The sequence below is a fragment of the Diabrotica virgifera genome, chromosome 3, assembly GCF_917563875.1.
Source record: "Diabrotica virgifera virgifera chromosome 3, PGI_DIABVI_V3a".
Taxonomy (NCBI): Eukaryota; Metazoa; Arthropoda; class Insecta; order Coleoptera; family Chrysomelidae; genus Diabrotica; species Diabrotica virgifera.
Window position 1 is genome coordinate 190,298,873 of NC_065445.1, and position 983,731 is coordinate 191,282,603.

At 33.1% G+C, this 983,731-nt stretch overlaps 4 protein-coding genes across 7 annotated transcripts; 1 reads left to right on the plus strand and 3 right to left on the minus strand.

The window, feature by feature from the left end:
• Positions 1-42,500: 42,500 nt before the first annotated feature.
• Positions 42,501-336,725, minus strand: LOC126882269 (myotubularin-related protein 4). Of its 4 annotated transcripts, none has more exons than XM_050647103.1 (16): positions 336,382-336,725; positions 210,253-210,537; positions 182,864-183,062; positions 169,282-169,457; positions 159,209-159,443; positions 145,919-146,106; positions 133,675-133,870; positions 128,471-128,656; positions 122,423-122,599; positions 119,431-119,663; positions 112,101-112,312; positions 102,441-102,825; positions 76,229-76,460; positions 65,537-65,644; positions 60,553-60,761; positions 42,501-56,251 (listed from the first exon to the last, which is right to left on the minus strand). In XM_050647103.1, exons 2-16 carry the CDS (start codon positions 210,534-210,536, stop codon positions 56,035-56,037), a joined length of 3,237 nt encoding a protein of 1,078 aa, XP_050503060.1. In that variant the 5' UTR covers position 210,537; positions 336,382-336,725; the 3' UTR covers positions 42,501-56,034. The 4 variants fall into 4 exon arrangements, with proteins under 4 accessions (XP_050503060.1, XP_050503063.1, XP_050503061.1 ...); XM_050647106.1 differs by having other exon boundaries at positions 42,501-56,236; positions 336,382-336,724; XM_050647104.1 differs by lacking the exon at positions 336,382-336,725 and adding an exon at positions 232,412-232,501.
• A 44,820-nt stretch (positions 336,726-381,545) lies between these two features.
• Positions 381,546-960,832, plus strand: LOC114333765 (GAS2-like protein pickled eggs). The gene is made up of 12 exons (XM_050647107.1): positions 381,546-381,674; positions 391,765-392,286; positions 488,355-488,618; positions 733,522-733,688; positions 752,122-752,268; positions 827,733-827,955; positions 918,735-918,842; positions 933,576-933,751; positions 939,566-939,896; positions 941,239-941,404; positions 947,348-947,764; positions 955,570-960,832. Exons 3-12 carry the CDS (start codon positions 488,451-488,453, stop codon positions 955,884-955,886), a joined length of 2,220 nt encoding a protein of 739 aa, XP_050503064.1. The 5' UTR covers positions 381,546-381,674; positions 391,765-392,286; positions 488,355-488,450; the 3' UTR covers positions 955,887-960,832.
• Positions 514,814-516,411, minus strand: LOC114333761 (L-threonine ammonia-lyase-like). Its single transcript, XM_028283755.2, has one exon. It carries the CDS (start codon positions 516,320-516,322, stop codon positions 514,883-514,885), a length of 1,440 nt encoding a protein of 479 aa, XP_028139556.1. The 5' UTR covers positions 516,323-516,411; the 3' UTR covers positions 514,814-514,882.
• On the minus strand, positions 531,962-533,580 carry LOC114333763 (L-threonine ammonia-lyase-like). Its single transcript, XM_028283756.1, has one exon. The coding sequence runs from the start codon at positions 533,508-533,510 to the stop codon at positions 532,092-532,094; it is 1,419 nt and encodes a 472-aa protein (XP_028139557.1). The 5' UTR covers positions 533,511-533,580; the 3' UTR covers positions 531,962-532,091.
• Positions 960,833-983,731: the final 22,899 nt, after the last annotated feature.

A 983,731-nucleotide genomic window follows, 5' to 3' on the forward strand; every position in this document is an offset into this window, starting at 1 on the left:
TTAAGGTCCGAAGGGACGTACATTGGACCTTAATCGGACGTCCTAGGGGACGTAAATTGGACCTTAACAGGACGTCCTATTTTGGTCCAAATGCCACGTTGCCAAACGTCCAATGGACGTCCACCTAACGTCCGAGGGGACGTTCAGTGAATGTCAATTGGACCTTCATAGGATGTCCCAGTTTGGTCCAATGTCTTGCTGCCGAACGTCCATCTAACGTCCTGAGAGGACCTCCGGTGGACGTCTAGCATCGATATTTAGACCTGTGAAGAATGTATGGTGGGAAATAAAAAATATATTTTTAAGGAACTTATATTACATCTTATATTAAATTACAATTATTGGATATTACATTATTTACATTAAATTACAATACACTTCTCCAAGAAATTAACGCACCACCTTAAAAATAGGGCATTTTTGATGTCTCGAATTTTCTAAACCTGTTGTCTCATCTGAGTGATTTTTTTATAATATAGCCTAGGCTATAGGTTACATCCTTAAGCTTGTCATGCACTGGTAGCTATACTGTAATATATGTATATTATATCATATCGCTCTCTATAGTAATGAGTGAGCCTGCAGACAGGGAACTAATGGTTCCGTATGTGCAGGCTCACTCATTACTATAGAGAGCGACGTGATATAATATATATTACAGTATAGCTCCCCGTGCATGACAAGCATAAGGCAGTAACCTATAGCCTCAGGCTATATTATTATAAAAAAATCACTTAGATGGGACAACAGGTTTAGGAAATTCGAGACATCAAAAATGCCCAATTTTTAAGGTGGTGCGTAATGCACTGTATATATAGGTAAACTTATATACAGGCTGTAAGAAAAATAAAATTTTTGTGTTTATTTAGTTGGCTATCTATTATAGTGTACAATCATCTAGAATATTTTGAGCAAACTAAAAACATGAATATATCATCGAAAAAATAATAAAAAGGTCTTAAAATGCTTGGTTAGATATTAAGATCTAGTTAAAAAGAAACCAAAAACTGTATATTTTCTACAGAACGTAGATTATGAATTTTTAAGCCAGCTAATCCCATTTATTATACAGGGTGTCCCGAAAAGATTGGTCGTAAATTAAATCACATATTCTGGGACCAAAAATAATTTGAATGAACCTAACTTACCTTAGTACAAATATGCACACAAAAAAAGTTACAGCCCTTTGAAGATACAAAATGAAAATTCGATTTTTTCGAATATATCGAAAACTATTAAAGATTGTTTATTGAAAATGGACATGAAGCAATATTATTGCAGTAACATCTTAAAGAAAAATTATAGTGAAATTTGTGCACCCCATAAAAATTTTATGGGGGTTTTGTTCCCTCCCACATAACAATTTCATGTTCTTAGTAGATTCATAGAACATACTTTTCAGAAAAAGTATATACTTAGAATATGCGTAATTACCATTGCGAATGTGCAGAGCATATACTGAGTATATACTACATTACAGTACTTAAACGTTCTATGTATATACTTAGAATGTACTACCGCACTTCTTTTCAGTATATACCAAGAACATACTTTTTAGAAGATTCTAAGGAGGTGCTATAAACCTTCTATTTATATACTTAGAATGTACTATCGCACATATTTTAGTATATGGGAAGAATATTCCAAGGAAGTGCTATATACCTTCTAGTTATATACTTAGAATGTACTATCGCACATATTTTTAGTATATGGGAAGAATATTCCAAGGAAGTGCTATATACCTTCTATGTATATACTTAGAATGTACTATCGCACATATTTTTAGTATATGGGAAGAATATTCCAAGGATGTGCTGTATTTCTCAGAAGTATGTTTTCAACATCACCCAATCTCATCCTATAGGTTCTACCAAAGAATACTAACACACCCACAGGGTGTGTTAGTATTCTTTGGTTCTACTAATATATTATATTTACATATTCTAATTGCATATGAGAATGTAGTTATTACATTCTACAATATTACGTAAAAAGTAAGTATAAAATATATAAACTTTAGTTAGTTATATAGGTACCTATGTATAATAAATATTATATGGGTAAGTAGCCTATATATAAAATATAAGTAATATATTTAGTTATTATGTGCACATCAAAATAAAAATGCTGCTTATATAATTATATAATAGCCAAATATATTATAATATGTATGTAAATTACTAAAATTTATAGGTATCTATATACATTATACATACTTTTACTTACTAGGTATTTAGGAAATATTGAAGTACCAATATGAATTTATTATTTTCAAACTGCTTTTTATGTTCTTAAAAATGTTTTAGTCCTTGTAGCTAGAAATACTTGGTCCTACCTAAAACAGCGTAGACATAAATGCATAACTGTACTGGTACTGGAAACTATTTTCATATTTTGCTCTTTTGTTACCTACCCCCTTCCCTTGTGCAGGTATAAAATGCAATGCAAGGGTCAGAATGACAATGAATGGCCGTTTCCGGATTCCCGAAAATTATTTTACTTATGGTATAAACTCAAATCAAAATGGTATATTCATTTCAACTGAAAACGAAACGAGAATTTCTCATTTTTCTTCACAATAGAATTAAGTTTTAAACTTTTTACCATACAATTAAAACGGTTTAAAAAAAATGAATTAGATAGTTCAGTAGTACCTACTAAAATACATAAATTTTATTAATTATTCTTAACGCGAAGTTGATAATCTATAGGCTCACATTATTCTTCTTCCTGTAGGTACGTACGTACATACAGTATATTATTTTTTAGATATTTTAAAAGTATATACAAGTAGGTATGTGTTAAGTATATACTTTTGCATATACTTACGCATATACTAAGAATATTCGATTAAGGTATATTCTAAGAATAAACTTTTACGAACATTCCGAGATGCTACGTACCCGAATGTGCTCAGTATATTCGGTGCAAGAATATTCTTTGAGGCACATGCAAAGAACATGAAATTTAGAATGTTTTTTATGGTACATGCTATGCTTGTACTACGCATATACTAAAAAGGATATACTTCGACGAATGTTGGTAGGATATGCTTAGAACATGATGCGAACATCATTGTTATGTGGGCTTTAACCCCCCCAAACTTTTGGGTACGTTCCAATTAAATTATTTCTGCGGTACCATTAGTTAAACACTGTGTTTTTAAAACTTTTTTACCTCTTTCTATTTTTTCGATAAAGCTCTTTTTATCAAGATATGGCTTCTTTTTAAAATGGTTCAAAATATACCTAAAAATGTAAATCATAAATAAATTTTCATATTATTAGTCTCTACAATCGTACTTAACCATATACAAATATGTGGTGGATTTGACAAATATTCAAAATATCACGATAAAAACTGACTTCAAAAAAGTACTAAGAGGCAAAAAATTTTAAAAACATTGTGTTTAATAGTACCACAATAATAATTCAATTGTAACTTACACAAAAGTTGGGGGGGGGGGGGGGTTTAAACGAACAAAACCCCTATAAAATTTGTATGGGGTGTCGGGTGTCCAAATTTCACTATACAGTGGAACCTCGATTATCTGTCTCTCTATTAACTGTTAACCATTTTGTAAGAGAGACTAAAAACTTTTTTTACAGTCACCTCCTGTTTTCATATGATATTTTTTGACATGTTTTGTAGTAAATTCAATTATCTATTTACTACAAAACATGTCAAAATTTACATGTGAAAACAGATGACCCTAAAAATGGTTTTTCGTCTCCTACAAAATTCATGAAAAAGCAGATAGGAGGTATTGTCACATCACCGACGATATACCAGAAGTATATGTGGCCATACCAAATAATACATCCTTGATAAATATAAACATTTTTATTGCACAAAATATATATATTTCTATATATATATATATATATTTTTTTCCATAATCATCACTACGATGATGATTCATTTGTATTGAATTGTACATTGCAATTCTCTGATGTTTGGGAAAAAGGGCTTGAGTCAGAATTGCACATCGATAATGTTTTGATGATTTCTGGACCAGAAAAATCGGCTCTTTTTATTGGTACATACAGTTTAAGTCTGCAACACTTTTTTTATGGTCCAGAAATCATCAAAACATTATTGATGTGCAATTCTGACTTCAGCCCTTTTTGCCAAACATCAGAGAATTACAATCTGGTCATAACTGACCAATGAGCAATTTTAATTTAACCTAAATTACTACTGTTCCTTAAAATGAAGAGCTTACCCTATAGCGTCTCTTATCTAATCTAACAAGATCGTGCACTATTCTAACATACACAGGCACACAAGCACTACGCTCTGCTTTTCACTATCACCTATCACTCAAACTAGTTCAAAAGGCTTTGTCCTCTTCAATCTTCTAGTTTGTCCAGTAGTAGATATCGAGGAGCTGGATTTCCTCAATATTCTCATACTTATGAAGTTGTTGTTGCTCATGACCTCCTGCTATCTTCTTGATGACTATATTATCCAGGTTCCATTCCTAGGTCTTGATATTTGTTTATAAAGTAATATCTTATTATGCATCGACAATGTGGAGTTTCTTCCAACTAGTCAATACACTTTTTATAGGTATCTTTCTTTTGCCTTTCATAGCCACAACAAGGCTATAATACGTTTCCTTCCTGGTTTTTTTGTAGACCACTTTCAGCTGATTCTAAAAAATTAAAATGAATGGTAATTTTTCTATTCTTTACAATTAAAAATCAAAAGAAATAGGAAATAGGTACTACTATTTACAGGTAATAATATGCATAAATAATTCGTTTCCTAAAGAATACAGAAAATTGAAAACGTTTTTATAATACTTACATAATTGTTTAAACAAAAGAGACCCAGCCAGAGCAAAACTAACAGACAGAACTGCAAAAAAGCCACTAATTTCCATTTTCCCACCCCCTTATCTTATATGCATTTTCCAATCAAAATTTTTAGGTTGTCATGAACATGAAAGACCCAACCTCAACAAATAATAATAAACAAAAAGCTCTACAGCTCTACTTCCACTTCCCGCCAAATGGACACAGGTTGGTGACACTGAATTCACGCCAAATAAATGAAAAAATAGAACAATTTTCTTTTTCGTCAATTTCTTCACGTGAAGTTTATAACGAACAAACTTAGATGTCAAAGTGTGCTTTTACACGTCAAATTTGGCCTTGAATAACTTGGTCAATTTCTTGTCCAATTTATTGTTGATGTAAAGTGGACTTAACATAATTGCAGCTTATTTGCGGATAATTGTACCATTCAAAATTTCATTTGCGGATTTTCCGTTTTCGAGATAAAAGCAAATGAAAAGTGGAGATTTCGGCGCAGCGCTAAAAATAAATTTCGATTTTCAGGGTATAAAATGCCGTAAAATCACTAATGTCCACTTTACATTAACAATGGGTGCATTCAGCAGACACAATCGCTAACTAATCGATTAGTGATTTTCTGCTGAATGCCACATAAATTGTGACATTCAGCATGTAAATCACAAATCGATTACTAATCGATTAGTTAGCGATTGCGTCTGCTGAATGCACCCACTAAATTGAATAAGAAATTGACAAAGTTATTCAAGGCCAAATTTGACGTGTACAAAATGTATGGATTTTAAAGGAAAATGAAGGAATTTGATGAAATACAACAATTGGATATGTTTTATTTTGTCAAATTTCTTTATTTTCTTTTTATTCACGGCAAAATTGGATGTAGAATTGTGTTTTGTATAATTCAAATTTGACCTTGAACATAGCCACCTTTACTTTACAAGCCATGAAGTTGAAACTTGGCAACATCTAAGCGTAGACCGGTTAATTCTGACAGTTCTCATTTATTTTTAAATGTTTTTAAATAATATTTACTGTATTTACAGAAAAACTCAAACATTTTACAATATTTCGTGCTCCAAATTATAAAGAATATTAAAAGGTATGTATTAAGATGATTTTAGTTCAATATAATATATTTTTATATAATATATTTTATAGTATAATATATTTTTATATAAACTTACGTGCATATAGAAATGCGTCCACTTAAAATTTTTGTCATTTTTGATGTCTTATATTTACTAAACCTGTTGGCCGATTCAAGTGATTTTTTTAATATGTTATAGCCTGATTCTTTAACAATACCGCTGGAATAATATTGTTGCTAAGCAGTTAATTTTTTATTGTATAACGGGCATTTATAAAATAGTGAAATTAAAACTCAACTATAGCCTCAGGTTTTCTTAACATTCTGTTTTTTATTCATTCGCTTATGTTGGATAATAAAAAAAAGTTAGCTACTTTAACAACTAGATAATATATCTTTTATCAATACAGGGTGTTTCTAAATAAGTGCGACAAACTTTAAAGGGAAACTAACAAAATTCAAAATTTTGACCCCTGTCAAAATTTTCAATGTATTTTAAATGTAATCATTTTTTTCGAATCTTGAAAAATCTAATAAGTATTTTTGAAAAATTTAAACGCAGAATGAAAGATTACTTTATCACCGAGGGCCGAAAGTCCCTTAGAATGAATATTCCATAGGGTGATGCGAACTTTGAAAAAAAAAGACAGTTTAATTCGTACACCCGGTATATATACAATGAAAATTTACTTATTTAGCAACAATATTATTACAGGGGTATTGTTAAAGAATCAGGCTATAACATATTAAAAAATCAATTTAAATCGGCCAACAGGTTCGGGAAATACGAGACATCAAAAATGACCAAATTTTTGAATGGGCTGATTTCTATGCACGCAAGTTTATATAAATTTCTTTAAGTTTGGTATTTTACATACGGCATACCTACTTATAATTTTTGTTTTTGTAGATGCCAAGCCGTTGCTGTGTGCCAGAGTGCAAAAGCAATTACGATAGCAGTCTTAAAAAGAATGAACAACCAGAAAGCACTTTTTTATTTCCAAAGGATCCAAAGCTGCGAGAACTTTGGTTACAGTGTATCCACAGGAAAAATTTTGTTATTGGAACATCAGCGGTAGTATGTGCCAAACATTTTTATTCTGATGACATCGAGAGAGTTAGAGAATGGGTAGATAAGGAAGGCAACAAACATGTAGAGAAATTAACGAATCCTAAGTTAAAACCTTCTGCAGTTCCTCGCATTTTTCCAATTCAGGATGTTTCTAAATAAGTGCGAAAAACTTTAAAGGGAAAGGAACAAAATGCAAAATTTTGACGCCTGTCAAAATTTTCAGTGTATTTTAAATGCAATCATTTTTTCGAATTCTGAGAAAACTAATAAGTATTTTTGAAAAATTTAAACGCTGAATGAAATATTACTTTATTACCGAGGGCCGAAAGTCCCTTAGAATGAATGAAAGGTTGTTTTTGAATGACATATTTGAAACTAAAAATCACACTAAATTTTCTTAATTTTTCGCCCCTGTAACTTATTAAAATAAACATAGAAGTTTTCAGGGACTTTCGGCCCTCGGTCCTAACGTAATCTTTCATTCTGCGTTTAAATTTTTGAAAAATACTCATTAGTTTTCTTAGGATTCGAAAAAAATTAATCCCATGTATATTCTTGTTATTGGTTTTTTTTTGTATAATAAACGTTACTTACAAGGAAGTACTTTTAATTTTATTTTGTATAAACTTCTAATTAATAATATTTTCTTGTTCGACTCAAAAAATACTATAAATTTTACTAGAATTTCTACTTTAAAATTGTGTTTTCAAAAGCGGTAGTCCGAAAGTCGGACTACGCACGTCATCAATTGCGATGTTGCCTTTTTCTCTTCATGGCTTGTAAAGTAAAGGTGGCTATGCCTTGAATAACTTGTTGTCAATTTCTTGTCCAATTATTGTTGATGTAAAGTGGACTTTAATAACCATATCACCTAATTGCACCTCGTTTGCGGAATATGAATAAACTGGTATTAATTGAAAATAATTTAAAAAATGAAAATTATATAAAGAAAAAACGATATTAATGTTGGTTGCCTACACTGTAGGGGAAAATTTGGTAAATATTAACTGCAAAGCTACTGTAAAGTAGTATCATTGTTTAACTAGATATAGTCTAGTTATACAATGATTATGTACCAGAGTCAAAATAACTCCTCCTGGCTTAAAGATAATCCCTCCTTTCGAAATTTCAATTGCGGATATTCCATTTTTAAGTTATATCAAAATGAAATTTCTCGGGACAGCGCCGCAAAGTATATATTTCCATTTTCGGGATATTTATTAAAAGCTGTAAAAATAACAATAATAGTCCTGTCGCCAGGGGGGGTACAACGGCCTCGTTAATTCAGATGGACTTACCCAAGTTTTTTTTATGTATTTTGACCCGTAGAACAAGAATTTTTTGGGTAACAGTTGATCCGGATGTCGATAAGATTGTTATAGACCAAGAACTTGAGGAATCAAATAACAGCGATTTTTGGCAAAACAAAACCATATTTTGTATTTTTTGGGTCATTTTAAGCAAAAAATATTTCTACAAGTTTTTTAGTAGGATGCACAGTTTTCGAGATAAACGCGGTTGAACTTTCAAAAAATCGAAAAACTGCAATTTTTAAACCCGAATAACTTTTGATTAAAAAATAAAATAGCAATTCTGCTTAGCGCCTTTGAAAGTTCAAGTCAAATTATGTCGGTTTTGATTATTTGCATTGCTAAAAATTTATTGTGTTATTGTTAAACAAAGCTACAAACAACTAGTGCGTGAGTGATGTTTCTATGATTTCTCATTTAAAATCGAACGAGTAGGTAGAATAGGTACTAGTGCAATCAAGACTATTTCTACGTTACATGCGTTAAAACGCATGTAAAAGCACGGGAAACCCTACGTGTTTATAGCTTTGTTAAACAATAAAAAAATAAATTTTTACCAATGCAAATAATCAAAACCGATATAATTTGACTTAAACTTTCAAATGCGGTAAGCAGACTTGCTATTTTATTTTTTAATCAAAAGTTATTCGGGTTCAAAAATTGCAATTTTTCGATTTTTTTAAAGTTCAACCGCGTTTATCTCGAAAACTGTGCATCCTACGAAAAAACTTGTAGAAATATTTTTTACTTAAAATGGCCCAAAAAATACAAAATATTGTTGTGTTTTGCCAAAAATCGCTGTTATTTGATTCCTCAAGTTCTTGGTCTATAACAATCTTATCGACATCCGGATCAACTGTTACCCAAAAAATTCGTGTTCTACGGGTCAAAATACATAAAAAAAACTTGAGTAAGTCCATCTGAATTAACGAGGCCGTTGTACCCCCCCTGGCGACAGGACTATAACTATATCATTTAATTTCGCCTGGTTTCAGGATTACGAATAGATCTGGTTTAAACTAAAACTCATAAAACTTAAAAATTTTCGAAGAAAAATTTTTTTCAGTTTGGTGGTGCTAACTGTATTTACAAAAGTATTATCTGTATTGTAATTTATATCTAAAATGATTGCTCCTGACGTAAGGAAAATCTCTCCATTCGAAATTTCATTTGCGGATTTTCCGTTTTCGAGTTATAAAAAAATAAAAATTTTCGGCGCCGCACCAATGTGTTTATTTCCATTTTCTAGATATCAAGAGCTGTAAAACCACTAAATAATCATATCTTTTAATTCCTCCTCGTTTAAGGGTTATGAATATACCTGGTTTTAACTAACAATTAACCGTATAGATAAATAAACCGTATAGAATAAATAAAACGTATTAGCAAAAGTATTATCCACCATATCTAAAATAATTCCTCCTGATTTGAGAATAATCCCTCCATTCGAAATTTCATTTGTGGATTTTCCGTTTTCGATATATATAACCAAATAAAAAGTTGAGATTTCGGCGCAGTGCTAAAAATAAATTTTCATTTTCTGGGTATAAAAAGCCGTGAAATCGCTAAATAACCATATCACCTAATTGCTCCTTGTTTGCGGATTATGAATAAACTGGCTTTAATTGAAAATAATGAAAATTGAAAATTTTATAAAGAAAAAATGTTGGTTGCCTGCACTGTAGGGGCAAAGGAATGTCCTCCTAGAATGTTGATTATAGCATTGATGTACTATGTACCCACTATGTAGTTATTAATCAATGCCTCGGTCAAGAAACGATCGGCTACAGACAACAGCTGTATACCGAATTTTGCAGGGAGTACCCAGATATTCAAGTATCGGAGCAAAGAGTATCAGATCAATACCGGGTAATCATAAGAAACAACCTTACAGTGGCGGCTCGTCAGAGGAGGCAAGGGAGGCTCAGCCTCCCCATAAATTTTTTACACACTCTATACTGTTTTGTTTATCATGAATCGCGAAAACAACAATTAAGTTGGATTTATAGTTTGACGTAGCGTAGACGTAGACGCAACGGAGACGCACTGGAAAAGATCAACACCGAATTTTGTGTACTCGTGTTTATAGATGAACGCAAGCGCCTGACGGAACGTAAGAGAAACGTAACGTAACATAAGAGATGACCAACTTTCATCTTTTACAGTGCGTTTCTTCCGTCTGGCCAATCATAAGGCAGAATTTTGTTCTGTCACTCAAAGTGGACCCGCCCCGCCCCCTCATTCCTTGTGTTGTGTAAAAAGTTGATTGTCAACATATTCGAATTTTGTTAATTATTTGTTAATACAATGGATGTTAAGTTATTAATTTAATAAAAATATATCATAGAGTCATTTCAATATTTCAGATAAATATGAGTATAGGTAAATCCAATAAACATTTAAAGACCAGGAAATGAAATAAAATAGTTGGAAATCCCACGGCATGCGGCACCAAAGAGCATACTTTCGTTTATTTCCTAATCCATGTAACACACAAAACAGATAAATATTATAATAAATAATAGTATAAGTATAAATAAATAAACACAAAGTTTGTTTACTGTTCGTATAATTTATAGGCTATGTTGTTGAATTAGAATTAAGTCATTGTTTACTCTTTCTACTCATGCGCAAAAATTCCGCTACGTCGATCTATAAATTGACATAATATTTTCTTCCGTCTCCAGTCCGTTTCTTACGTCTACGTTGCGTCTACGTCTACGCTACGTCAAACTATAAATCCAACTTTACTCTCACTATAATACAACTTGTAAATTCCATATTATCACTAATTATCCATACGTACGGAGCATTAGCATTAGAACGCATGATCGCGTCTCAGTTTTATTACATATTATTGTAGGCAGGACCCTGGGTTATCCCGAGATGCACGAACGGAGCCGAGAAGCCCAGCTTTCTCCGTTGCTAATGCTCCGTGCAGCGCAGCAGGCGTTTAAGGAGGCCCGGTCTCCTAACAGTGGCATCTACGGCGCCATCACACGCTGCCCGGAGATATACCAAGGGAGGCAGTGTAGCTTCTCAGCTCCGTTGGGTGGTTGGGTGCGTCTCGGGACAACGAATTTTAGGATCCTGACTAAAAATAATGAAAAATCTAAAAGTGCGAATTTTGTTATGAAATTTGGTATGTGGGGTTATAATAATATTTGGAACAACTTGCTCAAATAACTTTTTCCGATATCTCTAACTCAAAGCAAAATATCGGTAATTTATCGTGTTTTTGAATTCGCAGTAGGCCGCGTTTAGAATTAAAAAAATTAAGTTGAGTATCTTAAAAAATTTGAAGCTTCATTATGTATGGACTGCAAAACTTCAAATCTGTATTTATTTTGATATGCATAGGTATCTATTTACAAATAGATGGAATTGTTAACAAATAAACGACACAAACTTTGGTATTAAACTTTTACTATTAGACTAACTATTTTTAAAATGATGATATCATGAAATTATGAATTAGGATGATATTATGAAATGTAAATAAAAAATGGTCAAAAGATGGGGCCTTAAATTACATTTTTTGGCGCATTTTTTTGCTAGTGCAAATTTGTCTAGATATTTTACAGTTAGGTATAGCCTCCCCTATTGTAAAAATCACGAGCCGCCACTGCAACCTTATCCCAGAGACTAGACGCAATACGATCAAAAGCGAAGTAGAACGGGAGATTAATAACCAAGAGCTAGTTTTAGATCAAGTCCCTAATGAAATCCTTGATGAGCAGATTCCTGAGATTCCCATACCAGAAACTCAACCTGACAATACACAGCAGGAAAACAACGAGTTGCGCGATAGTCTAGAAAACGAAATGGCTCGTGCCGTACAAGAGTTTAATGGAACAAATCCACTTAGCAGACCACCGCTACCACGAATAAACTCTTGTAAGAAACTAGGTGCCCTGTTACAAATTGTGAACACTGAAGTCCTACCCAATTATGTCGTAGAAGCCCACACATTGGAATATCTGCATATGCTAATCTACTGTGCAACAACAGCAATTGCCAATGTAATGGGCGTTAAGATCAGAACACGACGGGGTACTAATAACGGAAGGACTGGTAACAGAATTGCACCCTGGGAAAAAAGACTTCTCGGAAAAATTGAATTACTGCGTAGGGATATTGGTCAAGTCACAGAATATATAAGAGGTGTAACAAGTAGAAAAGTCATTAAGAGAGCTGAAGAAATAATGTGGAGCACTGCAAGACACTCGAGATACGATCCAGAAAATAACACAGCCCAACAGTGTCTGGATACATTAAAACAAAAACTCTCCGTCTATTCAGGACGATTAAGAAGGTATAAAGTTAGTAACAACCGAAAATGTGACAATGCACTTTTTGAGAACTCTGAGAAGGCGTTCTACCGAAAACTCAATTCCACCGTAGAAAGTGTCGACAAGTCTTACCCAAGCCAAGAAGAAATTCATGAGTTTTGGAGAAATCAACTTTCCACACCAGCTGCTTTTAACAACAATGCTGGCTGGATAGAAGATACGACGCACAACTGTCACCACTACGTCACTGCTAACTACGAACCATTCACGACTGAATCAAATGTGATCAAAGAGCTTCATAACTGGAAATCTCCTGGACCAGATGGAGTTCAGAACTTCTGGCTTAAAAAGTTTTGGAGTATTCATGAGTGCTTATCAACATTAATTAACCATGTTATTTCTAATCCGCAGGAATTACCATCATTTCTAACTCAGGGAACTACTTATTTAATACCCAAGGATCAAAATAACACCCAAGATCCATCCAAGTACCACCCAATTACTTGTCTTCCAACTTTGTATAAATTGGTCACATCCTGTATAACCCGACGTATCTACCAACACTGTGCTCTAAACAATATCATAGAGCCTCAACAGAAAGGATGCGCTAAGGGTTCCATGGGTTGCAAAGAATAGCTTATCATCTACTCAGTCATTTCTAACCAGGCATTAACTAAAAAAAGGAACCTTTTTACTGCTTTTATTGACTATAAAAAGGCCTTTGATTCAGTACCGTATGAATGGCTAATAGATATATTGAAAATATACAAAGTCGATGATAACATAGTGACCTTTTTAAGGCATATAATGAGAGATTGGAAGACTAAAATTCACCTCCAAATACCTGGTAAAAACAATATCGAAACCGAAAATATCGCAATCAACCGGGGCCTATTTCAAGGAGACTCGTTGAGTCCATTGTGGTTCTGTTTAGCTTTGAACCCCCTTTCCCAGGTATTAAACTCCACTGACTCAGGTTTTAGCATTAAAAGCAATAATACTGTGGTAGCGAAGCTCAATCATCTGTTGTATATAGATGATTTGAAATTAATGGCTTCCACTCGAGAACACCTAGAAGAGATGCTAAAAACTGTAGAAACATGCTCTAATGATATTAGTATGCAGTTCGGTCTAGACAAGTGCCGTGTTTTGAATATAGTCAGAGGAAAGGTACAGCCCGGTGGATTCGATATGCAAAATGGCCAGAACATCGAGGCCATGGGCGACAACGATATGTACAAATATCTTGGTGTAAAGCAGGCGCGGAAAATTGGCAAATGAAAACTGAGATAACTACTGAGTTTATAAGAAGGGTAAAACAGCTGCTTCGTTCACAGCTTAACAGTAAAAATTTGTTTAAGGCACTAAACACCTACGCTTGTTCCGCGCTTAGCTATTCATTTGGTATTGTTAAGTGGACAAAAACGGATATAGAAAATATTCAGCGAAAAGTACGAACACACCTCACCAAGGCACAAAAACACCACCCTAAAAGTGCAGTAGAACGAACGACATTACCCCGGTATTTAGGAGGAAGAGGACTTATGGATATAAATGAGCAATTAGATAAACAAATTGCTAATTTAAGAACTTATTTTCAGATGCAGGCTGAGACATCTACTCTACACCGCGCAATTTGCGCAGTAGATGGCACAACACCGATCAAACTGAGGGAACCAGAAATGCGCATAAACCACCTTACTAAGGACGAAAAACTGCGCACCTGGATGGGTAAACCTCTGCACGGGCGACATCCCAATGAGGTCAGCCAAGACTATGTCGACAATGCAGCGTCGAACTATTGGTTGACATCAGGAAAGATGTTCCCTGAAACGGAGGGTTCATTACTGGCCATTCAGGATCAGGTTACCCCAACCAGAAATTACCTGAAATATATCGTCACAGACCCTCAGGTTCAAAACTACAGATGCCGATATGGATGTCAAGCCCAAGAAACCATCCAACATATTACAGGGGGCTGCCAGGCATTTGCTGCAACTGAATACAAGGAACGGCATGACGCAGTGGGAAAAATCCTTCATCAAGAGATAGCTAACAAGCTGGGACTTCTCCAAACGCACCATCTCCCATATTATCAATACGTTCCTGAGAGTATGCTTGAGGATGGCAACTACAAGCTATACTGGGACCGCACTGTGCTCACAGACCAAACAGTGGCACATAATAGACCAGATCTCGTACTAGTTAATAAATTAACAAGACAAACAACACTAATTGATGTGGCGATACCTAACAACAATAATCTACGTAGTAAATTTACTGAAAAGATCGCCAAGTATAGAGATCTGGAAATTCAAATACGGAGACAATGGAGAATGCAAAGTACCCAGACGATACCTATTGTTATGTCTACTACTGGAGTCATTCCGAAGACCCTCCTCGAAAGCATAAAAAAGCTGGGTCTCAATGAACATCTTTATAAGACCATGCAGAAAACTGTACTACTTGCGACGGCCAGAAGTGTACGAAAATTTTTGGGAGATACACCTGCATTCCAAGTCACCTAGGGCTCGATAACACGGAAAGAGTCTCACCAGAGCTCAATCTTTTTGATACCGTAGGTATCTGGGATGAGTCAATTTTCCCCTTAGAGGGAGTGTGAGCCGTATGGCTAAATCTGGGATGAAGTTAAACAGAAATAATCAATTGCAAAATTTAAATAAATTGCAAATGGCTAGTCTACCCAGGCAGTCTAATAAAATACTACTTGTGCAAAGGGTACTGTAATTTCTTAGTTATTGATTAAGAAAATCTTCTACTGAATAATATGGTCTTTCAGATAGGTAGGCTTTTGTCAGTTTACGGAATTTGGGGAAAGATGCTGCAGATTTAAGTTGTAGAGGGAGATGGTTGTAAAGTTTTTTTGCGGAATATAATATAGATTTCTTAACTAACTCAGAGGACGAGGTCGGCAAATAGACGTCAAACGTAGAATTACTCGTGAAGTAGTCATGATTAGATCTTGGTGGAAAGACATGTAGATGTTTACGAATTAAGCAAACAGTTTCTAAAATATACAAAGATGGAAGGGTTAAAATTCCGTGATCTTTGAAGTAACTTCTGCAATGTGTTGTTCTTCTGAGGCCAAACAGATATCTTATTGCTCTTTTTTGTAATTTGAAAATAACATCGAATTGGGCAGCTGTACCAGAACCCCAAAAAGGAAGACCATAACGAAGATCTGACTCGAACAAAGAAAAATATGTTATTTTGGAAGATGCTAAATTGAGTTCATTCGAAACAGATCTTATAGCATAGCAAGCTGAGGATAGTTTCTTCCTTAACAAATCGACATGGTGGGACCATTTAAGGTTGCTGTCTAAAAAAATACCAAGAAATTTTACAGAATCAACGGTACTGATCTGGCTGTTATTAAGAGGTAAGGGTTGGAGAGCTCCTTTATAAGGCAATGCTACTGTTTTATCTACGTTAAACGAGAGTAAATTAAAGTCAGACCAGGTTTTTATTGTAAGTAGATCAGAAGTTATAGTAGCATGAAGAGTTGCTCCAAGTGATACTGGTATCATCAGCAAAAAGAAAGATTTTTCCATCGATTTTTAAACTAGTGATGTCATTAATAAAGATAAGGAAAAGTAGAGGACCCAATACTGAAACTTGAGGTACCCCACATACAATGTTTTTGAGACTAGAGTCTGGATCATTTGCTCTAACCAGTTGTTTCCTATCATTCAAGTAAGATTGGAACCAATCTAAAGAAATACCTCGAATTCCGTAGAAATTTAGTTTTTTTATCAAAATGTTGTGATTTACACAATCAAAAGCTTTGGCGTAGTCACAAAAAACGGTGGCAGTGTGAAGATTATTGTTCAGTGCTTGATAAACCTCATGTAGTACAGAAAACATGGCATCAGTGGTGCATTTATTATTTAAAAAGCCGTACTGATTTTGTGATAAAATGTTGTTATCAACTAGATAGGACATAAGTCGGGCTTTTATGAGTCTCTCAATAATTTTGGAGAGTACCGGTAGTAGTGCAATAGGCCTATAATTGCAGGTATTAGATATTTCACCACCCTTATGAAGAGGAATAATGATGGCTGTCTTCACTTCAGGCACTCTGGAAATTTACCTTTCTCAAAGGTATCATTAATTAGTGAGATGAAGACTTCTAACACATTTTCTGGGAGATTAGAAACAATTTTTATCGATAGACCATCAGTATTTCAGGAAGATTTGCTTTTGATACTATTGATTGTTTGGATCAGTTCAGATTTATCGACTGGTTTTATAAAGAATGAATTCGAGACCTTTCTTGAATTAGGGAGATAGGCAATGGCATTTTGTTGTGGCAAAATAGTTGATGTAATATTTTTACTCACATTAACAAAGTATTCATTTAGATTTTCAGGGTCTGGAAGGGAATTTGTTTGAGCAGTGTGGGTTTTATTTCGATAATCGTTTATTATGGACCAAGTTTCTTTTGCAACACTTTTTGAGCTTCCCAGATGGTTATGGTAGTAGTCTTTTTTATCTGATTTTATAAGTTTAAGATAGGTTGCCCTGTACTTGGTGATATATTCAGTGATAGAGACGTTGGTAGTAAATTTCTTGATATAGAGAAGAGAACGCATATTCTTGGAAGATATTCGGATACCTTTAGTAGTCCAGGGTTTGCGATGTTTTGGCTTAATTGCAATTAAAGGGAATGCTTTATTGAAGACACAAGATTATCTAAATAAGCACTAAAATTATTATCCACGTCCATAGCAGGAAAGCGCCACTCAGAGGTTAAGCATAAATTTTGGAAATTACGAAAGTTACGAGTGGAAAAATCCTGCCAAAACGTCGGGTTTTCGAGGAGGGTTTGTTTAAGATATTAAACTTCGTATAAACTTCTTCATGATCAGATAGTCCAGCATTAATAATTGTAGAGTGGACATCAAGGGGTGAGAAATCTGAGACAGTATAATCAATTATGGTAGATGAAGTTTTTGTAATCCTTGTAGGAGAATCAATGTGCATTGTTAGACCATACGATTCAAATATGTTGAACAAGGATATTTGTGTAGCACTAGCAGCAGCATAATCAATGTTAAAGTCCCCGCATAAAATTTTTCTACTTTTATGGGGCAGGTCATCTAACAAATTTAGTAGGTTCTGAAAAAATAGTTCCACGGAAGAGTTAGGTGATCTATAAATGCAAATAATATAAAGATTAAGATTCTTATTGTAAACTAAGGAAAACTCAAAGAAGGCTTCGCTTAACAGAAAGTCATATTTTGTTACGAAAGAAAAATCATTGCTCGTAGATAGAATTAGGGTGCCTCCATAAGCTGAGCTTGGACGATCATACCTCGCAATTGTGGTGTATTTTTCTACAAAAAAAGGCTCGTTGACTTCAATCCAGTGCTCTGTAACCGCAACTACCGGGGGAAATCCTAATTCCTCTAGGAACAAAAACAATTCATCAGTTTTGTATCTTATAGAACGAATTTTAATCAGAACCATGCTAAAGTTGTTATCACTAAAACAATGTGAGGATTCTAGTCCCTCAGAATACGTCGTGATGTTTAAAAATTTCGTTTTGGAGAGGCAGCGGAATAGTAATTTCGGTGACATTACCTTGATTTTTGCAGGTGTATAATTCTTTCAGAAGTGAGAAAAGACCTATAAGCATCAAGATCAGCTTCCACCTCATCTGGACCAATTCCATAGGCACTGTTAAATTCCAGCAGAATTCGTCGTAGATCTTCAGTCTTAGTGGGAAGTCCCTCGGAAGCCAAAAAGAGTTTAACGCTTGTGTTGGTAAATCCATCGTAAAACACTGAAGCTGGTTGGTCGTGTAGATAAGCAAGATGGAGTTTAATGGCTTTTAAGATATCCGGTTCCCTTAATCTGGCTAGAAGATATCGACTATTCGAGTTATTGGTTAATATAACTCTTGATGGGGTCAAAGGATCCAGCTTTTAAGAAGGTTCTAAAGCATCCTTCTTAATGAAATTTATAGGCGAATGGAACGGATTGTTTGTGTTTTCTACTTCATCTTTGTTCTTGTGAGAATTGGTAATTGGATTTTTTAAGGTGACAGGACTTCTGAGATTCTTCGGATTCTTATGTGACTCAGATGAAAGCGTTGTTTCAGAATAGGTAGATTCTATATTTTTTCCTTATTAAATAATAAGTTAATCGATGTTTTAGATTGTATACCTATTTTGAACGAAGAGCCAGTTGTGTCGGCATCTTTAAGGAGTGCGTAACATCTAATAAGTATTACGTTAATGTCCGACTGGTCTATTATTTGACAAATAATGACATTATTTCGAAGTCTATTAAGTACGATATAACGCCCAAGGGCGTGTTATCGAAAAATAACGCCCTAGGGCCTATTAAATTTAAATAACGAGTTTAAATACTGCCAAGTTGACAAATAAAACTCAATAAAACCATTAACCTCAAGCGTAATTATCCTTATAATACCCTTGGTACCTTAAAAACTATAATACATAATGGGATTTTAACGTTTTCTACCTTATAAATAACTTCATTATAAATGAGAATATATACTCTTATTTAAACTCCTACAATAGGTAAGTACGATGTACAAACTTTCATGAATAATTCAAAATAAGTTTTTACGTTAAACAACACCAAAATTACAAATACAAAAATATAAAGTAAACTAGGATATACGGGTGGTGAATTGGAAAACGGGCCATTGGAAACTCAATGTAATATCTAAACTTTTGAATTCCTGCTTCCCTAATTATTTTACATAAAAAAACGTTAGAAACTATTTGTATAGGATTGAAATCTGTATTGAAAACAACTGTTAAAATTGTACTACGAATTAAACATATTCCAAAATTTTGTAAAAATGCGTAAAAATACATTTTTCAGCCAAAAATTAGGCCACACACTGCAATATTGTGTCACAATGAAGTTATTATTTTCACGTTTTTGAACTGTCAATATTTTTATTTTATCATTAAAAGCAATACAGTTGATAAGATATTACGCTCAGCTGCGGAGAAAGTATTAATAATAAAGATTTTTTTATTCAGTCAATGGTGTGAGCTTTTTTCTTTTGTTTAATATGTATACTGCGGATTTGCATAAAGTCCCTACTGACATCTTTAAATTTCAAATAATACAATATGCTGATGATTTTCTTCTGTATTCACAGGCCAAAACTTATGATACCTCGGTTCAAACCTTAGGACGAATTCAATGTTGTGTTAATTCATGGTTCAATCAAAACGGATTCGAAATAGCTCAAACAAATCTACTGTATGTATTTTCACTCGACATAATATTCCAAAAATAGAGAATTTAAAACTTAATGCAGTTTTGACATTAATAAACGTCAAATACGGTTGCATCTAAAATAGCTCCAGAAAAAATTAATTTTTTAGTAGTTTAACTTAAATTAATTTTATAGTGGTTTTAATTATCACTGATAAGAAGTCTCGGTCCTATGGGTTAAACAGCCTAGGCTTATTTTCACGGTGTTTAACTTTTGTGTGAACAGTTTAAAATTTGGCCACGGTTAAACGTACCTAAATATTGACATTCAGCTCCCAGTTTTTGTGACAATTAAAACATTTAAATTTCATCGTGGGTAAAAACATTTACATATTGTAGAATAGTGATACAAAAGTGAAAATATTCTCCCCAGATGGGGGAGAATATAAAAAAGACGCCAGTGTGCGAACTAAATACTGCTGAAGTTATTAGTGTTAGTAATCAAGACATGGATACAGGAACTATCACCACAAATTCTTCTGCTACAAGGGAGGTAAAACTTTTTAATATTAATTGTAATAGTTACGACTTTCAAAATTGTTGTGTTTATGTTGAGAAGACCAATGATCAGAATATTTCCCGTTTGCATCCAATGGTTGTTGCAGATATTTTACATCAAAAATTAAAGATTAATAATATTAAGCAAATTAAAAGTATAGGAAGAAACCGTGTTATAGTAATCCTCAAATCTATTTTGGATGGAAATAATTTAGTCAATAATAGTCACTTAAAGGACGATAATTTAAAAGCGTACATTCCAAATCACCTCTTGGAAATCAAAGGACTGATACGCGATGTTGATACCAAATATAATATTGACTATTTGAAAAAATATATGAGCTCTAGTTCACCAATTATTGATATTAAAAGAATGCACAGGAAAGTAGAAAAGGATGGAAATACAGAATACGTCCCTAGACGTAATGTTATAATTACTTTTGAAGGCAATTGTTTGCCAAACTATGTTGTGATAAATTATGTATTTTTCCAAGTGGAAAACTTGTTGGGTAAAGTGACGCAATGTTATAAATGCCTCAAATATGGACATATTTCTAGACAGTGTAAAGGTACACAGGAATACTGTATACAATGTGGACAAATTAAAAATGACATACATACATGTGATGAAACAAAAAAGTATTGCATACACTGTAAAACTGATAAGCATATATCGATCTCTAAAAACTGTCCTTTTTTCGAACATAAAAAAAAATAAAAAATGTCATGATTGAACATAAAATCTCATATTTGGAGGCAAAAAATTTGAGCGACTCATCATTTTCTGGTCTTATTTCGAATAACAGATTTGAAATATTGTCAAATTCAGACAAAGAATTTCCAAAATTAACTAACTCCTCTGAAGTTAGTACATCTCCTTATTTCAAGCCATTGAGGCCTCATCTACAGAAACCCAAAAATTTTAGCCAACCAAGCTGTAGTACATCAAGCACTGAGTATAGTGCAAATAAAAAAAGAAAAGTATCATCTCCAACTTCCGAAGATCCTACACCATATCTCATCCCTTTCAGATTTGGACCGTCTCAACCTTTACCTCCCTTAAACAAGGAAAGTTTTTCTAATACAGACAATGATAAAAATAAGTTAGTAGATTCCTTAGTACTTCTTTTCTCAAGTTTTATTCAAAATATTAATTGTTTAGAAGAGGCAAAATCACTTGACATGAATTTGTTAGCCAAAGGTATTAATAATGTTCTAGATAATATTTTAAAAAATAACTCATCTAATGACAAACAAATCTAAACTCAAAATAATACAATGGAATGCTCGATCAGCTGTTGCTAACAAAAACAGCCTTATTAACTTTTTAATAACCGAAGATATTGACATAGCTTTAATAAGTGAAACTTGGTTTAAACAGGATGTTGTATATATTTATAGAGGTTATAATGTGATACGCGAAGATCGCGATGACGGCTATTCTGGAGTTGCTATTTTAATTAAAACTGGTATTCCTTTTGAGCGCATAACAATTAAAAAAATTATATTCAAGACTTGCTTGCTTGTGGTATTAAAATCAACTATAAACAAAGTTATTTAAGTTTACTCTGTGTATATAGGTGCCCAAAAACTAAAACCAAAACCGAAGATTGGGATAAGTTATTTTCTCAACTAAAACACCCTTGTATCATTGGAGGAGATATGAATGCACATAATTCTCTGTGGGGCTCATATAAAAATGATAATATAGGCCATCAAATTGTGGAGACAATTCAGAATTTAGATTATGTAGTAATGAATAATGGACAACCAACTTGCCAAACGAGTCCAGGAAACTCAGATTCCATGATTGATGTCACGTTTTGCTCACCATCCCTTTTTGATAAAACTTCGTGGTCTGTAGATCTTGATACCTTGGGATCAAATCATTTCGTTATAAAGGTTGTGATCGATGTCTTGGGAACTAATGCTAATACCATTTATCCCAGTAGTAAGTGGAACATTAAAAAAGCAAATTGGTCATTATACTCTCAGCTTGTTGATACCTTATTAAACGAAAAACCTCACACATTCTTAAATACCCAAGAAAAATATAATTTCCTTATTGATTGTATTAATGTAGCTTCTAAACAATCTATTTCTGAATATAAACCATTTAAATGCAAACGGACTCCCCCTCCGTGGTGGGATTCGGAATGTGATCAATCCGTTGCAGAAAGAAAGAAGGCATTAATAAACTATAAAAACAATTCTTCTCCTGAAAATTTTTGTAAATGCAAAGAAGTAAATGCTCGTGTCAAAACATACCTGAAATTAAAGGCCAAACAAAGTTGGGTTGAATAGTGTTCAAAATTAAATAAACAAACTCCATCTAGTCTTATTTGGAATCAAGCAAGAAAAATGAATAGAAAAAAAGTTAATTTTTCATTACCTCTAAGTAACTCATGGGTAGACGATTTTTTTGATAAAATAGCTCCACCTTACGTAAATAACCAGTTAGATGTTATTAATTCTAAAACGCTTCCATCTGATCAGAATCATTTTCTCCTTACACCTTTTTCGAGAGCTGAATTAGAATTTGCCCTTGATAATCGCGTTAGTACCTCACCAGGATACGATGCAATCAAATATCCTATGATACAACATTTACCAGATAACGCAAAACAATTACTTTTAAATATATTTGACCAGATAATTATTGAAGGCAACAGCATAATAGATTTTAAGCGTATTATAGTCGTTCCTATTCCCAAACCGGGGAAAGACCCTAAATTAGCTGAAGCTTACCGACCGGTATCATTATTATCATGTATATTGAAGACTTTCGAACGGATGGTTAAAATTAGGTTGGATTGGTGGCTAAGGGATCAAAATCCTTTACCCGCTAACCAACATGGTTTTAAAAAAGGTTATGGAACTTTAGATTACTTAACAACTCTTGTTGTAGACATTCAGAACAGTTTTTCCAGGAACAGTTATGTGCCCGCTTTATTTTTAGACATCGAAGGTGCTTATGACTCTGCCTCTCTTTCAATTCTCCAAGAAAAAATGATTACATTTTTTAATATTCCATCACAGTTTGCTTCTAACATTGTAAACCTGTATAAAAATAGAATAATTTATTTAAAAAATAATCATACTCTTATAGGCCCTAGACTTAATAATAAAGGATTACCTCAGGGCTCCGTTTTGAGCCCTATTTTATTTAACATTTACACAGCAGATCTACACAACATCACTATTAACAATATTGCATTTAATATTGTACAATATGCTGACGATTTCTGTTTATACACAGAACACAAGAAATATCAGCAATCCATTGAAAACTTGAATAGTGTCTATGGTCTCCATAAAAAATGGTTTATTGAAAATGGCTTTGAATTATCATGCAGTAAATCACAAGTTTGTTTATTTACCAGACATAACTTTCCTAATATTAGCACAATCACCTTAGGTGGGCATAAATTTTCTTTTAAAAATAAAATTAAATATCTTGGAATGATACTCGACCAAAAATTGACCTGGAAGTTACATATTGACGACATGTTGAACATGTGTAATAAGGGAATAAACTTTCTTAAATCAATTAATAGAACTTGGTGGGGATCGGATGTTGAAGTAAGTTTATTATTTTATAAAGCTTACATACGATCTATTTTCGATTACGGCAGTGTTTTGTATGGATCAGCAAGTAATGCAGTACTAAACAAAATCAACGTTTTACAGAATTCAGCCTTACCTTACCAATATGTCTAGGAGCTATGAGATCCACTCCAGTACAAGCTTTATATTTGGAAGCCTTGGAACCTCCTTTAAATCTAAGACGAAGTTTTTTGTCCAAAAAATATTTAATGAAAGTATACTTACTTAACCCACTTCTATACCAAAAAATAGTGACTTTGAGTTGCCATGATCTAACCAATAAATATTGGCAAAAAAAGAAATCTCCCTTACTGTGTGAAGCTTATAATCAAAATACTCTTAAAGTACTCTTAAAAATACAAAGTACTCTTAAAAAGTATAGATAAAATGAACGACTTATTCAAAAACTACGCGTACTCTTCTTTCTTTTCTCCTACAGATATTATTGTACCAAATTATAGTGAAAACATATATTTAAATAAAAATATTCTTTTATTCATAACGAACAATTACAATGAGTCAATAGCTCTATATACAGATGCGTCTAAATCTGCAGATGGAACTGGATGCGCCTTTTTTATACCATCGGGACATATAGAAAAGAAATTCAAACTGAAACCGGAGACTTCGATTTATACAGCAGAGGCTATTGCAATATATGAAGCTTTACTATATGTAGCTGAATTTGATTTCGCCCATATTATAATTTTATCTGACTCCTTAGCAGTATTGAAATCTCTTGGTAAATATGGACCCCCAAACATCCAAGACTGCCCATACATTTATAAAATTAAACATATTAAACAAAATCTTTTAACCAAAGGAATCAATGTACATTTTATCTGGATTAAAGCACACGCAGGATTTGAACATAATGAGTATGTCGACTTATTAGCCAAAGAAAGCGTTTCATCCGATACCAGTATTCTACATAAAATAACACTGACTGATAGTATAATCTCTTTCAAGTCAACACTGCATCGGGAGTGGAGCTACCAGTGGAAGGAATACTCTTTTGTGAATCAAAATAGATACTCTTAGTTCAGCCCGATATTCCCAAATTTCCTTGGTACAAGTCTTGTAGAGCTTCTAGAAAGTACATAACTTCTATTATTTGAGTACGATTCGGGCACCCATGTTATCCAAAGCATTTATTTAAAATACAGGTTTTGGATAATGATAAATGTGAGCATTGTGAAGAGGAAAGTGATTTAGATCATATATTTTTTGGTTGTTCTAAAAATACAATTTACTCATCTAAATTAATAAATGATTTATTAAAATGTAAAGTAGCAACTCCTTGGAATATACTATATTTATTATCACTTGGTTCTGTAGATGTATACAACTCTTTAATTACCTTTTTAAAAGACAGCAAATTATCATTATAATTCCCTTAAACATTTTTAATTAATACCTTTGGTAGTCAGTTGTTTTAGCTGTTAAGCTTAGTGTTACTTAATACCTTTTAGTTGTTATCTTTGTTTTAAACCTGTTTTGTATAACTTGATAACTTGTATTCCTTATGTGTCTGGCAGTATGACGGAAGTCTAAGCCAAAAAAAAACTTAATGGCTACGACTACGTATTTTCTTCTTCCATTAAATATTTAGGAATGATTTTGGATCGTAAATTGACTTGGAAATTACATATTGACTTTATGATAAATCGATGTAATAAGAGTCTAAATTTTCTTAAAGCAATTTCAAGGACATGGCGGGGAGCTGATGTTGAAACTTCCTTACTTTTCTATCGATTATATATTAGATCTATAATTGATTATGGATGTATTATATGGCTCAGATTCTAAACATATTTTAAACAAAGTAGACGTTGTACAGAACTTAGCACTCCGTATCTGTTTAGGAGCTATGAAATCAACTCCAAATAAAGCTTTACATGTAGAAGCTTTAGAAATTCCACTCAATTATAGAAGGAAATATCTCAGCCAGAAATTTTTAATGAAAATTCGTTACCTAAATATTGGTCTTTACCAAAATATTAACAAGCTAAATGTAGCAGATTTAACTAATAAATACTGGAAGCTAAAGAACTCGCCTCCGCTTTGCGAGGCTTTTCGAGTTCTGTCAAATTTTTACTGTGATTATAACGTGATTGATAGCTTTGGACTTGAAGATTTTCATTCTTTTTTACATACAGTTAAATTAGTAAAACCAAGTTACCATGAAAACAGTAATATTAGCTCTAACATCTTAAGAACATTCTTAGAGAATTGGCCAGACTCTGTAAATATATATACAGATGCATCTAAGACCTTAGTTGGCACTGGATGTGCCTTTTACATACCTGCTACTAAAACAGAAAAAATGTTTAAGTTAGGCCATGATTTTTTTATCTTCAGTGCTGAAGCCATAGCAATTTATGAAGCCCTGCAATATTTTAAAGAATCAGAAGATATATCTACAACAATTATTTCCGATTCACTCTCTGTTCTTCTTGCTATTCAAACTATAGATTTTCCCAATAACAATTCAAATATTTATATCCTACTAATTAAGAAAATCCTTTTTGAAATTCATAAAAATAAAAGAAGAGTGAACTTTTTATGGGTTAAGGCTCATATAGGACTAACGCATAATGAATATGTTGATAGATTGGCTAAAAAAGCTATTGAGTATGGTACTTCAAATAATCGTAAGTTTTGCATATCTGATTTAGTTAACACTATTAAGCATCGAGTTAAAAATCAGTGTAGTCAATCATGGCGAGATCTTTGTAAACAATCCAAATCTCAGTATTCACTGATTCAACCTTTTGTTCCAAATATATATTGGTTTAAAAATTATGTAGTACCTCGAAGATATATAACAACATTAATTAGAATGAAGTTTGGACATGCTTGTTTCCCTCTACATCTATCAAGAATTAAAGTTTTTGATTCAAATCTTTGTACTGAATGTCAGAAGGTGGGTGATTTGAATCACACTTTCTTTGAGTGCATAAAATACATTCCATACACCTATAATTTAATCGAAGATTTAATAAAATGTAATGTTTTTCCACCTTTCAATGTATCCCATCTATTGTCTCTGAATAGCAAAAATATATATGATTGTTTAATGAAATTTATCTGTGGAACTAAAATTAACCTCTAAACTTTTAATCCTGATTTTTTGATATATTATGTTGATATGAAAAAAGAAGAAGATGTATAATGGAAAATGTGGTGAGCAACTTGGACAGTCCATAGCGGCCAGCTGCAGCTTTTGAACTGAGTAGAGAGCTGTGGAAGAGTTTGCTATGGAACTCTAAGGACCTCATTGCCTTCTTTATGTATGAATAGAAAACAAAAAGTTGTGACTGGCTAATTGACACCCACGTCTACGCCATAAAAGAAAAAAAAATGGTGTGAGCACTGTCAGTTAAATAGTAACGTGTGGCCTAACTTTTACACACATACCTACTCTGTGGCAAATGTATTATATTTTTCAAAATTTTGGAATATGTTTAAATCGTAGAACAATTTTAACTTTTGATTTTAATACAGATTTGAATTCTCTACAAAAATATTCTCTCGTGACTTTTGATGTAAAATAATTAGGGAAGCAGGAATTCAACAGTTTAGAATTTTACATTGAGTTTCCTATGGCCCTTTTTACGATTCACCACTCGGTATAAGATAAAATGTGTATTATTTGTCTTATTATTTAATAATAACATAAATACTACACATACATACACAATATAACACGCACTCAATGATCGAAAATCATTTAAAAATATGGGATTCGGTATTCTTGTGACGTAAAGTCAAAAATTGAAGTCTCCCCACCACCGTCGATCTGGGTAACCGTAGCATGTCTAAGAACCGTGATCTTGGTTAATTTACTACTTTATTTTCATATTAATAATATATCATACATAAGGAGTGGGGTAGAAAGGTAACTCTATAGGCAAAACTGGTCCCGTATTTCAACACCGTCGATATTTTTGGAAGCCAACTAAGCTTATTAATTTGGAAGATTTCTGGAACGATTTGGAAGATCTCTGTAATGTTTTGGAAGATATCTGTACCGTTTTGGAAACTTTGCTAGGCATACCATATTCTATAATGTGCATGTTATTAATTTTTAGTTTTTGCAATAAAAATATTGTTATTACAGAAATCATAAAAATAAAACTAATTTTATTGCAAAAAGAAGAAATTAATAACATGCACATATAGAATTTAGCATAAGCAGCGATGATATTAAAAAAAAATGTGAAGTATGTATGGACAATGTAAGAACAATAATGAAACCAACAAATGACAGTAATAATAAATGTCCTATATGCTAACTACTTGTTAATGTCCTATCTGCCTCAAAATTGTGAAAATACGACTTTTTGGCTAAGTAAATCATATTGAAATCCTCCAACTGGTGAAATTAATGTTGACCTAGCGCTTATACGAAATATAATATGACAAGGGAAATTACTGTAAGTCATAATGAATACCCGATCGTTTCCAAAGATCTTATACACATAGATTTGGTCAACTCCGAAAAATAGCGTAACGCGGAGCAGTTCGGGTCGGTGGTCTATCTATCTCTCTCTACTGGCGCTTAGCTTTCTCTCTCTAGCATATGATCACTGCCGCCTCTGAACTGTCGTTCCATTACTCCCACCTCTTGGTAGATACGCTCACACTCGCACGACAGACAAAGATAGCTAGACCAACGTACTTGATATCGACGTTACACCCCGACGCATTGTTTAGCATATCCCTAGCCAGATCTATTCTTGACACATCTCTGATCGTTTCTCATACAGATATTTGAAAAATAATTGGATGTGATAATTATTGTTATTGATTTATTGAAATATAAAATACGTACCTAATAGTTTTGCAGCTTAAATAAACTTATATAGTAAGAAAACGTAGTTAGGAAAATTTATGCTACTGTATTATGCGGTCTACCGAGGGATGCGGTAGATAAGCTGTATTATATTACAATGCCGACAAAAAAATCTTTTTCAAAGTGAATGGAACGCATAAATCATAAGAATTATTATTTTAATTTTGCAAATTATTGCCTAATAATAATAATAATGTAATGTGTCATATCAATTTGCTATTTTAGTTGGGAATTAGCCAATTGTGTGTCTTATTCCCAACTAAAATAGTAAATTGATATGGCAAAGTATTAAGTTGTAAAATTAAAACAAGAATTAAAAACCGCTAAACGCCGTAAAAATGAGTGGCGCATACAATATTCCAGCTACAAAAGATCTGATATGAAAATTACGTGGCGCGAAAATGTATTTTCATTTTGATGCAAAACAAAATTCTAGTTTTATTTTAAAAGATTTTTCCATAATATTGGCAAAATTTGAAGTAAACGCGCCACAAAAGAGTAAATTTAATACAGTTTGAATTTTGAAACTCTTTTGTGGCGCGTTTACTTCAAATTTAGCAAATTTTATGGAAAAATCTTTTAAAATAAAACTAGAATTTTGTTTTGCATCAAAATGAAAATACATTTTCGCAAAACGTAATTTTCATATCAGATCTTTTGTAGCTGGAATATTGTATGCGCCACTCATTTTTACGGCGTTTAGCGGTTTTTAATTCTTGTATCAGGAGTTTTTCAAGTTATATACAAATTAACTGTATGAAGTTGAATGCAATTTTTCTCGATTACACGTTAAGATTTATAAATGGTCACCTTTGTAGCATTATCTCCTAAATGATCTAGTGTCCATCGAATGTACACTAGATTTTTTTTCTAGTCGAAATAGATTGAATAAAAATATTGGGATGGCCGGTAAATGAACTCGGATTGCCCGTTGCAGATCAAATTTAGCGTCGTAACCATTACAACTACCATTTCGGGAATAATTGTTAATTGGATTATACTTTTGTAGCTTAATAACTTCTAAACGGCTTAACCGATTTTGATCATTAAACATGAGTTTGAAACGTATTGACAAGTAGTAGCTGATGCATCTAAGGCCAAGTATGAAAAATAAAGCTATTACAGAAATTATTGAGCTTGAAAAACCGTTTTTCCCCCATAGGAAATAGATTTGATCATATTTATGAAGCGTATAACTTAAAATTTCTAACTTTTCCGAATATGAGGTAAACAACGTTAGATTCGTCTAGAGTCCTTCTACAAACGCTCAGTTATTGGCGCAATTCGTAGGTTGAAATTTTGAGTAATTGTCGAAAAACCAAAATTTTCAAGTTTAGTTTTTTAATTTTTCGGCTATACTGAGCCGTGTGTATGTCTGAGCTTGCTCGCTTAGGCACCATTTGAAAGCTTAACTCAACCCTATTGATTTGGTGTATTTGCGGTTTCCCTGTCTCTCCTTGAACCTAAGATATATACGCCCAAAAAATATGCTATTTTGTATCTACTTAGTCCTCTAGCTGGCTTACGGGTAGTCAGAAGTCAAAAATTACACCGGTTCTGAATCGGCCCTCACACCCTCTTGAAACACGGAAAAAAATTCAGATCGGTGTAATTTTTCCACATACATACATACATACATACATATCCACAAACATTTTCCCCTTTGTAAAATCCACAGCCTTGGACCAAAATGGAGAAGTAATATATGGATGGACGAGTCTTTTCCTAAACTTTAAGATTGAATGTGGCTCAATTTTCAATTCAGTGAGGTTTAGAAATTCGAAAATTTCGTGTATATATAGTGTCACATGTAGGGGTGTTGTGCGCCACTGGCGAGAACTGCCGTTCTCTGGTAATTTTCAAAATTAGATGTGCGTTGGAAAGGTAATGATCAGTACTATCAGAAGCCGCAAAGGTCGAACTTATATTTTTGAAATTTTTGGTAGTTTTGAGAACGAGAAAGAAAAACAGACCCTAAATAGGAATAGACGTAAAATCCACACCCTATCACCAAAATGAAATGTTCACATATGGATGGGCGAGTCTTTTCCTAAACTTTAATTTTTTAATTCAGTCAGATTTAGAAAATCGAAAATTTCGTGTATATATAGTGTCGCATGTAGAGGGGTTGTGCGCCACTAGCGAGAATTGCCGTTTTCTGGGGTCGCCTTGGTCGCATTCTCTCCCAAATCATCTAGTACTTACGACACCAGTGATAAGACAATCCGAGTTCATGTCGCAGCCATCCTAATAATAATGTAATTATGGCCGACAAATGAACTCGGATTGCCCAATCAAACTTAACATCGTAACCACTACAAGTAGATAAACCATGATTGATTAACAACATTGATTTTTTCGATATAAACTAAGTTTCGATAACCAATAAATCGAAAACTATTAATTTTATCAAAAAAATATAAAACATTTTTTGCTTACAATTAATGTTTTTACCAACATTTGCGGTCAAAATATAATAAAAAATTTCCACCCTCGAGATGGGATGGCAACCACCCCATGGTAAAGGCATCTTTCGGCATCATATAGATTTTGATCCTTGGACTATCCACTACTTATTGTCAAATTTTCAAGCAAATCGATCGATTCTGTAAAAATTGCGAAGTGAAAATTTCAGTTCCTGGACTAATTATACTTTTGGAGCTCTATAACTTCTGTACGGCTGAACTGATGTTGATCACTAAACATGAGTTTAAAACGTATTGACAAGTAGTATCTGATGCATCCAAGATCAAGTATGGTAACTGAACGTATTACAGAAATTATTGAGCTTGAAAAACGGTTTTTCCCATAAGAAATAGATTTGATCATACTTATGAAGCCTATAACTAAAAAATTCGAATTTTCCCAAATATGAGATATACACCGTTAGACGCGTCCTGAGTCATCCTACAAACACTCAGTTATTGGCGCAATTCGTAGGTTGAAATTTTGAGTAATTGTCGAAAAACCAAAATTTTCGAAGTTAAATTTTTCAGTTTTTCGGCTATGGTGAGCAGTGTGTATGTCTCAGGTTGATCGTTTAAGCACCATTTGCAAGCTTAACTCAACCCTATTGATTTGGTGTATTTGCGGTTTTCCTGTTTCCCCTTAAACCTAAGATATATACGCCCAAAAAATATGCTATTTTGTATCTACCTAGTCCTCTAGCTGGCTTACGGGTAGTCAGAAGTCAAAAATTAGACCGGTTCTGAATCGGTCCTCACACCCTCTTGAAACACAGAAAAAAAATTCAGATCGGTGTAACTTTTCCACACACATACATACATACATACATACATATCCACAAACATTTTCCCTTTTTTAAATAAAAATTGAGTCATACTTCTGAGCTCGATAACTTTTGAATGGTATAACCGATTTTCAAAATTAAACATGCGTTGGAAATGTAATGATCTGTGCTATCAGAAGCCGCAAAGGTCGGGCTTAAGTTTCTGAAATTTTTGGGAGTTTTGGGGACGAGAACGAAAAACAGACTCTAAATGAGAAGGGCCGTAAAATCCACACCCTTTGACCAAAATGGAGATGTAACATATGGATGGACAAGTCTTTTCCTATACTTTAAGATGGGATTTGGCCCAATTTTCAATTCAGTCAGGTTTAGAGAATCGAAAATTTCGTGTATATATAGTGTCGCTTGTAGGGGTGTTGTGCGCCACTGGTGAGAACTGCCGTTCTCTGTGGATAATATAATTCTTCTGCCTTAGACGTTTTATTCATTTTATAAAGATTTTCTCAGAAGGGTTTGCACACAATAATATATGCATCTTTGTGGGCGAAATAGTTATTACTGAGTACTAATAAACATTTATACCTACTACTACTATTTAGGAATATACAATACATATTAACTTTATCCAAATTTATTTTCTTTCCTATTATGCAAATAACACCGTAATCTTTTATTTATTTATTTACGGCATCCATTTACAGAAGTTTTACACAAAAAAGGTTTTAACAACAATAAATGATTAAAATAATAAACACATCAGAATAATACAAACATAACAGAATAGTACAGAACTACATACCACAAACTTATTGTAAGATATTTTCCCAGAGTATGCGCAAATATCAAGCCCCCTTTTCATATAAAATGGCCTTAGTGATTTACTTTCATTTCGTTTTACATTTTGCTTGTTTCATTATTTTGAGCCAATCCTTCAGGTATATTTCACCCTCGAGGTAGACCGCATACTATTAGTAGCCACGTAAAATTTTAATTATCCTTAATATTTGTTTTGCACCAAATGTTTATTACTTGCAAATAAACATTTTTTTCTACAAGAATGTTCTTGAATTTCAGTATTTTGTGCAAATCCTTCAGGTAGATCACATCCCCGAGGTAGACCGCATACTATTAGTAGCACTGTAAAATTTTAAGTGTCATTCACATTTAAACTAAAAGAGAAATTCCTCAATGCCACAGGTGTCAACATTTTGGACACACTCATAAATATTGCAACAGAATGCCTCGATGCGTGAAATGTGCAGCCAACCACTTGCCATCCGAATGTCCAAAACAAAAACGAATTACAGATGTCAAGTGCACAAATTGTCAAGAGAATCATTCTGCCATTTATAGAGGCTGTTTAGTTTATAAAGAGCTCCAAATAAAACAATTTCCAAACCTGAGGGAGAAAACACAACCTAATCATCCAACTTCGTCGTTTCTCAAATACTCGTCGCCCATCTGTTACATATGCAAACGCTGTGGAGGGATGAAACCAAACCACCACCGCATTTGTCCCAAACACGAGCACTACACAGGAAAAACTGAACAGAACAGAAACAAGTAACAATTTAGAACTAATGGTCCAAAAACTTAAGGAGAGAATGGATTAAATGTTCGACCTTCTCATAACTATGCTCTCAAAACTTAATGTTTAACCCTAAAATTAAAATTGGATACTGGAATGCAAACAGTCTCACAAACCATAGTGAGGAGATTAAGGCATTTATAAAATTAAATAATCTTGATATCATGATGGTCTCTGAAGCTCATATGACAAACAGGAGCTATTTTAGTATGCCAGACTTCTGCACCTATATCACACCACATCCAATGGGAAACGGTCATGGTGGAACTGCGTTAATTATTAGAAGTAATATAAAACATCACGAAATAAATAAAGTATGTGAAATAAACATTCAGGCAACCTCGATATCCGTAGAACTTAGCAAGGGACATATAACGATGTCAGTTGCGTATTGTCCCCCTGGTAAAATAATTAAAGAGGAACATTTCTCTAGTTATTTCAATGGGCTTGGTCATCATTTCATTGTAGCCGGTGATTTTAATGCAAAACATACAAGATGGGGTTCAAGATTGATAACCACACGCGGAAGAGAACTTATTAAAAGCTTAAACGATAATAATTTGACTCCAATTTCTACTGGACAACCAACCTACTGGCCTACGGATACAAATAAAATTACTGATCTCATCGACTTTGCTATCGTAAAAGGAATTAGTAGTGACTTTTTAAATATTAAACCATCTTTTGACCTTTCCTCGGACCATTCTCCCATATTTATTGATGTGATGGAACATGTATACAATACAAATAAATACCCCTCCCTTTCAAATCATAAAACAAATTGGGGTCTGTTCAGAGTTAATATTCAAAATGCAATTAATTTAAATCTTCCTCTTAAAACAAATGAAAATATCGAGGAAGCAGTCCATCACCTTACAACAATCATTCAACAGGCAGCTTGGAGAGCAACTCCAGATCTAAATCAAAGGAATAACTATTCACCATATCCACATCATATAAAAATCCTAATCAACGAAAAGAGAAAACTAAGAAAACAGTGCCAAACTTCCAGATCTCCTGGGAACAAAACTCAACTGAATAGGGCTACTCGCATGCTTAAAAGGGAACTACACAAATACAAAGATCAAGACATAAATGAATTTCTTGAAGGTCTCACTGCGACGGATAACACAAATTACTCTATTTGGAAACTTTTAAAAAAACTTAAACATCAGATCAAGCATGATGGTTCCATTAGAAAGGAAGATGGTGATTGGGCCAAAGGAGATGACGATAAAGCCCAAGCTTTCGCTAATCATCTCATGCAAGTTTTTCAACCTCATCCCAGAATTGTTTCTACGGAAGAAGAATTCATTCACAAGAGCTTAGATGTATTCTACCAGATGTCACCTCCTATTGAAAATATCAAAATAAATGAAATTATAGGTTTAGTTAAAAATCTTAATATTAAAAAAGCTCCAGGGTATGATTTAATATCGGGAAAAATCTGCAAAAACTTACCTGAAGAAGGACTTCGGTTGGTTATGTACATATTCAATGCTATAATAAAGTTAGGCTATTTTCCGTTTCAATGAAAAATGGCACAAATTATTCTAATACCGAAATCAAATTAGGATCCACACGAACGATCATCTTATCGTCCAATTAGTTTGCTTCCCATTATCTCTAAGATATTTGAAAGATTACTCCTTCAAAGAATGAATCCTATAATTGAAAGACAAAAGTTGATACCGGAGTACCAGTTTGGATTCAGGCAACAACATCGAACAATTGAGCAGGTACACAGGGTTGCCAAAGTAGCAAGAGATGCAATTGAAAAGAAAGAATATTGCACTGCAGCCTTTTTGGATGTCTCACAAGCATTTGATAAGGTATGGCATGAATGGCTACTATCTATTGTAAAAACTCATTTTCCCCATCCTCTCTATACACTTCTGAGATCCTATCTTACCAATCGATACTTCCAGGTTAGACATAATGAAGCAGTATCAAACATAACTTCAATTCTATCAGGAGTACCCCAGGGCAGTATATTGGGACCAACTTTATACTTACTCTACACAGAAGATATTCCCACAACAGCAAACAGCACAATTGCTACCTAGGCAGACGATACTGTTATAATGGCCTCTAGCTCGATTCCAGTTACAGCGTGCCAAAATTTACATCATTTAAATGGTTTAGAGAAATGGTTAAAACTGTGGCGAGTTAAAGTAAATGGCAGCAAATCTGCACATATAACATTCACTTTATACAGGGAAAGTGTACCATCTGTGCATATAAACAATACCATCATACCCACAAGAAATGATGTTAAATACTTAAGAATACATTTTGACAGCCGACTAAATTAGGGAAAGCACATCTGGAAAAAACGACTACAACTACAACTCGGATTAATATACAGGAAAATGTATTGGTTCATGAACAAAAAATCCAAATTAAGTCTATCTAATAAATTATTATTGTATAAATCTATCCTAATAGACAAGGCGAAAACGGCGGGTTCGAAGGGAAAAATATTCCCATGAAATTTTTTTGCATAATCACATTCGTGAAACATCCCAGAATAAGGTTCAAGAAGTCGCCCACGTGAAAAGTGGGCCAATTTTTTTTCAAATTTTTTTTTAATCAAATTGCAAGAATCAATATTTTTGGCCCGAACATTTTTTTTTAATTTTTTGGACCATTCTGGACAAAAAAGGTCTCTTATAATTTTTCTCTAAAGTTGATCGTTTTCGACTTATAAGCAATTTAAAATTGAAAAAAACGAAAAATGGCGATTTTCAAGGCTTAATAACTCGGTTAAAAGCTATTATTATGAAAGTCAGTATATGACTAAATTAAAGTTTAAAGCCCCCCCTACAAGATCCTGAAGAAATTTTTGTCATTATTTTATTACTAAGCTGTTATTTTTAAGTAATAATAATACGCGCCATGCACGTCTGCGGGGCTGTAAATGCTGAGTGCGAGAGAGAAGCCATTCCAGCAGTCCAATTGTGCATCTTACTCGCACTCACATTTACAGCAGCGTCAATGCGATGTAACCACTTATTGTTATTAATTAAAAATAACAGCTTAGTAGTAAATTAATGACACAGATTTCTTCAGGACCATGTAACGGCGACTTTAAACTTTGATTTAGTCACTTTCTGACTTTCATAATAATAATTTATGACCGAGTTATTAAGTCAAATAGCCACTTTACACCATGCAACTAATTGCGCAATTAATTGCACAATTTCTTGCAGCAATAGAAATTACATCGTGTCATACGCGAATTGCACAGAAAAGCTGCAACTCCTTGCTGCAAGAATAAGTTGCAGCTAAATAGAACATGTCCTATTTTTCATGCAATTTTTTCTGCAATTTGGTTATATTTTTAGTAACTTTTAAGGCTACAGTGTTTGTTTTTACTTTTCTGCTGTCAACAAATAAAAGATTTTGATGACATTGAACTTCTGTCATCTTAAATTTCAAACCAAACAATTTATTAACAAAACTAGAGGAACTTTTTACCAATTTCACGCTTCACAGATAATATTATTCAGGTGAATAACTTTAATTATGCAACATAGGGATTAAAAAAAACTATTTTATTTCTTACAACTTGTTTCCTTTTGTAAATGAATAATATGTATTACATACTTGGATTAGGTATTAATTGATTTTGTTATACTTAATACATAATATTATAATTTTCTCAAATTATAATCTAACATCTTTAATCTAATATCTGATAATTCTACTCAAAAAATTACATTTAATTTGTAAAAACAAACATAACCTAAAATTTATGCTATTTTGTCAAAGTTTCTGTCTATTTCATGTCAGTTTATGCAATTGTTTGCACCGTGTAATCACTTTATTGCAGAAAGTTAGTTGCAACTTATTGCACAAGTTCTTGCGCAAGAAATTGTGCAATTAATTGCGCAATTACTTGCATCGTGTAAAGTGGCTATTAAAAATGGCCATTTTCGCGTTTTTCAAATTTTAACTTGCTTATAACTCGACAAAGATAAACTTTAGGGAAAAATTATAAGAGACCTTTTTTGTCCAGAATGGTCCAAAAAACCTTAAACAAATTAGTACGGGCCAAAGATATTGATTTTTGCAATTTGATTAAAAAAAAATTGGCCCACTTTTCTTGTGGGCGACTTCTTGAACCTTATTCTGGGATGTCTCACGAATGTGATTATGCAAAAATATCTCATGGGAATATTTTTCCCAACGAACCCGCCGTTTCCGCCTTGTCTATAAAGCCAGTTTGGACTTACGGTATTCAGATATGGGGTACAGCATTTAATTCCCATCTACTGAAACTTCAGCGTTTCCAATCAAGTCTTTAGACATATTACCAATGCACCGTGGTATGTGCCTAATTATGTTATACATCGAGACCTTCAGATCCAAAACATTCAAGACACCGTTGTCTCACTCAGTGGAACCTACAAAAATAGAGTACTGAAGCATCCAAATATGCTTGCGCAAGACCTGCTTAAGCGACCGAGGAGAGGAAGACTAAAACGCCGTGACCCATTAGACCTTTCTGTACCTGTAATTACTGAAACGTAGATTATATAGTTTAATGTGTGTGTATTTTAACTATTGATGTTTTTTTTATATGTTCGTAAAATATGTCTTTGTAAATTGTTATTTATCAGAAATGTATCGCAAAGGATTTTCATCACTGGATGGATTTCCACTATGTTAATGTGATAAACCTATTGATTGTTTTTTTAATTGTAGAAACAGATTTCAATAAATAAAGGATGTTTAAAAAAAAGTATTTTGTGCAAATCCTTCAGGTAGATCACATCCCCGAGGTAGACCGCATACTATTAGTAGCACTGTAAACTTTTAAGTGTCATTCACATTTAAACTAAAAAAGTCCTACCTGAAAAATTGAGAATTCTAAATAACCTATATATTATTAATACTTAGTTAAAAAGTCCAATGTATCAAATACATTAGACTATATTACATCCAACTCCCACTGAAAACTGGAAGCACGTTGCCACTAGTGCCTCTGTCGGCTTGAGTTGAACTACGTTTTCTCAACGTAAACATACAAAGGACCCCGCAGAACCCTTATGGGAAATGGGTCTCTGTCAAATGCTCTGAAACTTTGGGTTCTGGTAGTCCTTGATGTGTAGAACAAAAGACTCAATGGGCGCATAGCTCCAAAAAATCATTTTTTTAAGATCTAAGCCTCTGAAGTTATAGGTACAGTGAGTTTGAGTTGGAATAAATTCATTTTCTCGAGAATAGGCGACTCTGGAGATAAATTACAAATCAGGTCGATTTTTATTTTTAAATTATAATTTTTTGGCATATATATCATACTAGTGACGTCATCCATCTGGGCGTGATGGCGCAATCGATGATTTTTTTAAATAAGAATAGGGGTCGAGTGATAGCTCATTTGAAAGGTTATTCAATTCTCTAACCAATAATATAAACATTAACATAATTATTTATACAGGGTGCCAATTTTTTTTTAATTAAATTAATTGAGACAAAAAGGAAAATGTATATAATTTATTTAATTCGAAATACATTTTACTGTTGTCCAAAAACAAAAAAAAATGTTTATTTGATAACTAAATGTTGTTTTTCGCTTAAATTCAATATTAAAGATGCCACCCACCCGCCTCTTAGCAGTTTGAACATTTAATTTAAGCGAAAAGCAATGTTTATTTTTCAAATTAATATTTTTTTGTTTTCTGACAGCAGTAAAATGTATTTCGAATTAAATAAATTATATATGTACATTATTCTTTTGTTCTCAATGAATTTAATTCAAAAAAAATTTTGGGCACCCTGTATAAATAATTATGTTACTGTCTATATTAGTGAATTAAATAACCTTTTAAATGAGCGATCACACGACCCCTTTCGCTTAAATTAAATGTTCAAACTGCTAAGAGACAGGTGGATGGCAGCTTTAATATTGAATTTAAGCGAAAAACAATATTTATTTATCAAATAAATATTATTTTCTGGTTTCGGACAACAGTAAAATGTATTTAGATTTAAATAAATTATATACATTCTTCTTTTTGTCTCAATTAATTTAATTAAAAAAATTTTTTTGGACACCCTGTATAAATAATATTGTTAATGTTTATATTATTGAATGGAGAATTTAATAACCTTTCAAACGAGCTATCACACGACCCCTATTCTTATTAAAAAAAATCATTGATTGCGTCATCACGCCCAGATGGATGACGTCACTAGTATGATATATATGCCAAAAAATTATAATTTAAAAATAAAAATCGACCTGATTTGTAATTTATCTCCAGAGTTGCCCGTTCTCGAGAAAATGAATTTATTCCAACTCAAACGTCCTCACTGTACCTATAACTTCAGAGGCTTATATCTTAAAACCATGATTTTTTGGAGCTACACGCCCATTGAGTCTTGCCTTTTGTTCTACACATCAAGGACTACCAAAACCCTAAGTTTCAAAACATTTGACAGAGAGCCATTTTCCATAAGGTTTCTGCGGGGTCCTTTAATTTTGTTAATTTTTGGATAATTAATTAGCTAATTTTGGTAAATTGTGTTTGTATTTTTATACAAAATGTCTTATAAAATAGGTTCGGTAAAATGGATTTTCAGCAAATACCTAGGATGGCAACAAAATTAAGTAAAAGTGTATTACTTTGCCTCCATTCACCCCGATGAGAGGGCGTTTAGCTGCAATTTCTTTTTACAAGAAGGCTAACCCCAGACTGCATAGGAAATTTAGTTTCTATTATTAGGGCTAAGGATACACCTGATAGTGTGAAATCTAGGTGTAACTTATAAAGGGAGCTTCAGATAAAATTAATGGTATACCTATTTAAAAGGTATTTTTAAAATTATATGCAAGAGAGTGTTGAAAATGTTAAATATAATTTAAAATTAAAATGTTACTTACAAGAAACTCTCCAAAATGTATGTACGTACGTACAAATTGTCACAAAACTTTTATAGATAAATATTTTGATCTTTTAATAAAAGCGTAGGTATGTAAATAAAATTAACGATAGTAAAGGGGAAAAATTATGTAAATTAAAAACTAAGAATATAAAATTAAAGAAAATAGCTCACAACTAAATTTGTATTTTGATTTAATCCTATAAAAATACCTTTCTTTTAAATGCATAGTTTTGGTTACAACCCATACCACTAGATGGCGCTATTTTGTTTGCTTCCACAAAATTAATGGGAAATGTCAAGAGTTGTATGTATTATCGTCTAATGTATTTGGTCCTATCTATCAAATGTCAAACTTGGGGTTGTTTTAGTGATTGTCTGTGTAAATGAAAAAATTTTTTAATCCTAATTAACTACTAATGTGCAAAAAAGCAAAGGTCTGCTTTTTAAAATGAGGATGGCCCAGTATTAACTACAAACATTGCTCAAAGTCCAATATTATCAGTTAGGACGTTTTTACTTAGCAGGGCAGAATACTAAAGCATTTACAGGTATGGTCCTTTTCATGGGCATTTTTCAGTGCGTCACAAATGATAGAAAAAAAGGTACGTCCGTGATAATACACATTTATAACATTTATTCTAACATGACATTTTAGTTAAATCCGACAGTTGTCACATTTTATTTGCAATTTGGCATAAAAAAAATCAATTGTGTTTATTGCATTTATAAAATGGTATTTTCTTTGATTTGTATAGTCTTATAAATTGTACAGATTACATTCGTAGATATATTATATAATTTGCAAATAATTTTTTTTTCGATTATAGCGCCATCTATCGACAACTAGAATAAATGTTATAAATGTCTGTAATCACGGAAGTGCCTCTTTTTCTGTCACATACAATTTAATGCGTTAGAAAGAAATCGAAAAACTGTGACACACTGAAAGATGCCTATGAGAAAAAGATTAAGTACCTGTTGCTTTTAGAAACTATTTAAAGTCACTACAACTATAAACTTTCTTTTATCTCTGTTCTCACAACAATAAAAACGAAAACAAAATATTTGTTTAGCCATAGCCGCCATATTGAATAATTTTTGACAGGACATTGCAATGCCCAATCAAAGCAAACGTAGTAAACTAGTAACGTTCATTTGTGCGTAGGGCTAAAAATTTTTGATGAATTCGCGCACATTTGCATTTACTCCCTATCCCAACATTTTTCTCAAACCGCCTAAAGAAGTGTAACTTCAAAAAATCACCGATTACGTCTTAACGTCATCATGTCTATATTTAGATAACATCACTAGTATGACATACAGGGTGTTAGTAAATAAGGGCGACCAACTACAGGAGTTGATTCTGCTTGAAAAAATAATGAAAGTTTGCTATAAGTATAAATGTTTCACAAATGCTTCGGTTTCGAGATATGGTGTGTTGAATTTTTTTGTAAAAACTGACAATTTATTTATTGCTTTCAAACCGGTTGATATATATGCAAATAAAATTTGGTGGGTTTTAAGAGATAATTATTGCGCGTTTTTTTTTGCTATGCCATACGGTGACGCCAAACGCCATACGGTGACAGTGGCACCTAACAAATAGGACAATACGTCTTTTAAACAGCGACGCACAAGGCCTTTTAGGAGTCCGTGTATGGAGAAGAGCAACCACAGACAAGCAAGGGTGGAGGCAAAAAATAATGGAGGCCAAGGCTCAATTTGGGCTGTAGTGCCGTAGAAGAAGAAGCCTTTTGACGGCATCTGAGAGAAGTAAGCAAAATGCTTTTTGGCGACAGAAACAATTAAACCAATATGTAGCTTGAAAATTGTATATAAGTAAAAAAAATCTACCAACCTTGTAAAACAAATTTAGGCTTATTTTTGACTTACTTACCTTCAAAAACGTTGAAAACATCCTTATAAAGTAAAAAAACAAACTAAATTTAAAATAAGTTTTATTCACTAAATATCTTCAATATACCTAATGACAAATTTATATTTATATACTCTTGGACATTATAACAGCAATTTTGTAGTGTCAAATTGAAAAACACTTGCGTAATGATTTCATATTATTTTTTACAAATCGTTCAAAGTATCCAAATCTTTACAAAACTTATTGTACAACGTCGTGCCAGAGATGGTGTAAATGGAATTTCTGCCATTAACAAGTTTATATAAAACTTTTTGTCTTTCATGTCGTGACGCTAAAGCGAAGATAAACAATACGTTGTAAAGATTGTTTCATTTGGCAATTATCATAAAGTACATTCACAAGTATAAAATAGTAAACGAAATAAATAAATACTATATACAGGTTGATCTTAAAGCAATAGGACGCAACGTACTTAACTATTCCAGCATGAAAATATTTATTGATGTCAAATTCTGCAAGTCTAATTACATATTTACAAATCCACAAGGAAAAAGGTTTTCCTGTAGCTGGCTGTATACCATATATCACAAAAAATTTAAGTAAAACCCCTTATAAAAGATATATTTATTAAAATTCCCTAAAAAGGGCTCCATCACAAAAGCAGAACTAGTTTTCGATCTGATTACAGATCATTATCAGTGCTGAACCTAAAATAAGTATAACCTAATAAGTTAAAGCAAAATTTAAAATGTTGACCAAGGTTGAAAAAAGATATAGGTTATACACACAGGATGCTGAGCTAAGCCATCAAAATTGAAAATATTTGGGTAAAATTAATCTTTAAAATTAAACAGTCATGGAAACATTGACTAGAATTGTTATAATTAACATGGATGTATTAAATATCACATGATTAGGCCCAGGGTACCATTTGACCCTCACTGAGTTGAATTCGTTCAAAAGTTCTACTACCTTACAATTTGGACGGTCGTTGGCAACTAATTATAGTAACGGATCTCTTGAAATATATCAAGACTAAACACACAACAGGAAGTGCAACTTCCTGTTGCACTGACAGTTTAGTCTTGATATATTTCAAGAGATCCGTTACTATAATTAGTTGCCAACGACCGTCCAAATTGTAAGGTAGTAGAACTTTGTGTACCAATAGGTACATTTTGTTACTTCCTGTTGCACTGACAGTTTAGTCTTGATATATTTCAAGAGATCCGTTACTATAATTAGTTGCCAACGACCGTCCAAATTGTAAGGTATAGTATTTTTACTACAAAAACGTTATTACGTAGGTCAAAATTTTTGACGTAAGAGAACTGTCAAAACATTAGAATGTGACTTTTTATTATTGCTATGTTTATTATAAACACGGCAATAATGAAAAGTCACATTCTAATGTTTTGACAGTTCTCTTACGAAAAAAATTTTGACCTACGTAATAACGTTTTTGTAGTAAAAATACTATAGTAGAACTTTTGAACGAATTCAACTCAGTGAGGGTCAAATGGTACCCTGGGCCTAATTATGTTATATTTAATACATCCATGTTAATTATAACAATTCTAGTCAATGTTATATTATAGCCAACAGTATAACACTTGTTGAAATTAAAACAACAGTAACGAATATCACTCTACTGTGATTAAAAAATTAATTAAAGTAAAAATAACCTCGAATGTTAAAGATGAGAACATAGAACATTCAATAGCTAAGAAATTTACATCAACACAAAATACTTTCCCGTTCCTAGGTGTGACCAAACACAAAAGGTTTTATTATTAATTTTTTTAGTTGATTGATTCTATAATTCAACATAACTCATTCACGAGTATTGTTGCTTGCCTACCATCATCGTTGGACAACTTAATTATACTATCTTCTTTCAGTTCTCACCTTTAACATTCGAGGTTATTTTTACTTTAATCTTTTAATCACAATAGAGTGATGTTCTTTTAATTTTAACAAGTCTTATACTTTGGGCTATATAACCAATATAACATTGTTACTTCCTTTTGCATTGACAGTTTAGTCTTGACGGCTTTTAAGATTTCCGTTACTATAATTAGTTGCCAACGACATGACAGTTCAAAATGTAAGGTAGCAGAACCTTTGAACGAAATCAACTCAAGTGAGGGTCAAATGGTACCCGGGGCCTAATTATGTGATATTTAATACATCCATGTTAATTATAATAAATCTAGTCAAACTTTCCATGACTGTTTAATTTTAAAGGGTTTTTACCCAAATATTTTCAATTTTGGTGACTTAGCATGTCAGCATCCTGCGAGTATAATCTATATCTTTTTTCAACCGTAGTCAACATTTGAAATTTTGTCTTATTTGGTTGTACTTCTGGAAAACTAGTTCTGCTTTTGTGATGTAGCCCTTTTTAGGGAATTTTAATAAAGACACCTTTTATAGAGGATTTTACTTAAATTTTGTCTAATTATTTACTTTTGGGACAGATAAAGAGGATTAAAATCAATTTGAATCCGATACTACACAGAAAAATCTGAGTTGAACCACGGAGGTCAAATAAACAGTCAGCAATAAATAACGAAGGGGGATGATTATCGAGGATTTTGAACTATTCATTTTATGGCATTAATATCGAAGAATTTTAAAAACAGTACCGGTTTGGAGATCTGGCGAGTATACTATAAGCATAAAGATCCGAATATTCCAGTCAAACGTCATGTATGTTCTACTCTACGGATGTAAAACCTGGAAAGTGACAAAAACCTTTACAGGCAAACTACAGGTCCTTGTTAACAAATGTCTATGAAGAATTGTTCGATTTTCTGACCAAACATCATCAAAAACGAAGATCTATTACACCTGACCCAACAAAAGAGGGTAGAAAATGAAACAGTCCAGAAAGTGGTGTTGAATCGGTTACACACTTCGAAAAAATAGTTCCAGTCTTACAAAGACTGCCCTAGAGTGGAATCTCGAAGGAAAAAGAAACAGAGGTCGCCGAGCACAAACTTGGAGAACATCCATCATGGACGAGATAAGAGGTCAGGGAAAGTCTTGGAATGAGGTGAAGGCCTTAGCGCAAAATAGAACCAGACAGCGCGTCTTCACTGAAACTCTATGCTCTACTTAGGAATTCAAGAATATTATATTATATTTGTATACGTATAGAAAGAAAGAAATATATAAAAACCGGTAATTCGTTCAACCGTTGTTGGATGAAGCGAACTGTTGAACGGAGACCAAGAACAAATAAAGGCGAATTTACACATAGTGAAAGTGTAGATTGAAAGGCCAGCAATTTACATTTTCACTGACGGAATTCGTTTCACAGTCTTTTCAAAATGGCGAATACGATTGCAAGTGTCGGCGTGGAGTTAATAAGTAAAGCATTACTAGAAAAATGTCTAAAATTAGAAAAAATCAGGAGTTTGCCTCTTTAAACCAAAATAAACGAAGAGAATAGACATCAGCGCTTCCTGATCCACTCTTTTCTCACTTCCTAATTTTTGCTAACTCTGGACAATAGCGAGTGTGGATAGTTTTGATTTTTGATTTTATGTCGCCTATATTTAATCCCGATAAACGGAATGTTTAAATCACGGATGTTTATTTTATGGTAGTCCTCAGATTGAATATTCCACAGGCACTCATGATTACGATATATTTCTAGAAATATATTATGCATATGTTCGTCTTTCCATTGAAAAGCCATTTTATGTATCAAAAAAAAATTATTTAACTGCGTTTTGATGGCATGGAATGTTCAATGATCCGAAAAAAACAAGTTTACACTTTACACTAGGAGTTCACGGTGGATGAAGCATCCAGCCAGTTCATCGAAAGTAGGAAGACGTTCTACTTTGTTCACTGTTTACTTTGGATGTGCATCTTGGATGAAATATAGATGAAGAGTATGTTTATACCTTTCATTGCGGATGAAACATCCGCAATATACATCTAAAGTGAATAAGTGTAAATCCGCCTTAAGGGAAGTGGAGGCAAACCTCAAACTGTTGAAGACATAGAATGACTGATGACATCAAGTGACTGGCTGGTCACGAATGGATATAAAAAACAACGATCAGAAATGAATTAACACACCTAAGGGAGGCTTGCATTCGACGATGGATGGAATAGCTGTGGATGATGATGATGACGGGTAATTACATAGGGAGATTTCGTTGCTAGATATATGCCCTAAAAATTGGTAAAGTAAAATTCGTGTAAGCTTTTAGTTAAGGTCCAGTGTTTTTTTTAAGATAAATTAGACATTTTGAAGTGTCCGAAGGGAATCGAACCGAGTTCTCCAGTTTGTTAAGCCAGTAATCTAGGCACTGAAAAAACTAGTGGAAGGCAGAACACTAGATTGACAGCAACAGCAGATTGTTTTTTCGGTTTGACGATTTTGTCAACATGAAAACAATTAATTATTTATATGGGAAATAAGCCACAATTAAAATGAAAAAAATAATTTTATTAACGTTTCGACGCCCAAATCGGGTGCGTTATTATTATATATTATATCGTTATTCCCATATAAATAATTAATCAAAAAAATGCCACAAGGAAATAGCTTCAGAACAACATGAAAACAATTCAAATACAATATTTATAAATTAAAAAAAAAAAGGGAAAGAACGTGTTCCAGCAAAGTAATAGCAATTGAGAACGATTTTAACGTAATACGTTTTGATAACACTATTAAAGAAACAACTGTACATTTAAATGCCGACAACCTTTCACTATCTGAAGAATCAGATTCCAATGACCAAGAGGATATGAGAGTTGACGTGTACATAATATGAAGATAAAATCGATAAATAAAGATTCCATTCCAGTAAGGAAAAAAGTTTCAACATAAACTCTTTTAGATTTTATTTTCGGACGACATAATTAGTCCTGTAGCCAGGGGGGTACAACGGCCTCCTTAATTCAGATGGACTTACCCAAGTTTTTTTATGTATTTTGACCCGTAGAACACGAATTTTTTGTGTAACAGGTGATCCGGATATCGATAAGATTGTTATAAACAAAGAACTTGAGGAATTATATAACAGCGATTTCTCGCAAAACAAAACATTTTTTTTTTGTATTTTTTGGGTCATTCTAAGCAAAAAATGTTCCTATAAGTTTTTTCGTAGGATGCATAGTTTTCGAGATAACCGCGGTTGAACTTCCAAAAAATCGAAAAATTTCAATTTTTGAACCCGACAAACTTTTGGTTAAAAAATAAAGTAGCAATTCTGCTTACCGCATTTGAAAGTTAAGTCAAATTATATCGGTTTTGGTTATTTGCATTGCTATAAATTTATTTTTTTATTGTTAAACAAAGCTATAAACACATAGTGTTTCCCGTGCCTAATATATGCGTTTTAACGCATGCTACGTAGAAATTGCCTCGCTTGCACTTGTAGCTATTCTACATACTCGTTTGATTTTAAATGAGAAATCATTGAAAACATCACTCACGCACTAGGTGTTTATAGATTTGTTTAACAGTAAAATAATAAATTTTTAGCAATGCAAATAATCAAAACCGATATAATTTGACTTGAACTTTCAAATGCGGTAAGCAGAATTGCTATTTTATTTTTTAATCAAAAGTTATTCGGGTTCAAAAATTGCAATTTTTCGATTTTTTGAAAATTCAACCGCGTTTATCTCGAAAACTATGCATCCTACGAAAAAACTTGTCAGAACATTTTTTGCTTAGAATGGCACAAAAAGATGTTTTGTTTTGCGAGAAAACGCTGTTATGTAATTCCTCGAGTTCTTTGTCTATAACAATCTTATCGACATCCGGATCCACTGTTACCCAAAAAATTCTTATTCTACGGGTCAAAATGTATAAAAAAACTTGGGTAAGTCCATCTGAATAAAGGAGGCCATTGTACCCCCCCTGGCGACAGCACTAAATCTACATAGAGACGTTTTTAAAGGAACAGAAAATTTTTAAATTTTTTTCATAGTTAAATGTTAGTTATAATTACAAAAAGTTGGCAACTCTGCTCAACATAGCGTACTGTAAGTTAAATGAATTTTTTAGTAAACTAGGGGTAATATATTTAATAGTTGTGTACTTAATAAATAGATAATCAACAGTTGTGGTAAAATTGAATATTTTATGAAATATTTTCCTAAAAAACATACAAATTCGCTATTTTATGTAAAAATAATTGAAAATAATTTGTTAGTATTTGACTTTTTAAAACCTTTAAAAGCGATTAAGGAAAAAATAATCTAAAGTTACAAAAAATATAGATGAACGTTAAAAAAATATTTCAACGCCCCCTACATTCCTCAATATAAACATTCAAAATATTTTCATGTATAGAATACAAATCTTGCGCTGTATTCCATTGCTAAGTAACACTGTATATGACGAAACAACAAAAATGGTATAAAACACAGTCACCATTTCAATAAAACCATATACAATACACAACTAAATAACAATAAAAAGATGCTACTTAAACAATAAAAGACGAAACAAACAATAAAAGTATATCAAAATATAAGCGTCTATTTCAGGTACGACTTAGTACCAAAAGGTTGTGAAGATTAACGTCTCTAGAGAAAAATAAAAATTGCCAAAAGACACATGTGTGACCAAAATTAGTGTTTCCATGTCACAGTGAATAAAACATTTCCAGATATTGAGGTTGTGAGAAAATAATAATCTAAGACGTTACTAACATCAATAATATGATAGAAATTGACATAAAATTGAACATCAATACAACTCTATGTGTAAATCAATACTATTCAGAACGCCATCTAATGAAATATCGAGATAATATCAAATGATGGTAAGAATCATTTGCCAACGAAAATTTGTTAAGAATATTAATTTTTCATGTCATACTAACAGGAATATCCAAAAACTACCAAATATGTGTGCGAGCAATCTGATAAGTTACTAAAGAAAATACCAAAGAAAAAAATGCCATTTGGTATGTAAAGCATGACTGTTTTTAGCGCTCCTTCTTGAATTATATGAAAGATGTTATCAACTGTGGTGATACTTATTTCCCAAAGATAAATTTATGTAGTAATTATTACTTTCCTCGATGTGATATCTAACAGAAAATCCCACCAACCATTGATGAGTTGTGATAAAACCTCATAAGTTATTAAAATCAACAACAGCAAAGAAAGAAATGTCTTCTTCATGATTTATATAAAATATGAAGAAGACATTTATCTAGTAATAAGAAACAGTTGCCAAAGACAAATTTTTGCTAAAACGACTGCTCTCTATGTCACCCAAACATGTATAAGTAATCAAGAAAATTTTTAAATATCCCTCTTGTTTTATAAGATTAACATCTCAAAAATAAACACAAAATTGGACATTGATGTACTGGATGTAAAGCACAGCTACTTTTAGCGCCGTCTGGTGGTGTAACACCAGGTAGTTCAGATGGTTAAAGTATGTCAAACAATCAAATTTAATTGTTCGCCGGGATGTACAGACAATCATAGCATATAAATGGCTTAAAAATGAACATAGCAAGATCCGTTGAATAAAGAGAACCACTCAAAATTTGTGAAAACATTGAAAACAACAATTAAGGAAAATAATTTACAACCAATATAATCAGGAAACTTAACAGTCGCAATAAAACAAGAATAAAAAGGGACATGTACTTTACAGATTCAATATGACAGCACACAAGTTAAACATGTTAATATCCCACGAAAATGGTAAAAACCGAGAGCTCCATCAAAAGTAAACTAATAATTAACGAATACATAATAGAGTCATGAATTTCAACTACTTCGGAATAGATGTACCGTATGATAAATATACTACAGAGGAAGTGAAAAAGCAAGTCAACAAGGCAGCTACAATATCGGGATACATAGTTTAAAGCATATGGAAGACCAGTACTAGTATACGCAGCGAAAACAAGAGCTAACACGTCTCTTAAAAAATATTGATGAGAACTAGAACTACAGGAATGAATGTATTAAAAAACATAAGAGGAACTTCTCTGAGAGATAGAATAAGGATTTAGGATACGTTAAGAAACACCAGAGTCCAGGATGTGGTAAGATACACCAGCACGGCGCGGCGTCGTAGATATAAAGATCATTTCGACAGAATGGACTCTGGAAGAATCGAAAAATGGGTAAAACACATACACTCAATACAAAAAGACTGCTTGGATGCCCCCAAAGGAGGTGGTATGATAGCTGGACATCAACATAACAAGACCTTGGATGCTGGAATAAACAGGATAATGTCCTACAAGAAGAGGAGGAAGAAGAATTTACTACTGTTGTTTACTGGTTGTACTTTTATTTGGGATAAATGAAATAAACTACTTTTATAATGTACGAAATGTGGCTATTAAATATCGAGGCTGCTAGAACAGAAATGCGCATGCGCAGCAAATGCGCAAAGTCTCCTCTTTCAAATTTAGTACTCTTGCTTCTGTAAATAAATGCGTATAGTCGTAGAGTTGCTGATTATAGTTGTTGATATATAGATTAAAGGTGTTTTTTGTAAAATGATATATGTGGCAACAGAGCAACGAATTGTTAAATTTCACATACAATTTAGAAACAGACCTACTGAAACTTTATTATTTATTAGAGAGTTCTGTGCCAATGACTGTTTAAGTGTGCAAATATACTTGAGCAGTTTAAGCGTTTTCAAGATAGTTGAGAAAACTTTGATATCCGTATCGACTTTTCACGTCAAAACGGGTGAAAATAACGAAAAAATCAGTAATGTACACTAAAATCACAATAAAAATTTACTAGAAATAAACAAATCAAGACACGTTAAATGTTACCAGGAGCACTCCCAAATCATGACAACGTATATACAGTGCACAGATTGTAAAGGTTCCGGTGGGGGGTGGCGTATATGTGCAGTATTATAGTCGGTTATGAGAGAGAAGGTATTCGAAATAATGAAATAACAAATAATATAAAATATGTTAATTCATTATTTCGAATTCTTTCTCTCTCATACACCGACTATAATATTGAGCATAGACGCCAACCCCCACCGTCACTTTTAGAATATGTGCACTGTACATTGTAAATCCCAAATATTGATTTATAAAGTTTATACATTGTAAATCATGATTCGAGAGTGCTCCTCGTAACATTCAACGTGTCTTGGTTTGTTTATTTATTGTGCATCTTTATTGTGATTTTAGTATAGTTCAATCTGACCGTCGGTTAAGTATTTATGTAAAACTGAAACTATAGGAATTGAAAAATACTGCCTGCGCACAGCACGTTTTACAAAATAATCTCAACATGAAAAAAGTAAATGAAAATTCCACATTGTATGTCAAGAGGTTTCTAGTGCAACATTCAAGTGTTAGCATCCGACTAATTCTCTCGATCTTATGCTGTGTGACCTCCACATGTTTCCTATAGTGAAATTTGCATTAAAAGGAACAATATTTAAGTTTGTTAAAGCTATGAAAGAGTCTATGTCTATGGCATGCGTCTTGAAGGAGCTGATAGATATTTCCAGCACTGTTGAAGATTCACACGGAGAGTTGTAGCAATATTACGGACTCGCTGTCTGTAGGGTCATTAGAAAAGAAAATTATTGTAGAGCTAGATCTCAGTGATAAACCGATTCTGGCGTCTGCTCGACTAAGTTGGCACGAACTATTCCTAGTAAAATATATAAGCATAGAAACTACTTTGATTAGAATGGAAAGGCCAAAATGTTGCAAAAATGACGGATAAGAGAAAAGAGATTGACGAAGTTTTCTATGAAGAACCAGATAATATGAATATGATAGAAAGATAGCTAATACAACGTGGAAATTATTGACAACGTTTGTGCTACATTGTCTGTTGTTTGTGACATATTACACGTTCCTAATACTTCAAGGTCTTTAGAGTGGAGACTTTAAACTGTTAATGTACGTTATCCTTAACCCTTTCAGCTCCGGTAACGCGCGCGCGCGTCCAAATATGACTATAGATCAATGACATGGACGCGTAAACGCGTCCATGGCACGTAAATGTTCAAACGATATTATTTCTTCCGGCACAGGAGCTGAGATGGAAAAATTAAAGCGGAGCTAAACTATTAAGCTTTAAAGGCAAGTTATATCGACACAAAGTCGTTTGCCAACATCAGTTGAACATATCACATACGTACAAAAGAAAAATTAACCACGAGAAGTTACAAAATGTATGGACTAATATTCATTTTTGGAAATGAATTAATAATAACAGCAAAGCAACACGTGAAACTGACTGACAGACACCTGCATGTGTAGACCCTATTTATATCAAATATACAGGGTGCGCCAAACCTCTGGTTTCCTTTGATTACGGCTAAACTATGAGATATACAAAAAAATGTTTATAACAAAACTAATGTGTATCAAAGAGGTCTATAATTTAAAATTATTTTCGATTATACAGGGTGAGTCACAACGACGGTATGAACCAAAGTTGTATTTTTTTTAAATGGAACACCCTGTATATTGAATTATTTTTGAATCTATTATTTAAAAATATGAAAAATTTGTCTAAGGTCTTATAGGCCTAAAGTTAATAATTTTCGAAATATTTACATTTTTATTGAGAAAAATGGTAATATTTATAGGGTTGTGGATTATGTTTCCAAGGTAATACAAATTTAAGTGGTATCTCAAAATTTTTATAATATAGTGTTATTTTTAAATAATTTAATATTTTTTACTTTTAGCCATAAAATATACAGTGTGATCACTATTCGCAAATACAAAATTTTCTCATTTTTTTTAAATGGGACACCCTGTATATTAGTTTTGTATTTTGTAGTAAATATTACAACCTTTCTTTTGGTATAAGGTTGTATGTACCTAGCATGTTTCGTTTTGTAGATATTTTAAAAAAACTATAGATTTTATGTTTTTGCGGATTGTTTATTTAAAAAATGTTTGCAAAAAAAAAATTATAATCTGGTTTTAGTAACATATCTATAATTATAATATCAAATATGAAAATAAAAACGTAATTAAAGATTAAAATAAATCGTATGCTAGTATTTTTTGTAAAATTGAATTGAATTTAATAACTTTAAATTATTTTACAAAAACTATTTTACCATCCTAATGAATGCACAAATTAGTTACTAAATTAAATAAATAACCAAATTTTAAATCTACCTTAGTAATTTTTCTACCACCGCTACTTTCCTGTACCAAATTAATTGTTAGTTATATCGTATTTACGAGTAAGATCAATTAAACTTTTAATTTACCTTTTAAATTTACTTACATCTTGAGAACATAATAATTATATATAAAGTATGCTTTGAAACAAATGAATGTTAAATGTATCAGCCAAATTATTTTTTATTAAATAGTATTTACTGGTGCCACAAAAGCTGGTAATACTTTTCTAGTTGAAATTTTTGTAACAATTTTTTATATTTTAAATTTTAATTTTTCAACCGAACAATTGGTGGATATGACATTTGTTTTTGGCGGAACCATTAGAAATTATTACCAGCTTTTGTGACACGAGTAGGTACATAGATACTATTTACTTCTTAATATACTTCTATAACGTTCATTTGTTTCAAAGCATACTTTATACGTTCTCAAGATGTAGGTAAATTAAAAAGTTATTAACTGATCTTACTCGTAAATACAATAAAACTAACATTTAATTTGGTACAGGAAAGTTGCTGCGGTAGAAAAATTACTAGTGTAGATTTAAAATTTGGTTGTTTATTTAAGTTAGCAACTAATTTATAAGTAATCGAAGCCTAGACTCACTCGTCCAATTCCACATTATTTGTCATGTGGAAAAATAGGGTAACTGAACGTTTTACTGTTTGACAGTTGTTTTGAATATAATTAAATTATGTAGTTTAAATTTTGTGGAAGAAAATATTAAAATATAACAAAACAGTAAGAAAACAATATATTAGATGAAGATTGGTAGAACTTTTGTTGGTAATCAAATTAAGTATGTAAATCAAAGCATTACATACCTACTAGATAAATAAATCTACGCCAAAAAATCATAATTTAAAAATAAAAATCGGACCTAATTTGGGATTTCTCTCTAAAATCCCCATTCTTGAGAAAATAAATGTATGTATTCCAACCTAATCCAAATGTATAATTACAATATGATTATAATAAAAACTACTTACCAAATTAGAATGAGTTTTCCTTGTCCAAAATAGTCCAAAAGTCCAAAAATATAGGTATATGAAAACTATTTAAAAAGGCAGTATAACTATTAACTAACTTTGTTTCTTTTCCCACAAATTTCAAAGCGGAACAACCATAAATAATCAAACTACGTACAGCTGTGCCACAGCCGCCATATTGAATAATTTTTGACATGTCATTTGAACATCCAATCAGAACAAAGTTATAATGCGCATGCGCCGGGATCATAGGTTTTAACATATAAAAATTCACCCTCATATCGCCGGTAAAGAAGTATAACTTCAAATATAAGAAAATTTTGTATTTGCAAATAGTGATCACACTGTATATTTTATGGATAAAAGTAAGAGATATTAAATTATTTAATAATAACACTATATTATAAAAACTTTGACTTATCACTTAAATTTTTATTACCTTGGAAACATAATCCACAACCCTATAAATATTACCATTTTTCTCAATAAAAATGTAAATATTTCGAAAATTATTAACTTTAGGCCTATAAGACCTTATACAAATTTTTCATATTTTTAAATAATATATTCAAAAATGATTTAATATACAGGGTGTTCCATTTAAAAAAATACAACTTTGGTTCATACCGTCGTTCTGACTCACCCTGTATAATCGAAAATAATTTTAAATTATAGACGTCTTTGATACACATTAGTTTTTTTATAAACATTTTTTTGTATATCTCACAGTTTAGCCGTAATTAAATAAAACCAGAGGTTTGGCGCACCATGTATGTATATAAAAGTTAATGTCTAGACTTGGCTAGACCAATAATTAGGTATTCTGTACCTCCCATAACGAAATATTATTGTGTTAAAACAGAAATTGGGAATTATCAGCACAAATCTCGGGAGCTCATGTTTAAATTATTTGTGATGATATCGTTAATTGGTAATCATATCAACATTGTTACATTTTGTTGTCACTGACTGCATACAGGTCTTCCAGTCACTCACTGCATACAGAAATGTTTAAAAGGAGTAATAAAGAACAGCCTTTAGAGTAGTTTATAACATTCACACTTTTGTCGAGGCACCTTCCTTTCCAAGGAAGCACAAGATAGGAGATGCATCTTGTAGAAAGAAATGCAAGGAGACTTTAAAAGAATTAATTGAAAAATAAAGTTAACTTTGTGAAAAGATCAGGAATACAATGAGCTTGAAATATAAAAAGGTATAGAATATGTCGAGAGTGCACAAATTATAACGCAGGCGCAATGTCTTCAATATTTTATTTGTTATTTAAATTGGATAGAGACTTTTGAAAATTGTACAATACTGTAGTCTGGTCCAATTTTATACTACCAAAAAACCTAAAACACAAAATTAGAGCATCGACACCATCCCTGTCACTTCACTGCTAACAACCGTTATTTTATTTAATTTTTTTAAATAATAAATAAGAAACATCATTTTTTTTTTGTTTAATTACTCGAAGCAGCAATTTGGGTATTTGCATTTGTAGGTTGGGGGTTAGTATTCTTACATTGGTTAGGAATTTCTGTACAGTCCCTTTGCAATTCAGTGTAACAATTTGTACAAACTCGTACAGGGTTGTAGAGGTGCTCGGCTGGCAACGGAGTGCTGTTCTCCGAACAGTCTGCGCAGAAGATCTTGCCGCATTTTCTGCAATCAAAATATCTGAGTAAATGATAAAATCTGCGTCGTCAACATGCAAAAACAACAAACATATTAGTATACCGCGTTCAACAGATTTTCAAATAAAATAAAGAATTTATTATATTTTTTTCTTTCTAAACAATGTATCTATCATTCAAGAAGCCATAGAGATCGAAAAACGTCCTGAGTGTTTTAACAAAAAACATGAAGACACTCGACCAGCTTTAGCACAGGGACTACTTCTATTAATTGTGCAGTGAGTGAGGATATTTGGCTCCGAATTCCATCCTACTGCATCAAGTTATGTACTTGATATTTTCATTGCAAGTAGGGAAGAGCTCAAGAAACAAAGTCTACTCAATATGCTATGGCGCTTTTATCTTGGGTGTGGTTCTCACCTCTTCTCAGGAGTGGAAAATTTTTTGGTCAAAATAATCACGGAAGGGGATATAGAACCTAATTCTACGCAAAAACTGTTCTAGCATTTTTTTTAACTCAATACTTAATGCATACTCAAAAACCATGCATTTTAAACCCGTCCAATTTTTTGTAACGTCCAACACTATAATAAAAGGTATTGTAGAAGTAAAACGATGCATTTAAATCTGATAGATGAGGGGTCAAATATACTTCGCATTTTATCTTAAGACAAATTAGTCATCAATTTTTTTGCACCATATCTCGCTTAATCGAGTAGTTAGGTCTTTTCAAGCATTTCTCTTATTTTAAGTTGAAGTTAGCATGCACAAAAAGTCTCTTTTCGCCTACCATATCTCCTTCTGTATTATAACTAGAAGATTTATTAGGAAACGAATCTCTTTGATTTTCTCATAAGCTAGAGAAATGTTTTATTTAGTTTTTTTCGTTAGATGCATAATTTTTATTCACAAAAAAACGTCCGAAAAGGTGTCATTTTTCAATGAAAATGGCAAATTTTCAACCACGAGTAACTCAAAAAGTATTGAGTTTTCAAAGAAAAAATTATAGAAGTTATTGCAGAGACTTACGGTTCTCTAGCCACTTCCGTGGTTATTTTGACCAAAAAATTTTGCACCCCCGAAAAGGGGTTGGAACCACGCTCAAGATAAAAGCGCCATAAGATATAGGAAATACTTTGTTTCTTGATCTATTCTCTACTTACAGTGAGAGTATCAATGTAGAGGTATATCTCGTAGATATATAATATATTTCTACTACATTTCCTAGCTTTTTAAAATCTAGCTTAGAATGAAGATCTGGTGTATAATATGTAGTCTCAATTTCTCATGTCTAACGTTGAAAAATAATTTGTACAGTATATTTAGCACTGTAACTACCTGATAGTTTTTGCATTCGAATTGGACCTTATTCTGTGTATTGAGACTATCATTCCAGAATTCTATTCCCGCAGCTCATTGTCTCAGATGTGAAGTATTATTTTATGTATGACTTTTAATAGAGGGTCTTCACATTCATTTATTCGTTCTGCAACAAAGTTAGTTGCTTAAGCCCGTAGTTTTTAGTCTATTAGTTACTGCTTTCATCTCGTCTATTGAGGTAGATTCCTTTCTAAGTCTGTTTGTTGCAGTATTGTCATACCCATTTGCTTCTCGTCAAAACTTTTCTTCAAATAATTTGGTCCATCTTTTGAATATATTTTTTTGTCTAAGAGTATATACTTACCCTTTTTTATTCTTGTTCTAAGTTTAAATCGGTTTCTTATTTTTATTTAGTTTTTAGTAGAATTTTTTAGTTTCTACTGGCTTATTTATTTCTTTTATCTCTTGAAGCAATTTGTCCGTAAATTCTCTGTTTCTTCTCTCTCTTCTCTGCTTTGTGTTATTTGGTGCTAGTTTCTCCCCAATTTTGCTTTGATGTCATCTAGCCATCGTTTTTGTGGTATTTCTCTACTACGACTGCGTTCGCGTGGTCTCCAATTATAATGTTTCTCGTCCACCTGTCGTTGTTTTACCGTACCACGTATTCTACCATGTACCATTTCATTTGCGCAATTCTTCCAATTACATCTTTGTCCTGCTAGGCACGTCCTCGTTTCGTATATATTCTATCAGAGATACTCCAACATAGCTCGTTGGGCGGCCCTCTGTGTTGTTCTTAATCTATTGGCTGACAACTCTATAAATGTCACGGTCTCCATTCCATAAGTCATAACTGGTAGAATACAATTGTTGAATACCCTTTTCTTTAGAAATGATGAAATTGTTGCTGGTGTGAGCACATGATTAATATGTTAGGGTATAAGGAGTCTAATACTCACAATCTTATTAAGGGAGTTTATTTAAAATAGTTTATGGGCGACCGTTTTCGGCATTCACAGTTTATATGCCATAGGTTACAGTTGCCCTAGGTTACATTTTAAGTTTAAGGGGATGGGTACGTATTTTCGGCTGCAATGGTATTCAAATGGGGATTCAATTTTTTTCGAATCCTGAAAAAACTAATAAGTATTTTTAAAAAATTTAAACGCAGAATGAAAGATTGCGTTATTAGCGAGGGCCGAAAGTCTCTGAGAACTTCTATAATGTTTATTTTAATAAGTTACAGGGGTGAAAAACTAAGAGAAAATTTAGTGTGATTTTTAATTTCAAATATCTCATTCAAAATAAACTTTTTATTTATTCTTTATTCTAAGGGACTTTCGGCACTCGGTAATAATAGTCTTTCATTCTGCGTTTAAATTTTTCAAAAATATTTATTGGTTTTTTTCAGGATTCGAAAAAAATGAACACAATGTCCGTGGTAATATTTTCCAAATCTATCTTGTGATAGACAAGATAGACTATCGTGACTATGTCACTAATTGTCAGACAGTGACAATCAGTGACAATTTTAAATATTTGACATGGCATCGGGAATATTTTGAGTTGTTGATTAAATAATATTGATATACTGATATACATATAGTATATTTGATAAATAATTTATTTAAGACGTGAACTTAATAAAAAGTTATTTATTGTGTATTATTTGTGGAAGATCCAAGCAGAAAATACATCAGGATAATATATTCTGTGATCCAAGTATTTTGTTGTTAAAGATGTTCAAAATTGTAAGCGTTCCATAGTAACAATATATTATTAAAAAATCACTTTAACACTTCTCCTCTTTTCTCGATTGAGTATTAGTTTTTGTTGTACATATAAATTATTACAGTCACTGAATACATAGTTAGTGAAAAAATTATCACATTTATTAACTGAATTAATAATTTGCAATTATACAAATAACAGTTATCCAAGAACATTCAAAAGCCATATCTTTAAAGTTAATCATGACATTGTCAAGTAGAATGACATTCTAGTAATTTTTACATATCCATACCAGTGTGAATTTTACTACACGTCATTTGCCGTGTAAAGACAGAAAAAGTAGGGATAGCCGTAAAATATTTGCGAATTATGTACCGATGGCCTTAACAATAGTTAATAAGTCAAAGGTGTTCAAATCGACCAGTTAACATCAGATTAGCACTGGTCGATGTGAACACCTTTGGTAACTTATTAACTATTGTTAAACATAAAATGTAACCTAGGACAACTGTATTGAAACTTATATTATTTTTTTAGCTTGTTTAGTTTTTTTAAGGTCCTGACGATGGCATATAAACTGTGAATGCCGAAACCGGTCACCTACAAACTGTTTTAAATAAACACCTTCAATAAGATTGTGAGTATTATATTTAATTAGACTCCTTATACCCTAACATAATAACCTTTTCTTTAGATTGATTGGTATCTTTTTTTTTCAACACATCACTGAGGGCCGGTTGTTCGAACGCTAATCAAAAATGATCATTATCAAATATTTAATTACTGTCACAACTGTCAATGTCAACTTTGATTGGGTTGCTGAAAACATAATTATTGATTACAATTATGAAATTAGTTAATCAATTATGTTAATAATTGTTATGTTAATTGATTAACTAATCTCATAATTATAATAAATTATGTTTTCAGCAACTCAACCAAAGTTGACATTGACAGTTGTGACAGTAATTAAATATTTGATAGTGATCATTGTTGATTAGCGTTCGAACAGTCTTCCTACTGATGCCCAAATCATTCGGATTCTTCTAGTTATCTCTGCCGTTTGATTCTGTTTGCCTAGTTTGACCATGTGACCTAGGTATATATATTCTTCGACACTTTCGATCTCACTTCCATCTAAGCCGATTGTGATATTTTAATTTGTCATCACTTTTGTTTTATTTTATGGCTAACTCACCCCAAACTGGAAACATACCTTCCCTTAAAAAACTGTTGAAATAACCCAATACCTAACGAAATTTCACCACTTCTTCGTGTTTAATTGATACATACCTACAATGATGCCTCCTTCTTCCTAGCCAGAATTCCGTACTACATCCTGTACATCTGCTAACAGCATGATCAGGTACCCATAACGTTCGAGGGCATTCGGTGGTTGAACCTTCTTCCACTGCTACCCAGGACAGATCAGACTTCAAAGATTCGCCGGCAGCTGAAGCTTGACCTTCGCCAGTACTGCCGACAGATTCAACCAAGGAATTCTAAAACATTATGTTATTTTAAGATATAATTTTTAACGACTTAAAAAAGAAGATATGACTATTATTATGGGTGACTACTGCGAAAATTGGTGAAGGAATTCATTGGTAATTTTGGTCTAGGGCAGAAAAATGAAAGGAGAGAAAGACTAAAACTGTTTGTAGAGGAAGAAATTTGCAATATGTACTAAGTACATTCTTGACACCACCGCCAAGATGCTTATATACCTGGTTCTCTACGCAAGATCAACCAGGAAACGTAATACTGAATCAAATTGATTACATAATGGTGAACAAGAGATTCCGTAATGAATGCCTATCAGTTAAGAGTTACCGCGGTGCTGACGTATCATCAGACCATGTTCCTGTTGTTGGTACATTTAGGTTTCAATTCAAAAAGGATGTAAAAAAGAATAGTAACAAAAAGTGCAATAAGAGAACACTAATAGATAAGGAAACAAAAGACAGTCGCACAGATCCTTCAGAGAAGATAAGTAACATGGAGAAAACGTATAATGCCAAAGAATCACTCCAAAATATACGTGAATCCTTTAACAAGATCAGAGAAGAACATCTAATAGAAAAAAAGAGCAGAGAAAAAGTTGGATGGATGACAATAATATACTGTAACTTAACGAAGAAAGAAGAAAATCAAAAAACAACAAAATAATGTACAACAATATTCAGGGACAAATAAGAACCGACATACGAAAGGCCAAAGAAAATTATTTAAAATCACAGAGTGATGAGATAGAGTTCTTCTTCCTATTCCTACCCTATAAATAGGCTCAATGCCTGTTTTACTTCGGTTTTTAGCCTCAATTGACATTGTTTGACCATCTTTTCCTCGGTCGTCCCAAGGATCTTCCATTTGGCGACTTGTCTCTTGCTATTCGTACTATTCTATGTTCTGTCATTCTTTCTATGTGTTGATTCCATTCTATTTTTCTTTTTCTGGTCCACATTTTTATTTCTTCTATACCACATCTCGCTCGTATTTCCTCAACTTCTTACTCTGTCTTTTAGAGTATAGTTTGTTATTTTTCGTAAGACTTTCATTTCTGCTGTTTCCAGTAGTCTTTGTGTTTTCGCCGTATCTGCTCTTGTTTCCGATGTGTACGTCATTATCGGTCTTATTGTTGATTTATATATCCTGGTTTTCGTTCCCGTTGTGAGGTATTTGTTTCTACAGATTGTGTTGTTGAGACATCCTGCTGCGCTGTTCGCCCAGATAGATACAGTATATATGTATGTTTACGTATATGTTTATACGTTTTATACGTAACATGCCTAAAAAGGTGAAACAAGCAGTTGCTCTTCAGAAACCCAACACAGCTATTAGCAACGGAGGAATGCGAGACCAACAGAGGAATATCATCAGAGACAAAAATCAAGAAATCTGCATATGGGCACAATATACTGGGTTGGGATAAAGTATGGAACCAAGCAAATATCTTTGAAATGAAAAGAACAATATTTATAGAACTTTGCATGCAAGTACAGTGACGCAGAAGGCACCTGTTGCCATATTTTTTGTTACTACTCCACTTCCGGTTTCACCGGAAATACCCTTAACTTATTTAATTTAAATGGGACATCCTGTATATTTTTGCGGATTTTAAAAGAACTTGTTATTTTTAATTCATACATACCAAATTTGGTAGAAAAATTTGTTAAAAAGTGTCTGTAGATAATTTTTTGTATTAATACAACGTAGTAGGAAATAAACGAGTACCATCTATACTGTAGACTAAAATTGTTGTTTACATGCACTGCATGACTTATTTGAATTTAGTATAGTAGGTAAAACGGTTACTGAACTAATTGACAGAAATAAGTTGTATTAAAAATGGTTCATTTAAGTGAAAAAAATCGTATTGAAATATTAATGATAGTCGGTTATGGTGAATTTTCATTTTTGGAAGTGAATTTTCCAAATCGATGGATTGGACGTAGAGGATTCATAGAACGGCCCGCTCGTTCTCCGGACCTCAACCCGTCAGATTTTTTTTCTTTGGGGTTATCTAAAATCACATCTTTACGTTAGGCGACCAACATGCTTGCAGGATTTGAGACAAAGAATAAATTGATGAATGTGAATACGTGGAGAAATCTTGCAAAAAGTGACTCACGAATTTATTTATAGACTTGCACGTAGTCAGGAGGTAAACAGCAGACATTTTCAACATTTGAAATTTTTTTTTATTTTTAATATCATTGGTCTCACGTAAATAAATTAACCTATTTTTTAACTGTAAAGAGATTTATTTCTTGTTTTAATAGTTTTTTCTTTAAAACTTGGTATGTATGAATTAAAAATAACAAGTTCTTTTAAAATCTGCAAAAATATACAGGGTGTCCCATTTAAAGTAAATAAGTTAAGGGTATTTCCGGTGAAACCAGAAGTGGAATAATAACAAAAAATATGGCATCAGATGCCTTTTGCGTCACTGTACTTGCATGCAAAGTTTCATAAATATTGTTCTTTTCGTTTCAAAGATATTTGCTTGGTTCCATACTTTATCCCAACTCTGTATAAAACTTTGAACTTTGATGATACTAAATCCGAACAACCTCCATCCTAAATATAGTCGAAAAAATGAAAGATTTACCCATGAGCGATCATATCGATAACTTATTTTGTATTTGCTGCCTTTTTCTATAAATGACAAACGTTTCTTATAGAAAAAGACAGCAAATACAAAATAAGTGATTGATATCATCTTTCATTTTTCCGACTGTATGTAATGACCACTTGCCAATCACATCAGATAAAATGGAAAAAGCAATATCACAACTACAAGATGGAAAAGCTCCTGAACTTGACAATGCATATTATGCTGAACTCATAGAACTATTTAACACCGAGGTACTCAACGCTTAACAAGATAAGTATTTAATATTGTTCTGAAGCTATTTTTTGTGGCATTTATATAATTTATTATTTTAATAATATAATTGTTCTGAATTATAATTGTTCTGAAGCTATTTTTTGTGGCATTTATATAATTTATTATTTTAATTGGGAAATAAGCCACAATTTAACTTGAAAAATGATTTATTGGCGTTTCGGTTTTCACATTTTCGATAACGGCCTCCGAAGTGAAAGTCGACACATCAATAAAATAATTTATCAAGTTAAATTGTGGCTTATTTCCCAATTAGAATAGTAAAGAATATTTAATGACATATATTTAAGCGGAGTAATATCAAAAACATGGCTGGACTCGACATTTATTGCTTTACCAAATAAAACAAAATCCGTATCTTTGAGAAAAATAAGCTTAATGAGCCATATTTTAAAATTATGTCTAAAAACTATACGTCAAAGGACTTACAGACTTTGCGAAGAAAAAATCAGCCGTACACAGTTTCGTTTATGGAATGTAGTGGGTACGAGAGAGGCTCTCTTTAGTATACAAATGCTATGGTTCTTTTCATGAGGATTTTTCAGTGCGTCACAAATGATAGAAAAAAAGTCCGTGATAATATACATTTATAACATTTATTCTAACATGACATTTTAGTTAAATCTGACAACTGTCAAATTTTATTTGCAATTGGGCATAAAAACAAATCAATTTTCTTTATTGCATTTATAAAAAGGTATTTTCTTTGATTTATATAGTCTTATAAATTGTACAGATTATATTCGTAGATATATTATATAAATTAGTAAATCAATTTTTTTCTATTATAGCGCCATCTATCGACAACTAGAATAATCACCGAACTAGAATAATTACCAAAGTAATCACCGACGTGCCTTTTTTTCTGTCATATACAATTTAATTAGCAGGTCGACTCAGCCTGAATTAAATGAGTACCTTGGGTAAAACCAGGGGTAATAATAGGCGGTTGAAGCGTAGCACTGGCCCTGTTACCTTGTATACCGTAGGCCCTAGATATAGCAGACTACTATGCTATACTCCCAAAGCCACAGTGATATAAAACGGGAGACTATTATTATACAATTTAATGCGTTAGAAAGAAATCTAAAATCTGTGACTCACTGAAAAATGCTTATGAGAAAAAGCATATCTCAACGATGTAGAGACGTAAATTAAGATATTTATGCATGTTTCATTGATTTCCATAAAGCGTTCGATACAGAAAAGCACGACAAGCTGACGGAGATATCAACCAATATTAGAATAAACACGATTTAAGAATTATTAGCAATCTGTACTGGAATCAAACATCGTCTATCCGGACAGAGCCAGGAGAATCCCACGATATCAAATGAAACGTGGTGTCGGTCAGGGATGTATACTATCACCACTGCTGTTTAACATATACTCTGAGAAAATCTTTCAAGAAGCAGAGGATGATGTTAAAGCCGGAATTCGAATTAACGGAGAATGTATCAATAACATAAGATACGCAGACGACACGGTGGTATTCACTGACAGTTCTGAAGCCCTCCAGGAGTTAATGAATAGAATCACAGAAGTAAGTCGGAGATACGGACTTTTACTAAAAACACTAAGAAAACAAAATTTATGATGATCTCTAAGAAGGAACAGCAATTTGGATGAATCAGTGTGAACGGTCAACAAATAGAAAGAGTAAAAACATACACCTACCTTGGTACGAACATCAAAGAAAATAGGGACCAAAATACTGTTGGTAAATGCATACTTCATTTTTACGAAAAACAACAATAATTTTCTGATGTAACGGATTATAAGAGGGATGTTAACAAGGATTTCTCGATATATGCTTTCTCCTCGGTGAAATAAGAGACACATTTTGATATTCTAAAAGTCTATACTTACATTATCGTCTTGTCGATCACAGTCAGAATGGATGCATCTAGAACGAGACTGCTTGATCAGATTTTGCCTGGTTATGTGCAATTCCTTCTCAAGCATCTCAACTTTTCTCTAAAAAATAGCAAAAAAAATAAACAATTAATCCATACAAGTTTTGTTGATATGGTGTATTCCACGAATATACGACTGTCTTGCATAATCGCGACAACGAATATTTTAGTGTGCAACATAAGAAGTACGAAAGTAAATGGCTCTAATAATTATTCCAATAAGCAACAATGCAATTTGCAATATAATAGTTCTTCATATTTTGCACAGTAAAATATTCGTTGTCGAGATAATCCAAACAGTCATGGAACAGGGTATACTTCAAATTCTAAAAGAATTTGAATTATCAGTAGTAATTGCACAAGAGCTCTAAAATTCTATATTAATTTTAGAGATCGAGTGCAATTTGTTGCGATTATTTCATGAATAAAACTGTTCAAAACCAAAATTTTATTGTAATTTATTTATGTAAGTACAAATTAGTACAATTAAACACAAAGTTGTTATAAATATTTTACGGTTGAAAGTCATCACTTTTATAATTTTTAAAACATTAATTGTCATTAATGTCACTGCATGTATTTTTTCATAGCAACGAAGGGCATCTGACGTAATATACTTGACGACGGGAAATTATCAAAAATTATCAATTTAATTTAGATTTCTGTAGCTTTCTATTGGTCAGAATCTCCTATGAATGAAATAATCAGTAGTAATTGCACAAGAGCTCTAAAATTATCAAATTTTTCCCGAGTGACACTTTGACAGTTTTAATTTCACGACCCGAAGGGGAGTGAAATTATGTCAAAGTGTCACGAGGGCAAAAATTCGACAATAATTTTAGTGATCGAGTGCCATTTGTTGCGATTATTTCATGAATAAAACTGTTCAAAACCAAAATTTTATTGTAATATATTTATGTAAATACCAATTAGTACAATTAAACATACAGTTTTTATAAATATATGACGATTGAAAGTCATCACTTTTATAATTTTTAAAACATTAATTGTCATTAATGTCACCGAATGTATTTTTTCGTAGCAACGAAGGGCATCTGACGTAATATACTTGACGACGGGATATTATCAAAAATTATCAGTTTCATTTTTATTTCTGTAGCTTTCTATTGGTCAGAATCTCCTATGAATGAAATAATCAAGAAAACTAGTAATATTGATCAAAATGGCAATTAAAAAAGTGAAGTGCAACGGTACAATCGCAGATACATTTCAAAAAAAGAAAGGTGTGAACAGGGAGACCTGTTGTCTACAATGCTATAAAAAATAAGGGACATTGGCACTTAAACCTAAAGATGTAAAATGGATCAGATATACAATTTAAAAAGGTAGAGCATAAAAGGTATTATGTACCTACTTGGGTACACTTATTGATGAGACATGAAGGTGGAAAACAGAAGTTAGCTTAATGGGGGTGTGGTTTGAAATTAATATTTCCAGCACATTTATGTGATTTTTTTTGAAACTATTATACATAAATTATTTTATTTTTAAATAAAATAAGCTTATAAAGTAGAAATCACAGAGTATTCAAAAAAATCTGAAAAATAAAGCCAACGGTGGCAAATTTTTACAGACACTTCTAAAAAAAAAGATTTTGTGTTGGACCTCAGAACTCGTCATTTGATCATGTGAAATAAAAAATTCAAAAAGATTTTATTAGCTTATGAGTTTCTCGAGGTAACGTTGTCGAGTTTTTTTACTTTTAACGATTTTTGAGTTCTTGGTATCACTCGGTATCACAAGTAAACAAAAAACGAAAGTCTTTGCAACAAAAAGTAAAATCAACATATTTATATTATTATTGTTAAGGAAAAAATAAGCACAAAACAAATATATCTCGGCAGCGTTACCTCAAGAGAGGTCTAAAGAAAATATACCGGGTGGTGAATCGGAAAACGGGCCATAGGAAACTCAATGTAAAATTTTAAACTGTTGAATTCCTGCTTCCCTAATTATGCTACATCAAAAGTCGTGAGAAGTTATTTGTAGAGGATTGAAATGTGTATTAAAAACAGAAGTTACAATTGTTCTACGATTTAAACACATTCCAAAATTTTGAAAAATATAATGTATTTACCGCAGTAGGTATGTGTGGGCATGTTAAGCCACACGTTACTATTTAACTGACAGTGAGCACACTATTGACTGAAGAAAATATCTTTATTATTCATACTTTCTCCTTAACTGAGGATATCTGATCAACTTTATTGTGTTTTAAACAATAAATGATAAAATAAATAAAGAAATTGACAGTTCAAATTGTTAATATAATAAATTCATTGTCACCGAATGCAATCTTATACACATTATTGCACTGTGTGTGGCGTAACTTTGGCGTATTTCTCTGAAAATTGTATTATATTTTTACAAAATTTTGAATAATTATTGTTCATAGAACAATATTAACAGTTGTTTTCAATACAGATTTCAATTCTCTACAAATAGTTTCTTATGACTTTTGATGTCAAATAATTAGGGAAGCAGGAATTCAACAGTTTAGAATTTTACATTGAGTTTCCTATGGCCCGTGTTCCAATTCACCACCCGGTATACAAAATTCTAGGTGGGTCGGTCAAGTAGTTTTTGAGTTACAATGTACACCGCCTTTGAAAAAGCCTTTTAAGGAGAACGGAGCAAAATGCAAAATTTTGACGCATGTCAAAATTTTCAATCTGTTTTAAGTGTATTTATTTTTTCGAATCCTGAGAAAACTGATTAATATTTTTGAAAAATTTAAACGCAGAATGAAAGATTGCATTTTTACCAAGGGCCGAAAGTCCCTGAAAACTTTTATAATGTTTATTTTAATAAGTTACAGGGGTGAAAATAAAAGAGAAAATTTAGTGTGATTTTTAGTTGTAAATATTTCATTCAAAAGAAACTTTTTATTTATTCTAAGGGACTTTCGGCCCTCGGTAATAAAGTCGTATTTCATTCTGCGTTTAAATTTTTCAAAAATACTCATTAGTTATCTCAGGATTTGAAAGATTGAATACATTTAAAACACATTGAAAATTTTGACATGCATCAAAATTTTGCATTTTGCTCCGTTCCCCTGAAGGTACTAGTACACTTTAGAAAACCAAAAATAAGCATTTTTCAAGATTTTGATTCTCAGAATTTTTCTTAAAAATGAACATAAAACTTTTTACATATTAATATCTAACTCTAAGACAGGCATGAAATATCTGACACATCAAAGAAACATGAAACGTAAATCACGTTTCATGGAAATAAAACACTGCTAAATAAATAAACGTCCGGCCATTTATGAAACTCTCCGAAAATAAAAATGTTTTATGAGCATGAATCACACTCGTTTCATTGGTAGGCGGACTTCAAGATTTGTTTAGCAGTGTTTTATTTTCATGAAACGTGTTTTAATACGTTTCATGTTTTACGTTTCATGTTTCGTTGGTGTGCGGCTTGCCTAAGGGTGCGTTCACTACGGAGACCAAAGGATGGTATCCTAGCCTAGAGCATGATATCGTACTCTTCATATTCGTGAATTCTCGCATTTAAAATAATGCATTTATTTTACATAGCATACATACAAAAATAAATACATTATTTTAAATGAGAGAATTCACGAATATGAAGAGTACGATACCATGCTCTAGGCTAGGATACCATCCTTTGTTCTTCATAGTGAACGCACCCTTAGAAAAGACAAAAATATATCTTTTTTCATTTCATAGAGGGCGCCAAAGTCGAGGTTTCTTACGTGACAATTTACCACCTTTAGTGAAAAATTCCGCAAAAAAATTTTTAACGGAATTTGAAAAAATTTTGTGAAAAAATCGCCAGTTTTTACTCAGTTTTTCATGGTTAAAAAATATTTATTTTTTATTTTTTGGTCAAATTGTGGTAAATTGTTACGTAAGAAACCTTACTCTTTCAAATTCAGTACGATTTTTTTGTTTCAGATATCCCAACCCTGAGATTAACTGCCCGCCATCATTTTTCGAGGCCTCGACTTTTTCGGGCCCTCTAGAATATTAGCCTACGTGCGTAAAGGAAAAAAGATATATTTTTTGTACTCTCTAAGAGTTAGATATTAATATGGAAAAAGTTTTATTTTCATTTTTAATAAAGGTTCTGAGAAAAAAATTCTTGAAAAAAATGATTATTTTTGGTCTTTTAAAGTGTACTAGTACTAATAGTTTTGACAACTTCGTCAAAATTGTTTTGACAACTTTGTCAAAATCAAAATCAATCACAAACAAGTTTGGCTAATTGGCTCTGCCAAAGCCATTTTTGAAATACGCCAGAAAACACAAAAATAAAGATAGATAAAAAATCGATTATTAGACCTACAATACGGTGGCTAGACATACACTACGAAAAAAACCATTTAAGCTAGTTTAAAATTCTAGGAAAGAAGAATGATTCATAGAATATTTGGCAGTAGGAGAGTGGAGAGTGAATACAAGCGAAAACCCTTGTATTTAACCTTTCCGTGACCGTGCGGGTGAATAATCGTGAAGAAGGATGATTTTTTTTTAATTAGAAAAATATGTATTTGTGTTTATATAATATGTGTATGTATGTGTTTATATATGTATACGTATGTGTGTGCATATATGTATATCTATTTAGGAGTAATATATTTTTATTATGTTAGTTAAATATATGTAAATGTTTTATACTTGTATCATATACCTATTCTAGATATGTAATATTATACTTAGATGTAAAAATTGTCTGGCTAATTGGTCTTTACCAAAGCCATCAAATTAAAATAAAAAAAAAGTGACCGTGCGGGGTATTTTAGGTACCCTAGATACAGTTTTGTTTATATAACTTTTCAAAATATTTTTTTTCTCTCTAGGTAATCTTAAAAAATAAATTACCAAATCGTTTTTTTTTATAAAAGTTATTAGATATAATTTAAATTTTCTACTAGAATTAAAATTAATTACTTGGGGTACCTCCGTTACCCCGCACGGCCTGCTGCGTATTGAAATCAAAGTTTCAGTTGGCACCGAAAATAAAATCACCAGAGAATATACTTGTGTTCGATCAAGTAGGAGATGGCAATTCTGGCATGGTCAGAAACCGGTATAATATGGATTCAACATTATAAAAATCCAAAATGCAGCTGTTGTGCGAGATCACAGGATAGAAAGGCTAAAATATTATGTAGTACATTCAGATAACCCATTTGCAGCATGCGTCGAGAAGATAGTAAAAAAATTTGTAAATAGAAACTTTTTAATTCCTGGGTTTTTTGGTCTTATAAATAAAGCACTTTGTTATGGCTTAAACGTTTCGGCTAGTTGCCATTTTCAATAAGCGCTTTAATTAATGATAATAAACATTACATAAATAGAGCACTAAAATTTACAATGCACTTGTTGGCTTGGCGTTTTGTTGTGGAATGCGAGAATTACGGTCAGGAAATAACAAAACTAAAAAATTTGTATGCACCGACTATAAAAATAATGAATAAGAGCAATAATTCTAATAAAAGGTCAAAATAAAAGAAAATGTACATATTTTAATAATAAAATCAAACTATACAGGGTGTAACGAAAATACAGGTCATAAATTTAATCACATATTCTGGGACCAAAAATAGTTTGATTGAACCTAACTTACCTTAGTACAAAATGTGCATATAAAAAAAGTTACAACCCTTTGAAGTTACAAAATGAAAATCGATTTTTTCCAATATATCGAAAACTATTAAAGATTTTTTATTGAAAATGGACATATGGTATTCTTATGACAGTAGAATCTTAAGAAAAAATTATAGTGAAATTTGGACACCCTATAAAAATTTTATGGGGGTTTAGTTCCTTTAAACCCCCCCCCAAACTTTTGTGTACGTTCCAAATAAATTGTTATTGTAGTACCATTACTTAAACACAATATTTTTAAAACTTTTTTGGCTCTTAGTACTTTTTCGAAAATTCAGTTTTTATCGAGATATTTTAAATATTTTTCAAATCCACCACATATTTGTATATGGTTAAGTACGATTATGGAGACTTGTAAAAATATGAAAATTTATGTATGATTTACATTTTTAGGTATATTTTGAACCGTATTAAAAAAGAAGCCATATCTCGATAAAAGTTGCCTTCTTGAAAAAATACAAAGAGGCAAAAAAGTTTTAAAAACATTTTGTTTAACTAATGGTATCGCAGTAATAGTTTAATTGGAGCGTACACAAACATTTGGGGGGTTTAAAGGAACAAAACCCCCATAAAATTTTTATGTAAACATATTAAAAAAGAAGCCGCAACTCGATAAAAACTGCCTTATCGAAAAAATACTAAGAGGCAAAAAAGTTTTAGAAATATTAAATTTAACTAATGGTACCACAATAATAATTTAATTGGAACGTACACAAAAGTTTGGGGAGGGGGGGGTTTAAGGGAACAAAACCCCCATAAAATTTTTATGGGGAGCACAAATTTGACTATAATTTTTTTTTAAGATGCACCTGCCGTAAGAATGCCACATATCTATTTTCAATAAAAAATCTCTAATAGTTTTCGATATATTCGAAAAAATCGATTTTCATTTTGTAACTTCAAAGGGCTATAACTTTTTTTATGTGCATATTTGTACTAAGGTAAGTTAGGTTCATTCGAACTATTTTTGGTCCCAGAATATGTGATTTAATTTATGACCTTTATTTTTGTTACACCCTGTATTTCAGTTACTTTGTGCTTTATAACTTTATTAGGTATATAATTTTCCAAACAATAATGTATAATTTAAATGAATTATTAAAGTATTTTAATGGGGTACCATAGTTTACCCCGCACGGCTTGAAGCGTAAGTTTTTGTAGCACGGTTCCGGAAAGGTTAAACCGTAATTAGAAAGTGTAGACTAGAATGGCTCGGCTACCTAAAAAGAATGGTGAATTGCAGTAAGGACAAGAATGTTAAATTGAGGTTACCAAAATGCAAAAATGAGGTAGACCAGGAAGGAAGTGAAATTGGAAATACATACATATCTTTAAACTATCGTCAAATACCCTTCATACAACTGTATCTTTGGATTACAAGTGGCAATGGGAGGAGAACATTTTGATAATGATTGTCAAGTGTAACAATTTCTGTGCAAATGAATAAGAATACTCCCTAGTTTTTTTTTATGAAAATAAGATACAAAACGTGTCTATACGTTAAATTCAGAAGAATGTAATTACATTTCAGAAGAATGTAATTACATTTCAGAAGAAAGGATTAAGAAAGGACACTCACCGGCAAAATTAACCTCCCATCTTGTATTTCTTTCAATTTGCAGAAATTATGAACATTGGACCATATTTTATGAAAGATATGGTGAAAACCATCTTTGAAGAAAGTAAAATAGTAATATTTAAGAAAAAAGTCATTTATCAAGGGATGCTTAGCAAAAATCCAAACATAATTTTGAAAATCATAGTCGAATTTAAAAAAAAAATGAGTATTAAAAATGGGTGATGCCGCCTCTGGCCCTTAAGACTTCTTTTAGACGGTTTGACAATCCATTCATGATATTCAGACATGGACACCTATTATTAACACTCATATTTTTTAACTATTATAGACTATGATTTTCAAAATTATGTTTATTTGAATTTTCTTGGAAGATTTTCTAAATTGGATTTTTGCTAAGCATATCTTGATAAACGATTTTTTTTTTCAAAAATTTTACTGTTTTGTTTTCCTCAAAGGTGGTTTTTACCATATCTTTCATAAAATGTGGTTCAAGATTGATAATTTTTGCAAATTGAAAGAAATACAAGGTGGGTAGTTAATTTTGTCGGTGAGTTAACAAAAAAAAAAATATTAACAATTATCGGTTTATATTTGAAGAGTACAGGGGGAAAACAAGGAATGTCACATTTTGTAACCAATAAAGGTTTAATTCTTATGATATCTAAAAACTACTTAGGGTCAATCCAAGCCAAGTGGTCCAAAGGTGGTTGCTTGACTATTTTTAATATTTTTTATTTTTCTACCTTTTAAACTTCAGTCTATAGAGAGTGCAAAATTGCATTCATTTTATTTTAAAAAAATTTAAGTTTGCCGATGACGGCCATTTTTGTTAAAGCGTGTCGATCATGTTCACGGAAAACATGGCTTCGCTCTTTAGCCAATATTTTTTCTGAGGTTTGTCCTAGAACAATAAATCACAAACCAAACTTTTTAGAAAAATATGCTCTAAAAAACAGCCTATAGCATTATTTAATTTCAAACTACCCTTAAGGCCTTAAATGAACCTCAAAGTTTGAATAGGTAAACTGATAAAATTCCATTTTCAGCATTTTTTTAACAGCATAAGGCAAGCCGATATAGGTTTGTAATTTTTTTCTGGAAAAGACATACGTACATGTTTGAGCTTTGAGACTTGAGTAAATTTTTTCAAAAAAAATCTCAAAAACGTAATTTTTTGAAAAATCTCTAAGTTTGACCCCTTATATCTCTGATGGGCACGGATGAAAAAATTTTAAATTTGGCTGAATGTTAGCCCCTAGCAAGTAAAATAAGGAGTAAAAATTTAAAGTTGCAGACTTACGTCATATATGAGTTACAGGCCTGAAAAAATGGTCAAAAATCAAAATGGTCAAAATTTGAGCGTTTGCAGGCAGGGTAATTAAAATTCAAATAAAGTGTCTAATGAAATAAAAATTAATCTATTTTCACCAGATTTCACAATGAATATAAATTTATACAGGGTGGGCCAAAGAAAAGAGTCCACCTCGACATTTGGCAATGGATTTTAAGGAAATGCCGAGATAGGTCCATTTTTTATTTTTATTATATTGCAACTTTTTATGGTATATTTCATACTACGTGACGTCATCCATCAAATCGTGATGACGTAATCGATGCTTTTTTTAAATGGGAATAGGGGTCTTGTGGCAACTAAAAATACATTGTACTGCTGTCGGAAAATAGAAAAAATGTTTATTTCACAAATAAACATTTCTTTTCGCTTAAATTAAATCACAAACAGCCTCCCACTTACCTCTTGACAGTTTGAACATTTAATTTAAGCGAAAAGCAATGTTTATTTGCCAAATATTTTTTTTTCTATTTTATGACAGCAATAAAATGTATTTTGAGTTAAATAAATTACATACATTCTACTTTTTGTGTTAATTAATTTAATTCAAAAATTATTTTTTGGCCACCCTGTATAAATAAATATATTATTGTTTACACTACTGAACAGAGAATTGAACACTCTTTCAAGTGAGATAACATACGACCCCCTATTACCATTAAAACAATAATCGATTACGTCATCACGCCCAGGTGGATGACATCACTGACGATGACACGTCATGGAGACGTATGAAATATATATAAAAAATTGTAATTTAAAAATAAAAATCGACCTGTTTGTGCATTCCCTTAAAATCTAATAACTGCCAAATATCAAGGTGAACTCTTTTCTTTGGCCCACCCTGTATAAATTTGTATTCATTGTGAAATCTTTTGAAAATAGATTAATTTTTATTTCATTAAACAGTTTATTTGAATTTTAATTAGCCTGCCCGCAAACGCTCAAATTTTGACCATTTTGATTTTTGACCATTTTTTCAGGCCTGTAACTCCTATATGACGTAAGTCTGCAACTCCAAATTTTTACTTCTTATTCTACTTGCTAGGGGCTAACATTCAGCCAAATTTCAAATTTTTTCATCCGTGCCCATCAGAGATATAAGGGGTCAAACTTTGAGATTTATCAAAAAATTACGTTTTTGAATTTTTTTTTTTTTAAATTTACTCAAGTCTCAAAGCTCAAACTTTTTTTATTTAAAGTATGTACGTATGTCTTTTGCAGAAAAAAATTACAAACCATTATCGGCTTGCCTTATGCTGTTAAAAAAATGCTGAAAATGGAATTTGATCAGTTTAACTCTTCAAACTTTGAGGTTTATTTAAGGCCTTAAGGGTAGTTTGAAATTAAATAATGCTATAGGCCATTTTTTTAGAGGATACTTTTCTAAAAAGTTTGGTTTTTGATTTATTGTTCTAGGACAAACCTTAGTGAAAATATTGGCTAAAGAACGAAGCCATGTTTTCCGTGAAAATGATCGATACGCTTTAACAAAAATGGCAGTCATCGGCAAACTAAATTTTTTAAAAATAAAATATCTGGAATTCTGTACTCTCTATGGACTGAAGTTTAAGAGATAGAAAAATAAAAAATATTAAAAATAGTCAAGCAACCAACTTAATTTATATTGGACCACTTGGCATGGATTGACCCCTTAGGAAATTCTTAGCAGAATTCTAGCAATTCTTATTCTATAATTTTAATACAATATGAATCTATATTAACTTGTAATTTATTAATGCACCAAAAATCTGTTAACTTTCCTTTTTTTTGTTCAATGGCGTGCGGACAATCCTGGTCTTTCGCCTGGATACAAATTCTTAGAAAATTTATACAGACTGATATTTCTGTTTATTGTCCTGAATCGATAGCCTAGTCCTAGTCGATAGTACTCAGTTTTTGCTACCACATAGCGAGAAAAGCCAAAATAAATGAAAAAGTGACATTCCTTGTTTTTCCCCTGTACTCTTCATTTGATAAATTTCGTATATTAAATATAAATTTAGCAGGAGAAAAACATGGTTTTACATAAAAATAATTAAAGAAACTTACATTGTTCTCTTCGATAATCTGATTCAGCCTTTCTTGTACCACAGACCTGAGTATAACTAGCCCGTCGTCTCCCAACGGGTTTTGATAGGAATAAATGTTCTTTTGCTGCGTTAAATTGTGCAATGAATTGTCCCAACCGTTGCTAACGGTCGTTAGTTGTGGAGAATTTGAATTTTTTGATCTTTCTCTTTCATCCTGCTGATTGCCATTACAATTGCTTCCGTTTACACTACTAAAAATTAAAGAATAAGGATATTACAATACTCCACAAGACTACAAGAAATTAACGCACCACCCTAAAAATTTATCATTTTTGATGGCTCGAATTTCCTAAACCTGTCATGTAAGTGATTTTTTTAGTATGTTATAGCCTTATTCTTTAACAATATCACTGCAATAATATTGTTGCTAGACTGGTAAATTGTCATTGTATACCAGGTGTACCAATCAAACTGTTTTGTTCCCAAAGTTCACGACACCCTGTGGAATATTCTAGCATTTATAAAATATTGAAATTAAAACCCAACTATAGGATATAATATAATATTATATCCTTATATTGGATAATAAAATAGTTAGGTACTTTAACAACTAGGCATGTTCTTCATCAATACAGGGTGTTTCTAAATAAGTGCAGCAAACTTTAAGGGGTAATTCTGCATAAAAAAATAATGACAGTTTGCTTTATAAACATATGTTCGCAAATGCTTCGTTTCCGAGATACGGGATGTTGAAATTTTTCTTACAAACTGATGATTTATTTATTGCTCTAAAACCGGTTGAAATATGCAAATGAAATTTGGTAGGTTTTAGAAGGTAGTTATTGCGCCATTTTTGACATACAAGTATTAAGAATTTTATATTTCCTCCAATAATTTCCTCCAATTTTGATCGAAAAAATTGTAACAATACCTATCCCCAGCTTTGATAGAGCCAAAGGAGATGCTCAAAATATTTTGGGTATCATAAAAGGTAAAACAATTGACGGTTTATATAGAGTTGGTATAAAATACGAAACAATAAACACACTTTTTTCTAGAAATCAAATAAGAGAATGCAAAGAGAATTTTCTTAATTTCGAAGATGTTCCAGACGTTAAGCTGGCTCTAAGAGAAATTAGAACAAAAGATTCTAAACTTGGAAGACAAGGCTTTATAAAATGCTACTGTAATAAGAAAAATGCTCTTCAAAATTGTGTAAGTGTAAAAGGTCTAACGTATTGTGCAACTCTAAATGCCATACCTACTGCCTCAACATGTGAGAATAAGTACTATTTTTTTTTTAATTGCGACAATATAAAAATAATAAACATTAAAATTAAAAAATAACGTTTTTTTAAACCTAGTCCAACAAATAACGACATTTTAATAGTTTTTCGGGGTTTGACTAGTCAAACCCCGATTTCATAAAATTAAATTTCGACCTTTGCCTGATCTACTTGGTCTCTCCTAGGTTTGACTAGTCAAAGGCCGAAACTGTTATTTATTTCGGGCTTTGACTAAGACCGTCAGTCAGACCTGAGGATTGCCTAGTCAAACCTAGGAGTGCCTGAAATTCGGGCTTTGACTATAACATATACACCAATGGTGAATATAAAATTCTTAATTGTAAGTCAAAAAATGCGTAATAACTACCTCTTAAAACCCACCAAATTTCATTTGCATATCTCAACCGGTTTTAGAGCAATAAATAAATCGTCAGTTTGTAAGAAAAATTTCAACATCCCGTATCTCGGAAACGAAGCATTTGCGAACATATGTTTATAAAGCAAACTGTCATTATTTTTTCATGCCGAATTATCCTTTAAACTTTGCCGTTCACCCTGTATTGATGAAAAAACATTGCTGGTTGTTTAAGTACCTAACTTTTTTATTATCCAGCATAAGCGATTGAATCAAAACTGCTAGAATATTCCACAGGGTGTGGTGAACTTTGAGAAAAAAACAGTTTGATTGATACACCTGGTATACAATGACAATTTACCAGTCTAGCAACAATATTATTACAGTGATATTGTTAAAGAATAAGGCTATAACATACTAAAAAAAATCACTTACATGACAGGTTTAGGAAATTCGAGACATCAAAAATGACCCATTTTCAAGTTTAAGGTGGTACGTTATTTTCTTGGAGTAGTGTATTTTTATTTAATTAAACAATAAGGTGAGTGGATGTGATTAATACATAAACAGGAGATAACCTAGGCTGAAATTGAATTGTCAATCTTATATACCATGCAATTTGTTAACATAATTTTTAAAATAGACTGTAATTAATTTAATAAAAACCTATAAATTCTCATTTTGTTGATAGTTTCCCACCTTTAGACGTATCGGAGGAGTTTGTCAACTGCCACTATGACAGGAGAATTTCTTCTTCTTCTTACTCTCTTTCTTGGCTTGCATACTTGTGCATCTGCCAGTACATTTGATTGTATTGCAGCTCGTCTTGCTTTAAGCAATGCTGTAACACTGAAAACCTAAATGTTGCCTTAATTTACCAAGTAACCAGGGGAGTATTGGGGGATGTAAGTGCGGGTCGAAGTATTTTAAATTTATAAATTCTCATGTGACAGTTTGACTCCGATACGTCTAAAGGTGGGAAACTATCAGTATAATGTAAATTTATAAGTTTCTATTGATAATTTCCCACCTCTACTAGTTTCATCTCTTTTTATTTCACAACGTATTATGTTTTCCATCTTTTCCGTTATTTTGCCGGTTATTAGCACACCCATCGCTGTATAATAAAAATATGTAGAAGGCCTCTTTCGCAATACAAGACTCCGGCCAACAATATCAGAAGAACCAGATAGCGGACCAATGATAATAAACGAAGACGTACTATATACGCTCAAAAATATGAAAAACAGAAGGGCTCGTGGTCCGGATGAGATGTCTGTTGAACTATTAGTTGTTAAATGAAGATTATATACATGTGCTTACAAAATTCTTTTATAAAGACAGTTTATGAAATATGAATCGTAAGAAACACTATTGGCTAACTTCTATTTTCATATCGTCGGTCTAATAAGCAAATTGCCTAAGTCCATTTTTTCCGAAAATTGTTTTTTGGTGTCCTCTAGTAGTAGACGGTAAAAGCTACCGCCTGACAATTTCCACAAGCCCCATTATTATTTTATTTCGAGCCAATTTCGCTAAACAAATTTCTGTGTCAGTGTTTCTGAAGTTGTTTTGATTGAAAACGTTAGAAAATTTAAGTAAATAAATATATTTTGATTATTATTATTAGAAAGTTTGTGTAAATATTTTGTTTAATTAATTTTGGTCAATAATGTATTGCATGGAGTTAGACAATTTTCTCTTTTTTTTTTACTTTTGTTCAAAAGTTTTTTGTCCCTCCTGTAAAATTTTCAATTTGTGACTTAGGCAATTTGCTTATTAGACCGACGATATGTGAATATAAATTTCTTTTTCTAAAAAAAAACAATGCTAAAGAATGCAACCAGCCTTCGACAAAATACAACGCAAAAGGCTTGCAAACATAATAGAACACATAAATAGATGATCAGGATGTGAGAATGTGCAGAACAGAAGAATTTGCTTAAGGCAGTAGCAGTAGACTTTTAATATTAAATTGCTTGAAAAGAAAAGCGCTTGTGCAATGATCAGTCCAGGATATCCAGAACATTCGTCCTCAACACTACATTTTATATGCATTGATATTTTGCCACTCTTGTGACCCAAGAGTTCAAGTTAAGATAGCATACCGAAATATTAAAAAGACTACTTAGTGTTTTTATAAATAGAATCTTTGTTGCGATCATGAATGGTCTACCTTTTCATATCTTTATTACATGATTCATCGCCTTTTGGCCACAGCAATTCGCCTTTGAACCTCTTGTACGCATTCCATTGTAAGTCATCATAGAACCTAAATAATTAAAGCTTTTCAAACTACTAAACTCATAACTATGCTTTTTCTCATGAGGATCTTTCAGTGCGTCAGTTTTTTAAATTGTATGTGACAGAATAAAACGCACGTCGTTGATTACACTTCGTCGGTGACATTTATAACATTTACTCTAGTTGTCAATAGATGGCGCTATAATCGAAAAAAAATTATTTACTAATTATATAATATCGATGGTTAAGAGCGCAGATATAGTATGTCCAAATATCTTAATTGTTGAGGAGAACGTTTTGAAGTTTTCGCGTTACTTTTTTTTTTATACTAGTCCTGTCGCCAGGGGGGGTACAACGGCCTCCTTAATTCAGATGGACTTACCCAAGTTTTTTTTATGTATTTTGACTCGTAGAACACGAATTTTTTGGGTAACAGTTGATCCGGATGTCGATAAGATTGTTATAAACAAAGAACTTGAGGAATTACATAGCAGCGATTTTTCGCAAAACAAAATATTTTTTTGTATTTTTTGGATGATTCTCAGCAAAAAATGGTCTTACAAGTTTTTTCGTAGGACGCGTAGTTTTCGAGATATACGCGGTTAAACTTTCAAAAAATCGAAAAAGTGCAATTTTTGAACCGGAATAACTTTTGATTAAAAAATAAAATAGCAATTCTGATTACTGCTTTTGAAAGTTCAAGTCAAATTATATCGGTTTTGATTGTTTGCATTGCTAAAAAATAAGTTTTTATTTGTTAAATAAAGGTATAAACACATAGTGTTTCCCGGGCCCAATGCATGCGTTTTAATGGACGTAATGTACGTAGAAATTCTGTATGCGCGCCTACTCGTTCGATTTCAAATTAGAAATGCATTGAAAACATACTTCAATCACTATGTGTTGATAGCTTTGTTTAATAATAAAAAAATTAATTTCTAGCAATGAAAATAATCAAAACCGATAGAATTTTACTTGAACTTTCAAATGCGGTAAGCAGAATTGCTATTTTATTTTTCAATCAAAAGTTATTCGGGTTCAAAAATTGCAATTTTTCGATTTTTTGAAAGTTCAACCCCGTTTATGCCGAAAACTATGCATCCTACCAAAAAATTTGTAAAATAATTTTTTGCTTAGAATGGCCCAAAGAATAAAAAACATGTTTTGTTTTGCGAAAAATCGCTGTTATGTGATTCCTCAAGTTCTTTGTTTATAACAATCTTATCGACATCCGGATCGACTGTTACCCAAAAAATTCGTGTTCTACGGGTCAAAATACATAAAGAAAACTTGGGTAAGTCCATCTGAATTAAGGAGGCCGTTGTACCCCTACTGGCGACAGGACTATACTGCTGACATACCGATATATCATAATGTTTGGGTAATAAGTTCGGGTATCATTATTAGCTTAATGTAGATATTTTTTAAAATATTATGTACTATTGGGTTAAAAAATATTTTTTTTGAAAATGTGTATGGACATACAACATAAGGCGCATGTTACTGCATGTCCGGTCAAATATTATTTACAGCCATAATAAGTTAGATCGCGTGAGCACTAACATTGTATGTCCCAAAACATACTATGTTTGTGCACTTCCAAACGGACATAAAATATCTGTGCAAGTCGGTTTTTAGTACAAATGGGAAATACTATATTTTGGCAAGGCCGTTTAACCCATTTACAATCATTCTGGACTTACAATTATTATGCAGAACATTCATATGACCCTACTGAATATTTTTATAATGTTATCTTAAAATCAGCAAAAAGTGGACATACTATATCTGTGCTCTTAACCATCGATATATCTACGAATATAATCTGTACAATTTATAAGACTATACAAATCAAAGAAAATACCATTTTATAAATGCAATAAACACAATTGATTTGTGTTTATGCCAAATTGCAAATAAAATGTGACAACTGTCAGATTTAACTAAAATGTCATGTTACAATAAATGTCATAAATGTGTATATCACGGACTTACCTTTTTTTCTATCATTTGTGACGCATTGAAAAATGCTCATGAAAAGAAGCATACTAAAGTTAGAACGTTTGCACAACTACTTATTAGGTTCCTGATTGATATTATTTGAAGATCTACTTACGAATTACAGATATTACAAACTAGCATGAGCTATACCTGATATAATGCGATATTTCCAAATCTATTGGGCACATTCCCGTTTGTCATTTAAAGCATCGCATCCAACTCCGTGCTTTTAATGAGGTTCCACAGCCTGAATAATGGTATTTTCATTGAACACTAAATTACTGCTGCTATCATAATAATATAAATCAAAACGAGGTAGGAACTAAAATACGAATTATTTATCCTCTGTACTTTTTAAGATGGAAAAATAAAGCAGAACAGAGTGGAGAATTACTCGACAAGGGAATATATAATTGCATTCACGACCTGTCGTTCACTGTGATAATAATCTTTAGCGAAGTAGCTCCTTTCATACCCACAAAAGTGAATAAAAATATAAACTAAAAAGTAAAGATGATTCAGATTTGATTACAGAATAGGGCGTCTATGTGCTTTTACGTATTTCGAATTCAACTTATTCTCATCAGAGCACCTGTGTAGAAGCACTGAACTGGAATCACACACGTTATGCTTTTATTAAATGGTAATTAACATAACTAAAAAGTTCAAAATATTTTCTAAACAATATTTTTACGCTCTTTTCAATGGCGGTATTAATGTTTTGAAAATTTAATATATACAAGGTGAAAGACTTAAAGAAAAAACAACATATTTTTACATAAAAACCAGGAAAAACACAACTTTGGGAAAACCGATTCTTCCGGTTCAAAACCTCGATCTTATACATCAAAAAAGAACCTATGTACCAAATTTGGTTGAAATCGGACGTCTCGTTCAAAAGTTATCGTGCTATTAGTCACATATGTATAGTCGCCATTTTGAATGCCCGCCATTTTTGTAAAAGGCAAAATCTGAGATGGCCTCGTATCTAAATTTGAACCTTTATATGTGTAGTACATGTGGTCCAAATTAAATGCTTCTATCATTAAATACACAATTGTTTCACATATCGCCTGCACTATAATCGAAAATTTGTTTGTCTGATTGCAGAGAAGAGTTGGTTTGTGTTTACACTTAATGAACAATACTTTCAACATATTCTGTGGAGTTAAATCAATAATTGTGACTATTAGGTCAATCTTCTTCTTCTTGACTGGCTTCACAACTCGGGGCGAGTCTTCGCCTCATCCACTATAGTCCTCCATCTTCTACGATCTTGCGCTTCCATTTCCCATTGTTGTACCCAATCCTAGATAAATTAGCTTGAACATCATCCTTCCATCTTTTTCTGGGACGGCCTACTGAACTTCTACCCTATAATCTCTCAAAAAATGCTGTCTTTAACACTCTGTCTTCCTCTGACCTTACCACATGACCTGCCCATCTTATTCGGTTAGCTTTTATATGTCAGACGATGTTTTCAGTACCATACAGAGTCACCAATTCAACATTACGGCGCCTTCTGCACTCTCCTGTCACTTCATCTCTTTGAGGGCCAAATATCATTTTGAGAACCTTCCTTTCAAATACCAGCAGCTTATTTATTTCCCGCTTATGTAAAGTCCATGTTTCGCTTCCATATGTAACAACTAGGCGAATCATTTACATGTACCGGGTGTCCCAATAAGAATGGCTCACGGCCATACCTCAGGAACCGTTTATAGTACAGCTTTGAGAAAAAAATATTTATAACAAAAGTTGCCTTGGGAAAAGCCTGGAAATTATTTTCATAATTGTAAGTCCACCGCTAGAGAACGTAATTGAATATCAAAAATTAAAAAATCAAAATGTTACAAAATTTACCTAATGAAAGGGCACTGTAAATCCAATCATCGTATTCTTCATAAAATTCTACGCATACATATTTGATTTCACAAGTTTAAGTCTACCTTTGCAAATAACAGGTAGGGGTGAGTGGGAACCTTCTTATGAAAAAATGGCTCTAAGTCCGGTTCTGCTAAATCGAATTTTGCATACTTAGTCTTGTTGAAATCAGCTCTTTTTCGTCAATGTACATGTCTTATTTTCGAAAAAGCCTAATAAGTAATATGCAAGCTAGAAGGCGTTATTTAATTATTTTCAGAAATCTAGTTTTCTGTGGAAAATATTAAATACAAATATGCATTTTTAATCCTGTATTACAAAATAAGACCAAATTAGCAACAGAATACCGAAAACCGCATGTCTTTACCTTTTTTCTATCTCGAGATATCTTAAGAAATGTGTAAATTCTAAACATAACTGTTACTGTCACCGGTAAACAAGGTTAAGGAAAAGTAGTGTGCTATGGAAAAAACAAATAAACATTTTCCAGATGTAAACGTATTTAATTAATTAAGGGGGGGGGTATGGTTTGAAATATTAAATTTTTTTATTATTTCAAATAAAAGTGCATAGGTACTTTCAAGAATACTCTCTGAAAATTTCAAAATAATCGGAGTACAATTACCAGAGATACAGCGTGTTGAATATCCCTACCTTCGACTCGCTTTGCCGCGACTTCGCGCCAGCACGCTTGAGCGTAGTGAGAAACGTTAAACAACTACGACGATTTGGCATACAAATAAGAAGATGAAGATGCAGTTGTCAAAACTTTAAACGCATTTTTCTCAAAACTGCTTTTTCAAATGCGGTGGACATTGTAACTGAAAAACTACTCGGCCGATCTACCTGATATTTTGCACAGAATTTCTTTAGACATTTCATGAGGTAACAACGTCCAGATATTTTTCTTTTTTTGCTTATTTTTTGTTCAACAATAATAAATCTGTTGATTTCCACAAAATTTTTACCAAAAATTTAATTTTTTTGATTTCTGAGTGATACCAAAAATTCAAAAATTATTAAAAATAAAAAACTCGACGTTGTGATCTCGTGAACTTCATAAGCTAATTAAATCTTTTTGAATTTTTTGTTTCGTATGATCTAGTGACGAGTTCTGATGTCCACCGCAAAATCAATTTTTTGTGAGCTGCCTGTCAAAATTTGTCACCAATGGCTTATTTTTCAATATTTTGGACTGATTTTTTTTTCTAAATATTCTTTGAATTGTACTTAATATGTTTATTTAATTTAAAAATAAAATAATTGTACCATAGCTTCGAAAACAATTCACAAAACTGTACTTGATATGTTGATTTCAAACCATACCCCCCCCCCCCTTAAAACAACAATAAGACAAACAATACTATAAAATATAACAAATAAATAAAAGCAACAACTTACTTAGTCTTAGTGACTGCCTAAATGTTCAAATTATTGCCCATCATTTTCGCTGCAAGCATTTACTCTTTCAAGAGTAGATTGAATAGCAACCGATTTAACTGTTTTAGACTTTTATTTATGGGGACGGATTAAAGACCTTGTTTTTGCCGCTATGCCCACTACTCGAGAAAACATGATCTACAATCTAGAGAATACGAAACGCCCTTCAAAGCATTGCGAAAGCAGAAATTGAGACTGCTGTTTAATCTACTCTTGAAAGAGTAAATCGAAAATGATGGGCAACAATTTGAACATTTAGGTCGTCACTAAGTAATCGATTTAGCAGAACCGGACTTACAGCCATTTTTTCATAAGAAGATTCCCACTCACTCCTACCTGTTATTTACAAAGGTGTAGACTTAAACTTGTGAAATCAAATATGCGCAGAATATTATGAAGAATACGATGATTGGATTTCCAGTGACCTTTCATTAGGTAAATTTTGTAAAATTTTGATTTTTTAATTTTTGAATTCAATTACGCCCTCTAGCGGTGGACCTACAATTATGAAAATACTTTCCAGGCTTTTCTCGAGGCAACTTTTGTTGTAAATATTTTTTTCTCAAAGCTGTACTTTAAACGGTTCCTGAGATATGGCCACCCGGACAGGGTATGTTATTCGGACACCCGGTACAGTCTTAATATAGATTTTCTTTTCAGATACTTAGATCTTAACAATGATGATATGGAGTATAATGCTCTATTCCCCGCAGCTATCCTTGCTGAGACCTCTTCTTTTATGTGGTTATCGTCCAAATATTTGAACTCTTTTACCACTTAGAAGTTGTGATCATTAATAGTTATGTTCTGCCTAACTATTGGTTTGGATTTTTGGTTACGGGCATGTATTTCGTCTTCTCTTCATTTACTCGAAAGCCCACATTACCTCGAGTTCCGAAAACATCTCTCCTACGTCTTTTGTAGAATGAGCGACTGGATCTACATCATCAGCAAAGGCCAACATTAGTTGTGATCCTCGATCCGCAAATCCCCCTGTCAGATGATTTTTTACATATTGCATATTCTAAGGCCAAATTGAATAGCAACGGTGATAAGGGGTCTCCTTCATCATCCAGCCTTCTGCATCCAAAGTTGAACATAGGCCTCCCCTAATGTCTTCCAGTTTTGTGGATCTTGGGCTTTCTGCAACCAATTCCCAGCAATCCTTTTGACGTCGTCTGTCCATCGTGTAGGTGGTCTCCTTATATTATACTAAATGGTCCTGATGTTATACTAAATGGTGTCGATGTTCTGTTCACATTTGCGTTAGTTCCACTAATTTTCTTGGTATTCCCATTTCTAGCATTGTTAGCCAAAGTCTGCTTGATTTGATCGAATTATATGCTTGCTAAAAATCTACGAAAATTTGGTGTAAATCTCGGTTGAATTCCCAGATTTTTTCTGTTTGTCTGATCGGAAATATTTGATCTACTGTTGACCTTCCAACACGAAAGCCACACCTAGAATATCTTTAGAATACGGAGTGAGCCTCTTTAGCAAGATAATTGATAGGACTTTATATGCTGTACTTTACAGTGTACTAATAAGCAATATGCCTCTATAGTTTCGAAATTGTTCTTTATTATGTCAATTACAAATGGTTTTCTTGGATAATCATTACGAGATCATAAATTGAAGATAGTTGAAACGTAAGTGACAAATGTCGTGTTGTGAAAGTGGCTAAAATCCATAACATTTAAACTTTACAGCTAATAATGATTTCTCTCGATGGATTGATACATTGCCACTAGTCTAACCAAAAATAAACCCCAACAAAAAATATACTGCACCTGAACATCGTTTTATGGAAATATTAGTAACTACAGACCAAAACCATTCGCGCGCACACAGATATTTTTATCCTTAACATGAAATAAAACTAACCCTTATTTTTAGAGTCCTATTAACACTAGCTTTACATTATCATGATGCATTTAAAAGTCTTTTATAACTCGCCCGTTCGGGAAATTCCTGAAAAAAATCAAGAAAAGGTGGTTATAATAAAAAGCATTGTGATATGGTTGGTCTGTAGGCACGAAAATGTTGTTGCGGCATAGGTGGTAATACCGAACTTAAATTTCCTGCTCAAAGTACAAATAAAATATTGAGGGTTGAGGGGTAACATAAAATATTTACTACTATATGTCGGTTTATAACGTTTTCCGACTTCCAATCGCCGCTTCGTCCGGTTGTTCCATAGGTCCTCTTTCTCTATGTATCTTTCTCTCAGACCTTTGTTTATTCCTGCGCTCCACTTTTCTCGGTCTACCTCGTTTTCTATTTCCTTCTGGTTGCCATTTTAGTATTTCCTTTGATAGTGTTGTTCATCCATTGTTTGTATAATATGTCCGCACCAGATACGTTGTTTTGTTGATGTCATCCGTGATTGTTCGTTTGATTCCCATTATTTCTCTAACGCATTCGTTGGTAATCCTTTCGCTTTTAGATCTTCCTGCTGCTCTTCTCCAAAAATCCATTTCCGTTGCTCTCAGCGTTGCCAGTGTTCTTTCGTTCAGTTGCCATACCTCATAGCTGTATCAAGTGATACTTTTCACTATACAGGGTGATTGATTAGTAGGGTAAAGCTCAATAGCTCCGCTATAGTAATAGATAGCAATAAAAGTTAATAACAAAAATTTTAGTCACCTTTGAGCTTCACATTACAAAATTAGTTAGAATGTTACAGGGTGTTCGATAACACAGTGGCAGACCTAACTTATGTTTTTTTTTTAAATGGAACACCCTATATTTTATTTTAAATTCGAAATCCTGTTAACTTCTCCATCACAAAAATATAAAGGTTTGTTATGTTATACAGGGTATTTACAAAGTTATAACCAATTTTATATGAAAATCGTAACAAGTTCAATCCCTGTGAAAACAGCAATGTTTTCATAAATAACAGTAAAATAAGCAAAACAACAATCGTTTATTAATGCCATATTTTTTAACGGATTGTCAAAATTTTCAAGAATGGTCGATATTGCTAATTTTCTTTATATCAAATACAGGGTGAGTCAAAACGCAAGTACATTATTTTCTCAGTAATTTTAAATGGAACACCCTGTATTTTATATCACTATTGAAAAGTACCATTACCGTACTTTAATTTTTAGATAACATTCCCTATGTCTAAATTTATTAGTTTTCGAGATATTTTCATTTTTCAATGGACCAGTAGCGTGGCCACCCAAATCACCAGAATTTAATAAACTGGACTGATTTTTTTGGGGTTACGTTAATAATGAAGTTTATAAAATACCTCCAACAACAAGGGATGAGATGAAAAATAGAATACAAAGTGTATTTCGATATGTTAATTTACAGCTGGTTCCAAAAAAAAAACTCTTAAAGCGTATTTTGTAGAAAATTGAGCAGTGTACTTTGTTCTTCTTCTTCTTTTTGTTTTTGGTCTCGCTGCAAGGCAATTACCAGCACGATTTATAGGCGATCTTGATGTAGTCTGGCTCTAAGCCATATCAAAATCGCTGACTATGTTCTTGTAAAAAGCTTTTGATGAGGTGTGATGTAATGAATATGACTTTAATTATATTTAATTTATAATATTTTGAAGGATAAATACTTATTATTTACATACTGTCACTGTCACTGCCAAATCTTAAAATTTATCAGATACATAACTTCAACCTCAAAAAATGGCTGTTTGTTTGTTTATTTTATTATTTGTCTGTTATAATAAATATAATATAATGTCAGACCAATCATACACTCCTCAAAATGATCAAATCTTACTAATAGGGGAGTGCAATTAGAACGAAAAGATACAATGTTTCGGAAAAAATCAAACAAGGTTATATTTTTCTAAAACTTTTTTTGTTAGTTTATAAATATGTTAAAGTAAAAAGTTCTACTCACAAATTTCGCCGCTAATTGTTTATTAATTGTTTAAACAATAACAATTGTTTTGTATAAATAGTGTTAAGAATATGGGTGAATTCAACATTTTATTTTGATAAAAAATGTTTTTATTTTAGCTTTGATTATGCTGAACCCAAATCTGACGTTACAATTTGCAAATTCAAAATGGCGGATTCAAAATGGCGGATTTTTTCCTAAAAATCCTTAAAAAGTAGTTGTAAAATCCGAATTTTTTTTATAAAACGTGTTTGTTTGCATATATGTGGATATTTTAGAGAGGTTGCTGAACCTGAATCAAATTTTGATAATTTAAATTATAAAATGGCAGATCCAAAATGGCGAATAACTTAAAAAGTAGTTGTAAAATCATAATTTCTTTACAAAATGTATTTATTTCTACATATATTTATTTTTGAGTGCTTTGATAAACCTTTAAATGTTAACATTATAAACTATAAAATGGCGGATCCAAAATGCGGATTTTCTAAAAAGAACATAAAAAATAACATTTTTCTAAAACATTTATTGTCTTTATCTTTAACAGGTTGTTGAATCTGAATTAAAGATTAAAAATTTAAATTTCAAAATGCCGGATTCAAAATGGCGGATATTTAAATGAAAAACAAGTAGAATACAATCATACAAATATGGAATGTCAATCTTAAAAAAAGATAAAAAAAATTTCACAATAATATTAAAAATTAAAATGTATTAGAAAGAATAAAAACAAATTTTCGATTAGAAGGATATAATTACATATTGGGACATAGTTTTTAATTCCAAACAACTTTTCTTTATAAAAATTTTCGATATTGTGAAATATAAAGGTACTTTACTCTTGAGTGAAAGTCATATTTTTTGACATACCTCGTACAAAACTAACAAAATTTGATATTTGATGGTTGCATATTATGTTATATACGATGCAGAGTATTTTATAAAGAATAACTTTTTTTCGTAAAACTGATATTAAAAAAGTTATCAATAGGTTCCAAGTTACGCAGACATACTGTATAAGAGCCAAAAAAGTTTTTTTTGTTGAACATTTATTATTGTTGAAGCTTATTGTTAAATGTATTTTAGGTAAGTTTTACAGAAAAAAGTTTTGATCACTCTGTATATACATTTTTTCAGCTGGTAATTTTCGGTTTTTGTATTACATTTTTGTTATCTTTCTTAGTTTTCTCAAAAATAAATTGTTTATTTCATTTTTAAACTAAAATAATTCAGTGTTTTTTCAAGATTACATCCCAGGCTTTAGAAAAATAGCAAAAAAATTGTATTAGATTTATTCATTACTTGAGTAATACCGTCTTAAATTGGTGGGAATTCTGTAGAACTACGAAGTTTTCAAAAATTACATTTTTTGAGACATGGTATTATTTGAATTAAATTTTTGAGATTTTTTTTTGAATAAAACATCGTTTAGTAAGATGATTGAGAGTTAAGTTTTGCAAATTTGAGAGTTTTATAAGTAAAATTGTATTAGTTACACATTTTTAAATCATTTTTAAACAAAATTCATGTAAGGCTCATTTTCCGCCCACACCGTAGTTATGTCCATATATTTTATTTCTTTCTATTACAACCATAAGATAGCTTATTTCATCTTCTTTCATGTCCAATTTGTAAAATTTCTTATGATCCATTAGTTAAAGAATTACATTAAAAAAAACTCAACCGTGCACTTCTTCCAACGCTAGTTTACAGTGCGCCAATGTGTGTGAGAAGGGTGACTTTAGCGTTATAAATAAAAAATTACAGAAGCTAGAGATTTAATTTTAGAAAAATCTTCATATAAGGTTTTTTTTGTAAAATTTTCTGAATTTTTCAATGGTCAAGTCAGTTTTTTTCTAAAAATTATATTTTCGGAGTTATTTAAAAAAACATCTAACTTCGCTGTTCATTTGTTTAATAAAAAATGAAGCACCCACTTCTCAAGTAGAAATTTTTGATATGTTGTTTATTAAACATTTCTCAATGAAATTACAAAAAGTTTTATCTTGTTTGATTTTTTCCGAAGTGAAAATCTAAATGCACTCCCCTATAAGAGTCGTATCAGTTTTTTTAGGAACCAGCTGTACAAATGCTCCGTATAGTTAAGTAGCTCATTCAATGATCGTTTTTAGGCGTACATAAATGTGTTAGGAGATAATTTTGAACACCTTATGTAATTAAATATTAAAAATATTTTATTAAAAGTAGCTTCTAATTTTTTCAAACATGTTTTTTTGCAAAATGTATTACTGATAAATTATGTTTCGTTCTTTATTTGTTACATTGTTACATTTACATACAAAAGTAGTGTTTAACTGTCTTCACAAAATATTGTATTTTGTGTTTGTGTGTTTTTTTTTGTAAAATTTATTACTAATTTTCTTTGTTTATTTGTTGCATTTACATAAAAAGATAGTTTTAAATTGTTTCAAAAGTGTTGCATGTAGTGGTTGTGTTTTTGTTTGTAAAATGTATTACTAATAAATTATTTTTATTTCTTTATTTGCTACAGTGTTACATTTATTACCGGATTGATAATCGGTAATCTTCAATTGTCAATTCAGTCATGGCTTACTTAAAATTTAGATAAATTTAAACACCTAAAATAATTTGCTCTGAAAAATGAAAATATCTCGAAAACTAATAAATTTGGGCATAGGGAATGTTATATAAAAATTAAAGTACGTTAATGTTACTTTTCAATAATGATATAAAATACAGGGTGTTCCATTTAACATTACTGAGAAAATAATGTACTTGCGTTTTGACTCACCCTGTATTTGATATAAAGAAAATTAGCAATATCAATAATTCTTAAAAATTTTGACAATAAATAAAAAAATATGGCATTAATAAACCATTGCTGTTGTGCTTATTTTTATTTATACAGGGAGTTGAACTTGTTACGATTTTCATACAAAATTGGTTATAACTTTGTAAATACCCTGTATAACATTACAAACCTTTATATTTCTGTGATGGAGAAGTTAACAGGATTTCGAATATAAAATAAAATATGGGTGTTCCATTTAAAAAAACATAAGTTAGGTCTGCACTGTGTTATCGAACACCCTGTAACATTGTAACTAATTTTGTAATGTGAAGCTCAAAGGTGGCTAAAATTTTTGTTATTAACTTTTATTGCTATCTATTACTATAGCGGAGCTATTGAGCTTTACCCTACTAATCAATCACCCTGTAGTCTCGTATATCCTCTTTTTATTTTCTTTGCTGATGGATTGATCCCATAAACTGCTGTTTAACATTATAATAATTATAAAAATTTATAGTACAAAGTAATGAATGACGTCTGTCATGGTGACAACTGTAACTGTCGTTTGCAGTCGTTTGCAGTCGTTGTCGGAATCGTACCTTTATGGCTTTGTCTAATGTCCCATCGTACGAAATACTGACACCTAGATACTTGTAGTCACAGCAGTGCTTTATCCTGGTGTTGTCGTCTAATATGAGATCTTTTTGTTCTCCTCCAATGCACAATCCTCTTCAATTAATTTTCGTGCCATATAGTTTAAATCGTCATAACCTTGAGCCATTATTACTTGATCATCTGCAAAGTTGAGCGTATATACCATAGTGTTGGTGAGTGGCATCCCCATTGTTCTACATTTTTGTTTCCATCTTTTTAAAGCACTTTCGAGGTATATTTTAAATACAATGGGGGACAGACAACATCCTTACTTTAATCCCTTTGATGTTATAAATCCTGTTATTTGTGCCCCTGTTTTTATTTTTTTTTATTGGTTGATTGTATAGCACTATGACGGCTTTTATTAATTCTATATTAATATTCGTACTATCTATGAATTGTCACAGCTTCTTCAGTGGAACGTTGTCGTAGGCTTTCCATAGGTAGACGAACAACATGAATTTCTTGATTCCATGCCATCTTTTTTCTATTATCTGGGTTAAGGAAAAAATGTGGTCAATAGTGGATCGACCCGAACGAAATCCTGTTTGTTCTTCTGCTTCATCAGTTCCCTGCTTCAGAATCTAAGTATTCTCTCTCGATTCGATTCTTTAAAACCTTTCCATATATTCGACTCATAGATCCGGTTACAGTCTACCTCGGTAATTTTCACAATTACTTTTATCACCCTTTTTATGTGTAGTACTGAGGCATGATATTTTCCATTCCATAGGGAATTCGCTTGTGTTTATGCATTCTTGAAGTAGTTGATGTATTCGATGATGTAACGTTGAAGTAGTCGAAGATGTTCGTACAATTTGTTTGTTCCATACTTAAACAATAGGGAACTTGCACATTTTTTTTATTACGTAATAATGTTCAGTTTTGTTTAAAAATAAGATTTCCAAAATTTCACGCTTCAAAAACTCGTAATAACTTAGAAATACATATTTAAAGTCTTCTGCGGTATAAGATAGTTCAAACGACCCGTGACGTCACATAGTTTTACATTAGTTATTATGGTTATATTTCGCTGTGTCTAGGTACACGCTAACGTGTACGCAAATAAAAAAGTTAGGTACACGCGAATTAAACTTCATCAAGCTGGTGACGTCATTATTTAGCGTGCGCAGTGACTGTATATTTTGGTACATGCTATTTTGATATGTTTAGTGTTTGTTTGATAGAAAAATATTTGTTAAGGGAAGGGAAGCAGAACTATTCAGATGTTTCAAACTTAATTGTAATAAATCAATGTGTATATAAAAGTATATATTTAGGTTAGCAAAATAAATATATATGTATTTAGCTGACATGACACGTACAAAATATTGTTAAAATAATTTTTATACGTAATAAAGTTAATTATTATAATCAACTATTCTAAATGGGAAATAAGCCACAATTTAACCAAAAAAATGATTTTATTAACGTTTCGACGTCCAAATCGGATGTCATTGTCAAAATACAAAAATTAGTCAGATTAAATAAATTATTAGAAAGAATTTTTTACTAAGCAACAACATTTTTGTTTAATTTAATAATATTTTGTATTTTGACAACGACGTCCGATTTAGACGTCGAAACGTTAATAAAACCATTTTCTAGTTAAATTGTGGCTTAGTTCCACAAAAATGCCACAAGGAAACAGTTTCAGAACAAGTTAATTATTATTCTGAAAGCTTTGGGTCTTCCTTTTATTTTAATTTTGGACGGTAATACTATTTCACTTATAACTAAAAATATATATATTAATTTATAGTCTCTTAACTTTTTCATACTGTTTTAAAATGTTATTAAACTCATTAAAACAACTAAATAATTGTCCACACTGCATAGTTAATTTAAAAACAAACACTAAACAAATAAAAAATAAGAAATCTACTAATCAATATTAAAATTAAAGTGTGAACACAACGCGATTAAACAAATTCCAACACTCTGACACTCTAACTTTTTTATTTGCGTACACGTTAGCGTGTACCTAGACACAGTGTTATATTTAGGTATATTCTTCTTCTCCTTCTTTAGTTTATTGGCCTCCACCTACTTAAGTATTTGGCCAGCTCGTCGTCGGGGAATAAAGGAAAAATATTTATATTCTAATGACATTTATCGTATGTCGTTGTAATAGTATATACCAGTTTGTTGAGATTGGAGTTTGATACAGTTTTTGAAGGAAAGGAAAGAAGGTTTACTATTGAAAATAAAACCATTTTGTAAAAGTACAAATTTTCTATGAATAGTTCAAACGATCAAAAACACTTTTAACGTCACATAACTGTATTTTTTACTGACGTTTATAATGTCTAATTTAAAATTATATATACAATTGGTGTAGAATGTAAACATACAACGGCGTGACGTCACGACGCGTTTTGGGGTGGCTGGTATAAGTTAAATTTTTAGGGGCCAAACGAAAGACAAGCAAAACTTTTTTATCTTTGATACAGGTTCTAAATTATGTTCTGTTGTGATTTATAACCTTTTTTCGAATTTAAAATTTTATGCAAGTTCCCTATTCTCCGGGTTTATCCCCTGATCCAGGTGCTTTGTTCCTCTTCAGCTGTTTACATACATTTTTAATTTCTTCTGTTATTAATCTTATTGGCGAGCCGACTATTGAAATTCTTTCTTAGTTTTTATTCTTTTCTTTTCTCAAATATGTTTTATCAATTTCCAGCTTTCTGTGCTTCTGGTTCCTCCTAGATACGTATTTATTCAATGGCAGTTTCTTTTCCAAGACTCATTCTTCTTAGAAATTTTTCTTGGTACTTCTGCTTGTTTTCTTTATATTTTATTTTGTCTTGTAATGATTTGGAGCTTAAATATTGTTGGTCTTTTACATTTTATTTTACATTTTTATTTCTTCCTCAACTTCGTTATCCCACCAGTATGATTTGTTTACCATCCTTTTTATGTAGTATCCCATTGCTTCAAATGCTGCTTCGTGTAAACAGTTTTTTATATGTCCGTATAACTGATCGACATTTTTGGAATATTTTCAACCAATCTATTTTTGAACAAGTCTTGGGTACTTTCTTCATCTAGGCTTTTGATGTTTTATCTTCATTTAGCTTTTCTTTCTTGCTTATGTCTATATGTGTTTCTCTCTGTTGTCTTCGGATTAGGAAGTGTATTTTTGAACGTAATAAATAGTGATCGCTACCGCATGTCGCGCTTCTCTGAACTCTTATATCTTGTACTCTCAGTCGGGTTTTTTATTTTGTTACAATATAATCGATTATTGATTTTATGTTCTGTGTTTCCTGAATACACGTATAGCTGTGTATCAATTATTTATGTGGAAAATATCCATTTAAGATTCTGAGACAAAATCCTGACATAAAATATGTTATTTATTTAAATGAATTTGACAATATTTACATTGGAATTGTGGGGCACTAAAATTAAAAACAAAGTATTTCTTCGTTTTCTCGATTTGCTATAAAAATCTCCTGTTGAGAATTCTTTTCACCTTTATTCGGCAATCTATCTACAACAAGATAATGCGTTTACTATGATAATGATATGAATTGTAGAGTGTGCTTCTCTGGCTATTTCACTTTTATATTAGCTGTTACTAATGGATTAACCGTACTCGTACTACATATTTGTATGTTTTAAATAAGTTAACATATACAGTGCTAACCAAAATTCCCCTCCCTTTTCGCACTTATATACATAGTGAAACTTGGTGGGAGGAAAATGGACGCAGGCCTCTCAATTAGACAAATTAAATAAATACCAAAATTATAATTTCTAAACGTATTTAATTAATAAAGATTCTAACGCCCGCATCTGGTAATTTGTCAAAAAAGTTAACGTTTTTCAATTCTCAAGTTCTCAAAGTTCTTTCAGTTGTTTTCAATTTGCCAAGTTTTTGCAAAAGTATTTTTATCTTGAAATATTTAGTTTAATTATTAGACCTGGATCCCGCGTACCAAAAAAAGTTGATTAATAGCAAGCTGAAAATTTGTTATTAGCTTAACGGTGTCTAGTCGGACAAATTTTGATGTGCGGGAACACTGGAATAGGGGAAATTTTAATTGTGGATCAGGTCAAAAATTTGGAACGCCAGACTACGAAAACGTCCCATGTATTTTGTCGGACGGAACTTCCAATTGATTTGTTACCCTTTCATTAAACTCTCATACAAAAATCAGACTGTTATTTATCACCAACATAATTCCTGTCATTTAACATGTTCCACGTGTCGGACTTATTAAAATGCCCAGTTAATGATAAATACCAGTCTGATTTTTGCATGAGAGTTTAATGAAAGGGTAACAAATCAATTGGAAGTTCTTACCGACAAAATACATAGGACGTTTTCGCAGTCTGACGTTCCAAATTTTTAATCAGTTCCACAAATAAAACTTCACCTGTTCCAGTGTTCATATTCATCAAAGTGTGTCTAACTAGACATCCGACTATTAACAAATTTTCAGCTTGCTATTAAAGTCTGTTTTAGACTATAACATAAAATGATATAAGAAAATGGTATAACAAAAACTTACATGAAATGATTGTGTACAATATTAATACAAGAAGTTTTGTGTATTACATTGACACATTTTGGTATCAAAATATGTTATGTGATTCTGCGCATTACATCCTAAAAAAGTACTTTTTTATATTTTTGTGATGGTACATGTACTGTTAACCTCAATTTTCTTCTTCTTATTTTCTTTTAACAATATTTTAACCTCATTTTTCTCAACGTTTAACTAGTTAGTTTTATCTTTGATATTTTATATTACAAAGATATATTTTATAAGATGGATAAGAAAACTCTATTATTATCAGCTGCTTCCATTGCAACATTTCTTAAAAGAAAAGTTAACCTTAAAAAAACCAGCAGCAAGAAGAGCCAGTGCTGGAGCAGCTATAATCATTAGAAAGGGTATAAAACACCATATTTTACACAAGATTGAACAACCAGATCTACAAGCAGTCTCCATTGAAATAGAAGATTGGATCGGACCAATCTCGATAGCTGCTGTATACTGCCCACCAAATTATAGAGCTAACAAAAATTCTTTAAGTAATGTCTTTAACCAACTTGGTAACCGTTTCCTGGCAGGTGGAGACTATAACGCCAAACATACTAGTTGGGGTTCAAGACTGTGCGCTCCTGGAAGAGGCAGGGTACTACATCAAATCATATCAGAACAACACATGGACCATTTGTCTACGTATCAGCCTACATACTGGCCATCAGACCCGCAGAAAGTTCCCAACTGTTTAGATTTCTTTGTTACAAAAGGGTTCTCAAGGGGATATCTAAGTATCGAATCAAATTTTGATATAGAGTCTGATCACACTCCTGTAGTAGCAACTGTACATTCAGGAATTAAAGAAAAAGAGCCTCTGCCCAAGTTGCACAATTACAAAACCAACTGGAAAGCTTTCAGAGAAAGGGTCGAAGCAAATATTGAACTAAACGTATCACTAAAGTCACCAGAAGAACTAGAAAAAGAAATCCAAAATTACATAACAACGATTCAGGAAGCTGCACGGAAATCAACACCTCCACCAACAAAAGCAAAACAAAAAATTAATTGTCCAATAAATGTCACGAGAAAAAATAATTGAAAAAAGGTATCTGAGTAGAACTTGGAAGCAAACTAGACATCCAGATGATAAGTTAAGGCTCAATAGAGCAGCACGACAATTGAAGGAACTACTAAAACAACTAAAAAATAACAGCGTTCAAGAATACCTAGAAAATTTAACGCCGTCAGATGCCAGCGATTATGCGCTATGGAAGGCTACAAAAAAATTAAAACAGCAACATCGTCATATCCCACCAATTAGAAAATCCAACGGAACATGGGCCAGAACAAACAATGAAAAGGCAGAAATTTTCGGCGAATACCTAGAAGAAGTTTTCAAACCTATACCAGCTGCTGCAACAAATAACGATCAAGAAATCTACAATTTCCTACAGAACCAAACCCCGACAGGAGAAAACACACTACACGCTTCACCCAAAGAAGTTCAAAACATAATCAACAATAATCTAATAAAAAAGAAAGCACCTGGCTATAACTTAATCACAGGTGAGGTAATTAAAAATCTACCTACCAAAGCAATTAAAATGCTAACTCAATTGTGTGTAATGCGGTACTAAGGCTAAAACACTTCCCAATGCAATGGAAAATTGCGGAAATTATGCTTATACAAAAATCAGGAAAACCTCCAAATGAGCCCACTTCATATCGACCAATTAGTTTAATGCCAGTAATGTCTAAGATCATGGAAAAAATAATAGAAAAAAGACTTCTACAAATACTAACAGACAGAAATATGGTACCCGATCACCAATTTGGCTTTAGGAAAGAGCATGGCACCGTTGAACAAGTTCACAGAGTGGTCAACGTTATAAATAAAACATTTGAAGAAAAAAGTTACTGTTCAGCAGCATTCCTCGATGTTATCCAGGCTTTTGATAAAGTTTGGCATCAAGGACTGTTGTATAAACTGAAAAAGAACTTACCAGAAGAACTATATACACTCCTTAAGTCGTATTTATCAGAAAGATACTTTCGAGTGAAGTTTGAGTCAGCCTATACAAAACTATATCCCATCACATCAGGGGTACCGCAAGGAAGTGTTCTGGGACCACAACTGTATCTGATTTACCCAGCCGACTTACCCACAAATCGTGATATAACGACCACCACCTTTGCAGACGATACTGCAATCCTAGCAGTACACAAAAATCCCGTCGAAGCTGCTGCAAAACTCCAGAGAGTATTAAATCAAATAAATACATGGGCACAAAATTGGAGAATTAAATTGAATGAACAAAAATCAAACCATATTGTTTTTACAAAATGTCACGGCGAATCACCTACAGTAACAATAAATAATAAGGTAATTCCCTCAGTTACCTCTGTAAAATATCTAGGCATGCACTTGGACAGGGGATTAACCTGGAGAACCCATATATGGAACAAACGGAAACAACTGGGCATAAAATTTAGTAAGCATTATTGGCTTCTAGGGCGTAAGTCTAAGCTCACGACAAGAAATAAACTGCTAGTCTACAACACAATATTCAAATCAGTCTGGGCATATGGTCTGCAGCTCTGGGGAACAGCATCTAAGTCGAATGTGTCCATAAATGAGAGATTCCAGTCCAAGGTATTACGTTCAATAATCGATGCTCCGTGGTTTGTTACTAACTGGGATATTTACAATTATCTGGAAACCAAAACCGTCAGTGAATTGATAGTGGAGTTAAGTGCAAAATACATCGTACGTCTTGAAAGCCACGCGAATGTGCTTGCAATTAATTTGTTAGACAACAGTCAGGAAACAAAACGGTTAAAGAGACAGACACCATTAGATTTACCGCACAGACATTAATATTGTTACAGTAGCTAAGTTAATATATGTAATAGAGTAATTTAATATTATCTCTATAGAGATGTGTGGCGTTGGTCACAATCTCTTCATGTCATTATTTCTCAGATAAAATGTGCCTATTGTTATATGTTATAACAGATTGCCTAAAAAACATTAAAATAAAATAAAAAAAAACCAATGTGACAGTATTGACCATTCCAGGTCACGTGACTTTCGACACCGTTGTTGAGGGGCAAACATTGTGTTTTTGATGTTATTTTTGCTATTTTCTTGCTTTATTATAAAAAATCTGTGGTTTTACAGTACAAAAATTTCAAATATTGGATATAGGACACCCTCGTAGGGGATGCAAAAACCCGGTATAATCAGAAAACCAGTTTTTTTTACCCATATCGTCGTTCTGTTTACAATGTATTGTGATTATAGTGATTTAAAACATTTCGGTCTTTAAATGGGGCTGGTATTATAAAAAAACTTACTTTATCTCTTTTACCTTTACTGGAACACTTTCAAACTGAACAAAACGCTGCTATTTTAATCATATTCTTAAATTAAACAATGGTTTTCTACACTTAACCTAGTTTGTTTACAATATTTTGCCCATCAGTCGCTGTCAAATGACGTCACCCTGGAATGGTCTATAACGAAAATAACCTAACTGCGCATGCCTGTGTACTAAAAATTGTTATCAAATAGGACATGTTCTAATTTGTATAACATTTTCTGTTAACAGATTTTGTTTCCTGTTTTACATTGTGACAAAACTTAGTATACCATTTTCTTATATCATTTTATGTTATAGTTTAAAACACACTTAATCAACTTTTTTTGGTACGAGGAATCAAGGCCTATATTGTTTAACGAGCCGTTTAAATGTTTACATATACAAACACATAAAAAACTTGTCCTGTCATTCCTGGCCTAACCTGCCAGTCATCTATCTCTCCTATGCCAAAATGGTTGGGTGATACACCCACACCATGCAACAGTTTCCAAAACCATGTGTTTCTAACGTTTATGTGGCTGTTTTTCTGTTTGGGTGTTGTACGGACGACAAAACAACTCAATAGCATACGTGATTTGTAATGCAGATTAATATTGTCAAGATGCTCACGCATATGCCTCAAGTAGTGGTACTTTTTTCTAATTGACCATTAGCTCGGATGATGACGTTTATGTCGAAAGCGCTCAGCTAAAGAAATAAATTACTTCTTACACACTTTGATAAACTAGTTTTTCACTCCTTTTTTATTAAATCTTTATTATTAAACGCGAAAATACAATTTTAGTATTTATTTAACTTAATCATCAAAATCTAAACAAAATTATGCTTCTTTTCATGAGCATTTTTCAGTGCGTCACAAATGACAGAAAAAAAGGTAAGTCTAACATGACATTTTAGTTAAATCTGACACTTGTCACATTTTATTTGCAATTTGGCTTAAAAACAAATCAAGTGTTTATTGCATATTTATAAAATGGTATTTTCTTTGATTTGTATAGTCTTATAAATTGTACAGATTATATTCGTAGATATATATTATATAATTAGTAAATAATTTTTTTCGATTATAGCGCCATCTATTGACAACTAAAATAAATGTTATAAATGTCACCGACGAAATGTAATCACCGACGTGCGTTTTTTTCTGTCACATACAATTTAATGCGTTAGAAAGAAATCGAAAAACTGTGACGCACTGAAAGATCCTCATGAGAAAAAGCATAGTATGATTGAATAGGTATTTTCAATACCTTTCAAACCAGGTATCACTTGTCATAAGGTCCCATTTAAAATTATCGGTCACAGTGGTTCTGTAACATCATCTATGACTATTATGTCACCTGTTATGACTAGTTGAGAAGCCTACGTCCGTTTAGTTCCTCCCTCAAAATTTAACTGTTATAAGTATAACAGTTCAAAAGATGCGAGGTGGGAGGGGTCATTTGGCTTGCACTGTAATACATATATTTCGAAGGCCTTTATATTCTTTTTTCTGTTTGCATGTCGCATTGTCCAACGTTCGAATTCGAAGAGTAAAATAGAAAAACGTAGCATCTGATCAATGAGATCTGAGTTTTAGACTAAGGCATGCCCTTGTAAAAAAGCCTTCATTTTGCTTGCTTGTTCAATTCTTGATATGCTTTTTTTGGGTTTCACTCACTGTTGACATTAGCTACCATATATCCCATTTGTTATATTTGTAAGTAAAAGTAATTAAAATATAACAGCATAAATGACTTGTCGCAAATGTTATTGTTTATGAATAAAGTTATGTACCCTATTTATGTTTCCGTCAGAATGATAATAAATGTCTATTAAAAATGTAAAGCAACTTACGGAGTGTCCTCCCCAACAAGCGTTTCCGTACTGGTCTCATTGGACCTCTCCATGTCTAAAAAAGTCCCCACAACGTCTCCGGACATAACACAATCACTCTCCGACCTGTCATTATCGTCTTTAACTGTACAAGAAGTCTCGCTATTCCCGTTACTATTATGATTTATATCACCGTTTTCGCCAGTCTTTTCATCTTTTAACAACACTCCCGCCTTAAGCGCGTCCCTGGAGACTTCGTCAGTCTCGCGTTTTACTTTTATCACACCGTTACAAACTTTCGCTTCTCCGTTGGACACTGAAGGCTTGTCGATTTCCTTCAACAGATCCAATGAGTTCCGATGCAGCTCTTGTACCAAAGGAGGAGGTTCGCCAAAATCTGGTTGATCTGAAATAAAAAAAAATAATCAAGGATTTTAAGTTGGTGTGTGTCTCCACAAAAAGACATTAATTTGCTCTGATGGCAATAATTTACTTTGTTTATTGTATTCTCTTGTGCTAATAACAAAGAAAGAGTATAAAAGTTATAGATGAAAAATTTATGTAAACAGCGAAGAAATGGTGACACGCAAATAGGGAAATTGCGTTTTTTTTTTCGTATAGCTTTCTAGTATTGATCTTCTGTGTAGTATGTGTAGCAGTTCCATCTATCAATTAGATAAAGTAACTTTTCATTCTAACAACATACTAATCGAAACAGAATATTTAAAGGAATGAGATATTTCAAGAGAACCGTTTTCTACTCCAAGAATTTACCAAATTATCTTTATAGTAAAGGAGCCTGAGATGCTAAATTTGCAGTTACTAAAGCATCAGGGGACCTGTCGGTTGTGAAGATTAGATCCTAAAACCAAAAAGGAATCCAAATCTGCAATAAAGAAATGGAGGTTCCTGTTTAACATTTTAAAGTTACCCCCACCCCACCTCCAGGGGCGTCGTGTTTGGTGTCATTCGATAGATTTTTGAAAAATATTGAACACATATTTTTCAGTTCTTGGATCTGATCATTTCGTGAAATATTCGACTGTCTTACTACTTTTGGCACACCCTGTATATTATGGTTTTAGATACATCGCCAATAAAATCGACAGATTATATTCTTTCCGTAATCCTTAAAGGATTTACCTCAAATTAGAAAAAAAAAATCAATCGCGCTAGAGCATTTTTACATGGCTTTCTTTTTACAAATTTGTGACACGCCCATTTCCCCACGCCCCACTCAAATCATCAGGTTTTCGAAATATACACTTTTGTTCATGTACTTAACTTACCTTGTCTTAATTTGACGCGCTCGAGTTTTTTTAGAGTAGATTTTTTTAAGGACTGCCCTCAACACACGTCCATGTATTAAGAATCCATATCGCACTATGAGTGCAATACTATCGTAAGTCAAAAAAAATTTTTTTTTTGAGATAATCGGAAAATGTTTCATTAATAGCACTTTATATGAGGGCAAAACTATTTTAACAAAAAAATTAATTTTCATGGTATAATTCCCAAGTTAAGATACTATTATAGTATTCGCGTATAAGGCTTATCCCTTTTGTGCAAGACTATCACATTGGAAATATGATAGTCTTACATCTAATTGCCGAACGCGGTAATAAATTGGGTATCTTATATCAAAATGTGATAGTATTACACCCACTTACGAATAACGACATTAGGTCCTAAAACCAAAAAAACTTAAGTAAACTTTTCCATTTTTTTGGGGACTTTCCATTTTTTTAATTTAATTTTCCATTTCGCACTGTCGTTTTTTCCGATTATAGCGAGATCTATCCATAATTCGAAAAAAATGTTTCGAATCTGCAATAAAAATGTGGGGCTCCTATTTAAAATTTTAAAGTAACCCCCCACCCCACCGCCGCGGGGGTCCTGTCCTTTTTCGATCTGATGTTTATTTTGCGAAATATCGGGAGATTTGTATACAAAATTACCCCCACCCCTCTCCGTGGGAGGTCATATTTTGTATCATTCGATAGATTTTTGAAAAATATTGAACACGTATTTTTTAGTTTTTCGATATGACGTTCATTTCGCGAAATATTCGCTTTTTTTGTGAAACTTTTTGGCCCTCCCATTTCCTTACACCCAGATCAATTCGTCAGATTTTTGAAATATACACTATTTTGCATGTACTTACTTAATCTGACAATTTCGAGTATTTTTAAGGATATAATTTTTTTTCGGGCCCCCTTAACGAACGCCCCTGTGTTAAGAGCCAATATATGGTAGAGGTACATCTGCAGGGTACCAGGTTTCTCCCCATATACAATCTGACGCGCTTGAGTAACTGCAAAAATCCCCGCTTGGGTTCCCCTACCATTAGGATCGTATATGCCAAAATTTGTATTACTACTCCGGTGCAAGAGTATCTTAACTTAATAAATTAGTATCGTATATGGCAAAATGTGTATTATTACTCCGGTGCAAGACTATCTTAACTTCAAATATATATCATTATCAGTATATTATGTTATTATTTTAAAAACACTAACTAAAATGAGTCTCTCTAAATGTGTTGTTTTAATTCACAATACCATTCTAACATTAATACGGTTGATGTAAAAAAAAGATAAAAATTTGAGCCAAACTAAAACATTCATTATTTCCACATTTAGTTTTTTTGAGTTGCGATACTCTTGCACTTATAGTGCGATATATTATATGGTAAGGGTACAAGGTTTCTCTCCTTTAGCATGATCGAGAACAATCAAACCACCTCCCCAATATCCTGCAGCTTTTCAGTGGGCAAGACTAAAGACACCAAATAGACATTTTGGTTATAATGGTCATAAGAGTAGAAGAACAAGATAATTAATATTCGGTTAATGATGACACGCGACACTGGAAAGGTGTAAGGTTCCTGCCTGCTACATGAAAAAAGATAAAATTTCATACCCAGAAGTAGTGATGCTGATTATAGTTACTTTCAAGTATTCGGTACAAATCGTTACTTTTGTATAAAGTAATCATTTACAGTATTCGTTACTTTGATTACTATGATTACTTTTGTTACTTTTGTATTTGAGTACTGGTAATCATATCTAGAACCGTATTTCTCAGTAGGTAGCTATTTTGTATAGGTATTCCGATATAACAACGACTTTCACCGATCTGTTTAAGGGATAAAAATGATTTGATTACTATTATTACTTTTGTTACTTTTGTATTTGAGTACCGGTAATCATATCGAGAATCGTATTTCTCAGTAGGTATGTATTTTGTATAGGTATTTCGATATAACAACGACCTTCACCGATCTGCTTAAGGGATAAAAATGATTTGATTACTATGATTACTTTTGTTACTTTTGTATTTGAGTGCCGGTAATCATATCGAGAATCGTATTTCTTAGTAGGAAGGTTTGTATAGGTATTCCGATATAACAACAACCTTCACCAATCTGTAGGGATAAAAATTATTTGATTACTATGATTACTTTTGTTACTTTTGCATATGAGTACCGGTAATCATATCGAGAATCGTATTTCTCAGTAGGTAGGTAGTTTGTAAGGTATTCCGATATAATAACGACCTTCACGAAGTACGAAATAATCAGAGTAATCAAAGTAGATACAATAGTCGTTACTCGCTCTGTTACGATTGGTACGAACGAAGTAATCATAGTGCGGCAGATTCGTGCAAATATTATAAGAATTGTGCATTTAATGATAGAAGCATATAATTTGGACCACATATACTACACATATAAACGTTCAAATTTAGATGGGAGGCCATCTCAGATTTTGCCTTTTACAAAAATGGCGGCGATTCAAAATGGCGACTATACATATGTGACTAATAGCACGATAACTTTTCAGATTTCAACCAAATTTGGTATATAGGTTCTTTTTTTGATGTATAAGATCGAGGTCTTGAACCGGAAGACTAGGTTTACCAGAAGTTGTGTTTTTCCTGGTTTTTATGTAAAAAGATGTTGTTTTTTTTTTCAAGTCTTTCACCCTGTGTGTATTAATTTTTCAAAAAGTTAATACGGCCATTAAAAAGAACGTAAATATATTTTTTAGGAAATATTTTAAACTTTTTAGTTATGTTCATTACCATTTAATAAATGCAAAACGTATCTTCACATGTACCTATATGCGGCAGATTCGTGCAAATATTATAAGAGTTATTGTGCATTTAATGGTAGAAGCATATAATTTGGACCACATGTACTACACATATAGAGGTTCAACTTTAGATAAGAGGCCATATCAGTTTTTGTTCCTTTTACAAAAATGGCGGGCATTCAAAATGGCGACTATACATATGTGACTAATAGCACGATAACTTTTGAACGAGATAACAGATTTCAACCAAATTTGGTATATAGGTTCTTTTTTTGATGAATAATATCGAGGTGTTGAACCGGAAGAATCGATATACCATAATGTGTATTTTTACTGTTTTTTATGTAAAAATATGTTGTTTCTCTTTCAATTCTTTCACCCTGTATATGCTAATTTTTCAAAAAGGTAATACAGGCATTGAAAAGAGCGTAAACATATTTTTTAGGAAATATTTTGAACTCTTTAGTTATATTAATTACCATTTAATAAATGCATAACGTTTCTTCACATGTAGGTACCTAGATAGGTGCGGCAGATTCGTGCAAATAATAATATAAGAATTATTGTGCATTTAATGGTAGAAACATATAATTTGGACCACACATACAAAGATTCAAATTTAGATATGACGCCATCTCAGATTTAGTCTTTTACAAAAATGGCGGGCATTCAAAATGAATCTGCCGCCCATAGGTACATGTGAACATACGTTATGCATTTATTAAATGGTAATTAACACAACTGAAAAGTTAAAAATATATTTACTCTTTTCAATGGCGGTATTACCTTTTTGAAAAATTTATATATACAGGGTGAAAGAATTGAAAAAAAACAACATATTTTTACATAAAAAAAACAGTAAAAACACAAATTCTTTTAAACCGATTCTTCCGGGTCAACACCTCGATATTATTCATCATAAAAACAACCTATATACCAAATTTGGTTCAAATCTGACGTCTCGTTCAAAAGCTATCGTGCTATTAGTCACATATGTATAGTCGCCATTTTGAATGCCCGCCATTTCTGTAAAAGGAACAAAAACTGAGATGGCCTCGTATCTAAATTTGAACCTTTATATGTGTAGCATATGCGGTCCAAATTATATGCTTCTACCATTAAATGCACAATAATTCTTATAATATTTGCACGAATCTGCCGCATATAGGTACATGTGAAGATACGTTTTGTGTTTATTAAATAGTAATTAACATAATGGTAGAGGAGCAAAGTATGCTAAATGTGCAGTCACTCGAGCGCTTTGGAGACCTATTGGGTTGTGAAGAGTAGGTCCTAAAACCAAAAAAAGTTAAGTAACATTTTCCATTTTAGTGGGCGCTTGCCATTTTTTAATTTAATTTTCCATTTCCAACAATCGTTTTTTCCGATTATAACGCCATCTAAGCATAATTCGAAAAAATGTTTCGAATAAAAGTTACTTATTTTTTCGTAAGGAATCCAAATCTGCAATAAAAAATGGGGGCTCCTATTTAAGATTTTAAAGTAACCCCCCACCCAACCTCCGTGGAGGGTCGTGTTTGGTGCCATTCGATAGATTTTTAAAAAATATTAAATAAGTGTATTTCACAGTTTTTCGATCTGATGTTCATTTTGCGAAATATCGCGGGATTCCTATTTAAAATATTAAATTTACCCCCCACCCCTCTCCGTGGGAAGTCGTGTTTGATATCATTCGATAGATTTTTAAAAAATATCTATCGTGCTATTAGTCACATATGTATAGTCGCCATTTTGAATGCCCGCCATTTCTGTAAAAGGAACAAAAACTGAGATGGCCTCGTATCTAAATTTGAACCTTTATATGTGTAGCATATGCGGTCCAAATTATATGCTTCTACCATTAAATGCACAATAATTCTTATAATATTTGCACGAATCTGCCGCATATAGGTACATGTGAAGATACGTTTTGTGTTTATTAAATAGTAATTAACATAATGGTAGAGGAGCAAAGTATGCTAAATGTGCAGTCACTCGAGCGCTTTGGAGACCTATTGGGTTGTGAAGAGTAGGTCCTAAAACCAAAAAAAGTTAAGTAACATTTTCCATTTTAGTGGGCGCTTGCCATTTTTTAATTTAATTTTCCATTTCCAACAATCGTTTTTTCCGATTATAACCCCATCTATGCATAATTCGAAAAAATGTTTCGAATAAAAGTTACTTATTTTTTCGTAAGGAATCCAAATCTGCAATAAAAAATGGGGGCTCCTATTTAAGATTTTAAAGTAACCCCCCACCCAACCTCCGTGGGGGGTCGTGTTTGGTGCCATTCGATAGATTTTTTAAAAATATTAAATAAGTGTATTTCACAGTTTTTCGATCTGATGTTCATTTTGCGAAATATCGCGGGATTCCTATTTAAAATATTAAATTTACCCCCCACCCCTCTCCGTGGGAAGTCGTGTTTGATATCATTCGATAGATTTTTAAAAAATATTGAGCACATATTTTTTAGTTTTTCGATCTGTCATTCATTTCGCGAAATATTCGCTTTTTTCTTGTGAAACTTTGGGACTCACCCATTTCCTTACGCCCGGCTCAAATCGTCAGATTTTTGAAATATACACTTTTTTACATATACTTAACTTACCTGATCTTAATCTGACAATTTCGAGTTTTTTTAAGGATAGATTTTTTTTTCGGGCCCCCCTTAACGAACTCCCCTGTGTTAAGAGCCAATATATGGTAGAGGTACATATGCAGGGTACCAGGTTTCTACCCATATGATAATCTGACGCGCTCGAGTAACTGCAAAAATCCCCGCTTGGGCTCCCCTACCATAACTAAAAAGTTAAAAATATTTCCTAAAACATATTTTGACGCTCTTTTCAATGGCGGTATTAACTTTTTGAAAAAGTAATACATACAGGGTGAAAGAATTGAAAAAAAAAAACAGCATATTTTACATAAAAACCAGGAAAAACACAACTTCTGGTAAACCGATTCTTCCGGTTCAAGACCTCGATCTTATACATCAAAAAAAGAACCTATATACCAAATTTGGTTGAAATCTGAAGTCTCGTTCAAAAGTTATCGTGGTATTAGTCACATATGTATAGTCGCCATTTTGAATCCCCGCCATTTTTGTAAAAGGCAAAATCTGATATGGCCTTCCATCTAAATTTGAACCTTTATATGTGTAGTATATGTGGTCCAAATTATATGCTTTTATCATTAAATGCACAATTGTTTCACATATCGGCTGCACTATCTGAGTAATCAAAGTAATCAAAGTAGATATAATAGTCGTTACTCGCTCTGATACGATTGGTACGAAGTAACGAAGTAATCAGAGTAATCAAAGTAGATACAATAGTCGTGACTCGCTCTAATACGATTGGTATGAAGTAACGAAGTAATCAGAGTAATCAAAGTAATCAAAGTAGATACAGTAGTCGTTACTCGCTGATACGATTGGTACGAAGTAATCAGAGTAATTAAAGTAACGATTTACCTATCTGTATAGTAATCATTACTTTCGGTATTCGTAAGTAACGAGTACTTTCTAACGAATAGTTACTTTTTCAACATCACTACCCAGAAGCAGAGATTCGAGAGAAGATTTTGTGGAAAATTGTGATTTAGTTACACCAAACGATAGCTACACACTACAAAGGTACAAGGCCGAAGCCCAAGAGCAAGATCTCCAACAAGATGGGCAGACCAAATCAAGACTCTGATGGGAAAATCCCTACATGACATTCCTACATCTGGCACAGGATCGCAATTAATCGCAACAAGCTAACAATATTTAAAATATCACCACGCTCTGGCAAGAACTCAATGAACAAGGAGGAGGAGAAATGAGAAATAGTATTGAGGATGATGGCTTACAATATCATTTTTTTTATATTTGATACAATATCTATGTAGGGATTCATTAAAGACAATCGTAATAAAAGTCCGTGTGATGTTTAACAGTTTTAATTAATAAAATAGATAACTAAATTATTGATACTATTAAATTGACGAAATGTAAAAGTGTTTGTGTAATTGTGACTAAAATTTTACGTGTTTTTATTCTTACAAAAAGAAATGTATTTATAGATAATTTGCGTCTAATCAATATTATAACCGTCTTGTCATAATACCCGTCTTAACTCGCCTTTTTCTATTATCCCAATGAACACGTCCGTCGCGTTTGTGATGTTAAAATCGACTGACCACACTAACCAAAACAGTCTTCCCCTCTTCATGCTTAAAATCCGAAACTATTAAAATTCTACTGCAGTAAATTTCGATCCCTATTAGTAATAAAATTTGGTTCACAGTGGCGAATGTTATTCTTACTTATAAAGTTAAAAGTAGTTCGCTACCGTCGTAATCCCCAATCCGTTCCACCCATCTGGACCAACGTAGGTCCATATGCGCGAGACTCTGATTTCGTTTTCGTAATAATAATTAAGAAAAATTATATACAGGGGAATTTACAATATAAGGTAAAATATTTACAATTCTACATATACAGCGTGTGTACTTAAGTTGGAAACATATGGGAAACTTTTTTGTTATTCATTTTACGAAAAAAAGTTATTCTTTATAAAAAGTTCTGCATGCTCTAAAACCTAAGATCCAATCATCAGATATCAAATTTTGTTAATATTATACGAGGTATGTCAAAAAATATGAACTTCAGTCAAGAGTAAAGTACCTTTATTTCTCTCAATATCGAAAATTCTTATTATAAAAAGTTGTTTGGAAATAAAAACTAAGATCAAATATGCAATTACATGCTTCTAATTGAAAAAAAATATTTTCCAAATTTTTATCAAATTTATTGATACTAACTTCGTTTTTATTTATTACACATACGATAACTCTTTTATTATTAGTTTTACGAAAAAAAGGTATTCTTTATAAAAAACTCTGTATGTCCTAAGACCGAAGATGCAATCGAGGTACGTCAAAAAATGTGAATTTCACTCAAGAGTAAAGTACCTTTATTTTTCACAATATTGAAAACGGTTATTAAAAAAGTTGTTTAGAATTAAAAACTATGTTTCAATATGCAATTACATCCTTCTATTTGAAATATTGTGAAATATAAAGGTACTATAATCTTGCGAATTTCATATTTTTTGACACACCTCGTATAAAATTAATAAAAGTTGATATATCATGGTTGTGTCTTAGATTTTAGACCATGCAAAGCTTTTTATGAAGAATAACTTTTTTTCGTAAAATGAATAATAAACGAGTTATCATATTTGTAATAATTAAAAACGATGTTGGGTATCCATAAATTTGAGAAAAAAATTTTTTTTTCAATTAGAAGCATGTAATTGCATATTTGATCTTAGTTTTTAATTCCAAACAACTTTTTATCATAAGAATTTTCGATATTGAGAGAAATAAAGGTACTTTACCCTTGACCGAAATTCATATTTTTTGACATACCTCGTATAATATTGAGAAAATTTGATATCTGATGATTGAATCTTAGGTTTTGGGGCATGCAGAATTTTTTATAAAGAATAACTTTTTTTCGTAAAATTAATAATAAAAAAGTTTCCCATATGTTTCCAACTTAAGTAGACACGCTGTATATAAAAAACTAATTTACCTTTCTCATAAAGCACTTTTCTATCGGCTGCTTGTTCTAATTCGGCGATTTGGTCGTCCGTGGAAATGCTGTTGCCATTAAACATGCAATCCTGGTTGCAATCACCGTCGTCCAGCAAAAAGTTTGATAAAAAATTTTGCTGATCTCTGTCGTCTATGTGCATCGTGTCGTGGCCGTTCGTTTTCGTTTCCTTGGAAGTGAGAACCAGTTTGCTACAATATATCGATAAATTAATATACAGTATGTACAGAAAGTAACGTAAAAGTAAGCATAGTATTTTTTTCTTTTATACAACTTTTATTTACATAATTTAACATGTTTTATGCGATGGAGAATTTCCATATTAATCGAAAATATTAAAGAATTAAGGTTTATTGAAAAAATAAACATTTATAATTTATTAACTCCTTATAAAGTTCTTCTTCTTCTTTTTATGTAGACATGACTCTGTCTGTTTTTCAATGTGCCTCCAGTAAGTTGTCATTCCATCTTTTTCGTGGTCTTCCCACTGTTCGTCTTCCTATTGGGGAGCCGTCTCTCGCCGTCCTTACTACTCTATTTGTTGTCATTCGGCTTATGTGGTTGTTCCATTCTACTCTTCTGTTTCTCACCCAGTTATTAATGTTGTCCACCTTGCATCTCCGTCATATATCTGCACTTCTAGCTCTATCCCACAGTGTCTTACCATGTTACCATCGATTTTTCGCAGTGTTTTCATCTCTGCTGTTTCTAGCATTCTTTTTGTCTTTTCTGTATCAGGTCGTGTTTCTGCCGCATATGTTATTATTGGTCTGATGACTGTTATGTAAATTCTGCCTTTCACTTCTTTTCCGATGTTTATATTTCTCCATATTGTTTCATTCAGGCAACCTGCGGCTCTGTTTGCTTTATTCGCCTGATCTTCCACTTCTGTTTCGAGCTTTCCGTATCTAGATAATGTGATGCCTAGATATTTAAACTCCATGACTTCTATTATTTGACCCTCCAGCTCTAATTTACACCTTATTAGATCTGCCGTTACAACCATGCATTTATTTTTTGGGGAAATTAACATGTTAAAGTTTCTAGCGGTTATATTAAATTCGTGCAGCATACGTTGTAAATCATCTTCACTTTGAGAGATTAGTATTGCGTCGTCTGTATAGCAGATTATTTTAAGTTGTTTTTCTCCCATTTGGTATGCATCCCTTTATCGTACTACATACGTAGTATAGTATAATAGATAAAGTTATAGGATCGTGCAAAAATTTTTTTTCAGATTTCACTTTTTTTCGACTTTTAAGTCCCCCTGAGTCTAAAAAGCAAATAAAAAAAACATGTCGGAAGTATGTACGTACGTATGTCGCCACCGCCCAGCAAAAACTACCGGACCGATTTCGATAAAATTCGGTATGAGTAAGTTTAAGAGAATGTTGTCGAGAAACTAAGCTTTTAAAAAAACCTATCAAAGGGGGGGCCGAAATAGGGGGGTTATTTAGGGCCCATTTTTGCAAATTTTGACCGAAACGAATGAAATTTAACTCAAAGTTAGCTTATCGATAGGTAAATAGAAATACGGAATTTGACATTTCCAAATTCAAAATGGCGGCCAACATGGCCGACCGCCCACCCGACACATTTTCCTACCTATCTAAAAACTTGTTTAAGTATAATTTCAAAAAGTAGTTATATGGCCTAAAGATGGGGCTATAAGAAGAATATTATCGTTTTCAGAAAAAGTTATGAGTTGCCTATATTTAAGGGGTCAAAATTTGACATAACTTTGAACTAGAATTTCCCAAAAATGGCTCCAAGGAATTTGTTTATTTTTTGATATCCTATCGGTAAATTGAATGACATTATTCAGATTTCTTAACTCCCCATAGGAGGGGAGTTATGAATTTTCTATAAAAAATATTCGATTGCCCGTAACTTCATTTGTAATAGAAACTAAAATTTGAAATTTTGCAGACATATATGGTACTTTATTATCTATTATCACAATAAATTTTACCCAACATGTGGCTTCCGGTTGAACCTTAATGAAAAAAAATCTTAATTTTTTCAGATACGCCCTGTATATTTTTACATATTTTGAAAGAATGCAAAATTACCTTTCCAATGACATAAAACTCGTTGCTGTAGCTCAAAAACTCGAAAAGTTACAGTAAATAGAAATTTTGCTATAATCTTGTGTGTATTCTCTCTCACGCGATCATAGCAGAGCATTATTATAGGGCAGTCAATGAGGGTATTTGGCTCCTAATTCCATCCTACTACATCGATGTACTTGATATTTTCGCAGTAAGTAGGGAATAGCTCAAGAAACAAAATCTACCCTATATACTATGGCGTTTTTATCTTGGGGCAGTTCCCACCCCTTCAAAGGGGTGGAAAATTTGTTGGTCAAAATAAGCACGGAACTGGATAGAGAACCTATTTCTAAGCAAAAACTGGTCTATATTTTTTTTGAGAACTAAATACTTTTTGAGTTATGCGTAGTTGAAAATTGGCCATTTTCATTGAAAAATGACACCTTTTCGGACGGTTTTTTGTGAATACCTTAAAAACTATGCATCGAATTAAAAACACTGTAATATAAAACATTTTTTAGATTATAAATAACAAAGAGATTCGTTCCTTCGTAAATGTTCTATTTATAATACAAAAAGAGGTAGCTGAAAAGAGTTTGTTTTTTGGTGCATGCTCAAATTGGTGTATTCAACTAGAAATAACAGAGGAACGGTAAGTTTTAGGTGTATAATACTACTAACGCCTTTTGTAGTGTTTGAAAAGGCCTTTAAAACGAGCACCACTAAATGCCGGTTACATTCAACCTAAGCGAGATATGGTGCAAAAAAATATATGACTAATGTACCGGGTGTCCCAATAAGAATGGCTCTCGGCCATATCTCAGGAACCGTTTATAGTAGAGCTTTGAAATAAAAAATTTTATAACAAAAGTTGCCTCAGGAAAAGCCTGGAAATTATTTTCATAATTGTGGGTCCACCGCTAGAGGGCGTAATTGAACATCAAAAATAAAAAAATCTAAATTTTACAAAATTTTCCTAATGAAGGGGCACTGGAAATCCGATTATTGTATTCTTCATCAAATTCTGCGCATATTTGATTTAACAAGTTTAACTCTATCTTTGCAAATAAGAGGTGGGGGTGAGTGGGAACCTTGTTATGAAAAAATGGCTGTAAGTCCGGTTCTGCTTAACAAAATTTTGCAAACTTGGTCTTGTTGAAGACAGATCTTTTTCGTCAATGTAAAAGTTATGATTTCGAACCAACTTACTGAGTAATATGCGAGCTAGAAGGCGTTATTTAATTTTTTTCAGAAATCTAGTTTTCTTTGGAAAATATTAAATACAAGTATGCATTTTTAATCATACTTTATAAAATTAGATTAAATTAGCAATAGAATAGCGAAAACCGCATGTCGATACCTTTTTTCTATCTCAAGATATCTCGAGAAGCGTGTAAATTTTATACATAACTGTTACTATCACCGGTAAACTAAGTTAATGAAAAGTAGTGTGCTGTGGAAAAAAACAAAATAACATTTTCCAGATGTCAACGTATAAAAATATAATTAATTAAAACAACAATATAAAGAGAATCAATACTATTAAAATTAAATATAACACAGAACAAAAGAACTACTTAGTGACGACCTAAATATTCAAATTGTTGCCCATCATACACTACTCTAGAATATATTATCCAGAGAATACTAAACGCCATTCAAAGCATATCGAGAGCAGAAATTGAGACTGCTGTTCAATCTACCCTTGAAAGAGTAAATGTTTGCAACGAAAATGATGGGCAAAAATTTGAACGTTTATGTCATCACTAAATAGTTGTTTTTATTTCTTTGTAATAGGGCTTTTCAACGCTTCTCATTTGTTTCGAGCCTCTGTAATATGCCGTATAATCCGTGTATAATATTAATATACGAGATATGAACGAGGCTCGAAACAAATGAGAAGCGTTGAAAAGACCTAATATACGTTGACAGCTGAAAAATGTTTCTTTGTTGTTTCCATAGCACACTATTTTTAATGAATTTCGTTTACCGGTGACAGTAACAGTTATGTTTTTAAATTTACACGTTTTGTAAGATATCTCGAGATAGAAAAAAGGTATTAACATGCGGTTTTCGCTATTCTGTTGCTAATTTTGTCTAATTTTGTAATATGTATTAAAAATGCATGTTTGTATTTAATACTTTCCAAGGAACACTAGATTTCTGAAAAAAATTAAATAACGCCTTCTAGCTGGCATATTACTCAGTAAGTTGGTTCGAAATCATAACTTTTACATTGACGAAAAAGATCTGTCTTCAACAAGACCAAGTTTGCAAAATTTGATTAAGCAGAACCGGACTCACAGCCAGTTTTTCATAACAAGGTTCCCACTCACCCCCACCTCTTATTTCCAAAGGTAGACCTAAACTTGTCAAATCAAATATGCGTAGAATTTTATGAAGAATACGACGATCGGATTTCCAGTGCCCCTTCATTAGGAAAATTTTGTAAAATTTAGATTTTTTAATTTTTGATATTCAATTACGCCCTCTAGCGGTGGTTCCACAATTATGAAAATAATTTCCAGGTATTTCCTGAGGCAACTTTTGTTATAAAATTTTTTATTTCAAAGCTCTACTATAAACGGTTCCTGAGATATGGCCGAGAGCCATTCTTATTGGGACACCCGGTACTTTAAGGAAAAATGAAAAGTACATACATTTAACCCCTCATCCACCAGAATTTAAATGCATTGTTTTTCTTCTGCAATACCTTTTAATATAGTGTTATTTCTACTTTCAAAAAGTTGAACGGGTTTAAAATTAACGGTTTTTGTAAAAAATGTGATCAAATTATAGAAAACATTTTTAAATTTTCTTAAAAATCTTCCTTTTTCTCCATGTAATTCGAAAATAAAAATGTTCCACCCCCCGAGAAGTGGTGGGAACCGCCCCCATGATAAAAGCGCAATAGTATATATGATAGACTTTGAATCAGGAGATTGGGCTACTCCCAAAATTTCATTAAAATCCATGCAGTAGGATAGAATTCGGAGGTAATATCTTGTTCTTAATCTCACGCATTGGCTGGCGTAATACAAATAGAATGAAATGCAAATATTGTAAACTATTAATTTCTTAGAAAAATGAACTAATTTGAAATGAAAGTATGACTATAATATACAAGGTGTTTCTAAAATATCAGAATAACGAGTAACTTTGCTACTTTTATAGAATGCCAGTATCTAGTACGATAACGATAATAGATCGGTACGATAAAGGTCTCGGGCGGCCCTTCCGTCCAGCGTTTTTTTGTTCTTAATAATAAAGTTCGTTGATAATATTAATTTGTAAATCACATTCTAATATAATACTCGTATGTCGTAGATCTCCTATTTTGCCACAAGTACAGTTGGGAGTACTTGATAAACCTGTTCCATGCATGTAAGATTGCATAAGAGCATCTGTGTAAAACCATCTTCTTTAGAGTATCCTAGGGTTACAATGATAGCAGTTTAAGCCAGTCTTACTTTCTCCGTAATGTGATTACCAATAATTTTTTAAGTTTTTATCTACTAACAGTATCAACATCAGACGCTGGAATTAAATTTCTGTTTATTTTTTCTCCGAGCATATATGCCGATTTGGCAAAATAAACAAAGCGAAAACGGCGGGTTCGTTGGAAAAAATATTCCCAGGAATTTTTTTCCACAATCACATTCGTGAGACATCCCAGAATAAGGTTCAAGAAGTCGCCCACGTGAAAAGTGGTCCAAATTGTTTTTAACAATTTTTTTAATCAAATTGTAAAAATCAATATTTTTGGCCGGACAATTTTTTTTAGGTTTCTTGGACCATTCTGGATCAAAAAGGTCTCTTATAATTTTTCTCTAAAGTTGATCGTTTTCTAGTTATAAATAATTTAAAATTGAAAAAAAAAACCAAAAATTGCGAAAAAAATTTTTTAACGATTAACAACTAGGTTAAAAGTTATTATTCTGAAAGTCAAAAAGTGACTAAGGGAGCGTTCAAGTATTACGTAACGTGATTTTTGAAGATTTTTAACCCCCTCCCTACGTAGCGCACTCTTGGGAGTTTAACTATTGCGTAACGCAATTTTTGAAGATTTTTGACCCCCCCCCCCCCACCTGGGTTATTAAGTCCCAAAAATGTCAATTTTCGCGTTTTTCAAATTTTAAATTGCTTATACATAACTCGAAAAAGATCAACTTTAGAGAAAAATTATAAGAGACCTTTTTTGTCCGGAATGGTCCAAAAAACCTAAAAAAAATTGTCCGCGCCAAAAATACTGATTTTTTGTAATTTGATTAAAAAAATTGTTAAAAAAATTTTGACCACTTTTCACGTGGGCGACTTCTTAAACCTTATTCTGGGATGTCTCACGACTGTGATTATGCAAAAGAATCTCATGGGAATATTTTTCTCAACGAACCCGGCGTTTTAAGGCCCATTTATACATATCAGGGCCGAGTCCGTTCCGTGTTAAGACAGGGCCCGGTCCAAAAAAAAAACAATATGTACTCTTATGAGTATATTTATACATTGGCGTTTCCCGGACGGGGCTCGTCCGGGCCCGGTCTGAAATTAATTCCAGCCGATATTTTTGCTGTCGGCACTGGCGATGCACGAAAATGACACGGATCGCAGGGACTTGTATAAACACGATTTTATTGTTTTGTGAACGCGACTGCTGGAAAACAGACAAGCAATTGATATTGTGAGGTGAGATCTTCTATCCAAGCCGAAATATGTTCCAACTATCTTTTACACAGAGATATGTAATAACGTTTTCCTCTCTTATTCGGCCCGGTACGCACACTGCCGCAACCCGGTTGTATGTAAATATTGCATTAAAAATACCCGGACTCGGCACTGACCCGGAACGGACACGACCCGGGTATGTATAAATGGGCCTTTAGTCTTGTCTAAAACGATTTCATTGCCTTTTATTCCCGAATGGCCCTTGATCCATGCATTGTTACAATCCTAATTGTGTAGTTTCAAAGTTTCAATGTAGTCGACTGTGTTTGACTGTTTGAATGTTGCTAAATCTTTCGACCATGCTTTTACTATCAGCAAATATAACATAATTGCTAGTCGGATGCAGTAGCACATACTGAAGAGCAAACATTACTGCCATTATTTCTGCTGTGTTTATTAAGCATTCACTGGATACGCTATAGGTACCGATGAAGCATAGTTCTAAATTCATTTCAAACTATTGATGTATAACGATAAATTATAAAAAAATATGTATAGAAAAAAAATAAGGATAACACAGAAAAAGAAATACTTACGGATCACACTTGATACTGGGATCACTAGACCTACGATGGTGATATGCAGAGCTTTCTCCATCATTAATCAAATCGCCGTAAGACCTCGTCTTGGTCATATAGTTTGGAGATGAATCACATGTTTCCGGACAAAAATTTGAACTTTCTTCTGGATTAGAACTGTCCTCGATCGAACCCAAATACACTTCGGACCACAAATACAAGTCGCGAACGTTATATTGGGGCCATAATACCTAAAGAAAGAAATATGATTCGATTAGTATATAGAAAAAAGGTTTTCATATCATTTCAAGTTCATATTTATCATACGATTTTCAGTTCATATGACTATTCTGAGAAGAATAGACCACAAGAATTGGCAAAAGTAAAGCACACTCTCGGACAAAATGGCTACAAGTTAAACACCATATAGAAAGCAGAACAACAGCGACAACAAAAAAGATATCAAAAAGAAATGCTAAGGATATCTTTTCATTCAAAACTACAAAAGAGTACATTTCCTGTGGAACTTGTGTTCAAAAAATATATAGAACAAACTGACAAAAACTAAGGCTAATGAATAAATACCTTATTCCCACACCAACACACCACGGGACAAAATAGACAGCTTTAAAAAACCGTTAATAAACACAAACAATAATGGATGACTGATAACATCTTCAATCTAATGGAAAACAGACGACAACAGAAAAATAAAAACAGTGAAAAACATAAAAAAATCAATAAAGAAACCAGAAGAAATATCCGGGCTTCAAAAGAAAAATGGTTAAGCAGCAAAAATATACAAAACAGGGCATATACGATCCGAGTGGCTACAGTCAACAGTCACCTATTGAAAATTTTCTTAAGAATACTGCACCCGGGCATTTCAAATAAGATAGAAGTACAACTAAGCGAAACAAAGTTTGGTTTCAGAAACAACCTTGGAACCAGAGAAGCATTATTCAGTTTGCAAGTAATGGTTTACATATGCAGGGTATAGAACAGTGTTTCCCAACCTTTTTTGGGCCATGCGCCCCCCCTTAGCCTTTCTAAATATTTTATGCAATCCCCTTATGTAACATATAATTTTTAATATTAAAAAATTTGATTGTTCATAGATTTTTCTATATTAATTTATTAAGATACTTGTACTTGAAACCTGTTACACAGAGATTTCATATTAGGTTCCAATTTGGTTAGCTTCAGTCTCAAATCTGCACGTTGTGTTATATCCAGCCGATTTCCTTTTTTTTACCAGAAAATCATTTACAGCACTAAATTCACATTTAGCTAAATATGAAGATGGAAATGGTAGCAACAGTTTTCTTGCACATTTGGTTGAATTCGGCCATTTGATTTCTGTTCCCTCGCTTTTTTATTAAATACACTTTTACCTGACTCATTATTTTACAATTCTGTGAGTTCTTCTTGATACTGCACATTTGATATATCAGGAAAATTCTCTAACATTGGCTGCATCATCCATGTTCAAAATCAATTTGTTTTATATCAGAAAATCTTTCTCTTAAATCAGCTGGTAGAATATTCAGACGATTGGCAATAACAAGTAAAGAGGTATCAGTTACTTCACATTTTTGGAGCCACTGCAACTGTTTAAACTTTTTCAAAAAGTATCCAAACAGGCTCACAAATCTTTTCAAGCATCTTAGGTAGCCATTTAACTTCAGTATGTAAAAGTCTCATGGGCACGGGCGCCCATATAAAAATTTTCAGGAGGGGGGCAGACATGAAGATTTTGCATATTACATTTTGTACACTTTGAGTAACTATATACAGTTTAAAACAACCAAAAAGCACGGCCCCCTGCCCATGGCTATTTTGTAGGCACTTTTGTAAATGAAGACAACGATAGAAAAAGCCAGATCCATATTCACTAAAATGAAGAGAGTGTTCTGTGGAAGAGATTTGAGCCTTGAAATGAAACTTCGCCTGATGAGATGTTACGTACTTTCTGTGCTGTTCTACGGAATGGAGTCATGGACGCTGAAAAAGATTGATATCAAAAAATTGGAGGCATTTGAACTGTGGATGCATCGCAGAATCTTGAGAATATCTTGGACGGAGAGAGTCACAAACGTCGATGTCTTGAGAAGAATGAATAAAGAAAAGGAAGTCATATTTACGATCAAAAAACGAAAACTGCAATACTTGGGACACATTACAAGAGGCGAAAGATATGAACTGCTTCGAATAATTATGCAGGGGAAGATAGCAGGAAAAAGATCCATAGGAAGAAGACGAAACTCCTGGCTGAAGAATCTACGGGAATGGTATAGCTGTAGCAACAACGAATTGTTTCGGTCAGCAGTTTCGAAAATACGTATAGCCCTGATGATCGCCAACCTTCGGAACGAAGATGGTACTTGAAGAAGAAGAATGAAATTTTCGCATTTTTTGCACAACTTCCAACCATTAGCGTCTTTAACATTTTATAATGATTTGTATACAATTCTGTAACTATTTACTTAATTAAGAAAATACCATTAATTACAAAACAAAGTCTTTGCTTGACAGTTCAGTTTCCAAATCTTTATAGGTATAATATTAAAGATGTAGATTAAGGTTGATCTGCACCCTCCCCCCAAAAACTACACATTCAAAAAATTTGAAAAAAAATGAGAAGGTATACGTGATCAATAGAAGTATTTTGACAAATTTTGAGCAAACTTCATGTTTTCGTTTTCGAAAAAACACAAAAAAACTACTTTTTTCCAAGTATAAAGCGGGAAAACCAAACATACAATTTTGTTAATTTTCTTACAGCATAAAGATATACTTCTAAGAAATACTTATAAGTTTTTTGAAAATTTTTGAATGTACAGTTTTGCCACAATAGGAAAAAATAATATGTTAAGGCTTATAATAAAGCTACCGGTAAGAAATCAGACAAAATTTTAATAACATATATAAAACTGTAAGAGTGGAAAATATTTGCAATAAAATGTTGAATATTTTTCCTAAACATATGAAAAATCTACCAAACACTTACCCTTCTGTTATATGTGTTTGTACCCATGGTGGGATATAAGTGATTTCTAAAACACGGAGAATTGAGAAAGTCCCAAATGGAAAAGGTTTTACCGTAGACAATCTTCGATCTTTCTCTTTGAGTGTTGCACAAAAACGTTCCGAACAAGTTTGAGTAGACGTGCTGCACTAACTTTACCTAAAATAATAAGAAAAACGGATTAGTAAATATAGTCCATTCACTTACGGTAAAATATTTCAATTTCAATACCTGTAAATTTTAAAGAACCGCTTGGATTGATATGAGCGTACATAGAACTAACATGTCAAAGAAAAAAAGTGATATTGTGCCGATCAGTGCTTTTGCCCTGGGGGCGAGTTTCACTCCTTCTCGGGGGTGAAAAAATATACGTTCAAAATAAGTCTGGAAATGGATAAAACGACTAATTCTAAGCAACTTTTGTTCCATAGCGTTTTTTCACTAAGTTAATACTTTACGAGTTATTTGCGAGTGAATATGTTAATTTTTCAACAAAAAAAAAACACGTTTTTAGACGGTTTTTCGCAAATAGCTCAAAAAGTAAGTATTATATCGAAAAAAACATTCTTAGCCAAAATATAACATAAAAAAGTAAAAAAAATGGTGTATGCTTTGCATACAGTCTTTAGACCCAGTAGAAGCAGAGTTGTAGCTAATAAAAAAATAGGTTCATACTCGTCAAATTTCAAATCGAACATTTCAACGTGAAATAACCAAAAAATGAAACATTTTTTGGGGAAAAATAATTACAAGTTTTTTAACACTAGAATGTGCGATTTAAAGTTATTGTAGTTTTTTTTATTTGAGGCAATATTTTCATATTTTATGACTTTTAATATTTTGATACAAAGCCTTATTTAAAACAAAAAAATATTGTTTACTAAATTTATTTAATGGTTTTTTTTTAACAAATCTACCATAGAAGTCTAAAGGGGCCAAATTGGCCCCGTGTAAGTTATTATCGTTTTCTGGTAAATTCGGCGATCCTGTCTTTCAAATTCCTGTCGAATGGGTAAAATTATATTTATGTATGTTTATTGTAAATGGTTACCCTTATACTGGTACTGATCATCTACGTAATAAAGATACAATTGTTGGCGAACACAAGTGAACACAAAGATGCAATTGTTGGTGTAGAGGACCAAATGACGCGTATTTATACTACAAAAGCAACTTCAAGACGATGGCCTATGTACGTGTTTTATCATACTCTTGACTTGGAAGCAATAAATGCATGGATTATTTATAAAGAAATAACTGGAAGTAGACTCAGTTTCCGTAAGTTTATTCTTAGGCTGTGTGAAGAATTATGGGCCCCATACCTTGTCTCCCGAAATCTGGAACTACGTCTAGCAAAACCAGGTCTACCAACAACTATCACTGTTACTATCCAAAAACGAAAAAAATATCAGTTGAAAATATTTTGTAAAGGAAATCATACTTCAAATCATTGCCACGGTGTAACAAGGCAATGTGTGGCAAATATCAAAAACTGCAAATTGTATGGTGTTCCGAATGTTTTTCATGGGCAGCGAATGTGTTACAACAATAAAAGTAAAAAATAAAATTAGATTCTACCGTCTAGAGTTGATTTAATTTCTTTAAACTGAGTTTTAATTGATTAAAGAACGTGGGGCCAAAATGATCTCTTCCGGCTTTCTAGTTAGGTATGCTAAGCCAGACATTCTAGTGTTAAAGCGTTTAAAAAAGCTTTATTTTTATTATTTTTTTAAAGTTTCTAGTCTAAAAAAGTCAGTTTAAAAAAGTCAGTAAGTTACGCTCAAAATAAAGTTGATCTCTTTTTTGGTAAAAAAATCATGAAAATTACCACCCAATTATTAGCATCCCAAATGAAATTATTCGTTATCGCTTCACAAGTTGTTTTATACTATCATAATAAACAAGTATTGTTTATATGATTTATAAGTTTTATTGGTTCAAAGTATTTCTTTTTGCAAGGGCTGTAGTTGAAAAGGCTTGACTAGTGACTAATCAAGAGTGTATGCAAATTTTGAACAGCCATATCTTATTATATAACCAATAATTTTTGTCTTACCGAAAAACAAAAAAAACAAAATATTCAGGAAAGCAAAACCTAGATTTTTTTACTCTTTGAGATTTTTGGTATCACTAATAATTTTTTTAAGTTATTTTGAAAAAAAGGAATTTTTTCGAAATTAAAAAAAATTAAAAGTCAAATAAGTCAGGAAATAAAATTCTGTTATGCTTTATTTTTCCAACTTAAAAAGTTCAGAGGATAAATAATTTCGAATTTTATTTCCTGACTTATTTGACTTTCGATTCATAGATGGTGCTAGTAGCATATTTGGTAATTATTTTGATTATTTCATTCATAGGAGATTCTGACCAATAGAAAGCTACAGAAATCTAAATTAAATCGATAATTTTTGATAATTTCCCGTCGTCAAGTATATTACGTCAGATGCCCTTCGTTGCTACGAAAAAATACATTCAGTGACATTAATGACAATTAATGTTTTAAAAATTATAAAAGTGATGACTTTCAACCGTCAAATTAATATTTATAACAACTGTTTGTTTAATTGTACTAATTTGTACTTACATAAATAAATTACAATAAAATTTTGGTTTTGAACAGTTTTAAAGATATTCTTAGCAAAAATATAGCTTATAAAAAATGAAAAAAATTGTGTGTGCATAAGGTCTCTAGACCCAGTAGAAGCAGAGTTCTAGGTTCTAGCTAATGAAATATAATTTCATATTCGTCAAATTTCAAATCGAATATTTCAACGTGAAATAATCAAAAAATGAAGCACTTTTGGGGAAAACTCATTGCACTTTTTTCAAGTGTATAAAAAAAGCTTTATTTTTATTTTTTAAGTTTCTAGCATCAAAACTAAACAAGTTACGCTCAAAATAAAGTTGGTCCCTTTTTTCTTTGGTAAAAGAAAAGCTAGTTAGCATCTCAAATGAAATTAATCGTTACCGCTTGCACTCGATCTCTAAAATTAATATAGAATTTTAGAGTTCTTGTGCAATTACTACTGATAATTACCCCGAAAGGATGAAAGGATTTGATTGCAGTTCAGTGTCTCTACCCAGGTGCTCCGATGAGGAAACGGTTATTCCGAAATACTTATAAGCACATAGTAGAGGCTCTGTACTGTAATCAAATCTGAACCATCTTTTAAAACCAAATTTTATCAAAAATAAGCACTTTGAACCGAATAAACTTACAAAGCATATAAACAATACATAAATAAAGTAATTTGTGAAGCAGTAACGATTAATTTCATTTGAGATGCTAACTAGCTTTTCTTTTACCAAAGAAAAAAAGGGACCAACTTTATTTTGAGCGTAACTTGTTTAGTTTTGATGCTAGAAACTTAACAAATAAAAATAAAGCTTTTTTATACACTTGAAAAAAGTGCAATGAGTTTTCCCCAAAAGTGCTTCATTTTTTGGTTATTTCACGTTGAAATATTCGATTTGAAATTTGAAGAATATGAAATTATACTTCATTAGCTAGAACTCTGCTTCTTCTGGGTCTAGAGACCTTATGAACACACAATTTTTTTCATTTTTTATAAGCTATATTTTTGCTAAGAATATTTTTTTCGATAAGATACTTACTTTTTGAGTTATTTGCAAAAAACCGTCTAAAAACGTCTTTTTTTGTGTTGAAAAATGAACATATTCACTCGGAAATAACTCAAAAAGTATTGATTTGGCGAAAAAACACTATAGAACAAGTTGCTTAAAATTAATAAGTTTATCCATTTCCCAACTAATTTTGAACGTATATTTTTCACCTCCGAGAAAGGGTGACTTTTACTCCCAGGGCGAAAGCACACATTGGCATATTATTACTTTTTTTCTTTGACATTTTAGCTATGTATATGCCAAAATTTATCAATCCAAGCGGTTCTTTAATAGTCCTTGGGCCCACATATAAAATTATTATTTATTTATTATTTATTTATTAGTATCCGAAACTCTTTTTCTGGTTATTTGGGTGGAGTTTGACACATTTGGAGCTTGGCGCATTATGGTAGTGGGGCGTTTGCCTGTCAAGCTGTCACGAAGTTGTCAATTTTATGCAAGAAAAAAATTTATAACACATTGGTCATTTTATTTTAATCAATGGTTTTTATCATATAAACAGCGAAAACAATTTTTTCGGACAAAAATATTGGGCCATATGACGCGTCGGACACGCTAAATATGTCAAATTTATGAAAATAATAAATTTATTACCACATGGCTAATTTTAACAGAATCTACCATAAAACATTTTTACGATAATGTGGTAACCTTATCGGACAATTTTCACGGGGCATATGCGCAGTCGGATGCGCCGAAGATGACAATTTCCTGGAATATTTTTGTTTAGTACCACAGATGTCATTTTTATTTTGTACTGTTTTTTACATGTGTAATGCATATTGTTTCACTTGTCGGACAAAATTTTCAAAACATTTTCCGAAATTTTCTCTTTTTTCGAATTTTTTTTGAAAATTCTAGAAAAGAAACTACAGAACGATGTTTGTCATTGTTCAAGGAGTATGTACACACATTTTCAGATTAAAATTCGAGAAAAGAAACTACAGAACGATGTTTGTCATTGTTCAAAGAGTATTTACACAAATTTTCAGATCAAAAATTTTCCAAAATTTTCCCTCTTTTCGGAATTTTTTTTGGAAAATTTTGGGTACAACTCTACGTCACGCCCTTTTAAATGTTGTACTTAGTGTGTGTACCAATTTTCAGTTAAATCGATTCAAAAGTAACCGAGAAAAACTGTTCTAAAACATTTTTTGACAATGCCTCTTCTTAAGGGCGTCGATAACCTAAAATAATTAAGTTTTCTGTTCGTTTGCCCCAACATTTTTGTCAGAAAATTACATTTTTTGTTTACAATTACATTTTTTTTTACGAATATAATTACTTGTAACCTACTACTTTTGTCGGAAAAATGGTTGTGAAGATAAGGGATGCACGAACCCAGCATAGTTTAAAAGTATAGTTTACTAATAAAAATTAAATTTTTTGTCCGACTCTAGATTTGCCCCAATATTGTTGTCGGATACTTAGATTTTTTATTTAGAATATAATTACTTATAACCTCCTATTTTTGTCGGAAAAATGATTGTAAATAAAAAATTCCGGGAAATTGACATCTTCGGCGCATCCGACTGCGCATAAGCCCCGTGAAAATTGTTTGACAAGGTTACCACTTTATTGTAAAAATGTTTGATGGTGTTAAAATTAGCCATCTGGTAATAAATTTATTATTTTCATAAATTTGAGATATTTAGCATGTCCGACGCGTCATATGGCCCAATATTTTTGTCCGCCAAAATTGTTTTCGCTGTTTATATGATAAAAACCATTGATTAAAATAAAATGACCAATGTGTTTATACATTTTTTTCTTGCATAAAATTGACAACTTCGTGACAGCTTGACAGACAAACGCCCCACTAACATAATAAGCCAAGCTCCAAATTTGTCTTACTCCACCCAAATAACAAGTACAAAAAGTTTCGATGGTGTGGTCATAAATAATAATTTTATATGTGGGCCCAAGGACTATAACATTTGGATCAAAATCCATAAGTAAGTGGACTATTAATAGTACATTACATAATGAAGAAGATGAAGAACCTTTATATGTAATGAGAAAATTATATAGGTCCAACGTTTTACCCGTTGCTCTCGTATTTATTTGTACTTTTCTTCTTAATGTGCCTATCCGTAACGAATGTTGGTCATTCTTCCCTACAGAATGGCTTGTAGGTTGGCATATCTGGATTCACTTCGCATAATGTGTCCAAAGTACTGCAGCTTTCGAGATTTGATTTTCTTCATTCTCTTGAGCGCCTCTTGCCAATTGTTCATCCTAGAGCCTCTGTAACGGGGTAGGTTGATGTACCTACTACAAAAAAGAAGTTTTTGTCTTCTTTTTTGTAGTAGATATATGTACTTCCTTTTTGTTTTTAAAATTTTTAACTTACTTCTAATAAACTAATTAAGAACATCTACTTACCAAGAAAATCTGTGAAAATTCAAATGCACAAGGAAACTGTAGAAGCAATTGATGTACGCAGTCCAACCATTGCAAGAAAACGGGACATCGTTCGTTTTGATCATCACTCCCTGAGGAATGACCACATCTGTCGGCGAATTTGTGACCAAATGCTAACCATTCTCGTTCGATTAAAATGCGAAAACCCTAAAAATAATATTAAGAATAATTTACAAATAAAAGTTTAGGAGTAATAAGGATAATTATATACGATAAGAGGTCAAATGAAACAGGAATACGAAAATACCAGGTCCAAATGCAGTGGTCAGCAGTTACACGAAGTATTTGGTCGCGTAGACAATAGAGACAGCTATACAGTGACATTGCAATATTGTAATTTGAGATAAATATTTTATATTTGAAACCGCAAAATAATTGTATTACTAAATTAAAAAAAAAAGAATGTGTGTGTACTTTGTACGCACGTAAGAAGTTGGACCGCATTATGTAATAACGGATTAACCGCCAAAAGTCCAAAATCGAGATATTAGTGCCATCTTGCAGCTAGGGTGCAAATATATGTATAAAAATATGTTTTTTGTAAAAAAATTAAAAAAAAAGCTGTTTTTAAATGCCTGTATTAAGCGACATTTTGTATTTTATTAAAAAAAATCTCACACTAGGATTTGTAATATCGAACTAAACGCCAATAATGGTACATAATCCATTGTCATAAACAAAAATCGGCATCTTTGTAAGTGTAATAACGAATCAAGCGCCACGAATAGTCGGTTAATTCTTTATTACAAAACATAACATATTTACTAACGTTTAAGATATCGAATTAAAAGACATACATTGTCAGGTAACATCAGATTAAGCGCCAAATATGTCTCTTAATCCGGTATTCGGATCTTAACTCATGCATATCTTAAAAAATCATTAACGAATTAAGCGACATTTTATCGAATAACTTTTAAAATATAAATTATTTTTAAAAAATTTTAAACACATGTAAAAGTCTATTTACATTTGCATTAATGTATTAAATATGAAACATGTAAGTACTATATTTTAGAAATAGTACCAAAAACAAATTTAAAATCTTTAAACCGATTTATCTCAAAACTACATTTTGACGCTTAATCCGCTATTACATAACGCGGTCCAGTTATACTTCTATTATAATATGATTTCTTAAAAATAAATATACATACTTTAAACAGTTTGTTTTAATTTTTTTAAACACCAAAATAATTTTGTGCTTACCGCTTTCAAAAATTTTTAAAAAAGTATAGGATTGCACTGGATTCGAACTCAAGACCTTTCGATCTCTGGCCGAATTAGTCGAGGCATTGAAAAAAGGCCTTACTGTCGATTTTTGGCGCAGTTAGACGGATTTTAATGCAGTTTGGTGCGTTGGATTCGTGAGAATGTCAGGAAATTTTGTGAACTAATATAATGAATAAGAAATCTGAAATTGCATTTGTGCATAATAAAAATGTATTTCAAAAGTGCATTTTGAAATAGGCAATTATTATAAATTTGCAACTCGGTAAATAGTTGGGCAACATCCCGATTAATTATTTTAATTATTTTTAATCATTTTTAAGTCCATATAATAGTCTAAGATGTCAATAACCATTAATAATAAACAAAAAATTTTTCCTAATGGCCAATCGAACCAAGTACTAACACGTCCGTAACTAGATACACATACCGCTAGCCTACGCAGACACTTGCTAGACACGGGCGATATTAGGTATAAACAAAAACAAATAGATAAGTAAAAATTGTAAAGAAAATTACTACATACTTAAATGTATTATAAACTTGATATATTCCTAAATTTTAGAAGAAACATTTGTAAATAGGTACATTTATACAAAACATTCGAAAAATCGACACTTCAATCCTTCAATGCCTCGACTAAATGCTATACCAAATACGCTACGAGGACTGTGTCTGTATCGGTTCGGACGTACCTAATGACAATTCACGGTAACAAACAGACAAGGTGAATAAATATACAATAAAATGTTTTAATAATACTCATCTTACTCCTGACGAAGACAAATCCAAAGACACAAAAATTATAATAAATATATTTACTAAAAACACTAATATATTCTTTTCACACCTTTTCTTGCACTGATATATTTATACATAACTAGAAAGATTTTAGCAACTAAACGCCATACTATCTGTGTGCGCATGCGCGCAGAATTATGAAATTTCACTCTCAATCGCGCCTAAAGAAGTATAACTTCAAAAATAATAAATGAATTTTGATTTTACAAATATGTGTTTTATTTATATAACCGTAATCATATAGATATTAGGGACATACAAAGTTTTAAAAGTATGTAAAATAATTTTTATCAATTATTATTGGAATATGTGTTCTCTCAACTATAAAAAAATTTTGTCAAATACACACATCGGAGAAGTCTACGGATATTTTTATAACATAATAAAATTAATAAAGATAAATTCGTTTGGCCGTTGTATAGTTGCTCATGCTGTATATTTTGTGAGTAAAACAAAACTGCAAAATAGTCCATGTGGTGCGACCGCTCCCGTCTGAAAAATTTCTGATTCGGTTTCTTTGCGGATTCCTATTCAAAAATGTCCCCTTTAAACAAATCTGAAGGGTGCCGGGCGGAATTTTTGTGCAGAAATTCCTTAAACAATTTTTTTGAACAAATACAAAAGATCATCTTTTTTTGCTCTGGAACATATTTTTTTAGGTTTTTTGGACCATTCTAAACAAGAAAGTTAGCTTGTGATTTTTTTCACAAATTGACAGTATTCGAGTTATAGGCGATTAAAAATCTAAAAAATGCGAAAATACGCATTTTCTAGGCTTAAAAACTCATATTTAAAATAGTATTTTGGAGGTTGCCAAGTACTTATATTATAGTTTTAACATTTATTTTCAAGATCCTGAAGAGTGATCGGGTCTAACTTCAATTTACACCGTTGTTATTTAATTGTTAAATATGCGTCTCCATCCAATTTTTTTACCGGTGCAGCGCACTCTATTTCAACAATGTCTTATTTTTCTCTGAAAAAGATTTTTTAGATTATTTGGGCCATTCTAAATAAAATAGGTTTCTTGTCATTTTTCTGAAAAGTTTATAGTTTTAAATAAGCGATCTAAAATCCGAAAAAAAAACGAAAATACACATTTTTGGATTTTAAATCGCTTATAACTTTAAAACTATTAACTTTTGAGAAAAATGACAAGAAACTTATTTTATTTAGAATGTCCCAAATAATCTAAAAAAAAAACTTTCCGGAGGACAATAGGAGATTGTTGAAACAGAGCGCGCCGCAAAGGCAAAAAATTCGGATGGGCACGCATATTTAACAATTAAATAACAACGGTGTAAATTTAGACCCTATCACTCTTCGGAATCTTGAAAATGAATGTTTAAACGACAATTAAGTACTTGACAACCTCAAAAATACTATTCTAAATATGAGTTTTTAAGCCTCAAAAATGCGCATTTTCGCATTTTTTTAGATTTTAAATCGCCTATAACTCGAAAACTATCAATTTTTGAGAAAAATCACAAGATACCTTTCTTGTTTAGAATGACCCAAAAAACCCAAAAAAAATTAATCCAGAGCAAAAAAGGTGATCTTTTGTATTTGTTTAAAAAAATTGTTTAAATAATTTCTGCGCAAAAATTCCGCCCGGCACCCTTCAGATTGGGTGCCGGAATCAGAAATTTTTTCAGACGGGAGCGGCTTCACCACATGGACTAAAAGTGATAATGAATATTTGACAAAGCTTTTAACTGGAGAGGAAAAAACTATAGTTTGTATACTACAGTAAATATTCTGATAGTTTCGATTTTCTTCGTACTATATATTTCTTGTTTAGTTGGTGCATTGAAAATATTGTTTATCATGGAACGTCATTTTGGATGAGATGAATAGGGCCGTAAGCCTTTTCAAGGTGAACTAATGTAGCTGAGAGCTGGGAATCTCCCAAAGTATTATTGTGGCGGCGTTTTTGTGATACAGAAAATCCAGCCGAACGTCATCCAGGACGGGAACGAGCTACAACTGCAGCTAAAGATCAATTTTTAGTGTTAATCGCTATAAGACAAACAACAATTACAGCATCTGAAATGACTAGCGGTTTGCAGCAGACACACCAGCTAACCATAGCTGTGATACTGTAAAAAATCGTCTTCATGAGCCAATCCCATAGTCCACATCCATATTGAGATATCCACCTATCCCCAGAGGTAATCGCGCTGTAAGATTAAGGTGGTGTCAAGAATATCAAAACTGGGATGCAAATGATAGAGCTACAGTTTTATTTATAATATACATTTAATTGTACTTAAAGGCATTCTTGGTATTTTTGACATTTCAACAAATTTTGTTGTACATATATTAAATACTACTAATCACTACAATCTATTAGCCTTGCGACATCCAATATTGGACATAGGCCTCCCCTTCGCTTCTCCATCTTTCTCTATCCTGAGCCATGTGCATCCATTTTGAGCCTGCTTGGTGTTTTAGGTCATCTACCCATCTCATCTGTGGTCTTCCTCTCTTTCGTTTATATGTCCATGGTCTCCACTCTGTAATAATTTTATTCCATCTTTCGTCTTTTTGTCTAATCGTATGACCGGCGAATTTCCATTTTAGTTTAGCTGTTTGACGAGTAGCATCTTTAACTTTTGTGATATTTCTTACCCAGGAATTCCTTTTTCTATCTGACAGTCTTACGTTGATCATTTGTCTTTCCATTGCTCTTTGTGTTTTCGCAATTCTGTCCATATTCGCTTTTGTGAACGTCCATGTTTGACATCCATATGTAAGGACCGGAAGAATACATTGGTCGTAGATTTTCGTTTTTAGATATTGAGGGTATTTTTTATTCTTCAATATGAAGCTGAGCTTACCAAACGAGGCCCACGCTAACAAATCAGTTATTAATCACTACAAATCGGTTATTATTCATCCAAAGTAATTAAAGAAGAAATGACGTGTGTTTAATCTAATATTATTCTTTAATAATGTGTCTATTTTGTATTTATCTTCAACAATTTGACCTATTGTAAATCATAAGTATTTTTTGGAACCCCAATGCTTCGATAGGTTAGGCATTAGTCATTACTCTTTCGAGCAATTCTCGCCACTGCATTTGAAACTACAAATATCTATTGATACTTTTATATTAAAAATAATTTACTTACATCGATAGTACGATAGTACGGATCAAGCAGAAGCTCGGCCAAAGCCACAATTTGCGGCGTTCTATCCCAACCATCTGAGCAATGAACCAATACAGGCCTGGCATCTCTTTCTACTGCAGCTACTAGTGTTACTGCCGCCTTCATCAAGCCGGACATGTGGGACAGCCAACGTGTACCCTCCATCTGACTGTACCAACTAAAATTGAAAGAATTTTAGATACATAGAATTTTTACACAAAAAAAGTTTTTTAACAAAAGTTTATAGATGAATGTCAATAGCAACATTATCATATCATGGGTATTTTCGACCCAGAACCTTTTTTTCACATCAATTTTTTCATATGATTTTGGATATAATTAGATGCTTATTGTATTCCTTCATTATACATATACACACAAAATAAAACTGTTGCTAAAAGGTAAATGTCATGAACAAATTTGTGATTTTTGCGTCTTTTACATAAAGGCGGAGATACATATGCGCTCTGCTCGGTGTGCGAGCCGCTCGCGCGCAGCGTATTCGTCAGATTAGTACGTGTTTTCAAGTGACGCACAAACGGCACGCACACGGCGCACCACGATCTAAATTCTGTCGGTTTTTCAACAAACGCTTTGATGGTTCGCAATACGTATTTGGACGGGTTTGCGAGTGGTTTGTTGGTTTTGGCGCGCATGAGTTGAATATTTGTTAGTAATGGAATGGTCGGTACTGTCGGAAGGAAATTGATGTTTACCGTGGAAAATCATTATTGTGGGATCCTCAATAAAGAACCATTTAATTTAAAGAAACAACTTAAATCCGATCTGAACGGAAATAGAAGCTGAAATAAAAAAATGTACATGCGGACCTTTTTAAAAAATGTTAGTTCATTGTTGTACTAAAAATAACATGTATTAAAAATAAGATTTATTATTTTATTTGGGCATAAGCCACAATTCGAGTTTGAAATCAAGTTTACTTGACCTTTCGACTTTCACTTCGGAAATAGTTATCAATATCAAAAAAACATTCATAAGCAGATATATATTATGTGTCACCGGAAAGCGAAATAGGTAACGCACGACTTGGAGAACCTATAGTTTTCTAACTTCGTGTCTGGCGAAGCAACGCAGTTGAAACAAGCGGATATATTATAATTGTGTCACCGGAAAGCGAAAAAGGTAAGGCACAACTTGGAAGACCCAATAGTTTTCTAACTTCGCTTCTGGTGAAGCAACAGAGTTGGAACAAGCAGATATATTATAATTGGGTCACCGGAAAGCCAAAAAGGTAACGCACAACTTGGAAGACCCAATAGTTTTCTAACTTCGCTTCTGGTGAAGCAACGGAGTTGGAACAAGCAGATATATTATAATTGGGTCACCAGAAAACGAAAGAGGTAACGCACAACTTGGAAGACCCAATAGTTTTCTAACTTCGCTTCTGGTGAAGCAACGGAGTTGTAACAAGCAGATATATTATAATTGGGTCACCGGAAAGCCAAAAAGGTAACGCACAACTTGGAAGACCCAGTAGTTTTCTAACTTCGCTTCTGGTGAAGCAACGGAGTTGGAACAAGCAGATATATTATAATTGGGTCACCGGAAAGCCAAAAAGGTAACGCACAACTTGGAAGACCCAATAGTTTTCTAACTTCGCTTCTGGTGAAGCAATGGAGTTGGAACAAGCAGATATATTATAATTATGTCACCGGAAAACGAAAAAGGTAACGCACAACTTGGAAGAGCCTATAGTTTCCTAACTTCGCTTCTGGTGAAGCAGCGGAGTTGGAACAAGTAGATATGTTATAATTGTGTCGTCGGAAAGCGAAAAAGGTAACGCACATCTTGGAAGAACCAATAGTTTTCTAACTTCGCTTCTGGTGAAGCAACGGAGTTGGAACAAGCAGATATATTATAATTGGGTTACCGGAAAGCCAAAAAGGTAACGCACAACTTGGAAGACCCAATAGTTTTCTAACTTCGCTTCTGGTGAAGCAACGTAGTTGGAACAAGCATATATATTATAATTGGGTCACCGGAAAACGAAACAGGTAACGCACAACTTGGAAGAGCCTATAGTTTCCTAACTTCGCTTCTGGTGAAGCAACGGAGTTGGAACAAGTAGATATGTTATAATTGGGTCACCGGAAAGCGAAAAAGTTAACACAGGGCTTGGAAGAACCTATAGTTCTCTAGTTTCGTTTCTAGTGAAGCTACGCAGTTGAAACAAGCAGATACATTACAATTGTGTCACCGGAAAACGAAAAAGGTATCGCATGACTTGGAAGTACCTATAGTTCTCTAATTTTGTTTCTGGTTGTAGGAACAAGCAGATATATTATGGTAGGGAAGCAAAGTATGCTAAATGTGCAGTCACTCGAGCGCTTTGGGGACCTATTGGGTTGTGATTATTAGGTCCTAAAACCAAAAAAGTTAAGTAAAATTTTCCATTTTAGTGGGGACTTCCCATTTTTAATTTAATTTTCCATTTCCAACAATCTTTTTTCCGATTATAGCGCCATCTATCCATAATTCAAAAAAAATTTTCGAATAAAAGTTTTTTATTTTTATACAAACAATCCAAATCTGCAATAAGAAACGGGGTCTACCATTTAAGATTTTAAAGTAACCCCCCACCTCACCTCCGTGGGGGGTCGTGCTTGGAACCATTCGATAGATTTTTCAAAAACATTGATAAAGTGTATTTGCAGTTTTTCGATATGATGTTTATTTTGCGAAAGATCGCGGGATTTGTATTTAAAATTTTAAATTTACCCCCCACCCCTCTCCGTGAGGGGTCAAGTTTGGTATTTTTCGATAGATTTTTGAAAAATATTGAACACGTAGTTTTTAGTTTTTCAATCTGACGTTCATTTCGCGAAATATTCGCTTTTTTTTGTGAAACTTTTTGACTCACCCATTTCCGTACGCCCCGCTCAAATCGTCATATTTTTGAAATATAGACTCTTTTGCATGTACTTAACTTACCTTATCTTAATCTGACAATTTCGAATATTTTAAGGATAGATTTTTTTTCGGGCCCCCCTGAACGAACTCCCCTGTGTTAAGAGCCAATATATGGTGGAGGCACATTTGCAGGGTACCACGTTTCTCCCCATATGATAATCTGACGCGCTCGAGTAACTGCAAAAATCCCCGCTTGGGCTCCCCTACCATTATATTTGTGTTGCCAGGAAGCGAAAAAGGTAGTTCCCGAAATGTTCCCAAACTGTGGCTTATTCCACATAAAATAGTAAATTGCATAAGATGACACAACAAAATAGTTTCAGAACAATACCAAAATAAGATGTAGTAGAAGTACAGGACAGAGACATGATTATCTACAATTACTAAACGTTCGTAAGTTTCCTCTGGATCGTCAAAATGAAAAATTTTAACGAACAATAACCGCGCCACGAACGCGCGGCGCACACACGGCGCGGAGTTCGCGGCGCGGATATGTATTTCCGCCTTAAGATGGACACTTTGGATCCACTCGAGTTCTTTGCGTGCATAAACAATCCTCTGTGTTTGTTTGCAATTTATCGCATCTCTACCCCTCATATACTTCCAGAAAGTTGATATGCTATTGATGGAAAAATATATGTTGGAAGACAGTCAGGTGATGAAATTCAAAGAAATTTGGGCTCAACTATTGTGAATGAATTGATAAATTCAACACGCCATAGTTCTAGAAATCTAGTATGTAGTTAACTATTCTAAATGGGGAATAAGCCACAATTTAACTAAAAAAGATTTTATTAACGTTTCGACGTAATATTTTATTACCGTTTCATTAATATTTTGTATTCTGGCAACGGCGTCCGATTTGGACGTCGAACTTTAATAAAATTATCTTTTCAAGTTAAAATGTGGCTTATTTCCCAATTAGAATAGTTAATTACAAAAATGCCACAAGGAAATAGCTTCAGAACAACATTACGAAACTAGTATGTAGTTAACTTTTTTTATAAAAATGACAGTGCAATCTAGTACTTGTGCTACAAATCTAGTACAGTCCCTGCTCAATTTATTAGACTCACCCTAGAAATATTAGTTTTTTTAATTTCCAGCACCTTAAAAGTATCTTCAAAGTGATATGGAACTGCTAAATGGGGTAAATAACAATTACTTGATAATCGTGCTACATAATTAAGTTAAAAATAAATGGTAAAATTTTTTTATTGAACTGTGAAAATTTTACAGATGGCAATAGAATGTCTTAAAAGTGTGCAATGACTCGACTTTTTTCAACTTTAGTTTTTTAGTTAAATTGGTGATTGGTGTTAAATTTTCAGTGGCGAGTGTTAATATTGTTCTAAATTAATGTTAGTTTTTAATTTGTTTAAGGGGGGAGGGGTATGGTTTGAAATCAACATATCAAGCACATTTTTGTGAATTTTTTTTCGACGCTATGGTAGAATTATTTTATTTTTAAATTAAATAAACATATTAAGTACAATTCAAAGAATGTTTAAGAAAAAATTCAATCCAAAATATTGAAAAATAAGCCATTGGCGACAAATTTTGGCAGGCAGCTCAAAAAAAAATTGATTTTGTGGTGGACATCAGAACTCATCACTGGATCATACGAAACAAAAAATTCAAAAAGATTTAATTAGCTTATGAGTTTCACGAGGTAACAACGTCGAATTTTTATTTTTAATGATTTTTGAATTTTTGGTATCACTCAGAAGTTAAAATTACGAAATTTTTGATAACAATTTTGTGAAAACAAACAGATTTAATATTGTTGAACAAAAAATAAGCACAAAACGAAAAATATCTCGACGTTGTTACCTCACGAAATGTCTAAAGAAAATCTATGCAAAATTTCAGGTAGATCGGTCAAGTAGTTTTTCAGTTACAATGTCCACCGCATTTGAAAAAGCAGTTTTGAGAAAAATGCGTTTAAAGTTTTGACAACTGCATCTTCATCTTCTTATTTGTCTGCCAAATCGTAAAGTGATGAACATTGGAATGTTTTTTGAATTGCGGAGTAATCTACAAAAGAGAAGGCGAACAGTTGTTTAACGTTTCTCACTACGCTCAAGCGTACTGGCGCGAAGCCCCGGCAAAGCGAGTCGAAGGTAGGGATATTCAACACCCTGTATCTCTGGTAATTTTACTCCGATTATTTTGAAATTTTCAGAGAGTATTCTTAAAAGTATGCACTTTTATTTGAAATAATAAAAAAAAATTAAATATTTCAAACCATACCCCCCCCCCCTTAATTTATTTTAAGATATTAATACAAATATGGTAATTTCTAAAAGACGAGTATTTTCGATTGGAATTTTTTCATATGGATGATTGTAAAGATATTTCTGTTAAACAAATCTCTTCTGTTACTGCTCTATTAGAGAATATCGTATGTTCTCAAAGAGAAATAGCAAAAAAATGTTTTTCTTAATCTTCAGTTAGAAGGTCGAGTCAAAAACCTAAAGAGGAACATCCTGTTACATCAATTTGGCGGGGTTGGTATGGCAGAAAGATTTTAGTCACCCCCAGAGGGCAACGGATTTTAAAAAATTTGGCTGTAAACCACATATGAGTCACTCATAGCGATATAAGGAATAAATTGGAAGTAGCAGAGTGTTCACTATTGTAGTCCACGGTACGCCAAAATTTGTACAGTATGGGATTTAAATAGCATAGGCCAGTTAAGGAATCAAAACCATCAGCACAAATGCTCAAGAAACGCTTAGTTTCGGCCAATTAGCATAAATATTTTATGACTATAGTTTTTATGCAAATTGGCCCAAACTAAGCGTTTTTTGAGCATTTGTGACCATAGTTAGTTGTTTAGATGGTTCCATAACTGGCCTATGACATTTGAATCCCATACTCTACAAATTTCGGCGTACAGTGGACTCCGATACTGAACACTCCGATTCTTCCAATTTATTCCTGATGTCGCTATGGGTGACTCTTCTGCGTTTTACAGCCAAATTCTTTAAAATTCGTTGGCCTCTGGGGGTGACTGAAATCTTTCTGTCATACCAACCCCTCCAAATTGATGTAACACGATGTTCATCTTTAGGTTTTTGACCCAACCTTCGAACTAACGATTACAAAAACCACATTTTTTTGCTATTTCTCTTTGAAAACATGAGATATTTTCTAATAGAGCAGTAACAGAAGAAGTTTGCTCAACAGAAAGATCTTTACAATCACCCATATGAAAAAATTTCAATCGAAGATATTCGTCTTTTAGAAATTAACCTATTTCTATTAATATCTTAAAATAAATTAAACCAATTAAAAAATAACATTAATTTAGATCAGTATTAACACTCACCACTGCAAATTTTACGAAAATTGAACGCCAATCACTAATTTAACTAAAAAACTAAAGTTGAAAAAAGTCGAGTCATTGCGCCCTTTTAGCACATTGTATTGTCATCTGTCAAGTTTTCACAATTCAATCAAAAAGTTTCACCATTTTTAACTTAATTATGTACCACGATGATTAAGTAATTGTTATTTAACCCATTCAGCAGTTCCGTATGACTTTGAACACACTTTTAAGGTGTTTCAAATTTAAAAAACTGATATTTCTAGGGTGAGTCTAATAAATTGAGCAGGGACTGTATAATGATGCTAGATAAAAAGTATGTGTTTTATCTCGTCAGGTATTAATGACGCACGGGTAAAGAACCAAGGACTCAACTGTATGTATCTTCATGAACGCATTTGGAAGTCGCGGACGGGACGAGGACTTTATTCAATCTTTTAATGAGAGTCTCAAGTCTCAAGTCGTCTACTGTCTTGTACGCGACGATTCGTGTCCGCGACTCTTTAATGCATTTCTGCCTTAAATGTCCCAATCATTAACAACCAAAACAACAACAATCATTCATGACTAAACGTAATTTATATCTAAGGAGTATCATACATACCTAAATACTGTGATATACTAGAGATAATTTCGTGAGAGAATGTCTCATCAGACTTTAATTCTATAAACAAATCTCAACATGTAAACACAATACATTACGAATTTCCAATGAAATATTTATTTCACATACTGCACGTGAGTCAAACTGTTGTGTCATAAGGTAATAAAAAAAAATAATGAACCGAGCGATCAAAGGGGTGTTAAAAGAAAATAATGTAATGTTAACTGGACAAGAACCATGATACGGAAGTTAATAGAGTTGTATGAATCCTATTCTAATTGATGGGACTGAAGCTTGGAATAAGAAATTTGAATGCAAATTTTATTTTATTCAGCCAACATTGAAAATCAGCGGCGGATATTCGAAGAAAATTTTTATAACATTCTGGATGTGTTCGTTCTAGTTCTTTCGATAATGTTTCCAGTATACTCTTATTTGATCTTTTTTTAATCAATCCCGCACCCAATATCGATTAGTTTTTCTATTTCTAATAAGGAACTTAATGATACGGTATAACAATACTAACAATCATACTAATAATGACGGAGTGGAAGACTAGAATTCACCTTCAAATACCTGGTGAAAATAACGTCGAAACTGAAAATATCGCAATCAGCCGGGGCCTGTTTCAAGGAGATTCGTTGAGTCCTCTGTGGGTCTGTCTAGCTATGAACCCACTGTCTCAGCTATTGAACTCCAGTGACGCAGGTTTTAGCATCCAAAATAACAACAATGTGGTGGCGAAGCTAAATCATCTGTTGTATATGGCTTCCACTCGAAAACAAATAGATGAGATGCTAAAAACTGTAGAATCATTTTCTAATGATATTAGTATGCACTTCGGACTAGACAAGTAGTTCAGAGAAATAAGGAAAAAAAATAGCCTGTTGGTGACACAACCCCCTCCAGGCCGAAACCAAATTATTTGAGTAATATGGACATCTAAAATAATAACCTATATATTTCCTGCAGCCGATTTTGATGATATACATAGTTATAAACAAATGAAGATAAAAAAACGGTAAATTTTCGCTTTTTTCGTCTATTACTAAGAAAATAGGCATTTTAAACAAATTTGAGAGTAAGAAACTCATAAACGATATAAAAAACTTCAATATGGCGTTTGCTTAATATGTATATCCTTATTGGTTGCTTAGAAAATTGCAAAATAAATCATAAATTTTGAGTTTCTATAAATATTTATAACTTATGTAAAAATTAACTTAGAACCTTCTTATTACACGGAATGCTGAGACTTATGGTGCTTAATTTATACCCTAAATTTTGAAGAAATTGGTCACATAGTTTAAAAGTTATTTAATTTGTTTATCCCAAATTTATTTTTTTTGCAACACTGTAAGTCAGAAAATGATGAAGCTACAATAATACTTTGGATAGTTTATGGAAGAAGGAAATTTACAGTATTAATTTAATTAAAAAAATTACAAAAAATAATTATAAATATTTCAGAATTATTTTGCAAAAACATGTGAATTAAATAAATGGGGGGGCTAACTTTGTCCCTAATTGTCCTAGGACAGTTGTTTTTCTTTCTAAATGTGTATAAAAATTCAGTCTTTCTAAATATGAAAAAATAATTTTTCTACAGGTAACGGTTAAAAAGTTATTCTAAATGTTTATAAGTAAGCAAAAAATCGACATGTTTTTTCAAAATAATTTTACACTGTTTAAAATTATTTTTTGTCATTTATTTTTAATAATGGTAATAGTATAAATGTTCTTCTTTCATAAACTGTCCGAAGTATGATTATAATTTTCTGACTTGTAGTGTTGCAAAAAAAATGAATTTGGGATAAACAAATTAAATAACTTTTAAACTATTTGACCAATTGCTTTGAAATATAAAATATAATTTAAGTACAAGAAGTATCAGCATTCCGTGTAATAAGAAGGTTCTAAGTTAATTTTTACATAAGTTATAAATATTTTTAAAAACTCAAAATTTATGATTTATTTTGCAATTTTCTAAGCAACCAATAAGGATGGACATATTCAGCGAACGCCATATTGAAGTTTTTTATACGATTTATGAGTTTCTTACACTCAAATTTGTTTAAAGTGCTTAACTTTTTGGTAATAGACGAAAAAAGCGAAAATTTAGCGTTTTTTGATCTTCATTTGTTTATAACTATGTATATCATCAAAATCGGCTGCAGGAAACATATAGGTTAATAATATAGATGTCCATACTACTCAAAAAATTTGGTTTCGGCCTGGAGGGGGATGTGTCACGAGAAAAATCTTATTTCTCTGGACTAAAGTACCGTGTTTTAAATATAGTCAGAGGAAAAGTACAGCCCGGAGGATTCGATAAACAAAATGGCCAGAACATCGAGGCCATGGGTGAAAACGATATGTATAAATATCTTGGAGTAAAGCAAGCGCGGAAAATTGACCATAAACAAATGAAAACAACAGAGATAACTACGGAGTTTATACGAAGGGTAAAACAGCTGCTTCGCTCACACCTTAACAGTAGAAATTTGTTTAAGGCACTAAACACCTACGCAGGTTCCGCGCTTTACATCGTGCTATCTGCGCAGTAGATGACACAACACCGATCAAACTGAGGTAACCAGAAATGCGCATAAAGCACCTCACTAAGGACGAAAAAATGCGTACCTGGATGGGTAAACCTCTGCACGGACGACATCCCAATGAGGGCAGCCAAGATTATGTCGACAATATAGCGTCGAACTACTGGTTGACATCAGGAAAGATGTTTCCCAAAACGGAAGGTTCATTACTGGCCATTCAGGATCAGGTTATACCAACCAGAAATTATTTACCTGAAATATATCATCAAAGACCCTCAGGTTCAAAACGACAGATGCCGATATGGATGTCAAGCCCAAGAAACCATCCAACATATTATCGGGAGCTGCCAGGCATTTGCTCCATCTGAATACAAGGAACGGCATGACTCAGTAGGAAAGCTCCTTCATCAAGAGATAGCTATCCAACTGGGACTTCTCCAAGCGGACCATCTCCGATATTATCAATACGTATCTGAGAGTATGCTTGAGAATGACAACTATAAGCTATACTGGGACCGCACTGTGCTCACACACCAAACAGTGGCACATAATAGACTAGATCTCGTATTAGTCAATAAATTAACGAAACAAACAACACTCACTGATGTGGCGATTCCTAACAACAATAATCTACATACTAAATTTACTGAAAAGGTCGCCAAGTACAGAGATCTGGAAATCAAATACGGAGACAATGGAGAATGCAAAGTACCCAGACAATACCGATTATTATTTATGTCTACTGCTGGAGTCATTCCGAAGACCCTCCTCGAAAGCATAAAAAATCTGGGTCTGAATGAACATCTTTATAAGACCATGCAGAAAGCTGTACTATTCGTGACGGCCAGAAGTGTACGAAAATTTTTGGGAGATACATTTGCATACTAAGTCACCTAAAGCTCGATAACATGGAAAGAGTCCCACCAGAGCTCAATCCTTTCGATACCTGTGGTAGGTATCTGGGATGAGTCAATCCTCCCCTTAGAGGGAGTGTGAGCCGTATGGCTAAATCTGGATAGCTAATAATAGTAATATCTTAAAAATCACTTCACACCTCACAATAATTTAACTGAAATAAGATTCAGATTTGATTACAAAACAGGGCCTCTATGTGCTTATACGTATTTCGGCTTTAACTTAGCCTCATCGGAGCGCCTGTGTAGAGGCACTGCACTGGAATCAAATCTTTTCATCTCTTCGGTGTAATTATTAAAATAATTAACAAATATGCGACTAGCATCACCTATGAATAGTTAGTGAAAAGAGGCAGGAACTAAAATTCGAATTGTTATCCTCAGCACTTTTTAAGATGGAAAATACAAAGCAGAACAGAGTGGTGAACTAGTCGACAAGGGGATCTATAATTGCATCCACGACCTGTCGTTCAATTCACCACTCTGTTCTGCTTGTATTTTCCATCTTAAAAAGCGCAGAGGATAACAATTCGAATTTTTGTTCCTGTCTCTTTTGACTAACTATTCATAGATAGTGCTAGTTGCATTTTTGGTAATTATTTTAATAATTACACCGAAAGGATGAAAATATTTGATTCCAGTTCAGTGCCTCTACACAGGTACTCTGATGAGGCTAAGTTAAAGCCGAAATACGTATAAGCACATAGAGGCCCTTTTCTGTAATCAAATCTGAATCATCTTTACTTTTATTTTATTTGTAGTCACTTCTGTGAGTATAAAAGGCACTAGTTCGGCGAAGATTGTTATCACGGTGAACGACAGGTCGTGAATGCAATTAGAGATCCCTTGTCGACTAATTCACCACCCTGTTCTGATTTGTATTTTTCATCTTAAAAAGCGCAGAGGATAACAATTTTAGTTCCTGCCTCTTTTGACTAATTTTTTTCCTTATTTTACCAATAAATGGTAGTTTACTGACAACTTTAGTTATAGTTATATCGTAAACCAATTTTTGTTGCATGCTTTACACTACACCAATGTTTGCATCTTTCAAGTTACAGATTATTTGTGATACTGTGGAAACAGTGCTGTCAGAGACACATTATCTTATGTGAGAGTAAACTCTAGAGTCCCATAAACTCAGGTGTTTCAGAGAAATATCTCATATTCTGTGAAAACATATCTGAAATAAATTTCTCATGAGACAAAAATTCAAGAGATTTTAGTCTTCTTGTTGTTCTGAAGCTATTTTCTTGTGGCATTTTTACAATTTAACTATTTAATGGGAAATAAGCCACAATATTATTAAAAAAATGATTTTTATTAACGTTTCGACGCCCAAATCGGGTGCCGTTGTCAAAATACAAAATACTACTAACATAAACAAAAATGTTGTTGCTTAGTAAAAAAATTCTTCTAATAATATTGCCGATATAAATGAGTCAAATTAAATAAATTATTAGAAGAATTTTTTTACTAAGCAACAACATTTTTGTTTATGTTAGTAGTATTTTGTATTTTGACAACGGCACCCGATTTGGGCGTCGAAACGTTAATAAAAATCATTTTTTTAATAATATTGTGGCTTTAGTCTTCTTATAGACACCTACCTTTAGACGGGCCTGTAAGGCAGAAACTTAGATCTCGAAACTTCTACCGACTCACAACCTGTTGGGTCACTATGGGGGAATCCGCAAAAACTTGAGAAAACCCTTTTTGCGACTATATAAACTAAATTCGGCGCATTGTCTAAATTACTCGAATTTTAATACATAGGCCTCGAATTTTATTACATATAAAAAGGCCGTTTTTCGTTATGTTGAGACAGTCTAGTTAAAATATAAGAGCAATTAACTATTCTTAAAAGTGAACTAAATATACAACTTACTTGGGTTGATCTGCAGAATACAGGCAAAGTTGTCTCAAAGCGTGGAAGCTTTTCCGGATGGAATGTATGTTGGCCAAATTCATGAACTGAATTTCGCAATTTGGGTAGTATTCGGGGTACTCACAACCGCCACCTCGTGCTCTGTTAGCCACAGCTGTCGTGTATGATCTAGCGTCCATAATTAAGAACTGAAAAAGACATACTGTATTAAACTTTGATTTAAATTGCTTAAATGGATACAGTTAGCATGTTTTTCACTCTGTATGCCATATAAACTCCCCAACGTTTGATTTAACATCTCGAATGACATCTTAAAATTTTTAAACAAAGTATAAGCGTTGACTGATAAATTTCCGTATTTATCAATCAACGGTATAAGCATAATCCAATTGTTTATTTACATTTGCAAAAGTCGCTAAAGAAATCAAGTGCTGTTCTTCTTTTATTTACATCCAAACAACCATATGGACGTGGAGAATCGAGATATATTGAAGGCAGATCGTGCTTAAGATTCAACGTCGTAAAATATTGCGTTTGACTCAAATCATTCCATGAAAATAGGCGATAGGACAGGAAAAGCAGAGCCTTTGGACGCCAACATCGCTTCGAGAGACTTTCCTTTTTTTACATTCCATTTGTCAGTCAGGATGAGAGATCAGGTCGAATTCACACCTTTGTCAAGGCAGGTGTTTTTTGAGTTAAGAGGCTACAGTAGCGATCAACAGGTAGCAACAAACGCGGTCCAAGATTGCGGCTGTAATTTTGAATATTTTGTCGAGATATTTGGCACACATATTCGTAATATAATAACGAATGGCGGCACAGAGCCCAATTTGAGGAATATATTAGTATGTGGAAATTACTCTGTAATTAAATACCCTATTAAAAAAACGAGCCTGTACCGCCATTAAGAAGAACAAAAAAATACACTTTCTTCAAATTAATAAACTTTTTTATCCCATGTCTAGATTTTGTGTCATTTTGGACCTACTAAAATTTTTTATTTCTAACAAGAAATCGAACATATAACTAATAACTAATTAGGCAACATAGAGAAATTGTCACTGTCATTTTGATAAACCTGCTTCAGACTTTCTCTGATCTGTTCTGTTATCTTTATCGATATCTGTTCACAGTAGTGTATTATTTTAATAATTGGTTATTGTTGTTTCATAGGAAAGTAGTGTTTATTCATATGTAGTTAATGTATTACATTTTTGTGTAATAGAACTAAGTTGTTGGCCTATTTGAAAAAATAGATTATTGTTAATTGTGAGGTTTAGTTATATGTATGTAGGTAGGTAATTATATTTTTTCTGCAACCGTGTTAACAATGCAATTTTTAGCACTCCATACGAGCGTTAAAAATGCTTCTTTAAGGCACTAGTGCTTTAAAAATTTTATGGCACTGTAATTCGTATTGACCGTATAGGCAATTTTGATGTAATGTCAAAAAAATATAAAAATGGAATGTCAGTCAAGTTCAAGTAAAAGTTTTTGTAGATATTGTCCTGTAATTACGTTTGTAGAAAAAATATTGTATGATATGCGTGTTTTTTTAAATTACTGCATATGCGTGTTAAAAAGTACATTTTTAAGGCACTCATATGAATTGCAGAACTCGCTATCGCTCATTCTGCAAACTTTCACATGCGTGCCTTAAACGTGTACTTTTAACACTTATATCATAAATAACTATTATGTCAAAATATTTCGAATTCTAATGCAAGTATGTATATAAAGTTAGAGTGCCTTTGCCGCTCTGTGAACTAAATAAAGTACGACGGCTCTTGTTTCGCTTCACAACGAAATGATTATTTATTATTATTATTTCGTGCAAATACCTATGTTATAATTATTTATTATTATTATTTCGTGCAAATACCTATGTTATAGTCGGTTCGCTAAACTCAGACACAACTGGCTAGTGATTTTAGTAAGCAATTTTGCCAATTTGTTAAAATTGGCAAAAAAAAATAATTACTAAATAGTTAGTAATTGTGCCAATTTTGGCAAAATTGGCAAAAAAAAAAATACCGACTAAAATCACTAGCCAGTTGTGTCTCGAGTTTAGCGAACCGACTATAACATAAAATTTTCACCCATTTTGGTTTATTTTTATAAATATTTATTTACTAATAACAAAATTGTTTTCTATTACTTCCATTTAGCGCGCCTATGAGTTAATGTCACATGTCAAACACTCCCGAAACACTGTTGACAAAGTTTCGCAGACCTTACGAAAAAAGGTATAATACTATCTCCCGAAGTTATATTGATGACGCGCTACTGTATGCTCTTAAGAAGTTTTTATGTAAATTATTTTGGTTGTTATAGACTAAGAACCGGGATAGGTAAAATTTGCTAATCATTTTAGTCACCGTAAGCGTCTATAGCACACAATACATGGCAAACCTGGTACCAAGCGAAAATCCAAAAGTCAACTTCAACGAAATAGCATTGGTCCATAAATATAAATACTTAGGGCATGAAATCCAAATTGCCAGGGACAATCAAACTGCCGAATTACAAAGAAGGATCACCTTAGCATGGACCACATATGGAGCTCTATCAGACATGTTCAACAGCAACATGCCAAATTATTTGAAACAGAAGACGTTCCATCAATGTGTGCTTCCAGTCATGACTTACGGCGCCGAAACATTATCTTTAACCCAGGCCACAGCAACCAAACCAAAGAAGAATGGACTCTACGTGGACTGACTCTCAGAGACAGGGTTAGAAATGAGGAAATCATAAGAAGGACAGGCGCCACAGATGTCATAGAGCGAGTAGCATGGCTCAAGTGGAATTGGGCGGGCCCTGTAGCCAGAATAAAGGACGGGAGGTGGACCCAAAAAATTACAGTGTGGAGACCAAGAGAAGACAGAAGAAGTAGAGGTAGACCACCTACACGATGGACAGACGACGTCAAAAGGATTGCTGGGAATTAGTTGCAGGAAGCCCAAGAACGACAGAACTGGAAGAAATTAGGGGAGGCGTATGTTCAACTTTTGATGCAGAAGGATGAATGATGATAATGAAGCGTCTATAACTCAAATAGTAGAACGTAAAAGAAAAAATATCACAAGAAAAGATAAGGTTTTTATTTTTGTAAAAGAAAACGTATGAGCACTCTATGCCGTCACTTTTCACTGTTACATGCGTCGACAGTGGCGCATCAAATTTTTCATTTATGGACAGGATAAATAAATTAAAGGGTACCCCCGTCACTCCCAGAATTTATTTTTTTTATTTTTTTAAGTTCTATGTGATTAAAAAATAAGACGCAAAGACACGGAGAACACATTTATTTTTCGGTTTTGAGATATTTAATAATATGTCCTGACAGACCCCATCCATCCACTCGTGTTACTTTTGGAAGTTAAGATTCATACACTTGTAATGCAGTTTATTTCTGTTTTTGACGTAAAATATAATATTTATTTAGGATTTATTTAGAATTTAGGAATAAATATGATAAAAGAAAATATGGAAAGGAGAGCTTTGAAACTTCATTTAGCTCAAGTTGTATGACAATCGGCGTGGCGCCTATCAAATACTCCTATATCAGGCCCATTAGAAGTGACCACCAATAAAAGAGGAAATTGCAAATACTGTAAAAGACGGAAAACGCGTTAATTTTGCACATTTTGTCTATGGAGCATATTGTAGCATGTTGCTCTGAGTGCACAGAGAACAATTTAGGGTAAAATTTAAACTTTTGTATTCTGTGCAGGGAATTTGTTATTTTTTGTTTTTTGAAAAATAAAACAAAACGAAAATAAACTTACGTGCATAGAAATCGACCTACTTAAAAATTTGGTCATTTTTGATGTTTCGTATTTCCTAAACCTGTTGGCCGATTTAAGTGATTTTTTGATATGTTATAGCCTGATTCTATATCAATACCGATGTAATAATATTGTTGCTAAACAGGCAAATTTTCATTATATACCGGGTGTACGAATCAAACTGTGCTTTTTTTCTCAAAGTTCGCATCACCCTGTGGAATATTTTAGCATTTATAAAATACTGAAATTAAAACCCAACTATTGCCTCAAGTTTTCTTAACATTCTGTTTTTTGATTCATTCGTTTAAGTTGGATAATAAAGAAGTTAGGTACTTTATCAACTAGACATGTTCTTCATCAATACACGGTGTTTCTAAATAAGTGCGACAAACTTTAGGGGGTAATTCTGCATAAAAAAATAATGACAGTTTGTTTTGTAAACGTATGTTTGCAAATGTTTCATTTCCGAGATACGGGATGTTGAATTTTTTCTTACAAACTGACGATTTATTTATTGCTGTAAAACCGGTTGAGATATGCAAATACCATTTGGTAGGTTTTAAGACATAGTAGTTATTGCGGATTTTTTGACATAAAAATAAGAATTTTATATTCACCATTGGCGTGCATACGGATATAAACATTTTACATACATCACGTATGCACGCCAATGGTGAATATAAAATTCTTAATTTTATGTCAAAAAATCCGAAATAACTATCTCTCTTAAAACCTACCAAATTTCATTTGCCTATCTCAACTGGTTTTAGAGCAATAAATAAATCGTCAGTTTGTAAGAAAAAATTCAACATCCCTTATCTCGGAAATGAAGCATTTGCGGGCATATCTTTATAGAGCAAACGGTCATTATTTTTTCATGCAGAAAGTGTGTCGTACTTATTTAGAAACACCGTGTATTGATGAAGAACGTGTCTAGTTGTTAAAGTACCTAACTTTTTTATTATCCAACTTAAACGAATGAATAAAAAAACAGGATGTTAAGAAAACCTGAGGCTATAGTTTGGTTTTAATTTCAGTATTTTATAAATGCTAGAATATTCCACAGGGTAATGCGAAGTTTGAGAAAAAAAACACAGTTTGATTCGTACACCCGGTATACAATGAAAATTTACCTGTTTAGCAACAATATTATTACATCGGTATTGTTAAAGAATCAGGCTATAACATATTAAAAAAATCAATTAAATCGGCCAACAGGTTTAGGAAATACCGAGACGTCAAAAATGACGTGGGTGGGAAACTTTTAAGTGGGCCGATTTCTACGCACTTAAGTTTACAATGACACAAGGCCATTAAGTAATAGACAGGTAAACCGACAAAATACTTAAAAACATTATGTGAATGTTACCTGAAATTTGTAGGTCATTTAAATTTTGGTCCTGATAGATCCCACCCGTCCACTTGCGAGATTTTCTGACCACCCGTTCACTGCCGGGTTAAATTTAATACTGTATTTCTTCGCTAACTTTTAATCATGCCTATTCTGTAACTCATTTCGATGATAGAAGTCAGTAAAATCGAATAGAAGTGGCCAAAGCGAATAGAACTAGTCCAAATCCGTATTCCATAACTACTTCGGAATCTCTACAATCGTAGTAGTGAATAGAAATCACTTCGACAGCATTTACCCTGTCGAGATGAGATTTCGATTATCGGAATTATGGTTGACGCAAGCGCATTTTGTTTTGTTTTGACGTTTATATTTTATATATAAAAATAATTGTTAACTACTTATTTATAATTATTTGTAGTATTTGTACCTTTTTTTAGCTGCTTAATTTTTAGTCTGTGGTTTTATTTGTTTAGATAATTATATATTTAATTTAGACATGTTGTAGGAGTATTAATTGGACCTAACCTTATGTATTTGCTATGTGACATCTGAATGTTTGCCGCTCGCAGTGTTGCCATACTTTTTTTGCTTTTATTTCTTGTACAATTTCAATCAATGGTATAATGCATGTATAATGTACGAGAATAGCATACAATCAGTGGCGGCTCGTATCACTTTAAGTAGGTAGTGCCAGAATTCGGGCAGCTGCCTAAATTTTTAGTGACGGGTTCACGATAGTGATGTTGATTATAGTTACTTTCGAGTATTCGTTACAAATCGTTACTTTTGTATAAAGTAATCATTTACAGTATTCGTTACTTTGATTACTATGGTTACTTTTGTATTTGAGTACCGGTAATCATAATATGAGGTAATCATGATATTATCGAAAATCATATTTCTCAGTAGGTAGGTATTTTGTATAGGTATTCCGATATAACAAGTAATCATTTACAGTATTCGTTACTTTGATTACTATGATTACTTTTGTTACTTTTGTATTTGAGTACCTGTAATCATATCGAAAATCGTATTTTTCATTAGGTAGGTATTTTGTATAGGTATTCCGATATATACAAATAATTATTTACAGTATTCGTTACTTTGATTACTATGATTACTTTTGTTACTTTTGTATTTGAGTACCGGTAATCGTTTCCAAAATCGTATTTCTCAGTCGGTAGGTATTTTGTATGCCCCCTAAATGCTCTGGTCTAATTCTAATACAATTAATGCAATACATACAAAATTAAAGTTGTTGATCATACTGTAGAAACATTATCCTCTCTACATTTTTCCGGTCAGTCTAGAAAGTAATCAAGTCTACTGGTTGTAGATACAATAGTCGTTACTCGCTCTGATAGAAGTGGTACGATGTAACGAAGTAATCAGAGTAATCAAAGTAATCAACGTAATCAAAGTAGATATAATAGTCGTTTCTCGCTCTAATACGATTCGTACGAAGTAACGAAGTAATCAGAGTAATCAAAGTAATCAAAGTAATCAAAGTAATCAAAGTAATCAAAGTAACCAAAGTAGATACAATAGTCGTTACTCGCTCTGATACGATTGGTACGAAGTAACGAAGTAATCAGAGTAATCGAAGTAACGCTTTGCCTCTCTGCATAGTAATCGTTACTTTCGGTATTCGTAAGTAACGAGTACTTTGTAACGAATAGTTACTTTTTCAACATCACTAGTTCACGATATTGTCAAAAAGGTATAAAATAGAAATTAAAAAAAATAGGTACGGATACTTTTACATTATGTACATAGGTATATACCATTTCTGGGGTGTCAAGAAATTTAAACATTTAAAATGCATTCAGTGATTGATTTGACATCATGTCCGTCCAACAAGTAAAATCTCCAAAATCTCTCAACTTATCGCCCTTTACACAAATATCGGACAACTATAACTAACTGAAATTCACCAGCGACGCGACGTCTGTCGTTTCATCGGCAATCACTGCAACACAAAGATAATTTTTAATTTCTTTCCTTATTTCCTCGTTATAAACATCTAAGATGCACTGAAGAAGTTCATTTTGTGTTGTTTTGAGGTACATGCTTTTAAAGATTTGGAACTTTGAATATGAACCCAAGTCGTTGTCTAATTCGGCTAACATTGAACAGTTCCATAAAGATGCCTCTATTTTCTGAATTTTCCTTTTCGTCGTGATTTCTCAAAACTAACTCGAAAGCTCCACAAAACCATATAGATATAATTTTTAATTTGATTCAAAACATATCGATTCTTTATCCACTTCTTGTTCATTGTGTTTAATTAGACTATCACCATAAGCTGAATTTAACTCGGGTTTTATTAAAAATTAAAAAATTTTAAATTACTTAAAACTATAATAGTTTATAATTAAAAGTTTAATCATTAAAAATGTAATAATTATAAATACAAAAACGAGCGAGCGAGCGCGTAAAAAAACTCGAAAATATAATGTACTACCCTGTACGAGAATCTTTTTGGATCTACGCTACGATTCACTATTCACTATGATGAGCATAGTAAAAAATATTAGATCGAGCCAGGCACGAATAGTCGCATTTAAACGTGTATGAAAAGTGCAATATAGCTCTATCTCTGACACTTACATAGAATGCCCGTAAAATCTTTCTCTTTTCAGCTGAGCCATCTAAGCTTTCGGCACGGGGCACGATGCGATGATTCATTCCACTGTGAGTGGCGAGGGTTGTACTACACTGCACAGTTGCCAGATTTTATATAATTTATAAAGAGAAAAGAAATACGCACAAAAAATGAACGGACATCAAAACGGTTTAAAGATAAAAAAATATCAATACAGAAGTAAAAACTTCGAGATGTATTCTGGTATAAAATCGTTTATTTAAAACTATAAAATGTCATCGATTGCAGAACGTTTTCGTTCTAAACAGAACATCTTCAGTGCCTAGAATGAAGTATTTCCACGTTAGATTAAAGCAAAAGGTTAAAAATGTGACTGTTAAAATGAAAAATGTGGGAATACTTACATCCTGCCGAGTATTTTGAAACTAGCACACCGTAAATAGTGTTAACATCATCATATATGGTTTACATAATGTAATATGTTAAAATGTTATGACTACAAGTCGATGTTAATGGATAAAGTGGAACACATGCTAAAAGGGTGCCATGGTTCCCTGCTCGAAGATACTAGGTACTTGCCAATTCAATGGGCACAGACCAACTGAGAAATTATGAAGTGGATATACAATTTGACAAGGGTGACATGACATGACAAGATAAAGCCAATTTTTTGGTTAAAGTTTCATTTGATTTTGGATTTTTTAATAAAATGCGAAGGTTTGTCTGCAAAAATAATTTAAATTATTTGAATAATAAAATCTACTGTAAAGTTTAAATTAGCAACTCTCTATTCCAGAATAACTTATAGATTCATTAAATTTAATGCAGATATATTACGTGGTTTAAGTTGTGACGTCATCAGATGTGAAATGACGAGATGAAAGTTGAGTTTGTTGAAACAAGGAAATACACTACATAATAAGATAATTAGACTTGCGTGGAAAAACAAAGCTAAACAAGCCGAGAAAACCAGAATTTAAGAGTGGTTTTATGTGATGAAATGTTGGTTGCCTAACAAGGCAAGCAGGCAACAGGTTGAAGGTAAACGGTAGAATATTGCGAGAAAACAGTATATATACTAAAGGTGGCTATTTATTGTGTTAAATTTATTATTATACTATTGTAATGAATAATTATGTCTGTTAATAGTTGGAAAATAGTTGTTAACAAAATTAAATAACTAAAGATTACTGTTAGTGAGGTAGATATATGTGTGAAGGATATGATTGTATATAGTATTGTGAAATGAATGAAAGTATGTAATAATATAATAAAATTAAACTATGTGACATAAAGTCTAATTCATCTTTATGTAGTTTTGAAAGGACTGAATGAATTGGAAGTAATGTATCTTGATAGTCTACCAACGTAGAATAGTGAATAAAATAATTAGAATGAGAGCTACCAATATAGGTCAAATTGTGGGTTGGTGTCAGTATGTAAAGAAGAATCTAAATTGAATGAGTATATGAAATAGAAAAGTATGAGATTGATTTCTATTGGTGATAGTGGCGTGAACAGACTGAACTAAATGAAATATATTTAAGTGCAGAACTTTATGAACGTATGTGATTGTAAGTGAAATCAAACAAATGAAAAATGTGAAAAAAATTTTATTTTAAATTGGGATAAATGGATATTGGAAGTTGCCTGATATGAACGGAAATGAAAAGATAGATGAAAAAAGAAGAATAGTGAATGCAATAAAACTTAAATGTTATAATCTGAAAGAAGTTTGACTGAATGGGTCGTAATGGATATAGGTGTGCAGTATCCTATTGTTAAGTAAAGTCTAAGAATCTAAAAAGAAAGAAGTGACAGAATGTTACTAAGTAAGGGAAGTGATATATATGACAGACCAGAGTGATTGGATGTATGGTGTTTTTTATTATTGTAAGCGGAGATGAGAGAAAATGAGTAAGTAACATAACAGGCAACAGGATAAGTGAGTGTGAAGAACATTCCAAAGAGACAATAAACCAGACCGATTTAAGGATTAATAATAATAAGAGGCATTTAAATAAATTATGAAAGAAATGGTGAGATGAGATATAGAGGACCTGAAAAAGAGACAGAGACACAAGGTCAAACCAGAAATGACTAGGAGTGGAGAAAAATATGAAGGATAGGAAAATAGAAGAATCAAAACTGTGTTAGGGATGGGATAGTGGGGGAGGCAGTAATGAAGTTGAAAAGAAATGCAAGTTGAGATATGTGTTAATGGGTGATTAGTATGGAAAGAGAAGATTGTTATAAACTAGTGGGGTAGTGGAAAAAGAGGGGGAGGGGGAAATGGAGAATAGGAGTAAAGGGGAAGGGGGGTGAGGGGAATAATGAGAGAAAACTAGGGTTGGATTAAGGGAATAGTTGTCGATGGATAGGAGTAAAAGGACGATTTAAAGTTGTTTGACGATTAATGCTATTGGGGCTGGTCCTCATGTCTCTGGAAACTGAGGACCAGCCCCAATTGCGTTAATCGTCAAACAACTTTAAATCGTCCTTTTACTCCTATCCATCGACAACTATTCCCTTAATCCAACCCTAGTTTTCTCTCATTATTCCCCTCACCCCCCTTCCCCTTTACTCCTATTCTCCATTTCCCCCTCCCCTCTTTTTCCACTACCCCACTAGTTTATAACAATCTTCTCTTTCCATACTAATCACCCATTAACACATATCTCAACTTGCATTTCTTTTCAACTTCATTACTGCCTCCCCCACTATCCCATCCCTAACACAGTTTTGATTCTTATATTTTCCTATCCTTCATATTTTTCTCCACTCCTAGTCATTTCTGGTTTGACCTTGTGTCTCTGTCTCTTTTTCAGGTCCTCTATATCTCATCTCACCATTTCTTTCATAATTTATTTAAATGCCTCTTATTATTATTAATCCTTAAATCGGTCTGGTTTATTGTCTCTTTGGAATGTTCTTCACACTCACTTATCCTGTTGCCTGTTATGTTACTTACTCATTTTCTCTCATCTCCGCTTACAATAATAAAAAACACCATACATCCAATCACTCTGGTCTGTCATATATATCACTTCCCTTACTTAGTAACATTCTGTCACTTCTTTCTTTTTAGATTCTTAGACTTTACTTAACAATAGGATACTGCACACCTATATCCATTACGACCCATTCAGTCAAACTTCTTTCAGATTATAACATTTAAGTTTTATTGCATTCACTATTCTTCTTTTTTCATCTATCTTTTCATTTCCGTTCATATCAGGCAACTTCCAATATCCATTTATCCCAATTTAAAATAAAAATTTTTTCACATTTTTCATTTGTTTGATTTCAGTTACAATCACATACGTTCATAAAGTTCTGCACTTAAATATATTTCATTTAGTTCAGTCTGTTCACTCCACTATCACCAATAGAAATCAATCTCATACTTTTCTATTTCATATACTCATTCAATTTAGATTCTTCTTTACATACTGACACCAACCCACAATTTGACCTATATTGGTAGCTCTCATTCTAATTATTTTATTCACTATTCTACGTTGGTAGACTATCAAGATACATTACTTCCAATTCATTCAGTCCTTTCAAAACTACATAAAGATGAATTAGACTTTATGTCAAATAGTTTAATTTTATTATATTATTACATACTTTCATTCATTTCACAATACTATATACAATCATATCCTTCACACATATATCTACCTCACTAACAGTAATCTTTAGTTATTTAATTTTGTTAACAACTATTTTCCAACTATTAACAGACATAATTATTCATTACAATAGTATAATAATAAATTTAACACAATAAATAGCCACCTTTAGTATATACTGTTTTCTCGCAATATTCTACCGTTTACCTTCAACCTGTTGCCTGCTTGCCTTGTTAGGCAACCAACATTTCATCACATAAAACCACTCTTAAATTCTGGTTTTCTCGGCTTGTTTAGCTTTGTTTTTCCACGCAAGTCTAATTATCTTATTATGTAGTGTATTTCCTTGTTTCAACAAACTCAACTTTCATCTCGTCATTTCACATCTGATGACGTCACAACTTAAACCACGTAATATATCTGCATTAAATTTAATGAATCTATAAGTTATTCTGGAATAGAGAGTTGCTAATTTAAACTTTACAGTAGATTTTATTATTCAAATAATTTAAATTATTTTTGCAGACAAACCTTCGCATTTTATTAAAAAATCCAAAATCAAATGAAACTTTAACCAAAAAATTGGCTTTATCTTGTCATGTCATGTCACCCTTGTCAAATTGTATATCCACTTCATAATTTCTCAGTTGGTCTGTGCCCATTGAATTGGCAAGTACCTAGTATCTTCGAGCAGGGAACCATGGCACCCTTTTAGCATGTGTTCCACTTTATCCATTAACATCGACTTGTAGTCATAACATTTTAACATATTACATTATGTAAACCATATATGATGATGTTAACACTATTTACGGTGTGCTAGTTTCAAAATACTCGGCAGGATGTAAGTATTCCCACATTTTTCATTTTAACAGTCACATTTTTAACCTTTTGCTTTAATCTAACGTGGAAATACTTCATTCAAAACGTTCTGCAATCGATGACATTTTATAGTTTTAAATAAACGATTTTATACCAGAATACATCTCGAAGTTTTTACTTCTGTATTGGTTTTTTAAACTATGGTATACAGCCAACTATTGGGATTTTCCCATTGATTTTTTTTTTTTTTTTTATAAAAAAATATGTTTCTGTATAAAAATAAGGTAGTGCCAGGCTCCATGGCACTACCTCACCGGCCGCCACTGCATACAATATACAATAGACTTCTTATGCGTTGATTGATAAATATATATATTTGTATATTATACCAGTATACTTGTATACTTATCAGTCAACGCTCATAGTCTGAACAAATTATAGAAAAGATGCCATTTTTTGGAAAAGTTGTTTAGGAGTTATTTCAACTGGAATCGAATCTTAAAGATTGCATATTATTAGTAATATCAATTTTAAATAATTTATTAATAATAATGAATTAATAACATCAATTTAAATATCTTTGATTTAAAAGCATTTATACTTCTTATCTTCACTTATCTTTTTTATTTATCAGTTTATCTTCTTTTTATATCAATTTTAATTAACTCTAATTTAAAACCATTTATCCTCTTTTGAGCTTTTTGCATCCAGTATTTACACTAATATTTTATTTACTTTTCAAAACTTTGAGGATAGTATGAAGAAAGTATGAAAACATTGAGGATATGGCAACGGTGTCATATTTCAAGTAACAAACAGGTCACAGAACACTAATTTCGCTGGTTAATGCGCGGTTGCCACCTCCTCAGAACCGCGTGAAATAGAAGTCAGAGATTTCGATTACGATTACGATATGAGTTACAGAATACCAATCCAAACACAAAAATGACGCAATAGATATCAAACATTCCGATTTTGGGTAATTACGATTCGACTTGGTCATTTCTATTCGATTTGTTAAAAGTTACAGAATAGGGCTGAAGATCTGCCCAAACAATTGATTAAAACCTTATTTACCTTTTTCTCGGAGGCGTCGATATTGTTAGGAATGACGGACTCATCAGAATGTAGAGAACCGGGCGAACAGGACAGATTGGACTCTTTCGGTTCGTAATTTTTACTACAAGATCTATCGAAATTGCACGCTTCAGATATAGCCTTAATGAGGTCTTCGTCCTCTGCGGATCTCCAGCCCAACCAACCGACTTCTGGCTGACTGGAACGAACAATAACTGCTCCGTTTCTGAAGTGTCTAAAAACAAAAAAGGCGATTACAATACTTTTACAATATTAAACAATAAACATGAGCTCGTCAACTTGTATATCAGTATTTTCAATAATATATGTAAATATGAGGCAGGATGTAAACTTAGTTGGATACTTAAGAACCACAAAATACCTCAATACTTGGGGAGCAGAGTGTTCAACCAGTGCATACATCCCATCATGACATATGAATGTCAAACATGGTCCCCAACCAAGGCAGTGAATAAACTAGCCACAACAGAAACGGCAATGGAAAGGACAATGCTAGGTATATGACTTTCAGATAAAAAGAGGAACTACTGGGTAAGATTAAAAACAAAAGTCGAGGATATCACAACAAAAATTGCCAAAACTCAAATGGAGCTTCGCAGGCCACACGCAGGTAGACGACCAAGAGGAAGACCACACATGAGATGGGTAGATGACATAAAAACAATAGACGGAACAATTATTTTGCTCAGGATAGAAATCGATGGAAGGAGTTGGGTGAGGCCTATGTCCATAAATGGACGACAGAAGGCTTCTTCTTAAGGTGCCGAGATCGCTTGTCGACCGTTGGCGATAGAAGGCTAAGAAGATGTAAATATTACGAATAAAAAATAGATGATTGAACTATAATTATGGACCAAATTGTACCTCGAAAGAGGAATTGTGAATTTAATAAACCAGAGAGCGTTCATGAGTGTACTTATTCTTAAAGTTTAGGTTAATATGGATCAACAGTGCTCACATTCAAACGATTGATGTCCAACTAAATCACACCATGAGCATGATCGCTGGAGTAATCAAATGCACACAAACCTATTGGCTACTTCCAGCACCACACCTTCGCCGAGTCAATCTTCTGACCAAAGAATATAAAAAGATCCTTAACAATACGGCGCTGGCCATACATACCTATATAGAAGATGCAACTAAAAATCGACTGCGTCCCAGAAAAACTCCCATACAAACCATAGAAACGGTCACAGCCATGGGGTTCAACATGATCAGCAGATGGATAGATGAATGGTCGGAAGCTCAACCAAATACAATGATACCTTGCATCACAGTGACACCTCTTGGATTTGACCTACCCCGTAAGAACTGATGCACCCTTAACTGCTTTAGAACACAACATGATCGAGGTGAGTATATGTTTCACAGGTGGGGTAAACTACTATCCCCGTCATGCAGCTGCGGCTGGTTCAGATCATCAAGCTCATAACGGAGGAGTGCCACCAGCAGGACTACGGCAGCAGTCCCCAAAATTTCTTGTTTGTGATACCAGAGTCCATAAACTACATAACCAATCTCAATGTTTGGCTATAAATTAAATATGGTTGAGTTTTTTCCTGTGCCATGATCGATTATTATGCGTTGGCTATCAAATTGGCTATACTAACTTTGTTGGCGGCAGCTCGGAAAATACATCTAGAGGATCTGTTAAACCATTTACTCGGGTTTCCAAGACCCGACCCCATTTTTCCGTCTATCTTGCCTTTTATTAATAAATGAAGTATTATAATCTCTCTAGGTAACACATAACATGGCCAAAATATTGCAGTTTGCGATTTTTAACTGTTCTGACTTCTTCGGTAACTTTCCCCATCTTCTGCAAAACAACATCGTTACGAATTCTATCGATGTACCCAGATTTCAAAGGCTTCCAGTTTTCTGAGCAGTGTATTCGTTACAGTCCAGCCTTCGACACCATATAAAAAAAGAGAGAACACCCATAAGATTTTCTTCATTTAAAAAATGCAGCTCTGGTCTTCTCTATATGTATTGTAATTTCTTTGCTCGTATCCCAGTTCTCATTTAGATTACAACAAAGGTAAGTGATACTGTTGGTTCTCCATAAACTGTTACCACTGGTTTTATTGGCGTTTTACTACCAATAAAACCTTACCACATTACCACGTTCAACACTACACGAATTCCTAATAGATGATAAATATTAGTGGGGACGAAATGCAGCCCTGTCTTACTTCTTTTCGTATGTGAAGCTCTTCAGAATTATCACGGCGAATCCTGATGTTTGCACATTGATGCCACCAAATATTTTAATGATGCGTGGGTTTTTAATGATGGTTTTTAATGATGCGTTGGTAACAACACACTCGGATCTAATCTGTCCAAAACCAAATCTAACAACACGCACGAGAGGTCAAAGAACTGCATCTACAAAATATCCTGGGAATGCAACAATGTCTGTGTGGGAGAAACTGCAAGATCACTAAGCGTCAGGATAAATAAGCATTGAACATACATAAAAAACAGGGAATTTGACAAATCACAGATATGCAAACATGCCTGGGACAATGAACACAGAGTACAATGGAAAGATGCATCAATAATCATGAAGAAAACAGACATAAAAAAGAGGAAAATCAAAGAAACAGGCCTCATCCTATTACTAAATGAAGAAACATGTGTAGCAAGCCCATCAGCAGAATGCAGCAGGCGCTGGTTGCTGATACTTAACACATTAATCCCCTCATTAAATTTTTTTGCCTTTTAAACCACGTTCAGAATCTTAATGTTAATGTGAATTATATTTAACTCATAGAACGCCTGATCCAAAAAGGGAGTGTGTTAAATACAACTCACGTGGCTTTCAATGTGTTAAAGAAGAAGTGAACAACAAGAATATACCAACAATAGCGGATGAGAAAATGTGAAACGCATGTCTTCAATCATACACAATAAATATGCAACACACAATACACAACACAATACTGTTGTGCATTGCTTCTATGGGCATAAAGCACATAGAAATAATACAGAAACACACATAATAATCAGAGTTTGATGTACCATAGAGTATAGAGGGCATAAAACATCCACACTTAGATCTTTTCAGCCAAAGCTTGTCATTACAAACAACTGTAACTAATCCCATATAAACACAACACTAATATAAATTATAAATTCCTAGAATCAGATGTTTTAATAGTGATAACGGCAAGGGACGATCCGAAGTCAACAATTGAAAACATTACTTTTAGATAAAAAATGCGATTCACTAGCTAGATGATTAACAATTGAAAATTGAACGAAGATAACAAATGTTGACGTCTGCCGGGGTCAAAACAATGTAAATATCAACGTTTCAAAGAATTTTATCGTTGTTTACATTTACTTTAACCAGCCACAGGTATCAGTAGCATGCTCAGAGATTTTTGTATTGAGGTAACAACCGATCAACTGATAAGTAGTATAAATAAACACTGATAACTCGTTACATTATTAATTATTTAATCAAGGACCGTTGTTGTTTGTGGTTAATACATATTCAAAAGATAAAAGCATTATTCTACGGCACAACCAACAAATTGTAGTATTTTTGGAATTGATTTAAAAAGTACGGAACTAATTAAATGGTACGTTAAAAAAACAGAGGCAGACATGGACTAAATAATTTATTTATTGATAACAATAAAAACGTTACTTTCGTTTAATTAGATGTACGAGGACGGTACGATGAATATTCAGCCCACAAAAGAAAAATTAAACTGACCCAGCTCCGTGATGGCAATGGCCTCCTAATTCTACTCAAATTTCTGCACAGTGGATGTTTTTCAAGTTTGTACTGTAGATGGGACAGTAGGTCGCATCCCAATTCAACCAATTTGACCGTGGCGTTAGCGGAGGTGTGAACCGGTGCGTTGTCATGGTGGAAGAGCACTTGTTTCTTCGCCAAACTGAATCGGCCCAATAATTCGACACAGTAGAGCTCTTCTTCTTCATGTACCATGTCCTTCCAGAACGTTGGTTACTATCATAGCTATCTTAATTTTATTCACTGCCACCCTAAATAGCATGCTTGTATAAACACCATACCAATCTCGCAAGTTCTTCAACCATGAGGTTCTTCTTCGTTTGCCTGCTATTTTTCCTTGCATGATATTTTGTAGCAACCTATATTTGGGACCTCTCATTACATGTCCGAAATACTCCAGCTTTCTCTGCTTGATGCTATTTATGATCTCAGTAGTCTTGCTGAGACGTTCTAGTATTGTGGAGTTTCGAATCTTCTCCACCCAGGAAACTTTTAAAATTCTTCTATAGCACCACATTTCGAAAGCCTCAAGGCGATTTAGATCGATTTTATTCACAGTCTAGGACTCGACGCCATAAAGTAAGACCGAAAACACGTAGCAGCGAAGAAGGCGGATCATCAATGCCAATTTTAGGTCTCTGTTACATAACACCTTGGACATCCTTCTAAAAGCGGTTCTAACCTGCTCTATCCTAGATCTAATTTCGCCGTGACTTTCTGAGTTACAATTTAATTGCTGTCCAAAGTAAACGATTTTATTAACTTGCTCAAGTTTGGTATTATTTACATATATAGACGGTTTTATATGCTGTTGTTTACTTATTACGAGTATTTTGGTTTTCCGTATGTTCAGATCCAGACCTGCCTCCCTACAAATCTCAACGACACTATCAAGTAGTGTTTGCAGATCTTCTTGACTAGAAGCTAGGAGTACTGTATCGTCCGCATATCGCAAATTATTGATGACTTCACCGTTCACAAGTATTCCTTCTTGTTTTTCAGAAAGTGCTTTTCTGAAAATTCTTTCGGAGAAAACGTTGAAAAGCAAGGGTTACAAGAGGCATCCCTGCCGTACTCCTCTTTTAATATTAAGAGCCTGTGATTCCACACCATCTACTAAAACTGATGTTGTTTGATTCCAATATAAATTTGCAATTATTCGAACATCTCTGCCGTCCAAGCCAATGTCTTTTAGAGCTTCGATCAATATAGAGTGCTTAATACGATCAAATGCCTTTTGGAAGTCAATAAAACAACAGTATATGTCTACAGATATATCTCGACACTTTTGAGCAAGTGCGTTCATTCCTAACAGTGCCTCTCTCGTTCCAAACCCGTTACGGAAACCAAACTGTGTGTCATCCAGGTATTCCTCGCATTTATTGTAGATACGACCATGTATTATCTTCAGAAAAATTTTCAATAAGTGGTTTAACAAACTGATATTTCAATAATCAGCACAGGTTTTTGCTGTTGTCTTCTTAGGTAGAGCTATAAACAGTGAATTAGACCAACCATTAGGTAGTTGTCCGCTTTTAGCGGACAACTACGGAGTACAGCTCCGTTTTGCCCTTCTCCAGGAAGTCGATGTAGATTACACCTTGCGAATCACAGAAAACGGTATCCTATTCGCCGACAGAGTAGTCTTCGCTTTCTTCGGCGCACATTCACCGGATGAAGTTAACAGTTTCGACTGTTAGTTCCCTGATCTGTTGTGTACCGGTAATCCATGGTAATCTGTTGTGTACCGAATCCATGTTGCGTCGACGGTCGACGAAACAATATAGGAACTCCAAGGAATGCGTACAAACAGCGTCAAATACTGCTTCTGAAGTGATCTTACGTTTGCGCTCGTTGTCCGTAGTGAGAAAACTCGACATCCATCACACCAGCAGCTTTTTCATGACCAAAATTTCATGCAGGATATAACTCACGGGACTTCTGAGATGTCCACTGTCTGAGCTATCCCACGTAACTTCAGTCGGCGGTCTGCCAGTACGAAATCGTGGATTTTTGTCACGTTATCGTTCGAGGTAGCCGTTCTTGGGGCACCTAAGCGTGGCGCATCGAAAACCTACGTGCGACCAAGTTAAAACTGGTTAAACCGTAAACCAATTGTTGTCGGTTGCCATCGAAGAAAAAAAGCCATCGTACACAGCATCCAAGCGCTCTAAGGGTTTGCTCACTACGGAGAGCAATGGATTGTATCCTCGCCTAGTATCATATGATCGTATCCATCGCATCGTATCCTCGTGTGAAGCAGATTCATGTTCACAAATAGGTATCACGCCCTAGTATTATTGTTGTCGTCCCTCTGTATTTACTCAGTGTTTGTTGTACGTTTGCCGACAGTATTTAAAATATTGCATATATTTTACCTGGTATTGGATACCCGGGTACGATACATTGATCGGAGTAAGGCTTGGCGCCTCGTAGTGAGCACAACTTAAGCGTGTGCTCACTACGGAGACCAATGGATTGTATCCTCGCTCCCTGGTATTTATATTCGTGAATTCTCGCATTTAAAAAATAATGTATTTATTTTACATAGCGATCGATAATATACTGGGTTGGGATAAAGAATGGAACCACCAAATATCTTTGAAACGAAAAGAACAATATTTATGAAACTTTGCATGCAGGTACAGTGACGCAAAAGGCATCTGATGCCATATTTTTTGTTACTACTCTACTTCCTGTTTCACCGGAAATACCCATAACTTATTTAATTTAAATGGGACATCCTGTATATTTTTGCAGATTTTAAAAGAACTTATTATTTTTAATTCATACATACGATATTTGGAAGAAAAAAATTGTTAAAAAGTGTCTGTAGATAATTTTTTGTATTAATACAACGTAGTAGGAAATAAACGAGTACTATCTATACTGTACACTAAAATTGTTGTTTACGTGCACTGCATGACTTAATTGAATTTAGTATAGTAGGTAAAACCGTTACTAAACTGATTGACAGAAATAAGTTGTATTAAAAATAGTTCATTTAAGTGAAAAAGATCGTATTGAAATATTAATAATAAATCGGTTATGGTGAATTTTAATTTTTTGGAGGTGAATTTTCTAAATCATTTGATTGGGCGTAGAGGATTCATAGAGTGGCCCGCTCGTTCTCCGGACCTCAACTCGTTAGATTTTTTTCTTTGGGGTTATCTAAAATCACGTTAGGCGACCAACATGCTTGCAGGATTTGAGACAAAGAATAATTGATGAATGTAACTAATACGTGGAGAAATCTTGCAAAAAGATACTCACGAATTTATTTATAGGCTTGCACGTTGTCAGGAGGTGAACGGCAAGCATTTTCAACATTTGAAAGTACTTTTTTGAAGTTATACTTCTTTAGGCGCGATTGAGAGTAAAATTTTATAATACTGCGCGCATGCGCACACAGACAGTATGGTATAAACGTTATACGGTATCTTATTGGGTGTTAAAATCATCTGTCAATAATTGTTCAATATGGAGATTTTGAATAAACAAATTAATGTTGTGTATATTAGTTTTTATTGTTGTGATGGCAGAGAAAAAAGCAAGTTTATAATATTGTAGTGACTTTTTAAATAGTTTTTAAAAGCGACAGGTACGTAATAAATGTACATGTTTCAGTATCCTAATAAAAAAATTCATAGGTAGGTACCTACCTATTTGGAAAATTTAAAAAGAACCTACCAAAATAGTATGTAATGCTTTGATTTACATAATTTGATTACCATCAAAATTTCTATCAATATTCACCTATAAATAATATATTGTTTTCTTACTCTATGTTTTGTTGTATTTTAATATTTCTTTTAATTCTAAATAATTTCAGTTCAAAATCAAAATAATTTTGTTAAATTCAGAACCGTCAAAAGTTTAATCCGTTTAGTTAGTTGATCTTCGCACATGATGACACATGGTCTCCGTGGGTAAAAGTTTAAGGTGAATGAATTTCAATACTAACTGCGCTGATAAGCGGGTTCAAACCCCAATGGAAACTTTAATTTATTTTTTTATACATTTTATGATTGTAAGTTTAATTATTATATAATTTTTTTTTCAGAAAATACGTATTTAGTTAAAAATTTTTTCCTACATTGTTCAGAAATCATTTGTGGCATTTTTCAATGTGTTTGTTTGTGTGTGTTTTATTCTTTTATTATTTTAATTTTTGGCAATGTTTTAATAAATATTTTTGAGAAGTAGTAAGTATTAAAATTAGCTAAATATTTAAATAAAATATAAATAAACTGTTTAAAGTACATTAATTTCGTTGAAATCATATAATAAAAGTATAACTTCTTACGTGCGTACAAAGTACACACACATTCTTTTTTTTATTTATAATAACATTGGTCTGACGTAAATAAATTAACCTATTTTTTAACTGCAAAGAGATTTATTTCTTGTTTTAATAGTTTTTTCTTCCAAACTTGGTCTGTATGAATTAAAAATAACAAGTTCTTTTAAAATCTGCAAAAATATACAGGATGTCCCATTTAAAGTAAATAAGTTAAGGGTATTTCCGGTGAAACCGGAAGTGAAGTAGTAACAAAAAATATCGCATCAGATGCCTTTTGTGTCACTGTACTTGCATGCAAAGTTTCATAAATATTGTTCTTTTCGTTTCAAAGATATTTGCTTGGTTCCATACTTTATCCCAACTCTGTAGTTTCGATCGCTATGTAAAATAAATACATTATTTTATATGCGAGAATTCACGAATATAAATACCAGGGAGCGAAAATACAACCCATTGGTCTCCGTAGTGAACAAACCCTTAGATTTCGTTACGCGAATTCACTTCCAAAAATAAAAATTGAATCACCCATCGATTTGATCCTTTTCGCTTTTCAAACAAAACAAAACGACGAGTCCGATTCAGCTGACATTTTGTCGGCAGTATCCGACACGAAAGTAAATTTCTTTTGCGATAGTGGCGCTCTCGTAAATGAGTTATTTGTTCAAGTATGATTTTTATTTTGTTGTTATATTATCCTTTATATTGTTCTACCAACAAATACAATCTTCTACTTCTCATCCAATCTTCTAAGAATCTCGATTTAAGAACAAATAAGTTGTAGAAGAATTAAACCATTTGGGACAATGTGATAACCCTTTGAAGTAATGTGGGAAAATGTGCAGAACGTTGTTGAACGTTGGGATTATTTGCAAACAAAAAAGCCTGTACAACTGAGCCGTTACACGCTATTGAGGTGTACTGCAAACAAATTCGAATCTGTTAGAATTAGAATGTCTGCCCACTAAAATCTAGACAACTAGAACTTCAAAAGGATGAATGCCCTTACATGCAATGTAGATACCAAAAACAGTCCCAAAGGATACGGAAAACGAGAGTTTTCTTTCTCTATAGATGTCGAAGATACAACATAGCTCATTCCTGCCCTACAAATGTCAATGCGGCCTGTAATCCTTCTTTCGATAAGCTGAAGCTAATAAAGCTCCACTGTCTTCTTTTGTTTTAAGTTTAAGTTCCTCGAAGTAAGTTCTATATTTTTGTCAAATCAAATCAAAATCTACGATGCGCCCGTGTTTTCTGTACTGCCTGACTGTGAATAGATACAGAGAGGGCTCTGTGATACGAGTAACAGTTCTTAGCCGCTACTGCTAGCATAGTAATGGGAAATGTTTTTGAGTGTTTCACCTTCTCAACAAAATTTTCCTCCCAAACACGTCCACCATCCATAAAATTAACCCATACTCCTCTGAAGAAAAACACAATCCCACAAAGAAATTAGACATAGTAATCTCTATATTTATAATGTGTCTTCGACCACATATTCTAGGAACATCATTTCATCAAGCTGAAACCTTAAAATGCTTTGTGACCATTTCTGTGATCTGGATACGCAGTTCACCATATCATATTATGCTCATGTGCACACCTACTTAAGTGTAGCCGGGTTTTCCCACTACACGTCGTTAATTACCCAATACGAAGAATTGCTGATTTGCGGTTTCTTCTAAGGAGTAGGAGAGGAAGACCAAAGAAGATCTGGGTAGACGCTTAAGTAGATAAGTATGTCGGTAAAGGGAATTGAAATTGATAATAAAGGCAAAGAGAATGATGATGATGGAAGTGGAAAGTACATTGAATAGTGAAGTACTTTTGACTTTCAAATTTTGTTTGCTTCCATAGTAGGCTAATAATATTTCAATACATCATCGAAAGGCAACAGATACTCTCAAACTGCTTGTTAGTTAAGTTAACCATGTAATGTATTTAAAAATGGAAGAAACAAAAATTAATAATTCTTACCTCCATACTACAGCTGGTATTCTTCTTGAACTGCGGAACTTGGCGACGCTTTCCAACATGTCATCGTTAATACAAGACGGGACGAGAAGGTAAGGCGGATAAGTTGGACAAAATTTGTAATTTTCATTAACCTTCGAGATTCTCCAAGAGTGACCTTGGAATCCAAGGCGGCACATCTATAACACATAAGGACTAATTTATAAAATGCAGACCAAATATAAATACGGTATGCGGCAAAATAAACAGTACTGAACTGCGTATGGCTCAAATTTGTATGTGTCATGCCCCAAAACGTACTGAGGGCTTTCCGAACGTCGTTATAACGAATGTGAATCTCGTGTTAATGTTAGGTGCTTCAGAATGGTTCTGTTTTGCAGAAAAAAATTTGTTATGGAGTACTATTTTCGGTTATACGGAAAAGGTCGCGAAAACAGTCCAAGCTTAAAATCAACAATGGTTTCAGCAGGATGGGGAAATCTGTTACATGACCAGGGAGTCTCTTAGCATACGCACGATCACTTTGGGGATCGTCTTATATTGCGTGGCAGTAATTTTCCACACCCATCGCACTCATCAGACCTAACTCCACCTGATCCGTATATATGGTGAATGCTGAAGGATCCACAGTCTAGAATTCCAAAATTGCGGACTAGAATTAAAGATTTTTTCGTGCCAGAGGGCATGTTTGCAAGGCTATATGTATACAGCAGCATTTCAATATTAATTTCAGTACTGTTTATTTGCCGGATACTGTATAAATCAAATAAAATCTATTCGATCTATATACAGGGTGTTTCATTAAGAGTTGTCCATATCGTAACTGGACAAACCTTAGCACAAAATAAGAAGATTTAACCCAAAACACTTAAAAAATATTCTTCCTTACCGAGATACAGAGGGTTTTATTACAAATATTCTAAAATGATTTTAGCCATTGTTTTAACACCTTTCAATATTTTTTGTTCAAACTTGACAGTTTACACATGTTAGGATACTCTAACTAGAATTAAAAGATAATTTTCCGCTGTTACCAGAGGCGTGCTGTAGGATATATGCTTCATTTTCCCCCTTCCCCTCACAATCTACGCCACTATCGTAATAATCATTTCAGCATGTTTTTTTTTATTCCTTGTTACTTTTTACATAAATATCGTCCTTTTGTCTTATTGCGATAGAGTAAGTAGTTTTCAAGTTATTTGCGTTTAAAGATAATGGATTCCATAAGACTAATGCCCGTATTTATAGTCGAGTCTCAAGACCTCTTCGAGTCTTAAGACCGACCTTGAATAAAATTTGTGTGTAAACTAAACCCAAATTTTATTCAAGATCGGTCTCGAGACTCGACGAGGTCTTGAGACTCGACTATAAATACGGGCATATGTATTTTAAACTACATTCAATAAGATTATGTGTTTAAAATACATAATCTTATTGAATCCATTACATAATAACGCAAATAACTTGAAAAATACTTAGTCTATAGCATTGAGACAAAAGGATGATATTTACGTAAAAAGTAACGAATAATCAAAAAACATCCTGAAATGATTATTACGACAGTGGCGTAGATTGTAAGGGGGGAAAAGTGCGAAGATGAAGTATATATCCCTACAGCACGCTCCTGATAACAGCGGAAAACTATCTTTTAACTTAGTTAAAGTATCCGAACATGTGTAAACTGTGTGTCAAGTTTGAATAAAAAATATTAAAAGGTGCTTTAACACTGGACTAAAATCATTTTAGAACATTTTTGTAATAAAACACTCTGTATCTTGGTAAGGAAGAATATTCTATTTAAGTGTTTTGGGTCAAATCTTCGTATTTTGTGCTAAGGTTTCTCCAGTTACGATATGGACAATTATTAATGAAACACCCGTATATCATGACAAGTCAGCCACTAGCACTAAAATTCTGAAATATTTGAAAAAACCATCTAACAGTTTACAGATAACTTATTATTTTAGTCATTTCTGTTTCTTTAAGTTGTGTATGTAAATTGGAGGATAATAAGTTAAAAGTAACTTTGAAGACAACACCATAGTCAAGATCAAAGAACTTATGACGAATGAGAAATTCGCACATTATTTACATTCACCTTAGAACAAAAACGATAATCAAAAGTTAATTAGGACAAGGTATTTACCTAACTGTTCAATATTTAAACGCTACTATCTTAAAAAATACATTTACAACATGACTATAACCGGAAACTATTAAAATTGCAAAAACCTTAAAACTATTTTTAGTTTTCCTCGTATTAAGATTTTATATTATCTCGATTATATATGCCACTTAAAAGCACAATATATTACTTTAAGTATGTTGAATTTCAAACTCTCTCTCTAGTATTTCTATGAAATATATGGTATTTTTAAAATATATGTTTGATAATATATGGTAGTTCTTGTTCTTCTTGATGTATCTTCCGTGAGGAATCTTGGCCATCTAGACCAGGGCGCATCTGTAAAAATATTAGTACATTTGGACATTGAGAGGTGACTCAAACTTTTTTGCAGAAATTGCTTGAAAATAACTCAAATAATAATATTTGAATTATCCTCCCACTCAAAAAGGTCCGGAACATTGTTTAAATAATCAAAATGTCAAAAAATGAAGGAAAAATTCGATTCTTTCTTCGTTTTTTTGATTATAACTTTAAAAGTATTCATTTTCGAGAAAACTTGTACTAACATAAAAGTTGCGTAAATAAATTTTCTACAATATAGAATTGGTTAAAAATTTAAAAAATAGTCACTCTTGTTGTAAAATAGCAATAATTGCGATAAAACCATACAAAAACAAGTATTCGCATTTTACGTTTTTCAACCATTTATGCTACACTTAGGACCTTCCTATTTCACCTAGAAAAACTTTATGATATAGTAAAACAATACTGTAAATTTCATTAAGATCGGTTCAATAGATTTTGCAAAATAAATTTTGCAATCCAGCTTTCGCAAAAAAAATTTATTTTTTCAAAATGTTACAGGACTGAAAATAAAGCAGATAGCAAGTTGAAATTTTTTTTGCATATAGAAGTGTACTGTACCTTTCATTTGCAATTTGCAAAATTAAAATCGATTAACTACCAAGGCGTCAGGAATTTTTTTAAATAAACATTAATATTGGTGCTACGCGCAGGACAGCGGATAGTTTGCTCTGATTGGGCATTCCAATGACCTTTGATAATGATTGATACATTTTAATTTTTATTACATTTCGATATAAATAAATAAATTTGTTTATTGCAAAATAAAAACACATACTCTATCCTTTGAAATAACACCTTTTTTAGCAAAAATTTTTCTTTGTTCATATATTTGAACTAAGAGAATAAAATTTTATTATTTTTAAACATATGCAATTGTTTAAACAATATTTCAGAAACAATAATAAAATTAGTTTGATTTTTGTGGAATTAAAATATTAAAATACAACAAAATGTAGAGTAAGAAAATAATATATTAGATAAAGATTGGAAGAAATTTTGGTGGAAATCAATTTATGTGAATCGAACACCGCTGTCCTGCGCGTAGCACCAAAAATTAATGTTTATTTAAAAAAATTCCTGACGCCGTGGTAATTAATCGATTTTAATTTTGCAAATTGCAAATGAAAGGTGCAGTACACTTCTTTAAGTAAAAAAAAAAAATTAAACTTGCTATCTGCTTTATTTTCAGGCCTGCAACATTAAAAAAAAGGAATTTTTTGCGAAAGCTGGATTGCAAAATTTAGTTTGCCAAATCTATTAAAGCGATCTTAATGAAATTTACAGTGTTGTTTTAATATATCATAAAGTTTTTTTGGGTAAAATATGAAGGTCCTAAGTGTAGCATAAATGGTTGAAAAACGTAAAATGCGAATGCTTGTTTTTGTATGGTTTTTTTCGCAATTATTGCTATTTTGCAACAAGGGTGACTATTTTTTAAATTTGTAACCAATTCTATATTATAGTAAATTTAATTAAGCAATTTTTATGTCAGTACAACTTTTCTCAGAAATTAATAGTTTTAAAGTTATAATCAAAAAAACAATAAAAAAATCGAATTTTTCCTTCTTATTTTGACATTTTGATTATTTAAACAATGTTCCGGACCATTTTGAGTGGGAGGATAACTCAAATATTATTATTTGAGTTATTTTCAAGCAATTTCTGCAAAAAAACTTGAGTCACCTCTCAACGTCCATCTCAAAACAAATGCGCCCTGGACTAATCATCGTGACAATCCTTATCTTATGCAGTAGCTCGGAAAAGCTGCACTTATGTTGTGTTGAACCAGGTTCATAATGTGTGATTTCGATTCTCGAGTTTCGAGCTTTCGAGATTTGATGGAGGTCAGAAACTATCGGTCCTTCTTCATTCTTCTGAGAATTTCGTCATTTGTGACTCAGTCATGTTGTTAGTACGGTAAGCGTTTAGTAGAACAACTTTTCCAGTTTCGTGCAAAGCTTCAATAAATATTCTATCAGCAGTGGGAGCACGCAAAATAGAATTCTATTTTGCTGACGTCACAAAACGCATTTCACAATGCGAGAATCGACGGTTGCTAGGCAACGTGACGTCACTAAAATAGAATTCTATTTTGCGTGATCCCACTGCACAGTAGAGATTGAAGATTCGAGACCAAATACAGCCTTGCCTCACTCCAGGTATGATTTTCACATATTCGGTGTGTTCACCTTCAACTCTGAGATTTGCTGTCTGATTCCAGTAATCAGATCTTGGTTGTTAATTCCTTTTTCTTTTAGAATTTGAATCATATTGGCGTGCTATACTCGATATGGTATTCCAAAGGAACCAAACCTGGGCAATCAAATTTTTTCACTGTCAAGACATTTCTGTCGGCAGATGCGGTGTCCTGCCGATATCAAGATATCGACAGAAAAATTACTTTTTTTTTTAAATACAACATGTTAATGTTTTTTCTGATTCGCGATGAATACAAACAAGCTTATTCATGTTCAATTCCTGATACAAGATGTAATCAACACGGTCCTTTAATATCCGTAGAGCATATCAAATTCAGCACAATTTAATTATTCGATTTTCAAGTGCTGTTATGTGAATGTGTATGTGAATGTCGTGATAATGTTTGCTTCAGAATAATAGTTGTCAGTTTTGCAGAAAATTTTTTATGGTAGAGTACTATTTTCGGTCATACGGAAAAGGTCACGAAAACGGTCCAAGCTTAAAATCAACAATGGTTTCAGCAGGACGGGACAACCTGCCACACTGCCAGGGAGTCTCTTCGAATACTGTGCGATCATTTTGGGAGTTGCCCTCACCAGAACTAACGCCGCCAGATGCGTACATATGGCGAATGCTGAATCAAGAGCGGAATAAGAGAGTTCCACCGTCTGTCATTTGGGAATTGCGGACTAGAATTAAAGATTTTTTCATGCCAAAGGCAGTGGCGGATCTAGAAATTTGCCTTGGGAGGGAAAATTTGCCTTAGGGGGAACTTCCAATGCAAAACCAACCAAAAGACATAAAAAAGATAAACTCAGATCACATAAAAGACTAATAATAACTTATAGGCATTAAGTTCCCTTAATTTTCCTAACTAGCGTGTTTATTGGGTTGAATTTGTCTTTCTGCGGTTTCGGTTTCATGTCAGATAATATATTTTTATGTTTGAATAATTTTTTTTCTCTAATTTTGGACTTTGTTGGGGGGGGGGGGGTAACTTTTTTCATTTTCCCGTAGATCCGCCACTGGCCAGAGGGCATCTTAACATCTGTTTTATCGGGAACGTGCGTCGTCGTGAATAATGTTTTCAAGGCTATATCATATACAGGGTGAGGCAGATAACTGGCCTATTAGAAATATCTCGAGAACTAAAGGCAACAGAATCATGAAATTTGGAATACAGGGGTTTTGAAGGATGATCTATTAAATGAAAATATTTTCATCTCTTTGCAACTTCCGGTTATACCGGAAGTTGCTTATAACTTCGTTTTTTTAAATGGGACACCCTGTATATTTTTACATTTTTGGATTCTCTTCGATGTCTCCTTTCTTAAAATATGAGGTTTTGTAATGTTATACAGGGTATTTTAAAAGATAATTACGTTTTTTTTTATTAATTTCGTAGCAATATTCACACCCTATAGAATTGTAGTAGTTTGGCAACTAAAACTCTACTTACGTTCAAATCATTTTTAATGTAGTCTACTATTGTTAAGAATCATTAGCATAGCTATATTTTCAATTTTAGTATACAGGGTTGGTCGAAACTCGGAATGAGTATTTTCTGAGTTTTCTGAAATGGAACACCCTGTATTTTAGTATTATAATGAAATGATATTTTATGGTACTTTTTTATTTCTTAAGCATTCCCTATACCTAACTGCTTTAATTTGTGCTTAATTGTTAATCGCACCAACAATCTTAACTACGTAGGTATGTTGATAATAGCTAAACCATTATTGGTAATTTTAAGAATCAGTCTGGATTAATATATATTTATTTCTGAGAAATTATTTATAATTTAATATTTTCACGGCCAACCTAATAAAATTTTACGTATTTTTTGTTGAAATTAATGTTTAGCTTGAATTACCAATAACTCACAAATTAAAGCAGTTAGGTATAGGGAATACTTATAAAATAAAAAAGTACTATGAAATATCATTTCATTACAATACTAAAATACAGGGTGTTCTATTTAAGAAAACTCAGAAAATATTCATTCCGAGTTTCGACCAACCCTATATACTAAAATTTCAAAATTAGCTATACTAATGATTCTTAACAATAATAGACTATATTAAAAATCACTTGAACGTAAGCAGAGTTTTTAGTGTCAAACTATTACAATTCTACAGGGTGTGAATGTTGCTACGAAATTAATAAAAAAACGTAAATATCTTTTAAAATACCCTGTATAATATTAAAAAATCTCATATTTTAAGAAAGAAGATATTGAGGAGAATCCGAAAATGTAAAACTATACAGGGTGTCCTATTTAAAAAAACGAAGTTATAAGCAACTTCCGGTATAACCGGAAGTTGTAAAGAGATGAAAATATTTTCATTTAATAGATCATCCTTCAAAACCCCTTTATTCCAATTTTCATGATTCTGTTGCCTTTAGTTCTCGAGATATTTCTAATAGGCCAGTTATCTGCCTCACCCTATATACTAGATATATAAATAATCATAAACTTCAATATTTATTTCAGTACTGTCTATCTTGCCGCATCTGTATATAGTATTTAGTCTGAATTCGAAATCATCTTAACTTAAGTTACGTTAACACCAAAACAAATGGTAAAATATTTGTGAAAATTGGGATCATTAATTTATTCTTTCTCTGTATTTTAATACGAAACTTATAAAACCATTATGAACATTTATTAATCATTTCCTAATCTTGTGAAAATTTCTGCAAAAAAATGTATAGTTTTTATCGCGTTCTATTCGGTTAAGTATATTGTATAAATAAACAAGAATAAAAAACCGCTAAACGCCGTAAAAATGAGTGGCGCATAAAATATTCCAGCTACAAAAGATCTGATATGAATGTTACGTGGCGCGAAAATGGATTTTCATTTGATGCAAAACAAAATTCTAGTTTTATTTTAAAAGCTTTTTCCATAATATTTGCTAAATTTGAAGTAAACGCGCCACAAAAGAGTAACTTTGATACAGTTTGAATTTTGAAACTCTTTTGTGGCGCGTTTACTTCAAATTTAGCAAATATTATGGAAAAATATTTTAAAATAAAACTAGAATTTTGTTTTGCATCAAATGAAAATCCATTTTCGCGCCACGTAACATTCATATCAGATCTTTTGTAGCTGGAATATTTTATGCGCCACTCATTTTTACGGCGTTTAGCGGTTTTTTATTCTTGTATCAGGAGTTTTTCAAAGTTATTTATAAATTAAATGTATGAAGTTGAATGCAATGTTCCTCTATTACACGTCAAGCTTTATAAATGGTCACCTTTGTTGCATTATCTCCCAAATTATCTAGTGTCCATCGAATGTACACTAGATTTTTTCTCTATTCGAAATAGATTGAAAAAAAATATTGAGATGGCCGGTAAATGAAGTCGGATTGCCCGTTGCCAGATCAAATTTAGCGTCTTAACCACTACAACTACATAAACCATTTCGGGAATAATCGTTAATTGGATTATAATTTTGTAGCTTAATAACTTCTAAACGGCTTAACCAATTTTGATCAGTAAACATGAGTTTGAAACGTATTGACCAGTACTTAGTATCTGATGGATCTAAGGTCAAGTATGATAACTAAAGCTATTACAGGAATTATTGAGCTTGAGAAACCGTTTTTCCCACAGGAAATAGATTTTATCATATTTATGAAGCATATAACTTAAACATTCGAATTTTTCCGGATATGAGGTATACACCGTTAGATTCGTCTTGAGTCCTTCTACAACCGCTAAGTTATTGGCGCAATTCGTAGGTTGAAATGTTGAGTAATTGTCGAAAAACCAAAATTTTCAAAGTTTAGTTTTTCAGTTTTTCGGCTATACTGAGCCGTGTGTATGTCTGATCCTAACCGCTTAAACACCAAATGAAAGCTTAAGTCAACACTATTGATTTGATGTATTTGCGGTTCTCCTGCCTCTTCTTGATCCGAATATATATACTCCCAAAAAACATGCCGTTTTGTACCTACCAAGTCCTATAGCTGGCTTATGGTTGGTCAAAAATCACAAACTACACCGGTTCTAAATTTGCCCTGACCCCCTCTTTAAACACAGAGAAAAAATATCAAATCGGTTTAACTTTCAAACACACATACATACATATCCACAAACATTTTCCCTTTTTAAATAAAAATTGAGTCACATTTCTAATCTCTATAACTTTTGAATGGTATAACCGATTTTCAAAATTAGACATGCGTTGGAAAGGTACTGGTCAGTTCTATTAGAAGCCGCAAAGGTTGGACTTAAATTTTTAAACTTTTTGGGAGTTTTGGGGACGAGAACGGAAAACAGACCCTAAATAGGAAGGGCCGTAAAATATACACCCTTGGACCAAAATCGATGGTGGACATATAAATGGGTGAGCCTTTTTCTGAACTTTAAGATGGGAGTTGGCCCAATTTTCAATTCACTCAGATTTAGAAAATCGAAAATTTTGTGTATATATTTATAGTGTCGCGTGTAGGGGGGTGTGGGTGTGCGCCACTGGCAAGAACTGCCGTTCTCTGGTAATGTTCAAAACTAGACATGCGTTGAAAAGGTAATGATTAGTACTGTTAGAAGCCGCAAAGGTCGGACTTAAATTTTTCGAAGTTTCTGGGAGTTTTGGGGACCAGAACGAAAAACAGACCCTAAATAGGAAGGGCCGTAAAATAGACACCCTTGGACCAAAATGGATGGTTGACATATTAATGGGTGAGTCTTTTTCTGAACTTGAAGATGGGTGTTGGCACAATTTTCAATTCAGTCAGATTTAGAAAATTGAAAATTTCGTGTATATAATAGTGTCGCGTGTAGGGAGGTGTATTTCTGCGTCACTGGCGAGAACTGCCGTTATCTGGTAATCTTTTCGATATAAAACTAACAGCTTCGATAACTAATAAATCGAAAACTATTCATTTATCAAAAAATTGTATAATGAACATTTTTTGCTTATAATTAATATTTTTACCAGCATTTGCGGTCAAAATATAAAAAAAAAATTTCCACCCTCGAGATGAGGTGGCAACCACCCCATGGTAAAAGCGTCTTTCGGCATCATATAGATTTTGATCCTTGGACTATCCACTACTTATTGTTAAATTTTCAAGTAAATCTATCCATTCTGTAAAAATTGCGAAGTGAAAAATTTCAGTTCCTGGACTAATTATACTTTTGGAGCTCTATAACTTCTGAACGGCTTACCTGATGTTGATCACTAAACATGAATTTGAAACGTATTGATAAGTAGTATCTGATGTATCCAAGATCGAGTATGATAACTGAACGTATTACAGGAATTATTGAGTTTGAAAAACCGTTTTTCACATAATAAATAGATTTGATCATACTTATGAAGCCTATAACTTAAAAATTCGAATTTTCCCAGATATAAGGTATACACCGTTAGACGCGTCCTGAGTCATTCTACAAACGCTTAGTTATTGGCGCAATTCTTAGGTTGAAATTTTGAGTAATTGACGAAAAACCAAAATTTTCAAAGTTTAATTTTTCAGTTTTTTGGCTATGGTGAGCAACGTGTATGTCTCAGCTTGATCGCTTAAGCGCCATTTGAAAGCTTAACTCAACCCTATTGATTTGGTGTATTTGCGGTTTTCCTGTCTTTCCTTGAACCTAAGATATATACGCCCAAAAAATATGCTATTTTGTATCTACCTAGCCCTCTAGCTGACTTACGGGTAGTCAGAAGTCAAAAATTAGACCGGTTCTGAATCGGCCCTCACACCCTCTTGAAACACAGAAAAAAAAATTCAGATCGGTTTAACTTTTCCACACACATACATACATACATACATACATATCCACAAACATTTTCCATTTTTTAAATAAAAATTGAGTCATATTTCTGAGCTCGATAACTTTTGAATGGTATAACCGATTTTCAAAATTAAACATGCGTTGGAAAGGCAATGAACTGTGCTATCAGAAGCCGCAAAGGTCGGGCTTAAATTTTTGAAATTTTTGGGAGTTTTGGGGACGAGAACGAAAAACAGGCTTTAAATGGGAAGGGCCGTAAAATCCACACTCTTGGACCAAAATGGAGAAGTAGCATATGGATGGACGAGTCTTTTCCTAAACTTTCAGATGGGATTTGGCCTAATTTTCAATTCAGTCAGGTTTAGAAAATCGAAAATTTCGTGTATATATAGTGTCGCATGTAGAGGTGTTGTGCGCCACTGGTGAGAACTACCGTTCTCTGTGGATACTCTGGGCTAATTAGCAAAATTCATGGAAAAGTTATTTACCAGCAATTTTATTGCTGGAATCGAATTATAAGATCCTATATATTAATAATATAGGTATGCAAAGTCCGCAGATAGTGTGCTACTTTTTTTATAAACAAAATGGCGCCGACAAATCGTATTTTTTTCAATTATTGCTCTATAACTCAGAAGCTTTTAACTTTACAACAAAAACACCCAAATAAAAATTCACCGCAATTAAATTCTGCATAGAGATAAGTTTTTCACGATTTGCTCCGACGAAAATTTTCCTCGGAAAATGCGGGTTTTCCTAACAAAAACTCTAATTTTCAAATAAAGTTTTAGGTAAGTAATTATTAATCAATAATTAAATAACTTCGTGACATCAAAGCTTTCTTGGTATAGATTGTAATTCCAGAAGCCGGTGAAAATTAAACGAATATTTTAGCAACAATTCAATTGTTAATTAACAATTTATGATCGCAATAATAACCAAAATAATCATGATACATTGATCAAACTTATAAAGATTATAAAGATGAGATGCTTATTTAATATTTTATCGACAAAATATAAATTTTTCTTTTTTTTGCATAATCTTTAAATTTTGAAAAAAAAATAGTTATAATACGCTGGTCTAATGAGTAAAGTACAAAGAAAGGTTATTTACCAGCAATTTTATTGCTGGAATCGAATTATAAGATCCTATATATTATTAATATAGGTATGCAAAGTCCGCAGATAGTGTGCTACTTTTTTTATAAACAAAATGGCGCCGACAAATCGTATTTTTTTCAACTATTGCTCTATAACTCCGAAGATTTTAACTTTACACCAAAAACACTCAAATAAAAATTCACCCCAATTTAATTCTACATAGAGGCATGTTTTTCCCGATTTGCTCCGACGAAAATTTTCCCCGGAAAATGTGGGTTTTCCCAACAAAATCTCGAATTTTCAAATAATTTTTTTGGGCCAGTAATTGTTTATTAATAATTATATAGCTTGGTGAAATAAAAGCTTTCTTGGTATAGATTATAAATTCAGAAGCCGGTGAAAATGAAACGAATACTTTAGCAACAATTCAATTGTTAATTAACAATTTACAGTCGCAATAACAACCAAAATAATCATGAGACATTGATCAAACTTAGAAAGATTATAAAGGTGTGATGCCTATTTAATATTTTGTCGACAAAATATAAATTTTTCATATTTTTGCATAATCTTTAAATGTTTAAAAAAATTGTTATAAACAAATTAACATTTCTCAGAAACTGTTTATTATATTCTTATTTTAAAAATACTTAAAATGCGTATTTCATAGGTCTTGAAAATGAATGCTTTAAAAAAATTTTCCAACCATTTGCAAAAAAGTTATGAAACAGCAAAGTAAATATACGATTTCTTCGTTGTTTATAATTTGTTTTAATTGTTTCAAAGCTTAAAAGTGAGTCTATGGTACAATCTAATTACTCACAAAGAATGTCAAGAATTAGTGCAATGGTTATATTTTAATCAAAGATTAAAAATACTTTTTTTTGTAATTTTTAGCGCAAAAGTAGGCCTGATACAGAGTCGGAGCTAAAATGTTCACTCGAAGCGACTGACACGCAGCATACATTATTTATTAAAAGTGTACGTCGCGCGGCCGCCGGTCGTCGCTCCGAGTGAAAATTTTAGCTACAGTACTGTATTATTCTACTTTCGCGCGTGTAAATTACAAAAAAATATATTTATAATATTTAATTAAAATATAACCATTAAACTTATAATCGATATTTTTTTGTAAATAATTAGCTTGTACTTTAAACTCACTTCTACGCTTTGAAAGAATTAAAAAAAATTATAAACACCGTAGTAATCGTATGTTTACTTTGCTGTTTCATAACTTTTTTGCAAATGGTTGCAAAAAAGTTTTAAAGCATTCATTTTCAAGATATTTGAAATGCGCATTTTAGCTATTTTTAAAATTATAATATAATAAAAACTTTCTGAGAAACGTTAATTTGTTTATAACTATTTTTTTTAAAACATTTAAAGATTATGCAAAAAATAAAAAATTTATATTTTGTCGACAAAATGTTAAATAGGCACCTCATCTTTAAAAGATTTCAAAGTTTAATCAGTGTATCATAATTATTTTGGTTATTATTGCGACCATAAATTATTAATTAACAATTGAATTGTGGCTAAAATATTCGTTTAATTTTCACCAGCTTCTGGAACTATAATCTAAACCAAGAAGGCTTTTAGTCACCAAATTATTTAATTATTGGTAGATAATTACTTATCCAAAACTTTATTTGAAAATTAAAGATTTTGTTGGGAAAACCCGCATTTTCCGAGGAAAATTTTCGTCGGAGCAGATCAGAAAAAACATATCTCTATGCAGAATTGATTTGCGGTGAATTTTTATTTGAGTGCTTTTGTTGTAAAGTTAAAATCTTCGGAGTTATAGAGCAATAATTGAAAAAAACACGATTTTCGTGCGCCATTTTGTTTATAAAAAAAGTAGCACACTATCTGAGGACTTTGCATACCTATATTAATAATATATAGGATCTTATAATTCGATTCCAGCAATAAAATTGCTGGTAAATAACTTTTCTTAAAAATGGCCTATTCTCCGATAATCAGCCCAGACTAAAATTATTATTAGTGACGGTAATTTTACCTCTAAAAAACCTACCTCATTTTCAAAGAGCCTCCTATCGAACGTATACTGTCGCTGGTTTTCCAATCTCATGATGACTTCCTCGCCGCCCTTCTCCTTCGACCAGATGCAATGGTAGAACGCGAACAATTGCTCCACCTGCCTCGGGGGTTCAGCGGCTCTAACGATTTGATCACACCACATTTGACACTTCTCATTGTTTTCGAAAGTACATCTAAAAATAAAGACAAAACGCGCGTTTTAGATTTGTATGCAGATGAGCTCGTTGCTTGTTTTTGTTTTCGACTTGGTCGTTTAATATTTATGAGTATATAGAGATTCCGTCGAGGCAACGGTCATGTTTATGCCTTCTCGACGCGTAACAAACGGCACGTTGATTAGTCGGAGGCTATAAAATGGAATATACGAGGTTCGTTCGTTACCTTTAGAGACAGAGAAGGAAAAACGGATTTATTAATTTTAAAAATATCCGCAAAATCCATACACATTTGTATGCGCAGTTGGATGTAAGTCCAACACATGATTTCAAACGCATTAACCACCTATTTATATGTCTATAAATATTGTGTTCATATGGGATTAGCCACAATTGATTGTAATGGCAATTACATTTTTACCTAAAATTGGAAATTGTTTTCAAAATAGATCATTAAGAAAATTGTGTTTAATTATTACTACGACAAATTTATTGTTGAGGAGGATATTTATCATAAAAAAATTGTCGTTGGCATATTTGGCAATGATGTTGTAGATAACAGCCATGCTTTGGCTGAAAAGATCTTAGGCCTGGATCCCACGTATCAAAAAAAAGTTTATTAATAGCAAGCTGAAAATTTGTTAATAGCTTAACGGTGTCTAATCGTACAAATTTTGATGTACGGAAACACTGGAACAGGGGAAGTTTTAATTGTGGAACAGGTTACAGGATTCGAACGTTAGCCTACGAAAACGCCCCTGTATTTTGTTGGACAGAACTTTCAGTTGATTTGTTACCCTTTCATTAAACTCTCATGCAAAAATCAGACTGCTATTCAATATATAGGAGAGTGCATATATATTTTCACTTCGGAAAAAATCAAACAAGATAGAACTTTTTGTAATTTCATTAAGAAATGTTTAATAAACAACATATCAAAAAGTTCTACTCGAGAAGTGGGTGCTTCATTTTTTATTAAACAAATGAACTACGAAATTAGATGTTTTTTTTTTAATAACTCCGAAAATATAAATTTTAGAAAAAAGCTGACTTGACCATTGAAAAATTCAGAATATTTTACAAAAAAAACCTTATATAAAGAATTTTCTAAAATTAAATCTGTATCTTCTATAATTTTTTATTTATAACGCTAGAGTCACCCTTCTCACAAACATTGGCGCACTGTAAACTAGCGTACAGCGAAGTGCACGGTTGAGTTATTTTAAAGTAATTCTTTAACTAATGGATCAAATGAAATTTTAAAAATTGGACATGAAAGAAGAATAATTAAGCTATCTTATGGTTATAAAAAAAAATAAAATGTGTGGGCCTAAGTACGGTGGGTGCGGAAAATGAGCCATACAGGAATTTTGTTTAAAAATGATTTAAAAATGTGTAACTAATACAATTTTTCTTATAAAACCCTCAATTTTGCACAACTTACCTTTCAAGCATCTTACTAAATGGTGTTTCATTAAAAAAAAAATCTCAAAAATTTAATTCAAATGATATGACGTCTCCAAAAATGTAATTTTTGAAATCTTCGTAGTTTTATAGAATTACCACCACTTTAAGACGGTATTACTCAAGTTTGAACAGATCTATTACAGTTTTATAAGTGCTTTTTTTACACTTTACAGTTTTATAAAGCTTAGGATGCAGTCTTTAAAATGCCCTGAATTATTTTACTTTAGAAATAAAATAGACTATTTCTTTTTGAGAAAATTAAGAAAGATAACAAAAATGTAATACAAAAACCGAAAATTACCAGCTAAAAAAATGTTTATACAAAGTGATCAAAACTTTTTTCTGTTAAACTAACCTAAAATACAGTTAATAATAAGCTTTAACAATGATAAATGTTCAGCAAAAAACATTTTTATTTAGCTCTTATACAGTATGTCTGCGTAACTTGGAACCTATTGATAACTTTTTTACTATTATCAGTTTTACGAAAAAAAGTTATTATTTATAAAATACTCTGCATCGTATATAATTTAAGATGCAATCATCAAATATCAAATTTAATTAATTTTATACGAGGTATGTCAAAAAATATGAATTTCACTCAAGAGTAATGTACCGTTACATTTCAGAATATCAAAAATTGTTATTAAGAAAAGTTGTTTGGAATTAAAAAAATTGTTTTAGTGTTCAATTACATCCTTCTAATTAAAATATTGTGAATAATAAAGGCACTTAACTAAGAAAAATTCATATTTTTTACATACTTCGTATAGAATTAAAAAAGTTTGATATCTGATGGTTGCATCTTAGATTTTATACCAGGGAGAGCATTTTATGAATAATAACTTTTTTTCGTAAAAGTGATAATAAAATAGTTATCATAATTGTAATAAAATGTTGATGAGTATCCGTAATTTGAGAAAAACTTCAAATATTTTTTTTTTGATTAGAATGATGTAATTGTATAAATTTCAATACAGTTTTTAATTTCAAACAACTTTTCATAATAGCATTTTTTGATATTCTGGAATATTAAGGCACTTTACTCTTTAACGAAATTCATATTTTTGACATAACTCGTATAAAATTAATAAAATTTGATATCTGATGGTTGAGTTTTAGATTTTTAACTATCCAAAACATTTTATGAAGAATAACTTTTTTTCGTAAAATTGATAATAAAAAAGTTTTCCATGTAGTTCCTAGCTACGCAGACATACAGTATAAGAGCTTCTGTATAAGAATTTTCAAATTTCAATGCCATATTTGGATTCAGCATAATCAAAAACAAAATAGAAACATATTTGATCAAAGTGAAATGATCAATTCAACGATATTTTTAAAATATTTATACAAAACAATTGTTATTGTTTAAACAATTAATAAACAATTAGCGGCAAAATCGGTGAGTAGAACTTTTTACTTTAGCATGTATACAGGGTGTCCAGAAACTCTCCCGACAAACGAAGACCGGAGATTCTTCAGGTAATTTTAAGATAATTTAACCCAATTCACCTAGTCCGAAAATGCTTCCTGAGGGAGCTAGAGCTCTTTGAAGATGGCGTCTGGGAATTAGTTTTTCTTAAATATCTCCAGAACACTGTTATTCAGAAAAACGAAAACTGGTACGCTTATTTATCTTCCAGAGATAAATCGATTCCATCAATTACGAATTTCTAGTACCGGTCATAGGCACCCGTTTTGGGTAGGGCAACTGGTATTTTATCGCATAACTTTTTTTGTCTTTAACTTCTAAGCATTCTTGACAATGGATTATTAAATTGTGAGGTATTCTAGTACTAAAAGGTACTCTTGCTTTAATGCGATAGGATGCACCGTTTTCTAGAAAAATCGATTTGAAAATTTTTCGTTTATTAAATTTAAGAAAGTTGGAAAATTTTTGTCAAAAAAAGATTGTGTATTTTACTGATTTAAAGTAATAGTAACTTTTACTACTAGAATACCTTATAATTTAATCATCAAGTGTCAAAAATGCTTAAAAATTAAAGACAAAAAAGTTATGCGATAAAATAACCATTGACCTACCCAAAACGGACGCACATGACCGGTACTAGAATTTCGCAATTAAGGAAATCGATTTATCTCTGGAAGATAAATAAACGTACCACTTTTCGTTTTGCTACATAGTTTTTTTTTGAATTTTTTTTTCAAATTCAACAAACGAAAAATTTTCAAATTGATTTTTATTGAAAACGGCATCCTACCGAAAGCAAGAGTACTTTTAGTACTAGAATACCTTACAATTTACTAATCCAGTATAAAAAATGCTTAGAAGTTACAAGATAAAAAAGTTATATGATAAAATAACCGTTACCCTACCCAGAACGGGAGCCTATGACTGGTACTAGAAATCCGTAATTGATGTAATTGATTTATCTCTGCAAGATAAATAAGTGTACCTGTTTTCGTTTTTCTAAATAGAAGCGTTCTGGAGATATTTAAGCAAAACTAATTCCATGACGCCATCTTCAAAGGGCTCTATCTCCCTTAGGAAGCATTTTCGAACTAGGTGAATTGGGTTAAATTGTCTTAAAATTATCTAAAGAATCTCCAGTCTTCGTTTGTCGGGAGAGTTTCTGGACACCCTGTATAAACTAACAAAAATAGTTTTAGAAAAATATAAGCTTGTTTGAATTTTTCCGAAACAATGCATGTTTTCGTTCTAATTGCACTACCCTAATAGTATAATACCACCAATATAATTCCTGTCATTGGACATGTTCTACGTGTCGGATTTATTAAAATGCCCAACTTATTAGTCGGACAAACATTTTTTCATATATTACATAAAGTTTGCTATTGAACAAACCTAAAAACAACCTGTTAGTTTTCACAATCATAACCTTGTCAGGAAAACACGTTCCACAATTAAAATCACGTTCCACAATTAAAACTTTCACTGTTCCAGTGCTCCCATACATCAAAGTTTGTCCGACTAGACACCGTTGAGCTATTAACAAATTTTTCGCTTGCTATTAATCAACTTTTTTTGGTACGCGAGATCCAGGCCTATCTGTGGGTGGATGATTTATACTCTATCTTCTTCTTCATGTACCATGTCCTTTCAGAACGTTGGTTACCATCATAGCTATCTTAATTTTATTCACTGCCACCCTAAATAGCATGCTTGTATCAACACCATACAAATCTCGCAAGTTCTTCAGCCATGAGGTTCTTCTTCGTCCTGGACTGCGTTTGCCTGATATTTTTCCTTGCATGATATTTTGTAGCAACCTACATATATTTGGGACCTCTCATTACATGTCCGAAATACTCCAGCTTTCTCTGCTTGATGCTTTTTATGATCTTAGTAGTCTTGCTGAGACGTTCTAGTATTGTGGAGTTTCGAATTTTCTCCACCCAGGAAACTTTTAAAATTCTTCTATAGCACCACATTTCGAAAGCCTCAAGGCGATTTAGATCGATTTTATTCACAGTCCAGGACTCCTCGACACCATAAAGTAAGACCGAGAACACGTAGCAGCCAACCAAGTAGGCGGATCCTCAATGCCAATTTTAGGTCTCTGTTACATAACACCTTGGAGCGGCACCTCTGTTACATAACACCATCCTTCTAAAAGCGGCTCTAGCCTGCTCTATCCTAGATCTAATTTCGCCGTGACTTTCGGCGTTACAATTTATTGGCTGTCCAAGGTAAACGATTTTATCAAGGTAAACGATTTAATGCTCTATCTATGGTACATCAAATTCTGATTATTCTGTGTATTTCTGCATTATTTCTATTTGCTTTATACTATTCTGTGAATGGGAGTGTATTGTGTCGTGTATTGTGTGTTGCATATGTTAGAAGACGTGCATCTCACATTTTCTCACTCGCCATTGTTGGTATATTCCTGTTGTTCACTTCTTCTCAGAGGTGTAACCAGGATGATCCTAAGGGGGGTTACAACTACTTGATGGTCTCTGGGGGTATGGAATAGTAATGGTGTTAAACGTATAGAACTCAAAGTACCTCCAAATGGGGGGTTATAACCACCAAAACCGCCCCCTAGTTACGCCTATGTTTTTTCTTTTATTTTCTAATACTGAAAGTTACTTGAAAACGACAACGATGGTCACTCGAGCCCTGTGGGCTCTCCTGTCTATTGCCAGGCAACAAGTTTTAGAAAACTTGTGGCATTATTTTCAATTTATTTTCATTCTTTTCTGATCTTAATGTTGATAATATTTTTTGTTAATTGCCCATCGTCAAGTGGCACGTCATATGACTTTATATGTTCCGCAAATTTAAAATTAAATAAACATTCAGTGGCATTAATCACAGTGAATATTTTACAACTTATCAAAGTGAACGCCAAGAGCAGGTTTTGGCAAATATTCAGACAAAGATATCAATAAAATATTAGTTAAAATGAGTTTAAAAAAGTTTTATTCATCTAGAAAAAGAAATCTTACCGAATTACACTCAAGCTCTTAAAAATTACCGATTTGTATTGCCCTCGTGACAATTTGACATAAATTAAAACTGTCAAAGTGTCACTCGGGATACAAATCGGTAATTTTAGAGCTCTTGTGTAATTACAAATGAAAATTGTGTTTAGAGTGTGTATAACCGTTGATTGAGGTATCATATCAATATTTCAATCAACGGTATAACCGATACGATGTTAAGGAGGTTTATTATAACAATGTTTCTGCATTATTCATATCAGCTTTATTATGCGGTTCTGTGTATGGGAGTGTATTGTGTTGTGTATTACATTATGTGTTGTTTATATTACCTCACATTTTCTCATCCGCTATTATTGGTATATTCTTGTTGTTCACTTCTTCTTTTACTTCCTAATACTTAAAGTTACTTTTTGGGTAAAAATGTTATTGTCTTTATAATCAACTGTGGCGAATCCCATATCCTCTTTTTAATTACCTACATTCCCAGTCTCTTGATTTTTTTTCTAATTCCTATTGACATGTTTATTTTGATGTTTTTCATTAAGTTGCTGAGGTGTCATATTGGCACATTCATTGTTCATAAAATACAATGAAATGATATCCACCCTTACCAGAATGGAAAAAATGGTAGTAGATTTTAACAGACTACAAATACAAATTAATGCTTAGGATTTTGAATATGAATATTTCTAGTTACTATTTCACCTGAAATGTCAGCTTTGTTTACATCATAATACCGATTTTAGGTCAAGTTCTCGGTGTTTGTAAAAATATGTAAATGAGATATGAAGATAATGGTAAGTTGCCAGAAAAATAATATAAGTTTAGTATTTAGCAATAAGTTTATTGTAATTATGGCAATATTGCAATTATTTATAAAATATTTTGTGATAGAAACATTCCAAAATGTTAATATTTTTTTAAGCGTTTACTGGATGTTAATGAATTAAAATTTTCACCTGGTAAAAATCTTCGTTTGACTATCACTCATATTAACCCGGCACCTGCGACGTCGCTTTGCAAGACGTCAACTGCCACGTGGGGTGCTCACAGTACCCCTTAAAAATTTTCTGTGATCTACTTGTTTATAAACAAAATACAGTGTTGAGTTACACAAGAATATAATAGGTCTGGATCCCGCGTATGAAAAAAAAATTGATTAATAGCAAGCTGAAAATTTGTTAATAGCTTAAGGGTGTCTAGTCGGACAAACTTTGATATATGGGAACACTGGAACAGGGGAAGTTTTTTTTTGTGGAACAGGTTAAAAATTTGGAACGGTCAGACCACGAAAACGGCACATGTATTTTGTCAGACAGAACAGACTTAAACTCTCCGAACAGAGATTAAACTCTCATGAAAAAATCAGACTGCTATTTATCACCAAATGGGCGTTTTAATGAGTGGAACATGTAGGATATCTATCCGCAAATGCTCCGTTTACGAGATACGGGATGTTGAATTTTTTTTTTTACAAACTGACGCAAATGAAATTTGGTAGGTTTTAAGAGATAGTTATTGCGATTTTTTTGACTTGCAATTAAGAATTTTATATTCACTATTGGCGTGCACACGGGTAATATGACCGATCATATTACCTGTATGCACGCCAATGGTGAATATAAAATTCTTAATTGTATGTCAAAAATGTGCAATAACTAAGTCTTAAAACCTACCAAATTTCATTTGCGTCAGTTTGTAAAAAAAAAAATTCAACATCCCGTATCTCGGAAACGAAACATTTGCGGATATACGATTATAAAGCAAACTGTCATTATTTTTTAATGCAGAATTACCCCTTAAAGTTTGTCGCACTTGTTTAGAAATACCCTGTACTGAAAAAGAACATGGCTAGTTGTTAAAGTGCCTAACTTTTGTATCATCCAGCATAAGGGAATGAATCAAAAAACAGAATGTTGAGAAAACCTGAGGCTATAATAGTAGGGTTTTAATTAAGTATTTTATAAATGCTAGGATATTCCACAGGGAGTTGCGAACTTTGAGAAAAAAACACAGTTTGATTCGTACACCCGGTATACAATGAAAATTTACCTGTTTAGCAAAAATATTATTACAGGGATATTGACAAAGAATAAGGCTATAATATTTTCAAAAAATCACTTAAATCAGACAACAGGTTTAGGAGATACGCGACCTCAAAAATTACCCATTTTTTAGGGTGCCCGTTTTCTATGACGCGCAGTGTATTTTGTATTTTATAAGCTATGTGACCAATATTTTCAAAAACTCATTAAATTTCCTTCTTTTCATTTAAATTCCTATCATGCTGATCTATCACCTTTAACATAACTTCTACCAAGAAAGATTTCCTTTCTTATCCAATTTTTACGTCGCAACAAATAGTCCTGTCGCCAGGGGGGGTACAACGGCCTCGTTAATTCAGATGGACTTACTCAAGTTTTTTTTATGTATTTTGACCCGTAGAACACGAATTTTTTGGGTAACAGTTGATCCGGATGTCGATAAGATTGTTATAGACCAAGAACTTGAGGAATCAAATAACAGCGATTTTTGGCAAAACAAAACAATATTTTGTATTTTTTGGGCCATTTTAAGTAAAAAATATTTCTACAAGTTTTTTCGTAGGATGCACAGTTTTTGAGATAAACGCGGTTGAACTTTAAAAAAATCGAAAAATTGCAATTTTTGAACCCGAATAACTTTTGATTAAAAAATAAAATAGCAAGTCTGCTTACCGCATTTGAAAGTTTAAGTCAAATTATATCGGTTTTGATTATTTGCATTGGTAAAAATTTGTTTTTTTATTGTTTAACAAAGCTATAAACACGTAGGGTTTCCCGTGCTTTTACATGCGTTTTAACGCATGTAACGTAGAAATAGACTTGATTGCACTAGTACCTATTCTACCTACTCGTTCGATTTTAAATGAGAAATCATAGAAACATCACTCACGCACTAGTTGTTTGTAGCTTTGTTTAACAATAACACAATAAATTTTTAGCAATGCAAATAATCAAAACCGACATAATTTGACTTGAACTTTCAAAGGCGCTAAGCAGAATTGCTATTTTATTTTTTAATCAAAAGTTATTCGGGTTTAAAAATTGCAGTTTTTCGATTTTTTGAAAGTTCAACCGCGTTTATCTCGAAAACTGTGCATCCTACTAAAAAACTTGTAGAAATATTTTTTGCTTAAAATGACCCAAAAAATACAAAATATTGTTTTGTTTTGCCAAAAATCGCTGTTATTTGATTCCTCAAGTTCTTGGTCTATAACAATCTTATCGACATCCGGATCAACTGTTACCCAAAAAATTCGTGTTCTACGGGTCAAAATACATAAAAAAAACTTGGGTAAGTCCATCTGAATTAACGAGGCCGTTGTACCCCCCCTGGCGACAGGACTAAAAAACCATTCTTTAAAGATATTAGAAGCCATTACAACTTTTAGAACTTCTTACTACTTTTAAAATGAACGATCACTAAGTTGTAATAACAATAACGTCTCCAGCACCGCTGTAGAATGACAATATTACGTTTCGAGTGGAGGACAATAACAAAATAAGAAAAGTAATTCTCGGAAACTGTGTTTTTGCGTCTTTAAATTTAAACGGATTTGGCCTTTGTCGGAATGATTATTGCTAGAGAGAGTTTACTTAGTTGTAAAGTTATTAACTCATTAACTTTGAATAATTAGTTCTGAGCACCTTTGACAAAAACAAAGATTTGAAACGATTACAAAAAGATCAAAGACAGCGTAGCATACATTCCTTCCTTACGTCATGAGCCAAATCTTAGTGCCTTTTGGCTGACAAAAAAGAACATGATAAAAGATCCTTCTATTGGGTCTAGTTTCTATGACATACAATAGGTATAGCAGGTTACTTATCTTTTATAAAGTTATAAAACGTCTTTGTTAATTTATCTTCAAATAATTATTTTATTTTAATTTCTTTATTACTTCATTCTTTATTATTTCTTAACTTCTTGCATTGTTTCTATTGGTTTTCGTTAAATATTAGTTGGCGCATTCTCTATTTCTTTTCTGTATGCAAATCTCCGTTCATTCGTGATAACATCAAGACATTTTTATGTTCTACGCTTCGGTGTCATTTCGATGACAGTGACTCCACCTCGTCATTCGGCCACATCAACCTTATATGCAGATTAGAATGGGTACCGGGACATCAGCAGGGGATTAAAGACAACGAGGTGGCAGATAGTTTGGCCAATATTGGGAGAGAATTAAGAGTACCATATGATATGAAAAACATCAGCTCAGACATCTTTTGTGTTACAAAAAAGGACATCTTGACTAAATTTTACAATAACCGGTATTCCCAAATTAAAGATAAATATCCGGACTATTGTGGACTGCAGAGTAGTTTCCTTATAAAACCATGGTATAACAAATGTGGATATTTGGGTAGAAATAATATTACTAACATTAATCGTTTACGAAGTGGCCATTGCAAAACTCCTTGTTATCTCCACAAAATAGGCAAAACGGAAACACCGATATAGTCCTGTCGCCAGGGGGGTACAACGGCCTCCTGTATTCAGATGGACTTACCCAAGTTTTTTTTATGTATTTTGACCTGTAGAACACGAATTTTTTGGGTAACAGTTAATCTGGATGTCGATAAGATTGTTATAAACCAAGAAGTTGAGGAATCACATAACAGCGATTTCTTGCAAAAGAAAACATTGTTTTGTATTTTTTGGGCCATTCTAACCAAAAAATGTTCCTACAAATTTTTTCGTAGAATGCATAGTTTTCGAGATAAACGCGGTTGAACTTTCAAAAAATCGAAAAATTGCAATTTTTGAACCCGAATAACTTTTGATTAAAAAATAAAATAGCAATTCTGCTTACCGCATTTGAAAGTTCAAGTCAAATTATATCGGTTTTAATTATTTGTATTGCTAAAAATTTATTATTTTATTGTTAAAACAAAGCTGTAAACACCTAGTGCTTGAGTGATGTTTTCAATGATTTCTCATTTAAAATCGAATGAGTAGGTAGAAGAGGTAAAAGTGCAAGCGGGGCTATTTCTACGTAGCATGCGTTAAGGGGCGTTTAAACACAGCGATAAGTCCAGCAACTAGTTGTGATGACAAGTTGCTGTGATTTGTTGAGGTTGAAACGCTGTTTAGACGCTGCGATAAGTTGACCACAACAAGTTGAAGAGGGGACCATTGTGTACATTAGACCCTTTTAGACCCTTCAATGAATTATAACTAGTTTTCATCGTAAACAAATAGATCCTGTTAAGCGGGCCATTCATGATCTGATTTGTAGTACCTCTAGTGGTACGACAAGAGAGAGAGAGTGACACTACTTTGTGGTCCCTCTAGTCGTACTACCAGACCATTCACGCCCCAACATTTTATCTTTCTAGCCGCCAACAAAGGTCTTACCTTTCAGCCACCTGTTTTCACGTTGGTGTACACTAAAAAATGTATCGAGTAAAGTCTATGCAAAATATAATTCGGAGGATTTGTGTTTTTAAAAATTGGGTACATGAGTTGAGGTTTCATAATTAAGCATGCCATAAGTTTCGTTTCTCTAGCATTTGTCTAGGGATGATATGAACTAATTAATTTTTACGACTCTTGTAATTTTTACGACTTTTTAAGATGGAGGGTAGTTATATTCTATTTTAGTAAACTAAACTAGAGCTGGGATTTGCATTTAAAAATGAACAAAAGTCGTTTTTTCCTCCTAAAATATTTCATTGTTAAGCTCCAAATCAGGCAAATCTTGAAATTTGCGGTGATTTATACTTCGCCTCATTGTCCTCTGACATCTTTATAAACACATCACCAAATAAATAATTTAACGATGGTAAAGTATAAGCCCGGTTACAGATAAATGAGAAATTTAAAGAGATATACCAATTGGTGTACAAGTGGTATACAAGAGGGTGGTGTAAAATTTTCCATCCTAAGAGGGTATACCGAACAAAATATCCATGTGCTTAGATCAAATGACATCTGTTTTAATAGTTCCTTTTTAATATTTTGCCTTGTTACAGGATAGTATTCAGAAAAACGCAAAAATAAGTACTGTAAAATATAATTTCATTAGGTACAATTATAAATAATATATTATATTTAAATAATTATAACTGTTGTTAGGTCTATTTAATCAAAATAATGCTTTTATTTTAATCACAATAATGTTTTTATTTACGCTGCTGCTAAAAGTTGCCGATGTAAGCTCCTTTTTATACCTATCAATGACTCCTCTTACTCGATTGTCGGGTTCTTGTCACAGCTCTGCTGTGCTAAAGGTTTTTACATTTCCACGAAATTCTGAACGACCGTTAACAAGACTGATAACGCAACAATTGGCAAATGTTGGAGTAATGACAATGTAAAGTGCAAAGTTAATGTACCAGCTTCCAGGGGCAAACGAATATGCATTTTACATTGTGGAGGGGAAGATGGTTGGGTAACCGATGGCTTACTATTAAATGCAAAAGACATTAAAGACAGCTGTTTGGACTATCATCAAGATATTACGGGTGAACTTTTCGAATCGTGGCTTAAAAATAACTTATTACCAGATTTAGCAGACAACAGTGTTATTGTTTTAGATAATGCATCATATCATTCTAGACAACTTAAAAAAATTCCGAATAAATACTCTAGAAAGGATGAATTGCAAGATTTTTTATTATCACAAGATTTATATTTTGAAGATTGGTACACTAAAGACCAATTAGTAGAGGTACTTAATACAAAATTATTTGTAAAGGAATATATTATTGATGATGCAGCAAGTAAAAATGGACATACAACTTTAAGACTACCACCATATTACTGAGTTTTAAATCCAATAGAGTTGTTATGGTCTCAACTGAAATATAATGTGAGACAAAAAAAAAATGTAAGTCCAAAATGTTATAACAATGTCGTGAAACTGATAGATTCTGAATTTAAAAATATCACAGGATAACTGGAAGAAAGCAATAGAGCACGTAAAAAATATCGAAAAAATATATCTTAAAAAAATTCCTGTTCTAAATATAATTATTATCAATGTGGAGAACAGTGATTCAGAGGAAGAAAGTGACAAAGTGTAATACCAAAACAACTTTCTCTCAATACTGAGCTTACCCGGAATATTTTCTTACATAATCAGGATGTAGGGATTATCGACATATGTTCATCCCCAAACTACTGCTTCAATCTTTTAAGAAACACGTGGCCTTATTATGAACACCTCACTTATTGTTGAAATATCTATATCTTTGAAAATCAGTTCTTAAGAGAAAATAAAAATGTAAGTAAGTGTTGACTAGATAGTTTTAATTTTTGCTTCAAGGTTTTATAAATTATTTAAATATATATTTTTTATCTTTCACTACCTACCGTTCGCTCAATTATTAATTAGTTTTTGTATACAAACCAAATATTGTTTGAACATTTTATAGAAAATGCATTGCAGAAATATTATTAAAGTAGTTTAAACTTACACAAAATCATCAAGACACAAAATTAAGCTTAGTTTATAACAATTCAAATTTATAGAATCAAATTCTTATAAAATATACCATATTATGTTTCATGTAGGTCGGTACTATCCTGTTCTTTACCGGTCATAGTGCTGCTTATCCCTTTTTTCTCAAATAAAAAACAAAATGTTCACAAAACATAAGACTACAAACATAAGAAAACATTACTTTTCTTCCACCCGGTATAAGTACAAAAAAGAAGTTTAATTAAATATTTGCACAACTGTGTAAATACTAAAGAAATATCTAAGATAATAAAAAGAAAAATTAGCGAAATCCGTTAATCCGTTCACGAAAAAATCAACTATGAAAATGAGCATACATTTTCTACATCCTTAACTTATGACTCTCAGTGTAGTGGAAATTTTTAATCCAACATCCAACATCGGCATTCACGCTCTAACTTTCTTTGTAATACCGCTAGTAGTACCACTAGTGGTACTACTAGTAGTACTACAACCCATTCACGGTCTGATTTTAGATCCAACATATCACTCTCTCTCTCTTGTCGTACCACTAGAGGTACTACAAATCAGATCGTGAATGGCCCGCATTACTTTCAAAATATAAAGGTTGGGTATGTTATACAGGGTATTTACAAAGTTATAACCAATTTTATATGAAAATCGTAAAAAGTTCAACTCACTGTATAAATAAAAATAAGCACAACGGCAATGGTTTATTGATGCCATATTTTATTTATTGTCAAAATTTTTAAAAATGATTGATATTGCTAATTTACTTTATATCTAATAAAGGGTGAGTTAAAACTCAAGTAGGTAGGTACATTATTTTTTCAGTAAAATTTAAATGGGATACCCTGTATTTTATATCACTATTAAAAAGTACCATTACCGTACTTTAATTTGTATACAACATTCCCTATTCGTCTGTCTACGCAAAAGAAAAAGTAATTAAAAATGCGTGATCAAGGGATCAGGCACGTCAACTTCTGTCGGTTTTTCAACAAAAGCTTTGATGGTTCGCAATACGTATTTGGACGGGTTTGCGAGTGGTTTGTTGGTTTTGGAGCGCCCGAGTTGAAAATATCAACAAAAAACATTCATACATTAAAAATTTAACTTTGTTTCTGGTGAAGCAACACAGTTGGAAAAAGCAGCTGATATAATATTATAATTGTCACCGGAAAGCAAAAAAGGTAACGCACAACTTGGAAGAACCTATAGTTTTCTAACTTCGCTTCTGGTGAAGCAACAGGGTTGGAACAACCAGATATATTATAATTGTGTCACCGGAAAGTGAAAAAGGTAACTCACAACTTGGAAGAGCCTATAGTTTTCTAACTTCGCTTCTGGTGAAGCAACGGAGTTGGAACAAGCAGATATATTATAATTGTGTCACCGGGAAGCGAAAAAGGTAACGCACAACCTGGAAGAACCTATAGTTTTCTAACTTCACTTCTGGTGAAGCAACAGGGTTGGAACAACCAGATATATTATAACTGTGTCACCGGAAAGTGAAAAAGGTAACTCACAACTTGGAAGAGCCTATACTTTTCTAACTTCGCTTCTGGTGAAGCAACGGAGTTGGACCAAGCAGATATATTATAATTGTGTCTCCAGAAAGCGAAAAAGGTAACGCACAACTTGGAAGAATCTATAGTTTTCTAACTTCGCTTCTGGTGAAGCAACAGGGTTGGAACAACCAGATATATTATAATTGTGTCACCGGAAAGTGAAAAAGGTAATTCACAACTTGGAAGACCCTATAGTTTTCTAACTTCGCTTCTGGTGAAGCAACGAGTTGGAACAAGCAGATATATTATAATTGTGTCACCGGTAAGCGAAAAAGGTAACGCACAACTTGGAAAAACCTATAGTTTTCAGGGACTACCTTTTTTGCTTTCCGGTGACACAATTATAATATATCTGATTGTTCCAACTGCGTTGCTTCACCAGAAACGAAGTTAGAAAACTATAGGCTCTTCCAAGTTATTCGTTACCTTTTTCGCTTTCCGGTGACACAATTATAATATATCTGCTTGTTCCAACTGCGTTCCTTCACCAGAAACCAAGTTGGAAATCTATAGGTTCTCCCAAGTTGTGCGTTACCTTTTTCGCTTTCCGGTGACACAACTATAATATATCTGCTTGTTCCAACTGCGTTGCTTCACCAGAAACGAAGTTAGAAATATATAAGTTTTAGAAATATATAAGTTCTTTCAAGTTGTGCGTTACCTTTTTCGCTTTCCGGTGACAATAATTATAATATTCTGCTTGTTCCAACTGCGTTGCTTCACCAGAAACAAAAGTTAAATTTTTAATTTATGAATGTTTTTTTATATACTGATAACGATTTCCGAAGTGAAACTCGAAACGTCAAGTAAACTTGATTTCAAACTCGAATTGTGACTTATGTCCAAATAAAATAGTAAATCTTATTTTGTATTTCTCACGCGCCGGTAAGAAGACAACAATGAAATGACCTTTTTTACATTGGTCCGCATGTATATTTTTTATTTCAGCTTCGAGATGGATGACGTCACTAGTATGTAAATGCCAAAAAATCATAATTTAAAAATATGTCCGGATTTTTTAGTCGCCGGTTTACGAAATAATGAATTTATTCCATTTGGTTTGGCCACACTGTAGAACGTAGAACTAATAATAATTATTAAGTTACATAATATTTATTTAATTATAAAATTGCATAGTTATAAATTTAAAAAGCCATCGTCGTCATCTGAATAGGGAATCTTACTGATTCAAAAACAGCTTTCTTTGAAACACTTCAGATATCAGGACATCGAGATTCATTTTTCGGAAAAATAACAAAGAGTGCGAGCGGAGAAATCAAACTTGTTTGGTTTCGCTGTTTTGCTCTATGATTTCTGCCACTATGTTATCGAACACCCTATGTAACATTCTAATTAATTTTATAAATGTGAATCTAAAAGTTGGCTACAATTTTTGTTATTAACTTTTATTGCTATCTATTACTATAACGGATCTACGTAGCTTTACCCCACTAATCGATCACCCTGTACATTATTTAATTATATATGTAAATAAATTCTAATACGGTGAGATTCTCCTAAATTGATACGACCCAAGTCCAATGATAAATCGCTGTACCGTTTAGACACGACGATAAATTAAAACAACTCGATCCTTGTGATAAGTTGATACCAACCTCAACCCAACTCCAACTTTGATAAGTCGTGCGATGCACCGTTTACACACAATGATAAGTTGCAACAACTCGATTGACCTTGATAAGTTGTTTGATATATCGCTGTGTTTAAACGATCCTTTAAAACGCATGTATTAGGCACGGGAAACACTATGTGTTTATAGCTTTTTTTACCAATCAAAAAATAAATTTTTAGCAATGCAAATATTCAAAACAGATAAAATTTGACTTAAACTTTTAAAGGCGGTAAGCAGAATTGCTATTTTATTTTTTATTCAAAGGTTATTCGGGTTCAAAAATTGCAATTTTTCGATTTTTTGAAAGTTCAACCGCGTTTATCTCGAAAACTATGCATCCTACAAAAAAACTTGAAGGAACATTTTTTGAAAAATTGGAATAAATCCTTTGTAAAAGGTATAAAATTTATTAAAATCCCTAAAGGGCTACATCAGAACAAAACGTTTTCGATTTTATTACAAAATCATCATCAGTGTAAGACAGTCTGGATGCTAGCTGAGCCACCAAAGAAATATAGGGGTAATAACCCTTCAAATATAAAATGTATGCTTTACAGATGCATATTTACTTAAAATGCCTTGTGATGGGCAAAAGGCAACAGGAATAATGCCCTAAGGTAAGGTATTTAAATTCCCAACATGTGGGATGCAAAAAAATTTGAGTTTACATTTCGATGACTTTATGGCAACTGGTTGCCATAAGTCCAGTTGCCATAAAGTCATCGAAATGTAAACTCAAATTTTTTTGCATCCCACATGTTGGGAATTTAAATACCTTACCTTAGGGCATTATTCCTGTTGCCTTTTTCCCATCACAAGGCATTTTAAGTAAATATGCATCTGTAAAGCATACATTTTATATTTGAAGGGTTATTACCCCTATATTTCTTTGGTGGCTCAGCTAGCATCCAGACTGTCTTACACTGATGATGATTTTGTAATAAAATCGAAAACGTTTTTAGCCCTTTAGGGATTTTAATAAATTTTATACCTTTTACAAAGGATTTATTCCAATTTTTGTGATTGATGGTATACAGCCAACTACAGGAAAACTTTTCTTTCCTTGTGGATTTTGAACATTTTTTGGTTAGAATGACTCAAAAAATACAAAATATTGTTTTGTTTTGCGAGAAATCGCTGTTACGTAATTCCTCAACTTCTTTGTTTATAACAATCTTATCGACATCCGGATCAACTGTTACCCAAAAAATTCGTGTTCTACGGGCCAAAATACATAAAAAAAACTTGGGTAAGTCCATCTGAATTAAGAAGGCCGTTGTACCCCCCTGGCGACAGGACTAATATGTGAATGCGGTACTGTGGGAACATTGGTATTTGAGTGTCCCATAAATAAACATAAAGATTTGGATTTGTATCTAGAACTAATAAAAGCTGGAATAGACAGTCCAATATCTTTACAGAGTATTTTATATAAACCCTCGAATAAAGTTACTAAAATAATCAATTTTATCAAATTTTTTCAAATAGATTTATAGAATTAAAAAAAAAATAATAAATAAATACTTTCAGAAAATACAGGGAATCTCCCAACATGTCAAAATTTATATTTTTATCCTTAAAATCCTTAATCCTAACCGAAGGTAGCCAACCCTAAACCTATGTGAAAATGTTTGGAAGCTACCCCCAATCGAGAAAAGTCTTAAGTTAACCTTAAATGTATGTAACACTTTTCCCCCTCTATCTACAGGAACACAAGGACAAGAAAAGGACCAAAGAAAAAAAAAATAGATCTGAAGTTGACAGGACACCTGGTTGTGCATTGCCTTGAGCAAGACGCGCATAACCAGTAACATGTACTGGGTAAATGATTAAAAAATCGAAACCAAAAAAAAAGGAAGAAGAAGAAGAACCTTCTATGCAGGTGGCAGAATTATTTTTACCAATTTAAGAAAATATCTCCTTGTTAATTCATTTATTTTTGACCACGATCTCCTGGGGTGAGTACAATAATTCATATTACTGTTCGACCTATTTGTAGACGAGTTGGAAGTAAATATGTAGCAAGAATAATGGTAAACAAGGAAATAGATAAATCCGTACTTGGTTTCACCCCGCTTTCGAATCGCATTATAATGCTACAAATTAATGGTAGGGGAGCAAAGTATGCTAAATGTGCAGTCACTCGAGCGCTTTGGGGACCTATTGGGTTGTGATTATTAGGCCCTAAAACCAAAAAAAGTTAAGTAAAATTTTCCATTTTAGCGGGCGCTTGCCATTTTTTAATTAAATTTTCCATTTCCATTAATCGTTTTTTCCGAATATAGCGCCATCTATCTATAATTCGAAAAAATGTTTCGAATAAAAGTTGCTTATTTTTATGCAGAGAATTCAAATCTGCAATAAAAAATGGGGGCTCCCATTTAAGATTTTAAAGTAACCCCCCACCACACCTCCGTTGGGGGTCGCGTTTGGTACCATTTAATATATTTTTCAAAAATATTAAATAAGTGTATTTTGCAGTTTTTCGATCTGATGTTTATTTTGCTAAATATCGCGGGATTTGTATTTAAAATTTAAAATTTACCCCCCACCCCTCTCTGTGAGGGGTCGTGTTTAGTATCTATCGATAGATTTTTGAAAAATATTGAACGTGTAGTTTTTAGTTTTTCGATCTGACGTTCATTTCGCGAAATATTCGCCTTTTTCTTGTGAAACTTTGTGACTCACCAATTCCCTTACGCCCCGCTCAAATCGTCAGATTTTTTAAATATACACTGTTTTGCATGTACTTAACTTACCTTATCTTAATCTGACAATTTCGAGTATTTTTAAGGATAGATTTTTTTTTTCGGGCCCCCCTAAACGAACTCCCCTGTGTTAAGAGCCAATATATGGCAGAGGTACATCTGCAGGGTACCACGTTTCTCCCCATATGATAATCTGACGCGCTCGAGTAACTGCACAAATCCCCGCTTGGGCTCCCCTACCATAACACCAATATGAGGAAAATGAATGTTATTCAAGTATATGCACCAACAGCTGACAAGGAGGAACAAGAAATAGAAGACTTCTACGAGCAATTGGAAACAATAATGAAAACAACAAAAAAACGTGAAGTTCTGATAATAATGGGTGACTTCAATGCCAAAGTGGGCACAGGAAGTGTGGAGTGTTGTGTTGGAATGTATGGAATGGGAGAGCGAAATGAGCGTGGCGAAAGACTAATTCAGATGTGCCAAACAGAAGAACTGGTAGTTATGAATACAATGTTTAAATTACCAAATCGCCGGCTCTACACCAAATACATACCAAGAAACTCGAAATAAAATAAATCAGAGTATCCAAGAAAATAAAACAACAAAATAAGAACACTACAAATATTAAAACAAAATGGAAGAATATAATGAACACAATAGAGACTGTGGGACGGAAAACATTAACATTTACAAAAGCTGCCAAACAAGAATGGATGACACAAGAAATTCTCGAAAAGATGGACGAAAGAAGAATACATAAAAACAAAGATAAAATTAAATATCAAGAAATTAATAAACAAATAACACAGAAAATAAAACAAGCTAAGGAAACATGGATGTCCATTAAATGTCAAGAAACTGAGGAATGTGAGGCAAGGTATGACACTTTCAACACCCATAAGAAGGTTAAAGAAATGATTTCAGGAAATCGTAACAAACCAATCGGGATATTAACAAATGCAGATGGTACCACTATTAGTCTAAAGGATCGTTTAAACACAGCGATAAATCAAACAACTTATCAAGGTCAATCGAGTTGTTGCAACTTATCATTGTGTGTAAACGGTGCATCGCACAACTTATCAAAGTTGGAGTTGGGTTGAAGGTGGTATCGCATTGAATCGCAGCGTCTAAACAGCGTTTCAACTTGTCATCACAACTAGTTGCTGTGACTTGTCGTTGTGTTTAAACGACGCTTAAGAGCTAGTGAACCCTCCGACTAACGGTAGTCCTGTAAGGCTAGAAATTTGTATAATGATAATTCATAGCACACCAAGGCTAAAAACCATGACCTGGCAGGCATCAGCCGTGCACGTGTATCTACCAGGTGAATTGAAAAGTGCATAGTTTAGGGGAAAAATAAACTTTCTCCTGTAAAGTTTAAATTTAAGTATGTGTTTGAGTAAGTCATTTAGAAGAAATGTGTACAATGACAGGCGATTCTGAAGAGCACAAAACCTTGCCAGGCGAGGAGAAAGATTAGGGGTTTTTCCTAAAATTATTTTTTTTTGCATCGAAAAAAGTTGTTTTAGGTTTTTTGAATCATTCCAAACACAAAAGGTCTCTAGTGATTTTTCTCTTAGGTTAATAGTTTTTGTTATATAAGCGATTAAAAATTTTGAAAATTGCGAAATCGGTCATTTTTAACCCTAAATCGGACATTTAACTAAAAATTTCAATGTTACCAAGGTAGGTAGATATTCTTTAAACATTGATTGATGAAATCCCGAAGAGTTTTTTGCAATACAATATCGAAAACCCCTTTGTCTTTTAATTGCTAATCAAGCGGGCGATCACACTGTAGTATAAGTGAGGACGTTTGAGTTTGCATAAATTTATTGTCTCGAGAATGGGCAAATTTGAAGAGAAATCCTCAGACAGGTCGATTTTTATTTTTGAATTAGGCCTTTTTGGCATATATATAATACTAGTGACGTCATCCATCTGGGCGTGATTAACACCCTATATAAATAATTATGTTAATGTTTATATTGCTGAATAGAGAATTAAATAACCTTTCAGATGAGCTGTCACACAACCCCTATTCTCATTTAAAAAAATCATCGATTACGTCATCACGCCCAGATGGATGACATCGCTAGTATTATATATATATATATATGCCAAAAAGTCCTAATTTAAGAATAAAAATCGACCTGTCTGAGGATTTCTCTTCTTTGCCCTTTCTCGAGATAATGAATTTATGCAAACTCAAACGTCCTCACTTATACTACAGTGTCGCGCCCGCTTGATTAGCAATTAAAAAACAAACGGGTTTTCGATATTGTATGATGTCTCGTATTTCATAAACCAGTGGTCCGATTAGAGTAATTCTTTTAGTATGTTATAGCCTTATTGTTTAAGAATATCGGTGTAATAATATGGTTGCTAGACAGGTAAATGTCATTTTATACCGGGTGTAACAAGCATATTGTGTTTTTTTCTTAAAGTTCGGAACACCCTATGGAATATTCCAGCATATATAAAATATTAAAATTAAAACTCGATTGTAGAATTATGCTTTCTTAACATTTTCTTTTTTGATTCATTTGCTTATGTTGGAAAATAAAAAAGTTATGTGCTTTAACATCTAACCATGTTTTTTATCGATAAATCCTCATAGTAGGGGAGAAAAGTATGCTAAATTTGCAATTACTCGAGCGTTCTTAGGACCTGGAGTGGATTGTGAAGAGTGGGTGCTACAACCAAAAAAAGTTAAGTTAAGTTTTCCATAAAGTGTGGGACTCTCCATTTTTCAATTTAATTTTCCATTTCCACCAATCGTTTTTTCCGATTATAGCGCCATTTATCCATAATAGGAAAAAATGTTGCGAATAAAAGTTGCTTATTTTTACGTCAAGGATTCAAATCTGCAATAAAAATTGGGGGCTCCTATTTATTATTTTAATGTAACCCCCCACCCCACCTCCGTGGGAGGTCATGTTTGGTGCCATTCGGTAGATTTTTGAAAAATATTGAATTGGTGTATTTTGCAGTTTTACGATCTGATGTTCATTTCGCAAAATATCGCAGGGTTCGTATTTATAATTTTTAATTTACCCCCCACCCCTCTCCGTGGGGTATCACGAGCCCCCACGGAGGTGGGGTGGGGGATTTAATTTAAAATCTTAAATAGGAGCCCCCAATTTTTATTGCAGATTTGGATTTTTTACGTAAAAATAAGCAACTTTTATTCGACATAAATATATTTTCGAATTATGGATAGATAGCGCTATAATCGGAGAAAAATGATTGTTTCAAATAGAAAATTAAATTAAAAAATGAAAAGTCCCCCACTTTATGGAAAACTTAAATAAACCTTTTTATGATTTTAGCACATACTCTTCACAATCCAATAGGTCCCCATAACGCTCGAGTAACTGCAAATTTAGTATACTTTCCTCCCCTACTATGAGGATTTATTGATGAAAAACATGGATAGTTGTTAACGCACATAACTTTTTTATTATCTCACAGAAGTAAATGAATCGAAAAGGAAAATGTTAAGCAAGCCTAAGTCTACAATCGAGTATTAATTCTAATATTTTACATATGCTAGAATATTCCACAGGGTGTTCCAAACTTTAAGAAAAAAACACAGTATGATTGGTACACCCGGTATAAAATGGTATTTACCTGTCTAGCAACAATATTATTACAACGATATTCTTAAATAATAAGGCTATAACATACTAAAAGAATCACTCAAATCGGACCACTGGTTTATGAAATACGAGACATCAAACATGTCCCATTTTTAACGTGTTCGGCTAATTTTGCCGGTGTGTGTAGAAGCGTTCTGGAGGTATTTAAGAAAAACTAGTTACAATACGCCATTTTCAAAGAGCTCTAGCTCCCTTACGAAGCATTTTCCATTGCTCCAGCTCCATTACGAAGTGAATTGGGTTAAATTGTCTTAAAATTATCTGAGGAATCTCCTGTATTCGTTTGTCGTTAGAGTTTATGGACACCCTGTATATGCATGTAGGAATCATATAACATTTAACTAATAATAATTCTATAATATTTACTTTATCCTTGCCATCTGCCAGTTGTTTAATTATTCTTTGGAGAAATGGCAAGGAAGTTTTTATTGATTTTTTATGTCTCTAATATACAACTTGTATTCTAGTTTTTTGGATATATAACCAGTAACCTTTATCCTTTCGGGAGCCTGAAGCCTCCATCGCCGGCGATGCCACCCAGACGAGTAGAGTGAGCAACAGCATCCATCGTCGATAACTGCAGTGGACCTGGTGGCCAACATCGGAGCCCAGGTCGAAAAACAAACAGCTGTACCATCCAAAATCAAGAGGCCACATACAAAAAACAATGAAAACTTCCTTGTCATCTCTCCAAAGAATAATTAAACAACTATAAGATGACAAGGATACAGTTAATAGAATTATTTCCACACTGCCACTGTTTTTTGTGATTATGCCAAAGCTTTTGATTGTGTATATCACGACATTTTGATAAAAAAACTAGATTTCTATGGAATTCGAGGTATTTCTTTGAACTGGTTTCAATCTTACTTGGATAATAGGAAACAACTGGTTAGAGCAAATGATACAGACTCTAGTCTCAAAAATGTTGTATGTGGGGTACCACAAGGTTCAGTATTGGGTCCTCTACTTTTCCTTATCTTTATTAATGACATCACTAGTTTAAAAATCGATGGAAAAGTTTTTCTTTTTGGTGACGATACCAGTATCACTTGGAGCAACTCAAATATCGCAACTATAACTTCTGATCTACTCACAATAAAATCCTGGTCCGATTCTAATTTACTCTCTTTTAACGTAGATAAAACAGTAGCATTACCCCATAAAGGAACTCTTCAACCCTTACCTCTTCATAACAGCCAGATCAGTATCGTTGATTCTGTAAAGTTTCTTGGTATTTTTTTAGATAGCAACCTTAAATAGTCCCTTCATATCGATGTGTTAAGCAAGAAACTATCCTCAGCTTGCTTTGCAATAAGATCTGTTTCAAAGGAAATGGATTTAGCCTCTTCCAAAATAACATACTTTTCATTGTTCGAGTCCCATCTTCGATATGGTCTGCCTTTTTGGGGTTCTGGTACAGCTGCCCAATCCGATGTTATTTTTAAATTACAAAAAAGAGCAATAAGATATCTGTTTTGCCTCAGAAGAACAACACATTGGAGAAGCTACTTCAAAGATCACAGGATTCTAACATTACCTTCTTTATAAATTTAAGAAACTGTTTGTAGGGGTATATGGATTAAAAACAATCCATTTGAATTGCCTTTAAGATCCTTAATAGACTAAAGATAAGTAACTATGGACTCAGGACAAATCTATGGGCAGTCTGGAATAGCAAATCTTCAGACAGAGGTTTTATTGACCTTCTCAATGGGTTTTGAATCTGGTGAAAAGTTCAAGAAACTCCAAATGTCACCCTTTTCAGAATGGGAAAGTTAACATTTCGATACAAGGAAGGCAAGACAAAAACACTGAAGGAAAAGCCAGTCACACCTGGCTCCAGTGAAACAGGGGAAACTTCCCCTATGGAAACAATCGAAAGCCATAGTAGGTCTGTTGACAAGGCAGTTAAATCAGATTGCAGATGCGGAGCTATGCAGATTATGTCACCTATAAGAAGAAACAGCAGGGCACATTTTATGTCAGTGCGGCAGCCTGGCAAATGTGCGGTTCTTTCAAGGTTCAGTCTCGAAGTTATTAGGACCGTTTAAAAAGGGTCAGACTAGAGAACTTTAGACTAGAGTAATCTAGAGCTACAATATTACAATAGGGCCCGTATTCATAGTCGAGACTCAAGTCATAGTCGATGCTCAAGGTCGACCTTGAAAAAATTTGTATAAGAATTTGTTCAAGGTCGGACTTGAGCATCGACGCTGACTTGAGTCTCGACTATGAATTACGGGCATAGATCTGAAAAGAAATCTGCAGTGGAATAGGCCAAAAACCACCTCATTTAATCTATCTACCTATCCAGGCAGAAGTTTTATCAATAAGCTGTAACTATATCTGGAATATCTAATTTCTATCGGATAATACAGAACAATAATTATTGTAGTAGTAACAACATTAGCCCAGTAAATGAACGGGAAATTCGGCGATACCGTGTAATTTTCAGGGGCAACTCCGAATTGCATGGAAATTTGGATTTAGGTTCTACTTACCCTCCACTTCAAAGTTGAAATTGTGCCGTTGGTTGCTTTTACTTGGGGGGTGACAGTCACCCCTTATCGTGGGTGAAAATACATACGTTCAAGATAAGACCGGAAATGGATAAATTGACTGATTTTAAGCAACTTTTGTTTGATAGAGTTTTTACTTAAGTCAATACTTTTCGAATTATTTGCCATTGAAAATTTGATTTTTCGACAAAAAAACTACGTTTTCAGACGGTTTTTCGCAAATAACTCAAAAAGTAAATATTTTATCGAAAAAAATATCCTTAGCAAAAGTGTAGCTTATAAAAAACCCAAAAAAATGGTGTATTAGTAAAGTCTATCAATCAAATAAAAACAAAGTTGTAGCTCATGAAAAATACGTTCTTATTCGTCTAATTCCAAATCGAATATTTCAAGGTGAAATCACCGAAAAATTAAGCACTTTTCAGGAAAAACCTGTTTAAACTTTTTTAAAGTGTTTTTAAAAGCTTTGTTTTAATTGTTAACAAAAGTTTTAGCATTAAAAATAAGCGAGTTACGCTCAAAATAAAGATGGCCCTCTTTTTTTTGTAAAAAATCATGAAAATCTCGCCGTGTTTAGCTCCCCAAATGAAATTAATCGCTACCGCTTTACAAACAATTTACTTACCTATCTATTTTTTATATGATCTATCAGTCTCACCGGTTTAAAGTGTTAATTTTTTAAAGGGTTATAATTGAGAAAGCTTGAATGAGTCACTAATCACGAGTGTATGCAAATTTTGAACAGCCATATCTTAACCAATTTTTGTCTTACGGAGAAACAAAATGAAACTAGCATATTTATAATAGCAAAACCTACATTTTTTTACTCTTTAAGATTTTTCTTATCACTAATATTTTTTAAGATATTTTGAAAAAATTAAATTTTTCAAAAATTTTTAGAAATATTTTTTTTTACTGTAAAACCAAATGTTTTTAAAAATAAGCACTTCAAACCAATCAAACTTGCAGATCATATAAACAATACACATACAGTTAAAATAGATGGTAAAGCCAAACGATTAATTTCATTTAGGGTGCTAAATAGAGGGAGGTTTTCACGATTTTTTTTTCCAAAAAAAAGGGGTCAACTTTTTTTTTCAGTGTAACTAGTTTATTTTTGATGCTGTAAACTTTTGTAAAAAACAAATAAGATTTTTTTCCATACTAAATATTAATAAGGTTTTCCCGAAAAACGCTTCTTTCTTCGGCGATTTCATTCGATTTGGAATTAGACGAATAAGAACGTATTTTTCATGAGCTACAACTTTGCTTCTACTCAATTTGTAGATTTTACTGGTACACCATTTTTTTCGTTTTTTTATAGGCTACACTTTTACTAAATATATCTTTCTCGATAAAATATTTACTTCTTGAGTTATTTGGGAAAAACTGTCTGAAAACGTAGTTTTTTTGTCGAAAAATCAACATTTTAAATCGCGAATAACTCGGAAAAGTATTGACTTACGTAAAAAACTTTATAGAACAAAAGGTGCTTAAAATAAGTTAATTTATCCATTTCCGGCCTTATTTTAAACACGCGTTGTTCACCCACCGAGAAGGGGTAAATGTCGCCCCCCAAGTAAAAGCAACCAACGGCACAAATTCAACTTTGAAGTGGAGGGTAAGTAGAACCTAAATCCAAATTTTCATGCAATTCGGAGTTGCCCCTGGAAATTACACTCCAAAACGGTCATTTATTGGGCTACATACATTATATAGGTAGCTCACCTGTACGTTCTTGCATCCTTACATCCAATATGGAGATTGAACAATTCTCGAATTTCGACGGCTTCAATGAGCGACACAGGTATGTGAAAGGGTTTACTTCTGGACTGTAAATACAAGCGATACGTCGTGACGACGACTACTCCATCTACCGAGTGTCCGACATGAAGAACGGTTTCGCCGGCTAGTAAATTGAATGGAACGTTCTTCGTGTTAGACGGCTGCAGTGGATACATGTGAATAGACTGGACGTGACATATGGAGTTCGGTTGATCTGTGGTGTCCATACTGAAAAGAAAAAACAATAATTAAAAAAAGATGATAGGAAAGTCACATTATTCGGTTGACATTTTATTGTCAACTGCGTAATTCAGGTATGTAACCCAGTACCAAAATCAGCGTCTAAAATTTACAAGAAAGTTATAATCCCAAAATGTAGTAATGGCACAGTATTCGCTCCGTGCATAACTGACGCGACACCTAGCGTAGTCGCCTGACATTTTTGGCGACCTCAATTTGACGTTAATACAGTCCGTCTAATTTACTTACCGTTGCACGTCATTATTTACGTTAGAGATCTAAGTTGACATTGTTGCCCAATTACAAAAAATTCTTGAATTCATTTTAAATCAAATACATCACACAATTTTTGCAGAAGTGGATTATACAGCAAAACAAATTAATATTCAATGTAAATAAATAAAAACTTTAGAAATAGAAAACAAGAATTAAGTTATAATCTTACGTTAAAGTACATAATAAAAACAGTAAATATAATGAAACAAATACTTATAGTAAAGAATATTATAAACAAATATGAAGTGTCATCACCGCAACTGTCAAATAAATATTACCAATTAATGCCAAAATATCACCTTCGTTCGATTATTGTTACAGTGTATTCCGAACAAATGTGCTTCATAAAAACGCTTTATAATCCATTTATACAAATTAAATGAAACATATTATTGTATATTTCTTTAAGTTAACATTCATAGAAATCTTTAAATATTATTTTTACGCGTATATAATAAAATATGCCTAGTGGCTGTAACGCCAGTGTACTCGGCAAAGTGATTCTAAAAAAGAACACACCTACCGCCTAAATATTTCGTGTTGGTATCATGTGACGTCTCGGGATATGACGCGGTTGACGTGCAACGGTAAGTAAATTAGATGGAGTATATGTACTATTTATGTACTATTCTTGATCAAATTTTGTTATACAAACAATGACACTGACATTACAAAAATTCGCCAAAAATTGTCATATTTCGCCGCTACAAACGCTGGAATAGTTTTTTGTATCCCCACCATGGTCACGCACGGAGCGAATACCCAGTTGTAGCACTCAACACTATCCATCTGTTTTGTTAGACTAAGGATTAGTGCTTTGTGAAGTGATTTGGGCATTCCCAAGAATCAGTAACTTGTGAAGTTTCCTGAACCAACCACGGTATTTAAAATGTAAAACCTTTCCTTTTTTTTTGTAACGCCAAGACAAATCTTAAAATGTTTTATCTTTTGTTGATTGGTTCAGTATCAAATATATTAATTTATAACAATGTTGATTTTCATTCAATATAATCCAAATTCCTTTCCTTCTGGTCGGATAAGAGAAATAATATTATGTAGATGGATTCGACCGTTACTTGATGGAAGTTCATTTTATCTAACAATAAAACACTGAAAACTTTTGTTTTCTATACTTCCACAAAATTTATTATAACTATGTGACTACAGCTGTTTCAGCAGAGTGCCTTTCTCAAGTGATTTAGTTTACTATGGGTTTGCCTTTTTAAAGTCTTTAACTGAAGAGGTTGATGAGTGGGGAGCTGTTTGTCTCGAGTTGGTCATTCAGAATTATATCTGTATTTTTTAATTTATAAATTTCCATAGATTCTAATACAGATAGCTAAGGCCTTTATTTTGAATATGCAGAATTTGAAACTCTTGTTGAAAGCCCTGTTTGTGACCTGAAAGTGTCTGTTTTTCTATTGTTGAAAGCCCTTTTGTGTTCTGCTATCCGTTTGTCAAAGGTTCTGCCAGTTTGACCGATGTAAGTTTTCGGACAGTCACCACAAGTTAGTTTGTAGACACCACTCTGTAGTTGTTTTCTCTTTCGGCTCTTATTATTCTTAATATATTTGCTTAAGTTGTTGTTAGTTCTGAAAGCTGGTGTTATTCGTTTCTTTTTTATGTATGTATCTGGCTATTTTTGTTATCCTGCCAGTATATGTGATAGAGCAGAAGGTACTGGCTTCTTTCTATGGTAGTGGATAGATTAATTTCAGGGCTTTCTTATGGAGTTTTTGGTTTAAAATTTTATTAACTGTTTGTTCGTTATAGCCATTGTTTACTGCTATTTGTTTAATGATGTTCAGTTCTATTTCGGAGTTATTTTTTGACATGGGAATTTCTGTCAGTCTATGTATCATGCTATGGTAGGCTGCCAATTTGTGTTGTGTAGGATGGGATGATGAATTGTGTATAGTTGTGTCAGTATGGGTAGGTATGATATACGGAGAAGTCATGTTTGTTGTGTAGTTTGGTAATTGTTACATCTAGAAAGTTTACGGACTTATTCTGTTCTGTTTCTATATATTATTGAGTTTACAATAGAAACAGAGCAGAATAAGTCCATAAACTTTGTGTTTTATTGTTGGATATAGTATAGTATAGTTGATCCAAAAGATGGTATAACCCAGACATCCAAAGTGAAAGTTATCCTTCAGCACCAAATTATTCTATGTGGTCCACACAATGTCCAGAAAAAAGTCACACCATTTTGAGCGTCGGGTTTGGGGGGGGGGGGAGAGGGGGGGAGAAATCGGTAAATTCGTAGTTTTTTAAGTTTTTCGCCAATATTTCTAAAACTATGCGGTTTAGCATGAACAACCTTCTATACAAAATTGTTCTACATTAAATTTGAAATAAAAAAGGCCCTGTGCATAATCTTTCTAAAATGAATGGTTCCAAAGTTACGGAGGTAGTATAGTATAACTGGTCCAAAAAAAGGCCTAACCCAAACATCCAAAGTAAAAGTTTTCCTCCAACACCAAAATGTTATATATGGTCCACATATTGTTCAGTAAAAAGTTACACCATTTGGAGCGTCCGGTTTGGGAGGGAGATGGGAGAGAAGCCGGTAAACCAGTAGTTTTTTTACGTTTTTCGTCAATATTTCTAAAACTATGCTTTAGCGTAAACAATGTTATATACAAAAATGTTCTACATGAAATTTAAAACAAAAAATGTTCAGTACATAATTGTTACAAAATCAACGGTTCCAGAGTTACGGAGGGTGAAAGTCGAGGTTTTCTATACTTTTTATATTTTTTGGGCAATATTTATGATATAACTATACCAAAAATCCAGACATCCAAAGTGAAAGTTATCCTCCAACACCCAATTATTCTATACTGTCCACATAATGTTCAGAAAAAAGTCACACCATTTTAAGCGTCGGGTTTGGGGGAGAGGGGGGAGAAATCGGTAAATATAAAAAGTATCGAAAACCTCCACTTTTCACCCTCCGTAACTCTGGAACCGTTGATTTTATAACAATTATGTATAGAACCTTTTTTGTTTTAAGTTTTATGTAGAAAATTTTTCTATAGAACATTCCTTACGCTAAAGCATAGTTTTAGAAATATTGACGAAAAAACTTAAAAAAACTACTAATTTACCGATTTCTCCCCCATCTCCCCAAAATGGTGTAACTTTTTACTGAACAATATGTGGACCATATAGAACAATTTGGTGTTGAAGGAAAACTTTTACTTTGGATGTCTGGGTTAGGCCTTTTTTTGGACCAATTATACTATACTACCTCCGTAACTTTGGAACCGTTCATTTTAGAAGGGTTATGCATAGGGCCTTTTTTATTTCAAATTTAATGTAGAACAATTTTGTGTAGAGGGTTGTTCATGCTAAACCGCTTAGTTTTAGAAATATTGACGAAAAACGTAAAAAACTACGAATTTGCAGATTTCTTCCCCTTTCCCCCCAAAACCCGACGCTCAAAATGGTGTGACTTTTTTCTGAACATGATGTGGACCATTTAGAACAATTTGGTGTTGGAGGATAACTTTCACTTTGGATGTCTGGGTTTGGGTCTAACTATACCATACTAATAAGAGAAAGTTTAAACAAGGTAGATGAAATATAGATTTATCATAATATGGTAATTATTTATCCTTAGTTAATTTTTATTAAAGTTGTCTATTAAAAAATATGTATATCTTTGTCTTTCCTTTAAAAGACAAAGTGGCGCCCTTTTTGGCATAATATTGCCCATCTGTTTTCTTCTATTTCTCTATCCATTAATTTCTAATTTAGCTTTTGTAGCTATTTCCTTTTCTTTTTTTATCATCTATCGCTTATTTCAGAGCTAATAAAAAGATACTAAGATCCAACCCCATATCTCTTCCGATTCAGAGTTACAATATGTATCATAAATTCGAACAAATCCATTTTATAAAACGCATACAATCCTCCAGTAGACATTTGTAGTATTTTATGTATCGTGGATTGTTGTTTATTTTTACTCAGACTTCCTTTACTTCGCTATTGTTGGTATATTCCTGTTGTTGACTTCTTCTTTTAGTATCGGGAACTAAATTCGCCTCGGCCTACTTTCATTCTGTGGCGGTTTTTGGGACCGAGTCAAAGGAATCGAAGTCGGTATCGCCCCGTGTGAATGTGTTCTTCGTGAAGTTGAACGAGTGTGTAGTGAGGTGTACTGCGGACTTCGGTCAACTTTTCCGAGTAACTTCGCGAGAGTGTGGAGCTTGCTTAAAATAGTTTTAGTGAAATAATAATCAATCTTTAGCAACTATCGTGTATTAGCGATTTTGAATTCATTTAATCCTTTTTTGTCTCTTGATAAATGAGTTTATAAAAATCAAATTAAGAATACATATATAACATGATCTAAAAAATGTACAGTAACTGTTTTTCGTTGCGTAACCATACATTAAATAAATAATAATACACTATTTAGCAACAAACAATATGTAATAATAGCACCACATCAATTATTTATAGTTCCGAAGAAGTGAAAATCGTACATAGAGAAAGTTTTTATTCTATTTTGTAAAGAAACGTATTTCGTGTTTAAAAAAATATTTGTCGAGTTTAGATCAACAATATGGAAAAATATAGTAAAATACCAAATATAGTAGTTTGAGTTTTATAAACAAAGGATTGGACTTCTTAAGTCCTAGGTTTTCACCCACGTGAACGAATGTTCTATATTTCAGTCAAAGCAACTAATTTTTAAAGAAAGCTGGTTCTAAAAATTTGATCAGTAGTAAAATAAATCCTGAACTAAATATTTGAACTCGTCTTGTCAATACGCGTTCACTGATATATCATATACATAATATGTCTAGTTTTGAAATATTTTTGGAACACTTCCGGTCACAACTTTTTAACCGGAAGTACATATTCGGTTTTTTCTTATCAAGACTGATATAATGATTCTTGGTATAGCATGAACCAGACTATTACCAAGTTTACCAGGAGCCATGAATAACAACTCAAACATGTTAATATTCAGGACCATTCAACTCACTGTGACTACAGACCTAATAAGAAATTAATAGGATAAAACTTTATTGAGCGAAGTAAATAAGAGTTACGGAATACCAAAATGCGGACTATTATACACGGTGTCCAGAAAATCTCCTGACAAATGAACACCGGAGGTTTCTTAGATAAGTGTAAGACAATTTAACCCAATTCACCTAGTACGAAAATTCTTCCTAAGGGAGTTAGAACACTTTGAAGATGGCGCCTTGTAAATAGTTTTTTTTAAATACTTCAGAACGCTTCTATTTAGATAAACGAACACTAGTACGTCTATTAATTTATTCTCCAGAGATAAATCGATCCCAACAATTTTGCGAATTTCTAGTACCGGTCATAAGCGTACGTTTTGGGTTTTGGGTAGGGCAACGACTATTTTATAGTATAACTTTTTTGTATTTAACTTTTAAGCAACGTTGGCACTCGATTATTAAATTGTGAGGCATTCTAGTACTAAAAGGTACTTTGATCGCTTTAAGTCGGTAGGATACACCGTTTTGTAGACAAATCGATTTGAAAATTTTTTCGTTTCTTGAACTTGAAAAAAAAACTAGAATACCTTACAATTTAATAATCTAGTATCAAAAAAGAATGTGTGTGTACTTTGTACGCACGTAAGAAGTTATACTTCTATTATATGATTATATGATTATAAACGAAATTAATATACTTTTTATTTATATTTTATTTAAATATTAAATTAATTTATACTTAATACTTCTCAAACATTTTTATTAAAACAGTGCCAAAAATTAAAATAATAAAAAAATAAAACACACACAAACACATTAAAAATGCCACAAATGATTTCTGAACATTAATTGTCGGAAAATTTTTTAACTAAATACGTATTTTCTGAAAATAAAATTATATAATAAATATACTTACAATCATAAAATGTATAAAAAAAAATAAAAAAATAAAAGTTTCTATTGGGATTCGAACCAACTTACCACGCGGCTGGTATTTGCGTTGTATTGGGATTCACCCGCATTAAAACTGCACCACAGAGACAGCTTGTCATTATGTGCGAAGATCGTCTAACTAAACAGATTAACCTTTTGACATTTTTAACTTATGTAAATCAAATTATTTTGATTTTGAATTGAAATGATTTAGAATTGAAAAAATACAACAAAACATAGGGTAAGAAGACAATATATTAGGTGAATATTGATAGAAATTTTGATGGTAATCAAATTATGTAAAAAAAAGTATTACATACTACTTATGTATTTTGGTAGGTTCAAGGTAGGTATCGGAGCCCGTATAACGACTAATAAATTTCGCAATCACTTGCGTCGTGCAAAGTGGCTATGTTCAAATATCATAACAAAATTTGATCAACTATTTATAAAACACTTACCAGTGAAAGATTCTTTAGCTTTGAATAAGCGAGATCTGCGGCACTCATACTAGGCACAGTTTGATGAGCTTTCACATTGGCATGCAACAATCATCTCTTCTATGTAAATAAGTCCAAAAATATAATATGAAAACTATTTAAAAAGGCAGTATAACCATTAACTAACTTTTTGTTTGTTGTTTCTCTTCCTACAAATTTTAAAACGCAACAAGCATACATTATAACCAAACACAGTCCCACAGCTGTGCCACAGCTGCCATATTGGATAATTTTTGTCATGTCATTTGAACATCCAATCAGAACAAAGTTATAATGCGCATGCGCCCGGTCGCTAGGTTTTCCCATATAAAATTTCACCGTCATTACGCCCGTGAAGAAGTATAACTTCAAAAAGAATAGGAATGGTCCGGATTTGAACCCAAGACCTCTAGCCGAATGCTATACCAATAACGCTACGAGCTCTCTGTTATTATAGTCTCGGACATAATGACAATTCACGTTAACAAACAGACAAAGTGACGTATAATAAATATAAATGTTTTAATAATACTTATCTTACTCCCGAGGAAGACTAATCCAAAGACACAAAAATTATAATAAATATATTTACTAAAAACACTAATATATTCTTTCACACCTTTTTTTTCCACTGATATATTTATACGTAACTTATAAGATTTAGCAACTAACGCCATAACGTCTGTGTGCGCATGCGCGCAGAATGATGAAAATTCACTCCCAATCGCGCCTAAAGAAGTATAACTTCAAAATGCTTAAAAGCTTAAGACAAAAAAACTAAAATAACCGTTGCCCTACCCAAAACGGACGCATATGACCAGTACTAAAAAATCGCAATTGATGGAATCGATTTATCACTGTAAGATAAATTGGCCTACCAGTTTTCGTTTTTCTAAATAAACCTAATAGGTCTGGATCCCGCGTATGAAAAAAGTTGTTAATAGCAAGCTGAAAATTTGTTAATAGCTTAAGGGTGTCTAGTCGGATAAACTTTGATATATGGGAACACTGGAACAGGGGAAGTTTTAATTGTGGAACAGGTTAAAAATTTGGAACGGTCAGACCACGAAAACGGCACATGTATTTTGTCCGACAGAACAGACTTAACCCACCGAATAGACATTAAACTCTCATGCAAAAATCAGACTGCTATTTATCACCAAATGGGCTTTTTAATGAGTGGAACATGTAGAATATGTCAAATGACAGGAATTATGACAGGTGATAAATAGCAGTCTGATTTTTGCATGAGAGTTTAATCTCTGTTCGGAGAGTTTAAGTCTATTCTGTCGGACAAAATAAATGTGCCGTTTTCGTGGTCTGACCGTTCCAAATTTTTAACCTGTTTCACAATTAAAACTGCCCCTGTTCCAGTGTTCCCATATATCAAAGTTTATCCGACTAGACACCCTTAAGCTATTAACAAATTTTCAGCTTGCTATTAATCAACTTTTTTTTCATACGCGGGATCCAGACCTATAAGCGTTCTGGAGGTATTTAAAAATTACAAAAGGCCATTTTCAAAGAGCTCTAAATTTGTCAAAATCGGAATTTTAACCTAAAACTGAAAAAAAAATGAAATCACGGTTTAATTCGCTACAACCCTGTTCCATTTTAATATTTTTTTCTGAAATTTTTACAGCACATCTCTCTTACCATTGTGAAGACTATAAAAATTGTTGTAGACTTTCAGTCTTCTTCTCGTAAAAGTTATGAATTTTTAAAAATAAAAGGTACAGATTCGAGAATTGCAAAGTTAAATCGCAAAAATTAGGTGAAAAAATTTAAAATTTATCTATTTGATCACGTCTATGTTAAACTATAGAGTCCAAAGAGAAGTGTTATGGGGAGTTTTAGATCTAGACGTGTTATAGAAAAAAAAATGGTAAAACTTTTAAATTTAAGAAAAACGTTTAATTTTTTTTATTTTTATGGTAAAATTGCGATTTTGACAAATTTGATTTTTTAATAAAAAATTAAGTAATCGTGTGGGAAAAAAAATAAATATGCCATTTTAATTACCTATTTGTCTAATTTGTAAAATACATATTAGAGTTTTCAAAAAGCGTATACAGGGTGAAATTTTTTCTAAGACCCAAACGAACTAATTTTTTAAAGCCGGACCTGATTTTTTTCAAGTTTGAATAAATCAGTTGATTGGATGGTAACATAAATTAAATATTTGTTTAAAAAAAATTAATTTTTGTAATAAAAGTTAATTTTTTTAAATCTATGGTTCACTTTACCAAACTTTTAATTCATAGTCAAATTTGATTTTTTTATAAAAAATTAAGTAAGCGTGTGGGGAAAAAAATAAATATGCCATTTTAATTGCCTATTTGTCTAATTTGTAAAATTCATATTATAGTTTACAAAAAGCGTATACAGGGTGAAAATTTTTCTAAGACTCAAACGAACTAATTTTTTAAAGCCGGACCTGATTTTTTTCTGGTTTGAATAAATCAGTTGATTAGGTGGTAATAGTGTAACGATTGACCAAAATAAGAGACACATCGATCTGACCGTTCAAGAATTATGACGAATACAAATTTCTGTCAAAATACGAAACTCGCCCTGTATATTATTAAACAATGGGAGCAGACACTTTTTAATGGTCATTTGTTATTCCCCATAGGGGCCTCTATACGAGGTAGGAGTATGTACAGTTCCTCATGACTCACCCTGTATTAATTTTAGAGATCGAGTGCAATTTGTTGCGATTATTTCATGAATAAAACTGTTCAAAACCAAAATTTTATTGTAATTTATTTATGTAAGTACAAAGTGGTACAATTAAACACACAGTTGTTATAAATATTCTACGGTTGAAAGTCATCACTTTTATAATTTTTAAAACATTAATTGTCATTAATGTCACTGAATGTATTTTTTCGTAGCAACGAAGGGCATCTGACGTAATATACTTGACGAAGGGAAATTATCAAAAATTATCGATTTAATTTAGATTTATGTAGCTCTCTATTGGTCAGAATCTTCTATGAATGAAATAATCAGTAGTAATTGCACAAGAGCTCTAAAATTCTTTATTAATTTTAGAGCTCGAGTGCAATTTGTTGCGATTATTTCATGAATAAAACTGTTCAAAACCAAAATTTTATTGTAATTTATTTATGTAAGTACAAATTAGTACAATTAAACACAGTTGTTTTACATATTTGACGGTTGAAAGTCATCACTTTTATAATTTTTAAAACATTAATTGTCATTAATGTCACTGAATGTATTTTTTCATAGCAACGAAGGGCATCTGGCGTAATATATTTGACGACGGGAAATTATCAAAAATTATCGGGTATAATATCACAAGAGAGTGAGAATAAATTGAAAATAATGCGACAGTTTTTCAAAAATTTGTCGTCTGGCAATAGACACGAGAGCCCGCAGGGCTCGAGTGGCTATTGCCCAATGACAACAAATTTGAGTAAAAATGAAGCATTATTTTCTTATTTATTCTTACTGTCGTGTGATATTCGTAAGATTATTTTTTAATACGTATATTATGGATATTTTCTTAAATGCGGCAGTTGTCAAAACTAGGAAACTGGTTGCCATTAAACAGAAACAATCAATTAAAAAAAATTATATCGATAATTTTCTACAGTAGATAATTCTCAGTATAATTTTAATCTGATTGGACGGAATTAAACACGTGGTCAAATATCTTACTATACGATTGGAAGTTAAAATCATTAAAAAATAATCAGTTTAATTTTTATTTCTGTAGCTTTCTATTGGTCAGAATCTCCTATGAATGAAATAATCAGTAGTAATTGCACAAGAGCTCTAAAATTATCGAATTTTTCCCGAGTGACCCTTTGACAGTTTTAATTTCACGACCCGAAGGGGAGTGAAAGTATGTCAAAGTGTCACAAGGGCAAAAATTCGATAATAATTTTAGAGATCGAGTGCAATTTGTTGCGATTATTTCATGAATAAAACTGTTCAAAACCAAAATTTTATTGCAATTTATTTATGTAAGTACAAATTAGTAAATTTAAACACACAGTTGTTATAAATATTTGACGGTTGAAAGTCATCACTTTTATAATTTTTAAAACATTAATTGTCATTAATGTCACTTCTTGTATTTTTTCGTAGCAACGAAGGGCATCTGACGTAATATACTTGACGACGGGATATTATCAAAAATTATCACTTTAATTTTTATTTCTGTAGTTTTCTATTGGTCAGAATCTCCTATGAATGAAATAATCGCTGTAATTTTTATTCTTGTAGCTCTCTATTGGTCAGAATCTCTATGAATGAAATTATCTGAGGAATCTTCGTTTCCATTCTTCGTTTGCCAGAGTTTCTTGGCACCCTGTATACACGCCACTGCAGTGAAACTAATCTTGAGTTAATTAGTTTTTAAGGATACAGCGCAGAGTGAGACTTACTAATTTACATTTCGGGGTGAGAATAATAGCACCTGATATTAAAATACCCTGAACTCATGACCAGCCTGAAGGGAACAAAGTTTCAAAAATTTCAGATGAAAATGGAAAGTAGATACTACGTTGTTGTATGAATTATTACATGATTCATATAGAAAAAAATTAGAATTTTAAGTATACAAATTATATCATACTTAAATGTAAAATAAATTTAAAAAAAATATTTACAAAAAATTGTTTCACATAAATTATTATGTAATAGTAAATAATCTTGTCATAAATACTACTTATGCTTACCCGTTTTTTTTTAAGAACATGTAGATTGAAATATAATATTGGAATGTTAAATAAAAAAAATATGTTTTAAATCTTCTGATGGGTAATTAATTATTAAACAAAAAACACAAAAATTTAACACTTAAATTATAGTTATAGTTAATAATTAATCTTCTTGATATAGTAGTCATGTTGTGACTGGCTGATTGACATAAAGTCCATGCCATTAAAAAACAAAAAAAAAACGGTAAAATTTTGCAAAATCTCTAAATTTTAAAGAACCGCTTGGATTGACATGAAATTTGGCACTCGCATAGCTAACATGTCAAAGAAAAAAAGTGATATTGTGCCGATGTGTGCTTTTGCCCTGGGGGTGAGTTTCACCCCTTCTCGAGGCTGAAAAAATATATGTCCAAAATAAGTCCGGAATTCGATAAACTGACTAATTCTAAGCAACTTTTGTTTTATAAAGTTTTTTCACCAAGTCAATACTTTTCGAGTTATTTGCGGGTGAATATATTCATTTTTCAACAAAATAACCACGTTTTTAGACGGTTTTTTCGCAAATAACTCAAAAAGTAAGTATTTTGTCGAAAAAAATATTCTTAGCAAAAATATAGCCTCTAAAGAAGTGAAAAAAAGGGTTTATGTATTAGATATTTAGACCTACTAGAAGCAGACTTATAGCTAATGAAAAACAGGTTGATATTCGTCAAATTCCAAATCGAATATTGTAATTTGAAATAACCAAAAAATTAAGCACTTTTTGGGGAAAACTCATTACAACTTTTTTTAAAGTGTTGGAAAAAGTTTTATTTTTGTTTTATAAAAAAGTTTCTAGCATCAAAAGTAAACAAGTTACCCTCAAAATAAAGTTGGTCATTTTTTTGGTGGTAAAAAATCGGGAAAATCACCCCCTAATTAGCATTTTAAAGGAACTTATTCGTTACCATTTCACAAGTTGTTTTAGTGGTGTAAGTATTGTTTATAAGATCTGTAAGTTTCATCGGTTCAAAGTTTTTATTTTTGAAAGGGCTGTAGTTGAAAGGGCTTCAATGAGTCACTAATCACGAGTGTATGCAAATTTAGAAACACCAAATCTTAACCAATCTTTGCCTTACAGAAAAACAAAAAAGTACAATATATTCAGAAAAGCAAAGCCGACTTTTTTATTGTTTGAGATTTTAGGTACCTCTAATAATATTTAAGTTATTTAAAAAAAAAGCATTTTTTCAAAATTCAAATTTTTTAAAATTCTACTTTAAAATCAATTTTTTTTTTCAAAAATAAGCACGTTGAATCGATAAATCTTACGGATCATATAAACACAACATAAATAAAGCAACTTAAGAAGCGGTAACGATTAATTTCATTTAAGTTGCTAATTAGGGGGTGATTTTCCCGATTTCTTTTTTGCCAAAACAAAAGGGACCTACGGTATTTTGAGCGTAACTTGTTTTCATTTCATGCTAGAATCTTTTTGTAAAAAACAGAAATAAAGCTTTTTAAACTATTTAGAAAAGTTGCAATGGGTTTTCTCCAAAAAGTGCTTCATTTTTTGGTTATTTCACCTTAAAATATTCTATTTGGAATTTAGCGAATATGAACCTATTTTTCTTTAGCTATAACTCTTCTTCTACTGATTCTAGAGACTTCATGTATAAACCACTTTTTCACTTTTTTACATGCTATATCTTTGCTAAGAATGTTTTTTTCGATAATGTTTTGTTGAAAACGTGTTTGTTTTGTTGAAAAATGAACATATTCACTCGCAAATAACTCGAAAAGTATTGACTTGGTGAAAAAACTCTATAGAACAAAAGTTGCTTAAAATAAGTTAATTTATCGAATTCCGGACTTATTTTGGACATATATCTTTTCACCCCCGAGAAGGGATGAAACTCACCCCCAGAACAAAAACACACATCGGCACAATATCACTTTTTTCTTTGACATGTTAGCTATGCGAGTGCCAAATTTCATGTCAATCTAATCTAAGCGGTTGTTTAAAATTTACAACAAAAACCGTCAAAGAATGTACTAAATATCGAAATTATTAGACAAAAGAACCAAAATGACTATATATACAGAACATTGATTAGCCTTAGTAACTTTATGGTTGGGAAACCTGGGTAATGATGAAAAGGGGTGAAGCCCAACTCAGGACATTCGAGAGAAAAATGCTGAGAAAAGTATATGGCCCCGTGCAAGAGGAAGACGGCACATGAAGAATCAGGAGAAATAACGAGGTTAATGAATTAAACGAAGGTTACGATATTGTACGATTTGTAAAAAGTCAAAGACTGTGTGGCACATGTGCAGAGACATGTGCACAAGACGATGCAAAAACAATAATTATTCAATAAAATTTTGTTTTGACTAGGAAAGTTTTGGGGTAGTTCTCATTTCTTCCATTATATATGTATTTTCGGCTGCTGGATCCGAATATGAGGTTTGCGGACAAAATTTCGTGATGGAACATTGAAAAAATAGCGAAAAAAGCATAAAATTTCTGCTTTGTCTCGCTTTTTTGCTTAAATCTCGAAAACTATTAACTTTTAGTAAATGGTCTGTTAACAGAAATTAAAGTACTTAAAATTCTCTACAAATTTCACTATTTACCTTTTTTTTTCAGACGATCCGTTTGGTCTAAAATGCAAGTTGAAAATTGCCAATTTTTAATGGTCTCGGCAAAACCCACTTTTTACATTCCAAGACTTTATTTTTTTTAGAATGCTGTCATTTGATAAATTTCTTTTAGTTTTCTGCACAAATAATAAATGTTAGTTGATTTGGTATGTCTGTTGTGACAGCATCCATGAATCCATTCCATCCTAAGAGACCGGGAATGTCTCTGCTTTTCCCTTAGAGCCACAGAAGATCAGGCACAGATGGAGTCACAGTTTCAGTTGGTTTCACATTTCCTTCGGATCTGTAATCTTGATTTCTGATAAACCTTGAGGTTTTGTCCTTTTAAAATGAATTAGTTGAACAGCTCCCTGGCTTCCATAAGCCTCAGGCGCGGGTTTCGTTTTTAACCGAGGAATGGATTGGTTAGGAGCTACTGCATGTTTTGGTGCAACACAAGATGCCACCTATGACTTGAAAAGTGTGGTATCTGTCGATTGTATGTACGTTAAAATCAGCGTTATCGTACATCTGCTGTGTAAAGCACGGCAGGTCAATTTTCTGCGGATCGCCTGCGAATACTGACACTTCCAGGCGAACAGCTTCTGTATAGGATGAACAAAACCCCAAGGAGGAAACTATATCAACCTATTTTCTTGAGCCGTACTTTTTGTAGAGAAAACGGCCAACCCTGCAAGGAATAGTGAGACGAATTATCTGGGCCTTACTACCGCTACAGCTACAAGACTTTGAGCAAGCGCATTGCTTATTTGGAAGTGTCAGCAATCGCAGGCGATCCGCAGAAAATTGACCAGCCGTGCTTTACACAGCAGGTGTACGAAAACGCTGATTTTAACGTACATACAATCGACGGATACCACACCTTTCACGTCATGGGTGGCATTGTGGTAGCGGGTAGGTACCCCTCTATGATCCCGATAGAGAGCAGACTTACTTCAGGGATTTAGCGCCCCTGCCCACGCGAGCTCCTGGTTTTTTCCTCCATTTCCTATTTAGAGGTAACCAGGCCCCAACCTCCGTATTATCCTATCCAAACCCCAAATTCCTTCCCTAATATCCCCTCCAACCCACCAACCCGTCTGGCCAGCGTGGTGGGTTATGGCCAAAACCTCCACAAATCAAAAATGTCGGTTTCAACAGATATACGGAAGATACCCCAGGTGGGTACGAAGTTTATTCCACAGTCCCACACCGAAATAACGGTCTGCCTCGAGGATTCTGGGGGAGGCAAGTCGACATTGAAAAAGAAGAACAACAAACAACTCCATATAGCAACTTACAACATCCGTTCCATGGCAAAAGACGAAAAACTCTACGAACTAGAACAGGAATTAGGGAATATGAATTGGGATATAATGGGACTATCAGAAGTTAAAAGAAGAGGTGAAGGGTATGTGGACTTACATTCAGGCAACAGGCTCTATTATAAAGGCAATGAAGACTATACATACGGTGGAGTAGGTTTCTTAATCAACAAGAAGAGAAAATCACAAATTCAAATAATTGACAGCATCTCAGACAGGGTTACATACATGATTTTAAAACTAAATCCAAAAACCAAATTAAAGATTGTGCAAGTTTATGCTCCAACTGAAAAGGCAACTGATGAAGAAATAAATACTTTTTACGAAGATCTTAAAAAAGCTATAGACACCAACAGAGAATCCAAAATAATAATAATGGGAGATTTTAACGCCAAAATTGGAAGTAAAATTGAAGACTCTGAAAGCAAGATTGGAAATTTTGGATTCGGCACAAGAAACACAAGGGGAGAAAAACTTATGGAATTTCTGGAACAAGAAAACATGTATATTATGAATACCTTCTACAAAAAGAAACCTAACAGAAAGTGGACATGGGTTGCACCTAACGGAACCACCAAAAATGAAATAGACTATTTTCTCTCAAACAACAAAAGAATATTCGAAGACGTAACAACAATAAACGACGTAACAACGGGTAGTGACCATCGTATAGTTAGAGCAAAAATAAATATTAACATGAAAGAAGAGAGGAAAAGAATATTTAAAAAAACAACGCGAATAGATGCCTTTAAAGTAAAAACAAATGAAGAGCAATTCCGAGAGGTCTTAGCGGATAAGTTCAAATATGATCCTTCACATAATCAAGATGAAATTGACGAAATTAACAAAAACATCAATAAGAACCTTCTCGAAGCCGGACTACAGGTCGCAAAGAAAACAAGTACTAAAGGAGACAAAATAAGCAACGAAACTAAACAACTAATGACGGAAAGACGACAACTACTAACGCAAAACAAACGCCATACTCAAGAATACATAGAACTTAATAAAACAATTAGAAAAGAACTAAAAAGCGACTTACAAAAATGGAACGAGAACTTAATAGAGCGAGTCATTGAAAACAACAGAGGCTTAAAATGTCTAAGACCCGCACTGGGTGTTCAAAAAATCATTAAAATTAAAGACGCCAATAGTAAGGAAGAGAAGGACAAATATAAAATAACAAAAATAGTCGAAGACTTCTACAAAAGCTTGTACAGCTCGCAAAGCCAGCCTAATGAATCAACAAAGGAGAACGTCAAAAGAAAAATAAAAAACGTGGGATCAGAAGTACTACCAAATATAAACGGATTCGAAATAGAAAGAGCTTTAAAAGAACTAAAAAATAATAAAGCTCCAGGACAGGACGGTATAATTGCCGAGCTCTTGAAAACAAGCAAGACAGTAACAATCCCTATACTAACAGAGCTATTTAATAAATGTCTCCATAATAGCAATATCCCTAAAGACTGGAACGAAAGTCTAGTAATACTTTTACACAAAAAAGGGGACAAATGTGACCTACAGAATTATAGACCGATATCGTTGCTCAGTCAAGTGTACAAACTATTCATGAGAATTATTAACAACCGGTTGACCTACAAAATGGACAATTACCAACCAGTGGAACAGGCTGGCTTCCGCAAAGGATATAGTACATCAGACCATCTGCTGACAATGAGAACATTGACAGAGAAGGCAAATGAATACCAACTACCCGTATTTCTTGCCTTCGTAGACTATGAAAAGGCGTTTGATAGTATCGAGATGTGGGCCATAGAACAAGCTATTAATAATTGTAGAATAGATTCGAGATATAGACAACTAATACATAATATATATGAAAATGCAACTATGATAGTACAACTAGACGAAAATACAAATCCCATCCCTATTAAGAGAGGCGTGAGACAAGGAGACGTAATATCGCCAAAACTTTTCAACCTAGCATAGAAGACGTCTTCAAAACGACAAATTGGTCAACCTATGGCATTAACGTTAATGGCAAGAAGCTAAATCACCTCAGATTCGCTGACGACATTGTGATTATAGCGAGCTCATTCGAGGAACTGCAAATTATGATAGAGGAACTCGCAGGCAGCTCCCAATACGTCGGTCTAAAAATGTACATGAAGAACACAAAAATAATGACAAACACAGATGACCCCAGACGCATAACTATAAATGGCAGTGAGATAGAAAAAGTCCAGGAATATATCTACCTAGGCCAAATCCTGAAACTTGACAAAGAAAACCAAAGTGCGGAAATTAATAGGAGAGCAAGACTAGCATGGGCAGGATTTGGAAAACTTGGTTGGATACTTAAGAACCGCAAAATACCTCAATATTTGAGGACGAAAGTGTTCAACCAGTGCATCCTTCCTATCATGACATATGGGTGTCAAACCTGGACCCTAACCAAGGCAAATATGAATAAACTAGCTACAACAGAAAGAGCTATGGAAAGAGCAATGTTAGGTATACGACTGTCAGATAAAAAGAGGAGCGACTGGGTAAGATCAAAAACAAAAGTCGAGGACATAACAACAAAAGTTGCCAAACTTAAATGGAGCTTTGCAGGCCACACTGTTAGACAAAAAGACCAACGTTGGAATGCCACGATACAACATTGGAGACCTTACCAAAGTAAACGACCGAGAGGAAGACCACAGATGAGATGGGTTGATGATATTAAAAGAGTAGCCGGAACGAATTGGAAATATGTTGCTCAGGATAGAGACCGATGGAAGGAGTTGGGAGAGGCCTATGTCCAAACGTGGACGATAGAAGGCTAAGAAGAAGAAGAAGAAGGGTGGCATTTCTTGTATTGCATCAAAACATGCAGTAGCTCCTGACCACTTCATTGCTCGGTTAAAAACTAAACCCGCGCCTGAGGTTTATGGAAGTCAGGTAGCTGTTCAACTAATACATTTTGAAAGGACAAAACCTCAAGGTTTATCAGAAATCAAGATAACATATCCGAATGTTCACACCAACTGAAACTGTGCATGATCTTCTGTGGCTCTAAGGGAAAAGCAGTGATATTCCCGGCCTCTTAGGATGGAATGGATTCATGGAAGCTGTGAGAAGGGACATACCATATTCATATAATGCAGTCACACTCAATATCTAATACGGTGGTCGCCGTGAGTCACTAATTTCCTTATATGGATATAAGCTTGGGACAGAAGTCACACTCAATTCCTAATACGGTCGTTGGATTGTGGCACTAATTTCCTTATACGGCCAACAGCTTGGGACAGAGTCGATACGGGCAAACTAGTGGTGCGGTGATGATATAAACCCAGCGGAAGGCGATAGATATTTTTAATTGGTATCCGAAGTTCGTGGCGAAAAGTATTATAATTTGGTGTGTAATTACTGTTGCCCATTGTGAACGAGTTTAAGTATTAAAATAAATATATTTTCGTAAATACTTGTTTAAATATTTTAATAGATAATAATAATGATCTAACATTTATTATTCGTACAGAAAACTAGGAGAAATTTATCAAATGGCAGCATTCTAATAAAAAATAAAGTTTTGGAATGTAAAAAGTGGGTTTTGCCGAGACCGTTAAAAATTGGCAATTTTCAACTTGCACTTTAGACCGAACGGTTTGTCTGAAAAAAAAAGTAAATAGTGATATTTGTAGATAATTTTAAGTACTTTCATTTCTGTTAACAGACCATTTACTAAAAGTTGATAGTTTTCCAGATTTTAGCAAAAAAGCAGAAATTTTTCGTTTTCTTCGCGATTTTTTCAATGTTCCGTCAAGAAATTTTGTCCGCAAACCTCATATTCGGGTTCAGCAGCCCAAAATACATATGCATATAATGAAAAAAATCAGAACTACCCCAAAACTTTCCCACTAGGGAGCTCGTATAGTACAAATTGACTGAATTATAAAGATTATTTCATTCATAGGAGATTCTGACCAATAGAAAGCTACAGAAATGCAAATTAAGGTGATAGTTTTTGATAATATCCCGTCGTTAAGTATGTTACGTCAGATGCCCTTCGTTGCTACGAAAAAATACATTCAGTGACATTAATGACAATTAATGTTTTAAAAGTTATAAGAGTGATGACTTTCTACCGTAAAATATTTTATAACAACTGTGTGTTTAACAGTACTAATTTGTACTTACATAAATAAATTACAATAAAATTTTTAGTTTTGAACAGTTTTATTCATGAAATAATCGCAACAAATTGCACTCGAACTCTAAAATTAATATAGAATTTTTGCCCTCGTGACACTTTGACATAATTTCACTCGCCTTCGGCTCGTGAAATTAAAACTGTAAAACTGTCAAAGTGTCACTCGGGAAAAATTCAATAATTTTAGAGCTCTTGTGCAATTACTACTGATTATTTCATTCATAGGAGATTCTGACCAATAGAAAGCTACAGTAATCTGAATTAAATCGATAATTTTTGATAATCTCCCGTCGTTAAGTATATTACGTCAGATGCCCTTCGTTGCTACGAAAAAATACATTCAGTGACATTAATGACAATTAATGTTTTAAAAATTATAAAAGTGATGACTTTCAATCGTCAAATATTTATAAAAACTGTGTGTTTAATGGTACTTACATAAATAAATTACAATAAAATTTTGGTTTTGAACAGTTTTATTCATGAAATAATCGCAACAAATTGCACTCGACCTCTGAAATTAATATAGAATTTTTGCTCTCCGACACTTTCGACATAATTTCACTCGCCTTCGGCTCGTGAAATTACTACTGAAAATATTACAATGGAAGCCGATAGGAAGTCGACGGCCCAGAACGAGATGGTTGGACGACCTGAAAACCATGAATATAAGACAATGGAGAAGGACGCAAGAGAGATCTAAATGGAAGGACATAGCCAGACAGACAAAAACCCATCCAGGGTTACGATACTAAAAGAAGAAGAAGAATATCTAATAAGTAAAGACCGGATTATATGTTTTTTGCATATCGATAACCATCAAAGATACAATCAAACGCTTCAGGATGTGGACGAATTATGATAATTAAAGGCGTTTGACACTAATTTAATTTTACATATTTAGAATATTTTCGGTTTTTTAACATATTTTGTTGGTTTGAACATATTTTCGACCGTTTGACATATTTTGGCATATTTTTAACATATTTTGGCATATTTTAACATATTTTCGCATATTTTGACATATTTTTGGCTGTAAACAGCTTGACACAGTTAACCATATAACAATGGTTAGGTTTATAAATGATGCATTCATGAACTTTTTCCTTCCCGACATTGTTCCAGCTAACAAAATCTTGCTTATGGTTTCCGATGCTGCGTCATACATGGTCAAATCTGGCCAACAACTAAAAGTTTTATATCCCCATTTAATTCATGTGACGTGTTTGGCGCATGGTTTAGACAGAGTGGCGGAAGAAATTCGAAATTAATTTCCTACATTTAATAGTTTAATTAGCAACGTGAAGAAAATATTTTTAAAATCGCCTTTAAGGATTCAGATATATAAAGAAAAATTACCAAATACTCCTTTGCCACCGGAGCCTATAATAACAAGTTGGGAAACATATTTAAAAGCTGCCTGTTTTTATGCGGAACATTTTCTCCCTATAAAAGATCTAATTTTATGTTTTGAAGAAACAAATATTGGTGCGATTTCAAAATGCAAATCAATTTTAGAAAACAGATCACTGCACAATGAGCTTTGTTTTATTAAATCGAATTATGAATTTGTTTATAAAACCATCCTCAATCTTGAAACTGAATCCTTTCCACTACAAGAGTCCCTTAATTTAATTCAGAAATTTAAGGAAAACGCTGAAGAAATTTCTGGAAAAATTGGACAATCAATAAATAAAAAATGGATTGAAACTTTACAGAAAAATAGTGATTTAAAATTATTATTACAGGAAGCAAACCAAATTATTTGTGGCGATTTTGATGTCAATATCAATTTAAATGCGGAGATTGTTAATGTTATAAAATTTGCACCAATCACATCAGTTGATGTTGAACAAAGATTTTCAACATACAAATTACTACTAACGGATAGGCGACATAATTTTACTATTGAAAATATTTAAAAACAGTTGATTGTGAATTGTTTTTATAAGAAGGAATAAAATGTAGAAACATAAGTAATAGTAATAGGTAGTAGATAGGTATACATTCGTATATTTAGGTTAATTTTGTCAATATATGTATACTTACCGTTATTTAATAAAACTTTTATACATTTTTTAATGAATATTTTCTTGTTACTTTAAAATGTTTTTCACATATTCCACATATTTGGAACATATTTTAAACTTTTAGGGAATATTTTCAACATATTTCACTCATATTTCAGACATATATATGCACATATTTCAGTCAAAACAGGAGCATATAATCCGGTCTTTACTAATAAGAATTGAAATTATTATAGAAAAATTCAAAATATATGGGTTATTTTTTTTTGTATATTACTTAAACATCCTGTAAGTATATAAAATTCTTATCAATATTTATAAAATTATTTTTACTTATCTCAACGTACATTTAACAGCTGTTTGCCGAATTCAGTTGCACACAGTTTACATTGACACTACAAACTACATAGAGACAAAGACCACTTGAAAGTTTTTGCATGATTAAATGGCCAACAACTATCTTGGCTTTCTTTTAAAAATCTTTTAAAAAAGTTCATTATAAAAACAACAAACGAGTCCACTTATAATGACCACTATTTATAATAATAATGTACTATCTACTAAATTAATAAATTCTAGGATAAAAATTTATTGGTTCAAGAAATAATAAAGGTTTAACAATTTTGCAGGATTTAATTTAGAAATATATATACAGAAATATATACAGGGTGTCCACAAAGTTTTTCGCAAAAGAAAACCACTGATTCTGCAATTAATTTTATGTCTACTTGACGTAAATCACCTTATCGAAAAATGCTTCCTAAAGCTGGTCACTCACGGTACTGCGGTTCGACAAGCAGCGGCCTACAATACGATAAACCACAGAACCTTGTTAACTAAGATCTATAACACTGTGTTTGACTATGACCTGGTAAATATCATTAGATCACTGTTGTGTAATAGACGCTTCTACGTTGTGCTAAATGAAAAGAAGAGCAGATGGAGAACCCAAAAAATGGCCTACCTCAAGGAAGCGTTCTGGCGCCGTCCCTATTTAACATCTACACCAATGAACAACCAATGCACCCTCCGACTGAGAGTTTTGTGTACGCTGACGACCTTGGTATCGCCGTAAAGGGGAAAACACTCACACAAGTAGAGTCGACAATGGAAGAGGCTTTAAACATGACGTCAGCTTACTACAAACAAAACTCATTAAAGCCAAACCCTACTAAAACCCAAGTATGTGCATTCCACCTCAAACCATCTGGCGCATGTAAAACTGAATGTTTCTTGGGAGGGACAACGCTTGAAACATACTGATAGGCCCAAATATCTTGGAGTGATACTAGACCGGTCACTAACGTATAAATTCCACTGTCAGAGCACAAGACAAAAGGTTTCTACGAGAAACAACCTTCTCCGGAAACTTGTTGGGAGCAAGTGGGGTGCAAACCCTCAGGTCTTAAAGTCAACAGATGAGACCTTATGTTTCTCAACAGGGGAATATGCTTGTCCCGTCTGGGGTAGATCTAGACACGCCCAACAAGTCACCACGGCGTTAAATGAAACATGTAGAATAACTACCGGTTGTATGAAGCCTACCTCTCTACCATTACTGTACCGGGCAGCTGGATTCGCATCACCAGACGACCGTAGATGCGCCTCACAATATGGGAGAAGTTCAGGCAAACTTTCGATGAAAGGCACCAATTATACGGGATTGACGAACCGCCAGGAATCAGCCGACTTAAATCAAGGAAAAGGTTTATGAGAAATGTTAGCGTCGAACCACCCGAACTGTTCCCCCTACATCCAGAACGACTTAATGGAATGAACCTGGACTGGAGAACCTGGCGGACGCTCAACCGAATACGCACAGGTGTTGCTCCTGTAAAACAGAACCTTATTAAATGGGGCATCAAGACAGATAACGACGCACTTTGTGGATGTGGGGAAATACAGAGCGTGGAGCATCTTAGAGTATGCAGACTTTGCCCATCACAGTGCACCCTCGATGATTTATGGCTCGCAAATACAAAGGGTGTAGACGTAGCCCGATATTGGGCAGAAAAACTGTAGTCGGATCCAGACACGAAAAAGTAAAGTAAGGTTCGACAAGATGGTCGATGATGCATATATCAATTCTGCAGTACTGCAGCAGATGGGCCAGTCTCTCTGTGGTCAAATTATACGATTTTGTTGGATGCACGGTCACACACGGTCACAATTTTTGCCAATTAATAATCGAATTCGACAAAAGTGAACGACGCCACAATAACGTGAGTGGTCGGATTTAGGAAGTTACAGCTCTTTATAGATGGCGTCCTAAAGGCTGGTTTTCACGCTACGTCTTATTGTACTTTTTTGTGTGTCATGCAAAACGTACGTTTTGTGAATAAGCGCAGGACAAATCCTATCACACAAAACGTACAATAAGACGTAGCGTGAAAACAGCAAAACGTACGTCTTGTCGAATCGAAAAAATTAAATCCGCTTATTCACAAAACGTACGTTTTGTCGTACGTTTTGCATGACACACAAAACGTACAATAAGACGTAGCGTGAAAACGACCCTTAAGATCAATAACGACTGAGTTACTGCTCTTTAAAATATGGTTATTTTCGAAGAACCCCGAAATGGAGAACTTTCAATCTCAAATAACTCGAATGTGGTGCAATTTTTGGGGAAACTTAACAGACATATTTTAAAGTTAATTAAAAACCTTTTAAATGAGCTCTGGCATTTTTTTTGCAAAGTTGATACTTTACAAGTTATTAGCGATTGAAACTATGCATTTTTCATTGAAAAAACTCACGTTATATAACCGTTTTTCATGAATAACTTAAAAAATTTTAATGTTATGGAAAAAATCATTAAGAACAAAATTTTAGATAATAAAAAAAGAGATTCGCGTCGGAAAGACCTACAGGGTGTCAATTTAAAAAGTTGCCACCCTTATAATTTGGTCCCTATAGAAAATCTAAAAATATACAAAAACACGTCAAATTTATTTATGAGGGGGACATTTTGTAGATCAGTTTTCAACTATATTACACTAACCGTCTAGCGGGTGCGGACACAACCCCCAAAATTTTTAATGGAAAGGGGGGTTGAGTGATACCTCATTATAAAGGTCGTTCGATTACCTTTTCAAAAATACCACATACATTATATTTCTTTTCAGTAATTTTAATTTTTTTATAATTAATTTTAATAATTAACTATCGAGTTCAGAACTCCAAAATTTTTTTTTGGAGTATTGAACTCCAAATTGAATTTTTTTGGGGGTGTTAAAGTATTTAGAGTATTTTTTTGAAGTATTTTTGGAAAAATCAAGTAAAACCGTAAAGATATTAAGTATAGAGTTCAGAACTCCAAAATTTTTTAGAGTATTGAATCCAAGATTTTTCCAAAAGTACTGAAAAGAAATATAAGGTATGTGGTATTTTTGAAAAGGTAATTTAATGACCTTCAAAATGAGATATCACTCAACCCCCCTTTCCATTAAAGATTTTGGGGGTTGTGTCCGCCCCCGCTATAGGGTTGATGTAATTTAGTTGAAAACTGGTCTATAAAATGTCCCCCTCGCAAATAAATTTGACGTGTTTTCGTATATTTTTAGATTTTCTATAGGGACCAAATTATAGGGGGTGGCAACTTTTTAAATTGACACACTTAAACCGGGAGATATTAACAGAAGTTCAACCACGATTTTCTAAGTCCTGCCCTTTGCAATACTGGAAGGTTAGAGAAGGTACTTACAATTTGTGGAAAAATCCACGAGTTTCCTGTGACATTTTCCTGTGAAAATTAGATTTTCCATGAAAAAAAAATTGGGAGTTGCGATGACTTTTTAAGTCCTGCCATATCCATAGAATAACAGGACACTATCTATTTTATGAAGAAAATTTTTTGGGCAGGACGGTTGCAAAAGGACTAAGGGAGTATACAGATATACAAACATGTAATGAAAATAATGAAATTTTCATAATTTTTTAAGTCCTGTCAACTTAATAAATTAATCACATTTATTTCAAAATGACCAAAAAAAATGTTGGCATGACGTCACCTAATGTTTAACTGCACTTGTTTCTTGGAAAATTCTGTATAAAATTTTCACTCTGGTTCCGTGATTTTATAAGTCATAAAATAAATTTTGTTATAAAATAAATAATTTCAGTAGACATTATTCAAAATGGCAGGATGTTTAGTTAAACCTTTTTTACTATATATAGTTAAAAAATTTGTAAGAAAATTCGTGGAAAATTACACGATTTTTTAAGTCATGCCATTTCGCACATATCTCAAGAAGGTTAATATAAATCTATTTTCAAAGAGGCAGGATGGTTGTATAGTTATTTCGTATAAAAAAATTAAATTGTGTGTCTGTAAAATTATTTCAGGGTGTTATACAAACATATTCATATCACCACAATTTTCTAAGTCATACCATGTCGAGTATGCTTAAAAAACACTAATCTAAAACCGTTTACAAATTGGCAGGATAACCGCAAAGAGGAATAATACAAAAAATTAATTTGTATATCATTAAAACAATCGTATTCTATTAAATATTGTTTTCCTGAATAATGTCTCGGAATTTTTACACACTTTTCAAATCTAATAGCAAACTGTAACATCTTTATTTTAAGTGATTAGATCATATTTTTATCTAAGTAAACGCAATAAAAGTAAATAAACAATTTTTACAATTTATTGGTTATAGTAGGGAATTTACCTACCCATTATATTATACAGGGTGTCCAGAAGCTCTCATAATAAACGAAAACCGGAGATTCCTCAGATAATTTTAAGAAAATTTAACTTAATTCGTCTAGTTCAAAAATGCTTCCGTGGAAAGCTAAAACTCTTTAAAGATGGCGTCTTGTAATTCATCATCGTCATAATTCAACCCGGATCTATCCAATGCTGGATATAGGTCTCCCTCAGTCTTCTCCATGCATTTCTGTCCTGTGATGTCTGCATCAAGTTTCTGTCGATCTGTTTGATGTCATCAGACCATCTGGTTGGCGGACGACCTCTACTTCGATATGCTTCGTCTAGAAGAAGCATATCGAAGTCTTGTAATTAGTTTCTTTAAAATAGCTGCAGAACGCTTTTATTTGGAAAACGAAAACTGGTACACTTATTTATCTTCCAGAGGTCAATTGTCAAATGTCAATTATCAATTGTAAATTTTTAGTACCGGTCATAGGGGTCAGTTTTGGGTACGGAAACGGATATTTTATCGAATAACTTTTCTGTCTAACTTTTAAGCATTTCTGACACTGGATTATTAAATTCTGGGATAGTTTTGTACTAAACGGTACTTTTGCTTTAACTCAGAAGAATACTCAGTGTTCTAGAAAAAACGATTTGAAAATTTTTTCGTTTTTTGGTTTTTGAGTTTAAAAGAATTTAGAAAAATTCTATTTAGGAAAACGAAAACTGCTACGTTTATTTCTCTTCCAGAGATGAATCGATTTTATCAATTGTGAATTTCTAGTACTGGTCATAGGCATCCGTCTTGGGTAGATCAACGGATATTTTATCTCATAGCTTATTGGTCTTTAAATTTTTAGACATTTTTGAGAGTAGAGTATTAAATTATGAGGTATTCTAGTACTAAAAGTTACTCTTGCTTTAAGTCGGCAAATACACCGTTTTTTTTATTTTTTTAAATTTTTTTTTAAATTCAAATAAAAGGTGTACAATATAAAAATGGGTGGAAATTGCATTTTAGTGCATATCATGCATCCAAAAGTGCATAAACCTGTCAAAATCAGTGTATTAAGGGCAAAATTTTGTTATTTGGGAGGTTTTTGGAGTTACGAATACGCAAGCAGAATCGACCTCCGAATCACCTAGTGCCCAAAGTTGGTGCTAAGGCACGTCTTCTGGAGTTTCGTGGGATATCGGCAATAAATTAAAGAACACAGATTATTCGAGGGTTTTTGGGATGGCCAAACACGAATATGACATTACAACCGACCCTCGGAGCACCTGGTGCCCAGGGTGACTGATCTCGAATTTAGAGAGTTTTTGGAGGTCGATTCTGATGGCGTATTCATGTTCAGCAACCACAAAACTCCTCGAGTAATCTACTTGCATCACTTTAGTGTCTGAAAGCCTCGAAATTTAAGAATATGGCGTGTATATTAGTCACCCCGAGCACTAGGTAAAGATCTGTTCTAATGTGACATTCTTGTTCAGGAACCCCAAAAACCACCCGAGTAATCTGTCTGTATCAATTTACTGCCGAAATTAATATATAAATATGGTACAGAAAATGCTTAACAAATAAAAAGGTACCATAAAATACCATTTTATTATAATACTAAAATACAGGATGTCCCATTTAAGAAAACTCAGAAAATACTCATTCCGAGTTTCAACCAACCCCGTATACTAAAGTTCAACATTTTGGTATACTATTAATAACTGACAATAGTAGACTATATTAAAAATCGTTTAAACATAAATTAATAGAAGTTTGGATATCAAATCACTAACAATATGTATAGGGTGTGAATGTTCCTACAAAATTAACAAAAAACGTAATTATATTTTAAACTACCTCGTATAATATTTCAAAACACTATATTTTCTTAAAGAGAACATCGAGTAGAATCCAAAAATGTAAAAATATACAGGGTATTCCATTTAAAAAAACATAAATTTGTGTCACCCTGTGAAAACGGGTAGCCCTGTATATTAGAAAATACTGTTAAATCATAGTCCTATCTGTGGCCCATGTTTTACCTAAATAACTTTTTTCGTATATCTTACGACAAACGAGTAATTGGACTTTGTCACACTAATGCCCCACCCTGTATACAAAATAACCATAAAACCATCCTGCCTCTTTGTAAATAGACTTATATTAAGATTCTTGAAACATGTGCAAAATGGCATGACTCAGAGAATCGTTGACTTTTTCACGAATTTTCTTACAAATCTAGGACTCCTGCCGTCTTACAAGAACCGTTTAATCTTCCTGCCGAGTACTGAAAAAGTATTGATTGTATTTGAGTATTATAACTTTTTAAAGGCAGGAATCAGATAATCACGGAATCAGGGTGAAAATTTTCCGCAGAATTTTCCAAGGGACAAGTATACTTAAACATTAGGAGACGTCATGCCAATATTTTTTTTGAGCATTTTGAAATAAATATGTTTAGTTTATTTAGTTGGCAGGACCTAGAAAATCATGAAAATTTCATTATTTTCCTTACATGTTTGTATACATATATTATATACTCCGTTACCCCGTTTGCAACCATCCTGCCCAAAAAATTTTCTTCATAAAATCGATAGTATCCTGTCTATCTACGGATATGGCAGGACTTAGAAATTCATTGCAAAACCCTATTTTTATTTTTTGGGAAAATCTAATTTTTACAGGAAAATATCACAGGAAATTTGTGGATGTTTCCACAGATTGTAAGTACATCGTCTACCCGTCCAGTATTGCAAAAGGCAGGACTTAGAAAATCGTGGCTGAACTTCTGTATAATATCTCCCAGTCTAACTGTCTGTAAACCCAATAACGACTGAGTTACCGCTCTTTAAAACATGGTTATTTCCGAAGAACCCCGAAATGGAGAACTTTCAATCTCAAATAACTCGAATGTGGTGCAATTTTTTGGGGAAACTTAACAGACATATTTTAAAGTTCATTAAAAAAGCTTTTAAATGAGCTCTGGCAAAAGTTTTTTTCATAAGAACTGACCGAGTTATGACGAAAATAAAGTCGTTTCCTGCTTTTTTTTGAAATGTAACGATTAAACCCTGGTCATTACAATCATAATAGAAATGAGCCCATAAATATGTAGAAATGCAAACAAAAATAGTAATGTTTTTTTTTCATTTTTCACTAAGTATAGATATAGGTGAGCGGCACAAGACTAATTTGAGGCTTAGAAATCGAAAAAGCGACCATGATAGGCGAAAGACAAATTTTGGTCATTCTTTATATTTTCGAGGCCGCTGAATCCGAATATGAAGTTTGTTTTTATCTAGAATTGCTGGAACATGTTCAAAAATCAAATTTTATGTAAAAATGCGAAAAATAAATTTTGATAATTTTTCATATTTATTCGCTGTATCTTTGGTCGCTATAAACATTTCTTTTGAAAATGTTACTGTGTCATCCAAGAAGAATTAAGATAATGATGAGATTTGTCCGAGATGTTTAAACAAATTAAAAGAGAAGTTGTTAATTTTTAAACAATTTGTCGTCAGATTTCGTTAGTTTCACGTTTACATAAAAAAGTTGGGTGACGAACTTGTTAGTTTATAATTTTAATCAATACATTATTAAAACATAAGTTTGAAGTTTTCTAAAAAATTTCAAGTCAAATGCCATAGGAAAAAAGTTATGTGAAAAAATTATTATATTATTTGGCAATAATAAAACTTTGATATTAGACTACAATTTTTTTATGCGGTTTACGACATTGCTGAAACTTGTAGACTTTCTAATCTACTTTATTGAATGGAAATACACCAACATTTTAATTTAAAAGTTTCGATTTCGACCTGACATCAAAACGTAAAATATAACTTAAGGATCGTTTAAACACAGCGATTTATCAAACAACTTATCAAGGTCAATCGAGTTGTTGCAACTTATCACTGTGTGTAAACGGTGCATCGCACAACTTATCAAAGTTGGAGTTGGGTTGAAGGTGGTATCGCATTGAATCGCAGCGTCTAAACAGCGTTTCAACTTGTCATCACAACTAGTTGCTGTGACTTATCGTTGTGTTTAAACGACGCTTTAAGTACAACCATTCTGTATAATCTTTCCGATATTTTTTTCGACTGTTGCTAATTTTGTCAGTCACTATCTTCAATCGACGTACAACTTGCCTTTATGCGCATACTATTGTACCGTTGATAAAATCCATGTTGCGTTGCATATTGTTTTCCTGTTGATAAGGAAAGTGTTTATACCAATTTACCAAATTCGGCTGAATTTTTTTTTGCGATAAATCATCCAAAACGAAAACTTTAACGGTACAACGAATTAAAATGTATTAATTTTGTCAAAAACGTGCAACATGCTCACTTTAAACACTTGTACAAAAACAAACTATTTGTCTTTAAGCCAGTCGGGATCAAAAATAACTAACTTGGTTTTAGCGTTTATTGAATACCCGAATGTGTATTCGTGTATTCAATCAACGATTTTAGTTAATCAGGCTTTATAAAAATAAACAACGCGGAAGGTTGTTTAGAACCAGATTATGCACATTTCCCAGCTGAAAAAAAAAAGAGGAAAAGGCAGGAGAACTACTAGAAAAGTTTTTTCCAAATTTTCATTTTTACGTGCTTAATTTTTTACTAGTTCAACAAGTGCACAATGTTTGATAGGACAACACCCCTCGTTAAGATAAGCAAAATGCCCTCAGTTCCAGAATTCAGTTTTTTTTTCATTCTGTGATTAAAAAATAAGACACAGGTGAATAACTCACCCCATTCCTATAACTCACTCCCCTTCCCCCCATCAAAAATGTCATTTTTTTAAATTTCAAACAGTTAAGAGGAAACAGTAGCGATCAACAGGTAGCGAAAACGCGTTCCAAGATTGCGGCTGTAATTTTGAATATTTTTTCGAGATATTTGGCATACGTATTCGTAATATAATAAAGAATGGCGGTACAGAGCCCAATTTGAAAAATATATTAATATGTGGAAATTACTCTGTAATTAAATACAATATTAAAAAAACGAGCCTGTACCGCCATTAAGAAGAACAAAAAAATACACTTTCTTCAAATAAACTTTTTTATCCGATGCCTAGATTTTGTGTCATTTTGGAACTACAGTCAAAATCGTTTACAACGACACCGGCTACAATGTACAATCGGATATAACAAACAAAATAGTAGGCCCAGTGAAATGATATATAAAAAAAGCATTTACATTGCTTATAACGAACAAATCGGTTATAGCAAACATATTTCTTGGAACACTAGCAGTTGAAATATTGGTTACAGCATACATATCTGCACTTCGGAGAGATACAACATCCATTTTTTTTAATTATGACCTTTTTACACACTATATAATAAACAATTATAACAAATGCATAATTTAAATGACAATAGATTAGACAATGTCCTAAAATAATGTTGTTTCCATATCCCAATAAATAACTTTAGCAATAACACTTTCTGTTGAAAACAGTTTAAAATTGCTTTCCTGTAAAGTTACAAAAATGGGCATTGTATTGTACTTCTCGGAGGTACCGATATTACCACGAAATGAAAAGGAAGGTTTTATTAATTTATGGTTATTATGGTACATCCGGGCTGGGTTCACTTGTAATTCCTTTAGACACTAGACTTCCTAGTCCATTATCACAAGATTTTGTTTACATTATTACACCATTTGGCCCAAAAGCCCAATGGTGTAATTGACATTATTTGGTCTTTTTAAAAATAAATAGTGTAAGTATGCCCATACTTTTATAATACAACGATTTTGAGAACCCGTTATATTATGAGTATTGTTTATTGACTACCTGTACGAATACGTGTCCAATATCTTCATATTATTATATGTATGTATGTACATATTTAAATTTACAATAAACACATATGTTAGTAACATACTAACATATGTGTAATATGTTATAACATATTATAAGTACCTATAGATTAAGTTACACATTTTTGCATCATAAAGTTACAACGAACTGACTGTTGCTACCAGTGTAATATCGTTTATAGCAACCTGTTCGTTTTAACAGCTAAAACCGCTTACAGAGAACACTGGCTACAACGTACAAAAACCATCAGTCCCTTGAAGTTCGTTATAAACGGTTTTGACTGTACTAATGAAATAAAAAATTTTAGTAGTTCCAAAATGACACAGAATCTAGGCATTGGATAAAAAAGTTTATTTGGAGAAAGTGTATTTTTTTGTTCTTTTTAATGGCGGTACAGGCTCGTTTTTTAATATTGTATTTAATTACAGAGTAATTTCCACATATTAATATATTTTTCAAATTGGGCTCTGTAGCGCCATTCTTTATTATATTACGAATATGTGTGCCAAATATCTCGAAAAAATATTCAAAATTACAGCCGCAATCTTGGAACGCGTTTTTGCTACCTGTTGATCGCTACTGTATCACCTTAACACGCATAGTTAAGGCATTTTACAAAATACATCCTATTTTTATAGACTCCTAGATTGAGTGTACATAACCTCAAAATTTTCCGTAAGGTGCGCCACCTTCAAAAGTCCGAAAAACAGTTTTTTAGGTGATTTTCCCCATTTTATAGACATCAAAATAAATCAAATTCATTTTTTACATTCTATATGATTAAAAAAATAACCAGCGTAATCTTAAACCCATTTCTCTCCTACCACCAAAAAGTAATTTTTCGTTTTGATTTTTTTGTTGGGGTGCAACCTAAAAATTTCAAAAAATTCACACGCATATTTAAAGCTTTTACAAAACATGAGTTAAGTGGACATAACCTCAAAATGCACGTTTTTATTTTTTGGAGATGGCTGCAGGTCTAATTTTTCTTACTTTGTGTATTTAATCAAAAACTGTATTTCTCATTTTTTGCGGATTTTTCCTATTTAATAGACTTATCAAATTAAGGTTTTGTTATGGGTTATAAATAATTTGAAGTAACTCTACGACATTCAAATATGGGAGAAACACGTTAAAACCCCCCAAAAACGAGGTTTTTTTGGGAGGTTTAAACGTGTTTCTCCCAATTTTTAATGTGCTAAACAACTTGGTTACCTACTTCAATACCAAATAAAACTACTTTTATATAACTTATAAAAAACCTTGATTTAATCCATTTTAGAGTCTATAAAAAGGGAGAAATCCCCCAAACCCCCTAAAAAACCAGTTTTTTGGATTTTTGGCGCACTTTACGGGAAAATCTGAAAAAAGTCGATACACACTTCAGGATAAAATGCACAAAATAAAAAAAACCTGCAACCCCCTCCAAAAACAGTTATACGCATTTTTCAAAAAAAAAAAAAAAAAATGGTAATGCATTTTGAGGTTATGTATATTTAACCTGAGGGTCTATAAAAAATAGATATTTATGTTCAACTATGCGTGTGAATTTTTTGAAATTTTTAAATTGATTGCATCCCAACTAAAAAAAAATAAAACTGAAAAAACGACGTTTATGGTGGAGTGGGAGGAGGAAGAGGGGAGAGTTATAAAATTCACCCGTCTTATTTTTTAATTACAGGGAACGTAAAAAAATGAAAAAAAAAACTGAATTCTGAGAGTGAGAGCATTTTGTCTAACTCAAAGGTAGGTACCCTTTAATTGCGAACTTGGTCAACTGGAGCACACTCAATTCTATAAAGGCTTACCAATATCACTATTTACCGCACTTAAGAAAAAAAAATCTGAGCATATTCTTGTACAAAAGGAAATATCAGTATACAGGGGTCGGAATAAGTCCGGCAACAAAAATTTGCATTAAGAGAAAAAATGCAACGTCAAAATGAATTTATTCAAAAAATTTTGAATTTATTCAAAAGGGATTCGAAAAAACGTTACTGTAAGTGTTCAAATTGATGCCCATCTTGATCAATAGCTCTGTTCGCGCTGGACATCCTGAATGTAGTCGGAGGGAGAACGCATGTACATTACAAAATTGAGCGTTCGCGGAGGTCGAATCTTTCCCTCTGAACACCCTCCGGATTTTTAATTCGGTGTTCGCGCAATACACAAAAAAAGATCCTGAATGTGTCCGGGATACCCTCTCGACGTTCGAGGATTTTGTTACGGATTTTAAGTTCGCACAGGCGCACAAAATATTTGGGAAGAATTTCTTGACATTCTGTTCTTACTCCCTCCAATTCTTAACCTAAAGTATTGTTTTGTTAAACCACTTGTAGATATAGATTCTGTTTTTTTTTTAGTTTTGAAATTATGTAAAGTGTTGTATCATTTAAATATTCTTCAAACAAATTTTAATATTTTTTATATTAAAGCTTTTTTAGTTGTTTTTGTCAATGTTTTCCATTTAGTATGTTTATAAATAAGTAAATAGGTACCTTTCCTAGTATTATTATCTTATTACTTTTCATTCGATATTCTATAATTAATTATATATTACGGTAGTATTACAATAAATTGTACTCTGTTTTTACTTAATTTCTTCTATCTAGATGAACTTATAAGTACCTACATATTCTTGTGGTTGTGGTTTATTTTTCAGTTTAATTTATGAGTTAAATTAGTCTCTTATTGAATATAATGAAACATAAACAACACATCAAACTTATTCTGAAACTATTTCTTGTGTCTTGTTATATTTCATTATTTTTGTGGTGTAATAAACCACAACACAATGCCACAACCTATCAAATTCAATACATAGATCAAAATTGGAAATGATTGCTTTACTAAATTATTCCTTCCTTCAGATAATGTTCAACCCCCAGGAAGTTAAAAGTAATTTTTATATCTAATCTAAATAACAAGCTGCAATTTCCAAATAACTCAACAATCTTTTACTCTCTACAAAAATTTAAGCCGGATTTCGGCGTGAAAATAAAAAAATATATGTATTGTTGAAATAATAAAGACGCTAATCAAATTTCTAACTTCTAAGAAAGGCATTGAATAGAAAGTTAATCCTTTGCCTGTTGCTGTTAATCTCTTTCTCTTTGTTGACCTACAAATTTGTTGCATTTTTGACGGGTGAAGTCGAGTTCGCTCCGCTTCGTTCAGGTATATTTTAGAAGGGTACGAATTGGCTCCCGCATGAAAATCGCGGAAACATTAGACATTGTTGCCAAATCGTGTAATATTTATACTGCTTAGGAAATTTACATAGTGATATAGACTTTTTATAGGAAAATTATACTTTTAGACAAATACTTTTAGAGTTTGTTTTCAACATTGGCATATGTGGCAATTTTAACACAAATTATCGGTGTCGGCCGGTATGCGCTCGACCGTTTTGCGCTCTTACCTGAAATCGGCCGGTTTGCGCTCTACACTCTAATACCCGAAAGTTAAGTTAGGACCGAAGGGTTAGGTCTTCTTCCTTTCCCATAGATATTTCTAGGAAGGTACCTGTTTCTAACAAAAAGAGAAAATTTGAAAGAAGTGACAACGCTGGGTGATATTTTCGACATGTTTAGGTAAAACAAATTTTGTCTATGGGAGCCAATTCGGACTCTACCTTTTTTAGTTCAGGTAAAATTCTTACCATTGGGAGCGAACTCGACCCCGTCCTTTTTGACAATTTCGAGAAAGGGACAAGAAAAGGCTTCCTTCTCTACCTTTGTATGCAACCAGTCAATACATTACGAATCCGAAAATTGTTCGTGGAGCGAAAAATCCTGAACATGCCCAGGATAAGTTTACCTTGACGCCTGCGCCTTGGAAACTAATCCCGAACTTACTCTGAATACGTTCGGGTTATACAGCGCGAATACTACTAATGCATTTATTGCAACGTTTCGAAAAGGAGAGGCAGGTCCGGAGAAGCACGTCAAGCTGTCAGTGAAGATTTTCAAATTCCTGTTCAATTGCAGTTCAGCGGTCGGGAAGGGTGCGGAGTCTTCTTGCAAAAACGCGGTTCTTGAGAAGGCCCTACAGAAAGAAATCACAAGGTGTTAGGTCACATGACCGTGCGGGCCATTCAAGGATTCCTCGTCTGCCTATCAATTCTCTAAAATGAACATTAAGGTCCTCCCGCAGTCCGCACATATGCCACGTAGCTAGACCCACGTGCTATAATGGCACAGACACAACTGTCTGAAACAGTCTGAGAATGAACCCTATTACACGCTTATGGATATCGTTAAAGATGAAATAGGGTATTAAAAATCATTAAATTATATACAAAATTATGAGACGAAACAACAGTGTTCTTTATGTAATATAAGAAAATACAAAAACAACAGAAAACAAAATTTATTTGACAAAAAAAAAAATGAAATTTTCTTAACAGCTAATACTGGATGTGGTGAGCTAATCTGAAAAAGATGAGGCCTCAGATTCAGAATCTATTGCTATCATTAACTCATCCTGGTCATCTACATTCTGCATTTCAATTTACTTATGAGAAATTGTGGGATTTTGTTTTTCACTAGTCGCCAGCTCAGTCATGGATTGGTCTACGTCTAACAATTTTAAATTGTGAGCAATAAAAGTTAATACCTTATCAGCCCGTTCACCAGTAAGCCGGTTTCTTTAGAGGAGTGGATAAAACCATAAGTACTGAAACTTCTTTCAGTCGATGCACTGGATGAAGGCATGCTTACCGTCATTGGACGAACCTAACAACTGTGTTGGCTGAAAAGCAGTTGATGAATGTTTCTGTTGATCCTTTTCAAGTAATTGTCTCCCTCCCACTGGACATTTAACACATTTAACTAAATGTTTTGTCATTCTTGTTGCACTTTTCAAGTATTGACTATCACAAAATTTGCAAAAGTACTTGTTTTAAATCTTGAATGGGTTGCATGTGAGAGTTCATTTTAAATTAAGTAAAAGTCAGACTAAGGCTGATTCACATAATAGCTCAGGTCACGCTCCGCTCACGGTCAGCTCAAGCCACGATCAAAATATTCTCTCGGAGAAACCACGCGGTCAAAAAAAAGGGACGGAACTTGACCGTCGTGTTTAGTGCGGATAGCATGATTAAGATGCGTGTAAGAATAGTTGACCGAACCTTGAGCTGAGCGTGAGCGGACCGTGACCTGAGCTATAATGTGAATCAGCTTTTTACTCTCAACCTTTAAGGCTGATTCACATTATAGCTCAAGTCACGTTCCGCTCACGCTCAGCTCAAGGTTCGGTCAACTATTCTTACACGCATTTTAATCATGCTATCCGCACTAAACACGACGGTCAAGTTCCATCCCTTTTTTTGGACCGCGTGGTTTCTCCGAGAGAATATTTTGATCGTGGCTTGAGCTGACCGTGAGCGGAGCGTTGTTAAGATCTCAGGTTTATTATAACTTCCGACGACCGGTACTTGTTTTACTTTGTACACTTTTAATTTTACAGTAATTCCATACATATATATATATATATATATATATATATATATATATATATATATATATATATATATATATATATATATATATATATATATTCCTTTTAAAGCGAGCACCACATTCCCGCGAAGTTACTTCGGGAAAGTTCACCGAAGTCCGAAGTACCCGTCACACACGCATCTTAATCATGCTATCCGCACTAAACACGACGGTCAAGTTCCGTCCCTTTTTATTGACTGCGTGGTTTCTCCGAGAGAATATTTTGATCGTGGCTTGAGCTGACCGTGAGCGGAGCGTGACCTGAGCTATTATGTGAATCTGCCTTTATTCTACTTCGCGAGGAAGACATTCACGCCGGGCGATAAGGATTTCGGTTCCTTTGACTTGGTCTCAAAAACCGCCACAGGATGGAAGTAGGCTGAGGCGCAGCAAAGTCGCATGAACAACCTGTCTACACTCTCGTACTCGCTGAACTTCGATCGACTTCGCGAGTAGTATAGTGAGCGTTTTAGGATTTTTAGTAAATTATGCTTTACTTAGATCTATTCTAAGTATTTGCACGTTAATATAGCACCAAAACAATAAATACTGACACTGTAATACCCTAGTCAGTGGTTCATGGGATTCCCCAGCCCCGGCTACTCAGATTTTCGGGGATTTGATCTAAAATCGCGTGAAAGCGAAAAAGCATTTCATGAGCGGAGCGGCAAGCAGGTGTTTGAGCTGTTGCAAACATGTTGGGATGCAAAAAATATACTAGGTGAATTGGCAAAAACAATATAGAAAATGCTCGAAAATAATTTTCTGCTCGAGAATATTCTCGCTCAGAATTTTCTGGCAGAGAATATTCTCTTCTTACATCACTAGTCTGCTAGTCTGAAGCACGAACATGCTTCGTTTTAATCATTTTCGACAGTTTTGCCAGACTTATGAGCGTTGCCGGACTTATGCCGACCCCTGTATAAGAAACATATTGGGAAGATAACCAATAATACATATCTATTCTGAGTAACAACAACAATAGAAGCAGAAACAAGTGCAATTCTGTGTTTTGTTTAGGTACAAAGTCAATCTTCATCATTGAATGGTTCAACAATTTTTATCTAATCATTTTATTTGCGAATTCAGCTGTAACACGTTTACGTCATGTTTCACACTCACGAGATGAAAATAACAAAATGTTGATTGGTAAGTCAATAATTTTACTTGCACTACTACAGTTTTTTTTTGTTGATATCTTACTTCAAAAACAAAAATTTACTTACTGTAAACTCACTATCACCAACATTTTGCCTTAACGAGTGCCAATCCGTAAATAAATTGATAATCCCTCTCATAATTTGATTGAAACCTTCCAAGGAGATTCCACAGGCGTAGGAATGGGATAATTTCTTTAATTGTATTAAACAACGATTAAACTGAATGGAACAAAAGAAATTTTCAAGGTTTTTTGATTTAACGAGGCCAAGGAAAAACTAGTAACGGGAAAAACTAGGATCAACGTTAATTATTCTGAAGCTGTTTTCTTGTGGCCTATTAATGCAATTTACTGTTTTTGGTGGGAATAAGCCACAATTTTACTTTAAAATTAGGTTTATTTGACGTTTCGATTTCCACTTCGGATATCGTTATCAAAATACAAAACATTAACAAATTAAAAAATTTTGTTTTTGATGCTTGATAAAAAATTCTTCTAATAATTTAATTTTATCTGATTCATTCACATTGAAAATTTAGAGACATATTATACATTTTTAAGTAGAGTACTTTAAAATAAAATATTTTTGATAAATATTTTGTTAATATTTTTATTAGTTGCATTCGACTTTATTGGAAGATCGTTCATTCGATTACATGAAATCAACTTTAACTTATAGCCCGATCAAAGAACAATCTGACCCTAAAAAAATAAAGGAAGGATGAAAATTTGGGAATAGGTAGTTGAAATTGTCTATTATATATTATATAAGAAAAAGTTTATAATTCTACATCCCCTCCATTTTTCAAAAATGGAGCGGAATACCCCTTTTCGGGGGTGAAAAATATACATTCAAAATAAGTACGGAATTGGATAAAATGACTAATTCTAAGCAACTTTTGTTCTATAGAGTCTTTTCCTCAAGTCAATACTCTTCGAGTTATTTGTAAGTGAATATGTTCATTTTTAACAGAAAGAAACATGTTTTTGGACGGTTTTTCGGAGATAACTCAAAAAGTAAGTATTTCAGCGAAAAAAATATTCTTTGCAAAAATATAGCTTATAAAAAAACTTAAAAAAATGGTGTATGCCTGAGGTCTATAGACCCAGTAGAAGCAGAGTTGTAGCTAATGAGAAGTAGGTTCTTTTTCATCAAATTCCAAATCGAATATTTCAATGTGAAATAACCCAAAAACGGAGCACTTTTCGGGGAAAATTCATTTCAACTTTTTTAAAGTGTTTAAAAAAGGTTTCTTTTTGTTAAAAAAAACTTGTAACATTAAAAGTAAGTGAGTTACGTTCATAATATTGTTGGTCCCTTTTATTTTTTGGTAAAAAATCGCGAAAATCACCCCCTAATTAGCATCACAAATAAATTTTATAATTACCACTTCACAATCTGTATATGATCTGTAAGTTTCATCGGTTTAAAGTGCTTATTTTTGAAAAGCTGTAGTTAAAATGGCTTGAACGAGTAACTAATCACGAATTTAGGCAAATTTTGAACAGCCATAACATAACCAATTTTTGTCTAATAAGAAAACAAAAAACAAAAAAGCAAAAATATTCAGAAAAGCAAAACGTATGTTTTATTATTCTTTAAGATTTTTGGTATTACTAATAATTTTTAAATTAATTCCATGAACAATTCCATTTTTTTTTTCAAAATTAAAAAAAATGTTTTATTTTAAACCCAACTTTTTTCAAAAATGAGCACTTTGAACCAATGAAACTTATAGATAATATAAACAATAGTAAATAACTTGTTAATAGTTAATAGTAAAGTAACTTGTGAAGCGGTAACGATTAGTTTTATTTGGGAAGCTAATTAGGGGGTGATTTTCGTGATTTTTGTACCAAAAAATAAAAGGGACGAACAATATTTTGAGCGTAACTCACTTATTTTTAATGTTAGAAGTGTTTTTAAAAAACAAAAATAAACCTTTTTTTAAACACTTTAAAAAAGTTGTAATGAATTTTCCCAAAAAAGTGCTATGTTTTTTGGTTATTTCACATTGAAATATTCGATTTGGAATTTGACGAAGAAGAATCTACTTTTCATTAGCTATAACTTTGCTTCTACTGGGTCTGCAGACCTCACGCGTACACCTTTTTTTTCAATTTTTTATAAGCTATATCTTTACTAAGAATATTTTTTTCGCTAGAATACTTACTTTTTGAGTTATCTGCGAAAAACCGTCCTAAAACATGTTTTTTGTTTGTTAAAAATGAACATATTCACTCGCAAATAACTCGAAAAGTATTGATTTAGGGAAAAAACTCCATAGAACAAAAGTTGCTTAGAATTAATCATTTTATCGAATTCCGGGCCTATTTTTAACGTATATTTTTTCACTCCCGAGAAAATATTTTCACCCCGTATTTCCCAATTTTTGCAAAATGAAGGGGATGTAGAATTGTAAACTTTTTTTTATATAATAATAGACAATTTCAACTACCTATTCCCAAATTTTCATCCTTCCTTTATTTTTTTGAGGTTTTCGTAAAATTTTGTGTTCCCTGATCGGGCTATTAAGAATATTCTTCAGAAAAATCATAGCATGTGATTTATCTTTAAAAAGACAACCACACTTGTCTTTAAAAAATGTATAAGCACATGCAATGATGACAGTAAAATACTCCTGTTATTGATTCCATATTTACTGTACAGTGATGAGTGCGCTAATAACCGGCAAAATAGTGCATAAAGGATTTAAAGATTACATGTGAATGTATTTCATCCTTGCTCGAAAATTGCACAAGGTAAATACTTGTGTTCAGGTGAGAGGTTACGAACCAACTGAACCAACCAGTTGGTTCGTAACCTCTCACCTGAACACAAGTATTTACCTTGTGCAATTTTCGAGCAAGGATGAAATACATTCACATGTAATCTTTAAATCTTAAGACATCGACTTAATGTCGACCACTTTTCATTATAGAATGTAACAATAATGTATTTTTGAGGTTTTTATACCTACTGAAGTGGCTAGTTTCAATTACTTGTACACTGGACGTTTACACTGATTATGGTCAGTTTGACCGAAAACGTTTTGTACTTCCACTCCTTCGTGGATAAATTTTAAGGATTTTTTAATAAATTCATATATGCCTACATACAACAAAAGTGTTTACTTCATTCCACGTTGTAATTATATGTTTTTGTTCTCATTGACTGGCGTATCTACGTAAAATATTAAATCCCATCGGAGTTTGCATCCTTGTTTTGGCTCTTTATTCAGTATAATTTTGTATCTGATTAATTTTTCCTATTGTGTCTGAATACAATTGTTTTTTGACATTAATGTATTTTCCACTGATATGTAATCGTCTCCTTATCTATCTGTCTATTTTGTTTCTACGGACATTTTCACTGTCAAAAACTATGGACATCACATATAGGCCTGGATCCCGCGTACCAAAAAAAAGTTGATTAATAGCAAGCTGAAAAGAGCCTAGCCGGGTAAGATGATGAAAAGTGCCCCCAACTCGATTCGAATTCCATATAGGTCACCGTTTAGCATATAAAGTGAAACTAACTTTCTGAAATTTTTAGCCCCCTAGGTGATCATGTGACCCACCTAGAGCCTAATTAGGGTTTTTATGTTTTTTTTTTATCTCAGCCGTATCGAGAACTAGCGAAAAACTTGAAATAAAAAAGTTGTAAGCTTTAAAAAGTTCTGTCCGAAAAATTTTTTTTTTTTAAATATTGGTGGGAAATTTAAATTTTAGAACGATTTTAAAATTTTAAATGAGTATAAAAAAATAACTAAGACATTCGTTTTCACGAAAAAAATATATAACGTGTATTTTTGCATAATGTTTCACCCTGAATATTTTCAAATTTTTAAAATTGGTGAAACGCACCTTTAAAAATAAAAAACCGCATTTTTTCGGATTTTTTTTTCGTTTTTTGATATATTTTATACATATTTTTCAAAAAAGGTAACACCGTTACTGGAGTAGGTAAAAAACTGAAAAATAATTGGGGTTTGCTTTATAAAAATTTTTTGTAACGCCATCCATTTTCAAGATATCGGGCGTTGAAGAAAACAAAATTTTACACATCTTTTACGATTTTGCCGAAACTACTGGCAACATTGTAATAAAACTTGGCGGGCTTTAAGAGGTAGTTATTGTGCATGTTTTGACATACAATTAAGGATTTGATATTCATCATTGGCGCGCTTAGGGGTAATGGTCTGAACTTTTCAAAGAAAAAAAGATAGTACGCCACTGACATATTTTAAATTAACAATTATTTTTGAATTCCTCGTTCAATTTGCGATAAAAAAACTATCTTCTCATTTTTTCATACGAGGCGCCGTTTTGTTGCAAAAAATATAATATCTTAACGCTTCCAAAGTATTCGAATTAGTTTTTATAATGGATGTACGAGTTTATGTATAACCTCGTCCAATTTACTTACCGTTGCACGTCATCCGCGCCATAGGCTGTGACACGATACCAACACGAAATATTTAGGCGGTGGGTGTGTTCTTTTTTAGAATCAAAATGATTCTAAAGGGGAACACACCTACCGCCTAGATATTTCGTGTTGGTATCGTGTCACAGGCTATGGCGCGGATGACGTGCAACGGTAAGTAAATTGGACGAGGTATATGTACATAGATGTAGAAACTACTAATAGTAGTATTTTATTTCATAGAAGTTCGAATACTTTGTAAGGGTTAAGATGTTTTATGTTTTGAATAAAAATGGCACGTCGTATGAAAAAATAGGAAGATAGATTTTTGTCCCAAATTGAACGGGGAATTCAAAAACTATTGTTAATTTGAAATATGTCAGTGGCGTACTTCCTTTTTTCTTTAAAAAGTTCAGACTATTACCCCTATGCGCGCCAATGATAAATATAAAATTCTTAATTGTATGTCAAAAAATGCACAACAACTACCTCTTAAAACTCGCCAAATTTTATTACAATGTTGCCAGTAGTTTCGGCAAAATCGTAAAAAATGTGTAAAATTTTGTTTTCTTCAACGCCCTATATCTTGAAAATGGATGGCATTACAAAAAATTTTTATTAGGCAAACCCCAATTATTTTTCAGTTTTTCACCTATTCTAGTGACGGTGTTACCTTTTTTGAAAAACATATATAAAATTGTTTCAAAAAACGAAAAAAAAAACCGAAAAAATGCGGTTTTTTTATTTTTAAAGGTGCGTTTCACCAATTTTAAAAATTTGAAAAAATTCAGGGTGAAATATTATGCAAAAATACACGTTATATATTTTTTTCGTGAAAACGAATGTCTTAGTTATTTTTTTATGCTCATTTAAAATTTTAAAATCGTTCTAAAATTTAAATTTCCCGCCAAAAATAAAAAAATAAATTTTTTTCGGACAGAACTTTTTAAAGCTTACAACTTCTTTATTTAAAGTTTTTCGCTAGTTCTCGATGCGGCTGAGTTAAAAAATAAAAACATAAAAACCCTAATTAGGCTCTAGGTGGGTCACATGACCACCTAGGGGGCTAAAAATTTCAGAAAGTTAGTTTCACTATATATGCTAAACGGTGACCTATATGGAATTCGAATCGAGTTGGGGGCACTTTTCATCATCTTACCCGGCTAGGCCCTTTGTTAATAGCTTAACGGTGTCTAGTCGGACAAACTTTGATGTACGGGAACGCGTATTTTGTCGGACACAACTTCCAATTTATTTGTTACCCTGTCATTAAACTCTGATCCAAAAATCAGACTGGTACGCATCACCAACATAATTCCAAGATTCATTTGACATGTTCTACGTGTCGGACTTATTAAAATGCCCAGTTGATAATAAATGCCAGTCTGATTTTTGCATGAGAGTTTAATGAAAGGGTAACAAATCAATTGGATGTTCTGTCCGACAAAATACATGGGACGTTTTCGTAGTCTGACGTTCCAAATTTTTAACCTGTTCCCCAATTAAAGCTTCCCCTGTTCTAGTGTTCTCATACATCGAAAGTTTGTCCGACTAGACACCGTTAAGCTATTAACAAATTTTCAAATTTTTTTAGTACGCAGGGTCCAGGCCTAATACGTTTCAAGGTTCTTTTACTTTTTTTACCATTTTACCACTTTTCATAGTAGATTTATCTTACTTAATCCTAAATACCTTTTGTTATTAAAATGTTATCAGTATTATTGGTATTTTTTATTAAGCAACACTATAAAATAATCCACTAACGAGTAGAATTTCATATACAATAAATTTTTTTTAAATTATATTGTAATTCAAGGTAGGAGCCTTGGAATGTTTCAATCGGGTATTTAACTTTATAGGAAGTGAAAAAAATATACCTACTTTTTCGATTAAATTTGAACTATGCCCTCTATCATAATGATAATTTTTGTAGTAATTTATTATCAAATTTTTAATATGAAGTCCATCCACGGATCTATCTATTTGTTAAAAAATCACAGAACCGTCGTTGTATACTCGTATTAGTACGAGTATATTTATCATATACAGGGTGTAACAAAAAGGCAGGTCATAAATAATTAAATCACATATTCTGGGACCAAAAATAGATCAATTGAACCAACTTACTTTAGTACAAATGTGCACATAAAAAGTTACAGTTACAGTTACAGCCCTTTGAAGTTACAAAATGAAAATTGATTGTTTCCAATATATCGAAAAGTATTAGAGATTTTTTATTGAAAATGAATATATTACGGCATTCTTATGGCAGGAACATTAAAAAAAATTGCAGTGAAATTTGTGCATCCCATAAAAATTGTATGGGAGTTTTGTTCCCTTTGTTGGATATTGTAAATATAGTTTTAGTAGACCACTCTGTAAAACCTAACAACTGTTATCAGAGTAACACATTTCTTATTATTGTAAAAAGTACATTCGCCAAATGAGTATTAAATGAGCCTTCTTTGTAGAAAGATGTGTTTTATTTTAGTAATTTATAGTTTGTAATATTCACCCTCAAATTAGGGCTAAAATATATTACACCCTTAAACCCCCCAAACTTCTGTGTACGATCTAATTAAAATATTATTGGGGTACCATAAGTCAAACACAATGTTTTTAAAGCTTTTTTGGCTCTTAGTACTTTTTCGATAAGCCAGTTTTTTAATATTTGTAAAATTCATAAGATATAATATTTGTAAATGGTTCAGTAAGATTATAGAGACCTGGTAATAATAAATATGAAACTTAATTTATAATTTACATTTTTTATGTAGGTATATTTTGAAAGATTAAAAAAGTAGCCAGATCTTGATAAAAACTAGCTTATCGAAAAATTATTAAGAGGCAAAGAAGTTTTAAAAACATTCTGTTTAACTAATGGTACCACAATAATAAATTAATTGGAACATACACAAAAGTTTGGGTTGGTTTAAGGTTAAGGGAACAAAAGCCTCATAAAATTTGTATGGGTGTAGAAATTTCACTATTATTCTTTTTAAACGTCCCTGCCATAAGAATGTCAAATGTAATTTAATAAAAAATCACAAATAGTTTCCGATATATTGAAAAAAAATCGATTTTTAAGGGCTGTAATTTTTTTATGCGCACATTTGTACTATAAAGTAAGCTAGGTTCAATAGAATTCTTTTCGATTGGTAAACGTTGATCGGTTGTTGATCTTCCCTTACGAATTCTCTCTGGCATTCTCCTACACTCTTCTCCACATATTATTCTATCGTTTTTAAATTTAATGTAAATATTCAAGAATTTGTAGGTATTAATGTAGAAAGAAAGAAACTCATTGATATTTCTGATAAGATTACAGTGTTAAGCACTGCAATCTTGGGTAGTGTTTTACTAATATACAAAAATTTAAGTTCCACAAAAGTATTAATCTCGTTATTTGCTTGTTTGTCTCTTCTAAATTTTGTTGTCTTTCGAATATAAACATTAATTGAATCTCTTCGTTAGCTATATTTATCTTTTGTGGTGTTGTGCTATAGTAGACGTAACAAGTTTTTAGAACTTATGTCATAACAAACATTGAGACCAACAATGAATTGATACCAAATATTGACAAATTTTCTTTACTAATGTTTGCCCGCTTAACTAAAATTCTATAGTGTTTAATATAATATTATATAACTTGTTCAGTTTGTTGTATGTATATAAATAGCTAATTATAACTAAATATTGTATATGAAAATACTCTTATCGTATGCAGTATAATTTGAATATATCTTACATGATTAATGTATTAAATGTATTAATGTATTAAAAAAATTAGGTAAACATCATACATCTCTTATTATATTTGATTTGAATCTAAATACTTTGTTGATATTTCCGACGAAACTTTTTATTAATAGTAAGTATGTATTTGCCAATAATTATCAAATTTTTTATCAATATTATATAACTTTTAAATGTTTTGGTCAGGGTTGCAAAAAACATGTTTTTTAAATTTTATACAAAACACATGTTTTTTTGTTTTAAACATTTTTTTTTTTGTTTTAAACATGCGTTTTTTTTTTAATTTTTTGTTTTAAACAAATAAAATGTAGAAAAGACACTATTTAAATCATATTTTCTTAAACATAATATTAATAACTTTGATTTTAACTTTTCTTTAACCTAATAGATAAGAAAACCAATTGCAATTAGGAGCTCTTGCCTGGGGACTCCAGACTATTTAATATTTATAAATTATCATTGCAAGTTGGCTATTGTAATAACGCCTACTGTAAGTTATTTTGTGGTGTTGAATGTTTTTTTTAACATGCAAATGGCGAATTTTTATATATGATACGAAGGAACGTATGGAAATGGCTTTGACCCCGGTTCATTTTTTGGCAAATTTGCTTGATAAGCGCTTTAGTGGAAATAAACATAACATCCATCTATTATAAATTATCATCCAGGAGCATTGCCAATTATTATTAATTACCAGGCAAAGTGTGTACCGTTTAAATTATATACAATACGCTTTCTAAACATTTAATTTAGAATGTAATACCACAGACACGGTGGCGTTCTATGAAAAATATAAATACTACAGCAATGGAACTTCCTCAACAGCTCCACACAGCTAATGCATCGTCAGCCAACATAGAAAGACTCTTCTCCTCAACATTTACCATTCCAAACTACCTAATCGGTTAGGCAATGTCAAAGCTACTATAAGTTGGTTTTAATTTTTAAGAGGAAACAGTAGCGATCAACAGGTAGCAAAAACGCGTTCCAAGATTGCGGTTGTAATTTTGAATATTTTTTCGAGATATTTGGCACACGTATTCGTAATATAATAAAGAATGGCGGTACAGAGCCCAATTTGAAAAATATATTAATATGTGGAAATTACTCCGTAATTAAATACAATATTAAAAAAACGAGCCTGTACCGCCATTAAGAAGAACAAAAAAATACACTTTCTTCAAATAAACTTTTTATCCGCTGCCTAGATTTTGTGTCATTTTGGAACTACTAATGAAATAAAAAAAATTATAATTGAAAAAAAAATTATAATTGAAAAAAAGATAATGAAGCTAATGCTAACGAAGAGATGGACTTTGATTTTGAAAATTTTTTAAATGTCAACGTTTAAATAATTTTAACTAAAGTGATGTTTTCTAAGACTAATGTTTATGTAATTTTTGTAAAAGAAATAATTTTAAATAATACAGGTAAAAAAATATCAAAGAATCACTCGGTTTCTATTATTTAAATATAGATGATACACCATTTTAAAGAACAGAAAGTAAGCCCTCTTTATTGAGCAATATATAGCATATTCATGTACAAGAAAAAAATTATAATGAGAAATTTAAAAAATAATACTAAAAAATGTAAAAAATAATATTTTTTTTATATTAGGTATTATATAATATACAGGGTGAGCCACGCTCAACGGGACGGAGCCTACCGGGGAAACGGCTAAAGATATTAAAAATTCCTTCCGTAGGAATACGTAGGTCAGTACCGGCTACAAATTAAAATTTGTGAAATATATACAGGGTGTCCCAATTTAGCGTAATGATATAAAGTTATATATTTTTAAATGGAACAACCCATATTTCACATTAATTTTGAATTCTACTGAACAAAATAATGTTATTTTATTTAACATTCTCTATACCTATTCTTGACCGATTTTGATTTATTTGGGTTTTTCTGAAAATGTACTATTCGCGAAATTAATTAATTACACATTATTGCATGAATTTTAATTAACGTCTTTTTGTCACTTAATTGTCAACTGTCCATGCTTTACATCAGAATATTTACCATTTGAAACTAATCTAGAGAGTGTTCGCAATCTGAAGTGTTAATGCTGTACAATATTTTGTATAATTACTTCCTTAACTTAAATGGGACACCCTGTATTTTACTTTAATTTTGAATTCTAATCAAAAAAATAATATTACTTTATTAAACAATCCCTATCCCTATCTTCGATAATTATCGATTTATTTGCGTTTTTTTGAAAAAGCACTATTCTTGAAATTAATTAATTACACTTTATAGACCAGTAAGGATCTGTTTTTAGGTGGATGTGAGAGGTGGCATTCAGATTTTTGCTGATAAAGTTAGGTGATAACTTCGTTAATAATAATTGATTTATGCTCCTTCTCAACATTAATAAAAAAAATTAAAATATTTAAAAATTTCAAAAAATTTCGTTTTTTTTTCTACTTTTTTTGCTTATAACTTAAAAACTATTCATTTTAGAACAAAGTCCTATAGGAATAAAATCAAGATAATTAAATTTTCTATCAGATGCGATTAGTTAAAAATGTCTTAATTTATCACCCTTGCTTCAAAATAGCAATAAATATAAAATAAGGGGGCAAAACAAGCCTGTCTTTATTCAATGATTTTCCATCACTTAGGTTACACTTCGAACCTTCGTAATTCGCTTAGAAAATGTTTGTAATGTGCTAAAACCGTAGACCAAATTTCATTAAAATTTACTTACTAGATTTTGCATAATAATTTTGCAATCTAAACTTTTTTTAAAAAATTAAAATTTTTAAAATCTTGCACAACAAAAACTAGAACATACAAAGATTTGTCAATTTTTTTACATATAAAAAAGTACTCCACCTATCTAATGCACTTTACAGAATTGAAATAGGATTATTTAAGCAGCCTCAGCAATGTTTTAAAGTTAAAAACAATTTTTTGGCTTATAAACAAATTAGTGCTGTGGCCAAGAGGGCTGGGGGTGCTACGGGCTCCTTTATTTAGATGGACTTACCCAAGTTTTTTATGTATTTTGACCCGTAGAACATAAATTTTTTGGGTAACAGTTGATCCGGATGTCGATAAGTTTGTTATAAACAAAGAACTTGAGGAATTACATAAAATCGATTTTTCGCAAAATAAAACATTTTTTTGCATTTTCTTGGGTAATTCTAAGCAAAAAATGTTCTTATAAATTTTTTCGTAGGATGCAAAGTTTTCGAGATAAACGCGGTGGAACTTTCAAAAAATCGAGAAATTTCAATTTTTGAACGGGAATAACGTTTGATTAAAAAATAAAATAGCAACTCTGCTGACAGCATTTGAAAGTTTAAGTCAAATTATGCCGGTTTTAATTATTTGCATTGCTAAAAATTAATTTTTTTATTATTAAACAAAGCTAATTTTTTAATAGCCAAAATTTGTTTCTAAATTTAAAACATTGCTGGGGCCCCTTAAATAATCCGATTTAATTTTGTAAAGTGTATTAGATAGGTAGAGCACCTCTTTATATGTAAACAAATTAGCCAACTTCTAAATGGTCTTCTTTTTGTTCAGAAAGATTTTAAAAAATTTGAACTTTTTAAAAAAAAATTTAGATTGCAAATTTATTATGCAAAATTTATTAGGTCGATTTTAATGAAATTTGGTACACGATTTAAGTATGTTACAAAGAATTTTATAAGCGAATTACTAAGGTTCTAAGTGCCACCAATGTGGTTAAAAAATATTGAATAACAACAGACTTATTTTGCCCCCTTATTTTGTATTTATTGCTATATTGCAGAAAAGGTAATACCTTAACGACATTTTTTACCAGTCGTATGTCATACAAAATTCAATTATCTTTATTTTATTTCGCTACGACTTTGTTCCAAAACGAATCGTTTTAAAGTTATAAGCAAAGAAAGCAGAAAAAATCGATGTTTTTCGAAATTTTTAAATATTTTCATTTTTTTATTAATGTTCCGGGCATATTTGAGAAGGAGCATAAGTCAATTATTATTACTGAAGGTGTCACCTAACTTTATCTGCAAAAATCCGAATGCCACCTCTCACATCCAAAAATAGACGTTTTTTCGCAGATTCTTACTGGTCTATTATTACATAAAGGCATAAAGTTAAACAAAACACACTGGAAAAAATTATTTACATTAAATGTTCAAAATGGTGTCCATTTTCTTCAATACATAACCTCACTTTGTGTTCAAAATTTTGTTTTACTTTTCTTAACATTTCTGGAGTAACTGTTGCAAACGCATTACGAATACGCGTTTTCATGTCTTCCGCGGTTGTAGGTGGAGTTTGATAAACCAAACTTTTAACCTTCGGATGACCAACCTTTTTTTGTTACACGGATGACCAAGGGGGGAAAATGATCCCAGGTCAAAAATGTCAAAAATGACAAAATTAACAAAAAAATGAAGTTTTTTTTCTTTTTTTTTATTGCATGGACTTTATGTCATTCAACAAGTCACAACATGAGTATTAGTGTCATGTGTAGTGTGTATGTTGAGTAAGTGTCTTGTTACTTTGCAAAGTCGACGTCACTAGCGTAAAACTACTTGGAATTACACATAATAGACGGTATTTTACTAAACATCAACTTCAGAATATATTTTTTATTCGTAAAATATAGGGATTTTTTTTTATTTCAAAATATGAGGATATCTAGAATGATATTGAAGTCAAATAAAAAAATAATGAGTTTAAAATTGAAAATACTTTTGAATTTATTAAAGAAAAACATACGCTGGGGTCCAAATTTCCCCCGCTTGGTCATCCGAAGGTTAATATATCCCCAAAAAAAGTCCATTGATGTTAACCCAGGTGATCTAGGAGGCCAATTGACAGCACCACCCCTACCTATCCACTTTCCGGGAAATCTTCTGTCTAAATATTCTCTAACATTACGCGTGTAATGTGCTGGAGCACCGTCTAGCTGCAGAAACAATGTTATTCTAATATTTAAAGGGATATTTTGCAAAAGTATCCAAAAGTCTCTTCGAAGAAATCTTAAAAACTTTTGTCCATTTAAATGGCCATTAAAAAATACGGTCCTATCACATGTTCTCCTATTATTCCACCATAGACATTAAGGGACGATCGGTTTTGTCGATCAATACATCTATATTTATATTGATTTTCGGTATTATAATAGTGAAAGTTATGAAAATATTATTATAATAATTGTTACAGCATTCAAATATAAGGTATTTTGTTTAAGTTAGAACTTTATGTAATAAAGTATAATTAATTAATTTCAAGAATAGTGCATTTTCAAAAAAATGCAAATAAATCGAAAATTATCAAAGATAGGTATAGGGATTGTTTAATAAAGTAACATTATTTTTTTTATTAGAATTCAAAATTAAAGTAAAATACAGGGTGTCCCATTTAAGTTAAGAAAGTAATTATACAAAATATTGTACAGCACTGACACTTCAGATTGCGAACACTCTGTAGATTAGTTTCAAATGGTAATTATTCTGATGTAAAGCATGAACAGTTGACAATTAACTGACAAAAAGACGTTAATTAAAATTCATGCAATAATGTGTAATTAATTAATTTCGCGAATAGTACATTTTTAGAAAAACCCAAATAAATTGAAATTTGTCAAAAATAGATATAGGGAATGTTGAATAAAATAACATTATTTTGTTCAGTAGAATTCAAAATTAAAGTGAAATATAGGTTGTTCCATTTAAAAATATAAAACTTTATATCATTACGCTAAATTGGGACACCCTGTATATATTTCACAAATTTTAATTTGTAGCCGGTACTGACCTACGTATTCCTACGGAAGGAATTTTTAATATCTTTAGCCGTTTCCCCGGTAGGCTCCGTCCCGTTGAGCGTGGCTCACCCTGTATAATATATAATATATAATATACATATTGTATAATATATAATATATAAATATAATATAATATTATATAATATATAATATACATATTGTATAATAACATTATTTTATTTTTATATTATATTATAAAAAATCGTTAAAACTATAAAACCTTGAAAAACCATAATCTCTTTAACAAAAGTCGTACATTATTATACAGTAGACCATTTTAAAGGTAATTGATTTCTATTCCTATTACGTGTACCATTGCATATACCTAAAGTTACGTAGAAAAAAGTTACAGAACAATATTTGCGAAATAACAAGGAAAATTGCCCAAAATTGCTGTGAGTGGCGAACTTTGAAAAATCATATTTCGAAAACTGTACATTATAATTACCTCTACTAAACAACATTTTAAAGAAGAAATATGTAGGTTTTTTTCTGTAAAGCAATGTCTATATCTATATTCTCGTGGACAAAAGTTATGGGACAAATAACAAAATTTCTTTCTTTTGGGGTTCTTTGTGCTTTTTCTTATGAATATATTTTTGTAAAAAGAAGTATTATTGACTTTAAAAAGTGATATTTAGATAGGAAATTTAACCAGAAACAATTTTTATGTAGATATGTTTGTACCAAAAGTGCATAGAACTCACCCTAATGTAACCTGTGCCCAGGGACTAATTCACCCATTTCTCAAAAACGCACCCCTTTTAATGGTAGCACTTAGCGGTTTTTTCATATATAGATGTCCATTGACCATATGAAATAATAAAACCCCGTTAACGTTGTAGTTCCTTTTAGCGATCTTGTTTTGAATATAATCAATAGACTATTCTGAGATATAAAGGTATGTACTTTACTCTTTAACGAAATTCATATTTTTGACATAACTCGTATAAAATTGATAAAATTTTATATCTGATGGTTGAGTTTTAGATTTTTGACTATCCAGAGCATTTTATTAAGAATAACTTTTTTTCGTAAAATTGATAATAAAAAAGTTTTCCATGTGATTCCTAGCTACGCAGACACACTGTATAAGAGTTTCTGTATAAGAATTTTCAAATTATAATGCCATATTCGGATTCAGCATAATCAAAAACAAAATAGAAACATATTTGATTTTTGATATTTTTAAAATTATTTAAACAAAACAATTGTTATTATTTAAACAATTAACAAACAATTAGCGGCCAAATCTGCGAGTAGAACTTTTTACTTTAACATGTATGTAAACTAACAAAAAAAGTTTTAGAAAAATATAAGCTTGTTTGAATTTTTCCGAAACAATGCATGTTTTCGTTCTAATTGCACTCCCCTATATCTACTTTTTATTTATTATTTTATCTATATTAAGAACTTTTTTCCCATCTAAACTTTTTTCCTGGAAACTCTTAAAATGAATAATGCAAAATGTACTATATTAAGCAAGATAGCAACCTGAAACGATACCAATTTATTTGCAGCTGGCAAACTTCCTACTGCCGTAACAGAGAGTCACAATGGCGCAAAACTTTACTATTCCCGTAAAATTGGAAAAGATCCGCAACACAGAAATCCTTATTTTAAAGTTTAAATAAAGAAATATTCCAGAAATGTTACTGCATAATATCTGATCTCTTGAATTTTATGAATAATTGAAAGATTGACTATTGATATGGATGATGTCTGCCAAAACCCACAATAGTACATTATATACCGCGGGACTGAAGTAGTACATTTAATCCTGAAGGTAAAGTTTATGGCCCGACCGCAGGGAGGGCCATAATTTACCTGAAGGATTAAATGTACTTCAGTCGCAAGGTATATACGATACTTTTCGTACTTCCGGTATGATTTTATTAATTATTTCAATAATTTCAATCAGTTTTTTCTCTCTTCAACTCATTTAATAAACTGTCTTTAAAATAAGTTACCATAGTAACATTGCGTTGTGACAGTTATAATTTAGAAACATTGTCATTACTAGTGTCATTGTAAAGAAACATTGTTATTGATAATTATTGGTACTCTTTTTCTCATGATCATCTTTCAGTGCGTCACAGTTTTTCGATTTCTTTCTAACGCATTAAATTGTATATGACAGAAAAAAAGGCACGTCGAGTATTAGTTTGGTAATTATTCTAGTTCGGTGATTATTCTAGTTGTCGATAGATGGCGCCATAATAAAAAAAGTAATTTTTTTTAATGAGATAATAATATTACAATAATATAATCTGTATAATTTATAATACTATACAAATCAAAGAAAATACCATTTTATAAATGCAAGAAACACATTTGATTTGGTTTTATTCCAAATTGAAAATAAAATGTGACAACTGTCAGATTTAACTAAAATGTCATGTTAGAATAAATGTCATAAATGTGTATTATCACGGACCTACCCTTTTTCCTATCATTTGTTACGCACTGAAAAATGATCATGAAAAGGACAATATCATGAGTGAAGAAGGTGTATCTGATATTGATAAAAGAGCAGCCGAAGTAGGTGAAGAATTGTTACCACCGAAATCTAGAAAACTATACGAGCAGCAGTACGATGCTTTTAAAAAGTGGTGCCGCTTAAAAAATGTGAGACAACCTACTGAAAATGCGCTGTTAGTCTACTTCGATGATAAATCAAAAGCGGTTTGTGCCTCAACTCTCTGGGCACATTACTCAATGCTGAATTAATTTAAATATTCGTCAATATGACGAACTGTCACAATATTAATTTGAATATTAACGTTAATTACCATTCTAATTAATTATATTTTTCAATAAAATATCCCTTAAATTCGTTTGTTTGTGATTTAATCGTTCCGGGAGTTTCGTCAATATTTAATCCCGGAGGGATTAAATGTGACACTTTAGTACCTGTCACAAGGGAGTGAAGTTGTCACTTTAGGCCCGGAAGTACGAAAAATTAATATTATTGCTGACGATTTCAACGCAACAATACACCAAACTTATATGGAATCACTATGTATTTGAAACCTGCAGCTTTTGGAAGATATAAGTGTAAATATTTTAGTTGAAACGATAAGAGCCAATTTCTCATATCGAGTTCAACTTCAGTTTAACCTGAACTTTTAGTGAACGTCAGTTTAAAGTCAAAATCGTCTTTCTCAACTCACGTTCAACCGATGGCAATATAAACTTGAACGATGATTGAACGCTGGAATTCGGCCGTTCAAAGATATCAGAACCCAGTTCAGATGATTTCATGGATTACGCATGCGTTGTATTAACACGAAACGCTGTCATAATATAAATATAACCTATTTTATTATATTAAGCCTAATAGGTCTGGATCCCGCGTATGAAAAAAAAGTTGATTAATAGCAAGCTGAAAATTTGTTAATAGCTTAAGGGTGTCTAGTCGGATAAACTTTGATATATGGGAATACTGTAACAGGGGCAGTTTTAATTGTGGAACAGGTTAAAAATTTGGAACGGTCAGACCACGAAAACGGCACATTTATTTTGTCCGACAGAACAGACTTAAACTCTCCGAACAGAGATTAAACTCTGATGCAAAAATCAGACTGCTATTTATCACCTGACATAATTCCTGTCATTTGACATATTCTACATGTTCCACTCATTAAAACGCCCATTTGGTGATAAATAGCAGTCTGATTTTTGCATAAGGGTTTAATCTCTGATCGGAGAGTTTAAGTCTGTTCTGTCGGACAAAATGCATGTGCCGTTTTCGTGGTCTGACCGTTCCAAATTTTTAACCTGTTCCACAATTAAAACTTCCCCTGTTCCAGTGTTCCCATATATCAAAGTTTCTCCGACTAGACACCCTTAAGCTAATGTTGTTCTGAAGCTATTTTCTTGTGGCATTTTTATAATCAAGTATATTCAAATGGGAAATAAGCCACAATTTTACCTAAAAATGATTTTATTAACGTTTCGACGCCCAAGTCGGGTGTCGTTGTCAAAATACAAAATAATACTAAATAAACAAAAATGTTGTTGCTTAGTAAAAAATTTTTCTAATAATTTATTTAATCTGACTCATTTATATCGGCAATTCAGACACGTATTATACATTTTAAAGTAGACGACTTTAAAATGATATTGCCAATATTGATGAGTTGAGTTCCTGGGACGACTTTACTAAAAAATAGTTCATTCGATTACATGAAATCAATCCCAATCAATCAATGTAAACCCCAATACTTACGATGTCGGGATAGTATCACGAGGTTTTTCCTGGTTTTCCCTCGTGATTTACTATGGAATCTCTAACGCGAGAATTTCAGTGCCACCGTCGCATTTGGTTGTCTTTTTAAAGACAGATCACATGTTATGATTTTTTGTGGCGGATATTCTTGAGTTGGGATTGATTTCATGTAATCGAATGAACTATCTTTTAGTAAAGTCGTCCCAGGAACGCAACTCATCAATATTGGCAATATCATTTTAAAGTTGTCTACTTTAAAATGTATAATACGTGTCTGAATTGCCGATTTAAATGAGTCAGATTAAATAAATTATTAGGAGAATTTTTACTAAGCAACAACATTTTTGTTTATTTAGTATTATTTTGTATTTTGACAACGACACCCAACTTGGGCGTCGAAACGTTAATAAAATCATTTTTAGGTACCCTTAAGCTATTAACAAATTTTCAGCTTGCTATTAATCAACTTCTTTTTCATACGCGGGATCCAGACCTATAACGATAAACGATAACTTTATTTTTATTTTTATAACATTTATTTATAATTATTAAAATGACTATTTGACTATTATAAATACTTAAATTTAACTTTATTCAAAAGCAGCATAAAAAAAGGTCGTACAAAATGGCAATAACTTTTTACCTTTTGCCATCTATTGGCATTTCTCGAAAGCTGTAGAAAGTGCACTGACATGAACGTCACGTTCAGAACGTGCAATGAGAAATGCATTCCAAACAAAACCAAAGTTCATCGGTGAACCTGGTTAAACTGAACCATAGATTAAGGCAGGTATGAGAAAGCGACCCTAAGGGTCGATTTCTCATACCTGAGTTAATCTATGGTTCAGTTGAACGCGGTTCACCGGGGAACTTCGGTTTTGTTTGGAATGTGTTTCTCATTGTGAGTGCACGTTCTACAGCTTTCGAGAAATGCCAATAGATGGCAAAAGGTAAAAACCTATCGCCATTTTGTACGACCTTTTTTATGCTGTTTTTGAATAAAGTTAAATTTAAGTATTTACAGTCAAATAGTAATTTTAATAATTATAAATAAATATAATAAAAACAAAAATAATGTTATCGTTGATTGTTAGGCTTAATATAATAAAATGGGTTATATTTATATTATGACAGCGTTTCGTGTTAATACAACGCATGCGTAATCCATGAAATCATCTGAACTGGTTTCTGAAATCTTTGAACGGCCGAATTTCATCGTTCAAGCATCGTTCAAGTTTAAACTGCCATCGGCTGAACGTGAATAATTGAGAAAGACGATTTTGACTTTAAACTGACGTTCAGGTTAAACTGGTGTTGAACTCGATATGAGAAATTGGCCCTAAGAAGCACAGTTGCCGTGCCCAAGGACTATATATCAGGGGGAAGTTATAGGATCCCGAGTTAACCAGTCAGCACAAGATTGATCACGTAAACTGGTGTCTTCAACACCAAATCTGGCACATTGGAAATTGGAAGCGTGTGCTATTTTCAAACGAAAGTAGGATGTGTAAAATCGGATGATTAATGAATTCGTGTACTTAGAGGGCGCGGAAGACAAACAAAAACGGAAACTGTCAGATTTGTTCATAAATATAAAAGAGGAAGGGTCATGCTCTGGGGAGGAATTATGATAGGTAAAAAAATCCTTCAATTTTCATCCAACTAACTAATAGCTCGCAGGTATGTTGATTTGGTTCTATAACCTGTAGTTAGGCTCCTGAGAAATGCGATGGAAGAACATTATTTAATTTAGCATTAATTCGCTTAAAATAATAAAAACTATCAGATGATTCCATATAAGTTTGGTTGAGAGTACGTAATGAAAAAGGCTACCCCCGTGTCCCCCGTTAAGATAGGCAAACTCATGCCCTCATTTCCAGAATTCATTTTTTTTTAAGTTTTATGTGTTTAAAAAATAAGATTCAACGCAATTTTAACCCGCCACCTCCCTTGTTCCATCCCCCTACCTCCAGTAACGTAATTTTTTCGTTTTTATTTTTTTACAGCTGCTTTAAAAAGCTTTAACAAAACATCTCTATTTTTTATAGACCCGTAGGTTCAGTGTACATAACTTCAAAATGCTTTTTTTTTTTCGAAAAAAAGTATAATCTTTTTTTAAAAATCGCTGCAGTTCCAATTTTTTTTATTTTGTGCATTTTATCAAAAACTATACGTATTTCTAAATTTTTCTAGATTTTTCCTAATTTGTGCCACTTTCAAAACCCAGAAAATCTGTTTTTAGGGACTTTTGGGGATTTTTCCCGTTTGATATACATAGTTCAAAATGGATCAAATCAAGTTTTTTTATAGGTTATATATAATTTGACGTAACTGACTTCTTTAGGACATCCAAAAATTGGGTGAAACACGTTTAAACTCCCAAAAAACTCCCATGTTTTTCTAATTACAAATGTAAATTATACAGTAAAGGAACACAGCTTGAAAATTAAAACGATAAGACCATAACAAAATCATAATAGGAAGCAAACGACAACACGAGCAAACACCCCCTGTATACGACGAACAAACTGAATTGACATAATATTATAGGTGAGCAGCAAACCCCTAATTTGAGGCTTAGAAATCGAAAAAGCGACCATGATAGGTGAATGGCAAATTTTGGTCATTCTCCATTTTTTTTGGAGGTCGGTGAATCCGAATATGAAGTTTATTTTTATCTAGAATTGGTGGAACATGTTCAAAAATCAAATTTTATGCAAAAATGCGAAAAGTCAATTTTGATCATTTTTCATATGTACCTCGCTGTATCTTTAGACACTGTAAATATTTCCTTTTAAAAATTTTACTGTATCATCTTTCGAGTATTTAGATGACAACGAGATTTGTCCAAAATGTTTAAACATATTAAAAAATAAGTTGTTAATTTTTAAACATTTTGTCATTATATCTCGTTAGTTTTATGTTTACTTAAAAAAGTTGAGAGACAAAATCTTTAGTTTATAATTTTAACCAACACACCAAAAAAACATAATTCATGAGGAAGTTTTCTGGAAAATTTCATGTCAAAATATGCAATAAGAAAAAAGTTATGTGACTTTATAGACGAGTGCCACTCTTCCAAAAAACGCTTATTTCTCTGATATATCTCTGATGTATCTCTCTGAGATACTGACCACGGTGTGGTGAATGGCTAATTTTGGTCTTACTACATGTTTTTGGTGGTGCTGAAAACGAACATATTGTTTATTTTGAATTTTAGATGGAGGAACACTGTCAAAATTGCAATTTTACCCTAAAAATAAAAAAAAAGAAATCACGTTTTTCCTTAACCTTTAACTACACACGCTGGCGTATTTTGTACGCCAGATATAAGAATTCTACTGCAAATATATTTAAAAATTAAATTTTTGACCTTGTTTATCTCTCTAACCTATCACTGGAATGTGCTTTACAATTTGGTTTTAGTTTCGTTATAATCGGCGTTCTGGGAAGATCGTAATTTACAGTTTATTATTTGTTGTTTCCAGTGGTGGACAATATACGCCACGATTTTATTAATATAAGTAGTAATATAAGTATATATTCAATTGTTTTTTTAGTCATTATGGCACAAAATATATTTTTCTTTATAAACTGTAAAAAATCACATTTAAAAATTTTTTTTATTAGTAATTTTATTTATCATGGAATCCAGTTATTCCATGATTCCAGTTATGAATCCCAATTGGCTTACTGAGAAGGAACTCCAAGTATTCACTGATGCCGAATAAGGTTTATAACAAACAACTCAGTGTATTTTTTCTAAAAAAAATTAACAAATCCGCTGTTTTTAAGTGTATTTTCTTGTGGCGTATAAAGTACGCCACGCGTGTAGTTATGTCATAACTTGATGCGCGGGTAGTTAAAGGTTAAATTAAAAGTTGCATTATTTTTTTTTTCTATAAAACATCTTATTCTTTGTACCCTATATTTTAACATAAACTTGATTAAAAAGCTAAATTTCAAATTTCTTCACTCAACTTTTGCGATGAAACTTTGAAATTCAGGAATTTGCACCTTTCACTTTAAAGAATTCGTAACTTTTATTATAATGAGAAAGATTATAGAACAGGTACCATTGTCTTCAGAAGGGTAAAAAATATATACTGTAAAAATTTCAGAAACAAATATTAAAATGGGACAGAGTTATTAAACGCAAAATATGTGATTTCATTTTTTTATTTTACGGTAAAATTGTGATTTTGTCAATGTTCTCCCACGTAAAATTCAGAATAAACCTAATTTTCGTTTTCAGCACCATCAAAAACGTAAAGTGTGACCAAAATTAGCCATTCACCACACCATGGTGGGTCCGGATAAATAATCCCGGACAAAAAATCCCCGGACAAAAAATCCCGGACAAATAATCCCCACAAATTTTTTTGGACAAAATATTCCCACAAAAAATCGCGGACAAAAAATCCCCAAGAAATATTTGCTGCCGAATAGTTCTCTAAAAAATTTTCCCGAAATTTTAACAAATTTCGAATTCCAATTCCACACTGAAAACTTCAAATTTTACATGACAAAAGAGTCAAAAATCGTGGAAGATATGGGGAATCAGCTAAGACCCCGTTTTCATGACAATAATAGGCGCTTAACGCGAGTTTTGATAACACGCGATTACAACTACATACATTTTACTGAAGACAAAAAATCCCCAAGAAATATTTGCTGCCGAATAGTTCTCTAAAAAATTTTCCCGAAATTTTAACAAATTTCGAATTCCAATTCCATACTGAAAACTTCAAATTTTACATGACAAAAGAGTCAAAAATCGTGGAAGATATGGGGGAATCAGCTAAGACCCCGTTTTCATGACAATAATAGGCGCTTAACGCGAGTTTTGATAACACGCGATTACAACTACATACATTTTACTGAAGACCGTTCACATGCTAACGCGCGTTTTAGGTCATTAAGACGCGCGTTGGTATGTGAACGGTCTGAAGTAAAATGTATGTAGTTGTAATCGCGCGTTAAACACCTGTCATGAAAACGGGGCCTTAGCTCATTCTCCATAATGTTCCACGATTTTTGAAAAAACACACTTTTTTGTCATGTATAATTTAAAGTTGTCAGCATGGAATTGGGATTCAAAATTTGTTAAAATTTCAGGAAATCTTTTAGAGAACTATTCGACAGCAAATATTTCTTGGGGATTTTTTGTGGGGATATTTTGTCCAAAAAAATTTGTGGGGATTATTTGTCCAGGATTTTTTGTGGCGATTTTTTGTCCGGGAATTATTTGTCCGGGGATTTTTTGTCCAGGGACAATTTGTGGGGATTTTTTGTCCGGGATTATTTGTTCGGGGATTATTTGTCCTAGCTTCCACCATGGTCATCACACCACACAGTAGCGAGAAATAACCGTTTTTGTGGTGTGCCGCTCGTCTATAAAGTCACATAACTCTTTTCTTGTTGCATATTCTGACTTGAAATTTTCCAGGAAACTTTTTCATGAATTATGTTTTATTGCTGTGTTGGTTAAAGTTAGAAGCTAAAAAGTTTGTCACTTAACTTTTTTAAGTAAACATGAAACTAACGAAATCTGACGACAAAATGTTTGAAAATGAACAACTCCTCCTTTAATTTGTATAAACATTTTGTACAAAGCTCGTTGTTATCTAAATACTTCAAAGATGACACATTAAACTTTTCAACAGGAAATATTTACAGCGACCAAAGATACAGCGAGGTAAAGTTGAAAAATCATCAATATTGATTTTTCGCATTTTTTGCATAAAATTTAATTTTTGAACATGTTTCACCAATTCTCGACAACATAAAGAACCACCAAAATTGGTCATTCACCTTAAAGTTGATTTTCGTGATCGGTATAACGTAATTTTAGGGGTTGCTGCCGCTCGCCTATTATGACAATCATTGCAATGTAATTAATATCAGGTGGGTGTTGGTTACAATTGATAATATCTGGACTGCTAATGTCCATCGCACAGATAACGGATCGATTATACGATCATCATTCTCTTTGTCCGTATCCCTATGCGGGGTCGGTTTTTGTTAATTGCATTTCTCAATAAATTTCTATCTTGGGTAATGCCAATATCAAATAATATAAATTGTTTCTCAATGTGAGGAACTCGGCTCGTTTCATCAGGAGCAGAAAAAAACTGTGAAGACATACACTAAGCGGCAAAATTAACGGAACACCTTAAAAATGGGACAATTTAGATGTCTTGAATTTCCTAAACCTGTTGTTCGATTTAAGTGATTTTTTTACTATGTTATAGCTTTATTATTTAAGAAAATCGATGTATGGTCTTGGTGTATGGTGAGGCGTCGATTTCAAGAAGTGTTGCTGGCTAAATGGGCGCAGTTCCCAAGGCCATAAAAAAAATCGATGTATTTAATAATATTGTTGCTCCACAGGTAAATGTCATTTTATACCGGGTGTAACAATCATACTGTGTTTTTCCTTAAAGTTCGGGACACCCCGTGGAATATTCTAGCCCAGGGGTCATCAATTAGTTTCACCGAGGGTACGTTTCGAAAACCTATGACACTTCCGGGGTCCGGATTTATGCTGTCTGTGTCTGACTGTTCTGATTCGGTTTCTTTGTGGATTCTTGTTAAAAAATATCCCCTATAAACAAATCAGAAGGGTGCCGGGCGAAATTTTTGGGTAGAAATTGTTTAATTTTTTTTAACAAATTCAAAACATCACCTTTTTTGTCCGCAAAAATATGCATTATAGCATTATAGCATTTTTGGGTCATCTTAAATAAAAAAGATCTGTCGTTTTATTAAAACTTAAGAGTTTTCAAGTATCGCAAATGCATATTTTCGCATTTTTCAGATTTTAAATAGCTTATAACTCGAAAACTATCAACTTTTCAGAAATATGACAAGAGACCTTTATTGTTTATAATTACCCAAGAAACCTAAAAATACATTTTTTGAGGCAAAAAAGTAATTTTGAATTTGCTTAAAAAATTGTTTCACTCGGCACCCTTCTGATTTGTTTAAAGGGGGACATTTTTGAACAGGAATCCGCAAAGAAATCGAGTCAGAAACATTTTTCATACGAAAGTAGCCTCACACATGGACTAATATGGAAAGGAAAGCTAATAATATCGGATTAAATTACGACTTTTTGGCATACATATCATACTAGTGACGTCATCCATCTGTCAATCTAGTGACAATCGGAATAGGGGTCGTGTGATAGCTCATTTGAAAGGTAATTTAATTCTCTATTCAGTAATACATAAAAACATTTACATAATTATTTGTACAGGGTGTCCAAGAAAACATTTTTTAATTTAATTTATTGACATAAAAAGAAGAATGATGTAATTTGCTTAATCCAAAATACATTTTACTGCTCTCAGAAAACAAAAAAAAATGTTTATTTGAAAAATATTCATTGCTTTTTGCTTAAACTAAATGTTCAAACTGTCCAGAGGAAGGTGGGTGGCGGCTTTGATATTGAATTTAAGCAAAAACCAATATTTATTTGTCAAATAAACATTACTTCCTGTTTTCTGATAGCAGTAAAATGTATTGTGAGTTAAATAAATTACACACATTCTTCTTTTTATGTCAATAAATTTAATTCAAAAATTTTTTTTGGACACTCTGTATAAATAAATATGTTAATGTTTATATTATTGAATAGAGAATTAAATTACCTTTAAAATGAGCTATCACACGACCCCTATTCTCATTTAAAATTTTTTAAGATGACGTCATCACGCCCAGCTGGGTGACGTCACTAGTATGATACACATGCCAAAAAGTCGCAATTTAAAAATAAAAATGGACCTGTTTTGGAATTTTTTTCCAAAGTCGTCCATTCTCGAGAAAATGAATTTATTCCAACCTTTACGTGCTCACTGTATAGTAGAGAGGAAATGAATATAAAAAATGCACATGAAAATTTTATATTACAGCTTACTTTATTTCAAAATTAATGATTAGTAAGTATAACAATAAGGGGAAAACTCTTTACAAAATCAAATTATCAAAGAGAAAACCTTTTTTTATGTACAACCTGTCTGAAGTTTGGAATGAGTTTAGTGCAACTGCGAGTCTCATTAGGGAGTTGAGATATTCATCTGTTAAGTGAGATCTCTACCGATTTTTAATAAAGTTCATTCTTGATAAAGCGGCTTCGCACACATAAGTTGAGCCAAACATAGTACACAATTTCATGGCCAAACATTTTCAAAATTGCCAAACACTGGGTATATTCTGAATTTGTTGACGGTCCTCACAAAACTAGCTCACGGTCCGGATGCGGACCACGGTCCGCTAATTGGTGACCCCTGTTCTAGCATATATAAAATATTGAAATTAAAACGCAATTATTGTAGCCTTAGGCTTTATTAACATTTCCTTTTTTGACTCATTTACTTATGTTGGATAATAAAAAAGTTACGTTACCAACTTACCAACGTTAAAAGCTACGTTGACAACTAGCCATGTTTTTCATCAATAAATCCTCATTTTCTGCTTAGTTTAATAAACAAGCCTCAAGTATGAGAAATTAACAATCTAATAGATGTCAAATTGTTAACAGTGAAAAAGTGTCTGGTTTGTTGTGAAAATTAGTAGATTTATTATTTAAAGTTTCAATTAAGTCCGTATTTTTTAGTTGTTTGGTGGAAACGAAACGTGCTACAAGGAATTTGACCCGCGATAAGTGTGTTCAAGCAGTGATATTGGTTAACAATTATTATATTGGTAACAATTTTTTGCTAATGCACTATAATGCAAGAGCTCACGTTCACGAACTGAAACCGAATATTTACAACAGGTAAATCTTCGGACTTTGAATTGGCCATCGCGTAGTCCAGACCTTAACCAGATCAAAAAATAGGAACAGTAGCTGTCGAGATTTGGAATGCTATTGATTAAGACCAAATATCATACCTCATTTGTAATATAAAATTACATATTAGTCGGAGAGATAGAAGCGGATTTTGTGCGTGATAAGTAATATGGAAAAACTATACGGGGATATGTTGAATTAGTTGTGTACATGACTTTCACCAACGGCCGGAAACCAGAGTTGGGGCCGAGGGTAGTTATAAGGGGTCAAAGTCGCGGATTTTATTATTTTTTTTATGACGCTCATGATCGAGATAGTGCACCAAAATTTGGGAATAAGTAGGTCATGACGTAACTAAGTAAAATCTCTAGGGGCGGAACGCTGCGTGGCCGACAAAGGGGTGGGGGTAGGGGTGAATATAAAAATTATAAAGGGTTTTTTGCGACGTTCGTGATTGAGATAGTGGACCAAAATTTGGGAATAAGTAGATCACGACATTACTAAGTAAAATTCCCAGAGCCGGAAACCAGAGTTGGTGGTTAGGGTAGTTATAAGGGGTCAAAATCGCCGTTTTTATTATTTTTTTTGTGACGCTCATGATCGAGAGAGTGCACCAAAATTTGGGAATAAGTAGGTCATGACGTAACTAAGTAAAATCTCCAAAGGTAGCACGCTGCGTGGCCGACAAAGGGGTGGGGCAGGGGTGAATACAAAAAATATAAGGAGTTTTTTTGCGACGTTCGTGATTGAGAGAGTACACCTAACTTTAAGAATAAGTAGACCATGACATAACTAAGTAAAATCCTCAGAGCCGGAAACCAGAGTTGGGCATGAGGGTAGTTATAAGGGGTCAAAATCGCCGTTTTTATTATTTTTTTTTGTGACGCCCATGATCGAGATAGTGCACCAAAATTGGGGAATAAGTAGGTCATGAGGTAACTAAGTACAATCTCCAGGGGTGGAACGCTGCGTGGCCGGCAAAGGGGTGGGGGTAGGTGTGAATATAAAAAATATAAGGGGTTTTTTGCGACGTGCTAGATTGAGATAGTGCACCAAAATTTGGGAAAAAGTAGACCATGACTTAGCTAATTAAAATCCCCAGAGCCGGAAACCAGGGTTGGGGATGAGGGTAGTTTCGTAAGGGTCAAAGTCGCAGTGTGTATTATTTTTTTTGTGACCCGGCACAACATTTGTCCCCCACGCAGCGATCCGCCCCTGGAGATTTTACTTAGTAATGTCATGATCTACTTATTCCCAAATTTTGGTGCACTATCTCGATCACTAACGGCAAAAAACCCCCATATATTTTTATACTCACCCCTGCCTACCACCCCTTTGTACCCCAAGCAGCGTTCCGCCCCTGAATATTTTACTTAGTTACGTCATAACCTACTTACTCCCAAATTTTGGTGCACTAGCTCCATCATGAGCGCCACAAAAAAAAAATAATAAAAACCGCGACTTTTACCCCTTATAGCTACCCTCGTTCGCCACTCTGGTTTCCGCCTCTGGGGATATTACTTAGTTATGTCATGGTCTACTTATTCCCACATTTTGGTGCACTATCTCAATCACGAACGTCGCAAAAAACCCCTTACATTTTTTTATATTCACCCCTGCCCCACCCCTTTGTCGGCCACGCAGCGTTCCACTCCTAGAGATTTTACTTAGTTACGTCATGACCTACTTATTCCCAAATTTTGGCGCGCTATCTCGATCATGAGCGTCACAAAAAAAATAATAAAAAACGGAATTTTGACCCCTTAAAACTACCTTCCTTCCCCATTCTGGTTTCCGGCTCTGGGGATTTTAATTATTTATGTCATGGTCTACTTATACCCAAATTTTGGTGCACTATCTCAATCACGAACGTCGCAAAAATCGCCTTATATTTTTTATTTTCACCCCTACCCCCACCCCTTTGTCGGTCACGCAGCGTTGAGCCGCTAGAGATTTTACTTAGGTACGTCATGACCTACTTATTCACAAATTTTGGTGCACTATCTCGATCATGAACGTCATAAAAAAAATAATAAATTCCGGGACTTTGACCCCTTATAACTACCCTCGGCCCCAACTCTGGTTTCCGGCCGTTGGTGAAAGTCATGTACACAACTAATTCAACATATCCCCGTATAGTTTTTCCATATTACTTATCACGCACAAATCCGCTCCCAGCTCTTAGACTATATCTCCTTTATTATCAAACATAAGCGAATGAATCAAAACACAAAATGTTAAGAAAGCCTAAGGCTACAATTGAGTTTTAATTTTAATATTTTATATATGCTATAATCTAGAATATTCCACAGGGTGTTCCGAACTTTAAGGAAAAAACACAGTCTGATTGTTACATCCGGTATAAAATGACATTTATCTGTCTAGCAACAATATTATTACATCGATTTTCTTAAAGAATAAGGCTATAACATACTAAAAAATCCCTCAAATTGGACAAAAGGCTTAGGAAATGCGAGACATTTAACATGTCCTATTTTTACGGTGTTCCGTTAATTTTGCCGCTTAGTGTAGTTTCTTATTGTAAGCATTTGAATGTTCTCCATTCAGATTTGTTAACGTTCCGATGACCAACCTTTTTTTGTTACAAATATCATTCAAGATAAAACAATTGACGGTTTATACAGGGTGTTAGTAAATAAATATGAAAAATTTTAAGGGCTAATTCTACATGAAAAATTAATACCAGTTTACTCTATTAGCATATGTCCGCAAATGCTTAGTTTCGGAGATACGGGGTGTTGAAATTTTTATTTCAAACTGCCAATTTATTTATTGCTCTAAGACCAGTTGAGTTATGAAAATGAAATTTGGTGAGTTTTAGGAGGTAGTTATTACGAATTTTTTGACATACAATTTAGAATTTTGTATTCATCATTGGCGCGCGTACGGGCAATGGTCTGAATTTTTTTAAAGAAAAAAATAGTACGCCACTGAGATATTTCGAATTAAAAATTATTTTTAAATTCCACGTCTAATTTATGATGAAAAACCTTTCTTACATATGATGCACCGTTTTTATGCAGAAAAATAAAACATCTTGGCGCGTATTTTTCATTTCTTAATACATCATCAAGAGCTATCCAATATAATAATACTAAACTAGAACAATAACAGAAAATATTACTAATAAGATTTCAACTAGGTGCAGAGCTGCAAGAAATGTTTAAAATGATCTCCTTTACAGATAAAAGAAGAATTTTATATTCATCATTGGTGCGCGTACGGGTAATGGTCTTAATTTTTTTAAGAAAAAAATAGTACGCCACTGAGATATGTCAAACTAAAAATAATTTTTGAATTCCTCGTTCAATTTACGATAAAAAATCTTTCTTTCCTTTTTTTCATACGAGGCGCCGTTTTTATACAAAAAAATAAAACATCTTAACGCTTACCAAGCATTTGAGGTAGTTTCCTCAAACTTAGTTCAAATACTTAAACGTTAAGATGTTTAATTTTTTTGCATAAAAACGGCGCCGCATATGAAAAAAAGGCAAGGAAGATTTTTTGTCGTCAATTGAACGAGGAATTCAAAAATGATTTTTAGTTTGACATATCTCAGTGGCGTACTATTTTTTTCTTCAAAAAATTTAGACCATTACCCGTACGCGGGCCAATGATGAATATAAAATTCTTCTGTTACCTGTAAAGGAGATCATTTTAAACATTTTTTGCAGCTTTGCACCTAGTTGAAGTGGTATTAGTAATATTTTTTGTTATTGTTCTAGTTTAGTATTATTATATTGGATAGTTCTTGATGATGTATTAAGAAATGAAAAATATGCGCCAAGATGTTTTATTTTTCTGCATAAAAACGGTGCATCATATGAAAAAAAGGCAAGAAAGGTTTTTTATCATAACTTAGACGTGGAATTTAAAAATAATTTCTAATTCGAAATATCTCGGTGGCGTACTATTTTTTTCTTTAAAATAATTCAGACCATTGCCCGTAGGCGCGCCAATGATGAATACAAAATTCTTAATTGTATGTCATAAAATTCGTAATAACTACCTGTTAAAATTCACCAAATTTCATTTTCATAGCCCAACTGGTCTTAGAGCAATAAATAAATTGGCAGTTTGAAATAAAAATTTCAACACCCCGTATCTCCGAAACTAAGCATTTGCGGACATATGTTTATAGAGCAAACTGGCATTAATTTTCCATGTAGAATTAGCCCTTAAAATTTTTCATACTTATTTACTAACACCCTGTATAGAGTTGGTTTTCTGTTCTTTTGTATGGTGTGGAGATATGGACGTATCGAAGAATGCTGAAAATCTCCTGGACAGACAGAATAACCAATGAGGAAGTATTAAGGAGAATATAGAACAGCAGGGAGATACTGGATCCCATCAAAGTAAGAAAACTTCAATACTTGGGTCATATAACATGTGGCGACAGATATAAGCTCCTAAAATTAATTATGCAGGGAAAAATACAAGGAAGGCGCAGCATAGGTAGGAGAAACATGTCCTGGCTGAGAAATCTCAGAGAATGGTTTGGATGCAGCTCAACTGAACTCTTTCGGGCTGTAGTGTAAAAAGTGAGAATAGCAATAATGATTGCCAACCTTCGTCGCGGAGATAGCACGTAAAGAAGATAGAGTTGGTAGGAAATATGGAACAAGAACACACTTTCTTCAAGAAATCAAATAAGAGAATGCAAAGAGAATTTTCTTAATTTTGAAGATGTTCCAGACGTTAAGCCAGGGCTCCCAATCCCGGAATATCGAGATCTCGGTATTGCGGGATCCCGCGTCATTTTTCAATCTCCCATGATGCGGGATTACAGGCGCGGGATCCGCGGGATTTGCGGGACTGAAAAAAGCGTACATTCGACTTCTCGCCAACGCTATCGCCCGGTGATTTTTGTGAGTTTTGATGCTTTAGTAAATCTAAAAAATATCTTGAAACCGGTAAAACTTGCTGTCGGACTCCTTTGCCGTCAAGATGCCAATCTCAATACTGCTGAAGCTACGCTCAAATTTATTGTTAAGAAACTGGAAGATAATCATTCAACGATAGCTTCAGAATTAGCTTTGTCTTTGCGCCGACGTATTTTAGAACAACGTAGAAATGTGACTGCACTACTGATTTATCACGCATCGTGTGACGAAGAGGCTGAGAGCAATGATGACGAAGAGGCTGATCAAGTAAGAAATCCGGGGAAATCATGGGGTTCCGATCTTCATGTTACATTGCAAAAGGAGTTAGAGTTAACTTTATCGTCAGCATGTAATGTACTTTGCCAGTCACCATATCGAGCTAATACATTTGAATCCATTATAAAAAAAGAAATGACTCTATGAATCTGGGGGGTCAATAATATAGCAACTAAATAAGTAAAGTAAACTATGTCCATTTTAAGTTGAAAAAGTTGTTTTTTTGTTGATTTTTAAAACTGGTGGATTTTTGAAGAAATTGATTTTTTTGTTCTTTCAGTACATATTTGTTACTGTTTTTTGTGAAGAATAAAGGTGTAATTTGATTGATCTCATACTAATAGTAATACTGTGTAATACGGTATGCGGCGAAATAAATAGTACTGAAATGCGTATGCCTCCAGTTTGTATGTGTCATACTCCAAAACGTACTGAGTGGTTTTCGAACGTCGTTATAACCATAACCTATGTAAATGTCGTGTTACTGTTAGGTGCTTCTAATGGTTCTAAGTTTTGGAGAAAAATTTTTTATCGTGGAGTGCTATTTTCGGTAATACGGAAAAAGTCACGAAAACGATCCAAGCTTAAAATCAACAATGGTTTTAGCAGGACAGGGCAACCTGTTACACGGCCAGGGAGTCTCTTGGAATACTGCGTATCATTTTGGAAGATCGCCACTCACCAGTCCTAACGTGGCCTGATGCATACATATGGGACATGCTGAAGGATGCTTACCGATCTACCGTCTCACATTCCGGAATTGCGGACTAGAATTAAAGTTTTTTTCATGACAGAGGGCATTTTTAACACATGTTTTATGGAGAACGTGATCGTGAATAATGGTTGCAAGTCTATGTCATGTATACTAAACATTTAAATAATCACAAACATTTCAATATTCGTTTCAGTACTGTTTATTTTGCCACATACTGTATTTGAATAAATGTGGAGTTAGTTGATTAGTTCATTGTTTTATTTGCCTTATACAAATATGACTATTTTCAATATGCGGGATCTCGCAAATACCGAGATCCCGCGGGATTGAAAATTGGTAGTCCCGCAAATACCGAGATTGAACTCAGGCTGCGGGATTGGAAGCCCTAACTAAGCTATCTCTAAGAGAAATTAGTACAAAAGATTCTAAATTTCAAAGACAAGGCTTTATAAAATGCTACTGCAATAAGAAATGCTCTTCAAAATTATGTTAGTGTAAAAGGTCTAACGTTGTGCAACTCTAAATGCCATAATGCCTCAATATGTAAAAGTAAACACGATTTTTTTTATTTTAATTACGACAATATAAAAATATTAAACATTAAAATTAAAAAATGACATTTTATTAAACCTAATCTAATAAATTACAGATCAGATCAGATATTAAAATGTCTATGTTTGACTAGTCAAACCCCGATTTCATAAAATTAAATTTCGACCTTTGCCTGACCAACTTAGTCTCTCCTAGGTTTGACTAGTCAAAGGCCGAAACTGTAATTTATTTCGGGCTTTGACTAAGACCGTCAGTCAGTCCTGAGGATTGCCTAGTCAAACCTAGGAGTGTCTGAAATTCGGGCTTTGATTATAACAGATATATTAAAGGGAGTCGAAAAAAACATTTTTGTGGTACATTCTTAGGCTTTGGCCACACGGGCAGTTTTTTACGGCCGCCGTAAGAGCAGTAAAAATCAGCGCGAGAATGGGTCCCACGGTGAGAATAGTAGATGGCCACGCAATATTTTACAGCTCAGTCTGGCCATCTACTATTCTCACCGTGGAACCCATTTCGCGCTGATTTTTACTGCTCTTACGGCGGCCGTAAAAAACTGCCCGTGAGGCCAAAGCCTTAAAGTCTAGTAGGTACTTTGATATTAATATACAGTGATGAGCGCGCTAATAACCGGCAAAATAGCACAAAAGATTGAAAACGTATTAAGTTGTGAAATAAAAAGAAATGAGACTAATCGAGCTGGGAAATTTAGCGATACTAACCTACAAAGTTACATTATATTGATTGTTTCCCACCTTTAAACGTATCGGACGAGTTTGGCAACTACCACTGTCACAGTGACAGTGTTAGTTGACATACTCCTCTGATACGTGTAAAGGTGGGAAACAATCAATAGAATGTAAATTTATAGGTTAATATCGCTAAATTTCACAGCTCGATTAGTCTCATTTCTTTTTATCTCACAACTTAATACGTTTTCCATCTTTTGTGCTATTTTGCCGGTTATTAGGGCGCACATCACTATAATATTTTTCTGTTTTACATACTTGCTATTAAAATTTAAAAAACAATAATTTCCAGGCAACGCTAAGTAATATTTTTCTTGTTAAGTTTTCTGTAGGCCGAATAAGTTTGGGAGCCACTGTTTTAAACCAATCACAAAATTTTATTCCCACAAAAATAAAAATATTAATTTCTATCTACACATGACACAGTATTTTTTATTACTACATATTTGAAATAGCATTTTTATGACTGAAAAAAATGAATTGTCCTATATCGAATCAATCTAAATAAAAATGTTGGTTTAATGTTCGTATTTAATGTACTTTGGATGACTTGGTATTTTCTTATTAATTTAAATATATTTAAGAATGAAATTCCACTTATATACCGAGAGAACAAAGTTTCGGGGTATATTGTTGATATTGGAACATATTACAGGGTGCCCCGAAAAGATTGGTCATAAATTATACCACATATTCTGGGGTCAAAAATAGGTTGATTGAACCTCACTTACCTATATACAATAGTGCACACAAAAAAAGTTACAGCCCTTTGAAGTTACAAACTGAAAATCGATTTTTTTTCATATATCGAAAACTCTTAGAGATTTTTTATTTTAAATGTACATGTGGCATTCTTATAGTAGTAACATCTTAAAAAAAATGAAAGTGAAATTTGTGCACCCCATGAAAATTTTATGGGGGTTTTGTTCCCTTAAACCCCCCCAAACTTTTGTGTACGTTCCAATTAAATTATTACTATTGCACTATTAGGTAAACACAATATTTCTAAAACTTTTTTGCCTCTTAGTACTTTTTCGATAAGCCAGTGTTTATCGAGATATTTTGAATATTTGTCGAATCCACCACATATTTTTGTATATGGTTAAGTACGATTATAGAGATCTGTTAATATCTGAAAATTTATTTATAATTTACATTATTAGGTATATTTTGAAAAAGAAGCCACATCTCGATAAAAGGTGACATCAAAAAAGACTAAGAGACAAAAAAGTTTTAAAAACACTGTGTTTACCTAATGGTACCACAATAATAGTTTAATTGGAACGTACACACACATTTGGGGGGTTTAAAGGAACAAAACCCCCATAAATTTTTTATGTTAACATATTAAAAAAGAAGCCGCATCCCGATAAAAACTGGCTTATCTAAAAAATACCAAGGGACAAAAAAGTTTTAGAAACGTTGTGTTTAACTAATGGTACCGCAATAATGAATTAATTGGAACGTACACAAAAGTTTGGGGGGGTTTAAGGGAACAAAACCCCCATAAAATTTTTATGGGGTGCACAAATTTCACTATAATTTTAAGATGTTCCTGCCATAAAAATGCCCCATGTCCATTTTCAATAAAAAATCTCCAATAGTTTTCGATATATTGAAAAAAAAAATCGATTTTAATTTTGTAACTTCAAAGGGCTGTAACTTTTTTTATGAGCACATTAATTATACTAAGGTCAGTTAGGTTCAATCGAACTATTTTTGACCCCAGAATGTGTGGTATAATTTATGACCAATCTTTTCGGGACACCCTGTATAGTTTTTGATATGTGAGTAAATAATAACAATGAGCTTATCGAATAACAAAGATTTTCTTTTGGTCTCTCTAAGCCGGTGGTCTCCAATAGACGCTGTAGGCTGCATACAGCGTCACGCCGCGTAGGAAAATTGTTCATTTTTCGTTACTTTTTTTTTTCGTTACTTTTAATAAATTTTGAAGGATAAAAACTATCTTACAACCGAAAATAGTTAAAAAAGAGTAATTCTAAAACAAATTTAAATTACGGGGTGATTTGAATTGACCACTGACTTAGCCGGTTGGCTGTAATAGACACCGTAGGCTGCGTACAGCGTGTATTGGAGACCACAGCCTTAGAAAATTCTGATACTAGCAGACGGATATCCCGGATTTGGCCCGTTGAAGAGGGAAATCGCAGACACGAGGAAATATTTATATGCTGATTACGGTTAAGTAAATTGGCAATATACCATAGCATGTTACATAGAGTAACAAAAGTTCTGAATATCACTGAACGAACTGAATATCATTAAGCCAAAAATACTTACACAGTGGTGTATACAAACTTACATGTAGTGACTGTCCAAAAACTTATATCGGAAAAACTGCTAAAACGTTTAACAAACGTACAGCAGAACACAAAAGGGTTTTCAATAATAGAAAAACAGATTCTATATACGCACTTTACCTTCTAAATCTAAATCATAATAATTCCTTTAATGACCAATCTAAGAGCTAGCAACGTTGTCGAGAAACTATTTTAAGACAGCTGATTCTTTGACATATTGTTCCCTATGCTTCCTCGAACACAGTACCGGCCATCTGGCTGCTGATACAGGTTGCGATCATTACTGCACACCTGTACAGGTAAATACAAAATCAGGGTGATTGATTAGTGTGATAAAGCTTAGTAGATCCGCTATAGTAATAGATAGCAATAAAAGTTAATAACAAAACTTGTAGCCAACTTTGAGCTTCACATTACAAAATTAGTTAGAATGTTACAGGGTGTTCGATATCATAGTGGCAGACCAAACTTATGCTTTTTTAAATGGAACACCCTATATTTTATTTTATATTCGAAATCCTGTTAACTTCTCCATCACAAAAATATAAAGGTTTGTTATGTTATACAGGGTATTTACAAAGTTTTAACCAATGTTCTACAAAAATCGTAATAAGTTCAGCTCCCTGTATAAATAAAAATAAGCACAACAGCAATGGTTTATTGGTGCCATATTTTTTTGTTGATTGTCAAAATTTATAAAAATGGTTGATATTGCTCATTTTCTTTATATCAAATACAGGATGAGTCAAAACGCAAGTACATTATTTTCTCCGTAATTTTAAATAGAACACCTTAATTAAAAACTGAAAAATGAAAATATCTCGAAAACTAACAAATTTAGGCATAGGGAATATTATACAAAAATTAAAGTACGGTAATGATACTTTTCGATGGTGACATAAAATACAGGGTGTTCCATTTAAAATTTCTAAGAAAAGAATGTACTTGCGTTTTGACTCACCCTGTATTCGATATAAAGAAAATTAGCAATATCAACTATTTTTATAAATTTTGACAATCAACAAAAAAATATAGTACCAATAAACCATTGCTGTTGTGCTTATTTTTATTTATACAGGGAGCTGAACTTGTTACGTTTTTCATAAAAAATTGGTTATAACTTTGTAAAAGCCCTATATAACATAACAAACCTTTATATTTTTGTGATGGGAAAGTTAAGAGAATTTCGAATATAAAATAAAATATAGGGTGTTCCATTTAAAAAAAAAACATAAGTTTGGTTTGCCACTATGTTATCGAACACCCTGTAACATTCTAACTAATTTCGTAATGTACAGCTGAAAGTTGGCTACAATTTTTGTTATCAACTTTTATTGCTATCTATTACTATAGCGGATCTACTGAGCTTTATCACACTCATCAATCACCCTGTATATTGAATTTAAATTATTTTAGCACGAAACTTTTTTTGTCATTACTTTTTAAACCACAAAAATGTCTGGCAATTATAGTTCATATTTCTTATAATGTTTAAAAAGTAATGACAAAATAATTTTTCGTCTTAAAATAATTTTAAATTCGATATGTTTACCTGTACAAATGTGCTGCGCAGTAATGAACGCAACCTGTTTCAGCAGCCAGATGGCCGGTACGGTGTTCGAGGAAGCATAGGGAATAATATATTAAAGAACCAGTTGTCTTAAAATAATTTTTTTCCGAAAAAAAATAAAGACAATAATTTCAAATTCTCCATATTAATAATAAAGGCCTTAGCTATCTTTATTAGAATCTATGGAAATTAATAAATTAAAAAATACATATATAGCGGTACGCTTTAATTACTATTGTTGCTAATTTTATTTTCTTAATTTTTAATAACTTTTCCCAAAACGAAATAATATGGGTCAGATAAATTCACATGTATACAAACCAGATGCTAAGAAGGGCACGGTTTTACGAAACGAAATGTATCCTTAACCATATGTTTTTGGTGTGTTCAGTTTAACAAACTTAATTCCCCATAAATGAATTACCTTATCAGACCATAATATGTCAATAACTCACTTTGGACATGCAGTCGAAAACGTTTCCTAAAACTGCAGAAATGTTTCAACTTTTAAACGCCAGATCTAAATAATTTATTGCCCTTCTGGTCAGATGGTAGAAACACAAACAGATTAACGTCTGTGGTTTCTTTCAGCCACTCAGTCGGTTACAACACCCCAGCAGGCATCGGTCGCTCGCTGGGCCGAAACAATAACAAACCCTCTTACGAGATGTATAAGCAAAACATCTTTTTTTTACCAAAAATAAATGAGTATATTATTGACAATTGTTTGCGTTTTAATTAATATTATTTTATATAATTGTTTCCGTCAACACACACACACACACACACACACCTACCGGAACACAGATATAATTCTATATGACCAACTCGAGACAACAGTTGCCCCCTCTTCATCTTATTCAGTCAAAGGCTATAAAGTGTACATCCATAGTAAAATATATCACCTGAGAAAGGCACTCTGTGGAAACAGTGTAGTGACATTAAATGGTAGTGAATTTCCATAAAACTCCAGGAGACGACGTGAAATTGAAATCATTTCCATATTATTTTCCGAGTTGTGAATTTTTATTCTTTGAACACTTTGAGATGCACTTTGGAAAATGCATTTTCCGTCTACAACAATGCAATTTTCATTTGTCCATCGTGTTCAATAATTTTCTTGAGGCTCTCCCGAATCGAATGCAAAAGGTTTCATAACGATCCGTCTTACTTTAAAAAAGTTAGAGATTTAGGCGATTTTAGTGCTTTATTTCTTCCCCTAATCATTAACGCTTTATTTCCAAATCGTAAACATTTTGTAATATTAACAGGATACTTATTTGTTGGTATGTTTTATAAGTTTTTTTATCTTGAGTAATGTCCCAACATTCGGTAAATTAAGGGTAGTATGGTAAGACTATTGATTACCGATAAGGGTGTCACAACGTTGAGGACTGTGACCTGTTTAAAAAACATGTTTCGTGTCAGAAGTGAAAGTAACTACATTAATAAATTAGATGGGAAACCGGATTTTCGTTAAAAGAAAAACTTCGTTTTTACTTATAGGTATTTCATTATTCGTTACATAGCATGGGCTTTTTATGAAATAAAATCGTATATCCAATAAATCGTTTCGGTTTTTACTACTTTTTAGACTCTATAATTCTATGGAACCAAGGAAAAAGGTTAATAGTGAAGAAGAACCTGGAACAAAAATAAGTTTTTGCATAGAAAATGCATTTTCTTAATACAAAGTTGGGTAAACCAAATAATTATTTTAAAACGAAAAAGGATATATTCATGAAACTTTGCATGCAAGTACAGATAAACCGGAATAGACTAAGCCAAGCCGCACACCAAAGAAACATGAAACGAAAAACATGAAACATGAAACGAAAAACATGTTTCATGAAACTAAAACACTGCTAAACAAATCTCAAAGTCCGCCTACCAATGAAACGAGTGTGATTCATGCTCATGACACATTTTTATTTTCGGAGAGTTTCATAAATGGCCGGACGTATATTTATTTAGCAGTGGTTTATTTCCATGAAACGTAATTTACGTTTCATGTTTCTTTGATGTGCGGTCGGGCTAAGAGCCGCTATAGGTGAAATTTCTTAATCATTTTAGGCACAATGGGACCCTATAACTTAAATAGTAGAACCTAAAAGAAAACGTTTGAACACTGTGCCGTCACTTTTCAGTGGCACATGCGTCGACAGTGGCGCATCAAACTTTCCACTTATGGACGGGATAAATAAATTAAAAGTTAACAGAACTTACTAACAGAATTAAATTTTTTTTATTTTTTTAAGTTCTATGTGATTAACACATAGGATTCATCGTGATTTTAACCCACCACCCCTGCCCCCACCATCAAAAACTTCATTTTTCGTTTTTATTTTTTTTTGGTGGGTTGCAATCAATTTTAAAATTTCAAAAAATTCACACGCATAGTTGAGGCTTTTATAAAACATGCCTATTTTTTATAGACCCATAGGTAGAGTGTACATAACCTCAAAAAATTAAAAGAAATTTTTTTTTCAAAAAAGCGTATAACTTTTTTTGAGGAATAGCTGCCGGTCTAATTTTTTCTTAATCTTGTGTGTTTTATCAAACACTATATTTTAAATTTTTTTCAGATTTTTCCGTAAGTCTCCCCACCTTCAAAAATCCGAAAAACTGTTTTTTGGGGGGTTTTGGGGGATTTTCCCTATTTTATAGACTTCATAATATATCAAATCAATTTTGTTTTTATAGGTTATATGTAACTTGAAGTAACTGAGTTCTTTAGAATATTTAAAAATCAGAAAAACACATTCAAACCCCCCAAAACCCCCTTAAAAAACAGTTTTTTGGATTTTTGAAGGTGACCAACGTTACAGAAAAATCTGAAAAAAATTAGAAATATAGTGTTTGATAAAATACACAAGACTAAGAAAAAATTATATCTGCAGCTATCCCCAAAAAAAAGTTATATACTTTTTTCAAAAAAAAAAAATTTTAAATTTTTTTTGAGGTTATGTACACTCAACCTACAGGTCTCTAAAAAATAGACGTGTTTTATAAAACCCTTAACTATGCGTGTAAATTTTTTGAAATTTTAAAATTGATTGCATCCCACCAAAAAAAATAAAATCGAAAAATAAAGTTTTTGATGGTGGGGGCAGGGAGAAGGGGGTGGTGGGTTAAAATTACGATGAATCTTATGTCTTAATCACATAAAACTTAAAAAAAATGAAAAAAATTAAATTCTGGTAATTAGGGAGGGTATTTTTTAATTTATGTATCCCGTCCATAAGTGGAAAGTTTGATGCGCCACTGTAGACGCATGTGCCACTGAAAAGTGACGGCACAGTGTTCAAACGTTTTCTTTTAGGTTCTACTATTTAAGTTATAGGGTCCCGTCGTGCCTAAAATGATTAAGAATTTTCACCTATAGCGGCTCTTAGTCTAGAACAGCGGTTCTCAATCTTTTTGTGTCATGTACCACCAAATACTTTTTATTATTTTTGGTACCACCTAACAGAAATATATATCTAACTAGGTGATCTAATTAACTATAAGAGTGGTGCTCATTTTGGCTGTTTTGGTATTTTGTGTACCACCACAAAAAATGAAATGTACCACCAGTGGTACATGTACCACAGATTGAGAACCGCTGGTCTAGAATACAAATAGACATGAACATACTGTGGGCGCTAATTAGCTGGGGCTGTACCGTCGTCGCCCCCGTTAGCGACATTATTCCGATTCGAGTTTTTTGCACAAACTTACTTAAAAACAGGTCTTTATAACAAATCCACAGGGTGCCAGGCGGTGCCGTGGTCGAAAAATTGTTTAAACAATTTTTTTTAAACAAATTCACAAAAATAATTTTTTCATTTCGACAAATTTTGTTTAGATAACTTAGGTCATTCTGAGCAAAAAAGGTATCTTGTCATTTTTCTCTAAAATTGATTGTTGTCGAGTTATACGCGATTTAAAATTTGAAAAATGCGAAAATGGCCATTTTGAAGGCTTAAGATTAAAAATTATTATTGTGAAAGTCAAAAAGTGACCAAATCAAAGAGTAAAATCCCTCCTTCAGGATCCTGAAGAAATTTTTGTCATTATTTTATTACGAAGCTGTTATTTTTAATTATTAACCATTATCGCTATAGTCCAGGCTGTATAATTATTTCGATTAGATTTTTTTGCACAAACTTACTCAAAAAGAGGTCCTTATAACAAATCCGCAGAGTTCCAGGCGGTACCTTGGTCGAAAAATTGTTTAAATTTTTTTTTTACAAATTCACAAAAATAATTTTTTCACTACGAACAAATTTTTTTACATAATTTGGGTCATTCTGAGCAAAAAGGTCTATTGTAATTTTTCTCTAAAATTGATTGTTGTTGACGCGATTAACAATTTGAAAAATGCGAAAATGGCCATTTTTAAGGCTTAATAACTCGATTAAAAATTATTATTATATAGCGATAATTGTAATAATTAAAAATAACAGCTTTGTAATAAAATAATGACAAAAATTTCTTCAGGATCTTAAAGGAGGGGTTTTAAACTTTGATTTGGTCACTTTCTGACTTTCATAATAATAATTTTTAATCGAATTGTTAAGCCTTGAAATTTTCACACGGCTATTTTCAGATTTTTCAAATTTTAAATCGCGTATAATTCAACAACACCAATTTTAGAGAAAAATCACAAGAGGACTTTTTTACTCAGAATGACCCATATAATCTGAAAAAAATTGTACGAAGTGAAAAAATTGATTTTTTGAATTTGTTTAAACAATTTTTCGACCGCGGCACCGCCTGTCACCCTGTGGATTTGTTATAAGGACCTCTTTTTGAGTAAGTTTCTGCAAAAAAAAACGAATCGGAATAATTTACCTAACGAGGGCGACGATACAACTTGTTAGTAGCGCTAATTGTTAATAATTAAAAATAACAGCTTTGTAATAAAATACATAATGACAAACATTTCTTCAGGATCTTGAAGGAAGGATTTTAAACTTTGATTTGATCACTTTCTTACTTTAATAATATAATTTTTAATCGATTTATTAAGCCTTGAAAATGGCCATTTTTGCATTTTTTAAATTTTAAATCGCGTATAACTCGACTACAATAAATTTTAGAGAAAAATGACAAGAGACGTTTTTTGCCAGAATGGCCCAAATTATCTAAAAAAAATTTGATCGAAATAAAATTTTTTTTTTGTTAATTTGTTTAAAAAAAATTGTTTAAACAATTTGTCGACTATGGCACCGCCTGGCACCCTGTAGATTTGTTATAAGAAACTCTTTTTGAGTAAGTTTGTGCAAAAAAATCGATTCGGAATAATTTCGCCAACGGGGGCGACGGTACATCCGTCTAAATTAGCAGATTTCACATTACGACAGAGAGCGCTCAGTTTATCGAGAACCGCTTAGCTACTTATGTCATTTTGAAAAAAAAAAAGGATAGAGGTTTTTTCTGTGAAGCAATGCCTATACATGTATCTCCGTGGAAAAAATCTCCGTGGAGCAAAAAACAAAATCGCGTTCTTTCGTGTTTTTGCTTGGTTTTGTCAATATATTTTTGTAAAAAAAAAAAAATTATTTTTGACTTTAGAAAGTGAAATTTCGATAGGAAATTTAATATTGAACAATTTTTATGTATATGTGTATATACGAAAAGTGCAAAGGATTCATCCTAATGCATCCTAGTGCACAGAGACTAATTCACATCTTTCTCAAAAACGCACCCCTTTAAATGGTAGCACTCCACGGTTTTTTCATATTTGGGGATCCATTGAACATATGAAACAATAAAACTCATTAAACGTTGCAGTTCCATTTAGTCTCCTTTTTTTGGACATAATAGCTTACTGTATGTCATCCTAAAATTAAGTAAGGGGCAAACACTTGCCTTGGAATTACAGCAGCTCTGAGGAGCACACCAACAGCAGCTATGAAGGTCCAGCTAGACCACTATCCTCTGCACATTGGTATAAGGAGGAGGCGAGAATGGGATAGATGAGGACACAGTAACATAAATGAGATCAGATACTGTATGGATGATGACTTCTAACCATTTGGTTTCCAGATACAGGCTTATATGTACTTAGTACCTTTTTCAATGAACGTCTGCCCATGAGAGAAATGGGACAGAGGAAACTCACAACGGGTCCAAAGCCATCGAAGAATCGGTTGTACTCGTTGTAGCAATAAACAGTAGTGGCAGAAATGAGTATTCGATATTTTTAAGACATTCCAGAAGCCGCTACAGATAAAATGTTTTAACAACCCATTAATAATTCCGATGTAGTGGATGGATATTAGTACAGTTAAAATAATTAAGCCGATAATGATTTAATGAGTGAAATTTAAAGTTTTTTCTACTTTAATGACAAAAAAGCAAGCTCCTTGGCAGAACCCAATTAATAATAATTTTGCATATCATATTTGAAACATTATTTGGTTGAAAAATCTCATTTTTGTTGGCAAAAAAATATATTAATTTGTCTGGATTAAATTAAAGTTCTGTTTATCTTAAAACAGATATTTTACTATCAACATTAACACAGTATTGCCAAACTGAATTTTGTTATTTTGAATGTAAATTTTCCTAGCGATCTCCGAGGGTACAATACTAGAAGAATATACTTCTGTATTCCAGGCAGAAATATAATATGTAATCATGTATTGTGCAAGAGAAATTAACATGAGAGTTTTAGAATTACGCGAATCAATATGTGCAGATAGTCAAGCGAATAATGAGCCCTATGGTACAATCTAGGCTTTTGTTAGAATGCCAAGAACTTTATCAATCTGGTATATGTGCCAGGTCATTGAGGAATACATGGCAATAAAAGGGATGAACTCAGATATTAGCCTTCTTTTGGTATTTGCTCGGTGTATAGTAAATTTCATTGAATAATTCTACTAAATAGTATATCAATGTGGTTTTGTGTTAGTAGTCTTAAGATTTCTATAGGTATTTCATACGGCCCCATGGCTTTATTATGTTTCCATTATCTCTTTGGTTTTATTTTCTTTAATTTTCCTGTATAAAAGCTGTCATTTTATTTTTCTAATCTGTCTATTTCTGCACACTTTTCTGATAGCCACAATTCCTTCGCTTATTTTATTTTTTATTTGATTGTTTTATTTACGTTTTTGTACTATTGTTTGTTTTTATTCTTGTATTTCCTTCTTTCCTATACCAATGACTTTATTCCTTGTGTTACTCATTGTTTGCTTTTAGGGGATGTATCCAGTCATATGATGTTCCTCAGAAGCTAATAGGGACAAAATACTGCAGAAAAGAAGAAGGAATCAGCTGAGAATGCTAACGACTTTCTTAATGGACATACGCCAGTTAAGGAACAGTCAACCATTTTTTGGACGAATGGCGTCCATTACAGATTTTTCTTTTCAAACCCCTTGTTGACATTTTCCTACTATCTCTTTCTTCATCATCATCATAAGTGGCTCGACAATCCGTTGTGGATCTTGGTCTGCTCGCAAAGAAGTCGTCACTCCTGTCGATTCCTGGCAACTTCCCTCCATTTTTCTGACCCTTAGAATCTTTAGGTCTTCTTCTACATCCTCAATCCATCTTTTTCGGGGTCGTCCTCTACTTTTTGTGCCCTCTGGTTTTTTGAAAAAGTTAATTTCTTAGTGTATTCGTGATCTGGCATTCTAGCAATGTGTCCAGCCCATCTATTAGCCCGTCTAGCTAACGAATTTCACAATATCTGGAGCAGTGTATAACTGATACAGTTCAAAGTTGTATCTTCGACGCCATAGCCCATTTTCATTTACGGCCCCAAAAATCTTTCTAAGAATTTTTCTCTCAAAAATACCAAGAAGTCTTTCATCATTTTGAGATAAGGTCCACGTTTCAGCCCCATATATCAAAACCGGTCTTATTAAGGTCTTGTATATATTGAGCTTTATTGCACGTTTTATATTTTTATTTTTTAAATGTTTCTGGAGACTGTGAACAGTTCTGTTTGCTATTGCTATGCGTCTTTTTATTTCGTCGCTTGTCGTGTTTATTGAGTTTACTAGCGATCCAAGATATGTGAATTTGTTGACTGGCTCAAAGGTATGGTTGTTAATTTGAATTCTCTGTTCGATATTTCGGGAGTTTTTAGAAACCAACATATACTGTTATATTTCTATTTGATATGAAAATTAAATTTTGATAATTATAAACAAAATTCAATTTAATATAAAATATTTTCAATTTTCTCAACCACGGGCATATAAATTTAGAACAACCTGTATACAACAAATTGTTATATTTAATTTTAAGAAGTGATTAGAAAAAGCTTACGGAACTCGGGACAATGCGCTTAGAAAAAACAAAGTGAATGGCGCGTACCATTATCGTTGTTCGCGGAAGGTTCGATCATTAGCCTATGCTAAATAAAACTCAAGTGAAATCGATAATAGGTCATTATCGTTGTTCGCGGAAGGTTCGATCATTAGCCTATGCTAAATAAGACTTAGTGGAAATAGAGAATAGGTCATTAAATTTTGTAAATAGTAGAAAGTAATTTTAGAATGGGAATTAACTATTTTCTTTGAAATCCATTAAGCATATTTAGAAAGATTAAAAATTGGTTTTGAGGAAGACTGCGAATGAGAGTTGGTGGTGGAAGGTTGATTTGTGAATCTGGAAGGGATATTTAGAAAGTAGGGGAATGAATGACAAATAGAGATCAGAATGTTTTGAGCTGTCGAGAAGTGAAGTCCAGTAGTAGACGGTAGTGTACGGAGAGTGAGAAAGCCGGTGTAGTTCCGTGAGTGTGGAGATATATCGTGGAACGAGAGGTAGGCCAGGTTGAGAGTAAAGAACCTCCTTGAGCCAAGAGTGTCCCGGTAGCTGATTGCAGTTTCGAAAAAGGTAGAACACAGCATCACGACAGAAGCAGGAACGAGATCTATACGAGCTAATCTTCAAAGGAGAACATTACTGAAAGCCAGGACGAGGTTTTGATCGCAGCCAAGGATAGCAGGAAACGGGTCTTGTGTGAAGACATTCTCAGTTCACCAGAAAAAGGTCAGTCTCATTTGTTTGGACATGAATGTATGGGTTTTTCGTATTAAATACCACATTATAAATTGAAGAACATAATCAATAATATCAGAAAAGCTTCATCAAACTTAAATAGAATTGTTGCTAATAAATCCTAATAGTTAAATGTTAATAAAAACTTTCAATTGGAAACCAAAAGGAAATAAGATTCCCATTTGTAAATGTTATGTTTAAGAATAATAAGATCTAGCACATATTAAGCAGTGATTGACATTTAAATAAAATAAACAATATTTTGATTATAATTGTAACCCATATGTGTGTATTATTTTACTCTTTTCTTTCCTATCCCGATTAGGAACCATTGAGAAATACTGAGAAGCCACGTAAGTAAGTAATTAATTTTATAATTCGCCCTGAAATTGAAAACATATTGATATGTGATCTGGTTAATTAATTAAATTATTATTAATGCATTGATTAAATTAAATGACAAATAAGAATATTATCTCATATCAATAATCAAGATCACATCAATACATATTTGGTTTTTTCCTCGTTTACCAAAAGTCTCATCACTATCTCTCATACTTCTGCCCACTATAACTATATCGTCAGCGTATGCGAGAATTTGCGTCGATTTATTAAAAATAGTTCCATTCATTCTAATATTTAATTTTCTGCCTGCGTTTTCCAAGGCAATATTAAAGAGGAGACACGTCAGCGCGTCCCCCTGTCTTAGACCATTATTAATGTCAAAGAACGTCGAATTTTCTCCTTGAATTCTAACGCACGAGCTACATTTTGCAGCGTTAGTTGGGTCAACCTAACCAACTTAGGTGGGATCCCAAAGTATATCATTGCATTATGCTCGTATAATGCAGTTCTTTTAACACCGTTATAGGCTGCTTTTAAGTCGACGAAGTGGTAGTGGGTATCTATTTTATATGCACTACCTCTTTCTTACTCAAATGGAAAATTGAAAAAAGTGGTTCAAGAATACCCAAGACGCTTGACAGAAGAGTTTTACTGAAAGGATAGTTTTTTATGCTATAAAAAGTCACAGTGCTTCTTGAATAAAACGTATCTTTGAAACTTTTTAATCGAAATCAAGACTAGGATAAAGTATGCAATTTTCTAATAAAATAGACACATGAAAACAATTATTTTCGGTCCAATAAAATCAAACACTGAGAATTCCATAATGAAAAATTTCAATTAATTCTGAAGTAGACACAACTTTTGTCTGGTTTTTAAATATATGAATTCTCATCTATACTAAATTGCCAGTATAAAAAATTGGCAACTACTGACAAAAATATTTTTTTGCATTATGCAGTAAATATGTCAAGTATGCTTGATATCTATTTTCAGACAGAGTAGGATAATTATAATCTTTGTTAAAATCTTTAGATTTAGACATAGTAAAATATGATTAAACACAAAAAGTCTAGGTTTTAGTGAAATGAAAATAAAATTGCACAAAAAAAATCAATCTAATTACAATAAATACCTTAACTATTATACGGGGTGTCCAGAAACTCTCCTGCACGAAGCCGGGAGATTCCTCAGATAATTTTAAGACAATTTAACCCAATGCACCTTGCCCAAAAATGCTTGCTAAGGGAGCTAGAGATCTTTAAGATGGAGTCTTGTAATTAATTTTTTTCACAGGGTGACACCATTTCGCCAAAACTGTTCACAATATTATTGGAATACATGTGTAAGTGCTCAAACCAAGACGAAAAGGGCATAAACATAAATGTAGAGCAACTTAGTCACCTCAGGTTCACGGACGACATAGTCCTGATAACAGATCGCATTGATCATACCATCGAAATGTATGAAAGGTTCTACCATGACTCTACATAAGTGGGTTTAAATATCAACCACTCCAGAACACAAGTAATGACAAACCTCGTTATGAGTGAGAACATCAACAAAGCCGGTACAAGTATAGAACTGAGTAAGAAACAGAAGAATATAGTGGAATGACCACATAAGCCGAATGACAAGAAATAGAGTAGTAAGGACAGCGAGAGATGGTCCCCCAATAGGAAGACGATCAGTGGGAAGACCACGAAAACGATGGAACGGCAGCTTACTAGAGGCACATTGAAAAAACAGACAGAGTCATGTCTATACAAAAAGAAGAAGAAGAAAAGGTATAGAACAAACATCAGTATACAAATATCTGGGGCATGAAATTCCCTTAAGTAGAGACAAACACACAATGAACTAATATGTAGAATAGGGTTGACTCGGACGGCTTATGGAAAGCTAAGAGACGTTTTCAAATCAACTCTTCCCATTTGACTTTGATCAATGTGTGCTGCCGGTTCTAACTTATAGTGCGGAAACGCTAACGCTCACTAAGACGCCCGCAAACAAAATTCAAACAACACAAAGGGCAAAGGAACAGTCCATGGGATTATTCATAAAAGACTGAATAACCAACACAATAATATCGACCATAATATGGAACTGGGCAAGGTACGTAGTGCGAACGAAGGACGGCAGATGGACAAGACATATTCTCGAGCGGAGATCCAGACAGGACTCTATTCGAAGCATAGGACGACCATCAACAAGATGAACAGTTGACCTGAAGCGGATATGCCAAAATTTTATGCAAACCGGCTCCGGACAGGAATTTTTGGGGTGAATTACGGGAGGCCCACGTTCAGCAGCGGACAAATATGATGAATTAATTTTTTTTTAAATACCTCCAGAACACTTCTATTTACAAAATTCACAAGGAAAAGAAAATGTTTTTCCTGTAGTTGGCTGTATGCATCAATCACAAAAATTGGAAAAAATCCTTTGTAAAAGGTATAAAATTTTATTAAAATCCCTTTAAAGGGCTACATCACAACAAAACGTTTTCGATTTTATAAAAAAATCATCATCAGTGTTAGATAGACTGGATGCTAGTTGAGCCACCAAAGAAAAATATTCGGGTAAAAACCCTTTAAATATAACATGGATGCATTAAAGGTGCATACTTATGATGGATACATAACAACAAGGATAATGCCCTTAGGTATTGTATTGAAGTTCCCAACACGTGGGATGCAAATTGAGTTGTTTACATTTCAATGACTTAACCGGGGCATTCACGTTCCGATTTTTGGTCCAACTAGTGGTCCGACTAGAGAGAGAGTGATACAGCTTGTTTACATGGGGCGGTTTGCCAACGTTTGACGCCGCGGTTTACCTGAAAAACCCAACCGCCGCGTTTCAAGTTACATAGAAACACATGCAACCGCTCAACATCGTACATATGGAACCGATCCGTCGTCAAACCGCGGCGGTTGTAAATTTACTAGGGAAGGAATGAGACCGCCTGTCAATCGCTCTCATGTGTACGATGCAAATCGAACCGCGGCGGTTGGGTTTTTCAGGTAAACCGCGGCGTCAAACGTTGGCAAACCGCCCATGTAAACAAGCTGATACGTTGGATCTAAAATCAGACCGTGAGTGGGTGGTGGTAACACTAGTAAGACCACTAGTGGGACCACTAGTGGTCCAACTAAGAAAGTTGGAGCGTGAATGCCGATGTTGGATGTTGGATTAAAAATTTCCACTACACTGCTCATTTTCATTCGTGATTTTTTCGTGAACGGATTAACAGATTGCGCTATTTTTTTTTATTATCTTAGATATTTGCAGTTGTGCAAAGATTTAATTAAATTTCTTTTTTGTACTTATACCGGGTGGAAGAAAAGTAATGTTTCTCTTATGATAAGTTTGTAGTCTTATGTTTTGTGAACATTTTGTTTTTTGAATCTCCCTGATATCTTTAGCTTTCTAAAGATAAAGAAACTAACAAAGAAAATAGATGGTTTTACGCCTTAACATGTATTTTAACTGAAACAAAACTAAATTAACACTAAAAAATAACAGTTAACAAAACTTTAAAAACAGAAAGGCACATAACGTAAACGATTGTCGATCAGGTAAGCGGTATGCACAGCACAACATAAGAGAGACGAGATTGTTTAATGGAGGCTATATGATGTTTTGGGGTGGAATTTCCCTGAAAGTAATACGGGTTCGATGTCTACCTGGAGGCTCTTTAAATATCGAGAGGTACATTACACATATTATTTTTCTTTGAACACTGTTTTTCTTTAGCACATGACTTAGCAAGACATGACCTCCTCACGTATTGCAGTCATCAGTTAAAACACTTTAAAAAGTAAACGTTAAAAAGTAAAACCGTCTAGTTTATTTGTTATTAAAGATATCAGAGAAATTAAAAAAATAAATGGTTCACAAAAGATCAGACTACAACATAGTATCGATGCATAACCACCATTTTACCTTTTTCTCCCTAAAGGGTGTCTCAAACTTTTGTTTCGGTTAAATCACATGTTAAACTACAAAGCCGTCTATTTTCTTTGTTTCTAAAGATATCAGGCACATTCAAAAAACAAAATGTTCACAAAACATAAGACTATAATACGATTCTGATGCATACTCATTATTGTACCTCGTCCTCCCTACAGGGTGTTTCAAACTTAACATAAGAAAAACATTTATTTTCCTCCACCCGGTATAAGTATAAAAAAGAAGTTTAAGTAAATCTTTGCACAACTGTGTTAATACTATAGAAATATCTAAAATAGTAAAAAAATTAGCAAGACCCGTTAATCCGTTCACGAAAAAATCAATTATGAAAATGAGCATAAATTTTCTATATCCCTAACTTATGCCTCGCAGTATATTACGTATGGGATGTCTACAAGTTTCTTTACGCAAACATTCCTAGTTTGCAAATATTTTGCAAATATAACTTTTGCAAATATAACTACCCTACATAGGTCTGGATCCCGCGTATGAAAAAAAAGTTGATTAATAGCAAGCTGAAAATTTGTTAATAGCTTAAGGGTGTCTAGTCGAATAAACTTTGATATGTGTGAACACTGGAACAGGGGTAGTTTTAATTGTGGAACAGGTTAAAAATTTGGAACAGTCACAGCACGAAAACGGCACATTTATTTGGTCCGACAGAACAGACTTAAACTCTTCGAACAGAGATTAAACTCTCATGCAAAAATCAGACTGCTATTTATCACCAAATGGGCGTTTTAATGAGTGGAACATGTAGAATATGTCAAATGACAGGAATTATGACAGGTAATAAATAGCAGTCTGATTTTTTCATGAGAGTTTAATCTCTGTTCGGAGAGTTTACGTCTGTTCTGTCGGACAAAATAAATGTGCCGTTTTCGTGCTGTAACCGTTCCAAATTTTTAAACTGTTCCACAATTAAAACTACCCCTGTTTCAGTGTTCCCATATATCGAAGTTTATTCGACTAGACACCCTTAAGCTATTAACAAATTTTCAGCTTGCTATTAATCAACTTTTTTTTCATACGCGGGATCCAGACCTAACATCTTAAAAAGTAAAAATTACAAGAGTCGTAAAAATTAATTAGTTCATATTATCAGCTCTATAGACAAATGCTAGAGAAACGAAACTTATTGCATGCTTAATTATGAAACCTCAACTCATGTACCCAATTTTTAAAAACACAAATCGTCCGAATTATATTTTGCATAGACTTTACTCGATACATTTTTGGCTGAGCAGTGTACACCACCGTGAAAACAGGTGACTGAAAGGTAAAGACTGAAGTTGGAGGCTAGTAAGATAAAATGTTGGACCGTGAATGGTGCGGAACATCCAACTAGTAAGACCACTATATAGTGGTCCCACTAGAGGGACCACAAATCGGATCATGAATGGCCCGCTTTAGTTGCCATTAAGTCATTGGAATGTAAACAACTCAATTTGCATCCCAAGTGTTGGGAAATTCAATACATTACCTAAGGGCATTATCTTTGTTGCCATGTATCCATCACAAGGCATTTAATTTAAGTATGCACCTTTAATGCATCAATGTTATATTTAAAGGGTTTTTACCCGAACATTTTTCTTTGGTGGCTCAGCTAGCATCCAATCTATCTAACACTGATGATGATTTTTTTACAAAATCGAAAACGTTTTGTTGTGATGTAGTCCTTTAAAGGGATTTTAATAAAATTGTATACCTTTTAAAAAGGATTTTTTCCAATGTTTGCTTCTATTTAGAAAAATGAAAATTGGTATTTGGATAGGGCAACAGTTATTTTATCGCCTACATTTTTTGTCTTAAAGCATTTTTGATACTGGATTATTAAATTGTGAGGTATTCTAGTACTAAAAGGTACTCTTTTTTAGAAAAAAGACTATTTTTTAGAAAAACGAAAACTGGTACGTTTATTTATCTTCCAGAGATGAATCGATTACATCAATTGCAAATTTCTAGCCACTGATAATACAGGGTAAAATAGACAGCAAAAGCGGACCCAGAAAAAGAAGACACGCATGGCTTCAAAACTTACGCCATATGAAAGAAGAAGTACAAACAGAAATTTTATTTGTATATTTTGAACTAAACAATAATTTCCATTACTAGAAAAATGTTTCACAACAAATGAACACAAACCACGATAGTGAATCAGTTGAAACCATTTTATTCTATCCATATTAATCAAATTGCCTTCATGCAAAAACAACCTTCAATAGTCATTACAGTCACATGACCTTTAAACATTACATTTGCCAAAAGAGAAACATTTGCAAAATTATTTATCATATACAACACTTTTATAAAAACAATTTAATGACCAAATAAAGAAAAAGATATAATAATCATCTTTTGATGATTAGGTACTAAAAATTGTTGTAAAACAAACATTAAATTATAAATTAATATACTTCTTACATAATTAAATTGATAAATGATTAATAAACCTATTAAATGAATTTTATTAATGAGTTTGTAATAAATTGTTTGGAAGAAGGGGCAAAACTTGAATGAAGGTAGGTTAAGTTACAATGGACTTCGAAATAACAGCTGTGATACTGGTACCATAAAATATGCACTGATCTATTGGGACCTGCCACAAACAAATCTATTATAGCCAATATGATCACCAATTTTTGATGATCAGACACAATAGATACTAGAAGAAGACAAATGTTGTAATACTCTGGGCTAATTAGCAAAATTCATGGAAAAGTTATTTACCAGCAATTTTATTGCTGGAATCGAATTATAAGATCCTATATATTAATAATATAGGTATGCAAAGTCCGCAGATAGTGTGCTACTTTTTTTATAAACAAAATGGCGCCGACAAATCGTATTATTTCAATTATTGCTCTATAACTCCGAAGATTTTAACTTTACAACAAAAACACCCAAATAAAAATTCACCGCAATTAAATTCTGCATAGAGATATGTTTTTCCTGATTTGCTCCGATGAAAATTTTCCTCGGAAAATGCGGGTTTTCCCTACAAAAACTCTAATTTTCAAATAAAGTTTTAGATAAGTAATTATCTACCAATAATTAAATAATTTGGTGACTTAAAACCCTTCTTGGTTTAGATTATAGTTCCAGAAGCTGGTGAAAATTAAACGAATATTTTAGCAACAATTCAATTGTTAATTAACAATTTACGATCGCACTAATAACCAAAATAATCATGATACATTGATCAAGCTTATAAAGATTATAAAGATGAGATGCTTATTTAATATTTTATAGACAAAATATAAATTTTTCGTTTTTTTGCATAATCTTTAAATTTTGAAAAAAAAAATAGTTATAATACGCTGGTCTAATTAGTAAAGTACAAAGAAAGGTTATTTACCAGCAATTTTATTGCTGGAATCGAATATTATGATCCTATATATTAATAATATAGGTATGCAAAGTCCGCAGATAGTGTGCTACTTTTTTTATTAACAAAATGGCGCCCCCAAATCGTGTTTTTTTTAATTATTGGTCTATAACTCCGAAGATTTTAACTTTACACCAAAAACACTTAAATAAAAATTCACCCCAATTTAATTCTACATAGAGGAATGTTTTTCCCGATGTGCTTCGACGAAAATTTCCCTCGGAAAATGTTGGTTTTCCCAACAAAATCTCGAATTTTCAAATAAATTTTTTGGGCAAGTAGTTATTTATCAATAATTAAATAACTTGGTGAAATAAGAGCTTTCTTGGGATAGATTATAACTGCAGAAGCCGGTGAAAATTAAACGAATATTTTAGCAACAATTCAATTGTTAATTAACAATTTACAGTCGCAATAAAAACCAAAATAATCATGAGACATTGATCAAACTTAGAGAGATTATATAAAGATGTGATGCCTATTTAATATTTTGTTGACAAAATATAAATTTTTAATTTTTTTGCATAATCTTTAAATGTTTAAAAAAATAGTTATAAACAAATTAACATTTCTCAGAAATTCTTTATTATATTCTAATTTTAAAAAATACTTAAAATGCGTATTTCAAAGGTCTTGAAAATGAATGCTTCAAAAAAATTTTCCAACCATTTGCAAAAAAGTTATGAAACAGCAAAGTAAATATACGATTTCTCCGTTGTTTATAATTTGTTTTAATTTTTTCAAAGCTTAAAAGTGAGTCTGTGGTACAATCTAATTACTCACAAAAAATATCAAATATTAGTTCAATGGTTCTATTTTAATCAAAGATTAAACACTTTTTTTTTGTAATTTTTAGCGCGAAAGTAGGCTTGATACAGAGCCGGAGATGTTCACTCGAAGCGACTGACACGCTTTAAACTTGCGCGAGTTGTGTATGTGTACGGGTAAATACATAATACTTAGCTACGGTACTGTATCAGTCTACTTTCGCGCGTGTAAATTACAAAAAAAAGAATGTGTGTGTACTTTGTACGCACGTAAGAAGTTATACTTCTACTACATATTATGTGATTTTTAAGGCAATACCAAAAATTTAAAAAAATAAAAGAATAAAACGCACACAAACACATTGAAAAATGCCACAAAGAAAAAATGATTTCTGAACGATAATAATTGTTGGCAAAAATTTTAAATACGCATTTTCTGAAAAAAAAATTATATAACAAATATACTTACAATCCTAAAATGCATAAAAAAATAAAAACTTGCATCGGGAATCGAACCCGTGACTTTCGGGGCGCTTTGATTCGTAATCGAAGCCTATACTCACTCGTCCAATTCCACATTATTTGTCATGTGGAAAAATAGGGTAACTGAACGTTTTACTGTTTGACAGTTGTTTTGAATATAATTAAATTATGTAGTTTAAATTTTGTGGAAGAAAATATTAAAATATAACAAAACAGTAAGAAAACAATATATTAGATGAAGATTGGTAGAACTTTTGTTGGTAATCAAATTAAGTATGTAAATCAAAGCATTACATACCTACTAGATAAATAAATCTACGCCAAATCTACGTCGATTATCCGAACGTCCATCAACCGAACGACCGCTTATTCGAACTATCGACTCCCGCGTCACGCACTCGAATACCGAGCAAGCGTTAGTAATTGACGCTTAAAATATCTTCAATTTTCTTCAATATTGTATCCAAAAATAATTATGTTGTTGCAAAGACTGCACTTTTTTGTTTAGTTGCTAGTTGTCATTATCAAGATATAAATAAATATGTAGGTATATAAATATGGCTTTTATTCACTTGTGGATAAATATGTATGACTATAAATATGTATCAATATATTGTAGTTCGATTATCCGAACAAATCGGTTTTCCGAACACCTATGTCCCCCAATTAGTTCGGATAATCGACGCTCTACTGTATTTCAACCTAATCCAAATGTATAATTACAATATGATTATAATAAAAACTACTTACCAAATTAGAATGAGTTTTTCTTGTCCAAAATAGTCCAAAAGTCCAAAAATATAGGTATATGAAAACTATTTAAAAAGGCAGTATAACTTTTGTTTGTTGTTTCTTTTCACACAAATTTTAAAACGCAACAACCATAAATAATCAAACTACAGCTTTACCACAGCCGCCATATTGAATAATTTTTGACATGTCATTTGAACATCCAATCAGAACAAAGTTATAATGCGCATGCGCCGGGATCATAGGTTTTAACATATAAAAATTCACCCTCATATCGCCGGTAAAGAAGTATAACTTCAAAAAATATATATATAATCTTTAATTAAAATATAACCATTAAACTTATAATTGATATTTTTTGTAAGTAATTAGCTTGTACTTTAAACTCACTTTTACGCTTTTAAAGAATGAAAAAAAATTATAAACAACGCAGTAATCGTATGTTTACTTTGCTGTTTCATAACTTTTTTGCAAATGGTTGTAAAAAAGTTTTAAAATATTCATTTTCAAGATATTTGACATACGCATTTTAACTATTTTTTAAAATTAGAATAAAATAAAAACTTTCTGATAAACGTTAATTTGTTTATAACTATTTTTTTAAACATTTTAAGATTATGCAAAAAAATAAAAAAATTTATATTTTGTCGACAAAATGTTAAATAGGCATCTCATCTTTATAAGATTTCAAAGTTTGATCAGTGTATCATAATTATTTTGGTTATTATTGCGACCGAAAATTATTAATTAACAATTAAATTGTTGCTAAAATATTCGTTCAATTTTCACCAGCTTCTGGAACTCTAATCCAAAGCAAGAAGGCTTTTAAGTCACCAAATTATTTAATTATTGGTAGATAATTACTTATCTAAAACTTTATTTGAAAATTAAATATTTTGTTGGGAAAACCCGGATTTTCCGAGGAAAATTTTCGTCGGAGCAGATCGGAACAAACATATCTTTATGCAGAATTTAATTGCGGTGAATTTTTATTTGAGTGTTTTTGTTGTAAAGTTAAAATCTTCTGAGTTATAGAGCAATAATTGAAAAAAAATACGATTTGTCGGCGCCATTTTGTTTATAAAAAAAGTAGCGCACTATCTACGGACTTTGCATACCTATAATATTAATATATATAATCATAAGCTTCGATTCCAGCACTAAAATGGCTGGTAAATAACTATTCCCAATTCTCCGATATAATCAGCCCAGACTATAATAGAAGGTGGCATATTACACACTAGGAGGCATGACTATTCTTTCCCTCTAAAAACCTGTTTTTGGTTTACACTAGAACATGTTTCTTCTTCTTCTAGAAGCATGAACCTTATCAATTGTTGGATATCATGTTGGCTACTATATTCTCTATAGTGATTTGATTGACAGCAGCTCTAAATATTGATGTAGTTGAAGAGTCCATACCATTGACTTATGAGTTTTCTATCACAATGTTCTTCTTCTCTCAGGACCAGGTTTACTGATTTTTTACCTGAAAAATCAGTTGCAAAAGTTTATATTTTTCAGGATCTCATGGGACCCAAGTATTCCAGCTTGTGTTTCTCTATTTACTAGTTGTGTTGTTTGTCTCAGCCGTCTAATAACCTGCTCAATTCTAACTCTGTCGACCCAGCTTAGGGTACACCTATATTGGAATCATATTTCTCCGATCCGATTCCCGATGTAGACTGATTTTTTGATACGATGTGAATGCTAATATTCACCCAGAAGGCTCGGGTTCGTTTCTCGGTATTGGAAATCCTTTTTGTTTTTACAATTGACATTTTGATTTGAAAAATAATTGTTTTTATAACACTTTTTTATATTGTGTCCTAAGACAAAGTTAGTCTCTCCTAATCTTCAATCTGCTTGATTGTGTATAAATGTAGACCCAAATAATATACACAATCAAGCAGATTGAAGATTAGGACAGACTAACTGTGTCTTGTCTGTGTTGTTTCTAATGATTGGTAGTACCTCATTTAGGCATATTTTGCCTCTTTGGGGCTTTACTCTGGGCTAATTAGCAAAATACAAGGAAAAGTTATTTACCAGCAATTTTATTGCTGGAATCGAATCTTATTATTGTATGTATTAATAATATAGGTATGCAAAGTCCGCAGATAGTGTGCTACTTTTTTATAAACAAAATGGCGCCCGAAAATCGTGTTTTTTTTCAATTTTTGTTCTATAACTCCAAAGATTTTAACTCTACACCAAAAATACCCAAATAAAAATTCACCGCAACTAAATTCTGCATAGAGACGTGTTTTTCCCGATTCACTTCTGACGAAAACTTTCCCCGGAAAAAGCGGGTTTTTCCAACAAAATCTTTAACTTTCAACTAAAATTTTAGATAAGTAATTGTTAATCAATAATTAAATAACTTGGCAGTGTAAAAGACCTTTTCATATAGATTATAATTCCCGAAGCCGATGGAAATTAAATGAACAGTTTAGCAACAATTGAATTTTTAATTAAAAATTTACGGTCGCTATAATAACGACAATAATTATGATGCATAGGAATAACTATGATTTTTTCATAAAAAGACACTATACCTATCTAATGTACTTTACAAAATTGAAATAGGACTATTTAAGCGGCCTCAGGTATATTTTAAAATTATAAACAATTTTTTGGCTTATAAACAAATAGAATATCTCGGGAAATATTAAACTAAATTAAATTGTGAAAACGGTATTCGAAAAACAGCGGCAGGACGCTTCTTTTAAAAGGAAAAACGTTTAATTACGACGAGTGATTCCTGAGATACAACCGGTGAAAGTTGACCGGAATTTACGGCAAAGATATAAACAATAGGATCATAATTTTCAAACCATCACCTTTTTATTTTTGTCCTCTTTCTCCACACCAATTTTCATATCCTTAAAATACTCATAACATATATTATTATAATAAAAACTATCGATAATACGTGTGAAAATTGCCAAAAATAGCTAAATTCCAATCAAAAATTAGGTTGGAGAAAATGTAACCCTCAAAGTTCAAAATCGGTATACGTTAAAAAAATGCATTGTCTCGGCTTCCCATGGAGCAATTTCGTTCATTCTTTTTTTGTTCCCTAATAACTCGAGTAGAGCCATCGAACTAACTCATTATTAAATGTCAAACTTGCTTTTGTTTTGTTATAATAGATTAATTTATTTATAAGAACAGAAAACTACATATTTTTTCCAGTTGTAGGCTTTTTTTAGATAAACTTACTACAAGTGTACCTTTTAAAGTTAAAAACATAAATATTCTCATTTGAAAGCTGTATAATTATTTAAACAATTTTTATTTAAACAAATTAAAATTTTGTGTTATAATAAATAAATTAATTTATTATAACAAAACAAAAGCAAGTCTGACATTTAATAATGCATTAGTTCGATGGCTCTACTCGAGTTACTTGGGAACAAAAAAAGAATGAAGGAAATTGCTCCATGGGAAGCCGAGAAAATGCATTTTTTTAACGTATACCGATTTTGAACTTTGAGGGTTACATTTTCTCCAACCTAATTTTTGATTGGAATTTTGCTATTTTTGGCAATTTTCACACATTATCGATAGTTTTTATTATAATAATATATGTTATGAGTATTTTAAGGATATGAAAATTGGTGTGGAGAAAGAGGACAAAAATAAAAAGGTGATGGTTTGAAAATTATGATCCTATTGTTTATATCTTTCCCGTAAATTCCGGTCAACTTTCACCGGTTGTATCTCAGGAACCACTCGTCGTAATTAAACGTTTTTTCTTTTAAAAGAAGCGTCCTGCCGCTGTTTTTCGAATACCGTTTTCACAATTTAATTTAGTTTATTTAATATTTCCCGAGATATTCTATTTGTTTATAAGCCAAAAAATTGTTTATAATTTTAAAATATTCCTGAGGCCGCTTAAATAGTCCAATTTCAATTTTGTAAAGTACATTAGATAGGTATAGTATCTTTTTATGAAAAAATCATAATTATTCTTATGCATCATAATTATTGTCGTTATTATAGCGACCGTAAATTTTTAATTAACAATTCAATTGTTGCTAAACTGTTCATTCAATTTCCATCGGCTTCTGGAATTATAATCTATAGAAAAAGGGCTTTTACATTACCAAGTTATTTAATTATTTATTAACAATTACGTATCTAAAAGTCTACTTGAACATTAAAGATTTTGTTGAAAAAACCCGCTTTTTCCGGGGAAAGTTTTCGTCGAAGTAAATCGGAAAGAACACGTCTCTATGCAGAATTTAATTGCGGTGAATTTTTATTTGAGTGTTTTTGGTGTAAAGTTAAAATCTTTGGAGTTATAGAGCAAAAATTGAAAAAACACGATTTTCGGGCGCCATTTTGTTTATAAAAAAAGTAGCACACTATCTGCGGACTTTGCATACCTATATTATTAATATATACAATCATCAGATTCGATTCCAGCAATAAAATTGCTGGTAAATAACTTTTCCCAAAAATGGCCTATTCTCCGATAATCAGCCCAGACTACTTGTTTTTATTGAGTTGGGCACGTGTATGTTTCTAGTTGGTTGGTCTGCTTTCCTGTAACAGTGGAAGGAAGAAGACAGAAGAGAAGGCAGAAGGTATTGTTAATAAAGGTCTTTTTAAATTACTGTTACTTCTTTTTGGCATATATCCTTACAGAGTGAACCATATTTTGCATGACTGTGACGCAGCAACTGTCAGTACCTGATGATGCTCAAATATAGGCCAAAACATGTCAATAGTGTAAATCAAGAAAACTTTTAGTGAGAAAAGTCAGCCATTGGTCTCGTCAGCTGCATAATATTTTGTTCTTTAAAAAACAAATTACAAAAATTTGTTAGTGGAGAAGATAGATATTTTCCAATATTTTTCCAATTCAGAAACACACTCTAGTCTATATAAGTCTATATTTTCAATTATCCAAAGAAGATGTCATAACTTAGTGTGTCATAACTGTAAATACAAGCCAAAACATGTCGTGTGGAATATTATTTCGGAGAGAAAACATGGCATTTCATAAAACTGTTTCTGAAAAATAGAGGTATTTTCAACTATTTTAGCAGCTGCTACAAAGTTCCTATAATAGAGAGACTGTAGTGACTATTTTCTGTCATCTAAATGGCACTATGTTGTGTGTACACTCCACAAAGTGGAAAAATTTATATATAAATTTACCCTTTCTCTTTCTGAGTCTGTGATCTGTCACAGACTGATGAGGTCCGTAATGTGAATGAAAAAGTTTTTCATGTTTTGACAGAAAAATTATTACAGGCATGCAGACCTTCTATAATAATAATATCTTTGGCATTTTTGCAGGGGAGATCCTTTTGGATTGTTCCTGCGCCATAGCATCTTTAACCCTGTTTGAAGTAGCTAGGGTCGATGCACAATGGCAGCTATGTACGCATTTGATCCCGCTTGGCGGCGCTAGTGTAGTTGGACGTCAACGTTTTGACAATTTGTGAAGTTTGTATATGGTGTTCTTGATTACGATTTAACAAATAATAAATTATGACCAAAAAATACGGATCATGGGCTGTTTGTGCGTTGAAAAACGAATTGAGAAGGAATGCGAGAGCTACTGGAAAAAGGAAGCCCTTATCGAATGATAAACTATATTAATCATCGTCTCAGTGTTTTATTTCTATAGCTCAGAGGGTATAGATCTGAGGGTATTTATTTGGTATTGACTCACTCCCCCGACGAGTCTAGTGTGTATATGATATCTGCCTTACTTTTTTATCAATTTCCATAAACCACACCATAAACCATAAATAAACCACAACACAATGCCACAACCTATCAAATTCAATACATGTGGCCAAGCGCCTTGATAGTCAGAGCCACTTTTCATAAGTTAAAATTTTTCGCGAGCCGCAATTAAAGACGTATTCTATTAAGAAATATTAAAACTGTCTCTTGGTTCCGATTTCCTGGATTTGTTCCATCCGCCCCTTTCTAGATCTGCTCCTTCTTCTTTTCCCCTGTCTCTTGGCATCTGTCGCCTCCTTTGCTAGTCTGTTCTCGTTCATTCTAATTAAATGTCCAATCGAGGTTTCTTTTTTCAACTTTTTTCTCTATTGGTCTAATTCTTTAAAATCTGGTGAATAATTTGTGGTAGCACTTCTCAGTAATTCTTTCAGATGCTGGTTGGTTAATACTGTTATGTGTTAGGATTTCACGAATTTTAAAATGGAATTAAATGGTCCATAAAAGTACGATGTTTCTAATATGGAAATAATTCGACAAGCATCCTTTTTAAATACGAATACGAAGCAAGTTTTCAATCCTAATAGCAAATAATTAATATTGAAAAATATCAAAAATTACTAAAAGATTTTTAAATTGAAAACTTACTGGTACATCCCCATGTATACGCCTCCAAGACTTCTACAATTTGCAAGTCATATGGATGCTGCAGTAAAGACGATAGGGAAGGAATTCTAAACCTTGCAATTCAAATCACCCGTCTGCAGCTGGCTAGGAACTGAAAGATGCACCATAGTTACTCTACTGAGTAATAAGAAAATAAAATAAAAATGTGTGTACCATTTTTATATATTCGGCTGCAATACGAAGGAAAAACAATCTTACTTTTTAATTAGAATAAGGAGTGCAGCCAGTCCCTTTAACTGCAGTTTTCTGCTCTTATTGTAGCGTCATCAGAAGGAACGTAGGCACTGTTCTCCTTAATCCAATCAAATCGCATCGAAATGTTTTTGTTTTCCCAAATATTGCAGCCAAAATGATGGTAATGGGTGGCTAGCGCCATCTGGCCGTAAAAATACGAAGCAAGTTTTCAATCCTAATAGCAAATAATTAATATTGAAAAATATCAAAAATTACTAAAAGATTTTTAAATTGAAAACTTACTGGTACATCCCCATGTATACGCCTCCAAGACTTCTACAATTTGCAAGTCATATGGATGCTGCAGTAAAGACGATAGGGAAGGAATTCTAAACCTTGCAATTCAAATCCCCCGTCTGCAGCTGGCTAGGAACTGAAAGATGCACCATAGTTACTCTACTGAGTAATAAGAAAATAAAATAAAAATGTGTGTACCATTTTTATATATTCGGCTGCAATACGAAGGAAAAACAATCTTACTTTTTAATTAGAATAAGGAGTGCAGCCAGTCCCTTTAACTGCAGTTTTCTGCTCTTATTGGAGCGTCATCAGAAGGAACGTAGGCACTGTTCTCCTTAATCCAATCAAATCGCATCGAAATGTTTTCCCAAATATTGCAGCCAAAATGATGGTAATGGGTGGCTAGCGCCATCTGGCCGTAAAAATACGAAGCAAGTTTTCAATCCTAATAGCAAATAATTAATATTGAAAAATATCAAAAATTACTAAAAGGCGTATACATGGGGATGTACCAGTAAGTTTTCAATTTAAAAATCGTTTAGTAATTTTTGATATTTTTCAATATTAATTATTTGCTATTAGGATTGAAAACTTGCTTCGTATTTTTACGGCCAGATGGCGCTAGCCACCCATTACCATCATTTTGGCTGCAATATTTGGGAAAACATTTCGATGCGATTTGATTGGATTAAGGAGAACAGTGCCTACGTTCCTTCTGATGACGCTCCAATAAGAGCAGAAAACTGCAGTTAAAGGAACTGGCTGCACTCCTTATTCTAATTAAAAAGTAAGATTGTTTTTCCTTCGTATTGCAGCCGAATATATAAAAATGGTACACACATTTTTATTTTATTTTCTTATTACTCAGTAGAGTAACTATGGTGCATCTTTCAGTTCCTAGCCAGCTGCAGACGGGGGATTTGAATTGCAAGGTTTAGAATTCCTTCCCTATCGTCTTTACTGCAGCATCCATATGACTTGCAAAATGTAGAAGTCTTGGAGGCGTATACATGGGGATGTACCAGTAAGTTTTCAATTTAAAAATCTTTTAGTAATTTTTGATATTTTTCAATATTAATTATTTGCTATTAGGATTGAAAACTTGCTTCGTATTTTTACGGCCAGATGGCGCTAGCCACCCATTACCATCATTTTGGCTGCAATATTTGGGAAAACATTTCGATGCGATCTGATTGGATTAAGGAGAACAGTGCCTACGTTCCTTCTGATGACGCTCCAATAAGAGCAGAAAACTGCAGTTAAAGGGACTGGCTGCACTCCTTATTCTAATTAAAAAGTAAGATTGTTTTTCCTTCGTATTGCAGCCGAATATATAAAAATGGTACACACATTTTTATTTCATCCTTTTTAAATTTAGAGTATGTACATACTTCGATTTTGGTACAAATTTCAAAAATTCGATAATTCGGCGTCGACTTATAGTTTTATTTTCGAGCTTGATCTTCTTGCGTCTCTATTAATTTTAATTCTCCAGATGTTGTTTGGGTCATATATTGGTAATAAAAAATTAACCTTATGGACTATGTTTATTTCAAATAAATTTAAAAAATGAAGAGACGATTTAAACTATTTTAAGTCCTAAAATAAATTTTGGACTTCGGTCAATATTCCTTCTGACTTTTTTAGTTACTCGTTAAGTTTTTCTAGTTTAATATTGTAACAAATTTTTTTAATATAAAATGACTAAATATACAAATTGCTCTGGAGTGGGTCGATTACTGACTTTTATGTCGCGCCACTCTTAATATTCTTTCGCGCAGTTTTCGATTTGTCATATCTTTCTTAGCTTGGATGGAAATGGAATTTGTTACAAAGTTGCATTTGGTCTTTCATATTTGTTGTCAGTAATTTAAAAGACATTCTAAAACACATATGGAACGATAATAATTTTTTTAAATAATAACATGAAAATGATCTCGGGTACATTTATCGAGAGCCACAAGTAATTCTTCAAAGAGCCGCATGTGGCTCGCGAGCCGCAGTTTGGCCACCCCTGAATATCAAAATTGGAAATTATTGCTTTATTAAATTATTCCTTCCTTCAGATAATGTTAAACCCCCAGGAAGTTAAAGGTAATTTTTATATCTAAATATCAAGCTGCCATTTCCAAGTAATACATAACAATCTTTTACTCTCTACAAAAATGTGGAAATACCAAATTATCGAAATAATGTGGAAATAATAAAGAAAGACGCTAATCAAATTTCTAACCTCTAAGAAAGGCATTGATGGATACAAAATTAATCCTTTGCCTGTTGCTTTTATTTTGTTGACATACAAATTTGTTGCATTTGCATTTTTTTTGACATTGATTTCGAAATAAGAAAGGGACAACAAAAGGCTTCCTTCTCTAACCTTAATGTATACAACCCGTCATTACATAATGAATCCGAAAATTGTTCGCGGAGCGAAAAATCCTGAGCAGTCCAGGATAAGTTTACGTTGACGCCTGCGCATTGGAAACTAATCCCGAACTTACTCTGAATACGTTCGAAATGTACTGCGCGAACACTGCTATTTTTACTAAACTGTTAATTTTAAGTAATAATAGCTTCGTTCGCGGTAACAATCCTGTACAAGTCCAGGACTAGTTACGAATTCTCGTAGTACTCGGGTTGTACGCAAGCCCGCTTCAGAATCAGTTCAGGATTGATTTACACCGCGAACGAATTTAGAACTAGTCCATCACACTATTATAACCTAGTTCATATGTATCCATCTTATTTTGATGAATTTGTTATTTTAATTCAGATTTGCATGAACATTTTACTAGATCAGATCAACCAGATATATTTTTATAGTATGAATAGGCATGGTTTAATGAAATCTTTTGTTATAAGTTTTAGTGGTTCTAATAAGCTACGAGACCATAATATGGTCTCACTTCAATTTAATATTATTAAAACATTCTCCAAATATTTTTTCTAAGAAAAAAATTTGTTCTCTTTATACTGGTTACTGGTATTGTCTATAATAATTATTATTATTGTTACTTATTGTATTGTTATTAATTACATGGAGTATTTTAATATTAACGTCCATATTATGTATTGTTTATCAATATTATATTAGGGTATGTATCCTCGCCTAATAAAGATTTCATAGAGATTTCATTTTACCTATGATATTTTATTCATTTTTTCAAGTAGTAAATTTTACATTACATTGGTTATTTTTGTATCACAAATAAAATAAATATTTAACTTTAAAGAGACACACAGTATTTAGTATATATTCCTTCATATTCAAAAATGTTTTATTTGTTTATGATCATATTAAACTGTAAAAATTATACATCAAAGTATGTAAAAAAGATTTTATTGACAATCACAATCAATAAATTTCTAAACATTTGAGTTAAACCACAGTATTAAAAATAAATGAAATAAACACAGAATAAAAAGCAAACACCGCTACAAATCAGTTGTTTAAAGCACAAAACAATAGTAGTGTTCGCGCAGTACAAATCGAGCATACCCAGAGTAAGTTCGGGATTAGTTTCCAATGCGCAGGCGTCAACGTAAACTTATCCTGGACATGCTCAGGATTTTTCGCTCCGCGAACAATTTTCGGATTCGCAATGTAATGACGGGTTGCATACATTAAGGTTAGAGAAGGAAGCTTTTTGTTGTCTCTTTCTTATTTCGAAATAAATGTCAAAAAAAATGCAAATGCAACAAATTTGTATGTCAACAAAGAGAAAAAGAAAAGAGAATAAAGGCAACAGGCAAAGGATTAACTTTCTATTCAAATTCAATAATTAAATGCCTTTCTTAGAAGGTAGAAATTTGATTAGAGTCTTTCTTTATTATTTCCACAATATAATGTGGTTATTTCCACTCTGAAATCCAGCTTACATTTTTGTAGAGAGTAAAAGATTGTTGATATGTAGATATAAAAATTACCTTTAACTTCATGAGGGTTTAACATTATCTGAAGGAAGGAATAATTTAGTAAAACAATCATTTCCAATTTTGATATCTATGTATTGAATTTAATGGGTTGTGGCATTGTGTTGTGGTTTATTACACCACAAAAATAATGAAATATAACAAGACACAAGAAATAGTTTCAGAATAAGTTTGATGTATTGTTTATGTTTCATTATATTCAATAAGAGACTAATTTAACTCATAAATTAAACTGAAAAATAAACCACAAGAATATTTAGGTACTTATAAGCTCATTTAGATAGAAGAAATTAAGTAAAAACAGAGTACAATTTATTGTAATACATACTACAGTAATAGATAATTATCGAATATCGAATGAAAATAATACTTGAAAAGGTACCTACTTATTTATAAACATACGAAATGGAAAACATTGACAAAAACAACTAAAAAAGCTTTAATATAAAAAATATTAAAATTTGTTTGAAGAATATTTAAATGACACAACACTTTACATAATTTCAAAACTTTAACAACCAGAATCTACATCTACAAGTTGTTTAACAAAACAATATTTTAGGTTAAGAATTGGAAGGAGTAAGAACAGAATGTCAAGAAATTCTTCCCAAATATTTTGTGCGCCTGTGCGAACTTAAAATCCGAAACAAAATCCTCGAACGTCGAGAGCGTACCCCGGGCATGTTCAGGATCTTTTTTCTGTACTGCGCGAACACCGAATTAAAAATCCGGAGGGTGTTCAGAGGGAAAGATTTGGACTCCGCGAACGCCCAATTTTGTAATGCGCAGGCGTTCTCCCTCTGGGTACACCCAGGACGTACTGCGCGATCGTGTTCGCGCTGCATGCCCCGAGTATGCCCAGAGGGAGAACGCCTGCGCATTACAAAATTGGACGTTCAGTAAGGTCGAATATTGCCCCCCGAAAACGTAATGCGCAGGCGTTCTCCCTCTGGGTATACTCGGGGCATGCAGCACGAACACGGCTAGAGAAATGTTTGTAAGTATTTTGAAATTCCTACTGCGCATATTCGGACTCCGAGTTCGCTTCAGATCCCAAGGATCGGTTGTAGTCCGTTCTGACGGTAAAATATTGCAAAACCTCTAAATTTTAAAGAACCGCTTGGATTGACATGAAATTTGGCATACGCATAGCTTACAAGTCAAAGAATAAAGTGATATTGTGCCGATATGTGCTTTTGTCCTGGGGGTGGTTTTCACCCCCTCTTGAGGGTGAAAAATATTCGTCCAATAAAGTCAGGAAATGGATAAACTGGCTAATTTTAAGTAACTTTTGTTCTATAGAGTTTTGTCACTGTCAATACTTTTCGAGTTATTTGGCAGTGAATATGTTCATTTTTTCAACAAAATAACCACGCTTTTAGACGGTTTTTCACAAATAGCTCAAATAGTAAGTATTTTGTCAAAAAAACATTCTTAGCAAAAATATAGCCTGTAAAAAATTTAGAAAAATGGTGTATATAATATATCACGTCTCTACACCTAGTAGGAGTAGAGTTATAGCTAATGAAAAATAGGTTCATATTCGTCAAATTCCAAATGGAATACTTTAACGTGAAATAACCAAAAATGAAGCACATTTCGGGGAAAACTCATTACAACTTATTTAAATTTTTTAAAAAAGCTTCATTTTTGTTTTATAAAAAAAATTTCTAGCATCAAAATTAAACAAGTTACGCTCAAAATAAAGTTAGTCCCTTTTGGTTTTGGTAAAAAATCGAGAAAATCACCCCCTAATTAGTATCTTAAATGAACTTAATCGTTACGACTTCACAAGTTTCTTGACTCGTGTATATATTGTTTATATGATCTGTAAGTTTCATCGGTTCAAAGTCCTTATTACTGAAAGGGCTGTAGTTAAAAGTGGTTGAACGAGTCACTGATCACGAATGTATGCAAATTTAGAAACACCAAATCTTAATCAATTTTTGTCTAACAGAAAAACAAAAAAATACGTGATATTCAGAAAAGCAAATCTGACTTTTTTTGTTTTTTGAGATCTTTGGTATCTCTAACAATTTGTAAGTTATTTTGAAAAAAAGCATATTTTTCAAAATTTAAACTTTTAAAAATTTTACTTTGAAACCAAATTTTTTCAAAAATAGGCACTTTTAATCGATGAAACTTACAGATCATATAAACACAACATAAGTAAAATAATTTGTGGAGCGGTAACGATTACTTTCATTTAAGTTGCTAATTAGGGGGTGGTCTTCCCGATTTTTTTTTTGCAAAAACAAAAGGGACCAACTTTATTTTGAGCGTAACTTGCTTAAATTTAATGCTAGAAACTTTTTGGAAAAACAGAAATAAAGATTTTTTTAAACACTTTAAAAAAGTTATAATAGGTTTTCCCCAAAAAGTGCTTAATTTTTTGGATATTTCACGTCGAAATATTCTTTTTGAAATTTGGTGAATATGAATCTATTTTTCATTGGCTATAACTCTGGTTCTACGAGATCCAGAGACCTAACACGTACACCATTGTTTTTACTTTTTTATAGGCTATATTTTTGCTAAGAACGTTTTTTTCGACAAAATACTTACTTTTTGAGTTATTTGCGAAAAACTGTCTAAAAATGTGGTTATTTTGTTGAAAAATGAACATATTCACTCGCATATAACTCGAAAAGTGTTGACTTGGCGAAAAAGCTCTATAGAACAAAAGTTACTTAAAATTAGTCAGTTTACCCATTTCCGGACTTATTTTGGACATATATTTTTTCACCCCCAAGAGGGGGTGAAAGTCACCCCCAGGGCAAAAGCACACATCGGCACAATATCACTTTTTTCTTTGACATGTAAGCTATACGTATGCCAAATTTCATGTCAGTCCAAGCGGTTCTTTAAAATTTAGAGCAAAAACCGTGAAAGAATGGACTATTGGACTGGTTCCGAACTCGCAGTTCGGTGACCGCGAACGACAAATCTGACAAAATCCCGGACTTAGCAGTTCAGAACTCGATTACCGCGAACGCTCTTTTTTAAAGTGCGCATGCGAAGTAATCCTGGACTAGTACTATAATAGTATCGTTCGCGGTAACGATTCCGTACTTGTCCAGGACAACTTCGCATGCGCACTTTAAAAAAGAGCGTTCGCGGTAATCGAGTTCTGAACTGCTAGTCCGGGATTTTGTCAGATTTGTCGTTTGCGGTAACCGAACTGCGAGTTCGGAACCAGTCCAACCGATCCTTGGTATCTGAAGCGAACTCGGAGTCCGAATATGCGCAGTAGGAATTTCAAAATACTTACAAACATTTCTATATTGTTTTGTGCTAAACACCTGATTTGTAGCGGTGTTTGCTTTTCATTCTGTGTTTATTTCATTTTCATTTGTTTTTAATACTGTGGTTTAACTCAAATGTTTAGAAATTTATTGATTGTGATTGTCAATAAAATCTTTTTTACATACTTTGATGTATAATTTTTACAGTTTAATATGATCATAAACAAATAAAACATTTTTTAATATGAAGGTATATGTACTAAATACTGTGTGTCTCTTTAAAGTTCATTATTTATTTTATTTGTGATACAAAAATAACCAATGTAATGTAAAATGTACTACTTAAAAAATGAATAAAATAACATAGGTAGGTATATCGGGTATATCTATGAAATCTTTATTAGACGAGGATACCCTAATATAATATTAATAAACAATACCTAATATGGACTTTAATATTAAAATATGTAGGCATTAGAAATATTAAAAATACTCCATGTAATTAATAAAAATTATACAATAGGTACCAGTAACCAGTATAATAGAACAAATTTTTTTCTTAGAAAAAATATTTGGAGAATGTTTTAATATTATGGTCTCGTAGCTTATTAAAGCCACTAAAACTTATAACAATAAGATATTTCATTAAACCATGTCTATTCATATTATAAACATATTATATCTGGTTGATCTGATCTAGTAAAATGTTCACGCAAATCTGAATTAAAATAGCAAATTCATCAAAATAAGATGGATACATAAAAACTAGGTTATGATAGTGTTAAGGCTGTTCCTCACGATTCTGAGCATAGCTAAATTCCAATGTAAAAGTTGAAACAAAATAACGCAAAAACTATGGCAGATATTGAGATAGTTCTTTTTTTAAATGAAAGGTATTAAAAAGTTCTAGTGCACTATTTGCTTATCAATTATTAAATTGTTTAAACAATATGTTTTTTTTTAACTTTTTTGCTTAAAATTAACGTAAAAAAAATTAAATTTAAATACGGCACTAGAGAATTTTTCCGACTTTCCGAATCTGTTTTTGTTTTTAACATAAAGGGTAACACAAAGCAGCTATTTTGTTTAAACTTTTTAAAAATCTCAAAGTTTTGCTAAAAGGTATCTCTTTCGGCCGTCATTCTGTCCTTGTTGTCGATATCCAGCCCGCGGCCAGCCAGCAGGTAAAGGAACCCTGTCGGTAGGATTATCAATAATGTTATTACAGGTACAAAAACGAATTAGTGCTTATGAATGGACAAGTTTTAGACTTTTGACAAAATTTTTATTATAATTTTTATTTCAAAACACCCTCTAAAGAAACATTACACAATTCTATATTTATAAATGTAATTTCATTTTATCGATCTTGCTCATGATGCTACTCAAATTCTTATAATACGTGTTACTTGTATAAACTTTTTCATTATATATGTATTATCATGTATAATATGATATGCATAATCCGTTTAGAACGTCTTTCGACGTTATCCGATCCCGTTTTTCATTCAATTCGGCTGTTCCATTGATCTTCCCTAAGTTCTTTGGATTTGGAGCTCATTGAATTTCTTATTCTTCTCATCCATGTTCTCTTAGGTATTTCTCTCTACTGTATTCCTGTAGGTGACAATGCAATTACTTGTTTCGGGAGTCTACTGTTTTTCATTCGTTGGACATTTCCGAACCATTTGAGCTGCTTTCGTTGTCTGTCATCCATGACTGTACCTTGTATTCTCATGCGGGCTCTAATTTCTTCATTTCTTATCCTCTCCCGTTTCGAAATTACGGCACTACAGCCCAAATTGAGCCCTGGCCTCCTTTATTTTTTGCCTCTACCCTTGCCTGTCTGTGGCTGCTCTTCTCCATACACGGACTCCTAAAAGGACTTGTGCGTCGCTGTTTACTATGTCTTCCCAGCGCTTTCTTGGCTTTCCAACCGGTCTCTTTCCCTGCATTCTAGCATTCTGTGCTCTTTTTGGTCGCCTATCCTCTCCCATTCTTATCACATGTCCGGCCCATTGCAATCTTTGTATTCTAATGAAGTCTGACAGGGGTGTTTCCTTATAAAGTTGAGAAAGCTCGTTGTTGTATCTACTTCTGAAGATTCCATTTTCCCTCACAGGTCCTAGTGTCCTCCTCAGTACTTTCCTTTCGAATGTGTCGAGCTTGTTTTTGGATGTTTCTTTCAGGACCCAGGTTTCACTTCCACAGCATGTTATTGGTCGAATTAAGGTTTTATAGATTCTCATCCTTGTATTTCGGTGGACACTTTTATACCGAAATATATGGGAGAGGGCAAAATAAGCTCTGTTTGCCTGCGTTATTATCTTCCGTATTTCTCGATCTTCTGATCCGTCGGCATATATTCTATTTCTACTCCCAGGTATGTAAACTTTTCAACCATTTCAATGTCATCTTCATGTATAATGTTTTGTGGGATTATATTTCTTCTCCTCTGAGTCATTATTTTTTTTCTGTGTTAATTTCCAGACCTTAGCGAAGTACTAAGCGTTCGTCTTATTACATCCATTTCCGCGGCTTCTGTCTTTCTTATATTTCTCTCTGTTAATCGCCTCATTTCACAATCGTATAAAAGCATGCTTTTTACCAGTTTCATAGATATTAAATTATATCTTTTCTGTTATTTTCTTGTTCCAGAGAAAGGCATCCTATAGCTTTTTTTGCTTTTCTTTGTTTTGTACATTGAGGAAATTTATGCCGCTTTCCATTAGCTGGGGACGGGGTATCCATTTATACACATATTAACAATCTTTGTAATCAGTCGAATTAGTTTTTTGGTGCCACATATAAAGAGTTCAGTTCGTCGTCTACTGATTCAATGTAATCACCTTGCTTAGCAGTTTTCTGTTTCCGTGAGAACATATATTTCATATGTTTTCATTCTGGTGGGATGTAGAGTAACATTATGTTGTTTTATATGCCATTAGATTAGAGTGAAAATTTAGTCTTTAACATATATTTAATAGATTATATTCAATTTTATATTTTCCATATCTTTAACTATCAGTTAATTTTTGTTATTGATTTCATGTATATTTCATGTTCCTAAATTCATTATCCGTTTCAATTCGCCCAGCAGTTATGTAGGCAGGGATTTCAAATTAATTTTAATCATAATTATTATAGGCTATGCTTCATAGACATAATTTTGGGAGCATGTCAGCTGGAACCTGAAAGGAATGTGTGTATTCTACGGCAGAACCCATAGTAGAAGAATCTACAGTCGAAGAAGACTCTAGAGCTATCCATAAACATAAAAACCACAAAGCGCAGGAACCAACACTGTGTCTGCAGAATATTTGAAAAATAGAGGAGACACACATGCCTTTCGTAAGCTGATTTGCCAAACTGGAAAGAAGATCAATTACCAACCTCCTGGAAGGAGAGTGTTATCATTCCGATACACAAAAAGGGTGATAAATGATGAGATGGATTGCACAAACTATAGAGGTATAGTTTGTGCTATACCTCTAGGCAGTTAATGGATAAATACTGGGAATACATCAAGACACTAAACCAGCTTTTTATAGATTTTAAGCAAGCATATGATAGTAGTATACGAGTGGAACTGTGGAATGCCATGGTAGAACTAGGAATACCAAAGAAATTGATAAATATCACAAAAGCATATATATGTAGCCGGAGTTATGAGTGCTGTAAGAATTGAAGGAAAATAGTCGACATTCTTTACAATCAACGGTGGTCTCAAACAGGGAGATACCTTATCCTCACTTCCCTTCAGTATGGCTTTGGAGGGTATTGTGAGGAAAACGAGCACAGAAACACTCCTCGCAATATATTACGTTATCCTCCCATTATATACCTATAACAAAAGTGCTTCGCATTATACTAGCTTTCACCGATTTGGCGATTATATAGATATAGTAGTAGGAAATACAACGATCAGTGTCAAGGAAGACTTTATTAGACTGAGAAATTTCGCAAAACAATCCGAGGAATAAATGAGGATAAAACAAAATATATAGCTAAAACATGAACGGGGCAGCGAGATAGAATAGGACAAAACGTTACAATGCACCAGAACAACTTTTAAAGGAAAGGGTTCATCAGTTTAAACATTTAGGAGCTACGATCACATCTGATAATAACATTACTCATAAACAATTATTAACAACAAAACACAAAGTGTCAATCGTTGTTGGTTTGCGTTACAAAAAAATATTGAAATTAGATTATGTATCCAGTTGTACGATAATAAGCATCTACCATTCTGTAATAAGACCTAAATGACGAATGCCTGTGAAACATGGACAATAACAAAACTTAAAAATCGCAGAAAGAAGAATTCTTAGAGGAATATATGGAGCAGTTAAGGATGGCACCAGAGAACTTTAGACAGTGAGAACCAACCAAGAATTGAAAGAATTATATAACCAACCAGATCCTATATAGTTAAAATAATAAAGTCACAAAGACTTATATGTCTAGGATATGTCAAGAGGCAAGAGTATCGTGTCGCCACATTCTCAACATTTCACAAAAATGTATTACATTTCCAAGCCTTAATCAACGTTTAAATTAAGACAGAGAATTTGTCCTTAAAAAAATGACCTAAAAACAAAAGAAAATATAAGACATTTAAAAAAAAACCCAACTCAGCAATACCGTGACCTAAAAATATCATGCTGTAGGCTGTACCTATCTAATTTTGTTTTATTTAAAAATTTGAAATCTAAATTAACATTGTTCTCGAAAACATAACTTTGCACGTTTCTACAATAATTTACAATGTACATTCTAATTACCTACCCATAATCCCACTGAAGAAAAGAATGACCACAAGTTAATCGTTTTATTGTTTAGCTTCTTAACTGCCACCCAGGGGGTGTCCGGTTTGTCGATCGGCTCGATAACAAGTGAACAGAATTTTTGATCTGGGCTTTCTGCACGTAAACGTTTACGTGTAGAAAGAAATTTTTGAGAGAGAAGATATTCACCGTTATGTTTTAGAAGGAATGGCCTTAAGGACTAGTTCTAAATTCGTTCGCGGTGTAAATCGATCCTGAACCGCGCTTGCGTACAACCCGAGTACTAAGAGAATTCGTAACTAGTCCTGGACTTGTCCAGGATTGTTACCGCGAACGTGCCGTGCAGGTATTAGGCTGCATGCCGTTCATTCATAGTGAATGCGAGAGAGATGCCATTCAGGCACCGGCAGTCAATGGTGCATCTTACTCGCACTCACATTTACAGTCGGGTCAACACGATCTTACCACTCATTGTTAATAATTAAAAATAACAGCTTAGTAATAAATTTCTTCAGGATCATGTAGGAGGTGCTTTAAACTTTGATTTAGTCACTTTCTGATTTTCATAATAATAAATTTTAACCGAGGTATGAAGTCTTAAAAATGGTCATATTCGCGTTTTTCAAATTTTAAATTACTTATAACTTGAAAACGATCAACTTTAAAGACTCCCCACCAGAAATACCTGATGGTAGGAACACAAAAATGTCTATTTGTCCTACACAATTTCACTTTGGAAAAAACAAAATGGTCATCACTGTCCTTCTCAGAAGCTGAAAATATGGCTTGCCTCTCATAAATTTCCAAATACGTAATTTCTAAAGGGGATTATGAATACAATTGACAATTGTTACCTACCCAGAAATATGGGTAAGAATGAATGTATTTTAATCTTTTAAGAGATTTCTGGAAAATCATTTAAAAACTTTTACCCAAAGTTTTAAGAATGGTCAAATTTACAATAGTAGTGTTCGCGCAGTACAAATCGAAGGTATTCAGAGTAAGTTCGGGATTAGTTTCCAATGCGCAGGCGTCAACGTAAACTTATCCTGGACATGCTCAGGAATGACGGGTTGCATACATTAAGGTTAGAGAAGGAAGCCTTTTGTTGTCTCTTTCTTATTTCGAAATAAATGTCAAAAAAATGCAAATGCAACAAATTTGTATGTCAACAAAGAAAAAGAGAATAAAAGCAACAGGCAAAGGATTAACTTTCTATTCAATAATTCAATGACTTTCTTAGAAGGTAGAAATTTGATTAGTCTTTCTTTATTATTTCCACAATATAATGTGGTTATTTCCACTCGGAAATCCAGCTTACATTTTTGTAGAGAGTAAAAGATTGTTGATATTTAGATATAAAAATTACCTTTAACTTCCTGGGGGTTGAACATTATCTGAAGAAAGGAATAATTTAGTAAAACAATCATTTCCAATTTTGATATCTATGTATTGAATTTGATGGGTTGTGGCATTGTGTTGTGGTTTATTACACCACAAAAATAATGAAATATAACAAGACACAAGAAATAGTTTCAAAATAAATTTGATGTATTGTTTATGTTTCATTATTCAATAAGAGACTAATTTAACTCATAAATTAAACTGAAAAAATAAACCACAAGAATATGTAGGTACTTATAAGCTCATTTAGATAGAAGAAATTAAGTAAAAACAGAGTACAACTTATTGTAATACATACTACCGTAATAGATAATTATCGAATATCGAATGAAAATAATACTAGAAAAGGTACCTACTTATTTACAAACATACGAAATGGAAAACATTGACAAAAACAACTAAAAAAGCTTTAATATAAAAAATATTAAAAGGACATCGCACACATCTTATGGAAAATATAATGTCACTCAAATTCAATAAAATTTATACGATTAGATTCGTTTTAATATAACGATCAATTCTTATCATTGCGCCAACTCTTAATTATGATTAATTACGGCGCAAATTGCAATTAAAGTTTATGGAAATCACATTTTTGGAGTCCATAAAATGTTAGTTTACAATCATTATTATTGCTCTGAGTGCTATTCATAACAGCTTAAATCCTGCTGGGCCTAAGCGGATTAGTGAAACTAATCCGCTGATTTATGGAGTACCAAAAATCTGGGTATTTTGAAATATTTTTTCTCTCTCTAACTTATGTACCTACCCATTTGATTTCAGATGTATTTATATCAATTTCTGCTCTTATTTTTGAAAATAGAGAGTTGGCGCAATGATAAGATTTGATCGTTAATTTAAAACGAATCTATTGGTATAAATTTTATTGAATTTGAGTGACATTATATTTTCCATAAGATGTGTGAGATGTCCTTTGTTTGAAGAATATTTAAATGACACAACACTTTACATAATTTCAAAACTTTAAAAACCAGAATCTACATCTACAAGTTGTTTAAAAAACAATATTTTAGGTTAAGAATTGGAAGGAGTAAGAACAGAATGTCAAGAAATTCTTCCCAAATATGTTGTGCGCCTGTGCGAACTTACAATCCGAAACAAAATCCTCGAACGTCGAGAGCGTATCCCGGACATGTTCAGGATCTTTTTTCTGTACTGCCCGAACACTGAATTAAAAATCCGGAGGGTGTTCAGAGGGAAAGATTTGGACTCCGCGAACGCCCAATTTTGTAATGCGCAGGCATTCTCCCTCTGGGTATACCCAGGACGTACTGCGCGATCAAAGCTATTAAGTCGTTTCGCGGTGCACATCCTGAATGTACTCTGAACTTAACCCCGATACAAATATATGCGCAAGCGTGTCTCCGAATATATTCTGAATTTGTTTCTGCACAAACAATTTCCGGATGTTTTTTGGGTTGCCTATGCCAATTGCCTAATTCTTTATCTTTATCTACGACATAGCATCGACAATCGACACCTCCGAGACAGGAAAAGTAATTTTACATATTTAAAAAAAATTTGCATTTTTTGGAACATTTAAAAGTCCTACAATACCTTCCAAATCTTCATCACTTGAACTGATGTTCATCATCTAAAAAGGTTCTAAAAATAAGAAACTGAAATACATAATACAATTTAAAAACCTTACCTTTTACAAAATTTTTATGATAACACAATTTAAAATCTGTTAGGTTAGAAATAAAATCTCGAATCTCTAAGCAAAATAAATTCGTCAAATCAACTTCTGCACATGTGCGGACAGTAAATCCTCTCTTTAATTCCAGAACTTGTTGAACGCATTCCGAATACGTTGAGGACAAGTTGTTACGCTCCGCGAACAGAGAACTTTTTTTTCAGAGGAGGATTTTTCAACACTGCGAACAGCCAAAATTCTAATGTGTAAGCGTTCTTCCTCTGAACACGTTCAGGATGTGCACCACGAAAACACCTATTGTAAAATAAAATTGAAACAACTAAAATTAACTAAACTATAAGGAGAGGGAACACCAGGCTTTGTATTGATTTGTGAGACTGTGATTGAGAAAATAAATAGTACTTAATCCAAAGTTTGTATTCAATATTTTCACACAATTGATTGATATGGCATTAGAAAATTCATGGCTTCTCTACAAACTAGTCAATAAGTCAAATATTACTTTATTAGACTTTCGTAGAATAGTATCAGTTCCCTAACTAAAAATTGACTCAGTACGGGAAGCATAGTAAGAAGCTAGAGTACATCAGCATCAAAAGTTTTTACAGATGTAAGAAAGGAAAGGACACTTCATGGAAAAACGTGAAAAGCAGAGACGATGTCAAGGAGAAAATTGTAGCCAGACCACCAACATATTGTGTCAAAATTGTACTGTGTTTACAAAAATGTGTACTGTAACATTGTGTAAAAATTGTTTTTTATACAGTATCATAAAAAATAAACTCGTTTTTATTAGATGTAAATAAAAATTTTGATTCTCATAATTGTTTTGAACTCATTCGTACATTATTACAATAATTATGATAATGACCAGTCTCATTTATAGATTAGGTCATAATTCAATGATGCAAAGATGGTAATTAATTTCATGAATATTTCTTTATTAAGAATAGTGATGTTAGAAGAGAATATTCTGAAGAGAATATTCTCGGGAACGAGAATATTCTCTCTCGAGAATATTCTCGGCTAAAATTTTTCTATATTTTCAAAAACCGAAACAAAAATAAAAATTAGATACAGGTCAAATTACTGTAATTTAAAAAAATATGTAGTTATATTGCCATGAACCACTAGCAAGGGTGTTTACAGTGTGAATATTTATTGTTTTGGACTTTGGTGCAATATTAACGTGCAAATATTTAGAATGGTGTTCATTTAAGCAGAGAAGAACAAGTTGAGGAAACTGAGTTTGTAGATAATTTAGCAACTTTAAAGGTGATGAGTCGGCTGAAATAATGGCAGGTTTGGCACTTTATTGGTCTAAGGAGGGATTTTTTGGAAAACCATAAGTTGTAAAATCAATTGAAAAACTAGACTTAATCATATGGTGAAAAGGTACATATTTCGGAACAAAATTAACTAAAATAGTAGTTGATATATTTGTTTCGGAACAAAATGAACTAAAATAGTAGTTGATATATTAAGCATGCCTTCATCCAGTGCAGCGAATGAAAAAAGTTTCAGTACTTATGTTTTTTTTATCCACTCCTCTAAAAGAAACTGGCTCACTGCTGAACGGGCTTGTAAGGTAACTTTTATTGCTCACAATTGTTGGACATAGACCAATCCATGACTGAGCTGGCCACTCGTGAAAAACAAAATCCCATAACTCATCAGTACATTGAAATGGAGATTGTAGATGACTAGGATGAGCTAATGATAGAAATAGATTCTGAATCTGAGGTCTCATCTTTTATCATACCATATCGATTATTTGTTGTTAGGAAGAAAATTTAATTTTTTTATCAAAGAAATTTTGTGTTTTCTGTTGTTTGTATTTTTTTATATACAAAGAACACTGTTGTTTCGTCTCATAATTTTGTATATAAGGTCATGATTTTTAAAACCCTATTTTTCATCTTCAACAATATTCTTAAGTGTGTCATAGGGTTATTCTCAGAAAATTCTCCATATCCTCCGATTTTTCATTCTCGAGAATTTTCCAACACTAATTAAGAACAAGATTACTGATAAATATGTACAGTAGAACCTGCTAATCTGAACTAATTGGGGGGGCAGCCTGTTCGGATTTCAAAAAGTTCAGATTATCCGAAAGTTAACTTTTAATTCAAAGCTTTCGTTGTTGTTGATTTTGAGTCGCTGCACCTGTCTCACTCTTTCCCGCTCCCACCCATCTCAGATTGATGTCACTGTTAACAGTCATTAGCAAATCTATAAAACCACTAGCTTTGAATAACATGAACCCTTTGCCTGTTTATTATAGGGCCCGAAGGAAAGCATGGACAAATAGTGCACTTTGTAAGGAATGATTTAAAGTTAAAGGACTAGTTGAACCATCCATTTTTCTTAGACAACACTACTTTATACCCTGAAGTAGCTGAGCTTATAATATGATGAAATTAAAGTTGTTTTCCTACCACCATATGTGACCCCATTAGTGCAACCCATAGCCTGGGGTGGTCTGCCGTTTATAAAACTGTACTATACAAAAAATTTGGTACAGACTGTATTAGAAGGCTACGAAAGTTTCATTGCTGACAACTGGAAAAAAATCTAAAAGAATGTCATTTATTGGGTGGCTGAAGCCTGGGACAACTATTGCCCTGATAGTTTAAATAGAAAATTGTGGAAGAAGTTGTTGCCAGATTTACAAATTAAAGAAGGTCCATTTTTCCAAGCCCCATTACAAGATGACCTAGAAGTCGTACAACAACTTCCAGGATGTGAAAACAAAGAAAATAGTGCAATTACAGAATGGATTGAAGCTGACAACAATGGGCACCAAGAATTTACGGATGAAGACATTGGAGAGTTGGTTCAACCTCAAGGCAACCCTAATGAAGATGAAAAAAGCCAAGAAGAAGTTTCCCTGTCAGGTCAAGTGACACACGCAGATGCCACTAAAGCTCTGCATGTGGCTCTTCGTTACGTGGAGCAGTACTCTGCTGTGTTACCGGTCAATGTAATGTTTATGCATAAATGGTTCAGCATTGCAGCGTCAAGTCACTACACCTCCATGCATCAGAAGAAAGTGACTGACTTCTTTAAGAATGTGCCTTAGGGCTGCAAACATTCTCGTAAGAGCGTGGGCAATATTTTTGGACATAAGTTGACTACAAGAGAACCGACGTAAGTTTATGTTTAACCTGTATAATAGGGTGGAGTGAAAATAAAACAAAATTTTTTTTTTTCTCAAATTTTTTCGCCTGTATGCGGAAAAGTGGTCTCACGTGTAGTGTAAGTAGCTTGCAAAAAATGAATTTGATGGGATAATTTTTTCCGGTGCCCCAAGCCACCTAAAAATTAAGATAACGTGAAAATAAAACAAAAATTTTTTTTTCTCAAATTTTTTCGCCTGTATGTGGAAAAGTGGTCTCACGTGTAGTGTAAGTAGCTTGCAAAAAATGAATTTGATGCGATAATTTTTTCCGGTGCCCCGAGCCACCTAAAAATTAAAATAAAGTGATTTTTTTTGCAGCTCTTCGCTTGTTTTCCGTGAAAACAACCCAGAACTCACCACGAGGAGGTGGCTGCAATTCGAGTTCCACCCACCCACCCACCTTTAAAACGTTTATGATTTAATGCTTGAGATTAGCTAAAAACTCAACTTTTGTGTTAAATTTAGGTAATGCTTGTCGGGAAACTATTTGGGACCTTATGAAGCCATCTCTTGCTTCAGGCCCACATACTTTTAAGGATGCCTCTGTTACCAACTTAACGCAGCGTTCTATAGCTTGGGAGTGACAGGGAAAACGTAGTATCTCCATTTCTTCAGGAACATCTTTAATCATCTGTTTTAGATCTTCTGTTGAAATTTTTTTTGTCATTGGAGGTTCGCTTATCACTAATTGTTGCCAGTCAATCATTTCAATGTAGTCATTTGCGTTAAAGTTAATTTCTGGGACTTTAAATTTTCTTATTTCATGGGAGTTTCTGGATTTTAAGATTCGCCGCAAACCTAACTCTCTGATATGCTGCCGTTCATCACAAAGCATTGCTATCAACACATTTTCAGGATGTGCAAAATAACCATTAATTTGTATTATCCTGTCCACTATTTTTTGCAGTTCAGGTGACAAATACCTCGTCCTTTTTACTAAATTAAATAAATGTACTGGTCCATCAAAACAAAATGGTCTTGCTTTAATCTCGAACCACAGTGGGGCATATACGTTTTGTATATAGCATACCAAAGATTTTAGGTTTTCCGAAGGAGGATCTGTTGCTACGTAAAGACGAAGAATTCTGCTTGCAGTTGTTAGCCATCTAGCATGTGAAATTTTTCCCGGTTGTCTTCTTGCTAAGTCACTCGAGATTTTACCGTTAGATACTGAATTACTAATTTCAAATAAATATTTCTGATCCGTGCTAAGCTTCTCGATTTCCTTTGCATCATATTTGGGTAAAACTGATCGAATTTGCTCAAATTTAACTACAGGAAGATGCTCGCAGTTTTGTAGTCCTTTTCCAATTTGTCCTGAAAACTCACGTGGTCCGGTAGTTTCTCCATCCAAGTGCTTTATTAGATGGCGCAGAGGTAGTTCATTGGTATGTAATATGCAAATAAACCATTGCATTGATCGACCAATTGCAAGTTCTACTTTACGGATAACACCATTGTGAATACCTGTATTGACAGCAGTTCCGTCGCATCCAACAGCTACCAAATTATCAAGGTCTACATTTTTATTTAGAAAGTCCAACATTGTCTTGCTGATTTCTTCTGCACTACCCGACGATACACTAATATGTCCTATATATTTTGACTTGGGCTCAGAGACTAAGACAATATGTTCTTCAGATATGGTAGTTTTGTAGTATTTATTATCCTTCATTTCATTTTGTAGAGTTCTATCTTTTCTACCATCAAAATAGATTCCATGAAGAAATTTAAAAATTTTTGTATCATCAATTTTAATCTGGTTGCGCCTTTTTTTTCTCTCCCGCCTAATTTTACTCCGATCTATGATTTTGTCATGACTTTCTACCGAGATGAAACTTAGATCTTGCAACACCGAGTTTGTTATTATGGATGCTACTCTATCAGATACTCCTGTACGATCGCATGCTTGAGCTAAGTTTGGCAAACTAATTCGCATTTGTTTTGTTTTTTTTGTATTCGGTAAATCGTCTTTTGTTCCGGTTTTTGTATTTTTCTCGTAGACACTTGTGGCACTTTCATCTGAAGACTCACTTATAATTTGTTCTACTGGAAGATGTGTTTCGGATCTTGATGAAGAAGATGTAGCTATTGGAGATTGTGTTTCCACAATTTTCCGGTAAATAGAGCGTTCTAGTTTTTTGGTAATTACTTTATCCACCGAACCAATTACCATTTTTCTATCATGCCTCTGATCTTTAATGAAGTCATGCTCTCGAGCCGGTATTTTATTTTTGCATTTGCATAATAAATAGTCAGAACATTTGCATGATGCAATATCAAACAATTTCTTTTCCAATAAATCTCTAAAATCTTTAACCTTTCTTTGCATATTGGCTGAGTTTCTACTTTTCATAGGTTTTTTAATATTTCTGTATTTTTGATGTAATTCCTTTAATTTAGATTTAATTTGTTGATCGGATATTATCGGAATGGATGCTTTAACCCACAGCAATTTTAATTCAACAAGAAGAATTTCATTAATGTCACTAACAGTTGGTTCAGCATTATTTGCTGCAGCTTCTTTCATAAACTGGCGAATACACAAAAAGTTTCTGATAACATCAGCACAGGTCGGTAACATATTGTCTTTAAACTTCCTTGGTGCTCCAAAAACACAACAAGCGACGTCTGTTCGTGTTTTAGGCATGTTTTCTTTTTTTACGGATCTCACGGACACAGTTTAACAACACAGAATAAAACAACGGTTCACTGTATTGCATCTAAATTGATACTAATACAAGAAACGCAGTTTGCTCTCGAATCGAACTACTACCAAAATTAACCAAGTAAGTATTAACGAAGGCGGGCGCATCGGCGCATTACTTTAGTGGGAGGCCAATAGCCTCAAATTTCGAAGTAGTGGGGGCACCGCTAAACGAAGTCCGATCGATTTGAAATTTTGCAGGGTATTACAACAAATATGCAGACCACTTTTCCGCATACAGGCATTTTAAATTTTAAAAGTTGATTTTTTCGCTCCACCCTACTGTATAAGCACTGCATATAAAGAACGCATTTATTTTAAAAGTCAATCCTATTAATCCTACATTGTTCAATTATCTGGCTTTACTCTGTATAATAAACATGTTTTTACGTTTTTGTCAGATTTACACCTAAAGGTAGAAAGGCTTATAGCCACTTTACACGATGCAAGTAATTGCGAAATTTATTGCACAAGTTCTTGCAGCAAGAACTTCTGCAATAAGTTGCAACTAGCTTTCTGCAATAAAGTGATTACACAGTGCAAGTAATTGCATAAACTGACATGAAATGGACAGAAACTTTGACATACCATAAATTTTGGGTTATGTTGTTTTTATAAATTAAAAATGTAATTTTTTGAGTAGAGTTATCAGATATATTAGATTGAAAATGTTAGATTATAATTTGAGAAAAGTATAATATGTATTATGTATAACAAAATCAATTAATACCTAATGCAAGTATACCTATAATACATTATTCATTTACAAAAGGAAACAAGTTGTTAAATACAAAAGAAATAAAAATAGAATATAGTTTCTTTAATCCCTATGTTGCATAATTAAAGTTATCCCCCAGAATAATGTTATCTGTGAAGCGTGAAATTGGTAAAAAGTTCCTCTAGTTTTGTCAAAAATTGTTTAGTTTGAAATTTAGGAAAACAGAATGTTAAAACAAACAGTGTAGCCTTAAAAGTTACTAAAAATATACCCAAATTGCATGAAAAATAGGACATGTTCTATCTAGCTGCAACTTCTTGCAGCAAGAAATTGCTGCAAGAAGTTGCAGCTTTTATGTGCAATTCGCGTATGACACGATGCAATTTCTATTGCTGCAAGAAATTGTGCAATTAATTGCGCAATTAGTTGCATGGTGTAAAGTGGCTATTAGAACTAAGTAAGTAAGTTTTACGTTTTTGTCTTGAATTTTTTATGGTTTTTTTTTACTTTCTGTTGGTTTGTATTTGCAGAACGTTCAGATTAGCGCGATTCGGAGTTGCGGAATTCTACTTTATAAGCAAAATTTTAAAATTTGAAAAAATAATAATTTGGGCATTAATGGGTTAAGTGAATAACAAAAATGTGAATGCAATCTGAGCAATGTGCAATCCACCTTTGAATTGAAAAGGCTTTACAAATTATAAAATAAAAAAATCAAATGTTGAGAATTTCTTTTATGTTTTCCCAAAAAAATATTTAAAAACAATACCAGAGCAGACAAACAAACAAGAAAAACAAAATTCGTAACAATAATGATCTTTAAGCAACAACTGTTTTAAGATTATTTATTTTTATCACAAAATTACAAAATATTCAAAAGAATTTATCTATTTTACTAATATGCTTATTTCCTATTGATTTTGAACACTTGTATTATTTCAATAATTATATTTATTTAACCAGATAAAGGAACCATTACTACTAATATTGTAATATATCTCAAGTATGTATGGACTATAAATATTGCTAACAATAAATCTGAAAATATCTCATATTACCTACTTATTAGACACATGAAATTTTATCTATGTACTGGCTTTTTAAGTACCTATTTGCCTGTATAGTGTTTATAAGTAACATAAATACAAGCTTTATTAAAAAGAAATATCTTTCACATAAAAAAAATCAATGTTTTGTCCATCCTACAAGTAATAAATTATACAATAACATTTAAAGAATTGGGGCCATTAGAAAATTGAAACTTTAAGAAACTTTCTTCTTAAAAATTTTGATGGTACATACCAATTCCTTATGAATTAGCTAAATTTTCTTTTTATAAATGGTACCAGAGATACTCTTATAGGTTTTTAATTAAGTAATGTAGCATTATTTATGTAATTTTTAAGATACTAATTTGTAATTGAGAAGATATTTGTGAGTGGTTTACACCCATATCGACATTAGGAAGGTATAGGTAATGAATTTAGTAAAAGAAACCACTAACATAGCTTTAGTTTCACTTTTATTCATAGCCCCACTTTGACATCGTCTAGACTCTAGAAATTTGGGCGTCTCCAAAGGCTGCCCTTGTGATCATGAGCACATTGATAACTAATAGCTACTACGCTATTCAGAAACAGTTTTCCCATTACCGAAATTAATCAATCTCATATTTTTCTATGTCTTTGACATTGAAAAGCAATTTACTTCTGAAATGACAAGTTGTACAGAAAAAGTTGTGGATGTCTGGAATGCAAACGTCCTTAGAAAAACTGTGTCAGATGCAATATGGTAAAACTAACGATTAAAATTGTGTCCACTTACTTTGTTTTCGGAAATATGATGTACAATCACACACTTAAATCAGATAAAAACACCATTTTTATCACAAAAGATATTAAAAATAATTAATAAACAATCACGTCTCACGTCACTTAACGAAATGTCAGCCTCAATTGACAGCTGTCAAATTGAGCAGTGTGTCCTTCAAGAAAAAAAATAAATAAAACGACACAAAACAAACTTTTAATAAAACTTTTATATTAAAACCGGCGACTTTAATCACATCGTTTTAAAAAATTAATTTTGATTTTTTATTTGTTTATGAAAACGAACGTTGTATCCCGCTTACTACATATTGTTTCGTTCGGAAGAAATGTTAACGCAGGTCTATCTTTCAAGGTTAACTTGAAAGGTTTAAAGGTTGGTTTCACTTGCTGCTCTGTCGATTGTGCAGGTAACTGCTTCATCGACGACAGCGCAACCTCTTACTTTCGTAAATTCCCAAAGATGGCAGCAGCTACTGTGTTGGTCGTAGTATTACGAGGGTGAATAGTAAAGTACTCAACTATTTTATTATATTATTTTTTTATTCACTATTTATTACATATTTTATAATTTAGACATTTAATCAGGCCCGGACTGGGCCGCCGGCCCACCGGCCTGCGGGCCGGTGCGCCTTTTGCCTTGGTTAGTATCTATCCATTAAATAATTTAAACGCTGAAAAATTTTTTTTAACCTTTACACAAAAATGGTGCAGCTATCATTCCCCTAAAAAATGTTTTTACTTGCTTCTGATTTCGCCGTTTGGCACCGAAAGCGCACCAGAAACCTACATAATAAAGCCAGTGGGTACAACAAAATACCAGATATCAGATAATCAAATAGCTTAGATGCGATACGCGGCGCTTTCGAAGACAATTTTTACTATTCGGGCACTTTTCGTAGATTCAATATCCGCTGTTTCTATTGTAATAAATGGCTTAGATGCGACGCGCGGCGTCCTCGAAGAATATGTTTGTGATTCGGGCGCCTTTCGTGGGTATCAGTTTTCGCTGTTTCTATCATAAAAATAGCTTAGATGCAACGAGCGGCCCCCTCGAAGACCATTTTTACGATTGGTGCACCTTTCGTGGGTATCAATTTCCACTGTTTATCAAATAACGGATATTTACACCTATTGAAAACGCCCAAATCGAAAAATGATCTTCGAGGGCGCTGCGCGTGGCATCTAAGCTATTTGATTATCTGATACCTGATACAAAGAGTGTTACATCCCACAATTTTACTAAAATATACAGGTGTGGTTTTCAGTGTTCCAAAACTACATTATACATGCAAGATTGTTGTGTACCTCCTAAACTGTTGTGTAAAATCCTAAATAATGAAGCCAGTGGGTACAATAAAATACAACTTGTATCAGGTATCAGATAATCAAATAGCTTAGATGCAACGCGCAGCGCCCTCAAAGACCGTTTTACGATTCAGGCGTTTTTCGTAGGGTCAATATCCGCTGTTTCTATTATAATAAGTAGCTTAGATGCGACTCGCGACGTCCTCGAAGACTATTTTTATGATTCGGGCGGCTTTCGTAGGTATCAATTTCCGCTGTTTCTATTATAAAAAATAGCTTAGTTGCAACGAGCGGCGCCCTCGAAGACCATTTTTACGATTGGAGCACCATTCGTGGTTATCAATCTCCGCTGTTTACCAAATAACGGATATTTATACGCGAAAGCCCTACGCCTCGCATCTAAGCTATTTGGTTATATGATACCTGATCTCTCGATCAACTCCTTCACATCCTCGCATATCGGACCAATCAAGCCAAGAGCATCCACAAAAGCTTACTGATTTGAAAATCTTTTTAGATCGCTATCTTCATCTTTCCATTTCTTCCTTTTGCTCGTTAGTTCAAAACTCCACATACTTATGTAAGCTGAGCGATTGTTCTTCCAAACCAGTCCATCTTATGACACTCTTTAGAAGTGATGTTGAAACCAGCGAGAGGTCCTGAAAGGATTCACTATTACTTCTTACTAACTTAGGTGGCTTACCGTCATTTAGCACGGTAAGCCCCATGGCGTGGATCCATTCTGATAGGTATTCCCTCTCGAAGCGGGACGTTTGGTGAAACATAACAATTGTACGCCAGCCGGTCTACAACTTATGCCTTAACATATCTATTAACATTCTTAACAGAGTGTCTCGTGATTTCAATACCTCGGTTCACCACGTATACGGTCACGTCAGATCTCCTATCTTTAACGATTCTCTGTCGAAAGACCAAATGTCATAACTTCCCTTCGTGCGAGTGCCTCTGCAACGTCTTGAGCGACCCTCGCCCTTCCCAGATTTATTTAAAGGAACTGCGTATTAGATGGTTCTTATCTTTCTAACTTAGTTACCCATACGCTGTCTGATTCCTGATCCTAGGTGTTTTCACCCACTCTTTTCTCATCGCTTGTGGCAGGGTGTCTCTTGAGGCCCCGCTTTTCCAGGATCAGTTTTTTACACTCCGGGCACTGTAAGCTGTCGGCACTATGACCGGATTCTTTAAAAGTGAGCTCACTACTGCACTTTCGTGACTGATGCCCTCTCCATACCACATCTATAGTAGGAGTCCTCCCTGTTTTCTCTCTTGCAGTCCGTTTTACTATGCCTGAACTGCGGGCATCTAAAGCACACCTGGACACGCAGTCTCTCTCGTATCTTGCATGAGTTCCAGCCAATAGGTATCTGATCTCTTTCCAGTGCCTTCTTGGCTGCGATACGTGTCAGTCCAACCGTGACGTTTGTGTTCGATATTTTTCCTTACACAGAGATGAGTTTGACGTCGTCAGGATCCCTGCTGCCGGTATATTTCCGAACTTGTCTCAGGATTTATGCCTTGGGACTCCTCCGTCTATATCAAATAGGTACACCTGGACCTGATAGCCCCGGACAACCACTACTGCGTTTCCCTCCGTGCGGGCCACGATAGTCTGTTCTTTCCCTGTCACTTCAAAGATGAGGTCCCCTTTATGCATTCTTTAGTGCTTCTAACGCTAATTCCCTTCTTCCTCGTGTCTACGCTACCCTTGATTTGCTTGAGCAACTCGGCATAGGATTTTCTGCCTCCCTTCATGATCACCTTCTACGCCTCCACTCTCCTTTCCCCGAATTTATACTCCTCCAGCGCGAGGTGGAGGTCCACACCCATAAAGGTGAGTTAGAGGAGCTTCCTGAGGTTGCTACCTCTGTAGCCCCCACTACCCTTAGGTATGCTTCTCTGGTGCCCAGTGTCTCCATATCTTCCCTCAATTTATAAATAATTACCAGTAGTCTTTCCTCCCCATCCATTTCCGTCACCCTTGTCTCTACAGAGGACCATGAAAATAGTCGGACTGTTCCCTCAGTTTTCTTCCTTCTGACTCTTCCTTGTAATTGTAGTCATAGTACTAAGTTGGAGTTACTCCACCTCTCCTGGTGTGTTTGCACCACCTGCACATATTCCCAGTTCATGTTTTTCTCTTATCACTTCTTGGAACCTTTATTCCTAACCGAAAAGTCCATGTTCCATGACCACTACTAAGTCGCCTGCAAGTTTATTCCCTCTTCCCGGTTTAGCGACCGTATAGTGATCCTCTTCCAATGTGACTTTATAATGTCCTTTTTTTTAAGCCCCTTTCCCCTGACTTCAGGACCGTTGCGATCATTTTTATCTCCTTCACTAAGATTTTCGTGGAAGAACTCGTCGAAATCCATCTGTGTGGACACTCATACAGTCTCCCTAGTCGTTTTTTTCCTCACCGGTTTTCTACACTATTCTATTTCGTTTCTTAATGCTGCGACTTGTCTGAAAGTAACGTCCATGTCTTCGGTGAGTCTCTTAAGGTTTTGTACCTCATTCTTGATCTCGACCTTAATGTTTGTATAGTCGGACATTAGTTTCACTAAATTATTTGTAACACTGCGCTGGTAAGTTTCTCCATTGTTCTTACCATGGCCGTTATGTCCGAGCTCTCCTCCTTCTCTCTAAGTATCTAGGTGTTTTCTCCTTAAGTGAGGAGCTCCTTTGCAAAGTTGTCTTCTCTGGAAGATTCGTCTTGATCAGGTTGCTACCCCTGACTGGAGATCTTCCAACAGATCTTCTTACGAAGATCATAGTCTCCTACTTCCTCTTTTCCTCTTCGCTGAGTACTTTCCCTTTGTTCCCTTTACTACAATGAACACCTTATCATCTCATTCATAGCTTGTTCCAGCTGCACCATCACTGGTGACTCGCTCCATTAGACCTTCGTTTTGTTGTTTCCTTTTTTTATGCATAATTAAATACTTACCCATATAGTTCCCACGAGTAGGGGCGAATTATACTGTCTGGCGACAGTATAAAGCCAACGCTAAGGCTTGAATTACAAAGGAGTTTCACCAGTTCTCCGAGGGCTCCATTTGCGACCGTCTGACGTTAGGCCGTTCACCACTTAGGCACGGATCGCCTGACACCGTGTGTGGTTGCGGATTTTTTATGGAGGTTTACTCTTATGCTATATGGAATTTAGTAAAAAATTTGAAAAAATTCAAAAGATGACTTCTATTGAACACAAATCATCATGATTTTTGTTAAATGTTTTTGAACCAATAGGTTCTTTTGTAGTAGCAAGTGAAAATTACTCACACATTTCGAAAATTGCTTTGGAGTCTTCAGAGAGTATCAAAGAGTGTAGCAGATTAAAACGGATACTGGGAAACTGAAGCTATATTTTTGTGGAATCTTAATATAATTTACTATTCCCAATAAAAATAGTAAATTTTTTTATGGATTTAAATTAAAATTAGTAATATTGATTTACTTTACACGCATTAGGATTTCAAAAAAGTTTGATGTCAAAGCTGAAGAGGAAGATCTGGCGCCATTGTTTAGATATTAGGTTGGCGTTTTTTTAGAATTTGGGCTGGCGCCTTTTTTATAATTTGGGTTGGCGCCTTTTTTATGAGCCAGTCCGGCCCTGCATTTAATATTAAATATTTTTAGCTTTTTTCTCTTTATCTACTATTTGCTTTATCTATAGCATGTTTTCCAGGTCTTTAACTACATTTTATGTTTTTTTCCACAGAGTTTTCAAAAAAAAATTTATTTTTCTTCATAAACATTTCTCTAAAACTACCACATTGACATTGTAACGAACAGTCAGTAATAACAGCCGTTCGTTACAATGTGGTAGTCATATTGTCTAGTAGCACATCGATGTAATATTTAATACCTAATTTTAAGGGTTTTTACCCACGATCAGAGACCTAACCCTGCATCAATCTTATACAGTGTGTCCACGGATGGGGTGCCCAAGAGGAAAAACTTTTTTGTTTTCAATTTCAGCGAAAAATGTCATTCTTGATAAAAAGTTTTGTTTGTCCTAAAACCTCATAAAATGAAATAAAACTCAAGTTTTTCAAAACCTGCTTAATTTTTTAGCCAATTTTATGTAAATCCCTATATATATTTTTGAACTAAGTTTGAAATCGTAACAATAATCTAGTGTTGTTAAACTACAATGTAGCTTAGTAACTGTCAACTCCGATAAATAATTTGCGAATTGTAAATGTTAAGCATCCAACAATAGAGTATTGTACAACTACAAGTGAGAAAAAAGACATATTTCTCAGGAGCGCAGAAGTTTTTTGGCACGAGCCGAGGCACGAGGCGAGGGCCGCAAATGAAGCGAGGGGGAAATGTGTCATTTTCTCATGTGTTGTACACTGTACTTTTTCTATGGATGTGGTTTTGTCAAGAGTTCAAACTTCAAAATAAAATAATTAAGGTGCTTTTAGGTATATTATATGCATAAATTGAAATAAAATACATAATACATGTACAGTCGGAAAAATGAAAGAATACCCATGAACAAACATATAAAACACGCTGTATTTTCCTGTCACCGTGTCAGAAAGAAGATTGCCCAGCGCAAGTACATGTAATAATAATTATTACATGTACTTGCGCTGGCCAATTTTTTGTGTGACACGGTGACAGAAAAATACAGCGTGTTTTATATGTTCGTTCATGGGTATTCTTTCAATTTTCCTACTGTAGTTATTTAATATTCGTAAAATTTAAATACCTTAATTTTTAAAATTCTAATTAAGAGTTATTTTTGAACAGTTTTGAAAGGTAATTCCTGGTAAGTTTTGCTTTAACACATTTGTTTGACAACATTAATTGTGTTTGTATTGTGCATGTTACCATGGAAATGGCGATCATAGTATGGAAGACCGTAGGAGAACCCGTGAAAAAAAAATATTTCTCACTGCGTGAGGAATTGTTCGTTTTGAATGTATGTAAGTAGTGAGAGAAGTTGCATATTATTGTATAGCATCCATGGAAATAGAAAGAGGTACGCGTCGAGCGGTTATTACTCGAAAGTAATAATGTCACTTACTTTGCGCTTGTAATACATACAACATTTTTTCTACAATCACTTAATAAAATGAAACTATTTTTGAATCATTAACTTTATTGTAACTATTTTGTATCTGTCATTATAATGTCATAACATTAACTTTTATATCTTTCAGTTTGAATGTTCAATGTGTTTGTATAGGGCTTTTCATCGATTGTCATTTGTTTCGAGCTTCTGTCATGTGTCACATAATATTAATATATCTACGCCATACGTCTTTGGTTTGTATCATTGTTATATACCAATAACGTATGACGTAGATATATTAATATTATGTGACACATGACAGAAGCTCGAAACAAATGACTGTGAATGAAAAGCCCTATTGTATGGTTGTACGGTTGCTACGGACAACGCGCGTAAAATCAAAATTTACGCACTAGAGCGATAAAGTGACGGTACTCAGTAAACGTCAACTTTTCGTTGCCATTGACAAGCGAAAAGTCTTCTTTATCAAGTGATTGTAGAAAAAAATTTATCTTGTAATGTGTTATGGAATTGGAATGACAATTTGCAAATTATTTGTCGGAGTTGACAGTTGTTACTAAGCTATATTGTAGTTGTAATAACACTAGATTATTGTTACGATTTCGAACTTGTATTGGTGCAAAAATGTATAGGGATTTACATAAAATTGGCTACAAAATTAAGCAGGTTTTGAAAAACCTACATTTTATTTCGTTTTATGAGGTTTTAGAACAAGCAAAACTTTTTATCAATAATGACATTTTTCGCTAAAATTGAAAATAAAAAAGTGTTTCCTCTTGGGCACCCCATCCGTGGACACACTGTATTTATTATGTTGTTTGTCAACAATTGCTCTTCTATGTATGAGGTTTTTAGACCTATAAGACGAAGCTCTGATGATGGTATTTTGCTATGACAAAAGTACTTAGCTGATTTTAATAAATACTTTACACTTACACACTATCAGTTTTTGAAAACATACACCTGTTGCTGTTTTGACTTAAAGAGGCGTAGGTTTAGCATATAGGTAGGTATAGGTACTTGGCATCAAGTTATTTTAGAAAATCTTAATCTTAATCCTATTACAAAGTCATTTGTATTTGAATGGTGTGATTAAGTTTTCGGCACAGGTAGCAATTAATAAATTTTGATCTATTGTCCCTTTTTAATATTATACCTGCTATTCAATATGTTAAATCTGAAAACTGACGGACGTCGTTCAAATACAAATGATTTTGTAAAAGGATTAAGATTAAGGTTTTCTAAAATAATTTGATCAGTCTTTTAGTGTATTAGTTTTTAGTGGTTAAAACGTTTTCTAGATAATCATAAGACATTAAAAAGGATATGTTTTTGTGTGTAAACGCATGTAGGTACAAGCGTACCAATCGTATACCTAATTAAAAATCAAAAAGGAAAAGAAAACAACTAACAATTATGTATATACAGGGTGAGGCAGATAAAGTTCGTATTAGAAATATTTCGAGAACTAAAGGCAGCAGAATCGTGAAAATTAGAATGAAGGGGTTTTGAAGAGTGATATATTTAATGAAAATATTTTCATTTATTTTCTACTTCCGGTTACACCGGAAGTTGCTTATAACTTCGATTTTTTAAATGGGACACCCTGTATATTTTTACATTTTTGGAATCTCCTCGATGTCTTCTTTCTTAAAATATGAGGTTTTGTAATGTTATATGGGGTGGTTTAAAAGATAATTACGTTTTTTATTAATTTTGTAGCAACTCTCACACCCTGTAAAATTATAGTAGTTTGACATCAAAAACTCTATTTATGTTCAAATCACTTTTAATTTTTAATATAGTGTACTATTGTTAAAAATTATTAGTGTTGCTAAATCTTGAATTTTAGTATTCAGGGATAGTCGAAACTCGGAATAAGTGTTTTCTGAATTTTATTAAATGGAACACCCTATATATTAGAACTGTAATGAAATGATATTTTATGGTACTTTTTTATTTCTTAAGCATTCCCTATACCTAACTTCTTTAATTTGTGAGTTATTGGTGATTCAAGCCAAACATTAATTGCAACAAAAAATTCGTGAAATTTTATTATGTTGGCCGTGAAATTATTCAATCACAAATAATTTTTCGGAAATAAATATATATTATAAGAATTAATAATCTAGACTGATCCTTAAAATTACCAATAATGGTTGAGTTATCAGAATACCTCTGTAGTTAAGATTGTTTGTGCGATTAATAATTAAGCGCAAATTAAAGCAGTAAGGTATGGGGAATGCTTAAGAAATAAAAAAGTACCATAAAAGATCATTTCATCACAATACTAAAAGACAGGGTCCATTTAAGAAAATTCAGAAAATACTCATTTCGAGTTTCGACTAACCCTGTATACTAAAATTCAACATTTACCTACACTAGTAATTTTTAACAATAGTAGACTATATTAAAAATTATTTGAACGTAATAGTGCAGCCGATATGTGAAACAATTGTGCATTTAATGGTAGAAGTATATAATTTGGACCACATATACTGCACATATAAAGGTTCAAATTTAGATGGGAGGCCATCTCAGATTTTGCCTTTTACAAAAGTGGCGGGCATTCAAAATGGCGACCACACATATCGCACCCTCAGTGCAAGACTGCAGTAAGTCAAAATAAGAAAGTTTCGAGATAAAGACGATTTTGTTTATTTTCGTGCTAATATCGGTGAAATAAGACACAAGTTTTAAGAAAAATTAACATTTGATTACGATTTTGCATGCTTTTCAACCTATATTACATTAGCCAAAAATAGAAATTTAAATAAAATAATATTAATGCAAAAAAATTAGGAATTTCAAAGTTACAACACTTTTGCACGGAAAAAATTGTTAATCACTACACATTTAGTAATAGAATTTCAAAGTTACAACAGTTTTGCACGGAGAAAATTGTAAAAAGTGTAGAGACATTTACTTTTACAGTAAAACCTGTTTTACCGGCCACCTGCCAACAACGGCCAGTTTAAAAATTCTACTGGCACTACCGGCCACCTTTCTATATCGGCCAATAGTTCTTTCATTTTTAGTGGCCGTTGCTGACAGGTTTTACCGTAGTTGTTGTCCTCTTCTCGTACATCATCTTGTGCCAAAATAAAGAGTTCAAAATATTTCCTAAAAAATATTTTTACGCTCTTTTCAACGCCGGTATAACCTTTTTGAAAATTTAGCATATACAGGGTGAAAGAATTGAAAGAGAAACAACATATTTTTACACAAAAAAAAACAAATTCTGGTATACCGATTCTTCCGGTTCAACAGCTCGAGATTATTCATCAAAAAAGAACCTATATACCAAATTTGGTTGAAATCTGTTATCTCGTTCAAAAGTTATCGTGCTATTAGTCACATATGTATAGTCGCCATTTTGATTGCCCGCCATTTTTGTAAAAGGAACAAAAACTGAGATGGCCTCGTATCTAAATTTGAAGCTCTATATGTGTAGTATATGTGGTCCAAATTATATGCTTCTACCTTTAAATGCAGAATAATTCTTATAATATTTGCACGAATCTGCCGCATATAGGTACATGTGAAGATACGTTTTGCATTTATTAAATGGTAATTAACATAAATAAAAAGTTCAAAATATTTCCTAAAAAATATTTTTACGCTCTTTTTAATGGCGGTATTAACTTTTTGAAAAATAATACATACAGAGTGAAAGAATTGAAAAAAAAACAACATATTTTTACATAAAAACCAGGAAAAACACAACTTCTGGTAAACCTATTCTTCCGGTTTAAGACCTCGATCTTATACATCAAAAAAAGAACCTATATACCAAATTTGGTTGAAATCTGAACTCTCGTTCAAAAGTTATCGTGCTATTAGTCACATATGTATAGCCGCCATTTTCAATCCCCGCCATTTTTGTAAAAGGCAAAATCTGAGATGGCCTCCTATCTAAATTTGAACGTTTATATGTGTAGTATATGTGGTCCAAATTATATGCTTCTATCGTTAAATGCACAATTCTTATAATATTTGCACGAATCTGCCGCACTATAAATAGAGTTTTTGATGTCAAACTACTGCAATTCTAAAGAGTGTGAAAGTTGCTACGATATTAATAAAAAATCGTAATTATCTTTTAAACCACCCTATATAGCATTACAAAACCTCATATTTTAAGAAAGAAGACATCGAGGAGAATCCAGAAATGTCAAAATATACAGGGTATCCCATTAAAAAAAAAGTTATAAGCAACTTCCGGTATAACCGGAAGTTGGAAATAGATGAAAATATTTTCATTAAGTAGATCACTCTTAAAAACCCCTTCATTCCAATTTTCATGATTCTGCTGGCTTTAGTTCTCGAGATATTTCTAATAGGCCCTTTATCTGCCTCACCCTATATAGAGGTATCAGCTTGTTAAATATCATTCTGAAACTTACAACCAAAATTTTGCGCTAATGAATAAATCAAAAACTTTTTGGTGTTGGCTATCGCCCCAGTCAGTCACAACAAGTATATCATGAATCTAAAAAGAAAAAAAAAAACAAAACAGTAAGAAAGAAGAAGAAATGTATTATGTTACTATAACCGCCGGTTTCACAAAGTAAAGTTAACTTGTGGTTAAGAGATAACCAGAGGTTCCCCCATTATAATACAGGGTGAGTCATGAGGAACTGTACATACTCCTACCTCGTATAGAGGCTCCTATGGGGAATAACAAATGACCATTAAAAAGTGTCTGATCCCATTGTTTAATAATATACAGGGCGAGTTTCGCATTTTGACAGAAATTTGTATTCGTCATAATTTTTGAACGGTCAGATCGATGTGTCTCTTATTTTGGTCAATCGTTACACTATTACCACCTAATCAACTGATTTATTCAAACTATAAAAAAAGCAGGTCCAGCTTTAAAAAATTAGTTCGTTTGGGTCTTAGAAAAAATTTCACCCTGTATACGTTTTTTGAAAACTCTAATAATAATTTTACAAATTAGACAAATAGGCAATTAAAATGGCATATTTATTTTTTCCCCACACGATTACTTAATTTTTTATAAAAAAATCAAATTTGACTATGAATTAAAAGTTTGGTAAAGTGAACCATTTAAAAAAATTAACTTTTATTACAAAATTTAATTTTTTTTAAACAAATATTTAATTTACGTTACCACCCAATCAACTGATTTATTCAAACTATAAAAAAATCAGGTCCGGCTTCAAAAATTAGTTCGTTTGGGCCTTAGAAAAAATTTCACCCTGTATACGCTTTTTGAAAACTCTAATATGAATTTTACAAATTAGACAAATAGGCAATTAAAATGGCATATTTATTTTTTTCCCCATACGATTACTTAATTTTTTATTAAAAAATCAAATTTGTCAAAATCGGAATTTTAACCTAAAAATGAAAAAAAAAATGAAATTACGGTTTAACTCACTACAACTCCATTTTAATATCTTTTTTCTACAATTTTTACATCACATATCTCTTACCATTGTGAAGACCATGAAAATTGTTGTAGACTTTCAGTCTTCTTCCCGCAAAAGTTATGAATTTTTAAAAATAAAAGGTGATGAGAATTCACGAGAAGAAGACTGAAAGTCTACAACAATTTTCATAGTCTTCACAACGGTAAGAGATATGTGCTGTAAAAATTTCAGAAAAAAAAATATTAAAATGGAACAGAGTTGTAGCGAGTTAAACCGTGATTTCATTTTTTTCAATTTTAGGTTAAAATTCCGATTTTGACAAATTTGATTTTTTAATAAAAAATTAAGTATGTAATAGTGTGGGGAAAAAATAAATATGCCATTTTAATTGCCTATTTGTCTAATTTGTAAAATTCATATTAGAGTTTTCAAAAAGCGTAAAGAGGGTGAAATTTTTTCTAAGACCAAAACGAACTAATTTTTTAAATCCGGGCCTGATTTTTTTCTAGTTTGAATAAATCAGTTGATTGGGTGATAACATAAATCATTGTTTAAAAAAATTAATTTTTGTAATATAAGTTAATTTTTTTAAATCTATGGTTCACTTTACCAAACTTTTAAATATTCCTAATCAAATTTGATTTTTTTTATAAAAAATTAAGTAATCGTGTGGGGAAAAAATAAATATGCCATTTTAATGCCTATTTGTCTAATTTGTAAAATTCATTTTAGAGTTTTCAAAAAGCGTATACAGGGTGAAATGTTTTCTAATGCCCAAACGAACTAATTTTTTAAAGCCGGACCTAATTTTTTTATAGTTTGAATAAACCAGTTGATTGGGTGGTAACATGAATTAAATATTTGTTTAAAAAACAATTAATTTTTGTAATAAAAGTTAATTTTTTTAAATGGTTCACTTAACCAAACTTTTAATTCATAGTCAATTTTGATTTTTTTATTTTGAAAAAATTTCACCCTCTTTACGCTTTTTGAAAACTCTAATATGAATTTTACAAATTAGACAAATATGCAATTAAAATGGCATATTTATTTTTTCCCCACACTATTACATACTTAATTTTTTATTAAAAAATCAAATTTGTCAAAATCGGAATTTTAACCTAAAATTGAAAAAAATGAAATCACGGTTTAACTCGCCACAACTCTGTTCCATTTTAATATTTTTTTTTCTGAAATTTTTACAGCACATATCTCTTACCATTGTGAAGACTATGAAAATTGTTGTAGACTTTCAGTCTTCTTCTCGTGAATTCTCATCACCTTTTATTTTTAAAAATTCATAACTTTTACGGGAAGAAGACTGAAAGTCTACAACAATTTTCATGGTCTTCACAATGGTAAGAGATATGTGATGTAAAAATTGTAGAAAAAAGATATTAAAATGGAGTTGTAGTGAGTTAAACCGTAATTTCATTTTTTTTTTCATTTTTAGGTTAAAATTCCGATGCCTATTTGTCTAATTTGTAAAATTCATATTAGAGTTTTCAAAAAGCGTATAAAGGGTGAAATTTTTTTTAAGACAAAAACGAACTAATTTTTTAAAGCCGGACCTGATTTTTTTCTAGTTTGAATAAATCAGTTGATTAGGTGGTAATAGTGTAACGATTGGCCAAAATAAGAGACACATCGATCTGACCGTTCAAAAATTATGACGAATACAAATTTCTGTCGAAATGCGAAACTCGCCCTGTATATTAATAAACAATGGGAGCAGACACTTTTTAATGGTCATTTGTTATTCCCTATAGAAGCCTCTATACGAGGTAGGAGTATGTACAGTTCCTCATGACTCACCCTGTATATTGGGGTAGCCTCTGGTTATCTCTTAACTTTACTTTGTGAAACCGGCCGTTATAGTGATAAGATATGAGTTAAGTATTAAAGGTGACTATTAGGTAAGAAGACATGGACACTGATTTTCGTCTAGGGATCCTTCAAGACATTTCATTTAGACACAACTAGACTTGTTCGCAGATAGGAGGTAAATACAAATATGGTAAATCAAAGAGGAAGAATTATGAACAATGTTTGAAGGTTTACTTTTACTTTTACAAATAAATTGCATTAGGCAGTCTTATATTTTTTTCATATTTAGTGCAAATACTTCAAACGCTCAAAAAAGATATGGTATAAATCTCCAAAAGGCTAAACTTAACAACATGATTTTTGTACGGAAAAATCGTGTAGAGGTGCAATATTCGAGACTAGCAAATTACCGAGAAAGTATTAAAGTATATCATAGATCCGCATTTCTTTGTTTCAGCGTCTTGAGGAAAGCTTTCGACAGAGTAAGACATTAAGATATAATTTATGTTGTATATCACACACAAATTCAGGTGGACATCATAAAAACAATTGAAAACATCTACCGAAATAAGATGAAAATAGGAATATATCCACATCTTACGGAATCTACAGATTAGGCAACGGAATATAAGACTCTTTGAACAGTATTAAAAAAAGGAAGAGGTTAGATATAAAGGGCGTAACAAAAAGGTAGGTCATAAATTAAATAACATATTCTGGGACCAAAAATAGTTCGATCGAATCTAACTCACCTTAGTACAAAAAATGTGCACATAAAAAAGTTACAGCCCTTTGAAGTTAAAAAATGAAAATCGATTTTTTCCGATATATCGAAAACTGTTAGAAATTTTACATTGAAAATGGAAATGTGGCTTTTTTATGACAGGAACCTCTTAAATAACAGTGCAATTTGTGCACTCCACAAAAATTTTATGGCAGTTTTGTTCCCTTAAACTCCCCCAAATGTTTGTCCAAATAAATTATTATTGTGGTATTATTAATTAAACAAAATGTTTTAAAAACTTTTTGTCTTTTAGTATTTTTCGATAAGCCAGTTTTATCGAAATATTTTAAACATTTGTTAAACCCACCATTTATTCGTAAAAATGGTTAAGTAAGGTCATTTTAAGATTATAAAGACCTGGTAATAATATTATCAGTAGTAATTGCACAAGAGCTCTAAAATTCTATATTAATTTTAGAGATCGAGTGCAATTTGTTGCGATTATTTCATAAATAAAACTGTTCAAAACGAAAATTTTATTGTAATTTATTTATGTAAGTACAAATTAGTACAATTAAACACACAGTTGTTACAAATATTTGACGGTGGTTAAAAGTCATCACTTTTATAATTTTTAAAACATTAATTGTCATTAATGTCACTGAATGTATTTTTTCATAGCAACGAAGGGCATCTGACGTAATATACTTGACGACGGGAAATTATCAAAAATTATCAGTTTAATTTTGATTTCTGTAGCTTTCTATTGGTCAGAATCTCCTGTGAATGAAATAATCAAAATAATATTCTACAATCTTACTTACCATATATGTACTATGTACATACAAATGTGTGGTGGAATTTACAAATGTTATGATTATGAGAAAACATACAGAGAGTGTGTGATAAAAACTAGCTAAATGAAAAAGTACTAAGAGGCAAAAAAGTTTTAAAAACTTTGTGCTTAACTAATGGTATCACAAAAATAATTTAATTGGAACCTACACAAATATTTGGGGTGGTTTAAAGGACCAAAATCCCCATAAAATTTTTAGGGGGTGTACAATATAAAATCCTTAACAGTATTCGATATATTGGAAAAAAATCGATTTTCATTTTGTAACTACAAAGGTCTGTAACTTTTTTTATGTGCATATTTGTACTGAGTGCAAAGGTAGGTTCAATCAAACTTATTTTGGTCCCAGAATATGTGATTTAATTTATGACATAACTTTTTGTTACGACCTGTATAATGGAGAACAAGGAAATTAAAATACTGTGTGTTACGCAGATGGCCCAAAAATGATAACCCAAGTTGAAGATACAAACTACAACACAAAGACTACAAATGCTAGTCCACAGATATAACACGACAGCAAAGGAATTTAATATTGTTATCTTATTTCAAAAAATTCAAATAATCGTAATTACTAAAAAAACCAACTGGATGCAAACTAGAAGTTGATGGCGTCAGTGTTGATTAAGTAACGGAGAAAAAATACCAACTATAAACGGCCAATAGATTGACAGTATGCTTTAATAACATCATATGGCCAAATCGACTATAAAAGACACTATAAGAGCAATAACGACGTATGCAGGCACATATCCAGGAAGGTGTCGCGAAAAAAGGTCGCCAACAATTGGTCGAGCGAAAAAATGTCGCGCACATTTGAGCGCGTATCAAAAGGTCGCCGGCGAAAAAACAGCGCCGACGAAATAAGGTCGCGTGCAATTGATCGCGCGAAAAAAGATCGCGTCATGTTTTACATTATTAAAACCATTCAATTGGTTTTCAAAAAGGTTCTAAAGAAATTCTATTTGCATACTTTAACTTTATGCATTATGAGCCGATTAGTCTTGGAATTCCATCTAATTACTTTTTAATGTATTTTGGATGTATAAGAAGATGGGAAAAATAACGTATATCTAAATACTTTTTAATGTATTTTGGATGTGTAGGAAGATGGGAAATATAGGAGAATGGGAAATTATTTCATATGGTATTTTCAGGTTATTCAAGTGAATATACTTGAAAATTGAACAATTTTTAACATGAAGAAAGTATTTTTTTTTGTTCTACGTGAATAATTTTAATATATGGATCTAAATTCAGAAAGGTACTTTCCTTCACACTTTTTACAGGCTTAGGACTGTCAGCAAAAAACTGGCGTGTTTAAAAGTGTTTGCTCTTCCTAATCGGATATCGTTAAAAATGTACAGTAATAATAGTTCTATTTACAGTATATATTACATACAAACGAATACCAGGTACCAGTTTACCTATTTTTGGTATTTTCAGAGACCGGTAATTAGCATAATTGGTTCTTAGTAGAAAGTCGTTATGCAGATTAGTGAAGAATAAGTAGTTTAGATAAGGGCACCTTATTGTGTAGGTATTTATTAGGAATTCCATGAAGTCATTACGATAAGACATTATTGGAAATGCTAAAATAAATATTGTACAAAAGTTCTTTGTCTAATTGTGCGTTATTCACTAATGTGGTAATTATTATTCCATATTCGTGAAACGTACTTTTATTAATTTTTAATGTATTTTGGATGTATAAGAAGATGGGAAAAATATCGTATATCTCATTATTCATTAGCTTGTCGATTTGTCAAGATGGTCTTAACTTACGTAAAGAGTCAAAAAGGTGCCAATATGTTGGTGTATAATGGATATATCCATAGAAAGGAAAAAACGATTGATCAAAAGACAATTTGGAAGTGCGCTCAGTACAATAAGCATAAATGTACCGGGAGAGTTCACACAGTGGGAGATGAAGTAGTGAAAAGTACAGGTCACAACCACGTTGCCGATGCGTCAATATTAGAAGCAAAAAAGGCTTGTAACAGAATGAAAGAACTGGCTCATCAAGTTGAACTAACAACACAAGGAATCATAGCTACCGTTTCACAAGAAGTGTCTGTGGGTGCAACTGGGCAGCTACCTTCTATTTCATCCCTAAAGCGAACTATTCAGAACACACGCCAAAGAGTGGAAGCTATTCCGGCAAATCCAAGAAGCTTAACAGAGCTTATTATTCCGGAAGAATACACCAGAAACAATAACGGCGAACCGTTTCTTTTATTTGACAGTGGTCCAAACGAACAGAGAATTTTAATATTTTCCACTGAAAGAAATTTAACTTTGATGGCGAGCTGTGAACACTGGTATGCCGATGGAACATTCACATGTACTCCTCTATTGTTTGGTCAGCTGTATACAATACATGGCGTACAGTATAGCAACGTTATTCCAACTGTTTTTGCTCTACTTCCTAATAAAACTCAGGCAACATACACTCGACTCTTCCATGAATTAAAAACGTTACGACCAGGTTTACGTCCTACAACAATAATGGTGGATTATGAAAAAGCAGCAATTAATGCTTTACAACAAGAGTTTCCTGAAGTCAGAATCCGTGGATGTTTCTTTCATTTCACACAATGTTTGTGGAGAAACATGCAAGGTACAGGACTGCAACAAGTTTATACAGAAAACGCGAATTTTGCTCTACATCTGCGACAATTGGCAGCCCTAGCCTTCGTACCTGAAGTAGATGTTGTTGCAACATTCGGAGAGCTACTGGACAGCGAGTTTTACACTCAAAATGAAAATTTACTAACACCTTTAATAAACTACTTTGAGGATGTATGGATAGGCAGATTGGATCGACGACAACAAAGAAGACCGCCAATGTTTCCAAGGAATCTTTGGAATTGCTTCGAATTTATAGAGGAAGATCTACCGCGTACTAATAATGCTGTCGAAGGTTGGCACAACAGCTTCTCCTCGATATTAAATGCAGCACACCCAAATCTATGGAAGTTTATTACGGGGCTAAAGAAAGAAGAGAGTTTAAATCGATTAAAAGTGGAGCAATACATAGCTGGAAACCAACAACCTCAAAAAAAAATTTATAAAGATACAGCGCGGCGAATAAAAACGATTTGTTTGCAATACGGGAACCGGCCAAATCTAGAATATTTAAGAGGAATTGCCCAAAATTTTCAACTGCAAGTATAAAAAACTAAAAAACAATTAAAAAAAAAATTTAAAAAAAACAAAAAAAAATAAAAATTAAAAAAACACAAAAAAATAAAAATAAAAAAAAAATAATAAAAATTAGAAAAAAATAAAAAAATTAAAATTAAAAAAACTTTTAAACACGCCAGTTACTAACTGCCAGTCCTAAGCCTGGATAAAGTGTGAAGGAAAGTTAAAGTATGCAAATCTGTTATTAATATAAATGTATTCTTTAACTATGATATCTTCAATAAGTACTCACCAGTGACAATGTATTAATGAAATTGTGCCTGTTATATAATTTTTAACCACAATATCATTATTTTATTTGGGAAATTTTATTTTAATAAAGATGGTAGCCCTTAACCTACCCTATCTATATGTAGTATATACCCTGTAAAATATATTAAGCTTATATTAAAACTTACTCTTAAATAACCAAGGGTAAATTTTGCGACACTGCCAAGTCGTGAAATAATACCTCTAGGTACTTTCCCTACAACATTTACAGTTAAAATTACCTTAATTCGACCATTAAATTGGTCGAACATTTTACATGATCAATTTCAAATAGGATTATTTACTTCCAATTATTTTCCTATTATTTAAAGTGGAAAATAAAACTAAAGTCATTTAGAAGTCAATATTGGGTTGACGAAATATTTTTTACCAATAGGTTAAAATGACTAATAAGAAAATATTTAACTGTTTGGGTCATTATTTAACAGCAATCCTTTAGTTCTATTGCATCATCTAAATCTGACCTAAGCCTGGATTAAGTGTGAAGGAAAGTTAAAGTATGCAAATGAAAACATATTTTCTGACGCGATCTTTTTTCGCGCGATCAATTGCACGCGACCTTATTTCGTCGGCGCTGTTTTTTCGCCGGCGACCTTTTGATACGCGCTCAAATGTGCGCGACATTTTTTCGCTCGACCAATTGTTGGCGACCTTTTTTCGTAGATCCATCCAGGAAATGTTCTTGAGGGGGGTCCAAACACAACTCAATTTTTCTGCTAGGTTAGACGGTAAGGTAGTGAAAAAAATATTCAGAATAAATTTTAGATCCATATGCAAAATTAAAAAAAAACTATTTTAATATTTTAAAAATTGCAATAAGTGTTTACTACTCTATAATAACATCTATATGACGACAATCTCATTCTTGTAAAGTAAGTTGTTTTTAATAACTAATTTCAGCATTGTATCTTTAATATCATTTTAGCTTTCCTGATCTTAGTGACTACCTACTAACGAAATATAAAATTCCGTAGAAAAGAGTACACGCTGGTCTTCTATTCAGCTGTCTACTCAATAATTTTGGGTTATTTGATATATCATCATCATCCAGCCTTCTGCATTCAAAGTTGAACATAGGCCTCCCCTAATTTCTTTCAGTTCTGTCGATCTTGTGCTTCCAGCCACCAATTCCCAGCCCAGCAACCCTTTTTACGTTGTCTGTCCATCGTGTAGGTGGTCTACCTCTACTTCTTCCGTGCGTTCGTGGTCTCAACACTGTAATTTTTTGGGTCCACCACCGTTCTCCGTTCTGGCTACATGACCCGCCCAATTTCACCTTAGCTGTGCTATTCGCTCTATGACTTCTGTAATGATGATTTGATATCTATATATCTGGCTTTCGACGTTCCAATGAACGGAACAAAGAGCCAATAAACTGAGTCTTTCGTTTCCCATCTTGTTTCTGGGTAAAGTTTTTACTCGCTTCATTGTTGAACCAAGGTTCTATACTGGTCGTTGTGACAGGTATAGTTGCCAAAATTGTAAGGAATTTGTCAATGTTTAGAGAACAAATCTTTATTACAACGCTTCATTACGTGAAGAACTTCCGTATTCGGTTCCAAAGATGATATTGTATTTTTGTATTACAGTTATACCATAACATATACATATTCAGCTTTTATTGCTGCAAGAGAAGTGTCGCGGGAGTAATAGGCAGCCAAATTTTCTACCAATTTTGCTTATTCTGTAGAGCCAAATGCAGGTAAAAGAATTTGAAATGCTGATAGAATATTTTCTTTTTGCTAAATTCGATTTTTAAATTGGATGTAAGTTGATCCGTACACTGAATAAAAACAGAAATAATCCTAGCAAAAAATAATAATAATTACATTCACTTTTTCAAAAATGTTAATAATAACTTGGGCATAAACTTGCTGCCTTGGTACCAAAGCCGAGGTAGTTTTGGGAGGGGTCCGGACCCCATGGACCCCTCCCTTTGCTACGTGCCTGGACGTATGCATCAGAAACAAAACTTGACAGAGCCAAAACACAGAAGCGATTTGAAACAGCGGAATAATTAGAGACAATATGCAAGGAAATCGAATAAGGAGTGACGATACGGATACGAAAAGAAAATATAATACAGGAAATAAACAAGTAGAAACTGAACAGAAAAAGATGGAATAATCAAATAAGTACTGTGGAGAAGGCCGTAGTGATTAAAATAGCAAGATAAAAATCACCAAATGGTGCAAGCAGTATCAGTCGATATCGTAAAATATGAACACAACCTTCGATAGAGCCAATACTTCTACGCCAATGAAAAATAATAATTCCTTATAGAGAGAAATTGGAAAAAGAAGGAGAAAAAGAAGAAAATACGTGTAATAATAGCAATCAAACAAAAATAAGCTCATCAACATATTTTAACCACATAAGTCCTCTGACCTGCAAACAAGTGATTCTTAATATGCATATTCTCCCAGACTTGATCCGCTTTAAACTAAATATGAAAAAAAAATGCGAAAAAAAGAGACATATGCGCCAAGAAGGATATCATATAAAAAACTTAGTAATACTGTCTATTCGTTAGGGATACACCGGTCACGGATTAAAAAAGAAACAAACCAATTAGCAGGTCGATTGTAATATTTTAGGTATACCAGTAACATAAGCGTAGACCTCGGGTGCGTAGAGGGCCAATATCTATTTAATTATTGAATTTTTAGTAATTTTTTGATTAAAATTTAATAAGCAGGATAATTTAAGGAAAAATAATAAGATAAATAATAAACTACAATGCACTCTTGTTAGAAATACCTTTCTTAGCAAAAACTTAATACTAACTTAGGAGTAAGATTATGCAAAACACCTGACTAGAACATTTTCCCGAGCAGAGGCGAAGAGACTTCCTTGACTAAAAGAACAATTAGGATTTACCCGCAAGTAATATTTTAAATACGAAAAAATATATAGATTAGTGCCGATTCGATATGCGGTCTACCATCCAATATGCGGTCTACCGCAGAGTAACTAATTCGTTATGTGGTCTATCACAGAGTAGTTATTTCGATATGCGGCCACCACTAAATAATGTTAATGCATTCAGTAAATTTTGCATCTACTCGTATATACAGTATACGAGTTATACGAGTATATACAGTATACAGTTTATATTAGTAAATAGAATGATCTTTCAAATGAGCTAGCACACGACCCCTATTCTCATGTAAAAAATCATCGATTACTTCATCACGCCCATATGGATGAAGTTACTAGTATGACATTTATGGCAAAATATAATTTAAAAATAAAAATCGATCTGTTTCAGGATTTTTTCTTAAAATCGCCGGTTTACGAAATAACGAATTTAATCCTTTCATTTGCACCATACTGTATAGTATCATAAAGCTCATTTTTTGACCTATTTTAATTACGGTAACTGTGTTGGCATTGTACTTATTCAAGTGAAAGTACTTAATTACCCAAATAGGTGCAAAACCAAATTAGAGAAAGTATGACAAACTAATGCAATTTTAATAGGTAATTTAACTAAATGGGTCGACAAACAAAGCAGGAATACTATAAGAAATTATAAGGACATTTGTTATCTTCCAGTTGAATTTATTCTGTCAAATTGGTAACGTCATATATTGTTAATTTTGTGAGAATCTGTTCGTGCTGTTTAACCGAAAATGCCAAGACGTATTTTATATGTAAATACTCTAATTTATAACCTACATAAGTACTTTATTGCGGAAAAAAACAATGGTGGTCGTTTAAAATCGGTAACGTCTGTACAACAACGCGTGTGCAATGCTTTAGGAATTAGTGAATCAAAATTAAGATCTACAATTAAAAACGAGAATAGGGCTTTTCATTCACAGTCATTTATTTCGAGCTTCTGTCATGCGTAACATAATATTAATATATCTACATTATTGGTATTGCCAATTATACAAACCAAAGACGTATGACGTAGATATATTATTATTATGTGACACATGACAGAAGCTCGAAACAAACGACAATCGATGAAAAGCCCTATAGTGAAGTGCCGGAAAACTATCACCACCATACTCGCCTGTCATTAAAAACGAACGGTAAGTTCGAAGGACGAAAATTTCAAATTCGTAATATCATACATCAAATGCGTGCAAATATAAGGAACGTGTGACTTTAGATACAATTTTACTTAAGTTAAAAGAGAGGAAATTTGGTGACATCGGCAGAACAAGTTTATGGCAAGTCCTACATAACATAGGATTCAAATTTAAAAAAAAAAGAGGATAATAGAAAAGCGTTTGTGAAAGAAGTTCTGTTGTACACAAGAGAATTGAGTTTCTTAGAAAATATAACAAATTTAAAGAATAAGGGTCAACTTTTGTATATTTAGACGAAACATGGATATTTTCTAAGGGGAATATGGCAAGATGACAACATAAAATCGATCAAGCATACTAGTGGAGAAGGGAAGCGACATATAATTCTGCACGCGGGAGGGAAGACAGGCTTTATAGAAGGTGCTGATTTAATATTTTCGTCTACATAAAAAAACAGTGACTATCATGACAATATGAACACGAAAATGTTTGTGAAATGGTTGCATGAAAAACTTCTTCCCGGATTAAGTGAGCCCAGCGTAATTATTTTAGACAATGCGCCTTACCATTCATAAATACTAAACAAAAGTCCAACAAATTCGTGGAATGTAGATAAGATTAAAGAATGGCTAACAAATGAACGCATATCTATTCCACAGCATATATTAAAGTCTGAGTTGTTGCGTTTGGCAAAACAACATGCAAAACCAAAAATCTTTGTGATGGATCAGGTTATTGAAAGTTACGGGGATCAAGTTTTACGTCTTCCACCATACCACTGCCAGTTTAATCCTATCGAATATATATGGGGAACAGCAAAACAATATTACGACAACCATATTGGGCCAAATGGGTATACAGACGAAGCGGTTTGGGAAACTTGGCGAGAAGCACTTTCAATTGCAACTCCAGAAGTATGGCGGAACTGTATATACAAGTGCGAAAAATTAATTGGTAGATTGGTGGATTCGTGAAAATAAAATAAACGAAATAAGCCCAATCATAATAACAATTAACGGTGACGACAGCGATGGCGATGATAGTGTGAACAATAACGACTAAATCGTTTTAGTAAAAAAAATTGGTACGTGTATTGACTTAATAATATTTAGCATTTTACTTAAATATTTGATGTTAACATAATGCCCTGCTGTAGGATTTCCGGATCCTTTTCAAGGCGGGATCATTTTAGTAGGTGTGATTTGTTTAAAATCGAAACTATTTGTAGATATTGTAGGTACATACGTAATATTATAATATTGTTTTTAATAATTTTTATTTACGGGAAAAATACCACATTATACATATAAACTATAAAATATACATAACTAACATAGAAAACATGCGATATGATAAAAGAATAAAACAAGCTAAAATTAGTTTACAATGTCATATAAATGCTTTTTACACGCGTCAATTGACTTTAATTTAAAAACATCCAACGTCAATATATCAAACAAACTGGAACATGAAGTAAAAACCACTTCTATGTAAAAGGTATATTTACTAAAAATTTTAAAAATCCCAATGGATTCAATAAAATGTGTTCATCAGAACGTTTTTAAACCTATCGGTCCATCATCAGTGAATTTGGATACTTGCAAAATAGCCCCAGAACCAAACAATAGTTGTGATTATAAATAAATCTACATTATGTTAAATTAAAATTAAAAGGGCTAAACGCCGATGTTCAGCGATTAAACCTCTGGGAACATGGTGAAAGTCTACCCGAGGACCCAATCAACCATCTTAGGTCAACGATGACTACTAAGTCTTAGTAGTCCCAATCAACCATCTTAGGTCAACGATGACTACTAAGTCTTAGTAGTCATCGTTGACCTAGTAGTCGTCGTTGACCTAAGATGGTTGATTGGGTCCTCGGGTAGAGTTTCACCATGTTCCCAGAGATTTAATTCCTGAACATCGGCGTTTAGCCTTTTTAATTTTAATTTAAGATAATGTAGATTTATTTATAATCACAACAATTGTTTGGTTCTGGGGCTATTTTGCAAGTATCCAAATTCACTGATGATGGACCGATATGTTTGAAAACGTTCTGATGAACACATTTTATTGAATCCATTGGGATTTTTAAAATTTTTAGTAAATATACCTTTTACATAGAAGTGGTTTTTACTTCATGTTCCAGTTTGTTTAACTATAAGGTATACAGCCAACCCAGGGAACTACCCCTTTTTAGTCAATATATCACTTAAATTGATTGTGACTTTATATAAAACCATTTTAGAGATTAAATTAAAACATCAACAATACAGCAACGTTTAGCCTTCTACCTTTTAGAAGTTATAATTTGATTTATTTTTATTCTATCGATATTCATGCAACAATTATTATTAGGTATATTGATTTTTGGCTACGGATAATAAACTGTTATAAAGAATCATGAACTTATGTCGTTTAGGCTTCTGATGCTATACAAACATCTAAAATTTAAAATTATTTGATTTATATAAGAACCCCCTCAAATAAAAAATTACTGCGCCCTTGTGTAAATAGTCAAACTACAGCGGACCAGTAAATTCGTTCATTTCTTTCTTAATCCGTGACCGGTGTATCCCTACCGAATAGACAGTACTACATATTTCGAAACTAGGACAATTTGCAAAAAGCTTTATAAATATTCTCTAGCTAGGTGGCAATCAATAATTGCTCTCGACTCAATGTTTTCAAAATTTTAGGATCAACAAACTTTCAAAAGAATTAAAAATTAAACTTTTAAAATAATAAACGTATTGCATGTTAAATAAGTAACTATAAAGTAACATAAAGCTTTAAATTATTTTTCTTCATTAAATAACCAATATTGTTGTCAATTTTGCGAAACATTTAATTGCTGCTGAAGTAGTAAATATTTCGAGTAAGGATATTTGAATCGTCAACGTAAAACGACACATACTTAAAATAGATGGAAGAGTTATTTTACCCCCGTTAAAGGTGAGTCCGTTATACAAATGTAAACATTGCATTTGTAATAATTATAAAACAGCAATATATTTCTAGTAACCTTTTTAACGTTAGTTGTTAAAAAATTGTTTCAAACTATAGGCACTCAAATTTTATTTTTAAACATTTTATTTATTCTATATAATAATTAAATTTACGATAAAATGATATTTATATTTTACCAATAATTTAAAATAATTCAATAAATTATTGTTTGTCCTAGCGCCACCTGCTAACGTATCAACAAAACATACGTTTTTTACTTTTGACAGAACCGGCAAAGTCAAACTAAATATTAAAAACATAATTTGTTTAAAATCTAAATAATAAATAAATAATCAAATATTTTTATTCAATTTTAAAAATATTATTTTAATATAACGTACCTAATAATTTGTTTAAAATATAAATACTTAATAAATAAATAATAAAATTATCTGGGAGTTATTGTCCTGGACAAACAACGTTTCTGCTTGACGTGTCGTCCTATACTTTTATAAGATTATAGTCTGTTTTTAAACCAAGAGGAGTAATTCAAATTTGCCGCGCCGTAAATCTTGTTTGTAATTGGTCCAACCTCAGGCAAGTTTAGGTACTCCCATTGACATATTAAGCGTAGACACGGCATACTCACAAAAAAAGCGTAACGCGGAAACAGCATGGAAACAGTCGATAGGTGGTCTATCTATCTATCTCTTTTAACCAAGCGATCCCGCGCATGTGACAGACAAAGATGGTTAGACCACTCAATCCTATGTCGGCGTTACACCTCGATACATTGAGTGACATATGACTAGCCCGATATATCCTTAATATGTCTCTGTTTACTCCATAGAGGTATATATTAACATAGAGGGAGCCTACCTTCCGCGCTTCCTGACGACAAGATCTCATGGACTGGTTTGCTGCATCTCTTTCTAACACATTGTATCGAAAATCTATGATGATATTCAGTGTGAATATAGGCACGGAAGAGGAGGACAACTGTAGCAGCTTTACTATGCGTAAGAGTGAAACAGCACTAATCCAAATAAAAAAGATGGTGTCGTCACTTCGCTTTGAATGACACTCTCTCTATGCTAATATATAACTCTATGGTTTACTCCACTGTTATCAAATTTTGACACTAATGACATTTATAAAATTTTGACACTATTGGCATTTCATAGGTTAATGAAGTTATATTCATATCAGAGATTTTTTGCATTTTCTGCGTTATTCCTTTAATTTTTAGATTTTTAGTGTTTTTATACGTATGTCCCTGTAAGTTGTATCCATATGGAAACTTTTTTATTATTAATTTTACGAAAAAAAGTTATTCTCCATAAAAATCTCTGCATGGTCCAAAACCTAAGATTCAACCATCAGATATCAAATTTTATGAATATTATACGAGGAGTGTCAAAAAATATGAATTTCGCTCAAGAGTAAAGTAACTTTATTTTTCACAATATTGAAAATTGCTATTATGAAAAGTTGTTTGGAATTAAGAACTATATTCTAATATGCAATTACACCCTTCTAATCGAAACAATTTTTTTTTTGAAAAATTATGGAAAAACAACATTATTTTCAGTTATTTCAATTCTGATAACTCTTTTATTATTAATTTTACGAAAAAAAAGTGATTCTTATACAACCATCTTATATTATATCAAATTTTATCAATTTTATACGAGGTATGACAAAAAATATAAATTTAGATCAAAAGTAAAGTACCTTTATAGTTCAGAATATGTATTTCAATTAGAAGGATGTAATTGCATATTAAAACATAATTTTTAATTTTAAACAGCTTTTCATAATAACAATTTTCGATATTGTGAAAAATGAAGGTATTTTGAGGTACCTCCTATAAAATTGATAAACTTTGATATAAGGTGGTTATATTTTAGGTTTCAGACAATGAAGAAAGAACACTTTATAAAGACTAAATTTTTCGTAAAATTAGTAATAAAAGACTTATTTTAATTGAAATAACTGAATATAATGTTGGTTATCCATAATAATTTAAGAAAAATTTTCAAAAATTTTTTTAATTAGAAGAATGTAGTTACCTACTAGAATATAGTTCTTGATTCCAAACAATTTTTCTTAATAAATCTATCTTGAGCGAAATTAATATTTTTTAAAAAGTCCACAAGGAAAAGTTTTCCTGTAGTTGGCTGTATACCATGTAATACAAAAAACAGTAAAATCCTTTATAAAAGGTATATATTTAAAATCCCTAAAAAGGGCTACATCACAATCACATACTAGTCGAAGCCCTGTAATAGTAGTCCATCAAGGATTGTGATGTAGCCCCTTTTTAGGGATTTTAAATATTTTTATTTTATTTATTTGATTTTAAATATTTTAAATATTTTATAAAGGATTTTACTGTTTTTCTTAATATTTTTTGACACACCTCGTATAATATTCATAAAATTTGATATCTGATGGTTGAATCTTAGTTTTTGGACCATGCAGAGCTTTTTATGAAGAATAACTTTTTTTCGCAAAATTAATAATAAAAAAGTTTTCCATACGGATGGATACAACTTACACGGACATACTGTATAAAAACAGTTGATTTTAGAACTATTAGCGACGTATTCGTATAATATAATATTTATAGATTACCGTCAAAGGCCGACATGATCAACAAAAAAAGAAGATGTATTTAGTGATATTTCTACTAGTGACCTTCTTGGGTGTAAATCTGTCTTTTTAGTTTACTCCTCTTGGTTTAAAAACAAAGCTTAGATAGTATTACTACTCCCGTGAATTTAAAGCCACGTCTCATATTTTGACCAAAAATAAGTTTATAGGCGCCTTTGGATGCATATTTTAATCTGTTCAAACCCAATGTAAACTAGATTATAAAATGCAAATTTTCACCCCTTTGCAAAGTTTGCCTATAAACGCTGAGCTGTCATCATAACTTTAATAGTAATTATTTTTACACCACACTATCTGATTGCAGAGTTTGCGGAGGGGTCATAAGGATATGCAGAAATGCCCCAGACAGACACATAAATCACGTAATACAATTTCAACCGCAACCCCTGTACAAAGCAGCTGATCCGTTCGATAAAGTCCGGTAGTATAGTTCTATCTCTGTTCCTCCCTGTTAACGTAGAGATGGGACAATCAGGAGCTGTGATTTAGTCCATGATGTAAGGCCGCTCCGGTATGAAAAATTTTCTGATTCGGTTTCTTTGCGGATTCCAGTTCACAAATGTTTCATTGTTAATATCGCTCTACACTATACACTAGGAGACTCTTCTGTTATTGTCAACGATTGCTCTAGAACTGTCCTCAGACAGACGCATTATAAGCATATTTAGGACGACCTTAGAATATTTCTTGGCGATAAACGAATAGATCTAGACAAACTTCAATAATCTTAATATTCTTCTTCCCTTCTAGTTAGAAATCCAGAAACAAACTATCGACAGCTTCTTTCGTTCTTTATACATATAAAGCGTGTGGCCTTTTTTTAGTTGCAGTTAACGCTATAGTAAAAGTGACATCAGAAGCCTCGGCTGGTCAGAGGAGGCAAGGGAGGCTTAGCCTCCCCATAAATTTTTTACACATGCTACACTGTTTTGTTTACTTTGCTATTTCCCTTAGCGTTAGAGATATCGGAAAAAGTTATTTGAACAAGTTCTTCCAAGTAATAGTCTAACGCCACATACCAAATTTCATCACAAAATTCGCACTTTTAGTTTTTTCATTATTTGTAGTCAGGATCCTAAAATCGCAGAGGAGGCTGCTGGCCGGAAAATCTCACTTGCTAATGCTCCGCGCAGCCCAGCAGCGTTTAAGGATGGTTTAAGGAGACCCGGTCTCCTTAGAGCTGCATTATCGCTTAACGCACACGCTGCCCGGAGATTGGGCAAGGGCGGCTAATCGGCCAGCAGCCTCCTCTGCGGTTTTAGAATTCTGACTACAAATAATGAAAAAACTAAAAGTGCTAATTTTGTGATGAAATTTGGTATGTGGGATTAGAATAATATTTGGAACAACTTGTTCAAATAACTTTTTCCGATATCTGTAATGCAAAGCAAAATATCGGTAATTTACCGTGTACTTTGATTCGCAGTAGGCCGCTTTTAGAATTAAAAAATTCAGTTGAGTATCTTAAAAAATGTGAACCTTCAACCTGCATGGCCTGCAAAACTTCAAATCTGTATTTATTTTGATATGCATATCTACTTACAGAGATAGAATTGTTAACAAATAAATGACACAAACTTTGGTAATACACTTTGACAATTAGACTAACTATTTTTAAAATCATATGATATTAGGAAATTGTGAATTATGATGATATTATAAAATGTAAGTAATAATGGTCATAATGGATGGATTCGACCGTTACTTGATGGAAGTTCATTTTATATAACAATAAAACACTGAAAACGTTTGTTTTATATACTTCCACAAAATTTATTACAACTATGTGACTACAGCTGTTTCGGCAGAGTGCCTTTCTCAAGTGATTTAGATTACTATGGGTTTGCCTTTTTAAAAGTCTTTAACTGAACAGGTTGAGGAGTGGGGAGCTGTTTGTCTCGAGTTGGTCATTCAGAATTATATCTGTATTTTTCAATTTATTAATTTCCATAGATTCTAATAAAGATAGCTTAAGGCCTTTATTTTGAATATTCAGAATTTGAAACTGTTCATTAAAAGAATGATTATGATCTAGAAGGTGAATTGCGTATGTAGAAGTGTCTGTTTTTCTATTGTTGAAAGCCCGTTTGTGTTCTGCTATCCGTTTGTCAAAGGTTCTGCCAGTTTGACCGATGTAAGTTTTCGGACAGTCACCACAAGTTAGTTTGTAAACACCACTTTGTAGTTGTTTTCTCTTTCGGCTCTTATTGTTCTTAATATATTTGCTTAAGTTGTTGTTAGTTCTGAAAGCTGGTGTTATTCCCTTCTTTTTATGTATCTGGCTATTTTTGTTGTTATCTTGCCAGTATATGTGATAGAGCAGAAGGTACTGGGTTCTTTCTGTGGTGGTGGATAGACTAATTTCAGGGCTTTCTTATGGAGTTTTTGGTTTAAAATTTTGTTAATTGTTTGTTCGTTATAACCATTGTTTACTGCTATTTGTTTAATGATGTTCAGTTCTATCTCGAAGTTATTTTTTGACATGGGAATTTCTGTCAGTCTATGTATCATGTATGGTAGGCTGCTAATTTGTGTTGTGTAGGATGGGATGATGAATTGTGTATAGTTGTGTCAGTATGGGTAGGTTTATGATAGACGGAGAACTCATGTTTGTTGTGTAGTCTGATAATTGTTACGTCTAGAAAGTTTATGGACTTATTCTGTTCTTACATCGGTCAAACTGGCAGAACCTTTGACAAACGGATAGCAAAACTCAAACGGGCTTTCAACAATAGAAAAACAGACACTTCTACATAAGCACTTCACCTTCTAGATCATAATCATTCTTTTAATGAACAGTTTCAAATTCTGCATATTCAAAATAAAGGCCTTAAGCTATCTTTATTAGAATCTATGGAAAATAATAAATTGAAAAATACAGATATAATTCTGAATGACCAACTCGAGACAAACAGCCCCCCACTCCTCAACCTCTTCAGTTAAAGACTTATAAAAAGGCAAACCCATAGTAATCTAAATCACTTGAGAAAGGCACTCTGCCGAAACAGCTGTAGTCACATAGTTGTAATAAATTTTGTGGAAGTATAGAAAACAAACGTTTTCAGTGTTTTATTGTTATAAAAAATGGTCAAAAAATGGGGCCTTAAATTAGATTTTTTTGGCGAATTTTTTTTTGCTAGTGCAAATCTGTCTAGATATTTTACAGTTATGTATAGCCTCCCCTATTGTAAAAATCACGAGCCGCCACTGCTTGGTAATAGCCAAAGAACCTATAAGATGCAAATTGGAGTTAGACAATCAAATTTTACAACAAGTAACGACTTTCAAATAGGTACCTGTGAATTAATCTATCAGCCGACAACAATATCGAAGAAGAGGCAAAAGACCAAATAATTAAAGCCAGTAGAACGGCCGGATGCATAAACGACACAATTTGGAAAAACAAACACCTAAGAGTGGAAACAAAGGCACGAATATATGTCAGTTATTAGGGCAGTTATGATTTACACGACCAAAACAAGACTAGATACAAGCAAAACGCAAAGAGACCTGGAGACCAACGAAATGAAGATCTTAAGAAGGATTGCTGTAAAAGGACTACATGACAGGGTAAGAAGTGAGGAAATCAGACGCATATGCGGGGTAGACAATATAAATACCTGGGTAAAGAACAGAAAAGAAAAGTGGAATGAACACATAAGCAGGATGTCTTCAAGGATAGTAAGAATAGCCAGGGACAAGTCACCGTAAATGCCGCGTCTCACCATCAAATAATTTGATCAAACAGTTTGAGCAAACTCCGGAAGTACGTCAAAGTGACGTCACAATTGCAATTTTTTTTAAATTCTAAAAATCTGTGCTCTCACTATCAGTCTAGTTTGATAAAATTTTTTGTATTGAGTTGTCTAACTTGTTTGTACTTTATTTAAAATTAAAATTTTTCATTATTATCCAAAATGAACACTCAGGATGTGAGGTCACTAACTGTCACTTTCAGTTTGCTCAAACCAGTTTGATCAAATTATTTGATGGTGAGACGCGGCCTTAAGAAGTATAGGACCAGGCGCGGATCTAGAAATTCATAATATGGGGGAGGCAGACTTACCTCAAATATCAAATATTATATTTTCCAGATTTAGTCATACGACTCACACTTACTCTTAGGATAAAATACACTAATATAATCCCAGATACCTACGATATCAAAAGGATTGATAGAGAATTCACGACTATTAATCTTACTGGTCGTTATTTACCATAAAGATTAACCTTTCTATCATCAATGGGTAGGTACGCATGGATTATCTAGTAAAATACAAATTTGTATATCAAAAATTTTTATATCTTTATTGTATTGTAAATTTGAAACGTGACTTTTCATGAGATAAGGTTTACACCCAGTGTAATGTATGTATTTGCGTTTTAAAATATCATTTTTGTTATTCTTTGAATTGAGAAAAATATTTCCGTTGTTTATGGTTCCACCGGTACAAAAACAAATGCGCCTGCAGATTAATTTTCAGAGAAGGATGTTTTATTAGATTTTATGGCTTCTTTCAATTTTTTGGAAGCGGTTGTCGTGTAATTTAGTGTTGTACTGATGGCTTAAAGTTTAGAGTTAACAGAAAAAATAATAAATAATAAAAAATACTTATAGACTAAATACAATAGGGGGTCCATGGACCTGTTGACCCCCCTGTATCCACGTCTGTATAGGACGCCCAAGGAAAAGATGGAATGACAATTTAGGGACATAATGAAACGCACCGTTGAAGAAAAACAGGCAGCACTGCCTATATAAAAGAAAAAGAAGGAAGAAGAACCAATAATTGTGGCGTAATCCCATATAAACCAACGCTAATCCATAGATGACTTCAGAACATAAATAAAAAAAGTGGTACAGTAGGTGATACTATACCTTTAAAAAATAATAATCTGTATTTTTAAAATTTAAATATTTTCAAATTGAATAAAGTCAAAGTAAGTCATCAATCGAAGTAGCACAGAAAACGATAATAAATATCGTTCCCATACCACAAGAATGACAACAGGGGGAATACTTTCTTTGGTTACAACCTCCCGATATTTTCAAAAATTATAACATAATCATTACAGGATGCCGAGGAAATTAAGATGAGAGAATTTTAAATAATTCACAACCCATCTGCTCAGCGTGGTAAAAGTTCCAATAAGAAAGATTCCTTAGTACTCAACAAAAGAGTAAATGAATTAAAATGTATAAACATTTTAAATTTCTTTGCAACACCAAATTGCAGCAGCTGCATAATACTCTGGTTAAATCGGAGAGTGCAGGAAGAGTCCATACCGGTTTCGGAGGTTTTTTCCTCCTCATCAGTAGTCCCATATCCTCTTCTATCCGATTTCCCCAGGCATCACACTTTGCGCCTTTCCGAATTGCAAAGAACGAAATGTCAGGGATGTACTAGAGCCATCTACCGAAAAACAAAGTAAGTCATCAATCGAAGTAGCACAGAAAACGACAATAAATATCGTTCCCATACCACCAGATTGACAACAGGTGGAATTGTGGAATACTTTCTTTGGTTACAACCTCCCGAGATTTTCAAAAATTATAAATCATACAGGATGCCGTACTTTGTTTTTCGGTAGATGGCTCTAGTACATCAAATACATACATACAAAATGGAGAAAATTTGTTAGGAATATTGGAGGATATCACAATCCTCAGTAATGAAGTAACGGCTTGGAAGAGAAAGTAGAGAGAGAGAGAGAGGGAGAGAGAGAAATATATATATTTATATTGTATTGTCGAAGCGAAGATCGGTGGAATATGCGCATTTTATCAATGAAATTCGATATTTTTAAGATATTCCAGAAGCCGCTATAGATAAAATGTTTTAACGGCCTATTAATCATTCATAATTACTCAACGGATATTAGTACAGTTAAAATAATTAAGACGATAACCGGACAACATTGACTTAATGAGTAAAATTTAGTTTTTTTTTATTTTAATGACAAAAAAAGTAAGCCTATTAGCAGAACCCAATTAAAAATTATTTAACACATCATATTTGAAACATTATTTGGTTGAAAAATCTCATTTTTGTTGGCAAAAAAAATATATTAATTTGTTTGGACTAAATTAACGTTGTGCTTATCTTAAAAAGGATATGTTAGTATCAACATTCGCACAGTGTTGCCAAACTGAATTTTGTTATTTTGGGTGTAAATTTTTTCCACGGATCTCCGAGGGTACTATACAGTGCACACCACAACTATATAACCTTTTTTTAGTCGATTCGCTAATCTGAGACACAACTGAATGGGTTCGCCGAATAACGTTGTCAGCGCCACATCACTCGTTTTTAAGAAATCGAAAAGGATATTTTAAAATTATAACAATGGCACACTTAAACGTTTTAAGAGTGAGTAATAAAGTTTGTAAATACAAATTACAAACTGTATTACTCACCCCTAAAATGTATAAACTCAGCATTATCACAATTTACAACTGTTTCTTTGACTTCTAAAAAACGAACAATGTGACGCTTACAACGTTATTCGACGGACCCATTCAACTGTCCAGTGATGTTGGAAAGTTTTTTTGGGAAGTTAGGTTGCTAGACGTGACTGGAAATTACTACACAACCAAACATACCTGCTCATAACCAATATTATTAATAGTTAACAGCCATAAATAACATGAACCTTACGCCAATCAATAATTATTTATTTACACCATTATAATGTATTGATAACAAATGAGAAAATTATTTATTGAACAAAATAAAAATAGTTGATTACAAAAATGCCACAAGGAAATAGCTTCAGAACAACAAAATAAAAATATTTTAAACTTTTACTAAAACTAACTTATAACTTTAGTGTTTCACCCAAAGTTGGGTATTGGGGTACTTAACAAACCTTCAACATTTGAGACCGATCTATTAATTAGTTTAAAGTTATTCTATTCGTTTATCCCAGAGACCTTTATTTTGCAATAATATAAGTCAAAGTTATGAATATAGGGCAATTCTGCGTATTCCAAATGAAAGAAGAAAAGTGATACTATCAAAATTTATTAAAAAAAGTTAAAAAATTATCTAATATAGGCAAAAATCCTAATGCCAAATTTTTGAAATTTTGTAGTTTATAAACATTTACCTAGAATAACTTTAAAAATATTGTCCATAGACAAAATCTTTTTACACTCGAAAAGCTGGTACATATATTACACAAATTTTTAAAAATATAGTTCAAAGAGTGACTAGTCGTGGTAAGTGAAGGGGGAGCTGGGAGCCGACAAGTGCACGAGTTCAAAAACTAAAAGAGCAGCTTAAAACTATTATCTATGTTTATCTCGGGATCTACTCAATGGATTTTCATATTTATTCTTTTAATTTGTATGTACTTATTGTGTACATTACAAATACGCAATATGTCTAGACATTTATTAATTAATAAACAGTCTAATTTATTTAAACAAGTTTTAAAAAAATAATTTTTTCCAAAAATCCATTTTTTAAATCATACTATCATTATTAATAATAGAAAAAGTTAAGGTATACTTTAATAAATAAATTATCTTCAATAATTAATTATTTAAATTTTTTTTATTTATTAAAGTGTACTTTAACTTTTTCTACGATCATTAATGATTCTATGATTAAAAAATATATTTTTTATTAATTAATAAATTTATTAATTAAAAAATTTATAAACAAATTGCATATTTGTAATGTACGTAGAAATTACATACAAATTAGAAAAAGAAAGATCAAAATCCATTGAGTAGATCCGGATATACAGAAAATTATGTAGTAGTTTGAAATTACTTTTTCGGTATTTGAACTCGGTGGATTTCTAGGTTCCCCCTGGTAAGCATTTGTACTACATTTTTAAAAATTCGTAGAGGGTCCTGTGAAAGTTATTCTAAATGTTTATAAACTACAAAATTTCAAAAATTTGGCATTAGGATTTTTGACTATATTATATTTTTTTTTATCTTTTTTAATACATTTTGATAGTATCACTCTTCTAATTTTATTTAGATTCTGCGGCATATGCAGAATTGCCCTATCTTCATTATTTTCTGTCTTATGTTATTGCAAAACAAAGGTCTCTGGGATAAACAAATAGAATAACTTTTAAAATAATTAATGGATCAGTCTCAAATTTTGAGGGTTTGTTAAGAACCCCAATACCCAACTTTGGGTGAAACACTAAAGTTATAAGTTAAGTTTAGTGAAAGTTATTAACAAATAACAATTTTCACTTATTTTACAGTTTGCGAAGCAACAAATTAACTTTTTAACATTCAAAAATCAACATTTTGAAGCTATTTCAATGTTCTAAAAAATCAAATTTTGTAATTTTATGTCAACTATTTAACTCCGTAATGTGGTAAAAAACATCGAAAAAATCGCGTTTTTTGCACTAAATTGTTAATAATTAAAAACGGACTCGAAATCTAGGCAGGAAACAGGTAGGATTTCTTTGTATGGGTCTACAATAGCTAAGAAATAGTCAGCTACCTGGATATTTGTGTGTCCTGAGAAAATCCTTATTTCTCTGGACTATGTAGGTCGTAGGTATAACCATGGTATAACCAGTAATAGTAATAAATAACCAGTAATAACCTATTGTATAGTTTATGTGATATAGCTCAACAAAAAAAGAAAACTGCCGAGAATGTATACTGGGTTGGGATAAAGTATGGAACCAACCAAATATCTTTGAAACGAAAAGAACAATATTTATGAAACTTTGCATGTAAGTACAATGACGCAAAAGGCATCTGTTGCCATATGTTTTGTTACTATTTCACTTCCGGTATCACCGGAAATACCCTTAACTTATTTAATTTAAATGGGACACCCTGTATATTTTTGCGGATTTTAAAAGAACTTGTTATTTTTAATTCATAAATACCAAATTTGGTAGAAAAAATTTGTTAAAAAGTGTCTGTAGATAATTTTTTGTATGAATACAAGGTAGTAGGAAATAAACGAGTACCATCTATACTGTAGACTAAAATTGTTGTTTACATGCACTGCATGACTTATTTGAATTTAGTATAGTAGGTAAAACTGTTACTGAACTAATTGACAGCAAAAAGTTGTATTAAAAATGGTTCATTTAAGTGAAAAAGATCGTATTGAAATATTAATGATAATCGGTTGTGGTGAATTTTCATTTTTTGTAAGTGAATTTTCCAAATCGATGGATTGGACGTAGAGGATTCATAGAGTGGCCCGCTAGTTCTCTGGACCTCAACCCGTTAGATTTTTTCTTTGGGGTTATTTAAAATCACGTGTTTACGTTAGGCCTCCAACATGCTTGCAGGATTTGAGACAAAGAATAATTGATGAATGTGAATTAATAAGTGGAGAAATCTTGCAAAAACTGACTCACGAATTTATTTATAGGCTTGCACGTTGTCAGGAGGTGAACAGAACATTTTCAACATTTGAAATTATTTTTTTATTTTTAATATCATTGGTCTAACGTAAATAAATTAACCTATTTTTTTAACTTTAAAGAGATTTATTTCTTGTTTTAATAGTTTTTTCTTCCAAACTTGGTATGTATGAATTAAAAATAACAAGTTCTTTTAAAATTTGCAAAAATATACAGGGTGTCCCATTTAAAGTAAATCAGTGGTGGTCTCAGAGTCAGATTTTGGGAGGGGCGATGGTCTGTTGCAGGGGGGTCTGGGGGTGCAGCCAGAGCCTATTTTACTTCAAATCAGGCCCGAGGCACTACATAATTTTCGGGCCCTTAACAAAAATTTAATAGTAATAATAATAATAATTTTTTGGTAGGGGAGCCCAAGCAGGGATTTTTGCAGTTACTCGAGCGCGTCAGATTATCATATAAGGAGAAACCTGGTACCCTGCAGATGTACCTCTACCATATATTGGCTCTTAACACAGGGGAGTTCGTTAAGGGGGCCCGAAAAAAAAAATCTATGCTTAAAAGAACTCGAAATTGTCAGATTAAGATTAAGTACCTGCAAAAGAGTGTATATTTCAAAAATCTGACGATTTGGGCCGGGCGTAAGGAAATGGGTGAGTCCCAAAGTCCCGAAATGCATGACAGATCGAAAAACTAAAAAATATGTACTCAATATTTTTTAAAAATCTATCGAATGATACCAAACACGACTTCCCACGGAGGGGGGGGGGGTAAATGTAATATTTTAAATACGAATCCCCTGATATTTCGCGAAATGAACATCCGATCGAAAAACTGTAAAATACACTTATTTAATATTTTTGAAAAATCTATCGAATGGCACCAAACACGACCCCCACGGAGGTGGGGTGGGGGGTTACTTTAAAATCTTAAATAGGAGCCTCCATTTTTTATTGCAGATTTGGATTCCTTGCGTAAAAATAAGTAATTTTTATTCGAAACATTTTTTCGAATTATGGATAGATGGCGTTATAATCGGAAAAAACAATTGTTGGAAAATTAAATTAAAATATGGCAAGCGCCCACTAAAATGGAAAACTTTACTTAACTTTTTTTGGTTTTAGGACCTACTCTTCACAACCCAATAGGTCCCCATAACGCTCGAGTGACTGCACATTTAGCATACTTTGCTCCCCTACCATAATTATATAATAGAAATATAGTTGCAACCGAAATTTAAATTTTTATTAACAATAAATAAAATTTATATTTAAATAATTAAAAATTGTTTAATTGTTTAAAGTGCAAAAACTGCCGTGGAATTTCTCTACTATGTACAGTATATTACTATAAAGTCCTTACGTATATTTTAAACCAGCTTAAACTAGCAGAAAATATAATTGGACGGTATCAGACGGGCTGCAGACGGGGAAGCTCGACAATGGATCAAATATTTACAGTCAAGCAGGTCTGGAGCAAATCATCGGAATTCGGCATTGATGTTAACAATATGTTTGTAGACTTTAAACAGGCATACGATTCAGTCAAAAGGAACAGACTACAACAGACTATAACATATATAAACAGCTTATTTCAGAAAGGGACTCGAGTCATGGACTTTCGAGTCACTAACTTTCGAAATACAAAGATGAGAATCTATAAAATCTAACTCGACCAATAGCATGCTATGGCAGTGAAGTATGGGTCCTGAAAGAAACATCCAAAAACAAACTCGACACATTCGAAAGGAAAGTACTGAGGAGAATACTATAGGACCTGTGAGGGAAAACGGAATCTTCACAATTCGATACAACGAGCTTTATCAACTTTATAAGGAAACACTCCTGTCAGACTTCATTAGAATACAAAGATTGCAATGGGCGGACATGTGATAAGAATGGGAGAGGATAGGCTACCAAAAAGAGCAATGAACGCTAGGATGCTGTTCTCTTAATTTTTGCTGTTTTCGTGTTTCACTGCCACTTAAATGATTGTAACATTTGTAACTCATGATAATAACGAAACGATTACTTAGTTAAGAAAAATAAGTGTTTAAAGAAATTTAATAAAACGACTAATGATTAATGAATAGATTAGTTGAACTAACTAAAAAGCACAGCACTGAAAACTAATATTACATACAAGCAAGCAATACCTTATCTTTTCATAAAACATCAAACTAAAATATTAAATTTAAAAGTGCATTCTGAATTTCTGAATAAGTTTTATGACAATACGTGACGATACTTCTTGTTAATCCTACCTCTTATTTCGGAGTGGTGTAGGTATAAATTTTGCTTATTGTTATTAGTGCCGACAAGGCAATCTATACCTACTCTTATTGCAGTTTTATGATACGAATGGTTTATAGTTTTGCGAATAACTCTAACCTAATTTGTTATGATTTATCATTTCCTGTTGAAAATTTCCATAATTTTGAAAATTTATTTTGTTCTTTCAATAAAAATTTTCTTTTAGTGATCTTTCGGGCCCCATTATGATGCGGGCCCTAGGCAGGGGCCTCATGGGCCTAGTGGTAAAATAGGCCCTGGGTGCAGCCCCCCAGCCGGAAAGGGGGTCTGGAAAATTTTTAAAAATATGGCAAGATTTTGAGAGTTTTAAAGGCATTTTATTCATTTGAACAGTTGATGGACCGAATATGGACTGACTGTCACTTAGTGGTTGTGACGAACGGAGAAAAAGGAAAATCACTTATTATTATTACAATTAGTATGAGTGGAAACAGTTTTAAACTATAATAAAAAATAAAAAAGCTAGCCTCTAAAGCTTGTTGTAAATATTGTTCGGCTAACTTACAAATAAAATATTCAAAATATATTTTGTATTCTTGTGATTGTATCAAAAACCAATTTAGAACTATTGAAAACAACTCAAAGTCTAATAGAAAAGGTTTGTGGGTGATAGTATTTTTCAATGGCAAGCCTCTGAAGCAAGTCTCATCTTTCTAAACCTTTGGCGATTTAGGTGGTTTTACTTTATCACGAACAATCGTCAAACTTCAGAGGTTTGGTCTGACAATGTTAGTTTTACGCTTGAATTGAAAGAGCTCAAAACACATTTTACCTTTTAAAATGTTAAAATTTACAATAAATATACAATACAAATTAGTCTATTAGAATGGAAAAAAGGAGGTTCACATTATACATTGTAATAGTTTTATTAGGTTATAAGTAATAAAATAACAAGTTATAAGGTTTTAAAAAGAATGTAATTACAAATCGAATTCAAGTCTTCGATGGCCACTTTTGGCGAATCGTTCTAAAACTTTCGTTGGGTCTACAGGGATGTCTCGATGGGCATGGAGTAGAGCAAGTCCAGTCAACCTGTCTTGACGCATCCGTGTTCTTAGCCACGACTTTATTCTCTTTAGAGATTGAAAGCTACGCTCTGCAGAAGCATTGCTGATGGGAAGTGTAGCTAAGACTAGAAGTAGCTTGCTGACTGTAGGGAACAAATCTCTGTTACAACTGTCTAACGCGTCCAGCGCTGTTTTTGGAAATTCGTCCGTGTCTTTCCATTGCATTTCCCAAAGCTGTAGTTCACCTTTCAATAAGCATTTCATTTCAGCTTGAGACATATCAAAAAGTTCACTGTACCTCCTTACTAAACACTCAATTTTTTCAGACATGTCCTGAACAGAGTTGGTTATCAGGTATTCAGGCATGCATACGTGAAGATTGTACAACTCCAATGTTTCTTCAGGAAAACGAGACTTTGTGTCTTCTATTACAGAGTCTAGAATGGGAAGGAACACTGATACTCTAAAGTATGTCTCTGGGTCTTTAGTTGCGTGGTTGGCTCGATTCTTCTGCACTTGTGATATTCTTGGAATACTAATATCAAAATTTGTCTTCTCGGCGATGTCCTTTGCTTCTTGGAACAAATCTTTAAAGCAAACAATCGCTATGTTTCGTTGATTGGCAAGTGCTTTGGTCATGTCCGTAAAATGTTTCAATGCACATTTCAAGTCAATATCAGGTTTTTGAAGTAGCTTGCTAAAAGGCAGTGTAAGTGAAAATATGTTGCACATACACACTACAGTGATAATGAAAGTACTGTTCAGTAAGGCACAAATCAAGGTTCTCGCCTTGGATGCATGCAAAACAAACTTATCATGTCGATGTCGTCTTTTGCAGTTGCACATGGAAAAGGAAACGCTTGAGCAAACTGACACTTATTTATAGCCCTTTGACTTTGCCAGGCATTGATACACGGCCAATATGTAGCAACTAGCAAGGCTAGCAAGCAACGTCTGACTGAAGAATATTTGTTCTATTCTACGTGATTTATACAGTGTTGCCACTGCCACTGTGACTTCAACGACAACATTACAGAAACGTCACTGTACCGTAGGTATTTGATGTTGTTACGTTATATCAAAACTAACCGTAGGCTATTAAAATAATCTGTCTACGGACGTTTTCACACTGTTAGATTATTTTGTCCAATAATAGCAATGCATGAGTTCGATCTCACACTTCGGATTAATATGTATATTAACTTCTCAATTAGTACCCCTCTGTGGCGCAGTGGCAAGAGCGCCTACCTTTGACACGAAAGGTCGGGAGTTCGAATCCTACCAGGGGCAGAAATTTTTCAGTTATTATAAATTAATAAATGAAAAATAGTTTCTGTCCTTGTGGGATCGGTACTCACCGGAGGGACCGCAGACGTTCGGAAACAATTAGCGTCTCTTTGCAAAGACAATGACGTCGACTTTGCAAAGTAACAAGACACTTACTCAACACACACACTACACATTACTCCCCTGACTTAGTGATAAGGTATACAATTACGTGGCTAAAGGTTCTAGTTCTAAACCAAAGCCAGAATCAGAGAAAAAAAAAACTTCTCAATTTTTCAGAAAACTAAGGTTTCTGGGGGGGGGGCGATCGCCCCCGTCGCCCCCCCTTGAGACCGCCACTGAAGTAAATAAGTTAAGGGTATTTCCGGTGAAACCTGAAGTGGAGTAGTAACAAAAAATATGGCATTAGATGCCTTTTGCGTCACTGTACTTGCATGCAAAGTTTCATAAATATTGTTCTTTTCGTTTCAAAGATATTTGCTTGGTTCCATACTTTATCCCAACTCTGTAGGTAATATTTCAAATTATAGTCAAAAATTGCATTGATATTTTTTGTCTGTAATAAGTTCTTGTTTTATTATTTTTATTGATTTTGTTTTAACTAAACATTCCTGTGAGTACCAGCAACATTCTTAAGGTTGATCTGAACCCCCCCAAAAATAAACTACACATTCAAAAAATTTGAAAAAAATTGAGAAGGTATATGTGATCACCAGAAGTATTTTGACAAATTTTGAGCAAACTTCATGTTTTCGTTTTCGAAAAAACTCAAAAAAACTCCTTTTTTTCAAGTATAAAGCGGGAAAACTAAACATACAATTTTGTTAATTTTCTTACAGCATAAAGATATAATCCTAGGAAATACTTATGAATTTTTTTAAAATTTTTGAATGTACAGTTTTGCCACAGTAGGAAAAAATAATATGTTTCGGCTTATAATACAGCTACCGGTAAGAAATTGGATAAAATTTAAATAACAACATATATAAAACTGTAACAATGGAAAATATTTCCAATAAAATGTTGAATATTTTTTCCTAAACATATGAAAAATCTCGTTAAACAAGAATTATAACTTGAATTGCCGCTAAGAATTTGTGCCGCCATGACATAGCGCCATCTACACCATCGGTAATATTTATGTTCGATAGATAGCAGTGCCTTCTGCTTCAATCGCGTCACACAGAACTTTATCCTAACAGCGTTGCCATATCAATTACTTTGTACAACAAAATGTTTTAATGTTGGTAGGTAATATAAGCCTACTACTATAACGTCTATTTATAACGCATCAACGTGACCTTCTGAAATTAATTTAACTACTTTTGTTGAAATATTTTCAGTCCCCTTGGCCGTATTAGATTTTGATATATTTAGGGCCGGTACTTTCTGTTTCGATTAAACCCTACTTGGCAATTGGCATTTTAATGTTTTTAAGTACCATAAAGTTGTCTTTTTTTATTTGCATTTTTTCATGTATCTCTGAAGCTTTGTATTTGACTATATTTTGAATTGGAATTGGAGCATAGTCTTCATTTTTGTCAAATAGTGTTTCTAATAACTACCATCCATGGTATTCCTCTTTTGTCGCACTTTTATGTTTATTAAAGATTTTAATTGAAATTATTACTTTATCTTTAAAATTTTCATTGTCCATTACTTTTTGCATTTGTGGTGAGCTAAATTTAAGGGAAAACAATTAGACGATAATATGTAAACAGATATGGAGTAAGAGCAGTAAATAACCACTTCTAAAATTAATTGAGGAGAGGTTAAAAATATTTGCACCTTCATATTAAAAATAAAAAAGGATCAATATACAAGGAATAATAGGTAACAATCAATTTTAAAAATCTTACATCTATACAGTGGCGGATCCAGGGGGGGGCGATGGGGGCGATCGGCCCCCCCTCTCAACCCAAGTGATTTATTTTTTTTTTAATTATAATACAGTAAAACCTGTGTTACCGGCCACCTGCCAAACTCGGCCACCTGTACTAACGGCCAGTTTAAAAAATCCCCAAACCAAGTATAAGTTGACTACAAAAACTGGCAATACCGGCCACCTTTCCATATCGGCCAATGGTTCTTTCATTTTTAGTGGCCGTTACTGACAGTTTTTACTGTATAAAGATTACAAAAACATTCATTTATTTTTCAAATGGATAACTATACATGTTTTAAAATTACAATATTATATGAATTATATATAAATATATTTTTTTGAAATGAGTAATTTATAATTCTTAGGTATACATTAAGAATTAAAAATGATTACAATAAGCATATGTATTTAAACAAATATACTGTGAACGCATACCTAAGCATGTCCACTCTCGTATAATTATAAAATCGGTTGCAGATAACGGATTCTTCGAAAATCTCTCGAAAATAGCGCGCTCAGCAAAAGTATATTAATTTGCCGAAAATATAAATGTATTATGTTCAAACGCCGATTGCTGACCACGAAAAAAAATACCCTTTGCTTATTAATTATTAGTCTATTAGTCATATAGTCATTAGTGTATTTTGTGTATCGATGCAAGTAACGAAGTAACATCTCTAATACTGATTCGTACAGATCTTAGTTTGTAAATTGTTAGAGTGATTAATATTATTTTGAGTTTATTCTTCTTTTTTATATTAATATAGTTTGTGATTTACGAAGAGTTATAAAATGTCAAATAAACGAAAAGAAGCTTCTACCGAGAACTTGAAAAGAAAAAATTTAAATGTCGCAATATAGCTGATTATTTTGTTAAAAATCGACGTAATTTGGGTGATAGTGATAATATTAATAGTAATGAAGATAATAAATATGTACAAGGTATATCTTATCAGATAGATCATACTATGATACCTACTGATCTTGGAGCAAATTTAAGTTCTGAGAGCATTCAAAACAAGTGATGCGATTTTTCAGTGTGTCCGATACAAATCAACGATGATGCAGTAAATACCAATTCTACTTTCGAGAGTTTTATGGAAAAAGGTATGTCTTATATATGCATGAAATGTATGTCTTATATATTATATAAGTTTATTCTATATCACGTTTGACAGACGTGAGTATTTATGCACGAGTACGATAGATAGTCATTTATGTCGCGGGATGCAATCATCCACATATAAAATTATGGTAATGAATTAAATTTTAAACTTCATATGGGAAAGTACATCATGTGACCCCTCATTTAAAAGCTTTTGAGATAGTGATTACAAAAATGTATAGGTAATGCTTGTGCAAAATCTCGGTCCAGTGCTTTTTAAATGCATTCATTTTTTTATAATCTTGAGAAAACTAACAAGTAATTTTTAAAAATTTAAACACAAAATGCAAGATTACATTATTACCGAGGGACGAAAGTCCCTGAAAACTTCTATAATGTTTATTTTAATAAGTTACAGGGGTGAAAAGAAGAGAAAATTGAGTATGATTTTTAATTTCAAATACCTATATCATTCACAAGAAACCTTTTGTTTATTCTAATGGACTTTCGGCCCTCGGTAATAGTGTAATAGGTATTTTATTCTGCGTTTCAATTTTTCAAAAATTGTCGTATTAGCTTTCTCAGGATTCGAACAAAATGAATGTGTTTAAACAGCATTTGACCAAAATTTTGCGCATGTAGGTATTATACATTTTTGTAATCAGTATTTCAAACGCTTTTAAATGAGGTGTCACATTTTGTGAATTTGTTTGCATTGAAAAAAGTAAAGTAGTTATTTTGATTTTTTGAAAATTACATTCGTTTAATTCATTAGCACATTTCCGAAACTACTTTAAGTTGTTAACTTATAAAGTCTCATTTTGTAGGTTTTTTTTAATTTTAATGATAATTCACTACATATTATAATATTTATTTTTCTTTCATCAACTTTATGTATTATGTATATGGTGTCCCAACCCAAAAGTAGCGGAACCGTTGAATATTTCACGAAATGACCATCGAATCGAAAAAATGAAAAATATGTGTTCAATAATTTTTAAAAATCTATCAAATGATACCAAACACGACCCCCACTCGACCCCCTGAAAGTGGGATGGGGGTAACTTTAAAATATTAAATGGAGACCCTCAGTTTTAATTGCAGATTTGGATTCCTTACGTAAAAGTAAGTAACTTTTATTCGAGACTTTTTCGAATTCTGGATAGATGGCGCTATAATCGGAAAACCATTAATCGTGATACCATAGGTAATTTATAGAAATTATTTAATACCTCTAAAAACACTCTCAAATGAAAAATCAAAAAACACAAGTTTAATATTTTTCAAAATCCTATCGAATACCACCAAACACGACAGGATGTCATTCGGTAGGTTTTTGAAAAATATTAAACACGTGATGTTTAGTTTTTCATCTGGAAGTGTATTGCTCGAGAAAGTCTATTTCTATATTATTCTATTTCTATATTATTCTATTTCTATATTCTATATATTATAGCGCCATCTATCCAGAATTTGAAGAAATGTCACGAATAAAAGTTGCTTACTTTTACGTAAGAAGTTAAAATCTGCAATAAAAACTGGGGTTTTCCATTTACGATTTTAAATTGAGCCCCTACCCCACCTCCAGAGGGTGGAGTGGCCGTATTTGGTGTCATTCGACAGATTTTTAAAAATTACTGAAAAGGTATTTTTCAGTTCTTCGATCCGATGTTCATTTCGCCAAATTTTCGACCGTTCCGCTATTTTTTGACACCCTGTATATACATATAGTTTAGCTTTCCAGGGCTCCAGGCCTAGAAGGCCCATGGCTTGGTTTACTATTCTTTTCCATTCTTTCCTCCTTGCTGCTTTATTTTTCCAATTTGTAATTTTAAGTTCTTCTGTCTCTTTATCTCTTTAACACCTATGTCTTTAACACATAAAAAATATGAAAAAAAAAAATTTAAGAAACGGTTTTCTTTAGTTACGAGTGGCCAAAATTAAAAGTATTATAAAAAAATCAACTAAAAATCAAAAAAAAAAATGGAAAAAATCTAACACATTCGTTAAAGAAAAGCGTGGGGCGAAAACCGTTTATTCGATCAAGACGCGCCATACTTTTCTTTGACGAATGTGTAAGTTTTTTTCATTTTTTTTTATTTTTTGGTTTTTTTTAGTTGATTTTTTTATAATACTTTTAATTTTGGTCAATCGTAACTAAAGAAAAGTGTTGCTTAAAATTTTTTTTTCATATTTTTTTATTCAATTTTTTATTCATTATCAATATGTTATTACAAATTAAGTATTTAGATAAAATGAAATGATTTCATTTTTGTATGAAAAATGAAAAAATTTAAGTATACTTTTGTATTATCTACATTTTTACGCCTACATGATTATTTTTATTATAATTATTATTATCCAGATTTAGCCATACTGTTCACACTCCCTCTAAGAGGAAAATTTACTCATCCCGATACCTGCGGTAACAAAAAGATTGAGCTCTGGTGTGACTTTTTCCGTGTTATCGAGACCTAGGTGACGTGGTATGATGGCTGGAGTATCTCCCAACAATTTTCAAACACATCTGGCAGTCGAGTCGAGAGTAATATGTACAGCTTTCTGCATGGTCTTATAAAGATATTCATTTAGAGACTCATCTTTTTTATGTTTTCGAGGAGGTTCTTCGGAATGACTCCAGTAGTAGACATAATAATCGGTATTGTTAGGGTATTTTGCATTCTCCATTGTCTTCGTATTCTTAAAGCCAAATTATTATTATTGTTATTGTTATTACAGTAAAACCTGTCAGTAACGGCCACTACAGATGAAAGAACCATTGGCCGATATAGAAAGGTGACCGGTATTTCCAGTTTTTGTAGTCTACGTATAATTGGTTTGGGGAATTTTTAAACTGACCGCTTATAGGTGGCCGATTTTGGCAGGTGGCCGGTAACACAGGTTTTACTGTATATAGAAATTTAGGCAATCGGCCCCCCCTCTTAATGATGCTGGATCCGCCACTGCATCTATATTGATTTCTTCTCTGTACAAAAACAACAGAAATAAATAAGACAAAAAGAAAAAACGTGTTGTCACTTAATAATAGGTATGTTAAATAAACGTATTGATTAGTCTGATGGAAGTAGAACTTAAAACTGTTATATGGAGCTAATCTGGATCGGTATAAATTAAATGAGAAAGAAAAAAAATCTAATAAACAGTTTCTTTAAGAGCAGGAAGAGAAAGATTATGGAATATTAGAAAATGAAAACGGCGCGGCAGAATAATCATCGATAAAGAAGTAAAAAGAGGAAACGCGATAACGATATCTGGAACAATTGTTTTATCTGATAAGAAACGAAGAACAGCCAGAAATTGCTATCAAAATAAAAAATATAGTAAAGCAGTGTGGATTGTTTCTGTGTTTGAAAAAGGTTATGGGTTTTTACGAGCTTGTCCGGACGGGTCAGTAAGTGACAATAATATTGTGGAAGTTAAGTGACTGTATTCATCCCGAGAATATACATCTCTAGAGGCAGCCGAATCCATAAAAACAAGTAGCTTGTTAAGTGAATGTCCCTAAAGAAAACAATAACTTCTTCTTTAGCCTGGTTGCATCCACTCCTGGACAAAGGCCTCCCATGAGTTCGCCACTTTTCTCTGTTTTGTGCTATTTGGTACCAGTTTCTCCCCACTTTTGCTTTGAAGTCACCTAGCCATCGTCTTTGTGGTCTTCCTCTGCTACGACTATGCTCGCGTGGTCTCCAATGTAAAATGTTTCTCGTCCACCTTTCGTTGTTTTGCCGTGGCACGTGTCCTGTCCTATCCAGCTCCATTTCATTTGCGCAATTCTTCCAATAACATATTCCACCTTCGTCCTGTTTCGTACGTCCCATTTCGAATATGTTCTCTCAGAGATACTCCTAAGATAGCTCGTTCGATGACCCTCTGTGTTGTTCTTAATATATTGGCTGATAACCCTGTAAGTGTCACGGTCTCCACTCCATAAGTCATAACTGGTAGAATACAACTGTTGAGTACCCTTTTTTCTAGATTTATTGGTATCTTTTTGTTTTTCAACACATCACTGAGTCTTGCAACTGCTGCCCAATTAATTCAGATTCTTATAGCTATCTCGTCCGTTTGATTCTGATGGCCTAGTTTGATCATGTGACTCTTCGACACTTTCGATCTCACTTCCAACTAAGTCGATTCTGATATTTTGATTTGTCATCACTTTTGTTTTATTTAAATTCATTTTTAAACCGCCTTTCTCAGATTCATGTTTAAGCATCTTTAGTATGTAGATTGGGTCTTCTGTATTGTTGCTTATGAGCACTATGTCATCGGCAAATCTTAGATGACTTCCTTGCGTTATTCATTCCGTTTAATACGGTCCAGAGTTCTATGGAATCGAATGCCCCATTGTACAGAAAGAATAACAATACAAATGAAATATTAACGGTAGGCGGCCAGCAGTCAGAGAGAGTAAAAAATATATTTGCTGGGAACGATAATCACAGAAAATAACGATTATACTCCAGAAATAAGTGAGAGAATTGAAAAAGCACGTGCCAACTTCGTGAAAATGAAAAAGATTTTATGCAGCAAAGATCTGATATTGGCCCTCAGAATAATTAAATGTTATGTACACAGTGTGCTTTACTAAGGAGCTGAATCATGGACATTAAATCGAAATGCAATAAATCGACGAGCAAGACAGAGAAGAACTAGTTTTGGTGTTAGTGAAATAGTTTTGAGTATTTTTTTCTGTTAACAACCATTTTTAATATCTTTATTATAACCTTTTTGGACCTTATTCTGCGGTATCTCATGAAACTGATTACGCAAAAAGATCTCATGGGAATATTTTTCCTAAGAAACACGATGTTTTCGCCTTGCATATTTTGCCGAATTTAAAATCAAAATCCTGTTCTTTTCTTCTATTCTTTTTCTATCATACATTGAATTTATTCTCTCAGATATTTTTAGTTCTTAACACGTTGATGAACAGAACGTCTATAGACGACATTTTTAAAATAACGAGTTATGACAAAAAATCGGTAGATTTTTGTAGATTTTTTGTCACATTACATCTACAGATGCATATGAAATATAATACGACATCCATGGTCGTCGTCCACATGTTTACAAAAAACATATTGTTTCCATAAAACAAATTTAGCAATTTCGCTATTACACTGGCGGACAAAAAATTTAGGTCACTAGATGAATTATTTGATGCCTTGGATTTCCTAAACCTGTTGTCCGATTTGAATGATTTTTTTAGTATGGTATAGCTTTATTATTTAAGAATCTTAATGTGTTAATATTGTTGCTAGACAGGTAAATGTCATTTTATACCGGTTGTAACAATCATACTGTGTTTTTCCTTAAAGTTCGGAACACTCTGTGGAATATTATAGTATAGATAAAATATTAAGATTAGAACTCAATTGTAGCCTTAGGCTTTCTTAACATTTTCTTTGTTGATTCATTTGCTTATGTTGGATAATAAAAAAGTTAGGTACTTTAACAACTAGCCATGTTCTTCATCAATACAGGGTGTTTCTAAATAAGGGCGACAAACTTTAAGGGGTAATTCTACATGAAAAATAATGACAATTTGCTTTATAAACATATGTCCACAAATGCTGAATTTCCGTGATACGGGATGTTGAATTTTTTCTTACCAATTGACGGTTTATTTCTTGCTCTAAAACCGATTGAGATATGCAACTGAAATTTGGTAGGTTTTAAGAGGTAGTTATTGCGCATTGTTTGACATACCATTAAGAATTTTATATTCACCATTGGCGTGCATACGGGTATAAATATTTTAGATACATCCCGTATGCACGCCAATGGCGAATATAAAATTATTAATTGTATGCCAAACAATGCGCAATAACTACCTCTTAAAACCTACCAAATTTCAGTTGCACATCTCAATCGGTTTTAGAGCAACAAATAAACCGTCAGTTGGTAAGAAAAAATTCAACACCCCGTATCACGGAAATTAACCATTTGTGGACAATGTTTATAAAGCAAACGGTCATTATTTTTCATGTAGAATTACCCCTTAAAGTTTGTCGCCCTTATTTAGAAACACCCTGTATTGATGAAGAACATGGCTAGTTGTTAAAATACCTAACTTTTTTATTATCCAACATAAGCAAATGAATAAAAAAAGAAAGTGTTAAGAAAGCCTAAGGCTACAATTGAGTTCTAATTTCAATATTTGAGGCGTCCAGAGCAACAGTGGCCTAACCCACATCCCACAATTTTACCAAAATGCTTTTAATACAATAAAGTTATGCATTACTTCAGTGTTTTCAGATGCAGAGTGGCTTAAGCAACCATTGCTTGAACTAGTCTGCATCTGAAAACACTTAAATAAAGAATAACTTTAATGTAATAATATCGTTTTGGTAAAATTGTGGGATGTGGGTTAGGCCACTGTTGCTCTGAGCGCCTCATTTTATTTATGCTATAATATTCCACAGAGTCTTCCGAACTTTAAGGAAAAACACAGTATGATTGTTACACCCGGTATAAAATGACATTTACCTGTCTAGCAACAATATTAACACATTAAGATTCTTAAATAATAAAGCTATAACATACTAAAAAATCATTCAAATCGGACAACAGGTTTAGGAAATCCGAGGCATCAAATAATTCATCTAGTGACCTAAATTTTTTGCGCGCCAGTGTATATTTATTCTACTTTGCAAAATTCATATAGTGTCACAACACTTGCTTATACATTTGACGCACAGTCCGTCAACGTGTTAAAACGTTTATGTATAAACAAAATTTGTGCTAATACATTTTTTACAAGATTGCAAGTGGTCATAAAATTTTATTACCATTTTTCAGTGTGAGATAAGAGATGACTAACAACTGGAATATTTAGTTACCGAGAAACATAATATGCAATTAGTCTATGATGTGAGGCCGCTCTCGTCTGAAAAAAAATTCTGATTTGGTTTCTTTGCGGATTCCTATTCAAAAATGTCCCCTTTAAATAAATCAGAAGGGTGCCGGCGAAATTTTTGGGCAGAAATTGTCTAAACAATGTTTCTAAACAAATTACAAGATTGGTAATTGGTATTTAGTGTAACTCAATCTGAATCTTGCGGGTAACGCAATCTGAAGTTGGCTGCGGGGGGAAACTATGGAGTACGGTTCGGAAGCTTGGGAGTAGTTGCAACTGTGAGTTACTCGAAACCCAGCATAGATCGAGGTTGCGCCTTTGCGCCATATCCTATAAAAGAAAGTAGTTTTATCTTTTAGACTATGAATAAGGTGAATATTGATTTCTTCAGCCAACTCCAGGAGTTTCCCCCATTTACATATGGTGACTGCTTAAGTCCTGTAAACTGTAGGGTGGTTGTTGGTTTTCCATAATTTTGTCGTGCGATATGATTGGCGTATGTAATTGGTACATTGTAAATAATTAAATAAATAAATAAATTGTTTAAAAAACTATAGTAATAATAATATACAAAATTTAAAGAGAAGTAGTCCCGGTTGTGTGGTAGCTCCCGCATGAAAAATGCTTCCCATTCAGTTTCTCTGGAATTCCTGCTCAAAAATGTCTCCTTTAAACATTATGAGAAGGGTGCCGGACGGCATTTTTGGCCAGGAATTGTTTAAATAACTTTTTTCTACAACCGTGTTAAAAATGCAATTTTTAGCACTCCATACGAGCGTTAAAAATGCTACTTTAAGGCACTAGTGCTTTAAAAATTTTAAGGCACTGCAGTTAAAAGTGAAATGTCAAATTGTGAAACGTCAAAATATTTATATTTCATATTTCATTTATTAACATTAATATTAATAGTACAACTTGCTCAATTTGAAAAAGGTAGTTTAAAAGGTTTTTTAAAATTTAACTTAAACTGTATTATTGCATTTTTAACACGTTTGTAGAAAAAACTATTAAAATTTGTTAGAATATACGTAGATGTTATTATATATGCTCTGAGCTTCGCTGGTGTCGATCCTAGCGGATTACTATTCAACTTTCACCGGTAATTTTTAAATTTATTATTTAATTGTTATCGCTTAATATTTACAACGCTAAAAAGTAATTAAATTGTAATAGATTTTTTTAAGATTTTGCTAATCATTTTGACGTTCTGTTGATGAAATATTAATTTCTTACTTCGGATACTTTCACAATTATCGTGTAGATGGCGCTAAGATTAATAGAATAATTTATAATTAAATATTAAGGAACATTAAAAAACTTAAATTCAGTATTTAAAATATAAGTATATTTAAGGTAAAAATATATACCACAGCTTTGACCAACTAATATTTTTTATAATTAATGTTTTTAATTTTAATTTTAAATTAATCACTTTGACATTTTATGTCAAATTTCCGGTAAACGTTTACAGACTTGTCACTACTGGCGTTCGGGAATGTGTAAATATCCCCTCTACGTACGGGCTCACAGCGTATAGTTGTTATGTTATGATTTACGTATTGACAGTATAGACGGTTTTGATGTAATGTCAAGAAAAATATAAAAATGGAATGTCAGTCAAGTTCAAGTAAAAGTTTTTGTAGGTATTGTCATTGTCCTGTAAATGAGAATGAATAAATTATAATTGTTGATATATAAGACGTTTGTAGAAAAAATATTGTATGATATACGTGTTAAAAAGTACATTTTTAAGGCACTCATGTGAATTGCAGAATTCGCTTCGCTGATTCTGCAAACTTTCACATGCCTGCCTTAAACGTGTACTTTTAAACTTTTAACACTTATATCATAAATAACTATTAAATTTTATTTTTAACGCGCATAATTAACAAGTAAAAAACAACGATTTATTTTTGAAATAAGCCCCGGTTACCCAGCAAAATCTTAAAATTAAATGTTTAAGCTTCGATTTTAGGCACTTATCAACTACAAAAATAATAATAATTATCAGTTTTCAAGCCTCTAACTCGAATATGCGTATGTTCGCATTTTTCAGATTTTAAATCGCTTATAACTCAAAAACTGTAAACTTGTCAGAAAAATGAAAACAAACTTTTTTTATTTTCCCGTGCAAAATAGAAGATTGTTGAAATATAACCTGCCGCAGCATTAAAATTGGATGGACGCATAATAACATCAACGAATTGAACGAATATAATATAGCTCATAGAGGAAGCTTTTATATAAAACAGATGGTCACGTTTATAAGGAGGCTTGTTGACGAGGGATGTTACGGCCGCAGAGCGGGCGGTGGTGAGATGACGGTGACTACGGACGTTGTCAGATCTATGCACCTCCATAGCACCTACTCAGTTGGAACGCAAAATCCTATGCTAAAACGTTACAGGGCCGTAAACTTCTACTCACTATATATTCTTTGATACATTTTAAAAAGAACGGTCTAAATTTAAGATAGAACCGACTACTCTTCATAATTTTGAAAAAAAAAATGTTTAAACTTTAATTCAAGCACTTGGCTATTTCAGATATATTAATATACATAAAACTAAGTTTTTAAACTTCGAAAATACGTATTATCGCATTTTTCAGATTTTAAATCGCCCTTAACTCGAAATCTATCAACTTTTGAGAAAAATGACAACATACCTTTCTTGTTAGAATGGCCCAAAAAACCTAAAAAAATATTTTCCCGAGCAAAAAGGATGATCTTTTGAATTTCTTAAAAAAAATTTTTAAACAATTTCTGGCCAAAAATTTCGCCCTGCGCACTTCATATTTCCTTAAAGAGAACATTTCTGAATAGGAATCCGCAGAGAAACCGAACCATAATTTTTTTTAGACGAGAGCGGCATCACATCATGGACTAAATGTTTCTTGCTAACATTACATTGTTATTAGGCCTTGATAAAATTACTGTCTAAACAATTTGGCAACAAGGCCAATTGAGCCAATGGGTGTAAGGACAGAATATTGTTCAGGTTTCTACATTATTACAGAGTCATCATGTAGAAATCTACAATTAAGTTGAAAATGTTACCACAGTAACATGCTACAGTACAGCCATCTCTAGGATCAGAAACAAATTAATTAAGGGTTCATATCAACCTTAACTGTTGACAAGCGATTTATATTTTTATTCCACATCTTATTATCTTTTAAATAAAAAATTGCAAATAAATTTTTTGCAGTTCCAAAATAACAGTCGCTGTAACAGTGTCCCATTTCGATGCCACCCTCAAGCTACACCTAAGGGTAACTCCGACCGACGTGGAAGTGGAACAGTGACAGAAGAACGTCGCGGCGATCATGCTGCAGCGATCTGGAAAGAAAGTGAAACTGAAACAACAATAATTCCGAAACTGAAAAGAAAATGAAGATAACCTGAAGGTGATTCCATCGAGCACCGATCATCTAGTCGCCGGAGAATTATCTCTCGAACGAAAACAATAGGCAAATAAATGGCTAGCGTAGCCTACTACGGTTATTAAGCGAGGTTACTTGATGAATTAGGAAACATAAAGTAACAGACTGTCGCAACGCGAGGTTGTTTTGCTGTCAAACGCGCGACACGCGTGTATGTATCGAGACGGTTTTTTCTCTGACGAATCCGCGGCCTCAGAAGTGGTTTTTTAGTTATTTTGGTTCTGTGTATGTGGTTATTCTTTTGAAAAAGTGATTTTTCAATCCTATAAAACAGTGTCATTGAGTTGGTGAGTAGAATATTCTCGGGTTCATTCATGTTTTACTAACAAATAAAATATTAAATAATATTTACTATAAACATGATCTTTGATACATCATTTACTATAAACATGATCTTTGATATTATGCAGTTGCTGTTATGCAAATTTGGTCGTGTTTTAATTTAAAGAATTAATATAAAAATCTGCAAATACTACACTACAATAATGACAAAAATTAGAATATAAAAATATAATAAAATTAATAAATTTGCATATTTTTTTTATTTCTTTATGTGTATGTGGTTATTGTTTTAAGGAAGTGATTTTTCAATCCTATAAAACAGTGTCATGGAGTTAGTGAGTAATATTTTCGGGATTATTAAAAACAGTCAATATAAACATTTTATAAATAAAGTATTAAATAATAATAAAGTATTAAAAACATGAAGTGTGTTATAGTTCCTGTTTGGTAATATGCAAATCTAATCTTGTTTTAATTTAAAAAATAATATTTATAAGAATCCACAAATAGGTAATAACAACAATGACAAAAATAGAAAGTACAATAAATGCATATTTTTATTTCTGTATTTGTATGTGGTTATTATTTTCAAAAAGTGATTTTTCCAATCCAATAAAACAGTGTTATTGAGTTGGTGAATAGTATTTTCGAGCATATTCATGTTTTTACCAATAATCAATATCAACATTTTTTAAATAAAATAAAATTAATATTAAATAATAATATGAATGATGAACTTTGATATACCTGGTTGCTGTTATGCAAATTTGGTCTTGTTTTAATTTAAAGAATAATAAACAATCCGCAAACACTACAATGACAAAAATTATAATGGCATTAATATTATACAATGCCTATCTTATGCATACTTTTTCTATTTTTGTATTCTATACTAATAGTTTGCATTGATGTCTTTTGGATTTATCTATTGATATTTTTTTTTTGGCCCTGTTCTTAATACATACTTACGCGAGTATAAAAAAAAGAATGTGTGTACTTTGTACGCACGTAAGAAGTTATACTTCTATTATATGATTTCAACGAAATCAATATACTTTAAACAGTTTCTCTACTACTTTCCAAAAATTTTTATTAAAACAATACCAAAAATTAAAAAAATAAAAGAATAAAACACACACAAACACATTAAAAAATGCCACAAATGATTTGTGAACAATAATTGTTGCCAAAAATTTTAATTAAATACGTATTTTCTGAAAAAAATTATATAATATTATATAATAATGTACTTACAATCATAAAATCTATAAAAAAAAAAAATGATATAACTTGCATTGGGCTTGAACGTACTTCCCGTGTATCCCGCCGTACGAGAGTCGAAGCGATTTCAAACTGCACCACCTTCGCGTATACGTCATGTGGAAATATACACAAAACTGAACAACTTTTTGACATTTTGTTTAAGTATATGAATTTTTATTAGTTTGATTTTTGTCGAATTAAAATACAACAATATATACATAGAGTAAAAAAACGATACATTAGATGAAAATTTGTAGAAAGTTTGTTCGTAATCAGATTATATAAATTAAAGCATTGCCTACTAGGGGTATAGCATAGCAAGTACGGGCGGATGCAATTTCGGCCGGAAAAAGGGCAGGTACTCCGCACCAACAGTGTACAGTTTGGCTAAACATCTTCTCTACATCAGCGGCGTAGGATTAGGTATTTCCAAATAAATACACAATTAATATTTTACAGAAACTATTAAGCGTAATTACCAATATTTTAATCTCATCGTAAACATCAACCCCTCGGCCGAAATTACCCCTGTCATAAATGGTACCCCCTGATTTATGCAGGTAGGCCAAGGGATTACCGGCCGAAATTACGCCCGCCGGCAAGTACTAGGTAAGTACATTATTTTTCTACATTTTCCAAATAGGTATGAAGACAATGAAGATAATTTTTTATTGGAATACAACTGAAACATTTAGAATTACGTACCTGTGGCTTTTTAAAACTATTTAAAAAGTCACTATAATTATAAATTTGATATTATTTCTGTCCTCACAACAATAAAAACTAATATATTATACAACATTTTTGTTTACCGATAACCTCCATATTGAACAATTATTGACAAATCATTTCAACACCCAATCAGAGCCCGTATAAAGACTAATACCAAACTGTCGGTGTGCGCATGCGCGCAGATCAATATAAATTCACCTTCAATCTCAATCGCGCCTAAAGAAGTATAATTTCAAAAATAGTTTTGTTTGTTTTTTCGGAACATTTTTGTCAGTAATTTATTAGTGGTTGTTTTGATTTTGTTCATGTCATTATTGTTGTGATAGGTACAGTGAGTTTTTAAGATTAGAAAACAATAGCACTGAGTTGGTGAACTCTAATTTGGGTTTTGTTTATATTATTTTCTATTGCGAAAATATTTTAGGTACCTATGGTCCTTTTCATGGGCATTTTTCAGTGCGTCATAAATGATAGAAAAAAGATAAGTCCGTGATAATACACATTTATGACATTTATTCTAACATGACAATTTGGCATAAAAACAAATCAATTGTGTTGCAATCAATTGCATTTATAAAATGGTATTTTCTTTGATTTGTATAGTCGTATAAATTGTACAGATTATATTCGTAGATATAATTCGTAAATATTTTTTTTTCGATTATAGCGCTATCTATCGACAACTACAATAAATGTTATAAATGTCTGTAATCACGGACGCGCCTTTTTTCTGTCACATACAATTTAATGCATTAGAAAGAAATCGAAAAACTATGACGCACTGAAAGATGCCTATGAGAAAAAGAATACCTAGGTATAAATGAAAAAAATTTTGAAAAATATTTTTTTGTAAAAGTTAAAGAGTGGCCGCTTTTTAATTTTTTTACCCTTGTAAGCGAAGACTACTATAATCATGTATAAATATTATAAAAATACTTTCATTTCAGTTATACTCCGTCTGAAAATTATTGATAGCACAGTTATTTTGCATTTTATATTGTGCTGCATTGTGCAAACATTTATGTCTATGCTGGTCTTCTTTTTTTCTTTCTTATTTATTTGCTTTTCAGACTCTCTTTTAACTCTCAATTTACTTATTTTGAAATAATTTTCACGATTTCTTAAACCCTGAATATTTCCTTAGTAGTGTAAATAAAGAACAGTTAAATAGATCTCTCTTTCTTTATTCCATTTCTTAAACACTTCCCGTTTTAGATACACTTTGCATTATACTTTTTGAAATTATTCTTAGTATGAGCTCAAGCCAATACATAAGTACATGTAAACAATATTTTGTTTTCTTTTAGATTGAACTTAAAATTAAATAATGTAACACTGTGATCAACAATACTGCCGTCCTGAGGAAGAAGACAGTATCTCCAATTTTTACAATTTTCAAGTTTGCTTTTTTATATGGGTTCTTATACAATAATTATTAATATACATAAGAAAGTTAGAAAGCAGTAAGCCTTCATTCCTGGGTCTGGTAGACTATTAAAATTGCAGTAACTCAACTTGCTGTTAGGCATTACTTAGTTAAAAGGCAGTAAGTATCTTATACAAGCCTAAAAGGAAGTATCTCCTACAGAAAAAAATGGAGATACTGCTTTTTAATCTAGCAACTGCTTGACTGTTTTTAAGCAAGGTTGTAATAACATACCTTGCGTAAAAGCAGCAACCGCCATTTTCATTAAAATTTATAAAAATATCTTATACAAAAATAAACTTATTCAATGATATGAAAGATATGAAAAAGAACTACAACGCAGTTAAACAATTCCAGAATCCATAAATATTTTCATGGTGGCTCAGCCTTGTTTATTAAAATCTGCATTATCTCAAAACACATTTGCGGAGATACTGCCTTCTTTCTTAGGATGGCAGAATATGTGTTGAATAATTTTATTAAGAGTCTTAAAGATCTTTCTTGAAATTATGTCTTGGTCTGTTCGTCTGTCTGTCTGTGCGATAATTCTTGAACGAAAATTTTGAAAACCTTGGACCCTGATACTTGGTAGGCACATGGGTTCTTCTTAGTCCCAAGAAAATCTCTATGGAGTAGGATATAAAAAACACAGTCTGTCACCTAAGACTGGATGAAAAGACATAGAATTTCGAATCGTTAGATGGATGTTTGACAATAGCATTCAAATATTTTAACCAAGAAGAATTCCTTTAATAATCTCTTCTGCTCTTATTTTTTCAATATACTAATTATTTTTTGTTAAATATTTGTTTCTATTACTAGAGTATATATTATGTAGAGGATAATTGATTAATAAAAATACAATAAAAAGTATCTTCTACATAGGTTTTGGGCAAACCATTAAAAGAAATTTAAAACCTCTCTCACAAGACTTTTTTATTTAGTTATTCATGTCGAAACAGACAACTTTTCTAATACGGACAATTTTCGGAAGGGGTGTATTTCGTAAATTTCTAGTAAATGCGTAATAGAGATTTCTAAACTTTGGTACGTCCGACAACTGGAGTACCCTTAAAAATTTGTCGGGCAATATTACGAGTTAATTGTAAATATTTTTATCAAACAATCCTGCAAAAATCAGCTGCGAGGGTATAAATGACTTTATGAAGCGTACGGAGTCATAAAAAAATACTTACAATTTACTGGTAATATTGTACTACAAATTTTTAAGGATACTCGAGTTATCGGACGCACCAAAGTTTATATTTACGAATAGCCCGTCTACCGAAAATTTGCCAAAATAAAAAGTTGTCCAACTCGACATGATTAACTGAATAAAAAAGTCTAAATCTCTAAAGTCTTTTTTAATGGTGGGTCCAAGGACTAATATCTACTTTGTGGTGGTATATGTTTTATTTTATTTAAGGCTCTCATATACATATATTTATATGAACCCATAATAATCAATATATTTTAAGTAGATAAGTGGTGTACTTTACTGTCGCATATATTCTTATAATCATGTGATAGATAAAGAAATACGCAAAAAATTTATAAAATGATTACACATTGTAGTATTGATCGTTGAGGTAAAATCGTTGTTACTGTGCTAGAAAAATTGGGGAGTCATACTCATATTGATAATATCTAAGTATATCTAGTAATTCGATACCTTAGTACCAGTCTTCCATAATAATAATAAGCTAGATGTAGCAGATTTAACCAATAAAACTGGAAACGCAAAAACTTAGTTAACAATTTTATATTTGAAGATTTTTGCGCAGACTCTATAAATATTTCTACAGATGCATCTAAGACGTTGGTTGACACTGGATGTGCCATTTACATGCCTCTTAATAATAGAGAAAAATGTTTAAACTAAGCAATGCGTTTTCTATCTTCAGTGAGTAGCAATTTATGAAGCACTAAAATATTTTAAAGAATCTTACATTTACTCATTCATCCTTTTGTTACAAATATATTATTGGTTTAAAACGATATATTGCCTATTTAGAAGATATTTTTAATAACTTTAGATAAGAATGAAGTTTGGAAATGCATGTTTTTTCTTAACCTAGCAAGAATAAAATTTTTGGTTCAAATCTATATCGTGAATGTAAAAAATAAGGACATTCTAATTACATTTTTTTGCGTGTACAATGGTATATTGTACAACAAGAGAGAAACAAGACATATTTCTCACGAGCGCAGAAGTTTGTTGCGGCGAGTGCCGCAAATCAAGCTAGGGAGAAATATGTCGTTTTCTCACGTGTTGTACACTGCACTTTTTCTTTGGATGCGTTTTTGTCAAGAGTTCAAATTTCAGAATTAAATAATTTAGGTGCTTTTATGTAGATTACATGCCAAAATTGAAATAAAATACATATTATACACATTAGGTATTTAATATTCTTAATATTTACATACTTTTATTTACTTAAAATTATAGTTACCAGTTATATTTGAATAGTTTTGAAAGGTAATTCCTGGTAAGTTTTGATTTGACACATTTTATTTGACAAAAAATTTGTGTTTGTATTGTGCATGTTACCATGGAAACCGCGATCCTACGTTCGTAAGGAACCCGTAAATATTTCTCACTGCAATGGCCGACTTCTCTCACAGCCTGAGAAATTATTCGTTTTGAATGTATGTAAGTAGTGAGAGAAGTTGCACATTGTATAGCATCCATAGAAAAAATACATTTCACATACCTATAATTAAATCGAAGATGGAATGTTTTCATCAACGTCATAAGTGGCATCACAGCTGGTTGTGAGCCATAGTCTTCCCAGAACAATCCTCCAATTCACCCCCCGTCTTTGGCAACTCTTGTCCATGGTCTATCTCCAGTAGATTTTGAATCATAAGTTGTCTTGATATCTATATCTCTGTCTTCGTATGGCTCGTTGTCCAATCGGCTCTCTTCTGTCAAAAACTTTTCTGACTGCTGCTCCTTCCTCTCGTCTGATTACAGACTCTAACCATGTAAGGTATGCTTCCTTCATGCATTTTACAAAGTCAAGTTCCTCTAAACTTCTATACAACTCAAAAGTTGCAATGCTTGCGTCACAAACCTTGATCTTTTGTTGTGTGTAAGTGACCACGTTTATGCTCCATATGTTAGCACTGGTCTTATTAGTGTTTTATAGACGGACTTTAATTGTTCTGGTTAGTTTTGATCTCATCTGTCTTCTCAAACCATAGTAATACTTATTAGCAAGCACTATTCCTTTTTTAATTTCTTCGCTGACTTATAGTCCAGAGAAATAAGGATTTTCTCAGGACACTCAAAGATCCAGGTAGCTGACTACTTTTTTAGTTATTTTAGACCTATAGGAAGAAAACCTACCTGTTTCCTGCCTAGAGTTCGCTTTCGTTTTTTTATTATTGACAATTTAGTGCAAAAAACACGATTTTTTCGATTTTTAGCACCCCAGTGAAACCAATTAGTTGACATAAAATTACAAAATTTGATTTTTTAGATCATTAAAAAAGCTTGAAAATACCGATTTTTGAATGTTAGAAAGTCAATTTGTTGCCTCGCAAATTGCAAAATAAATGAAAATCGATTTTTGTTAATAACTTTTACTAAATTTAACCTAAAATTTTAGGGTTTCACCCAAAATTGGGTATTTTGGTACTTAACACGTTGACGGACAGAACGTCTATAGACGTCTAATTTCGATTGATGTGATGTGACACAAAATACATAATATAGTGTCACAACAGTTGCTTATATATTTGACGCACTGTCCGTCAACGTGTTAATAAACACTCAAAATTTGAGACCAATCCATTAATTATTTTAAAAGTTATTCTATTTGTTTATCCCAGAAACCTTTATTTTGCAATAACAAGACAGAGAATAATGAACATAAGGCAATTTTGAGTATGCCCTATGAAAGTAGAAAAGTGGTACTAGTATCAAAATGTATTAAACAAAGATAAAAAAATTAATTAATATAGCCAAAAATCCTAATGCTAAATTTTTGAAATTTTGTAGTTTATAAACATTTAGAATAACTTTAAAAATATTATCTGTAGAAACAATCTTTTTATATATTATTCGAAAAGCTAGTTTTTTAACACGAATTTTCAAATAAAGAAATTTAGCCTGGGTTCATTTGGGACAAAGTTAGTATGTGTTATTTTTTTAATTCACAGCTAATTTGTTTATAATAATTAAGGAATCTCATTAATGCCATTTTAAAGAATGGGATTTGTATTTTTTGTTAAAAAATTTGCAAAAACATTCTACATACTTTCACAGCACCGTCTACGATTTTTCAAAAATGTAGTTCAAACGGTTACTAGAGGGAACCTACAAATCCGCCGATTTAAAATACCGAAAAAGCAATTTCAAGCTAATACAATTTTCGGTATCTCCGGATCACCTCAATGGATGTTGATCTTTCTTTTTAATTTGCATGTAATTTCTACGTACACTACAAATATGCAATTTGTTTATACATTTATTAATTAATAAATAGTCTAATTTGTTTAAACAATTCCTGAAAAAAAATTTTCTTTGGAAAAATCTATTTTTTTAATCATATTATCTTTAATGGTCATAGAAAAAGTTAAAGTACACTTTAATAAACAAATTATTTTTATTAGATATAATTATTTATTGAAGATAATTTATTTATAAAAGTATACCTTAACTTTTTCTATGATTAATAATGATAGTATGATTAGAAACATGGATTTTTGGGAAAAAATTATTTTTAAAAAAATTGTTTAAACAAATTAGACTGTTTATTAATTAATAAATATCTGGACAAATTGTAACATTTGTAATATACAGAAAAATTACATACAAATTAAAAAAAGAAAGATCCAAATAAGTTCAGTAGATCCCGAGATATAGAAAATGATAGTAGTTTTAAGTTGCCTTTTTTAGTTTTTGAACTCGTGCATTTGTCGGTAGTGATGTTGAAAAAGTAAGTATTTGTTACAAAGTACTCGTTACTTACGAATTTCGAAAGTAACGATTACTATACAGGGAGGCAAATCGTTACTTTGATTACTCTGATTACTTCGTACCAATCGTATCAGAGAGTAACGACTATTGTATCTACTTTGATTACTCTGATTACTTCGTTATTTAATACCAATCGTATTAGAGCGAGTAGCGACTATTGTATCTAGTTTGATTACTCTGATTACTTCGTACCAATCGTATCAGAGCGAGTAACGACTATTATATCTACTTCGTAACAGAGCGAGTAAGGACTATTGTATCTTCTTTGATTACTTTAATTACTCTGATTACTTCGTACTTCGTGAAGGTGTTATTATATCAGAATACCTATACAAAATACCTACCTACTGAGAAATACGATTTTCGATATGATTACCGGTACTCAAATGCAAAAGTAACAAAAGTAATCATAGTAACCAAATCATTTTTATCCCTTAAACAGATCGGTGAAGGTCGTTGTTATATCGAAATACCTATACAAAATACCTACCTACTGAGAAATACGATTCTCTATATGATTACCGGTACTCAAATACAAAAGTACCAAAAGTAATCATAGTAATCAAACCATTTTTATCCCTTAAACAGATCGGTGAGGGTCGTTGTTATATCGGAATACCTATACAAAATAGCTACCTACTTAGAAATACGATTCTAGATATGATTACCGGTACTCAAATACAAAAGTAACAAAAGTAATCATAGTAATCAAAGTAACGAATACTGTAAATCAGTGGTTCTCAACCTTTTATGTCTGGCGACCCAACTTCTGATGTGTTTTCACATTCGCGACCCATCCCTCACCCATGATGGCTACTAGGAGCCGCTACTCAGCTCCTATAAGAGCCGCGCCGCGACCCACCTGAAATCTACCCGCGACCCACCGGTTGGGAAACGCTGCTGTAAATGATTACTTTATACAAATACCTACCAACTGAGAAATACGATTCACGATAAATATGATTACCGGTACTCAAATACAAAAGTAACAAAAGTAATAAAAGTAACGAAAGTAACGAATACTGTAAATAATTACTTTATACAAAATACCAACCTACTGAGAAATACGATTCTCGATATGATTACCGGTACTCAAATACCTACAATAGTAACAAAAGTAATCATAGTAATCAAAGTAACGAATACTGTAAATGATTACTTTATACAAAAGTAACGATTTGTAACGAATACTCGTAAGTAACTATAATCAACATCACTATTGTCGGTTCCCAGCTACCCCTTCACTTATCACGACTAGTCACCAATTGAAATACATTTTTAAAAATTTGTGTAAAATACCAGCATTTTGAATATGTAAAATGATTTTTTCTACGGACAATATTTTTAAAGTTATTCAAAATGTTTATAAACTACAATTTCAAAAATTTCGCATTAGGATTTCTGACTATATGTACATATTAGATATTTTTTTTATCTTTTTTAGTACATTTTGATAGTATCATTCTTCTACTTTCATTTGGCATACGCAGAATTGCCTATCTGTATTATTTTCTGTCTTATATTATTGCAAAATTAAGGTCTATGGGATAAACAAATAGAATAACTTTTAAACTAATTAATGGATAGGTCTCAAATTTTGAGTGTTTGTTAAGTAACCCAGTACCCAACTTTGGGTGAAACACTACAATCCTAAGGTAGTTTTAGTAAAAGTTATTAACAAATAACGATTTTCACTTATTTTTCAGTTTGCGTAGCAACAAATTAACTTGTTAACTTTCAAAAATCGGCATTTTGAACGTTTTTCAATGTTCTAAAAAATTTAATTGTGTAATTTTATATCAATTTTTTAGCTTTTGAATGGGGTGCAAAAAATTGAAAAAATCGCGATTTTTGCACTAAATTGTTAATAATTAAAAAACGGACTCTAGGCAGGAAACAGGTAGGTTTTCTTCATATAGGTCTACAATATCTGAAAAAGTAGTCAGCTACCTGGATCTTTGAGTGTCCCGAACATGGTCTATTTCTAGCTTATTACCCTGGAGTATTATTATCTTTAGTCAGGTATATTTAAATTATCATATTATGAAAAATTAAACAAAAATATAGGGTGTACGTATACTAAAAACGGTAATCTATTGAATGACAGTCTATCTATTCGTATTAGATGTTGGAACTAGCCACTGTATTTGCTTTGTACATACACAATTTACAAAATAATACGCTTAAAAAATGACACGGCCGAACCTTTATAATTGTCACTGCTTTCATTTCACACGGAATTAAACAGAAATTGGTGCTGCTATAATAATCACACATAATTTAAATATCTAATAATATGTTTTTGGTATAAATTATAGCAAAATATAATAATTACTACTGGCGAAATCATAACAAAACCAGAACTGTTCTCGAGGGAATATTCAAAATCTCTCACCGTTTATTGAATAACAAAATATGGGACAATTATCTATGAGGTAGATGACCGACATATTTTTTGAAAAAGAACAGAAACATTAAAACACTTTGTACTGCGCCGCTATTGTTTGAACGTGGTCTATTTCTTGGTACCCGATTAACCCTTGAATTGATACAATAGGTACCTATCAAATCAACCCTAGTTGTGTCATCATCATTCAATCTTCGCTTCACGAATCTTCGAATCAACGGTAGAGATCTGGCTGTTATTCACAAGCAGGGGTTGAAGAGCACCTTTATAGAATAATGCTACTGTCTTATCCACGTTAAAGGAGAGTAAATTAGAGTCAGACCAGGTTTTTATCGTAAGATCAGAAGTTATAGTTGCATGAAGAGTTGCAATAGTTGAGTTGCTCCAAGTGATACTGGTATCATCAGCAAAAAGAAAAATTTTTCCATCGATTTTTAAATTAGTGATGTAATTTATAAAGATAAGGAAAAAGTAGAGGACCCAATACTGAACCTTGTGGTACTCCACATACAATGTTTTTGAGACTGGAGTCAGTATCATTTGCTTTAACCAGTTGTTTCCTATTATCTAAGTAAGATTTGAACCAATTCAAAGAAATACCTCGAATTCCATAGAAATTTAGTTTTTTAATCAAAATGTTGTGATTTACGTAATCAAAAGCTTTGGCATAGTCACAGAAAACAGTGGCAGTATAAAGATGATTGTTTAGTGCTTGGTAAACCTCATGAAGTACGGAAAACATGGCTTCAGTAGTACATTTATTAGTTAGAAAGCCGAACTGATTTTGTTATAAAATGTTGTTATCAAAGAGAAAGGACATAAGTCGGGTTTTTATGGGCCTCTCAATAATTTTGGAGAGTACCAGTAGTAGGCCAATAGGTCTATAGTTGTAGGCATTGGATTTTTCACCAGTTGTAGGCATTGGATTTTTCACCACCTTTATGAAGAGGAATAATAATGGCTGTTTTTAGGCACTCTGGAAATTTACCTTTTTCAAAGGAATCATTAATTAGTGAGACGAGGAGTTCTAACACATTTTCTGTGAGATTTGAGAAGATTTTTATAGATAGTCCATCAGTACTACAGGATGATTTGCTTTTGATACTATTGATCGTTTGGATCAATTCAGATTTATATATTGGTCTTATAAAGAATGCATTTGAGACAATTTCTGAATTAGGGAGATAGGAAATGGGATCTTGTTGCGGCTGAATAGTGGATGTTATATTTTTACTTACATTAATGAAGTATTCGTTTAGATTTTCAGGGTTTGGAAGGGCAAATGTTTGAGCTGCGTGAGTTTTTTTTCGAATATCGTTTATTATGGACCAAGTTTCTTTTGCAACTCTTTTAGAGCTTCCCAAACGATTTTGATTTGGCTTTTTTAGCTGATTTGATGAGCTTTAGATAGGTGACCCTGTACTTGGTGATATATTGAGTGACAGAGACGTTGTTAGTAGATTTCTTGATATACAGTAGTGAACGCATATTTTTGGCTGATATGCGGATAACTTTGGTAGCCCAGGTTTTGCAATGTTTTGGCTTAATTGTAATTAAAGGAAATTCCTTGGAAATTGAAGATACAGACAAGCTTCTCTAAAAATCACTGACATTATAGTCCACGTCCTTAAAAGAAAAATTCCAGTCAGAAGTTAAATATAAATTTTGGAATTTATGAAAATTCTGAGCGGAAAAAATCCTACCTAAACGTCGGGTTTGCTGAAGATGTTAAATTTCGAATACACTGCTTCATGATCCGATAGTTCCGCATTAATAATTGTAGAAAATGTTAATAAGATATTGTAGACGTCTTAACTAATATTTGAAATAAAAAGCACTTGCTTTAATTTAAAGGAAAGGCTTTGAAACGTAAGCTGAAACAAATTAATTTTAATGAAAGAAAATACTTTTATAATAATTTGTACATCTTTATATTTATGATACATCAGGTTTCCAGTTTTAATTCCGATATCCATCATTAATTCTTCCTAAAGATCACATTACAATTTATTATCTTTTTGGGATATATTTTACACACCTTTTAATCATTTAAAAGTTTATTGTTTATGTAGTTCCGTGAAGTCAGCTAGTGGACATGCTGTATAAAAATTGAAACGCCGACAAGCGATTTGCATTCAGATAAATAATTTGTTAATAAAAGAAATGTCCCGGAGACGAAAATGGAGAGATTGTAAAAAAGTTTTGTAATTTTCATTAAATTTATATTTTGATGCAAATAAGGTAGTACCAAGCCTTATGGACTTTGAACGGAAATCATTACGACGCGACACTATATTGTTACTCGGACCTCCTAGGAAAAAATATTTAAATAATACTTATTTACTATTCAGAAACAAATATTTATAGTAAAACAGAAATATTTTCTCGGTCGTCGTTCTACAATCTTACTTTAAACATTATTTGGGATGTATTTGGTCTTCACACTCCATCAAAGGAAATTTAGATATTCTATTAATATTCCATACAATTCCATGAATAATCATTGATAATTAAGAAGTTTTATTTTCAAAACTTTCAATAACTATTCTTTTAATGGATATATTAACATTTCGTTCTTTGAAGTATAATAATTTCTTCATAGAAATTAATGGAGTGTCAATTACAAATTCCTCACCTTATTCCATCTTATTCCATTTTTGAGATGGAAAACAATAAACAATGTCAAAAATTCTTTTTTTAGTTTACTGTACAGTTTACGTTAGGAAGGAATTTATTTACTATGTAAGTATCTAGTGGAATGAACTAGAATGAACACAGATAGTCGAGTAGCTCAGGAGCTTTAAAGGTAACCTCTAGTGTGGGAATACAAGGAAACGAAAGTGCTGTTAAACCGAGCACCAGCTACAAAATAAATTCGGTTTACGACCCGTAAACTCGGTAATTATTACGATTTACGTAGAATACGACAGGAAAAACACCTTGACCCAAACGCAACATAACTTCCCCTGGAAAAGTAACATTACAAAATCTACATTGGACAGATATGTATTAATATGGCTGAAGTACTGCGAAAAACAAGCAGGAACCAGCTGAGAATAATAACACTTTTCCTTACTGGGCATGCTAAGTCTGAAGTCAATTAGCTACAATGCGATCGGTTTATAACAGACTACAGAAAAGTCAATTTAATATTCCGACCAGTGTAAAAATATCTCTATCTCATGTTTCAGATTTATATTTCAGATAAGCATTCTATTTTTCTTGGTATTTTACTTTTATTTCTTGAGAAAACCAAGGTTTACGTTTTTTTGTTCATTTTTCTGTTTATCTGTCTTTCTGGGAAAGCTCCTGGGGAAGATGGAATAGCTAATGAACTTTTAAAATACGGAGGAGATAGACTTTACAAAGAACTGAATATCTTTATAAGTAAAATAATAAATGCAGGAAGAATTCCAGAAGAATGGAGAACCACTCAGAGAAATCATTAGAATATAACAAACCAGCCTTTTTCTGTTTCATAGACCTAGAAAAAGCGTTTGATTGAATCCAATTAAAAGATGTGATACACCTATTATACGACAAAAATTTACCAGTGGATATCATAAAACTGATAGAAAATATATATGTAAGAAATAAAATAGAAATGAAAGTCAATGGAATAATAACAGAACCCATAGAAACAAACACAGGAATCAGCCAAGGAGATTCACTAAGCCCTCTACCGTTTAACATAATGTTGGATGCAATAATAAAACAAGTGAAGAAAAAAGAGGGTACAAAATGGGCGATAGAGAGATAAAAATACTCTGTTACGCCGATGACACCGTGTTAGTAGCAGAGTGCGAAGACGACTTACAAAAAACGCAAAAGAAATGAATATGAAAATATCAGCCCAAAAAACAAAAAGCTTAGTAATAGCCAAAGAACCTATAAGATGCAAATTGGAGTTAGACAATCAAATTATACCTTCTTCTTAAAGTTCATCTCCTAGCGGAGGTTGGATATCATAATGGCTATGGTCACTTTGTTGGCTGCTGCTCTGAACAGTTGTAATGAACTACAGTTAAACCATTCTCTAAGGTTCCTCAGCCAGGAGATGCGTCTTCTTCCTATGCTTCTTTTTCCTTGGATCCTTCCTTGCATAATAACTCTCAGCAGCTCATATTTCTCTCCTCTGGTAATGTGACCCAAATTTTCTAGTTTTCTTGTTTTTATACTGTTCATAATTTCTAACTCCTTATTTAAACGTCGTAGCACTTCAACATTGGTAATCCTTTGAACCCACTGAATTTTCAACATTTTTCTGTAACACCACATTTCGAACGCTACTATTTTTCTTATATGTTGCCTTTTCAATGTCCAAGCTTCCGTTCCGTATAGTAATATAGAAAATATGTAGCATCTTAGAGCCCTCAATCTGAGAGGCAACTGAAGGTCTTTGTTTGTAAGCAGTGTCTTCATTTTTATAAATGCTTGCCTTGCAGTTTCAATTCGGACTTTAATTTCTTTGCTTTGGTCATTTTTGTCATCAACCCAGGTTCCCAAATTATACCAGTAATGACTTTCAAACACCTGGTACTTAATCTATCAGCCGACAACAATATCGAAGAAGAGATAAAAGACCAAATAATTAAAGCCAGTAAAACGGCCGGATGCCTAAACGACACAAATTGGAAAAACAAACACCTAAGATTAAAAAAAGGCCCGAATATACAGGGTGTTAGTAAATAAGTATGAAAAACTTTAAGGGATAATTCTACATGAAAAAATAATGGCAGTTTGCTCCGTAAACGTATGTCCGCAAATGCTTTGTTTCCGAGATACAGGGTGTTGAAATTTTTATTTCAAACTGCCATTTTTTTACTACTCTAATACCGGTTGAGATATGAAAAATTACATTCGGTGGGTTTTAAGAGGTAGTTATTGCGCATTTTTGGCAAACAGATAACAATTTTTTATTCATCATTGGCGCGCCTACGGGTAATGGTCTGAATTTTTTTTATAGAAAAAAATGGTACGCCACTGAGCTATTTCAAATTAAAAATTATTTTTGAATTCTACGTTTAATTTACGAACAAGAACCTTTCTTGTATTTTTTTCCTATGGTGCACCGTTTTTATGCGAAAAAATAAAACATCTTCAAATATAAAAAACTCTCCAATATAATAATACCAAAGTAGAACAATAACAGAAAATATTACTAAAAAGATTTTAACTAGGTGCAAAGCTACAACCAATGTTCAAAATTACCTCCTTTAAAGGTGACAGAATAATTTTATTGGCGACCGTACAGGTAATGGTCTGAATTTTTTAAAGAACAATATAGAACGCCACAGAAACGTCAAATTAAAAACCATTTTCGAATTCCTCGTTCAATTTACGACAAAAAAATCATTTTTGTGGTAATTTCATATGCGGCGCCGTTTTTATACAAAACAATAAAACATCTTAACGCTTACAAATTATTCGAGGTAGATTCCATATGCATAGAAACTTATTTCAAATACTTTGTAAACGTTAAGATATTTTATTTTTTGCAAAAAAACGGCGCCTCATATGAAAAAATGACATAAACGATTTCTTGTCGTAAATTGAACGAGGAATTCAGAAATGATTTTTAATTTGACATATCTCAGTGGCGTACTATTTTTTCTTTAAAAAATTCGGGACATTACCCGTACGCGCGCCAATGGTGAGTATAAAATTACTCTGTCACCTTTAAAGGAGGTAATTTTGAACATTTGTTGTAGCCTTGCACATACATACATAGTTTGGCATTATTATATTGGAGAGTTCTTGATAATGTATTACGAAATGAAAAATACGCGAGATGTTTTATTTTTTTGCATAAAAACGGCGAACCATATGAAAAAAGACAAGAATGGTTCTTTATCATAAATTAAACGTAGAATACAAGAATAATTTTTAATTTGAAATATCTCAGTGGCGTACTATTTTTTTCTTTAAAGAAATTCAGACCATTACCCGTAGGCGCGCCAAGGATGAATATAAAATTGTTATTTGTTTGCGAAAAAATGCGCAATAACTACCTCTTGAAACCCACCAAATTTAATTTTCATAACTTAAAAGGTCTTAGAGAAATAAAAAAATTCGCAGTTTGAATAAAAAATTTCAACACCCCGTATCTTGGAAACGAAGCATTTGCGGACATACGTTTATAGAGTAAACTGTCATTATTTTTTCATGTAGATTTACCCCTTAAAGTTTTTCATACTTATTTACTAACACCCTGTATAAATCAGTTATTATGCCAGTTACGACTTACACGGCCGAAACAAGACCAGATACAAGTAAAACACGAAGACATCTGCAGACCAACGAAATGAAGATCTTAAGAAGGATTGCTGGAAAAGAACTACAGGATAGGGTAAGGAGTGAGGAAATCAGACGCATATGTGGGGTACACAATATAAATACCTGTATAAAGAACAGAAAAGAAGAGTGGCATGAACACATAAGCAGGATATCTGAATCAAGGGTAGTAAGAATAGCCAGGGACAAGTCACTGTTAGGCATAAAAAGTATAGAACGCCCAAGGAAAAGATGGAATGACAACTTAGGGGCAAAATGAAAGGCACCGTTGAAGAAAAACAAGCAGTACTTCCTATATAAAAGAAGAAGAAGAAGAAGAAGAAGAAGAAGAAGATCTGTCTTTCTACAGGACCCCCTTTTCCGCAATTTTTTTGTTGATTTTAAATTGATTCCAACTAATTTCGATATCTTCTTCCCAGGTAATTCTTTGTTGTTCCATTTATTTCCATTGTCAGAATTAAATACAATTTATCCAATACTCTTAAAGGCATTTTAAATTTCAAATAACACTATCCTTAACATACATTTCTTTTTAAAATAATTTGTGTGTGTGTTTGTGTTTATTGGCACTGGTTTAAGCAACCAACTGGCCAGTCAATGTGTTTTGAATTATCTCTTTTACAAAATATATCTTAGTATCTAAATTTAAAACTATTACTACTACTAAGTTTTTACTCTGTTTTTTTATTATTTTTTTTTATTATATTTTTTAACATTTTTTTCTATTATATTTTTTATTATATTTTTTATTATTTTATTTTTTATTTTTTTTTATTTAGTTTTTTTTTGTTTTTTTTGTGTGTTTTTTTTGTTTTTTTATTTTTATGTATATTTTTTTACTACGCTAAGACCTAAACCCGATTCAACACCTCGGAGGCTTAGATTAAAAGAATTTAATTTAACGAACAAAGAGTAATGAGCTATTACCGCTCCGCTAATTACCTCATTAGGTTAAAGCGGATTTTTGTAAAACAAAACAGGAGAATATAGCTACAGTACGATCAGAGTATGACAGAAGGCAATCAATAAAAAAAAGTGTGATAGAAAAGTAAAAATAATAATGGCCATTAAAAGGTAAAAATGTAATAAAAGTACAAAAAATGGATTAGGTATTACCATTTATTACGCAAGATAAGAACTTTCCAAAGGTGGAACGGTGAAGAAAATCCTAGCTTAAGAACTCGAGGGAACTTTACAGATTCAATAATGTAGAGATATTTGGAGTGGTAGTCAACAAGATATAAATCGTCATGAAAATTTATAATCTTGGATATGTGATTTGAGCTGCAGAATAAGAAGCCCATTAAAAGCATTCCTATTCTATCGCCTGTTTGATTTTTGTTCTAGCATAGATATGAAAATAGTACAAAGTAACAAACCTATAAAAACAATTACTCAAAACAAATACCGTACTATCTAGAAGTTAACATCATCTCGTAACAAGCAACAGTAAACTTCAGTATTTACCTATTACGAATAAGTTTTATTGCACACTTACATTAAGACATTTATCTTATCGTGTACTATTTGAACAGGATTATAAGTTAGTATACAATTCGAGTGTTGAGTTGGGAAATGATGACACCCTTCCGGTCTATTTTTCACTTAAATTAAGGAAAATGAAAGACAGTTTAAGATTTAATTTCGTTTCAGAGACCATCACCATCTGTTTATACGGCCGCATATGAAATGCCTCCCGAAAAAGGGTTTCTTACCTGTCGCTAAAATGGTCACATACGAATTGCCTCCCAAGCTTTAAATAAATTACATGCTTCTAATCTTTATGTGAAGGTGAGACGTTGCCACATCTTCGTCCTTTGTAAATTTTTGGCAAAATTGGTATTTTGTTAATTAATTTATTTTATTTTCAACCTTTATGTATTAAACATTATTGACACTAGACGGTATTTATAAATTTCAACTAACTTATACATATGTAATTAGTTTTATAATCATTATTTTTTGTTAATAATAATTTAACAAAAAATACAAAAACATAATAAGTATTTTATAGATTTATTAAAAATAACATCACAAAAAACTTATTTGGAAAATATTACAAAATGTGTATAGAAATATAAAATTACAAAATATTTTTCCTAAATTTATATGATACTAGTTTGACAAATTCTAATCTATAGGTCTAGATCCCGCGTATGAAAAAAAAGTTGATTAATAGCAAGCTGAAAATTTGTTAATAGCTTTAGGGTGTCTAGTCGGATAAACTTTGATATATGGGAACGCTGGAACAGGGGCAGTTTTAATTGTGGAACAGGTTAAAAATTTGGAACGGTCAGACCACGAAAACGGCACATTTATTTTGTCCGACAGAACAGACTTAAACTCTCCGAACAGAGATTAAACTCTTATGCAAAAATCAGACTGCTATTTATCACCAAATGGGCGTTTTAATGAGTGGAACATGTAGAATATGTCAAATGACAGGAATTATGACAGGTGATAAATAGCAGTCTGATTTTTGCATGAGAGTTTAATCTCTGTTCGGAGAGTTTAAGTCTGTTCTGTCGGACAAAATAAATGTGCCGTTTTCGTGGTCTGACCGTTCCAAATTTTTAACCTGTGCCACAATTAAAACTGCCCCTGTTCCAGTGTTCCCATATATCAAAGTTTATCTGACTAGACACCCTTAAGCTATTAACAAATTTTCAGCTTGCTATTAATCAACTTTTTTTTCATACGCGGGATCCAGACCTACTATGTATTTTACATTCTCTTAATTCTAAAATTTTTTCATTTAGAAAATTTATTTTTGCTGTACTTTCCGCAACAATTTTTTTTTTGGTGTCGAAACAGAATTCATTTTAATGTAGGTATTTATTTGAAATTGTAAAATTATGTATATCAATAAAATTATTAATGTAAGGATGAAGAGTGTTCAGCCCAAAGACGTGGAGGAAATGTCGAATTTTCAGATATACCTCGTCCAATTTACTTACCGTTGCACATCATCTGCGCCATAGCCTGTGACACGATACCAACACGAAATATCTAGGCGGTAGGTGTGTTCCCCTTTAGAATCATTTTGATTCTACAAAAGAACACACCCACGGCCTAAATATTTCGTGTTGGTATCGTGTCACAGGCTATGGCGCGGATGACGTGCAACGGTAAGTAAATTGGACGAGGTATATGTAATTATTATCAACAAGATAATCACAAAACTGGGTGACTCTTTCATCGACTGGTTTAATTTCTGCCAAATCTATAGCAAAAAAATCGCTAACATCTTCAGGATGTAAGAATGAAAGATCAAAAATATAAATAAGAAAATGCGTAATATCGGTTGAGTCAACACCTTTTTTCTGGTATTCTGGTGCTAATCCCAGTGCTTGAACCTTTCTATACCATGCCTGACCCAAATGAAAACGACATCCATGAAGATCTGCTTCAGGAAATGCCATACGAATACCATTATGAATGGAAATTTCAAAGTCTGAAGTTTAGGGGATACAGGACAATTAATTTTAAAACATTATTTTATGATATATTTAAAAGCGAGATAATATGAAGATGACTTTTTATCTTGAAGCAAACAAAAGACAAGAGGAACATAATGTCCATTTTTCAAGCAATGTATACTAAAAACAATTAAGTGAAAAAACGAGGACAGTATTCAAAAGTTCCGTCAACAACATACCAATTGGAAACAGTCGAAAGAAAACGAAGATTTGAAAAACATGTTAATATAACAATATGAATATCTTTGTCATTTTTAATTATAAAAATTTCATTTCTATTTGTAATAATAGAAGATGAATCAAGAGCTTTATGAAATTCAAATATATTTTTGGGAAGTTTAATTAAAGAATTTGTGGTTCTCAGGCACGTAGCCAGGATTTGGTTTTGGGGTGGGGGGGCTAATTTAATGGGTTGACCCATTATGTAAACTTAAATATAGCCTTTTTTTCCTTTCTCTGAAAATTTCGGGGGGGAGGCTGAAGCCCCTCAAGCACCCCCCTGGCTACGTGCCTGATGGTTCTAGCGCATAACATAAATTTTGTCACACCCTATTGATATCATTGATAGTAAAAGTCTCTATATTTGTCTTGTTAAGTTCTTTACAGATGAGCTTCATTGGTTTTTCGCTGAGATCTTCCACGGCTGCGCTTTTTATTGAATTTCTTACGGCTTTTCTATTGTAAACTTCGGCAGACAACTTCTCGTGGTTATGATGTAATATTGATTCAATTATCGTATTTTCACATCCCTGTGTTTTGACAAATGATTTGCACGTTTTTTTAATACATGTCCACCGTTTTACTGTATATTTGGCCAACATTTTTTGAAAACCGAATGTAAAACCATCAATTGATAGTAAAGGTTTGCCCTTTTGACTGACATTTATCGATGATTCCATTATTTCGGATGTTATGACTTAAACACAATTTGATCTTGAAATCGACGAACTGACAAGCTTGAAATAGACAAACTGACTGATGCAGGAACTAATCAACTTTCAAGTATTTATACAACATTTTGCCCATTAGCACAATTTACAAAAGAGAATATAAACAAACAAAAAGATTAAGGTAAAAGTACCTATTCATGGAATCGTTAAGAAAAGATTAGAATCGGAATTGGAATTACCCAGAGAATATAAACAAACACAAAGATTAAGGTAAAAGTACCTATTTATGGAATTATAAATATGGGAGAAATTAGAATCGGAATTGGAATTACCCAGAAAAGCTGGATATTAGATTGTCGGGTAACAACTTTCTTTTCTAAAAAGAAATATGTCGTACTGTGAAATATTTATGTGAAACAAATTTTATGTACATACACTGCATTAAGAATTAGAAAAATTAAAATAGATAGATACTATCTATTTAAATTATGATTTGGCAACATTGTGTCATTATAAAAAGATTAAATGGACAAAATATCAGCCTAAATGATTAACTAAACGGAGGCATTTCGATTGTACCTGGGAGGCATTTCATGTATGAAAATATTTACCTGAAAAAGTGGGAGGCATTTCGATAACGCTGGTTTATACACATTTCGATCTATTGATCTCTTCAGAAGAGCTCGTGGTGTGCTAGGACACACCGAAATATGCATAAACAGATGATGGTGGTCTCTGAAACGAAATTAAATCTTATACTGTCTTTATAACTAATAACTTTATACTAACAATCCTCGCATAAGCAAAAATCTCGACCACTACATTTTGAATATTTATTGTTTCCTTTTTAAATGCAAAACCAAATCATAGTATTCTTCTTCTTCTACGGCACTACAGCCCAAATTGAGCCTTGGCCTCCTTTATTTTTTGCCTCCACCCTTGCCTATCTGTGGCTGCTCTTCTCCATACACGGACTCCTAAGGGCTTGTGCGTCGCTGTTTACTGTGTCTTCCCAGCGCTTTCGTGGCTTCCCAACCGGTCTCTTTCCTTGCATTCTAGCATTCAGTGCTCGTTTTGATAGCCTATCCTCTCCCATTCTTATCACATGTCCGGCCCATTGCAATCTTTGTATTCTAAAATCATAGTATAGAGTATTGAAATTGAAAAATTATTACTTAGATACTAATAAGTACGGGTACTAATTATTATGTGTTTTAAAAAGTGTGTTTTAAAAGAAAAAAATTATTTAAACACTTTATTTTATAATATAAAAGCTATACTTATACCCCAGGCTGTGGGTGAAAAATAGGTCGATTTCAGGATATAATTCAGGAATTTTTGAAACCTATCAGGTGTTGTAACGGACGATGCCAGGAATAACTTCTACTAAAATGTAACCAAAAATATTGTGCGCTTTTTTTTTAATTGCGATTTTCATTTGTTAAATTTGCAATTTTTAAAGATTTTTAATTTTGCAGCTTAGGATATTGATTTTAGAGAAAAACTTTTTAATAGAAAGTTGTGGTAAATTAAAAAACCTACAATTTGAGCTATGGTAAGTTTAATTTCGTTTATTGGTTATTGCAAAACAGCCTGCGAAAGGTCCAAAATGGCCGTTTTTTACAATAGCATTATTTATTGTACAAATCATTTTTTTATATTTTTTAAAGCTTTTAAATGAAGATCTTTCAATTCCAAACCTAAAAAAGTTGTAAAGCCAGATTAACGAATTTGTTGCTTAGATATTATAAATTGTTTATCTCAAGAGGTCAAATGTCGAAGGCTATAACTTTTTGAAAAAAAATCGTAGAGAGTTGGTAAAACATCCAATCTCCTTCTAAAGAGTTATATTTTCATATTCTGATGTAAATAAATGCGTAAATCATTTTTAAACCTCTAATTTTTGTGATTGAAAATAAGGGGGCAAATTTCGTTATAAACATTTAGAGCTGAAGCGGCCCTGTACATCCTATGAGTTTTTAACTTACAGATTATTGTTGCTGAAGACGAAATGAAGATTTATAAAAAAATAAAAAAAATCTACGACCAACTGAAGCCGAGATAATTTTTGGGTTTGAAAATAAGGGGGCAAATTTCGTTATAAACATTTAGAGCTGAAGCGGCCCTGTACATCCTATGAGTTTCTAACTTACAGATTAAAGTTGCTGAAGACGAAACGAAGATTTATAAAAAAATTAAAATTTTCTACAACCAACTGAAGCCGAGATAATTGTTTATTTTTTCTTAAATCGTAGTTAATTTATTTATAACAATTAAGAAATTATTTTACAGTTATTGACTAAATAAAGACTTGATGTGCAAATCCGCGTGCTCGGAAAATTTTTACGTAACTTGTATTAAATTTTGACAGAAAACAATTTAATGATATTACCATTATAATATACAGTCTGTTTACCACTGTATTTGTTTTTCTTGATAAACTTTTATATGTGAAATCTCATTTCTGAAGAAATAATATTACAAAGATGATACATATAATAATATATGAAATATATAACTATATTTTTAATTTTTTCATTGTTATATAAATATAATAATAATAATGTTACTTCTTATTATACAATATAAAACTTTTTCTTCTTGTAGTGACTATCCGTTGGCGAACATCCAAAACGGATAGTCACTACAAGAAGAAAAAGTTTTATATTGTATAATAAGAAGTAACATTATTATTATTATTCTCCTTTTCATGAACATTTTTCAGTGCGTCACAAATTATAGAAAAAAAGGTAAGTCCGTGATAATACACATTTACGACATTTATTCTAACGTGACATTTTAGTTAAATCTGACACTTGTCAAATTTTATTTTCAATTTGGAATAAAACCAAATCAATTGTGTCTATTGCATTTATAAAATGGTATTTTCTTTCATTTGTATAGTCTTATAAATTGTACAGATTATATTGATAATATTATTATTTTATTCAATAAATAATTCTTTTTTGATTATGGCGCCATCTATCGACAACTAGAATAGTCACCGAACTAGAATAATTACCAAAGTATTCACAGACGTGCCTTTTTTCCTGTCACATACAATTTAATGCGTTAGAGAGAAATCGAAAAACTGTGACGCACTGAAAGATGATCATGAGAAAAAGAATATATTTATATACCAATGAGAAAATTAAAAATATAGTTATATATTTCATATATATGTATCATTTTTGTAATATTATTTCTTCAGAAATGAGATTTCACATATAAAAGTTTATCAAGAAAAACAAACACAGTGTAAACAGACTGTATATTATAATGGTACCTAATAATAATAAATTGTTTTCTGTCAAAATTGAATACAAGTTACGTAAAATTTTCCGAGCGCGCGGATTTGCAAATAGCGGCAAAATTCGGCCGTTCGCAAAAGCACCGATTTTAAAAATAATTTTTAATAATTAAATGTAATTATATTTTATAATAATTTTTATTTTAAGATAACATAAGTCCTTCTTTAGTCAATGACTGTACAATAATTTCTTAATTGTTATAAATAAAGGCACTACGATTTAAGAAAAAAAAAAACAATTATCTCGGCTTCAGTTGGTTGTAGAAAATTTTTATTTTTTTTTATAAATCTTCGTTTCGTCTTCAGCAGCTTTAATCTGTAAGTTAGAAACTCATAGGATGTATAGGGCCGCTTCAGCTCTAAATGTTTATAACGAAATTTGCCCCCTTATTTTCAAACCCAAAAATTATCTTGGCTTCAGTTGGTCGTAAATTTTTTTTATTTTCTTATAAATCTGCGTTTCGTCTTCAGTAACAATAATCTGTAAGTTAAAAACTCATAGGATGTACAGGGCCGCTTCAGCTCTAAATGTTTATAACGAAATTTGCCCCCTTATTTTCAAACCCAAAAATTAGAGATTTAAAAATGTTTTACGCGTTTATTTACATCAGAATATGAAAACATAACTCTTTAGAAGGAGATTGGATGTTTCACCAACTCTACGATTTTTTTTCAAAAAGTTACAGTCTTCCACATTTGACCTCTTGGGAAAAACAATTTATAATATCTAAGCAACAAATTCGTTAATCTGGTTTTACAACTTTTTGTTATGTTTGGAATGGAAAGATCTTCATTTTAAAGCTTTAAAGAATATAAAAAAATTATTTGTACAATAAATAATGCAATTGTAAAAAACGACCATTTTGGACCTTTCGCAGGCTGTTTTGCAATAACCAATAAACGGAATTAAACTTACCATAGCTCAAATTGTAGGTTTTTTAATTCACTACAACTTTCTATTAAAAAGTTTTTCTCTAAAATGAATATCCTAAGCTGCAAAATTAAAAATCTTTAAAAATTGCAAATTTAACAAATGAAAATCGCAATATAAAAAAAAGCGCACAATATTTTTGGTTACATTTTAGTAGAAGTTATTCCTGGCATCGTCCTTTACAACACCTGATAGGTTTCAAAAATTCCTGAATTATATCACGTTTTTTCACCCACAGCCTGGGGTATTACTGAAATGAAAGGTTGTAAGTGACATGATAACTATTATATGAAAGTAAACTTGAATTCAGAATTTGATTATACATGTATATTATTGGACTTTATATTGGCAAAAAATACTAATAAAAAACAGATTGCCATAAACCAAAAACAAGAAATAAATGTAATTATATGTTAAAAAGAAACTTATCAAACCTGTCGGGATTCTGACCTGCCGGGATTTTGGCTGTCGGAATTTTGGGGTAGACCCCTTTTATTTACTTTCGTTTTACTCACAAATTGAGTATTAGGAATGAAAAAAAATTCATTTGGTCTAAAGTTTTTCAAAGAACTTTCTAATAGCACTCGAAAGTTGCCTTTTCATGTCTACAATAAAACTACAAAATATTTTTGTTCTAGGTTTACATCTTGAGGTGCCGCAAGAGCATTGAAAAGATAGGTTTTAACAAAAAAATACAGAAATTTTCAAATACTTTATATATTTAACCTTATGCCATAGCTAACATTTCTTAGTCAAATATTGTTTATAATAACAGTTAACATTGCTATCATTGCTATATGTACACATTGCTATAAGATTTCTTTAGTTGCAATATTCCTCTTGATACTCAAAACATTGTTTTTTTGTCTCAAACTTAAGCATAATCTTTTGGGAAGCAATATTTGCCCTAGCAAAGCCATTTCTTGCTTCTAGACCACGAGAGATGACCCAGTCACGAGCTTTGTGACTCTCTCCACTGCCTGTGTATGACAGGGAAAACACTGAAAATCCACACACTGCACCTGACAACTAGGGTCTCTTGCTTCACTTATATACTTTAAGTCCTCGTCAGTTATATGCTTTGTCATAGGGTTCAGTAATTATTTCTTCCGTCCAGTTAATTACATCAATGTAGTCATTGGCATTAAAGTTAAGCTTCGGGACAACAAAGTTCCTTACACCATTTATGAGTTGTGGTTCTGTGGCTTTTTAACGATTTTTCAACCGTGCTCGACGTATTTTCATCCTGTCAATTACCTTACTTTTATTATCTTCCATAATAATGACAACATCTTGTACAGTACTGGTGATGGCTGCTGCTATTCTGTCTGAGACACCAGTCCTGTCACAGATAGAAGCTACTGTTGGCAGTTCTACTCGCATTTGTTTAGTTATACTTAAAGAACTTGAGGGCTTTTTGGAATCATTAATAAATTTTTGCTCGTAACTTTGATCATGATCATCAGCATATAACACATGTAATATTCACAGCTGTGTTACCATCAGCTACTGATTATTGTCTGTAATTCAAATGCTGCTGTACTAGTTTTTGCCCCCTTTCCTCCCTCGTTGACAGAATCTTTGAAACTATCTTGTCAACACTTGGCTTTCCTCTGCTACTAAGAATGTTAAATTATATTAAGGAATGAAATAAATATTTACTACTAAATATTTCTTTAAATGTGGAATTCCAGTTCAAACTTTGTCAGTTTTAGTAAAAATAAATATTGGATTGTTGGAAGTTAAAACTAAAATTATCTTTAAAGAGTAGTTTTAGGGTGTGTATTTATCATTTAAAATAGGAATTAAGACATTAAAATAGCTATTTTTGACCAAAATAAAATGATCAAAATTCGCAAAATTTAACTAAAAATTCTAATTTTCAACCCTTTTGTTTTTTCAACCTCTAAAAATATTTTGTTTTGAAAAATATTTTATTTGTGGCTTAACAATGGCTATAGGCAACTTTCTATCACTATTAAACTTTGAAATTATAAAAACATTTTTTTCGTTCCACCCTATTGTACATCTTCCATTCGTGTAACCTTCTGGCTCCGGTTTTACTGTTAACTTACGTAGCCTGGACCGAAGGCTTTACTGACCATTCGAAGCACGGTAGCGGCTCAGTTAAATTAAAAATTGAAAAGTTTCTGCTGTCTGTTCCAGGATCGAACCCGGGTTGTCTGGTTTAGTAGCCAGTACCTAATAGTCATTAAGCTACATATGACCGCAACAAAAAAATCTATATGATAAAGACGTTCCACATTATCGGAACGGTATACCAAAACGGGTTACAATTATTATAAAAATAAAGCTGCACAACAGAATTAAGTGAAAGAAAATCATGGAAAGATCTCGCCTTACAATAAATACATATCTGAAAGTTAGATTGATAGCTCGGGGAAACAAGATTTCTCTCGGGGCCATGACCAATCCAGGGATCTGATTTTTCTTTTTAGTTCTTTTAGGTCTATATAAAAAAACCTACTTCTCCAGAGATTTTAGCGTCTTTTTTGGCGATTTTTTGCTGGCCGTTAAAAAGTTTAATATTTGAGGTAAAATTACAAAACATCATTATCCTTTAAAACATATAACAACCGTTAAAATGGCGAATTTTAAAAGTTGTAAAATTAATTTGTTGCCTTTTTTATTTTTTTGGCTTAAACTTATCGTCATACTGCCAGACACATAAGGAATAAAAGTTATACAAAACAGGTTTAAAACAAAGGTAAAAACTAAAAGGTATTAAGTAACATTAAACATAACAGCTAAAGCAACTAACTACCAAAGGGATTAACTAAAAATGTTTAAGGGAATTATTATAATGATAATTTGCTGTCTTTTAAAAAGTTAATTAAAGAGTTGTATACATCTACAGAGCCAAGTGATAATAAATATAGTATATTACAAGTAGCTGCTACTTTCTTCTTCTTCTACGGCACTACAGCCCAAATTCAGCCTTGGCCTCCTTTATTTTTTGCCTCCACCCTTGCTTGTCCGTGGCTGCTCTTCTACATACACGGACTCCTAAAAGGGCTTGTGCGTCGCTGTTTACTGTGTCTTACCAGTGCTTTCTTGGCTTTACAACGGGTCTCTTTCCCTGCATTGTAGCATTCAGTGCTCTTTTTGGTAGCATATCCTCTCCCATTCTTATCACATGTCCGGCCCATTGCAATCTTTGTATTCTAATGAAGTCTGACAGGGGTGTTTCCTTATAAAGTTGATAAAGCTCGTTGTTGTATCGACTTCTGAAGATTCCGTTTGTCCTCACAGGTCCTAGTATTCTCCTCAGTACTTTCCTTTTGAATGTGTCGAGTTTGTTTTTGGATGTTTCTTTCAGGACTCAGGCTTTACTGCCATAGCATGTTATCGGTCGAATTAAAGTTTTATAGATTCTCATCTTTGTATTTCGGTGGACACTTTTAGACCGAAATATATGGGAGCGGGCAAAATAAGCTCTGTTTGCCTGCGATATTCTCTTCCGCATTTCTCCATCTTCTGATTCGTCGGCGTATATTTCTACTCCCAGGGTATGTAAACTTTCCAACCGTTTAAATTTTCAATTTAAACTTTATTTAAACGTTCAATGTCATCTTCATGTATAATGTTTTGTGGGAATATATTTCTTCTCGTCTGAGTCATTATTTTTGTTTTTTCTGTGTTAATTTCCAGACCTAGCATTTTTGTTTGTGCCTTTAACTCTACGTATGTTTCCTGTGCTTCTGTTGATGTTCTACTCATAATATTAATATCATCGGCATAAGCGGCCAGTTGCACCGTTCCTGCGAAAGTAGTCCCTGCGAAATTTTGAAAAAGTCTATCCGGTGGTTTTGTATTCGTACTCATGCCTGAGTTTCATCCATTGTGGTTTTAATGAGTCTTATTAGCTTGTGTGGTATTGCCAATTCAGCCAATATATAGTATAGTTTGTTCCTTTTGACTGAGTCGTATGCCTGTTTGAGGTCTAGAAATAGATTGTGAACATCAGTATCGTGTTCCCATGATTTGCTCAAGATCTGTTTGACTGTAAATATTTGATCCAGTGTCGATCTTTCCCGTCGGAAGCCCGTCTGATACTCTCCAATAATATTTTCTGCTAGTGGTTGGAGCCGCTGGTTTATAATTTACGTGAGGACTTTATATGCTGTACATCAGTGGTGCTCAGACTTATACTGCGTGGGATCTACCACATAAACTTCAAGCTTCCAACGATCGACTGATAGTAAAAAAAAAACAATTTTGAAAATGAAACTTTATTACACATTTCTATTTGATAAAAAGTTGTAACTACAGAGAGTCGTAATTAAAATCATATTTTTCATCTTAATTTTATTTGGATGTTGATTGCGTATCATCCACAAGTTTTTCATATTATGGGGAAATATTTATTTTTACTACCTTAATTTGGAAAAATGCAGACTGACACAAGTATGTTGATCCAAAAATGCTGTGAACTGCAGAGCTACTTGCCTCAAAGACGGATATTTGTCTGGCGATATATAGTCTGGGCTGATTATCGGAGAATAGGTCATTTTTGGGAAAAGTTATTTACCAGCAATTTTATTGCTGGAATCGAATCTTATGATTGTATATATTAATAATATAGGCATGCAAAGTCCGCAGATAGTGTGCTACTTTTTTTATAAACAAAATGGCGCCCGAAAATCGTGTTTTTTTTCAATTTTTGCTCTATCACTCCAAAGATTTTAACTTTACACCAAAAACACTCAAATAAAAATTCACCGCAATTAAATTCTGCATAGAGACGTGTTTTTTTCGATTTACTTCGACGAAAACTTTCCCCAGAAAAAGCGGGGTTTTCCAACAAAATCTTTAATTTTCAACTAAACTTTTAGATAAGTAATTGTTAATCAATAATTAAATAACTTGGTAATGAAAAAGCCCTTTTTGTATAGATTATAATTCCAGAAGCCGATGGAAATTACATAAACAGTTTAGCAACAATTGAATTGTTAATTAAAAATTTACGGTCGCTATAATAACGACAATAATTATCATGCATAAAAATAACTATGATTTTTTCATAAAAAGACACTATACCTATCTAATGTACTTTACAGAATTGAAATTGGACTATTTAAGTGGCCTCAGGAATATTTTAAAATTATAAAGAATTTTTTGGCTTACAAACAAATTGAATATCTCGGGAAATATTAAACTAAATTAAATTCTAAAAACGGTATTCGAACAACAGCGGTAGGACCCTTCTTTTAAAAGAAAAAACGTTTTATAATGAGTAGTTCCTGAGATACAACCGGTCAAAGTTGACCGGAATTTACGGCAAAGATATAAACAACAGGATCATAATTTTCAAACCATCACCTTTTTGTTTTTGTCCTCTTTCTCCACACCAATTTTCATATCATTGAAATACTCATAACATATATTATTATAATAAAAAAAAACTATCGATAATACGTGTGAAAATTGCCAAAAATAGCAAAATTCCAATCAAAAATTAGGTTGGAGAAAATGTAACCCTCAAAGTTCAAAATCGGTATACGTTAAAAAAATGCATTTTCTCGTCTTCATTCTTTTTTTGTTTCCAAGTAACTCAAGTAGAGCCATCGAACTAACGCATTATTAAATGTCAGACTTGCTTTTGTTTTGTTATAATAAATTAATTTATTTATTATATCACAAAATTTTAATGTTTAAATAAAAATTGTTTAAATAATTATACAGCTTTAAAATGAGAATATTTATGATTTTAACTTTAAAAGGTACACTTGTAGTAAGATTATCTAAAAAAAGCCTACAACTGGAAAAAATATGTAGTTTTCTGTTCTTATAAATAAATTAATCTATTATAACAAAACAAAAGCAAGTTTGGCATTTAATAATGCGTTAGTTCGATGGCTCTACTCGAGTTATTAGGGAACAAAAAAAGAATGAAGGAAATTGCTCCATGGGAAGCCGAGAAAATGCATTTTTTTTAACGTATACCGATTTTGAACTTTGAGGGTTACACTTTCTCCAACCTAATTTTTGATTGGAATTTTGCTATTTTTGGCAATTTTCACACGTATTATCGATAGTTTTTATTATAATAATATATGTTATGAGTATTTTAAAGATATGAAAATTGGTGTGGAGAAAGAGGACAAAAATAAAAAGGTGATGGTTTAAAAATTATGATCCTATTGTTTATATCTTTGCCGTAAATTCCGGTCAACTTTCACAGGTTGTATCTCAGGAACCACTCGTCGTAATTAAACGTCTTTTCTTTTAAAAGAAGCGTCCTGCTGCTGTTTTTCGAACACCGTTTTCACAATTTAATTTAGTTTAATATTTCCCGAGATATTCGATTTGTTTATAAGCCAAAAAATTGTTTATAATTTTAAAATATTCCTGAGGCCGCTTAAATAGTCCAATTTCAATTCTGTAAAGTACATTAGATAGATATAGTATCTTTTTATGAAAAAATCATAGTTATTCTTATACATCTTAATTATTGTCGTTATTATAGCGACCGTAAATTTTTAATTAACAATTCAATTGTTGCTAAACTGTCCATTCAATTTTCATCGGCTTGTGGAATTATAATCTATACGAAAAGGGCTTTTACATTACCAAGTTATTTAATTATTGATTAACAATTACTTATCTAAAATTTTAGTTGAAAATTAAAGATTTTGTTGGAAAAACCCGCTTTTTCCGGGGAAAGTTTTCGTCGAAGTGAATCGGGAAAAACATGTCTCTATGTAGAATTTAATTGCGGTGAATTTTTATTTGAGTGTTTTTGGTGTAAAGTTAAAATCTTTGGAGTTATAGAGCAAAAATTGAAAAAACACGATTTTCGGGCGCCATTTTGTTTATAAAAAAAGTAGCACACTACCTGCGGACTTTGCATACCTATAGTATTAATACATACAATAATAAGATTCGATTCCAGCAATAAAATTGCTGGTAAATAACTTTTCCTTGCATTTTGTTAATTAGCCCAGAGTAATAAAAGGCAAAAAAAATTTCGTATTGGTCGCTCTGGATTGAAGATAATATTATTTTCAGTACCTCATTTTGGACGGAAATTAGCTGACTGAATCTAATTGAAAGTAATGGAGATTTCAGTGGCAATTTTTTTCATCTGTTCACAAGAAAATTGATTAGACATAAATATTACAATATGTGTTTTTTTAAAATCAGCGAAGCGTCTATCAAACTCACTACGAACTGCTTGCAGCTCAGTCTCCTAATAATAAACATAATTCAAATGAGGGTTACCCTTTTTTCAACGATGGAAAGTTGTTTAAATCCTTTCTGTTCATTTGATTAATCAATAATTTCAATTTGTCCATAAAAGAATATAGGTACTGTGCTCATCACATCGATAATAATTGTTATATTTTTATCCTGTAGTTCCAAATTAAAGAGGTTCAAATGATTTGCTAAATCTGATACGACAGCCAGATCACTCAGCAATTTTTTGGTTTTGAAGTAGATGAGTGTCGTTCCCTCGTTCTTCTAGAAAACAAATTGTTTCGAAAAGTAACTCCTGGAACTCATCTAAAAATTTTCCACGGCTCAACCACCTCACATCTGTATACAAAAGTAAATCAGTGTGTTCCGCAGAATCGCTAGCTTTCAATTGCGCTTTAAAAAAACGTCGTTGCAAGCTTCGCGCCCTGATTGAATTCACAATTTTTGTTGTCATCTTCATGACGTCTTTCATATTTAAAATTTTGGAACACAAAACTGCTGGTGAATGAAGCAATGAAATGAAAAAACGATGGAAAGTCATCGTTAGCTCGACACAGTGCAACACATCCATTGTTAACGCCAGTCATGGATGGTGCACCATCTGTTGTAATACACACTAGTTTGTAAATCGGTAGCTCCTATTATTTTACAAAATTAAAAAACAAAACGTTGTATATATCTTCTCCGCCATTTTTTTCTTTCAGAGGCGTTGTTAACAATTCTTCTTTAGGAAACATATCAGAAAATACCATCCGAATAAAAATACACAACTGGGCGGTATCATTAATATCGGGTGAGTCGTCAAATTGCACAGAAAAGTTCACTTTATAGTATCACTTTTAACTTGGCTTTCCAAATCTTTCCCATGATTTAGATACGTCTATAGAGCGTTTCACGTTAAGTATTCAACATTGCTGAGATAGCCGCATGATAGTAACCGTTGGACGTTACAACTGGACTTCTTTGATAGCAGACATAACATCTTTTCCATTTGTATTTTTCCGTGAATCTCGATCGACTTCAAAAACTTTGGCGATCGACCAGTCGATCGCGATCGACTCTTTGAGCACCACTGCTGTACATAGTAGAGAGATTCCACGGTAGTTTTTGCACTGGAGTTTGTCTCCTTTTTTATAGATCGGGCATACTATACTTTTCTTCCAGTCGTCGGGTACTTTCTCTTCTTGCCATATGTCTTTGATGAGCGCTTGGATGTGACTTGCTAGGTGGTCGCCACCTACTTTATACAGTTCTGCTGGTATTTCGTCAACTCCCGGAGCTTTATTGTTTTTCTGGGCCTTAATAGCTTCGAGAACTTCCTCTATAGTTGGAGCTTCTACTCCATTATATACTTCATTCTCTTCTACGTAGTTCATACCCATTTCATCTTCCATGTCTACTGTATTCCAAGTAGGGTCTGAAAATAATGCTTCCAGGTTTCTGTGACTTTCTGTTGGTCACTGATTATTTGCACACTTTCATCTTTACATAGACTTGTTTGAGGTTTATACCCACTTCTTATATTTTTTAGGTATTCGTAAGCCCATCTAATTTTGTTGTTTTTGAAATTTTCTTCCATTTTTTCTATTTGTCTATTTTCATAGGCTCTCTTTTTCTTTCTACATATCTTGTCTGCTTTCCGTCTTGCGACTTCAAATAATGTTTGTCTTTCCCGTGTTCTTCTTGTTATGTACATTTTGTGTGCTTCTTTTCTTTCCTCTATTGCTTGTCTGCACTCGTCAACAAACCATGCTCCTCTTCTCTTCCTTTTTTCTTGTTTCCTAGGGTGGACGCTGCTGAAACAATTCTACAAGAATAAATAGAAATAAAATATTCTATTCTATTTAGTTAGTACATGGTATTTATACTTAATAAAAGAAATGGCATTGAAATCAAAACAAGATAAGTATCAAGATTTATATGATACAGTTAAGAAAGTATAGGAACTCCGATAAAAGTGTTGTCTTTTGTCCCAATAAAGCTAATTAGTTGTATAGTGAATTGAGAGAAAAAAGTACGAGGATATTAATGAGCTACATAGTAATACTGATTTGGATACATTCGTAAATAAACTTTGAGAGCTAACTTTAAAAAATCTAGAAATAATATGGACTTTTTGAAAAAATCACTAAAAAGGGGGGTCATGAGTTGCAATTGCGACGCCGGTATGGGGGGGGGGTCAACTGTAAACGACGCTTTACGACGGAATGGGGGAAGGGTATTAAAAACTCCAAAATTTTTACGACGTAGTTTATGGATGTTCCCAACGGGCCGATATGGAATACAACAACTGCTATCAACGGTGATAAAAGTTTTTAAAGTGTAGAGACTGGCTGTACCTAATGATTAATATTTAGATAGGAATGACATCTGTTTTAGCAGGATTATTTTATCAGACTGCATATTTTCAAGTTGGGATAGGTCTTCTATTTCTATATTGGCATTCTAACAAAACTTTAGTTTAATAACTTTATGTCCCAATTTTCCTTTCTCTTCCGAGATATTTATCTTTGGAAACACAAAAGAAACATCTAGTTCTACAAAGAAGTATTATCTCTTGAGGCTAAAATTAACTTGTAGGCAGTTCAAATAAAAATACGACATATTTATTTGTTTATCCACTAAGCCGACATGCACATTTAGATTAAAAAGAGCCATAAAACACATAACAGCACACAAACTAAATCACCATAATGCAGTGTTGATATAAATCACCTAAACAGTCGCCTCTGAAAATACGCGGAATAGAGATATTGTTTAAAAATAGGATTTTGGTTTTGTCTTCTGGTTATAGGATGGAAAGAATATTGGAAGAATATTTATGATACGAAAATATACAGAGCCGGCAAGAACAGGCCTGCAAGGGACGCACTGCATGTGGAAGCCTTTGTTTGGGGGGCGCCAAAATAAGGTTCTTTTCTGCTGATGTTATACAAAATACAAAGAGAAAAATTAATATACGCGAATTTTTCGATTCCGTCAAACTAACTGAATTTAAAAATAGGCTAAATTCCATCTTAAAGTCTGGGAAAGACCCGCAAATTTCACATGTCAACCATCCTTTGGAGTAAGGGTGTGGGTTTTACGACCTTCCCCACTTGGGGTCTGTTTTTCGGGCTCGTCCCCAAAACTCTCAAAAATTTCGAAAATTTAATTCCGACCTTTGCGGTTTCTGACAGTATTCGTATACCTTTCCAACGCAGGTTTAATTTTGAAAACCGGTTATATCATTCAAAATTATTATATTTTAAAATTTTTAAAATTTTTTTTAAATTTATTTAAATTCTTTTTAAATTGTTTTAAATTTCTTTAAATTCTTTTAAATTCTTTTAAATTTAATTTTTTTTTTAATTTTTAATTTTTTTTAAATTATTTTAAAATTTTTTTAAATATTGTAATATATTGTTACTGTTTTTTTATTTCACTTCATTATATTTTATTTATATTGAGAATTTATATAATTATTTTGGTAAATTGGTTTTTATTTATGATTCTTGTAAGCTTTGTCTATAAAATTGTTAAATTTTTCATGACAATAAAGCATATGTATTTCTATTCTATTCTAAAAGTCACCGAGCTCAGTTTGACTCAATTTCTATTTAAAAAGAAAATGTTTGTGGATGGGTGTGTGTATGGGTAGAAAAGTTACACCGTTCTGAATTTTTTTTCATTTTTCAAGAGGGGGTCTGTGATGATTCAGAACCGATGTAGTTTGTGACATTTGTCCACCCATACGCCAGCATAGGACTGGGTACGTAGAACATGGCATATATTTTGGGTGAATATATCTCAGGTTCAAAGAAAGATAAGAAAACCGCAATAACACCAAATCGGTAGCGGTTGAGTTCATCTTTCAAACGGTGCTTAAATAGTCAGGATCGGACATACATACGACCTGTACAGTATTACCGAAAAACTGAAAAATTGAACTTAAAAAACCTTGCCAGAAAGAGTCAAACGGGGACAAATCGCACTATCTCAGTGGTCAGTTCACGTCATGTATACATGAGCGGATCAATCCTCGAATCGCTGGTGTAGAATGTCCAATGTGGCATAAGGTGTGTGAAGCTCGCAGCTCCGTCATCTCATGTCGTTGGTATTTATATCATCCATTAATTTATATGATCCATTCAGGCCAAAAGAAATGGGTAATAATACCTAATGATCAATCTATAGCGCTCGCCGTTGATGGTGTTAGCCTCTCCAACGTGGTTCTCAAATATATATGGACTGATGACGCCGCCAGCCCAAAATCCACAACAAACAATGACTTTTTGGGCATGCATTGAACCTCTTGAATATAATCTGGATTGGTTTCGTTCCAAAGTAGACAATTCTGTTTATTGACGTACGTATTCGTCTGAAATTTAGGGTCAGCTTTCAACTGCTCAACGCTGTTTTCAATTATGTAGAGCCTATTCAGCTAACAGATGTCTTTGTCTATGGTCGTTTACCTTCAGCTTTTGGATCACCTGAATTTTGTACGGATGCAGGCCCAGTTCACAAGGAAAAATTAGCAAAATTGTGGTTTGTGAATGGTTGATTTTTTTCGAGCGACGTAATATGAACTGGCTCGGATTCTCCTGCACGCTTTCATGGACAGAGACGATTTTATCCACAGATCTTACCTTTCGTCGACGTACCTACGGGTATTAGTTGATTGTTACTCTCGTTTCACACGCTAAGAATTTGAATGTGCGATGGTTGGAACGCACGATGACATACTCCAATAGTGGCTCGAGCAATCGTATGGTACCTTTCTCATTACACGGTGGTTATAACGTTTGGTGAAGTCGCCGTGTAATGAGAAAGGTACCATAGGACTATAGGTACATAGGTACTCGAGCTACTATTTTAATGTTATCGTGCGTTCCAACCATCGCACGTTCAAATTCTTAGTATGGGAAACGAGGGTTACTCAAGTATATTACGAATGGTGACCGTAAATTGTTGTTGTACGCTATATCCATCCATGGTGATTTGGCGAAACAGATTGAAAAAATGACAGCGAATTTTTCAGATGTAGGTTGAACAATACATATAGGTAAGGTACATGTTATACGACTTTTATGTATATTTTTTAATTATTTTTTGGAGACGATTGCAGGGCCGTAACTACCATTGGGGCAACCGGGGCAGTGCCCCGGAGCTCCCGGCCAAGGGGGCCCCCAGGTGCCCCTTTTTTGACCGTGCATAGAGTTTAACGAGGAAAATAAAAATATGTATTTTAAAAGCCGATCCCAACGAAATATTTTCAACTGACACAATTTTAAAAAGACCTTACAGTGGTACCCTAAAACTGAACATAAAATTTTAATTTTTCACTGGAGAAATTAGTATTTTCGACTAAAATGCAATTGGAACAGAACCCTTAGAAGAGGCCCCTGAGGCCTGAGCTGAGCTGTGGCTCCCAAGACCTTAACGTAAAAATTTAAATTAATACTCAGGGAATTAGTTATTTCGGCGTAATAAAACCTAAAATGCCATTGGAAGAGGGGCCCATGTTAAGCTGGGGCCCCCGAGACCTTTCGTAAAGATATAAATTTTTACTGAGGGAATTAGTTATTTTGGTGAAATAAAAACTAAAATGCAACCGGAATAGCGGTCCCCGGTCCCAGCTACTTTGTCTTAACCAATTTACCCAGACCACATCTTGGTACGTGAACGGAACCACATGGTACCACATATTGAAAAGAAAGGTAAGGGTAAGATGGAATGAGCACATTGGAATCAGCCCTACCAGTACCACAGCATAATAAATCTAACAGCAGTGACGGTATTCGCCTGCGAGAGTGTCACTGCTGAAGGTACCGGATATCGTTTTCTAATATCCTCGTCAAATAGGATTCTGCTCTCATAGAGCTGTTTACAATTACTTCCCAACGGTCTCCTCCTTTTTTTACCGCATTCTTGAATTTTTCTTCCACCTTTTCAATTTTCTGTATCTCCTCAGCAATCTGATTTACCTCTTGCCTTACCTGCATTTTCTCTAAATAAATATCTTCATATTTTTTCATTCGGTTTTTAAGTTTCAAGATATTTTCTTTTTATTGTTTCATTATATTATCTGTTTTTGTTTTACTATCTGTTCATTTTGTTGTTTTTCTTTTAAATTTTTTAAAGCGAATAAAAAATAAGGTGTAAAAAAATTTTTTTTTGTGTTGGTCAACTGAAATAGCAGTATGTAGGTTCAAGAAACTTCAATCATAGAATCCATTAAAATGCGTTTTCAAGGGGTTAAATATCAAACATTTTTCCGGACCCCGCCTTCCGCTGGGGGTAAACCCCCCGGCAAGGGGGCTCCCAGATCACCTTTGCCCCGGGGCCCCTAAAATCGTAGTTACGGCCCTGGACGATTGCTGAACTAATTATATATAAAATACTGAAACAATAAATATAAAATATTCAGAATAAATATTATTTTTTTACATAGTACTTCAATAATTTTTATGTCCTTTTTTTGTATCTTTTGAACTTTTTTCGATTTAGTTTATATCGTAAATCAGTTAAACGTGAAGTGTTTTTAGACATTACGGTTCTGTATTTGTCACACTCATTCTTTTTAATTTAAAACCAACTTTTATCAAATAATTTAGAAACCACATGACGAGTCATCGGAAGATGTTATATTCAGACTATTCGAATTTCGAGTCATAATGTATCATGATATAAATAATATATGAATCTCAGTTTTATATTTACATCTCGCTCATTATAATCGTGAGCAATGCAGTCAGTTTTTAAATTACACAAATTCTAAGTAAGCGGGTATTTTAAATGATACTGACATTTGAAATAAATCTTAATTTTTGTGGTGATATAGAGGAAACGTTTTGGAAAATATTAGATAAGATAAACTTATAGAAAAAACTTATGCAATATTAAAATTACTACGAAAACGATGCCCATATTAAGAACCTCACAGGGAATGAACTGTATTGGTCCGAGCTGTACATGTACATTTTCTTATATTACTTTAGACGAGCGGCACACTCCCAAAACAAGGCTTAGGTATTTCTCGAGATACTGTCCTCGGCCTCGGGTGGTGAATTGCTAGTTTTGGTCTTACTTTATGTTCTTGATGGCGCTGAAAACGAAAATGAAGTTTATTTTGAATTTTAAGTGGGGAGCATTGTCAAAAACGCAAATTTACCCTAAAAATACAAAAAAAAGAAATCTCTTTTTTCTTGCTTTTAACTCGCTACAACTCTGTTCGGTTTTAATATTTTTCTCTGAAATTTTTACAGCATATATTTATATATCTTTCTGAAGACTATGGGATCTATTGCAAGCCTTTAGTCTTATTCTAAAAAAAGTTGAATTTTTTAAAGTAAAAGGTGCACTTTTTGTGATTTACAAAGTTTAAGTGCTAAAGTTGAGTGACAAAATTTGAAATTTAGATTTTTAATTACGTTTATGTTGAAATATAGGGTACAAAGAAGTTTTTTGGGGAGTCGTAGATGAAAATGTTTTGTAGAAAAAAAAATGGTGCAACTTTTCTTATCGAGTGTTTCATATACAATATACACCCTCAAAACAAGGCTTATTTCTCGAGATAAGTACTGCCTACGGGTGGTAAAAGGTTAGTTTTGGTCTTACTTTATGTTCTTATGGCGATGAAAAAAAAAGTTTATTTTGAATATTAAGTGGGGGATAATTGTCAAAAATGCAAATTTACCCTAAAAATAAAAAAGAAAAATATCGGGATTTTCTGCGTTTGACTCTCTACAGCTCTGTGCAGTCTTAATATTTATTTCTGCAATTTTTATAACATATATTTTTCACTTTTTTTGAAGACTTTGGTACCCTTTGCAAGCCTTCAGTCTTATTCTAATAAAGGTTATGAATTTTTTAAAGTAAAAGGTTTAGATCTGTGAATTGCAAATTTAAATCGCAAAAGTTGAGTGACAAAATTTGAAATTTAACTTTTTAATCACGTTTATGTTCAAATATAGAGTACAAAGAAGTTATCTGGGAAGTTTTAGAGCAAAGTGTTTTATAGAAAAAAAAAATGGAGCACTTTTAATTTTAAGATAAACGTGACTTACGCCCGGTTTCCGAAAGGATGATCATCTAAAAAATTATGTAATCGACGATTAACAATAGATTAAATGCGTCAGAAACGTCAACCAAACTAGTTTTAACAACAGTCGATCACCTGACAAAAGATTAATCGTTAGTTAACAGCCGATCATGAGTGTTTTGAGTCTCCGAAAGGTCGATTAACCAGTTTCGCTTGTCAAACGGCGGTAAAAATGGACTGTTACCTAATCTGCGACTATCCGTCAATTAACGGGCTGTTAAGAGTTTTTTTTTTAGTTTTTTAATTACTGTAATTAACAAATACCGGGAAAAAATTGTCAAATAACACATATATAAATGATATAAATCATATTATTCAATAAAAATAAGATTTTTTTATGGAAGAAATAATTTAAAATATTTATTTAACTTGCAGAACATGGATATCTCGGACATTTTTTATATTTGATTATATAATTTATATTTTTTTCTTTTAAAAAGGTAAGATAACAAGGATGCTAGACTCATAGAGCTATTTTTTGAGAGGCCAGAGCTCTAAAAAGCAGAACATAATGATTATAGCGATGTAAATAAGAGGGAAAACGTGTGAGAAATTATAGCAGCTAACTTTGAAGACAATAAAACAGCCGGTAAATAAATTAAAAATAAATATAAAAAGTAAATATATAGACCAAAAATAAAAATACGATTATAAAATATTATAGATCATAAATAAACTGTTTTATATCTCCAACTCTCGTCACATTACCTAGCCTCATTTTTAAAATGCTCTCGTTCAATTCTTGCTCCAAACAAAAGTGACAGTACGTAAGAGAGAATGCACCTTTAGAATCTAAAGATACAAGTTTGGATTTAGAGGTTAATAAAATTGAAATTTTGAAGGATAACAGCCAATTGTGACAGTATCGCTACCAAATCGTATGTCAGATCATCGATTACATGATCTATGATCATGCAATTTTACAATAATTGGCGTTTGAGAAACCCATCACAGGTTAACAGTTGATCAAATCTGACAGCCGATTAGATGATCGGAGATTTGAATAACGTTTCGGAAACCGGCTGTTAATGTTTTAATTTTTAGGTAAAATCACGATTTTGACAATTTTTCCCTACTTAAAATTCAATATAAACTTCATTTTCGTTTTCAACACCATCAAAAACATAAAATAAGACCAAACTAATATTCCATTCACCACCCGTGGACAGTATCTCGAGAAATAAGCGTTATTTTGTATTATTCCTCGCAAATTGCCTGGCTTGTTTATTTTTTTTTTATTTTTGAATATTTAAATTTACCTACTTAAAAAAATGACAAGTTGCCTCAAAACATATTTTATAATAAAAATGTTTGCATGTTTTTTAACTTAAGGGGTTAATTTTTGAGGCAAATGACAGCTACCCTCCACCCAGAACTGCACTTTTGTATGTATTTATGCCTATTATGTAAAAGTTACCTGTTACCTGAAAAATTTAACTTTTTAATCACGTTTATGTTAAAATATAGATTACAAAGAAGTTATCTGGAAAGTTTTAGATCAAAGCGTTTTATAGAAAAAAAAAATGGAGCACTTTTAATTTTAAGATAAACGTGACTTAATTTTTTTTTTAGGTAAAATTACGATTTTGGCAATTTTTCCCTATTTAAAATTCAAAATAAACTTCATTTTCGTTTTCAACACCATCAAAAACATAAAATAAGACCAAACTAATTTTCCATTCACCACTCGTGGACAGTATCTCGAGAAATAAGCGTTATTTTGTATTATTCCTCTCAAATTGCCTGGCTTGTTTAATTTTTTTTTATTTTTGAATATTTAAATTTACCTACTTAAAAAAATGACAAGTTGCCTCAAAAATATATTTTATAATAAAAATGTTTGCATGTTTTTTAACTTAAGGGGTTAATTTTTGAGGCAAATGACAGCTACTCTCCACCCAAAACTGCACTTTTGTATGTATTGTTGTAATCTTAATTTTGAAATATAATGATGTTCTCAGATGTAATTTATCTTAATTAATTAATCAATAATTATCTCATTAATCAAACAGATCAAATACCAATATAGTGTCAATCTCAGGGCTAAATTATAATATCAATTACTTACTTTCGTGGCTTCAAAGTATTTCTCAGTGGATTCCTAATCGGGATAGATAAAAGAGAGTAAAATAATACACACATACGGATTTCAATTAGAAATTATAAAAATCGTTTATTTTATCTAAATGGCAATAACTGCTTAATATTTCTTATATCTTATCTTTCTATCTTTATTTAATACAACAGTTACAAAAATGGGAATCTTATTTCTTTTTGTCTCCAAATTTATTTTATTTATAATGAACTATTATGATTTATCAGTAACAAATTGATTTAGGTTTGATGAAAAATTTTTAATAGTGATTGTGTGGCTCAATTTTCAATGTGGTATTTAATACACAAACCATACATTCATGTCATAACAAAATAGACTGACCTTTACTGATGATTTGACAATGTCTTCACACAAAACACGTTTCCTATTGTCTTGGATTGCGATCCAACGACTCGTCCCAGTCTTCCAATAATGCCTCTGCTCCTTTGAAAACTACGCCTCGTACAGCCCTCGTTCCTGCCTTCTCCTGATGCCGTGTTCTACCTTTTTCAAACACTTCAACAAAAACCGGGATACTCTAGACTCAAGGAGTTATATACTATCTCTACTCGGTCTATCACTCGCTCCACGATATCTTACTTTTTATTTTTTTTTTAAACAAAACTAACCAACCCGGCGTTTCACTTTTTTGTCACTCTTCTCGAAGACTGGACTTCGCCTCTCGATCCCTCAAAACATTCTGACTCTAATTGCTCATTCATTCTCCTCCTTCCACCTACCACTTCCAGCATTCAAAAATCAACCAATCCAAAGCAACTTTTAATTATCCGTATTTACCAACACAAACTTTCCTTTTTCTAAATATCTTAATGGATTTCAAGAAAAAATAATATTCCCCATTTCAATTTTACTTTCCACATTAACCCTCTTTACAAATTTAATAACCTATTATCTTATTTGCCAGAATATGAAATATCGGTGGTTATTCACACCTTTCCACGAACACTTTCTTTTTAAACATCACTCTAATTGTTTACTTGAGTCGTATTGTTCCTGGGGTTCGTAAACACTTCTCCGAAACACTTTCTTAAAAACTACCTATATATAATTTGTTTTATACAGGGTGTTCCAAATTTACATGCCTGCGGTCGAGAAAAACGAAAACCTTTATTTTTATTTGAATTTTAAATATAACTATAGACTTTTATTTCTTATGTCAAATAGGAGTATAACAGTATTTATGCCTATTATGTAAAAGTTACCTGTTACCTGAAAAAATTTCAGATGGCCTCAAATACCTACCAAGAAATGTCTACAGCTTTCGTGCTATACGCTTTAAAATAGGTAGACAGCAAACAACTGACATATTCGATGGAACGCAACCCACACTTCTATGTATGCCATGTTTATTTTTCTATGTAATTTTTTTTAACAAAGATCGCAAGTGTTAATGATAAAAATTGTTTTTTTGGTCAAATCACATTAATTAAAAATCGTGTTAATTTAATCTAGTCAATATTTAGTAAAAAAGCTATTTATTTTCTACATTATATTATACTTTCTAAAAGATTACATAAACCTATTTTCTCCTATAAAAGATCAAAGACATTAATTCAGGAACTTTTTAGCTGTTGTTATTATGTGCAAAGGTGTATATTGCTAGAATTGCAATATTAAGAATCGACACTATTAAGAATCTGTCGCAAATATCAATTAATAAAATAATTGGTAACTTAGAAATGGAAACCGACGAAAATTTGCAGATACCACAAATCTTAAAGAACAAGTTGAACAACTAAACATATAATTTACATCAAAACTACTCTCTATTTTAGTACAAACACTGATCACCACATCCATTGAACCAACCTTGAGCGAAATGGCTGAAGGAAAAATGCGTGTCTTAATTGTTCTGATTTTTGGGATATATAAGAGATGTAAAGGATACTATTATAATCCCTCGTTCCCTCGTTTAAAGCTCTATATATCTTAAGACTCTTCCACTCCCATCTCCATCAACATTTTTTTAAGATTCGTATCTCGCTGGCATAGAGGACTATTTATAGGGAAGAGAACTATCTTTATTTTGTTTAGTTATTAACCTTCTACGTTGTTCCTCTCCCCTCGTTACCACATATATTTTGTTTTTTTCAGGGGCGTCATTTGATATGGTCATGGGGGCATTTGCCCCCCACCCTGACCCTGAAAATGATTGAAATTTACAAAAAATACATCAATTATTATTACGCCAGTCAATGGGAGCAACTACTAGTACATTAACTAACTGTGTCATGCTCTTATCTAAATAATTTAATTATTGTCTTTAAAATATGTACATACATACATACTCTGTACATTATACTTATGTATATCCATTTCGTCGAAACTAACAAAATATAATTTTGAGATCATCAAAATGTCAAAATTGTTTATCACATTCATGTACCTAATCAGATTATTCATTTCGTCAGTTATCTGCCGTATTATAAAGGTACGTTATCTTAATGAGGGGCAAACAACAGATGTATCAATCCGATTGTAAACATTTTTAGGAAAGTCAGTCATTGTAGATTTTTGGAAAGCGTAAAATTTCCTTGTTTTTCTTGATGACTGTATCAAAAATACATACCCTATTTGGCAACCTTAAGTTGACTTATAGCCCAGTAAATGAATGTGAAATACGGCGATACCGTGTAATATTCAGTGTCGCCACCGAATTGCATGAAAATTTGGATTGAGGTTCTACTTACAAAAAAAAGTGTACCCTCCACTTCAAAGTTGAACATGTGCCGTTGGTTGTTTTTAATCGGGGGATGAAAGTCTCCCCTTCTCGGGGATGAAAAAACATACGTTTGAAATAATTTCGGAAGTAGATAAATTGATTAAATCTCAGTAGTCGAGGAAATGAAGTATTTTGGCTCGCAATTTTTTCATCCAGCATGGATTTACTTGAAATTTTCACAGAAGGTAGGGAATAGTCCAATAATCATTTTCTATATCATGCTGCTGTACGCTAAAACCTTGGGGGCCGTTTTCACCCCATCTCGGGGGGTGGGAATTTTTTATTACGTTTTAACCATGTAAATAGATGTAAAAAGTAATTCTAAGAAAAAAATGTTTTTTACATTTTCTTTGTAAAACTAATATTTTTCGAGTTATTCGCGGTTGAAAGTAACAGTTTCTCGACGAAAAAATCAACTTTTTTAGAGGGTTTTTTGAGAATACCTCGAAAAATATAGTCCTGTCGCCAGGGGGGTACAACGGCCTCCTTAATTCAGATGGACTTACCCAAGTTTTTTTTATTTATTTTGACCCGTAGAATACGAATTTTTTGGGTAACAGTTGATCCGGATGTCGGTAAGATTGTTATAGACAAAGAACTTGAGGAATTACATAACAGTGTTTTCTCGCAAAACAAAACATCTTTTTGTATTTTTTAGGTCATTCTAGGCAAAAAATGCTCTGACAATTTTTTTCGTAGGATGCATAGTTTTCGAGATAACCGAGGTTGAACTTTCAAAAAATCGAAAAATTTCAATTTTTGAACCCGAATAACTTTTGATTAAAAAATAAAGTAGCAATTCTGCTTACCGCATTTCAAAGTTTAAGTCAAATTATATCGGTTTTGATTATTTTCATTGCTAAAAATTTATTATTTTATTGGTAAACAAAGCTATAAACACCTAGTGTGTGAGTGATGTTTTCAATGATTTCTCATTTAAAATCTAACGAGTAGGTAGAGTAGCTACAAGTGCAAGCGAGACAATTTCTACGTAGCATGCGTTAAAACGCATGTATTAGGCACGGGAAACACTATGTGTTTGTAGCTTTGTTCAGCAGTAAAAAAATTAATTTTTAGCAATGCAAATAATCAAAACCGATATAATTTGACTTAAACTTTCAAATGCGGTAAGCAGAATTGCTACTTTATTTTTTAATCAAAAGTTATTCGGGTTCAAAAATTGCAATTTTTCGATTTTTTGAAAGTTCAACCGCGGTTATCTCGAAAACTATGCATTCTACGAAAAAACTTGTAGGAATGTTTTTTGCTTAAAATGACCCAAACAATACAAAAATATGTTTTGTTTTGCGAGATATCGCTGTTATGTAATTCCTCAAGTTCTTTGTCTATAACAATCTTATCGACATCCGGATCAACTGTTACCCAAAAAAGTCGTATTCTACGGGTCAAAATATATAAAAAAAACTTGGGTAAATCCATCTGAATTAAGGAGGCCGTTGTACCCCCCTTGGCGACAGGACTAATATGCATTTAATCAAAAAAACTGTAGATATCAAAATTGTGTCTTTCAGTAACACATACTAAATTCTTTTCCTGTAATATCTTTTAGACCAATACAAACCGAGATACGGCATGTTAAAAGTTAGCTTTTTTCGTCAAATGCATAATTTGAAATATTAAAAGCCAAATAACGGAAAAACTTTGCATTTTTCGAGGAAAACTTAAATAATATTTTTTCAAGTATACAGTTAGACCTTTCAAAAAATAGTAACAAAAAGTTTCTAGCATGAAACTTAAGCGACTTATGATCAAAAAAAGGTCGGTAACTGCTTTTCTCTATGAAAAAATCAGTGAAAACAACCCCCTAACTACCCTCCTAATTAAAAATTGGTCTTCACCTTTTTGTTATTCGTTTCATATTTGTATTATTAATACACCCAAGAAGATTGACCTATTTAGAAGGCCTAATTTTAGAAAAATTGGAGTTTAAAGAAAAAATTTATTTTTTGCAATTTTCTATTTTTCACCTTTTACTTCAAAATATCTCCGAAAACACTGGAGATGTTATAAGCGATTTAAAATTCGAAAAATGCGGAAATATGCATTTTCGGATTTTAAATCGCTTATAACTTGAAAACTATTAACTTTTGAGAATAATGACCAGAAACCGATTTTATTTAGAATGTCCCAAAAAAATCTAAAAAATATATTTTTCGGAGAAAAGTATGAGATTTTTGGAAAAAATGCGCGCAGCACCGGCAAAAAAATCGGATGGGCACGCCTAGTTAACAATTAAATAACAACGGTGTAAATGAAGTTAGACCCGATCAGTCTGCAGAATCTTGAAAATGAATGTTTAAACTACAATTTAAGTACATACTTGGTAAGCTCAAAAATACTAATTTAAATATGAGTTTTTAAGCTTGAAAATGCGTATTTTCGCATTTTTCAGATTTTAAATCGCCTAGGTATAACTCGAAAACTATAAATTTTTGAGAAAAATCACAGAATACCTTTCTTGTTTAGAATGAACCAAAAAATCTAAAACAATATTCTTTAGATCAAAAAAGGTGATCTTTTGTATTTGTTTAAACAAATTGTTTAAACAATTTCGGCCCAAAATTTCCGCCCGGCACCCTTCAGCCAAAATGTAGCCTTGTGAACAACACAGTGAAGTCCCTTCACTTATACACTGTAGTATAAGTGAGGACGTTTGAGTTTGCATAAATTCATTACCTCGAGAATGGACTTTGAAGAGAAATCCTCAGGCAGCTCGATTTTTATTTTTAAATTAGGACTTTTTGGCATATATATAATACAAGTGACGTCATCCATCTGGGTGTGATGACGTAATCGATGATTTTTTAAATGGGAGTAGGGGTCGTGTGATAACTCATTTGAAAGGTTATTTAACCTTCTTCTTTTTGTGTAAATTAATTTAATATATTTTTTTGTTTACCCTGTATAATAAATTATTTTAATATTTATATTGCTAAATAGAGAATTAAATACCCTTTCAAATGAGCTATCACACATCCCCTACTCTCATTTAAAAAAATCATCGATTACGTCATCACGCCCAGATGGATGACGTCACTAGTATTATCTATGTGCCAAAAAGTCCTAATTTAAAAATAAAAATCGACCTGTCTGAGCATTTCTCTTCAAATTCGCTCATTCTCGAGATAATGAATTTATGCAAACTCAAATGTCGTCACTCCTACTACTCTTACTCCTCACCTACTACTTACCATACTACAGTGTCGCGCCCGCTTGATTAGCAACTAAAAAACAAAGGGGTTTTCGATATTGTATTGCAAAAAACTCTTCGGGATTTCATCAATCGATGTTTAAAGAATATCTACCTACCTAAGCAGTATTGAAATTTTCAGTTAAATGTCCGAGTCAGGGTTAAAAATGGCCGATTTCGCAATTTTTTGAATTTTTAATCGCTTATAGGTATGCCAAAAACTATTAACCTAAGAGAAAAGTCAGTAAAGACCTTTTCTGTTTGGATTGATTCAAAAAACCTAAAAAAAGCTTTGTTCGATGCAAAAAAAAATAATTTTAGGAAAAAACCCTAATCTTTCCCCTTGCCCGGTAAGGTCTTATGCTGTTCAGAATCGCCTGTCATTGTTCACAATTCTTCTAAATGACTTACTCAAACACATACTTAAATTTAAACCTTACAGGAGAAAGTTTATTTTACCCCCTAAATTTGCACTTTTCGATTCACGTGGTAGATACACGTGCACCGCTGATGCCTGCCAGGTCATGGTTTTTAGCCTTGGTGTGCTATGAATTATCACTAGACAAATTTCTAGCCTTACAGGAAGACCGTTACTCGAGGGGTTCACTAGCTCTTAGACTATAAGCTTGGCCCTTCTCGATGAAAAACATTTCGTACACAATATACAATGTACAATGTATAACAGCTTCGTATGAACATTTTTGGAAAGTGTTGCATTATGAAGACAACTTCTTTTATTAGAATTAAGTCACTCAAAATAAATTTCGGTAAAAAGTTGTAATAGGTACTAATAAAATGCTATTTAATTTGTTTTATATATTTCTCTAAAACTTTTAAGTTTACTATTTTCTAAAACTACTTTTGAGACAAACGACTAGCGACGAATCTCAAATCCTCCAGCTAATTGCCCTGTAAGAGAAACAAGAAAAATCCAATTAAGTCTAGAAAATAGCTTTCCAGAAACGCCAGGAATGCCACTCGGAATGACAGGGTGCACGGTAGAGTGTTATTAGATTTTTCTGATTTGTTCGTGAGCCAAGTTCTCCAATTAGGCCCTATCTCATATCGACATTAATTATTGAGCTAATGCACGTAATTCTGCGTAGAACGTCAATTATATTAAACAGGAATTGATGTTTTTATATTAGAACATAATATAAAAATATATAATTAATTTTAAACTGAATTTACAAGTAGAGGATGTCTCACTTTGATATAATAAAATATTACAATGTATACAATGTCACTGTATATAGTATAAACACAAACTGTATACAGTGTATAGAATGTTACTGTATACCGAATAATCACTGGAACAATAAAATCAACCCCAGTGAGATAGCTGCCTACTTTGAGCAATATTTCTTCACCAGACCTACGCCGTACAGCAGCATTAGTGAGAGACTACCAGAAAATTATTGCCAACGTACAATTACCAATCCATCAAGACATACCAGACATCTCAAAAGAGCACCAGCGACTGAGATCTCGAAATCCACCAATCAGATCTGCCCGAAAAATTAATGATTCCTATGATATCCATTGACAATGGTCAACAAGATGGATGTCAACAATAGCAGCAGACTATATTCAGATATCCACCCCAACTCAGGGTTTCATCGGATCAAATCTGCCCCGGTCCACCTTGGCTAGGCTTAATCGCATACGTACCGGACATGGTAAATGTGCTGATTCTCTGTTCAAATGGAGTAGTGCGGAAAGTCCACACCAGGACTTTGTGGAATGCTCCCCAGAAGCAATTGAATGGCTATGTAAATTGGACATAATATTTAGGTTCATTCATTATATTTTAATGTTTGAATAATATATTATATTTGTGTATTTACCGCACTGTAAAAGTCCATACGCTAAATAAACTGTATATACCGAAGGAGTTGATGCAATTTATTTATATATTTTTTATATTTCTTTCGATCTTTAGAGATTTCGTATCTTATTAACGGCTTCTTTTCTATTCTCTTCTACCAACTGTGATGGTCTTCCATCATTTTTTGTCGATAGTTTTGGTTTGTCTTCAGATGATTACTTTTCCTTTACAATTTTTGCATGTTTTTCTTGGTCGGTCTGTTTTTCTTTACTCACTTCCGTTTGCTGTACTCATCATTCTATTTGCCTTATCCCTATGCGGGGTCGGCTTCCCTAATTGCATTTCTCCACACAATTCTATCTTGGGTCATATCAATGTTAATCCCCTTTACCAACATGTCCTGCCTTATCGTCTCCCCAGGTCTTCTTTGGTCTTCCTCTCCTACTCCTTCCAGGAATCTGCACTTCAGCTATTCCTCGTATTGGGTGATTAACGTCTCGACGTTGAACATGACCAAACCATCTTAACCTATCCTCTCATTTTGGCATCAATTGGTGCCACACCTAAACTTCCCCTAATATACTCATTTCTAATTTTATCCTTCTTTGTCACTCCACTCATCCATCTAAGCATTCTCATTTCCGCCACATGCATTCGTTGTTCCTCTTTCTTTTTCACTGCCCAACATTCAGTTCCGTACATCATAGCCGGTCTCATGGCTGTTTTATAGAAATATCCCTTCAGCTTCATTGGAATTTTTCTGTCACACAACACACCACTCGCTTCTTTCCACTTTATCTATCCAGCCCTAATTCTACTGCATACATCTCCATCTATTTCTCCATTACTATGTAATACCGATCCCAGGTACTTAAAACTATTGCTTTTTACAATCAGTTCACCATCCAAAGATACCATTTTATTTGTAGTAACTCCATCTTTAAATGACCATTCCAAATACTCTGTTTGATATACTCTCCAGAGCTTGCCTCCACTGTTCCAGTTTTTGTTCTAAGTCTCTTTCACCATGGAATGTTACCCTGTAGTTTCGCTGTTATCTGGTCCAAAACTAATGAGAATAAATACGGACTAAGCACAGAGCCTTGGTGCAATCCTACTTTCACATGAAATTTATCAGTCTTTCCCACACCTGTCCTAACACTAGTCGTTACTCCCTCATACATATCCCTCACCATCTTTACGTATTCACCAGGGACTCCTTTCTTATTGAGTGCCCACCACAGAATCTCTCGAGGAACTCTATCATATTTGCTTTCTCAAGATCAATATATGAGCGTTTATTTCTTTACTCCTGTATTTTTCCATCAACTGCTTTATAATGAAAATTGCATCTGTTGTTGATCTGCCCTGTATAAAGCCAAATTGATTCTCGGATATTTCGGTCTCTTCACGTATCCGTCTATCAATAATTACTCTTTTCCATATTTTTATGGTGTGGTTAAGCAGTTTTATAGCCCTGTAGTTTGTACATTGTTGTATATCTCCCTTGTTTTTGTAAACAGGTACCAGTATATTGTTTCTCCATTCGTCTGGCATTTGTACTTCCATACCTCCAAACTTCCGTTTGCTGTACTATCTTTGCATTTATATCTTCCTCAGACCTGTAATTTTATCCAATAATAGAACCTCATTTTTTTCTGTTTTATGGTATAGATTTAATAGAACATTTATAAACCAAGACTGAGAAGACAAAAAGGCACAGAGGGAGATTGGCGCAACACGATGGACCGACCAAATTACAGATATTATCTAAAATACATATTCATGAGTTTAAAGAAATGACCAGACAGAGATTTTTGATGACGGAAAGTACACGCTATCACGGTGACCACTATACTCCCTCCGGTGGGTCAGGACTGAAAAGAGAGTTCCATCTATCAACAATTGGAAATAAATGTTCCAAATACAAGTGACTTATACGAACCTATACGCCAGTCAATGGGAGCAAGAATAGGATATTACCTTCGAATTCTATCCTACTGCATGGATTTTAATGAAATTTTGGGAATAGCCTCTACTTATCTCCTAATTCAAAGTCTACCCTATGCAAATGTGCGCTTTTATCTTGGGGGTGGTTCCTACCCCTTCTCTGGAGTGGAAAATATGCTGGTTAAAATAACCATGGAAGTTGCTGGAAAACCTAATTCTAAGCAAAAACTGTTCTATAATTTTTTTTTGAAAACTCAATACTTTTTGAATTATTCGCGGTTGAAAATTGGCCATTTTCATTGAAACGTAACACCTTTTCGAACGGTTTTTTGCGAATACAGTACAACCTGCCATATCCGGACCTGTCATATCCGGACTTCCCCATATCCGGACGGTTCTGCGCCGTCCGGATCTACCGAAATCTACCGAGAAAGGCAGCCCTGCTGTTGAACAACGCACTAAAAAAAGAACTAAATGATGGCGAAATAATGTATTTATAATCTATAAAACGTGTCTATCGACGAAAATTATTGACGGCGTTGATTACTGGAATGTATGAAGGAGAAAACCTTTCAGAGACTGTAAAAGAAGTAGTGGTCTTGATATCCGGATCGGTCTGTCGCCACATTGATCCGGATATGGCAGGTTCAACTGTACCTTAAAAAATATACATCTAACTAAAAAGAAACTACATAAAACAATTTTGTAGCTTACAAAAAAACAAAGGGACTTGTTCCTTCATAAATCTTCTAGTTATGATACAAAAAGAGATATGGTAAGTGAAAAGAGTTTGTTTTTTTGCTGCATGCTCAAAGCGGTGTATTCAACTTGAAATAACAGAGAAACGGTCGATTTTAGGTGTATAATGCTACCAATACCTTTTGTAATGCTTGAAAAGTCCTTTAAAATGAGCAATATTAAATGTCGATTGCATTTAAACTAAGTGGGATATGCTACAAAAAAATTGATGACTAATGTATTTTAAGAAAAAATGAGAAGTATATTTAACTCCTCATCCACCATAATTTAAATGCATCGTTTTTCTTCTGCAGTACCTTTTGTGTTATTTCTATGTTCAAAAAGTTGGACGGGTTTAAAATGAATGGTTTTTAAAATGAACGGGTTTAAAATGAGTGTAACTTGAAAATAATAAGAGATACAGTAATGAAAAACTAAAACAAAATTTTTGCCTAAGAAAAGCCAACATTTTTGTTCGGTATCCTTTTTCGTATCTCTTTTTATTTTCGAGTTACATGGAGAAAAAGAAAAATTGTTAGAAAAATTTAAAAATGTGCTCTATAATTTGATCTTATTTTTTTTCAAAAACCATTAATTTTAAACCCGTTCAACTTTTTGAACATAGAAATAACACTTTAATAAAAAGTATTGCAGAAGGAAAACGCATTTTGCGTATTAATGCATAATGCATTTAAATTCTGATGGATGAGGGGTTAAATATACTTCTCATTTTTTCTTAAAATACATTAGTCATCAATTTTGTTTGCAGCATATCTGGCTTAGTTTGAACGTAATCGACATTTAATATTGCTAATTTTAAAGGTCTTTTCAAGCACTACAAAAGGTAGTGGTAGCATTATACACCTAAACCCGACCGTTTCTCTATTTGAAGTTATCTATAGTTATTTATAGTTATACCATATATCTCTTTGTGTATTATAAGTAGAAGATTTAGGAAGGAACTAATCTCTTTGTTTTTTTATAAACTATAAAAATATTTAATATAGTTTTTTTCGTTAGATGCATAGTTTTTAAGGTATTCGCAAAATACCGTCCGAAAAGGTGTCATTTTTCAATGAAAATGGCCAATTTTCAACCATGAATAACTAAAAAAGTAGTGAGTTTTCAAAAAAAAATTATAAAACAGTTTTTGCTTATAATTAGATTCTCTAGCCACTTCCGTAGTTATTTTAACCAAAAAAATTTCCACCCCGATAAGGGGTGGGAACCACCCCTAAGATAAAATCGCATATCGGTATAGGGTAGACTTTGTTTCTTGAGCTATTCCTTACTTACTGTGAAAATATCAAGTATATCGATGTAGTAGGATGGAATTCGGAGCCAAATACCCTCATTGACTGTCCTAATAGGGAGTAGGACCTATTACAAATGACAGAACTGAAGATATTTCATAGATTAATAAATAAAACATTAAGAAACAGTCCTCCTCTATCTTTTCTCCTTCGTAAGAATGTAATGGCGTTATGTAATTTTCTTGACTATTTCTGTCCAATTCTCTCTCTCCTGTGCGTGCTGTTTTACTTTGGAGAATGAGTAACCAGCCATGTTCTTTATTTGGTCCGACTATAATACTCGAGATTTTCCTCTGGATCTTTTGCCTGCTACGTTGCCAACAACACCATTCGTTCCATGCTTTTTCTTCTATAGTTATATGTCCAAAGTATCTCAGTATATTTTGGTTGATAGTTTTGCTGAGTCTAGTATTTATGTTAAGTTTTGCTAGTATTGAATTATGTGTGCGATGTGTGGTCTCCATGGTATGTGCAACATTCTACGGTAGACCCACATTTCAAATGCCATTATACGCTTTGAATCGGCTTTTTTGATAGTCCAATTTTCGGAAGCGTTGGTGGCGATAGTAAATATTACTGCTAAAACAAGGCGTAATTTTGTGTTTTTTGTAATGTCAGTGTTCTTCCATATTTTTTTGAGTTTGTAGTCCAGGGCGCATGTGTTTTGAGATGGACGTTGAGAGGTGACTCAAATTTTTTTGCAGAAATTGCTTGAAAATAAATCAGCTAATAATATTTGAGTTATCCTCCCTCTCAAAAAGGGCCGGAACATTGTTTAAATAATCAAAATGTCAAAAAATGAAGGAAAAATTCGATTTTTGTCTTCGTTTTTTGATTATAACTTTGAAATTATTCATTTCTGAGAAAAGTTGTACTAACATAAAAGTTGCCTAATTAAATTTCCTACAATATAGAATTGGTTAAAAATTTAAAAAATAGTCACACTAGTTGCAAAATAGCAATAATTGCGAAAAAACCATACAAAAACAAGTATTCGCATTTTACGTTTTTCAACCATTTATGGTACACTTAGGACCTTCACATTTCACCCAGAAAAACTTTATGATACAGTAAAACAATAATATAAATTTCATTAAGATCGATTTAATAGATTTTGCAAAATAAATTTTGCAGTCCAGCTTTCGCAAAAAAAATCCATTTTTTTAAAATGTTACAGGACTGAAAATAAAGCAGATAGCAAGTTGAAATCTTTTTTGCTTATAGAAGTGTACTGTACCTTTCATTTGCAATTTACAAAATTAAAACCGATTAATTACCACGGCGTCAGGAAATTTTTTAAATAAACATGAGTTTTTGGTGCTACGCGCAGGACAGCGGTGTTCGATTCACACAAGTTGATTTCCATCAAAATGTCTTTCAATCTTTATCTAATATATTATTTTCTTACTCTATATTTTGTTGTATTTTAATATTTTAATTCCACAAAAATCAATCTAATTTTATTATTGTTTGTGAAATATTGTTTAAACAATTGCATGTTATGTTTAAAAATAATAAACTTTTATTCTCTTAGTTAAAATATATGAACAAAGAAAGTTTGTGCTAATTAAAGTGTTATTTCAAAGGATAGAGTATGTGTTTTTATTTTGCAATAAACAAATGTATTTATTTATATCGAAATGTAATAAAAGTTAAAATGTATTAATCATTATTAAAGGTCATTGGAATGTCCAATCAGAGCAAACTATCCGCTGTCCTGCGCGTAGCACCAATATTTAATGTTTATTTAAAAAAATTCCTGACGCCGTGGTCTTAATCGATTAAAATTTTGCAAAATTGCAAATGAAAGGTACAGTACACTTCTATACCCAAAAAAAATTTCAACTTGCTATCTCCTTTATTTTCAGTCCTGTAACATTTTGAAAAAATGAATTTTTTTTGCGAAAGCTGGATTGCAAAATTTATTTTGCAAAATCTATGAAACCGATGTTAACGAAATTTACAATATTGTTTTATTGTATTATAAAGTTTTTCTGGGTGAAATATAAAGGTCCTAAGTTTAGCATAAATGGTTGAAAAATGTAAAATGCGAATACTTGTTTTTGTATGTTTTTTTCGCAATTAGTGCTATTTTGCAAAAAGGGTGACTATTTTTTAAATTGTTAACCAACTTTATATTGTAGGAAATTTAATTATACAACTTTTATGTCAGTACAACTTTTCTGGGAAATGAATACTTTTAAAGTTATAATCAAAAAACGAAGAAAAAAATCGAATTTTTCCTTTATTTTTTGACATTTTGTTTATTTAAATAATGTTCCGGACCTTTTTGAGAGGGAGGATAACTCAAATATCATTATTTGATTTATTTTCAAGCAATTTCTGCAAAAAAATTTGAGTCACCTCTCAACGTCCAAATGTACTAATATTTTTACAGATGCGCCCTGGTCTATTGGGTGTTGCCGAACAGAACGAATTGAAAATTTAAGTTCAAAATCTGTATCATGAAAAAGAAGACAGAATGGGCCCAACACAAATATGTAGAATGAAAAAGACTAGTAAAAAAAACGAAAGATCAAAGAAAAAAAAAAGATCAAGAAAACGATTGCCAAACAGTCCTTGAAATCGAGGAATAACCTGAAGGATGAATATGCATTTACGCCTACACAGAGGAAAGTAGGATGAAGAAGAAGAAGATTATTAGAATATTAATTCCCACTAGCGAATAAACTCTACTTGGATTATAGAAATTGATATTTTACAAATAGTTTCAAAAGTTATGCATCACCCCTCGTATTAAGGATTTTTACACTTTTATAAATCCGTATTAGGTCTGGATCCCGCATAAGAAAAAAAAGTTGATTAATAGCAAGCTGAAAATTTGTTAATAGTTTAACGGTGTCAGTCGGACAAACTTTGATATACGAGAACACTGGAACAGGGAAAGTTTTAATGGTGGACCAGGTTAAAAATTTGGAACGTCAGACTACGAAAACGTGAGATGTATTTTGTCGGACATAACCTCCAATTGATTTGTTGCCCTTTCATTAAACTCTCATGCAAAAATCAGACTGGTGTTTATCACCAACTGCGCATTCTAATGAGTGGAACACGAAGAACATGTCAAATGACAGGAATCATGTTGGTTAGTAATAGCAGTCTGATTTTTGCATGAGAGTTTAATGAAAGGGTAACAAATCAATTGGAAGTTCTGTCCGACAAAATACATCTGACGTTTTCGTAGTCTGACGTTCCAAATTTTTAACCTGTTCTACCATTAACACTTCCCCTGTTCCAGTGTTCCCGTATATCAAAGTTTGTCCGACTAGACACCGTTAAGCTATTAACAAATTTTCAGCTTGCTATTAATCAACTATTTTTTCTTATGCGGGATCCAGACCTATATTCTTATAACAAATTAATAGGGGTTTTTCATATAAAATACCTACACCTTTCTTGGTTTTTAAAACGTTTTTATATACTTGGCTTGGTTGGTATCACGGACTCCGCAAATTTTGTAATCCATTTTAAAATTAGTTCTAGGCTAACTAGGTACTTGAAATTTTCAGAATAGCTCAGAGCTGACTAACAATGCAATATTTAACTGCTATTGTATGGATAAATGGATTTTTTTTTAATTTCAAACTATTTTAAAAATGTGACTAATGCTATGACATTTGAATTCCATTTTAACGTAAGTTAAGACATCGAGAGATGATAGCTCAGTGGTAGAGCGTTAGATCGGAGATCGAGAGGTCCTGAGTTCGAAACCTGCCTGTCGCTTACTTTTTTAAATTTTTTTAATACATAATTAAAAGTTAATATACTTAACATTCATATTTTATAAGTTAATTATTATATATGCCATTTTAAACAAGCGTGGTATTATAAAAAGTACTTTTTTATACTAGTGTAATTTTTGGAATTATAATCTGGACCTCGGAGGTAAACTACACTATGTTATTTCGAGTAACTGTGTTTAGCGTGTGTTTGCAACAAAGTTAGGACTTAGGATGTTAATAAAAATCTGATATATCCCATAATTAATAATTTTATATTGAGTCTTATAAAAAATAATAAAAACGTTTTATTATAAAAAGTTCTTTTTTATAAAAGTGTAATTATTTTATTTTATTTAAATGCCCATTTAATTGACCTGGTGTTGCCAAGGTGTAGACATTTGAAAAATTTATTTCGGTAAAATTTGTGAAAATGTGATTTATAATGAATTGTAATTGAATTTCTGAGCTGGACAAGAATTATTGCTTTATTTGAAGAAGGCTATTTACAGTGATTCGTGGCGGAAAGAGTGGGTGTTTCCCAGAGTACTCTCAAGGATATGGAATAGGTTTCTAGAGACAAATTCGATACATAATAGAGCCTGCTCTAGTTGATCCCGAGTTACCCATGAGCAACAGAATAGATATCAGAATTTCCATTCAGAGAAATTCTTCTGTACCAGCCCTCCAAAGAGACTTCAGGCATACTACAGGAGTCAGAGTATCGTTGGCTACAATAAGAAGAAAAAAATGTTGTATTTATGGATAGGACTCAAGCGGTTAATGGCTATCTTGACGCAGAAGGTATTCGCCGTTTGGAGTGGCCTGCGACTTGCGATGTCTCCAGACATGAACCTTATTGAACATACATGGGATGTGCTCTCCAGAGCCGTTCATGCAAGAAGGAATCCTCCTAGACCCATCATGCACTTACAATTGCCTGTAGAGAGGAATGGGAGAACAATAATTGATCGATTTCCCAAGTAGCACAATAAAAACATTTTAGTTTTATTTAAGGTTTATAAAGGTTTTATTGTGTTAAATAAGAAGATAATGGTTTTAAAGTTACCTTGTAGATATACTGCCAGAACTTTAAAACTGTTAAGCAGTTGTCACTAGTTTTAAAGTATCTAATAAGAGTATCAAAAAAGACTAATTAATCTTACTAGATAATTTGTCTTATTGTAGTTTTAAAATGGTTTATTTGGTTTTATTAGATATTAGTTTGTTACCTTTTAGTTTTATTGCAGTTTTAAAGATTCTCCTAATATGGCTAATAAAACCTATTATTAAAACTACTTGATCTCAACACTATTATGTCAGTAAAACATATGCCTTAAAACTATTTTTTATTTATCTTTAAAGTTGCTTTCTTAAAAGCAATTAGTAGGCTATATTAAAACCAAACTCTCTTAACTGAATCAACTTAGTTATCGTAAAGACTAAACTATGCTTCTTGTTAGAAACAATAAAACTAAACTCATCTCCTCTTCTTTCATGTCCAAAATGATCGGCCATTTGTTTTAGAGCGAAACAGTGGTTTAGTGTGTTGTAAAAAGTGGAAGTACAGTTCTCTACTGTTGGGGAAAAATGGCATAAGTCAAATTTTTACTATATTGACTTAAGTACACTGGCGACATAAAATTTAATCAATTTAGTTGTGATCCAAAGGTCATAAGTCTATTGTATTTCTAACAGCTTTAATCTCTATTGATCTAATAGACGCAAGTCGTGTAAAACCGGTTCTGCTTGGACAAGCGGACTTACGTTGACTAAAGTCTTTTTTACCGCGGCAACATTACAACCGTATATTTACACTTGCCAAGGACAGGCTGACTTAATTCCGTATGACCCGTTACAATAACAAACACGTATTGCTTTTTAGTGATAAAAATTTGTATTTAATTGTGTTTTTGCGAACGTAAAAATGTCAAAAACGGATGTTTGTCACAAATGTGAAGTTTTGAAAATGGAATTGACTATCGCCAATGATGAGGAAAACAAAAATACACTTAAAGAACAACAAGCAAAGCATCATGAAGAAGCCGACTTTTAGCATATACTTGTAAAAGTAAAGACAAAAAATTAGCAATGGAAGACCAGTTCAGTATTGTGCTATGGATTTGACCTACAACAGTGTCTTCTTACACCGTTTTTAGAAACATCGGTATCATTTTACAAAAGAAAATATTGGACCTACAATCTGACACTACACAATTGTGGAAATAGTTTTGCTTCATGTTATTTATGGCATGAGCCGATGGCAAAAAGAAGAGCAAACGAAATTGCTTCGTGTCTTTTTAAGGAGCTTATGAATTTGCCACCCGAAGTGAAAAAAGTGATTTTGTACTCGGATACTTGCGGTGGACAAAATAAGAATTTCTACGTAGCAAGTATGTTCTTAACTGTTCTTCAAATGAAAAATTCGTTAGAGGAAATCGATCACAAATTTCTTGTGTCTCACACATGGAATGTGATGCGGATCATTCCATAATCGAAAAACAAAAAAAAAACAAGTGGTATGCAAATATCACATTCACATGATTGGGCGACATTAATACGATGCGCAAATAAAAAGAAACCTTTCCAAGTGCTTGAAATGTCACAAGATGATTTTTATGACTTTGCAGCCTTGTTGAAATGTATATTTGTAAAAAGAAAACAAGATAGTGAAAAACGAAAATTTCTATAGCACGACTGCAAATGGGTCAGAAACACAAAGGAACAGGGACTGATTTATTATAAAAAATCACTTCAAGAAACAGAAGACTACTCCATTCTGAATTTAAATCGCCGTGGCCGTCCGGTTGCACTCTCTTTATCAAAAAAATATACAGAGCCACTTGCAATCTCCAAGGCCAAGAAAGATGATCTCTTGGAATTATTACCCCTTATTCCAGATGTGTACAAAACTTTTATGAGCAACTTGTACATTCAAATGCAACAGCTGACGTTGACCCAGATTTAGAAGACCTAGATCCAGACGCCGAAAATCCAGACTTAGAAGAGGTACTTACGTAATAAACATTGCAGTGGTGTATTTTACTTGTATTGTTTATTTTTCAGCGAATAAAACTTCATCCATTATTTATTTATGTTTCTGTATTTACCTGTGTTTCTATTAGATGTTATTATAGTATACTATACTTAATGGCTAGCATGTTAGTTCATATATGTAGACTTAAGTCAGCAATCGCAATCAAAGTCAGATCCAGAAAGCTTAAGTCAATAAAAAATCATCAATTTGAAAAGATATAACCTACTAATAATTAATAATTGTCTATATTTATATTATTGTCTATAGGTTTGGTTAATATATCGTATTATAATATTAGTATAAATGCAAGTTTAATTTAAAAATAGATTTATACGACAAGAATGAAACCTTTAATAAATCCTCCTGAAAAACAACAGATTTCGACTTATGCCCTTTTTCCCTAACATTAGAGAGTTAGTATGAAAGAAATAAGTCGCAAGTACTTAAAATATAATTGAACGGGTCGTTTTAAAAGGAAAATACAACACACACAGCACTACGACGCCTCTATTTTAGGTTAGAGTCACATTAAAACCGAGTGGCATTGTTGACAGTAGCAATAAAACTAAACGGTTTTAATTCCAAGGCAACCTTGCTTTTATGTACGATATATGCTCTTGGAAACGTATAAAATAAAACCATTTGATCTTAACAATTCTCTGTCGATAGACCAAATATTTTTTTTTAATTGCTTCCTGGAGATGCTGAAAGCCATGATAGATTACAGTATAAGGCTTACATAAAAATTATAAATAAGCGTCTTAAAGAAATAAATTCGATTTATTTTAACATTGCATTAAAATTATAGATAAAATTATTTTTCTTTCAAATTAATATTTTTCGGATTTAAATTTTTTTATTGTTTTTATTTTTTAATCGCCAAAAGTCAGAAGTTTTAGGGCGCGTGAGTTATTTAGAGCTATTTTTGTTAACATGATCAATAAAGTTGGGTGCGCAAGTGTTTTTCTACATTGACAGACCGAAATAACCAAGTACTATTTATTATTTTATGTTACAAATATGTATCTACCTATCATAACACATGTAAAAATTTGTTGGCATATATGGAGTAAATATATGGGTTTAAAGAATCATTTAATATGGTAAATTGTCTTTAAAAGTCTCCATTTAAGAAACCTTTTTAAGTTTGCTATAAAACTGTCTGCACTTAAAGTGTCTTTTAACATGGTTTTAAAAGCACCTTTAAAACCAGTTGCTTAAGAAAACAAAGTTTTAAAAAGGTTTTTATTTTTGGTTTTATTGACCTCTTTCAGAGTGGGTCCTTTTATGCTGAAAGCGGTTTTATTGCAACCTTAACGTTTACTTAAAATCCAAATGGTTTTAATTTTAGTTTAATTCTACAGTTTTAAAGCATCCTTAAAAGACTTAATAAACCCGTTAGGTGCTACTTGGGTTGTTAGCAGTATAAAGGTACGTATCCATACAAAGGCGAACGCCGCTCCGTGTAGCAGCTCGAATGGATACGCTATGAGTTCCCCTACGCCCTACATGTAAACCGCAAACCTGTTGATCGAAGAGGGTGAGCGCCGTGAGGGGGGGGGGGGGTTCGTTTCGTATTCACTATGTGGAGCGGAGTTCGCCCTTGAATGGATATGTGAGTTTAGAGCTCGAACGAAGTTTGCATCGATGCTGGTGGTGGAAATACACGATTTAAAATTGTTAAGTAGATTTAAAAAATTCATCTTAGTTTTTAATTTTTTATTGATTAAGAGGATCGGTACGTATTTTCGGCTGCAATGCTATTCAAATGGGGATTCATTTTTTTCGAATCCTGAGAAAACTAATAAGTACTTTTGAAAAATTTAAACGCAGAATGAAAGATTACGTTATTAGCGAGGGCCGAAAGTCCCTGAGAACTTCTATAATGTTTATTTTAATAAGTTACAGGGGTGAAAAACTAAGAAAAAATTTAGTGTGATTTTTAATTTCAAATATCTCGTTGAAAATAAACTTTTTATTTATTCTAAGGGACTTTCGGCCCTCGGTAATAATGTAGTCTTTCATTCGGCGTTTAAATTTTTCACAAAATATTTATTGGTTTTTTCAGGATTCGAAAAAAATTAACACAATGCCGTGGTAATATTTTACAAATCTATCTCTGTCTTGCAACGCACTCAGCCGAATATAATATTGTCAGCGTATATATTATTGTCAGTCAGACACTGTGACAATCACGACAATTTTAAATATTTGACATTGCATCGGGAATATTTGAAGTTATTGATTAAATATTATTGATATATAGTGTATTTGATAAATAATTGATTTAATACGTGAACTTAATAAAAAGTTATTTATTGTGCATTATTTGTGAAAGATCCAAGCAGAGAATACATCAGGATAATAATATATTCTGTGATCCAAGTATTTTGTTGTTAAAGATGTTCAAAATTGTAAGCGTTCCATAACAATATATTATTAAAAAATCACTTTAACACTTTTCCTCTTTTCTCGATTGAGTATTAGTTTTTGTTGTACAAATAAATTATTACAATCACTGAATACATAGTTAGTGAAAAAATTATCACATTTTTTAACTGAATTAATAATTTGCAATTATAAAAATAACAGTTATCCAAAAACATTCAAAAGCCATCTCTTTAAATTAATGATAACATTTTCAAGTAGAATGACATTCTAGTAATGTTTACATATCCATACCAGTGTGAATTTTACTACACGTAATTTGCCGTGTAAAGACAGATAAAGTTGGGATACACGTAAAATATTTGCGAATTATGTACCCATAGCCTTAAAAAAATATATCTTAAAATAAAAAAAATATCTGTTAACGTTGTGATACTTTTTTTATAAACGATCTATTACAGTAATTCTTGAAAATAGTTTATAAATAATGAACATTTTGGGCGATGCATATCTTTTGAAATCATGTGTAATTTAATTAATTTACGGTAAACCAATAAATAAAACATTTCCACATCAGGTAGTTACAATGTTGAAATGTATATGTTTGTTACAGGTAATGATCTGTGTAATTGATTATATTATATGTGGTAAATTAACGATATGTGATCTCGAATGGGCAGCGGTAATTACATCTATGAGGCACATATTATCTTGATTAGGATGTGAAGTAGGAAAATACTACCAATTAGTGTTTTCGTAAAAAACTACCCACGTTGATCATTTTACACACAGCTGTAAGATTTATGACAGACTTTTTGCCATTTAGGTCGTATAAAATGAAATAATTTGATGCTGGTATAATTGGATCTTTTGTTTACATCACTAGATTCAATCGTCCAGGCCATCTATGTCTGTCCATTTTTGAGATTATTTGTGCTCACTAGTAAATAAGATTTTATCTCCTTCATCCCAAATCAGGTGATCGTCAAAATTATTTTGATTTTCTGGTACTGTGTGTAGGCTTAGTCGTACATTTGGTTCATACGGTCTTTACATTATTTGAGGGTATTCGAGAACATGTTCCAATTAAAAGTTGTTTATTAGCTAGCTCTTCTTCTTCTTCTTCTTCTTCTTCTTCTTCTTCTTCTTCTTCTTCTTCTTCTTCTTCTTCTTCTTCTTCTTCTTCTTCTTCTTCTTCTTCTTCTTCTTCTTCTTCTTCTTCTTCTTCTTCTTCTTCTTCTTCTTCTTCTTCTTCTTCTTCTTCTTCTTCTTCTTCTTCTTCTTCTTCTTCTTCTTCTTTTCTTCTTCTTCTTCTTCTTCTTCTTCTTCTTCTTCTTCTTCTTCTTCTTCTTCTTCTTCTTCTTCTTCTTCTTCTTCTTCTTCTTCTTCTTCTTCTTCTTCTTCTTCTTCTTCTTCTTCTTCCTCTTCTTTTTGTATAGATTCTGTTATTTTCAATATGCCTCCAGTAAATTGTCGTTCCATCATTTTCGTGGTCTTCCCACTGACCGTCTTCCTATTGAGGAACCGTCTCTCGCCGTCCTTACTACCATATTCGTTGCAGTTCGGCTTATGTGGTCATTCTATTCTACTCTTAAGTCTTACACAGTTATTAATGCTCTTCACCTTGCATTTCCGTCGTATATCTATATTTCTACCTCTAGCCCATAGTGTCTTATCATCGATTATTTGAAGGGTTGTCAGCTCTGCTGTTTCGAGTAATCTTTTTGTCCTCTCTGTACCAAGTCGTGTTTCTGTCGCGTATTCATTATTGATCTGATGGCTGTTTTGTACTTAAATTCTATCTTTCATTTCTTTTCCGATATTTTTATTTGTCCATACCGTTTCATACTTTACTAGAATGTTAGCATATCTATCCCATCCGGTACGGATTCTATTTAATGTCACCAATTTCTTACGATTCAAACAAAATCCTGGGACCAGATTTGGTTAGGGTGAAGTACTAGGTGAATGCTTGGTTCTGCGTTTTGTTGGAATCTATTTTCCACCATTTGTTTATCTCAAAGTCGTCTCATATTAGAACCTGAAAGTGACCAGTGGCAGCTTTCTGGATTTCAGCCTTCTTCTTTATAAATATTATATTTTCCCAATACTGACCTACGGATGTGAATCTTGGACCCTGAGGCAATCAGGAAAAAGAAAGCTAGACGCCACTGACATGTTCTGTTGGAGACGAATGCTACGAATGGACCGACCTTAGGACAAATAATTCAATTTTAAGAGAGCTAAAAGTTAGCCAACGACTCTCCAGTAAAGTCCATCTCCAACAATTAAAATACTTTGGACATGCTATGAGTGCAAATACAGAAAACATGGAAAGACTAATTATTAAACAAGGAAAGGTCGAAAATGACGAAAAAGATCCCCAACAAGATGGATCGATCAAATTACAGGAATATCCAAAAGACCTATGCATGAGTTATTGTTCAAGCAATCTATATAGTGTTATAGGTAAGATTTGTAGCTTTGGGTTGTTCTTCTTTGAGCTATATTAGGCCGGCAACTGGTGTTTTCTGGTAATGAAATATTTAGTTAAAAATATTTATTTATACTTAGGTAAATACCGTTAAAGCAGGACATAATATTGTATGCGTTAAAATTAATTTTATCAATTTTTTAATAACATTTAACCTCCCTCTTACCGCATGCTTGCATTAATAACTCATGTAGAATAGCTTTTATAATTAATCTTGTTATTGTTAGAATTACTGATACTAAAAGAACTTTATAAAAACACAGTTAGATCTAAAATTACTTTAGGTATACAGTTCAAAACTTTTAAAATTCAGCACAAAATGCAAGCATGTCCCCGTTCTTTTTTTAGTTATTAAAAATACAAAATCTAAAAATATTTTTTTAACAGAGTCTTTTCATTACTACAATTATGCTTGGAAAATGAATTGCACAACACAACAATTAAAATACTGATACACTTAACTCATTTTCTCCTTCTTCCGTATTTTCTTCGTCACTATCATCGCCCAATTCAATAATAAATTTATTTCCACCATTAATGCGGAAGTGCCCAATCTTCTTATAATATTCTTCCACTTTGATCACTTTGGCGATTCTTTTCTGCCAGTCTACTTTGGTAATATTGGCTACTCCTTTTTTAATTATCTCAATTACCTTTTTGTCAAATTTAGGAAATGTATTTGAACGCCTTATACGTTTGAATTGTTCCCAAATTAACTCAATAGGATTGAAAACACAAAAATAGGGGGAAGTCTTAATATATTGTGTCCATGCTTTTCGGCAATACTCTCTAGAGCGTATAATTTTTTAAATTGCTTCGTGTGTAGAACTTCAATAAGTTGTTTTTTTGTGTAAAAATCTTCGAAATACAAATCATTTTCCATTAAAAAATTTTGCAGGTCAGCTTTCTTTGAAGATGTATTTGGTATTTTGCTGAGCTGTCGGGAATGATAGGAAGCGTTGTCAAGCACTATTACGCTGTTTTTCTCTAAGTTTGGGATCAGCGGGTTTTCAAACCAATCTTCAAAAATGTCAGTTTCCATATTCTTGTGGTAGTCAACGTTACAATCTTCCATTTTCTTTCCACATAATTTTAAAGCATTCGGAACCCATCCCTCACTTCCTCCGCAATGTACAATAATTAGCCGCGAGCCTTTATTTGCAGGCATTTCTGGTATGCACATGCTTGAACTATCGGTCCATCCTTTCTTTACTGTATCGTGGGTATCATACCAAGTTTAATCTAAATAATAAATTCTCCTATTTTCTTGCCTATATTTAGTAATTTCTTCTAGGTACATATTACGTCTGTTGATTATTCTTTGGCTTTCCATAATTATTGCTTGACGTTTATTTATTTTTTTTTGAATTTAAAGCCCATTTTTTTTATCCAGTTTTGAAGAGTTTTCTCACAGCAGTTCATATTTCGACCGGTTGTTTCCAATTTCTTTCTTATTATTTCTATTGTAGGTATTTCATTGCTTTTGTAGCAGTCGTATATTGTGGTTTTCAATAGTCTTACAAGTGAAGGATTTAAAGGTCTTGAAAATTTGTAGTCACATCGTTTCTTGCGATGATAGGGTTCATTTTTAACTATTTTATATACAGTAGAAAGTGGAATTTCTGTCAAACCAGAGGTGGCTTGTGCCAATAGTGTTTCATCGAAGCCGAATTTCGTACGTAGATTTTCAAGAATAGAAGAAGGGCGTCTTTTTATTTCAAGAATATACTTACTTAGGTTTCATTTTTAGACAACTCTTTTCCTCTTTTTTCATAGGAATCAAAGTTGTCTCTCAGACTAAATGCATCCCTATAAAAAAGTTTTTTTACAAAACGCTGCGGCCCCCTTTTGCATTTTTTTTATCCAGTTTTGAAGAGTTTTCTCACAGCAGTTCATATTTCGACCGGTTGTTTCCAATTTCTTTCTTATTATTTCTATTGTAGGTATTTCATTGCTTTTGTAGCAGTCGTATATTGTGGTTTTCAATAGTCTTACAAGTGAAGGATTTAAAGGTCTTGAAAATTTGTAGTCACATCGTTTCTTGCGATGATAGGGTTCATTTTTAACTATTTTATATACAGTAGAAAGTGGAATTTCTGTTAAACCAGAGGTGGCTTGTGCCAATAGTGTTTCATCGAAGCCGAATTTCGTACGTAGATTTTTGTATACATTCAAACATACTTGCTGTGTTTCAGCATTTAAATGCATTCGAATCTTCTTTGCGGGCACTTTTTTTAGTAATTACATTCACACTAGCACTGGCCATTTCTACAATATCAGCGTTATCGTACGCGATATTTACATTATCCTACAGGCGCGCCATCACTATTCACATTAATTAAATTACAATAATCAACACTTTACACTCTCCAAACGAAATACTAAACCAATATTCAAAATAATTACAGCAAACAAAACACTCGAATCACTTAACACACGTACACTCCAGTACTAATACACTGCTAGCTACCGAACTAAAACTACTATCGTTTTGCACGAAACTTGTGAATAGATGGGCGGTCTGGGCGTAAAAACACAGATGCGTTCAAAGGGCCGCTTCTTAAACGTTTGACCTATAATATCTTTATTTGAAGAATATCATATTTCACCGGCTTAAAGCTATTCCACAATATGTTTTACTTGGACAATAAAAGAAATGGCCAGAGACAGAGAACTTTGAAGACGGACAATAGACGACATCATGTCGACCACTACACTCCCTCCGGGAGGTCAGGATTGAAGAGAGAGGAGAGAGATATACCTAAGATACACATTTTTTTTATTAAAGGGATCGGTACAAAGTTTCAGCTCCAATGCTATTTAAATGGGATTCATTTTTTTCGAATCCTTAGAAAACTAATAAGTATTTTAAAAAAATTTAAACTCAGAATGAAATATTACGTTCTTACAGAGGAAGGAAAGTCCCCGAAAACTTCTATAATGTTTATTATAATAAGTTACGGGGGTGAAAGCTAAGAGAAAATGTAGTGTGATTTTTAATTCCAAATATCTCATTCAAAAGAAACTTTTTATTTATTCTAAGGGACTTTCGACCCTCGATAATAATTCAGTTTTTCTTTCGGCTTTTAAATTTTAAAAAAATATTTATTAGTTTTTTCAGGATTCGAAACAAATAGACACCATGTCCGTGGTGATATTTTCCAAATCCAACATTCGCTATCTTTGTCATACAACGCACTGACTCGAATAGAATATGGTGACAAGACAGTGGCAATGTTAAATATTTGACATGGCATCGGTAATATTTTGAGTTGTTGCTTAAAAATAATATTGATAGTGTATTTTTTGATAAATAATTCATTTAAGACGTGAACTTAATAAAAAGTTATTTATTACTTATTATTTGTAGAAGATCCAAGCAGAGAATACACCAGGATATCGTCTGTGGTCCGAAGTATTTTGTTGTTAAAAATGTTTAAAATTGCAAGCGTTCCATAGTAACAATATATTATTAAAAAATTACATTATCACTTTTCCTCTTTTCTCGATTGATTATTAGTTTTTGTTGTACAGTATATAAATTATTACACTCACTGAATACATAGGTATAGTCGATTCGCTAATCTGAGACACAACTGTCTACACTACAATCACAATAAAAATGCACTATATAGAAATAAACAAACCAAGACACGTTGAATGTTCGAGTTCGAAATCATGATTTGGGAGTGCTCATCGTGCTTGTTTATGTCTAATGCATTTTTATTGTGATTGTAGTGTAGACAGTTGTGTTTCATATTAACGAATTGACATAGTAAAAAATTATTATATTTATTAACTGCATTAATAATTTAGGCAATTATACAGCTAACCGTTATCTAAGAACATTCAAAAGCCATCTCTTTAAAGTTAATGAAGACATTGTCAAGTAATGTTTACATATCCATACCAGTGAGAATTTTACTATACGTAATTTGCCGTGTAAAGACAGAAAAAGCAGGGATAGCCGTAAAATATTTGCGCCTACACTCTTAAGTAAAGCTAAAGTTAAAGAAAGTATTTTGTAGAGGTACAAATTTTTCAAATTATGAACGATATATCATTTAACACAGCTTTGGAGGGCAAAGAAAAGTTTTTCGTGCCTATTCAGATAACGATTCAGTAATAAGGAGATGATAAACATCCTAATTTAGTGAAAGTATTACCGGGCAAATTCAAACAACTGGGATGTAAGATGCATCTTCTAATCTAGTTTCTCCATTCCTACTTCGACTTCTTTCCTCCCTAGTTGTGGAGCTGTGAATGATGAGCATGGAGAAATATTTCCATCAGAATAATTCAGTAATCGAAAAAAGGTATGAACGTCGTTGGAACGAAGCTATGTTTGCAGATTACTGCAGGTTTGTATGTAGAGATGTCCCCAAACTCACAAGAAGCAAGATAAATAACGGCGATCAAACGGGGCCAATACATGATTCTCTTCATTCCTAGTAACCTTTAATAGTTATTTATGAAACAGTTCGTGAAGTATGCTTTCTGCGAACGCACGCGATTTTTAGAGCACGAGCGACAACGGAGCGAGTGCTATACATCGCGTAAGTTCGCAAAAAGTACTTCACGTACAGTTTCATACAATATTTTATCTACGATAAACAAATAAAAAAACTGTAACTCTTCGTCACTGGAATTCATTTCTATTCTACAATTTTTAGAACTTTGACATTTAAAAATCCTAACTATTTTCAAACCACAAAACTGTCAAAAATTTTGTTGTAAGTCATTGCTCATATTGTCATCACCATGACAACGCGACAGTTAAGTATATTTGATTATATGAAAGTGTGCCAAAAAACCCATTGAAAGTGTGCGAAAAAGTAAATCCCATTTAAAATACATTGTTACTTCACGCAGACTTTAAACCCTTCACGCACTGCTATCTATAATGACAGTTTTCACAAGCTAAAAACTTAAACATAATATGACATAGAGTAGATAAAATATTTTCTCATTAATTTAGAAGTCTTGGAATATAGCATTTACTAAAGACAATTCAAATAGACTCTTAGTAGTTTACCTTATAAAACATTTTTGTGTCCTTGTCGTTTCCGGTTTTCACAAAATTAGTAAAATTTTGCTCATGAAGTGAAGATAACGCCATATTTTTTGTCAGTGAATTGGTACGATATTAGAATAAGCATGATATTATCAACAAGAATAATATAAACAGAATTGATAGAAATATAAATAGAATTGATTTCTGAAACAGAACTAGAGAACACAATAAGTAGTATGTAGATTTGTCTTTATAGTTTACCACGATTTGTCCGATGTTATTGTTGTAGCTAGTTCTGATAAAAAAAAATCATATCTATGTCGCTCTTATTTCAAAGCTTATCTGCCACATCCTTCTCGAGATAAATATATCAAAGGTTCTGCTACAACAAAGAAATTAGAGATATACATTATATCATCCTAATAATTGTTATAATAATTATAATACACATAGTTTCAAAAGTTATGCATCGCCTAAAATTATGCTCATTGTCGTAGTTGATTTTTTTTTGTGAACATATTAACGGATTTCGCTTATTTTATTTATTATCACTTTATCATTTAGCTTTGGTATTTGCACAGTTGGGCAAAGGTTAATTCAAACTTCTTTTTTGAACTTATAACGGGTGGAAGAAAAGACATATTTTTCTGATGGTAAGTTTGAGACACCCAGTAGGGACGACAAAGTATAAGTGTGGGTATACATCGAAATCATATTATTGTAGTTTAATCAGTGCCGGATTTAGGGTACTTGCGGCCCTAGGCCAAATTACCCCGAGCGGCCCCCGAGAATTTCACGATTATGTAATTAAAGCATAAAGCACATTTCATATTAATATATGACGTTTATTTTAATTTTACTTTTTAAAACTGGTACAACATACAACGCATAACATAAATGAATAAGAATGCCACTGATGTTCTATCTGAATACGGTACATAAATAGGTTGAAATGTATTCACTAATTAAATAATCTTGGTTTGCAAATTTGGCTAACTAAAACGCCAAAGCAGCTTTAACAACAATTTCTATATTTATAGAAATTTCTAAAAAGAAAATGTATAGAAAGATTTATATATTTTATAGAAGCCTTTGAGATGTGGGTTTTTCGAAGGATGCTGAAGATCTCTTGGATAAAGCATGTGACCAACAACGAGGTCGAGGTGCTGAGAAGAATGGGGACTTAAGAGAGAACTCCTAAATATTGTAAAAAACAGAAAAACGAGTTATCTAGGACATATTTACAGATAAGAAAGATATAACTTTTTACGACTCATAATGAAAGGGAAAGTGGAAGGAAGAAGAGGTCCAGGAAGAAAAAAATGCTCCTGGCTGAAGAACTTAAGAGACTGGACATGCATGGACACACATTCGATACTAAGAACCGCTCAAGATAGAGAGCAATTTGCTGTAGTTATAGCCAACCTTCCGTAATGGAGAAGGTACTTTAAGAAGATAGAAAATATTATTATATTTTAAATTAGTATTGCAGTTAATTGTTAAAATTAAATATCATTTGTTTCATTCCGAGGGAAAAGTACAGATGACAACAAAAGACTAAAAAAAGCCGAGTTGAAAAGACATTATAAATAAGAGAACAAGCAAAATAATGTGAACTGTACTAGTAATAGACTACGGTACTGAAAATTAAAAATATTAAGAATACAACAAATAAACTTCTGGATCGTTCAATTTTGACATTATTCTCTCATACCGAAAAAGGTCAATGTCATGTTCTTAATTTGTATAAAGTTGGATTAGTGATTAACACTCACTCGACTTCATACTCATAATAAATCTCATATCTAAACTCTAAACACACACTTTTCTAGCTTTTTTGGCTGCAAAATCTTTAATCAAATCGTTAAGTCTAAAGCTCAACATTTGAAACAAAACTAGCCAAACTAGACAATCTAGAATCGAGTTCCGCAAGTACTTTTTGATTCTTTTCAACATGCTGAATGATCTTTCTCCAGATGCGTTATATGTCATCATGCATAGTAGAATGAGCAAAACCGTGTCCATATTCGGAAATAATGTTGTTAACTGTTTTTCATGAATGAGTTTCAGATATTCCAAAAGTGTATTCCTCGGAGGCTTGGTAATCTTGTTATCATGAGGTTCTTTTTCTTCATCAAATATACCTTCAACAAAGCCTTTGAACTGTACGCACTCTTCTATAAAGTCACCATCTATGTCGATTCGATACTTTTTAGCCGAAATAGAAACTTTTCCCCTGATTTCTTTATTGGAAATTGACGGTAAGTTGTTTAAAAATTCAAATTCTTCATTAAGACTGAAATAAACTTCGGACCTTTCATTCTGAATACCTCGCCTGTATCATTCATGAAGTGTTTCGTGAGAGAGAGTGAGAGAGTGAGAGAGAAAGAGAGATAGAGAGAGAGAGAGAGAGAGAGAGAGAGAGAGAGAAAGAGAGAGAAAGAGAGAGAAAGAGAGAGAGAGAGCGAGAGAGAGAGAGAAGCGATATGCTGAAGGAGTGTCTTTACGATGAGATATAGGTGCTAGATGGCTTGGATATAGGTAAAGGTTGTGGCCGGTAGGGGGGGCATGATAAGGTAATTTGTCTGTCGAGATGAAGAACTATAATAAACGAAATCCCATCCCCCTTAATTTGACACCTCACACGTCAAAATAGATTCAATAGCAACGAAGATACGATAGAGTGCTGTTTTGGCAATGATGTCGTTTGTTTTTTCTCTGTTAACCAATGTCCATTCATTCGATGTCTCTTATGCTAAAATCGGACCAATAACACCGGAAATATGCTGTAATGCCGTTTTGGCAATGTCTTTGTGTTTGTTTTTTATGTTAAAGTATTCGTTACCCCCTCCCTTTCCAACAATACCTCACACGTCACGATCCAACGAGCAGTCGCGCCTCCACCACAAAAAGCGTCAAAAATGACCAGAATGGACCTTAGCGATTTCTTATGGGATTTTACATGGCCAAATGGCCCGTTAGCCTGTTCCTCTTTACTATGAGACTACAACATAATTTCGATGTATACCCACCTTTGTACCTTTTTCTCCGTGCAGGGTGTCTCAAACTTTTGTTTCAATTAAAACACTTGTTAAAGAATATGTAAAACCAAATGAAAATGAAAAAATCAACCATGAAAATGAGCATAATTTTAGGTGATGCATAACTTTTGAAACTACGTATTATGTTTAAATTACAGAATAGTTTAGAAATTTTAAATACTTTAACCTGTTAAAAAAACCATTGATATAAGTAGATTCTCATGTAAGGAGTAATAAAGATAGCCACTTCGTGTTCTATACATGTTTTTAAAGCGCAGAGGTCGATTTGCGATAAAATTATATAAAATCGCGGTTTTTGTAACTATTAGGTATGCATCGGTTCAAGCAATAATTTATATTTTGATTTCCGTATTTTTCGAATGGCTTGAATAATTTCATAGACTTTGTATCACATCTACTTACCGATATCGCTAAGGTCATCTAGTTAAGTATTTGAAAACAAAATTATTGACTACTGTTGCAACAACTAATCATTTCTTCTTCTTTATAATTTTTTTTGAGGTATTATTATCATTAACAATACTATTTCAAATTTTGGGATTATGAAGAACATAGGTTTGGGGATACTATAAAAAATAGTCAAATAGTATACACAAAATTTCTTAGTTACGAGTGAGTAGTACTTATAAAAATAAAAATTCCTCGGAAGAATGAAGAAGAAACGAGAGGTACAGACCACCATCAAATCTCTAATGTTACAATACTTTAGACAAATTATGCGAAATGAATCCAGATTGTCCTACTACAAGCCATTCTGCAAGGAAAAATATTTGAAAAGCGACGTCTAGGAAGAAGAACATCCTGGTTAAAGAATCTCAGAACCTGGTCCAACACAATAACTGTGTAACTTTGCCGCGCTGCTGCAGATAAGATAAAGATTTCCATGACGATCGCCAATATTCGTCACGGATAGGCACATCAAGAAGAAGAAGACTCATAAAAAATACATAATTTGCTGGTGGATAAATAAAGTGCATAACATTATCAAATATAAAATTATTTCGTATAATTTTTACTCCAGGGAAATAAGCAAGAAATAGACCATGTTCGGAACCAGTGGCGTAGCGTGAGTATCGGCCGCCCGGGGCGGAAGACAATTTTGCCGCCCTCTTATTTAGGTATTTTAATTTATTGTATAACGTTACATACATTAATTAAAGAGAACTTTTCGGCGAGAACAGTCATCATTATTTTGCATTATACAGGTTGGATTTTAAATAAAAAAGTTTATCCAAGTTTTACTATCACGTTTATTAATACAAAAATTCTTTTACTTTAACCAATTAGATACATTGATATAACTTAGGTAGGTACCTATCACTTAAGATTAGGTACACCTTGACGATCGACAGAATTAAAAAACTAGAACTAGAACGATACTATAATGTTATATTTTTATTTTTATTGAAAAGTAATATGAGTATTTGTTAGAATTAAAAACAAAACTTCCGTTTTCAATTAAAAATTTATACGTCTACTTTTTTAAGAGCAAAGTCTTTTATTGCACCGTCAATGTCTATCGCATCACACTATCACACACCTCTTGATCAATAGGCAAAATAGCCAAATTAGTTAGTCTTAGAGATCTTAGATCTCAGATCGACTTATTGTCGATCCTAAATAATTTTTAATCAATTTCAATTTTGAAAAACTCCTCTCACAGCTGGCATTGCTTATAGCAACTGTGACAAATATTCGGAACATTATTAAAATATTGGGCAAAGTATCTTCCAGCTTGGATTTAACAAGAAATTTAAATAATTCAAGTGAGTCTGCATTAATCAATTTCGTTGCCTGTAGCACCAACCAAAGTCCGCAGTCGAAGTTTTTCCAGCTTAAAACCCTGCTCGTCAATTTCGTCAGATGCGTAGTCTAGGTCTAGATTACATTCAGTGTTGTCTGGATCTAATAATATAGCCGGCGTTAGATAAACAAACTTATCCTTTAAATTCTGTTGCTGTTGAAAAGCTCACGAATTCCTACATTAACGCTATCTAACGAAGAAAACCTTTCGTCTCAATTAATTTTTCCGTCATCAAAAATATGCTTTCTTGTTATACGCCTCCGAGGTGTTATGGAAATTCCAAGTTCTTCACACATATTTTTGCATAACCTACAGCGCCATTTGCCCATTCCTCTCTTTTTTCTGTCAATATCATCTGCAAAGCATTTACTTTCTGACCGCACAATCTTATGTCAAGGTGCATCATTCACTTCATGTAGCACCAGTTGCCACAGGCCCAAGAAACAAAGAAAGGAAAATGACTGCATCGAAACTAGTAAAGCACTTGCATCTGTCCTAGTGTACCTGCCTCTGTCAGTTTTTCCAAAATGACGAGAATCTCTTTGTAATGATGCCATGTCACATTCACGGCATCGCCTCTTGCACTCCACCGTGTGTCTTGAATTCTTCTTTTGCCTGTAGCTGCTATCAGAACTTCCCAACGATGAGTCGATGAGAAAAAAAAAAAAAAGAATAGCAACGTTCTAAAGTGCCGAAAAAAGTTGTGCTGATTGTTATTAGTCATAACCGGGGAATTCCCACAAGTCAGTATAGACATAGACGTTGTTGCCAGTCGCTACAAAATATCATTCAAAGAAAAGGAATTCCCCCGCATTCGTCACAAAATAAGTAATGAAAAATTCCAAATCGGTCCGAATTTGTAGTTGCGATAAAAATATAAAATTGTTCAAATATTTACAAAATATTTTTATTATTTATTGTTAAATTTTGCCGCCCCCTAAAAAGTGCCGCCCGGGGCGGGCCGCCCCTGCCGCCCCCACTACGCTACTCCACTGTTCGGAACACTGAAATATCCAGGTAGTTGACTACTTTTTTAGTTATTGTAGACCTATAGGAACCTATAGAAATATTGTATACCTGTTTCCTGCCAAAAGTTCGCGTCCGTTTTTTAATTATTAACAATTTAGTGCAAAAAACGCGATTTTTTCTATTTTTTGCACTCCATTAAAAAACTAAAAAGTTTTCATAAAATTGCAAAATTTTTTTGAACATTGAAAATCCTTCAAAATGCCGATTTTTGAAAGTTAAAATATCAATTTGTTGCTTCGCAAACTGCAAAATAAGTGAAAATAGTTATTTGTTACACAATTACACAATTACACAATTAAAATGAAAAAAATAATTTTATTAACGTTTCGACGCCCAAATCGGGTGCCGCTGTCAAAATACAAAATATTACTAAAATAAACAAAAGTGTTGTTGCTAAGCAAAAAAATTCTTCTAATAATTTATTTAATCTCACTCATTTATATTGCCAATTCAGACATATATTATACATTTTAAAGTAGAAGACTTAAAAATGATATTGCCAATTTTTATGAGTTGCGTTCCTGGGACGACTTACTGAAAGATAGTTCATTCGATTACATGAAATCAACCCCAACTCAAGAATATCCGTCATAAAAAATTATAGCATGTGATCTGTCTTTAAAAAGACAACCAAATGCAACGACAGTAAAATTCTCGCGTTAGAGACTTCCTAGTAAATCACAAGGGAAAACCAGGAAAAACCCTGTGATACTATCATTTACTAAAACTAAATTAGAACTTTAATGTTTTACCCAAAGTTGGATATTGGGGTAGATACTTAACAAACCCTCAAAATTTGAGACCGATCCATTAATTAGTCTAAAAGTTATTTTATTTGTTTATCCCAGATACCTTTGTTTTGCAATAACATCAGACAGAAAATAATGAAGATGAGGCAATTCTGCGTATATCAAATGAAAGTAGAAAAGTGATAGTATCAAAATGTATTAAAAAATATAAAAAAATATCTAATAATTGTCAAAAATCCTAATCCCAAATTTTTGAAATTTTATAGTTTAAAAACATTTAGAACAACTTTAAAAATATTGTCCGTAGAAAAACCTTTCTACATATCCGAAAAGCGCATTTACACGTATTTTTAAAAATGTAGTTCAAATAGTGACTAGTCGTGGTAAGTGAAGGGGGCAGCTGGGAGCCGACAAATGCACGAGTTCAAAAACTAAAAAAGCAACTTAAAACTACTATCATTTTCTATATCTCGGGATCTACTCAATGGATTTTCTTTTCTTAATTTGTATGTACTTTTTGTGTACATTACAAATATGCAATTTGTTTAGATATTTATTAATCAATATTATATACAATCTAATTTGTTTAAGGGCAGCCAAAAACCGAAAATTGAATTTTTTAAGTTTTTTTGGGTTACGACTGAAAATCATTCTCTGAAATCTTCGCTTTCCAACGAAAGAGTCTTCATAAGTTAGTTTTTGGTGTTTGGCTTATATTCGTTTATCTTAACAGTTGTAGGTTATAAGATTTATCCCTCACAAAAATAATTGTTACATTTTATTACAATTTCATTGGTCTTTCCTTTTGGTTGTTTGGACAGACTAGATCTAAGTAAGTGTATTGGTTGTTTTGAACGTTGAATTACTGCGTTGAATAGGGCTTTTCAGCGATTGTCATTTGTTTCGAGCTTCTGTCATATGTTGTATAATCTGTGTATTAGTACATTATATACCGCGGGACTGAAGTAGTACATTTAATCCTGAAGGTAAAGTTTATGGCCCGACCGCAGGGAGGGCCATAATTTACCTGAAGGATTAAATGTACTTCAGTCGCAAGGTATATACGATACTTTTCGTACTTCCGGTATGATTTTATTAATTATTTCAATAATTTCAATCAGTTTTTTCTCTCTTCAACTCATTTAATAAACTGTCTTTAAAATAAGTTACCATAGTAACATTGCGTTGTGACAGTTATAATTTAGAAACATTGTCATTACTAGTGTCATTGTAAAGAAACATTGTTATTGATAATTATTGGTATCATGAGTGAAGAAGGTGTATCTGATATTGATAAAAGAGCAGCCGAAGTAGGTGAAGAATTGTTACCACCGAAATCTAGAAAACTATACGAGCAGCAGTACGATGCTTTTAAAAAGTGGTGCCGCTTAAAAAATGTGAGACAACCTACTGAAAATGCGCTGTTAGTCTACTTCGATGATAAATCAAAAGCGGTTTGTGCCTCAACTCTCTGGGCACATTACTCAATGCTGAAATCGGTTATTAACATTAGAGAAGATATTGATATAAGTAAATTTCCAAATTCGTTTGTTTGTGATTTAATCGTTCCGGGAGTTTCGTCAATATTTAATCCCGGAGGGATTAAATGTGACACTTTAGTACCTGTCACAAGGGAGTGAAGTTGTCACTTTAGGCCCGGAAGTACGAAAATTAATATTATACACGGATTATACGACATGTGACAGAAGCTCGAAACAAATGACTGAATGAAAAGCCCTATACTGGATAATACTTTGTCGATAAAATAATAATGAAGGCAATAGGAAATTGACGTTTACAGGTCGGATTATAAATAGTATATTATTTTTTTTTCAATACTCAAATACTGTAAAGCGTCAACATTAAACAATGGGTAATAATAATTATTTCCCATTGTTTGATGTTGAAATAATTATTGTTTATAATGATTTTTAATTAAAATTTTATTTGTTTGCTATTTGTTTCTTATTTTCTACGCATGTATGTAAATATTAAAATATTCGTAATTGCCATTCATAATACGACAACAAACATGCGGAAACAACAAACCCGATCCTATAGCTCCGTAGGAGCTTTTCTTAATAATTCGGTTTTTTACCAGACATTATTGAATCTTGTTAGTTAAAGGAACCGGAGTCAGATTCTGTCGCTGGATCTTCATCGCTATTTCGGCGATAGATCTAGTGCTAGTAGTCCAGAAAGCCACTGCGCATCCGCTAGGAAAAATAATCCGATTCGGATTTTTTGCACAATCTTACTCAAAAGGACCCCTTTTAACAAATTTGCATGTTGCCAGGACCAAAAGTTGGTCAAAAATTTTTTAAACGTTTTTTTTTTGTTTTTTTCTAAAATTATTATTTTTTGCATGGAACAAAGTTTTTTTTAGGTTTTTTGGATCATTCCAAACAGAAAAGGTCTTTAGTGACTTCTCTAAAGTTGATAGTTTTAACCTTCAAAAACTATGTGAGAAACTTAAAATTTGAATGTTGCCAAGGTAGGTACATATTCTTTGAACATCGATTGATGAAATCCCGAAGAGTTTTTGCAATACAGTATTCAAAACTCCTTTGTTTTTTAATTTCTAATCACGCGTGCGCGACACTATTTTCCACCGTTGTATATGTATACAGTATGGTCCAAAAGAAAGGAATAAATTCGTTATTTCGTAAACCGGCGACTTTAAGGAAAAATCCCGAAACAGGTTGATTTTTATTTTTAAGTTATGATATTGTGGCATATATGGTATACTAGTGACGTCATCCATCTGGGCGTGATGATGTAATCGATAATATTTTTAAATGAGAATAGGGGTCGTGTGCTAGCTCATTTGAAAGGTTCTTCAATTCTCTATTCAGTAATATAAATATTTACATAATTATTTATACAGGGTGTCCAAAAAAGTTTTTAATTAAATTATTTGAAAAAAAGAAGAATGTATGTAATTTATTTAATTCAAAATACATTTTACTGTTACCCGAAAATTAAAAAATGTTTATTTCACAAATAAACATTGCTTTTCAATTAAATTCAATGTTCAAGCCAGCTCCCGCCAGCCACCTGCCTCTTGGAAGTTTGAATATTTCATTTAAGCGAAAAGCAATGTTTATTTGTGAAATAAACTTTGTGTTCTGATTTGTGAAAGCAGTAAAATGGATTTTGAATTAAATAAATTACATGCATTCTTCTTTTTTTGTCAAATAATTTAATTTAATAAAAATTTTTTGGACACCCTGTATAAATAATTATGTAAATTTTTATATTACTGAATAGAGAATTGAAGAATCTTTCAAATGAGCTAGCACACGACCCAGATGGATGACGTCACTAGTATACCATATATGACACAATATCATAACTTAAAAATAAAAATCGACCTGTTTCGGGATTTTTCCTTAAATCGCCGGTTTACGAAATAACGAATTTATTCCTTTCATTTGCACCATACTGTATACACATGCAACGGTGGAAAATAGTGTCGCGCACGCTTGATTAGCAATTAAAAAACAAAGGAGTTTTGGATATTGTATTGCAAAAAACTCTTCGGGATTTCATCAATCGATATTTAAAGAATATCCTACCTTGGCAACATTCAAATTTTCAGTTTTTCACATAGATTTTGAGGCTTAAAAATGGCCGATTTTGCAATTTTTCAATTTTTAATCGCTTATATGTCAAAAACTATCAACTTTAGAGAAAAGTCACTAAAGACCTTTTCTGTTTGGAATGATCCAAAAAACCTAAAAAAACTTTGTTTCATGCAAAAAAAATAATTTTAGCAAAAAAACAAAAAAAAAACGCTTAAAAAACTTTTTACCCACTTTTGGCCCTGGCAACATGCAAATTTGTTAAAAGGAGTCCTTTTGAGTAAGATTGTGCAAAAAATCCGAATCGGAATATTTTTCCTAGCGGATCCACAGTGTCTTTCTGGACTACCAGTGTGTTCCCACGCAGTGAACTATACGGACAATAGACTTTTGCAGCTGAGTCGGGTGTATCGACGCCGACGCACGGTTTGTTACTAGAGCTTCACGATATTCGATAAAAATATCGGTATTGTATTGATATCGTATCGAAAATCAATACGATACCGATACAATACATACCTTAGCAATATTAATGTCGATACGATACTCATTATCTGAAATCAATACAATACTCTTGTATTGTCGATACGCTTGCCCCGATATTATTGAGAATATCGATATCGTGGAAAAAAATTAAAACGCCACATGAGTGCTGCATAAGGCCTATTATCATAAAAAATATTATAAGAGTAGTGATAAGACGCACAAGCACGTATGCTCTCCATTAGTTCGAGAGAGAAGGACGATGAACCCAATAAGCCAATCAATTTCGTTATTTTATTTTTAAAATCATCAGATAATATCGACGTTTTTGAAAAGGAAATTGAAAACTATTGCAATCTCCAAGTCCTGGACCAGACACAAATATTTTATTATAGTGGAAATCATATAGTAGTGTTTTCCCCGTTTTATCTAGGGGTATTTTGTGTGTCCAAGCGACGTCCGTACCAATCGAGCGGCTTTTTTTCTGAAGCAGCTCTGGCACTAACGAATAAAATATGCTCTTTAATAGATAAAAGTATCAAATAACTCATTTGTGTGAACAGATAAATGAAGAGCTCTTTAAAGGATAATATTTGTGAGGTTACAATGTAATTGATCCTATTTCTTGTATATTTTAAGATATTTTTGAATAAAAATATTAAATATAGAAAATAAATATATTAAATAAAGAATCGTTTTTTTTTTATTAATTTAATCCTTTTTATGTCAATACTTTATCGAGTATTGTATCGATATCGTATCAAAATCAAGATCAATACGATATTTTTATAAGATAGTATTGCTGATATCGATACACGATACGATACTTCATTGGCATACCAATACAATACTCAATACTTAAAAATTATCGACATTGTATCGTATCGTGAAGCTCTATTTGTTACATAACATTAATGATCAAGAATGATTTTGAGCAGTTCTTGAATCGAATACATGAGCTGTGAATATATATTTTCTATTTTGCACAGCAGAATTTACAACCAGCTTGGCTAAAAGCAAGGTCGTTAAAAAAAGGCCTACAGTTGATGATTTTGATACAATTGTACAGAAATATTCGAAACCGCCAAGGTCACTCAGGTAGTAAATCAATGAGAGGGGAATTCATTTGAACGCGTTGGTGCAAATCAGTAGTTTTGCGTCACTGTCAGATAAAATCGTCGAATAGTTATTTATTTAGAATATTTTTAATTATTTTTTTTTTAATAAATATGAATATTCCAAGTGCCGTGAAAAATACGACACTAAGTGCACAAACGCGTGAAATTATAGACAATGTTTTAAATTTTACACAGGAGGTAGCAGAAAAAAAATTTACTGTGAAAGAGGAAACAAATAAAAAACCGAAAAATCTTTGAATCCCGATTGATCTGACAACGTCACGTAACCAAAGCTTTCGAGTGATCTGACCTTGGCGATTTCAGATAATTCTGTCGTCTTGTGTTTGATGCTAGACCAGTTGTGTGAATTCTATGTGAATTTCAAGAGAAATTTGCTATGACAAATATTTATTTTTAATTATTGCTGTGTATCATACCTAAGTAGCCAACGCTTATATTAATCCCTTTCAGATGATAAGACCGTATTGAAGTGGATTATCCTAATTCCTTTCATTGTTTAAGATATGCAAATATCGTTTATCGATGGAAATAAATGAAAAAAACTTCGGTAAATATTTTGAAAAAAAAAATATGTTGTTATGCTGTTAGATTGCAAAAAACTGAACACATACTATAGGCCTGGACCCCGCGTACCAAAAAAAGTTGATTAATAGCAAGCTGAAAATTTGTTAATAGCTTAATGGTGTCTAGTCGGACAAACTTTGATGTACGGGAACACTGGAACAGGGGAAGTTTTAATTGTGGAACATTTTAAAAATTTGTAATATCAGATTACGAAAACGTCCCATGTATTTTGTCGGACAGAACTTCCAATTGATTTGTTACCCTTTCATTAAACTCTCATGCAAAAATCAGACTGGTATTTATCACCAACTGGACATTTTAATAAGTCCGACACGTAGAGAATGTTAAATGACAGGAATTATGTTGGTATTAAATAGCAGTCTGATTTTTGCATGAGAGTTTAATGAAATGGCAACAAATCAATTGGAAGTTCTGTCCGACAAAATACATGGGACGTTTTCGTAGTCTGACGTTCCAAATTTTTAACCTGTTCTACAATTAAAACTTCCCCTGTTCCAGTGTTCCCATGCATCAAAATTTGTCCGAGTAGACACCGTTAAGCTATTAACAAATTTTCAGCTTGCTTTTATCAACTTTTTTTGGTACGCGGGATCCAGGCCTATATCATCTATTAGTACCATGACGTCCATAACACAAGAAATCTTGAAGAGGTAGACAGCACTATGTCCTATGTCGCAAACCCAATTATTGTATAAGCTATAAACCACAGTATAACTGTATAACCACTAATGACCTATTATGGTCTTAATGTAATGCCTATTTCTTAATAAAAAAAATCATAATGAAATGAAAACGAAAATATTTTACTGAAAACAAATCCCAAATAAAGTATATATTTACGACACTGTTGGTGTCCCTCGAATAAAAAAAAAATGAGACTCTTTCGGCGCCAACTGTGTATAACAATAAGTATTCAAAGTTTTAAAATATCCTAGACGATTTATATGATGGATCCTTTAGATTAAACCAGTGCTGAGAATATTACTGCAAGCTTTCAGTTTGTTTTGAATAAGAATAGATATTATTTGCTGTTATGAAGTTGTAGGAATGCCGAATCTGACGTTCCAAATTTTTAACCTGTTCCACAATTAAAACTTCCCCTGTTCCAGTGTTTCCATACATCAAAGTTTGTTCGACTAGACACCGTTAAGCTATTAACAAATTTTCAGCTTGCTTTTAATCAACTTTTTTTTGGTACGCGGGATCCAGGTCTACTACTCAATATAGTATTGAATGCTATTTTTTCAAATAGCACAGGCATATTCCTAGATCCCGTAACCGGCAGCCTCCTTTTTTATCAATAAAAATTATTTTCGATTGTATTTGTCTTTTCACATGTGATGTTCAATCACAAATTAAACCCTTAATTTCTAATCTTACATTAATCTTAACTTCCTAATTTACATTAGAATATAGGATATTTTTATAATATACTTTAATTACGAGGTTATGTTCCTTCCTGTAGAATTGAATCAATAGCTAAATTCTGTTGCAGAAACTCCTTGTTAGTAAAGACAATATTTTTGGTGAAATGTAGTTTGTTTATGAGCTTATAAATAAGGGGTTTAACTCTTGTGTTCAAGTGTTCGTACCCTAATAGAATATTTAGCTCAATAAAGAACGTTAAGCAGTGGCGTGCGGTGACTTTTTCGAAAGGGGAAGCGATTCAATAAGGATATAAAAATATTTTCTTAAGGGTCGAGGGTCGAGCAACTTTCCACCTGATAACACTCTGATGCGCAGGGGCTCTCTATCAGCAAAGTACTTAATTATGTGAGACGTCCTGCGTACAAGGACTCACACACTAAATCCGTGACGCGTGAGGCACTCTATTCCCGCTATTTCTAGTGACTAGTGACCTATCATTGATCTGTATTGCTAGCTCGGGCCTTGAGTCCTCGCGCCGGGCTTGGTTTTCTAAAGAAGAATCATATTTAAAAAAAAATATACTCCGAGGCATTTTCCACAACACACAACTTTCACTAAAATGACACTTATTTATATTCGAGGTCTATTCTCCTATCAACTTCTGATAATTGTTGAATGCAGTCTTTTTTAATGGATACCTAATAGGGCTAACTTTCAAAGTCTGTCTTCGCTTGTTGAATTTCTTTTAAACTCTTAATTTGAAACTTTTAATGCATCTTAATACTGCAAAACTTCGTTCAACTGATGCACTTGTGGCTGGGATAGTTAGTAGTACCAATTCACACAACTTGACCACTTCACACAGCGACTTGTTTAAACCAGTAGTTATAAAGAAATCCCAGATTTCTGGGTATTTCTTTATCATTCATGTCAGTTGTTTCATAAATGATACTTAACTGAGAATGCAAAGCTGGGATATCAAAAAATTTTCATTATTTAATCGTAATGACATAAATTCCTCTGTGGGAAATTTTGATGAATTATAATTAGAAATATTAAGATTATATATAATTCTACAAATTTTAAATCGTTAAAATTTTAAAAGCTAGAATTCATTTGTTGTAGAATATTATCAAAAGGTCTCTTTGTTTCCTCTGTCTCTCTGTCTCCGAAATTATCAATCTTCATTATTTTTCTTTCATGTTCAAACCCCATATGTTCAGTTTTATCCCAAATATTTTTAAACTGCTCTCGTTTTTTTAATTATCTTTTTAATAAAGTCATCAATTTGTCTTATACAAAATGCAATAAGTACCATTTGATTTCTGTAAAATGTCAAATAAAATCATAGAGATCAGTATATAAGATCAGTAAAAGGAAATATCTCTGCAAAAAATTTAAATCGAAATATTCTTTAAGCGAATGTATGTAATACCTAAGCACCCCTTAGCAGCAGTAACAGTCGGGCATCTCACTTTCGGGAAGGCGATACGACGAGCGCTTCCATGGCATACCAAAATTCGCGCGACTAGTGGCTGCGTTCATTGAGCCCCGACCAATTTTAAAAGGGACAACTGCATGACAAGCGGCGATTTTGAGATGCGCTTCTGCCAGGAGTGGACCAAATAGTTGAATGGTGTGCATATTGAGTTCGTTCGTACGCGATTAATTTTTAATATTTTTCAATGCCTATTGGCTAGGTAATATGTAGATTATTTGGGTTAGGGAAAAATTTTATTATTAAATATTAATTAATAATATATTTTCTTATATCGACGAATAAATAGGGAAGCGGCGCTTCCCCCGCTTCCATGGACCGCACGCCTCTGACGTTAAGTCAGTTTGAAGTTACGTCGAGTGAATTTATTTTGATGCTACCACTAAATAATTTACCCCACAACTTCGAAATATTTCACATCGTCCGCGTCGATCGAAAAGTTCGAATATTCGCGGTGTGCAAGTACTTGGAAGGGAAACGAGAAACGACCGTGCGCGAGTCGCGGAGAAATATTGCAACTATCTTAAATAATTCATATTGTCAATTGAAATTGTCAAATTGACGTATATTTCATACCTTCTGTCATTGAAGCAGAAAAATTATATATTGCTCCACAATATTGATATGATATGCAATTATTATATTAAGGTAAATTTAATTAATTGTATTTTGCTTGCAGTACTGCATTTTAATAACTAATTTTATTTACTACATACAATTGTTTACGTTTTAATAACATAACCTGAATCTTACTTTTTCTTCTTATTATTTTTTTGGACTATGGCCTTGACAATTATCCAGTAACCAGGACTAATATAATTGGCCAATATAATTAAAAGTGCGAATAAAAGTACAGAGCGTAGAAATAGAGGTCGCTTTGCCGAACTTGCACGGTCCCAATAGGGCAAGCAAATTTATTCGAAAATTGTATATTTAATTTTTTTATCATTTTATATTTTATATTTATTTAGACATTTTCTATTGGTTGGCTGGTTTCTTATATATAGTGGTCAATATGTTCAATCACAAATTAAACCCTTAATTTGTAATCTCTCATTTTTATCTTAACTTTCTAACTTCACTGTGCATAAAATCCTAACCTCAATTTGAATGCTGGCGTATTTTAAATTTAAGAAATATTTTCCAAAAATTTAATATTTCTAAACTAGACATTACGCTTGCGAGGTGTGAACAGTTTCTGTTTTGCAACAGTTAAAGTTTGCCACTAGTTTAGGGTCTTAACCTAGCTAACAACCGCCGGTGTTGTTGCTTAAGTGTTTGCATATAGGTAAGTTGAGCATTTTTGCTTATATTTTTTTTTCAAGCGGCTTTCTTTTATGCTATTTTGCTTGCTCTTTTTATTTCTTTTTGCTTTCTAGTTATTAATACTTCATTGACTGGTTTTTTCTTACAATGAGTGAGGAAAAGGGGGGCTCAGTCCCCCCTTATCCTGATACTTCTTCTCCGGCTAAAATTGCAATGACTAATAATTCCGAAAAATATCAAAATCAGACTTCCGACAATAATTCTCAGGAAGAAAAAAAGGTTAATACATACTCCGAAAAAGATCATGGACCTTTTGTAGTATATCTTGAATCTACAAATATACCGAATATAAAAATTGGCACATTCAATACAATTAAAATAGCTCGAGATATATTCAACCTCAAACTTAATGACGTTAAAAAAATAGATAGTAAAGGGCTCAATAGAGTTTCAGTTGAATTTGCCAATTTTCACTCGGCTAACATGCTACTTAAGAACACTCAACTTCTAAATCAGGGATACAAGATATATATACCTTTTAACTTCGTAACCTGCAAAGGTATCGTCAGACAGATTGATACAGATATTGATGAAAAAGAACTTCTTCGGTGTTGCGATACAGGAAATGACATTGAAATTTTACATATAAAAAGATTAAATAGAAGAGTAATTAAAGATGGAGTAACTTCTTATGAACCCACAGGTACGACACTATTTACATTTCGAGGCGTTCTTATGCCCAAAACTGTGTTTTTTTATGGCATACCAAGACTAGTGGACACATATATTGCCCCAGTGACACAGTGCTATAACTGTCTTAGATTTGGCCACACAAAAACAAACTGTAAAGGGAAAGAAAGATGTTTTAATTGCGGGGAAAACAAACATGAAGACGTATGCATGACAAAATGTTTTTACTGCAAGGACTCTCACAAATCTATTGACAAGAGCTGCCCAGAATATACAAGACAAAAGAATATTAAAGAACTGATGGCGTATGAAAATTTGACATTTTTTGAGGCAAGTGAAGCTATTCCAAAATCATACATCTCAAATAATAAATTTATTTATAACCCGAGAGATTTTCCAAATTTTAAAAATAACAGCAGGCCATTAGAAAATACTCCAAGTACCAGTACAAATAATTCTAACACCATAGAACCATCGCAACGAAGAACAAACAATTTTAGATCATCTACAGTAAAACGTTCCTTTCAACAGGTGGTTCTGAATTCCGACAACAAACGGAGAGTCGTGCAAAAACGTCAAGATAAGCAACCAAATGAAAAGAGTATATATACACAGCAATTAAGACCAGAAAAGCCAACCTCTTCCCCCACTAGCTCATTTTCTCGTTCAGAACCTTTCAAATCAAGAACCTCAGCTAATTTATCACAAAACTCCAATCAAGCCTGGCAATCCAGTGCATCGCAAAACTTTCAAAATATTGATACCTTTTCTTCAAATGACTTTTTAAACTCATGCCTAAATTTTATTAGTAATACATCATCAGAAAACTTAAATTTACTTAAAAACCATTTATTTTCCCGATTAAACGTAGAGTCCTATATGGACCAAGAGGATAAATCTGATTCTGATTTTAATTAATTAAACATATATCAAATCACATAATCATGAATTCAAAAAAGAAATTAAAAATTATTCAGTGGAATATTAGAAGTATTAAATCAAACAGGGAAAACATAACGAACTTAATTTTCAAAGAAGACCCTGACATAATTGCTATTAATGAAACTTGGCTTAAACAAGATTTTAATTTTTCTTTGAAGTATTATAATGTTGTCAGACAGGACAGAGATGACGGATATGGTGGAGTAGCTACTTGTATCAAGAAATCTATTATTTTTTCTACAATTCAGAAATACAACTCAGACCAAATCCAATACATAACAACAAAAATTGGTAACTTATACATAATAAACATTTACTCCAATACAAATAATGCCATAACTCTTCCTTTCTTGAGCTCAACAATAGAAAACATACCTACAGAAAACTTAATTATACTAGGTGATCTAAACTCTCACCATCCCCTATGGGATAAATGTCCTACCAATAAGGGAGGAAAAAATATTTATGATTTTATTTTTGATAAAGAATTAATTATCCTAAATGATGGGTCAGCAACATTGTTTCAACCTCCTAATAATAATCGTAGCGCTGTAGATCTAGCCATAGCAAGTAATAATATGGCTCTATGTTCTACTTGGGGTGTCATACAAGATTGTGGAAATAGCAACCATTTCCCCACCTTTGTCATAATAAACAACTGTGAGTTTAACAAAAATGATAGCATCTATACACAAACATACAAAATGAGAAATATTAAAAGAGCAGACTGGTATACATTCCACACTGGGATGATAACAGGAATGCTTGATTTACCGGTAAACTCTAATTACAATGAGTTTTTGGAGGTAGTTAATCAAGTAGCAGATAACTCAATTCCCTATAAAAACTGTAGAACACAGGGTAAACCTTCAAATCCGTGGTGGGATGAAGAATGTTCACTTTGGATTAAAAGCCGCAAACAGGCAATTCAAAACTTTAAACAATCTGTTTCCTTAGAGAACTATATAAACGCTAAACGTATAATCGCCCAAACTAAACGAAACCTCAGAATTAAAAAAAGAAATAAATTCATAAACTTCTGTGAATCATTAAATAAGGAATCTAACACTACCTATGTCTGGAATAAAGTTAAAAAATTCTCAAATAACAAAAATTACGGCCAGACATTTCATAACCCATCAGATAACATTAAAACAGAAATTCTACAGAACATGTCTACAGTTTTTATTGATCCAAATTTTGAGCTTGACGATATAAACGAGCAAGTTTCCCCTTTTACAATCTGGGAACTTAACAATGCTGTAAATAATAAAAAAAATTCGGCACCAGGTATGGACGACATTCCTTACCTTATGATAAAACATCTACCACTACAAGCTAAACATTTTCTGTTGAATATCTACAATAATTGTCTAAATGGTGACAACCTTCCTGAAGATTGGAAAAACCATAATGTTATAAATATCTTAAAGCCACACAAAAATCCACTCTTGGCCAGTAGTTTCAGACCAATAGTTTTATCCTCTTGTGTGCTTAAAACATTAGAAATATTAATCAAGAATCGCCTAGATTGGTCCTTAGAACATAACTGTTCATTCACCAACCATCAGACAGGTTTTAGAAAAGGAAGAGGCACTGCTGACAACTTGACCCTCCTTCATTCCACAATTGTGGAAGCCTTTGAATCCTCCCAATCGGTTTTGGCCATCTTTCTTGATATCAAAGCAGCATATGATAATGTCAATATATACAAACTTTATAGTAAACTAAAACTTCGAAATATTCCATCTGCAATAAATAATATTGTGTTCAAAATTTTACAGAACAGACTTTTATATTCAAGATCTAATGATGGTGACTTTTTGGGACCTTTCATGGCAACTAAGGGGCTACCTCAAGGTTCTCCCTTAAGTACCATTTTGTTTAATATTTATATAGCAGAATTGTTTTGTATTAGCAATAATGAAGTTAAAATATGTGGATATGCAGACGACTTGGTTTTGTATATTAAGGGATATGATATCCAAAGCATGGTAAGTAAAATAAACAAAGAATTGGAAAACACATTACACTGGCTTGCAGAACATGACTTGTCCTTATCCAAAGACAAATGTGAAGCTGTATGGTTCACAAAGGGTAGGCGAAGAGATAATCTAACAGAAATCAAAATCAACAACACAGCCATTCCTCTAAAAAATGAAGTGAAATTTCTAGGCATAATTTTTCATAAGCATCTATCATGGGACTTACATGTTGACAATATTATACTCAAGGCAAAGAAAAATATTAACATCCTACGTGCAATATGTAGAGTCTGGTGGGGAGCTGACCCACGAACACTCCTAATGGTTTTTAATGCCTTGATCAGATCTCATCTCGATTATGGTTCCTTCCTATTCAACCCAATATCACAAAAATGCAACAACAAACTCAATGCAGTATTTTTTGAGGGACTTAAGATATGTTTGGGGTGCATGAAGTCTACACCAAATTTGGCAATCTTGGCAGAGTCTGCCCAAATGGACCTAGAACATAGAAGATTATTGTTAGCCTCTAAATTTTTAAGTAAAATCATCATTATTGAGAATCATCCCATAATATTACTCCTAATTGAAATACGTAAAAGACTTATAAACAAACCTAATTTTTATACAAGGCATAATGTACCATACTTGGTTTCGGCATTAGAATATTTTTTTCCATATTTTAAAAAAATATACAAAAGCCCAAATTTTCCATGCTATGAATTAGACTATGATACACTAATGAATCCACTTCCAATTCTAAATTGTAATATCAAAAAATATGACCCGATGATTAAAGAAAAATTCCTTATGACTACTGAACAATATGGAAAAGACCATACCTTTATATATACTGATGCCTCAAAAAACAAAGAAAGGGTAGGTTTTGGGATATGCATCCCGAGTATTGAATATAATTTCTCCTCAAGACTTCCTGGAGCTCTAAGCATAAGCAAAGCAGAGAGTATAGCAATACATCAAGCGGTGGAAGTCGCAACTACAAAACATCTAAAGAAAGCTATAATATTTTCTGATTCGCTCAATGCAATAACCAATATTAAAACATGTAATATATCTGCTTCAGCAGATATAAGGGCCCTAAAAACAAAGAAACTTATATCTTCAGCCAATGAGAATGGTACCAAAATTCTCCTTTCCTGGATACCTGGACACTCTAATATATTTGGTAACACCCAGGCTGATATACTGGCAAAAATAGGAAGAGACCTGAATGTACCCATGGAAGTACAACTGAATTCCCAGGATGCCCTATCAGTCATCAGAGGAAAAATTACAAAAGAGTACCAAGAAAAATGGAAATCTTTAGTCCAGAAGAAGACTTCGCAATACAAAACAATTCAAGACTTCTTTCCTACAAAACCTTGGTATTCAAATTTTCCATATAGAAATAGAAGACACACTACCACCATCATTAGAATGCGCACAGCCATTGTTTAACAAAACAACATCTGTATAAAATGAATATAAAAGATAATCCTTTTTGTGAATGTGGTCGTCTCGAGGATCTAAACCACATCTTTTTTGAATGCCCGATTAATGTGATTCCTAATTTTGATATATACACAAAATTTATTTCCATGAACTTCAAAACACCGCTCTCTATATACAATATTCTAAGTTCCTTAACGGAAGAATCAGTCAATGTAATTATGCGTTTTCTTGCAATTAACCAAATAAGCTTATAAACTGCAATGCGTTTTCTAGCAATTAACAAAATAAGCTTACAAATTGCAAGGCTCAACTGTTTATATGTATCCGTGTTATATTATGTTGCTATTTGTCATTTAATTTATGTTTTAATTTTTAATCATACTTAACATGACCCAATTAATCTCATTTAATTATAATCATCACACCTCATCAAAAGCTTCCTTACAAGAACATAGTCAGCGATTTTGGTATGGCTTAGAACCAGACTACGTCAAGATCGCTAATAAATCGTGCTGGTAATCGCCTTGCAGCGAAACCAAAAACAAAAAAGAAGAAGAAGAACTTCACTGTGTACAATTGCAATATACAATATCTATAATATGTTTTAATTACGAGATTATTTACCTTGTAAGAATTGAATCAATTGCTAAATTCTGTTGCAGTAACTTCCTAGTTTAAATTATAAAGACAATAATCTTTTGAAATTGTAGTTTATTTGTGAGCTTAAAAATAAGGCATTTAATTTTTGTGAGTTCGTAGCCTAACAGGATATTTATACTCCAGTCAATGGGAGCAAGAATAGGATATTACCCCCGAATTCTATCCTACTGCATGGATTATAATGAAATTTTGGGCCTAGCCTCTAATTTTCTCCTAATTCAAAGTCTACCCTATGCCCTTTTATCTTGGGGGGTGGTTCCCACCCCTTTTAGGGGTGGAAAATTTTTTGGTTAAAATTACCACGGAATTCGCTAGATATCCTAATTCTAAGCAAAAACTATTCTATAATTTTTTTTTAAAACTCAATACTTTTTGAGTTATTTGTGGTTGAAAATTGGCCATTTTGATTGAAAGTTAACACCTTTTTGAACGGTTTCTTGGGAATACCTTAAAAACTATGCATTTAACTAAAAAAAACTATATCAAACATTTTTGTAGGTTATAAAAAAATAAAGAGACAGTTGCCTTCATAAATCTTCTAGTTATAATACAAAAAGAGATATGGTAGGTGAAAATAGTTTGTTTTTTTGTACATTCTCAAAATGGTGTATTCAACTTGAAATAACAGTGAAACGGTCGATTTTAGGTGTACAATGCTACTAACACCTATTGTAGTGCTTGAAAAGACCTTTAAAATGAGCTATATTAAAGGTCCATTACATTAAAAATAAGCGAGATATGCTGCAAACAAAATTGATAACTAATGTATTTTAAGAAAAAATGAGAAGTAATTTTAACCCCCATGCACCAAAATATAAATGCATCGTTTTCCTTCTACAGTACCTTTTATTATAGTGTTATTTCTATGTTCAAAAAGGTGGACGGGTTTAAAATGAATGGTTTTTAAAAAAAAAAAAGATAAAATTAAGAGCGCATTTTTAAATTTTCTTAAAAGTCTTCATTTTTCTCCTTGTAACTTGAAAATTATAAGAGATACAGTAATGAAAAATAAAAAGGAAATTTTTATCTGAAGAAACACTACATTTTTGTGTGGTATCTTTTTTCGCATCTTTTATCATTTTCGAGTTACATAGAGAAAAAGGAAGATTTTTAAGAAAATTTAAAAATGGGCTCTATAATTTCATCTTATTTTTTTCAAAAACCATTCATTTAAAACCAGTCCAACTTTTTAAACATAGAACTAACGCTATAATAAAAAGTATTGTAGAAGGAAAACGATGTATTTAAATTCTGATGGATGAGGGGTTAAATATACTTCTCATTTCTTCTTAAAATACATTAATCATCAACTTTTTTGCAGAATATCTCGCTTAGTTTGAATGTAATCGACATTTAGTATTGCTCATTTTAAAGGCCGTTTCAAGCACTACAAAAGTTATTAGTATCATTATACACCTAAAATTGACCGTTTCTGTTATTTCAAGTTGAATGCACCGATTTGAGCATGCAGCAAAAAAAACAAACTCTTCTTACCTACTCTTTGTATTTTAACAAGAAGATTTATGAAGGAACGAATCTCTTTGTTTTTTTATAACCTACAGAAATATTTTATATAGTTTTTTGTAAGATGCATAGTTTCTAAGGTATTCGCAAAAATCCGTCCTAAAAGGTGTCATTTTTCAATGAAGATGGCCAATTTTCAACCACAAATAACTCAAAAAGTATTGGGTTTTCAAAAAATAATTATATAACAGTTTTTGCTTAAAATTAGGTTCTCTAGCCTCTTCCGTGGCTATTTTAACTAAACATTTTTCACCCCCGAGAAGGGGTGGGAACCACCCTCAAGATAAAAGCGCACATCGGCAGAGGGTAGACTTGGTTTCTTGAGCTATTCCCTACTTACTGTGAAAATATCAAGTAAATCGATGTAGTACGATGGAATTCGGAGCCAAATACCCTCATTGACTGCCCTATTATCTCAATAAAGAACTTTAAGTCAATTTGAAGTTACGTCAAGTGTACCTATTAATTTATTTTTTACACGACTTCGAATTATTTCACATCGTTGATCGAGAAGTTTGGACCTAGGGCAAGCGAATTTATACATATTATATTCGAAATGGATACATCTGCCTTAGTCAGTTTAAATACATCCACAACTTCTTTTGTGTCCAATGAACTATCAAAATAAATAATTTAAGAAGTAACCAAAAAAAGTCTTAACATAAACCTTTTTTTACAGGTTGACGAAACACAACCACACCAAACAATGTCGTATTAAATAATCCCGTTCCGGCGTCGATCTTAGTTTCGGTTTTCGTAAGAGCTCATTATCAATATGGCGTTATTAGAGGCTAGGCCGTTCAGACCTTTCAAGTCAAGTGAGGAGTACCTCTATGCTATGAAAGAAGACTTGGCGGAATGGCTGCAGACCATGTATCCTCATTTGAATATCTCCGTGGAAAATTTTATGGAAAAGTTGGAAACAGGGGTGGCCCTATGCGAGGTGAGTAACATGTCTAGTATATTATATTATTTGATACAGAATGATAAAAGTAATACACATTTTTAAAAATACATACTTTTAAAAAATATTTTTTTGTGAATAGGGCTAACGTGTGATGTTACAAAATAATTTACAATAAATAATAAGTAATAATAATTACAAAAAAAATAAAAATTTGTGCACCCCATAAAAATTTTATAGGGGTTTTGTTCTTTAAACCCCCCAAACTTTTGTGTACGTTATAGGTAATTAAATTATTATTGTGATACCATTAGTTAAACACAGTGTTTTTAAAACTTTTTTGATAAGCCAGTTTTTATGGAGATATTTTGAACATTTGTAAAATCCAGCACATATCTGTAAATGGTCAAGTAAGATTATAGAGAGCTGGTAATAATATGAAAATTTATTTAGAATTTGCATTTTTTAGGTATATTTTGAAATATATTAAAAAAGAAGCCAAATCTCGATCAAAACTGGCTTATTGAAAAAATACTAAGGGCCAAATTTAAAAAACAATATTTTGTTTAACTGTCGCACTGTGGTTCCAAATGCCAAATGCCGAAAACGTGGTTATGAATCTTTAAAAGCTTATATTTTTTATACACTTCGGAATTACTTTTGTTCTTAAGGTTTTTGGCATCGCTGATTACGAATCTGACATTATTTTTTCTGAAAAACAAAATGGCGGATCCAACATGGTGGAAAGAAATTGAAAATATCAATCAAAACGAATTTTTTTTGTCAAGTTTGGTAGTTTAAGGTCGCTGATTACAAATCTAACATTACTTTTTTTAAAACAAAATGACGGATCCAATATGGCCGAAAGAAATTCGAAAATTTTATTTTAAAGGCATATTTGTTTAAAATTTTATATTATAGGTGACCTTTGAAATGGCTGATTACCAATACATTTTCTTTATGAAGTACAATATTCAGAACCTATTATGTACAGCCGCCCATACGTACTCAACAATCGCCAGAATCATGTAATATGCGTCATTTCCTATTTTTGTATTCAAACAACTGCCAGCAATGCATAGGCAGTTATAGGCAGCTAAACTAAAGTGATTCTGTACCTTCTTACTATATATTTTAAGATTAGTAAACATTAGTCGCAGAATTATGCAGAATTTTGTACTTTTTGAAAGTATCTTTACAAAATTGTGATTATTTCAAGAATATTTTCACTATTTATGCATTAACAGATTTAAGGCATTTATTGTTACTAAATCTTAAGTTAACTTACATCTTACATTACTACGTACTTAAAAAAGAAGAATCTGCTTTACAGAGATAAAATTGATAAACTACAACACGTTTTACAGCGTTTTCAATATATGCGTTTTTTTACTTTCTCTGCCGACCAAAATAACCTCGGATATGGCTCACTTGTTCCTGAGCTATGAACCAGAATACATACTGTCTGATCCTTATACCTGCGTATTACGCATCTACGATAGTATGAGAAAACAACTGTTAACATGAAAATTTTTTTTAACATGAAAAGTTTTCAGCATTTTATTGGAACCACTGTGTATCGTAATGGTACCACAATAATAATTTAATTGGAACATACACACACATTTGGTAGGTTTAAGGCCGGCGCCCACTATACGGAACAGCTCGCTACGGAACGGACCGCGACGAATGGCATTTTAATATTTGCGTGTATTCAAATGGCCCAGCGCGATGTGCTATGATTCCGTAAAGGAGACGCTGAGCCATTTGAATACACGAAAATATTAAAATGCCGATCGTCGCGGTCCGTTCCGTAGCGGGCTGTTCCGTATAAGTGGGCGCCGGCTTTTAAAGGTACTAGTACACTTTAGAAGATTAAAAATAATCATTTTTTTCAAGAATTTTTTTCTCAGAACCTTTATTAAAAATGGACATAAAACTTTTTACATATTAATATCTAACTCTTAGAGAGTACAAAAAAATATATTTTTTTCATTTATGCACGTACACTAATATTGTAGAGGGCGCAAAAGTCGAGGCCTCGAAAAATGATGGCGGGCGGTTAATCTCAGGATTGGGATATCTGAAACAAAAAATCGTACTGCATTTGAAAAAGGAAGGTTTCTTACGTGACAATTTACCACAATTTGACAAAAAATAAAAAATAAATATTTTCTAACCCTGAAAAACTAAAGAAAAACAGGCGATTTTTTCACAAAAATTGTTCAAATTTCCCTAAAATCTTTTTGTTTCGGAATTTTTCACTAACGGTGGTCAATTGTCACGTAAGAAACGAAGAAACCTTACTTTTTCAAATGCCGTACGATCTTTTTGTTTCAGAGATACCAATCCTGAGATTAACTGTCCGCCATCGGAACTACTTTTTTTCGAGGCCTCGACTTTGGCGCCCTCTACAATATTAGTGTACGTGCATAAATGAAAAAAGATATATATTTTGTATTCTCTAAGAGTTAGACATTAATATTATTTAAATAGTTTTATGTTCATTTTTAATAAAGATTCTGTGAAAAAAAATCTTCAAAAAATGCTTATTTTTGGTCTTCTAAAGTGTACTATTAGTACCTTGGTAATAAAACCTCCATAAAATTGATGTAAACATATTAAAAAAGAAGCGGCATCTCGATAAAAACTAAATTATCCAAAAAATACTAAGAGGCAACAAAGTTTTAAAAACATCGTGTTTAATTAATGGTACCACAATAATAATTTAATTGAAACGTACACAAAAGTTTGAGGGAGGGGCTTAAGGAAATAAAACCACCATAAAATTTTTATGGGGTGCACAAATTTCACTGTTATTTTTTTAAAGGTGTTCCTGCCATAAGAATGCCACATGTCCAGTTTCGATAAAAAATCTCTAATAATTTTTGATATATTGAAAAAAATCGATTTTCATTTTGTAACTTCAAAGGGCTGTAACTTTTTTATGTGCATATTTGTACTAAGGTAAATTAGGTTCAATCGAGCTATTTTTGGTTCAAGAATATGTGATTTAATTTATGACCTGCCTTTTTGTAACACCCTGTATAATCTCCTTGTTCTGTCTTTATTGAGCCGTGTATTCTTCTTTTGTTCTTTCAACTATTATTAATTTTTCTTCATCTTTTTTCGTAAAACACATTATTTCCGCCCCATACGCTATCCTATCACCGCACCGCTCTAATTGCTGCTTTATATATTTTTTCTTTTTTATTTTTTGATCAGGTTTTTGTCTTTAATTATTCGGTCAATTCGGTGATATTTTCAATAAATCTCTTCTCCGTTTTAATTCTTTCGCTTATTTATGCACTGTTTCTGTTTTTGCTGTTCACTATCAATCATAAGTATTTAATTTAAAGCAATCGATCCTCTGGAATTTATTTTCACCTAATTTTGAAGTTATATACCCCCACTGTCGCCAGTGGGGGTACAACGGCCTCCTTAATTCAGATGGACTTACCCAAGTTTTTTTTTATGTATTTTGACCCGTAGAACACGAATTTTTTGGGTAACAGTCGATCCGGATGTCGATAAGATTGTTATAAACAAAGAACTTGAGGAATCACATAACAGCGATTTTTCGCAAAACAGAACATTATTTTGTATTTTTTGGTTCATTCTAAGCAAAAAATGTTTTTGCAAGTTTTGTCGTAGGATGCATAGTTTTCGACATAAACGCGGTTGAACTTTCAAATAATCGAAAAATTGCAATTTTTGAACCCGAATATCTTTTGATTGAAAAATAAAATAGCAATTCTGCTTACCGCATTTGAAAGTTTCAGTCAAATTCTATCGGTTTTGATTACTTTCATTGCTAAAAATTAATTTCTTTATTGTTAAACAAAGTTATAAACACATAGTGATTGGATGATGTTTTCAATGCATTTCTCATTTGAAATCCAACGAGTAGGCGCGCATACACACAATTTCTACGTATAGTCTGGGCTGATTATCGGAGAATAGGCCATTTTTCGGAAAAGTTATTTACCAGCAATTTTATTGCTGGAATCGAATTATAAGATCCTATATATTAATAATATAGGTATGCAAAGTCCTCAGATAGTGTGCTACTTTTTTTATAAACAAAATGGCGCCTGAAAATCGTGTTTTTTTCAATTATTGCTCTAGAACTCCGAAGATTTTAACTTTACAACAAAAATACTCAAATAAAAATTCACCGTGATTAAATTCTGCATAGAGACGTGTTTTTCCCGATCTGCTCCGACGAAAATTTTCCTCGGAAAATGCGGGTTTTCCCAACAAAATCTTTAATTTTCAAATAAAGTTTTAGATAAGTAATTATTTACCAATAATTAAATAATTTGGTGACTTAAAAGCCTTCTTGGTTTAGATTATAGTTCCGGAAGCTGGTGAAAATTAAACGAATATTTTAGCAACAATTCAATTGTTAATTAATAATTTACTGTCGCAATAATAACCAAAATAATTATGATACACTGATCAAACTTTGAAATCTTATAAAGATGAGATGCCTATTTAACATTTTGTTGACAAAATATAAATTTTTTATTTTTTTGCATAATCTTTAAATGTTTAAAAAAAATAGTTATAAACAAATTAACGTTTCTCAGAAAGTTTTTATTATATTATAATTTTAAAAAATAGCTAAAATGCGCATTTCAAATATCTTGAAAATGAATGCTTTAAAACTTTTTTGCAACCATTTGCAAAAAAGTTATGAAACAGCAAAGTAAACATACGATTACTGCGGTGTTAATAATTTTTTTTAATTCTTTCAAAGCGTAGAAGTGAGTTTAAAGTACAAGCTAATTATTTATAAAACAATATCGATTATCAGCTTAATGGTTATATTTTAATTAAAAATTATAAATATATTTTTTTGTAATTTACACGCGCGAAAGTAGAATAATACAGTACCGTAGCTACCCGCCCACATACACAACTCGCGCGAGTTTAAGCGTGTCAGTCGCTTCGAGTGAACATTTTATCTCCGGCTCTGTATCAAGCCTACTTTCGCGCTAAAAATTACAAAAGAAAGTATTTTTAATCTTTGATTAAAATATAACCATTGCACTAATTTTTGACATTCATTGTGAGTAATTAGATTGTACCATAGACTCACTTTTAAGCTTTGAAACAATTAAAACAAATTATAAACAATGGAGATATCGTATATTTATTTTGCTGTTTCCTAACTTGTTTGCAAATGGTTGGAAAATTTTTTTAAAGCATTCATTTTCAAGACCTATGAAATACGCATTTTAAGTATTTTTCAAAATTAGAATATAATAAACAATTTCTAAGAAATGTTAATTTGTTTATAACAATTTTTTTTAAACATTTAAAGATTATGCAAAAAAAGGAAAAATTTATATTTTGTCGACAAAATATTAAATAGGCATCACACCTTTATAATCTTTCTAAGTTTGATCAATGTCTCATGATTATTTTGGTTGTTATTGCGACTGTAAATTGTTAATTAACAATGGAATTGTTGCTAAAATATTCGTTTCATTTTAACCGGCTTCTGAATTTATAATCTATACCAAGAAAGCTTTTATTTCACCAAGCTATATAATTATTGATAAATAATTACTGGCCCAAAAAATTTATTTGAAAATTCGAGATTTTGTTGGGAAAACCCACATTTTCCGAGGAAAATTTTCGTCGGAGCAAATCGGGAAAAACATGTCTCTCTGTAGAATTAAATTGGGGTGAATTTTTATTTGAGTATTTTTGGTGTAAAGTTAAAATCTTCGGAGTTATAGAGCAATAATTGAAAAAAATACGATTTGTCGGCGCCATTTTGTTTATAAAAAAAGTAGCACACTATCTGCGGACTTTGCATACCTATATTATTAATATATAGGATCTTATAATTCGATTCCAGCAATAAAATTGCTGGTAAATAACTTTTCCATGAATTTTGCTAATTAGCCCAGAGTAGTAGATTATGTACATTAAAACGCATGCATTGGGCACGGGAAACACTATGTGTTTATGGCTTTGTTTAACAAATAAAAATTTAATTTTTAGCAATGCAAATAATTAAAATCGATAGAATTTGACTTGAACTTTCAAGTGCAGTAAGCAGAATTGCTATTTTATTTTTTAATCAAAAGATTTTCGGGTTCAAAAGTTGCACTTTTTCGATTTTTTGAAAGTTCAACCGCGTTTATCTCGAAAACTATGCATCCTACGAAAAAACTTGTAAAAACATTTTTTGCTTAGAATGACCCAAAAAATATGAAAAAATGTTTTGTTTTGCGAAAAATCGCTGTTATATGATTCCTCAAGTTCTTTGTTTATAACAATCTTATCGACATCCGGATCGACTGTTACCCAAAAAATTCGTGTTCTACAGGTCAAAATACATAAAAAACTGGGTAAGTCCATCTGAATTAAGGAGGCCGTTGTAACCCCCCCTGGCGACAGCACTAATTGGGAAAAATGTTGAGAGTGAATTTTTATAAAAACGACAATGTGAACTACGCGCACACAGACAGTATGAAGTTAGTTGCTAAATCTTTCAAGTTACGTATTAAACAGTGCAAATACAGTGTGAAAAAATATATTGGTCTTTTTAGTATGTAAAAATATTTATTATAATTTTTGTGTTTTCGGATTTGTCTGCGTCGGGAATGGGATAATAAGTATTAACGTATGATGAAAAGAATATTAAAAAGCAATCTTAATATTATTTGTACAATCTGTCAAAATAATTCATTTTGATATCAATTTTACGGTCATATCACACTGACTTAAATGGTTGTCGCCCGATAGCCGTAGTCAAGCAATATTTTGCTTGCCTTACTTTTTTTCAAAATTTTTGGTATTGTTTTAGTAAGTATTAAAATTAATTTAATATTTAAATAAAATGTAAATAAACTGTTTAAAGTATATTTATTTCGTTGAAATCATATACCTTATAGAAGTAAAACTTCTTACTTGCGTACAGAGTACTTACACATTCTTTTTATTTCTGTTAATCTGTTAGACAGACAGATCATTATAAAAGACAAAAAACATAATATGTTGTGAAATAAAAAGAGGTGAAACTAGTAGAGGTAAGAAAATAACTATAGAAACCAATAAACTTACATTATATTGCTGGTTTCCTACCTTTAGACGAAGCGGAGTCAAACTGCCACAGGAGAAGTGTATAAAATTCTGTCACAATGGCAGTTGAAAAACTCCTCCGATACGTCTAAAGATGGGAAACTATAATGTATAATGGAATATAAATTTATAGGTTTCTATTGATAATTTCCCACCTCTACTATTTTCATCTCTTTTACCTCTCAACGTATTATGTTTTCCGTCTTTTGCGTTATTTTGCCGATTATTAGTGCACTTATCACTTATTTGGGTTACAAATATTTGTTTATTTTAGTATAAAATAAATGTAGAATAATATATTTTTTCTACAAACGTGTTAAAAATGCAATTTTTAGCACTCCATAGGAGCATTAAAAATGCTACATACTTTAAAACACTAGTGCTTTAAAATTTTTAAGGCACTGCAGTTAAAAGTGAATTGTCAAATTGTGAAACGTTAAAATATTTATATTTTATTTTATTTATTAATATCTAGCACAACTTGCGCAATTTGAAAAAGGTGGTTTAAAAGGTTTTTTAAAATTTAATTTAAACTGTATTATTGAATTTTTAACACGTTTGTAGAAAAAACAAGTTTATTTAACGGTGTAATATTTTCGCTCAGAATTTTTAGACATTCCCCTCGAGTGTAGACAACCAGTTCTACCTTATACGGGTCATAGATTTCATGGTTTCAGCAATTAACAAAAATATTGTATTTTATAAATTTATAACGTTTGTAGAAAAAATATTGTATGATATACGTGTTAAAAAGTACATTTTTAAGGCACTCATGTGAATTGCAGAATTCGCTTCGCTCATTCTGCAAACTTTCACATGCGTGCCTTAAAATTGGACTTTTAACACTTATATCATAAATAACTATTACAACTAGGTGCTTTCCTCGTTTTCAAAGCTTAAAGCTCTAGCAGCTTTTATTATCTGATTATATAATTTATTCCAGATCTTTCTAAATACATTCTCGTTAAAATAAATCTTAATCTTATATTACCCCATAATTGATTAATGCGTGTACCTCCAAATCATCGTGAGAGGAATGTACAAAAACATAATATCCTATGAACAATGTCCTTTGCGATTGTGAAGAGATTGACTTGACCGTGGAGTGTGAATACTTTCACTGATTGGTGCTTCCTTATATGGCGGCCTGGATCTTACACATACTCAGCCCACCTTGACATGAACTGTACAGCCTGCTGATCTTGCCTTTACTAATGCTGATGGTAAGATTATTAGTCTAGCGGAACTAAATTCGGTATATAAACTAAATCGTGAAGTATATTATCAATTTTAAGATGCTGCAACTTTAAATGTTCAGGAAGAGTACATATTGGTAATAAGTAATAATTAGAGCTCGGGAAATATGCACTTACAAATCCTTAAAATATCCATGCAAATATGCACAAAAAACAGTTGAAATATACACTAAAATATGCTTTTATGCAGTTAATGCATATAAATAAAAAAACGCAGTAATCCTTGTTTTGAAGGTATTTAATTATTTATTTTATGCCAATGGCCTCAGCTGTTGAAGCATTTAAGCTAAATAAAAAAAATATTTATTTTTTGTCAAAGTCACAAAAAATATTTATTGAAATTTCTATTACTTACATCATTATATTCATTTATTCTTTATATTTATCACCATCATTCTTTATTTTATTATTACCATTAAAATTATACATTATTAAACGTTTTTCTAAATTTTCTACAGAAAAACTGAGCCGTCTTTCTGACAATAATTGTTTATACACAGAAAAACTTCTTTCTACGTCACATGACGTTAAAGGAGCAAACTTAAAATATTGTATAATTGAGGGTTCTACCTATTTCACTTTTATCTTCGCATTTCCCCATCTTAACAATATTATTTATTTGAATTATTTTTTGATATCCCTCATTATTCTGTAACACTGTGCAGAATTTTTGATAGACTTTTGGTTTCCCCAAGGTGTTTAATTTTTTCATTTAATGAATTGATAATTTCAATACTTTGGTCTAATGAAATGTTAAGCTTTTCTAATTTAGTGATTGGTTTAGCAATATTTCCAAAATTGGTTTGGATATGTGTCGAATTACTTTTTAATAACGGTTTTTTAAAACATCCACACATTTTTTATATCACCTGAGTTATCTACATCGAAACTACAAATGACGTATCTAATTCCCTCATAATTATCGGTTATGAAATTTACAGAATTTATCCATGTTCCCCATTAGGTGGTAAAGGCACGTTAGGTAAACGATCTTTATACACCTCTACTCGCAGAAGGGCTTTTAAAAATATTTTTTATATTTGATACAAAGGTATTGACCATTGGAAATTCTGTTCTTCCAGTTTCTGCTACTCATCAAAAATTTTTCACTAACAAAATCTGACTGCATATTGTAGAGTCCCCTTTGTCTGCTTTATTCGTCCTCTCCTTGCCTTATGAATTGTAAAAGGCAGAGGTTAAGGATGTTACCAGAAAGTGGTTTCACGAGAATTTTTAGGTTTATTTTTTAGATCTGAGACTTCTCATTGCTCTTTAAAATATTTTCTGTTGGTATCGTTTGAGGCAAAAAAGTCTGAAAATATGCAATTTTAATAAATGCATATGCACTTATAAAATTTATCTAAAATATGCAAATATGCACTTAATATGCATTTTGCATATTTCCCGAGCTCTAGTAATAATCATTTTGATTTTTGGCAACTCTGAAGAAATTTTCGAATATAGAATATGGAATATAGAATATAGAAATATAATTCGGATGTCTTGTTAGACCAAAGTCGAAGGCTTCTGAGCTCACATGTTTTTGGATTTGGATCTTTCTTATCCCCTTTGAATCATCACACCACTGAAATATTCCAGCTTTCGACTGTTTATAGTTTTAATAATTTGGCTTGCTAAAGTCTATTCATTCAGTATAATATTTCAGTATAATATTTCAGTATAATAATTCAGTATAAAACTACTTACTGAATTTCTTAGTTGACTCACCCAACTTATTCGTAAAGGCGAATTTAGACTTATTCACTTTAGATGTACACTGCCGATGATAGATGAATAGTGAAAGTGTAGATTGAAAAGGTCAGCAATTTACATTTTCACTGACGGAATTCGTTTCACAGCCTTTTTAAAATGGCGAATAGTCCTGGCGTAGAGTTAATAAGTAAAGCATTACTAGAAGAATGTTAAAAATTAGAAAAAAAATAGGGTGTTTGCCTCTTTCAACCACAATAAACGAGGAGTGTAAACATCCTACTCCACTCTTTTCTGACTTACTAATTTTTGCTAACTTAACAATAATAGCGAGTGTGAATAGTTTTTCCCGGTATGCATTTTCACAAAAAATTATTTTATTTTAGTCCTCAGATTTATTATTCCACGATTACTCATAATTACGTTATATTTCTAGAAATATAATATATTATGTATATGTTCATCTTTCCACTGAAAAGTAATTTTACGTAGGTATCAAAATATAAATTTATGACAAAAATACTGAAAAAAACAAGTTTACATTTTACACTAGTGGTTCACTGTGGAAGAATCAGGCCTACGTCTCTCCGATGAGACTCCAATAAGAGTCGAAAATCGTGATTCAGAGTGCTGGACTGCGCTCCGTATTCTAAGTGAAAATTAAGATTGTTTTGCCTTTGCATTGCAACTGAATAAAAATGGTATACATTTTTATTTTTTATTAGTACCTATAGAGTAACTAGGTCCATTTTCCGTTGGAACTTTATCAAGCTGCAGACGGGGGTTGTGAATTGCATAGTGTAGAATTTCTTCCCTTTTGTCTTCACTGCAGCATCCATCTGGCTTGCATATTGTAGAAGCCTTGGAGGTGTCATCAGGGAAATGGACCAATAAGTGTTCAATTTAAAAATCTTTTAGTAACATTCTTAATATTTTTCAATATTATTAAGGCCACGGATACATAATTCGCAAATATTTTACGGGTATCCCTACTTTTTCTGTCTTTACACGGCAAATTACGTGTAGTAAAATTCACACTGGTATGGATATGTAAACATTCCTAGAATGTCATTCTACTTGAAAATGTCATTATTCATTTAAAGAGATGGCTTTTAAATGTTCCTGGATAACTGTTATTTTTGTAATTGCAAATTATTAATTCAGTGATAATTTTTTCACTAACTATGTATTCAGTGATTGTAATAATTTATATGTACAACAAAAACTAATACTCAATCGAGAAAAGAGGAAAAGTGTTAAAGTGATTTTTTAATAATATGTATTGTTACTATGGAACGCTTACAATTTTGAACATCTTTAACAACAAAATACTTGGATCAGAGAATATATTATCCTGATGTATTCTCTGCTTGGATCTTCCACAAATAATACACAATAAATAACTTTTTATTAGGTTCACGTCTTAAATCAACTATTTATCAAATACACCATATATCAATATTATTTAATCAACAACTCAAAATATTCCGGATGCCATGTCAAATATTTAAAATTGTCACTGATTGTCGCTGTCTGACTAACAGTATGCTGACAATATTCTATTCGACTGAAAAAACCAATAAATATTTTTGAAAAATTTAAACGCAGAATGAAAGACTATATTATTACCGAGGGCCGAAAGTCCCTTAGAATAAATAAAAAGTTTATTTTGAATAAGATATCGATACATTTTTGGCAAAGTAACGTAAGTGACATTTTTGAAGATCATGTTTTTCCATTAAACTAACGCTATTATTGTTCAGAAGGCACTACCAAAGTGTAGTGAGCCTATTATATACATATGTATATTATGTTTAAAGTAATTCTAGGCTTACTACACTTTGGCAGTCCCTTCTAAACAATAATACTGTTAGTTTAATGGCAAAACATGATTTTCGCCAAAAATGTCACTTACTTTACTTTGCCAAAAATGTATCGATATTTTAAATTAAATATCACACTAAATTTTCTCTTAGGTTTTCACCCCTGTAACTTATTAAAATAAACATTATAGAAGTTCTCAGGGACTTTGGGCCGTCGCCAATAACGTAATCTTTCATTCTGCGTTTAAATTTTTTAAAAATACTTATTAGTTTTCTCAGGATTTGAAAAAAATGAATCCCCATTTGAATAGCATTGCAGCCGAAAATACGTACCCATCCTCTTAATGTCGCTATTAGGATTGAAAAACTTTACTTTTCAATTGCCAGATGACGCTAGTAACCTAAGGGTAAGCACAGAACAAGTAAGTGGCGGTGGAGCTGTATGTGTCGGTCGCGGTCGATGTCGACATCCATGTAAAACAAACACATTGTAATGAATGGAAGCGAACAGAGCAGGTAAGTCGCGGTGGAGGTTTAGCGCGATGCCATCCAGGAGGTTTACATCGATGCTTTTGTAAATAAAATGAGTTTGTTTTACATGGATGTCTACTGCGCGGCCTACAAGGATGATATGAGTTGATACTTTTTATATAATCCCTTTTTTGTATTCAGTTTATTTTTGAATTTCTAAAGTAATTAAATTCAGTAAATTTTTGAAACATGAAGGAGGATCTTATTATTTACAGCCAATTGATAGTGGTTCTAGCTCGACTGACAGCGTAGGTGACCTCCTTGCTATGTGCTGTCGACATCGATCGCGACTTAACTAGTAGCATCTACCGCGACCTACACCTCCACCGCGACTTACTTGTTCTGTGCTTACCCTTATCCATTCACGTCAGTTGCGGGGGATAAACTCTATGTTGGTCACTTAGAGTATGGAACAGCAGCCCTACGTCTCTCCGATGAGACTCCAATAAGAGTCGAAAATCGTCGATTCAGAGTGCTGGACTGCGCTCCGTATTCTAAGTGAAAAATAAGATTGTTTTGCCTTCGCATTGCAACTGAATAATAATGGTATTCATTTTTAAAACTTAAACTTAAGTATGTGTATACAAAATTCTTAACTACTCTGAAGGACCTAGTGAACAATATCTCTCTACTCACTTCTATTTTGTGTGTTTCTTTTTCATTCCCTCACCTTGACGTGTTTAAGGTCTTCCTCCCCTTTATTAATCCACCTCGTTCTGGATCTACCTCTTCTTTTGGGACCGATTAATTTTCTGGTCATAACTAGTTTAGGCATTTTGTTCGCTGTCATTCTTTCTACTTGTCCCAACCATCTGATTCTTTGTTACTTGACGAACCTTGTGATGGTAGGTTTCTTGTACGAAGCCATTAATTCTTTGTTGTTTCTTCTCTCCCACCATTCTTCTGTCTTCCTTCCTCCGAATACGCGTTATATTTCCCTTTCCCATCTTTCCGGAGTATCCTCTCCCTTCTTATTTAATGTCCATGCCTCGCAATTATATGTTACTGTAGGTCTAATTACTGTTTTGTATATTCGCTCGTCTTGTCTAGAAACCTATTTTGAATTTATTAGGGCTCTGAAACAGTCTAATTTATTCCATTTATTTTGTCTTCATTCAGCTCCAATTCAAATTTGATCTTCTTCTTTTTCACGTGTCATCTCCGCGACGGAGGTTGGCAATCACCATGGCTATTCTAATCTTAGATGCTGCTGCTCTAAATAGTTCGGTTGATGTGCATCCGTACCATTCCCTCAAGTTACTCAACCATGAGATTCTTAACTTTCTTAAACTTCTCTTGCTCTGGATTTTCCCCTGTATAATCAATTGAAGTATGTTGTATCTCTCATTACGCATAACAACATGCCCCAGGTATTGCAGCTTTCGTGTCTTGATGGTTTTCAATATTTCCAGTCTTTTGTCGACTCTTCTCATGACTTCGTTGTTTGTTGCTTTCTATGCTTCTTCAATTATTTGCTTCACCATCCTTAATTATTTCACGGTTCTTGCTAAGATTGTTAGATCATCAGCAAATGCCATGCACTGGTGTTCATTTTTCATGATCGTTTCTTCAATCACCATTCATTTTCTGACTACAATTTCTAAGACTAAGGTGAATAATGTAGTAAATAAAGGATCTTCCTGTCTCAATCCTGTTGCAAACCTAAATGGACCTGAAATGTGACCGTGCCCAAGAAATTACACAGGTAGAGTTATTTAGTGTCATTTTTACTAGTCTGATCAATTTTTTTTGGTATACCTAAATGTTCCATTGCTCGATATATTTTGAGCTTATCGACTCTATCAAATTCTTGATTAAAATCCCAAAAAAAAACAGGCAGAGTAAGTTTACCTTTACAATAAGTTGTCTGTATCTCCGTTAAGGGGGTAGGCGCAAAATCTTGGTCCAATGCTATTTAAATGCAATCATTTTTTTCGAATCCTGAGAAAACTAATACTTTTGAAAACTTTAAACGTAGAATGAAAGATTACATTATTACCGAGGGCACTAAGTCCCCTAAAATAAAAAAAAAGTTTCTTTTGAACACACTAAATTTTCTTTTTTTTTTTCACCGCTGTAACTTAAACTTAACACCGCTAATTAAAATTAACATTATAGTTTTTAGGGACTTTCGGCCCTCGGCAACAATGTAGTCTTTCATTTTGCGTTTAAATTAAAAAAATACTTATTAGTTTTCTCAGGATTCTAAAAAAATGAATGCATTTAAATATAATTGGACCAAGATTTTGCGCCTACCCCGTTAAGAAGAATATTTGGTCTATAGTAGATCTGTCCTTTCTACTACCGGCTTGGTACTCGTGTAGAACTCTTTCCGTATAGCAGTTTAGACTATTTCTTAATATTCTTGCCAAGATTTTGTATACAGTATCTAGTAAGACTATACTTCTATAGTTGTCTCACTTCAGTTTGTCTCATTTCTTATGCAGCGGACATATGCGGGCCTCATACCAATCAGTTGGAATTATTTCATTTTTTTATACTTGTACTATTAGTTGATATATCCTTTTCTGCAGTTGATCTCCACTAAACTTGATCATTTCTATGCATATCGCTCATCCGGAAAAAATGTGACATAACTCAAAAAATGCATAAATCGAGTTATTTTGTTAAATTCACTCCAAATATTCTATACTTTTATCAGGAAAAATGTCACATAGATGTTTACTTCCAACTTCGAAAGATGGCGGTAGTGTCATTATTCTTTTGATGGTAAAATAAATAGTTTTATTCCGGAACAATGACACTTTTCAGTTATGCTCTGAAATTCGATGTGAACTTTTTGTTGTTTAACACAAAAACCGTTGTATTTCGAGAAGTGTCTTAGGTATTTTTCGTTAAGTTTAAGGCTAATATTTTAAAAGAAAAGTGGCATAACTCAAAATTCTTATTTTTTTTTCTTTGTTAAATCAGATATCATAGTTTTTTTGGTTTTTCCTCTTACACAATTAGAAACATTCACTTATCCACATTCTTCGTTTTTAATTTATAAATTTTAGCAGTTACCGTTTAAAACTTATAGTTAAATTAAGGTCTAAAAAATCTATTTTTGTCTCCCCTGAAAAACGTGTTTTTTTGAGTTGTTACACTGTTCTTCCGGATGAGCGATAAATATGTCATTTTTCCCAGGAGTTCTATTATTTTTCATTTCGTATATTGTTGTCACCACTTCCTCCTCTGTAGGCTGTCTTTCAACTATCTCATCTTCTCCAACTGCCAAGTTGTCTATTGCTTGGAAAGCCAAAACCTTACCATTTAATAACTCTTCAAAATGTTGTTTCCACTCCGTCATTATTTCTACAGGATCATTAGTTAAATTTCCATCTTTGTCTTTCATATATCTACAATGACTTTGATAACCTTTTCCCATCTTCCTAACTTCTTGATAGAACGACCTCACCTCTTTGTTTTTTAACTTTTCTTCTATTTCTTTTAATTTCAACTCAATATGGCATCGCTTTTTTCTTTATATTGTTTTTCCTTTTTTCTTAATATTTATACTTCTAATGCTATTTCATTCATTATAATTACACTAAATCAAATTCATATTTGAATAAATAAATGGCTGTTCTTTTAATATGGATAACCAAATTCTGCTATATTCTACTGTAAATTTTGCAATATTCTACTGCAAATTGTTTTATTTAGTAAAATGAGTATATTGTCCTTTTCATGAGCATTTTTCAGTGCGTAACAAATGATAGGAAAAAGGGTAAGTCCGTGATAATATACATTTTAGAGACATGACATTTTAGTTAAATCTGACAGTTGTCACATTTTATTTTCAATTTGGAATAAAAGCAAATCAAATGTGTTTCTTGCATTTGTAAAATGGAATTTTCTTTTGATTTGTATAGTCTTATAAATTATACAGATTATATTTGTAATATTATTATCTAATTAAAAAAAAATTATTTTGTTTATTATGGCGCCATCTATCGACAACTAGAATAACTAGAATAAATGTTGTAAATGTCTGCAATCGCGGACGTGCCTTTTTTTTCTGTCACATACAATTTAATGCGTTAGAAAGAAATCGAAAAATTGTGACGCACTGAAAGATGATCATGAGAAAAAGAATACCTATTCGCTCCGTGCGTGACCATGGTGGGGATACACGAAACTATGGCAGCGCCCGTAGCGGCGTAATATGACAATTTTGGTGAACAATTATTGAAATTTTTTTCAATAGATATTTCGCTTACCTTATTATTGTCGTTTTGATTTTTATTATTTATATTTTCATACTGACTTTCTTTCCTTCCCCGATCTGGTGGTATATTCCTATCGTCATCTATCCATTTTGTGTTACACACACACACACCACAAAATTAATAGTTCAATAGACCCAGCTAATGTTAAAATCTTAATTTAATAATTCACACTCCCTAATTGCTTACGATGTACACTTAATTAATGTTAACACCGACAACTAAACTATAACGAAAAGTGAAGAAAACCCCTTAACATTGATATTTTCTTCAGAGGACTTGCAAATATCCGCTTTTTAATTTGACGTTTATTTGACACTCGAACTTATTGTTTGTGTAATAAATTTTATCAAAAATGCTAAATAAATATTACATATTAACGTCAAATATGTCATATGGGTATCATATGTTTAACGTCAAATTGTGTTCGCCAAAAATTTCAGGCGACTACGCTAGGTGTCGCGTCAGTCATGCACTGAGCGAATATGAATAAAAATCTTAACTGTGCCTATGAAAGCTGTATTATTCCTTGCTGCTGGTAAATTCTATCGGTCTAAATCCTGATGGCGACAAATAATCGCGATCCGTTTCGGTATAAAACATTGGCCGGAATGATTCACCGGATTCTATTGTAGACAATGTTTTGCTTGAATGAACGTACTTGAGATTTCGTAACTCTTAATTCTTAGTAGCTCACCACGTTTTCTATTTAACTGTAACATTGTTCTGCAAGGTCTATTTTTAGCAAGCCTTTAATCAACATTTGGTAGATATCTTTATTTTTTATTTGCATACTTATATTAAAAATAGTATATCATGTACTTAGGGACTCAAGTGACTTTACCAGAAATGAGTTGTATGAAAAATAGTTTACAGTAGGTATGTTGTATGTTTCACAGGGGCTACAATCATCTATTCGTATCCATATTCCATGCTTTCCCATGATACGTTGTTGCTTCTTTCCTTACTACCATGACTTCATTCTTCATTGATATCGCCACACTGACTTTAGCCATGAAGAAAAGCACACAGAGAAATACTACTGAGAAGGACATAATAGGTAAACACATTAAAAAATTACTGATCCTACTGAAGCAGTGAAGTCGCACATTGAAAGTTTTCCTGCAGTGCCCTCCCATTATTATTGTGTATCAAATTCTAAATGCCAGTAATACCTCGACCCATCGTTAAACATAACTGTTATGTACAAACTGTATAGTGACAAATGAGATGAGAGATCAGCAACTAAAGTTGCATTAAACATGTACAGGAAAATCTTTAACGAAAATTATAATTATGGATTTCACCATCCCAAAAAGGACCATTGCCGTGTTTGCATACACTATCTGAATGCACCTGCCAGCAAAAAAAAGGAGTTAACAAACGATAATAATAGTTAACACCCATAATAATCCATGGTGCAGGGCTAATTTTCACCAAAAATACTGCTTAAAATATTACTCTTGTTAAAAAGTTCACTTAGATGCAACTAGGCACGACATGTGACATTTACAAAAACAAAAATGTTAACCTTATGGTAGTTATGGTAGTACTAAAAGTTGATAACTTTACTTTTCCATGTTTTTTTCCATATTGGAAAACAAATTTGCATCGTATTTCTAAATAAATCAGTAGCCAAAAAGTTACATAAAAACATAATATTAGAACTGCAGATTGAATTCCATAATTACCATCATCATGGTAGCAGCACAAATATCTTTAAAATCTTTAAACGAGTTATCAAGTTATAGTATTTAGGCGACGAATTAGTTCTCTAATTCGTTAATTTCTCACTTTGTCCATCTCCGTAATCTGATTTGACTACATTTATGTATGTGTTATCTACTCCGTGATTTTCCATTGTTTTCCACAGGTTGTTGACGGGGACACTATCATAGGACTTTCGGAGGTCTTTCTTACGAAACTATATACATAGATAAATCCTAAATAATATATACGATAAACAGCAATCTTGTTTTAGATTTTTGTTGGTCTAAACGAGACGGTAATATTATTGTTATATACAAAAATAATCAGTAAGTCTAACGTATGAAGTGGGTACTTTAGATAAATTTTTAGATCAATACGGTATTGTCCCGATTAAATCGTTTTAAACTTATTTTCGTACATATAAAAATATATGATTGATTTTTTATTTTATACTAATTTGTTTGATAAACTATCTGCTTTGTATACAATTAATGGTTATCTATCTACCTTAATAAAAGAAATTTCTTTGATATTACAAAATGAAACTTGTCAAATTGTATTACTAGCATACTGTTACTATTCCGAAAAGTCACTCACGAAGTTACATTACAGCTTGCAGTTTTTTCTTTGACAAGTTGATTGAACCGTAAACTATATCTGACTAATTAGAAAGAAACACTGGACTATTAGAAACTGGATGTTAACTGGAAACTTGGAAACTGGAAAGAAACATTGGAACAATATGGATGCGGTATGCTTAATAAACGATAAACAAAATTGAGCCCGATCTGTGAACATGGCTCTCGAATATTTTATAAAATATGTCATAAAATGGCATAACTAAAAAGAGAGGTTAAGGAGATTGGACTTGAAATAAACATATAAAAGACCCAAACGCTAACACGTACAAAAACAAGAAAATAAAAAGTAAATTACACGAATGGATGGTGTTGAAACAGTAAAAAGCCAAACACTTCCAGGGTTTAAATTCTATAGAAAGGAAACCTAAGACGCAGGAATTCAAAAATATATAATAGATTACGACAAAAGCCAGTGCTTATTGACTTGAATGTTTAAAGATAACAATCTATAAAAAATCAATAGACCAATATGTTATGAACGCAAGACATGGGCGATGACAAAAAACACAAAAATAATTAAATACAGAAAATATCCCCAAGAATGAAATATTTCTTCATAATATCATCGATTTCTTCTAGTTGCAGGATGCTGTTTTAACGTTCTGTTTGGCCATATATTGTGACCAATTCTTTCTACGTGTACATACCATGTAAGCTGTCGTGATGTTTATTATTCTATCGGTGATCTTTTCTGATACTCCCCCCTTAGACTATTGTCTAATATCTTAATTTATTCTATGTTTCAGCTTTGAGATTCTCCTTGCTTTTCTTAGCAATTATGTACATTCCACTATCTCAATGTTTCCTTATTTCTCTTGCTAAGATGCCAACACTCTGAGCCGCACGTTGTATGGCTCTATAATAGGTCTATGATGGACCTGTATATTAATAATTTGGTATGCCGTCCAATTTTTTTCCACCAAAGTATTGATTGTAGTTCTCTCTCTACATATATGCTACTCTGTACATATATCTCTATCAGACGTTACTTCATGGAATGTAGCGCTTCCTAGATATGTTCTTGACCTATTCTAATTTCATGGCCTTCTATTTCTGTATTAGGTGCTGATCCTCCAATGTATAGATATTCAGTTTTTTAAATTTATTTTCAAACTCCATGTTGAATATTCTTCCAGTAGTTTCCTCATCATAAATGAGATATCTTCCTTATCGTTGGCTATAACTACTTAATCATTTGCAAATACAGTGGAACCTCGATAAGTCGGATTAATCGGGACCGCGGCCGATACGGGTTATCCAAAAACCGGGTTAGCCGGAGAATATCATAAAAATTAATCAAACACGGTATACTTACAGATAAACTCCATTATAATTGCAAAAACATGAAAATATGCACAGTAGTACATTTAAATTATACGTACAGTTGTATACAGTATTGTTTATTTCTTGGCAAAAAACTTGGTCAAAGTGAAAAAATGTTTGTTTTGTCTGATGAAAATTGGTCCGCGTTAGCAGAACTTCCGGGTTATCGGAGGCCGACTTATCGGGGTTCCACTGTAGTAGGTGTTCACAGGACCGCGTTTGGGTTATTTGACGCCCTAGGCAAATGTTATTCGATTTTAATTTTTATATACAAATATTTTTGTACAGTATTTTTGCCGCCCTCTCATAATTTTACCGCACTAGGCAATTGTCTATATTGCCTAACGAATAAAGCTGCCCTGGGTGTTCATCTACTTGCTTTATCTCTATACTCAGTCTGTAACACTTCCTGCGGCACCATGTACTAGTGATAGGTATCTAGCATCATATCTTGTTTTTCTATTAAACTCTAATAAGTCCTGTGGACTCAACGAAGGCCAACAATTTTCTTATTGGTAGTTCCATTCTGATTTAATTCTCAGTTGACCAGTGAATTCCTTGCTCACATCACTTAGCAGATTACAATGATATAGGTTATGTGCATGGCAGTCTGATGTGTATGGCAGTATCTTCTTCCATATCTTGTTTTCTGCACCATAGTTCATTCACCTTACTTAGTTTCTAGATATATTATCTTAAACGGCAATTCCCAGTCACCATTTTGGTGACAGTTTTAGTCTCTCGTTTATTGAAGTTAATAAAATTATGTGAGAGTTTTTTATCAATACTCTTGATTATTTTCTTATTATGGATTTGCCTTTGAATGTATCTCCAGCTCTTTTTATGATCTCTTACCAGCCACTTCTAAGCCTCGTTTGTAACATCTTTAGTGCCTCCACGGAATGGTTCTGGGCCTACAAAGATTTATCTCGAGACTTGTTTTGCCAACAAATCTGCTCGTTCATTCCCTTACATCCCTTCATGACCCGGCATCCATATTTAGCATAATAATCTTGTAACCCATAGACCTGGATCCCGCGTACCAAAAAAAAAGTTGATTAATAGCAAGCTGAAAATTTGTTAATAGTTTAACGGTGTCTAGTCGGACAAACTTTGATGTATGAGAACACTGGAACAGGGGAAGTTTTAATTGTGGAACATGATTTTAATTGTGGAACGTGTCATCCTGACAAGGTTATGATTGTGAAAACCAGCAGGTCGTTTTTAAGTTTATTCAATAGCAAACTTTATATAATATATGAAAACATTTTTATCCGACAGGTATATTGAACGTTTTAATAAGTCCGACAGGTAGAACATTTTAAATGTCAGGAATTATGTTGGTGATAAATAGCAGTTTCATCTTTGCATGAGAGTTTAATGAAAGGGTAACAAATCAATTGGAAGTTATGTCTGACAAAATACAAGGGACGTTTTCGTAGTCTGACGTTCGAAACCTGCAATCTGTTCCACAATTAAAACTTCCCCTTTCCAATGTTCCCATACATCAAAGTTTGTCCGACTAGACACCGTTAAGCCATTAACAATTTTTTAGCTTGCTATTAATCAACTTTTTGAGAATCAAAAACAGTAAGATAAAATTTATAAATTCCTCCGCATTGAATTAATATTCTCTTGTGTCTTGGGTAGTTTATTATGTATTCATACTTTTGTTATTTATTTTACTACAAATTTGAGAGCCTTTATAATCTCACGGTATAACTCACGGACCCTGGTACCGTTTCTTGCAAAACACGTCCAAATTTAAATGGCAAATTCGTAGAATTTAACAACATTTTTAATTCTGCAAACGATTGCCCACGCATCAATCAAAAACAACAGTAAATGCAGAAAAACGAGCGACCAAATTTAAATGGAAACTGATCTAATTGGACATTAGGAGATAAATTTGCTAGTTTATGAGACTAATTTAGTGGGATTATGAGAAAATATGTACGTAGGAAAGGATTTAGCCTCTTTTTTTAATCGTTGGTATAAATTATTTATAAGCTTAATTTTTAAAACAGTCATCCATCACTACAGTTGTGTAAAATAAAAAACAGTTTTTAAATTATAAAAATAAAAGCAGTTTTTTCTAAATTTATGTAATCCTAGCATTTAACGGTTTATTTTTTTGGGTAGACAACTGGATCATGCTTTCACATATTACCTTTTACTCATTTATCACTTTTCTATTGTTCCCACATATAATATTCAAAACTAAAATAATTGCTAGATACGTTTTAGAAGCCATGCTCACGGAAAACATACACCTAAAAAATGTCGATGTCTTAATGTATTTATGGTGTGTTGATATTATATGCTACGTGTTCTTGACTTTGTTGTATGGAATGGAAAGCTGTACACTAAAAGTAGATAACATAAAGAAGTTGGAAGCATTTGAGAGGCGGTGCTATAGAAGGATTTTGAAAATGCCATGGATCCAACGAGTTACAAATGCAGAAATGTCAAGAAGGCTACAAAAGGATTGCGAGGTCATAAAGAACATCACCAAAAAAAAAACATCACAAAAACAAAAAAAAAAGAACAAAAAAAGAAGAACCTCAAATATATTGCTCGACAAAAATGGAAATATTATAATGGAGACAGAACGAAAACTACGACGATGGAAAGAGTACATCGAGGAACTATTTCATGATCAGAGAAAAGCTAGTACATCCGTAGAGAGCCAAACCGGAGATGTGGGCCCAGAGATAACCAAATCAGAGGTTAGTCAGGCAATAGACTCTATGAAAACCAATAAATCTGCTGGTCCAGATGAATTAACTAGCGATCTGATAAAGTTGGTCAACGAGAAAAACCTGGACATAATAGTAGAAATGTTCAACGCTATCTATCCTACGGGAATCATCCCTAGAGAAATGTTGACATCAGCATTTGTGTGTTTGCCAAAGAAAGTGAATGCCAAAGAATGCAGTGACTACCGAACCATAAGCTTAATGTCACATACCTTGAAAATTCTGCTGAAAATGATCCACGCCAGAATACACTCTAAATTGAAGCTGGATATTAGTGACACTCAATATGGGTTCCGCAATGGCATGGGTACCAGAGAGGCATTATTGGATGTTTGGATTTTGGATGTTAACCGTCCTCTTTACGTCAGTTTTATAGACTACAATAAAGTGTTTGATAAAGTAAAACATGATCGACTCATGGAAATTCTGAAAACTAAAAACCTAGATGAAAGAGATTTAAGACTAATAACACACCTCTATTACAATCAGCGAGAAATAGTAACAATTGAAAAAGAAACTAAAATAAAAATGTGTGTACCATTTTTATATATTCGGCTGCAATACGAAGGAAAAACAATCTTACTTTTTAATTAGAATAAGGAGTGCAGCCAGTCCCTTTAACTGCAGTTTTCTGCTCTTATTGGAGCGTCATCAGAAGGAACGTAGGCACTGTTCTCCTTCAAGGAGAACAGTGCCTACGTTCCTTCTGATGACGCTCCAATAAGAGCAGAAAACTGCAGTTAAAGGGACTGGCTGCACTCCTTATTCTAATTAAAAAGTAAGATTGTTTTTCCTTCGTATTGCAGCCGAATATATAAAAATGGTACACACATTTTTATTTTATTTTCTTATTACTCAGTAGAGTAACTATGGTGCATCGTTCAGTTCCTAGCCAGCTGCAGACGGGGGATTTGAATTGCAAGGTTTAGAATTCCTTCCCTATCGTCTTTACTGCAGCATCCATATGACTTGCAAATTGTAGAAGTCTTGGAGGCGTATACATGGGGATGTACCAGTAAGTTTTCAATTTAAAAATCTTTTAGTAATTTTTGATATTTTTCAATATTAATTATTTGCTATTAGGATTGAAAACTTGCTTCGTATTTTTGAAAAAGAAACATCTGAAGAAATGGAAATAAAGAGAGGAGTCAGGCAAGGCTGCATACTATCACCTCTATTATTTAACGCTTATTCTGAAGAGGTAATGCGAGAAACTCTGGAAGATGAAACAGTCGGCATAAGAGTAAATGGAGTCTTAGTTAAAACATCAGATATGCAGATGATACAGTAATAATAGCCGATAGTTTACAAGACTTGCAAAGACTCATGAGTAAAATAGTAAGGTGTAGTTGGGAGTACGGACTCTCTCTCAATATCAAAAAGAGGAAGTTTATGAAAATTAGTAAAAGCAACCATAATAATAACGAAATCTTGATAGTAGAGGGCCAGCAGATCGAAAGAGTAAAAAAGTACACTTACCTAGGAACACATAATATAACAGATAATAATGACTACACTACAGAAATCAAAGTCAGAATCGAAAAAGCACGTTCTAATTTTATAAAAATGAAAAAGGTCCTATGTAGCAAAGATTTAACATTAGCTCTTAAAGTACGCCTAACAAAATGTTATGTATACACTGTATATGTATACACTGTTATGTATATACTATGGGCCATTCCACGAACATACGCCTGTTTTGGATTACTTCGAGAACGAATATTTTACTGTACAACATAAGAAGTACGAAAGTAAATGGCGCTAATAATTATTCCAATAAACAACAATGTAATTTGCAATTTACTTTCGTTCTTCTTATTTTGCACAGTAAAATATTCGTTGTCGAAGTAATCCAAAACAGGCGTATGTTCGTGGAATAGGGTAGTGTACTATACTATGGAGTGGAATCATGGAAGTTAAATGTGGAGACAATGAGACGACTTAACGCCTTTGAAATGTGGACCTATAGAAGAATTATGAGGGTTTCCTGGGTAGATAGACTTAGGAACAACGAAGTGCTGAGAAGAATAGGTAAAGAGAAAGAAGTTGAACTTCCTTCTCTTAACTCTTCCTTCTCTGAACTCCAATTAAAGAAAGAAAACTACAGTATCTTGGACATGTGATGCGGGGCGAGAAGTATGGCATCCTGCGACTCATAATGCAAGGAAAGATAGATGGCAGAAAAAGCATCGGAAGAAGACGAATTTCATGGCTGAAGAACCTGAGAGAATGGTTTGGATGCAGCTCAAAACAGTTATTTACAGCGACTGCCTCAAAAATTAAAATAGCTATGATGATTACCAACCTCCTTAGCGGAGATGGCACCTGAAGAAGAAGAAGAAAGAACATCAAAGAAATGCTGGAATACAAGAAAGCTGAAATATTTAGGCAACATTACCAGAGGTGCGAAATGTGAGATCTTACGGCTCATAATTCAAGGTAAAATTAAGGGTAAAAGATCCATAGGAAGACGAATAATTTTCTGGCTGAGAAACCTAAGAGAGTGGTATAGTTGCAGCTCAGTAGATCTTTTCAGAGCAGCCGCCAATAAGGTACGGATAGCTGTGATGGTAGCCAACCTCCGATAGGAGAAGGAACTACAAAAAGTATAAAAATATTCTTTAAAAAGCGATCTTAAAAATTGTGTAAATTATAGAGATACGGTAGGACTTGTATTTTCTCTTAACAGTGATTCCCATTAAATTTTTCCTCACTGATTTTCTCTAGATGATGTTTTGGTACTATTTTCATTCGTATCTTTGCTTGGACTATTTTCACAATGGATTTCCACGTGGATTTATGTTGAGGCTTATTCGTTCATTAAAGTCTAAGGTCATAAGGACTAGCAATTCTCAGCTGAACTTACAACTTAGAATCAAGTTTCTAAAATGTTATGTGCATCCTGTATTACTAATATGAATGTGAAACATGGGTCATGAAGCTTAATATGTTAATGAAATGAATAGCCTTCGACATGTGGCCATATCGTAGAATGCTCAGAATATTAACTTATTTATTAACATTAACGTATAACAATAATAATCATTGTTAAAGACAATCCAAGAAGGAATACCACAGGGAAGTGTTCTAGATCTAGTTTTGAACTTTTTGTGTGAATGCAATATTTCGGTAAATTTAAAAAAAATATGGATTATTTTACGAAAATAGTTTATTTGGGGTGTATATAAATAACAATCAGACAATGGTATTGGTAAATAGTTTAGCAAGGAACAGTTCCAGGTGGCGCAGAAGGAAAGTCTACAAACTCCACCAAATCATATTTCTTGTGTAAAGCTTCCTTCAGGTCCAAACTATGCTGATAATCTCTTGTTTCAAGTATACATTTAACCAAAACACTGTACACATCTGAAGTAACCCATGCTCTTTCATGCATAACATGCTTAATGCCAACTCCATTATCACTAATATCAGTCAAAAGTTCAGATACTCCACCTGCTCTGTCTCTGACAGTTACTTTTACTTTTATGTATCTTCCGTCTGCTGCAAGGCCTCTTTCCAGAACTCTACCCAAAACTGATGTGTCGATATTTCCACCAGATAGTACTATAGCGATTTTTTTGCCTTTATATTCATTCAAATGTCCGCCTAATATGGCTGCTACTCCTGATGCTCCCGAACCTTCTACGACTACCTTTTCCATTTCTACGAGTCTTAAAATGCCAAGGGCGATACAGTTTTCTTTTAAGCTAATAACTTTTTCTATATGGGGTTGAGCTGTAGCGAACGCATTATATCCTACACAAGGCACTGAAAGTCCATCAGCCAGTGACGGTAGTATTGTTGTATCAGTAGGTCTTCCATGATCCATGGCGTTCTTGAAACCAGCTGCACGCTCAGCTTCTACTGCAATTATTTTAGATTGAGGATTCATCCCTTTAACAGCAACACATATTCCTGACAAGAGACCACCTCCACCTGTTGGTACTACAACTACATCAACATCTGGCAAGTCGCGACATATCTCCATACCCACGGAACCTTGTCCAGCAATGACATTTGGATGATCATAACCGTTTATAAAAACCATGTTATGCTTTTTTGCCAAGTATAAAGCAACTTTTCTGGCCTCTCCATAATGTTTCCCTTTTAGTATAACGTTAGATCCATAATCTCTGCATTTAGTGATCTTCATGATGGGGGAAGTGACAGGCATAACAACTGTAACGGGAACCCCCAAAGATGTTCCATGGTAGGACATGGCTTGAGCATGGTTTCCTGCAGAAGCTGTAATAACTCCAGCCCTTCTCTGTTCGTCTGTTAGATTAAGACAAGCATATCGTGCTCCTCTATCTTTGAAACTTCCCGTAATTTGCTTAAAATCATACTTTAAATATATCTCCATGCCAAACAATTTTGATAAATGATATGATCGTGCAAAGGGTGTATGTACTACTCCGTCCTTTATGGCTTCTTCAGCTTTTTTAACTTCGTCAAATGAAACTATTACCGGAGAATCAGGATTACAAAATTCATCTGGTACCTCTTCTATAGCATCTATATCGATGTCATCTGCATTTACTGTTGAACGCGACACTGGTTGATTGCTTGATGTAAAATTACTGGTAGTCACTTCAGGATTATTTTGTTTAGATAGAAGAGATTTTGGACAAAAACAATCATCTCTTTTATTCATATTCATATTGAAAAAATACGGTTTGTACTAATAATTTGAAGTTCTCTTGCACTAGGAATTTTTTATACTTATCAAAATTGACTGACGTATTAAGTTTCAATTTCAATTCATTTTCGCAACGTATGTGACAGATGATAATTTTTTTCCTGTCTATTTTTTTATTTCTTCTTTGCATTATAATCATAGAGGTATATATTAACATAGAGGGAGCCTACCTTCCGCGCTTCCTGACGACAAGATCTCATGGACTGGTTTGCTGCATCTCTTTCTAACACATTGTATCGAAAATCTATGATGACATTCAGTGTGAATATAGGCACGGAAGAGGAGGACAACTGTAGCAGCTTTACTATGCATAAGAGTGAAACAGCACCAATCCAAATAAAAAAGATGGTGTCGTCACTTCGCTCTGAATGACACTCTCTCTATGCTAATATATAACTCTATGATTATAATGCTGTTTGTATGTATACTTTGTTGTTCATTGTAATTATCTAAATTTTACCTAGCTCAGCTGGCCTCCATTTTTATTTTGCTTTCAAAGGAAAAATATTAGTGTCTCTTTATACCGCTGATGCGGCTTTGGGATTATAGCCTAATAAAATAAAAAAAGTCAATATGTAAATTCGTACAGGTTAAAACAAATTTTATATCTAAGTTTAGGTGGGTACAAAAGATATTTTCAAGAAATTATCCAAATCATACAAGGGGATCATTGTTAAATAATTAAAAAGGGGTCATTTTTACAAAAAAATTACTTTTTTAACTGCTGAGGTCATTCAATTACCAACGAAGGTCTATAGGATTTTTTTCTGCAAAGTTGAAGAGTAAATATTTCTCATAAGACTTACTAAATTAAATTTGACCCCCTATTTATTTAAATAATTATATATAAAACATTAAAAACAAATTTGCAAAAAATTATTTTTAGCGTTTTAAATAAGCACTATAAAATATCTTATTTTACAAACTAAGTTGCGCTATGTTACCAGTATCAAGCAAAAAAAAATTGGTTGAAAGATATTTAATAGTTTTTGAGATATTGAATTTGTTTATTAAATGTTACTATATTTTCAATTGCAAAAACGCCGTTGTTGCCAAAGAAATATTGACCTGCTTAAGATCTCAATATTTTTATTTTTATGTAAATTTTCGATAAATGTATTTATAAATTCAAATTTCAGTTAAACTCCCCCCTAAAATGGCATTTGAAAATTATTCAAATTTGTTTATAATTTGTTTTTTTAATAACGTCGCGGGGATTAAGTATTTTGAAATGCCGTTTCGATCATTGGATTCCTGGGATTTTTTTACTAATTAACAAAATTTTTTTGTCGTTTTTTCTTCTTCTTTTTCTTCTTGGAGTTATATTACTACGGGCCCTTTTAGGGTTAATTTTATTAAGAATGTCGAATCTCTGAATTGTAGATTCTAGACCTAAAAATATTAAGATTTAACTAAAATCTTTTAAATAAAATGTGGCTACTTACTGAGTTACTGACTTACTGAGTAAAAATTTAAAAATTATTGTTACCAAGTACTTTAAAACTATTTGACGTATCCTTATCATACTTGGCAGAAAGTGTGGCTATTATACACCCTATTAACTTGTGATTAATAAACGTTTCTAGCTAGTGCCAGAGACGTACGACAGGGGATAGTGAATGATTGACCCTTCCCAAATTCTACGCCACTGAGTGAATTACTATTGTAGCGAAATTTTTCGATTCTCCAATACTTTGTGTGTAAATAATTTATTGGTATTCATAAAGTCATCAGTTTGAGAGATATTGGAATCTTAAAATGAATGAATGAATGAATCAAAATAACTATGCCGTTTCATTTTTAACGTCCAATATCTCTAAAACTAATGACTTAATCATTACCAGTAAAGAGTATATTATTTACATAGAAAGTAATGGAGAATCGAAAAATTTCGCTAAAATAGTAATTCACTCAGTGGCGTAGAATTTGGGAAGGGTCAACCATTAACTGACCCCTGTCGTACGCCTCTGGTGGTAGCTAGAAACTTTTATTTATCACAATTTATGGGCCATTCCACGAACATACGCCCGTTTTGGATTACTTCAACAACGAATATTGTACTGTGCAACATAAGAAGTACGAAAGTAAATGGCGCTAATAATTATTCCAATAAACAACAATGTAATTTGCAATTTACTTTCGTTCTTCTTATTTTGCACAGTAAAATATTCGTTGTTAAAATAATCCAAAACAGGCGTATGTTCGTGGAATAGGGTGTAGTAGACTGTATAGAACCCACACTTTCTGTAAAGTATGATAAGGATACGTCAAATAGTTTGAAAGTACTTGGTGAAAATAATTTTTACATTTTTAAATAAAACACCCTGTAACTCAGTAAGTAGCCACATTTTATTTAAGTGATTTTAGACCAATCTTGATATTTTTAGGTCTAGAATCTACAACTTAGAGATTCGACATTCTTAATGAAACTTAACCCAAAAAGGGCCCGTAGTAATACAATGCCAAGAAAGAAAAAAAAAAGAAGAGGAAAAAAAAGACAAAAAAATTTGTTAATTAGTGAAAAATTCCCAGGAACCCAATTATCGAAACGGCATTTTAAAATAATTAATCACCGCGACGTTATTAAAACAGCAAATTATAAACAAATTTGAATTATTTTCAAATGCAATTTTAGGGGACAGTTTAATTGAAATTTAAATGTATCAATATACATTTGTCAAAAATATACATAAAAATAAAAATAATAAGATTTAATACAGGTGAATATTTCGTTGGCAACAACCGCGTTTTTGCAATTGAAAATTTAGTAACATTTAAAATTTAAATATTAAATATTTTTCGACCAATTTTTTTTTGCTTAATACTGACCAACATAGCACAACTTATCCTGTAAAATAAGATATCTTATAGTGCTTATTTAAAACGCTAAAAATAATTTTTTGCAAATTTGTTTTTAAAGTTTTATGTATAATTATTTAAATAAATAGGGGGTCAAATTTAATTTAGTAAGACTTATGTGAAAGATTTACCCTTCAACTTTACAGAAAATAATCCTATAGACCTTTATTAGTAATTGAATGACCTCAGCAGTTAAAAAAGTATTTTTTTTGCAAAAATGACCCCTTTTTAATTATTTAAACAATGATCCCCTTGTATGATTTGGATACTTTCTTGAAAATATCTTTTGTACCCACCTAAACTTTGATATAAAATTTGTTTCAACCTGTACGAATTTACATTTTGATTTACATGTAGTGTAATTTTATTTTACTAGACTATTATGAGATAAGTATGGTATCTTTTGGGTCTATGGTATACAAGGAAGGTAAAAGGGTCAGTATATACTACCATTGTTTATCTACACAAGTCTAGTCTTGGTCTAGTTATACAATGGTACTACGCTTTAACCGCCTATTGTTACATCTGGTTTATCGGAGGTACTCATTTTAATAATTGAAAACTTAGACTTATAGACAATTGAGAACTTATATTAATGAGGAGATAAGCCAGACAAGGAGACATGTCATCGCCTAAGTTTTTAACACTTGCTTTGGAGGATATTTTAAAAAAACTGGAATGGTAGCAAAAATATATTAACATTGATGGACACTACTTAAATCACTTGCGATTTAAGACCTTAAAATAACAAACTTAAAAAAACCATCGGAGAAGTAGGACTAAAAATGAATATTGAGAAAGCCAAGGTAATATTAACTGAAGAAAATATGTGAACTTGGGGCATAAAATAAAACAAGGCAAACAAAAACAAACTGAAGAAATACTCATAAGAATAAGAATGACTTGGATGTCAGTAGGTAAACTAAGCTTTATTATAAAAGATCCAAAAATCACATATATCCTTCCTGTTAGGACTTATGGAATGGAGACTATCACACTTATTGACCGATCTCTCAATAGACTTAAAACAACTCAAAGAGCTATTGAGAGACTTAGATAAATGTAAGCTTAAGAGATCACATGAGAAACGAAGATCTAAGAAGAAGAACTTAAGGAAAGATGTGTTATCGAGGCTATCGCAAAATCTAAATGGATATGGGCACGACATGTGGCAAAAGAAAGCGAAGAGAAGTGGGCAAAGAGAAGAGTACAATGGTGACCAAGAGCACATAAACGAGTCCTAGGAAGACCGCAAAAAAGATGGATCGACGGCATTAAAGAAAAGGCGGGAAGAAACGGTCACCAGACAACTCAAGACGAATATAGAAAACACAAGGGGAGGCCTATATCCAGGAATAAACCAGAAGAGGCTGCCAAAGAAGAGACTTATTTTATTTAGGCTGAGTCGATCTGGGGCCTACCGTTATTTTTTAAAATATCTAAATGTTCTCGCCAGCTCTGGGATCTATCTCCGGCCTTCTGCATAATAGGCATAAACTCTACTGCTTGAGCTATCCGACCTATTCGGCTTTCAGAGTTCTTTTGAGTATCTTCTATTGAACTTACCCATGGCTACAAGCACAAGGCCAAAAGCATTACATCACACAGGTCATTCTTTTGATTTTTCTGTTTATAAAAAAACACTAAGTTTTCAATCTAATAGCACATAAAACAACACCAAAAAATGTTGTTCCACATCCTACCAGACTGAAAACAATGGGAACCTTCTCTGGTAACACCTTCGAGGCTTCTACAATTTGCAAGCTATAACGGATGCTGAGACTAAGGAAGATGAGGGAATTTTACAATTTGTAATTCACATCCCATCTGCCCAGCGCGGTAAAGTTCCAACGAGAATGGTTCCCTTCGTACTCCAATCAGAGTAAACATGTAAATCAAAATTGAATAACCATTTTCAATTTCGTTGCAACACGAAACTACAGCCGCATCATTATTCCAGTCCAATCAGAGAGTGCAGCAAGCACCTCTACTGGTTTCGAAACTTATTAGTCTCTCATCAGGGGGCACATATACTACTCTTTCTGGCCCAACTAGGACAAACCCCGGCGTGCAGTCACGGATTGCAACGAACGAAATGAACACCGGGGTTTGTCCTAGTTGGGCCAGAGAGAGCAGTATATGTGCCTCCTGATGAGAGACTAATAAGTTTCGAAACCGATAGAGGTGCTCTCTGATTGAACTGGAATAATGATGCGGCTGTAGTTTCGTGTTGCAACGAAATTGAAAATGGTTATTCAATTTTGATTTACATGTTTACTCTGATTGGATTACGAAGGGAACCATTCTCGTTGGAACTTTACCGCGCTGAGCAGATGGGACGTGAATTATAAATTGTAAAATTCCCTCGTCTTCCTTAGTCTCAGCATCCGTTATGGCTTGAAAATTGTAGAAGCCTCGGAGGTGTTACCAGAGAAGGTTCCCATTGTTTTCAGTCTGGTAGGATTTGGAACAACATTTTTTGGTGTTGTTTTATGTGCTATTAGATTGAAAACTTAGTCTTTTGCTAGCAGTTGCCGCTAGGGCATCCATGTCATTTCGTTCGTTGTAATCGGTGACTGCACGCCGGGGTTTGTCCTAGTTGGGCCAGAGAGAGCAGTATATGTGCCTCCTAATGAGAGACTAATAAGTTTCGAAACCGTTAGACATGATTGCTGCACTCTCTGATTAAACTGGAATAATGATGCGGCTGTAGTTTCGTGTTGCAACTCTCGCTGCACTGAGAAAATTTAGCAATTCCAGATACCTAGGGTATCAAAAGAATTGAACTTTAGGAGAATCCTTTCGTTTATCGAACCTTGGTAATGCTGTTTGTAGTATGCCCATAAATTTTTTGACTCAGTCATCTGAACGATTCTATCAGTACTCCTTTCTGCATAGACGTGTAAAAATGTTGGTTAAGAGACAATGAATGCTTAACACCTTCATTGGGGATCAAGACTCATAACCTCTCGAGGTAGAGAATTATTAAAAAGTGTCAAAAACAATAATTTACTAACGGCATCTACGGGTCAACCGACTTACTGGCCAACTGACACACGAAAAGTTCCTGATCTCATCGACTTCTGTATTATCAAAGGTATCTCTCTAAACTACTTGAAAGTTCAACCTTTGTTCGATCTCTCATCTGATCACTCTCCCTTCATTATTACTCTAAGTACACAGGTGCTTCTTCTTCAAATGCAAATCCACTAATGGATGTTGGCGATCACATTTTCCATTAACTCTCTGTTTCTTGCAATGTGGATCAGTGATTGTATGTCGGTAATCCCTGTCCATTGCCTTATGTTTCGGAGCCAGGACATTTTCTTGCATCCTATTCCTCTCTTGCCTTCAATTTTACCCTGGATTATAAGTTGAAGGAACTGGTATTTTTCGTTTCGCATGATGTGACCCAAATACGCCGTTTTTCTTTTCTTGATGTTTTCGAAAAGCTGACGTTCTTGGTTGATTCTTTTAAGGACATCCACATTTGTGACTTTCGCCGTCCATGGTATCTTTAGGATACGGCGATAAAGCCACATTTCGAAGGCTTCTAATCTGTTTATATCCCTCGTTTTGAGTGTCCAGCCCTCTATGCCATATAGCAGCACCGACCACACGTAGCATTTAGTAAACCTTAGTCTCAGTGTAAGGTCGAACTCTGAGCAGCTCAGTACCTTCCTGAATTTTACGAAAGCTTGTCGAGCTTGCTCAATGCGACATTTTACTTCCCTGTCCGATGCCCAGTCTTCAAAAAGCCACGTTCCTAGGTATTTGAATTTGCTCACTCTCTCAATGGACTTAGTATTCAGTGTTATGGTGGAGTTTTCAAATGCATCCAAGTTTCTGGAGATGATCATGAATTTGGTCTTTTTGGTATTAATCTCTAATCCCATTCGCTTACTGTATTCTCCGATTATAGTGACAAGTTGTTGAAGATCTGCTATGTTGTCGCAAATTAAGACAGCATCATCAGCATATCGTATGTTGTTGATTAATACTCCATTCACTTTGATTCCCATCTCTGCATCTTCCAAAGACTCTTGAAATATGGCTTCCGAATAAATGTTAAATAAAAGAGGGGAAAGCACACATCCCTGCCGAACACCCCTTCTTATATGTATGGATTTGGATATAGAATTGTCTATTTTTAATTGTGCTGCCTGATACCAGTACAAGTTTTCAATGCATCTTATGTCTTTTTGGTCTATATCAAGCTTCTTGAGGATCTGCATTAACTTGTGATGTTGGACACAATCAAACGCTTTCTCGTAGTCTAGAAAGCACAGGAATACGTCCTTCCTCTGATCGTAACAATTTTGGACCAACACCTGTGTTGCTACTATTGCTTCTCTTGTTCCCAAACCTTGCCTAAACCCAAATTGAGAATCACTGATGTCCCATTCACATTTACATTTTTTGTATAATCTTTGATGTAGTAGCACACAGGTGCACCACATCACAAAACCACTAGTTTTATCCAATAGCCGGACAAACTCGAATACCTTCAGAGATATAATAAAAAATAGTATTACTTTAAACCTACCACTAAAATCTGAGCAAGATATAGAAGAAGCAGTCAAACATCTAACTGTAAAAATTCAACAAGCCGCATGGGAAGCTTCACCTGATATATCATATGCTTAAGAGACCGGGTTCATACCCGCTCTATATAAAAACCATGATATACGAGAAAAGACAATTAAGAAAAAGATGGCAGACCACCCGTGCTCCAGATGACAAAACCAAATACAACAGAGCAGCCCGTCAATTAAAAAAGGTCCTACAGGAACACAAAGAACAAGAAATAAACTATTTTCTAGAGAATCTGTCTAGCTCTGAAGAAAAGAACTACTCGTTATGGAAATTGTCTAAAAAACTCAAAACACAATCACAAACTAAAGCACCGATAAGAAAAAATGATGGCACCTGGTCTCGAAGTGACGAAGAGAGGGCTAACACCTTCGCTGAACATCTTCAGTCAGTTTTCCAATCGCACAAGAGAGAGGTTCCAGAGAACGAAGAGAAATTTATTACAGATATAGCAGATGAACCCTACCAGATGTGTCTTCCCGCCAGAAAAGTTAAAATTACCGAAATTCAAGAAGTAATCAAAAACCTAAATACAAAAAAAGCACCTGGATACGACCTGATAACAGGACTAATTCTCAAAGAACTACCTGAAGAAGCAATAAAGCTACTAATGTACATATATATAATGCTGTCCTAAGATTGTGCTACTTCCCCGCCCAATGGAAGGTAGCACAAATCATTCTAATTCATAAACCCAACAAAGACACAACCCAACCTTCATCCTATCGTCCTATTAGCCTTCTGCCTTTACCCTCCAAAGTGTTTGAGAGGCTTGTCCTGAAAAGAATAGTCACTGTCATTACAGAAAAAAACCTAATACCTCATTACCAATTCGGATTTCGACAACAACATGGCACAATCGAAGGGTAGTCAGAACCGCAAGAGATGCACTCGAGAACAAGAAATATTGTACAGCAGCCTTCCTGGATGTCTCCCAAGCCTTCGACAATGTATGGCATAAAGGTCTAATATCAAAACTTAACAGACAATTGCCTCATCCAATCTGCATACTCCTACAATCATACCTCAGCAGATCGTATCAGATAAAACTAGGGGAGGCCCTCACCACTCTACATCCCATCCACTCTGTCGTACCCCAAGGAAGTGTCCTTGGACCCACACTGTACCTCCTGTTCACAGCAGATATACCAACTTCAGATCGTACAACAATTGCAACATATGCTGATGACACTGTCCTAATGGCTTGCCACGAAAATCCGACCCTAGCTTCACAGATACTACAAAGTCACTTAAATAGACTTGAAATGTGGTTTAAACTGTGGAGAGTCAAAGTTAATAGCTCCAAGTCAACACACATTACGTTTACACTAAGGAAGGGATCAATCCAGCTGTAACCTTCAACAACACACCACTGCCAATAAGAAGTGACGTCAAATACTTGGGGATTTACCTAGACAGCCGCCTAACATGGCAAAAGCACATTTGGAACAAACGACTGCAACTGGGACTCGTTTATAGAAAGATGTACTGGTTCATCATTAATCAAAAATCACGCCTAAGTCTAGACAATAAACTTCTGATCTACAAAAGTGTACTGAAACCTATCTGGACGTATGGCATCCAAATCTGGGGAACTGCCAGTGAAACAAATTTACTCAAGATACAGCGCTTTCAATCAAAAGTTCTAAAGCTCCTTGGTACATTTCCAACGATAATATACATAGGGATCTCTAAGTCCAAACCGTCAAAGAAGAAATTGTTTCTCTGTGCTCCAAGTACCACAATAGACTACAGGTTCACTCAAACATATTGGTCACCAATCTCCTCACACCCCTACAGAATAGAAGACTAAAAAGAACAGACACTCTTGACCTCAACACTAACTAATCATTCACACGTATTACTATTGTATTACTATTCAAATTAATTCAATTAATTTATTAATAACTGTACTAATTCAATCTTTATTGTACTCTTTTAGGTATTCACCACTGGGTGAATACTGACTGTGTCACACTCTTAACACTCATATGTATTGTAACAAAATAATTATTGACCTACCCTCGTATACCAGCTCCCGTCTCCGGACAGACAGAACACTATCGATGTTTCGAGATACGCCGATGCAGCGACGATGACGTGCAAGCGGTCACATGGACATAGCTGGAGATATATAGATATTTCTGGAATATCTGTATCGCATATATAAATAGGACATATTTGTAAATAGAGTTGGTCTTAAGCTAAAGTTTGTAAAGTAAACTTGTATAAATATAAATAAAGTCGTATATAAATACGAACCGCTAGTTTTATTGTAATTAGAAGTAATTACAGTAAATAACCGCTACAGTTGGTGTTAACGGTGTGGAGTGTAAATAAATGAAAAGTGAAAAAAAAAGACTTTTGAACTTTATTCGTCGGAAATAATCGGAGTGCGTTAATTGTTCGGTATTCGGAAAGACTTTTGAACTTTATTCGTCGGGAATAATTGAAGTGCGTTGATTGTTCGGTATTCGGAAAGACTTAGACATTTTGAAAAGTACGTGTGTGCCGACCAAAGATGTTGCTACAAGAACTGACCATAAAACAGCTCCGTGAACAATTAGAAGAGTACGAATTAGACAGCAGTGGGTGCAAGATAGTCCTACAAGCACGACTCAAGGATGTCCTCACGAAGAACGGAGATAACCCAGAGACGTTCCACTTCCAGTCAGCAGAACAAGTAATCTTATCGAAATTAAAAACTGTTTCTGAAACGATCGATGAAACTTCTAGACAGAACAACGAGAAACTTGAGGAAGTTAGTAGACAGAACAACGAGAAACTTGAAGAAGTTAGTAGACAGAACAACGAGAAATTTGAAAGTGTTTCTCAAAAGATCGATGAAACTTCTAGAAAAAGCGACGATAAATTCGAAAATGTTGCTAAAAGATTTGACGAGACTTCTCAAGTAATTAAAGAAGTTTGTAGACAGAGCAACGAGAAATTTGAAAGTGTTTCTCAAGTAATTAAAGACGTTTGTAGACAGAACGACGAGAAATTTGAAGAGGTTTCTAGAACATTCGATAAGATACAGAAAAGCGTAGACGACAGTAAAGAAATGTTAGAAGATAAGATCAAACAACTAGAGACTATGGTAACCAATACGAAAGTGCTACCTTCAGTTAATGCAGTAGTTTTGGCCGTAGAAGAGAAGATCAAAGAATTAGAGAGCATGATAACCGATACAAAAGTGCAACCGTCAGTTCATGCAGTAGCTTTAGATCCTGTAGTGAAAGATGAACTACCGAGAGAAGAAATGTCGCATAATATGAGATTCAAATTACCACCATTTGATGGAAAGTCCTCTTGGTCCATATATCTTAGACAGTTTGAAGCTATTGCGACCGCCAATCATTGGACCGAACAAGAAAAGGCTGTTTCCTTGACTGCTGCTTTACGAGGTGATGCTGCAGATATATTAAGGTCAATTCCCAAGGGTCAAGAAAATTGTTACCAGACCTTGTTCACTCGTCTAGAAAAACGCTATGGAGATGCCCATCTACAACAAGTATACAAAGCACAACTGCGAAGTAGAAGTCAACGAGCAAGTGAGAATCTGCAAGAATTTGAAGCAGATGTGGCTCGTGTGGTGCGGTTGGCTTATCCAGAGGTGCCAGACAGCGTTTTAGAAGAAATTGCAGTAGATACCTTCGTCAATGGGCTGAAAGATAATGAACTACAGAAAGCTTTACGACTAGCAAGACCGAAAGTTTTAGATGAAGCACTTGCTATTGCCTTGGAACACGAAGCAGCTAGCCAAGCTTCACGAAACAATCGAGTAATAACCGTGGAAAAAGGCGATAAGAGAAAAGATGAACGTTTGGTGGAAATGGTACGGAGGGTGATTCGTGACACGATGCCGAAGAGACGCATGAAGAGGGCTGGAAGAGTTGGTTCAAATACAGATGCTTCCTCGATACGGCCATGCAGTGAAAGTTGTAATCACCGGCTTAAAGTAGATGAACAGCTTTGCCCTGTGAGACGAACTACCGTCGTTAATGAGCAATGGCAGCCACAACAGTTACAAGAAGCCCAAGAAGACGATCCATGTATAAAAAGAGTATTGGATTGGATGCGTCGAGGTGAGAGACCTAGTTGGCAAAACATTAGTGCATGTAGTCCGGAAGTCAAGGCCTACTGGAGCCAATGGAATTGCCTGATACTAAAAGATGATCTTCTGTACAGAACCTTTGAGAACGATGATGGTACAGAATCTAAGCTTCAGTTGATTGTACCTAAAAGTAAAGTGTCAGAAGTATTGCGTCAGTTGCATGACGGTACATCAGGTGGACACTTTGGTATTACGAAGACTCTGCAAAAGGTTCGAGAACGGTTCTATTGGGTGAACTGTAAAGATGATGTAAGAAGATGGTGCCAGAAATGTGAACTGTGTGCATCCGGTAATGGTCCAGTTGGTAAAAAGAGAGCACCCATGAGACAGTACAATGTTGGCAGTCCTATGGAAAGAGTAGCAATCGACATTGCAGGTCCATTTCTAGAAACTGATGCTGGAAATAAATACATCCTGGTAGCCATGGATTATTTTACAAAATGGACTGAGGCCTATGCATTACCAAATCAAGAAGCTGCTACCGTTGCAGAGGTACTTGTTAAAGAATTCTTTAGCCGATTTGGTGTTCCCTTGGAGATCCACTCCGACCAAGGGCGAAACTTTGAGTCAGCTCTTTTCCAAAACGTTTGTAAATTGATTGGTGCCAATAAGACCAGAACAACACCCCTGCATCCTCAATCAGATGGGATGGTCGAGAGGATGAACCGAACGATGGGTAAACACTTGTCCAAAGTTGTATCTGAACATCAGCGAGATTGGGACCAACACATTCATTTATTCCTGATGGCCTACCGCTCGGCCGTAAATGAAACTACAGGTCAAACACCAACCTGCCTGATGTTGGGTCGTGAAGTTCGGTTGCCCTGCGACCTAGAGTTTGGCTGCGGACCTTCCGAGGAACATGTTGCAGGCGAAGACTACGTTGACCGCCTGAAATTACGAATGAACAACATTCATGAACTTGCCCGACAACACATTCAGATAGCCAGTGACAGAATGAAAGATCAATATGATTCTCGATGCAAGAATGAAAGCTTCGAAGTAGGTGATCTTGTCTGGCTTTATAATCCGCAACGTCGTCGAGGCTTGTGTCCTAAACTGCAAAGACAATGGGAAGGTCCGTATGAAGTTAAGAAGAAAATAAATGACGTAATATATAGAATTAAGAAGTTGCCAAACGGTAAACCAAAAGTTATTCACATAAATCGTCTTGCACCATATGCTGGCTCAAATGAAACAGAAGAAGCACGAGTCCTCCAACAGGAGATGAAAGATGTCGCACAGCCAAGTTTTAATCAATTTATGTCAAATTACGCAGAAAGAAAGAGTGCTAGATTCGGCGTGACCACAGAAGTTCAGCAAGATCTGTTTGGTGTTCCAGAAAACGTCTCTCTAGCCCACTGTGTTGCACAAGACCTCGAGATGACTAAAGGAATCTCGTCCGTATTCAATAGAAAGTTCGGCCGCCTGGACGAGTTAAGGAATCAACAACCTAAAATTGGAAGAGTATTGCGATTGGAAGATGGTCCTCGATCTTTGCTGTATATAGTGACCAGGAAGTCTTATACGGACACGCCAAGCTACGAGAACATATGGCGTGCTCTAACTAATTTGAAGAAAATGGTCTGTAATTATGACATCAAAGATTTGGCTTTACCAAAAATTGGCCATGCAGTAGAAAATCTGGATTGGAAGATTGTGAGAAGCATGCTGGAAGTGATCTTCAGAGAAACTGGCGTACGGATTACTGTGTGTTGCATGAACCCGAAGATGTCATACCCTTCAAAGACAGTAGACTGTTACTTCTTTTCTAGGGGTGTATGCAGAGCCGGAGAATCCTGTAGATTCCGCCATCCTGGGCCATCTAGAGTTGCTGATCGGGACGCTCAGATCTTAAGAGGGGAGCAGTGTAACAAAATAATTATTGACCTACCCTCGTATACCAGCTCCCGTCTCCGGACAGACAGAACACTATCGATGTTTCGAGATACGCCGATGCAGCGACGATGACGTGCAAGCGGTCACATGGACATAGCTGGAGATATATAGATATTTCTGGAATATCTGTATCGCATATATAAATAGGACATATTTGTAAATAGAGTTGGTCTTAAGCTAAAGTTTGTAAAGTAAACTTGTATAAATATAAATAAAGTCGTATATAAATACGAACCGCTAGTTTTATTGTAATTAGAAGTAATTACAGTAAATAACCGCTACAGTATTGTTTATTATTTTTTTATAAAATAGATTGCAATAAAATGGATGTCAAAAAAAAGAGACAATGATTTTTTCTCGGGGTGTCTTCAGTACTTGAGAGGATTGGAGATATCGTCTTGAAACTTTCTATTCTTCTCTGCCGTCCTGTTTGTATTTTTCTAATATCTCTATATATACCTAACGGTCTTCTCGTTGTGTTACATACGTAGATTGTTATTGTTAGCCACATTAAGTTGTTTGTAAGCCTGTTTTTTGTAGTGTCAACATTGTTTCGAGCTTCTGTCATATGTTGTATAATCTGTGTGTAATATTAATATACACTATACACGGCACATTAATATACATTATACAATATATGACAGAAGCTTGATACAAACGAGAGTCGATGAAAAGCACTATAAGTCTTAGTTTGTTGGTTCTTGAATGAGTATCTTTCCTATAGGGCTTTTCAACGCTTTTCATTTGTATCGAGCTTCTGTCATGTCGTATATTAATATTATACACGGATTATGCGACATATGAGAGAAGCTCGAAACAAATAAGAAGCGTTGAAAAGTAGTATTGAATAAGGATGTTAGTTTATAATCAGCCCATAGCCAGTTGTGGCAAACGAATGGCAGCCCCCGGTAATGTAGGGGAGTAAAGTATGTATGCTAAATTTGAAGTTACTCGAGCGTTATGGAAACCTATTGGGTTGTGAGAAGTAGGTCCTAAAACCAAAAAAAGTTAAGTTAAGTTTTCCATGTCGTCGGTGATTCTGCAAAACCTCGTATGAGAATTTTTTTTCAGAATTTAGTTTTTTGCATTGTCAGAACTTCCGTTAAAAATACACATGTTAGCGTAATGAAAATGTCAAGAAACCTAATTACGTTAACATAGTTACGAAATGACATTTTCATTACGTTAACATGTGTACTTTTAACGGAGTTTCTGCCAGGGCAAAATACTAAATTCTGGAAAAACAAAAATTCTCATACGAGGTTTTGCAGAATCCCCAACGATATAGTGGGGGACTTTCCATTTTTTAATTTAATTTTCCATTTCCAACAATCGTTTTTTTCCGATTTATAGCGCCATCCGCCATACATCCATAATTCGAAAAAATGTCTCGAATAAAAATACGTATTTTTACGTAGAGAATTAAAATCTGCAATAAAAAATGGGGACTCTTATTTAAGATTTTAAAGTAACCTCCCACCCCACCTCCGTGGGGGGTCGTGTTTGGTGTTATTTGATAGACTTTTCAAAAATATTGAATACGTGTATTTTTCAGTTTTTCGATCTGATGTTCATTTTGCGAAATGTTGCGGGGGTCGTATTTAAAATTTAAAATTTACCCCCCACCCCTCTCAGTGGGGGGGGTCGTGTTTGATATCATTCTATAGATTTTTGAAAAATATTGAACACGTATTTTTTAGTTTTTCGATCTGACGTTCATTTCGCGAAATATTCGCTTTTTTTGTGAAACTTTGTGACTCGCCCATTTCCTTACGCTCCGCTCAAATCGTCAGATTTTTTAAATATACACTGTTAGGCATGTACTTAACTTACCTTATCTTAATCTGACGATTTCGAGTTTTTCTAAGTATAGATTTTTTTCGGACCCCCCTTAACGAGCTCCCCTGTATTAAGAGCCAATATATAGTAGAGGTAAATTTACAGGGTGCAAGGTTTCTCCCAATGTGATAATCTGACGTGCTTAAGTAACTGCAAAAATTCCTGCTTGGGCTCCTCTACCATAATATGTTGAATTATTTAGTAGACTTGAACATTCATGTCATTATTTCTCATTTGCAAATTAAACAGTAAAACATGTTTTTTAGATACATTTATACTCATAATAGAACTGAAAGTTATTTAAACACTGATATAATTTATTGTTTTCTATGAAAACTATAACAATAATATTTTAGTAAATTAAAAATATAGTGATAATTAAATATAAATAGAGATAACAGTCAAAAAATAGTGTCCATAAATAGTTTAATTACAGGGAACAGTTCCTGGTGGTGCAGAAGGAAAGTCCACAAACTCTACCGAAGCATACTTTTTCTCTAAAGCCTCCTTTAAATCCAAACTATGTTGATAATCCCTCGTTTCAAGTATACATTTAACCAAAACACTGTACACATCTGAAGTAACCCACGCCCTTTCATGCAAAACATGCTTAATGCTAACTCCATTATCACTAATATCAGTCAAAAGTTCAGATACTCCACCTGCTCTGTCTCTGACAATTACTTTTACTTTTATATATCTTCCGTCTGCCGCAAGACCTCTTTCCAGAACCCTACCTAACACTGAAGTATCGATGTTTCCTCCAGAGAGAATAATGGCGAGTTTTTTGCCCTTATATTCGTCCAAGTGTCCCCCTAATATGGCTGCTACTCCCGTGGATCCCGAACCTTCGACGACTACCTTCTCTAACTCTACAAGTCTCAAGATTCCAAGAGCTATACAGTTTTCTTTCAAGGTAACGACTTTTTCTACATGGGGTCGAGCTGTAGCGAACGCATTATATCCTACACAAGGCACTGATAGTCCATCAGCCAGTGACGGTAGTATTGGCGTATCCGTAGGTCTTCCATTATCCATGGCGTTCTTGAAGCTAGCTGCACGCTCTGCTTCTACTGAAATTATTTTTATGTTTGGATTTATCCCTTTAGCAGCTACACATACTCCTGACAAAAGGCCAGCTCCACCTGTTGGTGCTATAATAACGTCAACATCTGGCAAATCTTCTAATATCTCCAAACCACAAGAACCTTGCCCAGCAATGGCATTAGGATGATCGCAACCGCTTATGAAACACATGTTATGCTTTTTTGCCAAGTAAAGAGCAACTTTTTTCGATTCTCCATAATGTTTTCCTTTTAGTATAACATTGGCACCGAAATCTCTGCATTTTGTGATCTTCATGATGGGGGAAATAATAGGCATAACAACTGTGACAGGTATACCCAAAGAAGTTGCATGGTATGCCATGGATTGAGCATGGTTTCCCGCAGAAGCAGTAATAACTCCATTTTTTTTATGTTCGTCTGCTACATTCAGACAAGCATATCGTGCTCCTCTATCTTTGAAACTTCCTGTAATTTGCTTAAAATCATACTTTAAATATATTTCCATACCAAACATTTTCGATAAATGATATGATTTCGCAAAGGGTGTTCGTATTATTCCGTCTTTTATTGCTGCAGCAGCTTTTTTAACATCTTCAAATGAGACTATTACCGGTGAATCAGGATTACAAGCTTCATCTTTAACCTCTTCTATAGCATCTATATCTATACCGTCTGCATTTACAGTTGAACGAGGAATTGTTGTTGATGTAGGCACCGCAGGATTATTTTGTTTATGTCGAGTAGATTTTTCACAAAAACAATCTTCTCTTTTGTTCATATTTGTAATAAAAAATAAATTATTAAATTTAACTAATAATTTTTAACATTAAAATTGACATTTATATTTTTGATATATATGTTTCATTGATGTCAATTTTTTTTATCAATGTTTCTTCTTCTTCTTTTTCTTCCTCCACTTTTGGCGTGCATACTAGTGCATTTGCCAGATTTATCAATGTTTTGTTTTTCTTCTTTTTACAGTAATATGGATTATGTGAAAACTGTGATGTTCATTGCAATTATCCGTATTTTCTCTATTTCACTTACAAAAGTTACGCTAAGAGAATAAAACAAAAGAACTAGAAGCAAAAGTAAATAAAAGTTTAGAAAAAATGAAATCTTTGGTAAAGGATCATAAAGTACGTATAGTAATTAGGTCCTACAGTGGTCAAAGTAGGCAATTGTAAAGGGTAAAAGGATAACCAAAGGATAAGTAGGAGACTAATAGTCTTAGTGATATATTAGAGAGAGAGAGAGTTTCAATATATTTTAAAGTTCTCTTCTTCTTTTATTCCGCACATCCTAGAAAATACGTAGTGTTTATGGAAGTTGATCATGTTCCAACGTTCGCATTGCTGTTTTGATGCTGGATCAGTATGTTTCTCCTTTTTTGGTTGTTTGCACAGCATTTTCGACGTTTGTATTGAGTATTTTATGTTAAAAACGAAAGAAAGACAGGACAAAAAAAATATCCTAGACAAGCTAAACAAACAAAATTGTTCAACAAAGGAACAAATCAACCAAGGTTCAAATCAACCTAATTGAAAACCGATAAAAAAGCAAGTAATTCTCATACTAAAAGTGGAAAGGCGTGCGGATTTGACCAAATTTAGACAAACTTGATAAAATCATAAATCACACAAACATTGAGGAGTATAGAAAGATGGAGAGTATCATGGTTGAAAAATTTAAGGGACGGTTTAAATGTAGTTCAATAGAACTACCATTGTTTCAGTTTTCTGAGATTAAATTATCATATGTAATAAATTCTTTTTCTCTTAAGTTAAATTTGTGGACTAGTTTTTGCAGAGTATCTCCATGTTATCAATGTTGCACCGTCTGCGTAACAGAGCATTCTTACTTCTCTGTTTCCCATTCTGCATGCTGTTCCTTTGCCGATTTCTTCTTTTTCTTCTTCTTCTTCATGTGCCTCATCATTTAAGGACATTGGCGATCATCATTGCCCATTTCACTTTGTCTGAAACGGTTCTAAAGAATTATATTGTTGTTTTTCCACCCCACTGTTTTAAAATTGTCAACTAGGAGGTGCGTCGTCTCCACGGCCCTCTTTTTCCTTTCAATTTCCCTTGTATAACCAATCGAATCAACTCATATATTTCATTTCTTAGTATGTGACCAAAGTAGCTCATTTTTCTTTCCTTCATAGTGTTGAGTATTTCTTTTTCTTTTTAAATCTTTCTTAATGTTTTCGTGTTTGTTACGTGTTGTGCCCGCATTCTTCGATAACACCACATGTCAAAGTGGCAAGTCTTTTTCCAGTTGCGCCCATAATTCTCCAGGCTTCAACTCCATATGAAAGGACAGAAAATACGTAGTTCTAATCCCAACGGAGACATCTCTATACTCCAGTTATATTTACTATTTCCAGTTTTCCATTGCATAATACTGCTCTCATCTTATTGAAATCGCTTCTGGTCATCTTATTGCGTCGTTTTATTTCAAAGCTGCGATCCCATAGTTCATTTAGCTCACATCCCAAGTACTTGCATCTGGGTATTTTCTCGAAAGCTTTTCCTTTAACGTGGATTGGTTCGTCTTTAAACTTGTTCGTACTGACAATTATGATTTTTTTTTTCTTTAGAGCCATTTTTGTGTTCAGAGCGATCAACTAAAATTTGCAACTCTTCTCTGCTGTCCGCAAGGAACATTGTATCGTCTGAATATAGGAGATTGTTTACTAGTGTTCCTTTAATAGGGAACTTGCATATATTTTTAAATATTAAAATAAGGTAACATGATCTTAAAAAGCATGCACGCAAAAAACAAATAGTTTTAATTCATAGGCTTATTACGAGGCTTTGAAAATGCTATAAAATTCAAATTTCTTCAGAGGCGCGTAAACGGGGTCTGACGTCACGATCCACGGTTTACCTGCCATCGACAACAAAAGCGCTAGGATATTTCGAAAATTATTATTTATAAATTCATTCACATTCACTTCAAACTCTCATGTAGAAGTTGATTATATAAATAAAAGTTCAAAAGAAAAAAGGTTGTTTTGGGCATTGTATTAATTCTATTTTATTCGTATTTAATTTGAAATTCCATGGTATTATTTTTGTGTTCTTGTATACTACATAATCAGTTTATGTAGTTTCAAACTGAAATTGATCAGGTGTTAAGACGAATAAGTAAGTATTATTAATAAGCATGTTTAAATTTTTTTATAATAGGTTGTAGTTACTGTTACTTTTATTATTAAAAGTTTTGTTTATTTTGAAGGTTTTTTTATTTCTCCTTTGTTATGAATCTAAAATATTTATATATGATAGGTTTTAATTTTGTTTATTACAAAATATTACGACCATAAGTAGGTTGGGAACATTTCCCCATGAGCTAAAATCTAATTGTGTTGTCCATAATCAAGTAAGTAAAAATTTTGAAAATAATTCAAAATTTACTTATATTTGGATAGAATATGACGCAGGTCTTATTGATAGTTTGATTAATAGCACAAGACTTTTAGAGTGTAAATATTTTCCCCCATCTATTTGGCTGTGCTCATTATTAAAAATAAATGGAATAAAACTTTGATAAAATAAAGTTTTATCCATAAACTATTTTTAATTTCTTTATGTGAGAATGAAATTCAAATTTTAACTTAAATATTTATTTATATATTTTAATAAAACATCCTTTCTTTTTATAAGTAATTTTTTATAGTATCTATGTACACACTTATATATTTTTAAGAAATGTGATATAAGTATTTAATTTTGTTCAAACTTTATAATATAATTTGGGATTTGAGATAGGTTGTAAAATAAAAATGTATTTACGTAAACTAAAAACAATATAAATAAATGAAAATCTTTAAAATTGCAAAATGTTGTCTGCACAGTGCACCTCTCGCACTAGCCAAACGAGAACAGTGGTAAACATTATGGTTGGTGACGTCAGAGCCCAGTGCGCGCTTTTGAAGTTGTTTGAAATAGTGATGTTGATTATAGTTATTTTCGAGTATTCGTTACAAATCGTTACTTTTGTATAAAGTAATCATTTACAGTATTCGTTACTTTGATTACTATGATTACTTTTGTTACTTTTGTATTTGAGTACCGGTAATCATATCGAGAATCGTATTTCTCAGTAGGTAGGTCTGTATAGATATTCAGATATAACAACGACTAGATATTCAGATATAACAACGACCTTCACCGATCTGTTTAAGGGATAAAAATGATTTGATTACTATGATTACTTTGGTTACTTATGTATTTGAGTACCGGTAATCATATCGAGAATCGTATTTCTCAGTCCTCACCCTCACACCCTTAAAACGCTTCATACCGATAACGATATTCGATAACACTCGTAAAATACCGGTCCCGTCCGTTACTCACTCTGATACGATTGGTACGAAGTAATCAAAGTAGATACAATAGTCGTTACTCGCTCTGATACGATTAGTACGAAGTAACGAAGTAATCAGAGTAATCAAAGTAACGATTTGCTTCTCTGTATAGTAATCGTTACTTTCGGTATTCGTAAGTAACGAGTACTTTGTAACGAATACATACTTTTTCAACATCTCTAGTTTGAAACTGTCAATTATCGTGGGCAACTATTAGCAGTTGTTGTGCGTACATTATTAATTGTTAAGATTTTGAATATAATATTTTTAAACATAAATTAACAATTTTATTCAAAAATATTTTTATGTGCAAGTTCCCTAATAGGGATATGCCTTCATTGTTGTCTTCTAGTGCCTCTTTAAACGTACACTCACCGGCACAAAATTCTGCCACCCAAATTTTTTTTATTAAGTTTGACAATCTGTAACTTTATTATTTGTGCTCCGATTTTCAAGATTCTTGCATCAGTTTGTAGGTACATGTATTGATATCGTTTGTTATTATTCCGGTAATAATTTTTTTTTGCTTAGATGGCATTATACGGGGGTGAATGGAAGCGTTGCATTTTCTCATAAATTTAAAAAATTCTGTGGAAAAATTTAAGGGTTTATTTTGCTTCATACTTCTTCTTAATTATCTTGGAGGTATCACTAATAGTAGGGGAGCGAAGTATGCTAAATGTGCAGTCACTCGAGCACTTTGGGGACCTATTGGGTTGTGAAGAGTAGGTGCTAAACCAAAAAAAAGTTAAGTAAAGTTTTCCATTTTAGTGGGGACTTTCCATTTTTAATTTAATTTTCCATTTCCAACAATCGTTTTTCCGATTATAGCGCCATCTATCCATAATTTGAAAAAATGTTTCGAGTAAAAGTTGCTTATTTTTACGTAAAGAATCCAAATCTGGAATAAAAATTTGGGGCTCCTATTTAAGATTTTAAAGTAACCCCCCACCCCACCTCCGTGGGGGTCGTGTTTGGTACCATTCGATAGATTTTTCAAAAATATTGATTAAGTGTATTTTGCAGTTTCTTGATCTAATGTTTATTTTGCGAAATATCGCGGGATTTGTATTTAAAATTTTAAATTTACCTCCCACCCCTCTCAGTGGGGGTCGTGTTTGGTATCATTAGATAGATTTTTGAAAAATAGTAAACACGTATTTTTTAGTTTTTCGATCTAACGTTCATTTCGCGAATTATTCGCTTTTTTTTGTGAAACTTTTTAACTCGCCTATTTCCTTACACCCGCTCAAATCGTCAGATTTTTGAAATATACATTGTTTTGCATGTCCTTAACTTACATTATCTTAATCTGACAATTTCGAGTATTTTTAAGGATAGTTTTTTTTTCTGGCTCCCCTTAACGTACTCCCCTGTGTTAAGAGCTAATATATGGTAGAGGTACATCTTCAGGGCACCAGGTTTCTCCCCATATATGATAATCTGACGCGCTCGAGTAACTGCAAAAATCCCCGCTTGGGCTCCCCTACCATAAGGTTGTGTTTTTTGAATTATCCGAAATCTATTTTCTTGTAAGAGCTGTAAATAAAAAACTGCTTTGAAGCAGTTTGGTTTGAACAACAAAACCAAACAATTCAATAGCGAGTATGTCCACCTCTTGCAGCAACGACAGCTCACAATTTGTTTGGCATCGAATAAAGATGTGTTTTCCTGGTCTGGGAAATAGCCTGATATTCCTCTACCAGGGCCATAACTGTACCAAATTTTCTGGAGGCCTAGGATAACGGCGAATAGCTTTTTTTTTAGTTCATTTCATAAATGTTCAATAGGATTGAGATCTGGGCAGCATGCGGGCCATTCTAATCTTTCAATCCAACCTCTATTTTATGAGTCAATCAGTGTTTTTATTTACAAAAAATGGTAAAGTTCTTACAATAAAAGAGATATTCAGATAATTCAAAAAAACAAAATTTTAATGATGCCTCCGGGAGAGTATGGCAGGACTATGAACAAAAGCAGCTCTTCCATTTTTCCACAGAATTTTTTAAAGTTACTAGAAAATACATCGCTTCCATTCACCCCTGTATAATGCCATGCAAGCAAATTTTTTTTGTTACCGGAATAATACCAAACGATATTAATACATGTACCTACAAATTTAGTTCATTTCAGAAGAGCAGACCAAAATCGATGGATAAACCGAATAACAGAGTGGAGCCCTATAGGAAAAAGGAAGAGAGGCAGACCCCGAAGATCCTTCAGAGATGAAGTAGACGAAGTAATGGAGAAAAGAAATCTACAGGAAGGGGACTGGCAAGACAGATAGAGCTGGAGAGAACGGTTGAGTGAAGGAATACAGTGAAAACTGTGGAAATCCTTAGTATATATACCTACAAATTGGTGCAAGATTGAAAATAGGAGCACAAATAGTAAAGTTATAAATTGTCAAACTTAATCAAAAATTTTGGGCGGCGGTATTTTGTGCCGGTGATCTCTTCTGATCACATATTAAAAAGTAAAGGGGATAATACACATCCTTATCGTACTTCTCTTCGTATAGGTTCGTTTTAGATGTTTATTGGTCTACTCGAATTATGGCTTTCTGATATCGGTATAAATTTGTAATAATTTTCATATCCTGATCATCTATTTCTGTGTTCCGTAATATGTTTGCAAGACTTCTGTGTTGAATTTTGTCGAAGGCATTCTCAAAGTCAACCAAACATATGAATACGGCATAGTTGACATCTTGACACCGTCTGAGTGTTTGTATAAAGTAAGTTTAATTAATTGTATTTTGCTTGTAGTAGTGCATTTTAATCATTAATTTTATTTACTACATACAATTGTTTACCTTTTAATAACATAACCTTAATATTACTTTTTCTTCTTATAATTTTTTTGAGCTATGGCCTTGACAATTGTCCAGCAACCAGGACCAATATGATTGGCCAATATAATTAAAAGTGCGAAAAATGTTGCTGAGCTATGAAACCAGGTGTCGCTTTTCCGAACTTGCACGGTTCCAATAGGGCTTTTCATCGATTGTCATTTGTTTCGAGCTCCTGTCATATGTTGTATAATCCGTGTATAATAATGACTGTGAATGAAAAGCCCTATACGTACGAACTGTCAGAGTGTCAGTTCAGGGGTAATAATTGGGAAATGACTATTATCCCAATGGAGGTGTTTTATAAAGTTATTTTATTGAAGTGTTTAATCTTTTTGCACTATAGGGCTTTTCATTCACAGCCATTTGTTTCGAGCTTCTGTCATATATCGTATAATCTGTGTATATTAATATTATACACATATTATACAACATATGACAGAAGCTCGAAACAAATGACAATCGATGAAAAGCCCTATTGAGGAGATTAATCGATTCAACATTAAAGAACTTGAACATCATACCGAGTATTACTGGTATAGATATAAATATAGAATCGTAATAAATAAATTAAAAATAAGCAAAAGGTAAATGGTAATCAATCTCGAAAATAAACAAATAAGTTTCCATTCGACAGAACTATAGCCACACTCACAATATTACTTGTCACTTTTCCTTAAAGAATAAATAGGTACATACCGAAAGTAATCAAATTAAGATAGAATAGTAGTTAATCGTTCTAATAATTATGTTTGAAAATCAAAATTACAATTTTACTAAACTAAAAGTTAAATAATTTGAAAACCCAAAAACTAATAGGTCTTGATCCCGCGTATGAAAAAAAAGTTGATTAATAGCAAGCTAAAAATTTGTTAATAGCTTAAGGGTATCTAGTCGGACAAACTTTGATATATGGGAACACTGGAACAGGGGCAGTTTTAATTGTGGAACTGGTTAAAAATTTGGAACGGTCACACCACGAAAACGGCACATGTATTTTGTCCGACAGAACAGACTTAAACTCTTCGAACAGAGATTAAACTCTCATGCAAAAATCAGACTGCTATTTATCACCAACTGGGCGTTTTAATTAGTGGAACATGTAGAATATGTCAAATGACAGGAATTATGACAGGTGATAAATAGAAGTCTGATTTTTGCATGAGAGTTTAATCTCTGTTCGGAGAGTTTAGGTCTGTTCTGTCGGACAAAATAAATGTGCCGTTTTCGTGGTGTGGCCGTTCCAAATTTTTAACCTGTTCCACAATTAAAACTGCCCCTGTTCCAGTGTTCCCATATATCAAAGTTTATCCGACTAGACACCCTTAAGCTATTAACAAATTTTCAGCTTGCTATTAATCAACTTTTTTTTCATACGCGGGATCCAGACCTATAAACAATAAATTGAAATAATAACCAACAAATCCGCTATCACTGTCACTTAAAATCATAAACGTCAAAATTAATAGTAAACAAGATATCAGCGACATACCAATTTGTTTATCCTTGTTTAACTTATTGTGATTTCTATGGACAAGCGGAGCCTATTTTACTTCAAATCAGGCCTGAGGCACTACATAATTTTCGGGCCCCTAAAAAAAAATTAATAGTAATAATAATAAATGTTTTAAATGTATTAATTATTTAATAGAAATATAGTTGCACCAGAAATTTAAATTTTTATTAAAAATAAATAAAATTTATATTTAAACAATTAAACATTGTTTAACTGTTTACAGTGCAACAACTACCGTGGAATTTCTCTACTATATCGCCTAGTGAGAACAATAGTGGCGAAACTCGAAAATTAACGTTTTTGAGTTAAGTCCATCAATCGACATCTAAATATGCCGTCTTTTATGTGCAATATCGGCTAACAATTATTTAATTTCCTAATTACTAGAGGGCGCCTACAAGTCTTTATGGTATTGTGAATTTGTCAAATATTTTGATGCATTAACGACGAAAGCACACCAAACTTTATATCAATACTGGCGAATCTGCAATTACGCCGTGCCTACATGTATTTGAAATATTAGATATTTTATTAAAGATAGTAGTACAGTGTGCAATAATGGCGAATGAGCACTTTTGTCTGTGTGGTCGTTTTTGCTTTTGTGTTTTTTTTATAAAACTTCTTACAGAGAAACTCAGTTTCAATCGTTCTTAGGTACTTAGAAATAGCAAATCAAGAAAGCGTCTATCCACTTTGCATCAGTATTGTTTAATTCCACACTATCGAGAACCAACATTCATTTCTAAAAAGAAGTCTTACAAAATAAATCAATTCCTTCTACCCACAATCATTTCTTTAGTAGTTTGAAATACGAAACATACGTGAGTGAAATGATGAATTTAATTTTACTATTTATAGTTCTTTTGCTTACTTTTTATCTTTTATCATGTTTATCGTTTTCATAATTATTACTTAAGATCTTATTTTGTTATTTTTCTATTGTACTTTAGTTTCATTTTGCGCATAACTGGTGTGTACAATAAAATATTTTATTTGATGCGTTTAATTTATTTTTAGAATAAATTTTTTAATTATTTAAAACAGAAACTAAACTGTTGTAGTATAGTAGTATTAAAGTATAGTGGCGAAACATCAAATTAAACATCTTCGATAATGCAATAATGGCGTAACGCAGAAAAAAAAATCAAAAATAAATACAATATCCATCTTTTCTTCAAATAAAATTACTTCTACTAATTGGTTTACATATCTAGAAAGCACATTATTAGAAAAATTTTGCCAAATGATTACCTATAAGTCAGTTATACTGTTTAGCAGTTTCATCAAAACTTCAAATACGATTATCTCTAAATGTTCATTTTGAAGTTTCGTCACTATTGTTCTCAGCAGGCGATATACAGCATATAAAGTCCTCACGCGGCTCCAACCACCAGCAGAAAATATTATTGGAGAGTATCAGGCGGGCTTCAGATGGGAAAGACCGACAATGGATTAAATATTTACAGTCCAGCAGGTCTTGAGCAAATCATGGGAACACGACATTGATGTTCACAACGTGTTTGTAGACTTCAAGCAGGCATACGATTCAGTCAAAAAGAACAGACTATACTATATATTGAGAATAACACAGGGAAACAGAGCTTATATTGCCCTCGACCATATATTTCGGTCTAAAAGTGTCCACCGAAATACAAAGATGAGAATCTATAAAACTTTAATACGACCAACAGCATGCTATGGAAGTGAAGCATGGGTCCTGAAAGCAACATCCAAAAACAAACTTGATGCATTCGAAAGGAAACTACTGAGGAGAATACTAGAACCTGTGATGGAAATCGGAATCTTCAGAATTCGATACAACAACGAGCTTTATTAACTTTATAAGGAAACACCACTGCCAGACTTAACTAGAATGCAAAGATTGCAATGGGCCGGACATGTGATAAGAATGGGAGAGGATAGGCTACCAAAAAGAGCACTGGACTCTAGGATGCAGGGAAAGAGACCGGTTGGAAAGCCAAGAAAGTGCTGGGAAGACACAGTAAGCAGCGATGCACAAGCATTTTTAGGAGTCCGTGTATGGAGAAGAACAGCGACAGATAAACAAGGGTGAAGGCAAAAAATAAAGAAGGCCAAGGCTCAATTTGGACTGTAGTGTCGGAAAAGAAGAAGAAGAAGAACAGGATGGGAGGACGAACTTCCTTTTTGTGCACTGTTGTGGGGTGTAAAATATAATATTGCATCTTTTTGTGCCTGCCGTTTCCGTTCTCTTAATTTTTGCTTTTTTCGTTTTTTACTGCCACTTAAATATTTGTAACTCATGATAATAATGAAACGATTACTTAGTTAAGAAAAATAAGTGTTAAAAGAAATTTAATAAAATGACTAATGCAATACCTTATCTTTTCAGAAAACGGCATTAAACATCAAACTGAAGATTAAACTTAAAAGTGTATTTCGTATAAATATTATGACAATACGTGCCGATACTTTTTGTTATTTTTACCTCTTGTTAATCCTTTGGAGTGGTGTCTAAATTTTGCTTATTGTTATATATATATATACTAAGGCAATCTACCTACTCTTATTGCAGTTTTATGATAAGAACGGTTTATGGTTTATGAATATAACTCTAACCTAATTTGTTGCTATCTATCATTTCCTGTTCGTAAAATGAAATAATTTTGAATTTTGTTTTGTCAATAAAAATATTCTTTTAGTGATCTTTTCGGGCCCCATTGAAATGCGGGCCCGAGGCAGGGGCCTCACGGGCCTAGTGGTAAAATAGGCCCTGTGGACAAGCGGCTTAATTTTGCGATACTAGTTTCTGTGAGTAAAAAAGAGACCTAAGTATAAAAAGTAATTTGTGAATAATTTTTAATGCATGGGAAAAGTTAGAGTGAAAGTACTATATTAGCCATTCTTTCTAAGTTTCCCGGGATAGTAAATTTCGTTGAATAAATCTACTAGTATATCAATACGGCTTTTCATCGATTGTCATTTGTTTCGAGCTTCTGTAATTATGTTGTATAATCTTTGTATAATATTAATATACACGAATTATACGATATAATATGACAGAAGCTCGAAACAAATGACTGAATGAAAAGCCCTATGTGGTTCTGTGTTAGTATTAATCTTAAAATTTCTGTACGTATTTCATCCGGTTCCATGGCTTTATGACTTTTTTATACGTTTTAGTGCTAACATTTTTATGCTTTAATAAAATTACTCTCTCGATGAAACCAAAAACTAAACAAAAAATAGCAATAAATTTAATATTATTTATTGTTACCACACCGACATACTTACCTATGTATGTCATAAGTTTTAAAATACAGAAAATTTACAACTTTATTGGTGATACTTATATAATTTCACTAATCCAATAAAAAACGTAATAAAAATGATAATCACATATTTTGTGTTAAACCTGCTTTTGAAATACAAATAAATACCTCGTAAATCTTAAAAACCACAAATTTTTTTGTATCAATATGAGTATGGTGGTTTACTTTGAAAAAAAAACTGAAAATTTACATATTGAATTAGAAATGTGTATGATCGCCCAATACTGCTTGACTTCAGTGATCGGACGAAAACCGGTGTATTCAATGTGGTATGGCGTTACTGATTAAACGAAACAAAATTGATTTTTGTGTGAATGAAACAAAAGTCTTCTTAATTAAAAAAAAAATAATAAAATCAATGGGAAAGTCCCAGTAGCTCTACATACCATAATTAAAAATCATACAGAACAAGTAAAAACTTCGTTTGTATAATGGTATAAAAAGTTTATTGAAAAACTATTAAAAAGTCATCCAAAAGGATTTGCAAAACGTTTTCAATCTAGATCAGATCATCTTCAGTGCCTAGAACGAAGTATTTCCATGTTAGAATTAATGCAAAAGGTTAAAATTATGACTAGTTAAAGAAAAAATGTGGATAATACTTACGTTCTGCTTAGTACATGAAACTAGCAACCTTATAGAATAGGTGACATGAGAAATATGATTAACATTTTTAAAAACTGATGTTAGTAGCGACTCTAAGTTGATGTTAAACGATAAATTTAAGAGTGCTCAAAGGGCAACATGATTCACTGCTCGATGGTAACGTGTGGTACTTGCCAGTTCGATGGACACAGACCAACAAGAATGTAGGAGATGACAATCTATTTATTAGACTGAAGTGGCATGACAAGACAGGTAGTCAATTTTTGGTTATGAATTTAAATTTAAATTATCAGTTAAGCTGAATGGATATTAATAACTGTATTAAAGTGGAATTTAAATTATAATAAAATTAGATTCTATTAGTGGAGTCACTAAAGGTTTTCACTTCCGATTTCGTTGAACCTTCATCGATTTTCATGAAAATTGGTGAGTAGTTAAAAGATACTTCCAGGAACAAAGGTGACATGATGCCAACTTGCGCTTTTACCCTGGGGGTAGATGCCACCCCTTCTCGGGGGCGAAATTTTTTTTAATAAAAATAATAGCAGAAATCGATTGAGGGGCAACTTCTAAGCAACATTTTTTATATAAAGTTATTAACATAAATAAATACTTTTGAGTTATTAAATATTAAAGATTTTATTTTTTCTTAAAAAAATGCATGTTTTAAAGCTGTTTTTCACGTATTACTCAAAAACTATAACCTTTTGTAAAAAAGTTATAATTACCAAAATGAAAGATAATAAAAAATTTAATACACTCCGTACTTAAAGAACTAAACTAATATTATTTAAAAGTGACTTATGGGTATATATAAAAGTATCCAATGGAAAATAGCAATAAATCCAGATAAGACCCAAGCGGTTATCTTCAAAAAGAGAAGAGATAACCCAGAAGAACAGCTAACATTGCAAGACAGACCCATCGAATGGCAAAACGAAGTTAAATATTTAGGAGTCACAATGGACCAAGGTCTTACATTCACATCACATGTCAACGCAACAGTCCAGAAAACAGCAGCGGCCAGATCAGCAATAAGAGGACTCACAGGAAGAAGAAGCAAATTAGCTATGAAAACAAAATTAAGACTGATAAATAGCATTATACTGCCAATAATTACATACGCATCTCTTGCATGGGGTCACATAAGTCAAAGTAACAAAAAGAAGATACAAGCGGCACACAACAACTGCCTCAGAGAAGCTGCAAACGTGCCCAGATACGTCGCCGAACGGTTCTTATTTAGAGACCTAAAACAAATAAGAGTACTGGATATTATGGAGGAAAAAGCCAGAACAAAATTTGCTGAGCTAGAAGACCACCCAAACCGGATCTTGCAAGAGATATTAAGGTATGATGTGTACCATAGATGGAAACATAGGAGACCCAAACAACAAATATTAGTAAATATATAATAAAGGCTAGATAATCGTAGCTCTATCAAAAGAAGACAACTTGCTCACCTTTGGCATCTCATTATATTTATTAATGTTGATTTTTATAATTTTCAGACATCCCTCAAAAAAATATACAAAAAAACTTCAAATCGGCTTCAGCCACTAAAAAAATCAATAAAATATTAACAATAGGCGAAAGCCACAAAAAAAATATTAGTAACAAAACCCAAAAAAGGGCATGAGGGGCCCACATCCTCGAGCGCCGAGTCGCCGAACTGGACAGAGCCCAGAGCGGGGACTCGGCGCCCGAGCAAGCAAAACAGATCGAAGATAAGTCACTAGAGATAGCGGGAATAGAGCGCCTCACGCTGGCCTGCATTGATCGGGGTAGGATTTCATATGGGAGTCCGTGTACCCAAGACTCCCATATGATAAGCACTTTGCTGATTGAGAGCCTCTATAGCGCATCAGAGTGCTATCGGGGGGTAAGTGGATGGTCTGGAGCATTGAAGCGGGGTGGAGTGATTCCTGCTTACGGGAGTTAATCCTCCTCGCCCCAATGAATTGTATCACCCGAATGTCATTCTCTAGGGGTGAGCAAGTCTCTCAGGCTGGGTTAAATCACTATGCTTGCTTGCTTGGGGTAATTGAATGTATATTTTTTTCGACAAGTACTCAAATCTAAGTATTCAAGCTTACATAACGGGAAAACGATGCATTTTATAGAATATACTTGTTAAGCACTTGTCAAAGTACTTCGGAATACCTATCAAATGAGCTCCAGTATAAGTTAATAGCATCAAAATTAAGCAAGTTATGATGAAAATAAGAGAACCCTTTCGATTTTTTTAGGAAAAAGTGAATACGCCATTTCCACAAAAATTAAAATTTGTAGTAATCCTCACAATAATTTCTTTAGGTTAACATAGTTAATGATTTCAACAATGTTGACCGGTTTAAAATGCATATTTTTGAAAAAAAGGTATACTTTAAAAAAATCAGAATTTTTCATTTTCTTTTGATAATAACTCCAAAAATACTCAAGATACATAAAAAATGACATATAACTAAATTGTAGTTTTTTCTGCTACAAATTTATCCATTTTACTATTTCCGTAGAGTAAAAAATAACCGAGATAGAAGCATTTAAAATTTCAATTTTGCTGCGAGAACGATGTTACCGGGGCAATTTATCTTATTTTTTAAAAAATAAGAGGTTTAAAAGACAATTCGACGTTTTTTAATAGCTCTTGGAATCAACTTTTAATTAGTTTTTAGTTGAACCTGATAACTTAAAAATTAACGGAGTTATTTACAAAAAAAAAAACAATAACATTTTTTGGAAAAATTTTTAAAAGATAAATTTTGAAAAATTTTTGGCGCATAAATTTTAATGCTATCAACGTGTTCGAGGGCTTATTTGATAGATATTTCTAAGAACTTTGACAAATGTTTAATAAGTTTATGTTATAAAATACTTAATTTTCCCGGCATTTAAGCTTGAATACTTAGATTTGGGTACTCGACGAAAGAAATATACATTAAATTACCTATAACTCACTTTTAGTTAATATTGAAAGATTTTTCTAGTAACAAGTTTATTTGATTTTTTATTGGCCTCAATTTTGATAATAATAACTTTTTTATAAAAACTTATATTTTTTGAGTTATTTATGAGAAATCGGTTAAAGACATGCATTTTTCTCACGAAAAATTAAAATCTTTGATCTTTAATAACTCAAAAAGTTTTTTGATTTATTTTATTAAGTTTATATAACAAATTTTGCTTATAATTTGTCCCTCTATCGAATTGTGGGGTTATTTCTAATAAAATAATTTTCACCCCCGAGGAGGGGTGGCATCCACCCCCAGAGTAAAAGCGCAGGTTGGCACCTTGTCACCTTTGTTCCCTGAGATATCCTCTAACCACTCACCAATTTTCATGCAAATTGATTAAGGTTCAACGAAATCGGAGGTAATAGCTCATATCCACCTTCAGTGACTGCACTATATTGTAAAAGTCTAAAAGGCAACTCTGTTACAGAAAGAACTGTTGTTATTGTTATGTGTCTTCTTAATTATGTATTTTCTTACGTGAAAACAAGAAACTAAATTTCCGTAAATATTTACTAATAAATTATCAGTTAATATCTTGAATTAATAAAAACACCAACAATTTTTTTTGAAAGATTTAGCAACTAACTTTATACTGTCGGTTGTCGGTAGGTATGCGCGTACTTCATACTGTCGTTTTTATAAAAATTCGCTCTTAATTCATTTTTCTCAATCGCGCCTAAAGAAGTATAACTTCAACAGTCCTAAAATTTGCATTCTGACGACAAAAATTCTTAATTGCAGTGACTTTTGTAATATACGGCTTACAGGAAAACTAACATTAATTTTCTTAGCTAAAGAACTTATTTTCAAACCAAAACATTATTCTCTCATCGATTCATCCGCTTCCGTATCGAATACTCGCCTTTGCACAGACAAAATATATAAGAGAAAATCACTGGAGCCAATAATCGCATCTTCAAAGGAACCACAAAGTAGGAAATCTTAGCTCCAGCAGAGTCCTAAATCGATTTATTCACGCCTGTATTATTTTTGGTGCATTAAATCAGTAGCAGCAGCAGTACACTACAGTATGAAGTGTTGATAATGTGTTCAAGTAGCTTTTCAGGAGAGAAATGAGTAATTGTTTTCGGAGTAAACTCATAATACTGAATAATGTGCGTGCATCACATTGGGAGATTAACAGGATGTTCGTAAAGTGATATATACAGGGACGCATTGAGGTGAACTTCTTAAATATTTTAGCTTGTGTAAATCAATTAAAATCTATATTTTTCTGCTATTTATGTTCTGGGAGTAAGTCTTTATTGGCCCTGTACTGAGAAAGATATTTTCCCCGTATGAAGTTAATAAACGTTTTTGGTTTAACGTTTCTTCAAAAATTTGATATCATCCCTGATGTTCGTTTATAAGAGGCTTTCAAACTATCTTCATACCGCTGATATCAAGCATTTTTTTTTTCAAATTAAAGTGTTTTCTAACCACACGTTTCTTAATTTTTTCGAGGGAAACTTAATTAATCTCTATACGTATTAGGAACAATATTATAATAATTCAGTTCATAAAAATAGTACATTGTTTACCGGGTAGGAAAAGCTTAACATTCCTGGACGACTGTGAAGATTGCTAAGTCGAGGCGCAAGCCGAGACTTAGCAACACAGCGTCCAGGAATGTGGCTTTTCCTACGAGGTAAACATACTATTTTTCCGCAAATCGTTTAAAATTCGACAGATATTGATTGATTTAAAAAAAACGCGATAATTTTATTCCCAAATAAATGGTGCTTTGAAATTCCTAATAAAATTACTTGGGTTACTATGGAAACGTATTGAGGTTGAATTGTCAAACTTGACGCTTATAAATTTAATTGCTGGTGTTCTCGAAAGTAAAATGATAAGTGATGATGAAATTTCCATTCCTGGGACTCCTCCAGAGCTGGTTGAGGCAGTGAATACTGCTTCATTAGAATTATTGCCAAAGAAATCAAGAGAAAAGTACGAAAATGCATACAGACGTTTTATGGATTATTAATAATTTTCTATCATTTATGTAGAACACTAACAACTGTACGGAAATATCATTTCCTTACAGTAAGGAAATGACATTTCCTTACAGTAAGGAAGTCCTGACTTTTTCTTCAAGAAATTTTGACAGGAATGTCAAAATTTCCTGGCGATTTGCGGAAAACCCCTTTTTATACCATCTGAACCGTATTTGGGATACCGTGTCATTTTGTATCGATGAAATTTATGTGTTTTTAGAGCGCGTGAAACACCATAAGCTTCAAATACTTTTTTGATTGATTGAGTGGGATCTATTTGCGCATGATCCAAAAGTACAATTTCAATACCTTTATTTCTAACTGGCGACTTACTTCTCATTCGATGTTGTTGACCAATCCCGTACTATGAAACTAGTCATTGGTAAAATCATTATTACGAAAGTAAATGGTACTTATTTCAATTCTTTCTTCATGGCGTACATCATTTTGGTAAAAATCCGTCAAATATTATGTTTATATGGGATTGCGCTACAATTATTAGGTAATTAAAGTTATAATGAAAGAAAAATCTTTTTTGAGAGAAATTTCCGGGGTGGACATCGAAATTTGAAACATTAGTAATTTTCATTACACTAATAATTATTGCAGCTTAATCCCATACAAATATTTTCATTGGGACACCGTATATAAATAGATGTATATTATTTACAAACAATATTGAAACATATATTGTCTGAAAATTTTTATCTATTAATACATACAAATATCTGATATTAATGGATTAACAAAATTATTTAAGACAAGCTTATGATGTATTATTTTAAAAATATAAAAATGGAATTTTTAGAAATTGCCTCGCTTAATGCCATTGATATGATAAGTGAATTGTGTTCCGATTAAACATAACATCAAAACAAACTTAAGCAATCAATAATTTTTCTATTGTATTCTGCGTTCAAAAATACGATAAAAATAATACATACATCCTAGCATGTGTTAGTAGTAATGTCATCATTTAAAAATAAATAGAGAATTATTAACAAAGTACTGTTGTAGTACTTTAGTATTCATGGCAGCGTCGGGTTTTATATCCACTATTCGATTGTTCCCGGTCTTTATGTATGTGAAAGTTATCCTCAATAAGCAGCTAAAACAATTTTTCTTATATTAAATGTAGTGTGTGATACGCCGAGAATTTTGTTGATTATTTCATTCATAGGAGATTCTGACCAATAGAAAGCTACAGAAATCTGAATTAAATCGATAATTTTTGATAATCTCCCGTCGTTAAGTATATTACGTCAGATGCCCTTCGTTGCTACGAAAAAATACATTCAGTGACATTAATGACAATTAATGTTTTAAAAATTATAAAAGTGATGACTTTCAATCGTCAAATATTTATAAAAACTGTGTGTTTAATGGTACTTACATAAATAAATTACAATAAAATTTTGGTTTTGAACAGTTTTATTCATGAAATAATCGCAACAAATTGCACTCGACCTCTGAAATTAATATAGAATTTTTGCTCTCGTGACACTTTGACATAATTTCACTCGCCTTCGGCACGTGAAATCAAAACTGTCAAAGTGTCACTCGGGAAAAATTCAATAATTTCAGAGCTCTTGTGCAATTACTACTGAAAATACTCCCAAAACGAGCAGGTTAATGCACTGATTAAGGGAGAATTTAACTTCATTTATACAGTGCTAGTCAAAAGTCCGTACCCCCCCTCGTATCTTTTGAACGGTTATACCTACAATAGTGAAATTTGGAGGGAGGAAATAAACGGACGTAAGCTTCTTAACTAGTCATGACAGGTGACGTAATTATGACAGATGACTTTACAGCGCCACTGTGACAGATAATTTTAAATGGGACCTTATGGCAAATGATACCTCGTTTGAAAGGTATTGAAAATACCTATTCAGTGATACTAATTTTGTTTGAGTTTAAGCTAATTTTGATGAATAAATGAAATAGATATAAAATTGTATTTTCGCATGTAATTAATAAAAATTGAAAATTCCTCCTATGATTACTTGTCAAAAAGGTTGAAAATGACGTAAAAACTACTAGAGAATTGAAAAACGTCAACTTTTTAGGCAAAAAAACCATAGGCGGACATTTGAATTTTTATTAATTAAATGCGAAATTACAATATCATATTTATTTAATTTAATCACCAAAATCAAAATCAACTAAAACCCAAAAAAATTAGTATGACTGAATAGGTATTTTGAATACCTTTCAAAGGAGGTATCACTTGCCATAAGGTTCCATTTAAAATTATCGGCCACAGTGGCTCTGTAACGTCATCTGTCACTATTACGTCACCTGTCATGACTAGTTAAGAAGCTTACGTCCGTTTATTTCCTCCCTCCAAATTTCACTCTTAAAGGTATAACCGTTCAAAAGATACGAGGGGGGGTACGGACTTTTGACTAGCACTGTATAATCCTTAATAGTCTAAGAGCTAGTGAACCCTCCGAGTAACGGTCTTCCTGTAAGGCTAGAAATTTGTCTAGTGATAATTCATAGCACACCAAGGCTAAAAACCATGACCTGGCGGGCATCAGCCCTGCACGTGTATCTACCAGGTGAATCGAAAAGTGCATAGTTTAGGGGTAAAATAAACTTTCTGCTGTAAAGTTTAATTTTAAGTATGTGTTTAAGTAAGTCATTTAGAAGAAATGTGTACAATGACAGGCGATTCTGAACAGCATAAGACCTTGCCAGGAGAGAAGAAAGATTAGGGTTTTTTTCCTAAAATGATTCTTTTTGCATCGATCAAAGTTTTTTTTAGGTTTTTGAATCATTCCAAACAAAAAAGATCTGTAGTGACTTTTCTCGTAGGATAATAGTTTTTGACATATAAGCGATTAAAAATTTAAAAATTACGAAATCGGCCATTTTTAACCCTGAATCGGACATTTAACTGAAAATTTCAATGTTTCCAAGGTAGGTAGATATTCTTTAAACATCGATTGATGAATTTCCGAAGAGTTTTTTGCAATATAATATCGAAAACCCCTTTGTTTTTTAATTGCTAATCAAGCGGGCGCGACACTGTAGTATAAGTGAGGACGTTTGAGTTTGCATAAATTCATTATCTCGAGAATGGGCAAATTTGAAGAGAAATCCTCAGACAGGTTGATTTTTATTTTTAAATTAGGACTTTTTGGCATATATATAATCATAGTGACGTCATCCATCTGGGCGTGATGACGTAATCGATGATTTTTTTAAATAAGAGTAGGTGTTGTGTGATAGCTCATTTGAAAGGATATTTAATTCTCTATTTAGTAATATAAACATTAATATAATTATTTATACAGGGTGTACAAAATTTTTTTTATTAAATTAATTTAAACGCAGAATTATATAATGTTTATTTTAATTAATAAGTTACAAGGGTGAAAATAAAAGAGAAAATTCAGTGAGATTTTTAATTGCAAATATTTCATTTAAAAGAAACTTTTTATTTATTCTAATGGACCTTCGGCCCTCGGTAATAACGTAATCTTTCATTCTGTATTTAAATTTTTCAAAAATACTTATTATTTTTCTTCTCAGGATCCTAAAAAATGAATACTTTTAAAGCACATTGAAAATTTTGACAGGCGACATTTTGCGCCTTTTCCCTTAATACAATTTACATTACTAGATTATATTTATTTTAAGACGCGTCGGTGATGTGACAAAACCTCCTATCTGCTTTTTCGTGAGTTTTTTGGAGAGACGAAAAACCTTTTTTAGGGTCACCTCCTGTTTTCATATTATGTAAGTTTTGACTTATTATATAGTAAATACATAGTAGAATTTACTACAAAACCAGTCAAAAAATATCTTATAAAAACAGGAGGTGGCCCTAAAAAAACTTTTTCGTCTCTCCTAAAAAACTCACGAAAAAGCAGATACGAGGTATTGTCACATCACCGACGCATAGTTTTAAAAGTTTATCCTGATGCTGGTTCGTTAAATTTATAAACGTAATTTCAAATTGTAACTGTAATAAAAGTTAATTTCCACTTCAAAAAAATGAACAGAATAATTCAGTTTTGACGTTACGAATTGTATCGTTACGAATTTGTATAGTTATGAACTGTTTCCGTCACGAAGTGTCGCCGTTACGAGTTGTCCGCTACCATATGTGCGGTTACGAACTGTCGCGTTACGAAATGTCTGGTCACGGTTTGTGTCTTGGGTGATACCAACATTAATTATTCTTAACATTATTCTTTTACTATTAGATTATTATCAGTTCGAGTTTTAACATATTCTAATCATCTTAACCTAGCATTTTTGCATTAATTCCATAATATATTCATCCATATAAGTATTTCCATTCCATATGCATTTGTTGTTCTTTATTTTTAATTGTCCAACATTCCATGTACTTTGTTTTAATACTACAAAGCTTCAAACAATCTTTCTTCAAGTGCTTTTTCACTACTCTAGTATTTGCTCTAATTCCATTTCAGTATTTTATATAAACACCACATCACCAGCATACATTTAACACCATGAACGGTGACATTGAAACTTTGTATGATCCACCACTAATGATAATAAATATGGACGGGCTATTTCACGTGAGATAACATATTAGTCTCTATAATACAATATCTCTCCAAAGAATCAATATACACAAAAAAAAACCTCTCCGTATACTGAATCCCATGCTTTTTCACGATTGACGAATACCATAATATGAACGTGATCTTCTTTCTTATATTTTTTGATTAGATAATTGAAAATTTTCTTCACGTTTGGCCTGCCTTGAACATATTCAAATTGATTTTTATTTATTCTGTTCTTTCACATTTGAGTGTAACAATGATCTCTCATACTTTTTTTAGGTTCCTAAATATCGTATAACAATATAGCTTATCGCCATATTATATTTTAATTATCAAATATTGGATGTAGGTTATCGCTTTTCTCTTCTACAAGTTTCTAGTGCCTGATCCTTTGTTTTATATGCGCAGGGACTCCACTATGTCATTACGTTATTTAATTTATATCGTATTGGTCTCACAAGCTCTTTTAGATTCTAAAAATACGGTATTTTAAGGAAAAAATTACCATTTAAGGTAAATTGATTGGATATAATGATGTCAACTTCTTAGAAAGAGTGTTACATCAGACAAAAATCAGAAGACAATGTACCATTACATATCAGACAATATATTATTTTATCTCATATCGGGAAGAAATAGTGAGGTTAAAACGGACCAGAAAGGAGAAAGTACTCTTGATAACGAATCAAAGAGAACGGGTACGAATAAAAAATACACATTTTCTTACAATTTAAGGGGTCAGTTGAAAAATGAGCTAAGTCCTTATTTTTTTACAACTGAGTTAAGTCGTAATATAGTGAGTCTATAATCATATGTACTATAAGTTGACGAAGTTAGATTTTTAACAAAAGTGTCGTACTGGGTAAAATCCCCTAAGTTGAAATTTTATTCAACCATCATTACAGTGCAAGAAGTCGCTAAGTGTCAAACACGTCTAAGTTCATCGACTTAACAACTTGTTGCTATTGACAAAAAATGTCTGATTTTGGTAAGAATAAGTTCCATATTATTTATGATATAAGTAGTTTACACAAGTATTTGAGAACCACAATATTAAACAATAATAGTAGTGAAGATGTAATCTCGGGAATAAAGTATGATCCTTAAGAAAACACTCGGTCCAGTGGTATACTTGCGATTCATAATTCTTCATGTAGCAGCGAGAATGAAGGATACATTGACGCTATAGAACCAAAAAAATGTAGCTGCTAACTAAGTTGGAGGTTCGAAACCAACAAAAATGGAACAAAACTGTAAAACGGTAATACCCTTATCCAGAAAAAATAAAAATCGGGAAATTGTGAAATTGGCGTTTGTAGTTGTAAGTGTGCTACTAAACTAGCTGACTTAGGGCAGGTAAACATTTTTGGAATATGCTGTAATCTATCTATCTATGCAGAACCATAACAAACAATTTGTTTGCAAGGTTGCATAGGTACAGAAAGTTAAGAAAATCTGATCTTTTGGAAACTATCAATTGTTGAGAAAAGTGACAAGAAACCTTTTTTTATTTAACATGACCAAAAAATCTAATAAAATATTTTCCTAGGCAAAAAGAGATGATCTTTTGAATTTGTTTAAAAAAAAATTGTTTAAACAATTTCTGCCCAACATTTTGCCCGGCACCCTTCTGATTTGTTTAAAGGGGACATTTTTTAAAAGGAATCCGCAAAGAAACGGAATCAGAAATTGTTTCATAACTCACAAACATAAAAATGTGACCAACGAATATAGACGCTCTACATCTATAGACGTCTACGTCTAGAGTCTAGACGCTTGGCGTCTATATTCGTTGATGTGACTTAACCAGTTTTTGCAGTGATCTCTTCACTTAGTTGATTAGTTCATTCGATCTTTAACGTATGTAAACGAAAACTATCGCCACCTATCAAGTATGAAACTGGCATTAGACAAGGAGATTCGCTGAGCCCATTCGTATTTAATCTGTTAATGGATGAAATCATAAAGAAAGAAGTTAGAAAAGAAGAGGATATAGAATAGCAGAAAAGGAAATAAAGATAATATGCTACGCCGACGACACCATAATAACAGCCGAAAATGAAGATGACCTACAAAGATGAATTAAAGAATTCGAAGACAGGGAAAACTAAATCGATAGTGATATCAGCGGAACCAAGACGATGTAAACTGGTCGTAAATAACAAAATAATAGAACAAGTGAAGGAGACGAAATACTTGGGAATAAAACTGTCAAGTTACGGAAAAGTTGATGAAGAAGTACAAAAACAAGTGAACATGGCGAACAGAGCAGCAGGATGTCTCGACAACACAATCTGGAGAAACAAATACCTCACAACGGAAACGAAAACTATGATATATAAATCAACAATAAGACCGATAATGATGTACACAGCGGAAACAAGAGCAGATACGGCGAAATCATAAATACTGCTGGGAACAGCAGAAATGAAAGTCTTACGAAAAATAAACCATACGAACTAAGAAGTGAGGAAATACGAGCGAGATGTGGTATAGAAGAAATAAACATGTGGACCAAAAGAAGAAAAATAGAATGAAATCAGTACATTGGAAGAATGACAGTAGGAAGAAGAAGAAGATCTTTAACGTTTAATTAGATTATAATAAGAGTATAATAATGGACAAAGTCAAAAAGTTATTAAAATCCATAAGGCAAAATTTCCTGTAGCTGGCTGTATACCATTAATTAAAAAAATTTAAGAGAACTTTTCTGTGTAAAAGGTATATTAGACCAATCAAGTTAGTAAAAAATAAGCCGTTTTTCGACATAATTGAAAAGACGAGGTTTGACAGTTGAAATGTGTAGTATGAGATATTACAAAAAGGCTACCATCTTGGGATTCATCAATTTTTTAGTGGAACATTTTTTAAATAAACAATCAAAACGTCAAACTTAGTTTTTGCTCATAACTTAAAAACTTGTTTATTTAGAAATTTGACGTTCACAGGTAACTTTTTCAGAAAAAAAAGATACATCGAATTAAAATCGGTTAATAAACAAAAAAGTTATTGCAAAACGGACGACAAAATCACTGTTTTTGAATATTGTTAATAACAATTTTATTGTTTATTAAAATATGTTTAAATATACCTAAACTTTAGGGCGTTATGGTGTTTGAATGGTGTGCAAAAAATGGTCCAGATCTGTTAAATAGTTTTTGCAAAATTTAATTTGTTTATAAAATTTTTTGAAAAACGAGCTAAGTTCTGAGGCTGGTCCAGTTAATATGGCTGAATGTATCTCAATAATCAGGGACTCATTTCCTTCGATAAGATGTATACTAATACCCTATGAAAAAAAAAAGTAAAAAAATTACATGTACATACACAAAATTATTTGTTAATAAATAGCAGTTTTTAAGCTTATAAACAATTACAATAATTTCGTAGAAATTAGATCAAATTAAATGGCAATAAAAATACTGAAAGCTGGTTAAAATACACATCTTCTAAAAAAAATTTTAGGTCCTACGACCCTTGGGTCTGAGATAGCCCCTTTTTTTTTGAAAAAATCACTGTTACGTTAATTAACAACACTAAGATCTGAAATTAACCAATCTTTTATAAGAAAAGTAAAAGTTTTTAACAAAGTTCTTTGCAAGAAAAAATGTTAAAAATTGTTTAAACAGTATTGTTATAAAGAAAGAGTATTTTGCGTTCCGACTAAAGTAAAAAAAAATGATGGGCGCAGCCGAATGAGAATAAATTCGCGGACTAGCATTCGCTAGCGCTAGACCGTTGCAGCTAATTTTTAACATTGACAGTATACCGGATTTGAAGCTTAATATTATATTTATATATTTTGGTATAAACTTGAATTTTATGAATATTATTATGTTGCACATTTATTTAGTAAATTATATTTTAAATAAATAAATTTAAAAAATAACAATAAAAAGGCCACAAAGTCAAAATATGCAACAGAAAAAAGTTACGCGACCTTATAGACGAGTGGTACGTGGTACTCCCCAAAAAAAAACGCTCATTTCTCGAGATATCAACCACGGTGTGGTGAATGGCTAATTTTGGTCTTACTTTATACTTTTTATGGTGCTGAAAACGAAAATGAGTTTTATTTTGAATTTTAGATGGGGAAACATTGTCAAAATCACAATTTTACCCTAAAAATAAAAAAAAGATGAAATCACGTTATTCTTAAAATTAAAAGTTCCACCACTTTTTTTCCATAAAACATTTTGTTCTCTGTACTCTAGATTTTAACTTAAAATTAATTAAACAGCTAAATTTCAAATTTTGTTACTCAACTTTTGCGATTAAACTTTGCAATTCAAGAATCTGCACCTTTTACTTCAAACAATTTATAACTTTCTTTATGGCAAGCCAGAAATATTGAAGCAGGTCCCATTGTCTTCAGAAAGGTGAGAAATATATACTATAAAAATATCAGAAAAAAATATTACAATGGAACAGAGTTGTAGCAAATTAAACTCAAAAAAACGTGATTTTTTTTATTTTTAGGGTAAAGTTGCGATTTTGATAATGTTCCCCCACGTAAAATTCAAAACAACCCTAATTTTAGTTTTGAGCACCATCAAAAATATAAAGTATGACCAAAATTAGTATCAGTATCTCGAGAAATAAGCTTTTTTGGGGTGTGCCGCTCGTCTATAAAGTCACATAACATTTTTCCTATTGCATATTTTAAATTAAATTTTTTTGGAAAACTTCTTCATAAATTATATTTTATTTCTGTGTTAATTAAAATTATAAACTAAAAAGTTTGTCACTCAACTTTTTTAAGTAAACATGAAACTAACGAAATCTGACGACAAAATGTTTAAAAATTAACAACTTCTCTTTTAACGTGTTGAGTCATTTTGGACAAATCTCATTGTTATCTAAATGCTTCAAAGATAACACAGTAAAATTTTCAAAAGGAAATATTTACAGCGACCAAAAATACAGTGAGTTAAATTGAAAAATCATCAAAATTGATTTTTCGCATTTTTGCATAAAATTCGATTTTTGAACATGTTCCACTAATTCTAGAAAAAAATTAACTCCATATTCGGATTCAGAGACCTCGAAAACATAAGGAATGACGAAAATTTGTCATTCACCTTAAAGTGGATTTTTGTGGTCGGGATAACGTAATTTTATTAGTTGCTGCCGCATGCCGGTCGCCAACCGCGCCCACTATTCCGCGCCGGTCGCCAACCGCGTCAGTCGACTACGCCCGCCATTTTTTACTTTAGTCGGAACGCAAAATACTCTATGTTTATAACACTCCTATTTAATCAATTTTTAACATTTTTTCTTACTAAAAACTTTGTTAAAAACTTTGACTTTTCTTATAAAAGATTGGTTAATTTCAGCTCGTTAGTGTTGTTAATTAACGTAACAGGGATTTTTTAAAAAAAAAGGGGCTATCTCAGACCCTAAGGGTCGTAGGACCTAAAAATTTTTTTTGAAAGTTGTGTAGTTTAACCAGCTTTCCGTATTTTTTATTGCCATTTAATTTGATCTAATTTCTACGAAATCATTGTAATTGTTTATAAGCTTAAAAACTGCTATTTATTAACAAATAATTTTGTGTACGTATATGTAATTTTTTTTTAATTTTTTTTTCATAAGCTGTTAGTATACATCTTAACGAAGGAAATGAGCTCCGGATTATTGAGATACATTCAGCCATATTAACTGGACCAGACTCAGAAATTAGCTCGTTTTTCAAAAAATTTTATAAACAAATTCAATTTTACGAAAACTATTTAACAGATCTGGACCATTTTTTGCACACCATTCAAACACCATAGTGCCCTCAATTTTGGGTATATTAAAACGTATTTTAACAAACAATAAAATTGCTATTAACTATATTCAAAAACAGTGATTTTGTCATCCGTTTTGCAATAACTTTTTTGTTTATTAACCGATTTTTATTTAGCGTATCTCATTCGATGTATCTTTTTTTTTCTGAGAAAGTTACCTGTGGACGTCAAATTTCTAAATAAACAAGTTTTTAAGTTATGAGTAAAAAACTAAGTTTGACGTTTTGATTGTTTATTTAAAAAATGTTCCACTAAAAAATTGATGAATCCAAAGATGGTAGTCTTTTTGTAATATCTTATACTACACATTTCAACTGTCAAACCTCGTCTTTTCCGTTATGTCTAGTAAAAACCTAACTTGATTGGCCTATATTTATTTTAAAACCCCAATACCTCACATGCTTCGTGACTCAATCACCCACGTGCTTCGTGGAATAGTCATATAATGCCTTAGGGTATCTTTATATTTTTCAACCATCGCCAGTATCTAGCATACAACATTTCAATGTAAGAATACTGATGATGCTCTCTTTAGAGCGAAAACGTTCTGTTTTGTAATTGTAGCCCTTTATTTGGGTTTTAAAATAATATATAAATATACCTTTTACACAGAAGATTTTTCTTCAATTTTTTGAAAAGTTATTGTTGGAGACAGACATTTCTCCACAACCCGTCTCTGATCGATACAGACACAGATGTCACTCGTTAAAATACCTCATGACTCTTGATTTGACAGTGGCACCGTGGCACCGACACTGGGGGTGTCTATTTATGGATACCCGGACGGCCGTTTCACTACGGGATAATAGCATTTACTCCTTTTTCGTTTGTTTCTGTTCTGGACTATTAAAACGACGTTTGTGTTGTCACTAAAAATTGCTACAAAGTCTACCGGATGCGTTATGATTATTAACTTCTTTACTACTGCATTTCCTCTGGGCTATTTTTGTATACGGATGGTGATGGATATAGGGACTATACTGTGTAACACTAACGTAAATGGGAACTAGATGTTGAGGATTTTATTAGATTTGAGTTGTTAATCAGATGTAGAATGTAATGGCATACCGACATAATAAAAAATACGCGTGTACCTACATAAATATACCACTTAGTTTGTTTTTTTTGCTCAACTTTTTTCATTAGTAACAACGGAATTGCTAATAGATAGGGGTGTTTTCCAATAGGGTTTAGATAAGAGGAATATTTGACTGACATGATAAATCTTCTTCTTGTTCCTCTTTATAAGCAATTCGCGATGAAAAACAAAGTATCTGACCTCTGGTGGAATAAATTTAAACTACTATAAGTGGTATAAACAAACCAGAAAACTGTTGATTTGAATGGAATTTGGTCAATATTTAGAAATTTTTAGTAAATTTTAGCATTATGAGTACATTAAAATATTTTAAATCAAATCGGTATTGTTCTGTTCCTCGATTGAATGTTTATACCATTTATATCGGCCATTTTCCTGCATTCGATCTGCCCTCTATATTCCGTTTCAATTGCGAATTCTACTTATTCATTGGACTATGGAAGGTTGTCACTAAATCAGTGGCGACGCGTGACTTTTTCTAAAGTGTTACCAAAACCAGGTCACATCAGGTATAAAAAAATCTTATTTAAAAAAAAATTATTTTGAACCTCCCAAATACATATAAGTTTTTGTTCTCAATCCTGTGGGATAAAATTAAACAAATCACTATTCCCAAATTATATGTATGTAATTAGGTACATGTAATAGGTATAACCAACGGTATAACAATAAATAATAAACAAACTAAACAGATTATTCTACCACAAAAGTAACATAAAAAAATGAACAAGTAGGAAAATAACATATTTTAAAACTATTGTTAATATTTTAAGTCTTCCATTTTCAATAATCTCATTTTTTTCTTCAAAATTATATATAAAAAAATATACAAGGACAATGACTTTTCAAGTAGTTGATCGATTACGCAGCAACACTCTTCACTGTAATCTGTAAATATACTAAACTAACGTTACCAAACCAAAAAATGGTAAAAATACTGATATACACAGCCCACGCCGTCCCTAGAGCCGTCGCTCCTTCAAAATTTTCAGAAACGAGCCAGTCCCGAGCGATCGCGAGGATCGTCCTGCGTTACCACAACCAAAAGTGGTAACAACGTATAATAACATGCAACGGATTCACCTAATATCGCCAATATTTTCGTGCGTCTAGTTGGCTATTTACTGAATTAGGTACTATCAACAAATATTTCTGTTGGTAAAAAATATAAATGGAATTATTTCATAGTAGTCATAAAATATTTATTTGCAAGATTTTTAACTGTTGCCAATGGTAACAGTGGTTAGGGAACATCCATAAACTACGTCGTTGAAAAGAGGGTGGGGGACTTTGCTTATTGCGACGGTATACGACAGAGGGGAGGGGGCCATGAGTGCACATCCGACGTCGCGCGTCGTTTGAAGTTCACGAATATAAAAAATATACCCTATTTTCGAATTAAAAACAATTAGTATATTACTTTTATCGCATACTTTTCATTTCGTTTTTATCACTCAGTCTTAATAATACTGCTAGCAGTTTTATACAGAACAACAAACAATAATATTATTGTTCTATGTCTTTAAACAAACGCTTCATTTCAGAACAACGCAACGTCTAGAAGCAATAAATATTAAACTGTTCACTTATTTACTGACTACTCTGTGTGAAACAATTCTACAAGAATGAATAGAAATAAATATTCTATTCTATTTAGGTAGTACATTGTATCTATTTATACTTAATAAAAGAAATGGCATTGAAATCAAAACAAAATAAGTATCAAGATTTATATGATGCAGTTAAGAAAGCATAGGAACTCGGATAAAAGTTGTCTTTGATAGTTGATAAAGTCTTTGTTCCAATAAAGCTAATAATGATTAGTTGTAAGTACAGGGAATTGAGAGAAAAAAAATTGAAGAAAAATCTTCTGTGTAAAAGGTATATTTATTTTAAAACCCCAATAAACGGCTACAATTACAAAACAGAACGTTTTTGCGAGAGAAAAAGTAAGCGGATATTGATGAGCTACATAGTAATATTGATTTGGATACATTCGTAAATAAACTTTGAGAGCTAACTTTAAAAAATCCAGAAATAATATGGAATTAAAAAAAATCACTAAAAATGGGGGTCATGAGTTGCAATAATTGCGACGTCGTTATGAGGGAAGGTCAACTGTAAACGACGCTTTACGACGGAAGGGGGGGGGGGGGAGGGTATTAAAAACTCCAAAATATTTACGACGTAGTTTATGGATGTTCCCTATGGACGCTTCGCCAGTGCACTACATCTTTTGCGCGGTCGACCGACACTTCTTCTACCGATTGGTGATTTATCTCTTGCTATTTTGACCATACGTGTCTCCCCCATTCTGCTTATGTGGTCATTTCATTCTTTTTTTTTTTCTATTTAGTGTCGTTTCGTTTATACACTGTACGTTACATTGTCCTCTGTCTTCACACTTCTTCTTTGATCTCTCAGCGCATTTCCTGTAATTCTTCTCAGCACTCTCATCTCTGCAGTTTCCAATAGTCTTTGTGTTGTGGCTGTACCCGCTGTACCGGGTTTTGTTTCTGATGGATATGTCATTATTCATCTTACACTGGCTTTATAAATTCTTGACTTCATCTCAGTGTTTATATGTCGTTTTCGCCATATGACAGTGTTATTGAGACATCCTGTCAATCTATTTGCTTTTTGTACTTGATTTTTCACTTGTTTGTCCAGGTCTCCGTAGTTTGACAATGTAATTCCAAGGTATTTTATTTCCATTCATTATCAGCCTCTCTCAATCCACTGCTGGACATAGGCCTCCCGTGTTTGTCTCCAAAGTGTTCTATCTTGTGCTTTCTGTATCCAGTTTTTTGTTGTCTTTCGTAAGTCGTCTTGCCATCGTATTGGTGGTCTTCCTCTCTGCTACGTTTATCGGCTCTTGGTCTCCATTCAACTAGTTTGCGAGTCCATATTCCGTCCTCCATTCTGGCAACGTGTCCAGCCCATTTCCATTTTAAGTTAGAGCTTCTTTCAATGACGTCTATGACTTTGGTCTTAGCTCGTAGATCTTCGTTTCTAATCTTGTCTCGCAGAGTGGCCCTGGCCCCTATCATTGATCGCTCCATTCTTCTCTGCGCTTTTCTTAGTTTTTGTGCGTTTTTCTTTGTGAGCGATAATGTCTCTGCACCATAGGTCATCACCGGTAGCACGCATTGGTCGAAAACTTTTTTCTTCATGTTAGTTGGAATGTCACTTTTAAAAATGTCCCTAAGAGCTCCGTATGCTGCCCATCCTTGTATTATTCTTCTGGATAATTCTGTTGTTTGATTGTCCTTACCTATCTTAATTTCGTGACCCAGATATATATATATATATATATATATATATATATATATATATATATATATATATATATATATATATATATATATATATATATTTGTCTACCAGTTCTATTTGTTCATTTTGTATTTCAAGGTGTTTACTTGGTACTAAGTTCGTCATATATTTTGTTTTTGTTATATTCATTTTTAAGCCTATTTTATGACATGCCGTACCAAGTTCTTCCAACATTTTCTTTATTTGTCCCAAATCGTCTGCAATCAGGACTATATCGTCTGCGTAGCTTAGGTGGTGTAGCATCTCTCCGTCCGCATTTATTCCTTTATCACCCCATTCGAGGGTTTTGATCGCATTTTCTAGAGCCGATATGAAAAGTTCAGGTGATAACGTATCCTCTTGACAGATACCTCTTTGGATTTTTATTTGTTTGCTGTTAGCGTGTAGTTGTATCGAGCTTGTCGCATTTTTATATATATTACATATTAGCCTCGAATATCGGCTATCAATGCGGCTCTCGTTTAGTGCTTCTATAACACTGTCGAGTTCTACTGAGTCGAATGCTTTGTGAAAATCTACGAATGCTAAAACTAAGGGCTTGTTATATTCTATGGATTTTTCGATGAGTTGTTTTATTGTTTGGAGGTGATCGTTGGTTCCAAAGTTTGCTCTGAATCCAGCTTGTTCTCTACTTTGATACAGGTCTAATTTCTTGTCTAATCTTGTGGTCATTACTCTCGTGAAAAGTTTATAATGATGGTTTAACAGACTGATTGGTCGGTAATTTTCCATATCAGTTTTTTCTTCTTTTTTGTGCAGAAGAATTGTTTTGGCTCTATTCCATTCAGATGGTATGGATTTCTTTGTCAAACATAGATTAAAGAGATCTTTTAAAAAAGATTTTATTTCCATTACTTGTTCAAAACTGATACCTACCACCAATTACTATTTTACATCTGATTGGTTCTTTACTGATTACTATTGTTTTAGTTTTCTTAGATGAAATTGTCATATTGAATTCTTTTGCTGTTATCTTAAATCTGTGGACTAATCTTGGCAGATTATCTTCATCTTGGGCAGCTTGGCTTGGGCTATCAATATTGCGTCGTCTGCATAACAGAGTATTTATACCTCTTTATTTCCCATTCTTCATCCTCTTCCTTTGTTGGCGTTTGTGATAATTTCTTCCATGATTAAATTGAATAGCATAGGACTCAATGAGTTTCCCTGCCTTATTCCACTGCCTATGTCTATAGGTTCTGTAAGTTTTCCATCTATTCTGTCTTCTATTTTGTTGTTTTGGTAGATGTTTTCAATAGTTTTTATTATATCTAGGGGGACTTCTCTTATATACAGAAGATATATTACATTTACATCTTTGAGTCTTACTCTGTCAAATGCTTTCTTCAAGTCTATTAGACGTAGAAATCCTGGTCTATTATACTCTAGCGATTTCTCAGTAATTTGATTTATGACAAATATTGCGTCTGTACATGATCTTCCAGTACGAAAATTCTGTTGTTTTCTCTATTTAAAGTTTAAACTATGGTATACCGCCAACCACTGGGATTATCTCTTTTTTTATTTTTAATTATTTTAATATATCAAAAGTAGACAGTTACAGGGTGTTTAGTAAAGAATGGGCCTTAGCTTGACCTTAGATTCCTTAGGTTAAAATAGGTCGATTTAAGCTAACTTACCTTAGTACAAAAGTTGATAATAACCGAACTACAGGGTGTCAAAGTTAAACTTTTACTTTATTTATTTTTGAATATTTCCTGACAGGCAAGGGACAACAACACGAAATTTGGTAAGTGGTGCTGGTATTGTACAATCTACTAAATTATGTTAAACAAACGTTTCTGGAAACTATCAGAGGCGTACGACGGGAGAACGTGAATGGTTGACCCTTCCCAAATTCTACGCCACTGGCGGAATTGCTATTTTAGTGCAATTTTTTGATTCTCCAATACTTTCTATGGTAAAAAACATACTCTTCATGCGTAACAGAATAGAATAGAAATATGCTTTATTGTCATGAAAAATTTAACAATTTTATAGACAAAGCTTACAAGAATCATAAATAAAAACAATAACAAATACAAATTACTAAAATTATACAAATCGTCAATATAAATAAAACATAATAAAGTGAAATAAAAATCAGCGTAATCTACCTTAAGAAATTTAATAAGTAATTTAATAAGTTATGCTGCTGCATATGACACTCAAATATAGATTAAGATTCTACTTATACATAAGAATACTGTAATTTCTTAGTTATTGGTTATAGGGTTTTATTTATTTTATTTAACGATAAAGGCATTAGTTTTCGAGACATTTGAAGCTAAAAACGAAGGAGCATAACACATATTAATCAAAATAAGCGTGCCTTTTCATTTTTAAATTCAAATACCTCGAAAACTAATAACTTTATCGTTACGAATGAAGAGTATATCATTTGCATAGAAAGTATTGGAGAATCTAAAAATTATGCTAAAATAGCAGTTTTATCAGTGGCGGAGAATTTGGGAAGTGTCAACCATTCACTTTACCCTGTCGTACGCCTCTGGTAGTAGCCAGAAACGATTATTTAACATAATTTAGTAGGGTGTACAGTGCCTACACTTTCTGCCAAGTGTCACACGGATATGTCAAGTTATTTTAAAGTATTCTTTTTTTTTTTAAATAATTTATTCTTTATTTAAAACTTTAAGAACTATGTGTGCCCGGTACTATAAAACTATTTGACATATCCTTATGGATGTAAAGACTGAAAAAGTTTTGTACACACTTATGACAACAGGTAAAAGGGGGAGAAGTGTACTTTTGAAGTGTGTAAAATTAATAATTCTTAGCTGAGCGCTTTCGGCTTATAAAGCCATCTTCGGAGCTATGCTACAATAAAAGATCTCTAATGAATAATTGATCTTAGAATTCAAAGTTTAACTTACGTCAAAAAGGTCAAAATACCACTATGAAGAGAGATGGGTTCCATTTATGATATGAAATACTTCTGTTTCTGTTTCATATCATAAATGGAACCCATCTCTCTTCATAGTGGTATTTTGACCTTTTTGACGTAAGTTAAACTTTGAATTCTAAGATCAATTATTCATTAGAGATCTTTTATTGTAGCATAGCTCCGAAGATGGCTTTATAAGCCGAAAGCGCTCAGCTAAGAATTATTAATTTTACACACTTCAAAAGTACACTTCTCCCCCTTTTACCTGATATCCTTATGGTACTTGGCAGAAAGTGTAGGTACTGTACACTGTACACCCTACTAAATTATGTTAAATAATCGTTTGTGGTTAATACCAGAGGCGTACTACAGGGGAAAGTGAATGGTTGGCCCTTCTCAAATTCTACGCCACTGATGAAACTGCTATTTTAGCATCATTTTTAGATTTTCCAATACTTTCTATGCAAATAATATACTTTTCATTCGTAACGATAAAGTCATTAGTTTTCGAGATATTTGAAGTTAAAAATTAAAAGGCACACTCATTTTGATTAATGTATTATGCTCCTTCTGTTTTAGCTTCAAATATCTCGAAAACTAATGGCTTTATCGTTACGACTAAAGAGTATGTTATGTACATAGAAAGTATTGGAGAATCAAAAAATTGCACTAAAATAGAAATTGCGCCAGTGGCGCAGAATTTGGGAAGGGTCAACCATTAAAGTTCCCCGTCGTATGCCTCTGGTAGTAGCCAGAAACGTTTGTTTAACATAATTTAGTATGGTGTACAGTACCTGCACCACTTACCACATTTCGTGTTGTTGTCCTATGCCTGTCAGGAAATATTCAAAAATAAATAAAATAAAAGTTTAACTTTCACACCCTGTATTTCGATTATTATCAACTTTTGTACTAACGTAAGTTAGCTTAAATCCACCTAATTTAACCTCAGGAATCTAAGGTTAAGCTATGGCCCATTCTTTACCAAAGACCCTAAAATGTAATTTAAGAATAAAATAAGCATTTAAGATCCACGCGGATTTGAACCATAAAAAACAATGCGTGCGCAGATATTGAACACAGACACATAGTAGAAAAAACGAGGAAATACAATATGTTTAAACAAACTTACAATGAAATAAAAACTTCTTTTGTATAATGATCGGTATATTTTTATAAAAATAAGTACTTCCACGTTAAAATGAATACAAATTGGAACATACATCGCCCTGGTCGCGGTGGGAAGACACCCAACGCGCAACGTGAGGTCAAAAAATATCTTCAATATACAAATAATGATGGATTGATTCCAATCAGAATAAAAAGCATAAGAACTAATCGATAATTTTTTATTTACAAATTTTTTTGAAAAAAGATTATCAGCACTATTTTTCCTACCAGAGGTGTAACCAGGATGATCCTAAGGGGGTGGGGGGCTACAACTACTTTATGGTCTCTGGGGAATATGGCATAGTAATGGTGTTAAGCGTATAGAGCTCAAAGTACATCCAAATGGGGAGGTTAGAACCCCCAAAACCCCTCCTGGTTACGCCTATGTTTCCTACTTCACTAAAATGTAATAGGATCCGATCACCCTTAATAAAGAAGTTGCAAAAATGGAAATACGAACATGAGCAAGTTAGAAGGAACATAAATTGGGAATATATATAATTTAAAATAATATATTCAAATAATTTAGCAGTATATAAAATAATTTGATTTGTATATAGAGAGTAAATAAAAAGTTGCTTGAATATATGGACGGCCTCAGTGCAAACGGTAACAAGTCATTTTTCGGATTTTTTTTATCATGTGATATTCATTGTTTTACCAATGTCTAGCTCTGTGTAAAAAGAAACAAATCCACTACTACTGAAAGGCTACATTTTTTTTACGTGTAGAATGTCACAAGTTAAATATGAAAAATTTAATTTGTACAAAAGGAAATAAGTGGACTTGTTACCTTCAGGGTAGTATTTGAATTTATCATCATAATCACTGCCTGGTTGACTTGTTTCCAATCAGTAAAAGTACATAAAGTCATTTTATAATAAATTTAGTATTTTTGTGCATTAAAGTTGCTGAAAAAAAGAAATAGTACCTGAGTAAGTCTGTGTCAATGGTAACAAGTAAGGAAAATATTATATATAATTAAATAAAAAATACAACTATAAAATTTTTTTAAGTTCAATAAAAACCACTATTTTGTATTGTTTTCTGAAAAAATTTAAAAATTTATTCGAAAAAAACCCCAGAACCGTTTTTTCGTTTCCTCAAAACCAGGAAATTTGACTTGTTACCTTTTGCACTGAAGTCATCCATATATTTATAAAATTCGTGATGTTAATGCTATTTTTATTGATTCGACCGAGATTCAGAAAATTACTTTCCTTAAATCAAATCCTATTTGACATATTTAAATTTGTCTAGTTCATTACGAAAATGTTTTTCACTTTTTTTTGTTTTTGTATATGTAATTTAGATTTTTATCTCGTTTTATAGCATTTTTAATTATGATCTTGCTAAAATTTCTTTTTTATTAGCTCTATAAATTAATCAAAGATGCAATTTGAAATTTTAATTTAAAAAATTTAAAACTATTCATTTGTTTCAGGTAAGAACAAATAAATTTTCACACCATTATCGTCACCAATCAGGTAAATACATAAAAAATTTAAAACGCAAGAACGAAATTGTTCTTCGGGTATGTCTGGAAGTATAGACTAGTGATGTTGATTATAGTTACTTTCGAGTATTCGTTACAAATCGTTACTTTTGTATAAAGTAATCATTTACAGTATTCGTTACTTTGATTACTTTTGTTACTTTTGTATTTGAGTACCGGTAATCATATCGAAAATCGTATTTCTCAGTAGGTAGGTATTTTGTATAAAGTAATCATTTGCAGTATTCGTTACTTTGATTACTATGATTACTTTTGTATTTAAGTACCAGTAATCATATCGAGAATCGTATTTCTCAGTAGGTAGGTATTTTGTATAGGTATTCCGATATAACAACGACCTTCACCGACCTATTTAAGGGATAAAAATTATTTGATTACTATGATTACTCTTGTTACTTTTGTATTTGAGTACCGGTAATCATATTGAGAATTATATTTCTCAGTAGGGAGGTATTTTGCACAGGGATTCCGATATAATAACGACCTTCACGAAGTACGAAATAATCAGAGTAATCAAAGTAATCAAAGTAGATACAATAGTCGTTACTCACTCTGATACTATTGGTACGAAGTAATCAGAGTAATCAAAGTAGATACAATAGTCATTACTCGCTCTAATACGATTGGTACGAAGTAACGAAGTAATCAAAGTAATCAAAGTAGATACAGTAGTCGTTACTCGCTCTGATACGATTGGTACGAAGTAACGAAGTAATCAGAGTAATCAAAGTACCGATTTGCCTCTCTGTATAGTAATTGTTACTTTCGGTATTCGTAAGTAACGGGTACTTTGTAACGAATAGTTACTTTTTCAACATTACTAGTATAGACACGTTCAGTCTTTATATATAGCAGGATTTTGCTTGCACTAGGAATAAGTTTCTGTAATTGCTGTATACCTACGGTTAGTGATTCTTTTCATCTTCTTCTTCAAGTGCCATCTCCGCGACGGAGGACGGCAATCATCATAGCTATTCGGACTTTAGAGATATGCATTTGATGTACATCCGTATCATTCTCTTAAGTTGCCCAGCCACGATGTTCTGCCTCTCTCTATGCTTCTTTTCCTTGAATTTTTTCCTGCAGAATCAAATGGAGCAAGTTGTATTTCTGTCCACGTGTAATATGTCCGAGATATTCTAATTTTCTTGTTTTGATGGTATTTAAGATTTCCATTTCTTTTTTTTTTCTCAGAACCTATTTGTTTGTGACGTGTTCTGTCCACGATATTTTCAGAATTCTTCTGTATTAAGTTTAACTCGCACCACGTATCAAGCCATCCTATCACGTTGCACATATCCAGTACTACATGGTAACTCTCCAGTATTAATTTACTAAAAAAATTTTCAAAATTAAATTTTTTATCGAATTGTCACTTTCTAAGGTCAAAAATAATTTTTTTTACAAAAATGTATTCAAAAAATCGGACAAAAAAAAAAGAACGAAACAGAGCGATTATGCAACAATTTCAGTCCTTACACTTTTTGTCGAAAAGTTGAAAATGGGGAAGATATTGAACAAAAACAATTGCTTTGAAATCAATCGGGTCTTACGCTCGCGCCTTTACCACATACGTACTACCTTAAATATTGATTTTATCAAAAAAATGAAAGAGATCAAAATTGTACAAAATTCAGTTCTCTTAATTTTTGTATAGGTTAAAATTTGTTGTAAAAGTAATAATAAACGAGATAATTCAATAAATCAATAATTATGCTTTTACTGTCACTGTTTTTCCCCATAACTCGGAAAATATGGACCGCGCGAAAAAATTATAATAAACGAAATTATAGAAAATCGCATTTTCAACAATTTCAGTTTATATATTTTTTGTCGAAAAGGTGAAAATGGCGGAGATATTGAGCAAAAACGGTTCTCGTTTAAAATCAAGATGGCGGCTAACGCAACGGCAAATTCAGAGATTTTAAATTTATCCTACTATTGCCCCCCCTAAAGATTAGAAAAATAAAATTTGGGGCAGCTCCTAATGCAAGGTCAAATGGTATCCCGACTGGTTCTTTATTAAATGATTGTAGACAAATATAATCTTTATACCACAAAATTACCAGAACATCTTATCATTCCACCGACTTGTCTCTTCCGCCTAATATTTCTCTTCACGGCCCTAATCTCGGGTTAAATGTTGCATAAAACTGAGATATAACGGATTTTTCATAAATTTCCCACATTCCTACAACTTCATAACAGCAAAGAATGTCTATTCTTATTCAAAACAAACTGAAAGCTTGCAGTAATATTCTCAGCAGTGGTTTAATCTAAATCTAAAGGATCCATCATATAAATCGTCTAGGATATTTTAAAACTTTGAATACTTATTGTTATACACAGTTGGCGCCGAAAGAGTCTCATTTTTTTATTCGAGTGACACCAACAGTGTCGTAAATATATACTTTATTTGGGATTTGTTTTCAGTAAAATTATTATTTTTTTTGTTAAGAAATAGGCATTACATTAGGACCATAATAGGTCATTAGTGGTTATACAGTTACACTGTGGTTTATAGCTTATACAATAATTATTGTCGTTTGCGACATAGGACATATTGCTGTCTACCTCTTCAAAATTTCTTGTGTCATGGTACTAATAGATGATATAGGCCTGGCTCCCGCGTACCAAAAAAAAGTTGATTAATAGCAAGCTGAAAATTTGTTAATAGCTTAACGGTGTCTAGTCGGACAAAGTTTGATGTACGGGAACACTGGAAAAGGGGAAGTTTTAATTGTGGAACAGGTTAAAAATTTGGAACGTCAGACTACTAAAACGTCCCATGTATTTTGTCGGACAAAACTTCCAACTGATTAGTTGCCCTTTTATTAAACTCTCATGCAAAAATCAGACTGCTATTTATCACCAACATAATTCCTGTCATTTAACATGTTCTACGTGTCGGACTTATTAAAATGCCCAGTTGGTGATAAATACCAGTCTGATTTTTGCATGAGAGTTTAATGAAAGCGTATCAAATCAATTGGAAGTTCTGTCAGACAAAATACGTGGGACATTTTCGTAGTCTGACGTTTCAAATTTTTAACCTGTTCCACAATTAAAACTTCGCCTGTTCCAGTGTTCCCATATATCAAAGTTTGTCCGACTAGACACCGTTAAACTATTAACAAATATTCTGCTATTAATCAATTTTTTTGGTACGCGGGATCCAGGCCTAATACTGTAAATGCATGCTAAACGTTGATTTATTTCACCTTCATGACAAATATTACAGTGTAAAGTGTGAAACTTACTATTTGTTTAAATTTAACGACAGCGATACTGTTACAATACTAAAAAACATAATGTGTATCCCTCACGCATCAAAAACTTGGTCTTCAACATCTTCTGGGTAATCACTATACACATACACACATAATATAGCGTTGTTAATTGTAGGTAAATTTCTATAAAAATTATGAAATACAGATGGTAAATATGGTATTATAACAGTGACGTCAAGTCATCCACTTTTGGCGAAAAATTAATAATAGATCATTAGTGATAGGCAGTAGAACTTCTGATCATACATTTTTTTCATTTCTTCGAAATCTTATCACATCATGTTGATATGACGAAGTTAAAGATGAACACAGACAAGCAGACATTAAAACAGCTTGGTTTTCAGTGTTAAGTTTTTTTACAATAAACGGAGCTTATTTTTCGACAAACAATGAGTTGAATTGCTTGAAATCCTTACATTTCATATTGTGGACAGTGTATTTAGTAGGTGTTTAACATACCAATTGTTGTCAGTCCCAAGGAGTCAGTATTGTCATGTTTGGTACCTTTTCCTTTCGAGGTAATCATGAAAAGTCTAATTCCCTAGTGTGAGTATGGCTTTTCAATAAAAACTTGATGTATTTGCTAAATACTTGATGGATTCTACGGTCAGATAATAAAGATAAATCAAACATTTTCAGTGTTTTATTGTTATATATTTGCTAAATCTGTGGAAATATCTTGAAAATCTAGAAATATGCCACCAATGTATTCTTATTTTAACCATAACAGTTGTCCATCCCTATGGTTATTTGTTGAATGGTAGAGTCAGGTATTACACTATTTGCCCATTTTATGAGTCTATCGCCACTTTCATCATCCAGCGCGCACCTAATTCACAAGAGAAATTGCTCTTCTCTTAACGTGGAACAGTTGACAGTCTACACTACAGCAATATGTTAAACAGTTATGATGGTGTCCCAGGAAAAACAGAGTCTTGGAGGTTCTTTCTTCAGTAGATTTTCGTATGTTGTAGTGTATTCTATTCTTACTCGTGGTATTTCATGCGATGTTATCTGGTCCCTACATGTAATTAATGTTTCCATGATTTGAGGAGGGATAGACGGGCAAATATTAGCCATAAGAAGTAACCTTTTGGCAAGAGAAATGAGTCTTCTTACTTCAATAACATTTTAATTATATGTATGATATTTTATAATGGACATTGTAGGAAAGACATCGATCGAAATATTTTTGTTACATCAAACATGGTTTTTACTCTGTTAAATTTTTCTGCTAGAGCTCTATCGTGTGTTTTATCATGTGATCAGATATTCAAATATTTGTTCTCTTTGTTTGTACTTTTTTCTGTTTTAAAGCTGTTCTCATCTTTTTTTAATAGGTTGAGGCTCACGTTTCCGAGATAATATAAAAAAACCACTTAGTCACTAATCTAACCATAAAATATGCCTGAAACATTATTTTCTTTATATGGCTGCTTAATGGTGTAGGCCGTGTAGGGTTATGATTATGGTATACCTAATCCGAAATGTAGGTACTAGCCTCAAATCCTAGGTTAGCCAACTTTTTTTTTCTATTAATTGATTATTTAAACTAGTGACATGGAACTTTTAGGTTAGGGAGCGTTCAAGTATTACGTAACGCAATTTTTGACCCCCCTCTCCCCTATGTAACAAACCGTAACGTTTTTATGTACCCCCTTCCCCCTACCTAAACGTTACGTAACACCCAAGTCACCATTTGAACCTAAATGGAAAACTAGGTTGCGAAAAGTACCGGAAGCCCGGTAAAAGAACTTATTCTATTATTATTTTAATCGCATTTGAGGTAATAATAAAAACTTACAATCATCATCCAGCCTCAAAAGTCCACTGCTGAACATAGACCTCCTCCCCTCGTTTCCAACCACGTCTATCCTGCGCCGCTCTCATCCAGTTTTTATTTAGCTTTCTTACGTCGTCTGTTCATCTTGTAGGCGGTCAACCGACGCTTCTCTTGTCTTCTCTTGGCCTCCATTCCAATAACCTTTTTGTCCATCGCCCATCTGTCATTCTGGCTATGTGTCCTGCCCATCTCCACTTCAACCTGGCTATCCTTTTGATGACGTCAGTCACCTTTGTTCTTCTCTTGATTTCTTCGTTTTTGTTTATGTCTCGCAGAGTTATTCCTAACATTGACCGCTCCATTCTTCTCTGCGTTACTCTTAGTTTGGTAGCCGAGGCTTTAGGTAAGATAAGTGTTTATGATCCGTACGTCAAGACTGGGAGGACGCACTGATCAAATACCTTTCTCTTTAGGCATGTGGGCAACTCACTTTTAAAAGTTTCTCTTTCCAAAAGCGTTTTCCAAATGCTGCCCACCCAAGAACGATTCTTCTCTTTAGTTCATGTGTCAGGTTATCCCTGCCAATCGTAATTTCATGCCCCATGACATGAAATATGTCCAAAACTCAGAATAATAATCTTTTATTACTAATATTACATTTACATTTACATTTTCCCTACTTGGCCCCATCCTTACATACATTTTTGGCTTCATCCTTTATTGTTCTTCTCATGCATTCTTCTATTTTATCTTTTTTAATAAAAACTTAAAATAAAATAACATTTTTATTATTTTAATATTTTATTTTGCTTAGTAAAAATTTTTGTATAACAAATAATATACGATGTTGCCAGTAGTTTCGGAAAAATAGTGAAAAGAATGTGTAAAACTTTTTGTTCTTCAACGCCCTGTATCGTGAAAACGCATGCCGTCACAAAAATTTTATACTAAGCAAACCCCAATTATTTTTCAGTTTTACACCTATCTTAGAGATCGTGTTACCTTTTTGTGAAACACCCTGTATATATGAGAAGACACTTATGGAATAAAATTATTTCTGTCTTTGTTTTAATCAATTTTAAAAAACGCTGAGACCCGTAGATTTTCATATATAAAAATGTGTGCTTTTTAAACATAAATTTAAATGTACAGGGTGATTCATGCAAGCCTACCGTAGTCCATAAGCTTTATTTTTTATAACCCTGTATATTTTTATATTTTTAAAAGCTGCTTAACAATCTGATTTTATGGTCTTTATGAAGAATACATTTAAATCATCATTTAAAATTATAATGTATGGAAACCACTTATGGAATAAAATTGTTGTCATGTGTCATTATTTTAGAAAATTATAAAAACGCTAGGATACGTCAACTTTTAAATTCAACTATGGACTATTTAAACGTAAATTTGAATATACAGGGTGATTCACTCAAGTCTAGCATAGTCCATTATCTTTAATTTTAATTAAACTTTTTAGAAGCTGCTTAGCAACCTCTCATCTCAAAAATGTGTATTATGTAGGGTCTATTATGAATAATGCAAGGTGAAATTTTGAAATTATGTATAATTTTCGTCAAGATATTAATCACATAAAACTTTGAAATTAATAATTCAGGAATCACACTTTAAATAAGGGTATTATTTGTTTTTAATATCTACCAATTTTCTAAACTAAGTATCAATATAGTGGGTTTTGTATTTAATGCTTTTTATTTAAAGACATTTTTAAATATTTTGAAAATTTGCGTATTTAAAACATTAATGAATACCTACTGCAGAAAACGATTTCAGAAAACATACATGATTTATGAACATGTAGTTCCCTCTGCAACCTCTTAAATAACATCTGTATCTTTTAATCTTTTGTTGCGGAGAGAGGTCCATCTAATTATTGCAAACACATGTAACTGTGCTTCATCTGTGTTACAAATTTTAAGATTTTTTCACTTGAATAGGTACTATTATTGTCCTGTTGTCGGAACATGAGCGGAGCGTGAGGGTGCAACATAATACAATTCAGGGGTCTATGTAAAACATAAAAGAAATTCCGTAGTTTTTTTCATTTAAGTTAAAAAAGAATGTTACGTAACGCGCTGTTCGAACCCCCCTCCCCCATGTAACGCACCGTAACGTTTTACAAGACCCCCCGCGTTACGTAATTCTTGAACGCTCCCTTAGTGACCCAGGTAGTTTTTTAATTGATCCACTAACTAATGGCTTTAATTTGACTTATTCATTGATCTTGAGTAACGATTATGGTTATTTTATTATAACTATGTATATTCTAACAAATGGGATGATCGTTAATTTTTTTGTCGTTGTTTCATTGTCAACAGGTTTCTTAAATACCTATTCTGAACATACGTTAAAAAATTTTGAGGACAACATAATAACCCTACATGACACCTGTTTATAACATTTAGCTAAACTAGCTGTTTAACAATAAGCTAGTTTAGTTTTTTGTTCGTTCGGAGATCTCTTGGTGAATGTTTTTAATTGCAAGTAATGTACTTGCGGTCTTTTAATTAAACCATTTTTTGTTTTCACGAAACCTTTCCAAGTTTTGATGTATGTGAAACCGTACAAATAGGAAACGTATGAAAAAACATGTTGAACATTTATATTATTAAACGTCAGATGCTTATATCCCATTTAAAGTTGCTTTATTGGTGTTGGCATATCTCGAACATATCTCATATTTGTGTTTTTATAATAATTTTCCCAGGTCTCATAGGAAATACTAATTCTGTATTTCAAAAAGATATATTAAATTATTACGAAATCCGTACTTTCACTTAGATATTATGTATTTCCCAGCGCAGCCTCTATAATTAATTATGTCAATCAAGTTCAGCCGACCCTGTAATCCAAGAATAAGCTAGAAAATGCAGGATCGGCGCCAAAGTGTCGTCATTATTTTATATCAACCGGCAATTGGCCGTTCAATTTTTGCTTCCCTATAAGGAATACCTGTTCCACAACCTTGGTTACGATTTTATTCAAGATTCACAATGGTTGAACCGACTCCGTGCTAAGGTCGATTCAGATATAGATATATAAATGAACTTATACAAGGTGATAGGAATTTTTTATTGCAGAGAAACAAAAAGGGCGATGTTATAAATTATCAAAACATGACTTCGACAATGACCAGAAAGCCAGTGTAATGAGTAATGATTATTAAGATGATTCGGTACTGATTGAGAAAACACTTAGATAGGTAGATATACCTGAAAAGACTTGGTAAGGATTAGTAAGTATAAATAAATGAAAAATATGGGCTATCATTAAACATTAATAGAAATAAATGCTTTTTATCAATATCAATATTTTTTGGATATATAAAAAGGTATACCAGACTAAAGGTATATAAGACTAAAATTGATAACGTATAGAAGTGAGACGTGGACACTGAACTAGCTTGAAACAACCAAATTATTAGTCATAGAATAGAAGATTCTCCGGACGATCTTTGGGCCCTGTAGAGACGAGATAATAGGACAGTGGAGACGAAAATATAGTACAATACATCAAGGAAAATCGTATAAGATGGACAGGACATGTACCAGTGGCGGCTCGTAATTTTTACCATAGGGGAGGCTATACCTAACTGTAAAATATCTAGACAAATTTGACCCATTTTTATGACCATTTTTTATTTACATTTTATAATATCATCATAATTCATAATTTCATATTTCATAATATCATATCATTTTAAAAATAGTTAGTCAAATTGTAAAAGTGTATTACCAAAGTTTGTGTCGTTTATTTGTTAAAAATTCTATCTCTATAAGTAGATATGCATATATCAAAATAAATACAGATTTGAACTTTTGCAGTCCATACAGGTTGAAGGTTCACATTTTTTAAGATACTCAACTGAATTTTTTTAATTCTAAAAGCGGCCTACTGCGAATTTAAAAACACGGTAAATTACCGATATTTTGCTTTGCATTACAGATATAGGAAAAATTTATTTGAACAAGTTGTTCCAAATATTATTCTCACCCCACATACCAAATTTCATCACAAAATTCGCACTTTTAGTTTTTTCATTATTTGTAGTCAGGATCCTAAAATCCGCAGAGGAGGCTGCTGGCCGAGCAGCCGCCCTTGCCCAATCTCTGGGAAGCGTGTGCGTTAAACTATAAGGAGGCCGGGTCTCCGTAAACGCTGCTGGGCTACTACTACTACTACTATCATTGTTTGATTTGCGTGTATAGATATAATGCTATGTGGAAATGCGATCAATGATTGTCCCCGTTTAGGATTTTGTCCTCTTCAGGGTTTGTAGTGAATGTATAATGTTGGCAGCAAAAGCAAACAGTCCGAAAAACACACTGGGGCAAGCGCCGTATCCTGGTGTTTTTTGGATCCTGGGTTATGCCGGACGGTGGTGTCCAGAAGGCTAAGAAGTCAACAGAGAAGAAAGTTTGATGGATTGTTGTTGGTTCCATAGACATTTATGTGTACTGTCCGTGCTTTGCTCTCGACCAGTCTCCCTAGAAACCATTGTACAACGACAGGCGAACCTGCGTCCCTCGTCGGCGGTCAGGAGGGGGCTTTGAGCGCGGCGTGGACAGTGTGCGTTCGAGTGGAGAAAATACTTGCGGCTATTTTCTTGGGACGAACAGGTATAATTGTGCAATGAAGTTGGGAAACCGCAAAAAACCAACTTCTCCCTGTTCGGGGTAGGGAAGAGGAGATGTTAAAGGTGGGTACGGAAGGCTAACGGGGTAGCCTCGAGGATGTTTTCGTACTCTACCGGGAGTTCGTCAATGCATGTTTGCAATAGAGCGGACGGTAAATGAATCTTTCTGTGTTTGGGCTTTCGGTAGAGTACGTGGCCGGAAGATGAACAGGAACATTTGAGAGTTTCTTGTGTGTCGGAGGGGGGATCGTTGATTACTTTGATTGTGAAGTTCCTGTTCAGAGAGTTTATTCTCTCGGTGATTTTGGGGATGTTTGAAATGTTATGGATTTCGTTTGAGGTATATCTCCAGTGCTCGTAGTTGCATACACGCAAGATTCTACGTTCCGTTCGCAACAACCTCTCTTGTTTTGCTCTTGAGCAAAGAGTGTAGAGATATGACTTGTATTCTATTACTGGTCGAATAAAGGTCTTGTAAGTGTGAATGAGAGTCTTCTTATGTGTCTTGCCAATTCGTCCAGAGAGAGGGTTGACAAGTCTGGCCCTGTTCCTTACCCTATCTAAAGTTGCCTTTAGATCTGCGTTCCAGTTAAGAGTCCTGGTGAACAGTACTCCCAAATAGGTCGCAGTCGGGCTAACAACAAGCCTTTCTCCCAACAGTCTCAATGGATATTGGTCGTCTTCATTAATTATGATTCTATGTGACGCAGAAGGGGCGCGAAACACAATTGTTGTTGTTTTGTTCGCGTTCAGCGTGACTCTCCACTTACAACACCATTCTCCGACCCCGTCCAACAGAGCCTGGGCTCTTCTATGGATGAGTCTTGGGTTGTATCGAGAGGTTGTTGTGAGCAGAGCCGTATCGTCTGCGTACAGAAACAGCCGAGTGCCTGGGATATTTTGATTAGTGATGTCGCTGTTGTAGATGATGTACAACAGCGGTGCTAGGACTGAACCCTGGGGAACTCCAGCTTGTGGAGTGAAAGGGGTGGACTTTTGATCGCTTATTTTCACTCTGACAGTTCGGTTGTGGAGGTATGAGTGTACAATTTTGGTAAATTGTAATGGTAGCCCGATGTCCAGAAGTTTCCGAACAAGTCCGTCGTGCCAGACCTGATCGAAAGCCTTCTGCACATCCAGAAATGTGGCTATGGCGAATGAACCATCGTTGATGGTTTGGGTAACTTTAGTTGTGAAATCTATTAATGCATGTTTAGTAGATTTACCAGACTGGAATCCGTATTGGAATTTTGGTATGATGTTGTGGTTTTGGAGAAAGTCATTGAGCCTCTCTTTTAGGATTAGCTCAAGAACCTTACCCAGAGTGTTGATTAAAGATATTGGTCTGTAGGATTCCACGTCGGTTGGGGGTTTGCCTTTTTTCAAAAGCATGATGGTATTGGCCACTTTCCAAGGAGTAGGAAAGTGGCTATTTTTGAGACATGCATTGAATATTTTAGTTAGAAGAGGGATGATACTCTCAGGAAGTTTTTTGAGGCACCTTCGGTTGATGTCATCAGGTCCGGGAGCGCTGTTTTTGCCAATTTGGCAAAAGCTCTCCGTTTCCCTGTTTGTGAGGGGGTCCATGATTGGATCATAGACTGGAACGTGGTAGTTGAGAGTAACATTTACTATGTATTCTGTGTGGAGTTTGAATAAGCGATCAAAGTTCGGGTTATCTGGGGTTTGAAAATTGTTTTGAAGCGAATTTCTGAATGCTTCGGCTTTCCCTTCTGGGGATGACTACAAATAATGAAAAAACTAAAAGAGCGAATTTTGTGATGAAATTTGGTATGTGAGGTTAGAACATTATTTGGAACAACTTGTTCAAATAACTTGTTCCGATATCTCTAACGCGAAGCAAAATAGCAAAGTAAACAAAACAGTGTCGCATGTGTAAAAACTTTATGGGGAGGCTAAGCCTTCCTTGCCTCCTCTGAACAGCCGCCACTGACATGTACTAAGATCAAATGATGAAAGACTACTAAATACAACCTTCTGGGGGAAGCCCGAAGGTAGAAGGTCACTTGGTCGACCAACAACTGGAGATTATTACACAAGACCAGCAAGAGTAGAGCAAAATAATAATCGCGGCCAAGAATCTAAGAATTGTAGAGCGAAGAACGAAGAACGAAGAAGAAGAGATGTAAAATTTAAAATATTACTAACGGAACCCTATTAACAACTTGAGATATTCAGACGACAGTGTATTATTAGCGAAGAATATTGATGATTTCCAAAGATATACTCCAAAAAGTATATACTGCTTGTCTAAACTATGGCTTCAACATGAATCAGAACAAAATAAAAATTGTCATATTTAGCAAGAGACCCAATAATGTTCAAAAGTAGTTATTATGTATTATTATATTATGTATTTAATATCTTCTAATATGACAGAACCAGCCACGCTGACTAAAGCGATGATGAAGAAGGTAGAAGTTTTTGATATGGCTATTTAGAACAATAATACAAATATATACACTTAGACTGAGCTACCAATGAAAAGGTTTGACAAATACTCTCGAAAGAAACAGAATTAAAGGAAAATGAAATAAAGATACAAAAAGTACAATATCTAGTCCATGTGATGAAAAGGAAATAATACCAGCTTTTGCAAGTTATCATTCAGGGAAAGATTATAGGAAAACGTAGCGTTGGAGCAAAACGAGTCTTGGTTCTGTAATCTCAGAGATTGATTTAATATGTGAAGACAAAATCTTTTGTTTCATCTACTATATCAGTTTCCGCTGCTGTTTCTCAAGAGTCTTATTTGGGGCCTTTACTTTTCAACCTATTCCTTAATGATATAGCTTATTTAAGCATGCGAAATATTAGGCCTCGATCCCGCGTACAAAAAAAGTTGATTAATAGCAAGCTGAAAATTTATTAATAGCTTAACGGTGTCTAGTCGGACAAACTTTAATGCACGGGAACACTGGAACAGGGGAAGTTTTAATTGTGGAACAGGTTAAAAATTTGGAACGTCAGACTACGAAAACGTCCCGTGTATTTTGTCGGACAGAACTTTCTATAAACTCTCATGCAAAAATCAGACTTCTCTTAATCACCAACATAATTCCTGTCATTTGACATGTTCCACGTGTCGGACTTATTAAAATGCCCAGTTGGTGATAAATACCAGACTGATTTTTGCATGAGAGTTTAAAAAAAGGGTAACAAATCAATTGGAAGTTCTGTCCGACAAAATACATGGGACGTTTTCGTAGTATGACGTTCCAAATTTTTAACCTATTCCACAATTAAAACTTCCCCTGTTCCAGTTTTCTTATACATCAACGTGTGTCCGACTAGACACCGTTAAGCTATTAACAAATTTTCAGCTTGCTATTAATCAACTTTTTTTGGTACGGGGGATACAATTTTATAATTTGGTATCTGCTAATGATCTTAAATTTTATATGTATATAACCAGTTTAGCATATTTAGCAGATGGTCTGATTCTAATGCATTCAGTGTTTTTAAATCTGTGGGTCGCGACCCCCAGGGGGTCGCGAGGGGGGTTGCCGACTGTAAGAAAAAGTTGAGGTTCTTAGGCCGATGCCACATTATGCGTTTTGAACGGATGCGGTGAAAACGCATCCGTTTCCAACGCAACCCGACCGACCTGTCACAATATGCGTTTAGTCTTGTGCAGTTTGTAAGCGCGTACCGATGACTCAAAACGCATCCGTTTCCAACGCAACCGGACCGATCTGTCACACTATGCGTTTTCACCGGATGCGGCGGAAACGCATCCGGTCAAAACGCATAATGTGGCATCGGCCTTAAAACACAATTTTAGTGGGAATTATGTGCTTGTTTGTTTTTCAAAAGTTTATCAAATTGTGGCACTATTTTTGAAAGGCTACTAATCAAATCAGTTTCTAATTGCAGTCTATTTCTCCTTTTAGTTTTAATGCCTACCATTGAAGAAAATGTTAGTTCACAGAAGTATGAAGTTGCGAATTGCACTAATAATAATTTAAGAGCTTCCCTTGCCAGCTCCGGATATTGGTGTTTTATTTTTATCCAAAATACGTCGACACTTTGCGAATAAAATTCTATTTTAAGCATGCCATCAGCAGCTAAATCAAGAAGACATTTTTTCATTTTTTTGTTGACATCAGTCAGATCTACTGATGTTTCCAACAAAGAGTTTAGAATCCATCTAGGCCTATTGTCAGCTTCAGAGTGCAACTCTAAAAAGTATGTCAAAAGTTGATCTTGTAAATTATGCAAGCTCTGTATAATGCAAGGAATGTGAGCCGATACTGCAAAACTTTGGTATGTTACATTATCTTCATCAATCTTCTGAACACATGGAAAAGACTCAAACATTTTGTTTTGCAGAGAGGTAGACCACAAACGAAGTTTTGCGTGAAATGCTTTTACTTTATCTTTAGCTGTTAAAATATTCTCTTGTCTTCTTTGAAGGTTCTTATTCAAATTGTTAAGGTGACTAAAAAGATCTGCCAAAATGCTAATTTCAACAGCCAATAGGGTCAGAAAAACCGTAAGCATATTTAGATTTTGCATCTTGTAAGAACATTAACAATTTCAGCTCTCAGTTCCAGAACTCTTATCAATACCTTTCTTTTGGATAGCCGACTGACCTCTGTGTGATAAAGGAGATTTTGATAAGGCGAGCCCATATCTTCACAAACGATTCTGAATAGCCGGATTTGCAAAGCTTTATCTTTGATAGAATTTACAATAAATTTTTATTAGCTCTTTGAGCACGTTATTTATATCAGAAGGTACTACCTTAGAGCTTGTCGATGAAGAAAACAGTGTGTCCAGGATAATATGTTTGGCATTATCGATTTTCTTTTGTAATGAGCCCGCTATTTTTGCCATTCATAGCTTTAACGTCATCTTTGGAAATAGCGATATATTTCCCAATCAATATTGTAGTTGCGAGTGCTTCCTAAAAACATATCGTACAAATACTAGCCAGTAGTGTTTGCAGGAAGTGCTTTGCAAAATAAGATTTCTTCCATGATATTGTCATCTGCTTCAAAGCGCACAAATACGGCAAACTGTGCACAGTCGGAAACACCTGTAGATTCGTCAAATTGCAAAGCAAAATGTTGGCTGTTCTTTAATTTTTGGCCCGAGTGAATAAAAGATAAATAATGTACAAAAATAGGAAAAAATTATTACCTAACGTATGTAGTTTTTAATTAAATTATTTCTTTGGCTTGCTATGACACCAGGGGGTCGCCAGAATATTTCAACCTGTAAAGGGGTCGCAATATCAAAAAGACTGAAAAACACTGCGTTATAGCATTATCGTTGAATTTGAATAAATGTTTCAGTATAACCTTTTCTAAGTCTAGGTCATGCATTGAGTTTGATCATCAGTAAAACACAAGTAAAAGTTTGAGAGTATGTACTTTAGTTGCCATTCACCGCTCCTAATGTGAAGACGTAATTTTCACCTAGAAACCCACGTGCCTCATGGGAGTCATATAGTGCCCTAGGGCCTTATCCTTACGGATGATATCTATCCTTTGTATTTCACAATTAATTTAACTATGTGAAACATTTAGTGAACATTTAAAAGGTTTTAACCTTTGTATTTTTGGTATAACCAAACTTTATTTTTTTACTTGGTCAACAGTTTAACTTTAACTCAGGTAACACTGATTATGCTCTTTTAAGAGAGCGAAAACGTTCTGTGATATTTGTGGCCCTTTTTAGGGTTTTTAAATAAATATACATTTTACTAAGAGACATTTTTTCATTAAATTTACGTAAATTAATGGTAGCTACAGGAAATTCTTCCTTGTGGATTTTTAGAATTAGTATAGGTTGTACTATCTAATATTAAATAACTGTACAATTTTACTTGATTTATAAAGTGGTTTTCCAGTCAATAAATAAATAACTCAAGCTCATTAGATGATCGACAAAGACGTTCGTTACGTTGAAGAATTGTGTCAGATCCTTCGATACGCTGTTGTATCGGTTTATTAGTATAAATATAATATTTAAATTCTAACAAACAATACCTACATAATGAATAATATTCAAAATATTGCCATTGACACAGTCAATCTCCAATTAAATCCAACACAAACTTTCCTTTGAGCCGACCCTGACCTTATTAAAGACCGTGCACCTTTGATTGATAGCTACAATCATCGGCATACAATTCACATTCCGATTCTGCGAATCACCTTGTATTCCGCATTTGAAATATTCTGAAATTGGCGGTGTTAAAAATTAACTTCAATGTCATGGACCCGCAGCAGCCGCTCGATCACTGATCAATGATTCAGTCGTAATTAATCAATAAAAGTTACACCGGGTACCGAGGAAGGAAACAGTTTCAGATCCGGTTTTATGAATTTCTTGCGGTGTTTGGTGCAGGAAACACGATACACATTATAAATTGTATAGTTTTATCAGACTTTACGGTAGAGGAGTCTATGCGGGGATTTTTGCAGTTACGCGAGCGCGTCAGAAAATCACATGGGGAGAAACCTTGTACCCTGTAAATAGTCTTGCCAAGTCCGATTTGTTTTTAATCGGTACATAAGCAAAACAAATCGGGATTTAGGGTTGTAGATCGGGACAAATAAACAACAATAGCCCAGTAAATGACCGTTTTGGAGTGTAATTTTCAGAGTCAACTCAGAATTGCATGAAAATCTGGCTTTAGGTTCTACTTACTGTCTATTTCAAAGATGAACTTGTACCGTTGGTTGCTTTTACTTGAGGGGTGACAGTTACAGTTACCCCTTCTCGGGGGTAAAAAATGCGCGTTTAAAGTAAGTCTCAAAATGGATCAACTAACTCTAAAAAACTTTTGTTCTATATACGTTTTAAACTAAGTCAATACTTTTCGGGTAATTTTATCGAAAAAAATATTCTTAGCAAAAATGTAGCTTTTAATGTTGTTCTGAAGCTATTTCCTTGTGGCATTTTTATAATCCACTATTTTCAATAGGAAATAATCCACAATTTTACCAAAAAAATGATTTTATTAACGTTTCGAAGCCCAAATCGGGTTTCGTTGTCAAAATATAAAATACTACTAAAATAAACAAAAATGTTGTTGTTAAATAAATATAATATTAATTATATTAATTAATATTAAAGTAAATATAATATAATATAAATATAATATTAGAAGAATTTTTTTACTTAGCAACAACATTTTTGTTTATTTTAGTAGTGTTTTGTATTTTGACAACGAAACCCGATTTGGGCTTGGAAACGTTAATAAAATCATTTTTTTGGTAAAATTGTAGATTATTTCCCATTGAAAATAGTTGAGTAGCTTTTAAAAAAGCAAAAAAAATTGTATGTTCAGAAAGTCTATAAAACCAGTAAAAGCAAAGTTGTAGCTCATCAAAAATACGGTCTTATTCGTCAAATTCCAAATCGAATTTTTCAACTTGAAATAACCAAAAAATTAAGCAATTTTCGGGCAAACTTATTAAAATTTTTTGAAGTGTTTAAAAAATCTTTAATTTTGTTTTATATAAAATTCTCTAGCATTAAAACTAAGCGAGATACGCTCAAAATAAAGTTGGCTCCTTTTTTTGGAAAAAAAAAACCGTGAAAATCTCCCCCTATTTAGCACCGTAAATAAAATTAATCGTTACCGCTTTACCGTTTACTTTATATGTGTATAGTTTATACGATCTGTAAAGTTTACCGGTTGGGAGTGCTTAGTTTTGAAAAAAATTGGTTTTATAGTAAAAAATGTTTTTCTAAAATATTGGAAAATGCCCTTTTTTCAAAATAACTTAAAAAGTATTAGGGATACTAAAAACTCAAGGAGTAAAAAGTAAGTAGGTTTTGCTTTTATAAATATTATGATAGATTCATTTTGTTTTTCTGTTAGACAAAAATTGGTTCAAATATGGCTGTTCATATTGTGCATACACTCGTGATTAGTGACTCGTTCAGGCACTTTCAATCATGTAAAAAATACATAAGTACAGTAAATTGTTCCTTGATACCAAGGTAATAAAGGAAGCTAATGTAATAAATGAAGGCGAAGAAAACATAGAACTAGAGGAAATAGGTAGAGAAGAAGTAATATAAGGATTATCAAACATAAAAATAGGCAAGTCAGGTGGTACACTGCGATAACTTTAGCGATATATGTCTGTCATCGGTATGCTTTAAAATATATACGAAAATAATAGACAATAGACTAAGACAAGAAGTAGAAAGAGAATTGGGAGAAGAACAAACGGCATTTAGACCAGAAACGGCATTTTTCTTAATGACAACATATATTATATCATTAGGAACCTAACGGAAAGAAGGATATACACGGGGGGAAAATAAGCATAAACCTAATAGCAGCATGTGACACGATATAAAGACAAATTATAGGGAAATGCTTGAGGAATATTAAAGTACCAAATAATTGATACAAATTGTACAGGGTGTTTGGTAAAGAATTGGCCATAGCTTAACCTCAGGTTCCTGAGGTTAAACTAGGCCGATTTAAGCTAACTTACCTTAGTACAAAGTTTATAATAACCGAGATACAGGGTGTCAAAGTTAAACTTTTTTTTTATTTATTATTGAATATTTCCTGACAGGTATGAGATAACAACATGAAATTTGGTATGTGGGGGTTTTTGGGTCGAGAAAACTAAATTCCCTACCAAAAATTATGTATTGCCCAGAGGGCGCCACATAGGCCTTTCTGCACTCATTTATTACGTTCCATTTTTTTATCCCTCACTCTGTATAATTTTGACATTAAAATTTTTATTCTCCTATTAGTTTTACTTAAAAAAGGTATACTTCTTTCATCTCCCTAAACTCAACCGTTTTCGAGATAAACGCATTTTAAATCTGCGATACACCATCATTTTTAGCACAATATCATTTATAATTGTAGTTATAGTCGGAGAGATAGAAGCGGATTTTGTGCGTGATAAGTAATATGGAAAAATTATACAGGGATATGTTGAATTAGTTGTGTACATGACTTTCACCAACGGTCGGAAACCAGAGTTGGGGCCTAGGGTAGTTATAAGGGGTCAAAGTCGCGGATTTTATTATTTTTTTTATGACGCTTATGATCGAGATATTGCACCAAAATTTGAGAATAAGTAGATCATCACGTAACTAAGTAAAATCTCTAGGGGCGGAACGATGCGTGGCCGACAAAGGGGTGGGGGTAGGGGTGAATATAAAAAATATAAAGGGTTTTTTGCGACGTTCGTGATTGAGATAGTAGACCAAAATTTGGGAATAAGTAGATCATGACATTACTAAGTAAAATCCCCAGAGCCGGAAACCAGAGTTGAAGATGAGGGTAGTTAGAAGGGGTCAAAGTCGCCGTTTTTATTATTTTTTTTTTGTAACGCTCATGATCGAGAGAGTGCACCAAAATTTGGGAATAAGTAGGTCATGACGTAACTAAGTAAAATCTCCAGGGGTGGCACTCTGCGTGGCCGACAAAGGGGTGAGGCAGGGGTGAATACAAAAAATATAAGGGGTTTTTTTGCGACGTTCGTGATAGACAGAGTGCACCAAAATTTGGGAATAAGTAGACCATGACATAACTAAGTAAAATCCTCAGAGCCGGAAACCAGAGTTGGGCATGAGGGTAGTTATAAGGGGTCAAAATCGCCGTTTTTTTTATTTTTTTTTGTGACGCTCATGATCGAGATAGTGCACCAAAATTTGGGAATAAGTAGGTCATGAGGTAACTAAGCACAATCTCCAGGGGTGGAACGCTGCATGGCCGATAAAGGGGTGGGGGTAGGTGTGAATATAAGAAATATAAGGGGTTTTTTGCGACGTTCTAGATTGAGATAGTGCACCAAAATTTGGGAATAAGTAGACCATGACTTAGCTAAGTAAAATCCCCAGATCCGGAAACCAGAGTTGGGGATGAGGGTAGTTTTAAGGGGTCAAAGTCACAGTGTGTATTATTTTTTTTGTGACCTGGCACAACATTTGTCCCCCAAGCAGCCTTCCGCCCCTGGAGATTTTACTTAGTAATGTCATGATCTACTTATTCCCAAATTTTGGTGCACTATCTCGATCACGAACGGCAAAAGAACCCCCATATATTTTTATACTCACCCCTGCCTACCACCCCTTTTTACACCAAGCAGCGTTCCGCCCCTGAATATTTTGCTTAGTTACGTCATAACCTACTTACTCCCAAATTTTGGTGCACTATCTCCATGTCATGAGCGCCACAAAAAAAATTATAAAAACCGCGACTTTTACCCCTTATAACTACCCTCGTCCGCCACTCTGGTTTCCGTCTCTAAAGATATTACTTAGTTATGCCATGGTCTACTTATTTCCAAATTTTGGTACACTATCTCAATAACGAACGTCGCAAAAAACCCCTTATATTTTTTTTATATTCACCCCTGTCCCACCCCTTTGTCCACCACGCAGCGTTCCACTCCTGGAGATTTTACTTAGTTGTGGTTACGTCATGACCTACTTATTCCCAAATTTTAGCGCGCTATCTCGATCATGAGCGCCACAAAAAAAATAATAAAAAACGGAATTTTGACCCCTTATAACTACCTTCCTTCCCCACTCTGGTTTCCGGCTCTGGGGATTTTAATTATTTATGTCATGGTCTACTTATACCCAAATTTTGGTGCACTATCTCAATCACGCACTATCTCAATCAACGAAAACCCGTTATATTTTTTATATTCACCCCTACCCCCACCCCTTTGTCGGCCACGCAGCGTTGAGCCCCTAGATATTTTACTTAGGTACGTCATGACCTACTTATTCCCAAATTTTGGTGCACTAACTCAATCATGAGCGTCATGAAAAAAAATAATAAAATCCGCGATTTTGACCCCTTATAACTACCCTCGGCCCCAACTCTGGTTTCCGGCCGTTGGTGAAAGTAATGTACACAACTAATTCAACATATCCCTGTATAGTTTTTCCATATTACTTATCACGCACAAAATCCGCTCCCAGCTCTTAGACTATTACACCCGAAAAATAACTTAAAACCATAAAATTATCCAAAAATGTATCGCAAATTTTTTCAAATGTTTTGCCATGTAATATAATGTGTTTGCAATATAATGCCATATAATAATCCCTTAGGGATTAATAATGCGGGATTAATAGCTATTAATCCCTCTGGCACAACAATCACAAAATTCACCACGGAAACAAAATAATCAACCTCAAAAAGTGTCACTGTCAAACGAATAGTATATTTGACAGTTTGTGTTGAGATGGACGAAAATGAAGAATCTTTTAATTGTACACCACCAGAAATTGTAGAACAGCAACAGCATCTACCTTAATACCTGAAACATCGAAATCCATTTATAATAAAACATACGCAACCTTCAACGAATGGCGTGTTCGAAACAACGCGAAATCATTTTCCGAAAATGTTCTGCTGGCCTATTTCGCTGAATTAAGTGCAAAATATAAACCGTCTTCATTATGGTCATTCTATTCAATGATTAAATCTATGTTGAGAATAAACCATGACGTTGATCTGGAAAAATACGGCAAACTAAGAGCGTTTCTAAAGAGAAAATCGGAAGGATTTCAAGCAAAAAAGTCTTCCACTCTAACCCCAGAGCAAATTAGGAAATTTATTGACAAAGCTCCTGATGAAATTTATCTTTTACATAAGGTAAATATACATATTTAATTTGATTTATTCAAAAACTCATATGCTTATTTGCTTCAGGTAATATTGATCATTGGAATTATGGGTGCATGCCGCTCAAACGAACTTTATCAAATGAATATACAAGACGTGAAGGATCTCCAAACAGATTTATTAATAACAATCCCCAAGTCTAAAACCAAAATTGTACGAAAATTTACCATAAACAGTACGTTTTACAATATTGTGAAGAAATACATCGATCTCCGTCCGTCACATGTGAAAATAAATTCATTCTTTCTAAATTATCAAAAATCTAAATGTACAATACAACGTATAGGAAAGAACAAATTTGCAGATATTGGTAGGCAGATTGCCAAATATTTAAACTTGCCAAATCCTCAAAGTTATACCGGCCATTGTTATCGCAGATCATCTGCCACTCTGTATATTGATGGAGGAGGCGATTTAACTGGATTAAAGCGTCATGGGGGCTGGAAGTCAACACAGGTAGCAGAAGGATACATTGATCAGTCTATGAGAAACAAGGCAACTACAGCAGATACTATCGCTAAAGAGATAAACAGTAATGTACCATCTTCTTGTTCTACAGCAATCGAGATCCCAAATATTTGTATTAAAAACTCTACTAAAGTTAATGATGATTGTCAACCAATTCAGTTTATTAATTGTACTATTACTAATTTTAATGTTTTTAACAAATAAAGTTGTTCATTAAAAATCTTAAATTAATTAATTTGTCGTAGATAAAGTAGAGTATACTACTCGCAATAATGGCTCTCATTCCCTCGGAATGTTACTCCCTCGCCGCTAACGCGGCTCGGTTCGTAAATATTCCTCGGGAATAATAGCCATCATTATTGACTCGTGGTATAATCTACTATTAAGTTATTTTTCGGGTGGAACTACAATGATATTATGCTAAAAATGATGATGTATCGCAGAATTAAAATGCGTTTATCTCGAAAACGGTTGAGTTTAGGAAGATGAAAGAAGTATACCTTTTTTAAGTAAAACTAATAGGAGAATAAAAATTTTAATGTCAAAATTATACAGAGTGAGGGATAAAAAAATTGAACGTAATAAATGAGTGCTGAAAGGCGTATGTGGCGCGCTCTGGGCAATACATAATTTTTGGTAGGGAATTTAGTTTTCTCGACCCAAAAAACCCCCACATACCAAATTTCATGTTGTTATCTCATACCTGTCAGGAAGTATTCAATATTAAATAATAAAAAAGTTTAACTTTGACACCCTGTATCTCGGTTATTATAAACTTTGTACTAAGGTAAGTTAGCTTAAATCGGGCTATTTTAACCTCAGGAAGCTGAGGTTAAGCTATGGCCCATTATTTACCAAACACCCTGTATAAAATACCTACAAAGAGATAAAAGGAAGAGTGCAAATATCAGGGGAGAGATCGGAAGAACTATATTGGAAAGGAGGTATTAAACAAGGAGATAGTCTCAGCCCTTTGCTATTCATAAGAGTACCTACTAATGAACTAATTGATAAGAAATATTAGAGTAAGAACCAACCAACTACAGACAATAATAGCGGTAACAATATATTCCTTAATTTATGCAGACGACATAGTACTAAGTACTATAGCAGATTCCGAGAATCAAATAATATTGAATGGAAAAGATAGGTACTACAACAAATTCGAACAATCTATACACAATTCATTGACATATAAAAAGCATTTGGCAATGCCTTTTACTTTATGATGAATAAATAATTCGCACAGAAACATACCCAGCTCCAATTGAAGAAGAGTCCACTTGTAATATTTGATGTTCATGACAAATCATTGTTAATTTTTCGCAAACTGCAATGTCATGTTTTATTGTTAATGATATTGGCATTAAAATCATGCTGTCCATTTACGAACACGCTAATAATTTTTGCATCGTTCATCATAAACCATTTCTTAATTCAAATACCAACAATAAATATCATCAGGTATAAACTTTATGTAACAATAAACGAGGACTTCGCATTCCAATGTAATGGTAGTCTTCCTTTAGAGAAACAGAAAGTATTAAAACTTTTGTAATCAGCTGTGGATATGGCGCTGTTGTCGGTTTAAGAATATTTTAACAAATTCGATGAAAGTAGAATGAAGTACAATTTTTCGTCTTATAAACAATTAAATTATCTACGCCGTTTTAACTTTTATAAAAAAATACGCCATCTTATGAAAAAACACATCTTAAAAAAAGAAGTTTGTAGGACTGATAGAACCTGATATATATTTTTCAGTTTTTTAGTTCACAGCTAAATTGTTTTAGGCGGGTGGCTTTTGTCAAAAAAGGTCAATTATGAAAAATTCTCGCTTAGAAATTACTTTATTTTGATAATATAGTATGATACAATGGATCCAAAAGATGGCATAACCCAGACATCCAAAGTGAAAGTTATCCTCCAACACCAAATTGTTCTATATGGTCCACATAATGTTCAGAAAAAAGTCGGCATTTTGAGCGTCGGGTTTGGGGGGGGGAGGGTGGAGAAATCGGTAAATTCGTAGTTTTTTACGTTTTTCGTCAATATTTCTAAAACTATGCGGATTAGCATGAACAACCTTCTGTACAAAACTGTTCTACATTAAATTTGAAATAAAAAAGGTCCTATGCATAATCCTTCTAAAATGAACGGTTACAAAGTTACGGAGGTAGTATAGTATACTTGGTCCAAAAAAAGGACTAACCCAAATATCCAAACTAAAAGTTTTCCTCCAACACCCAATTGTTCTATATGGTCCACATATTGTTCAGTCAAAAGTAAAAACCAGGGAAGGTGAAACGAAGATATATAAAATAGCCAAACAGAGAGCAAAGAAAGCAAAAGATTTTAATCAGATTAGATGTATCCGAGATGAAAATAATAAAATACTAGTTCACGAAAAGGATGTCAAAAAGAGATGGAGAAAGTACTTTGACAGCTTATTAAATGAAGAATTTGTCAGACAGCCTGTGGAGCCAACGCAGACAGTAGCAGCAATGGTCACCAAAATAACAAACGAGGAAGTGGCTCAAGCGCTTCAAAAAATAAAGAAAGGAAAAGCGGTAGGACCAGATGATATTCCTGGGGAAGTATGGAAAGCATTGGGAGAGACAGGAATAAGGTGGCTAGCAGATTTATTTAATAGAATTATGGAAGTTGGACAAATGCCAGACGAATGGAGAAGCAGTATACTAGTACCTGTCTACAAAAACTAGGGAGATATAAAGCAGTGTACAAACTACAGGGCTATAAAACTGCTTAGCCACACCATGAAAATATGGGAGAGAGTAATTGATAGACGGATACGTGAAGAGACCGACATATCCGAGAATCAATTTGGCTCTATGCAGAGCAGATCAACAACAGACGCAATTTTCATTATAAAGCAGTTGATGGAAAAATACAGGAGTAAAGAAACAAACGCTAATATGGTATTCATTGATCTTGAGAAAGCATATGATAGAGTTCCTCAAAAGATTCTGTGGTGGGCATTCAATAAGAAAGGAGTCCCTGGTGCATATGTAAAGCTTGTGAGGAATATGTATGAGGGAGTAACGACTAGTGTTAGGACAGGTGTGTGAGAGACTGATAAATTTCATGTAAAAGTAGGATTGCACCAAGGCTCGGTGCTTAGTCCGTATTTATTCTCATTAGTTTTGGACCAGATAACAGCGAAACTACAGGGTAACATTCCATGGTGCTTAATGTATGCTGATGATGTCGTGTTAGTAGGAAATAGTGAAAGAGACTTAGAACAAAAACTGGAACAGTGGACACGAGCTCTGGAGGAAAAGGTTTAAAACTTAGTAGGACAAAGACAGAGTATTTGGAATGTTCATTTAAAGATGGAGTTACGACAAATAAAATGGTATCTTTGGATGGTGAACTGATTGTAAAAAGCAATAGTTTTAAGTACCTGGGATCGGTATTACAGAGTAATGGAGAAAGAGATGGAGATGCATGTAGTAGAATTAGGGCTGGATGGATGAAGTGGAAGGAAGCGAGTGGTGTGTTGTGTGACAGAAAACTTCCAATGAAGCTGAAAGGAAAATTCTATAAAACAGCCATAAGACCGGCTATGATGTACGGAACTGAATGTTGGGCAGTGAAAAAGAAAGAGGAACAACGAATGCATGTGGCGGAGATGAGAATGCTTAGATGGATGAATGGAGTGACAAGAAAGGATAAAATTAAAAATGAGTATATTAGGGGAAGTTTAGGTGTGGCACCAATTGATGCCAAAATGAGAGAGTATAGGTTGAGATGGTTTGGTCATGTTCAACGTCGAGACGTTAATCATCCAATACGAAGAGTAGCTGAAGTGCAGATTCCTGGAAGGACTAGAAGAGAAAGACCAAAGAAGACGTGGTGGCAGACGATTTGGCAGGACATGTTGGTAAAGGGGATTAATATTGATATGACCCAGGATAGAATTGTGTGGAGAAATGCAATTAGGAAAGCCGACCCCGCATAGTGATACGGCAGAGAGAATGATGAAAAAGTAAAAACCATTTTGAGCGTCCGGTTTGGGGGGGAGATGGGGAGAAGTCGGTAAATTAGTAGTTTTTTTAAGTTTTTCGTCAATATTTCTAAAACTATGCTTTAGCGTAAACAATGTTCTATACAAAAATATTCAACATAAAATTTAAAACAACAAAGGTCCTATACATAATTGTTATAAAATCAACGGTTCCGGAGTTACGGATGGTGAAAAATGGAGGTTTTCGATACTTTTTATATTTTTTGGGCAATTGAGGATGATTTTGGGTGGTGAGGTTGACGTTTCTTCAAGGGCTTATCACTAACATACCATCGGCCACTGAAATAGCAAATTTTATTTACAAAACACAATCCTGTTAAAGAAAATTTCTTTCATCAGTAATAATATTATAAATTGCCCAAAAAATATAAAAAGTATCGAAAACCTCCACTTTTCACCCTCGGTAACTCTGGAACCGTTGATTTTATAACAATTATGTATAGGGCCTTTTTTGTTTCAAATTTTATGTAGAAAATTTTTGTATAGAAAATTGTTTACGCTAAAGCATAGTTTTAGAAATATTGACGAAAAACTTAAAAATACTACTAATTAACCGACTTCTCACCCATCTACCCCCAAACCGGACGCTCAAAATGGTGTACCTTTTAACTGAATAATATATGGAGCATATAGAACAATTTGGTGTTGGAGCAAAACTTTTACTTTGGATGTCTGGGTTAGGCCTTTTTTTGGACCAATTATACTATACTACCTCCGTAACTTTGGAACCGTTTATTTTAGAAGGATTATTCATATGGCCTTTTTTATTTCCAATTTAATGTAGAACATTTTTGTATTAAAGGTTGTTCATGCTAAACCGCATAGTTTTAGAAATATTGACGAAAAACGTAAAAAACTACTAATTTAACGATTTCTCCCCCCTCTCCCCCCAAACCCGACGCTCAAAATGGTGTGACTTTTTTCTCAACATTATTTTCAAGCTGCCTCCCACCTGCCTCTTGGCAGTTTGAATATTTAATTTAAGAGAAAAGCAATGTTTATTTCTCAAATAAACATTTTATTTTGGTTTTCTGGCAGCAGCAAAATGTATTTTGAATTAAGTAAATTACGCACATTCTTCATTTTGTGCCCATTAATTGAATTTAAAAAATTTTGGACACCCCGTATAAATAATTATGTGAATGTTTATATTATTGAATAGAAAAGTGAATTAATTTTCAAATGAGCTAGCACACGTCCATTACTCGTATTTAAAAAAAATCATCGATTACATCATCACGTCCAGACGGGTGACGTCACTAGTATGATATATTTGCCAATAAATCATAATTTAACCGTTTCGCGATTTATTTTCAAAATCGCTCATTCACCAAATAACGAATTTATTCCATTAGAGGTAACACAGACGGGGCGGCGTACGTCGACAGAACCCCCGCTGAGATGTCGATAGCGACGCATCCCTTACTACACTTTGATGCTGTGACACACACCAGACGCTCTTAACATTTTCTATGCAGCGACTTTCTATCGACATATCTTGGGACCCATTCACCGCCAATCGGTTTTATGACTTCGACGGCATATCATAAATGCGTCTATCGTGGTATGACACACACGTTTGAGCTGTTTTCTAGCGAATTCTGTAGTGAGTGTTGTCAGATCGTGTTTTTGTGATGGAAAATACAGATGTAGAAAAATTAATTAATGAAATTCAGATGAGACCAGCTATTTGGGAAATGGTATTGATGAATATTCAAACAGAATAATAAAAAAACAGGCCTTATTTATTATTTTATTTATTATGCTCTACAGGCCTTGTAATTACAATTTTAGATAATACAGTTTACGCTAATAATTTATATATAATTTTATTTGATGTCTATGTAAAAATTGCTGAACTATGGTTCTCCACTATATCTTATTTTTCACCTCCTCTTTCCAGTGTGTAATTTCCATCGATACTATACCTTCCTGAAACTTTCTTGCCGTCTTTTTCTTGGTCTACCTCGTCTCCTAGCCCCAACGGGTCTTCTTTGAAGTACCGTCTTTGGCATTCTTTCATTATCCATCCTCTCGACATGACCTGCCCACCTGATTCTTTATGACTTTGTGTATCTTGTTACACTTGGTTCCTTGTAAAGCATCCTTAATTCTTGATTGGCGCTTCTATGCCAGCCGTCTTCTGTATCTGTATTATTTCCCCTGAAAATAGCTCTTAGTACGTTCCGTTCTCAACTCTATATCATTTTTCTTCTGTTTTATTTAGCACCCATGTCTCACATCCGTAGGTGACTGTTGCTCTTATTGAGATTTTGTATATTCTGGTTTTCGTCTTTCTCGATACATACTTTGACTTTAATTTGAATAATTTTTTTGTTAATATTAATTTGTAAAACATCACTATTTCCCAATAGATGGGGTATAATAGAGGGCATCAATTTAACACCTGTATTTGCTCAGTGGCGTACCATAGAATGGACAGACTCTTAGCGTTATAAATAGTTTGTCTTAGGTGATATGCTTTCCCTCATAACGGTGTTATTTCTTGAACACGGCTCTTTAATACCCACTAATAACTCCTGAAAAGATTTTTCCCACCTACCTCTACCGAAAGTATACTTTTCCGGACCTGATTGTAGGGAGCAAAGTTGTACTTTTCCTCCCTAGGGAGGAAAATATTTTTCCTCCCTAGGGAGGAAAAGTAAAAGTGACGTCATAGTATTTCATTCATGAAATATAACTTATTGTCGCCCTGTACAATATATATTTTCTATTACGTAAGTATCTATATATTTTAACGTTTAATTATAAAACATCCTGTATTTGGCAGAATGGTAAAAAAACAGTAAATTGTTATTTTGATTTAACAATGTTTACATTATTAATTTGACTTATATTTGACAGTTAACAGATATGTTGTACCTACTTGTTAGTTTTAGTTTTAATAAATTTTGTTGGTTAGTTACATAAATAAATTAAGTAAAAATGAAAAATAACTTGTTATTAATTTGAGGAAGGTGGAAAAACCATATGTATAACTTGGGAGTAAAGTGCCTTTTCCTCCCTTGAATGATTACTGCCCTCCGCTACGCGTCGGGCAGTAAACTTCATTCTCGGGAGGAAAAGTAGCACTTTCCTCCCTTGTTATACAAATAGCTATTTAGACATTCTTGTAAAATTAAAAAACATCTCTGGGCCTTTATTATATTAATTTCGTTAATATAATGTGAAAAAAATCCCTTATAATTTCGTTGCTTTATGATGGGATGTATCCAATATCTGCGTTTCTTTTTTTCTTTAATCTAAGATAAAATAAACTTGTATTTATTACAAAAGACAAATCGTCATAACTTTCAGACATCGTATCGTACAGCAGCCAACACGCGACTAAATTTGGCAACAACGAAATACAAATACTTTAAATCGTAGCATAGCTGCCGCTGTTATACCGCGCCATGTGTTTTGCGCTGCCTCGACGTCGATTCGACGCGCGCCGCCCGGTGTGTCCTTGCTCTTAGGCTCTGCAAGTGATCGATTTTAAAAATTATTGTATAGGTTATAATATTATTATTTATGTATTTATTTTTTTCGGGTCCTTCTTATATCGTTGTGTCGGTTTATTGACATAAATTTTGAATTATTATTATTTTAATGATTTGAAAGAAGCAGGTAAATGCAAATTTTATGGTAGTTTTAAATAAATTGAAGTAAATCAATCAAACAAGTAAGTAAATAAAGATCTTGTACGGATAAGTATTGTTAAAAATGTACATATTTTAAAATTCGGCACAATAAAAAAAAATTGTTAATATAAAAGATATTTTTCAGGCTTCCCTATACGATTCACTTCTCTTGACACTATCCCGAGTAAGTATAATTACAACAATAATTTTAAGACTGATCATACATGTCGAATTATTCAAACACATTTCACATTTACATTTAAACTTTACTTTACATGTCTTTGGAAGGGTGTAAAAAAGAAAGAACTTCAAAGTATCCGAATTTGATTCAGGAAGTTTTTAATGGCATGGATCTATGAAGGTATTGATATAAAATATTTGAGTATGTCAGGTTATTACGTTTGTGAGAACGGACAATAATTATGTTACTGTCATTGTATTACTTTTTTTTTAATTTCAATCTATTATGTATCTCAGTTACTGGTAAATTAATTTAAGCAGCCACATAATGAATAATGCGACAATTAACTGGTTAGCTAGTTACTGACTTTATTATCTCTGGATCATCAAAATATTACGGATACCTATCACCTTTGAAGTAAAGATTTTCTTTTTGATAGGATGGTTTTTACAACAACAATGAGAAGCCTCGGAGGTGTTACCAGAGAAGGTTCCCATTGTTTTCAGTCTGGTAGGATGTAGAATGACATTTTTTGATGTTGTTTTATGTGCTATTAGATTGAAAACTTAGTTTTTTGATAGCAGTTGCCACTAGAGCATCCCTGCCATTTCGTTCGTTGCAATCCGTGACTGCACGCCGGAGTTTGTCCTAGTTGGGTCAGAGAGAGCAGCATATGTGCCTTCTGATGAGAGACTAATAAGTTTCGAAACCGGTAGAGGTGCTAGCTGCACTCTCTGATTGAACTGGAATAATGATGCTGCTGTAGTTTCGTGTTGCAACGAAATTGAAAGTGGTTATTCATTTTTGAACAATGAATTCATTGACTACCATCTTGATTAAACCTTGCTTCAATAGTTATTATTGTTATTAAATTCAATCAATGTATGAAATTTTGATCGGACATAAATTAGGTTATCTATGAAATTGGCTCATAATATCTCCCTTTGAAAAGGTGGATCAAGAGTTTTAAGCTGTTTCTATTAAGTATGGTGTCAGATAGGGATGCGGTATAACTGAACCAGTTTTTGAGAATAGCGTTAAATAATTGTAACGAGACAGTTAAAATCAGTGGTGAAATTATCACTAACATCAGATACACAGATGACACCGCTATAATGGTAGATAGTCTAGAAGACGCTCCACGAAGAGTGGAACATTTTAGATATCTGGGTAGTTGAATTGACTGCAGAATTGAAAAGTGACGAGGAAATTTTGACCAAAATAGAACTTGCACGAAAAAGCTTTATTAAATGGCGTTATGTATTGTTCAGTAGAAGTCTGTCATTGACCAAACATCCAAGGATTAAAATGCTACGTTTGGCCCGGTTCATTTTATCAGTGTGAATCCTAGGCAACAAAAATAAAGATCTTAATAAATTAAAAGCGTTTGAGTTGTGGTGTTACCGTCGCTTGCTCAGAATCCCGTGGTGTGCACTCATATCTAACCAACACGTGTGGTAGAGACAATGGCAAAGAAAGATAATTGATCAATTGAATTGATCAAAATGAGAAAGGTGTTTGTACTTCGGTTATAAATAATGAGAGGATCTCAATATCGCTTACTCTGGTTGATGATTCTGGGCAAAATCGAAGGAAAACGCTGTGTCGGAAGCATACAACTGTTCTGGCTGCGTAACATTAGACAATGGAGAAGTCGAACGGTCTAGGAATTGTTTCATGTTGATGCCGACCGAGAAACATTTAATCAGCGTGATAATACCACTGAAATACGTTAATACGTTGAAAACAAGCTTGGCACACAAAAAAGAAGAATATTGCCCTTTATTTTCTAAGGTCGATGTTTTATAAAAGTCTTTAGAAATGAAAAAAGAATAGTGATGAGAAAAACAAGAACAAGACCAAGACCAGGCTAGTCTTGGTCTTGGTCTTGTTCTTGCAAGCTTGGTCTTGGTCTTGGTCTTGCAGCTAAAAGGCAGTCTTGGTCTTGGTCTTGGTCTTGGTCTTGCTGCAAGAGTCTTGCTGGTCTTGCTTTTTTGGTAATAATTTGAACCAAACAATTTAGAATAAAATGTACATTAAAATAAATAAAGATGTGAAGAACGAAACTATATTTTTTGCTTTAAAATTTTAAAAGAATGTAGAAGGTAGTTTCAAACGGATACCAATTTTTACATTATACATTCACCTAATTATTTCATTAAAAAGTATGTTTCAAATATAAAGGTTTATTTTCAAATTTCAATTTTAAGTTGAATTGAGACACAACCTGCTTTTTATACATTCAATAGCATATGATATATTTACCATACCTATTTATATAGCTAATACTATAACATAATAACTAAACCTAATGGGGAGTTATAAACGCTTAATTCTGTAATTTGTTATCTTGCAGTTCTTTAATTTTATTTAAACGACATTGCTCTCGTAGCACGAGAGCAGTTTATTTATTTATTCGCAGTTTTTATTTTCACATATTTTTGGATTGAATACCCATTATGACATTTAACAAGTTAAAAATATTCGAATGTGGGTAGTAAAAACTAGAATTTAAAACACACTGAAATGATTCGCATGCATTTCAAGTGCGGCACATACTATTTGTAGTAGTGGCCCTTTCTGGGGAAAACCTAGATTCTTCCAAATAGTTTTCAACTATGAAATCAGTAAAATTCTTTACGCGTTTGTCATCCAGGATTTTCACAAATAATTCAACTTCCAACTTTCGTTGATTGTAAAAAATTAATCAAAAAAATAATTTTAAAAATTTCCCAGTATCGGAATTTTTTTCATTATATTCAGAAACTCAACCTAAGCTTTGGATTTTGCGATACCAAGCTATATATGTAAATAATACCAAACTTGAGCAAGTTGATAAAATCGTTTACCTTGGACAGCAACTAAATTGTAACACAGAAAGTCACGGCGAAATTAGATCTAGGATAGAGCAGGCTAGAGCCGCTTTTAGAAGGATGTCCAAGGTTTTTGGTAACAGAGACCTAAAATTGGCATTGACTTCGCTGCTACACTTCGCAGCTACGTGTTCTCGGTCTTACTTTATGGTGTCGAGTCCTGGACTGTGAATAAAATCGATCTAAATCGCCTTGAGGCTTTCGAAATGTGGTGCTATAGAAGAATTTTAAAAATTTCCTGGGTGGAGAAGATTCGAAACTCCACAATACTAGAACGTCTCAGCAAGACTACTGAGATCATAAAAAGCATCAAGCAGAGAAAGCTGGAGTACTTCGGTCATGTAATGAGAGGTCCCAAATATAGGTTGCTACAAAAAATTATGCAAGGAAAAATAGCAGGCAAACGCAGTCCAGGACGAAGAAGAACCTCATGGTTGAAGAACTTGCGAGATTGGTATGGTGTTGATACAAGCATGCTATTTAGGGTGGCAGTGAATAAAATTAAGATAGCTATGATGGTAACCAACGTTCTGAAAGGACATGGTACATGAAGAAGAAGATACCAAGCTTGACACATTACAATCGACAATCAGTTATTTTTTATTCAGGCCACAATACTTTCACAGCATTGTGAATCCCTTTTCAAAATCTATTATGATATTTTTTGGTATTAATTTTAAATTTAACGACCTACATTTTTCCTCGATTATGCGAAAAGAATTGAAATAAGTGTCAGTATTTTTATTAGACAAAAAAGCGAAAACTACTGGTACATAAAAACTGTCCTTGAACTGTCGCCGTTTGAAAACTTGCCTTCTGGACACTTTGAAGGTTGAGAAAATGCAAACCGTTTGACTTAATCAAAACGACAAGTTGAATAATAAAAAACCCATTTCGCAAAAAAGTGCAAGAGTCTTGCAGGTTGGTCTTGGTCTTGTGTAGTCTTGCAAGGTTCGGTCCTGGTCTTGGTCTTGAATACCTGGTCTTGGTCTTGGTCTTGCAAACCAAAAGGCGGTCTTGGTCTTGGTCTTGCTGCAAGACCAAGACCAAGACCGCAAGACCACGAACAGTCTCGCTCATCACTAAAACAGAAGAATAACTCTCTTTATTTTCTAAGACCGGGGTTTTATAAAAGTCTCTAAAGATTTTTGAAATGTCTCTTTTGGCTTTTAGAAATGATTTTTGGTCAAAAACTTCAGCCATATCAATTGGCTCTGAAAGGAGCAGTGAACTTTAAAAGCAAAGTCGTTTGTTTAATTTTTTTAATTTTCAACACGCACTTGTTACAAAACTTGAGATATATTAATCTCGGCAACATCGTCGAGCTGTTGTAATGTCAAAAACACCAAAGAAATAACATAATTATGATTTAAAAATAATCGCGAGTGACTCACGAGGTAGTGGCCTTATAAAGAACTTGTCATTCCATTTTCGACAATTCTGTGGGTTTGCCTTTTAGCTACGGTACATCTCGTTTACAGGGTTAAACGAGAACTGGTTTCTCGATTCGTGATCGTTTCCTCTTTTATAACAATCTATTTAAAATTTAGATTAGCGGAAAACAGTAAACTTTAATCATCGAAAATGGACTTAAATGGATATACCTGGCCTGGGTTAATTGCTAATGGAATTTTTATTAAAATTACTAGAAGATTGAAAGTTTCAGTCATCGTGATTGGTTGAATATCATGATTTTGAGGAAAAGGAAATTAATATGTTCGAGTTCCGTATTGGACTATACAATAAAACGCAGTGTTATGACTTTATTCGACACTACTATCACTTTTAATTTTATTTTCTGGAAATTAATTACAAATGTAATAGGACTGGATCCCGCTTACCAAAAAAAGTAGATTAATAGCAAGCTGAAAATTTGTTAATAGCTTAACGGTGTCTTGTCGGACAAACTTTGATGTACGGGAACACTGAAACAGGGGAAGTTTTAATTGTAGAACAGTTTAAAAATTTGGAACGTCAAATTACGAAAACGTCCCATGTATTTTGTCGGACAGAACATCCAATTTATTTGTTACCCTTTCATTAATAGCCCAGGAACTGAAGCTTTTCACCTCGCAATTTTTACAGAATGGATCGATTTGTTTGAAAATTTGAGAATAAGTAGTGGTAGTCCAAGGATCAAAATCTGTATGATTCCGAAAGGCGCTTTTCCCATGGGGGTGGTTGCCACCCCATCTCGGGGGTGGAAATTTTTTATTATATTCTGACCGCAAAAGTTGATAAAAACATTCTTTGTAAGCAAAAAATATTTTATACATTTTTTTGATAAAATTAATAGTTTTCGATTTATTCGCTATCGAAAGTGTTAGTTTTGTATAGAAAAAATCAATGTTTTTCGATATACCTACTCATTTACGATTCACTCAATTTTTGCTGCAGAAAAATTTTTTTCAAACCAAGTTCTTGGGAATTAAATAACCTACAATTTTTTATTGAAATATTTTTTCGTACCTCTGATGCTAATCTTTATATTCTGAAGAAAATGGCATTTTTTACCAAACTACAAAAATTCGTTATTCGCTTTTAACTCCAGTTTTTTAAAAATTAATCATTATAAGCCAGTTAAACTTCTAGAATCTATTAATAATATATAGGGTGTCCCAAAAGTAGTGGAACGGTCGAATATTTCGCGAACTAAACATCGGATCGAAAAACTGAAAAATACGTGTTCAATCATTTTCAAAAATCTATCCAATGACACCAAACACCAACCCCCACTACACCTCCTGGAGGTGGGGTGGGGGTAACTTTAAAATCTCAAATGGAAATCCCTAGATTTTCTTGCAGATTTGGATTCGTTACGTAAAAGTAAGCAACTTTTATTCAAGACATTTTTTCGAACTGTGGATAGATGGCGCTATAATTGGGAAAAACGATTTATCCTGATACCATAGGTAAATTATAGAAACGGTCTAATATCTCGAGAAATGCACTTCCAAATGAGAAACCAAAAAAACAGGTTTTTAATATTTTTCGAAAACCTATCGATAAACACCAAAAATGACCCTCCAACCCACCCCCTGGAGACGGGGTGGGGGTAAATTTAAAATCTTAAATAGCAACCCCCACTTTTTATTGCAGATTCGAATTCGTCATGAACAATTAAGCTACATTTATTCGAAACATTTTTTAAAATTGCTGATAGATGGCGCTAATAAATCGTATTTTCCAATTAAAGCGCCATCTATCAACAATTCTAAAAAATGTTTCAAATAAATGTTGCTTAGTTTTTCATGACGAATCCGAATATGTAATAAAAAGTGGGGGTTGCTATTTAAGATTTTAAAGTTACCCTCCACCCCACCTCCAGGGGGTGGGTTGGAGGGTCATGTTTAGCGTTATTCGATAGGTTTTCGAAAAGTATTAAAAAATTTTTTTTTGTTTCTCATTTGGAAGGGTATTTCTCGAGATATTAGACCGTTTCTATAATTTACCTATGGTATCAGGATAAATGGTTTTTCTCAATTATAGCGCCATCTATCCACAGTTCGAAAAAATGTCTTGAATAAAAGTTACTTACTTTTACGTAACGAATCCAAATCTGCAAGAAACCCTAGGGGTTTCCATTTGGGATTTTAAAGTTACCCTCCACCCCACCTCCAGGGGGTGTAGTGGGGGTTGGTGTTTGGTGTCATTGGATAGATTTTTGAAAATGATTGAAAACGTATTTTTCAGTTTTTTGATCCGATGTATAGTTCGTGAGATATTCGATCGTTCCACTACTTTTGGGACACTCTGTATAAATAAATAAAAATGAATAAGGCCATTGACTAAAAACACCGATAGGCGATAACTTACATTATTATGCTTCCAATTGGATTTCTCCTTTTTTCTTCAAAAAAATATATTGATTTTTTAACTGTCATTTTAACATTCATTTTTTAACTGTTTTAACAAAAATATATTGAGTTTTTAACTGTTTAACTTTTTAACTTTTTTATTTTTTATCTTAGAAAGTTTGGTAAAAAATAATTTTGTAGGGTTTTACAAGATCTATAAGCCTAATAATATTAAATCTTTTTAAAATCCTCAGTCGCAAAAAGAGGTGACTTTAAAAGGGTTGGTAAAGGTGGTTTTTGCATGTTATTACAAGTTTTAATTGTCAACAGCTTACTCAATTTTTGTCGTAGAAAAAATATTTGCAAACCAGGTTCTTGGGAATTAAATAAGATGCAATTTCATATTGAAACATTTTTTCGTATCTCTGATGCTAATCTTGCTATTCTGAAGAAAAAACCATCTTTTTCCAAACTACAAAAATTCGTTATTTGTTTTAACTCCATTTTTTAAAAACTAATCATTCTAAGCCGGTCAAACTTCTAGAACCTTTTAATATTACATAAATAAAAAAGACCAAATAAGGTCAATGACTAATTTTAATTAGGGTAGTGACTAGGGGGTTGCTTGCGATCACTTTTTCGCTGAAAAAAATAGGGACTGACATTCTTTTCATTATAAGTCACTTAATTTTTGAGCTAGAAACTTCTTTTTTATTTCTGGAGATAGATACTTTTAAGTACTTTAAATTAGTTTAAACAAATTGTCCTCGAAAAATGCATAGTTTTCCCGTCTTTTGACTTTGAAACTACAATATTTAGCATTTGAAGAAGAAGAGCAAACATATAATAAAGTATAGGTCGATTACTATTGGTCTTAAAGAAAATTTCTTAAGAAACGGGTTTGTTTATTTTTTCAAAGAGTAAATTTTTGTTAAGTAAAGTTGTTTTGATAAAACGAAAGCTTTTGGAGTTATTAGCAGAACACTTCTTAAAAACATTGATTTTTTCGATATAAAACTAACACGTTCGATAGCGAATAAATCGAAAACTATCAATTTTATCAAAAAAATGTATAGAACGTTTTTCTCTTAGAATGAACGTTTTTACCAACTTTTGCAATTAAATATAATAAAATATTTCCACCCCCGAGATGGGGTGGCAACCGCCCCCATGATAAAAGCGCCTTTCGGCATGATATAGATTTTGATCCTTTGACTATCCACTACTTATTCTTAAATTTTCACTAGTAATACCACTAGAGGTCAAATTATTTCCGGAAATTTTTTTGAGATCATGAATATTTTGAAAATTTCCCGAGTCGCAGACGAGGGAAATTTTCTAAAAATATTCATGATCAAAAAAAAATTTCCGGATATTAATTTGACTTCGCGTGCTATTCGGTAAGAAAATTCCACACCAAATTTGCATTTGAAAATCCAAAGCTACATGAACAGATTAATAGCGCGCCATAGCTTTGTCAGCAATTATTTAGGCTTTCAAATTCGTAATTTCTACTCATTGTAGTTGCATGGGAATACCATTTCAAGATAGAAAATAGTATATTCTTCAATTTTACATAAGTTTTGAGTAACTACAAGTGATAGAAAATGAATCAAAACTAAATTATGTAAACAAATAAAAACCAGTCTGTCAAAAATGTTCTGTTATTGTAAACGTCAAAAAATTTCCACTATAATTCGCTGTTGGGTACCCCAGGAGCAAAAAATTTCCGATAAAATATCTCCGTTGCCATGGTGATCCGTCAAAATAACGTATTTTGATTGGTTCTAAATTACAGGTGTGGAATTTTCACTAGTAATACCACTAGAGGTCAAATTATTTCCGGAAATTTTTTTGAGATCATGAATATTTTGAAAATTTCCCGAGTCGCAGACGAGGGAAATTTTCTAAAAATATTCATGATCAAAAAAAATTTCCGGATATTAATTTGACTTCGCGTGGTATTCGGTAAGAAAATTCCACACCAAATTTGCATTTGAAAATCCAAAGCTGCATGAACAGATTAATAGCGCGCCATAGCTTTGTCAGCAATTATTTAGGCTTTCAAATTCGTAATTTCTACTCATTGTAGTTGCATGGGAATACCATTTCAAGATAGAAAATAGTATATTCTTCAATTTTACATAAGTTTTGAGTAACTACAAGTGATAGAAAATGAATCAAAACTAAATTATGTAAACAAATAAAAACCAGTCTGTCAAAAATGTTCTGTTATTGTAAACGTCAAAAAATTTCCACTATAATTCGCTGTTGGGTACCCCACGAGCAAAAAATTTCCGATAAAATATCTCCGTTGCCATGGTGATCTGTCAAAATAACGTATTTTGATTGGTTCAAAATTGCAGGTGTGGAATTTTCAAGCAAATCGATCCATTCTGTAAAAATTGCGAGGTTTTGTCCTATTTTAAGCTTCATTACTTGGACTATAAACTCTCATGCAAAAATCAGACTGCTATTTACCACCAACACGATTCCTGTCATTTGGCATGTTCTTCGTGTTCCACTTATTAAAATGCCCAGTTGGTGATAAACACCAGTTTGATTTTTGCATGAGAGCTTAATGTAATGATAACAAATCAATTGGAAGTTCTGTCCGACAAAATACATGGAACGTTTTCGTAGTCTAACGTTCCAAATTTCTAACCGGTTCCACAATTAAAACTTCCTCTGTTCCAGCGTTCCCATACATCAAAGTTAGTCCGACTACTAGACACCGTTAAGCTATTAATAAATTTTGAGCTTGCTATTATGTAATCAACTTTTTTTGGTACGCGGGATCCAGGTCTATAATTAGAAATTTAGACACTCCAATAAATAAGACAACCAAGTGACTGAAATAGTAGAAATGGAAGACATGATGTTTAAGATTCATGGCTGAAGACATAAAATAATCATATAATAAAGTCCTAAAATAATGAAGCGAAAGACGAAAACGTAAAATAACCATATTTTATTATCCGCTCTGAACTCGTTGGTAGAGGGGATATTTAAAAGTGAACTTAGAAGTGAACTTTTTCTGGAAATTTTACATAAATGTCAAAGTGATTAATTTAAAACATTGAAAATAAAAACTAATAGGAAAAAATATTAGTTGGTCAAAGCTGTGGTATATACTTTTATCTTAAATATACTTACGACTTAAATACTGAAATTTCGTTTGTTTTTAACATTTCGTGAATTAATCTATTAATCTAAGCGCCATCTACACGATAACTATTGTGAAAGTATCCGAAGTAAGAAAGAAGGAAACTAATATTTCATCAATAGAACGTCAAAATTGATTATCAAAATCTTAAAAAAATAATCATAATGAATCATAAATTTTGTACTTACTGATATTAACAATCGATTACGATCTAATTGCTTCTTTGCGTTGTAAATATTACACGATAAAAATTAAACAATAAATTTAGAAATTTCCGGCCAAAGTTGCATTAGTAATCCGCTAGTTGGCGATACCAGTGAAGCTCAGAGCGTATAAAGTCATAAAATAAAGAAGCGAACGGGTGATTGACAGATATCAGATCGATTGAACGATAATCAAGCAAGCTAAGAAAGAGAGTAAGAAGAAGAAGAAACGATAATCAACGATCTATTTCTTCTTCCGTCTTTATTCTAGACGAATCGCTTGTTTAAACTTCATTCACCTGCATCATCAGATTGTTGCTCCATGAAATATGGACAAGGTAGACGTTCTTACATCTATAGAAAATGACAAAGAAGAAAAGAAAGAAATAATTCTAAGAACAATTAAAATTGGAATATGTCGAAATAGTAATGGAACATAGTAATTAAGTCATAATGTAAAAAAAATCAATATTTTAACAGTTCTTAAGCGTAATTTTAACCCACCACCCCCTTCCCCGTCCCCCCACTATCAAAAACTTCATTTTTCGTTTTTATTTTTTTTACGTGCCTATTTTTTATAGATCCGTAGGTTGAGTGTACATAACCTCAAAAAATAAAAAAAAATTGTAAAAAATGGTGTAACTTTTTTTGGAGGGGGCTGGACGTCTAATTTTTTTCTATTTTGTATATTTTATCAAACACTATGTTTTTCATTTTTTTTTTAGAATTTTCCGAAAGGTTCGTCACCTTCAAAAATCTAAAAAACTGTTTCTTTTAGGTTTTTTGGGGATTCTTCCTAGTTTATAGACTTCAAAATAGATAAAATCAATATTTTTTTATAGGTTATATGTAAATTAAAGTAACTGAGTCCTTTAGAACATTTAAAAATGGGAGAAACACGCCCAAACCCCATAAAAACAGTTTTTTGGATTTTTGAAGGTGGCAAACCTTTCGGAAAATTCTGAAAAAATTTAAAAACATAATGTTTGATAAAATACACAAAATAGAAAAAAAATTAGACCTCCAGCCCCCTCCAAAAAAAAAATTAAACGCTTTTTTCCAAAAAAATTTTTTTTGAGGTTATGTACACTCAACCTACGGATCCATAAAAATAGACATGTTTTGTAAAAGCGTCAACCACGCCTATGATTTTTTTGAAATTTTAAAATTGATTGGATCCCACCTAAAAAAAATAAAAACGAAAAATGAAGTTTTTGATGGTGGGGGAAGGGCGAAGGGGGTGTTGGGTTAAAATTACGCTAAGTCTTATTTTTGAATCACATAGAACTTAAAAAAATTTTAAAAATTTAATTCTGGGTGTGATGGAAGGTAACTTTTAATTTATTTATCTTGTCGATAAGTGGACAGTTTGATGCGCCACTGTCGACGCATGTGCAACAAAATAGTGACGGCACAGTGTTCATTCGTTTTCTACGTTTTCATTTTAGATTCTACTATTTAAGTTAGGCAGTGGCGACGCGTGACTTTTTCTAAAGTGTTACCAAACCAGATGTAAAAAAATCTTATTAAAAAAAATATTTTGAACCTCCCAAATATAAGTTTTTGTTTTCAATCCTGTGGGATAAAATTAAACAAATCACTATTCCCAAGTTATATGTATGTAATTATGTATATGTAACAGGTATAACAATAAATATTAATCAACAAACTAAACATATTATTCTACCATAAAATTAACATAAAAAAATGAACAAGTAAGAAAAAGAATAGATTTTGAAAACTATTGTTTATATTTTAATTCTTCCATTTTCAATAATATCATTTTTTTCTTCAAAATTATATATTCAAAAAATATACAAGGAGAATAACTTTTCAAGTAGTTCATAAATTACGCAATACGTAGCAACACTCTTCCATGTTTAAATGCACGCACACTGTAATCTGTAATAGGTACTAAACTAATGTTACCAATTCTCAAAATGGTTACAATACTGATATACACAGCGTGCCCGGGCGCCGTCTCTTACAGAGCCGTCGTCGCTCCTTCAAAATTTTCAGAAACGAGTTAGTCCCAAGCGATAGCGAGGTTTCTCCAGCGTTACCACTGCCAGTATTGGTAACAGCATATAATAACGTGCAATGGATTCACATATCTCGCCAATATTTTCGTGCGTCTAGTTGGCTATTTACTGAATTAGGTACTATTAACAAATATTTCTGTTGGTAAAAAATATAAATGGAATTATTTCATAACAGTCATAAAATATTTATTGCAAGATTTTTAACTGTTACCAATAGTAACAGTGGTTACATGGACGCTTCGCCAGTGAGTTATGGGGTCTTATCGTGCCTAAAATGATTAGCAAATTTCACCTATAATAGCGGCTCTTGGTCTATTCTATTTGTATTCATTTATGTGCAAATTTAAATAAAAAATGAAAAAATGGTAAGACACATGGAAAAATTTTACGTAAAAATATTATGTTATATTATGTTATTATTATTATTATAGAAGAAAATGAACGAACATAAAAATCTTAATATTAAGCACAAGCAGAAATTTACATACTCTAACAGAAAATATAAAACTAAGATAATATGTTATAGTCTGGGAGGTAGCGTCAAGTTTTTAGAGATACAATTAAGAATTTAATATTCACCATTGGCGCGCATACGGGTAATATGACCGATCATATTACCCTTATGCACGCCAATGGTGAATATAAAATTCTTAATTGTATGTCACCATTGTACGCCGTTGTATAAAAAAGGAGATAGCCAAGAATTCTCAAACTATAGAGGAATACCACTTGGAAGCACAGTAGGAAAACTTTATGCTAGTATACTAGAAAACAGGCTAAGAGAAAAACTAGAAAATACCTTTGAGGAGAGCCAGAGTGGTTTCAGAAAAGAAAGAGGGACGAACGATCAGATTTTCATGAGACAAATAGCAGAAAAGGCTCTTAAAACAGAAAAAGAAATACATGCATGTTTCATAGATATGGAAAAAGCTTTCGACATAATTAAAAGGGAAGATATTTGGAAAATACTAGAGAAGAGAAAAATTGAACAAGATCTAATAGGAAGCATCCAGAGTTTATACGAAAAAACGAAAAGCTATGTAAGGACCAGAAATGAAAACTCAAAAATATTCGACAGCAACATTGGATTAAAACAGGGTTGTGTCCTGAGCCCACTACTCTGTAACTTAGTACTGGATGACGTAATGCACAAATGGAGAAAATATAATGTAGGATATTGGAAGTTGAGAATGATACAAATAACAGAACTATGCTACGCAGATGACCTGCTGATCATTGGAGAGCCCGAAAAACAATTACAAGAAAATATAAACATTGTATGAAGAGCTAAACATCAGAATCATGAAAATAAACAAAGAAAAATCAAAAACAATGATAATTGGAAGACAAAAAGGAAAATATAAAATAGAAGTAGATGGCAAGCAACTTGAGCAGGTAGACAGATATAAGTATTTGGGGGTAATCATAAACCGGGATGGAAAATTAGAAGATGAGATAAATGAAAGAATTGCAAAGATTGCTAAGCTGTACAATAATATCAAGAGTAATTTTTTAAATAAGAAAGAAACACCTAAGAATATAAAAACTGAAATAGTAAAAAATATTGTGAAACCCACTCTAACATATGCCAGTAAATCTTGGGCATTAACAAAAAGACAAAAGAATGATAAAATTAGAAATCAAACCTTTAGGGAAAATCTGAAAATACACCCAGTTACAACAACAATCGAACAAGGACAACTTAGATGGCTCGGAGAGCGAAACGAAGCATTTGCGGACATACGATTATAAAAGAAACTGTCATTATTGTTTCATGCAGAATTACCCCTTAAAGTTTCCATACTTATTTAAAAACACCCTGTATTGATGAAAAACATGGTTAGTTGTTAAAGTACCTAACTTTTTATGGTCCAACATAAACGAATAAATTAAAAAACAAAATGTTGAGAAAACATGATGCTATAGTTGGGTTTTAATTTCAGTATTTTATAAATGCTAGAATATTCCACAGGGAGATGCGAACTTTGAGAAAAAACACAGTTTGATTCATACACCCGGTCGGTGTACAACGAAAATTTACCTGTTTAGCAACAATAATATTACAGCGGTATTGTTAAAGAATAAGGCTATAACATATTAAAAAATCACTTAATTCGGACAACAGGTTTAGGATATTCGAGACATCAAAAATGACCAAATTTTTAAGTGGGCCGATTTCTATGCACGCAAGTTTAGTTTGTAGCACATATAATAATGTCAAGAACATTAAAGAAAAGAAACAGTTTGTAATGTAAAATAAGCATATTCGAAGTTCTATATTTAATTTTTTCTAGAGGTCCTGTTCCATTTTCTACATTTCAAATATCGAACAAACCACGGTAATAACAATTTCATGGATTGCTGTTATAAATCTTGCTTTCCAAAAAAATCGGATAATGCATAAAAGAAACGACATAATGAAGGATACCTTGTGCTGTAAATTTCTTAAGATTTATAGCAAAGAAAATATATGTAAGTTAACAACTCATTGCGAAATTCACTTCTTAATTATACGTAGGTGGAAACAAGCATTAATTGCCTATATTTCTTTTGAAAACAGTTTTTTCTCGTAACAAATTGTTCGACCACCTTCAACTCTTTAACTTACCGATCCAAAAGTTAATGTAAATTCCTAAGTTATTGATTTATCTAACTAAATTAATTATCGCAGTACCGTTTTTACTGCCAGTGTAGACGCTAATACAAAAAATGGTCTCCACTGGAAATCAAACAAGTTGTTGTGTGAGTGTGCATTGTCTGCGTGTTGCTATAATACCTAATATAGTTGCACCAGAGCAATAAAAACGCACCCACGTTGAGTATCAAACGTACTTTAAGAGCTAATGATCAACATTGTTTTTATAAAAACAAATCTTATTAGAATTTTCCTAATTATAACAATTCCAATGGCGTATCTAAGAGTTTTAACGTGGTTTTTTTATAAGAAGGCTTGTTCGGCTTATTTGGTCTTGATAAAGAGCTATGGGCACGATTGCGCCGGCAGCAGATTTAATCCGTATAACACGATAATTTATAGGTACTCACAGTGTTCTTCTTCTTGTTCCTCTTCTTCGTGCGACTAGGATTACTCCTGTTTGTCTGCTTCTTAATTTGTTTCAGTTGTTGTTGACTGTACATTGTCTTTCCACCTTTTCGGCAGCCACCCGACTTGTGGTTTTTACAGATACTCGCTAATCTATCTGGTCCTATTCGGTTTACATTTTCGTTCCAGTTTTTTTTCTTGTTTTTATCCACCTATTATTATTTGAATTTTGCATTGCTCGCGTATACTTCTGTTGCTTTGTCTGTCAATTAACGATATGCCCGCTATTGATCTTAATAGGGTAAGGAAAGGTATATTGATGATACAAGTAATTTGGTGATAATTTTTAATCAGGTTACCACACAGTTTCCTATGCAAGTACATTCATGACACTGCGCTAGTAAGTTGTTACGAGTGTAAGCAGAACAAACATATATTACGATTTTGCAATGCGCGCACCCGCTATTAGTAAACAGACTGTTTTGACCGTTGGGTTGTGCGACAGTCGACGATGGAGCCATTTCTTATTGAATGTGAGAGACGGTTACATATTTATTGGAATAATTGCTGTTTTCTTTATAAATCTTCATAAAACCATGCAATAAACTAATTATCAGTAAAAAAGCTGCATTGAATTCGTGATTTAGCCAAGGTAAGTTAACTTCCTTAAATTGCGGTTGTTTCACCAAATTTTCTAACCACTATCACCAATATACTTTACCGTGTCACATTTACTATCATTATTATTCATTTTTTGTTAAATTAACTCTTCTAAACATTTACTTCAAATAATAAGTAACATAATACAGCCAAACTTATTTCTTGCGTAGTTGTCAAATTCCTATATTATTAGTATTTTTCATTTTCAGCGAAAGGCCACACGGGCGATAATTTACGGCGCCGTAAGAGCAGTAAACCCATTGGTTGACTAACTCCTCCACCAATTGTAGATGAAATAGGAGTTAGTCAACCAATGCCTCGTCAGTAGAGATTGCAATTGCTGAATCCAGCATCCAGCAATCCAGCTGGATCCAGCGCTTTTTTCACATGCTGGATCCGGCAAATCATGCTGGATCCAGCAGCGCGGATCCGCAAACGTGTCAAATTCGAAATAAGTTACTTAATGTCTTCATTAGCCTCTTTATTCAAAGCCGTTCTATCGCGCTGGCAGTAGCTCAGTATGGGTCTAGGACGTTTCATCGCCGCCGTTTCGATGCCGCTAGTTCGATGCCGATGCCGGCCGATTCATCGCCAGTCAATTAATCGCTATCTGATATATTTCCGAATTTTCGACAGTTACAATTATTACTTATTTTTAGTATTAATTAGGAATTCTAGGAAATGCGAGATATGACGGCGATGAAATGGACTGGCGATGAACCGGCGGCATCGAAACGTCCCATTCCGCTCAGTATGCTGGAAAGTTTCTATAGCTTAAAAGTTTGCATCGATAAAGCGTTGATATACATTGATTCTGCGATAAAATTCTCTGCAGGCGAGTAGTCAATAATCAATGAGTTAATCGCCACCTTTAACCGGCTGTAGAAGCTCTTTACAGAATAGAGTCCACTTTGATAACGGCCGACACAACCATGAAATTTGTCTTAGACAAACTAAATAGCCAAGACTCTAGCCTTAATGCCGATCTATCGGAAGCACTACGCAACAGAATCACGGAACGGCGCCTCTATGAGATTACAGGTACATTACTGTATTTACAAAATAAAAAAAACTATTACGAAGGATTAAACAATCATAGTTACTTCCCCATGCCGAAAAAGAATGCAATGCGACAAGAGATGAAAAATTTGTTGATTCGTATAAATAAACAAGTAACTGGGGAGTCAGTGCAAGACATAATGGAAGAAGATGGGCCAACTAATCTGGAGCCTGTGAATTTTACTTTGGAACAAGAACTTGAGATTGAATTGAAACGATAAAGAGAAAACATTTATAGCCAAAAAACTGATTCTCAAAAAGATTACGAAAATATTTTGGAAAAGGATATGGCGGTTTATGAGCCCGAAGGAGTGAAAGGCGATTTTTTGTCAATGGGCTTAAAAACGACCAGCACAGAGGCCGGAAGGGCTTTCTCCGCAACCGGCTATATGTGCAGTCTGTGCGAAGTAGGTAAGGCCTATGTTTTTAAGGTATCCATAAAACTAAATAATTCATGTTTCTGTAGTTTAGAAATTTAGAATACAGACAAAGAAAACATTAAAATCGTGTTTTTATTTTGATTCCACATTTTGCTGGATCCGCGCTGGATCCAGCTGGATTCAGGTCAAACTTGCAAAAATCCAGCTGGATTGAAAATGCTGCTTGCATCGTCAGGTTTACTGTTCTTACGGCGCCGTAAATTATCGCCCGAGTGGCTTAGCCTTATCACCAACATACCTTTCCTTACCCTACATACTTTCAGTTCGATATTGTTGATTTATTGTTTCGTCTTTCTTGTATCGGTCCTTGTCTCCGCTGCATATGTTAGTCTTACTGTTGCCTTGTACACTTTTATTTTGCACTTACTCTTGCTACTTTTACTGCTTGCCTTGTGGTCTCTGTTCTTATATTCCGGTCACTAGTGATCTCTACTCCTAGGTAATTGAATTTCATTACTTGTTCTACAATTTTGCCGTCTATTTTTTAATTTGCATCTACGCGGCTCTTTACTGACCACTATACATTTAGTTTTTTTCACTAATATTTTCATATTATGGCCTAAGTTTGGTTGCTGTAATATTGAAGGTGGGGAGCTGCCATTGTAGGTCATCCTCGTTATCAGAAATTAGTACTGCATCATCGGCTTAGCATAATATCGTGATTTTATGCGCTCCCATGTGGTATCCATGTCATTTTCTTACTCGTGAATTATTTGATTCATGACCATGTTGAATAACAATGGGCTGAGCGAGTATCCTTGGCGGATTCCTTCTCTTAGATATATGCATTATGTTTCTCTTGTTGACATTGTAACCCTGGGCTTGTTGCTCTTGTTAATTTCATTAATTATCCTTATTATCTGATGGTCTATTTGTTCAGCTTGTAATTAATTTAAGATGTCATTTCGCCTCACCCTATCAAAAGCACTTTTTAAATCTACAAAGCACATGTATGCTGGTTTTCCATATTCAATAGACTTTTCTATTATTTGTCTGATAATAAAAATTAAGTCGTATTGTGCTGCGGTTCTTTCGGAAGTCTTGTTGTTCATCTGACATGTTCGCTTTTCCTCGATTTTATCGTTTATGACAGCCGTCAACAATTTTATTGTACTATTCATATCAGACTAATGCCTCTATAATTTTCAGGATTTTTCGAGTCTTCCTTTTTAAGTATTGGTAGCAGGAGACTTTCCTACCATTCCGTTGGTACTACTCCGATATTTATTATATAGATATTAAAGTTCTTCCTAAAAATTTTAGCAGTTCAAGGCTTACAAGCAGCGTTAAGAGCACACAGTAGCGATCAACAGGTAGCAACAAACGCGGTCCAAGATTGCGAAAATTCTGCGAACTTTCAAAAGTGAGGCAATAGTGCGTCGGTAATTCGACAATGACAGTGACGTTTATATTATCAAAAACTAGTTATTTATGAAACAGTTCGTGAAGTATGCTTTTTGCGAACGCACGCGATTTTTAGAGCACGAGCGACAACGGAGCGAGTGCTATATACACAGTTCACGCACAGTTTCATACAATATTTTATCTACGATAAACAAATAAAAAAACTGTAACCCTTCGTCACTGGGATTCATTTCTATTCTACAACTTTTAGAACTTTGACATTTAAAATCCTGTAGTATAATTTAGTATTCTTTTGTCATTGTTTATTTTATTGATTAATTGTTTTGTCATTCAAATTAATTCTACTGTCAAGTTTTATGTGAATAAAATTGTAGTAAAAATGCCTTTTAAGACCTCTTAAGATATGCTGTCTTACTGAAGCTAAAATTAAGCCACCTTCGTTGTTTGCCAATTTAACAGAAAATTGTCACCCTATTGCTACTAAATCTCGCAGGCATTCACAGGAAGATGAAGAATTTATTAAACAAGAAATAAAACGTCTCCTTAAAGAAGAAATTATTGAAGAAAGTAAATCACCTTGGAGGGCCCAAGTGTTGGTAACTAAAAACGAAAATCATAAACGTCGGATGGTAGTTGATTACTCTCAAACAATAAATAGATTCACATTACTTGATGCTTATCCGTTGCCGAATATTGATTCACTAGTGTCTAAGATAGCAAAATATAAAATTTTTAGCCCAATTGATTTAAAATACGCATATCATCAAATACCAATTAACGAATCTGACAAACCATTTACAGCTTTCGAGGCAAGTGGAGGCCTTTACCAATTCCGTCGTATTCCTTTTGGGGTTACCAATGGAGTATCATGTTTTCAGAGAGCCATTGATTCTATCATAAAAAAAGAAAATCTACAAGGTGTTTACGCTTATTTAGATGATGTAACAGTTGGTGGTGAGGATCAAGATAGACATGATTTAAATTTACAGAATTTTTTAAATGCTGTTAAAAAATATGGGTTAACTTTAAATCAAAATAAATGTCACTACAATCAAAAAATTATAAATATTTTGGGATATACAATAGAAAACTCTACAATGAAACCTGATCCAGACAGATTGAAGCCTCTACTAAATTTACCAGTTCCGAATGATTCTAAAAGTCTTCAGAGGGCACTTGGAATGTTTTCACATTACTCAAAATGGGTTAATAATTTTTCAGCAAAAATTAGAGGTCTTATAGATTGCAAGAAATTTCCATTAGGTCCGGACTTGCTTTTTGCTTTTGAGGAGTTGAGAACTGATATAGCTAATGCACTTCTATGGACAATCGATGAAAAAGAAATTCTCATTGTTGAAACTGATGCTTCTGAATTTGCTATTGCTGCCACTCTGAGTCAATCTGGAAGACCCGTTGCTTTTTTCTCACGTACCCTTACAGATTCTGAACGAAAACATTCTGCAATTGAAAAAGAAGCATATGCTTGCGTTGAAGCATTGAAAAAATGGAGACACTATCTTTTAGGAAGACAATTCAAACTAATCACAGATCAAAAATCAGTTTCGTTCATGTTTAATACAAACCATACAAGTAAAATCAAAAATGAAAAAATTTTGCGTTGGCGTTTGGAGCTTTCTTGTTTTAAATATGATATTATCTATCGTCCAGGAAAGGCTAATGATGCAGCTGATGCACTATCAAGAATATGCAATAATATAAATAATACAAGCAAGTTATATCAATTACATTCAGATTTATCGCATCCTGGGATTACTCGTATGCACCATTTTGTAAATATTCGAAATTTACCTTATTCTTTAGATGAAATTAAACACGTAATTACCTCTTGTCCAATCTGTGCAGAAATTAAACCCAGATTTTATAGGAAAGAAGATGATACACATTTAATTAAATCAACAGCTCCGTTCGAAAGATTGAATATTGACTTTAAAGGTCCAATACCCGGTTCTTCTAGAAATTCTTATATGCTTACAATCATTGATGAATTTTCAAGATGTCCATGGGCTTTTCCATGCTCAGATACCTCCAGTCAGACAGTAATTGAATGTTTGAATCAAATGTTTTGTTTATATGGAATGCCGGCATATATACATTCTGACAGGGGAACTAGCTTTACTTCACAAGAATTTATTAATTATCTACACTCTAAAGGAATATCTTCAAGTAGAACAACACCATATAACCCTGGAGGAAATGGTCAAGTCGAGAGATACAATGGAATTATATGGAAAGCAGTGAATCTAGCATTGAAAACCAAAAATTTAGACATCACTAAATGGGAGACTGTTCTACCAGATGCTCTGCACTCTATAAGAAGTTTACTGTGTACAGCAACCAATTGTACACCTCATGAACGTTTGTTTACGTATCAGCGAATATCAACTAGCGGAACTTCTATTCCATCATGGCTTAAAGATTCAGACAAAGTATTACTAAGAAAATTTGTACGAAAAAGTAAGTTTGATCCTTTAGTTGAAGAGGTTGATCTTTTAGAAGCCAACTCAGATTACGCCTTAATACAGTATCCAAACGGAAAGAAAAGTACAGTTTCAACGAAGCATTTAGCTCCTAGAGGTGACCTGAAATTATTGAATCAAGATAATGATGAAGATGAAAATGAAAGTCCAAATAATACACTAGAGAATTCCTCTACTGAATCAATACCAGAGGACATAGAAAATTTATCTATTCAAGAACCCAATCAAGTACCTGATGATAATCATGAACCAAGATTGGAAAATTCAGATTTTCAATCTAGCCGTAAATCAGCTAGAACTAAAAATAAACCATGTAACAAAACGATCCCTTCTACGCCGTCTATGTAGGGAACGCGTCGGTAAGACGCGTACCATAGGATAAGACTTTCCGGGAACCAACGGTTTTTAGGTAGCACAATGCATCGATGGAAACGGATGTATTTACCTGAGAAAGATACAAAAGACCTTTCTCAGTTTGCTGTTTTTATTTTAGTTAGTTAGCATTGAGATCTTGTAACGTATAGACGAAAATACACTTTTTGTTCGATTATCGTGATTTTCTTATAATCATCCCTACAACCTGAGATCATTACCCTAAGTAATCTTCACATTGTCGCCCAACTCGTGGCTTGGGGATTTCGCGATAAATCGTATATTTCGGTAGTTTGAATGAAAAAGCGTGCTTCAGCATATTTGGACACTCTTTCGCGTGAAAAGTGAGTTTCGATAACTTAATCGGACTATTTTCACTGTTATAACCTCGCTAACTCCAGTTAAAATAATATTAAGTGCTTCGCTGGTTAAATAAATAATCAAGTGGACTTTTGTTTGTTAATAAATAACAAAGTGATTCGTTTTAGTTATTCAGACACTTCTGTGTATTTTTATTATGTATTAAACGATTGATTGCTTTCGGCTACGTGTAAAAACCTTGTGTTTTGTGAAACTCGGAAGTGAATTAGTGCTAGAGCTGTTCCAAGAATTGTACAGGTGGTATGCAGAAAGCTGTTGGAGGTATCCCTTATCCAAGCGTGGACACAGGAGAGCTATTTACTGGCAAGTACATTCCAATTTTGCATGACCAATCATTTTTACAATTTGCGTTCCACGCAAAACATTGAACATTCGAGTACCATAAAAATTATTTCTAAGTCGGACTCTATTTCAAATAGATCGGTGGCAACAAACATTAACGACATGGCTCAAAACGTAGTATTGACAAACGAACAATTTAAAGAGCTGTTATCGAAATTAGCGGTACAGAGTGCTCCCGTTTCGCCGGCGTCGGTTCAAAGTGGCAACCTATCGAAATGCCATTCGCGTTTTGATGGACACAAAGACACCGACGTTAATGCTTTCATCAGCGCTGTCGAAATCTATAAAGATTGCGCATTAGTGTCGGACGAGAATGCTTTTCGGGGAATCGGTATGCTTTTCGATAATTTCGCGGCAAAATGGTATCAAGGCGTCAAAGACACTATTAAGACATGGGAGGAACTTCTTAGTCTGCTTAGAGTTACGTTCGGTCCTAAAAAACCTGCTTATCGCGTGTACCGCGAGTTATTTGCCGAGGAGCAAAACGAAAAAACAACAGTAGATGTCTTTGTTTGTCGTTGTAGGGCGGTTCTGGCACAACTAGACCCAGGCAGCCTTACAGAAGAGATCCAGTTGGATATGGTGTACGGACTATTAAACAAGGGGATTCGAGAGAAGATTTCGAGGGATTCCGTTTCCACTTTTACCGCGCTGCTTACGGCGGCACGAAAGGTCGAAGATGTGTTTGAGAAACCTTGTTCTGACGATAACAAAACTCCAAACAATCGACAAACTTACGAAAGACGTCCGCGATGTGGATTTTGTCGCGTTCCGGGTCATTCTAAGGACGAGTGTCGAAAGTTACGTGATAAACAATCTAAAGACACACCGACAATTCCGAAAGAAACCGCGAGTTCTTCGCGTACGATTAGTGCTACCGTCGGAGCATCCACTTCGAACTCGTCGCGAAATAGTGTAAACAACCCGTTATCATGTTACGGATGCGGGAAACCGGGTTTTATCAGAGCCAACTGCCCAGTTTGTAGTCATACAGTAACATCTTCGCTAGATTTCTCTTCCTTAGACACGTTTATTTCACCTCAACCCAGACCTGTTCTACGTATTAATATATTAGGTCATGAGGGCCAAGGGTTAATAGATACAGGTGCTAAACAAAGTATAGCTGGTACAACGTTGTACAACCTTTTAGAAAACAAAGGACAAAGTTTTAAGCCCGAGCAAATTTCTGTAAAATTCGCTGATGGTGTTGGGAGAACAGAACTAGTGTTGACAACTTTAGTCGATGTACACATAAGAGGTAAAACGGTGCCTACAAAGTTTATAATTTTTCCTGATGCACCTAATAAAACTCTGCTAGGTATCGATTTTTTGATAAATGCACAAATCGCTCTAGATTTTCACAATAAAGAATGGTATTTTGCAAATGACAGCACACGACAGCAGTTGCTTTTTGAAGATACAGGTACAGAATGTATTGAAATTCATTTTTGTGAAAACTTGAGACCAGATGAAGGAACGATGCTAGCGGATTATGAACGCAATCGACTGGATGAATTTTTAGAAGGTAGGAAGGATACTTTCAGAATGGGGGGAGAGCCTACAGCCTACGCTGAGCATCGCATTAACACAGGAAATAATGCACCCATCGCACTGCCACCATATCGGATGTCACCTGCAAAGAGAGAGGTATTGAAAACCGAGCTAGATAAACTCCTGGAGGAGGGCATCATCGAAGAATGCGAAAGTGCGTGGGCCGCGCCGGTAGTATTAGTACCGAAAAAGGATGGCGGTACGAGACTTTGCGTTGACTATCAACGTTTAAACGCCGTAACTACTAGTGACTCGTATCCGTTACCGCGTATGGACGATTTACTACACGCCGCGAAACGAACATTTTACATGTCTACGATAGACTTACGATCGGGGTATCATCAAGTCAACGTCGCGGAAGCGGACCGTGATAAGACTGCGTTTGTGTCACCGTTCGGGACTTTCCGATACTTACGGATGCCTTTTGGTCTCAAGGGAGCCCCAATGACTTTTCAAAGACTCATGGACCGTTTTCGTCGTGGTCTTAGTAACGTAGTGGTTTTAGGTTATTTAGACGATATCATCGTACTATCCAGCTCTTTTGATGAACATTTAAACGATCTAAAGTTAGTGTTCGATAGACTAGACCAATTTAACCTTCGGGCAAATCGGAAAAAGTGCGTGTTTGCTCGCGAAAAAGTAAAATACTTGGGACATTTGATCACTCAGCAAGGAATTTCGGTCGATCCGGATAAAACCGCTGCTATATCGGAACGGTTACCGCCGAGAAACGTTAAGGAAGTGCAATCTTTCCTTCAGACGGCTAGTTGGTTCCGCCGGTTTATAAATAATTTTGCGGACATATCCAGACCCTTGAGTGACTTAACCAGGAAAAATAAGCCATGGAAGTGGACGGAACTGGAACAGAACTCATTCGAAACACTTAAGAAGTTACTGATTACCGCTCCAATTTTACGGCAAGCAGATGAAAACCAACCGTATATCATTCGTACTGATGCCAGTGGTTACGCGTTAGGAGCAGTGTTGCTACAAGGAGATATCGATGACGAGCATCCCGTGGAATACGCTAGCAGACTTCTTACCGCTGCCGAGCGCAACTATTCTACTTCGGAAAGAGAAGCTTTAGCTGTTGTATGGGCCTTAGAAAAGTTCAGAGGTTATATTGAAGGTACGAAGATAACGCTGCAGACTGATCACCAACCCTTAAGGTGGCTGCTAAGCCTGAAAGCTCCCACAGGAAGGTTGGCAAGATGGTCACTATTGGTCCAAGGTTATAACTTAACCATCGATTATCTGCCAGGTAAACGTAACATGGTAGCCGATACACTTTCCAGACCGCCATGTGAACACAATGATGTACTGTCTTGCGAGATATGTGAAGTGCAAATTGACTTGCCTCATCGATCGGCATATGAGACCAGGGTGGAACAATTGAAAGACCCAGATGTCGCCAAAATAATTCAATCATTCGAAGACCCAAATTCGAATGAATATGTAAAATGGACCGATCGTGGATACTTGCTTACACAAGGAGTACTCTACCGTTATTCATCGGAAGAAGACGAAGAAGAGGCTCAGTTAGTAGTACCCACACACGAGCGTGAAGCCATTATGAGAGAATATCATGATGCACCGACGGCTGGTCATTATGGTATCGAACGTACGTTGAGAAGAATTGCTCAAAAATTCTTTTTTCCAGGCATGCGTCGTTTTATTGCTGAATACATTGATAAATGCCAAGATTGTCAAAGATATAAGGCCTCTAATCAGAAACCAGGTGGACTATTACAAACCCCTGTGTATGCGCAACGCTTCGAGACACTTGCCATCGACTTATTTGGACCGTTACCTGAAGGATCGAAAGGTGAACGTTGGATTCTCATAGTTGAAGACTCCTGTACTAAGTGGGTGGAGTTATTTGCCTTAACTCAAGCAACTGCACAAGAATGCGCTATGAAGCTTATTGACGAGGTATTCTTACGATTTGGCCTACCGAGAAGGATTATCAGTGATAATGGTGTGCAATTCGTGTCTGACGTGATGCAACAAGTTTGCTATGTGTTGCAAATCAAAGAGACCTTTACTCCACTCTATCACCCTTCTGCTAATATGGTAGAGCGCAAGAATAGAGATTTGAAGCCGAGACTTGCTATGCTTGTAGGAACGGAGCATAACATTTGGCCTGAGAAGTTGCCAATGGTTAGGTTTGCCATGAACTCAGTATGGAGCGAGTCTACAGGACAAACCGCTGCTTACTTAACTTTTGGACGTGAGCTGCGAACTCTAGACCAAGTTAATCGAGATATTCGCCAAGTTGTAGAAACTGAGAATTTTATACCTCAAATATCTCCATACTTAAAACGCATGACTGAAACATGGCATGAATCGAAGATTAAGCATGACAACGCCCAAGATAGGCAAAAGAAATATGCTGATCGACGCCTGAAGGAACCCAGTCCATTCAAAGAGGGAGATTTAGTGTGGGCCAATACAACTGCTCCTAGTAATAGGTCGAAAGGACAGACGGCTAAATTCTACCCGAAGAGAGATGGACCCTATAGGATCAAGCGAGTGGTATCGCCTGTAAGTTATGAGCTTTGTGGAGTGGACACCCCTACTGCCCTCGGTGTGTTCCACGTATCGGCGCTTACACCTGCGAAGCTCAATGACTCTGAAGTTCCAACCCCTGTAGTGCCAAAACGAAGACGAGGACGTCCCAGGAAGAAAACTACATCTTCTGCTGGCCTCTCCTCTAACGATATCGATGCCAGGGGGGGAGACTGTAACAAAACGATCCCTTCTACGCCGTCTATGTAGGGAACGCGTCGGTAAGACGCGTACCATAGGATAAGACTTTCCGGGAACCAACGGTTTTTAGGTAGCACAATGCATCGATGGAAACGGATGTATTTACCTGAGAAAGATACAAAAGACCTTTCTCAGTTTGCTGTTTTTATTTTAGTTAGTTAGCATTGAGATCTTGTAACGTATAGACGAAAATACACTTTTTGTTCGATTATCGTGATTTTCTTATAATCATCCCTACAACCTGAGATCATTACCCTAAGTAATCTTCACAACCACGATATTTGCAAGATTTTGTTCAAAAATAGGGCCGGGTGAATGTAGTATAATTTAGTATTCTTTTGTCATTGTTTATTTTATTGATTAATTGTTTTGTCATTCAAATTAATTCTACTGTCAAGTTTTATGTGAATAAAAGCCTAATTTTGTAAAAGGCATTTTTACTACAAATCCTAACTACTTTTAAACCACAAAACTGTCAAAAATTTTGTTGTAAGTCATTGCTCATGTTGTCATCACCATGACAACGCGAAAGTTAAAAATATTTGATTATACGAAAGTGTGCCAAAAAACCCATTGGAAGTGTGCGAAAAAGTAAATCTCATTTAAAATACATTGTTACTTCACGCACACTTTAAACCCTTCACGCACTGTTATCTATAATGACAGTTTTCACAAACTAAAAACTTATACATAATATGACAGAGTAGATAAAATAATCTTTATACACATAGGCGCGAAATGTTGCCAAGTCAGTGACGTTCGATTTCTTGTTATAAAAATATATAGGCATGGGATAAAAAAGTTTATTTGAAGAAAGTGTATTTTTTTGTCTTTCTTAATGGCGGTACAGGCTCCTTTTTTCAATATTTTATTTATTTAGAGAGTAATTTCCACATACTAACATATTTCTGAAATTGGACTCTGTACCGCCATTCTTTATTTACGAATATGTGTGCCAAATATCTCGACAAAATATTCAAAATTAGAGCCGCAATCTTGGAACGCGTTTGTAGCTACCTGTTGATCGCTACTGTTTGCTCTTAAGCGAATTAATTAGGTGTATACATATATCTCAAAGAACAGTAAAAATGTTTTATAATAATACTTAGTAAATTAATAAATAAACATTCTGATTCGAAGGTCTTGAGCCATGAATTCATTGGAACATTTTTACTAATGGAGCAACTCGACTAATGGTGGAGATTGTTCAATCACTTCTTTCTTCTCATACACTGGTAATAAGGTCTGTTGTAGGTACTCATTTTGATAAACCACATCACCATCTGAATCAAAATAAATCACTTTCAAATTATCATCTAAGGTAATGGTACATGTTCTAAAGCATCCTCTTGATTTCATAGATGCTAAAACATTTTTAACTTTTTTCAGACGAAATAGTTCAGAATGATAATCTTGAAGTTGCTTTTCAGCAGGCATTTCATAATAGAAAAGGGACTCTGTTGGCTGCAACCACTTAAATGTATATACATTATTCTTACTATCACTACTCCTTGCTTCTATAGCAATACAAATTCTCATTGATGCAATATCCATCCTTACTTTGTACAAATAATGGCGTGAAAATCTATTTTTATCGCTATTTTCGCTTGGTCAGCGTAAGTTCTTGATTTATAAGAGTTGTTTCCTACTCTTATTCTTGTAAGAGATAGTAGTATGAATTCATCTAAAAAGAGTTTATTTACAATATGTACAATAAAGATTATAAACATTAATATAAAATAACTAAAATAACTTAAAAATACAAACCTAAAAAGAGAATCAAGAACAATGCTATTTCTTACGCTATGAGTTTTTGACAACTATCAAATAATTTACAAATGTCATTGAAACTAAAATTACACAGTCATGCCACCTAAAACTATAAATAACTTAAAATAACTAAATGTGGTTTTATTGAAAATAAACATAGTTTTATTTTTACAAATATAAGTAAAGTATAAGTAAGTGTATATTCAATGCATTGCGGTGCGGCGGTACAGTCACGCAAGGAAGAAATTAAGATCTTTCCTCACCACGGCCACGGGAGGTGACGCAGTCATACAAAGGGATTAGGAACCATCTGAGATAATTCGGAGCAATCGTGCCCTCAGCTTAACGTACCTCACCAAATCGGTGCAATTGTCCCATACCTATCAAAAGTGCTGCAAAAATTATAGTTTTGAATTAGTAGACATCAAGAGATGTCAATATTGTCATTACTGTAATGTAATTCATGACTGTAATGTAATTATTTCACGGCAATATGATATGAGCTGGTTAATTCTTTATTTTTGTGGTTAACAAATCTTCTTCTTATCTCAGGTGGGATAATAATTATCTGTGGCTCTTGATCCTGAGATAATGTACCAAACTCTGCCTTCTCATTAAACTCTAGCAATAAATCATGTGTACTTTAGATCAAAACCGTCAACATTTTTTCGTAAAATTTAAAGATTTCTTTGGTGATACAGAGCAGATCAACAAATGGTTTTTTGTAGTTATAGGTCTTGAAGCTAGCAATAATTATAGTCTGTAAGGCAGAGTTTAGATTTACTAATTGGAGTCTTTTATAATCAACCGCTTAAAAGTATGGTTCTCGTCTTTATGTTGAGGCATCTACAACAAATAACTAAAAAATTGCAGTTGCACGGACTAGGGAGTTGTTTCCTAAATAAAGGGGAAAGTCCTTTATTGAGGGCTAAATGTAAATAATTGAGTAATAGAAATATAGAGCAGGATTAACAAAAGAAGTAGAAGTACACCAAGGCTTAAAAAATACTTAAATATTAAATTCTCTCCAAAAAATCGAAGGACTCTATAAATCGGGCATAAACTCAGTGTTATGTTATACAAATGTAAATAATTAATGTTCAAAATATGGGGAAAATATTAGGAGGGATAATACATACATACGTAGAGAACAAAACCCGCGAACGAACAAACAACTAGTAAATAGCAAATACTATTGACTGTAATACTGGTAATACATTCAACTCCCACAGAAATCTGGAAGCACGTTGCCACTAGCGCCTAATTTTGCTAATTTTGCTAAATTAAATTAAAATAAAAATTGTTCAAACACTTATACAAAAACAATAATAAAGCAAGTTTATAAATGTAAGGTTAGATTGCTCTGGTTATCCAACTCACAAAATTCGACAAAACACAGCAAAAATTTCAACACACTGACAGCCACAAAAGTAAACAAACCAGAAACGTCACAAATTGTACCTACTTAAAATTTGAAAACATCCCAAGCGTGTTTTTTACACCTATCTCTTTTCAACTTTTCTCTCTTTTCAACGTACTGAGTCTAGAGCGTTCATAAAAATAACATGTGTTTTTACTTAATAACAGGCGGTAGATGGTTTGTCTTTAGCTTCACACGTGGAAGAGAATTATGCTATAAAAAGTATGTTTTTTATCTCGCCAGGTATTAATGACGCACGGGTGAAGAATCGTGGACTCAACTGTAGGTATTGTTATTTTTACTTTTTCTAATATAAGTATTTCCATATATTTCCAAATTACCTTATATCTAAGCTTGGTAGTCAAGCTATAACATTTACTTCTCATATCCCTTGGGCTTAAGAAGCGGCTTGTTCTACACAAGAAGTATATAAAGCACTTATGATAATAACTATTATTTAATAAACTCATATGCAAAGTTTAACCAAAAAGGCGTCTATTACGAAATGTAAATTGTTACTTGTTTCAACTCCCACGTTTTGAAATCTTCTAAATAATTATATCTTATTTACAACCACACAAAATACCAACCGGCTATACTTAAGACAGTCAATAAAGGATAAGGCGCTCGAGGACTTTTATCGAATGGATGACAATAATTACTTTTGATTTTACTTATTATTTATAATTGCAACGTGCTCCCAGTTACAGTGATTTAGGAATAATATTGGTTATCTTGTTTTATGCAGGGCAGATCAACAACAGAAACAATTTTCATTATAAGGCAACTGATGGAAAAATACAGGAATAAAGAAACCAACGCTCATATGGTATTCATTCATCTTGAGAAAGCATATGTCAGAGTTCCTCGAGAGATTCTGTGGTAAGCACTCAACGAGAAAGGAGTCCCTGGTGAATATGTAAAGATTGTGAGAGATATGTATGAGGGAGTAACGACTAGTGTTAGGACAGGTGTGGGAGAGACGGATAAATTTCATGTGAAAGTAGGACTGCACCAAGACTCGGTGCTTAGTCCTTATTTATTCTCATTAGTTTTGGACCAGATAACAGAGAAACTACAGGGTAACATTCCATGGTGCTTAATGTATGCTGATGAATTGTTAATAGGAAATAGTGAAAGAGACTTAGAACAAAAACTGGAACAGTTGTGACCAGCTCTGGAGGAAAAAGGTTTAATATTACAAAAACACAGTATTTGGAATGCTCATTTAAAGATGGAGTTACTACAAATAAAATGGTATCCTTGGATGGTGAAATGATTGTGAAAAGCAATAGTTTTAAGTACCTAGGATCGGTATTACAGAATAATGTAGAAATAGATGGAGATGCATGCAGTAGAATTAGAACTGGATGGATGAAGTGGAAGGAAGCGAGTGGTGTGTTGTGTGACAGAAAAATTCCAATGAAGCTGAAGGGAAAATTCTATAAAACAGCCATAAGACCGGCTATGTTGTACGGAACTGAATGTTGGGCAGTGAAAAAGAAAGAGGAACAACGAGTGTATGTGGCGGAAATGAGAATGCTTAGATGGATGAATGGAGTGACAAAGAAGGATAAAATTAGAAATGAGTATATTAGAGAAAGTCTAGGTGTGGCACCAATTGATGCGAAAATTAGAGAGCATAGGTTAAGATGGTTTGGGCATGTTCATCGTCGAGACGTTAATCACCCAATACTAAGAATAGCTGAAGTGCAGATTCCTGGAAGGAGTAGGAGAGGAAGACCAAAGAAGACGATAAGACAGGACATGTTGGTAAAGGGGATTAACATTGATATGACCCAAGGTAGAATTGTGTGGAGAAATGCAATTAGGGAAGCCGACCCCGCATAGGGATATGGCAAAGAGAATGATGATGATTTGTTATGTCAAGAAAAATCATTAGTAATTACTAACATGCACAAATTGCGCTCAATAAGATTATATATTTGGAAGTCTCCCTAAGATAGATCAGAAATAATCGTAAGTAACCAAATTGATCTCATCTAAATTAACAGTAGATTTGGAGATGCCATAAAATCCTATCGCAGTTAGAAATCTTTACCGGAATCAGACCGCAAATCTCAGAATTGAAGGTGAACACACTGAATATGTGAAGATCATGCATAGAGTGGGGCAAGGCTGTATTTTGTCTCCTCTTGTCAAGCATTTGAGATATAGCTATATCGGAGAATACTTAAAATCCGGTGGACTGATGGAGTCACAAATGAAGAGGTCCTCAGAAGAATGAAGAAGAACCGAGAGGTACTGACCACCATAAAATCTAGAAAGTTACAGTACTTCGGACACATTATGCGAAATGAATCCAGATATGCCCTTCTACAACCCATCTTGCAAGGACAAATACTTGGAAAACGGGGTCCAGGAAGAGAAGGAACATCTTGGTTGAAGAATATGAGAACCTGGTTCAACACAACATTTGTGCAACTGTTCCGCGCTGCGGCGGATAAGTTAAAGATTGCCATGATGATCGCTAACATTCGTCACGGATAGTCACATCACGAAGAAGAAGGTAAAATATCAAAAATGAATAACCATTTCAATTTCGTTGCAACACGAAACTACAGCCGCATCATTATTCCAGTTTCGAAACTTATTAGTCTCTCATCAGGAGGCACATATGCTGCTCTCTCTGACCCAACTAGGACAAACCCCGGCGTGCAGTCACAGATTGCAAGATAAAATATGTTACAATCTACTTGGGAGCAGATATCATGTCTGATTATAACCCAGTGCTAGGTCAACAAAGAATCAGAAACTGAAAAAAATTAAAGTCCACATTGAGAATTACCAAGGACACCTTGACCCCTGAAGGACAACAACAAAAGTCTTCAGCTATATACACAACTTCGCTAAAAAATACAAAGATTAAAAGAACACATAGACACTTCAAATATCAATGAGATATGGACAATAAATATTAAAGATATAGCAAAATCCTACAGCTGATAGGAGGGACAACACTACAAAAAGATAACAAAACATTCTACAAGAGAATCAACTAATGGCATGCTGCGAGTGGCATGCGCCTACAGAACTGTGTCTGCCGCAGCCTTGTGGGCTATCACTGGATGTGTTCAGCTGCATGTGTTGGTAGTGGAAAGGAAAGAACTATATGAGACAAGAGACCTAGAGCTCACTATGGCCGAGAGAAGACAGTAAAGAGAAAGGTCAGTTGAAAGATGGCAGGAAGAATGGGACACATGGAGCATGTGGTACAGTGGACAAAGATGCTGCTCCCGAACCTAAAAGATTGGGTAGACTGTGGTCACAGGCGACTTGATTATTTCGTAACGCAGGTGCTCACAGGACACGGGTGTTTTAGAGCCTACCTCTCTAGGTTCGGAAAGGGTGACACTGATGAATGCCTATACTGCAGACACCCGGACACTGTTACAGACTAGAGTGCAACAGATGGATAGTAGAAACAAAAAGGAAAGAGAGACAGATGTGAATTTTGTGACAGTGAGAGAAATGATTGAGAGAATGATTCAAAATAAATCTGGTTGGACTAGTATACACACCTATATCCGTGTAGTGATCAAGAAGAAAGAAGATGAGGAAAAACAGCTGTACCAACGATAGGGGCGAGAGGGAAATATATTGTAAGTAGAAAGTAGAGGGAATAAGTTTTGATGAGAGGCGAACAGGTGAGCTAAATTGTGTGAGACAGACTTTGAGAAAGAAGCTCTAAAAAAACAAAATACAAAAAAAAAATAAAACAAACAAAACATACAAACAAAAAACCCAATTTTGGGACCAAAAAAGGGAAAATGGGGAAAAGGGAAGGGTCTCCTTGGTGACAGTCTGTGGATGAATGAAGGTAAAGTGCTTCCGAAGCGATGTCGACCTTGCAGCGGCCATTCCGCTTTTGGAGCGCTGGATGACAGAGGAGGGTCTGGTTTAGTAGGTAAGCATTCGGCATAGCCTCGGCGACAAGAGGGTGTTTTAAAGTACCTCGGGAACTATCGCTGGGGCTACGAAGAATGAATCCTGCACTAAGGTCAGTCAGGCGGCGTTCTGGACTGAGATGTCTTTTGAAGATTCCAGACCCCCCCCCCCTTCCTCTTTAAATAAGAAAAAAGTAAAAAAAACAGTAAAGTCCTGTAAATCCTATATTTAAATATACCTTTTATACAGGATTTTACTGTTTTTTGTATTACATGGTATACAGCCAACCACAGGAAAACTTTTTCCTTGTGAATTTTTATGAAAAAAAGTGACCTCCATCAATGATGTATGACATTTTCCCTGAATCTAGAGTACATGATCATTCTTTTGTGTCTGGAACTAATATTATTGCACAATATGACTGCACAATATGGATGTTTAATAAAATTCACTAGTTTCTGTTCAGCTTTATTTTACCGATAAATCTAAAAATTACAATAACGTTTACAATATACACCCTCCATAACTTTGAAACCATTTTTGTAAGGATTATGCATAGGACCTTTTTTTGTTTCAAATTTAGTGTAGTTCATTTTTGTACAGAACATCGTTCTCGACCGGATAGTTTTAGAAACATTGACGAAAAACGTAAAAACCTACTAATTTATCGACTTCTACCCCCCTCCCCCCAAACCCAACGAACAAAATGGTGTAACTTTTTACTGAATAATATGTGGACCATAAAGAACAATTTGGTGTTCGAGGAGAACTTTTACTTTAGACACAGTATATAGAGGTTCCACAGTAAAACCACTCCTCTGTCGGTGCTTTGATCTCAAGAAGTAATACCGGCAGTACGCAATTGGTAATTCACCAGTGGTGGATGCGGGTTTTCCCTGTTAAAATCCGTACGTTTCTATGCGACTAGCATTGCGAGAGTGGGGCAAAAGCGACTTCCAATACTTCCAATTTTTCGGAGAGTGGTTCTACTTGCTTTAGATGTCCGGTTTAGGCCTTTTCTTGGACCAACTGTATCATACTACATATTAGTAGTAGGTATATAAAATAATTTGGTGTGTATATCGAGAGTAAATCAAAAGTTGCCTGAATACGTATTTATATAATTCGTGATGGTGCTAATGCTATTTTTGTTGATTCGGCCGAGATTCTTAAGGAAAATGATTACTTTTCTTAACCCGGCACCTGCCACGTGGGGTGCTACCAGCACCCCATAACACATTTTCATCAAATATTTGGTATTTCAAATTTGTTAACCGTCCTGTGCGTCATAGTAGCTTTCAATAATATTATATAGCATAGATATGTTTGTGTTTGAAGTGGTTATTTAGTGTCATTCTGAAATTGTAGCTCTAAATTCGAATTGGGGTGTCATCATCTGGCAGTAAAATTTTTTTATGTTTTTGATAAACAGGTCAGATTTACATTTTTTTATTGTAATAACTGATCTAAATTATTAATATATTCTCTATACTCAATAAATTTTAATTTTCTTAGATATTTTACATCACTTCATTTATTATGGGTTGGTACTTGCTAATTTGCTTATAACACCTTTTTAATTTTATTTTTTAACTTTTATAATAGTAGCTAATAAGTTAATAAAACATGTTTTTTTTTATATTCTTGTGTAACTCAACACATTATTTTGTTTATAAACAAGTAGATCACAGAAAATTTTTAAGGGGTGCTGTGAGCACCCCACGTGGCTGTTGATGCCTTGCAAAGCCACGTGGCAGGTGCCGGGTTAAATCAAATGAATACTATTTGACATATTTACATTTGTCCAGTTCATCACGAAAATGTTTTTCACTTCTTTTGTCTTTGTAGATGTAATTTAGATTTTTATCTCATTTTATAGTATTTTTTAATTATGATCTTGGTAAAATTTCTTTTTTTTTATTAGCTCTATAAATTAATCAATGTTGCAAGTTGAAATTTTAATTTAAAAAATTTAAATCCATTCATTTGTTTCAGGTAAGAATAAATAAATCTTCACGCCATTATCTTCACTAATCAGGTAAATGTATAAAAAATTATTTAAGGTGACTTTTACTTTTTAAACTCGACAAAAGACAATTTTTAAATATTTTAAAGAGAAAACTATTATATTTATATTTACAATTTTTTTGTGTATTGTTAAAAAGGTTTCGAGGTATACAAAATTTGGCAATTTTAGTTATTTTTCACCACTGCGGAGGGTGTCTTCCAAAAGATGCATTTTAATTTGGAAGACACTTTTCTCCCTTCCTGTAACAATTATTTTTTAATTCAAAAGATATTCATTTGTACGACTTTGAGATCTTGATAATCGACTAATAACGACTAATCCACACTAATAGACAAAAAAAAAACGAAAAGCTGATGATTAGTTATTCAATTAACTATACTGGAAAATATTTTAAGCCTTTAACTGAACAACTGACAGCATGGTATAACTATAATAAAATTTCATTGCAAACATTCTAAAAGGGCGTGTTTAGCGATATTTCACAAAGAGGTATTAACAGTAGCTAACACCCCTTGCAAATACATAACGAAATTAATTACGAGTTTCCGACTGTTTCCCAAGTTTGAGGAATTCAAAGCGAAAATTCACCATTATTACGTTTGCTTTAGTTAAGTTTGACTTTTACTTTCAGGCCAAAATATATTTCATAGATATTAGTGTTCAGAAGCCGCTTAACGGGACATCTGTATGGTAAATATATTTATTATTTTAAACAACCAAGTGGCTTTAAATCCTCTGAAGTCTATTATTTATAAAAGCCGACTTGCGCCTGTAAACAAGATAACCGTGGCCATAAAGGGATCAGGAGAAATGGGTATGGTGACAAGTTCGCAAAATAATTAGCCAACTCACCTTTCCTAGGCCCACAACTTATTGGTGGACTAATCAAAAGCCACGTAAAATGCGAATTCCCAGCGTAGGAACACAATGAACTACAATAATTTCACTTTAATACAGTCAGAAAAAAAGACAAATTAAAATGTTTGTTAAATTAGTGATAAAACTTAAAAGTGCATTTTTAAAATGAGGAAGTGTCTTTTAAAACGGACATTACATTGATAATCTTTTTGATAATTGATAAGACTTTTCATCAGAAGATACTAAGTATTACCCTTAAGATAGGTAAGTTAGACAATAAGAATTGTCGATTCTTCAAAATAAAACAAAAACTGCAGCACATACGCTACACTTACACGACTACTTATCGTTGATATAAAAACAGCTTAATAACGTTGTAGAACAGGGCGGATCTGGATGTGCGAGGTGGCATTCGGATTTTTGCATATAAAGTTAGGTAACAACTTCAATAATAATAATTGACTTATGCTTCTTCTCAAATATGCTTAATAAAAAAATAAAATATTTAAAAATTTTGAAAAACATCGATTTTTTTTCTACTTTCTTTGCTTATAACTTTAAAATGATTCATTTTGGAACAAAGTTGTAAAAAAATAAAATAAAGATAATTGAATTTTGTATGATAAACGACTGGTTTATAATCTCTTAAATTATTATCCTTTTTGCAAAATAGCAATAAATACAAAATAAGGGGGCAAAATAAGCCTGTTTTTATTCAATGTTTTTTAACCACTTTGGTTGCACTTAGAACTTTCGTAATTCGCATAGAAAACTCTTATAACATACTTAAATCGTTTACCAAATTTCATTAATATCGACCTAATAAATTTCATTAAAATCGACGCAGAATAATTTTGCAATCTAAATTCTTTTAAAAAAGTTTAAAAGAGTTCTTCACTTTCTGAAGAAGAAAGAGGCCATTTCGAAGTTTACTAATTCTTTACATTTAAAGAGGTTTTCTACCTATCTAATACAATTTACAGAATTAAAATCGGATTATTTAAGCGCCCTCAGCACTGTTTTAAAGTTATAAACAATTTTTAGCTTATAAACAAATACAGTGAGGACGTTTGAGTTGGCATAAATTCATTTTCTCGAGAATGGGCGACTCTGGAGATAAATCCCGAAACAGGTCGATTTTTATTTTTAAATTTTAATTTTTTGGTATATATATCATACTTACCAGTGACGTCATCCATCTGGGCGTGATGACGTAATCGATGATTTTTTTAAATGAGAATAGGTGCCGTGTGATAGCTCAGTCGAAAGGCTATTCAATTTTGTATTCACTAATATAAACATTAACATAATTATTTATACAGGGTTTGAATTAAAAAATTTTTTTGAATTAAATTATCATTGAATTAAGTTATCACACCCAGATGGATGACGTCACTAGTATGATATTTATGCCAAAAAATTATAATTTAAAAATAAAAACCGATCTGTTTCGAGATTTATCTCCAGAGTCGCCCATTCTCAAGAAAATGAATTTATTCCAACTCAAACGTCCTCACTGTATTTGTTTATAAGAGAAAACATTGTTTATAACTTTAAAAGAGTGCTGACGATTAAATAATCCGATTTTAATTCTGTAAAGTGTCTTAGATAGGTAGAGAACCTCTTTATATGTAAAAAAATTAGCAAACTTCTAAATGGTCTACTTTTTGTTCAAAGTTTTTAAAAAATTTGAACTTTTTTAAACAAATTTAGATTTGCAAAATTATTATGCAAAATTTATTAGGTCGATTTTAATGGAATTTGGTGGACTTAAGTATGTTGTAAGAATTTTCTAAGCGAATTATGAAGGTTCTAAGTGCAACCAAAGTGGTTGAAAAACATTGAATAAAAACAGTCTTTTTTGGCCCCTTATTTTCTATTTATTGCTATTTTGCAGAAAGGGTAATAATTTAAGACATTTTAAACCAGTCGTATATTATACAAAATTCAAATTAACAGTATTTTCTTTCGCTACGACTTTGTTCCAAAATGAATCGTTTTAAAGTTATACATAAGCAATGAAAGTAGAAAAAAATTGATATTTTTCGAAATTTTCAGTCACCTAACTTTATCTGCAAAAATCCGAATGCCACCTCTCACATCCACTTCAAAACAGATCCGCTCTGGTCTATCGATGTATAAGTAAGTTTATTCACACAAAACTATTTATATTCCTGATATGAGTTAAAATTTCGGGTTTTGGACTTAAAATTTTGAATTCTTAAAATTACAAAATTGTGTTCTGTTTGTTCGTTCTAGCTTTGGTCTTCTCTTTGTTCTATTTCCCACTGAAATTGTTTGCTTATTTTGAAACACCCTCGGAGATAAGAAGATTAACATTATTAAATTGATCAAATCTATTGATATTCTAAAGTTCAAAAATATTACTCACAATCGATTAGATGCAAGTGCAGAGAGATTAAATTTTTTATACGATTCTAGTGCAATTTGGAATATAAACTATTAATAAATTAAAAATTTATTCTGAACATTCGAAGAGCAAACAGTGTCCAGAAAAAAATCCATTCTTCTTTCAACAAAAAATTTGTTTCTGCAAAAATAATTTAGATTGATCTATTTAGACCATCGGTTTTCAATACGACGTTCAATCACGATTTTATCCCTTATGCATTTTTTTGTGTACTGAAAATGTCATGGTAAGCTAAAAAAAGGAAGTTGAGAGTTGAACAGGTGCGTTTTTCTGAAAATAGGATTTTTCTTATTTTCCGCAACTTTTTCAAGATAAAATTTTTCGTTTTCACGACCTGCCGTTATGACTTTTTTACAGTTTCCTTATCGTGAAAACTAACAAAATTTCAGGTGGCAAGAAGGAGAGAACCACGGACATTAACCTATTAACATTACATATTTAGCTCATAATTTAACCTTAGACCACCAATAGCCCTCATGCCAAAATTTTTAAAATAGAATCAATACTTCTCTATCGATTCATAAAATGGCATAAGGGAGAAAATCGTCGCAGTACATGCGATTTTCGTCCATGCCTCGCAGATTTCCCTAGGAAACCACACAATTTTCACATATTTTGCCCTCCTTGATTTCATCTTTAAGTACTATCAAGCAAAGCATTAAGGATACAATCGTGGTTAAACTTCGTCGGAAATCCGACAGTCTAAAGGGTCGTTTAGACACAGCGATAAATCAAACAACTTATCGATATCAATCGAGTTGTTGCAATTTATCATTGTGTGTAAACGGTGCATCGCAGCGACTTATCGAAGTTGGAGTTGGATTAAAGTTGGTATCGGGTTGCATCAACTTATTGTAACGGTCGAGTTGTTTTAATTTATCTTCGTGTCTAAACGGTACAGCGATTTATCATTGGAGTTGGGTTGCATCAATTTAGGAGAATCTTACCGAATTAGAATTTATTTACATATCCAATTAAATGAATACCATTTATTTGATAATGCTTATAATTTGATACTATGTGGCTTTGCCAATTAATCAACAATAATATAATACTTTTATCAACTATAAGAATTATTATATGTACAGGGTGATTGATTAGTGGGGTAGGGTCAAAAATAGTAGCCAACTTTGAGATTCACATTTTAAAATTAATTAGAATGTTACAGGGTGTTCGATAACATAGTGGCAGACCAAACTTATGTTTTTTTAAATGGAAACACCCTGTCCTTTATTTTATATTCAAAATCTTCTTAACTTCGTCATTACAAAAGTATAAAGGATTGTTATGTTATACAGGGTATTTTACAAAGTTATAACTAATGTTATATGACAAATTGTAACAAGTTAACTAATTGTATAAATAAAAATAAGCACAAAAGCAATGGATTATTGATGCCATACTTTTTTATTTATTATCAAAATTTTCATAAATTATTCTTCTTCTTCTTCTTCTTCTTCTTTTTGTATAGACATGACTGTCTGTTTTTTCAATGTGCCTCTAGTAAGTTGTCGTTCCTTCGTTTTCATGGTCTTACCACTGATCGTCTTCCTATTGGGAAACCGTCTCTCGCTGTCCTGACTACTCTGTTGTCATTCGGCGTATGTGGTCATTCCATTCTATTCTTCTGTTTCTTACCCTGTCTTCTGTCGTATATCTGCACTTCTAGCTCTGTCCCATAGAGTCTTACCATCGATTTTTCGAAGGGTTTTCATCTCCGCTGTTTCGAGCAATCTTTTTGTCCTCTCTGTGTCGGGTCGTGTTTCTGCCGCGTGTCATTATTGTTCTGATGACTGTTTTGTAAATTCTGCCTTTCATATCTTTTCCGATATTTTTATTTCTCCATATTGTGTCATTCAGGCAACCTGCGGCTCTGCTCTATTAAATTGATCTTCCCCTTTGTTTCGAGCCTTCCGTAGCTAGATAGTGTGAAGTCTAGTTATTTAAACTCCATCACTTGTTCTATTATCTGACCTTCCAGCTCCAATTTAAATCTTATTGGATCTGCTGTTATAACCATGCATTTTGTCTTTTTTGGGGAAATTAACATGTTAAATTTTCTGGCGGTTATGTTAAATTGGTGCAGAATACGTTGTAAATCATCTTCATTTTGAGAGATTAGTATTGCATCGTATGCATAGAAGATTATTTTGAGTTGTTTGTCTCCCATTTGGTATCCTTTTTTAGTTCTTACTTTTTTTATTATTTCGTCCGGCCATTGCCGGCTTCAATTAGGTCAGTTAGTTCATCTTCCACTTTTATTTTTATTGTGTGGTTCTGGTAGATGTTTTCGATCGTTTTAATGATTCCTAGAGGTATGTACCTCTCTCGAGTTTAACAAATAGATAACGTCTTTTAATTTGACCATGTCAAATGCTTTTTTTTTTTTTTTGATTCGGTCGCTGACCAGCGAATAGAACACACGTGTTTAGCTCGTATCTTAACTCGATTCTCGGGCAGATATAGCAATAAAACAATTGTGTTATACAAAAGTGCAGTGTAACTATAAACCAATATATGTAGGTACATAAATAAACAACCTAATTAGTTAACTAATTATACAGTGAAAAAATCGGAAAAAAGTAATTCCAACGATAAGGAATTAAATTCTTGTGTAAAGTGATAAAAACTTGTGTGATATCGAATATAAACAAAGCAGGTTTTGCAGTAGGTGGAAACAAAACAATATTGTGAATGGTGTATTTCTACAGGAAAATAAAGCATATTAATAAACAGAATCAGCTGTAAGTAGAAAACTTTATTATAATATAATTAATTTTATTATAAACAGATAACCAGGGCCGGATTTTGATTTTGATTTTACCTAGGAATAAAAGTGCTGGAAAATTAGTAACGGCTAGCGCGGGTGCGGGTGGGAATTTGAACTGTGAGTAGAGTTCTCCACGAAACTTCACCCGTGACGCATTGACTAATAACTCTAGCACGAAAAATAACTAGGAATTAAGAACAATGAGTTCAGATAGCGAATTAGATGATGAAATGAAAAGGAGAAGGGAAGAGGAGGAACATCCCAGCAAAAAATCAAAAATAACAGCTAGAACATCACAAAAAACAGATGAAGATAACATAAGTGGAATGGAACAAATGATGAAAATGATGAGGGAATTAGCAATGGATATAAAAGACATAAAAAAAGAACAATATAGATCTGGAGACGAAATCACACAACTAAAGAATGAAATTAAAGAACTGAAAGATCAACAAAGCGGCTACAAAGATGAAATAAAAAAGCTGCGAGAAACAAACGAAAAAGCTATAAATCAAATAGGTCAATTAGAAAAAGAAATTAGTATAGCAAATGAAAAAATAGAGAAATTGGAAAGAGAAAGAAAGAGAAAAAATGTAATAATACAAGGAATAAAAATTGATACAAATGATCAGAAAGTTTTACGAGGGGCTATGGAGAATTTTATGGAAAAAGAGCTACAAGTTTCAGTAGATGTAAATGGAGCAAGGAAAATAGGAGAAAATACTGTCATAGTGGAACTCAACAGCGTGAAAAACAAAATAGAAGTAATGAAAAATAAAAGTAAATTAAAAACCAAAAAGGACGAAAGAATCTATATTAATGATGATATGTCAAAAGAAGAAAGAATTATTCAGAAAGAAATTAGAAGCAAGGCTATGGTAGAGAGGCATAATGGAAAAAATGTAAAAATAGGATACCAGAAGCTAATCATTAATGGTGAAATATGGACATGGAATAACAGCCAACAACAACTCATAAAAGAGAAAAATATACAACCAAAAAACTAGCAATACAACGAAAGCAGACTGAAATAACGGAGACGACATGGCAAAGTACAGGTACACGAAATAGACAAAATGTACAGATTATTAATGAAAAGCAGCCCATAAAAGAACATATATTAGTAGGAACATGGAATGTAAGAGGAACATACGAAGAAGGAAAACTGAAACACCTAGTAGATGAATGTAAAAAATATAAATTCGAAATAGTAGCACTACAAGAAACGAAACAACTAGGCCAAAACTCAATGGAAATAAATGACTATTTATTTTTCAATAGCGGAGGCGAAAATAGAATGTTAGGCACAGGATTTGTAGTAAACAAAAAGCTGAAAGATCTAATCGTTGACTTTAAACCAATTTCAGAGAGAATATGCATACTAAGAATAAGAGGAAAATACCAAAAAATAACATTTATAAACATACATGCACCGACTGAAGAGAAAAACATAGAGATAAAGGAAGACTTCTACAGTCAAATAGATACAGTATTCGAAAATATTCCCAAATACGATATAAAAATAGTACTAGGTGATGCTAATGCCAAAATAGGAAAAGAAGAAATATACACACCCACCATAGGAAAATATAGTCTGCATGAAACAACGAATGAAAATGGTCACCTCTTAATAGATTTTGCAAAAGAAAAAAACATGATCGTTATGAGCACGTACTTTCAACACAAAAGAATATATCAAGGAACATGGAGATCACCAGATGGAAAAACCATAAATCAAATAGATCATGTGCTCATCGAAAAAGACATGGAAAAATGTATAAAGAACATAAGAACATATAGAGGACCGGATGCAGACACAGATCACTTTATAGTCGGAATACAACTTAAACAGGTTATACCAGTTCTTAGAAATCAACAGAAAAAAAGGTACAAAGTAACTAAACCTATTAGACTACTGTCAGAAGAAGAACAAAGTAAATATGAAAGACTAGTCACTAGAGAACTGGAAAATATTGCAAAAAATGAAAACATCGAACAAAAATGGACGCAAATAAAAGTATGTATGACCAAAGCAGCGCAAGTCAGTAATAGAAATATAAAAGATGGATTCAAAGAATGGTTTGATGAAGAATGTAAAATAGAACTGGATGAAAGAAATAAGTTAAGACTCAAAATGATGCAAGTGAAAACACCAGAGATGGAGATACAATACAACGAACAAAGAAAACGAACTAAAAGAATCATAAGAGCAAAGAAAAGAAAGTACAACGAAGATAAATTGAAATGCATAGAAGAAAACTATAAAAATGGAGAAGTCAGGAACTTATATCAAGGAGTAAAAAATGAGAAAAAGGGGTTCCAAAGAAAACCTGTACACTACAAAAGCAAAAATGGAAGGAATTTAGTAAGCGACGAAGAAATACTGAGCAGATGGAGAGAATACTTCGAAGAGCTTCTAAATGAAATTCCCACAACAGAATATGCAGAAGAAGAAGAAGAAGGACCGAATGAAAATATTGATCAAGAAGAAATACAGGAAAGACCGCCTAATGAAAAAGAAATAAAAGAAATAATAGAAAAACTAAAGAAAAACAAGAGCCCAGGTAAGGATGAAATAACAGCTGAAATGTTTAAATATGGAGGACCAGTACTAATTAAGCATTTGGAAAAGCTGATAAAAGAAATTTGGGAACAAGAACACATACCAAAAGAATGGACTGAAGCCACACTGTGTCCAATTCACAAAAAAGGCGACAAAAGTTTATGCCATAATTACAGGGGAGTAGCCCTACTAAACGTTGCATATAAAATACTTGCAGTACATATAAAAGACAAGATAACACAAAAGATAGATAATGACATAGGAGAATATCAATGTGGATTCAGAAGAGGACGCAGCACGGTGGATCAAATTTTCCTGCTGCGTGAGATACAAGCGGAAAGCTACGAATACGGAAAATCTACAATGGCCCTATTCATTGACTTTAAACAAGCTTTTGACAGAGTTAAACGAAAAGAAATATACAAAGCACTATGTGAAATTGGAATTAGTAAAAAAATTAATAAAGATGGTAAAAGTTACACTCAGAGAAACAGAGAACAGGGTTAAAATAAATGGAAAGGAAACAGATAAGTTTAGGGTCGGTGAAGGGGTACGACAAGGAGACCCACTGTCATCACTGTTGTTTAGTATCCTTCTTGAAATAGTCATCAGAGAAGCCGAAATTAACAGGACAGGACTTGTATACCAACGAAAACACCAATGCTTGGCATTCGCTGATGACATAGTAATGATAGCCAGAAGCAAACAAGAATTAAAAGAAATACTAAAAAGACTAGAGGCGATAGGAAGAAAGAAAGGGATATACATAAACGAAGAAAAGACTAAATATATGGAATGGACAGAACGAGAATACACACAAGGACAATACCTGACAATAAACACAGAGGCAAAAATATATAAATTCGAGGAAGTAGAGAGATTCCAATATCTAGGAGCGACATTCACTAGGAGACCAAATATAAAAGAAGAAATCCAAGCGAGAATTATGGCTGGCAATCGTTGTATCTTTGCTCTAAACAACTTATTGAGAAATAAGAACATATCTAGAGGGGCTAAGATAAGAATATACAAGACAGTGATAAGACCTATAGTCTTGTATGCCAGTGAAACATGGACGATGAACAAATCCGAGCAAGTCATGCTTAAAGTATGGGAAAGAAAAGTCCTAAGAAAAATATTTGGCGGAAAGATATGGAATGGAATGTGGATAAGAAGACCAAATGTGGAATTGGAGAGGATGTATGGTGAACCAAACATAGTAGGGATCGTAAAATCACAAAGACTGAGATGGTTGGGACATATCCAAAGGATGCCAAACACGAGACTTCCCAAAAAAATACTAACGGGAGGAATAGGAGGAAAGAAGAAGAAAGGTAGACCGAAAACCAGATGGAAGAAAGATGTTGAAAAAGACATAGAAGAACTGAAAATCACAAATTGGAAAAATAAAGCAGCAAATAGGAGAGATTGGAAAGGAATAGTAAACCAAGCCATGGGCCTTCTAGGCCTGGAGAGCTAAACTATATAATATAAATGCTTTTTTAAGGTCCACGAAACATAAATATGCCGGTTTGTTGTATTCTAACGATTTCTCTTGAACTTACCTCATTACAAATACAGCGTCAGTGCATGACCTTCCCGACCTAAAACCTTGTTGTTCTTCTGCTAATGGTATAATTTCAGTCAATTTGTTTGTTATCACTTTGGTTGTTAATTTTAATGTTGCGTTTAATAAGTTAATTCCTCTATAATTCTCCGGGTCCGATTTGTCTCCTTTTTTGAAGGGAGGTATTAGAATGCTTGATCTCCATTCTTGTGGATGCTTGATCTCCATTCTTCTGTTTTGTTTTATTATGTTTTGTATTAGTTTTAATAGTTGTTTAGTTAGATCTTGTTCTCCTTAGGAGTTCGTAATATCAATATAATAAATTATTGATATTGCTAATTTTCTTTATATTGAATACAGGGTGAGTCAAAACGCAAGTACCTACATTATTTTCTCAGTAATTTTAAATGGAACACCCTGTATTTTATATCACTATCGAAAAGTATCATTACCGTACTTTAATTTTTATAAAACATTCCCTATGTTTAAATTTATTAGTTTTCTAGATATTTTCATTTGTCAGAGCAAATTATTAATTACGGGTCTAAAACTTTCCAAATTTTGAGTAAGCCATGACTGAATTGTCTAAAACTGACAATTTACGATTAAGTACTGATTATCAATCTGGTAATAAATGTAACAATGCATGAAATAAAGAAAGAAAAATTTGTTTATTAGTAATAAATTTTACAAAAAAACACAACCACAACATACTTACACAATTTTTGAACCAATTAAAAACTACTTTTGTGTGTAAATGTAAGAAACAAGAAAAAAAAAATTTATTAATTATAAATTTTGCAAAAAAAAAACAAACACAAAACAAACATTTTGTGAAAACAAATAAAAACTTATTTTGTATGTAAATGTACCAATGTAACAAATAAATATCGAAAAATAATTTATCAGTAAAAAATTTTACAAAAAAGACATGAACACAAAACACAACATTTTTGAAAAAATTAAAATATTTTAAATATTTATATAATTACAAAGTTGTTCAAAATGACCGCCTAACACATTTTATGCATGTCTAAAAACGGTCATTGAATGAGTTACTTACACTACGAAGCATTTGTAAATTAACACTTCGAAATACACTTTTTATTCTATTTTTCATCTCATCTATTGTTGTTGGAAGCATTTTATAACCTTCATTCATTCTAAAAGTAACCCCAAAAAATCAGTCCAGTTTATTAAATTCTGGTGATCTGGGTAGCCACGCTACTGGTCCATTAAAAAATGAAAATATGTATCTCGAAAACTAATAAATTTAGACATAGGGTACAAATTAAAGTACGGTAATGGTACTTTTCAATAGTGATATAAAATACAGGGTATCCCATTTAAATTTTACTGAGAAAATAATGTACTTGAGTTTTAACTCACCATGTATTAGATATAAAGTAAATTAGCAATACCAATCGTTTTTAAAAATTTTGACAATAAATAAAAAAATATGGCATCAATAAACCATTGCCGTTGTGCTTATTTTTATTTATACAGTGAGTTGAACTTGTTACTTTTTTGATATACAATTGGTTATAACTTCGTAAATACCCTGTATAACATACCCAACCTTTATATTTTTGTTATAAAGAAGGTAACAGGATCTATTTGTTAGGATGAAAACTCGTTATAATTTATTGAAGGGCTCCCCTCTTCAACTTGTTGTGGTCAATCACATCGCGATAAATCACAGCAACATATCGCAGCGTCTAAACAGCGTTTCAATCATCAACAAATCACAGCAACTTGTCATCACAATAAGTTGCTGTGACTTATCGCTGTGTCTAAACGACGCTTAATTGGGACAGATAAAATATTTGTGTATTATAGAGGAACACAGTTATATTCAAATTAAAAGTGAGTAGTTCACACCTTGTATATTTTGATAATCATTCCGATTTAATCTCATTATTATGATAAGTGTTTCATTAAAAAACTGGGTACTCGAGCTTTTTAGGCCAACATGATAAATTGCACGTAGTAATTTCTATTATACTTATTTCGAAACCCGTTATTTATGACGGCTATATTATTGTAAGTTTATTATTGTTTCCTTATCATAACAAATAGTATATTTAAAAACTATTTTTCCGCGAAATTAACATCATTGTAAGAAAATATTATAGCCCGCGTAGAAAGTTTCTGGCATTTTATATTTTCCATATAATATATTATCTCCTTTTTATGATTCCATAACAAAAGCAATGCATTAAATATATTGTTCCGCTAGAAAGCTGTCACCAAAATTACATAGGTACATGAAAACATCATTCTTCTCATTACCTTTATCCCTATGCGGGGTCGGCTTCCCTAATTACATTTCTTCATAAGTTTCTATCTTGGGTAGGGTGACCAAATCATAAACTTGAAAAAACGGGACACATCCCAGGAGCAGTAGCGCACCTAAAATTTTTCTCTGGGTGGGGGGAGGGGGTTGGCTTGGAAATCGAAATTTTTTTGTATTGTTTGTGAAAGACAAGTTACATTTTCCTACTATTCTTGATATATTTTTCATATACTCTGGGAGAAAGGGGGTTTAGCCCACAAAACCCCCCTCCTGGGTGCGCCACTGCCTAGGAGGGTTTGGAGAGATACCCAAACAGGTAGGGGAGATTGAAACATGGTCTTTTAGCTAATTTGGGACCTATAAATCCTTTTCGATGTACCTTTGAATGTGTAATTTACATACGATCAAGACTGCGAAACAGACAGAAAACCATAAAGCTCCGCCAGAATGACATGGATCAGCAACCCGTCAGAACAAAACAGGAAAGAATACAAAATAGCGAGAAACAAAGCCAACTCAACAAATAAAATAAAGAAAAATGACTGTTTTCGCTGGAGGATATTGAAAAAGACGGAGAAAATCATCAAATACAATAATTTTACTAGAAAGTCAGAGCAACAAAAAATGCACCCAGCAGTAAAACAAGAGGACTAAAAAACCAACAAAGAGAAACCGTGTTTGAAGACAAACAGATCAGCAGAATATGAGAAGAATATTACGAAAAAATTCTATTGACTATGAAGGAAACACACTACGATGGAGAAGTAAGTCCGTACAAGATAACGATGCAGTAGAAATTTTCACAGAAGAAGACGTACAAAAACAATATTGTTCTTAAGTCAATAAAAAGGTGGAAGTCGAAACGTCAATAAAATCATTTTGTTAAATTGTGGCTTAATTCCCAATTAGAATAGTAAAGTACAAAAACAGATATTAAAAACCTAGAAAACGGAAAAGCAGCAGCAGAAGATGAAATAACAGTGGAATAAAATACGGAGGAAGAGCATATTTATGCAGATGATCTAGTCATCATAGCGAAGGCGAAGATGACACTTATAAAAGCAGGACTAGAGATAAACCAGCACAAAACAAAATACATGACGATAGGAAAGGATGACACAACAACTCAGAAATATCTAATAACACAGAACCATAAATTTGAAACTGTCTCCACATTTAGCTACTTGGGAGTAACGATAGACTATAAGTATAATAGGAACCTATATAAGACCTTAATAAGACCTGTTGTTACAGGGATGAAAACAACGGAGATTAACAAGAAATAGGAAGATAAATAGCCTTCTGAAATTTTAAAGAAAAATAATGACAACAATACTGGGCCACAATGTAACAAAAGAGAGAGAAATAAGAATGAAAACAAATGCCGAAATTGAAGAAAAATTAAAGAGAGAAAGTATAATCAGATACAAAAAATCAACCCAACGCAAATACGGGACATTTAGGCGTCCCGAGAGATTTTTCGGGACCCCGGGACAAATCATTAAAAAACGGGACAATCACGTTTTTACGGGACGTTTGGTCACCCTAATCTTGGGTCATACCAATATCAATCCCCTTTACCGGCATGCCTTGCCTAAAAGTCTCCACAGGTTCTCTTTGGTCATCCTCTCCTACTCCTCCCAGGAACTTGAAAATCACCAATTTATCGTATTGGTTGATTAACTTCTCGACGTTAAACATGCCCCAGTCATATTATCAGGCTCTCTCATTTTTAAAATCAATTGTTACCATCCCTAGACTTTATAGTAAGAGACAAAGTACATATTAGATATTAAAATATATCATAAGGTTTTATAAAACAGATTATATCGCAGGCCAGAAAAGTTTGAAAGTTCTAAACCAAAATTCATCATTATGGAGTTTTTTTAGTTACTTTTACATGCATTTCACATGTTTACATTTTACTGTTTACATACATTGTTCTGGAGCGAAATCAGAACCGCGAAACCGTTTAATCCACCATCCAGTTAAAAAGATATTAACAAAAAATTTTAATTTGTTTAAAAAAAGATTGAAAGGAAGTCCTAATATTATTTTAAGTAATTGGCCAGTATTGTTATTGAAATACTTGGATAAACCTCAGGAAACAAGTTTAAGAATAAAGACACCTGGTGGTGGCCAAGCGAAGTTCAAGAACAAGAAAATAGGTGGGATATGGATCTGTAAAACTATAAGCTAGCTTGGCAAAAGGGAAGCGAAAGTAGCTGTGGCAAGAACTAAAACAAAAGCGAATACAAATCTATACGATCAACTCGATACCGGGCAGGGTGAAGCAAAGATTTATAAAATAGCCACACATACGAGTAGATTATACAGTGATGAGCGCGCTAATAACCGGCAAAATAGCGCAAAAGATGGAAAACATATTAAGTTGTGAGTTTGAAATTTCTCTTCATTTCTTTTTACCTCACAACTTCCATATGTTTTCCATCTTTTGCGTTATTTTTCCGGTTATTAGCGCGCTCAGCACATACCATACTTCCCATAGGGCTTATCCTATAAACTTTTATTACTATTGATACCTACTATACTATTTATATAATTTTGGCTTAGAACTTTCAAACTCCTCTGACCTGAGATGCAATCGAAAACTCGGCATTTATTTCGTTGCAATTGCCAGGTGTTTGCTGCTGTTTTGTAGAAATGTATAAAAAATCTAATTTAAAATATAAAAATCTAATACTTCGTCTGTTACTCCAAAGTCTAGGGAAGGTAACAATTGATGACAACATGAGAGTTTATGTCCCTGTAATTTGTACATTGTTGTTATTATCTCCCTTCAAATATTATTAATTATAAACGGGATTTGTAAATAAAAACTCAGTGTAGTGAACGCGGAAATGCGCTAAATATAAAGAGCATACAAAATAGAAAGGATAAAGGTAGCACTGGTATTGGAGCTTTTTGGAGAGAACCGCATAAAATTCGCTCAGATAATTTAAGTGAAACTGTGGACAACCAAATTCACGCCTATGTTTTGAATATATCAATTTAAAAATAAACGACATGGAAAAGTGCATCCAAAAACTGTTTGCATAATACTAAAAAGATAAGGCTACAAATCAAGTAACTTAGAAAACGGGTGATCCCGACAGCCAAAATCCCGACCCGACAGCCAAAATACCGACACGCCAGAATCCCGACAGGTTTGATAAATTCCTTTTTAACATATAATTACATTTATTTCTGGTTTTTTGTTTATGGCCATCTGTTTTTTTTTTGTTACTAAACAATAGCTATTTGTATAATAAGGGAGGAAAGTGCTACTTTTCCTCCCGAGAATGAAGTTTACTGCCCGACGCGTAGCGGAGGGCAGTAATCATTCAAGGGAGGAAAAGGCACTTTACTCCCATGTTATACATATGGTTTTTCCACCTTCCTCAAATAACAAGTCATTTTTTTATTTTTACTTAATATATTTATGTAACTAACCAACAAAATTTATTAGAACTAACACCAACAAGTAGGTACATTATAACTGTCAACTGTCAAATATAAGTCAAATTATTAATGTAAACATTGTTAAATCAGAGTAACAATTTACTGTTTTTTACCATTCTGCAAAATACAGAGTGTTTTTAAATAAACGTTAAAATCTATAGATACTTACGTAATAGAAAATAGATATTGTACAGGGCGTCAATAAGTTATATTTCATGAATGAAATACCATGACGTCACTTTTACTTTTCCTCCCTAGGGAAGGAAAAGTACAACTTTGGTCCCTACAATCAGGTCCGGAAAAGTATACTTTCGGTAGAGGTAGGTGGAAATAGTATATTACTTTATGAGGCGGAGAAGCATGACTTTTCTTGACGCGCCCGATATTACGCGCCGAACGAAGTGAGGCGCGTAATAGAGGGCAAGTCAAGAAAAGTCGCTTCTTTGCCGAATAAAGTATACTATTTTTTCTTCAAACGTAGCAATTTTCAACCATAAATAGTACAATTCATACGCTATTTTTACTCGAAATTAACTGTGACAACTATCAAAGTCTTGGTCAAAACTACATTAAACTGTATAAAAAGTATGCATCACTGCGGCCTGAAAATTTCACAGAAAACCGATTTTTTATCAAGTACCAAAATGGAAAGTGTTACCGAAGCGTCATGGGAATACATTCGATCAGCGCAGTAGCCCAAAAAGTAGCTAGTTATTTAAATTTAAACGATGCAAGCGCATACACGGGTCACTCTTTACGACGAACTTCAGCAACACTTTTAATTGATGGAGGCGGAAATCTAGAATGCCTCAAACGACATGGGGGCTGGAAATCAAGCACGGTTGCCGAAGGATATATAGAGGATTCAATAAGAAATAAGAACGATAATGCTCAAAAAATTTTAAACCCTCATGATTCGCCAACATCGGGAATGATTGCTGAAAGTTGTGCTCGACCATCAGTATCATCAACAATTACCAATGCGTATCAAGAGTCGAGAACATTTTTGCACGGTTTCAATTTTGAAAATGCCTCATTAACTAATTGTACTTTTAATATTACTATAAATAAAAATTATGTTTAATTGTTGTTAATGACATTTGTATTGTTGCTTTGTGACATGTTTCATATTGTTGCCATGACAACATTTTTCCCTCCGCCGTAAAGAAATGGGAAAAAAAACTGCTGCCGGCGGAGACATCAAACTTTGACAGGATCAAGTTAGATAAGTAATGTCATCATTATTTGACGTTTGAAGAAAAAAGTATTTACCATTTAATAGGAACTAATTTTCTAAATAAAATTTGTAACATTTGGTACATAAATTAAATTATTTTTCTTGTTTGCCAATATATAGTTCAATATAAATAATCAAATCCTCAATACAAGTTTACATTCATATAATAGATATTATCAAGTCACTCACAACCGTCCATTTCAGTAAGTATAACTTTTACATTATAAAATTAAGTGATTTTTTCTTTTAAAATACATAATAATTAGTACCCGTACTTATTAGTAAGTATTACTTTTTCAATTTCAATACTCTATAATATGATTTTGTGTTGCATTTGAAAAGGAAACAATAAATTTTGGCCTGTCGGGTTTCTGGCGAGTCGGGATTCTGGCGTGTCGGTGTTTTGGCCGTCGGGATTTTGGCTGTCGGGATTTTGGCTGTCGGGATTTTGGCTGTTGGGATTTTGGGCGCCACCGTTAAAAAATACACTGCAATGTCTTCAAAGGCAACGAAGAAAAGATTTAGGTTGAAGTTTTCTTCTTCTTTGTTGTGTCCGTATTCAGACGTTCGCCGTATCATATTTACAATTTCCTGAAACCTTTATCGGCTGCTGCACGAAATAATTCTTCTACTGTGGAACCACATACAATTGTCTAATATACGCAGCCATAAAAGTTTATTTTGACCAATCCGTCTCTTTACCTCCTGACGTTTTCTAGAAGATAATAATTTTATTATTGATTAAATAAAATTTTACCAGTTCTTTCTATCAAGTGAAAACTTTCCACTTCAAAATTCCAAAATTTCTACCAAAATAATAATTTGAGGAGCAATATCTCAATTTTGTTTTGGATCGCTGTGTATAGTTGATAATTCATTTAGCATATATTTTTTACTATACAGGGTGTTTCTTTAACAATTGTCTATATAGTACCTGGAGAAACCTTAGCACAAAATACGAAGATTTAACCTAAAACACTTAAATAAAATGTGGTTCCTTACTGAGTTACAGGGTGTTTTATCTAAAAATTTAAAAACTATTTTTGCTCAGCATTTTAAAACTATTCGACGAATCCTTTTCATACTTAGAAGGAAGTGTGGCTACTATACACCCTACTAAATTATCATAAATAAACGTTTCTAGCTACTACCAAAGGCGTACGACAGGGGGTAGTGAATGGTTGACCCTTCTCAAATTCTAAGCCACTGGGAATTACTATTTTAGCGCAATTTTTAGATTATTCAATACTTTCTATGTAAATAATAGACTCTTCATTGGTAACGATAGAGTCAACAGTTTTCGAGATATTTGAAGTTAAAAATGAAACGGCACAGGTTTTTTGATTAATATATTGTGTCGCTTCATATTTAACTTCAAATATCTCGAAAAGTAATGATTTTATCGATACTAATGAAGAGTATATTATTTGCATAAAAAGTATTGCAAAATCTAAAAATTACACTAAAATAGCTATTCCGTCAGTGACGCAGGATTTGGGAAGGGTCAACCAGTCACTTTCCCCTGTCGTACGCCTCTGGTAGTAGTCAGAAACGATTTCTTAACCAAATTTAGTAAAGTGTATAGTAACCTACACTTACGGCCAAGTATGATAAGGATACGTCAAATAGTTTTAAAGTACTGGGTACAAACAGTTTTTAAATATTAACCATATTTTATTATGAATCATATAATAAATGAATCAAAATAACTGTACCGTTTCAGTTTTAACTTCAAATATCTCGAAAACTAATGACTTTATCGTTATGAATGAAGAGTATATTATTTTCATAGAAAGTATTGGAGAATCTAAAAACGGAACTAAAATAGCAATTCCGCCAGTGGTGTAGAATTTGGAAAGGGTCAACCATTAACTTTCCCCCGTCATACGCCTCTGGTAATAGCCAGAAACGTTTGTTAAACATAATTTAGCAGTTTGACCTACCTATACCTCCTGCCAAGTATGAAAAGGATACGTCGAATAGTTTTAAAATACTTAGCAAAAATAGTTTTTAAATTTTTAGATAAAACACCCTGTAACTCAGTAGGGAACCACATTTTATTCAAGTGTTTTAGGTTAAATCTTCGTATTGTGTGCTAAGGTTTCTCCCGTTTTTATATGGACAATTGTTAATGAAACACCCTGTATAATAATGATATTTCTACAACTCTTGTCCGTTATTAAAGACTTACTTTTCGCTCGCTTTTATATTAATATTTTTTTGTTAACCAATTTGTGTCCAAATGTCTTTAAATAAACGACTTATTTTTGAAATGTATTAAAAACATTTTAGCCCTCATATATTTTAATAACAGCATTCACTAAACAATCAGCAATCCTTGACATGTCCTTATAAAGAGATAACATTCGCAGAAACGGAGAGAATTGAGAATTCTCCATAGCGAACTTCAACGAGAAAAAACAATATGTGCTCGTACAGTCACCGTCTCTACAATATCGTCCAGTTTTCAATAACAATGACTTAAAAGGAATAATATCCTTCCTCAAACATATTTATTACGTTTTGTTTGTTGCCTTTAAACGGTCGACAAGTTTTCAGGATCGGGTTTTGTCGAATGGGTACACCAACCGGAAATAACCTACTGCAAATTGTTTATACAGGGATATCTACTTACTATTATTGCCAACAAATAGGTAAATATGTAAAGATTAACTCAAAAAAGCATTTATGTATGTAATTAGGTACTTCTTGTATAACTAACCAACTAGGTACTTCTTTAACAGTTGAGACTCGATCTCCCCACGCTTATTTATCATTATTATACATACTTCTTATGTTTATACGTTCATAGTTTCTTGCCGACCACACATATCTTATCTGTCATTGTTATCCACACCATCCTCTCATTTCTACCTTGGTCCACCTCTGTTTTCATTTGTGTTCAAAGATCAACTTCACCTGTGGAGAACAATTTCTTCTATGTGAGTACGTACTCACTTCTCAGGCATTAGAAATAAAGGTAGGTATGTTCTGTACATGTCAATTGTCATCATATTTTGCAACATTGTTTAATGTAAGCATAAAAGAAAGAAAAGTATCCTCATATTGGAAAAATACGGAATTTTATTTGTATCTATGATATTATATTAGTTTTCATCTCTTCTGGTGAAAATATTTAGTTTTTTGTATTCCAGTATAGTCAAATCCTCGTGCTATTTTCCTGACTTGATGCTCCACCACTGATGTCTTGTGCTTAATCTAGTTGTGGTTTCGTTAAGCATCAAATACAAAATACTCTTCTTGTTTCTCTCTATAAGTATAATAAGTAACTCTGCATTTGTCCATTGGCGGATCGATACCTCTATGGGAGGTTGTCACTCCATATTTTGCGCGGTCGCCCGATACATCATCTACTGCTCTTCCGATTTTTCAGCGTATTTCCTGTAATTCTTCTTAGTACTCTCATCTCTGCCGTTTCCAGTAGTCTTTGTGTTTTGACTGTATCCGGTCTTGTTTCTGATGTATATGTTATTATTGGCCTTACACTGGCTTTATAGATTCGTGACTTGATCTCAGTGTTAATATATCGGTTTCTCCATATGGTGTTATTAAGGCAGATGCATGGACATGAATCATGATATGTAGGCTAGGGCGGGGCTAGTTGAGCAATTTTTCACTTAATTGATCATAGCTCATCAACGATAAGTCCAAATTGCTTGTTACGCATACTGAGAGGAAAGTTATTTATTCCTTTCTAAAAGGATCCATAGTAATATATTTCTAATAAATCACATTTAACAACTACAGCGGTTTAAGTAAAGCAAGTCCTACTTGCTCAACGTACCCCATAGGTGAGGTAAGTTGAGCAAGGGTATGGGGCAAATTGAGCAGTTAGAAAATTTAGGCAAACTATGGCATACATGTTTACTATACTAAATTGACAATCAAGATGCAGTAGAAATAAACAAACCAAGACACGTTAAATGCTACTAACTAGGAGCACTCCCGAATTATAATTTACAATGTATATGCATTGTAAATCCCAATAATGATTTCCAAAGTTTATACATTCCAATCAACTGATTTATTCAAACTAGAAAAAAAAATCAGGCCAGGATTTAAAAAATTATTTCGTTTTGGTCTTAGAAAAAATTTCACCCTGTATACGCTTTTTGAAAACTCTAATATGAATTTTACAAATTAGACAAATAGGCAATTAAAATGGCATATTTATTTTTTCCCCCACACGATTACTTAATTTTTTTATTAAAAAATCAAATTTGTCAAAATCGGAATTTTAACCTAAAAATGAAAGAAAAAAAGATGAAATCACGGTTTAACTCGCTACAACGTTCCATTTAAAAAAATTTTTTCTGAAATTTTTACAGCACATATCTCTTACCATTGTGAAGACTATGACAATTGTTGTAGACTTTCAGTCTTCTTCTCGTAAAAGTTATGAATTTTTAAAAATAAAAGGTGCAGCTTCGTGAATTGCAAAGTTAAATCGCAAAAATTAAGTGAAAAAATTTAAAATTTATCTATTTGATCACGTCTATGTTAAACAATAGAGTCCAAAGAGAAGTGTTCTGGGGAGTTTTAGATCTAAACGTGTTATAGAAAAAAAAATGGTGAAACTTTTAATTTTAAGAAAAACGTTGTTTATTTTTTTTTTATTTTTATGGTAAAATTGCGATTTTGACAAATTTGATTTTTTAATAAAAAAATTAAGTAATCGTGTGGGGAAAAATAAATATGCCATTTTAATTGCCTATTTGTCTAATTTGTGAAATTCATATTAGAGTTTTCAAAAAGCGTATACAGAGTGAAATTTTTTCTAAGACCCAAACGGACTAATTTTTTAAAGCCGGACCTGATTTTTTTTTAATTTGAATAAATCAGTTGATTGGGTGGTAACATAAATCAAATATTTGTTTAAAAAAATTAATTTTTGTAATAAAAGTTAATTTTTTTTAAATCTATGGTTCACTTTACCAAATTTTTAATTCATAGTCTTTGATTTATTTATAAAAAATTAAGTAATCGTGTGGGGAAAAAAATAAATATGTCATTTTAATTGCCTATTTGTCTAATTTGTAAAATTAATATTAGTATTTTTGAGTTTTCAAAAAGCGTATACAGGGTGAAAGACCCAAACGAACTAATTTTTTAAAGCCAGACCTGATTTTTTTCTAGTTTGAATAAATCAGTTGATTAGGTGGTAATAGTGTAACGATTGACCAAAATAAGAGATACATCGATCTGACCGTTCAAAAATTATGACGAATATAAATTTCTGTCAAAATGCGAAACTCGCCCTGTATATTATTAAACAATGGGAGCTGCCACTATTTAATGGTCATTTGTTATTCCCCATAGGGGCCTCTATACGAGGTAGGAGTATGTACAGTTCCTCATGACTCACCCTGTATTCAAATCCACGAGGAAAAATTTTTTTCTGTAGTTGGCTGTATACCATATATTACACAAAACAAGTAAAATCCTTTATAAAAGGTATATTTATTAAAATTCCCTAAAAAGGGCTACATCTAGAACTAGTTCTGCTTGTGAAGTAGCTCTTTTAGGGAATTTTAATAAATATACCTTTCATAAAGGATTTTACTTGTTTTTTTTTCCTTTATATTATTTATTATAACATCATATTTATCTTTATAAAGTCGATTCGCTAATCTGAGACACAACTGTCTAGTGACGTTTGTAATTTATTTTTTGGAAGTTAGGTTGCTAGACGTGATTGGAAATTACTACACAACCAAACATACCGGCTCATAGCCAATATTATTAATAGTAAACAGACATAAATAACATAAACCTTCAATCAATAATTATTTATTTACACCATTATTATAATATATTGATAACAAATGAGAAAATTATTTATTGTACAAAATAAAAATATTTTGTAGAAATAAATTCCACACAATGTTATAGGTTTAGTATACACTCCCGGCTCATAGCCAATATTATACCGGCTCATAGCCAATATTATTAATAGTAAACAGACATAAATAACATAAACCTTCAATCAATAATTATTTATTTACACCATTATTATAATATATTGATAACAAATGAGAAAATTATTTATTGTACAAAATAAAAATATTTTGTAGAAATAAATTCCACAAAATATTATAGGTTTAGTATACACTCCCACTATTACCAATAATTATTATTTTTTTTTTAATGAAAGGTTAAGTTGATTTGAGCAGTTAATAGTGTGAGGTAGGAATTTTTGTGTTGTATGTTTCCTATTCCAAATTTGTCAAAACGAATCTCGGCTGAATAGAGCGAATTCAGTATACATGCTTTTTGCTTTATTTAGTACCACATTAAATTTAAGATTGGATCAGAGTTGTCATAACGCCTCCTTTACACGGTCAATATTATTGATGCAATATTTTTTCAATGATATTATTGTTTCAATGTACATATTTCTTATATGTTTAATATATGGATCAATAGCGGTATTGCTTCAATAATATCGACCGGGTTTTATAAAGGTGGCTTAATAGGCCTTGGGCCCACATACAAATATTATTTATGACCACACCGTTGAAACTTTTTGTACTTGTTATTTGAGTGGAGTCGGACAAATTTGGAGCTTGGCGCATTATGGTAGTGGGGCGTTTGTCTGTCAAGCGGTGACGAGGTTGTCAGTTTTATGCAAGAAAAAAATTTATAACCACATTGGTCATTTTATTTTAATCAATGGTTTCTATCATATAAACAGCGAAAACAATTTTGTCGGACAAAAATATTGGGGCATATAACGCGTCGGACACGCGAAAGATGTCAAATTTATGAAAAAAATAAATTTATTACCACATGAATAATTTTAACGGTAAGTATCTACCATAAAACCTTTTTACAATAATGCGGTAACCTTGTCGGACAATTTTCACGGGGCATATGCGCAGTCATTTTGCAACCATTTTTCCGACAACAATAGTAGGTTATAAGTAATTATATTCTTAATCAAAAAATCAAAGTGTCGGACAAAAATATTGGGGCAAATCGACAGTCGGACAAAAAATTCAATTTTTATTAGTAAACTATACTTTCAAACTATATTGGGTTCGTGCATCCCTTATCTTTACAACCATTTTTCCGACAAAAGTAGTAGGTTACAAGTAATTATATTCTTAAACACAAAATGTAATTGTCTGACAAAAATGTTGGGGCAAACAAACAGAAAACTTAATTCTTTTAGGCTATCGACGAGGAGGTATTATCAAAAAAAAATTAAAACAGTTTTTCTCGGTTATTTTTGAATCGATTTAGCTGAAAATTGGTACACACACTAAGTAGAACATTTAAAATGGTATGACGTAGATCTGAACCCAAAATTTTCTTAAAAAATTTTCCGACAAGAGGGAAAATTTTAGAAAAATTGTGATCTAATAATTTGTGTACATACTCCTTAAACAACGACAAACATCGTTCTGTATTTTTTTCTCGAATTAAAAAAAAATTTCCGACACATGTATCAAGTTATAAGTAGTTATATTCCAAATAAAAAAATCTAAGTGTCCGACAAAAATATTGGGGCAAATCCAAAGTCGGACAAAAAATTTAATTTTTATTAATAAACTATACTTTTAAACTATGCTGGGTTCGTGTATCCCTTATCTTTACAACCATTTTTCCGACAAAGGTAGTAAGTTACAAGTCATTATATTCTTAAACAAAAAATGTAATTGTCTGACAAAAATGTTGGAGCAAACGAACAGGAAACTTAATTCTTTTAGGCTATCGACGAGGAGGTATTATCAAAAAAATTTTAAAACAGTTTTTCTCGGTTATTTTTAAATCGATTTAGCTGAAAATTGGTACACACACTAAGTAAAACATTTAAAAGGGTATGACGTAGAGCTGTACCCAAAATTTTCCCAAAAAATTTTCCGACAAAAGAAAAAATTTTAGAAAAATTGTGATCTGATATTTGCGTACATACTCCTTGAACAACGACAAACATCGTTCTGTAGTTTGTTTTCTCGAATTAAAAAAAATTTCCGACACATGTATCAGGTTATAAGTAGTTATATTCCAAATCAAAAAATGTAAGTGTCCGACAAAAATATTGGGGCAAATCCAAAGTTGGACAAAAAATTTAATTTTTATTGATAAACTATACTTTTAAACTATGCTGGGTTCGTGTATCCCTTATCTTTACAACCATTTTTCCGACAAAGGTAGTAAGTTACAAGTAATTAAACTCTTAAACAAAAAATGTAATTGTCTGACAAAAATCTTGGGGCAAACGAACAGAAAACTTAATTCTTTTAGGCTATTGACGAGAAGGTATTATCAAAAAAATTTTTAAAACAGTTTTTCTCGGTTATTTTTGAATCGATTTAGCTGAAAATTGGTACACACACTAAGTAAAACATTTAAAAGGGTATGACGTAGAGCTGTACCCAAAATTTTCCCAAAAAATTTTCCGACAAGAGGAAAAATTTTAGAAAAATTTTGATCTGATATTTGCTTACATACTCCTTGAACAACGACAAATATCGTTCTGTAGTTTTTTTTTCTCGAATAAAAAAAAAGTTTCCGATTCAAGTATCAGGTTATAAGTAGTTATATTCTAAATCAAAAAATCTAAGTGTCCGACAAAAATATTGGGGCAAATCCAAAATCGGACAAAAAATATAATTTTTATTAATAAACTATACTTTACCAAAATTATTGATTTATTACAATTACTGCAACATTGAAAACGAACATTTCAAATAATTTTTAAACTATTTAGCACTGGTTTGTGATATTATAGTAGGTACATATTATTTCTTCATAAAAAATAATAATCATTGTTACTTTTGGAAACCGCTTAAATCTCATTTGTGGCAATATAAGAAGAGTAATAATTCCGCTGAAGATTATCTAATGATATAAATTTTTACATAATCTTCAATATTTATTCGTTTTGCTATAGTAGGGTGGTCTGAGCATCAATTACTCAAGCCATTACTGTCAGTAGGTAAGATTTTGACATGCTTAATCGAATCAAGGTAAACAGCAAGGTAGAAACGCAACCATCCAGTAATTATAGTAATAATTATTATCATTCATCTCGAAAAATGCCAACTATGCTTTTCTCAGTCGATCGATCTTAAGTAGTTTAATGGTAGGATCGCACTGTATCGATCAATAGAGAGGATAACAAGGTTGGTCTATATTCAATAGAGATATTAATGGTGCAAGACCTCCTCGACGATGGTATCGTTTTGTTTTTACTTCTTGTTTTATAAGTAGGAACATGTAGCTGCTCTTATTGTATAAAGAATTTCACAGGATGTATATGGATTTGATAGTTGTCTGTCTTGGTTTTCTCTCTTTAATCAATTTATTTTCTTATCGCAATTGTCATTAGATAAACGTGTTAAAATCCTATCAGATTAATAAAATACTAAAGTTCTTGGCATGTCATGATAGGGCATCAGAGACGGACTCGGTAAAAATAATAATATAGCCATTTAAATATGTTTTATTACTATTTCAAAATTTATATTTAATAAAAAGACTAAGTTTTCAATCAAATAACACATAAAACAATATTAAAATACTATTCTACATCCCATCAGATTTAAAACAATGGGAACCTTCTCTGGTAACCATTGGTATCCATTGTTTTCAATCTGATGAACTACTACTATTTTATATGTTTAACTGAAATTAAAAACCGTTTTTTTTTTCTTAGCAGATGTCGCTACGGGATCCCAGCCATTTCGTTCGTTGCAATTCGAGTCGAGACTGCACGCGTCGGAGTATCCTGGTTCAGTAAGAGAGAAGAGCATGTGTGTCTACTGACGACGGGCAAAAATTTCCCTAAACCGGTATTGGGACCGTGCAAGTTCGGAAAAGCGACACCTGGTTTCATAGTTCGGCAACTTTTTTCGCACTTTTAATTATATTGGCCAATCATATTGGTCCTGGTTGCTGAATAATTGTCAAATTATTAAAATGCAGTACTGCAAGCAAAATACAATTAATTAAATATACTTTTATACAGTGAGGACGTTTGAGTTGGAATAAATTGATTATCTCGAGAATGTGCGAATTTGGAGAGAAATCCTGAGACAAGTCGATTTTTATTTTTAAATTATGACTTTTGGCATATATATCATACTAGTGATGCCATCCATCTGGGCGTGATGACGTAATCGATGGTTTTTTTAAATGTGAGTAGGGGTGGTGTGATAGCTCATTTGAAAGGATATTTAATTCTCTATTCAGTAATATAAACATTAACATAATTATTTACACAAGGTGTACAAAAATTTTTTTTTTAATTCATTTACACAAAAATAAGGATATAAGGTATTTTACTTAGGTAATTCAAAATACATTTTACTGCTGTCAGAAAAACACGTAATAATGTTTATTTCACTAATAAACATTGTTTTTCGCTTAAATTCAATGTTCAAACTGCTAAGAGACAGGTGGGTGGCAGTTTTAACATTGAATTTAAGCAAAAATCAAAGTTTATTTTTTCAAATAAACATTTATTTCTGTTTTCTGACAGCACTCAAAGATATTTTGAAATAAATGAGTTACATACATTCTTCTTTTTGTCTCAATTATTTTAATTCAAAAAAAAATTTTTTGGACACCCTGTATAAATAATTATGTTAACGTTTATATTACTAAATAGAGAATTAAATAAGCTTTCAAATGAGCTATCACACGACCCCTACTCTCATTAAAAAAAATTATCCATTAAGTCATCACGTCCAGATGGATGACGTCACTAATATGATATATATGCCAAACAGTCATAATTTAAAAATAAAAATCGACCTACGATAAATAAAATTAAATCAAATTAAATTAAAATAAAATTACGATAAATAATTCTTCTGCATATAGATTAAGAGCCGGGATAGGTGAAATTTTGTAATCATTTTAGACACAATAAAAGTCTATAACTTAGATAGTAGAACCTAAAAGAAAACGTATGGCACTATGCCCTCACTTTTTAATGACGCATGCGTCGACAGTGGCGCATCAAACTTCCTACTTATGGACGGGATAAATAAATTAAAGAATACCCTTCCTCACTTCCAGAATTCAATTGTTCTCATTTTTTTGTTATATCCCTTTCCCTTCCCCCATCATCAAAAACGTCATTTTTTGCTTTTATTTTTTTAGGTGGGTTGCAATCGATTCTGAAATTTAAAAAAATTCACATTCATACATAGTTGTGGTTTTCACAAAACAGATCTATTTTTATTGACCTTTAGTAGTAGTCCTGTCGCCAGGGGGGGTACAACGGCCTCCTTAATTCAGATGGACTTACCCAAGTTTTTTTCATGTATTTTTACCCGTAGAATACGAATTTTTTGGGTAACAGTTGATCCGGATGTCGATAAGATTGTTATAGACAAAGAACTTGAGGAATTACATAACAGCGATTTCTCGCAAAACAAAATATTTTTTTGTATTTTTTGGGTCATTCTAAGCAAAAAATGTTTCTAGAAGTTTTTTCGTAGGATGCATAGTTTTCGAGATAAGCGCGGTTGAACTTCCAAAAAATCGAAAAATTGCAATTTTTGAACCAGAATAACTTTTGATTAAAAAATAAAATAGCAATTCTGCTTATAGCATTTGAAAGTTCAAGTCAAATTCTATCGGTTTTGATTATCTGCATTGCTAAAAATTAATTTTTTTATTCTTAAACAAAGCTATAAACAGTAATAAACACCTAGTGCGTGAGTGATGTTTTCAATGATTTCTCATTTAAAATCGAACAAGTAGGTAGAGTAGGTACTAGTGCAAGCGAGGCAATATCTACGTACAGTCCATCTAATTTACTTACCGTTGCACGTCATTATCTACGCCAGAGATCTAAGTTGACATAGTTGCCAAAGTATAAAAAAATCCTGAATCCATTTTAAATCAAATAGATCACATAATTATTGTAAACGTGGATTATACAACAAAACAAATTAATATTCAATGTAAATAAGTAAAAACTTAAGAAATAGAGAACAAGAATTAAATTATAATCTTTTAAGATTTGTAGTGCAAGCGTTTTTGCACTGCATTGTTAATAATTATTAAAACGGCTCCGAACTCTTGACATGAAGCCGGTAGGTTTCTTTGTATATGTCTACAATAACAACTAAAAAAGTTGTCAGATACCTCGATTATTCCAAGTCGTGATAAAATTAGGTGAAATTTATATTTTTATAGTAGAGGATGTTTTTATAGTAAAGTAAATAATAAAAACAGTAAATATAATAAAACAGATACTTATAGTAAAGAATATAAACAAATATGAAGTGTTATCACCGCAACTGTCAAATAAATGTTACCAATTTATTCTAAAATGTCACCTTCGTTCGATTACAGTTACAGTGTGATTCGAGTAAATGTGCTTCATAAAAACGCTTTATAATCCATTTTTACAAATTAAATGAAACATACTATTGTGTATTTCTTTAGGTTAACATTAATAGAAATCTTCAAATATTATTTCTACGCGTATATAATAAAATATGTCCAGTGGCTGTAATACCAGTGTATTCGGCAACGTGATTCTAAAAAAGAACACACCTACCGCCTAAATATTTCGTGTTGGTATCATGCGACGTCACAGGCTATGACGCGGATGACGTGCAACGGTTATTAAATTAGATGAAGTATAGGATGTATTAAAACGCATGTATTAGGTACGGGAAACAATATGTGTTTATATATTTGTTTGACAAAAAAAAATAAATTTTTAGCAATGAAAATAATCAAAACCGATATAATTTAACTTGAACTTTCAAATACGGTAAGCAGAATTGCTATTTTATATTTAAATCAAAAGTTATTCGGGTTCAAAAATTGCAATTTTTCGATTTTTTGAAATTTTAACAGCGGTTATCTCGAAAACTATGAATCCTACGAAAAAACTTCTAGAAACATTTTTTGCTTAGAATGACCCAAAAAATACGAAAAAATGTTTTGTTTTGCGAGAAATCGCTGTTATGTAATTCCTCAAGTTCTTTGTTTATAACAAACTTATCGACATCCGGATCAACTGTTACCCAAAAAATTCGTGTTCTACGGGTCAAAATACATAAAAAAAACTTGGGTAAGTCCATCTGAATAAAGGAGGCCGTTGTACCCCCCCTGGCGACAGGACTATAGAGAAGCTCCCAATGAAATTTTATTTGTTTTTTGGAAAAAACCTATAACTTTTTTTTTAAATGGCTGCAGGTCTATTTTTGTTATTATGTGTATTTTATCAAACACGATATTTTTAATTTTTTCAGAATTTTCCGTAAAGTTGGTCACTTTCAAAAATCCGAAAAATTGTTTTTTAGAGGGTTTTTGGGGGTTTGAACGTGTTCCTTACATGTTTGAATGTTCTAAAGGAAAAACCGTGATTTGATATATTTTGAAGTCTATAAAATAGAAAAATTCCCCAAAAATTCCCTAAAATCAGTTTTTTGGATTTTTGAAAATGGTGAACCTTACGGAAAAATCTGAAAAAAAATTAGAATAATATCTAGGGTTTGATAAAGTACACAAAATAAAAAAATAAACCTGCAGTCATTTCCAAAAAAAGCTAACGCTTTTTTCCAAAAAAAAATTTTTTTTTGAGGTTATGTAGGTACTTATGACATATGTTTTGCAAAAGCCTCAACTATGCGTGTGAATGTTTTCAAATTTTAAATTTTATTGCATCCCACATAAAAAAATAAACACGAAAAATGACGTTTTTGATGGTGGAGGAAAGGGGAAGGGGGTGGTAAAAAAATCTGATCTCTTTGGTGTTTTTTGTAGCTTTTTTGTATTTGAATGGCCTTGGCATAGCCAATTGACCAGATTATTTTATAATTTGTATTCACAGATCTACAATCAGAGTTAGAGTTAGTAGTAAATGTAAATTAAAAGTAAATTAAAAAATTGAGTTGTTTGACTCTTATTGTTTTTTCCTTTTTCTTTTTCATTTTCTATTTTTAGTCGTTTCTTTTTTTGATTTATTTTGTTTTTTTTTGTTTGTTAATTTCTTTGTATTACTTTTTTTTGATAGAGTATAATATAATGTGTATATATATTTTTAATTTTTTAATATTTTATTTTGTTTTTGTCATTTTTTATATTAATTTTGTTTTACATTTTATTTTTTATTTATATTTTTTTTTGTCTTTTATTTGTGTTTTTTTTTTAATTTTTATTCATTAATTTTTTGTAGCTGATGACTATGAAAGCTTTTGATTATTTATGACAATACTTTCATAAGAGTTTAAATTAAAAGCCTGTAGCTGTGTATACATATACAGATACACAGTAACACTGCTCTGCATCTGTCATCTGTAATTAGTGCAGGAACCGAGGCTTTTCACCTCGCAATTTTTACAGAATGGATTGATTTGCTTGAAAATTTGAGAATAAGTGGTAGATAGTCCAAGAATCAAAATCTACACTCACCGGCACAAAATTCCGCCACCCAAAATTTTTGATTAAGTTTGACAATCTATAACTTTATTATTTGTACTCCGATTTTCAAGATTCTTTCATCAGTTTGTAGGTATATGTATTGATGTCGTTTTTTATTATTCCGGTAACAAATTTTTTTTTGCTTAGATGGCATTATACGGGGGTGAATGGAAGCGGTGTATTTTCTCTTAACTTAAATTTAAATTATTTATTTTAAATTTTAATTACTTAAACTTTAAATTTTGAGGGCTGATTTTGTTTCATACTCCTTTTGTATTATTCTGGAAGTATCACTAAGGTTTTATTTTTTGAATTATCCAAATATCTCTTTTCGTGTAAGAGCTGTAAATAAAAACGCTGCTTTGAAGGTTTTTTTAATTTAAAATATCAAACTCACTAAAATTAACAAAACAAAACCAAACAATTCAATAGCGGGTGTGTCCACCTCTTGCAGCAACGACTGCTCGCAATCTGTTTGACATCGAATAAAGATGTGCTATCCTTGCCTCGGGAATAGCCAAACATTCCTCTATCAGGGCCATAGCTGTATCAAATTTTCCGGAGGTCTAGGATAACGGCGAATAGCTTTTTTTAATTCATCCCATAAATACTCAATAGGATTGAGATCTGGGCTGCATGCGGGCCATTCTAATCTTATCAATCCAACCTCTATTTTATGAGTCAATCAGTGTTTTTATTTACAAAAAATGGTACAGCTCTTACAAGAAAAGAGATATTCGGATAATTCAAAAAACAAAATTTTAGTGATGCCTCCGGGATAATATGACAGGACTATAAAACAAAACCAGTCCTTCCATTTTTCCACAGAATGTTTTAAAGTTAGGAGGAAATACAACACTTCCATTCACCCCCATATAATTCAATGCAAGCAAAATGTTTGTGTTACCGGAATAATACCAAAATATATCAATACATGTACCTACAAACTGGTGCAAGAATCTTGAAAATCGGAGTACAAATAATAAAGTTATACATTTTCAAACTGAATCAAAACTTTTGGGTGGCGGAATTTTGTGCCGGTGAGTGTACATGATACCGAAAGGCGCTTTTACCATGGGGGTGGTTGCCACCCCATCTGGGGGTGGAAATTTTCGATTATATTTTGACTGCAAAAGTTGATAAAAACATTCATTCTATGCAAAAAATGTTCTATACATTTTTTTGACAAAATTAATAGTTCTAACAATAAAACACTGAAAACGTTTGTTTTCTATACTTCCACAAAATTTATTATAACTATGTGACTACAGCTGATCAAAATTAATAGTTTTCGATTTATTCGCTATCGAAAGGGTTAGCTTTATATCGAAAAAATCAATGTTTTTCGATATAGGTACTCATTTATGATTCACTCAAATTTTGCCGTTGAAAAAATTTTTCAAACCATGTTCTTGGGAATTAAAGAACCTACAATTTCATATTTAAATATTTTTTCGTATCTCTGATGCTAATCTTTCTATTCTGAAGAAAATGGCATTTTTTACCAAACTACATAAATTCGTTATTCACTTTTAACTCCAGTTTTTTAGAAGCTAATCATTCTAAGCCAGTAAAATCTTCTAGATTCTATTAATAATACATAAATAAAGAAGAATGAATAAGGCTAATGACTATAAACACCGCTAACTTACATTATTATGCTTCCAATTGGATTTCTCCTTTTTTGTTTTCAAAAAAATATATTGATTTTTTAACCGTAACTTTTTTATTGTTTATCTTAGAAAATTTGGTAAAAAAGATTTTGTAGGTTTTTACAATATCTATAAGTCTATTAATATTAAATATTTTTAAAATCCTCAGTCACAAAAAGAGGTGACTTTGAAAGGGATGGTAAAGGTGGTTTTTGCATGTTATTACAAGTTTTAGTTGTCAATAGCTCACTCAACTTTTGCCGTAGAAAATTTTTTTTCAAACCAGGTTCTTGGGAATTAAATGAGCTACAATTTCATATTGAAACATTTTTTCGTGTCTCTGATGCTAATCTTTCTATTCTGAAGAAAAGGCCATTTTTTCCAAACTACAAAAATTCGATATTCGCTTTTCACTCCATTTTTTTAAAAACTAATCATTCTAAGCCGGTTAAACTTCTAGAACCTATTAACAATACATAAATAAAGAAGAACAAATAAGATCAATGAATAATTTTAATTAGGGTGGTGAATAGAGGGTTGATTTCGATCACTTTTTCGCTGAAAAACTAGGGACTGACATTCTTTTCATTATGTCACTTAATGACAAATTTAATGAGCTACAATTTCATATTGAAACATTTTTTCGTGTCTCTGATGCTAATCTTTCTATTCTGAAGAAAAGGCCATTTTTTCCAAACTACAAAAATTCGATATTCGCTTTTCACTCCATTTTTTTAAAAACTAATCATTCTAAGCCGGTTAAACTTCTAGAACCTATTAACAATACATAAATAAAGAAGAACAAATAAGATCAATGAATAATTTTAATTAGGGTGGTGAATAGGGGGTTGATTTCGATCACTTTTTCGCTGAAAAACTAGGGACTGACATTCTTTTCATTATGTCACTTAATTTTTAAGCTAGAGACTTTTTTTTATTTCTGGATATAGATATTTATAAATACTTTAAATTAGTGTTTACAAGTTATCCTCGAAAAATGCATAGTTTTCCCGTCTTTTGACTTTGAAACTACAATATTTAGCATTTGACGAAGAAGAGCTAACATATAATTAAATATAGCTCGATTACTGTTAGTCTTAAAGAAAATTAAGAAAAACAGTTTTTGTTTTTTCAAAAGGTACATTCTTGTTAAGTGAAGTTGTTTTGATAAAACGAAAACTTTCGGAGTTATTAGCAGAAAACTTATTAAAAACATTGATTTTTTCGATATAAAACTAACACTTTCGATAGCAAATAAATCGAAAACTATTAATTTTATCAAAAAAATGTATAGAACATTTTTTGCTTAGAATGAGTGTTTTTACCAACTTTTGCGGTCAAACTATAATAAAAAATTTCCACCCCGAGATGGGTGGCAACCACCCCCATGGTAAAAGCGCCTTTCGGCATCATATAGATATTGATCCTTGGACTATCTACTACTTATTCTCAAGTTTTCAAGCAAATCGATCCATTCTGTAAAAATTGCGAGGTTTTGTCCTATTTTAAGCTTCACTACTTGGACTAAATATATTATGAGCTTTCCTTTTTAAAGAAAAATGTATAAATTTTCTCGAAATAAATACAAAATCGATAAAACTACTTGTATACGTTCAACATTCACTGTTCTACAAAATCTACTGCATTAAGGAACAATGCTTCGAGAAAATTACTGGCGTATGGTATAATTTCCTTTTTATTGCTTATGGCGTTTTCATTGCATAGATCGCTAATTTAATACTAGAAGGAAAAAAATTGTAGATCGGGACTGTAGACTGTATATGCAGCCGTCATTGCTAACAAATTAACATATGCTAAAGGTCATTGTAGACATGTGTTTTACAAGTGGCGAAATCATTTGTTTGCTCTCAGAGAAAAATATAGTCTGGTGATATTATGCATATAATTAAAAGATTCAACAAAAGGAGGCGTAACGCAAGAGTAATTGTAGAAAAAAATAGTTGCGTGTATGTAAATAAACGAATTAAACTAACAGGTATGAGTTATAAAACGAATGCTACTTATATAGCATTTAGAAGCTTTCTGGTCATTGACTTTATACCGTCTCAAAATTCCAATACTTTACATCTTTTCGAAATGTCGAGTATTTTATTAAATTTTATTAAAATCACCCATGATTTTAACTTTTGAAAAAGTTTTTGACGAAATCATTTTTGTTGCCCGTACCAATGTAAGTCCCGTGATAATGTTAACACCCGATGTAATTCTTACCTAAATATTCTGCGTTACCTCACTTTTGTATAAACTGAGGTAAATGTTTAAACAAGTGTCAAATGTTGTATGATATTTGATGTTTTTGATTATAGTCTGATATAGTGAATTTTAATGATATTACGAACGAAAGTTCTACTTTTAATATTAACAATATTAAAAATAAAACTTTATCAGAACTAATCTTCTGGTTATCAAAACTTTATCAAAACTAATCTTCTAACATTTGCAAGCCAACGAATCGCCGGAGCAAAGAAGTCCGAGGGAGATCTATCAAGTTGCATCTCACTACCCGCCTGTCCAGTACAGTAAAATTCCAACAAATATTAGTTCCCAATACCGAGAATGGGAGCAGAACTAATAATAATTACACTTTTATAAAAAATAACTTTTTTATAATAAAACGTTTTTATTATTTATAGGAGAGAATATAAAATAATTTGACGATATAAAATGCTTAAAATTCCAAAAATTACACTATAATAACAAAGTACTTTTTATAATAACACGGTTTTGTTATATATAGGACACAGCATGTTTCGAAAGAATAAAATATGAATTTTTAGTAGGTGTATTAACTGTTAAAATTATAATTCCAAAAATTACACTAGTATAAAAAGCACTTTTTATATACCTCGGTTATTTGAAATGATGTATATAATATTATATATAATAATAATTAACTTATAAAACACGAATTTGAAGTAGGTGAAGCCGTGTTCGAACTAGGGAACTCTCGGTCTGCAGTCTAATGCCACTGACCGACCATCAATTTGTAGATATCGATTTATTAACGTACTTTAAAATATCATTGCATTAGACACATTTTTAAAATAGTTTGAAATAAAAAAATCGATTTATCCATTCAGGGTGATTGATTAGTGGGGAAAAGCTCCATAGATCCGTTATAGTAATATTATAACATATTTGATTCTCTCTGAACCACTAAAATTCTTGCCGTCAGCCTCGATCCACAAATGAAAGATTATGATGACATGGATGGCGTGGCGGCATCTGCTAAAGACGAACGAAAGTTTTACTTCTACTTGTTTACTTCTTTGCTCCGGCGATTCGGTGGCTTGCAAATTTTAGAAGCCACGAATGGTGTAACCAGAATATTAGTTCTGATAAAGTTTTATTTTTAATATTGTTAGTATTAAAAGTAAAACGTTCGTTCGTCTTTAGCAGATGTTGCCACGGCATCCATGTCATCATAATCTTTCGTTTGTGGATCGAGGCTGACGGCCAGAATTTTAGTGGTTCAGACAGAATCAGATATGTGCTCTCTGAAGAGACTCTAACAAGAGTCGAAACTAGTTAGAGCACTTTTGGCTCTCTCTGAACTAACTAAAATAAGACGGCTCTTGTTTCGATCCACAACGAAATGATTATTTATTATTTTGATATTATAAATATTCAATTTCTGTTTTTTTTTTAAGTGCATATTTTCAATTGCTGCTGCATATACCTCTTCAGTCATCAGTCAACTGTGTGTGAAGTCCAAGTGCAGTGTAAAAAAGTGTATTCTATATTTATATTTAGATATGGATTAGGAGAAGGAGAAGCAAAGATTATTAAAATTATTTGAGGAAGTATCGACTGACGAGGAAACGTATGAAAATGATGATTAACAAAGTTACTTTTTGTTAAAGTAATATAATGTTGACACAAACGCATATTTACACAATTATATGATCATATATTCATTAAATAATATAATTGTACAAAATTTTGCAAAAAAATTTTTTTTTCAAATATTGCTGACCCACATTTTTGGACCCGGTCTTCTGCACCGTGCGCGAGTATTCGATCACAAAAAGTTGGCGCGAGTAACGGAAGGTTAAAAGATTTAAAATAGTGGCTTTTAAAGAGTTTTTCCTCTTACCTGTTTCTGTTTTGTTGTTTTATATCTATTCCTTCCTTGTGTTCCACAACTCTAACGATCCCGCCCTAATATACCAGGATTAAGCAACGGTGCATTTGAGCCTATTGTGAACCGGTGTCCTAAGAATAATTCTTCATAATCTGGATCACTAGGCAACAAGGCATTGCAAAAACTACTTTCATATTGTTACACGATTGATTCTACTATTTTATTTATTTATATCTTTAGGCACTAAGTTTAATTTCAATAAAGGAAGACTTACTTATATTATTTTATTTACATCACTTATTTATTTTAATAATTACAAATAACACCAACTAACACATCTAATTTATTTACAACTCAAATTTATGATTTAATTAACTAAACATAATAACTTCGATAACTAATATATACATTTCATTAAATCCGATTCGAATACAATTATATCACGCGTCGCGGCTCGTTCGTTGACTGACTGGTCTGTGCTCGAATTCCTGTTCTTAAATACTCTGACAACGGTCGCCTCGAATCGCCGTGGAAGGTCTGGCCTTTACTCGTAACCCCGGGAAGCATCGAGAATAATTAGGCCGGGTCGTGAGGCGTCACATTGCCCCCTCCTTAAAAGATGGTTCCTCCTGGAACCTTGTCGGGACTGGAACTGGATGCTGGTATCTGCAACTGGACCCTCTTTTACAACTCCCAGTTGTATAAAAGTGACAGGGGACGGTCTTCTCTCCGCACCAGTAACTATGCGGATTGCAACAGACTAACACCTGGACCTCGGTGTCTTGGAAAATTTCTTCTACCATATTTCGGATAACTCTCCAGTCTAATTGGCTGCATTCTAACTTTGGCATGGCTAACTTTTGCACGTCGGACTCCAACACGTGCTCTCTCAATTGAATTAATGCATCCCATACATCTTGGTAGGTAGGTTGGTCACGGACAGTGTCTTTTGTTACCAGATAGAATAGGTAACGTGATGCATCTTGGAGTTTCAATGCTTTGCTAGGAGCTGGCAGTTGGCATTGAAGTTCTGCAACTCGACCAAACTTCCTTCGGAAGGCGGATGCCAACCCTCGTGCGTCTTTGATACTGGCCGGGATGGTATGGGCCAGCGAATAGTCGTCGGGAAGTGCGAGAAGATCTCGCTTTTCTTCAGTGGTAACACCATGTCTTGCTTTACCGGTACCTCCGTAGGCACCCATGAACTCTTCAAAGGTAAGGTCAGGTATTCCTCGAATTTGGTTGACTTCCACTTCTTCATCTACGTCGTGGCCTCCCTCGTACGGCGCCAACCGGTTATGGTGGACTATCATCGGCTTTCCCCTAGGAATCTTGCTTATTCGGTAGATAACGTCATTGATTTTCTTGACAATGAGGTACGGACCCTCCCAGAACTGCTGCAACTTGGGAGAACAACCTGTTCGCTTCTTTGGATTATAAAGCCAGACTTTGTCGTTCTCCTTAAAACATCCCCTCTCGGCTTGGGTATCGTATCGTTTCTTCATGCGGTCGCTAGCGATCTGAAGGTTAGACCGGACCAACTCATGTATATCGTCCATTCTTCTTCGTAATTCATTCACGTAATCCTCACCAGCAACATCTTCTCCAGGTCGACATCCAAACTCTAGATCACAGGGTAGACGCATCTCACGTCCAAATAGGACTTTTGCTGGTGTTTGGCCAGTTGATTCATTAACAGCAGATCTATAGGCCATTGCGAAGAACGGAAGGTACTGGTCCCAGTCTCGTTGATGATTGGACACCATCTTTGTCAAATACTTGCCGACTGTCCTATTCATACGCTCCACCATTCCATCCGATTGCGGGTGATAGGCCGTGGTCCTTGTCTTCTTCATGCCTAGTTTATCACAGATTCCTTGAAATAGATCGCTCTCAAAGTTCCTTCCTTGGTCACTATGGATCTCCAGAGGTACTCCAAATCGGCTGATGCAGTCTTTGATTAACACATCTGCAATAGTGGCGGCCTTCTGGTCTGGAATTGCGTAGATCTCCACCCACTTCGTGAAGTAATCCATTATCACCAACATGTATTTGCATCCATTGTCACTTTCTGGAAATGGCCCGGCAATATCCAAAGCTATTCTTTCAAACGGACTTTCAACATTGTACTGTCTCATAGGAGCCTTTCTTTTCCGGTAGGGTCCGTTACTTGTAGCACAGGTAGTACATTTCTTACACCAGTCCTTCACATCGTCAGAACTATTCATCCAATAAAATCGTTTCCGAATTCTCTGAAGGGTCTTCTTTACACCAAAATGCCCTCCTGATGGACTGTCGTGTAACTGACGGAGTACTTCGGCTACTCTGCTCTTTGGAATCACCATCTGTGTTCTCCTCACTGAACCATCATCATTTTCTATTACTCGTTTAAGCAAGCTGTCGTCCAAGATAAATGAGTCCCACTGGGCCCAATACGTCTTAACTACTGAGCTTAGGCTTGATATTTCTTGCCAAGATGGTCGACGATTTTCTTCTTTCCATTTTCGAATCTTCTGTAAAACTGGATCTTTTTCTTGTTCTTCCCTGATCTTAGTAGGCGTCCACTCGTCGTTGACCACTGTTGTTCTTAGTACTGCTGCTTCCTTTGACTCTGTTTTGTTGCAATGGGAACACTCTGCTGGGCACGGCATTCTAGATAGAGAATCAGCGTTCCTGTGGCTAACTCCGGCTCGATGCTCGATCTTACAATCATATTCTTGAAGTCGTTCAATCCATCTGGCTATCTGACCCTCTGGATTCTTAAACTGCATCAACCATTTAAGGGCGGCATGGTCGGTTCGGATTAGAAACTTCCTTCCGTAGAGGTATTGATAGAAGTGTTCCACTGATTTTACTACTGCTAGAAGTTCTCTTCTCGTGACGCAATAATTTCGTTCAAGTTTTGAAAGCACTTTACTAAAATATCCAAGGACTCATTCCTGTCCTCCTTGGATCTGCGACAGCACTCCTCCAATTCCCACATTACTTGCATCCGTATCTAAGATGAACTCTCCTTCTGGCAGTGGATACCCTAATATTGGCGCTGTAATTAAATGCCTCTTCAAAGTTTCAAAGGCCGTTTGGCAGTCTCCATCCCAGCAATAATCCCTTGCTTCCTCTGTAAGTCGCGTTAATGGCTTAGCAATATCTGCAAACTTCTTAATGAATCTCCGGTATTAAGTACATAGTCCCAGAAAACTCCTCACTTGATGTTTATCAGTTGGTTCAGGCCATTCCTTAATGGAATCGATTTTTCCTTTATCCACGGCCACTCCTTCTTTGCTGACTATATGACCTAAATAATTGACTTTACTTTGAAATAACTGGCATTTCTTGGGATTTAACATTAACTGGGCAGCTTTAAGTCGATTAAAAACGTCTTCTAAATTCTTCAGGTGGTCTTCAAACGTCTCTCCCAAAACGATTATGTCGTCTAAATACACCAGGCACGTTTTCCAAGATAACCCTCTCAACACATTTTCCATAAGCCTCTGAAATGTCGCAGGAGCGTTACAGAGTCCAAACGGCATAACGTTGAATTCCCATAATCCAGATCCTGTCGTAAAGGCCGTCTTCTCTTTGTCCACTGGATCCATTTCTACCTGCCAATATCCAGACTTCAAGTCCAACGTAGAAAACAATTTACTTCCAGCCAATGTGTCCAACGTGTCGTCGATCCGAGGCAGAGGATAACTATCTTTCTTGGTAACATTGTTCAACAAACGGTAGTCCACACAGAACCTCGTAGTTCCATCTTTCTTCTTGACCAGGACCACCGGAGAGACCCATGGGCTCGTAGAAGTTTCTATCGCCCCGTCTTTCTTCATTTCTTGAACAATCCTTTCAGCTTCCTCTCTCTTCGCCTGTGGTAATCGTCGAGCTGATTGACGAATTGGCCTAACGGTACCAGTGTCAATTTTATGTTTGACAACTGTCGTTCTTCCTGTCTTTCCTCCTTTCGGTACGAATATGTCACGATATTGCCTAAGAAATTCCCTTAATTTCCTTTTTTCCATTTGATTTAGAGATTGGCCTGCAACTGCAACCATTTGGTCGAACTTATCGTTGGAACTATCTGATGTTGTCGTCTGACGGATTATGGACGTCACGGGTACACAAGTTCCTACTTTTGTCTCCTTCTTGATGGTCACTGGGTAGTCATTAACATTAATCAATCTCACGGGAATTTCTTTAGCAGAAGTAACCAATTCCTTTCCAATTATGATTCCTCGGCCAACCTCCTCGTCGTGGTTCCATGGCTCCATCATAACAGGCGTTCCTTCTTCTACAGTTCCCTGTAGCCGCGCTACGATGATCGTTTCACTCCTCGCAGGCACAACTGTATCTTCTTTAATGGCTGCTAGCACAGTTCTGTCATCATGTGGATGAAGAAATACCTCCTCGTTGCCAACTTTGATTACCCTATTCTTAAAATCCAATTGAAATCCATGCAAATTCATTACGTCCATTCCTAATATAACATCTTCTTCGATGTCTGCAACTATGACAGTATGGACGAACTTTTCTGCTCCAATCCCTAATTGTATCTCGATTTCTCCATGGGTGGTGGCGTTTTCACCTGTGGCAGTCCGCAGTCGCAACCTCGTTGGTAAGAGTTTCTTACGGCTGTTTAAAACCGACGGTCGTATAATGGTCCTGGTCGCTCCGGTATCCACCAACAATGTATACTTTTTACCATTTATTTCTCCATCCACATATACACTATCTTCACGACACTTCAAAGAAGCTATTAGTATGAGAGGGTCTTTGGAAAAGTTGCGGGTCGAAGCTGCCCCCCTAAGGCCGACCCGTTCTAGTTTTCCTGCTGGTGAGTCTCTTGATTGTTATTGTACCTAGGGTACTTACATGAACTCCGTACGTGTCCCATTTCCCCACAGTTCCAGCACCTTATGGTCTTCGTTTTCTTGGATGCAATGTCTTTCATCATATTAACAAGCTGGTCAAGTTTGTCCTCATCCTGTTCCTCTTTCACAGTCCTCACTTTACTGTACCCACCAGAGGCCTGGGTAGCTGATTCGTATTCGAGGGCGGCAGACAAGACATCGACCAGCGTCTTGTGACGAGCTAATCGCAGTGTTCTTTGCATTTCATGATCACGAAGGCCATCAATAAATGTTTGAACAGCCAACTTTTCCATCATGTCTTCGGGAGCTGTTGGATATGCATTTCGTACCAACCTGGCAATATCGACCTCGTATTCTTGAAGAGCTTCATCTTTCTTTTGTCTTCGATTTTTAAACTGCGACTGATAGACATGCTCTAAATGTTCGTGCCCGTATCGCATATTCAGTCTCTTTTTAAGCTGCTCGAAGTCATCTGTCTCCTCTACGGCTGTGGTCTGGAGGACATCCAAAGCGTCGCCTCGAAGAGCAATAGTGAGGTTTACAGATTTTTCTTTTTCGGACCATCCGTTCGCTCTGGCCGCCGATTCGAACTGTTTCATGTAGTTGTTCCATGATGACTTTCCGTCGAAATTTGGCACCTTAACACGAGCATGACCTACACTCCCTTCAACTATCGACCGTGGCTCCAATTTGTATTTGGTTTCATCATCTTTAATGTCTGTTAAGATGGATTCCATCCCTTTGTCTACTTTCTCCGTTTCCTCCATTTTCTTTTCTATTTCCTTGATCTTTTCTTCAAAAGTAGATTTTATGGACGATATCTTGTCGTCAAAATCCGAAGTGACTTTAGAGATCTCGTTAGTCATCTTGCTTTCAAGGGATGAAATATCACCCGAAACTTTCGAAATTTCACTAGAAACTTTCTTTTCTAACGATATAATGTCTGTCGAAACTTTAGAAACATCGGAGGAAACTTTCGAAACATCCGAGGAAACTTGGGAAATTTCACTAGAAACCTTTTTCTCTAACGATGTGATCTCTGTTGAAACTTTGTTCTCTAGCGATGTAATGTCTGTCGAAACTTGGGAGATTTCACTAGAAACTTTGCTCTCTAACGATGTAATGTCTGTCGAAACTTTCAAAACATCCGAGGAAACTTGGGAGATTTCACTAGAAACTTTGGTCTCCAACGACGTAATGTTTGTCGAAACTTTGTTCTCTAACGATGTAATTGACGAAATCAAAGCAGCATGATTGTCTTCAAACAAATAGGTTTCTGGATCTTGACCCTCTTCCTGAAGAGCGTTCTTTAGACGTTCGACTAGATCAGCCTTTTTCCCAGTAGAACTCAGATCCCTTTCTTCCAATTCAAGTCTCAGGTCTGCAATTTTTAGCTTACACAAGGTAGACATGATCACACACTTTATTTATTACGATTTATATTAATTTATTTTTAAAGGTTCCACACTGTATTTAAACCGAAAATTTACGTTGATATTTATTTCAAGTATCCCACTTCTGACACCATTTTGTTACACGATTGACTCTACTATTTTATTTATTTATATCTTTAGGCACTAAGTTTAATTTAAATAAAGGAAGACTTACTTATATTATTTTATTTACATCACTTATTTATTTTAATAATTACAAATAACACCAACTAACACATCTAATTTATTTACAACTCAAATTTATGATTTAATCAACTAAACATAATAACTTCGATAACTAATATATACATTTCATTAAATCCGATTCGAATACAATTATATCACGCGTCGCGGCTCGTTCATTGACTGACTGGCCTGTGCTCGAATTCCTGTTCTTAAATACTCTTGACAGCGGTCGCCTCGAATCGCCGTGGAAGGTCTGGCCTTTACTCGTAACCCCGGGAAGCATCGAGAATAATTAGGCCGGGTCGTGAGGCGTCACAATATTTAATTCTTTCTCATATATGGATGGGAATATACATTCCAGTAAGAAAAGACGAAACCCAAGCGACTCCATTTTCAAACAAATCAATATTTAAAAATAAAATCTTTGGATTTCTTAATTCGGAAACAGATTCTCTCTTACACTTATTCCCCATCCTTCTAAAACTTGCAACGAATAAACAGTGATGAATGCAGAGACATGGGGAGTCTATATAGTTGGCGCATCAATTCAACGAGGCAAAGATCAACAAATCTGTTTCCTAGTACTCAATACGTGAGTAAAAACGCAGGTAGATAAAGGCATTTAATGTTTAATTAAATGCCTTTATCAACATTCCAGTAAATTCTAAAAGTAGCTTCATACTAATTGTTAGCATGTCCCAGTAACTGGTATATCAAAAATAAACTGGCAAGTATATGTCAGAGGTAAACCCCTTCAAATATCTCACTTAACCTCGTAGATCTTTTCATCTAGTGACCTTTGGTATGTGGTTTACATTTATGTTTATAACCTTCGAATGGGTTCTTAGTAACTACTGTCTTGTTGTTACTCTGCAGCAATTACAAATCCTGTTGCAAGCAAAATCCTTGCTACATATTATAATCAATGAACTGCTAAAGAACAATGCAAGTTCGTACCAGGAGTAGAAACGCGTGAGCCGATATTGAACACCCGACAGATAATAGAAAAAGCGAGGGAGCACAATATACCAATGTTGCTTTGTTTCGTAGATTCCACAAAGGCTTTCGTTTCAGTAAAATTGGATCTCCTCTGGAGTATAATGGAATATATGGGAGTACCTAATCTCCTGGTTAACCTGATAATAAATATGTATGATATGTACATATGTATGGTAAAATTCAGTTCAACTACAAGGAATATATTCAACTACGATCAAAACAAACAACGGGACTAGATAGGGGCTGCTTACTACATATCACCATTATTATTCAACATATTTTTTGAATACATAATGAAGAATATACTAGAAGAACAGGTTGAAGGAATCACTATAGGAAGCAGAAAAATCAATAACCTGCGATACGCAGATGACACACTTATTCTACATTGCAGCAAGCAAAGTGGAAATGATTACGATAACCGAACAACTAAGCCGGATAAGCAAAGAATTCGAATTTCAGATCAATACCGGAAAAACAAAAACAATCATCGTAGACATAGACGAAGCAACGAAGCACTAAAAAGTACAAAACCTAGGAATTTTGTGCAGTAAGATGAATCGTCATGCAACTTTTTGCATTCAATTCGAGAGAGTGTCAGGCAATTTTGTGAACTAAATTGATCTCCGGCAAAAAAATCTCGAAGAGATGGAAATTGAAAAATTTAGAACTCTGGAAATATTGACTGAAATGAGTTCAATTTTTATATTTGGGGGTTCTGGAGGTCAGTGAACACAAATTTCATGACGGCGATGGGCTCCGAGCTACCTGGTGCCCAGGGTGGAGCTCGTTGCCTGTGACGATCGAATAATTCGCGGGACGATCGAATAATTCGCGAAATGAAGATTGTATCGATAAAGTGAAAAATACGCGTTTAATATTTTTCAAAAACCTATCGAATGACACTAAAGACGACCCACCACTACATCCCCTGCAGGTGGGGTGGGGGTAACTTTAAAATCTTAAACGGAAACGCCCATTTGTTATTACAGATTTTGATTGCTTGCGTAAGAATAAACAAATTTTATTCGAGAAATTTTTTCGAATTGTGGATAGATGGCGCTGTAATCGGAAAAAATGATTTATCGTGATACCATAGGTAAATTATAGAAACGGTCTAATATCTCGAGAAATACCAATAACATCAAGCACGACTCTCCACTCCACCCCCTGGAGGTGCGGTGGGGGTTAACTTTAAAATCTTAAATGGGAATCCCCATGTTTTATTGTAGATTTGGATTCCTCATGAAAAAATAAATAATATTTATTTAAAACATTTTTTAGAATTGTTAATAGATGGCGATAATAAATAGTGTTGTCTAAAAAAAATGTCTCAAACAAATGTTACTTATTTTTATGTAAGAAATCCAAATCTGCAATAAAAAAAATGGGGGCTCTTATTTAAGATTTTAAAGTTACACCCTACCCCACCTCCAGGCGGTGGAGTTGAGTGTCGTGTATTATGTTATTCGATAGGTTCTTAAAAAATATAAAAGACGTATTTGTTGGTTTTTTTATTTGGAAGTGTATTTCTCGAGATATTAGACCGTTTCTATAATTTATCTATGGTATCACCATTGTTTATCTACACCCTTAGTGGTGTAGTTATACAATGGTATCACGAAAAAATCGTTTTTTCCGATTATAACGCCATCTATCAACAATTCTAAAAAATGTCTCGAGTAAGAGTTGCTTACTTTTACGTAAGCAATCCAATGTGCAATAACAAATGGGCTTTCTATTTAAGATTTTATTTTAAGTTAAGATTTTAAAGTTACCCCCACCGCACCTCCAGGGGGTGGAGTGGGGTAGTCGTGTTTAGTGTCATTCGATAGACTTTTGAAAAATATTGAACAACAATTTTTCGATCCAATCTTCATTTCGCGAATTATTGGATGATTCGTTCGTCCCAGGCAACGAGTTCCACCCTGGGCACTAGGTACCTCGGAGACCATCGCTGTCATGAAATTCGTGTTCAGTGACCTCCAAAACCCCCAAATATAAAAATTGAACTCATTTCCGTAAATATTTCCTGAGTCCTAAATTTTTTATTTTCCATCTCTTCGAGATGCACTTTAAAGATGCTTTTTCTAATGCACAAAATTTTTTGCGGAGATCAATTAGTTCACAAAATTGCCTGACACTCTCACAAATCGAATGCAAAAAGTTGCATGACGATTCATCTTACTGCATAAAATTCCTAGGTTTAATGCTTCGTTGCTTCGTCTAACAGGACAAATAGTAATCTACCGCACATACACCAAGTGGCGAATTTCGAAGTAGTAGACAGATTCAGGCCTCCCTGAAAATTAACAATGGCGATTGCTTCTCAGAAATCAAGACTAGCACGTACTAGCAATGGCCTGAACCGCAACAGCTAAATTAATTAAAATATGGAAAGACCGAACAATAACAAGGAATAGTAAGCTCAGGTTGGTCAATGCCCTTATTTTTCCCATTGCTACATAGGCAGCTGAAACAAGGACTCTCAAAAAAATCGAGCAGTCGAAACATGGGTTTTTTCTGGAAGAGTTTCATATAAAAGACAGGCTATTAAATAAACTAAATCGTAAATTACTTCGTACACATAGCCAGAAGAACGGGGACCATGGAACTACTGATAGTAGAAGGAAAGATCGAAGACCAAGTGGAAGATCTCCAACATAATCGGCAGACCAAATGAAGACCCTGGTGGTAAAATCCGTACATGAAGCCGTCCATCTGCCACAGGATCGCATCAAATGGAGACAGCAAAGAGCGTTACCACGTCCTGAGAGGAGATCCAAGGAATAAAGAGGAAACCTAATAACAATTATCATTATGAAGCAAGTAGTTCTTTATTTAGATTACTGAGACAAGAGTATTTTAGAGAAATAAAATTAGAACGTTTGCTTCTTGTTTGATAATCATTTGCAATTTCGCTTTTGCGCTTTAAAATGCAACTGACATACTCAAACTTTAACTTCTTCCTCAAAATGATAATAATATGTATATAAATGGAAATCAAATTTAGCGGGATAATTTTATTAAACTTTGCTATTAATAGTTTAAAAAGAACCCTATTTTCTTTTCTTGCACTCACCAATTGTGCACTTATAATTTACTATTCTTCTTCGTCTTCGTCAGCAAGTGGTCTTTCCATCGTTTTTGTGGTCTTCTCAGTGATCGTCTTCTTATTGCGGAACCGTCCCTCACCGTCCTTACCACTCTATTTGTTAACATTCGGCTTATGTGGTTGTTCTATTCTACTGCTATTTCTTACCCAATTATTAATGGTCTTCGCCTTACATCTCCGTCGTATATGTACTTCTAGCTCTATCCCATAGTGTCTCCATTTATTTTTCGAAAGGTTTCCATCTCTGCTGATTCTAGGTTTCTTTTTGTCCTCTGTGTGTCAGGTTGTGTTCCTGGTGCTTGTGTCATTATTGGTCTGGTTGCTGTTTTGTAAATTCTGCCTTTCATTTCTTTTTAGATATTTTTGGTTCTCCATGTTATTTCATTCAGGCAACCTGTCACATTCTGTTTTGAGTTTTCCATAACTAGATAATGTGATACCTAGATATTTAAACTCACCACTTGTTCTATTATTGTAATTTTTTATATAATATGAAAAGCCCGAAATCTTGTTTAAATTCACACTTTAAGATAAATTTGACTGGTCTGTGGCATATGTACTTAACGGACAAAGAGGAAAAGAACATAATGAACACAAATAAACAACCGAATAAATTCAATTTAGTTATAAACGGTCGTTAACAGTTGCATTATTGGGCAACAACGGATCGAATCTATTATGGGCCCATGAGAAAACACTTTGTAATTCCATTTTAATAATTAATGGTTAAGTTTCTGTTTGTCCAATTACCCTATTTGACATATCGAGAGTATCTAGGTTGCCGCTAGAATCAATTTAATAAAAAGAACTTGTTTAGAATTGGTCTGTACTTATACGTGGTGGTAAGAAAATATTGTGAATTATCATTTTTTTCTCTGCTTCTTTCTTAATTCCTATGGTTTTTAAGCGTCAGGTATTTACAAAGTGTTGTTTATTATGGTACGAACGACCATAAACATACAATAAAGAGGGGCCAAGACCTGTTTGTTATTCCACCACTATCTTCCCTCCCCCCTCCAAAATTATTATTATAAAAAAGGGAGAACTAGTAGAAAACAACCAAGGCCGAAGAGGGTGTTCTGGTTGTCTTACGACCATAGAAAAAAATGTATATGGCACCTGAAGAAGAAGAACCATCCCCTTATACTCTGCATAAGGACCTCTCTTTAAAATATCCGGAGAACTATGGGCATTGCACCAAAATTTTTGTCTTCTGTATTCATCTGAGGTGACCCTCGAGACATTTCTCTCGTTGTCTTTTGTTTTGTCAATTTATATTTGACAGGTTCTATTTTACACCTCTAATATGCTGGGGTGTGTCTTCCTGTTGGGGTTTGTGTGGTTCTGCTTTGTTTCTCTTCCTAGGGCTACTTTTAGAACGGTATCTTCTGTGTTATCATTCCGGCTCTGGAGAGTTAATTGTTTCTGCACTTTGGAAGAAAGGATAAATTAGCCTTATACTCACCCATATAATATAGTGATGTCTCCTATCGGGCAACTGGATCCTTTCCATGAATTTGATCATCATGATTTCCATAAAGTGTTTTTTTTTTATTGTTTGCTTCTTTTGGGGATTGGTTCAGTATGATTCAATAGTTCATACTTACATTTCGCCTTATTTGCTTGCCTTATTACCATTTTATATCATTAGCTTTGTTTTTATCGATATATAAATATTTGAATTTCATCAGTGGTCTTAGCCTTCTCATCTTTTTATTTCCCTTTGCTAATCTGGCATTCCGTTTCCATTCTTCATGACCTTTCTCATTTATCTTTTTCTTTACGTGCCATCTCCGCGACGAAGGTTGGCAATCATCATTGCTATTCTAACTTTTGAGACTACAGTCCGAAAGAGTTCAGTTAAGCTGCATCCAAAGCATTCTCTGAGATTTCTCAACCATGACATATTTCTCCTACCTATGCTGCGTCTTCCTTGAATTTTTCCATGCATAATTAATTTTAGGAGTTCATATCTGTCACCACGTGTTATATGACCCAAGTATTGAAGTTTTCTTATTTTGATGGAATCCAGTATCTCCGTGCTGTTCTGTATTCTTCCTAGTACTTCCTCATTGGGTATTCTGTCTGTCCAGGAGATTCTCAGCATTCTTCGATATGTTCACATTTCAAATGCTTCCAATCTATTGAGACATTGTTTATTAAGATTCCATGTCTCCACACCATAGAACAGAAAATACATAACATTTTAGAACTCGCTTTCTAAGATTTAGGCTGAGGTCTCTACTACATAATATTCGTTTCATATTAGTGAATACACGTCTAGCCTTTTCTATTCTAATTCTGATTTCTTTTGCATAATTGTTTGTTTCACTAATGTTTGTCCCTAAATAGTTATAATTCTGAACTCGTTTTCTTTCTGATTTGATGTGTAAAATGAACCACTCTCTCGAAATTATATTCCCTTGCTTTATTAATAATAAAAAAATGCCTAAATACCTCAGGTGGGGTTGAGCCGCTAAAAATGTATCTAAGTAGATCTATCTCTTTTGGGGGGATCAGTCCCAGTCTGCTACTCGATACTGTTAAATATGCTTCTCCATTTCTTTCCATCCCCTGTATTTCTCTGCCTCTAATTCCTGCCCTATGTAAATCTGCCTTTACTTCCTGTAACCATTTTATTCTAGATCTTCCGCGTCTTCTTCTAAGACGCGGTTCTCCTAATTATTTTCTTCTTTTCGTTAGAACAGTAAGATCATCGGCGAAGGCTAGACACTAGACATTGATGCTCATTGTTGAAGATGAGTCCAATCGTTTTAACTCTGCTATACGCTCCGAGCTTCGCTGGTATCGCCACCTACCTAAAACGGATTACTAGTATAAATTTCGCCGGAAATTTCGCTGGAAAGAAAAAAGTGTTGCCTATCCTCTGTGAGTTTCGCTGGTATGGCTGATATCGCCATCTAACGGATGACTAGTGTTCCTGTTTCGGCCGGAAATTTAAAGAGGATAGGCGAAAAGCAAATAATAATTGTTTCAAACTTATTATTTAATTCTTATCGTGTAATATTTACAACGTAAAGAAGTAATTGGATTGTAATCGATAATTAATATCAGTAAGAACAGAATTTATTATTCATTATGATTATTTTTAAGATTTTGCTTATGGTTTTGAAGTTTATGTTGACAGTTAATATTAGAAAAAAATTATTCTGCAAAAAAGTATAATAATTTAATATAACTATATTATAATACTTCTTAAATATTAACTTATGCATTTATTGCACTTAAATAATTAATAAAAGCGCAAACGTAAAATTTCGGGCCAACTCTTTTTAAATGCATTACTTTTTTTCGAATCCTGAGAGAACCAATAAGTATATTTGAAAAATTTAAACGCAGAATGAAAGACTACATTATTATCGAGGTTCAGAAGTCCCTGAAAATTTCTGTTTATTTTAATCAGTTACAGGGGTGAAAAGAGAGAAAATTTAGTGTGATTTTTAATTTCAAATACATATCTCATTCAGAAGAAACTTTTGTTTATTCTAAGGAACTTTCGGCCCTCGCAAATAATGTAACTTTATGCTTAGCGACAGGAAATCTGTCGAATACACAGTTACTATTGTAACCAGTATTTTGGCAGTCTTTAATACAACAACTTTCGTGAGACACTTAGTAAAAATTATATGCAACTCTCAATGCAGAACGTCAAATTTCTAGTAAAAATTTACAGACTTGTCACTACTGGCGCTCGCGAATTTTTAATTATCCCCTCTACCTACAAGCTCAGAGCGTATAGGGTTTTTCATTCACAGCCACTTGTTTCGAGTTTCTGTCATATGTCGTATAATCCGTGTATATTAATATTATACACAGATTATACAACATATATGACAGAAGCTCGAAACAAATGACAATCGATGAAAAGCCCTATTTCTGATTATTGTTTCCAATACTAAGTTAAAAAGCACCGTGCATAACGGATCTCCTTGCCTAAGGCCTATGTTCACTTCAAATTAATCCGACTAGCTGATTAACACCTAGTCTATGCCATCAAAAAACTATGAATATATCAATTTTAAACTAAAACTGTGGTTAATTGACAATAAAAACAGGGCATTTCAAGACTTTGACAAAAGGCAACTAAATAGATCTAAAACACATTAAGAACTGATAGAATAACATTTTCGTTTGCCTCCCAGCCGCTATATTGATTTAATTTTGACAGCATGTTGTAATGCCATATAGTAAATTACTTTATTTTTGTATTCTATCAAAATGTCGCGTCAAATCCGGTCCATTGTCTAATAATTATTAGTAGCATTAAAAATCCATTTAAAATGTCAATACACTTTGTAAGAAAAAGTTGTAATTACAACAGTGACATTTATATTACCTCAAGAAATAAATAAAGCGATTAAATTAAGTGCCAATTTGTTAAATGTGTCAAGTAATGAAAATGACAAAAAGCCTCGAGACAAATTTTAAATTCCAGCTACGTGTTATCGTTCGGTAAATGTCACTTGCGGCCAATGTGCTTTACTTCATTTCAATTTGTTATTTCTGTCTCCGATACCACTGTTACTCACCTGAGAAGAATTTATTTGTCGATTTTTTGTGTGACTGCAAATGGCGCCTTGCCCTTTTCAGATTTATCTAATTTATAGCGTGTATGTATGGCGTTGTATGTCGTAGTTTGGTGAGAAGTTATTTTACCTGAAAGGTTAGGCATATTTTATCATTTTTCGTTTATTCACGATCATATTATGGGATATGGATATGGGATAAGTGTCATATCTGTTAAATAAATTGGTAATTATAATGCCCATTTGAACGTTTAAAGCGTTCTAAAGAGTTGTCTGTATAATTAAGGCCTCATGTACACATGCGAAATCATTAAAATAATTTCAGAGTTTTAGGACTGTATCAATTGGGTTGGTTCAAAATAATTAGGATAGATAATTAAATGTTTACAGGCAATAGTTGAATTATCACCCAGCTAGCAAGATGACGTTACCTTAACGTTAAATTTAGGTTTTTTTTTGTATTTTTACGTAACATCTATCAAAAAATTACGTTACTGATACGAAATTTTTAATCGTATAGTACCTATACGTATGAATTTATTCGTTCCTGAAACGTGGCTCTTTGGTAGGTACATAGTTAATACGTATGAATTTATTCGTCCCTAAAACGTGGCTTTTTGTTAGGATGAATAATTTTGACAATTCTTTTTTACACAAAAATTTTCTTCTGGTGAGTATTTGCAAATACTCTCCAGATAAACAACAGGGTTTTCGTACTGGAAGATCATGTACATTATATAGCAAATTACTGAGAAATTACTTAAGTATAATAGATATATGTCTGATTGACTTGAAGAAAGCATTTGACAGAGTAAGACTCGAAAGACGTAATCCATCCTGTATAATAGTAAAGTTTCCCTAGGTGTAGATATCGTAGATATCATAAAAACATTGAAAACACACCATACCATACATACCAAAACAACAAAATGGGAATTAGAATAGATGGACAACTTACAGAACAGAACCTATAGACACAGGCAGCGGAATGAGACATGGGGACTCATTGAGCTATGCTCTTCAATTTAATCATGGATGAAATCATCAAAAGCGTCAACACAGAAAGAGGATGCAGAATGGGAAACAAAAAAAGTAAAAATACTCTGTTATGCCGACGGATAGCCCAAGATGAAGATGGTCTACAAATATTGGTCAACAGATTTAACATAAGAGCAAAAGAATTTATTATGAAAATCTCATCTCAAAATTAAAACAATAGTAATCAATAAAGAACCAATCAGATGTAAAAAATAAATTAAAATATAAATGTGAAATATAAAAAGTAATGGAAATAAAATACCTTGGAATTACGCTGTCCAGTTCTCGACAGAGATCTCGACAAAGAGGTGAGTAATCAAGTTCAAAATGCAAATAGCTTATTGACCGACATATTAACACTAAGAGGAAGCCAAGAATTTATAAAGCCAGTGTAAGATAACGTATGCATTAGAAATAAGATCCGATATAGGCACAACATAGAGACTATTGGAAACGGCAGAGGTAAGAGTACTGAGAAGAATTACAGGAAATACGCTGAGATCGAAAGGGGAGTGATTTCATTAGAAGAAAATATACCATACAATGTATAAACGAATAAACACTAAGTAGCAAAAAAGATAATCACATAAGCAGAAATAGGGAGATTCGTGTGGTCAAAATAGCAAGAGATAAATCACCAGTCGGTAGAAAGTATCGGCCGACCGCGTAGTAAAAGATGAAGTGATAACACTGATAACCATCCATTAAGGTAACTATCCGCCAATAACCAAGCAGGATTACTTATAAAAGAAAGAAGAAGATATGAATCAAGTTGTATTTGTTCTAGCATGATATCACATATTCTTCGGCGAGATCTCCAGGAGCCACTAGGGTTGAATTTTAGACCAAAAGTTCAGTATAATTTTGTTGATTTAATTCCGTATTAGGGCTTCAAATATTGACCTTAACGCATCTTTTGATGCCTGTTTATACACTACCAATGCAAGTAAAATCTAATATTAACCAGGACCATCCTATATTTTTTTTAGACCAGAATTGTACAATAACCCTTATAGTCCTGTCGCCAGGGGGGGTACAACGGCCTCGTTAATTCAGATGGACTTACTCAAGTTTTTTTTATGTATTTTGATCCGTAGAACACGAATTTTTTGGGTAACAGTTGATCCGGATGTCGATAAGATTGTTATAGACCAAGAACTTGAGGAATCAAATAACAGCGATTTTTGGCAAAACAAAACAATATTTTGTATTTTTTGGGCCATTTTAAGTAAAAAATATTTCTACAAGTTTTTTCGTAGGATGCACAGTTTTCGAGATAAACGCGGTTGAACTTTAAAAAAATCGAAAAATTGCAATTTTTGAAGCCAAATAACTTTTGATTAAAAAATAAAATAGCAAGTCTGCTTACCGCATTTGAAAGTTTAAGTCAAATTATATCGGTTTTGATTATTTGCATTGGTAAAAATTTATTTTTTTATTGTTTAACAAAGCTATAAACACGTAGGGTTTCCCGTGCTTTTACATGCGTTTTAACGCATGTAACGTAGAAATAGTCTTGATTGCACTAGTACCTATTCTACCTACTCGTTCGATTTTAAATGAGAAATCATAGAAACATCACTCACGCACTAGTTGTTTGTAGCTTTGTTTAACAATAACACAATAAATTTTTAGCAATGCAAATAATCAAAACCGACATAATTTGACTTGAACTTTCAAAGGCGCTAAGCAGAATTGCTATTTTATTTTTTAATCAAAAGTTATTCGGGTTTAAAAATTGCAGTTTTTCGATTTTTTGAAAGTTCAACCGCGTTTATCTCGAAAACTGTGCATCCTACTAAAAAACTTGTAGAAATATTTTTTGCTTAAAATGACCCAAAAAATACAAAATATTGTTTTGTTTTGCCAAAAATCGCTGTTATTTGATTCCTCAAGTTCTTGGTCTATAACAATCTTATCGACATCCGGATCAACTGTTACCCAAAAAATTCGTGTTCTACGGGTCAAAATACATAAAAAAAACTTGGGTAAGTCCATCTGAATTAACGAGGCCGTTGTACCCCCCCTGGCGACAGGACTATTAACTTTAACTACATACTTACGTGGATGTTTCAGAACGTAGGCACTGACATGAAGTATGCCATACTTCATTTCAATATCACTTTGTCTTATGTCACTGTATTTGTTTTTTACATCAATTACGGAATGATTCTTTACACTGGTGTAGAATAAAATACTGCTCCAAATAAAATAAACTTTATTTTTTCAAGAAAATTATGAACGCATGCATAGTAAAAAATGGTGGAGGTTCTCATAAAATCCTTTAGAACTGAGTTACAAAAAAAAACTAGCATTGGTAACTAAAAAATAGTAAAAAAAAGTTGGAAGCACTTGAAAGTAGAGCAACTGGATAAATTTGCTTTTATATTAATGGCGAAAGAAACTGAATGGACTGCTTTTAACTATAGAGACTTAGATAATGACATGTGGTACGGGATATCGAAAGAAAAATTTACGTCAACGTAGCTCAAAGACTCAACCATACTAAAACTGCAGAAGTTGGGAGCAGGTACAAATTATGACAGACTACTTGAAGGTACACAGGTGGTTTTCTAGGAATCTTTTATAAAACAAGTTTTACAACAAAATATATTTTCGGCGGGGTATGGCATATCACATGTCAGTGGTAAAGGGTTAAGCACTTCCTGGCAGCCAATGCATTGTTGTTTGCATCCTGTGAATAGATGTACCTCATTTCTAATAATTATTGTTTTAAAAAAATGATAAATTAAGGCAAATTATTTATGAGCCAAAATCCATGTTGATGATCAAGACATTTTTAGAATGTCTCCTTTTAAAAAACACCAATTTTTAAATCTTCAACCTTCATAGGAAAGAAATCGAGGTGGCACAATTCATACAAATAACAATAACCTTTTTATAGGTGTTGTAAAGTACGCAAAATATTTGTATAGTGGCCTTTGTTGAATATTCGGTGAGGGCGTTTAGTTATTTAAGAATTCAAAAATTGCTGTTTACGATGAATATGTATGAAGATCGTGTACACAAAGAATCTCGGTTTATTTTTTGTTAAGGCCACCCACACAGAAATGAGCAAGCTATTAATACAGATCGGTGTATTTGTATAAAAGGATTATTTTTATATGGTTTATGGGCAAAACAAACTAAGGACGCTCATTGAAAAGAAAGGGCATATATATGTTGTATTTATTGTTCCCCGTCGGGGATGATAAAATGATTAAAGTAAAACACCTGAAAGTTACACACAAAACAAAGATTTGTTTCATGTAATTTTAGAACACAATGTTAAAAAATTCACATTAGAAACCATTACCAACATTGTGGGAGCCAACAAAGGAATTTTAATAGTTTGTGTTTATAAATAGAAATAAGCCACAATTTATTGTAATGCAAATTACGTTTTTAACTAAGATTTGCCGTTTTTAATTCCACTCCGAAAGTCGTGTTCAAATCTATTTGGACTCAGGGACCAGAAGCATTGAGTAAATTCCTGATGACTATCAACAGTAAAGAAGAATCAATCAAATTCACTATGGAAAAAGAAAATAACTCAATTCCTTATCTGGATGTGTTAATCTGTTAATCACAAAAGAGGATGCATGATATGCAACCACAGTTTACAGAAAACCAAACCGCACCAACAAAGTATATTTAAATTAGGAACCACTCAAATCACAACGTAAGCAACAAAAAATAAATTCAATTCAATCAAATCAACAAACAGGGTGGGCCAAAGAAAACAGTCCACTTCGATATTTGGCAGTAGTTATTAGTTTTTAAGGAAATGCCAAAACAGGTAGATTTATGAAGTTATACTTCTTTAGGCACGAGAGTGAATTTTTATTTTGCCGGGCGCATGCGCACACCGACAGTATGGTTTTAGTCGCTCAAACGTTATACGGGATCTTATTGGGTGTTAAAATCATCTGTCAATATTTGTTCAAATGGATATTATGCATAAACAAATGTTGTGTATATTAGTTTTTATTGTTGTGAGGACAGAGACAAAAAGCAAGTTTATAATTATTGTAGTGACTTTTTAAATAGTTTTTAAAAGCAACAGGTACGTACCTTATTGTAAATGTTTCAGTATTGTAATAAAAAATTACAAATTAAATACCTATTTGGAAAATGTACCTACCTAGCTAACCTAGCTACTTACCTTCCTAGGTAATGCTTTGATTTACCGACAAAAATCTCTATCTAATATATTGCTTTTTTAGTCTATATTTTGTTGTATTTTAATTCCACAAGAATCAAACTTATTTGATTAAACTAAGAGAATAAGCAACTGTCAAAAAATTTTAAAACGTTTAGATGCTATATCTTCCCACTTCATTCACGTGTCTCGGTAGTTAAATTCTGCGTGGGGTGAGTTCAAAATAATCTAACAACCTGATAGACGCAGGTTCAATTCCCAATGCAAATTTTTATTTTTTTAAATTTTTTTATACATTTTATGATTGTAAGCATATTTATTATATTTTTTTTTTCAGAAAATACGTAAAATTTATTTAAAATTTTCTCAACAATTGTTCAGAAATCATTTCTTTGTTTCATGTTTCAATGTGTTTGCGTGTGTTTTATTCTTTTATTTTTTTTTATTTTTGGTAGGTATTGTTTTAATAAAAAAATTTGGAAAGTAGTAAGTATTAAAATTAATTTAATATTTAAATAAAATATAAATAAACTGTTAAAAGTATATTAATTTCGTTGAAATCATATAATAGAAGTATAACTTCTTACGTGCGTACAAAGTACACACACATTCTTTTTTATTTTTAAATTACAGTTTTTTATATACATTTCATACTAATGAAATGGGGGTCGTGTGGTAGCTCATTTGAAAGTGTGTTTAATTCCCTATTCAGTAATATAAACATTAATATCATTATTTATACAGGGTGGTCAAAAAAACATTTTTTGAATTAAATTATTTGACGCAAAAAGAGGAATGTATGTAATTTATTTAACTCAAAAACACATTCTATAGGCTATTTGTGATTTAATTTAAGCGAAAATAAATGTTTATTTGTGAAATAAACATTTTTTAAACGTTTTTATATACTTGGCTTGGTCTTTGTAACTGCCACTATATCCGCAAATTTTTTAATCCATTTTAAAAATAGTTATATGCTACCTAAGCACCTGAAATTTTCAGAAAAGCTCAGCACTAGCTAACAATGCAATATTTAACTGCTATTATATGGATAAATCGATTTTTAAAATTTTAAACTATTTGAAAAATGTGACTAATGCAATGACATTTAAATTCTATTTTAAAGTACGTTAATATATCGATAGGTGGTGGCTCAGTGGTAGAGCATTAGACTGCAGATCGAGAGGTCCCGAGTTCGAACCCGGCTGTACGTATATTTTTTAAATTTTTTTCATAAATAATTAAAAGCTAATATACTAAAAATTCATATAATATAAGTTAATTATTATATGTAAATATTATACAGGGTGTCCCAGACTAATTTATCCAGGCTATATCTCTTAAACGAATAGAGATTTTCGAATGAGACAAAAACAGGTATCTTCGATTTGTAATACACTTAAATATGGCGTAGAAAAATCATCCCCTAAATATTCATCCTTTAATTACAACCTCTAACTTTAATTTTTTTAATAGCACCCTGTACATTTTTTTATAGTTCTGGATGTGGTCTTCTATAGTCTATTCAACAGATTCTTTAAAAATAAAATCGGTTCGTAAATAACCAAGAAAATATCAGTTTATTTTTCTATTTTTGTTATGTGTCCCAGACTAATTTATCCCGGCTATATGTCTTAAACGAATAGAGATTTTCGAATGGGACAAAAATTGGTATATTCTGTTTGTAATACACTTTAATATGGCGTAGAAAAAATCACCCCCTAAATATTCATCGCTTACTTTAATATTTTTAATAGTACCCTGTATATTTTTTTGTAGTTTTGGATGTGGTCGTCTATCGTCTATTCAACAGATTTTTAAAAATAAAATCGGTTTGTAAATATTCATCAAAATATCAGTTTATTTTTTATTTTTGTTACTTATGGTATAGTTAATAAAAATTAAAGTTATGGGTTGTGACTAAGGGATGAATATTTAGGGGATGATTTTTTCTACGTCATATTAAAGTGTACTACAAATGGAATATATCAGTTTTTGTCCGATTCGAAAATCTCTATTTGTTTAAGAGATATAGCCTGGATAAATTAGTCTGGGACACATAACAAAAATAAAAAATAAACTGATATTTTCTTGATTATTTACAAACCCATTTTATTTTTAAAAAATCTGTTAAATAACCGATAGAAGACCAGATCCAAAACTATTAAAAAATATACAAGGTGCTATTAAAAAAATTAAAGTTAGGGGTTGTAACCAAGGGATGAATATTTAGGGGATGATTTTTTTTCTACGCCATATTAAAGTGTATTACAAATGGAATAGACCAGTTTTTGTTCTGTTCGAAAATCTCTATTCGTTTAAGAGATATAGCCTGGATCAATTAGTCTGGGACACCCTGTATATACATACCATTTTAAATATTTTCTTAGATTTATATGAGTTTATAATTTTATATTGGGTCCTATAAATATTAATGAAAACGTTTTATTATAAAAAATTCTTTTTTATAAAAGTGTAATTGTTTCTATTTTTTGACAGCAGTACAATGTATTTTGAGTATTACATACATTTTTCTTTTTACGTTAATTAATTTAACTCAAAAACTATTTTTTTGGTCACCCTGTATAAATAATGATATTCGAGTTTATATTACTGAATACAGCATTGAACACCCTTTCAAATGAGCTACCACACGACCCCTATTCCTATTTAAAAAAATAATCGATTACGTCATCACGCTCAGATAGATGACGTCACTACTATGAAATACATGTAAAAAAATTGCAATATAAAAATAAAAATCGACCTGTTTCGGAATTTCTTTAAAATCTAATAACTACTGCTAAATATCGAGGCGGACTGTTTTCTTTGGCCCGTCATGTATTATGATAAAGCCCAAAACCTGCTCTAGTGAAAACGCATTTCAGAAAGGAAAAACCTGCTAACAATGGTTTTAACAAAAAAATGACTACCCATTGTCACTTATAAATAAGGAATTCCACAAGATAGAAAAAATGAGAGAACAAAATACCACAAGACGGGATTCAAAGATGACAACAATACCACATGTTAAGGGATTATCAGAAATAATTAAATTAGAATAGGAAGTAAGTATATCACAACATTTAAAACAACTAATACCTTCACACAGATCTATCCTGTCCAAAACTAAACCTAACCTAAGAGAGAGGAACAAAGAACTGCATCTAAAACATTTTCTGTGAATGCAATAATTTTTATATGGGAGAAAGCGAAAAATCACTAAGTGTCAGGAAAAACGAGCATTAAACATAAATCAAAAACAGGGACTTCGACAAATCACAGATATGCAAATATGCCCGGAACAATGATTATATAGTACAGTATAGTACAGTAGGTGCATAATAATAATTATGAAATAAACAGGCATGAAAAAGAAAAAAAATCAAAGAAGCAGGTCCTACTTAATAAATAAAAATGTATAGCAAATATATCAGCAGAATTTAGAGGCTTTGGTGGCTTATTAAAGCAGATTGTGAAATGGCCAGCAGTTATCCCTGAAAGAGAACGGTTTTACCTTTGTTGTATTGGTCCCAAATAAACTCCAACCAAATTGTAGGTGAATAAAGGATTTTTCCTTTATTCAAAGACCATGAGCTGGCCAAATACCCAAGTAGATGGAGGGTAATAAACCAAAGAAGAAGACATACAAACCCCAATAGAACTAGGTTAGGAAGAACGTCATACGTACAATTGTGACTGAAGTCAACTAGCTCTTAAACTAACGTCTAAAGGTGGAAATTCTCGATAGTGGTAATGTAATTTAAATTATAGATTTCTACCGATATTTTCCCACCTCTACTAGTTTCATCTCTTTTTAATTCACAACGTATTATGTTTTCCATCTTTTGCGTTATTTGTCGGTTATTAGCGCGCCCGTCACCGTATCATATTATATTAAGATTAAGATTATATTGAATCCGATTGGAAAAAGTTCAAAATTGCAAGTATTTTTATGTGCCTATCACAGTAGCATGTTAAAACACATTCCCCTAAACAATTATTTCGTTGTTGCTAGTGAATAAATGATTCATTACTTTCGTTCTGCTTTGTTATCGCCAACATCTGAAATAATATTCTTTTGCTTTTCCAGCTAGCTCTCGTGCAATAAATTAAAGTATTTGTACGGTTGAATGAGTGTTATTAAAATAGTTACTACCTATTTTCTATTCTTATGTACATGTCTGCTAATAATTACTAGACCAAAAATGCGACAAATATAGGACAACTGCATAGCTATGCAGATATTAAGAAGCTTAATTCATAATTTTTTAGACGTGAGTGCCATTGACGTAGATGACATGGAGATATAGATAGCTAATCCAGATATCGCAACAATTGAATTTGAAAAGAAAGGATTAAAATACAGGTGTTTTATAGATACTATTTTGTACCTGAAATGAGACAATTGTAGAATATCTAAAATTATTATTTTTCCAGTACGAAGATGTGCATCATCATCATCATGGTGCTATAGCGTTTAAAGGGCTTCGATCGTCTCAATTTTTTTGCGCCATTCTGCTCTATTCCTTGCATGGATTTTACAGCTAGCAACAGCGATCTTCTGAGCATCCTGTGTTACCTTGTCTATCCACCTCAAATTTGGTCTACTCAGTCTTCCCATTCCCACCGGTTGCACTGTATTAGAATCTTGTAAATATATCTATTAGAATATGTCCTGTCTACTTCAGACGGCTTCGCTTGATTATACTGATAATATATTTTTCCTGATATTCTTCTAGGAAAGCTTCGGTGTAATCCTTCAATCTCTCATGCAAGATATTTGACAATATCTTGTATGTTGTATTTAGGAGAGTTCATCATAAAAGCTTTTTATTCCGGGTGAAATGTTTGCCGCTCTTAATTAGAGCTCTCTGAATCTCTTATTGCGGTGAATCACTCCGCATTCCTCTGGTGTGTTGTAAAAGTTTATTGTATGACTTACAATTTTCTTCTACTCATTTCAATATGAGCGTAGTTTCCTCCAGTTTCTCACCTTCATGACCTGGTCCTCCCATCTCTCTCTTTGTCTTCCTCTTGGTCTTTCAGTTTCTGGTTTCCATCTGGTAATCTTCTTAATCAGTAGGTCGTTTTTCCTTCTCTCTAGGTGTCCCAGTCATCTCAGACTCTGTGCGTTAATAATTCTATCTATATCTTCTTCCTTCATTCTCTTTATGTCTCTTAGTTCATGGTTCATTCTTCTTCTCATTTCTCCGTTTTCCATTCTTAACGTGCCTATAATTAGTGATGAGCAAAACAAGAACAAGACCAAGACCAGACTAGTCTTGGTCTTGGTCTTGTTCTTGCAAGCTTGGTCTTGGTCTTGGTCTTACAGCTAAAAGGCAGTCTTGGTCTTGGTCTTGGTCTTGCACTAGCCGGTCTTGTTCTTGGTCTTGGTCTTGCTGCAAGAGTCTTGCTGGTCTTGCTTTTTTGGTAGTAATAATTTGAATTTGAACCAAACAATTTCGAATAAAATTTAGATTGAAATAAATAAAGATGTGAAGAATGAAACTATATTTTTTGCTTTAAAATTTTAACAGAATGTAGAATGTAGTTTCAAACGGATACCAATTTTAACATTATACATTCACCTAATGACCTAATTATTTCTCTCTATATAAAGAGATTAGAGTATATTTTTATAATGGTAATGTTTATCAGTAGGAAAAACCTGCATTTACAACCCTTGTTGCAATTGCCGGCCTTCGGTTGTGTCACGTTGTGTTTTGCATGCTGTCGATACCTGCTGCCTGCCTTCAGACCACGTCTTGAGTCTGGATTATTGTTTATTGCCCCTGTATTTTAATAAAATGTTAAAGAAAAAGAGCTTTTTAAAGGTGCCACAAATGGTCGGGGACCTTCAATTCACGGATTTTACGAAAAGGGATAAACGGTTTATAGTTGTTAACAGATAACGATCTGCTCCTTTCACTCTAACACTGGAGTATTTATCCTACGAGGGTCAAATTTAAGAACATAAATTAAATTTTTTTAAGAGAACGCAAAAATCAAATATTATTTACTCTATTTAATCATTATTTAATATAATTAACTTTTTTTATAAACTAACGAAAAAATACTTTTTAGTAAATACGTACATATTTACCATACCTATTTATAGTCCTAATACTATAACATAATAACTAAACCTAATGGGTAGTTATAAACGCTTAATTCTGTAATTTGTTATCTTGCAGTTCTTTAATTTTATTTAAATTACATTGCCCTCGTAACACGAGTTATTCGCACTTTTTATTTTCACATATTTTTGGATTGAGTGCCCATTATGACATTTAAAAAGTTGAAAATATTCGGATGTAGGTAGCAAAAACTAGAATTTAAAACACACTGAAATGATGCGCATGCATTTTAAGTCCGGCACATACTATTTGTAGTACTGGCCCTTTCTGGGGAAAACCTAGATTCTTCCAAATAGTTTTCAACTATGAAATCAATAAACTTCTTTACGGGTTTGTCATCCGGGATTTTCACAAATAATTCAACTTCCAACTTTCGTTGATTGTAAAAAATTAATCCAAAAAATAATTTTAAAAATTTCCCAGTATCGGAATTTTTGTCATTATATTCAGAAACTGAACCTAAGCTTTGGATTTTGCGATACCAAGCTTGACACATTACAATCGACAACCAGTTATTTTTTATTCAGGCCACAATGCTTTCACAGCATTGTGAATCCCTTTTCAAAATCTATTATGATATTTTTTGTATTAATTTTAAATTTAACGACCTACATTTTTCCTCGATTATGCGAAAAGAATTGAAATAAGTGTCAGTATTTTTATTAGACAAAAAAGCGAAAACTACTGGTACATAAAACCGTTTTTAATTGCATTTTTTTTTAAATGGATTACCCTATCTATAATTACATTTTTTTTGTCTTACAAGTAATTTCAATTGTCCTTGAACTGTCGCCGTTTGAAAACTTGCCTTCTGGACACTTCGAAGGTTGAGAGCAAACAGTTTGACTTAATCAAAACGACTTAAAATTAAACCAAAATATTATGTATTTTAAAAATTCGATATTGTTTAAGGTTTCTTACAATGTCAGTATATATTATTGAACTAAAAAAATAAAAACGTTAAATAATAAAAACCAATTTTTCTCAAAAAAGTGCAAGAGTCTTGCAGGTTGGTCTTGGTCTTGCGTGGTCTTGCAAGGTTCGGTCTTGGTCTTGGTATTGTTCTTGCAAGCTTGGTCTTGGTCTTGGTCTTGCAACCAAAAGGCGGTCTTGGTCTTGGTCTTGCTGCAAGACCAAGACCAAGACCGCAAGACCAAGACCAGTCTCGCTCATCACTACCTATAATCCGTCTGAGGATTTTTCTGTGAGGCACATAGTTTCAGCTGCGTATGTAACTACTGGTGTGACTGCAACTCTGTATATTTTCAGTTTTGTATTTCTGGATAAGTTCTTCTCCTTCATTAGCCTATGATATCTCGAGCATGTTTTGTTGCCTGCTAGTATTCGATCCGTTACTTCTTCACTTCTCTTATTTTTGCCATTCACAATTACTCCCAAATATTTAAATTGTTGAACTCTTTTAAAAGTGTAGTTTTCTATCTTGATTTCTCTCGTCCTGTTATCTTCTTTTCTAGAGCAGAGTAGATATTTTGGTTTTCTCTCATTAATTTCTAGACATCTTTTCCGTGCTTTCTTTGCCAAGATTGTTACGTCTTCTTTTAATCTTTCCTTGTCTCTTCCCATAAGAACTACATATATCATCTACATATACAACTATTTGCGTTGAGGAGTGGGCTATAAGTTCCTTTAATTCCGCTGACCTTAATTGTTCCTTCTAGTGCTATGTTGAATAATGTGGTTGACAGGGAATCTCCTTGTTGCACTTCTGTTTCTATTGCAATTGATTTTGTGCTGTCTTCTTTCTTCTTCTCTTGTTACTTTAGCTCGAGATTCATGCATAGTTATTAAATTTAAGAGAGTTATTCCCCGGTAATCGCCCCCCTCAGTTTGGTGTTACGCCAAAATCTTGGTGGTACGTCAAAATCTGCAACATATTTCAGGTGGTACGCAGTTGCTTGAAGGTTGGGAACTGTTGGTTCCACTTTTGGAGAAAGATATACATTCTCATTTATTTCTTATTTATATATGTTTTCAGATTTCTTCTTTATTCATATTACCACTGTTCTCCACGAACATATATAATTTCTTTTTATATAGTCCGTTTTTTAGTAGGTTTAATTTTGTAGAAGTAATTATCAATATTCTACAGGCTAACAAATATCTTGATTTGCATTTTTATGGGCTTGGTCTATTTGAATGTTTTTGTTTAAATTTCTGCAAATATAACGGAATTTCCAACTTATTCAATTGCCATTTTATAAAGTTTATTGACCTTCAACGCACCAAAATATATGCAAATATTAGAAACTATAAAACAAACATCGACCAGGTGAAGAAACCGTATGAAAGTGATAAAAGACCGAACAACAAGTCTAAAAGGTTTATCAGATGAAGTTAATAAAAGTCGTGTTAATATTAAAAACAACCATTACATAGTTGTTTTATCAAACAGGAGTCCTAATAATGACGAACAAGTAACACAAATTTGCATTTACAAGCTCTCATTGAACCGTCAAAAACTTATACAATGGACTTTTCGTGAGTAACTTAATCCAGATTGTAAGAAAGAAGTGGCTAATAAAATATTATGCATAATGGAGACAAATAAATATATCATATTCACTTTATTAGTGTTGGTTCGTCTGCATAGCAGATTATTTTAAGTCGTTTTTCTCCCATGTGGTATCCTATTTTTGTTCTTACTTTTTTATTATATCATCCAATCTATGATCAGGTTTAACAATAGAGGGCTAAGGGAATCCCCCTATCTTATACCATTGCCAGCTTCAATTGGGTCAGTTAGTTATTCTATTACTTTTATTTTATTTTGTTGTTCTGGTAGATATTAGAGATCATTTTGATTATTTCTTCTTGCGTAGAATAAGTGAATAACGTCCTTTAATTTGAATAGGTCGAATGTCAAATGCCATAATTTCATTTAGTTTATTTGTTATCACTCTGGTTGTTAATTTTAGTGTTTTGTTTAACCCAGATATGCCTAAAACTTACCTTAAAATGTTTTTTAATATTTTTCTTCAAATTTACGTGTTATGTAAGGTAACAAAAACATATTTGTCGTTAAAACAAAATATTTATGTAAAATAAGTAAAAAAATGCTGTACAAAATATGGTACATTAGGCATATAACCTATTATTAGGTTTGGGTATAGTATAAAACAAAACATTTGAAATTTAAGCATACGTTGCATTTTGAACACCTTAGTTATGAAATATTATGGCACAAGTCATACTATCGAGTTCTTTTTTTCTGTGGAATCACCAAATGGTCTAGTCGATCATAGCAAATTTAGGGGTTTTCATTGGCAGATGGACGACCAAATCTAAATTAGCGTCTTCTAAATTATAACTGATCCAATTTTGTAAGTAAGGGCATCTGTCACAGCTTTAAGTCGATTTCTAGGATTCCTTTCATGTTGCCAAAACATTCTCCTCCAAGGAATGTTGACATAACCACTCAATAGTAGAGTTCCCAGAAAAGCTTTGACTCAGTACTCCCGAACTTCTCGTTGGCGATTCTTCTGTGAAGCATATAGATTAGTTGCTGACGGTATAAGCTTTAGTATACGATACTTATCAACAAAAAGTGAAAAACATTCAGCGGAACGCTTAGAATCATATTTTGGAAATTCCTTTTTCATCAATACATTGACCTTCTCAGCCGTGTCAAGTTGGCACCTCTAAATACGTTTTTGTCAAAAAAAAATTTATTTTTTAATTGTCCATCAAATGTCCACTCTTGTCCAGCAAAAAGTTTTTTTTGTCCACCTTTTGTTTACGAGATACTAAAAAAACGTGAAATAAGGCCCAACACCCCGAAGTCAAAAAAAAGTCGTAAAAACTGATACGTTTGATTGTCCAACTTTTGTCCACACTTGTCCAGGAGTTTTTTTTTAATTGTCCACCTTTTATTTATTTAAATTAGCAATAATTATCGTTTGTTAGTAAAAATGCCAAAAAATGAGAATTTTTGGAAATTTTTTTTTCACGTTTGATTGTCTATCGAATGTCCACCCTTGTCCAGTAATAATTTTTTTTGTCCACCTTTTGTTTACGAGCTACTAAAAAAACGTGAAATAAGGCCCAACACCCCGAAGTCAAAAAATCGTCGTAAAAACTGATACGTTTGATTGTCCAACTGTTGTCCACACTTGTCCAGGCATTTTTTTTAATTGTCCACCTTTTATTTATTTAAATTAGCAATAATTATCGTTTGTTAGTAAAAATGCCAAAAAAAATGAGAATTTTTGGAAATTTTTTTTCACCTTTGATTGTCTATCGAATGTCCACCCTTGTCCAGCAATAATTTTTTTGTCCACCTTTTGTTTACGAGATACTAAAAAAACGTGAAATAAGGCCCAACACCCCGAAGTCAAAAAATCGTCGTAAAAACTGATACGTTTGATTGTCCAACTGTTGTCCACACTTGTCCAGGCATTTTTTTTTTAATTCTCCACCTTTTGTTTATTTAAATTAGCAATAATTATTGTTTGTTAGTAAAATGCCAAAAAATGAGAATTTTTCGAAATTTATTTTCACGTTTGATTGTCCGTCGAATGTCCACCCTTGTCCAACAAAAAGTTTTTTTTGTCCCCCATTTTTGAAAAAAATAGTTGAAAAAAAATTTTTGGACAGGGAAGAAGTACAAGTTTCCGAATTTGGGAAAAAGTTGTCAGGACTAACAGCTTTGGATTGTCCAATAGTTGTCCATTCGTGTTCAGACATTTTCATTATTTGTGAAACATTGGTTTTTTCTCAGCAATATTTTTTAGTTTGGTAGCAACAATGGATCATGAATGCGAATTCCAAAAAAATGATATTTTTATTCAACGCCGTGTAGGAAAGGTTACTTTTCCACACGCTCGAGCGATGCAATATTCGCATTTTCACACATTGTTGAATAAAATATCGTTCTTAACTAGTGTGGAACAGTTTTTTTAACTCATCTCTCAGATTCGTTTAAAAAAACTTTTCCACGCTAGTGAAGAAATATATTATTGTTTGTTTGATGTTTTTAACTTTTACTATTGCTTAGCAAGAAAATTTTCGTTGTCCATTTTTAGCCTAAGATATAATTAGAAAATGATACATATATTTGACCCATAATAAGGTCAAGCACCTGGACTTTGAAAAAAGGTCGTAAAACCTAATATAATTGACTGTCCAACTGATGTCTAGACCTATTTTGTCATTTTTTTTATTTGTACACTTTCTATTTTTCTTTTTTTTTTTGTTGATCGCAATTGCGATCATAGCGTAAAAGCTATGAACAGGCAACTTGCTCATCAGTTATAGTTATTTGAAAAAGTGTTCAATTCATTTTCTAAAATATATATTATACTTGAAAATATTCTATTTAATTATATTACATGTAAAATAGTTCAGTTTTTTGTCCGCAGCGTGGACGAAAGTGAGATTTTTAGCGTGTGTTCGAATAAATATCTCCTTCGCATCATGGACAGAATTTTTTATTCACTCGTATGATTATTTCATGTGTACATACGAACACAACTTTTCACACATGCAAAAAAAAAGCATTTTCATGCTTCAGCCACAAAAAGCGTGATTTTTGTACGTGTGTGTAACGCAAAATCACAATTTTTGAGCCTTCACCATGAAAAATTATGTTCACACCTGTGAGCAATCGTCGTCGATTTAGGCTTAGACGATTTTACGGCTCGGCTACGCCTCGCCTTAAAAAATTCGTCTTCGCCAAAATCGACTTCTTGCTCACACGTACAAAAATAGTTATTTATCCGTGGTGCAAAATGTACTACAATTGATTTTGTTTGACTGAGTTACGACCAAGATATTTAGTATCTTGTAAATATTAGTGAATTTGGCATTATAGTTGCTGAGAATATACATCTTAATTACCGTTGGGGCAAGCTTCTTGGATAATCATACCTTTCGATTTTGAACGACTATTTCCAAAGTCGAATTGCTGCGCTTTTTGTCAATCTCAAAATATTGTTGAATCCATATTTTTCATAAACGGTGAACAAAAAAAACTTCTAGCTGGACAAGAGTGGATATTCGATAGACAATCAAGCGTAAAAGACAAATTTTTCAAAAATTTGCATTTTCTGAAGATTTTGATAACAAATTAAAATTATTGATATAAAATGTAAAAGAAAGATGGACAGGTAAAAAAAATGCTTGGACAGGTGTGGAAAACTGTTGGAGAATTAAACGTATCGGTTTTCACGACTTTTTTTTCAATTCGGAGTGCGGGGCCTTATTTCTTGTTTTTTTTTTAAATCTCTTAAACAAAAGGTAGAGAGAAAAAACTTTTAGCTAAACAAGGATGGAAATTCAATTGACAATCAAATATGATAAACATTTTCAAAAATAGTATATTACATAACTAGGACTTATTTTATTTACGAGTGTGAAGTTTGTACACAGAGGCGAAGATTTACAATCATACGAGTAAATATTAGTTTTTTTTTCTTGACATTTTTATCAATAAACTACAACTATTCCTATAATGAAGAAAAAAGTGGAAAAGTAAAAAAATGCCTGAACACGTGTGGACAACTATTGGCGAATCGAAACCTGTCAGTTTTGACGACTTTATCTCGAATTCGAAAAACTGTACTTTTTCCCGGTCCGAAAAATTATTTTAAACTATATTTTTCAAAAAAAGGTGGAAAAAAAAACTTTTTGTTGGACAAGGGTGGACATTCGACGGACAATCAAACGTGAAAAAAAATTTCCAAAAATTCCCATTTTTTGGCATTTTACTAACAAACAATAATTATTGCTAATTTAAATAAACAAAAGGTGAACAATTAAAAAAAATGCCTGGACAAGTGTGAACAACAGTTGGACAATCAAACGTATCAGTTTTTACGACGTTTGTTTGACTTCGGGGTGTTGGGCCTTATTTCACGTTTTTTTAGTATCTCGTAAACAAAAGGTGGACAAAAAAAATTATTGCTGGACAAGGGTGGACATTCGATAGACAATCAAACGTGAAAAAAATTTTCCAAAAATTCTCATTTTTTTTGGCATTTTTACTCATTTTTTGGTATTTTTACTAACAAAAGATAATTATTGCTAATTTAAATAAATAAAAGGTGGACAATTAAAAAAAATGCCTGGACAAGTGTGGACAACTGTTGGACAATCAAACGTATCAGTTTTTACGATGTTTTTTTTACTTCGGTGTGTTGGGCCTTATTTCACGTTTTTTTAGTATCTCGTAAACAAAAGGTGGACAAAAAAAAATTTTGGCTGGACAAGGGTGGACATTCGATAGACAATCAAACGTGAAAAAAAATTTCCAAAAATTCTCATTTTTTGGCATTTTTACTAACAAACGATAATTATTGCTAATTTAAATAAATAAAAGGTGGACAATTAAAAAAAATGCCTGGACAAGTGTGGACAACAGTTGGACAATCAAACGTATCAGTTTTTACAACGTTTTTTTGACTTCGGGGTGTTGGGCCTTATTTCACGTTTTTTAGTATCTCATAAACAAAAGGTGGACAAAAAAAAATTTTTGCTGGACAAGAGTGGACATGTGATGGACAATTACAAAATAAAAAAAAAATTGAAAATATCGTATTTAGAGGTGCCAACTTCACACGGCTCTATCCGTCCAGGTGTCGGTTTTTGACACAGTTCAAAGGACAAATGTTTGGGAGCATACAGCGTAGCCGCATAACAAATAACACATAGTGAAGTGTGGTACCGCCATAAGATTTGCTAATCTGAAGGAATAATGCAAATCCGGATGAATTAAATTCAAGGGTTAGCTGATGTGATAAGTGTTTGAAAATTCTAACAATCTACAAATAAGATAGCACAAACTCGGCAGTTATGTATGTTAACGATCGAATTTAAGTCATTTGCTTACATTTCATTGTTTCTGCAGAAAATAGTTACAGCATCAAGAATTAGCATAAAAACCAGACCCTACATAAATTACTAACAAACCTATGCACATGATTTATAAAATAACTTTATATACTTTACTCGATTTTCTCATCAAACTCAGTTTATTTTTTCATTCAATTTGTTTCGAAATAACACACCATAATATTCATAATAACCAACGATAATTATTGCTAATTTAAATAAATAAAAGGTGGACAATTAAAAAAAATGCCTGGACAAGTGTAGACAACAGTTGGACAATCAAACGTATCAGTTTTTACAACGTTTTTTTGACTTCGGGGTGTTGGGCCTTATTTCACGTTTTTTAGTATCTCGTAAACAAAAGGTGGACAAAAAAAAATTTTTGCTGGACAAGAGTGGACATTTGATGGACAATTAAAAAATAAAAAAAAATTGAAAAAATCGTATTTAGAGGTGCCAACTTCACACGGCTGACCTTCTCTCTGCATGTTTTCTTTTACCTAGTGATATGTATTTTTTCTTTGATCCTTTACCTGTCCATTTATCTCTCAGCTCTGTGAATGGAATGTTTTACTGAGAATCAGGTAACAATATGCATTCATCATTATTTTGCACATATATTAAATTTGAGAAAGTATAATAATAGTATGGTATTTGTAATAATAAATAGTAATGTACGCATTTTGTAGAATAATAATTTAATCAATTTCTAAATCTAAATAGAAATATATACGTCGTCGGCTTACTGCCAAAACCAACTAACTCCACTTTTTAAAGTTTTGAGGAATCGACGTTTTCAACTTTAATTTAAAATGAAAAATCGTTTGAATTTAAAAATGATTTAATGACTGAAAAATATTCGAAACATTTTGTTAAAAAATTATTAAAATGAAGTGAAAGTTAAAAAAAGTACAAAAAACATTTTTTTGGCACTTGTCGGGTTTTGGCTGTACAAAGTTAGTCAACTTCTAGGTAACTTTGAACATCACTGTCCTCCATATCAGGCACTTGTCTTGTTTTGGCAGAACTAGAATATTGTAAATGATAAAATACTATTTTATTTAAACAGAGATGTGTAGACAACTGCACATATCTGTTTTTGGCTGAATAAAAGGGTCATCATTGGAATTAGCTGTTTTGAGACCCTTCTGTTTCCCACATTTAAAATCTGCTTTGAAGTGTCTGGTTTCATCAGTACATTCTTTGATAATTATTAAGTACAAAGACATACTTAACTCAGAATCGACAAAAAGTGGAGTTAGTTGGTTTTGGCAGTAAGCCGACGACGTGTTCTCTACCGGTATGTTCAAAAATATGTATATTTTCTGCATAAATATAGCAAATATTTAATTATTTAGCAAATCGTTTTCCAAATTCAGCCGTATTATAAAACTTATAATCTTGATCACAAAATTATCGTCAGATATCACAAAGTGAGCAATTCACAACTACACCTTATGGTTGGTTAAGACTTACTGAAAGTATTTAAGCTGTTACCAAGACCAATAATGTGCATATATGTACAAGTCAAAACATGTTTATGGTGTACAATTTATTGTACGTCAGGCACATCTGGAGAATAGGTTAATTCATCTGTAGTCTTCCGGGTCGGATTTGTCTCCCTTTTTGAAGAGAGGTATCCTTGATCTCCATTCTTGTAGTTTGATCAGATTTGGTCCTCCGTAATTTAGGAGTTCGTTCGGTAAGTATTCCGTCCTCCGTCCTGTTGCTAAAAAAATTTAACTAAAACCAAAAAAATACATACAATGAACAACATGAAGAATATAATAATTGATGTATAAATAAATTACATTTGAAGACTATTTATTGACAGAAAATATACTTTAGGACGAAGAAGAATAATAATTGAGTAATTTCGGAGATTTATTTAACTATACAGGGTGTCCAGACACTTTACCGACAAACGGAGACAGGAGATTCCTCAGATCATTTCAAGACAATTTAGCCCAATTCACCTAGTCCGAAAATGCTTCCTAAGGGAGCTAGAGCTATTTGAAGATGGCGTCTGGTAATTAGTGTTTCTTAAATATCTCTAGAACGCTTCTATTTAGAAAAAAGGAAAATTGGTACACTTATTTATCTTTCAACGATAAATCGATTCCATCTATTTCAAATTTCTAGTACTGGTCATAGGCGTCCGTTTTGGGTAGGGCAACAGTTATATTGCATAACTGGTTTGTTTTTAATTTTTAAGCATTTTTGAGTCTGGATTATTAAAAGGTATTGTAGTACTAAAATGTACTCTTACTTTAAGTCGATAAGATGCACCGTTTTCTAGAAAAATCGATTTAAAAATTTTCCGTTTTTTTAATATAAAAAAAATTTAAAAAAACTGTTTAGAAAAACGAAAACTGGTACGTTTATTTATATTCCAGAGATGAATCGATTTTACTAATTGCGAATTTCTAGCACCGGTCATATGCGTCCGTTTTGGGTAGGTCAACGGTTATTTTATCGCATAACTTTTTTTTCTTTAATTTTTAAGAATTTTTGACACTAGATTATTAAATTATGAGGTAATGTAGCACTAAAAGTTACTACTTTAAGTTGGTAAAATACACCGTTGGTTTTTGAAAACTTTTTTAAATTTTTTTTCAAATTCAGGAAACGAAAAATTTTCAAATGGATTTTTCCAGAAAACGGTGTGTCCTACCGACTTTAAGCAAGAGTACCTTTTAGTAGTATAATAACTCAAAATTTAATAACCCAGTATTAAAAATGCCTAAAAGTTAAAGACAAAAAAGTTATGAGATAAAATAACCGTTGCCCCACCCAAAACGGACGCCTATGGCTGGTACTAGAAATTCACCATAAATGGAATCGATTTATCTCTGGAAGATAAATATGTGTACCAATTTTCGTTTTTCTAACTAGAAGCGTTCTGTAGTTAAAAGACGCCATCTTCAAAGAGCCCTAGCTCCCTTAGGAAGCATTGTCGTACTAGGTGAATTTGGTTAAATTGTCTTAAAACTATCTGAGGAATCTCCTGTCTTCGTTAGAATAGAATAGAAATATGCTTTATTGTCACTGAAAATTATACAATTTTATGGACAAAGCTTAACATAGAGTCACGAAAAAGATATACATAACAATAACAAATACAATTTTATAAAATTAGATAAATCGCCAATAAAAAAAATATAAACAAGTTAAAAAAGTGAAGTAAAAAAACAAAAACCAATATATTGCAAAATTACTATAAATTGCAAAATTGAACATACAACATAATATAATAAAACACAAACAAAGGAACTAATAAGTTTAAGCTGCTGTATGTGACACCCAAATATAGATAAATACACTTTAGTTACTTGTACATTAATGTGATTTCTTAGTTAGTCATTAAGAAACTCTTCTACTGAATAATATGGTCTTTTAGATAAATGAGCTTTTGTCATTTTACGGAACTTGAGAAAGGATGTTGCAGATTTGAGTTGTAAAGGGAGATGGTTGTATAGTTTTTTTGCGGAATATAGTATAGATTTCTTTACTAACTCAGAAGACGGGATCGGTAAATAGACATCAAAAGTTGAATTTCTGGTGGAGTAGTCATGATGAGGCCTTGCTGGAAAGACATGCATGTGTTTACGAATTAAGCAAACAGTTTCTAAAATATACAAAGATGGAAGGGTTAAAATTTCGTGATCTTTAAAGTAACTTCTGCAACCGTTTGTCGGTAGAGTTTCTGGACACCCTGTATACCCAGTGAATGGCGCAAGAAGATGAACATAAATAAAATCGCTTCATTTTCATTTTAAAAAATCTCTCATCAACCTTTTCAAACCAATAATTTTCTCAATCAGGTTTACATCTCTTTTTAGCCATTTTTATTATTCACAATATACTTATATTTAGTTTCAAACCTTCAAATATGTCTAGACGGGAATACCCTTATTTGTCTAGACGGGAATATTGCCGTAAGTAATTGAGTTCCGAAAAGAAAAACTAAAGAGGCCAGACGCACGCAGTGGTCGTCGTGGTCGACTATTCCTTTTAATAACTGATTGTTTCTTATTTGGTCTGACTTTGACGTCATTAAAACATAAATTTGAAATAAGTGCATGTTTAATGTGTACATTTTAGTCAACAATAATTATTTACTTAATGTTTAAACGATTAAGTACGAACGTCTGGGTTGGAAACTTCATTTAGTTTTATTCGCCTTTCTAAATGTGAATTACCAGATTTGGAAAGTTGAAAAATATGTTTCAGATTTCAATTAATCATCATCATCACGGTGCTACAGCCCTTAACCTTCGGATGACCAAGGGGGCAAATTTGGACCCCAGTGCATGTTTTATTTAATAAATTCAGAAATATTTTCAATTCTAAACTCATTATTTTTTTTAATTTGACTTTAATATCGTTCTAGATACCCTCCTATTTTTTCCCTATATTTTACGAAAAAAAAATTTTTTCTGAATTTGGGGTCAAAGACGAACTCCCTTGGCCTTCCATATTCCAATTTTATATTAAGTAAATACCGTGGGTCTACCCCAAAATCCCGACAGCCAAAATCCCGACAGCCAATCCCGACGGCTAAAATCCCGACACGCCAGAATCCCGACAGGCCAAAATCCCGACAGGCCAGAATCCCGACAGGTTTGATAAGTTTCTTTTTAACATATAATTACATTTATTTCTTGTTTTTTGTTTATGGCCATCCGGTTTTTATTTTTTGTTAGTAAACAAAACTTTTTACAATTTAATATGAACTAATTTTCTAAATAAAATTTCTAACATGGGTATATGAATTAAATTATTGTTTTTGCCAATATATAGTCCAATAATACAGGGTGTAACGAAAATACAGGTCATAAATTAAATCACATATTCTGAGACCAACAATAGTTCGAATGAACCCCTAATTTACCTTGTTACTAATATGCACATAAAAAAAAGTTACAGCCCTCAAAAGTTACAAAATGAAAATCGATTTTTTCGAATATATCGAAAACTGTTAGAGATTTTTTATTGAAAATGGACATGTGGCATTCTTATGGCAGGAACATCTTAAAAAAGGATTATAGTGAAATGTGTGCAGCCCATAAAAATTTTATGGGGGTTTTGTTCCCTTAAACCCCCCCAAACTTTTGTGTAAGTTCCAATTAAATTATTATTGTGGTACCTTTAGTTAAATTCAATATTTCTAAAACTATTTTGCTTCTTAGTATTTTTTTGATAAGGCAGTTTTTATCGAGTTGCGGCGTCTTTTTTAATATGCTTACATAAAAAGTTTATGGGGGTTTTGTTCCTTTAAACCCCCCCAAATGTTTGTGTACGTTCCAATTAAACTTTTACTGCGGTACCATTAGTTAAACACAGTATTTTTAAAACTTTTTTGCCTCCTTGTATTTTTTCGAGAAGGCACTTTTTATCGAGATGTGACTTCTTTTTTAATATGGTTCAAAATATATCTAAAAATTTAAATCATAAATAAATTTTCATATTATTACCAAGTCTCTATAATCGTACTTAGCCATATACAAATATGTGGTGGATTTGACAAATATTCAAAATATCTCGATAAAAACTGACTTTTCGAAAAAGTACTAAGAGGCAAACATTTTTTTAAAATAATTTGTTTAACTAATGGTACTACAATAATAATTAAATTGTAACGTACACAAAAGTTTGGGGGGTTTAAAGGAACAAAATCCCCATAAAATTTTTATGGGGTGTCCAAATTTCACTATAATTTTTTCTTAAGATACTACTACCATAAGAATGCCACATGTCTATTTTCAATAAAAGATCTTTAATAGTTTTCGATATATTGGAAAAAATCAATTTTCATTTTGTAACTTCAAAGAGCTGTAACTTTTTTTATGTGCACATTTGTACTAAGGTAAGTTAGGTTCAATCGAACTATTTTTGGTCCCAGAATATGTGATTAAATTTATGACCTGTATTTTTGTTACACCCTGTATATGTATAATCAAATCCTGAATTCAAGTTCACTTTCATATAATAGATATTAGCATGTCACTTACAACCTTCCATTTCAGTAATAGGTCTGGATCCCGCATATGAAAAAAAAAGTTGATTAATAGCAAGCTGAAAATTTGTTAATAGCTTAAGGGTGTCTAGTCGGACAAACTTTGATATATGGGAACACTGGAACAGGGGAAGTTTTAATTGTGGAACAGGTTAAAAACCTATCGAGGATAGAGTTCCTCGAGAGATTCTGTGGTGGGCACTCAATAAGAAAGGAGTCCCTGGCGAATATGTAAAGATTGTGAGAGATATATATGAGGGAGTAACGACTAGTGTTAGGACAGGTGTGGGAGAGACTGATAAATTTCAGGTGAAAGTAGGATTGCACCAAGGCTTGGTGCTTAGTCCTCATTTATTCTCATTAGTTTTGGACCAGATAACAGCGAAACTACAGGGTAGCATTCCATGGTGCCTAATGTATGCTGATGATGTAGTGTTAATAGGAAATAGTGAAAGAGACTTAGAACAAAAACTGGAACAGTGGAGACAAGCTCTGGAGGAAAAAGGTTTAAAACTTAGTAGGACAAAAACATAATATTTGGAATGTTCATTTAAAGATGGAGTTAATACAAATAAAATGGTATCTTTGGATGGTGAAATGATTGTGAAAAGCAATAGTTTTAAGTACCTAGGATCGGTATTACAGAGTAATGGAGAAATAGATGGAGATGCATGCAGTAGAATTAGGGCTGGTGGCGGTGAAAAAGAAAGAGGAACAACGAATGCATGTGGCGGAAATGAGAATGCTTAGATGGACGAGTGGAGTGACAAAGAAGGATAAAATTAGAAATGATTATATTAGGGGAAGTCTAGGTGTGGCACCAATTGATGCCAAAATGAGAGAGCATAGGTTAAGATGGTTTGATCATGTTCAACGTCGAGATGTTAATCACCCAATACGAAGAATAGCTGAAGTGCTGAAGTGGAAGACCAAAGAAAACCTGGGGGAGACGATAAGACAGGACATGTTGGTAAAGGGGATTAACATTGATATGACCCAAGATAGAATTGTGTGGAGAAATGCAATTAGGGAAGCCGACCCCGCATAGGAATAAGGCAAAGAGAATGATGATGATCTATGTCCAGCAGTAGAGAAGCGGAGATTGAATGATGTGATGTTAAACAGCTAAGACCCCAGCGCGTCTACCTGCCTTAACCCCTATGTTAGCTCTATATTCTTGATTTGAACTTTTAATAGTCTGAAAGGTAAGTCTTAGTGAATTTCATAAGTAAATAGGAAGAATAATGTAGAAATGTATAAGTCTTCTACATAATATATTTACATTACAGTTTGATGATATTACGGCTGTATTAGCATAATTATTGGTATCAAACATTAGAAATTAAAGTATAATTCACAAGAAACAGTTTTAAATTTATTACATACATATATCTCTTCTTTTCATGTGTAGATCTACCTATATTTTAAACTAACAACATTAATACGTTTATACAAATTAAATACATTTCCTTATTAATTATTTACATATATTAAGGCTATAATCCAACACTAATCGTACCACTAATAATTTGTCTTATTTTGAATTAGATACGGCAAATCAAAATGTAGTTATCAAGAAATTTCCATAAAATAAGTTAAGTAATACGCCTCGAGGAAATGGAATTAAAAACAAGAAATAAATGTAGATCACATTGATAGATTGGATTAAAAATAGTTTTCTAAAGTTTTACAAAATTATTTAAGAAAATAGAGAAAGCAGACTCGGTTTCAAGGCAATTTGGCTACTTCAACATGTCTATAATTACACTACATGAAAAAAGGCTAAAACAGTTTTATTTATATTAGACGACCGTCAGTTAGCACTAATAAAGCCATAATAAGAAAATACTTAGCATACAAATCAGATTTCTGCTGTGATATACAAAGAACTAAAAATTATTACAGAATGCTATGAGAAACAATAATTGGGAAAATATTTGAATCAACATAAATGGGGAGTTTTTGAACAACTTGAGGTTTGCAGACGACATAGTCCTTATTGCAGACCGGGTAGATCATGACTGCATCTTCTTCAAGACATTCCGAGTTCTTGTACACTAGCTGGCCTTAAAAACAACTTTTCCAAAATACAACACAAAACACATGACCAACCTTGTGCTGGTCAAAAACATCTCATTTAGTGGCACGCAAATTGAGCAAGTGTGCAAATAAGTATCTGGTTCACGAGATTAAATTAGGAAGGGACAATCAAACAACAGAGTTAAACAGGAGAATAGGACTAACATGGACAGCTTACGGAAAACTGAAGGAAGTCTTTAGATTAGATATTCTTATTTGCTTGAAAAGAAAGATCTTTGATCAATGTGTAATCCCAGTTTTAACATACGGAGCAGAAACATTGACCCTTATCAGAAAAGTAATTAATAAGGTACAAGTGGCAAAGATCCGTCTTCCAATCCTTTCTTAGCATGGCTTCGTCGACTTCGTTTTTCCAAGATCTTCTTGGTCGTCCTCTTCTTCTGTTCCTCTTGGGCTCCATTCTGCAACCTTGTTTATCCAAGTGTTTTCTGCTCTGCGTACTTGGCCGTACTATTTTAGTCTTCTCTCGTCTATATATTGCAGGGCACCTTTTTCCACTTGCATTCTTCTCCTTATCTCCTCATTTGTTATTCTGTCTCTTCTGGTGAGACCACAGCCTCTTCTCCAGTATTCCATTTCGGTTGCCAGAATGCTCTTTTGGGTTTTTTTTTGTTTATGACCCAAATTTCTGCGGCATATCTCATGATGCTTCTTACTATTGTTCGATATATCATTGTTTTGTTTTTCCCTTGATGCTCTTATTCCAGATTACATTATGGAGTTGTGTGATCTTGTTTGTCCCAATATATTTTTTATTTCTTCTTCTGTTCTTCCGTTTTTCGACATTATAAAGCCCAAATATTTAAAATTCTTCCTTCCTTTTATTTCTACTTATTCTTTTATTTCTAAGTTTTTGACGTCTTCTTCCGATATTGCTAAGTATTCTGTTTTCTTCATATTTATTTCCAGGCCCACCTTTTTGTATTCCTCTTTTAGTTTTCTTACCATGTAATTGATATCCTCTTCATCTTAAGCCATCACCACCTGATCGTCTGCGAAACACAATGTGTAGAGATAATCGTCCCTTGTCGGTATTCCCATACCCCTACGTTTAATATATTAACCATTATAAAAGATAAGAGGTGTCCGATCTAATTTGACCGATTTAAGAAAGTTTTTTCGGCCCGCGTAGATATTGTTTATACTTTTTGGATCATTCGAAACAAAAAGGTCTTTTGTAATTTTTCTCTTATATTGATCGTTTTAGAGTTATGAACAATTTAAAACTGAAAAAAGAACGAAACAGGGTAGTCTGCTTTTATTCTGTTTTTATTTCTAGGACCTACGGTATACCAGGAAGGTAACAGAGCCAGTGCTATACTTCAAACGCCTATTATTATACCTGGTTTTACCTAAAATACTCATTTTATTCAGGCTTAGTCGACCTAATTAGGACCTGTAGACTTTTTTAAAAATATCTATATGTTCTCGCCGGCGCGGCGCTGGGATTCGATCCCCCGCCTTCTGCGTGGAAGTCAGACATCCTACCGCCTGAGCTCTCCGGCCCGCTTTATTGATTTTTAAAAAGCATATTATACAGCATTCTCAACTGTATCGCAACGATCGTGGTCGTTGAATAAAAAGAAGTCAAAAGAGTTGTTTTCAATCTAATAGCAGATAAAATAATACCAAAAATATTACTCTACGTCTACATCCCACCAGATTGAAAACAATGGGAACCTTCTCTGATTACACCTCCGAGGCTTCTAAAATTGGCAAACCATAACGGATGCTCAGACTAAAGAAGATGAGGGAATTTTACAATTTATAATTCACGTCCCATCTGCTCAGCGCGGTAAAGTTCCAACGAGAATGGTTCCCTTCGTACTCCAATCAGAGTAAACATGTAAATCAAAAATGAATAACCATTTTCAATTTCGTTACAACACGAAACTACAGCCGCATCATATTCTAGTTTAATCAGAGAGTGAAGCAAGCACCTCTACCGGTTTAGAAACTTATTAGTCTCTCATCAGGAGGCACATATATATATATATATATATATATATATATATATATATATATATATATATATATAATATATATATATATATATATATATATATATATATATATATATATATATATGCTGCTCTCTCTGACCCAACCAGGACAAACCCCGGCGTGCAGTCACGGATTGCAACGAACGAAATGGCAGGGATGCCCTAGCGGCAACTGCTAGCAAAATACTAAGTTTTCAATCTAATAGCACATAAAATATTACCAAAAATATTACTCTACATCCCACCAGATTGAAAACAATGGGAACCTTCTCTGGTTACACCTCCGAGGCTTCTAAAATTTGCAAGCCATAACGGATGCTGAGACTAAAGACGATGAGGGAATTTTACAATTTATAATTCACGTCCCATCTGCTCAGCGCGGTAAAGTTCCAACGATAATGGTTTCCTTCGTACTCCAATCAGAGTAAACATGTAAATCAAAAATGAATAACCATTTTCAATTTCGTTCGTTGCAATCTGTGACTGCACGCCGGGGTTTGTCCTGGTTGCCAGCATATGTGCCTCCTTATGAGAGACTAATAAGTTTCAAAACCGGTAGAGGTGCTTGCTGCTCTCTCTGATTGAACTAGAATATGATGCGGCTGTAGTTTCGTGTTGCAACGAAATTGAAAATGGTTATTCATTTTTGAAAAAGAAGTCAATATGTGAACATTTTGCAAAAAATAACAACGAGGGTTAGGGAGGTGCTGGTATATGAAAGAGTGGCTTTGATTTGAGAATAGAATTTGATTCGGTCTCAATGCTAACTCCATTCTTATTCGTATTGGATCAGGTTAAAGGGAACGTGAGGCTGACATCTCTTGATGTTTAATGTATATTGATGTAATATTAGTAGGAAATTAGAACTAAGACTTAAAGAGTACAGCAGACTATTGAAATAAAAGGTCTAGAACAAAACATAATCTATATAACAATTCGTCTGATTTTTAAGTTATTACTTAATGAAGTTAAGTTATTACAAATAAGATGAAGGCAAATAAAATTATAATCATCGTCGACAACAGATTTTTAAAATAGTCTTAGGGGCTCCTATTACAGGGTTATGAAAATCTTTATGGCAAGATTCAAATATGAAGGCCAAAGCACATGCCAATGTCGACGCGGATATACAAGACATGTCTGTTATGGTTATACCACAGCGCAATGTAGGTATATCAATACTGCTATTTTGGGAATTATGAAAATTATTTTATAACGTCGGATTAATTATTTTATAACGTCAATGTCGGATTTAAATAATCATTAACAATATCTATGAAACAATAATTAAATTTAGATTCGATCTTTTTTGGAACTTCCCGAACAATGACAATAAACTTAACCACAACGATTGTTCATTCCTAAATGGTTAAAGACACCGTGACGTCAGAAAAGTTAATCGTACTCAGCTGTTTTATTCAAACGTTATCGACTCAAAAGGAAGGAAACTCTTAAAGTGGCATCCGTTTATTATTTTCTATTCTGTTGTCTGTATACAAACGTATATATTCTGCATGCACACTGCATGCATGCATCGAACTACACATCATAATAATGGCTTTCGAGCATTTAAGTGTGTTGCAATTGAAATAATAGTTTCTTATTGTTCCTGTTAGCTGTAATAATACGAGGGTAAAGTAAAAAATTCTCGTTCTAATATAAAAATGAGTTTTCTATTCAAAAAACATATTTATTCATAGTCTTGTTGCACAAAAAGGTGATATTACTAAATTTGAAAATTGTAGATCCCTCAAACCCGTGACACATATGTAGGTACAAACTCTTTATGAAAATCTTAAGTTAACAAGAGTTGGATAACAAGCCATCTAACTCCACTCTATCTAACTCAATCTAACTCAACTAAAAGAGTGTCAAACAATATTACACAATAAATCGAACTGAGAACGTGAGAACTTTAGAGAATTATTATATCAAAATATATATTAAAAGTCTATAAAACTGATAGTCGAGGAAATGAAGCATTTTGGCTCGCAATTTTTTCGTCCAGCATGGATTTACTTGAAATTTTCACAGAAGGTAAGAATAGTCCAAGGATCATTTTCTATATCAGCCGCTGTACGCTAAAACCTTGGGGTGGTTACCACGCCATCTCGATCCTTGGATTATAAGCTTTCATTTGACACCTCATTTGTCATTATACCTAGTATAATGACGGAGAAGTAAACGTTATTATTCTATTATTCTTGTAGGTACATTTAACATTGATTGAAACTATGAAAGAAATATATAGAAAACAGCATGGCAACACTGTGACGCACAAACATAAAAATTCAGCCACATTCAGCTGTGCATTACATAGGGTGCTTTAATATCCAAGATGTCCATTATTTTTCTGTAATATCGCTAAGACCAATACAAACCGAGATACGACATGTTTTAGCTTTTTTCCTCAAATGCATAATTTGAAATATTCAAAGTAAAATAACGGAAAAACTTTCCGTTAGTTTAAATATACTTAAATAAACTTTTTTCAAGTATACAGTTAGGCCTTTCAAAAAAAAATAATAAAAAGTTTCTGGTCTGAAAATTAAGCGACTTATGATCAAAAAAAGGTCGGTACCTGCTTTTCTCTATGAAAAAAACAGTGCAAACAACCCCCTAACTACCCTCCTGATTAAAAATTGGTCTTCACCTTTCTGTAATTCCTTTTTTATTTGTATTATCAATACACCCAAGAAGTTTGACTTATTTAAAAGGCCTAATTTTAGAGAAATTGGAGTTAAAAGAAAAATTAATTTTTTGGAATTTCCCATTTTTCACCTTTTACTTCAAAATATCTCCGAAAATACTGGAGATGCGAAAAAAATGATGGACTACTAAATTGTAGCTTCTTTAATAACTAAAATTCCCTTGTGCATAGATTTTTCATTACAGTGAACAGTTAGCGAGATATAGCGATTTAAAACCTCTATTTACGAGCAAACACCCCCTTATTCGAGCCCTTTAAACCCATCCTAATTAAAAACTGAGGGATCTTACGGAATTTAGTTTACACAGTCTTATAATTCTTCAAAAATCCTACAAAGTCATTTTTGAAAAAAACTTTTCACCGCCAAAAATGAAGGAGCTATGTTTATAAAACGAATTTTTTTTTTGAAAAATTCGGATAGTCCGCTTATGAATAATTTTCAATGTATGTATAATATCACAGAACCGGTTCGTATACTGGAAGATGACTAAAAAACTATTTGTATTTGTATTTGTACATATTTGTAAATTCGTATTTTTGTGTAAATAAATGTTTTTGTAATTCTTTAATTCTACTTTTTTTCTGTATAGCTATTAAAATATCTACTTATAAAAACTGTCATGTTATTAAGGGTTGAAATATTATGATATTATATCCTAAAGTATAAAACAATCATTATTGAACCAATCAAAACCAAATTTTACCCATATTAAAGTTTACAATGTTTTTATATAATTTTTGACAATAAGGGGTAGTTTACACCCCTAAAAATAATCAACGCCCCTAAGCATGATATAGATATAGAATATGGAGCACAGGGTGAGATGATCCTAATCCCAAATGTTTATGTAAATGGATGCAAGCCGAAATTATTCTTTTAGAATAAGTAAATTTTTGATATATAGCTCCAACAATGGTGGTTTTAAGGGTTTAAATATTATGATAGTATATCTTAAAGCATAAAACATTAATTATGTAACTAATAAGAACCAAATGTTGACAATATTAAAGTTTAAAATGTTATTTTATAATTTTTTACAATTAGGGGTAGTTTTCACCCTTACAAAACCAAAAGCGTACAACGGCTCAATATAGAAAATAAACTAGAGGGTGTAATGAGCTTAATCCCAAATTTTTGTACAAATCGATGCTGAACGAAAAAATTGCGAGGTTTTGGCATTTTTTCAGCTTCATTTCCTCGACTATGAGCGTTAAAAACGTCAGCGCAATTATTTACAGTATCATTCTAAAGGCTGTCCGCATATGAGTCGACGCTCGCAGTACTCGACTCGATTCCAGTCGCGTAGATCTCCCCTCGCCAGTCAAGTTCCTTCGTTGTGGCATTGAGCTCCGTATACGGAGCGTTTAGGATTGCAAATCTCCTCGTCTTCTGCGACTCTCGTCCTTTGCGATCGGTAGCGCACGAGAAAGTTCGAGTGAGACGCACGATTCCAGTCATGGAGGGAATTTTATTTTATTTGTTTCCTTCGTTTTTTGTTGATTTTTGGGCTAAATTAAAATGTTATGGTACACATATTTGGTATTTATACGTTTACAAATGCCAACAAAACAGTAATGTTGCTGGAGGTAGGTCCATCTAGTTGGTAGGCTAAGTAATTTCACATTACCCTCGTATTTAGACAAAAAGGAAGGCATTGTTTGTGCATTCTTGTATTACTTTTTAATAAATTTCTACTTTACATTTCCTCGTTACATAATTAATTTCCTTCATACATAATAATTAGTATTAGCCATATGGTACCGAAAATTAATGAAACGTTCCATTTTAAATACATATTTCTCTTAAGAAGTACTGTAAATTATTTTATTTTTTATTGCTTGGTTGAATCATTAAACAAGAAAAAGTAGATATATTTTAAACATATGTAATAAAAATATGAAGCTTTCTTTATAGACAAGGCGAAAACGGCGGGTTCGTTAGAAAAAATATTCCCATGAGATCTTTTTGCATAATCACATTCGTGAGACATCCCAGAATAAGGTTCAAGAAGTCGCCCACGTGAAAAGCGGTCCATTTTTTTAACAATTTTTTTAATCAAATTGCAAAAATCCATATTTTTGGCCCTTACAAATTTTTATTAGGTTTTTTGGACCATTCTGGACAAAAAAGTTATCTTGTAATTTTTCTCTAAAGTTGATCGTTTTCGAGTTATAAACAATTTAAAATTAAAAAAAAAACGAAAAATGGCGATTTTTAAGGCTTAATAAATTGTTTAAAAGTTATTATTATGAAAGTCAAAAAGTGACTAAATCAAAGTTTAAAGCCCCCTTACAAGATCCTGAAGAAATTTTTGTCATAATTTTATTACTAAGCTGTTATTTTTAAGTAATAATAATGAGCGCCAGCACGTATTAGGCGGCCGTCTATGGTGAGGGCGAGAGAGATGCCATTCCGGCAGTCCAATGGGGCATCTTACTCGCACTCACATTTACAGTCGCGTCTATACGCTCTTACGGCTTATTGTTAATAATTAAAAATAACAGCTTAGTAAATTTCTTCAGGATAATGTAGCGGGATCTTTAAACTTTAATTTAGTCACTTTCTGACTTTCATAATAATAATTTTTAACCGAGTTATTAAGTCTAAAAAATGGCCATTTTTGCGTTTTCCAAATTTTAAATTGCTTATAACTCGAAAACCATCAACTTTAGAGAAAAATTACAAGAGACCTTTTTTGTCCAGAATGGTCTAAAAAACCTAAAAAAACCTTTGTCCAGACCAAAAATAATCATTTTTGCAATTTGATTAAAAAAAATTTGGACCACCTTTCTTGTGGGCGACTTCTTGAACCTTATTCTGGGGTGTATTACAAATGTGATTATGCAAAAAATCTCATGGGAATATTTTTTCCAACGAACCCACCGTTTTCGTCTTGTCTATTAGGGAAGATAGTTAATTAATAACCCATTATGTCACATTCATAATATTATTGTGAAATTACGTAAAGAAAAATAAAGAGAAATAATTTGTATTTTTCATCGTGTATTTTCCCTATTTTTATTTATTTTTTATATTTCTTTTGCATACTCGTATACAGGGTGTTTGGTAAATAATGGCCATAGCTTAACCTCAGGTTCCTGAGGTCAAAATAGGCCGATTTAAGTTAACTTACCTTAGTACAAAGTTTATAATAACCGAGATACAGTGTGTCAAAGTTACACTTTTTTTTATTTATTATTGAATATTTCCTGACAGGTATAAGATAACAACATGAAATTTGGTATGTGGAGGTTTTTTGGGTCTAGAAAACTAAATTTCCTACCAAAAATTATGTATTGCCCAGAGGGCGCCACATACGCCTTTCAGCACTCATTTATTAAGTTCAGTATTTTTTATCACCCACTCTGTATAATTTTGACATTAAAATTTTTATTCTCCTATTAGTTTTACTTAAAAAAGATATACTTCTTTCATCTCCCTAAACTCAACCGTTTTCGAGATAAACGCATTTTAAATCTGCGATACACCATCATTTTTAGCATAATATCATGGTAGTTACACCGGAAAAATAACTAAAATCATAATAATTGTGCCAGTTTTCAGATTTATGTCATTGCATCGCAAATTCCATTTGAAGAAATTTGCGATACATTTTTGGATAATTTTATGGTTTTAAGTTATTTTTCTGGTGTAACTACTGCTAAAAATTATGTCGCACCGCAGAATTAGAATGCGTTTATCTCGAAAACGGTTGAGTTTAGGGAGATGGAAAAAGTATACCTTTTTTAAGTAAAACTAATAGGGAAATAAAAATATTAATGTCAAAATTATACGCAGTGGCGGATAAAAAAATTGAACGTATTAAATGAGTGCTTAAAGGCGTATGTGGCGCCACATATCTGGGCAACACATAATTTTTGGTAGGGAATTTAGTTTTCTCGTCCCAAAAAACCCCCACATAACAAATTTCGTGTTGATATCCCATGCCTGTCAGGAAATATTCAATAATAAATAAAAAAAAGTTTAATTTTGACACCCTGTATCTCGGTTATTATAAACTTTGTACTAAGGTAAGTTAGCTTAAATCGGAATATTTTAGCCTCAGGAACCTGGGGTTAAGCTATGGCCCATTCTTTACAAAACACCCTGTATATTTTGAGAGCAATTAAATAAATGTTAAATATGGTTGGGAGGTTCACGCGTTCAGATAAGGAAACATTTTCATTTTGAATTCAAACTTTTAACCCCTGTTAGGCCAGGGTAATAAGACAAAAATATACCCTGTTCGTGACACTTCAGCATTTTTCGACAGGTAATACCTACAAGAATAAAAAACCGCTAAACGCCGTAAAAATGAGTCGCGCATACAATATTTCAGCTACAAAAGATCTGATATGAATGTTACGTGGCGCGAAAATGTATTTTCATTTTGATGCAAAACAAAATTCTAGTTTTATTCTAAAAGACTTCTTCATAATATTTGCCCAATTTGAAGTAAAACGCGCCACAAAAGAGTAACTTTGATACAATTTGAATTTTGAAATTCTTTTGTGGCACGTTTACTTCAAATTTAGCAAATATTATGAAAAAATCTTTTAAAATAAAACTAGAATTTTGTTTTGCATCAAAATGAAAATACATTTTCGCGCCACGTAATATTTTTACTGCGTTTAGCGTTTTTTTTATTCTTGTATCAGGAGGTTTTCAAAGTTATTTATAAATTAAATGTATAAAGTTGAATGCAATGTTTCTCGATTACACGTTAAGCTTTATAAATGGTCGCTTTTGTCGTATTATCTCCCAAATGATCTAGTGTCCATCGAATGTACACTAGATTTTTTTTCTATTCGAAATAAATTGAAAAAAATATTGGGATGGCCGGTAAATGAACTCGGATTGCCCGTTGCCAGATCAAATTAGCGTCGTAACCACTACAACTACATAAACCATTTAGGGAATAATCGTTAATTGGATTATACTTTTGTAGCTTAATAACTTCTAAACGGCTTAACTGATTTTGTTCACTAAACATGAGTTTGAAACGTATTAACAAGTAGTATCTTATACATCTAAGGTCAAGTATGATAACTGAAGCTATTACAGGAATTATTGAGCTTGAAAAACCGTTTTTCCCATAAGAATTAGATTTTATCATACTTATGAAGCCTATAACTTAAAAATTCGAATTTTCCCAGACATAAGGTATACACCGTTAGATTCGTCTAGAGTCCTTCTACAAACGCTCAGTTATTGGCGTAATTCGTAGGTTGAAATTTTGAATAATTGTCGAAAAACCAAAATTTTCAAAGTTTAGTTTTTCAGTTTTTCGGCTATACTGAGCCGTACGTATGTCTGATCCTGACAGCTTGGACACCATTTGAAAGCTTAACTCAACGCTATTGATTTGGTGTATTTACTGTTCTCCTGTCTCTTCTTGATCCGAATATATATACCGCCAAAAAATATGCCGTTTTGTACCTACCAAGTCCTATAGCTGGCTTATGGGTAGTCAAAACTCACAAACTACACCGGTTCTGAATCGGCCCTCACTCCTTCTTCAAACACAGAAAAAAAAAATTCAGATCGGTTTAACTTTTCCACACACACATACATACATACATACATACATACATACATACATACATACATACATACATACATATCCACAAACATTTTCCCTTTTTTAAATAAAAATTGACTCATATTTCTGAGCTCGGTAACTTTTGAACGGTATAACCGATTTTCAAAATTAGACATGCGTTGTAAAGGTAATGATCGCTTCTATTAGAAGCCGCAAAGATCGGAGTTACATTTTCAAAGTTTTTGGGAGTTTTGGGGACGAGAACGAAAAACATACCCTAAATAGGAAGGGCCGTAAAATCCACACCCTTGGATCAAAATGGATGGTTGACATATGAATGGGTGAGTCTTTTCCTGAACTTTAAGATGGGTGTTGGCCCAATTTTCAATTCAGTCGGATTTAGAAAATCGAAAATTACGTGTATGTATAGTGTTGCGTGTAGATGGTGTAGGTGTGCGCCACTGGCGAGAACTGCCGTTCTCTAGTAATAGGAACAAATTATTATAACTATTTCCTGCGTAGGATCTGGCGGCCATTTTTATTTATAAACAATTAACTGTCAAAAAATGGCATTTTCCCCTTTTTTTTTCAAATCAACGAAAATCAGTGAAACTTATGATTTTTTTAGTACATGTATCTTCGAGATTATGGAAAAAGCTTTAAAATGACGTATTACAAAGTTTGATATACTCATTTACTGTTAATATAATTGCGAAAAAAGGTCGGAATTGCAAAAAAAATATTTTCTCAATAACTGTTGTAAAAGTTAGTGTACAGCTTTGAAATTTTTGTCAAATGAGGGTTCTTTGGTGCTTAATATGTGATAAACATTTCAAAGCGATTCATTCAACTGTTTAAATTTTATTCAAATTGTTTATCCCAGAGAAAATTTTTTTGCAATAATATAAGTCAGAAAAAATGACCTTAGAACCATTCCACAGTTGTCAAATGAAAGAGCATGAGCTACATTTTCAACATGGTTTAAAAAAGTGAATAAAAATGTATTTATTAGTAATAAATAATTATGCAAAAGTATCGTCAATTTTTCTTTATAAACTTTTTGAATAACTTTTTCCAAAAAAATTTACTTTTTTACTCTGTTTTAAGTGCACAACTACCAAGTAATGTTATCTATATCATAATTGATAAGAAATTGTAATAAATATGTATAATTTCTTATATAATAAAATAAAAAGTTTATAAGGAAAGATTTACGATACTTTTGCATAATTATTTAGTAATAAATGAATTTTTTATTCACTTTTTTTAAATCAAGTTGAAAATATAGCTCATGCTCTTTCATTTGACACCTGTAGAATGGTTCTAACCTCATTTTATTTTGACTTATGTTATTGCACAAAAAATGCTCTCTGGGATAAACAATTTGAATAAAATTTAAACAATTAAATGAATCGCTTCGAAATTTTTATCACATATTAAGCACCAAAGAACCCTTATTTGACAAAAATTTCAAAGCTGTACACTAATTTTTACAACAGTTATTGCGAAAATATATTTTTTTTGCAATTCCGAACTTTTTTCGCAATTATATTAACAATAATTGAGTATATTAAACTTTGTAATACGTCATTTTAAAGCTTTGTCCATAATCTCGAAGATATTTGTACTAAAAAAAACCATAAGTTTCCCTGTTTTCCATTGATTTGAAAAAAAAGTGAGAAATGCCATTTTTTGACACTTAATTGTTTATAAATAAAAATGGCCGCCAGATCCTATGCAGGAAATAGTTACAATTTGCTCTTATAGGTATTACCTGTCAAAAAAATGCTTCAGTACCCTGGCTGTTCAAGTGTCATGGAAAAAACCTTATTACCCTGGACTATGTGTGACTGTATCTCGACATCCAAGCCCTTTATGAGTTCACGTTCCTATATTAAAATCGATCAATTAATTAGAACTACAAAAGTAGAACATTGTAGATGGAATATTAAACTCCGTTGATGACCTTTTAATCACCTATCTGAAAGTTCAAACGTTTTAAAAATTTTAATTCCATAATTAATATATTTCAATTTCCGAAGAAAATTTAACCAAAATAAATTAATATTTAAATATTTTATTGCCCAGAATGTATCAAAAGGCTAAACAGTTACAGATTCTTTCCCACCAATAAAACTATTATATTTATCTAATTTATCTAAAACATATGGTAATCAATGTGATGTTTTTTTGGCACACAATATTTTAATCGAATAACGAATGACGAATTTCACTGATATGTACACATAGCTTTGACCTACTTACATATTTCCTTTGGAGATTACTTAATAAAATACACGAAAGTTCAAGTACAGTGTACAATTATTACAAGATGAAAAGATGTCACTCTAAAAAAGATCATCTAGTTTCTAGTTATATCATGCAACATAACGTACCTACATAAAAAATGAACAAGTAAATAAAATACATTAAACGTTGATAAAATGTAGTATTGTTGTATATTTTATATAGAAAAAAGTATTGGCAAGTTTATAATGCTGATTATTTCATTCATAGAGATTCTGACCAATAGAAACCTACAAGAATAGAAATTACAGCGATTATTTCATTCATAGGGGATTCTGACCAATAGAAAGCTACAGAAATAAAAATTACATCGATATTATTCTATTTCTATCTTTTTTTCATACTATCACCTAGTGTTGCCCAAAATCGGTCTTGGTCTTGCAGTCTTGGTCTTGTTCTTGCGTTTTCGCAAGACCAAGACCAAGACCAAGACCGCCTAATTTTAGCAAGACCAAGACCAAGACTTACCGTGCAAGACTTGAGCAAGAACAAGACTAAGCCTGCGAGACTCTTGCGTCTTGCAGTTAGAACTGAGGGTCGTTTTAGGGAGTATATAAGTTCGGCTATATTCTTAGATACTCTATGAGAAACAAAAAAATTGTATCACAAATTTTGAAAATTGGACTTATGCGCATTACGAACAATACCATAAACATACATAGCGAATCAAAATATCCATTAAAAGAACACTCGACACATTTGACATGTACTGAGAGGTCATTATTATAATGTAAAAATAAAATTTTTTAGTCATACATTCTTTCTCAGCAGCAGTGGCGTAGCTAGCCCCACAGGGGCCCCGTATCAAAGATTTTCGCGGTGCCCTTTTCAAGAACTGATATAAGGTAGTGCTAGAAAATGTTCGATGGAACACCTTACTGTGAATGTGTACTCTTTTGTATGGTGTCTAAGGTTAGACTTTAACGGATACCCTTCTCAAAAACCTGGGAGCCTTTGAAACCTTGGTGTATCGGAGGATCCTACGAATAAGTTGGGTGGATAGAGTTCGTAACGAAGTTGTTATACATTGGAGGGGAAAAATTACGGGAAGTCATCAGAACAGTAAAAACTCGCAAACTTGAATATTTTTTGGCCATGCTATGAGGTGCTATGTACTATCCGTATTATACTACGGGATGGAAGCGTGGACACTGAAGAAAATTGACGTGAGAAGACCGGATACATTCGAGATATGGATGTACCGAAGAGTGCTGAAGATCTCATGGGTAAATAGAATAACCAACGTAGAGGTAATGAGACAGACGTATGCATAAGGAAAGAGAAGTACTTCTAATAATTAAGAGAAGAAAACTGAGATTAATATATGCGACATGTGATGAGAGGAGATAAATATCTAATACTCCACTTCATTATGTAAGTTAAATCCAGGAAAAAGATTTATAGGAAGCTGATAGCTAATTTAACTCATGGCTGAAGAATCTTAGGGCATAGTTGGATGTAGTAACAACGAATTACTTAGAGCCGCACTCTCAAAAGTAAAAATCGCTTTGATGATTGCCAACCTTCGAAGCGGAGACGGCACCTAGAGAAGAATGCGCCACCCAGAGAATTATAATATACTCCATTTAATAATAAAAGGCAAAGGAGACGGAAGAAAAGGGTCAGGTCGAAGAAAAACGCCATGGCTTAGAAACTTAAGAGAGTGGTTTGAGAAACTCCAGCTTCCATTTTCCGAGCTGCCGCCAACAAAATTACTATAGTCAATTTGATAGCCAACACTCGATAATCGAACACGGCACATGAAGAAGAAGACATGTGTGAATAATTTTATTCCACTTTAAAATTCCTGAAATTCAATTACTCGTCAGTACAAACTAACCAGCATCTGAAAGAATTACTAAGAAGTGCTGTCACCATTTATTCACTAAGATTTAAAGAATTATCAAAAGAAGTAAAATAAATTTATAATATTTAAAATTAGTACAAATAGGTTGTACTTTTATTTACACGTGTTCAATAAATATTCTGTACAAAATTCTGTAAAAAAATTTTTAACTCCTCTTTTGCATTTTTTAATACGCATTTAATGACGGCTTCTAAAAAATTTCAAATTTCTATCAAAGAATATCAAGGACTTTTGTCACCCCTGTTACAGACGACAATTAGATAAGAATTAATTATTGTTTCATTAGTAGATAGAGATCTAGATCTAGTACTTACCATTGCAATCTAAATCACTTTGAGAATCTGGTTGATGGAAAAATGAAGAAATTTTGGGTATTATCTTCTTCAAAACTTCTTCCTTTTTTTGTTTCATTTTTCTTTTCATCGCTCCACTCAGCTACACTCTTTTTATTTCACTATTTTTTTTCACTTCACAATATTTTCAGAATTTAAAATTTAAACTTTCTGAATCGACTGCACAAATTGAACCTAATAAACCTAATAAACTCTAATAAACCAAACTCAAAAAATAGATTTGAAAACAGATTCAGTTTTTTCAACAACACTTGCTATATATATGCCAAGGGTGACTGGACAATGAAAAAATGGGCTAAACAATAAATAGATTAAGTACACGAAAATATACCCAAAACAATACATATACACACTGTTCCAAATCGTCAAGGATTAAGCGATAACAAAAATTGCAATTTGGCCATTTTACAGTGTGTCACCGCCAACGGTAAATGAACCATGAAGAGTACCTAACTTGAAAACAAAAACAAAGCTTCTTTGTTGTTATGGAATACGACGGCAAATGATACAATATTAGAGATATCCATTACACGAAAAGGTCGACATCCAAACAATACACTGTTTCAAAGCGTTTTATTAGGGAAATTGTAGAATATTTTGTTCAATTTTTTAAATGGAAGTTTTGTTTCGACATGCAGCGCCAAGGCCCCGTATAATATGCCGGATATCGTGTAGACATAATACCGAAATATTATTTTAACGATATAGGTACACTGCTCCAAGAAATTAACGCACCACCCATCTTTATTTATACGTCCATGGCACCACCTTAAAAATGGGTCATTTTTAATGTCTCAAATTTCCTAAACCTGTTGTTATTTAAATTTAAGTGATTTTTTTAAATATTTGGTCTTATTCTATTCTTTATAAATATCGCAGTAATAATAGATATTTTTGCTAGACAGGTCAATTTTGTCAGTGTATACCGGGTGTACCAATCAAACTGTGTTTTCTCTCACTCTGTGGAATATTCTAGCATTATGCTAACTTATTATTCTAGCATGCAATAAGAGCATACTGAAATTAAAGCCCAACTAAAGCCTCATATTTTCTTAACATTATGTTTTTTTATTCATTCACTTATACTGGATAATAAAAAAGTTAGGTACTTTTTTAACTATCCATGTTTTTCATCAATACAGAATGTTTTTAAATAAGTATGGCAAACTTTAATGGGTAATTCTGCACGAAAAACTAATGACAGTTTACTTCATAAACGTTTACTTTATAAATGCTTTGTTTACCAAATAGGGAGGGGTTGAAATTTTTCTTACAAACTGACGATTTATTTATTGCTCTAAAATCGGCTGAGATACGCAAATGAAATTTTGTGGGTTTTAAGAGGTAGTTTTAACTTTAGTTAGTTAGAACATAACAGCGATCACTTTAGATCGTGGGTTCAAACCCCACCCGGTGTCAGTTGTTTAGATATTTATTAATTTGGCTAATCTTTACTATGGCTATGATATTCAAGCTTAAAATGTACCTCTCTGTTACGTTGTTCTAAGATATGCAATAGGCTAATGGGCAACTGCGAGACTTGCAAGACTCTTGCTGCAAGACCAAGACCAAGACCAAGACTGGGAGCGCAATACCAAGACCAAGACCAAGACCAGGTGTACTGACGCAAGACCAAGACCAAGACTGTCTAAGTCTCGTCTTGGTCTTGCATTTGGGCAACACTACTATCACATTATGTACATAAAGTTGCATTTAAAAAATAGTGTTGAAACACCAATTAAGTAAAGTTGTTGTTTTCACCAATTTTGAAAACAAAACTGTGAATTATCCACGCCCGTCTGTCCGTCCGTCCGACCGTCTGTCTGTCTGTCTGTCTGCTACTCGCGGTCGGACGGGAATAAAACTACTCCGTCACTATACCAGGTAGAATGAAAAATGATGTGTCAAATGAAAGCTTATAATCCAAGGATGGTACTAAAGGTCAGAAATTTTACCTAGGCTGTCTGTCCGTCTGACCTAGGACTTCCGGTTTTATTATATTATTCGACTTTATTTTATTTCGATTTTATTATATTTTATTATTCGACGCGCCAAGACGAGAACAAATATATCCTTCCGGTTTCATGACTGTCTGTCCGTCCGTCCGCGAATACAACTCCCCCATTATTAATATAGATAGAATGGCAAATGGGGTGGAGAAATTTTACCTAGAGGATTTGTCCGGTCAGACGGACAGACAGCCTAGGTCAAATTTCTAACCTTTAGTACCATCCTTGGATTATAGCTTTCATTCGACACCTCATTTCTCATTCTACCTGGTATAATGACGGAGGAGTTGTGTTTACGGACAGACGGATAGACGGACGTTGATAATTCAAAGTTTTCACATTTATTCAAAATTGGGTTCAATTTAAACGTCTTTATAAAATTATTTTTTCTTTTATAAATTTAAGTTACTTAATTTTGTATAAACTGTATGCAATATTGTAGCGATTTATTCATCTGAACTGTCCAGAACTTGAAATTCTATAAATAAAAAAAAAGTTTATAGTAAAAGGCCTTACTTTCACAGACATCTGACAATATCGTTTGTTGTGTTTGACTGAACACTTTGAAAATACGCTACTGTGTTTCTCGTTTCTCGCTCAAAGATAAACGAACGTAAGCGCAAACTTTCCATTCATAAAACATCAAACCAAAACATTCCGTTTCCGTTTGAAGTTTGGACTTTTACGGTAATATATTTTTTTAATGAATTTTTCTCTTTGTTGCAGCACGCTAATGCCGTGAAGGCCCAAGCTCAAGAATATGCGGAGAGAAAACAAGCCAAGAAAATAATGACGAGGTCTGTAACCAGCTCGTTGGCAGTCGCCCAGGCGCTTGTCCAGATCGCCGATTTCAAGTACTTCAATACGGCCAAACCAGGCACGTTTTTCTCCAGGTAAGCCATTAAAGTAGGTTATTAGGATGCACTTGAATAAACTGATGAGTTTTCCTTGCGAGATCAGACAGGATTTTAGAGGATTTTCCAGACGGCGGCATGCAATAACTAGAACGTTTTAAGGGCACCACATATACGGAGTTAAAAAAGTTCTTGTAAAAATTTTAAATGTCAACAGGAGATTTAAAAAAATATTAAATAAATATAATATCTGAGTAATGCATTCGAACTTTACAGTTGAGTACCTGAATCTTTACCCGTGCGTCATCATTTAAAGCATACGAAATAAGTCGATGATAAGTCGGAAAATGAAATTTAGTAAACGCAACAGCAAGTCACTTAACTGTCACTTGCTGTTGCGTTTAGTAAATTTCAATTTCCGACTTATCATCGACTTATATCGTATGCTTTAAATGATGACGCACGGGTAAAGATTCAGGGACTCAACTGTACTTGATGGAAGTTCAATTTATCTAACATTAAAATAATGAAAACTTGGAACTTGGAACTCTCGTTGGAACTTTACCGCGCTGAGCAGATGGGACGTGAATTATAAATTGTAAAATTCCCTCATCGTCTTTAGTCTCAGCATCCGTTATGGCTTGCGAATTGTAGAAGCCTCGGAGGTGTAACCAGAGAAGGTTTCATTGTTTTTCAATCTGGTAGGATGTAGAGTAACATTTTTTGATGTTGTTTTATGTGCTATTAGATTGAACACTTAGTCTTTTGCTAGCAGTTGTCGCTAGGGCATCCCTGCCATTTCGTTCGATGCAATCCGTCACAGCACGTCGGGGTTTGTCCTGGTTGGGTCAGAGAGAGCAGCATATATGTGCCTCCTGGTGAGAGACTAATAAGTTTCGAAACCGGTAGAAGTGCTTGCTGCACTCTCTGATTGAACTTGAATAATGATATGGCTGTATTTTCGTGTTGCAACGAAATTGAAAATGGTTTATTCATTTTTGAAAACTTTTGTGTTCAATCATCATCATCATGGCATCTTCACTCCTAGCTTAGTGATTGCTGCCCTCTTTGGGCTCTTTCGATTCATTTGTCGCGGGGAATCAGTCCGCATTAACATTTTGGTTTTACAACTGATTGTGTGACTTGACATCTTACATAAAAAATATAGTTTTTAAAAATGTTTTGTAAAATTGTGAAAAAATGAGTTGTGACAAATTAATAAATCAGTGATTTGAAATAATTTTCATTCTTCATGTTTGTTTAATTATTTGTTTGTTTAATTATTTGTTTGTTTCATTGTTTGTTATTTCATACAAGTACAATGAACTTGCTCCTGTGAATGGGTCTGCTCCCGTAAATGAGTTTACTATCGTGATTGGGTTTCCTCCCACGAATCTGTGTGAATGGGTTTACACCCCTGATTGGGTTTACTCCCTGGAATGTGTGCGAATGGGTTTACTCCCGTGAATGTGTGCCAATAGGTTTGCTCCCGTGAATGTGTGCAAATAGGTTTACTTCCGTGAATGTATGTGAATGGGCTTACTCCCTAGAATGCATATGAATGGGTTTACCCCAGTGAATGTGTGTGAATAAATTTATTCCCATGAATATGTTTGCTCCCACGATTCGATAAAGTATGAAGGAGTCAGGAAAATTAGAGGGAGACACGATAAAATAGGAGGGAGTCAGAGAAAATTAGAGTGATTTAGGAAAAATTATTCAGATTCAAGAGAGGGTATATCTATCAATGGAGAAGTTTTGAACAACTTACGTTTTGCAGACGATACAGTAATAATAACGGATAACAACAATGATTTACAGAACATAATGCAACGCCTTAATGAACGCTGTCATGAGTACGGACTGAAGATTATTTTAAAGAAAACTAAATGCATGATCATAGCTAAATCAGCACACGCAAATATCCAATTAACTATTGAAGATAATTGAGAGTGTGGATAACTACAAATACTTAGGAACATGGATAACATCAAGTGTAGACCAAACCAAAGAAATTAAGACACGTATTGAAATAGCACGTGCATCATTCATTAAATTTAAAAAGTTTCTTTGTTGTCGGGATATAAGGTTAGAACTACGCCTAAGGATGCTTCGATGTTACGTGTTCTCTGCTCTTCTTTATGGCTTGGAAGCGTGGACATTGAAACAAGTCCATTTGAATAAGTTATCCGCCTTTGAATTTTGGTGTTACAGAAGAATCCTACGAATATCATGGATTCAAAGAATGTCGAACGTGGAAATAACTAGAAAGATAGAAAATCAACCGGAAATAATACTATCAAAAAAAAACTATCAAAAGACGAAAACTTGAGTACTTGGGACATGTGATGAGAGGGCAAAAATGTTCATTATTACAACTTATTATGCAAGGCAAAATATGAGTAAGGCGAAATGTGGGAAAACGAAGAACATTCTGGCTTAAGAACTTACGGGAATGGTTCGAATGGAGTATTGCAGAGCTATTTAGAGCGGCAGTCAACAGGGTCCGCATTGCCATGATGATTTCCAACCTTCGATAGAAGATGGAACTTAAAGAAGAAGAAGAGGAAAAATTAGAGGGAGACATGCTAAGAAAGGAGTGAGCCTAGAAGAATTAGAGAGAGTAAGAAAAAATTATTACTCCGGAATCGACAACAACACCCATCGGTACGGAGTTGGAATCATCATTTCAAAGAAATGGAAAAATTCTCTGATTACCTGTACTCCTTACTCAGAACGCTTAATATTAATACAAATTAAAGAAAGACATAACTTAATAAATCTTATTCAAGTCTGTGCACCAACAGCAGATAAAGATGACGATGAAATAGAACAATTCTACAACGACTTAGAAGAAATGCTGAAAGCAATAAAAAAGCAACACATTAACATAATAACGGGCGATCTTAATGCCAAAGTCGGTCAAGGTAAGGCAGGAGAACATGTAGGAAACTATGGACTTGGAAACAGAAACGACAGAGGAGATCGATTGATTCAATTTTGCCAGAGCGAAGACTTCGTAATAACAAACACCCTTTTCAAATTACCTCCTCGGCGATTATATACATGGACATCTCCACAACATACCAAAGAAAAAATAGTGAGAAATCAAATAGACTACATTCTGATAGCAAGGAGGTATCGTAATGCTGTTAAATGTACTAAGACGTACCCAGGAGCTGATATAGGCTCAGATCATAACCCGGTAGTTACTGTGATAGAGGCGAAACCAAAAAAGATTAGCAGACCACACAGAAAGATACTAGATTTAGATAAACTTAGAAACAAAAATATACGACAAGAAACAGGAGAAGAAATAAATGAAAACCTCAGTTCAGTGCAACAACAAATTAACGATACAGATAACGTTAACCAAAAATTAAAGTACATAAATACAGCTATACAAACAGCAGGAAAGAAACATCTGACAAAAACGACAACAAAGAACAAGGGGTGGATGACACAGGACATACTAGACTTGATGGAACAAAGAAGAAAGATGAAGAATTACCTAGACAAATACAAAGAAATAAACAAACACATAAAAAAGAGAATAAAAGAACCCAAAGAGGCGTGGATTAAAGAACAGTGTGAAGAAATGGAAACCTATGAGAAAAAGTACGATGCGTTCAATATGCACAAAAAAGTAAAAGAGATAACAGGAAGCATAAAGAAATGCCAAATAGGTAAACTTAAAGACAAAGATGGAAATCTTATTGTAGATCTAGAGAATAAAATAAAAAGATGGACAGAATACCTGAATGAATTATTTGAAGACGATAGAAACAACTTAACTCAGATAATCAATGCAACTGGGCCAGACATATTGAAAGAAGAAGTAGAATACGCAATAAGAAACGCTAAAAATGGAAAAGTAAACGGACCTGATGAAATCCCTACAGAACTGCTGAAGCTTTTGAATGATAAATCCGTAACCATAATATTGCATATATTCAATACAATATACAGTACTGGTATAATACCGCAAGAATGGTTGCTGTCTACGTTTGTCATCATACCGAAGAAAACTAAGGCAATGCAATGTTCAGATCATCGAACAATCTTCTTGATGAGTCACCTGCTTAAAATATTTCTTAGAGTCATCCACAACCGAATCTATCAAAAACTAGACATCGATATTAACGATACACAGATGGGATTCAGAAAAGGATTAGGTACAAGGGATGCTCTCTTTGCCTTGAACGTTCTAACACAGAGATGCCTAGATGTTAACCAAGAGGTACACGCCTGCTTTATAGACTTTGAAAAGGCCTTTGACAAAGTTCGCCACAGTAAACTCAAAGAAATCCTGGAGAGTAAGAACATTGACACCAGAGACATACAAATAATATTAAATCTGTACTGGAATCAGCGAGCTAATATAAAAATAGAAGACCAAACATCGGACGAAATAGAAATACGTAGAGGGGTACGACAGAGTCGTATATTGTCACCGCTCTTTTTTAATATCTACAGCAAACAAATATGCCAAGAAGCTCTCTCATATGCAAACGAAGGGATAATAGTCAATGGAGAAGTTATCAATAACATTCGATATGTTGACGATACTGTGATAATGGCAAGAACAGCTCAAGATCTACAACATCTAGTTGAAAGTATGAATGAGATATGTAATAACTACGGTATAAGGATGAACGTCAAAAAAGCCAAATATATGACCTTCAGTAAGAATCCAATAAATGACACTAGTATCACAATAAACGGTACCCAACTTGAAAAAGTAAACGAATACAAATACTTGGGAACCCTTATCAATGAAACAGGTGACCAAAATCACGAGATAAAAAGACGTATTGAAATTGCCAGGTCTACTTTTATAAAAATAAAAAAATTATTTTGTAATCGTGATATTAGTATTCATCTACGAACTAGAATGTTAAAATTAGCCCAGTAAATGAACGGGAAATTCGGCGATACCGTGTAATTTTCAGGGGCAACTCCGAATTGCATGAAAATTTGGATTTAGGTTCTATTTACCCTCCACTTCAAAGTTGAAATTGTGCCGTTGGTTGCTTTTACTTGGGGGGCGACAGTCACCCCTTCTCGGGGGTGAAAAAACATACGTTCAAGATAAGACCGGAAATGGATAAATTGACTGATTTTAAGTAACTTTTGTTCTATAGAGTTTTTTACTTAAGTCAATAATTTTCGAGTTATTTGCCATTGAAAATGTTGATTTTTCGACAAAAAAACTACGTTTTCAGACGGTTTTTCGCAAATAGCTCAAAAAGTAAATATTTTATCGAAAAAAATATCCTTAGTAAAAGTGTAGATTATAAAAAACCCAAAAAAATGGTGTATCAGTAAAGTCTATCAATCAAATAAAAACAAAGTTGTAGCTCATGAAAAATACGTTCTTATTCGTCTAATTCCAAATCGAATATTTCAAGGTGAAATCACCGAAAAATTAAGCACTTTTCGAGAAAAACCCATTTAAAATTTTTTAAAGTGTTTATAAAAAGCTTTGTTTTAATTGTTAACAAAAGTTTTAGCATTAAAAATAAGCGAGTTACGCTCAAAATAAAGTTGGCCCTCTTTTTTTGTAAAAAATCATGAAAATCTCGCCGTGTTTAGCTCCCCAAATGAAATTAATCGCTACCGCTTTACAAGCAATTTACTTACCTATCTATTTTTTATATGATCTGTCAGTCTCACCGGTTTAAAGTGTTTATTTATGAAAGGGTTATAATTGAGAAAGCTTGAATGGGTCACTAATCACGAGTGTATGCAAATTTTGAACAGCCATATCTTAACCAATTTTTGTCTTACGAAGAAACAAAATGAAACTAGCATATTATTTATAATAGCAAAACCTACATTTTTTTACCCTTTAAGATTTTTCTTATCACTAATACTTTTTAAGTTATTTTGAAAAAATTAAATTTTTCAGAAATTTTTAGAAAATTTTTTTTTACTATAAAACCAAATGTTTTCAAAAATAAGCACTTCAAACCAATCAAACTTACAGATCATATAAACAATACACATACAGTTAAAATAGATGGTAAAGCCAAACGATTAATTTCATTTAGGGTGCTAAATAGAGGGAGGTTTTCACGATTTTTTTTACCAAAAAAAAGGCGCCAACTTTTTTTTCAGTGTAACTCGTTTATTTTTGATGCTGTAAACTTTTGTAAAAAACAAATAATAAGCTTTTTTTCGATACTTTACAAATGTTAATAAAGTTTTCCCGAAAAACGCTTCTTTCTTCGGTGATTTCGCGTTGAATTATTCGATTTGGAATTAGACGAATAAGAACGTATTTTTCATGAGCTACAACTTTGCTTCTACTCAATTTGTAGACTTTACTGGTACACCATTTTTTCGTTTTTTTTATAGGCAGTAACTTTTGCTAAAAATATTTTTTTCGATAAAATATTTACTTTTTGAGTTCTTTGGGAAAAACGGTCTGAAAACGTAGTTTTTTTGTCGAAAAATCAACATTTTAAATCGCGAGTAAAGTATTGACTTACGTAAAAAACTTTATAGAACAAAAGGTGCTTAAAATAAGTCAATATATCCATTTCCGGCCTTATTTTAAACACATGTTTTTCACCCCCCGAGAAGGGCTAAATGTCACCCCCCAATTAAAAGCAACCAACGGCACAAATTCAACTTTGAAGTGGAGGGTAAGTAGAACCTAAATCCAAATTTTCGTGCAATTCGGAGTTGCCCCTGGAAATTACACTCCAAAACGGTCATTTATTGGGCTAAATGCCATGTATTCAGTACTTTGCTCTACGGTGTTGAGTCATGGACTCTTAAACAGAGGAATATTAAAAATCTTGAAAGCTTTGAGATGTGGTGCTACCGCCGTATACTAAGAATAAGTTGGGTGGATAAAATTACAAATGGAGAAGTAATACGCAGAATAAATAACGAGCCAGAAGTTCTACTGAATATAAAAAAGAGAAAACTTGAATACTTAGGCCACCTGATGAGGGGACAAAAGTGCACATTCCTACAAAATATAATGCTAGGAAAAATCCAAGGACGAAGAAATCCAGGCCGTAGAAGAATGTCCGGTATGAGAAATTTGAGAGAGTGGTTTGGCTGTACCACTAACGAATTGTTCAAAACAGCAGTAAATAAAATTAGAATCGCCCTAATGATATCAATCTCCGATAGGAGAGGCACTCAAAGAAGAAGAAGAAAAAATTAGAGGGTGTCACAAAAAATTGGAGAGAATCAGGAAAAATTAGCACTAATCAGGAAAAATTAAAGAGAGCCAGGAAGAATTAGTAGAGGGAGTCAGGAAAAATTAGACGGAGTCAAAAAAAATTAATGAAAGTAAGGAAAAATTTTAGAGAGAATCAAAAAAATTGGAGTCAAAAAAACCTGTTAAGTACAAAAAAAATCTGAAAAAATAATAGAAAATACAGAAAAATGTGCCTTAAGAAAAAATGGCACTTCTTTTCCTTAAAAAAATCTTATAATTTAAAATAATGTTGTCTATTGTCGATTTCTTTCTAAATTGTTTACATAAGATCAATTAATTAAGTCTCAATATAATTTATTTTAAATTTCTTTTCATTAGTATAATATTTGAGTTATTTAACAAATTGGTGCGTTAATTTTATACAAGACTCAACACTTCCAATAAGGAATAAATATACCTACAAAAGTTTTGTTCTTCAAGATAATTTTCCCATCGTTGAAACATTATTCAGTACCTCATTAACCATTTAATGCCTGCTTAAAAAATACCATGTTAATGTCAACTTTGGAGACTTATCTCGATTGAAGCCTCGTTCAAATACCCAATAGATGATTTAACGATTTAATCGGCGCAAAAAATACCTTATTTTGATAGTCCAATACCAACATTAGAGAAAGTTGAAGTGGTTATTATCATTACAGAATATGTACATGCACCTTCACGTATGTTTTCACTTCTGGTTGAAGGGTTCTTGACAACTACAGATCTATTACTTACTTTACTAACAACATTTCTGAAAATCTATTGAAAACATCACGATACGTAATTGAAGAAAAGACCGTGAGGTATTTACTTTAATGGGTGGTAAAGTGAAAACTAATTATTGCGATTTTAAAAATATCTTATTACCAAAATAATTGAACGTTTAAAGGAAAAACAATATGGAAATGTAGCAATGAATATAACCAATTTTAATTGATGACTAACAAAATTGATTGATTTTTGAACGCTTTTATTATTTAAATTTTGAATGGGTTGCCATATGCGAGTTCATTATGAATGAAATAAAAAATAGATGTACTCACGCTCATTTATTTCTACTCCGACGACCGGTTTCGCTCTCTAAAATTTGCAGAGCATCATCAGGTTAACGGTTACACAAACTAAATGCAACAAATAAAAACCAGAGTTGAACAGCAGCAGGAAAAGGTATACATAAATCATGACATGACAACAAAGGAGCGTGAGAAGAACAAGCAAATAAGAAAAATGGCAAAAGAAGAAGAATTAAAAGGAAATAAGGTGAAAATTGGATACAATAAAATAACTATAAATGGCGAGATATGGAAATGGAATAAGACTATGAAAAAACTAAAGTAATAAATCCAATAAACGAATAGCAGAAATTGAAAGCGACATGAAAACAAACACAACGAACCTGGCAAATAAAATGGACACGAATAAAAATATATATGAAGCTACAAATATAGCGAGGAACAAAAATGGTGAGATATATAAAAATACGGAACATAAGGAAAATGAAAAGGAAATCATAAAAATGGCTACATGGAACGTGCGAGGTATTAACGGTAAAGAAGAGGAAATAATTGAAGAGATGAAACTACAAAATATAGACTACTTGGGAGTAACTGAAATAAAAAAGAAAGGTAGAGGAATAGTAGATCTAAATGATGATTACCGCTTATATTGGTCAGGAGTTGACTTAAAAGAATGGGGCGCGGGAGGTGTAGGCCTAATAGTAAAAACAGAAAAGACAAATAACATAATAGGTGAAAGATATATAAACGAAAGATTATTGGTAGTGGAAGTAAAACTAGATAATACAAATATAACCAGCATAATCGTAGCATATGGGCCAAATGATAATGCCAAAAAAGAGGAAAAAGATGAATTCTTTGAAATATTACAAGCAGAGATGGACAACGAAGGAGAAAACATTATATTAATGGGAGACCTAAATGGTAGGGTGGGAAGAGACAATAAAGGGATTGAACGATACTTAGGGCAACATGGAGAAGAAATGAAAAATGATAACGGAAACAGAATCATAGATCTATGTATAGCAAATGATATGGTTATAACGAATTCAAAATTTATGCACAAAGACATACACAAATATACTAGAGAAATCTCATCGAGAAAAGAAAAATCCATAATAGACTATTTCCTAATAAAAAGAAAAGACCTAAAGATGATAAAAGACATAAAGGTAAAAAGAGAGGCTGAAATAAGCAGTGACCATTACTTGCTTATAATGGAACTAAGGGTGTACACACATAACACAACAGAAAAAAGAAAGAAGATAACTAAAGAAAAAATAAAAAGCTACAAATTAAGAGAAATAGATAGTAAAGAGGAATACCAGAAGTTAACAAAACAGTTCGAGACTATAAAGGCAATTAACACAGGAATAGAAAATAAATGGAAGCAATTTAAGGAAATCATATTGAAAACAGCAAAAGAAGTATGCGGAACAACTAAAATCACAAACATATATTCGAAGAAAAGTAAATGGTGGACAGCGGAAATACAACGTAAAGTGAAAGAAAAGAAAAAAGTATGGAAAATGTATCTAAAAACCAAATCGGAGGACGATTTCGAAAAATATAAAATGGCCAGAAACGGCATTAAACAAGAAATTAAAACGGCAAAAAAGAAGTCTTGGGAAGATTTTGGACACAAAATGAATGAAAACTATTTTAATAACCAAAAATTGTTCTATGGTACATTGAAACAGCTAAGACAAAAGAAAACACATAGATTAAGAAACATAAGAGATAAAGAAGGAAATATATTAACTACAGAAAGAGAAATAATGCAAAGATGGAAGCAGTACTTTGAAGAACTAACAGAATGGAAACAATATCAACATGAAAGAGAGGAAGACATGATCGAAAATACAGAGAAAATGCAGCAAATAACAAAAGAGGAAATTGCAGAAGCCATTGACAAATTAAAATTGGGAAAATCTCCAGGCCAAGATGAAATCACAGCTGAAATGTTAAAGTACATGAGTGAAAATTCAAAAGAAAAATTCCGAGAACTACTAAATGAAATAATCACAGCAAAGGAAATACCATCTGATTGGAAAACAGATATAATAGTATCACTGTTTAAGAAAGGAGACGCAAGAAATTGCGAAAATTATAGGGGTATTACATTGACAAGCGTTCCTGCCAAAATATGCAATAGAATAATTGAAAAAAGGCTAAGGGAAAAACTAGAAATAAAACTAGAAGAATCCCAGCATGGCTTCAGAAAAGGAAGGAGTACCCAAGATCTGATATTCATATTGAGACAAATAGGAGAAAAACTATTGATGAAAGGCAAAGAGATACACATATGCTTTATTGATCTGAAAAAAGCTTTTGATAGAATAAGAAGGGAAGATATATGGAAATGTTTAAAGAAAAATGGAATAGAAAAGGATATGATAGAAATAATTAAAGCTTATATAAAAATAATAAAATAACAATAAGGACTCACAATCAAGAATCTGATGAATTCCAGGCAAAGATAGGACTAAAACAAGGCTGTGTACTAAGTCCATTACTTTTCTCAATGGTACTAGATGACGCAATAAAGCAATGCAAGGAGAAATCTAAAGACATGATATTGGGAAAATGGAAAATGAACAATGTACAAATACAAGAATTACTATTTGCAGATGATATGGTATTGTTAGCTGACACGGAAGAGAAACTGCAACAAATAATAAACACTTATATATATAAAAGAACTAAGAAAAATGAACATGGAAATAAACACAGATAAAAGTAAAACAATGGTTATGGCAACTACAAAAAAAGTGATAAAAATTAAGGTAGAAGGACAAGTTTTGGAACAAGTAAACAGCTACAACTACTTAGGTACAATTATTGAAGAAGATGGTAAAATAGACAAAGAAATAAACAATAAAATAGGAAAAGCAGGGACAATTTATAATACATTAAGAAATACGTTCTTTGGAAAGAAAGAGGTAACCAAAGAAGTCAAAATACAAGTGTACCAAAAAGTGGTTCGACCATCAATCGTCTATGGGAGTGAGTCGTGGACGCTAACAAAGAACAACAAAAGAAAAATCAAAGCTACAGAGATGAGATTCTTGAGAAAAGTAGAAGGGGTCACACGAAGAGACAAAATAAGAAACGACACAATAACTCAAGCTCTAAAGATAAAACCCATAGAGACAATTATAGGGGAACGACAGTTAGGATGGTTGGGCCACATCCACAGACTAAACGACACAAGAATAACGAAAAAAGTATATGAAGTCAGAGTACAAGGGAAAAATAAAGTAGGTTGCCCAAGAATGAGATGGGAAGAACAAGTTAGACAAGAAGCAGAGAGACTTGCAGAGGACTGCAATGGAGTATGGTAAAACAATTGGCTCAAAATAGAACAGCATGGAAAAGAAGTATCAAAGAAGCACCACAAGATTAAAACATATGGACAGAAAAATGGGTCAAATAAGTAATTTATATTTATTAAAATTGTATTGTTAAAATAAAAGTTTTGTATAATTATTAAAATGTATTGAAATGTAGATATTGAACTAGTTGTGAACAGCCCAACACCGAAAGGTACGAATGGGCTTAACTGATTAAATAAATAAAATAAAAACCAGAGTTAGAATCTTTTTTGGTTGTTATCAAAGACTATATGATCAAGCCAAAATTAAAATATAAATAAATAACAACCACAGACACACACATATGCATGCAGGTATATTATAATAAGTATACACTAAGATATCCACACACATACGTGCCCATATGTACCTGTATATTATTATGCAATGTATAAGTTTACATGCCGATGTAAGGAATGTTTTCTAAAGTTCTAAAGTTTCTAATGTATCATATTTTTGGCTCAATTTATGCTAATAGGGAACTGATAGGATTGGATAATTGTGTGTAGGTTAGCAAATATTTGGGTAAGTTCTTGAGGGTGAGGGGACAATAGCCGAAAGATAACCAACAAATCGTTATTTGATATTTTGATTGTTTGATGGAATAAAAATTGTGATGTCATATATTTTAATATTTAAAGCTTTTATTTATCGTTTTACTTTTACGCTGATGGCACCGCGTTAGTAGCAGAAGATTAATGCACGAATTCAACATTAACGCAAAAAAATGAATATGAAAATATCAGCCCGAAAAACAAAAAACTTAGTAAAAGCTAAAGAATCGATAAGATGCAAATTGGAGTTAGACAATCACATTATACAAGTAACGACTTTTAAATATCTGGGAATTAATCTATCAGCCGACAACAATATCGACGAAGAGGTACAAGGCCAAATAATAAAAGCCAGTAGAACAGCCTAAACGACACAATTTGGAAAAGCAAACACCTAATAATGGAAACAAAGGCCCGAATGTATAAATCAGTAATTTTATTAGACCAGTTATGACTTACACGGCCGAAACAAGACCAGATACAAACAAACCACGAAGACATCTGGAGACCAACGAAATGAATATCTTAAGAAGGATTGTTGGAAAAATAATACAGGGCAGGGTAAGAAGTGAGGAAATTAGACGCATATGTGGGGTAGACAATATAAATACCTGGGTAAAGAACAGAAAAGAAGAGTGGAATCAACACATAAGTAGGATGTCTGAATTAAGGATAGCAATAATATCCAGGGACAAGTCACCGTTAGGCAGAAGAAGTACAGGATGCCCAAGGAAAAGATGGAATGACAATTAAGGGACAGAATGACAGGCACCGTTAAAGAAAAACAGGCAGTACTGCCTATATAAAATAAAAAGAAGAAGAAGAAAAAGAAGAAGAAGAAGGTTTTATTTATACTTATTAAAAGATTTCTATTTATTGATATGTGTAAATTATTAATTTATTTCAAACATTGTAAGACAGCGAACGTTTGGATCATAATAGTTAGTAACTGAAATGTAACAAGACAAATCACATACTATGATTTTTCTGACGGATAAAATGATTTTTTCTTAAGTTAAAGTTAATTTCATGTGATAAAATGAACTCTCTTCCAGTACAATCGTCCCAAGAACGCAACTCATCACCGTGTTCAACATGTTGGAAAATATTTCAAGAGTGGATACAAATTAAAAGATAGAAAATTTTATTATTCAAATTAATGTAATAAAAATTAAATTATTGTGTTTGCAATCATATTAATAACACTGCATGGTCGTTGTGGTATAAGTGTGTAAATAGAAAACTATCAGATTTTTTATTTTATTGATTGTGTAGGGCTGTAGAAAAAATGTTACTTGCAACGCATATATAAAGTGTCATTTTTCACTCATGGAATTGTCGTAATTTTCTTGCCATTTTTGAAAAAAAGTATCACTTTCTGCTCTTGTTAAATAAATTACAATTATTTTAAGTTTCATTTAACAAAGCTACTATTCAGCTTCGCCACTGATCAAGAAAGCCTATTAAATATGTATTTATTTCGTATACATAGGAGGCTGAAATAAGTTCTACCCAGAAAAACAACTTATATATTTTTATTCAACTACTCCATGATCTACTAAATAATTTAATCAGCTGATTACATATATATAAACTTGAAATCGGTGTACTAAACCCAGTATTTAATGCTCGCCCAATTGATTTATTTACCTTGTAGAAGCTAGACGTAGGTGTAATATACCTGAAAGCTTTAGCAAATATCAATATCCGCCGTGTTTTTATTGAAACTGTGCTTAAAGCACAGGTTTTTCTCTGTAAGTACGTATATTAGTGCAGGGTAATAAGGTTTTTTCCATGACACTCGACCAGCCAGCGTACTGAGCGTTTTTTCGACAGGTAATACCTATAAGAGCAAATTGTAACTATTTCCTGCGTAGGATCTGGCGGCCATTTTTATTTATAAACAATTAAGTGTAAAAAAATGGCATTTTTCCCTTTATTTCAAATCAATGGAAAACGGTGAAACTTATGGTTTTTTTAGTACAAATATCTTTGAGATTATGGAAAAAGCTTTAAATGACGTATTGCAAAGTTTGATATACTCATTTATTGTTAATATAATTGCGAAAAATGTCGGAATTGCAAAAAAAATAATTTCGCAATTGAAAACGGATCGAGACCCGTATGAATTTGAGTGAAGTCAACGCGATAAATAACTTCGATAAGATGCTGGTTAAATGATTAAAACGTGTGAAGAGATATCGACTTTATTATCTAAGACATAAAACTAAACAGCAAAATATAGGATAAGTCCGTATACTTGAACTGTCCAAAAGTTTTGATAAAAACACGCCACGACACTTGACACTTTGAAGAGATTATGATGCACGCTAAGGGATTGTTTCACCCATATGACCTGTCCGTGGGGTTTTAACGCGTATGCTATAACGAACCTTTTTTGTGCGAATGTGTGCCTTTGCCGACTGCCGGTATGCGACTCTTATTTTCGTATGATGATATGTGAATATACTGGTATAAACTAACCACGTTGCCACGTCATAAAAAAGGCAAAATAAAGGAATTAAGGGGGCATCAACAGCAATATCTATTGTAAAAATTAGTGTACAGCTTTGAAATTTTTGTCATATAAGGGTTTTTTGGTGCTTAATATGTGATAAAAGTTTCAAAGCGATTCATTCAATTGTTTAAATTTTATTCAAATTGTTTATCCCAGAGAGAATTTTTTTGCAATAACATAAGTCAGAAAAAAATGACGTTAGAACCATTCCACAGGTGTCAAATGAAAGAGCATGAGCTATATTTTCAACTTGGTTTAAAAAAGCGAATAAGAAATGCATTTATTAGTATATATATAAATAATTATGCAAAAGTATCGTAAATCTTTCCTTATAAACTTTTTATTTTGTTATATAAGAAAATTATATATATTTATTACAATTTTTTATCAATTATGATATAAATAACATTACTTGGTAGTTGTGCACTTAAAACAGGGTAAAAAAGTTAATTTTTTTGGAAAAAGTTATTCAAAAAGTTTATAAGGAAAGATTTACGATACTTTTACATAATTATTTATTATTAATAAATGCATTTTTATTCGCTTTTTTTAAACCAAGTTGAAAATATAGCTCATGCTCTTCCATTTGACACCTGTGGAATGGTTCTAACATCATTTTTTTCTGACTTATGTTATTGTAAAAAAAATGCTCTCTGAGATAAACAATTCGAATAAAATTTAAACAATTTAATGAATCGCTTTGAAATTTTTATCACATATTAAGCACCAAAGAACCCTCATTTGACAAAAATTTCAAACCTATACACTAATTTTTACAACAGTTATTGCGAAAATAATTTTTTTTGCAATTCCGACCTATTTTTGCAATTATATTAACAATAAATGAGTATATCAAACTTTGTAATATGTCATTTTAAAGCTTTTTCCATAATCTCAAAGATATTTGTACTATAAAAATCTGTACTATAAAAATTAAAAGTTTCGCTGTTTTCCATTGATTTGAAAAAAAAAAGGGAAAAATGCCATTTTTTCACAGTTAATTGTTTGTAAATAAAAATGGCCGCCAGAGCCTACGCAGGAAATAGTTACAATTTGTTCCTATACGCTCTGAGCTTCCTTGGTGTCGCTCCTGGCGGATTACTAATTCAACTTTCACCGGTAATTTGTAAATTTATTATTTAATTGTTATCGCTTAATATATACAACGCTAAAAAGTAATTAAATTGTAATAGATTTTTTTAAGATTTTGCCAATCATTTTGACGTTCTATTGATGAAATATTAATTTCTTACTTCGGATACTTTCACAATTATCGTGTAGATGGCGCTAAGATTAATAGATATTACATATTACAGAACATTAAAAAAACGTAAATTCAGTATTTAAAACGTAAGTATATTTAAGCTAAAAATATATACCACAGCTTTGACCAACTAATATTTTTTATAATTAATGTTTTTAATTTTAATTTTAAATTAATCACTTTGACATTTATGTCAAATTTCCGGTAAACGTTTACAGACTTGCCACTACTGGCGCTGGCGAATTTATAAATATCCCCTCTACGTACGAGCTCACAGCGTATAGGTATTACTTGTCGAAAAAACGCTTCAGTACCCTGGCTGCTGAAGTGTCACGAACAGGGTATATTTTTGTCTTATTACCCTGGCCTATATTTATAGCAAACAAAAGTATTCTTTTTACCGTCCTTATTGATTTTAAAGCAGACATATTGAGAGGACCTGATCATTTTAGGTTTTCCACTGCATCTTTTACTCTGGCTCTGCATTAGGACCTCTCTATGGAAATACTGAATCAAACTATGAGAATTACGTCAAGATTCCATCGATCATCTGGTTTTCGCATGATGACCTGTAATCTTTCTCACGCTGTGTTGTTTAATTTATTATTGTTTTATCTTTATACAATAATTGCTCCCTCCTTGTTTGGTTCATTGCTTCACCTCTTTTGAGGATGACTCACATGTAAATGACCTATTAATTAATTGTCTCACACGATTCTTCCCTCTTTCATCTCTTAGTAGCTCCACCCTTCACTCCACTCTTTTTTTAATACCCATTTATTATTATTTTTCGACCTTTTATACATTATGTCTTATGCTTTATCTTCTTTTCAACCATTCTATGAAGTACCGTTATTTATGTTGTTTCCACTCGTCTTTTGTTTTTTGATATTTTTGGTGTAGTTTCTGCATTATCTGTAATGGAAAATAAATTTCCTAAAAAATTAGGAAAATTAGAAATATATAAAAGAAAAATGTTTTCTTTAAAAGATTTTTAAGATTTAAAAGAAAGATTTTCTTTTAAAATATACAAAAGAAAAATGAAAAATGTAGTTTCATAAGTTTTATAACAAATGTTTGGCCAATCTATAATTGTCAAAAAATTTGTCTAAAATGGCATGCTATAATGCTCGACCTACCCAAGACACTAGATAGTCCCCCGTCGCTATCGCGTCGGTATTGTCGCCCCCGTTAGGTAAATTATTCCAATTTGATATTCTTGCACAAACTTACTCAAAAAGAGGTCCTTATAACAAATCCACAGGCGGTACCGTGCTCGAAAAATTGTTTAAACAAATTCACAAAAATAATTTTCTCACTTTGAACATGTTTTTTTAGATCACTTGGGTCATTCTAAGTAAAAATGGTCGCTCGTGATTTTTCTCTAAAATTGATTGTTGTCGAGTTATACGCGATTTAAAATTTGAAAAACGCGAAAATGGTCATATTTAAGGCTTAATAACTCGATTAAAAATTATTATTATGAAAGTCAGGAAGTGGCCAAGTCAAAGTTTAAAGTCCCCCCTACCAGATCCTGAAGAAATTTGTGTCATTATTATACATATTACTAAGCGGTTAATTTTAATTATTAACAATGAGCGCTAAGCTCGTATTAGGCGGCCGTCAATGGTGAGTGCGAAAGAGATGCACCGTTCCGACCGTCGAATGGCGCATCTCACTCGCACTCACATTGACGGCTACCTCAATACGCTCTTAGCGCTTAGTGCAAAATAATGAAAAACATTTCTTCAGGCTCTTGTAGGGGGGGGGGCTTTAAACTTTAATTTGGTGACCTTCTGACTTTCATAATAATAATTTTTAACCGGGTTATTGTCTAGAAAATGGTTATTTTCGCATTTTTCAAATTTTAAATCGCGTATACCTCGACAACAATCAATTTTAGAGAAATATCACAAGAGACCTTTTTTGCCCCGAATGACCCAAATCATCTAAAAACAATTTGTCCAAAGTGAAAAAATTGTTTTTTGAAATTAAAAAAAAAATGGTGGTACCATGGCGGTACCGACCACGGTACCGCCTGGAACCCCGTGGATTTGTAATAAGGACCACTATTTGAGTAAGTTTGTGCAAAAAAATCGAATCGGAATAATTTACCCAACGGGGGCGACGATAAAGCCTGGACTAAGAACAGGTTATGACTGAAAGAAAGCTCTGAGAAGAACCATACTATACTAATACGTTTAGTTTTCGATTGGAGATGGGCGACTGAGGGAAGCGCTAAAATCGGCAACATTGCTTATGAGAATGAGTTGCATTGTCATTGTAGAATCGACGAATGACTAAATAAATTGGCGCGACTCGGTGTGGGAAGCGGAGAAGCAGTGTTGACATGTATTGGGTGCACTCCTATATCTAATTTAAAAGTAAACACACGGTATTATAACTTCTGAAATTGAAAGTATACAGAGTACTACTTTATTAGATACAGTTATTAAATATTTTTATAAACTTAAAAAAATTTTATTTTAGAGTACTTGATATATTTATTGTTTATTTTTTGCAGAGACAACGTTAGCAATTTTATCAACTGGTGCCGCAATTCGTTAAAAATAATAGAATGCCTATTATTCGAAACCGATGATTTAATTATGCGAAAAAACGAGAAACACGTCATTCTATGTCTGTTGGAAGTAGCCAGGAGAGGAGCAAAGTAAGTTGTTTTTTTATTATGTAAAAATTTGAACAACCATAAGTGTTATTTTTATTTAGGAAATAATATGTGTCTCTTAGTCAAAATAATCTAGACACCAACCAGAGAAACTTTCCACCTATAAAATTTTTTCACTGATTTCGGTCCGTAAATGTGTACAGTCCGTAAAGTACAGATACCATTACAGATCTACGTTAGAAATCTAACTTGACATTGTTGCCCAATTACAAAAAATTCTTGAATTCATTTTAAATCAAATATATATATATATATATATATATATATATATATATAATTATTGCGAAGTGGATTATACAAAAAACAAATTAATATTTAATGGAAATAAATAAAAAGATTAGAAATAGAAAACAAGAATTAAGTTATAATCTTACCTTAAAGTAAAAAATAAATATAATAAAACAAATACTTATAGTAAAGAATAAAAACAAATCTGAAGTGTCAATACCGCAACTGTCAAATAAATGTTACCAATTTATGCCAAAATATCACCTTTGGTCGATCGCAGTTAAAGTGTAATCCGAACAAGTGTGCTTTATAAAAACGTTTTATATTCCACTTATAGAAATTAAATTAAACAAGTTAGGGTATGGTTCTTTAAATTTACATTAATAGAAATCTTCCAGTATTATTTCTACGCGTATATAATAAAATATGTCTAGTGGCTGTAATTCCAGTGTACTCAGCTAAATGATTCTAAAAAGGAACACACCTACGACTTAAATATTTCGTGTTGGTATCATGTGACGTCACGTTCTATGACGCGGATGACGTCCAACGGTATTTATATTATACGGACTGTAGATACCATGTATGCAGTACGAGTCTTAAGTCTCCCGTTCAAATATTTTCTGAACCATAACACTTAGTTCCAACTGTCTACTAAAGGGTACCCCGGTTTAGATAGGCAAAATGCCCTCACTCCCAGAAAATTTTTTTTTTCATTTTTTTACGTTCTATTTGATTCAGAAATAAGACTCCGCGAAATATAACCTCCACCCTCTTTCCCATCCCCCACCAACTAAAAACGTAATTTTTTCGTTTTTATTTTTTTTTTAGGTGGGATGTAATCAATTTAAAAATTTCAAAAAATTCACTCACATAGTTGAGGCTTTTACAAAACTTGTCTATTTTGTAAAGACCCGTAGTTTGAGTGTACATATCCTAAACCTTTTTTTATTTTGTGTATTTTATCATAAAAATATATTTATGATCTTTCCAGATTTTTTCGGCAGGGTGCACCACCTTCGAAAACCCGAAAAACTGATCAATAAAAATAAAACCGAAAAAATGACGTTTTTGGAGATAAGGGTGGGGGGGAGTGGTGGGCAAAAATTGCACTGAGTCTTACTTTTTAATCAAATCTAACGTAAAAAATTTGAAAAATATGAATTCTGGGAGTGAGGCCATTTTGCCTATATTAATGGGGGGCTACCTTTTGGAAATTAATTTTGTGCTATGTTGGTAAAATTTTTACTTCGATTGGAAGTGGTTGAAAGTTCCTATACAACCAAGCTCACGTGCTCATAGCCATTATTGATAGCAACTTGCCAGTAAAAAAATATTTGCATGCAGTTTAATGGCGCGTCCGCATTGGTAAATTTTTCGTGCGTACCAGCTGTTCGTCGCAAATATTTGCGGGCTCGAAGTAAATTGTGATAGTGTGGACGTGTTCGTCGCATAAAACGAACGCAAGAATTTTCGACGCACACAACGCACACGATCCATCGGTTGTCAGTATCCGAGCGAAATCAAATGATTTGCGTCGCATTCGTTTTTCAGTGTGGACGCCGTTCTTGGTACAGTGTGTTTTTGTTTGTTTGTTTACAACATCGATTGAGATAATCATGTGGGCTTATTATAGACGAGGGCATTTAGCACAAAATAAATAGATTTTTAAATACAGCACCTAGAGACTTGCAGTTTTTTGCATTATGTTCAGGATGACGTCAGGAAAAAAGTCTACTATTCAAAAATGGCTGGAAATCCATAACTGCACTGTAATGTGTATAACATGCATCCAAAATTGCATAAATATAAAAATAAAAGTCAAAATCAGTATACTGAGGAACAAAATTTATTATTTGGGGGGTTTTTGGGGTCACTGAATACGAATACGCCATCAGAACTGACCCCCGGATCACCTCGTGAACAAGATCACGGCAAGAAAAGTCAACTTCTGGAGCTTCGATGGTTTCCGACATTAAATCGATGCAAATGGATTATTCACGGGTCTTAGGGGTCGCTAAATACGAATAGTTAATAGTTAAACACGAATATGCCATCAGAACAGACCTCTGGATCACCTGGTGCCCAAGGTCATTGCAAGGGACGTCATCTTCTGGGCCTTCGGTATTAAATTGGTGCAAACGGATTATTCGGGGGGTTTTTGGGGTCCCAAACACGAATATGCCATCAGAATAGACCACCGGATTACCTGGTGCCCAAGGTCACTGCAAGAGACGTCATCTTCTGAAGTTTTAAGGGATTTCGGCATTAAATTGATGGAAACGGATTACTCAGGCGTTTCTAAAGTCATTAAACAAGAACATACGATCAAAACAGACAATCGTAGCACATGGTGCCCGCGAGGGCGTCAGTGACGTCACTGCAAGGGGCGTCATCCTATGGGCAAGGTTTTTCGGTACTATATTGACGCAAGCCCATTACTTATAGATTTTTGAGGTAGCGGAATACGAATATGCCATCAGAACAGACCACCGGATTACCTGGTGCCCAAGGTCATTGCAAGGGACGTCATCTTCTGCACTTTCGAGGGCTTACGGTATTAAATTGGTGCAAATGGATTACTCGGGGGGTTTTGAGGTCGCCAAACACGAGTATGCCATTAGAATAGACCACTGGATTACCTGGTGCCCAAGGTCACTGCAAGGGACGTCATCTTCTGGACTTTCGAGTGCTGTCGGTATTAAATTGGTGCAAACGGATTACTCGGGGGGTTTTGGGGTCGCCAAACACGAATATGCAATCAGAATAGATCACCGGATTACCTGGTGCCCAAGGTCACTCCAAGGGACGTCATCTTCTGGAGTTTAGAGTGCTTTCGGTATTAAATTGGGTGCAAACGGATTACTTACGGAATTTTGGGGTCTCTAAACACGAATATGCGATCAGAATTGAAGTCCGGAATACCTGGTGCCCAGGGTCACTATTAGGGCACGTCATCTTTTGGGGTTTTGAGGGTTTTCGGCATTTAATTGATGCCAATTGATTATTGGAGGGTTTTTGAGGTCTCTAAACACGAATCTGGCATCAGACACGACCCACTCTGCACCTGGAGTCCAAGGTAACTGCAATGGACATCCTTTTCTAGAGTTTTAAGGGATTTCTGTACTAAATTGATAAAAATGAATTACTCGGGGGTTTTTGAGGTCGATAAACACGAATATACCATCAGAACAGACCACGAGATCACCTGGTGCCCAAGGTCACTGCAAGGGACGGCACCGTCTGGAGTGTCGAGGGTATACGGTATTAAATTGACGCAAACGGATTACTTACGGGTTTTTGGGGTCGCTGAACACGAATATGTCATCAGAATTGAATTCCGGAGTACCTGGTGCCCAGGACCGCTACTAAGGCACGTTATCTTCTGGAGTTTTGAGTGTCTTCGTCATTAAATTGATGTAAATGTATCACTCAAGGGCTTAAAGTCGCTAAACATGAATAGCAGTCAGAACCGAGCTCCAGAACACCTGGTGACTAAGATCACAGCAAGGGGCGTCTTTTTCTGGAATTACGAACATATTTGGCATTTAAATAATACAAATGGATTACTGGAAAGTTTTTGAGGTCACCAAATACGAATATGTCATCAGAACCGACCCCTGGTGCACCCTGTCCAAGGGTCACTACAAGGGGCGTCATCTTCTGGAATTTTGAGTGTCTTAATACTACATTAATGCAAATGGCTTACTCATAGATTTTTGGGGTTGCTGAATACGAATACTACATCACAACAGACACCGGTGTACCAGGTGCCAATGGCACGCCTTATCTGGAATTTATAGAGTTTTGGTACTAAATTGATGCAAACGGATTACTCTTATGTTTTTGGAGTTGCTGAATACGAATATGACTTAGATGAAAGACTTTGGAGTATCTAGTGACCACGAGGGATAAAAATAAAATATAGTAAATCGATTTTGAAATAAATGACGGAAATATGCTGTTAGATATAAATTGAGTTTATATTTATAAACAATTAAAAAATTGTATAGCACAACGTAGTTATTTTAATAAACGGTCTAAGCAAAATAGCAAAAAAAAGTTGCCAATTTGAATGATTTCTTTGAACAGCAACTCAGAAAACCTCCGAATACCCGGTGTGTACCAATTTAGTGTCAGAATGCCTCAAAATTCTAAAACATGATGTGCATAGCAGCCACTCTGGCCACTAGGAACGCAGGGGGTCGGTTCTCATTTCATATTCGTGTTCAGAAAACCCAAAAACCTATAAGCAATTTGTTTGCATCAAAATTCTCGAAATTCTATAAGATAATATGCTTTAGCCACCAGGTGCTCTAGTGACTGTTCTGATGGTGTATTCGTATTCAGCAACCCCAAAAACCCGTGAGTAATTCGTTTGTATTAATTTAGTATCGTAAACTCTCGAAAATCCAGAAGATAACGTGCCTTAGGCTTAGGTGCTTCGATGTCTCTTCTGATGGCGTATTTGTGTTTAGCAATCCCAAGAACCCGTTAGTAACCCGTTTGCATCAACTTAGTACCAAAAACTCTCGAAACTTCAGAAGATAACCTGACCTAGGCGCCAGGCCCCTGGTGTCTGTTCAGTTGGTGCATTCGTGTTTAACAGCTCCAAAAACCCATGAGTAATCCGTTTGCATCAATTTAATTCCGACACCCCCGAAACTCCAGAAGATGAGCCGCCTTAGACACCAGGTGCTCCGTGGGTCAGATCTGATGGCGTATTCGCGTTCAGCCATTCCAAAAACACTCCAGTAATCCATTTGCAAAAATTTAATGCCGAAAACCCTCGAAACTCCAGAAGATGACGTCCCTTGCAGTGACCATGGTCACCAGGTGCTCTGTGGGTCTGCTCTAATGGTATATTCGTGTTTGGCGACCTCAAAAACCCCCCGAGTAATCCATTTGTATCTATTTTTATACCGAAAACCGTCGAAACTCCAGAAGATGACGTGCCATAGTAGCGATCCTGGGCAACAAGTGCTCCGTAATTAAATTATGATGAGATATTCGTGATTAGCGATCTCAAAAACCCGTATGTGATCCGTTTGCATCAATCTGATACCGAAAGCCCTCGATAGTTTAGAAAATGACGTCCCCTACAGTGGCCTTGGGCACCAGGTGATCCTAAGGTCTGTATTGATGGTATCTTCGGGTTTAACCACCTGAAAAACCCCAGAGTAGTTCAATTACATCAATTTAGTGCCGAAATCCCTCGAAACTCCAGATGATGACGTGCCTTTGTAGCGACCATGGGCACCAGGTAATCCGGAGGTCAATTCTGATGGCATATTCGTGTTTAGCGACCCCAAAAACCCGTAAGTAATCCGTTTGCATCAATTTAATACCGAAAGCACTCGAAATTCCAGAAGATGACGTCCCTTGCAGTGTTCTTGGGCACCAGGTAATCCGGTGGTCTATTCTGATGGCATATCGTGTTTAGCGACCTCAAAAATCCGCAAGTAATCCCTTTGCATCAATTTGATACCGGAAGCCCTCGCAAGTTCAGAAGATGACGTCTCTTGAAGTGACCTTGGGCACCAGGTGATCCAGAGGTCTATTATGATGACATATTCGTGTTTATCTCCTCAAAAATCCCCCGAATCCATTAACACCAATTTAGTGCCGAAATCCCTCGAAACTCCAGATGATGACGTATCTTGCCGTGACCTTGGGCACTAGGTGATCCGGGGGTCAGTTTTGATGGCGTAATCGTATTAAGTGACCCCAAAATCCCCCAAATAATAAATTTTGTTCCTTAGTTTACTGATTTTGACTTTATTTTTATATTTATGTAATTATTGGATTCATTTTATGCACTTTACAGTGCAGGTATGCATTTCCACCCATTTTTAAATGGTAGACTTTTTTCCTGACGTCATTCTAAACATAATGCAAAAAACTGTAAGTCACTAGGTGCTGTATTTAAAAATCTATTTATTCGGGTGTTTTTAGTGCTAAATGCCCTGGTCTATTAATCATGAGTAACGATTTAATAATGAAAAGAAAAAGTGTGCAGTATTTATGTGCGGCTTACCTATAGAGTAGAGGTTCGATCACAAAAAAGGAAAATAAAAAGATACGGCTATACCGGATCAAATATTTACATCAACAAAGAACTTTGGAAGATAGTTCCCCGATACTAAATAGGTAGATGTGTTTTCGGTTGATGAAAGCACCGGTTATTTCAAGAACTAGCTAAGAATGTCTCCGCAAAAAAAAATTTGTTGAATAAAATTGGACGTAACATTCAAAAATAGGATACAAACTTAAGAAAAGCTATCTCTGCCAAGGAAAGGTTGGTTATCACTTTACGCTTCCTGTTAACCGGTGATTCCTACCCCAGTCTGCAATATCTGTTCAAGGTATCCAAACAGAAAATATCAGAAATAATTCCAGAAGTAGCTATGCAGTGCTTTAAGACGAATCCTCAGAATTCTTCGATTCTCTAGGTCTGTTCTTGTCACTAAGAAAAGCAATGCTTTTGAATGTATACCATTCTGATTTGTACACTTCCTTAGCCCAATACAAATAAAGAATAATTAATAAGAATCCTCTTAAACTTAAGATAATATACATGAAATATTTCAGCCTACAGGTAAGAGCCTAATAAATTTAATATTTTTTTGTTTTCCTTGTACACCCTCAACATCAAAAACTCTTCCAATTTCTTCCTAAGAATCAGCTGTTTTATTTTTGTTATAATGAAATTTATTCTTTGGATCCCATAGATTAGGATGCTTACTATATTCCTGGATTAATAGTAAAACATCTTCCCTGGATAAATCCATAATAATATTTTATATCCGTCTACTTATTTAAACCGAAAACCAATTCTATGATTTACTCCACACAACCTGAGCAGGTACGCACAACGGACGATAAATAAATTTTCGCTGGTAGACCACCGCGTCCTCACTGATAAAAATTTGCGACGCAAATTCTTGCGACGAAAATTCTTGCGACGAACCATTAGTTCAAAACGCACGAAAAATTTACCAATGCGGACTCGCCATAACAACAAAATAAAACTGCATTAATTAAAAGAGTAGAATGAAGGATAAATGGTAACGCTTGAAATTTTACAGTTATTTTGAAATTTTACAGTTGTTTTGAAATTTAACGTTGTTTTGAAATTTTACAGACTGATAGTGTTGTTCTGTTAGTAACTTTGTTTATGTTACATTAGTACAATTTGCGATACTGAGGAAATGCCAGAAGAATGGTGAGAATCTATATTTATTCCCTTAGCAAAATAAGGCGTTAATAATAACTACAAACGATGTACAGTAAGAGAGATTTAAATTTAGAATATTAAGTCTTTTGAGCCAAGTACTTAGAATTCTACTCAAAATAGTTCACAACAGAATATACAAAGTAATGTGAAGAAGAAGTGGGATACGACCAATTTGGATTCAGAGCCCGAATGGGGATAAAACAGACTGTGTTTTCTGTACAAGTACTGTTGCAGAGGTTTTACGACCAATAAAAGTATATGATAAGAATTATGCTTTGTCGATTTCAAATTGGCTTGATAGCATAGATTATGATAAAATATTAAGTTCTTTACAGAACATAAACTTAGATGATGACGACCTTGGAGTAACAAAACTGATATTGATGGCAAAGTGCCAAGACTTGGATTTGATGATCAAACATCCAGAAAGATTGGTATAAGTAAAGGAGTAAGGCGTGGTTGTATATTATTCGTTATGCCATTTGTTAATCTTTACCCGGAAGTGCTATTCAACAAAGCCTTCAAAAAGCTTTCACAGGAATAAAAAGGAATAGAGAACAAATTTTTAATATCAATTATGCAGATGGCACTGTTCTACTGACATATAAAGACCGAACTTACAGAAAGTCTTAGGCTTAGTCCTACGTAATGATTCTTGTCGAGAGTTTGGAATGAAGATTAACGAGAAATAAACCAATATAATACTAACCCAAAAAAATTCTAATAACGTAGAAGTTATATTCGCGACGGACGGACAGACAGGCATGAAGCTTTCGTCTTGCCAAGGCGCGTCGAATAATATACATATTGCTTGTACTATTTCGGCTACTTTAAAATAGTACCTCCGGTTCAAATCTAAACCGGAAGTCCGAGGTCGAATTTCTCGTTTCTAATACCATCTTTGGGTTATAAGCTCTCATTTGACATCTTATTAACTTGTCATTATATCTGTTTTAATAACGGAGGAGTTGTATTCACGGAGAGACAGAAGGACAGACAGACAGGTATGAAACCGGAAAGTATATATTTGTTCTCGTCTTGCTAAGGCGCGTCGAATAATATATCGCTTGTACTATTTCGGCGACTTTCAAACCGTACTTCGTGTTGCAACTCTAAAACCGGAAGTCATAGGTCACCTTTAACACTACCCTTGGGTTCTAAGCTTTCATTCGACACCTCATTTGCCATTCTATCTAGTCTAATGACGAAGGAGTTGTATTTGCAAAGGTCTCTGGGACAGAGAGATATGGATAATTCTAGGTTTTCAAATTTTTTCAAAGTGGGTAAACAAAACTATAAAAAGTTTCTGATATCTTAGTTTAGTTACCCAGAAATCAAAGTGTTATCTCTCAGAACACAGTTGTGTTGGGGAATACTTAGACGCGCACTGTATATTATTGATCGATGATTTAATAAACTGGTTCCACTCGGTCGACTCTAATATTTTATGATGCACCATTCGCCACGGACTACTTGATAATAATATGTATTTCATTTAATGGTTCGTGTGGGTTCCTGAATGAACAATCAAAGAGGCGTGAAATCATTCTCTTGTTTCACAAATCTCATATTTCTCGTTTTGTACTTTTGCATCTCTGCAATGCTGCATTCTGAACGCTCACGGAATGAATAATCGTTTAGACTTTCAGTCTTATGCGGAGGTTTCGAAAGAGAAGCAGAGCTTCTTTTGTTATTTATACGATTTTATTGACAACGGTATTACAAAGTATTGGTAAAGTATTGAATGTTAAAAGATAAATCGAGAAGAGTATATCAATCAATTAGAAACAAATTGTGGGACAAGATACACTTTTTAATTGAGATTTTTGTAATTTAGCGATACTTTTCAAATACTATTTATAACTAATACTAAATACTAATAGGCAAGCGGCAGGCACCAGACACCCCCAAAATGACCAGGTACTGACCACGGAGAGGTGAATGGCCAATTTTAGACATATTGTGTGTTTTTGACGGTGCTGAAAACGAAAATGAGACTTATTTTGAATTTGATGTGGGGAACATTGTCAAAATCGCAATTGTATCCTAAAAATAAAAAAAAAATAAAATCACATTTATTTGCGTTTACCTCGCTACAACTCTGTTCCATTTTAATATTTTTTTTCTGAAATTTTGATAGTATATTTGAAGACAACGACACCTGTTTCAAGCTTTAATTCTTATTCTGATAAAGGTTATGAATTTTTCAAAGGAAAAGGTGCGGATTTGTGCATTGCAAAGTTTAATCGCAAAAGTTGAGTGACGAAATTTAAAACTTAGCCTTTTAATAACGTTTATGTTAAAAATAGAGAGTACAAAAAGTTTTATGGAGAATTTTAGATCAAAATGTTTTATAGAAAAAAAAATAGTGCAACTTTTATTATCGGCATTAGAAATCCCCAATATAACGGTTATTTTTGGAGATACTGACCATGGGCGGTGAATGGCTAATTTTTGTCTTAGATTATGTTTTTGACGCTGCTGAAAACGAAAATGAAATTTATTTTAAATATTAGTTGGGGAAATATTGTCAAAATCGCAATTGTACCGTAAAAATAAAAAAAAGTGAAATCACTTTTTTGCGTTTTACTCGCTACAACTCTGGTTTATTTTAATATTTTTTTCTAAGGTTTGTACACTATATGTTGCTCACTTTTTTGAAGACAATGGTATCTATCTTAAGCTTTTAGTATTATTCTGGTAAAAGTTATGAATTTTTTAAAGTACAAGGTGCAGATTCGTGAATTGCAAAGATTAATCACAAAATTTGAGTGGCAAGATTTGAAATTTATCTTATTAATCACATTTATTATGTTAAAACATAGAGTATAAATAAGTTTTCTGGAAACTTTTAGTTACAAATGTTTTATAGAAAAAAAATGGCGCAACTTTTAATATAGACGTTATACATCCCCAAAATAACGCTTATTTTTTTAGATACTGCCCATGGGCGGTAAATGGTTAATTTTGGTCTTATTTTATGTTTTTGATGGTGCTGACAATGAAAAATAGGTTTATTTTGAATTTTATGTGAGGGAACATTTTCAATATCGCAATTTTAACCTAAAAATGAAAAAAATAATGAAGACACGAATTTTTACGTTTACCTCGTTACAACTCTGTTCAATTTTAATATTTTTTTTTAGAAATTTCTACAGCGTATATTTCTCACCTTTGTGAAGACTATGAAAGCAACTGTAGTCTTTTAGTCTTTTCTTCGTAAAAGTTATGATTACGTTTCGCAAAATTGCGATTTTGACAATGTTCTCCCACCTAAAAGTTAAAATAAATTTTATTTTCGTTTTCATCAGGGTCAAAAACATAATCTAAGGCCAAAATTAGTCATTCACCACCCATTGTCAGTGCCTATCTCGAAAAATAAGCGGTATATTGGAGATTTTTAATGTCGACATTAAAAGTTGCACTATTTTTTTTTTTTTTCTATAAAACGTCTTGATCTAATACTTACCAGAAAACTTTTTTTGTACTCTCTATTTTAACATAAACGTGATCAAGAAGCTAAATTTTAAACTTCGTCATACAACTTTTGCTATTAAACTTTGCAATGCACAAATTCGCACCTTTTCCTTTGAAAAATTCATAACCTTTATCAGAATAAGAATAAGAGCTTGAAACAGGTACCGTTCTCTTCAGAAATGTTAGAGCTATATACTATAAAAATTTCAGAAAAAAATATTAAAATGAAATGTTGAAACGAGTTGTAGCGAGGGAAACGCAAAAAAACGTGATTTTATTTTTTTTTTTATTTTTGGTGTAAAATTGCGATTTTGACCATGTTCCCCCATATGAAATTCAAAATAAACCCCATTTTCCTTTTCAGCACCTTCGAAAATATAAAGTATGAATAAAATATAAAGTATGAAAATAAAATTAGCCATTCTGTTTTAAAAATTTTAAGGTGGCTTGCATATTCTTTTAAAGTCACAAATTATGACATTTTGTAAAGGTAATTGTTCCTTCACTAAATTGGTCCCTTAACAAATAGTTTAACAATACTTCTTCTTCTTCTTAGGGTGCCTGTCCGTTCCGAACGTTGGCGATCATTCTGGCTATGATGACTTTGTTAGTTGCTATACGGAATAGTTGTGTTGAGGTCTTTCTATACCATGCTCTCAGGTTAGCAAGCCAGGATATTCTTCTTCGTTCTGGAGCCCTTTTTCGTTCAATTTTACCTTGCAAAATGCACTGGAGTAGCTCGTATCTGCCTTGATTTCTCATTATATGCCCCAAGTACTGCAGCTTACGGCCCTTCACGATGTTGACTAAATCTGCGGTTGTGTTCATCCTCCGTAGTACTTCTTCATTGGTGACTTTGTCTGTCCATGGTATCTTCAGGATCCTTCTGTACAACCGTAGCTCAAAAGCTTGAAGTTCCGATAGAGTTTCCGCCTTCAATGTCCACGTTTCTACTCCGTATAGAAGCACTGAGTACACGTAGCATTTAAGGAGCCTTATTTTTGTTTTTAGAGTGATGTCATGGCTCTTGAACACAGAGCTCATAGTCAAGAATGCACTCTTTGCCTTTCCGATGCGACATTTAATCTCTTGAGTATTGTCCCACGACTCATTGAATATAGTTCCCAAATAGTTGTATTGTGAGACACGTTGATGATCATTAGCTTGGTTTTGCTGGTGTTTATATCTAGTCCATATGTTCTACTGGTTTCAGTTATTTTATTCATTAAGTTTTGCAGCCCTTCTATGGTATTGGAAAACACTATTGTATCATCTGCATATCGCAGGTTACTGAGCTTGACTCCATTTATTGAGATGCCTTCATCAATATCTTTTAGAGCCTCTTCAAAAATGTGCTCTGAGTACAGATTGAATATCAGCGGTGAAATTATGCATCCCTGTCTCACTCCCCTTAAGATTTTGACCTGATTTGTATATTCTCCATCTATTCGGAGCACTGCTGATTAACAATACTGCGGCTCTGAAAAGATTTGTGGTTATTTTGTTGAACCACGTACGTACATTTTTCAGTCAGGAAATCCTTTGCCTTCCTGGTCCGCGTTTTCCTTATACTTTTTTCTGTGAAATTAGTTGCAGCAATCCATATATCTCGCTGTTCCTGATGATTTGATCGAGTTATTCGATTTTGGCTTGGTTTTTATTGTGTTTAACAGCTGTGTTGTTTTTTGTATCTTTAATAAGATGTCCTGATTAATAACGTGGTCGGTATAAGATATATTCAGGATTCGACGATAAAGCCACATTTCGAATGCCTCAATTTTCTTGCAGGTAGCGTCTGTAAGAGTTCAGGATTCAACTCCTTACAACAGTATAGAGAAGATATAACATCGTAGTAACCTGATTTTTCAATCCATGATAAAGCCTATACTGACGTATGCGGCCATCGTGTGGTGGCCCCGATCTAGACTGTCTTCAATGAAGCACCAGTTGGCTCACCAACAGCGATTGGCATGCTTTGGCATCTCAGGAGCCACGAGGACCACTTCTATAGCAGCTCTTGAGGTTCTGCCGAATTTACCTCCTCTACATCTCATTGTAGATCACGAAGCCATGATGGCAGCCTATCGTCTCAACTGTTCTTTATACTGGTTGGAAATGAATGGGCGGATGGGCCATTGTGACATTTGGAGACAGGCTATCAAGTGTTGTCCTGTGCTTTCTATGGTACAGGACAGCATGGCCCCTTAATTTGAGTTCTATTCCTCCTTCTTGGTTCAATTTTCTGACCGGGATGAATGGGCATATAAAACGAGAACCCATACTAATCTGTCGAAATGGGCTCACCTGGTTCACAGATGGGTGCATAGTGGACGAGCGGGCAGGTACTGGAGTGTATGATGGTGGAGTCGGATTTGATTCAGCCAGGCTCTTGGCTCTCATGCATCAGTATTTCAGGCCGAGATCTTTGTGATCGTGGTACGTGCTCAAGAGATAACAGACAAGCACTGTCTGTTAGGCAGGACCATCTCTATCTGCTCTGACAGCCAAGCAGCGCTAAGGGCGTTGGAAGCGCCCAAGGTCAGCTCTAAGCTGGTTCTTGAGTGCAAGAGAGCACTGAATGATGTTGCTCTGACCAACAGGGGTATCTTAGTATGGGAACCGGGACACACAGGTTTGGAAGGAAACGAACGGGCCGACGCCCTGGTAAGACAGGACTCATCCACTCTGCCTGTGGGACCCGAACCATTGAAGTTCCCTTCAGTTCTGGTCGGGGTAATATTAGGGAGCTTCTTCTGCGGAAATTCTAGGAATCTTGTTGTCAGCTTTGGAGGTTTGAGACAGACTAGGCTCCACACAGTCATCATCATATTGGTGCTACAGCCCTTAGAGGGCCTCGACCTTCTCAATCTTTCTACGCCATTCTGTTCTGTCCCTTGCTTGCATTTTCCAGTTGCTAACTCCGATCTTCTCGGCATCTTGTGTTACCCCGTCCATCCACCTTAACTTTGGTCTACCCCGTCTTCTTATTTCCACGGGTTGAGCTGTTAGAATATTTTTTATCATGTTCGATTCAGGGGCTCGGGCTACATCTCCTACCCACTGCAGGTGGTTTCGCTTAATTACAGTGATAATATCTTTTTCACCAAACGTATGCTTGTAAATATTCTGCAGTTCAAATTTATATCTACGCCTCCATATTCCGTTCTCACAGACTGCTCCGAGTATCTTGTGTAGCACTTTATTATACTTTATAGTAAACTTTATACTTACGGAGGCTCCACATAGTGGGGCATCCAAAAATCTCACAGCCCACCTGTGAGATTTCTTTCTTATAGATCGTAGAAGATACTCCCTGTTGATCAGTATACTCACCGGCCACTGTAGACTCCGACGACACCTTCATTTGCTTGGATTGGCGGATGGCCCACGGTGCCGGCTATGTAATGAGGAGGAGGAAACCTCCTCACATGTCCTTTGGAAGTTCCCGGCATTGGCCTATCAGAGGTGGTCGATCCTGAGATCGGCCTCTAAACAGCCGAGCCAGGTGAGGGAGTTGCCTTTTAAGAGACTTGTGGCTTTCTCTGAGACCATAAGGTTGCTGAAAGATTAGACGTTCGGGATGCTGCAGAGAATAAAATTCAGTATCACTTCTGTCGGTACGACCGTTGCACTACCCAAATGCCGTTTTTGTATCTAATTATATTTATATTTAATTTTCATTTTTTTCTTATTTTGAATTTTGAATTTATTATTGATATATTATGCAATTTAGACCAATATATTGTAGAGTTGACACTTCTAGTTTTGTTATTGTACAGAAATTCTAGTTTTATTGTAGACAAATTCATAAAGTTTGAAATATATTGTGTTTAAATAAAACTAAGAGATGTAATATATCAAATTGAACCGATCTAAGATGAACAAAAGGTCATCAATTAACGTCAAATAAAACTTTTTGATGTAAGAACAAGGCTTCGAATATTGAATTATAAATAGATTGATTAAATTGGATTGAAAAAAAAAATCCTCTTAGTATAAGACATTCGACGAGCAGATCATTCTAAATTCAGGACTGAAACTGTATAAAATATTCAATTCGACTTATCCGATTAACGCTTTAGAGTGGGATGCCATCACTTTGCTCACTTTCAATTTTCTTCGAAGGATATCGACTTATTTTGAAATTTATTAACAATATAAATTATTTACGAACAGGAGTTAAGAGATATATATTTGTTAGATTTGATCAAGAGCTAAAAACATAAAAAAATTACCGAAATCCTTTATAAAAGGTATATTTTATTAAAATCCCTAAAAAGGGCTACATCATATAATATTTTTGGAATAATAATTCCATTATCAGTGCTATTTTGCAGGTTAAAGAGCATGCTTGAGCCACTAAGATCCGTGGGTAAAAAACCTGAAGATCTTATATAGTTATAATGAAAAACCTTTAGATCTTATATTTATAGATATACATTTTTTTCATTGTTGTATTAAAATTAAAGTGATGTTTAAAATATTCCTGGATTTAAGATCAAGCGCTCGCGCTACAGGACTGTCCCCACGTGGATTGTTTTGTTCAGAGGATGGATCCTCACATCACGGACATTAACTAGGAGCTAATTTTTTGTGATCTATGGTATACTGCAGTGGTCGGCAAACTTTTTATCCAAAGAGCCAAATATGAACATTACAACAATTTAAAAAAAAAAATTGGGAGCCAAATCGGCTTGTTCAGTCAACTTTTATTACGCTAAATAACACTAAAGGGTCTGTCTAGTCAGTCGGTTAAGATAGTGAAAAATGCTCCCAGCGATATTCCAAAAATAAAAGAGCCACATGTTCTACATCAAAAAGTATTCAGAAAAAAAATGTTTAAACCCTTAGCCCCATCCATAACCCCCCAAAAAATTAAATGTATTTTTTCGTTTTTTGGCGATATCTTCGTTTCTAATCATCGTAGAAACTTACGTTTTTTTTTCGTTTTGTAGGGTTTTATTTCCTACAACACTGTACTTTTTAGAAAATTTTTGGCGCAAAATCCGCAAAACGCAAAAAATGTTTTTTGTTGATATGTAGAACCGAAAAGGGAAAGAACAGCAAACGTGAGCTTTTTTAGCTGATCGTAAGAATCAGGAATATTATTTCAAGCGTTGAAAATGATCATATCTTCCTTCTCCAGGTCGTTCAAAGCAGACCACTTCTTGTGTTGTGAATATTTTTTCTTCTCCAATATTTCCAATTCAACACAAAGACGTTTACTCTGGGCTAATTAGCAAAATTCATGGAAAAGTTATTTACCAGCAATTTTATTGCTGGAATCGAATTATAAGATCCTATATATTAATAATATAGGTATGCAAAGTCCGTAGATAGTGTGCTACTTTTTTTATAAACAAAATGGCGCCGACAAATCGTATTTTTTTCAATTATTGCTCTATAACTCCGAAGATTTTAACTTTACAACAAAAACACCCAAATAAAAATTCACCGCAATTAAATTCTGCATAGAGATAGGTTTTTCACGATTTGCTCTGACGAAAATTTTCCTCGGAAAATGCGGGTTTTCCTAACAAAAACTCTAATTTTCAAATAAAGTTTTCGGTAAGTAATTATTAATCAATAATTAAATAACTTAGTGACACCAAAGCTTTCTTGGTATAGATTGTAATTCCAGAAGCTGGTGAAAATTAAACGATTATTTTAGCAACAATACAATTGTTAATTAACAATTTACGATCGCAATAATAACCAAAATAATCATGATACGCTGATCAAACTTATAAAGATTATTAAGATGAGATGCTTATTTAATATTTTATCGACAAAATGTAAATTTTTCTTTTTTTTTGCATAATCTTTAAATTTTGAAAAAAAAATAGTTATAATACGCTGGTCCAATTAGTAAAGTACAAAGAAAGGTTATTTACCAGCAATTTTATTGCTGGAATCGAATTATAAGACCCTATGTATTATTAATATAGGTATGCAAAGTCCGCAGATAGTGTGCTACTTTTTTTATAAACAAAATGGCGCCGACAAATCGTATTTTTTTCAATTATTGCTCTATAACTCCGAAGATTTTAACTTTACACCAAAAATACTCAAATAAAAATCCACCCCAATTTAATTTTACATAGAAGTATGTTTTTTCCGATTTGCTCCGACGAAAATTTTCCTCGGAAAATTTGGGTTTTCCCAACAAAATCTCGAATTTTCAAATAAATTTTTTGGGCCAGCAATTATTTATCAATAATTATATAGCTTGGTGAAATAAAAGCTTTCTTGGTGTAGATTATAAATTCAGAAGCCGGTGAAAATTAAACGAATATTTTAGCAACAATTCAATTGTTAATTAACAATTTACAGTCGCAATAACAACCAAAATAATCATGAGACATTGATCAAACTTAGAAAGATTATAAAGGTGTGATGCCTATTTAATATTTTGTTGACGAAATATAAATTTTTCATTTTTTTGCATAATCTTTAAATATTTAAAAAAAATTGTGATAAAAAAATTAACATTTCTCAGAAATTGTTTATTATATTCTAATTTTATAAAATACTTAAAATGAATATTTCATAGGTCTTGCAAATTAATGCTTTAAAAAATTTTTCCAACCATTTGCAAAAAAGTTATGAAACAGCAAAAAGTTATGAAACAGTAAATATACGATTTCTCCGTTATTTATAATTTGTTTTAATTGTTTCAAAGCTTAAAAGTGAGTCTATGGTACAATCTAATTACTCACAAAGTATGTAAAAAATTAGTGCAATGGTTATATTTTAATTAAAGATTAAAAATACTTTTTTTGTAATTTTTAGCGCAAAAGTAGGCCTGATACAGAGTCGGAGCTAAAATGTTCACTCGAAGCGACTGACACGCAGCATATATATTATTTATAAAAGTGTACGTCTCGCGCGGCCGGTCGTCGCTCCGAGTGAAAATTTTAGCTACATTACTGTATTATTCTACTTTCGCGCGTGTAAATTGCAAAAAAATATATTTATAATCTTTAATTAAAATAGAACCATTAAACTGATAATCGATATTTCTTTGTAAATAATTAGCTTGTACTTTAAACTCACTTCTACGCTTTGAAAGAATTAAAAAAAAATTATAAACACCCTAGTAATCGTATGTTTACTTTGCTGTTTCATAACTGTTTTGAAAATGGTTGCAAAAAAGTTTTAAAGCATTCATTTTCAAGAAATTTGAAATGCGCATTTTAGCTATTTTTAAAATTACAATATAATAAAAACTTTCTGAGAAACGTTAATTTGTTTATAACTATTTTTTTTAAACATTTAAAGATTATCCAAAAAAACAAAAAAATTATATTTTGTCGACAAAATGTTAAATAGACATCTCATCTTTATAAGATTTCAAAGTTTGATCGGTGTATCATAATTATTTTGGTTATTATTGCGACCTGTGGCGAGTGTGTGGCCGCCTGTTACAAGCAAGTCGGTTTGAAAGTGCTCTCTCGGAAAAATTGTGAATTTGGGTATGTACACTTTATATTTAAACTGAAGAACTGTCAACCATATACCAATAGATGCAAAGAAGAGTTTGAGAAGAAAGATTTCAAAAAATATCATTCTATTCTTCTAATAAAAGGAAAAGTTCAAAATTAGTAAATTATTCCTTAAAATTAAAGTAAAAGTTTTTAGTATAACCAATTTTAATACATTAACTTTTTGCATTTTAAGTAACGTTTTTGTTCAAAACAGTAATTACGGTCTGCTAAAATAAAGGTGACCATACACTAAAATCTACCGAAGAAAAAATATGGAACAGAAAATTGATGCGATCCTTGAAAAACTACTAAAGTTAGACCTACTGGAAAAACAAAACATGAGAATGGAAGATAAAATCGACACAATCACTAAAGAATTGGCAGAACTAACAGAAGAAAATACAGAGTTAAAAGAAAAGAATCAAGAACTTCAAACAATATTGCAAATTCAAGAAAGAAGGGTAGAAGTATTAGAAAGAGAAGTAAGAAAAAAGAATCTGATCATCCAAGGAATAGAAGAGATCGAAAATGAAGACGAAACGCAAATCAAGCATAAGATTTCAGAAATTTCAAGAAAATTGCAAGTAGAACTAAATACAGATCAGGATATTATAGAGATACGAAGACTTGGTATCAAAACTGTTAATAAGAAAAGACCGATCCTCATAGAATTCAAAAATTGGAGTAAAAAAAACGAGGTCCTTAAAGAAACAAAGAAATTAAAAGGTACAGACATATTCATAAATGAAGACTATCCAAAACACATACAAATTCAAAGAAATGAACTTCGCAAATATCAAAAAGAAGCAAGAGAGAAAGGTCAAAATGCAGGTATCCGTTATAACAAATTGCTTCTAAATGGCGAATTATTCACTTTGAGTCAATTGCAAACCTTATCACAAGAAAATGAAGCTATAGTAATAGAAGACCAGAAGACGAATAGAGCTAGAAAATATGGTGATAGATCCCTCTCGGAGGAAGAGTTATCAATGGGCTCTACTACAGAAAGATCAACGAAAATAACGAAAACAGCGTACTCAAAAAACAAGTAACTAAAGCAAGTTGGACGGAGACAAAGAAAAAAGGAAATAGTACGAAAACAGCAATGGAAGAAGACACTACCGAAAACCGAAGAGAGAAAGAAATACTCACTGTCGGTGCGGACGCCTGCAGCATACTTAATAGTAACAGTAATGTTAAGGTGATTAATTATTATTATGGCGACGGCGTCCGCATTGAGGGTGAAAATAGTAATAGTTATAGGTACAATAAGAGAAATGATGATTTTTTTATGAGAACATTTGATAATTTTGATTTTGTTTTTAATAGTGACGTAGACTTTAATTTTAAGAATAGGGGTAAAGATAACAGAATTGTAAAGGTAGGTCAGAAAAACGAGCAAACTGCAATAATAAACCAAGACATAACTCCTCATACTTGTAATGTTAGGGAAAGTCAGGGCAATAATAGAGCAAAGAGTATTGGAAAGGACCGTCATCATAGGTTGACCGCTGGGGGCACATCGGGGGATTTTCCCAGCTCTAGTCAAATTAACGCAAAAAATCAAAATACAAGTAATGCTGAAATAAAAAGTGGCCTCGATGGCGACATAGAGACTGAATGTACGGAAGAGACTAGAAAACAGGATAAAACAAACAAAAAGGTGAATAAGTACAACAGGAAAAAGAAAAATAAGAAAAGTGGAAAAATTTTAATTGGAACTTGGAATATAAGAACATTAGGAGAAATAAGAGAACTACAAAACCTTATTGAACAAATAAAAATCTACAAAATAGATATTTTAGCGTTGCAGGAAATGAGATGGAAGAACGAAGATATCTGGGAATATGGAAAATATCTAATATGTCATGGTAATTCAAAAGGTGGACAAGGTGGGATGGGCTTCATAATAAGTGAAAGATACAAACATGCGGTAAAAAGCTTTACTAATATAAACGAAAGGATAGCTATTCTGAAAATGAAAGGCAAGTTCTTTGATATTAATTTCATTAATGTGCACGCACCTACAGAGGACAAAGAAGCAGAAGAAAAAGAAAACTTCTATGCCAGATTAGACCAAGAGGTGTCAAATATAAACAATTATAGCGTTAAAATACTTTTAGGAGATTTAAACGCAAAAATAGGAAGAGAGGAATTATATCAGGGAACAATAGGTGCACATAGCCTGCACGAAATAAGTAATGACAACGGGCAAAGAATCATAGATTTTGCAACAGACAAAAAAATGGTGATAAGCAGTACAAAATTTCCACATAAAAATATCCACAAAGAAACATGGGTTTCTCCCGATATGAAAACAAGAAACCAGATCGACCACGTCTTAATAGGAGCAAGACATGCTTCAGACATTTCAGATGTGAGAAGTCATAGAGGGGCAAACAGCAGCTCCGATCACCACCTTGTGCTAATTAAATATAAACAAAAAATTACCGCCAAAGAAACAGAAGAAGGTGAAAAAAAGATCAAATACGCCTCAGATATATTGGCCTCTAATGAGGAAAACAGAGCAAGATATGAAACGAAAATAGAGAACATAATTGAACAGTATGATCAAGTAAATGAAAATCAGGTCAGAAATATCGAAGATAAATGGAGGGTCTTAAAAGAAGCAGTGATAACAGCTGCAAAAGAAGTAGTGGGGGAAAGCAAAGAACCTAGTCAAAAAAGATGGTATGACAAAGACTGCCAGAGACTAATGGAACAAAAAAACCAAGCTAGGCTTAAAATGCTGAACAACAGTACGGAAGAAACCAAAGAGGAATATACTACAAGAAGACGACAATTAAAAAAACATCTAAGATTTAAAAAGAGGAAACACAATAAAGATAAGATTGAAAGGCTAGAAGAATATGAACAAAAACGTGAAATAAAACTATTTTATAAGGAAATAAATCTTGAAAAAAAAGGTTTCCAACCAAGAACAAAATTATGCAAAGATAAAAATGGGGACTTAATAGCAGACGAAAAAGGAGTGCTAAAACGGTGGAGAGAACATTTTAATGAACTGTTGAATAAACCAAATCAACGTTACGAAACAGAAGAGCTAAGATTAGTAGGAGAGATTGAAGTAGACCAATATGCACCAACAGAAGCAGAAATAAAAGAGGTAATAAAAAAAATGAAAAATAACAAAGCCCCAGGATGCGACACAATAACTGTAGAAATGTTAAAATATGGAGGACATAGAATACAGAGTGAAATATCAAAGTTAATACTAGAAATATGGACCACAGAAATAATGCCGGAACAATGGAAAATTGCAGTGATATGCCCTATACATAAGAAGGGAGATAAGTTAGATTGCAATAATCACCGAGGAATATCACTACTAAATGTTGGATACAAAATATTTAGCAAAATATTGGAATTAAGACTAAATAATATAATGGAACAAACAACAGGGGATTATCAAGGAGGTTTCAGGAAAGGCAGGTCAACTATAGACCAAATATTTACAGTAAGGCAAACGCTGGAAAAATTCTACGAGCGGAATACCGAACTACATCATCTATTTGTAGATTTCAAACAAGCGTATGACTCAATAATTAGAAAGGAATTATATAGCGCAATGCAAGAGTTAAATGTACCAAAAAAACTAATCAGATTAGTAAAACTATGCCTAACCAACACCAAAGCAAAAGTAAGGATCCAAAATCAACTGTCCGATGAATTTAACATTAATGAAGGTCTAACACAAGGGGATGCACTGTCAACAACACTTTTTAATCTTGCGTTGGAACAAGTAATCAGGAAAACTCCTATAGATAGGGATGGTACAATATTTACAAAGCTCAATCAGATCGTTGCCTACGCAGATGATATAGACATAATCAGCTGGACATTAAAAGACCTAGAAAAAATTTATACATATTTTAAAGAAGCGGCACAGACTATGGGTCTAGAAGTTAATGTCTCAAAGACAAAGTACATGATAACAACTCGGGAAAAAGTACAAACGAAAGGCAACATATCTCTGAGCGGGCAAATATTTGAAAGAGTGGACCGTTTCAAATATTTAGGATCAACAATAACAGAAGGAAATAAAAACATTGATGAGGTAACAGCAAGAATTTCGCTTGGAAACAAATGCTTCTACAGCCTACAAAATATCATAAAGTCAAAATCAGTATCGATTAATTCAAAAGTAAAAATATACACAACAATAATGAGACCTGTAGTAATGTATGCATCAGAAACATGGGCCTTGACTAGTGAACAAAAGGAACAACTTCTTAGATGGGAAAGAAAAATCTTAAGGAAAATATATGGACCTATACAGGAGAATGGAGAATGGCGTATAAGAATGAACCACGAAATAAACAGAGTGTTTAACAGACCTACTATCACAAAAGAAATACGAAGTAAACGACTGAGTTGGTTAGGACACGTAGAAAGGATGGATGATAAGAGAAATACAAAAAAAGTACTTAGAAAAGAATTAAACGGGAAAAGACCGAGAGGTAGGCCTAGAAAGAGATGGATTGATGGTATTAACCAGGATTTGAAAGACCTAGGAATACGAGAATGGGAAAAACAAGCAAAGGAAAGAAAAACATGGGCAGCTATAGTCAAACAAGCAAAGCACACATAACGCCGAAAAGACCTCCTCAAAAAAAGAAACAAGAAAGTAATATTTTAGATAAATATCGTTTAGAACTTTTGAGGAGTTATGCGTGTGGCTGGCCTCCACACCATGTAAAACTTTAGAGCCTAGAAACCCCAACGGGCGACCATGGCCCTCCATGGGCTGTCAGCGGTCACCGATAATGATGATTATTGCGACCGTAAATTATTAATTAACAATTGAATTGTTGCTAAAATATTCGTTTAATTTTGATCAGCTTCTGGAACTATGATCTTAACCAAGAAGGCTTTTAAGTCACCAAATTATTTAATTATTGATAAATAATTACTTATTTAAAACTTTATTTGAAAATTAAAGATTTTGTAAAGAAAACCCGCATTTTCCGAGGAAAATTTTCATCGGAGCAGATCGGTAAAAACACGTCTCTATGCAGAATTTAATCACTGTGAATTTTTATTCGAGTGTTTTTGTTGTAAAATTAAAATCTTCGGAGTTATAGAGCAATAATTGAAAAAAACACGATTTTCGGGCGCCATTTTGTTTATAAAAAAAGTAGCACACTATCTGAGGACTTTGCATACCTATATTATTAATATATAGGATCTTATAATTCGATTCCAGCAATAAAGTTACTGGTAAATAACTTTTCCCACAAATGGCCTATTCTCCGATAATCAGCCCAGACTAGTTCGCATTTAGAGCGCCATACCTCCTTGATTTTTTAAATCCAGAAATTGTATTTCAAAGCTATTAATGTCAATTTCAACAGGAGAAAATTTCAACTCAGTTGTTTGGAGCATTAAGAGAATTTTTGACAAATGCTGAGGTTTGTAAGTTTGATAAAAGGTAATTTATCAGAATAAGATGTAATATTTTTCCTACCAATTTTTTTAATGGAACATATTATTGCGCTTTCCGTGGATATTTGTGCCAGAGCCGCACCTAAGGAGCCAAAGAGCCACATGCGGCTCCGGAGCCGCACTTTGCCGACCACTGGTATACTGCCAGGCACAGGAATTTAATTTAATTTAATTAGTGGAGTAGAGCATCATGTACCTAGTACTAATCCGTTGGCATCCAATGTAAGCCAAATTGTTTAACAAATTTCACCATGTAGTTAGAACATACATCTTGACCAGTGTTTGGCATTGTGGCTATTTAGCAAGGACAGAGAGTTCACTGATGATGGACTGATAAGTCCGAAAACGTTTTGAACGTAATCCGTTTGGATTTTTAAAAATTTTTTAGAATTTTTATTAAATATACCAACTACACTAGGGAGTTTTACTTCATGTTAATTTTATTGAATTTAATTTCCTTGCGGATAAAATAATAGTGTAAGATTACTGGTAAACTGAGATATGGTCACCATTTCGAGTAAGAGTCAGTATGTTCCCTTTTGGTTAAATCTTAAATCATCGACATTGCGCCCCTATCTATATTACTTCTTATGCATATCTTTGGATGCGTATGGGGAGTTTCGAAGAAACTTAGCCACGCATAGGGGTCGACAAGACAAGAATTCTTGTCTTGATAACAATTTCTTGTCTTATCTTGAGAAAAAATCAAGAAATTTAAAAAAATCTTGTCTTGATGTTTTCTTGACATCTTACATTTTGTCTTGACTTAAAAAATTTCAAGATCTTGAAATTTCTTGATTACCTGGTCGGGTGACTCCCGGCTGCCTTTTTATTGCGTTGCGATAACATACTGAAACACTATAACAAAACTAATATAATTGGATATACTGTATATGTAGTTCCTATTTTGGATCCTCGGCATAAAGTAGAGGCATTTTCCTCTTCATCTTGGGGAAGCTTCTACAATCAGAGGCAGTACAAGAATTTGAAGAAATATTTAAAGCTACTTTAATAAATCCCAGAATTATCTAATCTACAGAATCCAATACCAGAGCCAGCACTTAGTCCAAAAAAGAAGATAACGAATTTGATTTAGATATTACTTGCCTATTTAAGAAAGCTGATAATGATAACATACAATATTGGAAGTATAAAATTGAAAAATAAATAAATAAGCCTGAGAAAATTCTGAGAATATACTTGATTGGTGGAGAAGACACGAAAATGTCTACCTGTCATTGTAGAAAATGGTCAAGGATTTTCTCGGAACGCCAGCAACATCTACATATACCTGCGAAAAGGCTATTTTCAAGAGCAGCTTTAACAATAAAAAAGCCCAGAAATCGGCTAGGCTCCATAAGAACTCCATAAGGCTGCATAAGACTTGGACTCCATAAGAAGTGTTATCTACCTTAATTCATGGCTTTATTCTATTTCGATTTAAAAATGTGCTAAATTTGTTATTTAAAATAAAATCTAGTTTGGAATTTTATTTTCAACAGGATTAGGTAAGTATCATTTATTATTTTTAATATACATTTTTGTAAATCGTTTTTTAGCAAAAAAAAGTGTTCAATAAATTAAAATATGTTAACACATGTTACGAATGTTTAACACATTGAGTGGCACGCAATGTGTTAAAGTGCCGATCCGTTCTGGATGTTGGCGATCATCATGACTATCTTGACTTTGTTTACCGCAGCGCGGAATAGTTCAGCGGTTATACCACCAGTGTTATACCACTTTCGTAAATTTTGAAGCCACTAAATGCGTCTTTTCCCGGTTCTCTTTTACCATTTATCTTAACTTGTAGAATCAGTTGGAGAAGGCCATAAAGTTCTTGATTACTCATTATATGTACTAGATATTATAATTTTTTAGTTTTGATGATCATGAGAATTTTACACTCTTTCCCCTTTCTACGCAGGACTTCCACATTGGTAATTCGGTCAACCCGGGATATACGTAAGATGCGCCTGTAACACCACATTTCGAAAGCTTTGAGCCGATTCATAGATGCAACAGTTAGTGTCCACGCTTCCATTCTGTAGAGCAGAAGTGTGAATATGTAGCATTTCAACATAGGGTATTTTGTTTTTAAAGATATGTCTCGACTGTTGAAAATGGGTCTCATTCTAACGAATGCTGCTTTTGCTTTTATTATTCGCTGTGTAATTTCTGTTGAGTGGTCCCATTGGCTATTTAAATTGGTGCCCAGATATGTAAATTGCTCGACTCTTTAGATATTCTGTTGGTTGGTTGTAAGTTGAGCGTTAAGTATTGTTTTTTTACTAATTGTTATAATTTTGGTCGTCTTTATGTTAAGAGCTAGTCCGTATCTGGTGCTGACTTCTGTTATGCGATTTGTTAATATCAGGTATCAGATTGTAGATCATTCAGATATTCGGCAAAAAGTATGGTGTCATCTGCATATATAATGTTATTCAACCACATAGGCGTAACCAGGGGGGGGTTTTGGGGGTTATAACCCCCCCCCCCCATTGGGATGTACTTTGAGCTGTATACGCTTAACAGCATAACCCTCAGAGACCTTCCAGTAGTTGTAACCCCCCCCTTAGGATCATCCTGGTTACGCCTATGTTCAACCATTCACCATTTATTAATTAAAATTCTTTTTGTCCAACCGTCTAAAGCTTCCTTAAATACTCCCTGTTATCTTGCAATTTTATCAGTTAACTGGTCTTCTATTTTGATTTTGGCTGTTTGATTGTAATAAATGTATCTGATAATTCACAGATTGTTGTTGTCTATTCCAGTTTCTTGCATTAGAGGTGTTACTCTGTCAAATGATTTCTGGTAATCGATAAAGCATACGTATATCTCACAATTTACATTCCTACATCTCTGAAATAGTACTTATACAGCAAAAAGGCCTCCCGTGTTTCCAGAGCATCATGAAATCCGAATTGTGTTCTTGTTAGTTATTCCTAGTATTTTGTATATACTCTTTTGTGAATGACCTTTAGAAATGTTATAAGTAAATGGTTCATAAGGCTTATAATTCTACAGTCTTCGCACATTATCGCAATGGGTTTTTTGTAAAATTTATAAAAGTTTATTCTAGCCATTTTTGGGGAATTATGTAGTTTAGTTGTAGTCGTAGTCCATTAGTTTTAAGAATTCTGAATGAAAATTATCAGGACCTACTGTTTTACCATCTTTGGTTCTTTTGATGGTGTACTTTACTTCTTCGATTGTAAGTGGAGGTTCAGATTCGCAATTGGTGTTTGTTGTGATGCCAGTGTTACTTCGTACATCTTGAAAAGTTTTTTACACGCATTTAATCCAAATATACCTTTTTTTGTTCTACTTCCAATACAGCGAATCCGTTTATTGAAATAGCCTTCCTGCCAAACAAAAGTATTCGTATAACCGGGATATTCCAATATCCGATCATTGGTGGCTAGTAGAAACGTTTCGGAATTTCAAACTTTTATTCTTCAATCCGGCATATTCCTATAACCGGTAATCTAACAAGCGGGTTCGACTGTACTGTTTCCTTGATTATCTGTCTGAAATCCAGTGTTCTTGTGTTTATATAAGCCTGCAGCTTCTTTGGGTCTTTTTATGGAGGTTACGAATCATGTTTTTGTTGTAATGACTCTATCTCTGTACATTTCGAACTTAACTAATTTTTTTTGCTATTTTAATAGCCCTTTTTATTTCGTTATTTATTTTGTTTTGTTGTTTTGTAGTAATTCTTATTATCCTTAGCCTTTTTTCTGTCTTTCATCATACACAGAATCTCCTCTGTCATCGATTCCTTTTTGTTTGTTCTTTCAGGTCTTAAGTATTTCTCTGTTATTCCTTGACTCAATTTGTGTATCTTTTCTAATTCTACGTCTCTGTGTTATCTATTTCTGCATAAACCCACGCTTCTTTTTTTAGGCGGTTTTGTACTTAGGCTTTTCCTTTAACGTTTCATTTCACAGGTTCTCTAATATCGTATATCTATATTTTCCACAATCAAATTGTTATTATGATATTATAAATACGATAGAACAAAAACGTATTATGTTTCTTGTAAATTATGTTTATTTTTAGTTTTTTTTTGTAGATAAAATCAATGAAATTTGAATAAGTGTCTCTAGGTTGTTGCATAGTCCTTAAGATTGTAATTGAAATTCATGATGATCAATATCCAAAACACGCAAGTCAAAATATCACGCAACCTATTTAATGTATGCGACAAACAGTTTTGCAAACATTGACAAATAATAACACTATTGTGATATATTTGTATTTTATCATAAGATTTCTAAAAGATTAACAGTCAAAGTCTGAAGAAAATACTAAAATACTGCAATGTTAACATCTGACCCGTAACAAATTGTAGTAATTAGTAATAATTAAAGATAACACTTCCTATCACATTATAAACATTCAAGTTTATAGTTGAGTTGGAAAATTTAGATAATATTGCGAATTTTGATTACATCATGTCCATGTAACTTAAAACTTGCGCGAGTGCAGTCAACAAAGTTAACGCTTATCAATTGATGTGCATTCAATATTCAATGTTATTCAAAGGATGACTTGTTTTTATTAGTTTGTTTATTTCAATGTTTATGTTCGAATTTAAATTTTCGATTAAGGAAATTTAAAAACAAACATTAAACCAGTTGATCTCTCCCTCTTCAATCCTGACCCATTGGAGGGAGTGTAGTGGTCGACGTGATGTCGTGTATTATTGTCCGTCTCCAAAGATCTCTATCTCTGGTCATTTCTTTCAACTCATGCATAGATCTTTTGCAACTCCTGTAATTTGATCGATCCATCTTGTAAGGGATCTTTGCTTGTATAATGAGTCTTTCCATGTTTTCTGTGTTTGCTCTCATAATAATATGTCCAAAGTATTTTAATTGTTGGAGATAGACTGTATTGGAGAGTCGTTGGCTAACTTTAAGCTTGTGATGATATCGGGTAACAAATTCAGGATTCGTTTTTTAAGATATTTATTTTAAAGCCAAAACATACCAGATAAGGTAATTAGCGTTAATTACTTGTTACATTTACGTGTTAATTACATTCTCCATTGTTTAAATTTTTTTAAATTAATGTAGTAATAACTCCGAAATTATAGCATTTCTCTCTCTCTCCTGTCGTTTCCCCATTACTGAGGATCGTGATTTCTTCCAATATTCCTAACAATGTTTCTCCATTGGTCTCTATCTTCAGCTGCGCAGAATGAGTTTCCAGCTGAATGCTTTATTTGGTCAGACCATCTAGTTGGTGATCGTCCTCTTGATCTTCTCCCCGGAACGTTTCCAGAAACAATTAATCTCTCCAAACTGTCGTCACCTCTGCGAACTACGTGACCAAAGAATTGCAGAATTCGTTGCAGACATATTGTGGACAGCCTTTTTTTAATATTGAGTTGGTTTAGAATGGAAACGTTTGTCCTATGAGCTGTCCAAGGTATGCGCAGCATTCTTCTCCAGCACCACATCTCAAAGGCATCAATTTTTTGGCGCTCGCATGCGCGAAGAGTCCAAGTCTCTGCTCCGTATAGAAATATTGAGAATACAAGGGCATTCACCAGTCTCATCTTGATATTTTGAGAGATAGATCTGTCTTTCCAAACTTTAGTTAGGCGACTCATCGCATTTTTTGCCATACCAATACGTCTCCGAACTTCTGCTTCACAGTTACCATCGAGTTATACTAGACCCGAGATAGACAAAGGTGTTTACTATCTGGTATTCCTGTAATATGTTAGTCAGTTGAATAGTGTCAAATCTGTCGACCACCATTATTTTTGTCTTAGCTTTATTGATTTTCAGACCAACTGTATTGCTTTCGTACTCAACTCTTCGCAGAAGATCAAACATTTCTTGCTCATTTGCTTTTATAAGTGTAGTGTCATCAGCAAATCTTAAATTGGAGATTTTCTTACCAGCTACTGTTACTCCACCGGCCCATCCTTCTAAAACCATCCTCATGACATGTTCACCATAAATGTTAAATAAGTCAGGTGACAACACGCATCCTTGTCTAACACCTCTCTCGGTCTTGAATTGGTTTGAGAACTTCTGATCTAGTCGTACTGTCGCTATGTTAGACTGGTATAGATTTTTAATAAGTGTCACCAGGTGCATTGGTGCGCCCATTTCTATTAAAATTGACCACAGATTTATCCAGCTTACACAATCAAATGCCTTTTGGTAGTCAACGAAGCATATAATCATAGGTACTTGAAATTCTCTAGACTTTTCAATGAGTTGTCTCAGGTTCAGGATTTGTTCCCTTGTACCTTTACCCTTTACAAACCCCGCTTGTTCCTGAGGTATTTGGTAATGTAGATAGGTTTTTAATCTGTTTTTGATGATATGCAACAAGATTTTACTAGCATGTGTTATTAGTGACAGTGTGCGGTAGTTTTCACATCTGGTAGTAGTTCCTTTTTTGTGTAGTGGGATATAAATTGAGGTACACCAATCAGATGGCCATTTTCCTGAATTCCAAACAGCGACACAGATAGAATGGATGATATGTAATCCTTTGTCACCTAGTAACTGTAGTATTTCACATGGTATTGAATCAATGCCTGGGGATTTATTTCCCTTTAGTGATTTAATTGCATCTTTGACTTCAGCGAGTAAGACAGTAGGTTCTCTAGGGTAGTCAGAAGGCCACTGATTTTCTGCTGATACCTCGTTATTTTTATATAGCTCGCCACAGTAGTTTCGCCATGTTTCCAATATTTCATCAGTATCGGTCTTTAAATTACCTTCCTTATCTATTACAGACCACGTTTGAGGTTTAAACTCTCTGGTAAGGAGTTTGATCTTCTGGAATAAGTCACTCGGTTCATTTCGACAGCCATGTTCCTCTATCTCTCTGCATATTTGAGAGATGTAATCAGCTTTATCTATGCGGCACTGTTTTCTGATTTCTCTCGATAACGCTCTGTATTCATCGTTTGTTCCGTATCTAGTTTTATGTGCTTTTCTGCGTTGAATCACAGTCCACGTATTATCGGATATCCATGGCTTACGGCCAGTGGAAACCGCTGCCTCACAGTCTTTTGCAGCCTCGATTTCCTTATCTTTGAGATAGATCCAAGTGCTCTCAGGGTCATTATCTACTTGGTCTAAAGAAAGAGCATCTTCTAGGTTTTGTCGGAAGTCATTGATTTTTGATGGACTTAGAAACATGACTTTTCTCTGGGGTCTTCTTTTGGGGACTTTAAAACGAAGTCGAACGTTCAATACCAAGAGTTGATGATCGCTTCCACAGTCTGCGCCAGGATATGTTTTACAGTTGATGGACGACGATTTCCATCTTGATCTTATTAGGATGTAGTCTATTTGATTCCTTGTTCGTCCATCTGGGCTGCGCCATGTGTATAATCTCCGTGGATGATGTTGATATAATGTGTTTGTAATTGTAAGATGTTGTTCTACACAGAACTCCACTAGACGGTCACCATTCTCATTTCTCTGTCCTAGTCCATTTTTGCCCAGCACTCCTTCAATATTTTCATTAGATGACCCCACTTTGGCGTTAAAATCTCCTAAAATTATGACGAGTTCACGATTCGGAATTATAGCATTTATAGCATTATAGCATTTAGGTATAGAAAATATCATATAATCAGTATCTCTTAAGGATTCCAAAACTTAAAAAATATACAGGGTGTTCCATTTGAAATAAGAAAGTTCATTAGATTTCCAGAAAAACGGAAAATTTGACAACAATGTAATTACCACTATAATATCGGCCGCATTAAGAGACCCTTACTCACCAAAATCTATAAAAATCGCTCTAGCGGTTTCTGAGAAAATAACGTGTTGCCAGACTTTCTCGCAACCTTGTATAATTTTATAATAACACACAGGTCTGGTCTGAGCATGTTAGCAGAAAAAGGAATATTTCTAGATTTTGGCCAGAATATCATTTAACTCATTGTTGATGCCGATATTGGTGCTTTATCCTCTTTAGTAAATATTATAATAAGAAGCATTGAACATCACGATGACACAGTTGGAAGACATATTTGTTAACAATTTTTCTTCTAACAACTTTTTGTAGTTGAAAAATTCAAATCATCATGTTAACTATTCGATTTTGTTTGCGACTTCCATCTCACATAAGAGCCACCCACAAACTTGCTTCGTTCTCTGCTCCCATAATGCTTCAACTCTTATGAATTTTATTTACAGTGGCTACTTGCTTTTCAGTTACATATATAGGGTGAGGCAGATAAAGGGCCTATTAGAAATATCTCGAGAACTAAAGACAACTGAATTATGAAAATTCGAATAAGGGGGTTTTGAAGACTGATCTATTTAATGAAAATGTTTTCATCTATTTAGTACTTCCGGTTATACCGGAAGTTGCTATTAACTTCGTTTTTTTTAATGGGACACCCTGTATATTTTTACATTTTTGGATTCTCCTCGATTTCTTCTTTCTTAAAATATAGGTTTTGTAACATTATACAGGGTCGGTTAAAAGATAATTACGTTTTCTTATTAATTTCGTAGCGATATTCACACTAGTGTTGCCCAAAATCGGTCTTGGTCTTGCAGTCTTGGTCTTGTTCTTGCGTTTTCGCAAGACCAAGACCAAGACCAAGACCGCCTAATTTTAGCAAGTCCAAGACCAAGACTTACCGTGCAAGACTTGAGCAAGAACAAGACTAAGCCTGCGAGACTCTTGCGTCTTGCAGTTAGAACTGAGGGTCGTTTTAGGGAGTATATAAGTTCGGCTATATTCTTAGATACTCTATGAGAAACAAAAAATTGTATCAAAAATTTTGAAAATTGGACTTATGCGCATTACGAACAATACCATAAACATACATAGCGAATCAAAATATCCATTAAAAGAACACTCGACACATTTGACATGTACTGAGAGGTCATTATTATAATGTAAAAATAAAATTTTTTAGTCATACATTCTTTCTCAGCAGCAGTGGCGTAGCTAGCCCCACAGGGGCCCCGTATCAAAGATTTTCGCGGTGCCCTTTTCAAGAACTGATATAAGGTAGTGCTAGAAAATGTTCGATGGAACACCGTACTGTGAATGTGTACTCTTTTGTATGGTGTCTAAGGTTAGACTTTAACGGATACCCTTCTCAAAAACCTGGGAGCCTTTGAAACCTTGGTGTATCGGAGGATCCTACGAATAAGTTGGGTGGATAGAGTTCGTAACGAAGTTGTTATACATTGGAGGGGAAAAATTACGGGAAGTCATCAGAACAGTAAAAACTCGCAAACTTGAATATTTTTTGGCCATGCTATGAGGTGCTATGTGCTATCCGTATTATACTACGGGATGGAAGCGTAGACACTGAAGAAAATTGACGTGAGAAGACCGGATACATTCGAGATATAGATGTACCGAAGAGTGCTGAAGATCTCATGGGTAAATAGAATAACCAACGTAGAGGTAATGAGACAGACGTATGCATAAGGAAAGAGAAGTACTTCTAATAATTAAGAGAAGAAAACTGAGATTAATATATGCGACATGTGATGAGAGGAGATAAATATCTAATACTCCACTTCATTATGTAAGTTAAATCCAGGAAAAAGATTTATAGGAAGCTGATAGCTAATTTAACTCATGGCTGAAGAATCTTAGGGCATAGTTGGATGTAGTAACAACGAATTACTTAGAGCCGCACTCTCAAAAGTAAAAATCGCTTTGATGATTGCCAACCTTCGAAGCGGAGACGGCACCTAGAGAAGAATGCGCCACCCAGAGAATTATAATATAGTCCATTTAATAATAAAAGGCAAAGGAGACGGAAGAAAAGGGTCAGGTCGAAGAAAAACGCCATGGCTTAGAAACTTAAGAGAGTGGTTTGAGAAACTCCAGCTTCCATTTTCCGAGCTGCCGCCAACAAAATTACTATAGTCAATTTGATAGCCAACACTCGATAATCGAACACGGCACATGAAGAAGAAGACATGTGTGAATAATTTTATTCCACTTTAAAATTCCTGAAATTCAATTACTCATCAGTACAAACTAACCAGCATCTGAAAGAATTACTAAGAAGTGCTGTCACCATTTATTCACTAAGATTTAAAGAATTATCAAAAGAAGTAAAATAAATTTATAATATTTAAAATTAGTACAAATAGGTTGTACTTTTATTTACACGTGTTCAATAAATATTCTGTACAAAATTCTGTAAAAAAATTTTTAACTCCTCTTTTGCATTTTTTAATACGCATTTAATGACGGCTTCTAAAAAATTTCAAATTTCTATCAAAGAATATCAAGGACTTTGGTCACCCCTGTTACAGACGACAATTAGATAAGAATTAATTATTGTTTCATTAGTAGATAGAGATCTAGATCTAGTACTTACCATTGCAATCTAAATCACTTTGAGAATCTGGTTGATGGAAAAATGAAGAAATTTTGGGTATTATCTTCTTCAAAACTTCTTCCTTTTTTTGTTTCATTTTTCTTTTCATCGCTCCACTCAGCTACACTCTTTTTATTTCACTAATTTTTTTCACTTCACAATATTTTCAGAATTTAAAATTTAAACTTTCTGAATCGACTGCACAAATTGAACCTAATAAACCTAATAAACTCTAATAAACCAAACTCAAAAAATAGATTTGAAAACAGATTCAGTTTTTTCAACAACACTTGTTATATATATGCCAAGGGTGACTGGACAATGAAAAAATGGGCTAAACAATAAATAGATTAAGTACACGAAAATATACCCAAAACAATACATATACACACTGTTCCAAATCGTCAAGGATTAAGCGATAACAAAAATTGCAATTTGGCCATTTTACAGTGTGTCACCGCCAACGGTAAATGAACCATGAAGAGTACCTAACTTGAAAACAAAAACAAAGCTTCTTTGTTGTTATGGAATACGACGGCAAATGATACAATATTAGAGATATCCATTACACGAAAAGGTCGACATCCAAACAATACACTGTTTCAAAGCGTTTTATTAGGGAAATTGTAGAATATTTTGTTCAATTTTTTAAATGGAAGTTTTGTTTCGACATGCAGCGCCAAGGCCCCGTATAATATGCCGGATATCGTGTAGACATAATACCGAAATATTATTTTAACGATATAGGTACACTGCTCCAAGAAATTAACGCACCACCCATCTTTATTTATACGTCCATGGCACCACCTTAAAAATGGGTCATTTTTAATGTCTCAAATTTCCTAAACCTGTTGTTATTTAAATTTAAGTGATTTTTTTAAATATTTGGTCTTATTCTATTCTTTATAAATATCGCAGTAATAATAGATATTTTTGCTAGACAGGTCAATTTTGTCAGTGTATACCGGGTGTACCAATCAAACTGTGTTTTCTCTCACTCTGTGGAATATTCTAGCATTATGCTAACTTATTATTCTAGCATGCAATAAGAGCATACTGAAATTAAAGCCCAACTAAAGCCTCATATTTTCTTAACATTATGTTTTTTTATTCATTCACTTATACTGGATAATAAAAAAGTTTGGTACTTTTTTAACTATCCATGTTTTTCATCAATACAGAATATTTTAAATAAGTATGGCAAACTTTAATGGGTAATTCTGCACGAAAAACTAATGACAGTTTACTTCATAAACGTTTACTTTATAAATGCTTTGTTTACCAAATAGGGAGGGGTTGAAATTTTTCTTACAAACTGACGATTTATTTATTGCTCTAAAATCGGCTGAGATACGCAAATGAAATTTTGTGGATTTTAAGAGGTAGTTTTAACTTTAGTTAGTTAGAACATAACAGCGATCACTTTAGATCGTGGGTTCAAACCCCACCCGGTGTCAGTTGTTTAGATATTTATTAATTTGGCTAATCTTTACTATGGCTATGATATTCAAGCTTAAAATGTACCTCTCTGTTACGTTGTTCTAAGATATGCAATAGGCTAATGGGCAACTGCGAGACTTGCAAGACTCTTGCTGCAAGACCAAGACCAAGACCAAGACTGGGAGCGCAATACCAAGACCAAGACCAAGACCAGGTGTACTGACGCAAGACCAAGACCAAGACTGTCTAAGTCTCGTCTTGGTCTTGCATTTGGGCAACACTAATTCACACCCTGTAGGATTGTAGTAGTATGACATAATAAACTCTATTTACGTTCAAATGATTTTTAATATAGTCTACTATTGTTAACAATTATTAGTGTAGCTAAATTTTTAATTTTAGTATACAGGGTGGGTCGAAACTCGGAATGAGTATTTTCTGAGTTTTCTTAAATGGAACACCCTATATTTTAGTATTGTAATAAAATGATATTTCATGGTACTTTTTACTTCTTAAGCATTCCCTATACCTAACTGCTTTAGTTTGTGCTTAATTGTTAATCGCACCAACAATCTTAACTTCGATCGTATTTTGATACCTTAACCACTATTGGTAATTTTAAGTATCAGTATAGAATAATATGTATTTATTTCCAAAAAATTATTTGTGACTGAATATTTTCACGGCCAACCTAATACAATTTCACCAATTTTGTGTTGCAATTAATGTTTGGCTTTAATCACCAATAACTCACAAATTAAAGCAGTTAGGTATAGGGAATGCTTAAGAAATTAAAAAGTACCATAAAATAACATTTCATTACAACACTAAAATACAGGGTGTTCTATTTAAGAAAACCCAGAAAATACTCATTCCGAGTTTCGACCAACCCTGTATACTAAAATGAAAAATTTTACTATACCAATAACTCTTAACAATAGAAGACTATATTAAAAATCATTTGAACATTAATAGAGTTTATTATGTCAAAGTACTACAATCCTACAGGGTGTGAATTTTGCTACGAAATTAATAAGAAAACGTAATTATCTTTTAACCTACCCTGTATAATATTACTGTTGGAGAACTGTATTCTCCACCCAAAATAAACTCTATTTCACCAACAACAAATTTCCGCACCGCCTCTGTAACAACCATAAAATAATTCCATTACGCAGTGAAAGCTTCCAAGAATGTTAATCTCCGCCCTCTCTTTTACCCAAAGCACCCAACGGAAATATTTGTTAACGGGATGAAAGAGCGGGGTGCAACAGTCAGTCAACTATCAACACTCATTAAGAACGTACGCAAAAACCTCTTTTCATTTACGCTTTTAAGAGAATTCTTCACGCCGCAATTAGCAAAAAGCCGGTACAAAGTGTAAATATATGTGTAGTGGCGTCTTGCACGGATAAGTTGTTAACTCAATTGTTCACATGTAAAATTCTATTTCTTGCCCTTTTCAACTTCATTACAGTCATAGCAAAATAGAAAGTGTTTTATTTACATTAACAATTCAACAGGCCAGAATTACAGCATCTTACGGTTCATTAAAAGTTCTCCTCTTAGCTATCGAAGGCTTAGCGACACATTGAACTTACTGCAAGTGCAAAACGCTGGAAAGAGACATTGGAACTACTCCAAACTCTCCATGAAGGAATGTTGAACACCGGCGTCCCTCCATTTTGTTCCTCCGAGACCGGATTTTATTTCTAAGAGCCGAATTTGGCCCTTAGAGCCACATTTGATCCATCGACCGAACTTTTCTGGCCAAAAAACACTCAATTCAAGTTTCTATCTAATTCTATTATTTTGTTAAAAAACATTTCTGGCTAATGCCAACTCTTTCTAAAAGACATTATAAGTGTTGCGTTTTTCGGATATTCTCGTCGAATAGACAATAATTCCAAGAGACAAAGTGATTGCGTTATTTATTCTACGGACAAATAAACATTCTGTGAACAAAAACAGTGATAATAGTTTACTTCAAGAAGTGGTGTTCAAGGACTAGCTGATTCCAGGAAAAGCAGCCCACATTCAAGTACCAAGAGCCCAGGGGTGACGTACAAAATAAACTTTTCTATATATTGTAAATTCAAAAAGTTAATTTTCAAAGATCTCTTGCGAAATGATACTCTAATAAAGTTAAACACTATTTAAAGAACTATTCAGGGTTGAATTTTTGGTTTAATATTGCATGCTTGTTAAAATTCAAAAATAAATAATAATTTCATTCAAAAATAAACAAATTAAAGTTATTACAATGAGCAAAAAAGGTTTAAGTAAATTATTAAACAAAAAGCATTCAATTCTGGATTCTGTTAATAGAATTCAAACGTGGCTAGAAGCAAACCATGACTCGGAAAAAGATGTTTTCCCATTCAAAACAAGAGAAGGTCGATTACAAGACCTGTTCTCTGATTACAATAACGTACAGGATGAAATTGAATTCCTGGACGATTCTCAAAAATGTGATCGTGCCATATTTGAAGAAAATTATTTTGCGGTTCTGTCAAAAATACAAAGTTCAATTAGAGCATTGGATATTACCAATACAGGGAGCGTCGCTGCCGCTAAGCAAGTGGCCGTAAAGCTCCCGGAAATAACCATATGCAAATATTCCGGGAAAATAGGGGACTTCGAAAGTTTTTTTGAGCTCTTTGACACACTGATAATACAAAATCAGTCCCTTTCTGACATCCAAAGGTTTCTTTATTTGAAAAGTTACCTACAGGGTGATTCTCTTAAGTTGGTGGATTCTTTGAAAGTCACAAATGAAAATTTTTCGATTGCTTTAGATATTCTAAAGAACCGCTATCAGAATAAGGTCACAATCATAAATTCTTACTTAACAGAAATTATAGACATTCCTACACTGAGAAACAGCTCACCGCAAGCCCTCAGAAATTTTCTAACTACCGTAACAAAAAATATGCAATTGCTAAAAAATTTGCAATTTTCAAGTAAAGAGCTCATTGATATAATTTTAGTTTTCCTGCTAGAAAGCAAATTAGATTTTTCAACAAGGAGACTTTTTGAAACTGAGCGAAATCATTCAGATGTACCAAAATTAGATGTTCTTCTTAAATTTCTTGAAAAAAGGTGCATTGTTCTGGAAAGCCTGGAAAATACAAATCCTAGGCAAGCCAAAAACGTAAAAGTTTCACATCATGCATCCAGTAATAACACATCAGAGGATTCAGATAAAAATAATACGTCAAATAATTTAGTTTCTGACTTTTATTGCATTTTCTGCAAAAAGCAAGGTCATAAAATTTACAAATGTCACTTTTTCAAAAACATTCAGCATGATGACAAAATAAAATTCGTGAATTCAAAAGGTCTCTGCGTAAACTGCCTAGGTAGGCATAATTCTAAAGATTGTTCATCAAAACATGTATGTACCGTTTGTAAAAGGCGCCATAATACAACTTTGCACATTCTGGCACCAAATAATAATTCGGGGTCGTAAAAATGAAAGTCCGTCCACTTCTACAAATTCAAACAATTACGAACGCGAACATTCGTCAAATTCAAACTTTCAAGGTCCTTCGTTTCAAGGGCAAGAACCGTTTACAAATTCCTTTTCTGCTTTGTCCGTAAAAAATTTAAACATACTTCTAGCTACGGCAAAAGTAACCATTTTCGACAAAAACGGGAAACCTTTAACGGCCCGATTGTTACTCGATACGGGAAGTCAAAATAGCTTTTGTACCCAGTGTCTCGCTGATAGGCTGAGCTACAAGCCATATGACATATCTCTAAACATTTCTGGCATAGGCCAAAGTAATTCGGTTTCAAAAAAGATGGTCAACATAAAAATGCATTCTAACTATAATAAAAAGTCTTTCAAAATTTCATGTGCCATCTTAGAAAATATTACTTGCAATCTTCCACAGTTCCGCATTCTTACAAAAAAATTACCAATTCCAAGGAACGTTTTTCTCGCCGACGATTCATATTACAAACCTAGTCAGGTAGACATCTTGGTTGGGGCTGATTTGTACTACGACTTAATTCTTCCTGACATAATTCCTCTGGGCCCTAGGCTTCCAATTTTGCAGGCTTCTCATCTGGGGTACCTAATAGCCGGCGTGATTGCTCCTCACTTGACGGCACCTACAGTAGCAAACAATGCTTCTGGAGATGTTGCTCTACTTTCTACGTGTAGCACGGACGAGCTGCTCACGAAATTCTGGAACATGGAAGAACTTTCTCAAAAACCTATTCTGTCGGAAGCTGACGAGCTGGCCGAACAAATATTTCAAACTACAACAAAGATCCTTGAAAATGGACGCTTTGAAGTAGATATTCCATTAAAAAGTGCACAAGAACACCAATTACTGGGTGATTCATTTTCTATAGCCAAACGGCGTTTTCTGTCGCTCGAAAATAAATTCCAAAAAGATAAAAAATTATTTTTCGAGTACAAAAATTTCATTGACACATATATTTCTTTAGGGCATGCTGAATATGTACCTCTTTCGTTCGTAAATGAAAATTCGGACAAAAAATATTTTATTCCACATTTATGTGTCATCAACGAACAAAATAAAAGTACAACTTTGCGTGTCGTCATGGACGCTAGTTGTAAAAGCTCTACAGGAAAAAGTCTGAACGACATTTCATTAAAAGGGTATCAGGTTCAACCCGATTTATTCGACATTCTGGTTCGTTTCAGGCAATACAAATTCATATTTTCCTGTGACATTCAAAAAATGTTTCGACAGACGTGGATCAACAAAGATCAACGCTTTCTACAAAATATTCTGTGTAGGGATGATACACACGATTCTATAAAATGTATTCAATTAAATACTATCACATACGGGACGAATAGCGCCCCGTTTCTTGCGACGAGAGTCTTGCAAGAAATTTCAAATAAAAATAAAGTTCAATTCCCATTGGCCTCGCATTTTCTCGAAAACCAATTCTACGTAGATGATGGTTTATGTGGGTCAAATAATATTCAAAAATTGCTCGAAATACTTCAGCAATTAAATTCTGTTCTAAACCGCAATGGGTTTACTTTACATAAATTCCATTCAAATTCATCCATATTCCTACAACAAATCAACACAGAACATTCAAAAAATACGACTCAGGAATATGACCTAAATTTCGATTCCACTTCCAGTAAGGTTCTAGGCCTAAAATGGGACCCTGCGGAAGACCAAATAACAATTTCCGTCCCCGAAAATAATTTCTGCCCACCAATAACAAAAAGAAAAATCCTATCTGCGTTAGCGCAATGTTTCGACCCTCTGGGACTCATCAATCCGTTTATTGTTAAAGGCAAAATGCTTATGCAGAAACTCTATCTGCAAAAAATTCACTGGGACACAGAAATTTCGGACAAAACTATTCTAAACGATTGGAACAACTTTCTACAGGACTTGTCACAATTAAAACAATTAAAAATTCCTCGTTTCTATTTTTCTGAAAAAATAATTCTGAAGGTTGAGCTTCATGGATTTGCAGACAGCAGCATGGCAGCTTATGGCGCATGCGTATACCTAAGAACTTTCTATTCGGATGAGACCATCTCTTGTGCATTAGTTTCTTCCAAATCAAGGATAACTCCGTTAAAGACGGTAACACTTCCTAGGCTTGAGCTGTGCGCAATGGTTCTTCTTTCAAAACTTGTTGCAAAAATAATTTCTATCTTTGAAAATCAATCTATAAAATTTCATTCAGTCAGCCTCTGGTCAGACTCCCAAGTAGCTCTGTCGTGGTGTAAAAGTCATCCAAGTCGGTGGTCGGTTTTCGTGGCTCACCGGGTAGCTCTTGTCCAAGAGTTGACTCAAAACTTTACATGGCTTCACATAAAGTCTGCGCAAAATGCCGCAGACCTTCTTTCTCGAGGAATGTCTGGTTCTGAAATTCTCAATAGCGACTTCTGGTGGCAAGGTCCCAAATGCTTGCGAGATAAAAATTTCAATGTTTCCAATCTAGTAAATGACAAAGTTCTCGAAAACCTGCCCGAGGAAAGAAAAATAAGCCTCGTGGTAAATTCTAATGTGGAAAATTTCTGGATAAAAATTTTCTCACGTTTCTCAAATATTTCACGCTTAAAACGTACAGTAGCGTACGTATTTCGTTTTATTTCTAATTGTAAAAAACAAAAACTTTCTGAACCTCTTTCTGTTGCGGAGTTAAATTATGCAATGGATTTCATCATCAAGCAAATACAGGGTGATGCTTTTTCCAAAGAAATTTCGGCGCTTAAAAATAACAAATTTATTTCGAATAAAAACTTCATGTCACTAAAACCATTTTTAGATTCTTCTAATTTTCTCAGAGTTGGAGGCAGACTTACGAACTGTCCCGACATAGACTATTTGCAAAAACATCCGATACTACTCCCATCCAATAATCCTATCGTCAATCTTATCATCAAAAATGAACATCTCAGATTGGGACATGCTGGTGCGCAAACAGTTCTCTCAAATCTTCGTTTGAAATTCTGGGCTCTCAATGGTCTAAAGGAAGCAAAACGAATCATTCGCAACTGTACCATATGTTTCCCATTTTCGTGTGATCCTGCACAACAGCTTATGGGTAATTTACCTGAAGATAGGTTGTCCATTACAACAAGACCCTTTCAAAAAGTGGGTGTAGATTATGGTGGACCCTTTCTGTTAAAATCTTCTTCACTCCGAAAAGCGCCAAAAATCAAGGCATACATAGCCATTTTCTAGTGCATGGTGACCAAAGCTGTGCACATTGAGGTTGTTTCTGATCTAACAACTTCTTCCTTTCTATTAACACTTAAGAGATTCATTTCCCGACGTGGTAACCCAACCGTCATTTACAGTGACAATGCCACATGTTCTTCTGGTGCAAAAAACCAACTCTATGACTTATACAAATATTTTCAAAATAAGTCTAATTCTCAAACCATTATGGAATACCTTTCTGAAAATCAAACCTCATGGAAGTTTATCCCCCCTAGATCTCCTCATTGGGCTGGGCTCTGGGAAGCTTCAGTAAAAAGCGCAAAATATCATATGCGTAGGCTAATAGGCTGTTCTTCTTTCACTTTCGAACAGTTTTACACTGTCATGGTTCAAATTGAAGCTGTGATGAATTCAAGGCCTATCTGTTCCATGTCCAGCGACCCTTCAGATTACACCTTTCTCAGTCCTGGGCATTTTATAATTGGCTCCAGCCTGTCAGCGCATCCTGAGCAAAACTTACAAAAAATTCCGGAAAATAAACTATCCATGTTTCAGCAAATTGCAAAAATACAACAAAGTTTCTGGAAAAAGTGGTCTGTTGATTACTTGAACCGGTTACAAAATTTACGGTTACCAAAATGGTCCCGACCAAGGGAAAACGTAAAAGTCAATGACTTAGTTCTTCTGAGAGAGGATAATGTACCTCCTCTAAAATGGCCTTTAGCACGGGTAGTTGATACAATGCCCGGGCAAGATGGCAAAGTCAGAGTGGTCAAGTTGAAGACCATCGATGGTCAATTCACAAGGGCAATCTCTAAAATTTCGGTTCTCCCTAATCAAGGTAAAGAAGAGTAGGTTAGACCACAAGGCTCTAACGCCGGGGGGAATGTTGGAGAACTGTATTCTCCACCCAAAATAAACTCTATTTCACCAACAACAAATTTCCGCGCCGCCTCTGTAACAACCATAAAATAATTCCATTACGCAGTGAAAGCTTCCAAGAATGTTAATCTCCGCCCTCTCTTTTACCCAAAGCACCCAACGGAAATATTTGTTAACGGGATGAAAGAGCGGGGTGCAACAGTCAGTCAACTATCAACACTTATTAAGAACGTACGCAAAAACCTCTTTTCATTTACGCTTTTTCGAAGAGAATTCTTCACGCCGCAATTAGCAAAAAGCCGGTACAAAGTGTAAATATATGTGTAGTGGCGTCTTTCACGGATAAGTTGTTAACTCAATTGTTCACATGTAAAATTCTATTTCTTGCCCTTTTCAACTTCATTACAGTCATAGCAAAATAGAAAGTGTTTTATTTACATTAACAATTCAACAGGCCAGAATTACAGCATCTTACGGTTCATTAAAAGTTCTCCTCTTAGCTATCGAAGGCTTAGCGACACATTGAACTTACTGCAAGTGCAAAACGCTGGAAAGAGACATTGGAACTACTCCAAACTCTCCATGGAGGAATGTTGAACACCGGCGTCCCTCCAATTACAAAACCTTATATTTTAAGAAAGAAAAAATCGAGGAGGATAAAAAATGTAAAAATATATAGGGTGTCCTATTTAAAAAAACGAAGTTACTATCAACTTCCGGTATAACCGGAAGTAGCAAAGAGAAGAAAATATTTTCATTAAATAGTTCATACCTCAAAACCCTTGTGTTCCAATTTTCATGATTCTCTTAGCTTTAGTTCTCGAGATATTTTTAATATGCCCTTTATCTGCCTCACCGTGTATATGAAACCTAATAATCTGCCGGCGTAACAGAACTTGTTTAAGCGTAACAGTGTTAACCTTGTTTGAAACCTGGATGCTCATTGGAAAGTAGAAGTCTTTAAAATGCGAATAAAGACTTTGAAAAACATAGCTGGTTAAGGCAGGTAGACGTAAAGACGAAAGAGACATAAGATATGAAAAAGTTTTCCGAGACACTAATTTAGACAGTAAGGGAACTATATTTAATAATTCAGTCCAAAGTTTAGCCCATGTTGACGATGTGGACCATGAATAAGAACCATGGCGAGGACCACGTAAATCATAACCAAGTTAATAGTAGCTGTAGAACGACTTAAATTATATATGAATCAAAATAAAACCAAATTGATGCCGATTTACAAAAATATTGATATGATTAACACGGGAGCTGGAAATGTTGACCCAGATCTTATTGATAATCACCAAAACTTTGAAACGGTCAGAGTTCATAATATATTATATCTACTAACATGGGTTGCTGTCGCCAGGGGAGTACAACGGCCTCCTTTATTCAGATGGACTTACCCAAGTTTTTTTTATGTATTTTGACCCGTAGAACACGCATTTTTTGGCTAACACTTGATCCGGATGTCGATAAGATTGTTATAAACTTGAGAGCTTGAGGAATTACATGACATCGATTTCTCACAAAACAAAACATTTTTTGTATTTTTTGGGTCATTCTAAGCAAAAAATGTTCTGACAAGTTTTTTCGTAGGATGCATAGTTTTCGAGATAAACGCGGTTGAACTTTCAAAAAATCGAAAAATTGCAATTTTTGAACCCGAATAACTTTTGATTAAAAAATAAAATAGCAATTCTACTTACCGCATTTGAAAGTTCAAGCCAAATTATACCGGTTTTGACTATTTGCATTGCTAAAAATTTATTTTTTATTGTTAAACAAAGCTATAAACACATAGGTAGTGCTTGAGTGATGTTTTCAATGATCTTTCATTTAAAATCGAACGAGTAGGTAGAGTAGGTACAAGTGCAAGCGAGGCAATTTCTATGTAGCATGCATTAAAACGCATGTATTGGGAACGGGAAAAACTATGGGTTTATAGCTTTGTTTTGCAATAAAAAAATAAATTTTTAGCAATGCAAATAATCAAAAATGATATAATTTGACTCGAACTTTCAAATGCGGTAAGCAGAAATTTTTATTCAAAAGTTATTCGGGTTCAAAAATTGTAATTTTTCGATATTTTTGAAAGTTCAACCGCGTTTATCTCGAAAACTATGCATCCTACGAAAAATATTAAGAACATTTTTTTCTTAGAATGACCCAAAAAATACAAACAAATGTTTTGTTTTGCGAGAAATCGGTTATGTAATTCCTAAAGTTATTTGTTTATAACAATCTTATCGACATCCGGATCAACTGTTACCCAAAAATTAGTGTTCTACGGCTCAAAATACATAAAAACCTTGGGTAAGTCCATCTGAATAAAGGAGGCCGTTGTACCCCCTGGCGACAGGACTATAATAAATAGATCGGTACTCACCGGAGGGACCGCAGACGTTCGGATACAATTAGCGGCTCTTTGCAAAGACAATGACGTCGACTTTGCAAAGTAACAAGACACTTACTCAACACACACACTACGACATTACACCTGAGTTAGTGATAATTTATACAATTACGTGGCTAAAGGTTCTAGTTCTAAACCAAGGCCAGAATCAGAGAAAGAAAAAAATTGCAAATAGGTGTTATCATGGTCTATCAAAGAACATAGCTAACAAACACCTATCTCAAAAAACTCGTATAAGACTAGTTCCCACATATGGGTCAGAGTCACGGAAAGCTTAAGGAACTCATCTCGAGGTCCTTTAGGGGCCTCGACCATCTCGAAGAACAGCGATAATGATGATGAGGCTCGTGTACGCAATGAGAAGTTTCTTCAAAACCGCGAAAGTTAATTACCTACCAATTTGAAACAAAATTTCAAGACTTCAATGCAATTTCAAAATATTTAGATACTTACATAGTTTCAGTATGTCTTTTAATATAGGTTGTGAAATAGTGAAACTTTTTATTCCTTAAAAACTCAAAACAAATATACAAGTATGTTTTTTTGCATTTCATGGAAGCGTTACGTTGACTATTTCACCCGTTTGAGTGCTTTTATTAGATCAATAAATTTTAGCAATCTATTCGTGTCATTTCTTAGATATTCGTAAGCCTAGGCATTGGACTATTTAAGATATAGTAAATCATTTTCAATAGGTACTCTAAAATATTTAGTCCATCGGTTGGTATGTATGTATTTAGTATCGCTATCATACGATCTATTGGCCATTAATAATATTTAACTTATACAATGCAAAAAACTGCATACCGTTTTTATCGCTACCAATCCTTCCTAATGACCAACTCTGCCTTGGTTGTAAGTACTGGCACTACCTTCTCCGCATCGCATATTCATAAATAAATCCATACGAAATTACCTTATATAATTCCGAATTACCATAGTAATATAAACAAAACCATTTTCTTATCTCGCAAATAGAAATTACAACAGAGTGCATTATTGTGCGTGGGTACTTCCACTTGTGGATATAATTGTTAGACCAGTCAATTCGCAGTTTTAACGTACAGTATATGTAGAAACGTTTTGTAATCACTAAAGTAAATAGTATAGTCCATGCTTTGCTAATTATGAAATTATGAAAGCTTTCTGATTCTGTCCTTATTCAATATCCTCATAATACATCCTCAAGCTGAGAGTTTTATTTACGCTGACGATCTTGGTGCCGCTGTTAACGGGAAAACCTTCACACAGATAGAATCGACAGTGGAAAAGACTTTCTAGATGATGTTGTCATTATAAACAAAACTCACTAAGACCAAGCCCTGCTAAAAACCGAGTGTGTGCATTCCATCTTAACGCCCATTTGGCCCATGTAAAATTGAATGTATCTTAGGAGGGTCAACATACTGACAGATCCAAATATCTTGGAGTCGTACTAGACCAATCACTAAAATATAAACACCACTGTAAAAGCACAAAGCAAAAGGTTGTACGAGAAACCACCTTCTTCGATAAATTTTAGGAAGCAAATGGAGTGCAAAGTCACACCACAGGTCTTAAAGTCAACGGCCGAAACCTTGCGTTTCTCAGCAGAAGAATATGCCTGTCACGTGTGGAGTAGATCTAGGTACGTCCAACAAGTCACCATTGCATTAAACAAAACGTGTAAAATAACTACCGGCTATATGAAATCAACTGCTCTATCTCTATACCCTTATTATTTAACATCTATACAGAGTTAATACATACAATTTTTGATACTAAAAACGTGGCTGAAGTTGACATTTATTGTTTTACCAAAGAAAACAAAATCCATATCCTGGAGTGATTTCTGAACCATCAGCCTAATGAACCAAATTTTAAAATTATACATCAAAGGATTAGACCAGCGGTTTTCAATCTGTGGTACATATCATTATTTGCGGTGGTACACAAAACACAAAAAAATTAATAGAGTAGTACTTAGTAAGTCTTGATAATACAATCTAAAAATATAGGTGGTACCAAAAATAATAAAAATAACTGTAGGTGGTACATGAATCAAAAAGGCTGAGAACCGCTGGATTAGACTGTTTGGTTTGATAAACACAGTTTGGTTTTCGGAATGCAGTGCGTACGACATAGGCTCTCTTTAATATACAAGTGCTATTTTCAACGATGTAAATTGCCACATTTAGGCATGCTTCATTGATTCTCATAAAGCGTTCGATAAAGTAAAGCATGAGAAGCTGATGGAGATATTAACCAACATTGGAATAAACACCTGTGATGTAAGAATGATTAGCAATTTTTACTATCCGGACAGACGCAGGAGAATCCGACGATATCAAATGTGGGGTCCAACAGGGATGTATAATATTTACCACTGCTGTTTAACATATACTCTGAGGAAATATTTCAAATTGAAGCTATGAAAATGCAGCTTTATCGTCGAATATTGAAGATATCTTATACCGACCACGATACTAATCAGGGTGTTTTATTAAGAACACAAAAAGAAAAAGTGCTGTTAACCAGGGCAGCTTTATCCATTAGGCAATATAGGCAGTTGCCTAGGGCGGCACATTATGAGAGGGCGGTGAAAATACTGTATATACAATAAATATTTTTATATAAAAATTATGAATCTGGGTTCTGTCATTAAGGAGTATGAAGCTCTTTCAAATTACTTTACCGCAAGGAAGCCCAAAAATTGTGCAAAATAAAACATATAAGGAAATAAGAAAGAGAAAAAGAAAAATTCAATTTGACGAGGGGGCCGATGATGAACTAAACTTTTCACTTTTCAGCTAGTGATGAGATGAAAATCCACACATTCTATATTATAATCGACACTCTAATAAGAGACCTGAATAGACATCTGGAATCTTATCGACTTATTTATCAACGTTTTCGTGTTATTAACAGATTTGGCAAAATTAAGCAATAAAGAAATTATTAAAGGAGCTGAAAATCTGATACAAAATAAAGACGATCAAGATACTTCATTCGTACATGAATGCATTCACTTAAAGGGTCATTTGGATACCACAATAAAATCACCAATTGACATACGTATCTTACTTAATTGTTAAAGAAGAGTTAATGCAGTCACTGAAGGTGGATATGAGCTATTACCTCCGATTTCGTTGAACCTCCATCGATTTTCATGAAAATTGGCGAGTGGTTAGAGGATATCTCAAGGAACAAAGGTGATATGGTGTCAAATTGCGCTTTTACCCTGGGGTGGATGCCATCCCTTCTCGTGGGTGAAAATTATTTTATTAAAAATATTCCCAGAATTCGATAGAGGGACAAATTCTAAGCAAAATTGGTTACATAAAGTTTTTAGATTTTTAATTAAACTATTAAACTACTAAAAAAAAAGAATTTACAAAAAAGTTATTACCAAAATTGAAGCTAATAAAAAATGAAATAAACTCCTTAGGTACTGGAAAAACGTTTTAATGTTAACTAAAAGTGAGTTATATGAGGTAATCGAATGTATATTTTTTCGGCGAGTACTCAAATCTAAGTATTCAAGCTTAAATAACGGGAAAATGATGCATTTTATAACATAACCTTATTAAACATTTGTCAAAGTACTTAGAAATATCTATCAAATTAGCCCCAAAACAAGTTGATAGCATTAAAATTTAAACAACAAATATTTTTCAAAATTTATCTTTTAAAAATTTTTCCAAAAAAGTTATTGTTTTTTTTAAATAGCTCCGTTAAATTTTATAATATCAGGTCTTTTAAAAACCATTTGAAAGTTAATATTAATCGCTACTAAACCACGTTGAATTTAATCTTTTAAACGCCTTACTTTTTTAAAAATAAAAGGTTAAATGGTCCCGGTTACATGATTCTCGCAGCAAAATTTAAGCTTTAAACGTTTCTATCTGAATATATCTGATACAGAAATAGTAAAAGGGTAAACTATTTGATACAGAAAAAACTAAAATTTGGTTACACATAATCATTTTTTACATATTTGAGTATTTTTGGAGTTACTATCAAAAGAAAACGAAAATTACGATAATTTTAGAAATTCTGATTTCTATAAATTAGGTATATCTTTTTTTTCCAAAAATATGCATTCTCAACCGGTCAAAGTTGTTGAAACCAATAATTATGCTAATATAAAGAAATTCTTTTAACATTATGTCCAGTTGCACTAACAAATAATTGTCAAAAAACTGCCAAAATAAAAACAGAAATTTTAACGATTCTCCCAACAAATATTTTAACCTTTTTCGAAAGAAAAGAAAAGTGTTCTGCCATTATATTTGATGGTAAAAAATTTAATATTTTTCGGGAGAATCGTTCAAATTTCTGATTTTAATTGACAGTTTTTTGACAATTATTATATTTTAAAATAAACGGGCAATCCAATTCAAAAAATTAATCGTTTATTTGTTGGTGCAACTGAACATGTATTATTATAAATTTTAATTTTTATGGAAATGGCGCATGTTTTATTTTTCACTTTTTCCTAAAAAGTTCTAAAAGGTTTTTTTTATTTTCATCATAACTTGCTTAATTGTGATGCTATTAACTTCTACTGGATCTCATTTGATAGGTACTCCGAAGTAATTTGATAAGTGCTTAACAGGTATATTTTATAAAATGCATCGTTTTCCCATTATTTAAGCCTGAATACTTAGATTTGAGTACTCGTCGAAAAAAATATACATTCAATTACCCATAACTCACTTTGAATTAACATCAGTTTAGTCCTTTAAGTGAGGAGTGTATTCAGCTTTTTATTATCTTCGATTTTGGCAATAATAACTTGTTTGTAAAAGCTTATAGTTTTTGAGTTATACGTGAAAACAGCTTTAAAACATGCATTTTTTACGAAAAAATAAAATCTTTGATCTTTAATAACTCAAAAAGTATTGATTTATATTATTAACTTTATATACCTAACAAATTTTGCTTAGAGTTTGTCTCTCTATCGATTTATGGTATTATTAAAAAATAATAATTTTCACCTCCGACAAGAGGTGGCATCCACCACCACGGTAAAAACGCAAGTTGGCATCATGTCACCTTTGTTCCTTGAGGTATCCTCTAACCTAACTATTCACCAATTTTCATGAAAATCGATGAAGGTTCAACGAAATCGGAGGTGAAAACCTTCAGTGACTGCACTAAGTGGACTGAAATATATTTTCCCTAATTTTTACATTGCTTTGCACATTTATTTGTGCATCCCAGTGGCCAACGGGTCCACTGAAAGGTAATTTTCGAAAATGTCAAGAATTAAAAATATTTTCCCATCAACTATGACGCAACAACGTGTTAACAATTTGTCGATTTTGTCAAGAAAAAAATTTTTTTTTGAAAAGAAGTCTCTTATGTGATCGAACTGGAATGATTTTTTTTTTTGTTATAGGTATAGTATAAACATCGTAGTTTAAATCCATTTTTAGTGCATTCTTATTTAAATAAAAATTTCTGCAATTTTTTTGGCAAAAATGGTACATGTTTGAAGGGCGGCTACTAGAGAATTGCCTAGGGCGTCAATTGACCTAAACGCGGCCCTGCTGTTAACCACGATAAAAACAGCCAAATCCAATACCTCTGTCACATGAGAACTTTCGAAAAAGTAGAAAGAGAACGAGGACCTGGAAGGCTGAGGATTTCCTGGCTGAAAAATCTACCTACGTGGTTCAACACAACAACCACAAATCTTTTCAGAACAGCAGTCTGCAAAGTCCTGATTGATATTATGGTCACCAACAACCGACACGGATAGGTACTACAAGAAGAAGAGATTTTGATTGTTGAGAGGGAGGAGTAAACTAGGTAGTCAAGATATCTAACTTGCGTTTCGCAGACGACGCGACGCCGTGACGCTACACTTCTAATCTCTACTCCAGATTAAATTACTAACTTGTAGAAAGTGCAAGTTTCGACGTATGGTTAACTAGAACAAAACCAAAAATATGGTTATTTTAAACCAATAAACCAAACTATTGCTGGGTTAAACGGAGTTTCCCGTATAATATATCTTGGAGCCCTAATAGGCAGTTGTGAACCCAAAATTCGAAGATGCAGACAACAAACAGCAGCAATGACTGAAATAAACGAGGAATGTCGTGATCGCTGATCGCTACGCTATATTACTATCGCACACAAGAAGAGACTCATTTTAAGTCTGATCTTTTCGATATTTTACTACATGCAAAACATAGACAGTCAAAGAATCAGATAGACAACTGCTTCGAATTTTGGCCTACGCGTCGCACGAATGGCTCGGTTCTAGATGCAATCGAATGAAACCTAATCACCGTCTCTCTAGTAATATTGACTCTAGAATTATAAAGTCATTTAGTCATATCCATCGAAGTCATCACAAAAGGAGCGGCTGGTGGTCCAAGGAAGGCCTTAGAGTCAACGCCATGGACAGGCATTATGAAAAAGCTTCTCAACACATACGCGTAACCAGAGGGAGGAGGTTTGGGGGTTATAACTCCCCCATTGGGATGAACTCTAAGCTTTATACGCTTAACACCATACTCCTAGAGACTCTTCAGTAGTTGTAACCCCCCCTTAGGATCATCCTGGTTACGCCGTTGTCTCAACAAACAGTATAGTGAGGCAGTATATGTAAAACATCACCGTGACCGGTAGAGAATTGTCATTAATCAAACTATCCGAGCTATTGAAACTCAATGATGAACCATAACACATCTGCTAAGATGTTAATGGCTATAATAATAATAATTATTAATGATTGTGATGATCCCTATTGTACCGAGCAGCCCGTTTCGTATTACCAGAAAACCGTAGATGTGCAGGCAAACTTTCGATAAAGGAAACCAATTATACGAGTTCGAGGAACCACCAATAACCAGCCAGTTTCAATCAAGGAAAAGACAAGAAGCATTAGCGTCGAACTCCCGTAACTGTTACTCTACACCCGGAGCTATATCATAGAGTGGACTTAGACTGGAGAACCTGACGGACACTCAACCACATATGCATCGGAGTTGATCTTGTAAAACAGAACCTCATTAAATGGGGTATAAAGACATATTGTACTGAAATCAAACTACTATGGTAAAAAATTGGACACCGGCGAAATCCCCATACAACGAGGAGTCAGACAAGGTTGCATTTTGTCGCCAACATTGTTCAATGTTTACTAGGACCAGTTATTTAAAAATACACTTGATAGACAGCCATATGGAATAAAAATCAACGGAGAACTACTTAATGTGATTATATGCACAGACGAGACAGTAATATTGTCAAATAGTCTGAAGGTCTCCAAATTCTGCTTGATCGTATTCACAAGGTAGGAGAGGAAATGGGCATCAAAATAAACTGAAACAAAATCAAATTTTTAGTTTTCAGTCGTGACCCTCATTTAGATGCAGAGCTTCAATTAAACAGTGGCGACGCGTGAATTTTCCAAAGTGTTACCAAACCAGATGTAAAAAAATCTTATTTAAAAAAAATTATTTTGAACCTCCCAAATATAAGTTTTTGTTTTCAATCCTGTGGGATAAAATTAAACAAATCACTATTCCCAGATTATATGTATGTAATTATGTATATGTAACAGGTATAACAATAAATAATAAACAAACTAAACATACACTGTGTGTCAGCCAAATGGAATAAATTCAATAGTCGAACCCGCTTATTGGAATAGCCTTTGTGCAAGGCAAAAGTATTCTTATAACCGGGATATTCTAATAACCGATCATTGGTGGCTAGTCGAAATAAGTGTTACCGAATATACGTAATAATATTATTTACATACTATGCCAATGTGTAGTTTTACATACTATGCCAATATGTAGTTTTATTACATACTATTCCAATATGTATATCATATATGTACCTACATAATCAGTGTATGTAAATGGTTTTAGATATTTTTACGTCAATAATACAGTAGTGTAACTAGTACTTATCTATGTATGTGTTAAATACCAAATTACATTACATGTATGTGAATGAATACATTATACAGGGTGTCCCGAAAAGATTGGTCATAAATTATACCACAAATTCTGGGGTCAAAAATAGGTTGATTGAACCTCACTTACCTATATACAATAGTGCACACAAAAAAAGTTACAGCCCTTTGAAGTTACAAAATGAAAATCGATTTTTTTTCATATATCGAAAACTCCTAGAGGTTTTTTAATGAAAATGCACATGAGGAATTTTTATCACAGCAACATCTTAAAAAAAATTATAATGAAATTTGTGCACCCCATAAAAATTTTATGGGGGTTTTGTTCCCTTAAACCCCCCAAACTTTTATGTACGTTCCAATTAAATTGTTATTGTGGCACCATTAGTTAAACACAATATTTTTAAAACTTTCTTGTCTCTTAGTACTTTTTTGATAAGCCAGTGTTTATCGAGATATTTTGAATATTTGTCGTATCCACCACATATTTGTATATGGTTAAGAATGATTATAGACACCTGTTAATAATCTGAAAATTTATTTATAACTTAAATTTTTTGGTATATTTTGAAAAAGAAGCCATATCTCGATAAAAGTTGACTTATCAAAAAAAGACTAAGAGGCAAAAAAGTTTTAAAAACACTGTGTTTAACTAATGGTACCACAATAATAGCTTAATTGGAACGTACACAAACATTTGGGGGGTTTAAAGGAACAAAACCCCCATAAATTTTTGATGTAAATATAGTAAAAAAGAAGCCGCATCTCGATAAAAACTGGCTTATTGAAAAAATACTAAGAGGCAAAAAAGTTTTAAAAACGTTGTGTTCAACTAATGGTATCACAATAATGAATTAATTGGAACGTACACAAAAGTTTGGGGGGGTAAGGGAACAAAATCCCCATAAATTTTTTATGGGGTGGACAAATTTCACTATAATTTTGTTTTAAGGTGGTCCTGCCATAAGAATGATACATGCCCGTTTTCAATAAAAAATCTCTGAGAGTTTTCGATATATTGAAAAAAATCGATTTTCATTTTGTAACTTCGGAGGACTGTACCTTTTTTTATGAGCACATTTGTACTAAGGTAAGTTAGGTTCAACTGAACTATTTTTGACCCCAGAATGTGTGGTATAATTTATGACCATTCTTTTCGGGACACCCATAATTAATATGAAATGTATGCAATTTGTAGATATGTAAATATTTTCTTATTAAAATACATATATAACAAAATTACTTTTTTTTTCTTGAGAAATTATTGGTAATTATAGCTTTTTCGTTGTTAATCCGTGTGGTCATCCTTAATCCATTGGTTGAATAGAAGTTTTATTGGCGTCAAGAAATGGATTGTTACATTCTTGTTCTTTTCTCTTCTTTTCGAATTTAACAAAGCCATAATTCCATGTTGCAAACAAGTAGGTACTCTCTGAGTGAATTCTAAATAAACTGCTTCTAACAATTTTATAACAGGCAACAGTGCCTTTGTGTAGACAAATAAAAATTATTTTATGACCCATGCATTTGTCGGCCATGCTAAAGATCGAATTGGTATTCTTAACAAAGTAATAAATATTTATTACCCTAATAATATCTAATCCAGCACTACAGGCCGTTGACGACAAACCATAATACCAAACATAATTTAAATTTTTAGTAAATTGTAAAAAAATATATTCTTTGACCTGCAAAATATGCTAATAAGCGGTATTATCTAGTTAGATCCTATTCCAATAAACAGATAAATTTATTAAGGAGTAAATGGAAATGTTTCGGGAACTTGAATTTATATTCCATAAACCGGGATCTTCCTATAACAGGGATTCTAATAAGCGGGTTCGACTGTAGTTCAAATACTAATTGTTTTTTGAAAAATGACTAAATCTGTCGATTAGTATTTCAAATGGAAATTTTTTCATACAATAATAATGTATACAGGGTGTCCCAATTTAGATATATGGCGTCATCATTGATTTTCTTAAATGGCAATACTGTCATTTTGATAGCTATTTGGATAGGATGTGTAAAGTTATACATAACTGCAAAATATCAAATTTTTATTCCTTGCCATTTATAAGATAATAAAAAATAACAAAGTCGTGTCTGTAATTTGGAATAAATTCAATAGTTTAAATACTAATTGTTTTTTTTTTGAAAAATGACTAAATCTGTCGATTAGTATTTCAAATGGAAATTTTTTTCATACAATAATAATGTATACAGGGTGTCCCAATTTAGACATATGGCGTCATAATTGATTTTCTTAAATGGCAATACTGTCATTTTGATAGCTATTTTGATAGGGTGTGTAAAGTTATACATAACTACAAATTTTTATTCCTTACCATGTACAAGATAATAAAAAAAAACATTAAATATCTAAATTGGGACACCCTGTATACATTATTAAAAAATTTCGATTTCAAATACTAATCGACAGGTCTAAGCATTTTTCAAAAAAAAACAATTATTATTTGAACTATTAAGTTTATTCCACATTACAGACATAACTTTGTTTTTTATTATCTTGGAAATATTAAAAAATAAAAATGTAATATTTTGCAGTTATGTATAGCTTTACAAGCTCTATCTAAATAGCCATTAAAATAACAGTGTTGCCATTTAAGAAAATTAACGATGACGTCATTTCTAAATTGGGACACCCTGTATACATTATTATTGTATATAAAAAATTAAGATTTAAAATACTAATCGACAGATCTGAGCATTTTTCAAAAAAACAATTAGTATTTTAACTATTGAATTTATTCCATTTAGCTCACACGCTGTATTATTCTACCTCTACCATAAAATTAATATAAAAAAATGAACAAGTAGGAAAAAGAATAGATTTTGAAAACTATTGTTCATATTTTAATTCTTCCATTTTCAATAATATCATTTTTTTTTTCTTCAAAATTATATATAAAAAAATATACGAGAATAACTTTTCAAGTAGTTGATCAATTACGCAGTACGTAGCAACCTTGTAGCAACACTCTTCCATGTTTAAATGCACGCACACTGTAATCTGTAATAGGTATGTACTAAACTAATGTTACCAATCCTCAAAATGGTGACAATACTGATATACACAGCGTGCCCGCCCGCCGTCTCTCGTCGCTCGAACAGAGCCGTCGCTCCTTCAAAATTTTCAGAAACGAGCTAGTCCCGAAGGATAGCGAGGTTTCTCCTGCGTTACCACTGCCAGTATTGGTAACAGCATATAATAAAGTGCAATGGATTCATTTATCTCGCCAATATTTTCGTGCGTCTAGTTGGCTATTTACTGAATTAGGTACTATTAACAAATATTTTTATTGGTAAAAAATATAAATGAAATTATTTCATAACAGTCATAAAATATTTATTGCAAGATTTTTAACTGTTACCAATTGTAACAGTGGTTACACGGACGCTTCGCCAGTGCAATTAAATGGAGTTCAAGTTGAGAGAGTTCAAAAAATGACATATTTGGGAACTGTAATAACGGACCAACTAAATCCAGACATGACTAAAACTATTTTTATGAAAATGAAGTCATTTCTTTGCAATAACCATCTCAGTTTAGAACTAAGACAAAGAATGGTTAAGTGCTTTGGCTGGTCGGTACTGTTGTATGGTGCAGAGGTGTGGACGCTAAAAAAATATCGATCATGATCATAATTGACGCACAGGAAATGTGGATTCATAGACTGATGCTGAAGATACCTTGGACAGCAAAAAAACTACTGAAGAAGTACTAAGGATGGTGAACAAAGATAGAGAACTTCTAAATACTGTTAAACACCGGAAAATGTCTTTTCTGGCACATATAGTGAGGGGAAATCAATATAAAATATTACAACTGATCCCTAAAGGCAAAATAGAGGGCCGTAGAGGTGTAGGAAGGAAACAAGTTTCTTGGTTCAAAATCATTCGTGAATGGACTCAGATATCAAATTCAAGACAATTATTCCATATTACAGAAGATAGACATGCCTTCGCAATGGTGATACGGCACGTGAAGAAGAAGATAAAGACAGATAACGACACACTCTGTTAAAGTTGAGAAATACATAATGCGGAACAACTGAGACTAAACAGCCTTTGTCCAACACAGTGTGCCCTCGCCTCGAATAATTTATGGCTCGCAAATACATATAGGCATATGACGTAGCCCCATACTGGGCTAAAAAATTATAGTCGGATCCATACTCGAAAAAGTAAAGTAAGTAGTTGTTATGTATCCTTTCACATTTGAGTTAATCGGTGAGTATGGTCTACAGTTAAGAGACTTTTTTGGTCATTAGTGTTTGATTATGTATTCAACACCAGCCTGGTGAGACCATGGGAAGCCGAAATGACTTAATAATACTCAAAGCCTATTTTACTTTAAATCAGGCCCGAGGCACTATATAATTTTCGGACCCCTAACAAAAATTTAATAATAATAATAACTTTTTTTAAATGTATTAATTATTTAATAGAAATATAGTTGCACCAGAAATTTAAATTTTTAAACAATTAGTTGTTTATATTTGAACAATTAAACATTGTTTAACTGTTTAAATACCGTGGAATTTCTCTACTATGTACTGCATATAAAGTCATCACGTAAGTATATTATAAACGACCAGCAGAAAATATTATTGGAGAGTATCAGACGAGCTTCAGATGGGGAAGACCGACAATGCATCAAATATTTACAGTCCAGTAGGTCTTGAGCAAATCATGAGAACACGACATCATTGATGTTCACAACGTGTTTGTAGACTTCAAGCAGGCATACGACTCAGTAAAAAGAAACAGACTGTACTATAATATATTGGCTGAATTGGCATACCACACAAGCTAATTAGACTCATTAATGCCACAATTGATGAATCTTAGGCATGTGTACGAGTACAAAACTACCGGACAGACTTTTTCAAAATCTCGCAGGGATTGAAGCAGGGTGATACGCTGGCCCCAACATTGTTTAATCTGGCACTGGAGTATGCGGTTGTTGGACAAATGCAAACTGGACGAGGAAACCTACTGACCAACAGAACCGTTCAACTGGCCGCTTATGCCGATGATATTAATATTATGAGTAGAACATCAACAAGAGCACAGAAAACATACTCAGAGTTAAAAAACGCAAACGAAAAGGCTAGGCCTGGAAATGAACACAGAAAAAACAAAAATAATGATACAGACGAGAAGAAATATAGTCCCACACAAATTATACATGAAGATGACATTGAAACGGTTGGAAAGCTTTCAAACTTGGGAGTAGAAATATATGCCGACGGATCAAAAGAAGAGAAGGGGAAATACGGAAGAGAATAACGCAGGCAAACAGAGCTTATATTGCCCTCTCCCTTATATTTCGATCTAAAAGTGTCCACCGAAATACAAAAATGAGAATCTATAAAACCTTAATTCGACCAATAGCATGCTATGAAAGTGAAGCATGGGTCCTGAAAGAAACATCCAAAAACAAACTCGACACACTCGAAAGTATTGAGGAGAATACTAGGACCTATGAGGGAAAACGGAATCTTCAGAATTCGATAATACAACAACGAGCTTTATCAACTTTATAAGAAAACATCCCTGTCAGACTTCATTAGAATACAAAGATTGCAATGGGCCGGACACGTGATAAGAATGGGAAAGGATAGGCTACCAAAAAGAGCACTGAACACTAGGATGCAAGAAAAGAGACCGGTTGGAAAGCCAAGAAAGCGATGGGAAGACACAGTAAGCAGCGATGCACAAGCATTTTTAGGAGTCCGTGTATGGAGAAGAGTAGCTACAGATAAACAAGGGTGGAGGCAAAAAATAAAGAAGGCTAAGGCTCAATTTGGGCTGTAGTGCCATAGAAGAAGAAGAAGAACAGGATGGGAGGACGAACTTTCTTTTTGCGCACTGTTGTGGGGTGTAAAATATGGTAATATTGCATCTATTTGTGCAATGAAATAATTTTGAACATTTACTTTGTTTTCTCAATAAAAATATTCTTTTAATATTGATCTTGTCGGGCCCCATTAAATTGCGGGCCCGAGGCAGGGGCCTCACGGGCCTAGTGGTAAAATAGGCCCTGATAATACTGTGTTGTGTACAAATTCAAACGCAGAGACTGACCTCATGGTACTACGACATAATATATTGTCTTAAATACATCAAAGCGATAGCAATCTTTTGGTTATTTCCCTCCATTTTCCCGGTCCCTTGCTTTTTCTCTCCAATATCTCACGCCCATTTCTTACAAATCTTTCTTTATTGCGTCAAATCACCTCTTCTTTCGACGTCATCTTGTTGTTTTCCTCATTTCTCCCTCCTTCTGTATTCTTTTAACATATCTCTTCTCTGGCATTCGTATAATGTAACCAAGCTCTTTTGACTGGTATTTTTGCCGTAATTATTGGTTTCCGTGCATCCTTATTATCTCTTTATTTGTTCGTCTTCTCTAAATATTCTCTGCCGTCTGTATTCCTCCGAAAAATTTTCTGCGCACATTTCTTTCCCATATTACATAATATACTGTCTTAAAAATGTACATAATTAATATTACATACATCTTCTTCTTCTTCAGGTGCCATCTCCGCTACGGAGGTTGGCAATCATCATAGCTATTTTAATTTTTGAGGCAGTAGCTCTAAATAGTTCTTTTGAGCTGCATCCAAACAATTCTCTCAGGTTCTTCAGCCATGAAATTCGTCTTCTTCCGATGCTTCTTCTGCCATATATCTTTCCTTGCATTATGAGTCGCAGGATGCCATACTTCTCGCCCCACATCACATGTCCGAGATACTGTATCTTTCTTTCTTTAATTGTAAGTTCAACTTTCTTCTCTTTACCTATTCTTCTCAGTACTTCATTTTTCGTAACTCTATCTACCCAGGAAACCCTCATAATTCTTCTATAGGTCCACATTTCAAAGGCGTTAAGTCGTCTCACTATTACATACATACATACGTACTCTTCTTTCTGTTCTGCTTTGCCTGGTCTATTAACGACAATAACTTCTTACGAAATCCTACGGAAATGAAACGAGGAAAAAGTGTTTCATATCGGAAATCTTTTGTTCTTTGGCACTTCACCTAATTCCGTTAATAAACCACATTTTAATTATCCATTGTTACTACAATAGTTTTCTTTTACTGAAATGTTTGAGAAATTCTTGATTCATAATGAGCTTCCGCCTAATTGGTTAAATTTCTATATTGATCATGGTTTGCGTGTGAATTCGCGAGTTTTAAGGAGTTTGTGTAATCATTGATTATGTTAATGAGTTTCTACTTGATATAACGCACAATAAAAAAGGCAATAGAGTTGGATATATGTATTATTTGATTAAATTTGTGAGAAATGTTTGAGTAATAGAAAACTAATTGGCAATCCAATTAGTAGAAGATGAAAAACAAGCGATTATTGAGTCAACGGGGTCATTTTGTTTAAGTTTAATCCACTCCTTACAAGCTAGTTCAATACATTTACAGTTAATTTCTCGATAAATAATTATACTGACGGGTTGTTCTTAAGTTTGAAGTAAAAATCACGAGTTAGCGATGGTTTTTTGTTTAGATAAAATTTAAACGATTGTCTAAACTTTTTAAGAATTCAAAAATTGAGAGTAACCATTTCGGATACTAACTAAATAATATATTGGATCGTGATCTAACTATTTAATTAAATTCTAAAGTTCTATTCTGTTGATATTCGAACTAAGTTTTTCGCAAGTGAAAAAAAAATCTGGTTCCTTAGATGTGAGTGGTTTAAAAAAGAAATAAGTATTTGCCCGATTTTTCACACTACTTAACTTACTTATATACGTATAGGAAAATTTTAATAAAAATTACAAAGAGAGTTTTGAGATAATAAGTTCTGAAAAAGCTGTAAATTTTAAATTAAAAAACAGCTTATGTTATATGGTACGGCCATGTACAGAGAATGCCACATGACAGGATCTATAAACAGATTTTGGCGTGTACACCACAAGGGAGAAGGAAAAGAGGAAGGCCCAGAAGAAGATGAAGCTGGAGGGAGGGAATTGAAAAAGACATGAAGAAAATTTTGTAGACAATATTACTAAGCTTATATATTTCTGTTTTATCTTTAATTTTTGAAAAAAGGTTGTTAATTTGTTAAAACTGATCTGAGAGCCACATTGATTTTTAAACAATTATCCATTATTATTATTAATGTTTACTTTCTAAATTATGTAGTAGGTAGCCTAGTCAATTCCGGAGTAATATCTTTGATATTGGTATTGAGAAATCTATTTAAAGTTGTAGTGTTGTTGTTGTATTAGAGACCCTGGCACTGCCTGAGCCATTAGGATCAACATTGTTAATCGCGGGGGCAGGTTTTAAGTCTTCATTGTGGACTGTGTTAAACAAAATCGTATTAATTAGTGTGTTTAGGTAATAATTGGAGATAAATAATTAGTTTAGTATTTCAAGATTTTTGTTAAGGGGATGGGTACGTAGTTTCTGCTCCTATGCTATTCAAATGGGATTCATTTTTTTCGAATCCTGAGAAAACTAATAAGTATTTTTGAAAAATTTAAACGCAGAATGAAAGATTATGTTATTAGCGAGCGCCGAAAGTCCCTGAGAACTTCTATAATGTTTATTTTAATAAGTTACAGGGGTGAAAAACTAAGAGAAAATTTAGTGTGATTTTAAATTTCAAATATCTCATTCAAGATAAACTTTTAATTTATTCTAAGGCACTTTCGGCCCTCGGTAATACTTTAGTCTTTCGTTCTGCGTTTAAATTTTTAAAAAATATTTATTGGTTTTTTCAGGATTCGAAAAAAATGGACACAATGTCGGTGGTAGTATTTTCCAAATCTATCTTTGTCATACAACGCACTCAGTCGAATAGAATATTGTCAGCATATTGTCAGTCAGACAGTGACAATTTTAAATATTGGCATCGGGAATATTATTTTGAGTTGTTGATTAAATAATATTGATAGTGTATTTGATAAATAATTGATTTAAGACGTGAACTTAATAAAAAGTTATTTATTGTTTATTATTAATGGAAGATCCAAGCAGAGAATACACCAGGATATATTCAGTGATCCAAGTATTTTGTTGTTTAAGATGTTCAAAATTGTAAGCGTTTCATAGTAACAATCTATTATTAAAAAATCACTTTATCGATTGATTATTAGTTTTTGCTGTATAGTAGATAAATTATTACAATCACTGAATACATAGTGAAAAAATTATCAGTAGTAATTGCACAAGAGCTCTAAAATTATTGAATTTTTCCCGAGTGACACTTTGACAGTTATGTCAAAAGTGTCACGAGTGCAAAAATTCTATATTAATTTTAGAGATCGAGTGCAATTTGTTGCGATTATTTCATGAATAAAACTGTTCAAAACCAAAATTGTATTGTAATTTATTTATGTAAGTACAAATTAGTACAATTAAACACACAGTTGTTATAAATATTTTACGGTTGAAAGTCATCACTTTTATAATTTTTAAAACATTAATTGTCATTAATGTCACTGAATGTATTTTTTCGTAGCAACGAAGGACATCTGACGTAATATACTTGACGACGGGAAATTATCAAAAATTATCGATTTAATTTAGATTTCTGTAGCTTTCTATTGGTCAGAATCTCCTATGAATGAAATAATCATATTAATTAACTGAATTAATAGTTAAGGCAATTATTTATACAAGTAACAGTTATCCAAGAACATTCAAAAGCCCTCTTTAAAGTTCATGATGACATTGTCAAGTAAAGTTTACATATCCATACCAGTGAGAATTTTACTACACGTAATTTGCCGTGTAAAGACAGAAAAAGTAGGGATAGCCGTAAAATATTTGCGTATTATGTACCGATGGCCTTAAAGAATGAAGGATCTGATAATTTGATGACTCATCATTTGTTTTACTAAATTGACTTTATTGGAATGCTTGTGATATGGATGGTAGTTTAAATACCTGCCTGAATGAGTAGGTTTCTGATACCAATCAAGATCAGTTTCTGATACCATCATTCTAATGTCTAGAAAGGGTACTGAAAAGTTAGTATCCTATTTCTCTATAGTAAATTGGATGTTTGGGATGAAACTGTTAAAGGTGTTTGACAGTCATTAGTTTTATCAGATGGCACAACCAAGATGATGTCATCATAGTCATCAACATATTTTTTTGATAAAGGGAATGTTAAAAGATACGACAGGAATGGCAGTGTCTAACACAAACAAATAATAAGTTTGTTGATAAAATTTATTACTAAAGCAGAAATAAGTGTTATTAAACTGGAATTCGACGATGTTGATGAAGTTGTCCAAAGAAATGAAACAACAACCTCTAAAATAAACATTCACGAAAACGTTAGGCCGTACAGTTGATACACATTGAGTTTTGGTTTGCAGATTTCCCCTATATAATTTTTTTTTGGTTTAGCTTAATGCCTCAAAAACTAATGGTCATTGGCATAATACAGTGATTTCGCAATCAGATAGTGTAATGTGTAGTATGTATTGAGTAAATATCTTGTTACTTAGCAAAGTCGACTTTATTGTCTTTACAAAGAGACGCTAATTGTATTCGAACGTCTGCGGTCCTTCCGGTGAGTACCGATTCCATAAGGATATTATTAATGTTTAATAAATTAAAAATTTCTTAATCAACTGAAATTCGAATTTGCAACCCTTGGATCCAAAGGTAGGATCTTTTACCACTGAGCCACACAGGGGCATATCCTTCTTCTTGTGCTGCTTTCTCCTTTAGTGGAGGTTAGCAACTACACTGGCAAATCTGTCTCTGTCCAACGGTACCTATTCTCCTCAGAACATTTTCGTTGATGGTATGGGTTGTCCATATACGCATTTTATATTTACAGTGCGTCCATAAAGTAACGCATAAATTCATTATTTCGTAAACCGGCGACTATAAGGAAAAATCCCGAAACAGGTCGACTTTTATTTTTAAATTACGCTTTCTTGGCATATATATCATACTGGTAACGTCGTTCATCTGGCCGTGATGACGTAATCGATAATTTTTTAAATGAGAATAGGGGTCATGTGTTAGCTCATTTGAAAGGGTATTCAATTCTCTATTCACTGATATAAACATTAACATATTAATTTATACTAAGTCTTATTTATACTTATTATAATTAAGTCGAAAATAGATAAGTGACAAAAACTGGTAAGATAAAAATCCTAATTACTGTTTTGTTTACAATACTTTTAAATTGGGTATAGTCCGGGCGCTTGGTTAGAAATAATGAAGGGCACCTAGCGACTATTATAATTGTTGGTTCTCGCTAAAATGATCCAACAAAATGCGGGTCTTCAAACACCTAACGAGGCACTGTTAATACAACAAAATAGTACCCTCTTTCAGGAAAATTATGCAAGGTCCCAAAACGAACAAATGCTGTACGCGGCATGGAAACAGACGGAAATGGAGAAGAATTACGCTACGGATAGAGTAAATCAGCTCCAACTCCAGTTAGATAATTTACAAAAATTAAATGAAAGCTTGCAATTAAAATTTGCAGATCTAGAGAAAAACTTAACCAAAGAGAAAGAACCTAAGAATGATGAATATCAAACTGATGAGGAAGATTTAGCTAAGGAGACAGAGTGGATACGTGTCAATTACAAAAAACGTAAAATGGATACATCATTGACCCCACCACAAAAAGAGTCATCTGTCCAACAAAGAGAAGAAAAAACTAGAAAAACCCAACTCCCACCTCCAATAATTGTGGAGAGTATTGTTGAATTTAGCCAATTCTATGAATTAGTCAGGCTACATACTACTAAATACCAGATGAAAGTACTTGGAGACAAGAGCGCTAAAATTAATGTCGATAGTGAAGAAGACTTCAGGAAATGAACCAAAAAGTTGAGTGAAGTAAATTATCCATGGCATACGTACGAAAATAAGCAAAACCGACCAATTAAAGTTATAGTCAATAAGTTACATCATTCAGCCAGTAAAGATTCGATCATGAAAGATTTAAATGATAAAGGATTCAAGATAATGGATGTCATACCGAAATTAAAATACAAAACAAAGCAACCACTAAATATGTTTATGTTGGTATTCAAAAATGACGAAAATGTCAATAGAATTTATGAGATTTCCGATATCATGAGCGTAAAAGTACAAATACTTCCGCTAAGAAAATCAAAATTGGTACCTCAATGTAAGAGATGTCAGGCATATGGACACACACAAGGTTACTGTGCGAAAGAACCAAGATGTGTCCGCTGCACGGGAAAACACCTAACAGCCAAATGTGAGAAACCCAAGGACGCACAACCTAAACGTGTCCATTGTGGAGAAGGGCATCCGGCTAACTATAGAGGATGTATCGTGGCAAAGGAAATACAAAAAATAAAAGATAAATATAACAAGAAACAAATCTTACCCAGACAACCACAAAGAATGCATCCAAAACCTGTAGAAAATCCAAAACAAGAAGAACACAAAACAAGAATTTATAGCATGGTAGCAGCTGGTAAAAGTAACGAAGAAAACTATAGTAGTCAAAAAGATCTGAAAATAGAACAAACACTACAGAAAATACTGGAGAGATTAACTAACCTGGACGACCGTATAACCAGAATAGAATATAGCACCAAAGGAGCTATACCCAAAAGACTTGGTAATGGCGGGTAGTTTACGAATAGTAGAATGGAATGCAAATGGCATCTTGAAACATCAGCAAGAACTACAAGCCATACTAGATATAGAGAAAATAGACATATGCCTCATTTCTGAAACCCATTGTACGAATGAGTCATATATTAGATTTAGGGGTTATAAAACTTATCATACTACTCACCCTGATAATGCAGCCAAAGGAGGTAGTGCAGTAATAATCAAAGAAAATATTATGCACTATCAGGAAATGGGATACAGAACTCAAGAATTTCAGTCCACATCAGTAAAAATTAAATGTAAAAACTATGAGGTAATTGTCACAGCGGTTTACTGTCCGCCAAGACATGTCATCAAGAAAAATCAATATGTAGATTTCCTGACCAGTCAAGGACACAGATTTATCCTTGGAGGAGATTTCAATGCAAAACATACGCATTGGGGGTCACGACTGACTACCACCAAAGGTAAAGAATTTTTGGAAGCAATGAAATACATAAAATGCGACGCAATGTCAACGGGAAAGCCAACATACTGGCCTACTGACACAAATAAAATCCCAGACCTTATCGACTTCTTTGTAGTCAGAAATATTTCAACAAGTTACATAGAGATAGAAGAGGCATTGGATATGAACTCGGACCATTCTCCAATTATTCTCACACTCAGTGACACTGTTATAAAAAAAGAAAGACCGCCTAGACTTGTTAACAAAAATACTGACTGGAAAAGTTTCCAGATAGACCTTGAAGAGAAGATTAACCTCTCAGTTCCATTAAGAACCGTTTATCAACTAGAGGCAGAAGTAGAACTACTCAATAAAAATGTACAACAAGCTGCTTGGAACAACAGCAAGAACAGTGTCGAAAGAATAAAAGGAAATAACTACCCGAAAGAAATCAGAGAAATGATAACCGAAAAAAGAAAACTGAGACGCAAGTGGCATCAGTCTAGAGCACCAGTTGATAAAACTAGATTAAATAATGCCACACAAAAATTAAAAAGAGAAATTTAAAAAATTAAAAACGAATCGGTTAGCATCTACCTACGTGAACTATCAAATGATAGCGCTACTGATTACTCATTGTGGAAGGCTACCAAACGATTAAAAAGGCCAATCTTACAGAATCCACCAATTAGAAATACTAATGGTAGCTGGGCAAGAAGCAATATACAAAAGTCCAACAGGTTTGCTGATCACCTAGAAAATACTCTTCAAGCAAATGAAGAACAAGAAATAATTAACTGGGAGCTCCCTGATCAAGATGAAATGGAGATTAGCCCTGTAACTCCAAAAGAAGTATATTTGGAAATAAAAGAAAATATAAATCCAAAGAAAGCTCCTGGATTTGATTTGATTACTGGGGAAGTGTTAAAGCAACTTCCAAGGAAAGCTATAATAAAATTAACACACCTTATAAATGCTTCCTTTAGGCTGAGGTACGTACCAAAGATATGGAAGGTGGCAGAAATTATAATGACACTAAAACCAGGAAAACCTCCACAAGAAGCTTCTTTATATAGACCTATTTCACTGTTACCTGTCATGTCTAAATTATATGAAAAACTACTCTTGAAGAGACTAAAACCGATTATAGAGGGAAAAAAATCTAATTCCTAATCATCAGTTTGGGTTTAGAGAAAACCACTCAACGATAGATCAGGTGCACAGAATAACAGATATAGTAGAACAAGCTTTAGAAGAAGGAAAAGTCTGTTCTGCAATTTTCCTCGATGTAGCGCAGGCTTTTGACAAAGTGTGGCATGACGGATTATATCATAAAATGAGATGCTACTTACCAAAACAATATTCTGAACTACTAGTATCATATATATCCGACAGATACTTTCGAGTTAAAAATGAGGAAGCATATTCAGAATTAAGAGAAATTAAAGCTGGAGTTCCACAAGGAAGTGTCCTGGGGCCAGTGCTATACCTGCTCTATACCAGTGATATTCCATCATTAGAACCTAACACAATTGCGACATTTGCAGACGACACATGCATTCTAGCAGTCGGACAAAACCACGAGGAAGCAGCAACCATGCTACAGAATTCTGTTGAACAAATTAACATCTGGACCAGGCGATGGCGTATCAAATTAAATGAAACAAAATCTGTTCATGTCAATTTTACTAACAAAAGAGAACAACATATCCCAGTTAGTATAAATAGAAACCAAATACCTTATGCAAATACGGCAAAATATTTGGGTATGACATTAGATTCCAAGCTACGTTGGAAAGCGCATATTAAGAAAAAAAAAGGAAGAATTAGAAATTAAGTTCAGAAAGATGTACTGGTTGATGGGAAAAAAATCCACTCTGTCTACTTATAACAAATTGTTATTGTATAAGCAAGTCCTTAAACCGATATAGACATATGGGATACAGCTATGGGGCTGTGCAAAAGAAACTAACATCCAAATTATACAACGATATCAGAATAAAGTATTAAGGAACATCGTCAAAGCTTCATGGTACTTCAGAAACTGTGATCTTCATCGAGACCTCCAGATGGATACGGTTATCCAGACAATAAGTAAGTTTGCCGAGAGTCATGAACAAAGGCTCTCCAACCATGTGAATGTCGAGGCCATCAATCTCCTAGACAACGCCAACCAGATAAGAAGACTTAAGAGAACGAAGCCGTTCGAGTTAGTGCAATAAGTTTAAGTGCGTGAAAGTGAAAAAGCAGAGCAAAGTGCGGCTAAAGTGTACACGTTAGCTAGTAGTACTGTAATGTATTAGAGCCTAAGGAATATTGTTGAATATGACCTTAGATAAGTTTTTTATAATATTTTGTATATAGAACTAACTTGCTTATTGATCATAGTAATGATCAGATAGCAATAATCATAAGATTCCTGTTGGAGTTTTATTAAATAAAAAAAAATATTAATTTATACAGGGTGTTCTAAAACATTTTTTTAATTAAATTAATTGAGACAAAAAGAAGAATGTATGTAATTTATTTAATTCAAAATACATTTTACTGTTGTCAGAAAACCGGGAAAAAATGTTTATTTGACAAAATAATTATTGTTTTTCGCTTAAATTCAATGTTTACGATGCCACCCATCTGCCTCTTAGCAGTTTGAACATTTCGTTTAAGCGAAAATCAATGTTTATTTTTTAAATAAATATTTTTTCCGTTTTTTAACAGCAGTAAAATGTATTTAGAATTAAATATATTACATACTTACATTCATCTTTTTGTATCAATTAATCTAATTAAAAAAAATATTTTTGGACACCTTGTATAAATAATTATGTTAATGTTTATATTAATGAATAGATAATTAAATACTCTTTCAAATAAGCCATCACAAGACCCCCATTCCTATTTAAAAAAATCTTCGATTACGTCATCACGCCTAATGGATGACGTCACTGGTATGATATACATGCCAAAAAATCATTATTTAAAAATAAAAATCGACCTGTTTCGGGATTTTTCCTTAAACTCGCCGGTTTACGAAATAAGGAATTTATGCGTTGCTTTATGGACACACTGTATATGCCCAGATGGGCATATAATAATATAAAATGCGTATATATAAAGTTTAATGTTAAGGTGATACAGTAGCGATCAACAGGTAGCCAAAACGCGTTCCAAGATTGCGGCTGTAATTTTGAATATTTTTTCGAGATATTTGGCACACGTATTCGTAATATAATAAAAAATGGCGGTACAGAGCCCAGTTTGAAAAATATATTAATATGTGGAAATTACTCTGTAATTAAATACAATAAGTATTAAAAAACGAGCCTGTACCGCCATTAAGAAGAACAAAAAAATACACTTTCTTCAAATAAACTTTTTTATCCGATGCCTAGATTTTGTGTCATTTTGGAACTACTAATGAAATAAAAAAATTTAGTAGTTCCAAAATGACACAAAATCTAGGCATCGGATAAAAAAGTTTATTTGAAGAAAGTGTATTTTTTTGTTCTTCTTAATGGCGGTACAGGCCCGTTTTTTAATATCGTATTTAATTACAGAGTAATTTCCACATATTAATATATTTTTCAAATCTGGCTTTGTACCGCCATTCTTTATTATATTACGAATACGTGTGCCAAATATCTCGAAAAAATATTTAAAATTACAGCCGTAATCTTGGAACGCGTTTTCGCTACCTGTTGATCGCTACTGTTTCCTACTAAGACAGATTTAAAAATAAGTTTTAATTCTGTTCTGTTTTGTTCAGTAATTTTGGTCCACATTAAATTTCGGTACAAACAAATGTTTTCCTACACATTTATGTAGATTATAATAATAAACGCTTTCTTTATTAACACTAAAGTGTTAATTGAGACATTACACTGTCCTTAATAATTATACCTCGCGGGACAGTTACGCTGAGCTATTCTAGAACAGTTAATAGACAGTCTTGTTTTCTGACACCTTTTTAAATTCTTGCTGCACCTATACCTACACGAAATTGATTACCTTTCTTTGCTTTATAATGGCTGGTTGCGGATATATGTTCAGTTTAAGTTCATTGGTTAGGAAAATGCTTGTTCGCGTGTAGAGTCATATATCTTGTAGACATATCGTATTACTACACCTATTAGGTATAATACCAGTTACATACAGATCGCCCAATGTGTGTTAAGAGTTATTGATTTGTATCTATACCAGAAAGTATTATTAAATAGTCACAAAAAACTTTATAGAAATTAAAAAAAAATTAATTAAAATCCTTTATAAAAGGTCTATTTCATTTAAAAAATCCCTTTCGGGCTATATCACATAACGTTTTCAAAGTAAAGATTTCATCATCAGTCTAACAGGTTTATAGAATAGAATAGAAATATGCTTTATTGTCACTGAAAATTTTACAATTTTATGGACAAAACTATGGACACATAAAGTAAAAAAATGATAATAACAAATACAATTTACTGAAATTAGATAAATCGTTAATATTAAAAAAATACTTAAAGTTATTAAAGTAAAGCAAAAACAAAAACAATATATTGCAAAAATTTATATAAATTGCAAATTAAACATGCAACAAAATAAAATACAAACATAGGAACTCATAAGTTTAAGCTGATGCATGTGACACCCAAATATGGATAAATATATCTAAGCTGCCAGAGAAAAAGAGTATAAGTCAAAAATCTTAATTTTAGAGTAATCATTTTATTATTTGAAAAAGCATCTAAAAAAATTTTAAACTAAATATCTGCTGAAAAAAACTTATAGCATGTTATCTAAATGACTTATATTATATTGACCACTAAACTAAATTAACATATATTATTTGTACCTCTATTAGGTAAATCGAAAAACATTGAAGTAATTTAAAAACTTTCCGAACCATCTCCACCAGGAAAAGTATCAGACATGTCACTTGTCTTGGGATTTCTATAAAAATCATGAAATGTAGGAGTAATTAGTGGTAGGAGATCCAATATACTTTTTTCTTTTCTTTTGAAATGGGTAATACATCAGTTTAAAAATAATCCTTAAATACTATCCATACTATTTTTATAATGTCATAAGCATGTAATAAGTATAATTTATTTTAGTTCGTTCAGTTGATCCACCCTTAAATTCTTAGAAACATTGTAGATAACCAATAGATCAATAACCCAACTCTTTATTAGAAATTAATTATTCAAACTTAAATGGTAGATGTACCCTGAAATCCAGAACAGTAAATCAATATCATTAAATATGTAAATCAATTTGTGGTTTCATATACATAACTCACATTCTTATTAAGAATATTGCAAGATATTCCATACCGTGTAACAATATAGTGATATGTACTTATATCTAGGTAATGAAAATTGTAATATTTAGATACATATTAAATTATTATAGAATACCAGAAGCCAGTCTACATGTGCATCGTTGATTTAGAAAAGGCATTCGACAGAGTCCGTCTATCCCAATATTTACGTAAGAAAAAAAAACAAGTAAAGCTTCAGACAGACGCAACAGAAATAACAATGGGAAACAGATGGAGATTCACTAAGTCCAATAATATTATTCTATATTGGATAAGATAATAACATAAGTAGAAAATACGACACAAAGTGAAAAATAAAGATGTGAAATAAGAGATGAAAATAATGCTATACCACTTCAACATGAAAGCTACGGAGTTCCACAAAAAGAAACAAAAAATGTTATGTAGTATGTAGTATAAAAATCACCAGTAAACTTTATCTAAAATAGCCTGTTTTGGATTAATACAGGTGATTACTCCCCTATCTAATATGTCTATTTATGTTACTGAATTGATCTGTTGGGGATTACCTTACCTTGGGGGCGGGGACTTCCAAAATGAAAAAAAAAACAACCAAAAAACACAAAAAAGATAAACCAAAACTACGTAAAATGTATAAATAATATCTTAGATTATTAATTAATTTAAAATAACCGCCGAAAAGTATAACCTGAGACTATCCACAGAGAAAACCCAATCGATGGTAATATCCAAGAATCCAAGTAGATCCATATACCGTGGTACCTCGATATACGAGCGCCCTAATATACGAGTGTTTTGAGATACAAGCCGCTGAGCGAGTGATATTTTACTTTGAGATGAGAGCAAAATTTGAGATACGAGGAACCGCTTTTTATTAAAATTCATGTTTTTTTTACTACCTTCTTTTATCTTGCATTGTAAAATAGTTTTACTGGTAAAAGATTTTTACGGCCCCGCCAGGTTTTCAAGATCATTTTACAGGTCTGTATGTGACTATCACTTGGACCGACAAATTAAGTAGACACTTTAAATTAAATCCGACAAAAATTCGTATTCCGCGTTCCCATCCCAACCGTATTCTTTGTGTAATTTACACTGTGTGTACCTCTGTGGACAGTTTTTTAAACGAGCTGCAGATGAAAATAAGCAAAGTGTGACCAAAAAAAGCGAAGACCACTGACGAAAATTAAGCGCTTCCGTAAGCACCTCACTTCTTACGTTTTTACAGAATGTGTATGTATTTTTTGTTATTTATAAATAAAACATCTTCTTGTAAAAACATTTTTCTTACTTTAAAAGACTTAACAAAAACAACTAAGGTGGTTTGTTTAGGACCGGAACGGATTAATGAAATTTCAGTTAATTTTGATGGGGAAAATTGCTTTGACGTACGAGCAATTTGACATACGAGCAAGGTTACGGAACGAATTATCCTCGTATGTCGAGGTACCACTGTAATCAAACAGGTACCTAAGGGATTGTAAATACTTGGGTGTGAAAATATCTAGCGACAGGCATCTGTGGCAAGAAACAAATCAGTAGGTAACGAAAGCAGCGAAAATATCTGATTTCCTGAGGGATATAATCTGTCGGAATAAATATCTATATGAGCACCGAAAGCAAAGTCCGCATTTATAAAAAATAAAAAATGAGGCAGCAAAGACCAAAAAAATAATGAGAACAACAGAGATGAAAACTCTAAGATCTATAAGAGGTATCACACTCAGAGATAGAATACGAAACAAAGACACATTGAGAGAGCTAGGCGTTCAAGACGTAGTGAGATGGACAAGAGCACGACGACGCATGTGGAGAGATCACGTAGATCGGATGGACCCTGAACGTATGGCGAAATGGGTGAAGACACAGAAGCCCAACACCAAGCGACCCATCCCATAGGAAGACCCAAAAAACCATGGTATGAGAGCTGTAGCTCCGGATCGCAGCAGAGACTGTAACAGAAGAAACAGGACATAGTCCAATTAAAAGAAGAAGAAGAAAAATAACTTAGATGTATGCATTCAGTTCCCTTAATTTTCCTAGCTACCCTGTTTATTGAGTTGAATTTGTCTGTCTGTGGTTTAAATTTCATGTCAGATAATATACAGGGTGTCCCGAAAAGATTGGTCATAAATTATACCACACATTCTGGGGTCAAAAATAGTTCGATTGAACCTAACTTACCTTATTACAAATGTGCTCATAAAAAAAGTTATAGCCCTTTGAAGTTACAAAATGAAAATCGATTTTTTTCAATATATCGAAAACTATTAGAGATTTTTTTTTGAAAATAGGCATGTATCATTGTAACGGCAGGAACATCTTAAAACAAAATTATAGTGAAATTTGTCCACCCCATAAAAATTTTATGGGAGTTTTGTTCTTTAAACCCCCAAACTTTTGTGTACGTTCCAATTTAATTATTATTGTGGCACCATTAGTTAAACACACCATTTTTAAAACATTTTTGCCTCTTAGGACTTTTTCGAGAAGCCAGTGTTTATCGAGATATTTTGAATATTTATCGAGTCCACCACATATTTGTATATGGTTAAGTACGATTATAGGGACCTGTTATTAATCTGAAAATGTATTTATAATTTACATTTTTAGATATATTTTGAAAAAGAAGCCACATCTCGATAAAAGGTGACTTATCAAAAAAAGACTAAGAGAGAAAAAAGTTTTAAAAACACTGTGTTTAACTAATGGTACCACAATAATAGTTTAATTGGAAAGTACACAAACATTTGGGGGGTTTAAAGGAACAAAACTCCCAAACAAATTTTATGTAAATATATTAAAAAAGAAGCTGCATCTCGATAAAAACTCACTTATCGAAAAAATACTAAGAGGCAAAAAAGTTTTAAAAACGTTGTGTATAACTAATGGTACCACAATAATGAATTAATTGGAACGTACACAAAAGTTTGGGGGGGTTTAAGGGATCAAAACCCCCATAAAATTTTTATGGGGTGGACAAATCTCACTATAATTTTGTTTTAAGATGATACTGCCATAAGAATGATTCATGTCCATTTTCAATAAAAAATCTTTAATAGTTTTCGATCTATTGAAAAAATCGGTTTTCATTTTGTAACTTCAAAGAGCTATAACTTTTTTTATGGGCATATTTGTACAAAGGTAAGTTATGTTCAATCGAACTATTTTTGACTCCAGAATGTGTGGTATAATTTATAACCAATCTTTTCGGGACACCCTGTATTTTTGTTTCAACAATTTTTTCTTTAATTTTGGATTTCCCTATTCTTCCCCTAGATCAGCCACTGGTTCTGATAACACCAGATGTTAACATGTACATATAACGATAATTTTACATCTCATTAATTTTTTTGATCGTTTAAAATTTATATGTTTAAATTTTGACGAATTTTTTTCTTCGTAATATCTATTTTTTCTTAAATACATTTTATATATTTATATGTTATATGTCTCATATTTATTCTTATTCTTATTCCTGCTTTTTCTTACAGATTCGGCATGCTGGCACCGATCATAGTCCAAATGGAACGCCAAATCGACAGGGAAATCGCGGCGGATCAGAAAAAAATGGGCGTCAACTTCAACGAAGGCTCAAATAACCAGAACGGTGTAGATGACGACAGCGATAGCGATTTAGAAGACGAAGAGACTGTTTTAATGTACGGCCCTATGCCCCAAATTATTACCAACGACCTCAAGAGTTTAGACGAGATGGTAAGTCGAATATTATCTTTATTATTTTTCTTTTAGTATCAAAAAAGGAGAACATTGTATCCGAAAATACTGGCGATGTTCATGCGAAAGCAAGTACATATTCAATTTTTTAACCATAAAATTATTTTGGGAGTCTTCTTCATACTAATAATGGGTATCTAATAATGACTATGAATCTTGTTCAACAACTAATTATTGCAACGATTATGGACTAAAACTAAATTTAAATAAAACCAAGTTCATGGTATTTACAAAAGCACAAAACATCAAAGTTAAGTTATTACTAGATAATACAGAAATTGAGCAAATATATTCCTACAAATTCCTTTGAGCAAATAAGATAAGAAATAAGATGCCAGCATGGTAAATTTTTAGTAAAATGAGAAAACTTTTCTGTAATCGCAATATCAATATAATGATCCAAATAAGAAATCTTGGATGTGGTATTTTCTCCACATATGTGGTGGCTATATATAGGGATATAACGATGAAAACGATGAGAATTTGTAAATTCCATAAAAATCAGGAAGTTGGAGTACTTGGGGTACATTATGAGAGGTAAAAAAACTATTAAGGAATATAATGCAGGGCAAAATCAAAGGCAGCGGAAGAGTAGGAAGACATAAGATCTCGTGGCTACGTAATCTCCGTGAACGGTTTGGAAGCAGTTCAAATAAACTATTCACGCGCGTAACCAAAAAAATTATAATTGCCAGAATGATTTCCAATCTCCGATAAGAGCGGAACTTGAAGAAGAAGAATTTGTCTAAGAAGTGTAGAGATATAACCATGAAACCATGTTTTAAAAGCCTTAAATATTTGTTTGATAGTATAATAAGCGGGAAAACAAAGAAAACTGAAAACTGCTTTGGTAAACATAAAAAATTAAAAAATAACAAAAATAAAGGTAGGGGTTTCATTCAAAATAACTTTAACACTTATTTGAACTAAACTCAATTTAAAATAAAAATGTGTGTACCATTTTTATATATTCGGCTGCAATACGAAGGAAAAACAATCTTACTTTTTAATTAGAATAAGGAGTGCAGCCAGTCCCTTTAACTGCAATTTTCTGCTCTTATTGGAGCTTCATCAGAAGGAACGTAGGCACTGTTCTCCTTAATCCAATCAAATCGCATCGAAATGTTTTTCCAAATATTGCAGCCAAAATGATGGTATTGGTGGCTAGCGCCATCTGGCCGTAAAAATACGAAGCAAGCTTTCAATCCTAATAGCAAATAATTAATATTGAAAAATATCAAAAATTACTAAAAGATTTTTAAATTGAAAACTTACTGGTACATCCCCATGTATACACCTCCAAGACTTCTACAATTTGCCAAGTCATATGGATGCTGCAGTAAAGACGATAGGGAAGGAATTCTAAACTTTGCAATTCAAATCCCCCGTCTGCAGCCGGTTAGGAACTGAAAGATGCACCATAGTTTACTCTACTGAGTAATAAGAAAATAAAATAAAAATGTGTGTACCATTTTTATATATTCGGCTGCAATACAAAGGAAAAAACAATCTTACTTTTTAATTAGAATAAGGAGTGCAGCCAGTCCCTTTAACTGCAATTTTCTGCTCTTATTGGAGCTTCATCAGAAGGAACGTAGGCACTGTTCTCCTTTAATCCAATCAAATCGCATCGAAATGTTTTTCCAAATATTGCAGCCAAAATGATGGTATTGGGTGGCTAATTTTACGGGCAGATGGCGCTAGCCACCCAATACCATCATTTTGGCTGCAATATTGGAAAAACATTTCGATGCGATTTGATTGGATTAAGGAGAACAGTGCCTACGTTCCTTCTATGAAGCTCCAATAAGAGCAGAAAATTGCAGTTTAAAGGGGACTGGCTGCACTCCTTATTCTAATTAAAAAGTAAGATTGTTTTTCCTCGTATTGCAGCCGAATATTAAAAATGGTACACACATTTTTATTTTATTTTCTTATACTCAGTAGAGTAACTATGGAGCATCTTTCAGTTCCTAACCGGCTGCAGACGGGGGATTTGAATTGCAAAGTTTAGAATTCCTTCCCTATCGTCTTTACTGCAGCATCCATATGACTTGCAAATTGTAGAAGTCTTGGAGGTGTATACATGGGGATGTACCAGGTAAGTTTTCAATTTAAAAATCTTTTAGTAATTTTTGATATTTTTCAATATTAATTATTTGCTATTAGGATTGAAAGCTTGCTTCGTATCGTATTTTAAACTCAATTTATAAAACTACTGCGCTTCATCGGTGCTATGGAATATATAACCAACAGTTACGTAAAAAATACATAGTATAATATATCGATAAAAGACATAGAAATATTTTTTCAAAATAGCATTCATCGTGAATTGTGGTTTCAATAAGTCTGTAAGTATCACATTTCGAGAAACGATTCATGTATTGCATTGGTCCTTCCTGGTCAAACGGCTTTGCCCTTTGGTAATCATTAATGGAGTATTTCTTAGGATGTTTGGTGTTTATGCCTTACTTACTTACTCCGTGACGTTACAACCCTTCGTGGGATTTAACCGACTCGACAGCATGTCTTCCATTCCTCTCTGTCTTGAGCAATCTTCATCCAGTTCGACACCATAGCCTTCAGGTATCCTGCTATATTATCTCGCCACCGGAGTCGAGGGTGTCCACGTGGTCCTCTTCCAATTTGGACTTCTTCCCATATCAGCCCTACTGTTCTTTCGTCAGAATGTCAAAATGTCTTCTGGGGTGTCCTGCCCGTTGAAGTTATTTCTTTTATTATGTTAGCGTCTATACTACATTTACCATCAAGATACAGTAGAAATAAACAAACCAAGACACGTTAAATGCTAATAGGAGCACTCCCGAATCATAATTTACAATGTATTGAAACAAAAAAAGGCGATAGACTACCCCAGCTAATTGAAATACCATTCGAAAATAATATTTCAATCAACTAAGATAGTTATCGTTCACCTTAAGCTTAGCTCAGTCTCTCTCAAGATGTGTCTTGTCCTAATCTTAGATATGAACTCTGAAAATTTAGAATGGAAGCAAACAAAACAGTATTTTTACCCAATCATGTTTATTGTTCAATAAAGATATAATAATAATGTGACTTATTAAATAGTCCTGTCGCCAGGGGGGGTACAACGGCCTCGTTAATTCAGATGGACTTACTCAAGTTTTTTTTATGTATTTTGACCCGTAGAACACGAATTTTTTGGGTAACAGTTGATCCGGATGTCGATAAGATTGTTATAGACCAAGAACTTGAGGAATCAAATAACAGCGATTTTTGGCAAAACAAAACACTATTTTGTATTTTTTGGGCCATTTTAAGTAAAAAATATTTCTACAAGTTTTTTCGTAGGATGCACAGTTTTCGAGATAAACGCGGTTGAACTTTAAAAAAATCGAAAAATTGCAATTTTTGAACCCGAATAACTTTTGATTAAAAAATAAAATAGCAAGTCTGCTTACCGCATTTAAAAGTTTAAGTCAAATTATATCGGTTTTGATTATTTCCATTGGTAAAAATTTATTTTTTTATTGTTTAACAAAGCTATAAACACGTAGGGTTTCCCGTGCTTTTACATGTGTTTTAACGCATGTAACGTAGAAATAGTCTTGATTGCACTAGTACCTATTCTACCTACTCGTTCGATTTTAAATGAGAAATCATAGAAACATCACTCACGCACTAGTTGTTTGTAGCTTTGTTTAACAATAACACAATAAATTTTTAGCAATGCAAATAATCAAAACCGACATAATTTGACTTGAACTTTCAAAGGCGCTAAGCAGAATTGCTATTTTATTTTTTAATCAAAAGTTATTCGGGTTTAAAAATTGCAGTTTTTCGATTTTTTGAAAGTTCAACCGCGTTTATCTCGAAAACTGTGCATCCTACTAAAAAACTTGTAGAAATATTTTTTGCTTAAAATGACCCAAAAAATACAAAATATTGTTTTGTTTTGCCAAAAATCGCTGTTATTTGATTCCTCAAGTTCTTGGTCTATAACAATCTTATCGACATCCGGATCAACTGTTACCCAAAAAATTCGTGTTCTACGGGTCAAAATACATAAAAAAAACTTGGGTAAGTCCATCTGAATTAACGAGGCCGTTGTACCCCCCCTGGCGACAGGACTAAAATGCATTAACAAATATATTCAAATTTTTGTCAAAAACTAACAATTTCTGGATTACACTTATGGTTTTTGGTATCTGGTTCGCTGGTAACTTCTTGATGTCGAATGGTACTGCTGTAGACTTTTTGTAGTCCTGGGCAGATGTTCGGCCTTAGGCCCCTGCATCTGGAGATGGTAGTCGTTGCAGTCTAGATATATTATGGTCTCATTGCTGTTAGCCTTAGTGTCACCACCGGTGATAGGATTTATGCTGGAAGCTCCTGAAGGGAGAAATATTTGATTTCTTTCCAAAAACTATAAGAGTAAAACACATATCAAACATCAAGAAGTGAAAACCAAAATGTACCTTTTCCAAATAGTATTCAGAAAGTAGTAGATGGCAAGGGTAATTTAAGTGGAATTAAGATGAGGGGAATAGTTAAATAATTTGATTACTCACATGCATATATTATGTAAGTTAAAAAGATATATTTAAAACTAAAATATCAGAACACATGCTTTTAGAAGATCGGAGGTTAGGTATAAAAAATATTAGAAAGACTGTTAGATGTAGAAATGTAATTAAAATATGATAATATTCTTATCTAAAGCTCATCTCTTTAAATAAATTAATTCTTCCTTTCCATTTTCAATTTCTGTTAGCGGGTAAGGATGAAGTGTCACTGTCATTGAAAACGACATTTGAAATGACGACCAAGTACCTACGTATGAAGTACCAGGCATGTTCCATATTTAAGGACAGATATCTAGAGAGTAAGGATATACGGGGTACGTTCAGTATGTTCAGTTAATGATTTAGATGTTATATATAAAAAGAGATTTGCCTATAGAACGGGCGCCAAACAAATTTTTAACGAAAAAGCAAGTTAAAACGAATACAGAAGACAATTATTAATGAAATATTAAAGAAAATTAAATAAAATAATTATTTAAAAATAAAATATCAAAGCTGTGACGTTTGTAACGTTACAGTATAAACTTAGGAAATCATGTTTTGCTTCTGCTCTGCTTCCTTCTCGCACCTGACGAAAGTCTAGTTCATCCTTAATCTGGTGATTCCTATAAGATCGATATCGTCTGCAAATGCCAACAGTAAGTTCGGTCCTTGTCGATGGCGTTTATGCCATCAAACTTAAATCCAGCTTTTTCTTGAGGGAGATACTCAACTTTGTTCCAATAATATTGTTCGGAAGCTACATATTTTACTATTGAACACAAACAAAATGTGTTTAATTTATTAATGTTTTGTATTTTGATAACAATTTCCGAAGAGGAAATCGAAACGTCAAGTAAACTTAATATTGAACTCAAATTGTGGCTTATTCCCAATTAAAATAGTAAATTGTTCCAATAACATTCAGTCACACTAAAAAATAATCTAAAATAATTTTAAAAATCGGTGTTTCGAACCAAGTGAACTTTTGAAAGAATTTTGGAATGTTCTCTACAAATATTTCAAAATATTTATCAGCATACTCATGCTCACTCTACTGTTTGATACAATATCTTGTATAAATCACGCTAGAAACACAAACTCCGTCTCTGTCGTCTCTATTAGTACCTACGAGCAAATGCAAATGAACTAAGTACAGAATAACTCATTAATTCAGTAGGCTGTTAATCTCAAGAAACACCTGTTCATTTATAAACAAAAGACCAGTGACTGGTGCAGAACGTGTTTTTCAAAATAAACAATTCCAACCGATTGGCGTAAAAACCATTAAGAGTGACGTTTAATTTTTCGTAAATCATTCCACGTGAAAGGAGTTAATTGTTATTAATCTTTTCTGACTGGACGCATTGCTGGATTGGTAATAATATGAGGTCCTTTCCTATTATTAAGAATACGAAACATAAAACAGATGGCTACTTACCAGTTTTTCTCATCTCACATTATAAATTTTGATTAGAATTTATAGCGAAGTATTACTGTGTGTTTGCTGTAACAAAAGCCAGAGAAATAACTATAAATAAGCCATAGAAATAACTATAAATATGAAGGGTTGTTTAGAATATGAAGCGTAATTTACAAACTTTTTGTGGAAATTGTTAACAGGGGTCTAGCGTCTAGCCGGTTGATAGTGAACAATACCTCCAGCGACATTCCAAAAAAAAATACCATGTTCTACATCAAAAACTACTCGACCAAAAAAATTTTTAGGCCCCTAGACCCAAACATAACCACGAAAAAACATCAATCGTGTTTTTTCGTTTTTTTTTTTTGCAACATGGAACATGGTATTATTTACAAAATTTAGTGCAGTCAGTGAGGGTATTTGGCTCCGAATTCCATTCTACTGCATCAATTTACTTGATATTTTCACTGAAATTAGGCTCAAGAAATAGCTCAAGAAACAAAGTCTACCCTATGTCCTATGGCGCTTTTATCTTGGGGGTGGTTCCCACCCCTTCTCGTGGATCGAAATTTTTTTGGACAAAATAGCCACGGAAATGGCTAGAAAACCTAAACCAACGAGGTTTAGCAAAAACAAAATAACCACGGAAATGGCTAGAAAACCTAAACCAACGAGGTCTAAGCAAAAACTGTTCTATATATTTTTTTGAAAACTCAATACTCTTAGGGTGTTTCGTGGTTGAAAATTTACCATTTTCATTGAAAAATGATACCTTTTCGGGCGATTTTCCTTAAAAATTATGCATCTAACGAAAAAAACAATATAAAACATTTTTGTATCTTATAAAAAATCAAAGATATTCATTTCTTCATAAATCTTCTAGGTATACTACGAAAAGCGATATGGTAGGAGAAAAAAGATTTTTTTTGGTGCATTCTCAAATCGGTTTATTCAACTTAAAATAACAGAGAAATGGTCGATTTTAGGGGTAAAATGCTGGGAATAACTTTTGTAGTACTTGAAAAGACCTTTAAAACGAGCACTGTTAAATGTTTGTTACATTCAAACTAAGCGAAGTATGGTGCAAAAAAAGTTGATGACTAATGTATTTCAAGAAAACATGAGAAGTATATTTAACCCCTCATCCACCAGAATTTAAATGCATCGTTTTACTTCTACAATACATTTTATTATAGTGCTATTTCTATCTTCAAACAGTTGGACGGGTTTAAAATGCATAGTTTTCGAAAAAAATAAGATCAAATTATAGAGCGCATTTTTAAAATTTCTTAACAATCTTCTTTTTCTCCATGTAACTTGAAAATGATAATGATTGATTTTGTGGTTATTTTAGATAACAAAGTTCTTTTGTCTTTCATAACTGTAACTCTTTATTATTTGCGAGTTACATGGAGAAAAAGGAAGATTTTTAAGAAAATTTAAAAATGGGCTCTATAATTTGATCTTATTTTTTTTTCAAAAACCATGCATTTTAAACATGTCCAACTTTTTGAACATAGAAATAACACTATAATAAGAGGTATTGTAGAAGTATAACGATGCATTTAAATCTAGTGGATAAGGGGTTAAATATACTTCGCATTTTATCTTACAACAAATTAACCATCAATCCTTTTTGCACCCTATCTCGCTTAGTTTAAACGTAATCGATATTTAACAGTGCTCGTTTTAAAGGTCTTTTAAAGCACTACAAAAGATATTGGTAGCAATATACCCTTAAAATCGACCATTTCTCTATTATTTTAAGTTGAACAGACCTATTTGAGCATGCACCAAAAAAATCTCTTATCACCTACCATATCTCTTTTTGTATTATAAATAGAAGATTTATGAAGAAATGAATATCTTTGATTTTTCATAAGCTACAAAAATGTTTGATATAGTTTTTTTCTTTAGATGCATAGTTTTTAAGGTATTCGCAAAAAACCGTCCGAAAAGGTGACATTTTTCAATAAGAATGGTGAATTTTCAACCACGAATAACTCAAAAATTATTGAGTTTTCAAAAAAAAATTATAAAACAGTTTTTGCTTAGAATTAGGTTCTCTAGCTACTTCCGTGGTTATTTTGACCAAAAAATTTTCCACTCCCGAGAAGGTATGGTAACCACCCCTAAGATAAGCGGTATAAGATATAGGGTAGACTTTGTTTCTTTGGTTATTTTGACCAAAAAATTTTCCGAACCCCTCCGTGTTTATGTTGTTCTGGATTCTTTGTTATTTCAATCGTACTTACTATCAACGCTTATCTGAATGTTCTGTGTTTTACTTTGCTTTTATTTTCCGTTCAGACGTGTTTACCGCTATATTTGATGTGTTTTTGGTTGCAGATATGTATATGTATTAAGATATATTTTTATGTAGTGTGCTGGACAGAATTCATCGTTGGCGTGAGAAGAAATCCGGGTTTAAGTTTAAGTTCCAACGAGATAAAAACTTTAGAATTAAATTAATTAGTAAGAAGAATTTGCTAATAATTTTAAAAACCATGGGTGTCCGTGTTTACAACAAATTCGAAGAGAACAAGGGAAACAATTCGGTTTCAGAAATAGGATAAGTACACGTGAGGTTTTGTTCAGGATATAGGTGTTGATACAAAGATGATGACGGGAAATATCTGTAATTTTAACAAATATTTACTTGCACTAGAAAGCAAAAATAACTGTAGATAGACAGATGTCACATGAGGTAAAATCATATGTGGAGTTAAACACTTGTGAAAACTTGTAGATCTAAAAAACTAATGTCTAGTACTAATCAATCAAAGGAATCTATTAGGTAGACTAATGGAAAAGTAATATAACTCATTTAGTAGTAAAAATATATTTATAAGATCTTGAGAAAGAACAGTGAGTAAATTCATGGAGCAATAATGATCCTATCTCTGAGGCAAATGCTTGAGTACAGCTCTGTACTTCATAAGGTATTTAAAATTTAAAACACTTGTTCAACAACTGCAATTGTAACAAAAGCAAGTAGGAATTAATTAACAAGTAGGAACAATCGAATCAAATAGTTAAAATTCTTTTAAAGGTCATGTATTTTGCTTATTCTGCCATAAGGTATTTTATTGTATCGAATTCCAAGTCCATGCTGCGGGTTTTTGTTATTAGTAATCTAGGGCATTTTATGGAGCGTTAGTCACTAGTGTTAGTGGATTAGTGGGTGTTAGTCACCCCATTGGGTCGATATTTACTCTGTATGTTTATTTTTCTATGATATACATACTGTCCATTCTCATTGTCATTGATTACATGTACGTGATCATTTCCTTATTAAAAATTAACCAAAGGTAAAGTTACATTAGAATCTTGAAAAGTGATAAGAAATTAACAAGCAAAATTTTAAAATTAATAAAGATTCTAATGAAACACAGTTAGATGAAAAAAGGTAACAAAACAATAAAGTGCTACTATTTATACTGCATTTAGTGGCCTCACTATATATTTAAAAGGAGAAATATCTAAAGCTTGATGCACATTTGCGTGTTTTTAAGCTGCGTACACACCTGCTTGAAAACAAGTCAGAGCGAGGTCCCATTAGTGCGTTGTGCTGCATTGCGTTGCGACGTCGCAACGGAACAACGCATCGGGACGAGGCCACATCAGTGCGTTGCGCTACGTCGCGTCGGCGTCGTTCAGTTGCGATGTTTCAACGGATCGACGGACAAGGGTGTTCTTCGATGGCAGTGTCATCGCAATTCAGGGGTGGCATATAATGCGCCATGATATAATGAAACCCGAAGATATGACACCACGCAGCTCCTGTCAAATGTCAAGTGACGTCAATACGTGACGATTCCGACGTTTCCATGGTTTGTTTTTGCTATTTAGCTTTCAACGATTGTTATTAGTGTTTAATATGTCATCGGGTTTGCAAATACAACATAATTAAGACATTTTTGTTTATTAACGTTAATAAAAAGTGTTTTGTTAAATGTATTCTATTTTTTATTTAACCCAAAAACCTATTAAAGCTCGGAAAGGAAGTATTAAGTTTATGTTGAAATTTAGTATTAACAAGAGCTCTGGATAATAGGTAAGAGACATAGAATAAATCATCTAAGAATCATAGCTATACAACCTGTTATGCACAACTTCCAGTTCAAACAAGAAAGAAAATTGACAAAAAAGGCAATCAAACGTTATTTGATTGGTTTAGATTAAGAAGATACAGAATTTTTGTTGAGGAAGAGAATAAGGTCACATTGGCAAGAGATGTTAAACATTTGGAAAAGCTGGTTGTCAGAAACGAGTTCAGTTGCCTCTACAATACCTCCTTATAGAAAATAACTCTAAAAATGACCATGATTATATAGCTATTTCTCAATTAGAACAAAATAAGCTCGATAATGAAATAATCTCCAGAATGGTGAAGATGACCATAAAAGAATCGGTAGATATGGAAACAGGAAGATATAACCTAAGAAATTGTGATCAAACTAAAAAGCCTTCACACAAATTTCCACTGCAGAACAAGTTACAGATGTGATGACCAAACGTCTAACGAAAATAAGATTCCACATCCTCTCAAAGACGTGACTGATGTAGATGCGAAAAACCTTTTTAATAACGGAAAGTGTTGAAATTTAGTAGGTATTAATAAGGTTTTTCTCATTGTATTCAGTGAATGTCATAATTACGTTAGTGTGACAATAATTTTAATAAAAACGTCACTATTTTAAGTTCACATTTGCCTATTTTATCTTCAATAAATCCATAATTCACAAAAGTTTATATCCATTACTTTATCACTACGTTTCGTAAAAAGAAATTTAACATAAATAATCCGTAAATTTGTTACCAGAATGCTTCCACTCTTTATGTTATCCATAGGGTATTTCAAATTGGCGCCGCTAACTAGTCACGTATTGACGTCATGCGCAGAACCGAAAGAATTTGAAACACTTTGGTGTCATATCTCCTAAATTTATTGTATCATGATAATGCGCTGTTCTACCCCACTAATGGGGCCTCGCTTCTGCGCTGTTCCGTTGCGACGTCGCAACGCAACGCAGCGCAACTGACTAATGGGGCCTCGCCCTCAAGCGGTTTGACAATCAATTATTCCGTACACGTTGATCGCGCGATCGATTTCAACGTAGATACAGAGCTGTTTATTTCTGGCGTGTACTGACGCCGAGAAACCGCTTAAATGTATATTGACGGGAAACTTGGCTTGAACGGCTTGACGGCTACTCTGAAAAGTTCATTTGATGTAAATCCGTGATCTACATCCTTACCATTTTCTCAGGTTGGGCAGACATGATATTCTACATCTTCTCTATATGTCACTTACTTAAATTTTTTTTAAAGTAGGCTAGTGTCTATAAGTAAACGAAGGAGTAAGGTAGGGCGATCCTTTGTCATCATTACTCTTTAACTTATGACTAGAAAAAATAATGCGAGAAGCGAAAATCAATAGAGAAGGACTCCCATACCAAAAAAAGACACCAAGTTTTGGCATTTGCGGATGATGTAGTGTTGCTTGCAAGAGGAACAAAAGATCTACAGGAAATAGTACAGAGCAGAATAGTAAAAGCAGCGAAGAAAATGAGACTCCACATACATGAAACTAAAACAAAATGTATGGAATGGACATATGGTCCTCTCAGTTCAGGAATGGACAAAAGCTTAAAGTAGAAGTAGAAGAAGAAACATCATACGAATTCGAAATGGTGAAAAGATTTACATACCTAGGAGCAGCAATATCACGTAAACCGAACATTAAAGAAGAAATACAAGCTAGAATAATGGCAGGCAACAGAAGTGTACATGCGCTTAATGGAATGTTAAAAAGCAAGTTTTTATCAAGAAAGGCAAAAATACAGTTAAACAAAACAACCATACAACCAATAGTAACATACTGCAGTGAGACATTGACAATGACAAAAAATGAACAAAGTTTATTGGAGATCTGGGAAAGGAAAATCCTGAGCAAGATATATGGAGGAATAATAAGGGACGGTTTGTGGTTGATAAGATCAAATGATGAGTTAAAGGAATTATACAATCAACCTAATATAATAGGAGTGATAAAGGCACAGAGACTTAGATGGCGAGGTCACATAGAAAGGATGCCGAACGCGAGGACTCCAAAAGAGAATGAAGAACGAACAAACTTTTCAAGCCATAGGCCTCTAATGCCTTTAGTGCTATTTTATATATAAATAGTGTCTAGTAAATTCATCAGTACTAAAACTGTTGCCAAAGTGTTGGTCGTCATTTCCGGATTCTACGTAGGAATTAGTAGACACAAATTCGCGAAACACTTGAGCGATCATCAAGAAAGTCGACGTGAAAAACTACACGATCAAACTTACACAAGCCACGCCAAAACAAAAAACCAAACTAATTAAACCGTTTAAAAAGTATGTAACCTTTCATTTTTTAAATACTATTGTTTTCGTTCTAACCTTGTAACAAAATTTTGAGTTTATTCGCGCGGAAACACAAATCGCAATTGTGTTGTTCTGATGAAATTCGAAATAATGCTGGAAAATTATAAGTAATAATTTAGTATTAACATTGTTCATGAGCTTACATTGAATGACTCGATTAATTACAGTCGACAAGACATTCCTTGTGTTTTAAATAAAACTGTACAATTACGCTTTACTATGATTGGAGAAGTGTAATATATAGATTTTATGAGACCAAGCCAGTACATATACGCCAAACGAAGAACAACAATCTCACGACAAAGAGCAAACTTCGTTAAGAATCTAGGGAAGTTTCTGAATTCAGAAACTACCAAATAAAACAAAATTGCGTCATTCTGAATAAGCTTCTACCCTACTTCGAAAACTATGAATTTACAATGTTTTAAAAAATATATATATACAGTGAGGACGTTTGAGTTGGAATAAATTCATTTCCTCGAGAATGGGTGACTCTGGAGATAAATCCCGAAACAGGTCGATTTTTTATAATAATTTGTTGGCATATATATATATATATATATATATATATATATATATATATATATATATAAAAATAAATAAGCAAAATCATTGGCTAATACTCGTAAAGTGAATGCGAATTTAGTTGGAAATATATAAAATGATGAAAGGTCATCATTCCATACATTTCTGTGCAACTATATACACCGGTGTTTCGGCCTATTTGGGCTTCGTCAGTATAGTGTAGCAAGTTAAAAAAGTTGTTTGTTAACTTGTAAAAGGATTACTACAGGAGCAAGGTTACCAATTTTGGTCAGGTTGTTAGAAGACCCGCAGTCGCAAGGCTACAACTAACATTGCCAAGGAGGTAAAGCTACCTGAGGAAATGAAAAGCCATAACATTATTAAATAAAATGATGTTGGATAATCGAGTACAAATATAAAAATAAATAAGCAAAATCATTGGCTAATACTCGTAAAGTGAATGCGAATTTAGTTGGAAATATATAAAATGATGAAAGGTCATCATTCCATACATTTCTGTGCAACTATATACACCGGTGTTTCGGCCTATTTGGGCTTCGTCAGTATAGTGTAGCAAGTTAAAAAAGTTGTTTGTTAACTTGTAAAAGGATTACTACAGGAGCAAGGTTACCAATTTTGGTCAGGTTGTTAGAAGACCCGCAGTCGCAAGGCTACAACTAACATTGCCAAGGAGGTAAAGCTACCTGAGGAAATGAAAAGCCATAACATTATTAAATAAAATGATGTTGGATAATCGAGTACAAATATAAAAATAAATAAGCAAAATCATTGGCTAATACTCGTAAAGTGAATGCGAATTTAGTTGGAAATATATAAAATGATGAAAGGTCATCATTCCATACATTTCTGTGCAACTATATACACCGGTGTTTCGGCCTATTTGGGCTTCGTCAGTATAGTGTAGCAAGTTAAAAAAGTTGTTTGTTAACTTGTAAAAGGATTACTACAGGAGCAAGGTTACCAATTTTGGTCAGGTTGTTAGAAGACCCGCAGTCGCAAGGCTACAACTAACATTGCCAAGGAGGTAAAGCTACCTGAGGAAATGAAAAGCCATAACATTATTAAATAAAATTATGTTGGATAATCGAGTACAAATATAAAAATAAATAAGCAAAATCATTGGCTAATACTCGTAAAGTGAATGCGAATTTAGTTGGAAATATATAAAATGATGAAAGGTCATCATTCCATACATTTCTGTGCAACTATATACACCGGTGTTTCGGCCTATTTGGGCTTCGTCATCATTCCATACAGAAATGTATGGAATGATGACCTTTCATCATTTTATATATTTCCAACTAAATTCGCATTCACTTTACGAGTATTAGCCAATGATTTTGCTTATTTATTTTTATATTTGTACTCGATTATCCAACATCATTTTATTTAATAATGTTATGGCTTTTCATTTCCTCAGGTAGCTTTACCTCCTTGGCAATGTTAGTTGTAGCCTTGCGACTGCGGGTCTTCTAACAACCTGACCAAAATTGGTAACCTTGCTCCTGTAGTAATCCTTTTACAAGTTAACAAACAACTTTTTTAACTTGCTACACTATACTGACGAAGCCCAAATAGGCCGAAACACCGGTGTATATAGTTGCACAGAAATGTATGGAATGATGACCTTTCATCATTTTATATATTTCCAACTAAATTCGCATTCACTTTACGAGTATTAGCCAATGATTTTGCTTATTTATTTTTATATTTGTACTCGATTATCCAACATCATTTTATTTAATAATGTTATGGCTTTTCATTTCCTCAGGTAGCTTTACCTCCTTGGCAATGTTAGTTGTAGCCTTGCGACTGCGGGTCTTCTAACAACCTGACCAAAATTGGTAACCTTGCTCCTGTAGTAATCCTTTTACAAGTTAACAAACAACTTTTTTAACTTGCTACACTATACTGACGAAGCCCAAATAGGCCGAAACACCGGTGTATATAGTTGCACAGAAATGTATGGAATGATGACCTTTCATCATTTTATATATTTCCAACTAAATTCGCATTCACTTTACGAGTATTAGCCAATGATTTTGCTTATTTATTTTTATATTTGTACTCGATTATCCAACATCATTTTATATATATATATATATATATATATATATATATATATATATATATATATATATATATATATATATATATATCATACTAGTTATGTCATCCATCTGGGCGCGATGACGTAATCGATAATTTTTTAAATGAAAATAGGGGTCGTGTGGTAGCTCATTCGAAAGGTTATTCAATGCTCTATTCACTAATATAAACAATACCATAATTATTTATACAGGGTGTCCAAAAAAAATTTTTTTAATTAAATTAATTCTTCTTCTTCTTCTTTTATATAGGCAGTACTGCCTCCTTTTCTTCAACGGTGCCTTTCATTCTGCCCCTAAGTTGTCATTCCATCTTTTCCTTGGGCGTCCTATACTTTTCCTGCCTAACGGTGACTTGTTCCTGCCTATTCTTACTATCCTTGATTCAGACATCCTGCTTATGTGCACATTCCACTCTTCTTTTCTGGTCTTTACCCAGGTATTTATATTGTCTACCCCACATATGCGTCTGATTTCCTCACTTCTTACCCTATCCTTTAGTCCTTTTCCGGCAATCCTTCTTAAGATATTCATTTCGTTGGATTCCAGATTTCTTCGTGTTTTGCTTGTATCTGGTCTTGTTTCGGCCGTGTAAGTCATAACTGGCCTAATAACTGACTTATATATTCGGGCCTTTGTTTCCAATCTTAGGTGTTTGTTTTTCCAAATGTGTCGTTTAGGCATCCGGCCGTTCTACTGGCTTTAATTATTTGGTCTTTTACCTCTTCTTCGATATTGTTGTCGGCTGATAGATTAATTCCCAGATATTTGAAAGTCATTACTTGTTGTATAATTTTATTCTTCTTCTTCTTATGCCACTCCTATCGGAGATTGGAAATCTTCAAGGCTACCCTGACCTTGTTTACAGCTGACCTAAAAAGTTCATTAGTGGTGCAGCTAAACCACTCTCTCAAATTCCGCAACCATGACATTCTTCTATGGCCTGGATTCCGTTTCCCTTCTATTTTTCCTTGCATTATATTTTGAAGTAATGCGTATTTATGACCTCTCATCAGGTAACCCAAATACTCGAGTTTTCTTCGTTTTATCGTTAACAAAATTTCTGGGTCTCTTCCTATCCTTCGTATTACTTCAAGATTTGTAATTCTTTCAACCCAACTCATCTTCAGCATTCGACGGTAGCACCACATCTCGAAACTTTCAATATTTTTTATGTTGTTCTGTTTGAGAGTCCAGGCCTCTACACCGTATAATAGCGTGTTAAATACGTAGCCTCTTAGCATTCTTAATCGTAGAGGGATGCTTATATCTCTATTGCAGAAGAATTTTCTCATCTTTATGAAGGCGGCCCTGGCAATTTCGATACGTCTTTTTATTTCATTGTTTTGGTCTCTAGTTTCGTTTATTAAAGTTCTCAAGTATTTGTAACTTGATACTTTTTCAATTTGAATGCCGTTTATACTAATATGTGCTGGTTGTGACATGATTTTACTGAAGACCATATACTTGGTTTTTTTGATATTAATGTTTATGCCATAATTGTTGCAAGCAATATTTATGTTTGTAAGTAATCGTTGTAATTCGTCTACTGTTCTTGCAACTAGTACAGTGTCGTCCGCGTATCGAATATTATTTACAACCTCTCCATTGATTACGATTCCTTCATTTGTTTGCAAAAGGGCTTCCTGACAAATGCTTTCACTATATACATTAAATAGCAGTGGTGACAAAATGCATCCCTGTCTTACTCCTCTACGTATTTCTATTGCTTTTGATATCTTATTTTCTATTTTGATGTTAGCATTCTGATTCCAATATAAGTTGAGAATTATTCGCAGATCTTTATATCTATGTCTTTTCTTTCAAGAATATCTCTTAGCCTATCGTGGCGTACTCTGTCAAACGCTTTTTCAAAATCGATAAAACATGCATGTACTTCTTGATTAACGTCTAGGCATCTTTGTGTAAAAACATTCAAACCGAAGAGGGCTTCTCGAGTACCTAGTCCTTTTCTGAACCCCATCTGTGTATTACTAATATCTGACTCCAACTTTTGATAAACTCAGTTGTGGATGATTTTTAGAAATATCTTTAGTAGATGGCTCATTAAAGATATTGTTCGATGTTCTGAACATTCTTTTGCATTGGATTTCTTTGGCAGTGTAACGAATGTAGACAGCGGCCACTCTTGATAATACCAGTATTGTATACTGTGTTAAATAAGTGCAATGTTATACCTATCGATTCATCATTCAAGAGCTTTAGTAATTCAGTAGGAACCTCATCGGGTCCATTTGCCTTTCCAGTTTTGGAATTTCTAAATGCCATTTCTACCTCACATTTTAGGATTTCAGGTCCCGTTTCACCATTTACCTGGACAATGTTATTTCTGTTGTCCTCAAACAATTCTCTTATGTATTCACTCCATCTATTAATTTTTTTCTGTTGTCTATAATAATATTTCCGTCTTTGTCCTTAAGCAAACTTATATATACTCCTTATTTGATTGTCTAAGTCCAATTTGCATCTTTTTGGTTCTTTGGCAATTACTAAGCTTTTTGTTTTTTGGGCTTTCATATTCATTTCTTTTGCGTTAATGTTGAACTCGTGCGTGCAATAATCTTTGTAGGTCGTCTTCGCACTCTGCTACTACTACTAACAATCATTAAATTAATTGAAACAAGAAAAAAGAACAATACTTCACAAAAAACAATATTATCAAACAGAACATTACAAGTAGGTACACAGATCGGAACAATTAAACAAAAATTAGCATGTTAATATCGTAACACAAATACTTAGCTGTAAATCCTATAATCTATAAATCAACGGTAACATTAAAAAATTCCACCAAGGGCGAACTAATGGCAAATGAAGACAATAAATTGTCATGAACTTTACTTATTTATGTTTTATCGCCTCTTTTATGACAAATTTTCCGTAGCGTATGTTATTTCTTCATGTGTTCTTGTCGCTCTCAGTTTCAAAAGTGGCACGTCAGTGACGCGCTTATTTATTTTTCTTAAATAGTAATAATTATTAATATCAAAATATCTCCAATCCTATAAAAAACCATTTTCAGTAATTTGTTTTATAGAAAGCGGCTTATTATGCAACTAGCAGTCATGAATTCCCTGTCTAGACCAGTAAGGATCTGTTTTTAGGTGGATGTGAGAGGTGGCATTCGGATTTTTGCGGATAAAGTTAGGTGATAATTTCGTTAATATTAATTGACTTATGCTCCTTCTCAAATATGCCCGAAACATTAATAAAAAAAGTAAAATATTTAAAAATTTCAAAAATTTCGTTTATTTTCTACTTTCTTTGCTTATAACTTTAAAACGATTCATTTTGGAATAAAGTCGTATAGGAATAAAACAAAGATAATTAAATTTTCTATCAGATACGATTGGTTAAAAATGTCTTAGTTTATCACCCTTGCTGCAAAATAGCAATAAATATAAAATAAGGGGGCAAAACAAGTCTGTCCATGTTTTTCCATCACTTAGGTTACACTTGGAACCTTCCTAATTTCCTTAGAAAATTTTTGTAATGTGCTAAAACCGTCCACCAAATTTCATTAAAATTGACTTACTAGATTTTGCATAATAATTTTGCAATCTAAACTTTTTTAAAAAAATTAAACTTTTTAAAATCTTGCACAACAAAAACTAGAACATACAAAGATTTGTCAATTTTTTTACATATAAAGAAGCACTTCACCTATCTAATACACTTTAGAAAATTGAAATCGGAATATTTAAGCAGCCGCAGCAATGTTTTAAAGTTATAAACAACTTTTTGGCTTATAAACAAATTAGTGCTGTGGCCAGGAGGGGGTGCTACGGGCTCCTTTATTTAGATGGACTTACCCAAGTTTTTTTATGTATTTTGACCCGTAGAACACGAATTTTTTGGGTAACAGTTGATCCAGATGTCGATAAGATTGTTATAAACAAAGAACTTGAGGAATTACATAACATCGATTTTTCGCAAAATAAAACATTTTTTTTATTTCTTGGGTAATTCTAAGCAAAAAATGTTCTTACAAGTTTTTTCGTAGGATGCATAGTTTTCTAGATAAACGCGGTGGAACTTTCAAAAAATCGAAAAATTGCAATTTTTGAACGCGAATAACTTTTGATTAAAAAATAAAATAGCAATTCTGCTGACAGCATTTGAAAGTAAAAGTCAAGTTATACCGGTTTTAATTATTTGCATTGTTAAAAATTAATTTTTTATTATTAAACAAAGCTATTTGTTTATAAGCCAAAAAATTGTTTATAATTTTAAAACATTGCGGAGGCCCCTTAAATAATCCGATTTTAATTCTGTAAAGTGTATTAGATAGGTAGAACACCTCTTTATATGTAAAAACATTAGCCAACTTCTAAATGGTCTACTTTTTGTTCCGAGAGATTTTAAAAAATTTGAACTTTTTTAAAAACAATTGCAAATTTATTATGCAAAATCTATTGGGTCGATTTTAATGAAATTTGGTAGATCATTTAAGTAAGTTATAAGAATTTTCTAAGCGAAAAACTAAGGTTCTAAGTGCCACCAAAGTGGTTAAGAAACATTGAATAACAACAGGCGTATTTTGCCCCCTTATTTTTTATTTATTGCTAAATTGCAGAAAAGGTAATACCTTAAGACATTTTTTAGCAGTCGTATATCATACAAAATTCAATTATCTTTATTTCATTTCTGTACGACTTTGTTCCAAAACGAATCGTTTTAAAGTTATAAGCAAAGAAAGCAAAAAAAATCGATGTTTTTCGAAATTTAAATATTTTAATTTTTTTATTAATGTTCTGGGCATATTTGATAAGGAGCATAAGTCAATTATTATTACTGAAGGTATCACCTAACTTTATCTGCAAAAATCCGAATGCCACCTCTCACATCTAAAAATAGACGTTTTTTTACAGATTAGTCCTGGTCTAGTCTCTTTTTACTAAGTTTCGTAGTCCTATCATACTATGACAAGTTTTACCATATTGAGTCCATTTTGATAGTATTGTATAGAAAACATATATGTGGACGTTTACAAAAGCAAACATGGACAAAATCATAAAAACGCAAAGAGCAATGGAAAGGCAAATGTTGCACATAAGACTAATGGATAAAAAGAGAAACGAGTGGATAAGAGAGAAAACCAAAATTAGGGCAAGAAGTTGCAAAATTGAAATGGAGATTTGCCGGACACATTATAAGACAAAAAGAAGACCGATGGAACAAAATTCTTATAAATTGTAGACCGTGGGAATATAAACAAAGCAGAGATGGGCAGATGATATCAAGAAGCACGTGAGCTCGAGGTGGATAACTGTAGCGACAGACAGAGAAGAATGGAAAAGTATTGGGGAGGCCTATGTCCAAAAATGGACCGGAGAAGGATAATTAGATTAGATAGTATAGAAAACAAACTAGAAAAGAAACAGAATGGTCTCTTACCCATAGCCCTACCCTACCGAACCTAATAAATACCTACTCGAACATTATTAACATGTACGCATTGGACAACTTTCTTCTGTCAACAGATATCTCATGTTCCCGGATAGTTTTTTAGTTTCATCGGCTTTAAATCGTTTCATTTTTACAATTTTATAATGTAAATTTCATATTAAATCCAACCACTGTTTGGTTCTGTGGCTATTCAGCAAGTAAAATGAATTCACTAAGGAAGGACTGATAGATCCAAAAACGTTCTGAATATTTTTATAATCCAGTTAAATTTTTTAAATTTCGATTCTTAATTAAAATTATACCAATTACAAAAGGAGTTTTCACTTCTATGTTAATAGTTATTTATGATATAAGCGTTAAAAGTACAATTTTAAGGCACGCACGTGAAAGTTGTGTCTTAAAAATGTACTTTTTAACACGTATATCATACAATATTTTTTCTACAAACGTCTTATATATCAACAATTATAATTTATTCATTCTCAATTACAGGACAATAGCTACAAAAACTTTTACTTGAACTTGACTTCCATTTTTATATTTTTCTTGACATTACATCAAAACTGCCTATACTGTCAATACGTAAATCATAACAACTATAGAATAACATCTTACTTTTATTGTTGTGTATTCTAACAAATTTTAATAGTTTTTTTTTTCTACAAACGTGTTAAAAATGCAATAATACAGTTTAAATTAAATTTTAAAAAACCTTTTAAACCACCTTTTTCAAATTGCGCAAGTTGTAAATACTATTAATATTAATGTTAATAAATGAAATATAAATATTTTGACGTTTCACAATTTGACAATTCACTTTTAACTGCAGTTCCTTAAAATTTTTAAAGCACTAGTGCCTTAAAGTAGCATTTGTAACGCTCCTATGAAGTGCTAAAAATTGCATTTTTAACACGGTTGTAGAAAAAAGTTATTTAAGTAAAAAAATATATGTTAATATTAAATTACAAAATTTTAAGTATGTTTATAATTGCGATAGAGACGCACTATATAGTACGGCGGCTGCTTAAAAACCGAGTGAACGCTCATAATTAACAAGTAAAAACGACGGTCCAAATTGAAATAAGCCCCAATAATTATTGTTCAGAATCTTTAAATTGAATGTTTAAACTTCAATTTAAGCACTAGGCGATCACAAAAATAATAACTTACATAATATCAGTTTTCAAGTGTTGAAAATGCGTATTTCCGCATTTTTCAGATTTTAAATTGCTTATTACTCTAAAACCACCACAGAAATACATATCAAGCGAGGTATGAGACAGGACGACACTCTCTCACCTAAATTATTTATAACGTTCCTCGAGTACGCCTTTAAAATTCTAAGGTGGGAAAATAGAGGAATAAAAATAGATGGGGAAATGCTCAATCATCTGCGTTTTGCTGACGATATAGTACTTATCACCGAATATCTGGGTGAAGCACAATAAATGCTACACGAATTAGAAAACGTATGTTCAACAATAGGTCTAAAAATAAACCCCAGTAAGACTAAATTTATATCAAATTTAATTCCCAGCGAACACTTAACCATCCAAAATCAAGTGGTCGAATTTACAGAAAAGTACATATTATATCTCGGTCATAAAATCGGAATAAGCAAGGATAATCAGATCTGTGAATTTCAACGAGCAATAACACCTGCTTAGGCGGCGTATAGTTCACTAAGAGACATCTTTAAGACATCCCGATAGCTATGAAACGGAAGACATTTGACCAATGCGTTCTTCCTATTATGACATACGGAGCAGAAACTCTCATGCTCACAAAAACAACAGCACTAAAAATGCGAGTGTCACAAATACGTATGGAAAGATTGATCATCGGCGTCACAAAAAAAAGGACAGAATAAGGAACCATGACGTGAGGAAAAGAACAGGTATCACTGATGTCGTCGAATGCATAGCCAAGTTGAAATGGAATTGGGCAGGCCACGTAGCGAGACTAAAACACTCAATATGGACCAGAAAACTAATTCACTGGCGCCCAACAGAAGACAAACGCAGCAGACGACGACCATTAACCTGCTGGATGGACGGTATTAAACGAATGTCCAATAAATGGCAACAAAACCCACAGAACCGTGGAGAATGACGAACAATGGGAGATACCTATGTCCAGCTGTCGACGGAAGACGTTGCATGATGATGATAACGAATTACTCGAAAACTATTAACTTTTGAGAAATGACAAGAAACCTTTATTTGTTTAAAATAGCCTAAAAAATATTTGTCAGAACAAAGAAGCTTTTTTATTTAGAATCACCCAAAAACCCAGAAAAATGATAAAATATTTTTCGGGACAAAAAAGGTGATTGTTGGAATTTGTTTAAAAAGAGTGTTTAAACAATTTCTGCCCAAAAATTTCGCCCGGTACATTTCAGGTTTGGTTAAAAGGTACATTTTTTAACAGGAATCCGCAAAGAAACCGAATCAGGAACATTTTTCCTATGGGAGCAGAATCATCACCTGGACTATTCGTTGTTTTTCAGTTACGAAGAGCAATGAAAATCTTGAGAGAATTTAACGGTGACACATAGTGGTAATTTTGTAATTACTGAAATTACATAAAGTGATGTTTTCGTAATACCTAATGTGGTATTATGTAAAGAATCTTGCACTGACGAGTTGCCATTGGCAACTATAGTAAATACAGCTATTAATAAAATAAGTCAATAACGTTTTATTGACTTTTCAAGGTGGAAAACTCGATAATACTAAATACAGTGCGAGATAGTGGATAGTAATAATAATATGTGGTTTGAGAATGTTTTGCATTTCTGCGAAATGCCGATAGGTGAGGTTAAGCAAAATGAAATAGTAGAGCAGACAATACAGATTTACTATCTGAAAATAATGTGTAGTCTACCGTAGGTGAAAGAACATATGAATTAAAATAAAAAACAGTGATTTGGTGCAAAAACAGTGTAGATTTTACATATTGTAATGAAAAAATAGAGGTTTCTGAGATGTGGATATATTGCAGCACGTTGAGAAAATCCTCGGTTGATCATCGAACAAATATATCCATAATAGAACAACTGAATATAAAAAATAGGGTGCTTACAAATACAACATAGATACAGTATTTTGGACACATTGCCAGTAGAACAGGCACTATGGAAAAACTTATCATCGAGGGCAAATTTGAAGGAAAAAGTCCTAGGGGAAGATCTCCAAGCAGTTGGGAGGATCAAACAAAAACACTGAGTATCCGAGGAGTTCTGGATTCAGAACAACTAGCCCAGAACAGAGAACGATGGAAAGAAATTATAAAAATTTGATGGTATCACATGCCTATAAGGGATTTAGGACCGAGAAGGAGGAGAAAACTCTTAGATTAAAACCGCCTCTGAGGAGAGGACAGGCATTTGCTTAGGGGAATTATCCATCCAATGATCCAGTGACAGGCAATTGGATTTTTAAAATTTTTGAAAAAGTCGTCATTGTATTTTCTGCATCGCTTTTTCTAGATATTTGTTACTAATAAAGTATGAAACGATCGACGAAAGCATTTTCTTTAAGGGTCTAAGCGCAAAATATCGCCTGTTAAAACGTTCAATGTGTTTTAAATGTATTAATTTTTTTCGAATCCTGAGAAAACTAATAAATATTTTTGAAAAATTTAAACACAGAATGAAAGAATACGTTATTACCGAGGGCCTAAAGTCCCTAAGAACGTCTATAATGTTTATTTTAATAAGTTACTGGGGTTAAAAAAGAGAGAAAATTTAGTGTGACTTTTAATTTCAAATATCTCATTCAAAAGAAACATTTTGGTTATTCTAAAGGACTTTCAGCCCTCGGTAATAATGCAATATTTCATTCTGCGTTTAAATTTTTCAAAAATACTTATTAGTTTTCTCAGAATTCGAAAAAAATGAATACACATAAAACACATTAAACATTTTGACAGGCGACATTTTGCGCCTATGCCCTTAATAAACATTTCAAAGAGGCGTCTTTACTAATTCGTCACGTCTAGGCACACTGTACTAATTATAAAAAGCCTCAACGAAACTTAATAGCCCAATAAATGACCGTTTTGGAGTCTAATTTCCAGGGGCAACTCCGAATTGCATGAAAATTTGGATTTAGGTTCTACTTACCCTCCACTTTAAAGTTGAATTTGTGCCGTTGGTTGCTTTTACTTGGGGGGGGGGTGACATTTACCCCTTCCCGGGGGGTGAGAAATGCGTGTTTAAAATAAGGCCGGAAATGGATAAATTGACTTATTTTAAGCACCTTTTGTTCTATAAAGTTTTTTACGTAAGTCAATACTTTTCGAGTTATTCGCGATTTAAAATGTTGATTTTTCGACAAAAGTGTAGCCTATAAAAAAACGAAAAAAATGGTGTACCAGTAAAGTCTACAAATTGAGTAGAAGCAAAGTTGTAGCTCATGAAAAATACGTTCTTATTCGTCTAATTCCAAATCGAATAATTCAACGCGAAATCACCGAAGAAAGAAACGTTTTTCGGGAAAACCTGATTAACATTTTTAAAGTATCGAAAAAAATTTGTTTTTTACAAAAGTTTACAGCATTAAAAATAAAGAGGTACACTGAAAAAAAAGTTGGCCCCTTTTTTTTTTGTTTAAAAAAATCGTGAAAACCTCCCTCTATTTAGCACCCTAAATGAAATTAATCGTTTGGCTTTACCATCTATTTTAACTGTATGTGTATTGTTTATAATATGATCTGTAAGTTTGATTGGTTTGAAGTGCTTATTTTTGAAACCATTTGTTTTTTTATTAAAAAAATGTTTCTAAAAATTTTTGAAAAATTTCATTTTTTCAAAATAACTTAAAAAGTATTAGTGATGAGAAAAATCTTAAAGAGTAAAAAAATGTAGGTTTTGGTATTATAAATATGCTTGTTTCATTTTGTTTCTCCGTAAGACAAAAATTGGTTAAGATATGGCTGTTCGAAATTTGCATACACTCGTGATTAGTGACCCATTCAAGCTTTCTCAATTATAACCCTTTCAAAAATAAACACTTTAAACCGGTGAGACTGACAGATCATATAAAAAATAGATAGGTAAGTAAATTGTTTGTGAAGCGGTAGCGATTAATTTCATTTGGAGAGCTAAACACGGTGAGATTTTCAGGATTTTTTACAAAAAATAAAGAGGGCCAACTTTATTTTGTGCGTAACTAGCTTATTTTTAATGCTAAAACTTTTATTAACAATGAAAACAAAGCTTTTCATAAACACTTTAAAAAAGTTTAAATGGGTATTTCCCAAAAAGTGCTTAATTTGTCGGTGATTTCAGCTTGAAATATTCGATTTGGAATTAGACGAATAAGAACGTATTTTTCATGAGCTACAACTTTGTTTTTATTTGATTGATAGACTTTGCTGATACACCATTTTTTTGGGTTTTTTATAAGCTACACTTTTGCTAAGGATGTTTTTTTCGATAAAATATTTACTTTTTGAGTTATTTGCGAAAAGCCGTCTGAAAACGTAGTTTTTTTTTGTCGAAAAGTCAACATTTTCAATGGCAAATAACTCGAAAAGTATTGACTTGAGTAAAAAACTCTATAGAACAAAAGTTGCTTAAAATCAGTCAGTTTATCCATTTCCGGTCTTATATCGAACGTATGTTTTTTTACCCCCGAGAAGGGGTGACTGTCAACCCCCAAGTAAAAGCAACCAACGGCACAATTTCAACTTTGAAGTGGAGGGTAAGTAGTACCTAAATCCAAATTTTCATGCAATTCGGAGTTGCCCCTGAAAATTACACGGTATCGCCGAATTTCCCGTTCATTTACTGGACTATAACATGGTTAAGTCAAGATGAAAACTGCAACAATTGCTATTAGGAAAAAATAGAGATATTGTACTGAACACAGACGAATTCTGGCAAAGGTGTCCTCCAATGACAGTTTACAAACCTTTACCATTACCTATCCAGATGGGGAGTGGTGACTGACTAATGTACCATGGTACATAAAAATCTATTAACTATAAAAATACATCTATGTATATCATCTAAGAAATCATTTATTAACAAAGTGCCAAGCACTATCAAATATTAGCTATCCACGTCAATAGTCTTCTTCAAACGCTGTTGCAAAAGAGAAACGCAAGATTCAAAAGGATTTGGACAATAGATCAGAAATAAAGAATAAAGACGTTTTATCATTGGTTAAACCTCATAAGGACAATAGCGGAACTAAAATAAACAGTTCTTGAGTTAGCAAAATAGTTTGATGAAGTAAAATAAACCGTTATTAGCGATATTCGAAGATTTGTCATTTAATGAGTCAGAAAAATTAACCTCTATTAAAATTGTTGCTTGCACGGAATGAATGCAAATTAGTTAATACGTTTTTAACTAATAATATGCAACTGGCTTGATGAAAATATCAAAATAATTAATGAGTCTAATGCGCAAATCCTGCTTGAAACATTCCTTATTTGTTTTAGCGGTTATTACTAAGAAATATTAAAAAGACGTCACTGCCGAATTATTATTTTATTATTAAAAGAACCTGTTAAATAATTTTTAACAAGCAATTAGCAACCATTATGTAAATATACAGGGTGGGCCAAAGAAAAGCCCCCGATAACCCGGAAGTCCGGCTAACCCGGACCGATTTTCATCAGATAAACATTTTGATTTTCAATATTTTGTATTTTTCAATTTAATTGTGGCTTATTTCCAATCAAAATAGTTAATTATCAGACAAACGTTTCAACAATAAAAATGTATGTAATATAATATTTGAGAGATAATGTGTACCTATGTGTGTAATTTGAACTACAATATGTATACGATATTAAAAATGACTCATAGCACACGCCGCAGAAACAACAGCCACCTGTCTGTAGTATCTATTCCTTTTTATTTCAAACTCTCAGCATTGTTTAGGAAAGACTATTTAAAAAATTCTTTTATAAACAATGGTCTTTAGTATTGTGTGTCTTGTATTGTTCGCTTCCATTTGCTTACGTTTGGGTTTGGTGTTTTTTTAGTAATTTTAATGAGTAGGTACTGTGCATATTTATAAATATATTTCATGTTATTTCAATTCCAACGGAGTTTACCTGTAAGTATACCGTATTTTATTAATTTTTACCATATTCTCCGGCTATCTTGGATTTTCGATAACCCGGATCGGTCGCGGTCCCGATTAATCCGAGTTATCGAGGTTCCACTGTAGTTATTGGATTTTAAGGAAATGCCGAAACAGGTAGATTTTTGTTCTAAGGGGGACACATTTTTACGATACATACATCTGTCATTTGTCAACCCCCTCCCTTCCACGTCCCCAACACCTTATTTTTAAATAGGGAATAGGGGTCGTGTGGTAGCTCATTTGAAAGGGTATTCAATTCTCTATTCAATAATATAAACATCAACATAATTATTTATAAAGGGTGTCAAAAAAAATTAAATTAAATTAATTGACAAAAAAAAGAAGAATGTATGTAATTTATTTTACTTAAAATACATTTTACTGTTGTCAGAAAATAGAAATAAATGTTTATTTCATAAATAAACATTGCTTTTGTCTTGAATTAAATGTTCAAACTTCCAAGAAGCAGGTGGATGGCGGAAGTTGGCTTGAATATTGAATTTAAGCGAAAAGCAATGTTTATTTGTGAAATAAACATTAATTTCTGTTTTATGACAACCGTAAAATGTATTTTAAATAAAATAAATTACATAGGTTCTTCTATGTAATTTATTCTCAATTAATTTAATACATACATCTGTCATTTGTCAACCCCCTCCCTTCCACGTCCCCAACACCTTATTTTTAAATAGGGAATAGGGGTCGTGTGGTAGCTCATTTGAAAGGGTATTCAATTCTCTATTCAATAATATAAACATCAACATAATTATTTATAAAGGGTGTCAAAAAAAATTAAATTAAATTAATTGACAAAAAAAAAGAAGAATGTATGTAATTTATTTTACTTAAAATACATTTTACTGTTGTCAGAAAATAGAAATAAATGTTTATTTCATAAATAAACATTGCTTTTGTCTTGAATTAAATGTTCAAACTTCCAAGAAGCAGGTGGATGGCGGAAGTTGGCTTGAATATTGAATTTAAGCGAAAAGCAATGTTTATTTGTGAAATAAACATTAATTTCTGTTTTATGACAACCGTAAAATGTATTTTAAATAAAATAAATTACATAGGTTCTTCTATGTAATTTATTCTCAATTAATTTAATTTAAAAAAAAATTTGGATACCCTGTATAAATAATTATGATAATGTTTATATTACTTAATAGAGAATTGAATACCCTTTCAAATGAGCTACCACACGACCCCTATTCCCTATTTAAAAATAAGGTGATGGGGACGTGGAAGGGAGGGGGTTGACAAATGACAGATGTATATGTATCGTAAAAATTTGTCCCCTTAGAACAAAAATCGACCTGTTTTCGTATTTCCTTAAAATGTAATAACTACTGCCAAATATCGAGGTAGACCTCTTTTCTTTGGCCCACCGTGTATATTAGAATTTCCAGGGAGTATATTTTACGTAAAAATTCAATGTTGTTGTAGATTGAGTATCTCTGTCCCTGGCTGCTCTCCTTCAGTTATCCACCCTCAATAACGTTTAGCATCGGTTTAGAGTTGCACAAGTTTGACTTGAATGTTTGAACTTGACTTGAGTTTGACTTAATTTTAAGTCAAACTCAAGTCAATCCTTCCGACAAATAATCCAAGTCAAGTCAAACTGGTCAATCGTACAGGTTTAAAAATTCAAACTGTTTGTCAAACTAGTTTGAAAAAGTTTGAAAAATAATTTATTTCGTAGAGATGTACTTTTTTGTTGAGATAGACATGTTAGTTGCCAATTAATATAAGAAATTTAATAATACAATGAGTTCCATATAAAAGTACCTAACTTGATATAGGAAGCGAATATAGTCAAAACAGGGTAATAAAGTTCTTAAAATGATTGCTGTATGCTTAGAATTGCTTGCAAGTTTCGTTTTGTCGATATCACTGTTTTATATTTTTATTTGAGTGTTATTACTAGATTAAAACAAAGAATTCGTTGAATGGTTTTTTTATCATAACAAGTGTAATTTATTATACTTTAACAATTTATGAAGGAACAACAAAATATAATATTTTTAATAGAGTAGGTTTAATGCATTTTTTGCAACTTTTCGATTTCGTTTTAAAGAATTAGTTCACTATTTGTCATTTTATAACGCTGTTCTTTATTTCTACATATTATGCACTTTGCAATTTTCTTTGTTTTGAAATCACCTGCCGCAACATCAAATAAATCAGTATATTTATTTTTCTTAATTATGTATTAATACGGCTTCGAATACAGATTGTGTCTCTTAATTGTTGAAGTGGGAATACCTTCAAAATCAAACTCAATTTGTTCTAGTACTTATTCTGAGCCGAAAAATATCCAGGTTCAGAGATATTATCTATATATGTTCAGAGATATAAATATGAACTACAAACTAATTTGTGGAGTAGGCGGATATCTACGGGGGGGGGGTAGGGAAATTCCCCTCCCACCAAGAACTTCCAAAATTTTTTTTGACAAATTTCAATAAACATAGAAATGTATTATTTTATACCACAGATATTTAAACCACAGACAAACAAGTAAAGCCCAATAAATCAGCTATTTAGGATAATTAAGAAAACTTAATGCATCTACATTAATTTATTTAAAATTTAAACCCAAACATAACATTATTTGTAGCCTGTACCCAAAAAAATATAAAACCAATAACCCTATGGTCAGTTTTGAATTTTAGAAATACTTTTGTATTGTCGTGTTTTCCAGGGAACTGCAGGTTGGTACCAGATGTTGTTTTCGATGAGAGAAATGCCTCTGTTAATAAAAGAAAGTCGTAAAAACTCAAAATGATTATTTTGAATTGTCCATTGATCAACCAAATAGTATTTTTTTGCAACCATTAAGGACATATGCGTAACATGCTCCCTGTCAAAATATTCAATGTGTTTTGAATGTATTTATTTTTTTCGAATCCTGAGAAAACTAATAAATATTTTTAAAAAATTTAAAAGCAGCATGAAACATTACATTATTTCTGAGGGCCGAAAATCCCTGACAACTTCTATAATGTTTATTTTAATAAGTTACAGAGTGAAAATAAAAGGGAAAATTTAGTGTGATTTTTAATTGAAATATTTCATTCAAAAGAAACTTAGATATTATTTATTTTTAAGAGACTTTCGGCCCTCGGTAATAACGTAATCTTTCATTCTGCGTTTAAATTTTTCAAAAATACAGGATTCGAAAAAAATGAATATGTACATTTAAAACACATTGAAATTTTTGACAGGCGACATGTTGCACCTTTCACCTTACGAGGACTCGTAGTAACAAAGTACTTTATTCCCGTTCGAAAGTCAAACTATCCGTGTAGATTCATTTCTTCATATTACAAGTTGTAAGACTCCCGTTTAGAAATTCCTAAGTTCTTTATATCTTGAATGTACTAATCTGGTTACTGGTTAGTTTTTTTAAGTGAAACTTTTTATTAAATATAATATATTAGATTATAAACCTGGTACATTCCAGGTCAAATAACTCAGACAAAAACTTTTGGATCTCAGATTTGTCTGAAACTTAGTGTATAGCTTCTGCTTAATTCTTCTTTTTTTCTCTCAAAATACCATTTTAAGCGATTTTACAGTGATTTGGTATTTATTTAAACAAATTTGCATTTTTTATCGTAAAATATCAATAGAAAAAATAATGTTTTAATAGTAGGGACTCAAAAATTCATTATAACGCATTATAACAAGTTATTTTAATTAAAAACAAGTTTTTGATCCAATTTTTGACGGCACAAAAAATTATAATAAAAGAAATTATAGGAAATCATATTTTCAACAATTTCAGTCCTTGTAATTGATATTGAGATTGAGATATTGAGTAAAGACGGTTCTCCTTTAAAATCAAGATGGCGGAATTCATTCGCGATTTTAAATTTACACTACTATCGACCTCCTAAAGATTAGAAAAATAGATCTTGCTGATTAGCGACTGGACTATATATAATTTTTACTCTGATATTATTGCATGTAACTTTTATTGTATTGTAAAACTATATAAATTTTTCCTGTGTTTTGGCTATGTGTGGGCAAATTTTCAGCCAAATCGAAGAACTTATATTTTGGGAATGGAGGAACATCTAAAACATCTATTTTAACGTTTTCTACACTAAAAATTGATCAAAAACTTGTTTTAAATAAAAAAACTTGTTATAATGCCTAATATTCACATTTTTGAGTCCCTTTTATTAAAACATTGTTTTTCCCATTGATATGTTACGATAAAAAAATGCAAATTTGTTTAAATAAACACCAAATCACTGAAAAATCGCTTAAAATGATAGTTTGAGAAAAAAAAAGAAGAAGAAGAAAACGGGTCGACTATCAATATCTTATTTTTATCCCCCTCCCCCCCACCCCCCAAGGCAAATTTCTAGATCCGCCACCGGCGGAGTAGCAGAGAGATTTGGAAATAAACACGTTACCCAATATGATATTCAAACTTCAAACTGTTTGAAGAAGTTTGATTTCAAGTCAAACCTAAAGATATCGAAATCAAGTCAAGTCAAACTTTTTTACAAAAAAAAGTTTGGTTTTCAAGTCAAGTCAAGTTTGCTGAATAAAATCAAACTAGTTTGACTTGATGCATCTTTACATCGGTTCTCACTTCGTCTATCCACCACTTCCTTGGTATTCCGACTGACCAACGTCCCACTAATAGTTCCGCTAAGCTTTTTACTAGGTGTTCGGTCATTGTCTATTCTTATGAGTTAACCTGCCCAGCGCAATCTTTGTATTTTTGCATAATTTTCTATTGAGGGTTCTTTGTAATATTGGTTTAACTCGTGGTTGAACTTTGTTGGGACCCATTGTCGCAAATTGGTCCCAATATCCCTCCTTATTATATTAAATTATATTATATTATATTATATTATATTATATTATATTATATTATATTATATTATATTATATTATATTATATTATATTATATTATATTATATTATATTATATTATAGTATATTATATTATATTATATTATATTATATATTTCCTTTAAAAGTAATAATAAGGTTTATTGTCTTTTTTGTCATGATCCATGTTTCTACCACGGCATATGTTATTATTGGTCGTATGATCGTCTATGAAATCTATCTTTCTAATGTAGGGTCTGAGCTTGCTAAAAATATTAAAATACCATCTTCACCTAATCCTCCAAAAACTACATGTAATAGTACGTTTTTTCTAAAACCCGTAACAAAATCAGAAGTTCAGTGTATTATTCATTCTTTAAAACCAAAAAAATCTCCTGGCATAGATAACATTTCTGCTTATCTGTTAAAGATAATTTCCCATTATGTTGTTGATCCAATAACTAATTTAATAAATATAATATTTGAACAAGGTACATGTCCTGACAATTTTAAAAAAGCTGTAATTATACCTATATTTAAAAAGGGTGATAAAAAATTAGTGCAAAATTATCGTCCAATATCACTTATTACCAGCCTTGCAAAAATCTTTGAAAAGGCATTAGCCGAACGAGTTAATCAATATCTTAAAAAGTTTAACCTGCTTTCTACAAACCAATTTAGTTTTAAAAAAGGATATTCCACTTCAGATGCTATAACATCTGCTACTGATTATTTATATAACATGCTGGACAGTGGTTCTCCTACTTTAGCAATATTTTTAGATTTAGCGAAAGCATTTGATACTGTTAGTCATCAACAGTTATTAAGTGCTTTGAGCGATCTTGGAATAAGAGGAATACCATATTTACTATTTCAAAGTTATTTAAAAAATAGATTACAAATTGTCAAAATTAATAACAAACTTAGTACTGAAAGAACCATTGAGTATGGTGTGCCTCAAGGTACTGTTTTAGGCCCTTTATTGTTTTCAATATATATAAATGATCTAGCGGCAATGAAAATAAATGGAAAGATTATTTGTTTTGCTGACGACACAGTTATACTTTACACTAGTAATTCTTGGAATGAACTTAAAACTTTGGCAGAAACAGAAACTGTAAAGGTTCTAGATTGGCTAAGTAGGAAACTACTGACAGTTAATACAGATAAAACTTACTTTATACCATTTTCAATATATAAAAATAATTTACCCGAATTCATGGAATTAAATGTAAACTATAATAAGGCGTACATTAAAATAAATAGGAAAGAATACATAAAATATTTAGGCGTTTATATAGATTGTCACTTGAAATGGGATATACATATTGATATGGTATGTAAAACTCTAAGAATGATACTATACAGATTTAGATATCTCAGCAACATTCTTGATTTATCTTTCTTAAAGATGGTATACTATTCCTTAATAGAATCACGTCTTAGATATGCCATTATAGCATGGGGTGGAACATATTCCTCACATTTGATTAAACTCGAAATACTTCAAAGGAGATTTTTAAAAATAATGTTAAAAAAAACTCGCTTATATTCATCAGAACTTCTTTATCAGCAAGCTGGTGTTTTTAAAATTAGACAATTATATTTATTAAACATAATTTTGCATACATACAAAAATAAACAAATATTGAAATCAATAGATCATAATTACGACACTAGAAGAAAACTTCATGACTATGTAAAAATTATTAGTAATTTTAAATCAATTGGTAAACATAATTTCACATACTATATTCCTAAAATATTTAATTATTTACCCGAAATTTATAAAATATATTTGAGAAAAATAAACTCATTCAACATGATTAAATCCATTTTTAAAAAATTTATTAAGAACACTGGACCTGAATTTTTGAATGCGATCTTTAATTAAATTTATAATATAACTACTAATATCTAATATATTTGTTATGCATTATGAGTTGTTATGAGTTATGTATTGTTAATTTTTAATATTTGTTATGCGTTTTTGTATTGTTAATGTTTAATATTTGAATAATGTAATCCCTGAGCACAATCTCTGGTTCTTCAGGGAATTTCTTCTTTTGGTTTATTTACTATTTATTTATATGTGAAAATATTTAACTTAAAATTAATTTGTAATTATGTTAGTATTGAATTATTCTATTATAATATTGTTATATATGAGAGCATAATGAGAAGTAAATAAACATTATTATTGTAGCGGTTATTTACTGTAATAACTTATAATTACAAAGAAACAAGCGGTTCGTATTTATATACGATTTTATTTATATAACAGTACAGACGAATTTATTTTTACAGACTTTACTTTACAAACTTTAGCTTAAGACTAAACTCTAATAACAGCGCGCTCCGCTTAAATAGCCAATAGGTCATGTTCTCGAAATGTCTACATATCCCTCGGCCTAATGAATATTCTGGAGATCTTCACTCACAGCGCCGTCGCTTCTGTGACGTCACGGCTACTGTTATTCCGACGGTTGGAATTCTCCCAAGCCGGGGACTGTTTATTGTGCCGATTCGAAACTCTTTCGTTACACTGCTCCCCTCTTAAGATCTGAGCGTCCCGATCAGCAACTCTAGATGAAGGCTCAGGATGGCGGAATCTACACGACTCTCCAGCTTTGCATACACCCTTCAAGAAGAAATAACAGTCTACTGTCTTTGAAGGATCCGACATCTTCGGGTTCATGCAACACACAGTAATTCGTACGCCAGTTTCTCTGAAGACCACCTCAAGCATGCTTCTCACAATCTTCCAATCCAGATTTTCTACGGCATGGCCTATTTTTGGTAAAGCCAAATCTTTGATGTCATAATTACACACGATTTTCTTCAAATTAGTTAGAGCACGCCATATGTTCTCGTAGCTTGGCGTGTCCGTATAAGACTTCCTGGTCACCATATACAGCAAAGATCGAGGACCATCTTCCAATCGCAGTACTCTTCCAATTTTAGGTTGTTGATTTCTTAACTCATCCAGGCGGCCGAACTTTCTATTGAATACGGACGAGATTCCTTTAGTCATCTCGAGGTCTTGGGCAACACAGTGGGCTAGAGAGACGTTTTCTGGAACACCAAACAGATCTTGCTGAACTTCTGTGGTCACGCCGAATCTAGCACTCTTTCTCGCTGCGTAATTTGACATAAATTGATTAAAACTTGGCTGTGTGGCGTCTTTCATCTCCTGTTGGAGGACTCGGGCTTCTTCTGTTTCATTTGAGCCAGCATATGGTGCAAGACGATTTATGTGAATAACTTTTGGTTTACCGTTTGGCAACTTCTTAATTCTGTATATTACGTCATTTATTTTCTTCTTAACTTCATACGGACCTTCCCATTGTCTTTGCAGTTTAGGACACAAGCCGCGACGACGTTGTGGATTATAAAGCCAGACAAGATCACCTACTTCGAAGCTTTCATTCTTGCATCGAGAATCATATTGATCTTTCATTCTATCACTGGCTATCTGGATGTGTTGTCGGGCAAGTTCATGAATGTTGTTCATTCGTAACTTCAGGCGGTCGACGTATTCTTCGCCTGCAACATGTTCCTCAGAAGGTCTGCGGCCAAACTCTAGGTCGCAGGGCAAACGAACTTCACGACCCAACATCAGGCAGGTTGGTGTTTGACCTGTAGTTTCATTTACGGCCGAGCGGTAGGCCATCAGGAATAAATGAATGTGTTGGTCCCAATCTCGCTGATGTTCAGATACAACTTTGGACAAGTGTTTACCCATCGTTCGGTTCATCCTCTCGACCATCCCATCTGATTGAGGATGCAGGGGTGTTGTTCTGGTCTTATTGGCACCAATCAATTTACAAACGTTTTGGAAAAGAGCTGACTCAAAGTTTCGCCCTTGGTCGGAGTGGATCTCCAAGGGAACACCAAATCGGCTGAAGAATTCTTTAACAAGTACCTCTGCAACGGTAACAGCTTCTTGATTTGGTAATGCATAGGCCTCGGTCCATTTCGTAAAATAATCCATGGCTACCAGGATGTATTTATTTCCAGCATCAGTTTCTGGAAATGGACCTGCAATGTCGATTGCTACTCTTTCCATAGGACTGCCAACATTATACTGTCTCATGGGTGCTCTCTTTTTACCAACTGGACCATTACCGGATGCACACAGTTCACATTTCCGGCACCATCTTCTTACATCATCTTTACAGTTCACCCAATAGAACCGTTCTCGAACCTTTTGCAGAGTCTTCGTAATACCAAAGTGTCCACCTGATGTACCGTCATGCAACTGACGCAATACTTCTGACACTTTACTTTTAGGTACAATCAACTGAAGCTTAGATTCTGTACCATCATCGTTCTCAAAGGTTCTGTACAGGAGATCATCTTTTAGTATCAGGCAATTCCATTGGCTCCAGTAGGCCTTGACTTCCGGACTACATGCACTAATGTTTTGCCAACTAGGTCTCTCACCTCGACGCATCCAATCCAATACTCTTTTTATACATGGATCATCTTCTTGGGCGTGTTGTAACTGTTGGGGCTGCCATTGTTCATTAACTACGGTGGTTCGTCTCACGGGGCAAAATCGTTCCTCTACTTTAAGCCGGTGATTACAACTTTCACCGCATGGCCGTATCGAGGAAGCATCTGTATTTGAACGAACTCTTCCAGCCCTCTTCACGCGTCTCTTCGGCATCGTGTCACGAATCACCCTCCGTACCATTTCCACCAAACGTTCATCTTTTCTCTTATCGCCTTTTTCCACGGCTATTACTCGATTGTTTCGTGAAGCTTGGCTAGCTGCTTCGTGTTCCAAGGCAATAGCAAGTGCTTCATCTAAAACTTTCGGTCTTGCTAGTCGTAAAGCTTTCTGTAGTTCACTCTCTTTCACCACAGGATCTAACGCTGCTGCATTAACTGATGGTTGTACTTTTGTATCGGTTATCATGCTCTCTAGTTGTTTGATCTTTTCTTCTACGGTCTCTACACTTTTCTGCATCTTATCGAATGTTCTAGAAACTTCTTCAAATTTCTCGTCGTTCTGTCTACAAACTTCTTCAAGTTTTTCGTTGTTTTGTCTACAGACCTCTTTAAAAGTTTCATCAATCTTTTGAGAAGTCTCGTCGAATCTTTTAGCAACATTTTCGAATTTATCGTCGCTTTTTCTAGAAGTTTCATCGATCGTTTCAGAAACAGTTTTTAATTTCGATAAGATTACTTGTTCTGCTGACTGGAAGTGGAACGTCTCTGGGTCATCTCCGTTCTTCGTGAGGACATCCTTGAGTCGTGCTTGTAGGACTATCTTGCACCCACTGCTGTCTAATTCGTACTCTTCTAATTGTTCACGGAGCTGTTTTATGGTCAGTTCTTGTAGCAACATCTTTGGTTGGCACACACGTACTTTTCAAAATGTCCAAGTCTTTCCGAATACCGAACAATCAACGCACTTCAATTATTACCGACGAATAAAGTTCAAAAGTCTTTTTTTTTCACTTTTCATTTATTTACACTCCACACCGTTAACACCACTGTAGCGGTTATTTACTGTAATAACTTATAATTACAAAGAAACAAGCGGTTCGTATTTATATACGATTTTATTTATATAACAGTACAGACGAATTTATTTTTACAGACTTTACTTTACAAACTTTAGCTTAAGACTAAACTCTAATAACAGCGCGCTCCGCTTAAATAGCCAATAGGTCATGTTCTCGAAATGTCTACATATCCCTCGGCCTAATGAATATTCTGGAGATCTTCACTCACAGCGCCGTCGCTTCTGTGACGTCACGGCTACTGTTATTCCGACGGTTGGAATTCTCCCAAGCCGGGGACTGTTTATTGTGCCGATTCGAAACTCTTTCGTTACATTATTATTATCTATCAGAGTGTGTCCTCCAATTTTGAGAATTTCAGCTAGAATGTTGTCAATTTCTGGGCTTTATTATTCTTTAATGGCATCCATTATCTCCTGTCTTGCGGGTGGGTATGTTAATTCATGATTCTGGTTCCGATTCTTTATTATCTCGATATCAAGTACTATATGGGCTACTTGTTTGTACTTGTTCTGTTAGTAAACCCTCGAAATAGTTTTTACATCCTACTTTTATTGCTACGTCGTCACTGCTAATGTGTCCTTCACCATTTCTAAAAAGATTAGTGTGTGGTTTATATCCCTCTATGAGTTGTTTCAGGAATTTATATGCACCTCTAGTGTCACCCTGATTGAAATCTTCCTCAATTCTTAGTATTTGGCCGTTTTCGTATCTTCTCTTCTTTCTTCTGCATATTTTGCCTGCCTTTCTTCGTTGTTCTTCAAATTTTTTACACCTTTCTCGTGTTCTTCTTTGAGTGTACTGCACGTGTTTCTTTTGTCTTTTACTTGTTTTCATTCTTCATCAAACCAAAGTTCTTTTCTTTGATGTTTTTAATTCCTATCACTATTTTTGCCGTTTTCCATGCTATCTATTCATCATCCATGATATCTATCATTTTTCATTCTTCTTGTATTGTTTCCTCTCTCTGTTCTAGGAGTTCTGTATTGAGTTCAGTTATGCAAGATAGTGAAGGTAATCTTCTGAATATATCTACTAAGATCAGAATAGCTGCAAAATCTGTAACTTTAAATTTGTTTCTTAAAAAATCAATGAATATGACCTCTTCAAAACATAGTGAAAACTCCAGCTTATTTTTCTGATCAAGATATTAAAGTCAGCTAATAATAGGTACTAATTAGTTTTATAAAGTGAGGCATAATATCAGTACCATCAGTCATACACGCCTGTCTTGTCTCTATAAAAGTCTGTTTTCGGTCTCGTTGGTCCTAATTGAGGTTGAGCAATGGCAGGACGACAGACTCAAAAAGAGAAGGCAAAGCAAAATCGGCTGTATTATGTCTTTACGGCTTTTTCATCAGCTATCCCTCATATATCTTTTAGAACCTTCAAATATCTGTATAAGATTTTTACGTTAAATTCTTGATTTTTTCCCAGATAGACTGCTGTATCTATGAGTTCTACGAACAGAAAATGATGGAAAGACTCAACTTATATCCCGTTAATATAAGAAACGTTATAATATAGTAAAGTGAAAATAAAGTATCTTATTTATATTCGTTCCATATCATTAAGCGACAAATTTTCAAATATCCCTAATAACAAACAAAGAACTACAATAAACATAACGGTTGATTTTTACCGTATCGAAATTAATTCATTAATAGCGCCTCGCAAACAGATTAGTGAAGGTACAGTTAAAAAAATCGTCTAATACTATTTAAAAATTGGTCATCTTTGGTAGCAACAACAAACTGCAGACAGAAAGCAGCGTGTCTGCGAGTTTAAGTGACTTAATCTGCAATTTACTTAATCTGCAGGTGTAAAGTTGGATGGACCATCATCAATTTCTTTTTGCTTTGACAGGTGACTCGTTACCGGGCGCCTACTAATGAATTAAAAAGCACTTTTCATTTAATTTGTATCTATATTAATAAATGGCAAAAAAATTAATTTTAAGTTTTGTTTACAAGGCTTCGCGCTTTCACATTTTTGTCACCTTTTGAACTATACTGCGAGTTAGGGATATAGACAATGTATGCTCATTTTCATAGTTGATTTTTTCGTGAACGGATTAACGGATTCCGCTAATTTTTTTTATTATTTTAGATATTTCTTTGGTATTTACACAGTTGTGCAAAGATTTACTCAAACTTCTTTTTTGTACTTATACCGGGTGGAAGAAAATAAATGTTTTTCTTGTGTTAAGTTTGAAACACCCTGTAGACAGGTCAAGGCACAAATTTGAGTATACATCTAAATCTTATTGTAGTCTTATGTTTTGTGAACATTTTGTTTTTTGAATGTGACTGATATCTTTAGAAAAAAAAATAGACGGTATTGTAGTTTTACATGTGTTTTAACCGAATCAAAAGTTTGAGACACCCTGTACTGTAGGGAGGAAAAGGTGAAAAGATGGTTATGCATTGATACTATGTTGTAGTCTCATATTTTGTGAACCTTTAATTTTCTAATTTCTTTGATATCTTTAATAACAAAGCAACTATTTAGACAGTTTTACTCTTTAATATGCGTTTTAACTGACGATTGCGACCCGTGAGGAGGTCATGGCTCAGGGCTTCCGCAAGGCTGATTGGCGCCCGCGTGCAGGACATATTTTAGCGCCATTTAAATCTACTATAAAACTAATACATAAATATTTTTGAAAAAATAAACCCAGAATGAAAGATTACATTATTACTGAGGCCGAAAGTCCCTGAAAACTTCTATAATGTTTATTTTAATAAGTTACAGGGGTGAAAATAAAAGAGAAAATTTAGTGTGATTTTTAATAATTGCAAATATTTAATTGAAAAGAAACTTTTTATTTATTTTAAGGGACTGTCGGCCCTCGGCAATAACGTTATCTTTCATTCTGCGTTTAAATTTTTAAAAAATACTTATTAGTTTTCTCAGGATTCGAAAAAAATTAATACATTTAAAACACATTGAAAATTGTATTAATTTTATTAGGTGTGACATTTTTCGCCTTTCCCCTTAAATTTTTTGCAACATTAATGAATCACCCTGCATATTAAATTAAAAATATACATTTAAGTAAATAAACAATAATATTTTGTTATTTCAAAGTTTTCAAACAAATTTTATACAGGGTGTCTACATAACTAGAAACCGTATGGGAAACTGTTTCATTATTAATTTTACGAGAAAAAGTTATTCTTCATAAAAAGTTATGCATTGTCTAGAACTCAGAATGCAACCATCAAATATCAAATTTTATGAATCATATACGAGGTATGTCAAAAAATATGAATTTCGGTCAAGAGCAAAGTATGTTTAGTTTTCACAATATTGAAAAGTTATTATGAAAAGTTGTTCAGCATTAAAAACTATGTTTCTATATGCAATTACATCCTTCTAATTGAAATATATTATGATCTAGAAAGGCTACTTTTGATCGAATCTCATAGTTTTTTACATATATCTCATATAAAATTGATAAAATTTGATAGGATTTGATGGTTGCATCTTAGACTTTAGACCATGCAAAGATTTTTAGAAAGAACTTTTTATCGTACATTAATTGCACTTTTCAACAACGCCCTTTTCATTTATTAGAAATAATGTGATAAGTCTTTTATTATTAATAATTAGCCCTTTTCAGTTATTACATATAATGTGATAACGCTACTACTAGTATCGGTTTACAGCGTTCTCCGGACGCCTTCCGACTCCTAACCGCCATTCTTCTCCCTTTAACCATAGACCTGGAGGGATTTCTCTTTCCTCTAGTCCTTTTTCAATTCCCTTCCTCCAATTTCTTATCGGCCTTCCTCTTTTTCTTCTTCTTTGTGGTGTCCATGCCAAAATCGGCTTAGGGATCCTGTCATCTGTCATTTTCTGTACATGGCCGTACCATACTAGTTGTTTTGTTTTTATGTCATCAATTATTGTATGTCTGACTTCCATCATTTCTCGTATTCTCTCATTTGGTATCCGATCTCTTCTTGATTTGCCTGCTGCTCTTCTCCAGAAGTCCATTTCTGTTACATACTAGTAACATTTTCCCCGTTCTTTTTTTCAGTGGCCAAACTTCACTGCCATAATTAATTAATTAATCAATAACAATAAAAGAGTTATCTCATTATTCGTAATAAATGAAAAGGGCGTTGGGTATCTGTAATTTGAGAACAAAAAATTTCAATTAAAAGGATGTAATTGCATATTAAAACATAGTTTTTAATTAATTCCAAAAAACTTTTCATAATATGTAATAATTTTCGATATTGTGAAATATTATGGTACTCTTGATCGAAATTCATAATTTTGATACTCATAAGATTGACACAATTTTATTTGGTTGCATTTTAATTTTTAGACTATGCAAAGCATTTTATGAAGAATGAATTTTTTCCGTAAAATTAATAAGAAAAAAGTTTCCCATATGGTTTCAAGTTACGCAGACACAATATCTTAATTATTTTCTTTTTTTTTCAAAATAAACTGTAAATTGTGGATTTTATTAGGGGAAACCCGATTATAACTATTTAAAATGAATTATTATTATTCTATGCAATGATTATGATACTTACCATTTTCACAATTAATTTAATTTCCACACCACTTAAAATATCCATAACAAATAAAAAAGATTGTTCAATATTTTTTACACGAAAACAAAAGTTTAAAATCGGGGCAGAACAAACCCAACGGATATTGCAATAATAGTCGTAGGTAATTATTAACACCAATATAAAATAAAATTTTAAACCTTTCACTGCGAGAAACCACCCGTTCACCAGTAACAGTAAATAATAATGTTTGTGCCTAATAAACGCATAGACGAGAAGGGAAAAGATACTCAAGTCAAATACATAATAATAATTCATAGAGTATTTGTTTACTTAAGGGTAATTACATAAATTAGAGTAAAAGATTCACTTTATACGAGTAAAACTGCTTGATCCAGGTCCAGCAGTGTTTTTGTACGAGTAAAACTGCTAAGTTGCGTTATGGGTGTTAATTTATGTTTCTACTCGTCAATAAGTGTGATTTGATGTTTATTTGACTATTTTGAGTGTCGCATTAGTATACAACATAAAATCGATTGGATTGTATGCCAAGCGTAATTCAATCTACTTCAAAGAAAAAAATTAGGAAGGAACAACAAAATGTTATATATTTTTGATGAAGTAAGTTCAACATTTCAGGACGGGAATAATTATTTTTTCATAAAAACACAATATTTTATTTTTGAGATTTCTCTAGCTGTTCATGCAATAATTAAAATTTTATATAAAAAATTATTATCTCATTTAAAATAAATATTTCTTATTTGCCAAACCTTCGGTTTGGCGCCCCTTTGGGGTTACGCCCGCGTGCGCCGCACGCGTTGCACGCCTGGTTACGGGGGCCCTGTCATGGCTTATCATACCACTAACATTAAAGTATTTCCTATATAGCGCGAAAGGAAAAAAATGTTCAGAGAAAATAATATGTGTAGTGTACCACTCGCAATTTAAAGAGCTTTCACGTAGACACCAAATCCGTATTACTATCAGGGAAATTCCACCCCAAAACATCACAGAGCCTCCATTAAACAATCTTGTCTCTCTTATGTTAAGCTGTGCATACCGCTTACCTGGTCGACAAATAACTCATATAGGTGTCGATAAGAACTGTGTACGTTATGTGCCTTTCTGTTTTTATTGTTTTGTTAACTGTTATTTTTTATTGTTAATTTAGTTTTGTTGCAGTTGTTAAACACAGTTGTTGAACACATGTTAAAGAGTAAAACCACCTATTTTCTTTGTTATTTTCTTTGATTCTAAAGATATTAGGGAGATTCAAAAACAAAATGTTTACAAAACATAAGAGTACAATACGATTTCGACGTTTTGTACCTCGTCAAACTTAACATAAGAAAAACATTTCTTTTCTTCCACCCGGTATAAGTACAAAAAAGAAGTTTGAGTAAATCTTTGCACAAAACTGTGTAAATACTAATGGTAGGGAAGCCCAAGCGGGGATTTTTGCAGTTACTCGAGAGCGTCAGATTATCATATGGGGAGAAACCTGGTACCCTGCAGATGTACCTCTACCATATATTGGCTTTTAACACAGGGAAGTTGGTTAAGGGGGCCCCAAAAAAAATCTATCCTGAAAAATACTCGAAATTGTCAGATTAACATAGGGTAAGTTAAGTACATGCAAAAGAGTGTATATTTCAAAAATCTGACGATTTGAGCGGGGTGTATGAAAATGGGTGAGTCAAAAAGTTTCACAAAAAAAGCGAATATTTCGCGAAATTTCGTCAGATCGAAAAACTAAAAAAAAACGTCTTCAATATTTTTCAAAAATCTATCGAATGGTGCTAAACATGACACCCACGGAGAGGGGAGGGGGTAAATTTAAAATTTTAAATACAAACCCCGCGATATTTCGCAAAATGAACATCAGATCGAAAAACTGCAAAATACACTTTCAAAATGTTTTTGAAAAATCTATCAAACGGTACCAAACACGACCCCCCACGGAGGTGGTGTGGGGGGTTACTTTAAAATATTAAATGGGACCCCCAAATTTTTAATTACAGATTTGGATTCTTTACGTAAAAATAAGCAACTTTTATTCGAGACTTTTTTTCGAATTATGGACAGATGGCGCTATAAGCGGAAAAAAATATTGTTGGAAATGGAAAATTAAATTAAAAAATGGAAAGCGCCCCCTAAAATGGAAAATTTTACTTAACTTTTTTTGATTTTAGGACCTAATAATCACAACCTAATAGGTCCCCATAACGCTCGAGTGACTGCAAATTTAGCATACGTTGCTCCCCCACCATAAAGAAATATCTAAAATAATAAAAAAAACTATATCGAAATCCGTTAAACCGTTCACGAAAAATTAGACTATAAAAATGAGCATAAATTTTCTATAACCTTAACTTATGCCTCGCAGTGTATAAGTATGTTATTATACATAACCAAACTTATATGGAATCACTATGTATTTCAATTCAATATTTATTTCTTTTGAAAAAACTTGTTATTGTTGCGAAGAATAAGATTTTTATTGAAAATATACAACCCTATAAAACAATCAGATAGTACAGCAAGGTACGCTCTAGATCAGGGGTTCCCAACCTTCTAGCAACTGCGTACCACTTGAAATATTTTAAAGATTTTGGCGTACCACCGAACATTGGGGGGCATTGAATAGAAGGAATCCTACCCCCGATCCTATTTTTTTTTAGAAACATGTTTACTATCAAAAACATGTCCATTGGCTTGTTTTATTTTAATTAAATAAATATTATCACTTTAAATTTAATTATTCATTGACTTTTTCAAGCTTTTTATCAAGACAACAATAAATATAATTATTAGTCAATTATACTTTCTAATTTTTATTTAAAAATATATTCTTTCTCATAATCCTTAGTGTCCTTCAGGGCGTCGGATGAAAAATATATACAGATATAGGTACGTTTATTACTCATGGCTATACAAAATCATCATGCAATGTTATACAATTGCTACAAACTTTCAACAAAAAAAAAGATACAAATCAACAGAAATCAAAATTAGTCATTTTGTATCGAGATTAATGCGAAGATTGTTGCCGTTTGCCTGTGAATAAAGTGTCAATTGCATGAGTAATTGAACTCAATTTTATTCGTAAGTCCTCTTCAACACTTGTTAGTCTGTTTCTATATTTATTTTTTATATACAATAGTTCACCAGTCTCACACAAGTAACTAGTGACAAATGGCATCAAAAACAGCATAGCTTGCCGGAAGAGCATTGGATACTCGGATTTACACCCGATCCAGAAGTCAATTAAGGATTTCTCTTTAAAATTGCCTTTCATAGAATTGCCTTCTGTTAGATCGATGAATGTTTCCTGTAATTACAACTCATTTGGTGAGGTTCATGCAAAAGGATTTTTGGTCAACTTTGCAATAATCTTCAGAGAAGTATTATTTATTAAAACTTTCTTGAAGAGATTTCAAGTGAAGAGTTATATCAGCAACCACATCTAATGTTAGAGATATTTCGTTTTCTTCAAAAAATGATGACAGCGTAGGAAATGCAGGGACAATATTCCCCTGTATTTGAGAACAAAAAAGAACCAACTTTTTTTTGAAGTGGTTTATTTTCCCATTGACTGTGATGGATGTTGTGTTTTCTCCCTGAAGAACCATTTTCAGCGAGTTGAGTCTGTTAAAAATGTCAGCTAGACACTCCAATCTTGACAACGATTCTTCATCATAGAATAAGTCTTTCATGTCATTATTTTTTTTACTTAAAAGCATTAAAACTGCTGACCTCAGTTCAAAGAGACAGGTGAAAATTTTCCCTCGAGATAACCATCTCACTTCTGTATTTAACAGAAGAGTTTTGAACCCGCCACACATCAAGGAGAATAATCTTAATGTCGCTTGTTTCAACCACGCGACGCGTACCACCTGAAACCTTCCCGCGTACCACCAGTGGTACGCGTACCACTGGTTGGGAACCTCTGCTCTAGATTATTAAATTTGCTTTAGTTTTAAATTGAACGAAAATAGATAGGTAAACTAAACTTTTGCATTAAAAACGAAAATATACCTTATAATGAGGTAATAGGAAGTGCCAAGAGGAAAGACTATTGGTCTTGTGGAGCAAGGAGTGTCTCTGATGGAGATAGCTGAAGTGGTAGGCGTAACACAATGCGTTGTGTCAAAAACCTATGCTGGGTATCAGGAAATAGAAAAGCTTTAAAAAAAACAAGACAAAGTCGCCAAAAAGTAACAACGACTTACAACTATCATTTCACTGTTCAAGCAGCTAGAAGAGACTCAACATTTTCTCACCGGTAGCTCCAGAGGGGGCTTTTGGTATCTACAGGTGTAAGTGTTTCGGTTGAAACGATAAGAAAACGAGTTCGTGCCCAAGGACTATACATCAGGAGACAGTAACGGGTCCCTGAGTTATACAGGCAGCACAAGATTGATCGCCTAAATTGCTGTCTTCAGCGCCAAAACTAGAACATTGAGAATTGGCAAAATATGCAATTTTCAGACGAAACCAGAATTTGTGTAAAATCGGATGACCGGTGAATTCGCTTACTTGAGGGCGAGGAAGACAAGCAAGAACGTAAACTGACAGATCTGCTCACAGATATAAAGGAGGAAGTGTCATTTTCTGGATAGGCATTATGAGCAGTAAAAAACCTCCTTTCATTTTCATCTAACCAATTTTAACAGCTCATAGGTATGTTGATTTGGTTCGAGAACCTGTAGTTAGGCTCTCGCGAGATGCAATGAGAGGAAATTTAATTTTCATACATGATAATGCACCTCCACTTACTAGAAGAGTCACTACAGACTTCCTTGAAGCAGAAGATATCACATTCTGGAGTGGCCTGCTTGCTCACCCGACCTTAACCCTATAAGGCAATTGTGGGATATGATTAAAAGAAAAATTCTAGCTCGCCAGGCTAATCCACAAAACACCGCACGGCTAGGCAAGCTGCTCTTGAAGAATGGAACAACCTACCACAACAAAAATATTGACAATTTGTGTAGGAGCATGCCCACGCAAATTAAAGCTTGCATAAGGGCTAGGGGTGGTAACACTGACTACTAAAAAACATAAATAAAAACAATTTAAACATTATTCGTTTAACATTGAAATTTTTTATGCTATTGACTTTAAAACAAATAGTTTCAATTTGTTATTTTAAGGCTTTATTAATTTTTATGTATTGGTGATTAAATTGCTTTAAAATAAATATTATTTGACTCATGTTAGTTTTTTTAAATTCGCATGAAATAATAAAAAATATCTTCTCTCTCTCTCTCTCTCTCTTCCAAGATTCCATATAAGTTTGGTTGTGTGTATAAGGAGAGATTTTCGCGAGTAAATAGTAAAATAATGTAAATTGATATTGGCATAGCTCGCAATAAAATATATGTAGGTATATAAGAATGAAAAAGGCAACCGTAGGTACATATTTCTAATTATTGGTCTTCATCAGTACAGTACAGCCAAGTTAGAAAAAGTAAAATAAACTTCGAAATTGATCAATAAAAGGAAACGAAAGAGGAAGCAAGGCAACCAATTTGTAGCAAATTCCAGTGCGTCAACTAATATTATATACGGAAGAAACTATAATAGTAACCTGGGTAAAAAAGAACCCCCAATAACTAAACAAACAAGGAGAAATTTTCGCAAGTAAATAGTTAAATACTGTAAAATGGTATCGGTATAGCTCTAAATAAAATAGATCTAAGAACGAAAAAGGCAACTATAGATACGAAATTCTGACTATTGGTCATCATCAGTACGGTGCAGCCAAGTTAAAAAAAAAAAGTAAAATAAAGTTGGAAACTGACCAATAAAAAGAAACGTGGCAGTAAGCAACTCAACCAATTTGCTGCAATAATGCTAGAAGACCCTGAAATTCAGAGCATCAACTAATACTATCTCGGTAGTATACGAAAACTTTACCAAAAAAATGCACTTGTACGGGTGGTATTATTCGTAGAAAGTGTTTCACTTTCATTTAGTATCATTTTATCAATATCACAAAACAATAATTTCATTAGCAGCTGTGTTATATACAGTGAGGACGCTTCAGTTGGAATAAATTCATTTTCTCGAGAATGGGCGACTCTATATATAAATCTTGAAACAGGTCGATTTTTATTTTTAAATTATTTTAGTGACGTCATCCAAATGGGCGTGATGACAAAATCGTTGATTTTTTTTAAATGATAATAGGGGTTGTGTGACAGCTCATTCGAAAGGTTATTCATTGCTCTATTCACTAATATAAACCTTAACATAATTATTTATACAGGGTGCCCAAAAAAAATTTTAATTAAATTAATTGAGACAAAAAGAAGAATGTATATAATTTAATTATTGCGAAATACATTTTACTGTTGTCCAAAAACAGGAAAAAATGTTTATTTGAATTGAATAACCTTTCGAAGAAGCTATCACACGACCCCTATTCTCATTTAAAAAACTCATCGATTATGTCATCACACCCAGTTGTATGACGTCACGAGTATTATATATATGCCAAAAATTTATAATTTGAAATTAAAAATCGACCTGTTTATTTATCTCCAGAGTCGCCCATTCTCGAGAAACTGAATTTATTCCTAGTCAAACGTCCTCAGTGTATATCTATCGGCTATCCCGAGAATTTTTTCACTTTGGCCTCGTATTTGTATCCATACATTAAAAAGATCTAATAGACCAGTGCATTTAGAAAAAAATAAAACGATATTTAAATACAGCGCCTATCAACTTGCAACTTTTTGCACTGTTCTCGAGTTGATGTTCAGGAAAAACGTCCACACAAGAACCACTGGGTGGAAATGTACAAGTAATTGCATTTATAGTGCATAAAATACATCCAAATGTGCATAAAAATGTCAAAATCAGTATATTAACTGCCAGATTTTGTTACTCGGGGGTTTTTTGAGTCGTTGGACATGAATACGTCATCAGAACCGGCACCTGGGGCACCTGGTGCCCAGGGTTACTGCTAAGGCACGTCATTTGGAGTTTCGAGGGTTTTCAATACTAAATTGATGTAAACAGATTACTCAGGATTTTTGTGCTTTCTTAATATGGATACGCCATCAGAACCAACCCCCGGAGCACCTGGTGCACAATGTAACTGTTAAGATTCATCATCTTCCTTAGTTTCGAGGGTTTTCAGCATTTAATTGATGCAAACAGATTACTCGGGGGTTTTTGGGGTTGATAAAAACGAACATAATATCAGAACCAACGCTCGGATTGTGCTTAGTGTGACTGCTATGCCCGAGTACTCTGTTTGCATCAATTTAGGGTCGGAAAGCCTAGAAATCGGACACCAGGTGATTCGGGGGGTCGGTAATGATGTCGTATTCGTGTTCAGTAACTCCAAAAACTCCCGAGTATTCCTTTTCATCAATTTAGTACCGAAAACGCTCTCACTTCAGATGTGCCTTAGCAGTGACCCTGGACACCAGGTGCTCCGGGGGGGTTGGTTCTGATGGAGTATTTATGTTTTGCGACCCCAAAAACCCCCCGAGTAACAAAATCTGGCCCTTAATATACCTACTGATTTTGATATGTTTATGCACTTTTGGCGGAATTCTGGGTACTTAACGAAAAACAAACCAAGCGACTGCAAGCAAGTGAAACGAAACACTTAAGGAAAGTGCTGGGTGTTAGAAGAACAGACAGAAGAAGAAACGAAGATATTAGACAAGAACTAGTAACGAAATCACTAAAGGCTAAAGCAGAAGAAAAGAAACTGAAATGGTGGGGACACATGATCAGAATGAACGAAACTAGACAGGTGAAGAAAATATGGGAAGTGAGAAAAATAGGAAAAACCCGTAGAAGACGACCAACAAAAACATGGAACACTAGCATAAGAGAGATTCTCGAAGAAAGAGGGAAGGCATGGAGTCAAGCGAAGGAACTAGTTAGAGACAGAAAAGAGTAGCGTAAATTTGTAGAAAAAATTTAGAGACCTTGTACACTTCGACACCTAAGGGTATAAGAGGTTGTTGACTATCGTTGACTTTTCTCCTGACGTCATTCTGAACGCAATGCAAAAAGTTGCAAGTCTCTAGGTGCTGGATTTAAAAATCGATTTATTCCGATGTTTTTAGTTCTAATGCCCTGGTCTATAAGTTGCAGGGCTATGCATCATAAATTTGCTAAATGTCAATGGCGCATTTACAATGTCCGTAATCTCTTAATAATCTTTCGGCGTGGTCCTAATTAAAAAAATACTTATTTATTTATTTATTCGTTTGCCAAATGATATCGATTAGGTGACTGTTTGATTGATTGGCGTCATTGGTAGATATTTAAATTCTACACTTAATGAACGGAAGTCCTTCTGTAAATATGTACAGATCCTTATTAATAGTTTGAATAATTATTGTTAACTACACAAAGTGATGTATTTGGATATAAATCGATCACATCAATAGATAGATAGATAAGATAATATATAGATAATCGACGTTAGTTTTCTCGGCTTCTTCTTGTAATAATACAATTTCGTCATTTATACTTCGGTTATCGAGTCATCTAGTTATTCGGTCAATACTGTCAAGATTTGATAACAGTGGAGTAAACTTGCCTGAGGTTGGACTAATGATTACAAATAAGCTTTACTGCGCGGAAAATTTGAATTACTCCTCTTGGTTTAAAAACAGACTATAGTACATTCAAGAGAGACCCAGCTAACGGTACATAAAGTATATAAGCCAAATGATTTAGATTTTAAAGGTTAGGGAGAAAAGCTACACAGCTACCCCTACAGTGAGGTGGCCTAACCACAACCATGCTAAAGCGAAGGGTGTTTCTCTTTCCCAAATCACCCGACGCAAAGATGTATGTCACACGTTGGGGAGGGGTGGAGGAAAAACCTGGGGGTCAGATAGGTACCGATCCAAAATGACTTGCTCTTTTGGAGCGTGACCGGTCTGATTTTCGGACATGTGGGTCCCGTTGACTAGCAGCGGTACACACATGTTCCTAGGGGGTGGGATGATCGGCGAGTGTGAGTGAGTGAGTTTTAAAGGTTAGTCTGGCTGGAAACTCCCAAAATGCCTATAACTTCATCAATTTTGCTCCTACCACTCAGAAATTTTAACTGGATACACTTGGACGTGTTACACTTTTGTGAGTGCCAACGTATGCGCTGCTTTCTTTGATATCCTCTTTGACTTGAAGACTCCCATTTGCCTTTTGGTTTTTGGTGGTCATATTATTTTTATAAATTCTTGTACAAAACTGAGATAAGAAAGTGTCGATATTTATAATTTGAATAGTCCTGTAGAAAGGCTTTGGTAATATTCCAATAAAACTAAACAAAAATTAAAGGAAAACTAATTTACGGGCAGGAAGGGGGAGCGTTTTAAGGGTAAAACGCGTTTATCAAAATTTCCGGCAATACTACAAGTCTAATGAAAAAAGTTAAATGCAAAAGTTGTAGGCAATGAAAGGACCTACTTCTTTTTTACACTTTTTTCACATAACCTCAAAATTTATGCTAAACATTCAAATTACCGAATTTTTTGTTTTTTATCTTTGCCTTTTACAAAATTTTGTGAAAATTTACCTTTTTAAGTCTAACACTACACTTTACTCGAAAAAAGTAAAGTTCCCTTGTTACTTTGATAAACGAAAAGGGAAGCGTTCGAGCGTTTCATAAATATAGAAGTTTCTAAACTTTGGTACTCTTAAAAATTTGTCGGATATTAAGACCAGTTAATTGTAAGTATTTTTATCAAACAATCCTGCAAAAGTCATCTGTGAGGGTATAAATTTTGCACTTGTGAGAAGGTATAAATATTGCAGGGAAGTGCACTTAGTGAAGCGTGCACTCCCCAAAAAAAACGTAAAGTTATGGAGTCATAAAATTTATACCCTCCCAGCTGATTTTTGCAGGATTGTTTGATATAAAAATACTTACAATTTTCTGTCCGACAAATTTTTAAGGGTACTCCAATTGTCGGATGCATCAAAGTTTAGAAACCTCAATATTTACGAAACGCCCCCTGCCGAAAATTTTCCGTATTAGAAAAGTTGTTTAACTCAGCATTAATAACTGAATAATCGAAGTCTCATGAGAGAGGTACACATGGTTTTTCTAAGTGTGGTGCCAGGGTCTTTATGTTTTCTTTATTTCGTATTAATTCCCTATTTTAACTAATGCAAAAGAGAGATTTTTCAATTTTTTCATACCAAATCTATGAGAAAAATAAATATGTAAATCAGTTGTCACTTGAGAACCTACTCCATTCAGATCATTATCATAAATTACATAAAAACAAATGACATAAACATTACGAAAGACCGTGTAAAACTCATCATCATGTACCTGTTTCATAAATAGCAGAGAACACAATTAAAAATTAACCGAGAACAATAAATCGTATAAACAAACAAGACGTATCCATTTCAAAGCCTACTACTGTAACAACAATCCTAACAAATGCAATAAGAAACAGTTACGCTATTGTTTAAAGACAATTGAATGTTGTAGCACGGCAATCTGTGACTTTCTATCGACAATTTTAACTACAACTTCGTGCTTTATTCTTTATGAAACAGAAAAAATGCGCAAAATACGTGGGAAATTTTATTATTGATGGCTCGAGGGAGTTGCAGCTCAAAAATTGCTTTATTTGGAAGTAGAAAACACGTACCTCGTTTTGAGATGACGGAAAAATTCAACGATCTCGGTCGCAATGGGATTGGTTCGTGTTTAAGGTAAAAAGTAAAAGTTCTTTGTTGTTTTCAACATATAAACAACAATTTTAATCATAAAACCATGTATGATGCAAGGTACAAGCTTTAAATATGAAAATAATTGCTCTTCTTTTTCCTTTCTTGGCTTTTACTACTTATATTGTTCTACATATGCTTTTATAGTGAATTTTGTGTATTTTTCTGGTGTGCCTAATGATATGTTTCTAAGTTTCAGCATTTTTAGCATTTATTTATTGTAATATTACTGAAAATTGAAATAAAAGAGAGACGTCCTCACAATAATTTAGTGTATTACTCTGACGACCGATTTCGCTGTCTATAATTTGCAGAGCATCATCAGGTCCTGGTAACAGTATATTAAATGCGACAAATTACAAAAACCAGAATTAAAACGTTGTCTGGTAATTAGAAGAGACTATATTTATAATCAAGCCAGTATTAAAAAATATAAAATAATTACATATGTACACATATGCATGCATATACTGGGTTGGGATAAAGTATGGAACCAAGCAAATATCTTTGAAACGAAAAGAACAATACTTATGAAACTTTGCATGCAAGTACAGTAACGCAAAAGGCATCTGATGCCATATTTTTTGTTACTACTCCACTTCCTGTTTCACCGAAAATACTCTTAACTTATTTAAGTTAAATGGGACACCCTGTATATTTTTGCAGATTTTAAAAGAACTTGTTATTTTTAAATTGTTTTTACATGCACTGAATTTGAATTTAGTATAGTAGGTAAAACCGTTACTGAACTAATTGACAGAAATAAGTTGTATTAAAAATAGTTTAAAAAGTGAAAAAATCGTATTGAAATATTAATAATAAATCGGTTATCGCCAAATTTCATTTTTTGGAGGTGTTTTTCCAAATCGATCGATTGGACTTAGAGGATTTATAGAGTGGCCCGCTCGTTCTCCTGAGCTCAACTCGTTAGATTTTTTTCTTTGGGGTTATTTAAAATCACCTGTTTACGTTAGGCGACCAACATGCTTGCAGGATTTGAGACAAATAATAATAATTGATGAATGTGAACTAATACGTGGAGAAATCTTGCAAAGAGTGACACTCACAAATTTATTTATAGGCTTACACGTTGTCAGGAGGTGAACGCCGTGAACGGCAAGCATTTTCAACATTTGAAATTATTATTTTTTATTTTTAATATCATTGGTCTAACGTACTTTTACGTACGATTTATTTCTTCTTTTAATAGTTTTTTCTTACAAACTTGGTATGTATGAATTAAAAATAACAAGTTCTTTTAAAATCTGCAAAAATATACAGTGTCCCATTTAAAGTAAATAAGTTAAGGGTATTTCCGGTGAAACCAGAAGTGGAGTAGTAACAAAAAATATGGCATCAGCATCAGATGCCTTTTGCGTCACTGTATTTGCATGCAAAGTTTTATAAATATTATTCTTTTCGTTTCAAAGATATTTGCTTGGTTCCATACTTTATCCCAACTCTGTATACAAGTATACACTTATATACAGGGTGTAACAAAAAGACAGGTCATAAATTAAATAACATATTTTGGAACCAAAAATAGTTCATTTCAACCTAACTTACCTTAGTACCAATGTTCCAAAATGTGCCAAGGATATGGGATCAACAGTGACGAATTTGACGTATGACTGACTGGAGTCAGACAGGAATGAGTGGTTTCTCCGTTTCTTTTTAACATAGATATAGACTATGTTCTCTCCAAACTAGACTCAGACACAATAGGGATACAATGGACGTTAACCACACGCTTAAGCGATCTAGAATACGCCGACGATATCTGACTATTAGGACAAAGGTTTTGTTGATGAATTGGAAACACTTTCCACGGAAGCCAATAAAACAGGTTTTTAAATCAATATTAGTAAAACCAAGTCCATGAGAATAAATGCAAGGAACAACACGCTATTTAATATCCACAACATGCAGATTGAAAATGTGGAAAGCTTTACATATCTTGGAAGTGTCACACTTGGAAGTGGAAAAGGCACACTTATTTTGATTAATGTATTATGCTCCTTCGTTTTTAGCTTCAAATATCTCTAAAATGAAATGGCTTTATCGTTACGAATGAAGAGTATGTTATTTACATAGAAAGTATTGGAGAATAAAATAGAAATTGCACTAAAATAGAAATTCCGCCAATGGCTTAGAATTTGGAAAGGGTCAACCATTCACGTTCCTCCGTCGTACGCCTCCGGTAGTAGCTAGAAACGTTTGTTTAACATAATTTAGTAGTGTGTACTGTACCAGCACCACTTAACAAATTTCGTGTTGTTGTCCCATGCTTGTAAGGAAATATTTTATATTGTCCCTGTATTGCGGTTATTATCAACTTTTGTACTAAGGTAAGTTAGCTTAAATCGACCTATTTTAACCTCAGGAATCTAGGGTTAAGCTATGGCCCATTATTTACCAAACACTCTGTAAATGGAATATTTCCTTAAACGTTTTTCAAGACCGTTTATCTTAACAGATAAGAAGTTTTCCCATAATATATAAAATCCATCACTTCTTTTCCCTTCGTCATTTATACGATATCGTTACTATATCATAGAAGTGGCCATAACACTGTATAAAAATCTATTTATATGCCCACATACCCTGCACTACGTTCAGAAATAGCTGGAATCTCGGTTTGGGGTGATATAACAACCGTTTAAACACCTAAATGCCTCTTTCAAATGGAAGTTACGAAGACTGCGCTCGACAGCATCAGAGGGCGGGACAGCGTTAGAGATTTATTGATGCTATTATTCCATTATAATGTGCTCGCAGTTAGAGTTTTCCTATTAAACTAAGTTGCAAGAAAAAATACATAGGGGAATTGGTAGAAGGATATTTCAATAACAGCGGTGCATTTAGATGTTTGGTCATTAACAATCTCAAAACTGTCTTGGTTTTTTAAAAGTTTGCTCACCTGAGCTTGTTAGGTGTCATATCGTGTAAATGTTAGGTGCTTCAGGATGATGCTGAGTTTTGCACAAAAAATGTTTATTGTGCTACTGTTTTTTATCGATAAGTACTATTTTCGGTCATACGGAAAAGTTCGTGAAAACTGTCCAAACTTAAAATCAATAATGGTTCTAGCAGAACGGGGCAACCTGTCACACTGCCAGGGAGTCTCTTCGAATACATATTGCACTATCATTTTGGGAGATCGCCGATCACCAGACCTAACGCCACCTGATGGTCCTGATGCTTACATTTGGAGAATGCTGAAAAAGTCAGATCGATTCACCGTTTCACATTTCGGAATTGAGGACTGGAGTTTAAGAATTTTTTCGTGCCAGAGGGCATCTTTAACATCTGTTTTATCAGGAACGTCAGCGTTGTCGTGAATAATGTTTGCAATACTGTATCAGAACCATTTCAATATTCATTTCAGTACTGTTATTTTGCCGCATAATCTATATGTAGGCTCACAAATCAACAAAGTAATACAGTCATCATCATCATTCTCTTTGCCTTATCACTATGCGGGGTCGGCTTCCCTAATTTCATTTCTCCACACAATTCTATTTTGGGTCATATCAATGTTAATCCCCTTTACCAACATGTCCTGCCTTATCGTCTCCCCCCAGGTCTTCTTTGGTCTTCCTCTCCTACTCCTTCCAGGAATCTGCAATTCAGCTATTCTTAACCATCTTAACCTATGCTCTCTCATTTTGGCATCAATTGGTGCCACACCTAGACTTCCCCTAATATACTCATTTCTAATTTTATCCATCTTTGTCACTCCACTCATCCATCTAAGCATTCTCATTTCCGCCACATGCATTCGTTCTTCCTCTTTCTTTTTCACTGCCCAACATTCAGTTCCGTGCATCATAGCCGGTCTTATGGCTGTTTTATAGAATTTTCCCTTCAGCTTTAATGGAATTTTTCTGTCACACAACACACCACTCGCTTCTTTCCACTTCATCCATCCAGCCCTAATTCTACTGCATGCATCTCCATTTATTTCTCCATTACTCTGTAATACCGATCCTAGGTACTTAAAACTATTACATTTCACAATCATTTCACCATCCAAAGATACCATTTTATTTGTAGTAACTCCATCTTTAAATGAACATTCCAAATACTCTGTTTTTGTCCTACTAAGTTTTAAACCTTTTTCCTCCAGAGCTTGTCTCCACTGTTCCAGTTTTTGTTCTAAGTCTCTTTCACTATTTCCTATTAACACTACATCATCAGCATACATTAGGCACCATGGAATACTACCCTGTAGTTTCGCTGTTATCTGGTCCAAAACTAATGAGAATAAATAAGGACTAAGCACCGAGCCTTGGTGCAATCCTACTTTCACCTGAAATTTATCAGTCTCTCCCACACCTGTTCTAACACTAGTCGTTACTCCCTCATACATATCTCTCACAATCTTTACATATTCGCCAGGGACTCCTTTCTTATTGAGTGCCCACCACAGAATCTCTCGAGGAACTCTATCATATGCTTTCTCAAGATCAATGAATACCATATGAGCGTTGGTCTCTTTATTCCTGTATTTTTCCATCAGTTGCCTTACAATGAAAATTGCATTAGTAGTTTTATAGCCCTGTAGTTTGTGCATTGTTGTATGTATCCCTTGTTTTTGTAGACAGGTACTAATATACTGCTTCTCCATTCGTCTGGCATTTGTCCAACTTCCATAATTCTATTAAATAGACCTGCTAGCCAACTTATTCCTGTCTCTCCTAATGCTCTCCATACTTCCCCAGGAATATCATCTGGTCCGACTTCTTTTCCTTTCTTTATTTTTTGAAGCGCTTGAGCCACCTCCTCGTTTGTTATTCTGGTAACCATTGCTGTTACTGTCTCCGTTAACTCCACAGGCTGTCTGTCAAATTCTTGATTTAATAAACTGTCAAAATACTTTCTCCATCTCTTTTTGACATCCTTTTCGTGAATTAGTATTTTATTATTTTCATCTCGGATACATCTAATCTGATTAAAATCTCTTGCTTTCTTTGATCTCTGTTTGGCTATTTTATATATCTTTGCTTCGCCTTCCCTGGTATCAAGTTGATCGTATAGGTTTGAATACGCTTCTGCTTTAGCTTTTGCTACTGCTACTTTCGCTTCCTTTTTGGCGACCATATAGTTTTGAAGATCTATGTCCGATCTGGTTTCTTGCCACCTTTTATATAATTTTCTCTTCTCTTTTATTTTTCCTTGTACTTCATTTGACCACCACCAAGTCTCTTTATCCTCAAACTTCTTTCCTGACGTTTTCCCAAGTATTTCAATAACCGTCTCTCTAATAATATTGGCCATTTTCTCCAAATTGTGTTAGGGCTTCCTTTCATGTTCCAACATATTTTTTCTACTATTCTTTCCCTGAATAGACCTTCCTTCTCATCTTTTAGCATCCACCACTTAATTTTTTGTGGTCCTCTCCGATATTTTTGTTTAGTTTCGCTTTTTACTTCGATGTCCAGAACAAGCAGCTTATATTGTTGGCTTACTGTCTCACTAACTATTACCTTGCAGTCCTTGCATTCACGTATGTCTTCTTTCCTTATCATGAAGTAGTCTATTTGGGATTGATGTTGTCCACTTTTGTATGTAATAAGTTGAGTTTCTCTCTTTTTAAAGAATGTGTTAACAATCGCCATATCCAATGCTGTTGCTAATTCTAGCATGTCATCTCCAGCTTCATTTCTAGTTCCAAAGCCTAATCCCCCATGTATTGTTTCATATCCTCTCTTGGCTTGGCCCACATGTGCATTGAAATCACCTCCTGTTATAACTTTCTCCTCTGCTGGAATATCACTCAGTACATCTCCTAATTGGTCATAGAAAGCTCTTCTTTCATTCTCACTCAGACCTGTTTGAGGAGCATACACACAACATTCAATACCTCTTTATCAATTACAAATTTCACTGACATCATTCTATCACTCGTTCTTACAACTTCTACTATGTTATCTTTCATTTCAATATCAGCAATTATACCAACTCCATTTCTAGTGTTACTACTCCCTACATACCACAATTTATATCCATCACCTAGTTCTTTCGCCCTTTGTTCTTTCTACCTAGTTTCTTGAATACAAGCAATTTGAACTCTTCTTCGTTTGAGCACATCCACTAACTCCAGACTCTTACCTGTAAGACTACCAAGATTCCAAGACCCTATCCTGATTTTTCTAACCTGCAATGGTGTTCCCCCTGAGATAGTCCTCACCCGGAGATCCGAACGGAGGCTCATTTTACTTCCGGAACATTTTACCTCAGGAGATGCCATCATTTCAGTATAAGTTTTTATTGCATTTGGAGAAGGTCTTTTCATTATTAAGTATGGCCTGAAAAGATTTTTGGATATTTGATGCCTGAATGCCTTTTCTATCAGCACCATACCCTGCCCTGCACGTTTAGCCAATACACCACTAATGCAACCAAAGTGCAGTATTAGCCCACACCCGCCTGCATTTTTCTGTATAGGCCAGGATCCCTACTGTAAGGACTGCCCTACAAGCCAATGTATTGTTGCCCGTATCCCGCCACTAGGAGGCACGTACTTTATTCGGGATACCAACCAAGTAATACAGTAACTACAGAAATTAACAAACGGATATATCTAGTAAATAAAGCGTACTCTGAAATTGTGGATTAAAGAAACTTTGAACATCAAACATATTTACAAAAAGAATGAAAATATTGATATACAGAACTCTAATCAAGCCCATGGCCCATACTCACTTACGCGTCAGAAACGTGGGCGATGACAAAAAGTGAGGTCCGTAAAGTTGGCTTGTCCACTTTTATATAACAATAAAATTTTCATGCCATAATTTAGTGCTCATTTAGTGCTAATTTTGTACCGCAGTCCCGAATTTTGTGCTCTTTATTTATTTAAAAAAGCAGGTGGACAAGCCAGCTTAACGTTAAGCAGGCTTGTCCACTCTTAGTACACAATGAAAAAATAAAATTATTCAGATTCTAAATAGGCTATAATTTAGTGCTCATTTAGTGCTAATTTTGTACCCTAAACATTATAATGAAATATTTGTTTAAACAATTTGTTATAAACAAAATTTAAAAAAATTAAAAAATCGAAAATTTTTTTATGCTAGAATTTAGTACTCATTTAGTGCTAACAAAATATCCATATCCTGAATTTTGTGCTCTTTATTTATTTAAAAAAGCAGGTGGACATAAGCTGGCTTGTCCACTCTTAGTACACAATGAAAAAATAAAATTATTCAGATTCTAAATAGGCTGTAATTTAGTGCTCATTTAGTGCTAATTTTGTACCATAAACATTATAATGAAATATTTGCTTAAACAATTTGTTATAAATAAAATTTTAAAAAATTAAAAAATCGAAAAAATTTTTATGCTAGAATTTAGTGTTCATTTAGTGCTAACAAAATATCCATATCCTGAATTTTGTGCTCTTTATTTATTTAAAAAATCAGGTGGGCAAGCTAGCTTTACGTTCAGCTGGCTTGTCCACTCTTAGTACAGAATGAAAAAATAAAATTATTCAGATTCTAAATAGGCTATAATTTAGTGCTCATTTAGTGCTAATTTTGTACCATAAACATTATAATAAAATATTTGTTTAAACAATTTGTTATAAACACAATTTTAAAAAATTAAAAAATCGAAAATTTTTTTATGCTAGAATTTAGTGCTCATTTAGTGCTAACAAAATATCCATATCCTGAATTTTGTGCTCTTTATTTATTTAAAAAATCAGGTGGGCAAGCTAGCTTTACGTTCAGCTGGCTTGTCCACTCTTAGTACAGAATGAAAAAATAAAATTATTCAGATTCTAAATAGGCTATAATTTATTAGTGCTCATTTAGTGCTAATTTTGTACCATAAACATTATAATAAAATATTTGTTTAAACAATTTGTTATAAACAAAACTTTTAAGAATTAAAAAATCGAAAATTTTTGTCCATAATTTAGTGCTCATTTAGTGCTAACAGAATATCCATATCCTGAATTTTGTGCTCTTTATTTATTTAAAAAATCAGGTGGACAAACTAGCTTAACGTTAATCTGGCTTGTCTACTCTTAGTATAAACCATGAAAACATAAAATTATTCAGATTTTAAGTAGGCTATAATTTAGTGCTCAGATAGTTATAAACATTATAATAACATATTTGTTTAAACAATTTGTTATAAATAAAATTTTTAAAAATTTGAAAATAGTAAAATAAAATCTTTTTGAAGTTATATTTCTTTACCGGCGATAGAGGCTGAATTTTTATATGGTAAAACCTAGCGACCGGGCGCATGCGCATTATAACTTTGTTCTGATTGGATGTTCAAATGACATGTCAAAAATTATTCAATATGGCGGCTGTGGCACAGCTGTAGTTAGATTATTTATGGTTGTTGCGTGTTAAAATTTGTGTGAAAAGAAACAACAAACAAAAGTTAGTTAATAGTTATACTGCCTTTTTAAATAGTTTTCATATACCTATATTTTTGGACTTTTGGACAAGGAAAACTCATTCTAATTTGGTAAGTAGTTTTTATTATAATCATATTGTAATTATACATTTGGATTAGGTTGAAATACATACATTTATTTTCTCAAGAATGCGGATTTTAGAGAGAAATCCCAAATTAGGTTCGATTTTTATTTTTAAATTATGATTTTTTGGCGTAGATTTATTTATCTAGTAGGTATGTAATGCTTTGATTTACACACTTAATTTGATTACCAACAAAAGTTCTACCAATCTTCATCTAATATATTGTTTTCTTACTGTTTTGTTATATTTTTATATTCCACAAAATTTAAACTACATAATTTAATTTTCAAAACAACTGTCAAACGGTAAAACGTTCAGTTACCGTATTTTTCCACATGATAAATAATGTGGGAATTTACGAGTGAGTCTACGCTTCGATTATGAATCAAAGTGCCACGAAATTCACGGGTTCAATTCCCGATGCAAGTTTTATTTTTAATTTTTTTATGCATGTTATGATTGTAAGTATATTTGTTATATAATTTTTTTTTCAGAAAATGCGTATTTAAAATTTTTGCCAACAATTATTATCGTTCAGAAATCATTTTTTCTTTGTGGCATTTTTCAATGTGTTTGTGTGCGTTTTATTCCTTTATTTTTTAAAATTTTTGGTATTGTCTTAAAAATCACATAATATGTAGTAGAAGTATAACTTCTTACGTGCGTACAAAGTACACACACATTCTTGTTTAATAATTTGTTATAAACAAAACTTTAAAAAGGTATAAAAATGTAAATATTTTTATTCTGCAACTACAGTAAAACCCAGATATATATTATTTTCGGTCCTTTACTGTAATAATAACTAATAACTTACTTTTTGCTAACAAAATATATATTCCTTGAATGTTGTGTCCTTTGTTTATTTTAATCGAGCCTAAATCATGTTATGTCATATAAAAAAATATTTTAATAATTTATATACTGTAATGTATTATAAATAGTTTATTCCGTTTAAGATAATTTGACCTTAGGAGCCAGGATATCACATCTTTAAAGATGGCACGTCATAAACCCTTTTGTATTGAAAGGGACTTTTATGCGTGAAATATACCTCCAATAGTGTTTTCTCATGGTTTTTAACTACAGTAGAAAAAATTGGAGACTTTAACTAAGGCTCAAACAGGAACATATGTTTTAAATCCTTTTATGATTGGGTTGCTAAATAATAAGAAATACTTTTTTTTAAATCTGTAAAGTCGAAATAATTTCCGCACCCTGAAGTCAGTATTCGTCTTGACGTTGACTTGACCACTTCTGTAATATTTTGTTTATTAAACAGGCACTTAATAATTGCGTTGTTATTGAATGTGATTTATGTATTTACGTGAGTGATATTTGTTAAGGGGGTTCTTACATATGTAAAAGTATATGCAATTTTAGCGATTTTTGTAAAGGCCTCCTGACAAAACTAGAAGAGATATCGAATATCCCCCCTTAATAGTGAAATATCGAATATCCCCCTTAATAGTTAAATAGTTGTGAAAATGAGTATCCCTCACGTTAGTAGGAAAAGGAACATTTCACCGTCTAGAGTGGAAACTGCTTATCAAAAGTGGAAGCATCTGCTTTATTATGATGAAGATTTTAAAAAATTAAAAAGTAAAGAAGTATGGCTTGACTTCTGTGAAGAGCTGGGTGGCAAATTAAAGCATACTACGTTATATAGTAGAGTATGTAATTTAAGGAAAACGAAATTCACCGAACCCACAATTGATGAAAATATTAGCAAATGTGTAATTAATAAAGATCAAGACAGTTTTTTTTCGAACAGTGACGAAATTAGCTTTATAATTTATGGTAAAAAATCAGAATATGAAGCCTTATTAGTACAAAAGACATATAAAAGACGCGAAACAAGAAAAAACAAAGTTTATACAAGGGAGTCATTGCGTTTAGATTCATCGCGTAATTATTCGCGATGGATTACGTTTGCAATTTGGGCTGGAACAAAAATACCCTGTGGATTCAATATTCTGAATCATTCAATTACTGATAATGGTAATTATGGTATTCTTCAAGGTAAGTTTTTTAACATTTTCTTCATTCTTTATAACTTAAAATCAAAATTAGAATTAGTGACACAACAAAAAAATTTAGTAGTATAATTTAAAATTATGCAATAGTTTATTTCTTTCATTAACTCTTTGAGCATGAATATTCCCTAAATCTTATTTGGCATAAATTTATACATGTTAAATTTATGATAAATGTCATTTATGGTAAATAAGTTTGATGGAAAATGAGATTTCGGCCAAATGAAATAAAAGCCAAAAGAAATTTCAGTCAAATGAAATTGATGCCAAATGAGATTTAGAGACTATAAATACACCTCAAATAAGTTTTTATTTTAAATAAGGTTCCGAAATACCTACATAATTATCTATAGCAAATTTGTTATAATCGTAATATTAGGACTATGAGATTTTATATCTCTGACTGACCAAAACAGTTTAACAGTTAAACTTAGAAAATTACGATTATCTCCTAAAATGAAATCGACAAAATGGGCCCTTTTCATGCGGACGTACACATATAAGTATTAGGGGGGTAATAAATTATGAAGATATTTCGATTATTATTTTTGCCCTGGCTATTCCCTTTGCCTAGAATAGCGACTGTATCGATAAATAATAATCGAAATATCTTCGAAATAAGTGTGAAGAAGTTTAGATTAGATTATTATCTTTGCCCCGGTCTACCCTAGGTATTTAAGTATTTTTGAGTTCCTACTACATAATAAATAGACTTAATAGATTATGGATAAATAGATTAAATAATAAATAAATAAATAGACCACAAAAATCTATCTATCAACCCACAAAATGTTCAATGATACGCTTCTAATTTTAGTCCAGAAAGGCACTGCGCATCCGCTAGGAAAAATATTCTAATTCGGATTTTTTGCACAATCTTATTCAAAAAGGACTTCTTTTTAACAAATTTGCATGTTGCCAGGACCAAAAGGTGGTAAAAAATTTTTTAACCGTTTTTTTTGTGTTTTTTTCCTAAAATTATTTTTTTTGCATGGAAAAAAGATTTTTTTAGGTTTTTTGGATCATTCCAAACAGAAAAGATCTTTAGTGACTTTTCTCTAAAAATGATAGTTTTTGACATATAAGCGATTAAAAATTGAAAAATTGCGAAATCGGCTATTTTTAACCCTCAAAAACTATGTGAAAACCTGAAAATTTGAATGTTGCCAAGGTAGGTAGATATTCTTTAAACATCGATTGATGAAATCCCGAAGAGTTTTTTGCAATACAATATTCAAAACTCCTTTGTTTTTTAATTGCTAATCAAGCGTGCGCGACACTTTTTTCCACCGAAAGTATGGTGCAAATGAAAGGAATAAATTCGTTATTTCGTAAACCGGCGACTTTAAGGAAAAATCCCGAAACAGTTCGATTTTTATTTTTATGTTATGATATTGTGGCATATATGGTATACTAGTGACGTCATCCGTCTGGACGTAATGACGTAATCGATGGTTTTTTTAAATGAGAATAGGGGTCATGTGCTAGCTTATTTGAAAGATTCTTCAATTCTATATTCAGTAATATAAACATTTACATAATTAATGATACAGGGTGTCCAAAAAAATTTTATTAAATTAAATTATTTGACAAAAAAAGAAGTAGAAGGAAGTATAAATAATTATGTAAATGTTTACATTACTAAATAGGGAATTGAAGAACCTTTCAAATGAGCTACCACACGACCCCTACTCTTCTTTAAAAAAATCATCGATTACGTCATCACGCCCAGACGGATGACGTCACTAGTATACCATATATGCCACAATATCATAACTTAAAAATAAAAATCGACCTGTTTCGGGATTTTTCCTTAAACTCGCCGGTTTACGAAAGAACGAATTTATTCCTTTTATTTGCACCATACTGTCGGTGGAAAATAGTGTCGCGCATGCTTGATTAGCAAACAAAAAACAAAGGAGTTTTGAATATTGTATTGCCAAAAACTCTTCAGGATTTCATCAATCGATGTTTAAAGAATATCTGGCTACCTTGGAAACATTCAAATTTTTAGATATTCACATAGTTTTTGAGGGTTAAAAATGGCCGATTTCGCAATTTTTCAATTTTTAATCGCTTATATGTCAAAAACTATCATTTTTAGAGAAAAGTCACTAAAGACCTTTTCTGTTTGGAATGATTCAAAAAACCTAAAAAAACTTTTTTCCATGGAAAAAAGATAATTTTAGGAAAAAAACAAAAAAAAAAACGTTTAAAAAATTTTTGACCACTTTTTGGTCCTGGCAACATGCAAATTTGTTAAAAGGAGTCCTTTTTGAGTATGATTGTGCAAAAAATCCGAATTAGAATATTTTTCCTAGCGGATGCGCAGTGGCTTTCTGGACTATTTTTAATACGAATAAAAATTTATCAAATCGAATTTGTCCACATTTGTATTTCATTAAGTATGAAAAGTGACATTTCAAAATAATATTGATACCTAAATATGTTCCTGTTTTCAATCTTTTAATTATAAAATTTGTGTACATGACTTATTTTACGTTATTATTATTACATTATAATCTTATTTTTTAAACTTTAAATCATATAAAAATTTTATTTAGAAAAATGTATTTTTTTTAGGATATTGTAGCTGTGGTAGCAAACTTCTTTGTACACTTGATAATGAAACTTATTTTGAAGATGTGCAAATGGAATGTGTTGTCAAGAAAGGAAAAAACTTTGGCAAATGCAAAAAACGCTATTTGAGGGAACCATTTCGGACGGAAGTTGCAATTGAATTGACTAATAAAGGAGCAGAAATGTATCGAACTGAAAAAGCTAGAGGAAATATGGAACCAGGCGATCAAGAACCACCTTTTATGCCTATTGCACCTATTTTAAGAGTTGCTAAAGCTGGACATGTCCGTTCACAATACATTCATTCAGACCTTTTTGAAGCAACACGTATTATGAAAACTTCTACCTGGAATAACGCAATTCATGGCATTGGTTATGATCCCTTTTTCGTGCACTTTTGGACCGCGCATCAAACAAGATTATACTTTTATTATGCAAAAAATGAAATTACAAGCGTATGTCTAGATGCGACAGGAAATATTGCAAATAGCATTGAAACGATTGGAGGAACAAAAGCAGGCCCTGTTTATTTATATTCGATTGTTGTTAACAACGATGCATGACAATTTAGTGTAGCATAAATGCTGAGCTCAGTATATAATACTAATGCAGTTATGTACTTCCTTAACGAGTGGACTCGTTTAGGTGCCCCTCAACCTAAAGAATTCACGTGTGATGGAGGAAAAGCGCTCATAATCGCCAGCATTAAAGCATTCACTCAGTACCGCACCATCGAAGAATATGTTAATGCTTCTGACCTCCCTCAATGTTTTATTAGAATGGATGTTGCTCATTTCATTAAATTGTACGTTAATTTTTTGAGTGACTTGACAAAATCTAAGAAAGTTAAAGTATTTTATAAAGCTGCTATAGGACAATTAATATTATGTCAAACTATAGAAAGAGCAACCACTATTCTAAAAGCAATTTTAATAGTGGCTTCTTGCGAAACAGATGGATTACTCATTAATACAAATGAAGACAGTAGTTGTGAAACGCAAAAACAATTTTTAAAAAATATAGTTCAGCCACATGGTTTAGAAGAGGCTCTTTTCGACGAAGAAGTAACAGAAAAATGGGAATCAATGAGGCCAACTAATGAATCTATTTTTGACGACACAAACGAAGAAAGTGAAAACTTAACAGATAAACTAATAAATTGTTGGTCAGATTGGTTTGAAAATGTTGAAAAAGAAGTCGAAATGGTGAAAACAAAAGAAATAGGAATACATGACAATCCATTTAATTTGCCAGAATTTTGCGCACGTTTAAAGAAAGACATTAAAAGCTTCCCGTTATGGTCTTGTATTTGGGTACAAAAATTTGGATTTGGTAAAATTCCGGCTTCCAGTGCTGCAGTAGAAAGCGAAATAAAAAATATAAAAAAAGATTTAATTGAAAAAAAAATTGAGAGCAGATGCAGCAGTTAATGCGATTTTAGAGTACCTGGTTGGTCGCTCTAATATAATTCAAGCGAAAACTGATGCAATGGAAAACAAAGAAGATAACGTTGAAATTACTAAAGGATCTGGAAATGAATCGGAGAAAGATCTTGATGCAGAAAGAAATTTAATAATTGCTACTGAACCAAAGTCAATCTCAATTAAGGAAGATAAAGAATTCGTAGAAGGTATGTAAAAGCTTCTAACTGAAGTAGGTATTTCTTATTCATTACACCTTGTTATATATTTTACAACTATTTTTATTTTCTCTCATGTTTACAGATACAATTCAAGAAGAGAACGTAAGAATAATTAATACCAAAGAAATAATATGCCAATTGTGTTCATCCAGTTGTGCACAACAAAAAAAAGGGAGTAGTGAAATGTTGTGCAACAACACCAGTGCTGTAAACAACGTACAACAAATAATCGACTTAGGAAAAGAAGAAAATTGGCGTGGTCAAGTCACTAAGGTATCAAAAAATACAACTAAAAAATCGAGAACAAAATCTGCAAAGTTATCAAAATCATCATCATCATCAACCCGTACGCGTCCACTGCTGGACATAGGTCTCCCTCAGCTCTTTCCATCTTTCTCTGTTGTTATCAAAATACTTGGATCAAAACCAAACTACTTTTGATTCACTGTTTCAAGATAATTTGCAGAAAGTGCCTATTCTGAAGAATGGAAATGCTTTAATTTAAAGGTAAAATTAATCAGTTTATATTAAATATTACTTTGTGTTGCAAAATAGTTAATAGTGAATAATTACTTAATTTAAATGAACTCAGTTCAATCAAATTATGAATTTATTACGATAAACAAAATAATTAAAATAATTAAAATTTTATACCGGTTTCTTTTATTCTAGAGTGTGAAAATTAAAAAACAATTGTATTCATTTTATAACACGTGTGCAATAGATTCAATTGTACAATCGTTTATTGTTGGAGCAATAGACCATTCTGAAGTCGAAAATGCATTAAAAACATTACAAAAGGATTGTCCATTTATTGCACTTGCACTATATATAAAAAAGATGGGAGTTGCACAAACTTATGTAAAACGAGGCAGAATTTTACTGGAGTTTCATGAAAGTGCTATACAGAAGACACTAAACAAAACAAATAATGAACTTCAAAAAGTAATACACGTAGACTGCAACACAAATGCTTTTGACATGATGTTAAAATTAATTGAAAAATTACCAATTAACAGAATAGTCATAAACTGTAATAATGGTTGCCCTCAAAGAACCCGAGAAACGGATTATTATTTTTTGGATAACTTACTCTTTAAGGAAGCTTTAAGCGAAGTGGAAATGCAAGAAGCATTAACAGCTGACAGAGATTGTAGCAGAAGAGGATGCTTAGGACAATCAGAAGTGCAATATGATTCAAGTGGTACGTTTTAAATGATTAAAATCAACAAAAGTATTTTATTTTTCACGTGTACACATAAATTAAAGAAAATCCATATACTTAAAATAATTTCTTTACAGGTCCAATTATCTTAATTCAATTAACGGACATCAGGACATTAAATCATCTGGATAACATCCCGATAAAATTTCCCGATGTACTTGGGACCTCTGATTATTATTTACTGGTAGGAGTAATCCGTTACATTAACAATGACCTTACGTCGACTAATGGATTAGGAAAACTGTCCATGGGACACTACACAACAATCTGTCGCAGAAATAATCTGTGGACCGAGTTTAATGATCTCAATGCAGGAACACAAAGAACTCTAACCAAAGATGTGGACAAAAAAGTCAACATAGAATTTCTAATATACATTAAAGTTGAAAAAACGTATAAATAAAATCAATTAAAACTGTATCACCATGCCTTTATATTTAGACTGTAATTCTTTTCTACATTAATAAAGAGCATCAAATTTGATCTCACGATGTCTTATTTAGTTATTTGCACACAATTTGCGCTAAATTGGATCACTAAAAATTTTCGTTTTTATTACTGTTTAAAATTTTAATGTTTTATAATAATCTTTATGGTACAAAATTAGCACCAAATGAGCACTAAATTATTGCATAAAAATTTTTTCGATATTTTAATTTTTAAAAGTTTTGTTTATAACAAATTGTTTAAACAAATATTTTATTATAATGTTTATGGTACAAAATTAGCACTAAATGAGCACTAAATTATAGCCTATTTAGAATCTGAATAATTTTATTTTTTCATTGTGTACTAAGAGTGGACGAGCCAGCTTAACGTTAAGCTGGCTTGTCCACCTGCTTTTTTAAATAAATAAAGAGCACAAAATTCAGGATATGGATATTTTGTTAGCACTAAATGAGCACTAAATTCTAGCATAAAAAAATTTTCTATTTTTTAATTTTTTAAAATTTTGTTTATAACAAACTGTTTAAACAAATATTTCATTATAATGTTTATGGTACAAAATTAGCACTAAATGAGCACTAAATTATAGCCTATTTAGAATCTGAATAATTTTATTTTTTCATTGTGTACTAAGAGTGGACAAGCCAGCTTAACGTTAAGCTGGCTTGTCCACCTGCTTTTTTAAATAAATAAAGAGCACAAAATTCGGGACTGCGGTACAAAATTAGCACTAAATGAGCACTAAATTATGGCATGAAAATTTTATTGTTATATAAAAGTGGACAAGCCAACTTTACGGACCTCAAAAAGTGATGAACATAAGCTATTTTGAACGTAAAATTCCTAGTAGTCTAGTCGCAACATAGGGGTCCCGTGGACACTTTTAGTTCGCCGCGATTTGATGGTGGTACTATAGGTTTTTTGGGTCGCTGAATCCAGTGGAAGTGGTCTGGAAGCCCAAATGTGGTGCGTTCAATTGTTATTAACAAATTATGGTAAAATTAGCCAAATATTGTTCAGACTATAGGACAATATCACTAATAAACCATACCCTCAAAATATTTCTAAAGGTGATTCATGGAAGATTATACAGAAAGCTAGAAAATGATATGGATGATACCCAATTTGGGTTCCGCAAAGGACTTGGAACAAAAGAGGCATTGTTTGCATTTAATGTCCTCTCTCAAAGATGCTTAGATATGAACCTGGATATTTATTCCTGTTTCATCGACTTCGAAAAAGCGTTCGACAGAGTCCGACATGAAAAACTAATAGAATTATTGAAAAACAGAGATATAGACAGACGAGACTTACGAATTATCATCAATCTGTATTGGAATCAAAAGGCCAATATAAAGATAGACGAACAAGAGTCCGAGAATAGTGATATAAAGAGCGGGGTAAGACAGGGTTGTGTACTGTCGCCGCTACTGTTTAACGTGTACAGTGAAGCAGTAACATATTTCAGGAAGTGATAGCGGAACTAAGTGATGGAATCTTTATAAACGGAAGAATAGTAAATAACGTAAGATTCGCTGATGACACAGTTATAATGGCAGACACCCTGGAGTCGCTACAAGAATTGTTAAATAGAATTAACGATTATTGCATTCGATATGGACTCAAAATAAACAAGAAAACAACTAAATTTATGATTGTCTCAAAAACACAACATGGAAATGAAAGGTTAATACTAGAGCAAACCCAAATAGAAAAAGTAAAGACATACAAATATCTGGGAACCTGGGTTGATGACAAAAATGACCAAAGCAAAGAAATTAAAGTCCGAATTGAAACTGCAAGGCAAGCATTTATAAAAATGAAGACACTGCTTACAAACAAAGACCTTCAGTTGCCTCTCAGATTGAGGGCTCTAAGATGCTACATATTTTCTATATTACTATACGGAATGGAAGCTTGGACATTGAAAAGTCAACACATAAGAAAAATAGAAGCGTTCGAAATGTGGTGTTACAGAAGAATGTTGAAAATTCAGTGAATTCAAAGGATTACCAATGTTGAAGTGCTACGACGTTTAAATAAGGAGTTAGAAATTATGAACAGTATAAAAACAAGAAAACTAGAATATTTGGGTCACATTACCAGAGGAGAGAAATATGAGATGCTGAGAGTTATTATGCAAGGAAGGATCCAAGGAAGAAGAAGCATAGGAAGAAGACGCATCTCCTGGCTGAGGAACCTTAGAGAATGGTTTAACTGTAGTTCATTACAACTGTTCAGAGCAGCAGCCAACAAAGTCACCATAGCCATTATGATATCCAACCTCCGCTAGGAGATGGAACTTTAAGAAGAAGAAGGTAAGATTAGGTGTTTTTCAGGAATTATTAGAAGCCCTGTAAATAAATTGATAGTGTTAAGGTCTTCTCTGGTGTATTTTTGGTCGCTGAATCGAATGCGACTAGTCGCGATTACTCAAAATGTGTTCTTATTTTGTTATTAATTAATTAATTGTTTATTCGCCGAAAAGATCGAAATGCGTTATCTACAGCAAGTTTGTAGTATTTTTCATAGTATTTTTATACGCTAAATCGACTGTCACTAGTCGTGATAGCTTAAACCACGTTCCGACTTTGTTATTAATAAATCATTACAAAAACAACGGTTTATAGCACGCTTACTCACGGTTTTTGCTCTAAATTTAAAAAAACCACTTGGAGTGAAATGAAATTCGGCATGTACGTAGCTAACATGTCAAACAAAACAAGTGATATTGTGCCGATGTGTGCTTTTACCCTGGGTGTAACCTTCACCCCGTTTCGGGGGTGAAAGAAGAAACCTTTAAAATAAGTCCGGAATTGGTTAAACTGATTAATTGTAAGCAACGTTTGTTCTATACAGATTTTTCACTAAGTCAATACTTTTCGAGTTATTTGCGAGTGAATATGTATGTTCATTTTTCAAAAAAAAACCAAATAACTCGAAAATAACTCAAAAAACTGTATAGAACAACAGTTGCTTAGAATTAATCAGTTTATCCCCTTCCAGACTTATTTTAAAGGTTTTTTTCACCCCCGAAAAGGGGTGAAACTCACCCCCAGGATAAAAGCAGACATTGACACAATATCACTTGTTTTGTTTGACATGTTAGCTACGTGCATGCCAAATTTCATGTCATTTCAAGTGGTTTTTTAAAATTTAGAGCAAAAACCGTGAGTAAACGTGCTATAAACCGTTATTTTTGCAGTAATTTATTAATAACAAAGTCGGAACGTAGTTTAAGCTATCACGACTAGCGGCAATCGATTTAGCGTATAAAAATACTATGAAAAAGACTACAAACTTGCTGTAGATAGCGCATTTCGAGCTTTTCGGCGATTAACTATTATTTTGTTATTAACAAAATAAGAACATATTTTGAGTAATCGCGACTAGTCGCATTCGATTCAGCGACCAAAAATACATCAGAGACGACCTAAACACTATCAATTTATGTACAGGGCTTCTAATAATTTCTGAAAAACACCTAATTTTACCATAATTTGTTAATAACAATTAAACCACATTTGGGCTTCCAAACCACTTCCATTGGATTCAGCGACCCAAAAAACCTATAATACCACCATCAAATCGCGGCGAACTAAAAGTGTCCACGGGACCCCCTATGTTGCGACTAGACTAGACTATACCTATTTGTAAAGGCGTGCAGGAAAACGTATTATGGCGTATGCGCTATAAGTTTTAGAATTACCGCCTTATAGTGAGCTTAGAATTGGCAGGCTAATCAAAATAAATAGGCTGCGGTGGCTGGGTCACACATTTATAACCAAAGACCGGATGGTGTGAGGAGAAGAGGCAGGCCCAGTGCACGAGTTAAGGACCAGGTGATAAGAGTATGAAATTAGAAAATCAAGGCGAAGGATAGAAAGGAATGGAAACTGATTCTAGAGCAGGACAAGACCCACTATGGGTTGTAGAGCCAATGATGATGGTGAAAAGTTAAGTTTTCTTCCTTTAGGCCTACAGTAATTAAAAAAGTTGTCAGCTACCTGGATATTTCAGTGTTCTGAGAAAATCCTTATTTTTCTGGACTACATACAAAAATACCTTATCACTTCAGCAGGTTATACATACTTCAGTTGGTGAAATAATGGGATATGTGCTTTAATTGTAATGGTAATTATTTGTAGATATATTTGCAAATAAAGTGTTATGCAATTAAACAAGCCTATAATAGTTTCGAAGCAATTTTAATATAAATTGTCACCAACTTCCCTATTAATAGGATGTTTTACTGGAGTGTATCCATTATTTTTCAAGTACGCTATTAATTGCTGTCGCATATTTAAGTAGCACTTAAAATAAAATGTTTACATTCGTTTAAACAAAAGACACCTATTGATTGTACAACATAGTCCACTTAATTTTTTAGAGGCATATTATTTTATACTATACCTTTGCAAGGTCACTGGCATGCTACATAGTAAATAACGATTGGTACTACTAATGTTTGCTTTTACTATTTGAACATCTATTGTCAATAATTAGCATGTGCGAAGATCACTAGCAAGAATAACGTTAAAAGTTTTAACTACCTTTTACAAAGATACATGTAATTTTCTTAGTTTCGAAAAATGCATCTATCTTAATAATAGTCTAATCGTCACAGACGAAAATGCCAGCGAACCTCTAAAAATTATACGAACAAGCTGAATTTTGCTAAAAATGTCAATTTTGGGGCCATTAAAGATGCAAAAAAGTTTGTCACTCCTAAAGCTGGCTACAGACTATGCACGATTCGCGATTCGTGATGCGCGATTCGCGATTCGTGGGCAGTGCACGCATAGTGTGTAGCGACTAGTTCGTTGAGTGATTCGCGATTCGTGATGCGCGATGCGCGATTCGCGGTCGGTGCACGTTAGTGCACGAATAGTGTGTAGGGTCTTGTGCGTTGAAAATCGATTCGTAAACAACATGATTCGTGAGTGCATAGTAATTCGCTCTTGGGAGCGGTAAATTAACAAATATCAAAGGCTGCGCATCAACAAGAACCGTTGATTCATGGAATTATTATTATTTTTTATTAAATTATTATTTTTTACAAATATTTTTATAATTAACAATAAATAACATACGTTTTTGTACAAGAATATATGAATGTATACAATAAAACATAGATAACTAATATAAACTCTAATTCTTATTTCATCTCATATGTTCCCGCTTTGTCGCAATAGACCAGGGCATTTAGCACAAAATAAATAAATTTTTAAATACAGCACATAGAGACTTGCAGTTTTTTGCATTATGTTCGGAATGACGCCAGGAAAAAAGTCTACTATTCAAAAATGGGTGGAAATGCATAATTGCACTGTAAAGTGCATAAAATGCATCCAAAATTGCATAAATATAAAAATAAAGTCAAAATCAGTATACTAAGAAACAAAGTTTATTATTTGGGGGGTTTTTTCGGTCTCTGAATATGATTACGCCATCAGAACTGATCACCGGATCACCTGGTGCCCAAGGTCACGGCAAGAGGCGTCATCTTCTGGAGTTTCGATGGTTTTCGACATTAAATCGATGCAAACGGATCACTTACGAGTTTTAAGGGTCAATAAGTACTAATATGGCATTAGAATTGACCTACGGAGTACCTGGTGCCCAGGGTCGCTACTAAGGCACGTCATCTTCTGGAGTTTCGAGGGATACCGGCACTAAATTGATGCAGCTGGACTATTCGGGGGGTTTTTGAGGTGGCTAAACACGAATATGCCATCAGAACAGATCTCTGGATCATATGGTGCCAAAGGCCACTGCAAGGGACGTCATCTTCTGAACTTTCGAGGACTTTCGGTATTAAATTGATGCAAACGGATTACTTACGGGTTTATGGGGTCGCTAAACACGAATATGCAATCAGAATTGAATTCCGGAGTACCTGGTGCCCAGGATCGCTGCTAAGGCACGTAATCTTCTGGAGTTTCGAGTGTTTTCGGCATTAAATTGATGTAAACTGATTACTCACGGGTTTTTTGGGGTCGGTAAATACGAATATGATATCAGAACTGAACTCCGGAGTACCTGGTGCCCAGGGTCGCTACTAGGGCAAGTCATCTTCTGGGGATTCGAGGGTTTTCGGCATTTGATTGATGCAAATGGATTACTGGAGGGTTATTGAGGTCGCTAAACACGACAATGCCATCAGAACCGACTCCCTGTGCACCTGGAGCCCAAGGTAACTGCAAGGAACATTCTCTTCTAGAGTTTTAAGGGATTTTGGCATTCATTTGACAAAAATGGATTACTCAGGGGTTTTTTGTGGTGTTAGACACGAATGTGCCATCAGAACAGACCACCGGATCACCTGGTGCCCAAGGTCACTGCAAGGGACGTCATCTTCTGGAGCTTCGAGGGATTTGGGTATTAAATTTATGCAAACGGATTACTTACTGGTTTTTGGGGTCGCTAAACACGAATATGCCATCATAATTGAACTTCGGAATACCTGGTGCCCAGGTAAATTGATGTAAACGAATTACTCATGGGTTTTGGGTTTACGGAATACGAACTCTACTATGTTGATCTATTTAATTTTTTTACATGAGTTTTATTATGCGTTGACATACATTATTAGTGGTTACCGTAATCACTAGATACTCCAGAATTCCTCATGTAAGCCATATTCGTGTTCAACAACCCCAAAATCAAAAACTAATCCATTTTTCATCAATTTAGTACCGAAAACTCTCGAAATTTCAAAAGATAACGTGCTTTATTCACCAGGTGCTTCGGTGTCTGTTCTGATAGCGTTTTAGTGTTCAGGTACCTGAGAGACCCATGAGTAATCCATTTTCATCAATTTAGTACCGAAAACACTCACAACTCCAGAAGATGACCTGCCTTAAGCACCAGATGCTGCGTGGGTTGGGTCTGATAGCATCTTAATATTCAGCAACCCCAAAAACTCAAGAGTAATCCATTTGCACTAATTTAGTACCGAAAACTATCGAAACTACACAAGATGACGTGTGCTATGTATCATGTGCTCTGATGTCTGTTCTGATGACGCAATCGTGTTCAACAACGCCAAAATCCGATTAGTAAATAATCCGTTTGCATCAATTGAATGCAGAAAACCCTCGGAACTACAGAAGATGACCTACATTAGGCACCAGGTGCTCCGAGGTTGAGATCTGATGGCGTATTCGCGTTCAGCAACCCCAAAAACCTATGAGTAATCCGTTTGCATTAATTTAGTACCGAATACTCTCGAAGCTCCCGAAGATGACGTCCCTAGCAATAACCTTGGGCACCAGCTTCTCCGGGATTCAGTTCTGATGGCATATTCGTATTTAGCGACCTCAATAAGCCCTCAGTAATCCATTTGCATCAATTTAATGCCGAAATTTCTCGAAACTCCAGAAGATGACGTGCACCAGTTGTTCCGTGGGTTTGTTATAATGGCGTATTTGTGTTTAGCGACCTCAAAAACTCCCCGAGTAATCCATTTGCATCCATTTTATCCCGAAAACCCTCGAAACTCCAGAAGATGACGTGCCCTAATAGCGATCCTCGTCACCAGATACTCCGGAGTTCAATCTGATATCATATTCGTATTTAGCGACCCCAAAAACAAGTAAGTAAACCGTTTGCATCAATTTAATACCGAGAGCCCTCGAAACTCCAGAAGATGACGTCTCTTGCCGTGACCTTGGACACCAGGTGTTCGAGATGTCTGTTCTGATGGCATATTCGTGTTTGACGACTCAAAAAACCCCCGAGTAATCCATTTTTATCAATTTAATGCCGAAATCTCTCAAACTCCAGAAGAGGACGTCCCTTGCAGTGCGCTTGAGCTCCAGGTGCACAGGGAGCCGGTGTTGATGGCATATTCGTGTTTAGCGACCTCAATAACTCGTAATTAATCCGTTTGCATCAATTTGATACCGAAAGCCCTCGAAACTCCAGAAGATGACGTCCCTTACAGTAGCCTTGGGCACCAGGTGATCCTAAGGTCTAGCCTGATGGCATCTTCGTGTTTCCGAGTAGTCCAGTTACATAAATTTAGTGCCGAAATCCCTCGAAACTCCAGAAGATGACGTGCCTTAGTAGCGACCCTGGGCACCAGGTACTCCGTAGGTCAATTCGGATATCATATTCGTATTTAGCGACCCCTAAAACTCCCGAGTAATCCGTTTGCATCGATTTAATGCCGAAAACCATCGAAACTCCAGAAGATGACGTCTCTTGCCGTGACCGTGGGCACCAGGTGATCCTGGGATCAGTTCTGATGGCGTAATCGTATTCAGTGACTCCCAAAACCCCCCCAAATAATAAATTTTGTTCCTTAGTATACTGATTTTGACATTATTTTTATATTTATGCAATTTTGGATGCAGTTTATGCACTTTACAGTGCAATTATGCATTTCCACCCATTTTTGAATAGTAGACTTTTTCCTGACGTCCTGACGTCATCCTGAATATAATGCAAAAAACTGCAAGTCTCTAGGTGCTGTATTTAAAAATTTATTTATTCGGGTGTTTTTAGTGCTAAATGCCCTGGTCTACAATGAAAATGTGGTGTTAAGTCCGCGTTCTTGTTGTTTTTTAAGTGGAATTAAAAACAATTGTAATTCAATTCTGCAGTATATAGTATTTTAATAATTATTAAACAAATTAAATATAAATAATTGAACTTAGAAAATCATCCACAAAAAACGCTCAATATTAATTTTTAAGGAACAAACAATAATAATTTTTATAATTAATGTCTATTTTGGTTCCCATTATTTTAGGATCTTGAAATAGAGATTCGCTGTACCGAATCGAACGATATATGTAGAAATAGTAAGAAATATGTATAAATACATACAATTTAAAAATAATTATATCTGATGCTGGTGCTTACACTCAGTTAACTAATTTGAAACTGCGATGAATCAGGCCAGACATCGCGCATTACGAATCGCGAATAGTGCATAGTGTGTAGCGAGCTGATATCGAATTACTACGCACTACCACGAATCACGCATCGCGCATCACGAATCGCGAATCGTGCATAGTCTGTAGCCAGCTTAAAGCTGGCTACACATTATGCGTGATTCGCGATTCGTGATTCGTGATGCGCGATTCGTGGGCAGTGCACGCATAGTGTGTAGCGGCTAGTTCGTTGAGTGATTCGCGATTCGTGATGCGCGATGCGCGATTCGCGGTCAGTGGACGTTAGTGCACGAATAGTGTGTAGGGTCTTGTGCGTTAAAAATCGATTCGTAAACAACATGATTCGTGTGTGCACAGTAATTCGCTCTTGTGAGCGGTAAATTAACGAATATCAAAGGCTGTGCATCAACACAAACCGCTGATTCACCGAAATTCGCCGAAATGTACATAGTTAATGCGTCCATAACTTACGTTAATAATTTAAAACGACCACACGCCTAGATTTTGGCGGAACAGTACCGTTTTTTACTGGAATGTCCCGCGTCCCACCGATTCTTAAAAATGTTCCGGTTTTTAGAAAATCTCTGTACTTCTTATTTTAAAAGTACTGTAAAAATATTTTATCTATTATTATTTATTAAGTATTATGGTGAATATAAAGATATAAAAGGTACATAAAAAAACGCGTAAAATTCATGCAGAGTAAACTAAATTAGAGAATGTACGGATTTTTACGAAGATTTTTTACTCTATGGTGTTTTATGGTACGGTGTGATAAATGCAATGCTGAATGTACGGTCTGATATGGTGCAAAAAACGATATTACTAAACATCTAGCGACAAAGAGGTACAAAAGATTTTTTAATGACGCCACTTCTTCGTTTAAAATATAACAATTTTTTCGCAGTGCTAGCAAACACTGCTAGCATTAGCGAAAGGAGTATTTGCATTCCACGACATAATAAAAGTTTCAGATTAATGGATTATACGTCGCAAATGATCAAAACTTTATATGACAAAAAATTTGGATATACAAGGACAAAAACCGAAGCAGTTATAATAAGTTTTTTCACCATATTCGTTTTCACGATATGATGCCATATCGTGAAATGGGCATTTTCACAATATATTCCGATGCTTCCAACCACAAAGATTTAACAAATCTTCCGACAATTGGTAGACTTTTTATCCAGAAACAGGAATTAAAATTAGAAATTAGATTTTGTTTCATTGCTGAATGAAAGTTCAAAAATAATTTTTGACTCAATAAGTACTATTTTAAAAAAGAATAATTTGAACAATAAAATATTTGTTTACTGTGAGGATAAAATTAACGCAAAGTTTGGTGGAAAAGCTAGAAGAGGCATCAATAAGGTTTTTTCGAAACTTAACGAACATTCTACATAATAAGTATGATATTCGGGCAGTATCGACGTACCTGCTTCCAGTTGATGTTGAAAATATTGAAAATTAAAATAATGTACTGTGCGTTTTAAAAGGCGCGGATTTTTGTGAAAGCGCAGAAATCGAATATAAAAGAATTCTTGGTGACAGCAAAACAGGCTCTTTTGCCAGCTGTAGAAAATATTTAAAGAACTGCCAAGTATATTGCAGCTCTTTTTTGAAAATGGCTTATCACAAAGGCTTCATTTGATACACAACCAAGCTACATTATTTCATATTGCTGTGAAAAAAGGGGAAAATTTCAATTACGAAAGGGTCAAATGAAATCAATAATTACGAGAGAGAATAATTATTGATAACGATTAGTTTCCTTTAATTATTCGAAAACCCATCACTAGGTTGGAAGGACAAGGTCCCACTAAACTACTCGAAATATCTTGAAGAATGGACAGTTCAATTCAAATATATTAAAAATTTTCCCCATCTCATCTGGGGTCGTCCTCTTGCTCTCTTTCCTGTCCATGGTCTCCATTGTTGTATCGTGGTATTCCACCTATTGTCCGTTTGTCTGACGTTATGACCTGCGAAGCTCGATTTTAGCCTGGCTATATGTTGTACTGCGTCTTTGACTTTTGTTTTATTTCTTACCCAGTTGTTTTTGCTTTTTGTCTGTTAATTTTACTCGTAACATTGCTCTCTCCATGGCTCTTTGTGTTTTCATTATTTTATCCATGTTTGCTGTGGTCAAGGTCCATATTTGGCATGCGTATGTAAGAATTGGGAGTATGCACTGGTCAAACACTCTTGCTTTTAAGTATTGTTGTATTTTTTATTATTTAGGGCCCATTTTAATTTCCCAAATCCTGCCCAGGTCTATCTGGGCCCTACTTTCTACCTCCGCTGTTTGGTTTTCCTTATTTATTTTTATTATCTGTCCCAAATATATATAATCATTAACCGCTTCTATAGGGCTTTTCATCGATTGTCATTTGTTTCGAGCTTCTGTCATGTGTCACATAATATTAATATATCTACGACATACGTCTTTGGTTTGTATCATTGGTATTACCAATAACGTATGTGACACATGACAGAAGCTCGAAACAAATGACTGTGAATGAAAAGCCCTATTGTGGTGTCATTTGGTATTACGTTTCTATTATCTTGTGTGTTTGTCATTGTTTTTGTGTTGGCAAAATTCATTTTTAGACCTATTTGTTCGGATTCATTTGCATATTTGCTTGCAATTCCATAGGATGGATAAAATTTATAAGGAATTATGCCCGTAGGTAAAGTATGACATTACCATCACGTGGAATGTAAAGTGAGTTGTTTTGTCTCTACATGCAGACCGTTAGATAGCAACAATCAGTTGATGTTTAAACTAACTGATCTAACTGTCGTCATGTAGAGACAAAACAACTCGCTGTATATCCCACGTGATGGGAATGTCATGCTTTGCCTAAGGGCATAATTCCTTATAAATGTTATCCATCCTATGGAATTTCAAACAAATATGCATTTATAACATAACTATATATGTAACATTTAAAGGGTTCTCACACTCGTATTTCTTGGTGGCTCAGCTATAGTATTTTTACTACAAAAACGTTATTACGTAGGTCAAAATTTTTGACGTAAGAGAACTGTCAAAACATTATAATGTGACTTTTCATTATTGCCGTGTTTATAATAAACATAGCAATAATGAAAAGTCACATTCTAATGTTTTGACAGTTCTCTTACGTCAAAAATTTTGACCTACGTAATAACGTTTTTGTAGTAAAAATACTATAGCATTCAACCTGTTTATTTTTTAACACTGATGATGATTTTTTAAGGAAATCGAAAACGTTGTGTGATGTAACCCTTAATGGTATTTTAATAAAAAAAATTACACCTTTTACAAAGAATTTTTCAATAAAATTTTTGTGATTGATGGTATACAGCCAGCTGCAGGAAAAATTCTTTCTTTTGCTTGTGGACTTCTGAATTTATCTAGTAGCAAAACATTTTTCGAAAAATAATCTCTTTGATGAGGCGTCATCGGTAAAAAAATGTTACAGATACAATTTTTTTTAAAATGTTGGTTGTCTGCAAATGTGGAAACAGACAAAAAATGAACCGAGTTATTCCTTCATTTCAAACAGAATAATGTTCCTGGTCAAAATATTTTGAAAATAATTGAAGAATCGCGCATTTAATTCCAAGAACAAATACAATAACAGACCGTGCTTTGCTAGTATCAATAAGTATGGACAACTGAAAAAATGCAGTTGAACATTAAAACTTTAAAATCTATATTAACTGTACAATATAATTTGACCAATCCATGCGAAATATTTCACATTTTAATAAATGATTCGGATCTATTGCAAAGCATTCACGTTTCATCACGGATTAAAACTATGTTCGATAGTTTGATAGCCTATTTTTTATACAAAAGAATCATAATTTTGTTTAAATAAAAAATGTAATTTGATTAAAAATCATTATGTTTAATAGTATATTAAGTATGGAGAACGGTAAGGGTTTTATACCGATCGAAGATAATTGTTTGGAGGAGGAGCGGGGCGACGACTCCAATTATTGTCTGAGATCAGTTACCCTTAACGTTCGACATGCTTATAACGTTTTTTGCACGATTGATACCATTATAAATTATAAAATTAAACATTTTCGTCATATTGACTAGTTTCATTCATTTTATCAAGATAGATACTTTGGTTGTTAGGTAGTAACTAGGGTGCATAACAACAATGGAGAATTGAGTTTTTATTTAGTTGTCAATAATTTTAAGTACAACTTTGATTATTATAAATTAAAATAAGAGGAAAGTGAATTTGAAGAAATTGAACGGGCTTGGGAAGAAGGGTGTTCCGCAATTATTCCCGAAAAATCCAAAATCCGTTATCAAAATACCTACCAAAGTTTTAAAAAATGGTGCGAAGGCAAGAATTTAAGAATCGAAGAAAAGACTCTATTGGCATATTTTGTTCAAAGACATATGCAGTTGAAAGCTCCTGGAAGCCTCTGGGCAGAATATTCAATGATTAAATCCACCGTTTTTCTTTATGATGGCATTGATATTTCCAAGTTTTCAACTTTGATCGCGTATTTGAAGAGAAAAAATGTTGGATACTACTAATGTATGCGATTCTGCAGGAGTTTCTGTTAGAAGTGAAACCACAGCCCAAACAAGTGGGATTTCATTAAATAATTTAACAAATTGTACCATAAGTTTCAATATTAATAAATAATTCGTTAGTTTTCTTTATTCTTTCAAAAAATAAATTAAAATTAAGAGATTTTTTAACTCGACGGTAAGTGAATTACTTACCGTCGAGTTGGAGTACTTACCGTCGAGTTGGATTACTTACCGTCGAGTTGCTAGTAAAAGTCACCTACTGACGTAAAATCTGTCACGGTAAACAGTCAAAAATGATCAATCGTGCAAAAATTATTATTTTTTACAAAAATTTTTTGTTACCGATTAATAACAAATACATTTTTATTAAATTACTATGAACTACAACAAATTGGACGAATCACGCATCGCGAATCGTGCATAGTGTGTAGCGAGGGAATCTCGAATTACTACGAACTACGCATCGCGAATCACGCATAATGTGTAGCCAGCTTATAAAGGTAAGCGTCGACAGCGACAGGTCCGCATTGTACGCATCGGACGGATCGCATCAAACGGATTAATTTTTCATACTGCTTCCACTGTATCGGCACTAATCGACAGCGATCGGATTTGCCGACGCCAGTATCAGCAATCGGATTGCCGATGCCACTTCATTCAGATTTTTGTAGTGATTGTAGGTACCTGAGAAAAGTGTTTGCGAGAATGGGGGAAAACGATGAAGAACAAAAGTCATTATTGCTTGTTTGTTAGTAGAAGAGGAAGAAGAAGAAAAAAAAATTGAAGGCACTCGTGGGAGTGCCGACAGAAGTGAAAACTTCTTATAGTATATAAATTACGAGCTCAATGCTTTTTCCCAAAAAAGAAGTACCTATATCATATACGCGATGCGTTTGCCCTATGCTATTTATGTATACATACACATAATTTATATACGTACAAAATTTATTTCAGCGAAGTGATGGCGGTCGCAAATTCAATACTTTTTCCCCTTTCAAGAAGTGCACAACGTCCTTAAAGAAATCTTAAATTCAAAAATTTATTTCGTCGAAGCGATGACGGTCGCTAATTTAATATTTTTCCCCATGAAAAAAGTGCACAACGCCCCTCAAGAAGTTTTCACTTCAAAAATTTATTTCGTCGAAGCTATGACGGTCGCTAATTCAATACTTTTTCCTCATCTAAAAAGTGCACAACGTCCCCAAAAGAAGTTTTCACTTTAAAAATTTATTTCGCCGAAGCGATGACGGTCGCTATTTCAATACTTTTTCCTCATCTAAAAAGTGCACAACGTCCCTAAAGACATTTTCACTTCAAAAATTTATTTCGTCTAAGCGATGACGGTCGCCAATTTAATACTTTATTCCCATTCAAAAAGTGCACAACGACCCTCAAGGAGTTTTCACTTCAAAAGTTTATTTCTTCGAAGCGATGACGGTCGCCAATTTAATACTTTTTTCCCATCCAAAAAGTGCACAACGTCCCTAAAGAAGTTTTCACTTCAATACATATACGTACAAAATTTATTTCGCCGAAGAGATGAGGGTCGCGAAATAAATCCTTTTTCCCCATCCAAAAATAGGTTTTACATTTATTTTAAATTTAAATACTTCTATACAATTTATATATACGTACAAACAATATATAGCATAAGTGATGACGGTCGCGATGACGGTCGCGAATTTAATGCTTTTTCCCCTATCCAAAAAGCGCACAACGTCCCTAAAGAAGTTTTCACTTCAAAAAATCTAGAAAAAGGAAGCATAATTTTTGGATGCACAACATATTCAAGAAGAAATCGGAACGTGGAGAATATCACACTTTTACTCACTTTGTAAACATTTTTTTGTCGGCATTGTAATATTACAGCTCATACACCGATTATCTCGGTAGGATGCAAGCTATAGTAAAAACGCGACAGTAGACCGCATAGTAGCACCCATTTTTCTAACTTATTATACATTTGAATATAATGAAATACGCAAAGCTGTTACAATTTGATTTAAATGTATACCAGTAAAAGTTTGTTTAAAGATTGATCAAAGTTGCCTTTCTGAAATCGGTGAAATACTTTCTGTGGTTTTCAACTACTTGTAACAAACTTTGTTTGCTTGTTCATCTTTTGTGAGGGAAAATGAAATGTCTTACATCAATTTTACACCTCTCTCAGTAACATCATTAAAAACTCTAATATTTTTTAAAAAGTTCATTGTTTTATAGTCTTCGTTCTCCTCCCATGTTTGCACCACGTTTTTAGACGGTTTTTCGCAAATAACTCAAATAGTAAGTATTTTGTCGAAAAAATCGTTTTTAGCAAAAGTATAACCTGTAAAAAAGTGAAAAAAATATTGTATATATTAAGTCTCTAGACATAGCATAACCGGATTTATAGCTAATGAAAAATAGGTTCATATTCGTCAAATTCCAAATCGAATACTTTACCGTGAAATAACCAAAAAATGAAGCACTTTTTGGAGAAGACTCATCACAGCTTTTTTAAAGTGTTTAAAAAAAGCTTTATTTTTATTTTATAAAAAGATTTCTAGCATTAAAAACAAGTTACGCTCAAAATAAAGTTGGTCCCTTTTTTTCGTAAAAAAGCGGGAAAATCATCCCCTAATTATCATCTCAAATGAACTTAATCGTTACCACTTCACAAGTTACTTTACTCATGTATGCATTGTTAATATGATCTGTAAGTTTCTTCGGTTCAAAGTCCTAATTTTTTAAAGGGCTGTAGTTAAAAAGGCTTGAACGAGCCACTAATCACGAGTGCATGCACATTTTGAACAGCCATATCTTACCTAATTTTTATCTTACAGAAAAACAAAAAATACAAAATATTCAGAAAAGCAATTCCGACTTTTTTTACTGTCTGTGATTTTTGGTGTTTCAAATAATTTTTAAGTTATTTTGAAAAAAATAAATTTTTTCAAAATTAAAAAATTAACAAATTTTATTTGAAAACCAATTTTTTTCAAAAATAAGCACTTTGAATCGATGACACTTACTTACAGGACAGGTCATATAAACACAACATAATTAAAGCAATTTGTGAAGCGGTAATGATTAATTTCATTTAAGTTGCTAATTAGGGGGTGACTAGATTTTTTTTGCTAAAACAAAAGGCACCAACTTTATTTTGAGCGTAATTTTCTTATATTTGATGCTAGAAACTTTTTTTATAAAAACAGACATAAAGCTTTTTTAAACACTTTAAAAAAATTGTAATGAGTTTTCCCCAAAAAGGGCTTCATTTTTTGGATTTTTCACGTTGAATTATTCTATTTTGAATTTGGCGAACATGAAACTAATTTTAATTAGCTATAACTCTGCTTTTTCTATGTCTAGAGACCTCATGGATATACCATGTTTTTCACTATTTTACAGGCTATATTTTTGCTAAAAACGTTTTTATCCATAAAATACTTAATTTTTGAGTTATTTGCAAAAAACCGTCTAAAAACGTGGTTATTTTGATAAAAAGTGAACAATTTCACTCGTATATACCTCGAAAAGTATTGAATTAATGAAAAAACTTTATAGAACAAAATTTTCTTAAAAGTAGCCAGTTTATCGATTTCCGGACTTATTTTGGACGTATATTTTTTCAGTCCCGAGAAGGGGTGAAACCGACCCCCAGGGTAAAAGCACACATCCGCCCAATATCACTTTTTTTATTTGATAATGTTAGCTATGCGTATGCCAAATTTCATGTCAATCCAAGCTGTTCTTTAAAATATATAGCAAAAACCGTGAAATAATGTACTAGGATGTAGTACACTGATCGGTATTCCGTATGACTCATCGGCACGCATCGCAAAAGTTGCCTCTGGAGGCATCGCTTCGGCAATGCCGATGATGCGATCCGTATGATGCGGATCAGTGGACGCAGTTACATAAGTTTTTATACAAGGCAAACTAAAATCCGTTGCGTACGATGCGTCCGATGCGCACGATGCGGGCCTGTGGACGCTTGCCTTAACCTCGGGATTCCCTCTAAAACCCCTCGTAGGTACGAAAGTACTAAAAAAATAGGAGGAATATCGATTTACCAAAAAGTAGTTCGAACAAAAAATGTAGCTGAGATCAATTTAAACACAAATGTGTATTAGTACTTTTTATGTAGAATAAATCATTCTTTTAGACAGAACGCTAAAAGCGACCGGTGATTTTGAATGTCAGTTTTGAATGTCAGATCAATATTTTAAATAAAATTTGTATCAACTCGACGGTAAAATATCGATGTCTTCTAGCCAGTGTTCTGTCGACAAACAACCTTTTGAAGGTGAGGAGTGCAGCTTTCGTATGCAATTTTTGTATTTTACTACAAGTGAAGTCAGTTTCTATAAAGCTGTTAAGTAAATAAACATTGCGAGACTTTGCCATTGTTTACGATTCTCATGATGTCCATAAACTTTATTACTTCCATTGACTAGGGAAATTCCATTATTGTAGTCGAATTTTCTAAACCTATAACATGAAATTTCGATTTTGAGTTTTGGCAACAAAGATGAGGCATCTCATTGTGCCATATGTCATTGAGTTGATGTGATTTTTGTCTTTCTTATGTATTATTAGTCTATTAGTGGATACTATGTGTGTGCAATGTTTCTATACTATTTCTATTGAAATCATCAAAATCAGATCAAAACTATTTTCGGAGATTACGATCAAATTGTAATTCAATCCCATATAAATAATATTTAACTTAAACTATATATGCCAGTGGCGGCCCGTAAGGTAGTGCCATAGAGCCATGGCACTACCTTGCTAACTATGTAGAAACATATTTTTTATCTTCAACACTTTTTAATTCCTGTTAATTTTTTGTGTGTATTTCTTTTGATCTTCATAAATTATATAAAATATGGCAACTATGGGCGTAATACAATCCCTGCCGACAGCGAAGATTATTCGACAGGAGAATCTCCTTCGTGCCAAAGTCAGACTGGCACGACTAAAGAGAGAAATACTTTACGAGCATTCTATGTAAGTGACAGACTATTGGACTATTAGTATACCTTAAAATGAGAATCTCTGTGCCGGGCACGAGATTGTGTTTCTTTACGTGCTGGTTTGTCTCTTTTATAATGTATATGTTCTGTTAAAAAGTTTTTGTATTTATAATTAAACTTTTAGTGCATCATGATCGTGGGTGTAGTATAAATAATATTTTGATTATTTCTTAAGTTTAATTTATTAATTGACGATAAAGATTAGTATCTTAAAAAAATTTTAAGAAATTTAAATTTTTAAGAATATTTTTTTTAAAGAGTTTAAAAAAACTACAAATGTTATAAGGTTTTGTGGAGCTTTCGAGTTAGCTTTAAGAGGTCACGACGAAAAAGAAAATTCAGAAAATAGAGGCATATTTAAGGAGCTGGTCAAGCGCCTAATTAGATCACAACTTAAAGGTTCATAGTATTCAAAGTACCAGATCTTTCCAAGATCTACCTTCTCCGGACATTTAGTTGCTTCTATTTTATTTATGTCGGAGAAGTTTTCTGCTTATAAGCATCAGTTCTCCGAATCATTCTTAATGAAACATGGAGACAATTTTAATTTTTAAGCAAGACTCGATTTAAAACTGAATTAGAAGTAGGTACTGTATTAGCGAGACGAATTAAGTACTACCTCTGGGGCTGTTTCTCTATCTGTTTTATTGTAGAGGGAAGGCTTAAAAAGCACATTTGAAGAAACTATTAAACTTTAAAGTATTTTAGTTACCATTCCTATATCAACATCTGAAGCAGAACGCTGTTTTTCGATGTTAAAACATAGTGCTTTAGGTATGCTATTTGCAGAAAAGCATTTTGTAAATTGTATTGATAATTTTAACAATAAAGTCATTGAAAACTTTGCAACCAAAAAATAGAAGAATGAACTTCATATATCGTAAACTTTAAAAGTGACATTACAAAAATGTATGCATGTGTGTGAATAATGAAATAGTATTATTTTTATAAATTGGTAAATAGAGACTAAATCGTAACAACAAACTTCAAGCACTATCAGCAGTAAATGCTGGTGGTAGGTTAAGAGGATTTTATTATTAATTAATTTACGGAACTGTTTTGATCAATGTTGGACAATTGCTTGGCACCTCAGATTAATAAATATAAGATACATAAGATAAAAGTATCCGCGCATATATTTTTTTAGTTTTTGTTGTAAGTATACCTTTTTTGACAATATCGTGAATCCGTCACTAAAAATTTTGGCGGCTGCCCGAGTTCTGGCACTACCCTTCATATAATATGAAATTTCGGTTTTGAGTTTTGGCAACAAAGATGAGGCATTTGAAATATGCCTCATTTTGCCATATGCCATTGAGTTGATGTGATTTTTGTCTTTGTTATGTATTAGTCTATTAGTGTATACTACGTGTGTGTGCAATGTATTATTCTATTGAAATCATCAAAATCAGATCAAAACTATTTCCGGAGATTACAATCAAATTGTTATTTAATCCCATATAAATAATATTTAACTTAAACTATATATGCCACAAGAAAACAGTTTGAGAATCTCTTATTTTGTCATTACGTAGTAATCAGAACAAAGAATTCTTTTTCAGCGAAATCTTAGTAAAGTCTAAACATTAGTCAATTCATATAAGGTTAATTAGCATACCAAAGGGTTAAAACCTCCCTTAGTCTGTACTACACCACTAATAAAGGAGCACTTACGAATTTACATCCCTTATTGACTTTTAAGCTTAAATTTAAATATATATCGACTTTGTATAAAGTGGTGTGGAGGGCTATTTTAAATTCTGATCATTCTAATCTCTTTCATTTAGACTCCTTTCTGTGATTATTCCCTGTTCGTGTATATTCCACTTTATTGTAGTTCTATATCGTCGTCCTTTACACGATGCTGACTTTTATAGAATTTTCTGAGGCCATCTAGCTTCGGACAATCTTTCTACATGTTTGTATCATTGTAATGTATGATTTTCTATATTTCTAATTAAATAGGGTCCTTAGTTAAGCGCTACCTATTTTTAAATTTAAATAAAACACATTTGTCATCAAATTGTATTACATAAACTACGTTTGAGTGTAAATTGTGTTAATCATAAATAACTTAAAATAAGTGTAAATAAATTAAAATAAAAATTAAATTAAATAAGTGTTAAAATTCATTAATAAATTAGAAAATTAAAGCAATACAATCGGATTTAATTTGTAACCCTTATCAAATCAAGTTGTATTTCATCCACTGCAGATGCCCCATTATTTTGGAATCTACGCTTGTTTTTTATTATTTGTATAAGTTTTCTTAGCATACGCAAAAAAGGAAAATTGATGGATTCGACCGTTACTTGATTTTTCATTTTAGTGTTCATTTTATCTAACAATAAAACACTGAAAACGTTTGTTTTCTATACTTCCACAAAATTCCACATAGTTGTAATAAATTTTGTGGAAGTATAGAAAACAAACGTTTTCAGTGTTTTATTGTTAGAATTGTCTAAGAATTAACGTAAACATACGGCTGCGCATTAGTAGAGAATTTTAAAATACAAGAAAATTTTATCGATTAAAGGCTGATATGCCAAGATAGATATGACAAGTAAAGAAACAAAATAATATCCCGTTATTTATTTTCTAACGTTAAATTTTCTTTTCAGGTTAGAGATTTAGTCGAAAAATGTACCTGTCCAACTCAATTTCCGATGATAAGGGTTTCTGAAGGAAAATACAGGATAGGCGATACCAAAGTTCTTATTTTTGTCAGGGTGAGTATTAATATTTAATTTCACAGTAATCGTATTGATGATTGAGTCACCGAAACGAATCATTTTACCATATGTATAAGAAAAATTCGGACTTCCGATTAATACCGGAAGCACAAAAATAATGATCGTACACAGGTAAATAATAATCTACAGAAAATACACCAAATGGCAAATTTCGAAGTAGTAGACAGATTTGTATACATGTGTCACAGATAAGCAACAATGGCGATTGCTCCTCAGAAATCAAACATAGACTAGCATGTTCGACTAGGAAATATATAACAAGGAATACTAAGCTCTCAATATGCAGCTGAGACATGTGACTCAACAAAATCGATAGAAGCAAGAGCTTTCGAAATATAGGTCTACAGAAGAATTCTAAATCTAAACAATATCTGAACAAACAATCTCATTATCTTCCAGATGAACCAGGCACAATTAGAACTAGCAAAATGTTAAAACCACTCACATTCGAAGGTTAAATAGCATGGGAAACTTATCGCTTTCAATTCAAAACAGCAGCTGGAATAAATGGCTGGACTAAGAAAGACATGGCAGCTTCCTTGGTAGTATCGCCTTGAAGAAGGGCAGCAACCATCTTGCAATTTCTTTCCCATGATTTATCCAGTTGTATATCTATAATTTCGAGAGAGATATCGAGAGAAATCAGAAAAAAGTTCCGCAAAGATAAAGCTGATTACATCTCTCAAATATTATCCAGAGAGATAGATGGCTGTCGCGAAATGAACCGAGGGACTTATTCCAGAAGATCAAACTCCTTACCAGAGAATTTAAACCTCAAACGTGGTCTGTAATAGATAAGGAAGGTAATTTAAAGACCGATACTGATGAAATATTGGAAACATGGCGAAACTACTGTGGCGAACTGTATAAAAATAACGAGGTATCAGCAGAAAATCAGTGGCCTTCTGACTACCCTAGAGAACCGACTGTCTTACTCGCTGAAGTCAAAGATGCAATTAAATCACTAAAGAGAAATAAATCCCCAGGCATTGATTCAATACCATGTGAAATACTACAGTTACTAGGTGACAAAGTATTACATATCATCCATTCTATCTATGTCGCTGTTTGGAATTCAGGAAAATGGCCATCTGATTGGTGAACCTCAATTTATATCCACTACACAAAAAAGGAACTAGTACCAGATGTGAAAACTACCGCACACTGTCACTAATGGCACATGCTAGTAAAATCTTGTTGCATATCATCAAAAACAGATTAAAAACCTATCTACATTACCAAATACCTCAGGAACAAGCGGGGTTTGTAAAGGGTAAAGGTACAAGGGAACAAATCCTGAACCTGAGACAACTCATTGAAAAGTCTAGAGAATTTCAAGTACATATGATTATATGCTTCGTTGACTACCAAAAGGCATTTGATTGTTTAAGCTGGATAAATCTGTGGTCAATTTTAATAGAAATGGGCGTACCAATGCACCTGGTGACACTTATTAAAAATCTGTACGAGTCTAATACAGCGTCAGCACGACTAGATCAGAAGTTCTCAAACCAATTCAAGACCGAGAGAAGTGTTAGACAAGGATGCGTGTTGTCACCTGACTTATTTAACATTTATGGTGAACATGTCATGAGGATGGTTTTAGAAGGATGGGCCGGTGGAGTAACAGTAGCTGGTAGGAAAATCTCCAATTTAAGATTTGCTGATGATGCTACACTTATAGCAGCAAATGAGCAAGAAATGTTTGATCTTCTGCGAAGAGTTGAGTACGAAAGCAATAAAGTTGGTCTAAAAATCAATAAAGCTAAGACAAAAATAATGGTGGTCGACAGATTCGACACTATTCAACTGACTAACATGTTACAGGAATACCAGATAGTAAACACCTATATCTATCTCGGGTCTAGTTTAACTAACGATGGTAACTGTGAAGCAGAAGTTCGGAGACGTATTGGTATGGCAAAAAATGCGATGAGTCGCCTAACTAAAGTTTGGAAAGACAGATCTATCTCACAAAATATCAAGATGAGCCTGGTGAATGCCCTTGTATTCTCAATGTTTCTATACGGAGCAGAGACTTGGACTCTTCGCGTATGCGAGCGCCAAAAAATTGATACCTTTGAGATGTGGTGCTGGAAAAGAATGCTGCGCATACCTTGGACAGCTCATAGGACAAACGTTTCCATTCTAAACCAACTCAATATTAAAAAAAGGCTGTCCACAATATGTCTGCAATGGATTCTGCAATTCTTTGGTCACGTGGTTCGCAGAGGTGACGACAGTTTGGAGAGATTAATTGTTTCTGGAACGTTCCGGGAAGATCAAGAGAACGATCACCAACTAGATGGTCTGACCAAATAAACCATTGACCTGGAAACTCATTCTGCGAAGCTCTTAGAGCAGCTGAAGATAGAGACCAATGGAGAAACATTGTTAGGAATATTGGAAGAAATCACGATCCTCAGTAATGGGGAAACGACAAGAGAGAGAGAGAGAGAGAGAGAGAGAGAGAGAGAGAGAGAGAGAGAGAGAGATATCTATAATTTAAGCTTTAGAGACACGATATGGCCAGCAGTATCTAAAGCAGGTTTGCTAAAAAGATTATTGCATTTGGCGTACCCTCAGATACCTAATTTTCTGGAAGAAATTGGTATATGTATTGGCTTTCATAGATAGACTACAGAATGTTCAAATGCAACAAGCTCTCTAAATGGAGTACTTGTCTCAATCCAGGAGTATTAAAAGTTATTTCCAGATCTCGCCTAAAATTAAAGGAAATAATATCTCGAAGAAATGAGGAAGAGAGGAATGGGAGGAAGAGTGATAAGATCAAACAACTTACTTTATCCCAAATTTTATGGTATACTTTTATTCGTTAGTAAAAGGCTCAGAATGAAAACAGAAGATGTAAAATAATTGGAGACGCCGATCCCAGGCAAGGAAAGAAGAATCAAATAATAAGGTCAGAAGGTCGCCTAGAGCGACATCCAGAAGCCGTCATAAAGTATCGCTAGAATATATTTTCCACAAGTGTCGATAGCCAGGAAAACGAATAAAAGTCGACACTAAGTTGCTATATCTAATAAAAGCGCCCCCAAATTTGCACTTAAAATAAAAAATAAACAAAATTTATCATTTAGAGCCACGTTGATAAAAATGCTTTATTATTGAAACCGGTGCAACCAGAACATTGAACCGGATTTCTGAATGGAAAACTACATCCAACTAAAACAAACTTATTTCTTGAAACAGCTTCAGTTCACACTATAATATATTCTTATTATATATTATATATTATATATTACAGTCGGAAAAATGAAAGAATACCCATGAACGAACATATAAAATACGCTGTATTTTCCTGTCAGCGTGTCACAAAGAAAATTGTCCAGTGCAAGTACATGTAACAATAATTATTACATGTACTTGCGCTGGCCAATTTTTTGTGTGACACGGTGACAGGAAAATACAGCGTGTTTTATATGTTCATTCATGGGTATTCTTTCATTTTTCCTACTGTATATATTATATATTATATATTAAATATTATATATTATATATTATATATTATATATTATATATTATATATTATATAATGTATATTATATATTATATATTATATATTATATATTATATATTATATATTATATATTACATATTATATATTATATATTATATGACGAAGTAGTTTTCAATCCTAATAGTAAATTATTAATATTGAAAATATTAAAAATATTACTAAAAGATTTTTAAATTGAAAACTTATTGGTACACTTTCCTGGTGACACCTCCAAGACTTCTACAATTTGCAAGTCAAATGGATGCTGCAGTGAAGACGAGAGGGAAGGAATTCTACACTATGCAATTCACATCCCCCGTCTGCAGCTGGTAAACTTCCAACGGAAAAATGCACCTAGTTACTCTACGGAGTAATACGACTATAAAATAAAAATGTATACCAGTTTTATTCAGTTGCAATGCGAAGGCAAAACAATCTTACTTTTCAATTAGAATACGGAGTGCAGTCCAGTCCCTTGAATCGCGATTTTCGGCTCTTATTGGAGCCTTCATCGGAAAGAACGTAGGCACTGTTCTCCATATTTTAACTGATTCGCATCGAGAGGTTCTCCCACCCATTGCGACTGAAGTGATGATAGTAGGTGGCTAGCGCCATCTGGCATTGAAAGACGAAGTAGTTTTCAATCCTAATAGTAAATTATTAATATTGAAAATATTAAAAATATTACTAAAAGATTTTTAAATTGAAAACATATTGGTACACTTTCCTGGTGACACCTCCAAGACTTCTACAATTTGCAAGTCAAATGGATGCTGCAGTGAAGACGAGAGGGAAGGAATTCTACACTATGCAATTCACATCCCCCGTCTGCAGCTGGTAAAGGTCCAACGGAAAAATGCACCTAGTTACTCTACGGAGTAATACGACTATAAAATAAAAATGTATACCATTTTTATTCAGTTGCAATGCGAAGGCAAAACAATCTTACTTTTCAATTAGAATACGGAGTGCAGTCCAGTCCCTTGAATCGCGATTTTCGGCTCTTATTGGAGCCTTCATCGGAAAGAACGTAGGCACTGTTCTCCATATTTTAACTGATTCGCATCGAGAGGTTCTCCCACCCATTGCAACTGAAGTGATGATAGTAGGTGGCTAGCGCCATCTGGCATTGAAAGACGAAGTAGTTTTCAATCCTAATAGTAAATTATTAATATTGAAAATATTAAAAATATTACTAAAAGATTTTTAAATTGAACACTTATTGGTACACTTTCCTGGTGACACCTCCAAGACTTCTACAATTTGCAAGTCAAATGGATGCTGCAGTGACATACATTTTTATTTTATAGTCGTAGTAACTAGGTACATTTTTCCGTTGGAACTTTACCAGCTGCAGACGAGGGATGTGAATTGCATAGTGTAGAATTCCTTCCCTCTCGTCTTCACTGCAGCATCCATTTGACTTGCAAATTGTAGAAGTCTTGGAGGTGTCACCAGGAAAGTGTACCAATAAGTTTTCAATTTAAAAATCTTTTAGTAATATTCTTAATATTTTCAATATTAATAATTTACTATTAGGATTGAAAACTACTTCGTCTTTCAATGCCAGATGGCGCTAGCCACCTACTATCATCACTTCAGTTGCAATGGGTGGGAGAACCTCTTGATGCGAATCAGTTAAAATATGGAGAACAGTGCCTACGTTCTTTCCGATGAAGGCTCCAATAAGAGCCGAAAATCGCGATTCAAGGGACTGGACTGCACTCCGTATTCTAATTGAAAAGTAAGATTGTTTTGCCTTCGCATTGCAACTGAATAAAAATGGTATACATTTTTATTATATATTATATATTATATAATATATAATATATAATATATAATATATAATATATAATATATTATATATTATATATTATATATTATATATTATATATTATATATTATATATTATATATTATATATTATATATTATATATTATATATTATATACTATATATTATATATTATATATTCCAATCCATGGAGAAATAACAGCAATGATACAGATTGCTAGCAGTATTCGATTCATTCAATTATTTTACTTTGGACGATGTTATGTAGACTCCAGGCCCTGACCAAATACCATCAGACTGGCTCAAACTTTTAGACGACGACAATGTCTCAGAACTAACAAATGTTTGTAATTACATACCTATACGCAACTGGATTAATTTTTTAAAATCAAAATTCTGGTAATCCACAAAAACTCCCATGAACAATTTACACCCGACATACAACTAAATGGTATCACCCTTCAGAGTTCCCAATGCTTCATATACCTGGGCAGAGAGCTAAATAGTCAACTAGACCACTCAAAAAAAAATTAGATGAGGCATTGAAATAGCAATGTCTGGTTTCATGAAGATGCGTAAAGTGCTCTGTAACCCCAAGCTATCAGTCACACTAAAATTAACACTTAGTGTTATGTGTAATCTCTATTACTATATGGCTGTGAGATCTGGACATTAAAACAGTATAACATCAACAAATTTAATTCATTCGAAATAAGCTGGACCAGCAGACCAGCAGAACTACGAATAAAGAAATACTGGAAATAATGAACACACGTCCTCATCTGGTTAATACTATCAAAATTAGAAAGACGTCGTATATAGGACACATAATCCGCCATATGGAATTTGAGCAGCTCCAGCAGGGGCCCCTCAAGGCTGACTGGCGCCCGCGTGCGGGACATATTTAACTGCGGATATAAAACTAATAAATATTTTTCAAAGATTTAAACGCAGAATGAAATACTACATTATTACTGAATCCGAAAGTCCCTGAAAACTTCTATAATGTTTATTTTAATAAGTTACAGGTGTGAAAATAAAAGAGAAAATTTAGTGTGATTTTTAACCTGAGAGCAGTCACGCCGTTAGAAAAAATCTAACATTTTTTCCATTTTCGTGATATTTCACGAATTTTTTTGTAAACAATTTTTTTGTAAAATGTATAAAAAAAAATAAAAAAATAAAAGTTTCCCTTGGGGTTCGAACCCGCTTATCAGCGCAGTTAGTACAGTCAAACCTGCCATATCCGGATCAATGTGGCGACAGACCGATCCGGATATGAAAAAATCCGGATATCAAGACCACTACTTCTTTTACAGTCTCTGAAACGTTTTCTCCTTCATACATTCCAGTAATCAACGCCGTCGATACCTTTCGTCGATAGACACGTTTTATAGATTCTATAATACATTATTTCGCCATCTTTTAGTTATTCTTTTAGTGCGTTATTTAACAGCCTTTCTTGGTAGATTTCGGTAGATCCGGACGGCGCAGAACCGTTCGGATATGGGGAGGTCCGGATATGGCAGGTTGTACTGTATTGAAATTCTTAAACTTTTACCCACGGATACCATGTGTCATCATGTGCCAAGATCAACTAACTAAACGGATTAAACTTTTGACGGTTCTGAATTTAACCAAAATATTTTGATTTTGAATTGAAAGAAATATTAAAATACAACAAAACATATAGTAAGAAAACAACATATTAGGTGAATATTGATAGAAATTTTGATGGTTATCAAATTATGTAAATCAAAGCATTACATATTATTTTGGTAGGTTCTTTTTAAATTTTCCAAATAGGTAGGTACCTATGAAATTTTTATTAGGATACTGAAAAATTTACAATTATTACGTACCTGTCGCTTTTAAAAACTATTTAAAAAGTCACTACAATATTATAAACTTGCTTTTTTCTCTGCCATCACAACAATAATAACTAATATACACAACATTAATTTGTTTATCCAAAATCTCCATATTGAACAATTATTGACAGATGATTTTAACACCCAATCAGATCCCGTATAACGTTTATACCATACTGTCGGTGTGCGCATGCGTTCAGTAAAATAAAAATTTACCCTCGGGCCTAAAGAAGTATAACTTCAAAAATAAAACACATTGAAATTTTTGACAGGCGACATTTTGCGCCTTTCCCCTTAAATTTTTTTGTTACATTAATGAAGCACCCTGTATATTAAATTAAAAATATACATTTAAGTAAATAAAAAATAATATTTTGTCATTACAAAGTTTTCAAAAAATTTTTATATAGGGTGTCTGCATAACTAGGAACCATATGGGAAACTGTTTTATTCTTAATTTTACGAGAAAAAGTTATTCTTCATAAAAAGATCTGCATTGTCTAGAACTCAGAATACAACCATCAAATATCAAATTTTAGGCATCCTGTATTAGGTATGTCAAAAAATATGAGTTTCGGTCACGAACAAAGTACGTTTAGTTTTCACAATATTGAAAAGTTATAATGAATAGTTGTTCAGCATTAAAAACTATGTTTCTATAATATGCAATTACATCCTTCTAATTACTCCTTCAATTATAATATTGTGATCTAGAAAGGCACTTTACTCTTGATCGAAACTCATATTTTTTTAAACATATCTCATATAATATAAAATTGATAAAATTTGATAGGATTTGATGGTTGCATTTTAGATTTTAGACCATGCAAAGCTTTTTATAAAGAATTTTTTATCGTACAATAATTGTACTTTTCAACAACGCCCTTTTCGTTTATTAGAAATAATGTGATATGTCTTTTATTATTAATAATTAGCCCTTTTCATTTATTACAAATAATGTGATAACTCTTTTATTATTAATTAATTAATTAATCAATAATGTGATAACTCTTTTATTATTATTAATTAATTAATCATTAATAATAAAAGAGTTATCACATTATTCGTAATAAATAAAAAGGGCGCTGGGTAACCTGTAGTTTGAGAAAAAAAATTTCAATTAAAAGGATGTAATTGCATATTAAAACACAGTGTTTAATTAATTCCAAACAACTTTTCATAATAATAATTTTCGATATTGTGAAATATAAGGTAATACCTACCTACTCTTGATTGAAATTTATATTTTTGATACTAGTATAAGATTGATACAATTTTATATTTGGTTGTATTTTAGTTTTTAGACAATGCAAACCATTTTATGAAGAATAATTTTTTCGTAAAATTAATAATAAAAAAATTTCCCATATGGTTTAAAGTTACGCAGGTATTACTATAATGTCTTAATTTTCTATTTTTCAAAATAAATTGTAAATTGTGAATTTTATTAGAGGAAACTCGATTATATTTAAAATGAATTCTGTTGCTTGTTCTAAAAGGGACAATGTCAAATTTTTGTTCTTTTGTACAGCTCTCTTTTGAATTTAATATTGACCAAACAAAATGCAAAAAATTGAAATTGGCCATTTTACCACCAAGTCACATAATGTGGCTTAATGGTTAAAGGGCCAGAGTCAATTATTTGCATTTTGTTTGGTCAATATTAAATTCAAAAGAAAGCTGTACAAAAAAACAAAAATTTGACATTGGCCCTTTTAGAACCAAGCCACAGCATTATGTATTATTATTACTGCAATAATAGCCGTAACTATTAACTTCAATATAAAATAAAATTTTAAACTTTTCACTGCTCACTGCAAGAAACCACAGGTTCACCAGTAACAGTAAATAATGTTTGTGCTTAATAGACGAGAAGGGAAAAGGTATTATCAAATACATAATCATGATTCATAGAGTATTTGTTTACTTAAGGATAATTATCATAAATTCGAGTAAAAGATTCACTTATACGAGTAAAACTGCTTGATCCAGCAAGTTGTGTTTTTGTACGAGTAAACTGCTAAGTTGCGTTTTATGGGTGTTAATGATTTATGTTTCTACTCGTCAAGGAGTGTGATTTGATGTTTATTTGACTATTTTGAGTGTCACTTTAGTTTACAACATAAAATCGATTGGATGGTATGCCAACCGTAATTAAATCTACTTCAAAGAGAAAATTAGGAAGGAACAACAAAATATATTTTTGACGGAGTAAGTTCAACATTTCAGGACGGGAATAATTATTTTTTCAGTAATATCACAATGTTTGATTTTTGAGATTTCTCTAGCTGTTCATGAAATAATTAAAATTGTATATAAAAAATGATTATCTCATTTAAAATAAATATTTCTTATTTACCAAACCTTCGGTTTGGCGCCCCTTTGGGGTTACGCCCGCGTGCGCTGCACGCGTTGCACGCCCGGTTACGGGGCCCTGAGCTCCAGGTAGTATTAAAAGGCAAGATTGAAGGTAAAAGGGGTATAAGAAGAAAGAAAATATCTTGGCTACGAAACAGCAGAGAGAAATTTGTCATATTGATCGCCAACCTCAATAAAGAAGGCACTTAGGAGGAGGAAGGTGGTTGGAGTTTACATTTTTTATCCAACCTACAAAAAAACCGTAGAAGCATCATCACGTAAGACTTTTGACTAATTAGTCTCATGAGTCACTCTCCAAACTGCTTCTCAAGATAATTCTTAATATAACTAAGCAAAAATGTGAAAAAGCAATGGTAAACAAACAATTCGGTTTAAGGGAACGATTTCCCTTAAAGTACCCCGCACAAACCTTATGGAAATTAGGTCCCAGTGGATTTCGTTCATACTTTGGGAAAATACACTTTGAAGTATCCTGATAAAAAGTTCTCATGGGCACAACTCAATCGTATAAGGGATTTTCAAGATATAGAGGCACAAACTCGGAAAATTATAAGATTTACTGGGTATTCCAATTCCCTGAGTTACTGGTTATCTGGTAACATGTAGAAGTTTGGATCAATGAAAAGTACTAGTAGTCTATGATTTTTTCCTGGCTATCCAATGGCGACCTTTACTTTGACCTTGACCTTCAACGGACGTCAACTTCTAGAGTTTCGAGGGTTTTCGGTATTAAATTGATATAAACGGATTACTCATGGGTGTTTGGGATCGCTAAACACGAATATGCCATCAGAATTGACCTCCGGAGGACGTGGTGGCCAGGGCCACTGCAATGGACGTCATCTTCTAGAGTTTCGATGGTTTTCGGCATTTAATTGATGCAAATGAATTACTGGAGGGTTTTTTGAGGTCGCTAAACACGAATATACCACCAGAACCGACTCCCGGAGCACCTGGTTTCCAAGGTCAATGAAAGGCGCTCCTGGAGTTTCGAGGGTCTTTGGTACTACATTAATGCAAACGGATTAGTTATAGGTTTTTGGGGTGGCTGAACACGAATACGTGATCAGCACAGGCACAGGAGCACCTGGTGCCTAAGACAGGTTATCTTCTGGAGTTTCGGAGGAATCAAATGGATTACTCTTAGGCTTTTAACTCCAGAAGATAACCTGTCTTAGGTACCAGGTGCTCCTGAGTCTGAGCTGATAACGTACTCGTATTCAGCAACCCTAAAAACCTACTCTTTGATACTACATTACAGGTTTTTGGGGTTGCTGAATACGAGTACGTTATCAGCTCAGACTCAGGAGCACCTGGTACCTAAGACAGGTTATCTTCTGGAGTTAAAAGCCTAAGAGTAATCCATTTGATTCCTCCATTTGATTCCTCCGAAACTCCAGAAGATAACCTGTCTTAGGCACCAGGTGCTCCTGTGTCTGTGCTGATCACGTATTCGTGTTCAGCCACCCCAAAAACCTATAACTAATCCGTTTGCATTAATGTAGTACCAAAGACCCTCGAAACTCCAGGATCCCCTTTCATTGACCTTGGAAACCAGGTGCTCCGGGAGTCGGTTCTGGTGGCATATTCGTGTTTAGCGACCTCAAAAAACCCTCCAGTAATTCATTTGCATCAATTAAATGCCGAAAACCCTCGAAACTCTAGAAGATGACGTCCCTTGCAGTGGCCCTGGCCACCACGTCCTCCGGAGTTCAACTCTGACGGCATATTCGTGTTTAGCGATCGCAAAAACCATGAGTAATCTGTTTATATCAATTTAATGCCGAAAACCCTCGAAACTCTAGAAGATGACGTCCGTTGAAGGTCAAGGTCAAAGTAAAGGTCGCCATTGGGTAGCCAGGAAAAAATCCTAGACTACTAGTACTTTTCCTTAATCCAAACTTCTACATGTTGCCAGATAACCAGTAACTCAGGGAATTGGAATACCCAGTAAATCTTATAATTTTCCGAGTTTGTGCCTCTATATCTTGAAAATCCTTCATACGATTGAGTTGTTTCCATGAGAACTTTTTATCAGGATGCTTCAAAGAGTATTTTCCCAAAGTATGAACGAAATCCACTGGGACCTAATTTCCATAAGGTTTGTGCGGGGTACTTTCCCGTAAAATTTGAGAATGTACCTACTCAAAGATGTTGGCAATAAACTATACAAAACGGTCAATTTTATGACGAAATGGTAATATGGTATTAATCCTTATACATTTTATGTAATCCTTAACCAGTGTGATAAAGCAGACTTTTGTCGGATCAAAGTGATACTTGAAATAAGTCTGTGAGTATGACCATAACAAAGCGTTTGCTTTATTTGTCCCAACGCCATCTATGAAATAGGTAGGAAACCTGTAGTTAGGAAGTATGTACATTCTCACGAAATTAATTATTTTTTTATTGATCATTTTTTTCTTTCACTAAAAAAATTAACCTACATTTCTGTCTATTTTATGATTACGTCTCTATCCACACAAAGTTTATGGCTACCACAAAAATCGTAAAATGCCTATTTTGATTTATTTTATTATTCTGTGACATTGATTATTTAATTGCAAACAAAATAAAAAATATAAGTGAGTAGGTTACATACTTCAGACAAAGATGCTGAGCTCACTTCTCTACTGATTTGTCATTTCCAAGGATTTCTCGTTTTTTATATCCATCTCTTCTGCAGGTGTGTTAGAAAATAAATAATTAGGTAGCTATTTTTATTACAGAACCGTATGATATAATTATTCAGTCAATTTATTGGAATTTGTTTACAAAAATGGTTGCATAAGTCTAAAAACGGTAAATGCGCCCATTAAGAGAAGTCGTAAATAAAATATTATTTTATTGCACTATTTAATGCTTTTAATTAATTTAATATGGCAGTAAACACCTTTTTATATTGTAATAATAGGAGAGCATGTGATGCTAAATTTGCAGTTGCTAAAGCGTCATGGGGACCTATTGTGTTGTGAAGATTAGGCCCTAAAGCCAAAAAGAGTTAAGTTTTCCATTTAGTGGGAATTTTCCATTTTTTAATTTAATTTTCATTTCCAAAAATCATTTTTCCGAATATAGCGCCATCAATGCATAATTCGATAAAATGTCTTGATTAATAGTTACCTACTTATTTTTACGTACGGAATCCAAATCTGCAATAAAGAATGGGGGTTCCTATATAAGATTTTAAAGGAACCCCCAACCCCTCTTCCGTGAGGGGTCACGACTGGTATCATTATATAGATTTTTTAAAAATATTGAACACGTATTTTTCAGTACATATTTCGATTTGATGGTAATTTCGCGAAATATTCGCTTTGTTTTGTGAAACTCTGATTCGCCCATTTCCTTATGCCCCGATCAAATCGTCAGATCTTTTAAATATTCATTGTTCTTCATGTCTTACCTTGTCTTAATCTGATGATTTCGAGTTTTTCTAAGGATAGATTTTTTTATGGACTGCCCTCAACGCACGCACGCCCCTTTATCAAGAGTTCATATATACTAGGGGTACATTTACAGGGTACAAGGTTTCTCTCCATTTGATTTTCTGACGCGCTCGAGTAACTGCAAAAATCCCCGCTTTGGCTCCCCTACCATAACATCCTTAAGAATGCATACTGTTCGTAGGTATATAATTTTTTTTCAGTAACATTTTTCGCGATCATTACAAGAAAATTAGAAACGAAACACAAGAAATTGTGAGAAGAAAGAAAAATGATTACTGGGAACGTTTTTCAAAAGAAATGGAATATGATTTTTATGGTCTGCAATAGAAAATATGATGCTTTATAAGAGGTCAAAAGACGGAACACAAAGAAAGGGATACATGATTAAATTGACTATGTCACAGATTAACCCAACATGTTGGGTTAATCTGTGACTATGTAAAAAAGCTCTAACCAGAGGAACAATAAATGTCGCCAGAACCGGAAATACCAGAAATTACCACAAATGAAGAAGTTGATATAAATACAAAGGAAGTTGGACAACAGAAAAGCTGCAGGTAAAGACTGAATACCAAACAAATTACTGAAATATTGCGAAGCAGCAATGATAGAACAACTAAAACATTAATTACCAAAATTACCAGAAGAATGGAGAACAAGCAAACTAATTTATTATTTAAAAAGAAGATAAAAAGCCAAAAAACTACAGAGGTATAATTTTGTTAAATTCTACCCTAAAACTAACAACTAAAATTTTACAAAAACCAATGAATCAGAGGTTAAATTTAGTCTGTTACTCAACTCAGACAACGCAATATTGATATCAAAGATGAAAATAGTCTTCATTTGCAAAGAGTAGTCCACATATTTAACATCAGTATTGAACAAATAATGAATACTTCAGACTACGTCTGAATGCTTCATAGTGGGAAGACATTGACATGAAGACATTGAACACCTACCATTGGAAGGACATAGTGTGAAACAATGCAAATATCTAGGAGCTCTATTTCACAAACTAGGAAATAGTGAAGATGAAATACAAAACAGGATCAATAAAGGTAGATCAATTAAATTTTATGGGACAAAGATATTAGGAAGAAAACAAAGAGAAGAATATATGAAAGTATAATGAAGAGCCTTTTTGAAGAAAAGTCAGGTTTCGAGATTGGAATATGTAACCACTTCTATAATTTACCTATGGTATCAGGATAAATAGTTTTTCCCAATTATAGCGCCATCTATCCACAATTCGAAAAAATGTGTTGAAAAAATTAATTCATTTTTGGTCCATATTTTTCACAGAAACTGTTTGTTTTGTTTGGTAGTAATTGGAGTTGTTCAGCAGAGCTTGCCATAATCATGGTGTCATCTGGATATCGTATGTTGTTAATAGATCTTATGTTAATTATTATTCCTACACTTTTATTTTTATTTTTTTATTTTTATTTTTATTTGAGATAGTAATGCTTCTTCAAAAATGACTTCATTACATACATTAAATGTAAATAGATGATAGATGAATGGGAAATAAATAAATGTGTATAAATTAAGTTTTATTGTAAATTGTGAGTTTAATAAATTAAATAAAAACTACATAAATTAAGTGACTAAAATTCATTATTAATTAGAAAAAATAATTCACTTTAAAAAACATGTACCAAAATATATTTATGCATATGCTTATTTTTTTCTAGATCCTGCGTAATCACGTAATGGTTCGAGTAGGAGGTGGATGGGACACTCTATCTCATTACTTAGACAAGCACGATCCATGTAGGTGTCGAACACAACACAGGACGACACAAGGGGCGAAATTGGTCAATAAACCTGGAGCAGCCGATCTACATGGTTCTCACGTTTACTATGAAAGGTAAAGTATAAGTCTTCTTCTTACAAATTTTGTTCTAAGTAGTCAGTGAGTGACAAACTATATTAACTCCAGAAACAGACGAACCACTCTGTAGCAGTACCCTGTGACGCCACAAAGTAGTTACCCGTAAATTCTTATGTAAATTAAACGTGCCCCTCCAGACTACCAGACGAGCGACACAGTGGCCAGCCACTGGTAACTGATGGTAATAGTCCAAGAGGCAGCGCTGAAAAATCTCTTTGAAATAACTAAAGCTAGATTTTTCATAGTTGATTACTGTGATTGTGTAGAGAAACATACTGCGGTCGGTCAAGCGAAACGTAGAACAGGGGTTACTGAGAGGGTATCAAAGTTGCTTTCCTACGAAGGTAATTAAATCCATGTACTAAGGCCAGTGCCGGATTTCGGGTACTTGCGGCCCTAGGCCAAATTACCCGGAGCGGCCCCCCATAACTTCACGATTATGTAATTAACTTTCCGATGCCCAACCTATTTTTGTTACACGGATGACCAACGGGGGTAAAAAATGACCCCAGGTTAAAAATGACCAATGACCTAGAATGAATGTTTTCAGCATTTAAATCTTCATCTAACAATACACCCTCGTTTTCTGATACTATTTCATCTTCTATATCATCATAAAAATCGCTAGCAGTAACAATTTCCTGTAACTCAGCCTCAGTAAGATATTTGCGGGCCATATCTTATAAGTATACAAAATACTAAGAAACTATAATAATATACGCCAGGAAATAATAATAATGACTAACTGTAGCAGACAGGAATGTCATAATTCGTGATTCGTACATAACAGGCACCACATACTAAAAATAGATTTTGATAATGCGCAGTGTAAAACTACTTGGAATTCCACATAATAGACGGTATTTTACTAAACATCAACTTCAGAATATATTTTTTATTCGTAAAATATAGGGAAGTTTTTTTATTTCAAAATATGAGGATATCTAGAATGATATTAAAGTCAAATAAAAAAATAATTAATAAAAAATTGAAAATACTTTTGAATTTATTAAAGAAAACGCTGGGGTCAAAATTTACCCCTCTTGGTCATCCGAAAGTTAAAGCATAAAGCACATAATATAGGTAATAAATAACTCATTTTAATTTTACTTTTTAAAATTGGTACAACATTGGAACTACAAAAAGTACATTGGTAAATCACATTGAACATTTTGACAGGCGACATTTTGCGCCTCTGCCTTAATTGTTAAAATTAAATAGCATTTGTTTCATCCGGGGGAAAAGTAGATGCAGGTGACAGCAAAAGACTAAAAAAAGCCGAGTTGAAAAGACATTATAAGTAAAAGAACAAGCAAAATAATATGAATATATTATAACAGTAAAAGGCTATGGTACTGAAAAATAAAAATATTAATAATACCAGAAATAAACTTTTATATCGTTAAATTGTCACATTATTCCCTTATACTGAAAAATGTCAATGTCATGTTCTTAATTTGTAATAAAGTTGGATTAGAGATTAACATTGACACTCAGTTTTTTACAAAACGCTGGGGCCCCCTTTTGCTTGCGGCCCTAGGCCGCGGCCTAGTCGGCCTAGTGGTAAAACCGGCACTGACTAAGGCTGAAAATCAGTACACACATTCTAAATTAAATATAAATAAAAGGTATTATAGTCGGTCAGCTGTATGACGGGACAGAGTCGGTCGGTCGGCCCCAGTGAATGTACAGTGTTATTCACTATATTTTGACCCCCTTGTAAACTGATTTATTCACAGAATTAAAAAAAAATGTAAAATACAAAAGTTATTCAATTTTTAAATTATGATTTTTTGAAATATATATCGTACTAGTGACGTCATCCATTTGGGGGTGATGAACTAATCTACTATTTTTTAAATAGGAATAGGGGTCGAGTGCTAACTCATTTGAAAGGTTATTGAATCCCCTATTCAGTAATATAAACATTAATATGATTAATTATACAGGGTGTCCAAAAATTTTTTTTAATTAAATTAATTGTTTAATTAATAATTCAAAAATTTTTTGGACACCCTGTATAAATAATGATCTTAATGTTTATAGTACTGTATAGAGAATTGAATAACCTTTCAAACGAGCTAGCACACGACCCCTATTCTCATTTAAAAAAATAGTCGATTACGTCATCACGCCCAGATGGATGACGTCACTAGTACGATATATATGTCAGAAAATCATAATTAAAAAATCGAATAACTTTTGTATTTTACATTTTTTTCTAATTCTGTAAATAAAGCAGTTTACAAGGGGGTCAAAATATAGTGAATAACCCTGTAAATTCATTGGGACCGACCGACCGGCTCTGTCCCGTCATACAGCTGACCGACTATAATAACTTTTATTTATATTCAATTTAGAATTTGTGTACTGATTTTCAGCCTTAGTAAATAGATTTAATTACCTTCGTAGGAAAACAACTTTGATACCCTCTCAGTAACCCCTGTTCTACGTTTCGCTTGACCGACCGCAGTATGTTTCTCTACACAATCACAGTAATCAACTGTGAAAAATTTAGCTTTGGTAAATTCAAAGAGATTTTTCAGCGCTACCTCTCAGTCTATAACTGATCAATGTGATGTTTAGAAACATAACTATCATAACTAGAACGTCAGTTGAGCGATTACAATTATTGCTTCCAAGACTAACCTAACCAAAGATGCGTTTCAATAAAATTGAACAAGTGTATACAGGGCGTAAGAAAAAGGCAGGTCATAAATTAAATCACATATTCTGGAATCAAAAATAGTTCAATAATTGAACCTAACTTACTTTAGTACAAATGTACACATAAAAAAGTTACAGCCTTTCGAAATTACAAAATTAAAATCGATTTTTTCCAATATATCGAAAACTATTAGAGATTTTTTATTGAGAATGGACATGTGGCATTCTTATGGCAGGAACATCTTAAAAAAATAAAAGTGAAATTTGTGCACCCTATAAAAATTTTATGGAGATTACTAGGTACCCTTAACCCCCCCCCCTCCAAATATTTTTGTGCGTTCCAATTACACTATTATAGCGGTATCATTAGTTAAACACAATATTTTTAAAACCTTTTTGCCTCCTAGTACTTTTTCGACAAGTCAGTTTTTACCGAGATATTTTGAACATTTTTAAAATCCAGCAGATATTTTTAAATTTAAATGATTAAAGTAAGATTAGAATATAGAACAAGAATAAAAAAACCGCTAAAGGCCTTAAAAATGAGTGGCGCATACAATATTCCAGCTACAAAAGATCTGATATGAATATTACGTGGCCTGAAAATCTATTTTCATTTTGATGCAAAATAAAATTTTAGTTTTATTTTAAACGATTTTTCCATAATATTTGCTTTTGAAGTAAACGCGCCACAAAAGAGTAACTTTGATACAGTTTGAATTTTGAAACTCTTCTGTGACGCGTTTGAAATAAAACTAAAATTTTATTTTACATCAAAATGAAAATACCTTTTCGTGCCACGTAATATTCATATCAGATCTTTTGTAGCTGGAATATTGTATGCGCCATTCATTTTTACGGCATTTAGCGGTTTTTTATTCTTGTATCAGGAGTTTTTCAAAGTTGGAACATGAAGTAAAAACCACTTCTATGTAAAAGGTATATTTACTAAAAAATTTTAGAATCCCAATGGATTCAATAAAATGAGTTCATCAGAACGTTTTCAAACCTATCGGTCCATCATCAGTGAATTTGAATACTTGCAAAATAGCCCCAGAACCAAACAATGGTTGTGATTATAAATAAATCTACATTATGTTGAAATAAATTTAAAATGGCTAAACGCCGATGTTCAGGGATTAAACCTCTGGGAACATGGTGAAACTCTACCCGAGGACCCAATCAACCATCTTCGGTCAACGATGACTACTAAGTGATTCGGTCAACGATGACTACTTCGGTCAACTCACTTAGTAGTCATCGTTGACCGAAGATGGTTGATTGGGTCCTCGGGTAGAGTTTCACCATGTTCCCAGAGGTTTAATCCCTGAACATCGGCGTTTAGCCATTTTAAATTTATTTCAACATAATGTAGATTTATTTATAATCACAACCATTGTTTGGTTCTGGGGCTATTTTGCAAGTATTCAAATTCACTGATGATGGACCGATAGGTTTGAAAACGTTCTGATGAACTCATTTTATTGAATCCATTGGGATTCTAAAAAATTTTAGTAAATATACCTTTTACATAGAAGTGGTTTTTACTTCATGTTCCAGTTTGTTTAACTATAAGGTATACAGCCAATCCAGGGAACTACCCCCTTTTTAATTTTTCAAAGTTATTTATAAATTAAATATATGAAGTTGAATGCATGTTTCTCGATTACACGTTAAGCTTTATAAATGGTCGCCTTTGTCGCATTACCTCCCAAATGATCTAGTGTCCATCGAATTTACACTAGATTATTTTCTATTCGAAATAGATTGAAAAAAAAATATTGGGATGGCCGGTTAATGAACTCGGATTGCCCGTTGTCAGATCAAATTTAGCATCGTAACCACTACAACTAGATAAACCATTTCGGGAATAATCGTTAATTGTATTATACTTTTGTAGCTTAATAACTTCTAAATGGCTTAACCGATTTTGATCACTAAACATGAGTTTGAAACGTATTGGCAGGTATAATCTGATGCATCTAAGGTCAAGTATGATAACTGAAACTATTACAGGAATTATTGAGCTTGAAAAACCGTTTTTCCCATAGAAAATAGATTTGATCATACTTATGAAGCCTATAACTTAAAAATTCGAATTTTCCGGGATATGAGGTATACACCGTCAGATTCGTCTAGAGTCCTTCTACAAACGCTCAGTTATTGGCGCAATTCGTAGGTTGAAATTTTGAGTAATTGTCAAAAAACCAAAATTTTCAAAGTTTAGTTTTTCAGTTTTTCGGCGATACTGAGTCGTGTGGTGTATGTCTGATCCTGACGGCTTACACACCATTTGAAACTTAACTCAACACTATTGATTTGGTGTATTTGCGGTTCTCCTGTTTCTTCTTGAACCGAAGATGTATACCCCCAAAAAATATGCCGTTTTGTACGTACCAAGTCCTATAGCTGGCTGATGGGTGGTCAAAAGTCACAAACTATACCGGTTCTGAATCGGCCCTGACCCCATCTTCCAACACAGAAAAAAAATTCAGATCGGTTTAACTTTTCCAGTCACATACGTACATATGTACATACATATCCACAAACATTTTCCCTTTTTTTAATAGAAATTGAGTTATATTTCTGAGCTCGGTAACTTTTGAATGGTATAACCGATTTTCGAAATTAGACATGCGTTGGAAAGGTAATGATCAGTACTATTAGAAGCCGCAAAGGTGGTACTTAAATTTTCGAATTTTTTGGGAGTTTTTGGACCCCCTTGGACACCCTTGGACCAAAATGGATGGTTGACATATAAATGGGTGAGTCTTTTCCTGAACTTTAAGATGGGAGTTGGCACAATTTTCAATTCCGTCAGATTTATAAAATCTAAAATTTCGTGTATATATAGTGTCGCATGTAGGGGGGTGTGGGCGTGCGCCACTCGCGAGAACTGCCGTTCTCTGGTAATATTATTTTCATAATGTCTATTATTACCAGGTCTCTTACCTAACCATGTCAAATTATGTGTTGGATTTTACAAATGTTCAAAATATCTCGACAAATACTGGCTTATCGAAAAACTACCAAGAGAAAAAAAGGTTTTTCCCGTCGAAGCCAAAAATTGACCAACAGAAATAATCTATAATCATTTGTTAACCAATCTTATAATAATTTTAGATCAGCTGCTTCAGTTGCAGACGCAGGTGGAAATTCTTACGGATCCAGTGGTCCACATTCTCTAGGTCCTCCAATGAACTCTCTGAACCGTTCAAGATCTCGCTCGCCTAAACGGTCCCTCAGTCCCAATCTTTCTACAAGACGATCTCTGGTTCCACCACCGACAAGATCTAGGAGTCCTACGCCGAATTACACTTCAAACCTTAATACCAAGCTGTCCAGCAATAGGAGTCCACAGCATAAACATTATGGTCCACAGTCGTTGCCGATTATGACTAATCACAAATCGAAGAATATCGTCAGTAGCATGCAAATTCCAGTAGATACTAAGGTAAGGAATAAAAATACAGACATACATACAGTACACACTGATCACCAGTCTATTAAGTTTTTAATTTGTCTCTTTTTTCCTAAAGTTCTCCTCCTCTATATTTTATCCTTCATAAGGATGTGGTGATGTCATGTGATTTATTTGACTATTTCTGTCCTTGATGACCATCGTAGTTTGGAGATCTTCCTCTAGATCTTTTGCCCTCTATATTGCCTTCAACTATCATTTGTTCCATGGCTGCTCTTCCTCTAGTTATATATGTCCAAAATGTCTCAGTATATTTTGGTTGATAGTTGTGGTGAGTCTATGAATTATTTGTGCCACGTGTGGTCCATTGTATGCGCAATATTCTGCGGTAGACCCACATTTCAAATGCAATTTTTGACGCTTCGAATATGTTTTTTTGATGGTCCAAGTTTCTGAAACGTAGGTGGCGATAGGAAATATTAATGCTCGAGCAAGTCGTAATTTTGTGTTTTTTGTAGTGTCAGTGTTCTTCCTTATTTTTGTAAGTTTGGCTGTTGCTGAACTGGCCATTGTGATGCCTCTACGGATCTCGTCTTCGCATCTACACAGTGAGAACAGAGCCTAAGTAATTAAATTGTCTAACCACTTCGTAACCTGTTAAGTTTCTTATATCTGCTTGGTTGTTTCTGATTCTATCGATGATGATTACTTTGGTTTTCTGTTTATTTATTTTCTGTATTTTCAAACCATATTCCATACTCACCATGCCTAGCTTATTAGTCATAATGTGTTCCAGTTCTTCTGGTGAAGACCTCAATATAAAAGTGTCATCAGCGTAACGTGGGTTTTTGATTGTTTTCTTCCTATAGTTACTCCAACTTGCCGTTCTTCAAAACCTTGACGTATAATGTTTTCAGTATATATATTGAATAGAATGGGGAATGTTATACATCCCTGCTGAACTCCAGATTTTAATTTGAAGTTTTTCAACCCAGATCAGACTGATCGGAAACTTTAGTTACGCGACGTTGTCAGATCAATCTAATCCGAAAAGGTTTTTCGGTTTTTTATTTGCCTGTTTCACAGTAAAATTTCTTTCTGCTTCCTCATGAATAAATTTTAAAACATTGTGTATAAGTTCACGGGAGTGTGCACATAAATGTATTCTAAATAAACAGAGCTATTCGACCGATTTTTCCGGAAATGTCGCAAAACCACTGATGTAAACTCCCTCTCCTTGATTTGCCACCTGAGTGACCTTCGCGGATTCAGATATTTTTGTACAATTGTCCTTGTCAAATATCATCTTTTTTAAATTCTGTCAGTAAAAGTATTATTATTATTAACTTTTAAAATATTAAAATTGTTTTTTTAGGTTCTTAAATCAGAAGTCAGTTTACACGTAAACGATACAGATCATAGTGATACTACATCTGAAGTGTCAGACGAAGGTTATCGAAGCTTAGGTTTAACTCATGATAGAACCAAACAAAGGTCGTCTGTGTACAGTCAAAACTCTACAGAGGATGCTGAAGAAAACGGTGAGTTAACACTTTTTCTCAAGTCATAATATTGTAGCTATGATAAGTATCATAACATCATGTAAAATCCTTCATCAGTTCAAAAATACATAGTATATTGTGCAACAAGTGCAGAAAGGTACCTACTAATTTCTCACGAGTTTGAAAAGTTGCGGTACGAGCGCAAGCGAATGCCGCAATTCAAACGAGTGAGAAATTACCTTTCTACACGTGTTACACACTATATTTTTTCTACAACCACAGTTTTTGCTAAAAATAAAAATCACAATTTCCAATCGAAGAATAATAAATTATAAATTTTAAATTGTATTTAATTAATTCTAATCAATTTAAATTCCTTATACCTAAACAAATTACACAGAAATCAGTTAAAAAATTAATGCACTGCCTTAATTGCAGTTATGCTATTAAGACACTGTAAATTTGGATTTCTGAAAATTTAAAATTTAAAATTCACTTAGTATTCACGTAATCAGCAAGTAACGAGATAAACCATTATATTTATGCAGTCACGGATTTCCACCATACTTCATTCGACGTATCTTGCTGAGGTTTCTAAATGCTTATTGGTTAATTGATAATTGTAAAATGTTTATTAAGAATAAAATTGTAAAATAAAATAGTTGTAACATCCGTAATTTAATTTCTATTCGATAAATAAGTATAACTGCCCTACAGGTTATATACTTATTTGTCTACATTTTAACCACAGATGTAAACAGAATATACCTATATAACGTTACTCAGAATAAGGTAGACATTTCTAGAATACCAAATTTAATGTAAAGTTCAAAAGTAACGTGTTAAAGTAGCGAAGTTTTCCAGATTTCTCGGACATGAGATGTAGTTAAATCGGTTCTTTTTTTGAAAAGTATTATCAAATATAATATCTTAAATAAAACCATTTCATCAAAACATGTTATAATTATATTTATGATTTTTTTGTGGAATGTAATGGTACCGTGCAGAAAAGAACTTATTCTATGGATGCTATACAAAGTGCAACTTCTTTTACTACTTAAATAAAATACATGCAAAACGAACAGTTTTTCACGCAGTGATAAAAGTCGGCTATTGCAGTGAGAAATATTTTTTCTCACGAGTTCTCCTCATAGATATAATAAAACGTAGATTAGGCAAGGTCCGAAAAATGTAACGGGGAGCAGTTCGGGTTGGTGGTCTATCTATCTCTCTCTGCCGGCGCTTAGCTTTCTCTCTCTAGCATATGATGGCCGCTGCCTCTGTGTCTGTGTTGTTCCATTACTTCCACCTCTTGGTAGATACGCTCACACTCGTACGACCGACAAAGATAGCTAGACCACTGTACTTGATACTGGCGTTACACCTCGTTGCATTAAGTGGCATATCCCTAGTCTGGTCTATTGTTAACATGTCTCTTGTTCTCGTATGGTTTTCCATACATATGATCGCCGTTTCCATGGTAACATGTACAATACAAGCACAATTAATGTTATCAAACAAATTGTGTTGAAGCAAAACTTACCAGGAATTACCTTTCAAAACTGATCAAAAATAACTGTTAATTAGAATTTTAAATAAATAACGTATATAAATTTTAAGAATATCAATACCTAGGTGTATATGTATTTTATTTCAATTTATGCATATAATATACCTAATAGCACCTAAATCATTTAATTTTGAAGTTTGAATTCTTGACAAAACCGCATCCATAGAAAAAGTACAGTGTAAAATACATGAGAAAATGACATATTTCTCCCTCGCTTGATTGCAGCACTCGCCTCGTGCCCATAGATATATTAATAATAGATCAGGCTAGTTATAGGCCGATAAATGCATCGAGGTGTAACGCCAATATCAAGTACAGTATCTTTGTCTGTCGTACGAGTGTGAGCGTATCTACCAGGAGGTGGGAGAATGGAACGACACAGACACAGAGGTAGCGGCCATCATATTCTAGAGAGAGAAAGCTAAGTGCTGGTAGAGAGAGATAGATAGACCACCGACCCGAACTGCTCCGCGTTACGCTATTTTTCGTACCTTGCGTAATCTACGTATTATTATATCTATGGGTGTAACGTCAATGTCAAGTACGGTGGTCTAGCTATCTTTGTCTGTCGTACGGGTGCTAGCGTATCTACCAAGAGATGGGAGTAATAGAACGACATAGACACAGAGGCAGCGGCCATCATATGCTAGAGAGAGAAAGCTAAGCGCCGGTAGAGAGAGATAGATAGACCACCGACCCAAACTGCTCCGCGTGACGCTATTTTTCGGACTTAATCTACGTGTTATTATATATATTATGTTCGTGCCTCGGCTCGTGCCAACAAACTTCTGCGCTCGTGAGAAATATGTCTTTTTCTCACTTGTTGTACAATATAATATTCCGGCACAGAAACGTCACTTTTCTGCACACTAATGGCATATATCTTATACTGTGAGAAAATATCAAGTTTGTTAACATAAAACTGTGCAGAAAAGTGCATTTTGAATAGTGGTCGTAGAAAAAAAAAATAGATATGTAATGCCAAAATGAAGAGTAGGAAAAAAGCGGACTTAAGGGAACTTTAACTGTCTTTTAAAAAATCCATTTTTGCTTTTTTTTACTTAAAAACATGTCTTATTATCATGGAAATACTGTCCTTTTTTTTCTTTGATATATATTTTAAATTATGTTCTGTTGTGATTTATAGCATTTTTTCATATTTAAAATTTTATGCAAGTTCTCTACTATGCATAAGTCTACACCGGTATTTAGGCGTCAACGCTCTTCCGGTAGGGATCTATGGGGAGTATCACTGAGCCACAAGCCCTCATCCCTTGCCATACTGCTCCCTCATAGGCCGATCAGACGCCCACATATTCCAGTCTAAGCTTCAGATTCATATTAGAATTTTGTACTGACGCGTTAGCCTTTTTGTTTTTTGTTCACCGGGTTGGAGATTGAACTCACATTCATCACAGCGAAGTGAAGTGCGGCCAACCGCTCGTCTCGCTGAGCTATCCGATCGACAGTCTATGCACTATAATTATTGTAAACCTGGTATACGTACTGTACCGGGTGTCCCAATAAGAATGGCTCTCGGCCATATCTCAGGAACCGTTTATAATACAGCTCTTAGAAAAAAATATTTATAACAAAAGTTGCCTCGGGAAAAGCCTGGAAATTATTTTCATAATTGTAGGTCCACCGCTAGAGGGCGTAATTGAATATCAAAAATTAAAATATCAAAATTTTACAAAATTTACCTAATGAAAGGGCACTGTAAATCCGGTCATCGTATTCTTCATAGAATTCTGCGCATATTTGATTTCTGCGCAAGTTTAAGTCTACCTTTGCAAATAAGAGGTGGGGTGAGTGGGGACCTTTTTATGAAAAAATGGCTGTGAGTCCGATTCTGCTAAATCGAATTTTGCATACTTGGTCTTGTTGAAAACAGCTCTGTTTCGTCAATGAAAGACTCTTATTTTCGAAATAGCCCAATGAATATTATGCCAGCTCGTAGGCGTTACTTAATTATTTTCGGAAATATAGTTTTCTTTGGAGAATATTAAATACAAGTATACATTTTTAATCCTGTATTACAAAATTAGACCAAATTAGCAACATAATACTGAAAACCGCATATCGATACCTTTTTTCTATCTCGAGATATCTTAAGAAACGTGTACATTAAAAAAAACTGTTAATGCCACCGGTAAACGAAGTTAAGGAAAAGTAGTGTGCTATGGAAAAAACAAAGCAACATTTTCCAGATGTAAACGTATATAATTAATTAAAACAACACTAAGACAAATAACACTATACAATATAACAAAGAAATAAAAGCAACTACTTACTTAGTGACGACCTAAATGTTCAAATTGTTGCCCATCATTTTCGGTGCAAGCATTTACGCTTTCAAGAGTAGATTAAACAGCAGTCTCAATCTCTGCTCTCGCAATGCTTTGAATGGCGTATTGTATTCTCTAGATCAGAGGTTCTCAATCTGTGGTACATGTACCACTGATGGTACATAGGTATCAATATTGGCGGTGGTACACAAAACACAGAAAAAATTAAAATAGTAGTACTTAATAAGTATTGATAATACAATTTAAAAATATAGGTGGTACCAAAAATAATAAAAATAACTGTAGGTGGTACATCACTCAAAAAAGTTGAGAACCGCTGCTCTAGATCATGTTTTCTCGAGTAGTGGGCCTAGCGGCAAAAACAAGGTCTTTAATCCGTCCCCATAAATAAAAGTCTAAAATAGTTAAATCTGTTGCTGTTCAATCTACTCTTGAAAGAGTAAATGTTTGCATCGAAAATGATGGGCAACAATTTGAACATTTAGGCCGTCACTAAGTAAGTAGTTGCTTTTATTTCTTTGTTATATTTTATAGTACTGTTTGTCTTCTATCTAATCAGCCCTAAACATCCATCCTTGGATATAGGCCTCCTCTTCCTTCTTCCATGCCTCTCTATCTTGGGCAATTTGCATCCATTTTGACCCAGTGTGTTTCTTCAGGTCATCTGACCATCGCATCTGTGGCCTGTGACTGTTTGTCTTATGGTGTTTTAATGAATTATATACGTTTACATCTGCAAAATCTTTATCTGTTTTTTCCATAGCACACTACTTTTCCGTAACTTCGTTTACCGGTGACAGTTATGTTTAAAATTTACACCTTTCTTAACCCTAGAAGGACCAAGGAGGGTTAAAAAGTATCCACAACATTGCATTACATCCGATTTTCTAAATACCTTTGTTCTTAAAAATCTCAAATAATTAGTAGTTGTCGGCGTACTACTGCCCTATTATATGGCATAATTAAAATTTCTATGATTTAATTCATTTCCTCATACTTTATAAAAACTTGACAGGGGACTATAAATAATCGCCTTGAATATCTTCAACACCATCTCAAAATGGAAAGGGACGATATCATTCATGTGTCAAATTAGCAAAATTTAAAAGAAAAAGGCCAATAAGTGGGCAAAAACAACCATAGTTTGTTCAAAATGCAAGTATGTATGTGGTAAGCACAGCAATAATCAAAAATGTTTCTGTATCCTACGATGATGACAATTCCACTGAAGCCGAAGACTCGAGGTAAATTATAAATTCGTGTCTTTTAAATGTTCCATTAACGTATAGGAATAATATAAAAGTGTTATTTTTAAATTAGTTTAAATTAATAAAGAAACGCATTTTTGATTAATTTATGTGTGGTACATTTATTGAGCCTCCTTGGTCCTCACTGTTTCTAATAAAAGGTTGGTCCTGCGAGGGTTAAGATATCTCAAGATAGAAAAAGGTATCAACATGCGGTTTTCACTATTCTGTTGGTAATTTGGTCTAATTTTGTAATACAGGATTAAAAATGCATACTTATATTTAATATTTTCCAAAGAAAACTAGATTTCTGAAAATAATTAAATAACGCCTCCTAGCTGGCATATTACTTATTAGGCTATTGCGAAAATAAGACACTTACATTGACGAAAAAGAGCTGTTTTCAGCAAGACCAAGTATGCTAAATTTGATTTAGCAGAACCGCACTTACAGCCATTTTTTCTTAAGAAGGTTCCCACTCATCCCCATCTCTTATTTGCAAAGGTAGACTTAAACTTGTGAAATCAAACATGCGCAGAATTTTATGAATAATACGATGATGGAATTTCCAGTGCCCTTTCATTAAGCAAATTTTGTAAAATTTTGATTTTTTAATTTTTGATATTCAATTACGCCCTCTAGCGGTGGACCTAAAATTATGAAAATAATTTCCAGGCTTTTTCCGAGACAACTTTTGTTATAAATATTTTTTTCTCAAAGCTGTACTATAATAAACGGTTCCTGAGATATGGCCGAGGGCCCTTCTTATTGGGATACCCAGAACAATATAAGTTGATGTCTGACCACAATACACGTATGTGCACACTTTAATTATCATCTATTTATTATTTTCTAGAGCATCAAGTTTATGTAGACGACGACCTCAACGAGTTTGGCCTCAGAAGAACCCAATTTTCTCAACGGATTTACGAAAACGATACCAAAACCATCCTAGAAAAGACCCGCCACGCAATAGATAAATTGTCAGAATCGTCCAGTTCATCTCCAGAAACCACAACTAACGAAACCCTTAGTCCTAAAAAGAAAGAACGATCTTTCTCCTCAACGAAGGAGGGCTTGCAAGCCCGAAGAAAGTCATACATTAGAAGCAATAGCTCGGAAGCGAATATCGACGTCCAAAAGAGCCCAAAGAGAACTCCGTCGCAACCCAAGAAAGCTGATTCCAAAATTAGTACCTGGAGTGGAAGACCTAAGGCTTCTAGAGCTAGCATTAGCCAAGATACGTTCCAACCTTTCGCCAGAAACTCAACAGGTAATTTTTTTAATTTGCACAAAAAACTACAATGTAAGTCGGAAGTACACATCTTATGGAAAATATAATCTCACTCAAATGAAATAAAATTTAGATGAATATGTTGGTCTCGGAAATTACAATCATTTTATATCATTGCGCCAACCCTGAATTTTAATTAATAACGGCATAAATTGTAATTAAAGTTTATCGAAATCACATTTCTGAAGTCCATAAAACGGTCATCCAAGAATATTATTAGTCTAACATATATGTTATTGAAAATAATAAGAAAAGATAAAAGTAACCCTCTGTCTTACCCTTATTCTAATCCCTCAGAATGATTTATAGAGTACCGAATTACAATTTTTTTCTCTTTGACACACGTAAAATCCCATTTGATTTTAGATTTATTTATATCAATTTACGGTATCTAAACGGTAGAGTCGGAAACAACAACAGCGGAATAGAGGAGTGCATGGGAAAAGAAGGAGAAGAAATACTAAACAGAAATGGTGAAAGAATAATAGAAATATGTATGGAGAACAAGCTAGTTATAACAAATACAAAATTTAAACATAAAGAAGTACACAATACACGAGAGTACAAGACAGCAGAAACGAAAAATCAATCTTAGATTACTTTTTGGTAAGCAGCAACAAATGGAAAAGAGTACAGGATACGAAAGTGAAAAGAGGCTCAGAGATTGGACCACCATCTAGTAATAATGAGAATTAGAACAACAGAAGAAAAAGAAGAAAAGAGAAGAAAGGTAGTAAACGAAAAAATAAAAAGTTATAAATTAAAAGAGGAAAGATATAAGAAGAAATTCTAAGAAAAATTAGATAATACTCTGAAAGGTAGGGCAAAAAATACAAATATAGAAGAAAAATGGGAATATCTAAAAACCAGCATAATCAAAGCAGCTGAGGAAACTTGTGGGAAAACAAAAATAGCCAATACCAACATGAGGAGAACGGAATGGTGGACGGAAGAAATACGAAAGAAAATAAAGAACAAAAAAGAAAAATGGAAGAGATACCTAAGTACAAAACACCCGGAAGATTACGAGACATATAAAGAAAAAAGGAAAGAGATTCAAATAGCGGTGAAAGCAGGAAAGGAAAGGTCATGGGAGAGATTTGGACAAAAAATGACAAAAAATTATAGGGAAACCCAAAGACTCTTCTACGGCGCATTAAAACAACTCAGACAAAAGAAAGAGCACACGATGCCGAATATAAAAGACAAGAATGGAAACGTACTAACAGAAGAAAAACAAATAATGGAAAGATGGAGAGAACATTTCAAAGAGCTAACTCATGCAGACACGGACAACATAAGGGAGATACAAGAAAGGAATGAAGAACAACAAGTGGAATCCATAACAAGAGAGGAATTAGAGAAAGCAATAGAAAGAGTAAAATTGGGCAAAGCACCAGGCAAGGATCATATTACCCCGGAAATGATAAAATTCATGGGACAGAAGGAATGGATAGCATGAAAGAACTAATGAATGATATCATAAATAGAGCAGAATTACCAAAGGACTGGAAGAAAGACATTATACTACCAATACACAAAAAAGGAGACAAGAGAAACTGTAATAATTACCGAGGTATCACCATATCAAGTATCCCTGGAAAGGTATTCGCAAGAATAATAGAGACAAGAATAAAAACCCAAATAGAAACAACTATGGAAGACACACAGTGTGGATTCAGGAAGGACAGAAGCACGCAAGACCTAATATTCACACTAAGACAAGTAAGTGAGAAGGTAATCAAGAAGAATAGAGAGATACATATGTGCTTCATTGACCTGGAAAAGGCGTTTGACAGAATCCGAAGAAAGGGCGTATGGAAGACACTAAAAGAAAGGGAAGTCGACAGACACATAATAGAAGTAATAAAGGATATGTACAAAAATAATACAAATACAATAATAACCAATAACGAGGAATCCAGAGAATTTACTACAAGTCAAGGCGTCAAACAGGGATGCGTGCTGAGTCCACTGCCATTCTCAGTGGTACTGGATGAAGCGATAAAGAAAGCCAAGAGAAGAATGAGAAAACTAACATTAGGATACTGGCAAATGAAACGGACTCAACTATCGGAGCTACTATTCGCAGACGACATGGTATTGATATCAGAAAACAGAGAAGACCTACAGAACAATCTTGAAATCCTAGAAGAAGAACTATTAAACATAAATATGAAAATTAATACAGAGAAAACAAAAACAATGATAATTTCAAATACGAAGAAGACACACGCAATATAATTAGACGGGAAACAACTAGAGCAAGTGGAATATTTTAAATACCTAGGAGTAATAAATAATCGAAGCAAATGGTAAACAAGACATGGAAATAAACGAGAGAATGGGACGAACAGGAAGCTTATTTAACGCTATGAAAACAACATTTTTGGGGAAAAAAGAGATACCGGAGAAAGTAAAAACGGCAGTCGTTAAATCAGTAGTTAGACCAACAATCATGTATAGCAGCGAGACATGGACATTGACGGGGAGACAAAAATCCAGAGTCAATGCTATGGAAATGAGGTTCCTGAGGAAAATAGCAAACAGAAAGAGGACAGACAAAATACGAAACGAAACAATTAGACAAAACCTAAAACTGGAACCAATCAATGAAAAAATAGTGGAGGGACAACTTAGATGGTTCGGGCACGTGTGTAGAATGTCGAACGAGAGGCTTACAAAACGAGTGTTCGAAACGAGAGTGCAGGGGAAAAACAAAAGAGGAAGACCAAGAGTTATGTGGGTAGATGAAATCAGGAAAGAAGTCGAGAAGAAGGGATTGACATTGGAAAGTGCAAGAAACCTAAGGCAAGATCGGAAAGCATGGAGACTACAATGCCAAACTCAACTCCACCAGCCTTACACCTACTAAGACTAGACTAGACTAAGTAAGTAAGTAAGTATATCAATTTACTCCGTTATTATTTAAAATTCATAGTTGGCGCAATGATATGAAATTATTAAACTTTTGAGACCAATTTCTTCACGTAAATTTTATTCTATGTGAGTTTATATTTTCCATATAAGATGTGTGCGGTATTTTTATCAACTAAAAAATTATTTCATTTTATAAAATCCTTAAGTTGTTTAAATGTATTTTATCCGTTATATGACTCTTCTGAAATACTATTCATGCTTATTTTATACGTGTAAAGTATCTGTAAAAATGTGTTGAACTCAGAGCCGGATTTAAGGCAGTGGGGGCCCCTGGGCAGAATTGGTGTGGGACCCTACCTCCTACCATTAAAAAATTGTTGTTATAACTATGGTATACAGCCAAGTATAGAGTTTTCCCTTTTAAAAATAAAAAAAATGTTGATCTACATTTATAAATATATTTTTAAATAATAAAAAATACAAGAGGTGTAACTTGTTACCGTAAAATATTAAAAATTAACATTGTAAAATGTATGGTTAAAGTCTGGGTACTTTTTTAGATTTTTGAATTGAAAATGCCTTAATTATGTCTGACATATTATTTTCGTTCCTTTAAGACATCGTGTTTAATGCTCATTATAGCGAGATGAAACGCTCTTGGCCCATCATAGACCGAAGGCGATTTTTAATTAATTTAGTTTTGAGAATGATCACTCTCCACTGCAGTTAGAGACAGCAAGGCTGGACTTGCTTTCTAGAATTCATACATACACCATTTTTTCACTTATTCACAAAAACGTGTTTTTTTTTGTTGAAAAATGAACATATTTACTCGCAAATTTACTGCAAATAACTGAAATAATTACAGAGTCTTATATTACTGAAATAATTATAATAAAATAATAAATAAATAATTTTTTAGGTAAAATTGTGGCTTATTTCCCATTTGAATATACTTGATTATAAAAATGCCACAAGAAAATAGCTTCAGAACAAAATTACAGAGTCCTTCAAAGAAAAGTTAAAAAAAAAGGAGATCCACTATAAGATGGAATTATACTGCATCAAACGGATATCAGAGAAACAACTCCCTTCAATAGCTGAAATGCAAGAAGAAGTTACCAGAGTGAAAAACAACAAATCATCTGGATTAGACAATATTAGCGCAGAATTAATAAAAGAAGGTGGATACTCCCTATTAAAAGCGATACACAAACTAATAGTGAACATAAATATGGAATAATAAACCACTGACACAAGACTGGATTACCGGAGTAATTACTCCACTGTATAAAAAGGGAGATCAACTTCAATGTAAAAACTACCGGGCAATAACGTTAGTGACTGTCGCAATATAACAATAAAAATCCTATCAAAAATACTTTCAAATATTGTGTATGAGCGATTGACACCATATGCGGAACAAATATTTGGGGGATATCAATGTGGTTTCTGCAGGCAGAAGTCCATAATATATCAGATCTTCGTCTTGAGCCTTGAGGCAAATCTTGGAAAAGGATAGTGAATTTGATATAGACACACATCATCTCTTCATTGATTTTGAGAGTGCCTATGATAGCATCCATCCAGAATTTCGGATCCACGCCCTGAAAGAGTTAATCTTCCAACTCAACTCATTGATATAGTAAAAGAAACACTTAAAGTACAAATCCAAATTCGAATTCAAAACACACTAACAGATACAATCCATGTTAGAACGGGCCTACGATAGGCCCTATCCTGTATTCTATTCAACATCACATTAGAGAAAATAATTAGAGAGTCAAAAGTTAACACCAGCGGAACAATAGTAACAAAAAGTGTACAAATATTGGTATTTGCAAATGATGCTGACATCATAGCTAGAAGCGAAAGAGGGATGATAGAAGCATTTAATGCGATAGACAGAGCGGCACAAAACAGTGGCCTAAACATTAATGAAATAAAAACCAGATACATAAAGACCAGAAAATCGACAAGCCAAAGAAACCTACAGAATCTGACAATAGGAGACAATAATATCGAAAGCGTTAAAATTTTTACATATCTGAGTTCGTTAGTTACCGCAAATAACAATGTCAGTGAAGAAGTTAAGAGAAGAATACATATTGCTAATAAAACATATAATGGACTAATTAAACATCTAAGGAAATTATTTTTGATATACATAATTATGTTTGCATAAAACAAAAATTATTTTATGTGAATAATGTGCTGACTTTTTTATGTTTGGGATTTTGTGGGGCCCCCGGAATGTGGGGGCCCCGGGCAGCTGCCCAGCCTGCCCTCCCTTAAATCCGGCCCTGGTTGAACTCTTATCAGGCATTTACCTTACAGTATGAGCATTCTGATGGTATACACTATTCCACGAACATACGCCTGTTTTGGATTACTTCGACAACAAATATTTTACTGTGCAAAATAAGAAGAACGAAAGTAAATTGCAAATTACATTGTTGTTTATTGGAATAATTATTAGCGCCATTTACTTTCGTACTTCTTATGTTGCACAGTAAAATATTCGTTGTCGAAGTAATCCAAAACAGGCGTATGTTCGTGGAATGGCCCATAGCTATTATTCAGTGCTTAATGAGCTAATATTATATGACCAATATTAGACCATTTACCATTACCTCTTCTCTTCTTTTTGTGGGAGCTGGAGCCAAAAATTAATAGAAGGTTTGATCTATTCAAGCTTTGAACTGTTTGAATCCCAACGACGTTGTCAAACTTGTGTACAATATTGTTTGATATTCAAATAGACATCTGGGAATGAAATTATTTTGATTATTTCATTCATAGGAGATTCTGACCAATAGAAAGCTACAGAAATAAAAATTAAAGTGATAATTTTTGATAATATCCCGTCGTCAAGTATATTACGTCAGATGCCCTTCGTTGCTACGTTGCCACCCGATTGACAACAGGTGGAATACTTGCTTTGGTTACACCTCCTGAGATTTTCAAAATTTATGAATCAAACAGGATGCCGAGGAAATTAAGATGAGAGAAATTTAAATAATTCACAACTTAAGGAATCTTTCTTGTTGGAACTTACCACACTGCACAGATGAGTTGTGAATTATTTAAAATTTTCTCATCTTAATTTCGTCGGCATCCTGTTTGATTTATAAATTTTGAAAATCTCAGGATGTGTAACCAAAGAAAGTATTCCACCTGTTGTCAATCTGGTGGTATGGAAACGATATTTATTGTCGTTTTCTGTGCTACTTAGATTGATAACTTACTTTGTTTTTCGGTAGATGGCTCTAGTTCATCCGTGACATTTCTTTCTATGCAATTTGAAAGGGCCCAAAGTATGATACGTGGAGAAATCGGAGAGAAGAGGATATGGGACTACTGATGAGGGGGAAAAGACCTCCGAAACCTGTATATACTCTTCCTGCACTCTCCGACTTAACCAGAGTATTATGCAGCTGCTGCATTTTCGTGTTGCAAAGAAATTGAAAATTTTTATACATTTCTTTTAAACTTTGTGTGAGTTTTTTTTCATTATCGTGAAACCTTTGTTCTCTTCTACTGTTTGAGTAATTACATTAGTATTATATCTTCTTAAATCTTTTCTAGTTTCTGCTGAAATTTTTTTATTTGGTTTTCGATACAGGGTGTTTGGTAAAGAATGGGCCATAGCTTAACCTCAGGTTCCTGAGGTTAAAATAGGCCGATTTAAGCTAACTTACCTTAGTACAAAGTTTATAATAACCGAGATACAGGGTGTCAAAGTCTTTTTTTTTTATTTATTATTGAATATTTCCTGACAGGTATGAGATAACAACATGAAATTGGGTATGTGGGGTTTTTTTGGGTCGAGAAAACTAAATTCCCTACCAAAAATTATGTATTGCCCAGAGGGCGCCACATACGGCTTTCAGCACTCATTTATTCGTTCAATTTTTTTTATCCCTCACTATAGTTTTGACATTAAAATTTTGATTCTCCTATTAGTTTTACTTGAAAAAGGTATACTTCTTTTATCTCCCTAAACTCAAGCGTTTTCGAGATAAACGCATTTTAAATCTGTGATACACCATCATTTTTAGCATGATATCATTGTAGTTACACCCGAAAAATAACTTAAAACTATAAAAATTGTTCCAGTTCTCATATTTATGTGATTGCATCGCAAATTCCATTTAAAGAAATTTGCGATACATTTTTGGAAATTTTTATGGTTTTAAGTTATTTTTCGGGGGTAACTACAATGATATTATGTTAAATATGATGGTGTATCGCAGATTTAAAATGCGTTCATCTCGAAAACGGTTGAGTTTTTATTGAGATGAAAGAAGTATACCTTTTTTAAGTAAAACTAATAGGAGAATAAAAATTATATTGTCAAAATTATACAGAGTGAGGGATAAAAGTGCTGAAATAGATAAAACAGAGTGCTGAAAGGCGTATGTGGCGCCATCTGGGCAATACATAATTTTTGGTAGGGAATTTAGTTTTCTCGACCCAAAAAACCTCCACATACCAAATTTCATGTTGTTATCTCATACCTGTCAGGAAATATTCAATAATAAATAAAAAAAAAAGTTTAACTTTGACACCCTGTATCTCGGCTATTATAAAATTTGTACTAAGGCAAAATAGCTTAAATCGGCCTATTTTAAGCTCAGGAATCTGAGGTTAAGATATGGCCCATTCTTTACCAAACACCCTGTATTCTTCTTTGTTTTCCATTTCTTTATCGCTTAAGTTTCGTCGTATTTGCATGAGAGCTTTTGTAACTTTGCTATTTTTTTCAATTTTTAGTCTGTTATTAATTTATTGTGATCGTCGATGGTAAGAGGTTTGGGATATCTATAAAGTTTCGGCTATATTTTTAATGTTTGCTTCTGGCTGAATATATGCCTACTTTAATTATTGTATTTTATTTTCAGTGCGAAGAAGTGTATCGGGGCTAGAAAGGAGGTCTTCTTCAACAAATACATCCCCCACCAAAAGCAAACTAAGGCAGGAACTGCTACAAGCCGTGAACAAAGCCGACTCAGACGAAGCTGTCGCCCTGCAGGTCCAAATGTTGCTCAAGAAGTTCGGTAGCTTAAGCACGTTAAATGACGACGAACCTCTAAGCCTACCCATTTTACCAACGAGAACGTCGACAGAGAGAATGTCGTTCAGGAGCCCCAGAAAGGATTCTAGGACTGATAATCACATGACTAGGATACCTGCTCCCGTGTCAATGGCTAAGTCCTAAATCAAAAATGAAAATTAAAAATAAAAAACAGAATCAAAAGGATTACCTGCATTTTAGATAAATGTGTATGAAAATATTTTTCTGTAAACGTAGGTAGAACACATACATTGTTCTATTAGTGCTAGAAAGAAAGTTAAAAAGAAGTATATACGAGTATATATTGAATCTCTTTAATAATTTATCATTTCTGGTGGCTCTTAATAAGACTGGGACTTTGTATTTGACTACATTAGTATGAGTTAATAAAGTTACCCAAGTGACTAGGTCAAAATAATAACTTATTAATGTGCTAATCGACTTAAAATGTTATCATTATTTCGTTTTTCCTACAAATCTCGTTGCACGTCATCTATCAGCTGATAATTTTATATGCTTAAAGCTTTACAATGTTGATTAAAAATAGACGAAATAGTAAGAAATTGTCAAAATATAAATGCTAAACGAACGTCTGGCAAGAGCGTTAGCTCAGCAAACTGTGTTTAGCTCACGCTCTTGTTACACATCAATTCCTCAATTCAGTGTTATTTGTTAATTAATACAGTAATTGATGGAATAGTTTAAAAAGCAACAGTTACCTACTGCTTTGTTTAAGTTTTATTGGGGCAATATTAATTTTCATTCTATCGTAGTAGATCTAAATATTATTTTACAATCATTTATCCGACTAATATTTGAGAAGGAACGATGTAACAAAATATAGCGACATTGTTTAAATGTCAGACTCGCTATTCCAACATGCGTGTATTGTGTCTCACTCGTATTCAAACAATTAAGTGTTATCTTTGTTCCCCATACTGAATGGCCTATAGTCAGGCCTGTCCAACATACGGCCCCCGGGCCACAATGCGGCCCGCGTAGGCCCTTCATCCTGCCCGCGAGTCCCTTCTCACCGAACCCACACCCACGCAGAGCCACAGAGCTCACGCACATCGCACATCCAATAGTCAGTCGGCCCGCTACAGTTACAAAATTACAAATCCGGCCCTCCACAAAATTATGTTGGACAGGCCTGGCCTATAGGATAGTTGAAAAATTGCCGTGTCTGTATAACATTAGTTAGATATATTGGCCACTGTTGATATGTAACTTAATTTGTAGGAAAAGAAGATAAGTCTAGGCTGCAGGAAAATGTTTTCAAACTCTATTTTGCGTATATATTCACTTTTTGCATTGTTTGTAATAACATGCGTATTAAAAGTTGATTCAACCAAAACCGTCACAATTCTGCACCTATTATTGTACTCCACATCCTGCTAAAACCTAATTTATGAGAAACTTTTTGTTACTATGTTTAAATGTTAGATACAAATTGTTAAACAAGAGGTGTGTATGAAAATGCAACAAAAGAGAATCGTAATGTTTGGTTCGACCAAAAACGTGCAACATCGATCTGCAACCACGTAACATAGAAGAGTAATAACAGATTTGAGTTAATATCTGCGTTGGTGACGTTGGCGTATGTTCTTATCACCATAAAGGAGTGTCTGAATCCTTTATGTGACCAGAAAAATAGTCTTAGTCCATGTGGTGAGACCGCTCCCGTCTGAAAAAATGTCTGTTGTGGGAGCACGCCAAATAGAATTCTATTTTAGTGACGTCACGTTGCCTAGCAACCGTCGATTCTCCCATTATGAAACTCTACTTTGTGACGTCAGCAAAATAGAATTCTATTTGGCGTGCTCTGGGCCCTGATTCGGTTTCTTTGTGGATTCTTATTCAAAAATGTCCCCTTTAAATAAATCTGAAATCTGAAGGATGCCGGGCGGAATTTTTGGGCAGAAATTGTTTAAACAAATACAAAAGATCACGTTTTATTGTCCTGGAACATATATTTTTAGGTTTTTTGGATCATTTTAAACAAGAAAGGTATCTTGTAATTTTTCTTAAAAATTAATTGTTTTCGAGTTATAAGCGATTTAAAATATGAAAAATTCGAAAAAAATTTGAGGCTTAAAAGCTCATATTTAAATTAGTATTTTTGAGGTTGCCAGATACAGTGGAACCCCGTTAACTCGGATTAATCGGGACCGCGGCCGATCCGGGTTATCTAAAATCCGGGTTAGCCGGAGAAAATGGTAAAAATTAATAAAATATGGTATGCTTACAGATAAACTCCGTTATAATTGTCACACAGACACTGGTAAACCACGTTCGCATTCTACACAAAACCACACATACAAAGCGTCGTCAAGAGTCTCATTCTTAGCTTTATTAGCTTTGCACCGATTGTCCAAACTGTCTTTTGTTATCATTTTGAAAAAAATTCTTCGATTTTAGTTCTATTTTTCTTCCAATCCGATACTGTAGATGTACCGACACCATATAATGCTGCAAGATTCACCTTTATCAATTCTACTTAATGCTTTTAGTTTCTTTTCCATTGTCACTACAACATTTTTACGTTTTGTTGCCCTTATAGACAAAAGACACGCACACAAAATCTGAATAGATTTACGCACGATTACAGAACGGAAGCGAACAATTCGACTTTACTACACAAAATACCGTCTCTGATGTTATGTTATTTAATAACAGTGATGACTAAGACCATTGTTAAAAAAAGAATTTTAATAGTCTTTTCTAAACAATGCTAAGACAATTTCAAATAAATAAAGGATAATAAAGGTGCCTGTTGTTTTCGATAACAGGACAATGAATGTGGTGTGCCATGAGTCATTTTTACTATGGTATATGTAGTTCAAATTACACAAATACCCATTATCTCTCAAATATTATTTTACATAGAGTTGGTACAAAACCTCGTGAACCTTGAAAATGCGTATTTATAACCGAAATAAAATGAAGCCAAAAACATACGACTATTTTATTTGCTGCGAATTGCGCGACAGGGTCCCTCTGCACCCTGATATTTTCAGTAATGTCGGATTCAATCGTTTCGTTCGTATATTGACGTCACCAAATGAATGAATTAGGTTCACGAGATTTTGTAACAGCAATACATTTTTATTGTTGAAATGTTTGTCTGATAAAAATCGGTCCGGGTTAGCCGGACTTCCGGGTTATCGGGGGCCGACTTATCGGGGTTCCACTGTACTTAAATTAAAGATTAAACATTCAGCTTCAAGATTCTAAAGAGTGATCGCGTCTAGCCTTAATTTATACCGTTCTTTTTTAATTGTTAAATATGCGTGATTATCCGATTTTTTTGCCGGTGCGGCGCGCTCTATTTCAAAAATCTCCAAAAATATTTTTTTAGATTCTTTTGGATATTCTAAATAAAATAGGTTTCCCGACATTTTTCTCAAAAGTTAATAGTTTTAAAGTTATAAGCGATTTAAAATCCGAAAAATGCCAAAAAACGCATTTTCGGATTTTAAATCGCTTATAACTTTAAAACTGTTAGGGTAACTTTTGAGAAAAATGTCAAGAAACTTATTTTATTTAGAATATCCCAAAGAATCTAGAAAAAATATCTTTCGGAGGAAAATTGGAGATTTTTGAAATAGAGCGCGCCGCACCGGCAAAAAATAGGATGGACATGCATATTTAACAATTAAAAAACGACGGTTTAAATTAAGGTTAGACGCAATCACTCTTCAGGATCTTGAAGATTAATGTTTAAACTTCAATTTAAGTATCTGGCAACCTCAAAAATACTAATTTAGATATGAATTTTTAGGCCTCGATGCGTATTTTCGCATTTTTCAGATTTTAAATCACCTATAACTCGAAAACTATCAATTTTAGTGAAAATTTACAAGATACCGTTCTTGTTTAGAATGACCCACAAAACTTAAAAATATATGTTTCGAAGCAAAAAAACGTGATCTTTTGTATTTGTTTAAAAAAATTGTTTAAACAATTTCTGCCCAAATATTCCGCCCGGTACCCTTTAGATTTGTTTAAAGGGGACATTTTTGAATAGGAATCCACAAAGAAACCGAATCAGAAATTTTTCCAGACGGGAGCGGTCTTACCACCACCACATGGACTATCTAAGGTCAGCCACTCACTATCAGATATACCTGAACAGTAAGACACTTGTTAGGTGTACCTGATAGTGTGTGGAGGGAATAACTAACCTCTCAGGCGAACTAAGGAGCTTACTAATGCCACACACTATCAGTTAAACCTGACAGGTCTAACTGTTCAGGTGTACCTGATAGTGAGTGGCCGGCCTAATACATTCTAAGTAATTGTCTGTTATATCAAATAACAAACGTGTTGCACGTGTTACGTTGCTTGGGTCAATAAAGCCGGCCACTCACGGTACTGCGGTGTCGTTCGAAAAAATCGTCGATGATATCAATTCTGCAGTACCTACTGCAGCACACAGGCCACTCTCTCTATTAAAATTGTAACGACTTGTTGAATGCACACGTTCCAAATTTTTGTCAGTTAGTCGAATTCGACAAAATTAAACGACGAGGTAACTTTTTTGTTGCACTTCTGTACATTCCGATATATTCGCTTTATTTAAGTTGCCTACGTGTACCTCCTTTTAGAGGCATTAATTTTTATATAAATACCTACATGTTACATGCAAAAAAATTCCTATGGTGCTATTTTTTGTTAGGTAGGTAGAAATTTAGATAGGTTTAGATTTTTTATTGGTTGGAAACCATACTGATGTTAAATATATGGATTTATCTTTTGGGAAATACAAAAATGTTATTGGATTTGGTTATTCCCTCTTTATTTTATTTTTTCTTCGTCTTATTTGATTTGAAGTAATCTTGAATTCTTCCAAAACATTTTTGTTTTCTCTCTTTTTCATAGGCATAACATTGTACTAATCAGGGTTTGAATAAACAGTTATGTATATAGCAGTGTACCTAATATTAGACACAGTATAGTTTCAATTTTTTATTTTAGAAAAATTTGGACTAGGGATATCTACTAAAAATGCTACAGTTGTATAACTCTATTGATTTTTAATCCTAGATATTTATATACAAATTATTTAGCAATACATTTTAATAATATTACTTTAGTTTTATTTCCTATCCTAAGACCTAAATAATTATACACATATGGAAGAAAATGTGGAATATTTTAAACTATCATTAGACTAGGGCGCATCTGTAAAAATATTAGTACATTTGGATGTTGAGAGGTGACTCATATTTTTTTACAGAAATTGCTTGAAATTAACTCGTATATTAATAATTGAGTTATCCTCCCACTCAAAAAGGTTCGGAACATTGTTTAAATAATCAAAATGTCAAAAAATGTAGGAAAAATTCGATTTTTTTCTTTGTTTTTTGATTAAACTTTCAAAGTATTCATTTCCGAGAAAAGTTGCATGAACACAAAAGTTGAGTAATTAAATTTACTACAGTATAAGATTAGTTAAAAATTTTAAAAATTGCCACCCTTGTTGCAAAATAGCAATAATTGCGAAAAAAACATAAAAAACGAGTATTCGCATTTTACGTTTTTCAACGATTTATGCTAAACTTAGAACCTTTATATTTCACCCAAAAAAACTTTATGAGATAATAAAACAATACTGTAAATTCCATTAAGACAGGTGTAATATATTTGGCAAAATAAATTTTGCAATCCAGCTTTCGCAAATAAAATTCATTTTTTCAAAATGTTGCAGGACTGAAAATAAAGCAGTCAGCAAGTTGAGTTTTTTTTACATATAGAAGAATAATGTACCTTACCTTTCATTTGCAATTTGAAAAATTAAAATCGGTTAACTACCACGGCGTCAGGATTTTTTTTAAATAAACATTAATTTTTGGTGCTACGCGCAGGACAGCGGATACGTTTGCTTTGATTGGACATTCCAATGACCTTTGATAATGATTAATACATTTTAATTTTTATTACATTTCGATATAAATAAATAAATTTGTTTATTGCAAAATAAAAACACATACTCTGTCCTTTGAAATTACACTTTTTTTAGCAAAAACTTTTTTTGTTCATATATTTTAACTTAGAGAATAAAAGTTTATTATTTCTAAACATATGCAATTGTTTAAACAATATTTCACAAACAATAATCAAACTAGTTTGAATTTTGTGGAATTAAAATATTCAAATACAACAAAATATAGAGTAAGAAAATAATATATTAGATAAAGATTGGAAGGCATTTTGGAGTAATTCAACTTGTGTGAATGGAACACCGCTGTCCTCCGCGTAGCACCAAAAATTAATGTTTATTTAAAAAAATTCCTGACGCCATAGTAGTTAACCGATTTTAATATTGTAAATTGCAAATGAAAGGTACAGTATTCTTCTATATGAAAAAAATTCAACTTGCTATCTGCTTTATTTTCAGTCCTGCAACATTTTGAAAAAAATAATTTTGTTTGCGAAAGCTGGATTGCAAAATCTATTGAACCGATCATAATGAAATTTACACTATTATTTTACTATATCATAAGCCTTTTCTGGGTATAATATGAAGGTCCTAAGTATATCATAAATGATTGAAACCCGTAAAATGCGAATACATGTTTTTTTATTATTTTTTCGCAATTATTGCTATTTTGCAACATGGGGGACAATTTTTAAAATTTTTAACCAATCCTATATTGTAGAAAATTTAATTACACAACTTTTATGTTAGTGCAACTTTTCTCGTAAGTGAATACTTTTAAAGTTATAATCAAAAAAACGAAGAAAAAAATCGAACTTTTCCTTAATTTTTTGACATTTTGATTATTTAAACAATGTTCCGGACCATTTTGAGTGGGAGGATAACTAATTATTATTATATGAGTTAATTCCAAGCAATTTCTGCAAAAAAATATGAGTCACCTCTCAACGTCCATCTCAAAACAGATGCGCCCTGGACTACATGTGAAGTGAATTAATGTTTTGTGCTGCAATCCTTAGCCCTCCCAGTGTAATAGGAATAGGATCTTTTTAGGATTGCGATGTTTTAGTATGTATAAATTATAAATGATCGATCGGATTTAAATGTAATATGGGCTATAAGGTGACCAATATAATTTTTAAATTGAATCTCATTAAGAGACTACAGCAGCGCGTCATCAAAACGAAAAACGCGTTCCAAGATTGCGGTTTTAATTTTGAATATTTTGTCGAGATATTTGGCACACATATTCGTAATATAGTAAAGAATGGAGGTACAGAGCCCAATTTGAGAAATATGTTAGTATGTGGAAATTACTCTATAATTAAATAAAATATTCCTAAACACGAGCATGTACCGCCATTAAGAAGAACAACAAGATACACTTTCTTCAAATAAACTTTTTTACCGCATGCCTAGATATTGTGTCACATTGGAACTATGTAATACTAAAAATTATCTACAGTATGTCCCTGTAAGTTGTATCCATATGGAAAACTTTTTTATTATTAATTTTACGCAAAAAAGTTATTCTTTATAAAAAGATCTGCATGGTCCAGAACCCAAGATTCAACCATAAGATATCAAATTTTATGAATGTTATACGAGGTATGTCAAAAAGTTTGAATTTCACTCGAGAGTAAAGTAGCTTTATTTTTCACAATATTGAAAATTGCTATTATGAAAAGTTGTTTGGAATTAAAAACTATATTCTAATATTGAATTACATCCTTCTAATTGAATTTTTTTTTAATTATGGATAACTTATATAACATTATTTTCAGTTATTTCAATTCTGATAACTTTTTTATTATTAATTTTACAAGAAAAATGATTGTTGATAAAAAGTTCTGGATGGTCTAAAACATAAAATACAACCATCTTATATCAAATTTTATCAATTTTATACGAGGTATGTCAAAAAAGATAAATTTAGATCAAAAGTAAAGTACCTTTATAGTTTAGAATATTTCAATTAGAAGGATGTACTTACATACTGAAACATAGTCTTTAATTCTAAATAACTTTTCATAATAACATTTTTCGATATTGTGAAAAATAAATGTATTTTACTCTTGAGCGAAATTCATATTGTTTGACATACCTCGTATAAAATGGATAAAAGTTGACATAAGATGGTTGTATTTAAGGTTTCAGATTATTCAGAACTGTTTATTAAGAATAACTTTTTTTTGTAAAATGAATAATAAAAGAGTTATCTGAATTGAAATAACCGAAAATAATGTTAGTTATCCATAAAATTTATAAAAAAAAAAATTTAATCAGAAGGATGTAATTGCATACTAGAATATAGTTTTTAATTCCAAACAACTTTTCATAATAGCAAATTTCAATATTCTGAAATGTACTTTACTCTTGAGTGAAATTCAAACTTTTTGACATAACTCGTATAATATTCAAAAAATTTGATATTTGATGGACAAATCTTAGGTTTTGGACCATGCAGAGCTTGTTATGAAAAATAACTTTTTCTCGTAAAATTAATAATAAAAAAGTTTTCCATATGGATACAACTTACAGATACATACTGTATAATAAGAAATCGAACTTGACAGACTTAGTATATTTTTGTGTAATATAACTAAATTGTTGGACTATTTTAAAAAATAGATTATTGTTAATTATTGTGAGTTTTACTTATAGGTAAGTAGATTTACGTAAAAATATTTCGAATTCTAATGCGAGTACCTATAAAAAGTTTTAGGATGATTTTTTTTATCTAGAATTATCAAAGTTCATCAAACGAAAAATAAAGTGAAACCTTTAAAGATCCACCAGAAAGTTTAATAATGTAAGTACCTATAAGAAGTAATCTACTGTTGTCATAAATAAAAAAAGTGAAAAGTTGTTTCCCATGAAACATTATTTATTATTGTTTTATTATTATTTCGTGCAAATACCTATGTTAACATAAAATTTTTACCCATTTTGGTTAATTTTTATAAATATTTATTTACTAATAATAAATTTTTTTTCTATTACATCCATTTAGCACACCTATGAGTATATTGTCAAAATATTGATCTTAGATAATGTCAAATATTGGCACAATTGCCAAAGTTTCGCAGAACTTTCGAAAAACGGTATGATACTATCTCCCGAAGTTATATTGATGACGCGCTACTGAAGACTCTTAGGTAAGTATTCACTATTCTAGCTGCATGAGGACGTACATTATCGTGCATTAGCACGAATCTGTCATATCAATACGACTCTTCTTCTTCTTCATGTGCCATCTCCGCGACGGAGGTTGGCAATCATCATGGCTATTCTGATCTTAATCTTAATCAATACGACTGGCAAATGCCAAAACATGATCTTTGGTTTTCTAAAATCTGTCACCAGTTTTTCTATATAAAATCTGTCAAAGGCAAAGATCTGCTAGAATCTGCTATAAGATCTTAGCTAACTTAGCAAAAAATAATTATAGTCGATTCGTTAAACTCAGACACAACTGGCTAGTGATTTTAGCAAGTAATTTTGCCAATTTGTTAAAATTGACAAAAAAAATAGTTAATAATTACTAAATAGTTAGTAATTTTGCTAATTTTGGCAAAATTGACACAAAACAAAAAAATTACCTACAAAATCACTATTGTTTGTTTTTTAACCAAGAGGAGCAATTCAAATTTACCGCGCTGTATTGCTTGTTTGTAATTGGTCCAACCGCAGGCAAGTTTACTCGACTGTTATAAAATTTTGACACTAATTACATTTATCAAATTTTGACACTAGTGACATTTCATAGGATAATTAAATTATATCGGCGATATTTGTATTTTCTGTGTTATTCCTTTAATTTTTAGATTGTTAGTCTGCTTTTATATAAAAAGCAGTTGTTTTTGGAACTCTTTAGCGACGTATTATTTTAATATAATATTTATGGATTACCGTTGAGGGCCGACTAGATCAACCAAAAAAGAAGATGTATTTGGTTATTATTCTAGTGACTTTCTTGGGTGTGAATCTGTCTTTTTAGTTTACTCCTCCTGGTTAAAAAATAAACATTAGCAACTTGTGTCCGCTTTTAGCGAATCGACTATACCAGCGTTTCCCAAACTTATTTTTCCGTGGCCCGGTTATTTTTGTGTTTATCCTTCATGACCCACTAATTTTTTGCATACCCTGTACTCCTGGCGGCAAGACAGCCAAAAATCTATCAGTGGTATTATGTCAAATATGACTTTGAGTGCACTATCACACGATAGTTCAATTACTGACTCATTTAAATCCGGAAGTCCTGTCTCGGATTCTAGGTCCATTGTAAATGAATTCCTTATCCCTGCTTTGTTGCTGTGAATGGGGGGAAAATATTCCTTCAGATTTGCCTCCAGGCAGATATTTCTTGAAAGCCGCTGAAATCTCATCCGGCAATGAATTCACATTATACTCTTTTTTTAGTTCTGTTAGCTGTGTAATTTCCTGCTTCCCCGAGACGTGCCATCAAATTAAGTTTTTTTTGTTGGAGCTTCGACCTTCTCTTGTAACACATTGCTACCTTGTAATGTCATATTTAAATTGTTCAAGAAGTCAAAAATATGGACGGTACAACGGCCCCCTTAATTCAGATGAACTTACCCAAGTTTTTTTATGTATTTAGACCCGTAGAACACGAATTTTTTGGGTAACAGTCGATCCAGATGTCGATAAGATTGTTATAAACAAAGAACTTGAGGAATCACATAACAGCGATTTTTCGCAAAACAAAACATTTTTTTGTATTTTTTGGGTCATTCTAAGCAAAAAATGTTTTTACAAGTTTTTTCGTAGGATGTATAGTTTTCGACATAAACGCGGTTGAACTTTCAAAAAATCGAAAAATTGCAATTTTTGAACCCGAATAACTTTTGATTGAAAAATAAAATAGCAATTCTGCTTACCGCATTTGAAAGTTCAAGTCAAATTCTATCGGCTTTGATTACTTTCATTGCTAAAAATTTATTTTTTTCTTGTTAAACAAAGCTATAAACACATAGTGATTGAATGATGTTTTCAATGCATTTCTCATTTTTTGAAATCGAATGAGTAGGCGCGCATACATACAATTTCCACGTAGATTACGTACATTAAAACGCATGCATTGGGTACGAGAAACACTATGTGTTTATGGCTTTGTTTAACAAATAAAAACCTAATTTTTAGCAATGCAAATAATCAAAACCGATAGAATTTAACTGAATTTTCAAATGCAGTAAGCAGAATTGCTACTTTATTTTTAAATCAAAAGTTATTCGGGTTCAACAATTGCACTTTTTTGATTTTTTGAAAGTTCAACCGCGTTTATCTCGAAAACTATGCATCTTACGAAAAATCTTGTAGGAACACTTTTTGCTGAGAATCACCCAAAGAATACAAAAAAATATTTTGTTTTGCGAAAAATCGCTGTTATGTCATTCCTCAAGTTCTTTGTTTATAACAATCTTATCGACTTCCGGATCGACTGTTACCCAAAAAATTCGTATTCTACGGGTCAAAATAAATAAAAAAAACTTGGATAAGTCCATCTGAATTAAGGAGGCCGTTGTACCCCCCCCCCTGGTGACAGGACTATATGACAAACATATATGTTACCTAAGTGCGGGCCCGCGCCTTGATTAACCAATTGACATCATGAAAACTTTATTTAAATTGAAATATTGCATCACTAGCCGTTGGTGGATGTTGTTCTAAGAATACTGAAGTTTCTTTCTTTAATTCAATTAATTCGATTTTTTTTTATTTATTTAATAAAACTCCAACAGGAATTTTATGATTATTGCTATCTGATCATTACTATGATCAATAAGCAAGTTAGTTCTGTATACAAAATATTATAAAAAACTTATCTAAAGTCATATTCAACAATATTCCTTAGGCTCTAATACATTACAGTACTACTAGCTAACGTGTACACTTTAGCCGCACTTTGCTCTGCTTTTTCACTTTCACGCACTTGAACTTATTGCACTAACTCGAACGGCTTCGTTCTCTTAAGTCTTTTTATCTGGTTGGCGTTGTCTAGGAGATTGATGGCCTCGACATTCACATGGTTGGAGAGCCTTTGTTCATGACTCTCGGCAAACTTACTTACTGCCTGGATAACCGTATCCATCTGGAGGTCTCGATGAAGATCACAGTTTCTGAAGTACCATGGAGCTTTGACGATGTTCCTTAATACTTTATTCTGATATCTTGTATAATTTGGATGTTACTTTCTTTTGTACAGGCCCATAGCTGTATCCCATATGTCCATATCGGTTTAAGGACTTGCTTATACAATAACAATTTGTTATAAGTAGACAGAGTGGATTTTTTCCCATCAACCAGTACATCTTTCTGAACTTGATTTCTAATTCTTCCTTTTTTTTTAATATGCGCTTTCCAACGTAGCTTGGAATCTAATGTCATACCCAAATATTTTGCCGTATTTGCATAAGGTATTTGGTTTCTATTTATACTAACTGGGATATGTTGTTCTCTTTTGTTAGTAAAATTGACATGAACAGATTTTGTTTCATTTAATTTGATACGCCATCGCCTGGTCCAGATGTTAATTTGTTCAACAGAATTCTGTAGCATGGTTGCTGCTTCCTCGTGGTTTTGTCCGACTGCTAGAATGCATGTGTCGTCTGCAAATGTCGCAATTGTGTTAGGTTCTAATGATGGAATATCACTGGTATAGAGCAGGTATAGCACTGGCCCCAGGACACTTCCTTGTGGAACTCCAGCTTTAATTTCTCTTAATTCTGAATATGCTACCTCATTTTTAACTCGAAAGTATCTGTCGGATATATATGATTCTAGTAGTTCAGAATATTGTTTTGGTAAGTAGCATCTCATTTTATGATATAATCCGTCATGCCACACTTTGTCAAAAGCCTGCGCTACATCGAGGAAAATTGCAGAACAGACTTTCCCTTGTTCTAAAGCTTTTTCTACTATTTTTGTTATTCTATGCACCTGATCTATCGTTGAGTGGTTTTCTCTGAACCCAAACTGATGATTAGGAATTAGATTTTTTCCTCTATAATCGGTTTTAGTCTCTTCAAGAGTAGTTTTTCATATAATTTAGACATGACAGGTAACAGAGAGATAGGCCTATATGAAGAAGCTTCTTGTGGAGGTTTTCCTGGTTTTAGTGTCATTATAATTTCTGCCACCTTCCATATCTTTGGTACGTACCTCAGCCTAAAGGAAGCATTTATAAGATTTGTTAATTTTATTATAGCTTTCCTTGGAAGTTGCTTTAACACTTCCCCAGTAATCAGATCAAATCTAGGAGCTTTCTTTGGATTTATATTTTCTTTTATTTCCAAATATACTTCTTTTGGAGTTACAGGGCTAATCTCCATTTCATCTTGATCAGGGAGCTCCCAGTTAATTATTTCTTGTTCTTCATTTGGTTGAAGAGTATTTTCTAGGTGATCAGGAAACCTGTTGGCCTTTTGTATATTGCTTCTTGCCCAGCTACATACATACAATTTCTACGTAGATTACGTACATTAAAACACATGCATTGGGTACGAGAAACACTATGTGTTTATGGCTTTGTTTAACAAATAAAAACTTAATTTTTAGCAATGCAAATAATCAAAACCGATAGAATTTAACTTGAATTTTCAAATGCAGTAAGCAGAATTGCTACTTTATTTTTAAATCAAAAGTTATTCGGGTTCAACAATTGCACTTTTTTGATTTTTTGAAAGTTCAACCGCGTTTATCTCGAAAACTATGCATCTTACGAAAAATCTTGTAGGACCACTTTTTGCTGAGAATCACCCAAAGAATACAAAAAAATATTTTGTTTTGCGAAAAATCGCTGTTATGTCATTCCTCAAGTTCTTTGTTTATAACAATCTTATCGACATCCGGATCGACTGTTACCCAAAAAATTCGTATTCTACGGGTCAAAATAAATAAAAAAAACTTGGATAAGTCCATCTGAATTAAGGAGGCCGTTGTACCCCCCCCCCTGGTGACAGGACTATATGACAAACATATAGGTTACCTAAGTGCGGGCCCGCGCCTTGATTAACCAATTGACATCATGAAAACTTTATTTAAATTGAAATATTGCATCACTAGCCGTTGGTGGATGTTGTTCTAAGAATACTGAAGTTTCTTTCTTTAATTCAATTAATTCGATTAAAGTTTTTTTAAAACATTCCCTTTTGATAGCCTTTTGATACTTCGCAGTGTAAAAGAAGATGTTCATGTGAAACATGAACATTTTGCTTTTTGCTTTCGTGGCCCGGTACCAGGTCGCGACCCACCGTTTGGGGTTTGGGAAACGCTGGACTATACTATAGTAGATTTTCAACAGTCGTGAGTGGGTCAGCGAACCGAGTATATCATAGGATTGCAAGAATGTTTGCGGTGCCATCTATATGTCTATTAAGCCAGATCATCCATTTCATAAGTCCATATTTGGAATAGTTTCATATTTTTTTGCTAATTTTTTGCTAATTTATTACCACAAAAACAAATTTTTTGCTCCACCCCTAATCGAGAAACAATGGTTGATGTAGCTTAATATTATGTCACATCATCGATAGCCATATCTCGCGAACCTAAAGAGCTAGAAAATCGTACGACGCGGCATATTTTTTTGCTAATTTATTGCTGTCGATCTGCATATGCAACATATCCCAAAACCACCCCTGCTTCCCTTACAGCTAAACAACACCCCCAAAAAACAACGAAAAATCTTGAAAAATGATTTTTGTGATATAGTTGATGGTTGATATTTAATTGCTAATTTTTTGCTCTCATTAGCCGTAAAAAACAAATTTTTTGCTCCACTCCTAACCGAGAAACAATGGTTGATGTAGCTTAATATTATGTCACATCATCGATAGCCATATCTCGCGAACCTAAAGAGCTAGAAAATCGTACGACGCGGCATATTTTTTTGCTAATTTATTGCTGTCGATCTGCATATGCAACATACCCCAAAACCACCCCTGCTTCCCTTACAGCTAAACAACACCCCCAAAAAACAACGAAAAATCTTGAAAAATGATTTTTGTGATATAGTTGACGGTTGATATTTAATTGCTAATTTTTTGCTGTCACTAGCCGTAAAAAACAAATTTTTTGCTCCACCCCTAACCGAGAAACAATGGTTGATGTAGCTTAATATTATGTCACATCATCGATAACCATATCTCGCGAACCTAAAGAGCTAGAAAATCGTACGACGCGGCATATTTTTTTGCTAATTTATTGCTGTCGATCTGCATATGCAACATACCCCAAAACCACCCCTGCTTCCCTTACAGCTAAACAACACCCCCAAAAAACAACGAAAAATCTTGAAAAATGATTTTTGTGATATAGTTGACGGTTGATATTTAATTGCTAATTTTTTGCTGTCACTAGCCGTAAAAAACAAATTTTTTGCTCCACCCCTAACCGAGAAACAATGGTTGATGTAGCTTAATATTATGTCACATCATCGATAACCATATCTCGCGAACCTAAAGAGCTAGAAAATCGTACGACGCGGCATATTTTTTTGCTAATTTATTGCGGTCGATCTGCATATGCAACATACCCCAAAACCACCCCTGCTTCCCTTACAGCTAAACAACACCCCCAAAAAACAACGAAAAATCCTAAAAAATTATTCTCATGATATAGTTGACAGTTGATGTTCAGTAACAATTTTTTTTCTATGATAAGTTCTATCGATCCAAAGCTTATTTTAAATGTTTTTTAATGATACTTATGCACGTATTATAAAAATTGAGTTATCCATCGCATTTTTTCGGTATGTCAAAAAAAAGTGTTTCATTTTTTGTTTATTACATTTTCTGTTATATCTCGAAAACTGCTCGATGGATTTTAATGATCCTCATCTCTTTTTATTTTGTTAAACGTGCAAAAATATGAATTTTTCATTTTACCATATCAATGTATATCGAACCATATCTCCGAGATTTATCGATCGATTTTTGACTATTATTAAATATAAGTCACTTCGATACCACTCCGGCTACACTCATAAAAAAAGTAGTTACCGATCTTAGAAAAAGCGTTCTTGAACGAAGAAAGGCTGTTTTCTACAGCAAAGAGTAAAATAAACTATAGCCAAGAACTTATTCTTCATAAGAATGTATTGAAAAAAAATTCTTGGTTGTAATTTATTTTACTCTTGGCTCTAGAAAACAGCCTTTCTTCGTTCAAGAACGCTTTTTCTAAGATCGGTAACTACTTTTTTTATGAGTGTAGCCGGAGTGGTATCGAAGTGACTTATATTTAATAATAGTCAAAAATCGATCGATAAATCTCGGAGATATGGTTCGATATACATTGATATGGTAAAATGAAAAATTCATATTTTTGCACGTTTAACAAAATAAAAAGAGATGAGGATCATTAAAATCCATCGAGCAGTTTTCGAGATACATATAACAGAAAATGTAATAAACAAAAAATGAAACACTTTTTTTTTGACATACCGAAAAAATGCGATGGATAACTCAATTTTTATAATACGTGCATAAGTATCATTAAAAAACATTTAAAATAAGCTTTGGATCGATAGAACTTATCATAGAAAAAAATTTGTTATTGAACATCAACTGTCAACCATATCATGAGAATCATTTTTTAGGATTTTTCGTTGTTTTCTGGGGGTGTTGTTTAGCTGTAAGGGAAGCAGGGGTAGTTTTGAGGTATGTTGCATATGCAGATCGACAGCAGTAAATTAGCAAAAAAATATGCCGCGTCGTACGATTTTCTAGCTCTTTAGGTTCGCGAGATATGGCTATCGATGATGTGACATAATATTAAGCTACATCAACCATTGTTTCTCGGTTAGGGGTGGAGCAAAAAAATTGTTTTTTACGGCTAATGACAGCAAAAAATTAGAAATTAAATATCAACCGTCAACTATATCACAAAAATCATTTTTCAAGATTTTTCGTTGTTTTTTGGGGGTGTTGTTTAGCTGTAAGGGAAGCAGGGGTGGTTTTGGGGTATGTTGCATATGCAAATCGACAGCAATAAATTAGCAAAAAAATATGCCGCGTCGTACGATTTTCTAGCTCTTTAGGTTCGCGAGATATGGCTATCGATGATGTGACATAATATTAAGCTACATCAACCATTGTTTCTCGGTTAGGGGTGGAGCAAAAAATTTGTTTTTGTGGTAATAAATTAGCAAAAAATTAGCAAAAAAATATGAAACTATTCCAAATATGGACTTATGAAATGGATGATCTGGCTTAATAGACATGCCATCTATTGGTAAAAAGCAACACTTTTCTATGAATACATAAATGGGTCGTACCCAACTCATCGAATTCCAACTTCCATACACCCAAAACACATACATACCAAACCGTGTACGACCCTATTCATATATATACCAACTCGCATACATCTTAAGCAAACTATGTTAACGATACGTGTAAAGGGGAATCTAACTTCATGTTTAAAAATTTTGAAAATTAAAATGTCAACAAAAGTACGTTTCTAGATACATACTCATATTACATAAATGCATATCGCACCTCCGCTCAAAGAGTGTCATAAGTCAAAAACGCATAAGTATCGAGAAAACGACGTTTGAAATTTGTGCTAGAACTTTTCCAGGTTTAATTCGAAAACTATTAAAATTAGAACAATAACTGATTTAGTCAGTTACAAAGATTTTTAAAGCTTTACAAGATACACTGGGGTGCAAAATTAACCGGACACCTTAAAAATGGGTCATTTTTGATGTCTCGAATTTCCTAGACCTGTTGTCCGACTTAAGTGATTTTTTTAATATGTTATAGCTTTATTCTTTAACAATATCGCTGTAATAGCATTGTTGCTAAAGAGTTAAATTTTCATTGTATACAGGGTGTACCAATGAAACTGTGTGTTTTTCTTAAGTTTCCCATCACCCTGTGGAATATTCTAGCATGTATCAAATTCTCAAATTAAAACCCAACCATAGCCTCATGTTTTTTTAACATTGTGTTGTTTGATTCATTCGCTTATGTTGGACCATAAAAAAGTTAGGTACTTTAACAATTAGCCATGTTTTCATCAATACAGGGTGTTTTTAAATAAGTATGGCAAACTTCAGGGGGTAATTCTTGATGAAAAAATAATGACAGTTTGCTTTATAAACCTATGTCCGCAAATGCTTCGTTTCTGAGATATAGGGTGTTGAGATTTTTCTTACAAATTGACGATTTATTTATTGCTTTAAAACCGGTTGAGATTTGCAAATGAAATTTGGTTGGTTTTAAGACGTACTTATTGTACATTTTTTGACATACAAGTAAGAATTTAATATTCACCATTGGCGCGCATGCAGGTAATATGAGCCGTCATATTACCCGTATGCGCGCCAATGGTGAATATTAAATTCTTAACTGTAGGTATGTCAAGAAATGTGCAATAACTGCGTCTTAAAACCCACCAAATTTCATTTGCATATCTCAACTGGTTTTAAAACAATAAATAAATCGTCAGTTTGTAAGAAAAATTTCAACACCCCCTATCTAGGAAACGAAGCAATTGCGGACATACCGTTTATAAAGCAAACTGTCATCATTATTTTTCATGCACAATTACCCCTTAAAGTTTGCCATACTTATTTAAAAACACCCTGTATTGATGAAAATCATGGCTAGTTGTTAAAGTACCTAACTTTTTTATGGTCTAATGTAAGCGAATGAATCAAAAACCAAAGTGTTGAGAAAACATGAGGCTATAGTTGGATTTTAATTTCAGTAGATATTTTATAAATGCTAGAATATTCCACAGGGTGATGCGAACTTTGAGAAAAAAACACTGTTTGATTGGTACACCCGGTATACAATGAAAATTTCACTCTTTAGCAACAATGCTATTACAGCGATATTGTTAAAGAATAAGGCTATAACATATTAAAAAAATCACTTAAATCGGACAACAGGTTTAGGAAATTCGAGGCATCAAAAATGACCCATTTTTAAGGTGTCCGGTTAATTTTGCACCCCAGTGGAGCTTATTAATTTTGCTAAAAATATTTTAAAAAAATTTTTAGTTGTGACACTATACAGATCAAATCACCAAAAATTTACGAAATATTATTTATTAAAAGTGGCTCTTGCGGTACAGAATATAAAATCATTATTATTAACTGGTTAACAGAGTTATAATTATTAATGATTTAATTTTAAATGTAAGTAACATCGTTAAATAAAACAAAATTTTCCTCGAAATATACTGCAAAAAGAAAAATAAGTGTGTTACTTTCCTTGAGCATATTTGCAGTTGTTTTGAATAAAGTAATCACATATTTCATATAGTGTCTTAACTTAACAAACGACGCTTTATACAGATCTTAGATGGACAAATACCTTGCACAAGTCGATATGTGACACTGTATATGTTCGAGGCATTGTTGATTTTTGTTAACCATATAATGACACTATAGTAGGTATCATCTAAGGATAATTACTTGAGCCATAGAAGTAACACTTTTTGAGATAGGAATTTTTTGTTTTATTAAACTGTTGGTGCAATAAAAACGTTTTAATTTTTTTTGAGTTGTGACACTGTTTGAACAGAGGTGCGATATAACGAGCGGTTTTTTATAGGCCTATATGTAAGCTTTATAGGGTTCAATAGTTAGGTATGTACCTATTGCATTCAGTATCTATTTGATTCAGTTAAATTCTGGATTAAAGCATAATACCCATACACTATACTGGCCAGTGGCGACGCGTGACTTTTTCTAAAGTGTTACCAAAACCAGATATTAAATATATACCAGATATATTATATATTATCTATATATATATATATATATATATATATATATATATATATATATATATATATATATATATATATAATGTATTTTATAAATATTTTTATATATACAGTGTTCCCATACATCAAATTTTGTTCGACTAGACACCGTGAATTTTCAGCTTGATATTAATCAACTTTTTTTTGGTACGCGCGATCCAGGTCTATTATAAAAATAGATGAAATAAAATTAAAAAATTAAAAATTTAAGAAATTATATAAAGTATCTATACAAACTAAAAACATATTTGTTGTTTTTAGGTAAAATATGTATTATATCACCTTTATACTTTACTAAAAAATCCAAATTGTATAATTAGTATACTAATCAGTACATTCATTTGTCATTTTTAGCCTAAAATATTAAATAATTTTTATTTTATTGATTATACACTACAATGTACTGTACAATCAATATTATTATATGTCATATTATAATAATGTTGTTGTTAATTAATATATTTCGACAAGTAATTAAAATCGATTAATATGATTTATATAGGATAAAAAGGTATAGATATATTATCTGTATAATAAGCAAGTATGTACAGTTACAAGTTATAAACTAATAATTAATAATGCATATTATGCAATAATCGAATCCAAAGGGCCGGTACGGTTAACTAACCGGAGTTTAATCGAGAAAATACCGGCCCTAAGAATAACAGACTTGAGGCCCTAAACAAAGAACTTGAGGAATCACATAACAGCGATTTTTCGCAAAACAAAACATTTTTTTGTATTTTTTGGGTCATTCTAAGCAAAAAATGTTTTTACAAGTTTTTTCGTAGGATGTATAGTTTTCGACATAAACGCGGTTGAACTTTCAAAAAATCGAAAAATTGCAATTTTTGAACCCGAATAACTTTTGATTGAAAAATAAAATAGCAATTCTGCTTACCGCATTTGAAAGTTCAAGTCAAATTCTATCGGCTTTGATTACTTTCATTGCTAAAAATTTATTTTTTTCTTGTTAAACAAAGCTATAAACACATAGTGATTGAATGATGTTTTCAATGCATTTCTCATTTTTTGAAATCGAATGAGTAGGCGCGCATACATACAATTTCCACGTAGATTACGTACATTAAAACGCATGCATTGGGTACGAGAAACACTATGTGTTTATGGCTTTGTTTAACAAATAAAAACCTAATTTTTAGCAATGCAAATAATCAAAACCGATAGAATTTAACTGAATTTTCAAATGCAGTAAGCAGAATTGCTACTTTATTTTTAAATCAAAAGTTATTCGGGTTCAACAATTGCACTTTTTTGATTTTTTGAAAGTTCAACCGCGTTTATCTCGAAAACTATGCATCTTACGAAAAATCTTGTAGGAACACTTTTTGCTGAGAATCACCCAAAGAATACAAAAAAATATTTTGTTTTGCGAAAAATCGCTGTTATGTCATTCCTCAAGTTCTTTGTTTATAACAATCTTATCGACTTCCGGATCGACTGTTACCCAAAAAATTCGTATTCTACGGGTCAAAATAAATAAAAAAAACTTGGATAAGTCCATCTGAATTAAGGAGGCCGTTGTACCCCCCCCCCTGGTGACAGGACTATATGACAAACATATATGTTACCTAAGTGCGGGCCCGCGCCTTGATTAACCAATTGACATCATGAAAACTTTATTTAAATTGAAATATTGCATCACTAGCCGTTGGTGGATGTTGTTCTAAGAATACTGAAGTTTCTTTCTTTAATTCAATTAATTCGATTTTTTTTTATTTATTTAATAAAACTCCAACAGGAATTTTATGATTATTGCTATCTGATCATTACTATGATCAATAAGCAAGTTAGTTCTGTATACAAAATATTATAAAAAACTTATCTAAAGTCATATTCAACAATATTCCTTAGGCTCTAATACATTACAGTACTACTAGCTAACGTGTACACTTTAGCCGCACTTTGCTCTGCTTTTTCACTTTCACGCACTTGAACTTATTGCACTAACTCGAACGGCTTCGTTCTCTTAAGTCTTTTTATCTGGTTGGCGTTGTCTAGGAGATTGATGGCCTCGACATTCACATGGTTGGAGAGCCTTTGTTCATGACTCTCGGCAAACTTACTTACTGCCTGGATAACCGTATCCATCTGGAGGTCTCGATGAAGATCACAGTTTCTGAAGTACCATGGAGCTTTGACGATGTTCCTTAATACTTTATTCTGATATCTTGTATAATTTGGATGTTACTTTCTTTTGTACAGGCCCATAGCTGTATCCCATATGTCCATATCGGTTTAAGGACTTGCTTATACAATAACAATTTGTTATAAGTAGACAGAGTGGATTTTTTCCCATCAACCAGTACATCTTTCTGAACTTGATTTCTAATTCTTCCTTTTTTTTTAATATGCGCTTTCCAACGTAGCTTGGAATCTAATGTCATACCCAAATATTTTGCCGTATTTGCATAAGGTATTTGGTTTCTATTTATACTAACTGGGATATGTTGTTCTCTTTTGTTAGTAAAATTGACATGAACAGATTTTGTTTCATTTAATTTGATACGCCATCGCCTGGTCCAGATGTTAATTTGTTCAACAGAATTCTGTAGCATGGTTGCTGCTTCCTCGTGGTTTTGTCCGACTGCTAGAATGCATGTGTCGTCTGCAAATGTCGCAATTGTGTTAGGTTCTAATGATGGAATATCACTGGTATAGAGCAGGTATAGCACTGGCCCCAGGACACTTCCTTGTGGAACTCCAGCTTTAATTTCTCTTAATTCTGAATATGCTACCTCATTTTTAACTCGAAAGTATCTGTCGGATATATATGATTCTAGTAGTTCAGAATATTGTTTTGGTAAGTAGCATCTCATTTTATGATATAATCCGTCATGCCACACTTTGTCAAAAGCCTGCGCTACATCGAGGAAAATTGCAGAACAGACTTTCCCTTGTTCTAAAGCTTTTTCTACTATTTCTGTTATTCTATGCACCTGATCTATCGTTGAGTGGTTTTCTCTGAACCCAAACTGATGATTAGGAATTAGATTTTTTCCTCTATAATCGGTTTTAGTCTCTTCAAGAGTAGTTTTTCATATAATTTAGACATGACAGGTAACAGAGAGATAGGCCTATATGAAGAAGCTTCTTGTGGAGGTTTTCCTGGTTTTAGTGTCATTATAATTTCTGCCACCTTCCATATCTTTGGTACGTACCTCAGCCCAAAGGAAGCATTTATAAGATTTGTTAATTTTATTATAGCTTTCCTTGGAAGTTGCTTTAACACTTCCCCAGTAATCAGATCAAATCTAGGAGCTTTCTTTGGATTTATATTTTCTTTTATTTCCAAATATACTTCTTTTGGAGTTACAGGGCTAATCTCCATTTCATCTTGATCAGGGAGCTCCCAGTTAATTATTTCTTGTTCTTCATTTGGTTGAAGAGTATTTTCTAGGTGATCAGGAAACCTGTTGGCCTTTTGTATATTGCTTCTTGCCCAGCTACATACATACAATTTCTACGTAGATTACGTACATTAAAACACATGCATTGGGTACGAGAAACACTATGTGTTTATGGCTTTGTTTAACAAATAAAAACTTAATTTTTAGCAATGCAAATAATCAAAACCGATAGAATTTAACTTGAATTTTCAAATGCAGTAAGCAGAATTGCTACTTTATTTTTAAATCAAAAGTTATTCGGGTTCAACAATTGCACTTTTTTGATTTTTTGAAAGTTCAACCGCGTTTATCTCGAAAACTATGCATCTTACGAAAAATCTTGTAGGACCACTTTTTGCTGAGAATCACCCAAAGAATACAAAAAAATATTTTGTTTTGCGAAAAATCGCTGTTATGTCATTCCTCAAGTTCTTTGTTTATAACAATCTTATCGACATCCGGATCGACTGTTACCCAAAAAATTCGTATTCTACGGGTCAAAATAAATAAAAAAAACTTGGATAAGTCCATCTGAATTAAGGAGGCCGTTGTACCCCCCCCCCTGGTGACAGGACTATATGACAAACATATAGGTTACCTAAGTGCGGGCCCGCGCCTTGATTAACCAATTGACATCATGAAAACTTTATTTAAATTGAAATATTGCATCACTAGCCGTTGGTGGATGTTGTTCTAAGAATACTGAAGTTTCTTTCTTTAATTCAATTAATTCGATTAAAGTTTTTTTAAAACATTCCCTTTTGATAGCCTTTTGATACTTCGCAGTGTAAAAGAAGATGTTCATGTGAAACATGAACATTTTGCTTTTTGCTTTCGTGGCCCGGTACCAGGTCGCGACCCACCGTTTGGGGTTTGGGAAACGCTGGACTATACTATAGTAGATTTTCAACAGTCGTGAGTGGGTCAGCGAACCGAGTATATCATAGGATTGCAAGAATGTTTGCGGTGCCATCTATATGTCTATTAAGCCAGATCATCCATTTCATAAGTCCATATTTGGAATAGTTTCATATTTTTTTGCTAATTTTTTGCTAATTTATTACCACAAAAACAAATTTTTTGCTCCACCCCTAATCGAGAAACAATGGTTGATGTAGCTTAATATTATGTCACATCATCGATAGCCATATCTCGCGAACCTAAAGAGCTAGAAAATCGTACGACGCGGCATATTTTTTTGCTAATTTATTGCTGTCGATCTGCATATGCAACATATCCCAAAACCACCCCTGCTTCCCTTACAGCTAAACAACACCCCCAAAAAACAACGAAAAATCTTGAAAAATGATTTTTGTGATATAGTTGATGGTTGATATTTAATTGCTAATTTTTTGCTCTCATTAGCCGTAAAAAACAAATTTTTTGCTCCACTCCTAACCGAGAAACAATGGTTGATGTAGCTTAATATTATGTCACATCATCGATAGCCATATCTCGCGAACCTAAAGAGCTAGAAAATCGTACGACGCGGCATATTTTTTTGCTAATTTATTGCTGTCGATCTGCATATGCAACATACCCCAAAACCACCCCTGCTTCCCTTACAGCTAAACAACACCCCCAAAAAACAACGAAAAATCTTGAAAAATGATTTTTGTGATATAGTTGACGGTTGATATTTAATTGCTAATTTTTTGCTGTCACTAGCCGTAAAAAACAAATTTTTTGCTCCACCCCTAACCGAGAAACAATGGTTGATGTAGCTTAATATTATGTCACATCATCGATAACCATATCTCGCGAACCTAAAGAGCTAGAAAATCGTACGACGCGGCATATTTTTTTGCTAATTTATTGCTGTCGATCTGCATATGCAACATACCCCAAAACCACCCCTGCTTCCCTTACAGCTAAACAACACCCCCAAAAAACAACGAAAAATCTTGAAAAATGATTTTTGTGATATAGTTGACGGTTGATATTTAATTGCTAATTTTTTGCTGTCACTAGCCGTAAAAAACAAATTTTTTGCTCCACCCCTAACCGAGAAACAATGGTTGATGTAGCTTAATATTATGTCACATCATCGATAACCATATCTCGCGAACCTAAAGAGCTAGAAAATCGTACGACGCGGCATATTTTTTTGCTAATTTATTGCGGTCGATCTGCATATGCAACATACCCCAAAACCACCCCTGCTTCCCTTACAGCTAAACAACACCCCCAAAAAACAACGAAAAATCCTAAAAAATTATTCTCATGATATAGTTGACAGTTGATGTTCAGTAACAATTTTTTTTCTATGATAAGTTCTATCGATCCAAAGCTTATTTTAAATGTTTTTTAATGATACTTATGCACGTATTATAAAAATTGAGTTATCCATCGCATTTTTTCGGTATGTCAAAAAAAAGTGTTTCATTTTTTGTTTATTACATTTTCTGTTATATCTCGAAAACTGCTCGATGGATTTTAATGATCCTCATCTCTTTTTATTTTGTTAAACGTGCAAAAATATGAATTTTTCATTTTACCATATCAATGTATATCGAACCATATCTCCGAGATTTATCGATCGATTTTTGACTATTATTAAATATAAGTCACTTCGATACCACTCCGGCTACACTCATAAAAAAAGTAGTTACCGATCTTAGAAAAAGCGTTCTTGAACGAAGAAAGGCTGTTTTCTACAGCAAAGAGTAAAATAAACTATAGCCAAGAACTTATTCTTCATAAGAATGTATTGAAAAAAAATTCTTGGTTGTAATTTATTTTACTCTTGGCTCTAGAAAACAGCCTTTCTTCGTTCAAGAACGCTTTTTCTAAGATCGGTAACTACTTTTTTTATGAGTGTAGCCGGAGTGGTATCGAAGTGACTTATATTTAATAATAGTCAAAAATCGATCGATAAATCTCGGAGATATGGTTCGATATACATTGATATGGTAAAATGAAAAATTCATATTTTTGCACGTTTAACAAAATAAAAAGAGATGAGGATCATTAAAATCCATCGAGCAGTTTTCGAGATACATATAACAGAAAATGTAATAAACAAAAAATGAAACACTTTTTTTTTGACATACCGAAAAAATGCGATGGATAACTCAATTTTTATAATACGTGCATAAGTATCATTAAAAAACATTTAAAATAAGCTTTGGATCGATAGAACTTATCATAGAAAAAAATTTGTTATTGAACATCAACTGTCAACCATATCATGAGAATCATTTTTTAGGATTTTTCGTTGTTTTCTGGGGGTGTTGTTTAGCTGTAAGGGAAGCAGGGGTAGTTTTGAGGTATGTTGCATATGCAGATCGACAGCAGTAAATTAGCAAAAAAATATGCCGCGTCGTACGATTTTCTAGCTCTTTAGGTTCGCGAGATATGGCTATCGATGATGTGACATAATATTAAGCTACATCAACCATTGTTTCTCGGTTAGGGGTGGAGCAAAAAAATTGTTTTTTACGGCTAATGACAGCAAAAAATTAGAAATTAAATATCAACCGTCAACTATATCACAAAAATCATTTTTCAAGATTTTTCGTTGTTTTTTGGGGGTGTTGTTTAGCTGTAAGGGAAGCAGGGGTGGTTTTGGGGTATGTTGCATATGCAAATCGACAGCAATAAATTAGCAAAAAAATATGCCGCGTCGTACGATTTTCTAGCTCTTTAGGTTCGCGAGATATGGCTATCGATGATGTGACATAATATTAAGCTACATCAACCATTGTTTCTCGGTTAGGGGTGGAGCAAAAAATTTGTTTTTGTGGTAATAAATTAGCAAAAAATTAGCAAAAAAATATGAAACTATTCCAAATATGGACTTATGAAATGGATGATCTGGCTTAATAGACATGCCATCTATTGGTAAAAAGCAACACTTTTCTATGAATACATAAATGGGTCGTACCCAACTCATCGAATTCCAACTTCCATACACCCAAAACACATACATACCAAACCGTGTACGACCCTATTCATATATATACCAACTCGCATACATCTTAAGCAAACTATGTTAACGATACGTGTAAAGGGGAATCTAACTTCATGTTTAAAAATTTTGAAAATTAAAATGTCAACAAAAGTACGTTTCTAGATACATACTCATATTACATAAATGCATATCGCACCTCCGCTCAAAGAGTGTCATAAGTCAAAAACGCATAAGTATCGAGAAAACGACGTTTGAAATTTGTGCTAGAACTTTTCCAGGTTTAATTCGAAAACTATTAAAATTAGAACAATAACTGATTTAGTCAGTTACAAAGATTTTTAAAGCTTTACAAGATACACTGGGGTGCAAAATTAACCGGACACCTTAAAAATGGGTCATTTTTGATGTCTCGAATTTCCTAGACCTGTTGTCCGACTTAAGTGATTTTTTTAATATGTTATAGCTTTATTCTTTAACAATATCGCTGTAATAGCATTGTTGCTAAAGAGTTAAATTTTCATTGTATACAGGGTGTACCAATGAAACTGTGTGTTTTTCTTAAGTTTCCCATCACCCTGTGGAATATTCTAGCATGTATCAAATTCTCAAATTAAAACCCAACCATAGCCTCATGTTTTTTTAACATTGTGTTGTTTGATTCATTCGCTTATGTTGGACCATAAAAAAGTTAGGTACTTTAACAATTAGCCATGTTTTCATCAATACAGGGTGTTTTTAAATAAGTATGGCAAACTTCAGGGGGTAATTCTTGATGAAAAAATAATGACAGTTTGCTTTATAAACCTATGTCCGCAAATGCTTCGTTTCTGAGATATAGGGTGTTGAGATTTTTCTTACAAATTGACGATTTATTTATTGCTTTAAAACCGGTTGAGATTTGCAAATGAAATTTGGTTGGTTT

Coding starts and splice junctions, on each gene's coding strand:
- LOC126882269 (XM_050647103.1), bottom strand. CDS start 210,536: ATGGACACCACAGATCAACCGAACTCCATATGTCACGTCCAGTCTATT. Junction 60,762..65,536: donor GTGATCGACAAGACGATAAT/GTAAGTATAGAC, acceptor ATAATGTTTTAG/AATTCCTTGGTTGAATCTGT. Junction 56,252..60,552: donor AGAAGGAGGCATCATTGTAG/GTATGTATCAAT, acceptor TCATTTACTCAG/ATATTTTGATTGCAGAAAAT.
- LOC114333765 (XM_050647107.1), top strand. CDS start 488,451: ATGGCGTTATTAGAGGCTAGGCCGTTCAGACCTTTCAAGTCAAGTGAG. Junction 488,619..733,521: donor CAGGGGTGGCCCTATGCGAG/GTGAGTAACATG, acceptor TCTTTGTTGCAG/CACGCTAATGCCGTGAAGGC. Junction 733,689..752,121: donor CCAGGCACGTTTTTCTCCAG/GTAAGCCATTAA, acceptor TATTTTTTGCAG/AGACAACGTTAGCAATTTTA.
- LOC114333761 (XM_028283755.2), bottom strand. CDS start 516,322: ATGAATATGAATAAAAGAGATGATTGTTTTTGTCCAAAATCTCTTCTA.
- LOC114333763 (XM_028283756.1), bottom strand. CDS start 533,510: ATGAACAAAAGAGAAGATTGTTTTTGTGAAAAATCTACTCGACATAAA.